The sequence below is a fragment of the Ambystoma mexicanum genome, chromosome 2q (genome assembly GCF_040938575.1).
Source record: "Ambystoma mexicanum isolate Mex_15411 chromosome 2q, UKY_AmexF1_1, whole genome shotgun sequence".
Taxonomy (NCBI): domain Eukaryota; kingdom Metazoa; phylum Chordata; class Amphibia; order Caudata; family Ambystomatidae; genus Ambystoma; species Ambystoma mexicanum.
Window position 1 is genome coordinate 1477148316 of NC_090924.1, and position 988767 is coordinate 1478137082.

Sequence of the window (988767 nt, forward strand, 5' to 3'; positions counted from 1 at the left end):
AGAAGGAACAATGCTCACATGGTGGTACTCAGGGAGGGAGTGGAAAAGGGAAAGTTAAAGGAATTAATGAAGAACCCTTCCTGCAAAACACATTATCAATGAACTACCTAATTGGAAGGGTCTCCACCCCATCCATGGCATGTACCCACCACCATAGATACCAGATTACTGAGAACATGGGCCAGGGATGGTATCCTCCAGCCAGTGAGGTTACTGGGAACATTTATATGAAGTTTCTTTTTTTATTTTAGTTTATGGGTCCAGAGAAGAAGGCAATAATTTGGCTCAATCAGAAAAACAACTGGAGGAACAAAAGAAGGTGTATATGCAATGCTTTATCTGGTCAAAATCAGGTCCTTATTGGGGATGAGTCGTTCCCTAAACCTTGTGTCCACAGCAGATATTACATTAGTTATTCCAGCCATGTCAGCGGGGTCCTGGTTCAAAGGTCTTTGAATTTCCAGCCTCTGAGCAAAGCATGTGGTAGGTTTGTGCTGCGGTCAGGAATGAGAATGAAACACAAGGGCCTGCTCATAAACACCTATGGACCTAACATCGACTAAGTCACCTGATGCCAAAGCTAACTCATCACCTACAAATGGTAAAACCACCAAATACCATGCAGAACAGATAATGAAAGGGCAGTCCAGCAATTTGCAAAATATTGCAAGCTCCCCAACACTGCAATCAATTGCATGGGTGACAGTGCTCCCCCAGTTTCTTGAACAGGATTTCAGTATGACATCATCAGGTTTCATATCATGAGATATGTTAGTGGGGAATTCCTCATTTTGTTGCACTTGTCTAAGTTCTGAGAATGGTGAACTTTTAACTCCAAGAGAGGAAGTGCACGTATGCTCCTTGGATGCTTGCACTCCAGATTCTATCGATGTTGATGTGCTGGCATATCCTAACTGTAGTATTCGATCAAAGCTCCTCTGTCACTGTTTTCCCAACAGGTGCTATTTTCCTCACTACAAAATGTTCCGTTGTTAGGACGTGCATCTATCAGCACTCTAAACGTGATATTGCAGTCATTAAATCATCCAGTTGTGTTACATAAGTTGGTGACCCATGCATCTCTCAGTAATGAGTTTATAAACAAATCAACATCCAGGCATAAAATAAGCAGTGTTGCATAGCAATTTGCTTTGCAATTCTGTAGGATTGCTGGTTAAATTGACACGTGTGTAGCAAAGCTAGCTAATTAAGTTACCATTATCAATGAAAGCACAGCAGTAACTCTTATCCACTCTTAGTGCCAAAGGCCTGTGTGGCAGTGCTAGGCAAACATTACTGTTTTATTTTTAAAATAATTGCAAACTAAAAGTAATTAGGATGATGCTTTTGTTCAGCCAACTATATCCTTTTATGAAGCTAACTATATCCTGTCTGGCAAAGACTAGTAATTGATCACTCTCATTTTTTTGTAAAGACAGTCATGCAATTGCATTCCTAGAAAATGCAGTTGTTACATGATGCATAATGACAGTATTGCTACTGTAAAACACTTCATTGTCTCCATGCTTTACAGACAAGTTTAGGTTAGTGTATCTAAATCTCATAGTTTAACTATATTTCATTATGAATTTATCACTACATATGGTTATTTTATTATTTGTATTAATATTCCTACAACTCCTTGGAATTTGTGTAATTATGATTCATATATCAGCCTTGAAGATGACCAAAGTGTCGAAACATGTGTCGGCTAAGCACTACATCAGGATACAAATAAAGAAACACCTCTTCTAATGTTTCTTGAAAAACTATTCAAAGTCTTTCCTGCTTATTTGATTCTCAATGTTAAATAGCTATTTCCTAATTTGAAGAGGCAGAGCACAGATCTCCATTCCCAACACTGTCTCACTAGTTGGGGAAATACATCCATGCAAGAAGTGGAAAATGTATTCTGTATTAAAAAATCATTTTGGGGAGCTGCTATCCAGTTACATCAATTTGATTTTAAATGTGGCTGATATTCAGTTCTGCCGGTTATCAAGTTTAATAAGAAGAAATTACTCTCGCGTTTAATTTGTGGAGCGGGGACAGAAGACAAAATATAGATTGGTCCATATTGGAAGCAGGGCTATGGAGGAAGTACTTTCTTTGCACTATTCGGTCCCTATTGCAGGCCTCAGTCATGAAATGGGCCTGATTTCTTTTCAAGTGCAGGTAGATTGGAGGGTTTTACAGGTTTTTGAACGAATACTCTTCTGCCGCCAGGCCTCCTTACAGGCCAAATTGCACAAAGTAATGCGAAAGAAAACAAGCATGGTTCTAACGTTCGGTAGTTATGGGGTTGGTCTCAACTCTTTCTTTCTGGTTCTCGTTTCTGGAGAAGGCTCTTCAAAAGTCCTAGTTCCTGTCTACTTCCTTTTCTTTGTAAAGGTACTCTCTTTGAAGAGTTAGGGATGATCCCTTCCTGTAGCCACAGTGTCTACCTAATAGAACAGGTAGAACACAAAGGTCAACAGGAAGATAAGTCCTTGGCTTGGAGAAAAAGCCTCGGCTCAAAAATCCCCAAGGCTCTGCTAACCTACCAAATTTACAGTGCCGTGAAGGCAGAAATCCAAGAGCACTCTTATGCAGTGTGAACATTTGTGTATAGAAACATATAATCTAGTGAAGAATTAACACAATGGCATGGTTGGGAGTGGCAAGCAGAGAATCTGTAAGAGGACAGTGGTCTGTTAGCAAGGAGCGTATGGGAAAGACAGCAGGAGCTGGAGATGCTGGAGAACGTACTTAGCAAATGGAATCCAAGGCAAGGAGAAAATAAAGGAGTGGCAATGATAGCTGCTATATAGAAAAATAAGCAAAATGTGAAAGATTAGCCTGAAGCAGCCATGGTGAAAAACAATTGACTAGGGAGGCAAAGAATACACTAGCGTCTTACCCAATAGAAGGCTACGGTTGCAAGGCATCGGCACTCCGTGGATTCACTGTGTAAATAGAAGTGCAGGCGCCATCTTTAGAACAACTAGACCTGTAAGAGGAGTTGCAGACAGAACATGACGGCACAACCCCATGAAGCCATTTCCACCTGTTCCAGGCGGACTAACGTTACGCCATGACTCCTGGAGTACACATTGGGAGGAACTCCTTGGCATGCTAAAATCCTCCAGTCAAGAATTGGGTGCCAACCCAAGAAACACTAAATACAAGTTGTTTAAGAGGAATTGGATTTTAAATAGGGAGGATTTATTGCAGTTGTTTTGAGGACAATTTCAACTGTTCGATCAAAGGGCATAATGTTTTAGTACCTTATTTATTTAAGCACTCATCACATGATTGAGATTTAAATTGAATTTATATCCATCAAAGGAAGTTGTTGGAGCCTGAGTGAAGTTTTGGCCGTTTCTGTTCTGGAACTGCAAGACATTAAAACATTTATGTATCTAAGGCCCTGGGATGATTGTACCTCGTTCTGAAAAATGTGAAAGATTTGGGCATAACTCGCTTGGTAACTTGCCTATCTGGCTGTGGATACGTATTTTGAATGCCGAAGAAGTATCTTTATAGACCGATGTCTTGGAATTTCTTCATTTGATTTTAGAACTGTAATTGTAAAACTTGCCGATTGTACTGTATGCATTTTTTTGCACAATGTTTACGATTCATTGTTCTTGCCTGATTTTATGTTTTTACATGTGTGAAAAGTTTTGTTTAAAAATGAACAGGGTAATTCATGGAATAAATGTGTGCCGAAAACGGGCGCTTGTACATGAAAAAAACGCACAATCGCCCGTTTTCGCGCACATACGTATTCATAGAACACATTGCACGTGGCTTACCTGAGACCTGCGCTGAATCCGCATGGGTCCAACATGTCACTGCGACACCACGAATGCCTTGCGCGATACGGCCAACAAAGGCGTACACCGTCCAGCGCACACACCTAAAAAGGGGGCGGAACACGTGGCATGGGGAACAACATGTGAAAATGTGGGCATTACGGGGGAAGCACTAAAGTAAAATCCTTGCAATGCCCACACGTGCCCTAACAACACATATTCATGGAATCGAACAGGGCTCACCGGCATGTGGCAAAAGACGTGCAAACCCGGAAATACATACGCCAGGCGAAAGCAGGCAGAAGTGCCCCCGCACACCAAAGCCAATGCTTAAAAGTGCCCACAAACAACAAACAGGCATATACAGCTACGATGAATGTACCATTCCTCGCAGCAGTGATCGTGGGACACCACAGGAGGAGGAAGAGGATAGCCAGGCCCCGCATTTTCTTACACAGGACGAGCCTATTTGGGATGCCTGATGACCAGGTCTATGGCAGGTATGGGTTTCCACCTCATATCATCCTAGAACTGGTCACTGAGTGGGAGGATGACATCACATCACCCAGCCTCTGCTCCCAAGCACTGAGCCCCTTGGAAAAGGAGCTCAATGTCCTGCATTATTTGGCCACTGGGTCATTTCAGCGGACAACTGCCATAGTTTGATCGTATCATAGCTCACGCAGTCATGCTGCCTACACCACGTGTTGGCAATCATGACTGCACACCCCTCAGTCTGCAGGCACATATACATGCCCAGAACACCGGCAGAAAGGCAGGCCGTGGTCCACGACTTTTACGGGGTGGCACACTTCCCCAAAGTGCTTGGTGCCATTGATTGCACCCATGTGGCCCTACGTCCACCTAGGCCACTGAGCACATCTATCGCAACCGCAAGCACTGGCATTCCATCAATGTGCAGGTGGTATGCGATGCCAAGGGAATCATCAACTCTGTCTATGCAAACTATCCAGGGTCCACCCATGCTAGTTTCATATTCAGAATGTCAACCCTAAACCGGAATCTAGAAGCTGGAAGGCATGGGATAACATGGGTCATTGGTGAGTACAAATGCCTGTGCACATGCATGCATGTCACACACAGACAAATAGACAAACCCAACTAATGACAACCATTATCACCTCCCCAGGGGACAGTGCCTGCCCTCTGAGCACCTACATGATGATGCCAATACAGAACCCCACCCCTCCATCCCAGGTAAGATACCATATTGCAACCAGGGCCATAGTGGAGTGCACATTCGGAGTGCTCAAGTCACGTTTCCGCTCCCTTGACCGCTCTGGTAGACTGCTACTATATGCACCCCCAGTAGTGTGCAGGATCATTGTGTCAGCATGTGTCCTGCACAATGTTGCAACACGGCGGGGCATACCAGTGGACATGGTGGTTCCCCCACATCCCCAACAACATGCACGCCCACTGCACATGGGAGGGGAAAGGGCATGTGGCGAGGCAGCCCATACCCAGCTTGTGGGTCAATTTTTCACCTAAAATCCCACCCCTACGGAGTGCACACAGGCCTGGCACATTCCAGGTGACAATCGATGATGACAAAGGGATAGTCAACTGTCACAATCTTACCACCCTGAGAATGTGTCCTTGGAAGTGCTACATTGTGTGCATCCCTAGCTACTCAAACAAACCTAATCCCATATGACCAAAAGGCACACATTCAAGGTGCATAATCCACTACCCCCTTGCAAAACAGAACATCCAAATACTGGTATGTCACCTAAACCCTCCCAAACCCCATGTCACCCACCCGACACACCATGCCATATCTTGCAATTTGAAAACAACAAAATAAATGCACAACACATGACACAACTGTCACAAAGTACACCATGACAAATGGAAACAGGCCAGAGACAATTCCCCCTGACACATCAAAATCAAACTGTACACATGAACATATATTTAGCAGCATAACATATCATGAACACAGGACCCAACAGTGACAATATCAGACAGTGACCAATCACAATAGCACAAGTGTCTCAATGTGACAAAGCCACCACATGGAGCCCTCCCATCCTGAGTGTGTTGCTGTTAGCTAAATGTGCAGGGTACTGCATACAGCATGAAGTGCATCAACAATGGAGACAGGCAAGGTAATACATGAAGATGTAACATGTAAATATGCACATTTAACAATATACAAACGAAAATGCATGTCAACCATGTACTGGAGAAACCATCATGAATCCCCACTAGGGTTGTATATACAGTTTGGACTTTAGACTGGCCACAGAAATGATGAAAGCCCAATGCCTCTGTGTAAGTTACTGTCACACAGTGCCCTCCATGCAAGCCTATGGAAAGGGGAAGCAGGAGTGGCATATGTGTCTCGACCCCAAACCTCAAACACAAACACGAGACAAGCCTGTATGGGCCCAGCTGGAACACACAGTGGATGCCTTTGGATGCTACACAAAGCAACACACTATTACAGGAATGCACAATAGACAAAAAAATTAAAAAGTATACGAAAAAAATACAAAAGAAAAATGTAAAAACAAAAATGCCCATGGTTGAACAGGAGGTGGGGGGACCACCCAGGAGGGAGGAGGTTAAGGGTGCACCTCAACACCCACATGCGTGGATGATGAGAATCAAAAGAAAAAACCTCCATGGGCTCATGGCCTGCACGGCTAGCCTATAGTGGGAGTACTGTCATTGCTGTCGTCACCCTCTGGTGTAATATGAGAAAGTGTGCGTGTTATGGGAGGCTGACCATACATAGACCTGGCATGCTCCTCCATGACAACAAGCATGCAGGTCTGAAAGGTCTGGTTCTGCAGGATGATGGTCCGGAGGTCCCCATGCAGCACCTCACGTGTAGTATGGAGTTCCACCTGCAAGGCCTCACGTGTTGCACAGACATTCGCCTGAAAGGCTTCACGTGACACACGAGTCTCCTCACAGCTTGCCTGGAGCTCAGCTGACATGTTGCGTGTTAGCTGCTCCAGCTGCTGTTCTGACCATCTACTGCGGGCCATCTCAAGTGCACCCAGAGTAGCTCTGAGGGAGATGTTCTCTTCCCTCAGGGCATCCATGTGGGCCTGTGCCCCTGCAGCAATGGCTGTGCGCAGAGCCCCCGGTTCAGCCTGTCGGTCCTTTTTGGCAGCCAACATGTCCTGCCTGTGTGAGCGGCACATGGACCGCATTGCCTGCTGCTGGAGTTCCACCTGCCTTTCGGGGGAGAATGGAATTGCCCACCCTTTCCATGCCCTGAGCCATCATCTCACATGATGCCCCCTGTTGCTGTGCAATGGCATACATGGAATTCTCCCACACAGTATTACCTAGTGGCACACGGCCACTGCGTTGCTGGACACCACACCAGTCGGGCCCAAGGAGACCTGGTTCTTGCTGTGCTGTGCTGGCGCTGCCTGTGGCTGCAGGACTGCATTCTTCCTTTGATCTGCTGCCCCAGGAACAGAAGCAAATAGTGTGGAGCGTGACCCTGCATCGGTAACCACCACAGGTGGATATAACAACACTGAATGGCCCCTTCAAGGTCTACCCCCACTGCAGGTGTGTTGGACAGAACATCATCCATGCCAGAATCACTCGGCTGCAACAGCACATATGGGACAATATCCGATTCTGCACCAGAGGCATAGAGATCCTCAGAGGTGTCCAGGATGGTCTGTAGCATCAATGGATTTTCATGGGCTCCCACCCCACAGCCTCCACTGGTGCCTGGTTGGGGCTCTGAATACTCCACCCCCTCCGCCATCGTCTCTTCCTCCTCTGTTTCCAGTGCCTCATCGCCTGCACAAAATCAAAAAGTAGATGTGAACACACATGTTAAGAGCATAGGCCACACACATAGGTATTACAATGTTGACAGCCAATCCTTGAAGCAGCAATGTGACACATGACACAAACTCAGGCATGCAAGCAGTGCCAATGTAATGGAACGGGACCCTGAAAGCAGACATGGATGCGTGTCAGATGGCAAAATAAGACATGTACTGCATGGTGCATAGCACCTGCATCACACACAAGCTTGTGACTGGCATAGTCCTTCCACAAACATGACAGATGCCAACACACAGATGGCACATAGCATAACCATGCCTGAACTGTCAACCAGCCCCAGATGGAAGTCAAATACTACTGTCCGTGATCCATGTAAAATGCATGTCATCAGACAGTAAATGAAAATCACTACGACAAAACACATGTGTCACAGGATGCAGCAACGCTAGGGTGTTGAAATACAGTGAAGGGAGGCACATAGATACATTAATGCTAGGTCACTTTGACATCACACGGGTGAATAGGCATGTTGAAGGGTGAAACAGGGCTCAGAAGTGTATGGGTGCAGTGCAGTACATGTGTACGGCCTCAACTATGAATAAAAAGACAAAACCAGTAATTTCAATGTCGTGTCATGAAGGCAGTGTAAGGGCAAGTGCAGTCATCATGTGCAAAGTGTTGGCAGTGGTTTGTAGGGATACAGTGAACCCCAACCCCAAGGGCGGGGATGTCTTAGAGGCAGTGCATGGATCAAAATGGTTATTCAGAGTACCCATTGTAGCAGACAGTGTGGGCAGGTGTCAATTGCATTCTCACGGTCATCTGGGACTACAGCAGGGGTAGAGGAGGACAGAAAGCACAACACAAGCATCAGAGGTACCCTCAGACCCGGAGAACCCACAACAGCAGTTGCATAGAGGCAAGGAGACTGTACCAGAGGGAGGCATCTGCTCCACACAGACGAGAACCACAAACTGATGGCCATGTGGAGCAACTGACCCTGAGGGAGCAGCAAAGGGATGATCAAGTACAATGAGAAGGAGGGAATACCGGAGATGGAGTCAGATGAGGGGCTTGCCCCAGACCCATTTCTTGGAATGCACATGGTCCATGAATGAACACTCATGGCCACTGTGAGCCTGTGCCATCAGCACAATCTGATTGACAGACCCTGCATCAAGACCAAAGGATGTTCCACACAGTCCAAGTCTGACAGAGTTGCAGAGGGAAGAGTGTATATTCACAGAAAATCGAGAACAGGCCGTTGCAGTAGTCCACCATGGGAATCACCAGTCACATGGAGACAGTGAGCTGCTGGGGGATAGAGAGGCAAGGAAGCATGAGGGGGACCAGCTTGCAGGGTGACCTCACAGAGACGTCAGTCATGTGACGACAGAGGGCAAGTGTTGAGTGGAAGATCATCACAGACTATCCGCAAACATGTTTTGCAGCAGGAATATATACAAGAGAAGCTGGCGAGTGATTGACATGGTAGGAGGGTGCAGGTGTGTTGATGAGGATTGTCTCTGTGTGCAGCACATGGCCTTTTTGCAGTCTGCATCACAACAAGCACGTATCAGTCAAGCATTGCATGGGTCACACATGGCAGTCATGACTACATAGCCTGGACTGGCAGTCAATCACAACACATCACCCAAGCAACATACACATGGCCTGGACACACACACATGAACACTCACCGGACATTGTCTCATAATCCGGGAGGTCTCCCATGCCTTGTATCTGACCCTCTGCGATGAACCCTCCAGCAATCACCCCATGATCAGTGAGTTCCAACGCTTCGAGCAATCATCAGCTGTGCGCTTCTCACATCCCAAAGCACTAATATGGTCCATGATGCACTGCCAGTGGGCCCTACGCTGAGCAGGCGTAGTTTTGCACCCTGCCGTCACCAGCATGTTGCGGCCGTGTACTGACACGTAGTCCACAAGTGCGTCCAGTTCCACTTCATTGAAACTCCACTTTCTTGACGTGTTGGAGGCCCGAGCCTTGTCTGGGGTCCCAGCCTGTTCTTCAAGAGCATGCTTCTTCCTCTTGGGAGGTGGTGCGGACCCTGAGTGGCTTCTGCTGCTCTGGTCAGTAGGAGCTGAAGCGCAGGTGGACTGGCCACTGGAGGAAGGCAAAGGCATGACGACCGAATGTCTGACTGCAGGCATTGGCTGTTGGGTACTGTTGCCAGGACCTCTGCGCCACAACTGCTTCTGTGTCAAGGGCCAGGACCAACAGAGTTCTGGCTGGGGGACTCAGAGCCGGGGTGGTGTCAGCTGCAGCTCCCCCTGCAGCTCCCACACCCTGGCTGCTCGGGGCAGAAGATGACATTGCTGCCCCAGATCCATGTGGCCTGGTGACAGCAACTTTGACCGCCACCTGTGGCTTTGACTTCCTGACACGGAAGTCGGCCTGTGAGTCATCCTGTGCCTGTTCCGTGACCAATCCCAGCCGGGCTAGCAGGCCCTGAGCTGGGGTGGTGTCAGCTGCAGGTGCATCTCCCTGCCCCGCTGGGGGGGAATAGCTGTACCTGAATGGGCCTGGACACCCTGCCCTCATGGGCCACCCTGGCCACGTTGCCCACCATGGCCACTTTGGCCATCCTGGCCACGTCCCCTACCGCTGCCACCTCTGGGAGGTCACCCAGCTTTGCCTCCCTTACCACTTGTTGGCCTCCCAGTCATTGCACTGATGTACTAGTGCAAATGGGAGGTGCAGACAACAATTGTCCCAGGCAATTGGGGTGAAGGGGGCAGGGTACGTGATGGGAAACGTACCCCTGTGCTCCTGCAAGGCCGTCTGTGACCCCTGGGGAAAAATGATGGGTCACGCAATGCTCAGGCTTCTCAAAAACAAAAACAAATGTGCACGCGATCCCTCTGCATGTTTTCCAATATCACGCCCAAGACCTATCTGTAAAAACAGACTCTGGTAACTTTTGATGCCATTTCTTTTTGGAAAGGTCTTTCTTGTTTTTGTCTCTGCACACCAAACCCGGTTTGGTCCCTTTGTTTGTTCGCCTTTGGCGGGCTTCAGTGCTGAAGCCCTCCTCTGGCGCCTGAGTGTCTGCGGTGGACAGGACGTGAGGGAGGTGCCCGGAACTCCCTGCGCTTAGTCTCCTAGGAGATCTGACTGCACTTTGGCATGATTGGCCTGCTGGTGTGCAGCAAGGACAGCCACCCTGCTGTTTGAGTGACAGCCAGGCTGGGGGGAATGGGGGAAAACTGTTTAAAAGCATGTCTCTGGGACATGAAAAGCAGAGTCGACCACTAGAATGAAAGCCGAGCGGAAGGAAGATGACTGCTGTAACTCCTGGTCCACCGGTGAAGCCCTGCTGCAGGTCCGAATTACCTTAAACTCCATCGACAGAAAAGCCGTTCAAGGTTAACTTCTTCCCTTGAGTTTGGTGGGAACTGCCAGGAACTACTGCCTCAGCTACAGCTTGTATTCACTTACAAGGTACTGTGCAAGTGCGGTGGGTGCAGAACTCTGTTCGGCCACTTTGAAAGTTTGTGAAACTTTCCCAACTTCGAAGGCTTGTCCTACCCTAGACCATCATCTAACTTTTCATCTGACCAAATTCTTCTAAGATCCGTGGCAAAGACTTAACCGTTTACTATCAGAACTGTGCTATCCTATACAAGACTCTGAACCATTGACTTTGGCCCAGACCTATTGAATTGAATTGCTGGTTGTAGTGAACTAAAACCCTTTACACTGCCTGTGAAAGTATTTGTGCTGTTGATTCTTATAACCTTGGGCCTCATTACGAGTCCGGCGGTATCCTTGCCGGAAATTCCAGCAGGTTACCGCCGGACTCGTATTACCATTCCGCCTCCATGATTGCCGGAATCACTGGGGCATTACTACCCTGGTGACCCGGTAATTCTGGAGGTGGAATTCTGTTAATCCCCATTCCCATGGAGTCCCATAGAACTCCATGGGAATGGGAAAGTGGAAACACCGGCAGCATGCTGTAATGGTGCCGGTGTTTCCATGTCAGCCTGCAGGCGGGTGGTGTTAAACCCGCCAGGTCAGACCTGGTGGGAACGACACCTCCTGCCTGATGGACTCTTAATCAGCCATTCCAGAAAGAACAGTGGTGGCGGATTACCACCACCATTCTTTCTGGTCCGGCTGACTCGTAATGAGGCCCCTTGTCTTTTTACCCCTTTTTTTAAAGTAACTGAAGTGCCATTTTGCTCCCACTTCAGGGGAGCTGAACTTGTTCAGAAACTGATTGGTTGTGTATTGTAGTATATTAGATTGTGATATTGAGCTGCTCTTACTAGTGGAATGTTTTCCAAATGACTGTGTAAATAATTGTATATTCTTTTACCAAGAAACATTGAGTAAGTGTTTGTTTGAATCACTGTATTTGTTGGTCCTTTGTGTAACCTGTTCTTCTGCTCACTTTACTCTTGAGATAGGTCTGGCTGCTCAGCCACTGCTACCACATTACTGTGTAGTACAGGCTTGTACCAAATGTGAAATTGTACTTACACTTGTAGTCTTAATTGTGTGTATTGTTTCCAAAGGGTACTGCATATGATTCTGCCTAACATCAGTTATATGGGCTATAACTCGTGTTCACCAGGAAATGGGATGGGCCATTCATGACCAGTGACCAGTGCCATGCACACCTGGCACTGGTCTCTTCTCTCAGCTAAACCTTCATTCTGATTCTGTTGTCTGCCTCCATGACCATCAGTCTGGCTTCATATCTGGCAGAAGCACAGAAACTTCTCTCCTGAACATCTGTGAAGATCTGCTTTCCAACCTTGACTCTAGCATTTCCTCTGTTCTCATCCTACTAGATCTCTCCTCTGCCTTCGACATGGTCAACCATACCATCCTGCTCAACCGTCTCCGGGATAACCTGCGCATCACTGATCAGGCTCCGGCCTGGCTGACCTCTTTCCTCTCTGATCGACCCTCCCAGGTCCAACTTGGGTCCTTCCTATCATCTATCTTCCTCTCCACCTGTGGTGTTCCCCAGGGGTCTAAACTCTCACCCTGGCTTTTCAACCAATAACCAATACCTGGCACCTCTCACCCGCTGTATTCCCATTTTCTGCTCAAACTTCCAGTGCTACGCAGATGACACTCAACTCATTTTCAGGCTGCCCTCAGCCACCTCCTCCACCTCTCTCATCAATGATTGCCTAAGTGCCATTCAAGATTGGTGTGCCGCCAACGATCTTTGTCTGAATGCCAGAAAGACGGAGATCCTCCTCATTGGTACCTTCCTTTCCCCTCACTCTCTGGCAGGCCTCCTTTGGCCCTCCTCCTATCCCCACCTGCGAGGCGAAGAATCTTGGTGTCACCTTTGTTTCCACACTCTCCTTCTCCGTCCACATCGCTGATGTATCAAAAAGTCAAACTTCCTACTGTACCTCCTGGGAGGTATTCTTCCTTTCCTCTTATTTCCCTAGAAGCTCTGGTTCTCTCTAAGTTGGACTATTGTAACAGCCTCTTTCTTAATCTACCTGCCTCTACTCTCTGCCCTTTGCAACTTATCCAGAACAGGACTGCAAGACTTGGGATCGTATCTCTCCAGCTCTGAAATCTCTCCATTGGCTCGCAGTGGATGCAAGGATTAAATTCAAAACCCTCTGCATTGTCCACAAGGCTTTCTGGGTCCTGAGTCCAACATACCTTCAGCTATCCCTCTGCAAACACCTCCCATCTCGAGCAATCCGTTCCTGTACCTCTAACTCCCTCAGGGTCAGTCGTTTCTTAAAGAAACGAGCTGGGGGTAGATCTCTGTCTTCGGCTGGGGCCTCCCTCTGGGACAGCCTCCCTGCCACTCTAAAACTTGAGGAGAACCATCTCTGGTTCTGGAAGCACCTCAAGCCCTTCCTCTTTGCTTTTGCCTTCTCCCCTCCTCTCCCCTGCTGATTCTACTCTCCCTCGGCACCATGCACCTGGCCACCCTCTGTCCTCCCGGCCCAGGTACCTGCTCAACTTGCCACTCTCACACACTGCCTCTAGGGCCACCCTTGCACTGGGGTCTGCATCTGTACCCATACAGCCATCCCCTTTTCTTCATGCACTTTCAGACCTACCCGGCCTGCTGCCATAAACCCTAGCACTTGCCACTTGCTGGCTGCACTCCCATTGTTTGTTTCTTTTTTATTTATTAATTTATTATTATTTTTGTTTTTTCCTCCTCGCTCCGCACTCTCCTTTTGTTCCCCCTTCCATGCACTTCTCCCCCTTCTCCCTCTACCCTGCACTTGCGCGTTCTCAATTTCACTGGGCCTAGTAAGATCGTTGTTTTTGTTCTCCCCTGTTCCCCTTCCCTTGCCTTGTCGCGCTCTGAAACACTTGTGTATGAGCGCGAGAGAAATAAAATATCAATATCAATTCTCAAACCTTTGTAGGGCACATTCCTCTTGGGTGAAGGAACACATTTTTGCAACACTTCTAGAACAATGAATAGACGGTGTCTGGCTGGTGGGGGTGCTCCCTTTCCTCATAGGAGCTTGGGCATGACTGGAGATTTCTGTGGCCTCATGGATTTGGGCCTAGTGCAAGCACTGCCTCATTTACTGCTCAGGCCTTTGCTTCTACCTGGGATTACTAATTTCTATGCAAAATAGCAATGACGCCCGCGCCTTGGGCCACACTATGTAATTAAACTGTAATTGGTTATATTAACATGGGGGGTCCTGCTGGATGGGAAGGCGTCCCTCTCACTCTCCCCACTGGCTCATCACAGTGACTCAAATGCATCTCTCCTTACCTTTAAAGTGCCTGGGGGGTCAGGGGGATGGGGCTGCCCCATTTCCAACATTCCCCATGTTTGTTACTTCTGCAGGCCCACTCCTCAGTCAAGAGCAATCCACATACTCTCTCTACTGACCTGAACTTCGGTTCCCAAGGGCGTTCAACCTACCAGCGCCTTCAGACCATACCAATGGTATATAAGGCGCTCTATAAATGCAAAATAACATAACATAACATATAGCTGAGTTCTCTTTACTGGCACCCAAGCCCTACACACTGATCACAATCTATCCCCCCTACGTGCCTTATCTGGTGAGCAAGTCATATAAAAGCATCCCCCTCCCCAGCCAGAACCACCCACACCTCTGTGCAATTCTCTGGATCAGGTGGTGAGGCAATGATAGTGTGCTATAAAGGATCAACTTAATCTCCATACAGAATGGGGAACATTTCAGACTTTGGTCACCCTGTGGAACATCAGTTTGTACTTCAATATTTTTTGTTTTGCAAGGTGCTTTTGGAACCCCAATTGATACCATCATTCTTGCACTAGCAGGTGCCACAGCATCGAAGAACCAGCTTACAAGTGCAGAAAATGACTAGGATCAACACAATGATGGGCATTAAACATCTTCACAATCGCTCCTAGCCATGACGTGGCCCAGTTAAATGTCATAGTCAGCCAATCACTGTCCTGAATTCCTCCCTCCTCCTCCTTCATGCGAACACCCAGGTCATGGACAGCTGCAATGATGTAAAATAATGATGTGTTCTCCGCGTCCTCCGGGAGGCACGAATGCACAACAGGAATCGCCACATTTTTGGCAAAACCCATCGCTGTCAATATATCCATCATGTAGCGATTTTGCATTGTGATAAGTCTCAACGCCAGAAATTCAATCTTGATTACGTTGAACCCAATCTCGGTGTCGTTTGCGAGCTGGACCAGTTCCCACCTCACTATTTGCAGCCATTTGGCATTGCCTGTAGCCTGCACTACTGGCAACAGTAAAGAGGCAAAAACTATTCTGCTTAACTGAAAAGCCTGTATTTTTATGGTATTTCGGCAAGCAATGTGGAATAGGCTTTAGAAATGTCATTCAATCGTTTCATCCTCTGCGGTTGCTGGCCCTGTCGTTACCCTAGCAATATGTGGGGTTCTTGCGTTGCAACCAAACTCTTATCTTAATTTTCCACTGTGGGGAAAGTCAGTGGCACCTCTGCAGGCAGTGCTCCCCCTTCAGGTATTCTTCTGGAATTACTACTAGCACTGAATGCAATGTGGCCAGCGAACAACAGCCCCTCTATGACGCTGGGAGGTTCAAGTCAGTTTGTCGGCCACAGATCCAGTAGTAATCCATCATCGCCGTCGTTCCTTTCTTCATGTCTGTGATCAAGAGAGTTTTATTACAGTGTTTGTTTGTGCTCACAAAGACTGTACCCCTGCTGTGGAAACAGAGTCTACATTCTTCTTCCTTGTGCACCCGCAACGGCTTTTCCATCATTGCAATCCATGTCAGATTTGTGATACGATGTGGAAGTCATGTGGAGGTACAGAGTAGCTGAGTAGAAGGAACAGACAATCTTCCTGCCCCACGGGCATGGATGTGCAAGGTACCAGGCATGGAAAGAGGCTTGAGCGGCAGAGCTGTATCCATCCCCTCTGTAGTGGCACAAGAAAAAAGCCAGCTCACCTGAACAATTGATGCCTCAAGGATGGATAAGCTTTTGCTATAACTACTGTCTGAGAACAAAGACTGGCCCTGTAAGAATAACAATGATTGCTAGGAGTGCCTTCCAAAGCAGCGCGGCAATGGCGATGCTGATCAGGGAAGCCCTGTTGGGCTCTGTTTCATTGCAACAGAAAGCCACTTAAAAATGGCCACCACGATCAACATGCTGAGTCCTCCCAATGCCTGCCTCCATGAATGCCCACATTCTGTTGCAGCCAATTGACTTATTTTCAATTAAAAGAGTTTGACTTCTGGGGACCGGCAGGCAACGCTTGCCCTCTTTAAAGTCCAACCTTCAAGGTCCTCTGATAGGTAGCCCGGTCTGGCCCTGTAAGAAATTCACTGAAGCACAGGAGTGGCTTTCAGAGGACTACAGTGATGGTGATGCTCATCAGGTAAGCCCATTTGGGCTCCGTTAGATTGCAGCTGAAAGCCACTTAAAAATGGCTGCCCCGATCAACATGATGAGTGGTTTCCAATGAAAAGTGTTTGTCTTCTGGGAGCTGGCAGGAGACACCATCCCCCTTTAAATGTCAACATTTAAGGCCCTGGGATGAGACCCCTGTCTGGCCCTGTCTGTAACTGATCGGCATGTCAGCGTCCACCTCTATTCGTCCTGATTCCAATGACACAATGCTGCTGCTTGACATTAACTCTGACCTTGATCAATGTAGCAAGATGTGTTTCTTTCAAAGCCATGCCACCAACCTCAATGGTAAAGAGGTTATCAGTCCATTTAGCTTTACGCCAGTCCTGTAACCTCTCCTGCGCAAGCTTCTAATGTCTGGGATTGTGCTCTATTACTGCCTCCTGTCCCCCATCCTCCTGCATACCACCTGCAATCCGATGATGCCCACTAGCCTGCTACACGTCCCATGAGGCTAGCTACTGTTATACCACACCAATCAGCTCTAACAACAATTAACTGTTCTATGAGGAATTTCCACATTTTAATGGCCGAACACAAAAAAGACTGATTTTTACAGCCGTTTTGTGTGAAAAATCCTATTCCGGCCCTCCCTCCTTCACCCTCGCAGAAGCCTCACCCCTCCTCACCCCTTCCCTCTCCTGCCAGCTTTCCATTAAAGCAGGCCCCGAAACCCTGCATGTCCTACCGTAACACCGCCTACCCAGCAAAATGCATGCTAACTCCTAAAACACACACACGCACATGAACAAAACATTAAACACTTACCTGACTTGATGCTCCTTTCCTCTCTTGCCCGTTCCTGCCAGCCCCTGCGCATACTCATGTGCGGCAGTGGCTTGACAGTTTGATTTAGAATGACCGCTCTGTGCAGTCACCGAGCAGTCTTTCTAAATCGCTCTTTTTTATTTTCGATGAAAATCTAATTTTTTTTTTGCTTAATACTCAATAAGCTTCTCCTTTGTTGTCTGTGAGGGAGAATTCTCCAAATGTGCTAATTTCCATTACCTTTTGCAACCCCCAGCAACTTTGCTGGATTTCTAGGATTTGGTTTTTTAAATGGAAAGAGTGTGAGAATATTTTCCCACTCTTTCATGTATTTTGATGTGTGTTTTACATTTGTGTTCTTTGGTTATGGAGTTTTAAAACAACTCCAATGGCATCATCTTTTTTCTGTGTGTCACACAGCACCTTCAGTGCAGTGGCACCAGGGTGACTTTCAGACTCCCCAATATTTAAATACCTTCTCTGGGACTGACTACCATCTCCCAGAGCATGTAAAGTTAAATTGACTTTACTAGTCTCTTTAAATTTACTGACCCAGCACACCCTATCTTATTATAGAGTGCTGGGGCGTTACCTAGCTTCCCCTGAGTCAAAACACTCATGTAATAGTAAAATGTTACCCTTTCCTACTTCAAAATGGCTGGTGGCAGTGGTTCAGATCAACTACCATGATTTTTCCCAACCGCTAACAACGGTAGCTAAAAATCGGGTCAGCCATGTTTTTCAATATGGTGCCCAAGACATATCTGTAAAAACAGACTCCCGTCATCTTCTCTCACCATTTCTTTTAGGAAAGGTCCTTCTTGTGTTTGTCTCAGCGCGCCAAACCAGGTTTGGTCCCTTTGTTCGTTGACCTTTGGCGGGCTTCAGTGCTGAAGCCCTCCTCTGGTGCCAGGGTGTCTGGGGTGGACAGGATGTGAGGGAGGTGCCCGAAACTCCCTGTACTTAGTCTCCTAGGAGACCTGAATACACTTTGGTGTGATTGGCTTGCTGACTGTCCAGCAAAGACAGCCACCCTGCTGGATGAGTGACAGCCAGGCTGGAATGAATGGGGGAAAACTGTTTAAAAGCAGGTCTCTGGGACTTGGAAAGCAGAGTCAACCACTGGAACGAAAGAACCGAAGAGGAGAGGAAGCAAGAGGACTGCTAAAACTCCTGGACGACTGGTGAAGCCCTGCTGCAGGTCCGAATTGCCTGAAACTCTGACGACAGAGAAGCCCTTCAAGGTTAACTTCTTCCCTTGAGTTTGGTGGGAACAACCAACTCGCAAGCCACTTGGACACCATCCTATTCTGGTCGAATTTTGATCAGAGTGCTGTTGAAAACCGGATAGCCAGAGGAAAGGAAACAGCTTGTGGACTTTAAGGCACTCACACCTTAAACCAACATCTTACTACAGCTTTTGGCAGGAACCTCCCAACATCATCCTTCTTGTCCCCACGACTGAAGCTCAGGAGCAGCGACATCTGCTCGAACTGCCAGGAACAACTGCCTCAGCTACAGCTTTCTTCATTGACAAGGTACTGTGCAAACGCGGTCCGGAAATCTTTTCGGCCATCGAGGAAGTGAGTGAACCTTTCCTCAACTATGAAGGCTTGTCCTTCCCTAAACATTCATCAAACTTTTCGCTTAGCCAAATCCTTTAAAATTCTGTGGCAAAGACTTAACCGTTATATACCAGAACTGTGCTATCCTATACAAAAGACTCTGAACCATTGACTTTGATCCAGGCCTATTGAGAAGAATTGCTGGTTGTATTTAACTGAAACCATTTGCCCTGCCTATGAATGTATTTGAGCTGTCTATTCTTATAACCTTGTCTTTTCCCTCCTTTATTAAGTATCTGAAGTGCCATTTTGCTCCCACTTCATTTTGGAGCTAAACTTGTTCATTTACTTACCGGTTGGATTTTTGTGGTGTATTAGTGTGTGATATTGAACTGCTTATGCTAGAGTAATGTTTTATAAATGACTGATTAAATACATGTAAATTCTTTTACAAAGAAACCTTGAGTAAGTGTTTACTTGAATCACTGTATTGGTTGGTCCTTTGTGTAACTCGTTCTACTGCTCACTTACAGGCCGATTCATGGAATAATTAGCGCGGCGCAAGTGGGCAAAAACGTGCGAATCGCAGTGGAATAGCGAAAATCGCAGTGCAAGTGCGAAAATCGCACGAAAAGCAGCGCACGTTGATTCATGGAAGTCCGTGCGCGAGAAAAACAGCGGATGTGCGATAAAAAGTGCGCCGCGCACGTTGGCGCACAGGCCATCTAACAGCGTGCGCCAGGTCACAGCGAAAATCGCACAGGCCACAGCGAAATTCGCACATAGCGCGGCGCACGCAACAAAAGTAGGCGGAACACGGGCGTAACACTCGGAATGGGGAACAACTTGCAAAAACGTGGGCGTCACGGGGGAAGTACAGGGCACAAGTGCGCGGAACGCCCACACGCTCGCCTACAACACGTATTCATGGAATAGAATAGGGCAAAAAAGCGCACGCTCAAACCAGCGCACAGGCACAAACACGACCGCCACAAGAAAGCAGGCGGTAGCGTCTCTGCGGCTGTAAGAAATGTGCGCCAAAAGGTGCGCCAACAAATAGCACCCATATACTGCCATGATGAATGTCCTATACTGTGGCCCTCCTGGACAAATGACGTGCAAAGGGGTACCCACAAACACATACACGCTGACAAAAAATACGTGTGCGTGTATACCGGGGTGCGCGGGAAGTCTCACACGCGATTTGGCCGGGTACGTGGATTTCAGGGGTGCGCGGGAAGTTCCACATGCGATTCCATCAGGGTAGGTGTATTTCAGGGGTGCGCGGGAAGTTCCACACACGATTCCATCAGGGTACGTGTATTTCAGGGGTGCGCGGGAAGTCCCACACGCGATTACAGCAGGGTACGTGTATTTCAGGGGTGCGCGGGAAGTTCCACACGCGAATAGCTTGGGCACGTGTATTTCAGGGGTGCGCGGGAAGTTCCAGACGCGAATAGCCTGGGCGCGTGTATTTCAGGGGTGCGTGGGAAGTTCCACACGCGAATAGCCTGGGCGCGTGTATTTCAGGGGTGCGCGGGAAGTCCCACACGTGATTACAGCAGGGTACGTGTATTTCAGGGGTGCGCGGGAATTTCCACACGCGAATAGCCTGGGCGCGTGTATTTCAGGGGTGCGCAGGAAGTCCCACATGCGATTACAGCAGGGTACGTGTATTTCAGGTGTGCGCGGGAATTTCCACACGCGAATAGCCTGGGCGCGTGTATTTCAGGGGTGCGCGGGAATTATCACACGCGATTTGGCTTGGTACGTGTATTACAGGGGTGCGTGGGAAGTTACACACGCAATTAGGCTGGGTGGGTCCTCACAGGTGTTCCCTGTACACCCTCCACGGCCCCTGCAGGCAGCCCACAAAACAGGGGACTACCCTGCACACCTGCTCATGTCTCCCACCACCCCCACCCCCACCATCCAGGGGCACCCTCCACCAGGCCCCCACTCATGTCTCCCACCACCGCCACCCCCCAGCAGTGCAGGGGCACCTGCCAGCAGGCCCCCACCCATGTCACCCACCACCCCCACCCCCCCCGCCACCAGGGGCACCCTCCACCAGGCCCCCACTCATGTCTCCCACCACCCCCACCCCCCAGCAGTGCAGGGGCAGCCTCCACCAGGCCCCCACTCATGTCACCCACCACCCCCACCCCCCAGCCACCAGGGGCACCCTCCACCAGGCCCCCACCCATGTCACCCACCACCCCCACCCCCCAGCCACCAGGGGCACCCTCCACCAGGCCCCCACCCATGTCACCCACCACCCCCACCCCCCAGCACTGTGGGGCACCTGCCAGCAGGCCCCCACCCATGTCATCCACCACCCCCACCCCCCAGCAGTGCAGGGGCACCCACCACCAGGCCCCCACCCATGTCACCCACCACCCCCACCCCTCAGCAGTGCAGGGGCAGCCTCCACCAGGCACCCACTCATGTCCCCTATCACCCCCACCCCCCGCCACCAGGGGCACCCTCCACCAGGCCCCCACTCATGTCTCCCACCACCCCCACCCCCCAGCAGTGCAGGGGCAGCCTCCACCAGGCCCCCACTCATGTCACCCCCACCCCCCAGCACTGTGGGGCACCTGCCAGCAGGCCCCCACCCATGTCACCCACCACCCCCACCCCCCCGCCACCAGGGGCACCCTCCACCAGGCCCCCACTCATGTCTCCCACCACCCCACCCCCAAGCAGTGCAGGGGCAGCCTCCACCAGGCCCCCACTCATGTCACCCACCACCCCCACCCCCCAGCACTGTGGGGCACCTGCCAGCAGGCCCCCACCCATGTCACCCACCACCCCCACCCCCCAGCCACCAGGGGCACCCTCCACCAGGCCCCCACCCATGTCACCCACCACCCCCACCCCCCAGCCACCAGGGGCATCCTCCACCAGGCCCCCACCCATGTCACCCACCACCCCCACCCCCCAGCACTGTGGGGCACCTGCCAGCAGGCCCCCACCCATGTCACCCACCACCCCCACCCCCCAACAGTGCAGGGGCACCCACGACCAGGCCCCCACCCATGTCTCCCACCACCCCCACCCCCCAGCAGTGCAGGGGCAGCCTCCACCAGGCACCCACTCATGTCCCCTATCACCCCCACCCCCCGCCACCTGGGGCACCCTCCACCAGGCCCCCACTCATGTCTCCCACCACCCCCACCACCCCAGTCACCAGGGGCACCATCCACCAGGCCACCACTCATGTCTCCCACCACCCCCACCCCCCACCATCCAGGGGCACCCTCCACCAGGCCCCCACTCATGTCTCCCACCACCCCCACCCCCCAGTCACCAGGGGCAGCCTCCACCAGGCCCTCACTCATGTCACCCACCACCCCCACCCCCCAGCACTGTGGGGCACCTGCCAGCAGGCCCCCACCCATGTCACCCACCCCCCAGCCACCAGGGGCACCCTCCACCAGGCCCCCACCCATGTCACCCACCACCCCCACCCCCCAGCATCCAGGGGCAGCCCCCACCAGGCCCCCACTCATGTCCCCTATCACCCCCACCCCCCCGCCACCAGGGGCACCCTCCACCAGGCCCCCACTCATGTCTCCCACCACCCCCACCCCCCCAGTCACCAGGGGCAGCCTCCACCAGGCCCACACTCATGTCTCCCACCACCCCACCCCCCAGCAGTGCAGGGGCAGCCTCCACCAGGCCCCCACCCATGTCTCCCACCACCCCCACCCCCCAGCAGTGCAGGGGCAGCCCCCACCAGGCCCCCACTCATGTCCCCTATCACCCCCACCCCCCCCAGTCACCATGGGCACCCTCCACCAGGCCCCCACCCATGTCACCCACCACCCCCACCCCCCACCATCCAGGGGCACCCTCCACCAGGCCCCCACTCATGTCTCCCACCACCCCCACCCCCCCAGTCACCAGGGGCAGCCTCCACCAGGCCCCGACTCATGTCTCCCACCACCCCCACCCCCCCAGTCACCAGGGGCAGCCTCCACCAGGCCCCCACTCATGTCCCCTTGCACCCCCACCCCCCAGCATCCAGGGGCAGCCTCCACCAGGCCCCCACCCATGTCTCCCACCCCTCCACCCCCAGCAACCAGGGGCAGCCTCCACCAGGCCCCCACCCATATCCCCTTGCCCCCAGGTCCTGACGATACACAATCATGGCAGTAATGGGCAGCATACCCAGCACAAACACCCAGGCAAGGATTGCATCCACCCACATAGTGAATGCAATTACATGACACAACCCCAATGGCAAGTATGTAAATGAACACATGTCCGTCACACACACATACACAATGGCTGCAAGTGAATGTCAAAACCCATATCATGACATGTATGAAACCAAAGACAAAATAACACAAGTGGAAGTAAAAATAAAAAATGTATTAAAGATTAAAAATAAGTAAACAAATCAAACATACAACTATGTGGATAACAAAATAAATGGTCCATGTCGGAGAACAAAAGTAAAAATCAAAAAAAGAAAAAGGAATACAAAAACAAATGTTGACCAAAGCAATATCAAGTAGAAGGAAAAGAATGAAAAACCATTTCCACATGGTGAACACAATAATGAAAAAAAGAAAATGTTCCTTCAAAAAACAAACTAAATACAGGAATGTACCAGGGTCCATGAGCCCAACACCATAAAGGAAACCTACTACTACCTAATGAAAAAAATATATACAAAAAAGTGGCCATTGTCCGAGCGGTCCAAAATAATAAAAACAAATAAAGGAAACCTAACACTAACTAACTATATAACTATATACAAAGGCAGCGGGCAAGTCCTGCGGCTCACTTGTTGATGTTGCTGGCCAGGGCATCATCGAACTCCATGTCGATGTCCTGGAGGCGGGACTCTGTCCTGGCCCCGAGGTCTCGCAGGGATAACCCCATGTTCAGCTCAAACTCCCTGCGAGCTTCCTCGAGGCACTCAGCCCGCCTCAACGCCCGACGCATGGAGAACTCCGCCCTGACCATGGCGAGCCGCTCCTCTTCCGCCCGCTGCCGCTCCGCACCTATCTGCTGGACCAACTGCTCCCACACGGAAGACACCACCATCCCAGGGTTGCCCTGCCCTCCGGCCGATGCCTGCCCCTCTGATCTTGATGGCCCCGAGCCATGATGCCTCCCACGTCGAGCCCGCTGTTGCCTCCGACGCCACTGCCTCCGCCAGCACGACGGCATCCAGGCTGATGGAAACCACCGACGCCGTTGTGCACGTGCCCTGCCTGATGATGCTGTCACATCTTCCATCTGCTGGGGTCCAGTTGCTGTGTTGTCCACCCCTGCTGGACCTCTGACTCCCAACTGTGGCAGGGATGGGATCCCCACCGAGCTGGCTGCATTGGTCGGGGCAGGTCCACAGGGGGCCCTGGTGGCATCTGGGCTGGAAGACGGTAAGGAGAACGACTGGTGTATAGCCTGCACAAAGGAGGAGAGGGCCGCCACATTGGCCAACACATGCAGGAAACCCCCGAACATGGTCGATCCCAATTGGACCACGTCGGCACGGTGCACTTCGTGATGACGTGCGTGCTCTTCCCGGGAAGCACGCACGGCATCACGAATCACAGCTGTGCGCATCGCGACCCCAATCAGGACCTTCTCCACACGGCCAGGGGTTCCCACGTCCGCAGGTGGAGGGGAGTCAGGTGACATGGACATCCCCTCTACCTGCGGACGGGCCTGGGACGGGGCATCCCTGCTGGTGCATGGTGGTGCACTCACAGGGTCAGGGAGAGCGACATGCACAGGCCCCTCCACGGTGACCTGTGCTGCCTCCTGCCCCTGGCCCTGGACTGCACCACTTGCACCAGCAGGGATGCCCCCGCCAGGCCCCATGTGTGCCCCAGTGGCGGCCTCCTCCTCCTCTGTGCAAACCACCAACCTGGATGGCTCCTCACCGTCTCCCACCATAGCAGGCCCCTGTGGGGGCTCACCCACCCCTTCCGCTGCAGCCGTGGGGCATCCCGCCGCCTTGCTCCACAGCGCAGTCTCCGCCCTCTTCTTCACTAGCCGCTGCGTAGAGGGAGACAAAGAACACAAGCATCAGGGTACTGTACAATGGTCCCCTAGACAGGAAGCAATCGCAGATGACCACCACTGTCAAAGTACACTTCCATCATGTCCCTCTACAACACATGGGTCAGTCCAGGCAAAACACACACAGTAACAGGCATGCTGCATGCCATGGACATTTCCATGCATGTCCAATGGACTCTTGAAACATTCAATGATATGGAACTCACATGCATCATGGCTCATGCCTTTCACATGCACACACTTCACCTCAGTCACATCCATCTGGCCCCAAACACAACAAACACAGCGGATACAAGGGCAATTTGGCTGCTTCACTGAATCTGTGCATTGTCACACACATGTGTCATGCATCCATGGCATGCACAAGTCACAGACACGCAGGTCAGCCACACAGACATGGCTACCACATATGTACCTGGCATCAGCACCCATCCCTCACCCCCACCCATGTCCCGGTACAGAGACTGGCATGCTCTCATGTTCAAAATCTGCATAGGGGTCCCCATGCGGCATTTGAACACATGCAACAACCATGTGGGTCACACATCACTGGTTGCACATGCATTACCATGATGTCCATGCACACATACATGCATACATGGCCTATGGCACACATACAGGCAAGTATCATAGACCCAGCACACAGCAACATGCCCTGTGTCACACAGTAATGCTTGGACACTTACCGCTCAACTCCAGACGGGCCTCCCTCTCAAGGATCTGGGCGTGGAGCGCTGGGCGTACGCGTTCCAGGCCCCTCATCTGGATGGAACTCATGCGGCCCCGGCCCCCCTCCACGAGGCGCCGGGCCTTCACAAGGGTCCTGGACCTCAAGTCCTCCCAGCGCTTCTTGATCTTCTGGACGTTGCGGGTTGCCACCCCCTCCGCGTTGATGGCAACCACACAGTCGGCCCAGATCCTCTCCCATCCATCCTTGCTGGTGCGGGACGATCCAAAGAGGGCATCATACTGCCCCAGGACATGCTCCACCAGGACACCAACTTCGGTGGCAGTGAAGCTGGTGCCCCTCTGCCCCTCTGGCCTGGGGTTGCCACTGGTGCCAGATGTGGAAGTGCCCGACATGGCAACCCCAGAGGCAGGTGTGGGTGGGCAACTGGGTCCTGGGGCTGGGCTGTGGACCGATGTAATCCCAGTCGGGAGTCTTCAGTTCCAGCAGGGGTGGACACAGCAACTGGACCCCTGCAGATGGCTGATGTGCAGGCACCAAATGGCAGGGCACGGTGGCAGCAGGCAGGCAGGCAGGCAGGCAGGCAGCAGCAGATGGCACGTGGGAGGCTGCTCGGGGCACGGGGGGCAGTAACTCGGCCTTCTGGGCAGGAGCGTGGTCTTCCGTGTGTTTTCGCGTGGCCAGCTTGATACGGAGTGATTTGGCACGTGAAAATTCGGCACGTCAGCGTGAAATCCGAGGAAAGGCCCTTAGCGCGTAAGCGCGTAAGCACGCATACGCGATTCTATTGGTCCAGAGTCCCTCAGCGCGTAAGCGCGTATGTGATGTGACCCGCACGGGTGTTCCCCACCCAGCACGTGATGACGGAGCACACGTGTAAATACTGCACGTCAGAGTGTCATCGCGTGTAATTGGACAAAAGTGCGCGTACACGCGATTGGCCTATGTACGTGTATTTCAGGGGTGCGCGGGCACTTACACACGCAAGTACGTCAGCGCAGCTGTATCCCGTTGTGCGTGTGAATTTCCACACGCTATTGGACTGGGAACTGGATTCCAGGGGTGCGCGGGTCACACGCTCGCCTAGAACACGCGCAAAGCATGAATTTGCGCACTTTAACAATAACAAGCCAGACGCCAGGATGAACATACCGTTCCTAGCAGCAGTGGCAGTGGGCTACCAAAGGAGGAGGAGGAGGATAGTCAGGGCCAGAATATTCACACCCAGAACCAGCCTTTTCGGGATGCCTGATGACCAGGTGTATGGAAGGTACAGGTTTCCACCACACATAATACTGGACCTGGTGAGTGAGTGGGAGGATGACCTCACATCACCCACCCTGTGCTCCCAAGCACTCAGCCCCCTGGAGAAGGTCCTCAATGTACTGCACTTCTTAGCCACTGGATCATTTCAGCGGACAAGTGCCATAGTGGGTGGGGTGTCACAGGCCACCCAGTCACGCTGCCTACACCAGGTCTTGAACATCATCACTGCACGCCCATCAGTCCGCAGGCACATATACCTGCCCAGAACACCTGCAGAAAGGCATGCTGCCACCCTGGATTTTTACGGTGTGGCACGATTCCCCAAAGTGCTAGGTGCCATCGACTGCACCCATGTGGCTCTACGTCCCCCCAGGGCATCTGAGCACATCTATAGGAACCGCAAGCACTGGCATTCCATCAACGTGCAGGTAGTATGTAATGCCAAGGGAATCATCACCTCAGTATATGCCAACTATCCCGGCTCCACCCACGACAGCTTCATTTACCGAATGTCCACCCTATGCCGGGACCTAGATGCTGGGCGGCATGGCGATACATGGCTGCTTGGTGAGTATGTATGCCACTGCACATGCATGCATGTTGGATACTGAGCAAGGTCACAACCCCACCAATGATACCAATCACCACCTCCACAGGGGACAGTGCCTACCCTCTCAGCCCCCACATGATGACGCCAATTCGGAACCCCACCACGCCACCCGAGGTAAGATATAACACAGCCCACATTACAACCCGGGGCATAGTGGAGCGCACATTCGGAGTGCTAAAGTCACGCTTTCGCTCCCTTGACCGTTCTGGCGGGCAGCTGTTATACGCTCCCCCAGTAGTGTGCAGGATCATAGTGGCAGCATGTGTCCTGCACAACGTTGCAACACGCCGGGGCCTGGCCGTGGACATGGTGGTGGCCCCACATCCCCAACCACATGCACAGCCGCTGCGCATGGGAGGGGAAAGGGCACGGGGGGAGGCAGCCCGTACACAGCTAGTGGCTAATTACTTCACATAGTAATCACACCCCTGTGGACTGCACACTGGCCTGGCACATTCCATCTGACAGTCAATGATGACTCAACCTGACACTGATCCTGAATGTCTGGAGATTCAACCGTGAAAAGCATATCAGCCTGAGATTGTTCACCTGGAAGTGTTACAATGTGTGCATCCCTACCCACACACACCACCAATGCAGTGTTGTGAATAAACACATTCAAGCAGCTAAAATGAATACCCACTTGCTAAATGCAACAAGAGGACAGTGCAATGTCACCCAACCCATCCCCAGCACCGCCACACAACACACCGTGCCATGTCATGCTATGTGCAGGTAAACAAAGTAATCCCCACAACATGACAAGTGTTGCGATGTACAGTGTCCCCAATTGAAACTTGCTACACCTGAAATACTCACTGTAATGCAGGACCAACAACAAATTTGAGCAGGTACTACCATTGACATGACTTCACTAATGTGATAAATCAGTAGTCTCACCACCTGGAAATGCCTGCACTCCCACCACTTCCAACTGAACAGTGTTGGCGCCATGTAGAGTTGTAGGTGAACTGCTGCCAACAAGGACCCCATATCCAGACTAGAGGGCCTTGTGTAGCCATGAGGTAGGGACCTGCAAATTGGGAGGCAGACACAGATGATGAGTTACACATCAATGCAACATGCAGTGTACAACACAACAGCAATATGCACTAGGAATGTATACACAGTATTGACTAGACTACCCACACATGTAGTGGGAGTCCAATGTCACCATGTACTTCAATGTCACTTGGGCACACCCTTTGCAAGCCCATGGAAACGGGAAGCAGGAGGGGTGTGTGTGACTCAAACCCAGGCATCGGAACCTAATACATGACAAGCCTGCACTTGCCCAGCCACAATGCAGCGTATGCCCACAGGAACCACGGAAGCCGACAAATTGTCCCAAATAAATTGGGAAAAATATAAAATTAAAAATAAAAATAAAAATAAAAAAAAATCAAAAATGGCCATTAAAGGGCCCGGGGGGGTTGGGGAGGCCACCCAGGAGGTCTGAGGTCAGGGTGCACACCAAAACCCACCTGTGTGGATCCTGGGAAAAAAAAACACTTCCATGGGCTCATGGCCCACACGGCTACCCTATTGTGGGAGTATCACTGCTGTCGCTATTATCACCCTGTGCAGCTGCATCCGGAGGTGGTTGCACTATGGGAGGCATCCCACGCAAGGCCCTACTCTGTTCCTCCATGGCTGCAAGCATGCGGGTGTGGTAGGTCTCGTTCTGGAGAATGAGGGTGCGGAGGTCCCCATGCAACAACTCACGGGATGCCCGGACCTCCGCCCTCGTTGCTTGCATCTCAGCTGAGAGCGTACGGGTGAGATGCTCCAGCTGCTGTTCTGTCCTTTGGTGTGTTGAAGCCTCAAGCTCAGCAAGAGTCGTCCTGAGTTGATGTAGCTCCTGCCTCAGGGCTTCCCTGTGGCCCTGGGACTCTATGGAGATGGCCTCCTGCAGAGTCGCCAGTGCCGCCCGCCTGTCCCTGTTGGACGCCAACATGTCCTCCCTGTGTGACTGGCAGATGGAGTTGGTTGCCTGCTCTAGTCGCTCCATCAGCCTTTCAGGGGGGACAATGGAAGTGGCCACCCTATCCATGGCCTGAGCCATCATCTCGGATGATGCTGCCTGTTGGGTAGCCATACCGTAAATGGATTGCTCCCATGCGGTATTGCCAGGTGGCGTACGGCCACCACGTCGGCGGGCACCACACCTGTCTGGGGCAAGGCGGACTGCGCCTTGCTGTGCCGGCACTGCCTGAGGCTGCAGGACTGCATTCCCCCTCTGATCTGCTGGCCCAGGAACAGGATCAGATGTCGCGGAGTGTGACCCTGCATCCATAACCACCAAAGGCCTAGCTGCCAACACTGACATCCCCATTGAGGGTTCTGACCCTGGTGCAGGTGGGTGGGACAGAACAGAATCCCTCCCTGGAACACTCACCTGCGACGGCACGTAGGTCTCATCATCCGAGTCAACAGCTGAGTACAGCTCGGGGGAGGTGCAGCCAGAGACACCCCTTGAGAGCACGACCTGCAGCACTTGTGGGTTCTCACCCACCAGCACACTACGTCCCTCACTGGTGGTTGGTCGGCCCTCGGACCCCTCCTGGCTCTGCACCATCTCCACAACCCCAGCAGTATCAGGTGCGTCTTCCCCTGCAATGACATAATGACAAAGAAATGGAAACACGCATTAGAACCATGGCACACAATGAGGGCTGAGAAGCAAGAGAACCAGTACTTGATTGACACATGTCCCACATGACTAAGACCCTCCCATGCATGCACCCTCACTGCGTATGAAGGGCAGGCAAATGGCACACACTCATGACACAAAGATGGAAGATGAACACATTTTCTGCATGCTGCCTGGCAGTGGCATCACACATTGGCCTGTGATTGCCAGGTGACACACACATGCCATCACACAGCTGGCATGTACCATTGCTATTGAGTGTAGATGGAGAGGAGGGCAGCACTTATTCATTCAGTCCATTTCCCGCATGCAATAGCTTTTCTAATTCAAACAGGTCTGATTTTTCACCTGGAGCTGCCAGTCCAATATGGTCCAATTGCACAGGAACATGTGTGAACATATGATATCCAGGTAACAAAGTCACTCCACTTTACCATAGCCATGCCAGACATGTGACCAGAGGACTGAGGAATGCCTAGTATAAGTGGTGGAATGCAAACAATCTGTCTGATTGAACATAGAAAAATAAGCAACAATGTTGTGGCAAGGTGACACTACAAGGGCAACTGGGCTGCTGTTGGGCTAGATGTCTACTGTTGGCAGAAGGGATACAGCTATACCCAAATGCTGGTGCGCAGAATGTATTGGATGAGGCACATGGCTGACCCATACGACTCAGGCGCACACACTCTCACCTGGCACACAAACAGATGCCCTCACACACACACCATGCACATGGATGACACACACATGCATGTGCACTCACCGGACAATGCCTCGTAATCAGGCAGATCTCCCACGCCTTGGATCTGTTCCTCCGTGACGTAGGTCCCAGCGACTGACTCATGTGGAGTGAGTTCCATGTCTAATACTGGAGACCCACCTCCAGTCACTAGAGTTGCGGCATGACTTGAGGCCAGCTTCTTCTTTGCCCTGCGCTTTAGGTCATTCCAGCGCTTATAGCAATCATTGGCTGTGCGCCTCACGATTCCAAGGGCACTTACGATGTCCGCAACGGTCTGCCAGTGTGCCTGGCGTTGTGCAGGTGTGGTCTTGGATCCTGCAACAATGACCATCTCGTTATCATGTCCGGACACATACTCGACAAGTGCATTCAGTTCGTCATCCGTGAAGCTGGGCTTCCTGGACGGGCCGGACTGTGTAGCCGTGTCTGGGGCATCAGCCTGTGCCGGACGAGCACTCTTCCTCTTCCGCTTGGAAGGTGGTCGTGATCCTGAGTGTCCTGCGCCGCTCTGGACACTAGGGGCAGGAGCCCTGGTGGGCTCTGTATCAGGTGTGTGGGATTGCACACTCAGCATGGGAGTTGATGCAGGCATTGGCTCTAGTGTAATGGTGTCAGGGGGAATGTCAGCAGGATGGACTAGGACCGACACTGTCCTGGCTGGGTGTGTGAGAGCTGGGGTGGATGGAGCCGCAGCTGCCCCTGCAGCCTCTCCGCCCTGCCTACTTGGGGCAGCAGATGACCTTGCTGCCCCAGATCCACGTGGCATGATGGCATCAACGTGCACCAGCGCACGTGTCGTAGCCCTGCTGACCTGGAAGTCAGCCATGGAGTCAGCCAGGTCTGGTGCCACAATGGGCTGGTCCAACAAGGGCTGAGCATGGATGGTGTCAGCCACATCAGCCTCAACGGGAGGGGGGGAGGGGGGATTATGGGTGCCCTTGACTGGTCCTCCACACATGGGGGGACAGGCTCACCCTGCAAGTTACGACCACGTCCCCTACCGGATCCACCACGGCAACCACTTGTGGCTCTTCCACCTTTGCCACCCTTACGGAATCCTCGCCTCCCAGCCATGGCACTGATATTAATGTGCGTATGGGAGTGGATGTAGACTATTGTCCTGGGCAATTGGGGGTCAAAGGGGTTGGGTACCAGATGGTAATTGTACCCTAGTGCTCTAGCAAGGCTGAATGTAACCCCTGGGGAAAGATGACGGGTCACGCAACGCACAGGAGGCCCAAAAAAGGGAGATGACGTGCACGCAACCCCTCCTAGACCACGTGTGCAGAAAGAAAAACCTGCACTACGCTGTGGCACCCAGTAACACAAGAATGAACGTATGCGTGTCACACGCAGCCTAGAATGACCTCTGAAGGGGTAGGCTACACACGGGGCAAGCACAGAAGTTAGATACGTGCGTGACTCACCGTCTGCCAGGTAAAAGAGCGTGAAAAATGAGCGCGTTTGGTTGGCAACACCCCCGCCAAAAGAAGATTTGTACGCTGTCTGAGGAGACAGGACAACAGTAGAAGGGGACACTGTTTGAGGGAACAGGCCCAGGTAAACCAGTACAAGAGAAAAAAGAGAAAAAGCTGTCAGAGGTAATAGGGAGTACGAACTGGAAACGCTGTGAAGTAAATCGCGTGTGAAACGACAAGAAGTACAGAATTCACCCACTCGCTCTCCACGAAAAGCACGTACAAGGAAATGGTGTTCTACACGTACCTTATATACAGGCCCACACGTACAGCGTAACTTACGCGGCGTGTACGTGCTAGGGCCATTGCCACCAATCACACGCTTTGTCACTTCTGCGTGTAGGTCCTTTTTCACCAATCACACGCTTTGTCACTTCTGCGTGTAGGTCCTTTTTCACCAATCACACGCTTTGTCACTTCTGCGTGTAGGTCCTTTTTCACCAATCACACGCTTTGTCACTTCTGCGTGTAGGTCCTTTTTCACCAATCACACGCTTTGTCACTTCTGCGTGTAGGTCCATTTTCAACTATTACACGCTTTGACACTGGGACGTGTCACGCAACATTTTCCTACGCGTGCACGTCGATTTACACGCAGACGTGTTTGATTTTCACGTGCCAAATCACTCGTATCAAGCTGGCCACGCGTTCACACACGGAAGACCACGCTCCTGCCCAGGGGGCCAAATTACTGCCCCCCAGAGCCCAGAGCACGCTCCCACCTGCCATCTGCTGCTGCCTGACTGCCTGCTGGCCACGTGCCCTGCCATTTGCTGCCTGCACATCAGCCAGGGGTGCTGTTGCTGTGACCACCCCTGCTGGAACCAAAGGCTCCCGACTGCTTTTCCGTCGCCCCACAGCCCTGCCCCAGGACCCAGTTGCCCACCCACTCCTGCCTCTGGGGTTGCCATGTCGGCCACTACAACAGGTGGCACCAGTGCCAACCCCCGGCCAAGGAGGCAGAGGGGCACCAGCTTCAGTGCCAGGGAAGTTGGTGTCGTGGTGGAGGCTGCCCCTGCACTGCTGGGGGTGGGGGTGCAAGAGGACATGAGTGGGGGCCTGGTGGAGGCTGCCCCTGCACTGCTGGGGGTGGGGGGGGTGGGAGACATGGGTGGGGGCCTGGTGGAGGCTGCCCCTGCACTGCTGGGGGGTGGGGGTGGTGGGAGACATGGGTGGGGTCCTGGTGGAGGCTGCCCCTGCACTGCTGGGGGGTGGGGGTGGTGGGAGACATGGGTGGGTGCCTGGTGGAGGCTGCCCCTGGTTGCTGGGGGGTGGGGGTGCAAGGGGACATGAGTGGTGGCCTGGTGGAGGCTGCCCCTGCACTGCTGGGGGTGGGGGGTGGGAGACATGGGTGGGGGCCTGGTGGAGGCTGCCCCTGCACTGCTGGGGGGTGGGGGTGGTGGGAGACATGGGTCGGGGCCTGGTGGAGGCTGCCCCTGCACTGCTGGGGGGTGGGGGTGGTGGGAGACATGGGTGGGGGCCTGGTGGAGGCTGCCCCTGCACTGCTGGGGGGGTGGGGGTGGTGGGAGACATGGGTGGGGGCCTGGTGGAGGCTGCCCCTGGTTGCTGGGGGGTGGGGGTGCAAGGGGACATGAGTGGGGGCCTGGTGGAGGCTGCCCCTGCACTGCTGGGGGTGGGGGGGTGGGAGACATGGGTGGGGGCCTGGTGGAGGCTGCCCCTGCACTTCTGGGGGGTGGGGGTGGTGGGAGACATGGGTGGGGGCCTGGTGGAGGCTGCCCCTGCACTGCTGGGGGGTGGGGGTGGTGGGAGACATGGGTGGGGGCCTGGTGGAGGCTGCCCCTGGTTGCTGGGGGGTGGGGGTGCAAGGGGACATGAGTGGGGGCCTGGTGGAGGCTGCCCCTGCACTGCTGGGGGTGGGGGGGTGGTCGACATGGGTGGGGGCCTGGTGGAGGCTGCCCCTGCACTGCTGGGGGGTGGGGGTGGTGGGAGACATGGGTGGGGGCCTGGTGAAGGCTGCCCCTGCACTGCTGGGGGGTGGGGTGGTGGGAGACATGGGTGGGGGCCTGGTGGAGGCTGCCCCTGGTTGCTGGGGGGTGGGGGTGCAAGGGGACATGAGTGGGGGTCTGGTGGAGGCTGCCCCTGCACTGCTGGGGTGGGGGGGGGTGGGAGACATGGGTGGGGGCCTGGTGGAGGCTGCCCCTACACTGCTGGGGGGTGGGGGTGGTGGGAGACATGGGTGGGGACCTGGTGGAGGCTGCCCCTGGTTGCTGGGGGGTGGGGGTGCAAGGGGACATGAGTGGGGGCCTGGTGGAGGCTGCCCCTGCACTGCTGGGGGTGGGGGGGGTGGGAGACATGGGTGGGGGCCTGGTGGAGGCTGCCCCTGGTGGCTGGGGGTGGTGGGAGACATGGGTGGGGGCCTGGTGGAGGCTGCCCCTGCACTGCTGGGGGGTGGGGGTGCAAGGGGGCATGAGTGGGGGCCTGGTGGAGGCTGCCCCTGCACTGCTGGGGGTGGGGGGTGGGAGACATGGGTGGGGCCTGGTGGAGGCTGCCCCTGCACTGCTGGGGGGTGGGGGTTGTGGGAGACATGGGTGGGGGCCTGGTAGAGGCTGCCCCTGGTTGCTGGGGGGTGGGGGTGCAAGGGGACATGAGTGGTGGCCTGGTGGAGGCTGCCCCTGCACTGCTGGGGGTGGGGGTTGGGAGACATGGGTGGGGGCCTGGTGGAGGCTGCCCCTGGTGGCTGGGGGGTGGGGGTGGTGGGAGACATGGGTGGGGGCCTGGTGGAGGCTGCCCCTGCACTGCTGGGGGGTGGGGGTGGTGGGAGACATGGGTGGGGGCCTGGTGGAGGCTGCCCCTGCACTGCTGGGGGGTGGGGGTGGTGGGAGACATGGGTGGGGGCCTGGTGGAGGCTGCCCCTGGTTGCTGGGGGGTGGGGGTGCAAGGGGACATGAGTGGGGGCCTGGTGGAGGCTGCCCCTGCACTGCGGGGGGTGGGGGGGTGATAGACATGGGTGGGGGCCTGGTGGAGGCTGCCCCTGCACTGCTGGGGGGTGGGGGTGGTGGGAGACATGGGTGGGGGCCTGGTGGAGGCTGCCCCTGGTTGCTGGGGGGTGGGGGTGCAAGGGGACATGAGTGGGGGCCTGGTGGAGGCTGCCCCTGCACTGCTGGTTAGACATGGGTGGGGGCCTGGTGGAGGCTGCCCCTGGTGGCTGGGGGGTGGGGGTGATGGGAGACATGGGTGGGGGCCTGGTGGAGGCTGCCCCTGCACTGCTGGGGGGTGGGGGTGGTGGGAGACATGGGTGGGGGCCTGGTGGAGGCTGCCCCTGCACTGCTGGGGGGTGGGGGTGGTGGGAGACATGGGTGGGGGCCTGGTGGAGGCTGCCCCTGGTTGCTGGGGGGTGGGGGTGCAAGGGGACATGAGCAGGTGTGCAGGGTAGTCCCCTGTTTTGTGGGCTGCCTGCATGGGCCGTGGAGGGTGTACAGGGAACACCTGTGAGGACCCACCCAGCCTAATCGCGTGTGTAACTTCCCACGCACCCCTGCAATACACGTACCCAGCCAAATCGCGTGTGATAATTCCCGCGCACCCCTGTAATACACGTACCTGGCCAAATCGCGTGTGATAATTCCTGCGCACCCCTGTTATACACGTACCCAGACAAATCACGTGTAGAACTTCCCGTGTACCCCTGTAATACACATACCCAGCCAAATCGCGTTTGATAATTCCCGCGTACCCCTGTAATACACGTGCCCTGGCTAATCGTGTGTGAGACTTCACGCGTACCCCTGTAATACACGTACCCTGGGCAATCGCGTGTAAAACTGCCCGCGTACCCCTGTAATACACGTACTCTGGCTAATCGCGTGTAAAACTTCCCCCGTACCCCTGATATGAACGTTACCCGCTTTGCGTTCCTTGTTTGGCAGCCCTGTAAACTGGTCCAGGGTTAGCGCAGACCTTTGCGATGATTTAGCGATTTTGATGGCTTTTCCTTGCGCGAGGGCGTTCTTGGGGGCGTTACTGGCGCTGCTGCAGGGTCGCTGCGATACTCTGCGCCACGGCTGGTTTGGGAGCCTAAAATCCATGAATACGCTGTGCGCAGAAATCGGTTTTAGCGCACGTGCCTGGCGCAGACAATCGCACGCGGACTCTCTGCGCCAGCCGCTTGCGACACTTTTCTGCGAAATTCTATGAATTACCCTGTTGATCTCTTGAGATAAGTCTGGCTGCTCAGCCATTGCTACCACTTTACTGTGTAGTACAGGCTTGTACCAAAGTTGATATTGTGTTTACACTTGTAGTCCTAATTGCCTGTAGTGTTCCCCAAGGGTACTGCAGGTGATTCTGCCTTATACTGGTGGCAGCGATGGGATAAAGTATACTTCATACTTTTATACTTGAGGCAGGGAGGATGTTTCAGAGGGAGACCCCAGCCGAGGAAAGAGATCTACCACCAACTCGTTGCTTGGAGAAGTGACTGACCCTGAGGGAGTTGGAGGCAGATGAGCGAAGAGCTTGAGAAGGAAGATATTTAGGAAGAGAGAGTTGAAGGTATTGAGGCCCCAGGCACCATGCTCCAGAAGGCCTTGTGGACAATGCAGAGGCTTTTGAACTTAATCCTTGCAGCCACTGGGAGTCAGTGCAGAGATTTCAGTCCTGTAGAGATACAATCCCTGGGCTTGAGACCAAGGACAAGTCTTGCAGTCCTGTTCTGGATGAGTTTCAGAGGGCGGAGAGTAGAATCAGGCAGATTTAGAAGGAGGCTGTTGCAATAGTCCATCCTAGAGAGAACCAGAGCTCTGGAGACATTGAGCTTCTGGGGGGAAGAAGAGGAAAGTAAGAATACCTCTGAGGAGGTGCAGCTGGTAGTGAGACTTCCTAGAGATGTCAGAGATGTGAGGGGAGAAGGAGAGTGTGGAGTCGAAGATGACCCTGAGGTTTTTAGCCTCGCAGGTGGGAGCATGAAGAGGGCCAAGACAGGCCGGCCAGAGAGTGACAGGAAAGGAGGGAGTGGGTTTGCTGATGAGGAGAATCTCAGTCTTGCTGATATTAAGGCAGCGATCATTGGTGGCACACTGCTCCTAGATAGCAGACTGACAGTCAGAGATGAGAGACGAAGAAGAGGTGGCTGAAGGTAGCCTGAAAATGAGCTGAGGGTCGTCCACATAGCACTGGAAGTTGGGGCAGAGAACGGCAAAGCGGTGGGCAAGAAGTGCCAGGTATTGGTTGAACAGCCAGGTAGAGAGGTTAGACCCCTGGAGGACACCACAGGTAGAGATAAAGATAGTGAAGAGGAAAGACCCAAGTTGGACTTGAGAGCGTCGATCAGAGAGGAAAGAAGTCAGCCACACCAGCGCCTGACCGGTGATACCCAGGTTATCACCGAGACAGTTGAGCAGGATGGCATGGTTGACCGTGTCAAAGGCAGAAGAGATATCAAGCAAGATGAGGACACAGGGGGTGTTGGAATCAAGGTTTGAGAGCAGGTCTTCATGGATGTTCAGGAGAGCAGTTTCCATGCTTCTAGCATCTCTGAAGCCAGACTGATGGCTATGAAGACAACCAACAGATTCAGTGTGAAGATTAAGCTGGGAGATGGCTAACTTTTCCAGGAGTTTGCCCAAGAATGGAGTGCTGGAGATTGGGCGATAGTTAGCCGGGCAGGACGGGTCAGCAGAGGGTTTCTTAAGAAGAGGGTGCACAAGGGAGTGCTTCAGGGGGGATGGGAAGACTCCAGTGGCGAAGGAGTGGTTGCAGAAGTCGGCCAGAGCAGGAACCAGGGAATCAATGTGGTCCTTGATGGTTTTGGAGGAACAGGGATGAACCTGTTTTCATGAGACTTTCATAGATCGGACTTGTCTAGAAACCTTGTCTGGGGAGAACAGGGAAAAGGCCGAGAAGGAGGGAGGGAAGGTGACCGAAGAGGGGCCAGAGGAAGAGCAGGGGTAGATGGGAGAGGGGGAGAGGAAGAGAGAGAGAGGATAGGACGTCCTGAGTTTCAGAGATTAAATGAGAAGCCAGAGCTGTGCAGAGGGCCTGGGAAGGGACATGAGAGGTAGAGACTGCAGCAGGATTGGCCAGTTCCTTGCAGATTTTAAAGAGTTCGTCTGAGTTGTTAGATGCCGCAGAGACACAGGCTTGTAAGTGAGCTCTCTTCTTAGTGCGTACAGAGAGCCAATATTGCCTTTGGAGCAGGCGGCAGGCCAGTTTGTTAGAGGATTCACCAGAAGCTAGCCATTTCCGCTCAGCAACTCTGCATTTGCATTTGAGGGTGACAAGGTCTAAGTCATACCAGGAATTGCACTTGGCTTTGGGATTCAAGCGGATCCTCATGACAGTGGCAAGAACATCGAGGGTATCAGATATAGCAGAGTGGAGCATGGAAAGGGCAGTGTCAGGGTGTGAGTCAGCAGAAGGGGGAGGGGGCCATGAGAAAGTGGCAGCGAAAGCCTCAACTGACACACGCTTCATGGGTTGGATAACTGAGAAGGTAGGTGGCAGTGCTGGAATTGGCTTAACCTGGTGGGAAGAGAGGGTGAGATGGGAAGAAAGGAGAAATAAAGTGATCACTCCAGGATAGAGGAGTGGTGAGAGGGATAGAAAGGGGGAGGTCTGAGGAGATCAGAACATCCAGAGTGTGCCCTGCAGAGTGAGGGGGGCCGAAGGTAGAATAGAGAGTGATAGAGAGTCGCATAGGTCGTAAAAGAGTCCAGAGGAAGGACAGGGAGCATCCAGGTGGATGTTAAAGTCTCCAAGAAGGAGGAGTTGAGTGGTCGAGACCAGGAGGCAAGAGGAGAGTTCCGCCCATTCAGAGAGGAAGGAGGAGATTTCACCAGATGGCCGATAGATAGTAGCCACAGTAAGGGAATGGCTAGGAGAGAGAGCACCTGCAGACGAGGCATTCGAAGAGCAGTAGGCCTGCGTAGGAATGACAGAGGCAGGAATCCATTCAGGGAAGATCAGGGCTACATCCCTTCCAGAGCGGTTGGACCTCGGCGCAGAGAGGCTCTTAAAGCCGTCAGGGAGGAGAGTGTCAAAGCTCATGACAGAGCTGCCCGTGAACCATGTCTCGGTGAGACCGAGGACATTGAGGTCAAGTTCCTCCAGGAGGCAGCTGATGTCAGAGGAGTGTTTGACAGCTGAGCGAGAGTTAAGAGTGTCAATATGGAGAAGGTTGCCATCCTTGAAAGATTTCCGGGGATGGGTACAAATCAGAGGTACGCCCTGCAGAGGTGTAGAAGAGGCAGGAGGAGAGGGCAAGGTAGGCAAAGAGGAGACAGCCAGGGAAGGCAAAGAAGCTGTGGAGGGAAGAGAGGGGACAGCAGGAGAAGGAAGGAAATTGATAAGGTGCAGGAAGCGTCTATCAAAGAGGAGAAGATTGGCCTGAGGGCCTTGGACCAAGTAAACATTATTGATGACCTTAGAGGAGTCAAAGGAGGCCAGGAGGGCCTCCCACCGGGTACCACCATTGATGGGAGAGGAAGAGTAAGGAGAAAACACAGAGACCATATGAGGAGTCCATTGGTCAGGCGACGGAACGACAAAGAGGATGTTGGTAAAGGTTTGCCTGGAGGCAGCACTGGTATAGGTGTCAGCGATAGGGAGGCCTCGGTTGGAGACCAGGATATCCTTTTTAAATTTCTTCCTACCAGATTTAGTGAGGAGAGCAGGATAGTCAATAGAAAAGCAGTTAGAAAAGATAGGAGAGATAGAGAGAAAGATACGGTAGGAGTGGAGAGAAGAGGAAGGGAGTGGGAGGAGAGGACACTAGGGAAGGACACAGGGCAGCGGACGAGACAGATAGACAAGACAAGTTGAAATTGGACAATACGACAGGCACTCAAACAATGGTGGACAGTTGCTAGGTGAATGCTTAGCTAAGAGGTCGACCACAGAATGGCAATCCTATCACAGTGATATTTAGATACTGGAGAAGCACACCTAAGTCTGAGGGCCTCATTACACGGAAGGCGATAATGGTTAATGGCCACCGTTAATGTTAACGGTGACCGTTAACCATTACCGCCTTACTACGAGGTCCCTTAGCGGGTTGGTGCTTTAACGCCTGCTTTTTGCAGGCGTTAAAAACCAACCCGCTAAGGGACCTCAGAGCTAATTACGGCACCGCAAAATTGCGTTGCCGTAATTAGCGCCTTCCCCATTCCCATAGAGCCCTATGGGGCAGAAATGGGAATGGGGAAGGGCAATGGCGGAAGGGGGATTTACCACCCCACCAACCTTGGAATGGGGCGGTAAATCCCCTTTCCGCCAAGGCGGTGCCGGTAATTTACCGGCATGGTCCAGGGTGCTAATAGCACCCTGGATCACCGCCTTCCGTGTAATGAGGCCCTGAGAGTCCTGTAAGGGTGGGAAAGGCCTAGGTTTCACTGTGCAATTTTAAATACTTCACAATGCAATTTTAGTTAGAACACGCCTAGAAAAAAACACCTAAGTCTGAGCGTACTGCAAGGATGGGAAAGACACAGGTTTCACAATGCAATTTTAAATACTTAACAATGCAATTTTAGTTAGAACACACCTAGAAAAAAAAACCCATGTCTGAGAGTCTGCTATGTGGACACGGGTATGCGGGTAGCAAAAGGGTCTGAGCGTGGTTGACGGCTGGCAACGGGCTTCCCCTGCTGACACCTGCATACACTGGGTGGAGCCTCCGCTGTAGGAGCCGCCCTTGGCCTAGGGGCCCTTAGCCGCAGGGGCTGCCGGGCAGAGGCCTGCCCTGGGGGATCAGAAAGAGGAGCAATCAGCCAATCGGGGGAGGAAGGGCGTGTCGGGAGGTGGGTGGGGAAGTGGGACCCCAGAACCAAGGGGTCGGGGCAGCAAGGGTGCCCGCAAGATTAGGGGGGCTCAACCAGGCACCAGATATTAAAATAAAATGGACCCAGGAGGGTCACAGCTCACATTGTTAGCGTCTGCAACAAGTAGCGACTGCGAGGGCAGCCAAGGGCTAGGAAGAGCCCGGATGTAAAAATGTGCCAATCGGGGGGAAGAAGGGTGGTTCGGGAGGTGGGAGCAGGGTGGGGAAGCGGGAACCCAGAACCAAGTGCTCGGGCAGCAAGGGGGCCCACGGAGGCTCAACCAGGCACCAGATATTAAAATAAAATGGACCCAGGAGAGTCATAGCTCATCTTGTTGGTGTCTGCAACAAGTGTGGACCGCGAGGGCAGCCGAGGGCTAGGAAGAACCTGGATGTAAAATTCAGCCTGCTTGTATGAGGGGGGTGGGCCAGGCTTGGGAGTGCGGCGGTGAAAGAATGAAGATGCATTTAAACAGTGTTGAAAACTTGAACAAGAATAGCCCTCTGGCTAATATGAGTTACCATCGCTCTCCTATGCCTGGGGGGTGTCCCCTGTAACACATTCCTTGTGGGGATGGGTGTGTGCCATCTTTCTATGTGTAGCTGACTTTGTACTTGACATATATTTTGGAATATATTAATTATTGATCTCTATGTCACTTTCAGGCATATCTAATGATCTCTTAAAAAAGAATCCAGTAAGAACAAAAGAGAAATTGTGGTTATGTGATTGGATCTGTACTGGAGATCAATGCGTGACAGATCAATATATGCAAAAGCAAAATTTAGATTCTAAATCATTCCATACTCAAGAATCGTATTTCACAAATATTTGGGGACTCATTACGAGTTGGGCGGTAAGGGATTACCGGCACCGGTAAGGACAGTGGTGCCGGTAAACCCTTTGCGCCCTATTCTGAGGTCCCTTAGCGGGTCCCTCCTTTAACGCCTGGTTTGACCAGGCGTTATGGACCAGACCAGTTGAGGGACTTCGGAGCTAATAACAGTACCACAATTTGCGGTACCGTTATTAGCTACTTCCCCATTTTCATTGAGCCCTATGGGGGCTCGAATGGGAATAGGGAATGGATTTTTCAGTGGGGACTTCCCAGTCCCTTCAAAGGTCGGACTACACCGATAAGCCCCCATTGAACCAGACTGGAGGTGGTACCGGTATGGGAGGTAGCCATGGTGCTATTTTCTCCATGGCTACCGCCATACTCGGAATGAGGCCCTTGATCTTGTTTTGCCAAACACTGCAAAGATTAAGAATGTTGTGTCTAAGTATCCATCTACTGGCACAATTTGGTCTAGATGCAGGAGCATGATGGCAGGCTGTTAGGCAGAATCATATGCAGTACCCTTTGGGAACACCAAACACAATTAAGACTACAAGTGACAGTACAAATTCACCTTTGGTACAAGCCTTACTACACAGTAAAGTATTAGCGATGGCTGAGCAGCCAGACTTATCTCAAGAGAAAAGGGAGCAGTACCAATAGTTACACAAAAGACAGCAATCCCTATGGTTCAAACGAACACTGACTCAAGGTTTCTGAGTAAACAAATATACATTCATTTACACATCATTTGTAAAACAATTAACCAAAATTAAAGCAGCAGAATAATCACACTCTTAATATACTACACTAAACCCAATAGATTCTGGACAAGTTAAGCTCAAAATGAAGTGTGAGCAAAATGGCACTCCAGCAATTTAAAAGGGAGGGAAAGACAAGGGGCCTCATTAAACGGACGGCAGTAAGGGTTTACCGGTACCGGTAAACCCTTACAACCTTACTACGAGTTCCCTTTGCGGGTTAGTACTTTAATGTCTGCTATTTAGCAGGCTTTAAAAACCAACCCGCAAAGGGACCAGGGTGCTAATTACGGTGCCGCGATTTGCGGCACCGTAATTAGCGCCTTCCCTATTCCCATTATGCCCTATGGGGCAAAAATTGGAATGGGGAAGGGCACTGGGGGAAGGGGGAATTACCGCCCGCCAACCTTGGAGTAGGGCGGTAATTCCCCTTTCCTCCAAGGCGGTGCCGGTATTTTACCGGCATGGACCAAGATGCTAATAGCACCTTGGTCCTCCGTCTACCGTGTAATGAGGACCAAGGTAAGGCAAAAATTAAGCAGAACCAACAAGTAAGTAAGCAGGGCAATCTAGAAAAGGCTACTATGGTGAGGAATTCAAATCAAGAGGCCTGAGACAAAGTCAAAGGACCAGAGCCTTTGCAGAGGATCACACAGTTCAGAGTAGTTCCTGGTTAAGTCTTTGCCAAGAGTTTGAAATGAAGTTGGTCAGAAGAAAAGTTACTTAAAAGACTAGAGAAGGACAAGCCCTCGGATAGGCGAAAGATTGAAAACACTTTCACCGCGGTCGGACAAAACAAACAACCGGGTTAGCACAGTACCTTAGCAGAAGAAGAATGCTGTAGCTGAGGCAGATGTTCCTGGCAGACCCTGTAGGTTCATGGTTTCTGAAGCGACAGTCGGACTGACACGAAGAAGGAGGAAGACTGGAGGGTCCTTCACTGCCCAGGGAAGAAACCAGCAGCAGAGCAAAGCAACAAATAAAGGGTGCGCTCCTTAAAACCCAAACAAGGTCCGGTCCTGGTGTTTGGCAAACTGGTTGGTCCCACCAGCTCAAGGGGAGAAGATTCCTTGCAGATCTTCTCTGTCGTCGAGGTTTGGAGATTAAGACCCACCGCAGGGCTTCACCCAGAGGTTCAGTCGTGGTAGAGGTCCTCTTCTGTCAGCTTCTCTTCGATTCTTTCGATCCAGCGGTGACTTTGCCTTCCAAGTCCCAGAGACCTGCTTTTTATGCAGTTTTCCCCCATTCACACAGCCTGGCTGTCAATCACACAGCAGGGTGGCTGTCCTGGCGGGACAGTCACCACAGCCAATCATATCAGAGTGCGACATGGGTCTCCAAGGAGACCCTGTGCAGGTAGTCCTAAACCCCTCCATCACATCCTGTCCCCCTCAGACATACAGGTTTTCTAAGGAGGGCATCTGTGCAGAAGCCCGCCGAAGGACGGCGAACAAGGGAAACAAACCTGGTTTGGAGCACAGAGTAAAACACGAGAAAGACCTTTACAAACAGAAATGGCAAATAAACCCAGCCCGAACCGAAATAAAATAAAAGTGGTCCAGGGGGTTAAAGTTCAAGGCTACTAACTTAGCCTAAAACAGTACCAGGCTATTTTCAAAGACCCCATTAGGAAAAAAATGGTAGATACCACTGCCACCAGCCAAATCTTAAAGAAAGGGGAACGAAATAATGTTCCATGAGAAACAGACAAAAAGGGCTAACTATTAACCCCTTCCAGTACTCTATGGAAGATAGTTTGTACTGGGTATGTGGATTTAAAAAGACTAATAAAGGTAATGGCAACTTTACATGTTTCTGGGAGACAGTAGTCAGTCCCAGAAAATTGAGTTTACAGTGGGAAGTCTGAAGAAAACAACCCTTGTCACTGCACTAAAGGTGCTGTGTAACACACATTAAAAAGATGATGGCTATGGAGTAGGTGAGGCTCCACAGTCTATGAACACAAAAATGTTAAACACACACAGCAAAACACATGTAAGAGTGGGAGAAAAGGCTCACACTCTTACCAGGTGAAATAAATAAATCCTAGAAATCCAGCAAATCTGCTGAGCGACTCAGTAGGTAAGGGAAATTAGCCACTCTGGAGAATTCTCCCTAACAAGTAGCTTTCCCCATAATTCGTAGTGCCGTCTTAAAGAACGTTCTCAGGTCGTATGTGTTTTAATTCTTTCTAATCTGCCTCGTACTCTACTAATATGCCATTCACACTGACCATTATACACAACATCACTTTTAATCTTCTAGTACAATACAATCATTTAGAAATGCAGCCATAACAATGATGGTGTTCAGGGGTTAGTTAGTGTACAAAAAACACATTGGGGCTCTTTAGGAGTTCCGCGGTCCAGAAACATTTCCAGTAATTCCGGCACCCCATTTTTTTCCAGAACGGGGAATCAGACATTTGCCGGTGGGGGCACAGATCTACTGGCAGGCCTGACCTGCTGGGGTGGGGTGAGTTCAGGCCCTTACCAGCAAATAAATACTGGAATCACCAGCACTGGTACTACCAGTAACGGTAATTCCGGCAATCTCATCCCATGGAGTCCAACGGGACTCCATGAAAAAGGAATTTAGCGGTGTCTACACTGCCCGTAATATCCTGGTAATACAGGACACTAGGCAGCAGAGACGGTAAGGGCAGCTTCCCGGTATTCTGCCGGAATTCATTGCGGGATAGTGGGAAACATGAGCCGCATTGTTAAATTTCATTATAGATTAACCATGTCTTAATGACCCTTGTGATCATTCAGTTATCAAGTTTTTCAGAAACCGATTCAATTCTTGATTGCCTAATCTACACATATATTACATCTGCTTGTCTTTATCCTGGCACAGTTATGTTAATTGTGGTGGTCATCACAGGTCTATAATCAAATATTATAAAAAGTATCTCTATCAGATGTCGACACTGTGTTTCGGCCTATCTAACGGCACATAAAAGACTATGCCCCTTTTTAAATCTTGTATACGGCCTTCATCAGGATTTCACGTGTTCATTAAACGCTTTAACATGGCTCCCCTTATCGGCAATGTGTGATTTCCCCACCTGTAGAACACCTGGAGGTAATTGCATCAGTGGTGCCAGATGCACCAGTAAACAGAAATGCCCAGGAGTTTGTTCTGCCCCTGAGCTCACTTACTGTTCTTTACATCAGGAAAATGCACAGCCAGGAGTAATAAGCCTTTAGCATTTCAATAAAACGTGTTATTTTAGGACAGTCGCAGATGTAGCTGCAACCTGTCTGCATAAAGCACTCCACAAGAAACCAGTTAGGAAGACTATATTTTCATATGTGTGTTTTATTTAATGCATTTCTCTGGTAATGTTTGTCTGTGATATGCTGATAATGTACTTTGTATTGTATTTTCTATATTATCGTTTTTTTTATATGTATCTCCCACCCTCTTGCCTACAGTGTCACAACATGTTTGGTACCCACCCACATGGCAGAGCCCCCAAGCAGAGTCTTATGTAGAACACACAGTTGAGGTGTGTATGCTGGTGCACAGGGAGCCCAGCCCACATGAATGCAAAGGACACCCTCTCTCACTAACACCATCTTGTGTAGTCCCTTTCCTAATCTCCACAGGTTGAGGTTGGACATGCCTCTGCGTAGTTGCAGGAGTAACACTTGTCCTTTCCTGGGCCCTTCAGGGTTACTATTTGCTACTAGAGATGCCTCCCCACAGACCTAGTAGTACAGCGCCTGGATTCAAGTCAATGGCAAAGGGCAGTGTCTTTTCGGGGCCTCTCCCCTCCCTTACCTGAGCCCTTGCCCAGCTTAGCTGAACAGGCCCAAGAGGAAGTTCTAGGTCTCCTGTTGGATGTTGCAGAAGCTTTGCAGCCTCGGCTGATGAGGAATTGTGCAAATCATCAGTGTTCAACAAAGGCCAGAATATTGCTGCCTTGTCCATGCATCTGTCCTTCCTCACCAGGAAGGCATTTACCTTTGAGGAATGATAGCCCATTTGCAAATGGCTATAGGCCATTAGTTCCATATGGGCCTCTTCATCACCATAGGGTTTCTATAGGGGATCAGTCTCGGCAGGTTTCCGGATCTGCAGGTATACACCGTCTGCCACCTTCCCACCGCCGAGCAGGGATTTTGCCCACAATACTCTTAACCAAGACTGCAAAGTGCTGACTTCTGACCAGAAATCCTATCACAAGGCTGTTGATGCCCGTTTCCATGGAGAGTCTGCGTAGACAGTTCTTCTGTTGTGAATCCCGTGGGGGGCAGGGAACAGAGTTCCCCTTCTTGAAGGAGTGATGTGAATTAGTAAACAGAGTTTCAATGACCTCCTGACGAGTTGCAAACTCTGCTTCAGAGACGCCTCTTTCGCGTCAGTTTCATGGAAGTTAGGTCCAGAGACGCCTCTTTCGCGTCAGTTTCATGGAAGTTAGGTCCAGAGACGCCTCTTTCGCGTCAGTTTCATGGAAGTTAGGTCCAGAGACGCCTCTTTCGCGTCAGTTTCATGGAAGTTAGGTCCAGAGACGCCTCTTTCTCGTCAGTTTCATGGAAGTTAAAGCCATCTTTCCAGATGTGGGCGTTTCTGGGTTCGAGGAAGCGTGTGGTTTCATAATGGACACTATACCTGTTCGGTTTGATGACACCGCTTTCCCTTGGTGCATTCATGCTGGGTAGCTCGCTCTTCCAGAAGTAATCAATCCTTGTGTAGGGAACAGCAGGAAACGTCCAGTCCTTGCTCCTTGGGTGGTGAATGGGGGAGGGAGGGGTCTGTTCTCATGGCGTTGGCTGCCACTGTGACACTGAGTGTGAACATGGTCCTCGGTTTCCTCTATTCCGCTCTTTGAGACACCGCAGCGGTCCGAAGAGCACGGCGGGGCTCCAGTGGCACACCTTGGCTCAGGTCCATTTCGTTGGTCATACATTCTGAAACTGGCAGAAAATCATGCTCAATCGTGTATTTTGTTTGGGCAGGGGTGTCATGTTTAGCAGGTTCTTGCATTGCACCGCTGACTCCATGCAACTGTTTCATGATCTTTCTGTGCATGAATATCCTGCTCTCCGTGCACACTCGCCCCCTGGAGCTTTCTGTGCATGAATATCCTGCTCTGCATGAATATCCTGCTCTCCGTGCTCTCCGTGCACACTCGCCCCCTGGAGCTTTCTGTGCATGAATATCCTGCTCTCCGTGCACACTCGCCCCCTGGAGCTTTCTGTGCATGAATATCCTGCTCTCCGTGCACACTCGCCCCCTGGAGCTTTCTGTGCATGAATATCATGCTCTCCGTGCACACTCGCCCCCTGGAGCTTTCTGTGCATGAATATCCTGCTCTCCGTGCACACTCGCCCCCTGGAGCTTTCTGTGCATACATATCTTGCTCTTCCGTGCACACTCGCCCCCTGGAGCTTTCTGTGCATGAATATCCTGCTCTCCGTGCACACTCGCCCCCTGGAGCTTTCTGTGCATGAATATCCTGCTCACCGTGCACACTCGCCCTCTGGAGCTTTCTGTGCATGAATATCCTGCTCTCCGTGCACACTCGCCCCCTGGAGCTTTCTGTGCATGAATATCCTGCTCTCCGTGCACACTCGCCCCCTGGAGCTTTCTGTGCATGAATATCCTGCTCTCCGTGCACACTCGCCCCCTGGAGCTTTCTGTGCATGAATATCCTGCTCTTCATATGTTTACTTCTCTGTAAGCCTGCGAGTACCAACTAAATTACACACTGCCGCCGGCCGAGTGATTTATTTTAACCCCCTCCCCCATGCGTTTGGCAGTGCCCGGACTCTCCCAAGGTGTCTTTGTCCCACCCCACCCGTCTTTGTCCCACCCCACCCAGTGCCTCCATCAAGAAGCCATTGGTGTAACACCACTTAACTCTTACAGAAAAGTGTTGAGTACCCCTTCACTACCTATGCTTGCCCAGAGCTGCTCGGGCCTCATCTAGCACTGTTTGGACAGGTGTGTTTTTGAGACCTGAATGTACCAGTCCGCCAGCCTGCTGTTCATGGTCACTGCAGGCAGCTTGCCAGTACATAGAGCGGTGCTTCTTTCTGCTTAGCAAGCCTCCCCCGCTTTTCATGATGGGGCCTCTAAGCAAAGAGCCGGGCCCTGGGCCCTGCTTCCAGAGAGCCCCACATGCTCCATTCTTTTGTGCCTTTATTTTGGACTCTTTATTGGGGCTAAAGTGATTAGTATAGGGTGACCTTGGTAGAACAAATCAGTGATTTTCCGAGCACCCATGGGCAGCAGGGCAGTCTTGTTCCTCCACCCTACATTCCTGGGGTGCCACATGCATGTCACACTAGCAGGCTGCGAGTTTGCAGGGCCTCTCACATGTCACCCTCCTCAACGTGGCCATCGGTGCAGCCCACCCCATGGTCTCAGTTTATCATTTTGGAGACCCAGCTCCTGTCGGATTTACACTGAGATATCGTCCTACTGCAAGTCACCCCACAACTGACTCCCGTCATCAGTCACAACGCAGCCCCCACCGCCACAGCCAACCCCTTCAGCTGTGTAGCAATCTATTGGCAATCCAGTGCCATGTATTGCTTGTTCAGCCGGTTCCGCCAATCACAGCCAACCCTGACTGATGCACAGGGGCAGTGAACCAGCGCAACCAATGGACCGTCCACTACAAATGGGCATTGGAACAGGAAACCAAGTCTGATTAAGAAAACTGCATCCTGCCCCAATGCCTAGTAACATGGTCTACTACAACCAGGATAAACCTGTTTCCTGAAGATGTGGGAGGGTCAAGAGGACCAACAATGTTGATGCCCACTCTCAAAAGGAACTCCCACCACTGGGAGAGGCAATAGGGGTGCCACATTCTTGGCTCCACTCTTGACAGATGTTTGGCAAGTGTGACAGCTCCTACAGAATTTGTCAACCTCTGAACCCATTTTAGGCCAGTAGAAGTATAGGGAGAGCCTTTCCTTGGTCTTTTTGAAACTCAAATGACCAGCCAACGATATCTCATGGGCCAACTTTAGGAACTGGAGTCTTTTTTCTAGGGGCACTACAAGTCTTTTGCAGTCCCCAGGGATAGACTCAGTCTGTTTACTTAGAAGAGGCCATCTTCCCAGTGCAACCTATGCTTCCCAGACTCTTGCCCATCGAGCTGAGAAGCTGCCTGTAGGCGAAGACCTTCAAGAGTAGGACACTCTCTTTTTCCTCTGCAGAAGTCTGCCCTTTTGGGTCCACCTTCTGCCAGTAAAAACTGCAGCTCAGGATGGTCAACAGGGTCCAGATCTCCAACTAAAACAATGGGCCTCATTACGAGGTGGGCGGTAAGGGATTACCGGCACTGGTAAGGGACTGGTGCTGGTAATCCCTTACCGCCCTACTACAAGTTCCCTTTGCAGGTCCTTCCTTAACACCTGTTTTTTTCAGGCGTTAAGAACGAGACCCGCAAAGGGACTCTAGAGCTAATAACGATACCGCAATTTGCGGTACAGTTATTAGCGCATTCCCGTTGAGCCCTATGGGGGATCAAATGGGAATGGGGAATGGCCCTGATGAATGGGGAATTACCGGTCCCTCTGACCTCGGAATGGACCGGTAATTGCTCCATTCACCAGGGCGGAGTCGGAATGGGCCTCATCACGAGGTAGGTGGTAAGGGATTATCGGAACCGATGCCGTTAATACCTTACCACCCTATTCCAAGGTCCCTTAGCGGGTCCCTTTCTCAACGCCGGTCTGACCAGGTGTTAAGGACAGGACACGTTAAGGGACTTCAGAGCTAATAACGGTACCGCAAATTGCGGTACCATTATTAGCTCCATCCCCATTCCCATTGAGCCCTATGGGGGCTCGAATGGGAATGGGGAATGGTTCCCGGAATGGGGAGTTACCGGGTCCTCCAAGGTTGGAATTACCCAGTAAGTCCCTATTTCAGGAACCTGGACACGGAATCCGGTAAGGGGGTAGCCACGGTGCTAATAGCACCATGGCTACCTCCTACCTCGTAATGAGGCCCAATGTCTTCTTCCAGATCTGATTCTTCAGAAACTGGATCAACCACACAAGGTTGTACCTCACACTCAGCCTCAGCAGGTGGAGGAGTCACAGGTGTGACTTTGGACAACCTTGGGGATGTCCTGGTTGGTAGCACAGGGGTGCTATCTGTCTTTTCCTTGGAGGGGGTCTTGGGTTTCCCCTTTGCCTCTTTCTTTCCAGAATGAGCACTGAGCAACTCCTGTGGACTGGGGGTGATAGCTTCCTCTATCTTTTCCCCTGGAGAGCCTCTCAAGGTCCTCTCCCTTGCAGGCCGAGTGAGCCCCTGTTTCCTTTAACTGGGAGGCCTGGGGGTACTGGACACAACTGCAAGAGTTTCCAGGTCTGACTATACTTCAGGTAAGTGTTCCTGTTTGCCTTTGTCTTTCCTCGTCTGTTTTTGTTGTATTGTAAAGTTTGTTGTCTTGTATTGCTGTCCCTTCCACTTTTGAAGTTTGCTCTTTTGCTTTCTTCCCTTGCATGTGATGTTGCCGGCCCGGCAGAAGCTGCGGAGCTTGAGGCGACAGCCGGAGGGAATGAGGAACGAAGCTGCAGCGGTACAGTAGCTGTTAAGTTGTTAACTAGGGGGCGTGCGGGGTTCAAATGCAGCGCAGTGCTAGGACAGATGTTCTAACCTTGTCTTTCTTCTTCTTCTGAGTTCGTGGATGCGGAGTGTGGTGCTGCAGCGTCGGGATCAAGATCACTGGATGTCAGGAGATGAGTCTTCAGATGAAGCGATGAAGCACCGGTTTCCTGGAGGTCAGTGTGCAGGAGAACGCCTGGCTTCAAAGGTAAGTAAACTGGTTCAAGCGGCGGTGAGCGTCACGTTGCACGCAAGTGCACAGTAACACGAAGCACCGGCCTTAAGGATGGAGCAGCTTATATAGCTGAGTTTATGAAGCCACACCCACCAGGTTCAGCCTGCCTGCCACACCCTGCCGCACCCGATGAGTCAGCACATGAAGACCAGGCTTAGGGAGCCACACCCGATGACTCAGCACATGAGGATGTTCTCTGGAATAAAGGCTTTCAGCTCCTGGAAAGTTCTTGTAAAATAAAAGCACTCCTGCACTGAAATAAAATAAAAGCACTCCTGCACTGAAATAAAGTAAAAGCACTCCTGCACTGAAATAAAGTGTTCCTGCTCACATCTCTATATGAGCATGGTACCAAAGGCGCCAGTACTGAGTCCAGCCAGGGCCCCTGTGTTTATGGGTCCCAAAGGCACATAAGTGAGTCAAGTGACCTATTGCCCCCACCACTAGATGGTGTGGTTTTTGTGTTCTGGGTAGTGTGGCGCAATGGTACAGCAGTCAGCAGTCTTCTGTTTCAGCAGAGTCGCAGAAAAAGGCCCTCTGGCAATGTCTACTGTGCAGGCACCAAATTGCAGGGCACATTGGCAGCAGGCACACTGAGTTGGCTGGCAGCAGCAGATGGCTCATAGGAGGCAGCTCGGGGCGTTGGGGGGCAGGTAAATGGCCTGGGGTCATTACAATGTAGGAGGTACCCATGCCACTATTAGCGGCATGGCTACCCCCTTACCATGTACTGGGTCCGGGTTCCTTGAATGAGGAATTACTGGGCCATTATGACCTTGGCGGGCCCGGTAATTCCTCATTTGAGGAACCATTCCCCATTCCCATTCGAGCCTCCATAGGGCTCAATGGGAATGGGGAGGGTGATAACAATGGGCCCATTAATAACGGGCCCGTTGTTAGCACCCTGGTCTGCTCACGGGACCCGCTAAGTGCACCTGGTAAAACCAGGCGCCCTTACCGGATTCCCGCAAGCAGACTCGTAATGAGGCAGTAAGGGGTTGATGACTCCGGCACCATTACCGGCACCATTAACCCCTTACCACCTCACTTGGAATGAGGCCCCTTGTGTGCAGGGACGTGGTCTTCCGTGTGTTTTCATGTGGCCAGCTTGTAGCATAGTGACTCCACACGTGTAATCCGAGGAAAGGCCCATAGCGCATAAGCGAGTAAGTGATGTGACGTGTGCAGGCGTTGCCTTCGGTACGGGTTAAAGGTCCACATAGGACACCAGTTCGCTGTACGTGCTATTCATGGGGACTGACGCGTGTGTTACTTCTTCTTGTGGCGTTCACACGCGATATCTTCACTGCGGTTACAGTTGTGGGGGGGATTGCGCGGGTGTTTTTCTTTTCCACGCAAGGCAGACGGTGAGTCGCGCACGCTTCTTTCCCCACTGTGGTTGACCCTGTGTGTCGCATGCCCCATTTTTTAGGTCAGAGTAGCCTGCGTGTTCCACGCATATGCATTTTTTGTGTTCCTGGGTGCCAAGTCGTACTGCAGGATGTTTATTCCATGCACGTGGGCTACCGGGGGTTGTGTGCACGTTTCTTTTGTTTTTTGGGTTGCCTGAGCATTGCGTGACCTGTCATTTTTCCCCAGGGGTCACAGACAGCCTTGCAGGAGCAGAGGGGTGCGTCTACCATCACATACCCTGCCCCCTTTACCCCAATTGCCCAGAAAAATTGTTTTGTGAACCTCCCATTTGCACTAGTCCATCAGTGCCATGGTTGGGAGGCCACCAAAAGGTAAGGGCGACAAAGCTGGGAGACCTCCCAGAGGTGGGCGTGTTGGAGCACAGAGCCAGGGAGTCCAGGGAGGCAAAGGTGGCCAACAATGGGGACATGGTCAGGATGTTCCACAGGGGCAGGATGTTCAGCCACATGCTGGGACAGCCATGCCACCACCCCCCATGGCTCAGGGAGATGCTGCTGCTGCAGACTTCCCCGGCACCCATCTGACCCGACAGGAAGAGTCATCTGCTGTCACGGGCCCCCAGGTAGTGGAAGCTGCAGGTGCAGCTGCGGCTACCACCACCCGGGCTCGGGGTCAGCCAAAGCGGCCTGCATTGGCACAGGAAGACTCCCAGGCAGATGTCCCGGTCAGGAAGGTAAAGCCACATGTGTCTAAGGTTGCTGTGACCAAGCCACGTGTATCTGGGGCAGTGGTGACTTCTGCTGCCCCGAGCAGCCAGGTGGTGGAAGCTGCAGGTGCAGATGCAGCCAACACCACCCCAGATGTAAGTCTGCCAGCCAGGACTGTGTCAGTCACAGCCCTTGGCATGAGGCAGTCATGCAGCGGGGTCCTGGCAACAGCACCCAACAGCCAATGACTCAAGTCAGGCCTTCCGTCCTCATGCCATTGCCTAATCCCATTGGCCAGTTCACCAGCGACCTTGCCCCTACTGACCAGAGCGGCAGTAGCCACTCAGGGTCCGCACAACCCGCCAAAAGGAGGAAGCGTGTTTCTGCCCAAGAGGCTAGGACCCCAGACATGGCTTAGGCCTCCGGCACGTCAAGGAAGAAGAGTTTCAATAAAGTGGAACTGGATGCACTTGTGGGCTACGTGTCAGACACAACCGCAAAATGCTGGTGGGGCCAGGGTGCCAAACTACGGCTGCCCAACGTAAGGCCCACTGGCAGTGCATTGCGGAAAGTGTCAGTGCCATGGGATTTGAGAAGCGCACAGCTGATGATTGCTATAAGCGTTGGACTGGCCTCCAACACTGTGCAAAAAACAAGCGAGCTTCTAATTACGCCTCAACTCTGGTGACTGGCGGTGGGCCAGCATCAGTGGACAATGTACGCACTACTCATGAGGAGATAGCTTCAGGGTTCATCGATGAGGCTCAAATCCAAGGAGTGGGAGTGATGCAGGATTATGATCCAACGTCCGGTGTTTGTTGATGCATGTGTGTCCAGCCCATGTGTGTTGTGTTGTGACTGACTGCCAGTTCAGGCTATGTATTCATGAGTGCCATGTGTGACCCATGCAATGATTGACTGATGTGTGCTTGTTGTGATGCAGTCTGCATGCAGGCCATGTGCTGCACACAGTGCCAATCCTCCTCTACACACCTGCACCCTCCTTGCATGCAAGACACTCAGCAGCCTCTCTTGTCCATATCCTTGCTCCCAGACATGTTTGCTGATAGTCTTTGCTGATCTTCCACTCAACACTCGGCCTATGTTGTCACTAGACTGACGTCTCTGTGAGGTCACGCTGCAAACTGGTCCCCCTCAGGGGCATGCTTCCTTGCCTCTCTATCCCCCAACAGCTCACTGTCTCCATGGTACTGGTGATTCACATGTTGGAATCATGAAATGGCCCGTCCCAGAATTCTGTCTTTATGCACACTTCCCTCTGCAACTCTGCCAAACCTGTACTGTGTGGTACATCCTTTGTCCTATGATACAGGGTGTCTCACTTGCACTGTGCAGATGGCACAGGCTCACAGTGGACATGAGTGTTCATTCATGGACCATGTGCATTCCCAGGAGGCCCCTATGGGTCCGTGTCAGGCTACTCATTCTACTCCATCTCATGTATTTCACACGTCTCATGGTATTTGTTCATCCCGTTCATGCTCACTCAGGGTCAGTGCCTCATCACACCCATTGTTTGGGTGTATTTGTCTGTCTCGAGTGTAGGACTCCCTCTGGTAAAGCCTCCCTCCCGCTATGCAACTGGTGTTTATTAGGCAGAATCACATGCAGTACCCTTTGGGAACACCACATACAATTAAGACTACCGGCCTCATTACGACCCAGGTGGAATGGGTTTAACGGCGCCGATAAAAAGGTGCTGGTGCCGTTAAACCCATTCCGCCCTATTACGAGGTTCCCTTGTGGGACCCGCTCTGGACGTCTGGTCAGACCAGACGTCCTTTGCGGGTCCCTCGAGGGGACTAGGGAGCTAACAACGGGCCTGTTATTAACGGGCCCGTTGTTGGCTCCCTCCCCATTCCCATTGATCCCTATGGGGACTCAAATGGGAATGGGAATGTGTTCCCTGAATGGGGAAATACTGGGTCCTCCAAGGTTAGAATGGCCTGGTATTTCCCCATTCAGGGATCACGGACCCGGACCCGAGTTTGGAGGCAGCCATGCCCTTATTAAGGGCATAGCTGCCTCCAAACTCGTAATGAGGACTACAAGTTTAAGTACAATTTCACCTTTGGTACACGCCTGTACTACACAGTAATGTGGTAGCAGTGGCTGAGCAGCCAGACTTATCTCAAGAGTAAAGCGAGCAGTATAAGAGGCTACACAAAGGACTATCAATCACTTTGGTTCAAACAAACACTTACTCAAGGTTTCTTGGCAAAAGAATATACATTTATTTACAGAGTCAGTTGGAAAATATTCCACTAGCAAGAGCAGCTCAATATCACAATCGAATATAATACAATTCAGCCACCCTTCTGATGTTCACACAGTGCCTTGGACATGGATGCAAATGTCTGTTGCACGTACCATGCTTGTTTCTGCATGTGTGTTGCTTGCACTGACCCGTGTTTTGTGGAGGGTGATGATGGTTATGACATTTGACAGTGCCACTCATGTGCATTTGCTTTGTGTTTAGCAGACATTTTGTTTAGTATCCTGATGCTTCCGTTCAATGGGCCTCATTACGAGGTAGGAGGTAGCCATGGTGCCATTAGCACCATGGCTACCCGCTTACCGCATTCTGGGTCCGGGTTCCCAAAATAGGGACTTACCGGGTCATTCCAACCTTGGAGGACGCGGTAAGTCCCCATTCTGGGAACCATTCCCCATTCTCATTCGAGCCCCCATAGGGCAATTTGCAGTACTGTTATTAGCTCTGAAGTCTCTTAACCGGTCCCGTCCTTAACACCTGGTCAGACCAGGCATTGAGGAAGGGACCCGCTAAGGGACCTCGGAATAGGGTGGTAAGGGATTACTGGCACCGGTGCCCTTACCGGTGCCGGTAATCCCTTACCATCTACCTCGTAATGCGGCCCAATGTCTCCTTATCTACAGCGACGATGGAGGAAGAGGGCGGAGACAGCGTTGTGGAGCACCGCAGCGGGGATGCCTCCACCAGGCGGAGACGCAAGGCCCAGTCATCCTCCCAGGTTACAACATCTTCCGGGAGCGAGGAGACTAGTGCCGCATCAGTAACTACAGCCGCTGCTGCCGAGGGGATGCCCAAGAGGGTGAGGTTGACGTGGGCTCCTCAGCAGCGGAAGGGGAAAGTGAGACCCCACAGGGCAATCCAGTGCGGAAGACGCTGCAGAGGTATCCAGGTCGGTAGTGGTTGAGGTGGAGGCTGGATCAGACCCGCACATGAGGCCTGGCGTGGATAATGCCACCAGTGCAATTGATGTAGTCCAGGGGCAGGAGGCAGCGCAGGTCACTGTGGAGGGGCCTGTGCCTAATCCTGTCCCTGATCCTGCCACTGCATCACTGTGCGCCGACACGCATGCCTCAGTCCAGGCTGCACCGCAGGTAGAGAATGAGTCCATCCTCTACCTGTGGACCAGGCAATCCGTGGCAGGGTTGAGCCTGTGCTAGTCGGTGTTGCGATGCGCACAGCCGTCATTTGTGATGATGTGCGTGGTTCCTGGTGGGACCATACACGTCATCACAAAGAGGTCTGTGCCATCATGAACTGGCTAGCAAGGCTCATTGTCGCAGATTTGCTACATGTGCTGGGCCCTGCTGTAACCCCCTCCTCCTCCTCTACCTACACTATGCTCCAGTCGTCCTCTCTGACGTCTTCCAGCCCAGATGCCACCAGGGCCCCCTGTGGACCTGACCCAGCCACCGCGGCCACTCTAGCGGACATCACATCCGCGCCGCAGTCGGGAGTCAGAGGTTCAGCAGAGGTGGTCACCCCAGCAACAGGACGACTGGCAAAGGAGGTTGTGCAGGCACCTTCGAGCAGGGCACATGTACGACAGCCCCGGGGGTTGGCAACATCCCGAAGGAAGTCATAGTGGCCAGGTACATGGCTGCAAGGCAGCAGCAGGCTTGACGTGGGAGGCGTCAGGAATCAGTGTTGGGCAGAATTGCATACAGTACCCTTTGGGAACACTACACACAATTAAGACTACAGATGTAAGCACAATCTCACCTTTGGTAGAAGCCTGTACTACACAGTTATGTGGTAGCAGTGGCTGAGCAGCTAGACTTATCTCACGAGGGATGTGAGCAGTTAAAGATGTTACACAAAGGATTTGCAATCACAGTAGTTCAAGCAAACACTTACTCAAGGTTTCTTGGTAAAAGAATATACATTTATTTACACATTTAGTTAGAAAATATTCCACTAGTAAGAATATCACACTATAATACACTACAGTACACAACCAATAATATTCTGAACAAGTTCAGCTCCCCTGAAGTTTGAGCAAAATTGCACTTCAGTGTTAGGGAGGATTCTCCAAATGTGCTCATTTTCCTTACCTTTTGAGACCCCCAGCAACTTTGCCGGATTTCTGGGATTTAATTTTTTACCTGGAAAGAGTGTGAGCCTTTTTTTCCCACTCTTTCATGTATTTTGATGTGTATTTTACTTTTGTGTTTTTTGGTTATGGAGTCTTAAAAAACAACTCCAGTGGCATCATCTTTTTCTATGTGTCACACAACACCTTCAGTGCAGTGGCACAGGGGTGTCTTTCAGACTCCCCAAGGTTTAAGTACCTTCCCTGGGACTGACTTTTCTCTCCCAGGGCATGTAAAGTTAAATTTACTTTACTAGTCTCTTTAAATGTACTGTCCCAGCACACCCTATCTTACTATAGAGTTCTGGAGGGGTTGCTTAGCTTCCCCTGAGTCAAAACACTCATGTACTGGTAAAATGTTACCTTTTCCTATTTTAAATGGCTGGTGGCAGTGGTTTAGATCAACTACCATGATTTTTCATGACCGCTAACAACGGTAACTAAAAATCAGGGGTAGCCATGTTTTTCAATATGGCGCCCCAGACCTATCTGTAAAAACAGACTCTGGTCATCTTTTTTCACCATTTCTTTTAGGAAAAGTCCTTCGTGTGTTTGTCTCTGCACGCAAACCAGGTTTGGTCCCTTTATTTGTGCCCTTTGGCGAGCTTCAGTGCTGAAGCCCTCCTCTGGTGCCAGAGTGTCTGGGGAGGACAGGATGTGAGGGAGGTGTCCGAAACTCCCTGTGCTTAGTCTCCTAGGAGACCTGAATGCACTCTGGTGTGATTGGCCAGCTGGCTGTCTGGCAAAGACAGCCACCCTGCTCTGTGAGTGACAGCCAGGCTGGGATGAATGGGGGAAAACTGTTTAAAAGCAGGTCTCTGGGACATGGAAAGCAGAGTCAACCACTGGAACGAAAGAACTGAAGAGGAGAGGAAGGAAGAGGACTGCTGCAACTCCTGGACGACCGGGGAAGCCTGCTGCAGGTCCGAATTGCCTGAAACTCCGACAACAGAGAAGCCCTTCAAGGTTAACTTCTTCCCTTGAGTTTGGTGGAAACAACCAACTTGCAAGCCACCCGGACACCGTCTTATTCTGGTCGAATTTTCTTCAGAGTGTTGTTGCAAACCGGATAGCCAGAGGGTAGGAAACCAGGGGGACTTTAAGGCACTCACACCTTAAACTGATGTCTTGCTACAGCTTTTTGCCTCTTCCCTGGGCAGTGCACGAACCGCCCGACATCCTCCTTCTTGTCCCCACGACTGAAGCACAGGAACAACTAGATCCGTTCGAACTGCCAGGAAGAACTGCTTCAGCTACAGTTTTCTTCATTTAAAAGGTACTGTGCAAACGCGGTCCGGAAATCTTTTCGGCCATCGAGAAAGTGCGTGAAACTTTCCTCAACTACAAAGGCTTGCCCTTCCCTAAACATTAGGCAAACTTTTCGCCTAGCCGAATCCTTTAGAAATCTGTGGCAAAGACTTAACCGTTACATAACAAAACTGTGCTATCCTATTCAAAAGAATCTGAACCATTGACTTTGGCCCAGGCCTATTGAGAAGTATTTCTGGTTGTATTTAACTGAAACCCTTTGCCCTGCCTATGAATGTTTTTGGGCTTTCTATTCTTATAACCCTGTCTTTTCCCTCCCTTCTTAAGTATCTGAAGTGCCGTTTTGCTCACACTTCATTTTTGAGCTAAACTTGTTCAATTACTTACCGGTTGGATTTTTGTGGTATATTAGTGTGTGATATTGAGCTGCTTGTGCTAGTGTAATGTTTCATAAATGATTGAGTATATTAATGTATATTCTTTTACTTAGAAACCTTGAATAAGTGTTTACTTGAATCACTGTATTAGTGGGTCCTTTGTGTAACTTATTCTACTGCTCACATAAACTCTTGAGATAAGTCTGGCTAATCAGCCATCGCTACCACTTTACAGGCTTGTACCAAAGGTGAAATTGTGCTTACACTTGTAGTCCTATTTACCTGTAGTGTTCCCAAAGGGTACTGCAGGTGATTCTGTCTAACATTCAGTTACTTTATAAAGGTGTAAAAAGACAAGTTTAAAAGAATCAAAGCACAAATACTATCAGACGTAGGGCAAATGTTTCAGTTCACAACAACCAGAAATTCAATTCAATAGGCCTGGGCCAAAGTCAATGGTGAGTCTTGGATTGGCTAGCACAGTTCTGCTAGTAAACGGTTAAGTCTTTGGCACGGTTTTTAGATGTAGTTGGTCAGATGAAAAGTTATATGCCGGTTTTACGGAAGGACATGCCTACAAAGTTGTGAAAGTTTCACAAACATTCACCGCAGCAGAAAGGATTTCCTAACCACTTTTGCACAGTACCTTTTTAAATGAAGAAGAGCCATAGCTGAAGCAGTTGTTCCTGGAAGTTCCTGCAGATCTCGATGTTCCTGACCTTCAGTCGTGGGGACAAGAAGGAAGACATCGGGAGGTTCCTGCACTCCCCAGCAAAGAGGCCACAAGCGTGGCAAAACATCGGTTGAAGGTGCGTGTGCCTTAAAGACCACAAACTGGTATCCTTCTCATTGGCTATCCCATTTTCAACACCACTCTGAAGAAAATTCAACCAGTATAGAGACGGTGGGCCTCATTCCGAGTTTGGAGGTAGCCATGGCGCTATTAGCCTCCAAAATCGGTCTGGGTCTGGTGGAGTGGGGACTTACTGGTGCATTCCGCCCTAGGCGGACCCGGTAAATCCCCATTCCAAAAGCCATTCCCCATTCCCATTTGAGCCCCCATAGGGCTCAATGGGAAAGGGGAAGGCACTAATAACGGGCCCCAAGGTCCTTTAACAGGTCCTGTAAAGAACGACTGTTCAGACCAGCCGTTCCTGCTGGGAGCCGCTAAGGGACCTCGGAATCGGGTGGTAAGGGATTACCGGCACTGGTCTCCTTACCAGTGCCTGGTATCCCTTACCGTCCTACTTGTAATGACCCCCGGTGTCCAGGTGACTAGCGAGTTGGTTGTTCCCACCAAACTCACGGGAAGAAGTTAACCCTGAAGGGCTTCTCTGTCGATGGAGTTTCAGGCAATTCAGACCTGCAGCAAGGCTTCACCGGTGGACCAGAAGTTGCATCAGTCATCTTCCTTCAGCTCGTCTTTGGTTCTCTCATTCAAGTGGTCGACTCTGCTTTCCAAGTCCCAGAGGCATGCTTTTAAACAGTTTTCCCCCATTCATTCCAGCCTGGCTATCACTCAAACTGCAGAGTGGCTGTCCTTGCAGGACAGCCCGCAGGACAATACTTCCAGAGTTCATTCAGGTCTCCTAGGAGACTAAGCACAGGGAGTTTTGGGCACCTCCCTCACATCCTGTCCACCTCAGACACTCAGGCGCCAGAAGATGGCTTCAGCTCTGAAGCCCGCCAAAGGCCAACGAACAAAGGGACCAAACCTGGTTTGGCGTGCAGCGTTAAAGACAAGAAGGACCTTTCCTAAAAGAAACGGTGAAAAAAAGTTGACCAGAGTCTGTTTTTACAGATAGGTCTTGGGCGCCATATTGAAAAGCATGGCTGACCCGATTTTTAGCTACCGGTATTCACGGTCAGGAAAAATCATGGTAGTTTGTTTTAAACCACTGCCGCCAGCCATTTCAAGTAGAAAAGGGTAACATTTGACTGTTACACAAGTGTTTTTACTCAGGGGAAGCTAGGCAACCCCTCCAGCACTCTATTGGAAGATACAGAGCCTCATTACACGGAAGGCGGTAATGGTTAACGGCCACCGTTCATGGTAACGGTGACCGTTAACCATTACCGCCTTACTGCGAGGTCCCTTTTTGCAGGCATTAATAACCAACCCGCTAAGGGACCTTGGTGCTAATTACGCCGCTGCAAAATTGCGGTGCCGTAATTAGCTCCTTCCCCATTCCCATTATGCCCTATGGGGCAAAAATGGGAATGGGGAAGGGCAATGGTGGAAGGGGGAATTACCGCCCCGCCAACCTTGGAATAGGGCGGTAATTCCCCTTTCTACCAAGGCGGTGCCGGTAATTTACCTGCATGGTCCAGGGTGCTAATAGCACCCTGGATTACCGCCTTCCGTGTAATGAGGCCCATTGTGTGCTGGGTCTGTAAATTTAAAAAGACTAGTAAAGTCAATTTAACTTTACATGCTCTGGGAGACAGTAGTCAGTCCCAGAGAAGGCATTTCAACCTTGGGAAGTCAGAAAGACATCCCTGTGCCACTGCCCTGAAGGTGCTGTGTGACACACAAGAAAAAGATGATGGCTATGAAGTTGTTCTAAAACTCCATATCCAAAGAACATAAAAAAGTAAAACACACATCAAAATACATGAAAGAGTGGGAAAAAAGGCTCACAAAAAAAATTCAAATCCTAGAAATCCAGCAAAGTTGCTGCGGGTCGCAAAAGGTAAGGGACATTAGCACATTCTTGAGAATTCTCCCTATCAGTGTTGTAGCTTCTCTATGTCTTGCTGACCTTCTGATGATTACTCATGTGTGTGCTTTCTGTCCTCCTCTCATGTGCTGTAGTCTCAGATGACACCTGCCCACACTGTCTGCTACAACACAGTACTGTGATTCACCATTCTGAGACATGCACTGCCACCCAGCCATTCCCCGCAGGTCTGTATCGGACAATCCACTGCCAACACTTTGCACATGATGACTGCAATTGCCCTTACACTGCCATCATCACACAACATTGACATGACTGCATTTGTGCTCGATTGACAGTTGAGACCGTACATATGTACTGCACTGCACCCACACACTTCTGAGCCCTGTTTCAGCCTTCTACATGCCTATTCACTTGTGTGATGTCAAGGTGACCCAGCATTTATGTATCTATGTGCCTTCCTTCACTGTATTGTAACACACTGGCATTGTTGCATCCTGTGACACATGTGTGCTGTTAGTCGTAGTGATTGACATGTAATGTGTATGTGACATGCTTTCTACATGGGACACGCTCAGTACTATTTGAATTCCATCTGGGGCTGGTTGACAGTTTTGCCGTGCCTATGCTACGTGCCATGTGTTTGTTAGCATATGTCATTTTTGTGTAAGGTCTATGCAATGCAGGAGCTTGTGTGTGATGCAGTTGCTGTGCAACATGCAGTACATGTGTTGGCTTCACATTTGACATGCATCCATGTCTGCTTTCAGGGTCACCTTCTATTTGATTTCCACTGCATGCATGCCAGGGTTTGTGTCACGTGTGACATGGCTGCTTCATGTGTTGGCTGTCAACATTGTGATGTATATGTGTGTGGTATATGCTGGTGACATGTATACTCATGTGTTCATTTGTTTTGTTACAGATGATGAGGCACTGGAAGCAGGAGAAGGAGATGGCAGAGAGGGTGGAGGGTTCAGGCCACCAACCAGGCACCAGTGGAGGGAGTGGTGTGGTAGGCCATGAGCATTCATTGGTGCTCCAGAACATCCTGTCCCAGACTCGCTCTGGGTACACCTCTGAGGATCTCTTTGACTCTGATGCTGAATCAGATGTTCATCAATCCATGCCATCGATGGTAAGTGATTCTGCAGTGGATGCTGTTCTGTCTGCCACACCTGCAGTGGGGGTAGAAGCCTCAAGGGGCCAGTCAGTGTTGGAATGTCCGCATGTGGTGGTTACGAGTGCAGGGTCACACTTCACACCAGTTGCTCCTGTTCCTGGGGCAGCAGATCAACTGAGGAATGCAGTCCTGCAGCCATAGTCAGCACCAGCACAGCAAGGACCAGGGCTCCTTGGGCAAAACATGTGTGCTGTCCATCAATGGGGTGGCCGTGCACCACCAGGGAACACTGTGTGGGAGAATCACATGTATGCCATTGCACAGCAGCAGGGGGCAGCTATTGAGATGATGGCTCAGGGCATGGAACGTGTGGCCGATTCCATTCTCCCCCCTTGGTAGGCAGGTGGAGCTCCAGCAGCAGGCAACGCGGCCCACGTGCCTCTCACACAGGCTGAACATGTTGGTCGCAAACAGGGAATGACGGGCTGAACTGGAGGCTCTGCGCACAGCCATTGCTGCTGAGGCAGAGGCCCAAAGGGAAGCCCTTGAGGGAAGAGAACAACTCTCTCAGACATACTCTGGCTACACTTTTGATCGGCCAGTGTACACAGGCGGACCAGCGGATGGAGCAGCTGGAACGTACCATCTCCGCTGAACTCCATGCGAGCTGTGAGGAGGTCCGCCTGTCACGTAAGGCCATGCAGGCAGTACTCTGTGCTACATGCGAGCACTTGCAGGAGGAACTAAGTGCTACACGTGAGGTGCTGCATGGGGACCTCCATGCCATCTTCCTGCAGGACCAAGCTTACCAGACCTGCATGCTTGCTGCCATGGAGAGGCATGCTGGGATATGTGTGGGCAGGCACCCTTACCACGCACACCTCCTGATATTCAGCCAGAGGGTGACAATAGCGACAACTCATCTCTCACTTCAGCCTAGCTGTGCAGACCATGGGCCTCATTACGACCCAGGCGGTAAGTTACCGCCTGGGTCGTACCTTTACCACCATGGCGTAAACTACGTTTACGCCATGGTGGTTGGCGGACTTACCGCCCCATTCCGAGGTTGGCGGGGCGGTAAGTCCCCAATCCCCATTTACCCTTCCCCATTCCCATTTTTGCCCCATAGGGCATAATGGGAGTGGGGAAGGCGTTAATTACGCCACCGTAAATTACGGTGGCGTAATTAACATCAAGGTCCCTTAGCGCCATGGATTTTAACAGCAGGTGTTAAAACCTCCATGGCGCTAAGGGACCGCGGAATCAGGCGGTAAGGGTTGGCGCTGTTTACGCCGCCGTAAACCCCTTACCGCCTGAGTCGTAATGAGGCCCCATGAGCCCATGGAGGATTTTTTTTTTTAGTCTCAACCTTCCCCCTTCTGGGTGGCCCCCCAACCCCCAGTCGACAATGGCCATTTTATTTTTCATTTGTTTGTCTATTGTGCATTCATGTCACAGTGTGTTGCTTTGTGGCATCCGAAGGCATCCACTGTGTGTTCCATCTGGGCCTATACAGGCTTGTCTCGTGTTAGTGTTTGTGGCTTGGGGTACGGACACATATGCCACTCCTGCTTCCCCTTTACATGGGCTCGCAAGTATGGCACTGTGTGACAGTAACTCACACAGAGGCATTGGGCTGCCGTCATTTCTGTGGCCAGTCTGAAGTCCAACATGTGTATAAAAGCCTAGTGGGGATTCATGATGGTTTCTCCAGTGCATGGTTGGCCTTCATTTTGGTGAGTATATTGTTAACTGTGCATATTTTCATGTTGCTTATTCATGTATTGCCATGCCTGTCTACATCGTTGATGCACTTCATGCTGTATGCCCCTTTAGCTGTCAGAGCCACACTCAAGATGGAAGGGGCCGGGTGGTGGCAATGTTACATTGAGGCACTTGTGCTATAGTGATTGGTCACTGTCTGACATTGTCACTGTTGGGTCCTGTGTTCATGGTATGTTATGTTGGTAAATAGAAAGTCCTGTGTTGGGTTTGCTTTTGATGTGTCAGGGGATCAGGGAGATTTTTCCATTGCCGATGAGTCCACAATGGAGTGGTTCACATGTAAATGTACGCAACACTGAAGTTTCGTACATTTCACATGTAAACATGCATTGAATACCCCTGCAAACCCACACCCACAACACCCCCACCCACACCCCCAATTCCACCTCAACAAACACCCACACACACACTACTTACCTTCAGAGACATGCTGTGTCCCGGCTGTGCAAGTTCACTTTCAATTTGGTGATTGGGAACTGGCGCCACAGTTTCATTTGTTTTGATTATCTTTTCTGCAGCTGCAGGGGTTTCCAGTCCGCAACCACTGCTCCCTTTACTGCGTAGTGTAGTGAGCAGGGTGTTGTGGGGGACACCCCCGCAGCACCCGCAATTATTATTATTATTTTTTTAATTGCCTGAAATGCATGCCACCAGAGGTTCAAACTTTTGCTGTTCTAACCTTTGGTGGCATGCATTTACGTCCTTTTGGTATAGGTTGGATTTTTTGGATAAGTCTTTTCGTCAGAGTCTGTGTCTGAGGGATTTGTCTCTGGCCTGTTTCCATTTGTCACAGTGCACTTTGTGACAGTTGTGCCACGTGATGTGAATTTATTTTGGAGTTTTCACATTGCATGCCATGGCATGGTATGTCGGGCGGGTGACATGGGGTTTAGGGGGGTTTAGGTGACATACCAGGATTTTGCTGTGCTGTTTTGCATGGGGTGGTTGAATCGTGTAGCTTGCATGTGTGCCTTTTGGTCACACGGGATTGGGTTTGTTTCAGTGGCTAGGGATGCACACAATGCTGCAATTCCAAGGATACATTCTCAGGGTGGTAAGGTTGTGACAGTTGACTGTCCCTTTGTCATCATCGATTGTCACCTGGAATGTGCCAGGCCTGTGTGCACTTCGCAGGGGTGGGAGTTTAGGTGAAAAATGTTGCCACAAGCTGGGTATGGCCTGCTTCGCCACATGCCCTTTCCCCTCTCATTTGCAGTGGGCGTGCATGTGGTTGGGGATGTCAGGGCACCACCATGTCCACCGGTACACCCGTCCATGTTGCAACGTTGTGCACGACACATGCTGCCACAATGATCCTGCGCACTACTGGGGGCGCAAATAGAAGCTGCCCACCAGAGCGGTCAAGGGAGCGGAAACGTGACTTGAGCACTCCGAATGTGCACTCCTCTATGCCCCTGGTTGCAATATGGGCTGCGTTGTATCTTACCTGGGGTGGTGTGGTGGGGTTCCGTATTGGCGTCATCATGTAGGTGCTCAGAGGGGATGCACTGTCCCATGGGGAGGTGATGATGGTTGTCATTAGTTGGGTTTGTGTATCTGTCTGTGTGTGACATGCATACATGCATGTGCACAGGCATTTGTACTCACCAATGAGCCATGTGCTGCCATGCCTCCCAGTTTACAGGTCCCGGTGTAGGGCTGACATTCTGAATATGAAACTGTCATGGGTAGACCCAGAATAGTTTGCATAGACAGAGGTGATGATTCCCTGGGCATCGCATACAAACTGCACGTTGATGGAATGTCAGTGCTTGCGGTGGCAGTAGATGTGCTCAGTGGCCCTAGGTGGAGGTAGAGCCACATGGGTACAATTGATGGAACCTAGCACTTTGGGGAAGTGTGCCACCCTGTAAATGTCCTGGACCAGGGCCTGCCTTTCTGCAGTTGTTCTGGGCATGTGTATGTGCCTGCGGACTGAGGGGCATGCAGTCATGCTTGCCAACACCTGGTGTACAGCATGACTGCATGGGCTGTGAGATGCCCCCAACTATGGCAGCTGTCCGCTGAAATGATCTAGTGGCCAAAACATGCAGGACATTGAGCGACTTTTCCAAGGGGCTCAGTGCTTGGGAGCACAAGGTGGGTGATGTGAGGTCATCCTCCCACTCAGTTATCAAGTCTAGGATGATATGGGGGGGGGGGACCTATACCTGCCATAGACATGGTCATTAGGCATCCCAAAAAGGCTGGTCCTGGATAAAAAATATGCAGGGCCTGGCTATCCTCCTCCTCCTGCAGTGTTCCATGATCACTCCTGCGAGAAATGGGACATTCATCGTAGCTGTGTATGCTTGTTTGTTGTTTGCGTGCACTTTTATGTTGCGCTGGGGCGCTTACGCCTGCTTGCCCTGGCGTACGTGTTTCGAGCTTTGCACGTCTTTTGGTGCGCACAGGTTTGCCCTGTTCAATTCAATGAATACGTATTGTTAGCGCAGCGGGACTTCGCCCGTAACGGCCACATTTTCGCATGTTGTCCCCCATTCCCTGTGTTCCACCCACTTTTTAGGTGTGTGCGCTGGACGGTGTGCTCCTTCCCTGGGCGTCTTGCGCAGGTCTCCTGTGATGTCACAATGACGTGTGGAAGCCACACGGATTCTGCTCAGGTCGAGGGTAAGCCACGCACAAGGTGTTCCATGAATAGGGGAACGGACGCTTTCGCACGTTTCGCACGCATGCGCTGCGTTTTTCATGCTTGCGCCTCCGATTTCGGCGCATATTATTTCCATGAATTACCTCGAAAATCACGGAAGAATTGATAATAGTAACTGACGCACGCACACACACACACACATCTACACCCACCCAAGGGGTGAGAAGAAAGTATGGGGGCAGATACACCAATCTCACACATATGCCAACACCTCCCCTTGGAAAGCGAGAAAATAAAGAAATATCACTAGCAATGGCTAACAGAAATTAAGGGGAATGTGCCGACCCAAATATGGCCAGACAGAGGGCCCTTTGATAAGGTGGTGTTGGATCTTCTAGCAACATACTTAGTGGCCAAATACAAGGGGAAGCAGCTCCAAAATAGGAGGGAAGTATTAGACCTCTGGAGGATGTTTGAAGAAACGCTGCTAGTGAAAAGTAGAGAAAAGGAGTCACAGCCCGAGGCGGCAACCACCCAGGAGCACTGAACCAGCCCATATAGCTCGTATCACCCGAAATATAGAGGATCACATCATCAATACCCAAACAAAGTTATCTCGGCTAACAGTTTTGTGAGGTGTCCGACTGTCGCTGACAGGGGGAGGGCCAACACCACCCCCCCACTGTCCAAAAACCCTGTCGTTAAAGGCAAGGAAGAATGGAAGTCCAGGGATTTCCTCTTCCGCATCTATGGGCCTCATTACACGGATGGTGGTAAGGATTTACCGGTACCGGTAAAATACCGGTACCGGTAAATCCTTACCGCCTTACTACGAGGTCCCTTTGCGGGTTGGGGGATTTAACGCCTGCTTTTTGCAGGCGTTAAAATCCAACCCGCTAAGGGACCTCAGAGCTAATTACGGCACCGCAAAATTGTGGTGCCATAATTAGCGCCTTCCCCATTCCCATAGAGCCCTATGGGGCAGAAATGGGAATGGGGAAGGGCAATGGCGGAAATGGGATTTACCGCCCCTCCAACCTTGGAATGGGGCGGTAAATCCCCTTTCCGCCAAGGCGGTGCCGGTATTTTACCGGCATGAGCCATGGCGCTAATAGCGCCATGGCTCACCGCCTACCGGGTAATGAGGCCCTATAATTCGCCGGTCAAAATAGTCCGAGTATAGCAGGAAGGTGATCAGGTAAGTGCAGAACAAGACAGTGTGGCTTCAGACAGGGAAGAAGAAGAATTCTGGAGCGATATTGATGAGTATGAGTAAGGGGCAACGGGGGGAGGTCCTCCAAGTACAGTATATGTCACCACAGGTGGGAGGAGAAGAAGCAGTGTGGCAAGGAATGTTGAGGAACAGAGTAGGGAGGATAGCACTGGCAAAGAAAAAAGGAACTGAGGTAGGTAAAGGGAGGGGAAGACAAATCTACAAATGCCACTCATTCACAAAGGAGCGGGAAGGCCTTATTACGTGCCTTGGGCACTAATGGACAAAACTAATTTGCTAAAATGACTACCCCCACTTTCGGAAGGGGCCGGAAAATGGATATACACTTTCGAGAAAAACACAGCAGGGGTCCCTTTAGCCATAGGGGATGTTAAGAGCTTGCTGGTATCAGCGGTGGGTGATCAAGCTGACAGTGTGTGGATAAAGGAGGGATTCCCTGGAGTAACAATAGACTGTGATCGAAATGATGGGGCATTGTTCAATAATGTAAGGGAACCAGTGTTGGATGCACTGCGGAGAACCTTCTCTGATACCCCAGACTTTCACTCAGTTATGCAATGCACAATGGAGGACGATGAAGAGGCTGCACAATGCATTCTTCGGATGCAGGATATGTGGAGGATGGAGACAGGCACTGCCTGGGACCAGTCAACCTCCCCTTTTACCTTTATTATCAAAAGAAGCCTACTCAAGGAGGTGCAGAAGGCCCTTAATAAAATTGCTGGGATAGAAGCAATGGGCTGGCCAGAAATACAGAGCATTGTAGTACATCATTGTAGGAGGATCAAAGAAAGGGAGAAGGAAATTGCACAAAAAAGATTGGCAGATGAAGCAAAGCTTCTACTAAATAAGTTGGTGAAGGTCGCGGCAGTAACAACCGCCCTCCCCACAGAGCGACAGGGACACAGGGAGGAGGGGCCAGAAGCACTACAAGCTAGAATGTCAGCCACCTGGGCAGCAAACGGGCAAGATCAATGGGCGGAGAGGAGCAGTATGGAGGTCCCAAATGGCAAGGAAGACCTGGAAGAGGAAGAGGTGGGTACCCGAGGACAAAAATGGGGCTATAGAGGAGAAGGATCCCGAGGGGGGGACAAGGAGTATGTTGGTCATGTGGTAGGTGGGGCCACTTTGTGAGGGAATGCTGCACCCATGCCATGGCATATTATCAAAACACACAAGGATTCAATAATGAGCAACAGTATGGCCACCCCCAACCAGGTAGCCCCTATGGGGGGATACAGACAATAGGAGCTGGTCAACACCCACCACACACATGAGCCTATAGCACCGGGTCAGGGGACACAGCAGCAATTAACGCGCCAGATTCAAATGATGAACACAGATAGTAACCATTTCGTTACCACTGCCAATGGCGCGCCAGCAACTTTCCGGGGAATGGCTATGGTTGGGGAAAATGTAAAATGTTTTTTTCTTTTCTGGGAACAAACACACATCCAGACTAGGACAGCCCACAGAGAGCACTTGCGTGTCCAATCCTATCAACTACCCTACATCCAGATGAGGAACCACTGGTCGGAGCGGAGATAGGAAATAGACTGTTAATTTTTATGGTAGACTCAGGGGCGGAAAAATCGTGCCTAATGGAGAATGATATGATATGATATTTTAATTATATTGAGCTTGTACACTTCGCCCTATAACGAATTCTAATTTTGTCCTCAAAGTCTTGGATAAAATAGCCACCCAACAACTACAACTATACGTGGAGAATCACCCAGCTCTACACCAGCAACAATCAGGATTTAGAGCCTCTCACAGCACTGAGACAGCTATGCTGGATCTCCAGAACCACATGCTCAGCCTGGTGGACAGAAATAAAGTAGGGATGCTGATGCTCCTGGACCTAAGCGCAGCATTTGATCTCGTAGATCATCAACTCCTCATCAAAGCTCTAAGGGACAATGTGGGCTGCTCCGAAAAAAAACAATAGAGTGACTGGTGTCTTTCTTATCAGATCGCCAGGCAAGAGTCCACTGGGGAAGCAGCTTCTCTGACTCATGCTCTATTCTTTTTGGTGTCCCCCAGGGTGCCAGTTTGTCACCTATGCTTTTTAATATATATATGAGGACGCTGTGTAGTATTCTTGTGAAGGCCGGAGTGTTTTTCACAAACTACGCTGATGACACACAGCTCATTTTAGAGCTGGAGGGAAAGCATAACGGAGATAGTGTTATAATAGGTACAGTCTATAGGATTATTGACGAGTGGATGCAGGCCAATTGGATGTGTCTTAACAATACAAAAACTGAACTGATGATTTTCGGTTCAAACCGTCAGTTAGCTAAACTTGGGGAGGAATGTAAGTCCTTTCAGATTAAGGATGCCAAGATTCAAGTTTCCTCTCAAGTCAAAACCCTTGGCATGATCGTTAACTCAGTGGTTAACTCTGATGCACAGACCAGTTTTCTGCATAAGTACACGGCCTACTATCTCAGGCTGATTAAAGCCATAAACCCTTTCCTGAACGAAAGACATCTGGCCACAATAGCCAGAGCCATCATTTTGTCAAGGCTAGACTATGGACATGCCTTACTGATAGGGGCCACTGTCAAGGCCCTCGCTAGATGCCAAGTTATCCAGAATGATGCTGCCAGACTTGTCAAAAATCTGAGAAGAAGGGACCATGTAACGAGCCAAAGAGTGTCCCTTCATTGGCTCAGAGTTGAGGAGCGGATACAATGTAAAGCTCTCACTCCGGTGCATAAGTGCCTATATGGCAAAGCTCCCGGCTACTTAAAGAACAGCATAGTGCCCTATGCTCCTCACAGACGGCTGCGATCCGAAGGTAAGTGCCTTCTGGTCATTCCCAAATTCAGTTTGAAATCTGGTCTGGGCAGGTCTTTTGTGGTCTTTGCTCCACAGCAGTGGAACAACCTACCGGAGGCTCTGAGAACTGAAAGTAACCATCTGGCGTTTAGGAAACGTCTCAAGACATACATCTTTAAATAAGAAATGCAGTACCTTATCTGTAATGCTAGTACAGGGTGACTTTTTCCCTCACTATAATTGTGTTGTTTTGTCCAAGCGCCCTGATGCCTACGGGCTACCGGCGCTATACAAGCATAAATACATACATACATACATATATACAAAGGAGTGCTCCAGAGGGGAGGGGTAAGATCCAGAGGCAAAGAAGAGGTTGCAGAAATCGGCAAGGGCCGGAGCAAGGGTATCAATGTGCTCCTTAATGGTTTTAGAGGAACAGGGATGGACCTGTTTTGATGAGGCTTTCATAGATCGGACTTGTCTAGCGACCTCATCAGGGGAGAAAAGAGGAAAGGCGAAGAAAGAGGGAGGGGCGTAGCTGAAGGTGGGTCAGCAGGCAGAGAAGGAGAGGGAAGAGGTGGGGGAGTGGAGGAGGGTATGGACAAAAGTATGAGGCAAGGGCATTGCAAGAGCCTGGGAGGCGAGAGGAGGAGTGGAAACTGCAGCAGAATTGGCCAGCTCCTTGCAGATTTTAAAGAGTTCGACTGAATTGTTAAATGCAGCAGGAACACAGGCTTGTATGTGGACTCGCTTCTTGGTGTGTACAGAGTCAGTATTGCCTCTGGAGCAGGCGGCAGATCAGTTTGTCAGAGGATGAGCAAATCCCTCCATTTCGTCTCGACCGCCCTACACTTACGTTTAAGTGTAGCTAGGTCAGAGTCATACCAAGATTTGCACTTGACTTTGGACTTCAAACGGATCATCATGACAGGGGCAAGAGTATCAAGAGTAGCAGACATGGAGGAATAGAGCAGAGACAGGGCTTTGTCAGGGTGTGAGTCAGCCTGGGGTGGAAGAGGTAGGGAGAAGGTGGCAGCGAAAACCTTGACTGACACACGCTTCATTAGCCGAATGTCCGAGAACGTGGTTGTCACTCTTGGGGTAGGCTTGGCTTGAAGGGAGGAGATGGAGAGATGAGAGGAGAGGAGGCTGTGATTACTCCAAGAGAGAGGAGTGGGGAGGGGAGTAGATAACGGGAGGCCAGAGGAGATCAAGACATCAAGTGTGTGACCAGCAGAATGAGTCGGGCCGGAGGGGAGGATAGAGAGGGAGAGTGAATCATAGAGGTCACAAAAGAGCGCAGATGAGGAACAGGGAGAATCAAGATGGATTTTGAGGTCACCAAGGATGAGGAGTTGAGTGGTAGAGGCCAGGAGGGAGGAGGAGAGGTCTGCCTACTCAGACTGAAAAGAGGTGATTTGATCAGGGGGCTGGTAGAGAGTAGCAACAGTAAGAGAGTGGCTAGCAGAGAGATAGAGCCTACAGACAAGGCATTCAAAAGAGAGGTAAGTCTGAGTGGGGATGATAGATGCAGGAATCCATTCACGGAAGATCAAGGCTACATCCCCTCAGGGCCGGGTGGATCTGGGGGCTTAGAGGATCTTGTAGCCGTCAGCGAGGAGAGTGTCAAAGCTTGTGACATAGCTGGCCATGAACCATGTCTCGCTAAGACCAAGGACATCAAGGTCAAGTTCTTCCAGGAGGTGGCAGATGTCAGAGGAGTGTTTGACAGCAGAGCGAGAGTAGAGGGTGGAAATATGGAGAAGGTTGCCAGCCTTAAAGACCTTCCGGGGGGGTACAAATCAGAGGTTCGCCCTGTGGAGGTGTGGAGGGGGCATGAGATGAGGCAGAGGAGGAAGGAGAAAAGGGCAGTGTAGCCAAGAGAGGAGAGTAGGAGACAGCTGGAGATGAGAGGAAGTTGATGAGGTCAGGGAACCCCCTTTAAAAGAGAAGGAGATTGGCCTGAGGGCCTTGCACCATGACAGTGCCATTTAGGTAGACATTAATGAAGACTCTGGAGGAGTCAAAGGAATCCATACAGACTTCCCAGCGGGTGCCACCATTAATGGGAGAGGAGGAGACAGGACTCAGCACAGAGATCATCTGGGGGGTCCAGAGATCTGGCGAGGGAACGACAAAGAGGATGTCAGTGAGGGTTTGTCTGGCAGAGGCGCTGGAATAGGTATCAGCAATGGGGAGGCCAAGATATCCTTTTTAAATGTCTTCTTACCAGACTTAGTGAGAAGAGAAGGATAGTTCATAGTGAAGCAGGTTGAGTAGACAGGAGAAACAGATAGCACCATGGGCAGGTGGAGAGAGGAGGTAGTGGGAGAAATATGCAAGTGTAGTGGTATGGAACAGTCACTGGGCTAGGAGGTTACAAATGAGGGCCAAAGTGAAATGAAAAACACAAAAACACACCCAAATTAGATTTTCTAAAAAACACAAAAATGTGATTTTCTAAAACACACCCAAATTTGATTTTCTAAAACACACACAAATTTGATTTTCAACAACACACCCAAAATGATTTTCAACAACACACCCAAATTTGATTTTCTACAACAATCCCAAATTTAATTTTCAACAACACACCCACATTTGATTTTCTACAACACACCGAAATTTGATTTTCAACAACAAACCACACATTTGACTTTTGCTGGCAAATGCTAAGGCACCATAGGTAAAAGAAATGATGTATGAGTTGGATGGAGTCTTGGAATGAGAGCATTAGAGAGCATATCATGGAGAACCGTTGGAACAGGCAGAGGGGAGAGTGAAGGTTCAGGAAGGGAAGAGAAAGGGTAAAGAGGAGGGAGCTAAACCCAAGGAGATGGAAGTAAGAGAGTCTTGGTAGTCCAGTTACATGGCTAAGTGCAAAACAGAGGGGGCTCTGGGAAACTCTCTACCAGCATAAACACAGCCCATTGACTTGTTCTTGAGTGGGTGGCCCCTGGGAGAGTCTCAACCAAGTCTTTAGCTCACTGTTATTTTCACAGAGATGAAATGCCCCCGCATATCAGTCTTTTTCCTGCCCAGACTTGGTTGAGACTCTCCCAGGGGCCATCCACCCAAGAACAAGTCAATGGGCTGTGTTAGTGCTGGTAGAGAGTTTCCCAGAACCCCCTCTGTTTTGCATACCAAGTAACTTTGGGTCTCACCCTAAGTTACCAGGGGAATCCAGAACTGGACCCCTTGCTTACTGCTCTTAGAGAGGCACAGCTTCACCTCACTGATGATGCCCAAATAGGCTGAAACACGTGTATGGGGTTGCTGTGGTACTCTTGTTCAGAGGAAAATTGCCTAGCATTTTGGTGCTGGATTGCCCCTGGGCAGGACAAAGACTGATATGCTGGGAAATGTCTTCTCTGTGAAAAGAACAGTGAGCTAAAGACTTGGTTGAGACTCTCCCAGGGGCCATCCACCCAAGAACAAGTCAATGGGTTGTGTTTGTGTTGGTAGAGAGTTTTTCCAGACCCCTCTGTTTTGCATACCAAGTTACTTTGGGTCTTACCCTAAGTTACCAGGGGAATCCAGAAGGGGACCCCTTTCTCACTGTTCTTAGAGAGGCACAGCTTCACCTCACTGATGATGCCCAACTAGGATGAAACACGTGTATGGGGTTGCTGTAGTACTCTTGTTCAGAGGAGAATTGCCTAGCATTTCGGTGCTGGACTGCCCCTGGGCAGGACAAGACTGATATGCTGGGAAATGTCTTCTCTGTGAAAAGAACAGTGAGCTAAAGACTTGGTTGAGACTCTCCCAGGGGCCATCCACCCAAGAACAAGTCAATGGGCTGTGTTTGTGCTGGTAGAGAGTTTTTCCAGACCCCTCTGTTTTGCATACAAAGTTACTTTGGGTCTTACCCTAAGTTACCAGGGGAATCCAGAAGTGGACCCCTTGCTCACTGTTCTTAGAGAGGCACAGCTTCACCTCACTGATGATGCCCAACTAGGATGAAACACGTGTATGGGGTTGCTGTAGTACTCTTGTTCAGAGGAGAATTGCCTAGCATTTCGGTGCTGGACTGCCCCTGGGCAGGACAAGACTGATATGCTGGGAAATGTCTTCTCTGTGAAAAGAACAGTGAGCTAAAGACTTGGTTGAGACTCTCCCAGGGGCCATCCACCCAAGAACAAGTCAATGGGCTGTGTTTGTGCTGGTAGAGAGTTTTTCCAGACCCCTCTGTTTTGCATACAAAGTTACTTTGGGTCTTACCCTAAGTTACCAGGGGAATCCAGAAGTGGACCCCTTGCTCACTGTTCTTAGAGAGGCACAGCTTCACCTCACTAATGATGCCCAACTAGGATGAAACACGTGTATGGGGTTGCTGTGGTACTCTTGTTCAGCGGAGAATTGCCTAGCATTTCGGTGCTGGACTGCTGAAGATAAAATTCAAGCCTTGTGTGGTACTGCCCCGAGTGAAACAATACCCCCTGTCAAGAAAAACAGAGGAAGGGATAAAAGAAACAATACATGCAATACTACAGCAGGGCATCATTGTACCATCAAATTCACCTGGTAATACAGCAATTTACCCCATTAACAAAGTGAAGTGTGGGGCTTGGAGGATGATAAAGGATTTACGCCCACTTAATGACATCATTGTCCCAAATCCTGCATCCATTTTGTGCAGCATTCCAAAATCCGCCACTTGCTTCACAGTATTAGACTTGAAAACTGACGCTCAAACACCTACCCTACTCACCCACCCCACCAGATGGTTGCTGGCATTTTTCCTATCCGTTATCAGAGACTAATGAAGTTACATAATGGTTTAGGGGGGGTAGCTGAAGGAAAAGGGGAGCAGGGCACAAAAGATATGATGCATACCACAGTCTTCGGGTTGATGCAGTGGAAGACCCACGTCACCCAGATCAATCTAATCGATGGTACGCTGACTTGAGCACCATGGCCAAACAAGCAATTAATGAAAGTTCTAATACCCCTCATACCCCTTTTTTGTTTTTATTATTTATTGTTTTAGTTGATGGTACAACTTTTTCAATCAGTAATCTTGAAATAGAATTCTTACATTCAAAGTCATTTAGTTTTTGTTCAAACTTTCAAAACAAGGGGCCTCATTCCGAGTACGGCGCTAACCAATGGCGCTATTAACGCCTTGGTTGACGCCGTACCCGGACCGGCAGCGCCTTGGTGGATGGCGGAATTACCGCCCCATTCCAAGGTTGGCGGGGCGGTAATTCCCCATTCACCAAGGCTCTTCCCCATTCTCAAATGAGCCCCCAGAGGGCTCAATGGAAATGGGGAAGATGCAAATAACGGTGACCGTTCATTACGGTCACCGTTATTGGCTTGGAGGCCCCTTTGCGCCCTCGACTTTAACACCTGCTCAAAGCAGGCGTTAAGGGCGAGGGCGCAAAGGGAACTCGGAATATGGCGGTAAGGGATTACCGCCACCGGTCTCGTTACCGGTGGCCGCTATCCCTTACTGCCATACTCGGAATGAGGCCCAAGGTATTATATTACATAAAATCAAATTAAATATTTTTAGGTAAATACAATAAAACCAATACAATTACTCAAGATTCTTGAAACATAAGTGACGGAAGTTTGTATGGATGGATGAGCAACATAATCAAGCTTCTCAGCATTGACAAGTGCATGTAGCGAGAATTCACAGCATCATACATTAGTTTTATCGAGATGGGATTCTGTCTAAACATCAAATAAGAAGTTATTTTAAAAAAGTTATTAAAATTCTGACTGTAGTTTTAAATAAAACACATTGGCCCTCATTACGACCCTGGCGGAGATCGTGGTGCTAAATGCACCATGGAGCACGGCGGAAAGCTGCCGATACCGCCATGGGGGTTGGCGGATTTACCGCCCCATTCCGACCTTGGCGGGGCAGTAAATCCCCAATCCCCATTTTACCCTTCCCCATTCCCATTTTTGCCCCATAGGGTATAATGGGAGTGGGGAAGGAGTTAATTACGCCACCGTAAAATACGGTGGCGTAATTAACGACGAGGTCCCGTAGCGCCATGGATTTTTCCGCCCGGAAAAAACGGGCGGAAAACTCACCATGGCGCTACGGGATCTCGTAGTAGGGCGGACGGGTCCGCCGCGAATAACGCTGGCGTAGACCCACTCCGCCAGGGTCGTAATGAGGGCCATTATAAGTTATAATGCATACGACTAGTAAGCGAAAGATAAAAATGTGTTCTATACTTTTCATGTTAAAATCACCCTTTAGGTAAGTAAAAAAATGTATTTAGTCTATAATTACACAGCCACGGTAGAGCACTTTTTGGGCGGCTTATATCTTTGCTCCCCCTGGACTCACCAAACTTTGGAAAAAAAGTATATGGCCCACTCTGAATATTTAGGTTTGGTCCAGGGGGGGCAAAGTTATAGGGGGGTCCCACAATTTCTTTTTTACCCATAGACTGAATGGGGAAAAAGTTTGCGCACGGCTATAGATCAAACCGATGGATGGATTTTCACCAAATTTGCGACAGGAGCAGTGGTTTGGTCCCAAAAGCGTGCTTTTGTAAATTTGGTGAAATTCCGTCCAGTACTTTTTTTTAAACAATGAAAAAGTAGGGGCCTCATTACATGGATGGCGGTAGGGATTTACCGGTACTGGTAAAATACCGGTACCGGTAAATCCCTACCGCCTTACTACAAGGTCCCTTTGTGGGTTGGGGGATTTAACGCCTGCTTTTTGCAGGCGTTAAAATCCAACCCGCTAAGAGACCTTGGAGCTAATTACGGCACCGCAATTTTAGAGCCCTATGGGGCGGTAATGGGAATGGGGAAGGGCAATGGCGGAAAGGGGATTTACCGCACCTCCAACCTTGGAATGGGGCGGTAAATCCCCTTTCCGCCAAAGCGGTGCCGGTATTTTACCGGCATGAGCCATGGCGCTAATAGCGCCATGGCTCACCGCCTACCGGGCAATGAGGCCCTAGGTCTCAAAAAATTAGTGATATCTATGTCTGTTCCGCGGTCACACTTCCCTGTTCGCTCCGCGGACAAGATAACGATTGGCTGATCGGTGGGGTCATGTCCGCGGACATGTGACACGTTCGCTCATTGGATGGTGAAGAGCTTGAAGTGCGTCTGATTGTTCCGATGCGCCTGCCATCTTTCATCCGTGTTTTGATGTCCGCGGACATCACCACAAAAACATATAAAAAACACAACATTGCACTTGTTAAACTTAACAAATACTGTCTCGGAAGGTGAGGGTTGATGAGGCTGGGATGGGATGTGGCAGCAAGAAGTAAAAAGTGGTGTTTTTTTGTCACAAAAGTTATACCGTACATTTGGAGGTGTTCCTCAATATAATGTAAAATACAGGCGAAGGACTACTGTGTCTGTGTTACAATGTATTTAAAATAATATTGGAGTCAGATTGGCGCCCCCTATAGTTTGGCATCTGAGGCAGCCACCTGCAGTGTTTGATGGAAACAGCGGCTCTGCACGTGTATGCGAGTAACAGTTCTCATGAATGCGTTGAGAGATGTTGTTGCAAATGAGAATGTATTCGGATTCTGAGTGAAGGTCACCAGCTTTGATTTTTTGGTTGCGAGCTAAGGAAGCCCACGCATGGGACTGAAACTATAAGGGTCAATTGTTTTTTGACCCTGAGGGAAAGGGAATATTCAGTAAGAATGCAGGGAGAGGAGGTTTGGAATAAGGAACATTTGATAAGGTTATGCATTCCAAAAGTTTGTAAGGAACATGTAAAATCAGTTTGTGAACATTCTTTGGTGCAAGCGCATTCAGCATTGTGGTCTGAGTTACGCAAAGAGAATGGAGATGGTCAATATCATGTACGTTTTTGATGACTATACACCGGAACGAGCTTTAATTTATTATTATCTGAACATTAATTTTGGCAATGTAACTGAAGTACTATCTTTCTGTGTGGTTGTCATTTTTTTGTGGTTATGGGGAGTGCAGAATGTTGGTGTATGTACACTACCACCAGATTCACCCAGGTTCAACGCTAATATTTCTTTAAAATGTCATGTATGACCATATCGATTTGTGTATCAGTTTCCACGTTCTTTTTGTCTTTTTTGAGATTGTTTGCTGCGTGTGCTAATCGTTAGTTTAAACTTTATGCCGAATTAAGAAATCAATTTATGTGTCAGGGCTGGGACAATTGGCAGTGTTTTGGGGGTTTTGGGAGGAGGTAAAAGGGCCCTGGGGAGTCCCATCACCTTGTCCAGGCGTGTTCTCCTTCCGTTTTGCAGGACAAAGGCCTTTTCGGGAAGGAGAACCGCCCAGGGACTACATTACCCAGCAGGCCGAGCACATCACGGGCCTGCTGGGAGGAAAAGGATCACACGCGCGCTAATGCGCAGGCGCGAGCCGCGCCCAGGGAGCAGCGCTCGCAATCCTGGCCATCGGCGAGAGAGGACGTGTTTCCCTCGAGCTCCTGCAGGCACGCCTACGCGGGGCACCGCCCGCCAGCTCTACCCCCGGCCCCGCGTACATGAAAGAGCTAAGTACAAGTCTTTTACTTAGACAGCTGATTTCTCCCGTGGGGAGTGAACGTGTTGCACGCTGAGGAATTATACTGTTGACGTTTTCGGAAGCACGACATTATTGCATGCAAAGCATGATACTAACCCAGAGTTGGAGTTAGCTTGGCGGTGAAGCAACCGCACCGTTAACAGATCTTTAACCCTTTAGGGAACGTTTCGTTGGAACGGCAATTTCGCACGCACGTGCACTGACTTTGTTTTGCTATTTTCAGCTCATTTGTTTTATCGGATCGGTGAGACATATCACGCCTATCAACCCGAAAAGGCCGAAGGACCTAGAACTCCACAGAACATTGAGCTAAGTGCTTTAGCACCTCGTGTGCATGTTATTTGTTTGTTGCTACTTTTGCACAGGGTGTGGTGGGGAACACGTAATCTGCATATTGGTGGGGAGGTAACCACGATATGATGTGAGGTTGGTAGGGTTTGCCTTCATGAAGTAATGAGGGCATAGTTCATGTTTGAGAAGGCAGTGTGAAAATCAGTCAACACTAGAGAACACTGTTCTAGGTGCAAGCTGGTCAGAGGCTCCAGTACAAAGGCCTCCAAGCAGAATTTCTGTGAGAGTGATGTTAGTGAGAAAGTGTGTGAGCGAAGTCAACGCCTACAACCATCCGCAAGAGGAGCCTTGGAGCTGAGGAGCATGTTTCCCTGAAACCCCCTTTCCCATCCATTGTGATACCCTAAACCTCTCTCCGATTATCCTGAACTCCCTCTACCCATCCATTCAACAAACCCTAACCCTCTTTCCCCAGAGGGTTGCGGTGGCCTGCGGTTTTCATTTCCCAGGTGCCAAGACCCAATGAGGAGGGAGGAGTTTGTGCTGCCTCTGCGCCTGTCAAGAGGAGTGAGGATCTGACAGAATTGCGAGCCCACGTATTCTTTCGGCGCCTAGGCAGCACAATCATGGCAGATGTAGTAGCCCTTCTCCAGGACTTCAAGGCTGAATTGGCAGCAACCAGGCAGGACTATCAGAACTTAGCAGGTCAAGTCCATACCCTGACTATCCAGACTCAGGCCAAAGCAACGCCCTTGCCCAGACAACCCCCACCAGTGCCAGTACAAGTGCAGGTAGCCACGGAACCATCCCTGCCCCTTGCTGCACCCGAAAGATACCATGGGGACCCACAGAATTTTAGCCAGTTCATCATGCAGTGTCAGTTGCATTTTTTGACCAAGCCAGGAATTTTTAGAACCGCACAAGCCCGCACAGCATTCGTAATATCCTATCTCACGGGGGATGCAGCTTCTTGGGCAACACCACTGGTTCGCAAAGACGATGCCTTATTGTACAACTGGGATACCTTTGTAGATGAATTCGGTAAAATATTCAACCGTAGGGCTGCAACATTGATTAAAGATCGAGAATTGCTGACACTGAGGCAAGGAAGCAGAGACCTGGTTTCGTGTGTCACGGCTTTCAATCGATTGGCTGTGGAAACTGATTGGCCCCAGGAAAAGAGAATGGCCCTGTTCTATCAGGGTCTAAGGGAGGACCTGAAGGATTTAATCGCACAAGTAGACCCCCAACCAGAAGACTGTTCCACCATGATTGATCTGGCATTACGATTAGATCAGAGACAAAGTGAACGTCGCCAAGACCGTCGTAAATGGGACAGTAAGCCTATGGTTCGGCTAGACCAACAGAAAAACTCCAAGTTATCCGAGAAGGGAACCGAGGAACCGATGCAGATTGGAACCATACGAGGCCCCTTAACCAAGGAGGAGAAAGAGAGAAGAAGGAGAGAAAAATTATGTCTTTACTGCGGAAAGTCGGGCCACTTCGTCCGAGAATGCACCAATAAACCATCCACCAAAGGAACCCAGTTGGGAAACGCCCCAGCTCGTCCGTGAGGGGGGTGAGGGCGAGCGAATCTGAAGATACCCCAAAGATGCTAGCAAATGTTCATCACACTCCGTCAGCTCACATTATGCTGGCTGGCCATCTGGAAGTACAAGGAAGGCGCATACCAGTGTCACTTATGGTCGACTCGGGGGCCACTGGTAATTTCGTGGACAATCAAGTAGCTAAAAGTCTAGGACTTTCATTGGTAACTAAAGAACAGCCAGAACAAGTGAAATCAGTGGATGGATCACCGTTGGTTTCAGGCCCAATCACTCAGCATACACAGCCCATGCAATTAAAGTGTGGGAAGGGACATCAAGAAAGTATTGAGTTTGATGTGATTTCTGCACCACAATTTGGATTCATTTTGGGCCTAACTTGGCTAAGACTCCACAATCCAGCTGTGGATTGGGCCGCAGGAACTCTGCAGTTCTCGTCAATGCATTGCCAGGCTAAGTGTAGTGTGGTGAAGAGTTGTCCCCACTACGTAGGAGGCAGCACAGAAGTGGTTTTACCTGAAGAGTATGTAGAGTATCGGGATGTCTTCAGTAAGGTGGCCGCCGAGACTTTACCACAACACAGGCCATTTGACTGTCGCATAGACCTAGAAGCGGGGGCTGTGCTACCTTGTAGCAGAATATACGCACTCACAGAAGCCGAGAATGAACATCTGAAGGAATACATCGAAACCAATTTAGCAAACGGCTTCATACGACATTCTACGTCCCCGGTATCCTCCCCTTTGTTTTTCATACCAAAAAAGACGGGAGACCTGAGGACGTGCATCGATTATAGAGCGATAAATCGCATTACCATCAAAAACCGTGGCATATGATTTAGTGATGTCAGGGCAGTTTACCTTAGGCTGATGCAGAAATGGATAAGAATAGCACAAGATGGACGCGCCCTGATGTCTGATTTTGTATGTTTATAAAAGAGGAAAAATGAGGTAAGGTGCATTGGAAATATTTGCAATAGATGAACGTATGTACAAAAATACATGGTCGAACCCTCGGGACAATAATATTTTCTGAGCGTTGCACTTGTGAAACTTATGAAATGATGTTTGGGGAGGTGAGGGTTAATGCTGATGGGTGGAATATTTCTAACGTGATTTCGAATGAGTCTACAAAGTTTGTTGGGATTTTGTGCACACCTTATATGACGAATCATTTGTGTATTGGCAACGATCGAAAAGCTTGGTTTTGCAAATGTGGCAGTGTTTTCTTATTTGGCAAGTGTCATAATATAGTTAAAAAAAAAACGTGGGTGAATTTCTAGCAAATTTGCGTAAGGCTCATTGGCAATGATCGAAAAGCATGGTTTTGCAAATGTGGCAGTGTTTTATTATTTGATAAGTGTCATAATGTAGTTAAAAAAATATAGGTATAGCTTTAGTGACTGAGGCGTAGTCTGTAGCCATGGGCAGTGGCCAGAATGGCGGGGTTATGGTATAAGGTCATGATGCAGACAATGTGGCTATTGGCCATGACCAGAAGGGACAAAACATAGGATTAAAGTGGCCATGTCCACCTGGGAGTGGCTTTGTGGTAAAGTTATTCAAAATTAGGATAGATTTGAAAGGGAAGAAAAATGTGCTTGTGGTAATATGGCCACAGTGTTTTGTTTTTGCCTTTCGCAGGCTGCCTTGGAAAGCGAAGAGGGGCCCTGTATGGAACCCCCGCCTTCTCTTTCCATGGTGGCCATCTTGGAAAAGGATTTGCGAGTGGGGTACGTGTATTCTGGGGGTGCGCAGGGAGTTTTACACATGTTTTCGCTAGCGCTGGCGGGGTACGTGTATTCTGGGGGTGCGTGGGGAGTTTTACACATGCTTTTGCTAGTGTGGGTGGGGCACGTGTATTTAGGGGGTGTGTGGGGAGTTTTACACGTGTTTTCGCTAGTGCTAGAGGGGTACGTGGATTCTGGGGTGCGTGGGGAGTTTTACACATGTTTTCGCTAGTGCGAGAGGGGTACGTGTATTCTGGAGGGGCGCGGGGAGTTTTACACGTGTTTTCGCTAGCGCAAGAGGGTATGTGTATTTTGAGGGTGCGCGGGGAGTTTTACATGCGTTTTTGCTAGTGCGAGAGGGGTACGTGTATTCTGGGGGGGCGCAGGGAGTTTTACACGTGTTTTTGCTAGCGCAAGAGGGTATGTGTATTCTGGGGGCGCGCAGGGAGTTTTACTTGCATTTTCGCTAGTGCGAGAGGGGTACGTGTATTCTGGGGGTGCACGGGGAGTTTTACACATGTTTTCGCTAGCGCAAGAGGGTATGTGTATTCTGGGGGTGCGCAGGGAGTTTTACATGCGTTTTCGCTAGTGCAAGAGGGGTACGTGTATTCTGGTGGGCGCGGGGAGTTTTACACGTGTTTTCGCTAGCGCAAGAGGGTATGTGTATTCTGGGGGTGCGCGGGGAGTTTTACACACGTTTTCGCTAGTGCGAGAGGGGTACGTGTATTCTGGGGGGCGCGGGGAGTTTTACACGTGTTTTCGCTAGCAAAAGAGGGTATGTGTATTCTGGGGGTGCACAGGGAGTTTTACATGCGTTTTCGCTAGTGCGAGAGGGGTACGTGTATTCTGGGGGGCATGGGGAGTTTTACACGTGTTTTCGCTAGCGCAAGAGGGTATGTGTATTCTGGGGGTGCGCGGGGAGTTTTACATGCGTTTTTGCTAGTGCGAGAGGGGTACGTGTATTCTGGGGGTGCGCGGGGAGTTTTACACGTGTTTTCGGCAGCATGGGCGGGGTATGTGTATTCCGGGGGTGCGCTGGGAGTTTTACATGCAATTTGGCAGTGTGGGCCCTCCCTCATGTCCCTATCCCCTCACCATGCCCCGCAGGTAGCCCACACCACAAGGAAGCACCCTACACCCCTGGGCATGCCCCGCAGGCAGCCCATCACCCCTGGGCATGCCCTGTAGCCAGCCCGCATGGCACCAAGCACCTGGGAGCCCTGACACATGTCCCCACCACCACACCCCCAGTGATGAGCACCTGCCAGAAGGCCCCGACTCTTGTCCCCCCACACCACCCCCAGTGACAGGCACCTGCCAGCAGGCCCTGACACATGTCCCTCCACCCACTCACTCACCCACCATTGACGGGCACCTGCCAGCAGGCCCCGACTCATGTCCCCCCACTCCACCCACCATTGACAGGCACATGCCAGTAGGCCCAGACTCATGTCCCCCCACCCTCTCACCCACCCACTATTGACAGGCACCTGCCAGCAGGCCCCGACTCATGTCCCCCCACCCATTCACCCACCCACCATTGACGGGCACCTGCCAGCAGGTCCTGACTCATGTCCCCCCCAACACGTCATCAAGATCCACACTCATAGCCCTTATGGCCACCCAATCCCACCCCATGCCACCCCAGTCCAAACACCCAACCAAGTATTCCATCCACCCCACATTGAAATACCCATGTCATGATAAATCCCAAATGACAAGTATGCACATCAATATATGTCCGTCACACACACACAATGGGTGCAAGTGAATGAGAAAACCCACATCATGACATGCATGAAACCAATGAGAGAATACCACACAAATGAAGTATGAAACCAAAATGTATCCAATACAAAAGCAAGGGAAATAAAGAAAATCACACAATAAAAGAAATAATAAACGAAAGGCTGCATGTCCAAAATGAAGGCTGAATCCAAATAAATCCAAATGGAAAAGGCTCCAAAGTGTTGGTCCATCAAAACAAATCCAAAGATTAACGAAAAATAAAACCATTGCTCCATGGGGGAAAAAAAATGAATGAAGTTGAATCCAGTCCAGAACTATATACAATTTAAAAATCCAGGGTCCATGAGCCCAACAATCCAAAGGAAACCTACAAAAAACCCTACCTAAAAAATAACTATATACAAAAAGGTGGGGCATAGTCCAAGTGCCCCAAATGAAAGAAAAATGATTCCCGCAGAGGCGCCGGTCTTGACTGGGTGAATGCCGTATCTTCAAAGGTGATGTGTAACACACGGTTGGCTCTTTGGGCTAGACCTCTGTGCACTGTATGTCTGACTCGAAGAGTAAGATGTCTGCAGATAGAAAATATGGGATTAATGAACTGGGGTTATTGGGTGCCTCTCTCCTCTTCCCTTTCTCTTCTCCTGTAGAACCCCAAAGGTTAACGCCCTCACCTTAGGTAAGTGAACGCCGAGCTCTCCATCTGCCTCGGGGCAGGGTGCCGTAACCAGTTTCTTCACTGGATAAGGGTGCAGGCCTCTTGACCTCAGAGGACTGCTGTCCGTCGTTAACTGCACGAACGGTAAGTTCTGGGCACTTCAAATGTCTTAAAAGTCTTTTGTAATGATATCTCTTGTTTTGCAGGGTTCCGGCGATGGCGGATGGCGGGCTGATGAGAGTTGAGGATCGAACCCCCGTGAGGAATAGAAGCGCCTGGAAGCACGTAAGTAAGCGCTTGTAGCCTGCTTCACGATGCGCACTAACTGTCCCATTTATCTTGCAGGTACAAGTTCGGAGCTTTAGAGAAGCTGAAGGGTGCTGGAATACCCACTGGATTCGGCGTGGGAAGGAGTAATGGCACGTGAGTAATAAAGTTGCCCAATGTCTTTAAACGCACCTTGTTTTGTCTTTCAGATGCCGGAATGCAGTGTGAAGACCTCCGGAGCATGCGAAGAGTAGGTAAGCCTTTGTCTTTCAGATGCCAGAATGCAGCGCGAAGCGTTGGTGACAGCCGATGGACCAGGTAAGAGATGCGCTGCCACTGAAGACCGTAGTGCTAACCTGTTCTTTCTTTGTCTTTACAGGTGCTGCTGAAGACTGGATTCCAGGATGGTAAGCCTTTGTTCCCTTAGGCCCAGGATCAGAAGCAGAAGACACGATGAGCGTTCTGCTGCAGAGAATGCAGAATAACACAAAGCAAGATTCATCCATCGGGTGTGGTTTAAATAGCCTCCTGTAGTGCTTAGGTGTCTCCTTCCACAGCCACGCCTAGGTAAGAAAAGAGTTCCTGCTTTCCAGAAGAGTTCCAGTGTTCTGAACCTAGGGAGTGGCTCCTGCCCCACCCAACAGGAAAAGTAGTCCCAAACAGAAGAGGATCAGGGGTTCAACTGGCAGGTAAGTAAGCAGCATAGTCTGCTGCAGGTAAGTCCACCCAAGCATTATGAGCCCGGCGCTTCCAGCGCTGGGACTGGGCATCTTTATGAGCCTGGTGCCACTGGTGCCAGGACAGGGTTCAAAAGGTCCCAATTGGGACTGGCTGGCACTCGGAACCGGGGTTATGGGTCTGCTTCCAAGGGAGTCGGGCAAGTCCTGATCTTTTGGAAGCAGAGATCATGACATGAACTATTTACAAAGGCGGCGGGCTAGTCCGACGGCTCACTCTTTGATGTTCCGGGCCAGCGCATCATCGAACTCCACTTCAATGTCTCAGAGACGGGCCTCTTCCCTCTCGCCCGGGATGCAGGGATGCAGTCATGGCCTGTTCCAACTCCCTGCAAGTTGACTCGAGGCACTCAGCCCGCCTCAACGCCCTGCGCATGGAGTTCTCTGCCCTGACCATGGTGTGCCGTGCCTCTTCCGCCCACCGCTGCTCCGCATCTATTTGCTGGCCCAACCGCTGCCACATGGAAGACACCACCAAACCAGGGTCCTCCTGCCCTCCGACCGATGCCTGCCCCTCTGATGTTGATGGCCCTGAGCCATCATCGCTCCCACCTTGAGCCTGCTGCTGCCGTGCATGTGCCCTGCCTCTTGATGCCTGCACGTCCTCCTCCTGCTGGGGTCCAGTTGTTGGGGTGGCCACCCCTGGTGGGCCTCCGACTCCCGACTGTAGCAGGGATGTGTCCTCCACCAGCCTTGCAGCTGGGTCAGAGGCAGCTCCTCAGGGTGCCCAGGTGATACTTGGGCAGGAAGATGGCACGGAGGACGAGTGGCGCATAGGGGGTTCAGTTCAGGAGGGGGTCGGTACAAGGTCCAGCAGAAGTAGGAACCCAGCACTGGTGACCCGTCCTACTAGGTTGACGTGGTCAATGAGGCATCCGAAATAACGTGCAGAGTCCTCACGAAAACCCTGCACGTCATCCCGAATGCCCCGTTGACGCAACGCCACCCCAGCCAGGATGGGCTCAACGCGGTCCCGGATTGCCACGTCCGCAGGGAGAGGAAGGCCAGTTGTTGTGCGGCTATCCCCTCCCTGCGAACGGGTCTGGACGAAGACATACCTGCAGGTGCGGGATGATGCAGTTACAGGATCGGGGACAGGATTACACACAGGTACCTCTGTGGTGGCCTGTGCTGCCGCCTGTCCCAGCACCTGGACTGCACCACTAGCACCAGTGGAATCCCCCCTCCAGACCCCATGTGTGTCCCTTCCAACGCCTCCTCCTCAACCAAACCCACCACCAACCTGGATGACTCTTTGCCATCTTCCTCCATAGGCTCCTGTGGGGTCTCAGCTGCCCCTTCTGCTGCCGAAGAGTCCACCTCCAACCTCTGCCTCTTGGACTTACCCTCTGCAGCTGCGGACGCAGCACCAGACTCCTCACTCCCCGACGAGATGACAACATGGGAGGGGAGCGGAGCCTTGCATCTCCGGCTAGCGGTGGGATCCCTGCCGCTGTGCTGCACAGCACCATCTCCGCCCTCTTCCTCAGTCAACGCTGCAGACAGGGAGAAACAGAACACAGGCATCAGGGCACTGGACAATGGTCTGAGACACACATGACAGTTGCACTTGAGTGGCAGTGTCAAACCTCACACATGGCATCACACTCCCAACACACATATCTTTTAAACCCACACACATGCACAAATTAACAGGAATGTTGCAGCAGGCAGCAACATCCATACACATTCAACAGCATGAGCATCCGAAGCTCAGCCTGACGTCACATGCAACACAGGGAGTGCCAAACACATGCACACACACCACCAGGCATACATGCATCTGTACATCCCCACCACCTGTCGCAGTGAAATCATCGGCATCCATGTCACATTTGCCAATCGGCCTCCTAAATGTCGTTGTCACATGCATCCATGGTGTATCGCAATGGCACACATGTGAAATACACACACACGCACGCACATGTACATTGTGCACATACATGAAGGTGGAACCAGCATCCATGTGTCACACCCCAACCATACCACAGTACATACACAGGAATGTAAACATGTCTGCACCCACACATGCATTTGGCCATCATGCATTTGAACACATACACCATTGATGTTCCTCACAAATGACTGGACTCACATGCGGCAGATTCATGTCCCTGTACATACACATCCATACATGGGCCTTTCAAGACATATGTTCAACCTGCACACTCCTGGCACACCTCTACATGCACTGCATCCAATCAATACGCATGGACACTTACCGCTCGACTCCGGACGGGTCTGCCTCTGAAGGACCTGGAGGTGGAGTACTGGGTGTATGCGTTCGATACCCTCATCTGGATGTTTGTAAGGCAGACACGGCACCTCTTTGCATGCGCTGCCTTCAAGAGATGCCGGGCCTTGCTGAGGGTCCTGGACCTGAAGTCCTCCAAGCGCTTCCGGACGTGTGGTAGGTGGCGGGCTGTCACCCCCTCCGCGATGATGGCAGCCATGATGTCCTTCCAGATACTCTTCCGTCCTTCATTGTCGGCGCGTGAACTTCCAAAAAGGGCATCATAATGCCACAGGACTTGCTCCACCAGGATACCAACCTCTGTGGCACTGAAGCTGGTAGCCCTCTGCCAATCTGGCTGGGGGTTGCCAGTGGTCTGCAATGGTGTTTTCCCTGACATGGCAACCCCAGAGGCAGGTGTGGGTGGCTAACTGGGTCTTGGGGCTGGGCTGTGGAGCTATGGAATAGCAGTCGGGAGTCTTCTGTTCCAGCAGGGGTGGTCACAGCAACTGGACCCCTGCAGATGGCTGACGTGCAGGCACCAAATAGCAGGGCACGTGGCCAGCAGGCAGGCAGCAGCAGATGGCAGGTGGGGGGCAGTTATTTGGCCTTCTGGGAAGGAGCGTGGTCTTCCGTGTGTTGTCGCGTGGCCAGCTTGATATGGAGTGAATTGGCACGTGAAAAAACTGCACGTCAGCGTGTAATTCGAGGAAAGGCCCTTAGCACGTAAGCGACATGACACGCGCGGGCGTTTCCTTTTGCATGTGTAAATGGTCTGCATGAGTCTGCAGCACGATGTACGTGCTGTCAGTGGAGACCGACGTGTGTGTTTTTCCTACTTTGGGGTTCACACGCGATTACTTCACAGCTGTTACAGTGCCTATGCATGTTTATTTTACACGCTGACGATGAGTCGTGCAGACTATTGCTATTGCACGCTGTTTTCCCCACTGCGGGTGCCCCTGTTTGTCGCGTACCCCAGCCAGTGTGTTGATCGCATACGCTTTTTTGTGTTCCTGGGTGCCATAGCCACAGCTTACTGTGTGAGGTTTTTTTACAAGCACGTGGGCTACAGGGGTTGCGTATGCGTTTTTCTTGTATTTTGGGGTGCCTGAGCATTGCGTGACATGTCATTTCTCCTAAGGGGCCACAAAATGAGATATTCATCATAGCTGTATATACGTGTTTGTTGTTTGTGCGCACTTTTATGCTGTGCCGGGATGCTTCCGCCTGCCTTCGTGTGGTGGACGTGTTTAGGCCTGTGCGTGTCTTTAAGCGTGCGCGGGTTTCCCGTATTCGGTTCCATGAATATGTGTTGTTAGCGCGTGTTTGGGCGTTGCGAGCATTTACCTCCCGTACTTCCCCTGTTACGCCTTTTTTTTCATGCTTTGTTCCCCATTCCGTGTATTACGCCCCGTGTCCCACCCCCTTTTTGGTGTGTGCGCGGACGTTGTGCGCTTTCGCTGTGCACGTCGCGCACGGCGTTCAGGATGTTGGAATGACGTGTGTGCCCCTGTTAGCTGCACAAGGATTTGGCACACATCCCGCAGTAAACACACAGGCCCTTCCATGAATCGCACGTGTGCGCGTGGCTTACTTTTTCACGCTTGCGCCAGCTTGCGCAAAGATTTTCGGCGCACATTTGTTCCATGAATCGGCCAGTGAAATCTCATCCTGAGAATGGTGAATGCGTAATCTTGATCTGGAAATGTTTTGTGAAAAGATGGGAGCTTTTTTGCAGATTTTTCAATTAAAGCTCCCAATTTGAAAATTTCGTATGCATTACACCCTTCCCAGGTTTTTATCCAATCCTGTGCATATAGTTTTACTTTGGCTCTTTCAGGATTTTGGATTAGAAGTTCTGCTAGGATGTCTGCTTTATTTAGTGAGGATTGGCATGTAGTTTTCCATGTTTCCAAAGGGTCTGAGTCATTTGACTTTAACAGAGACTTCAGAGCCGGAAATACATTATTTGCATTAGTCGGAGCTATAATCCATTTCCTATCTGTGACAAGCATTTGCCAAAGAACAATTGTATTACGTGAAGTAAGCCCTAACTCAAAGCGTATTATCGCAATAGGGGTGCTTTGGGGAGCCGGTAGAATTTGTTTCCAGTATATGCCTTCTAAACGTTCTCAATTTAATGAATAGCTCATGGATTTGGATTGGCTGCCATAAGTAATATTGGGCACCACTTTTTGATTGCAGCATATAATTGCTGGTTTTATCGAAAATCTTCCATACTTTTTTTGTAGTGCTTTGCCTTGGATTGCTAGACATTGCATTCTATGATTCTGCTTAATCTTATAATAAAGGTCTGAGGGACTCGATTTAGGTTAAGTCCAAGATATTTGAATTGCATAGTCTGTAGGACTGCAGTAGTAGAGATTGGACACTTAAATTGGTATATAATATTTAGGTGGTTTGCGTCAGCATAAGCTCCCAGGGCTGTTAGCATCCTCTGCAGGCCAATCAGGGGCCTGTCTAGTAAAACTGGATCATCCGCATAGACTAAGGGCCTAATTACACGGTAGGCGGTAAACCATGGCGCTATTAGCGCCATGGTTCATGCCGGTAATTTACCGGTACCGCCTTGGAGGAAAGGGGAATTGCCGCCCTATTCCAAGGTTGGGAAGGCGGTAATTCCTCCTTCCACCATTGCCCTTCCCCATTCCCATTTTTGCTCCATAGGGCATAATGGGAATTGGGAAGGCGCTAATTACGGTACCGCAAATTGCGGTACCGTAATTAGCACCCCGGTCGCTTTGCGGGTTCGTTTTTTTAACGCCTGCTAAAAGCAGGTGTTAATGTACCAACCCGCAAAGGGACCTCGTAGTAAGGCGGTAAGTGTTTACCGGTACCGGTAAAATACCGGTACTGGTAAACCCTTACCGCCTACCGTGTAATGAGGCCCTAAGTATGGAATTGGGGTCTTGCCTAACGTCGGAGGAAATGATCGAGCCAGTGCCAGAGTTCTGTATATATCAGATATATGAAAATTAAACAAGAATGAGGCAAAAGACAACCTTTCTTTAATCCTGATTTAATTGAGATGGGTTTGGATAAGATACCCTGTGTTGATAGTTTAATTTTTATTGAGGTATTTGAGTAAAACTGTTGTAGCCAATAAATAATATAAAACGGGCATCCAGCAGATTAAAGCTTTGTCCATAGAATTGAGCGAGGTACCGAATCAAATGCCTGCTTGAAGTCTATCAAGGCTAAGCATACGGGGTGCTTTTTCTCGCAGCCTTGTTTTTTAATAGCAGCTGGGATAATTAAGGTCAAAGCAATCCCAATCCCTGGGAGGAATCCCGATTGATGTTCATCGGATATGTTGTTATCAGCAGCCCACCTGATAAAATCTTGTAGAAGTAATTTGCCCATAATCTTCCCCGGGGCATCCAATAACGCAATTGGTCGTTGGTTGTGGGGGTCGTCTCTGTTTCCTTTTTTAAAAATCGGTATAATTATTGCCTCTTGCCACGAGGATGGAATCTGCTTTATGGCAAGGATATTCCTGAAAATTGTTTCTTGGGTATCGGCCCAAGCTTCAGGGCAGCGTTTTAAAGTATCATTGCATAGAGCAGCAGGGTTACATATGTGAGAAATTATCCTGTTTTCGGATGTGCGCAAACCTAATTATTAATAGTTAGATCAAAAGAAGCAAATGATAAAAAAAATGTGAATTACTGTGAGGTATGCAGCAGCTTTCAGGATATACAGGGGTCCTTTCTCATGATCCCCTAAGGTATCTAAGTAAATTATACAACGTGTCCTCACTGTCTGCGCTTACTCCTGATATTAAGTTGTGCTCCACATACATAAATGAAATCAACAGCTTGAAGTATCATGTACTGGGATTGACCAGCATTAATATTTTCATATTTTGAGAAAACACTCCATAGTGCGAAGTCCTGAGATAATTAATACAACTGATGGAATTGAAAGAGTTGCAAAAAAACGCCAACACGTGTTTCAACCCTACTGGGTCGTCCTCAGGGCGTATACAAGATTGGATAACTACAAACCAAACAAGCATGTTAATGATTCCATGTTAAAAAAGGTATTTAGAAAAACCAAACATTGTGTATAGCATAGATGCAGTCTAATGTTAGGTTATGTTAAGTTTCAGAGGAAACAGAAAAAGGGGGAGTAAGGAGAGGGCGGGGTAAGGGAGGGAAATGCAAATAATATTAGTAATCGTACATTCAAAGGAATGATATGCAAAACAGCAAATTAGAAAAACCTGCAAATAAGCACATCATGGACATTGCCTTATTTGTGAAAGTTTTTGCAAGGTTGTATGAAATAGTACCTCATTCTGCAGATTGTATGTACTTTGATGGTGCAAAGATTTGTATGTCAAATACGGTAATATACATGAGTTGAGACTTGGCAGACGGCATCTCACCCCATCCACAGTCGGTAAAATGAAAGGTCCTTTACCTGACAGGTTTAGGCAGAGTGAAGGGTTAGGGTGTATACCCACTCGAAGGTTAGAAGCCTGGGCTTTTAAAATGTATTTCACCAGTAATTCCACGTGCCTGAAAACAATAGAAGAAGGGGGTTGCTAGAGGGCTGGGCTGCACACCTGCACAGGTGTCCAACTGCTGTATACGATCTATTTGACCTCATTCCAAAGGTACCTGTTTGAGCACAGGTGGGCGTTGGTCCTGAAGTCCAATTGGGAAAGCGCAAGCAGAAAGTATTTCTAGTGACTTCCCCAATCTACGTGGAACGCTCGAATGAACGGCTTGTCCGGCATTTAGGTGAACACGAGTTGAACGGATGGAATCATTTCAATACTAACCCTAACCCTAACCCTAACCCTAACCCTAACCCTAACCCGTAGCAAGAAACGGATGTCTCTGTGTCAGGTTCTGAGTATTGTGGACATATGTGGGGGTGTTTATTCTGCAAAAAGAACCATATCATGACAAATGTCAGGAAGTCACTAAAAACGAGCAAAGCAGATGTTAGGCTGACGTGGACAGGAATACTGACGCGTAGTGGCAGTTAATACCACGTAAGAGGCAAGATTTTCTTGCAAAATATTGATCTCTACAAGGAATGTGCTGAAACTACTCTAATGAGTTCAAACACGTTGCATATTGCTAATCAATGGTTCTGTTATTCAGAGAAAATTAAATTGGCATGTGTCAGCGTTCTTGATTACTTTTGAGTTCCCATGTGTATGTCATTTGCCCATATTCAAGTATATAGTAATAAAAGGTGGCGCCGCCTGACAAGGGGGCACACCCTGTAGTGACTGCTCTTTTCAATTGAGAGAAAATAGCAGCTGGTAGAGTGGTGAGGTGACATCGCCAAGTGTCCACTACCATCATATCCCCCCTCCAATTATTAAATTAATTGAGATGTTTATAATTAATATGTGAAGTGCAACACCTAGAACTTGCAAAGACTCCAGAGCCAAGTCACATCTCTAACATCTGAAAGAGCAGCTATATCTCATACATGGTGCCTTATTGCTTCATACATGTCTCCTTATTTATGAGAATCCATTCAGCTCATGTTCTGGATTTAGGCCCAGTTTCAAACAACGTGATTTGCAAATCATGCGTGTTTCTTCTTGGCGTAAGGTGAGTTGTCTGTCGCCTCCTCTCGCATGCTGTTTGATGTGTTTGATTCCAATAAATGTGATATCCTGAGAATGATCCAATTGATGCTGAGTTTGCCAATGTAATGCAAATGGAGGTTTGGCATCTTGACTGTTAAGATTGGCAGAGTGTTCTCTAATCCTTACTGGCAATTCACGGAGAGTACTGCCAGTACACATTTTCTTGCACACACATTGGATCCCATAAACAATGGCCCTCATTTTGCTCAGGCGTTAAGGGGTTTACGGCGCCGTAAATGGCGCCGACCCTTAACGCCTGATTACAAGGTTCTCTTTGCGGGATGGCTTTTAACGGCTGCTTTTTTGCAGCCGTTAAAATCCATGCCGCAAAGGGACCTTGGCGATAATTACGGCACCGTAATTTACGGTGGCGTAATTAGCGCCTTTCCCCCTTCCCATTATGCCCTATGGGGCGAAAATGGGTATGGGGAAGGGTAAAATGGGAAACGGGGATTTACCGCCCCACTCACCTTGGAATGGGGCGGTAAATCCGCCAACCACCATGGCGTAAACATAGTTTACGCCATGGTGGTAAGGGTACGACCCAGGCGGTAAGTTACCGCCTGGGTCGTAATGAGGGCTAATGTATTTAGAGCTGCAATTTAGTCCCTCTTTTTTGAGATCTGGTCCTATGAGGAACATGTAATTTCTGTCAGTTTGCTTTGGCACCCAGCAAAGTTTTCACCTGCCATGGTGGCTTACAAGTCAAAATGACAGACTTCATCAACTGTCGCTCTAAGTACACAGGGGTGACGGCTCAATCCCTCGGTTTCCTTTGTGCTCACCGTGGGAGTCCTGTGTCAGGTGGGGACCAGTGCTCCATTGGGCTATGTCTGGCTCATATTCAGAGCGGGCGGCGGACCGCTTTACCTGCGTGTGCCGTGGCCACAGCTCGCTGAAGAGTCGGCGTCTGTGGTCACGTGCATGCGCAGGTTCTAGTTACGCTCACGTCACTTGTTGGAGCTCGGACGCGCATGCGCGAATGATTAGCATGTTGTCTGCTGAGGGAGTAGTGTCTCTATTCCGAGTCAAGCTATTTCGTATGGGCTGTATAGTTACACTGTGTGTGTATAAGATATCTAGCATATCATGTCTCTTTATTTTACAATGTGCTGCTTTACGTGTGTGTGTGCACACGGACTGCACCTTATAGTGTTGCATGCAAACCGAGGGATTGAGCCATCACCCCTGTGTACTCGCACTCAGATTAAACACTGAGTGCATGCATGCTGCACCGTCCAAAATCAGCAAGCAGCCTTTCACTGGCCATCATCACAGTCCCACCGGCTTGTAGATGTAGGAAAATTAAAAAACCACAAATGTGCTTAAATATTCTATTTCCTGCTTTACAGCCACGAAGCAGAGCACTAGCTCCTAGATAATCAGGAGTCCATTGAATCCAAGCGCACAGAAGGCGCTTCAAGCAAAGAACTGTAACCAGATTCCGCGCTCACCTGTCACACAAATAAAGCTGCGGCCCAGGTAGGAGTGCACTCAGCACACCAAATACAGGACTTTTCGCCTGTAGAGACACACCCAACCTCTGACTTTCTCTTTTTTAATTTGTTATTTGCCCTCAGATTCCCCAACACAGTGGTACATCAAGTGACAGCCCAAAGTCCACTAGATTCGTCCTGAAGACGGCACCAGTATCTCATTTAATAACTGAGTGCCAGAAATACCATTTTTGTGTCGGCTGACGGATGTGAGGTCAATCGGACCACATTCCAAGTCACTATCTTTACTAACCCTCACCAGAAATTAGTGATTGTAAAGAAACAATGTATGAGGTTGAATACTATGCCTTAAAGACTGAAATACCTGCTCATTACGGGCAAGCACATCATTCTTGCTGTTATGTTGTTTTACATTGTCAATAGCTATGTTATGCTATTTTTAAAATCACGGTAATAATAAACAATTGTAATTGTATTTTCAAAAAAACACTGGGTGTCTCTCATATGTACAGATCCGGTAGGGATCTGTAAAAAAGGGGGCAGGCTCCACAACCAGGCCAGTGTTGAACAGGTGGGGAAGCCTAAGTCCACTTTTTCCTCAAACTGTCACACCCCTCTTGACTTAGGCCCCCCTTATCAAAAAGAGGGACACACACACCCCCCGAATTCATAATCTCACTGCCCTTGGGCCAGTAAGAATGGATAGATTAAAAGAAGGAAACTCCGGTCCAATCAAAACGCAGAATGGGGTCTAGTAGAGGGTAGAGTTGGCCATCCAGTGTTGGAGGGGGCTGCACTAAGCCGCTGTGCAGTGCCCAGATAGACTCTGACCCCTTTGCAAAATCCCACAGTTGCTGAGATTGGTGACCAGGGTCCTTATGTGTCCACCTGGGTTCTGGCCTCACCCCCCCCCAAATCGCTTTCAGGATCCGCCCACTCCCAGCACTTGCTTTAGACACCCACTGGCATGTGCTATCACAGGCCTACACTTATTTTATGGCAGTCGAACATTCATCAAATGATCTCTGCCTGTTACTTAACAGCCCGCAACTTACTCCCTATCACTTCCCTCCTTGTCAATCCTATCACCTACCACCCCCTGACCCCCTCCTTGTCAATCCTAGCACTTACCACCCCCTGACCCCTCTCTCTCTGCACTTGCACGCTCTGAGTGCTCACAAGGCCTAGTAGGACGGCCTCTCTCTTTCATTGTTATATTTGCCTTTCATTCCCATGTTCCCTCCCTGTTGCCCTGTGGGCGCGTTTAACCACAATTTACTTGATGTATAAGTGCCTTACAAATGCACAATAAATACAATACATAAATACATGACTTACCTTTTATTGCAGGAAGCCCAGGTTGGGGGGGCAGGGGTGTTCCACGCAGTATTGCCTTTTTATTGTAAAAAAAAACATTCTGCCAGTGTTCTAAAGTAATTGCCTACATTTCTACATGTGTGGTTTGAAGTTAAACAATGCTTAGTAATTTTAGTGCATTTTATGACATATGACATATGCCCATGTAGGCCTATTGCTTAAGCTAAGAACAACTGTGGTACCACATAGTACAGTATATATTGTTTTAACTATTGGAGTAGAGTGTTCTGAGTGCAAAGTGATTCTTATTTATTTGTATCTATTCAACTAAGCCTAATAGTATCTAATAAAAGAGCTGTGTTAGGACATAACAGTGTGTAGACTTTCCTTTGTGGGGCTTAGGGATTCACTGTAATTAAGAACCAGCCTGCATCACGACCTTGAGTGTCAGCCTTGGTTGCTCATCCTTTGATACCAGGAGAACCTTGGCTCCAGTGCTTCTGCACCTCTACCCCAACCATATAGTGGGTAGTATCACAGACCCCCCCTCCAGTCTTTACACCAATATCATAATTCAATCATAATGCAATCAATTCTACGAAATGACCAGGCAAATGTAAAGAAATCGATAAGGGCATATGTACACTGGGGAACATTTTTTGGAAATAATTAAATGAACTTCAAGCTACTTCAAATCATGTGCGGATTAAACAAGAAAATAGAGTAAAGTGCTTCCTGAGAGCAAACCTGTACAGAAGGGTTTTTACTTGTTCAAGTGCCCAACATGTAGAGTGGGTTAAAATAACAGCATCAATCTTTAACCAAGTGTGTGATCCTGAGCGAATAATGTAATGTCTTCTAGTATCGAGGACAGCATCATTCATGTTCTTCCTCTTTTGCTGCCAGTCACCAAAGTGGCATGAGCCGCCCAAAGTACTGCCCCACTGGAGAATGAGTGAAACCATTAGTGGCATGAGCCATCCAAAGTACTGCCCCACAGGAGAATGAGTGAAACCATTAGTGGCATGAGCCGCCCAAAGTACTGCCCCACAGGAGAATGAGTGAAACCATTAGTGGCATGAGCCGCCCAAAGTATCCAAAGTACTGCCCCAAAGGAGCATGAGTGAAACCATTAGTGGCATGAACCGCCCAAAGTACTGCCCCACAGGAGAATGAGTGAATCCATTAGTGGCATGAGCCGCCCAAAGTACTGCCCCACAGGAGAATGAGTGAAACCATTAGTGGCATGAGCCGCCCACAGTACTGCCCCACAGGAGAATGAGTGAAACCATTAGTGGCATGAGCCGCCCACAGTAATGCCCCACAGGAGAATGAGTGAAACCATTAGTGGCATGAGCCGCCCACAGTACTGCCCCACAGGAGAATGAGTGAATCCATTAGTGGCATGAGCCGCCCACAGTACTGCCCCACAGGAGAATGAGTGAAACCATTAGTGACATGAGCCGCCCACAGCAATGCCCCACAGGAGAATGAGTGAAACCATTAGTGACATGAGCCGGCCACAGCAATGCCCCACAGGAGAATGAGTGAAACCATTAGTGGCATGAGCCGCCCAAAGCACTGCCCCACAGGAGAATGAGTGAATCCATTAGTGGCATGAGCCGCCCAAAGCACTGCCCCATAGGAGAATGAGTGAAACCATTAGTGGCATGAGCCGCCCAAAGCACTGCCCCACAGGAGAATGAGTGAATCCATTAGTGGCATGAGCCCCCCAAAGTACTGCCCCACAGGAGAATGAGTGAAACCATTAGTGGCATGAGCCCCCCAAAGTACTGCCCCACAGGAGAATGAGTGAAACCATTAGTGGCATGAGCCGCCCAAAGTACTGCCCCAAAGGAGAATGAGTGAAACCATTAGTGGCATGAGCCGCCCACAGTACTGCCCCAAAGGAGAATGAGTGAAACCATTAGTGGCATGAGCCGCACACAGTACTGCCCCACAGGAGAATGAGTGAAACCATTAGTGGCATGAGCCGCACACAGTACTGCCCCACAGGAGAATGAGTGAAACCATTAGTGGCATGAGCCGCCCACAGTACTGCCCCACAGGAGAATGAGTGAAACCATTAGTGGCATGAGCCGCCCACAGTACTGCCCCACAGGAGAATGAGTGAAACCATTAGTGGCATGAGCCGCCCACAGTACTGCCCCACAGGAGAATGAGTGAAACCATTAGTGGCATGAGCCGCCCACAGTACTGCCCCACAGGAGAATGAGTGAATCCATTAGTGGCATGAGCCACCCACAGTACTGCCCCACAGGAGAATGAGTGAAACCATTAGTGACATGAGCCGGCCACAGCAATGCCCCACAGAAGAATGAGTGAAACCATTAGTGGCATGACCCGCCCAAAGTACTGCCCCACAGGAGAATGAGTGAATCCATTAGTGGCATGAGCCGCCCAAAGTACTGCCCCACAGGAGAATGAGTGAAACCATTAGTGGCATGAGCCGCCCACAGTACTGCCCCACAGGAGAATGAGTGAATCCATTAGTGGCATGAGCCGCCCAAAGTACTGCCCCACAGTAGAATGAGTGAAACCATTAGTGGCATGAGCCCCCCAAAGTACTGCCTCACAGTAGAATGAGTGAAACCATTAGTGGCATGAGCCCCCCAAAGTACTGCCCCACAGGAGTATGAGTGAAACCATTAGTGGCATGAGCCGCCCACAGTACTGCCGCACAGGAGAATGAGTGAAACCATTAGTGGCATGAGCCCCCCAAAGAACTGCCCCACAGGAGAATGAGTGAAACCATTAGTGGCATGAGCCGCCCACAGTACTGCCCCACAGGAGAATGAGTGAAACCATTAGTGGCATGAGCCGCCCACAGTACTGCCCCACAGGAGAATGAGTGAAACCATTAGTGGCATGAGCCGCCCACAGTTCTGCCCCACAGGGGAATGAGTGAAACCATTAGTGGCATGAGCCGCCCAAAGCACTGCCCCACAGGAGAATGAGTGAAACCATTAGTGGCATGAGCCCCCCAAAGCACTGCCCCACCGGAGAATGAGTGAAACCATTAGTGGCATGAGCCGCCCACAGTACTGCCCCACAGGAGAATGAGTGAAACCATTAGTGGCATGAGCCCCCCAAAGTACTGCCCCACAGGAGAATGAGTGAAACCATTAGTGGCATGAGCCGCCCACAGTACTGCCCCACAGGAGAATGAGTGAAACCATTAGTGGCATGAGCCCCCCAAAGTACTGCCCCACAGGAGAATGAGTGAGTCCATTAGTGGCATGAGCCGCCCAAAGTACTGCCCCACAGGAGAATGAGTGAAACCATTAGTGGCATGAGCCGCCCAAAGTACTGCCCCACTGGAGAATGAGTGAAACCACTAGTGGCATGAGCCGCCCAAAGTACTGCCCCACAGGAGAATGAGTGAAACCATTAGTGGCATGAGCCGCCCAAAGTACTGCCCCACAGAAGAATGAGTGAATCCATTAGTGGCATGAGCCGCCCACAGTACTGCCCCACAGGAGAATGAGTGAAACCATTAGTGACATGAGCCGGCCACAGCAATGCCCCACAGAAGAATGAGTGAAACCATTAGTGGCATGAGCCGCTCACAGTACTGCCCCACAGGAGAATGAGTGAAACCATTAGTGGCATGAGCCGCCCACAGTACTGCCCCACAGGAGAATGAGTGAAACCATTAGTGGCATGAGCCGCCCACAGTACTGCCCCACAGGAGAATGAGTGAATCCATTAGTGGCATGAGCCACCCACAGTACTGCCCCACAGGAGAATGAGTGAAACCATTAGTGACATGAGCCGGCCACAGCAATGCCCCACAGAAGAATGAGTGAAACCATTAGTGGCATGAGCCGCCCAAAGTACTGCCCCACAGGAGAATGAGTGAATCCATTAGTGGCATGAGCCGCCCAAAGTACTGCCCCACAGGAGAATGAGTGAAACCATTAGTGGCATGAGCCGCCCACAGTACTGCCCCACAGGAGAATGAGTGAATCCATTAGTGGCATGAGCCGCCCAAAGTACTGCCCCACAGTAGAATGAGTGAAACCATTAGTGGCATGAGCCCCCCAAAGTACTGCCTCACAGTAGAATGAGTGAAACCATTAGTGGCATGAGCCCCCCAAAGTACTGCCCCACAGGAGTATGAGTGAAACCATTAGTGGCATGAGCCGCCCACAGTACTGCCGCACAGGAGAATGAGTGAAACCATTAGTGGCATGAGCCCCCCAAAGAACTGCCCCACAGGAGAATGAGTGAAACCATTAGTGGCATGAGCCGCCCACAGTACTGCCCCACAGGAGAATGAGTGAAACCATTAGTGGCATGAGCCGCCCACAGTACTGCCCCACAGGAGAATGAGTGAAACCATTAGTGGCATGAGCCGCCCACAGTACTGCCCCACAGGGGAATGAGTGAAACCATTAGTGGCATGAGCCGCCCAAAGCACTGCCCCACAGGAGAATGAGTGAAACCATTAGTGGCATGAGCCCCCCAAAGCACTGCCCCACCGGAGAATGAGTGAAACCATTAGTGGCATGAGCCGCCCACAGTACTGCCCCACAGGAGAATGAGTGAAACCATTAGTGGCATGAGCCCCCCAAAGCACTGCCCCACCGGAGAATGAGTGAAACCATTAGTGGCATGAGCCGCCCACAGTACTGCCCCACAGGAGAATGAGTGAAACCATTAGTGGCATGAGCCCCCCAAAGTACTGCCCCACAGGAGAATGAGTGAAACCATTAGTGGCATGAGCCGCCCACAGTACTGCCCCACAGGAGAATGAGTGAAACCATTAGTGGCATGAGCCCCCCAAAGTACTGCCCCACAGGAGAATGAGTGAGTCCATTAGTGGCATGAGCCGCCCAAAGTACTGCCCCACAGGAGAATGAGTGAAACCATTAGTGGCATGAGCCGCCCAAAGTACTGCCCCACTGGAGAATGAGTGAAACCACTAGTGGCATGAGCCGCCCAAAGTACTGCCCCACAGGAGAATGAGTGAAACCATTAGTGGCATGAGCCGCCCAAAGTACTGCCCCACAGAAGAATGAGTGAATCCATTAGTGGCATGAGCCGCCCACAGTACTGCCCCACAGGAGAATGAGTGAAACCATTAGTGACATGAGCCGGCCACAGCAATGCCCCACAGAAGAATGAGTGAAACCATTAGTGGCATGAGCCGCTCACAGTACTGCCCCACAGGAGAATGAGTGAAACCATTAGTGGCATGAGCCGCCCACAGTACTGCCCCACAGGAGAATGAGTGAAACCATTAGTGGCATGAGCCGCCCACAGTACTGCCCCACAGGAGAATGAGTGAATCCATTAGTGGCATGAGCCGCCCACAGTACTGCCCCACAGGAGAATGAGTGAAACCATTAGTGACATGAGCCGGCCACAGCAATGCCCCACAGAAGAATGAGTGAAACCATTAGTGGCATGAGCCGCCCAAAGTACTGCCCCACAGGAGAATGAGTGAATCCATTAGTGGCATGAGCCGCCCAAAGTACTGCCCCACAGGAGAATGAGTGAAACCATTAGTGGCATGAGCCGCCCACAGTACTGCCCCACAGGAGAATGAGTGAATCCATTAGTGGCATGAGCCGCCCAAAGTACTGCCCCACAGTAGAATGAGTGAAACCATTAGTGGCATGAGCCCCCCAAAGTACTGCCTCACAGTAGAATGAGTGAAACCATTAGTGGCATGAGCCCCCCAAAGTACTGCCCCACAGGAGTATGAGTGAAACCATTAGTGGCATGAGCCGCCCACAGTACTGCCGCACAGGAGAATGAGTGAAACCATTAGTGGCATGAGCCCCCCAAAGAACTGCCCCACAGGAGAATGAGTGAAACCATTAGTGGCATGAGCCGCCCACAGTACTGCCCCACAGGAGAATGAGTGAAACCATTAGTGGCATGAGCCGCCCACAGTACTGCCCCACAGGAGAATGAGTGAAACCATTAGTGGCATGAGCCGCCCACAGTACTGCCCCACAGGGGAATGAGTGAAACCATTAGTGGCATGAGCCGCCCAAAGCACTGCCCCACAGGAGAATGAGTGAAACCATTAGTGGCATGAGCCCCCCAAAGCACTGCCCCACCGGAGAATGAGTGAAACCATTAGTGGCATGAGCCGCCCACAGTACTGCCCCACAGGAGAATGAGTGAAACCATTAGTGGCATGAGCCCCCCAAAGTACTGCCCCACAGGAGAATGAGTGAAACCATTAGTGGCATGAGCCGCCCACAGTACTGCCCCACAGGAGAATGAGTGAAACCATTAGTGGCATGAGCCCCCCAAAGTACTGCCCCACAGGAGAATGAGTGAGTCCATTAGTGGCATGAGCCGCCCAAAGTACTGCCCCACAGGAGAATGAGTGAAACCATTAGTGGCATGAGCCGCCCAAAGTACTGCCCCACTGGAGAATGAGTGAAACCACTAGTGGCATGAGCCGCCCAAAGTACTGCCCCACAGGAGAATGAGTGAAACCATTAGTGGCATGAGCCGCCCAAAGTACTGCCCCACAGAAGAATGAGTGAATCCATTAGTGGCATGAGCCGCCCACAGTACTGCCCCACAGGAGAATGAGTGAAACCATTAGTGGCATGAGCCCCCCAAAGTACTGCCCCACAGGAGGAGTGAATCCATTAGTGGCATGAGCCGGCCACAGCAATGCCCCACAGAAGAATGAGTGAAACCATTAGTGGCATGAGCCCCCCAAAGTACTGCCCCACAGGAGGAGTGAATCCATTAGTGGCATGAGCCGGCAGTACGGAGAATGAGTGAATCCATTTGCCAAACCATGTTAGGCTATGTTTTGAGCCTTGTATAACACACAGCAGCCCTTTCATGTTCCCCAGTAAAGACAGGGGGCCTCATTACAAGTGGGGCGGAACAGGTTAACGGGACCCGCTAAAGGGGGCGGACCCGTTAAACCCATTCCGCCTCATTACAAGCTCCCCTGTGGGACCCGGTAAGTAACGCCTGGTAAAACCAGGCATGCTTACCGGGTCCCGCGAGGGGAAGAGGGAGCAAACAACGGGACGCTTGTAATCGGCCCGTTGTTTGCTCCCTCCCCCATTCCCATTTCAGCCCTATAAGGGCTGAAATGGGAATGGGGAAGGTCCAGGCCCGGGTTCCTGGAGGGAGGAATTACTGGGCCCTACGAACTCGGAATGGCCTGGTAATTCCCCATTCTGGGAACCCGGACCCGATTTCGGCGGCAGCAATGCCGCCAATTGCGGCATGGCTACCGCCAAAATCGTAATGAGGCCCAGGGTCCTGTAAGCAGACACCGCCTGCAGGAGAATCCCCCTAAACCACGACGATCCCTTCAAGGCTTGGCCTACATCACCTGTGTGAAGTCCTGTTTCAAACAAGCATTGGCAAAGACACTGAACACCCTGTTTAAAACAAGCATTGGCTTTGCCACTGAAGACAATGATAGAGTGTTATTCCTATTGCTGCAAATTGCTATACCCTGAAGATAAAGCTTAGCGACTGGGCATTAGTTGCTAAAGAAATAGTTAAGTGCACTTGAACTTTTATTTCACCAATACAATCCAAAATTAATAAAACCTAAACTCTGCGAAATATTGTACCACGTTAAAATCCTAAATAACTACAACCAAATCGTTCAAACACGGTTGACATTATTTTTCCAACATTTAAATCCAGTAAAAATGTGTGCCTAGTGTTACTGGATTGTTTTTACCAAAAAACAAGTTGGAAAACAATCCAAAATAAATCTTCCAATGTAAGACCAAATAATCCTTGCTTGTAAAACAATTCAAAATAAATCCAGTAAAAATGTGTGGTATTACTGGATTGTTTTTTATTGAAAAACAGTTGAAAAAATCCAAAATAAATCCTCCAATTTAAGACCAAGCAATCCAAAATAAATCCACTAAAAATGTGTGCCTGGCAATTAGTGTTACTGGATTATTTTTACTCAAATCCAAAATAAATCCTCCAAACCAATAAATCCTTGCTTGGAAAAAAGGAGAGAGGGAAGGAAGGGATCGAGGAAAGAAGGAAGGAAGGATTACTGCATGGACAGACAGATGGACGGATGGATGGACTGACGGACAGATGGATTAGTGGCTAGAATGATGGATGGATAGATGGACGGATCAGTGAATGGACAGAAGGATGGCTAGATGGATGGTTAAATGTATGGATGGATGGACGGAGGGACCAATCAGTGGATGGATGGACTGATGGATGGATAGACAGATGGATGGATCAGTGGATGGACAGATGGATGGAACAGTGTTTAGATGGTCAGATGAATGGATGGATGGATCGGTGGATGGACAGACAGCTGGATGGATGGACACATGTGTCAGTGGATAGACAGACAGATGCAAGGATGGATGAGTGGATAGATGGACAGCTGGATGGATGGAAGGATGGATGGATGGATGGATGGATGAATGGATGGATGGATGGATGGATGGACTATTGCAACAGCCTCTTTCTAAATCTGCCTGCTTCTACTCTCCACCCTCTGCAACTCATCCAGAATCGGACTGCAAGATTTGTCCTTGGCCTCAAGCCCAGGGATCATATCTCTCCAGGTGTGAAATCTTTGCACTGGCTCCCAGTGGCTGCGAGGATTAAGTTCAAAACCCTCTGCATCATCCACAAGGCGTTCTGGGGCCTGGGGCCTCAATACCTTCAACTCTCTCTTCCTAAATATCTTCCTTCTCGAGCTCTTCACTCATCTGCCTCCAAATCCCTCAGGGTCAGTCACTTTTCCAAGCAACGAGTTGGTGGTAGATCACTCTCTTGGGCCGGGGCCTCCCTCTGGCACGCCTCTCTGCCCTCTGAAACTTGAGGAGAACCATCTCTGGTTCCGGAAGCAACTCAAAACCTTTCTCTTTGCTTCTGCTTTTTCTCCTCCTCTCTCCTGCTGATTTCCTGGCTGATTCTGAATCTGCACTGGTTTACCTGGACACCCTCTGATCTCGGGCCCAGGTCCCCTCCTCCGCCAGTCGCACACCTGTACTGCCCTCTTGGCTACCCCTGCACTTGGGGACTGTTTTCTGTATCCCTACAGTCCCACTACCAGCACTTGACTATTGTTGCCTGCACTTACCCTCTACCCTTGCACTTGCCACCTGCTGGCCACACTTTACTTTTTATTATTCTATTATCCCATGAACTGCACTGTCCCATCCCCCTTACATTTTTCCCCTTCCCCCTTCCCATGCACTTGTGCGATCTGAATGACACCGGGCCTAGTAGGATTGTTGTCTGTCTTCCCTCTGTTCCCCCTCCCTTGCCTCGTCGCGCCTTCAAACACTTGTGTATAAGCACGTTATAAATGCCATATCATATCATGGATGGATAGGTTGATGGGTGAGTAGATGAGTATGACTGGATGGACTGATGGGTGAGTGAGTGGATGGATCAGTGGATGAGTATAGCTTTATGTATGAATGAATGGATGCATACTGTGAGAAACCAGAAGGTGTCACTGAGATGAAGAAGAGGCAACTAGGAGCAATAATGATTACCCATAGGAATAACATGGGAAAAATAAGGGAAACCTACTTTAGAGAATACCACCGTCCCACTAATAGAGTCAGACAGGGTCAGGCATTTAATAGTGACCATTCTCACCTAACTCCACTTGTCTGGTTTGTTCACTATGAAAGGAATGGTTTTACGAAAGGAATGGTTTTACACAGATAGATGAGCGAGCTGGGGATGCAGTCCAGACCGGAGGAGCACAGGAGCAGAGAGAAGCAGGAGCTGCAGGCTTGAGGAGGACAGCGTGCAGAGATGCTGGCTCGGTGTGGGTTAAGGGCTGCAGTGTGGTGAGGGAGGTTAAGCTCCAGGGAACCAGAAAAACACAGCCTGCACTCTGCCGGCCAGGTTCAGGAGAGTGCATGTTCCCTTGGGGCCTGTGCCAATCCCAAGGGTATCTGAGGGGCAGAGACCCTGACTTCAACCCTGCATATATCCTGGAGGTACGTCCTCTCAACGTGGCGCTGCCCGGAAAGTTTCGTGAAGAATGTGAGAGAAACTCGGGAGCGTGAATTTGGATGAGAATGGAGCGGGAGAAAGGTGCTAACAGTAAAAGCAGCACATAATTAAAAGGAAAGACACCTATAGAAAAGTTGAAAGTGCAGCTGAAAGCAAGAGCAAAGTTGACAGAATGGAGCAGAATGTAAAACAAAAGGCAGATCGGAGCAGAAAGCGACCAAAAGTCCGATCAGAGCGGAAACTGAGTGAAAATAAGGAAAAGCCACAGTGCAAGTGTGCACAAAGGTGCAAGTGACCCATAACAGAAAAAAGGGTGCAAGGTAGCACGAGAAGAGTAAAGGAAAAGTGCCAGGGGCTCGATAAAAAAGAAAGTGACAGTGCAAGTGTGCACGGAGAGGAAAGAAAAAGTAAAGAGGGACAGGAGGCGCTGGAAGAAGACAGAAATAGAAGAAAGAAATATACAGAGGAGTCATTGGTCAGAGTGGTCGCGCTTTGGAGGAACCTATACCCTGGCGTTTTCAAAAGTCTCTGGCTTCACCACAGAAGTGGATGATATGTGTAAAAATCTGTATGGAAAAGGCAAGGTTCATCCTGACAACTTGAACTGAGCTATTGAACTTGTGTCTGAAGCTTGCAAGGGACCGGATCTTGGGGAATGGAACCCTCAGAGGCCTATTGAAGAAAGCAAAGTACATCTGATAAAACTGGCTTTGCGTCGCAAGTTGGGAGAGGCCTGAGCTTTGGTGAAGGGAACCTGACAGGCCTACCAAAAAAATCAATTGCATCCTGATAAAAAACGATTTTGTGTTTCAAAGCTGGACGGGCCTGATCTTGGGGAAGTGAACCCTGAGAGGCCCAAGCAAGGTGGAGACTTATTGGGTGTCTTTTCATGGTTGAAAGCAGTGAAGCATGGGGAAGGGAACCCCGAGAAGTTTCAAAAGAACTGTGGTACGTTTTTTTTCTGGTGTTTGGAACATGAATAAGTTGAAGCTTGGGGAAGGGAACCCCAAATAACTCTGAGACACTGAAGTCACAGCAAGGGACTTGTGGAGAAGGTCTTACAAACAGCCCTGTTGATGGAATTCATTTTTGTGACATTGACCAAACTGTCCCTGGTGAAAAGACCATCTGAAACCAACCTTGCTTTCCCACTTTTTGTTGAATCACTATTTTACTTTTGCAGGAAGACGTCCTATCACATTTTTGTAAAGAGTGAGGTCAAGCATAGGTTTAGACACTGGGCCTCATTACGAGAATGGAGGTAATGAAAATAGGAAGGCGGAATGATATTACCGGCATCGTTAACGGGTCCTGGCATAACGACCCGACAACCTGCCATTACCGCCACCACCCGTACCGTGCCCCTTCATGCCGAGTTGTGCGCGTACACGTGCCACTTCGCAGAGGAAATACCGGGATGCCGGTAATAGGAGGACATCACAAGTAAAGCGGGCATGCACTTACCGGCATCCTGGAGGTGGTAAATAGGCCCTGCACAACAGCGGTAATACAGGCATCACGGACCACCCATAAATAGCAACCTGCAGTCAAGGCAACTGCCACAAGTGCACAACATCACCACAGGTGGAGTCAATGGATCCTGTCCCAGTATAAAAGGAGTGCACCCACACACCACACCCCACCCCTTCCCACACCAAAATGATACCACTAGCTGTTGCAATCATGGGGCTGGAGGACATGCCTGTACTACTACAACTACAGCAACAACAGCAACTACAACAACAATTACAGCAGCAACAACAGGCAGCACAGAGGAGACGCAGGAAGAGAAGAAGGGTGAGACAGGCCCAGCAATTACCACCAGTGCAGCCAGTAGTACCTCATAGGCAACCACCAATCCCTCGCATCAGACCCAGTCCGTTCAATCTAACCCCTGAGCAGATCCACACCCTGTACTGGTTGGACCGGGCCACCATCACCACCATTGTGGACATGATACATGACGACATCGTCAGCCTCATTGAAATACGCACTGCCATCCCCCTGCTACTAAAGGTGGTGTCTGTGCTCCACTTCCTGGCCACAGGCCCCTACCAGCACACAGTGGGCCAGCTGCATGGTATATCACAGCCACTCTTTTCATGCATGCTGATCCAAGTGCTGGATGCCCTCCTGAAGTATGCTAGCACCAACATATCGCTACCACGGACTGCCCAGGAGATTACTGACACCAAAGTAGGCTTCCATGCAGTGGTAGGCATGCCCAATTGCGTTGGTGCCCTCGAATGCACCCATGTCGAATTGGTAGTCCCTCATGCCACAGAGGCGGTGTACCGCAATCGCAAGCTATACCACTCCATCAATGTACAGATGGTATGTGACTCCAGCAAGATCATCACACATTGTTGTGCCCGATATCCCGGATCGACACATGATTCCATGGTGCTGCGTTAACTCCATGCTACCCCGTCACATGGAGAAACATGCTGGATGATGTGCCTGGCTGCTTGGTGAGTTGCCTGACTGGCCAATGGCAGTGCATCGGGGTTGTGATGTGGGGAGATGTATACTCCGCCTGGGTGGGAATGGTGGGGATGCATACTCCACCTGGGTGGGAATGGGTGGTGAGTGGACAATGCACTCAGAGCTAAACACTTCTGACCTGAAACTCCGAACCCGAACATGACACATCACTGCCACACATTAGATCAATGCCGTACATCAATGAGAACATGTAAAACGCACAACCAGGCCACCATGGGTATCTCAAGCGATGCATGACAAAACATGAGTACAACTGTGCCAATGTGGCTAGTGTGATTAGGCACAGAGTAGCATACACTGCAATTATGGGTGGCAATACATCGTTCCGCATCCACAGTACATCCGCATCAGCATGCAAGTGAACACCCTGCATCATCTGTACAACGCCATCCACCCTAGCAGACCATATTGCAGTACACAATGCATCCAAATAATCTTTGTGCATACGTACAGGGACATGTGCATGTCAACAGCAAATAGCTGCGGCCATGGCTGTGAATCCTGAAGGTGGCAGCTCAGAATGACTCACACAGACCTCTCTGTACTCTCATGCAGGTGATGGAGGATATCCCTTGAAGCCGTGGCTACTTACCCCCGCGCGGAACCCGCAGAACAGCCATGAAGAGGAGTACAATCGGGTTCATACCCGTACCTGTGTTGTGATTGAGCAGACCTTTGGCCTGTTGAAGGCGCCGTTCCGCTGCCTAAGCAGGTCTGGTGGAGCACTCCTTTATAGGCCTGAGAAGGTGGCAAAGATCACCATGGCCTGTATCATGCTGCACAAAATGTGCGTCCGGAGAAATGTACCACTGCCACCTGATATTGACATGCTTGCACCGGGTGAGGATGATGAGGATGAAGATGGAGGAGAAGCAGCACCCCTGCCAGTACGTGATGCACAAGATGGCCACCTTGTACGCCAATCACTAATTGAATACTTCTGACCCACAGGGATGTTGATGGATATGTGTCAGTACTACACTGAACACTGGGTCCATGTGGACATGAACACAGGGAATGTGGGGAGTTGGGCACTGTGCACTGTCATGAATAAAATGAATACACACGAAATGAACAATGTCCAGACATTGAATGATTTTTTAGACAACAGGTGTATTAATGTAAACTACAGAAAAGTGCCTCACCCCTCCACCACTCACATCCCCTCTACCCTACGCCGTTCCCCCAACACACCAAACCTCCCCATACCCCAAATGAACTCCCCATACACCCAACGAGCTTCCCATACCCCCAATGAACTCCCCATACCCCCCATGAACTCCCCATTCCCCCATGAACACCCCATACCCCCAATGAACTCCCCATACCCCACAATGAACACCCCTTATTCCCCTATACACTACCAACACCAACTCCCCCACTCCCATTGTTGCCCCACACTATTTTCGTGCTTTCTTTGTGTCCGGGGGCAGCATTTTGGACTACCTCGCACTACGCCTTGTCTGTCGCACAGGGCTGGAGGGTGCAGAGGATGCAGGTGTGGTGGATGTGGTGGATGCCGTAGTGAATGGCACGGCTGGCGCCGGTTGTTGCTGCTGCATGTGTTGCAGTATTGCGGTCAAGACCTGCGTGACGGCCCCCAGACTGTCGCGCATCATTACCGCAGAGGCATTTATGGTGGCAGTGTTCCCTGCAATGGCCAGCGCAATCTCTCGCCTTGTGTCCTTTCCCTCAGCCACATATTGCTGAACAAGTTCCAGCATGGAGTCCTGACTTGCCTCCACCCTTGATGGCCGTGCCTCAAAGTCAGTGGGAGCAGCAGAGGTTGAGGGTGCAATTGCAGGGCTGGCCTCGGGGGTGGTGCTGAGGTTGGAACTGTGCAGTGCAGGATCGGCAGTGGTGCTGGAGGGTGTGGCCTGAGTGTGGGGTTGGGGGGTGGACATGGGGCTTGGGGTGTGTGAACATGCCACATGCATTAGGCCTTCCTCGTCCACATACTCCTCCGCTCCAATGTCAATGTCGCTAAGTGGTGCTGTGGCTGCTGCCTCCCCCATGGAACTTATTGCAGCAGAATGCGTGCCACTGGCCTCCCCTTCAGCTGGTGTTGCCAGCTCTGTGGTTCCGGTCCCATCCATAGCTGTGGGGCCCTCATGTGCCGTCATGGCCTGTGCACTCGCCCTGGCTTGTAGTGTGGGCCGCGAGGCTGCCCGGGAGGTGGTTTTGCCAGTGGCAGGTGGTTGGACGTGGATAGCCTTGTGGCTGGGTCTTGACTGCCATCTTCTCCATCAGTGCCTGGGAGGGGTAGAAGAGATGCAGGGCATTAGTGATGGTGTTACATACAAGATGCATGAGATGGTGCTGTGGAGTTTTTCATTTCTCATGCATTCTTATCTTACAGGTGTGTAACACAGGGTAGTTTGAAGGGGGGCATTATTTTGGCATTAGCCGTGATGTTACCATTCAGAAATGCTGCATAGCAGGTGGCATGCCGTTGTATTGAGTTTGTGTGATGTATGACCCGGGAATGGTTCCTGTGTGTTGGCTGTCTGTTGGTAATGGGATTGGCACTCAGCATGCATTTCAGTGTGGCAGGGTTTGGGCCTCCATCTGGACATGGATATGTTGATGTGTGTGTGTTGGGACATGCATTGTCTTGCCTAGGCTCTATTCCACATCACTTGTGCTACGTCATGGTTTGCCCTACTGGGGTCTGCAGGGTCACTCACCTCCATCTCCAGATGTTGCGGCACCCGTCTCCATCTACCCGAAGCCCTCGATGGACTCCATCTGGATGGTAGTACTGCATGTCTCCTCCCAGCGCATTAGTTTGGTCGGGGAGTGGGCACCTCCGCCTGTGGCCATGGCCTCCCTCCGGTTGCTGGCCAAGATGTTGCGGACCCTAAGGCGGAGGTCATCCAACCTTTTCTTGCAGTCTTTGACTGTCCGTGGCGTGGTGCCGACTGCAGATACCTTGCGGGCTACCTCCTCCCATATCTCCTTCTTCCTCTGCTGTGCCTCCCTTTTGAGGTTATGGGTGTTAATCTCATCAGCATGGGCAGCAATGGTGTCCGCCAATATGTTAAGTTCCTCATCAGAGAACCGCTTCTTGAGCAGGCAGGGGTTGGATTTTCTGGTTGCCTTAGACATGTTGATTTGAAAGGCCCTGGTCTCTCCTGTGCAACACTGGTGGTTTGGGAGGATTGCAATGGATTGTGTTTTTAAAAATGGCCGCTGCCGTATTTCCCGTTCTGATGCGATGACGTTACTTCCGGGTCCGGTATTACGAGCCCGGTATTAGCATGATGTTATTACCGGGTCGGTATTAAGAGGTGCCTCCTAGGCAGAGCTGCTATTGGGGGGTTGGAGTGCCTTTAGCGGCATGGCAGTATGGCCATTACCGGCACGGGGGTTCGCTTGTGCTCGCACACTCGTAATCAGCCGCTATTAGCGGTGTCAGATGAGCATGGACCCGCTACTTACTCCATGCCGGTAATGGGCCCGTTTTTTGCGGGATTCTCGTAATGAGGCACAGAGGGCCTCATTATGACCCAGGCGCTAAGTGCTTAACGGCGCCGTAAAAGGCTGCGGCGCCGTTAAACACCTAGCGCCTAATTACGAGGTCCCTTTGCGGGCCCAACCTTAACGGCTGGTTTTATGAGCCGTTAAAGTAGGGACCCGCAAAGGGACCTTGGTGCTAATTACGGTACCGCAATTGGCGGTACCGTAATTAGCACCTTCCCCATTCCCATTGAGCCCTCTGGGGCAAAAATGGGAATGGGGAAGGGCCATGGGGGCATGGGGAATTACCACCCCACCAACCTCGGAATGGGGTGGTAATGCCCCATTCCGCCATGGCGGACTCCGGCATGGACCATGGTGCTGGTTTAGCGCCGGAGTCCTAATGAGGCCCATTGAATTTTATTTTGGACTATTAGATAGTGATGGCCATTGGAAACATCAGTTGAGGGAACCATCCCTTTAGAGGTAGAGCCAAACGGACATTGCACCAACCCAGGAACCTTAGTAAATAAAGGTTTTAAAGCTAACAACCTTGAGTCTGTGGGCCTCATCACACGTTATGCGGTAAACCATGGCTCTATTAGCACCATGGTTGCCGCCGGTACCATACCGTTACCACCATGGAGAAAAGGGGAATTACCACCCCATTCCAAGGTTGGCGGGGCGGTAATTCCCCCTTTCTCCATGGCCCGTCCCCATTCCCATTTCTGCCCCATAGGGCTTTTATGTCCTTTCCAGTTATGCATTCTCTCCACTGGACAAAGTCAAAAACATTTCTGTCCACACACTTTTGAACCTTCCTTGATTTACCGCTACCTCCTTGGCCCGCGACTAAATTGGTTGGTGAAACTTAGAGCTAAATACAAACCTCTTCTCATCATCTTCAAAACAATATATGTCTTTGCCCCTCCTTACCTAACTGCCCACCTCTACCTTTATTCTCCTCCTCGCACTTTAAGATCATCCTCGGCCCACCTTCTGGACACCTCTCCAGCCCCCTGTGCTCCTTCTCATTTCTGATTCCTCTCTCTTCTCGCTCCTCTACTCAGGAATAGTATTCCTCTCCCACTCTGCCCAATTCCTTCTCTACCACTATTTATGAAGAGTCAGGGTTCTACCACCACTTCACCTATCCTGCCTTTCTGCCCACTGTACATTCCCCTGCCCCCTAAACCCATAAGGTTGCACTTTGTCCGCTCTCCCTTTTCTGAATTTGATGTATTGTGAGACAGGTATGGTATCAAGAGAGACACAGGGCCTCATTCCGAGGTTGGAGGTAGCCATGGTGCTATTAGCACCATGGCTACCTCCTTATCGCATAGCGGGTCCAGGTTCCTTCAATGAAGAATTACCGGGCCATTCCAACCTTGGAGGACCCGGTAATTCCTCATTGAAGGAACCCATCCCCATTCAAGCCCCCATAGGGCTCAATGGGATTGGGGAGGGAGCTAATAACGGGCCAGTTACATACATGCCAACCCTCCCTATTTAGGCAGGAGTCTCCCGAATTTGCAACTAAAAATAGTGCTATTTTTTACTGTCTCCCGCCTAAAATAACTATATCGCCAATGTAATCCTATGGGAAAATTACCTTCTCCCGATTTCTGTGGGTTAATCTTCCACTCAGGGGTTTAAGAATGTTGGTATGTCTGCCGTTATTAACTTCCTGGTCCCCTTGTGGGACCCGTAAAGGACGTCTGGTCTGACCAGACGTTCCTTGCGGGTCCTGCAAGGGAACCTCGTAATGCGGCGGTAAGGGGTTAACGAAACCGGCACCCCTTACAGGCACCGTTAACCCCTTACCGTCGCACTCAGAATGAGGCCCAAAGAATGAAAAATTGTGAGGTGGGACAAATACAACACCAAGGTTGCAAGCAGAAGGAGAGTAAGGACGGTAGTCAGGGGAGAAAAATAAGGGAGGAGGAGAGTGGGGGATCATGTATTTGGTAGGGAAGTAGAGAACTTTGTTTTCGTGGAACTGAGCATGAGTGAGTGAGATGGCATCCAATATTGGACGGTGGTGAGATGTTGTCTCTCAGTTTGTGAGATAGTGAGGGCAAATCAAAGAATATCTAGGTGTCATCAGCAAAACACTGATATGAGAAGTGCTAGGAGGAGATGAGGGCACTGAGAGCAGAGGTATTGAGGGTGAACAGAAGAGGGCCTAGGCCTGACCCGTGGGAAACCTCAACAGTGATAGGGTTGAGTGTGGAAGAAAGGTTGTTCCAGGACACTTGAAAGTGTCTGGGGGCAGGGTAAGAGGATATCTAATCAAGGGCTTTATCTTTTGTGCCAAGGATAGTGAAAGTGCCTAAGAGGTCAGAATGTTCAACAGAAGCAATGGCGGCGGAGAGGTCAAGAAGAATGATAGACAACAGGTTGCATTGGCAAGTGGAGGAAATTATGTTGTTTACATTGAGAAGGGCTGGTTTAGTAGAGTGGAGGGGTCTCAAGCCAGATTGCAGTGGATTCGAAGGTTGTGTGTATCCAGAAATGTGGAAAATCGGTTAAATACAATTCTTTCCAGGATTTTGGAGTAACGAGATAGAAGGAAGAGAGGATGAAAATGGACAGGATTGTTAGGGTCAATGCTGGGTTGTAGAATGGGGATGACACTGGCTGATTTGTTAAATGAAGGGAAAGTGGCCATGTCCAGGGAGGCATTGAAGAGGGACGTATGGTATAGGAAAACAGTGAGTGCTAAAAGTTGTTGTGTACGTAGTACACGAGGTGCGCATGCGCGGCCCAGCAGGCCGGCGCATGCGCGTTATAATAATAAAGGCGGTGCCCGGCAGTTCGCGCCGGAGCACCGGAACAACCAGACGTCTCCGCCGTGCGTTCTTGCGCGCCCGCCCGCGCGCGCTGGTGCTTAGACCCTGGGGGCCCGCACGCCATCACTGGGCTTGCCCGGGTCACCACACTGGCGACGAGGAGGTACGGATTACTTTACCTGCTCCGACAGCCTCGGAGAGACGGAAAGCTCTTCCGTATTACGGACTCGCGGAGTGCCGGCAGCCATTTTGTTTTTCACTCGCTCCTCTCCTCACACTCAGTTGCAGTGGTTGTGGCCCGAGAGGGTGCTCGTGCGCCACCTGGCAGCTGTGTTTCGGGGAAATAACTCAATTTTTGGAACTCCCACAGTCCTGCAGGCGCAGGGCTGTGGCATCGAAGAAGAAAGAAGTGGGTTTCTACACCCCAGCACTACTACAAGTCCAGGACAAGCTGCCCATCGTTCTAGGAAAAGACAATTGTGAGTACGTGATGCAGAAATGGGCGATGAGACTGATGATGAGGGTGCCGTAGCCCCAATTCCGCGACAGATCTCGCAGCTCCCTGGCCCCCATGCCTGAATTCGATACAACTGGCCCCCCTTCAAAACTGGGCCCAAAGTGGCTGCTGTGGGTCAAGAGGCTGGATATGTTCTTCAGGGCATCTGGGGTGAACGATGATGACACCAAAGTTGCGACTATGATCTACTCGGCAGGCGCAGAAGTCCACAAGATCTACGATTCCTTCGTCATCCCTGTGGTCACGTATGACGCAGTCAAGCAGGCACTCAAAGACCATTTTCTCCCCATGGCAAATGTTGATTTTGACAGATTTGTCATGGGCGCCGAAAGACAATTAGACGACGAGCCTCTAGACAAATTCTGTGCCCGTTTGAGGCACCTGGCGACCTCCTGCAGATGGGTCGATGAAGAAGAAATGGTCCGTAACCAGCTATTGCAGGGGTGCAGCTCCGGCAAACTTAGAAGGCAAGTACTGAGGGAACCTGGTCTGACCCTCCAGCAAATTTTGGACCTGGGAAGGGCACATGAGCTGGCAGAAGCCAGAGGATCGAAAATGGACGCTGCCACGCGACCTAAGAATGTTGAAGACGCATTTGCTGTGGGACGTTCGGCAATGGGAAGGTCGAAATGGGCGCCGAGAAGGCCTGATGCCCCGCCCACACCAGGCAACGCCTCATCTTGCTCCTACTGTGGATATGATCTTCCCCACGGAGAAGAATGCCCAGCTAAGTCGAGAACGTGCGGCCGGTGTGGCACACCGGGGCACTATGCAAGGATGTGCCGGGCTGCCGCCCCTGTAGTGGCAGGAAGAGGACCGGAGAGAGTTGGACGTGGAGGCGCTCGCAGAGTGAGAGGCATCTCATCGATTGATCAGGGTCTGCAAGACCTGGACATCGCACAAGAGGAGGAGGAGGAGGAAGAGATTTTCTTCATTTCCAGCATTGTGAAAGATCCTGGCACGAGACGTCAACCCACATGCACTCTTAACATCGATGACGTCCCCACTCCCATTCTCATAGACACTGGGCCATCAGTCTGTGTGCTGGCCACCAAACATTACGAGGCCCTGCCAGGCCACCGGAGCTGTCAGCGGCCATGGCGCAAATATATGCTTTCGGAGGGGAAACACCTCTACCCATCCAGGGTGTGTTTGTAGCCCCGGTATCTCATGGACAGAACACTATTAAAGCAAGGTTCTTTGTCACCAGTGTCAGCCCACATTCCTTATTGAGCTGTGCGGCATCAGAAGCACTCGACATTGTCCACTTCTCATTTGGAGTATACCACGCCGATCTGGAAGGCATGCTACACAGATTTGAAACACTCTTCAAGGGCATTGGAAAGCTGAAAGCAGAGCCCATACGCTTACATATCGACAAGTCTGTGAGGCCGACGGCCCTCACACATCGCTGTATTCCTTTTCACTTAAGAGCCCAAGTGGAGGAGGAATTGCAGCAGCTGGTCGACCGGGACATTATTGAAAGAGTGGAAGGCCCCACCCCTTGGGTTTCGCCTATCGTGGTGGCCCCAAAGCCGAAGCAACCGGGGGCTGTACGCATTTGTGTGGACATGAGGCTCCCAAATGCCGCCATCAAAAGGGAGCGTCATCTCACACCCACTCTAGATGACATCGTCGGAGAACTCCAAGGTGCCAAAGTCTTTTCCAAACTGGACCTAAGGTCTGGGTATCACCAGTTAGAGTTACACCCCGAGTCGAGGTACATTACAACATTCACAACTCATGAGGGGTTGTATCAGTACAAAAGATTAAACTTTGGAATCTCGTCCGCAGCGGAGGTTTTCCAAAACGCCATCAGAGGAGCCCTGTCCGGACTAAAAGGAGTCATAAACATGTCCGACGACATCTTAGTCTTTGCCAGGTCGGAAGTGGAACATCTTAGACGGCTGGAGAAAACTTTTGAGAGACTACAGGCGGTGTGTTTAACCCTGCACAAAGAGAAGTGCAAATTCCTAAAAGACTGACTGGAATTCTTTGGGTTCACCTTTCATGCTGGGGGCATATCCCCGGATCCTGGAAAAGTCAAGGACATTAGAGAGGCACCTCCACCCACATCACCAGCCGAAGTACGGAGCTTCTTAGGGATGGTCAACTACTGCGGCCATTTTATCAAGGACTTGGCCTCTCTGTTGGAACCACTGAGGGCACTCACCAGGAACGACGTGGCCTGGCAGTGGACTGAGAATGAACAACGATCCTTCAGGACCATCAAAGAGGCCCTGTCAGAGCAGGAAACAATGGCCTATTTCAATCCCAGCCGGGAATCGGAGATTGTGGTCGATGCCAGCCCGGTGGGACTGGGGGCAGTCCTCATGCAGGCAGACGAACTAGGGGTCATGAGGCCCGTAGCATATGCCAGAAAAGCCCTCACCGACACGGAGAGGAGATATTCCCAGATAGAAAGGGATGCCCTTGCCATCCTGTGGGGGTGCAAACACTTCAGAATATACATCCTCGGCAAACCTGTTGTTGTGGTAACGGACCATAACCCCTGGTTCCTATTTTGTCGGGAACATCATCCAAGCCACCACCCCGCATCGAGAGATGGATGCTATCACTCATGGAATACGGCGTCAAGCTAGTATACCGCCCAGGGACACATAACCCTGCCGATTATCTTTCTCGCCACCCAGGCACGAGGGACACCCAGAGTCCCGTAGAGATGACCGACACTGGGGACGCCGTACACCTCGTCATTGAATCGGCCATGCCTGTGGCCTTATCGAGACAGGACATTGCGGACGACTCGAATTTAGACGAGGCGTTCCTAAGGGTGAAAAGGGCAGTGGCCACAGGAGAGTGGCGGGACATCCTTTTGAACAATGCCAGGAGGAACCCGGATGTGCAAAGGGACCTGCAGTTGCTGTGGAAAGCTCGACACGAGCTCTCGGTATCCATGGACGGTCTGTTACTGCGAGGGCACCAGATCGTGATCCCCAGATCACTGGTCATGAGGGTCCTCCATTTAGCCCACACAGGACACCAGGGCATGGCCAAGATGAAGGCACGCCTCAGGCTGAAGGTCTGGTTTCCCGATCTGGAGCACAGGGTGGCCGAGTTTGTGAGGACCTGCATTCCCTGCCAAGCTACGAGTCCTGTGGAAAGGGGCCCACCCATTCAGGCCATGGAGCGGAGTGACATACCATGGGGAACGGTGCACGCGGACTTCGGCTTGACCGGAAGGGGCCTATATTTCCTGGTGGTCACAGACCAGTGGTCGAGGTATCCGGAGGTGGAGCTCGTAGAATCCACCGCCGGTGATCACACCATCCTGGCAATGGACAAAATCTTCGCCACCCATGGGTTCCCCTTTGAGATCTGCTCAGACAACGGTGCACCATTCCAAGGACAGCAGTTTGCTAGGTATTGCGAAGAACGAGGAATAAAGCACCGGAAGGTAACCCCATCTATGGCCGAGGGCCAATGGGGAGGTTGAGCAGTTCATGCGGACACTGAACAAGATTTTTCGAATTTCCCTCAATGGAGGGGAGGACCTACGACACAATCTAATTGACTTCCTTCGTGAATACCGGTCCACCCCACATCGATCCACCGGAATCGCACCCGCCGAGGCGCTGTTCAGGCGAATACCCAGAGGGCTGATACCCGAAGCGGGAGACAGGCACCCGGGAGTGATCGATAGCGCACGGGTGACAGCAGAAAGAGCAGAAAGGAACGAGAACGAAACAACAAGGCGGAGGTTGCCAGAAAGAGAGATAGCGGTAGGAGACACTGTCCTAGTCCGGAACAAGAAACCGGAAGGAAAACTCTCGATGACTTACGAAACCCAACCAATGGGAGTCACTCATGTCAAAGGGTCAATGGTCACAGCTGCGAATGCGCGGGGTACAGTAACCAGAAACGTATCCTTCTTCAAGCGCATAGGACCTGTGGCAGTGGAAGAAGAAACCCATCCTAACCAAGGACAAACAGCGGGGGCGCCTCAAGGAGGCGGTGAGCCGCCAGAGGACCCCGGGGGACCAGAGAACCCCGAGAGAGGTTCACCCAGGTACCCGCGCAGGGAAGGACGTCGTCTGCCGCAAAGATTCCAGGATTTCATTATGGACTCAGCGGCATGAGTAACAAGCCCTGTTAAGTACAGTTTGATTTGAGCCACGTTGGCTCCACTGTTCACTGTGTTTGTTGTTTGGGGGGAAAAGGAGGGATGTTGTGTACGTAGTACACGAGGTGCGCATGCGCTGCCCAGCAGGCCGGCGCATGCGCGTTATAATAATAAAGGCGGTGCCCGGCAGTTCGCGCCGGAGCACCGGAACAACCAGACGTCTCCGCCGTGCGTTCTTGCGCGCCCGCCCGCGCGCGCTGCTGCTTAGACCCTGGGGGCCCGCACGCCATCACTGGGCTTGCCCGGGTCACCACAGAAGTTTCACTAGAGTAGGGGAGAGAGGGTCGGTGGGGGAACAAGAAGGGTTTGCTGCATGAAACAAGTTCATACATTTCTTCAGTGTCAGTGAGGTTACAGGTGAACATGATGGCGAGAGTGGAGGATAGGGGTGAGATTGAATGGAAGACGTTTTAGAAGCAACGTAGACAGTGAGATCGTTATCAGAGAGAGTGGAAGAGATGGAGGAGGAGTTACGGAGAGAGAGAATAGAGTTTAGAGATTTTGGGATGTGTAGGTTGTTAGGATTGAGAGGAAATAAGAGAGCGGTACAATTCACGTTTGTCAGTGTCAAGAGCCAAGGAGTAGATTGAAAGAGCAGAGAGGTAGATTTGGAGATCACCACTGAGTCTAGATTTTTGCCTTGTCAAAGTTTTTTTCACATTGCTGTTTTCAGGCTGCGTGTAGAGGTGTGATCAATGGTCATGTCAGGGAGGGTTTAGGGCTGAAATGGGATAGAGGGAAATGAGCACAGCGAGGAGCCTGAAGAGCAGTGTTGAAGTTGGAGAAGGCTTCATCGGGGGTGAGTTCAGGAAATGAGGAAAGCAAGTGGTGTAGGTCAGAGAGGTAGATGGAGAGTTCAGAGGCAGGAAACTTGTGCTTAGTAACAGTCATTGGGCCTCATTACACGGAAGGCGGTAAGGGTTAATGGTCACCGGTAATGGTACCGGTGACCGTTAACCCTTACCGCCTGATTACAAGGTCCCTTTGCGGGATGGTACTTTAACGCCTGCTTTTTAGCAGGCGTTAAAAACCAACCCGCAAAGGGACCAGGGTGCTAATTATGGTACCGCAATTTGCGGTACCGTAATTAGCACCGTCCCCTTTTCCATTATGCCCTATGGGGCAAAAATGGGAATGGGGAAGGGCAATGGGGGAAAGGGGAATTACTGCCCCGCAAACCTTGGAATAGGGCGGTAATTCCCCTTTCCTCCAAGGCGGTGCCGGTATTTTACCGGCATGGACCACCTTGGTCCACCCCCTACCGTGTAATGAGGCCCATTGAGAGTGGCAGGAGGAAGGAGGAGGCAGAGGTTGGTGTCAGGATAGAGGCAAAGACTATTGAGTGGCCAGCTGGAGAAGGGGCAGTAGAGATTCTGCTGGCTGAGACTAGAGATGAGAATACAATTGAGGGAGTTCCTGTTAGCATGAGTGGGCAAGTAGATGGAAGAGGAAGAGTGATGATGGAGAAGGGAGGTAAAGTCGGTGGATGTGGCCGTGGAGCGAGCGTAAAGGTTGAAGTTGTCTAAGAAAATGAGATGCAGATCTGGAGAGAGTGAGTCGATTAGTGAGAGAGGTGGTCAAAGAATTGTTCTACCGGAGGTAAAGTACAGCGATAGTAGAGGTAGTGTATGAGGGGAAATCGGTAGGGGGTTTGGGCTGAAGCAGAGATAGGGACTTTGGAATATGAAAATAAAGCCACCCCACCCATGAGGCAGGATGTGTGGAATAAGTTATAGAGGGGTTAATTGAGGGCAGCAGGTGTAGCAGAATCAGAGGGAGACATACAAGTTTCAGTGAGGGCAATAATTTCAAGAGAGGGGGAACGAGTCCTTATCCCCACTTCCTGTCACTGGGAGTGGAATATTGTGTAGCAGGCTCACACACTCCCTAGCCTCACAGAGAAGGACTCCCCTCTGGAGAGAAGTGATCAGATCCTGGGAATCATCACATCTGGTAGCACCTAAGAATGCTGCAGCCCCATAAACACATAGGGCCTCATTACACGGTAGGTGGTGAGCCATGGCGCTATTAGCGCCATGGCTCATGCCGGTGAAATACCGGCACCGCCTTGGTGGAAAGGGGATTTACCGCCCCATTCCAAGGTTGGAGGGGCGGTAAATCCCCCTTCCACCATTGCCCTTCCCCATTCCCATTTCTGCCCCATAGGGCTCTATGGGAATGGGGAAGGCGCTAATTATGGCACCGCAATTTTGCGGTGCCGTAATTAGCTCCGAGGTCCCTTTGCGGGTTGGATTTTAACGCCTGCAAAAAGCAGGCGTTAAATCCCCCAACCCGCAAAGGGACCTTGTAGTAAGGCGGTAAGGATTTACCGGTACTGGTATTTTAGCGTTACCGGTAAATCCTTACCGCCATCCGTGTAATGAGGCCCATAACCTTTGTATTCAGTACTTTCTTTTCCCCTATCAATAGAATTCCTTCTATGTTTTTCTATGTTTTTTAAGGCTTATGAGTGCTGCAAAGTACAGGAATGAGAGGTCTGCCACCAGGCACTTCGGGCATATAGTTAGCATGTGCATGATGTCACTCTTTGACAGATGATTTAAGTTAAAGTTAAAAAAAGGACATTGGGCCTCATTCCGAGATTGGTGGTAGTCATGGCGCTATTTGTGCCATGACTGCCACCAATAATGGGTCCATCACCGGTCTAGTTCAATGGGGATTTACCGGTGTAGTCCGACCTTTGCAGGACCGGTACGTCCCCATTGAAAATGCCATTTCCCATTCCCATTTGAGCCCCCATAGGCCTCAATGGCAATGGGGAGGGAGCTACTAACGGACCCGTTAACAATGGGCCCGTTATTAGCTCCTTGGTCCCCTCGTGGGACCCGCTAAGGATGCCTGGTTTTACCAGGCATCCTTACCGGTACCAAAGGGAACCTCGTACTAGGGCCTCCCATTACGGGAGCGCCAGACTCGTAATTAGGCCCATTCTGTTTGCAAAATGTTTACAATAGCTGTGTAAACTGTTGCAAAGTTGAAGTTATGCAATGGTTTACCAATCTGAGAACATTGGTTAACTATAGTTTTCATGCAGTGACACGCTTGGCAAAATGTAGGTTTAAGGTGTGCGTGCCTTAAAGACCACACACAGGCATCCTTCTCACTGGCTATCCCGTTTTCGACAGCACTCTGAAGAAAATTCGACCAGTATAGAGACAGTGTCCAGGTGTCTTGCGAGTTGGTTGTTCCGACCAAACTCAAGGGAAGAAGTTAACCTTGAAGGGCTTCTCTGTCGATGGAGTTTCAGGCACTTCGGACCTGCAGCAGTGCTTCACTGGTGGACCAGGAGTTGCAGCAGTCGTCTTCCTTCAGCTCGTCCTCGGTTCTTTCGTTCCAGTGGTCAACTCTGCTTTCCAAGTCCCAGAGGCCTGCTTTTAAACAGTTTTCCCTCATTCATTCCAGCCTAGCTGTCACTCAACCAGCAGGTTGACTGTCCTTGCCGGACAGCCAGCCCGCCAATCACACCAGAGTGCATCCAGTTCTCCTAGGAGACTAAGCACAGGGAGTTTCGGGCACCTCACTCATATCCTAGCCACCCCAGAGACCCTGGCGCCAGAGGATGGCTTCAGCACTGAAGCCCGCCGAAGGCCAACAAACAAAGGGACCAAACCTGGTTTGGCGCGCAGAGTTAAACACAAGAAGGACCTTTCCTAAAAGAAACAGCAAAAAAAGTTGACCTGAGTTTGTTTTTACAGATAGGTCTTGGGCACCATAGTCAAAAACATGGCTGCCCCAATTTTTAGCTACCGGTGCGGTCGGAAAAAATCATGGTAGTTTCTTCTAAACCACTGCCACCAGCTATTTCAAGAGGGAAAGGGTAACATTTGACTGTTACATGAGTGTTTAGACTCAGGGGATGCGAGGCAAGCACTCCAGCACTTTATAGGAAGATAGTGTGTGCTGGGTCTGTAAATTTAAAAAGACTAGTAAAGTCAATTTAACTTTACATGCTCTGGGACATGGTAGTCAGTCCCAGAGAAGGTATTTAAACCTTTGGAAGTCTGAAAGACAACCCTTTACCACTGCACTGAAGGTGCTGTGTGACATACAAGAAAAAGATGATGCCTATGGAGTTGTTTTAAAACTCCATATCCAAAGAACACAAAGGTAGAACACATTGAAAATGAAAAGTTAAAAGTCCCAAAATATAGCAAAAGAGCTGAGGGGGCTCTAAGGCAGAGGGAATTTAGCACTTGGGTGAGAATTCTCCCTAACAATGGGTTTTAGAGATAAAGTGTGAGGCAAGGGCATTGCAAAGAGCCTGGGAGGCGGGAGGAGGGGTAGAGACTGCAGCAGAATTGGCCAGCTTCTTGCAAATTTTAAAGAGGTCAGCTGAGTTGTTTGATGCAACTGAGACACAGGCTTGAATGTGGGCTCTCTTCTTGGTGAGGACAGAGAGTCGGTATTGCCTTTGGAGCAGGCGGCAGGCCAGGTTGTCAGAGGATGAGCAAGAACCCTCCATTTCCTCTCGGCCGTCCTACACTGACGTTTAAGTGTAGCTAGGTCAGAGTCATACCAGGAATTGCACTTGACTTTGGACTTCAAACAGATCCTCATGACAGGGGCAAGAGTATCAAGAGTAGCAGAAATGGAGGAATAGAGCAGAGACAGGGATGTGTCAGGGTGTGAGTCAGCCTGGGGTGGAAGAGGTAGGGAGAAGGTGGCAGCGAAAACCTTGACTGACACACGCTTCATGAGCCGAATGTCCGAGAACGTGGTTGTCACTCTTGGGGTAGGCTTGGCTTGAAGGGAGGAGATGGAGAGATGAGAGGAGAGGAGGCAGTGATTACTCCAAGAGAGAGGAGTGGGGAGGGGAGTAGATAACGGGAGGCCAGAGGAGATCAAGACATCAAGTGTGTGACCAGCAGAGTGAGTCGGGCTGGAGGGGAGGATAGAGAGGGAGAGTGAATCACAGAGGTCACGAAAGTGCGCAGATGAGGAACAGGGAGAATCAAGATGGATGTTGAGGTCACCAAGGAGGAGGAGTTGAGTGGTAGAGGCCAGGAAGGAGGAGGAGAGGTCTGCCCACTGAGAGAGAAATGAGGTGATTTGATCAGGGGGCTGGTAGAGAGTTGCAACAGTAAGAGAGTGGCTAAGAGAGAAAGAGAACCTACAGACAAGGCATTTGAAAGAGGGGTATGTCTGAGTGGGGATGATAGATGCAGGAATCCATTAATGGAAGATCAGGGCTACACCACCTCCAGGCTGAATGGATCTGGGTGCTGAGAGGACCTTAATTAGTAATTAATAATTAATAATAATTAATAATTAGGCTTTTATATAGCGCTACAAACCCTCAGGTATCTGAGCGCTGCTTATTATTACCCACGGTGTGTGGTGCTACCTTGTAGCCATCAGGGAGGAAAGTGTCAAAGCTTGTGACAGAGCTGGCTGTGAACCATGGACAGAAACAATACATGCATTACTAGAGCAGGGCATCATTGTACCATCAAATTCACCGTGTAATTCGGCAATTTACCCCATTAAAAAAGCAAAGGGCGGGGCTTCTATAATGATACAGGATTTACGCTCACTTAATGATGTCATACTAAAGGAGTTTCCCCCTGTCCGAAATCCTGCATGCATTTTGGGCAGCATTCCAAAATCTGCCACGTGCTTCACAGTGGAAGACTTGAAACATTGTTTTTCTCACTACCACTTGATATAAGCTCACAATACTTAACTGCCTTCCCACTGGGGGGAGGAGATACGGACATTGCAGGTTACCACAGGGATATTGCGAAAATCCAAGCATTTTTAACAGAATATTGCATGAAGACCTCGGCAATGTTGATGTCAAAAGCACAGTGATACAATACATAGACAATTTTTTGATTTGTAGTGAAGATGAAGAACAGTGCAGAGCAGACTCGATCACGTTACTAAACGTATTGCCACAGAAGGGGTACAAGGTAGACAGAGAGAAGTTACAGAACTGCTTAACAGAAGTACTGTAAGGATGGCAAACAAATACTCCCAGAAAGAGCAGCAGTGGTGCGCGCGACAATCAGGCCCCGCACAGTAAAAAACATGCAGAAGTTTCTCTGCATATGTAATTATTGCCGAGCATGGATATTAGACTATGCAGCATACACGAGACCCCTATTACAGGCACTAAAAGAAGCACAGTGAGAGAACTGAACTATTACATGGACACAAGAGATGAATACTACGTTCAATACACTAAAGGAGTTTATCTCCACCGCCCCCGTTCTAGCGTCACCAGATTATGAACGGGAATTTTACTTGTTCTCACACTGTGATGGAACACTTAGGGCACAAACCACTGGCCTACTACAGCAGTACCCTGACCCTGTGATGCAAGGGCACTTCGTGTGTGAACAGCCCCTCGCAAATCCGCTTATGCAATTGAAGAAAGTGCCACTACTGTGATAGGGTGCTCAGTGACACTGTTCGTTGAGCACTCCTTATTTGCAATTCTCGAAAGATCTAAATTCACACTCACAACACAAAGGGCAACAGCGTACAAAATTATACTTTCAAGCTCGAACATTCACATAGTGCGCTGCAAAACGGTAAATCCAGCCACATTCATCACAGAGCTGTGCACCGTAGAAGACATACAAAATCATGATTGTGGTCCATACGAAGGGGAGGGTGATGGCATTCCCAAAGCAAACGAGAACGACCTAGAGGCAGGCGAAGTATATCTCGTGGACGGGTCGGCATCAATTTGCCCAGAGACAGGTGAAAAACACGTGGGTGCAGCAGTTGTGAGATTGGAGGACGGGGAATATCAGATGATTGTACAAAAACGGTTACCCATGCATTTTCCAGCACAAGCCGCAGAGCTCATAGCATTAATTGAAGCATTGCATGCAGCAAAAGGGTGAGCAATAACAATATATTCAGATTCAGCATACATGACTACAACGGTACATGCTGGGTTATCAAGGTGGCTAAGGAGAGGATTCAGGAGGGCAGTCGGGTCCCCAGTGCAGCATGCAGAACTCTTAAATTACCTAATAGCAGCCCTAGCAGAACCATCAGTAGTGGCCTTGGTAACGTGCCAAGCCCATACCAATAACAGTGATCTCATATCCTTGGGAAACGTGGCGGCAGATGCCACTGCGAAACAGGCAGCATATTTTCAAAAACCCAAGTAACAGAGTATGTACTAAAAGGAAATACACAGGAGGAAAAAGAGGTTGAATATATCTCAATGCCGATTGCACACATAATTGATTTAGGGAAAAGGGCCCCAATTGAGGAACAAGAAATGTGGTCAAAGTGGGGGTGTACACAGTCAGCCACAGACCTCCTGGCATCAAGAAAGTACAGGAAAAGTGGTAATGCCCGTGGAACTATTACAGCTCGCATTCCAACAGTTATACTTTCAAGTACACACAGCAAAACAACACATAGCCACAGTCATCCAGGAAGATTGGTTTGTCCCAAGATTACAGGAACCCCTAGCTAAAATGGCAATCGAATGTGTAACGTGTCAGACATTCAATTCTACAATGACTTTGAGAACACTGAGAGGTACATTGGCCCGCCCCATCGGACCCTTCTGTGAGCTGCACATTGACTATGCAGACATGGGAGAGAGGTGCAATGGAGCAAGATATCTCAACATGGTGGTCTGCCCCTTTTCACGCTGGGTAGAAGCGGAAACCTGCACCCACCCAGATGTGAAATGTGCAGCAAAATGTTTGGTGAGAGAAGTTTCCCGTGATGGGGCTTTGTGACGTCATACGCTCTGACAACGGAACTCACTTTGTCAATGATCCCTGTGAAAAGTAACATTCCTGCTAGGAATTTAACACAAAGTATGTTCCATTTACCACCCGCAAGCGAACAGACTGGTCTAAAAAATCAACGGCCTCCTTAAAAACAGATTGTCAAAATTGTGCCACACCCTCAAGAAAAATTGGGTGTATTGCCTGCCCCTAGCATTGTTTCAATTGCACACAGATCCAAGCAAAGACCACCACTTGTCCCTGCACGAAATAGTAACAGGAAGACACATGCAAACTCCAATATCTCCAATAAATAGATTTCCTGCTGGTGGTAATCGTGCCAAAAATCTGCAATTTTGCCGCAGGGGGAAATCCGCCAAAGCCATGATCTGGTGGACCCTTAAATGCGGCGGTAATAGCGCTACCGCCGCATTTAAGGGTTATCGCCAGACTCATGATGAGGCCCATAGTGTTTTCAACTATACTATTGTGTTTGGGTCTGTATTGGGCCATATTTTTTTATTTTTGAGAGCATAAAAGAAGGGGCGGTGGGGTAAAACTGATACAAGAAGGAACCCACTTAGTGTGGGACGGATTGAAATTGATTTTGGCGCAAAATGGGCCTCATTACGAACTCGGCGGTAGCCATGCCACTATTGGCGGCATGGCTGCCCCCGAAATCGCGTCCGGGTTCCCAGAATGAGGAATTACCAAGCCATTCTGAGTTCGGTGGGCCCGGTAATTCCTCCCTCCAAGAACCCGGACCTTCCCCATTCCAGCCCCCACAGAGCTGAATGGGAATGGGAGAGGGAGCAAACAATGGGCCATTACGAGATGGACCGTTGTTTGCTCCCTCTTCCCCTTGCGGGACCCGGTAAGCACGCCTGGTTTTCCCAGGCATGCTTACCGTGTCCCGCGAGGGTAACTCGTAATGCGGCGGTACGGGGTGAACGGCGCCGGCACCTTTTACGGCGCCATTCACTCCGTACCGCCAGGGTCGTAATGAGGCCCATTATAAGTTATAATACATACGATTAGTAAGCGAAGGATAAAACTTTGTTTCATACTTTTCATGTTAAAATCAACCTTTAGGTAAGTAAAAAATAAATTTAGGCTATAATATGTCATATATTTAGTTAGATTATATTTAGTGTATATTTATATCCCTTATCTCGAGGTGTTGTGTGTTATCAGAAACTAATTTTAGTTGTTTTAAGAACTGAAATAATGCAATATTCAGTGCGACTCTATTGGCATTGAATATCTCAATCCACAAGCTTTCCTTTGTCAACATTATTATATGGTCATTAAAACATTTCTTGAAAGTTTGTTGCCGCTCTTTATGCAACGCAGGACATTTTGTGATTATGTGTCGAATCGTTTCCTGGGTTTCTTTGTCTTTGCAGAATCGGCAAAATTAATCTAAAGTTTCAGATTTAGAATAGATAGCTAATTTCACTTTAGTGTTACACAGATTGAATCTCATCCTGAGAATGGTGAATGCGTAATCTTGATCTGGAAATGTTTTGTGAAAAGATGGGAGCTTTTTTACAGATTTTTCAATTAAAGCTCCCAATTTGAAAATTTCGTATGTATTACACCCTTCCCAGGTTTTTATCCAATCCTGTGCATATAGTTTTACTTTGGCTCTTTCAGGATTTTGGATTAGAAGTTCTGCTGAGATGTCTGCTTTATTTAGTGAGGATTGGCATGTAGTTTTCCATGTTTCCAAAGGGTCTGCCTCATTTGACTTTAACAGAGACTTCAGAGCTGGAAATACATTATTCGCATTAGTGGGAGCTATAATACATTTCCTATCTGTGACAAGCCTTTGCCAAAGAACAATTGTATTACGTGAAGTAAGCCCTAACTCAAAGCGTATTATCGCAATAGGGGTGCTTTGGGGAGCCGGTAGAATTTGTTTCCAGTATATGCCTTCTAAACGTTCTCTATTTAATGAATAGCTCATGGATTTGGATTGGCTGCCATAAGTAATATTGGGCACCACTTTTTGATTATAGAATATAATTGCTGGTTTTATCGAAAATCTTCCAGACTTTTTTTGTAGTGCTTTGCCTTGGATTGCTAGACATTGCATTCTATGATTCTGCTTAATCTTATAATAAAGGTCTGAGGGACTCGATTTAGGTTAAGTCCAAGATATTTGAATTGCATAGTCTGTAGGACTGCAGTAGTAGAGATTGGACACTTAAATTGGTATCCCTTTTTTGGAAGACGATGATGAAATATAAGTATATTTCATTTGGTGATATTCATATTTAGGTGGTTTGCTTCATTATAAGCTCCCAGGGCTGTTAGCATCCTCTGTGACATACCTCCCCTGTGACACTGCAAGTAGAAACGCAAAACTACGCTCAAGATTACCTAAAATTTACGAACCACTAGCTAGACTCAACACCTCTTGCAACAGAAGTAACACCAACATCCGAAACACTCCTCCTATAAAAACTGACCCCCATCGCAATAACCGCCCAAATAAACAGACCAATGCTAACAATAGCCTACCTAAAAAGAAAAGCAATGCCACCCAGGCCATAGCAAAGCCGAACCTCCAACTGAAGTGCGCCCTTATTAATGCCAGGTCACTAATAGCACACGCGACCGAAATTGCTGATCTCATTCAAATAGGAGACTATGACATCCTCGCCATAACAGAAACTTGGCTGCACCAAGCTGCAGGACCTGCCATAATGCTTGCCCTACCACATAATTACACCATACTTAGAGAAGATAGAGTCAACTCTCGAGGAGGTGGCCTAGCTATTATTGCTAAAAATAATCTCACCTTAAAAATTGAATCAAGTTCAACGACTAACTCCTGCGAATCATTAACTGCTAAACTCCTCGCATCTCCCTCTCATTCTATTAATATCCACCTTATCTATAGACCACCTGGCCCTATTGGCACGTTCGAGGAGGACATCTCCACGATCCTCTCAAACAACCTAAAAACTTCATCCCAAGTTATCCTTCTGGGAGACCTAAACCTAGGCTACAACGACCCTAAAGACCTGCAAGCAACTAATGTCACTAATATCATCTCAGAACTAGGCTTCTCCCAAAAAATCCTACAACCCACACACGAAAAAGGCCGTATACTTGACTGGGTTGCTGACTATAACTGCAATACTACGATTGTCGACATCAAACCACAAATTTGGACAGATCATGCACTGATAACCTTCCTCCTAAATGTTAACTTGACCATACCTACTGAAACTGTTCTGGCTCCCCCCCTGCCAACTAGAAACAAAAAACTTATAACTACAGAAAAACTGCTACCACTCATCCTCCCCAGACTAAACTCTCTACCTGACTCATCGGACACCTCATCACTAGTAAATGAATTCAACTCTTCTATGGCTACAGCTCTAGATACTATTGCCCCACTGAAACTCAGAAAGAGTAAACCCAGAGCCCACCTAAACACCTGGTTTACTCCTCACCTCAAATCTCTAAGACTTGAAAAACGTAAATGTGAATCTGCTTGGCGACTAGCCCCAACAGAGACAAATAAAATTACACTCATCAATGCCTCCAAGATTTATAAAAATGAAATAAAGAAAGCAAAAAGAGAGAACTTCAACAACAGAATACTGCAGGCCAAATCTGGTACGAAGGAACTATTCCTTATACTAAAGGAACTAGAAAACCCTATTCCTGTCCAGGATAACTGTGATAAAAATAAAATATGGTGCTCGAACATCCAAAAAGCACTAAATGACAAAATTGCCACACTCCAAACAAAAATTGAGATAAAGAAACAAAATATTCCACCCTCAACTAACCTAAGAGGCAAACTACCAACTAGCACTAAACTAAACCATATATTTAACTTCTCGAAAGTAACCATACTTGAAACCGAAAAGATAATACTTTCACTCAAGCCATCCAATTGCCGAGGTGACCTATGCCCAGCCCAACTAATAAAAGACATGGCCAGAGACCTCTGACCATTCATTTCTAAGCTTATTAATGCCTCCTTTGCTTCAGGCACTATTCCAGATAACCTCAAGCAATCTTGGGTCCTCCCCCTTCTAAAAAAACAAACATTGGACCCATCCATCCCGACTAACTACAGGCCTATCACAACGGTACCGTTCCTGTTAAAAATCCTAGACAGGGTTGCCTACCTGCAGATCCAAAAACACCTGGAGCTGCACCACCTTTTAGGCACAAGACAATCAGGTTTTAGACCTCAGCATGGAACTGAAACCGCACTTATCGATCTTAAAACTCAGGTCGATGAGCTGAGAGACTCCGGAAAGATGGCCTTACTCCTCTTACTGGACCTCTCCGCAGCCTTCGACCTAGTGGATCATGATGTGCTATGCACCCACCTAGAAACAGCTGCCCACTTCTCCACGCATGCCATCGCATGGATCAAATCTTTCCTAACCGGTAGAACTATGAGAGTCTTCTCTACTTCTGCTGCTGCAGACCCAGTATCCATCACATGTGGAGTCCCACAAGGTTCTTGTGTCTCCCCCACTATGTACAACATCTTCACGAAGCCCTTGTTCGATGATCTAGATAATCTGGGTGTCACCTACACTAACTATGCGGATGACACTCAGATTCTCATACCACTCTCAGGGGATTATGAACAAGATTTGGCCTTGGTGAACAAAATCTATCTCATCATTCAGGCATGGATGGCCACCCACGGGCTATGCCTGAATGATGACAAAACTGAACTCATCATATTGGGGAACACACAAAACATCGAAAGACTAAAAGAAGAATACTCATCCTTCGTCATAGACGGTAACACTATCAAGGTGGCAAAAGTGGTAAAAACACTAGGGTTCTACCTTGATTCCCACCTCTCCCTAACCAAACAGGTGAGCGCAATGGCATCCAGCACCGCATATACCTGCAAGTTGATCAGAGTCGCAAAACCATACCTATCCACTGCCAACTGCCTAACCCTTGCCCGAGCATTAGTGCTGTCGAAATTGGACTATTGTAACGCTCTATATATAGGAGCCAACAAACACACGGTGCAAAAGCTTCAAACACTACAAAACAATGCCCTTAGGGCTGCCTTAGGAATTCCAAAAAGAGAGCATATTTCAGAAGCTAGAAGACAATCTAATTGGCTCTCCACAGCGGACAAAATCAAACTTAAGACAGCTTCTCTAACCTTCAAAAGCATCAACTATCTAGCACCTAAATACCTAGCCGCTAGATTCAACAGAAAAATCTCCACTAGACCCACCAGAGAAGCATACTCTAACCAGTTAATGATACCCCCATTCAAACTAAGTACGGCCGGAGGAAACAGCTTCCCGGTCAAAGCTGCCCAGCTTTGGAACTCCCTCCCGCCCGGCCTGAGATCCCCCCAATCCTACGCTCTCTTCAGATCCAACTGTATCAATTGGATCAAAGAAAATGGCCGATAGTCCATTACCACTGTTCTACAAACGTACTATGTACATAATTATATATCCTCTTTCTCCCTACTGCATATTTCCTGCTTATATTATGTTACATGTATATACCATGGCCTGCATTATGTAATTTCTACTATGTATAATCACTATTTGTAATCATATGTAACCTGTAAAGTTTAAAGTATCCTTGAACAACGCGCCCGGTTACCCTCGGGTCTGGCGCGCGCTATAAATAATAAACTCAAACTCAAACTCTGCAGGCCAATCAGGGGCCTGTCTAGTAAAACTAGATCATCCGCATAGACTAAGCATGGAATTGAGGTCTTTCCTAATGTCGGAGGAAATGATCGAGACAGTCCCAGAGTTCTGTATATATCAGATATATAAAAATTAAACAAGAATGAGGCAAATGGACAACCTTTTATTAATCCTGATTTAATTGAGATGGGTTCCAAGAAGAGACCCTGGGCCTCATTACGAGTATGGAGGCAGCCATGCCCTTAATTAGGGCATGGCTGCCTCCATACCGGGCTCCAATACCGGGTTCCTCCAATGAGGAATTACCGGGCTATTCCAACCATGGAGGACCCGGTAAGTCCCCATTGGAAAAACCATTCCCCATTCCCATTTGAGCCCCCATAGGGCCCAATGGGAATGGGCAGGGAGCTAATAGCGGGCCCATTAACGGGCCCGTTATTAGCTCCCTGGACCCTCGCGGGACCCGCTAAGGATGCCTGGTTTTATGATATGATATGAAATGGCATTTGTAACGTGCCTATACACAAGTGTTTTAAGGCGCGATACCAGACGTCCTTACCGGGTCCCGCAAAGGGAACCTCGTAATTTCGCATCCCATAATGAACGGTGCCGGTCCCGTACCGGCACCCTTCATTACGGGAGCACAAGCCTCGTAATGAGGCCCCCTGTGTTGATAGTTTCATTTTTATTGAGGTATTTGAGTAAAACTGTTGTAGCCAATAAATAATATAAAACGGGCATCCAGCAGATAAAAGCTTTGTCCATAGAATTGAGCGGGGTACCGAATCAAATGCCTGCTTGAAGTCTATCAAGGCTAAGAATACAAGGTGTTTTTTCTCGCAGCCTTGTTTTTTAATAGCAGCTAGGATAATTAAGGTCAAAGCAATCCCAATCCCTGGGAGAAATCCCGATTGATGTTTATCGGATATGTTGTTGTCAGCAGCCCACCTGTTAAAATCTTGTAGAAGTAATTTGCCCATAATCTTCCCCGGGGCATCCAATAACGCAATTGGTCGTTGGTTGTGGGAGTCATCTCTGTTTCCTTTTTTAAAAATCGGTATAATTATTGCCTCTTGCCACGAGGATGGAATCTGCTTTATGGCAAGGATATTCCTGAAAATTGTGTCTAGGGTATCGGCCCAAGCTTCAGGGTAGCGTTTTAAAGTATCATTGAATAGACCAGCAGGGCCTGGGGAACGAGAGAGATTGAGTAAAATGACAATATTATGAAATTCCAATTGAGGGAGGCCCAGAGGTAAACAGGTAAGTGTTACAAGTGTTTCATCTTTGATGTTTAACAAAGTTTGAAAGTGGGAGATCCAGGTGTCTTCACTAATTGTGTTAAGTTCCACCAGTTTGTGTGCATTAGTCAAGTGGTCATTTAATAAGCTCCATATTTCACCCACAGATTTTTAAATGAGGGCCTTTAGCATATTGTCAGCATCTAGCTGTTTTTGGGCCTCTATAATTGATTTGACGGAATTTCTATATTTAGATTTTATTTTAGATCTTACAGTCGGTTGAGATATTGGGCATACTGTACGCATGTATTTACGATATTTATTTTTCAGATCAAACACTATAGGGTTAAAAGGATGTTTATGAGTATAGGTAGGAAAAAAGTTTTACTTTGTTGATTGTTCGATCAAGGATATTCGGTCGGTATAGGTGTTCCTTATATTCATACTGTTTACTACATGAGCTTTTCAAATAATATTTAAATATGTTTTTATTCGTTTTATAACAAGTGTGACATAATTACATGTTAAATTCACAGTAGAGGTCACTATTGCAGACATATAGAGAAACGGTTGCAACGGTAAGACCTTAACTTGTTTTATTCCCTCTTACCTGCTTTACCTGCCACTCCCCTCCTCTTCCCTTCCCCCAACCCCACCCATCTTAGATGGCATCAAAATGGCATTGGAATTTCAGAGAAAACATTTCACATTATGACAATCATTAAGCAGCGTTACGCATGACCTTTACGGTGAAGTGCATTTGGTTTTACAGTGAGCTAAACACTAGGTTGCAGAGAGTGAATTAGTCAGTTGGTTTTAGGAAGCCCCAATATGCTGTCTAGAACTCCTTAAAGGGTAGCCAAATTAGATCTATACGTGAGCGAGATTCATTAAGGCTGCCGTTAGGCTTTCCATTTCATATATGTAGTGTGCTTTGGTTAGCCATTCTCTTTTCGTGGGAAGGGCGGCACTTTTCCATTTAATTGTTGGGCACACTCTAGCAGCTAGCAGTAAGTTTCGGGGCATGTGTGTGAGTGTTGTATATGAGTCCTCTACATCCGACTCATCCCCAAAGAAGCACCAGCACCGGTTTGAATACTCTGGTTATCCTATCTATGGCATGGATCCAGCCAAGGACTTCCTTCCAGTAAGCGTGCCAATAATCAGAAATTAACCCGCAGCCCCTCCAGCAGTAGGGGGAGGACCCCGGGAACATTCTAGACAATCTCAGAGAGGTATAGTGCCATCTCGTCAGCAGGCGTGCGCTGTGCATTTTATATTGCACGGATATCGATGAGCTCCAAACAGCCCTATGTATGGCCTTCCACACGCCTGGTTGGTTTACAAGCTCCAATTACGTATCCCATTTAGTTTCAGACGTGGGGCGCGTGAGGTGGCCCCTGGTGATCAGTGCCTTGTATAGGTGGGATATCGGGCCTTTAGTGGTTTGGGGGACGCGCAGGATCAGTTTAAATGGTCTGAGAGGACATTGGAGGGAGCGGCCCCAGCGGGGGTCCCTGAGGGCACTTCGCAGTTGGAGGTAAAGCAAGGGGGGGATCATGACTCCATGCAGGGCCTCCTCTAATTCACTTTTGGAAATGTACAAACACATTTTCCACAATTGCCCAGCCCTCACTAGACCTGCTTCGTACCAGGGTTGGAAGTGGAGGATCTTGTTTATCTGGTTCTGCATGGGGGAAATCAGATGCATCTGATTGGGGAGGGCCAAGTCGTGACCCCTTTCATGGAGTGGGAGGGACACCACATTGACCATAGCACTTTTAAGACTTGATGTTCTCGTATTCTTCGGGGCATGGCAGATAGGGGCACCCACAGTCATTCTCCTGGCGTGACTGGTGTAAAGGAAATGTTCTCCAGGGCATCCATAACTTCCCAGGGTTTTCCCAGAGATGATCCCGGAGGATCCGGAGTTGGGAGGCTCAATACTATTCTCCTCGATTTGGCTATCCCATGCCCCCCATCTCTTTTTGTAGGATGAGCGTTGAGTATGCGACTCTAGGTTATTTATGTGCCCAGAGAAATGCCAGCAGCGTTCGTTTGATCTCTGCGAGGAAGGGAACAGGAATAATCACAGGGAGAGATTGGAAAAGAAAAAATAAATTGGCAGGACGTTCATCTTTATGGAAGTAAATCATGCTGCCCAGGACAGAGGAAGCCTGGACCATCTATTGAGATCGTCTTTAATGTTATTCCACAGAGGGACGTAATTTGCCTCGAAGAGGTTAGCAAGAGGTACCGTGATTTCCACTCACAAATATCTAATGGCATGGGTCTGCACTCAGAAGCCCCATCTTGCTTCCAAGTGAGGGGGAAGTTCAGCATCTGTTTTCAAGGGGACTGCTATTGTTTTTTGTATATTCGCCCGGAACCCTGACAGGGACCTGTACATTGTCAATTCATTAAAGAAGGCAGAGATAGATTCCTGCGGTTGAGAAAGGTATAACATGTTGTCGTTGGCAAACATAGCAAGCTTATATTCCTTGTTACTTCGTGTCATCCCGTGAATCAAGGTATTGGATCGGATAGCCTGGACAAAAGTTTTGATAACTAGGGCGTATATTAAGGGGGAAAGTGGGCAGCCTTGCCTCGTGCCCCGTACCAGAGCAAAGTGGCCCGAGGCAATGCCGTTAATTGAAATCTTAGCATGGGCAGCGTGGTACAAGGCTTTGGCTCCCTGTGTCCACACCGCCCCCAAGCCCGACCACTTCATTACTGCTTGCAGAAAAGACCATTTGATGCGGTCGAACGCCTTCTCTGCGTCAAGTGATAACAACAGGGGCCGTCTTCGGCCTCCTGAGGGCAAGCCATGAGGTACAGGGTTTTTCTAATTTGATCAGCTCACTATCTTCCTTTAACGTATCCAACTTGGTCAGTGTGAAGTTGATGGGGGAGGACTTGGGCCAGGTGGGCAGTTGGCATACTAGAGTAGATCTTTGCATCAATATTGATGAGGGATATCGGGCGGTATGATGAACATTCTAAGGCGTCCTTTCCATCTTTGGGGATCACAATTATTATCGACGCAGTAAATAATTTGGGGGCCTGTCCTGTTGTTAGAATTGAATTGAAAAGTTTAGTAAGAAAGGGGGATAGGATATTACTATTTGATTTATAAAAGGCTGGCGTGTAGCCATCTTGCTCCAGCGCTGAGTCTGCTTTTCAAGTAGGAAATGGCCCCTTAAACCTCCATGGTGGTGATTGGGCTATTCAACATGTCGAAGTGTTCTTGTGTTATAGGAGGGTGTGGGAGATTTGCTAGGTAGTCTTCGATTGCAGAGGGCGTGCTTTCTTCTTCTGCCATGTACAACTTAACGTAAAATCTCGAAAAGCGTTTTAAAATCTCTTGGGGGGTTTGTGAGCGCTGTCCCATGTTCATCATTGTTAGGGAGAATTCTCATTCTATGGCTAATTTCCTTACCTAGTGAGTCCCCCACCAGCTTTGCTGGATTTGAAGGGTTTGTTTTTTTCTCCTGCTAAGAGTGTGACTCTTTTTTCGCACTGTTAGACATTTTTGCTATGTGTGATCTAGGCTATTTATTGTGTTTAATGTCTATGGGGTTTTCTCCCCCTCATAGTAACCATCTTTATACATGTGTGTGTTACACAGCACCCTCAGTGCAGTAACACAGGGGTGTCATAGTGGCCCCCAAATATAGACTCCATACCCTGGGACTTACTACTGTCTCTCAGGACATGTAAAGTCCCCATTGACTTTACTAGTCAATAGTCATGAACTTAACCAGTACAAACCATCTTACTATGGAAGTACTGGGAAGGGTTAATATGTTTTCCCTTATGTTCATTTTCGAGAGGGTACCGTACAGTCCCTCTCTCAAAGGTTTCTGGCTGGTGGCAGTGGTTACTACCGCAAATATTGGACCGCGAATATTTCCCTATGGGATTTTCTCATTTTTCGAGGCTACCACAATTACTGACAGCCTCTACCTAACCGCCGGTTTATATTTTTATTAACTTTAATCCGGTACGATGTTTTTGCCAGAACTTTTATTATATTTCTTTCTCGTGTCTTTCTCTAGAATCCTAACTCAGGTCGGGGATCATTTGTTCGGCCTTTTGGCAGGCTTCTTCCAAGAAGCCCTCCTCTCGGCGCCACTGAGTCTGGGGTGGGTCCACTGTGTGGGAGGGGGAGTAGGCACCCTGGACAGGGTTACCTCAGCAACCCAAGTTGCACTCTATCCTGATAGGCTGGAGGGTCTCCCGCCAGGATGACCACTCCACTGTGGGAGTGACAGATGGACTGTGTGAATGGGGCTCTTTTTGCATAAAAGAAGGGTCCTGAGGACTGGAAGAGCAAGACGTCACCACTGGAACTAAGAAGCCGAAGAGGAGAGAAGCCAAAGACATCTGCAACGACTGAACCACCGGTGAAGCCCTGCTGCAGCGTCTCACCACTTTTCTCCACACAATGAGAGAAGATCTTCATCTGCAAGAGCCTTCTTCCCTTGAGCTGGTGGGGCCAACCAGTTTGCCAATCCCCTTCCAGGACCTGCCTTGGTCGAATTGCCATTGCCAAGCACTCGGAGACCGGATAGCCAGGCACCCGTCCACCACGACCGCGATTTAAAGGAACGTATCTTTTATTTTCGATTGGCAGCACCGCGGCTGGCTTCATCCCTGTGCAGTACCTCGAACCTTCCTCCACGACGAGAGCCTCTCTTCCTCTGCTGGACAACACGAACTGCAGGAACTGTCTTTCACCTTCTGCAGCCACCTTTTCAAATCGTTAATCAAAGACTTGGCTGCAGCTACAAGAACATTTTGCTCCTGGGCCCTTTTGCCCTGTACCACTGACTTTGGCACAGGCTTATTGACTCTGGCTAAATTTGTTAGGCCTGCCTTCTCTAGACTGCTTCTCAACTAGAAATGTGTCGGTGCACCCACTTCTTATAACCACCTTTTGCTTCCCACTTTTAAACCTTGTGAAATGCCATTTTGCTCAGTGTTCATTTAAGTATTCACTATACTAATGTACTGCCTTGCCTAAATTGGTTCACAAACTTATGGGAAGTGTTGCTAGGGTGTGTAAGAAGATATTTCTGTATAACTTGTGTTTTCCCTCCCTTGTGAGAAATTGCTAGAGTCACCCTTGTGTTTAAGTTCCACTGTGCCATTTTGCTCAGTTTTCACTTTGGTTCACTTGGTCTACAATTTAAATAGGGAGCTGTGTTTACTTTTCTTTGACTTAATTTAACTTGCTTATTAACTGTGATAAATGTGTTTTACTAAGAAGTGTATAAAATAAATATATAACTACTTTTTACTACAAAGCTTTGGTCAGTGTTTCCTTGTGCCATAGTACTGTAGGCCTATTGTTTAAACCCTGAATACTGCTCATCTCCCTCTTGGGGGAAGTCTGACTGCTTAGCCACAGCTACCAACTAAATCTTTGTGGTACAGACTGATACCAAAGGGGATTTATTGCTCTTATCTGTAGTCCAAATCTTGTGTAGTTCTCCCCAAGGGACTGCAGGGGATTCTGCCTAACAATCATTGATGCTGTATACTGCTCTGTCTTCTCTCTGTTTGCGTAGGCGGTTGGTGAGCAATGTGTGGGCCTTGTCCCTGGATCCACAACACCCCCAAGCCTGACCACTTCATTACTGCTTGCAGAAAAGACCATTTGACGCGGTCGAACGCCTTCTCGGCGTCAAGTGATAACAACAGGGGGCAGTCTTCGGCCTCCTGAGGACAGGCCATAAGGTCCAGGGTTTTTCTAAGATTATCAGCTCCCTGTCTTTCTTTAACGTATCCAACTTGGTCATTGTGAACTTGCTGGGGGAGGACTTGGGCCAGGCGGACAGCTGGGATACTGGAGTAGATCTTTGCATCCATATTGATGAGGGATATCGGGCGGTATGATGAACATTTTAAGGGGTCCTTTTCATCTTTGAGGATTACAATTATTATCGACTCAGTAAATCATTTGGGGGCCTATCCTGTTGTAATAATTGAATTGAAAAGTTTAGTAACAAATGGGGAGAGGACATTACTATTTGATTTGTAAAAGGCTGGCGTGTAGCCATCTTGCTCCGGCTCTGAGCCTGCTGTCAAGTAGGAAATGGCCCCTGAACCTCCGTGGTGGTGATTGGGCTATTCAACATGTCGAAGTGTTCTTGTGTTATAGGAGGGCGTAGGAGATTTGCTAGGTAGTCTTCGTTTGCCGAGGGCGTGCTTTCTTCCTCTGCCGTGTACAATCTCGAAAAGCGTTTTACAATCTCTTGTGGGTTTTGTGAGTGCTATCCCATGTTCATCATTGATTCTGTATACTGCTCTGTCTGCTCTCTGTTTGCGTAGGCAGTTGGCGAGCAATGTGTGGGCCTTGTTGCCTTTTTTTAAAATACATTGTTTAAGATATTTGAGTTGTGTGAGTACTTTGCCATCCCAAATGCCCTTTAACTCTTCCCTGAGCCCTTTGATCTGATCTATGATGTCGTCTGTTCATGTCAGGTGTTTGCGGCAGTCCCGTTCCCGTCGGGAGAACTTGCACTTAAGCTCTTCCGCCCTTCTTAGCCTAATTTTCTTTTTAGAAGCCCCTTTGGCTATTAGGATACCCCTTATCATGGCATTCCCTGCATCCCAAACCATGTTTAGAGACATCCCACCCACATCATTTGCCTCAAAATAAGCTTTTATGGAGTCGGAGAGAGTTTCTTTAAATACAGAGGAAATTGTTACAGATCCATCTTCTTTCTACTGTATGGGAGGGTCCTAGATCTAAATCAAGTGTACATAGCTCATGGTCACATCAGACAACGATTTCTACGGAGGTGCCTAGCACTGCGTTTTTGCATTCAGCACCCACTAATAGATAATCTATTTGAGATAATGGGCCTCATTACAACTCAGGCGTTAAGGGTTAACGCCGTCGTTAACCCTTAACGCCTGATTCCAATTTTAAAGGCTGCTTTTAGCAGGCGTTAAAATCCATGGCGCTAAACCGCCTTGGTGCTAATTACGGCACCGTAATTTACGGTGCCGTAATTAGCGCCTTCCCCACTCCCATTATGCCCTATGGGGCAAAAATGGGAATGGGGAAGGGTAAATGGGAAATGGGGATTTACCGCCACACTCACCTTGGAATGGGGCGGTAAATCCGCCGTCCACCTTGGTGTAAACTTAGTTTACACCATGGTGGTAAAGTTGGTGTACTTACCGCCTGGGTCGTAATGACCCCAAATGTGTGGTGAGGGGGGGAGTAGAAAGTGAAAGCCTTCTCCCCTGGATGCACTGTGCGCCAGGAGTCTATCAGGTGGTGCTCTCTCAGTTGACTAAGGAATCTGTCTCCCTACAGGCTGCTGGGTGGGTGGGCGTTTTGCCATACTGAGTTCTAATCCCAGTCAGGGAAATCTCCCCCACAGATGAGTGTACCTTGCCTCCATCCTCCCAGGAAGTCAAATAGAGGCGCAAAGACATGTGATTGGTCTTGGTTAGGGGCGTAAGCGGAGCAAAGAGAGCCCACGCGAGACCTCAATTTTCCCATTAGTGCGACATATCTACCTTGGGTGTCCCTTTGTATCTGTTCTATTTGGAGGCCTAAAGATTTCCTGTATAGAATTCCTGCACTTCTCCTTTTTCGGGTCCCCGAAGCGCACAACGAGTCACCAACATCTCTACTGATGATCCTACGCTCTTCTCCCGGGGTGTATTTGGTCTCCTCTACAAACAGTACATCCAATTTGGATAGGTTAAATTGTCGGGCTAACATTGAACGTTTTTGTGGCGAATTGAGACCCTTTATGTTTAGGGACCCAAAGACTATACTGTCACTCATTGCCATGCTGATGTGTGTGCAGTGAGTGCAGAACCATTGTGCTCTGTGTCATATGCTGGTGACTCATGGGTGTTTGTGTAGTGAGTTGTTCTTCCTGTAATATGAATACTTTTGGTTGTCATGATATGATGTTGAAGATACAGAGCTCCCCTATTTCTGGATGAGTGACTCCCTTTCCCACCCCCTCCCATTGGGAACTGCTGGAGATGACATTTTCCTGAAGAACGAGACGCCCTAAAGAAAGAAGGGCCTCTCTGATGGGGCCCTTTCTACAGGAATATAATTGAACATTAAACACGTATAACAAAACCGAACGGCGAGAACATCTTGCAGTGATCTAATTAAGTCTCTTACATTCCCTATTTTCCTTTGTGCATTTCTCTGCATCTTTGAAATCGAGCACTGATGTGTGCTATCCATGGTGGAATGCTGGGATTCATTTTTATGCCTCCCGAGAGGGGCGGGAACTTTTAAGTACTGGAAACAACATGTTGTTGTACATGAATAAAGGGACACTACCCCTTTAAGAGCAGCAACAGAGAAGGAGCGGGAAGAAAGGGAAAAGGAGGGGGCCGGAGGAGGAAACGGCAGTTGGTGTCAGGGAGTGAATAAAGATAGTTCACTGCAGCATTGGCTCCGTGTCATTCCTGAGGCTTGGGTATGCATGAATGAACGGAGCACAACACTGGCGACGAAGCCGATGCGAACCCGTGGGTGCCGGCAGCAGTGACAGGAGGGCGGTAAGCCCAGCAGTCGAGAAGGGCTCGTGAGCCCAGCAGGTCAGGTGGGCCTGTGTGCCCTGCAGTTCAGCAGTGGCCCGTGTGCCCTGCTAGGAGGGCCCGTGCGCCCAGCAGTCGAGGAGAGCCTGTTCGGCCAGCAGTTCAGGTGGGCCCGCGTGCCCTGCAGTGTGGCAGCGGCCCGTGTGCCCTGCTGAAGGGCCCGTGAGCCCAGCAGTGATTGGAGGGCCTGTGTGCCCAGCAGCGTCCAGGGAGGGCCCGTGTGCCCAGCAGCTTGAAGGGCCCGTGAGCCCAGCAGTGATTGGAGGGCCCGTGTGCCCAGCAGCGTCCAGGGAGGGCCCGTGTGCCCAGCAGCTTGAAGGGCCCGTGAGCCCAGCAGTGATTGGAGGGCCCGTGTGCCCAGCAGCGTCCAGGGAGGGCCCGTGTGCCCAGCAGCTTGAAGGGCCCGTGAGCCTAGCAGTGAGTGAGACACCGCGAGGGCCCGTGCGCCCCGCGAGAGTGCAGCAACCTGCACACCCAGCAGCAGCCGACGACAGGAGCGACGCGCCCGTCATCGAGCAGAGGACAGTGCGCCCACCGAAGGACCAGCGCACCAACTACGCGGTGGACCAGAGAGCCGGCGGAGGCCCGTGCGCCTCAAGGAAAGGAAGTTCGCAGACCTGCAGGACGTCAGCGACGCGGTGAGCCCGATCGGAAAAGAACCCCATACGCCTCGCAAAGAGGGAGGCCCGTAGGCCCGAAGACGAGAGGAAAGAGAGCATCAGCGACGCGAAGAGCCCGCGAGCCAGAAGAGGCCCACGAGAAGGAAGACTGCAGAGAAAGCGCGCCATCCGCGAGGGAGGACAGAGAACCACAGCGGGCCCATACGCCAGGAGAGAGGAAACCCGCAGGCTCGCGGCATCAATTTAACAAGTAAGGTGCCGGAACGGGATAACTGGGAAAGGGGAACCCCGTGTCCCCTGCACGTGACATTTCACGGAAGCACACCCAAAGGAGAGCCACATTACGAGGACAAGGGAGACCCCGAGTCTCCCCACGTGACACTTCACCAAATAGCAAAGGGGGGGGAATCTATTCACCAAAAGCAGCAAAAGGGGAACCGTGTAATCCATTCACCAAGGGAAACCCCGAGTCTCTCCACGTGACATTTCACCAAAATAGCAAAGGGGGAATCCAGTCACCAAAAACAGCAAAAGGGGAACCCCGTGTCTCCGGCACGTGACACTTCACGAAGGCACACCCAAAGGAAAGCCACATTACGGGAACAAGGGAAACCCCGAGTCTCCCACACGTGACATCCTACAAAACACACAAAGGACAACATCAGCACGAAAGAAAGAGGCACACTGTCTCCCCATATGACATTGGGAAAGGAAAACACCCCAGAGCAAGGGCATCCCAGTGCCCCCACAGGACAGTTACAGCGACCACACGGCAAGGAAGCCTCATTACAGAGGGAAATCCCGTGTCTCCCAAAAGCGACAGGCAAGCATACAAAGGAGTGGGAAAGACCACGATAGAGAGGGAAGAACCTACCAGGAAAGCCACCAAGAGAAGAGGTTTTGCACCACACCCTAGACGGCAAGTCCAGACTTGGGCACACGTGCACTGTAAGCCACGATACCAAGAGAAAACCGCGACCAACGCCCACATACCACCCCAACGGACTAGAGAATACTAAGCGACACCATCATGTCGGCCCCGGACGCAGCAGACCCCAATGCACCACCACCATCACCGGGAGCTCCCTCCTCTCATGCAAGCCTAATGAGGAGACCTGCCCCGTTCACGCTAAACCCACACCATGACCAGGGGCAGAGATGGGAAGAATGGATGGAGGAATTTGACGACTTCGTGGGTGCCATTGGCACACAAGAACCTCCCAACATACTGAGCATATTTGCAAATGTCGCAGGGAGAGAAATCAAAAATATTATACGCACGATCCCTCCACAAGACCGCACCACATATGCAAGACTCCTGCAAGCCATTAACGAAAAACTAGTCATCTCACCGAACCGGGACTATGAAAGGTACACTTTCAACCAATGTGGCCAGCTACCTCACGAATCAATAGGGGAGTTCGTAATACGTCTTCAGAGGAAAATATCAAAATGTGACTTTGCTAACTTTAATGACGAAGAAGCCATTAGATTACGCATCATAGAAGGGTGTGCATCCTCGATGTTCCGGAAGCACCTCCTCAAGAAACCCCTATCCCTAAAAGAGGTACTAGACCTAGCCAGGGTATACGAAAGAGTGAACATTCAAGCAGCAGCCATTGAGAACCCCAAAAAGGGAGAAACCATAGCCGCAATTCATCCCTACGCCCGCCAGCCAAACACCCAACCAAGGACCAACCAGAGGTACCCGACACAACGAGCACAGGGTGACCGCCAATGCTATCGCTGCGGATTCGAATATCCACACAGAGGACCGTGCCCCGCCATTGGGCAACGATGCATGAGATGCGGAATGGAGAACCACTTCCAAGTGATGTGCAAAGAACTACTACCGGAAGGAGGATCAGCACGCCCACGATCTACCCCTCGCACGATGGACGCACATAAAGAACAGCATCACCATGTGGACAGGAACGCACCTCTCGCGCCCTCATATCAACGCCCAAACACAGTGAGAGCCTTGGAAGGACTTCAGATTGAACCAGACAGGAAAGACCACGAATTATACGATGCCTATCAGGATGACTTCATGCGGGAACTGGAACGCGAAGACACCCGCAGAGCGGAAGCACCAGACAACCGGGAACGTGACAGGGAGCCATACCCTTACCCCCCACCACACCATCCACCAAGTGGAAACGAACAAGCTCAATACCTACAAGATGGCTACGACCGAGAATACGTATGCCTCCTCAGGGTGGAGGCTGAAGACACTGCAGCTCCCAGAGTAACAATCCAGATGGGAAGCATCCGAAACAGATTTATCGTTGACACAGGAGCGACAATAAACGTCATGAACGAGGACATCTACCGTGAGATAGCCTCTGCATACCCCCTCCAAGAATCCAAAACACACATCTTTCAATGGGGAGCGGCTCAACCCATGACATCCAAAGGGAAATTCCAATGTGATCTACGGCACAGGGACATCACAACAACTGCCACGATACACGTGATAAGGAGCCCGGCTGTCGGCCGCTGTCTCCTCAGCTACAGGACAGCTAACGCCCTCGCCCTGATTGACCTACACTACGACCAATCGGAGGTCATCGAAGGACTACCATTGGCATGCGAATCCATCAGGGCAATGATAGAGAGGCCACTGGCGAAAGGAGACCTCAAGAGCCAATTCCCCAAGCTAGTTGAAGGAGTGGACATGCTAAAGGGCTCACACATCAAATCACAGATCGAAAATACCATCAGGCCGATACCGCAGCACCCACGCAAAGTGGGCTTCCTCCTTCAAGAACAGGTATCAAAAGAAATCCAACTTCTTCTTCTCAACGACATCTCAATACCTGGAAGGGATCAAGAGCAACATGACAAAGCCCTAACATCAACCTGTGGGAACACCAAAATGAAAATGCCACCCCGCATAGAGCGATGGGGAATAAGACTGCAAGAGTACGATTGTACTATTGTCCACAAACCAGGAGGAGACGCAAACCCAGCGGACTATCCATCCAGACACCACCTATTGGACAAAGTTGACACCCTGGCACATGAGGTCACTGAATATATCTTGTACCTGTCGTCAAATGACATGCCACCAGCTGAACTCAGGGTGAGATATCAACCCAGAACACGCATTCCCAGATGGGAGGACCACACACCTGAAGAAGACCTAACCGTCAGAGAACGAGACGCCGAGAAGAAGAGGAAGGCCAAGCAATGGGCTGACACAAAAAGGAGAGCGAAAGAACAACGACTAGAGATCGAGCAAACAGTCCTGGTGCGACAAACACAACGCAAGAAAACGGACACTCGATACAGCCCAGACCCACGAACAATCACAGCCACCAAGGGGCCCATGATCACAGCAACCGGAGAACTAGGAGACATTACCCACAACCCCTCATTCTTCAGGGAGTCATATCTGGAGGAACATGAAACACAAGAAACACCCGACGAGAACACCAGCGAGGAAGAAGAAGCAGAACCCCCAGTGGAATTGACCGGCGAAAGCCGAGAATCACCAGGGAGACCCCTAGGACAATAAAGAAGCCAGTGAGGCTCATCGAACAGATGTAACTGGACTCTCATGTTAAGTACGGGGGAGGTGTTGTACATGAATAAAGGGACACTACCCCTTTAAGAGCAGCAACAGAGAAGGAGCGGGAAGAAAGGGAAAAGGAGGGGGCCGGAGGAGGAAACGGCAGTTGGTGTCAGGGAGTGAATAAAGATAGTTCACTGCAGCATTGGCTCCGTGTCATTCCTGAGGCTTGGGTATGCATGAATGAACGGAGCACAACACATGTTACCCCTTTCCGGAAGTCTAAGTGTACGTATGGGCAACTGAAAGGAAGCCGAAAGGTAACCAAAAAAAGAGGTACTCCCAATTTCAGGGGGTATTGAGGTGTTCTTATTTCTATTTTGCTTGCGCCCAGCCTCTTCTCGGGGACTTGGGCATAGTGTCTTGTAAGGGGCCTGTGGGTCTCCTGTTATGGTCAGCTTCAGAGCCTGCTGCCGGTCTTCGAAGGTGAAGTAAGGCTCTTTTGGCTTCTTCTATTGAGGTTAGTCAGGAGAAGGAAAAAGGTTGGTCCCAACGATGGTGGGTTCCTTGCTCCTGGAGCCAGGCAGTGAGGGCGCGACACCCTCTCCTTTTGGTCACCGTTGCTGCAGAGAGATCCTGGTAGAACTTTACACTGGAGCCTTCGAATTCAATTGGTTCCTTTTCCCTCGCTTTTTGCAAAATGTCCTGTTGTTCCGTGTAGTAGTGGTGTTTTATGAGAACTGACCTTTTGCCTTGTGGAGGGCCACCAGCTCTATGCACGCTGTCAAATTCCAGTCTGGGGGGGTTTGTGTCACCAAATAGAGACAATATCAGGGCTTTCACCTTACTCTCCTAGCCAGATGAAGTTTACCCTTGCTTCTCGGTGAGGCCTAGGATGTGAATGTTCGTCCTCCGCTCCCGGTTTTCAAGGTCATCCAGTTTGAGCTCTATGTCGCGTTCTTTGCTCTAATTCCTGGAACTGTGCCTCATACTGCATTGCGGTTATGTCCCCTGACTGCTGATTGCTTTCCACTGCTTGCATCCGATCTTCTACTTTAGCCATTCTAGTCTGCAGATCTGAAACAGTCTCTGTGAGGCTGGATTTGATTGACCAGATCTTGCTGAGCAAAAGGCCTATGTCTGATTTGGTGGCGCTGTCGAGGTTGTTTCCAGGGATCTCTGAGGAGCTTTGACCCTCGTCCAGTTCCATGTTGATGCAAGCACGGCTGAATGTTTTCAGTTTTGCGAGGGTGCCAGATCCAGTTTTTCCAACGAGCGCAGAGAACTTGATGCACCTGAGTAGGTAGATTGTTTGTTATGAGAGGCTGTGTCTTTGCAGGAGGCTGCCACGGGTATGTTTTGTGGAAGGTTAGTGTTTCCTTTGCTTCTCCGGGCTTCATGATTTGGCTCCGTCGTGGCTGCCTGTGCTCTGTGGAGAGGGGGTATTCAGTGTCGTTGTTGCCTCCCTCTCTTCGATAGTGTATGGAGGTATCCTCTATAATTATACTTCCCCACAGTTGATTTTGTTTGGGCTTCCAGTCCTCCGGGTAGAGAGCCTTGGGTAGCACGTGCACGCCTGTACACTGCCATGTATGTAGAGTACAGTATAGCTGACGAGGTGCACTGGGTGCCCCCTTTTCAGTGCAAGTTGGGGAATAGTCACACCACCCGGTGTAAGCCTATCCAAATAATAAAGCTTAAGGGGGTTGTTGCTTGCATTTTCCTTTTCCCCGGGTTGCCTTGGAGTGTTGGCTAGTCAGTGAAGGGCAGCGAATTCCACCACTGCGGTGCAAAGGGACGTAGTATCAAATCCCTGAGTTCTACTCGCTCAAGCTTAGGTGCAAGTGAGAGGAGGCCAGATATCTCCAGGCCACTGCCTCATTAATTGTGGGAGCCAAGTAAGGGATTGAATGTTTCACTCTGGGCCTTGCTTATGGTGACAGCACGCATGTTACCCTGCTGTCATTATGCTGTGGTGGAGTCCGTGCAGCCTCCTGTCAGCACGAATATGTATTTGCTGGGAGTGCTTATGGAGCAGAGCAGGGACCCGTGGCAGAATGCCCTGCGGGTAGCGTTTCAGTTCAATTCAGGAGCGCCTGCAGGCAGGTTCGCCTGGCCGCGGAGAAGGATGCACGCTCACTCCTGATGCAGCGCTGTGCTCTTGTAGCCCACAGTGTTGGGAGTCGGTGGCTGCCAGAGGTTTTCACTGGCTTGTATGGCGGCCGCCCATTGATGTCACGTAGGGGTAAAAGCGGGTCCAGTCACGGCCCTTTGTTCGTTTGTGCAAGGGCAGGTTGTGACTTTCAATGTCTAGAGGAATGCCTCGCGGGCGCTGCAGCCCTAGTTGAGATCTGGCGGTGCAGGTTGAGGGGAAACGTTACACTATGGCCCTCATTACACGGTAGGCGGTAACCATGGCGCTATTAGCGCCATGGTTGCTGCCGGTACCGTACTGAGTCCGCCATGGTGAATGGCGGAATTACCACCACATTCTAAGGTGAGTGGGGGCGGTAATTCCCCATTCACCATGGCACTTCCCCATTCCCATTTGAGCCCCCATAGGGCTCAATGGGAATGTGGAAGGCGGCAATTACGGTACCGCAAATTGCGGTACCGTAATTGCCTCCAAGGTCCCTTTGCAGGCCCGTTCCTTAACGGATGGTAAAACCAGCCTTTGAGGTTGTGTCCCGCAAATGGACCTTGTAGTAAGGCGGTAGGGGATTACCGGCACCGGTGCCCTTACCGGTGCTGGTAATCCCCTACCGCGTTCCGTGTAATGAGGCCCTATATGCGTTTATCCCTCCCAATCTCCTTACCGGTTTACTTCAGTGCCCTCGTTGTGGGTGTGCACTTCTGAAGGGCGGACCGGGGCACCCGCTCTCTTGGATAAGCTTCCACCTGGTTCAGTCGGGTCGCTTCCTTGCCAACAGTAGGTTTATTCGCTGTCCGCTATTCTGGTGCCACAGACGTTAGACGTGGGAGCTCAACTTCGCAGGTTCGTTTGCCCCGATGCAGCCTGCGGTTTTTGGTGGAACTTCACTGCTGGTTGCTAGATATGTTTATGGACAGGAACGTTTATTTAAAAAGTTGTAGATCTTCGTTTTTCATGGTCCTCTCACCGTATGATTAAGCCTGAGAGGGAGACGTCAGATTAGGCTTCCATCACACCCCCTGGTGGTCTCGCCAGAATATTGTTTTTTTAATGATTTTATTAATGGTATGTTCCATCTTATTTGATTGTTACCCTAGTTTATGCATACGTTTTTGGTGTAGAATAGAGACTTCTTATCTTATCTTGGTGGGGGATCCAGGTTGTTATAAGTATATTGTGATCACTTGCACTCAACGTGAGTACTTTGAAACAATACATTTATTTGCCTTTCCATTAATAAAGACATCGGGGGTCATTACAACCCGGGCGCAAAGGGATACTGGGCACCGGTAATGACACCGGTGCCGGTAATCCCTTTGTGCCCTAGTCCGAGGTCCCTTTGCTGGTCCTTCCCTTAATGCCTGGTTTTAGCAGGCGTTAAGGACGGGACCCGTAAAGGGATACCGGGGTCAATAACGGTACCGCACTTTGCGGTACCGTTATTGTCGCCTTCCCCCTTCCCATTGAGCCCTATGGGGGCTCAAATGGGAATGGGGAATGGCATTTCAAATGGAGATTTACCGGTGCCGCAAAGAGCGGAATGGACCGTTAAGTCCCCATACCACCACGCCGGTGGTGGTACCGGTATTGGTGCTAGTCATGGCGCTAATAGCGCCACGACTAGCACCAACCTCGGAATGAGGCCCACTATTTTTTTTAGAAGAATATTTTAATAGAGGCACAGAAATCATGGCTAAGTTGTGTAATGAACAGTCCAGTCCCCTCTACAACAAAAGAAAATTTAAAAAATCACTAACCCCTGGTTTTCACCAGATTTAGCGAAGAAAAGGGCACAACTCAGATCGTTCGAAAAAAAATGGAGGAACAATCGTACACAGAGCTCCTTAGAACAAGTTAAAAGCTCCCAAAGAACATATGGAAAAGCGATATTCGAAGCTAAAGCTAAATTTATAACTGAAAAGATTGATAAAGTCATGAATAGGCCACGGGAACTGTATACTACAATCTCCCATCTGGTCAATCCAGGGTGCACGTCAGCAGCACCAGAATCCTCACAAGTACAGGCGGACGCCTTTAACAATTTTTTCATTAACAAAATAGAATTAATACAGGGCAAGATTAGGGAAATTAAACCATCAGACCCACATATGGTCTCAGAAGTACAGATGGAAGCTAGTCCTGAAACCCCAACCCAGGATATGACAACTGAGATGAATGATAAATTATTTATGTTTACTGAAGTTTCAGAAGAAAGGGTCTGCTCGCTGCTCTCTGCGCTGAAGGCAACTAACGATGCTCTCTTTGTTATCCCTTCCTCAGTAGCTAAACGAATAGCCTCAGATATTACACCATTTATCACTAAATTCATTCACAAATCCCTTACTTCAGGGGTGGTACCAACGATTTTAAAGAAATCTGTGGTTACGCTGCTATTAAAAAAGAACAATCTGGACCCCAAAAATTTGCAGAACTACAGACCAGTAGCAGGGCTGTCATGGCCAGCCAAAATTCTAGAGAAAATTGTGACAACCCAATTACAAGAACATGTGGAACAGGAAAACTTGCTGGACCCCCTGCAATAGGGATTTCGACCAGGTTTGGGGACAGAGACAGCACTGTTAACAGCTTGGGACGACCTGCTGGAGACGGCGGACCAGGGGGACATGTCCCTGATGGTCATGCGGGATCTGTCCGCAGCATATGATACGGTAAACCATGGGATTTTACTTAAACGATTGAGAGAAGTAGGATTGGTCAGGGAGACGGCCCTGTGTTGGTTCGCATCATTTCTCTCTAAGAGAGAACAAAGGGCCTCATTACACGGTAGGCGGTAAGGGTTTACTGGTAAATCCTTACCGCCTTACTACGAGGTCCCTTTGCGGGTTGGGGATTTTAACGCCTGCTTTTTGCAGGCGTTAAAAACCAACCCGCAAAGGGACCCAGGGAGCTAATTACGGTACCACAATTTGCAGTGCCGTAATTAGCGCCTTCCCCATTCCCATTATGCCCTATGAGGCAAAAATGGGAATGGGGAAGGGCAATGGTGGAAGGGGGAATTACTGCCCCGCCAACCTTGGAATGGGGCGGTAATTCCCCTTTCCACCAAGGCGGTGCCGTTATTTTACCGGCATGAACCATGGCGCTAATAGCGCCATGGTTCTCCGCCTACCGTGTAATGAGGCCCAAAGAGTCCGTCTCTGAGATTTCCTATCAGACTCAGCACTACTAAATTGTGGGGTCCCACAGGGATCCTCCCTCTCACCTCTTCTCTTTAATTTATACGTTAAATTACTTATGAACATCCTTAGGAAGCATGGTATACCTTTCCACTCGTACGCAGATGACACTCAAGTATTTATGAGGACACGGAACCTCAAGGAGTCATATGAAAAAGTGGAACAATGCCTGCAGGAAAATAAGACCTGGATGTGTGTCAATCACCTACTGCTGAATGCTAGTAAGACTCAGGTGGCCACATTTGCACCTAAACACCGCTTATACAGAGAGCAATTATACCCCTGTGCTTCCTGGGGACACACTTCAGTTCTCTAAGAACATCAAGAACCTAGGCTGTATCTGGGAAGATAACATGGGATGTGGAGCTCAGGTTATTGCAAAGGTACAGGCAGCTTTCCACTCACTTCGACTGCTGAAGCATATATAACCCTTCATTGCAATGGAGGATAGAGCAGTGGTCATTAATACCCTGGTCAATTCTACACTGGATTATGGAAATGCATTACTATCAGGCATACCGATTACCAGCTACACAGACTACAGGTTGTTCAAAACGCAGCAGTAAGGCTGGTATATTGGGTTAAAAAATCAGATCCAATTTCAGCACTAAGGAGAGCCCTACACTGGCTGCCCATAAAGCAAAGAATTGATTTTAAGATTCTTTGCCTAATTTTTAAATGCGTAAATAATATTGGCCCAGGATATCTATCGGACAAAATTAGGAAGTACACCCCCACTCGACAACAACGCTCAGTGGATAATAACCTGCTCCAGATCCCACGCACTAGGTGTGTGAATAAAGGGGATCGTCGATGTGGAGTATACGGTCCAAGAGCTTGGAATAATTTACCGAGAGATATCCACGGAATTAAAAGTCTTGTAGCATTCCGCAAGGCGGTAAAGACCTATTTGTTCTGTTAGACCTAAAATTGAACTCGATCTGAACTAGCTGCCGTATTAACACTAAACCTGCGCCCAGATGCGATTGAATTCGTCAGGTGCGCGTTTGCAAATGAAAAAAATCAAAATCAAAAATCAATCATAACGACTAGTGCGGAATGGGTTTAATGGCGACGGTAATGGTGCCGGCGCTGTTAAACCCACTCCGCACTATTACGAGGTTCCCTCGCGGGACCCGCTCTGGACGTCTGGTTTTTCCAGACGTCCATAGCGGGTCCCGCGAGGGGACCAGGGAGCTAACAACGGGCCCGTTATTGACGGGCCTGTTGTTAGGTCCCTCCCCATTCCCATTGAGCCCTATGGGGGCTTGAATGGGAATGGGGAAGGACCGGGCCTGGGTTCCCTGAAGGAGGAAATACCAGGCCCTCCAAAGTTGGAATGGCCTGGTATTTCCCCATTCAGGGAACCCGGACACGATTTTGGAGGCAGCCATGGGGGGTTCATTCCGAGTTTGGAGGTAGCCATGGTGCTGTTAGCACCATGACTGCCTCCAAACCTGTGTCCGGTCTGCCTGAATGAGGACTTGCTGGGTCATTCCGACCTTGGAGGACCCGGTAAGTCCCCATTCAGTAAACCATTCCCCATTCCCATTTGAGCCCCCATAGGGCTCAATGGGAATGGGGAAGGTGCTAATTATGGGCCTGCAAATGCAAATAGCGGGCCCTTTATTAGCACCCTGGTCCCTTAGCGGGACCCGCAAAGGACATATGGTCAGACCACACCTCCTTTGTGGTCCCGCTAAGGGAACTCGGAATTGGGCGGTAAGAGTTTACCGGCACCGGCATCCTTACCGGTGCCGGTAAACCCTTACTGCCCAACTCGGAATGATCCCCGATATCACTTGAGTGGATGTATTGTAAGTTTGGAATAGCATGACAAATCGTCAGTAGCGTTTCTCTATTTGGGAATGGATCTGTGTATAATTTGTCAAGCATTGTTGCTGAAATAACATCGCCTTGTAGTGATGGCAGGCCATCGGGGCACCTCCCGTTATGATCTGCATAGGTGGTTGATTATTGTGCACGCTATGGGGAACAATCTCAGTAATGGGGATAGAATGGGCCTCATTCCGAGGCTGGCGCAAAGGGATTACTGGCACCGGTAAGGACACTGGTGCCGGTAATCCCTTTGCGCCCTATTCCGAGGTCCCTTAGCGGGTCCCTCCCTTAATGTCTGGTCTGACCAGGTGTTGTGGACGGGACCCGCTAAGGGACTTCGGAGCAAATAATGGTACCGCAATTTGCGGTACCGTTATTTGCTCCTTCCCTATTCCCATTGAGCCCTCTGGGGGCTCAAATGGGAATGGTATTTTCAATGGGGACTTAACGGTCCCGCAAAGGTCGGAATACGCTGTTAATACCCCTTGAACGAGGGCGGACTCGGTACCAGTATGGGAGGTAGTCATGGTGCTAATAGCGCCATGATTACCTCCATACTCGGAATGAGGCCCAATGTGTTGAATGAACTGACATATCCATTAAGTCAATATCTACATTTGAAGAATTCTTGAAAAAATCAATATTAGTAGTTACAACTTTAGGAAAACTGTTAGGAATAGAAGGGTTTGCTGAAGTCTTACCTTTTGGAGATGACAGATGATTAAACAGAGGATTAGGTTGTGGAGCCGGCGGAATTGTAATTGCTACTGTAACTGGGACCAGGGGACGAGTATTTTCTGAGTCGTTACAGAAGGATTTTGCTGAGGCTTCTATGTTGACTGGGTCCACTTGCGTATTAGGACTTCCAGTCACATCCAGCTTGTGTGGTGATTTTTGCTTTTAATTTTTTTTGCCATTCGTTTTAGTATTTTTAGGGGGATCAATTAAAGCCGACGTTCGTTTTCTGTTCCGTCTTTGGGAGCGTTTTAGGTCGTATGAAGGGATGCTGGAGGAGCTGGTTGCCGCTGCGATTTCATTTGAAATGATAGACCCAGGGGGTTGTTCAATTACTTGGATTGAGTCATTGGATGGATCAGTGGAAGAAATGAAGGGCTGCTCAAGCACACATATCACGTCCTCTGATACATCTGGGATCTCCATTTGGACTTGAGCAGAAAGGTTAGAAACTACTGCTGGCCTAATAATGTGTAAACATGCAGAGTCTAGCATAGATGGAAGATGCCACACTAACCAATCAAGTTTGTTTACTAGAGCATGAATTGAGGAATTCTGCACATAGATTCTCTGCTCAATGGGCCTCATTACATGGTAGGCGGTAAGGGTTAACGATCACCGGTAATGGTACCGGTGACCGTTAACCCTTATCGCCTTACTACGAGGTCCCTTAGTGGGTTGGTACTTTAACGCCTGCTTTTAGCAGGTGTTAAAAACCAACCCGCTAAGGGACCTTGGTGCTAATTACGGCACCGCAAATTTGCAGCACCGTAATTAGCACCTTCCCCATTCCCATTATGCCCTATGGGGCAAAAATGGGAATGGGGAAGGACAATGGTGGAAGGGGGAATTACCGCCCCGCCAACCTTGGAATAGGGCGGTAATTCCCCTTTCCACCAAGGCGGTGCCGGTATTTTACCAGCATGGACCAAGGTGCTATTAGCACCTTGGTCCACCACCAAGGTGCTATTAGCACCTTGGTCCACCGCCTACCGTGTAATGAGGCCCAATGTCTTCATATAGTTTGGCTAAGGTGAATATGCTGTAGTTGATTGCCGTTAAAGCAGTTTCAAGAATTGCCAAATTTACTGTTGGAAAGCCAAATGAGGGGCAAGGGGCCGGTTTTGAAAATGAGGCAACAAGAGAGGTGTCTGATTCAGAAGGGGAATTATGGATGTTTTTATCATCCCTAGAAAAAAGCACAGGAGACCCTGATAAGCGCTCAGAAGACTTATCATTCTCAGTATATGGTATTGCCCCAGCTAGTGTTTGGTGATGCTGGGCGGGGCTTTGAGCATGGACTTTTGGGGAACCAGAGGACCATTTGCATGAAAGTTGCCCTTTTGAAAAGTTTGATAGTACAACAATGGAATGGCCAAATCATTGACCGTGTGAACAGACACCGGTATTTGGCACAACGCCGCAATGTGAGGCATATATGAAGGCGGCGTATAAAACTTTTCGGGAATATCCTTGTCAGGCTGGATTGAAGAAATATTTAGCATGGTAACGCCAGATAAGGAATTGGGGAATGCCTCTTCAGAGAGGCGCATTTTCAGCTCCCTTGCATTCACTCCAGAAGCATTGAGTGTAGAGGGTAGTAAGCGAATCCCTGAGATGGCAGCCGCCATTTTATTCAGGTTGTCTGTGGCAACAAGGAATTTTTTCATGTCAGAGAAGCAGCTGTTTCTTTTTGACACAGTAGGAATTAGCGCTAAGTTTTTCTGGAGCTCTTCCGACATGCTCTATTTCCATGCGCGTCTTCAGTGTTTCGTTGGGTGCCAGGCATCCCGAATGTTAACGTGTATGCCACCATGACAGATATATTTTAAAAGTTTAAGAGGCGGTCTAGACTGAGTCGCGGGAGCCGAAATGGAAAGGCAGCTTCTGAGTTCCGCTTTGGCAAGTAAACAGTGGGTTAAAGACAGTGGGCCTCATTCCAAGTATGGAGGTAGTCATGGTGCTATTTGCGCCATGACTACCTGGCATACCGGTCAACTCCAACCTGGTTCAATGGGGACTTACCGGTCCATTCCAACCCTGGAGGGACCGGTAAGTCCCCATTGAAAAATCCATTCCCCATTCCCATCTGAGCCCCCAGAGGGCTCAATGGGAATGAGGAAGTAGCTAATAACGGTACCGCAATTTGTGGTACCGTTATTAGCTCCGAAGTCCCTTAACGGGGCCCGTCCATAACGCCTGGTCAGACCAGGCGTTAAGGAAGGGACCTGCTAAGGGACCTCGGAATAGGGCGCAAAGGATTTACCGGCAAAGGCGTCCTTACCGGTGCCGGTAATCCCTTTTGAGCCAAACTCGGAATGAGGCCGAATGGCCTCATTCCGAAACCCGGGCCCGGACCTTCCCCATTCCCATTTCAGCCCCCATAGGGCTGAATGGGAATGGGCGAGGGAGCAAACAACGGGCCGATTATGAACGGCCCGTTGTTTGCTCCCTCCTCCCCTCGCGGGACCCGCTCTGCACGTCTGGTGAAACCAGACATGCAGACCAGGCCCCGCGAGGGGACCTCGTACTCAGGCGGGACAGTGTTGACGGCGCGGCACCTTTACTGGTGCTGTTAACCCCGTCCCGCCTGGGTTATAATGAGGCCCAATTACTGTTAAGCAAATGAAAGAATGGAAAGAGTAGGTGGGCGAGTACAGATCTGCAGAGTAGCGGAGCTGCAGACTGTACTCAACCAGTACTCTTGCCAGGATCGCGCGCTGGTTCGCTTATGTAGTGGTTTCAGGAAAAGTAGGCGTGGCTAATGGAAAAACAGGAAAAGCACATAGTATTATTATCTTTGGCAAGTTAGAGTCCAAGTAAAGTCCAAGTAGGGTCTGGGAGAATATTTCTAGAAGGTTTGTTATTGTTGAACATACCTTCTGGATCCAAACTTGATGAGAGAAGTCCAAATCAAAGTAAATAGCATTAGGGGCACAGAGTAAGCTGCAGGACTGCAGACTGTACTCAACCACTACTCTTGCCAGGTGCGCGCGCGTGTCTTATTCATCTTGCACTGTGTAGAATTTGAAGTACCATCCAGGCACACGCCGTCACATTACAACTGCTCCAGAATGAGAAAACCTGTCACATCAAGCCTCAAGGAGTACACTGTATAAAGGAGCCATTTTTTGTTATAAAACGAACAATGGGCCTCATTACGAGTTTGCGGTCTGGATTCAATGGTACAGGTAAACATTCCTACAGGGCTGAAATGGGAATGGGGAATAATTTTTTCTGGTGCCCAGAAAAGGGCAATTACAGGTTTGGCAAAGGTCTTAATGACCTGCTAATTGCCCTTTTCTGGGCGCCAGTAAAAAATCTCTTTTTGTAAAGGTTTTTGTACCATATACAAAAAAAACTTTTAAAAATAAAACGAATGAACGCCCTCTCTCTTCTGCTGTCACACTCCTCTACCTGTTCTATTGTTTACTTCTTCCTGTTGAAAATGTAATAAAAAATAAAAAACCTCACTACCCTGTGTGTCTCCAAGGCCAGTGAAAACACCTGGTTTTGTGTTAGGCGGGGGAGAGCCCATTGAAGTGTATGGATGTATTGAGGGCTTGGCGGGTGAGGACAATGATTACAGGGCGGGTGAAACCGGCCAAAAGCGTTTGAGTTGAGAATAATGCTTACCCCAAACAGGGCCGGGAAACAGGGGCTACATCACCTTGGCTTTGCCACAGTGGGATAGAAGTGTGTGTGCTTCCCACACCCCGGGTCCTGCTGAACACAGAAACAATTATATGCAGGCATGTAGGAAGTCATGGTAACATATGTGACGCCATGAAGCGACAGGATAAAGAAGATAGAAGGGCCCTGAATGAGTGAGCACTGGAACAGGGGGTACTTGATAATAATCCCATATTACAGCGGCGGGAGGACCCCAGAAGGGGCTCATTAACTGATGCTACTCATGTTATCTGAGGATGGAGGGTTATCCTCCAGTAACCTGTAACCCAAGCCATGTTCCTCCTGCACCTCCCCTGTGCCCCAATGGACGAACTGTTGAGTTATTCGGGGGGCCAAGAAAGGGCAAGATGAATGTATTAGGTATAAACTGCATGGAGGAGCAGACGAAAGAAGAGGGGCGCCACACACGTACCAACTGAAAACTAAAATGAACCCCAACAGGCTCTGGTGCTGCACCTGGGCAAGATGCCACAGAATGCAGCAGCTCCCTGACCAGGTGCATGCACCTGTACCAGGACTGCGCAGGGACCTCTGTCTCTCCAGGGGCCACTGCTCATGCCCTGCCTCTACCAATAGGAGAGCCCGTGTCTGCTGGATGATTTATTCCCGAGGTCCCTCCCCTTTCTCTAATAAAGGCGTTATTCAGGGGATCCGAGGGCCTCTGTTAATCCCCATCCCCCAGCATCCCCCCTGCTGTTACTCCCCATTCCTCGCCCCCACCCTGGTGCTACTCCCTGCCCCTACGATTACCCATGCGTTACTCCCCATTTTCCATCTTTTCCTTGTGTTACTCCCCATCTCTATAGACTTCACACTGCTGTTACTCCCCATTTCCAGCCTCTTCCATAGGTCCCGTTGTTGCTGCTTCATTTCCACCTCTGCTGCCAGGAGAGCAGGACCTGCAAAGGGCTGAGCAAGATCCCACTCAGGTAGGACCCCCTGTGATCTGAGAGACCCCCAGGGAGATCTGCCTGGTGGGGTGTGTGGCCTCGGTGTATGCAAGATCCCACTCAGGTAGGATCCCCTGTGATCTGAGAGACCCCCCAGGGAGATCTGCCTGGTGGGGGGTGTGGCCTCAGTGTATGCAAGATCCCACTCAGGTAGCACCCCCTGTGATCTGAGAGACCCCCAGGGAGATCTGCCTGGTGGGGGCGTGGCCTCTGTGTATGCAATATCCCACTCAGGTAGGATCCGCTGTGATCTGAGTGACCCCCAGGGAGATCTGCATGGTGGGGGCGTGGCCTCTGTGTATGCAATATCCCACTCAGGTAGGACCCCCTGTGATCTGAAAGACCCCCCCAGGGAGATCTGCCTGGTGGGGGCGTGGCCTCTCTGTATGCAAGATCCCACACAGGTAGGACCCCCTGTGATCTGAGAGACCCCCCAGGGAGATCAGCCACGTGGGGGCGTTGCCTCTGTGTATGCAAGATCCCACTCAGGTAGGATCCCCTGTGATCTGAGAGAACCCCCAGGGAGATCTGCCTGGTGGGGGGTGTGGCCTCAGTGTATGCAAGATCCCACTCAGGTAGGATCCCCTGTGATCTGAGAGAACCCCCAGGGAGATCTGCCTGGTGGGGGCATGGCCTCTGTGTATGCAAGATCCCACTCAGGTAGCACCCCCTGTGATCTGAGAGACCCCCAGGGAGATCTGCCTGGCGGGGGCTTGGCCTCTGTGTATGCAAGATCCCACTCAGGTAGCACCCCCTGTGATCTGAGAGACCCCCAGGGAGATCTGCCTGGTGGGGGCGTGGCCTCTGTGTATGCAATATCCCACTCAGGTAGGACCCCCTGTGATCTGAGAGACCCCCAGGGAGATCTGCCTGGTGGGGGGTGTGGCCTCGGTGTATGCAAGATCCCACTCAGGTAGGAATACCCTGTGATCTGAGAGACCCCCAGGGAGATCTGCCTGGTGGGGGCATGGCCTCTGTGTATGCAAGATCCCACTCAGGTAGCACCCCCTGTGATCTGAGAGACCCCCAGGGAGATCTGCCTGGTGGGGGCGTGGCCTCTGTGTATGCAATATCCCACTCAGGTAGGATCCGCTGTGATCTGAGTGACCCCCAGGGAGATCTGCATGGTGGGGGCGTGGCCTCTGTGTATGCAATATCCCACTCAGGTAGGACCCCCTGTGATCTGAGAGACCCCCCAGGGAGATCTGCCTGGTGGGGGGTGTGGCCTCAGTGTATGCAAGATCCCACTCAGGTAGGATCCCCTGTGATCTGAGAGAACCCCCAGGGAGATCTGCCTGGTGGGGGCGTGGCCTCTGTGTATGCAAGATCCCACTCAGGTAGGATCCCCTGTGATCTGAGAGAACCCCCAGGGAGATCTGCCTGGTGGGGGCGTGGCCTCTGTGTATGCAAGATCCCACTCAGGTAGCACCCCCTGTGATCTGAGAGACCCCCAGGGAGATCTGCCTGGTGGGGGCGTGGCCTCTGTGTATGCAATATCCCACTCAGGTAGGACCCCCTGTGATCTGAGAGACCCCCAGGGAGATCTGCCTGGTGGGGGGTGTGGCCTCGGTGTATGCAAGATCCCACTCAGGTAGGAATACCCTGTGATCTGAGAGACCCCCAGGGAGATCTGCCTGGTGGGGGCATGGCCTCTGTGTATGCAAGATCCCACTCAGGTAGCACCCCCTGTGATCTGAGAGACCCCCAGGGAGATCTGCCTGGTGGGGGCGTGGCCTCTGTGTATGCAATATCCCACTCAGGTAGGATCCGCTGTGATCTGAGTGACCCCCAGGGAGATCTGCATGGTGGGGGCGTGGCCTCTGTGTATGCAATATCCCACTCAGGTAGGACCCCCTGTGATCTGAAAGACCCCCCCAGGGAGATCTGCCTGGTGGGGGCGTGGCCTCTCTGTATGCAAGATCCCACACAGGTAGGACCCCCTGTGATCTGAGAGACCCCCCAGGGAGATCAGCCACGTGGGGGCGTTGCCTCTGTGTATGCAAGATCCCACTCAGGTAGGATTCCCTGTGATCTGAGAGACCCCCCCAGGGAGATCTGCCTGGCGGGGGGCGTGGCCTCTGTGTATGCACGATCCCACTCAGGTAGGATCCCCTGTGATCTGAGAGACCCCCCAGGAAGATCAGCCTGGCGGGGGTGTGGCATCTGTGTATGCAAGATCCCACTCAGGTAGGACCCCCTGTGATCTGAGAGACCCCCCCCCCCCAGGGAGATCTGCCTGGCGGGGGCGTGGCCTCTCTATATGCAAGATTCCACTCAGGTAGGATCCTCTGTGATCTGAGAGACCCCCCAGGGAGATCTGCCTGGTGGGGGCGTGGCCTCGGTGTATGCAAGATCCCACTCAGGTAGGACCCCCGGTGATCTGAGAGACCCCCAGGGAGATCTGCCTGGTGGGGGCACGGTCTCTGTGTATGCAAGATCCCACTCAGGCAGATCCCCTGTGATCTGAGAGGCCCCCCAGGGAGATCTGCCCAGTGGGGGGTGTGGCCTCGGTGTATGCAAGATCCCACTCAGGTAGGACCCCCGGTGATCTGAGAGGCCCCCCAGGGAGATCTGCCTGGTGGGGATGTGGCCTCTGTGTATGCAAGATCCCACTCAGGTAGGATTCCTTGTGATCTGAGAGACCCCCCCAGGGAGATCTGCCTGGCGGGGGCATGGTCTCTGTGTATGCAATATCCCACTCAGGTAGGACCCCCTGTGATCTGAAAGACCCCCCCAGGGAGATCTGCCTGGTGGGGGCGTGGCCTCTCTGTATGCAAGATCCCACTCAGGTAGGACCCCCTGTGATCTGAGAGACCCCCCAGGGAGATCAGCCAGGTGGGGGCATGGCCTCTCTTTATGCAAGATCCCACTCAGGTAGGACCCCCTGTGATCTGAGAGACCCCCCAGGGAGATCTGCCTGGTGGGGGCGTGGCCTCTGTGTATGCAAGATCCCACTCAGGTAGGACCCCCTGTGATATGAGATCTGCCTAGCGGGGCGTGGCCTCTGTGTATGCAAGATCCCACTCAGGTAGGACCCCCTGTGATCTGAGGGACCCCCAGGGAGATCTGCCTGGTGGGAGCGTGGCCTCTGTGTATGCATTCATCTCTCAATGCTTGCATGAGGGGGCTGGGCCAGGATTGGGGGTGCGGTGGTGGAAGAATGAAGATGCGTGTAAACAGATTTGGAAACTTGAACAAGAATAGCCCTCTGGCTAATATGAGTTACCATCGCTCTCCTGTGCCTGGGGTGTATCCCCTGTAACACATTCCTTGTGGGGATGGGTGTGTGCCATCTTTCTATGTGTAGCTGACTTTACATGTATTGTTGTGAGTGGCCTGCCATTGACATCTGGCAGGCCCCCATAGTGCTATAATCATCAGCACATGACAGGCCCAGTGCCTTTTGGGGCTGGGCCTGCCCTGGATATCAGGCAGGCACCATAGTGCTACAGGACTCCAGCACCATTGGGGGTGGGGGCACAGCCTGCCATGCAGACCTCTGCCACCATGCTGGCACAATTGTCCCACGGCATCAAGGCATGCAGGCCTGTGCCTCCACTGGTAGGCCTGCAGGCCTACATGAAGTGAGACACGGACCCAGTCATTCCTCTTCTGGAGTCTGCAGCCACTCTGGGCGCGTGTCTGCAGAGGCTCCTTTTATCAGCCTGGGCCATGATACAGTCATGGCCCATGTTAAAAGGGCAATACACAGGGGAGGGACACATTCCCCTTAAAGGGGCAACACACTTGGAGGGTCACACACCACATGTATTTTGGAATGTGTTCGTTTTTTTATTTTTTTTATTTGTTTTTGGTTTATTAGAAAAAAAACCTTTACAATTCTTTTTCATACAAAATAGAAAATTACAATAAAAGTTAAGTTAAAAGAACGAAGCCACAAATAAAAAGAAAAGAACAGTCCACCCTTTCCCTTCATGTATAAACATATATACATGTTTTACATTGCATTACAGAACAGGAAGACAAATTCTTTTAGATCAATGTAAAAACGTGCCACAAATCTATGCTAGCATATAGCGGGTAAGACTCCTGATTGCAATTGCAGACAGCATTACACAAAAGGGTATATTCCAATACAAAAGATTTAAAGGGCATTAACAAATTACATTGATCACACTTATAGCTGACTGAGAAGCAACAAGGAATATATTGATTTCCACATTACCTGAGGAAAAGAATACATACAGTTTGAATACTATCATTTTTCCGAAATTTGTCATGCTAATAAGATGTTACACAATTTAGATAGCTGACGGTACTTCCGCCAATTTAGTCTCTGTATTTACAAGCAGATTTATTAGGTTGAAGATGGATTTTGGCTATGCCCTTCGATGCAACGTTTCCATAAGAATTCCTTTGCAATTTCTGAGTTAAAGTAAGAGTGCTCAAAGATTTGAATACACAATTCCTCAAAATATGGACAAACAATCACAAGTTGTTTCAGGTGCTTCGATGTTCTCACAGAAGCGGCACATTACTGATTCTATACTTTTTAGTTCACCAGCCCAGAATTTTGTCCGATCACGTGTTAGGAATTGATTGGGCCGGAATCGCATAGAAGTTTTCCTTCCTTTAGCCGACGGAAATTGAATCAGGTATTTGTGTCTGCATTCCCATTTACCTCGAACACGATTGTATTCCTCATAAAATGGATAAGTACACATTACATCTAGCATATTGCACCATTAAAATCTTGAGTGAGAAAGGTTTTCCACATTTTTAACGAATATAAATCAGTAAGTGGATAACCCAAGTAGCGTATCATGGGTGCGTATTCTAGTTTAATGCCATTTAAAGTCCAAGAAAATCAGTGAGACTTGAGTTTTCCGTCAGAGAAAATCAAAATTAAAGTTTTGGCAGGGTTAGGAGAGAGATTGTGACTGGATGCAAAGTCTGCGAATAGGTCTAATTTTCTTTGCAGGCCAAAAGGGATTCTGTCAAAAAATAGCAGATTGTCCGCAAATCCCATCCAGACCAGCTTGAGTGAACCAAGCTTGACAGGGAAGCACTCTCCGATCTGCCAATTATCATCCAGTCCCAAGCGGTATAAATTAAACAACACCGCTGCAATATTAGATCCCTGTTTTACACCCATTTCGGTGGGAATTGGGTCAGTAAGCGCGCCTTCCTTGGTTAGGCGAATGCAGTAGTTCGTATTGTTATGCAGCAGAGCGATCAATGCAACCAGTTGGGGGGAATCCCCATAACTAGCATTTTATTCCACAGAATCTCACGTATAACGCTGTCAAAGTCTGCGGCCAAGTCCAAGCTGGCCATGTAAACCAAGCCAGTTTTAGAGGAGAAAGTGTGAACCTGTAGGTGACATAAAATCGTGGTGTTTAAAGGGCAGCCAATATGTTTTCTAAAGCCTACTTGATAAAGAGACAGAAGATTGTGGTCATTTATGTACATTTGTAATTGCTGTAGCAAAAGGAGAGAATATTTTTTCAATGAAGCGTCAGTGAGCGCTATCGGGCGATATTTAGACGGAGAGTCCGGAGGGACCTTTTTATAAATGGGTATGACAAGAGCAGAAGCCCAGGAATGGGGAATATTGCCAGTGAGCAGAATTTGATTTTAAGAATGTGAGCCCAAAATAAAGGGTTTGACTTGTAAACACAAGGGGGTACACCATCAGGGCCAGGAGCCTTAGCATGTTTAAGTTTGCCTATTGCTTCAATAATGTCTCTAATCAACCATCTGGCATGTGTGTCTAAGAGCAGCTGAGGCTCTCATCCCTTTAACGCACAAAAGCGCTCAGGCATCTGATATTTGGCCTTGAAGTAAGAAACCCAGCTTTCTGCGGTGATCACTGATTCTATCGGATTTGCAGAATCAGAGGTAATGATAGGCAAAGTACTCCAGATTTGCCTAGAGTCATGTTTCAGCAGGTGGTAAATAACTTTTTGATTGTCCTCGTAGTGCAGTTTACCCTTCAACCATTTTAACTTGCTTCTATAACATTGTCTAACAGTTTTTATTCCTTCTTTAGGAATGTCAGGAGGTATGTTTGCTTTAATAAGATTTCTAACCTCTGAGTTTTTCTGCATTTTCAAGCATCAACTTGAAGATTACATTTATGAGCATGGGTGACTGAGACTTGCTCATTCTTTTTACGTTCATTATTTAATTTTTGCAAATGAAATTTTATTCTAGAGACATTTTTGTTGTCCATGTGTAATAGGGAAAAACCTCCTGGAACAATATGTAAGGTGATTTCAGGGTCACATTCGAGGTGCTGTGTAAAGATGGAGCATACTCTAGGATTCCATCTCATTGATAGTGAAGATCAGGTTCTACCAAAGATACAAAAAGATCATCATCAAAGCAAGCAATAGGAATATTCAGGGTCAATGAAATAATCATATGATCTCCTAGGGTCGGATCCATTATCATCAGAGCATCAACATTCGAATATAACCTAGACGAAACGAAGAAATAGTCGATTAAGGAATTGCAACCTGGTCTTGCCCAAGTATAGTTGTATGGTTCCAAATGGTAGCCAGGCTCCTGCATGTCCCAATCGAGAAAAAATGTTCTCCACATTTGCCCATATTTCTTCGAGGATGTCGAATGATTGTTCCACATAGCACTAGTATAAACGCTTTTTTCGTAACAGTAGCAATTCAAATCGTCACCAGCGATTATTCTAGCTGAGGGAAATGAGATCAGACCCTTTTCTATTACATCCTTCATTTCTTCTAGTATGGTCTCGATTGGAATAATTAGTTTGTTCCAATAAATACAGATCAATAGGAGAATAATGGAGGGATCCTCATCGTCTTTTAATACAATTGCTAATATAGATTCGGAACTGCTAATCATTTCTGTGGAACACTTATATGCGGTATTAATTAGGATCGCAAGGCCATCTGAAGGTCTTCCCAAAAGAGCCCGACTTGCGACCTGGATAAATGCAAAAAATTGGTTTGATTCATAGATTCTTGCATAAAAATGATATCGGGTCTTTGAAAATAATTGAGGCTATACCATTTTTTGAAGTTATTTAAGCCGCACAGGTTCCACAAGATGATATGGAGTTTGGCCACGCTAAGAGTCTCTCATCCCATTTGATTGATTTGGGGGTTGCTCGATATTAGGATCCCTCCATGACATCTCCTTTAACGCTGACACAAATGCCATAAGCTGTTTCATGGTGTTAAAATCCAAATTAGATGAAACACCTGTGTAGAGCAAGATGACGTACTTTCAACAGGGGGAAGCATAGTTTCCAAAAAGCTCTTTGCTTCATCGAGTGAGGGAAAAATACAGGTGGTTAAACCAATGGATGCTAAATCTTCTCTGTGTTCCCATTGCAACTTCAGAATAAAAGGAGACATACATTTACAAATCATTCTGTTATTGTTTATGGCTGCCAGTTTCACCCAATCAATATAATTTGAGCGTATAATCTGCAGAGCGGGGATGTCATGAATGGCAGTCATCATAAAAGTACGATTCAGGCGAGTCTTTCCATGACGTGCTTGCTCGCTTTCCCACCCCATTACTGTGGCGGATTTTATATCAATGGAATTATCAATTACTGAGGTGCCTTGCAGCCCCGTTACTGAGGTGGATTTTAAATCAGTAGAGTTAGCATTTGCTATAGGTATCATTTGCTCCACATCTTGTGCCCCTTCGTGGGCAGGCATATTGTCCAATTCTACATGTGAAGCTAATATTTTTGGGTCAGGCAAGTGAGACCTTGGACCATTAGACGTGGTTATTTGAGTTTTTTCTGTCTTCTTTGCACAATTGCCATGTTTAATAGCCCTTTGCCCATTATCTATACCGAGAATCACTTTATCAGTCTTTTTTGTATTCAACATGGGATAAAAGGTAGAGAGTACAGATTGTTTTTGATTTGAGGAATCAATTTGAGGTTGTGATTCCAAATTTGAGTTTACAATTCCTTCATCCAAGCAGACAGCCCCTTTCTTAGCTTTCGTGTAGAGCTTCTTTGTGTCCTTATAAACTGGACCTGCTTTGAGATCCTCCATTGCTTTGATTTCCAAAGCTGTTTTCTTTTCATGAGGATTTTTTTCGATTGTTTGGGCCGTCTGATTGGATTCCGGGGGATTCAGCAATGCTTTGTATTTTTCATTCAATTGATTTAAAACAATGATGGTGTCACCCCCAGATAAATTACAGATATCTCTCATGTGTGTATTGTGCTTGTCCATTTTGTTGCATACGTGATTTCTTTTTTTTTCTACTTTTCCTTTGGAGCTTTTGTTGAAAATGCTACGCTTTTCTGCACGAGCTAAGGCTCTTTTTAGTTTTTTAGTTTGGGGAAGTAAGGAAGGCACTGCGTCCTGTTGATCAAGTGTTGTCTTTCCTCCTGTATCCTTCGACGCAAAGCCCTCTCCGCTTAGATCAATAAGGTCAGTCAGCGCTGAGGGACTATCCAGCCGGGCATCATCTTTATCCTTCAAGGGCATATTGCCTTCATTGGCAGCTGGGTAGAAGAGTGCCAAGGGTAGTAGCCATCTCTGTTACTAGGACGGTCAGTGCTGGGATGTTTGATGCATTAACGGCCTCTAAATTTACAGTCGGTACAATGATATCCTTCTCTGTGGCAAGTTTGGGAGAAAGACCCTCAGTCACTGCCTCAGCCAAAGACTTGGTTTGAGTGGCAGTATGGTGAGTATTTGGCATCATGTCATTTATATGGATCAAGGCGGAAAACATATTGCATGAAAACAGCATGCCCTCCATTTTGCTAAGCTTACTTATAAGGTCAGGCATTTGCATCTGTAGGATTTTTATTTCCTCGTGTGTTTGCTCGTGACCCTTGTCTAAAAGGTTTAGGATCCGACTCAGGACAGGGAATGTTTCAAGGCATTGTTGTTGCTCATCTTCACATGATTCGGCCATGGCACATTTCCGTGATTGGGGGACTCATTGAAATCAAAATGTGAAACCCCAAAACCTTCAGGACTATGTGAGAGTTGAGTACCTTGAATCACAGTTTTTTCTGAAATGGGAGAGCTGTTGGTCTGAGTGTTGGGCCCACCCGCGCTCGATATTCTGGGAGGCAGATTACCCCCTAACATTCGTGCCTCTTTTTGAGCGCTAAAGTGAGGAGGCACAGAGTACGAATAAGTTGGGGGATTGTTAAATAAAAAAAACATTTTCAATCCCGTATTTACTTTTATTTACTGGAGTGGAGGGTTCATGTGATAGTCTTATACGCTTCCCCAATTCCAACTCTATAGCAGGTGCTAGCATAGAGAAGTTAGCAGTGTGGGTGCCAAACTTCTGAATTCCCATTTTTTTCCTGATCGCATCTCTGTCTAGACTGATATCTAGGTTTGAATCTTCACTAGGCCAACCTCTCGGGGAGATTTTGTTGGCTTCTTTGATGGAGAGAGACCCCATCGCTTTTTTTATCTGGGTTAGGGGTGATAGCCTCCCACACAGTATTCGGAATACATTTTTTCTGTAAAGATTTATCCTTAAAGGGATCAATTGCTATGTCTGCATGTACCACTATTTTGGGTGGAATGAAATCACATTTTTCACTAACAACAGCCGTGGTACATGGCATTAAGAGAGGTATTCCTTTTGGTGGATGGGGAATGAGCGTGCCCTTTTCTTCCACGCGCTCGGGGGAGGCTGGTACGATTATGCCTTTTATTGCTAGATGGTTTTCTACCAACAAGACCCCCTCTTTTCGCGTCACAAGCAGGCCATTCACATTTTCTAAGGGAACTGAGTTTACATGCGACTGATCAGAGGGAGCATTTCTTTCAGTGTCCTCTTCCCGAAAGGGCGGGATAGAAGAAATATCTAAATGTGACTTAGCCTCAATTTGTACCGCCTCTGCTTTTTTAAAATTATGCATGTTTGCTTTTTTAACACTACGCAACCATTCGCCCATGATTGGTGGACTTGACCGGGTACACAGAGTGCTCACCCTACAACAGTGGAAAAGCAGTCGAACCAAAATCCACAATTCATATTTACAAAAGGAGCGAGCCCAAGAAACCAAACAGTAAGAAGCAACACCAGAATACCAGCGCCCCAGCCGCCTCACCGCCTAACAGCCCAACAGTCCACTTGTGATGCACTTCGGATGCGCGCGTGCGATGCGCGTGCACCGGCGCAATTATAGGAATTGAATGTGCTGGAAGGGGGCGGGCGTAGGGGAGGCGGGCTGAAGGCAGGGACTGCAAAGGAAGCAGAAGCAAAGGGAAACAGGTAAGACTAGTGAAAAGTTCAGGAACAAAACACAAGCCGTGGCAAAGCCGCGGCAAAGCCGCAGCGAAGCCGCGGCACCAGAATAAAGTCAGCCGCGTGCAAAGTCCAAGTTACTAAAGTCAATTATTTGGCAGATTGCTGCTCTGTAACCGGCGTGTTGCGGCAGAATGCACAAGCTTCTCCTTGCCGACTAGGAACACGAGCACGGCAGGATTCCAAGCAAGATGAACAGCCTCTCCAGCCCAACAGTCCACTTGAGATGCACTTCGGATGCGCGCGGATGTGTTTGTTTTACTCTTCCCTAGTGTAAAGAGTGGATTACTTACCAGTACTCTTCATTAATCCTAGTCCACTTCTTCCTCGTCACAGTACTTACATGGTGATATAGCAAATGAAACATGCTGAATGGCCAAGAACAGACAGACAATCAAGAAGTCATGCTTGCATCCAGCGCCACTTTAATAATAAGCATACATCATCTGACTATGTAGATCCACCCATGGCAGGAAGTACGACCTCCTGGGCGTTGTGGAATTTCGAGGAAACTTTAGGGAGAAAACAGGGATCACATCAGAGAAAAAGTAGAGGTAGACGCATAAATATATGACCATGGCGTCTGTTCACCTCACCCCTGGCTGAACTGTGAGGAGGACTTAAAGATCTTTGTTGTCTGGGGGAGGCAAACAGACCCGGCCAAACCTCCTACAAATGGCCAAGAAGACCTCCCACTGTTCTCAGACACTTCATGGGAAGGCCCTGCTGAGTTTGTCCGCCAGGGTGTTGTCCAGGCCCCTGATATGAATTGCTCTGAGAGACAACAGGTTGCTTTCATCCAACATCCTGGGTTCCTCGCCAGATTCCCCAGGGATGAGGATTGGCAACCCCCTGTCTGTTGACATATGAAATAGTGGTGATATTGTCTGTTTGTCACAGAGCGCTTTCCCTTTCTGGATTGGCTGAAAATCCTGAAGGGCGTGAAAGACTGGCATCATTTCCCTCCATTTGGAAGACGGTGATGCTTCCCAGCTCCGCCCTTCCCCCTGCAAGGAGTGAACCCCCATCACAGCACCACAACCCTTCTTGCTGGTATCAGTTGTAAGAATGATCGAGCAGGGCTGGGCCAGGGGAACCCCTTCAGTAGCAATATGGGCCATTACAGCTGTATATGATGAAGAGGGGGTGCTGCGCAGAGATAAGTGGACCCTCCCTAGACTTTCCTCCAAGCTCTGTCTAATCTCCTGCCTCCTGTCTGCTGAGCCCTTAATGGCTTCTTCTGTAGCCATGGAGATACGGTCGACCAAGCCATGAAGAGTTGTGTCAACTGTCCCCTTCTGTCTCTCCCTAGAGTGTGTGTACAAAGAGGGGGGTTTGTCCTGACTGGAGAAGTCTAAGATAGCTGCAGTTTATTTATTGCAGAGTAAGTTTAGAGACAGTATACTATCTTTGGGTGTCACAATGTATATAGTTGCCAAAGATAGCAGTACATGAAAAACAACAGGGCCTCATTCCGAGTCTGGGGCTAACCAATGGTGCTATTAGCGCCTTGGTCGGCGCCGGACCCGTACCGGCACCACCCTGGTGGAATGGGAAATTACCGCCCTATTCCGAGTTGACCAGGGCGGTAATTTCCGATTCCCCAGGGCTCTTCCCCATTCCCAAATGAGCCCCCATAGGGCTCAATGGGAATGGGGAAATTGCAAATAACGGTGACCGTACTTTACGGTCACCGTTATTGGCTTAAAAGCCCCTTTGCGCCCTCGTTCCTAACGCCTGCTAAAAGCAGGCGTTAAGGACGAGGGCGCAAAGGGAACTCGGAATGTGGCAGTAAGGGATTACCGGCACCGGTCTCGTTAACGGTGACCGGTATCCCTTACCGCCAAACTCGGAATGAGGCACAACAGTAATCATCCACATGTGCTAGATCATTAGTTTATAAAAGAACAGCTTTTATTAAGTGGCTGTCCCTATTTCTTTAAACATTTTATGAAGGAATTGTAAGTATCATACAAAAGGGTGCACATATTTCACCCAAATCACACAACAAAATACAAAACAGTATAGGTGCAAAGCATGAAACAAAAAATAAAGTCAGTTCATACAAGCATGTGCTGTGTGTTAACATTGATCCAAAACAAGACAGTAGTATAAAGGCATCATGTTGCCACTAATACACTCTGTTTTTATGTTTTTCTGATTGTAAGACGGTTTTACCCAATGGGTTAATACCAGGTTTACCCAATGCAACATGTAACTGGTGTAACCTTAATAATCCTCAAAAGGTATAAAGAACTTGGAAGGGTCTATCATAGCCAGGCTAAAGGGTGACCAAAAAGGTAGTTGATCGACGTCTCTGAAATAGATCTCAACTAAGATTTAAGGGGGATCCCGTCACACCACTAGGGTGAAGGAGTCCCAGGACGTTTCGGCTTTGGTGGGTCACAGCCTTCTTCATGGAGCCAAGAAGTGGAGTTCCCTGTGAAAGATTTAAGGGGAACTCGAGATACTAAAGTGGATTATCAAAAATGTAGAAGATGCACCGTGGTTAAAGGGCATGTACATACATATGTCACTGTCACAAGGATACAAGACCCTTTAATAAAAACTAAAGAGAACATGTCTAGTTGACTTGAAAAGGTGAACAGAGAGTGGCCTTACACCGGCCTGGGTTCTGGATAGATGCCAGAGGCTAGTGGAAACGGAATAAAATGCAATAAAATGCTCCTCTGTGAGTGACATGGGCTTGTGCCACAATAGACTAGATAGAGGAGAAGCAAAGCACTAAGTTGCTCTGATATGACATAAAATAGAAAAAAACTATAAATCCAAAATATCCCCCTCCATTTGCCCAATGATATAACCATGGAGTGAGTAAGTAATGGAAGTGTGAAATACCTTAAGTGGTGCTGCAAACCAACCCCATTGTGGTTTGATGCTGCTATGCACGGTATGAATTAAAAATGGCGTGCTGGGGAGAGCCTAGCATGCTGGATCGGAAAGGAGCTGCAAGCGTCTGCCTGAACAGTAGGACAGAAAAAACAGAAAAATCGGAAAAACGGCATTAATTGTGCCTGGTTTTAGCTAGATGGAACCTAGGGAACCAGACTATAACTGGTTCACTGAATAGCTGAGGAGCCAGATCATGTCTGGCTCCCCGGGCGTTCATTTACCTTTTCGTTCGGGTGTTGGAAGGAATCCGGCGCTCCGTCTGACCTCTGCAGTCAAAAAATGGAGCTGTGCGTCGTTGTGCTGCACTGGGCATGCGTCTTAATGCAGAAGCTGCTTTAGCACGCATGCGCAGTAGAATAACACGGGACCGGCGTAATAGATATCCGACGGCCCCGTGTGTAGGGAGGAGAGCTGCCGAGAGAGCCTGAGCGAGGCGAACGGCTGCACTTGAGTGGTGCGCATGCTCGGAGGAGCACCGTGCAGCCGACGCGTGCGCTCAGAAGGGCCAGCGTCGTTGTAGCCCGGCAACGGCCTTGGTGTACAGAAAAGGAGCTGTCACGGGGCCGGGGAGCTTTGTTTGGAATGTGAATTGGAGTACTAGTGACATGTGCATATAGAGGGTCAGAGCACTAGTCCAAAACAAGAAAGCCTAATTTAGTAAACTGGATTAAGGAGGTATGGTGCTGGGGGCATCAAAGTGATGTATGTATGTCCCGATAGGAGGAGACACATGGCTGTCTGCCCGATTATATAGAAGGGTGGTGGAGCCGTAATAGCCCCTGTGTGGGTGGGAAGATAGATGTCTAAGGCGATTTAGGTGGATAAGACTTGGAGTAGGAGGTCATTGGAAATAGCTCTGTGGTTGTGCTTCATTGAGGCCTTTTGTGATGGCCTGAAGTTTATACATCCACCAGGATTCTTTAAAGTTCAAGGAGTTGCTGAGGTTGCTGGTGTTATGTACTTTATCTGCAACCCACCATACAAAACTGTCCGGGTTATGCTGGTATTCGAGAAAATGTGGTACCAGTGGTGCCGTGATGGTTTTGCACCGAATGCGGGACCGGTGTTCCCCGATTCTCTTATGTACCGGTCTCGATGTTTGACCCACATATCTCAGTCCACAGGGGCATTCAATTATGTAGATCACATTGCTGGATTTACAATTGGAAAAATGTCTTAATTTCCATTCCTTGGTGCCTATGTTGAAGGAGGTTATTTTTTTGGTCTGTTTACATGCAGTGCAGTTCCCACACGGATGGTGCCCATTGATTTCCCTCAGGTTCCATAAGGAGGATCTAGTGCTGTTTCTGCTCATCCTCGCATGAGTAAGCATATCTTTAAAGTTCTTTGATCTCTTTAGAGCCGTTCTGGGTATCGGTTCTTCTGGCAAGCTAAGCTGAATCAGTGGGCAACATTTTTTTTATAAGGCCTTTGAGCTTGGTAGTGTTGGGACCAAATGTGGTGACGCAGGCCATAATGTTGTCTTCCTGGTTGCTGTGAATTTTGGGTGCAAGTAAAACTTCTCGGGGCGTAAACCTGGCTCTCTTCATGGTGTCTCTGAGCAGTTTTCTGGGGTATCCCCTGGCTTTCAACATTTCGTTTCTAAGGCAGAAGCATTAGTTTTGAATTCTGCAATGTCTGTGCAGTTTCTACGCACCCGTAGAAACTGTCCATATGGGAGGTTGTTTCTTAAATTCCGTGGGTGATTGCTTTTATAATGAAGTACTGTATTTCGATCAGTTTCCTTTTTGAACATAGTACATTCCAATTGATTGTTTTTGGGTCTGATGGTTAAATCAAGAAAATTGATGCTGGAATTACTGCTGTTGATGGTAAATTTTATTTCTTCTGTACAATTATTGATCCAGTTGAAAAAATTAGTCAAAGGGCCTCATTACGACTCAGGCGGTAAGGGGTTAACGGCAGCGTTAACAGCACCGCCCCTTACCGCCTGATTACGAGGTCCCCTAGCGCCATGGTGCTTTTAACACCTGCTTTTAGCAGGTGTTAAAATCCATGGCGCTAAGGGACCATGGAGTTAATTACGCCACCGTAATTTACGGTGGCGTAATTAACGCCTTCCCCACTCCCATTATGCCCTATGGGGCAAAAATGGGAATGGGGAAGGGTAAATGGGGATTGGGGACTTACCGCCCCGCCTAGGTCGGAATGGGGCGGTAAGTCCGCCAACCACCATGGCGTAAACGTAGTTTACGCCATGGTGGTAAAGTCACGGCCCAGGCGGTAACTTACCGCCTGGGTCGTAATGAGGCCCAAAGTGTCCTCCTCTCCTTTCCAAATAAAAATAATGTCATCAATGTACCTGTGCCAGAGCACTATGTTGTCAAGAAATGGATTGCGTATAATTAGTACATTGTTGTATTCATATTCCGCCATAAAGATAATAGCCATGCTCGGGGCAAATGCTGCTCCCATGGCTGTCCCTCGGATTTGCAGATAGAAAGTAGCCTCAAATTGAAAAAAGTTGTTAGTGAGTGCAAGTTCCAATAGCTCAGCTAGGAAGTTGGTAGGGACTCTTGTCTGCGACATATGCGACATATGGTGCGTAAAATGATGCCTAATGCATTCAATTGCTGAATCTTGTGGAATGCTGGTGTAGAGGCTGTTAATGTCCATGGTGACTAATATGTCTTCAGAGGGGTTGAAAGGTTGGTGCTCAAATTTATTAATGGTTGACATGGTATCTCGTAAATAGGTAGGTGTTTTTTGACTGAGGGGCTTCAAGAAGAAGTCAATGAATTTACCAATAGGCTCCAATATTGAGCCACAGCCTGACACTATGGGTCGGCCGGGTGGCGTCGTCTGATTTTTATGACGTTTGGGAAGGGCATAAAATGCAGGGGTGTGCCCTTCCGAGTTGTTCAAGAAAATGTCTTCTTTCTCAGATATCCAGTTATTGAACAAGGCAAATTCTGTAGTCTCTTTGATTTTTATTTTTATTTCTGTAGTAGGGTCTTTGCGTAGTTTTGTGTAGTTATCCTCTTCATTCAAGAGCAGTAGCACCATTTGCTTGTATTGATCTCTACTTTGCACTACTACTCCACCTCCCTTATCTGCTGCCTTGATGACAATAGAGTTATTATCTGTCAGTTGTTTTAGTGCTTTCTGTTCTCCTTGATTAAGGTTATGCCTTTTATAAGAAGAGGCATGCTGTACTTTTAGCATTTCTTGTTTTATGCATTTTTCAAAGGTAAGAACACATGCTGGCATCTCGTTGTCTTGGGAACAAAATCAGATTTTTTCCTCAGGCCTGAGTCTTCAGGTCCCATGGTGTCTTCTTTGTCCTGAAAGAAGACCTTTCTTCTGATGGTACGATAGAAATGAGTCAATTCTTGGTCGAGTTGGAACCAATCGGTATGATTCGTTGGGACAAAGGATAGTCCTTTGGCAAACACTGACGTCTCTTCTTTGGACAACGGAATCCCGGATAGATTTATAGTTTTTTTCTATTTTATGTCATATCAGAGCAACTTAGTGCTTTGCTTGCTTCTCCTCTATCGAGTATATTGTGGTACAAGCCCATGTCACTCACAGAGGAGCATTTTATTGCATTTTATTCCGTTTCCACTAGCCTCTGGCATCTATCCAGAACCCAGGCCGGTGTAAGGCCACTCTCTGTTCACCTTTTCAAGTCAACTAGACATGTTCTCTTTAGTTTTTATTAAAGGGTCTTGTATCCTTGTGACAGTGACATATGTATGTACATGCCCTTTAACCACGGTGCATCTTCTACATTTTTGATAATCCACTTTAGTAACTCGAGTTCCCCTTAAATCTTTCACAGGGAACTCCACTCCTTGGCTCCATGAAGAAGGCTGTGACCCACCAAAGCCGAAACGTCCTGGGACTCCTTCACCCTAGTGGTGTGACGGGATCCCCCTTAAATCTTAGTTGAGATCTATTTCAGAGACGTCGATCAACTACTTTTTGGTCACCCTTTAGCCTGGCTATGATAGACCCTTCCAAGGTCTTTATACCTTTTGAGGATTATTAAGGTTACACCAGTTACATGTTGCATTGGGTAAACCTGGTATTAACCCATTGGGTAAAACCGTCTTACAATCAGAAAAACATAAAAACAGAGTGTATTAGTGGCAACATGATGCCTTTATACTACTGTCTTGTTTTGGATCAATGTTAACACACAGCACATGCTTGTATGAACTGACTTTATTTTTTGTTTCATGCTTTGCACCTATACTGTTTTGTATTTTGTTGTGTGATTTGGGTGAAATATGTGCACCCTTTTGTCTGATACTTACAATTCCTTCATAAAATGTTTAAAGAAATAAGGACAGCCACTTAATAAAAGCTGTTCTTTTATAAACTAATGATCTAGCACATGTGGATGATTACTGTTGTTTTTCATGTACTGCTATCTTTGGCAACTATATACATTGTGACACCCAAAGATAGTGTACTGTCTCTAAACTTACTCTGCAATAAATAAACTGCAGCTAGCTTAGACTTCTCCAGTCAGGACAAACCCCCCTCTTCGTACACATTTGTTACTAGCCCTCAGTCCTGAGTCTGGTTTGGGCTCTCCCTCCCGTATATACAACTCTCCCTAGAGTGTAACAGCTTGGTCAGAAGCCTGGGCACAGCTATCCTTTTTGGATTCCTCCGCAGGTGTAGGATCTGGCATTGCAGATCCCATAGAGTGATCCACCTGGATAAGAATCGAATCCACAGTTTATTATAACCAAATATTTGCAGCTCTGCACCCCCTCTTTACATTTCAGGGATCCAGAGGAATATAAGTATTCTGATGAAGAAGAGCTGGGAGAGGGAGGAGAGCCTCTGTTTTCCCTCTTCCCTCTAGACTCCTCCCCCTGTATTGTCTTCTAGAACATCTGCATCAGTCTTCTCGCAGAACACCCTGCCTTCCTTTTACTGGGTGTCTCTGGAGAAGAGGAGGACACCTCAATATGTCTTCTCTTTTCCATGTGCTTCTCCATGGCTTAGTCCTTGCCTGCAGCAAGATCCCTGTCCAACACACACAATAGCCCTCACTGCTCTTTAAAATTAAAAAGTGCACAGGAGAATTGGAGCACTGGAAGTACCCATGGAGGCAGTCATGTCGCGCGGGTTGTCACCATGGCATCCGTGCAATGGTGCATCATGCTGGGGAGCTCTGACCTGCCCCCAACTCCGTACCAGTGGCGGAGAACATGACCGGTGCTCCATTGCCATCTGGAACGGGACCACCATGCTGGACTCTCCTGGGCTTCTCCCTGCATGATCACAATGGGAACACCTGTGCCATAGGCATGCATGCCATGTCTGACACTCTGTAGGGATCTGTCGTGTCACGAAACAGTGTGGTGGCTCAACCAGACTCCGACAGCTATGCAGGATCCAGGAGTGCAACCAGTGGAGGACCTTCAGAAGCTTTGCAGTGAGGTTCGTCAGCAGACTCTGGAACATTTCCCCTACTAGAACGGCTAGCCGAGGATCGGACTCCAATGAAGGTAAGTCCCCGCCTGAGGCAGGAATTTCTTTAGATGAGGCTTTTAGGGTGGAGGGAAAGTTATAACCTCCTGGGAGAGTCAGGACTCGATGGAATAAAAATAGAAAAGGATTCCTGGGCAGGTGGGACACCTCACGTATAAGTACTGGGAGGAGGAAGTGGGATGTGGAGGTATTGTGTGATAGGCAATATTTATAAACACTGATGAGGGATTACTGGAGAGGAGATTGAGGTTGTGTCCAGGCCCCAGCATGGTGACGCAGAGGATAAAAGCAAAGCTCTGAGCTGGACACTTGTGAGCTGGATGTAGCACCCCCATTCCTACTCTTGCCCCCTGTCCTAGTTTAGATAGGATGGTACTTGATTTCATCTCACTGTCCTTGCTAAAGCAAAGAGGTGTCTGGGACATACCTCTGTCCCTCAGTTCTCCCTATTAACCTCTCCTAGAGAGCTTCAGAGTTATCGATGAGGGGACTAGGAAAAGTGTAATATGTGAACATTATTGACTGCTGGTTTTACCGCAAGGCTTCTGCTGAACTTGTAATGAGGCCCTCTGTGTAGAAAAATCCAGGGGAAAATAATACCCTCTGGATTAAGGAGCGATGTCCCCGAGAGACTTTTTGTTGGAGTTATTTATTCCTTTTCCCATTTGATTATTTTCCTTTTCACCATACGATTTATTTTCTTCGAATGTGACGGTCAGAATAGTACTTTGGACACAGGGCAGGTTTGTTTTGGATATTGACTCTGACAGATCCTTAGTTTTGAGTTTAGGTAGGGAAACACCTCTAGTGCAGGGACAGCGAGGCATTTTCCCAACCGCTTTTATTTATCAATAAATGCCTTTAGCCAAAACCTTGAATAACTTGTGTCTGAGTTTCATTCCAGACTCCTCACAGATCAGACTCTTTACGACCTTCTGCAGGATGATTGCCGAGGGCCCTGGGGTTGTTAGCCTTAAAGCCATTCAGACTCTTCCAGTCCTTCCTTGTTAATACTCCTCTACCAACCCCTTTTTCAACGTAACAAAATCTGCGGTTACCTCCTGCACATCACTGTCCCTATCCCCGCCTCTCTCCTCTTCTTTATGCTTCTCCCTCCTCCTTTCCTTATTGGTGGTCTGCAACTCTATGGGCCTCATTACGAGGAAGGCGGTAGAGGGTTAACGGCGCCGGTAGAGCTGCCGGCGCCGTTACCCCTCTACCGCCTATTACGAGGTCTGCTTGCGGGTTCCGCTAAGAACGTCTGGTAAAACCAGGCGTCCATAGTGGGACCCGCTAGCAGACCAGAATGCTAACAACGGGCCCGTCATTAACAGGCCCGTTGTTAGCATCCTCCCCATTCCCATTGAGCCCTATGGGGGCTCAAATGGGAATGGGGATGTACCGGTTCCGGGATCCTGGAATGGGGAATTACCGGGCCCTCCAAGGTCGGAATGGCTCGGTATTTCCCCATTCTAGGAACCCGGACCCGGTACCTGGTATGGGGGTAGCCATGCCACTAAAAGCGGCATGGCTACCGCCATACTCGTAATTAGGCCCTATGTCTTGCGTCTCCACTTCTCTTTTTCTTTCTTTGGTTTTAGCCCCCATCCTGATATTGTTTTGCAGCTATTCCCCATCTGGCTGCTCTTCCACTTCCTTTTTTTACCTCCTCTGCCTGTTGTCTTTATAGTTCTTTTCCACCTCCTCCCGTTCTCCTCTCATTCTGTCCTCTATTGGCTCCTCCTCCTACTGACTGTTCCTCTTGCCGTCTTCGTCTCCTATCCTCCTCATCCTTCTAATGTTCTACACTTTTCCTCTGCCACAGTGCTACTCTTTACCTCTGTAATCTCCTCTCATCCTCTTCTCTTGGGTGATCTCCCTGTCATGATGCCCGCTCCTGGGGAGCCGGTTCAAGCCCTGCGTCCCCGAAAGCGAACATCCAGTCCCCATGGAAGGACCCAGCAACCCCATATAGGGGCCCTTTGGACAGTGTCCTGGCGCCTATGGCGCCAGGCTCATAAAAGACATCAGTCCTGGCGCCATAGGGGCCAGGCTCATTATGGGATTGCTTGGGTGCACTTACCTGATGCAGACCATGCTGCAGGATCCCGGCCTGAAAGGAACTACTTTACCTGTGGGACTAATTTACCATCCGGGCGTGGGCGTGGTCGGGAAGGATACATACCTGATTGGAGGAAGGATACATACCTGGAACTTCTTCCAAGGCTATTTAAACCCCACCCGAAAAGCCACACGTGCTTCGCGTTGTTCTGCATCTAGCAGCTGGACGCTCACCGTGTCTGCTCCTGCATCCTGACTTCTGCCACGCCTGCCAGCATCCTGGATCACCTGCAAAGGAAGAGAAGAAGAGAACAGAAGAAGGAAAAGTCCTTACCTGCTAAATCCGCATCCCGGAGACATCTCGCCGACAATCCTGAAAAGGAAGATTTTATTTAAAAGCTCATCGCATCGATCGCTGCAGCGCCGCATTCCACTCACCTTTACAGGGCGCCTCCATGTTCAGCAGCGATCATCCGGATTCGCAGTCACGCCCCAGCGCCTAGGGAGAAAAAGACCAGAACAAAAGGTGAGAGAGAAGGGAATAAGGAAAGCTAAATCTCCATGTTAAGACTTACCTGTTGATTCATTCCCTCTTCATTTCGGGTCCGCGCCGCATCCTGGCATTTCTGGACCCCGGCCCCGAAGGGGAAAAAGAGACATCAGCGTTAATGAGCGAATGAAAAGACATTACCAAAAAAACGCTCATTAAAGACTTACCTGATTTCTACAAGGATTTCACCTCTCATCTCGGGTCGGTGCCTGTTCCCCGGCATTCCGTACCCCGGCCCCTATGTGCAAAAAGACACTAGCATTAGTACATTAATGAATGGACACAAGGGGAACCAAGCAAGTTTGGTTCTCACCAATCCGAAAATCCAGTGAAGTAACTGGATACCAACGCGCCCCTGCATCAGAAACAGGATGGAGAGCTCGTCCTTCCAGACCCTAAGGTGAGACGCTACGAGGAATCACAGAAGGGTTTCGAGGAGGGTGAGAGGGGAAAGTGGGAGGCTGATTGCATTACCCCGCAGACAGTTAATCCCCTATTTTCGCCTACAGAAGGATACTTCTGCGAGCCAGACAAGCCAGATTTGGGGGCCCGGTCCAGTCCGTCTTCCGAACCCTGCGCATCACCTTAGAAGAGGTCACAGCAGCGCGAACCAGGCCAGCGCCTCCGTGGGAGTCAGGTGAGCGTTACACTCCCTTCCTCCTCCATTATTCTGCTCCTCTCCTTCACCTCTGCTTTCCACACTCTACCCTCTTCCCCCTTGTCTTGCCACCTCTCTATCTTCTCAGACCTGCCAGTCTTTGATATCCAAGAGTCATCAATGTCTTGGGGGTACCTTTGGTCTTTAAGGTGGCTACAGACTTGGGAATGAAGGTAAGTCCCCGCCTGAGACAGGAATTTCTTTAGATGAGGCTTTTAGTGTGGAGGGAAAGTTATAAACTCCTGGGAGAGTCAGGACTCAATATAATTTAAAATTAGAAAAGGATTCCTTGGCAGGTGGGCCACCTCACGTGTAAGTACTGGGAGGAGGAAGCGGGATGTACTTCTTCCCTGTAATACATCACTATCACAGGGCTTCAAGCATCCCCAGTCCAATAGTTCAGCCTCTCACTTGGAACAGCATCACACATCACCATCAAAGGCTCTCAGGCTCAATTCTGCCCCATCACACAGCTTCTCACTTGGGACATCATCACACATCATCACTGCAGCTCTCCCCAATCCCATCACTGAGTCTCACTTGGGGCACTGTCACACATCATCATCACAGCCCCCCAAGCTCACCCCAGTCCCTTCACCCAGCTTCACACTTGAGACTTCATTACACATCACCATCACAGGACCGCAAACTCTCCCGAGTCCCATCACTCAACCTCTCACTTGGGAAATTGTCAGACATCACCATGACAGACCCCCAGGCTCACCCCAGTCCCATCACCCAGCCTCTCACCTGGAACATCATCACACATCACCATCACAGGCCCCACGCTCCCCCAGTCCCATCACCCAGACTCTCACTTGGGGCTTCATCACACATCACCATCACAGGTCCCAGGCTCAACGAGCCCATCACCGAGCCTCTCACTTAGGACATTGGGCCTCATTCCGAGTAGGGCGCAAAGGGATATCGGGCACCGGTAAAGAGACCAGTGCCGGTAATCCCTTTGCGCCCTATTCCGAGGTCCCTTAGCGGGTCCCTGGTTTTACCAGGCACCCATAGCGGGAGCCGCAAAGGGACCAGGGAGCAAATAGTGGTACCGCAATTTGTGGTACCAATATTAGCTCACGCCCCATTCCCATTGAGCCCTATTGGGGCTCAAATGGGAATGGGGATTGCCTTTTTCAATGGGGACTTACCGGTCCCTCCAGGGTCGGAATGGACTGGTAAGTCCCCATTGAACTAGGTCGGAGTCGGTACTGGAATGGCAGGTAGTCATGGCGCAAATAGCGCCATGACTCCCTCCATACTCGGAATGAGGCCCAATGTCACACTTCACATCACTGGCCCCCAAGCTCACCCCAGTCCCATCATCATGTCTTGCACTTGCGACTTTGTTTACACATCATCCTTACAGGTCCCCAAGCTCACCCCAGACCCATCACTAGCCTCTCACTTGGGACTTCATCAAACATCACCATCACAGGCCCCCAAACTCACCCCAGACCACTCACCCAGCCTCTCTCTTGAGACTTAATCACACATCACCATCACAGCCCCCCAAGCTTAACCCCGATTCATCACCCAGCCTCTCACTTTGGACTTCATCACAAATCGCCATGACAGGCCCCCAAGCTCACCCCAGACCCATCACCAAGCCTCTCACTAGGGACGTCTTCAAATATCACCATCACACACCCCCATGCTCACCCCAGACCCATCACCCAGCTTCGTACTTGAGACTTCATCACACCTCTCCTTCACATGCCTCCAAGCTCACCCCAGACCCATCACCCAGCCTCTTACTTGGGACTTCATCACACCTCTCCTTCACATGCCTCCAAGCTCACCCCAGACCCATCATCCAGCCTCTTACTTGGGACTTCATCACACATCATTATCACAGGCCCCCAAACTAACCCCAGGCCCATCACCAGCCTCTCACTTGGGACTTCTTCATACATCACCATCACACACCCCCACGCTCATCCCAGACCCATCACCGAGCTTCATACTTGAGACTTCATCACACCTCTCTTTCACATGCCATCAAGCTCACCCCAGACACATCACCAGGCTCTTACTTGGGACTTCATCACACATCATTATCACAGGCCCCCAACTCACCCCAGACCCATCACCATCCTCTCACTTGGGACTTTTATCACACATAATTATCACAAACCCCCACGCTCACCCCAGACCCATCACCCAGCTTCATACTTGAGACTTCATCACACCTCTCCCTTTTATTCCCCCAAGCTCAGCCCAGACCCATCACCCAGCCTCTCACTTGAGACATCATCATACATCACCATCACAGCCCCCCAAGCTCAGCCCAGACTTGTCTCCCAGCCTCTCACTTTGGACTTCATCACAAATCACAATGACCGGTCCCCAAGCTCACCCCAGTCCCATTACCAAGCCTCTCACTTGGAACATCATCACACATCAACATCACACAGGCCTGAAGCTCACCCCAGACCCATCACCCAGGTTCATGCTTGAGACTTTTTCACACCTTTCAATCACATGCCCCCAATCTCACCCCAGACCCATCACCCAGCCTCTGACTTGGGACTTCATCACACATCACCATCACAGGCCCCCACGCTCACCCCAGCCAATAACCGAGTCTCTCACTCTAAACTTCATCACACATTTACATCAAAGGCCTTCAGGCTCCCCACAGTCCCATCACCCAGTCTCTGACTTGGAACTTCATCACACATCACCATCACAGGCCCCCAACCTCACCCTAAACCCATCACTCAGCCTCTCACTTGGAACATCATCACACACCACAATTACAGGCCCCCAAGCTCACCCCAGTCCCATCACTCAGCCTCTCACTTCAAACATCATCACACATCACCATCACAGGCACCCAACCTCACCCCAGTCACATCATCCAGCCTCTCACAGAGGACTTTTTCACACATCACCACCAAAGGCTCCCACGCTCACCACAATCCCATCACCAAGATTCTCTCTTTGCATTTTGTTACACATCACCATCAACGGCCGCCAAGCTCACTCTACTACCATCACTGAGCAACTCAATTGGGACATTGTCACACATCACCATCACAGGCCCCCACACTCCCATTAGTCCTATCACAAAGCCTCTCACTTCAGAAATATTCACACATCACCATCACAGGCCCAAAAGCTTATGCCGTCCCATCGCTCAGCATCTCACTTGGGACTTCATCACACATCCCCATCACAGGCCCCCAAACTCACTCCAGTAACATCACTCAGCCTCTCACTTGGGACTGCATCACACATCACCATCACAGGCCCCAAGCTCACCCCAGTCCCATCATTCAGCCTCTCACTTGGGACATCATCACACATCACCATCACAGACCCCCATGCTCACCCCAGTCCCATCACTCAGCCTCTCACTTGGGAGACTGTCAAACATCACCATCACAGATACCCAAGCTCACCCCAGTCCCATCACCCTAACCACTCACTTTGGACTTCATCAAACATCACCATCACAAGCCCCAAGTTCACCCCAGTCCTACCATCAAGCCTCTCAACTTGAACTTCATCACACATCAACACCCACAGGCCCGAAGCTCACCCTAGTCCCATCACCAAGCCTCTCACTTAAGACATTGCCACACATCACCATCACAGGCACCCAAGCTCACCCCAGTCCCATCACTCAGCTTCTCACTTGGGAGACTGTCACACATCACCATCACAGATCCCTAAGCTCACCCCAGTCCCATCACCCTAACCTCTCACTTTGGACTTCATCAAACATCACCATCCCAGGCACCCAAGCTCACCCCAGTCCCATCACTCAGCCTCTCACTTGGGAGACTGTCACACATCACCGTCACAGGCCCCCAAGCTCACCCCAGTACCATCACTCAGCCTCTCACTTGGGAGACTGTCACACATCACCATCACAGATCCCCAAGCTCACCCCAGTCCCATCACCCTAACCTCTCACTTTGGACTTTATCAAACATCACCATCACAGGCCCCAAGTTCACCCCAGTCCTACCATCAAGCCTATCACTTGAACTTCTTCACACATAACCATCACAGACCCCCAAACTCATTGCAGACCCATTAGCCAGCCTCTCACTTGGGACACTGTCACACATTCCCATCACAGGCCCCCAAGCTCACCCCAATCCCATCACCCAGCCTCTCACTTTGGGCACTGTCACACATCAACATCACATGCACCCATGCTCATTTCCTTCCTATCACTGAGCCTCTCACTTGAAACATCATCACAGATCACCTCCATCACAGGGCCCCAAGCTCACCCCAGACTCATCATCCAGCCCCTCACTTGGGACTTCATCACAATTCACCATTACAGGCCCCCAAGCTCACCCCGGTCCCATCCCCCAGCTTCTCACTTGGAACATCATCACACATGCTTGGAGCAAGTTGCCTACTGCTCTCCATGCAACTGAAGACCACCTTACTTTCTGTTGGTTGCTGAAAACCACTCTGTATTACTTTATCTTACTCTTATGGTGTTGTCGGCAGCTCTGGACTTTGACTCCTCTTCAGTAGCCAGCGCCAAGATGCCTTTGGGTGTACGTGCGCTTTAACAAGTTTTTATAACATAACATAACATAACACATCAACACCGCACAGGGCCTGAATCTCATCAACCAGCTTCACACGTGAGACTGTATCACACCTCTCCATCACATGCCCCCAAACTCCCACCAGACCCATTGCCCGCCTATTTCTTGGGGCTTCATCACAAATCACCATTACAGCCCCCCAAGGTCACCCAAGCCCGATCACCCAACGTCTCACTTGGAACTTCATCACACATCAACATCACAGGCCACCAAGCTCACCCAGTCCCATCACTGAGAAACTCACTTGGGACATTGTCACACATCACCATCACAGGCTGCCAAGCTAACCTCAGTACCATCTCTGAGCCTCTCACTTGGGACTTCATCACACATCACCATTACACATCCCCACACTCACCGCAGATGCATCACCCAGCTTCACACTTGAGACTTCATCACACCTCTCCTTCACATGCCCCCAAGCTCCCCCCAGTCCCACCACCCAGTCTCTGACTTGGGACTTCATCACACAGCACCATCACAGGCCCCCAAGCTCACACCAGTCGCATCACCAAACCTTTCACTTGGAACATCATCACACATCACCATCACAGGCCCCCACACTCACCACAATCCCATCACCAAGATTCTCTCTTTGCATTTTGTTACACATCTCCATCAACAGCCCCCAAGCTCACTCCAGTACCATAACAGAGCAACTCAATTGAGACATTGTCACACATCACAATCACAGGTCACCAAGTTAACCTCAGTCCCATCACTGAGCCTCTCACTAGGGACTTCATCAGACATCAACATCACAGGCTCCCAGGCCCATCACCCAGCCTCTCACTTGGGACTTCATCACACATCACCATCACAGGCCCCCATGCTCAACCCCGACTCATCACTCAGCCTCTCACTTGGAACATCATCACACATCAATATGACAGAGGCCCTGAAGCTCACCCCAGACCCATCACCCAGCTTCAAACGTGAGACTTAATCATACATCACCATCAGAGTCCCCCACGCTCATCCTAGACTCATTCACCAGCCTCTCACTTGGGACTACTTCACAAATCATCATTACAGCCCCCCAAGCTCACCCCAGTCCCATCACCCAGAATCCCACTTGGAACTTCATCACACATCACCATCACAGTCCCCCAAGCTCACCCAGTCCCATCACTGAGCCTCTCACTTGGGACTTCATCACACATCACTATCACAGTCTGCCAAAGTCACTCCAGGCCCATCACCATCCTCTCACTTGAGACTTCATCACACATCACCATTACACACCCCAACACTCACCCCAGATGCATCACCCAGCTTCACACTTGAGACTTCATCACACCTCTCCTTCACATGCCCCCAAGCTCACCCCAGACCCATCACCCAGCCTCTTTCTTGGGACTTCATTCATCAAACATCACCATCACAGGCCCCCAAACTCTCACCAGACCCCTCGCCAAGCCTCTCCCTTGGGACTTCATCACAAATCACCATTACAGGCCCCCAAGCTCACCGCAGTCCCATCACCCAGCCTCTCACTTGGAGCATCATCACACATCAACACCACACAGGGCCTGAAGCTCACCCCAGACCCATCACCCAGCTTCACGCTTGAGACTTTATCACACCTCTCCATCACATGCCCCTCAAACTCACCCCAGACCCATCACCCAGCCCTTGTCTTGGGACAAGGCAAGCCCTTGCCTTGGGACAAGTCTTCATCACACATCACCATCACTGGCCCCCAAGCTCACCCCATCCCTGAAAGGGGCCCTTGGGGGTCGCTTGCGATATGGGAACAAGGCAATAACCATACACGAAAGGATGCGCCAGACACGAGGTTCAAATTCCCAATGCTAGGGTTTATTGCAAGCAAAATAGTCCCAATTGGCCAACTGTGGTCTCACGCCCCGCGACGTGTATTCTCTAGACCTCAAGAGACGCAAGAGAGCGAATTACGTACATCAGTTACATATATACAAAATGCATATCATACAATCAGCTATGTCATGTTTAACACCCCCCTTTTAATTGAGTTTCTTTGAACTCGGGATGATGATGGACATTTCCGACGAGTATGACAATTATGACACTTTCAATGTCTATTCTAGTAACAATGTGCAATTTAGAAAGTGCGGAGGCATCTTTTAGTTGTTGAACAGAACACGGTGCTTATGTTCTTGGAAGCAAGCTGCACATTCCAAGCTTTGCTATCTATGAGCTGCTATTCGTGTCCTGGGAGCCGACACGCTCTAAAGGGTTTTGTGAAGGGGGGCCGTAAGAAGAGCATAATTCAAGCCTTTAGCTGCTTTATTCTAACATATTCTACCACAGTACGAGACTGGCTGGCAGCTGTGAAATGATTAAATGCCCTGCAGCTCTCCCTCAAGGCTACAGAGAGGGAGCGTGGGCATTCCTTTCTGGGCTGCTCATGAGGAGTTTTCAACAAACTCCTCAGTCCCGCGGCCTTGCCCTTTCATATTCAGACAACAATGTTAACAGTTCAGCAGAGTAAGCAGAATTTGCAAGAATTTCAAGCTGCAAAGCAGTTTAGACAGAAAGCAATGAGCAATGGTTAACAAGCAAAATGGCGATTCTTGCTACGTTTAAAATGGCCGCTTGTTGGTCAAGCATAACAGTCTATATTTCTATAATTCGGTGCATAAGACGGTTGGCCTACGGCCATCAAGATACGTCTATCATCCAAATGAAGGGTATTAATTTTTCCAGATTGACAAACCCTCCTTTTGGCCGTATGCCAAACGTCTTATTCATTCATTGTATCCTCCTCTGATGAGGCTAAGTCTGGGGTATCTATGTCTGAACTTCTCATGCTATCATAAGCATCATCTTCATCATAAATGTCTATAGCCATGAATTGTTTTACTGTTTTTGTTTCATCAGTGTCTCTGTTATTTTGGCCATGCGTTTGTTTTCCTCTCGACACCATGTGCATACATCCCTTAGTACATCCCTCAGTTATCTCAGTGCAAACTATTGGTAAGCATTGTATGCAACAGCAACATGTTATGAATATACCAAATACCACCACTAGTATCGAGATTAGCTTCCACCCCCAGGACCGCAATAGTCCCCAAAACCAGGATCCTATCCCCCAACCCCCTGCTTCAGCAGAGAGTGTGGAACTTATGACATGTAATTTCCGGATTGCTTTAAATGTCGTAGGGGAGTAATCATCTATCAACACACAGCATGCAGTTTTTACAAGTTTGCAAACTCCCCCACGATCAACTAATATTATATCAAGAGCCATTCTGTTTTGTAGTGCCATTAGCCTAATTCCTTTTTTTTCCAACGTCATGTTGTATAAGATATCCGTTGTTGTATCTATTGTATTTTTTAGTATTCTGGACAGTTTCCTTATGTTATAGGAATTTTCTACTACTTTATAGGAAACTTTTTTCTTTAAACATAGGGGAGCAGTTTTGGGGCTATAATCCACTGTATAGGCAGGGGGCACAGCATCTTTACTCCATTCCTCCCTTATTCGAAATGTCATTACTGATGTTTCGTCTGCTGGCGGGGTCGGTCTATTCTACCTATGTAATCTATCTAGTCTTGTTGCCTTTCGTGTATTTTTCCTCATGGGATCTGGTGATAACACGCAAGCTTTGTGGAATATGGAACAGCCCACAGGTCTCATGATCACTTCCTCAAATTCATTCATATTGGTCTCGTCTAGCTGACCCGTATTACTCTTGTTCCATTTCCCAAAGAACATTGCACTCAACGATACTTCACATGAATAAACTAATGATAACGGTTGTACATACCAGTCTATCCCTTTCCCACCGTGCTGTGGTAAATGGGCACAAACCCAGCAATATTTTTTCTTTAAAACTGCATGGGTCATGTTCATGATGAGAAACAATGTATTGTTGTCATATCCTTCTCTATGTCTTTCTTCCATTGGGGACAAAGTACCAGTGATTACATGAACCGGGTTCTCAGTAGCTGCTTTTAGCATAAGTGTTTCTAATGGGTGTGCGGACTCCAGGAACCATAGTGTAATAGCTATTATTGTTGGTACTACCTACTTAGAGAACACAGGACCAATGTCCAAATCAGTACCTTATTCCTTTTACCATTCTTTTTCCCTACATTTACAGTCTCTAAAACTATCATTTTTTCAGCAGGGGTGCAGGAGGAGGCTGAAACCGGTCTTGATTTGTTCTTCATCGTCCTTCTTCTTGCTGGCAAAGTTCATCGCAAATGCCTCTCGTTCGTGATGCAAAAAGTTGAATGAAAATGTCACAGTTCAATTCCGCCAACCCTTTCACAGCCTAAATCACTTATCCCCTCCGAGCAAGATCAGTTGTTCTTTCTCCCACTGCTCAGACGATTTCTGAACAGTTCTTTATTGACAGAGTACTATGTGCATCCAGCTTGTCCCACTCTGGCTTAGGACACATGTACTCTATCAGCCTTAGTACCCATGTGCGTCCAGCTTGTCCTGCTCTGGCTCCTGACACATGTACTTTATTATAAGCGCACCGAGGAGCCGTGAGTCTTGAATTGTCCGACTTGCACAACTCTCACACTTCTCTCCTCTACGCCCCTGGTTCCTACCACGTCCGTGAGTGGAACCAAAGGCAAAAGAAAAGCACCAAAGATCTGTGGATCACTTTGCCTGCCGGGCCCGCAGATCATATCGTTTCACTCCTGGTATTGTGTGATCTGTAAACAGTGCCGATGCACTTCCAGTATCAGGCTCAGTGTCAGCCTGCGGCGCAATGATGGGTAGCGATGAGCGCCGTGGCAATGATGCAGTTTCTTTCTTTGGCCTTGGTGCGTTTGCAGAAGCTGGTGGGCGCCAAAGGGGTACACGCGTTGTTTCTGCTCGTGTTTGTAATGCAGAGTTTGTGTCGCTCGGCAGTGATGTTGTTTCTGCTGAGCAACGGTGGGGCACTTTTCGCCCTTTCCCCGTTCTGGCAGCCACCTCGGGCTCTGTTTCGAGTTTCACTTCTCGCTTAGGCTTTGTTTCCACTTTCACTTCTCGCTCAGGCTGATGCTGTGGCAGTGGACTGGCAACAGTTTCTTTCTTTTTCAGGACCGTTGTTTCTTTCTGGTCGTCTGGATCAGGCAAAGTTTTCAGTGAAACTGGGAACCTTTTGGCATGGGTAGCATGAATCCAGGCCTTGCGGCCGTCCACCCGTATGGCCGTCTGCGTCGCCAGCAACACTTGATAGGGGCCGCGCCACCTGGGTGCTAATGCTGTCTTCCGCTCAAAGTTCTTAATCAGGACCCAGCTTCCAGGCTCCAGCGCGTGCCCCGGTCTGGTGTATCGCACTGGTAACGCCTCCTGCACCTGCTGATGAATCAAACGCAACTTCTGCATTAAAAGGCCACAGTACGTGCTTAACACAGGATGCTAGACCTCACATAATCTTTTGGGCTGCGGTGCGCACCATACATTTGCCGGTCTCCCCATGATAATTTCATAGGGAGAGAGCCCAGTTTTAGCCTGCACAGATGTGCGCATGCACAATAGCGCTAGGGGTAATGCATCCACCCAACTCAACTTGCTCCCAGCATAGGTTTTAGCTATCTTTGACTTTAAGATACCGTTATGTCTCTCAACAAGTCCGGCGGAACTCGGATGCCTGGAAATGTGGAATCGTTTCTCTATCTGTAGACCTGCACAGATCTGTAACACCACAGTGCCCACAAAATGTGGGCCGTTATCTGACCACAGGACACGGGGCAGCCCGAACTGGGAGAAATACTCCTTCAACATTACTTTTGCCGTTGACATGGCAGTACAGTCTTTTAAAGGAAATGCCTCCACCCACTTGCTAAATGCACAAATCACCACTAACACATATTTGTAGTTCTGGCACCTTTCCATTTCCATGAAATCAAAATGGATCACCTCGAATGGCATAGAGGGTGGGCCAAAACTACCTACTGGAGTCACGGTTCCCTTCCCTACATTGTGTTGCAGGCACGTAATACAATTCTGCACTAGCCTTTCTGCATTCTTTTTTATGAGCTCATTTTTCCATACTGTGGATAAATGCTGTACCATTTTCCTCACGCAAATGTGGGTAGGGCTATGCGCCATTGTAACCATTGCGGTTACGTAACAATTTGGCAACATCCAGTTCTTGGTCTCTTTGTCCACCCAACATCCTTCCAAATCTAACTCAGCAGAGCTCTCAGCCCACCCCTGAATCTTTTCGGTCGTGGCCTCAGCCTGCATTTCTTTGACTGTGGCAACTCCATTCTCTATCATACAAGGTACTTCCTCTGTTTGTACTCTCATCATTCTAGTACTCAAATCAGTGGCTGTTTGTTTCGCAATCCTGTCTGCAAATGCGTTTCCCTCTCCCACTTTGCATGTTACTTTTTTATGCGCCTCGCATTTTACTATAGCTAAGCGCTTTGGAAACTTGAGTGCAGACAACAATTGTACAATCAAAGGGCCATGCTGAATCCTGGCCCCATGTGTGTCAAGAAGCCCCTCTCAGCCCAGAGTCGTCCAAAGTTATGAACCACGCCAAAGGCGTACTGGCTGTCAGTATAAATATTCAGGTTCAAATTCTCAGAGAGTTCACAGGCTCGGGTCAGTGCTATTATTTCTGCGGCTTGTGCCGAATTGTAGGGGATCCTTCTGCTCTCTACAACTCTCTTTAGGGTAGTAATTGCATATGCGGCCGTTGATGTGCCATCAGGTAATTTAAAACAAGAGCTGTCACAAAACAGCTCCCCATCTGGCTCTTTCTGTGGGATGTCGCTCAAGTCAACTCTTCCCTTTGTCTCTTCTTCAGTGACCATTAAACAATCATGGGGTGGTGATTCGTTGTCACCAATTTCTGCTATGGGCAGTGGCATTAATTCTGCAGGATTCAATGCGCTACACCTCATAATTTGGATGTGTAAACAATAATCTAATATCTTGTCAGTCTAGCAGAGGTGAGGTGTTGCGTCTGTGTTCTGTTTAATAGAACGTCTATAGCATGTGGCACCATCAGAATTAAAGTGTGCCCCAATACCATTCCTTCCGTTTGTTTCACTGACGCAGCAGTCGCTGCGACGGATCGCAAACATCGTGGTAGTGCACGCGCTACAGGTTCCAGCGCGGAAGAATAATAGCCGCACGGCCTATTTCTTCCACCTTGTTCCTGTGTCAAAATCGCCAATGCACATCCTTCACTCTCACTCACAAATAGTCTGAAGATCTTTTTATAGTTAGGAGTGCCTAAAACTGGCGCAGCACACAATGCAGCTTTCAATTGCTCAAACGCTTTCTGACATTCCTCATCCCACTGTAAAGGCATCACTGCATCCTTTTTAGTCAACTTTATCATCGGCTTAACAATCAACGCAAAATTACTGATCCACTGCCGACAATAAGAGGACATGCCTATTACAGCTCTTACTATTTTTTGAGTTTTTGGAATAGGCATACTAGAAATACTTTCTATGCGTTCTGGTGTTAATCTTCTCCCTTCTTTCGAAAGCAGGTAACCCAAATAAGACACCTCCTTTTGATTATACTGGAATTTCTTCAAACTTGCCTTGTGACCATGGGTCGCTAGGTGTGTCAATAGTAATATAGTACTTTCTTTGCAGATCTCTTTTGTGTCAGCAGCTAGTAACAAGTCATCTATGTACTGCAAGAGTACACAACCTTTGGGTAATTCTAGCATGTCTAGCTGCTCTTTTAGCGCTCTGCTGTAAATGCTCGGGCTTTCTGTGTATCCTTGTGGAATGCGTGTGAATGTGAATGATCGACCTCCTAGAGTGAACGCGAACAGATATCTACTGCTTTTATCCACTGGAATGCTAAAGAACGCGTTCTTCAGATCAACTACACTAAAGTATTCTGCAGTGGCCGGTATCATTTTCAGTATCGTTGTGACATCTGGGACCAAAGGGAATTGTGGGTCTAACTCTTTGTTTAATGCGCGCAGATCAATTATGAAACGATAGGGTACCTCATTGCCTCCTTTCTTGTAAACTGGAAGAATCGGGCTTACACGTGCTACCTGCATTTCTTCAACCACCCCCAATCTCACCAGGTCAGTAACAATACTCTTTAATCCCTTCTCACCTTCAACAGAAATTTTATACTGGTGAATTCTTGGTAGTGTAACACCTTCTTTCAAAGTTATTTTTGCTGGCTCTATTTTCAAGCATCCTACATCGTTATCATGCATTCCCCACAGACAGGTTGGTACTCTACTTAGCTCTTCTGGTAACGCTTTTGACATAAATTCCGTCACCGGTGCATCGTGAGGCCACATCGGAACACCCCATTTGCCGTACAATGTATGACTGCCCCCAATTTTCTCAACAAATTTAATCCTAGCAAGTTCTCTCCACAATTTTCTGTCAGAAGAAATGGACACTGTTCCGTAAATGGTCCTATTGTAATTGGGACAGCTTCGGACATGGGGTTAATTACTGGTGTACCTGCGAACCCTACAGAAACATTCTTTTGCCCCGACAGTGGGATCTCCGGAACCAAGTGGTGGTCTATCGAACACTTCTGTGCCCCTGTATCTACAAGGAAACGGTGCTCCTTATTCCTGACTCTCATTTCTATGTAGGGTCCTCTCTGATTCACGGGAATAGACACTGGTTCCGACCCCTGCCGTAGGCTGTTCTATTGCAAAAATAACACATTGTCCGATGTGTAGTCACCGCTGCTACTATAATACGTGTTTGGCTGTGTATCAAAAATATTCCCATTTCCCCCTCGGTGTCCCCCACTCTGATCATTTCTCAGTTGGCCTTGCCCACCCTGATTTTGGTTCGGAACACTTTGGTTCAATGCCTGGTTCTGTTGAGCTTGGTTTTGACCATAGGATTGGTTTTGATTACCTCCATTGGTATATCCCTGCTGCTGCATGCTATTTCTGCTTGGGCCATTTGACCCCTGATGTCCTCTATGAGGCCTTCTCTGGCCAAACCCACCTCTATTCTGTAGGTGCGGGCATTGCGCTCGCCAGTGTCCTTCCTCTTTACAGTACGCACATTGATTTAATCCCAATGACACCCCGTGCATATTATTCAAATTTCCCCTGCCTTGTGCATTTCCTCTACCTCTATTGTATCCAATTACCTGCTGCAGTAACACTCCTACTATCGTTCGCATCGCTTCTTTTCTCATCTCCAATGGGTACCCATTACACATCTCACTTACTTCCTTTACTGACGTTTTCTTATTTGACATCCATCTCATTGTTTCCCCCACCCATGCCTGCAATCTTTGTTTATCACCTATTTGTCCCGGTGCCGGCGAATGCTTTGCACCACCTGGAAAAACTGTCGGCCACGATTTTTGCATATAAAACCTCTACGCCTCCTTCCTACCTTTCTTAATACACTCCTGACTATATTCAGGTGTAGCAAACATTTCAGCATATCTATCTTCCATTTCATTTTTCAGTTCAATGAGTTTGTACACATGTTTTTTTACATCCTCATCTCTTTGCTCACTGCGTGCTAACTTATTCAAATCTAACAATCGCTGTGGCGGTAAATTCCCAAGTATCTTTTTCCATTCTCCCACCAAAAATGTCCCCATGTATTCCAACACTACCTGTCTCTCGTTGCTTCTTCGGTACCCATATAATGAGGCCAATGTTGCCGTCCCATCATTTCCTTCTATGTACATTTCTGCCTCTTGCTGTAATTCAATCTTTCTTTCTTTGCTGATCGCGCTGCGAGTTACCCGTCCAAATCCTGTTCCTTCAGCCCCGCCTCTCGCCTCCCCGGTCTCAATTTCGACTTCGGGAGTGGCGGATGGTGCTGAATCTGTCTCTGGAGTGGGAGGTGCGGATGGGACAAGTGACACAGGTGGTATCTGTGAAGGGCCTTCCTGGGTGCTGGGAAATTGCGCATCTGCGCTTGTGGGGTGGCTCGAGCTGTGGGTGGGGCGTGGATTAATGCTTGCGTGAGGGGAAGTGCTTGGGCTGCGGGAGGGGGTATGAGAGCTACTGGTTGGGCCTGCGCAGTCACTACTGGCGTGTTTGGTTTCGATCCTGGTTTTGGGCCTCGACCCGTATGGGTTAACAAATGTTCCATTAATTCGTCTGCTATGTGTAATTCCCGCTGCGGGTATATTCCTTCTATGTTCATTTGCTCACGTCTCCCTTCCTGTCTTAGACTTGCTGTCCACTCCTCCTAATCCTTTTCTTCTGCTACCTCAAAAGTTTCGATTTGTGCCTACGCGCATGCTTCTCTCTACTCCTAAATCGGAGCATTGCTTCCCTCCTCCAATCTTTGATAGTCTCAAAAGCTGCGGGTCGTGCTTTTTCCCTTATCAACACCCTTTCTAGGTTATCTATCCTCGCAATCTCAAAGCTACCATTAATCGGCCACTGATGGTCCTGTTGCTTTCTAGTTTGCCTATGCCAAATTTCACAAAACATTATCGCACCCACACCATATTTTGCATACATGTCATAAGCTGGCGTTCCCCCAGGCGGTGCACTTTGGCCATTTTCCAAGGACTGTCTACCGCAGCGGAAAAGCCCCGCTAAAGTGGACAGAACTCCAGGCATGTTTACTCTGGATGTTTGAATTAGCAAAATCAACCCTCTACCAATAATCAGGGTTTCGTTTGAATCGGGGAATGACTCACCTGATAAAACAAGTCACCTGTTTCCTGATGCAACCTCTCCCAACGTCGTGTCTGTGCTTCTCTGGCTTCTGCCTCGTTTCGGGACCCTCGCCTCCTTTGTCCTCTGGCCCGGTACGTTGATCAGGGATCAGATGTGTGCAGATCTGCGGAAGGAATCTCTCCTCACTTCTACAGGGCGCCCCGTACACGTCTTGATCCCGGCTCGATCGTCCCGTCCTCGCCGTACTCCGCCTTTACTCCGTTACAACGTATACGATGGGGCAAGTGGGGGAGGGTCCCTATCCGGGCGCCATCTTGAAAGGGGCCTTTAGGGGTCCCTCGCGATATGGAAACAAGGCAATAACCATACACGAAAGGATGCGCCAGACACAAGGTTCAAATTCCCAATTCTAGGGTTTATTGCAAGCAAAATAGTCCCAATTGGCCAACTGTGGTCTCACGCCCTGCGACGTGTATTCTCTAGACCTCGAGGGACGCAAGAGAGTGAATTACGTACATCAGTTACATATATACAAAATGCATATCATCCAATCAGCTATGTCATGTTTAACACCCCCCTTTTATTGAGTTTCTTTGAACTCGGGATGATGATGGAAATTTCCAACGAGTATGACAATTATGACACTTTCGATGTCTATTCTAGTAACAATGTGCAATTTAGAAAGTGCGGAGGCATCTTTTAGTTGTTGAACAGAACACAGTGCTTCTGTTCTTGGAAGCAAGCTGCACACAGGGGAAGAGTCACATTCCAAGCTTTGCTATCTATGAGGTGCTATTCGTGTCCTGGGAGCCGACAAGCTCTAAAGGGTTTTGTGAAGGGGGGCCGTAAGAAGAGCATAATTCAAGCCTTTAGCTGCTTTATTCTAACATATTCTACCACAGTACGAGACTGGCTGGCAGCTGTGAAATGATTAAATGCCCTGCAGCTCTCCCTCAAGGCTACAGAGAGGGAGCGTGGTCATTCCTTTCTGGGCTGCTCATGAGGAGTTTTCAACGAACTCCTCAGTTCCGCGGCCTTACCCTTTCATATTCAGACAACAATGTTAACAGTTGAGCAGAGTAAGCAGAATTCGCAAGAATTGCAAGCTGCAAAGCAGTTTAGACAGAAAGCAATGAGCAATGGTTAACAAGCAAAATGGCGATTCTGGCTACGTTTAAAATGCTGCTTGTCGGTCAAGCATAGCAGTCTGTATTTCTATAATTCTGTGCATAAAACAGTTGGCCTTCGGCCATCAAGATACGTCTATCATCCAAATGAAGGGTATTCATTTTTCCAGATTGACATCCCCATCACCCAGCCTCTCAATTGGGACATCATCACTGTAAGGATTGGAGGGGGGGTCTGTACTTCTGCTCTCTATATGGTAGCGGAGAGGCACAGAGGACCCCAGCCAAGATTCTCTATTGTTGGTAGCAATGGACGAGCAATCAAGGCCTAGCTTCTCAGGAGGTGATGTAGGCTGGTTTTTAAGTACAGTGTAGTCCACAAGCCCCCGCAAAGGAATGTTCACACACTGTATTACTTAAAACACTGTCTTTATATAATTAATATTCCAGGTTATGTACACTATCACGATAACTCACTTTGTGCTCGGTGAATCTACAGTGGCAAATATATACAGTTCTAAAGTGGTATCACAATTATGATCAGATCTCATTAAAGTGCATCAACTATACTCTGGTTAAATGTTACACAGATAACTTAATAAAGGCAACCAACAATAGACATAGGAGGAAAGGTGTTGGTTAGAACAATTGGCAGAATACTGACCCCTACACACTAGACACAGTTCTGTGTGGAGATCCCCCACAGTCTTATTTCCTTCTATAATGTTTCTACCCCCCCCAATGTACCGGGTAGAGCAGAGTTCTTCGAAGAGGCGTCGATGGATCCTTCTTGAGTGACTCCCTTTAAAGCAGAAGCCACGGACCGTCGAGAGGCGTTGAACAAGGTGAACTTGGCATTGACGGCGTCAATGAAAAGTTTGATGGTGCCGAGACCACAGCGTCGATCCAAGCGGTGCTCGTCGGTGACGTCCTGCGAGGATGAGGTGTGCGGGGCACCTCAGGGTTTGATAGTTCAGGATCGCAAAGAGTTTCTGAAGAACTATGGCCTGACAAGGACGTCGAGTCGTCAGAGTCTTTGTGGTCTTTGGGTGGCAGGAAATCCACCGGCGGATTATCCTTGGTGCGTCAGCGTCCTCGTCTTTCTCCAGCAGGACAAAGTGGTCGACGGTGTGGACAAGGGAGTCCTTTGATTCAACAGTCTTAGGCAAAGGAGCGGGCGGCTCCGGTCATCGGCGGCACGGCATCAAGCGGTCCCCTCTTGTGGGCAACACGGCTTCGACCGGCCTCCAGCGGTTACAGCGATACTCCGAATCCTGGTTGATGGCAATGGACTTTGACAGCGTCGATGTCCGGGTGCTTCACTTCGTTCTCGGCGGTCCACGTCTTCGGTCGGCAGCCTTTTGAGGGTCTGACTTCCAGGGAGCTTCGGCGAAGGTTAGCAGTGCTTGATTGTCCCTCGGAGCATGGCAAGAGGGCGCCTAACCAGGTCCTCTCTTGGATCAGTTCTTGATGAACTCGACAGCTTTCGGATCGGGTCGAAGCAAATGCAGCAGCAGTTCTTCTTCTTCCAGCTGGGCGACAAGGATAAGCAGTTCCAGTTACTCTTCAAGTGTCAACTCAGCTTCTGAACAATTTCTAGTGGTAAGAGGTCCCCAGGTATACTATTCTGTCTCTCATCCACACTGCTGGGTCACACTCAGCAGCCAATCATACAGAAGGGCATTCATGCAGTCAGTCAGCCAATCAGGCATACAGTGCATTCAGGCCATACTCCTCCCTCTCAGACACTCACAACAAGGAATGTGTATTGGGACAAGTGCCCAGCCATTCAACACTACACACTGCATTCTCACCGGTTTCGGGCAGGGCTGTCTCAGTCATTGTGTCAAACACCAGAAACCAGACATCCACAACAAGAAGTGCATATTGGTCACACACTCCATTCACCCAGGTCCACCCACAGGGTGTACCCACAACATCCAGTCACTGGGAAGGCTCCAGCCGGTCTGGCCTGGACTTCACAACAACACCATATATGGAACTCCCACCCAACAGCCAGTCAGGGGTAAGGGACAGAGTCAGGGCTTCCCAGGACTTTGGGAAAACAAGGTAACAGGCAATAGAAAGCAAGAGGCCACAGGGGCCATCTTGTTTCCTATCAGGAACTGATTCCAATGGCAGGGCCTGGGTATCCCAAAATGGAGGATACTCAGAGCACCTGTCAAATTCAGCATGGAGCTGCCACCAGCCCAAACCCTGCTCTGCGGGCCACACATAAAAAAACATACACTAGGGGCACAGGGTTGTACCCCCACCCATGGGTGCCATAAGGGTATCCCATGGGTCTGTACACCAAACCAAAAACAGGAAGAGCTGCACTGCCAGGAGTCCCACATGGACTCCGGGGCAGAAAACAATACAGAGCACAAATGAGAAAGGACTACAGGACAAGGACAGGGAGGCCCTGTCCCTCCAATGCATTTCCAGCATCACAATCACACATCTACATCAAAGGCCTACAGGCTTCCCACAGTCCCACCACCCAGCCTCTCACTTGGGATTTCATCACACATGACCACCACAGTCAGCCAAGCTCACCACAGTCAAATCACCCACCCTCTCAATTCCTACTTCATCAACCATCACCAGCCCCAAAGCTCCCCCCAGTCCCATCACGCAGTGTCTGACTTGGGACTTCATCACACATCACCATCACAGGCCACCAAGCTCACCCCAGTCACATCACCCAGCCTCTCACATAGGACATTTTCACACATCACCATCACAGACAGCCAAGCTAGCCTCAGTCCCATCACTGCGCCTCCCACTTGGGACTTCATCACACATCACCATCTCAGGCTCCCAATCTTATCCCAGGCCCATCACCCAACCTCTCACTTCGGACTTCATCACACATCTCCATCACAGTCTGCCAAGCTCACCCCAGTCCTATCACCCAGCCTCTCACTTGGGACTTCATCACACATCACCAACACAGGCTCTCAAATCTCATGTCAATCCCATCACCCAGCGCCTCATTTATGACATTGTCACACATCACCATCACCCACCCCCAAGCTCACCGAAGTTGCATCACCACGTCTTGCACTTGTGACATTGTTACACATCACCATTACAGTCCCCCAAGCTCACCCCAGACCCATCACCCATCCTCTCACTTGGGACATTGTAACACATCACCATCACAGGTCACCAAGTTAACCTCAGTCCCATCACTGAGCCTCTCACTTGTCACCATCACAGTCTGCCAGGCTCACACCAGTCCCATCACCCAGCCTCTCACTTGGGACGTCATCATACATCACCATCACAGTCCTCCAAGCTCACCCCAAATCCATCAACCAACCTCTCACTTGGACTTTGTTACACATCACCATTACAGGCCCCCAAGGGCACTCAGTCGCATTGCCCAGCCCCTCACTTGGGGCTTCATTACACATCACCATCACAGGCCCAAAAGCTCCCCCAGTCCTATCTCCATGCCTCTCACTTAAGAAATCTTCACACATCACCATCACAGGCCCAAAAGCTCACACCGTCCCATCGCTCAGTATCTCACTTGGGACTTCATCACACATCCCCATCACAGGCCCCCAAACTCACTCCAGTAACATCACTCAGCCTCTCACTTGGGACTGCATCACACATCACCATCACAGGCCCCCAAGCTCACCCCAGTCCCATCACCCATCCTCTTACTTGAACTTCATCACACATCACCATCACAGGCCCCCAAGCTCACCCCAATCCCATCACCCAGCCTCTCACTTTGGACACTGTCACACATCAATATCACAGGCACCCATTCTCACTTCCTTCCTATCACCAAGCGTCTCACATGGAACATCAACACACATCACCTCCATCACAGGGCCACAACCGCACCTCAGGCCCATCACCCATCCTCTCACTTGGGACGTCATCACACATCTACATCAAAGGCCTCCAGGTTCCCCACTGCCCTATCACCCAGCCTCTCACTTTGGATTTCATCCCACATGACTGCCCTATCACCCAGCCTCTCACTTTGGATTTCATCCCACATGACTACACACAATTAGGACTACAAGTGTAAGCACAATCTCACCTTTGGTACAAGCCTCTACAACACTGTTATGTGGTAGCAGTGGCTGTGCAGCTAGACTTATCTCAAGAGGGATGTGAGCAGTACCAGATGTTACACAAAGGACCTGCAATCACAATAGTTCAAACAAACACGTACTCAAGGTTTCTTGGTAAAGTGTTATACATTTATTTACACATTTAGTTAGAAAACATTCCACTAGTAATAAGCATCTCAATATCACACTGTAATACACTACGGGCCTCATTACGACTCAGGCGGTAAGGGGTTAACGGCAGCGTTAACAGCGCCGCCCCTTACCGCCTGATTACGAGGTCCCCTAGCGCCATGGTGCTTTTAACACCTGCTTTTAGCAGGTGTTAAAATCCATGGCGCTAAGGGACCATGGAGTTAATTACGCCACCGTAATTTACGGTGGCGTAATTAACGCCTTCCCCACTCCCATTATGCCCTATGGGGCAAAAATGGAAATGGGGAAGGGTAAATGGGGATTGGGGACTTACCGCCCCGCCTAGGTCGGAATGGGGCGGTAAGTCCGCCAACCACCATGTTTACGCCATGGTGGTAAAGTCACGGCCCAGGCGGTAACTTACCGCCTGGGTCGTAATGAGGCACAACTAATACATTTCTGAACAAGTTAGGCTCCTGTGAAGAGGGAGCAAAATGGCACTTCAGTAACTTTCAAAAGGTGCAGAAGGACACAGTTTATAAGAATGAAAACACAGTGACTCTATAATATATGCAAAAGAGCCAGATGCCAGGAGGCAGTGTATACCTGCGTGTTTAAATGTAGTAATTAAGTGTTATTTAGTTTCTTGTGTTTTTGAATGTTTTGTTTTGTTTATACCTGTAAACAATAAAATGTTTCATTAAAAAAAAAATGTAAAACACCCAGACCTATGGGGTGCCGCGTTATTGCTACTATTGAAACAAATTGCCAAACAAGGTGTGATTCCCCCCTCATGGAAAACGAGCCACATTCTAACAGTACATAAGAAAGGGTTGTGGGATAAGCCGGAAGATTTCCGTATGTTAGCGATGCTTGATGGTTCCTCTAAGATTTTCACCAGAGTATTGCTTTGTGAATTAAACACATGGATTACCGCGACAAAAATCTTACCATTGAATCAAATAGGATTTAGGGACAAATTCAGTACTAGCCATAACCTACTGTTGCTAACAAGTGCAGTAGAGCATTCATGGGGTAAGCGGAATCTAGACGTATATTCTGCGTACATTGGGCCTCATTACGACCCTGGCGGAAGACCATGGTGCTATTAATACCCTGGTCCATGCCAGTAAGTTACTGATTCCGCCATGGAGAAAGGGGGAATTAGCACCCCATTACAAGGTTGGCGGGGCGGTAATTCCCCCTTCCTCCATGGCCCTTCCCCATTCCCATTTTTGCCCTATAGGGCTCAATGGGAATGGGGAAGGCGCTAAGTACGGTGCCGCAAATTGCGGCACCGTAATTAGCACCAAGGTTCCTTTGCAGGTCCCTACTTTAATGGCTGGTCTACACCAGCCGTTAAGTTCGGGTCCCGCAAAGGGACCTCGTAATTAGGCGCTAATAGGTTAACGGCGCCGCAGCCTTTTATGGCACAGTTAACCCATTAGCACCTGGGTCGTAATGAAGCTCATTGACTTCTCTGCCACTTTTGATACCATCCTACGTAACAGACTATGGGCCTCATTACACGGATGGCGGAGAACCATGGCGCTATTAGCGCCATGGTTCATGCCGGTAAAATACCGGTACCGCCTTAGCGGAAAGGGGAATTACCGCCCCATTCCAAGGTTGGCGGGGCAGTAATTCCCCCTTCCACCATTGCCCTTCCCCATTCCCATTTTTGCCCCATAGGGCATAATGGGAATGGGGAAGGCGCTAATTACGGTACCGCAAATTGCGGTACCATAATTAGCTCCCTGGGTCCCTTTGCGGGTTTGTTTTTAACGCCTGCAAAAAGCAGGCGTTAAATTCCCCAACCCGCAAAGGGACCTCGTAGTAAGGCGGTAAGGATTTACCGGTACCGGTAAAATACCGGTACCGGTAAACCCTTACTGCCATCCGTGTAATGAGGCCCTATGGCAGAAATTAAATTCTTGGGGGATTCCACAAGATTTACTCAGAATGTTGATGTTACTCCATACAGATACATCTGTACGTATAAGACTGAATGCAGCTGGAAGACTTTCTCAATTCATGACGACTTGTTGTGGGGTAAAGCAAGGTTGCATGATTGCTGCTATTTTATTCAACTTATACTCGTCAGATATGAAAACAGCTTTCAATATACCTGAAGCAAACCCTGTGAAAATCAATGGTAAAACCATTGGTTGGCTTGCATATGCAGATGACCTGCTAATATTAGATTATACGCCGGCAGGTCCCCAGCGGATGCTTGACTCTCTGGTCGCATCTCCATTGTTAACGGGTTGTCTATCAATATTGATAAAAGAAAGATTATGGTATTTTCCAAAAAATCTAGACCAAGGAAATACGTATGGAAGTTGGACTTAAAGAAAGTTGAACGAGTTTCTTCCTATAAGTACCTCGGTATTATTATCGATGAGAAGTTAGACTGGGTAATACAATGGTCCACTCTGAAAAATCGATGTCTTGTAACAACAAATGCCTTAAGCACATACATTGGGAGAAACAATGATTACTCTGTCTCGGCAGTAATAACCATCTATATGGCAAATGTTAGGGCGATGCTATTGTATGCTGTCGAGGTATGGGGACATACAATCGAAAAACAACTAGTGATATTCGAAGCTAATCTATTAAGGAAACTATTGCGTTTACCACAATGCCTAAGTGCGAATGCTTATACCTTGAGTTTGATATAAAATGAATATGGTATGCAAATATATATGTCAATGTGTAATGTTCTACAAAAAGGTGCACCTTGTAAACTGACACTATCTTAGTCCCATATGTGAAAGCGTTTGTACGCCTGGAAGGCAATGGGCCTCATTACACAGAAGGCGGTAAGGATTTACCGGTACCGGTAAAATACCGGTACCGGTAAATCCTTACCGCCTTACTACGAGGTCCCTTTGCGGGTTGGGGGATTTAACGCCTGCTTTTTGCAGGCGTTAAAAACCAACCCGCAAAGGGACCCAGGGAGCTAATTACAGTACCGCAATTTGCGGTACCGTAATTAGCGCCTTCCCCATTACCATTGAGCCCTATGGGGCAAAAATGGGAATGGGGAAGGGCAATGGTGGAAGGGGGAATTACCGCCCCGCCAACCTTGGAATGGGGCGGTATTTCCCCTTTCCGCCAAGGCGGTGCCGGTATTTTACTGGCATGAACCATGGCGCTAATAGTGCCATGGTTCTCCGCCATCCGGTAATGAGGCCCATTAATAGGCACTATGGGCACCTTGCAAAGATTACATAGGAAATGGGCAATGGGGCGTGGTCCAGGCAACACAACCGCCATGGTACTGAAAAGGTGGCCAAAAAAGAAACTGTATGACAGGACATGAACAAAGTATTATCCCCATTGCATTGAAAGCACGTTGTGGGATGTATATTGAAGAAATATCTACTAGAATTAAGCGTCTGTATATACTAGCATATCCAAGTGTCAGTACTTTTTGCACATACCTATTGATGAAATTTAATATGTCGGAAGCATTGGAGACCTATGCTGATAGACTAGGAATTGTCCAGGAACACAGGAATTGTCGCCTATGTGGTAATAATGTATCTGAGTCTTTACATTATTTGATCATGTCATGCCATGGCTAGCCCCACACCGCATACCGGGTCCGGGTTCCCTGAATGGGGAAATACCAGCCATTCCAACCTTGGAGGACCCGGTATTTCCCCATTCAGGGAACCCATCCCCATTCCCATTCGAGCCCCCATAGGGCTCAATGGGACTGGGGAGGGAGCTAACAACGGGCCCGTTAATAACAAGCCCATTGTTAGCTCCCTGGTCTGCTAGCGGGACCCGCTAAGGGCACCTACTTTTACCAGGTGCCCTTTGCGGGTCCCGCAAGCAGACTTGTAATAGGGCGGTAAGGGGTTAACCGCGCCTGCATCATTACCGGCGCTGCTAACCCCTTACCGCCCAGCTTTTAATGACCCCCCCTAGACACTGCAGACCATCCTGAGCTGCAGTCTTTACTGGCAGAAGGTGGACCCTGTAGGGCAGACTTCAGCAGAGGTCAAAGGCAGTGTCCTACTCTTGAAAGTCTACACCAACAGGCAGCTTCCCAGCTGAAAGGGTAGGGGTCAGAGAAGCATAGGTTGCACTGGGAAGATGGCCTCTTTTACAGTGAACCTACTGAGTCTATTCCAGGGGACTACAGAAGTGCCCCTGGAAAGCAGTCAACAGTTCCTACAGTTAGCCCATGAGATTCCTGTGGCTGGTCACTTGAGTTTCAAGAAAACTAAGGAAAGGCTTTCTTTGTATTTCGACTGGCCTACGTTGGGGTCTGATGTAGATACATTCTGTAGGAGCTGTCACACTTGTCAGACATGTGGCAAGAGTGGAGCCATGAATGTGGCACCCCTGGGGCCTCTCCCAGTAGTGGGAGTCCCTTTTGAGGGAGTAGGATTTGACATTGTTGGTCCCTTAGACCCTCCAACTTCTTCAGGCAATAGGTTCATCCTGGTTGTAGTAGACCATGAGACTAGGTATCCTGAAGCAATACCTATGAGAACTGTTACAGCTCAGGGTGTTGCTAAGGCCCTACTTGGTATTTTTACCAGGTAGGTTTTCCTAAGCAGGGGATCCAATTTTATGTCCCACTACATGCAGGCCATGTGGAAGAACTGTGGAGTGACTTACAAGTTCTCAACTGCCTACCATCTATAGACAAATGGATTGGTAGAGAGGTTTAACAGAACATTGAAGAGCATGATAGGTGCTTTAGAAGAACCCATTAGAAGAAATTGGGACCTTCTACTGCCATGCCTTCTATTTTCTTATGGAGACATCCCCCAGGAGGGAGTTGGATTTAGTCCCTTTGAGCTTCTCTATGGCCGTCCAATTAGAGGTCCCTTAGCCCTAATTAAGGAAGGGTTGGAGAGTGTTCCTTCCCCCAAGCCAGTGAGAGTCACTGACTATGTGATAGGTCTCCGGAGGAGAATGTCACACATGATGGCAGAATCATCAGATAACTTAAAAGCAGGTCAGGCTCTGGTGAAGAATTGGCATGACTAGAAGGCCAACATCGTTGAGTTTACTCAAGACCAGCACGTTTTAATTATGGTACCTACAAGGCGGAGGGCCTTACAGGACAAGTGGATAGGACCCTCCAAGGTTGGGGGAAAACTTGGAGAGGTCAACTATCTGGTGGACTCAGGCAATCCTAAGGAGGCTCCCAGGGTCTTTCACACCAACGGTCTAAAAGCTTATGTCTCAAGACCAGAAGTAGGAGCTTTGCTTCTAACTTCAGCTCAAGAGGAGGAGGAGAGTGAACCTCTACCTGACCTACTCAGAGGACAGCCTTTAGATGGGAAGATAGAAGGAGTCAATCTCTTCTAATCTGACACTGGAACAACAGGACGAGTGCAAGTTTCTGTTAAATCAGTTTGCCTCCCTGTTTTCACTATCACCAGGCTTGATCCCTTGGGGCCAGCATGATATTCTCACTGGTGACTGTTTACCTGTTAAAAGCAGAGGTTACAGATGTCCGATTATGTAAGAACCCACATAAAGGAAAAGGTCAAGAAGATGCTTGATCTCGGGGTAATAGAGCCATCTACCAGTCCATGGTCTAGTCCAGATGTACTAGTGCCAAAGGCAGGATCCAAGGATTCTGTGTGGACTATAGAGCTCTTAATGCAGTCACAAAGACTGATGCCCATCCTTTACCAAGGACAGATGAACTGGTGCAAATACCTGGTTCAGCCAAGTACCTCAGTACATTTGATCTCACTTCAGGATATTGGCAAATAGCACTGGCAGACCAGGCCAAGGAGAAAACTGCATTCCCCACCCCAGCACGCCTCTTCCATTTTAAGGTAATGCCTTTTGGACTAAAGAATGCACGTGCAACATTCCAAAGGACTGTTAATCAAGTTATGAATGGGATGAAGGACTTTTGCATGCCATACTTGGATGACATTGCAGTGTTCAGCCCTACTTGGAAAGAACATGTTGACCACCTAGAATATGTTTTGCAGGCTCTTGAGTAGGCCCATCTGACCATAAAGGCAAGTAAGTGTGAAATTGTTCAGAGTTCAGTGGTCTACCTTGGACATGAGGTAGGAGGAGGTGAAATCAGGCCATTGCCTAGCAAGGTACAATCTGTACAAAACTGGGCCACTCCTTCTACTCAAACCCAGAACTGTGCTATCCTATCCAATACACTGAACCATTGACTTTGGCCCAGGCCTATTGAATTGAATTGCTTCTTGTAGTGAACAGAAACTATTTGTCCTGCCCATGAAAGTAACTGGGCCTCATTACAACTCAGGCGTTAAGGGTTAGCGCCTTCCCCACTCCCATTATGCCCTATGGGGCAAAAATGGGAATGGGGAAGGGAAAATGGGAAATGGGGATTTACCGCCCCACTCACCTTGGAATGGGGCGGTAAATCCGCCATCCACCATGGTGTAAACGGAGTTTACACCATGGTGGTAAAGTTGGTGCACTTAGCACCAAGGTTGTAATGAGGCCCATGGCCCTCATTACAACTGAGGTGCTAAGTGCACCAACTTTACCACCATGGTGTAAACTACGTTTACGTTTACGTTTACACCATGGTGGATGGCGGATTTACCGCCCCATTACAAGGTGAGTGGGGCGGTAAATCCCCATTTCCCATTTTCCCTTCCCCATTCCCATTTTTGCCCCATAGGGCATAATGGGAGTGGGGAAGGCGCTAATTACGGCACCGTAAATTACGGTGCCGTAATTAGCACCAAGGTGCCTTAGCACCATGGAACTTAACGCCTGCAAAAAGCAGGCGTTAAGGAGGGAATCAGGCGTTAAGGGTTAACGGTGGCGTTAACCCTTAACGCCTGAGTTGTAATGAGGGCAATTACATCTAATAGTCTATGTGATCATCTCGATTGCTTGTATCAGTTCTCCCTACGGCATTCAGTGTCACTATGGGTCCTCTTTGCCCACCTTCAATTGTCCTCCCATTTTTGCCATATCTTGGCCGCTTTCTCCGGGAACCCTCTTACGGTATACACTCTCGTTTCCATTGGCACACACGTCCACGTCCATTACCCATTTATCGTATTGTGGTGATATAGCTAAGCCCCACAATTGAGCTATATTTCTTTTTACAAGGCCTGTGGCTGTTGCGAACATACATTTTTTGTACCTTGATAGCTCTATATCTGAGTCCATTCCTAGTATTAGGAGTTTGGGGTCCCTTGGTATCACGCGGCCAATCACTGTGGACAGTCTATCTCAGCATTTTTGCCAGAAGCTTTGAATCTGGGGACATTCCCATAGAACATGGAAGAAGGTTCCCCTCAATTGATGGCATCGTAGACAGTTGGGGTCTGTCGCTCTCCCCCATTGGTGTAAGGCCTCTCTGGGATAGTAAACCCTGTGTAAAATCTTTAGCTGGACCAGCCTGATTCTGGCCGAGGTGGCGGACTCCCTAGGGTACATGAGGGCAGCAGTCCAGTCCTCTGTTAATATTGGGTCCACATCCCTTTCCCATTTCTCTTTGAATTCTGTTAGCTCTTTTGTGGCAAAAGAATTGATAGCGTTGTACATCGTGGAGGTAGTTTTGTGAGCAATCTGCTCCATCACTATGTTTCTTTCAATCGGGGTGCACTCTGGCATATTGGGGAGGTCATTGTCGCTTGCAGTGAGTGCATGTCTTATTTGCCGGTAGTGGAAGTGCTCTGTGTCTGTAAGGCCAAATTAATCTTTGAGTACTTGGAATGTCTTGATTTCTCCATCCCTTACCATGTCTTCTACAGTTAGTATTCCCGCCTCTTCCCAGGCTGCCCACTTGGGAACTTCTTTAAGTTCCGGGAGATGTTTATTACACCACAGGGGTTGTTTCATTGTGACCCTCCCTTCCCATCCCAGGTGTCTATGTGCATCCATCCAGATCTGCGTTCTCTGAGCAGCCATCGTGGGTGTGCTTTGTCACCTTGTCTTTTGATAGAGGCTCTCTATCGGGGTAGTCCCGTGCTCCATCCGGGTATCAGCTATATTGTCTGGTAACAATGGATATCATTCACTACTGACATTTGGGCTGCCCAGTAGTATGTTTGTATATGGGCAGTCCGATTCCTCCTTCCTATATTGAGCGTTGTAAGGTTCTCAGTGCAATTCAGGGATGCCCACCCCCCACAGCAACTTCCTAAGTGTCTCATCTATTTTGCGAAATTCTATCTTTGGTCTATATAGTGGTGCATTCTGCAGGATGTATAAGAAACGGGGGAGGGCTAGCATCTTGAACAAGGCAGTTCTCCCCAGGAGGGTGAGCTGGAGGGTCATCCAGTGCCTCACATCATTCACAAACCTGTCTCTTACTGGGTGTAGGTTCTTCTCTATATATTGAGTTAGGTCCGTCGTGATTTGTATCCCGAGGTATCGAAACTGCCCACCTCTGGTTTTAAATGGGTAATTATCTAGGGTTGCCGCATCAAGTCCCTTGATCGGAAACAGCAGGGATTTGCCGTAGTTCACTCTTAGGCCCTCATTACAACCCAGGCGTTAAGGGGTTAACGGCGCCGTAAAAGGTGGCGGTGCCGTTAAACCCTTAACGCCTGATTACGAGGTCCCTTTGCGGGTGGCACTTTAACGCCTGCTTTTAGCAGGCGTTAAAAAACCAACCCGCAAAGGGACCATGGTGCTAAGTACGGTGCCGCAATTTGCGGCACCGTACTTAGCGCCTTCCCCAGTCCCATTGAGCCCTATGGGGCAAAAATGGAAATAGGGAAGGGCCATGGCGGCATGGAGAATTACCGCCCCGCCAACCTCGGAATGAGGCGGTAATTCCCCATTCCGCCATGGCGGAGTGGGTAAGTTACTGGCATGGACCATGGTGCTATTAGCACCATGGTCCAACGCCTGGGCCGTAATGAGGGCCTTAGTCCGCTAAAGTCCCCATAGGAATTTAGTATATTCATAACAATGGGGCAGGAGATTACTGGGTTACTTAGGTAGATCAGGAGGTCATCCGTGTATAGGGACACCCTGTCCTCCCAATTCTGTGCCCAACGGAACCCCCTCCACTCCGGGGACTCTCTCAACATTATCGCTAATGGTTCGATCGCCAGTGCGAATAACATCGCAGAAAAGGGGCATCCCTGTCTGGTGCCTTTCCCAAGAGTTATAGTACGTGACGACCAGCCATTGACTCTGATTTCATCCATCGGGGCATTGTATAGAAGTTTGACCCAACTTATAAATTGAGCTCCAAATCCCATTCTGCCCATGACGAGCCACAGGGCTTCCCAGTATACCGAATCGAAGGCCTTCTCAAAGTCAACGGCGAGAAGCGCCAGAGGGTCCTGTAGAGTGGGTGATCTCTCAATGGCGGATTGAAGTCTATGAATATTCATTTGCGTAGATCTTTGTGGCATGAAGCCGCATTGGTCCGGGTGGACCAGGGAGGATATCACTGTTTGTAGTCTATTGGCTAATATTTTTGCCAGTATTTTGGCTTCAGTGTTTATGAGGGAGATTGGACGGTATGAACTACATGCATCTTGAGATTTACCTTCCTTGTGTATTACCACTATATTGGCTGTCCTTAGGTCCAGCTGGAGGATGCCATTTTCCTTTGCACGTAGGAACATTTTCAGCATATGTGGCGCCACTTCTCCAGTGCCAATCCTCTTCCATGTTTCCACTGGAAAGCCATTAGGTCCTGGTGTTTTTCCATTTTGAAGCTGAGAGATGGCTGTCGTCAGTTCCTCCTCCGTTAATTCAGGTTCAAGATTCAGGGCCTCATTACGACCCAGGCGGTAAGTTACCGCCTGGGCCGTGACTTTACCACCATGGCGTAAACTACGTTTACGCCATGGTGGTTGGCGGAGTTACCGCCCCATTCCGAGTTTGGCGGGGCGGTAAGTCCCCAATCCCCATTTACCCTTCCCCATTCCCATTTTTGCCCCATAGGGCATAATGGGAGTGGGGAAGGCGTTAATTACGCCACCGTAAATTACGGTGGCGTAATTAACTCCATGGTCCCTTAGCGCCATGGATTTTAACACCTGCTAAAAGCAGGTGTTAAATCCGCCATGGCGCTAAGGGACCTTGTACTCAGGCGGTAAGGGTCGGCGCTGTTTACGGCGCCGTAAACCCCTTACCGCCTGAGTTGTAATGAGGCCCTCAGTGTCTGTGTTTCGTTTAGTGTTGGAATGGTCAGTGTGTCCAATATGGCAAGGTCCATTAGGGTCGTTGGTGGGGCATATAGTTTTTCGTAATAGGTTGCCAAGGCTTCCGCAATGTCCGCATCCGTTTAGACCCATTCAGTGTTTGTAGTGCTTATCCGGTGTACCTGAAGGTGACACTCCTCTCTCTTTTCCAACCATGCTAGCATCTTACTGGCTTTGTCGCCTGTTTCATATATCTTGGCACGCATAGTTCTGTGTGCCTGTTTTGCGCATGTCAGCGCGACGTTGTATAGCTTCTTTTGCGCCACTTGTAATGAGTTGTTGTCCTCCCCTGCTCCCAAGCTTACAAACTTTCCTCAGCACGTCTCATCACCGCCTCCGCTTCCTCTACTTCCTGCTGATGCGATTTTTTTGTGTGCTGTAGTCCAACTCAGAATTTCGCCTCTCAGAGTTGCCTTATATGCTTCCCATACTATTCCGCATCATCCACAGAGTCCTGGTTCAGTTCAAAGTATGTTGCAGTTGCCTCTTGGATTCTTTCTGTTAACTCTGGAAATCCCAGGTAGTATGCGTTCAGTCGCCACTTCGGTGGAGGTTGGGGTCTTTCTGTCTCGAGCAGCATCGTGATCGGGGAGTGATCCGATATTCCTCGGGGCTGGAGGGTTGCTTCAATCACTTTGTGTATGTCCTCGCCGGAAGAAAAAAGTAGTCTAGCCTGGGCATCGACCCGTGTGGACCCGAATGAAAGGAGGATTGTTTCTCCTCTGGGGGGAGGTCTCTCCATGCGTCCTTCAGGTCCAATGTGTCACGCCGCGCGCTCGCTCGCGGGCGTCGGCGCCACTTACCTGGGTTCCTGGTCCACGGCCGCAGCAGTCTCCTCCTTCATGGAGGCTGTACCCGCGGTGGCGACTCTCTTCACGCCGACCCGCGGTTCGGATGGGCGCCGTGGACGCCGCCATCTTGCGAGGATCTGCGCATGCGCGGATCGTCAGTATTCGACGTCCCGCGCATGCGCAGCATCGGAACATGCGTTCCAAGCCTCGTTTTGACCCCGGACCATAAATAGGCATCGCATACACGGGGACAACGCGTCTCAACGCGGTTGTTACTGTGTATGCGCTGCTGGAGCCTGGTGCTAGGTTTTCAGCCCTCCAGTTTCCAGGTCTGCCTTTCCTGCTCAGTCCTGCCTTTTCTCCTTACTCCTTACTCCTTCTTGCTTCTGGTCCTCCTACCCTTTCTTCCCCTATCTTCGTCACTAGCCAGCCCCTGGTTCAGGGTGGAGGAGGTTTCGTCTGGGTTCCTAGTAGTAGTGGGGACCCCTGTCAGTACTGCTTCTTCTTGCAGTTTGCTTTCCTTTGCCTGTCTTGTGCCCTGCCGGTACCTGTGCCTTACTGCCTTGGAAGTTCCTGAGTTCCTCTCCGTTTTCATCGGTGATTTCATCAAGCCTTCTCAGCCAGTGGAAACACTGTCCCGACGTCACGCTAATCCTGAGAAGTGCCACCCGTGGCGTTGGGAGTTGGTTCAGTGCCATCCTGTCATATACCGTCAGGAGGGGATTGGGCTAATTCCTCGCGTTACTCTTTCATCGGCTATCAAGACTTCGACAGACTGGCAACCTCAACTCCACGGTCTACAGGAAAAAGAGGTAAACCACGATCCCGTGAAGATACGTTTAACAGATTGAGACGCCTTAACCCCAGTTCCGACATGGACGACATACAGGAACTACGTGAAGAAATGCGTGCCATGCGTCTTGAAATGACCACTCTCCGCCAGGAGAACAACACCCTCAGACAGGCATTGGATCGGTGTTTGGCTAGTCCCGCACAACCTGTCACACCGTCAGAGAACTCCATGGCTTACACGACTCCGATGAAGTATGATGGTGATCCGCGTCGAGTGGCTGAGTTCTGTACTCATTGTCGGATCCATTTCCAGTTCAGATCAACTCATTTTGCTCAAGACAAGGCCAAGATCGGGTACATCCTTGGCAATCTGACCGGCAATGCACTCGCCTGGGCAGCACCTCTAGTCTCTACTAACAGTCCTCTGTTGAGTGATTTCACTGCCTTTGAGAAAGCCTTTTTGGACGTCTTTAAACCACCCAATTTGGCAGCCATGGCTCAGAATCAATTAATGGAGATCAAGCAAGGGTCAGATGACATAATCCGCTACATCAGTCGGTTTCGACAATTAGCAACTGATTCACAATGGCCTGAAATTACTCAAAAAACCTTGTTTCGTCGGGGATTACGAGAGGAGTACAAGGATGAATTACTGCACATTCCGGAGCCAGAAACATTGCCTGCTTTGGTGGAACAAGTCTTACGCATTGACCACAGGTTGACCGAACGACGGAGTGAACGCCGCAGGTCTGCCAGGTATCAATCGATTCCTCTTGCACAGAACCTCGGACCAGCTGTTTCTACTGAAGTAGGTCCAGAACCCATGCAGTTGGGTGCCGTCCGTGGTCCGTTGTCCGAGACCGAAAAGAAAAGAAGACGACAGAAGAATTTGTGCCTGTATTGCGGTGGTTCTGACCACTTTTTAGGCACCTGTCCGCTGCGCCCGTTGAAGAAACAGGAAAACTAACAGGCCCGTTGTTTGAGGCGAAGGCAGCAACGGGCCGCCCTTCTGATTCCGTCCTTCCTCCCATGAACTCAGTACCTTTGTTGATCCTGAAAATCGGTGTTGCCTGGCTAGGAAAATGTGTGCAGACCTGGGCCCTTTTGGATTGCGGAGCATCCGGCAACTACATCGATGCTTCATTTGCGATTGCCAAGGGGATCCGTTTACATAACAAGGAACGACCTACAGTGGTTGAGGTGATCGATGGGTCTACTTTGTCTTCGGGTCCTGTTTGCCAACACTCTGATCCCTTGTGGCTCTCTGTAGAAGGGCATCTCGAACGTATCTCCTTGGACGTCATCAAATCCCCCTCATTTCCGGTGGTTCTGGGGTTACCATGGTTGTTGTATCACAATCCCCAGGTCGACTGGACCGCTCGCTCTTTGATGTTTACTTCGACACGTTGCCCTAGTGATTGCGTAATCCATGAAACCTTTCCTGCAGTTATGGAGTCCCTCAATCCTGCTGACGTGTCTACTCGTCTATGTGCCACTCAATCGGTACCTCATGAATATGCTGACTACCACAAGGCGTTCTCCAAGCCTGAGGACATACCATTACCACCTCATCGGTACTTTGATTGTTCCATTGACATTCTGCCTGGTGCGATCATTCCCCACGGCAAGATTTATTCGTTGACTCAACTCGAGAAAGGCATCCTACAGGAGTACATTACGGATTGCCTGAACAAAGGCTACATTATACCCTCCAAATCCCCTGCGGGATTCCCGTTATTCTTCGTCAAAAAGAAAGAGGGCACTTTGCGCCCTTGTATCGACTATCGTCAATTAAACGAAATCACGAGGAAAGACAGGTACCCGTTACCACTCATCCGGGACATCATCGAATCTCTGAAATCAGCACAGATCTTCACCAAACTGGATCTAAGAGGGGCCTATCACTTGGTGCGGATTAAGAATGGAGATGAGTGGAAGACGGCCTTCAAAACGCCTATTGGTCACTTCGAATACAGGGTGATGCCGTTTGGACTCTGCAATGCCCCGGCAGTCTTTCAACGGTTCATGGACGATGTCTTTTCTGACCTTATTGGGATTTCTGTCTGGGTTTACCTTGACGACATATTGGTTTTTTCTGACTCTCGTACTGCACACGTAGTGCATGTTCAGGAAGTCCTCCGGAGGTTAATACACAACGGCCTGTATGCCAAAATCGAAAAATGTCAATTTCATAAGGAAAGCATGGAGTTTCTGGGTTATGTGATCAGCAACACAGGAGTACAGATGGATCCCGCAAAACTGCAAGCTATACAAGAATGGAAACCACCACATGGCGTGAAGTCGCTTCAAAGGTTCTTGGGCTTTGCCAACTTTTATCGGCGTTTCATCCCACGCTTTTCTAAACTGGCCAACAGTCTAACCCGCCTGACCAGTACCAAGGTGCCGTTTATTTGGGACACGCAGGCCGAGGAGGCATTCCTGGAATTAAAGAAATCTTTCATGTCGGCTCCTGTTCTTAGACACCCAGATGATGAAAAACCATTTGTGGTTGAGACAGACGCTTCTGACTACGCAATCGGTGCGGTCTTACTACAGCAAGATGCAGTCACAGGAACAGAGCACCCGGTGGCATATTACTCAAGGAAATTGTCAGTGAGCGAGAGAAACTATGCAGTGATAGAAAAGGAACTACTGGCAATAAAAGCTGCCTTCGAGGAATGGAGACATCACTTGCTGGGTGGGAGGTACTCGGTGGTGGTTCGCACAGATCACCGCAATCTACAGTTCCTGCGCTCTTTGCAATGCAGAACTTCCCGTCATGCTCGTTGGGCCTTTTTCTTTTCACAGTTTGATTTCACTGTCACGTACATTCCTTGTTCCCAGAACACGAAGGCTGATGCCTTGTCTCGTTCTTTGGAAAATAACGTTGAAGGTGTCAATGAACCGGAACCTTTGATTGCATCCAAACATTTTCTATTGATGCTGACTCCCCGGCTCCAACAGTTTGTTGAGGCCACACGTACGGATCCCACAAGAGCACAGATACTACAACGTGCCGACATTAAGGAACGTGACGGCTTGTTGTTCTTCAAGAATCGTCTGTACGTTCCCACATTGGAACTCCAGAAAATCATTCTACAGAATTGCCATGATTCCGTCGTTTGCGGTCACCGTGGAGTCCGCACAACACAAGAACTGGTTGCACGACAGTACTGGTGGCCAGGATGGGCTACACTGGTAAAGCAATACGTGGACTCCTGTCCTGTATGTGCCCAGACCAAGATTCCTCGCAAAAGGCCAATTGGCCTTCTGAAACCCACGCCTACGCCTCCGTACCCTTGGCATACCATCGCCACGGATTTCATCGTTGACCTGCCCTTGTCCGGTGGATTTACCTGTATAATGGTGGTGGTGGATTGTTTCACCAAGACGGCTCATTTCTTGCCCTTTCCTAAGCTGCCCACTGCATCTCAGATGGCACGATGTTTTCTACATGAGGTGTATCGCCTTCATGGTCTTCCGGAGAAGATCTTGTCAGATCGGGGGTCTCAATACATCTCTTCCTTTTGGGGTCAACTGTGTCGGCATTTGGACATTCAACGGGCCCTGAGTTCCGGCTATCATCCGCAGACTAATGGACAGACTGAACGTACCAATCAGACCCTTGAGCAATATCTACGTTGTTATGCCAATGCTACCCAAGACAACTGGTCGGAATGGTTGGACACCGCGGAAGCAGCTTACAACAACGCTGTTCATTCCGCTACTGGACTCAGCCCCTTTTATTGCTCTACTGGTCTTCATCCTCGCCTGCTGCCTATTCATCCAACGTATTCCAGCACCGTTCCTTCCGCAGATGCCCTGGTGTCCCTGATCCGCGATCAACATCGTCTGGCGGCCAGTACCTTGGCAGCGGCACAAGCACATATGAAGGAGCAGGCTGACAAGAGACGGAGCCCGGAGCCTATCCTTCATGTTGGGGACATGGTTTGGCTATCCTCCAAGAATCTACCGGTACGCAACTTACCTGTGAAACTAGCCCCCCGCTTTTTTGGTCCCTTCCGCGTCTCTGAGCGTATTTCCTCTGTTGCCTTTCGTTTGTCTTTGCCTCGCTCTTGGAGGATCCATCCTGTCTTTCATGTTTCCCTCTTAAAGCCCTATGTGCCCGATGTTATGGGTCGTGCCTGTTCCCGTCCTGCCCCGCTACTGGTTCGGGGGGTCCCTGAATTTGAGGTGCAGGAGATTTGTGATTCACGAATACGGCGCGGTGTTCTGCAGTTCCTGGTCAGCTGGAAGGGTTATCCAGCTTGTGACCGCACTTGGGAACCGCGCTCCTTCGTGCATGCACCGCGCCTGGTTCGGGATTTCTATCTCCGCTTTCCTTGGAAACCCGGTGCTCCGGGGTTGTCCGGGAGGGGGTATGGTGTCACGCCGCGCGCTCGCTCGCGGGCGTCGGCGCCACTTACCTGGGTTCCTGGTCCACGGCCGCAGCAGTCTCCTCCTTCATGGAGGCTGTACCCGCGGTGGCGACTCTCTTCACGCCGACCCGCGGTTCGGATGGGCGCCGTGGACGCCGCCATCTTGCGAGGATCTGCGCATGCGCGGATCGTCAGTATTCGACGTCCCGCGCATGCGCAGCATCGGAACATGCGTTCCAAGCCTCGTTTTGACCCCGGACCATAAATAGGCATCGCATACACGGGGACAACGCGTCTCAACGCGGTTGTTACTGTGTATGCGCTGCTGGAGCCTGGTGCTAGGTTTTCAGCCCTCCAGTTTCCAGGTCTGCCTTTCCTGCTCAGTCCTGCCTTTTCTCCTTACTCCTTACTCCTTCTTGCTTCTGGTCCTCCTACCCTTTCTTCCCCTATCTTCGTCACTAGCCAGCCCCTGGTTCAGGGTGGAGGAGGTTTCGTCTGGGTTCCTAGTAGTAGTGGGGACCCCTGTCAGTACTGCTTCTTCTTGCAGTTTGCTTTCCTTTGCCTGTCTTGTGCCCTGCCGGTACCTGTGCCTTACTGCCTTGGAAGTTCCTGAGTTCCTCTCCGTTTTCATCGGTGATTTCATCAAGCCTTCTCAGCCAGTGGAAACACTGTCCCGACGTCACGCTAATCCTGAGAAGTGCCACCCGTGGCGTTGGGAGTTGGTTCAGTGCCATCCTGTCATATACCGTCAGGAGGGGATTGGGCTAATTCCTCGCGTTACTCTTTCATCGGCTATCAAGACTTCGACAGACTGGCAACCTCAACTCCACGGTCTACAGGAAAAAGAGGTAAACCACGATCCCGTGAAGATACGTTTAACACAATGCTGATGTAAAACTTGCGAGTTTAGTCGGCAGTGTTGGGTTTCTGCCTCTTTGATGCGTGCAATCTTCAACAATGTTCATCACGTCATTAAAGTCTCCGCCCATTACCAATGTGTCGGTCGGGTTATTTGCTGTTATTGGCGTGATCTCCTCAAGTAGGGCCGTCATCAGCGCTGGGGGTGAATAAATCGCTAATGTATAGCTATGGTTTGATTCCACAGTGTACCTTTCACAACGACGAATCTGCCTCCAGGGTCCTGGATCACCTTTGCTACGTCGATTGGGGAGAAACATGCATGGAATGCTGTTTTATATTTAGTTCTCTTGAAGAATTGGCAGTTCGTGCCCGCCAAGTGTGTTTCAGTAAGCATCACTACATCACTATATCTGGGTCATGCCGATTTATATATTGGGCTTCGTTATGTTATGTTATGTTATTTTGCACTTATATAGCACCTTATATACCATTGGTATGATCTGAAGGCGCTGGTAGGTTGAACGCCCTTGGGAACCGAAGTCCTGGTCAGTAGAGGGAGTAGAGAGAGTCCAAAGGTGCGTGTGCGCACCAGGTATGTGTGCAGCTGGTGCGGAATTCCTGTGGTAGCTGCCTCCTAGCGGTAGGTGTGATGGCTGATAGATCAGGAGTATGTGTTTGATCTGGCCGGAATTATCCAGACCGAGAGTGGCAGCGTTAGGCCTGAGGAGAACGCTTGGCTGGGGGTGTGAGACCAGCAATGTTTACTTAGAGTGATGGGGAGTGAGCGGCAGATGTTGATATGAGAACAGTTATACCGAATGGTGTCATAGTATCTCTGTGTTCTAGTTGAATGGTGGTGTAAGGAGAGAGTAAGCGTGGGGTGTGATAAGAGGTATGCATCCACACTCAGGGCCTCTCCACACTCAGCACCTCTCCACACTCAGCGCCTCTCCACACTCAGCCTCTCCACACTCAGCCTCTGCACACTCAGCCTCTCCACACTCAGCCTCTCTCCACACTCAGTCGCTCTGCTCGTTCTTCCCCTCTGCACTCTCTTCCGCTCTGCAGGCTCCTCCGTTCTCCACTCTCTTACTCTCTTCCGTTCTCTTCACTCATCATTTCCCCACGCCCCTCTGCTCTCCATACTCAGCTGCTCTCCACATTCAACCATTCTCTATACTCGTCCGCCCTCCCCACTCATTAGCTCTCCGCACTCGTCGGTTCTCTACACTCATCCGCCCTTAATACTCATCGGCTCTCCATATTCATCCGCCAACCGCATTAATCCTCTAACACTCGTCCACACACATCAGCTCTCCACACTCATCCGTTTTCCAGACTCATCTGTTCTTTGCACTCATCCGTTCTTCGTACTCATCCGTTCTCCACACTCATCTGCCCTCTACACTCATCCGTTCTCCACACTTATCTGCCCCCTACACTCATCCGTTCTCCACACTCATCTGCCCCCTACACTCATCCGTTCTCCACACTCATCTGCCCTCTACACTCATCCGTTCTCCACACTCATCTGGCCTCTACACTCATCTGCCCTCCACACTCATCCGCCAACCACCTTAATCCTCTACATTCGTCCACATTCGTCCGCTATACAGCCTCTTCCGCTATACAGCCTCTTGCGCTCTCCACGCTCTTCCGCTCTCCACGCTCTTCCGCTCTCTACACTCTTCCGCTCTCCACACTCATCCGCTCTCCACACTCATCCGCTCTCAGCACTCATCCCCCCTCCATACTCATTGGCCCTCCACACTCATCCGCCCTCCACACTCATTGGCCAACTGCAATAATCCTCTATACTTGACAACATTCATCTGCTCTACACAGTCTTCCGCTCTATAGACTCATCTGTTCCATACACACATCTGTTTTTCAGACTCATCCGCTCTCCATACTCATTCGCTCTCCATACTCATATGCTCTCCTCACTCATCCGCCCTCCACACTCATCGGCCCTCCACACTCATCGGCCCTCCACACTCATCGGCCCTACACACTCATCGGCCCTACACACTCATCGGTCCTACCCACTCATCGGTCCTACCCACTCATCGGTCCTACACACTCATGGGTCCTACACACTCATCCGCCAACTGCATTAATCCTCTACATCCGTTCCTACTCATCTGCTCTACACACTTATCCGCTCTCAGCACTCATCCGCTCTCAGCACTCATCCGCTCTCAGCACTCATCCGCTCTCAGCGCTCATCCGCTCTCAGCGCTCATCATTACATTGCTCGTTTAGTACTGTTTGTCTTTATAGTTTACATTCAAGATTGTTTAGCTGTAAATTTCTTGCATCAGGTCGATTGCTGGGTCGGTGTTATTGTGATGAAGCTAGTTTGGAACCGTTTAGTCTTAGGGGAAGAGCCAGGTTTTCAGTAGTTTGCGGAAGGCCGTTAAGTCTTCAGTTAGGCGGATGTGGGATGGGAGCGAGTTCCACAGGGTTGGGGCCAGGGCTGAGAATGATGATCCGCCTAACCTGATTGAGTTTGTCTTAGGAATTACTAGGAGGCCGGCTGAGCTTGATCTTAGTGTGCGAGTGGGGTGGTAAGGTATTAGCTTGTCTTGAAGATATTGAGGTCCAGTTTTATGCAGCGCTCGATGGGAGAGGCATAAGGTTTTGAAAGCCACCCTACGGGCTACTGGAAGCCAGTGCAGTGTCTTAAGGGTTGGGGATACGTGGTCTCTTGGACCAAGCGCAAGTAGCATTTTGGCTGCCGCGTTTTGTGCTCTTTGGAGTTTATTTAGTTAGTAGGTATGAATTCCGAGGTATAGGGGGTTTCCATAGTCGAGTCTTGATATGATGATTGATTGGACTGCAGAGACTCTGTTGGGAAATGAGAGGTGTGGAAGGATGCGTCTAAAGTTTTTGAGGTGGTAGTGGCAGGATTTTGAGACATTGTTGACTTGGCGCGAGAGTGTTAGGTCGGAGTCCAGGGTGCATCCAAGATTTTCACTGTGTTGGAGGGTGTCGGTGAGTTGCCCATGGCGGGTGGCCAGGGTAATGGGTGTGGAAGAAGGTCGGAGTTGCCGCAGACCATGATTTCTGTTTTGGAGGGGTTTAACAGGAGGTGGCTTTGGGTCATCCAGAGTTCTATGTTAAGGAGGCAGGATGCCAGGTCAGGTCGGGAGTTGGGTTTCGAGTTCTGGAGTTTTAGAATTAGTTGAGTGTCATCGGCGAAGTTGTAACACAGGATATTGTGAGAACGAATTATTGGTGGGAGGGTGATCAGGTAGAGGTTGAACAGGAGGGCGGATAGACATGCTCCTTGGGGGACTCCCGTGTCGACTGGTCGGGCTTGTGAGGTAAAGCTGGAGAGTGTCGTTATTTGGTGCCTATCTTTGAGGAATGAAGCAATCCATTTAAGGGCGGTTCCACGAATTCCTAGGGAGTGGAGGCTGTCTAGGAGGATTGAGTGATTGATCGTGTCAAAGGCGGCCGATAGGTCGAGGAGGATTAGTGCGGCGCATCCCGCGGAGTCTGCTGTCATTTTAAGGTCATCCCAGATCGAGGTTAGGGTGGTTTCAGTTCCGTGACGTGATCTGAAGCCTGATTGGGCGGGGTCTAGAAGGTTGTTGGTTTCGACAAAGGCATTTAGTTGGGAGTAGGCGGTTCGGTCAATGAGTTTGGCAAGGAACCTGGTGTTTGAGATTGGGCGGTAGTTTTTGGGGTCGAGCGAAGGTTTTTTAATTAGAGGTTTGACGTGCTCTATTTTGAATGTGTCGGGAAAGATACGGGAGGAGAGGGAGGAATTTATGATAGATCTTGCGTGTTCGCCTGCGCAGGTGGAAGCAAAAATTTCTTTAAGGGTTGTGGCAGGGCAAGGGTCCAGTGGTGATCCAGATGGTTTGCGAGCAGATAGAAGTTTGAGAAATTGTTCTGGTGATATTGGACTAAAGGATTCAAACGTTGGTTGCGTAGAGGTCGCGGGTGAAGGGCTGGCCGGTACGGGCAGAGGGTTGCCTGGAGGCTGTAGTAGAGCGAGTCTGGTATCATTACACCGATGGCGGTAAGGGTTTACCGGTACCGGTATTTTACTGGTAAATCCTTACCGCCTTACTACGAGGTCCCTTTGCGGGTTGGGGAATTTAACGCCTGCTTTTTGCAGGCGTTAAAAACCAACCCGCAAAGGGACCCAGGGAGCTAATTACGGTACCGCAATTTGCGGTACCGTAATTAGCGCCTTCCCCATTCCCATTATGCCCTATGGGGCAAAAATGGGAATGGGGAAGGGCAATGGTGGAAGAGGGAATTACCGCCAACAACCTTGGAATGGGGAGGTAATTCCCCTTTCCGCCAAGGTGGTGCCGGTATTTTACAGGCATGGACCATGCCGCTATTAGCACCATGGTTCTCCGCCATCCGTGTAATGAGGCCCAAAGTGTCACTAGTCTTCTTTTAATGCTGTTCCCCAGACCGTTCACATTCCATGTCATGAAGGCGAGCTTCTTACCCCTATTTGCAGTTGTGGTCATTATGTCCTGAGTTTCTTGCTGTATCCGGATGACCATCCATTGCGATCTTCCTGTATGCCTCTTTCAATGTAGCCCTGATAGGCCAGGTGTCAATTGAATACCTGTGTGACACCAAATTCCCCCTCCCCATACACCGTCCCCAACTGAAGCATCTGTCACCCAATAAACAAAACATTTATCTACTCTAACTAATTTTAGGTGCTTGAGTCTCTTTGGTATTGCCGATACCTCAGTACGCACCTGTTACCGTGGGGGGTTAGTGTGTCGTACTGGTCTGCGGGCTGCCAGCATATAGTTTTCAGTCACTGTTTATGTTAGGTGAATCTCGTTTGTATTGTGTTATGTGTTCTTCTATCTTTCATACATCTGTGCATTTATTCATTTCCTCCCTGGTGTCTCGCTTCCACCTCCCGGTGGGGTGGTCCATCTGGTGGTTCATTTAGGCGTGGCCTGTTCCTTCTTGTTTCTTGTCGTTTGCGCGGATTCCATTCTCCCTTCAGGTTTCTCTCGGCCAAAGTCCATGCCTCTTTGGGATCAGTAAAGTGGATCGTGGTGCCATTATGATATATCTTCAACTGCGCAGGGAACAGGAGGCCATATTTCACATTCAGTGTCTGTAGGTGCTTTTTGAGAGGGTCAAAGGACTGTCTCATCTTCTGCACTTCTCTAGTGAAATCTGGAAAGAAGCCAATCCTAGAGCCGTGATACGTTATCTCCCCTTTTGTTCTGGCCATTTGCAATATTGCATCTCTATCTCTTCGCTACCACAGTTCTCGGTTGATTCCCAGGTATCGGTGTGCCGGTTGGGACTCGATTTGCCCTTTCTATTGAGAACAGTGACGACAAGGCCTTGGGAGCGAATAGATCAACGAGCCACTGTTCGAGGAATAGTTCCATGCTCTCTCCCTCAGATTTTTCGGGCAGTCCAAGAATTCGGATGTTATTTCTTCTTGACCTGCCCTTTCCCTTCTCCACCCTGCTCTCCAGAACCTTAATGCGTTCTAGCGCTCTGTTCATTTGCTGGCCTACGCTTCTCAGCTCATCCTCTGCAACAGATATACGGGTTTCGGCCTCGCCGGTGAGTGATGAGAGTTTCTGGAGATCACGGGCCTCATTAGGACTCCGGCGCTAAACCATGGTGCTATTAGCACCATGGTCCATGCCGGAGTCCGCCATGGCGGAATGGGGAATGACCACCCCATTCCGAGGTTGGTGGGGCGGTAATTCCCCATGCCGCCATGGCCCTTCCCCATTCCCATTTTTGCCCCAAAGGGCTCAATGGGAATGGGGAAGGCGCTAATTACGGTACCGCAAATTGCGGTACCGTAATTAGCACCAAGGGCCCTTTGTGGGTCCCTACTTTAACGGCTGGTAAAACCAGCCTTTTAGGTCGGGTACCGCAAAGGGACCCCGTAATTAGGCGCTAAGTGTTTAACGGCGCCACAGCCTTTTACGGCGCCGTTAAACACTTAGCGCCTGGGTCATAATGAGGCCCCATGTCTCAACAGGGTGACCTCTGTAGAGATGCCATCCATTTTGATTTGCTTAGCGGTTCGCGAATTGGCAATCGCGTTCATTACGTCTCTTAGGGATAGGGCTTCTTCAGGATTTTGTGCGGCTTCAGGTCTACTTGATTCTGCTGGCGGAGTCAGGGTAGTAGCTGTAAACTGCTCCATAGTGCTCTGGTTGACAACATTTTTAGTTGTCGTCTTATCCTTGCCCATTATATCAATTGTCTACCAGCGAGTTGTTATTATGTAGTATACAGGCTTTGGTGTCCTAGCACTACTTGTAGGATGGTTCGTCCGATACTGCTTGTATTTGGGTGGGAGACCGCCCTTTCAATCCTGCTGTACGCTGTGTGGCCCCTTCACCTCTATATGGACACCTCTGCTTGTAGTATTCTAATGTGTGTTCCGGCTAATGGGGAGATTTTCGTTTCCTTTTCCCTTGTCTTTCAGCCACAAGCACCATTGGGGATGTTTCCGCTGGGCAGTCTGGCTGTGGGGCTTATTCCCCTACCAAGTAGCTAATTTCAAAGGCTGTTCTGTCCTCCTTGCCTCTCTTTGCAGTGGTTGGGTCGTGTGCCTCTCAGGTTGCCCACTGTTTAATTGGCAGTTCGTTTTGGGGTACTTGCAGGATTCACCCTTGTACCCACTTCCTCATTGCAATAGTCTATTTCAGGGTGTTTTTGTGGGCCCTTACGTCTGGCACACTCAGTCTCCCTGGGGGGGGGGGTAGTCTGAGCTCCCCCTCCCACGATATGGCTTCCTTGATGCACCGTCCTGCCTCCACCTTCCCCTCTCCTTACCAGTTCAGCTTGCTGGATGTCAGCGGGCGCTCAAAGCCACACGGAGCGTCCGCGCCTAAACACTTGTGTATAGGCGCGTTACAAATGCCATATCATATCATATCATATCATATCCATTTCAAACAGAAGGGAGTAATGGTGTGGTGCTTTTCGTCCGCGCACCGGACCGCAATCTCTCGATTACGTTCCGCCTCTGCCTACGGCGTCTGTACAGTCGCCGAGCGGGGAAGTCAGCCCCCACCCGCTCGGATCCTCACAGGCTTCGATTGCTGGGTGCCAGCGGGCGCTCACCGTAACACGGATTGCCCGCGAGTGTCTGTTCCAACCAGGAGGCAGTGCTGGTATGGCGCGGTTCGTCCGCGTTCACGATAGCAGCCTCCCAGATTTGTTCTGCTATCTCCTCTGATCGCCTGTTCAGTTATCGAGCAAGGGCGTCAGGATTCACCCGCTCGGGTCCCTTGTCGGAACGCAGAGTTCACTCGCAGCCCGTCTGCTTATGATGGGATTGACACAAGCGGCCGCTAGTGGCCCGTATGTCTCCTGCACTGCTGGAATCTCAGCGCTGCCATGGCACAGCTCGCCGTCCTCTTCCGGGGTTGTCAGGCTGGTGCGGCCGCTCCTCTCTCATGGCGCTGGCCGCCCATCTTGGATCCTCATCCGCGCCGGCCTCGATATTTTTTCGATTGATTACTCTGGGTCTAAGTACTGTGAAGTCTCAGAACTTCAGCAAGTTGTAGCGGCGGATGATAGCTCTTATTTGATTCATCTGCTTGGCTCCAAATCAACAGCACTCCGGAGGATTATGAAGGATGTTACTGGCGGCCCAGGAGCTCAAAAAGATCACCAGGCCGATTCATGGAATAATTAGCGCGGCGCAAGTGGCCAAAAAGGTGCGAATCGCAGTGGAATAGCGAAAATCGCAGTGCAAGTGCGAAAATCGCACGAAAAGCAGCGCACTTCGATTCATGGAAGGCCGTGCGCGAGAAAACCTTCGGATGTGCGATAAAAAAGTGTGCGGCGCACGTTGGTGCAGAGGCCATCTAACTGCGTGCGCCAGGTCACAGCGAAAATCGCACAGGCCACAGCGAAAATCGCACATAGCGCGGCGCACGCAACAAAAGTAGGCGGAACACCGGGCGTAACACTCGGAATGGGGAACAACTTGCCAAAATGTGGGCGTCACGGTGGAAGTACAGGGCACAAGTGCGCGGAACGCCCACACGCTCGCCTACAACACGTATTCATGGAATAGAATAGGGCAAAAAAGCGCACGCTCAAACCAGCGCACAGGCACAAACACGACCGCCACAAGAAAGCAGGCGGTAGCGTCTCTGCGCCTGGTAGAAATGTGCGCCAAAAGGTGCGCCAACAAATAGCACCTATATACTGCCATGATGAATGTCCTATACTGTGGCCCTCCAGGACAAATGACGTGCAAAGGGGTACCCACAAACACGGACACCCGCTGACAAAAAATACGTGTGCGTGTATACCGGGGTGCGCGGGAAGTCTCACACGCGATTTGGCCGTGTACGTGGATTTCAGGGGTGCGCGGGAATTTCCACACGCGATTTGGCCGGGTACGTGGATTTCAGGGGTGCACGGGAAGTACCACACGCGATTTGGCCGGGTACGTGGATTTCAGGGGTGCGTGGGAAGTTCCACACGCAATTTGTCAGGGTAAGTGAATTCCAGGGGTTTGCGGGAAGTTCCACACGCGATTTGTCAGGGTACGCGGATTACAGGGGTGCGCGGGAAGTTCCACACGCGATTTGGCCATGTAGGTGGATTACAGGGCTGCGCGGGAAGTTGCACATGCGATTTGGCCGGGTACGTGGATTTCAGGGGTGCGCTGGAAGTTCCACACGCAATTTGGCCGGGTACGTGGATTACAGGGGTGTGCGGGAAGTTCCACACGCGATTTGGCCAGGTACGTGGATTTCAGGGGTGCGCGGGAAGTTCCACACGCGATTTGGCTGGGCACGTGTATGACAGGGTTACGCGGGAAAATCTACATGCGATTTGGCTGTGTGCTCCCAGGTATTCCCTGTACGCACTCCATGGCCCCTGCAGGCAGCACACACCACAGGGGACTACCCTGCACACCTGCTCATGTCACCCAGCACCCCCACCCCCCAGCCACCAGGGGCAGCCTCCACCAGGCCCCCACTCATGTCCCCTATCACCCCCACCCCCCAGCAGTGCAGGGGCAGCCTCCACCAGGCCCCCACTCATGTCTCCCACCACCCCCACCCCCCAGCCAGCAGGGGCACCCTCCACCAGGCCCCCACTCATGTCTCCCACCACCCCCACGCCCCAGCAGTGCAGGGGCACCCTCCACCAGGCCCCCACTCATGTCTCCCACCACCCCCACCCCCCAGCCACCAGGGGCACCCTCCACCAGGCCCCCACTCATGTCTCCCACCACCCCCACCCCCCAGCAGTGCAGGGGCAGCCTCCACCAGGCCCCCACTCATGTCTCCCACCACCCCCACCCCCCAGCAGTGCAGGGGCACCCCCCACCAGGCCCCCACCCATGTCTCCCACCCACCCCCACCCCCCAGCCACCATGGGCAGCCCCCACCAGGCCCCCACTCATGTCTCCCACCACCCCCACCCCCCAGCAGTGCAGGGGCTCCCTCCACCAGGCCCCCACTCATGTCTCCCACCACCCCCTCCCCCCAGCCACCAGGGGCACCCTCCACCAGGCCCCCACTCATGTCTCCCACCACCCCCACCCCCCAGCAGTGCAGGGGCACCCCCCACCAGGCCCCCACCCATGTCTCCCACCCACCCACACCCCCCTGCCACCATGGGCTGCCCCACCAGGCCCCCACTCATGTCTCCCACCACCCCCACCCCCCAGCAGTGCAGGGGCACCCTCCACCAGGCCCCCACTCATGTCTCCCACCACCCCCACCCCCCAGCCACCAGGGGCACCCTCCACCAGGCCCCCACTCATGTCTCCCACCCCCCCACCCCCCAGCAGTGCAGGGGCAGCCTCCACCAGGCCCCCACTCATGTCTCCCACCACCCCCACCCCCCAGCAGTGCAGGGGCACCCCCCACCAGGCCCCCAACCATGTCTCCCACCCACCCCCACCCCCCAGCCACCATGGGCAGCCCCCACCAGGCCCCCACTCATGTCTCCCATCACCCCCACCCCCCAGCCACCATGGGCAGCCTCCACCAGGCCTCCACTCATGTCTCCCCCCCACCCCCAGCCACCATGGGCAGCCCCCACCAGGCCCCCACTCATGTCTCCCATCCCCCCCACCCCCCAGCATCCAGGGGCAGCCTCCACCAGGCCCCCACTCATGTCTACCACCCACCCCCACCCCACAGCAGTGCAGGGGCAGCACCACCAGGCCCCCACTCATGTCCCCCTGCACCCCCACCCCCCAGCCACCATGGGCACCCTCCACCAGGCCCGCTCTCATTTCTACCATCACCCACACCCCCCAGCAGTGCAGGGGCACCCTCCACCAGGCCCCCACTCATGTCTCCCACCACCCCCACCCCCCAGCAGTGCAGGAACAGCCTCCACCAGGCCCCCACCCATGTCCCCTATCACCACCACCCCCCAGCAGTGCAGGGGCAACCTCCACCAGGCCCCCACTCATGTCTCCCACCACCCCCACCCCCCAGCCACCAGGGGCACCCTCCACCAGGCCCCCACTCATGTCTCCCACCACCCCCACCCCCCAGCAGTGCAGGGGCACCCTCCACCAGGCCCCCACCCATGTCTCCCACCCACCCCCACCCCCAGCCACCAGGGGCACCCTCCACCAGGATCCCACTCATGTCCCCTATCACCCCACCCCCCAGCAGTGCAGGGGCAGCCTCCACCAGGCCTCCACTCATGTCTCCCACCCACCCCCACCCCCCAGCCACCATGGGCAGCCCCCACCAGGCCCCCACTCATGTCTCCCACCACCCCCCACCCCGCAGCATCCAGGGGAAGCCTCCACCAGGCCCCCACTCACGTCTCCCACCCACCCCCACCCCCCAGCAGTGCAGGGGCACCCTCCACCAGGCCCCCACTCATGTCTCCCACCACCCCCACCCCCCAGCCACCAGGGGCACCCTCCACCAGGCCCCCACTCATGTCTCCCACCACCCCCACCCCCCAGCAGTGCAGGGGCAGCCTCCACCAGGCCCCGACTCATGTCTTCTACCACCCCCACCCCCCAGCAGTGCAGGGGCACCCTCCACCAGGCCTCCACTCATGTCTCCCACCACCCCCACCCCCCAGCCACCAGGGGCACCCTCCACCAGGCCCCCACTCATGTCTCCCAACACCCCCACCCCCCAGCCAGCAGGGGCAGCCTCCACCAGGCCCCCACTCATGTCTCCCACCACCCCCACCCCCCAGCCACCAGGGGCAGCCTCCACCAGGCCCCCACTCATGTCTCCCACCTCCCCCACCCCCCAGCCACCAGGGGCAGCCTCCACCAGGCCCCCACTCATGTCTAGCACCCCCCCACCCCCCAGCAGTGCAGGGGCAGACTCCACCAGGCCCCCACCCATGTCTCCCACCCACCCCCAGCCACCAGGGGCACCCTCCACCAGGATCCCACTCATGTCTCCCACCCGCCCCCACCCCCCAGCAGTGCAGGGGCACCCTCCACCAGGCCCCCACTCATGTCTCCCACCACCCCCACCCACCAACCACCAGGGGCACCCTCCACCAGGCCCCCACTCATGTCTCCCACCAACCGCACCCCCCAGCAGTGCAGGGGCAGCCTCCACCAGGCCCCGACTCATGTCTCCCACCACCCCCACCCCCCAGCAGTGCAGGGGCACCCTCCACCAGGCCCACACTCATGTCTCCCACCACCCCCACCCCCCAGCAGTGCAGGGGCACCCTCCACCAGGCCCCCACTCATGTCAGCCAACCCCCCACCCCCCAGCAGTGCAGGGGCAGCCTCCACCAGGCCACCACTCATGTCTCCCACCACCCCCACCCCCCAGCCACCAGGGGCAGCCTCCACCAGGCCCCCACTCATGTCTCCCACCACCCCCCACCCCCCAGCCACCAGGGGCAGCCTCCACCAGGCCCCCACTCATGTCTCCCACCACCCCCACCCCCAGCCACCAGGGGCAGCCTCCACCAGGCCCCCACTCATGTCTCCCACCACCCCCACCCCCCAGCAGTGCAGGGGCACCCCCCACCAGGCCCCCACCCATGTCTCCCACCCACCCCCACCCCCCAGCACCCATGGGCAGCCCCCACCAGGCCCCCACTCATGTCTCCCACCACCCCCACCCCCCAGCCACCATGGGCAGCCTCCACCAGGCCTCCAGTCATGTCTCCCACCCACCCCCACCCCCCAGCCACCATGGGCAGCCCCCACGAGGCCCCCACTCATGTCTCCCCCCCCTCACCCCCCAGCATCCATGGGCAGCCTCCACCAGGCCCCCACTCATGTCTCCCACCCACCCCCACCCCCAGCAGTGCAGGGGCAGCACCACCAGGCCCCCACTCATGTCCCCCTGCATCCACACCCCCCAGCCACCATGGGCACCCTCCACCAGGCCCGCTCTCATGTCTACCATCACCCACACCACCCAGCAGTGCAGGGGCACCGTCCACCAGGCCCCCACTCATGTCTCCCACCACCCCCACCCCCCAGCAGTGCAGGGGCAGCCTCCACCAGGCCCCCACCCATGTCCCCTATCACCACCACCCCCCAGCAGTGCAGGGGAACCATCCACCAGGCCCCCACTCATGTCTCCCACCACCCCCACCCTCCAGCCACCAGGGGCACCCTCCACCAGGCCCCCACTCATGTCTCCCACCCCCCCACCCCCCAGCAGTGCAGGGGCACCCTCCACCAGGCCCCCACCCATGTCTCCCACCCACCCCCACCCCCAGCCACCAGGGGCACCCTCCACCAGGATCCCACTCATGTCCCCTATCACCCCACCCCCAGCAGTGCAGGGGCAGCCTCCACCAGGGCTCCACTCATGTCTCCCACCCACCCCCACCCCTCAGCCAGCAGGGGCAGCCTCCACCAGGCCCCCACTCATGTCTCCCACCACCCCCACCCCCCAGCCACCAGGGGCAGCCTCCACCAGGCCCCCACTCATGTCTCCCACCACCCCCACCCCCCAGCAGTGCAGGGGCAGCCTCCACCAGGCCCCGACTCATGTCTCCCACCACCCCCACCCCCAGCAGTGCAGGGGCACCCTCCACCAGGCCCCCACTCATGTCTCCCACCACCCCCACCCCCCAGCCTGCAGGGGCAGCCTCCACCAGGCCCCCACTCATGTCTCCCACCACCCCCACCCCCCAGCCAGCAGGGGCAGCCTCCACCAGGCCCCCACTCATGTCTCCCACCACCCCCACCCCCCAGCCACCAGGGGCAGCCTCCACCAGGCCCCCACTCATGTCTCCCACCACCCCCACCCCCCAGCCACCATGGGCACCCTCCACCAGGCCCGCTCTCATGTCTACCATCACCCACACCACCCAGCAGTGCAGGGGCACCGTCCACCAGGCCCCCACTCATGTCTCCCACCACCCCCACCCCCCAGCAGTGCAGGGGCAGCCTCCACCAGGCCCCCACCCATGTCCCCTATCACCCCCACCCCCCAGCAGTGCAGGGGCACCCTCCACCAGGCCCCCACTCATGTCTCCCACCACCCCCACCCCCCAGCCACCAGGGGCACCCTCCACCAGGCCCCCACTCATGTCTCCCACCACCCCCACCCCCCAGCAGTGCAGGGGCAGCCTCCACCAGGCCCCGACTCATGTCTTCTACCACCCCCACCCCCCAGCAGTGCAGGGGCACCCTCCACCAAGCCTCCACTCATGTCTCCCACCACCCCCACCCCCCAGCCACCAGGGGCACCCTCCACCAGGCCCCCACTCATGTCTCCCAACACCCCCACCCCCCAGCCAGCAGGGGCAGCCTCCACCAGGCCCCCACTCATGTCTCCCACCACCCCCACCCCCCAGCCACCAGGGGCAGCCTCCACCAGGCCCCCACTCATGTCTCCCACCTCCCCCACCCCCCAGCCACCAGGGGCAGCCTCCACCAGGCCCCCACTCATGTCTAGCACCCCCCACCCCCCAGCAGTGCAGGGGCAGACTCCACCAGGCCCCCACCCATGTCTCCCACCCACCCCCAGCCACCAGGGGCACTCTCCACCAGGATCCCACTCATGTCTCCCACCCGCCCCCACCCCCCAGCAGTGCAGGGGCACCCTCCACCAGGCCCCCACTCATGTCTCCCACCACCCCCACCCACCAACCACCAGGGGCACCCTCCACCAGGCCCCCACTCATGTCTCCCACCAACCACACCCCCCAGCAGTGCAGGGGCAGCCTCCACCAGGCCCCGACTCATGTCTCCCACCACCCCCACCCCCCAGCAGTGCAGGGGCACCCTCCACCAGGCCCACACTCATGTCTCCCACCACCCCCACCCCCCAGCAGTGCAGGGGCACCCTCCACCAGGCCCCCACTCATGTCAGCCAACCCCCCACCCCCCAGCAGTGCAGGGGCAGCCTCCACCAGGCCACCACTCACGTCTCCCACCACCCCCACCCCCCAGCAGTGCAGGGGCAGCCTCCACCAGGCCCCGACTCATGTCTTCTACCACCCCCACCCCCCAGCAGTGCAGGGGCACCCTCCACCAGGCCTCCACTCATGTCTCCCACCACCCCCACCCCCCAGCCACCAGGGGCACCCTCCACCAGGCCCCCACTCATGTCTCCCAACACCCCCACCCCCCAGCCAGCAGGGGCAGCCTCCACCAGGCCCCCACTCATGTCTCCCACCACCCCCAACCCCCAGCCACCAGGGGCAGCCTCCACCAGGCCCCCACTCATGTCTCCCACCTCCCCCACCCCCCTGCCACCAGGGGCAGCCTCCACCAGGCCCCCACTCATGTCTAGCACCCCCCCACCCCCCAGCAGTGCAGGGGCAGACTCCACCAGGCCCCCACCCATGTCTCCCACCCACCCCCAGCCACCAGGGGCACCCTCCACCAGGATCCCACTCATGTCTCCCACCCGCCCCCACCCCCCAGCAGTGCAGGGGCACCCTCCACCAGGCCCCCACTCATGTCTCCCACCAACCGCACCCCCCAGCAGTGCAGGGGCAGCCTCCACCAGGCCCCGACTCATGTCTCCCACCACCCCCACCCCCCAGCAGTGCAGGGGCACCCTCCACCAGGCCCACACTCATGTCTCCCACCACCCCCACCCCCCAGCAGTGCAGGGGCACCCTCCACCAGGCCCCCACTCATGTCAGCCAACCCCCCACCCCCCAGCAGTGCAGGGGCAGCCTCCACCAGGCCACCACTCACGTCTCCCACCACCCCCACCCCCCAGCCACCAGGGGCAGCCTCCACCAGGCCCCCACTCATGTCTCCCACCACCCCCCACCCCCCAGCCACCAGGGGCAGCCTCCACCAGGCCCCCACTCATGTCTCCCACCACCCCCACCCCCAGCCACCAGGGGCAGCCTCCACCAGGCCCCCACTCATGTCTCCCACCACCCCCACCCCCCAGCAGTGCAGGGGCACCCCCCACCAGGCCCCCACCCATGTCTCCCACCCACCCCCACCCCCCAGCACCCATGGGCAGCCCCCACCAGGCCCCCACTCATGTCTCCCACCACCCCCACCCCCCAGCCACCATGGGCAGCCTCCACCAGGCCTCCAGTCATGTCTCCCACCCACCCCCACCCCCCAGCCACCATGGGCAGCCCCCACGAGGCCCCCACTCATGTCTCCCCCCCCCTCACCCCCCAGCATCCATGGGCAGCCTCCACCAGGCCCCCACTCATGTCTCCCACCCACCCCCACCCCCAGCAGTGCAGGGGCAGCACCACCAGGCCCCCACTCATGTCCCCCTGCATCCACACCCCCCAGCCACCATGGGCACCCTCCACCAGGCCCGCTCTCATGTCTACCATCACCCACACCACCCAGCAGTGCAGGGGCACCGTCCACCAGGCCCCCACTCATGTCTCCCACCACCCCCACCCCCCAGCAGTGCAGGGGCAGCCTCCACCAGGCCCCCACCCATGTCCCCTATCACCACCACCCCCCAGCAGTGCAGGGGAACCATCCACCAGGCCCCCACTCATGTCTCCCACCACCCCCACCCCCCAGCCACCAGGGGCACCCTCCACCAGGCCCCCACTCATGTCTCCCACCCCCCCACCCCCCAGCAGTGCAGGGGCACCCTCCACCAGGCCCCCACCCATGTCTCCCACCCACCCCCACCCCCAGCCACCAGGGGCACCCTCCACCAGGATCCCACTCATGTCCCCTATCACCCCACCCCCAGCAGTGCAGGGGCAGCCTCCACCAGGGCTCCACTCATGTCTCCCACCCACCCCCACCCCTCAGCCAGCAGGGGCAGCCTCCACCAGGCCCCCACTCATGTCTCCCACCACCCCCACCCCCCAGCCACCAGGGGCAGCCTCCACCAGGCCCCCACTCATGTCTCCCACCACCCCCACCCCCCAGCAGTGCAGGGGCAGCCTCCACCAGGCCCCGACTCATGTCTCCCACCACCCCCACCCCCAGCAGTGCAGGGGCACCCTCCACCAGGCCCCCACTCATGTCTCCCACCACCCCCACCCCCCAGCCTGCAGGGGCAGCCTCCACCAGGCCCCCACTCATGTCTCCCACCACCCCCACCCCCCAGCCAGCAGGGGCAGCCTCCACCAGGCCCCCACTCATGTCTCCCACCACCCCCACCCCCCAGCCACCAGGGGCAGCCTCCACCAGGCCCCCACTCATGTCTCCCACCACCCCCAGCCACCATGGGCACCCTCCACCAGGCCCGCTCTCATGTCTACCATCACCCACACCACCCAGCAGTGCAGGGGCACCGTCCACCAGGCCCCCACTCATGTCGCCCACCACCCCCACCCCCCAGCAGTGCAGGGGCAGCCTCCACCAGGCCCCCACCCATGTCCCCTATCACCCCCACCCCCCAGCAGTGCAGGGGCACCCTCCACCAGGCCCCCACTCATGTCTCCCACCACCCCCACCCCCCAGCCACCAGGGGCACCCTCCACCAGGCCCCCACTCATGTCTCCCACCACCCCCACCCCCCAGCAGTGCAGGGGCAGCCTCCACCAGGCCCCGACTCATGTCTTCTACCACCCCCACCCCCCAGCAGTGCAGGGGCACCCTCCACCAGGCCTCCACTCATGTCTCCCACCACCCCCACCCCCCAGCCACCAGGGGCACCCTCCACCAGGCCCCCACTCATGTCTCCCAACACCCCCACCCCCCAGCCAGCAGGGGCAGCCTCCACCAGGCCCCCACTCATGTCTCCCACCACCCCCACCCCTCAGCCACCAGGGGCAGCCTCCACCAGGCCCCCACTCATGTCTCCCACCTCCCCCACCCCCCAGCCACCAGGGGCAGCCTCCACCAGGCCCCCACTCATGTCTAGCACCCCCCACCCCCCAGCAGTGCAGGGGCAGACTCCACCAGGCCCCCACCCATGTCTCCCACCCACCCCCAGCCACCAGGGGCACCCTCCACCAGGATCCCACTCATGTCTCCCACCCGCCCCCACCCCCCAGCAGTGCAGGGGCACCCTCCACCAGGCCCCCACTCATGTCTCCCACCACCCCCACCCACCAACCACCAGGGGCACCCTCCACCAGGCCCCCACTCATGTCTCCCACCAACCGCACCCCCCAGCAGTGCAGGGGCAGCCTCCACCAGGCCCCGACTCATGTCTCCCACCACCCCCACCCCCCAGCAGTGCAGGGGCACCCTCCACCAGGCCCACACTCATGTCTCCCACCACCCCCACCCCCCAGCAGTGCAGGGGCACCCTCCACCAGGCCCCCACTCATGTCAGCCAACCCCCCACCCCCCAGCAGTGCAGGGGCAGCCTCCACCAGGCCACCACTCACGTCTCCCACCACCCCCACCCCCCAGCCACCAGGGGCAGCCTCCACCAGGCCCCCACTCATGTCTCCCCCCACCCCCCAGCCACCAGGGGCAGCCTCCACCAGGCCCCCACTCATGTCTCCCACCACCCCCACCCCCAGCCACCAGGGGCAGCCTCCACCAGGCCCCCACTCATGTCTCCCACCACCCCCACCCCCCAGCAGTGCAGGGCCACCCCCCACCAGGCCCCCACCCATGTCTCCCACTCCCACCCACCCCCACCCCCCAGCACCCATGGGCAGCCCCCACCAGGCCCCCACTCATGTCTCCCACCACCCCCACCCCCCAGCCACCATGGGCAGCCTCCACCAGGCCTCCAGTCATGTCTCCCACCCACCCCCACCCCCCAGCCACCATGGGCAGCCCCCACCAGGCCCCCACTCATGTCTCCCCCCCCTCACCCCCCAGCATCCATGGGCAGCCTCCACCAGGCCCCCACTCATGTCTCCCACCCACCCCCACCCCCAGCAGTGCAGGGGCAGCACCACCAGGCCCCCACTCATGTCCCCCTGCATCCACACCCCCCAGCCACCATGGGCACCCTCCACCAGGCCCGCTCTCATGTCTACCATCACCCACACCACCCAGCAGTGCAGGGGCACCGTCCACCAGGCCCCCACTCATGTCTCCCACCACCCCCACCCCCCAGCAGTGCAGGGGCAGCCTCCACCAGGCCCCCACCCATGTCCCCTATCACCACCACCCCCCAGCAGTGCAGGGGAACCCTCCACCAGGCCCCCACTCATGTCTCCCACCACCCCCACCCCCCAGCCACCAGGGGCACCCTCCACCAGGCCCCCACTCATGTCTCCCACCCCCCCACCCCCCAGCAGTGCAGGGGCACCCTCCACCAGGCCCCCACCCATGTCTCCCACCCACCCCCACCCCCAGCCACCAGGGGCACCCTCCACCAGGATCCCACTCATGTCCCCTATCACCCCACCCCCAGCAGTGCAGGGGCAGCCTCCACCAGGCCTCCACTCATGTCTCCCACCCACCCCCACCCCCCAGCCAGCAGGGGCAGCCTCCACCAGGCCCCCACTCATGTCTCCCACCACCCCCACCCCCCAGCCACCAGCGGCAGCCTCCACCAGGCCCCCACTCATGTCTCCCACCACCCCCACCCCCCAGCAGTGCAGGGGCAGCCTCCACCAGGCCCCGACTCATGTCTCCCACCACCCCCACCCCCAGCAGTGCAGGGGCACCCTCCACCAGGCCCCCACTCATGTCTCCCACCACCCCCACCCCCCAGCCTGCAGGGGCAGCCTCCACCAGGCCCCCACTCATGTCTCCCACCACCCCCACCCCCCAGCCAGCAGGGGCAGCCTCCACCAGGCCCCCACTCATGTCTCCCACCACCCCCACCCCCCAGCCACCAGGGGCAGCCTCCACCAGGCCCCCACTCATGTCTCCCACCACCCCCACCCCCCAGCCACCATGGGCACCCTCCACCAGGCCCGCTCTCATGTCTACCATCACCCACACCACCCAGCAGTGCAGGGGCACCGTCCACCAGGCCCCCACTCATGTCTCCCACCACCCCCACCCCCCAGCAGTGCAGGGGCAGCCTCCACCAGGCCCCCACCCATGTCCCCTATCACCACCACCCCCCAGCAGTGCAGGGGCACCCTCCACCAGGCCCCCACTCATGTCTCCCACCACCCCCACCCCCCAGCCACCAGGGGCAGCCTCCACCAGGCCCCCACTCATGTCTCCCACCACCCCCACCCCCCAGCAGTGCAGGGGCAGCCTCCACCAGGCCCCGACTCATGTCTCCCACCACCCCCACCCCCCAGCAGTGCAGGGGCACCCTCCACCAGGCCCCCACTCATGTCTCCCACCACCCCCACCCCCCAGCCTGCAGGGGCAGCCTCCACCAGGCCCCCACTCATGTCTCCCACCACCCCCACCCCCCAGCCAGCAGGGGCAGCCTCCACCAGGCCCCCACTCATGTCTCCCACCACCCCCCAGCCACCAGGGGCAGCCTCCACCAGGCCCCCACTCATGTCTCCCACCACCCCCACCCCCCAGCCACCAGGGGCAGCCTCCACCAGGCCCCCACTCATGTCTCCCACCACCCCCACCCTCCAGCAGTGCAGGGGCACCCTCCACCAGGCCCCCACTCATGTCTCCCACCATCCCCACCCCCCAGCAGTGCAGGGGCACCCTCCACCAGGCCCCCACTCATGTCTCCCACCCCCCCACCACCCCCCAGCAGTGCAGGGGCAGCCTCCACCAGGTCACCACTCATGTCTCCCACCACCCCCACCCCCCAGCCACCAGGGGCAGCCTCCACCAGGCCCCCACTCATGTCTCCCACCACCCCCACCCCCCAGCCACCAGGGGCAGCCTCCACCAGGCCCCCACTCATGTCTCCCACCACCCCCACCCCCCAGCCACCAGGGGCAGCCTCCACCAGGCCCCCACTCATGTCTCCCACCACCCCCACCCCCCAGCAGTGCAGGGGCACCCCCCACCAGGCCCCCACCCATGTCTCCCACCCACCCCCACCCCCCAGCCACCATGGTCAGCCCCCACCAGGCCCCCACTCATGTCTCCCACCACCCCCACCCCCCAACCGCCATGGGCAGCCTCCATCAGGCCTCCACTCATGTCTCCCACCCCCCCCCCACCCCCCAGCAGTGCAGGGGCACCCTCCACCAGGCCCCCACTCATGTCTCCCACCCCCCCCACCCCCCAGCAGTGCAGGGGCAGCCTCCACCAGGTCACCACTCATGTCTCCCACCACCCCCACCCCCCAGCCACCAGGGGCAGCCTCCACCAGTCCCCCACTCATGTCTCCCACCACCCTCACCCCCCAGCAGTGCAGGGGCACCCTCCACCAGGCCCCCACTCATGTCTCCCACCACCCCCACCCCCCAGCAGTGCAGGGGCAGCCTCCACCAGGCCTCCACTCATGTCTCCCACCCCCCCCACCCCCCAGCCAGCAGGGGCAGCCCCCACCAGGTCCTCACAATCCCCAATCATGTGCGTTATGGTCAGCCTCCACAGCCAAAAAGCCCTACCAAGTAACCCATTCACCCACATGGAAATGTAAATTACATGTTACACCCCCAATGTTCATAAAGCTAATGAACCCATGTCTGTCACACACAATGGTTGCAATTGAATGGGAAAACACCCAACATGACATGCATGAAACCAATGAAATGATACGACACAGTGAAGTATGAAAACAAAAATCTATTAAAAAAATAAGAATGCAAATGAAATGAAACAAACTACAATGGGAATGAAAAAAAGATAAGCTGCATGTCCGTGTAAAAAAATTAAAACACCAAATCATAATCCAAAAAAATGTAGTCCAAAGTCAAATGAAAAATAAAATCAATCCAATGAAGAACTATGTACAAAACATCCAAGGGTCCATGAGCCCAACTGAACAAAGGAAACCTACAAAAAACCCTAACTAAAATGCAACTATATACAAAAAGTGGAGCAGTGTCCGTCGACTCCAAATCATAAGAACAAACAAAGGAAACCTAAAACTAAAGAACTATATACAAAGGCGGCGGGCAAGTCCAGCGGCTCACTCCGTGGTGTTCCGGGCCAGGACATCATCGAACTCCTGTTCGATGTCCCGGAGGCGGTCCTGTTCCATGGCCCTGAGGGTCCGCAGGGACGACGCCGTGTCCTCCTCCAACCCCCTGCGGATTGCCTCGAGGCACTCGGCCCGCCTCAGGGCCCTCCGCATGGAGTTCTCCGCCCTGACCATTGTGAGCCGCGCCTCTTCCGCCCGCCGCCGCTCCGCACCTATGGTGTGGCCCAACCGCTGCCACACCGAAGACACTCTCTGTCCTGGGTCCTCCTGCCCTCCGGCCGATGCCTGCCCCTCCGATGTCGAAGGCCCCGAGCCTTCATGGCTCCCACCATGTTTCTGCTGCTGCTCTGCCTCTGCCGGTGCACTGCCTCCTGTTGCCTGCACATCCTCCGCCGGCTGGGGTGCAGTTGTTGATGTGGCCACCCCTGCTGGACGTCCGACTCCCGACTGTGGCAGGGATGCCTCCTCCACCAGCCTGGCCGCACCGTCAGAGGCAGCTCCACAGGGCACCCAGGTGACTGATGGGTGGGAAGATGGCACAGAGGACGACTGGCGCGTAGGGGGTCCAGTTGAGGAGGGGGTCGGAGCAAGCCCCATCAGACGGAGGAATCCGGCCTGGGTGACCTGTCCCAGCAGGCTCACGTGGTCAACGAGCCACTCGAGATGACGTGCAGTCTCTCCATGAAAAGACTGCAGGTCACCTCGCATGGCCCGTTGACGCAACGCCACACCAGCCAGGACAGGCTCAACCCGGACCTGGATAGCCACGTCCGCAGGCAGAGGAAGGCCAGTTGACGTCAGCTCATCCCCTGCCTGAAAACGGGTCTGGACGTAGGCATCCCTGCTGGTGCAAGATGATGCAGGGACAGGATCGGGGACAGGATTGCACACAGGCACCTCCGCGGCTACCTGTGCTGCCTCCTGTCCCTGGTCCTGCACTGCACCACTAGCACCAGTGGGATCCCCACCTCCAGATCCCGTCTCTGGTGCTTGCACGGCCTCCTCCTCCACCAAACCCCCCACCAACCTGGATGACTCCGTGCCATCTTCCCCTGTTGGGCCCTGTGGGGTCCCAGCTGCCCCTTCTGCTGCCGAGGAGTCCAACTCCAACCTCCGCCTCTTGGAGCTCCCCCCGGCAGCTGCGGCCTGGGACGCGGCACCGGACTCCTCACTCCCCGACGAGATGACAACACGGGAGGGGAGCCGGGCCTTGCGTCTCTGGCTGGCGGTGGGATCCCCGCCGCTGTGCTCCACAGCACCTTCTCCGCCCTCTTCATCAGTTGACGCTGCAGACAGGGAGAAACAAAACACAGGCATCAGGGCACTGTACAATGGACACATACACACATGACAGTTGCACATGAGGGGCATTGGCAAACCTCAGACATGTCATCACAATCCCCAACACACATGTCATTACAACTCGCACACATTGCGCAAGGGCTTTCTTGGGGGCGTTACTGGCACTGCTGCAGGGTCGCTGCGATTCTCTGCGATTCTCTGCGCTACGGCTGGTTTGGGAGCCTAAAATCCATGAATACGCTGTGCCCGGAAATCGGTTTTAGCGCACGTGCCTGGCGACACTTTTCTGCGAAATTCTATGAATTACCCTGCACGTCTCCATGTTGAGCCCGCTGGCCACGCCCCTCTGGGTGTTTTTTTGATCACAGAATTGCAAACACCATCAGGGCCTGCGGCGTATGAGTTCTTAAGATTTTCAATGATTATAACAATATCTAGTTCAGTGGCCTTACAATCCCAGATTATATTTGGAATAGGAAGAATATTGTCAGACAGTTCTATCTTTCCCAAGGTCTCATTAATGTATTTTCCCCACATTTCCTCAGTAATACAATTAATTGACAAGTCACGTTTTTATTCTTACTAAGCAAGTGCCATATACCTTGATTAGTATTAGATGAAGCCAACATTGCTTTTTTTTCCATTGTATAGTCTCACATTCCCTTTTATGCACTTTTAGCCACAGTTTGTAATTATTTTTAAGATTTTTAATGTGGCATGCAACAGCCTGCGCTGGTAGTGACATATCATTTCTACTCAACATGCTCCGGATTCCATTACGAAGGTTGTTTTTAGCATCTTTAATCATTTGATTGTTGCAGTGTCGAGCATTCACCTACTAATTTATAAATTCTTATCTCAGCTACTTGCTTTTGATATCCGGCATAAGCTGAGAGAAATTAGACATTATTAGAGTCTCTGTGTTCTTCCCCAACACGCCCTCTTTAATAAACGCGGGTAGTAAGCTGGCAACTGCTTGATGAGCCTTCTCAATGTTGCACTGATGCCGCACAAAACGGTTTTCGCCCTCATTGGTGTAAACCATCCCATTACCGTCATAGTAGAAGCCCTTATCCCATTTGCCAGGCAGAACAAAAGATAGGCATAAGGGTAAATGGTCGCTATCCTCTCTCTCGACAATGCCCATATCCCTTATGTATTCAAGACCCATATGATTTACCGAGATATAAACAAGGGTCGCTGCAGATCTGCCCTCTATTCTGGTGAATGCAATTGAAGCGTCACCAGGAGTATGACCATTTAGTTTATCCAAATTATGAACATTCAACATGTGAGACCATTTCCTCCCTTGTGGGACATATTACACATTCCAGATCTTTGCAAACTACCATTCTTCATTTTAGCGAAGATCACCAATTTTTGCGTTCAGATCTCCCATGAGCCATATTGGGTGACAATGATTGTATAATTTTAGTACAGTATCAACGGTATTCACATTTACCAATGTCATAACCATGTTGGGGGGATCATATACACTAATGGCTATTATAACATGGGATAACCATGTTAGTTTAGTAACCAGCACATACTTGGTCGACAAAGGTAATTTCACAATCGTCCTTGGTGGTTGGACGGATACCAACAGGCCCCCCTTTGGTCTACCAAGAGGACCCTTGGTTGCTACCTGGTGTACCGTACTTCTGTCATCCAGCTGGACCTCAGATGTTAACCAAGTTTCTTGTAATGCTACAATTTTGAATAATGCAACGAGACCGTCGACTTCAAACAAATGCAAATGCCCTCTAGTGTTCCATGAATACAACAATTGCAGAGGATTCTGCCATTTGCGAGTCTCAGGAAGCCATTGCCAATAACCCTCTAGGATATCATTTCTGTCTCCCTGGGAACATTTACTATTAGCAGTACCCTCTTTCTCCAAACTATTTGTATTATTGGTGAGGATAACAGGATTGGCCCTCCCGTGTATAGCTAAATCTTTACGGGGCTTCACAACCGGGATCTTCACTTTTTGAGCAGCATATCCCAGACGCAACAAGTCAACTTCATAACCCATGGTATAGTTCAGCGTAGCCTCAGCTTCAAAACATATATTAGTAATATATTGGTTAATGAGTTCTAACTGGTCAACCAACCTAATATCATTGGCTGTTATTACCTGCAGGAGCACAATAGATTTAAATAAACACAGAACCGCCACTCGATTTAATGGGGCGGCAGGCTTGTCCTTGTGGACTTGGTAATATATGGACTTGGTAATTTGCAATGCAGACATCATGCCATTATTATCATCCCCATGTTCACTACAAATAGGATCACGTGAATTGAGATTTTTCATCACCCATGCATCTGGGAGGGTCATTGTATCGATGCAACCGGAAGACCATTGTTTAAAACACACCCTACAGTGCTTTGTGGTTTCGGTACTAAGTTGGTTATGTTTGCAGGAGGTGGGATAGTATCCACCAGCACAGTATTGCGATTGGGAGGTGCCACAACCAGGGGGTTCTTACCCACCTGTCCCAGGTCATGAAATGCTAAATGTTCAGAAGTGGCTCCCTTCATCATTCAATCCATAACCTTAACAGGAGCTCCAGTTACCCCATCATGAATTCGTTTTTTTCCTTTTAACTGTTCTATTACTATGCTTAAATGCATGGTGTACGCGTAGGGGTTTCCTTTTTTACTAAAATTAACTTTTTTTCTACTCTTCCTCTCACACTCATGTTCCGGCTTTTCATGCTAGCATCTTCAGTGGGCTTTACATGTACTGGGCCACACTTGCAATCACACACATCACAACGTGGCTCTCTCAATTTAGAGTGAATTAATAGTGATTGCACATCAATTTTAGTTTCCAGATGGGCACATTTTTCAAGTAACATGGTGTAAACGTGCTCTCTTTTTTTGCTTTCAAATAAGTACACTGAGATAGATAGTAGGTGGTATATTGTTACAGAAACAACTTTTATTTAACATAACCTTCTTTTTCTTTTGGTTATTTCTTTTAGAAAAGGATACGGTTTCTTCTTAGTTCAGACTCCTTGGAAGGTTTGGGAATCTCCAAGAGCCCTCTGGGATCTCACTCAGGTAAGTCTCTATCAATTGTCATAGTGTCTGTTTATTTTCACTCTTTCAATTCACTTCTGCCATCAACGTTAAGCACACAGTTCCTTATTACAGTCTCTTTGCCTCCTCTTCTCTACTCCATCTTGAGTATTCCCTCGTTCTTTGGATTCAACCAACTTCACAGGTTGTTCACTTTCAAACCCTTCTCCTTCAACTTTATTACATCTATAATTAAAGAGTCTCAACCACCTCTTCCGACCTCTTGTTGTCTTTTTCTTTTAAAATGTTCTTTCTCTAATATTGTTTTCAGAATTCCGATACTTTCAATGTTCTCTCCAGTAGCCTTCACTCTTTGATCCTTTTCAAAAGGGATTACCCTTCTTAGATTCGTATTATTCAATTGTCTGTTTTATATTCAGACACTCCATCAGTTAACACAATCCTCGACTTCCACATACGTTCTGCAACTTAACGTTTCCCTTCGTGCTCTCTGTGTGCATACGGCTTACCCAGTGTCTGTCGGCGATCAGCTGTTCATAGATTCAGGATAGCGTGCGGGCTCCACCCCTTTTCCTGTCGGAGATTGCGGCTCGTCAGCGGCATCAGGCCTCCGTCCTCTCAGCTGTGAAGGCAGTGAAACCGCGTTGCTTGTGCCGGCGCTGTTCTTGCCCGCTCTCAACATTGCATGGGAACTCTGCAGCGACTCAGTAGCCTTTGTGAAGAGGTCGGTGCAAAGTGAAGGGTTTATGATTTACAGCCTCTCCTCTTCAAAGCACAGAGCTATGGACGAGTTTACCCCTTCTCTTCCGTGGCGCAGGCAGCACGTATTGTCAGTCAGGTAGACCGATGTCTCAAACCTTGTATTTAATGAGCGACTGGGTCGATCGCTTTAACTCCTTAAAAATAAAACTTCACACCAGTGCAACGGCGCAATTAAAACATCTTCTCCCTTCATTCAGATAGCGCTCCTTCAAAAAGTCTCTCAATATGCCCACTCATAACCGTCATTTCGAATCTCTTCTTCGTCGGTCTCCTAGCAACCACATAGGAAAACAAATAAAAGAGTTGTTGACAAACAATATACCCTGAATTGAGAGCTAGACTCTGATTGGTCCCCAATACTGTCAATCATTCCCTTCCTCTTGATAGTTAGAATTAATCCTTTACGTGGCTGAGCAGCCTAGTATTGACATAGCCGGAGCCTGATTGTCTATTAACTGGTTCGACTGGAGTAGATTTATCACACATGGATAGCAGGTTTTCTAAAGCATTAAACATGTCATCTGAATTCATACTGATGTCCACATCTTTTTCACAAGAGCCTTCGCCATAATCAGTTACCACATTCCTAGAGGGTATAGCAGAGACAGACTTCCCTGGATGCTCATTAGATTTTAAATTAAATACAGATAGTATCGTAATATCATAATGCTCCTTACTCTTAGGAACTCACTCTGCTTTAGCAGTCAAAATGGCTTCACGCCCAGACGGCAGAACCAACTTATTTGGTGGAGTATAGTACATAGGAGTCGCTACTGCCTCGGAGAGGGACATTTCGGGATCATAACCCGTATACTCAATGTCAAATTCTTCCAACTTAGAGTTAGATATATCAATCACATGTTTTCCAGTGGAATTGTACTCAAGATGGATCATCACATCGGTACAACCAATAATTTTTGATTGGCCATTACATTCTGTTCTACGCTCCGCACCCTTTACTAAAGGCACTTCCACCGCATTAGGCATAATGTCCAACGCTTTTGGATCCAGATTACTGGTTAAGATGCTCACATTATTGGCAACCTGAATAATATTCATATACTCCACACTTTCACTTTCATTTAAAGTTTTCGTTTTTCCACATAGTACATCACACAATAATTTGGCACTCACACAACCCAGCTCATTTGCCAACTCTGAGGCCAAATCGGCGGATGCCATATTTAGAGTATCACTATTACCAGTGACATGCTGTGATGACACAGCAGGTGTTTTGCAGAAATAGTCAGTAATCGGATGTCCTTGTACTAACACTTTTTTGTTTGGTCTTTGTTATTTTCGGGACACAGATTTGTCTATTCCGTAAATCCTTGTGCATGGCTACTTCTTTCTCATAGTCATCAATGACATCCATATCAACCCACTGTGAGGATCACGTGGAAGGTAGACATGCAGCAATATCTAAAGTGAGAGTGAACAATACGGTGCCAAACACTACTCAGAGCTGTAATACATGGGATAACAGAAAGAAACAACACAAACCACATTAATCCTGGAGAGGCACAACGATTGATCACAAGTTGTTACGTTCAATGAGTTGATTCATGACACGTACATATTTACAGGCTGCAGGCACTTCTTACCTCTTACATCTAACCGTCACATTGTTCCCCCGTCAACACTAAAGAAACAGAAGAGACAATCACAGACGTGATTATGGTCACGGACAGTATTCAGAATAAAGGCTGCTCGCTGACCGCACACAAGCAGCAGAACAACAAAACAGCCACTTCTCGGAGCACGCGCGCAGGGGGCTGTGTAAAAGGAGTTGTGGCTTCACGTTTTTCTGTAATTAAAGAAATAGAGTATTTAAGGACTAGAATTAATCATGATCTATATAAAATATATAAAAATGTCCACAGTAGTCCACATTAGGCTAAAAACGGTGTTGAATAGATTGCAGTGTGCATACCAGCACTCCTCCACAGATTTGAATCACAGGGATGTAGGAACGTAGTCTCCAGCAAAACAAAACAGCCACTTCCGAGCCACTTCTCGGAACGCGCGCGCAGGTGCACGCAGGATGCCACTTTTAATGACAGAGTGTAAAAGGGAGCGTGGCTTCACATTTTTCAGCACTCCCTCACAGATTTGAATCACAGGGATGTAGGAACGTAGTCTCCAGCAAAACAAAAAAAAACTCTTCCAAGCCAGACTTATCTCAAGAGTAAAGTGAGCAGTACAAGAGGTTATACAAAGGGTTTCTTGGTAAAAGAATATACCTTTGTTTACACAGCCAGTTGGCACTTCAGTTACTTTAAAAAGGGGTAAAAAGACAAGGTTAAAAGAATCAAAGCACAAACACTTTCAGAGGTAGGGCAAATAGTTTCAGTTCGCTACAACCAGCAATCCTTTCCATTGACTTTGGAATAGATAGCCAGCAAACATAAAAGTGATTGAATAACCAATGCACAGTTACTGGAAACCCCAGGGGACCATCTTTTCCCCAACCTGACAGGACATTTTGCGTTGTGACATAAATAAATAAAGCTTTAGCTACTCTTGCAGCCCAGATACTGTCCATCATGCCTATCGTTACCATATGCCACAGTAATATTGATTTGTTTCCCCGCAAGACGACTCATTTTTGTCTGGCAAGGGGTACTGCATGTGATTCTGCCTAACAGTGGTGGCAGCGGTGGGATAAAGTATAGTTGTTACATTGAGAGTGCTGCTCTTACCTTTGTTCAAATAACCCTCACAAGGCTAAGCACCACTAGAGAAGCAATTGTTTTATCATTACTGATATGGAAAGCTACAGACAGGAGACCCTAGTCACTTTAACAGTTGATCAGTTGAGAGATATGTGTAAAGCTAGGAACCTCACTGTAAAAGACAAGAAGGTTGAATTGATAGAAAAGTTGTTGGAATATCAAAGTCTGAGGAGTGGGTCTGAAATATCTACCCTTGCAGATAATGTGGAAAATGACGATGAGGATGATAATGTTTCAGAGTCCAACTCAAATGTTATTGATGAGTTAGATGAGACAGAAGATTCTCAAAACGTAGGCCCTGTTTTACCTCTACCTGCTCATAGGCCTCAACCTTTGGCCACAGGGACCCCATCAGGTCCAACACTAAGGGCCTCATTACGATTTTGGCGGTAGCCATGCCGCGAAATCGGGTCCGGTCCGGTTTCCCAGAATGAGGAATTACCGGGCCATTCCGAGTTTGGAGGGCCCGGTAATTCCTCCCTCCAGGAACCCGGGCCCGGACCTTCCCCATTCCCATTTCAGCCCCCATAGGGCTGTATGGGAATGGGAGAGGGAGCAAACAACGGGCCGATTACGAGCGGCCCGTTGTTTGCTCCCCCTTCACCTCGCGGGATCCGGTAAGGATGCCTGGTTTGACCAGGCGTTACTTACCGGGTCCCGCGAGGGGACCTCGTAATGAGGCGGAACGGGTTTACCGGGTCCGCCTCCTTTAGCGGGTCCCGTTAACCCGTTCTGCCTCATTTGTTTCAGATGTTTAGGACCCTGAAAAAGACTGATGGTGCCCATTGGCCTACCTGGGTGTGTGAATGTTTGAAGAACTTAGATGGTTGGGTAAAGGGTTACAGAGCTAACACTTTTGAAAGAATGAGGAACCTTGTAATGTTGGAGTCAATCTATGATGCCTGCTCTCCTGAGCTTAGACAGCACTTGGCTGATTCAAAGGAGATAAATCCTAAGAAGTTAGCTAAGGCTGCTGACTTGTGGGTTGCCAACAGTGCTACTCACAAGGATTCTGGGGCAACTCAGAAAAAGGATGAGGGAAAGCAGGCAAAGAAAGACATCAAAGAGAATTCCAATAATTCCAATCCAAATTAGGGCCCCAAACATAACCAGGGTAAGCCACAAGGGAAACCTACAATATGAGATACTAAATCAAGCAAACAAAGCAAGGTCCTGTTCAGTCCTCTCACTGTGGGTCGAGCGTTCTGAAAAAATATTAACCGAACTTGGCACGTACCTAATTACCCTACAGACAAATCCAAACTTTCTTAAGAACAAACTCTGGAAGTAGGACTGGATCCTAACTGGTGAACAGAGTCGCAAACATTGTATAATGAAAAACATCCCGATGCAGAAAAGAGCGCTCAATGAAATTCAGAATTACTTGATAAAGTTCCAAGATCAACATCAAAGAAAACTTTACATGAAATTTCGTTTAAACCTTTTCCCGACTCGAGAGCGTCTGAACTTGTGGGCAAATACTGTTGCTCCTACGGCAATCTGTAGACTGTGTAATGACGGTGAAGAAACGCTTAAACATCTAGTAATGCTGTGTCCAAGTTTGCTAGTGAACGCACGAAGCACTTTGGCCACTTTATTCAAGCAAGAACAACTCTATCGTTAGAAGATTGGTGGCAAGTCTTGTTTGACGAAACAGATCGGAAGCTAACAATTGCACTAACATTCTTTTTGGAAAAAGTTATTTCTCTATGTACTCTACCTGAGTTGCCCTAGACAATTCTAACTCTCCAGCTGGATGTCCTTAGTTTTAAGTCTTGTAAAAATCTGTAGAATGATTTTGCATCCTGTGTGTGACTTGCTGCCAATGGAAGCTATATAACCTATGTATTGCATATTTCTATTTTTGTATCTTTTAAAGCAGCTGACTCATGGGTAGTCAACAGGGCCACTCACAAGGATTCTGGGGTCACTCACATTAAGGATGAGGGGGAAGCAGCACAAAGGTGAGAATAGAGATAAATCTAATTACAACCAACCAGAAGAGGCCCCCAAACAACAGAAGGGTAGACCCCATGGGAAACCTGAAAGGTCTAGTGAATCCTCTGGTGTCCAACCAGAGGGAGGTCAGCAGAAAACCCAATTCCAGAGAGCATGTGGTAAATGCTATGTCTGTGGGTCAACTGACCATGTGAAGGGAGATCCCAGATGCAAGGGTAAACCTGCAGGGGTCAGAGGAAGAAGTGCAAATGGCTAGTGCCTACTTTCAACTATTTGCTGAAGCACCCTTGGGTATTCAAGCCACTGTTTCCTTAGAGTCCATGGGTCTGGGTAAGAAACAGAATATGGGTGTGTATGACTCCATTCCAGAAAACTCCAAAGGGTATTTTATGGACAGTGTTGTTGTAAATGGCCAGGGCACCTCTGCCATGAGAGACACTGGGGCCAGCAGAAGAATTGTGGATGAAAGCTTTTTCAAGCCTGAGGATGTTGCTAAGGCACCCAAAGGTCCCACTAAATGTTCTGGAGGCACTGCCCAGTTGTAACGCTCACCTGATTCCCACGGAGGCGCTGATCCCGGCTGGGCTGCTATCGTTTCTTCAATTGAGAAGCGTAGAGCTCGGACGACTCTCAGGACTGGGCTTCCTCTTATCGAATGTCTGACTTGCAGGGTAAGTTTTCTGCAGGTGGAAGAAAAAGGGTTAATCACTGTTTGATGGGATTCCTTCTCCCACCAATCGCCAGTTTCTCCCACAGCCTAGCTTTCTACTTGTCTCGGCGAGCTCTCACCTTAGGCGTATAAATGCTGAGCTCTCCATCCTGCGTCTGGTGCAGGGGTGCGTGGATTCCAGTTACGTCACTGGATGAGTTCAGTGTTGAGGCTCAAGTCTTTTGCGGCCTTAGTTGTGGCACTGGTGCTGGGATGCCGAAGAGCGATGCCGCTGTTACTGCACGAGCGGATGCCTGTAAGTGTACTGTAGTCTTTAGGCTTTAAAAGATGGGCACCTCAATAATGTCCCTTTTCCTTTGTTTCAGGCCTCGGGATGCTGTGGGCGTAGTTTTCCGTTGCCGCTGCACGTGCCGATGCACGTAAGTATAATGTGCGTTGGCCGCTTTTAATGGCACCTCTAATAATGTCCTTTTTCTAGTTTTTAGGTGCCGGGATGCTGCGGGATTTATATCAGTTGCCACTGCACGTGCCGATGCACGTAAGTATAATGATTGTTGGCCGCTTTTAATGGCACCTCAAATAATGTCTTTTTCCTGTTTTTCAGGTGCCGGGATGCTGAGGTTGATGCGGCCGCTACTGCGCGTGCAAAAACTGGTAAGTTAAGATGAATGCGACTGCCTTCACCCGAACCCCTTTTTAATTATGTCCTTTGCCTTTCAGGTGCAGAGAAGCTGCCGAAGAGAAGGCCGCGGTTAGCTCCGTTGCAATCACGGATGGATCAGGTAAGCGGGCGCGGCTGCGAGCGAGTTGCACTTTTCTAACCTTATGTTTATTCTTTGCAGGTTTTGCCGGTGACTGGATTCCGGGATCTGGTAAGTATTGTTCTGTGTCTTTCTTCATCCACAGGTTGCTGCGCGGAAGCTGAAGATGACTCTGGACCTGGAATGCAGGAGCCGACTTGGTGAGGGTCCTGCTGCTGCTGCAGAATAACGCGAAGCACGTGTTTTCCATCGGGCGTGGTTTAAATAGCAGAGAAGTGCTTCCAGTGTGTGTTCTTCCACCGGTTCCACCCAGGTAAGAAAAGAGTTCCTGAATGGAGGGAATAGTTCCTCCCAGCCCTGATGGCTGGGGACTTCAACCAGACTGGATTGTTCTGGGTAAATATGCAGCATGGTCTGCCTCAGGTAAGTCCACCCAAGCATTATTACACTGTTTATCAATATGAGCCCGGCGCCTATGGCGCCGGGACTGAAACCCTTCATGAGCCTGGCGCCAAAGGCGCCAGGACGCGATCCAAAGGGCCCCTGTAGGGGTCTGCTGGGTCCGGAGTAGTGGAAGACGGGTCTGCTTCCGAGGGAGCTGGGCCAGTCCTGGCCCCTTGGGAGTAGCGCTCATGACAGCACCCCCCCTCAAGGCCCCTCCCAAACTTGTCCTCCCCGGGGGTTTTGGTTTATCGGGAAAGGTTCGGTGAAATTTCTGGACTAGACGAGGAGCATGGACTTGGTCATAGGGTTCCCATGACCTTTCCTGAGGTATGTAGCCTTTCCAGTCGATTAGGTAGAATAGCTTCGATCTGATGATTTTAGAGTCCAAAATGTCTTTTACTTCAAATTCGGGCTCCCCATTCACTTGAATGGGCTATGGAGGATTGGTCAATCTGGTTCCAGGTTGCATGGGTTTCAAAAGAGATACGTGAAATACAGGATGTATTCTCATATGGGTTGGCAATTCTAATTTAACGGCCACTGGATTAATTATGGCCGTAATTGGATATGGTCCCAGGTATTTGGGGTTGAAGGTGCGAGGCCCTTTAAGCGATAAATGTTTGGTGGACAGCCAGACTTGATCCCCAACCTGGTATTGAGGGGCATTGCTTCGGTGTTCATCTGCTCCTTTTTGTACCTCTCTTTAGCTTGTTGTAGATGTGCAGTCACTTCCTTAAAAGCTTGGGTAATAACGGTGTGCAATTGATCCACGGCAGGTGTTCCAAGATCTTGAGGTGGATCAAGGTTGGAGGTTCGAGGATGAATCCCATACAAGATGTAGAAGGGACTCTTCCCGGTACCCGAATGAACTGAATTGTTGTAAGCATATTCAGCTATCCAAAGGATGTCCTTCCAGTTACTCTCTGACTGTTGTAGCATGCATCGTAAATATTGCTCGAGAGTCTGGTTTGTTCTCTCGGTTTGCCCGTCGGTCTGGGGATGATGGCTGGTCGAAAGTCTTACATCGATTTGAGCTAATCGACAACAGCTACGCCAAAAGTGGGAAATAAACTGGCTCCCCCTATCTGAGATTAGTACTGACGGGAAGCCGTGTAGCCGGACGATGTTTTCAAGAAATACTTTGGCTAGGACTGATGCTGAAGGTAAGCCTTTTAGCGGAATGAAGTGGGCCATTTTAGAAAACAGGTCCACAATAACAAGAATGGTGTTGTACCCGCAAAAGGAGGGTAAGTCTGTGATGAAGTCCATGGAAAGGGTATGCCAGGGACACGGTGGGATGTCTAATGGTTGCAGAAGACCAGCCGGCCTCTTCTTCTGACCCTTGTTTTGAGCGCACACACCGCAGGACATCACAAATTCCTTTATGTCTTTTTTCCACGAAGGCCACCAGAAGTGTCTCTTCACCTTTTCTGTGGTTTTGGCAATGCCAGGGTGACCCTCAATTAATGAATCATGATAGCAGGAGATTACCTGTCTTTGTAAATCGGCGTGTGGTAGGAACAATCGTCCTTGGAAATAAGGCAAGTCATTGCTTACGGTGAAATCTTTTCCTTTTTGTAACCAGTTCAGTAAGTCTGGTGAGGTTACAAGTTGTTAAGTTTTTTCTTCAATATCCTCAATGGATTGTGAAGAAATCAGACCCACGATCCTTTGTTCAGGAATTATTGGTACAGGTTCTGGTTTGGCAACGTTATCTCCCATTCCAATTCGGGAAAGAGCATCCGCTTTGCCGTTCTTGTTGCCGGGGCGATAAGTGATCATGAAGTCAAATTCAGCAAAGAATAGAGCCCAGCGAAGCTGTCTGGAGGATTGAGCCTTGGCGGTTTTCAGATACTGCAGATTTCGATGATCGGTGATCACTGTGACGGTGTGTCTGGCCCCAAGGAGATAATGCCGCCATGCCTTAAAGGCTGATTTAATCGCTAGAAGCTCTTTGTCTGTGATGGTGTAGTTGATCTCAGGCGCCAAGAACTTCCGAGACCAGAATGCCACAGGATGCAGTTGGTTAGTCTCTGGATCTCTTTGTGATAGGACTGCTCCCATTGCTAAGCTGGAGGCGTCGGTTTCAACGATGTAAGGGAGGTCCGGGCATGGGTGTTTCAGTATTGGCGCCGAGGTGAATTTAGCCTTTAGCTCTTGGAAGGCTTGTTCTGCTTCTGCGGACCATTCAAAGCATTTATTTTTTCTTAAGAGGGCGGTGATGGGTTGTACCACTCGTGAAAACTCTGGAATAAATCTACGGTAAAAATTGGCAAAGCCTAGCATGCTTTGAACGCCTTTCACGGAAGTAGGAGACGGCCATTTGAGGATAGCGTCTACTTTTCTCGAGTCCATGTGGACTCCTTTGGGTGTCAGAATAAATCCCAAAAATTTGACCTCAGTGACATTAAAAACACATTTTTCGAGCTTGGCAAAAAGTTTATGTTGGCGAAGTTTTTCAAGGACCGCCCTAACATGATTTCGATGGTCAGCTTCTGAAGATGAGTACACAAGAATGTCATCTATGTAGACGACAAACGCAGACATCAATGAGCTCTCTGAGGACATCATTCATAAAATATTGGAAGGCGGCCGGTGCATTGCCTAGTCCAAAGGGCATCACTTGGTATTCAAATAGCCCATACTTAGTGTGAAAGGCCGTCTTCCATTCATCTCCTTCCTTGACTCGTACCAAGTGATAAGCTCCCCGGAGATCAAGCTTAGTATAAATACAGGCGTTTTTTACCTGGTCAAGGAGTTCCGGGATCAGAGGTAAGGGGTACCGGTTTTTTACTGTTATCTGGTTCAGAGCACGATAATCTATACAGGTTCTGAGGTCACCTTCTTTTTTTGGTATGAAGAACAGAGCCGAGGATGCAGGGGACTTCGACGGACGGATAAAGCCATTGGCCAGGTACTGGTCTAAATACTGTCGCAGATGAAGGATCTCAGGCTCGGTAAGGGTGTAAATCCTACTGTAAGGGGGAGTTGCACCGGGTAGCAAATCTATCTGACAATCGTATGATCTGTGGGGTGGCAAGGTGTTAGCCTGTTCCTTTTGAAAAACATCTTGGAACTCTCAATACTCTAGAGGTAATTGTGGACCGTCAGCCGTTACTGACGCTAGTCCAATGTTGGGTCGTGGATAACAAGTTGGTGTGCACTCTGGGAACTTTATCGTCTTTGCTCGCCAATCAATCTGAGGATTGTGTTTCTCCAACCAAGGAATCCCTAGAATTACTTGGAATTGAGGCGCCTTGATCACGTCGAACACAATTACCTCCTGATGCCCGTCTTGGCTTAGTATCGTCACTTCAGTAGTGGTATGGGTCACTGGTCCGGAGGCGATTTCCGTCCCATCCACCGTGGTAATGACGTCTTTAACCACCTTTGGACAAAGAGGTAAGTTCATCCTGGAAGCCAATTCACGGTCCACATAATTTCCAACTGCTCCGCTATCAATGTATGCCTTAATTGCATGCAAACGATCCGGTTGCTCTGGGTTTACGAGGACCATTGGCATTATGAAGTGCGAGGTCAAAGAACTGGTTTTTACGCTCGGCAAGCGGACCTCTACACTTGTCGGGCGAGGTCGTTTCCCGGCTCAGGCTTTTCAGAACTCTTATCAGAAGCTCCCACTGTCTTCTTAGGTGGTTTCACCGGGCAATCTCGAAGAAAATGTCCTGAATTTCCACAATAGAGACATAGTTGCATTTGTCGTCTCATGTCGCGTTCTTTCTGGGTTAGGGGACCCTTTACAACCCCAATTTGCATAGGTTCGACGGCTTCAACTCCTTTGGTGTGACTTTGAGGCTTAGGGAACACTTGTGTTTCAAACCTGGATCGATCCGCCTTTCTGTTTTGTAGTCTGTGATCCAATTGGACCACCAAATCAATGTACTCTGAACAATCCTGAGGAGGATTCACTACCTGGGCAAGGACGTCTTTGAGTTCGCCACGCAAACCCCTGTGAAAAAGCGTGATTCTTTTGTCCTCAGGCCATCTGGTTTCCACGATTAGCTTATTGAATGATGCAATGTAGGCCAAAAGATCTTGATTGCCCCGTCGTAGGGAAAGGAGTTCGTTGTCCAGGGCCTGCCCCTGGGAATGCCTTGCAAAAAGTCTTTCCATATTTGCCTGGAAGGTCGGGAAATCACGAAGGATCGGGTCATCCTGTGTAACCAGAGGGATCGACCAATCAGCGGCACTGCCGCTAAGATACGAAAGCACAAAGGCTACCTTAGTCTGGTCAGTCGGAAAGGCTGCAGGTCTACAAAGAAAGTGCAATCGGCATTGATTTATAAACACCGCAAACCTTTTAGGGTCACCAGAGAAGCGTTCAGGCGGTGCCAATGGCACATTTCCGGGTAGGTTGATTTGAACAGGATTGGCTGAAGCCGCTGGGATATAGCTCCCTCCTGAATTAGGTAGCAGGGTTTGCCCCGCTTGTGTCTGTAATAACTGTCTGGCGACATCATCAGTTCGTTCTTTTGATATTATCAATTCCCTCCTAAGGGCATTCGTTTCCTGGCGGGCAGCATGAACTTCAGCTCTTAATTCTCCTAATAACTGGGCCAGTTGGTCTGTGTCGGAAGTTTCCATAGCGCCTGGGTAGGAGGTTATTGGTGGGCTTCGCGTTCTTCTGTAACGCTCACCTGATTCCCACGGAGGCGCTGATCCCGGCTGGGCTGCTATCGTTTCTTCAATTGAGAAGCGTAGAGCTCGGACGACTCTCAGGACTGGGCTTCCTCTTATCGAATGTCTGACTTGCAGGGTAAGTTTTCTGCAGGTGGAAGAAAAAGGGTTAATCACCATTTGATGGGATTCCTTCTCCCACCAATCGCCAGTTTCTCCCACAGCCTAGCTTTCTACTTGTCTCGGCGAGCTCTCACCTTAGGCGTATAAATGCTGAGCTCTCCATCCTCCGTCTGGTGCAGGGGTGCGTGGATTCCAGTTACGTCACTGGATGAGTTCAGTGTTGAGGCTCAAGTCTTTTGCGGCCTTAGTTGTGGCACTGGTGCTGGGATGCCGAAGAGCAATGCCGCCGTTACTGCACGAGCGGATGCCTGTAAGTATACTGTAGTCTTTAGGCTTTAAAAGATGGGCACCTCAATAATGTCCCTTTTCCTTTGTTTCAGGCCTCGGGATGCTGTGGGCACAGTTTTCCGTTGCCGCTGCACGTGCCGATGCACGTAAGTATAATGTTCGTTGGCCGCTTTTAATGGCACCTCTAATAATGTCCTTTTTCTAGTTTTCAGGTGCCGGGATGCTGCGGGCTTTATATCCGTTGCCACTGCACGTGCCGATGCACGTAAGTATAATGATCGTTGGCCGCTTTTAACGGCACCTCTAATAATGTCCTTTTTCTAGTTTTCAGGTGCCGGGATGCTGAGGTTGATGCGGCCGCTTCTGTGCGTGCAAAAACTGGTAAGTTAAGATGAATGCGACTGCCTTCACCCGAACCCCTTTTTAATTATGTCCTTTGCCTTTCAGGTGCAGAGAAGCTGCCGAAGAGAAGGCCGCTGTTAGCTCCGTTGCAATCACGGATGGATCATGTAAGCGGGCGCGGCTGCGAGCGAGTTACACTTTTCTAACCTTATGTTTATTCTTTGCAGGTTTTGCCGGTGACTGGATTCCGGGATCTGGTAAGTATTGTTCTGTGTCTTTCTTCATCCACAGGTTGCTGCGCGGAAGCTGAAGATGACTCTGGACCTGGAATGCAGGAGCCGACTCGGTGAGCGTCCTGCTGCTGCTGCAGAATAACGCGAAGCACGTGTTTTCCATCGGGCGTGGTTTAAATAGCAGAGAAGTGCTTCCAGTGTGTGTTCTTCCACCGGTTCCACCCAGGTAAGAAAAGAGTTCCTGAATGGAGGGAATAGTTCCTCCCAGCCCTGATGGCTGGGGACTTCAACCAGACTGGATTGTTCTGGGTAAATATGCAGCATGGTCTGCCTCAGGTAAGTCCACCCAAGCATTATTACACTGTTTATCAATATGAGCCCGGCGACTATGGCGCCGGGACTGAAACCCTTCATGAGCCTGGCGCCAAAGGCGCCAGGCCACGGTCCAAAGAGCCCATGTAGGGGTCTGCTGGGTCCAGAGTAGTGGAAGACGGGTCTGCTTCCGAGGGCGCTGGGCCAGTCCTGGCCCCTCGGGAGTAGCGCCCATGACACCAGTTGGTTCCAATTCTACCAGCTCTCATTCAGTGTAATAATATGACAGTGAGGATTCCTGTCAGTGTCCAGAATGAGGTACCTGGGAGAGTCCTGTGGGGAATGATTTACAAACTCTAGGAGTAGTATCCAGTACCCCCAGGCCTTCCAGTGAGAGAAAACAGAACCAAACCAAATTGGCTAGAGAGGCAACTTTAAGAGACCACTCTGAGCCTGTGGCAAACTCTATAGAGACCCCCACTGTAAGCGCTTAAGGTTAATAAGTTGACCTCTTACCAAGGGAAATCTGAGGCTAGAATAGTAGTGAAGTGGGAGCCTCAACCAAGCTCCATCATTACCCATCCAATTGTAAAGTCTTAGACCCCCACCCCTGCTTCTGAGGAAGAGGTGGATAGACAAATTGGACCCCTCTCTAGGCCTGTGAGAACTGGTAATTCTCAAAGCTGATGGAAAACCAGGAAAAATAGGTCTAAGACTAAATCCCTTAAGACTGCTGGATCTTCTGCTGAAGACTCCAGTATAAATCCTAGTGTTAGGAGGGAAAATTCTAAGCCAGGTAAAATGAGATCTGAAAGGAAGTGGAAGCATGTACCTTTCTTGACCACAGCCCCTCCAACCAAGATGCCTGAGACCCAACCTGCTCCTGAGAGAGAGGTGGTGAGGAACCATGGAGGCCACTCTAGATCTAAGGGATTCCTTTCTAAGGACCCCTTGAAAAAGCCTATTGTAGGTTCAGAGGTTGTTACAACTTCTGAGGGACTGTTCGATCAGATCCCCTATATATTAAACAAGAAAGATGTACCACATAAGGTTTATTGGTCATATAGCTTGCAAATGAAAACACCTGATAAAAGTGTCATAGCAAGGGTTACAAATGTTTGCTGGTGTACTCAGCAGGCCATTTAACTGACTTGCAACAGGAGATCCATCCTGGTGGGGATTAGATGTTCCTGTCCCTTAGTCTGGGGGTGACGAGTGTTAGGGAGAATTCTCACCCAAGTGCTAAATTCCCTCCACCTAAGAGCCCTCCAGCTCTTTTGCTATATTTTGGGACTTTGAACTTTTCATTTTCAATGTGTTTCAATTTTGTGTTCTTTGGATATGGAGTTTTAAAACAACTCCCTAGGCATCATCTTTTTTCTTGTGTGTCACACAACACTTCAGTGCAGAGGCACAGGGATGTCTTTCAGACTCCCCAAGGTTTAAATACCTTCTCTGGGACTGACTACTGTCTCCCAGAGCATGTAAAGTAAAATTTACTTTACTAGTCTTTTTAAATTTACAGACCTAACACCCACTATCTTCCTAAAGAGTGCTTGAGGGGTTGCCTAGCATCCCCTGAGTCTAAACACTCATGTAACAGTCAAATGTTACCCTTTCCATCTTGAAATGGCTGGTGGTTTTAGAACAAACTACCATGATTTTCCTTACCGCGAACACCGGTAGCTAAAAAGCGAGGCAGCCATGTTTTTCAATATGGCACCCAAGACCTATCTGTAAAAACAGACTCCGGTCAACTTTTCTCACTGTTTCTTTTTGGAAAGGTCCTTCAAGTGTCTGTCTCTGCGTGCCAAACAAGGTTTGGTCCCTTTGTTCATTGGCCTTTGACGAGCTTCAGTGCTGAAGCCCTCCTCTGGCGCCTGAGTGTCTGGGGTTGATAGCATGTGAGGGAGGTGCCCCAAACTCCCTGTGCTTAGTCTCCTAGGAGACCTGAATGCACTCTGGCGTGATTGGCCGGCTGGCTGTCCGGCAAGGACAGCCACCCTGCTGGGTGAGTGACAGCTATGCTGGAATTAATGGGGGACAAATGTTTGAAACTCGAGTCTCCAGGACTGGAAAGCAGAGTCGACCACTGGAACGAAAGAACCGAAGAAGAGCTGAAGGAAGATGACTGCTGTAACTCCTGGTCCACCAGTGAAGCCCTGCTGCAAGTCTGAATTGCCTGAAACTCCATCGACAGAGAAGACCTTCAAGGTTAACGTCTTTCCTTGAGTTTGGTGGGAACAACCAACTTGCAAGTCACCTGGACACCGTCTCTATACTGGTTGAATTTTCTTCAGAGTGCTGTTGAAAACCGGATCGCCAGTGAGAAGGATACCAGTTTGTGGTCTTTAAGGCACTCACACCTTAAACCAACGTTTTGCCAAGCTTGTGGCCTCTTCCCTGGGCAATGCAGGAACCTCCCAATGTCCTCCTTCTTGTCCCCACGACTGAAGCTCAGGAGCAGCGAGTTCTTCAGGAACTGCCAGGAACAACTGCCTCAGCTACAGCTCTTCTTCATTTAAAAGGTACTGTGCAAGTGCGGTGAAGAAATCCTTCTGCCGCAATGAAAGTTAGTGAAACTTTCCCAACTTTGAAGGCTTGTCCTTCCCTAAACCGACATATAACTTTCTGTCTGACCAACTACTTCTAAAAACCGTGGCAAAGACTTAATCCTATCCAAGACTCTGAACCATTGACTTTGGCCCAGGCCTATTGAATTGAATTGCTGGCTGTAGTGAACTGAAACTATTTGCCCTAAGTTTTTGTGCTTTGAGTCTTTTAACTTTGTCATTTTACCGCTTTTTAAAGTAACTGAAGTGCCATTTTGCTCCCACTTCAGGGGAGCTGAACTTGTTCAGAAAACGGACTGGTTGTGTATTGTAGTATATTAAATTGTGATATTGAGCTGCTCTTACTAGTGGAATGTTTTCCAACTGACACTGTAAATAAATGTATATTATTTTACCAAGAAACCTTGAGTCGTGTTTGTTTGAACCACTGCGATTGCTACCCCTTTGTGTAACCTCTTTTACTGCTCACTTTACTCTTGAGATAAGTCTGGCTGCTCAGCCACTGCTACCACATTACTATGTAGTACAGGCGTGTACCAAAGGTGAAATTGTACTTAAACTTGTAGTCTTAATTGTGTGTAGTGTTCCCAAAGGGTACTGCATGTGATTCTGCCTAGCAGTGAGACACAATAGGAAAGGGGTGGGGATGTAGAGAGGAGAATTAGAACAGGAGGAAGTCTGCAGGATTGTATACACTGTAGGGGTGGGGATGTAGAGAGGGGAATTAGAACAGGAGGAAGTCTGCAGGATTGTATACACTGTAGGGGTGGGGATGTAGAGAGGGGAATTAGAACAGGAGGAAGTCTGTAGGATTGTATACACTGTAGGGGTGGGGATGTAGAGAGGGGAATTAGAACAGGAGGAAGTCTGCAGGATTGTATACACTGTAGGGGTGGGGATGTGGGGAATTAGAACAGGAGGAAGTCTGCAGGATTGTATACACTGTAGGGATGGGGATGTAGAGAGGGGAATTAGAACAGGAGGAAGTCTGCAGGATTGTATACACTGTAGGGATGGGGATGTAGAGAGGGGAATTAGAACAGGAGGAAGTCTGCAGGATTGTATACAATGTAGGGGTGGGGATGTAGAAGAGGGGAATTAGAACAGGGGGAAGTCTGCAGGATTGTATACACTGTAGGGGTGGGGATGTAGAGAGGGGAATTAGAACAGGAGGTCTGCAAGATTGTGTGCACTGTAGGGGTAGGGATGTAGAGAGGGGAATTAGAACAGAAGGAAGTCTGCAGGCTTGTATACACTGTAGGGGTGGGGATGTAGAGAGGGGAATTAGAACAGGAAGAAGTCTGCAGGACTGTATAGACTGTAGGGGTGAGGATATAGAGAGGTGAATTAGAACAGGAGGAAGTCTGCAGGATTCTATACACTGTAGGGGTGGGGATGTAGAGGGGGGAATTAGACCAGGAGGACGTCTGTAGGATTGTATATACTGTAGGGGTGGGGATGTAGAGAGGAGAATTAGAACAGGAGGAAGTCTGCAGGATTGTATACACTGTAGGGGTGGGTATGTAGAGAGGGGAATTAGAACAGGAGAAAGTCTGCAGGATTGATACACTGTAAGGGTGGGAATGTAGATAGGGGAAGTAAAACAGGAGTACGTCTGCAGAATTGTATACACTGTAGGGGTGGGGATTTAGAGAGGGGAATTAGAACCGGAGGAAGTCTGCAGGATTGTATACACTACAGGGGTGGGGATGTGGAGAGGGGCATTAAAACAGGAGGAAGTCTACAGGATTGTAGACACTGTAGGGGTGGGGATGTAGAGAGGGGAATTAGAACAGGAGGTCTGCAGGATTGTGTACACTGTAGGGGTAGGGATGTAGAGAGGGGAATTAGAACAGAAGGAAGTCTGCAGGATTGTATACACTGTAAAATGTACACATGACCCCATGAGTGATGAGCATAATTTGCTGTAACAATGTATCCCTCCATGTTCATGCTTTTTGAAGTCATTGTGACTTTCCTTAAAGTCATCTATTCATTTTAAAGGGCACAGAGGAGAACAGACATACTCAGTATCGCCAAGTGTGGTAGTAGGGGGTTGGGGGTAACTCCCTGAGTCATATGTTACTACTGGCTGTACAATGACATGACAACAATCTGACGTCTTTGCTTCTTTCAACAGAGAGCAGCACCATTACCATAAGCAACAATTGAGATGAACATGAGAAGAAGGGATATACAGAGAAATAAGTGAAGTCACAGAAGAGGAGCAGCGTCAATGCACTGAAATTGTCAATCCCTCGGATGAGCCAAGTGTCCTGCACATCGGTGAATAACCATCCAATGGAGAAAGCATCTGCTTCACTCCCAGGTGCATCACTCCCAGATCCAGTCTAATCACGCACATGAGAAATCACAAGAGACCCTATAAGTAAATAGAGTGTAGGAAGAGCTTCAGTCACTTCTCAATTCTGATTACCCATGAAAGGGTCCATACTTGGGTGAAGCCCTATGAGTGCACAGACTACAAGAAAAGCTTTAGTGAGTCCTCAGCTCTGATAAACCGTCAGAGAGTCCATACTGGGATGAAGCCATATAAGTGCACAGAGTGTAAGAAGAGCTTCAATTTCTCCTCAAATTTGACAAACCATCAGAGAGTACATACTGGGGAGAAACCGTACCAGTGCACAGAGTGCAAGAAGAGCTTCACTCAGATCTCAAGTCTGATAAACCATCAGAGAGTCCATAGTGGGGAAAAGCCCTTCAAGTGCACTGAGTGTACGAAGAGCTTCACTCAGATCTCAAATCTGATATACCATCAGAGCGTTCATACTGGAGAAAAGCCCTACAAGTGCACAGAGTGTAAGAAGAGCTTCAGTAACTCCTCAATCCTGATATACCATCAGAGAATCCATACTGGAGAGAAGCCCTACAAGTGCACAAAGTGTAAGAAGAGCTTCCGTTTCTCCTCAAATCTGACAAACCATCAGCGAGTCCATACCGGTGTAAAACCCTTCAGATGCACAGAGTGCAAGAAAAGCTTCAGTCAGTCCTCAACTCTAAGAAGCCACCTGAGGACCCATACTGGGGAGAAGCCCTACAAGTGCACAGAGTGCCTGAAGAACTTCGCTAAGATCTCAAATCTGTTAAGCCATCAGAGAGTCCATACTGGGGAGAAGCCATACAAGTGCACAGAGTGCAAGAAAAGCTTTAGTGAGTCTTCAGCTCTGAGGAGACATCTGAGGACCCATACTGGGGAGAAGCCCTACAATTGCACAGAGTGTGAGAAAAGCTTCAGTAACTCCTCAGCTCTGATTACCCATGAGAGGGTCCATACTGGAGAGAAGCCATACAACTGCACAGAGTGCAAGAAAACCTTCAGTAACTCATCAGCTCTGATATGCCATCTGAGGCTCCATACTGGTGTGAAGCCCTACGAGTGCACAGAGTGCAAGAAAAGCTTCAGTAACTCATCAGCTCTGATAAGCCACCTGAGGACCCATACTGGTGTGAAGCCCTACAGCTGCACAGAGTGCAAGAAAAGCTTCAGTAACTCATCAGCTCTGATAAGCCACTTGAGGACCCATACTGGGGAGAAACCCTACAAGTGCACAGAGTGCAAGAAAAGCTTCAGTAACTCATCAGCTCTGAGCAGGCATCAAATGATCCATTCTTTTAAAAGGACTGGAGGATCACTAAGTATTTAGGAAATTACACTCTTACAGTAGTTGTCAAATGGAGAGTTGGGATGGATGAATTCCTGTAAGTTATTAGCTCCAAGAATCCCTTAGGTGGTCACACAGGATCTATAAGTAACTAATAGCATAACAATATGGAGAGAGTGTACAAGACCTGCACGCTGAGATCCACAAAAAACTGGACATGCCATCAACGCAACAATCAGGACTCAGCAGCACAAGATCAATCAGTCAAATAAACGGATTAATAGGAATTCAGTCGAGAGAACTCAACATATGTCAACAATGCAGAGCAACATACTACCTTAATGGAGACATGACACCAAGGCTGGAAGCCTAAACCAGCCCCATAACCACCCACCTGGCAACACAGAATATAAGTAAAGAAATATCATGTCATGTGCAGATGACGGACCACTTCAAACATCTCTGAAACAAATCATAAAAAAATAAAAGAATATAAAATACAACCAACTATTATAACTACTGGGAAATAAAATAAGCAAACTGCAGTATAACCAAATAAAGATTTTACAAGGAACAAAATGATAGATGGTTTAAAAGAACAAAACAGGTAAAAAACAAAGTTACACTTAAACACCACCAGATAGAACTAAAACTATGTGGCTGGATTTATTTAAAGGGAATATATAACAAACAGATCAAATAGAAAATGAAACACCAACCACTAACAAAAGAAAACAGGGAAGATGGTTGGGATGGAAATGAGTCTATCCCACCCCCACATGCGCTTTTAGAGTGAGTCAAATCCCGTAAATAGCTGTGCTGGGTACTAGGGGGGAAAAGACCATGCTAAAGAGCCCCGGCACAAATAAAATCTTATGGGCATTGTAGATGCATAGACTTAGTGCACGCACATAAAGAGACGCCATTTTATAGTTATAGTTATGGAAAACACATGCAGCCCTACATGGCTAAGCAGTAAAAATTAGGCCCGACTTATTATCATGAGCAGGCCCAAACGCTGAGGATAGATGAGCCCACGCTGTTAATTCTCACAAAAACTTCCCTTTGTCCCCTGACTTTTGCAATTATTTAGTATGTCATAGAGGAATGTGCCAGGCCAGGCCATGAGACAGCACCAGGCTTCTTGCCATGCCCATTCATCACAACCAGGCCAACAGCATACCTCTAACCCCCACCAAGCCCACCAGGAGTAAAGGCACCCAACACTGACCCAATCCAAGAATCCCTGCATTCCACGATAGTGAGTGACCCCTGCCCGCCAGCGATAAAACCATTGGTCATAAAAGATCTGTATTTGCATGACCATGTCACCTGTTCCCATAAAAAAACCTTTGAAGTACAAGGTACAGGGAGGGATACATTATAGATCAAAATGAGGCTGGAAACCCTAGTTGCGAAGAGTGCAATAGAGATGGAACGCAGAATGTGTGGGTCAGCATGATTGTATTCCTTCCCTCCCCCCTGGTGCCAGTCCATGACCCTCCCAGGTGCATGCCATAATGATGTAGTGGTAACATTAGCTCACAATTGCAGCCTTGGAACAGCAACATGTGACTCTCCAGAACCTCAGTCCCGGGAGAGATGAGCCCAGCTGACCCACGTGTAGACAGATGGCGGAGACCAGAATCAATCATAGCCTGGCATCCCCTATGGAGCAGGGCCTTCTATGTAGTATTACCAGTCGGCTGTGCGGGTTTAGACCCTATGGATGATGTCCTTAGTGATGCTGTGGCTGTTTATAATGTACTAATGATCATTTTGGGGGCAGAACGTTCTCGAGCAGCAGAGTCCTCTGCTGACACCTTTGCCTTTTGTACAATTAAAACTTGTTATCATTGCAAGCAATCTCTTGGCCTTTTTCCCTAGAGGGTTGTATTATTTCTGGCGTGAGCGTAACAAGGACTTGCCTTCAACAGCTTAAAATGGTCATAGACAAGAAAGTCTGACACCCTGGATCTCTGGCAATGTTCTGTCTGTAGAAATTGATGCATGATGGCCTATTAATATCAATGCTGGAAATGAATAACAACTTGCCCAACCACAAGAAGACCTTTTCCTCTACTGAAGAACCTGCTGCTTCTTCAACAAACTCCCACCTAATGGCTCATCTGCCTGCACCCTGTGGTCTTAACCCTGGCATATACATGGACAGGGCACGTTTTGATATAAAATCCCAAAACATCATTACACTAGAAGAAAGTAGCTACAAAGGAAGATTTCTAGGAGTCAAGGAAGTAAGCCATTATGGACAGCTGGGGTGTAATGCACAGGAACAAGACATGTTTGCAGTTCAATCCATGCAGACTGTTTTTTGTCAGAGATTGTTGGAGGCGGCCGCAGAGTAGAACCAATTGATGCAGCTTGAAAATAATACACGTTCTGAGATCCTTTTCTCTAGCCTTGTCTTGCAGTGCTTCCAGTACTTCCGGTGGACTCCTTTGGTTGAGGAGTGTTGCGAAGCCTCTGTGTCGTTGCTGGATCTCAGTCGGTTTCAGCCAGCATTCTGTTCCTATGACACCGTGTTGTTCCACTCTGATGTCGTAGCGATCACATAGCTTATGGGGTTCCCTCCCACGGGGGAGGGAAGGGGTCCTACGAGCAGGCTGCCCCATGCGGGTCTGAGAGTCTTCAGCAAAGCACTGAACGCTGGTAAGGTGGAGGTGGGGTGTTTGCTGAACAGGGGGTGTGATACATGTCACACATGTTGTAAAGCTTACAGGCTGATCACACTGGGGTAGATCACTTTGCCTGCTCTGCCTTATTTAAAACTTATGGTGACAGTGTATAGTGACTCTAGGGTCTCCCTCAAAGGGGCCCTTTGAGCTGTACCTGTCACCTGGGAAAGTGTGTACTTAAGATGCTTACATCTTCTGTTGTGCATGAATCCTGTGTACGGTGACTGTGGGGTCCCCTCTGAGCTGTACTGGTTACCTGGGAAAGTGTGTACTTAGATGTTCACGTTTTCTGTTGTGCTTGAATCCTGTGTACGGTGACTGAGGGGTCCCCTCTGAGCTGTACCGGTCTCCTGGGAAAGTGTGTAATTAGATGCTCACGTCTTCTGTTGTGTATGAATCCTGTGTACAGTGACTGTGGGGTCCCCTCCTGAGCTGTACCGGTCTCCTGGGAAAGTGTGTTCTTAGATGCTCACGTCTTCTGTTGTGCATGAATCCTGTGTACAGTGACTGTGGGGTCCCCTCCTGAGCTGTACCGGTCACCTGGGAAAGTGTGTACTTAGATGCTCACGTCTTAGATTGTCTTTTTCTTTTATATTTTATATTTTATTATATTGGACGAAACTTGGAGTTCTTGGATGGGGTCAATGTTTTTCCAAAGTCTTCTAATCAACAGACCGATGGCTTTTCAAATACAGTACTTTCTTCTAGTCAAGGTGTCATTTTGGACGATCAGATGGAGTACACTGATGCTACATTGAACTTTTTCACCCTGAAAAATATCGATTTGAGATCTGAGATCTTGCCAAAAGTCGACTCTCTGGGCCCTGCCTCCATTTCTGCATTACACTTGGGGCCTCATCACGAGTTGGGCTCTAACCCTGGCGGTATTATCGCCAGGGCTATTAGCCCTACCGCCAAACCCCTTGGAGTTATTAGCGCTGCATCACGGGTTTAGCGGAACAGTAAGTCCCCATTCCCCATTGGGCCCATTCGGGAATTTCCCATTCCCCATTAGGCCCAATGGGGAATGTTCGGTGTTATTACCACCGGTCGTAATAGCCCCAAAAATTGGCAAATCCATCAAGCTTGTGATCTGGCGGGCCCTTAAATGCAGCGGTAATAGTGTTACCACCACATTTAAGGGTTACCGCCAAACTTGTGATGAGGCCATTAGACTTAGAGTCCCTGTTCAGACTCTATGGGACTCATTACGAGCATGGCGATAGCCTTGCCTGTATGGCAGGTACGGCTACCGCCATGGTCACTACCAGCACCACCACCCGCGATTGGGCAATAACCGGCCCATTACGAGTTGAATGGGCCGGTAATTGCCCATTCGTGGGTGGCGGTATGGCCGGCCTCTCGATCCCCATTCTGCCCCATAGGGCATAATGGGGATGGGGAGCATGGATGCACCGGCACCATTGATAACGGTGCTGGCGCAATTACGTGTTAAGCTCGTGGGGGCCGCACAGCCTGCCAGGTAAGACCTGGCGGAATGTCAGGCACCCATGCACATATCTCGTAATTCAGCGGGACGGTATGAACGGTGCTGGTGCCTCACCGGCACCGTTCATACCGTCACCGCCAACATCATAATGAGGCCCACTGGCTCTTTTGGGGAAGGTGTAACTACTACACAAGTTTTTATAGTAACTAGTCAAACTCCCAACAACCCCACCGCGCTCATAGAGTGTGTTTCGAGATTAAGCGCCTCACCAGAGATCTTTCTTTCGCCTGTATCACCAACCCCTATATTGGTAGGTCATGTTCAGGCCCTTGCTTCTGTGGTTTATAGTTCTCGTTGACTTCACCATAAAGAGAAGAACGTCCGTAGGAAAAAGAAATCTAAAAGCATGCCGGCAGCTAAACTTAATGGGCGCAGTTCTTCACTCAAACCTTTGCGCCAGTTACCCACAGTAGATGGCATAACAGATCTTAGTTCTCGACTTCTGTTAGATGGGGGTCTAATTTAGATAAGGCCCCTTCAAGGTGTATGCCTGAGTCTGACATTATAGAGGGGGCAACTGAGGGTGAACAAATTGTGTTGCACTAAATAAAGAAGCGTAAAGAAAGCACTATTCCAATCTTCCCTACCTCTGGGGAGATGAGCACAAACCCATGCTTTGCCCCGGCTTTGAACAAAGAGATGGCCAAGACATCAGTGACGATTTCCGCTTTGCCGCAGTCTCAGTGCTTCTCTTCGGTACCCAACGTCAAGCCTATGGGGACTCAGCAATCCAAAATTACTTCCTATTTGCAATCCACAACAAAAAAAATAATGTTGCTACTGGCGTGTCAAAACAATTCACTAATAATGTGGATGTTCGTTGTCCCTGTCCTGACAGTGCAACCACTTCTCCATCTTCTGCGGTTGCCCGGGTGGATACAGTTTCCCATCAAGTTTCCATTGCTGAAGCGACCCGTACAGCCTCGGTCGAATCTCAATCCAGTGATTCGACCCACGTCCTTCTGAACGTTACACTTCAAAGATTATGGGGTGGGAAAGTAACCTACAAATTAATGGACTGACACGGGTGAATAGGACAAAACTGCTGGATATTTTCACACAGATTCCTCTATTGAGTTCTTTGCACTCTGATGACATTATGACCCTGGCAGTAGCCGTGCCTGTATCATTTTCTTTCCGCCACCCACTAATGGTAAATTACCGGGTCATTATGGCCCACCGGACCCGGTAATTGCCCTTTCGCGGGCAGCAGAAAAAATTCTTCCCCATTCCCATTCGGCACCATAGGGTTCAATGGGAATGGGGACGTCGGAAGCACCGGCACCATTTATAACGGTGCCGGTGCATCTGACATGGTCTGGCAGCGGGTGCCATTCCACCCTCCAGGTAATGACTTGCCGGGCGGGAGGGCGCCCGCCCACAGAACTCATAGCTTACTGGTACCGTTGTTCCCGGACCGGCAAACTTGTAATGAGGCCCATAGACTTGATCACACTGCCATTAACAAATAACAATCGTATGGCTTGTTACTTCCATTCCGCCATTCCGTTATAGTTTCCAATCTGGTATGGGAGAAGCATCACATCTACATACATTAGGTTATGGCTTATATGCTATCATCTACTTACCTGATGAGGCTAAGTCATGTATATCCATACACATGCAAGGCATGAAGACAAAGCAAGATTACCCACAGTTTAATAATGCAGTAACTTCTTCTGCTCTTACTGCGGTAGCGCAGACATCAAATACACTTCAAGAGGGCCAGGACTGGTCATGGGTTGATTCGACCCCTAAAACCTTTGCAGCCATTAGACAGGGTCTGACTCAACCCTAACCTTCAAAGTGAATAATGTGTTCTCATGGAATGTTTGTGGCTTTGCTAATCTTATTAGATGGTTCCATAATTCAGACTTTGGAGTACATTCAATATGTTTATGTTTTTATATTTCAAGAGACAATGGGCCTCATTCCGAGTACGGCGCTAACCAATGGCGCTATTAACGCCTTGGTTGACGCCGTACCCGGACCGGCAGCGCCTTGGTGGATGGCGGAATTACCGCCCCATTCCAAGGTTGGCGGGGCGGTAATTCCCCATTCACCAAGGCTATTCCCCATTCCCAAATGAGCCCCCATAGGGCTCAATGGGAATGGGGAAGATGCAAATAACGGTGACCGTTCATTACGGTCACCGTTATTGGCTTGGAGGCCCCTTTGCGCCCTCGACTTTAACACCTGCTCAAAGCAGGCATTAAGGGCGAGGGCGCAAAGGGAACTCGGAGTATGGCGGTAAGGGATTACCGCCACGACCGGTGGCCGCTATCCCTTACCGCCATACTCGGAATGAGGCCCAATGTCAATTTCCCGTTTTGTCTTGAGTTTTTTTTACCTATACCAGACCTGCCTCTCGATACGACATGGGTCGACCGAGCGGCGGACTGGCTATAGCTATTGACAGCCATTTAAATGTAACATCTGAATGAGTCCATACATCAACAGGTTGCATGGCTGTTATTGTTCCCTCAAAGATAACAAAACTGAAACTATTACTAGTCAATTTGTATTGGAATCCATCAAGGGCTACTATAATTATTGGTGGTGATCTTAATTGTAACTGTGCAGAGGGATCCGAGCCCACCTAGAAGTGGCGACCGCAAATGCTTCTCCAATTTACACTTGGCGTAGAGGTACGTCTTCCTCTAGGATATTTTACGTTTGGCATAGAGCTACGTCTTCCTCTAGGATATTTTGCGCTTGGCGTAGAGGTACGTCTTCCTCCAGGAAAGACTATCTTTTTATACCTGCACAGCTGATGCTCCATGGTTAGGAGACCATTTGGCAATACAATTTCCTCTCCCAGTTTATGAGCTGAATCCAACCTTTATTGTCTTTTGTTGGATAGGGCTGGTTTAATTTTCAAATGGAATAATAGAATGAGTCGTAAGTTCACACACCTTCTGCTGGATGAGGTTTATCATCGTGGTGTATTGTGTAGCTCTCAGTGGACTGCTGGTGAGATGGTGGAGACATTGAGTGGCTCCATCATGACATGCTTAAAATGTATCAAGATAGGTTACACCTGACACTAAATTATCTACCCATCATTTTGATTCAGGAATAGTTGCATCAAAGAGGCTAAAATGTAAGAGCATTAAGCGTTTGCAGAGGAAGGGGCTTCAACCTCTCGAGTACAGGATTGCAAAGAAAAAGATGCGTCAAATACACACGAATGTTGCAAATCTATCTATGAAGGATAAGCAACACACGCTAAGACGTCTTTGGAATGAGGAGGCAGGCACGTTACAAATAACACCATTGGAGCACCTCATCTTGCTATGGACTCTCCTGTCATGGATAACATATGGGTCAAGCATTTTCAGAACAAATATCAGTTGCCTAAGGAAAGGAGGGAGCAGGTGTACTGATGAGGAGAATCTCAGTCTTACTGGTATTAAGGCAGAGATCATTGGCGGCACAACACTCCTGGATGGCGGACAGACAGTCAGAGATGAGAGAAGGAGAAGAGGTGGAAGAAGGGAGCCTGAAAATGAGTTGAGTGTCATCCGCATAGCACTGAAAGTTGGGGCAGAGAGAGAGCGGCAATGCGGTGGGCAAGAAGTGCCAGGTATTGGTTGAACAGCCAGGGAGAGGGGTTAGACCCCTTGGGAACACCACAGGTAGAGATAGAGATAGAGAAGAGGAAGGACCCAAGTGGGAACTGGGAGTGTCGATCGGAGAGGAAGGAGGTCAGCCAAGCCACAGCCTGATCAGTGATACCCATGTTATCATAGAGATGGTTGTGCAGGATGGCATGGTTGACCGTGTCAAAGGCAGAAGAGAGATCAAGTAAGATGTGGACACAGGGGGTGTTGGAATCAAAGTTGGAGAGCAGGTCTTCATGGATGTTCCGGAGAGCAGTTTCCATGCTTCTGGCATTTCTTAAGCCAGACTGATGGTCATGGAGACAGCCAACAGATTCAGTCAGAGTGAAGATTAAGCTGGGAGATGGCCAGCTTTTCCAGGAGTTTGCCTAGGAAAGGAGTGATGGACATTGGACGATAGTTACCTGGGCAGGAAGGGTCGGCAAAGGGTTTCTAAAGAAGATGGTGCACAGGGGAGTGCTTCAGGGGGGAGGGAGTAGACTCCAGTGGTGAAGGAGTGGTTGCAGAAATCAGCCAAAGCAGGAGCCAGGGGCATCCCTACATATCATCCCCACCATAAATATAACAGTACATATGGTCGTTTGTGGGGATATTTTGTGGGAGCTGAGGTTGCGGGGTTGTCCCCTGCACACTTAAAAAGAATGCAGGTGTTGCAGGGGTGACCCCGCAGGGGCCATGACTCAATATCGCCGCAATAATATGGCGATATTTTTGTATCTCAATATTTTTGCAGGGATATTAACACATGACACCAAGCCAGAGTGTCAATGTGGTTCTTGATGGTTTTAGAAGAACAGGGTTGAACCTGTTTTGATGAAACTTTCATAGATCAGACTTGTCTAGAAACCTCATCTGAGGAGAAAAGGGGAAAGGCAGGGAAGGAGGGATGAGAGGTGGCTGAAGAAGGGCCAGAGCAAGAGCAGGGAGTAGAGGGAGGAGGGGGAGAGGAAGAGAGAGAGAGGACAGAATGGGGCCCTCTGTGTGATGGAGTGAAGGGGTGTCTGGGTGTGGATCTGGAGAGAGGGAAGAGGGCACCTGGGTGTGGATCTAGATGGAGTGGTGGTGCATCTGGGTGTGGATCTGGAGAGAGGGAAGAGGGCACCTGGGTGTGGATCTTGATGGAGTGGTGGGGCATCTGGGTGTGGATCTGGAGAGAGGGAAGAGGGCACCTGGGTGTGGATCTGGAGGGAGGTTTGGGGCATATGGGTGTGGATCTTGAGGGATGGTTGGGGCTTCTGAGTGTGGATCTTGAGGGAGCGAAGAGGGCATCTGGGTGTAAATCTGGAGGGAGGGATGTGGCTTCTGAGTGTGGATTTGGAGGGAGGGAAGGGGGCACCTTGGTTTGATCTGGAGGGAATGATGGAGCATCTTGGTTTAGATCTGGAGGGTGCAATGGGGCACCGTGGATTGGCTCTGGAGGGAGGAATGGGCCATCTCAGTGTGTATCTGGAGGTAGGAATGGGGGCACCTGGGTGTGGATGTTGAAGGAGACGAATGGAAAATGTAGGTGTTGATCCGAAGGGAGGGATGTGGCATCTGGATATCGGTTGGAGGGTGGTCTGGGGCACCTGTGTTTGGATCTGGAGGTAGGGGTGTGGCATCTGGCTGTGGCTGTGGAATGAAGCGTGGTGGAAAATGGATGTGGATATTCAATGGAGGTATGGGGGAATCTCGGTGTGCATCTAGAGGGAGGGATGGGGCATCTGATTGTGGATCTAGAGAGAGAGAAGAGGGCACCTGAGTGTGGATCTGGAGGGAGGTTTGGGGTATCTGGGTGTGGATCTGGAGGAATGGGACACCTGGTGTGGATTTGGAGGGAGGGATGGGGGCACCTTGGTGTGGATGTTGAAGGGGACAAATGGAAAATGTAGGTGTTGAACTGAAGGGAGGGATGTGGCATCTGAATATCGGTTGAAAGGTGGACTGGGGGCACCTGGGTTTGGATCTGGAGGGAGGAATGGGGCACCTGGGTTTGGATCTGGAGGGAGGAATGGGGCACCTGGGTTTGGATCTGGAGGGAGGAAAGGGGGCACCTTGGTTTGGATCTGGAGGGAGGGATGGGGCTTCTGAGTGTGGATTTGGAGGGAGGAAAGGGGGCACCTTGGTTTGATCTGGAGGGAATGATGGGGCTTCTGAATATGAATTTGAAGGGAGCAATGGGGCACCTGGATATGGTTTTGGAGGGAGGAATGGGGGCACCTTAGATTGGCTCTGGAGGGAGGAATGAGGCCTCTGAATATCGGTTCGAGGGTGGTCTGGGAGCACCTGGGTTTGGATCTTGAGGGAGGGATGTGGCATCTGGCTGCGCCTCTGGAAGGAGGGATGGGGCATATGGCTGTGGATGGAAGGATGGTGCAAATGGATGTGGCAATTCAATGGAGGTATGCAGAACCCTCAGTGTGCATCTGGGGGAGGGATGGGGCATCTGGGTGTGTATCTGGAGTGTGTTATGGGGCATCTGGTTGTGGAACTGGAGGGAGAGATGAGGCATCTCGGTGTCGATCTGGAGGGAAGGAAGGGGTTCTAGATATGGATCAGGAGAGAAGGATGGGGCCCTGGGTGTGGATCTGGATGGAGTGAAGGGGCATATGGGTGTGTATCTGGAGGAGTGGTGGAGTGTCTGTGTATGGATCTGAAGGGAGTGATGGGGCTCTTCGATTTGGATCTGCAGGAAGGGATGGGGTCACCTGGTTGTGGATCTAGAGGGAGAGATGGGGGACCCTGGATTGGCTCTGGGTGGAGGGATCTGTAATCTGAGTGTGGATCTAGAGGTAGGGATTGGGGCACCTGGGTGTGAATGTTGAAGAGGAGGGATGGTTAAATGTGGGTGTGGAACTGAAGAGAGGGATGTGGCATCTGGATATGGGTTGAGGGAGGGATGGGGGCACCTGTGTGTGGGTCTGGAGGGAGGGATGGGTTTCTGGCTGTGACTCTGGAGGGAGGGATGGGGCACCTGTGTGTGGGACTGGAGAGATGGATGGGTATCTGGCTGTGCCTCTGGAGGGAATGATGGGGTAAATGGATGTGGAAATTCAATGGAGGTATGGGAGACCCTCTGTGTGCATCTGGGGGAGGGATGGGGAATCTGGGCTTGGATTTGTAGGGAGTGATGGGGCACATGGGTGTGTTTCTGGAGGAGGCACAATGAGTTTCTGGGTTTGGAACCGGAGGGCGGATGGGGCTTCTGGTTGGTGATCTGCAGGGCAGGATGGGACTTTGGGTGTGCATCTGGGGGAGGGATGGGGCATCTTGGTATGTATCTGGAGTGTGTTATGGGGCATCTGGTTGTGGAAATGGAGGGAGAGATGGTGCATCTCGGTGTCGATCTGGAGGGAATGATGGGGTTCTAGATATGGATCAGGAGGGAAGGATGGATCTGGATGGAATGGAGGAGCATATGGGTGTGGATCTGGGGGAGTGGTGAGGTGTCTGTGTGTGGATCTGAAGGGAGTGATGGGGCACTTTGATTTGGATCTGGAGGGAGGGATGGTGCATGTGGGTGTGGAACTGAAGGGAGGGATGTGGTATCTGGATATGGGTTGGAGGGAGGCAAAGGGGCACCTGGGTGTGATTCTGTGGGGGAGGTGTGGGCCATCTGGGTGTGGATCTGGAGGGAAGGTTGGGGGCACATGGATGTGGATATTCAATGGAGGTATGGGGGATCTTCTGTGTACATCTGGAGGGAGGGATGGGGCATCTGAGCTTGTATTATGAGGGAGTAATGGGGCATCCAGGTGTTTTTCTGTTAGGAGGCAAGGGGCATCTGGATTTGGATCTGGAGGGACAGATGGGGCTTCTGGTTGTGGGTCTAGAAGGAGGGGTGGGGCTTTTGGTTTTGATCTAGAGGGAGTTGTGGGCCATCTGGGTGTGGCTCTGGAGGGAGGAATGGGGGCACGTGGGTTGGGATCTGGAGGGAAGAATGGAGCACCTGGGTGTGGATCAGGAGGGAGGGATGGGGCATCTGGGGTCGATCTAGATGGAGGGAAGTGGTGTCTGGGTGTGGCTCTGGAGGGAGGGATGGGGGAACTTGGATTTGGATCTGGAGGGAGGCATGGGGATCTGATTGTGGATCTGGAGGTGGGGCTGGAGTATCTCATGTTGGATCTAAAGGGAGGTATGGGGCCTCTGGGTGTGAATCTGGAGGGAAGGAGGCGGCTCTAGATGTAGATCAGGAGGGAAGAATGAGGACCTGGGTGTGGATCAGGAGTGAGGTATGAGGCATCTGGTGTGGGTCTAGAAAGAGTGGTGTGACATCTCTGTGTGGATCTGGCGGAAATTCCAATATCTTGTCCTGTGTATGGTCACAAATAAGGGTGGTTGATGATTTGGAGAGGTGGCCTGGTGACCACATGGGCACCTGGTTGGGCGTGCTCAGTAGTTATCTGCTGATTAGCATTGTGTCGAAACTCATTGGGGCTTGCAGTGTATGCAGTGGTAGTCACTGTGATCTGTTGATGCAATCCTGTCCAGCACTTCAGGCTGTAAGCATGGGCAGAATTCTTTATCCCATCCCAAAGTATCCCGATTTTGAAAAACTTCATTGCACATCCGGTCCCTGGTGGCCATTCCTACTTTAACCCCATTGACGGTCCCTTGTGGTCATGACCAGTACCCAGATTGTTCGAGTCATAGCCATTGGTCATGACTCAGACAATCTGGCCACTGCCCATAGCCATAGGCTATACCTCAGTCACCAAAGGTATATCACTATTTTTTGTACCTATATTATGACACTTTTCAAAAAATAAAACACAAACACATTTACAAAGCCATGATTTCAGGCCTTTGCCAATGCTCCTTACACTAGTTTGATGTAAATCCGCCCATGTTTTATTTTTTGAAAAATGTCAAAATGTACATGCATAAAATAGTCATATAACTTGACAAAATCCATTCAGAAGTTGCCCTAACATTCATGGTTGGGTCTATAATTCTTCTGTAATCTTTGGTGCACATTTGTCCAACTGCAACACAGTTATAAGCCATCAAAAAATGTTGAGACCCCCCTCTAATTTTGACCCCCCTTGACAGAAACCCACCAAACTTTGCAAAGACATTCAACTCTGGGTCTAGAAGCATTTTGCAAACGTTTATGCAGGTTCGTCAAACAGCACCAAATGTATAAGCCTTTTTGGGACCCGTCCTCTAATTTTGCTACCTCTTGGCAAAACTGCACCAATCTTTGTAGAAACATTCAGGGTCAGATCCAACATGATATTGCATCATTTCATGCAGTTTCATTGAGTGCCAGCCTCAGCTATAAGCCATCTAAAAACTGCTTTTCACCAACCCTGTAATGCAGAAATATGTATGGATGTCCCCTAACATTCGGACTGTTTGCGAACTTCCTAACAGAAAAACACCAGATTTTTACCTTTTTAACGTCCATATCCCATCCCATCCTCATCACCCCCCCACCCCCAGCACCCACCTCCCCAGAGATTGTGTAATTAGTTTGACAAGTGTAATGTTGTGTTTATTAATATGTTTTTACCGCAAAGGTCATGGGCAACGGGCGTTGTCTGCGAATCTAACATGGTGACCGTTTCAAAATATCTGATGCAGCTCACGTTTTTCACCATCCAATCAGCCAGGCCCTGATTGGTCCAGAGGGGTGCCCAGGGACGGAATAGGGAAGTGAGTCTGTGGACTGAATCCAGATATCACGTATGTTTTTATTACCTACTTTCTGGTGGTTTTAAAAAAATCTATAACTTTGCCCACCCTTGACAAAACCTCGCCAAACTTTGAAAATCAATCCCAGGGTGCCATATCCCAAACTGTGTTCTTCCTATGCATTAATGAGTGAGTGCATGATGCGGCCTAGGTATGGTGAAAGGGTGTGTGTGTGTGTGTGTGTGTGTGGTGTGTGTGGTGTGTGTGTGTGTGTTCAGTGGCTCAACTAAAGTTACATTTTGGCGGGGAGCTAACCCTTGCTATGATATATGATATGGCATTTATAACATGCCTGTACCCAAGTGATTCTAGGCACGACAACCCTTAAAATGTTGAGAGAGTCTCTAACTTCACAGGCGTTTTGGGGAGAGGCAAACTTATTTGTATGGGGCATCTAACTTCTTTACACATTCTAATGGGACTATTCTAGTGCAGCTTCAAATCTTACAAGCAATTAACTCTCTCATTTAAGTCTGAAATCAGCCACTTATGGGGCCTCATTACGACCCTGGCGGAACGGGTTAACGGGCTCCGCAAAAGGAGGCGGACCCGTTAAACCCGTTCCGCCACATTACGAGGTCCCCTTGCGGGACCCGGTAAGGACGCCTGGTAAAACCAGGCGTCGTTACCTGGTCCCAAGAGGGGAAGAGGGAGCAAACAACGGGCCACTCATAATCGGCCCGTTGTTTGCTCCCTCGCCCATTCCCATTCAGCCCTATGGGGGCTGAAATGAGAATGGGGAAGTTCCGGGCCCGGGTTCCTGGAGGGAGGAATTACTGGGCCCTCCGAAATCGGAATGGCCCGTTAATTCCCCATTCTGGGAACCCGGACCCAGACACGATGTCCAATAGCAGCATGGCTACCGCCGAGGTCGTAATGAGGCCCATGGACTGCTGTGAGAATGAGCGGTCTCCTGTCCCCTCTTTTCCCTTCCAATCACTCACCTGACATGCAAGTGCTAAACCCACACCATTATTTCAACTGCCTAAAAACTAACAGTGAAATGCTTTACGTTATTGCTGGGCCTTTCTTAATGGTGAAACACAGGCACCGTTTAACATCTCTGTCCTGTTCTGTCCAGCAACAACTTTGTAGGTCAGCCAGGTCGAGTCAACACAACCCAACATTTCAGAGGGTGGGGGAGAGGACTGAAGCCTAGTTAGATCAATGGTGTTGTGACACTACTTGTGTTTAATGCCATGTATACCTATTGGTAATCACCATTACTTGTTTCCCCATTCTTCCTCCTCCCAGTACTTTGCCTCATACACACGTACTGGGATGAGGTAGCGGTACATGGATGTGCTACCTGGTTTAGTTACCTGTAATCTGTATTACTCCTATCCCCACTCTTCCTCTTCCTAGTACTTACCTCTGAGGCAAAGTTCTTCATACGTCAGCACTGGGACAAGGAAAAGCGACATGAAGGTAATTCTGGGCCAATGTGCTTATTTTGAGGGTTGGTGCAAGGGGTTGGAGGGAAAGGGACTGTGTGGGGGGGCAGGGATTGTGTGATAAATTGTAATAGTAATCCATCTTCAGATTCAAGAACATCTTGAAATTAATAACCTCCTCAGTCTCAGGCAATCAGGCTTTAGACCTCGACATTGTACGGAAACGCCCCTGATTGACCTCAAGACACAAATTGAATATCTAAAAGACAAAGGTAAACTTGCCCTCCTTCTATTATTAGACCTGTTGGCCGCATTCGACTTAGTAAATCACAAAGTCCAAAGTAACCATCTAACTTCAGCGGCACACTTTTCTGACAAAGCCAATTCATGGATCCAATCATTCTTAGACAACAGATCTATTAGGGTCTTTGCACCCTCAGCCTTTGCTGATCCATCTCCAGTCACCTGTGGAGTCCCCCAAGGATCATGTGTGTCCTACTTTATCGAATGTGTTCACAAGGCCTCTGTTCAACAACCTTGACTATTTGGGTGTCACCTACACTGCTTATGCAGATGACACCCAAATAGTCATCCCCATTACCGGGGACTACGCAACCGACTCTAAAGCAATCAATGACATCTACCTTATCATACAAGCCTGGATGGCTAAGCAGGGGCTCTCTCTTAATGATGACAAGATAGATTTACTCCTCTTAGGATCCCAAACAGAACTCAACAGACTAGATGGACAGTTCAACACCTTCACTATTGACGGTAACGTCATCAAAATTTCTAAGGGTGTTAAAACATTAGGCATCTACATCGACTCTGCACTAACCCTAACAAGACTTATTAAAGCGACAGCATACTCTGCGGCCTAAACCTGCAAATTAATTACTGCATGCAGACCGTTCTTTACCTGAATGAATTTCATATCTATAGCCAGAGCACTAGTGCTATCAAAACTAGACACCAAAGGAACATAAAAAAGATGCAAGTAATACAAATTAACGCCATTAGATCAGCACTGAACATCCCTAAATCCCATCACATCTCTGCATCCAGACGCAACCTGAACTGGCTGTCTGTCAATCAAAGGATTGCATTCAAAACCCTCTTACTCACTCAAAAGTGTCTTGCGAACCTATCGCCTAGATACCTGGCCAACAATTTCTCACACATCTCAGATCGTCCTACCAGATCTGCACAGGCACACTGCCTTAAAATCCCCAGGTTCAAATTACAGAAGGCAGGAGGTAGCAGCTTCCCTGTTCTAGCATCTAAATTGTGGAACACCTTACCTTTAACCTTAAGAATGGAACCTTCCTACCTTACATTCAGGAAAAATGCAAAAATGTGGCTCTTCGAGCAAGAGACTTAGCTAGCACATTTTCTGTCCACTCGCTTTTGTCCCACTGTACTGCACTTCACTGAACCCATTGTATCCACTATTCTATAGGTAACTGTATAATATGTATGTTTTCTCTCATTGAACCTAATGTACTCACTATGTTGCATGTAACTTCATATCAGATATTTATGTAACTTTGTAACAGATGTATATGTAAGATATGCGCCCAGATGCTTTAAGGCTCGGTGCACTTTACAAATAAATAAACACAAATACAAATATCTCCAGGCTAAGCAGGCATGAGATGTGATGTTAGTGGCTAGAGAGGAATTTTGGTGCAGCCAGTCTAGTCATTTCTTAGTTTGGCTTGACGTTTTTTAAATGGGCATCTCTGATAAAGCAGTCCTGCTAAGAGTAATTACCTGGCTAGATTGGCATTTGGGTGATTCTAGTCTAGCCGTTTCTTACTGTGGCATTGTATATTTCTCTGGGCATCTGTGATAAAAACAACCATGATACGTATTATTGCTTCAGCTGGAATTTTGGTGCAACCAGTCTAGTTATGTCTAAATGTTGGGCGGCATGCTTTACTGTAATATGTTATTACATGTCTATACTGGTCTATAACGTGCAGCCAGTTGGACATGTTTCATTGTGGCATGGCATTTTTAATAGCAAAGCATTACAATAATTAAAATATTAGTGTTCCTGTGCACTGTTGGTGACTTGCATGTATTGGATTTTTGGACTTGTGATACCCTTACTATGTTGGTGTCATAAAACTGATCATGGCACTGAAGCAAACTTTGCTTGCCCTGATCGAAGGCCCTGGATTTATAAGGTAAAAGATCTTCCCAGTGATGCACCCCACTGGCTAGGCTATTAAGAATCAAAAAGCCAAGGGAGTAGATCAATTGGAAGGGTGGAGCATCCACGTGAACCAGAACCACACCAGGCTGAAACAGAGGGGCAGAGATCAGTAATGATCCTTTAGATACAGCCAAAAGAACCCCAATTGTGTAGAACTAACCTGATAGTAACAGTATTCCAAACTTCCTGGGTGATGATAATATGCCTCCTTCCTGACTCCTCCTAGTAAGGCAAGTTGAAAGCAAGTTTTAGGAAATGTCAACCACTCACCCTCCTCCCTTACCTTCTACCCTGATCTAGGTAATTCCCTGTGACCAGTGTATCTGTTAATGTAAGAAGTCTTGAAGGAGATGTATCCAACGATGGAACTGCGAGGGGGAAACAACGAGGAAGGGAAGGTTAGTTGGGAACTAGTACCCGGGAAGCACAAGGGTCATGCTAGTGTTGGGTTGGTGCACACAAGGAGATACAGCAGAGCGTCCAAATGTCCAGTACACTGCACGCCAAGGGAATGGAAGGGATTAGGTAGAAGGAGGTAAGAAGCAAGATGTATTTGGGTGAAACGAGGTAATCAGCAATAGGTGAGGACCCTTAGATGGTTCAGAAGTAAAATATATTCTAAATAGGTGTTCCTGCCATAACGCTGTACGAATCTGCCCTCTGATAGAGTTCCGGGTCGCTTACCCGGCGGTAGCCGTGGAGTGGCAGCAGATGACAGGAGTCCATGGGAGTTCTGAGTCGACAATATGTGGGCAGAAATATTAGCAGATCAGAAAGAGTAAGCAATTCCGAATTCAAGCCGAGGTCGGTAATGTGCCTGTAGGTAATCAGAAGAATCAGAATTGAAGCCGAGGTCGGTATCCGGGGTAAGCAGGTAACAAGGACAAAAGCTGGCAAGGATTTCATGGACAAAAAAACAGGTCGGCACCAGGAGTATACAGAACAGCCAAATGGCGTAGCAAACAGGGAATAGCTTTGGGTCAAAACCCTTAATCAGAAGCGCTGTGTTCAGAGTTTGAACAGATTAAGTAGCCTCACTGGTGCGACTTTAACGTGATGCACTATGCTTCATGTCACGTGATCGGGACAAGTTTCTGGAATGCAGCGCTACCGCACTGGATGCTGGAGAAGCGCAATGTCGCCATGGCAACGTTCTGTGCCACCACTTCCAGTAAACGGTATTCGCCAAATTGACCTTTTACAATTGACCTTTTGTCCTAATCGACCTAATAATTGTGGTCCAAATTTACCTCCTGCACAATTGACCTTTCAATTACACTTACCTTTCAATGGGCCTCATTACGACCCTGGCGGTAAGGGGTTAACGCCAGCGTTAGCTGCGCCGACCCCTTACCGCCAACTACGAGGTCCCTTAGCGCCATGGCGCTTTTAACACCTGCTTTTAGCAGGTGTTAAAATCCATGGCGCTAAGGGACCTTGGAGTTAATTACGCCACCGTAATTTACGGTGGCGTAATTAACGCCTTCCCCACTCCCATTATGCCCTATGGGGCAAAAATGGGAATGGGGAAGGGTAAATGGGGATTGGGGACTTACCGCCCCGCCGACCTCGGAATGGGGCGGTAAGTCCGCCAACCACCATGGCGTAAATGTAGTTTACGCCATGGTGGTAAAGTCACGGCCCAGGCGGTAACTTACCGCCTGGGTCGTAATGAGGCCCAATTACACTTACCTTTCTGCCTGTTCTTTCTTACCTTTTTCTCAGTTGAATCTTCGTCTGCGCATTCGTTGTTTCTCTGTGTATGCCACTGAAAGGTTTTCTATGTTGGTTTGGAATAAGAAACAAGAAGCATTATGAAAAGTAGACTATTTTATTTAACAATTAATAAATCTGGTAACTTAACAGTGAACAATGTTTTTTTCCAAACAACTGCAATCTAATGTTTCTAGTATACAACTTTTCTCTGTTCTCTGAAATTCAACCTTGGCTGACATTGCAATTCATCATGGAAACTTTAAAATGTAACAAAAGTAATGGCAAAAGCCATGCTGTTTAAACAGTCTGACATGCTTGAGGTTTTACATTTTTCAGCAATCTCTTCACATTTTGCATGTTCTTAATGGTTCTGTTTTGCATATTTATGCCGCTCAGAGTTTGAATAATTGTATTTTCCTGCAGTCCCTGTTCCGTTTGCAACACATATGGGAACTTCCATAAAGTAGCTTTTGCCACACCATTGCCACATTTAGGCCATTATGCCAACCTTCCAGTCTGTTGTTCGTTTTGGGGCTCATGCAATATTGCTTTGTAAAAATTCCAGTATTCTAATTTGATTTTCAAAATGTTGCAACCAAAACGGGTCTGGGCTCCTATCCGTGCGTGCTCATAATAATGGAGGAAGTCAACCAGTTCCTTTTCATGTGTTTGATAATATGTTTACTTCACTAATATTGCGTATCCGGGGATTACAGAAGAAGGCAAGAGCACAGAGTTTGTGCATATTATGGTGAAACTCATTGTCTGTGCAATACATTTTCTGTAGTCCGTGTTTTTCCATGTTGCGCCGCACTGCCTTGAACACTGACATTGGGGAATACATGCGTGATGGCCTTTATTGAAGCCATGTCGAAGTCCATGCTACAAGTTTTGTTTTCTTCAAATGGATTGCTCAATCCCTCTGTAATCTTTGTAAAAATCTCTCTGGATTTTTGTTCACTCTTTTCGCTCATCAGAATGTATATATATTTATCCCCCCATGTACACTGTATAGTTGCTCACATTGTTTGAGGCATGTTTTGAACGTGCGTCCAACATCCAATTTTTGGACACTGCGACTCTTGTTAAGTTTTGTTCAGTGGCAAATATCATATTCCTTTTTCTTGATTTCCACTATCAAAGTATAAGAAATTCTCTGCTTCTAGCATTTTAGTTAGATTTTCCAGTATGTCAATTTCACTTACATTTTTGGGGATTTTTGGCACTTTACTGTTGTTTAGAGAAACATTGTTGGTATTGTACTTGTTTTTTAAATAATTTACCACACGGCATTGCTCCTGCTAAATGTGGTGGAACCTCTCCTAACACTTGTCGCACTAGCTGTCGGCTAGTACCTGCGTCACTTTTAGCTTTTTTCTAAATTCATATATCTTGTTTTCCACCTCAGTTCTTATTACATTTGGTTTATGGTTATGAGTCTGTGTATGTTCAAATTCTCATATTGTGCAGGCTCTGCCTTTACAATTATTGGGCCTCATTACGAGCCTGGCGGAATGGCTTTAACGGCGCCGGTAATGGTGCCGGTGGCGTTAAACCCATTCCACCCTATTACGAGATTCCCTAGCGGGACCCGGTAAGGACGCTTAGAAAAATCAGGCGTCATTAGCGCGTCCTGCGAGGGGACCAGGGAACTAACAATTGGCCAGTTATTAGCATGCCCGTTTTTAGCTCCCTCCCCGTTCCCATTGAGCCCTATGGGGGCTCAAATGGGAATGGGGATGGGTATTTTGAATGAGGAATTACCGGGTCCTCCAAGGTTGGAATGGCCCGGTAATTTCTCACTGAAGGAACCCGGACCCGGACCTGAGTTTGGAGGCAGCCATGCCCCTTTTTAAGGGCATGGCTGCCTCCAAACTCGTAATGAGGCCCATTGTGTTTGTACTCAATACATTTCCGCCACCTTTTTTCATCTTGAAATCTTTCCAGATTATATATATTTATCCTTTATGTATCAGTTGATCTTTGCCTCTTTCAGATTTGACATATTCTGCTCTCTCCATTTCTTTTTTAAAAAAACGGAATTCTCCCTAATAAATGACACATTAAGGGCAGATGTCAGCTTCTCAATCATGGCTTTACAGGTGTTTCAATCATAGTAAACTTACATACAGAATTCTATGTATGCCAGTATTACTCACCTTAAAAATAGTTTCCTTTTTATTTTAAATTAGTCACTTTGTTTTTTGATTCCACTGGTAATGCATTTCCACAAGGATTATAAGTGGAAGAAAATCTGTTTTTGTTTAATAGTATTTAGTTTTCTTCACTTGCTGCTTGCATTGCACAAACGTGTGTTTTTTCCCCTCAACTATCTCCCACAAGTACATCCCGGCTTCACTTTACTGGCAAGCTTTTGTATATCCAGTTTCATTTCAATCTCACAAGATTTCAGCCCTCACTCCGAGTAGGGTGGTAAGGGATACTGGGCACCGGGAAGGACACCGGTGCCGGTAATCCCTTACCGCCCTACTACTAGGTCCCTTAGCGGGTCCCTTCCTTAATGCCTGGTCTGACCAGGTGTTAAGGACGGGCCCGTTAAGGGACCTGGGCGCAAATAACGGGCTTGGCATACGCCGGCCTGTTATTTGCATCCTCCCCATTCCCATTGAGCCCTATGGGGGCTCAATGGGAATGGGGAATAGTTTGGTAAATGGGGACTTACCGTTCCCTCCAAGTTCAGAATGGACCGGTAAGTCCCCACTGAACCAAACCGGAGTCGGTACCGGTATGGGAGGCAGTCATGGCACAAATAGCGCCATGACTACCACCATACTCGGAAAGAGGTCCTTCGTCTTACTAGACACACAAACTCCGAACGCATTGACAGTACGATCCTATTCTTTTTTAATCGACCGCGCAAGCCAAGCTACATTAGGTAAGGGCCACATGTACAGAATGTTTAAAAAAGTTGCATGCCCTGCTTTAGACTACAACGTTACCCAAAACAATGGTTATGAGGCACAAAAGAGTATGAAATTAAAAGAGTGCATAGTATATATAATATTGAATAACACTAGCAGGATTCGAGTGAGGTTTATCCAATAGTATAGCAATGAGATATGACTAAACAACTGAAAATTGGTATCTGATTATTTTAAATGGATTACTCTTATCAAATCTTTTTTGCAAACATGATGTAAAAAGCAGACCTTTTCTGTCAATGTATTTTTTTTCCCCATCTCTATAAACTTACCCCATCCACTAGGGTGTATACACAGTTTGGACTTCAGACTGGCCACAGAAATGATGGAAGCCCAATGCCTCTGTGTAAGTTACTGTGACACGCTGCCATCCTTGTGAGCCATGGAAAGGGGAAGCAGGAGTGGCATATGTGTCCGTACCCCAAGCAAACACCAACACGAGACAAGCCTATATGGGCCCAGCCAGAACACACAGATGATGCCTTCCGATGCCACAAAGCAACTCACTCTTACATGAATTTACAATAGACAAAACAATGGGAAAAAAAATAAATATGGCCATGGTCGACCAGGGTGGAGGGGCACCCAGGAGGGAGGAGGTACAGGGTGCACCTCAACACCCACATGCGTGGATGTTGAGAATAAAAAATAAAAAACCTCCATGGGCTCATGGCCTTTACGGCTAGGCTATAGTGGGAGTACTGTCGTCGCCGTTGTCACCCTCTCGTGGAATATCAGAAGATGTGTGTGGTAAGGGTGCCTGACCACGCATAGCCCTGGTATGCTCCTCCATGGCAGCAAACATGGCAGCAAGCATGCGGTCTGGTAGGTTTGGTTCTGTAGGTGTTACTCACCACTCCGAAATAGGCCGAAGATGTGGAGGAGTGACCTTGGAGTGATGGTGGTACAAGAATCGATATTCAGCCTTCCATCCCAGCTCCCCTGAGTACAAGACTCAGGCTTCCTCAAAGAGAGGCCCTTTTAAACAATGTACCTCTCTGCTGTTTCAGTTGGGACAGACAGAGGTGTCAATTGAATAAAAGAGCAGGGAGAACACACAACGCCAATACCAATGCTGCAAAGGAATACAAAGATATTAGACAGTGTTGAAGTTTAAAGCAAGTAATCAGAACAGTTGAATTTTAATGGGAAACTACGTAAGTAAGTATTGGAGTGGAGCTTCCCCGGGGTGGATCTACAAGAAATAACACAATGAGTGGGAATGTTCTAAAGAGCCTTTTAAAGTATCAGTCCCCACTTATATATTTAACTGTTAACAACTAACCTGAATAAGGATATTTGAGGAAAGGAATCCAGGAAACAGAAGACAACGAAAGGAGAAAATAACAAACAGGAATGTTAGTATAGGGAAGTAGCCCCGAACGGCACGAGGGTCGCACTAGTGCCGGGTTGGTGCAGTTTCAGCAGAGCATTTGTATGCACTTGAAGACAAGTTCACAAAATAGTCACTCAATGTCCCAGAATCCAACAGAAGACAAATATCCTAACAATGTCGTGGAGAGGAAATAGTAGCAGAGACGGGATTTGTCAATTAAGTATGTACCTGATCACACATGCATCCAGAGTAGGTGTAGAAAAGTTCTGGATAGTTGACAGCAAGTCCTCTGCTTTGGTTCTGTGTGCAGAAGTGGCAACCTGGAATAAAGTTCTGCAAGAGACAGAAGGGAGCCAATAACGTTCCAAGTCAAAAAACCAGACGAGCACGACAGGAATAAAGGAGGAAGCAAGACGGTCTAGTAGTCAGGCAAGGGTCAAAACCAGGAAATCAGATGAGGAATCGTGTGGAGAAGACACGAAGAAGAAACGGACGTAACCGCTTGTAGCTTGTAACGCTAATTAGCAGCAACGAGCCCCTTGAAAGAAGGTGGCTTTGTAGCCATAAGGGGGCATGTCATGCCGTACGTCTTCCACGTACAGGATGTGTCAGCTGACCCGGAGTCCATCGTAATCTGTACATGCGCCATGGCAACCTGTATCGGGTCTACAGAGGAGCTTGTTAAGAAGTCGTATTCTGCAAGGAGGCCCGCGGGGAAGCCCGAAGTGTAACAGTAGGATGATGGTACGGAGGTCCCCATGCAGCACCTCACGTGTAGCACAGAGTTCAGCCTGCAAAGTCTCGCGTGTAGCACAGAGTTCTGCCTGCAAACCCTCACGTGACACACGGACCTCCTCACGGCTTGCATGGAGTTTAGCTGAGAGGTTGCGTGTCAGCTGCACCATCTGCTGTTCTGCCCATGTACTCTGGGCCATCATAAGCGCAGCCAGAGTAGTTCTGAGGGAGGTGTTCTCTTCCCTAAGGGCATCCCTGTAGGCCACTGCCTCAGCAGCAATGGCTGTGCACAGAGTCCCCAGTTCAGCCCGTCGGTCCATGTTGGAAGCCAACTTGTCCTGCCCATGTGAGCGGCATGTGGACCGCGTTGCCTGCTGCTGGACCTCCACCTGCCTTTCGGTGGGGAGAATGGAATTGGTCACCCTTTCCACGCCCTGAGCCATCATCTCACATGATGCCCCATGTTGCTCTGCAATGGCATTCATGAAATTCTCCCACACAGTATTACCCGGTGGCACACGGCCACCACGTTGCCAGACCACACCTGTCGGGCCCAAGGAGACCTGGTCCTTGCTGTGCTGGCGCTGCCTGTGGCTGCAGGACTGCATTCCTCCTTTGATCTGCTGCCTCAGGACCAGCAGAAAATTGTGTGGAGTGTGACCCTGCATCCGTAAATGCCACAGGCAGACATACCAACACAGACTGGCCCCTTGTGGGGTCTACCCTTACTGCAGGTGGGTCGGGCAGAACAGCATCCATGCCAGAATCACTCACATGTGATAGCACATATGGTTCTACATCCGATGCCGCATCAGAGACAAAGAGATCCTCAGAGGTGTACTCAGGGACACCCCTGGCCAGGATGGTCTGGAGCACCAATGGATGTTCATGGCCTACCACATCACGGCCTCCACTGGTGCCTGGTTGGGGCCCTGAACACTCCACCTCCTCCACCATCGCCTCCTCCTCTGCTTCCGTTGCCTCATCACCTGCAAAAAATGAAAAGAAGACATGAGCACACATGTTAACAGCATATACCACACACATAGGTATCCTAATGTAGACAGTCAACACATGAAGCAACCATGTCACACATGACACAAACCGAGGCATGCATGCAGTGACAATCAAATGGAAGGGGACCCTGAAAGCAGACATGGACGCGTGTCAAATGTCAAGCCAACACATGTGCTGCATGGTGCATAGCACCTGCATCACACACAAGCCTTTGCCCGTCATAGACCTCCCACAAACATGACAGATGCCAACACACAGATGGCACGTAGAATAGCCATGTCAGTGCTGTCACCAGACCCAGATGGAACTCAAATACTACTGTCCATGATCCATGTGAAATGCATGCCATTAGCCAACACATGGAAATCACTAAACACAAATGCATCACAGGATGCAACAGCGCTATGGTGTTGAAATAGAGTGAAGGAAGGCACATGGATACATCAATGCTAGGTCACTTTGACATCACACAAGTGAATAGGCATGTTGAAGGGAGAAACAGAGCTCAGAGGTGTGTGGGTGCAGTGCAGTACATGTGTAAGGCCTCAACAATCAATAAAAACACAAAACAAATAATGTCAATGTGGTGTCATGATGGCAGTGTAAGGACAAGTGAAGTCATCATGTGCAAAGTTCTGGCAGTGGGTTGTAGGGATACAGTAACCACCCCCCTCCCCCAAGGGCTGGGAATGGCTTGGATAGAGGCAGGGAGGCTCAGAGGAAGCCCGGCTTTGCCTCCCTTACCACTTGGTGGCCTCCCAACCATGGCACTGATGGACTAGTGCAAATGGGCAGTGCACACAACAATTGTCCTGGGCAATTGGGGTCAAGGGGGCAGGGTACGTGATGTGCTCCTGCAAGACTGTCTGTGATCCCTGGGGGAAAATGACAGGTCAGGCAATGCTCAGGCACCCCAAAAACAAAAACAACGTGCATGCAACCCCTTGGTAGCCCACGTGCGTGAAATTAACATGCTGCCGTACGCTGTGGCACCCAAAAACAAAAAAATGCGTACGCATGGAACACGCAGGCTACCATAACCTCGGAAATGGGGTACGTGAGTCACAGGGGCAACCGCGGTGGGAAAAATGCGTGCGCGACTCACCGTCTGCCTGAAAAATTAGAAAATGAAGAAAAGCACATGCGTGTGTGTGTAGGCAACTCCCCTGCCAAAAAAAAGAAGTACGCTGTGCAACCTTAGTGAATCAAGTGCGTGTGAACCCACAAAAGAGCAGAATCTCATGCGTTGGTCCTCACGAAAAGCATGTACAGCGCACTGATGTCCTACGCAGACCTTTAACCCATACTGAAGGAACCCCCCAACACCCCTGACCATGACCCGCAGGCAGCCCACACCACAAGGGACCTCCCAACAACCGTAGCCATACCCTGCAGGCAACCCGCACCGCAAGGGACCACTCAACACCCCTGACCATGACCAGCAGGCAGCCAACACCACAGGAGGCCCCCAAAACCCCTGACCATGACCCGCAGGAAGCCCACACCACAAGGGACCTCCCAACATCCGTGACCATACCCCGCAGGCAGCCCACACCACAAGGAACCTCCCCAACACCTGTGACCATACCCTGCAGGCAGCCCACACCGCAAGGGACCACTCAACACCCCTGACCATGACCCGCAGGCAGCCAACACCACAGGAGACCCCCCAACACCGCTGACCATGACACGCAGGCAGCCCACAACACAAGGGACCTCACAACACCCGTGACCATACCCTGCAGGCAGCCCACACCACAAGGGACCTCCCAACACCCGTGACCATACCCTGCAGGCAGCCCACACCACAGGGGAGATACCCCAACACCTGTGGCCATACCCCGCAGGCAGCCCACACAACAGGGGACCCCCCAACACCTGTGACCATACCCTGCAGGAAGCCCACACCACAGGGGACCCCCAATACCCGTGACCATAGCCCGCAAGCATCCCACACCACAAGGGACCCCCCAACACCGTGACCATACCCCACAGGCAGCCCACACCACAGGGGACCCCCCAACACCCGTGACCATACCCCTCAACAGCCCACACCACAAGGGACCTCCCAACACCCATGACCATTCCCGGCAGGCAGCCCACACCACAAGGGACCTCCCAACACCCATGACCATTCCCGGCAGGCAGCCCACACCACAAGGGACCTCCCAACACCTCTGACCATGACCCGCAGGCAGCCCACAACACGGGACCGCCGAACACCCCTGACCATGACCCGCACGCACCCACACCACAAGGGACCTCCCAACACCCGTGACCATAGCCCGCAAGCATCCCACACCACAAGGGACCCCCCAACACCGTGACCATGCCCCACAGGCAGCCCACACCACAGGGGACCCCCCAACACCCGTGACCATTCCCGGCAGGCAGCCCACACCACAAGGGACCTCCCAACACCTCTGACCATGACCCGCAGGCAGCCCACACCATGGGACCGCCCAACACCCCTGACCATCACCTGCACACAGCCCACACCACAAGGGACCTCCCAACACCTGTGACCATACCCTGCAGGCAGCCCACACCGCAAGGGACCACTCAACACCCCTGACCATGACCCGCAGGCAGCCAACACCACAGGAGACCCCCCAACACCGCTGACCATGACACGCAGGCAGCCAACACCACAAGGGACCTCCCAACACCCGTGACCATAGCCCGCAAGCATCCCACACCACAAGGGACCCCCCAACACCGTGACCATGCCCCACAGGCAGCCCACACCACAGGGGACCCCCCAACACCCGTGACCATTCCCGGCAGGCAGCCCACACCACAAGGGACCTCCCAACACCTCTGACCATGACCCGCAGGCAGCCCACAACACGGGACCGCCGAACACCCCTGACCATGACCCGCACGCACCCACACCACAAGGGACCTCCCAACACCCGTGACCATAGCCCGCAAGCATCCCACACCACAAGGGACCCCCCAACACCGTGACCATACCCCTCAACAGCCCACACCACAAGGGACCTCCCAACACCCGTGACCATTCCCGGCAGGCAGCCCACACCACAAGGGACCTCCCAACACCTCTGACCATGACCCGCAGGCAGCCCACACCATGGGACCGCCCAACACCCCTGACCATCACCTGCACACAGCCCACACCACACAGGACCTCCCAACACCCGTGATCATACCCCGCAGGCAGCCCACACCACAAGGGACCTTGAAACACCCTTGACCATGACCCGCAGGCAGCCCACACCACAGGGGACCCCCCAACACCCCTGACCATGACCTGCAGGCAGCTCACACCACAAGGGATCTCCCAACACCCGTGACCATGCCCCGCAGGCAGCCCACACCACATGGGACCCCCCCAACACCCGTCGCCGCATGCTCCGCTCTTTCCACCCGATTTGGCTGGCGCGAGTGGGGTATGCGATTTGGCAGGGGTACACGTGGCCCTTTACATGTGATTTTACTGGCACGATGGGCTACGCGATTTCACGGGGGTACACGAGGCATTTTTCATGCGATTTGACAGGTGGGGTATGGGATTTCGTGGGGGTACGCAACCCCATTTTCATGTGATTTGACTGCCACGAGCAAGAAACGCTCCGATTTTTCACGCAATTACGGCGGCTGTGTGCTGGGCCAAGGATAGCGCGGGGCCTGATGCGGTATTGGGGATTTCAATGGCTTTTCCTGTGCAAGGGGCGGTGTTGGGGGGGCGTAACTGGCGCTGCTGGATGTTCCCTGCGCCACGGCTGGTAATGGCTTGGGAAATTCATGAATATGCGGTCTGTGAAAATGCTGTTTTGCGCCGCGGCTTGTGCACGCATGGAGCATGCTCCCTCTCTGTGCGAGGTGCCCAGATGAATTGGGCCCCAAATCTTGACTTCGACCATCATATAGGGGAAACCATCAAGGCCATCTATTTTCGCCTTTGTCTCCTATGACTGATTCTTCCTTTCATCCCAGAACCAGACTGACCCATAGTGGTGGATTCTTTAATTAATTCTAAGTTGGACTATTGCAACTTCATTTTGGCCGGGATCTCGCTAAATCAACTCACAGGGCCATGATAAACACACAATACTGCTGTGAGATGCCATTTTCAGGTGCCAAATGTTTTTATCAGTTTCTCCATATCGGAGGAATTTGCTCTGGTTACCAGTACAGCAAAGAATTACTTTCAAGATTCTTTGGGGGTCATTACGAGATTCGCAGTGGGGGGTTAAAGGGGCCGGTAGAGCTGCCAGCCCTGTTAACCCCTACCGCCTCATTACGAGTTTCGCTCGCGGGACACACTAAGGATGCCTGGTTTTGGGGGGCGTGGCCAGCACGCATGCTGTAAAGACAGGTTCCCGTGGAGCTCCGTCCGAGATCCTGCTGAAAAGACTTATTAATGCTTAGATAGCCCTGCTACACTCGATCTAACTGCATGATCCAGCAGGGGAACCAACCCCCATCACTCGACCAGACTCCTGATCCAAGTCGCAAAGGAGAACTCGAAAAACGCGGAGCCTAAAGTCGAGCCCCAGGGGAAAGCAAGATGGCGCCGCCCGCCGCGAGATGAGACTGACGCGGCAGCCGACTCGAGGCCCTGAGGAGCCCACAGCAACAACCGACAGACTGGACCAGCTGAGCCGCGGCCCATCTCGGCGCCAAAGGCCGAAAGAGCAGAACGCTGCGAGCCGCGGACCCTAAAAGGCGAGAGCAGACATGACTATCCGGGGCTCGCCACGCGGGGAGACCTTCGGCCCCGCAAGCAGCGTACACCTGCGTATTATTGCACACCGTTGGGGGCGCCGGGCCTGCAACCTGAAGTATAGCCCGAGCTCCAACCCAGGAGCACGTAGCGGAGGCCGAGAGTGAGCACTGAGCCACCCGGATACACCCCCCGGCGAAAGCGACGGTGTGCAGACCTTCTGATTTAGGCCCACGGTGAGACACTGAGCCGCGCCGCAATCCGCGGAATCCGAAGACCATCAACGGAACGGTACCTGCGGAGCTGGCATGATTCAACGTGATCACATCTGAGGGACACACAGCGAGAGGGGAGAGACCCCCTAACACACGGAAGGCCACCCAGCCGAGACAGGACAACACAAGGGGCCCGCACCGCGAACATTGGGGGTGCTAGCCACAGACGGGCCGCGGAGCATCGCTCGAAGACCCCAACAAGTAACACCGGGACCGTGGCATTAACCGCAGGAGATATCCCAGCACCACATAACCTGCGAGTCAAGAGCAGGAACGGGAGGGACCCAGGGAAGGGGATGTCACCCCCCAAGAACAAACCGAAACTGGTCACAATGGACTCATTTACGACGGCTAGACCCCACAGACAACCCCAACAGGACCAGGAACCTGCGGGGGAACCCCCACAGAAGGAAGAAGACCTCAAACACGCACAGGTACTCCAGGCAATATCAGCCCTTCGCACATCGGTGGAGGGGAAGATAGAAGAGGTGAAATCGGACATACAGCTCATGCGTCAAGATGCACGGAATCTCACGGAAAGGGTCAAGACGGCGGAAAGCACACTAAAAGACACGGTGGAGGACACCCAAGAACTGCAGTCGAAAGTACTGGAGCTTGAGCAGAGGGTGGTGAGGCTGGAGGCACGGTCAGAGGAAGCAGAGGGCCGAGCCCGCCGAAATAATGTTCGCATATTAGGGGTTCCCGAAGACATGGAAGGCCCGGACCCGACCGACTTCGTCGAGACGCTACTACTGCAGGAGATAGGCCCAGGGAAGCTCACCCAAGGGTTCTCAGTGGAAAGAGCCCACAGATCACTCCAAAAGCGCCCACCGCCAGGCTCGCACCCACGACCAATCATAGCTAAAATCCTGAATTTTCGAGACCGTGAAACCATACTACGATACTCAAGAGAAGGAGGAGAAATCAAACGAAACGGCTCAACGATAGTCATTTATCCAGACTACACGCCCACTGTGCAACGAGCAAGGAACTCTTTTATCCCAATAAAGGCGCAATTACGAAAACACAATTTAAAGTATATGCTGCTCTATCCGTCACGCCTCAAGGTCCTCTACAAAGGAAGAGCAACATTCCTGGAGACACCTGCTGCAGCAAGCCTATGGCTGGAACATAACAACCTGGCCGACGGCAAGGAAGATCCAGCGAAATCGGACAAGGGATAACATCACACCCACCAACACAATAAGCAAGGGGAGACCCCCCCGCACAGAGCCAACAAAGCAGTCACTGAGACCCCAGAGACATATCATTAAGCAGATCGCTGCACCGGACGGAACTCGAAGGACCACACGAACACTGAAAAACGACCCACCCCTACGGAAACTGTGTGGGTAACCCACCTACACACACCCTGATCCGGAAGGCCAGGAACGGCCTGGAAGGCTCGGGACCCCCCGAGCGTTGCAAGTTGGAAGCAACTGCTGGGGACAGTTTAAAGTTACATGGTTTGCTGTTCCCATTCAGAAGAATGGAAGTTACTATTTTTGGTAAGTCTCCGAGATCGATCAGAAGGGGTAGAGGAGCAAGATGGAGGGAAAAGGAAAATCGCCTCTTGTCACACACAGGGGAGGGGCCACCTACGCCTGCATTTAGCACGCGAATACCGGGGAAAAGGGAATTGAACGGACACTATGCCCACTCCAAACCACCATGACTACAACAGCAGTTAAAATAATGACTTGGAATGTGCGAGGTTTGGGGACATACATTCGCAGAAACAGAATTAAGACTTACCTGAATAGAAAAGGGGTGAAGATAGCACTACTACAGGAAACTCACTGCACGGCAGACTCACTAACCAAACTTCAAACGCACTGGGGGGGGCAGGGTTTTGGTACTACATACTCCAAATACGCCAGGGGAGTATATACCTGGATACACCCACAGCTCCCTTTCCGCCTGAGAAAATCAGTAGTTGACCCAGAGGGTAGATTTGTTATATTATGGGGACATATAGAGCAGACAGAAATATGCATAATCAACTCTTACTTCCCCAACAGCAACATACCCGCTCACCTGGACTCACTATACCCCAAAATTGTGCAACACAGAGATAGCTTACTCCTGTGGGGAGGCGACCTCAACTGTGTATGCGACCCGACAATTGACAGATCCATCCCCCACCCGAAGGGCCCATCGGCAGCGACAACGGCACTGACTACAATGATAGAGAGACTGGACCTAGCAGATGTGTGGCGTGAAATGCACCCAATGCAGAGAGGCTACTCATACTATTCATCCCCCCACAAAATATACACGAGAATAGACCACATCCTCATAGGTAGAGAACACCTGCCACAGATGGAAGGAGCGCAGTATTTGGGAAGAACCATATCTGATCACTCCCCACTAATGGTGACATGGAACCACAGTGGCCCCAGGCCCCCAATCCCCATGTGGAAAATGCCAACAGAAGCACTCAAAGACCCAGGCTTCAGGGAGGAGCTACAAGAATCCATAGACAACTACATAGACAAAAATGTGGGAAGTGTGGAACACAGCAGCACGATATGGGATGCCCTGAAAACAGTAATAAGGGGAGAAATTATTGCTAAGGCCGGGGGAATGAGGAGACAGCTCAGGAAAGAACTAGACCAGCTGGAAAAAGAGATAGAAAGACTAGAGGCAGCCCAGGCAGGCAACCAGAACAGGGAAACGGAACTTCGAAAACTCAGGGGAGAAAATGATTCGGCGTGGAATAGGCTGGAGAAGCTCGACCACGCGACAAAACAAATAGGGCACACATAGAGGCGGACAGACCGGGAAGGCTGCTGGCCTGGTTATGCAGAAGAGAGCACCCTAGACACTCCACCACGGCATTACAAGACGAGGAAGGGAACACACATCACACACAACAGGGCATAAACGACACCTTCAAACAATACTACACAAAACTCTACTCGCATGCAGAACAGGTCCCTCCAGAACAGATCTCAAACACACTTGAAGAGATAGGAATCCATAGGATATCACCCGAGCAGGCCCAAATGCTAGATGCTGAAATCACACTCGACGACATAACAGAATCTATCCGGTCACTGGCAACGTGCAAAACACCCGGCACTGACGGCCTGCCCCCAGAATTCTATAAAGCATATGAACCCTCCCTCACACCCCTACTACATGAGGTATTCCAGGAAGCCTATGAAAGGGGAGAGCTGCCCGAAAACATGAGGGAAACACTGGTGGTTCCGGTCCTTAAACCGGACAAACCTGCGGACCTGTGTGATTCTTACCGCCCACTAGCAATGCTAAATTACGACGCGAAAATACTAACATCAATACTGGCAAAGAGGCTATCCAGAATCATAGAGGACATAATACACAGCGATCAATGTGGCTTCATACCGGGCAGGAACACATCAATGAACCTGCGTAGACTACAACACATTATGACCCAAACCAATGAGGACAGAAGCCCATATGCGCTGATGTCCTTAGACGCCATAAAGGCGTTCGACTCCATCTACTGGGAGTGGCTGGTGGCGGTACTTAGAGAATTTGGATTCGGGCCCGGGTTCATCAGATGGGTACAGATATTGTACACCGGACCAAGGGCTAGAGTGAAATCTGGGAAACACATATCAGAAGCATGGGACATACAGAGAGGGACCAGGCAGGGCTGCCCCCTATCCCCAATGCTATACATACTTGGGCTAGAACCTATAGCGATCTATTTTCGGAAACAGTTTTTCGATGCCGGCATAAGACTGGGGGGGGTAGATCACATCATTTCACTCTATGCGGACGATGTCCTCATATATGTTAGAGACCCACACCTCAACGTACCAGTTATGCTGGAGGTCTTGGACAACTACTCCAAGGTGTCCGGGATCCAATTCAGCAAGTCTAAATCCTGTCTGTTCCCCCTGGCGGCCTTGCAACATGTTGAGATAGAGACACTCCCAAAGGTAGGGATAAAATGGCAAACCACCAAATTCAGATATCTAGGGATCCAGATACTGCACACCCCCACGCTGATGCACGAACATAACACGATGATGACGCTACGGGCCCTACGCAAATCCACGATCTTCTGGTCGCGGCTCCCCCTGTCAATGATGGGAAGGGCCTCCATAGTTAAGATGGTTGTCCTACCGCGCTTCCTGTATGGGTTTCAAAATATACAATGCTATATTAAAAAACCCTTCTTCAGACTGCTGGAGACACTGATAAAGGAATTCCTATGGGGAAAGCACAGACATAAAATAGCACTGTCAACATTAACCCTGCCATACACAAGGGGTGGCATTCAGCTCCCTAACTTAGAAAAATACTACCTAGCAGCACAGCTAAGCTTCACGACCAAATGGTTATCAGACGAACCGACTGAGGAAAACTCCCTACTACAGGCCATGAGCCTGCCACACCGCCTGAAAGAATTGGTTTGGATACCACCGAAACTGATGGGAGAAACACCGCACATAGTCAACTTGGGGAGGGAGATCTGGCGCAGGGCGAGGACACTCACCAATACACAGAGGGCCTACTCACCGGAGATCCCACTGCTCGCAGACTTATATACAGTAGCCACAGACCTGAAACAAATCAGATTATGGGAAAGAGAAGGGGTCTACACCTGGGGAGACCTATACGAAGAAGGCACATTCAAGGACTTCGACACGCTGCGAGATAGAGAGGGCATACAATCGGGTCAGTTTCTCTGGTACCAGAGGACCCGTGCCACTGCGCGAAGCAAATGGGAGACATGGCCCGAAGAACCGGACACAGACCCACTACTAACACTGCTATATAACCTGGGGGAGGGTAGTAGACCAATATCCCAAATATACAGGCAACTGAACGACACACCTAATCCCCGAAGCGCGGACATGAAAAGGAAATGGGAAGTGGATATAGGCAGGGAGATGAGAGAGGAGGAGTGGAACCGGGCGCTCACGTTCCCCAAGGAGGTGTCGAGAAATCACAGGTTTAGGCAAATACAGATGAACACGCTATACCGAACCTACCTAACACCGCAGCGGATAGCCAAATTTAATAAACAGACACAATCGAACTGCACTTGGTGCAACAAGGAGGAAGCAGACCTAATACACATGATGTGGGAATGCACCAAAACAAAGACACTCTGGGGAAAGGTGAAACAAGCATGCGAGAAAGCAGGCATGACCAAGTATAAATGGACGCCAGAGGAGTGCTTACTGGGAACCTACCCTAGATTGGCCAAGATAAAACACTTAACCAGACTCATGGACATAACATGCATTTTAACCAAACGGTCCATAGCCATGTCCTGGAAAAAAACAGCCGGACCACAATACAAAGCATGGCATGGAGAAATGATAAGATGGCTCCCGGCTGAGACCAAGGCCTGGGAAGAAAGCGTGGCCAGATCAACTGAAGAGTCCAGCGGAGCTTTGGAAGCATGGAAGGAACTCATTGGACATATGCTTCTCCCGTCGGATGACAAGCCCCCCTGAAACAGCGGCTAGCACGGATATGCCTGAGAGATATAAAGGATGGCTAGAGGAGAGCCACCAAGAGACACCACGGACCTCTGGGAAGCTTCCCCCTCACACCCTGTTAACAATATGAATGCTTCCCCACAACACCCCTACCCCTCAGTGAAGTGATGAGCCACACAAGAGGACACCATAAGGAGACGGTTGTTATCGTTAGTTAAAGTTGAAATTAAATCAAATATATCTTGGTTTGCATGAGAATAAGGCACAATATGGAAATATGTAAAAGATTTTATTAAAAATGCCAATAAACAAATTTGTTTAAAAAAAAAAGGATGCCTGGTTTTACCAGGGGGTTGGGTTTAGAGTAATGGACATATGTAGAGGAGGGTCCCTGCTCATTGGTCCCCTGCAGGGCATGACCTGTCCTCCACGTTAGTGTGGGGGATTAGTTATTCTATGACAAGACAGGAGGCTCATATTATGCAAGTTCAAAGCCCTTGCATCTCATTAGTACAACATGATCCATACAATAGAGCCAATAATAAATAAAATAACTAATAGGAAAAGCCTTTATTAAATTAATCAGCTGACCGCAAGAGGATTGCCTAAGACTAGGCTGCCCGAAAAACTGTCTTATAAGGCAGTCAAATCCTGCAAGAAAACAAGAAAAGTGCCAATTCCAGCGTTCCTCACAGGGCACCAAAACCAACTGGTTAAAATAGGGGAAAAACATTGAACAAAGTTCTCCTATACTAATAGGTTAGGACAAAACTCATCTGAAATAAACGCCTCCTTTGTCCAGTCAAACATTTAAAACACTTAAATTCATACCATCTTCGGGAACCTGGATAGTGTACCCAAGAAAAAATAATAAGCACCTAACACTTCTAGAGATAAAGAAAAGTACCCCATAGGGGTGAAAGACTTGTAGGATCCATCCCATGCATTAAAGGAAGATATCGCATTGGAAACAGGGCATGTCACATCACTACACTGGGGAACCAAGTGGGAAAGACAAATCTTCAAAAGGTAAAATGAGAGTAAAAAGACATTTTGTTAACATGTAATAGGTCAACCCATCCTGAGCGGAGCTGAAAAGCAATAGACTTAACCCACAATTGTCTTCAGACATATGTGTATACTAAGGAGGGATGACTCCTGGGAAGCTAAAGCTGTCAAAACGCCAACACGGAGATCTACCGACCTCCCGAACTCTTGAAGGAGGACCTAGCTACCATGACAAAAGGCAGATATTTACAAACCTGATCCTTAAGAGGCCAAACTTGGCAAGGAGAAAAAATGTATCTTACATCCAATCGCCACCATTATAGTGATATCTAAACCCCCTTGAACCTTGTTCTCCCTCCCTGGGTGAAAAAATCTCCATAGGATCAAAAACTAACCGAAGGAGGACACCTAAATGCCAAAGTCTTAGCCAGACTCTAAACTGTAAAGCTCTGAGCACTAAACAGTTAAACTGAAGTTGCCCACCAGAAGAAGTCTAACTTCTATATCAGCCAATTTTGAAGATCCATGAAGCTCACAGCACCCTGAGCTGGCACCTTATTGCAAAAACAAACTCTTGTGAAAAAAGCAGGTGACTAGGAGAACCAAGTCACTAAGTAAACATACATATCCCAGCCCTTTGAGAATCGTACTGGCAGACACCTTCTGATAGTTAATGTAGAGACGCTGGAACGCATCGTGATAGAGGGTCTTAATAACTTGGATGGGAGATTAGTATCACTCCCAGACCCTCTATCCCACCAAGGGATATTAAGCCTTCACAAATGAGGAGAACCCTCCACTCACTTATCCAAGGGAAAACCTTGCAACCTAGAAGAAGGCTATCCTGAGGACCATTAAGGCCCCACTTTACATCCTTAAGAGAAATAAATACATTCTAACCCCTCTAACCAATCCCCTGACCGTGGACAGGCTCCGCTTAACTTATTGAAATACCAGGAATTTGCGCAAAGGAAAAGAACTGGCGAGAGGGAAATGCACAGTGCGAGTTTGCACAGGTCACGAGCCAGAACTCCTGTAAAAAGGAAACAGAAACCATCGGGAGCAACAAGAGGTGTATATCATGATGCAATCTCCCCCAGGGATGGCGAGAAGGGGAATGAGGGGGAAAAAGACTCCTGTATAATTATTAATGCCCCGCAAATGTAGGGCTGTGAAAGAAAATCAGGGACACTGTCCCCACAAACCCTGAGGTCTGAGTTGCTGTATTCGTGTGAGGGTGACTGGCCACTAAGGGAATCAGGTGAAGGAAAAAATTAAACACATTGTCCATAGCAAAACAGTACATATATAGTACTACGAACCCACAGGTATATGAGTGGTGCTTATCACTACTATGAACGGTGTGGAGAGAGGTGTTCACTTATCGATCTCAGCAGGATAAAGACTTATTCAAACCTTTCCAAAATTAGGAATCTGTATCAGTAGGGTCAGCACTAATATGAAAAACAGCACTCTATTCGCTGCACTGTAGAAAATTATATATATATAAATATATATATATATACACACCGAAAGAGGTCAAGCAACGCTCTAGAGGGTACAGAAACCTGCTTAAACTCCTCGAGCAGAGGAGAAATTGCAACACACTGTTAGACGGTTAGCTGAACCATAGGCCAAGCTTTGGGAGGAAACATGGGCAGGTGCCATAAAGTTATTATTTGGCCATTCGGCTATCCATAACCATCAAGTGTTTCCAAACACTTCCTCCAAGTAGAACATGGTTGCTCAAGTTGCCATGCAACAAACTGAACAGTTACCCTCGAGCTGACCCTGTCTCCACCAATAGTCCAATAGAATAATGAATGTCCATGGGACACATAGTAAGGGAAACACGTCCCCACTAAAGAGAGCCTCGAGCCCTGCAGACCTCAATAGAGGCAAATCGCATCATCTTTTCATCCTTATGTTGGGCGAAAAATACTGCAGCTTAACCAGCCCCGGTATTGGGTGGAGCAATTGATATCGGGGAAAGCAAACCTAAGGAAAGGACTGAGTTGTCCTGCAACTAACTAAGGTAAAGGGCGACAGAATTTTAACTAAAAGATGAAGGTTAACACCAGAGTGATGGCTAGAGAGGAAGGTAAGACCCCCCATTATGGGTCTGTGTACAACAACCTTTATACACTCTTTTCTTTAAAGTACTCAATAAATAATATAAAATATATAAAATATATATATAAGATATCCAAAGAAGAGGGGTTACGCCCTCACAGGGGTCCGGACCCCCGGCCTTTATAGAAGCTGATACCTACTGAGCTATGCAGGCTACAGACCTTTCTGAAGATGCCAATGTGTTCCAGTCATCACTTAAACATATTGTTTATCAAAGTACACTGAGTTAGTGCATCTCAACTGCTCACCCTAGCAGGGTGTGGCAACGAGCAGTACACGAGGGGGCACCTCGCAGTAAAACTCAGGCAAAACCTGAAACCGAGCAGGTTATGGTATGTTTACAGAAAAAACAATGACATCCGCCATATTTAGCACTTAAACAAAGTTGCCAACCTTAAGGGAGGAAAAACACTGAACAAGTGCACCTCCAACTGCTCGCCCGAGCAGGGCGTGATAACCAGCAGTACACGAGGGGTAACCTCGCATTAGAACTCAGGCAAAACCTGAACTCGAGCAGGGAATGGCACATACCCGTTACTGTAATCATCAAAGTTGCCAACTTTAAGGGAGGAAACACTGAGAAGTGTACCGCAAACTGCTCACCCTAGCAGGGTGTGGAACCAGGCGTATATGAGGGGCCACCTCGCAGCAAAAAACACAGGCAAGACCCGCCCCCGAGCAGGTGACGGTACTTAACCTGGGAGAAAAAGACATCTGCCACCAGCCGCCCTTAAACAAAACTGCCAAGTTTAAGGGAGGAATACATTGAGCCAATGTACCTGAAACTGCTCACCCCAGCAGGGTGTAGAAATCAGCAGCAGACGAGGGGTTAACCTCGCAATAGAACTCGGGCAGAACCTGAAACCGAAACAGGGTATGGCACCTACAGTGAAGGCAAATCACCCATGCCGTGAGCCGCACTTAAATAAATAAATAAATAAAACCAGCAGAATGGCAGCGTATGAGGCTCTTCCGTAGACGAACTGGTGTAAATATAAGCTGAAAATATCAAATTAAAACATGACATAAAATATCCACTTTTAAATATATATATATATATATATATATATAGAATTATATATATAAACACATGTAAGTACATATACATATAAATACACATCCATATGTGTACACTTGCAATGGCGGGCAGCAAACCCAGCTCCCTCAGTATGGTAAACCGGCAACCTTCCCCTTGAGCTATGTCGCTTGCGTGCTGAAACAGAAGCCTTCATATATATATATATATATACTAAGGAATATAATAGAAATGCTCATTAACGAGCTACACCAACGAAATGAGGGCCTAGCGAACTGCCTCCCAGCCGGGTCCCAAGAACATACCTGACCTGTGTGCATTTGGTTTCAAACGCGAGCAGCGTATAAAAGAAAACCACACACACACACACGCGCGACGCGTGTGAAGAGAAATGAAACTACACGGAGCTGTATTGCCACCGTGACAAACATATGGGCAATGCGCACTGGACTTGCCATGTTATTATTACACACAAGTTAAACACCGAAGGTAGGATACGAACCTGTGTAACAGGCCATGTTATTACCCCAAGCTGGATCCTAGTGCAGTGAGCTATGTGAGAGAACCCACACTTCCCCTGAGGGGAAAGAATGTTAAAACACACGTGGACAGGGCGCACTGGCTCCGGAGACTGGAGGCAGCCGCGCTAAAATAAACAAACCTCCCCTGAAGGGAAAGAATCCCACGTGTCGCCGCCTGAGATTTATGAGGCAGGTGACTGTGATTACACTGAACACGGCGAAAACGCCGCTGACTGCACTCAGCCAATTACTCATAGTACAAGAAAATACAACACTCTTTCACTGGTACAGTACAATAAATAACTTTCAATATACATAAATAACAGAAAATAACACTCTAAACTCCATAAATTCAACACAAAGTCAAGAACTAGGAGGAGTGACTTAGCTTGTGGATTTCAGCAGCAAAGAAAGAGGGGTTGGGGTTAGAGTAATGGACATATGTAGAGGAGGGTCCCTGCTCATTGGTCCCCTGCAGGGCATGACCTGTCCTCCATGATGGTTTGGGGAGTTCCCCATACATTGACATTGAACTCTATCTAGTTCTGTTGTGGAAACTTTTTTTGTTTGTAAAAGTATTTTCTTTGCTGCTGTGGTTTCAGAGTAAAGATTGTAATGCATAATATGAGCCTCCTGTCTTGTCATAGAATCCCTCTCCTGAGGTGCAGTACTCCAAATCTTGTTGTGCTCCCTGCTGTAATTAGTGGCGTCCACCCCTGTCCTGCATCCAGCTACTTCTGGGCCTGCCACTGGCCAAAACTGTTCTCCTCTCCCTCAGCACTGTGCTCCGAATCTCCCAATACTTCACCTCCCACACTCCATGGGAGCTGCTCTGTAGAACTTTGCTGTCTCTACCTCCCGCCCTGCCCCCAGCAGCTGAGAAATGTCTCTTCACCCTACGACCTCGATGGACTTCATTCCTGTAACCTCCAGACGACGCATCACATCCCGGCTAATCTTTGCAGAATGCATTGGTCACCTCTATGCGTTTACCCATAACGCATCACACAGCTACAATCTGACTCTGGACCTTTTCACCTGTTGCATTGTACCCCTATGCCACCTAACTGCACCTGTCTTCTCCACATACTCTCAACCCATGCACTCTCCTCCTCCTCCACTGTTGTTCTCATAGTGCCTATGTACCAGTACCACACCTAAACTTCCATCTCGGTGCGCTGTGCCCACTTACTGCACTAAGCCTCCACCAACTGTGGTTCTCACAGTGTCTACTGCGCCAGTATGACTCCTAAACTTCCATCTCGGCCCCCCAATCATCTCTTTGTTTGGCATCTCTTACAATTTCTACGCTGACAACACCCAGCTTTTCCTCTCCTTCTCTTCCTTCACTCCTGACATCCACCTCAAACTCTCTTCCTGTCTCACTGCTATCAAAAACTGGACGTGTCCCACTTTCTCACCCTAAACACAGACAAAACTGAAGTTTTATTCCTTCCCACCAACACCCTTCCTCCCCCTTCTCCTTATATCCTCTTTCCTCCTGCTCATCTCCCCTTCTCTGCCCGCAATTTAGGCCTCCAATTCGACTCCAACCTCTCCTTTACTCACCATATCTCTCTTACCTCCCGTGCCTGTCGCTTCCATCTCTACAATGTTCGAAAATCCGTTCCTCCCTCACCTTCCATGCCATCAACTCTTCATTTCTTCCCGTATCTTTTCTTGTTTCTTCTACTGCTCAGCTCTCCTCATTGGCCTCCCCGCCTCTCATCTGGCCTCCCTCAAATCCCCCTACTATTCTGCAATCCACACTATTTGCTCCCTTTCTCCTCATGATTCCATCTCCTCCTCCCTTTCCTCTCTTGGTTGGCTTTCCTTTCACTCCAAACTCAAATTTAACTTCCTCTGTCTTTTCTTTAAATCTCTTCATGATCTTGCCCCTCCTTACCTTTCCTCCCTCCTCTCTTTCTACTCTCCCTTTCGCCCCCTCCGTTCTGCTGACCACTTCCTACTCATTGTCACACCCCCTCCTTGTGCCCCTTCCCTCTTCTGATTTTTCCAGCCCCTTGCCCCTCTCCATTGGAACTCTTTACCTCTCCTATCCACTCTATCTCTTCATACTCTTCCTTGTGCATTTCCTTAAATCCCACCTGCTTCATCCTCCCTCCTCCCTTGCTTTCTCCTTCCCAGGTTCTTAATCCAATGATCTCGGCAAATTGTTCTACTTACTGTTCTTATTGGGCCTCATTACGAGTATGATGCGCCTGTATCGCTACCGGCACCCCTGTTACCATAACACCATACTATGAGTTCTGCTCGAGGGTGCCCTTGCAGCCACCTCGTCTGACCAGGTGGCCGTACCGGCACCCACGAGCAGAACTTGATGGTAATACTGGTACCGTTATTAACGGTGCCGGTGCTACCACCCTCCCCATTCCCATTGAGCCCTATGGGGCCGAATGGGGATGGGGAGTCCCTTATTACCGGCACCCGTAAATGGGCAATTACTGGGTCCGCAAACTCGGCATGACCTGGTAAATGCCCATTCGCGGTGCCGGAAAAAAATGGATACCGGCCGCAGCTGTGCCTGTACTACAAGCACGGCTACCGCCAACCTCGTAATGAGGCCCATTGCCTCTATTGTATTCAGGTTGTTTTATATGAAGCGCTTTGGTTTAAAGCACTATATAAAATGTACTAAATACAAATAAGTGCCGTGTGGTCTTTATCCTCCACTACCGGACCAAAGAACAGCTTCCCCTCAAGTTTGTGGCTGGACACCAGGAAAATGGCCTGGACTGTCCTGCCACAGTCACCAACACTGGTTACCACCATGGCTTTGCCACACACTGGGTGCTTCTGAACGTAGGAAAAAATAATCTACAGGCGGTAATGTACGTTATGCCATAATGGGGCAGAAGCAAGGAAAATAGAAGAGTCCTGGTGATGGGGGGTGGGACTTGGGGAGTCATTACAAGTTTGGCAGTGCGGGGAAAACTGGCAGTAAGTCTGATACCGTCACCTTTCCCGCACCATCAAATTATAATTGCTGCTGGATTTACTGCAGGTGGAAATACCCTGCAGTTAATCTGTCAATTTTTGGTGGAAAAGTGGTGGATCCACATCCGGTTTATTTCTGGTAAATCAGCCAAAAATTCCCATGGAGTCATGGGACCTCATTACGACCCTGTCAGTCCGGAAAGAACGGTGGTGGTAAAACCGCCACCACCGTTCTTTCCGGACCAGCTGATTAAGAGTCCTGCAGGCGGGAGGAGTCACTCCCGCCAGGTCTGAACTGTCGGACATGGAAACACCGGCTATGTCATAGACGGAACCAGTGTTTCCATGGTCCTATGGGGCTGCACGGGAATGGGGACTTACACAATTCCGCCTCCGGAATTCCCGGGTCACCGGGGTCGTAATGCCCCGGTAATTCCGGTAATCATGGAGGGGGAAGGGTAATACGAGTCCGGCGGTAACCTGCCGGTTATTCCGGCTCGGTTACTGCCGGACTCGTAATGAGGCCCATGGACCCCACAAAAAGGAGAATTACCATCACTTGTAATCCCATGGTAACTCCATGCGACCAAGTGGCCATAACAGTAGTTACATTAGGCGGTATTACAGCGGATTTACTGGCGTAATTACGCCAAATTCGTAATTAGGCTCATAATGAGTAAGTACTAGGACGAAGAAGGACAAGAGGTAATGGGTAATAATAATAAATGGCAGCGGTTGCAAGTGGGAGGAATCATCAATGAAGCTCTATGTGAACAGTCCAGGCACTATTCATGTTATCTGAAGGTGAAGGTTTATCCTCCAGTAACATGTAAACCAAGCCATGTTCCAAAAGCAGTTCCCATTGTCCTCCTCCACCTTCCTTCCACGTGTGCCTCAATCAACAAACCTCGGTCGCATATAAGTAATTCCCCATTTGCTGCCATTCCCAACCCCCGAGGCTGAGGGGGGGGGGAAGAGAGCTCAGTGTCTGTTGGACGATGTATTCCTGATTTCCTTCCCCTTTCTCTGATGGAGGTGTTATTGGGGGATGTAAAGGCACATGTTACTTCCCATTCCTATCTTCAGCCTCTGGTGTTACTCCCCATCCCTATAGCCTATCCCCTGGTGTTACTCCCCATTTCCAGCCTCTTCCATAGGTCCCGTTTTTGCTGCTTCATTCCCACCTCTGCTGCCAGGAGAGCAGGACCTGCAAAGGGCTGAGCAAGATCCCAGTCAGGTAGGAGCCCCTGTGATCTGAGAGACCCCCCCAGGGAGATCTGCCTGGTGGGGGCGTGGCCTCTGTGTGTGCAATATCCCACTCAGGTAGGACCCCCTGTGATCTGAGAGACCCCCCAGGGAGATCTGCCTAGCAGGGCGTGGCCTCTGTGTATGCAAGATCCCACTCAGGTAGGACCCCCTGTGATCTGAGAGACCCCCCAGGGAGATCTGCCTGGTGGGGGCGTGGCCTCTGTGTGTGCAAGATCCCACACAGGTAGGTCCCCCTGTGATCTGAGCGACCCCCCAGGGAGATCTGCCTGGCAGGGCGTGGCCTCTGTGTATGCAAGATCCCAGTCAGGTAGGAGCCCCTGTGATCTGAGAGACCCCCCCAGGGAGATCTGCCTGGTGGGGGCGTGGCCTCTGTGTGTGCAATATCCCACTCAGGTAGGACCCCCTGTGATCTGAGAGACCCCCCAGGGAGATCTGCCTAGCAGGGCGTGGCCTCTGTGTATGCAAGATCCCACTCAGGTAGGACCCCCTGTGATCTGAGAGACCCCCCAGGGAGATCTACCTGGTGGGGGCGTGGCCTCTGTGTGTGCAAGATCCCACACAGGTAGGTCCCCCTGTGATCTGAGCGACCCCCCAGGGAGATCTGCCTGGCAGGGCGTGGCCTCTGTGTATGCAAGATCCCAGTCAGGTAGGATCCCCTGTGATCTGAGAGACCCCCCAGGGAGATCTGCCTGGCGGGGGCGTGGCCTCTGTGTATGCAAGATCCCACTCAGGTAGGACCCCCTGTGATCTGAGAGACCCCCCAGGGAGATCTGCCTGGTGGGGGCGTGGCCTCTGTGTGTGCAAGATCCCACACAGGTAGGTCCCCCTGTGATCTGAGCGACCCCCCAGGGAGATCTGCCTGGCAGGGCGTGGCCTCTGTGTATGCAAGATCCCAGTCAGGTAGGACTCCCTGTGATCTGAGAGACCCCCCCCCCAGGGAGATCTGCCTGGCGGGGGCTTGGCCTCTGTGTATGCAAGATCCCACTCAGGTAGGACCCCCTGTGATCTGAGAGACCACTCCCCCAGGGAGATCTGCCTGGCGGGGGTGTGGCCTCTGTGTATGCATTCATCTCTCAATGCTTGCATGAGGGGGATGGGCCAGGATTGGGGGGATGGTGGTGGAAGAATGAAAATGTGTGTAAACAGTGTTGGAAACTTGATAAAGAACTGCCCTCGGGATGGGTAAAATCTGTGTCTCGCAGTTTCCACGTTCAGAGTGCAGTGGCCATCCATCAGGACATTTTGGGGGACATCAGATTGGGGGCTACTTATGACTACTCCTAGGAATCCAAGTAGTTGTGGGGTTTTTCTTCAGTTATACCGGTAGTCGAATCGGGGTAGCCTCCATGGGATCTGCGCCTCGTTCTTAAAATCCTTCCGGCTGCTCCATTTCGGTAGCTATAGAAAAAATCAAATATAAAAGAATGAATGGCTGAATTGTTTTGGTCGAATTTGTTAGGGATTTTTGTAGGTTTTTATTTAAAAAATGGGCGGGATGAGTGTAGAAGTTAAAGTAGGGGGAAGTGGTAGGGAATGCAGGGGTCTCGCCTACATTATTTTATTTAAAATTTCACTGGCTGGGTTGCGTTACTGAATTTCCCTCCGGTAAGGGATGGGGACCCTACCGGGCCTCTCTGGAACTACAGCTGAGCTTGGGGACATTCAACCCACACGGGAGACAGCCGCTCAAGGCCTTGGACATCACCCCTGTCTATCCTGGAGATTTGGCTGGGCTGCATTACAGAATTACCCTCAGGGAAGTAATGGGGACCCTACCGGGGCTCCCTGTGAGTGCCACTGCACTTGAGGATGGTTGACCCACATGGGAGACAGCCGCCCAAGGCCGGGGACATCACCACCTGGATGCTTCCCGTCCTTCCTCTGCAATCTTTTGTGACCTCTGCAACTCTCTCGCACTCTCTATCCTCTCCTCTGGCCCGACTCACTCTGCAGGGCACATTCTGGATGCTCTGATCTCTACAGACCTTCTCCTTTCTATCCCTCTCACCACTCCTCTCTCATGGAGTGATAACTTTCCCAGCTCACTCTCTCCAACCCCCAGGCCAAGCCAACTCCAGCACTGCCACCTACCTCCTTGGTTATCCGACCCATGAAGCGTGTGTCAGTTGATGCTTTCACCGCCACTTTCTCACCCTACCTCGCTGTTCGGCTGACCCACACCCTGACACAGCCCTTTCTACGCTCCACTCTGCTATATCTGATACTGAATCTTGACCCTGTCATGAGGATCCGCTTGAAGCCCAAACTCCTGGTACGACTCTGACATTGTCACCCTTAAACGCAAGTGCAGGGTGGCTGAGAGGAAATGGCATGTTTCCTGCACATCCTCTGACAAACTGGCCTGCCGCCTGCTCCAAAGGCATTATCTGCTCTCTGTCCACACCAAGAAGCGAGCCCTCATCCAAGATCGCGTCTCTGCAGCATCGAATAACTCAGCCAAACTCTTTAAAATCTGCAAGGAGCTGGCCAACCCTGTAGCAGTCTTTAACTCCCCTGTCACCTCCCAGGACCTTTGCATGGCCCTTGCCTCTCACTTCATCTCTAAAACCCATGATATCCTATCCTCCCTCTTGCCCCCTAACCCTCTTCTCCCCTCTCCTTCTGTGAACTTTGGCCCTCCTTCAGCCACCCCCCACCATTGTTCTCGTCCTTTAAATCTTTTCTCCCCTGATGAGGTCTCTAGACAAGTCCAATCTATGAAAGTCTTGTCAAAATAGGTTCCTCCCTGTTCTTCCAAAACCATCAAGGACCACATTGACATCTTCACTCCTGCCCTGGCTGATTTCTGCAACTTCTCCTTCGACTGAGGAATCTTCCCCTCCCCGTCTGAAACACTCTTGTGAGCACCCTCTTCTCAAGAAACCCACAGCTGACCCTTCATGCCCGGCTATCTATCGTCCTATCTCCATCACTCCTTTTCTGGACAACGCTTCAAATACAAGCTTCAGAAGGCTGGGGGCAGCAGTTTCCCCATGCTTGCAGTGAGGCTCTGGGACTCTCTACCTAGCCCACTTAGAATTGAACACTCCTTCCATTCCTTCAGAAGTAAAGGCAAAGCCTGGCTTGTAGCGCAGGGCCATTAGTCTTAGCACCAGGTACCTCGCTCTTGCCTAACTAACCTTGTTCTGCACCTTTGGAATACCTCTTAAATATTTAACTGTATTTAATAGTATATGTAATATGTAATGCATACGTAACATTGTGTAAAAATATGTAACTGTAACCTTTAAGAAATGCGCCCAGATGCCCCCGGGCTATACAAATAAATAAAATACCAAATACCAAACTCCTGGAAAAGCTGGCCATCTCGCAGCTTAACCTTCACTCTGATTCTGTTGTTTGTCTCAATGACCCTCAGTCTGGCTGTAGAGCTGCCAGAAGCACGGAAACTGCTCTCCTGAACATCCGTGAAGACCTGCTCTCCAACCTTGACTCTAACATCCCCTCTGTCCTCATCCTACATGATCTCTCTTCTGCCTTCGACACAGTCAACTAAACCATCATGCTCAACTGTGACAACCTGGGTATCACTGATCTGGCTCTGGCCTGGCTCACTTCTTTCCTCTCTAATCGACCCTCCCAGGTCCAACTTGGGTCCTTCCTTTCATCTATCTCCCTTTCTACCTGCAGTGTTCACCAGGGGTCTAACCTCTCACCCTGGGTTTTCAACCAATACCTGTCAACTCTCGCCCACTGCATTACCACTTTCTGCTTCAATTTTCAGTGCTATGCTGACGACACACAACTCATTTTCAGGCTACCCTCGGCCACCTCTTCTCCTTCTCTCATCTCTGATTGCCTATCTGCCATTCAGGATTGGTGTGCCGCCAACGATCTCTGCCTGAATGCCAACTAGACGGAGATCCTCCTCATCTGCACACCTTCACCCTCCTTTCCTGTCACTCTCTGGCTGGCATCCCTTGGCTCTCCTCCTACCCCCACTTGCGAGGCTACAAAACTCAGGGTCATCTTTGACTCCACACTTTCCTTCTCTGTCCACATCTCTGATATCTCTAAAAAGTAAAACTTCCTACTGCACCTTCTCAGAGGTACTCTGCCTTTCCTCTCCTTCCACCAGAAGCTCACAGTCTCTCGAGCCCTGGTTCTCTCTAGATTGGATTATTGCAACAGCCTCTTTCTAAATCTACCTGCTTCTACTCTCCGCCCTTTGCAACTAATCCAGAACAGGACTACTAGACTTGTGCTTGGCCTCAAGCCCTGGGTTCATATCTCTCTAGCCCTGAAATCTCTCCAATGGCTCCCAGTGGCTGCACGGATTAAATTCAAAACCCTTTGCATTGTCCACAAGGCTTCCTGGGGCCTCGGTCAAATTATTGACCTTCTGCTGTCCCTCCGTAAACACCTCCCCCCAAAGGGTTTGTGGAGCCAACCTACAGATTTGGGCCTGGGGCATCGCAGCCACTAAGGAAAACAGGGAACTCCATGCATTTCCGAAAGGAAGATGCCCGTGGGAATCCACAGAGGTCTGACTTGCGCGAATCGCCCCAGAATGTATTACCCACAATCTCCGGCAAAGTCTGAAATTTGACCCCAAAAAACACAATTTTCAGACATTTCACTCTACCCACCCACCGAAACATGCCGCCAGCACCACATGTCCTACCTTCCTGCATTTCCACGGGTGTCCCGACAAAAACAGTACCTCACATGTGCGAGTGCACATACCTGGGCACAAAGGGAAAAGGCTAAACCACTGCTATCCCCAGGGTTTGGGGAACCAACCTACAGATTTGGGACTGGGGTGTCGCAGCCACGAAGGAAACCAGGGAACCCCATGCATTTCACAAAAGAAGACACCCGTGGGAATCCATAGATGTCTGACTTGCATGAATTGCCCCAGAATTTATTACCCACAAGTTCCGGCAAAGACCCACATGGGAGACTGGTGCCCAAGGCCAGGGACATTACCCCCAACTTTCCTGGAGCTCTGGCTGGCCTACGTTACAGCTTCTCCCTCTGGGAAAGGACGGGGAATGTCCCGCTCCTCCCTGGAACCAACGCTGGGCTTGGGGACTTTCAACCCACATGGGAGTCAGCCACACAAGGCCAGTGATATGACCCCCTACAACCCTGGAGCTCTGGCTGACCTGCGTTACAGCTTCTCCCCCTGGAAAAGGTTGGGGACCCTGCCGGAGCTCCCTGAAACCGTTGCTGGGCTTGGGGTTGGTCAAACCACACAAGGGGGTGCCGCCCAAGGCCAGGGACATCACCCCCGACCATCCTGGTGCACGGGCTGGGTTGCGATACAGAATTTCCCTTGGCACCCATCTGCCCCCAGGGGGCCTAATACCTGTGGCCCCATGTATTGTGGGCTGGGAGCTGCTTATGTTGTAAGCAGCCCCCTGTGCCCCCCCCCACGTCACAAACGGATCCCTGGTGGTCGAGTGGCATTGCTGGGTGCGGATCGAGCGCTCTGCATCCGATCTACACCCAGCAATGCTTCAAAAAAAGGTGTTGTTGGAAAGAGGAGAGTATCCCCTTTCCAATGACACCACCCATGGATCTGAATAGCACAATAGTGCTGCAGATCGAGGGGGAGAAAGATGGAGACTCGCCTTTCATTTTCACTGCGGCAAGCCGAAATGTCTGCTGCGGTGAAAATTACTTTCAGTTTCAGGTCGATGTGCATTACATACGCCAACGTGAAACTGAAAGAAATCAAACACCTGGGCTGTGAGGAGGAACCTCCCCGTCACATAGCCTGGGGGTTGGATTTAAATTTTGTCCGATCCCTGCTTGGCAGGATCGCACAAAACAGAATGCCAAAAAGGATGAGCTATCACGTCCATGGCACTACAAACGTAATGTTAAGGATGAGACACCGCGTCCTTGGCATTTAAAATGTTAACTAACATTGCAAACATGTGCTGGGTGCGTGTTAACAACATTAATCCGCCGGTGGCCCATATTTGCAACGTTAGCACAACAAAGTGAAAGTCGGTGACAGCATCAGGAAAGTCAAGCCGTCGCCAACATTACATTTTTTGACTAACATTGCAAATGGGGGCCGGCGGTGGGTTAACAACATGTATCCGCTGCCAGCACGTATTTCTAATGTTAGTAAAACAAATTCAATGTCAGCAGCAGCATCAAGCCGCCGGCACAGATTAACAAATACAAGCAAAACACATAGCTTTCAGCTCTCTTCAAATATACCAGAAACAATATGGCTTAGTTGTACAAACACACACACACTGCACATCCCATGATATCGCTTACTGCCCACTCAGTCAGGTGCTCCTTACATCAGAAACACTACATGAATCCCCCACAAGTCACTAGATATACATTTTCAGAGGTATTTTAAACCAACAAAAAACCATTACAATACCTTGATTATTTTTAATGAAAAATAGTGTAAAATGTGTAACATAACTTGAAAGCTGCAGTACATATATTGGAAAGCATCAATCAAATAAATAACATTAATAGATGGAAGTAAAAATGTCTGACAAACTCACCACACAGAACAAATTCAGCCAAAGAGGGTAAAAAGAGGCGTGGCTGGAGGGAAAATGGGTGGGAATGCGAGGGAAATCCTGTAGATTTCACTTAGCATTGGGTGTTAAATGGGTTGGACACAGAGCCAAACTACATAAATCCATCCTCATATGCCACCTGCATTGAAAAGCTTTACAAACCTACATTCAAAGCCCCTATTTCAGGCTCTTACGTTAAAGCTCTTGTTTTAATGACAATAGTTTTGGCTTCAACCTAATAGCCAAAACTAAATGTGGTACCACTGTCTCGCTGAAGTGCAGCAGTTTTGCTCTTCACTGTGTTCTATTTTGTTCGATGATTTGTACGACTGTAGGATTCCTGGGAAAATGAAACTTGCTGTGGGCTTCTAAAAGGCTTGGCAGATGAGTAAGACCCCTGGGGACCTTCAATGACTTCTGGCCGCTACAGGTACAGAGGTCGTTCTCAGTGTCGGGATTCAGTATTTTGCAGTTTTCCAACTTTTGGTTCATCGGTGCTGTAGCCACATGACAGACATCTGGGTGGCTTCTGGTGACCTGGTCTCAACCACTGGAGTGGACCATAGACCCTCACCAAGTCTTTATTGGATTCTGGTTGTGGGAAACCCACCAGTGCACCTTCCTTGCATATCCTGTACTGCTGCGCCCAGCTACCTTCGGGTTTGCTGTGCATTATAAGTGAATAAAACAAACAAACAAACTTAGCAACCCTTGACCTTCTCTGACAGGATTAAGTCATTAGTAAAGATGGCAAGGATGTCCCTTGAAGTATTATTCAGCAGTTTGGAATGTTTGCAGCTCTGGGTGTCAAGCAGCACTATACCAGGGTACTCCCTCTTTTGAGCGCTACACTGCAGCAGGCTTGCAGCGGTCGCAAACGCTCCTCCAGACCCTGGGTGACACCACTGGACTTCTTTGACTCAAAATGTCCAAACACGCCTCTTCTGGATTCACAAAGAGCCCTTCTCCGGATAGCAGGCACACAGGACTGGCTTCCAAGGTACTTCTGATGTGGAGCAGCAGGTTGCACGATGGTCCTCGTAGCTTGGGGAGAGGTTTCCTAACCAGGTCCTCTCTTGGATCAGTCCTCGGAGTGGCACAGCAGCCTTTGGATTTCGGGGAAGAGTAGTAGCCAGGATCTTCCTCCTCCAGCTGGACTCCAGGGATCAGCTTCGGTTTCGATTTAGGCTTCTGAACAAATTGGTGAGTGCAGGGACCCCAGTTATATACATTTGTTCCAAATTTACTCAGGCGAAGCCAGGCTCAGTCAACCAATCATACAGAAGGGCATTCTTGCAGGAAATCAACCAATCGGGCTCGCAGGCATTCAGGCCATTTACCCAAGCCAAACAAGCATAACACACAATGTGGATTGGAGTAAGCATCCAGACTTTCAGAGCACTATAGTGCATTCATACCAGTTTCGGTCAGGGCTGTCTCAGGCATTGTGTCACACACAGAAACCAGACACCCACAACACAGAATGTGAGTTGACTCCCAGCTCCATTCACACAGTTCCCAACAAAAGGGTGTACCCAGAACACACAGCCCCTGAGAAGGCTCCAGTCAGTCTGGCATATATGGTATTTCCACTCAACAGCCAGTCAGGCAAGGGACAGTGTTAGGGCTTCCCAGGACTTTGGGAAACAAAATGTAAAGGCAATAGAATCCAAGAGGCTACAATGGCCACCTCTCCTTAGTTCAGGAATCCTATTGATTCCTATGGCATGGCATGGGTGTCCCAAAAATGGAGGGCACTCTGAGCCACTGCCAAGTCAGCATGTAGCTGGTGGACTAAATGTGAGAACATTCTCAGACCGTAAATCTTTTGGTACAGTACAGAACGTGTTGGCAAGGTAGCCGGGAAAACACACAAATCTGGTTGAAGTGATATTGCTCTGTAGGCAACACACATGTGCCCAAAAACACAGGTGCCCAAAAACAACATCTGCACTCGACAAATTGCATCACTCAAATCACAAATCTCTGCAACTACCACCATACACCATGGTGCAAGGTTTCCCTACTCTCTAGCAACCAGGAAGCCAGACAGCCACCAGAACATCTCTCAAACACTGCTGCAACAAATACACAACAACATACGCAACACCAAGGATACCCACTACCTCCAAGAATTCCAGAACACCACAAATTGTACACAGAAACTATTTAACATCATAAAGTCACCATCAAAACCTTCCACACTGACATTCCCTCATGGACTATCTCCACTCTAAAATACTCAACATCCCCTCCACTCTCTCACACCCAAACATTCCAACACATGGGACACCCCGTCCCATTGTGCAGATCCCCTATTGCTATGTTAAAGTGTTTCCTGTATCAATGCTATGTCCACTCTCTTATCTCTAAAGTATTTCAGCATTATGCTCCTTTTAATGGACTGCTTGGCTTCTTGAGTGGCCCCTCAGCATATGATGTAACTCTCAGCTGTTACTGTGCATGTATTTTGTATTTGTATTTATTAGGTTTATATAGCGCTTTACACCAAAGCGCTGCAAACTAGTGCATGTACTAGTGGTTTGTCACGGATAAGCATATGCTGTCATTTTGTGCTGCAGTCATGCAGGAGGCAAGGGGCCGGAATTGCCACATGCCTCACAGGTCATAGTATGTCACCTTGAAGGACATCCAACTCCTGCATAGCAATTAACCTGACTTGACCCACTGTAGACATCAAATCTAAGGAAGCACAATGAGCCTCATTATGACATCAGTGGTAGCCGTGCCTGTAATACAAGTACAGCTGCCGCAGGAGTTATTTATTTTCTGATGCCTGCGAACGGGCAATTACCGGGTCATTACGGCCCTGCCGGACCCGGTAATTGCCCATTTGCGGGCGCCGGAAAAAAGATGCTCCCCATTCCCATTCGGCCACATGGGGCTGAATGGGAAAGGGGAGGTCGGATGCACCGGCACCGTTTATAACGGTGCCGGTGCATCCGACATGTGCCCGCCCGGTCCGACCGGGCAGGCAGAAAGGCACCCGCGAGCACAACTCAGAGTTTGCCGGTCTGAGAACTACGGTACCGGCATGCTTACTGGTACCGTAGTTCGCAGATCGGCCAACTTATAATGAGGCCCAATGTCTTTGTAATGTGAGCCATAAGTCTCACAATAATTTTGTAAACGTCTACTTAACACTCATGGGTATTAAACACTATGGGCCTCATTACAACTCAGGCGGTAAGGGGTTTACGGCGCCGTAAACAGCGCCGACCCTTACCGCCTGAGTACGAGGTCCCTTAGCGCCATGGCGGATTTACCACCTGCTTTTAGCAGGTGTTAAAATCCATGGCGCTAAGGGACCATGGAGTTAATTACGCCACCGTAATTTACGGTGGCGTAATTAACGCCTTCCCCACTCCCATTATGCCCTATGGGGCAAAAATGGGAATGGGGAAGGGTAATTGGGGATTGGGGACTTACCGCCCCGCCAAACTCGGAATGGGGCGGTAAGTCCGCCAACCACCATGGCGTAAACGTAGTTTACGCCATGGTGGTAAAGTCACGGCCCAGGCGGTAACTTACCGCCTGGGTCGTAATGAGGCCCAATGATACCGATTCTCAGAATTCATCCAGTATATACCGATAGTTATCAAGGCATTTTATTAGTACAGAAACCAGCACAAAACAGAGTAACTTACAAAATAGCTTACAAAGTCATCATTTACAGTGATACGCGTACAAATACATAATATCATTCGTTATAGCTACAGATATTTTTACAATGAGGTAGACAAGATGGCACAAATATGCTTCAACCAATAGTCAAAATGATGGCTTACGCAGGATACAAATATACAATCTGGCAATTTGGGAACTCCTAACATTCTGTACCGGCCTGTAGGTGCAATCAGTGTGGAATGCTCCGTACTCATACATGAGCTTCCCATGGAGAAGGAGTATAAGATCACGTAACGGTACGTGGATAATTCATCAATGGACGTCACTGTAGTTGCATGGCATATGAAAGAGGTCTAGCTTAACTTCCAATGAGGCTCAAAATGAGGAGCAACCTGAAGATAAACAGGATTCCCCAGAGAGATGAGGTGTGTGTTGTTTGTGACAGAGATTAGAAGTGGGTCAGGAATAAGAAAAGTGTTTCAGGTCATTGGTGAGAGGGACCGGGAGAGAAGATAGTGTATGGTTGGAATAAAAGAAGGTTGGAAAAGACACTGTGAAGGAGAGTAGAGTAGTTTGGGGAGGAGGAGCATTACACATGAGTTAAGGAAGTAGTTGGGAGGAGACCTGGAACAGTTTGGGAAGGGAGGAAGAGGAGTGGGCCGTCATAGAAGAGGATAATATAATATTGTAGCAAGAGAAGGAACAGAGCATCGTACAAGAGAGGAATATGGACTGAAGCAGTAGTGATAAGGAAATGTGAGAGGTCAGAAATGAGAGGCAGACACAAAGGTGTCGTTTTCTCATTGTCAGCCATTTTATTTAAAAGAAATGGGCTGGAAAAACACCTTGCTAGCCCTATCCTAAGGAAGGACGTTCCCTACCTAAGAAACTGAAACTAAGTATCAGTCTTTGTCAAAGAGATTGTAACTTAGAAAGCATCCTTGTGTTCAAAACCTTCTAAACTGACCCTCACATGAAACAAACAACACAGGCTGCAAGCTCATGTCTCTGACATATCTTTAGTGAAAACTCTTTCATAATCAAAACATCAATTACATTCCAAATAATTTTTCAAGGATAAATTCTTGAAACCAGAAGATAGTTTCCTTCCAGTGGATTTTTAGGCAGGATGGCAAAAGTGTTTCTTTTAAATAAGCTGTTTCTTTGTATCCCAAGAGTGTCTCTTTATCCAACAATTCCTTGAGGGTTGTACACTAGATTCAGAAAGTTATGGTGCACACATTATCTCCCAAAAGAGCCAATCGTCCAAAAGATCCATTCATGGTTTTGTAAAAAAAAAAGTGTTTCTCTTGCATAACAATGTCATCACAGTGGAGTCATAAAGATGCACTTAAAGATTTGGCTGGTATACTTTCCAGGTTCCCTGGTGCCTTCTTTGCCAGGTATTTTTGTATCACTGTTAAAGTCTTTTCTTTTCAACTTCTGTTGCATTGCCTGATATACTCTTCTGTCAGGAATCCTCCTATGGGTTCTGCAGAGCCCTGGTATATTTCCCCCACAGGTATCGTCCCAGAATTATCAATATTTCTTGCATGCATTTCTTCTTTAGTGGATTACCTGGCATATTTCTCTTACCAGGAATCCTCTTATGGGGCTCTTCAGATTCCCTGATATATTTCCCTGTCAGGAACCCTTTCTCTGGAGGTATTACGGATCCCCTGGTATGCTCCCCTGCCAGGAATCCTTTCTCTGGAGGTATTACAGATCCCCTGGTATACTCCCCTCCCAGGATCCTTTCTCTGGAGGTATTACAGACCCCCTAGTATACTCCCCTGCCAGGACTCCTTTATCTGGAGGTATATATTACAGATCCCCTGGTATACTCCCCTGCCAGGAATCATTTCTCTGGAGGTATTACATATCCCCTAGTATACTCCCTTGCCAGGAATCCTTTCTCTGGAGGTATTACAGATCCCCTGCTATGCTCCCCAGCGAGGAATCCTTTCTCTGTGGGTATTATGGATCCCCTGGTATACTCCCCTGCCAGTATTCCTTTCTCTGGTGGTATTACTGGTACCCTGGTTTACTCCTCTGCCAGGAATCTTTTCTCTGGAGGTATTACACATCCCCTGATATACTCCCCTGCCAGGAATCCTTTCTATGGAGGTATTACAGATCCCCTGGTTTACTCCCCTGCCAGGAATCCTTTCCCTGGAGGTATTACAGATCCCCTGGTATGCACCCCTGCCAGGAATCCTTTCTCTGGAGATATTACAGATCCCCTGGTAAACTCTCCTGCCAGGAATCCTTTCACTGGAGGCATTACAGTTCCCCTTGTTCATTCCCCTGCCAGGAACCCTGTCTCTGGAGGGATTACAGACCCCTGGTATACTCCCCTGCCAGGAATCCTTTCTCTGGAGGTATTACAGATCCCCTGGTTTACTACCCTGCCAGGAATCCTTTCTCTGGGGGTAGTACAGACCCCCGGTTTACTCCCCTGCCAGGAATCCTTTCTCTGGAGGAATTACAGCTCCCCTGGTATACTCCCCTGCCAGGAATCCTTAATCTGGATGTATTACAAATCCCATGCTATACTCCCCTGACCAGAATCCTTTCTCTGGGGGTATACAGATCCCCTGGTATACTCCCCTGCCAGGTATCCTTTCTCTGGAGGTATTACAGATCCCCTGGTATACTCCCCTGCCAGGAATTCTTTCTCTGGAGGTATTACAGATCCCCTGATATACACCCCTGCCAGGAATCCTTTCTCTGGGGGTATTACAGATACCCTGGTATACTCCCCTGCCAGGTATCCTTTCCCTGGAGGTATTACAGATCCCCTGCTATGCTCCCCTGTCTGGAATCCTTTCTCTGGAGCTATTACAGATCCCCTGGTATACTACCTTGCCAGGAATTCTTTCCCTGGTGGTATTACAGATCCCTTGCTATACTCCTCTGCCAGGAATTCTTTCTCTGCAGGTATTACAGATCCCCTGGTCTAATCCCCTGCCAGGAATCTTTTCTCTGGAGGTATTACAGATCAACTGGTATATTCCCCTGCAAGGAATCCTTTCTCTGGAGGTATTACAGATCCCCTGGTATGCTCCCCTCCCAGGAATCCTTTCTCTGGATGTATTACAGATCCCCTGGTATACTCCCCTTCCAGGAATCCTTTCTCTGGAGGTATTACAGATTCCCTGGTATACTTCCCTGCCAGGAATCCATTCTCTGGAGGTATCGCAGATCCCCTGGTTTACTCCCCTGCAGGGAATCCTTTCTCTGGTGGTATTACGGATACCCTGGTTTACTCCCCTGCCAGGAATCTTTTCTCTGGTGGTATTACAGATCCCCTGGTGTACTTCCCTGCAAGAAATCCTTTCTCTGGAGGTATTACAGATCCCCTGGTATACTCCCCTTCCAGGAATCCTTTCTCTGGGGGTATTACAGGTCCCCTGGTTTACTACCCTGCCAGGAATCCTTTCTCTGGGGGTATTACAGATCCCCTGGTTTACTCCCCTGCCAGATATCCTTTCCCTGGAGGTATTACAGATCCCCTGCTATGCTCCCCTGTCTGGAATCCTTTCTCTGGAGCTATTACAGATCCCCTGGTATACTACCTTGCCAGGAATTCTTTCCCTGGTGGTATTACAGATCCCTTGCTATACTCCTCTGCCAGGAATTCTTTCTCTGCAGGTATTACAGATCCCCTGGTCTAATCCCCTGCCAGGAATCTTTTCTCTGGAGGTATTACAGATCAACTGGTATATTCCCCTGCAAGGAATCCTTTCTCTGGAGGTATTACAGATCCCCTGGTATGCTCCCCTCCCAGGAATCCTTTCTCTGGATGTATTACAGATCCCCTGGTATACTCCCCTTCCAGGAATCCTTTCTCTGGAGGTATTACAGATTCCCTGGTATACTTCCCTGCCAGGAATCCATTCTCTGGAGGTATCGCTGATCCCCTGGTTTCCTCCCCTGCAGGGAATCCTTTCTCTGGTGGTATTACGGATACCCTGGTTTACTCCCCTGCCAGGAATCTTTTCTCTGGTGGTATTACAGATCCCCTGGTGTACTTCCCTGCAAGAAATCCTTTCTCTGGAGGTATTACAGATCCCCTGGTATACTCCCCTTCCAGGAATCCTTTCTCTGGGGGTATTACAGGTCCCCTGGTTTACTACCCTGCCAGGAATCCTTTCTCTGGGGGTATTACAGATCCCCTGGTTTACTCCCCTGCCAGGAATCCTTTCTCTGGAGGTATTACAGATCCCCTGGTATACTCCCCTGCCAGGAATCCTTAATCTGGAGGTATTACAAATCCCCTGCTATACTCCCCTGACCGGAATCATTTCTCTGGGGGTATTACAGATCCCCTGGTATACTCCCCTTCCAGGAATCCTTTCACTGGAGGTATTACAGAATCCCTGGTATACTCCCCTGCCAGGAATCCATTCTCTGGAGGTATTAAAGATCCCCTGGTTTACTCCCCTGCATGTCCTTGGGTATTCTGCTGCCTCTGAGCATGTCCTGGTGATGAGCCACTGGTATTCTGCTGCCTCTAAGGGTGCCCTGGTCATGAGCCACTAGTGAACATGTCCTCTGATATTCTGCTGCCTCTTGAGCATGTCCTGGTGATGAGCCACTAGTGAGCATGTCCTCTGGTATTCTGCTGCCTCTGAGCATGTCCTGGTGATGAGCCACTTGTATTCTGCTGCCTCTTAGGATGTCCTAGTGATGAGCCACTAATGAGCATTTCCTCTGGTATTCTCCTCCCTCTGAGCATGTCGTGGTGACGAGCCACTAGTGAGCATGTCCTCTGGTATTCTGCTGCCTCTAAGCATGTCCTGGTGATGAGCCACTAGTGAGCATGTCCTCTGGTATTCTGCTGCCCCTGAGCATGTCCTGGTGATGCACCACTAGTGAGCATTTCCTCTGGTATTCTCCTCCCTCTGAGCATGTCCTGGTGACGAGCCACTAGTGAGCATTTCCTCTGGTATTCTCCTCCCTCTGAGCATGTCCTGGTGACGAGCCACTAGTGAGCATTTCCTCTGGTATTCTCCTCCCTCTGAGCATGTCCTGGTGACGAGCCACTAGTGAGCATTTCCTCTGGTATTCTCCTCCCTCTGAGCATGTCCTGGTGACGAGCAACTAGTGAGCATTTCCTCTGGTATTCTCCTCCCTCTGAGCATGTCCTGGTGACGAGCCACTAGTGAGCATGTCCTCTGGTATTCTCCTCCCTCTGAGCATGTCCTGGTGATGAGCCACTTGTATTCTGCTGCCTCTTAGGATGTCCTAGTGATGAGCCACTAATGAGCATTTCCTCTGGTATTCTCCTCCCTCTGAGCATGTCGTGGTGACGAGCCACTAGTGAGCATGTCCTCTGGTATTCTGCTGCCTCTAAGCATGTCCTGGTGATGAGCCACTAGTGAGCATGTCCTCTGGTATTCTGCTGCCCCTGAGCATGTCCTGGTGATGCACCACTAGTGAGCATTTCCTCTGGTATTCTCCTCCCTCTGAGCATGTCCTGGTGACGAGCCACTAGTGAGCATTTCCTCTGGTATTCTCCTCCCTCTGAGCATGTCCTGGTGACGAGCCACTAGTGAGCATTTCCTCTGGTATTCTCCTCCCTCTGAGCATGTCCTGGTGACGAGCCACTAGTGAGCATTTCCTCTGGTATTCTCCTCCCTCTGAGCATGTCCTGGTGACGAGCAACTAGTGAGCATTTCCTCTGGTATTCTCCTCCCTCTGAGCATGTCCTGGTGACGAGCCACTAGTGAGCATGTCCTCTGGTATTCTCCTCCCTCTGAGCAGGTCCTGGTGATGCACCACTAGTGAGCATGTCCTCTGGTATTCTGCTGCCTCTGAGCATGTCCTGGTGAAGAGTCACTAGTGAGCATGTCCTGTGGTATTCTCCTCCCTCTGAGCATGTCCTGGTGATGCACCACTAGTGAGCATTTCCTCTGGTATTCTCCTCCCTCTGAGCATGTCCTGGTGATGAGCCACTAGTGAGCATTTCCTCTGGTATTCTCCTCCCTCTGAGCATGTCCTGGTGGCGAGCCACTAGTGAGCATGTCCTCTGGTATTCTGCTGCCTCTTAGGATGTCCTGATGATGAGCCACTAGTGAGCATGTCCTCTGGTATTCTCCTCCCTCTGAGCATGTCCTGGTGAGAGCCACTAGTGAGCATGTCCTCTGGTATTCTGCTGCCTCTAAGCATGTCCTGGTGATGAGCCACTAGTGTGCCTCAATCAACAAACCTTTGGCTGCATATAACTAATTCCCCATTTGCTGCCATTATCAGTCCTTCTAGGTTCGGGGGAGCACAGTGTCTGTTGGATGATTTATTCCTGAGTTCCTTCCCCTTTGTCTAAGGGAGGCTTTATTCAGAGGATATGAGGGTGCGTGTTACTCCCCATTCCCCACCTTTGTCCTTGTGTTACTCCCCATCCCTATAGCCTTCACACTGGTGTTACTTCCCATCCCCATAGGGTTATGCAACCTTTGGCTCCAGCCCATTCCCAGCTGTTACTCCCCATTTCCAGCCTCTTCCATAGGTCCCGTTGTTGCTGCTTCATTCCCAGCTCTGCTGCCAGGAGAGCAGGACCTGCAAAGGGCTGAGCAAGATCCCACTCAGGTAGGACCCCCTGTGATCTGAGAGACCCCCCCCCAGAGAGATCTGCCTGGTGGGGGTGTGGCCTCTGTGTGTGCAAGATCCCACACAGGTAGGACCCCTTGTGATCTGAGAGACCCCCCAAAGTGAGTTGCCTGGTGGGGGATGTGGCCTCAGTGTATGCAAGATCCCACTCAGGTAGGATCCCCTGTGATCTGAGAGTCTCCCCCCAGGGAGATCTGCCTGATGGGGAGTGGCCTCTGTGTGTGCAAGATCCTACTCAGGTAGGACCCCCTGTGATCTGAGAGATCCCCCAGGGAGATCTGCCTGATGGGGAGTGGCCTCTGTGTGTGCAAGATCCTACTCAGGTAGGACCCCCTGTGATCTGAGAGACCCCCCCAGGGAGATCTGCCTGATGGGGAGTGGCCTCTCTGTATGCAAGATCCCACACAGGTAGGACCCCCTGTGATCTGAGAGACCCCCCCCAGATCTGCCTGGTGGGGGTGTGGCCTCTGTGTATGCAAGATCCCTCTCAGGTAGGAGCCCCTGTGATCTGAGAGACCCCCCCAGGGAGATCTGCCTGATGGGGGCGTGGCTTGTGTGTATGCATTCATCTCTCAATGCTTGTATGAGGGGGATGGGCCAGGATTAGGGGTGTGGAGGTGAAAGAATGAAGATGCATGTAAACAGATTTGGAAACTTGAACAAAACCTAACCTATGGCTAATATGAGTTACCATCCCTCTCCTCTGCCTGGGGTGTGTCCCCTTTAAATCATGTCTTGTGGGGATGAAGGTGTTTCATCTTTCTATGTGTAGCTGACTTTGTACATGTATTTTGGAATGTGTTCGTTTTACTCTGTCCTAGTGTAACATGGGATTACTTACTGTAATCTGTATTGCTCCTAGTGCAGCTCTTCCTCGTCACAATACTTACATGGGCGGTGTCCCACCTCCCCAGGGAATCTTTTTCTACTTTTTATTCTGTCAAGTTCTGTCCCTTGAGGTTATAACCCTCCTCCCACCCGACAGGCCTCTGTTACTCTACTGTTGTAATGAGAATCTGCAGACGCTTCAGGTAGGTTACAAGTAAAATCCTTTATTCCAGTTACTCGTACGTCCTTAAATTACGAGAGGGGAACCCACTGGCTCCCACCACCCAGGCTACATATCTGCAACAGCCTGGCTTGGAACGCCAGCACCCTAGCATTCTCCCACACATACGTCAACATTCTCATGTTCCAACATTCTCTCTGACCTCATGCATTCCAGACTCGCATCCATCCTTCCATCCATCCATCCATCCATCCATCCATCCATCCATCCATCCATCCATCCATCCATCCATCCATCCATCCATCCATCCATCCATCCATCCATCCATCCATCCATCCATCCATCCATCCATCCATCCATCCATCCATCCATCCAGCAAAGTACTTCACAACACATACTCAGTGCATAGCCTCATTTAGCCCCCGCAGGTGGGAGAAGAGGGTTTATAGTACTACAATGAGGAACAGTTGGACTAGGATTAATGAAGATTACAGGTAAGTAATCCCCCATTACCTCCACGTCCCTCTTCCCGGCCATAGTACTTACATGTGAGGTGTACCAAATGAAGCATCCTGAATCGGCAAGAACAGACCGACTTGCTTAGACCCAGCACCACTTTATTATAGAATAAATCGCCTGACTAAGAAAATACAGCGCCACCACTTCTTACCCAAATGATCCTGAGCCCACCCTTGGCAAATTCTGCCTATAGTGCTGGTATTAAGAGTTGCCCATGTGGCGTCACAACAAATGTCATCAATCAAGACTCCTTGGGCCTCTGCCCAGGACACCACCATTGGCCTTGTGGAACTGCCCTCTATGGCCTCCGCCCCCGGATAGGCAAGGGATATCACCTCACTAACCCACCGACTAATGGTTGGGACTGAGGACTTAAACCCTGACGAGACCTCCCAAATATAATGAAGAGGTTATCCGCTTTCCGGAATGCCTGTGAGCATTCCAAATATACCTACACCGCCCTCCTGACATCCAGATGGCTCCGTAATAGCTCTACAGGAGATCGGTGATTGGGAAGAACGCCAGTAAGTACCACCTCCTAGGAGCTATGGAATTTTAAGGATACTTTAGGGAGAATTGCGGGGTCACAGCAGAGAAAAGGGGCTTCTTCCTGGACTATCAGGTTGGCCGGCCTACACGTGTGCCCAGATATTTCCTCACAATCACCTGGCCACAGGGATGGTGGCTACCAGGAAGGCTGTCCAGATGGTTAGAGTCTTTAAGGGAACAACCTCCAGTAGCTGAAAGGGAGCTGCCTAAAGTACTTTAAGAACCACGGGCAGATCCCATGAAGGCAACCCCCGATTCTACTAACGGTCTGAGTGAAGAACAACTCTTCAACAATCTGGATTCCTAGGAGAAGTCTTCCATCCCCAAATCTGATGCCCCCTGAGATGCCCTGATGGCTGCCCACTGTGCTCTCAACGTGGAAACCACTAGACCCAGATGAAACCCATCCTGCAAGAACTGTAGTACACTTGGAATCTGGCATTGCATTTCCAGCAACTCCTTCTTGTGACCCCAAGAATGAAACATCTCCCAGTGTCTAGAATAGGACTTTAGGGTGGAAGGGCATCTATCCTTCTGAATCAAAACCACTGCTCCGGTGGAAAGCACCTTGACCCGCTACCTCTCCCTCCCAACTTCCATGCCCCAGACAAGCAAACCGCCCCCTGAGCATGCAGGACGGGAGCTGGAAATCAGGGATCCGGAGAACCGGCGCAACTGCCAGTTGTAGAAGTAACAGAAACCAACCATTGCATGGCCAGAGGGGAACTACCAGAATGACCACCACGTCTGAGTCCCTGATCTGGACTAGGACCCTCGGGATCAAGGGTAGGGGCAGAAACATGTAAAGAAGGCCCATTGGGCATGGGGTGGCCATGGCATCTATCCCAAGAGAAGTCTTTGTTGTGTGGGGGGAGGCAAACAGATGTTGCCATGGTCAATATTCCTGCAAATGGCCAGGAAGACCTCATGCCGCAGTTCCCAGATGCTTTAAGGGAAAAGCCTGCTGAGCGTGTTCCCAGGGTGTAGTCCAGGCCCCTAATATGTACTGCCCTGAGAGACAATAGGTTCCTTTCCGCCCAACATCTCAGATTCCTCGCCTGCTTCTCAAGGTATGAGGACTGACAACCTCTCGGCTGTTGACATTTGAAAGAGTGGTGTAATGTCTGCTTGTAGTGGACCACTTGCCCCCTCAGGAGCAGCTGGAAAACCTGGAGGGGCTGAAAGGCTGCTGCCATTTCCCTCCAGTTGAAAGACTGTGATATCGTCCAGCTCCGCTCTTCCCCTTGTAAGGCATGGGGGGTCATTACGAGTTAGGAGGTAGCCATGCCGCTATTAGCGGCATGGCTACCCCCTTACCGGGTACCAGGTCTGGGTTCCTCGAATGAGGAATTACCGGGCCATTCCGAGCTTGGAGGGCCCAGTAATTCCTCATTCAAGGAACCCAGACCCGGTACATCCCCATTCCCAATCAAGCCCCCATAGGGCTCAATGGGAATGGGGAGGGTGTCAACAACGGGCCAGTTAATAACGGGCCCGCAGTTAGCACCCTGGTCTGTTCACGGGTCCCGCGAGCAGAACTCGTAATGTGACGGTAAGGGGTTGACGGCTCCGGCACCTTTACTGGCGCTGTTAACCCCTTAACGCCACACTCGTAATGATCCCTGTGGTCCTGTATTAAAGAACCCCAACCCTTCTGGCTGGTCTCTGCTGTAAAAATGATCGGTCAGGGCGTAGACAGGGGAAAACCCTTCTGTAGCACTCTGGGCTGCAACCACCATTGAGGATTCTTCTGCTATGAAGGATAGACTAGAATCCATTATAGAAGTTCTGTTTGGCCTCATTCCAGTATCAATGTAGGTGGTCCATTAGCGGTCTGAGGTTAAGCCACTCCGATAGAACAAGTAACACGCATGAGGCCATGTGTCCCAGGGTTCTTAGAGAGAATCTCCCTTGCTGTTGCCCTCACTCAGGCTTACAGGTTCCTGAGTGTCCTCGCTAGGCTGCCAGCTCTTTCTGTCAGCAGAACTACTCTACCCTTGGGATGGGGAAAGATGCAATGTATCCCTGGTGATCAGAAACCAGAACTCCTGTAATGTCGTGCACGTCAGATGTATCTGCTGACCATTCATCCAGGTTTGGAAATACCTGGACTCCTTAAGATGCAACAGCTCCTCAACCGGCCACATGATCTTCCTAAAAATCATGGGAGAAGATTTCGGTTTGAATGGGAGGCTCTGGAATTGTTAGTGCCCCTCCCCCTCAGGAAGTGTTGATGATCTCCCCAGACTGGAATATGGAAATACAGATCCCGGAGAATCAGTGAAGCCAAGAAGTCCCCTTGTTGTACCATGGCAATCACACTCTGAAGACATTCCATCTTGTATCAGCATGTCACGATGAATCGATTCAGGGTTTTTAAGTCTATCACTAGACACAATTTCCCTTCATGTTTAGGAACCACAAACACAATAGAATACGTCCCTTGGCCCCGTTTATTTCATGGGACTGGTCGCACAGCACTCTTTGCCAGCAGTCCCTCAATAGGTTGATGCCTGACTACTCTTTTCACCAGCTTGTGATCTGCAGCCATGTTGCGTTGGCTCGCGCCTGGATACTCGGGACGAGGGAGGCAAAGAATGTTTCGGCGGAGTTAAACAACCGGTACTTGTCAGGAATTTGTGCCAACAGGTCTGATGAGGCTTTGGATATGTAGTTGGACGATCTCTGCTTCCTGGATATCACGCCATGTACGTTATCCGCGGACAGGGCATAGAGTGTTGGTTCTTCTGTTGGCTGTGGACTTTCTGGGTGGCAGTCAGCTGCCAGTCCTCCTCCTTCGATGTGACTCTCCGGAATCACCGTTAGAGCAGAGTGCAGCGTCGCCAGAGAGCATGTGCCCCTCCAAGATGGTGGGAGGTGCAAGTACGCCTGTTTGCCGCAGACCCAGTAAGTGTCCATGAGGGCTGCTGTTCCTTTCTTCATGTCTGGGATTAAGACCGTTCTGTTACAGTTCTTATTTGTGCCCTTGTTTTTCCCTTCTCCAAGGAAGCATAGTTCGTATGTGATTTCTTTTCGTAATTTGAACGGCTTTTCTATGGCTGTCACCCACGTTAGTTTTGTGATATGTTCTGCCCACACTGGTGTGCAGGTTTTCTCGATCCATTGTAGTTTTTCTTCCGGCAGCCCTTGTAGTGCTTCTGCCTTGGACGTTATTACTTCATCCTTCCACTTATTGTCTGAGAACAATGATCCTTTAATCACAAAAAAGGGTTCTTTAAAACATATCACTCCTTTGGCTCTCGAGTAGCAGGTTTTCTCGTTTTGCAGAATTTCCAAAGATGCTGGGCCTCATTACGAGGTGGGCGCAAAGGGATACCGGGCACCGTTAAGGACATCGGTGCCGGTAATCCCTTTGCGCCCTATTCCGAGGTCCCTTAACGGGCCCCGTCCATAACGCCTAGCTTTACCAGGCGTTATGGACGTGGCCCGTTAAGGGACTTTCGTTATTAGCGCCTTCCCCCTTCCCATTGAGCCCTATGGGGGTTGAAATAGGAATGGGGAATGGCTTTTTCAATGGGGATTTACCGGTCCCGCAAAGGTGGGAATAGACGGGTAAGTCCCCATTGAACGAGGGCGGGCTCGGTACCGGTATTGGAGGTAGTTATGGCGCTAATAGCGCCATGACTACCACCAACCTCAGAATGAGGCCCACTGTGTGTGCCTGGAAGGTGTTCTTAATTCTACATAAGGTGAGATGAAGGAGGCACTGGGCATCTGCAAGAGGCAATTCTTTAGGCAGCAAGACCTTAGGTGTGCCTGAGGCGTGGGGAATCAAGGAACATACATAACAACTCTCATTAGTTGTCTCTTTTGCAGTGGAACTCATATCTGCATACCACTTATGTGACTAATGTGGATGTCTAGGGTCTTCTATTGTATCTAGCCCCTCCCCCTCATTCAGCTCAGTAGAGATGAATGCAACAGCCCAATAAACAACGAGGCAGAACATCATTGTAAAGAATATGATTGCGCACACAAACAGACCACACTCATACTAATATCTTCGCAAATCAAAATTCTCATTTCTAGTTCTCCCTGCTCTAACATTGTTCGTTGCGGGCTGCCCGTTCGTTGCCATGGTTTCTCCTATATATTAAAACATAAAGGTGTATTAAGCATCTTCAAACAATTAATATGTCATTTTATATTAACAACTGTGAAAGAGAAAGAGAGAGAGAGAGAGAGAGAGAGAGATCTTTTACTTATTTCACACTTTCAAAATTGTGTACAATTTTATATCTTACAATTGTTTTGTCGAGTTTATTCTTTTTTGAGCATGTGCTATTATGTGTACGTATGATGTAGCCATATCTCTTCTCTTCATCTATTGAGATGCTTCTTCCGTGCTTTGCACCCCTTCGTCCAGTCCTTGTGTGACACTATCATAAGCTTTTCGTACGTCTGTCAAATGTATCCAATATCTCAGGCCCTTTACCTTCACTCTTGTGGGCGTGCAATACACTACCTCGTATGGGCCATGAAATCTTGGGGCATTCCACCTACGCATGAAACTCCTGACATACACTATTTCCCCTGGCATTAGCTGGCCTGTTGCGTTTTCTTCTGTAAATTTTATTGCCTCATTTCCTTCCTCTCATGTAAATGGTGGTGCAAGTTGTCTTGCTATCATGCGGGCTGCTCTGGTGAGTTTTGTTAGGTATTCATTGAATTCTTCACCTAATACAGTGGCGCTTTTGTGGGCATCTGAATGTCTGCGGAGTGGGGAGCGTGCTGTGTGCATGTGCCTTCCAGTCACTATTTTGTGCAGTGACAGATGGTGGTCCTTGCTGGGCTGATTTCTCAGCTCAAACAAGGCCAAAGGCAGTCAGTGCACCCAGTTCCTTTTAAGTGAGAAACATAATTTTGACAACCTTCCCTTCAGGAGGGCGTTTATTTTTTCCACTACGCCGTTACTTTGCAGGTGATAAATCGAGCATAATTTATGCTTAATTCCTAGCAAAGCCGTAATCTCCTTGAAAAGATTGTTGAAAAAATGTTTGCCATTGTCCAAGCGAATTATGTCACAAATTCCCCAGCGTGGGAATACCTCCCTCACCAAGAATTTTGTGGCACATTTGGCATCTGGACGTGCACAGGGCCCGGCCTCAACCCACCTCAAAAATGGACAAACTACCACTATCTCCATTACCTCGCTCCATTGCACCTTTCTCCCATGTCTGCATAATCAATATGCAGCTCTCAGAAGGGGCCTGTTGGTTTTGGTATTGTCCCTCACAGTGTTCTTAAAGTCATGCCTGAATTATATATTTGGCACGTTGTACATTCCATTGCCAGTTTTGAAAGTTTTGAAAGTTGTTCCTGTAACCCTGGGATGAACCAGTGTTCCTGTATTTCTGCGGCAATAATTAGTTGGCATTACTACCTTTCCGGTGTTGTTTTGACGCCATAAGAGATCTGTTGCTGACTGGCTGCATCCCCTTTTTTCCCACACTTCTTTCTCCTCATTTGTTGCCCTCTCTTGCAGCTCCAATATTTGTGACACGGGTATGGCATTATAGCCATCCGGGAGGTTCTCTTCTACATGTTTGTGTATGAAGTACTCACCTGTCCTTTCATACTAAATATGAGGCCTCCTTGGCGGCAGCGTCCGCTGCCGCGTTTCCCAAAGAGATGACATCTGTGTTGGTTGTGTGGGCCTGGCACTTCACTATGGCTACCACGGTGGGGTCTTTTAATGCCTCGATGAGTTCCTTTAGGAGCTCTGCATGTTGTACAGGTGACCCATCAGCCCTGTGAAATCCCCTCTGTCCCCACCTTGCTAATCCTCCATCTACTGTTGTAGTCATATAAGCTGAGTCTGTATAAATCGTAACTGCACACCCTTTTGCTGCCTGCAATGCTTCAATGAGTGCTATCAGTTCTGCTGCCTGTGCTGAGTAATGGGCAGGTAGGCGCTGTTGTACTAGCACTTCGTACTCACCTTCTTCTAACCTTGCGACAGCTATCCCCACACGTTTCTCTCCCGTCTCTGAATTTATTGATGCTGATCCTTCTATGAAGAATACCTCTCCTTCATTTAGTGCATTCTCACTCACCATGGTTGTTTCCCCTCCCCCCCTTGTATGTTGCACAGTCGTGTGCTTGCATGTCCTCCAAGGTGCACGGTTCTGTAATGAATCTGTCAGGATTCACTGTCTTACATCTCACTATGTGTATGTTGGCGGTGAACAGAATAATGTCATACGCTGTGGCTTTTTGAGTTGTGAGTGTGCTTTTTGATCTTTCCAGGATTGCGAATAAGGAGTGTTCCACAAACAATGTTACGGAACATCCCATCATGATTGTTGCACTTTTTTCAATGGCGAACGCTGCGGCTGCTAGAGATTGCTCGCAAGTGAAGTGTCCTTGCACCAATGTTCCACTGTAGTAGGCTAGGGGCTTGTGTCCCAAGGAGGTCTTTTGTGTCAGTACTGCTGTCATGAGGGACCCTTTACAGTGGGAGAAAAAGGTAGAACTTGCGCTTGTAATCTGGGTTCGCGAGTACTGGTGCACTTGAGATCAGTTCTTTGAGTGATGTGAAAGCATCCTCTAGTTCTGCAGACCATTGTATTTCTGTGTTTTCTCATTGGGCTTCTTTGAGTCCCTGCAATAATGGTCTTGTATATGCTGCGTAATCTAATATCCATGCTCGGCAGTAATTACACATGGCGAGAAATGTTTGCATTTCCTTCACTGTTTTTGGTCTTCCTACTGCTGTAATGGCAGCTACTCTGTCTGGTATTATTTTCTTACCGTCCTTTGAGATTAGTTGTCCCAGGTACATCACCTCTCATTGGCAGTACTGCAACTTTCCTCTATCAACCTTGTAGCCAACAATGTCAGGAGAGCAATGGAGTCTTTCCTACATTCCTCCTCATTTTTTGCGCAGATCAGCAGATCATCGACATATTGGCCCTCATTACAACTGAGGTGCTAAGTGCACCAACTTTACCACCATGGTGTAAACTACGTCTACACCATGGTGGATGGCGGATTTACCGCCCCATTACAAGGTGAGTGGGGCGGTAAATCCCCATTTCCCATTTTCCCTTCCCCATTCCCATTTTTGCCCCATAGGGCATAATGGGAGTGGGGAAGGCGCTAATTACGGCACCGTAAATTACGGTGCCGTAATTAGCACCAAGGTGCCTTAGCACCATGGAACTTAACGCCAGCAAAAAGCAGGCGTTAAGGTGGGAATCAGGCGTTAAGGGTTAACGGTGGCATTAACCCTTAACGCCTGAGTTGTAATGAGGGCCATTGAATAATTGCACTATCTGCTATCATGTTCCCTAGATCTTCATGTAGGATTCGGTTGAATATGCTGGGGCTTTCGCAGTACCCCTGGGGTAATCTGCAATGCTCATATCCCCCCCCCCCCCAAGATAAATGCTGTTAAATATCTACACTCCTCTGCAAGTGGTATTGAGAAGAATACATTCTTCAAATCCACACATCTTTTGGGATGCTGCACAGGATAGATGCAGGATTGGGGACCAAAGGGAACTCTTTTTGGATGACATCATTGAGGGGGCGTAGATCTTGGATTATCCTCCACGCCCCTCCTTTCGCTTTTTTAATGGGGTAAATGCAAGTATTACATGGCTAGTTTGAAGGCACTATTATTCCTTGAGCTAATAATGCACTAGTTGTTTCTTTTATCCCTTCTTCTGCCTCCCGGGACAGGGGGTACTGTTTCACCCTGGGTAGTGTGGCTCCTGGTTTGAGTTTTATTTTAACCTGTGTAACCCCATGTAGTAGACCTACATCGTGGGGGCCGGTGGTCCACAGATTACTTGGTACTGATTTCATGTCATCATCGAAAAAGGAGGGAGGGGCTCCTTCTACTGCTATTAGTTGTACTGATACTTGTCTTTCCTGTATCATGATATCAAAAGGTATTGCTATTTCCATGAGTATTTCTCCATCACTCTCTGAATCTGAAAAGAGATCTTCGTCTGATAAATCTATTAATGCAATGTCGGCATTGATGCACAATACTGTGCGCCACTCACAGCCGTGTATGTCCATTGCAATAACTGCTATTCTTTTGACTGAGATCTGAACTGCATGCAGATCCAATGACATCACTGTCCCGGGCACTATATCTGGGCGTGCTATGGGGTGGAAAATGTACTCTGCAGGTACCCTCCATTCTAGGTTTTTCAATTCTGGGACCACCCGGGCCAATGTTTTTAAGCCTTGAATGAACATGTTAGGATCTACAGGTGTGCCGCGTATTTCTGGCGCTGTCGCTCGCGCGTGTACCACCAGCATTACACGTATAGGGCAAATCCCTGGTGTGGAACAAACTATTCCTCTTTCTGTAAACGATATGGTCATGTTAAGCTTGCTGAGAAGGTCCCTTCCCAGTAAGTTAATCGGGGACTGTTTGTAGTACAATAGCGGTGCTCTGACTGTCTTTCCCCCTACTGTGACATCCAAATCTTCTGTGTAAGGAACTTCGACCACCGCCCCAGAGAACCCCTGAGTCTCCAATTTACGATTAAATAGCGGGAACCGGCCTTCACGCAAACATGATTTTTCAGCTCCCGAATCCACCATACAAATAAATTGTTTGTTTACTACCTCCGTCCATATCAATGGTTCCTCTGCTGCATTGAGGGTCGTCGATAGTACTGGACACGCAAGTGCTCTCTGTGGGCTGTCCTATGCTGGGTGTCTCGTGGCCCCCCCTTGGCTGAAGACATTGCCTGATACCACCGCCACCCCTCCATATGGTGCAGGTGCACCGTTTGCTGTTGTGGCGAAAGGATTGCCTTGTGTGTATGGTATATGTTTGTGGCATTGTGGGTGCTGTTGGACATTATGTGGTTGCTCCCTGTGTTGCTCTGTGCATCTCTGCTCTTGTTTTTCTTGTCCCCCTCCCATGGGCAACCCATATGGACTCCCTTGGTGTGGGTGACCATAAGGTTGGTCATCTTGGTAATTGTTGCTCGGGCTGCTCTTGCAGTCCCCTGAGAAGTGTCCCCACCTCCCACAGTTCCAACAATTCCCTTGTCCTCTTCTAGGTCCTTGCCCCCCATATCCGCCATTCCCTCCGTACCCCTGACCACCCCCTCAGCGCCCTCTGTACCCACCTCTTCCTCCACATTTTCCACTGCGGTCCTCCGTACTGCTCCTGTCCATTCCACTTTGTCTGCCCATTGCCTGCCCAATTCGCTGCCATCCTCCCTTGTATCGCTACCATTCCCTCCTCCCCTTCTGCATGCCTATCTGGTGGGAGTGCTGCTACGGCTGCCGCGACCTTCACCAGTTTCATTTGTACTAACTTCGCCTCGTCTGCCAACCTTTCTTGTGCAACTTCCTTCTCCCTTTCCTTTATTCTTTTGCAGTGGTGAACTATTATGCTTTGAATTTCTGGCCACCCCTTCGCTTCAATTCCTTCTATTTTGTCGAGTGCTTTCTGCACTTCTTTTGGGAGCCCTCTTTTTATTTTGAAATAAAATAGGGATGTTGATTGGTCCCAGTCCGTACCCGTTTGAAATCCATAGCTTAGTCCCCATCATTCATGGTACATTGCATTAGTGACTGTAAGTCTGGTGTGTCTGGGAAGGTTTCCCTTAACGCTTCCCAAATTCTTGCACGCACGGTATTGAAGGAGGCTCCATCATGGCGGTCACAATCTAGTGTTACCCGGGAAACCGGCCTTTGCCCACACTCTATCTGCCGGGTCACCCACTGCCGATACCAGCAAAGCCTTGACATCACCTACCGCTAGGGGCACTCCTGCGGTATGTTTCTCAAAGGCGTATATCCACTTACTTGCCCCTCCTGATAGCGGGGGCAATGATTTTAACAAGTTCACCTTATCCATCTGAGCCCATGGTATGTAGTTCGGTCTCCCCTCCCCCCCTCTGTGTATCAGGGGGAGCTGCAGTTTTCCTTTAATCCCTTTTCCAGTATTCACCTTCGACCCTTTCTTCCCCAACGTGGCCATTCTTCCCATCCTATTTCTTAACCTCCCTGTCCACTCTTCTTCCATTGCCCTCCCCAACGGTGTCTCGCCAAACCTCCTCCTGTTGCCGTTCCCAGCCTCCCAGCTTCCTGCTCATCATCCTCTATATCACACCACAGTTCTTCCCGTCCCCCAGTAGCCATTCCTTCCTCTTCTGTGTTTTCTCCAAGATCATGTGTGTCCAGTTCTATTATCCTAGTTAGTTCTTCCTGTATTCTGAATAGTATCTCCACCTTCTTCCACCCTTCCTCGCAGGTTCTGTCTAGCGTTTGTGCCCTAGCTACTCATTCTGTTCTTGATATACTTGTTCCACTCTGTTCACATATGGTTTGTATTCTAGATAGCACATCTCTGGCCATCGAAAGTCTGGAATCTAAGTCTTCTGTTAGTTTTGCTATGTCCACTGTAGGGGTACTTACTTGTCCACTAGTCCTGGGGCAATCATATGGTGGCAGAGAAGTTGGTTGTGGGGTGGCTGTGGGGGTAGTGGCGGGCACATACTTGGGGTCACTATACCCCTTGGCGGGCACAGGTTTATTTAGGAGTGGGTACAACCGTGTTACCTCTATTGACTCTCCTTTTCCCCCCCATCCTCACCTTCACCTTCGTTTGCTGCCAAGGGAGTGATGGTGAGGGAGGGCTGGTCGAGCGCTGTGTCTTTCTTTGTGGGTGGGGGTACTTCTTCAAACAGTCTCCACAGATCTAGTATCTCTCTTCTATTATGAAACTGTTTCCCTTTGTATTCTATGAATATACATGTGGCTACCATATCCAGGACACTTTTATCAAATGACCCTCCCTGTGGCCATACCTGAGGCAATCCCTCTCCTTTTAGCTCCGTGACCCATTGGTCATGGTATTTGGTTATACGTTCTGCATATCGAGGTAGATTTTTACAGATGTGCGCCAGGGGTGTTTCTGCCCCCATGTTATATTCATGTTGCTCACCCTACAATGTTGTTTGTGACTATCACTGTGACTCACAAGTGTGTGTGTTTCCTATCACTAACAATTCTTAACTATTGAAATGCTTGTCCACAATACTCCTGTCCTAAATCTTACCGGGTCACCCTTACAATGACCATACCACAGAAACCGCTAGTACCATTAATTCAACATTATTGCTTTACAATGCAACTTTCTAAAACATGAATAGAATAGCACATGCAACACCGAACGGACGTTCAACAAACTTTTAACATACAACACATAACAACACCCTCCCTTTTCTTGGCCTGCGCTTTTGTCTTTGACCAGCGTTAGGGAGAATTCTCTGTTTAGGCTGAATTTCCTAACCTAGTGAGTCCCCCAGCAGCTTTGCTGGATTTTTGGAGTTTATTTTGTTCTCCTGCCAAGAGTGAGACTCTTTTACCCTCACTCTTGGGCATGATTTGAGTGTGTTTCTTTGAATCTAGATGTGTTTAATGGGCTATGGGGTCTTTTACCCCATAGGGCTTCATGTGTTTTTGTGATGTGTGTTACACAGCACCCTCAGTGCAGTAACACAGGGGTGTCATAGTGACACCCCAGTAAAGACTCCATACCCTGGGACTGACTACTGTCTCCCAGGGCATGTAAAGTCACCATTGACTTTACTAGTCTTAAATTCTGAACAGAACCAGTACAAACCATCATATTGTGGACGTACTGGCTGGGGCAATTCAATTGCCCCGGGGTCTGTTAGTCGAGGGGGCACGTCTCCGTCCCCCCTGATCGAGTTTTTGGCTGGTGGCAGTGGATACTACTTTTTATATTCACCGCGAATATTTTCCTATGGGATTTCCCATTGTTTTAGGCTACTATCTTTATTTAATTATTTACGGTAGCCTCGAACATACCGCCGGTTTATTTAATTAATATTAATTCTCCAGTTGGTATTTTTTGCCAAAACTTGATTCTAAAATGGCGTTTGTGTTCTCTTCTGTGACTCCAACCCAAGTCGAGCCCTTTGTTCCACTTTTTGGCGGGCTTCACCACAGAAGCCCTCCAAAGTGGTGCCACTCTGTCTGGGGTACTTAGGAGGGGTGGAGGGGGATTTAGGCACCCTGGACTGAGTTGCCTAGGCAACTCACGTCGCACTTCGTCCTGATTGGCCCAATTGGTGAGCCGGCCAGCTCACCACTTGATATGATATGATATGATATGATATGATATGGTATTTGTAACGCGCCTATACACAGGTGTTTCAAGGCGCGACCGACTTAGCATGTTTGAGTGACAGCTAGGCTGAGTGAATGGGGGTTTTCTGCATAAAAGCAGGGCTTTGGGGACTGGAACTTCAGAAGTCGCCACAGGACCTAAGAATCCGACGAGGGAGAAGCTGAGCCGACCTGCCACGACGCCACCACCGGTGGAGCCCTGCTGGACCATCTCACCACTTTTCCCAACGACAGAGGAGATCTCCCGCCGGAGAGTCTTCTTCCTTTGACTGGTGGGGATAACCAGTTTCACCATCTTTTCGCCTTCCCGACATACCTCGTGGCCGCCTTGCCTGTGCCAAGCACCCCGGCAACCGGGATACCACGTTTTACCACGACCGCGAACAAAGGTACCACCTTTAACCGGAAAACTCTGTGGCTGGTTTCTTCCCTGGTAGTGCAACGACCTTCATCTTTCCTCCAAGTCGAGATCTTCTCTTCCCCTGGACGACGACGCGACTTGCACCCACTGCCAGGAACAACTGCCACCGCTGGAGGATACTTCCCACTTAAGGTACCGTGTCCCGCCTGGCTTCCCTTGCTACCGACTGTACGGGGTAGATTTATCCCCCGGCTTTCGAACCTGGGTTAGCCTGGGACACCCTGAATAAACTTTCCTAAGCCTCTCTAAACTCTTTTTGAACCCTCTGCAAGACTTTCTAAGCCTAGTGTAACTGTGTGATCTTGGGCGCATTTGTGCTCTGCTCTCTCCAAGAGTGGGCCCAGCCTTTGGACTTTGGCTCACGAGTGACTTTTGCTCTTCTGCCTCGCTAACAGTGTTCCTGAACCTTAGAGTGGTGTACCTTTCCATATTCTGTCTTTTTCCCTCCCTTTCTCACAAACTTATTGAAGTGTCTTCTAGTTAAGCGCTCACCTCTGTATGAAAATAAGTGGTGCTTTACTGTGACTTATCTGATAAGAAAAAAGGGGTGTATATATTACAATAGTAACTGTGTTTAGAATATTTTACAAAGAGAGTGCTGGAGTGTTTCAAACAGTGTGTTTTTAAATAAATAATTATATACTTTGATACCAAAGCTCTGGTCAGTGTTTGCTTGTGCTATTGTGTCTGAAGTGCCTATTGTGTATACTTTACATACTGCCTAACTCTTCTTGAGGGAAGTCTGACTGCTCAGCCACAGCTACCAGGTACATCTGGGTGGTACAGACTGCTACCAAGTGGGTTTACTGCTAACACTGTAGTCCTAAATATTTTGCAGTGGTCCCAGAGGGAACTGCACAGGTTTCTGCCTAACAACCAGACCTTCTGATCCTCACCCAATTCTTCCCCTTGACCCTTAGCAGTTATAGCACTTTCTCTATGATCGATTCACCCAAAATAAAGAAGAAGAGAAAATAATGTTTCTAATGTGTACACCGTTTCTCCCTTATTCTCAGACACCCTTATTTTTATTTTCCACTATCCAACTTATTCCCAGTCCTAGTCAAGATAGCACTATGCGGCGCCGCCTTCTACCCCCTTGCAGAGCTAGGTTCCCGTCTTTATCTTCCCTTTTTCACCTTGTTATCCTAATGGCCATATACATACAAAGAGAATAGGATTGATGTTTGAAAGTACCTGTTAGTTTACCACGATCTGACCTCGTATGATCTGGTCTTCCACCCCGCTCTTTTTATTGTCACTCGCACTTAGTACTCACGTGCCCGTCTTGATCCGAGAGTCTCCGGACTGGGTCCGTCCAGGCGGTGCTGCCTCACACTCAATGGCCGTCCCAGGCGAGCGGTACTAAGGGTTTTTTGGAGCAGGACCCGTACCCTTTCGGCCTACTGCGTGCGCACCTCTAAGCATACCAGTTGCCGTAGGCGGGCAGCTCTCTGAGCGGGCACGCTGTGCGTATCCACTACGGCCGGGAACATCTCATGCCAAAAGGAGACACAATCAAAAGACGAATCACGTCTTCGGGGTCACTACTGAAAGTAAGCGTCCCCCAGTAAGGCAGTACAACCCCCTTAATGAGAGGCAATAAAAGACACACCCCAGGAGGGAATGAGACCACGACCAAGTGCGGGTGAAGTTAAAAGGGTTTATATAAATCAATATAGGGCATGCAAAGGACTCTGCAAACTCTGAGAGCGCTCTGTCTGACAATAGCAAAGATAGTCATATTTATTACAAAAATACGTCATGCATGCAGTAAGCTATAGGGGGCACAATATCGTAGTGATTGGGTGGCGTTGGCTAAGCTATGTACATTGTATACATGCACTGATCCAGGATTGGTGGTTGTCTGTGTGGTGCCAACGTGGGGTGGACGGATCAGCTGGGCTCTTCGGGGTGGAGCTGCCAGGCTGGACATGGTTTGTATTGATGATTGGTGGCTGCACTAACACTTTGCCATTGTGGCCACACACTCACATCCATTCATTATACTGCACAGTTTCAGTTGTCCTGCAAATCCTACAATACATTAATCTAAGATCAGAGGGAGACAGAGAAAACAGTATGCAACGTGAAGTTTCAACAATACATCATTATAAAGATGCCTCTAATGACCGGACTTAGTCTCATGAGTCCAGGTGTCGTGTCAGGGGGCACAGGGTATGCTGCTTTGTCATTCCATTCTGTTAGATGTAATGAGGGATGGTTTTATAATATGTCAGTAAAGCGGTGAATAACTAGCTCCATGGCCCGTTAAACTTGGGGTGAACTGGAATACCATTGGGTCAGTAAGGGCACATAACTGGTGCCTCAAAGGCGGTGGGGTTTATGACCAGGTAGCTCATAATTCACATGGCCAAGCCATGGCGGCCTCTGACATTGGGGGAGGTAAATACTTGTAGCAGGTCCAGCAGGAATGTGGGGAAGTGAGGCTGTGCTGCTGGAACACCAGTGAGCCCCGGCGGACTTTGGACGGGAGAGGGGGAGATGGCCTTGTAACTCTGAGTGATTTTCTGTTCCTGGGGCTGCACACTATACCATTGGTGGGGATGAATTGTTAAAGCTCAGAGCAATAGGGGAATTACACGCTTCTCCTGTTTACAAATGCTTACATTAGAAAGTTCACAGCAATGAAGATATATAAACAGTACATATCATCTGTTGGCCTTACACTTGTAGTTTATAGGAACGTTGACCGCCTAACAAACATGAGGTAGCATCACGGTAGGTTATGTGCTTGAGAACAAGAAATCAATGCATTTCGATTACAGTAAAAACTAGTTCAGTGCCCTAGTCGGCCTACATATAACACAATCATATGTTATCAGATCATATATATACATTTGACATTTATTTCTCGACTACCATTTGGGCCTCATTACACGGATGGCGGTAGGGATTTACCGGTACCGGTAAAATACCGGTACCGGTAAATGCTTACGGCCTTACTACGAGTTCCCTTTGCGGGTTGGGAGATTTAACGCCTGCTTTTTGCAGGCGTTAAAATCCAACCCGCTAAGGGACCTCGGGGCTAATTACGGCACCGCAAAATCGCAGTGCCGTAATTAGCGCCTTCCCCATTCCCATAGAGCCCTATCGGGCAGAAATGGGAATGGGGAAGGGCAATGGTGGAAGGGGGATTTACCGCCCCTCCAACCTTGGAATGGGGCGGTAAATCCCCTTTCCGCCAAGGCGGTGCCGGTATTTTACCGGCATGAGCCATGGCGCTAATAGCGCCTTGGCTCACCGCCTACCGTGTAATGAGGCCCTTTGTTTTTTACATTAGCAGCAACGTTAGTTAGCACAGGCTGGGTTTTTGAGTGTTCAAACATTAGGTATCAGAGCCCACAGTGCCTTGGGGCGGGCGGGGGGATCTGACCTTAGTAGCATTACACGTTTTAGCTCTTCCCAACACATATTTAGCAGCATGAATAAAATGGTGAAACCCAAAGGTTTTGGTATGTATTGTCAGCACTCCATCTGAGGGGGGGGGGCTGAACAGGCGGTCATGGACACCATATATCACAAATGCTAGGGGTTAGGTGCAGGGTCAGGGCAGACTTGATTGGGATGGTTCTTGTTATTTTCCAGACTCCGGCTACAAGTCTGGTCACTTCTAGGGCAATGTTGTACTGCAGAAGGTAAGTGATACAGTGTTTGTTCTGTTACTTGTTCACGTCTAGTTGCTCGTGAGAACGGGCCTTCAGCGGATCTGCCATGAGATGGAGGTTGGGGGAGTGCAGGCTTCTCTGTGTGCGGTCAAGTGAGGGCCAAGCTGCAGCTCTGTACGCAGGTTATTCTGCATGGGCCAGGGTTTAGCACACTTAAAGTGAGTCTGGCTTCCTACAAAATGGTGTCTATATTATACCAGGTTGACAAAGCAAAAACAAAGAGGTGATGGCTGGAAGGTTTAGACTGAATCTTAACCACTGGCATTGCTCTGGGCAACCTTCCAGACCAACGTTTTTCGCCTGCCAAGCCATTACAGAAGGGGAAAAACCATATGCAAATCAGGCTTGGTCCCACCCCAAAAGGGGCAGTCCAGCCCGAACTGCTAGTTCACATCCATTCTGCACAAGACCACAAGCATCCCCAAACATGTTTTGGCCTTGTTGGGCCTCATCAGTGAGGAGTAGCTTGGGTCTCCTAGGCCCAGCAGGCATGGGACCTACGTCTGGGCATACCCGTCCCGCTCAGGGTGACAAAGCAGAAACCAAGAGGTGATGGCTGGAAGGATTAGACTGAATCTTAACCACTGCCGTTGCTCTTGGCAACCTTCCAGACCATCGTTCTTCGCCTGCCAAGCCATTACTGAAGGGGAAAAACCATATGCAAATCAGGCTTGGTCTTACCCCAAAAGGGGCAGTCCAGCCCGAACTGCTAGGTCCCATTCCTTCTGCACGAGACCACAAGCATCCCCAAACATGTTTCGGCCTTGTTGGGCCTCATCAGTGAGGAGTAGCTTGGGTCTCTAGGCCCAGCAGGCACGGGACCCAGGTCTGGGCATACCTGTCCCACTCGGGGTGACAAAGCAAAAACAAAGAAGTGATGGTTGAAGGTTTAGACTGAACCTTAACGACTGGCGTTGCTCTGGGCAACCTTCCAGACCATCGTTCTTCACCTGCCAAGCCATTACAGAAGGGGGAAAAACCATATGCAAATCAGGCCTGGTGCCACCCCAAAAGGGGCAGTCCAGCCCGAACTGCTAGGTCACATCTCTTCTGCACGAGATCACAAGCATCCCCAAACATGTTTCGGCCTTTTTTGGCCTCATCAGTGAGGAGTAGCTTGGGTCTCTAGGCCCAGCAGGCACGGACCCACGTCTGGGCATACCCGTCCCACTCGAGGTGACAAAGCAAAAACAAAGAGGTGATGGCTGGAAGGTTTAGACTGAATCTTAACCACTGGCGTTGCTCTGGGCAACCTTCCAGAACATCGTTCTTCACCTTCCAAGCCATTACAGAAGGGGAAAAACCATATGCAAATCAGGCTTGGTCCCACCCCAAAAGGGGCAGTCCTGCCCGAACTGCTAGGTCATATCCCTTCTGCACGAGACCACAAGCATCGCCAAACATGTTTCAGGCTTATTGGGCCTCATCAGTGAGGAGTAGCTTGGGTCTCTAGGCCCAGCAGGCACGGGACCCACGTCTGGGCATACCCGTCCCACTCGGGGTGACAAAGCAAAAACAAAGAGGTGATGGCTGGAAGGTTTAGACTGAATCTTAACCACTGGCGTTGCTCTGGGCAACCTTCCAGAACATAGTTCTTCGCCTTCCAAGCCATTACAGAAGGGGAAAAACCATATGCAAATCAGGCTTGGTCCCACCCCAAAAGGGGCAGTCCTGCCCGAACTGCTAGGTCACATCTCTTCTGCACGAGACCACAAGCATCGCCAAACATGTTTCAGGCTTGTTGGGCCTCATCAGTGAGGAGTAGCTTGGGTCTCTAGGCCCAGCAGGCACGGGACCCACATCTTGGCATATCCGTCCCACTCGGGTGACAAAGCAAAAACAAAGAGGTGATGGCTGGAAGGTTTAGACTGAATCTTAACCATAGGCGTTGCTCTGGGCAACCTTCCAGACCACCGTTCTTCGCCTGCCAAGCCATTACTGAAGGGGAAAAACCATATGCAAATCAGGCTTGGTCCCACCCCAAAAGGGACAGACCAGCCCGAACTGCTAGGTCACATCCCTTCTGCACGATACCACAAGCATCGCCAAACATGTTTCGGCCTTGTTAGGCCTCGTCAGTGAGGAGTAGCTTGGGTCTCTAGGCCCAGAGAGGCACGGGACCCACGTCTTGGCATACCGGTCCCACTCGGGGTGACAAAGCAAAAACAAAGAGGTGATGGCTGGAAGGTTTAGACTGAATCTTAACCACTGGCGTTGCTCTGGGCAACCTTCCAGACCATCGTTCTTCGCCTGCCAAACCATTACAGAAGGGGAAAACCCATATGCAAATCAGGCTTGGTCCTACCCTAAAAGGGGCAGTCCAGCCCAAACTGCTAGGTCACATCCCTTCTGCACGAGACCACAAGCATCCCCAAACATGTTTCGCCTTGTTGGGCCTCATCAGTGAGGAGTAGCTTGGGTCTCTAGGCCCAGCAGGCACTGGACCCACGTCTGGACATACCCGTCCCACTCGGGGTGACAAAGCAAAAACAAAGAGGTGATGGCTGGAAGGTTTAGACTGAATCTTAACCACTGGCGTTGCTCTGAGCAACCTTCCAGACCATCGTTCTTCGCCTGCCAAGACATTACAGAAGGGGAAAACTATATGCAAATCAGGCTTGGTCCCACCCCAAAATGGACAGTCCAGCTTGAACTGCTAGGTCACATCCCTTCTGCATGAGACCACAAGCATCCCCAAACATGTTTCAGCCTTGTTGGGCCTCATCAGTGAGTAGTAGCTTGGGTCTCTAGGCCCAGCAGAAACGTCACCCACGTCTGGGCATACCCGTCCCACTCGGGGTGACAAAGCAAAAACCAAGAGGTGATGGCTGGAAGGTTTAGACTGAATCTTAACAACTGGCATTGCTCTGGGCAACCTTCCCAGACCATCGTTCTTCGCCTGCCACGCCATTACAGAAGGGGAAAAACCATATGCAAATCAGGCTTGGTCCCACCCCAAAAGGGGCAGTCCAGCCCGAACTGCTAGGTCATATCCCGTCTGCACGAGACCACAAGCATCCCTAAACATGTTTCTCACTTGTTGGGCCTCATCAGTGAGGAGTAGCTTGGGTCTCTAGGCCCAGCAGGCACGGGACCCACTTCTGGGCATACCCGTCCCACTTGGATTGACAAAGCAAAAACAAAGAGGTGATGGCTGGAAGGTTTAGACTGAATCTTAACCACTGGCATTGCTCTGGGCAACCTTCCAGACCATCGTTCTTCACCTGCCAAGCCATTACAGAAGGGGAAAAACCATATGCAAATCAGGCTTGGTCCCACCCCAAAAGGGGCAGGCCAGCCTGAACTGCTAGGTCACATCCCTTCTGCACGAGACCACAAGCATCCCCAAACATGTTTCGGCCTTGTTGGGACTCATCAGTGAGGAGTAGCTTAGGCCTCTAGGCCCAGCAGGCATGGGACCCACGTCTGGGCATACCCGTCCCACTCAGGGTGACAAAGCAAAAACAAAGAGGAGATGGCTGGAAGGTTTAGACTGAATCTTAACCACTGGCATTGCTCTGGGCAACCTTCCAGACCATCGTTTTTCGCCTGCCAAGCCATTACAGAAGGGGAAAAACCATATGCAAATCAGGCTTGGCCCCACCCCAAAAGGGGCAGTCCAGTCCGAACTGCTAGGTCACATCCCTTCTGCACGAGACTACAAGCATCCCCAAACATGTTTCGGCCTTGTTTGGCCTCATCAGTGAGGAGTAGCTTGGGTCTCTAGGCCCAGAGAGGCACGGGACCCACGTCTTGGCATACCGGTCCCACTCGGGGTGACAAAGCAAAAACAAAGAGGTGATGGCTGGAAGGTTTAGACTGAATCTTAACCACTGGCGTTGCTCTGGGCAACCTTCCAGACCATCGTTCTTCGCCTGCCAAACCATTACAGAAGGGGAAAACCCATATGCAAATCAGGCTTGGTCCTACCCCAAAAGGGGCAGTCCAGCCCAAACTGCTAGGTCACATCCCTTCTGCACGAGACCACAAGCATCCTCAAACATGTTTCGCCTTGTTGGGCCTCATCAGTGAGGAGTAGCTTGGGTCTCTAGGCCCAGCAGGCACTGGACCCACGTCTGGACATACCCGTCCCACTCGGGGTGACAAAGCAAAAACAAAGAGGTGATGGCTGGAAGGTTTAGACTGAATCTTAACCACTGGCGTTGCTCTGAGCAACCTTCCAGACCATCGTTCTTCGCCTGCCAAGACATTACAGAAGGGGAAAACCATATGCAAATCAGGCTTGGTCCCACCCCAAAATGGACAGTCCAGCTTGAACTGCTAGGTCACATCCCTTCTGCATGAGAACACAAGCATCCCCAAACATGTTTCAGCCTTGTTGGGCCTCATCAGTGAGTAGTAGCTTGGGTCTCTAGGCCCAGCAGAAACGTCACCCACGTCTGGGCATACCCGTCCCACTCGGGGTGACAAAGCAAAAACCAAGAGGTGATGGCTGGAAGGTTTAGACTGAATCTTAACAACTGGCATTGCTCTGGGCAACCTTCCCAGACCATCGTTCTTCGCCTGCCAAGCCATTACAGAAGGGGAAAAACCATATGCAAATCAGGCTTGGTCCCACCCCAAAAGGGGCAGTCCAGCCCGAACTGCTAGGTCATATCCCGTCTGCACGAGACCACAAGCATCCCTAAACATGTTTCTCACTTGTTGGGCCTCATCAGTGAGGAGTAGCTTGGGTCTCTAGGCCCAGCAGGCACGGGACCCACGTCTGGGCATACCCGTCCCACTTGGATTGACAAAGCAAAAACAAAGAGGTGATGGCTGGAAGGTTTAGACTGAATCTTAACCACTGGCATTGCTCTGGGCAACCTTCCAGACCATCGTTCTTCACCTGCCAAGCCATTACAGAAGGGGAAAAACCATATGCAAATCAGGCTTGGTCCCACCCCAAAAGGGGCAGTCCAGCCTGAACTGCTAGGTCACATCCCTTCTGCACGAGACCACAAGCATCCCCAAACATGTTTCGGCCTTGTTGGGACTCATCAGTGAGGAGTAGCTTAGGCCTCTAGGCCCAGCAGGCATGGGACCCACGTCTGGGCATACCCGTCCCACTCAGGGTGACAAAGCAAAAACAAAGAGGAGATGGCTGGAAGGTTTAGACTGAATCTTAACCACTGGCATTGCTCTGGGCAACCTTCCAGACCATCGTTTTTCGCCTGCCAAGCCATTACAGAAGGGGAAAAACCATATGCAAATCAGGCTTGGCCCCACCCCAAAAGGGGCAGTCCAGTCCGAACTGCTAGGTCACATCCCTTCTGCACGAGACTACAAGCATCCCCAAACATGTTTCGGCCTTGTTTGGCCTCATCAGTGAGGAGTAGCTTGGGTCTCTAGGCCCAGCAGGCACGGGACCCACGTCTGGGCATACCCATCCCACTCGGGGTGACAAAGCAAAAACAAAGAGGTGATGGCTGGAAGGTTTAGACTGAATCTTAACCACTGGCGTTGCTCTGGGCAACCTTCCAGACCATCGTTCTTCGTCTGCCAAGCCATTACAGAAGGGGAAAAACCATATGCAAATCAGGCTTGGTCCCACCCCAAATGGGCAGTCCAGCCCGAACTGCTAGGTACGTCTGTCAAATGTATCCAATGTATCTGCAGGAGACCACAAGCATCCCCAAACATGTTTCGGCCTTATTGGACATCATCAGTGAGGAGTAGCTTGGGTCTCTAGGCCCAGCAGGCACTGGACCCACGTCTGGGCATATGCGTCCCACTCAGGGTGACAAAGCAAAAACAAAGAGGTGATGGCTGGAAGGTTTAGACTGAATCTTAACCATTGGCGTTGCTCTGGGCAACCTTCAAGACCATCGTTCTTCGCCTGCCAAGCCATTACAGAAGGGGAAAAACCATATGCAAATCAGGCTTGGTCCCACCCCAAAAGGGGCAGTCCAGCCCGAACTGCTAGGTCACATCCCTTCTGCATAAACCACAAGCATCCCCAAACATGTTTTGGCCCTGTTGGGCCTCATCAGTGAGGAGTAGCTTGGGTCTCTAGGCCCAGCAGGCAGGGGACCGATGTCTTGGCATACCCGTCTGTGGACTTTCAGGGTGGCGGGCAGCTGGCAGTCCTCCTCCTCCTTCGATGTGACTCTCCGGAATCTCCATTAGAGCAGAGTGCAGCATTGCCAGAGAACATGTGCCCCTCCAAGATGGTGTGAGGTGCAAGTACACCTGTTTGTCGCAGACCCAGTAAGTGTCCATGAGGGCTGCTGTTCCTTTCTTCATGTCTGGGATTAAGAGTATTCTGTTTTCTCGATCCATTGTAGTTTTTCTTCCGGCAGCCCTCGTAGTGCTTCTACCTTGCACGTTATTACTTCATCCTTCCACTTATATTCTGAGAAAAATGTTCCTTTAATCACGAAAAAGGGTTCTTTCAAACATATCACTCCTTTGGCTCTCGAGTAGTAGGTTTCCTCATTTTGCAACATTTCAAAAGATACTGGGCCTCATTACGAGGTGGGCGCAAAAGGATACCGGGCACCATTAAGGACATTGATGCCGGTAATCCCTTTGCGCCCTATTCGGAGGTCCCTTAGCGGGTCCCTTAAGGACGGGGCCCGTTAAGGGACTTCAGAGCTAATAACGGTACCGCAATTTGCGGTACCGTTATTAGCGCCTTCCCATTGAGCCCTATGGGGGCTGAAATGGGAATGGGGAATGGCTTTTTCAATGGGGACTTACCGGTCCCGCAAAGGTCGGAATAGACCGGTAAGTCCCCATTGAACAAGGGCGGACTCAGTACCGGTATTGGAGGTAGTCATGGCGCTATTAGCGCCATGACTACCTCCAACCTCGGAATGAGGCCCACTGTGTGTGCCTGGAAGGTGTTCTTAATTCTACATAAGGTGAGATGAAGGAGGCACTGGGCATCTGCAAGAGGCAATTGTTTAGGCAGCAAGACATTAGGTGTGCCTGAGGCGTGGGGAATCAAGGAACATACATAACAACTCTCATTAGTTGTCTGTTTAGCAGTGGAATTCATATCTGCATACCACTTAGTTGACTGATGTGGATGTCTAGGGTCTTCTATTGTATCTAGTCCCAGGCCGGAATACTCATCATATTTTTTCCTCCCTACCTCCCTTCTCCTCCTGCTGCTTTTAAGGTAGTTTCTCGCATCTCTTGCTGCGCTCAGCGCCCTGCTTTCTTTACCCGCCCCCCCTTTACCCTGTCATCACATAGGGTCAGGAATTCCTCAGCCATTAATGCATTCTCTTTCTTCCTATCTATGGGGGTTTCAGTTCCTGCGGATGGGTTGGCTGTTGGTGTATGGAGGGTGGCAGTAGTGTCATACAACCATGATATAACGGAAGGATTGCGATCATTTAACCCATAGACACTATATTCAGTGGCATTTTAATGGGTGTTGGGTGTTGGGCGTGGGGCCAACCTTTTGCCGGTGCCATTTGGGTGCTGTTCGTAGTCAGGGGGAGTGCCATAACCCCATATAAATTGGAAGCCATCCCAAATTAAATAGGTTCCCTCTTAAACCATTTTTGTCCCATTTTCCATGTTGGTTCCATTCCCTCCCCCCTCATTCATCTCGGTAGAGATGAATGCAACAGCCCAATAAACAACGAGGCAGAACATCATTATAAAGAATATGATTGCGCACACAAACAGACCACACTCATACTAATATCTTCGCAAATCAAAATTCTCATTTCTAGTTCTCCCTGCTCTAACATTGTTCGTTGCGGGCTGCCCGTTCGTTGCCATGGTTTCTCCTATATATTAAAACATAAAGGTGTATTAAGCATCTTCAAACAATTAATATGTCATTTTATATTAACAACTGTGAAAGAGAAAGAGAGAGAGAGAGATCTTTTACTTATTTCACACTTTCAAAATGATGTACAATTTTATATTTTACAATTGTTTTGTCCAGTTTATTCTTTTTTGAGCATGTGCTATTATGTGTACGTATGATGTAGCCATATCTCTTCTCTTCATCTATTGAGACGCTTCCTCAGTGCTTTGCACCCCTTCGTCCTGTCCTTGTGTGACACTATCGTAAGCATTTCGTACTTCTGTCAAATGTATCCAATATCTCAGGCCCTTTACCTTCACTGTTGTGGGCGTGCAATACACTACCTCGTATGGGCCATGAAATCGTGGGGCATACCACCTACGCATGAAACTCCTGACATACACCATTTCCCCTGGCATTAGCTGGCCTGTTACGTTCTCTTCTGTACATTTTATTGCCTCATTTCCTTCCTCTCGTGTAAATGGTGGTGCAAGTTGTCTTGCTATCATGCAGGCTGCTCTGGTGAGTTTTGTTAGGTATTCTTTGAATTCTTCACCTGATACAGTGGCGCTTTTTTGTGCATCTGAATGTCTGCGGAGTGGGGAGTATGCTGTGTGCATGTGCCTTCCTGTCACTATTTTGTGCTGTGACAAATGGTGGTCCTTGCTGGGCTGATTTCTCAGCTCAAACAAGGCCAAAGGCAGACAGTGCACCCAGTTACTTTTAAGTGAGAAACATAATTTTTACAACCTTCCCTTCAGGAGGCCGTTTATTTTTTCAACTATGCCGTTACTTTGCGGGTGATAAATCGAGCATAATTTAACCTCCTTGAAAAGATTGTTGACAAAATGTGTACCATTGACCAAGCGAATTACGTCACAAATTCCCCACCATGGGAATACCTCCCTCACCAGGAATTTTGTGGCACATTTGGCATCTGGACGTGCACAAGTCCCGGTCTCAACCCACCTCGAAAATGGACAAACTACCACTATCATGTACCTCGCTCCATTGCACCTTTCTCCCATGTCTGCATACTCTTCATGCAGCTCTCTGAAGGGGCCTGTTGGTTTTGGTATTGTCCCTCGCAGTGTTCTTAAAGTCATGCCTGAATTATATATTTGGCACGTTGTACATTCCATTGCCAGTTTTGAAAGTTGCTCCTGTAACCCTGGGATGAACTAGTGTTCCTGTATTTCTGTGGCAATATTCTGTTTTGCATTGTGTGCGGGGAAGTGTAGTTGTTGGAATGCTATTTCCAATAATTTAGTTGGCATTACCACCTTTCTGGTGTTGTTTTGCTGCCATAAGAGATCTGTTGCTGACTGGCTGCATCCCCTTTTTTCCCACACTTCTTTCTCCTCATTTTTTTCCCCCCTCTTGCAGCTCCAATATTTGTGACAGTGGCATGGCATTGTAGCCATCCTGGAGGTTCTCTTCTACATGTTTGTGTATCAAGTACTCACCTCTCCTTTCTTTTACTAAATACGAGGCCTCCTTGGCCGCAACGTCCACTGCCGTGTTTCCCAAAGAGATGACATCTATGTTGGTTGTGTGGGCCCAGCACTTCACTATGGCTACCACGGTGGGGTCTTTTAATGCCTCGATGAGTTCCTTTAGAAGCTCTGCATGTTGTACAGGTGACCCATCAGCCCTGTGAAATCCCCTCTGTCCCCACCTTGCTAATCCTCCATGTACTGTAGTAGTCATATAAGCTGAGTCTGTATAAATCGTAACTGCACACCTTTTTGCTGCATGCAATGCTTCAATGAGTGCTATCAGTTCTGCTGTCTGTGCTGAGTAATGGGCAAGTAGGCGCTGTTGTACTAGCACTTCATACTCACCTTCTTCTAAATTTACGACAGCTATCCCCACATGTTTCTCTCCTGTCTCTGAATTTATTGAAGCTGACCCGTCTATGAAGAATACCTCTCCTTCATTTAGTGCATTCTCACTCACCATGGTTGTTTCCCCTTCCTCCCCCTTGTATGTTGCACAGTCTTGTGCGTGCATGTCCTCCAAGGTGCACAGTTCTGTAATAAATCTGGCAGGATTCACTGTCTTACATCTCACTATGTGTATGTTGGTGCTGGACAGAATAATGTCATACGCTGTGGCTTTTTGAGTTGTGAGTGTGCTTTTTGATCTTTCCAGGATTGCGAATAAGGAGTGCTCCACAAACAATGTTACAGAACATCGCATCACGATTGTTGCACTTTTTTCGATGGCGAACGCTAGAGATTGCTCGCAAGCGAAGTGTCCTTGCATTACTGCATCCAATGTGCCACTGTAGTAGGCTAGGGGCTTGTGTCCCAAGGAGGTCTTTTGTGTCAGTACTGCTGTCATGAGGGACCCTTTACAGTGGGAGAACAGGTAGAACTTGCGCTCGTAATCTGGGTTCGCGAGTACTGGTGCACTTGAGATCAGTTCTTTGAGTGATGTGAAAGCATCCTCTAGTTCTGCAGACCATTGTATTTCTGTGTTTTCTCGTTGGGCTTCTTTGAGTCCCTGCAATAATGGTCTTGTATATGCTGCGTAATCTAATATCCATGCTCGGCAGTAATTACACATGCCGAGAAATTTTTGCATTTCCTTCACTGTTTTTGGTCTTCTTACTGATGTAATGGCAGCTACTCTGTCTGGTATTATTTTCTTACCGTCCTTTGAGATTAGTTGTCCCAGGTACAACACCTCTCATTGGCAGTACTGCAACTTTCCTCTATCATCCTTGTAGCCTTTGTGAGCCAACAATGTCAGGAGAGCAATGGAGTCTTTCCTACATTCCTCCTCATTTTTTGCGCAGATCAGCAGATCATCGACATATTGAATAATTGCACTGCTATCATGTTCCCTAGATCTTCATGTAGGATTCGGTTGAATATGCTGGAGCTTTTGCAGTACCCCTGGGGTAATCTGCAGTACTCATATCTTTTCCCCCCAAGGTAAATGCTGTTAAATATCTACACTCCTCTGCAAGTGGTATTGAGAAGAATGCGTTCTTCAAAACCACCACTGTGAAGTGGGACGCATCTTTTGGGATGCTGCACAGGATAGATGCAGGATTGGGGACCATAGGGAACTCTTTTTGGATGACATCATTCAGGGGGCGTAGATCTTGGATCATCCTCCACGCCCCTCCTTTTGCTTTTTTAATGGGGTAAATGCAAGTATTACATGGCGAGTTTGAGGGCACTATTATTCCTTGAGCTAATAATGCACTAATTGTTTCTTTTATCCCTTCTTCTGCCTCCTGGGACAGGGGGTATTGTTTCACCCTGGGTAGTATGGCTCCTGGTTTGAGTTTCATTTTAACCAGTGTAACCCCATGTAGTAGTCCTACATCGTGGGGGCCGCTGGGGTACCGATTTCATGTCATCATTGAAAAAGGAAGGAGGGGCTCCTACTACCGCCAACAGTGAAGGAAATGCAAAAATTTTCCCGGCATTTGTGTAATTACTGCCGAGCATGGATATTAGATTACGCAGCATATACAAGACCATTATTGCAGGGACTCAAAGAAGCCCAACGAGAAAACACAGAAATACAATGGTCTGCAGAACTAGAGGATGCTTTCACATCACTCAAAGAACTGATCTCAAGTGCACCAGTACTCGCGAACCCAGATTACGAGCGCAAGTTCTACCTGTTCTCCCACTGTAAAGGGTCCCTCATGACAGCAGTACTGACACAAAAGACCTCCTTGGGACACAAGCCCCTAGCCTACTACAGTGGCACATTGGATGCAGTAATGCAAGGACACTTCGCTTGCGAGCAATCTCTAGCGTTCGCCATCGAAAAAAGTGCAACAATTGTGATGCGATGTTCTGTCTTTCCTGTATCATGATATCACAAGGTATTGCTATTTCCAATATTATTTCTGCATCACTTTCTGAATCTGAAAAGAGATCTTCGTCTCTGATAAATCTCTTAATGCAATATCGGCATTGATGCACAATACTGTGCGCCACTCACAGCCGTGTATGCCCATTGCAATAACTGCTATTCTTTTGGCTGAGATCTGAACTGCATGCAGATCCAATGACATCCCTGTCCCGGGCACTATCTGTGGGTGTGCTATGGGGTGGAAAATGAACTCTGCGGGTACCCTCCATTCTAGGTTTTTCAATTATGGGACCACCCGGGCCAATGTTTTTAACCCTTGAATGAACATGTCAGGATCTACAGGTGTGCCGCGTATTTATGGCGCTGTCGGTCACGTGTGTACCACCAGCATTACACACATAGGGCAAATCCCTGGTGTGGCGCAAACTATTCCTCTTTATGTAAATGATATGGTCATGTTAAGCTTGCTGAGAAGGTCCCTTCCCAGTAAGTTAATCGGGGACTGTTCGTAGTACAATAGCGGTGCTCTGACTGTCTTTCCCCCTACTGTGACATCCAAATCTTCTGTGTAAGGAACTTCGACCACCGCCCCAGAGAACCCCTGCGTCTCCAATTTTCGATTAGATAGCGGGAACCGGCCTTCACGCAAACATGATTTTTCAGCTCCCGAATCCACCATACACATAAATTGTTTGTTTCCTACCTCCGCCCCTATCAATGGTTCCTCTGCTGCATTGAGGGTCGTCGATAGTACTAGACACGCAAGTTCTCTCTGTGGGCTGTCCTATGCTGGGTGTCTTGTGGCCCCCCCCTTGGCTGAAGACATTGCCTGATACCACCGCCACCCCTCCATACGGTGCAGGTGCACCGTTTGCTGTTGTGGCAAAAGGATTGCCTTGTGTGTATGGTATATGTTCGTGGCATTGTGGGTGCTGTTGGACATTATGTGGTTGCTCCCTGTGATGCTCTGTGCATCTCTGCTCTTGTTGTTCTTGTCCCCCTCCCATGGGCAACCCATATGGACTCCCTTGGTGTGGGTGACCATAAGGTTGGTCATCTTTGTAATTGTTGCTCGGTCTGCTCCTGCATTCCCATGAGAAGTGTCCCCACCTCCCACAGTTCCAACAATTCCCTTGTCCTCCTCTAGGTCCTTGCCCCCCATATCCGCCTTTCCCTCCGTACCCCTGACCACTCCCTCTGCGCCCTCTATACCTACCTCTTCCTCCACGGGGAGCCCACACTTGCCACTGCGGTCCTCCGTACTGCTCCTGTCCATTCCACTGTGTCTGTGTAAAGACTGGTAGGGAGTGTCTGTACTTCCGCTCTCTATATGGTAGAGGAGAGGCACAGCGGACCCCAGCCAAGATTCTCTATTTGGTAGCAATGGACGCGCAATCAAGGCCTAGCTTCTTAGAAGGTGATGCGGGCTGGTTCTTATGTACAGTGTAGTCCGCAAACCCCTACAAAGGAATGTCCACACACTGTATTACTGAAAACACAGTCTTTATATAATTAATATTCAAAGGAATGTACACGATCACAATAACGCGCTTTGTACTCGGAAGTCAATAATGATAAATATATACAATTCTAAAGTGGTACCACTAATGTTATCGAATCTCATTAAAGTGCATCAACTGTACGGTTAAAATGTCACACAGATTAATAACGAGGAAACCAGCAATAGAGATAGGCAGGAACGTAAGATGGTTGAAACAGTAGGCAGAACACTGGCCCCTACCTCTAGGCGCAGTTCTGAGTGGAGATCCCCCCACCTGAGCAACCTGTAAATAAAGATATATAGCACAAACCCAGTCCATATAATGTTAGATAGTTTTACTTCTTCCTATTAAGGTTTTACCCCCCCAATGTACCTGGTGGAGTAGAGTTCTCCGACGATGCACCGACCGATCCTTCTTGAGTGCCTCCCTTTCAGGCGGGAGCCACGGTTCGTTGAGAGGTGTCGGGGAACTTGGCGTTCGGTGTCGGGGAATTGACGGCCCTTCTTGAGTGCCCTCCCTTTAAGGCAGGAGTCACGGGTCGTCGAACGTCCGACGGTGAACAGGGTGAACTATGGCAGGGAAGCGGCAGCTTCGTTCCTAGCAGTGCTCGTCGATGACAGAGCTTTGGTGTCCTGCAAGGAAGAGGCGTGCGGGGCACCTCGGTGACAATAGTTCTGGACTGCAAAGAGATGATGAAGAACTGTGGCCCAGCAAGGGCGTCGAGTCGTCAGCGTCTCTGTGGTCTTTAGGTGGCGGGAAACCGACCGGTGGATACTCCTCGGCCCATCGAGGGTTGGGCCTTCTCCAGCGGGAGACAAGCAGATGGCGATGCAGATGAGAGCGTCCGATGATCAATGGAAGTTCTTAGGCAAACGGGAGCACGGCGGCTCCGTTGGGCGACGGCGGTCGTCGACAGTGGCGGACAACAGTCCGAGTGCTTCTCCTTGGAGTTCCGCAGCAGTCCCCGTATCGGGTCGGCAGCCTGTCGAAGGTCTGTCTACCAGGGAGCGTTGGCAAAGATCAGCTGTGCACGATGGTCCCTCATAGCTCGGGAAGAGCGCACCTTACCAGGTCCTCTCTGGGTCAGTCCTTGGAGGCACAGCAGCTTTCAGATTGTGAAGGAGAGCAACAACACTTCTTCTCGTCCAGCAGGGCTTCAAGGTCAAGAGTCAGTTAATCCAGTTACTCGTCGTAGTGGACTTCAGCTTCTGAACACGATTCCTAGCAGTGAGAGGTCCCCAGATATACTGTTGATCTCCCATTCATTCCGCTGGGTCACACTCAAGCATCCAATCACGACTACGGGCATTCATGCAGGCAGGCAGCCAATCAGGCACACAAGGTATTCAGGCCATTTACTTCTCTCCAGACACTCACAACAAGTTATGTGTATTGGGACAGGTACCGAGCCATTCAATACTCCAAGCTGCGTTCATACCGGTTTCGGGGAGGCTTGTCTCAGTCATTGTGTCAACCACCAGATACTAGACACCCACAACACAGAATGCATATTCGTCACAAACTCTATTCACCCAGGTCCCACCCACAGTAGGTACCCACAACATACATCTCCGGGAAGGCTCCAGCTAGTCTGGCCAGGCCTTCACAACAACACCATATATGGCATTTCCACCCAACAGCCAGTCAGGGGGAAGGCACAGAGTCAGGGCTTCCCAGGACTTTGGGAAAACAAGGTAATGGGTAATAGAAAGCAGGAGGCCACCGGGGCCATCTTGTTTTCCATCAGGAATCAACTGATTCCAATAGCAGGAGGATACTCCGCGCACCTGTCATTTTCAGCATGGAGCTGCCACCAGCCCATGCCCTGCTCTGCGAGCCACCCACAGGTTCCCAAAAACATACACTAGGGGAACAGGGTTGTACCCCCACCCAGGGGTGCCATAAGGGTATCCCACAGGTCCGTTCACCAAACCAAAAGAAAGAGAGCTGCACCGCCAGGAGTCCCACATTAACTCCTGCGCGGAAAACACAACAGAACACATGATAAAAAGCAGTAAAGGACAAGGATACAGAGGCCCTGTCCCTCCGATGCATTTCCAGCATCACAGTCTGCCCATTGCCTGCCCAATTCGCTGCCATCCTCCCTTGTATCGCTACCATTCCCTCCTCCCCTTCTTCATGCCTATCTGGTGGGAGTGCTGCTACGGCTGCCGCGACCTTCACCAGTTTCGTTTGTACTAACTTCGCCTCGTCTGCCAACCTTTTTTGTGCAACTTCCTTCTCCCTTTCCTTTATTCTTTTGCAGTGGTGAACTATTATGCTTTGAATTTCTGGCCACCCCTTCGCTTCAATTCCCTCTATTTTGTCGAGTGCTTTCTGCACTTCTTTTGGGAGCCCTCTTTTTATTTTGAAATAAAATAGGGATGTTGATTGGTCCCAGTCCGTACCCGTTTGAAATCCATAGTTTCCTCCCCATCATTCATGGTACATTGCATTAGTGACTATAAATCTGGTGTGTCTGGGAAGGTTTCCCTTAACGTTTCCCAAATTCTTGCACGCACGTTATTGAAGGAAGCTCCATCATGACGGTCACAATCTAGTGTTACCCGGGAAACCGGCCTTTGCCCACACTCTATCTGCCGGGTCACCCACTGCCGATACCAGCAAAGTCTTGACATCACCTACCGCTAGGGGCACTCCTGCGGTATGTTTCTCAAAGGCGTATATCCACTTACTTGCCCCTCCTGATAGCGGGGGCAATGATTTTAACAAGTTCGCCTTATCCATCTTAGCCCCTGGTATGTAGTTCGGTCTCCCCCCCCTCTGTGTATCAGGGGGAGCTGCAGTTTTCCTTTAATCCCTTTTCCAGTATTCACCTTCGACCCTTTCTTCCCCAACGTGGCCATTCTTCCCATCCTATTTCTTAACCTCCCTGTCCACTCTTCTTCCATTGCCCTCCCCAGCGGTGTCTCGCCAAAGCTCCTCCTGTTGCCGTTCCCAGCCTCCCAGCTTCCTGCTCATCATCCTCTATATCACACCACAGTTCTTCCCGTCCCCCAGTAGCCATTCCTTCCTCTTATGTGTTTTCTCCAAGATCATGTGTGTCCAGTTCTATTATCCTAGTTTTTTCTTCCTGTATTCTGAATAGTATCTCCACCTTCTTCCACCCTTCCTCGCAGGATCTGTCTAGCGTTTGTGCCCTAGCTACTCATTCTGTTCTTGATATACTTTTTCCACTCTGTTCACATATGGTTTGTATTCTAGATAGCACATCTCTGGCCATCGAAAGTCTGGAATCTAAGTCCTTTGTTAGTTTTGCTATATCCACTGTAGGGGTACTTACCTGAACAAGAAAACAGGAGAGTCAACAGCTACCCCTGGTCAATCGTTTAGAGGAGGTAGGTTTAACAGGGGCAGGCAGCTAGTTTGCAAATACTAGCCATTAAGGGTCACAGATAGGTTAGAAAGAGGTTGGATAATGATTACATTTATTCATAGTTTCGGACACACATCTAAAAATAGTAGGTTCACAACAGAAAAAACAAAAAACAAACTTGAAAAAGTCACATATGAGCCTCATTTGGTTTACAATGGAAAGTAGAACAGGTGACAAACTGTTATTACATCACAGTTGGGTAATTGAGGGTTAGTAGCATACATATATAATGTGGATTTCAAATACTACTGTTAGGCTAGTTGTATGTTATTGATGTCGACACATATTTATGTAGGTGTTTCTGGTTCGGGATGGAGTCAGCCTTCACTGGGATGGAATTGTTCACAGAAGAAGGGTCTGAACTGTCATCAGGACGTGGTTTGGGCTGTTGAACGCCTATGGAGACAGGTGACACATAAGGTGGGGGTGTCAGAAAAATGGTGACCACACAGAGGGTCTTCTGTCTATAAAGGAACTGCGCTCTAAATGCCTACCTGTGTTCTATCAACGGTTGACCACGAAGTAGTTTCAGGGAAGCACCTAATTTGACGCGGGCCTCCATAGCAAGGAATCTACAGCGAGAGAGGTAACAGTGAGTTACCTAGATAGTATGAGGTATCATACATGACTTATTGATAGTAGTATGGAGCATACCTTATTGTGTAGTTATGTGTTCCAGCGATGGTGCTGGAAACTCTTTACGGGAGAGATTTGCCGTGATGTTTGAGGCTTGATCAAGTTAGGAAAATAGCCATGGTCGCTGTGTGAGGAAGAAGTGGAGAAAATCAGCTTCTAGTCAGTAAATGAAAAGTGAATTCTAGTGTGGTGGTGCCTGCAGAAAATTGCGTGAAGAGCAGGGATACTAAGGTAGTGCCGGCAAACGTGTGGCATTGGGCTGAAGTGAAAGCCCTCTAAGTGCCTAGCACGTGGATGACTTGAACTAATGACTTGAACAGTAACTAATGGTCGGCATGGCATGATTAATGCACTTAAGTGACTTTATTTTCCGCATGGCAAAAACCAGGTGTAATTTCTTTTGGTTGTGCATTTAAGCGTGCAAGTGCCTAAATGGGTAATGCCATGGTGAGATATTTGGAATTGAGGGTGGATTTGTGATTCACGTGTTTAGAAAACGTGTGAAAAAGCTGTTGGAAAAGCACATATGTTTTGAAAAAATATGCAGTTACGGAGAGATTCCGAGGTGGTGCCTAGCCTTGCTATGTTCCTTACCTGGAAAGCCATATTTAGGTTCCTTACGGTGTATTGCGATGTGGCAGAGAGCTGTGTTGCAGCCTTAGTGAGGGAATGAGAAGTACGCTAACTATAGGGCGGGCGCATACGTGGTAGGGTTTCACCTGGGACACTAGCTGAGTGTACGGCTGCATGTCTGAGTAAATTGCGCATGCGCGGTAGGATAATAGTGCGAGACACTAGTTCTGTGCGTATTCGCTGTGTAGCGGCATACGTGTGTGGGCTCCTGATAGGTGTGCAGGAGCACGACTGGGCGCCGGTGGGTAACACACATCTGAGGAAACTGAATAGCACCACCTAATTATACTTATAATGTGTTCAAAAAAGTTGAAAAACGGATTGCTTGGTAATCGAATTGAGTTCATAACTTTGCATGCATGAAAAAGGAACGTATTTGGAAAGACTTTAGCAATGTGTTAAACATCAAGTGGTTTGACCAAAAGACCAAAAAAGACCCCCTGGGCCTCATTACGACCCAGGCGGAGGACCATGGTGCTACTAGCACCATGGTCCATGCCGGTGTCCGCCATGGCGGAATGGGGAATTACCACCGCATTCCGAGGTTGGTGGGGCGGTAATTCCCTCTTCCACCATTGCCCTTCCCCATTCCCATTTTTGGCCCATAGGGCTCAATGGGAATGGGGAAGGCGCTAATTATGGTACCGCAAATTGCGGTACTGTAATTAGCTCCCTGGGTCCCTTTGCAGGTTGGTTTTTAACGCCTGCAAAAAGCAGGCATTAAATCCCCCAACCTGCAAAGGGACCTCGTAGTAAGGCGGTAAGGATTTACCGGTACCAGTATTTTACCGGTACCGGTAAATCCTTACCGCCATCCGTGTAATGAGGCCCAATATATAATTAGATGTATTTCAACAATTCAATGGCATGTTAACACTCGTTATCAATAGGTGACTTGTGGGGTCATTACGACCCAGGCGGTAAGTACACCAACTTTACCACCATGGTGTAAACTACGTTTACACCATGGTGGATGGCGGATTTACCGCCCCATTCTAAGGTGAGTGGGGCGGTAAATCCCCATTTCCCATTTACCCTTCCCCATTCCCATTTTTGTCCCATAGGGCATAATGGGAGTGGGGAAGGCGCTAATTACGGCACCGTAAATTACGGTGCCGTAATTAGCACCAAGGCGGTTTAGCGCCATGGATTTTAACGGCTGCTAAAAGCAGCCATTAAAATTGGAATCAGGTGTTCAGGGTTAACGACGGCGTTAACCCTTAACGCCTGAGTTGCAATGAGGCCCTTGGTATAGATAGCATGTGGATAGGTGTTGTGTGACACTCTAGTGGTACAGTGTCAGTGGATCTAGAACACACCTCCCTACTTTAGGAGTGGGTGGGAAACCGAGTGGATGTTGGTGTCTGGTTTGTTAACTAGCAAGTGAACTAGCAGTGTAGTGTGAGTGCTCGGAGAAAGCACATACGTTTGTAGGATCACCATGGAAGGCCGTCGCTAAATAAGGTGATGGCATTGGATGGAGTTATTTGAAATCCACATTATAAATGTATGCTACTAACCCTCACTTACCCAACTGTGATGTAATAACAGTTTGTCACGTGTTCTACTTTCCATTGTAAACCAAATGAGGCTCATATGTGACTTTTTCAAGTTTGTTTTTTGTTTTTTCTGTTGTGAACCTACTATTTTTAGATCTGTGTCCGAATCTATGAATAAATGTAATCATTATCCAACCTCTTTCTAACCTATCTGTGACCCTTAACGGCTAGTATTTGCAAACTAGCTGCCTGCCCCTGTTAAGCCTACCTCCTCTACACGATTGACCAGGGGTAGCTGTTGACTCTCCTGTTTTCTTGTTCAAGTAAGTACCCCTACAGTGGACATAGCAAAACTAACAGAGGACTTAGATACCAGACTTTCGATGGCCAGAGGTGAGCTATCTAGAATACAAACCATATGTGAACAGAGTGGAACAAGTATATCAAGAACAGAACAAGTACCTAGGGCACAAACGCTAGACAGATCCTGCGAGGAAGGGTGGAAGAAGGTGGAGATACTATTCAGAATACAAGAAGAACCAACTAGGATAATAGAACTGGACACACATTAATGGCTAGTATTTGCAAACTAGCTCCCTGCCTCTGTTAAGCCTACCTCCTCTACTCGATTGACCAGGGGTAGCTGTCGACTCTCCTCTTTTCTTGTTTATGCCAAACGCCTTTTTGAGTCAAGCCCCCTTTAACAAAAAAGAAAGCTTTTTTTTTATTTTTTATTTTTTTTATTATTATTTGTTATAGCTGGTAAACCAACTTTTCAAATATTACATACATTTTCATAAAACATGATGAATACATCTATACTTGGGAGTTGCTTAAACCTATTTGTACATAATTACAACAACAGAATATATATACATAGTTTCTCGCAACTTGCGTTTCACATGTCGGTCGCTTTTCACTTTTATCCAGTTTATTCAGATTTGGTTTCAGGAAAAATTAAATTAAAAAATTGTACAATTGCAATCTGTATAGTTATTCTCGGATTAGAGAATAGAAGATTCCATACTTGTGTGCAGTCTGTGGTACTCTTAACAAGCAATTTTTCCCCAAAACATTTCACTCCTATATCATATAATGCAGTGCACTCAACCATAAAATGTTGTAGCGTTTCTTTTTGCTCCTTAATTTGACAATGTCGACAGAAATTCTGTTCCTTTGATATAACTTTTCTTCTAAACAAGATCTCATTTGTATCGTATATTTCTGTTGGCATGCATGTAATGGGAATTTCAGCAGATATTCAGATATAACTCCATATCTAAAGCTTTTTTTGCCCCTATATTCCTTGGGGGTACTTACTTGTCCACTAGTCCCGGGGCAATCATATGGTGGTGGGGCAGTTGGTCGTGGGGTGGCTGTGGGGGTGGCGATAGGCACATACGTGGGATCACTATACCCCTCGGCAGGCACAGGTTTATTTAGGAGTGGGTACAACCGTGTTACCTCTATTGACTCTCCTTTCCCCCCCCCATCCTCACCTTCACCTTCGTTTGCTGCCAAGGAGGGATGGTGAGGGAGGGCTGGTCGAGCGCTGTGTCTTTCTTTGTGGGTGGGGGTACTTCTTCAAACAGTCTCCACAGATCTAGTATCTCTCTTCTACTATGAAACTGTTTCCCTTTGTATTTTATGAATATACATGTGGCTACCATATCCAGGACACTTTTATCAAATGACCCTCCCTGTGGCCATACCTGAGGCAATCCCTCTCCTTTTAGCTCCGTGACCCATTGGTCATGGTATTTGGTTATACGTTCTGCATATCCAGGTAGATTTTTACAGATGTGGGCCAGGGGTGTTTCTTCCCCATGTTATATTCTCGTTGCTCACCCTACTGTGTTGTTTGTGGCTATCACTGTCACTCGCAAGCGTGTGTGTTTCTTATCACTAACAATTCTTAACTATTGAAATGCTTGTCCACAATACTCCTGTCCTAAATCTTACCGGGTCACACTTACAATGACCATACCACAGAAACCGCTAGTACCATTAATTCAACATTATTGCTTTACAATACAATGTTTTAAAACATGAATAGCATAGCACATACAACACCGAACGGACGTTCAACAAACTGTTAACATACAACACATAACAATCACCCCCCCCTTTTTTTGCCCTGCGCTTTTGTCTTTGACCAGACCTTCTGATCCTCACCCAAATCTTCCCCTTGACCCTTAGCGGTTATAGCATTTTCTCTATGATCGATTCACCCAAAATAAAGAAGAAGAGAAAATAACGTTTCTAATGTGTACACCGTTTCTCCCTTATTCTCAGACACCCTTATTTTTATTTTCCACTATCCAACTTATTCCTAGTCCTAGTCAAGATAGCACTATGCAGCGCCGCCTTCTACCCCCTTGCAGAGCTAGGTTCCCGTCTTTATCTTCCCTTTTTCACCTTGTTATCCTAATGGTCATATACATACAAAGAGAATAGGATTGATGTTTGAAAGTACCCATTAGTTTATCACTACCTGACCTCGTATGATCTGGTCTTCCCTCCGCTCCTTTTATTGTCACTCGCACTTAGTACTCACGTGCCCGTCTTGATCCGAGAGTCTCCGGACTGAGTCCGTCCAGGCGGCGATGCCTCACACTCAATGGCCACCCCCGGCTCTGGCGAGCGGTACTAAGGGTTTTTTGGAGCGGGACCCGTACCCTTTCGGCCTACTGCGTGCGCACGTCTAAGCGTACCAGTTGCCATAGGCGGGCAGCTCTCTGAGCGGGCGCGCCGTGCGTATCTACTACGGCCGGGAATGTCTCGTGCCAAAAGGGGACAATCAAAAGGCGAATCACGTCTTAGGGGTCACCACTGAAAGTAAGCGTCCCCATAAGGCAGTACAACCCCCTTAATGAGAGGCAATAAAAGACACACCCCAGGAGGGAATGAGACCACGACCAAGTGCGGGTGAAGTTAAAAGGGTTTATATAAATCAATATAGGGCATGCAAAGGACTCTGCAAACTGTGAGAGTGCTCTGTCTGACAATAGCAAAGACAGTCATATTTATTACAAAAATACGTCATGCATGCAGTAAGCTATAGGGGGCACAATATCGTAGGGATTGGGTGGCGTTGGCTAAGCTATATACATTGCATACATGCACTGATCCAGGATTGGTGGTCGTCTGTGTGGTGCCAACGTGGGGTGGACGGATCAGCTGGGCTCTTCGGGGTGGAGCTGCCAGGCCGGACATGGTTTGTATTGATGATTGGTGGCTGCACTAACACTTTGCCATTGTGGCCACACACTCACAACCATTCATTATACTGCACAGTTTCAGTTGTCCTGCAAATCCTACAATACATTAATCTAAGATCAGAGGGAGACAGAGAAAACAGTATGCAACGTGAAGTGTCTTAGCTCTGCGGTGCGTGGGAGAGCGGTCGCCGGTAGCCCAGAAGGAACAGCAGGCTAGGTAGCCCTGCCTGGGCCCTGTGAGTGAATTTTTGTTTTTATAAATTTGATTTCGCGCTCCGAGCGCGTTGTGTGCCTGCTCCTGCTGCCCTCCCTCCCACTTCCTGGTCCTCCTCTCCTCCCGCCTCCCTGCCCGCCCACCCCCCCCTCTGATTGGCTGCCTGACTGTCCCCTTCTGGCCTACTCGACGGCCGTTCCCCCCCGCCCGCTTTCTTAGCTCTGCGGTGCGTGGGAGAGCGGTCGCCGGTAGCCCAGAGGGAACAGCAGGCTAGGTAGCCCTGCCTGGGCCCTGTGAGTGAATTTTTGTTTTTATAAATTTGATTTCGCGCTCCGAGCGCGTTGTGTGCCTGCTCCTGCTGCCCTCCCTCCCACTTCCTGGTCCTCCTCTCCTCCCGCCTCCCTGCCCGCCCACCCCCCCCTCTGATTGGCTGCCTGACTGTCCCCTTCTGGCCTACTCGACGGCCGTTCCCCCCCGCCCGCTTTCTTAGCTCTGCGGTGCGTGGGAGAGCGGTCGCCGGTAGCCCAGAAGGAACAGCAGGCTAGGTAGCCCTGCCTGGGCCCTGTGAGTGAATTTTTGTTTTTATAAATTTGATTTCGCGCTCCGAGCGCGTTGTGTGCCTGCTCCTGCTGCCCTCCCTCCCACTTCCTGGTCCTCCTCTCCTCCCGCCTCCCTGCCCGCCCACCCCCCCCTCTGATTGGCTGCCTGACTGTCCCCTTCTGGCCTACTCGACGGCCGTTCCCCCCCGCCCGCTTTCTTAGCTCTGCGGTGCGTGGGAGAGCGGTCGCCGGTAGCCCGGAAGGAACAGCAGGCTAGGTAGCCCTGCCTGGGCCCTGTGAGTGAATTTTTGTTTTTATAAATTTGATTTCGCGCTCCGAGCGCATTGTGTGCCTGCTCCTGCTGCCCTCCCTCCCACTTCCTGGTCCTCCTCTCCTCCCCGCCTCCCTGCCCGCCCACCCCCCCCTCCCCTTCCTCTCCCTCTGCCTATAACCTCCCCCCTCCTGGGCAGCCCTCTGCCCGGCAGCCCCCTGCGGCTAAGGGCCCTAGGTCAAGGGCGACTCCTCAGCTGCAGCTCCCTGTGTGTCTGCAGGTGTCCGCAGGGGACGCCAGGCGCCAGCTCCTCTGCTCTCCGGCACACCCCTCCTCACCTTGCTCACCGCATCTGCATGATGCCCCCCCCCCCTTTCTCCAATTTACTGTTATACTAGGGTGCTTTTTCTCCCCTCGCAGGATTCTCAAACTTAGGTGGCCCTGACCTACTACGCATTACTGTTTGCTCTGTATCGTGTTAAACTAGGGTGCTTTTTCTCCCCTCGCAGGATTCTCAAACTTAGGTGGCCCTGACCTACTACGCATTACTGTTTGCTCTGTATCGTGTTAAACTAGGGTGCTTTTTCTCCCCTCGCAGGATTCTCAAACTTAGGTGGCCCTGACCTACTACGCATTACTGTTTGCTCTGCATTGTGTTAAACTAGGGTGCTTTTTCTCCCCTCGCAGGATTCTCAAACTTAGGTGGCCCTGACCTACTACGCATTACTGTTTGCTCTGTATCGTGTTAAACTAGGGTGCTTTTTCTCCCCTCGCAGGATTCTCAAACTTAGGTGGCCCTGACCTACTACGCATTACTGTTTGCTCTGCATTGTGTTATACTAGGGTGCTTTTTCTCCCCTCGCAGGATTCTCAAACTTAGGTGGCCCTGACCTACTACGCATTACTGTTTGCTCTGCATTGTGTTATACTAGGGTGCTTTTTCTCCCCTCGCAGGATTCTCAAACTTAGGTGGCCCTGACCTACTACGCATTACTGTTTGCTCTGTATCGTGTTAAACTAGTGCCCTCCACTCAATTCCTGTCTACATACTCGTGTCGTCCGCCTCCCCTCCTACTCCATGGTGCTCTCTATTTCGCCTATCTACTCTAATTGCTTCTCTATTGACTATCCTGCTCTCCTCACTAAATCCGGTAGGAAAAAGTTTAAAAAGGACATCCTGGTCTCCAACCCAGGCCTCCCTATTGCTGACACCTACACGAGCGCCTGCTCCAAGGAAACTCTCACTGACATTCTCTTTTTCGTGCCTTCACCTGACCTATGGACCCTTCACATGCTCTCTGTGCTCTCTCCTTTCTCCTCCTCTCCCATCAATGGTGGCACCCGCTGGGATGTCCTCCTGGCCCCTTTCCACTCCTCTAAGGCCATCATTAATGTCTATGCTAACGGGACCGTCTTGGTCCAAGGCCCTCAGGCCAACCTTCACCTCTTTGATAGACGCCTCCCACGCCTCATCAACTTCCTCTCCTCTCCCACTGTCCCCCTTCCTCTGTCCTCGGCTACCTTGCCTCTCCCCTCCCTCCCTGCCCCTTCTCTTGCTCCCTCTTCAACTCCCTCTCTAACACCTCCGCAGGACATACCTCTGATCTGCACCCCTCCCCGGAAGTTTTTCAAAGGTGGCAACCTTCTCCACATTGCCACTCTAAATGCTCGCTCTGCCATCAAGCACTCCTCTGATATCTGTCGCCTTCTTGAGGAACTGGACCTGGACGTCCTCGGTCTCACTGAAACATGGTTCACAGCCAGCTCTGCCACCAGCTTCGACACACTCCTACCTGACGGTTACAAGATCCTCTCCGTGCCCAGGCCCAACCGTTCAGGGGGTGGTGTTGCCCTTATCTTCCCTGAGTGGATTCCTGCCACTGTCACTCCTACGCAGACCTACTCCTCTTTTGAATGCCTTGTCTGCCGACTCTCTCTCTCTCCTAGCCATTCCCTTACCGTGGCTACTATCTATCGGCCACCTGGTCAAATTTCCTCCTTCCTCTCTGAATGGGCTGACCTCTCCTCCTCACTCCTGTCCTCAACCACCCAACTCCTCTTTCTCGGTGACTTCAACATCCACCTCGATGCCTCCTGTCCCCCCACTGGTCTCTTTCGCGAACTCTGTAACTCTCTCTCACTCTCTATTCTCCCGTCTGGGCCTACTCACTCTGCAGGGCACACTCTTGACGCTCTGATCTCTTCTGACCTTCCCCTCTCCCCTCCTCTCTCCACTCCTCTCTCTTGGAGTGATCACTTTCTCCTATCCTCCCACCTCTCCCTCCCTACCCCACAGGCAAAGCCACCCTCTTCACTGCCACCCACCTTCTCGGTCATCCGACCCATGAAGCGCGTGTCAGTTGAGGCTTTTGCTGCTACCTTCTCGCCCCCTCCTCCCCCCTTGGCTGACTCCCACCCTGACACAGCCCTCTCCATGCTCTATTCCTCTATATCTGATACTCTCGATATCCTTGCCCCTGTCATGAGAATCCGCCTGAAGCCCAAAGCCAAATGTAACTCCTGGTATGACTCGGATCTCGTCACCCTAAAACGCAAGTGTAGGGTGGCAGAGAGGAAATGGCGTGCTTCATGTTCATCCTCTGACAAACTGGCCTGCCGCCTGCTCCAAAGGCAATACCGGCTCTCCGTTCTCACCAAGAAGAGAGCCCTTATCCAAGCCCGCATCTCTGAGGCATCAAACAACTCGGCCGAACTCTTTAAAATCTGCAAGGAGCTGGCCAACCCTGCTGCAGTCTCTACCTCTCCTGTCCCCTCCCAGGCCCTCTGCACTGCACGGGCCTCGCACTTCATCTCAAAAACCCAGGACATCCTGTCCTCGCTCTCCTCCTCTCTCCTCCCTCCCTCTCTTCCCAGCTCTCCCTCTTGCTCTCTTGCAGCCACCCCTCCACCCTCCTTCTCTGCTTTTCCACCTTTTTCTGCTGATGAGGTCTCCAGACAAGTCCGATCTATGAAAGCCTCGTCTAAACAGGTTCACCCCTGTTCCTCCAAAACCATCAAGGACCACATCGACTCCCTGGCTCCTGTCCTGGCTGACTTCTGCAACCACTCATTCGCCTCTGGAGTCTTCCCATCCCCCCTCAAGCACTCCCTTGTGCACCCCCTCCTCAAGAAACCCTCTGCCGACCCCTCCTGCCCGGCCAATTATCGCCCAATCTCCATTACTCCCTTCCTGGGTAAGCTCCTGGAGAAACTGGCCATCTCCCAGCTTAACCTCCATGCTGACTCTGTTGGTAATCTGCATGACCATCAATCTGGCTTCAGAGCTGCCAGAAGCACGGAAACTGCTCTCCTGAACATCCGTGAGGACCTGCTCCTGAACCTCGATACCAACACTCCCTGTGTTCTCATTCTGCTCGATCTCTCCTCTGCCTTTGACACTGTCAACCATGCCATCCTGCTCAACTGTCTCCGTGATAACCTGGGTATCACTGGTCAGGCTCTGGCCTGGCTGACTTCTTTCCTCTCCGATCGACCCTCCCAGGTCCAAATGGGCTCCTTCCTCTCTGACATCTTTTTCTCCACCTGTGGTGTCCCCCAGGGATCCAACCTCTCTCCCTGGCTTTTCAACCAGTATCTGGCACTCCTTGCCCACCGCATCGCCGCTCTCTGCCCCTACTTCCAGTGCTATGCAGACGATACCCAGCTCATCTTCAGGCTACCCTCAGCCTCCTCCTCTCCTTCCCTCATCTCCGACTGTCTGTCTGCTATCCATGAATGGTGCGCCGCCAATGACCTCTGCCTCAACGCCAGTAAGACTGAGATTCTACTCATCGGCACACCCACTCCCTCCTTCCCTGCAGCTCTCTGGCCGGCCTCCCTTGGCCCCCTTCCTGCCCCTACCTGCAAGGCTAAAAACCTCGGGGTCATCTTCGACTCCACACTCTCCTTCTCTCCTCATATATCTGACGTCTCTAAGAAGTCACACTACCAGCTGCACCTCCTCAGAGGTATTCTTCCCTTCCTCTCCTTCCCCCAGAAGCTCACTGTCTCTCGAGCCCTGGTTCTCTCAAGGCTGGACTACTGTAACAGCCTCTATCTTAATCTGCCTGCCTCCACTCTCCGCCCTCTGCAACTTATCCAGAACAGAACTGCGAGACTTGTCCTTGGCCTCAAGCCCAGGGACCGTATCTCTCCAGGACTGAAATCTCTTCACTGGCTCCCAGTGGCCGCGAGGATCAAGTTCAAAACCCTCTGCATTGTCCACAAGGCCTTCTGGGGCCTGGGACCAAAATACCTCCAACTCTCTCTTCCTAAATATCTTCCTTCACGAGCCCTTCGCTCATCCGTCTCCAACTCCCTCATGGTCAGCCGTTTCTCGAAGCAACGAGCTGGGGGTAGATCTCTCTCCGCAGCAGGGGCCTCCCTCTGGAACAGCCTTCCTGCCTCCCTGAAACTTGAGGAGAACCATCTCCGGTTCCGGAAGCACCTCAAAACCTTCCTCTTCGCTTCTGCCTTCTCTCTCCCTCTCCCCTGCTAATCCTGCTTAACTCCCCACTGAACTCAGCTCAAACCTGCATCTGGGCCACTCTCAGCAACCTCGGCCCAGGGCCCAGCCACTCTCCACCTGCACTGCCTCCCCGGCTCCCCCTGCACTGTGGGACTGTCACTGTATCCCTACAGCCCCTTTCCCAGCACTTGCTCTGCACTTACCTCGCACTTGCCACCAGCTGGCCCTTTCTATTTATTATTTATTATTATTTTATTTTATTTTTTTTTTACGCTACTTACCTTGTACTGCACTTCCCCCCCCACCTCCTCCCCCCTGCACTTCCTCCTTTTCCCCTTACCTCTGCACTTGCGCGATCTGAATGACACCTGGCCTAGTAGGATCGTTTGTCTGTTTTCCCCTTGTTTCCCTCCCTCCCTGCCTCGTCGCGCCTTGAAACACTTGTGTATAGGCGCGTTACAAATACCATATCATATCATATCATATCAAGTTTCAACACTACATCATTATAAGGCTGCCTCTAATGAACGGACTTAGTCTCATGAGTCCAGGTGTCGTGTCAGGGGGCACAGGGTATGCTGCTTTGTCATTCCATTCTGTTAGATGTAATGAGGGATGGTTTTATAATATGTCAGTACAGCGGTGAATAACTAGCTCCATGGCCCGTTAAACTTGGGGTGAACTGGAATACCATTGGGTCAGTAAGGGCACATAACTGGTGCCTCAAAGGCGGTGGGGTTTAGGACCAGGTAGCTGATAATTCACATGGCCAGGCCATGGTGGCCTCTGACATTGGGGGAGGTAAATACCTGTAGCGGGTCCAGCAGGAATGTGGGGAGGTGCGGCTGTGCTGCTCGAACACCAGCGAGCCCCGGCGGACCTTGGCGGGAGGGGGAGATGGCCTTGTAACTCTGAGTGATTTTCTGTTCCTGGGGCTGCACACTATACCATTAGTGGGGACGAATGTTAAAGCAGCTGGGAGCAATAGGGGAATTACACGCTTCTCCTGTTTACTAATGCTTACATTAGAAAGTTCACAGCAATGAAGATATATAAACAGTACATATCATCTGTTGGCCTTACACTTGTAGTTTATAGGAACGTTGACCGCCTAACAAACATGAGGTAGCATCACGGTAGGTTATGTGCTTGAAAACAAGAAATCAATGCATTTCGATTACAGTAAAAACTAGTTCAGTGCCCTAGACGGCCTAAATACAACACAATCATGTGTTATCACATCATATATATACATTTGACATTTATTTCTCGACTACTCTTTTACATTAGCAGCAACGTTAGTTAGCACAGGCTGGGTTTCCGAGTGTTCATACATTAGGTATCAGAGCCTACAGTGCCCTGGTGCGGGCGGGGGTCATCTGGCCTTAGTAGCATTATACGTTTTAGCTCTTCCCATAAAATGGTGAAACCCAAAGGTTTTGGTATGTATTGTCAGCACTCCATCTGAGGGGGGGGGACTGAACAGGGGGTCATGGACACCATATATCACAAATGCTAGGGGTTAGGTGCAGGCTCAGGGCAGACTTGATTGGGATGGTTCTTGTTATTTTCCAGACTCCGGCTACAAGTCTGGTCACTTCTAAGGCAATGTTGTACTGCAGAAGGTAAGTGATACAGTGTTTGTTCTGTTACTTGTTCACGTCTAGTTGCTCGTGAGAACGGGCCTTCAGCGGATCTGCCATGAGGTGGAGGTTGGGGGGAGTGCAGGCTTCTCTGTGTGCGGTCAAGTGAGGGCTAAACTGCAGCTCTGGTTGCAGGCTATTCTGCATGGTCCGGGGTTTAGCACACTTAAAATGGAGTCTGGCTTCCTACAAAATGGTGTCTATATTATTTCAAGCTACTGGTCGTGCAGCCTCACGTGTCGATCCGCATCCGCGCTGCCTCCCGGGCCCAGGTGCATGGGGGGCTGCCGACGAGTCATGAGCTTCACGTAGGTGGACAATGTAGGGGAGGGGGGGTCCTACAGACCTGTCCTCCCATACAGTTGCTAAGATACCTCTGTTTACAGCTCCCCCACAATTGACGGAAGGATGTGGATGTGTGGCCTCAGGCGTCCCTCCAAGGATCCTTAGAGTCATAGGGCCTCAGTAAAACCTAGGCGGCCACGGAATGAACGGTGCACGTAAGGGACCGGCAATGTTAATTTCGGGCCGCCTTATTGCGAGGTCCGCAGCGGGTCCCGCTAAGGAACGCCTGGTCAGACCAGGCATCCTTAGCGGGACCCGCTAGCAGACCAGGATGCTAACAAAGGGCCTGTCATTAAGGGGCCCATTGTTAGCATCCTCCCTATTCCCATTGAACCCTATGGGGGCTCAATGGGAATGGGGATGAACCGGGTCCGGGTCCCGCAAAAGGGATTTACCGGGCCCTCCAAGGTCCAAAAGTACCCTTTTGCGGGACCCAGACCTGGTACCCGGTATTGGGATAGCCATGCCAGTAAGGGGTTGATAGGAGCGTGTTCCTCTATGTCTCTTGTATGTTGCCTTTATTCCTTGTTTGGGGTCTGATGATTTCCCATTCTCAGGTTTGCAGACATGGCTTCTTAGAGTTTGCTGGGCATCCACTTCAGTGGCAGGCAGCCTTTGGGATGAGCACTATGAAGGGGCTGCCAGTACAGCGATAAAATACCTTCTCCTGCAACCCGTATACCCTAAAAAATGTTTTATAATTTCTTTTTTCGAGTGGTGCTGCCTCAATCAAAAGGTTTGGCAGGCGGGCTGACCTACTAACCTTCCTTCTCTCCTGCCTTCACTCATCTATTGCTGTACGTGGAGCATTCTCCAGTCACTCACAGCTTAATATGCATAAAATAAGGAAGCTGTTGGAGTGTCGCCTCAGGGCACCATGCCTATGGAAAGAGGGTATTGCAAGTGAGTAAGCCTCTTTGTTTCTGTGCTCTGAAATCTGCCAGCCTTTGTGAATGAACGTTTTTCACTGGTTTCTATGGTAGCATTGCAAACAGTAGCAGCTGAAAGCAATTGAGATGTGACCTGCCTACAGGCAGCTCTGCAGTCTAAGGGCCTCATTACGAGTATGGGGGTAGCCATGCCGCTAAAAGCGTCATGGCTACCCCCATACCGGGTACCATGTCCGGGTCCCGCAAAAGGGGATTTACCGGGCCATTCCAACCTTGGAGGGCCCGGTAAATCCCTTTCGGGGGACCCGGACCCGGTACATCCCCATTCCCATTTGAGCCCCCACAGTCTGACCAGGCGTTCCTTAGCGGGACCCGCAGCAGTACTTGTAATAGGGCGGCCCGCAATGAATGGTGCCAGTCCCTTACCGGCACTGTTCATTACGTGATCGCCAGGGTCCTACTGAGGCCCTAAATCACATTCAGGTGTGGGTTGTGAAACCCTGTTTTGTGTCATCTTTTCCTACTTGCAGAAATCTGTCTGAACTCCAACAGATTATGTTTGTTTCAGTCCTGAGTTACATTAATGTGGAGTAAAGGTCTTTTTTCTGTGAACATTTTTTGTATAATTGCAATGGAATTGGAGGGAAATGTCCATTTGGGTCACTATTTGGTTTCTTTAGTGCAAGATTTGGCATAGCACAATGGTTAAATCAGTGTGAAGCAGTGAGAGCCAGTGGTCTGTTCTCTTTGTCAGTTTCAGTTTCCAACGAGTCGGAGGTGTTCCTTCAAATCCCCCTCTCAGCCGCGGAGAAGCCGCGCAGTCCACGAGGACTGCGGGGGCTGTGCCGTGTGAGGACATGAGGGATGTCTCTATGGAGCGCCAGGCTGTGACGCAAGTACAGAATTTATGAAGGTGGAAGAACGCTGTCTGTGTTTTTGCCCTCCGCTGGTACAGCAAGATTCAAAACTGAAAAATAGCGAAATGGGGGCAAGTAAGAATACAGAAATGAATTCTGTGAACATTTCTGTTACCTTAACGCCACCAGCGCTTCCTGCACTGCACGTGTTGAAGTCTCTAAAACCAATAAAACCATTAAACAGTCCATTAAACTGCCCCGTATCAATGCCTTCTTTGGACGATCCCGCGGCAGACGAGTCAGAAAAAACGTCAAAAAGTGCCTCCCTACTATTCCCCCAACCGGCTCCTGAATGTGCTCGGGAGTTACTGGAGCTGAGTGACAGAATTTTGACAGTTGGAAATGAAGAAACTGTATCAACAGATCATCACGGCTTGCCCCGGAAAAGCTTCAGGAAGTAAGCCTGTCCCAACCTGAGAACGTACAGCTGACTAATGGGGAAGCCGGTGAGCAAGGAAACCCTGTTGACTCTGCTGGTAACAGGGATGACATTGGGCTCCCTCCATTATTAAACACGGACATATCAATGGAGGAATGGATTGGGACCCATATAAATACTACAGCACAAATTAACAATAGCTTTAATCTGGGAGGACAAATGCACAGAGGTCTGAACGAATCAGATAACTAAATGGAAACCTTACCTGCGCCGATGGACGAAGGAAGCCCGAAGAGAATCCAAGGTCAAGTGAACTCCAAAATAAACCAACATCTAACTGTGGAGTACACGATGGATTTACCCTCCAGTCCGTGTAAAATTAACCCATTAAACCCTGTACCTGGTCATAGGCACACACATACTGAAGACATCGATCGACATATGGAAAGAGTCACAGGATACAAGCTGATCCATTTTGAAAGATAATGTGAAGGAAATTACCAAGAAGCGGTCCCAATCAACGAAAACACCAACATCTATGGGATTAAAAGCCTTAAAAAACCCATGAACTTACAACAAGCTAATAAGGAAAATAGGGATGGGCCAATTGACAGGAACAGGTTATTTATGAAAAAAACTGAAATTCCAATCGCGGAGTAATCAAGAGAGATCTCAATGCGGAACCTCTGTAAGGCGTCCGGGATCCAAACAAACAGAGGATTCAGTTTGAATATTCTCGACCTTTCCTAATAAAGTCCAAAATATCAAGTGGCACTTTGGGCCGCTCCAAAATAGGGCTTCTGGAATCCCTAACCAAAAAAATTGGGATAAAGAAACTGAGCCCGAAAGTGGGAGACAGATCTTAAATGAAACTGTAAGTCAAAATAGGGCAGAGTTATGAGAACCTGGTGCATCGGAAATCCAAATTACATCTTGCAGCCCTTCAAAACAGCAAAGAAGCTTAGACCAAGATATAAATTGGGGCACTAAAGAACCGATATCGATGAACTTTTCGTTACTATCTGAAGAGCATGCCTCCATTCCTGAGCGACAAAGCTACAAAGCGGTGTCCGCAGCTACCAACAAAAACGCTCAGCAAGGCCCGGAAACAACTGATCACCAACATTTAATAAAGTATCCACAGGTGGTGGCTGGGAAGAACATTTGAGGGACTAATACTACCCAACTTAATGAATCTACAGGTGAATATCACTTACCTGGTTCTCCACCTATAATGCAGGAAAATTACCTAGATCAGCAAAACGATCCCATAGAAAAGGAACAAAAAACACAATCGATTGGCAATTATGTCAATCAACTCTGACAATCATCTTGGCTCCTTTTACCAAGCTGTATGAGGACATACATGATGCAGTGAAAGACCACTCAACAATGCTAGCAATGAACCGTACCAGGAGGGATACGTTACAGCTGTAAAGAAGTTTGATCTCAAAGTTCAACCGGTCAGAGTTGAAAAACAAAGTTAGATGACTGCAGATTTCCAAAAAGATTTGCATCAGCAAAGAGAGAAATTCTATAAGGGGACAACTGGTTGGACCATGTTGTTGTCCACTTTTCTATCTCGGTTCCCTTTCCCCTCAAAAACAAAAACAAACGCCAGCATCAATTCAGGTGCGCATTACATGGGACAAAAGGTAACCCTATTGGATCCGGCAATTGACTTCATAGCATCAACCCCCATACAAGTTATTGCCACAACCCTAACCAACAATTTTTACTGTATCGCCTCTTGTCATGCCCCTCTGAAATCCTAAAAAATCAACGGCACCAAAAGAAGTATGTTTTTCAAAGGAGTTACAAAAACTCAAGTCCTTATCCATGAAGTTGTGCCACTCCTGGAAAGCTAACCCCAATCCTACTTCACTGGCCACCTATAAATCGGCAGCCAAGACTTATAAATTGGAGATAGTGGAAGCTAAAAATAAATGCCATAATCTTCGAATCCTTAATGCCAAATCGGATACCAAGGAACTTTTCAGAATTCTAAAGGAATCAGAGTCTAACTCCCAGCCGCAGGTTCTGACCCCTCCTGATGGTAATTGGTGCCAACAAATACAAAATGTTATGCACAATAAACTTCTGGGCATTAGAGCTGACATTGTTCAAAAACAGTCGGCTACTCCAGATTACAGTAATGATAAACCTCACATCAGAAACCCTCTGATTACTGAATTTAACTTCCATCCTATATGGTTGATTTGAGGATCGTGGTTTAGAAACGTAAGGCAACGAAATGCATGGGTGACCCGTGCTCTTCCTTGATTATCAAATCCTGCCCCCCAGCTCTGATAAAGGCAATTTGCAAGTTTGTGAATACCTCACAACTTGAGGGTAGCATCCCTGACAGTTTAAAACAAGCTTGGGTCACCCCCACCCTGAAAAAACCGGGGTGGCTGCAGACAATCCACTCAACTATAGACCAATAACCAATACACCTTTTCTGTTCAAAATCCTTGATCGAGTAGCCTACATGCAAATTGCCCAGCATCTGAATCAGTTTGCTATATCAGTCATGTTTTAGACAGGGCTTCGGCACTGAGACCCCTCTGCTGGACTTGAAGTCCAGACTCCTTAGTAGCGTGGACAAAGGGCTTTCCTCCCTTCTTATCTCATTGGACCTGTCTGCAGCCTTCGACTTGGTCGACCACCCCATCATGGTGTCCAGAATGGTGGAGGTCGTTAATTTCTCCCTTCTGCAGCATCCTGGATCCACTCTTTCTTGACTAACAGACAGAGCAGAGTCTATCTTGGGAAAGCTAAAGCCCCCCCCTTTCTCAGTGCTTTTCGGATTACCACAAGGTGCCAGCACGTCTCCCTGCCTTTATAATATTTACACGGCCCCATTTTTCAACGTGCTGGAGCAGGAAGTGATCACCTTTTTGAACTATGCCGACGATACTCAGTGTGTTGTCCCATTATCTGGAGTGCACCATTAGGAGCTCAACAGAACTTTTGCATTGATCGAAAACTGGATGATGCGTAATAACCTGGCACTAAACGAAAGCAAAACAGAAATGATGATAGTTGGTAACCCCAAGTATCTAGCTAAACTGGACCCTGCCTACAAATCATTTAAGTTAGAGTCAGTCGAAATCATTCCTCAAACAAAACTAAAAATTCTGGGTGTGACCAGACCCTTAACATGAGGGGTCATGTCAGCAATACCGTCTCAGCATCCATCTACTACGTGAAACTGCTTGCCCACCTGAGACCCTTTATTTCACAAGCCAACACGGAATCCATTGCCAGCACCATTATTGGCGCAAAGATCGACTACTGCAGTAGTCTCCTGGTCGTTCTCTGCTATGAGTGGTGAATGGAGCAGTAAGAGTGGTTGCTGGCCTAGCTCGCAGTAACACATCTCCGAGGCCAGACGTGCCTTATATTGGCTCCCAGTTGAGGCCCAACCGAAATTTAGATCACTAATGATTGTTTTTAAATGTAGACTTGGAATAATGCCTACCTGCCTGCAAGACTCAATCGTAGAGAAGATCAGCTGCAGGTTGTTAAGATCCAGCAACCAAAGCCTCTTGGTGCTTCTGCGATGTAAATTAAAGAAGGATGAATACGTGGCCTTCTTCATTTAAGCACCCAAGCACGGGAACTCACTACCGCAGACTCTCAGACAACACTCCTCCCTGATGGCCTTCAAGAAAACTCTTAAGACTTGGTTGTTCTATTGATCGTCCACACTGACCTTATTCTCTGTATCGTCCTAACCTGCTGTGTCTTTTCCCCTTCTTGTTTTCTGTACTGTGAGTCTTGTCTGCGTCCTCATGCCTCAGGGTCCAAGGCCACGCATTACTAATTTTAAAGTAAAGTAAACATCTCAAACAGATCCTAAAAATACAAATTGGGAGGGATTAGAAAAAGATCAAAGACAACAAGGCCAGTCTATTGGACTCGGTGCCCTCTCAAGTTCACCAGACCAAATTTAAGTGGAATCAGGAGCTGGAAACACCGCTAAGAGGGGAGGACCTGCACGGCATAAAAATCGATGTGTGATAAATAATGACCAGGAACTGGAACAAAATGGAAAACAAGGAACTCATCGAAAGGTGGGTCATCGGCGAAGACGACAAAAACTGCGGAAAATCAAATCCCTTGCTGTATAAGTGAAATAAGAGAGGACCAAAGTAGTGGGTTCCAAAACAAAAAAGGTCCAACAAATCAGGAACCGAATACTGAAAAACAGAAAAAATCACAATCTGCTTTAAGAGCAGTGGAGGAAAAAAATCCTGACTTTACGATCTTCTACGGGCCAAATAAAACCACGAGTTACAAAGGACGTCTGCTCTGACCAGACTTCCAAAGCGGGTCCCGCAAGGGGACCTCGTAATCAGGTGGTACAGGATTAACGGCGCTGGCACCTGAACCAGTGCCGTTAACCCCTTACTGCCTCACTTGTAATGAGGCCCATAATATGGAAAGTCGTAGTTTCATATTCCAAGCACATCCACACAGTTGTGTTTTCCTCAGAAACATGTGACTTGAACCTCTGCTTATCAGTAATGCCAATTTCTACACAGTCTTTGAAGATCCATTAGGACTAAAGCTACTCATTGTACTTAGCCTTCCTAGATGTAAGCAAAGTTTTCAACGGGGTAAATCAGGAGCTTCTATGGGCAAAACTATTTAAGAGTGGAAGCCCTGTTGCATTAATAGATATTCTTTCAGCCATGCATAAGACACACAAATCAGGGTCAGGCTAGATATGAATGGCTCTAGTACGTGCTGGAATGATACTAATCAAGGCCTATGACAAGGATATGGTTTGGCTCCTTTTTTGTTTAATTTCTATATAAAGGACATGGGCTTGTGTTGGGAAGGTGTACAAACTAATCCCCCGTTTTGAGGTCCAACTCAAATTCAATACCTAAATTATGCAGACAACATTATCATCTTTGACAGGACACCAATTGGTCTGCAATGCACCCTAGATAAAATGAACACATACTTGCTTGATTTGGACCTTAAGGTAAATGTTGCCAAATCAGTGGGCTGATCTTGAATGAACCAAAGGGCCAAAAGGAAGTCATTTAGGTGGTGGTCATCCAGGATCAACAGCTGGAAGTGATGAAAGAATGTAAATACTTGGTAGTTTGGTTAATTCGGGGAAACCACAGGTGGGACTGTATAAAAGCTATAAAGCCTTGTTTTTAGCTTCTGCTTCCCAATTGCTGTTATTTGACCATACATTTGGTTGTTTGTCCACACTTCCGATACTAGAATTGTACAAATGATAGTACCAAAGCTGATTTTTGGTGTTGAAAACCTGAACGTAACTATAGATCGGTCAAAGCTATAGGCTCTTTTGTGGAGACGGGTGCTTCAGCTTCCCAGCTCCGTCCCTAGGGCGCTAATAAGGAACAAACTGGGTTTGCTGCCTTTGGGATCACTAGTAGAATGGAAGGTGTTGCAAACCTACGCTCGTGTTTTGCAACCTCTGCATGCTTCTATGTACAATCATTTGGGCCATGAGCTCAAGAACCCTACATGTAAACCATTAAGGTAATGGCAGAAAAATTGTGAGGCCATACTGTCAAGGATAAAGGTTACAGCTGTGGAACAGATTGCTAACCCAAACAGTGTGAAATTAAAGTTTCAGAGGTAAAAATGGATTAGGAATAGGTTGATTTTACCGAACTAGCGATTCTTTGGTGATCACTTTGTTTGGAATGTGAAAAGTTTTTATGTTGTGGCACCATATCTGAAAAAACACTCCTCTAGAGATTTTCGCACTAAGGCTCAGAGGCTGAAACTCTAAACGAGGGGGGTACAGGGCATGCGCTCTGGTCTTGAGCTATGTCATAGAGTATGTCGCTGCCGTAATGATGCGTTGGAATCCTGTAGTCACTCATGCTTATGCAGTATGAGAACCTGGGTAGACATATTGATAATACAGGGGTGTTGCCTGCAGAACAACTATGGATCTACATCCAACATTTCAATGAAATATTGTTGACAATTGCCATTCTAGAATGTTTTGAAAGTATTCTGAAGTGAATAATTTTAACTGCATTTGGGATATGAAATTATGGAATCAAATGTAATTTACTGATTATGGATTGTGAATTATGAACTAAGAATTATGATTTGTGTGAAAGGTTTTAATAATTGTTTAACCAAAATACACAATAAAAAAATAAAAAATAAAATGTAAGCTTAGAAATGCAACCCATTGAAATTATGAGCAGGATCTCAGTGATGTCTGATCTCCATGGAGACCATGCCCTAAAGGGGCAAAGATGCCTTACATGCCCTGATAGGCCCCCTGCCGATGAGCTCTTACCCAATAAGCAGACCATCCCTGTATAGCATCCAATCATTTGTATTATGTTGTGGTTATGATATGATGTGGCATTTATAACGCGCTTATACACAAGTGTTTCAAGGCGCCGTTAATTCCAGCATTTATCCATGTCATATGTCCCTGTTTCGTCCTTTTCTCTCCAGATCTCCACAGTTGTTATTTGGCAAGGAGCATGACTTCCTCCCCGGCATACGCTGTGTTGTCTCCTCCAAAGACTACCCGCAGCCAAGATGGCGCTTCTGAGGAGCACAATGCCACACCTTTGTAGTTCAGGCTGCTTCGATGGGACTGTTAATGGAGTCGGGGAGTGTGTTATCCCTCCTCACTTCCCCTGTGTCCTCTTAGTATTGTTATCTCGCTTGCTTGTCGCAATGGCCCCAGTCTGGTCCCCACACCCTTGAACCCTGCTTCTACCACTTGTGCGCCCACGATTCTCACCTCTGAGACTGGCACTGTCCCTATGCAGTCTTGACGGGGAAAAATGAATGGCCGGGGGATTGCACAGTAAAGGCCCCCCCACAAGCAGGGGCTGTTCATGAAGTCCTATGCACCATTGATGCAGTCGACAGGCCTCTCGATTCCATTATCACAAAGCATTTCCACTTTCCGGGACAGGAACTCCACTAAGAAGCAGCCATCTTGCGCGGACTCTCGAGCGGGCCCTCAGCATATGATGTAGCTTTCAGCTGCCTCTGTGCCTGTACCAGTGGTGTGTCACTCTAGAGCATATGATGTCTTTTTGTGCTGTGCACATGCAGGAGGCCGGGTCTGCCACCTGCCTCACAGGGCAACGTAGGTCCCCTTGAAGGACATCCAACTCCTGTATAGCAATAAACCAGACTTGGACCGCTGTAGACATCAAATCTAAGGAAGCGCACCGTTTTCATAATATCAGCCATAAAGCTCATCTTTTTTTTAATAGAAAAGGCTGATTTCAAATTCTACTTAACATTCTTGGGTACTAAACCCTATCATATCGATTCTCATAATTCAGCCTACACATACTATAGTTTTCAAAGCATTTTATTAGTACCGTAACATGCACAAAACAGGGTAATTACAAAGTCATTGGGACTCATTATAAATTACCAGCACCTGGGCTGCCAGAATTCCTGGCAGATTACAGGTGCCAGTAAGGGTATGTAAATCCCCATTCAATGGAGTCCCATGGGACTCTATGGGGGATTGCTGGTATTACTGTCCCAGAAAATACTGGTGCCATTAATACCGGCTAACTTGGAGTTTGCCAAAAATTAACAAAATTACTGGCACGCTAATTCCAGACCGGCAAACCTATAAGGAGGCACATTAATGAAAGTGATATGCATAGAAATACATAATATCATTCCACATGGCTACAGACATGTTTACAATGAGGTAGACCAGATGGCACAAATATGCTTTCATCAATAGTCAAAATGATGGCTCCCGCAGGACACAAATACACATTCTGGCAGTTCAGGAATTCCTAACACATAGATGTCTGTACCTGTGTGTAGAAAACAGTGAAACAAAACAGTGTGGAGCTGTTCCTCCGGGACTTTTACACAAGCTTCTTATGGTGGAGGAGTATGAGATCATTCAGGAGGGCGTGGATAGTTTGTCATTCGATCTCAACGTTATCGCACAGCGGATGATGATGAAAAGAGGAAAGAATGAAAGAGGGCTAGCTTGCCTTCCAATGAGCATGAACAACTGAAACCACATGACCAGGCTAGGCCCAACATGAGGGGCAACTTGTGCATAAAAGGGGTGACCCCGAGTGGGGAAGTGTGTGATGTTTGTGACTGAGATTAAAAGAGGCTCAGGAATAAGCAAAGTGCTGAGGTCATTCATTGGCGAGAGGGACTGGGAGAGAAGAGAGTGTATGGTTGGAAGAGAAGAAGGCTGAAAAGGACACTGTGAAGGAGATGAGAGCAGCTTGGGGGAGGAGGAGCAGTACACATGAGTTAAGGGAACAAGTAGTTGGGAGGAGAACGGGAACAGTTTGGTAAGGGAGGAAGAGGAGTGGGCCGTGATAGAAGAGGATAAGATCATATTGGGCCAAGAGGAGGAGCAGAACCTTGTACAAGAGAAGAATATGTTTATGGACTGAAGCAGTAGTGATAAGGAAGGGAAAGTAGAAGGGATTATGGAGCAGGTAAATAGAATGTCTATATAGGAGAGAGAAAAGAAGAGAAGACACATGTCGACAAAGGTTCACCTAAGAGGCGGTAGAGGAACATGCATGTGGACTAGCGTTCAGGTGGTAGAGATAGTGTTTCAGAAGAAGGCAAATAGAGAGATACCAGTACAGAGTCTCTTAGGCAGAGGCGCATGACAGCGAGTTCAGGAAAGAAGAAGGGGGAATGTGGAGGCAGGACCCTTGGACCGGCAGGTGGTCAAAGGACTCGAATGACAACTACTAAGTGAAGAAGGATGGTCGAATCCTACCCCTGCTCCCCCTCCCACAAGAGACATGGCCCGGAAGAAGAACCAAAGATAACGTGATCACCCAAACCATTTCAGACCACTTCCTAGTGCTCCTATGATAAGACAAGTATGTCGAGAGGTACCCACTCAAGCAACCATACAGCCCAAGAGCAGTGCAAACACTACCCAGAGTGGACAAGGAGCCTTAGGATGCAACTAAGGAGACCTCAATTTACACTATTGACTAAAGCGCCAAGAAGCTGTGCTGCTGACGTTGTTAGAGACACCATGACCTAGAAGCATTAGGCATGAAGCACACGTGCCATCCGCACATCAGGACACAAGACATGCACCCGAATACATGAAGAACATGCGCAGAAACAGTTCTATACATTAGAGGACAGATACATATACATACTGCCTTTTCTTTTATTATTTTGTCTTAACCGCAGCAACGCAGAAACCGCAAGAAGCAAGAGATCCTGAGCAAGCTTGCAGATGCTTACATGCAAATAACTTATGGAACTGCAGGAGCACCTACAGGACCTGACAGGACCAATGTATTACTATTGTATAGAAATCTACAGAATAACACAAACAGGTAGAAGCCAGGCCATGGCTTAGGAAAATCACAGTAGGCCACAACCGTCTCAGTAAGAGCTGAGCTGAACTGAATTCAGACTGAACAGAAGAGCAACCATGTGGGACAGGGCCGTCTTCCAAGACCACCAAGATGCAAGCGACATTCCATTCCCTGAACAACAGTAACACCAGCTGCAATAATACAAATACATCCACATCAATCGAATTCATTCGGAGCTCCAGAAGCCCAAAACATAGTCTCTGAACACGTGATTCGGCGGCTTGGATGATGAATCGAAACTGGCGCTGGGAAAGAGAAACAGTCTCACGCCGACAGACAGAAGCTTGCAACAAAGTCAATACAGCAAGAGACCAGATTTGCATGATGTGAACAGGCACTCACATAGACTTTGGTGGTACACATACGTTACAATGCAGACACATATTTGTTTGAGCTGAGAATCATTTTGGTTCCCAGGACTGGGGATATCACAAGCAATCACTAGCCAATCACAGTCCAGAACCCTATGGTTGGGTAGTCCTGGCAAGTACCAAGGATCGGACCCTCATACTGAAACATTGTTTAGTAACAGCAATATTGGGATGGGCCAGGCCTGACATCTGACATGGGTGAACCAGTAAATTAACATGTATAAAGTCCACTATAGGTGGACTACCACTCAACACCCAATCCCGAAGGATGATAGGTTTTCTGGAGAGAGGCCCTTGATTGTGACGTCCTCATGGCGCAATGTCCCATCAACACTGGCCTGCGAGCCAGAGCTCACTGAGACGTCCCATGATTATTGCCTATCCTTGTATTTATCCCTGTCGGTTTTGGCTGTAATAAACCGCAGTTTGAATTTACTGTCTGGGGAAGGTGTTGGGCATTCACTTTGTTCACAAACTCCTTGTAGCCCTCAACCTACCTGGGAGTTCATTCCCCAACATAAGAAACAAAAGGCTTGCTGCACCAGCTATATAGTTTAGGATCTGTTCCTGGACTGTAAAGAACTGACTGCAGTTGGACCTATACAAATTGGAGCCAGATTCTCCCTCTGCGTACTGAACTGAAATGATGTTTGTCCTGGTGGGAGTCGTGGGGGGAGTGGCAATACAATAAATGTTGACCGCTGTAAGTGCTGTGAGTGACTAGGGAACACCATGAGTTTACTCAAAGAGTGCGCTGAATCGGTCATTTTTACATTGGCCCCTAGCATTTGTATAATCTCAAATAAACCTGTTACCTGTCAAGTACGATGTCCTGCCTCTTTGTGAGTTCCACTTGGCTTTGTGAGTATTTCCTTATGATATGGCACTAATGTGCATGCTCTACAGTTCGGTGCTGGTCTGAGCAGCAAGTCCTGGTGATAATTCACTGATGTATAAACAAGACCCATTGTTGCCAACTGGTAACCCATATTTGCACTCCAAGGGGACTAAAAGTTCCAAAGTTATTAAGAGCGTTTGTAAGTTTTGTCCCCTAAGCTGGGTATCACGTGACACACCGTTGCAGTAACAAGTTGAGGAGAATTCTTTACAACAGTGGGCCTCTTTACACGGAAGGCGGTAGCCATGCCGCTATTTGCATGGACCTTGGCGGGCCCGGTTTTCCCCATTCAGGGAACCCAGACCCTGTGCATCCCCATTCCCATTCGAGCCCCCATAGGGCTCAATGGGAATGGGGAGCATGATAACAACGGGACCATTAATGACAGGCCCGTTGTTAGCATGCTGGACCGCTCGCGGGTCCCGCTAAGGACACCTGGTTTTACCAGGCATCCTTAGCGGGTCCCGTGAGCGGCCCTTGTAATGAGGCGGTAGGAGGTTAACGAGGCCGGGAGCTTTACCGGCCCAATAAACCCCGTCCTGCCAGGGTTGTAATGGCACCAAGTGTCTGCATATTCGTTATGAGTTAAATTCTGAAGGCATACACCTAAACACTTAAGTCACGGCTTCAAAAATGGGACTGGCAGTAACCATGCCGGTAAAAATGTCAGGGTGTCGCTAGACCCGTAATTAATTACCGGCGCCTGATTTCCTGGTGCCACTGGGCTATTCCGAGTCCAGCGGCCGCGAAATCAGGCGCCGGCCATTTTGTAATTCCCAATTCCCATTGTGTCCCGAATTAGAGGCTGTTTGCGTAGTTGATTCTTGACATGATGAGGGTGAAATTGTCATTGTTTTGTGGGTGAAGGAGAGGAAGGGTAGGATTCTTCTTGTGTGAAGGAGGAAGAAGCATTTCTTAATCATTTTGTTTACTTGTGGTTCTAAGGTTAGGGCATTGTCCATTAGGACTCCCAGGTTTTTTACTACCTTAGATGGTGTGGGCGCGGTTCCCATTTCTGTTTGCCTGGGAATGTAGTTGTTGTTCTCTTGGTTTTTGGATATGATCATGATTTCTCTCTTTCCTGGGTTGATTTTCAAGTTGTTGGCGTTCATTCAATCAAAGATTTCTGTTAGACATTCTACTAGGGTTCAGTGATCGGCTTGGGTGTCTTCGATTATGTAGATGATTTGAGTGTCGTCTGTGTAGTTGTAGCATGTTATGTTGTATTGTTTGAAGATCCTGATTACTGGAGTCTGGTAGATGTTGAAGTTGTGACTGTTTATACTTCTGAACCGACTTGTCCTCCCGTCCCTCCACACTCTCCTCACCTGAACCTCCTGAGTTGTCTGTATCTAGTAGATTCCGCCGACTTAGGTAGTCTCTTCCCTTTTTTGGTAGCACTTGCCTGTCTCGGAGTGAAGCCACAGTGACAGCTGGCTGGACAGCCGTTCCGGGACTCCTCTTCCGGGAGCAGGCCGGAAAATAAGGGAAAAACCCACACGGGGGAAAAAACCCTTAGCCGGGAGATCGTAGGCAGGTGAATGTCCAAGGCAGAACTTGCTGGTCTGAAGAAGTGCCGAAATCCGCCGGAAAGATGACGAGGAACACACTCTGGTAGCAGAGGAGATAACTACAGTCGAGTAGAGGAAACCCTAAGAGGTAGGGTACCGGAAATGGAGGAAATGGGACTGCTGAACCACCAGGCCCCGAGAACACGGCCCAAAGAGGAAGAAGAAGAGAAAAGGGAAAAAAACTGGAGGGACCGCTAAAGGAGAGGGTAGCGGTAAAAGAGAAAAACAGGAACCGCCGCCAAAGCAGCAACCGAGAGGGGCGAGGAAGAACACCAGGAATAGCCGAGAGATCGGCTGGAGAAAAAGGAAGAAGGAAAAACCACTGCCAGAGGAGAAGGCAGAAAGAGAGAAGAAAGGTAGGTAAAGCGATTCGCTAGGTGAGCGAATAACCAGCCGGCACCAAGATCCGCAGCAGAGCTGAAGCGGGCAGCGGATAACTGGAGCCACAAAATAACAGATCGAAGGAACCAGGGGAGCTGGAGCAAGAACCAGCGAGGTTGAAACGCAGCGACTGCCGGGAGGAAGGAGAATTCAACTCCCGGCAGCCCTGCGGCCGGCCAATGGGCCTATACCAGAAACAAAGAAGGGACTGCAATCCCTATCTGCCGGTTCGTAGCCTCCAACGTGGAAGGAGCCGCCAACCGCGGTGGAGATTGCGGATGACAGAAGTATAGTGGTGATAGTGATGATCCTTGTGGTACTCCACAGTCGTTAACTCATGGAGTAGATTTGAAGGGTTTTATCCATATTGTTTCTGTTCTGTTTGCTCAGAATGATTTAATCCAGAGTAGTCCTGTGTCAGCTATACCTATGCCTTCCAATCTTTTGATTAGGGTGTCATGGCTTACTGTGACGAAGGCTGCAGAGAGATCGAGCAGGATCAGAGCAGAGGCAGTGTTGGAGTCTGCATTTGTTTTGAGATCATCCTAGATGGATAGTAGTACTGATTCTGTTCCTCTTGCAGGTCTGACCTCGACTTGTGGTTGGTCTAGCAAGTGGTGTTTTTCTACATGTTCTTGGGTTAGTTTGTATGTGTATGTTTCTAGGAGTTTTGCTGGGTATGGAATGTTTGAAATTGGTCTGTAGTTGGAGAGGTCTTCCACGTCCCCACTTGTGTTTTTTAAATGTGGCTTAACATATGCTGATTTGAAGGATTGCAGTACAGTCCCTGTTGAGAGTGACAGAGGTTTCTGTAGTATTCTGCTGGCGTTCCTTGTGCAAGGATTGATTTGTAGATGTCAGGGGCACAGGGATCCATGTGTGATACAGTTTTAATGCGATGTTTTACCAGCTTTTCAAATGTCTCTACTGATATTTCCAGTAGTGGCTCCTCGTGAGGTCCGGTTGGTTGAGTGTTAGGGTTGGTTGGTCTGTTTTGTATGATTTGTCGGATGTCGTTGATTTTGTTTCTGAAATGCTCTGCCAAGTTGTTGCATAGTTTTTGTGAGGGTATTGACATGTTGTTGCAATCTGATGGGTTTCTCATTTTGTTTATGATGTTGAACATGTCTTTTTGTGTGTTGGTGGCATTGGTGATTCTGTCATCATAATGCCTTCTTTTTGCCTTTTGAATGTCCTTCTTAAATGATCGGGTTTGTTTCTGGAACTGGGTTTTCTTATCTTGGTCGTATTCTTTCTTCCATTCCAATTCCAGCTTCTTGTTGTCCTTTTTCATGGTACTTAGTCATGGGGTGAACCATTTTGCCATTGCTCTTTTTTCTTGATGGGGTAAATGGTTTTTCCAGGGTGATGTTTTCGATTGTACAAGTGTAAAATGTAAGGGAAAATACAGTAAAAGATCTGGATCTCCAAATCCAGTATCATATCAAGACACAGGTTCACATCTGACCATGAAGGGTATCAGGTAATATTATCCCCACCAAAAATATCGCCGTATATATGCTCGTCGGAAACGCCCATAGATGATATTTTTAGTGGGGAGAATATTAGGGTTTTTTGGGAGCGGGGGTTGCAGGGGTGCCCCCTGCTCCTTTTGAAATAATTCAGGGGTTGCGGGGTTGTCCCCTGCAGGTTCCATGCCTTAATATCACCGCAAAAATATGGCGATATTTTTGTATGGCGATATTCTTGCGGGGATATTAACACATGGAACCCCCTAAAGGGGGAAGAAACATAGAAACAATCAATCCTGGATGCAGATTTACCCCTGTGCCACGTATGGGGTAATATATCCCCTGTGTCAATCCCCTCTAGGAAATTCAGTTCCCATTCCCCTAGGAAAGTGTCCCAGGACATCCCTTTAATAATATCACGCCAAGTGAAATGAGGGGTAGATCTGGAAGCATTCCAGACCGATCCCTCCGCAGAGTTAGAATTGAAGTCACCCACCAGAATTATATTGTTCGTGTGTCCCTTGCCAAATCAGTCCCCAAGAAGTTCTGAAAGATTTTTATGCATACAGTCCAAGGAAATTCTAGAGAGGTTCCAGTAGATGTTAACAATTAAAACATTTGTGGAAATGGAAGTGAGTTTGACAGCCACAAACCACTCATTTGAGTGGAAAGCTTCACAGACCAGATTCAGATGTGTATCGACCGCTACTGCCACGCCCCCTCTCAGCCCCCCAGCATCAGTTCTAGTTACTGTGCTGGTAAAAGTACAGTAACCTTCCAAGTTAATATGACGCGTACACATGGTTTCTTGAAACATGAAGATCTTAAATCCACTCCCCTTCACCGGGTTTTCCATTTATTTGTATGGATTTACCATGGCACAATCATTCCAGATTACAAGATCAATTCCGGAAATGCTACGATTGACTCAACCCCATACTGATCAGCTTGAAAGCTTTCAGGGCAGGAGCCACCCAGGACCAATCTTGACGCTTTTTCAGTAGAGTGGGGCCAAGGGCGACAGAGTCCAGGAGAGAACCAGTAAACCAACAGAATTAGACACAAAAGGAACCCACACTGGGACCTCTCTGCGCATAAAATCCCCAAATCCCCTAGCCTCTTCCCATGAATTAAGGGCATTTAATTCATATCCCAATGTCGCAAGATTTGCCCGCTGCTCTCATACTAAGTTTGACACTAATTCGGAATGGAAATACATGTCATACGTTGACAAGGGGCAAAGTAATCCAGTCAATATCATCAGAAGTGATATTTCTTAAAGAGGGTATCTTTGGAAAAATGGCCAACACCCTGGACCTATTGAGTCGCTGTTCCCCATTAACATGAGGATAAGATATCCATGCCAAGAATTTGTAGCAAATAGCGCTCACTATCGGTCAACCTTGACTCTGAGAGCGAAGCCGGTCCCCCATCAAAATCCACCTAAATCAGGCCCTCATTAGTTTCCTCAGATTCTTTCAGCGGATTTGCCCCGTACGGAGCAGCAACCAAAGGTCCCAGGACCCCTGCCCCTGCCCCTGACGTGACAATCCCATTCGTCAATACAGAACAGGCAACATCATTTATTAAGGGATCAGTTCTGGAGCTTGATTGGCAAAAGAAGATCATTTTAGTTTGTTTGGTGCATGCCCGACCACTGTTGGTATGAAAAGGACCCATCAGCGCTCGTAAATCAACAGACAGCAGAGGTTCAGATGAACCGAGCCCCAAATCATTAGTTAGAGAGTCAGAGCCCGGGTCAGTGCCCCGGTCACATCTAATCCTATCCACTGCAAGGTTATTGTTTAACCGAACCTCAAGAGGTGGAATGATAGGGACCTCCATAGTGTTAGTAATCCACCCTCCCCCCCAAAAGAATGTGTGTACACGCTTGTCGTGTATGCCACGGTTCATGGGTTTTTGACACCTTCACTTTAGACTGTGCATACAGGTCAATAATTTCAGGCTCTGCAGACAGCTGAAAAATCCCCTTAAGTGCTGACTGATGCCTCTTTATTTTTGCCGCGGGCATATTTTTGGGATTTTTATTATTATTTGTTTTTTTTATTATGTTTCTTTCCTTTGTTGTTTCCACAGGTGCTCTGAGGTGCCACAGTGACTCTAGAGTAATTTATCTGCTGCAGAAGATTTCCTAGTAAATTTTGGGAAGTTCTCAAGAATTGACACAGCTGCCAGCAAAGCTGACGGACTATTCAGAGTTACAGACTAGCCCATTGATGTTCCCACCCTGGTATGCACTTTAGCCCTAATGGCACTCCCCTCCTCCTGTACAATAGGTGGCATGTACTCTACACCTGCTTCCACCTTGTCGTTACCATCAATATGATTTGTCTCTCCAGGTGGAAAATTCCCATCTACCAAAGACTTAGTAATAACCAAGTCAAATACTTTTGATAGGGATTCCACTACCCTAGAGAGACAACTAGTATTCTCCACTACCCTAGAGAGACAACTAGTATTCTCCACTACCCTAGAGAGACAACTAGTATTCTCCACTACCCTAGAGAGACAACTAGTATTCTCCACTACCCTAGAGAGACAACTAGTATTCTCCACTACCCTAGAGAGACAACTAGTATTCTCCACTACAGAACTTTTAATAGATCCAAATGAATCTTTATAATAAGCAGCACTCACTGCGAAACCCTCCAAATATGCAATTTGGTTACACATACTATTAAAAGCAGTTTGGTGGCCAATGAGGACCCCACCCAAGTTCTCTTGAGCGTTCCCTAAAGTTGACAATGCCAGATTTAAACTAATATGCAAATTAGAAAGCACAGGAAATAAGGAGTCCAAAATCAGCACCACAAAAAGGCCTACAGAGGAGAGCTGCTTCCTAGAAGTATTGCCAGTAGATGCCTCTTTCGACAACAGATAGTTAGAAGCTAGTTGGTTGCTCGGCAGTCCTCCATTAGTCTTCATGCCCATCGGCAAAGCAGCACAGTCCACATAAGAGCATCACCAGTTGAAATACATAGATCACCCTCCTCCCCACCCCTCTTGTCCATTCCACAATCACCTAAATTAGTTGATACCCCTGTGCCCAGAATTCCCTCAGCAGTTACTCGGGAGTTAATCTGCATGTCAGTAGGAGCAGCAGGTCTATTGGCAGGCAAAACAAGATTGTTAAGATCACATAGTGGGAGATCAGATGCAGTTCCTCAATTAGAAGGATCGCCCATTGGATATACGCCCATCTGACAGACCTGCCCTTGATTCCTCATGGCAGCCTTTGAAAAAGAACCTTTCTTCCTCTCGGCTAGAAACACCATGTCCGCATGAATGGACACTGTCTCCAAATCAGTAATATCCTGTAGCAGGCCTATACTAGCTGCCTGCAGTGGATGGAATGAATCATCTAAAAGCACTCCTTCTTGGAGAGCACAGCTAGTCCCAAACTTCGAAGCTACAGGAGAAATGGGTCTTGGCTGTACAAGTGGTCTTTGTGTCGGTGTTAAAGAACCTGGAAATCCTGCCATAGACTCCTTCAACAAATTGCCAAATTCAAAAATAGCCGGTTTCACATTTCAATTCACCTTTAAATGAGTTTATAAGTCTCATTCCAAAACGGACATCTGAGAACAGTGCCTCATATTCCCATTGCTACTGACTTTAGAATTCTCATGGGGAGATTGCAAATTGTTGGGAGAGAAAAGAACGCATTGCTGTTGTGTACACGCATGAAACTGCACTATTTTCCTCAAAATCATAGGTGGAGTTGACACACTCATTTGGTTGGAAAACATCACCCACAAAACACTCTCCAGCTGTCATTAGAGTAAATGGGGCAGCAAACAATCATAGATTCAATTGCAGATTCAAGGGCCTTCATAATAACACCAGAAAACTAAGGTAGTACATGTAACAAGGGTCCCTAAATTAGAGTGCAACAAAATAAAGCAAATCTGTCTTCTATATGGGATCGAGGTTCTCAGTCCTCTCCTCTCACCTGTAGGGAAGACCAAAAATCTGACCCATAAAAATAATCCAAGGGCTCAATAAGGATGGCACGTCTTTTCAAGAGGAACAAGGTGTATTATATACAAAACCGGCTGGAGAGCGTAGGCGGATCGTTAAAGCGGAAAACTACCACTTGCTCGCCCTGCCCACGTCAGTTACAGTTGATATTGCCGAAAACCTAAGGATTAACATATCATATACATAAACATTACCACGTTCACCATTGGACAGACCCCAGAAAATAATCTAAACAGCGTTTATCATCCGCTACTCCATTGGACAGCTACATATCTAAAACCGAACCCCCTAAGAATGACCTAATTGAAAAGTCAACAGAAAATGTTGCATGCTGATTGGCCCATTATGTTCAGATGATTTGTCACAATAATTAATTCATCTCATTGGTCGGGACACCTTGTGATGTGCCTACTCCAAGACACCACCTGGCAATACAATAGCGTTCTCATTAGACTGGATAACTTGGCACCTCCAAACGGCTTGTTCGACCTCGCAGCTGTGTGCCTTGGCAACACCTCGTTGTGACGCCCATCTCAGAAAATGGGAACCAGATAGTCTTATAAAAAACACAGCAAGCCCCATTCTCTGGAATGGAATTGTGTGTATTTGTTAGTCCTGTTTAGCCTGCTACCTGTAGTTCAGATGGGGCTGCCACTGCTCAATGGGGGTTAGACCCGCAACTTAGTTCATCATTTTGGCACTGCTTGGGAATCGAGCCCTGTTCTCATAGATTTATCCTTGCAGCTGCGGCTGTAATCTTATTCATAACTAATATGATGAATTCTGTTCTTATTCTCTGTGAAACTTCTGAGTCTATTTCAATTAGCGGCTCTCTGCATGGCTCCCTGTCTTCAAGGACAACCTTGATTGTCTGAGCCTTCATTAGAGAAAGGTAAAATATCTTAATAAAATGAACAAATCAGAATCTCCAAACTGTGGCCTAATTCTCTAACAAAAGCTGCAGCGTGTGACTCTAAAAATGGCGGCCGTCACGCTACGATTGACCATAGCGCTTAAGTTACTGAACAACAACCTCTAGCCTACTTTATGTGTGCACTGCAAGGCAATTCAGCCCGGTATAGTGGCAATTCTATTGCTACTTCTCCTTTCATTGTATGCTGTCTTCTAGAGTGTATTTGAAGTATATACACGCTACGTGTGCTAAACAAAAATGACGCGTGGGCAGAGCTCCCAAAAAAGCAATCAAAATGCTTACTTGTGAGCAGTCAGAACCTCTTCCCACGGTGGGGGCATTGAACTGGTCTCCCAGCACTCCCTTAAACTCTGTCTCCCTGATGGAAAACAAAATGTCATTCAATATTTGGGGTTTAGAGTGACCTACCTTTCTTTCTTGGCATTCGTATTTGCTTTCTTGGCTTTGGTAGCTGGTGATAGCAGGTGTCAGGGTGTTGTTTGTGCCCTTTAGGATATACCTGGACCACTACCCCTAAATAGGGGCATGGGATCAGTGATGAATCTGATTGAGTCATCACTGTTTTCCCAGAGATTACCTCCTCCCATGTGGCCACAGGACGGCAGCCGCTACCTGATCCTGACCCTGGGGGTGGCTATGTGAGGGAGAGTCACATGGGGGAGGTAACCTCCAGGAGGGAGTGTTGGTATCCATGGATGAGACATGATATCCCACGTTTCCCCTTGCAGGATGAATCTCCCATACAAAACACCCTAATGGCCTATTTCTCTCAATCCAATCTACGCCTCAACTTTCAAACACTGACTTGCCCTCAGACCATGGTAAAACCATTATTTTGCATGTATTTCAATGCATAAACCCCATAGGCATCTAGGCGCTAGTTACAGAAAGTGCATAGTTAAGTGCAAGAGTACATTCCTCCAATGTTTTCGTGCAAGTTGGTTAAAAGGATCTACTGTTCCCAGAAACACCTTAGCACTGCGACGAGGAAGAGAAATAAAGGAATACAGAGCAGGCGAAGCCCTGAGCACAGGCACAGGCAACGCTCTAGTTGTTTTGAGCGGGCTGCTGCTCTTCATGATACCGAGGAACTGAGCGAAGCGCGTTGGAGCCAACTGAATCAAGTGCTAACCAGAGGAGGCTGTGCGAAGAAGATTCCACATGGGAACGTTAGAAGCAAGTACAGGGCTCCTGGGTATTCGCTGGTGGAAAGAAGCATCAAGACACTTACCGGAGACCCACGAGGAGAAGAGAAGCCCAGCCCGACCCACGGGAAGCTGGGAATCAGAAAGATGAGCCGTGTGAGGAGGTGAACATCTAGCGGCTGTCATCGGCAGGCTGCGAGCAGACATGGAAACGTCATGAAGGCCGTTAAGTACACGCTGGGGCAAAGGTAACGCCGGGGCGTATTGGTGAGCACACTGTATGTTTAAAGTTTAACATTCCAAAACGGATAAAGAAAGGAATCCATTTGTTAACACCGAAAGCTAGATAATAACCATTTAGCATATAAGGGAATCTTTGAGGCTTGCCCTTATGTACAGAGAATATGAAACCGTAAAAAGTTAGTATTTACTGGACAATGTTAAGTAGCTAATAATGCTAAGGTGATGAATTACCAAAATTGGAAGTGTAATTAAAACACTAACGATGCAAGATACTATTGACAAAAGGAATTAGTCAGATGGACTAATGTGGTGAATTATCAAAAGTGGAGTTGCAGGGACAAGTCCTGGCAGGAGAGTATACCAGGCAATTACAAGTGTGTGAATACAAGAAGCCTTGTCAGGAGAGTATGCCATGAAATTACAATTGTGTGAATACAAGAAGCTCTAGCAATAGAGTATACCAGGCACTCACAAGTGTGTGAATACAAGATGCCCTGGCAATCACAAATGTGTGAATATAGGCGAACAGAAAAACCCTGGCAGGAGAGTATACTAACAACCCAAGACCAATGATAATTATACATCAGTTTGGGATTAATGAAGAAAGACACAAAGGGCCTCATTACGACCCTGGCGGTAAGGGGTTTACGCCAGCGTTAGCTGCGCCGACCCCTTACCGCCAATTACGAGGTCCCTTAGCGCCATGGAGGTTTTAACACCCGCTTTTAGCGGGTGTTAAAATCCATGGCGCTAAGGGACCATGGAGTTAATTACGCCACCGTAATTTACGGTGGCGTAATTAACGCCTTCCCTACTCCCATTATGCCCTATCGGGCAAAAATGGGAATGGGGAAGGGTAAATGGGGATTGGGGACTTACCGCCCCGCCAAGGTCGGAATGGGGCGGTAAGTCCGCCAACCACCATGGCGTAAACGTAGTTTACGCCATGGTGGTAAAGTCACGGCCCAGGCGGTAACTTACCGCCTGGGTCGTAATGAGGCCCAAACTGTTAGTTTCAAGAAACTGTGAAGAAGAATCCAGGGAAGAAAACCCCCCTCTGGATTAATGAGCAAAATCTCTCCTTTTACCATTTGAACATTTTTGAAACACTGAAGTCCCAATGAATTTTTCTTTTTGTTTTAAGATTTATTTCCTTCGAATGTGAGGGTCAGATTAGTACTTTGGGCACAGTATAATTATTTATTAACCAGCCCTCTTTCAACATATCACAATCTGTGGTTACCTCCTGCACATCGCTGTCCCTTCCCTCCTCTTTATGACTCTGCCTCCTCCTTTCTTCGTTGGTGGCCTCTGCCTCTCTTTTTCTTTCTTTGGTCTTAGCCCCCACCCTGATATTGTTTTGCAGCTACTCTCCATCTGGCTACTCTCCCACTTCCTTTTTTACCTCTGCATGTCGGCTGCATAGTTATTTTCCACCTCCTACCATGCTCTGCTCATTCTTTCCTCTGTTGGCTCCTCCTCCTCCTACTGACTGTTCCTCTTGACCTCTTCCACCTCCTTTCCTCCTCATCTGTCTAATGTTCTACACTTTTCCTCTGCCACAGTGCTACTTTTTACCTCTGTAATCTCCTCTCATCCTCCTCTCTCCAATGTATCTATTCACAGTCATGCTTTTTAAAGTCATGTTGACTTTCCATGAAGTCGTCTATTTTGAAGGCCACAGAGGAGAACAGACATACTCAGCATCACCCAGTGTGTTAGTAGGGGATGGGGATACCTCCCGGAGGCATACGTTACTTCTGACTGCACAATGGCATGAAAACAATCTGACATGTTTTCTTTTTTCAACAGAGAGCAACCTCATTACCAAAAGCAACATTCTGGAGATGAACATGAGAAGATGGGATATACAGAGAAATAAGTGAAAAGCCACAGAAGAGGAGCAGCGTCAATGCACTGAAACTTTCAATCCCTCAGAAGAGCCAAGTGTCCTGCACATCGGTGAATAACCATCCAATGGAGAAAGCATCTGCATCACCCCCAGGGCCATTATAATCATGCGCATGAGAAATCACATGGGTGAGAGGCCCTATAAATGTACAGAGTGTGAGAAAAGCTTCAGTCGCTCCTCAACTCTGATTATCCATCAGAGGGTCCATACTGGGGCGAAACCGTACAAGTGCACAGAGTGCAAGAAGAGCTTCAGTCACTCCTCAACTCTGATTACCCATGAGAGGGTCCATACTGGGGAGAAACCATACAAGTGCACAGAGTGCAAGAAGAGCTTCAGCCACTCTTCAACTCTGATTACCCATCAGAGAGTCCATACTGGGGTGAAGCCCTACACGTGCACAGAGTGTAAGAAGAGCTTTAGTGACTCCTCGGCTCTGATAAACCATCAACAAGTCCATACTGGGGTGAAGCCCTACACGTGCACAGAGTGCAAGAAGAGCTTCAGTGACTCCTCAGCTCTGATAAGACATCAGAGAGTCCATACTGGTGTGAAGCCCTATAAGTGCACAGAGTGCAAGAAGTGCTTCACTCAGATCTCATGTCTGATAAAGCATCAGCGAATCCATACTGGGGAAAAGCCCTACAACTGCACAGAGTGCAAGAACAGCTTCACTCAGATCTCAAGTCTGATAAACCATCAGAGAGTCCATACTGGGGTAAAGCCCTACAAGTGCACAGAGTGTGAGAGGAGCTTCATTCAGACCTCAAATCTGATAAACCATCAGAGAGTCCATACTGGGGAAAAGCCCTACAAGTGCACAGAGTGTAAGCAAAGCTTTAGTCAGTCCTCAGCTTTGAGAAGCCATCTGAGGACTCATACTGGGGTGAAGCCCTACAAGTGCACTGAGTGCAAGAAAAGCTTCAGTAATTCCTCAGGTCTGATTAGCCATCTGAGGACCCATACTGGAGTGAAGCCCTACAAGTGCACAGAGTGCAAGAAGAGCTTCAGTCAGTCCTCAACACTGATAACCCATGAGAGGCTCCATACTGGGGGTAAACCATATAAATGCACAGAGTGCAAGAAGAGCTTCAGTCACTCCTCAAATTTGATAAGACATCAGAAGACCCATACGGAGCAAACCCCTATAAGTCCACAAAATGCAGGAAAAGATTCAGTCAATCCTTAAATCTGATAAGCCATCAGAGGCTTCATACTGGGGGGAGACCTACAAGTGCACAGAGTGCAAGACAGAATTCCGTTGCTCATCAAATCTGAGTGGGCATCAAAGTGAGACATTCTTTTAAAAGGACTGGAGGATCACTAAGTATTTAGGAAATCACACTTTGACAGTATTTGTCAAATGGAGAGTTGGGATGGATGAATTCCTGTAAGTTATTAACATCTAGAATCCGTTAGGTGGTCACACACGATCTATAAGTAACTAATAGCATAACAATATGGGGAGAGTGTACAAGACCTGCACGCTGAGATCCACAAAAAACTGGACATACCATCAACGCAACAATCAGGACTCAGCAGCACAAGATCAATCAGTCAAATAAACTGATTAATAGGAATTCAGTCGAGAGAACTCAACATATGTCAACAATGCAGAGCAACATACTACCTTAATGGAGACGTGACACCAAGGCTGGAAATCTAAACCAGCCCCATCACCATCCACCTGGCAACACAGAATATAAGTAAAGAAATATCATGTCATGTGCAGATGACGGACCACTTCAATCATCTCTGAGAGAAATAATACAACCAAAGTCCTGAGAAATAAAAGAAGGGAACTGGGAACAACTTGACATTAACTTCAAGCATAAACAAAATGAAGATTTAGCAAGGAACAACATGATAGATTTAGGTAAAATGCAAACTTACACAAAAACACCACCAGATATAACTGAAACTATGTGGCTGGATTCAGTTAAATGGAATATACAACAAACAGATCAAATAGCAATGAAACACCAACCAATAACAAAAGAAAACAGAGAATAGCTTAAACGGGCCATAGACAAGAACGTCTGACACCCAAGGTCTCTGCCAATGTTATGTCTGTAGACATTAAAGCAAAAGTCTCGGTAGGATAGCTCAGGGGCAACTTGCTCGCCTTGGAAGCTCGCCATGGAAGCAAGATGACATGGGTCAACACAGGTTCGATCCCCGGGTCCGCGCTTAGAAACCTCTGGGTATTAAGCGCATTATAAATAACCTATCATATCATATCATATCATATCATATCATATCATGAGGAACTCTTAATACCAATGCTGGGAATTAAAACCAACTTGCCTAACCACAGGATGACCATTTCCACCACTGAAGAACCTACTGCTTCCGTGCACTGTACCCTGGCATATATGTGAACCGAGCACATATTGATAGAGAATGCAAAACAACATGGCAATAGAAGAAAGTGGCTACAAAGGAAGATTCTGTGGAGCCACCTGGTAATGCCAAATTAAGCCATTATGGACAGCTGGGGGGTAAGGCACAAGAGCAAGACAGATTTTACCACAGGTGTCAGCACCAATCAAGGAGTGAAACTTTACATGGATCAGATGGGGCACAGTAATGTAGCTTAATTATCACACGGACCCGAAAAGACCCTCATCTGGAGATTTGGAGAACAGCGCTGTGAACATGGAAGCACCCAGGAAGCTGCCACACTGTCCATGAGGATTGGACAATCCAAAATAGCAGACCCGATTTACATCACCTGACCTCATGTGGCAGTGTCCAGAACTCAGTGCATGATGGCGAGGGGAGCTGCACTCACTAACTATTGACCAATAAGGAGGGTGAGATTTAAAGATGAAAACTCCCTTCCAATCAAAACACATAATAGGTCCTTATAGAGGGAGATATTTACAACAAATGGCATATGTTATCCAGATGTGGATGTGATGCACTGAGCTGCTGTGCTGAGAGCCTGGAGAACCTCTGACTCCTAGTGCCACCAAGCTTCCACATTGGAAGGCTGATGGCTGAAGAACCTGTTGAAAAACCTAAAAGCTCCTATTCACTGATATGTGTTGATGACCTTGAAGCATCAAGAACACAAACAATTATTGAACATAAAAGGGATTAAAACAGGAAAGAAAGAGACACTGAATCCTGGCAAAGAGACCGAGGCTTGCAATTAAACTTCTGAGTCAGTGACCATCCTCACAAATAGCCTGAATTCTGAGAAACCAGTCAAACGTATTGTATGCTACAGAGAAAATAAAGAACACTAAACTCTTGCAGTCCACCATTTGACAGTAATACAACACAATGGTCTTGTGTAATTTATAAAACTATCAGAGCCAGAGGGTAGGCCACAGTGAAACCTGAGGCTTAAATTACAATAGGCGCCAGCCGTGGCTCATCCATAGTGGGTGACATCATATGCCTTTCTTCCATTATCGAGGATCCAGGGGGTATGCCCTAGTGAATCCCAAGGCTTAAGTTAGACAAGGCGTCAGCCATGACCCGTCCATAGTGGATGACATGGCCATGTCCGTCCTCCATTATAGAGGATCAAGAGGGCAGATCTAGTGAAATTCGAGGCTTAAGTTTCATGAATTGTCAGCCATAATTTGTCCATAGTGGGCAACATGGCCATGCCCTTCCTTCATTATGGAGGCTACAAAAGGCAGGCCCAGTGAAGCTTCAGACTGAAGTTGCACTAAGCATCAGCCGTGGCTTGTCCATAGTGGGTGACTTTGCATGCCCTTCCTCCATTATGGAGGATCCAGAGGCCAGGCCTAGTGAAGCCTGATGCTTAAGTTACAGAAGGCATCAGGGGAGCTTATCAGAATGGGAGGACAGGGTGGTGTCCTGCCTTGGATGATAGAGGAGTCAAAGGTCAGGCTCAAAGAAAGCTGAGGCACTAGCTACTGAAGAAATCATTGGTTGAATATCCATAATAGTATGACATTGTGGTGCTTTGCTTTATTATGGAGCAGTCAGAGGGCAAGCTTGGTGACACCCGAGATATTAGTTACAGAAGACATCAGGGATGGTTTGCCATAGGAAGGCAAGCTTGGTGACACCTGAGATGTTAGTTACAGAAGGCATCAGGGATGGTTTGCCGTAAGAAGGCAAGCTTGGTGACACCTGAGATGTTAGTTACAGAAGGCATCAGGGATGGTTTGCCGTAAGAAGGCAAGCTTGGTGACACCTGAGATGTTATTTACAGAAGGCATCAGGGATGGTTTGCCGTAAGAAGGTGACACCTGAGATGTTAGTTACAGAAGGCATCAGGGATGGTTTGCCGTAAGAAGGCAAGCTTGGTGACACCTGAGATGTTAGTTACAGAAGGCATCAGGGATGGTTTGCCGTAAGAAGGCATGCTTGGTGACACCTGAGATGTTAGTTACAGAAGGCATCAGGGATGGTTTGCCGTAAGAAGGCAAGCTTGGTGACACCTGAGATGTTAGTTACAGAAGGCATCAGGGATGGTTTGCCGTAAGAAGGCATGCTTGGTGACACCTGAGATGTTAGTTACAGAAGGCATCAGGGATGGTTTGCCGTAAGAAGGCAAGCTTGGTGACACCTGAGATGCTAGTTACAGAAGGCATCAGGGATGGTTTGCCGTAAGAAGGCATGCTTGGTGACACCTGAGATGCTAGTTACAGAAGGCATCAGGGATGGTTTTCCGTAAGAAGGCAAGCTTGGTGACACCTGAGATGTTAGTTACAGAAGGCATCAGGGATGGTTTGCCGTAAGAAGGCATGCTTGGTGACACCCGAGATGCTAGTTACAGAAGGCATCAGGGATGGTTTGCCGTAAGAAGGCATGCTTGGTGACACCCGAGATGTTACTTACAGAAGGCATCAGGGATGGTTTGCCGTAAGAAGGCAAGCTTGGTGACACCCGAGAAGTTAGTTACAGAAGGCATCAGGGATGGTTTGCCGTAAGAAGGCAAGCTTGGTGACACCCGAGAGGTTAGTTACAGAAGGCATCAGGGATGGTTTGCCGTAAGAAGGCAAGCTTGGTGACACCCGAAAAGTTAGTTACAGAAGGCATCAGGGATGGTTTGCCGTAAGAAGACATGCTTGGTGACACCCGAGAAGTTAGTTACAGAAGGCATCAGGGATGGTTTGCCGTAAGAAGGCATGCTTGGTGACACCCGAGATGTTAGTTACATGAGGCATCAGGGAGGTTTGCCGTAAGAAGGCATGCTTGGTGACACCTGAGATGTTAGTCACAGGAGGCATCAGGGATGGTTTGCCGTAAGAAGGCAAGCTTGGTGACACCTGAGATGTTAGTTACAGAAGGCATCAGGGATGGTTTGCCGTAAGAAGGCAAGCTTGGTGACACCCGAGATATTAGTTACATAAGGCATCAGGGATGGTTTGCCGTAAGAAGGCATGCTTGGTGACACCTGAGATGTTAGTTACAGAAGGCACCAGGGATGGTTTGCCGTAAGAAGGCAAGCTCGGTGACACAGTCTTCACATGATGGAACCTGGATATCCTGCTATTGGCTATATTTACTGCTACATTCTCCCAGGAGAGCATTCTGAAGGGTCTATGCTGGTGCACCTGGGGGATACACTGGAGCTTGTTCTTGGATTCTGCCCTAGCTATAAACCCTTGCACAGAAGGGATCTGTGACAGCACAAGAGTTGCTGTCTTAGGTCAGCTTTGTTAATGTTCATGAGTGTGGCTGATAGAGTCCTCCAAGTTGGAACAGCTCAATATGTGTGCAGGGAACGGTACGACGTCCTTTCGTCGCCTGCATTTCCATCCCCTGGCATTTTAACGTGCATATTACAACGAATATGCTCATCGAATTTTTTAAGGGGGGGGCAGGTAAGGGTTTGGGCGGGTAGGCAATAGCCCAAAATAAGTGTGGGAGGGGAGATTGGTGGGGGGATCCCCCCAAAAAAAAAAATGAACATTTTTGTTGGAATGTACATGTTAAAATGACAGGGGATGAAATGGCAGGCGATTAAATAACATGGAACCGCAGGGAACACTCTTTAATACTGCTAGTAACCCACCGGTGTCGATTGGAGTGGTATCCCTAATGCCGGGTATACCCAGGTAGACTGGGAAGCCTACGGGTGCGTGTGACAGCCTCGAGGGAAAGCACATAGTGGGTTATATTAGGAATTCATTATGGCAGGATGTGATCAGGATTCGGAGTGATTGTTTAATTGCTTGCCACTGAGATATATATGTATACGTACTTGTACTTGAATCTCATGCATCTCTAAGATGATTTAGCATACAGCATACTGAAGCATGGGACCACCATCCCACATATACTCTTCTATTTATTTTTTTCAGTTTCAACTAATTGGTGGTGGGACAAAATGTTTTAATGTAATTGGTGTTTTTTTCTTTTAAAATATTAATTAGGACATACATTGAATCGGGGCGTGGCTACACGGCCATGTAAACTGGCGTGTTCCTGGAGGAGCTCCTGCTGAACTACTGGTGCATGCCTGTGAAACCGTGGGGCTGAAGGGGAGCGTGTTTTTGTCTCACGGGACCCTGTGGCTTGAAGGCACTGAGCCCTGAAAGATCAAGACAGCTTGCAGAGGAAGAACACAAAATGGCAATCCACCAAAAACAAAGGAGCAGAGCGGGCAAGGGACAGTCCTTGACAACAGAGTGCACGGAAGTACTGCAAGCAGAACGTGACTGGCCGAGAAATGGTGCAGTAAGACCGAGGTGCAGACACTGCTCGTTGGTTTGCGAGCGGACTACACTAAGTGCTGAAGAAGGGCAGTGGTGGAATCCACAGTCCCAACAAAATTGCAGGAAGCGTGGTTCGCCCATCGGTAGCTGAACCTGACAGCCGAGGAAGCGACCCGTTGCTACATGAGACATTGTCATAGCGCGGTGCCCCGGGAGCGGCCCTAATAAAACAATACGGGTTTGAGCGGATGCATGGTGAGCTGTCAAAACACAATATTGGAGGAAGTGTGTCGACACTCTCCCCCGAACCACAGAAGCCAAATGAAGTCGACCCTCCACCCGTGGTTGGCACAGATACCTGATATACAAAACACAGGATACCACGTGGCAGCCAATGGGGGGAAGAAGGTTAGGGAGAGGTTGTGGACGGGGAAGGAAATGTAGGAAAACCGGACAGAGGGTTAGGAAATACCTAAGGTGGACAGGACAGGGGAAGCACCGGGAAAAAACCCTACACTGCCTAATATTTGATCCAGTACCATAGAACATAACCTAAACACAGGTCACCAATAATGTCCTCTTAGTACAGGACACTAAAGCACCTTTCTAGCGTAGTTGCACTCCCTAGTAACCCCTTGATACAGGCCCAGGTAGTAAAACACTTACATGGACTACATAAATGCAAGCATAGATGAAACAAACACATGGGAGGTTATCCCAGCATGAAGAACGTGACACATGGCCCTATGGGCAAGCATTAGCACATTTACAAACACATAGAACATGTAGGCCCCATATGTCTGAGTTCAACCCAAACATAGTACTGTGTTCCCAAATCTGCACACTGAGTAGCTTAGTAAACAACCTACTACTCCAATGCAGATTGTACTTCCTGCCAGAATTATTGTCACTCAATATCACAGGCACCAAGTGTTCTCTTCAGACACTTATAAGAATAATCAGAGTTCTGCCCAAATGCAATGCACAATGAAAATGTCTTTATGTTTGCCTTTCCACAGAGAAGATTACGAACATGGCCCCAGACATGATCCCCTGAAACCAGACAAAACCAAACTAGCACTTATCTGAGCGTCCGTGAAGCTCGCAACCCTTCCCGGATGGGAGCTGATGAAGCTGTGATAGTTGCGCGAGTCAGAACTCCGCCGCCTCGCGTTCCCCTTGTCCGTTCGAGCTGGAATGCAGAGCGGCATGGAAACCGCGCGAGTACTTGGTGTGCTGCTGTTTCAACTTTAAAATGCCTGCTGAGATAATGCTGGTGTGCGTGACTCCTCGCGATCATCCGGCATGGCTTCGCCTGAAAGACTGAATAAGACACACCTGCCGTGCGCCATTGGCCCCTAATAAGGTGTACTAATGATAGTCACCTAGCCAGACGCGCGCACGGCATGAACTACGAAATGGCCCAAAGGCTGTTGGGAAAGGTAGTTTCCTAGCCATAACAACATTTCTTTAAATGTTCTGACGCCCCTGACACCTCTTTCGCCTCCACCACCCCAAATTCCTGACATTACCTCCTCTCCCAGGGCTCTTCCCAGGGTCTGGTTTATCCGGATGCTGGCGATGAAATTGTCTGACCAACCTTGGAGCATGTACCTCATCTGAAGGTTCCCAAGAACAGTCTTCGGGTCCATAACCTTTCCACTGAATCAAACACCAGAATTTACGATTCCTCTTCTTTACATCCAGAATACGCTGAACTTCATATTCTTCTTGGCCGGTTTTCATGATAGCTGGAGGGTGCTTTGTAGTCATGCCTGGAGCTGCAGGTGTAAGTAAATAGACATGGAACACCGGGTGTATGTGCAAAGATGTAGAAAAACGCAATTTCATAGCAGTAGCAGAGATACATTTACTGATCTCATAGGGTCCAATGATCCGAGGTAGAAACTTTCGTGACCCTATTAAAGACAAATTTCGAGTCGATAACCAAACTCTGTCCCCCACTTTATATTGAGGGCCTTGCTGTCGGTGCTTGTCAGCTTACCTTTTGTACTGCATCTTGGCTCTCTCCAGATTTTCTCGTGCCTTCCGTCTTACCTCAAGAAGCAACTGTTTACGCTCCTGTAACAGTGGCATATTTCCCATTTACGGTAAATGCTCCGGTATCATATTCTGTTCATGACCATATAAACATTCATTAGGTGCCATCCCCAAGGAAGTGTGATAGGTGTTGTTATAAGTAAATTCCGCCAACCATAAAGCCTGCACCCAGGAATCCCTACCATCACTCAGATATCCACGTAAATATTGCTCAAGTGTTTGATTCACTCTTTCTGTCTGTCCATCTGTCTGAGGGTGATAGCTAGTGGAAAGAGCACAGTTAATTCCCAACATTCGACAAAATGCATGCCAAAATCTGGAGGTAAATTGCAAACCTCTATCTGAGACAATACTTTTGGGCAACCCATGCAACCTGCCCCAGGTATTCCCTCACAAGGAATGAAGTGGGCTTGTTTTGACAGAAAATCTACCACTAAGCATATGGTATCATATTGCTTATCGGGCGGCAGGTCAGTGATAAAGTCCATAGAAATGTGTGTCCATGGTTGCTCAGGAGTGAGTAATGGCTGTGGTAAGCCCCTTTTCTTAACATGCTCTGCTTTATTTCATGCACAATTCTCACATAATTCCACATATCTTTCCATGTCCTGTCTTAAGGAGGGCCACCAAAAGTATTATTCCAACATGATCTGCATTTTTCTCAACCCTGCGTGACCTGCTAAGGGAGACTAATGACACCAGAGTAAGGCTTTGTCTTGTAGCTCCTTAGTTGGTAAATATAGTCGCCTCTAATGATAGGGCAACCCCTCCCGTATAGTACATGCCGGATGACTGTTCCGCCACTCTAACATTTGCCGTGATATTAAAGCTTTCTTGACTAAATCAGTGACTTGTGTGGTAATGGCCCCAACAATTTTATATGGTGAGATAACAGTCTTAACTTCACCTACTGGATGGTCCAAGTTTTGTTGTCTAGAAAGCACATCCGCCTTTCCATTTTTGCTACCTGGCCTAAAAGTAACCACAAAATCAAATTCATTAAAGTACTGAGACCATCTCAATTGTCTTGGACTACGTGTGTGCGCTGTTTTGAAATATTGCAAATTCTTGTGGTCCGTTACCACCACCACCTGATGCCTTGCTCCCAGTAAATAGTGTCGCCACTCAAGGAATGCAGACCGAATCGCCTACATGTTACGCTCACCTGACTCCCACGGAGGCGCTGGCCTGGTTCGCGCTGCTGTGACCTCTTCTAAGGTGATGCGCAGGGTTCGGAAGACGGACTGGATCGGGCCCCCAAATCTGGCTTGTCTGGCTCGCAGAAGTATCCTTCTGTAGGCGAAAATAGGGGATTAACTGTCTGCGGGGTAATGCAATTGGCCTCCCACTTTCCCCTCTCACCCTCCTTAAAACCCTTTTGTGATTTCTCGTAGCGTCTCACCTTAGGGTCTGGAAGGACGAGCTCTCGATCCTGCTTCTGATGCAGGGGCGCGTTGGTATCCAGTTACTTCACTGGATTTTCGGATTGGTGAGAACCAAACTTGCTTGACTTCCAGGTAAGTTTTTTGATAAGAGGTTCCCCTTGTGTCCATGCATTAATGTACTAATGCTAGTGTCTTTTTCCCCATAGGGGCCGGGGTACGGAATGCCGGGGAACAGGCACAGACCCAAGATGAGAGGTGAAATCCTTATAGAAATCAGGTAAGTCTTTAATGAGCTTTTTTTGGTAATGTCTTTTCATTTGCTCATTAACGCTGATGTCTCTTTTTCCCTTTAGGGGCCGGGGTCCGGAAATGCCAGGATGCGGCGCGGACCCGAAATGAAGAGGGAATGAATCAACAGGTAAGTCTTAACATGGAGATTTAGCTTTCCTTATTCCCTTCTCTCTCTCACCTTTTGTTCTGGTCTTTTTCTCCCTAGGCGCTGGGGCATGACTGCGAATCCGGATGATCACTGCTGAACATGGAGGCGCCCTGTAAAGGTGAGTGGAATGCGGCGCTGCAGCGATCGACGCAATGAGCTTTAAAATAAAAGTCTTCCTTTTCAGGATTGTCGGCGAGATGTCTCCGGGATGCGGATTTAGCAGGTAAGGACTTTTCCTTCTTCTGTTCTCTTCTTCTCTTCCTTTGCAGATGATCCAGGATGCTGGCAGGCGTGGCAGAAGTCAGGATGCAGGAGCAGACACGGTGAGCGTCCAGCTGCTAGATGCAGAACAACGCGAAGCACGTGTGGCTGTTCGGGTGGGGCTTAAATAGCCTTGGAAGAAGTTCCAGGTATGTATCCTTCCTCCAATCAGGTATGTATCCTTCCCTGACCACGCCCGGATGATAAATTAGTCCCACAGGTAAAGTAGTTCCTTTCAGGCCTCAAGGAGGCCGGGATCCTACAGCATGGTCTGCATCAGGTAAGTGCACCCAAGCACTCCCATAATGAGCCTGGCGCCTATGGCGCCAGGACTGATGTCTTTTATGAGCCTGGCACCATAGGCGCCAGGACACTTTCCAAAGGGCCCCTTATATGGGGTTGCTGGGTCCTTCCTTGGGGACTGGATGTCCGCTTTCGGGGACGCCAGGCTTGAACCGGCTCCCCGGGAGCGGGCATCATGACACTCCACCTCTTTATCAGTTTTGGAATAATTTTGTTCACACCCTGACAATTTTCTGGAATAAAATGCTACAGGGTGCCATACTTCTTTCTCATCTTTCTGCGACAGAATGGCTCCTATCGCCACATTACTAGCATCAGTTTCAACTTGAAATACTCTCTCCGTATCAGGATGTTTTAACACTGGCGCAGTAGTAAAAGCTACTTTCAACTCCTAAAAGGCGTTTTCCATTTCAACACGCCAAGTAAATTTCACTGTTTTTTTTTTAACAAATGCGTGATGGGCGTGACAATTTTAGAACAATTGCTAATAAATTGCCTATAAAAGTTGGCAAAGCCTAGAAAAGATTGTATGTCCTTGATGCATTGTGGCAAGGGCCAGTCTCTAACTGCCTGCACTTTTTTTAGGATCCATCACAATTCCTGTATTAGTCAAAATAAATCCCAAAAGTTCCACCTGTGTCACATGAAATACACATTTCTCCACTTCGACACACAGTTCACAAGCTTGTAATCATTGCAGTACTGTCCTTACATGTCCTACATGCTGCTCTGGAGATTCAGAGTAAATCAAGATGTTGTCAATATAAACAATAACAAAAACATCAATGAATTCCTGCAAAACTTCTTGCATAAAGAACTGAAAAGCGGCAGGAGCATTACATAAACCAAAAGGCATTACAAGATATTCAAACAAACCAAACTTAGTTCTGAACGCTGTTTTCCACTCATCCCCCTCTTTGACCCATATCAAATGATAAGCCCCCCCTTAAATCCAATTTGGTGAACAACTTGGCGGACCTCAATTAATCTAGCAAAACTGAAATCAATGGCAACGGAAATCTATTCTTGATAGTTACCTTATTTAAGGCCCTATAATCAATACATGTGCGTAAAGTTCCTTCTTTCATGGGAACAAAAAATAACATTGAGGAGACTAGGGACGTGGAATGTCTAATAAAATCTTTAGTCAACATCTCATCTAAGTATTCCTGCAAATACTGATTTTCTTTTTCTGTAAGGGCATAAATTCTACTGCAAGGCAATTTTGCTCCTTCCTCCAAATCAATAACACAATCATAGGGTCTATTCAGAGGTAATTGTTCAGCCATTCTTTTGTCAAAAACTTCACTAAACTCTCTGTACTGTGCAGGAATTCCCTCTGTCACTGCTCCCACAATCTGATCTTCTGACCTCTTTTCAACTAACCATGTCGTTGGTCCTACTTCCGCAAAGGTATGCTCTTGACATCTCTGCTCCTCAAACCATACTGTCTGCTTTTCCCAATCAATCCTGGGATTATGAAGCACCAACCAGGGCATTCCCAAAAGTAATCCAAATTGAGGGGCTGATATTAAATCAAATGTAATTTCCTCTTTATGCCCAGGTCCATAAACCATTTCCAATGTAATTATCTGCTTTCTTATAGGCCCTGATACCAGAGGTGAACCATGCACTGATTGCACTCCTTCCACCTTGATTTTGTCACACACAGGCAATCCTAACTGCTCTGCCAAAGTAATATCCACGAAATTACCAGTAGCCCCTGAATCCACCATTGCCAGGACCTCCTGTTAAGTCAAAGCAAAACATAACATCACCAAAATATATAAGTGAGAGGTCTTACCCCCCACTGTGTTTGCAACCCATCTGGGGAACCTAATCTCCATCGGGCCTGTCACCTGTGTTCCCCTTAAGGCCGGCCCATCTCTTTTCCCACTTCCTTCGTATTTCCCTCACTTCCTCCACTTTTCTGCGGAGTATTGGGACATGTACGTATAAAATGTCCTGCTTGTCCACAATAGACACAATTTATTAGTCTTACCATGTTCCTTCTCTGATACTGACAAAGGTCCTCTTATACTACCAATTTGCATTGGTTCCACTTCACCTGTCCGTCCTCTACTTCTATCTAACCGCACAAAAGGCCCTGTTTCCGGTCTCTTCTTATCTCCTTTCCTTTCATTAATGCGATGATCCAACCTTAAAGCTAAATCAATCATGGCTGTGCAAGTGCTTGGTTGTGGCTCCACTTGAGAAATGGCATCCTTCAGTTCCTCACCTAATCCCTGATAGAATAACACAGTTTGTTTAGCCACTGGCCACTCGGTCTCAATCACCAACCCGTTGAACTGGGTAACATATGTGACTAAATCCCGACCTCCCTGTCTCAATCCCAACAACTCCTTATCTTGAGCTAATGAAACCTCTCGGCGATCAAATAACCTGCCGAACTCTCCTAGAAAGCCATTCCAATTGTACAGTAAAGGATCGTCTTTCTGCCCCAACGGTATAGCCCATGCCGCTGCATCTCCTGTCAAATATGAAATTACAAATGCAGTTCTAGCCTGAATAGATTCAAACGCAGCAGGTTTACACAAGAAATGAAGTCGGCATTGGGTCAGGAATGTCATGTACTTCCTAGGATCACCTTAAAAACACTCTGGTGCTGCCAAGGGTACACTACTCGGAGGTTGGACAATGACAGTGGGATTATGACTCTGGAAACCTCTCGCAGCACTAGCCCCTTCCAATGGGGTGCACTGAGCTACCAAACTCTGTGCTTGGGTCTTTAAGGTATCATATTCCTGTCTTGCTTGTACTAACTCTACCTGAATATCCTGAAGCGCCTTAAGCACGTCTGCCAAGGCCAGAGTGGTCGCCTCCATTTGGCTAGGATGGTTGTAAGTATCCCAATTTGGGGGTGGCTTATTATGTCAAAACACAATATTGGAGGAAGGTGTGTCGGCACTCTCCTCCTAACCACAGAAGCCGAAAGAAGTCGACCCTCCACCCGTGGTTGGCACAGATACCTGATATACAAAACACAGGATACCACGTGGCAGCCAATGGGGGGAAGAGGGTTAGGGAGAGGTTGTGGACGGGGAAGGGAATGTAGGAAAACCGGACGGAGGGTTAGCAAATACCTAAGGTGGACAAGACAGAGGAAGCACCGGGAAAAAACCCTACACTGCCTAATATTTGATCAAGTACCATAGAACATAACCTAAACACAGGTCACCAATAATGTCCTCTTAGTAAAGGACACCAAAGTACCTTTCTAGCACAGTTGCACTCCCTAGTAACCCCTTGATACAGGCACAGGTAGTAAAACACTTACACGGACTACATAAATAGAAGCATAGATGAAAGAAACACATGGGAGGTTATCCCAGCATGAAGAACATGGCACATGGCCCTATGGGCAAGCATTAGCACATTTACACACACATAGAACATGTAGGCCCCATATGTCTGAGTTCAACCCAAACATAGTACTGTGTTCCAAAATCTGCACACTGAGTAGCTTAGTAAACAACCTACTACTCCAATGCAGACTGTTATTCCTGCCAGAATTAACGTCACTCAATATCACAGGCACCAAGTGTACTCTTCAGACACTTATAAGAATAATCAGAGTTCTGCCCAAATACAATGCACAATGAAAATGTCTTTCTCTATGTTTGCCTTTCCACAGAGAAGATTACGAACATGGCCCCAAACATGATCCCCTGAAACCAGACAAAACCAAACTAGCATTTATCTTAGCTTCCGGGAAGCTCGCAAGCCTTCCCGGACGGGAGCTGATGAAGCCGTGATAGTTGTGTGAGTCAAAACGCCGCCGCCGCCTTGCGTTCCCCTTGTCCATTCGAGCTGGAATGCAGAGCGGCATGGAAACCACAGAAGTACTTGGTGTGCTGCTGTTTCAACTTTAAAATGCCTGCTGAGATAATGCTGGTGTGCGCGACTCCTCGCGATCCTCCGGCATGGCTTCGCCTGAATGACTGAATAAGCCACACCTGCCGTGCACCGTTGGCCCCTAATAAGCTGTACTAATGATAGTCAGCTGGCCAGATGCGTGCACGGCATGAACTACGAAATGGTCCAAAGGCTGTTGGGAAAGGTAGTTTCCTAGCCAAAACAACGTTTCTTTAAACGCTCTGACGCCCCTGACACCTCTTTCGCCTCCACCACCCAAAATTCCTGACATGAGCGGAGCATCGGAGCACCTAGTGCTCTGAAAGTACAGTGTGGTGACAGGGCTCAGTGCAACATAGTGACACACGCAGAGACTAATTGTGACTGCAGATAGACGTAGCGGACGCCGGGATAGAATAATTGGAAACAGTTGCAGTCCGAACGGAACTGTGTGCAGAGGCGCTCGTTTCGGCAAGACACGTATAACACTGCTGGCCCAGGGTGGTACAATAAAAGCAGTAATGAGTGTGCCTGCATGATTACAGAAGGCATGGAAAACTGGGGCACACTGTACAGGCTTTCAGGACGGTGGCAGGAATGGAAAATACTCAACCATGGCTTGTGAGGAATCGATGACTGGCCTGGAGGCATAAACGAAAAAGGCGCACTGCACATTCCCCAAGCCGCCTTAGAAGGCGCTCGCCACAAGCTTGTGCCCACACAACACCCCCAAGGGCCAGCACTGGAGAAGGCCGAAAGCGCAGACCAAGGTATGGTGGGCTGCGCCCCACTGCCACTAAAATGGAGCTGGGACCCCGCTTGCCACAGAAGGGAGCCCAAGGTGCAAAGCAGAGTGGGGAAGAGGAGCATGTCAAAGGGCATCACGACAATTAACAGGAGGTGGCTGTGAGAAGTTGAGAAGACACATGTAGTAGTTGCCCCGAATGCCACAGCACAGTGTGATGAGACCTTGACACATGTAATGATATACAATTGCTAGTGAAGAACTGGTGCCCATGCAGAGCACAGAAGCGCAACAAGGAGGCATAACAGTTGCATTGCAGCTGGACAGGGGCAGCCTCCCTGGGAACAAGGGGCTCTGTTGGATGTGAAAAAGTGGTCTACACCGCCTCATGGCATGGGTACTATGACACCACGGGGCACAAAGTAAAAACCGACCCAGAGGGTTCATTGCACCCTGCGAGTGAGACAAAAAGTACCATGGTGTGAAGCATAACAGTGCACGGGTACCGAGAGCAGGTTGCCCAGGTACACAGCAGTGGGATTGGGGGCAGGTACATCTCCAAGAGTACTAAATTGAGGGCAGATAAAGCCAAGGTGTGAGAACGGAATTGAGCAAGGGGAATCCACACAGCAGAGCAGCGTGAAGGGGGATGCAAGACGATGAGCCTCCATTCAGAGACGCGTTATTCGAACACACAGGAGCTTAGAAAAAGGCAACAGCTCGATATTATATAACAGTGACACTGCCAGTGAACCCGAGAGACGTCCATGGTCACGCCTGACAGATGAGAGAGCTCCAACATGAATAAGAAGCGAAGACCTCTACTAGGACCAAATATGGCGTCAAAATCAGCAAAATCCAAATTGAAACAGACATCGCTAGACATCTTCACTAAACCAACGCAGAGTACGGACGCCTCAAAAAGTGGGGAAGATATAACCGGAGACACAGCGGTTAGTGTGGATGTCAACCTCCTACCACAGGATGTTCGGATAGAGGTTAAAGCCAACTCAGGTACCTGTAAGAGCAATATCAAAGAAATCTCCAAGCTGCGACAACAAGTGCGACACTTGGATAACAGAGATGAAGAAGCGGAAGGGAGAGCCTGCCGAAATAATATACGCATAGTGGGACTCCCGGAAGGTGAGGAGAACCCGGATCCAACGAGCTACATTGAAAACATGCTGCTGTGAGAAATTGGCACAGGGACGCTCACCCAAGGGTTCACAGTAGAGAGGGCACACAGGGCTCTGACCAGGAAACTGCCGCCCGGAGCCCCTCCCAGACCGATTATCACCAAAATAAATCTTAAACTAGGACTAGGAGAGGATACAGGAACACTTCCGAAAAGGGGAAACAATAAGCAGAGCATCAGCATCCATCACAGCGTACCCAGATTATTCTTTCCAGGTGCAGAAACATCGCCTCAGCTATGTGGCGACCAAAAGAAGGTTGCAAAAGGCAGGCTTGATGTACATGTTACTGTACCCGGTAAAATTGAAAGTCCTGCATAACGGCAAAGCCCTTTTTTTTAGACTCCGGTGGATGCGATGAGATGGATGGACACAGTGACTAGCCCAGCTGGAATGGATGACCGGGAGATGACCGATGTGGCTAAGTGAACCTGTGTTTTCTTCATGTACACTGTTGGACACATTGGTAGTGATTGCGTAAAGTTTATTAAATGCCAAGACTACGTTATGGGCTACGAGCCGAATAAAACGAAGACGGGCAATATGCTTGATTAATAGAAGATATATTGTCTGTATATATGGATAGCAAATAGCAGGAGATACGGGTGCTGCTTTATTGTAGGTTAGTAGGATATCAGTAGTGGGGTATCCTCCCACTGCACCCTAAACGCTGGCAGCTGCCGGGACAGGGGAGAGATGCGGGGTAGCCTGAGATCCAAGGATGGAGCTGGGCAACAGTTGGGGTCAGTTGGGGAAATGGTGGGGAGTTAGATCCAGGCAGTTTGGGACAGGTAGGGAGGAGGGATGAGGCGGAGTTGTAAATGGGCGAGCCTACAATCACACGCCACTGTGTAAGAAGAGGAGGGTAGGAGTGGAGGCGGGTGGAGTAGGGAACGGATGAGATTGGAGACCTGAAGATAGTGACCTGGAATGTCAGAGGGCTAAATAATTATATCAAACGGAATAAGGTCATGATGTACATGAAGAGACAGCAAATAGATATTGCCTTGTTATAGGAAACCCACTTGACCAAAGATAAGCACGAGGTGGTGGCGAGGAAATGGAAAGAAACCACCATAGGAGCAACGTACACAGCATACGCCAGAAGAGTTATAATGCGTATAGCACCACATGCCCCGTTTAAGCTATTACAATGTAGAAATCGAAATAATATTGTACCTCCTATCGCATTGTTTGAATGTATGTTGGCCTACACCAAGTTGTCTAAAAACATCGTGTACATAGATTCCGCGGCAAGGTCTTGACCTTAATGTGTTGTGCAAATCGCCATCTTGGATTAAGCCGCCATTTTAGGTACTCTTGCAGTGTGGAAGTCACCCTGAACAACAAAATGGAGGCCGAATGACATTTTGAGTGGGATTCTGGCCGTTGTGACCTCCGCACACATGAATAAGTAATATGCCCGCAGGCCACTTGTTGGGGTCGCGAACTGAGACCTTGTCCTATCCCTGACCTATGTGTTAATGAACGACTGTATCAGCGGAACTGATCAAATTGCATACATTATGGGATTGACCTGGCAACGAACCCTAGGCCTGGTCCGAAGAATGGTTAACCCGCGAGGGGGGTTGGCCAAGGCTGGATAAAAGGTATAAAAACCCGAGTATCCCAATGTTCGGTCTCTCACACTAACACGGCGAACTACCGTTGATGGTTCGTTCTGTTACTCTGAGGGCCGAATAGCTATCCATATGTCAATTGACTTTGTTGTAACTTTGAATAAAGCGCTTTGTATGTCCTTTCTAACCTGTATTGGTGTGTTTCCTTTGGGCTTCCCGGCCTCATATCATTTTTTCTGTTTCCACAACAATCCACCATAGAGAAAGACGGGGGGATTGTGTTAATAAGAAGGTTGATAGAAAATAGAGAGGTGAGAATCATTAACGTTTATGCTCCGAATCAGGATTCCACTGGCTACTTCAGGAACCTATATGTCAACATTAGCCAGTATATGGATGGGGCAGTTATGTGGGAGGGGACTTCAACTGCACATTGGACCCCAAGCTCGATAGATCAGATGAGAAGGTTGAGAGGCCTACTCCAGTAGCTAAAGCCTTGAGGGCCCTATTAAGAGATTTTCGACTAGTTAATGTTAATGTTAATGTTAAAGTACATTTGTACCGCGCACTATCACCACCGGAGTGGTCCCTTGGCGCTCTGGCGGCTCTGGAAGAGGAGGGGAGGTTAAATTAGTAGGAGGAGGTGGGAAAAGTGCAAGAGAGCAGTGATGTGTGGAGAATGAACCATCCACAAAACAGAGAATACTCTCACTATTCTGCCCCACAAAACCTGCACAACCGATTAGATTATATATTTGCTGCATCGGAGTTAACGGAAGGCATGATGAGAGCAGAATACAAAGCTGTGGTCCTTTCAGACGATGCTCCGTTGATAGTAACATGGCAGAACGTGCCTCCTAGGGCGAGAATCCCGACATGAAGACTCAGGGCAGAGGCACTAAAAGACACAGGGCCTCATTAGGACCCTGGCGGTAGCGGTGCCCTTATTAAGGGCACAGCTGCTGCCGGTAATGATTTTTTTCCAGGGCCCAGAAAAGGGCAATAACCGAGTCATGCCAACCTTCGCGGACCCAGTTATTGCCCTTTTCTGGGCTCCGGAAAAAAACATTCTCCATTCCCATTCGAGCCCCATATGGCTCAATGGGAATGGGGAGGATGTTAACAACGGGCCCATTAATGACGGGCCTGTTGTTAGCATCCTGGACTGCTAGAAGGACCCGCTAAGGACACCTGGTCTGACCAGGGCGTTCCATAGCGGGTCCCGCAGCAGTCCTCATAATAGGGCAGCCCGTAATGAACGGTGCCGGTCCCGTACAGGCACCATTCATTAGGTGGCCGCCTGCCTCCTAATGAAGCCCACAGTGTTTAGAGAAGACCTGAGGAAAGAAATACAAGAGTACTTTGAACACTACACTGGTAGTGTAGGATTGGCTGGTATACTGTGGGAGGCATTTAAGGGGGTGCTGAGGGGGCGCCGATATCAAAGCCAAAAGGGGAGCAAAGCGGTATAATACAGGAATTGCCTGATGCAGAAAGGAAAGTGGAGACCAAAATGCGGGAGGGTGTGAATTACCCAGAGGAGGCTGGGACCATACGACAACTACAACAAGATTGCAGGGATCACTGGGAAAGACTATGAAACCTAAACTACAAAAGAATACGTAGAAAGGCAACACACAGAAGGAGATAAGCCATGCAGATTACTAGCCTGGTTATATAAAAGTGAGACCCCCAGACAAACAATCAGAGCAATGCAGGGGATGGATGGGCAGACGCGAGACACCCAGGAAGGAGTGAACACATGTTTTTTGGAGTACTATCAGCGATTGTACACAGACATTACGAATGGGGAGGAAATTGATGCGCTGAAAACATTAGGCCTCATTATGAGGTGGGCGGTAAGGGGTTAACGGTGCTGGAAAAGTACCCGGAGCCGTTAACCCCTTACCGACCTATTAAGAGGTCTGCTTGCGGGACCCGCTTGGACGCCTTGTTTTACCAGGCGTCCTTAGCGGGTCCTACGAGCAGCCCAGCATGCTAACAACGGGCCCGTCATTAACGGGCCCGTTGTTAGCATGCTCCACATTCCCATTGAGCCCTATAGGGGCTCAAATGGGAATGGGGTGGTCAGGGTTTCCTAGATGGGGAAATACCGGGCCCTCCAAGGTCGGAATGGGCCAGTATTTGGCATGGCTACCTCCAAACTCGTAATGAGGCCCATTGACATAGATTGATCTTCCAAAACTTGAGGCAGTGGAAAGAGAAAACTTAGAGGCTCCAATTACACTAGAAGAATTAGAAGGGGTGATTAATCTATCCCCAGGGGCAGATGGACTCCCAAGTGAATTTTACAAAGCATACAGGGCAGAATTGCTCCCCCTAATGCTGGCAATGTTAAACGAGGCGTTTGACAGGGGCACGTTGCCAGAGTCCCTTAGGGAAGCGATCATCATTCCGCTTCTTAAACCCTATATGGTGTTGTTTTGAAGCCCAGGCGAGACTGGCTGGAGCCTTCCCAGTGACTGAGGGTCTCATTACAACTTTGGAGGTAGCCATGGTGCTATTGGCGCGATGGCTGCCTCCAAAACCGTGTCCGGGTTCCTTGAATTCGGAAATACCGGGCCATTCCGAGTATGGAGGGCCCCGTATTTCCCCATTCAGGGAACCCGGACCTTCCCCATTCTCATTCGAGCCCCCATAGGGCTCAATGGGAATGGGGAGGGAGCTAACAACGGGCCCATTACAAGAGGGCCCTTGTTAGCTCCCTGGTTCCCTCGTGGGACCCGCTATGGACATCTGGATAAACCAGACGTCCACATCGGGTCCCGCGAGGGAACCTCGTAATAGTGCGGAATGCGTTTAACGGCGCCGGCACCATAACCGGCGCAGTTAAACCCATTCTGCACAACTCCTAATGAGGCCCTGTATGTTTTGGGTACACCCTGTGGGTGGGACCTGGGTGAATGGAGTGTGTGACCAATATGCACTTCTTGTTGTGGCTGTCTGGTTTCTGGTGTTTGACACAATGACTGAGACAGCCCTGCCCAAAACTGGCATGAATGCAGTGTGTAGTGTTGAATGGCTGTGTACTTGTCCCAATACACATTCCTTGTTGTGAGTGTCTGAGAGGGAGGAGTGTGGCCTAAATGCACTGTATGCCTGATTGGCTGACTGACTGCATAAATGCCCTTCTGTATGATTGGCTGCTGAGTGTGAACCAGCAGTGTGGATGAGAGACAGAATAGTATATCTGGGGACCTCTCATCACCGGAAGTTGTTCAGAAGCTGAGTTGACACTTGAAGAGTAACTAGAACTGCTTATCCTCGACGCCCAGCTGGAAGAAAAATGCTTCGACCCAATCTGAAAGCTGTTTAGTTCACTGTCATACACCTTTGGCAACTAACTGCCATCCTTCCTCTGTAGATATCCTCCAACAGACGCCCGCACCATTCAATTGTGCCTTGATAACAAGCTTACAATCAACCAAAAACCAAATAGGTATGTGTCCAGTATACAGCCCTAATACAGTACTTACTCTGTATGGTCACCTACACTCTGATTTATTACCCACTTCCTTATGTGTCACCTATCTCTATAGGCGTCAAACAGCCAAAAACCTTCATCCTGATGACAGTTCGGACCCTTCAAAGGTGAACATTTCTCCACCCAGTGAAGGCTGATTACTTCCAAACTAGAAACACCTGTATTATATGTGTGTCAACTATAATATCATACCACTAAATTCCATAGTGGTATTTGGAATAAACACAAAACACGTATGCTACTAACCTTCACCAAATATAACTGTGATGTTAACAGAAGCTTTTTTACCTGTTTCACCATTATAAGCCAACTATGGCTTCCATGCGACAGTTTTAAATGACCTTTTTCTTGTTTCTTTGTAAACCAGCTTTTACACATATGTGTCAATTTCGATGAATAAATTGAATTTATTTTCTCAATCAATTTCCTCTTTCCTGTGACCCTCACTAGCTAGTCTTCAACTACTAGCTCACTGTTGTTCTGGACCCACCCACCTTACCTAGGTTGACCTGGGGTAGCTGTTGACTCTTACTCTCCTTCCTTAGCTGTTTAGTTCGTCAAAGACTGATCCGAGAGAGGACCTGGTTAGGCGCCCTCTTCCCGTGCTCCGAGGGACCATCGAGCACCGCTAACCTTTGCCGAAGTTCCCTGGAAGTCAGACCCTCGAAAGGCTGCGACCGGAGACGGGGACCGCCGAGGAGAACGAAGTGAGGCACCCGGACACTGACGCGCCGAAGTCCATTGCCGTCGACCAGGGTTCGGAGTATCGCCGTAACCGTTGGAGGCACGTCAAAGCCATGTTGACCAGAAGAGGGGACCACTTGTCACTGTGCCGCCTACGACCGGAGCCGCCCGCTCCTTTGTCTAAGCCTGTTAAATCGAAGGACTCCTTTGACCACACCGATGTCCGCTTTATCCCGCCAGAGAAATTCGAGGACGCCGACGCGCGAAGGAGAATCCACTGGTGGGTTTTCCCGCCACCCAAAGAACACAAAGACTTCGATGACTCGACACCCTTGTCGGGCCACAGTTCTTCAGAAACTCTTTGCGGTACTGAACTATCAAATGCCGGGGTGCCCTGCACACCTCATCCCCGCAGGACGTCGCCGATGAGCACCGCCTGGATTGATGCTGTGGTCTCAGCACCCTCGAACTTTTCATCGATGCCGTCGACACCAAGTTAACCTTCTTAGACGCCTCTCGCATATCCGTGGCTCCTGCTTTAAAGGGAGTCACTCAAGAAGGATCCATCGACGCCTCTTCGAAGAACTCTTCTCCACCAGGTACATTGGGGGGTAGAAACATTATAGTAGGAAATAGTACTTATAGAACAATATATGGACTGGACTTGTGATACATCTTTGCTTTACAGGTTGCCCAGGTGGGGGGGATCTCCACACAGAATTGTGTCTAGGTAACGGGTCCAGTATTCTACCAATTGTTCTAACCAACTGCTTTCCTCCTATGTCTATTGTTGGTTGCCTTTATTAAGTGATCTGTGTGACATTTGACCAGAGTATAGTTGATGCATTTTAATGAGATCTGATCATAATTGTGGTACCACTTTAGAACTGTATATATTTACCATTGTTGATTTTCGGACCACAAAGTGAGTTATTGTGATAGTGTACATAACCTTGAATATTAATTATATAAAGACTGTGTTTTAACTAATGCAGTGTGTTGACATTCCTTTGTGGGGGCTTGGGGACTACACTGTACTTAATAACCAGCCTGCATCACCTCCTGAGAAGCTAGGCCTTGATTGCTCGACCACATACCAATAATAGAGAATCTTGGCTGGGGTCCTCTGTGCCTCTCCTCTGCCTTATAGAGAGCAGAATTACAGAGCCCCCCTCCAGTCTTTACACTGGCACCAGTGGTGGGATGCTTATGGTTTTAAGAATCAGTGTATAACCGTGCCACTTACAAAATATCTGCACTTTGTTAAATTAAGGTTTAGTTGTGTACAAGATAACTGCATTACAAGCAATGGAGTCTGTTGCAAATGCTAAATTGACTAGGATGAGTTTAGAGGCTCTCCAGAGTGCTTGTGAAGCCAGGGAGTTAGACTTTGTGGATAAGTCTAGGACTGAGCTGATAGGTGCCCTGGTGGACTACCAGACCGATGGTGAAACTCTTGAAGGGGGATGCAACCAATGAGGACTCTGCCCCTGGGATTGTTGCTGAATCTGTTTCTGGGAATGCCACCAGTCCTGCTGCCTCTGTTCCAAACCCCAGCAATTCCTTCAAGCTTGAGTTATTAAGAATTAAATTGGCCTTTGAATACCACAGGTTGGAAATAGAAGCTGAGCTGCTTAAGAAAGAGGAGCTGGCACAGCAAGTGGAACTCAAGAATAGTGATCTTGAACTCAAAGACAAGGACACTGAATGTCAGAGAATCCAGCTAGAGAAAGCTAAAGTGGAAACTTCAGCTAAACCCAGTGAGAGTGTCAGGCCCCCAGCCACTGAGTTTATGAAAGATTTCGTTGGTGTGTTTGTGGAGGGTTCAGATATCCTCCAATGGATTGAAGTGTGTGAAATGGCTTGTGCAATTCAGGATGTTGATAAAAGAGATTGGGCTAAGTGTTTGTTAAGCAGAGTGCCTCAAGCTGGATATGACTGTATTCTGAAACTAAGTGTGGAAGAAAGGGGTCAGTATGAGTGCATGAAGTCTGCTTTGATTGCCAAGTTTGGCAAGACACCTACCCAATACCTTAAAGGGTTCAGGGATTTTATGAAAAGAGAGAATGTGTCTTCTTGGGTTGACTGGGTTAGTGCTGCGCACATTAACATGATGGGGTGGATTGATGGTTACAAAGTGAAAACGTTTGTTGAATTGTGTCACCTTTTGTTTTTTTAGCATTTTACTGAAGCCTGTTCACCAGAACTGTGTCAGTATGTTGCTGACCAGAACATTTTGGATCCCTTTAAGCTGGCTAGGTTGGCTGACAAGTGGGTCTCCCACCGGGTGTCTCCTAAGGACTCCAGTGGAAGGACAAGGACAAAGAAAAGGGGACCTTTCAGAAAGTTGAAGTGTCCCAAAAGCAGTCACCGTCGGGTAAAGCAAAACCTTCCTCTCCTAAGACCCAAAATTCTAGCGTGGATAAGTTATCTGTGGGTGGGAGTAAGAGTAGTGGTCCACCTGCTGCAAAGCAGGCTCCCGGTGGTTCCAGTACCGTACCCCGCATTCCTGGCACCTGTTGGGAATGTGGGGCTCTGGATCACAAGAAGGGTGACTCCAAGTGTAATGGTAAGGCACTTGGAGTACAGGCTGTCAGCCTGACCTACCCTTACCCCATGTCTGAGGTGGAGGCCACTGTCCTCCCCTCCTCTACAGGGATCACATTTGGTGCTCCTGTAGAGATTTCCTTAGTGTCCCTTGGGGCCTGGAACCAGTAAGCAGACGTACTGGCGACTATCTCACAGAACACCCGTAGATTTTTGAGAAGTGTCCTCTTGAATGGCCAGCCTTCTATTGGCTTGAGAGACACTGGGGCAAACATGACAGTGGTGGACAGGACCCTGCTCAAGCCAGAGGACTATGTAGGTGCTCCTCTGAGAACCACCAGGTTAGCTGGTGGGCCTCCCAAATTATTACCTGTAGCCTCATGATTGGAGACAAGACAGCAAAGCTTCCTGTCCTGGTTCAGGATAATGTCCCTGCTAACATTCTGTTAGGTAATGATCTAGTGGAGTTGGGGTTTATCTCCGATGGTCTCTCCATGACTGCTGCTGCAGTTACTAGGTCACAGGTGACACAGGGTCTGTCTGTGAGTCAAGTACCCGAGCCAAAGGCGAGGCCTAAGGCAAGAAGAAGGAAGACCAAGAAGGCCACCTCTGCGAGGGGGGGATCGTTCTCTTCCTGCTGTTCCTACAGCACCCATTGGGATCCATGCTCCGCATGGGCTGGGTCCAGTGGAAAACCCAAACTCAACTCCCGAAGGAGAAGAGGCAGAAGTATCTCCTGTGGGAGAGGTTCTCAACCCAGAGGACCATCCTGACCTTCAATGCCTGTTGGCTGAAGGGGGACCCTCCCAGGCGGACTTCTGTAAGGGACAGAAAGAGTGCCACTCTCTCGAGGGTCTGAGGAAGCAGGCCCTGTCCCAGAAGTGCCTAGGACATTCCGGATCTATTGGGAGGGTGAGCTCCTTGTTAGTGAGCCCACTAAGCCTGAACCTGGTGCCCTCAAGATGTTAGTGGTACCCCAGGTTTACAGTCCCTTCCTGCTGCAGTTGGCACATGAGGTGCCCTTAGCTGGTCACCTTGGTACCAAGAAGACTAAGCAGAGGCTCTCTGCCCATTTCTACTGGCTTCGGATGGGAGCAGAAGTAGAGTCCCACTGCAGGACCTGCCCAACTTTTCAGTTGTCTGTCAAGACTGGAGGCAGTGTCATTGCCCCACTGCAACCATTGCCAGTGGTTAACACACCGTTTGAGAGGGTGGGCATCGACATTGTCGGCCCCCTTGACCCTCCCACTTCAGGTGGACGTCGGTTCATCCTGGTCTTGGTAGATCATGCCACCAGGTACCCTGAGGCTATACCCCTTCGGACTGTTACTGCCAAGGTGGTTGCTAGGGCTCTCCTTTTAGCCGTGTTGAATTCCGTAAGGAGGTTGTCTCTGACAGAGGATACAACTTCATGTCTAGTTACATGAAAACCATGTGGAAAGAGTGTGGGGTAACCTACAAGTTGTCCACCTCTTACCATCCCCAGACCAATGGTCTGGTTGTGAGGTTTAACAAAACTCTAAAGGGCATGCTAGGCGCTTTGGAAGAGCCCCTAAGGAGGAAACGGGATCTCCTCCTGCCATGCCTGTTGTTTGCTTACAGAGAGGTACCTCAAGAGGGTGTTGATTTCGGCCCCTTTGAGTTACTCTTTGGACATCCAGTGAGGGGGCCCCTTGCCTTGATCAGAGAAGGTTTGGAAGCCACCCCTCCAGGCCCTCCAAGCAAGTGGGGGACTACGTGTTAAGCCTCAGACGGAGGATGACACAGATAATGCATCAGGCAACAGCGAATCTCAAGTCCAGCCAGGAACTGAATAAATACTGGCATGACCTTAAAGCCTTGCAAGTGGATTGGACTGCAAGACAGGAAAAACTTGTAATGGAGCCTACCAAGCCTCGGGCATTGGAAGATAAGTGGACTGGACCCTTCAGGATCATCTGCAAGATGGGTGAAGTCAATTATCTGGTTGCCATGGGTGTCCCTGGGGTAGCCCCTCAGTTATTCCATGTTAACAGGCTCAAGCCTTGCCACAGGCGAGCAGAAGTCTCATGTCTCTTGCTAGTTTCAGAGCAAGAAGAGGATGAGAGTGAGCCCATTCCTGATTTGCTGCATAGCAACCCTCAGGTTGTCTCAGTGGAGGGAGTACATCTCTCTCCCGATCTGATGACAGAGCAGCAGAAGGCCTGCAGGGCTTTGCTCCGGCAGTATGCCTCCCTGTTCTCACTGACACCAGGCCTTACACCTTGGTGTAGGCACGAAATTGACACTCGTGACAGTGTGCCTGTCAAAACCAGCTGCTACCGTATGTCAGATACCGTTAAGAACCACATCCAGGCTGAGGTCGCCAAGATGTTGAATCTGGGTGTTATTGAACCCTCAATCAATTCCTGGTCGAGTCCAGTGGTCCTTGTCCCCAAGGCAAGTTCCCAGGCAGGTACCAAGGATTGGAGGTTCTGTGTGGACTACCGAAGAGTCAATGCCGTCACCAAAACTGACGTGCACCCTTTGCCCAGGGCTGATGAGCTCGTGGACACCATAGGTGCTGCCAAATTTGTGAGCACCTTTGACCTTACCTCAGGCTATTGGCAAATAGCTCTGACGGACCATGCCAAGGAAAAGACGGCGTTCTCAACACCAGAGGGACTCTACCAGTTTAGGGTCATGCCTTTTGGGTTGAAGAATGCCCCTTCCACCTTCCAGAGATTAGTCAATCATGCACTCAGTGGGCTGGAGGTCTTATGTGTGTCCTACTTAGATGACATTGCCGTCTACAGTTACACCTGGGAAGAGAATTTGACACATCTGGATAAGATGTTGCAGGCCTTGAAAAGGGCTAACCTCACTATCAAGGCCACCAAGTGCCAGATAGCTCAGGGGAAAGTCACATATCTTGGTCATGAGGTAAGAGGGGGTCAAATCCAACTTCTCCCCAGTAAAGTACAGGATGTACATGACTGGGAGGCTCCCACTACTCAAACCCAGGTGAGAGCCTTTTTGGCCCTCACTGGGTATTATCGCATTTTCATGGCAGACTATGGAACCATAGCTGCACCACTGATAGCTCTGACTTCACCCAAATATCTTAGGAAGGTTAATTGGACTGCAGACTGTCAGAGGGCCTTTGATGGCTTGAAAGAAAGTCTGTGTAGGGCACCTGTGTTGTGTGCGCCGGACTACAGCCAACCCTTTATCGTCCAGACGGATGCCGGCGACACCGGAATTGGAGCTGTCTTGTCCCAGTTAGATGACAAAGGGAGGGAACACCCGATCATATTCATCAGTAGACAACTCAAGGGTAGAGAACTTAGATGGGCTACTGTCGAAAAGGAGTGTTTCAGTATAGTTTGGAGCCTTAGGCGTTTTAGGCCCTACCTTACAGTGTCTACCTTCAACATCCAAACAGATCATAAGCCCCTGAAGTGGCTTACGCAGATGAAGGGTGAGAACCCGAAACTGCTCAGGTGGTCCATTAGCCTGCAAGGGCTAGACTTCACCATAGAGCATAGACCAGGGAAGAATAACGATAATGGAGATGGCCTTTCCAGAAGGTATGTTGACCGTCTGGATGAGGGTATCTATTCCGTGGGAGATTAGGCACCCTAACCTCAATCTGGGGGGGGGGGTGACTGTGATGCTGGAAATGCATTGGAGGGACAGGCCTCCCTGTCCTTGTCCTGTAGTCCTTTTTCATTTGTGGTCTGTATTGTTTTCTGCCCAGAAGTCCATGTGGGACTCCTGACAGTGCAGCTCTTCCTGTTTTATGTTTTTTTGTGTACAGACCCATGGGATACCCTTATGGCACCCATGGGTGGGGGTGCAACCCTGTGCCCCTAGTGTATCTTTTTGGGCACCTGTGTGTGGCCCACAGAGCAAGGTATGTGCTGGTGGCAGCTCCATGCTGAATTTGACAGGTGCTTTGAGTATCCTCCATTTTGGGATACCCAGGACCTGCCATTGGAATCAGTTGATTCCTGATAGGAAACAAGATGGCCCCTGTGACCTCTTGCTTTCTATTGCCTGTTACCTTGTTTTCCCAAAGGCCTGGAAAGCCCTGACTCTGTCCCTTCCCCCTGACTGGCTGTTGGGTGGAAGTTCTATATATGGTGTTGTTGTGCAGATACCGCTCGTTGGTGTGCGGGTAGACTGCACTAAGTGCTGAAGAAGGGCAGTGGCGGAATCGACAGTCCCAACAAAATTGCAGGAAGCATGGTTCGCCCATCGGTAGCTTAACCTGACAGCCGAGGAAGCGATCCGCTGCTACATGAGACATTGGGGGTCATTCCGAGTTGGGCGGTAAGTGGTTACCAGCACCGGTAAGGATGCCGGTGCCGGCAACCCACTACCACCCTATTCCAAGGTCCCTTAGCGGGTCCCCTATGGGGGCTCGAATGGGAATGGGGAATGGTATTTGGAATGGGGATTTACCGGATCTGCATAGGTCAGAAAATCCCAGTAAGTCCCCATTCCGCCTACCCGGACCCCGACCCGGGTTTGGAGGCAGCCATGATGCTAATGGCTACCTCCAAACTTGGAATGACCCCCATTGTCATAGCGCGGCACACGGGCAGCGGCCCTAATAAAAAAATACGGGTTTGAGCGGATGCATGGTGAGCGGAGCACCTAGTGCTCTGAAGGTACAGTGTGGCGGCGGGGCTCAGTGCAACATAGTGACACACGCAGAGACTAATTGTGCTTGCAGATAGACGTAGCAGACGCCGGAATAGAATAATTGGAAACAGTTACAAACCGAACGGAACGGTGTGCGGAGGCGCTCGTTTCGGCAAGACACGTATAAAGAAAAGCATGCAAGAGTTTCCAAAGGCACGGAAGCGCGAACACTGCTGGCCCAGGGCGGTACAATATAAGCAGCAATGAGTGTGCCTGCATGATTACAGAAGGCACAGAAAACTGGGGCACGCTGTACAGGCTTTTAGGACGGTGGCAGGAATGGAAATAACTCAACCACGGCTTGTGAGGAATTGATGACTGGCCTGGAGGCATAAACGAAAAAGGAGCACTGCACATTCCCCAAGTCACCTTAGAAGGCACTCACCACAAGCTTGTACGTGCCCACACAACACCCCCAAGGGCCAGCACTGAAGTAGGCCGAAAGTGCAGACCAAGGTACGGTGGGCTGGGCCCCACTGCCACTAGAATGGAGCTGGGACCCTGCTTGCCACAGAAGGGAGTCCAAGGTGCAAAGCAGAGTGGGGCAGAGGAGTATGCCAAAGGGCATCACAACAATTAACAGGAGGTGGCTGTGAGAAGGTGAGACGTCACACGTAGTAGTTACTCCAAATGCCACAGCACAGTGTGTTGAGACCTTGACACATGTAATGATATACAACTGCTAGTGAAGAACTGGTGCCCAGGCACAGTACAGAAGCGCAACAAGACGGCATAACAGTTGCATTGCACCTGGATGGGGCAGCCTCCCTGGGAACAAGGGACTCTGTTGGATGTGCAAAAGTTGTCTACACCGCCTCACTGCATGGGTACTATGACACCAGGGGGCACAAAGTAAAAAACCACCCAGATGGTGAGAGAATAAGTACCGTGGTGTGAAGCATAACACTGCACGGGTACCGAGAGCAGGTTGCCCTGGTGCACAGAAGTGGGATTTGGGGCAGGTCCTCTTCCAAGAGGATTAAATTGAGGGCAGATACAGCCAAGGTGTGAGAATGGAATTGAGCAAGGGGAATCCACACAGCAGATCAGCGTGAAGGGGGATGCAAGACGGTGAGCCTCCACTCAGAGACGCGTATACTCGAAGACACAGGAGCCAAGAAAAAGGAAACAGCTCGAGATGGATGGACACAGTGACTGGCCCAGCTGGAATGGATGACCGGGAGATGACTGATGTTATGTTATTTTGCATTTATATAGCGCCTTATATACCATTGGTATGGTCTGAAGGCGCTGGTAGGTTGAACGCCCTTGGGAACCGAAGTTCGGATCAGTAGAGAGAGTAGAGAGAGTCAAAGGTGCGTGTGAGCACCGGATATGTGTGCAGCTGGTGCGGAATTCGTGTAATAGCTGCTTCTCAGCGGTAGGTGTGGTGATTGAGAGATCAGGAGTATGTGTTTGTTCTGGCAGGATTTATCCAGACCGAATGTGGCTGCGTTAGGCCTGAGGGGAACGCCTGGCTGGGGGGTGTGTAACCAGCAGTGTTTACTTAGAATGATGGGGAATGTGTGGCAGATGTTAGGAATGAGAACAGTTATACCGAATGGTGTCATAGGGCCTCATTACGACCCAGGCGTTAAGGGTTAACGCCGTCGTTAACCCTTAACGCCTATTCCGATTTTAACGGCTGCTTTTAGCAGCCGTTAAAATCCATGGCGCTAACCTGCCATGATGCTAATTACGCCACCGTAATTTACGGTGGCGTAATTAGCGCCTTCCCCACTCCCATTATGCCCTATGGGGCAAAAATGGGAATGGGGAAGGGAAAATGGGAAATGGGGATTTACCGCCCCACTCACCTTGGAATGGGTCGGTAAATCCGCCATCCACCATGGTGTAAACGTAGTTTACACCATGGTGGTAAAGTTGGCGCAATTAGCGCCTGGGTTGTTATGACCCCCATAGTATCTCTGTGTTCTACTTGAGTGGTGGTGTAAAGAAGAGAGTAAGCGTGGTGGTGTGATATGATGGGTTATATGCTCTTTCAAACGTTCCCTGCACTCAAAGCCATACTATATATGTCACGCAATTCTATGCGCATCAGTCCACTCCACGCACTCCGGTCCGCTCAACGCACTCATGCACTCCAGTCCGCCCCACGCACTCCAGTCCACCCCGTGCACTCCAGTCCGCCCCACGTACTCCAGTCTGCCCCATGCACTCCAGTCTGCCCCATGCACTCCAGTCCGCCCCACGCACTCCAGTCTGCCCCACGCACTCCAGTCTGCCCCATGGACTCCTGTCCGCCCCACGCACTCCTGTCTGCCCCGCGCACTCCTGTCCACCCTGCGCACTCCTGTCCGCCCGCGCACTCCTGTCCGCCCCCCGCACTCCTGTCCGCCCCACTTACTCCAATCCGTTTCGTGTATTCAAAGTTGTTTTATGCCCTCCATCCACATATTTCACCCGTACCATTCCGTGTATTCTAAGTTGTTTTATGGACTCCATCCACATATTTCACCCACACCATCTTCATACTTCATCCTTTCCATCCATCTGTTTCACATGTTTCATCCATGTATGTCACCCGTTCCATCCACATACGGCACCCGATCCATCCACATACGGCACCCGATCCATCCATATACGGCACCCGTTCCATCCACATACGTCACCAGTTCCATCTATATACGTCACCTGTTCTGTCCACGTATGGCACCTGTTCCATCCATATATGTGGTCAATTCTATAAACATATATCACTTGTTCTATCCATATACGACACCCATTCCATGCATTCAGCAGCTCTACGTACTCATCCGTTCTATGCACTCATCCACACTGTATCCATTCTGCACTCATCTGTTCTACGTACTCATTCGTTCTACGTACTCATCCGCTCTACGCTACACATCCGCTCTACACAACTCATCCGCTCTAGGCAACTCATCTGCTCTACGCAACACGTCCGTTCTACGCAACTCGACCACTCTAGGCACTCGTTCACTCTAGGCACTTGTTCACTCTAGGCACTCGTCCGCTTTATGCCCTCACACGCTCTACACATTCATATGTTTTACTCACTCACCCGCTCTACTCACTCATCCGCTCTACGCACTCATCCCCTCTATGCACTCATCCCCTCTATGTACCCCTCTTTTCATATGTACTCATTCGCTCATGTGCACTCACCTGCTCTATACACTTGTCGGCTCTACCCACTAGTCTGTTCAATGCAATCATCCACTATACACATTCTTCCGCTCTGCTCATCCATCCTGCTCTGCTCATCCATCCGCTCCCCTCACTCATCCGTTCTACGCACTCATCCGTTCTACATACTTCTCCGTTCTACGCAACTCATCCGGTCTATGTAACTCATCCGCTCTAGGCATTTGTCCGCTTTATGCCCTCGCATGCTCTACACATTCACCTGCTCTACGCATTCACCCACTCTATGCAATCACCCGCTCCCCGCACTCACCAGCTCCCCGCACTCATCCGCTCCCCGCACTCATCCGCTCTCCACACTCATCCGCTCTCCACACTCATCCGCTCTTCACACTCATCTGCTCCCCGCACTCATCCGCTCCCTGCACTCATCGCACCCTGCACTCATCCGCTCCCTGCACTCAACCGCTCCCTGCACATCTCTGCTCCCCGCACTCATCCGCTCTGTGCACTCGTTCTTTCCACGCATTCAACTGCTATATGCTATATGCACTCATCAGCCCTATAAAGTCGTTCGCTCATACACAGTAATCCGTTCTATATATTCATCCGCTCTCTACACTCATCTGCTCTATACCCTCATCTGCTATATACACTCATCCGCTCTATACACTCATCCCCTCTATACACTAATCCACTCTATACACTCATCCACTCTATACACTCATCCGCTCTATACATTCGTCAGGTCTGCACATTCATCTGCTCCAGCGATCTACACACTCTCTGCACTTCCGTACTCATCCGCTATCCACACTCATCTGCTCTACATACTCATCCGCTCTACACACTCATCCGGTTTACACTCACCCGTTCTGCACGTTCATCTGTTCTACGCACTCCTGCGTTCTACTCCCTTCTCTGTATTTACGCACTCACCCGCTCTCCACGCTCGTCCACTCGACATATTCATCCATTCTATACAGTCATCCGATCTACACACTCATCCGATCTACACACTCATCCGATCTACATACTCATCTGTTTCACGCTTTCTTCCATTCAGCACATTCATCCGTTACACACGCTTCATCCAATCTAACTATTTCATCCACGCCATTCACTTAGTTCATTCATCATGCATTATATCCATTTCATTAGTTTAAATCTCGTTGCTGTTTCCGTATGATTTATTCTTATTATCCACTTCACTACTTTGATCTACTTTACTCGTTTAATTCTGTTGCTCCTTTTAGTTTATATTAGGGCTTATTAGCTGTCTATTTCTCGCATCAGGTAGTTTGTTGGATTGGTGTCATTGAGATGCTGTTAGTCTGTTTGGGTACGGGTTGGTTGTAGAGGAAGAGCGGGTTTTCAGTAGTTTGCGGAAAGACATTAAATCCTCAGTTAGGCGGATGTGGGGAGGGAGTGAGTTCCACAGCGTGGGGGCCAAGGCTGAGAATGATGATCCGCCTAACCTGACTGAGTTTGTCTTAGGTATGACTAGGAGGCCGGCTGAGCTTGATCTTAGGGTGCGCGGAAGGTGATAGGGTTTTAGCTTGTCTTGAAGATATTGAGGTCCAGTTTTATGCAGTGCTCGATGGGAGATTCATAAGGTTTTGAAAGTCACCCTTCGAAAGCCAGTGCAGCGTCTTAAGGGCTGGGGAGATGTGGTCTCTTGGGCCGAGCGCAAGTAGCAGTTTGGCTGCAGCGTGTTGTGACCTTTATAGTTTATTCAGTTGGTACGCGTGGACTCCGAGGTACAGGGGGTTTGCGTAGTGCAGTCTTGATATAACGATTGATTGGACCACGGAGAGTCTGTTGGGGAAGGAGAGATATGGAAAGATGCGCCTAAGGGTTTTAAGGTGGTAGTGGCAGGACTTGGAGATGTTTACTTGGCGCAAGAGTGTTAGGTCGGAGTCAAGGGTGCATCCAAGATTTTCACTGAGTTGGAGGGGGTCGGTGAGTTGCCCATGGCTGATGGCCAGGGTAGTGGGTGTGGTTAGTAGGATATCAGTAGTGCGGTATTCTCCCGCTGCACCCTAAACGCTGGCAGCTGCCGGGATGGGGGAGAGTTGCGGGATAGCCTGAGTTCCAGGGATGGAGCTGGGCAACAGTGGGGGTCAGTTGGGGCAACGGGGGAATGGGAGTTAGATCCAGGCAGTTTGGGACGGGTAGGGAGGAGGGATGAGGGGGAGTTGGGGTGTTGAAGTGGAGGAGGGGCGAGGGAGTTTGGGGAGTTGTAAAGGGGTAAGCCTGCAATCACAAGCCACTGTGTAAGTAGAGGAGGGTAGGAGTGGAGGCGGGCGGAGTAGGGATCGGATGAGATTGGAGACCTGAAGATAGTGACCTGGAATGTCAGAGGGCTAAATAATTATATCAAACGGAATAAGGTCATGATGTACATGAAGAGACAGCAAATAAATATTGCCTTGTTTCAGGAAACCCACTTGACCAAAGATAAGCACGAGGTGGTGGCGAGGAAATGGAAAGGAACCACCATACGTCAGCATACGCCAAAGGGGTTATAACGTGTATAGCACCACACGTCCCGTTTAAGCTATTACAGTCCACCATAGAGAAAGACGGGAGGATGGTGTTAATAGGAAGGTTGATAGAAAATAGAGAGGTGAGCATCATTAACGTTTATGCTCCGAATCAGGATTCCACTGGCTACTTCAGGAACCTATATGTAAAGATTAGCCAGTATATGGATGGGGCAGTTATATGGGGGGGGACGTAAACTGCACATTGGACCACAAGCTCGATAGATCGGATGAAAGGTTGATAGGCCTACTCCAGTAGCTAAAGCCTGGAGGGCCCTATTAAGAGATCTTTTACTAGTGGATGTGTGGAGAATGCACCATCCACAGAAAAGAGAATACTCCCACTATTCTGCCCCACAAAACCTGCACATCCGACTAGATTACATATTTGCTACATCGGAGTTAACGGGAGGAATGATGAGAGCAGAATACAAACCTGTGGTCCTCTTAGACCATGCTCTGTAACATGGCAGAACTTGCCTCCTAGGGCGAGAATCCCGACATGAAGACTCAGGGCCGAGGCACTAAAAGACACAGGGCCTCATTATGACCCTGGCGGTAGCTGTACCCTTATCAAGGGCACGGCTGCCGCCGGTAATAATTTTTTTCCGGGACCAAGAAAAGGGCAATAACCGGGTCATGCTGACCTTGGCGGACCCGGTTATTGCCCTTTTCTGGGCTCTGGAAAAAAACATTCCCCATTCCCATTCGAGCCCCATAGGGCTCAATGTGAATGGGGAGGATGCTAACAACGGGCCCGTTAATGACGGCCCTGTTGTTAGCATCCTGGACTGCTAGCAGGACCCGCTAAGTACACCTGGTCTGACCAGACGTTCCATAGCAGGTCCCGCAGCAGTCCTCGTTATAGGGCAGCCCGTAATGAACGGTGCCGGTCCCGTACAGGCACCATTCATTTTGTGGTCGCCTGCCTCCTAATGAGGCCCTCAGTGTTTACAGAAGACCTGAGGAAAGAAATGCAAGAGTACTTTTAACACTACACTGGTAGTGTAGGATTGGCTGGTACACTGTGGGAGGCATTTAAGGAGGTGGTGAGGGGGACGGTGATATCAAAGCCAAAAGGGTTGCAAGGCGGTATAATACAGGAATTGCATGATGCAGAAAGGAAAGTGGAGACCAAAATGCGGGTGGGTGTGAATTCCCCAGAGGAGGCTGAGACCATACGCCAACTACAACAAGATTGCAGGGATCACTGGGAAAGACTATGAAACCTAAACTACAAAAGAATACGTAGAAAGGCAACACACAGAAGGAGATAAGCCATGCAGATTACTAGCCTGGTTATATAAAAGTGAGACCCCCAGACAAACAATCAGAGCAATGCAGGGGATGGATGGGCAGACGCGAGACACCCAGGAAGGAGTGAACAAATGTTTTTTGGAGTACTATCAGCGATTGTACACAGACAATTGGGCCTCATTACGAGGTGAGCGGTAAGGGGTTAACGGCACTGGTAAAGGCGCCGGAGCTGTTAACCCCTTACTGCCTGTTAGGCAGAATCCTGTGCAGTTCCCTTAGGGAGCACTACAGAAGATTAAGACTACAGGTATGAGCAATAAAATCCCCTTTGCTATCAGTCTGTACCACAAAGGTTTAGTTGGAAGCTGTGGCTGAATACTGCTCATCTCAAGAGGAAGATGAGCAGTATTCAGGGTTTAAACAATAGGGCTACAGTACTATGGCACAAGGAAACACTGACCAAACCTTTGTATTAAAAATAATATATATATTTATTTTACACACTTCTAGTTCAACACATAAATCACAGTTATTAAAGCAAGTTAAAATCAGTCAAGACAAGTATACACAACTACCTAGTTAAATTGTAGAGAGGTTTGAGCAAGAGTGAAAACTGAGCAAAATGGCACAGTGAAAACAAAACACAAATGGCACTCTATCAATTTCTCACAAGGGAGGGAAAGAACAAGTTATGCAGGTATATACTCTTAGGCACCTTAGTAACCCTTCCCAATAAGATTGTGAACAAGTTTAGGCAAAGCAGTACTTTAGCATGTATAATACTGAGGTGAAAACCGAGCAAAATGGCACTTCACAAGTTTAAAAAGTGGGAAGGAAAGGTGGTTATAAGAGTTAGGTGCACCAACACATTTCTAGGTGAGAAGTGATGGCAAGCGTCCCCAACCAGCACGATCCTCCCCGCAATGAGAGACAATGAAGGACTCTCCCAGGATGGGAATAAGGCCAAGACAGAGTGCGGGTGAGCGTAAATGGGAGTTTATCAATCAGAATAGGGCATGCAAAGAACTCTGCAAACTCTGAGAGCGCTCTGTCTGACAATAGCAAAGACAGGCGTATATATTTACAAAAAACGTCATAAGAACCTACATACTATAGGGGGCACAAGTTCAATGGGATTGGGTGGCGACGGCTAGCTATAGGTGCTGCTGCGATGTGGTTGGCCTTGGCTGGAGGACGTCACTGGTCAGCCTCGTGGGTTGGGCTGGGCCTGGCAGGTCGGCTGAGTTTATCCGGGCGGTGTTGTTGTGCCATTGTGGCCAGTATCAGAGATGAATGTCTTTTCCTGACTTCTTTGCCCTATGCCATGCACACCGCAGTCATTCAGTCATTGCAATATTATCTTCTTTAGTAAATCTATCAATAGGTTATTCTACAGGTTAATGCAACACAGGAGGAATGCACCTTGTGGGGGGTTTGATGGTGATTCATCAGTGCATGGTTACCAGTGTCCTGTTGACTGGTACCATAGGTCGAGGGGCTAAGTCTCTGTGCATGGGACGGGTGGTACATGTCTTTCTGTCTCGTTAGAAGTCATTATGAATGGGCCACTGTATGTTGCCACAGTATTGGGTGTCTTCATTGCACAGGGTCATAAGTCTAAGGTGATCCGGTGGGTTGTGGGGTTTAAGAGGGGGCGCCTTTGGATCTGTGTATTCAAGCAGAGGTTTACTGCTGGGTTGTAAATAATGCAGGTGGCAGGCCGCGGCCTTGGGTGCTGCAGAGGGGACTACAAATCTTTGAAGCGGCTCCAGCCTAGTTGGGGGAGGTGGAGCAGCGCGGCGCAGGCCTCAGCTCTCTGGTTTGGCAGACTTCGCAGGGTGGGAGGGGAAATGGCCTTGCACATATTCACAAAGGTATTTTTCTCGTGTGTTGCCGACTTTAGGTGAGAACATCATAAACATTTAAACATTCTTATAATACTCATTTGGATCACTTGAAAGCATACATTTCAACTTAACTACATGTCTCTCGAATATAGCCAGTCTCAGCACCTTACTAGTACATTACATTTTAACAACTACAACATTTAGTTATATGCATATACATTTGCATTAAGTGAGGTAGTAGTGTGGTCCGGGGAGCATAAAGATCGAGACCCGCCACCGTGCATGGCGGTAATGGCATATAAGGGCTTAGATATACACACATGACTGGCGCATTTGCACGCGTCTTTCACACGAGCCTTATGTACAGTTACATTCATTCTCCCCTGCACTCTAGCAGCATTAGTTCAGTTATGGCGCGGGGCTGCGGGGTGTACGTTTTTCAATGATACATATAAAGATTTATCCCCCGTAATGCTTTTCATCATTTGTGCACACCTGCAGGAGTGTGGATCCTTCATTGCTAGTGTCATATAAACATGCGTTTCTACAATAATTACACATCTTTACATATTTCTTTAGTAGAAGTAATTGTGGAGAGACTACGCGTATTACGAGTAGTTTTTGGCATTCGTATGTGGGTATTTTTCTGCTTTCATCGGATGACCATTTTACAGTTCTTCCCATCACCCAGGTCTCGCTGACCGGGTCATGCTGGGCGCAGCGATGTACTGCGGAAGGTGAAATGTTACAGTGTTAGTATCTTATGCTAGCTCATGTCCGTCTTGTTCATGGGAACGGGCTCACAGCAGATCTGCCAGGGTGCTGCTGCAACAGGGATAATTGAAACTCTCCAAGGGTGGGGGCCGCGCTACAGTGCGCTGAGCTCACACCGTCTTTGTCAGACAAAACGGTTTCTGAGGCCCAGCTAAATTCAATACGTGGGGGCAATGTGTTCAGCAGGTGAACCCTCCACCACCTGGGCCCGGGTGGCATGAGGGGACGCCCAATGAGTCATAGCCCTCACCTGGGGAGAGGATGTAGGCAAGGGGGGTCTCTTGGACCAGTCCTCCCCTACATTTCCCCCCTTTCGTTACTTAAGTAACGAATTCTTTAACTCATTCAATCTCCTACACTCTTCTTCGTCCATAATTGCCTCATCCCATGCTGGTGTGCCTTTTATCCAGGCTCTGCACACCCCCCTTAAGCTCTCTCCCCTCCTAGCATATTTATCTGGGGTACAGGTCAGGTATACACATCCGCTCTCTCCTTCCAAGTCTACCCACACCTCCTGGTACCATTCTAGTATACGGGGCTCTCTGATGGTGGTGTGCCACAATTTGTCTATGATATCCTTGTCATGATACCTAGGCACTAGTTGATACCTTGGTGTGTCATCGGTTCCGGTTTGTACCTGCACTTCCTGCATAGTTTGTATTGTACCACGGATGTTGCCCATTGTCACCATCATCATTGCACCATTAGGTACTGCGTTAGCACAACATCGAAGACCCACCTGGCACAGGCAAAAAATAAAGAGGAGGAACACCACAGTTGGCATTAAAAATTTCACAGTCATTCCCAGCCATGAGGGAACCGAGGAGAAGATATTGTCGAACCACGTGCTGTCTTCTGCTCCACCTTCCATTTTCATCCTTTCTCCTAGATTGTGTACTGCTTCAATCACATGGGACAGCGAGCCGTTTTCTGCGTCTTCAGAAGGTACGAAAGTGCAGCAGGCACTTCCAATTTTTCGGCAAACACCTCCATCCATCGCAGTCAACAGGTCCAAGACATACCTGTTTTGCATTGTCATCAATCGTAAAGCTCTTAGTTCCACTTTTATTACGTTAAACCCTTCTTCAGTGTCATTTGCCAACTGGATCAGCTCCCAGCGTGTTATCTGGAGCCATTTTGCATTTGCTCTGGCCTGGATACTTGGGATGAGTGAGGCGAAGAATGTCTCTGCCGAGCTGAATAATCGGTATCTGTCTGGGATCTGCGCCAGCAACTCCGATGATGCCTTTGATATGTAGTTTGATGCTCGTCTGTTTCGGGATAGCACCTCTTCCTTGCTCCCGGAAGATAAGACATAGATTTGTGACTCTGCAGTCAGCTGAGGCTCGCTTTGTTGGGTGCTTTCTCGTTTTCTTTTGCTTCCATCAATGTGGCTTTCTGGTATCACCATTAGGGCCGAGTGCAGAGTGGTCATTGAGCAGCTGCCACTCCATGACTGGGGGAGGTGCAGGTATGCCTGGTTGCCGCATACCCAATACGTATCCATCAGGGCCGCTGTTCCTTTTCTCAGATCTGGGATGGTGAGGGTCTTGTTACAGTTCTTGTTTGTCCCCATAGGGGTTTTTCCCTCTCCTCTAAAACATAGTTCATGGTCTATTTCGTTCTGCAGTTTGAAGGGTTTTTCAATGGCTGTTACCCAAGTTAGTTTTGAAATGTGTTCCTTCCATACTGGTGTGCACGTTTCTTCTATGCATTGCAATTTCTCTGGTGCCACACCTCTCAGCGCTTCACCTTTGCACAGTACTTCTTCATCCTTCCACTTGTTGTCCGAAAAAAGTGTTCCTTGTATCACAAAAAATGGTTCTTCCAGACATATCACTCCTACAGTTTTTGGGTAACAAGTCTTCTCGTTCTGCAGCATTCTAAAAGTAACATGATGTGCCTGGAAGGTGTTCTTAATCCTGCATAACGTGAGATGAAGGAGACATTGGGCATCTACAATAGGCAACTCTCTGGGCAACAATACCTTGGGTGTGCCTGAAGCATGGGGGATGAGGGAGCAGACATAACAGCTCTCGTTTGTTGTTTGTTTAGCTGTTGCCCTCATATCTGCATACCATTTATTCGTCTGGTGGGGGTGTCGTGGGTCTTCCATTCGATCTATTCGTAACCCATAATACTCATCATACTTTCTCCTGTCCGCTCCCCTTTTTCTCCTGTAATTTCTTTTCCTAATATACTTCCCGGTTTCATGGGCGATAGACACAGTAGACCCCCCTTTCTCCTTCCCGCCCCCCTTTACCCAATCATCGTATAATATTTCATGTGTTGCTTTCATTCTTTCATTTTCTTCCATTTTGTTATCCGACAATGTGTCTATGGCTATGGGGGCAGGTTGGCTGGTAGGGGTGTTATACAACCAGGATATGGCGGAGGGGTTTCGGTCGTTTAAACTGTGAGCATTGTAATTAGATATCTTAGGCGGAGACACTGGCCCTCATTACGACCCTGGCGGAGATCGTGGTGCAAAATGCACCATGGAGCACGGCGGAAAGCTGCCGATACCGCCATGGGGGTTGGCGGATTTACCGCCCCATTCCGACCTTGGCGGGGCGGTAAATCCCCAATCCCCATTTTACCCTTCCCCATTCCCATTTTTGCCCCATAGGGTATAATGGGAGTGGGGAAGGAGTTAATTACGCCACCGTAAATTACGGTGGCGTAATTAACGACGAGGTCCCGTAGCGCCATGGATTTTTCCGCCCGGAAAAAACGGGCGGAAAACTCACCATGGCGCTACGGGATCTCGTAGTAGGGCGGACGGGTCCGCCGCGAATAACGCTGGCGTAGACCCACTCCGCCAGGGTCGTAATGAGGGCCACTGTGTTATTTTGCATTTCACCCTGTAGCTCTTCATTTTTTGAGATGACAGCATTGGATGGTGTTGTATAGTAACCCCATACAAGTTTAGTCCCGTCCCATACCAAGAAGTCACCTTCCTTAGTATTTACACTTGTGGTTGCATTAATTACAGTAGTGCTGTTAGTCCCTCCCCCCTCGTTCATCTCGATAGAGATGAACGCAATGACCGAGTATGTAACCAAGCCAAACATTAGTGTAAAAAACAAGGTAATACACACTGATAGTCCACATTCATATGAATATCTGTATTTCTCAGTTAACCACTCTCTAACTCTAGTAAATCTATCCGTTGCAGGCTGCCCGTTAGATGCCATGGTAGTTCCTGTTCGAGATATAAAAGTGCATTAAGTGCATAAATGTAAACATTTTGTTGGCACTACCAGTGCCAATCATATATTGACGCGGAATGGAAGCGGGTAGGGTTGCAGGGAAGGGTAATCACAGACAGGGGAAAAACATTCCACAATTTTATCATATCATTACTTATATATATACGTTCATAAGTTGAAAGAAAAAAAAAACACTGAATACTTATTCATCTGTATTACTGTCACACACACAAGTTCATATTCAGCTATTCTGCTCATTAGCATTGTTTGCTGTTGTCTGTGCCTCCTCATCCACCTCTTCCTGCACATTACTATATGCCCTTCGTACGTCGGTCAAATGCACCCAATACTTCAGGCCCTTTACTTTTACTGCTGTGGGCGTGCAAAACACTACTTCGTATGGGCCATGGAACCGTGGTGCATTCCATCAACGCACAAAACTCCTGACATATATGAATTCACCCGGCATCAGCTGTAGCTGTTGTTCAGGTTTAGGACCCGATCCTGTTGTGTTTCCTTCCTCTCGCGTGAATGGTGGAGAGAGCTGCTTTGATATTGCGCGCGCTGCCCTTGTCAATTTCTTCAAATAGTCTGTGAATTCGTCTCCCAGTATCGCGGCGCTTCTGTGTGCATCTGAGTGTTCGCGCAGTGGGGAGTGTGCTGTGTGCATTCGTCTCCCAGTCACAATTTCATGCGGGGACAAATGGTGGTCTTTGCTTGGCTGATTTCTCAGCTCAAATAGCGCAAGGGGCAAACATTAAATCCAGTTCTTTTTTAATGAAAAGCATAGTTTTAATAACCTCCCTTTTAATAGTCTGTTCATCTTTTCCACTACGCCATTGCTTTGAGGATGATAAATCGAGCACAATTTATGCTTTATCCCCAACAATGTAGTTACTTCCTTGAAGAGCTTGTTTACAAAGTGAGTGCCGTTGTCCGAGCGAATCACGTCACAAATTCCCCAGCGCGGGAACACTTCCCTCACTAAGAACTTTGCAGCGCTTTTAGCATCAGGTCGTGCACATGGGCCTGCTTCTACCCACCTTGAAAATGGGCATACAACCACGATCATGTAACGTGCCCCATTACACCTTTCTCCCATGTCCGCGTAATCGATATGTAGCTCTCTGAATGGCTCAACTGGTTTTGGAATTGTTCCTCGGAGTGTACGTAACGTCATTCCTGAATTGTATATCTGACATGTTGTGCATTCCAGTGCTAACCGAGATATGTGCTCCTGAGGACAGGGCACGAACCATTCTTCCTGTATCTCTGCTGCGATGTGTTGTTTCGTATTGTGTGCAGGGAAGTGTAGTTGTTGAAACGCAATTGCCAATAATTTTACTGGCATTACCACTTTTCCTGAGTTATTTTGTCGCCACAGTAAATCTGTTGCCGATTTGCTGCACCCTCGTTTGGTCCACATCAATTTTTCCTCCACACTAGCTCCTTCCTGTAATTCTAGTATTTGCGATATAGGCATCATATTGTAGCCTTCTGGGAGCCCTTCGGTTATCTTGTGCTGCAGCATGTACTCACCTGCTTCATATTTCTGAAAGTAGGAGGCTTCCTTGGCGGCAGCGTCCGCTGCCGCGTTTCCAAAAGACACAACATCTGTGTTGGATGTATGTGCTTGGCACTTCACTATTGCTACCGCTGTGGGGTTTTGCAGGGCCTCAATCAACTCCTTTAGCAATTCTGCATGCTGCACTGGAGTTCCATCTGCTCGTCGAAACTCCCTCCGCCCCCATATTGCCAAACCCCCATGCACTGTTGTCGTCATGTAGGCCAAGTCTGTGTATATTGTCACTGCACAACCTTTAGCTGCATGTAGTGCTTCTATGAGTGCAATTAATTCTGCTGCTTGTGCGGAGTAATGTGATGGGAGGCGGTATTGCACTAGTGTCTCATACTCACCGTCTTCTAATCTCACCACTGCCATACCCACATGTTTCTCTCCCGTGTCCATGTCAATTGATGCTGACCCGTCTACGAAGTACACTTCCCCCTCGCTCAGAGCATTCTCACACACCACTGTGTCCTCCCCTCTTTCTCCTCTGTGCGTTGCATAATCGTGTTCCTGCATGTCCTCTAGTGTGCATGCTTCTGTAATGAAGGTTGCTGGGTTTACTGCCTTGCATCTCACCACATGGATATTGGCGCTGGACAATATTATCTCATAAGCGGTTGCCCGCTGTGTTGTCAGTGTGCTTTTTGACCTCTCAAGTATTGCAAATAAAGAATGTTCCACAAACAATGTCACGGGGCATCCCATTACTATTGTGGCACTTTTCTCAATTGCGAACGCGGCTGCAGCGAGTGATTGCTCGCACGCGAAATGTCCTTGAATCACAGCATCTAAAGTTCCACTATAGTAAGCCAAAGGCTTGTGTCCTAAGGACGTCTTCTGTGTCAATACAGCTGTCATTAGTGTTCCCTTGCAGTGTGAGAACAGGTAAAATTCTTGTCCATAATCAGGATTTGCGAGTACTGGTGCGCTTGAAATTAAATCTTTTAATGCTTTAAAGGAGGCGCTCATCTCCTTCGTCCATTCTAGTTTTTTGTTCTCCTGTTGGGCCTCCTTGAGTGCTTGTAGTAGGGGTCTGGTGTATGCCGCATAATCTAATATCCATGCTCGGCAGTAGTTGCACATCCCCAGGAATTTTTGCATGTCTTTTACTGTTGTGGGTTCTCCTACTGATCTTATTGCTTCTACCCTGTCGGGGATTATTCTTTTCCCATCTTTTGATATTAGCTGTCCCAGGTATAGAACCTCTGTCAGACAGTACTGTAGCTTTCCCTTGTCCACTTTGTACCCTTTATTGGCCAATAGAGTCAGGAGTGTTATTGAATCTTTTCTGCATCTCTCTTCGTCTTGTGCACAGATGAGTAAATCGTCTACGTACTGAATTATGGTGCCCTCAACTGATGGGTTCCCTAGGTCTTCATGTAATATGCGGTTGAATATGCTCAGCCTCTCGCAGTATCCCTGTGGTAATCTGCAATGTTCATATCTCTTTCCCCCTAGTGTGAATGCTGTCAAGTACCTACTTTCTTCAGCCAGGGGGATGGAGAAAAATGCGTTTTTTAAGTCAACCACCGTGAAATGTGATGCCTGTTTTGGGATGCTACATAGTATTGATGCAGGGTTCGGGACCAAGGGGAACTCTTTCTGAATTACATCATTTAAGGGGCGTAAGTCCTGTATCATCCTCCAAGACCCTCCTTTCGCCTTTTTGATTGGGTAAATGCATGTGTTACATGGGGAGTTTGAAGGCACTATGATCCCTTGTGCTAGTAGTGCATTTATTGTCTCTTTTATCCCTTCTTCAGCTTCACGGGACAATGGATACTGTTTAACGCGGGGTAAAATTGCTCCTTGCTTTAGTTTTATTACCACAGGTTGTACTCCATGCAACAGCCCTACATCATGGGGGCCTGTTGTCCACAAATTATTTGGTACGAGCCTCATGTCATCATCGAAGAATGACGGTGGTGCTCCCACCATCGCCATCAGCTGAACAGGGATTTCTCTAGCTTGAATCAAAATGTCACAGGGCATTTCTATTTCCATTACTATTTCACCATCCCCCTCTGAATCTGAGAAGAGATCCTCATCTGTTAAGTCTCTTAGGGCGATATTGGCATTTGTACACAGTACTGTACGCCACTCACACCCTTCCATATCTATTCCAATCACAGAAATCCTTTTCGCTGATATCTGTACAGCGTGCAAATCTAATGATACCACTGATCCTGGTGCTGTGTCAGGGCACACTATTGGGCGGAAGAGGAACTCTGCTGGAATCCTCCAATCCATCCTTCTCAGCTCTGGAACTATGAGGGCCAATGTTTTTAGTCCCTCAATGAACATTTCCTCATTTTTCGGCAAACCTCGTATTTCTTGTGTGGTTGTGTGCGCCTGTACTACCAACATTACGCGTAGTGGGCATATTCCGGGTGTTGAACACACTATACCTCTCTCAGTAAAGGATATGGTCATGTTGAGTTTGCTCAGGAGATCCCCCCCTAGTAAATTTATTGGTGAGTGTTCATAATACAGTAAGGGTGTTTTTACCGTTTTGCCCCCCACTGTTACATCCAATGCTTCTGTGTAAGGAACTTCAATTACAGCCCCAGAGAACCCCTGCGTCTCTAACTTCTGGTTAGATAACGGGAACCGGCCCTCTCTAATGCATGATTTCTCCGCTCCCGAATCCACCATGAATATGAACTGCTTGTCTCCTATCTGTGCCCCCACCAATAGTTCCTCTGATGCATTGTAGGTGGTAGATAGAACTGGACACGCAAGTGTTCTCTGTGGGCTGTCCTATGCGGGGTGTCTCATTCCCCCCCCCTGATTATAAACGCTCCCTGAAACCACTGACATGCCACTGTAGGGGGCTGGTGCGGGGGCCCCGTTTGCTGTTGTCGCAAAAGCGTTGCCTGGCGTGTACTGCATATTGTCATTGTTTTGTGGGTGGTTCTGTGTTCTATACTGATGCCCCTGTGGTTGCTCATTGTGCCCCTGGCCTGGGTTTCTTTGTTGTTGTTGTCCCATTGGGAGACCATATGGGCTCCCCGGATGGGGATGGCCATAATGTTCTGCCTCTTGGAACCCGTTGTTGGGTCTACTTCTGCATTCCCTAGAGTAATGTCCCCATCTTCCACAGTTCCAACAACTCCCTTGCGCACCTCTAGGTCCCTGCCATCCATTTCCTCCCATTCCTCCGTACCCTGGTCCACCTCCTCTTCGGCCCCTGTACCCACCTCGTCCCCCTCGAGGGGTCCACTCTTGCCACTGCGCTCCTCCGCCTTGCTCCTGCTCGTTCCACTGCCGCTGTCCTGCTCCAGCCCAATTAGTTGCCATCCTTCCTTGTATTGCTACCAGCCCCTCCTCCTCTTCATCTCCCTCCCTGTTGTGTGGGAGCGCGGCTACTGCTGCTGCGACCTTCACCAACTTTGTCTGCACTAGTTTCGCTTCGTCTGCCAATCTTTTCTGCGCCACCTCTTTCTCCCTTTCTTTGATCCTCTTACAGTGGTGTACTATTATGCTCTGAATTTCTGGCCATCCTTTTGCTTCAATACCTGCTATCTTGTCGAGCGCTTTTTGCACCTCTTTTGGGAGCCCCCTTTTTATTATGAAGTAAAATAAAGATGTCGATTGATACCATGGCGTGCCCGTTTCTGCTCTCCACATCTCTTGGACCCGAAAAATGTAATCCATAGCATCTTCCCCGTCATTCATTGTACACTGCATTACTGACTGTAGGTCTGGTGTGTCTGGAAACGTTTCCCGCAAGGCATCCCACACCCTTGCACGCACTGTGTTAAAGGAGGCCCCCTCATGGCGGTCGCAGTCTAATGTTACTCCCGGGAAACCGGCCTTGACCCACACTCTCTCAGCCTGATCCCCCACTGCTGATACAAGCAAGCTCTTCACATCTCCTATTGCTACGGGTACCCCGGCAGTGTGTTTCTCAAAGGCATGTATCCACTTGCTCGCCCCTCCCGACAACGGGGGCAATAACTTTAATAAATTAGCCTTGTCCATCTGAGCCCATGGGATGTAATTCGGCCTCCCTCCTCCCCTAGGTATCAGCGGGAGCTGTAATTTTCCTTTCACCGCTGTATCTGTTCCCGTCTTCACTCCTGTTGTTCCCAATGATGCCATTTTCCCCACCCTGTTTCTTAATCGCCCTGTCCACTCATCATCCAGTGTTCTTATTGAACATGCACCGTCCACCCCTTCACTTCCCCCTCCCATTGCCATACTCAACCTGTCGCTTTCTTCCAAATCGTCTCTTATATCACATAGTAGTTCGTCCCTCTCCCCCATAGGCCTCTCTTCGTCATCTGTACACCCCCCTCCTGTCCCTAGTTGAATTATTCGTGTTGGTTCTTCTTGAATTCTGAACAGTATCTCACCTTTTTTCCACCCCTCTTCAAGTGGTCTACTCTCGCTCTGTGCTCTAGACGTGTGCTCTGATCTTGCTGCATTGTGTGCTGTCTGCTCACATATACTTTTTATCCTCGAGAGCTCATCCTTGGCTATTGAGAGTCTCGACTCCAGATCGTTTGTTAGCTTTTCTATGTCCACTCTTGGTGTAGTTACCTGGGCTCGCTCCCTTTTACTTTCATATGGCGGGGGTGCCGTTGGCCGGTGGGGTGTAGTAGTTATCGGGGGAGGCACATAAGTGGGGTCACTGTACCCCTCTGCAGGCACAGGCTTGTTCAATATCGGGTACAAACTTATTACCTCTATTGGTGGCTCTGCATTTGGCAACTCTTTAGCATCTTTCTGTATCACTAGTGGGTCATTAGTGGTAGATGGTAGGTTAGGATTTACTTCTGGTGCTTTAGGCGGTGGTATCTCTTCAAACAACCTCCAGAGATCTAATATTTCTCTCCTATTATGCAACTGCTTCCCCTTGTATTTCAAACAAATGCATGTGGCTACCATATCTAGGACACTTTTGTCAAATGACCCCCCCTCGGGCCATATATGGGGTAACCCCTCTCCCTTCAGCTCTGTTATCCATTGGTCATGATATTTCTTAATTCGCTCCGCGTACCCTGGTAGGTTCTTACAAATATGTGATAAGGGTTTTTCGGCCCCCATCTTTGTGCCTTCCTAGTCCTGTGTGTCTCTGTGCGTCCACAATTACAATGTAAACGTATTATCAATATGAGTTTTCGTCTTCTACTTCACATTCAATAATGGGCTCCTTTGTGCTCTTCCCCCTGCCTGCACAATACAAAAATGGCTGTACACAGTCTCTATTCTATTCTCCTTGGGGAGCACATACAAGAGCAAACCATCAGTGATTTTGACAATATTAACCCGGAAATCAAAAAACGTACACGCTCACTTCACCTTGTCTTTTTTGTCTTCAAGAAACTTTATCCGGCCACACTTACCATGACCACTCAATGGCTATACATTTATGACAATTTATACACACCCGCAACACCAAATTATCTCCTGACGCATACAATGTGCACACACCTCTCTGTAAAACTCTATGAGCAATTCAATTTGCCCTCCCTTTCCTCCCTGGCCGGCTGTCCCTGTCGTCTTATTCATATATATTTGCAGGTTTGATCTTCACTCTTACAGTAGGACTCTCTGTCTATTATTTTATCTCTATGGTTTCGGACTAATCTCACTTTTGTTCCCCCCCCCCAACCCTAAAGAAAAGAATGGAAAGAGTAACAGTCACTAATATATTCTCCGTGTCCCCCTTTGCCAGACACTTTTATCACTTCTTCATATATTCCCAGTACTAGTCAAGATAGCACTATGCGGCGCCGCCTTCCACCCCCTTTCGGAGCTAGGTTCCCGTCACTTTTACCTCTTATTCACCTCTTAATCCTAATGGCCATATGCAAAGAAAAGAGCAAAGAAAGTCTAAGATAGTCCTTAGTAGACCTGCGCGCCCCCCCTCTTTTTGTCTACCCCTCCTCGTTCCCTGTCCTAAATTTTCTCCTCCACTCCCTTTAGGATCGCTCGCACTCAATACTCACGTGCCTGTCTTGAACCGATAGTCTCCGAAACTGGGTCCGTCCAGGCAGTGTCGCCGTCCGCTCAACAGTCAGCCCCGGCGAGCGGTACTCAAAGGGGATTTTTCAACCGGGATCCCGTACCCTCTGTCTGTTGACTGCGCACTTCTTAGTGTACCGGTCGCCGTTGGCGGGCAGCCTTCTGGAGCCGGCCCACCGTGCGTATCCCTTTTCGACCGGAGATTCTCGTGCCAAAAGGGGACGGTAGCTATAGGTTAGGAAATAATAATAAAAATCACGCTTTCGGGGTCACCACTGAAGGCAAGCGTCCCCAACCAGCACGATCCTCCCCGCAATGAGAGACAATGAAGGACTCTCCCAGGATGGGAATAAGGCCAAGACAGAGTGCGGGTGAGCGTAAATGGGAGTTTATCAATCAGAATAGGGCATGCAAAGAACTCTGCAAACTCCGAGAGCGCTCTGTCTGACAATGGCAAAGACAGGCGTATATATTTACAAAAAACGTCATAAGAACCTACATACTATAGGGGGCACAAGTTCAATGGGATTGGGTGGCGACGACTAGCTATAGGTGCTGCTGCGATGTGGTTGGCCTTGGCTGGAGGGCGTCACTGGTCAGCCTCGTGGGTTGGGCTGGGCCTGGCAGGTCGGCTGAGTTCATCCGGGCGGTGTTGTTGTGCCATTGTGGCCAGTGTCAGAGATGAATGTCTTTTCCTGACTTCTTTGCCCTATGCCATGCACACCGCAGTCATTCAGTCATTGCAATATTATCTTCTTTAGTAAATCTATCAATAGGTTATTCTACAGGTTAATGCAACACAGGAGGAATGCACCTTGTGAGGGGTTTGATGGTGATTCATCAGTGCATGGTTACCAGTGTCCTGTTGACCGGTACCATAGGTCGAGGGGCTAAGTCTCCGTGCATGGGACGGGCGGTACATGTCTTTCTGTCTCGTTAGAAGTCATTATGAATGGGCCGCTGTGTGTTGCCACAGTATTGGGTGTCTTCATTGCACAGGGTCATAAGTCTAAGGTGATCCGGTGGGTTGTGGGGTTTAAGAGGGGGCGCCTTTGGATCTGTGTATTCAAGCAGAGGTTTACTGCTGGGTTGTAAATAATGCAGGTGGCAGGCCGCGGCCTTGGGTGCTGCAGAGGGGACTACAAATCTTTGAAGCGGCTCCAGCCTAGTTGGGGGAGGTGGAGCAGCGCGGCGCGGCCCTTTGCTCTCTGGTTTGGCAGACTTCGCAGGGTGGGAGGGGAAATGGCCTTGCACATATTCACAAAGGTGTTTTTCTCGTGTGTTGCCGACTTTAGGTGAGAACATCATAAACATTTAAACATTCTTATAATACTCATTTGGACCACTTGAAAGCATACATTTCAACTTAACTACATGTCTCTCGAATATAGCCAGTCTCAGCACCTTACTAGTGCATTACATTTTAACAACTACAGCATTTAGTTATATGCATATATATTTGCATTAAGTGAGGTAGTAGTGTGGTCCGGGGAGCATAAAGATCTAGACCCGCCACCGTGCATGGCGGTAATGGCATATAAGGGCTTAGATATACACACATGACTGGCGCATTTGCACGCGTCTTTCACACGAGCCTTATGTACAGTGACATTCATTCCCCCCTGCACTCTAGCAGCATTAGTTCAGATATGGCGCGGGGCTGCGGGGTGTACGTTTTTCAATGATACATATAAAGATTTATCCCCCGTAATGCTTTTCATCATTTGTGCACACCTGCAGGAGTGTGGATCCTTCATTGCTAGTGTCATATAAACATGCGTTTCTACAATAATTACACATCTTTACATATTTCTTTAGTAGAAGTAATTGTGGAGAGACTACGCGTATTACGAGTAGTTTTTGGCATTCGTGTGTGGGTATTTTTCTGCTTTCATCGGATGACCATTTTACAGTTCTTCCCATCACCCAGGTCTCGCTGACCGGGTCATGCTGGGCGCAGCGATGTACTGCGGAAGGTGAAATGTTACAGTGTTAGTATCTTATGCTAGCTCATGTCCGTCTTGTTCATGGGAACGGGCTCACAGCGGATCTGCCAGGGTGCTGCTGCAACAGGGATAATTGAAACTCTCCAAGGGTGGGGGCCGCGCTACAGTGCGCTGAGCTCACACCGTCTTTGTCAGACAAAATGGTTTCTGAGGCCTAGCTAAATTCAATACGTGCGGGCAATGTGTTCAGCAGGTGAACCCTCCACCACCTGGGCCCGGGTGGCATGAGGGGACGCCCAATGAGTCATAGCCCTCACCTGGGGAGAGGATGTAGGCAAGGGGGGTCTCTTGGACCAGTCCTCCCCTACAGAAGCAATCTAGAGAAGGCATTTGTAACAGATTTAGCCAGAGTCAATAGGCCTGTGCCAGAGTCAGTGGTACAGGGCAAAGAGCCCAGGAGTAAATTGTTCTTGTCGCTGCAGTCAAGTCTTTGTTAAACGATTCGAAAAGGTGGTTGCAGAAGGTGAAAGACAAAGTTAGAGGATAGGGACGGCCAACCCAACAGGTAGGTAAAGGATTTAAAACACCTTTAGCGCTACCAAACGAAAAGGGAGGCCTGGCGGAACAAAGTGCCTTAAAATGTAGAAGAGGCTCCTGCGGTGGCGGTTGTTCCTGGCAGTTCCTGCAGTTCGGGAGATCCAGCAGAGGAAGAGAGGCTCTCGTCGTGGAGGAAGGTTCGAGTAACTACACTGCCCAGGGATGAAACCAACCGCGGTACTGCCAAACGAAATAAAAGGTACGCTCCTTTTAATCGCGGTCCGGGTGGACAGGTGCCTGGCTATCCGGTCTCCGAGTGCAGGGCACTGGAGATTCGACCCAGGCAGGTCCAGGAAGGCGATTGGCAAACTGGTTGGCCCCACCAGCTCAAGGGAAGAAGGCTCTTGCAGATGAAGATCTTCTCTCGTCGTGTGGAGAAATGTGTTGAGACGCAGCAGCAGGGCTTCACCGGTGGTTCAGTTGATGAAGATGTCTTTGGCTTCTCTCCTCTTCGGCTTCTTAGTTCCAGTGGTGACGTCTTGCTCTTCCAGTCTTCAGGACCCTGCTTTTATGCAAAAAGATCACCATTCATACAGCCTAGCTGTCACTCACACAGTGGAGTGGTCAACCTGGCGGGAGACCCTCCAGCCTATCAGGGCAGAGTTCGACATGGGTTACTGAGGCAACCCTGTCCAGGGGTCCTACTCCCCCTCCCACACAATGGGTCCACCCCAGACTCAGTGGCGCCGAAAGGAGGGCTTCTTGGCAGAAGCTCGCCAAAAGGACGAACAAAGGATCCCCGGCCTGGGTTAGGATCTTAGAGAAAGACACAAGAAAGAATTTATATAAAAGTTCTGGCAAATAAAACCTACCGGAGTAAAGTTAATATAAAAATAAACCGGCGGTATGTTAGAGGCTGTAAGTAAATGTGGTAGCCTCGAACAATGGGAAAATCCCATAGGGAAATATTCGCGGTCGAATATTTTTGGTAGTAACCACTGCCACCAGCCAGAAACTTTTGAGAGAGGGACTGTACGGTACCCTCTTGAAAATGAACATAAGGGAAAAACTATTAACCCTTGCCAGCACCTCCATAGTAAGATGGGTTGTACTGGTTTAGTTCATAAGGATTGACTAGTAAAGTCAATGGGGACTTTACATGCCCTGGGAGACAGTAGTCAGTCCCAGGGTATGGAGTCTATGTTTGGGGGTCACTATGACACCCCTGTGTCACTGCATGGAGGGTGCTGTGTAACACAAGTGTATAAAGATGGTTCCTATGAGGGTGAGAAAAACCCCATAGACATTAACCACAAAAAATAGCCTAGAACACACATAGCAAATATGCCTAAGAGTGGGAGAAAGAGTCTCACTCTTAGCAGGAGAAACAAACAAACCCTTCAAATCCAGCAAAGCTGCTGGGGGACTCTATAGGTAAGGGAAATTAGCCATAGAATGAGAATTCTCCCTAACACTGCCCTATTACGAGGTCTGCTTGTGGGTCCCGCTAGGACGCCTTTTTTTACTAGCAGCCCAGCATGCTAACAATGGGCCCGTCATTAACGGGCCCATTGTTAGCATGCTCCCCATTCCAATTGAGCCGTATGGGGGCTCAAATGGGAATGGGGATGGTCTGGGTTCCCTGAATGGGGAAATACTGGGCCCTCCAAGGTCGGAATGGCCCGGTATTTCCCCATTCAAGGAACCCGGACCCAAGTTTGGAGGCAGCCATGCCCTTATTAAGGACATGGCTTCCTCCAAACTCGTAATGAGGCCAATTGACAGAGATTAATCTTCCCAAACTTCAGGCAGTGGAAAGAGAGAACTTAGAGGCTCCAATTACGCTAGAAGAATTAGAAGGGGTGATTAAGCTATCCCCAGGGGCGGATGGACTCCCAAGTGAATTTTACAAAGCATACAGGGCAGAATTGCTCCCCCTGATGCTAGCAATGTTAAACAAGGCGTTTGACAGGGGCACGTTGCCAGAGTCCCTTAGGGAAGCGATTATCATTCCGCTTCTTAAACCCAATAAACCGAGATACTTGGGGATAGATGTATACCACAATGTTGAAGTTGAACACAAGCAAAACACAGAAAAGGAGGCGTTTAAAATTGAAAATAGCATGATATTTTGGGCCAAGCTCCCCTTGACCATGATGGGGAGAGTGGCACTATTAAACATGGTGGTACAGCCCAGGCTACTGCATTACTTCGCAAATATACCATATATGATACCCAAAGGATTCTTTGATAAAGTTCAGAGTATATGTAGGGGGTTCATATGGCACAACTCCAGGAATAGTATAGCGTTATGGAAGCTACATAACCCATATGAACAAGGGGGCATTAGATTTCCCAATTTGAGTTATACTATATGGCTAGCCAACTCCAATACGTAGTACGGTCGTTATTGGAGGATCCTAACCCAGAGTCCAAACTGTTGAAATCAGAGTGTACCCCTTATTTTCTGAATGAATGGATATGACTGCCTATATCGCAGTGGGAAGAAGGGACAAGAGTGCTGGATCTGGGTTGGAAAATGTGGCAAAGAGCCTGACAGGTAATGGAGAACCCATTCCTGTGCTCCCCACAGATGCCTCTAGTTTCACTGGAGGGGATGGATGGGCAAATGAGTGGGATTGTCAGAAGGCAATGGGAACTGATCGGTGTGGCAAGACGAGAAGGCGGTAGAGTTTGATACACAGGTGGAAGACACAGGATTACAACGAGGACAATACAGCACATACGCTAGGCTGGTGAAGATGATAAAAGGTATATGGTCAGAGAAAGTGTTGACTCGACAGCCCGACACTGCCATAGAAACATTGTATGATGTGTCAGATGGAGGCCATGAGGTCTCCCGAATATACCAACTGTTGATGTCTAAGGTGGGGAAGGAGGTGATCCAGACGAGACGAGATTGGGAGGAGGAAGCTGGGGAATTAATGGGAGACGGGTTGTGGGTAAGGGTACAGGGATACCACAAGAAAGTATCAAGGAATGTGAGATTGCAACAGATTCAGTTATATGTTACCCACAGAGCATACATGACCCCTAAGAGGATAGCCAATTTTAAAAACGCGGGAACACAGACATGTCCAAAATGTGGGGAGGTGAAAGCAGGAATGGTACATATGTTCTGGGTGTGCCATGAAATAAGGAGATTCTGGGGGGAGGTGGCTCACCTCATGGCGGGGAAGAAGATACATTTGGATGTGAACTCCCTGTGGGCATGCACGTTAGGGGGGATCGCCAGGCCGCATAAACTGTAACATGATCTGGCATACATACTTGCTAAACACAGGATAGCAATGAGTTTGAAAGCAAGTAGAAGACCGAAGGTAGAAGCCTGGTGACGTGATTTTCAGAAATGGGCGGATGCTGAAACAGTGGTGTGGAATGAAGCAGCAAACAGAGGTCGGGAGGAAGAAGTGGACACGTCGATAGCCTGGAAGTAAAGAGTAGCTACACTGTGTGGGTCTGACCAGGCGAGCCCGGAGGAAGACAGCCCTTCAGGGGGAGAGGAGGGAGGGATGCCCATAGAAGAGGCTGTAGAAGGCAGAGGCGTGGGGTAGGCTCGGGAAGGGGAGGGGATAGGTGGGGGGAAGAAAACAACATGACACTGTACATGAGAATTGAAATGCATACTTGCTGCTACATTGTATGGTTATTAAGTTGGAACTAATAAAAATTGTTTTAAAAAAAAGCCATACATTGAATGACGTTGCCATTTTCATATTATAATGACTGACTTGTGTAAATGAATTAGGTGACTTTGTAAATGTCTTTTTATGGACATTGGTCAAATTAACTGGTTTTGTTGAGATGTGTTCACTAAATGCAAGCCAATGGCAGATATTTCTTACGGAGGCCCTGCTCAGAACAAAGAGACGTGTTAAAAGGAGGAATGAGCCTGGGTCCCACGATACTTTGTAGTCCTTATTTCCTTTAAAGCAGTGCACAGATAATGGACTGTTACTTTTCAAGAAAATTACTGACAGAGACAACCCTGAAAGGCGGACTGGATGATTAAGTGGCAATAGCCCATGACAAGCCCCTGCCACTGGCATTGCCACCTTTCCATGCCAAAGCCAGAACCCACGCACAGACCCCAGATTACAGCAAGCTGCTTCCCAATGACACTTTACAGACACCTCAAGTTTCCCTGTGAACGCTGTGTGATATGTGAGCCTCACACAGCCAGAGAGTAGAGGAGACTGGCCTGAGATGGCATAACTTAAACAGGCAGAGACTGGAAGAGACTGGCTGGAGATGGCCTAAATTAAACAGGCAGCGACTGGAAGAGACTGGCTGGAGATGACATAAATTAAACAGACTGTACGTTCCTGGATGGATCTGACTGGGAATCTGGAAGGGCGCTCCAGAAAGAGCAATGTTCACATGGTGGTACTGAGGGAGGGAGAGGAAAGTAGAAAGCTTGGTCCTTAGATTGTCAACACAGTTTGGCAAGTGAACTCCAACTCCCAGCAGCCCTGTAGTTCTTGTCTCCCTACTTATTTACATACCAGGCGTGAGAGCGCAGGCCCGAGAGGGACCAGCCGGCCTTTGCTAGTCCTTGTCGGGCACGTCGGTTTAGTCAGATTTAAGCTCTAATCCCGGTTAGGTAAGTGCAGCTTTCCACTCCAGATTGGAGTCATTAAGTCTACTGCCATAGATATCTGCGCTCTGACTGAAACATGGGTACACGATTCATCCGGAATCTCGATCCTACTTGCAACCCCAAAAATGTTTACCTTTTGTTATGCAAATAGGAGTAATCAAGTAGGTGAAGGGGTTGCATTTATATTTAAAAAATGTCTAGATATTTGGGAATCGGACATAAAAGGAACTCTGTGGCTCAAAGTTAGGACAGATCCTTCCACGACTGTAAACATGTTTCTTCTATATCGCTCACCTATAGCTATGACAGACTTTGTGCATGATTTTCATAGTCCCTTTTTGTCCCAGCTCAAAGACTGCTCCAAATGGATACTTTTAGGTGGCTTTAATCTTTAAAATGGGGATAAATCTGATCCAGCCGCACTAGAACTAGAAAGTTCCCCATATAAGGTGGGATTTAAACAGCACATTGATGAAGCTACCCATAATTTAGTTAATGTTCTTGATTGGTTAGCCTCTTACAATGTTACCATGACTAAACCTAATATTTCACTGTGTCGGACCACTTTCTTATTGAATCCACCATTGAATTAAAGCTCCCAAGTAGAGTCAATAACAATAATCAAAGTTGGAATATTTCTAGACACCTAAGGAGATTAAAAACTGATCACATCCAAGAGTTAATGGCAGCAACTAATGAACAGATTGCATGGTCAGAATCGAAAGAGGAGATGACCAACTTGCTCCTTCATTCCCTGCAAAAAGTGACTAACACCTTAGCTCCTTTAATAACCAGAAATGATATCAATAAACTGGGCAAAGCATGGTTCACAGAAGAACTTAAAACCCTTAGGGTTCATAAAAGGAAGGCTTTCTATGATTGTAAATTTTACCAAGATGTGCAATAGAAACAGAGATACACAAGATCAGCAAAACAAGAAGCAGTAATTGAGACTAAGAAGACAATTTATAATGCTAGAATTGATAAGGCGCAATATGAATCTAAGGAGATTTTTAGAATTCTCAAAGAACTAGAGAAACCCAATATTATTCAGGAAGAAAGCATTCCTAAAGATATGGTTTGGTGTGCAGGTACCCAGAATGCTATGGTAGATAAGCTAATAAAAACAAAAACTTCCATCAGCAAAGACAAGTTGTTAGAAGAGACAGCTACCTGGTCCTCTGATCTGGACTCCAAACATGATCGTCAGGCTGATGTCACCCGAGAGATTTCAACAGTTAGCTTTAGAAATATTTCAGAAGCTGGGCTTAGACTAATCGTGACTAAACTCAAACCGTCTCCATGTAAAGGAAATACCTTTCCTGCTACGGCCCTCAATGCATGCTCTGAAACCATTATAAGCTGAATAACAAGAATTATTAACACATCCTTGAAAGAAGGATATGTTCCTACTCGCTTGAAAGAGGCGTGGGTCACTCTTCTGAAAAAACAGGTGTTAGGCAGAATCCTGTGCAGTGCCCTTAGGGACTGTTAAAAAGCAGGTTCCAGGCTCTTTAAGATTTCTTCAGGTAAGTTTATTTCCAAGTTCTTAGTTACATATCCACATGAAGACATAAAGGACATAAGCTGTGACAACACCGGCTCCCATCACCCAGGGCCAGCCAGCTGTAACCGCCTCTACACAGAACACTGACTCAGAATATTCCATCATCCACACATAAACATTCCACATGAAATCTCAAGCTACCTCACCTCAGACAGGCACAATACAACACACCTCCCTCCTTTACTAAACCATACATGCACAGAACAAGTCGCATACCAGAACAACACAACTACCACCTTCCAAGATATACGCACACGTAACACTCAACTGGCAGACAGACACTTCCACGGCCAAACCCAACCATCAAAACATCACACCCTGACAAACTACATTCCATGTACCAATAACAAAAATACTGTCATCCATCTGCATGTTCCTGCCACAAACAAGCAACTGGGCTCTCACCCCAGGACCTGGCCAACCCTGAAACTGGACTACTTCACCTACATTCATGAGCAACCACAAGACTGCTACACCTCCTACCACCTGCCCCCGCCTACAACAACGCGGGTGTCCAGGCTTCCACCCTGGAACCCCAGCAGGCCACTAGACTGGCACTCTAGAGAACTGAGACCTGAAAGCCTCCAAAAAGACAATCACAACCTCACTCCAACAGGGATTCACAAAGTGGAAACATACAACATCACTGAGATCACAAACACCCATGGTCTTAATACCATACTCATTACACCAGACCAGGATGTACAAGCCTTCCAAACACATGAGGAGCGGTGGCCACGCACTCCCAATGCCAACATCAATGACTGGTAAATACTAAACGGTCTTATGGCAAGGAAAACATCCTAACCCAAAACAAGCTGTTGAACCCATGGATACAACGAAATCCACAATAAATACCACAAGTAACATAGAAAACAATTTACTCATCATCTCAGGACTTGCCACACTCAATACCGACGGGTCATTACCAGGCGTCCCCAGCTACCCCTTTACCACCAACTACCTACTGTCCAATGTGATGAGAAGGATAAAAAAAAACGAGAGGAGGTGCTACCTCCCTCACAGAACAACCTCATTGCTGTTCAACCTTTACCGTAATCAGGTAACCCCTATAACCAGACCAATCCCCTCACATGAAATTAGAAAATCCTGACATCCTTAATTGAAAGAGTCGAGGCGCTACCTCAATCTAGAACAATCGCAAGGGTGTTCAACTTTTACCACGACAGGTAACTACCCAAACCAAAACAATGTAAGGAAAACTATATACCCCACTGACATTACACAAACAATTCAAACCATGCATTTCACACTGCAACACTTCCATGCTGAATGTGAGTTCACCCAATACCCAACACTCACTGACTCTCTCCAACCAATCTGAGTCAGATTCATCATAACATGCATTCCAAAATCATAGAATGCTGCAACCATATGCGGTAAACAATACATAAACTGCATTGAAAACATTTGCGTTGTGCACATTTGAATACAAAACCATGTTGCTCCTAGTAAGTAAAATCCCCAAAACTAACAACTTTTTTTGTGAACTAAAACGTCCATAGCCATTTGTAGGCTCTTAAGCGAACCTATGATTCCATAGCCATTTACACAGGCTCTACTGACATGTGCAATATATCTGAAAATCCTAAAAATGATTAAAGCTATCACACTCATACACATACCACCCATCTTACACTAACAGCAACGATTTATGCACATTAGTGTCCATGTGCCATGGTGCTTGGCACTCAAAACCTGCAATTAATCAAAAGAATTATGCTACATACCCTTCAATACAACATATTACCACACTATATTGTCACCGGTTCACTTACCCATTTACATAACAGAACAGCGCTGTTTAAGATGCATGTATATCTTCTATAAACACAAACTCATTTGCATCCTCGCAGTGCCCCTATTCTACAGATTCACAGCGCACCAAGGCACTCACCTTCCTGCACATGCAAAATGCTCCGTCAGTTTTAAATAGGTATATTAAAGTTCCAAACTACCCAACATTATGGCTGTTACTCTCTGCACAAGCCTATACCCCACCATACTGTCATGACCTAAAATTGTCACCTTATTTGTTGGCTGCTACCTGTCGCCTCACTAACTGAGACAGAGCGGCATGCCAGCATCACAATCCGCCAAAAATGTCTCTTTTGCCAAGCAGAGACCACAGCATTTGGCACCTAAACAAACCATGTCTCTTGGATCTGATTCGTATCATAGGGTTCCCATGTTCTAAGCATTGTTCATTCCTGCCTTAATACAGCTGCACACATATTTTGCTTCCTTCCTTCTAAGACACATGCCTTGCCAAACGTCAGATTCCTTAAAGTACTTTCCCTTTTACATCCTCTGGGCAAACAGCACTTATAATACGAAGCTCTAACAATAGCACATTCCAAAGAACATTCTACACTTCACCATCTCCCCCTGCTGCATGTGTGACATCATCAGTCACTACTGCTCAGCAGGGCTATGCAGAGCTTCATAGGCCAACGGTCGTTCACTTCCCAGGAGACCTCGCCACGAAAGGCTCATAAATCACCAGAGTTTCAGACAGCCAAAAACATGATGTGCACGATAAGCACAGTACGGTGCTGCCAGGCTCCCATAACCTCAAAGCCTGCAATTATCTCGTTAGAAGGACACCGTTTAAAACAACAGCTCCCCATTGCTAGGAGTGCACAAGACATGGGAGTGACGTGTAGTCAGGCAAACAGTCCTCCTTGTTCATGTCAAATTCACATCCATTTCCCAAACTCAGAGCAGCGTCTCTTTTTTTCTATTGCCATTCTAACTTTAAAAAAACGTAGAGTAGCATCACATTCCTCCCAGTGGGCTAGCTCTTCACTACATCTCAGGGAGGACCAGGGTACAGCGTTTGCTTTCAACATCAATTTCCCAGTATTGCCAGTATTATCTTTCACCTGCTGGTCCAGCGCCATCTCCAGCCCCCAGGGCAGAGCTCTGCCTCCTACTTAGGAGCTGCCCCTCCAAAAAGGGGCCTCTTTCTCGGACCTCCCCTGAACCCTGGGACAAAGTCCTCCTTCCTGCTCCTGGAACTGATCCCTCTGCAATGCGGCCCAATTCCTGTTCCTGCCCCTGCGCTCCGGGGAGCCATGTCAGGGCTTCTCCCTGAAGACTCCCTGGGGCCCAGCTTGCCCACTACTTATGTGCGCCGGTCCCACCAAAGATGGGGCTTTAACCCTCTGGCTCCCCCTGCACCCTGGGTGATGGGACTTACAGTTTTTGGGGGCGGTGTTGTCCTTCTCCAGAAGCTTGTCCTTCCTGCACCCCCGCAGCAGGGTCCTCAGTCCATCAGCTTGTGGCACGTAGGTTACCGAAGACCGACTCGTCGCCATTGTTAAAAAGCAGGTTCCAGGCTCTTTAAGATTTCTTCAGGTAAGTTTATTTCCAAGTTCTTAGTTACATATCCACATGAAGACATAAAGGACAAAAGCTGTGACAACACCGGCTCCCATCACCCAGGGCCGGCCAGCTGTAACCGCCTCAGAACACCCACTCAAAATATTCCATCATCCACACATAAACATTCCACATGACATCTCAAGCTACCTCACCTCAGACAGGCACAATACAACAGGGACCACTACACACAATTAAGACTACAAGTGGTAATACAAGGTCACCTTTGATACAAGCCTGTACTACACTGTTAAAGTGGTAGCAGGAGCAGAGCAGCCAGGCTTATCTCAAGAGAATATGATCAGTAGCCGAGATTACACAAAGGGACCACAATTACTGTGACTCAAGCAAAGACTGACTCAAGGTTGCAGGTAAAAAAATATAAGTACATTTATTTTTAAACCATCTGTAAAACACAACACTTCTATTAATTTAAAACCACATGAAAAATATACTACAAACAACCAATTCTCTTGGCACAGAATAACTCAAGGTAAGTACCTTATGTTTTGGCGGACTGGTGTTCTGAAACAAAAGACGTTACCAGGGATATACATGCAATCACTTTTTGACAGCTCGGTCGTATTAAAGAAACGCGTATCCATGGCAAGAAACGTTACCGGGGCAAAACACACTTAGCACCTGGGCTAACCAGAGAGAGTTGGGGGCAAAAATCATATGCAATACTTTTGTCAAGGCAGACAGAATCAGAGAACACTCGCTGACAGAAATACAAAAAGTCAATAGGCCGGAGCCAGTTTCAAGTGAAACCGGGTTTCTGTTGTCGAGGATCACGCAGTCAGACAGTTCAAGATTCAACGTTGCCAGGAGTACTTGGATATTGTCAACAGAGGAAGCAAAAGTTATAAGAAGCAGGGAAGACAAGGGCAAGCCTTGAAGGAGGAGAAAAGGGATTCACCCTAGTTCCTCAAAGCTGAACACAGTACCCTATTCGACGAAGAAGCTGGTGCCACGGCAGTTGTTCCTGGTAGTTTCCTGCAGACCCACGGTTCCTGGAGCTTCGGAAAGAAGGAGGACGTCTGGAGGGGTCTGCACCACACGGGGATGAAGCCAGCAGGAGCGACGGCGAATAAAAGGTGCGCTCCTTCAAAACAGGAGAGGCTCTTCAGATGGCTATCCGGACCACTACATCAGTGTGCCGCGATTTCGACCATGAAGAGGATCCTCTGGCTGTGCAAGATGAGCTGGTTGACCCCACCAGGCTCAAGTTTAGAAGACTCCAGACTGGATCTTCTCTGGTTGTCAAAGGGTAGATAGCTCAGGACTGCAGCAGGGCTTCACCGGGACGGGGTAGTTGCAGCAGCCAACTTCTTCTCCGCTTCTCTTTGGTTCCTTGTAGTTCCAGTGGCGACTCTGACTTCCAACCCAAGGGTCCTGCCTTTTATGCGAAAATCCCCCATTCACACAGCCTGGCTGTCAATCACGCAGCAGGGGGGTTGTCCAGCCCGGACAACCACCTCAGCCAATCATGGCAAAGTGGAAGGACTGTAACAAAAAGAAATGGAGACTAAACCCAACCAGAGCAAAAAGAAAGAGTATTTGGTCAAGGGGGTTTATGTTCGAAGCTACTATAATAGCCTAAAACAATACCACGTTTATATAGTATAATCATGGTAGAAAAGTTAGGGTAGATACCACTGCCACCAGCCAAGTCTAAGGGCCTCATTACATGGATGGCGGTGAACCATGGCGCTATTAGCGCCATGGTTCATGCCGGTAAAATACTGGCACCGCCTTGGTGGAAAGGGGAATTACCGCCCTATTCCAAGGTTGGCAGGGCGGTAATTCCCCCTTCCACCATTGCCCTTCCCCATTCCCATTTTTGCCCCATAGGGCTCTATGGGAATGGGGAAGGCGCTAATTACGGTACTGCAAATTGCGGTACCGTAATTAGCACCAAAGTCCCTTTGCGGGTTGGTTTTTAACGCCTGCAAAAAGCAGGCGTTAAATTCCCCAACCCGCAAAGTGACCTCGTAGTAAGGCGGTAAGGATTTACCAGTACCGGTATTTTACCGGTACCGGTAAATCCTTACCGCCATCCGTGTAATGAGGCCCTAAATGTTAAAAGAGCAAAAGAAGGCTCTAGGAGGTACAGATAAAAAGGGCTAAGGAGTAACCCTTTCCAGTACTCCATGTAAGATGGGGTGTACTGGATCTGTGGTTAAATGACTAGGTAAAGTTAATGGCAACTTTACCCTTTTATGGGGGACGGTAGTCAGCCCCAGAAATGGAGTCGGTGGGAAATCTAAAATACAACCCTGTGTCACTGCACTGAAGGTGCTGTGTAACACACAAAAGAAGGGGGCTACTGAAGTGGTGTACTCCAGAGTCCACAATCACAAAAACAGATGAAATACACATGGCAAAACATGGGTAAGGGTGGGGGAAAAGCTCACACTTTTACCAAGTGGAGAAAAATAACTCCAGAAGTCCAGCAAAGCTGCTGGGGGACTCACTAGGTAAGGGAAATTAGCCATAAAATGAGAATTGGGCCTTCTACATAACAGACACACCAGCAGAGGAGAGGAAGAGAGAAAGTGGAAGCAAAAAGGAAGGTCTTGAGTTGCTTCCGGAACCAGAGGTGTTTCTGCTCAAGTTTGAGAGAGACATGGAGGCTGTTCCAGGGGAGGCCCAGCTGAAGAAAGAGATCTGTCCCCCATTCTCTGCTTGGAAAAGCATCTGACCCTCAGAGAATTAGAGGTGGATGAGCGTAGAGCTTGAGAAGGAAGATGTTTTGGAAGATAAGTTGGAGGTAGTGTGGCCCCAGGCCCCAGAAAGTCTTGTGGGTGATTCAAAGGATCTTGAATGTGATCCCTGCATCCACAGGCAGCCAGTGCAGAGATTTCAGGGCTGGAGAGATACAATCCCTGGGCTTGAGGCCAAGGACAAATCTTGCAGTCCTGTTCTGGAGGAGTTGTAAAGGTCAAAGAGGAGAGAAAGGCAGATTTAGAAAGAGGATGTTGCAATTGTCCAGCATGGAGAGAGCTCTAGAGACAGTGAGCTTCTGGGGGAAAGTGAGAAAAGTCATAATACCTCTGAGAAGGTGCAGCTGCAAGTGGGACTTCTTAGGGACGTCAGCGATGTGAGGAGAGAAGGAGAGCTTGGAATCAAAGATGAAACCAAGGTTCTTAGCCTCACAGAAAGGAGTAGAAAGAGGGCCCAGGGTGGGCGGCCAGAGAGAGGAAAGGAGGGAACAGGTGTCCCGATGAGGAGGATCTTGGTCTTACTGACATTAAGGCAGATATCATTGGCAGCATATCATTCCTGAATTGCGGCCAGACAATCTGGTATGAGCGAAGGAGCTGAGGTGGCTGAGGTGAGCCTGAAGGAGAGCTGGGTGTCATCCGCATAACACTGAAAGTTAGAACAGAATGTAGCGATGCAGTGGGTCAGAGGTGCCAGGTAGTGGCCTAATAGCCAGGGAGAAAGGTTAGAGCCTTGTGGAGCACCACGAGTAGAGAGAGATAGAAGAGAGGAAAGACCCCAGTTGGACTTGGGAGGGTTGGTTGGTGAGAAAGGAGGTCAACCGAGACAGGGCCTGACCAGTGATACCCAGGTTGTTACAGAGGCGATTGAGCAGGATGGCATGGTTGCAGTGTCAAAAGCAGAGGATAGATCGAGGAGTTGGGGACAGAAGGAAGATTAGAGTCAAGATTAGAGAGTAAGTCTTCACAGGTGTTCAGGAGGGCAGTTTCTGTGCTTCTGGTAGCTCTGAAGTCAGACTAGTGGTCATGGAGACAACCAACAGATTCAGTATGCATATTAAGCTGGGAGATGGACAGCTTTTCAAGGAGTTTGCTCAGGAAAGGGCTGATGGAGATCGGGCAATAGTTATCCAGAGAGAAAGGATCAGCAGAGGGCTTCCTAAGAAGGGGGTGCACAAGGGAGTGAAGCAGGGAGCTGGTGACATGGTGTTGATGTCTTCCTTCATGATTCTGGATGAACATGGGAGAACCTGCTTTGCTGAGACTTTCATAGATCGGACTTGTCTAGCAACATCGTCATGGGTGAACAGGCGAAAGGAGGAGAAAGGAGGAGGGCATGCGGCCAATGACAGTACAGGGGTGGCAGAGGAGGAGGTAGAGGAGGTAGAGGAAGAGAGAGTGGACAGGATGTCCTGAGTTTTAGTGGTGAAATGAGAAGCCAGTGACATGTAGAGGCCCTGAGAGGGAACAGGAGAGGTAAAGACGGCAGCAGCGTTGGCCAGCTCCTTGAAGATTTTGAAATGTTTGGCTGAGTTGTTAGATGACGCAGAGACACAGGCGTGGATGTAGACTCTCTTCTTAGGGAGGACAGAGAGTCTGTACTGCCTTTGGAGCAGTCGGCAGGCTATTTTGTCAAAGGGTGCGCCTGATGCCCTCCACTTACTCCCAACCTCCCGTCACTTGGGTTTGGATTGACCTGAGGGGTAGAGAGAGAAAGGTGGTAGGAGAGGAGAAACTAGTCGCTCCAAGAGAGAGGAGTAGTGAGAGGGTTAGAGAGGTGGAGTTCTGAGGAGATAGGAACATCCAGGGTGTGCCCAGCAGAGTGAATCAGGCCAGAGGGAAGAATAGAGAGAGAGTGGCAGAGGTTGTGAAAGAACCCTGAAGAGGGGTTGGTGGCATCCAGGTGGATGTTCAGGTCTCAGAGGAAGAACATTTGAAAGGTAGAGGCAAGGAGGGGGGAGGAGAGGTCAGCCCACTTAGAGAGGGAGAGGGCGACCTGGCCAGGCAGCCTGTAGATAGTGGCAACAGTGAGAGAGAGGCCAGGAGATATAGAGAGCCAGCAGAACAGGCATTCAAATGAGGAGTAGTCCTGCGTAGAAATGATAGAAGCAGGGATCCACTCCGGGAAAATCAGGGCTACACCCCCACCGGGACGGTTAGTTCTGGGTTCGAAGAGGATCTTGTAGACGTCAGGAATGAGAGTGTCAAAATTTGTGACAGAGATGGCTGTGAACCAAGTCTTGGTTAGACCAAGTAGATCCACATGAAGCACTTCAAGGAGACAGAAGATGTCAGAGGAGTGTTGTGGTGTGGTGTGTAACAGGTTGCCACCTTTGAAGGACTTCAGTGGAGGGGTAGAGTCCAGAGGTGCGCGCTGCTGATGTTTTGTAGGTGGCTGTGAATTGCAGGGGAGGAAGGAAGAGAAGGAAAGGTAGTCAGAGAGGAAGAAGAGAGTGCCAGAGAGGTAGCTGAGGAAGGAGGCAACAGAGTGGCCAGAGAAGAAACAGAGAGGGGGCAGAGAGATAGCAGAGGAAAGAGATGGCAGAGGATCTAGAGAGGGTTGAGTAAGGATAGCAGGAAAAGAAACAAAGTTGATAAGGTGCGGGAAGCATCTATCAAAAAGGCGGAAATTGGCCTGAGGGCCCTGGACTAGCAGTGAGGCAAGACTGGCGTGACACTGATTGGCACATTTACGTTTTCCATGTCTAAGATGGGCAGGCATTGAGGCAAGACTGGGGTGACACTGACTGGCACATTTACATTTTCCATGTCTAATATGGGCGGGCATTGAGGCAAGACTGGCGTGACACTGACTGGCACATTTACATTTTCCATGTCTAATATGGGCGGGCATTGAGGCAAGACTGGGATGACACTGACTGGCACATTTACATTTTCCATGTCTAATATGGGCGGGCATTGAGGCAAGACTGGGGTGACACTGACTGGCACATTTACATTTTCCATGTCTAATGTGGGCTGGCATTGAGGCAAGACTCAGGTGACACTGACTGGCACATTTACATTTTCCATGTCTGATATGGGCGGGCATTGAGGCAAGACTCGGGTGACACTGACTGGCACATTTACATTTTCCATGTCTAATATGGGCGGGCATTGAGGCAAGACTGGGGTGACACTGACTGGCACATTTACATTTTCCATGTCTAATATGGGCGGGCATTGAGGCAAGACTGGGGTGACACTGACTGGCACATTTACATTTTCCATGTCTAATATGGGCGGCATTGAGGCAACACTGGGGTGACACTGACTGGCACATCTACATTTTCCATGTCTAATATGGGCGGGCATTGAGGCAAGACTGGGGTGACAATGACTGGCACATTTACATTTTCCATGTCTAATATGGGCGGGCATTGAGGCAAGACTGGGGTGACACTGACTGGCACATTTACATTTTCCATGTCTAATATGGGCGGGCATTGAGGCAAGACTGGGGTGACACTAACTGGCACATTTACATTTTCCATGTCTAATATGGGCGGGCATTGAGGCAAGACTGGGGTGACACTGACTGGCACATTTACATTTTCGATGTCTAATATGGGCGGGCATTGAGGCAAGACTGGGGTGGCACTGACTGGCACATTTACATTTTCCATGTCTAATATGGGCGGGCAGTGAGGCAACACTGGGGTGACACTAACTGGCACATTTACATTTTCCATGACTAATATGGGCGGGCATTTTGGATTCTGGAATTATGGCCGTTTTGTTTTTGCTTCTATTAGGCAGAATTACATGCAGTACCCTTTGGGAACACTACACACAATTAAGACTACAGGTTTAAGTACAATCTCACCTTTGGTATAAGTATGTACTACGTAGTTTTGTGGTAGCAGGTCTGAGCAGCCAGGCTTATCTCAAGAGTGATGTGAGCAGTACAAGGTGTTACACAAAGGAATAGCAATCACAGTGGTTCAAATAGACACCTACTCAAGGTTTCTTGGTAAAACAATATACATTTATTTACACATTTAGTTAGAAAACAATCCACTAGCAGCTCAATATCACACAACAATACACTACAGTACCAAACCAATACGTTTCTGAACAAGTTAGGCTCCCCTGAAGTGGGAGCAAAATGGCACTTCAGTAACTTCCAAAAGGGGTAGAAAGACAAAGGTTATAAGAAACAGACACAGTTACTTTCATAGACAGGGCAAATAGTTTCATTTCACTACAAGTGGCAGTTCAATTCAATAGGCCTGTGCCAAAGTCAATGGATCAGTGTCTTGGATAGGATAGCACAGTTCTGGTAGTAAATGGTTGAGTCCTTGCTAATGTTCTTAAAAGTAGTTGCACGAAAAAGAGTTATAGGTTGGTTTAGGAGCGAAGAAGACTCCAAAGTTGGGAAAGTTTCACAAACATTTACTACGGCAAACAGGATTTCTCTACCACATTTTCACAGTACCTTTGGATGAAGAAAAGCTGTAGCTGAGGTCATTGTTCCTGGCAGTTCCTGCAGATCTCGCTGTTCCTGAGCCTCAATCGTGGGGAAAAGAGGGAGGACGTCGGGAGGTTCCTGCACTGCACGGGGAAGGATCCACAAGCTTGGCAAAATGTCAGTTTAAGGTGTGAGTGCTTAAAGTCCACAATCTTGTATCCTTCTCACTAGCTATCTGGTTTTCAACAGCACTCTGAAGAAAATTCGACCAGTATGGAGATGGTGTCCAGGTGGCGTGCGAGTTGGTTGTTCCCCCCAGCTCAAGGGAAGAAGTTGTCCTTGAAGGGCTTCTCTGTCGAGGGAGTTTCAGGCAATTCGGACCTGCAGCAGGGCTTCACCGGACAAACCAACGGTCCAGGAGTTGCAGCAGTCGTCTACCTTCAGCTCGTCTTCGGTTCTTTCGTTCCAGTGGTCCACTCTGCTTTCCAAGTCCCAGAGACCTGCTTTTAAACAGTTTTCTCCCATTCATTCCAGCCTGGCTGTCACTCACCCATCAGGGTGGCTGTCCTTGCTGGACAGTCAGCCAGCCAATCACGCCAGAGTGCATTCAAGTCTCCTAGGAGACTAAGCACAGGGAGTTTCGGGCACCTCCCTCCCATCAGGTCACCCCAGACAATCAGGCGCCAGAGGGGGGGCTTCAGTACAGAAGCCCACCAAAGGCAAACAAACAAAGGGACCAAACCTGTTTGGCGCGCAGAGAAAAACACTAAAAGGACCTTTCCAAAAAGAAATGGTGAAACAAGTCGATCGGAACCTGTTTTTACAGAGGGGGCACAGACGCCATCTTGAAAAACATGGCTCTGGTGGATTTCAGCTACCGGAGCATTTAAACGGGTCGCGGTCAGGGAAATCATGGTAATACCACTGCCACCAGCCATTCTGAGGGTAGCTTTTGAGGGCTACATGAGTTTCTAGGCATAGGAAACACTTGATAGGCTATATCAAGTGTTTCCCAGCACTCTGTTGTAAGGCAGTGTGTGCTGGGTCTAGCAATTTAAAAAGACTAGCAAAGTCAATTTAACTTTACAGTCACAGGGAGACAGTAGTCAGTCCCAGAAAAGGTATTTAAACCTTGGGAAGTCTAAAAGACATCCTTGTGCCACTGCACTGATGGTGTTGTGTGACACACAAGAAAAAGATTATGCCTATGGAGTTGCCTAAAACTCCATATCCAAAGAACACAAAAGTAAAATACACATCAAAATACATGAAAGAGTGGGAAAAAGGCTCACACTCTTTCCAGGTAAAAATTAAAGTCCTAGAAATCCAGCAACGTTGCTGGGGGTCTCAAAAGGTAAGGGAAATTATCACATTTATGAGAATTCTCCCTAACACTTCCACTATCGCAAGTTTATAGGTTCTGGCAGCCATTTTATAAGCCGTCAGAGCTGTAGAACTCAGTTAGCTTTCCAGCCGTAGAACACCTTAAGGGTGGATGATTTCAATTTTTGGATCTCAAGGGAACACAAGGGGTTGCTCTTTTTTTTTCCCTCAGTATGTTTTTTTGGCTTGAAGGGGGCCAGGGTATTTGAAATACAGGCCATACTAGCTGTAAAATGGAGGGATATAGCAGCAGGTGAACCAGATTCTGCAAGGTTAAATGCTTGATCAAGTAAAGGTTCCATATTTTCTAAGGTGAGATGTTTCAGGTTCCGAATCCAGGGTGACACGGGAACTCTCATGCTTATGTTTGTTTGGGAACATAATTGTGATGGAGAAGTGCACAAAGGCATGCTCTCACCAGAGGGAAGGGGAGATTAGGATGTCGTGAGTATTGACATTAGTGGCTGAGATCCAGTCCAAAGTGTGACCCAAGAGATGAGTAGGAGCATGTTTCTTTTTCCAATCCCAAGTCTAAAAGAGACTGTTCTAATTTAGCCGCTAGAGTATCGTCCGGGTGACTTAGCCAGTAGTTAAAGTCTCCAAGCAGGACAAGGCATGTGTTCAGCTTCAGGATGGGTAGCAGATAATTAGAGAGAGTCAGAATCAAATTTTCAGATAGGGAGGGTGGGTGGTAAATGAACAAGAGATTCATGGTAGCCTCCTCATTCGTGCCTTGACATAAGATGCGCAGCACATCCTTGGCCATGCCTTGTACAGTCTCCATGTCAAGCTCCATGACTATTACTAATGTTTAGCAGTGATTAAACATGTGCTACAACATTACTTTTACTGATGGGTGAATAAGCGGTGCGCAAGGCTCAAGACTCCAACTGATCCCGCCCATTTTACCTTTGTGATGAATCCACTTCCGGGGCACCCGGGCTCCAGGGATGAATATCGGTCTCTAAACCATCAATTCGCCCCACACCTCTAGTAACACAGAAGGGATTTAAACAGATTGGGACACAAGTCAATTGTAAACCTCCTTGTCCATTTATACAAAAATACAATTATAACCCAATGATAAAAGGGACTGTCCAATCAAGGTTGTATAAACATATCTACTTTATTATTACTACAACAGACAGTTCTAGCACACTACAAAATAAAACCCACCTTGTTAAAGAACACAGAGGACAAAATGTTTCACAAAGGAAAGGGATGCACTCTGGATACTGACAGGAGGGTAGTTAATAAAGTAATCAGTCTTACTGCTCAAGGTTATTAGGTTTCAAAACCAATTGGACCAAGGGTTGTCATGGTCTCTAGGGGCCTTCAAAGAAGGACCAGGAGGGCAGAACCACAATATGCCTGGTGCTTAAGAAGTTCTTGATGCTTGACACTGTTGAGGTGGATCCAGGGCAGCTCCTAAAAGAGTTTGAGATGGAAGACAGCTGCAGGTATCAGACAGTTTGGCATGCAAGGCTGGACAGACGGCTGCAGGCAGGCCTACATGGCTGCTCTGGGACGAGAATTGTTGTCTCTGTGATGGTGGCGGACCTGTGACTGTGGTCGAGGCGCCTTGGGCGGCTCTGGCGACTGCTGTATGACAACAGTCAGCAGTGCAGCCAGTTGCGGTTGGAGGACTTGACTGTCTCTAAAATGTCTTCAAAAGATGGACGCTGGTTGATGCTTTTAGGAACCCTCATCCTAGCTTCTTCGCAGGGCTTGTGTCATCCTTTCAAGGCAGACAGCCCAAAGTTTAGGAGAATGTTTGGAGGCAATCGCCTTGGCCTTAATTCAGATACTTTCTGACACTCCCAACCTAGAAAGCTTGCTGGCAGAACCTAGCAGTGCATGCTGTGTGCTGGCTGGGTACCAGTTCTGGAGCTGCTGGACGGGTCCTCTGAATCTGGTATCTCTCGCTGTTCCCTGGGAAATGTTTAGAAGATGGCTTTTGCTGCCCCCTTGGAAATCCTGGCCTTTCTTCACTGGAGGAAGTTGTAAGGTAGACTGTAATTTCAACCTGGGTCCAAATGAATCCTTCTTCTTACTTCTTTTGAAGTCGTCAGATGATCTGCTAAGTGAGGGTTTTAAAGCCAAATGGGCCCAGTGATTGGTGCAGGCTAGGCCTACCTTAATGTACCAATCCTGAGTCCCCACGAACAATCTTCTGTTATGCGTGAGGTCAGAACCAGAGTGCTCTGCAACAGGAAATGTAAGGGGTGACAACATATATTCCTAAGTGCCACCCATCTTCCTGTCTGTTGTCGATCAAAGTGTCTCTCTGGTTAACTGAGCCCTCTGTGACTCTTGATTAAAGCGCAGGTCTCCCTTAACGTTTGTGACGGGAGCAGACTTCTTGTCTCCCTCAAATCACACACTTCTCCCTCTGAAAGGTGTCCACTCTGCAGGGGTTTGCCTACGGTAAATAGTGGACCCAGACATGTCTGTTTGGCTACCAAGCCCCTTCAACAGGCTTGCCTCAATTAGCTCTCATTAGTATGCACTGCCACCAGCCAAACTAAACAATAGGAAAGCAGATCCATGAAGCCTTTCATATTTTAATTAGGCTGCCCATGGCCGGAGAAAGGTGTGGCTTCCCCCTTATTGAGATGCTTTGATGTACCTGTGGCTGTCACATTCCATCTGAACATGACAGTGGAGGATGGCGCATATAGGCTGTGTCCTCCAGAGTACACGTGACTATGTGTTTTTGTGCAGTGAGCAGAGCAAATGTGTGTAGAATGGCCGTTTTTGGAGGTTAATCTCCCATCATTCATTTTCATTATCAAAATATCAAAAAAGGCCCATGCCAACACACACTCCCCATGTGGATGGTCAAATTCCTCACATGTATGGTGCTTTCTCTTGCCACACCCCCGAGAATTGAGAAGTAGAAGCATTTTCCACATATTGTCGGCTCCCTGTCTGTGTAGTATAAATCCTGCCTTATCTGTGTGTATTAGACCTGGGAGATGAGGCTCCAGACTGGATTCTAACACCTTGGTGAAGATCTTTGCTTCCACAATTAACGAGCTGGTCCTATACGAGGTGCAGCTGGATGGGTCCTTACGCGGCTTTAGGATTACCATGATCAAAGCTCAGAGGAATGATGGCGGGATAGACCCCTCCTCCATTATGGAATTGAACAATTTGGCCAGGGGCGCTGCAATGCAGTCTTGATACTGCTTATAAAAATCTGTAGTAAACCCATCCTCTCTCCGGGCGCTTTCCAGCCAGCAATACCTCCTCCCACGTAACCGCCCTGTCTAACATTACCCTTTCCTCCAGTGCCAGGCTGGGAAGCTGCATACCCTCTAGGTAACCGTGGATCTCTTCTCGTCCTACTGCCTTGGATGCAGAGTAAAATCCCTGATAATACTCCACAAATTAAGTTTAAACCGCCTCACCCTGCTCCACCGTGGCCCCCGTCGCTCTACAGAACCTGTCAACCCTTCTCCTCACCCTATCACCTCTCACTCTATTTGTCAGGAAGGCCCCCGCCAAATCAATGATCTCATAATATTTCTGCCAAGTGTATCTCATCCACTTAAGCACTTCCACGATGGAGAACAAATGCAGCTCCTGCCACTTGTCTCTCATTTCGCTCGGGTGTTTTCCCCTGTCTGCATACTTATATACTATCCGGGCCCTTAGCGCTTTTAATTCCGCCTTGAGCATGGCTTCAACTAGCCCACTCTCCCTTTTCTTCTGTACCCCCTCTGCAATTGACAGCCCCCTGAATGTAGCTTTAGCGGTCCCCCACACCATGGCCATGTCCACCTTCACATTATCGTTGGTTGTGAAGTATGCACCTATAGCCTTCCCTAAATGCCACGAAACACATGATCCCTTACCAACATATCGTTGCACCTCCAGCACTCCTGCCACCTCAGTGAGCTCACTACTTTCCATTCCACAACCACCAATTTGTGGTCCGACCACGTTATTACCTCTACTCTAGGCCCTCGTACTATCTCCCTCTGCTCCCATTGGCACCAATAGCTTATTTATCGTGGTATAGGATTGGTGTGGGGGAGAATGTGTATCCTACTGGCCCCAAATGGTGCTGCCGCCACGCATCCAGCCAATGGTAATCCTGCAGCAGGTTCCTAAAGTCGACATTTTCTTTGGCCTCCACCTTCTGCCTATCCCTCTTCAGTGACCAATAGTCCACCCCTGGATCGCCTACTAGGTTGAAGTCACAACCCAATACGGTGACCCCTTCCGCCCAGCTCTCCAACTTCCCAAATATCCTATATAAGAATTTCAGCTGTCCTGAGTTGGGTGGGTATACTACGGCCAATGTTAACTGTACACCCTCCTAGAGATCCTTTACACCCAGAAATAAGCCCCTGTACCCCTTCTTGATCTCCGTCACCACCAGTCAGAAAACTTTGCTAATATAATACCTACCCCCTCCTTCTTAAGGTCTTTATGGGTAGCCCAATATGTCTTGCCAATATCTCTACCCTTAATTCGGGACACCACCCAACGTTTGTGGTGGGTCTCCTGCAGGATGAGACCCGCCAAAAGCTGTTTGTGAAACATGTTACCAGTGACCAACCTTTTGTTTTGGGTGTTTAGCCCCTTAACATTTAACGGGGCTATCCGCAACTCAGCCATATATTTGTTCCCACATGTGTCGCGAGAGCCATCCCACTCCTTCCCATAAAAAGGCTGCATGAGGGCCCCCTGCCCGTAGCAAGTAACAAGCAGGCCCGCTGCCTGCACCGCCCAAACAATGCAATCTGTCGAGGGGCACTGTCTTCCCCTCCTTGGTGCCCAGGACCATCCCCATAATCTCCTGTATCTTGCATTACAGCCCAGCCGGGGACTCCCCCTCCTTCTCCCGCAGGCCAAAGAAGAGGAGGTTATTGCGACGCTCCCTGTTCTCAATGTCCCCCACCTTAAGCTGAAGTTCCTCCTCCCACCTTTCCACTTCTTGAAGGCGAGCCCCGAGCTCTGTCTCAAGGACCACAGAGGAGGTGTGGGTTTAGTTTAGTTTATTTTCTTATATAGCGCGCCTAACCCACAGGTATCTGGGCACTTAAACTTGGGTATAGAAGGTGGGTTACAAATCACCATATAAAACAGTCAGAAAATATATTACAAGTCAAATATGCCAAAATATACACAGCAATATACACAGTACATATTTACATTAATACAATGTTGAGGCATATTCACAAAATCACAGAGGATATTCAAACTTTACAGTTGATTCAAGAGAAGGATGTACCATTTAGTGATACACTTTGTATAGCGTATTATGTAGGATGGAGAGAACTTGGTTAGATTGTAGATTGGGCGAAGAGCCAGGATTTGGTTTCGGTTCTGAAGGACCAGAAAGAGGGTTCTGCTCTTATGTCAGGGGGCAGGCAGTTCTAGCATTTGGCCGCTAACACTGGGAACCTTGATCCTCCTGCAGTTTTTAAGTTGTATTTAGGGATGGTGAGTTGATTGAGGTAGTTAGATCTGGTCGGCTGTTCGACTGGGGTCTGCCGAATTTGTCAGACAGGTATTTTGGGGCTGTGTTGGAGAGGCATTTGTGAATGATGACTAGTGATCGAAGGGTTTGTTTGTTTGTTTTATTCACTTATAATGTACACCAAACTGACATCCGCCGTCACGGCCATAGCCGAAATTGGCGAATACTTCCGCGTTGGAGCTGGAGACACAGAGGTAGGGTGTTTTAGTCCCTTCTCTATTGCTTCCAGCCCCAGTTATGTAGCGCACGCCACTGGGAGTATTTAACTCCCCGCCTCCCGGTTGATGCTGCGTTGCAACCCACTTTGGATGCTTTCCTGTTTCCGGGTTTCCTTGCTCCGATCCTCTGCCGTCCGCCTTCGGATCTGCCAGAGGGTTTCCCTGTTCTCCTGTGTTCCTGTTTTCCTCAGAACGCTACTCTTCGCTTCATTCTTTCCTACCGCTGCTCCGAGCGGTACGCTGCTGTGCTTGATCTCTTGGCTGGCGGGTTCTGTTTCCGGCAGCATCTGCCTCTCTCTCTCTCTCTCTCTCTCTCTCTCTCTCTCTCTCTTTCCCTCTCTCTCTTGATTTCGGGGATTTCCCCGTACTCTCTTTCTGCTGGGCTCCTCTGAGCTGTGCTTACTGCTTACCTTCTCCCTCTTCCTGGATCCACTGGCATATCTTTGAACTGCCACAAGGAGCTTCCGACTTCCCTGACACTGCTACTCCTTGGCTTCGACTTCTTGGACATTCTATGCTATGAACTCTGCTGCTTGCCTCTCACCATTGCTCCTATCAGCGATTGTCCTGTCATCTGGATTGGAAGGGTCGACGCTACACCACAGGGTTTTTTCCCTTTTGGGGTTTTCCCTGATTTCTGGCTTGGTTCCGGAAGCGAGTCACGGGGCAGCTGTTCAAACAGCAGTCACTGTGGCTTTCCTCCGTGACAAGCAAATCCATCTAAAGAAGGGGAGAGACTACCTTGCACCACAACGCCTACAAGAGATCGACAACTCAGACAGCTCAGGTAAGGAGAGTGTGCTTACAGGGGAGAAAGAGATTGGGTTGCACCCTTCGTCACACAAGCCCGTAGGTAGCCGGGAGCAGCAATACAGAAAATGCGAGGCATAAGTTACAGGGTAGGGTCATGGGATACATACAAAATACAGTATATTACAGGTAGAAGGGCAATTGCGTTTTATATACAGGCATGGTAAGTACAAGGTGCAATGAGGACAGTATATGTACAGGCACTACGTGGACATTAGCTCATCGGCCAGATGGGCAGAGTGAAAATGTCCACAAGAGCAACAATAGGCAGGACAGTAATGTGTCTATATTACAGCTCTCGAGACGATGAATAGGCGCTAGTGGGCTAATCATTTGCAGACCTCAGTAGGTTGATATAGTTGGATCTAAATTTCGGAAAGGGCTGTTCCTCGCGTAAAGGGTGAGGCAACGAATTCCATAATTTGGCCGCTCGAACCTGGAAGCTGCCTGCCCCCGCCTTAGTTAGCCTGAATATAGGCATGGTGAGGCTATTGGCATTTGCAGTTCTAGCTGGGCGTGTATGGTTTCTTTTTATGAGTATGTTTGTGAGATAGCTTGGTGCGGCATTGTTCAGGGCTTTGTGAACAAGGGATGCTACTTTCAGATGGATTTGATTTTGGGTGGAGAGCCAATTATTTTGACGCCTGATCTTTGAAACGTTCGATCTTTTGGACACACCAAGGATAGCTCTCAGGGCGTTATTTTGTAAGATTTGAATTTGATGGGTGATGGATTTATTGGCTCCAATGTAGAGGGCATTACAATAGTCGAGCCTAGAGAGGATTAGGACTCTTGCTAGGATAAGGCAGTTGTTGTCTGAGAGAAAGTGTTTGCCTGCTCTAATGAGCTTACATGTGTAGGCGGTGGCCGATGCCAGAGACTTCACCTGTTTGTCGAAGGAGAGGGTGGCATCCAGATAGAAGCCAAGTGTCTTCACCTTCTTAGACACCTTAATGATATTACCATCAATCTCAAAAGAGGTGTAGTCCTGGTTTAGTTTTTTGAAGTTAGAATGGGTCCCTAGGATGATGAGTTCTGTTTTATCATCATTCAGGCATAGACCGTGGGTTGCCATCCATGCCTGGATGATGATATATACCCTATTCACCAAGGTCAAATCATTTTTATAATCCCAGAAAGTGGGAGGAGAATCTGGGTATCATCTACATAGTTAGTGTAGGTGATACCACGAAGCTCAAGATCATCATAAAGGGGCTTAGTAAATATGTTGTATAAAGTAGGGGAGACACAAGAACCCTGAGGAACTCCACACAGGATGGAGAACGGGTCACCCGCTGCCGATAGGGAGAACACCCACATGGTCCTGTTGCTAAATAAGGATTCAATCCAAGTTATGACCTCTCTGGAGAAATGTGCGGCAGAGTTTTAGTGGCTGCAAAGTACAACAGGGTCAAATGCCGCCGATAGGTCCAGCAGCAAAAGGAGAGCCATTGATCCTTTATCTCTTAGTTCATCTATTTGCGCCTTCAAATCAATGAGGGCAGTCTCAGTGCCGTGTTGGGGTTGGAATCCTGATTGACGCTCTCGTAAGAGTTTGTGTTGTTCCAGAAAACTTTGGATTTGATTATAAGCAATCTTATCCAGGATTTTTAGCAGAAAAGGAATTGTTGTGATAGGACAGTAGTTTGTGGGTATGTGTGGGTCTAGCGTTTGCTTTTTGAGCAGTGGTAGTACCCAAGATTGTTTTAGATTAGTGTGTACAGTGCTGGACGTGAATGAAGAGTTGACAAGTTTTGTGATAAATGGGGAAAGATCTGTCGCGGCATCTTTTATGAGCTGGGCAGGGCACGTATCACCCTGACAGTTTGAAGGCTTGAGAGAGAGGATGACTTTCTCCACCTCAAGGATAGAAGTTTTAGAGAACATAAATCGTGCAACTGGTTCTGTTCCTTTAGAGCATGGTCTACAATTGGGTTGTAAGTCTTGGGTGGTTGTGTGGGGGAGGCTTCTTTTGGGGTATTTTCATTTGGAGTAAGGAGATTTTATTTGATAGTGCTTGTTGAATATCAGAGCACCAAGTTTTGTCTTTGGAGCATATATCCAGAGTGGGGGAGGGTGACTCAATTTCCTTGAGGCTAGTGAACAGTTCCCTCATACTTGATTTAGCGTTGGATATACGCTTATTGAATGAGTTCTGCTTGGCCAAATGGATTTCTTTTTTATATTGGGAGGAGCTTTCTGTTAATTTTATTTTGCGAACTTCTGAGGGGATAAGCTTCCATGCTGTTTCGCAAATCCTCTTAAGTAGTCGCAGATCCTTTAGTTCAGGAGTAAACCATTTGTTTAGGTGAGATTCAGGGTTACTCGGTCTGAGTTTCAGAGGGGCGATGTTGTCAAGGGTGGATAACATAATTTTGTTATACTCGTTGACTAATGTTTCTGGGTCTAAATGATACTCTAGTTGGTTAAGGATGGGTAGAATCGCTGGTATCACTTTGTCTCTGGTGATGCTCTTTTTATTTCATGTTAGGCATGGCGGGGCCATGATGGATGCTGGCGGAAGTGGTCTGGAGGTAGATAATTCAAATGATAAGAAGAAGTGGTCTGTCCAAGGTTGAGGGACAATGGCCCTCATTCCGAGTTTGGAGGTAGCCATGGCACTATTAGCGCCACGGCTGCCTCCAAAATCGTTCCGACTCCGGTCAGGTGAAGGGAGTAATTACCGGTCCAGTCCGAGGTCGGGGGGGGGGGCGGTAATTCCCCATTCACCAGAGCCATTCCCCATTCCCATTTGAGCCTCCATAGGGCTCAATGGGAAGGCGGCAATAATGGTACCGCAAATTGCGGTACCGTTATTGGCCCCGGTATCCCTTTGAAGGTCCCATCCATAACGCCTGGTAAAACCAGGCGTTAAGGGAGGGACCCGCAAAGGGACCTCGGAATAGGGCGCAAAGGGATTACCGGCACCGGTGTCATTACCGGTGCCCGGTATCCCTTTGCGCCCACCTCGGAATGAGGCCCAGGGTCTTTCTCCAGGTGGATTCTGCTGATCTTTTGCTGTTGCGGAGCAATTTTAGGGATGGGTTTGGCCTTACGAAGATTTAGCGGCGCTATCTTATTAGTTGCTTTCTCCATGGTGGTGTTATACATCTCGACTAGATGGGCAGGGTCTTTATCATGGGATATGTTGGCAATGGGTTGTAATAGAGGCCATAGAGTTAAGTTACGCTTCTTCTTAGATAAGGTAGGAGGGGCAGCAGCAGGTCCTGGGTTTGGACTGGCTTTCTCCGGTATGGAGAAGGTGATACGATGGTGGTCTGACCAGGTGCAAGGTCCATTGTTAAGGATAGGGGTAAGGCAATTGAGGCCTGCCAACCAATCCCGGTTCTACCTTTACAGTGGGTGGGTTCAGTGATATGTAGGTTGAATCCAAGTTGGGAGAGGGTGCTCTCAAGGGCCGTGTCGTTCGTATCTTTGGGGTCATGGAGGACTAAGTTCATGTCTCCTAGAAGGATGATTTGAGACGTGGGTTTGGTGCTTTGAGTGAGGAGCGTTGATAAGTCTTCCTCAAATGAATCGAGGGGGCCAGGTGGCCGATAGATGAGATGTAGGAGCAGGGTCCGGGTGGGGGAGAGTGGCAATTTGACTGAGAGTAGCTCGGCTGATGGTAGTGGGGTGTTAGAGAATTCTCTGAGGTGGAGTCAGATTTGTGCCATGAATGCAACACCACCCCCTTTGCCAGCGGTTCTATCGGCTCTAATGATAGTATCGTTATCTGGGAGTGCTAGTGCTACAGAGGGTCCAGTGGCCGGGTTCAGCCAGGTTTCTGTTATGGCCACAAAGTCAAGTTGGTTGATAGTGATGAATTCTGCAATATCTAGGGTGTGTGCTGCTAGGGAACGAGCATTGATGAGGTCTCCCTTTATGATGGAACAAGTGGGTTGATGGAGACGTAGTTCAGGTGTAGTCTTAGCATTTCTATGTTCAAGTGGTGGTAGGTGAGTGGTAACAGGTGACTGAACATCGATTGGTCTGGGTGTAGCGGCCTTAAGTCTGGAAGCCCTGAACCAGATGCGAGACCCTAGTCTTGCATTCCTTAGGGTGAGGGGGCAAGAGACCAGGGTCGTAGGTGGCAGAGCAAAGCGATTAATCCATTCCTCAGAAGTGAATGGACAGGGGGCTACCGGAGAGATCCAAGATGTTGGTGGGGTGTTACACAAGTAGTGAGGTGAGGCGTGAGTGGAACCAGGGCTACCTGATAGGAGAGTGGCCATTATAAAGGTCAAACTACTGACAAAGGCCATTCGATAGAGTGCTGAGTACAGCTTGATTGTATATGTCAGGCAAGTGATATTAGGCGGTATCGCTGGCGGGTCGTAGACTGCTATATGTGCAGTGGCAGCACCGTGACTAGGGAAGCACGACATGTGGGTCTTCAGATCTGGGCAGATCATAGGAGTTTAAACAGATGGTACTAGGTCGGATGAAAATGACGGGCAACACATTGGTTAAGAGGATCAAACGCTTGACATCCTTGGGATAGCAGGGCTGGGGGCTAGAATACACTATTTGTTGAAGACAGGAAGCGTTTACACAACAGAACAGGAGGCACAGACACAATGGTTAATTTGCATTCTAGAGGCAGTGACTATGATACCAATGGTATAGGTACAATTGTGTGAGGTTGCAAGATACTAATGGACAACAATGAATAAAATTCAAATGCAGCATTCAGCATAGGTGTCACGGCACGGTTAGGCATGTATGCACGTAGAATAGTCAATATTTTGGCCCCGACGACACGTTCCCCCGCAGTATTGTGCAAACAGGCGTTGGACTAGGGGAGGTTCGTTCACAGAGTAGGGCAGTATGCAGATTGGCGGCATAAGTACAATGATAGTTAGGATATCACTCGCATGGTACAAAAGGCAAACAAATGTTGAAAGGTCAAATGAAAGATACTGGATAATCATAGGGGGTCATTTCGAGTATGGTGGTAGCCATGGAGCTAATTATGGTGGTAGCCATGTAGCAATTAGCTCCATGGCTGCCTCCCATACCGGTACCGCCTCAGGTGTTGTTCAATGGGGACTTACCGGTCCATTCCGACCCTGGAGGGACCGGTAAGTCCCCATTGAACAAACCATTTCCCCATTCCAATTTGAGCCCCCGTACGGCTCAATGGGAATGGGGAGGGTGCAAATAATGGGCTCACGAATGGCAAGTTTTCATTAGGGGACCTTGGAATCTGGCAGTAGGGGATTACCGGTACCGGTCTCCTTACCGGTGCCCGGTATCCCCTACCGCCCGACTCGGAATGAGGGCCATAGACTCACATTCGAATTACATACAATGTAAGCGTGCATGGTACTAATCATGACACAAACCGTTGAGACAAGACAAGTGAGCAATAATTGACTTGATACAGCCTGGATGATTTGCATGAGGCAATGTAGGCTCGGAAAGTGTCATGTGTAATCTCGGTGTAGATAGACTCAAGTCAATGGTGTCCGAGGAGTTGCAATAAAATGCAAATGGTGGGTTGTTCAGACGAAAGTAGCAGTCAGTGAGGTCGGAAATGCTCACCGGGCAAAATGAAGTGTCAGATGTTAGAAAGTTCGGCGGCGGGTAGCATGCCTCGCCTAATGACAGCAATGACTGTCGGGCAGTATGGGGTGCCCCTAGGCCCATGACAGTCCGGACAGGCCCAGACAGATAACTGGCCTTGTAGTGGTGGCCCAGACAGATCGGGGCCGGTGTCATTGCTGTATGAGGTCAGAGGTTCTTCAAATATCCCCACTACTGCAGCATGTTATCCACAGTCCCCGGGCACTCAACTCCACCGTTACACTGCTATACACCAAGGCAGCGAACGGAGCCTCTCAGTTAGGCATCCATCTTGCCCACGCCCACTGGTGGCCTCCACTCTTCATTATGTTTATCTGGAATTAAACAGGCTTTCAGAGTGTTATTTCTGCAAGTAGCTAACGTTTTGTGGGGAAAATATTGTCCAGTTTTTTGTGGATCCAATGTTGTAATGTCTACAGTCCTCTTTCTAGGTTTATGCCATGACGCTGTATGGCAGATTTGTCGATTGCATCTTTAAAGTTTTCCTATGGCAGGTCTTTTTTTGCTCTGGATTCCATTCTAATTAAAAAATATGTATTATTTTGGTAACAACCATATTAATTAAAGCCAGGGTGCTCTGAAAATGCAAACATTACATCAACGCTAATAAACACTTTATGGCCTCATCACGAGATTGGTAGTTTCTGGGCCGTAAATACGACCAGATAGCATCAAACTGAATAACTGTCACTTGGTACAGCAGTATCATCGCCGGATTACAGGTGTTGGTGGCTTGTAAATGTAACTACAGCAATGACCTTCTAGTCTTTGGCACCAATGTGGAAAAACACACCAACGCTCTGCCACCAGCCTGTATCACTCTAGAAATAGCAAATCTCACCCTCAACAAGGACAAGTGTGAGTTCAGAAAAGGCACTCTACGTTTCTTTGGACACAAATTTCCGGAAGATGGGATTTATCTATTTATTCAGTGGATATTTTTAATGTGCCTATACACAATGGGCCTCATTACGAATTTGGTGGTAGCCGTGCCGGTAAATCCGGCATGGCTGCCGGCAAAATCGTGAAATTACTGGCACCCGGCAATGGGGAAGTACGGGGGCATTCCGACCCCGGCGGGCCTGGTCCGTCCCAATTGCCGGGTGCCGGCATTCAATACTCCCCATTCCCATTTGAGCCTGAATGGTGCCGGTTCATCTGACAAATTGTGCTCGCGAGTGGCACTCTGCCCGCCAGGTCAGACTTGGCGGGCAGAAAGGCATCGAAAGCACAATTCGTTGTTTGCCGGACCGGTAGTAACGGGGCCGGTAGCTTACCAGAACCGTTACTACCGGACCGGCAAACTTATAATGAGGCCCAAAATGTTTCAAGGCGCAAGAGCAAAATGACCCCAGATCCCAAAAGGGTAGCTGCATTGAAAGAGACTTCTCTGACAAACGTGTCAGAGCTCAGATCCTTCCTGGGACTCACGAGCTACTGCACGAGATACATAAAAGACTTTGCAACCATCTGTGAACCCCTTGGGGCACTCAAGAAGCAACACACGCCATTTCACTGGTATTTCATACTTGTATTAGATAGAATAGTCACAGCATATGGCATTCCAACAACAGTAAAGTCAGACAACTGTCCCCCGTTCACAGGCCAGGACTTTAAGACGCCTGCAGAGCATTTGGGGTTCGAACAGAGGAAAATAACGCCAGTGTGCCCCAAGCAATTAGGGTAATTCAGAGAATCATGTCAAAGAAGAGCCTATCTTACAGGGCAATCATAAGAACAAGTGATTTATCAGTTATTGAAGGACTACCAAAATACACCACACAGCACCACTGGGAAATATTCAGCGGAGGTGATGTTTAGAAGAAATATACGCAGCCGAATACCATTTCTCCATGTTGACTCTGAGAAGTAACAGGAAGATGACTCTATGAGGGCCCAAGACGGAGTCACAAAAGAGAAGATGAAAAGAAATACAGGGCATCATTATAAGTTTGCCGGTCTGGTAACAATGGTACCGGTAAGCTTGCCGGTACCGTTGTTACCGGAACATCAAACTATGAGTTCTACTCGAGGGGGCCTTCCCGCCCACCAGTCACCCGGGAGCAGAGTATGTCGGATTCACCAGCACCATTCTGAATGGTGCCAGTGAATCCGACCACCCTATTCGCATTGAGCATTATGGGGCTCAAATGGGAATGGGGAGAATTTCATTCTGGTGCCCGCAAATGGGTAATTACCGGGTCCGGCAGGGCCGTAATGACCCGATAATTGCCCATTCGGGCACCGGAAAAATTTGCAAGTTTGTCGGCAGCCTGCCAGTTTTACCAGCAAAGCTACCGCCAAACTTGTAATGAGGCCCACAGACTTCACGCGAGGAGCGAAGGAATCCTACCTGGAGGTAGGAGACGTAGTAAACAACCACGAACCAACAAGTACCCAGCCACCTTCCATGAGGACCCATTGATAATCACATGCAAGCGAGGTTCCATGAAAAGAGCAGAAGGTGATCAGCGCCACATACAAGGAACTCCTCACACTTCAGGAAGAAGCTTGTGATATGGGAGTCCCGCGGTTGGAACCTCCTGTATGATGAGAGCACCCCCGAACACCACAATGCTGAGCAGTAGCGGGAAACTGAAGAGTAACAGGTCAGAAGAAGAGGACATATACCAGTCTGCTGAATTCTACCATGAGGAGGGGGAAGAGTCGGACTGGGATGACAGGGATGATCCCGAGCCCACAGACAGGTCGGAGCACCATCAGCAGAGGTTTGAGAGACTGAAAAGGGCCCGGATGACTCATTGAAGAAATGGGGTAACGTGTATGAACTTAATGGGGGCGAGGGTGTAGCAATGGGACATGCATGCTAGCAGTTGGGGTGGGAAAGGAAGTGACGGGACAGGGTGTGGGTAGAAGGAGCTTGGAGTGTAAGAGTAATAGGTGATATAGCAGAGGCTCCTGTGTGCACGCTGTGTGGGTGGGTGCATGCAGATCAGGGCAGAACGTTATATTACAGTGGCTGGAAATGGGAGGAATCTGGAATGAGGCACTATTAAAATAATTGATATTATTCTAGTTATGATGAACACACACAATGAGGAGATTGCTTAACCAATAATCTGTAAACCAACGAATGTTCAAAAAATGTTCTTCCTCCGACTTCCCTGAACAGGTCTGTATGTGAGTATCCCTCATAATCTGCTGAATTTTGAGCCCCCCCCCACCCATCATTGGGAATCAAAGGTTTCTCATTTGCAGAATGATGCATAGCCCATGTCCTCCCCCATTCTGCAATGGAGCTCTTATTGTGTGGACCTGGCATTGGTTCCTCCCCAAAGTGTCTGAGGTGCCATTCCCCAGTGCCAGGCTCACCCACTGCCCTAGCGTTACTCCCCATTCCCCACCTTCACACTGGTAATACTCCCCACCCTATCCCCCGTACCCTGGTGTTATTATCCATCCCTGGCTCCCTTGCCCTGATGTTACTCCCCATCCCCCAGCATCCCCCCCTGCTGTTACTCCCCATTCCTCGCCCCCACCCTGGTGCTACTCCCTGCCCCTATGATTACCCATGCGTTACTTCCCATTTTCCATCTTTTCGTTGTGTTACTCCCCATCCCTATAGCCTGCACCCTGGTGTTATTCCCCATTTCCAGCCTCTTCCATTGCATCCGTTTTTTGCTGTTTCATTCACATCTCTGCTGCCAGGAGAGCAGGACCTGTAAAGGGCTGAGCAAGATCCCACTCAGGTAGGAGCCCCTGTGATCTGAGAGACCCCCCAGGGAGATCTGCCTGGTGGGGTGTGGCCTCTGTGTATGCAAGATCCTACTCAGGTAGGACCCCCTGTGATCTGAGAGACCCCCCCAGGGAGATCTGCCTGGTGGGGGGTGTGGCCTCAGTGTATGCAAGATCCCACTCATGTAGGATCCCCTGTGATCTGAGAGTCTCCCCCCCAGGGAGATCTGCCTGGTGGGGGCATGACCTCTGTGTATGCAAGATCCCACTCATGTAGGACCCCTTGTGATCTGAGAGACCCCCCAAAGTGAGTTGCCTGGTGGGGGATGTGGCCTCAGTGTATGCAAGATCCCACTCAGGTAGGATCCCCTGTGATCTGAGAGTCTCCCCCCCAGGGAGATCTGCCTCGTGGGGGTGTGGCCTCTGTATGCAAGATCCCTCTCAGGTAGGATCCCCTGTGATCTGAGAGACCCCCCAGGGAGATCTGCCTGGTGGGGGCATGACCTCTGTGTATGCAAGATCCCACTCATGTAGGACCCCCTGTGATCTGAGAGACCCCCCCAGGGAGATCTGCCTGGTGGGGTGTGGCCTCTGTGTATGCAAGATCCTACTCAGGTAGGACCCCCTGTGATCTGAGAGACCCCCCCAGGGAGATCTGCCTGGTGGGGGGTGTGGCCTCAGTGTATGCAAGATCCCACTCATGTAGGATCCCCTGTGATCTGAGAGTCTCCCCCCCAGGGAGATCTGCCTGGTGGGGGCATGACCTCTGTGTATGCAAGATCCCACTCATGTAGGACCCCTTGTGATCTGAGAGACCCCCCAAAGTGAGTTGCCTGGTGGGGGATGTGGCCTCAGTGTATGCAAGATCCCACTCAGGTAGGATCCCCTGTGATCTGAGAGTCTCCCCCCCAGGGAGATCTGCCTCGTGGGGGTGTGGCCTCTGTATGCAAGATCCCTCTCAGGTAGGATCCCCTGTGATCTGAGAGACCCCCCAGGGAGATCTGCCTGGTGGGGGCATGACCTCTGTGTATGCAAGATCCCACTCATGTAGGACCCCCTGTGATCTGAGAGACCCCCCAGGGTGATCTGCCTGGTGGGGGGTGTGGCCTCAGTGTATGCAAGATCCCACTCAGGTAGTATCCCCTGTGATCTGAGAGACCCCCCAGGGAGATTTGCCTGGTGGGGGCGTGGCCTCTGTGTATGCAATATCCCACTCAGGTAGGACCCCCTGTGATCTGAGAGTCTCCCCCCCAGGGAGATCTGCCTCGTGGGGGTGTGGCCTCTGTATGCAAGATCCCTCTCAGGTAGGATCCCCTGTGATCTGAGAGACCCCCCAGGGAGATCTGCCTGGTGGGGGCATGACCTCTGTGTATGCAAGATCCCACTCATGTAGGACCCCCTGTGATCTGAGAGACCCCCCAGGGTGATCTGCCTGGTGGGGGGTGTGGCCTCAGTGTATGCAAGATGCCACTCAGGTAGGATCCCCTGTGATCTGAGAGACCCCCCAGGGAGATTTGCCTAGTGGGGGCATGGATTACGTATAGGTATTAACCTCTCCATAGGAGTGGGGGCCGGGGAAGTGGTCTGGATGGTGCATTTCAACAGTAATGGACACTAGAACAAGGAGGGGCCTAATGTAATGTGAGCTAGACGTTGCTAGCATCACCCTCCTGTGCTTGGGGGCATGCTGGCTGGCTGCTGGGGCATCTCATGTTTCCATGTCAAGGTGACTTTTTACTTTTCACTTACTCGTTCCAAATGCACTGCACGCTCGGCCATATTTATAAAGGCACAGGGACCCCAGAGGATAAGGGCCCCCATTCCTAGAGCTGCCACCTGCCCTTTTGTAGAGAGGCCAGTACCCCAGAGGATAAGGGTGCCCATTCCTAGAGCTGCCACGTGCCGTGGTGTAGAGAGGCCAGTACCCCAGGGGATAAGGGCCCCCATTCCTAGAGCTGCCACCTGCCCTTTTGTAGAGAGGCCAGTACCCCAGAGGATAAGGGCCCCCATTCCTAGAGCTGCCACCTGCCCTGGAGTAGAGAGGCCAGTACCCCAGAGGATAAGGGTGCCCATTCCTAGAGCTGCCACCTGCCCGGTTGTAGAGAGGGCAGTACCCCAGAGGATAAGGGCCCCCATTCCTAGAGCTGCCACATGCCATTTTGTAGAGAGGCCAGTACCCCAGAGGATAAGCGTGCCCATTCCTAGAGCTGCCACCTGCCCTTTTGTAGAGAGGCCAGTACCCCAGAGGATAAGGGTGCCCATTCCTAGAGCTGCCACGTGCCGTGGTGTAGAGAGGCCAGTACCCCAGAGGATAAGGGCCCCCATTCCTAGAGCTGCCACCTGCCCTTTTGTAGAGAGGCCAGTACCCCAGAGGATAAGGACCCCCTTCCTAGAGCTGCCACCTGCCCTGCAGTAGAGAGGCCAGTACCCCAGAGGATAAGGGTGCCCATTCCTAGAGCTGCCACCTGCCCTGTTGTAGAGAGGGCAGTACCCCAGAGGATAAGGGCCCCCATTCCTAGAGCTGCCACATGCCCTTTTGTAGAGAGGCCAGTACCCCAGAGGATAAGGGTGCCCATTCCTAGAGCTGCCACCTGCCCTTTTGTAGAGAGGCCAGTACCCCAGAGGATAAGGGTGCCCATTCCTAGAGCTGCCACCTGCCCGGTTGTAGAGAGGGCAGTACCCCAGAGGATAAGGGCCCCCATTCCTAGAGCTGCCACATGCCCTGGTGTAGAGAGGCCAGTACCCCAGAGGATAAGGGCCCCCATTCTTAGAGCTGCCACCTGCCCTGTTGTAGAGCGGCCAGTACCCCAGAGGATAAGGGCGCCCATTCCTAGAGCTGCCACCTGCCCTGTTGTAGAGAGGGCATTACCCCAGAGGATAAGGGCCCCCATTCCTAGAACTGCCACCTGCCCTGGTGTAGAGAGGCCAGTACCCCAGAGGATAAGGTCCCCCATTCCTAGAGCTGCCACCTGCCCTGTTGTAGAGAGGCCAGTACCCCAGAGGATAAGGGCCCCCATTCCTGGAGCTGCCACCTGCCCTGGAGTAGAGAGGCCAGTACACCAGAGGATAAGGGCGCCCATTCCTAGAGCGGCCACCTGCCCTGTTGTAGAGAGACCAGTACCCCAGAGGATAAGGGCGCGCATTCCTCGAGCTGACACCTGCCCTGGTGTAGAGAGGCCAGTACCCCAGAGGATAAGGGCCCCCATTCCTAGAGCTGCCACCTGCCCTGGTGTAGAGAGGTGTAGGCGAGCGTCCCCAGATAGCACGACCCTCCCCGCAATCGGAGGCAGTAATGGACTCTCCCAAAATGGGAATAAGGCTAGGACCAAGTGCGGGTGAGCTCAAGGGAAGCTTTATCTAAGTCAAATAGGGCATGCAAAGAACTCTGCAAACTCCGAGAGCGCTCTGTCTGACAATCGCAAAGACAGGCGTTTATATTTACAAAACGTGTCATAGGCACCTACATACTATAGGGGGCACATGTACATGGGGATTGGGTGGCGTCGACTAACTATATGTGCAGCTATGATGCGTCGCTCCGTGGTTGGTGGACACCGCCGGGTGCCAACGTGGGGTGGGCAGGTCAGCTGGGCTCATCCGGGAGGTGCTGTCCGGCCAGGCGTGATCAGTGTCATTGATGGACGTCTTTCTTGGCTTTCTGCCCTAATGGCCATGCACACCCCATTCATTCAATGCTGCAATGTCAGTTGTCCTGTAAATCCTACAATAGGTTACTCTACAGGTTAATACAACACAGGAGGAATGCACATTAGGTGGAGTACTTTGACGATACATCAATACAGGGTTGCTGTTATCCTGTTGACTAGGTATCATAGGCCACGGGGTCGGGTCTCAGGGCACGGGGTAAGCTGTCCGAGCTTTGGGTCTCGTTAGAAGTAATGACAGATGCTTTTACACAATGTTGGTGCAATATTAGGTGTCTTCTTTTACAAGCGTCATTAATCTGGGGTGAACTAATGGGTCGTGGGACCTATGAGGGGGCACCTCTGGCCTCTGGTTATGGCTGGATTTTGCTGCTGGGCTGTAAATAATTCAGGTGGCTGTTCGTGGCCATGTGAGCTGCGGGGGAACATGAATGCTTGAAGCGGCTCCAGCAGAATTGGGGGAGGTGAGGCAGTGTAGCTCGGGACTTTGCTTTCTTTGGCAGGCTTCAATGGGAAGGGAGGGGAAGTGACCTTGGATATTCCCACGATGATATTCTTCTCCTATGCTGCAAATTATATTTTAAACGAAGGGATTCGTATAATCTATAATGCTTATTGGTTTTCTAAAGGGTCTCACGGTTATATTCTTTGCACCAGTACATAGTAATTTCAAAACATGTTAACTATATCAACATTTCTATTAATCACTACAGGGTAAGTATTTGCAAAATTAGCAGCTCTTGCATTATATGGTAAACACGATACGTGAGGTAGCATTAGGGTTGGTGGAGCACGCAGGAGCAACAGACCAATATGGTTGACAGCAGTAATACACGTTTAACTCGTACATTCACATTTGATGGCATTCCATGTATCTCCTTAAACAATTTACATGAGCTCACAATACTGTCACGCTTGTGCTCCTTTGCACCCTAGTCGCATCAGGGTAGTCATGGCATAAGGACTTGGTATCACTCTCTTTACATTACCCCTAGAGGAGCACATAGTAGGAGGCCAGGGGCACTGAGTGTTTGCACATAACTCAGGGGGTTTGGGTATTGTGACCATTTTGTCACATAATAACACATTCTTCTATTCTTACAGTGTTTGTAGGTTTTTGACAAGGGGGTCGTGCAGAAGGGATATCATTGTAATGCAATATATATGTATATATGCATGAACAATTTCTTGGTGTGGGATTAAGGCTTTTGTTTCATCAAGGACGGTTTTCAGTTATTTTCCAAGCCAGCCACGCTGCCCGGGTCACGCTGAGGATAATGATGCACTGTGGAAGGTGAAAGATACAGTGTTTGCTCTAACACTAGCTCATGTCCGACTGTTTGTGGGAACGGGCTTTCAGCGGATCTGCCAGGGAGCGGAGGCAACAGGGGCAGACGAGGACTCTCTGAAGGTGGGGGCCGTGCTGCAGTGCATGAGGAATCATGTCTTAAAATGGCGTTCTGGTTTTCAAAATGGTTTCCAGGACCTAACCTAATACAGTACGTTTGGTCCATGTGTCGGCCAGTGGTCCACCCACCACCTGAGCCCTGGTGGCAGGGGGTCCCCTGATGAGTCATAGACATCACAAGGAGGGGACTGCAGGGGAGGGGGGTCTCTTTGACCTGTCCTCCCATACATTTCCCCCCTTTCGTTACTTAAGTAACACATACCGTAACTCCCCCAACCGCTGACATTCCTTTTCATCAGCCACCGCTTCGTCCCATGCCGGGGTGCCCTTTATGGGCATCCAGGCCCTGCACACCCCCCTCAGGCTTTCCCCCCTTCTAGCATATTCGTCTGGTGTACAAGTCAGGTATATACAGTCCCTATCCCCCTCCAAATCCACCCACACCTCCTCATACCATTCAAGTTCCCGGGGCTCTCTAATTGTTGTGTGCCATAATCTGTCTATTATATCCCCATTGCAGTATACCGGAACCATTTGGTATTTGGGCCCAGCCTCTTCGCCTGTTTGCACTTGAGCTTCCTGCATAGCTTGCACTGTGCCTCAAGCATTGCCCATTGTCGCCATCATCAATGTACCATTTGGTACTGCGCTTGCACAACATCGAAGGCCCATCTGGCATACACAAAAAATTAGGAGTAAAAACACTACTGTGGGCATTAGTAGTTTAACAGTCATTCCTAACCATGATGGGACCCAGGAGAAGAGGTTGTCGAACCACGTGCTTGCTTCTGCCCCACCTTCCGTTTTCATTCTTTCTCCTAGGTTGTGCACTGCTGCGATCACGTGGGACAATGTACCATTATCTGCGTCTTCAGAAGGTACGAAAGTGCAACATGCACTTCTGATTTTTCGGCAAACACCTCCGTCCATCGCTGTTAATAGGTCTAAGACATACCTATTTTGCATTGTCATTAGTCGCAGGGCTCTCAGCTGCATCTTGATCACGTTGAAACCTTTTTCAGTGTCGTTTGCTAACTGGATCAGCTCCCAGCGGGTTATTTGGAGCCATGCCCGTGCCTGGATGCTTGGAATGAGTGAGGCAAAGAAAGTCTCTGCAGAGCTAAACAATCGATATCTGTCTGGGATCTGTGCCAGTAGTTCTGAAGAGGCTTTGGATATGTAATTGGATGATCGCCTGTTTCGGGACAGCATTTCTTCCTTGGTGCCAGAGGACAAAACATACATTTGTGGCTCTTCTGTTGGTTGAGCCTTGTTTTCGCGAGGGGCATCTTGCCCTTTCCTGCCCCCACCGATGTGGCTCTCTGGTATCACCATTAGTGCTGAATGTAGTGTGGCCAGTGAGCAACTGCCGCTCCATGATTGTGGGAGATGCAAGTATGCCTGGCGACCACACACCCAGTAGGTGTCCATGAGTGCTGCTGTCCCCTTCCTCATGTCTGGGATGGTGAGAGTCCTGTTGCAATCTTTGTTTATCCCCATTGCTGTCTTTCCTTCCCCCTGGAAGCATAGTTCATATGTTATTTCTTTCTGCAGTTTGAACGGTTTTTCAATGGCAGTCACCCACGTTAACTTTTTGATGTGCTCTTTCCATATGGGTGTACATGTTCTTTCGATCCACTGCATTTTTTCAGGTGACACTCCCCGCAGTGCCTCTGCTTTGCATGTAACTTCTTCATCTTTCCATCTGTTGTCTGTGAATAATGTCCCCTTTATTACAAAAAATGGTTCTTTCAGGCATATTACTCCTTCCACTTTCGGGTAGCATGTTTTCTCGTTCTGTAGCAGGCTAAAAGTTATTTTGTGTGCCTGAAAGGTGTTCTTAATTCTGCACAGCGTAAGATGAAAGAGACATTGGGCATTTATAAGAGGCAATTCTTTTGGTAGCAACACCTTGGGTGTTTCTGGGGAATGGGGGATAAGGGAGCAGACATAGCAACTCTCATTTGTTGTTTGCTTGGCAGTTGCGCTCATGTCCGCATACCATTTATTAGTCTGGTGAGGGTGTCTTGGGTCTTCCATTTGATCTAAACCCAGACCATAATACTCGTCATACTTCCTGCTTCCCACCTCCCTTTTCCTTCTATTATTTCTAAGGTATTTTGCAGGTTCGTGGGTGATGTGTGCTCTATACCCCCCTTTTCCCACACCCCCTCTTTCCATTCATCATACAAAGATGCAAACTTTTCTGCCATCTTTTTGTTCTCTTCTTTTATTCTATGATGTAATGTACTGGCTGCTGTAGGGGTGGTTACTTGTGTGGGCGGGGTAGTGGGGGTATTGTAAAGCCACGATATGACAGAAGGGCTGCGGTCATTTAGGCTGTGGGTATTGTAGTCAGAGACGTTTGGCAGGGGAGTTATGCTAAAATTCATTTTAACACTGCTTTTCTTGGAGTGGTTGATTGTTTTGGGCGGTTTCGTGTTATAACCCCATACAAGCTGGTATCTGTTCCATACCAAAAAATCACCTTCTTTCGCCCTTTCAGTTGTTTTACTTTCATTTGTCATATTACTTCTGTTCCCCCTCGCCCCTCATTCACCTCGACAGAGATGAATGCTATGAACCAATAAGTGCTTATGCCAAACAGTATCACAAAAAATAATACGATGCACACAGAGAGTCCACATTCATACGAATATCTACAACTTTTTACTATAGCATCTCTACATCTTGATATTCTATTGCTATCCATTGCAGGCTGCCCGTTTGTTGCCATGGTTGTTCCTATTTAAAACATAAAAGTGCATTAAGTATATACATGTAAACATTTTCATTCTGTACTGTATCCATCAGACAATTATAGTGAGAGAGAGAGAGAGAGAGAGAGAGAGAGAGAGAGAGATTTTCTCATTCATATTTGATCACTTTTTTCATCTTTCATTTCAATCATTAATTTTAGTCAGTTATCTTTTTCTCGTACCTGTAATTCAATTTGTTTGTTAGCATATTAATATACCTGTTACACTTCCTTTTAACTGCACATTTTAATTCAACATTTTCATTTGTTATCTTTTGCTGTTGTCTGTGCCTCCTCATTAACTTCCTCTCGAACATTGTTGTATGCCCTCCGTACATCTGTTAAATGTATCCAGTACCTTAGCCCTTTGACCTTGACTGCTGTGGGAGTACAAAAAACTACCTTGTATGGGCCATGGAACCTTGGGGCATTCCACCTGCGCACAAAACTTCTAACATAAATAAAATCCCCTGGCATCAGTTGTCCTTGGGGGCCCTGTTCCACAAATGACACAGCTGTGTTTCCCTCTTCTCTTTTAAATGGCGGTGAAAGTTGTCTTGAGATTGCACGCCATGCCCTAGTCAGTTTTTTCAGATAATCAGTAAACTCATCTCCTAAAATCGTAGCGCTTCTGTGTGCAACTGAGTGTCTACGCAGTGGGGAATGTGCTGTGTGCATTCATCTTCCCGTTATAATCTCGTGCGGGGACAAGTGGTGGTCCTTACTTGGCTGATTCCTCAGCTCGAATAGTGCAAGGGGTAAACAATACACCCAGTTCTTTTTGAGTGAGAAACATAGTTTAGACATCTTCCTTTTAACAGGCCGTTCATCTTCTTGACAACGGCATTACTTTGAGGGTGATAAATCGAGCAAAGCTTATGTTTAATCCCTAATAATGCAGTAACTTCCTTGAACAGCTCATTCACAAAATGAGTGCCGTTGTCTGAGCGAATCACGCCGCATATTCCCTAGCGCGGGAATACCTCTCTCACTAGGAACTTTGCGGCGCACTTACCATCAGGGCGTGCACATGGACCAGCCTCAACCCACCTAGAGAATGGACATACAACTACTATCATGTAGCATGCCCCATTACACCTTTCCCCCATGTCTGCGTAATCAATATGTAGTTCCCGGAAGGGCCCTGTAGGTTTTGAAATTGTCCCTCTGAGTGTCCGTAATGTCATCCCAGAATTGTATATCTGACATGTTGTGCACTCCATTGCTAATCTTGATATATGTTCCTGGAGCCCAGGCACAAACCAATCTTCTTGTATCTCTGCTGCTATGTGTTGTTTGGCATTATGTGCTGGAAAGTGTAATTGCTGGAACGCTATCTCCATTAGTTTAATGGGCATCACCACTTTACCTGTGTTATTTTGGCGCCATAATAAGTCTGTTGCCGACTGGCTGCAACCCCTTTTTTCCCACAATGCTTTATCCCCATTACTTGCTCCTTCCTGCAACTCTAGTATTTGCGATATAGGCATGGCATTGTACTCTTCTGGTAGTCCTTCACTTGCTTGTTGCTGCAAAAGGTACTCACGTGCAGTTTCCTTTTGAAAATATGACGCCTCCTTGGCGGCAGCGTCCGCTTCCGCGTTTCCCAAAGATACAATATCTGTATTAGACGTATGGGCTTGGCACTTGACGATTGCCACCATTGTAGGTTCTTTCAGTGCCTCAATTAATTCCTGTAGCAGTTCGGCATGTTGTACGGAGTCCCATCCGCCCTGCGAAACCCTCTCCGCCCCCACCGTGCCAAACCACCGTGTACGGTGGTAGTCATGTATGCTGAATCTGTGTATATTGTCACTGTGCATCCCTTGGCTGCACGTAATGCTTCAATTAGGGCAATAAGTTCTGCTGCTTCAGCTGAAAAGTGCGATGGCAGGCGATATTGTACTAACACTTCGTACTCAACTTCCTCTAGTCTCACTACCGCCATTCCCACATGTTTTTCACCTGTATCCATGTCAATTGATGCTGATCCATCTACAAAGTACACTTCTCTTTCCGTTAGGGCATTTTCACTCACCACTGGGCCCTCTCCCTGTTCTCCTGTATATGTTGCACAATCATGCTCTTGCATGTCTTCTAATGTACATGTTTCTGTGATGAATGTCGCCGGGTTTACTGTTCTGCACCTTACTATGTGGATGTTAACGCTGGATAATATTATCTCGTACGTTGTTGCCCGCTGTGTTGTTAGTGTGCTTTTTGATCTTTCCAGTATCGCGAAAACGGAGTGTTCCACAAATAATGTAACGGAGCACCCCATTACTATAGTGGCACTTTTCTCAATGGCGAATGCGGCGGCAGCGAGAGACTGTTCGAACGCGAAGTGGCCTTGCATTACTGCGTCTAGTGTGCCACTGTAGTAAGCCAATGGCTTGTGTCCCATGGATGTCTTTTGTGTTAATACAGCTGTCATAAGTGTTCCTTTGCAGTAGGAAAACAAGTAAAATTCACGCTCATAATCCGGGTTGGCGAGTACTTGAGCACTTGAAATTAGCTGTTTCAGTGACGCAAATGAGTCACTCATCTCTTTTGACCATTTTATTTCTTTGTTCTTCCGCTGGGCCTCTTTGAGTGCTTGTAGTAACGGCCTTGTGTATTCTGCGTAATCTAGTATCTATGCTCTGCAGTAGTTGCACATTCCTAAAAACATTTGCATTTCTTTTACCGTTTTTGGCTCTCCTACTGCTGTGATCACTTCTACTTTGTCAGGTATTATCTTTTTGCCATCCTTTGATATCAGCTGTCCTAGGTATAATACTTCTGGTTGACAGTATTGTAGTTTCCCTCTGTCTACTTTGTAGCCTTTGTGGGCCAGCAGTGTCAGGAGGGTAACTGAGTCCTTCCTGCACTCTTCCTCATTCTGTGCGCAAATGAGCAGGTCATCTACCTACTGAATGATTGTGCTTTCAGCTGCCAAGTTTCCCAAATCTTTGTGGAGAATACGATTGAATATACTGGGGCTCTCACAGTAACCCTGTGGTAACCTGCAATGCTCATATCTTTTCCCCCCTAGTGTAAATGCTGTCAAGTATCTGCTCTCTTCTGCCAGGGGAATGGGGAAAAATGTATTTTTCAAATCAACTACTGTGAAATGTGATGTGTTTTTTGGGATACTGCAAAGTATCGATGCCGGGTTCGGGACTAGAGGAAACTCTTTTTGTATGACGTCATTTAGTGGGCGTAGATCCTGGATCATCCTCCATGCCCCTCCCTTTGCTTTCTTGATCGGGTAAATGCAAGTATTACATGGGGAATTTGAGTGTATTATTATTCCCTGGGCCATTAGGGCACTTATCGTTTCCTTTATCCCTTCCTTAGTTTCACGGGACAATGGGTACTGTTTTACTCGGGGCAGAATTGCTCCTGGTTTTAGCTTTATTGTGACTGGGGTAACTCCGTGCAACAACCCTACATCATGGGGGCCTGTAGTCCACAAGTTGCTTGGCACTAGTTTCATGTCATCATCAAAAAAGGAAGTTGGTGCTCCCACCACTGCCATAAACTGTACGGGCACTTGTCTCACCTGTATCAAGGTATCACATGGTATTGCTATTTCCATTATTATTTCTCCGTCACTTTCTGAGTCAGAAAAGAGGTCCTCACCTGATAGATCACGTAAGGCAATGTCAGCATTGATGCACAACACAGTGCGCCATTCACATCCGTCTATGTCCATACCAATTACTGCAATTCTTTTGGCTGATATCTGTACCGCATGTAAATCTAGAGATATCATTGAACCAGGTGCAATGTCTGTGTGCACTATTGGGCGGAAGATGAATTCTGCTGGCACCCGCCACTCTAACTTTTTTAGATCAGGTACTACTCGGGCTAGTGTTTTTAATCATTCAATGAACACATTTGGGTCTACCGACATGCCACGTATCTCTGGTGCTGTTGCTCGCGCATGTACCACCAGCATTACACGCAGCGGACATATTCCTGGGGTGGAGCAAACTATCCCTCTTTCTGTGAAGGATATAGTCATATTGAGCTTGCTGAGAAGGTCCCTTCCGAGCAAGTTTATTGGTGACTGTTCATAATAAAGTAGGGGTGTTCTCACTGTTTTACCCCCACTGTCACATCCAAATCTTCTGTGTAAGGAACTTCAACGACAGCCCCAGAGAACCCCTGCGTCTCCAACCTACGGTTAGATAGCGGAAACCGACCTTCACGTATGCATGATTTTTCGACTCCCGAATCCACCATAAATATGAATTGCTTGTCTCCTATCTGCGCCCCTACTAATGGTTCCTCTGCTGCATTGTAGGTGGTAGATAGGATGGGACACGCAAGTGTTCCCTGTGGGCTGTCCTATGCTGGCTGCCTCATGGCTCCCCCTTGACTAAAGACATTGCCTGACACTACTGCTACACCGCTGTAGGGGGCTGGGGCAGGTGCCCCGTTTGCGACTGTTGCGAAAGGGTTTCCTTGTGTGTAGTGCATAGGTTTGTCGTTCTGTGGGTGGCCCTGTGCTCTATGGTTTTGAACTGGTCTTTGGTCTACATACCCTTGCTCCTGTTGCCTCTGTTGTCTTCCCATTGGGAGGCCGTATGGGCTCCCTGGGTGGGGGTTACCGTATTGCTCCATATCCTGAAATCCGTTGTTTGGTCTGTTCATACATTCTCGTGAGAAGTGCCCCCACCTCCCGCAATTCCAGCAAATCCCTTGTGCACCTCTGAGGCCTTGCCCCCATACCCTCCATTACCACCGTACCCCTGCCCACCTCCTCTACGACCCCTGTACCCACCTCGTCCCCCTCGAGGGGCCCAATCCTGCCACTGCGGACCTCCGTACTGCTCCTGTCCGTTCCACTGTGGTTATCCCGCTCCTGCCCAATTCGCTGCCATCCTCCCCTGTATTGCTTCCAGCCCCTCCGCCTCCTCTTCTCTCTCCCTGTTATGTGGGAGCGCCGCTACTGCTGCAGCGACCTTCACCAGTTTCTTTGTACTAACTTGGCCTCATCTGCCAATCTTTTTTGTGCTATTTCTTTTTCTCGTTCCTTTATACGTTTGCAGTGGTGTACTATTATACTCTGCATTTCGGGCCACCCCTTCGCCTCCATCCCTGCAATTTTGTCAAGTGCTTTCTGTACCTCCTTAGGCAGGCCTCTCTTGATTATGAAATAAAATAATGATGTTAACTGGTACCAGGCGTGCCCGTTGCCGCTCTCCACATCTCCTGTACCCGGAAAATGTAATCCATAGCATCCTCCCCCTCGTTCATTGTGCATTGCATAACCGACTGTAAGTCTGGGGTGTCTGGAAATGTTTCTCTTAATGCGTCCCACACTCGTGCTCGCACTGTGTTGAATGAGGCACCATCATGGCGGTCACAGTCTAGTGTTATCCCCGGGAAACCAGCTTTTACCCACACTCTATCTGCTTGGTCCCCAACCGCTGATACTAGTAGGCTTTTTACATCCCCTACCGCCAGGGGGACCCCAGCTGTGTGCTTCTCGAATGCATATATCCACTTACTTGCCCCTCCGGACAGTGGTGGTTAACAGCTTTAACAGATTGGCCTTATCCATCTGAGCCCAGGGTTTGTAATTTGGTCTCCCTCCTCCCCTGTGTAACAATGGGAGTTGTAACTTCCTCTTTGTCGCTTTGCTTGTACTCACCTTTGTTCTCTTCTTTCATAGCGGAGCCATTCTCCCCAATCTATTCCTTAATCGCCCTGTCCATTCCTCATCCATTGTTCTCTCTAAATGTGCACCATCCATCCTCCCGCTCTCTCCTCCCATTGCTGCACTTAATCTCCCACCTTCTTCTTCGTCGTCCTCCACATCACGCCATAAATCCTCCCTTCCCCCTGTGACCATTATTTCATCATCTGCATGTTCACTTGCCCCATCTATTTCTATTATTCGCGTGGGCTCTTCTTGTATTCGGAACAATATTTCCCCCTTCTTCCACCCCTCCTCAATTGTCCTGTCATGGTTTTGTGTCCTTGGTGTTTGCTCTGACCCGGCAACATTAGTCCCACTTTGCTCACAAATATTTTTAATTCTAGATAATTCTTCTCTTGCTAATGAGAGCCTGGAATCTAAATCCTGTGTTAGCTTCTCTATGTCTACTGTGGGTGTACTTATCTGTCCACGCTGTCTATGGCTCTAATGCGGCGGGGGTGCAGTCGGGCCATGTGTTGTTGTAACTTCAGTTGGGGGCACACATGTGGGGTCACTATGTCCTTCTGCCGGCACCGGTTTATTAAGTATAGGGTACAACCGTGTCACTTCACCTGGCTTTCCTTCCTCTATCATTTTTTTATCGTCTTTGGGTATCAGTAATGGGTTATCGGTGGTGGACGGCAAATTGGTCGTTGGTTCTTTCTTTTTGACAGGAGGCACCTCTTCAAACAATCGCCAGAGATCTAATATCTCCCTCCTACTATGGAACTGTTTCCCTTTATATTTCATAAAGATGCAGGTAGCCACCATGTCTAGAACATTTTTGTCAAACGATCCTCCTTCGGGCCATATTTGGGGCAGACCCTCTCCCTTTAACTCTGTGACCCACTGATCGTGGTATTTTGTAATGCGTTCAGCATACCCAGGTAAACTCTTACAGATATGGGCCAGGGGTTTTTCTGTCCCCATTGTATGCACTTGGCTTGTGTATCACTATATATATATATATATGTGTATCTTTTAAAACCTTGTGTGTTTTTAACACCTTGGCAATAAGGGAGTGTGTGTGAGTGTATCTTATACTGAAAATAACTTAGGGGGCACATACAAGAGCAAACCACCTTTGCACAGTACCAATATTTCCAGCACAAATATTCAAAAGAAACAGCTTAATTCATTGGGCTTACCACCTTATAATGTCTCCTGGTCACACTTACCATGACCACACCATAATCATGCACATTTTACCATTCACTAAAATCATCATAACATGGCTACGCTTGAACACATATAATGCATATACAATGATAGTCAGTACCCTATTGATAGTTAACCTTTAATCTTTTTCCTCCCTCCCTAGTTGACCTCTTCTTTCTTTATTTGATATGAGGTCCCCCTTTTTCTCTAATCTCTTTTTGTCTTTGCTCAGTATTAACCTATTTTTATTCATAGTCCCAGAAAGAATGAAAGAAAAGCGTTTACTAATATATTCACCGTGTCTCCGTTTTCTGCCAGACACCTTTATCTTATTCTCCACTTGTTCATATATTCCCAGTACTAGTCAAGATAGCACTATGCGGCGCCGCCTTCTACCCCCTTGCAGAGCTAGGTTCCCGTCTCTTTATCTCTTTTCACCTTTTGATCCTAATGGCCATATGCAAAGAAAAAGTAAAGAAAGTATAGGGTTGTTTTTAGTGGTCCCAAACGTGTCCCCTTTTAAATGACCTCATTTTTTATCCTGTTACCTTCCCCTACTCCCCTTATGATCACTCGCCCTTAATACTCACGTGCCCATCTTGAACCGAGAGTCTCCGAACTGGGTTCGTCCAGGCGGCGCTGCCACACGCTCAACGGACAGCACCAGCTCCGGCGGGCGGTACTCAAAGGGGATTTTTTGAAACAGGATCCCGTACCCTTTCTCTAGTCAGTGCACACTTTCAAAGCGTACCAGTTGCCGTAGGCGGGTAGCTTTCCGGAGCAGGCGTACCGTGCGTCTCCCCTTTCGACCGGAGATTTTCGTGCCAGAGGGGACGGAAGGGATATATTGGGAGATGTAATCACGCAATCGGGGTAACCACTGTAGGTGAGCATCCCCAGATAGCACGACCCTCCCCGCAATGAGAGGCAGTAATGGACTCTCCCAAAATGGGAATAAGGCTAGGACCAAGTGCGGGTGAGCTTAATGGAAGTTTATCTAAGTCAAATAGGGCATGCAAAGAACTAAATAGAGAAATAAAAAAATAAATAAAAAAAAACTCTGCAAACTCCGAGAGCGCTCTGTCTGACAATCGCAAAGACAGGCGTTTATATTTACAAAAAGTGTCATAGGCACCTACACACTATAGGGGGCACATGTTCATGGGGATTTGGTGGCGTCGACTAACTATATGTGCAGCTATGATGCGTCGCTCCGTGGTTGGTGGACACCGCCGGGTGCCAACGTGGGGTGGGCAGGTCAGCTGGGCTCATCCGGGAGGTGCTGTCCGGCCAGGCGTGATCAGTGTCATTGATGGACGTCTTTCTAAGCTTTCTGCCCTAATGGCCACGCACACCCCATTCATTCAATACTGCAATGTCAGTTGTCCTGTAAATCCTACAATAGGTTATTCTACAGGTTAATACAACACAGGAGGAATGCACATTAGGTGGAGTACTTTGACGATACATCAATACAGGTTTGCTGTTATCCTGTTGACTAGGTATCATAGGCCACGGGGTCGGGTCTCAGGGCACGGGGTAAGCTGTCTGAGCTTTGGGTCTCGTTAGAAGTAATGACAGATGCTTTTACACAATGTTGGTGCAATATTAGGTGTCTTATTTTACAAGCGTCATTAATCTGGGGTGAAATGGTAGGTCGTGGGACCTATGAGGGGGCACCTCTGGCCTCTGGTTATGGCTGGATTTATTGCTGGGCTGTAAATAATTCAGGTGGCTGTTCGTGGCCGTGTGAGCTGCGGGGGAACATGAATGCTTGAAGCGGCTCCAGCCGAATTGGGGGAGGTGAGGCGGTGTAGCTCGGGCCTTTGCTTTCTCTGGCAGGCTTCAATGGGAAGGGAGGGGAAGTGACCTTGGATATTCCCACGATGATATTCTTCTCGTATGCATCAAATTATATGTTAAACAAAGGGATTCGTATAATGTATAATGCTTATTGGTTTTCTAAAGGGTTACACGTCTATATTCTTTGCACCAGTACATAGTCATTTCAAAACATGTTAACTATATCAAAATTTCTATTAATCACTACAGGGTAAGTATTTGCAAAATTAGCAGCTCTTGCATTATATGGTAAACACGATACGTGAGGTAGCATTAGGGTTGGTGGAGCACGCAGGAGCAACAGACCAATATGGTTGACAGCAGTAATACACGTTTAACTCGTACATTCACATTTGATGGCATTCCATGTATCTCCTTAAACAATTTACATGAGCTCACAATACTGTCGCGCTTGTGCTCCTTTGCACCCTAGTCGCATCAGGGTAGTCATGGCATAAGGACTTGGTATCACTCTCTTTACATTACCCCTAGAGGAGCACATAGTAGGAGGCCAGGGGCACTGAGTGTTTGCACATAACTCAGGGGGTTTGGGTATCGTGACCATTTTGTCACATAATAACACATTCTTCTATTCTTACAGTGTTTGTAGGTTTTTGACAAGGGGGTCATGCAGAAGAGATATTATTGTGATGCATTATATATATATATATATATATATATATATATATAGTTAAACAGTTTCTTGGTATAGGATCGAGGCTTTTGTTTCATCAGGGACGATTTAGTTATTTTCCAAGCCAGGCCCGCTGCCCGGGTCACGCTGAGGATAATGATGCACTGCGCAAGGTGAAAGATACAGTGTATGCTCTAACACTAGCTCATGTCCGACTGTTCGTGGGAACGGGATTTCAGCAGATCTGCCAGGGAGCGGAGGCAACAGGGGTAGGCGAGGACTCTCTGAAGGTGGGGGCCGTGCTGCAGCGCACAAGGAATCATGTCTTAAGATGGCGTTCTGGTTTTCAAAATGGTTTCCAGGACCTAGCCTAATACAGTACGTTTGGTCAATGTGTCGGCCAGTGGTCCACCCACCACCTGGGCCCTGGTGGCAGGGGGTCCGCTGACGAGTCATAGACATCACAAGGAGTGGTCTGCAGGGGGGGTCTCTTTCACCTGTCCTCCCATACAGAGGCCAGTACCCCAGAGGATAAGGGCCCCCATTCCTAGAGCTGCCACCTGCCCTGGTGTAGAGAGGCCAGTACCCCAGAGGATAAGGGCTCCCATTCCTAGAGCTGCCACCTGCCCTGTTGTAAAGAGGCCAGTACCCCAGAGGATAAGGGCCCCCATTCCTATAGCTGCCACCTGTCCTGTTGTAGAGAGGACAATACCCCAGAGGATAAGGGCGCCTATTCCTAGAGCTGCCACCTGCCCTGGTGTAGAGAGGCCAGTACACTAGAGGATAAGGGGCCCCATTCCTAGAGCTGCCACCTGCCTTTGTGTAGAGAGGCCAGTACCTTGGAGGATAGGGGCCTCCATTCCTAGAGCTGCCACTTGCCCTGGTGTAGAGAGGGCAGTACCCCGGAGGATAAGGGCCCCATTCCTAGAGCTGCCACCTGCCCTGGTGTAGAGAGGCCAGTACTCCAGAGGATAAGGTCCCCCATTCCTAGAGCTGCCACCTGCCCTGGTGTAGAGAGGCCAGTACCTCGGAGGATAAGGGCCTCCATTCCTAGAGCTGCCACCTGCCCTGGTGTAGAGAGGCCAGTACCTCGGAGGATAAGGGCCTCCATTCCTAGAGCTGCCACCTGCCCTGGTGTAGAGAGGCCAGTACCCTGGAGGATAAGGGCCCCATTCCTAGAGTTGCCACCTGCCCTGGTGTAGAGAGGCCAGTACTCCAGAGGATAAGGTCCCCCATTCCTAGAGCTGCCACCTGCCCTGGTGTAGAGAGGCCAGTACCTCGGAGGATAAGGGCCTCCATTCCTAGAGCTGCCACCACCTGCCCTGGTGTAGAGAGGGCAGTACCCCAGAGGATAAGGGCCCCATTCCTAGAGCTGCCACCTGCCCTGGTGTAGAGAGGGCAGTACCGCAGAGTATAAAGGCCCCCATTGCTAGAGCTGCCACCTGCCTTGGTGTAGAGAGGCCAGTCCTTGATTGCAGCGCCTTGTCCTGGTTTATGGGGAGAGGCGCTATACCTCTCTCCAGGCCTAAGGTCTCTGTACTAGCAGCTCCCAGAGGCTGCAGAGTTACTCGCTCTGTGCAGTGTGCCTGGGCCCTGGGGGTGGCTTCCAGTCTGGGGGGGCGCCTGGTTAAACTAGGCGTCCTTAGCGGGTTTCCGGGAGCAGACTCGTAATAGGGCCTTTAACCCCTTACTGCCAGGGTTGGAATGATCCCCAATGAGTTTAAAAGTATCCTTATTAACAGGGAGGGGATCAGGGTTAAGGCAGTAGTAGACGGATTTACTCAGATTGTAGCCATCCATTATGAAGCAGATATAAAGCAGACAGTGGGCCTCATTACACGTTGTGCGGTAAAATCCGCAAATTACTGGCATGGCGCCCTTAACGTGTCCGCCCTCGCAGGAGGGCGCTAATAGCGTACCATTACGAGTACGCAGACACGAGCATTGCGCCATGCCAGTAATGCCCCGGCTGCGTTGCCGCTAAACTCCCCCAAAAGTCACTTACCGTCTTCCTCGACAGTGCAGATAGCAACTCCGCCTTGACGCAGCATGCAAATAGCGGTCACCGCTAATAGCGGTGACCGTTAAATACCGGAACCGGAAAAAGCGTCATCGCACAGGAACGGGAAAGAGCTTGGCGGCCATCTTTAAAAACACAATCCATTGCCATCCTCTGCCCCCTGGACCTGTTTGTGTTACCTTGCTGTCTGAGATCCATTGGAACACCGTTACCATGCACAAGGCACTTAAAAAAACCACAGACCGCCAGCGGAAGGAAAAGTTCTCTACTGAGGAGTTACTCATGCTGATTCAGACCTTATCGGACAATGCTGCAGTGGTCTTCGCAAATGACATGCGGCGGGAGACCCTCCTGAAGAAAAAGGCTATCTGGGACGAAGTGGCAATGAAAGTGAGTGCTGTAGGCAGCAGCACGCGCACTGTACGCGAGTGCAGAAAAAGATGGGATGACCTGAGACTCCGGGTCAGAATGATCCTGGCAGAGAATCATAAGACTGCCACCGCTGGCGGATCTGGGTCGCCAATCAAGTTAAAGGAGTGGGAGGAGACATGCTCCAACCTCATCGGAGTCGAATGTATTGAGGGAGTTGGGAGGATGGAGCATGGCGTGGCAGACACTTCTGATGGAGGTAAGTGCACTGATGCAAGCATGCAATGTGAATGTACAGGTCCCCACAAATGTCAGCCCTGGATCACCTCATGGATGGCCAAACATCCAAACATGCATCCCACCCTGCCCATGTCAGTGCCAGACCCACACACATGCACACATCAACAGAGCCAAGTGCCACACACAACACTGCATGGATGAGCCACTGAAATGACACATCACCTGCATCCTTCACAATGAAGTCCAAACGGCCTTAACTGAATTCATGTTGTAGCCTGCACTGAGTACATTGAACCATAACCAATGACATCCCCCTTCTTGTCCCCGACAGGGTCACATACAGACAGCGAGGAAGCATCCCAGGCACCCCCTGTGCAGAAGATAAAAAGGCCACAGCCCAGCGAGGACGCCCCAACGACATCAAGGGGAAAAGGCTCAAGGCTCCATTTGCAGCGTTCAAAACATTGTTTGAGCGCCACTGCCAGTGCTACGCCAAACCCTACTGCCCCGCCTCTGGAGGTTCACCCCCGCCCCCAATCACAGCCACCGAGGGTCCACCCTCAGCTGCAGCCAGTTCGGCAGGAGAGGCGGCAGCCATTGCCCCATTGTCTGATGTGGATGAGCCTACAGATCTCGACCTGGCCATGCACACCCCAAGCCCTGCTCGAACCCCAGAGCCATCACCCCAACACACACCTGTCTCCAACGTCACTGGTGACGATACCATGGAGGCCTTCAGTAGCCCCCCGGAGCCTACATCTGTACACCGGCCAGCATCAGAACGCGCAGCAGCCACACCCCCACAGCCCGACGCTGCCCTTGACCTGGCCAGCATCATCCAGCGGCAACAGGCTCTCACTGTGCTGGTTGGTCAGCATGTCGAGGAGGCTGCCCGTCTCAGGGTGGAGCTCGGGGAGACATCCAGGCACTCCAGGGAGGGGATGGAATCGTGCACAGACAGGCTGTGTGGGGAGCTCATATGCGTCTGGGAGGTGCTCACACGCATTGGGGATGCAATGGACCGCCAATTCCTACCACCACCAGCACCAGGACAGTCTCCCACCTCTTCATCCACCAGTTCACGGCAGACAAGCCCACTCAGACGCTCTGCACACACCACCAGGCACACCTCCAGCCAGCCCCCAAATGCTGGTCCTGCCAATGACCAATAGGGTGTGAATGTCCATTCCCCTGTGTGCATGCCTGGACGCAAACATTGTTGGAGACTCATGAGGGACAGTTGTGGGGGGTGGGGGAAGGGTGTGATGGGACAGTTGTGGGGGGTGGGGGGAAGGGTGTGATGGGACAGTTGTGGGGGCTGGGGGGAAGGGTGTGATGGGACAGTTGTGGGGGCTAGGGGAAGGGTGTGATGGGACAGTTGTGGGGGGTAAGGGTGGCGGGATGGTTGGGGACTTGCACATTTTTCTGTTTCTGTTCATTAATACACTGTTGTTTGAGCAAAGCACAGGCCTTGACTCCTTCATTGTGTGTGATCAATTTATTGACGCCAAGGTCCATTGTGAGCTAACAAACAGACACCAGTGCATCACCAGCCATATACAGGTGACAGTATGACTACATGTCACTCAGAATATTTGGTTGATCAAATGCTGTCTCACAGCACGTCCCTCCTGGCCATCCCCTCTTGCATGACCTGCATCCCCTTCACCTCCATCCTCATCCCATCATCATCCTCACCAGGTGACTCCATTTCAACGTCAGGGGGCAGTGGCACATTCCGTCTCATACACATATTGTGCAACATGACACATGCCATGGTGATCTTGGCCACCTTCTCATGGCCATACAGGAGAGCGCCACCAGACCTGCTCAGGCACCATAATCGTGACTTCAAAAGTCCAAAAGTCTGCTCGATCACGAGGCGGGTACGGGTATGTGCACGATTGTATTCTTCTTCGTGCATATTCTGTGGGTTCCGTACAGGTGTGAGGAGCCACCTCTTCAGGGGGTAGCCGGCATCACCTATATGGGGGAAGGAATGGGGTCCTGTTACTTTTCTACACAAGTGTGGCCTGTTCATATCACATACTTTGACCTATCATTGGGATTCATGTACATAATCAACTGCATGAATGAAAATGGTCTGTGTAACTGCTTTGTGCAAAGGTGAGCACAAGCATGCAAGTAGACATGCCCCATTGATGCCTCCAACAGTGACTGCCATGTCCTGGGTGAGGCCAGGTCATTGGTGTCCCTGTGGGCAGGCACATTTGGTACCACACTGGTGGTGTACTGTCCTTCCAACATTGCTGTTGCCATGCTGAGAGGCATCACTTCAGTGGTGCCATGGGTTCGTGGTGCATTGCCATGGCTAGGGGGTATCCCTTTGCATGCATCGAAGGGCACAATGCATTGTTGATGTTGTGCTGTAGGAATGCTGTATGACTATGTTGACGGCATGGATGACATTTGTGTATTTCGTGGCGTGGAGTGTCGTGCAATGTGGATGAGGATCAATGTTTGATGTTACTAGAATTGGATTGTCAGCTGTGTTGTGCAGCATGTACTTGCATGTCCATTCATCTCAAGTACGTTGCTGCCCTCCCAGAGGGACATTTGCATACATCTGTATGTGCATTTGGGCGACGGACTACAGGCTACACCCAGTTGGAGTATCTATCTACCCCCCCAATTCCCCCCCAATCACACTGCCATGCGCTTGGCCTGCTACTCACCAAGTAGCCACAAACGTTGTCCCATTTGTCGCTCCATGTAGCGGGGGATAGTTGAGTTCCGCAAGACCATGGAATCATGGGTAGATCCTGGAAATCGGGCACAGCAATGTGTGATTATCTTGTTGGCGTCACATACCATTTGGACATTGATGGAGTGGAATTGCTTCCTGTTTCGGTACACTACTTCATTGTGATGTGGGACGAGCAATTCCACATGTGTACAGTCGATGGCCCCAATGCAACTTGGGATGCCTGCCAGTGAATAGAAGCCAACTTTGGTGTTTGCAATCTCCTGGGCAGTCCGTGGCATGGATATGTGTTCGGGTGCATGCTTCAGGAGGGCATCAAGTACCTGGTTCAGTATGCATGAGAATACTGGTTGGGAGATGCCATGCATCTGCCCCACTGTATGCTGGTAGGTTCTTGTGGCCAGGAAGTGGAGCACTGTTACCACCTTGAGTAGAGGGGGGATGGCAGTTCTGATGTCTATGAGGCTCACAATGTCATTGTGTACCATGTCCACGATGCTGGTGATGGTGTCCCGGTCCAGACAGTACAGGGTGTGTATCTGCTCAGGTGTTAGGTTAAATGGACTGGCTCTGATCCGGGGAATTGGTGGGTGCCTCTGTGGTATGATTAGGTGGTGTGGTGGTGCTTGCTGTGCCTGTCTAGCCCTCCTCCTCCTCCCTCTCCTCTGTGCTGCCTGTTGTTGTAGCATCAGCGCTGCAATCAGGTCCTCCAGGCCATGTAATGCTGCCAGTATTGGAACCATCTTGGTGTGGGAAGGGGTGTGGTGTGCTTCTTTTGAGCAGCCACAGTCTCCATTGCCTACACCTGTGCTAATTTTGGCCACCTGTGGCAGGTGTTAACACTGCCTAGTTCTTTTAACGGTTGGTTCATGATGGCGGTATTAGCGCCATGCCGGTAAGGGGTTTTGGGGGATTTACCATGCCGCTATTGCCATGTGCACTTGCCTTGTGATGGTGTCCTATTAGCGGCATGTCGTTATTTACGGGATGGCGGGTCGCGCGCACGCGGACTGACCGCTATTAGTGGCACCGTACTTAGCGATGCCGCTAATTGCGGTGAGCCGGGTCGTAATCCGCATGGGCATTTAACGTTACCGGTATTCCATTACCGGTAACGTTAAATCCCTATCCCTACCGCCATCCGTGTAATGAGGCCCAGTACATCACGCACTATACAAACACGTCCATCAGCCCACACAGTGATGACACAATCTTGAGATAATCAGAAGATTAAAACTACATAACATTTAGAAATCGTAAAACAACACAACTGGCCAGAACAAGATTAAGGCTTTGACACCAATTCTGAGCCTTGGGAATAGTTTGTGAGAGGAATACATTTTTAGCCCCTGCAAATGAGTTGCCTTTGCAGTTATAGATGATGTCAAATAAGGTGTTAGAGGGGCTTTCATTACTCTCCAGTAAAGGTTCATCTGACGTTTAATCAAGTTGGAGGTTAACAAACACAAGCCAAATTCCAGACACAAATATCCCATGGGCGAGCGAGGGAGGATTGTAATCCGATATTTCATTTTTGAATCTTCAATTTTCATTAAAGACTATGGGCCTCATTATTTTCATTAAAGACTATGGGCCTCATTATAAGATGTGCAGAATAGGTTTAACGGCGCCGGTAATGGTGCCGGCGCCGTTAAACCCACTCCGCACTATTACGAGGTTCCCTCACGGGACACGCTGTGGACGTCCTTACCGGGTCCCGCAGGGGGACCAGGGAGCTAACAACGGGCCCATTATGAGTGGGCACGTTGTTAGCTCCCACGCCCATTCCAATTGAGCCCTATGGGGGCTCAAATGGGAATGGGGAAGGACCGGGCCCGGGTTCCCTGAAGGAGGAATTACCGGGCCCTCCATACTCGGAATGGCCTGGTATTTCCCCATTCAGGGAACCCGGACACGGTTTTGGAGGCAGCCATGGCACCAATAGCGCCATGGCTACCTCCAAAGTGGTAATGAGGCCCTATAACTTTGAACTTAATGGGCCTCATTACGACCTCGGCGGTAGCCATGCCGCTATTGGTGACATGGCTGCTGCCGAAATTGCGTCTGGGTTCCCAGAATGAGGAATTACCGGGCCATTCCGAGTTCAGAGGGCCCGGTAATTCCTCCTTCTAGGAACCCGGACCTTCCCCATTCCCATTTCATCCCCCATAGGGCTGAATGGGAATGGGTGAGGGAGCAAACAACGGGCCGATTACGAGCGGCCCGTTGTTTGCTCCCTCCTCCCCTCGCGGGACCCGCTCTGCATGTCTGGTAAAACCAGACGTGCAGACCGGGTCCTGCGAGGGAACCTCGTAATCAGATGGGACGGGGTTGACGGCGCCGGCACCTTTACCGGCGCCGTTAACCCCGTCCCGCCTGGGTTATAATGAGGCCCAATGACACATACATACATGTGTAACCCCTGAAATGCATTTGCCTCCTGGCAGTGTGGGCGAGGTTAGGCTGAGGGCGGTAAGAGGGGGCAGAATAAGAGGAAAAGGGAGGGAAGAAAAATGAGAATGTGCCCATAACGGAGGGTGCCGTTAGGGCTGTGTCTTTTCTGTTATAATTCAGCCTGCATCGAGTCCTTCTACCCCTCAGGTTCCTTCCCCTTGCAAGGCAGTCTAGACAGGCTTTGGCTGTTTTGGGAAGTCTGTTGGATTAATTACTGCTTGGATAAATTAGCCCTCGGAAGGCAGGTTCAGTGTATCCCGTGGCATCGGCGCGCCGGGTACTAATCTGTTATACTTCAGCCTGCATCGAGTCTTTCTACCCCTCAGGTTCCTTCCCCTTGCAAGGCAGTCTAGGTGGGGCTTTGACTGTTTTGGGAAGTCTGTTGGATTAATTACTGCTTGGATAAAGTAGCCCTCGGAGGGCAGGTTCAGTGTATCCCGTGGCATCGGAGCGCCGGGTACTAATCTGATATAATTCAGCCTGTATCGAGTCCTTCTACCCCTCATGTTCCTTCCCCTTGCAAGGCAGTCTGTGCGGGGCTTTGGCTGTTTTGGGAAGTCTGTTGGATGAATTACTGTTTGAATCAGATAGCCCTCGCAGGGCAGGTTCAGTGTATCCCGTTAACCGCATTCTGCACAGGTTGTAATGAGGCCCTGTAACTTATAATGGAGTTTGTTAGGTACCTTTTTCTGTGTATGCATAACCTTGTAACTCATGTACATTATTTTTTTTTTTATATATATATATTTGTGTATATTCAAAAGAATTTTACAAAAGAAGAGCTGTAGAAGTAGGTTTCGCGGTAACTAGCCATGGTGACTAACCAGGGTGGGACCCTGTAACGGTTGTCATTTTCATTGTGTGCTCCAATATTTTTACGGTTGCCAAGAGCCAAGTAATTCGGTCTCCACTGATCAGTCTGTTCCACCAGGTGACCTCGTCCCACCCTCTTTCGTCCCTGATTAGATGTTTCAAGTAGGCCCCTCTAAGGATCTGATTTTTCGGGCATGTTAGAAGCAAGTGTCTGATGGATTCGGTATTGTTCTCGCATAAGCGACAAGCGCTCGTGTCGGATAAACCTCGGATCTTTCGAATTTCATTTGTGGCCACCAAGTTCAGCCTTATTCTTAGAAGCGCATTCCGTGCCCCCCTATTGGGGAATTTTTGCAGATACCTCATTGGCTCATTGAGCTTACGGAATGTTGGAGGCAAGTGCTCGAGTAGTTTGTTATTTGAGGCAGACTCCTGGGTTTGGATCCAGTCAAGCTCTTTCAATTTTTTGAACACTCTGGTTGGGTTTGAGGTGAGGTCGACTTCCGAGCAGGCGACTGAATGGAGTAAGGTCGAATTAGTTTCTTTCCATGCTGCCAGCATTTGCACCTTGCCAGAGTTTAACTCCTTGTTTAGGAGGCCATGGATTTCCTCGGTCTCATCCATGATGCATTTTCGATAGAGTCTCAGAGAGCTGATGTCAACTCTTGTCTTTAGAGACACTATGCTCAGTTCTCTCCGGATTGCGGCTATGGGTGTTGAATTAGGAAGGGACAAGACCCCTTTCCAAAACACGCTTTCAAGTTTTTGCCAGATTTTGCTGGGAATCAGAGGCATGGCTTCTGCTCCGTAAGTAATGGAAGGGATAACTTTCTTTCTGTAAAATTCGATCACAGGGATGCAAGAAAATTTGCCGAATTTTATGTCGATCGCCTTTCCTTGAGATGTCAGCTTCTTTATTCTGGTTTGGAGGTTGGCCTGCATTGAACTCTCGTGTTTGGAACTGTCCATCAAAACTCCGAGATATTTGTATTCTGTGACTGTCTCAATCACATGATCTTCCAGCCGCCATTTGAAGGTTTCTGCTTTTTTTTTCTGTCCGGACTCCAGGATCATGATTTTTGTTTTTTCTTTATTTATTTTAAGGTTATTTTCAGACGTGTAGCGCAGGAGATTTGATAATTGTCTCTGCAGGCCGATCTGAGTCTGGTCGAGTAATATGAGGTCGTCGGCATACAATAGGTGACTTATTTTTGCTGTGGCCAAGGATGGTGGAAAAGTCCTTGAGTGATCTTCTGAATTTCCATAATCGCCGATGTAGGCTAGGAAAAGTGCTGGAGCTAAGGGACAGCCCTGTTTCCCCCCTCGGCCCGTCTGGATTTCAGATGACAAGATTCCCATTTGTGACAGGCGGACTCTTAGGCTGGTTTCTGAGTGGAGAGCCTTGATAGGCTGTAGCAACTCATGCGGGCACCCCCAAGCGTCAAGTTTATTCCAGAGGCGGAGTCTGTCGACCAAGTCAAAAGCTTGGGAAAGGTCGATAAAGGCCACAAAAATCCTCGGTTTGCCCTCCAAGACCTTGCTTTTCAGAGCACTGATGGTGAATATGTTAGCCGATGTTCCCATATTTCTTTTGAAGCCCGTTTGGAACCTGTCATTGCAGGGAGCCGACTTTGACCAGGCGTCAAATCTTTTCAAAAGCAGGCTCCCATAGACCTTCCCAATGCAGTCCAAAAGGGCTATAGGGCGGTAATTTAGTGGGTCGGTGATGTCGCCTTTCTTATAGATTGGGACGATAACCGCCTTCGTCCACGATGGTGGGAGTGATTTCTGGGCGGCACACTGTGCAAATATAGACAGAATAAGAGGTGCCCATTCCTCTGCATTTTTTTTCAAGTCCATATTTGAGATTCCATCCGGGCCCGTCGCTCTGGAGGATTTCAGCTTTTTGATGTGATCTCTAATTTCCGCCACGTCGTCTAGTTTCAGCCAGTTTTCGTTTTTCGCTTTCAGTTCAGGCAGGCCTGTGGCTTGTGGAGCTTGGAAAAGGGACGAAAAGTGCTGACCCATTTTGCTTCTGCCATAGCGTTGATGGACGTGTTATTTAAAGAAGGTGCTGATGTTTTTAATAGGGACCAGAAGTCTTTCGCTTTATTTCCACAAATTGCTTTTAGCATAGATTCTGCATCCTGCTGGTACAGATTGTGGCGATGATTCTTTGCCCAGTTTTTGTAGGCCTTGATTGCTGATATCAGTTGGGCCTGGTTTTGAGGAAGTGATCCAAGCGTCCATTTCAACCTGCGCAGTTCGCGTCTTTTTGCCACCAATGTTGCGTCGAAAGAATGTCTCGGAGCAGTAAAGGATGGAGCCGACAGTTTTGATTTTGACCTATATTGAATTAGAAGAGGGACGTAGTCCAAGGAATCTTGTCCATTGGAGTGTAACCCCAGCACATATTTTTCAGACAAGTCTAGCACAGCTTTCGTTGTCATATTCAGGCGATTTCCTCGTGAGTTTGATTCCACTCCTGCAACATAGGGGGCCGGTGGTTTGAAGTGTGATTGCAGAGACATGATGAGCTGATTATGATCACTCGCTTTTGTCTTACGAACCTGGAAGTCTTTTACTTTGGGGAGAATGTGACGAGAGGCAAAAATGTAATCAATGATGGCATGGTGAGCACCTTGCTCCCAGGTAGGAGGGCGGTCAGCGTTGGGGAAAACTGAGTCCAGGTTTTCCATTTTCCTTGAGGCCATCAAAGTCGACCAAAGACTCCCTCTATTAGAGGCTGGATTCGAGGAAGAGGGTTTGCCCAACTTAGTATAGTTGTCAAAGCAGTGGGCGTTCAGATCGCCGCAGATAATGATAGAAGGAACCTGATGGAACGCTTGAATTTCATCTACTAGATTTTCCATCATTGCTAGGTATGTCTGCTGGTTTATGGCTGCTGGGTTCCAGTAGGTGTTGATAATTGCGGTTTGTAAGGGCCTGCAGTTTGGTTGCTCTTCCCAGTCGAATAATACTGCCAAGATTGAAAGGTTGGATACGAGAATGGCCTTGCTCTTCAGGCCCATCCCCTGTCGGTAGGCAATAAGAAGGCCCGATGTCGGGCGGCCCGCCAATCCTTTATTTGCTGGAGCCAATATGATGTCATAGCCATCCATAGCAGGAGATTTCCAGAGCCATGTCTCTTGCAAGCAGATGATATCAAATAAAGCCAGATTGGCGTCACTCGGCATTGTTAAATGCAAATGGCCACGGGTGTTCCACGAACAGAGGCGAAGGGTAGATGAGGTTGGGTCGGCGGTTGGAGAGTCCGAAGGCCCTTTTAGCCGACCTGCGCATTGCTATTTTTTCGTGAGTGTAAGGGCCTTTGGGAGCCAGGCCCACAGACTCTGGAATTTGTCTTTTGGATATTCGTTTTTGTCCGAGGAGATTCTGTTTGTTGAACAATGGGCATCGTTACTAAGAACGGTGGGAGCGTCGGGTATAGTTGTCATCTTTACAAAATTAGTTGAAGCCGAACAAGACCCCCGACAATCGAAGGTTTTTTTCAAGCCAGACAAGGCTGGTTTTCGGTTTGTAGATGCTATTTCAAGAACTAAGGGCTTCGAATCGTGGGTTTCAGAAACTTGCTTTGGATCAGAAAGTCTTTTCCTTTCGCTCCTATTTTCGTTTTCTCTGCCTTTTGCGTGGCCACCCATGTTGCTCCCTGGGTTTCCTGGCTGGAGAGAGTGGGATTTCTGAATTTGGTTATTCAAGGTGAACCCAAGAAATGCCAAATCCTCTTCAGCACGAACGATTTCCTTTTTTACGCTCGCGGAGGCCAAGTGAATGAAAGCTTTTGCTCTATGGTTTGAGTGATAAGGGTCCACTAGCTGTAGGTCTGACGATTTTATCCCCCGAAGAGCTGGAATGAGGCTGAACAATGAAAGTAGTCCTCTTCTGTTTAGGATTATATCGTCTTTGTTTTTGGCGTGCTGTTCCAGCTTTATAGGAGACACTCTTACGTGAGCGTTGACTTTTCGGTATTTTTCGGTTTGTGAAGAAAAATGAGGTTTTGAGTATTTCCCTCTGTCCTTAGTTTTATCACCCGAGTGTAGGCTACTTTGGGGCCTGGGATATCTATCGGGTGCCGAGGCGCCAGGCTTCTCTCGCGCTTGATGTATCCCGGGGTTTCGCTTTGAGCGCTCATTGGCCCCAGGGGTCGCAAACGACACGACTCGAAAGCTTGGGGGACTAGAGGGCTTTAGGCTAGGTCCCTGGTGTAATTTCCTCCTGCGTTCTTCCAGGGTACTGAACTTTGGCGATAGTTCAACTTCTGATAGATCTTCAGTTAAATTCAGGTCGGCCAAGGCGCCAGGGGGCGAAACAGCGGCACGGTGCACCCGTGCTTGCTTTCCTTCCTTTACGAATTGATGAACTTGGGGGTCATCAAAATGTTGGGAGATGTTCATCATGTCCGCATCTGTCAGAAATTCCTCCGTCGAGCGGGGTGAGGCTTTGTTCTGGTTTTGTAAGGCAGGCGGAAGCACCAGAATTTGAACCTTGTTTTCCGCAATCTTGGTTTGTATAGTTGGACCTGCGATCCCCGAGGGAACTTGTTTTTCTTTTTGGTTTTGTTTTTGGGCCACGCCACTTTGTGGATGAGGTACTGATAATATTGGAGAGAATATTGGAAATGCACGTTCCTCCGCTCCCCTCACAGAAGTTTGAAGTGTGGGCAGTGACGGCGGTTCATCGGTGATGTCAATAACTTCCTGGGATGTTAATCTATATTCAGCCGCAGGGATGGACCTTTGGATAGCAGCGGTGGTGGGTGTAGAGGGAGGGGGAGCCCACCTTTTTTGTACGCCCGCCCCGACTTCCATCTGGTTTTCTGTGGGGGCTTCCACAAAGATTTTAGTTCTTTTAGCTACGTCCAGTTGTAAGTTTGACAGTTTGCCATCAAGGGCGGTAATATAACCTTCTAGGAAAGTCAGTTTTGTGAGCATCCTCGCTTGAATCGAGGTGTGATCTTTTAGTGACTCATTTATCCCCTCATACAGTTTGGTGAACGGATTTAAAGCTATGGTGACCGCTGACATAATTGAAAGGAAATCCCTCTTGTTTTGCGTCGGAGAATCTGTTTGATGCGCTGCTTGCTGCATATGATTTTTCGGATTAGGGGTGGTTGTTTGACTCTCGTTTAATAGTCTTCTTACTACAGAGGAGGATGTTATCTCTAAGGATTCACTTCTGGTCCGATCCGGATGAGTCAGTTTGTTTTGAGGAACAGATGGTAGGCCAACCCGGGCCAGGCGGGATTGCTGCCTTATGTCTGCTGAGGCTTTGCATAGGGCTTGAGGTGTAGTTTCGAGCAACCGAGCCTTTGTTGGTGCCACCGCCTTTTGGACAGAGGAAGTGGTAAGATGTATAGGTTGTGGCAGAGCTGGGGTTGGACAGCTCGGCAGATCCTTGATTTTCTGCTTTGTTGAATGAGAAGGACTGTGAATCTGGCCAAGTAAGTTTAGTTGGTTGACCTGGACTGGACTCCCCATAGGGATCGAAGGAGACTTATTGTTGTGATTAGTCAAAGAAGTTTGGGCGGCCAAGCCCTTTTCGCTTTGTTCTGGGGTTGAGGCTCGGCTGGGCAGGGCAAAAGAGGGGTCCTTCAGGGGTCGAGCCTGCGGCATCTGAGTTGGAGAATTTAGTGCCGTTTGTGGCTCAGAGGTCTCTTGCACCTTTGGCTGTTGGTCTACCGCCGGGGACCTTTTTCTAGTTTTTTCTGGAGGATGGCACGTTTTAACTGCTTCTAGGATTTCCTCATCGGTAAGGTCCTTTTGACTGTTCCGTGTGTCCGGGGCAAAAGCATGAAAAAAGTCTGTTACTAGACTTGCCACTGAGGGCTTTATGGACTCAGGATTCCATGGTTTTTTTGCGGGTTGGCCGGTTTGTTTCGTTTTACCCGACGCTATACTTGTGAAGATTTTTTTTTGCATTTTTTGCTTCTGTGGGCCTTTTCTTGTGAGAGTGCGAGGTTTTCTGGAATCCGATGCCTCCACCTCCTTCCAACGGCGTTTTTTGGGATTAGAGGTTTCTACACGTGAAGGGGGGTACGGCTCCGTGAGCGGACTAGGGTTCTCTTCAAGTGGTTTCTCAATTCGAGGGACCGCGCCCCTCCGGTCCACCGGAGGGCGCAGACAAGATTCCTCCCGGAAGTCAGGGGCAGATGTGTCAGGGCCCGAATGGACTTGTGCCTCGATTTGTATCGGGGCATTTACGGTGAAAATGTGAGGACGTGAGTCAGCTGTCAAGACGTTGTTTTTCCGCTGCCCCGAAGGAGGTGTTACCAAATTGGCGGGGGGGTGCACAGGCGGCGTTTGCTTTGCCGCGGGAGGGGGAGGGGAAACCCTCTCCCCCTGTTCTCACTGCTCAGAGCTTCAACAGAAGCCGCCTCCCTCGCGACTTCAAGCTCCGCCCCCTGAGTGGGTCCCGATTTACGGGCGATTATGGAGCCCTTTGCAGACTCCCCCCCCCCCGCTCACGGGCCTCGGTCCTCCCTCCGGAGGCGTCCCAGGCTCGGGCTGTGAGGGGGGAAGCCGCGATTGTAGAAGTGACAGCGGGAGTCGCTGAGCCAAGGACCCGGGGGTGAGTGAGTAACTTCGGCGCACTGTGAATCATCGCGGTGGATTTCTGAGTCCGCCTGACTTCCTCGCACCGTTATGGCAGGGGTTTTTCTTGCGGCTGGGTCTTTATTTTCTTTGTTCTCGGCCCGCCGCCGAAGGGCTTGAGGTTGAGATTGTGTTTGACAATAAGTTGTATCCGGGTTTGAAAGACTCGAAGCACCACGGGGAAGGAGGGGTTGTTTTTGTGCGAGTCGGGGACGTGCACTTCTAAGTAAACGGCCCTCCTCTGGGTCCGTAGAATCTAGCACGGATACAGAGGCAAGGTCCAGAAGAAGTGAAGGTTCAAAGGCGGTCGCCATGACAGCCATGCACAGACTGCCAAAGACTGCACACTCGCAGCCACACTCCGCGGTCCGCTCCGCGGAATGAAGGGTTCTTGTAGGTGTAAGCAGGTAGTAGCACCTCCCACAGGATCAATGGAAACAGTAGAATGACTGCCAAAGACTGCACACTCGCAGCCACACTCCGCGGTCCGCTCCGCGGAATGAAGGGTTCTTGTAGGTGTAAGCAGGTAGTAGCACCTCCCACAGGATCAATGGAAACAGTAGAATGACTGCCAAAGACTGCACACTCGCAGCCACACTCCGCGGTCCGCTCCGCGGAATGAAGGGTTCTTGTAGGTGTAAGCAGGTAGTAGCACCTCCCACAGGATCAATGGAAACAGTAGAATGACTGCCAAAGACTGCAAAAGACTGCCAAAGACTGCACACTCGCAGCCATGTACATTATTATCAAGAATTTTGCGTAACCTTGTGTTAGGCAGAATCCTGTGCAGTTCCCTTAGGGAGCACTACAGAAGATTAGGACTACAGGTGAGAGCAATAAATCTCCTTTGGTATCAGTCTGTACCACAAAGATTTAGTTGGTAGCTGTGGCTGAGCAGTCAGACTTATCTCAAGAAGGAGATGAGCAGTATTCAGGGTTTACACAATAGGCCTACACTACTATGGCACAAGGAAACACTGACCAAAGCTTTGTATTAAAAAGTAAATATATATTTATTTCATACACTTATAGTTAAATACATTTATCACAAGTATTAAGCAAGTTAAATTCAGTCAAAGAAAGTATACACAACTCCCTAGTTAAATTGTAGACAAGTTTGAGCAAGAATGAAAACTGAGCAAAACGGCACAGTGAAAACCAAACACAAATGGCACTCTAGCAATTAGACACAAGGGAGGGAAAACACAAGTTATATACAAATATCTTCTTACACACCCTTGCAACACTTCCCATAAGTTTGTGAACACGTTTAGGCAAGGCAGTACTTTAGCATAAAGAATACTGAAATGAAAACCGAGAAAAATGGCACTTCACAGGTTATAAAAGTGGGAAGGAAAAGGTGGTTATAAGAAGTAGATGCACCAACACAGTTCTAGTTGAGCAGCAATCTAGAGAAGGCAGTTCTAACAAATTTAGCCAGAGCCAATAGGCCTGTGCCAGCGTCAGTGGTACAGGGCAAGGGCCCAGGAGCAAAATGTTCTTGTAGCTGCAGTCAAGTCTTTGGTTAACGATTTGAAAAAGTGGATGCAGAAGGTGAAAGACAATGTTAAAAGAGAGGGGCGGCCAACCCAACAGGTAGGTAAAGGATTTAAAACACCTTTAGCACTACCACGCAGAAAGGGCGGCCTGGCGGAACAATGTACCTTATAAATGAAGAAGTGGCTCCTGCGGTGGCGGTTGTTCCTGGTAGTTCCTGCAGTTCGGGGGATCCAACCCTTTAAGAACACCAAGAAAAACCTTCATCTGTTCGGCAGTCAGAACGCGAGTAAAATCAACACAGGAACGAGAAAAAATATATCTTGAACATTTCCAAGAGTGTTCGACAATAACGAAAATTATCGGTCACAAGTGCTCATTCCTAAATATAATAGAATGATCACTGAAAACTGATGAAGACAGATTGGGTGAATAATAATCCCCTTACCCATATTCGTAGATAGAAGGTTCGAGCCAAAGGGAGAATAAGCTCTGCTATATTAAAAAATGTTGAAGTTCCAATCCGACTATGTTATTCGAGACTACAGATGTTGTGAGATGACAGCCTGGAAATTAGATCAGTATCTGTCCTGAAGAAGGCCCAAACATCAGACAATGATGCCAGGGAACGAGGCCGAAACATATGCTCATATGTAGACACATCTGGAAAGTTAATATTTGAGCAATTGTATAAACTATTTAAATATCTGTTGAAAAATAACAGTTGTTGTTGTCACGTACTAACCTCACAGAGCACACTAGGGGCTTAGAGAAAATTGTATTGAAATGCCGAACAGATGCAGGTTTTTCTTGGTGTTCTTAAAGAGATTTAAACAATATATTTTTTTGCTAATGAATGCATTTTGTATTAACAAGTACTGATATAACCATGTCAGCTGCTTCTATTTCTGTGATTTATATGAAATAGATTAAGTACCATAACTGCTATCTCGAATTAAGCAGATGGAGAAAGTGGCAGTTGATCTGTGCATTTTAAGTATACGTCATACTGTCCCTACATCAGATCAACACCCCGGTAACAAAAAAAAGGGACATCACCCATATAGGATCACTGCGTTCTATTGTGGCCAGCAACTCAGTGATGGTCGCCCGATCCAGAGGTACTCTCTTACTAACTAGGTGTCACTGAGGGCCCAGGGTGCACGCCTTGCTAGGGCTGGTCTCTTCCTCCACATTCCTCCCCCCTCCCCCGTACTCGCTGGGCCCTGCCCTGGTGGTCCAGCATCTGTAGCTCCGGGTGCAGCATGTAAAACTAAGTGTCAATGCTCCCATCATAGAATGGCAGCACAGTGTTGGAAAGTGTGTTTGGCGCCTGGTTTAGTCTTGTGTGCTTTGTATGCACCTGTGGATTTATTCCTGGCACCCGGATTCATTTACCTCCAGTTGGAGGCTGGGGGTAATTCCAGCTGTATTATTGCTGGTTTTTGGGCGGTAATACCGCTGAAAGTGGAGTTGTGATAGGTCTGTAATAACGCTCTGTGTTGACGGCGGTATCACCCGCTAGCTGTAGTAATGCCGGCGGTGATAACGCTGGCTGTGATAACGTCGGCTGTATTGACGCGGTCCCTTTTGGGTCCAGCACTAATTTTGCAGGGTCCTGATCGGGCAGAGCAGTATTCCAGGTGCTAATACCATTAAGGCCGCATTTAAGGGCTACCATCCTACTCATGATTAGGCCCATTGACTGTTGACTCTCAAAGGTAGGCGTCCTCTCCAGATGCCCAATTGTCTCAAATCAAGCTGCTTGTTCATTTGCTGCTGTGTTTTAAATCTAGGTGCTACTACATTTACTGTTGAGTCCCAAATTTAGCAGTTTCTCCCTTTAGGACTAGGGAGTAAGCCAGAGCAGAGTGGCGTGCTGAAAGGATGAGAGCCGTCCGATTTATGTGTACCCTTCCCTATTGAGGGTTAAACGGGAAACAGGGTAGAAAGATGGGTCTGATTTAAATTGGACCAAAGACAGAGAGCCTTGGAGGAAAATAGGGAGAGAGAGGTGACACAATCTCAGAACCGGTGGACCACGGTGCACAGGGAGCACATCCCACCCCTGCAGGAGCCTGTGGGGGTGGGGGTTGCTGCATATGAGGGTGTGCTAAGGGGAAGGGGAAAGGGATATGGGCAGTGCTTGGTTTTCACGCTGTGTGTGGAAACGTACAACCACTGAATAACCCATTTAGGACCCACTGCTTTGCATACAACATGGGAGTGGTAAGTTCAGCACACTGGAATATACGACATCATAAGTGACACGGACCACAGTCAACCAACACTGTGAGGGTAGAATAGGGAACCACCACTAACCAACCCTACTAAAAAAAACTCACCCTCTGCATACACCTCTCATATTCTGTACTAGACCCCACCCTACCTTTACAAACCGCACATACCTCACTACAGCACAACATTGAAACAAATCACACACAGCACATAACGGCTACCAACCGAAAATCACACCTACGCTCAGCGAATGGTGTAAACCAAACTAAAGCTGCCAACAGGACAACGCAGCTCTCTTGCTCTTTTCTACCACTCAGTCCGACTGACGTACACCGCCCTTTCCCTTGGGCTCTACAGATTGCGAAGGCACAACGCAGATGGTGACAGTGTGTGGTATAACAACATTTAGCATGACATAACAAACATAACATTGGGAAGAATGTTGTATAGGGTGTGATGTGCAGTGCCGGGCTGTTTAGTACTATGTTCGGTGTTGCGAAGCCTACTGAGGCCTGTGCTGTATGATTTTTCACTGCTCTGGTTTGGTGCTGCATCAGTTCCTACATGAAAAACCTGATTTCCCCATCACTGACTTGAGCCAGGCCTTGTCTAGTTTCATCCATATCATTCCCAAGGGCACAGTTGAGTTTTGGCGTCATTGTCATTTTCACTATTTGGATTTTTCTCCAGAACGATTGATTCCGTCCCCTCCATCTTACACCCTTAATCCGCCCATTTTGTTATATTGCTGCTGACAGTGGGTTTAGAGCCAATGTGGAGGAGAGACAAGTGTAGCCTTGCCTTGTTCCTCTGCTGATGTCACAAGTGTCAGAGAAGTGACCATTGCATTGTACCTTTGCTGTTGGCTGGTAATAGAGTAACTTTGGGCCTCATTACATCTCTGGCGGTAGCCGTGCCGTTAAAAACGGCACGGTTGCCGCCAGAGTTGCATTTTTTCCGGCACCCACGAATGGGCAAGAACCGGGTCATGCCGAGCTTGGCGGACCCGGTAATTGCCCATTTGCGGTTGCGGAATCAAGGGCCTCCCAATCCCCCTTCTGCCCCATAGGGCTGAATGGGGATGGGGACGTCGGATGCACCGGCACAATCAGAGTTGTGCCGGTGCATCCGTCGTGCTGTGCTCATGGGTGCCATTACACCCGCCAGGAAAAACCTGGCGGGTGAGACGGCACCTGCGAGCAGAGCCCATAGTTTGGCGAACCGTAGTTCCCGGACCGCCATGCTCGTAATGAGGCCATTTATCTTCTAGATAAATGTGTCTCCCAGGCCAAATTTGAGGAGAGTCCTGAACATGTAAACTGACTACACCTTGTCAAAGCTTTCTCAGCATCTAGTGACAGGGCTAGAGAAGGGTGTTCATCGCCTCGCACCGACCGGAGCGTGTGGAGGGGTTCTTTTATTGTCCCTCACCATCCTGCCTGGGATATACCCTACTTGTGCTTGGTCAGTCGGCCTTGATAGATGAGGTTGCAGTCTGCTGGCGAAGATTTTGCCCAGTATTTTGATGTCTACAAAAAGGACAGACATTGGCTTATAATTCCCACATTTTGTGTCATCTCTCCCTGGTTAACGTATGACCTTTATTAGGGCTCTGCTAAATTCAGGGACTAGATATCCCCTCTTTTTCTCTCTGTTGTATTGCTTGGTCTGTAGTGGCACTGGAGCCGATTTATATCATTTGTAGAACTCTATTGGTAGGCCGTCTTCTCCTGGGGATTTTCCAGCTGTTATTTCTCTCAGGGCTTTGCACACTTCTTTTCTCTGTGAAGGTGGAGTCCAGCATGGATCTTGAATCATCGTTTAACTGATGGAGGTGGATAGTTTCCATTAAGGTGCTTGCTCTCCTATTTTCCGGAGGAGCTTCTGTCGAGTATAAGGCTGCGTAATAGCTTATGAACTGAACTAGGATGTCTGTGTGTTGTGTTATCAGCGTTGCACCTTGTGTGGTTAAGTAGGGGACCCCTGTGGATGCTTGCTGCTAGGAGTCTGCCTGCCTTTTCTCCCTGTTCATAATGCCCCAGTTGGAGACGGAAGGCTTTCTCTGCTTGCTTTGTGTAGTGTGAGCACAGTACATTAATTAGCTTGCTCAGTTGGGTCTGCAAAGGACTGAGACATATAGGGTGGTTTATTTCTGAATCTCACTTTCCATCCTTTAATCTTGTGCATTTGTCATTTCCTATCTACAGACAAGGGGCCTCATTACGACCCTGGCGGTAGGTGGTTAACCGCGCCGGTAGAGCTGCTGGCGCCGTTAACCCCCCACCGCCTCATTACAAGGTCCACTTACGGGACCCGCTAAGGACACCTGATAATAGCAGGCATCCTTAGCGGGTCCCGCAAGCAGTCCAGAAGGCTAACAACAGGCCTGTCATTAACGGGCCCGTTGTTAGCATGCTCCCCATTCTCATTGAGCCCTATGGGAGCTCGAATGGGAATGGGGATGTACTGGGTCCGAGTTCCCTGAATGGGGAAATAACGGGCCCTCCAAGGTGGGAATGGCCAGGTATTTCCCCATTCAGGGAACCCGGACCCGGTACCCGGAATGGGGGTAGCCATGCCGCAAATAGCAAATGGGTGGAAGTGAATGGCCTGAATGCACTGTGAGCCTGATTGGCTGCCTGCCTGCATGAATGCCCTTCCCTGTGATTGGCTGACTGAGCCTGGCTCAGCCAGAGTGAATGAGGGACAGATGTCTATATCTGTGGTCCTCTCACTTCCCAGTTTGTTCAGAAGCTGAAGTTGAAAATTGAAGCTCATCCTTGAAGCCCAGCTGCTGCTTTCCTTCGACGTAAGCTGTGAGTCTGCCAAGAACGGATCCGAGAGAGGACCTGGCTAGGAGACCTCTCCCCAAGCTACGAGGGACTATTGTGCAAAAGCTGTCAACCGGTGTTAGGGAGAATTCTCTCTTTAGGCTGAATTTCCTAACCTAGTGATCCCCCAGCAGCTTTGCTGGATTTCTGGAGTTTGTTTTTTCCTCCTGCTAAGAGTGAGACTCTTTTTCTCCCACGCTTGGACATGATTTATGGTGTTCCTTTGACTGCTAATGTGTTTTATGGGCTATGGGGTCCTTTACTCCATAGGGTCTCATGTGTTTTTACTATGTGTGTTACACAGCACCCTCCGTGCAGTAACACAGGGGTGTCTTAGTGACACCCCACCATAGACTGCATAGCCTGGGACTGACTACTGTCTCCCAGGGCATGTAAAGTCACCATTGGCTTTACTAGTCCCAAATTATTAACAGAAACCAGTACAAAGCATCATATTGTGGACGTACTGGTCGGGGCAATTTGATTCTAAAATGGCGTTTGTGTTCTCTTCTGTGACTCCAACCCAAGTCGAGCCCTTTGTTCCACTTTTTGACGGGCTTCTCCACAGAAGCCTCCAAAAGTGGTGCCACTCTGTCTGGGTACTACAGGGGGTGTGGGAGGGGGTTTAGGCACCCTGGACTGAGTTACCTTGGTAACTCAAGTCGCACTCTTGTGTGATTGGCCCAAGTGGTGAGCCGGCCGGCTCACCACTTAGCATGTTTGAGTGACAGCTAGGCTGAGTGAATGGGGGTATGCTGCATAAAAGCAGGCTTTGGGGACTGCAAATTCAGAAGTCGCCACAGGACCTGAGAATCCGATGAGGGAGAAGCTGAGCCGACCTACCACGACGACACCACCGGTGGAGCCCTGCGGAACCGACTCACCACTTCCCGACGACAGAGAAGATCTCCCGGCTGGAGAGGCTTCTTCCCCTGACTGGTGGGCACAACCAGTTTTACATTCCTTTTTTCGCACCCCAGACCGGTTTGTGGTCGAACTGCCCGTGCCAAGCACCCCGGCGGCCGGATAGCCACTCACCACTGAACCGCGAATCAACGGACCGCTCCTTGTACCTGAGAAACTCCGCGGCTGGTTTCTTCCCTGGCAGTGCAACGGACCCCTGTCTTCCTCCACGACGAGATCCTCTCTTCCCCCGGACGAAGCACTGACTTGCATCCGCTGCCAGGAACAACTGCCCCCGCTGGAGTGTTCTCACCACTTTAAGGTACCGCGTCCGCCAGGCCTCCCTTTCTAAAGATTGCTACAAGGTAATAATAACTCCTTAACCTTCTGGACTGGGCTGGCCGCCTAACTAACTGGTCTAACTGGTCCCTTTCTTTTTGGCCCAACTCTTTTTGAACCTTTGCAAGACTCTTGTGCACTTCAACCGTGTGACCTTGGACACATTTCGTTCTGATCCTCTTAAAGTGGACCCGGCCTACTGAACTCTAAACTTTACGGTTGTACTTGCCTTCCTCTCTTGTTATGTTCTTGTAAAAGTGTTGGGATATGTTTCAACTTGTTCTCTGCTTTTCTCTCCCTTTTAAAAACAAACTATTAGAGTGCCATCTACGTTAAGCGCTCACCGCTGTCTGAAAATAAGTGGGGCTTTACTTAAGACTTGTCTAATATTCTTTTAAGGGAGTGTATATCTTTTAGTGACCGTGTTTTTGAATTGCTTACTATTAGTGCCTGTGTGTTTTTCTAGATGTGGTTTTTAAATAAATAATGATTTCTCTTTTACACCAAGCCCTGGTCAGCGTTAACTTGTTCTATAGTGTTCTCTTGACCTATTGTGAATACTCTGTATAGTGCCTAACTCTTCTTGAGGGAAGTCTGACTGCTCAGCCACAGCTACCAAGTGAATCTGTGTGGTACAGACTGCTACCAAGTGGGTTTACTGCCAAACACCTGTAGTCTTAAATCTTTTGCAGTGGTCCCAGAGGGAACTGCACAGGTTTCTGCCTAACAACCGGAAAAGGGGTCCAGCGAGAATATTGAAGTAAAGAGCCAGGACCTTAAAACCATCAAGTGTCACAAGTCTCTCCCCTTCTCACCTGCTTATGTTGTTTGCTTGCGACCTTCTGGGATGTCTTCTCTCTTATGGTCCGGGATTTTTACAAACCTGAATGCTGGTCTTCGGATTCCAGTGTGAGGTTCGCTATCCAACTTCCGGGAGCGTTCAGAAGTCCAGGGTGGATACCAAGAAGGAATGATGTTTGCAGGCATGGAACGCCGTGATCTGAGCGCGGAAGAAATCCAGGAAGATCAGAGGTAAAGTACAGGAATGGAATGAAGGATGGGGGAATTCAAGGAACCGGAAACAAGGAATCAAAAGAGAGCCCCGAACGAACTCCGGCAACACACGTCCGACTACAGTAAGCGGTAGCGTTGAGATGCGCAGAGCCGCGGGGCGTGTCTGTTTTGTAGAGCGTGGAGCATAGAGACTGGCCAGGAACTTCCCGTTTCAAGCGGCCATGTTGGAAGGATCACTGTATTCAATCCCCTATGGGTCAGGGACCAGGAAGTCCAGAAGGGACGCAGACGGCGGTTCATGACATCAAGGTCCATTGCTGTCTACCGGGGTTCAGAAGATTTCTGTAACCACTGGAAGCCAGGCGAAGTGTGTCGCCCAAAAGCAGGGATACCTTGATGCTGTGCTACTCGATGACCAGAGCAGCAAAGCTCCACCTTGCCTAAGAACATTTGAACGAGGGCTCCCTTCTCATCACCGTCAACTGTTTTGTCCCACCAGAGGAAGTCTAGGTCGTCGGCTACCGAGGAAAGTCTCACAGTGGGTTTCCCACCACCTGAAGCCCACAAAGACACTGACGGAGTGAAGATCGGAGGTCCCGCCCGTGGTCGAGTCCCGAGCACCAAAGCAATCCGAGGTATGTGCTGCGGCTACACCACTGACAAGCCAGAGGACTGCCAAAGCATCTCCGGACACCCAACATCCACTACTGGTCCTACATCCATCACTGAGTCTTGTTTGTGGCACCAAACACTTTGCATCGAGGTGGACTGCACACCTCATCTTCCCAGGACTTCCACGAACAATCATCAAAAAGCACTGCGAAGGTCAAAGCTGCTGTCTCGACGCCAGTGTTCCACGTTTCGTTGAGGAATCTCGACGCCCTGTGGCTGCTGCTTTAAAGGGAGTCCACCCTTGAGGGATCCGTCGAGGAACAGTTGAAGAAACTCTTCTATCTCAGGTACATTGGGGTAGTTGAACCTTTTACCAGGAAACAAGACTCTTTAAACATTAGTGGACTGGGCTTTCATTACAGGTTGCCCTGGTGGGGGATCCTCACTCAGAATGTTGTCTTAGTAGTTAAAGAAAGCATTCTGCTATTGTTTAACCTAACCTGCCTTCCTTCCTTATGATTTATACGGTTACACCTTGATGCATGATTTGTATGCGATTATAACTGTCAGCAGTTGATGCATTTTAAAGGAATCTAAAGCTAAGTGTGGTACCACATAGACATTGGGCCTCATTACAAGTATGGAGGTAGCCATGCCGCTTTTAGCGGCATGGCTATCCCAATACCGGGTACCGGGTCCGGGTTGCCTGAATGGGGAAATACTGGGCCATTCCGACCTTGGATGGCCCGGATTTTCCCCATTCAAAGAAGCCGGACCCGGCACATCCCCATTCCCATTTGAGCCCCTATAGGGCTCAATGGGAATGGGGAAGATACTAACAACGGGCCCGTTAATTATGGGCCCGTTGTTAGAATCCTGGTCCACTCGCGAGTCCCGCAAGTGGACCTCGTAATGGGGCGGTAGAGGGTTAACGGCGCTGTTAACCCTCCACTGCATTACTCGTAATGAGGCCCATTGCCATATTAGAATTGCCAGAGTACAAATTAATTGTGTATTTATCTCTGAACCTTATTTTTATATAAAGAACAGTGTTAGCGCATAACATAGTGTGTGGACATTCCTTTGTGGGTGCCTGGGGACTCACTGTACTTAAGAACCAGCCTGCACCACCTCCTGAGAGCTTAAGCCTTGGTTGCTCCTCTATAGATAACAACAATATAGAATCTTGGCTGCGCTGCTCTGTGTTTCTACTCTGCCTTATAGAGGGCAGAAGTACAGTCTTTACCACCTGTTACATCAAATATTACATCAAATATTTGTAAATTGCCACCACAGTTGTTATGGGCTCTGTCCAACATATCATGTGATGGGAGAAAGCTGCATTCAGAAGCCTCAAAACCAATGAGAATTTCGAGAAAAATGGTCTAACCCTTAATAGGAAGGAGCAATTCGAAATTGGAGTGCATTAAAAAGAGGGAAATGACTACAGGACGAAGTGGGATGGGTTGTACAAGTAAAGAGCATCACTTGTTGTACACATTCCTCCATTTACATCCATGCCTTTTCATGTTATTTAGAGTTTCCCAGAAATTATATATTTATTTGGATGGACAGGGCAACTCTGAAAGTCACACAATGTGTTAAAAGGATTTGGGAACATATCCTTGAAAGCTTGAAACACTTGTGTATAGGCGCGTTATAAATGCCATATCATATCATATCATATCATAGATCTGCAATAGTTCTATTGTGCTTATGGATTTACGATGACGTAAATATGATATGAATCCTTTGCTTCTTTCAACAGAGATGGATGAAACTACCGAAACCAAGAATCTGGAAATGAAGACGAGAGGATTGGATATACAAAGGAATGTGATTAATACTTCAGAAGATGGGGAATGCCATTCCACTGAACCTGGGAAGACATCGACATCCTCTCAAGGGAGCCATGTGCCCTCCACGTCTACGAGGAGACGCATAAAGAGGACAGCATTTTCCTGCAGAGTTTGTGGGATGTGCTTCTCTCACAGGTCCGGTCTACGCATACACAAGAGATCCCACATGGGGGAGAGACCCTATAAGTGTACAGAGTGTGGGAAAAGCTTTACACAGGTCTCAGATCTGTGCAAGCATCAGAGGACCCATACTGCGGTGAAGCCCTCGTCTGATGTTATAAATCATCAAATGTTCCATACTGAGGAGAAGCCCTACCAGTGCACAGAGCACGAGAAACACTTCTGCCAATCCTCAAATCTGAGACGCCATCAGAGGGACCATACTGGGGATAAGCCATATAAGTGTGCAGAGTGCAAGATGAGCTTTAATCAGTCCTCAGCCCTGATGAGCCATTGGAGGGTTCATACTGGGGAGAAGCCCTATAAGTGCACAGAGTGCAAGAAGAGCTTTAATCAGTCTTCAACTCTGATAAGCCATCAGAGGATCCATACTGGGGTGAAGCCCTATAAGTGTACAGAGTGCAAGAAGAGCTTTAATCAGTCCTCATCCCTGATAAGCCATTTGAGGGTCCATACTGGGGATAAGCCCTATAAGTGCACAGATTGCAAGAAGAGCTTCAGTCACTCCTCTGCTCTGATAATCCATGAAAGGATCCATACTGGGGAGAAGCCCTACAAGTGCACAGAGTGCAACAAGAGCTTTAATCAGTCCTCAGCACTGATAAAACATTTGAGGGTCCATACTGGGGAGAAGCCCTATAAGTGCACAGAGTGCAAGAAGACCTTCAGTCACTCCTCTGCTCTCGTAATCCATGAAAGGATCCACACTGGGGCAAAGCCCTACAAGTGCACAAAGTGCAACAAGAGCTTTAATCAGTCCTCAGCCCTGACAAGCCATTGGAGGGTCCATACTGAGGAGAAGCCATATAAGTGCACAGAGTGCAAGAAAAGCTTTGGTCGCCCCTCAAATCTGAACAGGCATCAGAGGATCCATTCCATTAAAAAGTCTCGAGGATCACCAGTTCTCTGGGAGATCTTTGAAGACCACATTCTTCCTATAGTTGTGTAGTGGAGAGAGGGTATGGATCTGTTCTTCTCGGTGGTCAGTATTGGGAATCCCTTTGGCAGTCGCATGTGCTCTAGAAGTGACTAATAACAACATAATGGGGAGAACCAACAAGTCCTGCACATTGATCTCCACAACAGAACTTGAATAACAGTAATACCCTCATATCAACAATCATGACTCAACAGCTCAACATCAATAAGTCAATTGATGTTGTTAGTAGTAATTGAACTGAGAGTATTGAATACGTGTCAACACTGCACAGCTGTTGTCTTGGTTTCCCTAAAAGATCCTGATCCTGTTCCATTGGAGGGCTCTAGTTGTTATTGCAAGAAGAAGCTTGCACCCTTAAGTGGAATAGATGGTGTTGTTGAAAACAAAACACCAAGAAGACACTAGAGGTGAATGCAGGAAGTGCTACCCGGCTTCCATTATGAAGAGATTATGCTTGCGATCAACTTGTCCTAGCAACCCGGCAGTTCTAAAAGCAAAGTTACAATGTCTCAAAATGCCATGAGTATTTTGCTATTAAACGCCAAGTAGTTTTAGCCCCACAACCATCGAGAGAGATATTTCAAACTGTGGCCTCCTTGTCCGAAGCTGATTTGTGGGGTTGCTGTGACATAAATTCTATGGACATGGCAGAGATGCAGTTGTATCAATAGTTGTTGCAAAATATACATAGCAATGAGGATGAAAAAGGCTGGTAGGCTACAGGTTCTGAGGGTGCAAGCATCTGCCCACTGCTTATTGGGTCACACTCTGGTGTTTGCCCTATGATAGCCACTTCTAAAGTGTGCCCCTTGATGAACTATATTCAAGGAATGAAGCCCTGCGGACCCTGTGGCTCAAAGATATTCTAACCATGTTCATTGCCGGCCATATTCAGGATCGGAAGGATTTGCAGAGAGTATTCATGCGAACTGACAAGGCTGGTGTTAAGCACATCTCTGGGAGTGATCTGAACACACTTGAGTGGTCATCTAATGGCAATTAACTGTAATAACCCGACTTTCCTTTTGATTTCTGACCCTTTTTTAGACTTAGATATTACATGCAGGTTCTTATTGCTTTTTCTCCACCTTCTTGTGTTTTATTAGGAACACTTTTTTGGATATAAGAGATTTAAATGGGTAATGAATCTGGAGTTAGTATCAAAGCAAAGATAAGTTCACTTTCTTTCGGTCTCAAGACATAGAAGATAGAGACTATCCGGAACGCAGGCAACAGATTTGTATATTTTTCCCATTTTGGTAAGTGTAGGTTATTTTTGGGTATAGAGGACAGCACCTTGTATTATTTTGAGGGAGTGAGACTCTTAACATATCTCCTCCATGTTTCTCATTGGCTATTAGGTGGATTGATCAAAATACCAAGTTAATTCAAGTACAAGCGAATCAGCTTTCATGTGTTGTAAATTAGGAAAGCGATCTGCAGGTAAATGCTCATTTTGCTCTGCAACCTTGGTATAACGTGTGTTTTGTGGTATTGGTACACTTTTAATGTTTGGGTATTTTGAGATGCTGGTGAGAGAGTCAGACAACACAGATGCAGAGTTAATCAACATTAGAGGTGGCACTAGTGTTACATAGCATGGATTTTCAGCATGTGAACATAATTGAGAGTGTATATGTGAGTCTGTAGTGAGGTGTATGGCACATCAAGATGTCAGATCACAAGGGATTAACCGATCAACCAAACCAATTCTAATTGCAATTTTTTCCTGTTCTTTTTATTTTATTTTATTAGATTGCATACTGTTGCCCTACAGCGTCTTTTTAAGATATTTTCATGATTTTGCCTTAGCAAATTTCCTAAAAATAAACATAGCTTAAATAACATTCGGACTCTCTCTAAATCTAAAAGGAAAAATGCAGGTTTTCAGTGGTTCCCTGAAAGCTCAAAATTGGAGAAAGTTACGTACATAATTTAGTCAGGTTTTCAAATTATTGGGATTCCAGGTAAAAAACATATCACTGCTTCATGTGTTCCTTTGATCAGGTTTTATAGAGGGAAAGTTGTCCCAAAGCTCATTCATGATATTGATGTTCTGCAGCTGTGGGTGCTGAACCTCTTGAGTAAACTTGAGAGCCTTACCTGGTGGAGAGTCTTGAATATTCGTAATGTGGTCCCCACAGCTTCAATCCTCTATGAGCTGGGCTTAAGTAATGTGCGTGTTACGGCTACCCGGACATACTTGGCCTTTTTTAATAAGATTTGAAGTCCTCCCCCTAACACATTGTTTGAGAGGTTTTACAGGATGGTGTCATCTTGCTTGGTCAAGGCGATGAGTGAAGTTGAGGACTTAGATATTTCACTGACTGCAGTAGAGTTAACAGTCACCCCACATAAGATAAAGATAGCCCTGTTTGAATGGGATTGGTGTGTCACAGGGAATAGTTTCACTGAATCGGTCTCTATGAAACAAACAGTTCGGGTATCGGCACCTAATTTTCGTGTATTCCCCTGTCCAAAGGCCAGATCTAATTTACCCACTAAGGAGCTCTTATTGAGACATAAACATATTATTTCTCAGGAAGGTTCCTGTAGGTTCTGCAGGAATGTAGATGAACTTGAGACCCTTCAACATATTGTAATATCGTTTCCTGCTCTTTGTGAAGTTAGATATCTCCATTTGGGCCAATTAATTTGTAAATTAGTGGTGCTCGATCCTGTGCTCTTTTGGAGATCTTGCCTGGGTGGTGACTCTTCCTCACTTGGATTGGCAGTTTTGCATTTTATCAATTGTTTGAACTTGGAAGAAATGTGATGTAACATGACGGATATCTTTTAACTTGTACATTATTTAAAGATTTTTATATATTTAGCTTTGATTTATTTTCTCTTTTCTTTGTTCTTTATATTTTTTCATGAAAACTTTATAGGATTAAATTAAATGAATGATATATATTTTAAACTTGTATGTGATATTTTTAAGGTTAAAAAGGTTCTTAGCCAAGAACAAATTAAAACAAAAAACTATAAAAAATCAGCGGTAATTCTGCCAAAATCACAGTGCAATTACCGTCACCTAAAAGATGGAGGTAAATGCATACAGTAAGCAACTGAATTGGAATCTGGGATGGTGACGCGTGCTCAGGAAATAAATGGTTAAGCGGTTAATGATTCACTATTAATATGGATTTCAATATACAAAACAAATAATTCAATAAAGTCAGGTATTTATTCCAAGTTGTGAACAGCCGACACGTGCTTTGACCACCTGGTCGTTCTCAAGGCTGTGAATTATCAAGCGGAAAACATAGATAAGGCATACAACCAAAACAAGGGGCCTCATTACAAGCTTGCCGGTAAAGTAACAATGGTACCAGTAAGCTTGTCTGGCGGGCAGACCGGCACCCGCAAGCAGACCATGGCAAATGCATCGGCACCATTCTGAACAGTGCCGGTGCATCCGGCCTCCCCATTCCCATTGAGCCCTATTGGGAGCATTTTTTACCGGCGCCCGGGAATGGGCAAATACCAGGTCTGGCAGGGCTGTAATGACCCGGTAATTACCCATTCCGGTGCGCCGGTAAATAAACGACTCTGGCAGGAAACAGCCGCGCCGACGGCTATCGCCGAAGTCGTAATGATTGAGCATCTGATTGATACATTAAAACAATACAAAATCATACATTTATTCAAATAATAATAACAAAAGTTTTGGAACAATTATCAAAAACCAAAACCAAACATACCATATTTGAGGCGGGAGATTGCGTGAATTGAACAAAAACAAGAAAAAACATGGAATTACACAATCGGAGGGAGAGTATATCCAATAAACATATTCACCATGAATCTCAAAATCATCGTTGGAAATGTCATCTCATTGATTCACTTTGTACCAAATTCGTGGAACTATTAAGGAAAGAGAGAAAGCATCAAACCAGCTGACTTGCCACTAAAATCACCCTAAAAGCCACCAGTGAGTGTCTCATCATCCAAATGAAAAGGTGCCTGTGTTCCTAATTAAATTTCACCCATGTGTGTGAGACAAATGCAAGTCAAAGGAAGTCCCATGTGAACTCATAAAGTTGGATAAAACTTCATATTGCAATGTGAAGCGAATCAAAAAAGTAAGACAATGCTATGTGGGCTTTACCCTATATCTGAAGCACAGAGTTCAATCTCCTGAAAATATCAGGATATCAATGGAAGAAATGTATTGTTTCAACAAGATAAATTGTTTAAACTCAAATGGAGATGGCTGATGACAAAAGAAAATGAGTATAGCAGACATACCTGTAAGAACTGTCCAGCCCTAAAAGACGAGAATTTGTCATGAGCTGATAAGTTCAAAAAAATATTTTGGATATCATAAGCCACCAGGTTAATAAAACCTCATCTACAATGTAACCAATGAGTATTATAAGGAACGTTGCTGTCTATGGGGGTCATTACGAGTTTGGAGGTAAGTAACTGGCCTTACCGGCATGGAGCAAATACCACGTCTGTGTAGCAAAGAGCCTGCTACTAGACAGCTATTATGAGTTTGCAGGCACGAGCTTTGCGCCATGCCAGTAACGACCTTACCGCCACGCCGCTAAAGACCCAAAAATCGCCCTTAGCGGCATCGAGAGATGCGCAGATAGCACCAATGCCATCCATGGATCCGGCATTAGCGGTCACCGTAAATAGGCGGACCGGAAATAGCGTCATCGCACAGGAACGGGAAAGATCACGGCGGCCATCTTTAAAAACACAATCCATTGCCATCCTCTGAACCCAGGATCCACATCACCACCACACCTGTCCCAAAATCAACCAACAGCATTTTAGAATGCCCAAGGCACTGAAAAAAGGAGCTGCGCACCTGCGCAAGGAGCGCGTCTCCGAAGAAGAGCTTAACATGCTTGCAGACACCTTGGCCGAAAATGGGGAGGTTGTTTTTGCCAATGATATGCGTCGACCTGCACTGTTGGGTAAGAAAGAGATCTGGGCGGAGGTGGCACGTAAAGTGAGTGCGGTTGGCACCACCCCACGCACAGTAAAAGAAGATGTCCGGAAGCGCTGGGATGACCTGCGCCTACGCGTCCGGAACATCATCTCAGCAAACCGTAGCCAGGGAATGGCAACAGGTGGCGGAGGTGCCTCACCCATTAAGATGACTCCCTGGGAGGAGACGTGTGCGAGCACCATTAGAATGGAGGCAATCGAGGGAGTGGGGGATATGGAGTGTGGAGCCCCATCATCGGCTGATGCAGGTAAATGTTCCAAATAAACCACTGTAATGCAAACCATGAAGATGTCCCCCGAACTGACAGTGAAATGATGCAATGCAGGCGCCACCAGACACATGAACGCAACCCTGCCTACAGGCAGTGCACAGCAACATCTCGTCCACATGCATGATGCACCCCATACATGTGTCAGCCCAGACGCATACCTGCATGACCCACCCATAAGGCAAGAACCTGTATGTCACTACTCCAACCGAAAAAACCTGCCATTCCATAGAACTGCAGCTACCCCAATGCCTGCCTGATGCACGTAGACCCATCACTGATGCTGTCCCTCTCTTGGTCCCCCACAGGCACACAATCTGACAGTGATGATCAGGGCCCCACGGAGCATCCCGCGACACCAGCGAAGAAGTCCAGGGGCACGGAGGGAGAAAACAGGCCCTCAACATCAAGCGGAAGAGTCAAGCCAGGACGAACTCACAAGCCCAACACAACCCACAAAGCTACAGCACCAATGTGCAAAAGGGCCACCACCACAGCACCCACACCAGCCACCACCACACAGGTTTCCACTGCCAGCAGTACTATCGGAGAGGCAGCTGTGTCGGATGATGATGCACATAGTCCGACACCTGGAACACCTACCGCAACAGGCCCCCTGCAGTCACCCCCCCTCTTCCCACCCAGCATACACAATGCCAGCAGCCATGAGCTGTCTGCTGTGGAGTCATGGCCAGGGGGCTTCAGCCCCACGTGGAGCATCCATGATGCAGCTACCATGTCGCATGCACCTTCGACATCCACCGGTGTCCGGGACAGGCAAGAGGGAATCACAGTAATCCAACAGCGCTAGGAGGACCTGACAGGGCTAATGACCCAGCACATCACTGAATGTGGCCAGGCAAGGGAGGAATTCAAGGAATGTGCAGCATCCCTCAAAGCTGCCATTGAGTCAACTTCCACAACCATATGCAACGAATTGGCTGTGAGGCAGGTCCTCACCCGCATGGTGGAAGCCTTGGAGGCCCTGAGTCCCACACAGGTGATCGAACAACCAGGCACCTCCTCGAATGCCAGCTCCACACAGACCAGCCCCCTGCGTAGGTCTGTGTGGAACTTGCGCAGGTCGGACAGGGGTCCACCCGATGCTGGCAGTGGATAAGGGTTGTAGGTGCAGCCTGCCACTCCAAACTATTGCAGACTAATGGTGCATGCAAGTGCACACCATGTGTGGGGAAATTGAGGGGGGAGGGGGGAGAGGGTGTGTGGGGAAGTTGAGGGGTGAGACGGAGGGGGGAGAGGGTGTGTGGGGTGGAGGGCTTGTGCACAATGTTCTATTTGTTCAATACACCTGTTGTGATGTGAGAATTCACATGACCGGTCTTTGTTTATTGTGTATGTGTGCTTTATTGGTGAACAGTGTACAGTGTCCATGTCCCCGACACTACCAGTACCCTGAGTCCCACCTCCATGGCACATTCCGCATCCATGTGTGTTAGAAACATTGGTTATTCAAAGTCTGGCGCACAGCACGTCCCTTCTGTGCATCGCTACCTCCCTGATCTGCAGCCCCATCTCCTCCATCCTCATCCCCCTTGTCAGGTGGTTGCAGTTCAACGTCAGGGGGCAGAGGCACATTCCGTCTGATGCACATATTGGGCCTCATTACAACTCAGGCGGTAAGGGGTTTACGGCGCCGTAAACAGCGCCGACCCTTACCGCCTGAGTACGAGGTCCCTTAGCGCTTTTAGCAGGTGTTAAAATCCATGGCGCTAAGGGACCATGGAGTTAATTACGCCACCGTAATTTACGGTGGCGTAATTAACGCCTTCCCCACTCCCATTATGCCCTATGGGGCAAAAATGGGAATGGGGAAGGGTAAATGGGGATTGGGGACTTACCGCCCCGCCAAACTCGGAATGGGGCGGTAAGTCCGCCAACCACCATGGCGTAAACGTAGTTTACGCCATGGTGGTAAAGTCACGGCCCAGGCGGTAACTTACCGCCTGGGTCGTAATGAGGCCCCTTGTGTAGCATGACACATGCCATGATGATCTTGCCAACCTTCTCATGCCCGTACAGGAGTGCCCCACCAGACCTGCTGAGGCAGCGAAACCCTGCCTTCAAAATCCCAAATGTCTGCTCGATCACCACACGACTACGTGTATGTGCACGATGTAGTCCTCTTCAAGCCTGTTATGCGGGTTCTGGACAGGGGTAAGGAGCCACCTCTTCAAGCGATAGCCAGCATCACCTGCATGTGTGCAACAATGGTCATGTGTAAGTGGTTACACCAAATGTGACCTGTATCAATGACACAATAGCATGCATTCATTTCCTGTTTGCATCCACATATCCATGCACGAATAGAGCTACTCAAAGTAACTGCAATGTGTGAATTCATCTGATGGACAGGTGTGCGTGGCATCGTCTAGTGGGCGCAGGGGTGTCCTATTCATTATGAGTGCTAATGCACTGTGGTTGCCCACGCTGGTTGTTCCCATGTTCTAGGTGATGTGTAGTTGATTGTATGCTTTTATACTGTCACCGTTGAAGCCAGACTCTTCGTGATCTGACTTTCCATGCCTGATGTAGCCATGCTGGTGTGCTGGACCTCTGTGGTGGTGTAGGGGTGAGATTCTGTATTTTGGCCTCATGTGACTCCTTTGTACGCACTAATGGAATCATGTCCATTGTGGTGATGTTATTCGCTCATTTGCATTGGCCATCCTAACTGCATGTCGCGACATTGTGTTTCAGGGGCTGCGGTCTGATTATGTGCAGTGTAGATGTTGATGGCTATGGAATGGTTGCAGCACTGCCTCATTTTCATAGTAGTGCAGCTTACGTCTTGCATTTAGGTGTCAGGTGTCAGGTCCAGTCTGGCCTGCTTTGGGGTATGAGCATGGTCCATCCTCTCAGCTAATCTCAGCCAGGTGACGTATGCATCTCCCCCCCATCTCAGCCAGGTAAAGTATGCGTCTCTCCCCCCATCTCAGCCAGGTGACGTATGCATCTCTCCCCCATCTCAGCCAGGTGAAGTATCCATCTCTCCCCCCCATCTCATCCAGGTGAAGTATGCATCTCCCCCCCCATCTCAGCCAGGTGACGTATGCATCTCTCCCCCCGATCTCATCCAGGTGAAGTATGCATCTCTCCCCCCATCTCAGCCAGGTGACGTATGCATCTCTCCCCCCATCTCAGCCAGGTGACGTATGCATCTCTCCGCCCCATCTCAGCCAGGTGAAGTATGCATCTCTCCCCCCATCTCAGCCAGGTGAAGTATGCCACCCCCCCATCTCAGCCAGGTAAAATATGCATCTCTCCCCCCATCTCAGCCAGGTGAAGTATGCATCTCTCCCCCATCTCAGCCAGGTAAAGTATGCATCTCTCCCCCCCATCTCAGCCAGGTAAAGTATGCAACTCTCCCCCCATCTCAGCCAGGTGACGTATGCATCTCTCCCCCCCATCTCAGCCAGGTGAAGTATGCATCTCTCCCCCCATCTCAGCCAGGTGAAGTATGCCACCCCCCCATCTCAGCCAGGTAAAATATGCATCTCTTCCCCCATCTCAGCCAGGTGAAGTATGCATCTCTCCCCCCATCTCAGCCAGGTGAAGTATGCATCTCCCCCCCGCCCCATCTCAGCCAGGTAAAGTATGCATCTCTCCCCCATCTCAGCCAGGTAAAGTATGCATCTCTCCCCCCATCTCAGCCAGGTGAACTATGCATCTCCCCCCCCCATCTCAGCCAGGTGAAGTATGCATCTCTCCCCCCCATCTCAGCCAGGTGAAGTATGCATCTCTCTACCCACCCCATCTCAGCCAGGTGAAGTATGCATCTCTCCACCCACCCCATCTCAGCCAGGTGAAGTATGCATCTCTCCACCCACCCCATCTCAGCCAGGTGAAGTATGCATCTCTCACCCGCCTCTCAGCCAGGTGAAGTATGCATCTCTCCACCCACCCCATCTCAGCCAGGTAAAGTATGCATCTCTCCCCCTAATCATCTCCCCACATCACACTGCCATGAGCTTGACATGCAACTCACCGAGTAGCCAGGATCGTTGCCCTGCGTGTCGCTCCATGTTGCGTGGTATTGTGGAGTTCCGCATGACCATTGAATCACGGGTTGGTCCGGGAAATCGGGCACAACAATGTGTGATGATCTTGTTTGAGTCACATACCATTTGCACGTTGATGGAGTGGTATAACTTACGGTTGCGGTACACTACCTCAATGGCATGTGGGACCACCAATTCAACATGGGTGCAGTCGATGGCACCGATGCAACCTGGGAAGCCTGCCAGTGAATGAAAGCCAACTTTGGTGTTGGAGATCTCCTGGGTAATCCGTGGTAGGAATATGTGGTCGCCTGTGTGCTTCAGGAGGGCATTGAGCACTTGGTTCAGCGTCCGTGAGAATAATGGTTGTGATACGCCATGCATCTGCCCTACTGTGTGCTGCTAGGTGCCTGTGGCCAGGAAGTGGAGCACAGACACCAGCTTCAGTAGAGGCGGGATGACGGTACGGATGTCTATGAGGCTGACAATGTCGTTATGTATCATGTCCACAATGGTGGTGATGGTGTCCCGGTCCAGACGGTACAGGGTGTGGATTTGCTCAGGGGTTAGGCTGAATGGACTGGCTCTGATTCGAGGGATTGGGGGCTGCCTGTGTGGTACAACTGCCTGCACTGGTGGTGCATGCTGGACCTGCCTCACCCTCCTTCTGCCTGTTGTTGTTGTTGTTGCTGGAGTTCCACTGCAATCATGTCCTCCAGCCCCAGTATTGCTACTAGTATTGGAATCATTTTGGTGTGTGACTGAGTGTGGGTAGGGGTGGGGTGTGCTCCTTTTGTGCTGGCCCAGTCTACATTGCCTCCACCTGTGATGATTGTGTGCACCTGTGGCAGTTGGGAACACTGCACATGGCCGTTTACGGGTGGTTCACAATGCCGGTATTTCCTCCATGCCGGTAAGTTCCTTTTCAGCCTTCAATAGGCCGTTATTTGCATGTCCGCCTGACTTGTGTTCAGCTCCTGTTTACGCCATGCCGCTATTGCTGGCATGTAGATTTGCGTGCCTGCGCCAATGCCGAAATTAGAGGCACCGTAAATAATGGTGCCGCTGCTAGCGGATTGATGGGACGTAATGGACCGGAGCGGTAAGCAATGCCGGTAATCCTTTACCGGCATCGTGTTTCCCTTACCTCAAACCTCGTAATGACCCCCTATGTATGTAATTGTGAATTAATATCATTCACTAGATCAAAAGAACATACCTGACACTTGGTTGAAAACTCTCGGTCCCAGTACATAATGAGCATACATAAGGCATGCGATTAAGGGGCTGATTCATGGAATTATTTGCACCGAAAAACGTGGATTTGTGCGCCATTCTGCCTGCAAATCCCCATTTGTTAAACAGGGATTTGCGGGCAGAATGGCGCACAAATCCATGTTTTTCGGGAAAAATAATTCCATGAATCAGCCAATAAGTTAGACAATGTCAAAATCTTCAATTCAGCGAAAGATTGTAGTTACAGCAATGTATAATACCGGAAATTAAAGTGAAAAGACTTTGGGGGTCATTAGCTTTGATAGTCTTGCCTCCTCTGGACACCGGTGCCACGAAAACGCCCTTGATGGGGAGCGGTGTATCTCCTCTGAACGTGAATATTTTCGCTGTTGAAAGGTCCAGCGCCGGTGGGCCCGGTATGGACTAGTAGTGGTTGGATGCCAGTACACACACCGAGGCTCCCGTGTCTACCAGTACTTGTGTCGGCACCCCTTAAATGTCCACAACACACTTCGGTTGCCTCTTCTTCCTCGCCCGTGTGGCCAAACTTGAAATGAAGAACACCTCCTCCTCCTCATCTTCTTCTTCCTCTGCCATGTTGAGCCACTGCATTTCCTGCTCTAGTACGGCAACGCTCCTCTGTCTCCTTGAACTTCCGCCAAACGCCCTGGCGGGGCCCCTCTGTACGGTCACCGGGGCAGGAGCACGACACATCCGTGCATAATGACCAGGACTGTTGCATCTGCCGCATGTTCTCGACTTGGCCGGACACTCTTCGGAGTGTGGAAGGTCATATCCACAGTATTGGCACACAGATGATGCCGCTTGCACCGACCCCGTGTCCTGGCGCCTTTGGACCCACATAGCCTTCGACGCCCCCTGTTTGCCAATGGCAAAAGCCTCCTCCATTTTTCCCGGGCGCACTGCGGCATCCATTTTGGCAGCCCTTGACTCCGCCAGCTCATAAGTCTTGCCGCTGTCCAAAATTTGTTGTAGAGTCCAACCCGGCTCCCTCAAAACTTGCCTGCCTAACTTGCCTGAGCCACAGCCTTGGAGGACCTGATTTCGAACCATGAATTCCTCATTGTCCCACCGTCAAGTTGTAGCCATTTGATGCAGGTGAGCGCAAAACTGGTCGAGTGACTCCTCTTCCCGCTGCTTTTCGCCACAGAACAGGAATCTCTCGTAGTCCACATTGGACAACGGGATAAAGTAGTTCTCAAGAGCAGCTTTGACGGCGTCATAGGTTGTTACCTGTAGATTCAGGGACTCATAGATGCGTAATACGTCCATGCCCGCCGAGTACAACAGGGTGGCTCTCTTTGCGACGTCATCGGTTTCCCCCGTCGCAGTAAAGTACATGTCTAATTTCTTGATCCACAGCAGCCACCTCGGGCCTAGTTTGGAAGGAGGGCCCGTCATGTCGAATTCTTGCATGGGTAGTAACGCCCTTGTTGCCTCCTTACCACCACTCTCGCTGCCTCTTGTTCGCCGTCGCTCTCTGCCATGTTCACAGGTCGCACAGGCACCTCGTGGTGGGTTTGAGGCCGCAAACCTGCCTTGGATGACTAGTGGACATATCTTGGAACAGTGCGCGGTCCTTGACCCTCCAAGTTGCCTGAATGTTGCACCAGCTGCCCCTTGGGTGGTGGTGGCTAGTTGAGGTGCAGTCCTCCTGTTTGGTGAAGACTGCAGAGTTTCCAAAAATTAGGTTATGAGAGGCTTTTCAGGTAAAAAGCAGTGCACGAGCACCTTTTCAGGCCGCTACTGCTCTCTACGAAGCGTGAAAACACCTCTGTTGTGTTCGCGCCGGGTTCGTAACATACCGCGGTGCTGCGTTGTGAAGATGAAAGCATTCACTCTACGCCCCGCTGGTGTCCCGCCTCGTCGCCACGATGTTGTGTGGCCGCCCGTGCCTCAGGCCTGCCTGCATGCACTCCTGCGCCCATTCATGCAGGAACACACGGGACACGGTGTTGGCCGTTTCGCGTCCTGGCCGTAACTGCCGGCACCGGCGCACTTTATTCAACTGCGCATGCGCGTAGCCCGAACGAGGCTCGCGCATGCACGCAACGTGACTCGCACGTCACAATTATGACCCTAGCGGTAGGGGGTTAACGGCACCAGTAGAGCTGCCGGCGCCATTAACCCCCTACAGCCTCATTACAAGGTCCGCTTGCGGGACCCGGTAAGGACACCTGGTGAAACCAGGCGTCCTTAGCGGGTCCAGAGAGCAGTCCAGCATGCTCACAACGGGCCCGTCATTAACAGGCCCATTGTTAGCATGCCCCCCATTCTCATAGAGCCTGTTGGGGGCTCGAATGGGAAAGGGGATGCACAGGGTCTGGGTTCCCTGAATGGGGAAATACCGGGCCCTCCAAGGTCGGAATGGCCTGATATTTCCCCATTCAGGGAACCCGGACCCGGTACCCGGTATGGGGGTATCCATGCCTCTATAAGCGGCATGTCTACCTCCATACTCTGAATGATCCCCAGTGTATTAATTGTAATGATGTGCAAGCTATTTCGGTCAAGCTAATCCGTTCAACATGAAGAAGCCAATGGTTTGCAAATCCACAAGGAAAGGGGCCCCCATCTCGAGCTTGAACATCATAATAAAGGCCTGCAATAGAAAAGAATGAATGTGCTAATCTGGAATAGGTAAAAGAAAGTGAGAAATGGGCCCAATCCCCGGAACCGTAATGGTGTGCACGTAGTCCTATGGTGAAAGGACTCAGATGTGAGGCATCTTTAACCTAAGAAGTTCGTCCCAGAAATGACATACTAACATGGTGACGTCATGCGTGAGAAACGCATGACGTAACAAGTAAACAAAAACATTACATCTGTATTGTTGGACATATTAAAGCAATATTATGATAATGATAATGATGTGTTATTTATATAGCGCCTTCATCCAAAGCACTTTACAGAGAACATATTTACATACAATATCACCCAACTAAAATTGGTACTCATTTATCGACCTCGGAAGGATGAAAGGCTGAGTTGGCCTTGCCGGGATTCCAACCTGCGACCAATGTTACTGTAAAGTTTGTGCAATAAAAATTATAATGTCTGATGATATGGAAGGAATTGATTGCATAAAATTATATGGTATAGCATCTAGCCAAGGCAACCATGAACATCACGTTTGGAGTGGTTAAGACGAAAGAAGCGATAATGTCTTCATTAGAGATACAACTGTAAGTGTCTGCATAATGGTGATGTGACAGTAGGACATCGAAGGACAATATTCAAGTTATCTGTTGCGGATTATCACGCATAGTAGCATTACACGCCAGTCACATTATGTGTGAGACATGCATGTTGTCAACCAATCAATGTGCCTAACAGTTGCACAATAAAAAAGAGTTCAATGAAAGGTGTAAGTAAGTATACTGAAGTAAGGTTTATAATAAGAAGATTTGAAATAAGTAGATATATATAAGGTTCATAATAAAGGACAAATAGGACCTCTCTTAGGGAGTTGAATGAAAAAGCCTGACCATATTGAAAATGATCATATGCTTTGACTAGTTCCAATAGAATGGCAACCAAATATGTATGGTGTGTAGTGTATGTGATGTTGGAGTGCAAGTCAGTGTGGCCTTATTAATGCCAAGGATAACACAAAATTGTTATCTTCAGTTAATAGAATATGACGTAATGTTACCTGAAATAGAGCATGAGAATACTGAGCAATTACTTAGGAATGATAAAAACACATTAATTTCATGATCGGTATTAAGACTGCTAAAAGTACATTGTAAAAAACAAATTAGTTTGGATTCCAACTGTCTCCGTTTAAACAGTATATTCCCACCTCTCTACCCCCTCTTATCTTTCATAAGTCCAATATATTGTAAATCTGCTTTGTTGGCCAACTGATGTTCCTGCATTACCAATGGTGATTTAGGATCATTACTCCTCAGGCTCGCTAAGTGTTCCCTAATCCTGACTCTCAGCTGCCTGATGGTGCTACCAACGTACAACTTGCCGCAAACGCATATTATATCATATACATCATAGCAGGTTTTACATTTCATAAAGTCCTTGATCCTGACCATTGTGCCAGAGTTGTCATTGAAGTTTTGACAATTCTCATGAGCATATTTACATAAATTACAATTACCACATATGAAAAAACATTTGTTGTCTTGAGCTAGTTTCTGTTAGAACATTCATCATTGATGTTAAGAAAAGATGGGCTCACTTTCTGTTTGATTGTATGAGCTTTAGTGAAAGTGAATTTGGATTTATTAGACAGAAAAGGTAACAGATCTTTATCCAGTCTGAGGATGTGCCAGTGTTTCACAGCCAATTTATACAGGATTGCAGAGTCTTTGGAAAATCGAGTGATAATTGAAATGTGTTGGGGTTGATCCCTTCGCTTGTTCTTTTCCAATAGAAGTTCTGATTGTTTCGTATTGGAAAATTTGTCAGATGCTTTCTGTTCAAGAAATGCTGGATGAGAATATCACATTCTTTGACATAATCACTATCACGGCTGCAATTCCTTCTAGCTCTGTAGAATTCACCACCTGGTATGTTGTTAGTGGTAGCTCGTTGGTGACCACTTCGGGCAAAGAGTACAGAGTTTACTTCTGTGGGTTTGCGATAAGTTCTTGTCTGTACTGTGCCATCTTCATTAAAAATGTGTATATCCAAGAAATCTATCTGTGTGGTGCTCGAATTGCCAGTAAGCTTAATGCCAGAAAGCTTAATGCCAGAAAGCTTAATGCCAGAAAGCTTAATGCCAGAAAGCTTAATGCCAGAAAGCTTAATGCCAGTAAGCTTAATGCCAGAAAGCTTAATGCCAGAAAGCTTAATGCCAGAAAGCTTAATGCCAGTAAGCTTAATGCCAGAAAGCTTAATGCCAGAAAGCTTAATGCCAGAAAGCTTAATGCCAGAAAGCTTAATGCCAGTAAGCTTAATGCCAGAAAGCTTAATGCCAGAAAGCTTAATGCCAGAAAGCTTAATGCCAGAAAGCTTAATGCCAAAGGTGTTATTATTAGTTTGTGCCACAAAATTGTCAAATGATTCTTGTGAACCCTTCCAAATAATCAAAATGTCATCAATAAATCATCATCAAGCAATCAAATTGTGACAAGAGACTTCCTGATTGTGTCTCTTCATATTGTGACATAAATGGATTAGCCAGGGATGGCGCAAATTTCGCACCCATGGCCACCCCCTTTGCTTGTCCGTAGTACTGATAATTAAATAAACATACATTATTGCATAACGTGAATCTCAAAAACTCTTGAACATTTCCACATGTTTAAGGTATGATGCTGAACAGTTGCGAAAGGTGTAATCTATGGTTTTAACCGCCGAATTGTGAGCAATACTGGTATACAGCGATGTTACATCTAAAGTTGCTTACTATATTTATAACCCCAGTGGGTGGGTTTGTGGGAAAAGTATGTTCGCTGCCGGACCAGGGTATTGAGAATACTCTAATCTAGAGTGGTCATTAGCACACAGACTAAATATATCGAACCCACTAATCACTATCACTCGTAAATGCATACAGGTGATGGAAAACAAGTAACAGGAACACCCAATCCACTCTCAAAGACTACATCAGGCCTGCACCTGGCCCAAACACATGTTAAAACAACATGCTGCCATCAGCCATCGCTAACTGGGACATGCATGTCTGTTCCGGATTATCTTGCCAGCGTCACCTTCCAGCTCAATGTGGGAATTCTGCATGGAATGTTCTAGCCCACTTGTACACTTGTGCTCTGGCAGGTGCTGGAGGCATCCGTGTGCCATCTTACCAGCACATCTCTCTGCCCACCACCCTGGCACAGATAAATGCCACAAAGGCACGTGTCTAAGCAGCAGCCAACATGTCAAACAGTATTGCCACACGTGACTGCACCCATGTGGCGTAGTTTGTCCCCCAGTCATCCAAAGTGGCATGCCATAACAGGAAGCAGTTTCACTCCATGAATGGTCCACTGTTACAGTACCCTGCCTGCACATATTGACAGTCACAGATGGCAACGGACATGGAGGATGGGTGAGTACATTGTGGCAGGTATGACCAAACCATAAACCTGCACAAGTACAACATATAACCCAGCAGGGCACTACCTGACTGCACTGCTCACCACAGGCCCAACACAAACAACATACACATTTGACATCCCACCGCAGGCCATGTCTGGCACAACTTGCTTGTGAGCTGTGCGCACAGTGTACCTCTAAGTGGCAATGCACATGTACCCCTGTAGTATGTCACACATCATTGGATTACTGGTAATGTAACCCATGTTGCACAAATGCTACATACCTTTCACAAGAGAGGGTCTTTCAACAAGACATGCAACATGATCCACATTCTCATGGCACAGCGACTGACATATGTGTCCTATGATCTTGCATGTGGCTCTGGTTATCCCCAACTTCCATGTCTGATGATATCTGTGTGCAATCCACAGGAGGTGGTTTACAATGCTGAAAAAGCATGGCCCAGGCTCTGCATTGAGAAAAGCTGTTTCTTCCTGCTGAAGGTACAGGCCAGAGGAGGTAGCCTAGAGATCTGTTGCTTGTGCCATGCTGCACAACATCTTCCTCAGGTGAAATGTCCTCCTACTCCCTTATCTGGATAAGCCACACCCAGCAGACAATGATGCACTGTTCGCAAATGCAGTGCTGCCACACATTGGGCTTCATTACGAGGAAGGCAGTAGGGGGCTAACGGGCCGGTAGAGCTGCCGGCCCCATTAACCACCTACCGCCTCATTACGAGGTCTGGTCGCGGGACGCGCTAAGGACACCTGGTAAAACCAGACCAGGATGCTAACACCGGGCCTGTCATTAACGGGCCCATTGTTAGCATCATCCCCATTCCCATTGAGGCCTATGGGGGCAAAAAGCGGCATGGTTACCTCCATCCTCGGAATGAGGCCCAGTGTGTCTGAGAGGTATGTATGAATGTTCCTGCCAGTGGTCCTGATTGGACTACTGCTGTTAGGGTGTGAGAACCACAAAGAAACCTGAGACATGACAGAAGGAGGCCTGGCAACCTACTTCTGCTGCTGTCCTGGAGGAGCCCTGTCTTGCTTGTGATCTTTAGTAGTCCCGCGAATTAGCTGCGACCCTTGGAGTGGAGCGTCCATCCATTCCCGACATCTGCTCGGTGCCCTGCCGAAGGAAGCCTTCAGAAGTGCCCTGGAACTGTCTTGTGGCTGACCAGCTTCGATTTTGGGTTACCCTGCTGCTGCCGTCACCGTTCTGAGTTTCGGAATGAAACTTGGTGGATCCTCAGCTACCCCTGCAAGGCTAAACTCTGAGAAATTTCGGCATCCTAGCATCGACGGGATGCAGCTGCTGAGTCCCTTTACATCGCAGTGCTGTGATGACCACCGCCCGAAATAGCTTACCCGAGTCCAGCCCTGAGAGCGGTGCTGCATCGAGTTTTGCTGCATTCTTCAACTGAGAGTCCTTGCAATTCCGAAGGAAACCAACCGGAGATCAGCTCGAACCTGCAACCCTGTGAATCGAGGACTGTGACTTTCAGCAGGGAAAGCAACCTCTGACCCTCTTTCTTTGTCCTGCCAAGTCTGGGGGAAGAATCAAAGTATGGGGGTAAGTTACAGAGCTTCCTACCTACCCCTATACTCCCATTATAAGTCAATGGGCTTATAATAAACCTTTTTTCTAATATGTTTGGCTTTGCCACTGCTTGTTTGCGCAAGACCTCTGAATGTTTGGTCTACTTTTGGTAGTTAGTTTTACTTTTACCCTAACCCTAAGAACTCTTCACTGGACCCCAGAGACCCTACCTGCATGTTTTCCTGCTTCATAACAACTGTGGAACGTTACCTGAACTATTGGGCAAAAACGTTACCTGAACTATTGGGCAAAAAGTCCCAGACAATTTAGGCTTGACAATTTTAGTCAGGGAACATTCTCTGTGGACCTTGAGAGCATAATACCATTCAAACCTTTCATTTGCAGGAGTTTCTGATGTGTTTTATGTCCTATAACAAAGTGAATGTATAAATGTGTCTATGTGTAATAGTGTTGTGTGATAACTCTACTTGCTAGTAGTAATTTTTCATAGTGTGTTTTGGCCATAAATACATAACTGTATGTGTATACATCCCGTCTAAGTGTAATTTGTGATGCCCATTGTGTGACCTCATTGTAGATCCCATATAAGCTCACCCCCTCTGAAGAACTTAGCCTAGACCGCCTGTCACTGCTACCTGAACTGGTTTGGCTACAGATTCCCAGAGTTGTCCCTGTCACAATGTAGGTTGGCCTTTTGTACATCAGTCCAACAGGCCAGAGTATAGAAAAAATCTGTCCTAACGTGCCTCTGCTGCACGGCAAGGTTCTCTACTGTTACTTGGCTCTGCTCCATGGCGTCCAGCCTCACCCAGATTGCAGCCACTGACTGCTGTGGCACAGGCTGTGAAATTTGGAGAGGGCCGGGGCTGAAGCAGGGTGGTCTGAAGCCCATGTAATCCTCCTCATCATCTGGAGTGACATCAGTCCCTGTGCATGGCTCAGCCTGGTGCTGGTAATGTCTATCTGACACAGGTGAGGAGTGGGTCTCAGTGGGCAGATGGGTGTGTGCAGATTTGTGAGTGGTGGCACCATGTGACTCTTTGGGGATCTCCTGAGGTGCTGGCTGTGGTGTGGCATTTGCACCTGCAGAAGCATGTGTATTGCCTCCTGTGCCACCCGCGCAGCCGGTGGAGGGGACACTGGCTGTCTGCACACTTTGCACAACCTGGGCTGGTGTCATGTGGCCTTTCTTGCCTCCCTCCTGCTCTTCCTCCTGGTACTCCCACAGGGGTGGAGAAAGATGCGCCGCCAGTGGTGTCGGCCTCTTGTGCGCTGCCTCTTCGGCCGGGGTCAAATGTGAACCTGTTGGGTGGATAATGATATGCTGTCAGTCAAGCATACTAGTAAGTGGGCTAGCGAGACGCTCATGCTGCACGAAGTATGGTCAACCTACACACATTGGGCCTAATTACGAGTCTGGCTGTAACCCTGCCTGTGCTACCGGCGGATTGCTGCCGGACTCCTAATATTTTACTGGCATCTGACTTCCCAGTGCCACCAGGTGGTCAGGGAAGTCAGGTGCCGGTAAAATCTAAGTCCCCATTCCCATAGCGTCCCATACTCTATGGGAGTGGGGACTTGGATGCGCCAGCACCATTGTTAATGGTACCAACGCTTCCGTGAACGGTCGGCCTACCATGGTTGCTGTGCCCAATAGGGTCAGACCTGTTGAGCACATCGGCCACGGCAGGCAGACACGTAGTTTGCCGGTCTGGAAACAAGGGTGCCAGTGAGTTTACCGACACCCATGTTTCTGGACTGGCAAACTTATAATGAGGCCCATTTTCTATGATGGGCAGGGCCGGTTTCAGGCCAATGAGTACAGCTAATGCAAGGTGGGAGTAGTGTCTGCTGAGGGTGTCTGGCACCTCCAGTTCCGGAAGCATCTCAAGACCTTCCTTTTCGCTTCCACTGTCTCTCTTACTCTCCCCTGCTGATGCATCTGCCTGCTCTGCGCACTGGTCACCTGGTCCCCCTCTGAACTCGGGTGCAGACTCCTGCATGTCCAGTTGCCCTAGCACTGCCTCTGGGCTCCCCAGCACTTAAGGGTCTGTATCTGCAACCCTACAGTCCCTTCTCTCTGCACTTATGAGCCACCCACTGGCTGCACTTGTGAGTTAACTGCACTACCCCTTTACCGTTCCCCTGGCACTTCTTCCCTTCCCTCTTCCCTGCACTTGTGCGATCTGAATGACACAAGGCCTAGTAAGATAGTTATTTTGTCCTCCCTTCGGTTCTCCCTCCTTGTCTTGTCACACCTAGAATCACTTGTGTACAGGCGCGTTATAAATGCCACATCATATCATATCATATCATATCATGCACAGCACATGCATGGGCACCTTGCCTGTTAGACTGTCATTATGGCTTGTTGGGGTGGTGCAGGGGTTCACTTTGCAACATGGACACATGGGTGCTTCTCATGGTTCCATGGCTTCACATACACATTTACCCTGCAGTGCATGTGGCACGTGCATTACAACAGTATCCTACCTTCCCTGGCACATGCATGTAGTCCCTGCTCCTTTGTACAGGTTGCCATGTGGTTGCCCATTCTCCTGCCCATTGTGCTCATCTATGCTGGGCGACCCAGGCTTTTGGCTGGCCAGTGCATTCACATGGGATTGGGAACTGAAAGACTCACTGACAACTCATCGGCTACCTGCTCTGACTTCAGCACTGGCAATCCCCTCTGTCCTTTCCATGTGGAGGGCTGAGCTGGCCTTTTCCTCCCATGGATTCAGGGCGAGGTGTTCCACGGAGCCACCTCCTGCGGCTGATGTCTCTTACCTGTGCCTGGTGATGAGGCTGCAGACCCTGGCCTTCAGGTCATTCCACCTCTTGCAGCAGTCTTCACTGCCCTATGGGGCCACTGCCACAGCCTTGTTACGTATGGTTGCCCATATGGCAGACTTCCTTTGACCGAAGGTCCTCCGCTGTGTGCTTCCATACAACTCTTCTGCATGTGTAACAACCTCATACAACAGCACCTGGTCTTCCTCTCTTTCGTCTAGCTCCTCTTAAATATGTTTTTAATTCCTCTATCCATCTCCTGTATTCCTTAACTATTGCTGACTCCATCTAACCCTCTTTGGCCTCTCTTTGATGGCTACCTTTCCACTCTCAACTTGCTCCTATTTACCTTACCTCTCTTGTTTCTTTCTATGTTTCTTCTCGTACTCTTCGTTCTCACACTCCAGTGTTTTTCTTTATTGGCTCCTCTTTACTGGAATGTTCTGCGTTAGGGAGAATTCTCATTCTATGGCTAATTTCCCTTACCTATAGAGTCCCCCAGCAGCTTTGCTGGATTTGAAGGGTTTGTTTTTTTCTCCTGCTAAGAGTGAGACTCTTTTTCCCACTCTTAGGCATGTTTGCTATGTTTGTTCTAGGCTATTTTTGGTGTTTAATGTCTATGGGTTTTTTTTCACCCTCATAGGAATCATCTTTCTACACATGTGTCACACAGCACCCTCAATGCCGTAACGCAGGGGTGTCATAGTGACCCCCAAACAAAGACTCTATACCCTGGGACTGACTACTGTCTCCCAGGGCATGTAAAGTCCCCATTGACTTTACTAGTCAATCCTTATGAACTAAACCAGTACAACTCATCTTACTATGGAGGTACTGGGAAGGGTTAGTAGTTTTTCCCTGGGGTTCATTTTCGAGAGGGTACCGTACAGTCCCTCTCTCAAAAGTTTCTGGCTGGTGGCAGTGGTTATACCAAAAATATTCGACCGTAAATATTTTCCTATGGGATTTTCCCATTGTTCGAGGCTACCACTTTTACTGACAGCCTCTCACATACCGCCCGTTTATTTTCATTTTAACTTTACTCCGGTATGTTTTATTTGCCAGAACTTTTATAATAATTCTTTCTTGTGTCTTTCTCTGTGATCCAAACCCTGGTCGGGGATCCTTTGTTCCTCCTTTTGGCGGGCTTCTGCCAAGAAGCCCTCCTTTCGCGCCACTGAGTCTCTGGTGGACCCATTGTGTGGGAGGGGGAGTAGGCCCCCTGGACAGGGTTGCCTACGGAACCCAAGTCGCACTCTGCCCTGATAGGCTGGGGGGTTCTCCCAGCCACCCCACTGTGTCAGTGACAGTTAGGCTGTATGAATGGGGGTCTTTCTGCATAAAAGCAGGGTCCTGAGGACTGGAAGAGCAAGACGTCGCCAATGGAACTAAGAAGCCGAAGAGGAGAGGAGCCAAAGACATCTGCAACGACTGAACCACCAGTGAAGCCCTGCTGCAGATTCTCAACACTTTTCTCCGACGACTCGAGAAGATCTTCGCCTGCAAGAGTCTTCTTCCCTTGAGCTGGTGGAGCCAACCAGTTCACCAATTGCCTTCCAGGACCTGCCTTGGTCGAATCGCCAGTGCTAAGCACTAGGAGGCCAGATAGCCAGGCACCCGTCCATCCGGACCGCGATTTAAAGGAGCGTACCTTTTATTTAGTTTGGCAGCACCGCGGCTGGTTTCATCCCTGGGCAGTGTAGTAACTCGAACCTTCCTCCATGATGAGAGCCTCTCTTCCTCTGCTGGATCTCCCGAACTGCAGGAACTGCCAGGAAGGCAGGAGCCTCTTCTACTTTTAAGGTGCATTGTTCCGCCAGGCCTCCCGTTTCATTGGGTACTGCTAAAGGTGTTTTAAATCCTTTACCTACCTACTGGGTTGGCCGCCCCTATCATCTAACATTGTCTTTCACCTTCCGCAACCACCTTTTTGAATCGTTTAGCAAAGACTTGACTGCAGCTACAAGAACATTTTTCTCCTGGGTCCTTTGCCCTGTACCACTGACTCTGGCACAGGCCTATTGACTCTGGCTAAATCTGTTACAGCTGCTTTCTCTAGATTGCTTCTCACCTAGAAATGTGTTGGTGCACATCTTATAACCACATTTTCCTTCCCTCTTTTTAAACTTGTGAAGTGCCATTTTGCTCAGTTTTCACCTCAGTATTATACATGCTAAAGTACTGCCTTGCCTAACTTGTTTGCAATCTTCTTGGGAAGTGTTGCTGGTGTGTTTAAGATTATATTCCTGGATAACTTGGCCTGTCCCTCCCTTTTGAGAAATTGATAGAGTGACATTTCTGCTTGGTTTACACTGTGCCATTTTGCTCAGTTTTCACTCTGGCTCAAACTTGTCTACAATTTAAATAGGGAGTTGTGTATACTTTTCTTGACTGATTTAACTTGCTTTTATAATAGTGATTTGTGTGTGAACATCAGAGTGTGTAAAATAAATATATATATATTCTTTTTGATACAAAGCTTTGGTCAGTGTTTCCTTGTTCCATAGTATTGTAGTCCTAATGTGTAAACCCTGAATACTGCTCATCTCCCTCTTGAGATAAGTCTGACTGCTCAGCCACAGTTAACAACTAAATCTTTGTGGTACAGACTGATACCAAAGAGGATTTATTGCATATACCTTTAGTCTTAATCTTCTGTAGTACTGCACAGGATTCTGCCTAACACGCTGCCTCTCTCTCTGTGGTCTATTCACTCTTATTCTATCTTCTGTGCTGCCCTAAACACGTTACTTACTTACTTCAATCTTAATTTTATTTATTTTTTAAACTTTGTTTTTTATTAGGTTTGCAAGATTTAAAAAATACAAAAGTAACAAAAGACATAAAGAGTAACTCACGTTTCAACCCCCTACTCTGCATCCCCTTCCCCTACTCCACCCACAACTAAAAATGAGTGCACTGCCTATAATCTTTCCAACATGGTCTTAAGCAGTAGGTACAAGTGGCTCAACTGACTGGGTCAGCCACCACCTGGCTCAGTGTGGCCTTTTCCCCAAACCCTAATAGAACCACTCAGAGCGGCCCATAGGGCCTACCCCTCGTGATGGGTAACTTTCCCTTGGAGGTATTGCAACATTTTCCGAACACCCCTTCCCATACCCTGGACACTGTATGAGCAGACCTGCAACATGAATCTTACGTTTTAGTCTACAACACACCCATTTCAACATAAAGAGACTCCAGCCCCGGTGGAAGTCAGCAACCAAATCATTTACCATCAGGGTCAGTGTTTCCATATTAAACATGTCCCACAACGTGTTCATCCAATCCGCTTTTGTCGGAACAGATGTACTTTTCCACTTCTGGGCAATTGCCCCTCTGCCAGCCCTCAACATGGCCTCCCACAATCTCGGGAATCAGTACTCCCTGTTCCCCACCAGGACTCTCAGCAACATTTGTATCAGGTCCTTGTCAAGGTTCACCTCAAATATTTCCATTATTCAACTCAGCACTTCGGCCCAGTATGTCTTGACTTTGGAACATTCCCACCACATATGAAATGGCAAACCCGTTTGTCTGCATCCTCTTGGACAGAGCCGGGAGACACCACTGTACATTTTGGACAACTTCAGGGGGCCAAATGCCACCCATGGAACATTTTAAAATTGTGCTCCATTGCTGATGTGAAGATAGTCCCATGAATCATAGCCCTGTAGACTCCCTCCCAAGCATCCTTCGGAATATCCAACCCCTTCTGATATGCCCAATATTCCTTGTAATTTTGTCTTTTTGGTCTTGTCAGCTGACACCATAACCTTGAATAACTTGGAGAGAATCCCCTTCCTAGAGTCAGCACTGCCAATAATAGCAGACAGCCGGTCAAGTGGCACAGCGAGTAGAGCGCTCGCTTTGACATCAGTGCAGAGCCTGCTAACGCAGGTTCGAATCCCGGCGGGGCCAAACTCAGCCTTTCATCCTTCCGAGGTCGATAAATGAGCACCACACACTGTGGGTAATAATAAAGCAGCGCTCAGATACCTGAGGGTTCGTCGCACTATATTAGTGCCAAATTATTATTATTATTATATGTTCGAAGGGGGATATGGGGTGCGCAAACTCGCTGCTACAGGTGGGGTTGAGGAAGATACCCTTCAATCGAATGTAGTCAAACACACTTATCTTCTCTTGCCCCAACATTTTGGCTACCGCCTCATAACCCTTAAACTTACCCTCTAAGGACATTTTCCCGGCCCTCTCCAGTCCTCTATCAGACCATACCTGGAAGTGTCGAAAACCTTGGGCGCCTAAATTCAAGGGGGCGCCTCAAACCGCTCAGAGGAGATGGCCAGTAGGAAAGTTTGTCATTTATGCCCCTTTTTTCCATACTGACATAAAGACACCCGGAGCGGGGTAGCTTGTCAATGTGCCCGGGACAACGCTTCGAGGGGACCACAGATGATCTATCACTTTCCTTGGATGAGTAAATATATTTTCCAAATATGTAAAAAAATTACATAGATCATCCCACATGTGTTCAAGCATAACCCTCCTTTGTGAGGCTTTGTTATTAAAAATAAAAATCTGGGAAGCTAAACCACCCGCAGATTGCTTGGGAGCATTAACGTTGTTTTCTTGATTCTGGAACGCTTACCCAGCCAAATAAATGTAGCCACCGTTGCAATCAAAATCTTAATCTGGCGGAAGAACCCCAACGAAAACACTATCAGCCTACAAAAAATCTATACAAGAATTCAAAAAACTCATAACCAATGCTAAAGCAACCCACCACAATAAAAGAATTATAAATGCTCAATCCAATGTTGGAGAACTGTTTAAGATTCTGGCGGAATTTCAAGACCAGCCTCCACCATCTAACAAAATAATAAAGGACTCAGAATGGTTTCAAGACATTCATATGGGTTTCCTGTCCAAAATCAACTCCCACAAAGAAATAATGAAAACATCTCTTAATAACGTGACTCCAGTACCAACGACAAAAATTCACAGCGCATCCCACCATTTCCCGAGGCAACATACCACGATTCTCCTTTTCTCACTATTCGGAAGAGTAAAAGCCACATTCTTCCCTGGAGATGACTGCCCCACCAATATTTTCAAGAAGTCAATTAATCTGTTGGTCCCTTGGATCACCAAATTGATCAACCTTTCTTTTGAGGAAGGCACTGTACCCGTTACACTCAAATCTACCTGGATAACTCCCTTACTGAAAAAAAGAAAACCTGGACCCCACTTACAAAGATAACTATAGACCAATAACCAATGTACCCTTCATACTGAAGATACTGGATACACTTGCATATATCCAACTTCAGGCCCATGTCGAAGAGCACAACATTTTAGGCACTTGACAGTCAGGTTACAGGGCTTGCCACGACACGGAAACCGCAATGCTAGACCTTAAGTCCACCTTAGCTGGCAAAGCAGATAAAAACCAAACTGAACTGTTGATGCTGCTCGACCTCTCCGCAGCTTTCGATCTTGTTGATCACAGCTTACTTGTGGCAAGGTTCGGAGAGGTCGCAAACTGCTCCACATTGGTGTCCAAATGGATAGCCTCCTTCTTGGGTCCTCGTATGGTAAGGGTCCATTCACATTTCTCAGACCTGTGGTCTACCACAGGGCTCCTGTCTGTCGCCTCTGCTTTTCAATTTATAGATTCGTCCACTACTGGATCTCCTAAACAAGTTGGGTGTACAATATACAAACTACGCAGAAGACACTCAGGTTGTCATCCAGTTCAGCGGTCACTATAAAAATTATGTGGAAACTATCAATAACATCTACAAAGCCATACAGGTCTGAATGGCCTGTAATTCCCTGGCTTTAAACAATAACAAAACAGAACTTATGATAGTATCCACCAAGAGCACCCAGTCCAAGCAAGCACCTGACCATGTCAATTTCACAATTGCTGACACTGTCATCACAGTCCAAAGGAAAGTTAAAACATTAGGTGTCGTTTTGGATGACGGATTATCCATGAAATCTTACGTCTCCAACATCCAGTCTAGCTGTGGACTTATTAACAAGCAAATACATTATATTCGCCCATTCATAACAACCCAAAACTGTGCACTCCTGTCCAGTTTGATTAACTCCAGACTGGACTACTGTAATAGCCTACTGTCCGGCATCACCACTGCCAATATACAATTTCTTCAAGTGGCTCAGAATAATGCAGTGCGCACCAGCTTTGAACAAACACGCCGTACCCACTTTTCCACCTACCGTAAGAAGCTACATTAGCTTCCGTTAAAGCACCGAATAACACACAAGGTGCTTACAATAACACACAAGTGTGTGTCTCTAAGTAGTCCCACATATCTGTCAGAACGTATCAAAGTCAAGACAACTGGCAGGAACCTTCGCTCTTCCACGGCTACAGTACTTGATCATCCAAGATCCATGGTTGCTAGATTTGGAGGCATCAGTCTTGACTCCCAGGGACCCCGGCTCTGGAATACACTCCCTGCTGCTATACGCCAAATACAAAACTTTCATCTTTTTAAAAAGGCTGTAAAGACTCACCTTTTCAACATTGAGTAAATCCCCCCTCTCATTCATGTGACCTAATCTTTTTATGTTCTGTCTGTCTCGTTTTGTTTTTGAGCGCCCAGAGGCCCACGGGCATGTGGCGTGTAATAAGAATTAAAATAAATAAATAAATATTAAAGAAGGAGGCTGGGAGCTTCAACGGCAAAGCCGGGAAGAGACACAAAAGGTGGGATAAGATATTTATTTAAATGAAGGTCATTCTACCATACCACAAGATCGTCAACAGAGCCAAGCGAGAAAGATCTGTTTGAATTGCCTCCATCATAGGAGCATAATTAAGATCTACTAAAAATTCAAATCGCTTGGGCAGCGCTATTCCCAGGTATGTGATCTTTCACACCCCTGATGGTTCTTAGTTCCCAATCCCAGAGTCCTCAAGACTCAGCAGAAGTACTCTAGATTTGGACACATTGGGGGTCATTACAAGTTTGCTGGTCTGGGAACTACGATACCGGTAAGCTTGATGGTACCATAGTTCCCGGACCGGCAAACTACGAGTTCTGCTCGTTGGTGCCCTTTGGGCCGGCAGGTCTGTCCTGGCAGGCATACCGGCACCCGCAAGCTGAGCATGTTGAATGCACCGGCACCATTCTCTATGGTGCCGGTACATCCAACCTCCCCATTCCAATTGAGCCCTATTAGGCTCAATGGGAATGGGGAGTAATGCTTTCCGGCGTTCTGGGCTGTAATGACCAGGTAATTGCCCATTCACGGGTGCTGGAAAAGATTGCACATTTGGTGGCAGCCTACCAGTTTTACCAGCAAGGCTACCACCAAACTTGTAATAAGGCCCATTGATTTTAAGTCCTGAGAAATGGCCAAAGGCATCTATCTGAGCGAGTAGGGCAGGGGTGACTGGTGGGAGTTCAAGCAAATAAGGACAATTTAAATTCCACCTCCCCACATTTGATCCCCTTAATCTCTGGGTTTTCCCTTATCGCAATCGCGAGGGCTCCATTCAAATGGCGTTCAATAAGGGTGAAAGAGGACATTCGTGCCTCTTGTAAGATGGAACAGAGCCATATAGAGGGCGCTAGAGTGCCACCAAGATGGCCGCTCTTGCGTGGGCTCCAGTAGTGTACCAAAATAAAATCCTGAAAAACAACGGATCCGGGGGCCATCCAACCCCCCCACCGGTGTAGTGGTCGTCCCGAGGCAGAGCGCACCAGCAGCTGCCCCCCCCGACGGCGAGGGGAGCGACCAGGACTACACTTCAGGCTCGAGGCCTGGGAGAGGAGGAGCCCGCACAGAACGCGTCCCGCACCGGCCTCAGCAGACACGGGGCCACGGAGAGATGAGCCAGCGCGGCCCTGTGACCGAGGGAAACATCCCTCGAGGTTGTGGCGACAAGACCCGCAGCCTCCCGAGCCCCCCCGAGGAGACCCACATTAGCCGCACCGCAGCCCGAGACGGCCGTGCTGAGGAGCGGGTCTGAAGAGCAGGTCCGGCGGCAATCGACCCCCACATCAGCCCATGGGGAAGAGGCCACGCGGAGCGACCCCCACCAGTGGAGCCCCCACTCCCTGACATCGCCTGACGGCCGGGAGGCCACCCCCCCGCCAAGGCACACGTGGACGTCATCTGAAGGTGGCAGCAGCACACCAGGTGAGCCCCCTCACCCCCCGCCCGAGAGCGGAAAGGGAACACCGTGCCCTAAGAAAAGCACAAATCGCAAGAACAGGGCGGGGGCCACTGCGGGACGTCTCCTCCACTTCCAGCCACACATCTCCCACGGCGGGAACCAGACACTACAAGCACACTAGGGCCCAGACGAACACCTACAGCCACACCAGCCAGGAAGGCTCCAAATGCACACCCAGGATAAACGGGTTCCCCCGCAGAGCCCAGCGGGTCCCCACGAGAGCGGGGCACAGGGGGACTGCTATCAATAAACCCCCCAGAGTCCCGATAACAGCCGCACTAGCCGGGAAGGCTCCAAATTCACACCCAGGATAAACGGGTTCCCCCGCAGGGTCCAGCGGGTCCCCACGAGAGTCCCGATAATCAGGCGAAAGCCAGCAAAGTGGCGGGTGATACCCCCACACTCAAAGTGACACCATAGGACACAGGAACCCCTGCAAGAGCCACGAATCGCAAACAGGGCCAATAACCCCCCACAAGGGAAGCAATTAAGGGGCAAAAAACCACAGTTGATCCGGATATCCGGCCCAGGCACTACGGCACCGCCAGGATGGGAAATCCCAGAGGAAGCTGACGTTTGAGACAGGGACCATTGTCAAAACCCCAAAAACAAATGAGAGACAGGAGAGTCAAGGAGGGTCCATGCACTCAGATGACGACGCCGCTCAATCCACCGACATCAGAGAAATTATGCTTGAACTAAAAGCAGGGATTGGCAACATTGACAGCAAACTCGACTCCCTGTCCACCAAAGTAGACCAGCTACAGCATCGCTTAGACAAACATGGGGCAGACTAGACACTGCCGAACAACGAATCTCCGATGTCGAAGACAATATATCCTCCATGTCCACCAAGGTATTAACACTTGAAACACAAATGAAAGCCGTCATGGCCAAAATCGAAGACCTCGAAGGGCGATCACGCCGAAACAACATTAGGATCCTTGGGGTGAGGTAGCAGCAAAACAGGAGGAAAATGGAGGACTTTGTGGAATCCCTATGTAAAAACCTATTTGGAAGCCCCATACTGTCCAACATGTTCGTAGTTGAAAGGGCCCACAGGGTCCCAACTAACCGACCCATTCCCGGGACAGCTCCTCGCCCAATAATAGCAAAACCACTCAACTTTAAGGACAGGGACACGCTCCTCCGCTTAGCAAGAGAGAAAGGGAAACTACAACACGACGGAGATGACATCCAATTCTTTCCCAATTTCTCCCCCTCAGTCCAAGCGATACGCAGAACATTCACCGGAGTAAAGCGCTGGTTGCAGGACAACAATCTGCTATACTCCATGCTCTACCAAGCCAAACTACGAATTCAACACAACAGCAAATCACAATTTTTCAACACACCCGAAGAGGCGAATTCGTTCCTCGATAAGCTGGGGTGCAAACAACATGTCGTCAACCCAAGACCACAGAGGAGAGACCGAGTGGACAGAGACCCGCCACGACACCCACTTACACCCATCAGCAGATCATGCTACTCTATCCAAACTAATCCCCGGGATCCCACATCCACGTTAGACCACAGGGTGCGCTGGACCTTGGAGGTTCCCTAGCGCCCCAAGCGCAGCTTTGTTATGTTTTGGGACTTTGGGTGGGGAAATACGATGGGCGAGTTGGGGGTTGCCCGGTTTAATGTTATGGAAGAGTGCTTATCTGGGGTCCGCACCCCCTCCCGCCGCTGCCCGGAATCGCCCAACAATATACCAAAGCCAGCTCCCGCTCCGAAAAGGGAAAACTCAAGCACAGCTCCGAGGAGACATGGTCCACCAAGATGGAACGGTATCTCACCCCAAAACCGACCAAGCAATCAATCACCAGCAACATTCAAGTTAGCTACCTGGAACATCAAAGGGGGCAATAACCCGACGAAAACAAGAAAGATAATGCAATACCTCCGAGACACAAGGTGGATATTGCTCTGATTCAAGAAACGCAGCTCCCCCCCAGAACAGAGAATCGCTGGGCCCGAGACTGGGGCTGTCATAGATACTTTGCATCATACGCCACATACGCCACAGGAGAGGCAATCCTGATACATAAATCCCTGAAATTCAAACTACTCGCCCTCAAAAATGATAAAGAGGGGAGGTCACTCCTGGTACATGGGATCCTGAAAAATGTAGAATTCATCATCATAAACTCCTACTGACCGAACACGGATGGATACAACAACTTTGATTGGGTAATGACGCACCTGGGTGAAACAGGACCCGCAACAATCATATGGGCAGGTGACATGAACACTGCACTAGACCCACAGCTGGACAGATCACACCCGACGACTACAACCCCCTCAAAAGCAGCCCTTCAGGTTCTTGAGATCTGCAAAGCATACAACCTGGTAGATGTCTGGAGACAACAACACGGCAAAACCAGAGACTATGCATTCCACTCCTGGATCCACAAAATCAGCTCCCGCTTGGACTACATACTGGTTTCCGCTCACAGCCAGGTTCAGTGGACAAACAGCCAAATACTGCCTAGATCGCTATCAGACCACTCTGCGGTCACAGTGGAGTGCACCCCACCAGACCCATCGGAAGGGAGAAGACACTGGAGGTTCAAACCCAGATCCCTGCATGACCAGGTTTTCGCTGACGAACTCCGCACAGAGATCATATCCTTCCTGGAGATCAACCAGGGCTCCGTGTCATCGGCCGGAACCCTGTGGGAATCCCTGAAATGTTATGTCAGAGGGATCTGTTTGACCAAAGAACAAGGAATCCTGAAGCTCATCAGACGAGAACTGTCCTCGAGCGAGACCCGCCTGAAAGAGCTCGAGCATCTACAAACCACCTCACAAGAGCCACAAGTGCTAACCTCATTGAAAGAAGAGCTTGATAAGTTCAGAGCGGCAGCAGACTACGAACTGAAATTTCTATCACATGGCCACTGCATCCGTCAATATGGAGAAAAGCAAAAACCAGGCGCCCTCCTCGCGAGGCTGATAGCGGCGGATCGAAAACCCACACAGATCGAGCAGATTCGGAACCCCCAGGGCACCCTAGTATACACCAATAAAGAAAGGAAATAGCTGAAACTTTCCCCACCTATTATCAAGAGTTGTACAAAACCAACTTCACCGCCACCCAAGAGGAACTGGCACACTACCTAGCCAACATCGAACTATATTGGGTGGAAGCCATGCTGAGGGAACTCCTAAACGCACTGATTTCCTCAGAGGAGATCATCCAAGCCATTAAAGACCTCCCAAACACTAATGCGCCTGGTCCCGATGGACTAATAGGCGAGTTCTACAAAGCATTCGCACCCATCCTCGCCCCAGTTCTGTTGCATGTCTTCGAGGAGGCACTAGAGGCCGGCTCACTACCCCCGACCCTCCGAGAGGCAAACATGATACTATTGCACAAAGCCAACAAACCTCCAGAAGAGTGTGGCTCGTACAGACCAATATCACTTATAAACCTGGACAATAAAATATTAGCTAAAATCCTGGCCTCTAGACTCATTCCCCTGATGCCGTGCTGGTACTTGCAGACCAAGCCAGATTTATACTGGGCCGCAACACAACATTTGGCATCAGACGCATGTTCAGAGTCATGGAGGCTCTAGACCGCTCACGCCAAGCAGTGGCGGTCCTTTTGGACGCCGAGAAAGCTTTCGACTCCATCGAATGGCCTTTCTCTCCTCCAGAGAATGGGCCTGGGAAAGAGATTCCTCCAGCTAACTGCCCTCCTGTAGAACCAACCCCGCTCGCACATCATTTTGGGAAAAACTAGATTGACGGCAATAGAGCTCCAGCGGGGAACAAGACAGGGGTGCCCACTGCTCTGGTGATGGAACCCCTTGACTCAGACCTCCGAGCCAGACACATACAAAGGGGCCTGACCTTCGGCCCCCACAAACTAATAATCTCCCTATATGCAGATAACATCGCCCTTTACATACACGACCCGACAATAAATTTGAATCCAGTAATACGGGATATAATAAAATTTGGTAACTTCTCCGGACTAAAAATTAACCATAGCAAATCCATTGTATTCCCACTCACCCCAGAGACCCAAGAATTCCAGGATGACTTTGGTTCCAAATGGGAACACACGAACGTCCACTATTTAGGTATACAAATGGCCAGAGACCACCAAACTCTTTTCCCAGACAATTATGGCAAAGTATTCCAAGCACTACAAGGGAAAATCGAAAGATGGAAATCACTACCACTCACCCTATGGGGCCGGGTGTCGATAGTAAAAATGGTAATACTTCCCAAACTCCTCTATCTCTTTGAAAACCTGCCCCTACTAGTACCCAAAAAGCATCTCCAACACCTGAAGAGCATGATCTTGGAACTTCTCTGGGTGGGCAAACCAGCCAGAATCGCCTATAAATCACTAATCCAGCTTGTTAAAAAAGGCAGAATGGCACTCCCGGGTGTAGAACGTTACTACTGGGCAGCACAAGCCCAATTCCTGGGCCACTGGTACACCGCACACTTCGTCCGCCCCCATGTTCAGCTAGAGCGAGCCCTCACATCTCCTAACCTGCTCAGAGCAGTCATCATTGGCCATACAACACTCTAAACACGGTCCTCTCCACCTTAGCAATATGGAAAATAATCGCGCAGAAATGTAAAATTCAGACCAGGTTCTCCTCCCTTCTCCCGATAAAATTCATCCCTGGTATTCCCCTGACCAATGAGAAAGTTTACCTGAACTGGGCCGACAAGCTAAACTTAAAAACCATGGGCGATCTCTTTATCGAAGGAAACTTCCTCACCCCCCCCCAACAGGCGAAACACTGCGGGCCTCCACCGCCCTAGACACGTTTATTTACTTCCATCTTAGAGGCACCCCGCAAACCTGATTGCCCTCGTTCCCGCAACAGCCCGCAACATGGCAACTGCTACATGGAGGCATCCAAACTCAAGGGTCCCCACAGCTGGGTGGCGTCCCCGTGGATACCAGGTGAGCGTAACAGAACGCAAAGACTGCCAAACCAATCCACCTGGGCGCCATGGAAACATCAGAATAAGTCCAATTGGCCCAATTGTTGGGAGAACTTAGTGACGAGGTTCACTCTGCCAGACAGGAGACTAACGCTCTCCGGAGAGACTTATTGGTGACTAAAGAGTGTACCGAAGATATCAGCAGGCAAGTCTTGCAATCACAAGCGGGTCAGACGCCTCTACCTGGGAACAACCCACTGATGCAAACTCCTAGTATGTCATCCACTGTCTCTACTCCAGTACAAGTTGTGTTACCAGGTACAGTTCCTTTGGCACCACCGGAGAGGTTTGCTGGTGATCCACGAAAATATGCAGCTTTCATGAATCAGTGTCGGCTTCATTTTCTTTGCAGGCCGGGAGCATTACCAAATGACCAAGCCCGGGTAGCCTTTGTGTTATCATACCTAAGTGGCAGCGCCGCAGATTGGTCGGTACCATTGGTGTCCCATGATGACCCTTTATTACATAATTTTGGAGACTTTCAGAGGGAAATGGAAAAACTCTTTGCTCGCCATACCCGAGAAAAAGCTGTGGACAATGAACTCCTTTCCCTCCGACAGGGGAATCAGGATTTGTTAACGTATATTGCTACTTTCAACCGATTAGTTGCTGAGGCTAGGTGGCCTGAAAACAAAAGAACCACGTTGTTTCATCGGGGCTTACGAGGCGAATTAAAAGACGTTCTAGCTCAAGTGGTTAATCCTCGCAGAGATTGTTCTGAATTCATAGACTTGGTTGTGCAACTGGACCACCGGTTGCAAGACCGAAAAGCAGACCGTTCTAAAATGGACCCTCGGCCAGTGTACGTTCGGCCTAGAGACAATGGGCCTCATTCCGAGTACGGCGCTAATCAATGGCGCTATTAATGCCTTGGTTGACGCCGTACCCGGACCGGCAGCGCCTTGGTGGATGGCGGAATCACCGCCCCATTCCAAGGTTGGCGAGGCGGTGATTCCCCATTCACCAAGGCTCTTCCCCATTCCCAAATGAGCCCCCATAGGGCTCAATGGGAATGGGGAAGATGCAAATAACGGTGACCGTTCATTACGGTCACCGTTATTGGCTTGCAGGCCCCTTTGCGCCCTCGACTTTAACACCTGCTCAAAGCAGGCGTTAAGGGCGAGGGTGCAGAGGGAACTCGGAGTATGGCGGTAAGGGAATACCGCCACCGGTCTCGTTACCGGTGGCCGCTATCCCTTACCGCCATACTCGGAATGAGGCCCAATGTAACTCGAGTGCAAGAAAATACTGTGGAGCCCATGCAAATCGGAGGGGTACGACCCCCACTAACAAAACAAGAGCGAGATAAAAGGAGACAACAACAACTATGTCTGTACTGCGGAAAGTCAGGGCGTTTCCAGAAGGACTGCCCAGTGAAACCTCCGAGGAAGATCATTGGAGCCACGGAAAAAGATGAAGAGAAGGAGTGTCAGTCAGGAAACTGCCCAGCTCGGCAAACGTAGAGGTCAGTTTGTCGAGTGAGGGAAAAGAGCCACCGACCTCACACTTTACAATTCTGGTGATCTTAATTAATAACCAAAGGTCGTCAAGAATGCATGCCATTGAAGCATACATCGACAGCGGAGCAGTTGGGAATTATATAGATCAGGACCCAGCTGCAGAGATGGGGCTTGCCCTGTGTTCCAAGCCAACTACAGACAAGGTAACCATGGTGGATGGGACAGAAATTGCTTCCGGACCCGTAACTCAGCGCACAGCCGAGATAACCTTTCTATGCCGGGACGGACATCGGGAACTTATTTTGTTCGATCTCATCAAGGCACCTCAATTCCGGCTCATTCTAGGGATGGCATGGTTAGTTGCTCACAACCCTTTGATTGACTGGCGGGCAAGAAAATTAACCTTTCCCAGCGACTGCTCTCCAGCCTGTTATTACCAAGAACAGAAACCTGCTTTCAGTATCTCTACGACTCCTGAAGTGGCAACTTTGGGAGTGACTAGTACTTTGCCTGAGGAATACCAAGATTTCCAGGATGTATTCCAGAAGGACCAAGCAAACATGCTGCCGCCGCACAGGCCCTATGACTGCCAGATCGACCTTGTTCCCGGTGCTCAGGTTCCTTGCGGCAGAATCTATGCTCTCACGGAACCCGAAAACCTTCATCTGAAGGCTTATTTAGACCAGTACCTCGCAAATGGATTCATCCGCCCATCCAAGTCCCCTGCAGCTTGTCCTTTGTTCTTCGTACCAAAAAAAGAAGGGGACCTAAGAACCTGTATTGACTACCGCGCATTAAACCAGATCACTGTAAAGAACCATTACCCCTTGCCGCTCATCCCAGAAATGCTGGACCAGGTCAAAGATGCCCAAATTTACACCAAAGTGGACCTTCGAGGAGCATACCACCTGGTGCGGGTCAGAAGAGGAGACGAATGGAAAACTGCTTTCCGCACCAAATATGGTTTGTTCGAATATCAAGACATGCCCTTTGGGTTATGCAGCGCTCCTGCAGCGTTTCAGTATTTTATGAATGACGTTTTGAGAGAGTTAATTGATGTCTGCGCCCTAGTGTACATAGATGATATCTTAGTGTACTCAACTTCAAAACAGGATCCCATCAAACACGTCCGTTCAGTCCTCTCCAAGCTCCGGGAACATTGTTTATATGCAAAGCTGGAGAAGTGCTTTTTTCACGTCACCGAAGTTGAGGGCCTCATTACACGGTAGGCGGTAACCATGGTGCTATTAGCGCCATGGTTGCCACCGGTATTTTACCGTGTCCGCCTTGGTGGATGGCGGAATTACCGCCCTACTCCATGGTGAGTGGGGCGGTAATTCCCCATTCACCAAGGCCCTTCCCCATTCCCATTTTTTCCCCCATAGGGCATAATGGGAATGGGGAAGGCGCTAATTACGTTACCGCAAATTGCGGTACCGTAATTAGCACCAAGGTCCCTTTGCGGCACCCTACTTTAACGGCTGGTAAAACCAGCCATTAAAGTCGGGTCCCGCAAAGGGAACTCGTAGTAAGGCGGTAAGGGTTAATGGTCACCGGTAGCATTACTGGTGACCGTTAACCCTTACCGCCTTCCGTGTAATGAGGCTGGGTTTTATTTTTACTCCAGGAGGCATCAGAATGGACCTGCATAAAGTGGACGCCGTTTTGAAATGGCCATCACCAACATCAGTAAAAGGGGTACAGAGTATGTCGGGCTTTGCAAACTTCTATCGCCGGTTCATACCAGACTTCTCACAGGTCGTACACCTGATCACCATATTGCTAAGAAACAATAACAAGAAATTTGCCTGGACCAAAGAAGAAGCAGAGAAGGCTTTTCAGGAACTCAAGAAAAGGTTCACCTCCGCGCCAATCCTGCGACATCCTCGCCCCGATCTTCCTTATATCGTGGAAACAGACGCTTCCAGCATAGCGATGGGAGCTGTCCTCTCACAAAGAGATCTAGTAACAGGCCAGCTACATCCAGTGGCCTTTTGGTCGAAGAAATTTTCTCCCCCGGAGATGAATTATGCCATCATGGACAAAGAACTCTTGGCGATCAAATTCGCCTTTAAGGCCTGGCGGCACTACCTTCTGGCGGCCAGACACACCATTATAGTTATCACAGACCACCGAAACTTGCAATACCTTAAGACAACTAAAGCCCAGTCTTCACGCCAATTGCGGTGGGCCCTTTTCTTTGCCGAATACGACTATGTCATCACTTTTCGACCAGGGGTCAAGAATGGAAAAGCTGACGCACACTCTCATACAGGCACTGATGACTTGGTATATACGCCCGCAGATCCAGTCCCCATCATACCGGAAGACAAGCTCTTGGGCCTCACTATGGCCTTAACCCAAGTTGAACTGAGAGAGAAGATTCAATGAACCATGAACCCAGATGCCTTCCTCGCATGGCAAGCGGAAGGAGAACAATATTCCATTAAAGATCACTTACCCTTTTTTAAGGATCGGTTGTCTGTACCCACCAAAGACTTACAACAACAAATTGTTGCTAGTTATCATGATTCCCTGATCGTAGGGCACCCAGGAATCACCAAGACTCGAGTCAAGATAAAACAGAACTTCTGGTGGCCTGCCTGGCGTAAGGATGTCATCCAATATGTTCAGTCCTGCGTAGTCTGTGCGCAAAACAAGTCACAAAAACAAAAACCATCCGGTCTTCTGCAACCTTTAGACATTCCTCCCACTCCTTGGCATACTCTTTCCCTCGACTTCATCACTGACCTACCTCCCAGTCAAGGGTTTAACACCATCCTGGTAGTCGTGGACTTGTTCTCAAAGATGGCACACTTTTTTCCATTCAAAGGCCTCCCTGACGCACCCACTCTAGCCAAAGTGTTCCTGGATGGTATTGTAAAACTACATGGCTTCCCATCAGTCCTGATCTCCGATCGAGGTAGCCAGTTCATCTCCAACTTCTGGAAAAAATGTTGTGCAATGGCACAAATTGACGTCCGGCTATCCTCTAGGCATCACCCCCAAACGGACGGTCAGACCGAGAGGACCAACCAGACCCTCGAACAATACCTATGGTGCATGTTACACCATGAACTAAGAGACTGGAAAGATTTGTTATGGATAGCCGTGTACGCATATAACAACTCCTTGCACTCCAGTACCGGACAAACACCCTTTTATACCCTTTATGGTAGACACCCTGTACCTCAGAACTAGATGTCCCAACAAATTTGGAAATGTCAGCAGTAAAAACTCTTCACACCAACATCACTCAGGCTTTCAAAAAGGCCAAAGAACATCTTATTTTCGCCAAAGAAAAACAAAAGCAATTTGCCGACCAACACCGGAAAAAGGCCCCAGACTATCAGGTAGGAGACAAGGTTTGGCTGGCTGCCAAGTTTGTACCCATCAAGGGAACCCAGACTTTTCAACCCAGCTACTTAGGATCTTACACCATCAAGGCAATTATCAATCCAGCGGCCGTCAAACTAGACTTACCACCTAACCTACAGATTCACCCAGTATTTCATGTGTCCCTATTAAAAGCCCGGTACACGGATTGGGACACCACCAAAAACCATACTTATTGACGGAGAACCAGAATTCAAAGTCAGAAGCATCTTGGATTCCAAGTATTCGAGGGGAAAGTTATACTACCTAGTCGATTGTAAAGGATTTGGACCCCAAGACAGATCCTGGGAACCCTGTGAAAACATTCATGCACCACGTCTGATCAGAACATATCATCGCAACTTTCCAACTAAACCAGGGCCGGACAGAAGGAACTCCTTAAGAGTGAGCTTGGGGGGGGAGGGCTGTCACGACCCACTTCATGAAACCCCCCCCGGCAGGCCCATGGGCAGGAGGGGTCTTGGCTCGGGCCCCCAACAAGCTTAGGCTTCCTTTGCCTAGGCCCTCTTGGGGCCAGTCCTGGCGCCTTTGGCGCCAGGCTCATACTTAATGAAGACTTGTGCTTGGGAACTACTTTATTTCAATGCCAGTCAACATGGAGGCATCCACATAGCTTGGCTCCTTGGAACCAAGCTATGCGGTATAGTGTTTTGGGTGTGGTAGCCTAGGGACTATTTTACCTGGACTACTTTCTTGATGCTATTTAAACCACACCCGAGCAAGACAACACACTTTGCGTTACTTTGCAATCCTGCAACGTGACGCTCATCGTGTTCAGCAGCATCTGCGAACCTCGGAAGAACAGCACCTGAAAAACAAAAGGGACATCGTTATTAGCAGCAGCTTACCTGTGATTCCACCGCTAGCTGCCCTCTGCTCCTGCAAACAGCATCCAAGGAACAGTGAGCCTCCCGGACCGTCGGATCTGCAAAAGGAGAGAAACAAGACATTAGACATTTACAATTGTGCCGGCAGCTTACCTCTCAAGTCGCCCATCGACAAGCACTGCCTTGGGACTTCTTGCTCCGGGTGAGCACCGCAACCTACGGGAACAAAAGACAACAGGTCAGCAAAGGCAAGGCATCATAGCGCTGCGCATAGCGCCTACTTACCGCATCAGGGCGCTCTCGAAAAACCATCACCTGCCGGTGAGTCCAAATTCAGCCAACATTCCACAGCGAACTTCCGCGCACCTAAGGAGAGAGAAAAGACATTATTGAATCCAAGAAAGGCTTACAGTATAACAGTAATAAGACCTACCTGAAAGACTGTAGAGGGCAGCATCAGTGAAGTAACTAGATCGCACTCGCCCACAAAGGACAACATGCCCCTGCCAAGAAGTCAGGACGGAGAGCACGCCAAAATCCATAACAATTTGAGGAAAGCTCCAGGGAGGGGCTGCGTGCATACGGGGTGTTGGGAGGCTCTTACCCCAGTTGCCCAGTCTTGAACATTGCCCACCTGTTTTCCAGGCAGAACTTCTGCACTGATTTTACCAGGGAGCGGCTGAGAATGGCACTAGAGTCCCCGCAGCTGGGTGGCGTCCCCGTGGATACCAGGTGAGCGTAACAGCATGCCCATAGAACCTGACCCCAGGATCACACTCCTGGGACTTTCTAAACACTTCTGCAACTTTAATATTTTCCGCCCACTGACACAAGAGTTAAACCCTAATGTAGCTATATTTCCCTTTTAGAAGAACACTCGTACGAAGGCGGTATCGCCCTTTAGACTTCCCCGCCTCACTGATATTACACGCGTGCTATCACAGCGTTCGACTTGGCAGTTCTGACAGCGACTTCACGCTCCTACGCTTTTCTCCATTTCAGGTAACAATGCGAACCGTGTCACACAGAATACTTATAAACTTGCATTTAGAGCAACATATAATTTAGTTTTATTATTTCAGATCTACAATCAGGCACCATTTTGATTGCTTTCTCTCCATGATACTGCTTCAAGGATATTCATGCATGAGAATAGCAGGTCAGTCCCTTGGCATGTTTTTTCAAGCTCAGTTACATTTATAATGAGTATCAGTTGTGGTAATATGTTTATTTGCCCTTTATTATTATTTATTTTTTCAGAAATCTTTCTGACAACGTTATAATCCTCCACTAATGATGGACACTTTGGATGATGACATAACCAATTACCCATTTCCTAACACAACATGGGTAATGTATGTGAATCTCACTATTATAACTTGAATCTCCAATCATGCTTTTGCTCATTCTGACAATGATTATGCTATGATTTGATGTATGATTTCTCTATATTCCAATTTTGGACACTATGATTGGCTTGTTCATTGTTACAATCACCTAAGAGATTTAACCAGAAGGCAGCTATTAATATATATATATGTTCACAGGCCCTGAAGAAGGGTTTTACACCCGAAATGCATAGGCCTTAATATGACATTTCAGCCTCAAAATTCTAATTCCCCCAGAGGAATTACAGCTTATGAAAATAATAAGCAAACCAAGATTTAATAAATACATATTTGTTTTTACAGTAAGCTTTAGTTGAACTTTAATTACCGCATGAAACCACACCCAAGTGGTATACAGGAGTGCAGCCCGCACCGCTGGCTTCACAGCCAAGGTCTTTCTTTTGTGATTTGTTTAGTGTTCTACCACGGAGACACTTCTTCCAGTGGGTTTGCACCCTAAATTTCTAAAGAAACATTTTTTTCCATTTTTTGGAATTTTTGATTCTGTTAAAACAGACGTAGTGCAACGCTCACCGTCATAGTACTTACTAAACACTTCCCCATTCGAACACGCAAACTAGGAGGGCTACTACTATTGCTGGCACACAGGAGGATTGCAATGTCATGGGGAGAAGGACCTACACCAACTGTACACCAATGGCTGAAAGACATAGGCCCTCATTACGACCCTGGCGGATTTTTTCCGCCATCGACGGACTTTCCGGCCATGGCGTAAAGTCCGTTTACGCCATGGCGGATGGTGGACTTACCGCCCCATTCCGAGGTCGGCGGGGCGGTAAGTCCCCATTGACCCATTTACCCTTCCCCATTCCCATTTCGGCCCCATAGGGTATAATGGGAGTGGGGAAGGAGTTAATTACGCCACCGTAAATTACGGTGGCGTAATTAACACCAAGGTCCCATAGCGCCATGGATTTCTCCGCCCGCAAAAAGCGGGCGGAAAAATGACCATGGCGCTTTGGGAACTCGTAGTTGGCGGTAAGGGGTCGGCGCAGCTAACGCTGGCGTAGACCCCTTACCGCCAGGGTCCTAATGAGGCCCATAGCATATTGCCAGGACACAGAATCAAACTACGTCAAGCTACTACCCCTGCATGCTCGACCACCGGACATTTGGGCTCATACATTGCTTATCTGCTATCCACGGGAAGCACCGACTCCTCAAGAGCCACATCCCCAGAACTTGAGCAAAACTACACGGACATACACCCCAACATGAGCACAGCAACCAACTGTTTACCACTGAAGACTTATGTCAAGGGTGTCCTGGCGGGTACCGGGGAGGGGGCGGGATGGGCGGGACATGAAGCACTAGTTACTTCTAAGTTTATGTTTACGATATATGTTTTGTTTGTTTATTGTACAAATACCAAAAATAAAGTTTAAAAAAAAAAGATGGAACATAGCCGACAAGATCCTGTTAACCAATACCCTAGTTGTAGGGTTACTATATAGGGCCAAAACCCAACGCCAAAGATTCCTTCCAATCCCCATTCTCTGGACAACCTTCCCCATATAACCCCACCTGAATCCATTGATACACAAAATCTGGGGAGACATAAAAAAGAGGAGGACGGAGAGAAGGGTGCTGAAACTTACCATCTTTGAGGGTGGAGTGACCAGACCCCTCCCCTACCTTTCCAGAGTGTCCTGAGGTGCAGCCAGCTTTCCTGAACCTTAAACAAAGTCTTGCTATGTAAGTAGCAATAACCCAGCCCTTAATTGCATAAGCCCTTCATTCTTGTAGCATTGCATCCAATATTTCCCCATTGAAAAATCTCCATTGAAAACCCCAAATGCCAGTATATTTCAGTCATTTCCCCATAGAAGAAAAATGGTCCAACTCACAGTATATAGGTACTTCCCCATGATGATCATGGAAGAAAGATACCAGGAGAGTGTAGCCTCTGTGCAAAGTCAATCTGAGTTATTGGATAAAGCAGAGAGAGAGATAAGGCAGGTAGAGGAGAAAGTGCCACAGAGCCAGAAATCTGAGTTAAAATTAGGTGACATCATTCAGCACCTAAAGGATGAGTTAGCGTTACAGCACCAAATGAATGCAGAGCGAGAGTCTCCATTTTCTGCACTGAGAGAGGAGTGTCAAGAAGGTGTTGAGAACCTGAGAGAAAATTGAATCAGCAATTGGCACATAACAGGGCCTGCTTAGAGGACATGTACACCTTTCAAATACAGATTAGGCAACTGAAAGATGAGAATAGCCAGTTGATTATTAAGGTGGTCAATTCCCAGGCGGAATTTGACCAGGAGCGCCAGAATTTGAGTGCTTGAAGCGGCAGAGAGCTCACCTTAGTGATCAGAATAGCACATTGTGTCAGGAAAAAGATGCCCTGTGTCAGGAAGTGTGCCAGTTAAAGAAAGACCTGGAGAAAAGCGAGTCATGTTTCCAGGAACTGACTGACATGAGGGTAGAAAATGAGAAATTAATGGGACATGTGGGACAAATAGAATTTGAACTAGATCAGACAACACAGACCAAAAATGCACAGAGTGAGGAGATTAGCCTCCTGCAAAAGAAGAGGTATGAGTATTCCCAGATAATACAAGATTCACAGAAAGAAAATGAGTCCCTTTGTGAGGAGAGCAAGGGACTCAATGGCCAAGTAGTGGCACAAAGCAAGGTTATAGAAACTACTAAAGCTCTGGTAGCAGAGCTCAAAGCTCAGGCCTCTATCTACCACCACAAGATAGGGGCTGAGAAAGATAAAGCAGAGAGATTGGAGAAAGAAATGGCTAGACTCAATCAGACCTTGAGAAATCCCAATCTGTTAGTAATGGAAGGGGAATGCAGGGAAAATGGGCCTGTAGTCTTTGGAAAAACATCTAATTGTGCTAAAAAGGGGGCTTGGAACTACATTTCCCATGATTCTGGCAGCCAACTGCTATTTAAAGACTTCCCTGGCCCGTGCTGCCTGCTGGTGATTGATGGCGTGACACGTGCCGGAGGAAGCAGTGTGCTCAGGCGGAGCATGTGGAGATTCCATTTTGAGGAGAGGGAGCGATTCCAATCAGCCCTCGGCCCGGCGGTGACCTTTTGCAGTGTGTCCTCCAGATCGGAGTTGGAGAAGCCGTTCAACGCAGGATCTTTTCTGCATGGGGGGGTGCTGGTTAGCCCCCCCCAGGCCTCAGATAAGTGTTCGCAATTAATGTTCTTTGTATACAAATCCGTGCTCTCACGCAGAGTACTGAAACACTTGCAAATGCTGGTATGAACTGTGCATCGGCGTGGAAGTACGTGCATATGGTTACCCTCTGCATTCTAGAGTGGACGTGAGGTAGAAGCAGATAAACATTTAAACGAACATTGCACTGCCGTGTGGCGCCTTTAGGAGAACACATGTAGTTATTGCTCAGTAATTCCAAAGACTTGTTTGAGGTCAACACAGCAGTTTTCCGAACTAAGACTGAGCAGGGTTAAAGCGAGGGCAAAGCATATTATGCCGTAACGCTATGTTTGTGTGTGGCAGCATTTTTGTTTCATTCCATGCTGAATTATTAACCATGTTGAAGTACTGTTCTATGTGTTCTGTCAGTCAGGCATTATGAAGAGAGTGTGAAAGTGCATATTTGTGAGAGGCATTACTAATGAAGAAGTGCTGTCTCCAGGTCTCAGGGGTTTCAGCTTTCAGTGTCCTGTTTCATTCATGTGTTATGTGCTATTCATGCTTCATGTGCTTATGTTTGTGGCTGCTTAAGGTAATTACAATTACCATTGGGAGTTAGCATTTAATCTGAAGGATACTGACTGAGTGGTAGATTGAGGCAAGCCTATATGGTTTTCAGTTTATGTTTATTGTGCTCTACTTCTCCTTTCCCGGTTACCCTAACACCCCCTACCCATCCATAAACTCTCCCTAACCCTCTTCCCCCTTAGGCTGCCTCGGGGTCCCTGTGTTTCTACAATCAGGAGCCCGTGTCAACCAAGGTGGGAGGGGTCACTTCATTTGGCTTCCGTGGCTAGGAAGGAGCTGTGTATACGGAAGGAGCTGTGTATACGTCAGGGGTGTGACAGGCAAAACCTGACCATGGTGTGATGCTCTCTTTACAAGGGGCCTCAAGCCAACACGCCACATTATATGCGCAAGCTACTGTAAATTTCATGTTTATCAGTTCACAATAACCGGGAACCAACAGGCAGCTAGACTCAATTAGGCCTTGGATAACTGGGCCAGAAGGCACGTCCCTAGCCGATATTGATGGACGTGCATCATTAATTAGGTTTAAAAATCTTTTGCCAAATACATCTGACCAGGAGGACTCCTATGATGCGAAGTACAGGGAGTTAGACAGGCAGAAACACAGGTTGCAAAGGTACCATCTGAAACAGTACTCAGTACTCAGTCTTGGAGCACCTGGATCTGTATGACCAGACAATGACATCATTTGGAATAAAAAATGGCCATAATTCCATGGAGTTTGTCAAGTGGACATTCTCCCTGGAATACTCCAGCTTCTTTGCTGGGCTGGAGGATCAAAATCATTCAAGATGGTCTACTTACAAGGCAGCCATCTTGAAACACTTCTCAGTGCACAGGAACCCCCAGGAGGTTTGCAAGGCGGCTTACAACCTGCAGTGCGGAGAGGATCAGGCACTGAGAGAGTTTGTGCAAGAATTGAAGCAGACATTTGCCCAGACCTCTAGATGGGTTCGCACAAATAGCAAGGAGTTTATCAATACTTATTTTCATGCCCTCCCTAAGTACATCATGACACAACTGGTTATGAACTTTCACAATCAAAGGACTCTGGATTGGGTAATAGAACAGGCTACCTGGATCTATGAAGTCCAAAAGCCAGTGGAAAACAAAAATACTCAAGAAAATCCCAAACCCTCCAACACCCCCACTGCTGCTAAGGTGGCGAAGGTGAAGAATACCCCCATTTTGGATTTAGAAATGCGGGGGCCCTAAAAATACTCCTCCCTCTAGTAAACCAAATGAGAGGCAGAGGAGATCCTCTGATCAGTCCAAAGCGGGTGGTAGCCAGGCAGGGTATCCCACAAATGCGTCACCTGACTCTGCCACCTGCATAGGCCCAAGATACAATGGTAACAGACCCATCCTGGGGTATGTATGTACTCCCCTGGCACAAGAAGAGAAGCCCCAATCAGGTAAGTACAGCTCCAGGAAACTTCCTGCAAAACGTACCACAGAACTTCCCTCTGGAAGAAAGAAATATTCCATCCTCCAACCTATGTTTCTTCCCTAGATACCCTCCAAACACCAACTTCCAGAATAATCCTCCTCTCTCTCCCCGCTTTCAGGATTCTAGACCCCCAAATCAGGGAGAAGGAAGACCAAGGATAGAGGGCTACCAGGGAAACCCTTAATACCCAAGCTACTCTGGGAGAAGGAACAGTTACCCTTCCAGAGAGCCACAAAGGTATGACTCTAGGCCCCCCTACCAACCAGAGAGGATGTCCCAACTGGAGCGCCAGGTCCAAAGTCTGAACCAAGACCTGAATCACATGTTGAGGGCTCAGCAGGGCCCTCAAATGAACATGGCTGCACAAAACAGCTCAAGCCCAGAGTCTGGTGCCCCAGAGCAATGACGGGGGGAAAACCCTGACAACCAACAAGTCCTTCCTTACCTGAGAAAAAACCTTTAGAAACCTATGAACCTGAACCCAAATCTCGTACCCCGAAAAGCTGCAACTTAGCAGGCATTAAAAACCAACCCGCAAAGGGACCAGGGTGCTAATTACGGTACCGCAATTTGTGGTACCATAATTAGCGCCTTCCCCATTCCCATAGAGCCCTATGGGGCAAAAATGGGAATGGGGAAGGGCAATGGGGGAAGGGGGAATTACCGCCCCACCAACCTTGGAATTGGGCGGTAATTCCCCTTTCCTCCAAGGCGGTGCCAGTATTTTACCGGCATGGACCAAGGTGCTAATAGCACCTTGGTCCTCCGCCTACCGTGTAATAAGGCCCAAAGTCTGGTCTCAACTGGGGGGTAACCCCATGGGCTTTGACAATCCTGAGAAAGCATTTCGGTTAGCCCAATTGCTGCTGTATACAGTTGAAGGTCAAACTGAAGAAGAGATCGCCATCCCAGGGCTGGTCCGACAATTCAATGTTTCCCTAATAATTAAGCGAGGACAGAGCATCCAAAACCAGGACACATATATAAATTTAAATTAACACCTCCAACAGTAAGGTTTGTATTTGCACCCGACACAACTCATTAACCTAGAACACAACACCAACCGAATATTGGTGGATAACAGTGACCCTATGAGTATCACTCTGGGCACAGACACCTTCCTTGGAATGGCGCTTGATGCTCAACATTTCTCCATTGACTTAGGGAATTAAATCATGGGACAGATCCCCAATGACTGCTATGACGTTGACGATGACTTACCTCCAAAAAAGATTTTCACCCAGCAAGGGGGGAATTTCTTGGTGTACTCTTCCTGCCCTCATGGGGGGGGGGGTAACCTTCGACATCAGGAAGGATAAGAAGTCAACTGTGACTGCCTACCCTCCTTGAAACCTCCTGTCCAGGCCAACAGCATAACAAGAGATCTCTCCACGCAACTGGAGGATACCACAGAAATCGCAAAACCTGAGATATTTCCAGGTTTCAGGCGGAGGGTTGAGGAACGAATCAACCTCGCTGATGCTTGTGAGACTGAGGAGCAAAAGCAGAAGCTGAAACAGGTGATTTGGGATTTTCAAGAGATCTTTGCCGTGGACTTGTATGACTGTGGTTGCACCGAGATATACTCCACCTCCATACCAACCGACCCTGGGATGGCTCCCGTATTCATGAAGTAATACTGGTTGCCACTTGCATCTATGGAGTCACTCAAAGAGATAATAAAGAACTTAGAATCCTGTGGGATAATTTGTCCAGTCCACAGTACCTTCAATAACCCGGTACTGGGGATACTAAAATCCAATGGCCAATGGAGACTTTGCGAAGACCATAATGAGTTAAACAAATGGGTCCACATATCCCGATGTCCTCTTACCTACATGTATCAGGGATTGGGCCAGATCCAATGGTCAAAGGTGTATACCGCCATTTACCTGACCAATGGTTACTGTACCGTACCCGTGGGAAGGAATGGCCAGTACAAGCAGGCCTTTACCAATGGGGGAAGCAGTACATGGACCTGAACCTCCTTTATTGCTGGTCCAATATTTGAAACTCTCAATACTTGTTGAAAATTATCGACAATTCAGTCTTGGATTGGTGTTGTACATGGTGTTTTAATTATCTGATACAACATGACAATTGTGGAATCTAGTGCCAAATGTGGTGAAACAAAAAAGCTGATGCACGTTTCGACTGAAGTCTTTATCAAGGCAAAGGAGGTTATTGAGCGAGCTCCTAGTGAAGTGGAAGGCAGATCACCCTGAATAGAGTGCTGAGTTGAGGCTTGTATAGCTTGTATAGCTCATCGGACGCACACAACCAGACTCAGATGAGCTATACAAGCTATACAAGCCTCAACTCAGCACTCTATTCAGGGTGATCTGTCTTCCACTTCACTAGGAGCCCGCTCAACAACCTCCTTTGCCTTGATAAAGACTACAGTCAAAACGCGCGTCAGCTTTTTTGTTTCATCACATTTGGCACTAGATGCCACAATTGTCATGTTGTATCAGATAATTAAAACACCATGTACAACACCAATCCAAGACTGAATTGTCGATAATTTTCAACAAGTATTGAGAGTTTCAAATATTGGAAAAAGATCAAGGGTCACTCCAGAACAGAGGGACCACACAAAACCGGAAATGACCTGGCTGACCAGTTGGCCAAAACCCGATCCATCCACGGGGATCCCATACAGATCGAGTCCCTGATGGGGAAAATCCAGGTTGCTGCTGTCACCAGGTCCCAAACACTTGCCCAAAATGAACTCTCAGCTGCCAAGTTGAGTAAGGAAACCCCAGGTGCTGATTTGATTATGGCACAAAAAGGGGATCTGATTATTGGAAAATGTTAGCAACACATTGGCCCTCATTACACGGAAGGCGGTAAGGGTTAACGGTCACCGGTAATGGTACCGGTGACCGTTAACCCTTACCGCCTTACTACGAGGTCCCTTAGCGGGTTGGTACTTTAACACCTGCTTTTAGCAGGCATTAAAAGCCAACCCGCTAAGGGACCTTGGTGCTAATTACAGCACCGCAAATTTGCGGTACCGTAATTAGCACCTTCCCCATTCCCATTATGCCCTATGGGGCAAAAATGGGAATGGGGAAGGGCAATGGTGGAAGGGGGAATTACCGCCCTGCCAACCTTGGAATAGGGCGGTAATTCCCCTCTCCACCAAGGCGGTGCCGGTATTTTACCGGCATGGACCTTGGTCCACTGCCTACCGTGTAATGAGGCCCATTGTAGACCCCATGAAGTTTCCTCTGATTACATTGGGAAAGAGGATCTCATGGTGTTGATGACATGTTCCAAAATGTTCCCATCCAAGATGGTGTGTTGATGTGGAGATCCATCTCTGGATGTGACCAGCAGTTGGTACCTATCTCATTCTGAAGCCTGATGTTAAGGCACGCCCATGACACGGCCACAGCCGGTCATCAGGGGTTTCATACAACTTTGGAAATCTTGTGAGAGTTCACATACTGGCCACACATGGACCAGGACCTCGACCAATACTTGAAGTGGTGTCTTGTGTGCGTGCAATTTCACCAAAGTTCTTTCACACACAGAGATCCCCACCAGAAAAGGGGGATGGCAAGTGGGGTGCATTTAAAGGCCCCAAACAGAAGTCCCTTCCAAGTGAATGCCAGGTATTTAAACCCTGCAACAAAAACGGCCTGGCTTTTGCTTGTGCCTTTCTCCTGAATGGCAGGCATGTAAACACTGCAACAAGAACGGCCTGGATTTTGCTTTTCACATGAATGGCAGGCATTTAAACACTGCAACAAAAATGGCCTGGCTTTGTTTTTGTTTCATGTAATGTTAAAGAGCCATTTGGAAAGGGGCCTGCCTATCATTCTCAATGAACAAGCTGCAGTTTAATTTACAAACGGAGGAATCAGGAGTGTTGGCTTTAGGACTTAAAACAGGAGTTTTAAACATTGAAAGCATAAACTGCCTGCACAAGTGTTTGCAAATAAAAATGGCTTTAAAACACCAAACTGGGGAAAATATCACTGCTCACTGAAAAATGTCAGGAAAGCAAAACATCATGTGTGGGCTGACCAAAGCAAGTAATATTATGTTTCACCCACCAAATAAAGGAAAGCCCCACTTCAGCGGGATGTCACATCTCACATCTAATAACCCGCAATAGAATTTGGTCCTGCTAAAGGCGTCAACATTCTGTATCCTCCAGACGTACTGACTAGAGAAGCAAGGACTTCAAGAGAAAGCCATCCTTGGCTGGAGCATGACTAAAATGTGTGAATCCTTGTTGCACCCACTTCAAAGAGCACACACACTAACTTCAAAGAAACTCATAAAAACCTCTGGTCACAGGCTGACCAAGGGGGACAGATGGTGGTGGGGGATGAAACCACCATCCCATTTGCTGAACATGAATACTCACAATTAATTTAAAAGACTATGGGCCTCATTACGACCCTGCCGGTCCGGAAAGAACGGTGGCGGTAAAACCGCTGCCACCATTGTTTCCGGACCGGCTGATTAAGAGTCCTGCAGGCAGGAGGTGTCACTCCCGCCAGGTGTGACCTGGCGGGATTTACACCACTCGCCAACAGGCGGACATGAAAACACTGGCTCTGTCATAGACGGAACCAGCGTTTCCATTGTCCCCATCCCCATGTGGGACTCCATGGGAATGGGGACTTACAGAATTCTGCCTCCAGAATTCCCGGGTCACTGGGGTCGTAATGCCCCAGTGATTCCGGGAATCACGGAGGCGGAATGGTAATACAGGTCCAGTGGTAACCTGCCGGTTTTTCCGGCACTGTTACCGCCGGTCTCGTAATGAGGCCCTATGTCATTTTAGGCATTTTTCGCAGCAACCATACTGTGTATTGATTTAATTTTTATACCATTTTTCATGTAATTTCGAAGCGGTTTTGGGGTATAAAATGCATCTACCTGTGACTCTGGGAACTGTGATGGTCAGTTAGACATATTTTCTGGCTGATCTGAAAATGTTACAAATGTGAAAGTTGGTGAAAAGGCGGGAAATGAAATCAGGGATATTCTTAATAACTTACATCTTCATAATTGTTGTGCATTTTATGGAAATGACAAAAATGTGACACGTGGCCATGCTACATGATACGGATTTGGCGGTCGGTTTATCTAATTCCCCATGGTAAGCTAAAACAGAAAATATGTATAGTATGGCAGTTGCTAGTCCAATTATGAAGTTGGGATACATAACTAGTTTTTGACAAAAGTTGAAAGGAGAACAAAGGATGATGACAAATGGGAAAAGACAGATGTTGCCCCAAAGCCCTAAACCAATCCTGACTGTGGGCTGAGAGAGAGAGAGAGAGGGTAACTGTTCAATCCTGGCGGCAGGGATTATTGCATGGTACTTCCCCTAGATTGTAAAATTGGTGATGTCATTTCTGCTATATAAGGGGGACTGTACTAGGACAGGGATACACAAACACCAGGGAGACAGGAAAAAGAGGAGGATGGAGAGAAGGCTGCTGAAACTTACCATCTTTGAGAGTTGAGTTACCAGAGACCTGCCCTATCTTCCCAGAGTGTCCTGAGATGCAGCTGGCTTTCCTGAACCTTAAACAAAGGCTTGCTATGTAAGTAGCAATAACCCCAGCCCTTAATTCCATAAGCCCTTGATTCTTGTAGCATTGCATCCAATATTTCCCCATTGAACATTCCCAATTGAAAACCACAATTGTCAGTGTATTTCAGTCATTTCCCCATAGACAAATCTCTTGTTTGCTTGTGTATGTTTGCCAATCCCCATTGAAAGACCCCTCATTTCATTGTGTAAATCCTTAATATTTTTGTAAGTAAATCAATTAATTCCCCCATTGAATTTCACAGAATCGGGATTGGTGGAATTCGAAACCAGCAATCTGTTTCCCAGTGTGTTTGTTAATAGTTATAGTTATAAAGTGTTGCCCAAAAGAAGTAACCCCATTGTTACCTGAGAAACAAATTTGTCCCTGTGTTTAAATTCTGCCCTGATAAACGAATGTCCATTTGTCACTGTATCTTCTCTTTGCATTTTCTATCCAAACTGAAAACTGATTGCCTTGTGTAAGCTATGCCCTTTCCGAGAGCTTACCTGTCATTTACAGCCTCAGTAGAAAACAAATTCCATTTTCATTTTGTTTTCCGTTGAAATGAAGCTTAACATCCCCATACCGATTTTCCGCTTTTGTTCCTCTTTCCCTGTTGTGTGGTCAAAACGATTTTTCATTTGCATTTCCTTTCCTTTACACATCTGTTGCATATTCTAAAAATCGATGTCCTCCTTGTGTGCTGATTAGTTTTCCCTAGAAGCTCTCCCTGTCTTTCTAAACATAAGCAAGCAAATTCCCTGTTTTTCCATTTCTTTACTCTAGCAGTTATGAGACATCATAAAAAAAAAACATTCTCCCATTGGTGCTCAAAAAACAGATTTCCCACTGCTTTGCCTCTGTGGTCACCACATCAAAACCAATTTGTCCCCTGTATTCCTACTCCCTGCCACTGCCTTCCATTCAAAGGAATCAAGTCCAATTGATGTTTGGGGGTTGAGTGTCGCAGGGGGAGTGCATAACCTTCATGCAATCCATTTCAGTCGACATTTTTTTGTTGTCTTGCTTTGTCATAAAACAAGGAAGTAGTATCACAGTACATCTTAACCTGGTTGCCTTCAAGAAGTCTGTGGTCCTCATTACAAGGTAGGAGGTAGCCATGGTGCTACTAGCACCATGGCTACCCCCTAACCGCATTCCGGGTCCGGGTTCTCGGAATATTAACTTACTGGGCCTCATTAAACGGATTGCAGTAAGGGATAACCGGCACCGGTAAGGGCACCGGTACCGGTAATCCCTTACCGCCCTACTACGAGGTCCCTTTTGTGGTCCCTACCTTAACGGCTGGTTTTACCAGCTGTTAAGGACGGGACCCACAAAGGGACCTTGGAGGCAATTACGGTACCGCAATTTGCGATACCGTAATTGCCGCCTTCCCCATTCCCATTGAGCCCTGTGGGGGCTCAAATGGGAATGGGGAAGGGCCAATGGTGAATGGGGAATTACGGCCCCGCCAACCTTGGAATGGGGCAGTAATTCTGCCATTCACCATGGCGGGATCGGTAAGTTACCGGCGGCAACCATAGCGCTAATAGCGCCATGGTTACCGCTTCCGTGTAATGAGGTCCACTGGGTCATTCCAACCTTGGAGGACCTGGTAAGTCCCCATTCTGAGAACCATTGCCCATTCCCATTCGAGCCCCCATAGGGCTCAATGGGAATGGGGATGGAGCTAATAACGGGCCCGCTGATAGCAGGCCCGTTATTAGCTCCCTGGTCCCTTAGCGGCTCCCGCTAAGGGCGCCCGGTAAAGCCAGGCGCCCATTGCGGGACCCGCTAAGCAGGGCTGGACTGGGAACTAAAAGAGGCCCTGGAAATAATTACTGGGGACCAAAAGAGGCCCTGGAAATAAAGTTCAAAGTGGCCCCATATGACACATTTTCAGCAAGCCCAATGCTTTTCCTATGAGAAAATTAGGAAATACCACAGAAAAGAGGCACAGAGTGCAGAGGCCCACCGGGAAATCTCCAGAGTTCCCTAAAGGCCAGTCCACCCCTGCCGCTAAGGGACCTCGTAATGCGGCGGTAAGGGGTTAACGGCAACGGCACCCTTACCGTTGCCGTTCACCCCTTACCGCCAAGCTCGTAATGAGGCCCTATGTATTTGTGTTACCACAACCTTGGTGGGTGTTGTAATTGGTTGATTTTCCTTTTACATTAAATAATACATTAATAAATATCTTATTGATGCACACCCGCCGGGTTCCTGGTCCATTGTGACACTGGAGTTTGTGGAGGTTGGGTGCGAAATGGGTTGGAGGCCTACTCAAAAAGAATCCGTAGTATGCTAAAAAAATAAAAAGTGTTTTATCGTGCACCACAATCATTTCAGGGGAAGGAGATCTCTGGCTTCCGTGAGCCATGTAATAAAGCGTGACAATAGTACACACCCGCATACATGCCAACATTCTGAAGTGGCTGAGAGGGAGATTTCTACAGCGGAATCGGGAATCAACAATTTCGCCATGGGAATGCATTGGGAAATAATTATTTTAGGCGGGAGAACGTGAAAAATAGCAGTATTTTTCACTCGAAAATCAGGAGTCACCCGCCTAAATCGGGAGGGTTGGCATGTACGCACCCGTCATTTCGAGCCACCCCTAAATTTTTACCCTCAATAGTACCTAACCACCCCACCTTCAAATGTCATATTCCCCTCCTATGCCTCCTCACACACCCCCTAATCTCCTGGAGTCATGTGACTAACTCATGTACCATCTAGCGGGTTCCTCCAAACCACCACAACTTCCCCCTCAAGACTATCAGGTCATCTCCTGGTAGCCCCTCACAAGGTAACACACCCCTTAACAACTTGGGAAAATTCTGGCTTCCAGTCTGGCCTGCCAATAAGCAAGCACTACCATCTGGCTCTGCCTCAAGATCGAGTGGGGAATGGGGTGTTGAGTTTCTTGAATTTTCTGAGGCCTGTTGTTAGGAAGAATTCTCCAGAATGGCTAATTTCCCTTACGTACTGAGTCCCTCAGCAGATTTGCTGGATTTCTAGGATTTATTTATTTCACCTGGTAAGAGTGTGAGCCTTTTCTCCCACTCTTACATGTGTTTTGCTGTGTGTGTTTAACATTTTTGTGTTCATACACTGTGGAGCCTCACCTACTCCATAGGCATCATCTTTTTACTGTGTGTCACACAGCACCTTCAGTGCAGTGACACAGGGTTGTCTTTTTAGACTTCCCAACTCATACTCCATTTTCTGGGACTGACTACTGTCTCCCAGAGCATGTAAAGTTGCCATTATCTTTATTAGACTTTTTAAAACCACAGACCCAGTACAAACTATCTTACATAGAGTACGGGAAAGGGTTAATAGTTATCCCTTTTTGTCTGTCTCTCATGGAACATTGCTTCGTTCCCTTTTCTTTAGGATTTGGCTGGTGGCAGTGGTATCTACCCTATTTTCCTACTGCGGTTATTTTAAATAGCATTGGTATTGTTTTTGGCTACCTTAGTAGCCTCAAACTTAAACCCGCTGGACCACATTTACTTTTCTTTGGTTCCGGCTGGGTTTATTCCCCATTTCTTTTTTTAAAGGTCTTTCTCGTGTTTTACTCAGCGCCCCCTTGGTCCCTTTGTTCGCCACCCTTTGGTGGGCTTCTGCACAGAAGCCCTCCTTAGGTGCCTGAAAGTCTGGGTAGGCAGGATTTGAGGGAGGGGTTTTAGGACCCCTGCCATGGGTTCCCTTGGTAACCCAAGTCGCAATCATGTTTGATTGGCTGGGTGACTGTCCCGCCAGGACAGCCACCCTGCTGTGTGATTGACAGCCAGGCTGTGTGAATGGGGGAAAACTGCATAAAAAGTAGGTCTCTGAGACTGAGAAGGCAGAGCCGCTACTGGATCGAGAGAACCGAAGAGAAGCTGACTGAAGAGGACCTCTACCACGACTGAAACTCCTGGTGAAGCCCTGCTGCAGGTCCGAATCTCCAAACTGCGACGACAGGCAAGATCTGCAAGGAATATCCTCCTCTTGAGCTGGTGGTACCAACTAGTTCGCCAAACTGCAATTCAGGCCTCCCTCCTCTGATCAAATTTGCTGTGCACAGCTACAGTGAATCGGATGCCAGGAGGATCGAACCCTGCTTGGGTTTTAAGGAGTGCACCTTTTATGTGTCGTTTTGCTCAGTTGCTGGTTTCTTCCCTGAACAGTGCAGGAGCCTCCACTCTTCCTCCTTCTTGTCAGTCCCACAGTCGCTTCAGGAACCGAGAGCATGCAGGATCTGCCAGGAATGTCTGCTTCAGCTACAGCATTCTTCTGCTCTAAAGGTACTGTGCAATCCCGGTTATTCGTTTCGTCCAACCGCAGTGAAAGTGTTTTAAATCTTTCACCAATCCGAAGGCTTGTCCTTCTCTACTCTTTAAAGTAACTTTTCTTCCGACCATCTTTGTTCTGAACTCTTGGCAAATACTTAACCGCAAACTACTTTGAACTGTGTGATCCTCTGCAAAGACTCTGGTCCATTGACTTTGGCCCAGGACCCTTGATTTGATTTCCTCACTGTAGTTCCTTTTTCTAGATTGCCCTGCTTACTTACTTGTTGGTGCTGCTCAACCTTTGTCTAACTTTGGGCCTCATTACGAGTACAGCGGTAGGGGGTTAACAGCACCAGTAAGGATGCATGTGCCGTTAACCCCCTACTACCGCATTCCGAGGTCCCTTAGCGAGCTGCTTAGGGACCAAAGAGCTAATAACGGGCCTGTTATTTGCGGGCCCATTATTAGCTCCTTCCCCATTCCCATTGAGCCCTAATTGGGCTCAAATGGGAATGGGGAATGGTATTCAGAATGGGGACTTACCGGGTCCTCCAAGGTCAGAATGACCCGGTAAGTCCCCATTCCGACTACAGGGACCCAGACAAGGGTTTGGAGGCAGCCATGGTGCTATTAGCGTTTTATGGATCTGGAGCAGAATATCTGCAAACTAAATTTGCTCCTTATCAGCCGTCACGCACCCTTTGTTCTCTTACCACCCGGCGGGTGGTTGTACCTTGTTTCAAGCTGGCCCGTAAGGGTGGCCGTGCTTTCTCTGTCGCTGCAGCAAGAACGTGGAATGACCTTCCCCTTCTGTTATGCGACATCTCTAATCATCTTGCTTTTCGTCGAGGATTTAAAACCTTGCTTTTCTAGCTGCTCTCCTTTCTGCCTGCCTCCTCAGAGCCAAGATGCCTCCGGGTGTATGTGCGCTTCAGAAGTTTTCATAACATAATATAACAAACTCGTAATGAGGCCCTTTGTCTTTCCCTCCCTTGTAAATTACTGGAGTGCCATTTTGCTCACAATTCATTTTGAGCCTAACTTGTCCAGAATCTATTGGGAGTGGTTTAGTGTATTAAGGTTGTGATTTTTCAACTGCTTGATAATAGTGAAACGTTTTATAACTGATGTGTAAATAAGTGTATATTCTTTTACTCAGAAATCTTGAGTCAATGGGCCTCATTCCGCGATTGGAGGTAGCCATTGTGCTATTAGCACCATGGCTGCCTCCAATACCGGGTCCATGGGCCTCATTACGACCCTAGCGCTAATGGGTTAACGGCGCCTTAAAAGGCTGCGGCGCCGTTAACCCATTAGCGCCTGATTACGAGGTCCCTTTTCGGGAGCTGACCTTAACGGCTGGTCTACACCAGCCGTTAAAGTAGGGACCCGCAAAGGGACCTTGGTGCTAAGTACGGTACCACAATTTGCGGTACTGTACTTAGCGCCTTCCCCATTCCCATTGAGCCCTATGGGATGAAAATGGGAATGGGGAAGGGCCATGGATCAATGGGGAATTACCACCCAGCCAACTTTGAAATGGGGTGGTAATTCCCCATTGGACCATGGCAGACCCGTTACAACACCGGCACCAACCATGGTGCTAATAGCGCCATGGTTTAGCGCCGGTGTTGTAATGAGGGTCCATGTCCGGTCTGGTTGAATGGGGAGTTACCGGGACATTCCGACCTGTGCCGACCCGGTAAGTCCCCATTCAACCAACCATTCACCATTCCCATTCCCATTTGAGCCCCCATAGGGCACAATGGGAATGGGGAAGGCGCTAATTACTGAGGCCTGTTGTTAGGAAGAATTCTCCAGAATTGCTAATTTCCCTTACCTACTGAGTCCCTCAGCAGATTTTCTGGTTTTCTAGGATTTATTTATTTCACCTGGTAAGAGTGTGAGCCTTTTCTCCCACTCTTACATGTGTTTTGCTGTGTGTGTTTAACATTTTTGTGTTCATAGACTGTGGAGCCTCACCTACTCCATAGGCATCATCTTTTTACTGTGTGTCACACAGCACCTTCAGTGCAGTGACACAGGGTTGTCTTTTTAGACTTCCCAACTCATACTCCATTTTCTGGGACTGACTACTGTCTCCCAGAGCATGTAAAGTTGCCATTAACTTTAATAGTCTTTTTAAAACCACAGACCCAGTACAAACTAGCTTACATAGAGTACGGGAAAGGGTTAATAGTTATCCCTTTTTGTCTGCCTCTCATGGAACATTGTTTCATTCCCTTTTCTTTAGAATTTGGCTGGTGGCAGTGGTATCTACCCTATTTTCCTACTGCGGTTATTTTAAATAGCCTTGATATTGTTTTGGGCTACCTTAGTAGCCTCAAACTTAAATCCGGTGGACCAAATTTACTTTTATTTGGTTCCGGCTGGGTTTATTCCCCATTTCTTTTTTAAAGGTCTTTCTCGTGTTTTACTCAGCGCCCCCTTGGTCCCTTTGTTCGCCACCCTTTGGTGGGCTTCTGCACAGAAGCCCTCCTTAGGTGCCTGAAAGTCTGGGTGGGCAGGATGTGAGGGAGGGGTTTTAGGACGCCTACCATGGGTTCCCTTTGTAACCCAAGTCGCACTCATGTTTGATTGGCTGGGTGACTGTCCCGCCAGGACAGCCACCCTGCTGTGTGATTGACAGCCAGGCTGTGTGAATGGGAGAAAACTGCATAAAAAGTAGGTTTCTGAGACTGAGAAGGCAGAGCCGCTACTGGATCGAGAGAACCGAAGAGAAGCTGACTGAAGAGGACCTCTACCACGACTGAAACTCCCGGTGAAGCCCTGCTGCGGGTCCGAATCTCCAAACTGCGACGACAGGCAAGATCTGCAAGGAATATTCTCCTCTTGAGCTGGTGGGACCAACTAGTTCACCAAACTGCAATTCAGGCCACCCTCATCTGGTCAAATTTGCTGTGCACAGCTACAGTGAACCGGATGCCAGGAGGATCGGACCCTGCTTGGGTTTTAAGGAGTGCACCTTTTATGCATGGTTTTGCTCTGCTGCTGGTTTCTTCCCTGAGCAGTGCAGGACCCTCCAGTCTTCCTCCTTCTTGTCAGTCCCACAGTCGCTTCAGGAACCGAGAGCCTGCAGGATCTGCCAGGAACGTCTGCTTCAGCTACAGCATTCTTCTGCTCTAAAGGTCTAAAGGTACTGTGCATACCCGGTTGTTCGTTTCGTCCAACCGCAGTGAAAGTGTTTTAAATCTTTTGCCAATCCGAAGGCTTGTCCTTCTCTACTCTTTAAAGTAACTTTTCTTCCGACCAACTTTGTTATGAACTCTTGGCAAATACTTAACCGCAAAATACTCTGAACTGTGTGATCCTTGTCAAAGACTCTGGTCCATTGACTTTGGCCCAGGCCCCTTGATTTGATTTCCTCACTGTAGTTCCTTTTTCTAGATTGCCCTGCTTACTTACTTGTTGGTGCTGCTCAACTTTTGTCTAACTTTGGGCCTCATTACAAGTACAGTTGTAGGGGGTTAACAGCACCAGTAATGATGCCGGTGCCGTTAACCCCCTACCACCGCATTCCGAGGTCCCTTAGCGAGCTGCTAAGGGACCAAGGAGCTAATAACGGGCCCATTATTTGCGGGGCCATTATTAACTCCTTCACCATTCCCATTGAGCCCTATGGGGGCTCAAATTTGAATGGGGAATGGTATTCAGAATGGGGACTTACCGGGTCCTCCAAGGTCGGAATGACCTAGTAAGTCCCCATTCCGACTACAGGGACCCAGACAAGGGTTTGGAGGCAGCCATGGTGCTATTAGATTTTTATGGATCTGGAGCAGAATATCTGCAAACTAAATTTGCTCCTTATCAGCCTTCACGCACTCTTCGTTCTCTTACCACCCGGCGGGTGGTTGTACCTTGTTTCAAGCTGGCCCGTAAGGGTAGCCGTGCTTTCTCTGTCGCTGCTGCAAGAACGTGGAATTGTGGAAATTGAAATAATATTGTACCTCCTATCGCATTGTTTGAATGTATGTTGGCCTATGCCAAGTTGTCTAAAAACATCGTGTTCATAGATTCCGCGGCAAGGTCTTGACCTTAATGTATTGTGTAAATCGCCATCTTGGATTTAGCCGCCATTTTAGGTCCTCTTGTAGTGTGGAAGTCGCCCTGAACAACAAAATGGAGGCCGAATGACATTTCGAGTGGGATTCTGGCCGTTGTGACCTCCACACACATGAATAAGTAATATGCCCGCAGGCTACTTGTTAGGGTCGCAAACTGAGACCTTGTCCTATCCCTGACCTATGTGTAAATGAACAACTGTATCAGCGGAACTGATCAAAAATGCATACATTATGGGATTGACCTGGCAACAAACCCTAGGTCTGGTTCTGAGAATGGTTAACCCGCGAGGAGGGTTGGCCAGAGCTGGATAAAAAGTATAAAAACCCGAGTATCCCAATGTTCGGTCTCTCACACTAACACGGCGAACTACCGTTGATGGTTTGTTCTGTTACTCTGAGGGCCGAATAGCTATCCGTATGTCAATTGACTTTTGGTAATTGTTGTATCTTTGAATAAAGCGCTTTGTATGTTCTTTGAAACCTGTGTTGGTGTGTTTCCTTTTGGGCTTCCCGGCCTCATATCAATTTTTCTGTTTCCACAGAATGAACTTCCCCTTCCGTTACGCGACATCTCTAATCATCTTGCTTTTCGTCGAGGATTAAAAACCTTGCTTTTCTAGCTGCGCTTCTTTCTGCCTGCCTCCTCAGAGCCAAGATGCCTCCGGGTGTACGTGCACTTTAGAAGTTTTTATAACATAACATAACAAACTCGTAATGAGGCCCTTTGTCTTCCCCTCCCTTGTAAATTACTGGAGTGCCATTTTGCTCATAATTCATTTTGAGCCTAACTTGTCCAGAATCTATTGGGTGTGGTTTAGTGTATTAAGGTTGCGATTTTTCAACTGCTTGATAATAGTGAAATGTTTTATTACTGATGTGTAAATAAATGTATATTCTTTTACTCAGAAACCTTGAGTCAATGGGCCTCATTCCGCGATTGGAGGCAGCCATGGTGCAATTAGCACCATGGCTGCCTCCAATACCGGGTCCATGGCCCTCATTAGGACCCTGGCGCTAAGTGTTTAACAGCGCTGTAAAAGACTGCGGCGCCGTTAAACACTTAGCGCCTTACTACGAGGTCCCTTTGCGGGACCCGACCTGAATGGCTGGTCTAGACCAGCCGTTAAAGTAGGGACCCGCAAAGGGACCTTGGTGCTAAGTACAGTACGGCAATTTGCGGTACCGTACTTAGCGCCTTCCCCAGTCCCATTGAGCCCTATGGGGCAAAAATGGGAATGGGGAAGGTCCAAAGTTCAATGGGGAATTACCGCCCCACCAACCTTGGAATGGGGTGGTAATTCCCCATTGAACATTGGCGGACTCGTTACGATACCGGCACCAACCATGGTGCTAATAGCGCCATGGTTTAGCGCCAGTATTGTAGTGAGGGCCCATGTCCGGTCTGGTTGAATGGGGACTTACCGGGACATTCCGACCTGTGTAGACCCGGTAAGTCCCCATTCAACCAACCATTCCCCATTCCCATTTGAGCCCCCATAGGGCACAACGGGAATGGGGAAGGCGCTAATTACGGGCCTGCCTAGCAGGCCCGTAATTAGCGACCTCCCCATTCCCATTGAACTCTATGGGGGCTCAAATGGGAATGGGGAATGGCATTTGGAATGGGGACTTACTGGGTCCGCCAAGGGCGGAATGTCCCGGTAAGTCCCCACTCCACCAGGTCGGACCAGGACATGATTTTGGAGGCAGCCATGGTGCTAATTGCGCCATGGCTACCTCCAAAGTCGTAATGAGGCCCATAGTAATTGCTGTCCTTTGTGTAACTATTGATACTGCTCACTTGCTCTTGAGATAAGTCTGGCTGCTCAGCCATCGCTACCACTTTACTGTGTAGTGCAGGCTTGCACCAAAGTTGAATTTGTACTGTCACTTGTAGTCTTAATTGTGTGTGGTGTTCCCAAAGGGTACTGCACATAATTCTGCTTAACACCTGTAATGCGACTTTTGTCCTTGGGAACCTTGCTTCTCACTGCTGTTTCCTCCACATCTCCCAATGCCTGGGCAGGGGGCCTCTAATCACCATCCCTAAAAAGTTAATTGGATATTCTACTGATGTCCTCTTACGTGGATAATTTGTTTTTGGCATCTTCATATTCAAATGCTAGAGAGAAAAAAAAGCCCCCTCTGTATCGCATTTCCTTGGTGCAAAGCCATTTAGTTAGGGGCTCACATAGACGTTTTCTGGCCAGCGTAAATGACAAGAGGTCCTGAAATATCGTTATCTGTGCTGCTCCCCATTCCACGGGACCTACTTTTCTAGCTCTATCCAAGATTCTGGATTTTTCAGAATAGTAGTGGAATCTCACCAATATGGAACGAGGGCCACGGGTTCCGCCTCCTGCGCGGGGCCCTGCCAATGGTCAGCTCTGTTGTGTTGTCCTCATCAAATACCTTTTCTATAACCCCACTGATTCCTCAAATGATGTCCCCTGGCATTTCACCATCTCTCTCAGGGAATCCAAACAAACTGGGCCTCATTACGACCCTGGCAGCTGCGTTATGAACAGTGCCGGTAAGGTACCGGCACCGTTCATACCGATCCATCACATGAGTTTGCTCGCGGGTGGCGGTATGCACATCTGGTCTGGTCAGACGTGCATACCGGCACCCGCAAGCAGACCAGGATCCTAACAACAGACCCGTCATTAATGGGTCCGTTGTTAGCATCCTCCCCATTTCCATTGAGCCCTATGGGGGCTGAAATGGGAATGGGGACCTACCGAGTCCGGGTCCTGAAAATGGGAATTACCGGACCCACAAAAGTCAGAATGGCCTGGTAATTCCCTTTTTTTTCGGGACCCAGACACAAGTTTGGAGGTAGCCATGCCGGTAATTTTTTTTTTTTTAATTTATTTTATTGGTTATATTACAAACCTTTAAAAGAAAAAGAAAAAAAAAGAAAACCAAGCTAAAATGTATACATTCATCTCAAATCAATACAAGGCCTCCTCCCTTCATCTATTTCCCATAACATAGCCTCGGGCGCAGACCTCACGACATCCCAGCGATCAGGTCCACCGAGATATCGTGTAGACGATCTTTTATAACACGAAGGAAAGAAACCAAAGCATATAACAACACTCTGTTTGACCCATCAAACAGAGCTCTCCACCAGTCATCACGAGTGAGGCACTGAAAATTCATTGTTATTGGGCTGAAGATGTTAACTCTCTCAGTCTCAAACTCGGGGCACATTATGATTAGATGTTTAAGTGTTTCCTTTGTGGAGGAACAGAATCGACACACAAGGTCCGAGTCTGGAGATTGAGACCAATAGCAAAGACGTTCTTTAGTTGTCATAGCATTCAGCCTAAACTGAAGGTAGGCGGCCCGAGCCCACTGTTCCGGGAAGCAAGCTAAGTATGGAGGTACATATCCGTATGCTCTTGCCTCGGCCGGCACTTCACGCATGGACTTAGAATTAGCTCTTTTGTCACAAGTCTGGATCCAGTCATTTCTCCAAAGCTTTAGTTTCGCGGCATCTGGATTTTCAAGCAGCAATTGCATCGTAATATCGTAAGAGCTAAGCACATCATAGCATATCTTGTTCCATTGAAATGCAATTGTAAGTGCTTTGGCGAACTGTAGGCTGTGTAGAATCTTCATCTGAGGCAATACGGTGTTAGAGTTTACTTTCCTAAAAATGCTTAGAAGATTCCAAGCGACTCTTGCTTGCATGGATATGTAGCCAAGTTCGTATCTGATGCAAACAGTGGAGGTGCCTTTAGGGAGATGGAGAACCCTGGTCCAGAAGATGTTTTCTAAAGAATTCCACACTTCAAACCCACAACCAAAGGCGTTTTCGCCAGCATAAATCAGAGACAGTACCACCTTCTGCTGAAAGAAGGTTAACGTCGGCCTTAAAGTAAATTTCCCAAATTTTTTGTTGATTATGACTGCTTGGCACGCCAATTGACGGCATTTTTTCTTGACTGAGTTCACCCAGGAAGCGTCATTTCTGCTGGCACTTAGTTGCATTCCTAAGTATCTGGTGTTAAAGACGCGTCCAATGGGTTCTTTGTTCACGTACCATTTGAATTTCTGCCGGTTCGAATTGGATCCTTGCAGTCTTTCAAGGTCCATTATTTTGCATTTCCCTCTATCAATAACCAACCCGTTATCTACTAGGTATTTTTCCACGGCATTTAGTTTGCGCTGTAGACCTATGGGAGTTGAGTCTATCAGAATGATGTCGTCTGCATAGACTAAATAGTCCACATGAGAGTCATGGAGTTTTGGCGGGAAAGTGCGTAGGCCACTAAATACGTCCTTGATGTCGGATATGAACAAGTTAAATATAGTTGCCGCGAGCGGGCAACCTTGTTTGACACCTCGGGAGGTGACGATGGGTACAGATAGGTTACCCTTTTGATCTAGGCGGACTCTAATGGTCGTGTTCGTATGTAGTTCATAAATGGCGGCCAGCAGACTTGCAGGGCAATTCCATTTGGTCAATTTAGACCAAAGTAATTCTCTGTTAATACTGTCGAACGCCTGAGACAAGTCCACCAAGGCGAGATAAATCTTGGAATTAGATCGCAAAGCTTTCATTTTCAATAAGTTTAGTATTAAAAGGTTAATGCCACAACCCAAGCCTTTGACGAATCCAGTTTGTATAGTGTCCATCTGATTGCACTTTGTTAACCACTCCGTCAGTTTTTGTTGGAGGAGAGTGGCATAGACCTTGCCCAATACATCGAGTAGTGCAATTGGTCTATAATTCTTGGGATTACGATGATCGCCTTTTTTGAAGATAGGTATGATCACTTCTGATTTCCAAGACAAAGGGGTCTTGCAGTTGTGGACAATTCTTTTGAACAGTAACTCACAAAAGGTAGTCCATAATTCAGGTTGGAGTTTAAGCGTAAAGTTCGTTAAGCCATCAGGTCCGGGGGCTCTTGAGTTGTGCAGGTTCCTAATGACTCTCAATATATCCTCATAATCAAAGACCAAGTCCCAATGTGGCAGCGCTGGAGGACTCCAGTCATCGACCTCATTGTTGTTACAAAAAAGGTTGGCATAAAAGGATACCCATTCGGACTCAGAAACCAGGTTTGCCTGGAGAGCATGTTGAGGAGCAAAGTTGTCATTTATCAGTCTCCAGTATTCAACAGCATTAGAGCTCTTCATTTTTGATAGCATCAGCTCCGCGTCATTCTGCAGCATAATAGCTTTATGGGACTTGAGCCAGTTCTTATAGCTTTGTTTGAAATTTCTTACAAGCCCATTTGCAACAGTAGGTGTTTGTTTGTGGGCCGATCTTATCTGCCAACGTAAGAGGCGTTTCCGTTGTTGCACCTCAAGATCAAATTTGTGCTTTGGAAAGAAAAGACTGTTGCCCATGTGGTTCTTGCGTTCTTGGTATTGGGTTAGGAAATGGCTGTACTCCGTGAGTTCAGAAGTCTGAAGACCTCTCAAGATATTGCCTGTCTCAGTATGATCTAGGTTTAGGTGAATCCTACCGACTCCTGTTCTAGTTGGAAAGGCCCAGCGATCTTGAGGCCTTTTGTCAGTTGCCGCAAATGTCAGTACCACCATATCATGATCACTATGCTGCATTATTTGGACAGACAGGCTGGTCGTTCTCATATGAATCCCACTGGATACAATGATGTAATCCAAGGTTGAACTTAGGTCGCCTCGTCTCCATGTATGGGCAGCAGGACTGTCGCCTAACGTTTGGCCATTCAGCATCATCAAGTCACGTAACTCCATTTCCAGAGACCATAGGGTTGCCAAATGTGATTCTAAGTTGTTGGAAGTCTTCTTGTGACCTGATTTGTCCTGATGATCAAAACAGTCGATATTGAGATCTCCACAGACTATCAGGTCAATTGGGGGGCAGGCTTCCAACAGCTCGTCCAAAGACTTGGTGACTTCGTCTATGAAGTTTATGGCTCCACTGGCCGCGTGGTTCCTGTAAAGGTTAAAGATGCAGATGTTGGTTGTTGCGCCAGCACCATGCTTCCCACCCCGACCGTGGTCACTTGAATATATGGAGAAATGTCAATTGAGTTCAGGATCCGAAGACCTGAATTAATCCTGACGGCTACCAGAAGGCCTGACATCGGTCTCCCCCTAGTCTGTTTGAGGGCTGGTGTATAGGCAATTTCGAAACCTTCCAAAATGGGTTTTTCACGTAGCCATGTCTCCTGTAGACAAATAAGGTCCAAATCATCAGCCCAGGTGGTATTAAACAGATGACTAAAGCCCCTTGTGTTCCAGGAGCCCAAAGTAAGGGTTTTGTCGCTATTAGGGTGCTTGGGGACCTGGCGTTAGCATGGCATGATATTGTTTAAAGTTTCAGCAACCCAAGCCCCCTCATTCCCTTGCACCCTAGGCAGCGTATCAGACCCTAGCAGATCTTCGGTGTGATGTGCTTGACTAACTCCTTTGATTGTAATCTTGATCTTATTTTGGCTAGATGTCTCGTTCATGGGCTTACTGGTCTTCTGTGCCGGGGGGAAAGATCTTAAATGAGAAGCTGCAGTGACCCTCTCACATGAACGAGCTGAAGGGTTTTTGTAATCTCTTCCATACTCCAAAGAGTTTGCAGCTTTATTCAGTGCTTCTTCTGGGATCCGTATTGGGGCTAAGGAAATATCAAAGCCCAGGGACATTAGGCCCGGTCCAGCTTGGAGCAGTGTATCAGCTATCAGTTTAGACTGGACATGTAGAATAACTGCATCATTTTTACTTTCCTCAAGAAATTCTACAATTTTTAAGTCGCCGGATTCTATTTCCCGCAGGCTCGGTACCAGATGACAAAGCCGTGAAACATTATGCCGATTCATTATCAAGTCATCAGCAGAGTCGATACGTTCTAAAAGTACTTGGTGGTGAGAAGGCTCATTCGTCCAATGTTTGCTCATAAGGGGTTCATTTGTTGTTTGCTTTTTCAGTGATAGATTTCTTTGTGAAACCCCAATGGCCTTAGGTTGCAGCGACTTAGGCAGAATACCCCTGGAGTTAGAGCCTAATGAGTCATTCTTGGCGACTACCGAAGATGGCAGGTTGATACAAGGGGCAGAGGGAACTTGTGCCTCTGGATCTTACGTCTTGAATTGGCAGTTGTTAAATAGGTCACACGTCTTGCGACGTTTCTCCTCTAGCGTCATGAAGGGTTTCGACCAGTTGTCCGTGTCATCTGTGGAAGTAGTGGATGGGCCAGTTATTTCGCATAGGGATACAAATCTGGTAGACTTCGAGGCTGGCACTTGTGGATAAGTGGAATTATGGCCAGTCGGATTTGATCCAGTGTCAAGCTGGTTAATCATTTGAGGACAGGCTGCACTCAAAGGACCGGCTGTGTTGCCAGTCTGCTTAGATGCATCAAATGGGCTAGCCGGTAGAGTGCAAAGCTCAGCAGCCCCCTCCACGTCCTCAGCTACTGCATCTTCATATACAGACATGTTTAGCAAGTCCTCAGATATGTCACATAAGTTGATTGTTGGTTCTGCGGCCGTATCCAGGTCGCTAGAAGCAGCATTTAACAGAAGTTCCGGTACATCCTTTATCCCTTTTAAAATTGTTTTATTAACAGTTACATTCACCGTTTTTATGTTACGCAGAAATTTCCTGGAATCATTACCTCGGTTCCTTTTTTTCATTGGCAAGTTTTTTGATTTTTTGGCTTCGTTGCCTCTATAGTTTCCAGCTTTCGGACCTGTAATGGGGCCACTCGTGGGATGCTTGAAAATGTCAAAGACTGCAGCAGCAGCATCATTTCCATGTTTTTGTACAGCATTGGACACCTCTTTAGTGGGATCAGGAACAAGATTTTGATTAGAAGAGGCAGCCAATTGGGGGTCCTGAAGAACCAAATTCGCTGCAGCTTGAGTTTCCACAATAATGGCCTGAAAATTGGTCAATAAGGGTGGAATTGGATCAATGGCAGAGGGGGCAAACTCAGCCGTTTGCGGACCTAAAGGTCATGTAGCCGGCAACAACGAGTATTGATCCTGACCAACTTCTATAGTCACTTTTTCATTACAGGCCAACTTATCTAGACTTCTCTTTGATTCAATAGCAGTGGCCTCTGCAATCTGGGCACATGTGGCTAGTGGAATCCGAACAGATGAACAAGCTACAGGGTTGTTTGGAGTTCGAGAGATCAGTACTCCTCTATCTTCAGGAGTTCCAATATAGCCAGGCTTGTCGATTTTTTGTTGGAAAAGGTGTAAAGCCTGTTTTGCCACTTCAGCCAATAATTTTCTATCTAGTAAAGCGTTTTTGTTACTGTCTATTAATGCACCTAACGCCAGTTCCATCTGTTTATCAGTATACAGAGATGTGTTCATTAGAATCGTCTGAGAGTTCTCCAGTTCAACAATCTTCATATTCATGCCAAAAATTAAAGCTGTTAGATCTTTCATGTTGTCGTTTATGTGTTCATACATTTTCAAAAATGGAGCCAGAGCAATTGTAGTTGATGACATAATAAGCGTCTGAAGCTCTTGCATGCTTGGTAAAGGGCGTTCATTGCCAGTGCTATCCGTTGAGAGGCCTGTAGATCGCCTTTTACTCAACGGAAGGCGTCTGATTTTTGGAAAAGGACGCTCCATTAATGATGAGTCTGATGAAAATGAATCTGACGTAGCGTCAGAATGAGAGCCCACGGTTGAAGGTCCATCCATACGTTGGTACGAATTCGACGCTGTACCATTTTGCGGTGTAATGGGGTCAGCTCTTTTTGCTGTAGCAAGTTTCTTCTGTGAGCATTGAATGCTCGGAGAGAAACTCGAGCGTCCGTTTCTTCTTTGATTCACCTTGGCCATAGAAAAGCTCTGCGGAGGACTTTTGTCCCGCAGTGCAGATGGGTGCGCCCCGGCCACAGAAATAGTGGACGCCCCCACAAGGGCTGTAGCGCCCGGCATAGAGTTTTTTAATGTCGAGTTGTTCGATCTGCCTTTATTCAAATGCTTGAGGTCCATTAACAACTTATTCACAACTTCCAAGGAATTTCTTCGGTTGTTAGGGTCTTTTTCTTGCAGAACTGACAACCTCTCCCACTCAGCATTTGCAAAGGAACCACGAGAAGAAGATTCTGACTCCAGATTTTGAACTGGGTTATCCACTTCATCGAATGTGAACGCTGTGTCAGAGGGACCAACTTCGGGCATTGTGTTCAGTGACGTCGCCGGCGACGGTATCAGCTTTTCATGTGCACTGTAGAATCTTATACGCGGAGATCCGCTACTTGTTTCTTTTTGCATTAGAGCACAAACTGCATCACATACACCTGGGCTCTTTTGAAGAACCTGAACATCAGACGTTACACCAATAGGCCAACAGGAAGGCAATTGCGCAATGCCACAGACATGTTGCATTGTACTACTGTCATGTGGAGCGGCACAAGTTGGAAGTACAGCAGAGCCATGTGTTGAAGCCGAAATAGACATCGCTATTGGGATTTTCTGTGCTTCTTATGGGCTGTCACGCTTATTAGATGGCTCATCACATTTACTTTGACACGGGGAGCTGGATGGGGAGTCATGGAGGGCGTCCTTTTGGGATGGACTAGGCTGGACGATAACAGCGTCAATAATGTGCTGTGTTACAGATGGCTCGACCACGGACTCCGGACACCCACCCTCAACGGACCCTCTCGTGTGCCCGACATGAATAGGAAAGTCTGAATTTACTTGCGAGATAGCAGACACACAAACACTTACTGTAGTTTCATCGTTGTTGTGTGTGGGGGTCAAGTTCACGGCTGACTGCATCGAACGCTCCGCTTCATTCGTGAACTGTACGCATTCAGCAGCAGCAGGGACCGGGACAGGTGTGCGAGGCGCCTCCGAAGATTCCGCCGAGAGCCATGAGCGTTCAGAGTCGTTGCAGACAGACTCACGCGCACGCTTCCTTTGGGCTCGAGTCTTTATAGCAGCGCTCATAGACTTGCCTTTCGCCTGGGCCGTTGTAGCGTGTGTTCGCATTGTAGCCTCTGCAGCAAACAATATGTGCAGGGAGCAGGGGAGGCCGAAGGGACACCGAGAAGGGAGTCCCAGAACCCACGGACTCCTCAGACTCTACCGGACTCCGTTTACCTTTATGAGGCGGCCCCAGCGCGCCAAACAGCCGCACAACAGCCGGTGGGCTTGTCTCCTGTCGGGCTTAACGCCGCGAGGGTGGATGGCCCAGTTTTAAGATGGGCAGGTGGGTCACGTGGCTTGTCACGTGCCTTGAGTCAGCTCCGCCTCCTCCAGGAAGCGAGATATCCACGGCAAGAGCCCCTTGTCAGCTCGCAATGCCGGGAAGGAAAAAGCAATAAAACGAGGCTTGCCACCTTTGAAGTTCAGTTCGCCTTTTACAACATACGCTCGCCTCTCGGGCGGATGGCCCAGTTTTAAGATGGGCAGGTGGGTCACGTGGCTTGTCACGTGCCTTGAGTCAGCTCCGCCTCCTCCAGGAAGCGAGTTATCCACGGCAAGAGCCCCTTGTCAGCTCGCAATGCCGGGAAGGAAAAAGCAATAAAATGAGGCTTGCCACCTTTGAAGTTCAGTTCGCCTTTTACAACATACCGGTAATGACGGCATGGCTACCTCCAAACTCGTAATGAGGCCCAGTGAGTTTATTCCGGCCTTCTCTTTTTTCAAAATCGTCCATTTTTAATGGAGTTTCCTCCTCTCTCCTTTCCAACATAGATATTTGCATGTCCAGTTGGGTTTCCAAGATGTCGACCAAGGATTGGTTGGCTTCCAAACCTCAGAGTCTGTCGTCCATATTTTCAACCTTTTGACAAGGCCATCCAGTCTGCGGCCAATGTCTTCACGAAAGCCCCTAATGTCCTCCAACAAAGCTGACATGTCCTGTTTTATCAATATCTCCTTTTCTGGCAATGTGGGGTTGGAGGAATGTGGGACATCCCTTACATAGCCAGATAGGGGAATTAACAGGAATTTCAGTAGGGTGGATTGCCAGTCCATAAAGCAGGGGGAGAGAGTGTCACTGTAGATGAACAATAACCTCTTCGGGACCCCAGGGAGACTAAACTCCCTCCCTCCAGCCCTTATGCTATCACAGGTCCACTTCCCGTATGGAGGGGGTCACCCAATTTGCAAAGAACAAGGGCCTCACAGTTTGCGGTCCCTCATTACGGGTAGCAATGACACTCCTGGGCTGTTTGACCTCCTATGGCATGGGCAACCCAAGGTGGCAGCATAGATCCCCACCAAGCGGCGAGTGGTCCACACCAGTGTGAGTAGAAGGCTTCACTATCCCCTGTTGACCAATGCTGCACTGATGGTCGTAGGAGCCTACGGGGCTGCTTCCTCTAGAGCTCCCCATTCTTAATGTGGTTGATCAGGACAATGGGGATCTCTGACTTCTTGGTCTCCAAAACTCATAAATGCCCCTATTCCACTGCCCTAGAGGGTGTATGGCCCCCCAGGAGCTTTGTCTCCCAAACCCCCAGTCACAGCTCACCTCAGTTAGCGAGAATCCCAATGCTGGGAAACGGACAAAGACTCTGCCCGTTGCCTTGGTTGGGTTGCAAATCCTCCATTCCCCTCCTTCGTGCTCCTGTTCACCTCATACACCTCCCGTCGCCAGGATCTGTTCTCCTCTGGTATGCACAGGCTTGTGGGCCTGACAAGGGTGGAGGTGGTATACAGCACAGGGCCGGTCATGGCATTTTGCAATTCCATGGCATTTTGCAATTCGGCCACTACGGGCAGGGGGATCTCTGTCCTCTTTTCCCCAAGGGCCTCGACCTACGCAGCCAATATGAGCCACTCAATGTTTTGGTGTTCATCTAGTCAGCCGTATCTATCGACGTGGCAGGTCCTCAGACTAGAGAGTTTGTTCCTTTGTCCGCTGCCGTACTTTATTACCACTTCTAGGAGGTTCTTGGGGGGGGGCTTGAGACCCTTCAAACTCTGTGTGATCCAGAGTGGCACGGATAGGTTACTTCATATCCACACCCCCTGGTGGTTGATCTACTTGCTTGTATGTTAAGACTCATTGTAAGTTATAATTCTTATTGTACTCCCCTTTTCATTTCAATTGAACTGTAAATTGGCTTTGTACAGCGCCTTGGCGTAAGGCGCTATATAAATACCAAATACTTAGGAAAGTACGAAAGACACCTGCAGGTCACCCTCATTGAATGTGTGCTTCCTCAGCCTCATCTTTGGCACCCTTGCTTTACCATTTTCCTGGGGTATTTTCCTGCCACCTCTTGTCCCCGAATGGCACAAGGAAATGGGAGATTCAGAGTGGATTGGATTTTTAAAGATGGCTGCTGTCAGTCTTCCTGTTTCGGAGATGATGCCATTTCCTCCACCGTTGTTTGCTCCCTCTTCCCCTCGCGGCACCCGGTAAGCACGCCTGGTTTGACCAGGCGTTACTTCCTGGGTCCCGCAAGGGGACCTCGTAATGAGGCGGTATGGGGTAAACGGCGCCGGCACCTTTTACGGCGCCATTAACCCCGTACCACCAGGGTCGTAATGAGGCCCAATGTGTAGGTGGTAATGATAACTCATTTTTGGCAGAAATTCTGCCAGACAAAATTTCTGTTTCCACCAACAGTGTTTGCTCGCGCTCCCAACAACTTGTGATATGCCTGTAATTCCACCAGATACCACAGCGGTAAAGGTAATTACTGCGGAATTACTGCCAAATTACCACCACACTCGTAATGCGGCCCAAAGTGCATGGCAGGTAAAATTGCAGCGTTGTTAGGGTTTGATTTTCAACACGTTTTGTGTTCTCGAGTCATTTATTGTGTGAGGGTTGTGTGTTTGGTGAGTCACATTTGTCCCCATTTGAGTTTGGAAATGGTCTGGGTGTCATATGAGAAGTGATAGCACGTCAGGTTTCGTTCTGGAATTCCTGTATCTCATTGTGTTTTTCTCTGCTTTGTACAGTGTTCCTTAATGCTCTAAGGTTCTGTTCCCTGCAGTGGCATTGGATCTATTGAGTTTTAGCTTTGTTGTCAGTGTTGTACTTTTGAGAATTGTACTTTTGAGACTATTCTTTTTTGAGAATTAATCTGTATTAGCATTTCAAATATAACAATAACAATACAAGCTTTAGAATGAGCCCTGTTCCGCTGCACCACTTTAACTCCAAGCCCATAGACGTGAGCAGATGATCAACATTTAAAATTCTCACATATCCTCCAACTTCCCCCTACATCCACTGTCCCCTCCTCTCACCTATGAAGCCCATACATCTTGCATTCAAGAGGACCCATCCACAGTGGTAATCTTCCTCCATGCAAACAGTCTTGGGGCCTACTGGCCGATTGTATCAATATCCCACAGTCCGGCTATGCTTCACCCAGAGTTACCCCATTTAAGTCTCTCTCGGAGCCATACAGTGCAGAACTCCTTGACCACATGCCGCGAGGACCTGTGGTCCCTCTGATCATGGCCCCACAGCTCCCCTCCTTTTCTCAGTGCCCTCTGTTTCTCAAAAAAGGTTACCCTTAGCCTTCGATATTTGTTCGTGACTCGTCAAGCAAATGAGTAAGAACTCAATATCATATCCCTTGCACATCTTTGCCAACACCACTAGCGGGTAATGCCAACTATGCAGGACTAGAACTTTTAAGGCCTAGTGCTGATATTGCAGGGAGGCTGTCGAACTGGTAACCCTTTTGGATATCAATGCCAATAAAGCATTGTCGATCTCCTTCCCTAGGTCACGTCCCCATTTAATCCTAGCTGGGGGCAGGGTCCCTGGGTTCCCACCATTAATATCCCCTTGTAGAGTTGGGCTATGGCAGGAGTCTTTTGAAATCCATCAACGCCCTCCGGACGTTCTCCCCCATCGACCCTCCAGTAGGACTCACTTTAGCTGCAGCCATTCTGCTAACCGCTCTATCATGATGAAGACCCTCTCTTCCCACATCTGGTCCGCTTTACACAACCCTGCTTCCAACATCCCAAATATCCTATGTAAGAATTTCACCTGTCCTGAGTTGATCACGTATACTACAGCCAATGTGAACTGTACACCCTCATAGAGACCCTTTACACCAGGAAAACTGGCCCCTGTAACCCTTCTTGATCTCCCTCACCACAAGCCGGAAAGCTTTTGCCAATATAATACCTGCCCCCTCCTTCGTACGGTATTTATGGGAAGCCCAGTATATCTTGCCAATATCTCTACCCTTAATTAAGGACAACGTTCCACGCTTGTAGTGGGTCTCCTGCAGGAAAAGAACTGCCAGACGCTGTTTGTGAAACATGTTACCAGTAGCAACCTTTTGTTTTGGGAGTTTAGCCCCTTAACATTTAACGTGGCTATCCTCAACTCAGCCATACCCCTCTTTCACCTTGTTCGCTTTGTCCCCACATATGTTGCAAGAGCCATTCCCCTTCTTCTTCCAGAAAACGGCTGCATGAGATCCCCCTCCCCTCTTTCTTTCCCCACCGCTCCCACCCCCGCCTACGGTCTCACGTTTTCCATACTGTGTTATCGCTGACTGAACCACCAGGGAAGAGACCCCTGCCCTGGCCCTCCTTGCTCCTCTGGTCCTCCTCCATAGGCATAACAGCCCCTCCATTCATGACATGCGGCACCCCTGCATCCCTTCCCCCCACCCGGCCACCATTTTGTCTCCCCTCACCCTTACACTGCCACCCCATTAAAGCATTCCTGTTCACTCCCCACTACCCCCACGATATTTATATTAAACCCATAGAACAGCACTCCTGTGTAACAGTCCCCCATAAAGACCCCTTCCCCGCCCCCAAATAAAATGTGCCCAACTATTATCAAACTTGAAGGATCCCCCACCTACATTGAGGTGACCCTCAGGCTAGGCCAGTAACCACAGTTAACCCACCCGGTTCACCTCAGGTGGCCTCCCCTCGCAAGGGGGGGTATTATGCTTCTGGAACTTCCTGGTGCCTTGAATCCTGTGCTGCCCAGGTGGTGCCCTCCATCCTCCCACTGAATCGGCTTGACTGAGACCCTCCCTGGGGCCTCCTTGTCTTCAACCCTCTCGCCATCCGGTCCACGCCCCAAAAGTTTGTTTAATGTCTTTGTCCGTTATCACCTGGCACCTCTCCCCTTCCCATTCGACTATCAGTGCAAAGAGGTATCCCCATCTGTACCTTACCCCTTTCCCTCAGAGCAATCTGGTTAGGAGACCACATTTCCTGTGCCGCAGCAGTGTCTGGGTGGAGAGGTCCTGGAAAATAGCCACTTTGGAGCCTCGTAGTCAATGAGCCCCATACATTTGTCCTTCTCCAAAACGTCCACCTTGTCTATGTAATAATGCATCCTAGCAAGGACTGAGCGAGGCCCCCTGCCTCCACCACCCACATGATGCACTCTGTCCAGGGGCACCGTCTCCCCCTCCTTGGTGCCCAGGACCACCCCCATAATCCCCTGTATCTTGCGTTCCAGGCCAGCCGGGGACTCACCCTCCTTCTCCCGCAGCTCAAAGATGCAGAGGTAGTTGTGCCGCTCCCTGTTCTCGCTGTCCTCCACCTGAAGCCAAAGTTCCTACTCCCACCTTTCCAGTTCCTGAAGGCGAGTCCTGACCGTCCTGTTTCTAGGTTCATGCCATGTCGCCATCTGGCAGATTTGTCAAGTGCATCTTTAAAAAGTTCTGCAGCCCTTGTTTTGCTCTGGATTCCAATCTTATTAGAAAATATGTATTGTTTTGGTAACAACCATCATACTTAAAACCAGGGTGCTCTGAAAATACAAACATTACATCAATCCTAATAAACACTTTAAGAGCCTTTTCTCGAGGATGAGTTGTGGTTTGCCTCCAGGCCCTCCATTCTATCCCTCAGGGTAATCACTCTTGCCGAGAGGTCTGCCACCTTAGCGTCAATATCAGTTCTCATACTCATTGGGCCTCATTCCGAGTATGGCGGTAAGGGATAGCGGCCACCGCTAACGAGAGCGGTGGCGGTAATCCCTTACCGCCATACTCCGAGTTCCCTTAGCGCCATGGTGCTTTTAACACCTGCTTTTAGCAGGCGTTAAATACCATGGCGCTAAGGGACCTTGATGTTAATTACGCCACCGTAATTTACGGTGGCGTAATTGACGCCTTCCCCACTCCCATTATGCCCTATGGGGCAAGAATGGGAATGGGGAAGGGTAAATGGGGATTGGGGAATTACCGCCCCGCCAACCTTGGAATGGGGCGGTAATTCCGCCAACCACCAAGGCGCTGCCGGTCCGGGTACGGCGTCAACCAAGGCGTTAATAGCGCCATTGGTTAGCGCCGTACTCGGAATGAGGCCCATTATCTCCTCCAATATCGCTTGAATATCAGTCTTGATGGTGCCAATCTCCACTGTGCTTGGGTGGGGCCCTCTGTCCCCCTTCGCTTTTGCCATTTCCCATATCTCCGAGTACTGGCATTGTGAGAGCACCTCCTTCCAGCTCTTGCAAGTGGATTGTCCTACACCAACCGGCCCCGTCCACTGAACCCCCGTCCACCCTGACTTTGTTTGCTCATGCAGCATAAATGCCAACATTCTAAGGCACCTGGGAGGGAGATTTCATGAGAGAATTCGGGAAAAATGTAATTCCCCATAGGAACGCATTGGGGCTAGAATTATTTTAGGAGGGAGTACGTGAAAAATAGCACTTTTTTGCAATATTTCTCATTTCAAAACCAGGAGTCTCCCGCCTAAATCGGGAGGGTTGGCATGTCTGATACAGAACCACTCTACAGGCTCTCCACTTAGGGCCGATCTGTGGGTTCCTGGTCAGTGGACTCCCCCAGAAAACACCCAGGTGGGCCGCCTGCGACCCCTCCACCGCTGGATTCTTTATCGATACCACCTGTATGCCGGGGCCGTCTATCCATGTGACCTCACGTTTCAATAGCAGCCTTGTCCTCCACAGTCTCTTATCTTGAACACTTCTCAACACAGGTGGAGGAGCCACTTGGCTCTTTAACTTGGCATCTGCTCACACTCCTACATAGGCACCTCCATCCATCCACTGGGGTACCCCGCACCTCAGCCAGCTCCTAGGTCCCAGACCCTGGAACTTGGCTCTTGTGCCATCCTTTAGGGCCACCCCTTGACGCTCTCCGGACCTGGCCCCACACCTTGGGCTGTTCCTTCAATCTGCGGGGGGGTTTCAAGGGTCAGTGGTTCTGCCGATTCACTCTGCAGCAAGGTCCTGCAGGGCGGGTGAGGGGCGGCTCTGTCTCCCTGCCCACAACTCACCAGGCTCCTCCAGAGGGTCTGTTCCCCTCGTCACTGGGCCTCCAGCCTCGTCCATCACCTGAAGGCCACTGCTCCTCCTGGGCCTCCCGGGCCACAGCCTGCAATGGCAGCCCTATTCCAGCCGGCCCACGCTGGTGGTCTCCCCTCTTTATTATGTTTTTCTGGAATTAAACAGGCTTTCAGTGTGTTATTTCTGCAAGTAGCTAACCTTTTTTGGAGACAATATTGTCCAGGGCTTTTGTAGATCCAATGTTACTCTCCATTCCGATTAGATTCCCATTGGACTCAATGGGAATGGGGAGGAAGGATGCACCGGCACCATTCATAAATGATGCAGGTGCATCCGTCAAGGTCTTCGGGCGGGTGCTGTTCCAGCCGCCAGGTCAGACCTGCGGGCTGAAGGCCACCCACTTGCAGAACTCAGAGTATGCTGGCTTACCGGCACCATTGTTACCGGACCAGAAAAGTTATAATGAGGCCCAAGGTGTTTCAAGGCACAAAAGCAGAGTGACCCCAGATTCCAAAAAGGTATCTGCATTGAACAAGACTTCTCCTATGACATATGTGTCAGAGCTCAGATCCTTCCTCGGACTTGCGAGCTACTGTACAAGATACTTAAAAGACGTTGCAACCATCTGTGAACCCCTCAGGGCACTCAAGAAGCACCACATGCCATTTCACTGGTCCCCACAGTGTCATGAGACCTTCACCACCATCTGCAGCAGAATAGCCATGGCCCAAAATATGTCCTGTGACTGTGGATGCAGGTCCGGTGGGACTGGGGTCCATTTAGGCATAAAAAGGTGATCACAGAGCACACCAGAGGCACAACAAATCATACGATAGTAGAAGCTTATTGAAAACCGAACAGGCTTACTCACAGGTCAAAAGGGAGAGTCTGGCGGTTGCATGGGCCTTTGAGCATTTTCACTTATTTTCTATGGTAAACCGTTCATGATCATAACAGATCACCATGTCCTATTGTTCCTATACAGCAATCCTTGAGCGAAGATGCCGCCATGCATACCCAGATGGGGTCTCGTCTACAAGACTATGCGTTTGACATAGTTCACAAACCAGGGAAATAAGAAAACAAAGCCGACGTCCTATCCTGACACCTGAGGAAAGCTGAGACACCTGAACCATCGATGGATAACGGATGCATAAAGTACATCATACAACAAGCCATCCCCCGAGGGCTTGACCCAATAAAGATCTCACAAGCGACAGAAGCAGACTACGCCAAGTATATTGTGGCAGAAGGCCTGCGATCGGGACAATGGAAGAGGGCCAAGCAAAGGGGAAAACCTGAGTCGGCCGAGGAGAGATGGGATGTTGACAACTTCCTGTTGGCAAAAGAAGAACTGGCGGTGTCGGATGAGGCGTTACTGCTAACAGGTAATAAACTGGTCATACCCATGCCCATACAGCAAGTGTTGGAACTTGGCCATGAGGTGCACCGTGGCATTGTGTCAACTAAAAGGATGCTACGACAGAAAGTATGTTTACTGAGACCAGGTACCCAGGTGGAGGAATTACTCAAAGAATGCCCTACATGCTGCTGCCTCATGATACTGGCAAGGCACTGTGAACCACTACAAATGACAGAACTATCCGTAGTAGGGGGAAATACGTGCTAGCAGAAATGGATGAGTACTCAAGTTTCCCAGAAACGCAGATAGTGGGGTCCACGGCAGCTCATCATGTCATACCTGTATTAGGCAGAATATTCCCAGCTTATGTCATTCCAACAACAGTAAAGTCAAACAACGGGCCAGGACTTTAAGACGCTTGTAGAGTATATGGGGTTTAAACAGAGGAACACAACGCCACTGTGGACCCAAGCAATTGGGGCAATTGAGAGAACCATGTCAAACCTAAAAGGAGCACTACAGCTAGCCCATTTTACGGGACAATTATATGAACTAGTGCTTTATGAGCTATTGCATGGCTACCAAAATACACCACAAGGCACCACTGGGAAATGTTCGGCGGAGGTGATGTTTAGAAGAAATGTACACACCCGAATACCACATCTGCCTGTTGACTCTGAGAAATAACAGAAAGATGGCTCTATTAGGAGCGAAGGAATCCTACCTGGAGGTAGGGGATGTAGTTGTAGTAAAATAACCACAAACCAACAAGCACACAGCCACCTCCCATGAGAACCCATTGATAATCACACGCAAGCGAGGTTCCATGAGAAGAGCAGGAGGTGATCAGCGCCACATACAAGGAACTCCTCACACTTCAGGAAGATGCTTGTGATATGGGGGTACCGGGATTGGAACCTCCTGTACGAAGAGAGCACCCCGAACACCACAATACTGAGCAGTAGCGGGAAACTGAAGAGTAACAAGTCAGAAGAAGAGGACATATACCAGTCTGCTGAATTCTACCATGAGGAGGGGGAAGAGTCGTACTGGGATGACAGGGATGATCCCGAGCCCACAGACAGGTCGGAGCACCATCAGCAGAGGTTTGAGAGACTGAAAAGGGCCCGGATGACTCATTGAAGAAATGGGGTAACGTGTATGAACTTAATGAGGGCGAGGTTGTAACATTGGGACATGCATGCTAGCAGTTGGTGGGGGTTGGATCAAGGAAGGAAAGGAAGTGATTGGACAGGGTGTGGGTAGAAGGAGCTTGGAGAGCAAGAGTAAGGGCTGTTATAGCAATTTCTCCTGTGTCCACATCTTATTTGACATAGACACTGTGTGGGTGAATGCATGCGGTTCGGGACAGACCTCTCTCCTGTTAACCTCCTCTCTCTTCTTGCCTTCTTCCTGCCTACCTCTCACCCTATCACCGTTCAGTTTGCTGACTGGTCGCCTGTTGCACCTCCAGAGCCACACAGGTCTCAGGCTCCCTCGCCAGTCCTCGCACTTGCCCCCAGGCCTCTGCACTCTGCTCACCACTATTGCACTTCTGGAATTCATTCCATGTGAAGGGTAACCTCTCTGCACTTAACCCAGGACCCTGCTGGACTCAGCGCACATGTTCCCGTCCTCCCACCTCTTGTATTATGCCTAGTTTGCCAGGCCTAGTAAGGTATGTTTTTGTTTCTGTATGTCTTCTCCTTCTCCCCCTTATCGCCTGTATGTTCTCCTCCTTCAACCCCTTATCACCTCACTCTCTGTCTTAAATGTTGTTGGCCTAGCACGGTTGTTTAAGGATTGTATGCCCCTCGCCCTCTCCCTCTCCTCTCCCCTTTTTCGCCTCCCTTCTTGTCATGCGCTTGCACTTCTATTCATTGCGTCACGCTTAGTTTGCTAGTCTTTTTTTGTTAGTTCATTTTGGAAATTCCAAGGCCTAAGAATGACTCTGTATTCCCTTGTTCCCTTACCGCTTTGAAGCGCTTTGAAGCACTTTACTTGAGTATACGTGCTTTGAATAAACCATTACAATTACAAAAGCTAATAATACAGTGGCTGGAAGTGGGAGCAATCTGGAATGAAGCACTATTAAAATAATTGATATTATTCTAGTTATGATGAACACACAAAAGCATAAGATTGCTTAACCACCTGTAAACCAATTTATGTTAAAAAAATGTTCTTCCTCCACCTTCCCTGATTCCTGGCACAAGTCTGTATCTGAGTAATCCCTCATTATTTGCTGATATTGAGCAACACCCCCCCCATTCTCCCACCCACCAATGGGAATGAAAGGTTTTATCTTTTGCCAAATGATGCATTCTCCCTTTCCTTCCCAAGTGTCTGATGTGCCTTTCCCCTGTGCCAGCATCCCCCACTGACCTGGTGTTATTCCCCATCTCCAACACCTTTCCCTTAATGTGTCTTCCCATTCCCCAGCATTCTCTCTGTTGTTACTCCCCATTCCCCGCCCCCACCCTGGTGCGGCTCTCCATCCCACACTTTCGCCCTGGTGTTACTCCCCATCCCCACCTTGATGTTACTCCTCATCCCTACAGCCTTCACCCTGGTGTAATCACATTTCCTCTGATGTTAATCCCCATCCCCCACCTTGGTGTTACTCCCCATTTGTCCTCTCTTCCATAGCACCCGTTTTTGCTGCTTCATTTCCACCTCTGCTGCCAGGAGAGCAGGACCTGCAAAGGGCTGAGCAAGATCCCACTCAGGTAGGAGCCCCTGTGATCTGAGAGACCCCCCCCCAGGGAGATCTGCCTGGTGGGGGCGTGGCCTCTGTGTATGCAAGATCCCACTCAGGTAGGAGCCCCTGTGATCTGAGAGACCCCCCCCCAGGGAGATCTGCCTGGTGGGGGCGTGGCCTCTGTGTGTGCAAGATCCCACACAGGTAGGTCCCCCTGTGATCTGAGAGACGCCCCAGGGAGATCTGCCTGGTGGGGGCGTGGCATCTGTATGCAAGATCTCATTCAGGTAGAACCCCCTGTGTTCTGAGAGACGCCCCCAGGGAGATATGCCTGGTGGGGGCGTGGCCTCTGTGTATGTAAGATCCCACTCAGGTAGGACCCCCTGTGATCTGAGCGACCCCCCAGGGAGATCTGCCTGGTGGGGGCGTGGCCTGTGTGTATGCAAGATTCCATTCAGGTAGGATCCCCTGTGTTCTGAGCAGGGAGATCTGCCTGGTGGGGGCGTGGCCTCTGTGTATGCAAGATCTCATTCAGGTAGGACCCCCTGTGTTCTGAGAGACGCCCCCAGGGAGATCTGCCTGGTGGGGGCGTGGCCTCTGTGTATGTAAGATCCCACTCAGGTAGGACCCCCTGTGATCTGAGCGACCCCCCAGGGAGATCTGCCTGGTGGGGGCGTGGCCTCTGTGTATGCAAGATTCCATTCAGGTAGGACCCCCTGTGATCTGAGAGACGCCCCAGGGAGATCTGCCTGGTGGGGGCGTGGCCTCTGTGTATGCAAGTTCCCATTCAGGTAGGACCCCCTGTGTTCTGTTCTGAGAGATGCCCCCAGGGAGATCTGCCTGGTGGGGGCGTGGCCTCTGTGTATGCAAGATTCCATTCAGGTAGGACCCCCTGTGATCTGAGCGACGCTCCCAGGGAGATCTGCCTGGTGGGGGCGTGGCCTCTGTGTATGCAAGATTCCATTCAGGTAGGTTCAAGTAGGACCCCCTGTGATCTGAGAGACACCCCCAGGGAGATCTGCCTGGTGGGGGCGTGGCCTCTGTGTATGCAAGATCCCACTCAGATAGGACCCCCTGTGATCTGACAGACAGCCCCAGGGAGATCTGCCCGGTGGGGGCGTGGCCTCTGTTTATGCAAGATCCCACTCAGGTAGGACCCCCTGTGATCTGAGAGACGCCCCCAGGGAGATCTGCCCGGTGGGGGCGTGGTCTCTGTGTATGCAAGATCCCACTCAGGTAGGACCCCTGTGATCTGAGAGACACCCCCAGGGAGATCTGCCTGGTGGGGGCGTGGCCTCTGTGTAAGCAAGATCCCACTCAGGTAGGACCCCCTGTGATCTGAGAGACGCCCCCAGGGAGATCTGCCCGGTGGGGGCGTGGTCTCTGTGTATGCAATATCCCACTCAGGTAGGACCCCCTGTGATCTAAGAGACCCCCCAGGGAGATCTGCCTGGTGGAGGCGTGGCCAATGTGTATGCAAGATCCCACTCAGGTAGGACCCCCTGTGATCTGAGAGACGCCCCCAGGGAGATCTGCCCGGTGGGGGCGTGGCCTCTGTTTATGCAAGATCCCACTCAGGTAGGACCCCCTGTGATCTGAGAGACGCCCCCAGGGAGATCTGCCCGGTGGGGGCGTGGCCTCTGTGTATGCAAGATCCCACTCAGGTAGGACCCCCTGTGATCTGAGAGACGCCCCAGGGAGATCTGCCCGGTGGGGGCGTGGCCTCTGTTTATGCAATATCCCACTCAGGTAGGACCCCCTGTGATCTAAGAGACCCCCCCCCCCAGGCAGATCTGCCCAGTGGGGGCATGGCCTCTGTGTATGCAAGATCCCACTCAGGTAGGACCCCCTGTGATCTGAGAGACCCCCCCAGGGAGATCTGCCTGGTGGGGGTAATGCCTCTGTGTATGCAAGATCCCACTCAGGTAGGACCCCCTGTGATCTAAGAGATCCCCCCCGGGAGACCTGCCCGGTAGGGTTGTGGCCTCTGTTTATGCAATATCCCACTCAGGTAGGACCCCCTGTGATCCAAGAGACCCCCCAGGCAGATCTGCCTGGTGGGGGCGTGGCCTCTGTGTATGCAATATCCCACTCAGGTAGGACCCCCTTTGATCTGAGAGACCCCCCCAGGGAGATCTGCCTGGTGGGGGCGTGGCCTCTGTGTATGCGAAATCCCCCTCAGGTAGAACCCCCCTGTGATCTGAGAGACCCCCCAGGGAGATCTGCCTGGCGGGGCATGGCCTCTGTGTATGCAAGATCCCACTCAGGTAGGACCTCCTGTGATCTGAAAGACCCACCACCTAGGGAGATCAGCCTGGTGGGGCGTGGCCTCTGTGTATGCAAGATCCCACTCAGGTAGGACCCCCTGTGCTCTAAGAGACCCCCCAGGGAGATCAGCCTGGTGGGGGCGTGGCCTCTGTGTATGCAAGATCCCACTCAGGTAGGACCCCCTGTGGGGGCTCAAATGGGAATGGGGATGTACAGTGTCTGGGTCCTGCAAAAGGAATTACCGGGCCCTCAAAGGTCGGAATGGCCTGGTAAGTCCCTTTTTGTGGGACCCGGGCCTGGACCTGGACCCGAGTTTAGGGGTAGCCATGCCGCTAAAAACGGCATGGCTACCTCCAAATTCGTAATGAGGCCCAATGTTTCATTGGCCAGTAGGGTGATTATATCCCAGGGGTTAGCGTTTGAGAGAAGCGATTTGCAACTGATCTTATGGTGCAGGTTTGTTGTTGTGTTAGAGTTGGGAGTTGTGTTGGGGTTGAGTGGATACAATGGTGGAGTGAGCTTCCGGCGTGGATATATGTGTCGGGTTGGTTTTGCGTTATGCGAGTTGTGGTCTGTGCTCAGACGTGGCAGGCTTGTGACCCTGGTGGGCAGCCCAGGGTGGATAGTGTTCTGTTTATTATGATGGCTAGGGTGGTAGGTCAGTTGAACTTTTGGGCTCGGTTTGTGCTCAGGAGTGGCAGGCCTGAGGTCCTGGAGGGCAGTCTGGGCGGGGCTTTGTCTGTTTTGGGAAGTCTGTTGGATGAATTACTGCTTGGATAAATTAGCCCTCAGAGGCAGGTTCAGTGTATCCCGTGGCATCAGCGCGCTGGGTACTAATCTGTTATAATTCAGCCTGCATTGAGTCCTTCTACCCCGCAGGTTCCTTCCACTTGCAAGGCAGTCTGGGCAGGGCTTCAGCTGTTTTGGGAAGTCTGTTGAATGAATTACTGATCAGGTAGGCCTCGCAGGGCAGGTTCAGTGTATCCCGTGGCATTTGCGCGCCGGGTACTAATCCGTTATAATTCAGCCTGCATCGAGTCCTTCTATCCCGCAGGTTCCTTCCCCTTGCAAGGCAGTCTGGGCAGGGCTTCATCTGTTTTGGGAAGTCTGTTGGATGAATTACTGATCAGGTAGCCCTTGCAGGGCAGGTTCAGTGTCTCTGAAGTCCAGCCCCATGAATACTCTTATATAGTGCTTTTACTGGTCTCTGCAGGGTTGGGCAGATTGCCCTCTTTGGCTGGTCTGTGCGGGTTGTTGGATATTACAGTGCGGTCCACCAGGAACTACCAAACTGTAAACATAAACAATTGGTATACAGACCATGCGGAATCAGTACTGGGTGGGTGGTCAAAGAAGTACTCATGGTTGTGGTACCTCATAGTGGTAATTGCTTGTGCTCAAGTTTGGCCTGTGGCTATTTCCAATTGGTTGGGGGGTTAGGTGGGTAGCGGTGGACATGCTAAATTTCTGGCTGTTCAGCAGATCCTTAGGGGTTTGTGGCTTCTGTTTTGTGGTTCTCTTCTACGACCTCTCCAGATTTCTGGTTTCTGTTCAGGAAGTGATTCCATTGTTCCAGGACGGCTAATTCTTCATCGTTGAGGCGGGCATCTTTGAGGCGGGCAGGGGAATTAGGGCCTCATTACACGGTAGGCGGTAAGGGTTTACCGGTACCGGTAAGGGCACCGGTACCTGTAAACCCTTACCGCCTTACTACGAGGTCCCTTTGCGGGACCCGACTTTAACGGCTGATGTAGACCAGCCGTTAAAGTTGGGACCCGCAAAGGGACCTTGGTGCTAATTACGGTACCGCAATTTGCGGTACCGTAATTAGCCACTTCCCCATTCCCATTGAGCCCTATTGGCCAAAAATGGGAATGGGGAAGGGCCATGGAGAAAGGGAGAATTACCGCCCTGCCAACCATGGAATAGGGTGGTAATTCCCCTTTTCTCCATGGTGGTACCGGTATGGTACCGGCGGCAACCATGGTGCTAATAGCACCATGGTTTACCGCCTAGCGTGTAATGAGGCCCTTAGTCTTTCATACTAGCTTTGGCTACTGCTTGCACCCTTTCTTCCAGGGTCAGTGCACTAGGAGCCCTCGAGTGTCTTAGAATCCAGTGGGCCTCATTACGAGTTTGGAGTTAGCCATGCCATTTTAAGCAGCATGGCTACCCCCGAACTAGGGTCCAGGTTCTGAAAAATGGGATTTGGCAGGCCATTCCGACATTTGCGGGCCCGGTAAATGCCATTTTCGGGACCCGGACCCGGTACATCCCCATTCCCATTTGAGCCCTCATAGGGCTCAATGGGAATGCGGAAGATGCTAACAACGGACCCGTTAATGACAGATCCATTGTTATCATCCTGGTCTGCTCGCGGGTACCGGTATGCACATCTGGCCAGGCCAGACGTGCATACCGCCACCCGCAAGCAAACTCGTAATGTGGCAGCCCGGTATGTACGGTGCCGGTACCTTACCGGCTCCGTTCATACCGCGGCCGCCAGGGTCGTAATGAGGCGCATTGTGTTGCTATGGTTACCATTGTGCAGAGCCACAAATGCTTGCACTTGCTAATCCTTCCCAGGCCAGTGAAGTCATGAATGAGGATCACCTGTTTTAATGGTACTATGGAGTCTCTGCTTGAGTAGCTTATTGTCAAGAAGATCTCCTTCCGCTAACTACGCAAGTGTGGGTACGACCATAGTATGTGTGATATATCAGCCTCCCTTTCCGAACACCTCCAACAGGCATCTGTCTCGTCCCGTTAGATTATGCTGAGCCTGGCGGGGTAAAGTGCCAGCGATGGAGCACTTTAATGTCCAGGGCCTCTCTGTGTATGTGCAGTCTAACACCGTTTTTCCATTTTTGTTTTAGAGTTGCTACTGTGTCAGTGTTGTATGCTGCTGTGACGCGTCCCGCGCAGCAGGCGTACACTGTTCCCCGGTCCTTCCCCCGTTTTCTTATTAGGGCTGATAGGGGGAGATTACCAGTCTTAGGTTGGAGCCTGTCACCGCCGCTTGTATGCAGCTCATCTCAGTTGGAGGCATCACCGTTGCTGGTCGTTCCGCAGATAAAGCAAAACTGGTAGTTTTGTAAAGGGCTCCATTCTGTGTTCTTGGGTGTCCCCGATCGTTCATGCGCGCTTTCCTGCCCACTCTTTCCAGAGGAGCATGTGGTTGGCTATTCTGAGGCCGTGGGTGATCCATAGGGAAGCTTCAATATAGATGTAAGGATCTCTTTGTAGTAGATTGTGTGGTCGTTCCCAACTGTATGAGGAGCATGCAAGGATGAGGTTGGTAGTGTGGTTAGGGCCTGTTTCATGGAATTTTTTGCACAGTGCAAAGTGACTTTTCACTTGTGCAAAGTGACTGCACTGCTCAAAAGACCCTGATTCATGGAACAGTGCAAAGTGTCTTTTCACTGGAGCAAACGTACACTTTGCACTGTTCCATGAATCAGGGTGCGGTAGTGCAAAGTGTATTTTTGTAGTGCAAAGAGACTTTGCACTGCAAAAAAAGACACTTTGCACTGCTCCATGAATCAGTGGAGTGCAAACTCACTTTGTACCAGTGAAAAGTCACTTTGCACCATGCAAAGAAATTCCATACATCTGGCCCTTAATCTTTCCATATAGTTGTCAGTTATTAACTGTGGGGTGCGACCTACTGTGCTTCATGCAGGCTTAAGTTTTGCTCTAGTCAGTCATTGGGCCTCATCACAAGTTGGGCGTTATCTAGGCATAATTACATCGAGCAGCATTATCGTTAACGTCGGGAGTAGTCATGCAGAAACTGCTGTATCACAAGTTGGCGGTCATGTGCACATGTCCCGGCATTAACGCTAATACTGCTTGACCCAAATAACACTCAGAAGCGTGCTACCGCCCTAAATGACAGCCTAAATAGCGCCACGCCGCTGGTAGCCAACATTGCATGGTAACAGAGCATAGTAATAGCATTCAGGAAATGCGTCACCGGCAGAACGGGAAACATTGCAGTGGCCATTTTGGAAATCACAATGCATAAAAAATCGGAGCCCCTGGCAGCCATCAAGAAGAATTGTTACAGGAGCGTGCAAGGGGCAAGTCAGCCCAGGAACGGCTCTGTAAGCTGAAATGTGCAGAGTCTTTGTGGAGGAGGTGTTAGGGCACTATGAAGAGCTGTACTGGCCAAACCATAGAAAACTAGCTCGAAGCGATGCAACCACATCTGGGGCACCATCAACCAGAAGGTGTCTGCAGTTGGCCGTGTCCTCAGGGATGGAGAAGACTTCAGGAAGTGCTTCAACAACCTGCGGGTCCGGGGCATCCTAGTTCAGCACCTGACAGACTGCATGGCAACTCAGGGCAGATCACCACCGCAGGAGCTGATGCCATGGGAGGAGCGCTGCAGGCGCATCATAGACATGGCAGGGATAGAGAGTCAGATGAGTGGAGGCAGGTGCTGCCACACAGGTGGCTGGAGGTGAGTCAACCCCCCCCAATTTGCTCATCAAATGTAATGTGAACATCCCACCACACCCACCCCCAGTGTGAATATCCATGATCCGGGCATTGTGACTGGGTGCAGGGTGCGTGAGCCACCACAGGCAGCCACAGCAGCATCCATGGCCACCACTGTGAGCCTGAGCTGTGGGGAGGGCAGCCAAGGGACACATCCAAGTGCCATGCAACACACAGCCCTAGTGTGGGCACAACAGTGCACCATTGCCAGCTGGCCGTGTAAACTAGATGCTTGCCAGACAATAAATGCCTATGCCAACAATTTACCCCTTCCATGCCACCACTGGAAAGCCACATTCCCAAGTGTGTCCCCCTCCTGCACCAGGCCCCATATATACACCAACCCACTGTAAGATGCAAGCAGGTCAGGCCCATGCATGAGTCCAACTGCCCTGTGCAACCCCCCCACACTCCTTAAAGTACTGCTATGCATGCCAAAGCACGTGATCGAATGTGACCTAATGTCATCCCCTATATCCCCTACAGGCACGCAGGCATCACCGGAGGCATCTAGGGAGGATGAGGTAGCGGGGCCATACCATGGAGCACCCACCCATACCCCCACAAGGGGCCAATAGGGCGCACCGAGGTGGAAGACCCACCGCACCACTCCACACTGCAGCAGTGCCACGCCACCACCAAGGGCCCAACCATCCAAGGGCCACGCAACCACCAATAACCCGGATGTGATAGTTCTGAAGAGCAGAACGGGAACCTCTCCTGTATGATGGAACCAGTGTGCTCTCAGTCCAGCTCCTGGGTAGACATCCTGATGCACTGATGACAGGATAAAGGCTGTGTTCAAATAGAGACCCACATCTTGATGTTCAATTTTAAGAGCGTGTTACATAATCCATCAGGCCTTCGGGCTCTAGAGCTTTTTGAGGAAGTGATCATTTTAATAAGGTCTTTGGAGTTAAGGTTATAATTTAATTTCTCCTGTATTAAGACTCTGCTGTGGCAATTCACTGGTTTAACTGCAATTGTGAAAAGAAAATTGCTTGTTCAGATCAGACTTTGAGACATTTGGCATCTTGTTCATGGAGTCAAATGAAGGGAGAGATATGAGGTCCATGCATTAACAGGGATGTGATATCATGACTTCAAATATGCACCATTCTAATGCCAAATCACCCACTCACTCCAAGAACTCCAAATCGCCACAAAATGTATTCAACATCGTTCAATACCTCTTCAAACTACCATCCACACCTCACCTACTTGAGTTTGCAATTCTCTCTTGGACTACTTCAGCTTAAAAATACACAACATCAGGCAAGCCCTCACATCCGATCCCACCCCTGCTCCCTGGCATTCAAATACACATGACCCCCTGACAGAGACACCCTCATCACACTGGGCCTCATTCCGAGATTGGAGGTAGTCATGGCGCTATTTGTGCCATGACTGCCTCCAATAATGGATCCGGCACCGGTATGGTTCAATGGGGACTTACCGGTGTAGTCTGACCTTTGTGGGACCGGTAAGTTCCCATTGAAAAAGCCATTCCCCATTCCCATTTGAGCTCCCATAATCTCGGAATGAGGCCCATTGTCTACAGAGTCTTCTTCTCCGGTAGAATCTGTTATTAATGCAGAGGTCTGGGCAACTTATAAAAAGGACAAATACCAGCTGCCTGAACGATTTGCCTCGCTCAAAGGCGGCGCTCCTAAGATTGATATAGGCATGCATTCCATTTGGTCTGTTACTTATATAGTGGATGCTATAGCTAAATTAAAATACTCCAAGGCCCCCAGGTCCTGACGGCCTGCCCCCGTGCGTGTATATATCAGACCCTCTGCTATGGGATCCAATCTTAAAAATACGCTTCGACTTGATTCTTCTGTCAGGCATAATACCATCTTCTTGGCATTCTGCCCAATTTATTCCAATTTATAAAAAAGGACCCCCTGATTCTCCCAGCAATTATCATCCCATTGCACTTGCAGACGCCTACACATTTTTTTTCTTGTTACTGCTCCAACATCTGCAAACCTATATAGACCAACTAGCACTACTTCTGCCTTGTCAGGTGGGTTTTCGTAAGTACATCGGTTGCCCCTTGAATGCAACCATTTTAGCTCATCATCAGGTTCATACTCTTCATTCCAAAATGGGGCCGGTCTACATGGCCAACTTAGATCTCACAGCAGCCTTTGATAGCGTGATTCAAGAGGTTTTATGGTAAAAAATGTTAAAGCCTGGTGTTCCTTTGTATCTGGTTGCCCTCATTGTGCTTCTTCACCAAAATACTGACTACCGAATTCAGTTGAATGGAAAAGGGGCACTTAGCAATTCTATTCCTACTGAAATTGGTGTTAGACAGGGATGCAATATGGTAGCAATCCTATTTAACCTTTACCTCCTAGGCCTCAATGATTTGTGGCATGATGCAGTGGTTTTTCCAGTCAAATTGGGTGTTATCAAACTAGATTGGATGGGTTTTGCTGACGATCTACTGTTTTTCGACAGAACTCCTTTTGGCTTGCAGAAAAAACTTTGCAAATGAACACAACTTAACAGTGAATCCTGCCAAATCCTCTATTCTAATCTTTGCCAAAGGAAAATGGAAACCTATCCACTATTTCTGGTCACTTAATGGGGTTGACATTATGTGTGCCCCTCTGATTCCATATTTAGGATACCCCCTTACGGACACCTACTCCGTAACTATGTGGAAATCTTACTTAACTCATAAAATTAAACCTCTGACTTCTCAGATGAAAATAATACTTCATAAATATTGTATGCTTTCTCTGTTACCTCTTATTCAGTTCTACTTACTTAAAGTGGAACCTATTTTGTTATATTCCTTAGGCATCTGTACCTTTGAAATCGATGGTCTTCTTGATGCACTACAGGGCAAGTTATGGAAAACTGTTCTAGGTGTAGCCCTATCTATTCCATATGCATTGATTCCAACATTCCTTCACTTAATAACCTTATTCAAAAACTTAAATCGATACTCAATGAGATCAATGAAACTCCAGAGTCTATGAGTATGTGCCTGCCCAGTCAAAAGAAAAAATATTAAATATACTTCTGGTGCATCATGTCAGACATGATTGGGACTTACTCATCTCTTTTTCTGAATACGCTCTCTTTCGTAGTAAATGGGGTGATAGGCCTAAATATTTAATTCAATTCCCTTCTGCAACAGCAAGGAAATCTTATCTTCATTTCAGATTTTTTTATTTGACCCAACTACACAAATCCGATATTGCTATGGAATCATTGTGGAACCGATGCATGGAGGTCTATAGCCAACAACTGACCCTAAAATTGATTGATCTATTGTCAGTCATTGAGTTCAAATTGTCAGAGGAATTGCGGATTTACTAATTATGTTTATTATGATTTATAATTTGATTGTAGTGAAATTTGTTCTTCTTTTTTATCAATGAGATTAACTTAGAGTTTGCGCTAATTTTAATTTTGGATTTTCTGATGTAAATAGTGTTGCAATTGTATGGCTGACTGTTTTAGTTGGTCAAAATATCTGAGTGATATATGTATGGTGTATTAACTATTAATATTGTATTTTTTCTGATTTGTATTATATTTATTGAATTGTTTGATTGATTGAAAGAGCTGAGTAGGAATTTGTAAAATTGTATTCATTTTTGATGTGTTTTATATATTCCTTTTTTTTCTCCTTACTTGAATTTGTAAAGGTTTTCTTTTAAATAAACCAAAAACAATTTTAAAAAAATGCTTTCAATCTCTTTATGTTTGGGGGTTAGAGCGGTGCTATTCTCTAGTAACAGACACTTAGCTGAAGCTCCACATTGCACCTGACTCTGCCTTTTCATTAGAAGACAAAGGAATGCAGAGGATTGCTATTTGCATAGTTCTTAATGAATTGCTATGCCTTCTTTTGTCATGCATTACGTGGCGCAAACATCCGGTCTTTCCATAGCTGTATTAAATGCATGATATCTCTATAGGTGAAGGTGTTTTGCAACAATGTTGTAGCCCAAAGGAGTCTATGCCAGTTTAAACCACTGCTTATACTTTAAATACTCTAGCCACCACGGCAGGGTAAGACTTTCAGCAAGTAGTTACGTAACAGCACATTAGGCCATTTAAAGCTTTGAAAGTGCATGCCAAAAGTGCAGGTGGGTAAAATTATCTAGTTGACAACATAAATCAACCAGAAAGATTCAAAGAAAGATCTGCTGGGGATAAATGATACCAGGCCTTGATATTAATACCACTCGCGCCTATAACTATGAAAGAGTGAGCGCATATAACTATGAAAGAGTGCATTCATCTGGACACAGAGGGCCTCATTACACATTAGGCGGTAGCCATGGCGCTATTAGCACCATGGCTACCCCCTTACCACATTCCGGGTCCGTGTTCCCGGAATGGGGACTTACCAGGTCATTCCGACCCTGGCGGGACCGGTAAGTCCCCATTCTGGGAACCCTTCCCCATTCCCATTTGAACCCCCATAGGGCTCAATGGGAATGGGGAAGGAGCTAATAACAGGCCTGCTATTAGCGGGCCCGTTATTAGCTCTGAAGTCCCTCACCGGGTCCCTTCCTTAACGCCTAGTAAAACCAGGCATTAAGGAAGGGACCCGCTAAGGGACCTCGTAGTAGGGCGGTAAGGGATTACCGGCACCGGTGCCCTTACTGGTGCCGGTAATCCCTTACCGCATACCGTGTAATGAGGCCCAGAGTCTCAATTACCAAGAACCACACAAGAGGGCATGAGGCAAGAATTAGAAAACAACAGGAGGTGAACACATTTGAGATAGAAAGTCAGTTTTTATTGGTTATGCTGCCTGCTCCACCTGCAAGGATTCAGAAGAGGCTGGCAAAGAAGAGTCACCTGGAAAGACATGGAGACATCCCAGGGACTGGCAAGTCTACTCACGAGGAGTATCTCAAAGATGAGGATATATGGGGTGGGCCGAAAGAGCAAATCATGTGCTATACCCCTAAAAGCATAGTGAGCTGGGCACTATATGCCTGAGAGAGATTGTTAAGAAGGAAGCTGGGTGCTATTGCCTGAGATAGGTAGTTTGTCGAGAGGTGTGCTGGGTACTCTCCCTTAAACTGTGAGTCATTCAAGAAGTGTGGTGGGCATTGTGTCACTGAGACAGTAAGACACAACACCAGGTACTAAATCCCTGTCAGTGAACAAATAATAAGTTGGGTGCTATAACCCGGAGACTATCAAGAAATGAGGTGGATGCTTTCTCCCTGAGGCTGTCAAGAAGTTAGTTTGGTACTGTATGCCTGAGACTGCAAGACTGTCTCGATGGGGCATTATATTGCTGGACGTTTACATATAGTGAGTTGGTTGCTATAGCCCTGACAGTATTGGGAAGAGTGCAGGGCTATAACCCTGGAACTCATGGAGGGAAAATAAATATAGAACCTGGAGGAGCTCAGTATTCTTGCCAGACAGAGCACTCCAAAAACTATAGCATAGCCTAGTCCATTTCTTGCCAGACAGAGCACCCCAAAAAACTATAGCATAGCCTAGTCCATCTTTCTTTAGTCCGTTCATGGAAGAACACCCTTACATACAACCCTAGGGCCTACAGGTGTTTATCCCACTATCCAGCATGTCAGCCTGCCTGTGTCACATGTACTGTTGATGGACCACTCGTCACAAGCTCATGATGAAAACGATAACTAAATACATTTTCTTTTTTAATGAATGCAGATTCATGAAAATACCACAAGTCATCACCACAGTTAATGTAGGTTTCCTTTAATCTTGTGAGACCTCTTAGATTACCACCAACAGTAATGCAGTTACCACTAGCAGTAGTCTGGTCAAAAAATGACCAAAGCCGTCATTGGGGCCTCATTACGAGGTTGGAGGTAGCCATGGGGCTATTAGCACCACGGCTATTCCTTTACCGCATATCGGGTCCGGGTTCGCGGTATGGGGACTGTTTGTGCCCTCCCCGTCTTACACGTGCAAAAGAATAAAACAGACACACCCCAGACGGGGAATAAGGCAAAGAGAGCAGGCTGCGAGAGTTCAAGGCAAGGTATATCTAATGAATTGCATTCAAAAGATCTCTGAGAGCGCTCTGACAACATTTTAGAAACTTTATTTTTCTTACACACAGGTAATACAAGTACATAGAGGTAATGCTTATTGGTTCATACGTTGTACATAATCAATTTCTTTCTGAGTCTGAGTGTTCTTGCTCGGCCTTTTCCAACAGGTATAGTTTTACCTTTCCCATATATTCTTTGGTCTAGATAAGGGTAACACCTAGTCTATATACAATTCTTCCATATCATTTGTCCATACCATGTCTCTGTCGCAGTCTGCCTTGGTTGGGGGGCTTGTACTTTTCCATTTCATCAGGATCGCCCTTTTGGCTATGAGCAGACTCAGGTTTAAAAGTTTACGCCATATTGGGCTCATTTTTTCAACTACACCCAGCAAGCACATCCAGGGGGACCATTCCACTGGTTGATCTGCCATCCCATCTAGGGCCTCACACAACTCATCCCAGTAACCCCTCAGTTTTACGCACGCCCACAACATGTGATAAATGTTTGCATCTTCTGCATTGCACTCGAGCAGTTCCCGGACATGGTTGGATATATACGTTTGAGCTTTTCAGGGGTGTAATGCGTCCTTTGTATTATCTTGTAATGCATTAGTCTGTATCTGGAGTTACATGATATTTGTTTGGTAAGTGCACAAATCTGGGACCATTCCTCATCTCCAATTTGCTGCCCCAAGTCTTGTTCCCACTTGGTCTTAGTTGTGCGTTTCTCTATCGGGGGTGTCTGGAGTATGATCTTATACAGTGCTGATGCCGAGATCTTTTGCAATCCCCCTGTGAACATATATCCAAGTCCCATGTTTAACGGTGGCTCATTAGGGAAGGTAGGATATATATTTTGTGTGACTGATTGTATACGGATATATTGTTGCCTGTGCCTATATGTATTCCCCACTACATCTTTGATGTCCTCCCACTGAATGAAGTGCTTGCCAGGAAATAGTTGACCCCATTGGGTTATGCCCTTGGAAGTCCAGTGTCGCACCACATCTCCGTCTATACTGAAGGGTGTTTGGGGGTCGCCCGAGAGCGGTATACTCGGGTGGTACAGTCTGTCAATGGCAAATATGTCGACTATTTTAGCCCATGCCGTAATCGCCACCTTCATAAGTTTTATAGTGTTGTAGTGGTTGGGGGTCAGTCTTGTCATTTTATGGAGCGCCATAATGGCTTCTCTTTCAGACTGGCCTGGCATTGGACTCGTAGGGTTCAGAAATAATCTAGCCCACTGGGCGGCGTATTGTGCCTGTGCTGTCAAGTAGTATAATTCCAGGTCCGGTGCCATCAGTCCGCCCCTTGAGTAAGCATCGGTTAACATCTTCCAGCTCACCCTCAGGTGACCACCCCATACAAATGAGACACACGCACTAGACATTTTGGTGAACAGGGCGCGACCCGGCCAGACCGCTACAGTACTGAATAGATAAAAGAGCTTTGGGAGAATTATCATTTTTATTAATGCAATCCTTCCCATCATTGAGATAGGGAGGGCGCTCCAGCGTTTCATCTTAATGCATAGCATGTCTGCCAGCAGATTATAATTTAGGGCTCGCGATAATTGGGCCGTCCTAGCAATGCGTGCACTTCAATACAGAATGTCTGTCGGGCTCCATAGTAGGCCATGCAAGTCTCAGGGTTTAGTTGTGTTCTCTGTGATGGGGAATATTTCCGATTTGCTGGGGTTCAGGTGTAGGCCTCGCTCTGACAAAATTAACGTTACAATACATTTTTATAAGTGAAGTGACGCAACTAAAATAGGATACTACGTTGGTCCCGGATTGGTCAGTTTGTGTGGTGCCTTAGGTGTGGGTGGCATCTCTTCCTCCGGGTTGGTTGCTTAGTTGGCGGGAGGATGGACATCAGACATCTGTGCTCCGAATGGGTGAAGGTCAGGTCGCTGTGAAGCAGGGTGGTCACTATCTGAGCTAACATAATATATTCTCAAAAATGCATGCACTAAATAACAATTTTTCTAAGTCTTTCAATAGTTTATCATGTCTTTATAAAAGTCACACGTATATCTATACTATCAATGACATTGGAATATACATGCCGTAGGTTAAGGGTCTTGACCACTATAGATTGGTTGAAGTGTGGGTCTGTGCTCACAAGAATCTCTGGTATGTGGCATTTGTTAGTGGTAGTCAACGATATACTGCAGCAGGGGTTCTAATGTTAGTTGGGGATCTGCTGGGTGGGCATCATGGCATGGTCAGTGGTCTGGCACATGAAAGGAATACCTTGCAGGGACACAGGGTCATAATGGCAGTTTCCACTGGCGAGGGTGTGGGGTCAAGGAAAATTTTGTGGTGATGAACGAGCTTAGTTCATGCTGGTTCACATGCAGGACAGTGATCTCAGAGGAAGAGTGATGTGTTACATTTATTAGTTGTTGCAAATACCTCTGGCTTCAGCGTGAGAATGGAACCGCAGAGTTTTCCAGTCAGAGTGAGAACAAGGGTGGGGGCCATGTGCCCTGCGCACCTGGCCGCTGCGAGAAAGGGAGGAGAAGCGTTTTTGTACTATCGCAGTGAGGCCTAGTAACCAAGATGGAGTCGAAAGGGGGTACAAAAATGGATGCCCCGTGTCCTGCTCAGTGGTGCCATCTACGCGAAAGTCAACCAAAGTTAACATTGCATAAGGGCAAGGGGCGAACCCACTAGTGGAGGCACTTGGTCCGAGTTTTGTACTGAGAAGTAAAGGATGCAAGGCCCCTTGCTCCCACACATTCCCCCCTTTTGTTACTTCTAAAGTAACAAATTATGACACTTTATTCTTTTCATTCTCCCTTCGCTAGTACTCAGCTTCAGCAACTGCTTCTTCCCAGGCTGGGGTACCCTTTATTGGCATCCATGCTCTGCATACACGCTATTCCGTCTTCTTGCATATTCATCTGGAGTGCATGTTAAGTATATCCCACCTTCCCCGTCCAGGACTACCCATACCTCGTTATACCATTGCAATTCTGTTGGTTCCTTAATTGTGGTGTGATATAAATGATCAACCCTGTCCCCATATTGCCTGTAGATGGCAGTCATCCTGTATTTTGGAGTGTGATGTTCCCCTGTTTGTATTTGGGCACCTATCATGGTTGCTACCGTTGTCGGACTGCCCATTATTACCATCATCATAGTTGAAGTAGACATACTTTTTGCACAACACCGGAGTCCTAATTGCCACACGCAGAAGAACAGGAGCACAAAGACAATGATGGGGACGAGTATTTTCATCATTCCATTCACCCATGATGGTATCCAGCTGAACATGTTATCAAACCATGTGCTTTCTTCGGCTCCGCCTTCTGTTCTCATCCTTTCTCCTAGGTTGTGGACTGCTGTTATCACATGTGAGAGTGTACCGTTATCTGCATCTTCAGATGGCACGAATGTGCAACAGGCCCCCCCTATTTTTCAGCAAACTCCACCGTCCATCGCCGTGAGGAGATCTAGAAAATATCTGTTTTGCATTGTCATTAAGCGCAAGGCACGGAGTTCTATTTTTATAACGTTGAATCCTTCTTCAGTGTCGTTGGCCAGTTGGATAAGCTCCCAGCGCACTATTTGTAACAATTTGGCATTCGCTCGTGCTTGGAGCCCTGGAGTTAGGAGCGATGCGCAGAAGGTCTCTGCAGATGAGAAAAGCTTGTACTTTTGCGGGATCTCAGCAAGCAGTTTTGAAGATTCAGATGAGATATAGTTGGATGATCTTTTACTTTGTGATAGCTTTGTTTTCAACTCATGCTATGACAACAGTTCGTAAGCTGGAGGTTGTGTTAGTGTTAGTTGGGGCGCTGTCGAGGTATCAGCCGATTGCCCTGCTGCCGATTTGCCAGCCGATTCTCCTGCTGCCGATTTGCCAGTCGATTCTCCTGCTGTTCCTTGGACATGACTTTCTGGTATTACCATCAGGGCTGTATGGAGGGTGGCTAAGGCGCAAGTACCTTTCTAGGATGCAGGGAGATGCAGGTAAGCTTGTTTGCCGCACATCCAGTACATATCCATGAGAGCTGCAGTGCCTTTAATCATGTCAGGTATTGTTACTGTCTTATTGCATTTCTTTGCCTCCCCCATGTTCAACTTCCCTTCCCCATGGAAGCATAGTTCATGCGGTACTTCTTTCTGTATTTTTATGGACTTTTCCAGTGCTGTGATCCATGTTAGCTTAGTGACGTGTTGCGACCAAATAGGGGCACACTCTTCTTTTATCCATTGGAAGGTGTCTTCAGATAGCCCCCGGAGTGCTTCTGCTTTGCATTCGATAGTTTCATCGTGCCACTTATTCTCTGCATAACTCGTCCCTTTGATTACAAGAAATGACTCTTTGAGGCAAATTACTCCTTGGCGCCAGCTCGTGCATGTTCTCTCATTTTCCATCCTTTCAATAGTGACGGTGTGTGCCTGGAAGGTGCTTTTTATGCTGCACAAAACTAAATGAATTAAACATTGAGCCTCCGACAAGGGCACTTCCTGTGGTACCAACATTTTCGGTGTCCCTGATGCATGTGGTATGAGTGAACAGACATAGCAGCTTTCATTTGCTGCTTGCTTTGCCGTGGCACTCATGTCTGAATACCATTTGTTAGATTGATCAGGGTGGCATGTTCTGAAGGTTGCGTTACATTTGTACCGTTAATACCAATGTTATATGTTTCTCCCCACATTGTCTTTACTCCAGTCCATATTAGGTTGGAACCTTCTCGTATCAGATTCGCCCCGCTCCCCCCTTTGTGCATGTCATTAACCAGAGATAAGAGAGTATAGTACCAGGCCATGAAAAACAACATCACTGAAAACAAAACTGCAGCACATTTCAAAACGCATTCAAAATTGCTAAACCTTTTAGCCCTAATGGCGTCCCTATTACTATCTAACATTAATGTATTCTCCGTGATTGCGCTTCGTTGGGCCATTGGTTACCTGGAGGGGCGATACAAATTTGTTAAGTCACCAGAATATGTACATATATATATATATATATATATATTTACATTTCATGTTTACTCATTACTTCCGTTTACTATTGCTTGTTTAAAAAAAAAAATGTTTATACATTTGTTTCAATTATGTCCCCTGTTTTAGGCATTCTATAGCAGGAGAGAGAGAGAGAGAGAGATAGTGATGAAAAGAGAATGAAAGGAAGAAGGATATGGACATAGGCCATGGCTAATCAGAGGGTGCATCATTACTTTCGCCCTTTACAGTTTTTTATTTCCTTCTTTACATTAAATCACATTGTCATTGTTTCTCAGCCTCATTTGTAGTACCACTTGCACATTCCTATTCGCTCCTCACATCTGAGAGGTGCACCCAATATTTCAGTCCCTTAACTTTCACTGCAGTGGGCGTACTATAGATAACTTCATAGGGGCCATGAAACCTCAGTGAATTCCATCTCCTCACAATACTTCTCACGTATACCTGTGCCCCTGGCATCAGTGGCCCACTTGGCTGTCTGCAGCTGGTGTGGTGCTGTCAGTTGCCACATTTTCAGTAAAAGGCGGTACTATTTGTCGCGCTATACTGCGTACTGCGCGCGTCAGCTGAGATAAGTATTCCTTAAATTCTTCCCCCAGCACTGTGGCAGCCCTGTGTGCGTCTGATGCTCTCCTAATCGGGTCGAGTGGTGTGTGTATTCGTCTCCCAGTCACAATTTCATGGGGGCTCAGATGGTGGTCCTTGCATGGTTGCGTTCTAAGTTGGAACAGTGCTAGGGGCAGGCAATATACCCAGATTTTCTTTAATGTATTACACAACTTCGATAATTTACTCTTGAGCAGGCCGTTGATCTTTTCTACCACTCCATTAGCCATCGGATGATAAATGGAACACAGTTTGTGCTTTACCCCCAAGAGTGACGTCACTTCCTTGAAGAGGTCATTCACAAAGTGTGTGCCGTTGTCTGACCGTATCACATCACATATTCCCCACCGGGAAAACACTTCTCGCACTAGAAATTTCGCCGCACACTTCGCGTCTGGGTGGGGACATGGACCCGCCTCTACCCACCTTGAAAAGGGACAAACCACCACAATTAGATACCTTGCTCCATTACATCTCTCACCCATGTCGGCGTAGTTTATGTGGAGTTCCCTGAATGGCCCTAATGGTCGTGGCAAAGTCCTTCTCATTGTCCTCAACGTCATCCCTGAATTGTATGTTTGACATGTTGTACACTCTATGACAAATTTTGACAAGTGTTCCTGTAGGTTGGGGACAAACCAATGTTCCTGGATGTCTGCGGCGATGTGTTGTTTCGCTACATGGGCTGGGAAGTGCAGCTGTTGGAATGCTACTTCTAGTAATTCTACCGGCATCACTACCTTTCCTGTTGTCTCCTGTCTCCAAATGAGGTCTGTGGCTGATTGTTTGCACCCCCGCTTGCTCCACAACTCTTGCTCCTCCGGTGGTGCTCTCCTCTGTAGCTCTATTAGCTGTGCTATAGGTGTGTTACTATAAGCTTCTTCTAGTGGCTCTGCAGTGGCTGCCTTTACAATGCATTCAGATGCTGGTGTTATATTGAAATACGAGGCCTCCTTCGCAGCCGTGTCGGCTGCCGCGTTTCCCAATGAGATCGCTTTTGTGTTGTTGGTATGGGCTTGGCATTTCACCACTGCCACTATCGATGGCTCCGCTAGTGCATCTATCAATTCATTCAATAGCACGGCATGTTGTACTGGGGAGCCATCTGCTCTTCTGAACCCCCTTCTACGCCAGCGAGATAGTCCTGAATGGACTGTGGTAGTTGCATATGCTGAATCTGAATATATAGCCACTGTGCATCCTTTGGCTGTGCGGAATGCTTCAATCAATGCAGTTAGTTCAGCCGCTTGTGCGGAGTAATGGGACGGGAGGCGCTTCTGGACAATTGTTTCATAGCTATCTTCCTCCATACATACTACTGCCATCCCTACATGCTTCTCCTCTGTTTCTGGGTATATTGATGCTGACCCATCTATGAAATATGCTTCTCCTTCCTTCAGGGTCTTTTCACTTGCTTTGGGAATATCGTCGCCCTCCCCCTTATAGGTTGCACAGTCGTGTTCTTGCATGTCCTACATTGTGCATGGCTCTGTAATGAATGTCGCCGGTTCAACTGTTTTACACCTGACCACATGCACATTTGGGCTTGAAATTATTATCTCGTATGCGGTTGCTCTCTGTGTTGTTAATATTGATTTTGACTGCTCAAGAATCGCAAATAATGAATGCTCTGCGTATAATGTTACTGAACATCCCATCACAATTGTGGCACTCTTTTCAATGGCGAAGGCCGCAGCTGCGAGGGCCTGTTCGCACGCGAAGTGACCTTGCATCACTGCATCTAGTATTCAGCTGTAATAGGCCAATGGTTTGTGGCCTAATGATGATTTTTGTGTCAGCACTGCTGTCATCAGTGTTCCATTGCAGTGCGAGAACAAGAAAAATTCCCTGTCATAATCTGGATTCGTGAGGACTGGGGCATCTGCAATAAGGTCTTTTAGTCTGAAGGACTGAGTCATCATGTCATGTGTCCATTTTATTGGGGCTCTACTCTTCTGTGCTTCTTTTAATGCTTGCAGTAATGGACGTGTGTATGCTGCGTAATCAAGGATCCATGCTCGGCAATAGTTACATATGCCAAGAAATGTCTGCATGTCCTTCACTGTTTTTGGTATGATTATGTTACATATAGCAGCTGCCCTGTCTGGGAGTATTTGTTTTCCATCTTTTGATATAAACTGTCCGAGGTATACAACTTTGGCAAGGCAGTATTGTAGTTTCCCTTTATCCACCTTGTACCCCTTGGTAGCTAACACGTTTAATAGCGTTATGGAGTCTTCTCTGCATTTTTCTTCTGTTTTGCTACGGACTAGTAAATCGTCTACGTATTGTATGATGGTGCTCTCTACATCTATGTTTCCAATATCTTCACGTAGTACTCTGTTAAAAATGCCGGGGCTTTTGCAATACCCCTGTGGGAGCCTGCAGTGTTAATATCTGTTATTTCCCAGTGTGAATGCTGTGAGATACTTCGATCCTGGATCAAATGGTATGGAGAAGAAAGCATTCATCAAGTCAACCACAGTAAAACCTGTATATTCTTTTGGTATGCTGCACAGTATTGATGCCAGGTTAGGTACTAATGGGAACTCTTTTTGAATGATGTCATTGAGTGGGCGGAGATCTTGGATCATCCTCCACGCCCCTCCTTTTGTTTTTTTGTTCGGGAAGATTGCCGTATTACACGGGGAGTTTGATGGCACTATGATACCTTGGTTCAGGGGTGCATTTATTGTCTCCCTAATCCCTTCCTCTGCTTCTCTGGATATCGGGTATTGTTTCACTCTTGGCGGTATGGCACCTGGTTTGAGTTTTATCTTTATTGGTGTCACTTCATGTAGTAACCCTACATCATGGGGGTCTGTAGTCCAAATTTCTGGTGCCACTTTTGCCATGTCTTCCTCAAATATTGTCGGTGGGGCATTAACACTGGCCATAAGTGGGTTGTGGACCTCCCTGTACTGGATCATGATGTCACACGGTATGCTTATTTCCATTATTATCTCTCCATCGTCTTTGTTATCAGTGAATCATTCTTCATCAGTTATGTCTCTTAGCATTATATTCGGATCTATGCATAACACAGTTCTCCACTCGCACCCATGCGTGTCCAAGCCTATGACCACAATACGTTTACTCGATACCTGAACTGCCTCGATGTCTATGGACATTATCGCGCCTGGCATGACATCTGTGTGTGCAATTGGGCGGAATATAAAGTATGATGGTGTCCTCCATTCTTTTCTCGTTATCTTAGGTACTACTCGGGCTAACACTTTGATGCCATAGGTAAACATGTCTATGTCAATGGGTATCCCTTGCACTAGAACTTCATTCATCATTATACTAATCATCAACATTGCTCGTACTGGACATACTCCTGGGGTGGAACACACTATCCCCCGCTCTGTAAATGAAATGGTCATGTTCAATTTACTTAGAAAATCTCTACCCAGCAAGTTGATTGGCGCGTCTTCGTGGTACAGTAAGGGTGCGCGCACTGTTTTCCCCCCCACTGTTATATCAAGATCTTTGGTGTAAGGAACTTTTAAAATTGCCCCAGAGAACCCCTGCGTTTTCAAATTCCTGCCTGAGAGCGGAAACCGCCCTTCCATAAGACATGATTTTTCCGCTCCTGAGTCTACCATAAAGATAAACTGCTTGTTTCCTATCGCTGTCCCCACTAGTGGTTCCTCTTCTGCACGTGGGGTGGTGGATAGGACTGGGCACGCAAGTGCTCCCTGTGGGCTGTCCTAATCTGCATACCTTTCTGGTCCTGGCACTGAAAAGACGTTATCTCCAACTACTGTTACGCCACGGAATGGTGCAGGTGCACCGTTTGCAGCTGTTGCGAAACTGTTATTGCTGGCGCTTCCTACAGTGTTTTGTCTTGCCATGGGCTGTGATGCACTGTGATGTGGTTGTGGGGGTGGCTGTCTTTGTTGCATTTGGGGTTCATTATAGCAATGGTCCTGTGGTCTTCCCCCTCCCATTGGTAATCCATAGCGGCTACCTGGGTGTGGGTATCCCCATACCTGTTAATTGTCCATGGGTGGTTGCCCTTGAAAATACCCTGAAGGCCACATTCTGCAATCTCTTGAATAATGTCCCCATCTCCCACAATTCCAACATGACCCTTGCTGTCCCCCTCTCATCCCTTGCCCACCGAATCCTCTATTCCCCATACCTCCGAACCCCGCTCTCTGGCCACGGTACCCACCTCTTCCTCTCGCTGGTCTTTCTTGCCACTGTGGTCCTCTGTGTGGCTCTTCTCCGTTCCACGGTCCTTGTTCTCCTGCTGCCCACAGCGCTGCTATCCCAACTGGTCTGTTTCCCGCACTTTCATCCCCCTCGTTCTCTCTATCAGCGGTTACGCTGGCGTTTATGGCGGCGACCTTCACTAATTTGTTCTGCACCAGTTTCGCTTCGTCTGCCAACCTTTTTTGTGCTATCTCCTTTTCTCTCTCTTTGATCCTCCTACAGTGGTGCACAATTATACTCCCAGCTATTTTGTCCAAGGCCTTCTGTACCTCCTTCTGGAGCCCTTTCTTGATTATAAAATAGAACAAAGCGGCGGATTGGTTCCACGCCGTACCAGTTTCGCTTCTCCACAAGTCCTGCACCCTCAATATGAATTGCGTAGGGTCCTCGTTCTCCTCCATTGTACATTGCATTACCAAATGTAAATATGGAATATCTGGAAATGTGCGCCGCAATGCGTTCCATACTTGTGCTCGAACATTGCTAAAGGGCGATCCATCGTGGCGGTCACAGCTCATTGTTACTCCCGGAAATCCCGCCTTTTCCCAAACCGCATCTGCTTGATCACCAACGGCTGACACTAGCAAACTTTTCACATCACCTATCGCTAGTGGTACTCCTGCCGTGTTCTTCTCGAACGCATGTATCCATTTCCCCGCCCCTCCCGCTAGTGGGGGGAGGAGTTTCAACAGGTTGTTTTTGTCCATTTGGGCCCACGGGATATAGTGTGGCCTACCTGCTCCCTTATGTATCAACAGCATCTGCATCTTGTGTTTCTTTCCTGTTTTACTTACCGTCCCTTTCTTTATCTTAATCACCAACATATTCCCTACTCGCTGCCTCAGTCTACCCTGCCATCGTGGGGGTGATTGCTCATCAAAGTCATTGAGGTGAGACGGTAGCGGGGATCCCGCAGCTGCTGCTCCCTCTTCATACTCATCTCGATCACTCCACACCTCTTCTACTTCTGCTCCTTGCTCACCATTCTCCTCGTGCCCTTCCCCTCGTTGACTTTCTGGGGTGGCTGGGCGTATGATTCTCACTGGTTGATCATTCAGATGGAACAGGAACTCTCCCGATCGCCACTCTTTTTCTCGCCCTTGTGATATGTGTGTCCCCTGAGACGATATGGATCGTGCTGGCTCTGGCGTTGCTGGGGCAAACTCCCCTGTTTCGCTTAGCAAGGGTGTGAGATCTGCTACGGACAATGGTGGTACTTCCACTCCCCCCGGCAGCATTTGGCCCTTATCTCACAGTGCTCTCAGCCGTGTTATTTCCATTTGTGCATGCACTAGCTGGCGATCTAAATCTCCAGTTAATCGCGCTAAATTTACAGGGGGCGCACTCGTTGGGCCATACAGGCCTCCTTTGTCATATGGCGGTGGTGCTGTGGCTATTGCTCCGTTTGAGGGAGTGGGGGTGGGGCATGCCGGTATGTACAGAGGCTTGCTGTATCCTACTGCTGGTCTTTTCATTAAGGGGTATATTTTGGTTGTGTCATTCTCAGCTGTGGTCGTTGTGCACTCACCCTTTGGCGTTCCGCTCACCTCTTCCTGCGTTTTCTGTTTTTCGATTGTTTTTTCTGTACTTACCTCTGCTGTAGGGGCAATTTCCTCGAACATTCACCAAAGATCCAATACTTTCCTTCTGTTGTGTTTCCTCTTATATCTCGCCAATAAGTGCGTGGACACTAAATATAACACCCTTTTGTCAAACGACCCTCCCTCTGGCCAAATTGGTGTCACGATCTCCGTCACCTACTGATCATGGTATTTTTGTATCCTATCACTATATAGTGGGAGGTGCTGGCAAATATGAGCTAACGGTGTTATTCCCCCCCCCATGGCGATGTTTCTCCCCTAACTTGTATGTGCGCCTGCACCTGAGCCTCCCTCTAATCACACCCTCCAACCACCTGTCCCCTTGTATAGATCAACAATATGTCAAGCGTTTCTCAATTATTGGCAGTTATTGTGTATCATTATTCAATGTTACCTTTGTAATTATTGCATTTCCAATTTCAACAGTTCACTTTCGCATGTATACCCCTTACCAACAAATTACTTACAATATTTTGACATACGCGACAAAAAATGTACAAAAAGTGAAAAACATATAACACATAACATGCACATGCACTACCTGCGCCCCTTTATTTCCCCTTTGTTCCTGTTACCAAATCCTTTTACCCTTCCCCACCTCTTACACCCTCTTACTCTTTCCTAGGAATTTCTTGCTTACACGGAAAAAGAATATTCTAAATAATCTACTCCGAGTCTACTCAATATACGAGACTGCTACTATTTTCTCTTTATCTTCACTTATTTATCTGCACTGGATGAGACAATGCTACGCGGCGCCGCCTTCTACCCCGTTCGGGCTAGGATACCTCTTCTCTTCTGCTTCTTGCTTTTCACAAAACCTAATGGCCATACAAAGGACAGATCAGAAAAAGCCTCAGTGTCACTCACACAGCCCCTACTCTTGGCTATAACCCACTATCACCTGTTCTCTTGTTCCCTTATTTTCCCCCTTACCTTTCCTTGGAAACCTTCACAACCGGCACTCAAGTGTTCAGTCTGGTAATCCGAGGGTCACCGTTCACGGTCTGACCCCAGTCAGGTCCGCACCCCAACCAAGCCGTGGCCGCCTCGGCGAGCAGATTTTCAGTCGGGTATTCGTCAACTGGGAACCCTTGACCCTTTCTTGTAGTGCGCACAGGCTGGTCGGCCGCGGAGGCGATGGTTTTGCTGTGGGGCATCCCAGATCTCGCCGCACGGTGCGGGCCTCGAGACACCTCTCCAAATCACGGGGGTCACCAAATGTTTGTGCCCTCCCCGTTTTACACATGCAAAAGAATAAAACAGACACACCCCGGACGGGGAATAAGGCAAAGAGAGCAGGCTGCGAGAGTTCAAGGCAGGGTTTATCTAATGAATGGCATTCAAAAGATCTCTGAGAGTGCTCTGACAAAATTAACGTTACAACACATTTTTATAAGTGAAGTGACGCAACTAACATAGGATACTACGTTGGTCCCGGATTGGTCATTTTGTGTGGTGCCTTAGGTGTGGGTGGCATCTCTTCCTCCGGGTTGGTTGCTTGGTTGGAGGGAGGATGGACATCAGACATCGGTGCGCCAAATGGGTGAAGGTTAGGTCGCTGTGAAGCAGGGTGGTCACTATCTAAGCTAACATAATATATTCTCAAAAATGCATGCACTAAATAACAATTTTTCTAAGTCTTTCAATAGTTTATCATGTCTTTATAAAAGTCACACGTATATCTATATTATCAATAATATTGGATTATACAGGCCATAGGTTAAAGGTCTTGACCACTATAATACATTGGTTGAAGTGGGGGTCTGTGCTCACAAGAATCTCTGGTATGTGGCATTTGTTAGTGGTAGGCAACGATATACTGCAGCAGGGGTCTAATGTTAGTTGGGGATCTGCTGGGTGGGCATCATGGCGTGGTCAGTGGTCTGGAACATGAAAGGAATACCTTGCAGGGACACAGGGTCACAATGGCAGTTTCCACTGGCGAGGTTGCGGGGGCAAGGACACGTTTGTGGAGATGAACGGGCTATGTGCTTAGTTCATGCTGGTTCACATGCAGGACAATGATCTCAGAGGAAGAGTGATGTGTTACATTTATTAGTTGTTGCAAATACCTCCGGCTTCAGCGTGAGAATGGAACCGCAGAGTTTTCCAGTCAGAGTGAGAACGAGGGTGGGGGCCATGTACCCAGCGCGCCTGGCTGCTGTGAGAAAGGGAGAAGAAGAGTTTTTGTACTATCGCAGTGAGGCCTAGTCACCAAGATGGAGTCGAAAGGGGATACAAAAATGGATGCCCGGTGTCCTGCTCAGTGGTCCCATCTACGCGAAAGTCAACCAAAGTTAACATTGCATAAGAGCAAGGGGCAAACCCACTACTGGAGGCACTTGGTCCGAGTTTTGTACTGAGAAGTAAAGGATGCGAGGGGCCTGATGGCCCCTTGCTCCCACACAGGATTTACCGGGTCATTCCAACTTTGGAGGACCCGGTAAGTCCCCATTCTGAAAACCATTCCCCATTCCCATTTGAGCCCCCATAGGGCTCAATGGGAATAGGGAAGGAGCTAATAACGGGCCCGCAAAGAGCGGGCCTGTTATTAGCTCCCTGGTCCCTTAGCGGCTCCCGCTAAGGGTGGCTGGTAAAACCAGCCAGCCTTAGTGGGACCCGCTAAGGGACCTCGGAATGTGGCGGTAGGGGATTAACGGCACCGGCATCCTTACCGGTGCTGTTAACCCCTTACCACCACCCTCGTAATGAGGCCCATTATCTCTTTATTTAAAAAGCGCACAAAACACGGAGGCATCCAGGCGCTGGTTACAGAAACGCGCAGTTATGTTATAAACATGTTATCATAGCCAAGGGTGACATCAGAAGTATATTGCTTAGTCCAATTGCAGTGCAAGCGTTCCTGGCGAGTGTAGAGCGAAGGTCAAAAGTCTTGAGAAAAACCTAAGTCTGTTTAGTTTTTATTTAATTAACATTTCATATGTCTTTCTCTTCCGTTCTGTGTCCAGGAACTGTGAAATCTGAAGATACTGTACCATTTAAGGTGGATGTGACTTTATCCAACTATCTCCAACGCCAAGAAGGCTGGGAAAGCTGGGAAGAGTGCTTGTTAGGTGAGAAGTGCTACCATTTCTCTGTATTCTTGATATCATTACATTTAAAGCAAAGAACACTGCATGCTGAAAGATCACAATGTAATACTTTTGTAACTTGCATAACAACCCCATAACAAATGGAAACATTGAACCTCATTACAAGGTTGCCAGTTCTGGACGCAACGGTACCGGTATGCTTACCGGTACCGTTGTATCTGGACCGGCAAACTCTGAGTTGTGCCGCGGGTGCCTTTCATTCCGCCATGTGTGCCCTGGCGGAATGAAAGCCACCCGCGAGCACAGCAAGCATGTAGCACCGGCACCGTTATGAGCAGTGTCAGTGCTACAGGCATCCCCGTTCCCATTGAGCCCTATGGGGCTGAAATGGGAATGGGGATATACCGGCAATGGCACCCGCGAAACGACAATTACCGGGGTTGGCATACCCCGGTAATTGCACCATTCACGGATGTCAGACTTTCATGCCGGTAAGAGCAGTAAGGCTACCTCCAACCTCGTCATGAGGCCCATTATGTATATTAGCACTGTGTTAAATTATTGGGGCAAATTTTGTTTGTGGTCTAGGTCATGGTGAAGCGCAGCATTCCTGTTTCAGGAGTGTGTTCTTGGGCAATGTTCTGGTCGGAGGGAGCAGGGGCCACCAGGATATTGACATGGTAAAGGGAAGTCAGTAGCAGAGACCTGTTACATCAAATATGGCATCAAATATTTGTAAATTGCCACCACAGTTGTTATGGGCTCTGTACAATATATCATGTGATGGGAGGAAGCTGCATTCAGAAGCCTTAAAACCAATGAAAATCCAGAAAGAAGTGGCCTGGAAATTGCCAGCCAAACATAGAAAGCAACTTAATCAAGCATCGGCAATGCCAATAGTTTTTGCGTTTGTAGTTCTTTATTGCATTTTAAATTTAGCGTGGAGGGAAGGAAGGAGGAAGGGCAGTGCTGTAGGGGGAGGAATGTGAAATACATAGCAAAAGGGGGGCGGGGGGATAAAAATCCAATCGATTAAAAACTAGGCCAGCAACAGTACACAGAAGCATTGTACAACATTTGAAGGAATGATTGGCAGCACAAATGCTGGGGAAAAAGCAACAGCACAAATGAGGATGAAAGGAGTGACAGCATAAGGGGGAAGGAACAGTGGCCCAAAAGGGGCATAGTGACAGCACAAGGAGGGGAGACGTGACCGTGCAAGTGGGAAGGAACAACAGAGCATGGGGGGAAGTAACAACAAAGCAAAGGTGAAAGGAGCTGCAGCACAAATGGGAAGGAGCGACAGCACAAAAGGAACTGCGCACATAGGGGAAGAGGAAACAGTGCACAGGGACGAGGGGGGAAGAGAACGAGGTAGGCGGGACAGCATGAGGGGGAACGGAACAAGAGTGCAAGTGGGGATTGTATCTGTTGGTTTTATGTATAATTACAGCCTGGTCGTAGTTGTTCTATATTGTAGTTTAACTGTCATTGGGCTCATTTTTGGCCCAGCGCAGATGTCTTGAAAAGAAATCTGACATTTCTTTATGGTCATAGATAAACAGATTCAGATACCCTTTTCCCCATCTTTTATGCAATTCCACAAAGCAGTAGGACAAAGGCCATTTGGCTGCCGCCCAAATTATGTCCAGGTTCCCAGAATGGGAAATTACCGGGCCATTCCGAGTTCGGAGGGCCTGGTAATTCCTCCCTCCAGGAACCCGGGCCCAGACCTTCCCCATTCCCATTTCAGCCCCCATAGGGCTGAATGGGAATGGGGGAGGGAGCAAACAAAGGGCCGATTACGAGCGGCCTGTTGTTTGCTCCCTCTTCCCCTCGCGGGATCCGGTAAGCAGACCTGCTTTGACCAGGCATTACTTACAGGGTCCCACGAGGGGAGCTTGTAATGAGGCGGAAAGGGTTTAACGGGTCCGCCTCCTTTAGCGGGTCCCGTTAACCCGTTCCGTCTCACTTGTAATGAGGCCCTATAAGTTATGTTTCGATCGGGAGCAGGGGAATGCACTATGCATATCCAGGTCATTCATGACCCTGTGATTCTGTTTTTAATTTCTATCCCTCCAACAGCGATAGAAATGCTTGAACGTGCACTCAACATACTCAGAGCACAACATTTTTGCAACAATGAAAACGTAAGGCAGGTATGAAAGCCCTGGGATCTGAGCATTACATTGCATTGCAAACATTTCTTTGGAGAGGTGCAGTACCACTGACAACATACAGAGGTCCTACCAGATGTCTTAGCAGGACCTCTGTATGTTGTCATTGGTACTGCAACTCTACAAAAAAGGAAGTAGCCAAAATATATCCCAACTCCATCTGAATACGAACAAATAGATCACTACTTGGCCCCAGCTTTGAAATTGACACACACTCATGTGACATGTTACAGTACTCCTGATTGGGAGAAAATAAGTTAAACAAGTTATTATTGGATTACATCGACATAAGGAAACAAGAAATAACATTTAGTGCATTGGCGGATTATGCACAGCATTTCCATTCAATTCACAGTCGGCTTTCTGGCCCCCGTTCACTCTGTTTTTCATCTCTGTGGCAACAGTGTTGGTGATATCGTGGTCACTGTTCCACCAAAATGCACCAAAACGAAAAGGGGAAACCTTAAAACTACACTAGCACTACTAACAAGGAGAGAACATACTGGAACTGGCAACACCAAATACATTGGAGAGCTGTGTGTGAATAAGGAACAGTTGATGGCGAACTGCCAGGAATGGTGTGACTCCTGTGAGGAAGTATCATCTAACTGCTCCCGGTGGTACCATCTAACTGCTCCCCCGGTACCATCTAACTGCTCCCCGCGGTACCATCTAACTGCTCCCGGTGGTACCATCTAACTGCTCTCCGCGGTACCATCTAAAAGCTCCCCAGATATTTGTACAATAAACCTTGTTTTACCTATAAAACATGCACTCGTTCCTCAGGTGGTGGACCCGGTTTGGGCTGAGGTAATTAGGGGTCCTTCCCAACACTGCACATATTAATTTACACGAGGACACTCCAAATTGTGTTAGAAAAAGCGTTCACAAATTATGGTGAACACCTTTTAAAGATACTGAAAATACGGTATGTGGAAGTGAAGCCCTAGTCAGGAATGCGCACAACTGGATTTTCATGAAAGGAAGTAAAGTAAAATTGTGGTTGAGCTGCTGTCGTGTAGGTAGTGAGATGATCTGCCACTATCACCTTGAAGTATATCAAATTATTGTGAATTACTATCTACACAGGCTGCGCTTGGTAACCAACGTAAAGCCACTGATGTGCAAAATTTAAACAAGAATGATGGGGAATTAATCACAGAGATATTCTACTGGTTTATTAGTAACAAAGAGCAAAGTTGTTCATTCACAGGTAAAGTGTAACACATCAATTGTGTTGAATGAGTCTGAACTTGGATGAATTACACAGAGCAATTTATATGCAATCAATAAAACACCCACAATTTATATGCAATTGCGCAGCATATTTGTTGAGTACTTCAAAAACCAAAACTTGAATGAATCACATTGTTTGAGATAGGCTTATTCGCCAAAACACACACAATTTATATGCAATTGCGCAGCGTATTTCACATTAAAGAAAAGCCAAGAATTTGCCAAAACATGCCAACACGTGTTTCAACCAAAGAGGTCGTCCTCAGGGCATACAAATGTAGTTTACCATTTGCATTAATCTATAATTATTGAACCTTGGCTTGAAATCGAAACAACCAACGTCAGAGGTAGTGGGTCAAAAAACAAGAAAAAGCAGGAGAGAAAGGAGAAATAGAAAGAAATAAAAACATACCGTTAGAGATAATATATGCAATTGATTGTTCTATTTCCTAAAATAGGGATAAATGAATCTATCCATACCTTAAATATGATTGAGGTTTCCTAATACTTGATTCAACTTTCAGTAGTTGAGAGATTTAGTGATTTCTACATGCTTGACTGGACAGGGTCTGTAAGTTATAAAGACTTGGTATAATATGACACATATTTTAGTTCAAAAGTCTGCATTGCTAGTAAGTTTAACATCTAATTTGTGAAAAGTATGGAAACTATAATTACCAGTCTTGCAATCAAGAGGTAGTTGTCGTTCGACTGATATGCCGCTGTTGCAGTATAATTGAAATGTAACGCACGTTTTTAGCGTGCCTTGCCTTTAAATTCGGCCGTAATCTGTAACATGGATATGACAACGTATTTAAACACTTGTTATAAGGAACGTGCTGCATAAGCTTTTCGTTTGGTATCGTTAGGGCGTAGAACTGGCTTACCGGCATACGCTCCAAAAGTTGATGTGCTCAATGGCCGGTTGTTTCTCAATACTGAAGGCATCGGCACAATCCGGGGGTTACTATAGTAACCTTCCCGGGTTAGGTCAGGTGATGTAGTCATCTGACCCTGTTGCTTGGATACTCCTTACAAGCCGGAAATGCATAAAACAGACATTTGAGGAAAGCTTCCTATGCGGAAGCTCATTCATTTACGGCAATATTTTTGCAGCGACTTAATTACATATAGATATTTTGATGTTAATACTGTGTACAGCTTTGACATCAACAAAAAGAAAACTAAAATAATCCGTACTAATTCTAATCCTATGTTAGGTGCGGATATTGGATAGTTATCCGCACCTAACATAGGATTAGAATTAGTACGGATTATTTTAGTTTTCTTTTTGTTGATGTCAAAGCTGTACACAGTATTAACATCAAAATATCTATATGTAATTAAGTCGCTGCAAAAATATTGCCGTAAATGAATGAGCTTCCGCATAGGAAGCTTTCCTCAAATGTCTGTTTTATGCATTTCCGGCTTGTAAGGAGTATCCAAGCAACAGGGTCAGATGACTACATCACCTGACCTAACCCGGGAAGGTTACTATAGTAACCCCCGGATTGTGCCGATGCCTTCAGTATTGAGAAACAACCGGCCATTGAGCACATCAACTTTTGGAGCGTATGCCGGTAAGCCAGTTCTACGCCCTAACGATACCAAACGAAAAGCTTATGCAGCACGTTCCTTATAACAAGTGTTTAAATACGTTGTCATATCCATGTTACAGATTACGGCCGAATTTAAAGGCAAGGCACGCTAAAAACGTGCGTTACATTTCAATTATACTGCAACAGCGGCATATCAGTCGAACGACAACTACCTCTTGATTGCAAGACTGGTAATTATAGTTTCCATACTTTTCACAAATTAGATGTTAAACTTACTAGCAATGCAGACTTTTGAACTAAAATATGTGTCATATTATACCAAGTCTTTATAACTTACAGACCCTGTCCAGTCAAGCATGTAGAAATCACTAAATCTCTCAACTACTGAAAGTTGAATCAAGTATTAGGAAACCTCAATCATATTTAAGGTATGGATAGATTCATTTATCCCTATTTTAGGAAATAGAACAATCAATTGCATATATTATCTCTAACGGTATGTTTTTATTTCTTTCTATTTCTCCTTTCTCTCCTGCTTTTTCTTGTTTTTTGACCCACTACCTCTGACGTTGGTTGTTTCGATTTCAAGCCAAGGTTCAATAATTATAGATTAATGCAAATGGTAAACTACATTTGTATGCCCTGAGGACGACCTCTTTGGTTGAAACACGTGTTGGCATGTTTTGGCAAATTCTTGGCTTTTCTTTAATGTGAAATACGCTGCGCAATTGCATATAAATTGTGTGTGTTTTGGCGAATAAGCCTATCTCAAACAATGTGATTCATTCAAGTTTTGGTTTTTGAAGTACTCAACAAATATGCTGCGCAATTGCATATAAATTGTGGGTGTTTTATTGATTGCATATAAATTGCTCTGTGTAATTCATCCAAGTTCAGACTCATTCAACACAATTGATGTGTTACACTTTACCTGTGAATGAACAACTTTGCTCTTTGTTACTAATAAACCAGTAGAATATCTCTGTGATTAATTCCCCATCATTCTTGTTTAAATTTTGCACATCAGTGGCTTTACGTTGGTTACCAAGCGCAGCCTGTGTAGATAGTAATTCACAATACCTTTTAAAGATAGGTAATTTTATCCAAGACCGGTATAGATGTAAATCTAAGGCATTTTACAATGTCTTCCTTTGTCAAAAACGCATCTGTAAATAATCATATATTTCCACTTGGATATAATCAACTACAAAGGGAATTCGGCCTCATTACACATTTTGCGGTCATTCGGGAGTATGATATGATATGATATGGCATTTACAACAGCCTATACACAAGTGTTTCAAGGCGCGAACAAGTGTTTCAAGGCGCGTAAGTGAATTACTGGCCAGCTTGATTACTGTTGCAGCCACTCGGTCATGTGGTCTTACCTCAGGGTCACAGGTGGTAGCACAATGGAGTTAGTCCCCATTTCCTGAGCTCATAGTGCTGCATATGAGTTCATGGCAGGTTTGCAGTGAGCAGGATTACTGTTGCAGCCACTCGGTCCCCTGGACTTAGCACAGGGTCACACATGCTAGCACGGTGGAATTAGTCCCCATTTCCTGAGCTCATAGTGCTGCATATGGGTTCATGGCAGAGTTACAGGGAGCAGGATTACTGTTACAGCCAATCGGTCCTCTGGACTTACCACAGAGTCACAGGTGGTAGCACAGTGGAGTTAGTCCCCATTGTTGTGGCCACGGAGATGCTGTCAAAACTTGCAACCCTGGTCGTCCTCTTTTCCAACTCCTCCTCACCTGAATCACCGGCGGAATCTTCTAGGAGTTCCGTCTTCTTTATCCTTCGTGTCTTTCTGAGTTCTTTACTCCTTCTTTGATGCAAATACGGGCGTGACTCCCTGGAGGCCACCGTGACCGGATAGGAACCAAATCCCAGAAGCCTCCCAGGAGCCAACCCGCTGTTCCAGGGAAAAAGCCGTAAGCTGAAAAAACCCTGTGTGAATGGTCTTCTTCAGGTTAGTTGAAAAGTAGAAGCGAGACCAGTCCTTTCTTCGGTGTGGTATGATCGAGAAAACTGAGAATTTGTGTCCAAAAGGCAGTTGATAGTAGCCGGTGGTGCCGAAGGAACTGAGGCACTCCAGGAGCATAGGAAAATGGCCGGAAGGTAGGAGAACTCCAAGACGGCGAAACAAAGAAGGGTAGGCAAGGAGAAAGTAAACAAGAAGGAAGGATAGGTACAGGGACTGAGGAGTTAAAGAACAAACCTCAAGTGCGATTATCAGGGATCAAACGAAAAAAGGAAAGCTGCCAAAAAATAGTATGTATACCTCGGTGTAAGATAGTGGAAGAAGAGAGTAGAATAAACCACAGGAAGCATTAATAGGTAGCGAGAGATTCAGAAACACAGATACGAAAGTACTTAGATACAACGCATCGAAGCACTGGTGCGTTGTGCGTAAATACGTGCTGACGGCCATCTTGGATGATGCATAGACCACAACACAGAGCTTCCAACATCCATGTTAGGTGTACTTCCATCGGTTCCAAACCTTCCAAGGTCGATGCATTACAGATGTCCCAGGCCGCCCCATACAGCACGCACGCACACACAGGGAACAACTCGCGGACACATCTGCTGGCAATGGGGTCCCGGTGGCATCTGCCGCCCAGACCTCGTTTATTCACTACCACGCATGCGTGAGCCGGAACAAGGCTCGCGCATGCGGCGTATGTTGTGGGCGTGCTAGACCCAAATAAAGACGCAGACTCAATGTGCGTCTTAACTCTCCTTTATTCAGACACCAACTCCCGTTTCTCCCTTTCCTGCCTCGCCTCCTCCTGCCCCTCCTCCTGTCCCTCTCCTGCTTTAGTTTTCCCTTAAAGGGGTCCTGTGCCCTGTTCCCTTCACAACACCCCCCCTTACTTATCGCGTAAATCCGGGGTCTACATTTCTTCAATGAGACAGGTGGGCCTTCTGGCTGCTCTGCGGGGCTGTTCGGCCTGGTCACTTCTTTCGTCATCCGGGTCTGTTGACGTACGTGCCTCAGGTGGATCTGGTGGAGCCTTCTGGTCCTCGGGTGTAAAGACTGGTAGGGGGTGTCTGTACTTCTGCTCTCTATATGGTAGAGGAGAGGCACAGAGGACCCCAGCCAAGATTCTCTATTATTGGTAACGTAGTCGAGCAATCAAGGCCTAGCTTCTCAGGAGGTGATGCAGGCTGGTTCTTAAGTACAGTGTAGTCCCCGAACCCCCACAAAGGAATGTCCATACACTGTATTACTGAAAACACAGTCTTTATATAATTAATATTCAAAGGTATGTACACGATCACAATAACGCACTTTGTACTTGGAAGTCAATAATGATAAATATATACACGTCTAGAGTGGTACCACTAATATTATCAAATCTCATTAAAGTGCATCAACTGTACGGTTAAAATGTCACACAGATCAATAACGAGTAAACCAGCAATAGAGATAGGCAAGAACGTAAGATGGTTGAAACAATAGGCAGAATGCTGACCCCTACCGCTAGGCACAGTTCTGTGTGGAGATCCCCCCACCTGGGCAACCTGTAAAAAAAGATATATAGCACAAGCCCAGTCCAAATGTTCAATAGTCTTACTTCTTCCTGTTAAGGTTTTACCCCCCCAATGTACCTGGTGGAGTAGAGTTCTCCGACGATGCACCGACTGATCCTTCTTGAGTGCCTCCCTTTCAGGTGCGAGCCACGGATCGTCGAGAGGTGTCGGGGAACTTGGCGTTCGGTGTCGGGGAATCGACAGCCCTTCTTGAGCGCCCTCCCTTTAAGGCGGGAGTCACGGGTTGTCGAACGTCCGACGGTGAACAGGTTGAACTTCGGCAAGGAAGTGGCAGCTTCGTTCCCAGTGGTGCTCGTCGACGACGGAGCGTTGGCGTCCTGCAAAGAAGAGGCGTGCGGGGCACCTCGGTGACGATAGTTCTGGACCGCAAAGAGATGATGAAGAACTGTGGCCCAGCAAGGGTGTTGAGTCATCGGCGTCTCTGTGGTCTGTAGGTGGCAGGAAACCCACCTGTGGATGCTCCTCGGCGCGTCGACGGTCGGGCCTTCTCCAGCGGGAGACAAGCGGGTGACGATGCAGACGAGAGCGTCCGATGATCAATGGAAGTTCTTAGGTAAACGGGAGCACGGTGGCTCCGGTCGGCGACGGCGGTCGGCGACAGTGGCGGACAACAGTCCGGGTGCTTCTCCTTGGAGTTCCGCAGCAGTCCCCGTATCGGGTCGGCAGCCTGTCGAAGGTCTGTCTACCAGGGAGCGTTGGCAAAGATCAGCTGTGCACGATGGTCCCTCGTAGCTCAGGAAGAGGGCGCCTTACCCGGTCCTCTCTGGGTCAGTCCTGGAGGCACAGCAGTTTTCAGATTGTGAAGGAGAACAGCAGCAATTCTTCTAGTCCAGCCGGGCTTCAAGGTCAAGTGTCACTTAATCCAGTTACTCGTCGTATTGGACTTCAGCTTCTGAACACAATTCCTAGCAGTGAGAGGTCCCCAGATATACTGTTGATCTCCCATTCATTCCGCTGGGTCACACTCAAGCATCCAATCACAACTACGGGCATTCATGCAGGCAGGCAGCCAATCAGGCACACAAGGTATTCAGGCCATTCACTTCTCTCCAGACACTCACAACAAGTTATGTGTATTGGGACAAGTACCGAGCCATTCAACACTCCCAGCTGCATTCATACCGGTTTCGGGCAGGGTTTTCTCGGTCATTGTGTCAACCACCAGATACTAGACACCCACAACACAGAATGCATATTCGTCACACACTCTATTCACCCAGGTCCCACCCACAGGAGGTACCCACAACATACATCACCGGGAAGGCTCCAGCTAGTCTGATTGGGCCTTCACAACAACACCATATATGGCACTTCCATCCAACAGCCTGTCAGGGGAAGGGACAGAGTCAGGGCTTCCCAGGACTTTGGGAAAACAAGGTAATGGGTAATAGAAAGCAAGAGGCCACCGGGGCCATCTTGTTTTCCATCAGGAATAAACTGATCCCAATGGCAGGGCCGGGGTATCCCAAAATGGAGGATACTCCATGCACCTGTCAATTTCAGCATGGAGCTGCCACCAGCCCATACCCTGCTCTGTGGGCCACCCACAGGTGCCCAAAAACATACACTAGGGGCACAGGGTTGTACCCCCACCCATGGGTGCCATAAGGGTATCCCACGGGTCCCTTCACCAAACCAAAAGAAAGAGAGCTGCACTGCCAGGAGTCTCACATGAACTCCTGCGCGGAAAACACGACAGAACACACGATGAAAAGCAGTAAACGACAAAAATACGCAGGTCCTGTCCCTCCGATGCATTTCCAGCATCACAGTCGCCCCCCCCAGGCTGAGGTGGAGGGTGCCTAATCTCCCACGGGATAGACACCCTCATCCAGACGGTCAACATACCTTCTGAAAAGGCCATCTGCATTATCGTGACTCTTCCCTGGTCTGTGCTCTATGGTGAAGTCTAGCCCTTGCAGGCTAATGGACCACCTGAGCAGTTTCGGGTTCTCACCCTTCATCTGCATAAGCCACTTTAGGGGCTTATGATCTGTTTGGACCTTGAAGGTAGACCCCGTAAGGTAGGGCCTAAAACGCCTAAGGCTCCAAACTATACTAAAACACTCCTTTTCAACAGTAGCCCACCTAAGTTCTCTACCCTTGAGTTGTCTACTGATGAATATGATAGGATGTTCTCTCCCTTTGTCATCTAACTGGGACAAGACAGCTCCAATTCCGGTGTCGCAGGCATCCGTCTGGACGATACAGGGTTGGCTGTAGTCAGGCGCACACAACACGGGGGCCCGACACAGACTTTCTTTCAAGCCTTTGAAGGCCCTCTGACAGTCTTCAGTCCAATTGACCTTCCTAGGCTGCTTGGGTGAAGTCAGAGCTGTCAGTGGTGCAGCTATGGTTCCATAGTCCACCATGAAATTGCGATAGTACCCAGTGAGACCCAAAAAGGCTCTCACCTGGGTTTGAGTAGTGGGAGTCTCCCAGTCCTGTACATCCTGTACCTTACTGGGGAGAGGTTGGATTTGACCCCCTCCTACCTCATGACCAAGATACGTGACTTTCCCCTGAGCTATCTGGCACTTGGTGGCCTTGATAGTGAGGTTAGCCCTTTTTAAGGCCCGCGACACTCTACCCAGATGTGTCAAGTGCTCTTCCCAGGTGGTACTGTAGACGGCAATGTCGTCTAAATAAGCCACACAAAAGGCTTCCAGCCCACTGAGAGCAGGATTGCCCAATCTCTGGAAGGTGGCAGGGGCATTCTTTAACCCAAAAGGCATGACCCTAAACTGGTAGAGTCCCTCTGGGGTGGAGAATGCCGTCTTTTCCTTGGCATGGTCCGTCAGAGCTATTTGCCAATAGCCTGAGGTGAGGTCAAAGGTGCTCACAAATTTGGCAGCACCTATGGTGTCCACGAGCTCATCAGCCCGGGGCAGTGGATGCGCGTCAGTTTTGGTGACGGCATTGACTCCTCGGTAGTCCACACAGAACCTCCAATCCTTGGTACCAGCCTGGGAACTTGCCTTGGGGACAAGGACCACTGGACTGGACCAGGGACTGGTTGAGGGTTCAATAACACCCAGATCCAACATCTTGGCGACCTCAGCCTGGATGTGGTTCTTAACCGTATCTGACATTCGGTAGCTCCTGCTCTTGACAGGCACGCTGTCACTAGTGTCAATCTCGAGCTTACACCACGGTGTAAGGCCTGGCGTCAGAGAAAACAGAGAGGCATACTGCTGGAGCAACGTCCTGCAGGCCCTCTGCTGCTCGGTTGTCAAATCTGGAGAGAGCTGCACCCCCTCCACTGAGCCATCCTGATGGTTGCTATGCAGCAAATCAGTAAGGGGCTCACTCTCATCCTCTTCTTGCTCTGAAGCCAGCAAGAGACATGAGTCTTCTGCTCGCCTGTGGAACGGCTTGAGCCTATTAACATGGAATACCTGGGATTCCCATGTCAACCAGATAATTGACCTCGCCCATCTTGGAGACTATCCCGAAGGGTCCAGTCCATTTATCTGCCAATGCCCGAGGCTTGGTAGGCTCCATCACGAGGACCTCCTGTCCCAGAGTCCACTCCACTTGCGATGCTTTAAGGTCATGCCAGTATTTGTTCAATTCCTGGCTGGCCTTGAGATTTGCCGTTGCTTGTCCCATCATCTGTGTCATCCTCCATCTGAGGCCTAACACATAGTCCCCCACTTGCTTGGCGGGACCGGGAGGGGCGGCTTCCAAGCCTGCTCTGATCAAGGCGAGGGGCCCCCTCACGGGATGTCCACAGAGCAACTCAAAGGGGCTGAAACCAACACCCTCTTGAGGTACCTATCTGTAAGCAAACAGCAGGCATGGCAGGAGGAGATCTCATTTCCTCCTTAGGGGCTCTTCCAAAGCACCTAGCATGCCCTTGAGAGTTTTATTAAACCTCTCACCCAGACCATTGGTCTGAGGGTGGTAAGAAGTGGAGAGCATGTAGGTTACCCCCACACTCTTTCCACATGGTTTTCATGTAACTAGACATGAAGTTGGATCCTCGGTCAGAGACAACCTCCTTGGGGACTCCAACTCGGGTGAAAATGCCCAGGAGGGCCCGGGCAACCACCTTGGCAGTAACAGTCCGAAGGGGTATATCCTCAGGGTACCTGGTGGCATGATCTACCAAAACCAGGATGAACCGATGTCCACCTGACGTGGGAGGGTCAAGGGGACCGACGATGTCGATGCCCACCCTCTCAAACGGTGTGCCAACCACTGGCAATGGCTGCAGTGGGGCAATGACACTGCCTCCAATCTTGCCAGACAACTGACAAGTTGGGTAGGTCCTGCAGTGGGACTCCACTTCTACTCCCATCCGAGGACAGTAGAAATGGGCAGAGAGCCTCTGCTTAGTCTTCTTGGTACCAAGATGACCAGCCAAGGGCACCTCATGCGCAACTCCAGTAGGAAGGGCCTGTAAACCTGGGGTACCACCAACCTCTTGAGGGCACCAGGTTTAGGCTTAGTGGGCTCACTAACAAGGAGCTCACCCTCCCAATAAATCCGGAAAGTCCTAGGCACTTCGCCTTGTGCCTGGGACAGGGCCTGTTTCTTCAGACTCTCGAGAGAGGGACACTCTCTCTGTCCTTTACAGAAGTCTGCCCGGTAGGGTCCCCCTTCAGCTAACAAGCATTGAAGATCGGGATGATCCTCCGGGTTGAGAACCTCTCCCACAGGAGAGTCTTCTGGCTCTTCTCCCACAGGAGTTGAGACGGGGTTTACCACTGGACCCAGCCCGTCTGGAGCATGGATCCCAATGGGTGCTGTAGGAACAGCAGGAAGAGAAGGGGCTCCCGCCACAGAGCAGAGGTGGCCTTCTTGCTCTTCCTTCGTCATGCCTTAGGCCGCGCCTTTGGCTCGGGTACCTGACTCACAGCCAGACCCGGTGTCACCTGTGACCTAGTGACCGCAGCAGCAGTCATGGGAAGACCATCCGTGATCAATCCCAACTCGACTAGATCGTTACCTAACAGAATGTTAGCGGGGACGTTGTCCTGAACCAGGACAGGAAGCTTTGCTGTCTTGTCTCCAATTACGAGTGTGACTCGGGTTACAGGCGATAATTTGGGAGGCCCACCAGCTAACCTGGTGGTTCTCAGAGAAGCATCTACATAGTCCTCTGGCTTGAGCAGGGTCCTGTCCACCACTGTCATGCTTGCCCCTGTGTCTCTCAAACCAGTAGAAGGCTGGCCATTCAGGAGGACACTTCTCAAAAATCTACGGGTGTTCTGTGGGATAGTCGCCAGTACTTCCGCGTATTGGTCCTAGGCCCCAAGGGACACTAAGGAAATCTCTACGGGAGCACCAAAAGTGATCCCGGTAGAGGAGGGGAGGGCCGTGGCCTCTACCTCAGACATGGGGTAAGGGTAGGTCAGGCTGACAGCCTGTACTCCGAGTGCCTTACCTTAACACTTGGAGTCACCCCTTTTGTGATCCAGAGCCCCACAGTCCCAACAAGTGCCGGGAGTGCGGGGTACGGTACAGGAACCACCGGGAGCCTGCTTTGCAGCAGGTGGACCACTACTCTTATTCCCACCCACAGATGACCTATCCACACTATATTTTTGGGGCTTGGGGGAGGAAGGTTTAGGTTTATCTGACTGTGACTGCTTGTGGGACTCCTCAGCCTTCTGAGAGGCCCCCTTTTCTTTGTTCTTGTCCTTCCCACTGGAGTCCTTAGGGGACACCCGGTGGGAGACCCACTTGTCAGCCAACCTAGCCAGCTTAAAGGGGTCCAAAATGTTCTGGTCAGCCACATACTGACGCAGCTCTGGTGAACAGGCTTCAGAAAAATGCTCAAAAAACAAGAGGTGGGACAACTCAACAAAAGTTTTCACCTTGTAACCGTCAATCCACCCCATCATGTTCATGTGCGCAGTACTCACCCAGTCAACCCAAGACACATTCTCTCTTTTCTTAAAATCCCTGAACCTTTTAAGGTATTGGGTAGGTGTCTTGCCAAACTTGGCAATCAAAGCAGATTTCATACACTCATACTGACCCCGTTCTTCCACACTCAGCTTCAGAATACAGTCATATCCAGTTTGAGGCACTCTGCTTAGCAAACACTTAGCCCAATCTCTTTTGTCAACATCATGAATTGCACAAGCCATTTCAAACACTTCAATCCATTGGAGTATATCAGAACCCTCCGAAAACACACCAACCAAATCCTTCATAAATTTAGTGGCTGGGGACCTGACACTCTCACTGGGTTTCGCTGAAGTCTCCACTCGAGCTTTCTCTAGCTGGATTCTCTGACATTCAGTGTCCTTGTCTTTGAGTTCAAGATCCCTATTCTTGAGTTCAACTTGTTGAGCCAGCTCCTCCTTCTTAAGCTCAGCATCTATTTCCAACTTGCGATATTCAAAGACCAATTTCATCCTTATTAACTCAAGTTCCAAGGTATTGCTGGGGTTCGGACCAGAGGCAGCAGGAATGGCGGCATTCCCAGAAACAGATTCAGTAGCAACCCCAGGGGCAGAGTCCTCATTGGTTTCATTCACCACCTCATCAAGAGTTTCACCATCGGTCTGGTAGTCCACCAGGGCAGCTATCAGCTCAGCCCTAGACTTATCCACAAAGTCTAACTCCCTGGCTTCACAAGCACTCTGGAGAGCCTCTAAGCTCATCCAAGTCAATTTACCATTTGCAATAGACTCCATTGCTTGTAATGCAGACATTTTGTACACACCCAAACCTTAATCGAATAAAGTGCAGATATTTTGTAAGTGGCACGGTTATACACTGATTCTTAAAACCATAAGCATCCCACCGCTGCCACCAGTGTAAAGACTGGTAGGGGGTGTCTGTACTTCTGCTCTCTATATGGTAGAGGAGAGGCACAGAGGACCCCAGCCAAGATTCTGTATTATTGGTAACGTAGTCGAGCAATCAAGGCCTAGCTTCTCAGGAGGTGATGCAGGCTGGTTCTTAAGTACAGTGTAGTCCCGAACCCCCACAAAGGAATGTCCACATACTGTATTACTGAAAACACAGTCTTTATATAATTAATATTCAAAGGTATGTACACGATCACAATAACGCACTTTGTACTTGGAAGTCAATAATGATAAATATATACACGTCTAGAGTGGTACCACTAATGTTATCAAATCTCATAAAAGTGCATCAACTGTACGGTTAAAATGTCACACAGATCAATAACGAGTAAACCAGTAATAGAGATAGGCAGGAACGTAAGATGGTTGAAACAATAGGCAGAATGCTGACCCCTACCGCTAGGCACAGGTTCTGTGTGGAGATCCCCCCACCTGGGCAACCTGTAAATAAAGATATATAGCACAAGCCCAGTCCAAATGTTCAATAGTCTTACTTCTTCCTGTTAAGGTTTTACCCCCCCAATGTACCTGGTGGAGTAGAGTTCTCCGACGATGCACCGACCGATCCTTATTGAGTGCCTCCCTTTCAGGCGGGAGCCACGGATCGTCGAGAGGTGTCGGGGTAACTTGGCGTTCGGTGTCGGGGAATCGACGGCCCTTCTTGAGCACCCTCCCTTTAAGGCAGGAGTCACGGGTCGTCGAACATCCGACGGTGAACAGGTTGAACTTCGGCAAGGAAGTGGCATCTTCGTTCCCAGCGGTGCTCGTAGACGACAGAGCGTGGGCGTCCTGCAAGGAAGAGGCTTGCGGGGCACCTCAGTGACGATAGTTCTGGACCGCAAAGAGATGATGAAGAACTGTGGCCCAGCAAGGGCGTCGAGTCGTCGGCATCTCTGCAGTCTGTAGGTGGCGGGAAACCCACCGGTGGATGCTCCTCGGCGTGTCGACCGTCGGGCCTTCTCCAGCGGGAGACAAGCGGGTGACGATGCAGACGAGAGCGTCCGATGATCAATGGAAGTTCTTAGGCAAACGAGAGCACGGCGGCTCCGGTCGGCGACGGCGGTCATCGACAGTGGGGGACAACAGTCCGGGTGCTTCTCCTTGGAGTTCCGCAGCAGTCTCCGTATCGGGTCGGCAGCCTGTCGAAGGTCTGTCTACCAGGGAGCGTTGGCAAAGATCAGCTGTGCACGATGGTCCCTCGTAGCTCGGGAAGAGGGCGCCTTACCCGGTCCTCTCTGGGTCAGTCCTTGGAGGCACAGCAGCTTTCAGATTGTGAAGGAGAACAGCAGCAATTCTTCTCGTCCATCCGGGCTTCAAGGTCAAGCGTCAGTTAATCCAGTTACTCGTTGTAGTGGACTTCAGCTTCTGAACACGATTCCTAGCAGTGAGAGGTCCCCAGATATACTGTTGATCTCCCATTCATTCCACTGGGTCACACTCAAGCATCCAATCACAACTACAGGCATTCATGCAGGCAGGCAGCCAATCAGGCACACGAGGTATTCAGGCCATTCACTTCTCTCCAGACACTCACAACAAGTTATGTGTATTGGGACAAGTACCGAGCCATTCAACACTCCCAGCTGCATTCATACCGGTTTCGGGCAGGGTTGTCTCAGTCATTGCGTCAAGCACCAGATACTAGACACCCACAACACAGAATGCATATTCGTCACATACTCTATTCACCCAGGTCCCACCCACAGGAGGTACCCACAACATACATCACCGGGAAGGCTCCAGCTAGTCTGACTGGGCCTTCACAACAACACCATATATGGCACTTCCATCCAACAGCCATTCAGGGGGAAGGGACATAGTCAGGGGTTCCCATGACTTTGGCAAAACAAAGTAATGGGTAATAGAAAGCAAGAGGCCACCGGGGCCATCTTGTTTTCCATCAGGAATCAACTGATCCCAATGGCAGGGCCGGGGTATCCCAAAATGGAGGATACTCCGCGCACCTGTCAAATTCAGCATGGAGCTGCCACCAGCCCATACCCTGCTCTGTGGGCCACCCACATGTGCCCAAAAACATAGACTAGGGGCACAGGGTTGTACCCCCACCCATGGGTGCCATAAGGGTATCCCACGGGTCCATTCACCAAACCAAAAGAAAGAGAGCTGCACCGCCAGGAGTCCCACATGAACTCCTGCACGGAAAACACGACAGAACACACGATAAAAGCAGTAAAGGACAAGGATACGGAGGCCCTGTCCCTCCGATGCATTTCCAGCATCACATCGGGCTCCTCCTCCTTTAGGGGCATGTCCTCGGTTGGATCTTCCTGGAACATCCTACGGAAGAAGGATGCGTTTCTGGTTATCTCGCCTTGATCCCCTATCGCGGTGATCATGGGCCCTTTTACTTCAGTCACTATCATCGGCCCGGGCCGATGTGTCGAGTCTGTTTTCCGGAGCTGGGCCTGCCGGACTAGCACTGTCTCCCCAATAGGAATTAGTGGCTCTATGGCTTTCCGTTTCCTGTCAGCCCATTCCTTGGCCCTTTGTCTTTTCTCTGCTTCTCGCTGTCTTATGTCATCCTCTTCCTCGGGCATGTAGTCCTCGAGTTGGGGAAGCTGGGATCGTGGTTTGTACTTGATCACGAGTTCAGCTGGGGTGCGGCCGGTCGCCTCATGTGGGGTGTGTTGATAGCTTCGGAGCATCTGTGAGATGGCCTGGGGCATCGAGGCCTGGTCTGTTGCCGCTTTCTGGCGTGTGCACTTGATGTTCGCCATGAAGCGTTCCACCATTCCTTTTTCCTGTGGCCATAGTGGGGTTATTCTTTGGTGGTGGAACCCTAGGTGCGCCGCAAATTTCTTGAATTCCTGGCCCTGGAACGGGGACCCGTTATCCGTTATCAGTTTTCACCGTGTTTGGAATGCCCCATTCACTGAACAGTTCGTCTATTGTGATGGAAGGCTGTGGATTGCACATGTTTCACCAGTGAGAATCGGGAGTACTCATCAATGGCCACCAAGAGGTGGCCTCCCTCTTCCAGTGGGCCGTAAAAGTCAAGTGCCACGCGCTGCCATGGTCATTCCGGGAGGGGCTCTATCTGCAGTGGGCATGGCGGTGGGCTGGCTGCATTTATTTGGCATGGGCTGCAATGTCTCATTATGTCGTCTACAATAGTGTCCATGTGGGGAAACCACACCTGGTTCCGTAATATCTTTTTCGTGTTGGCCACGCCTCGATGGCCCTCGTGTGCAATCATGACCAAGGATTTCCTCAGGCTCTTGGGTACTACGAGGCGGTTTCCTCTAAGTATGGTGCCTTGGCTTGTTGTGGCTAGTTCGTTGTGTATTTTCTCCATTCTCGCTAGGTCTCTTCTGTCTACTTCACCCCCTCCCCTGGCTCAAAGTGTTCGTTGGCCGCCTGTCACCACTTATTCATGTTAGTGAGTTGTATTGCTGCTCTGATGGTGGGGTCTGCTCTGCTCTTTTCCGCAAACAGTTGCGCTGTGATCGCTGAGGGAAGGGCGTTCAGTGACAGGAACGCCATGTACTCTTTAGCTTCTCCTTGCATCGTGGTGTCGGACAGATAATCTGCGTGGTTGGCGTCGCCTCCAGGTTTGTGAATGATGCTATAGTCGTATTATTGGATGCGAATGCCCCCTCGATCGATGCGTGGCGGCATCTTTATTTTTGGGTTGCCAAAGACAGCTAGCAGGGCCTGGTGGTCCATTATTAGCGTGAAGGTGTGTCCACTGATGAAATGGTGACATTTTTTGCATGCCCACACGGCGGCCAGACTCTCGCGCTCTGCCTGTGGGTAGGTTTGTTCGGTGCTGTTCAGTGCGTGACTGGAATATGCTACGATGTGGGTTGTGGTGTCGTGCTGCGGGTCGGTTTGGGCCAGTATTGCCCCTAGCCCTACCGGACTAGCGTCTACAGTGATTTTGGTGAGCCATTGTGGGTTGAAGTATGCCAGTTTGTGGTTGGTTGCCAGTTCCCGTTTTATGGAGGAGAATGCTTGTTGGCACTGGTCAGTCCACGTGAAGGGTTGATCCTTCTTCAGCAGTTGTCGTAGCGGGCATGTGAGTGTGGCATATTGGGGAAGGTAGCGGGCGCAGTACCCTGCCATGCCCAGGAATGATCGGAGTTCAGAGACGTCCCTCGGGCAGGACAGGTTTGTTATGGCACTGATTTTGTCCGGGTCAGCTTTAATGACATGATCCGAGAAAATGTGGCAGAAAAAAACATAGGGTGTGAGTATTGATCTCACATTTCTGGCTGTTGAGTGTAAGTCCAGCGTCCTGGAGGATGCACAGACTTGGTGGAGGGCCTTGTCGTGTTGGTCTTGGGTGACTCCAAAGACGAGGATGTCGTCACTGTAATTGAACACGTTGGTGACTGGGCTGATTAACCTGCAAATTGTTTCCAGAAAGATCTCGGCAGCGGAAGAAATGCCGAAGTCATCCGTTTGTAGCGGAACAGGCCCTCGTGAGTAGTGAAGGTTGTGATGGGTCTTGATTCGGTATCGATGACTAGCTGATGGTAGCCTTGGTTGAGATCTAACTTTGAGAACTTGGTGGCTTGGTTAAGTTTTATCAGCATATCTTCAATGCTCAGTTCTGGTTGTCTTTCCCGTTGAATGGCTGTATTGCGGATCCTCATATCGACGCAGAGGCGAAGGCGTCCGTCTGCTTTGGGGACCACTACTAGTGGGGACACCCATGGTGTGGGTCCCGCCACTCTCTCTATGATATCGTTTTTTAGTAGCATCTGCAATTCGTGGGTGACTTTGACTTGTAGATGGAACCCTATCCTTCTGGGATGTTGTGGCACTGGTCGTAAGGACGGTTCAATGTGGAGTTTGATTACATTGTCCTTCAGCATGCCGACACTTTTGAACAGGCCGGGACAAGCGGTTTTTAGTGTTGGGAGTTGGGTGGGAGCCCTTGAATCGCTTATGACTGGTGGTAGTCGATATCAATGAGGTGTAACACGACGGCTGTTTTGTGGCTGCTGAGGCACCTTCCTGTCGCTGGGCTGTGGATGACATGTATCGCTGTCTGAACTCTTTTCCATCTATGTATCAGATCACACATGCTGGAGGCCAGTGGTTGTGTTGCGTCCCACTGGAATATGTGGGCTTGTGATGGTTGTAACGGGAACTTGTCAGCCAAGTTTTCATATGTTTGATGACTCATGACGTTGACGGTGGCACCTGTGTCTACCAGGAATGGGGTGTCAATTCCCCCTAGTCGGACTGTCACCCGGGGCACCGTGCTGTCGTCTGAGGAGTCAGAGATGAGGCGGACGTACTCTCTGCTGTATCCATCGTACTCCGCGTATTGTTCTGGTTCAGGTGGTTGTTCCTTGAGGGGCGAGATTTCGTTAGCCGGTTCTACTTGTAGATTCTCTACTGCTCTAATGAACCCTGGGTTGGCCATAGTTCTGGGGTTGTTGTTCTTGGTGCTCTTCCGCTCAGGGTACGGTCGTGGGTTGAAAGGCCTCGGCGGCCAAAACGTCTCACTGACATTTGTAGATTCCGTGGCCGGTATGCTGATAGCAGGGGTGTTTTCTCTCGGCACATGCTCTGGAAGTGGTTTTCTTGGCCACACCTCATGCACATTTGGCCTATTGCGGGGCATTAACTTTGTGTGGAAATTCAAAACCGCACTGGTAGCATTGCCTTTCTGGTGGTGCTCATCTCGTGGAGTTCCACTGGTCTTGTCTGTATGCATTGCCGGGTTGGCGGTTTGGCTTGCTACTGTTGATAGCCGCTATGGAATCTGTCTTCTTTGGGTTCTCTATGTGGGCGGCCTGGATGTCCAACATCTCATATACTCTGGCTGGCACAGCTATCTCCTTCAGGGGTAGCAGCTTCTTTAACAGGTGCTTACGAAATATTGAGGACAGACATCCCTCAATAACTCTCAGGCTGATGGCTCCATCGTCATTGAAGTTGGCGAAGTCGCAATGAGTGATTTTCCTCTGAAGGCATAGTATGAACTGTCCAATTGTCTCCTGAGGCATCTGAGTGCACTGGTTGAAAGTATAGCGTTCATTGGGCCTCATTCCGAGTATGGAGGTAGTCATGGTGCCATTTGCGCCATGACTACCTCCCATACCGGTTCCGGCTCCGGTTTGGTGAAAGGGGGACTTACTGGTCCAGTCCGACCTTGGTGGTTATTAGCTCCGAAGTCCCTTATCGGGTCCCGTCTACAACGCCTGGTCAGACTAGGCGTTAAAAGAGGGACCCGCTAATGGACCTCGGAATAGGGCGCAAAGGGATTACCTGCACCAGTGTCCTTACAGGTGCCGGTAATCCCTTTGGGCCCAACTCGGAATGAGGCCCATAGTCTATATTTGGGACGACCACTAGGCAGCTGTTGATGGCTACGATGAGTTTTTGATATGTCATCCTCTCTGCTAGCGGGATGGTTTTAATGACGCTCTTTATGTCTTTTCCGACCAGGTTGGTGAAACATAGTTTGTTTGGTGCATCCTAGTTTCCTACAGCCCTCATGAATTTTTCGAACTCGTCCATCCACTCCTGCCACCTCCACCCTGATTCTCCTGGGGTTCTAGTGGGAACGGGTTCGGGCAGCGTAGGAATGATACAAGATTGGTGGGAGTTACCCCTAGTGTGGCGGGTGCAGTAGTGTCTACTGCTGCGCTTCCTGATTGTGACATGGCTGTGGTCGTGGTGCCACTGCCAAAGGTCCTTGTTTTCATGTGGCTTTTTGCTATGACTGATGCGTGCCTTTGATACCTCGCTTTCAAGTGGCTTATCACTATGACTGATGCATGCCTTTGTTTCCTCACTTTCAAGTGGCTTATCGCTATGACTGATGCGTGCCTTTGTTTCCTCGCTTTCAAGTGGCTTATTGCGATGACTGATGCGTGCCCTGGTTTCCTCGCTTTCAAGTGGCTTATTGCTGCATTTGCTATGTCTATTCCGTGCCACTCACCTCACGTGCCAAGCCATCCCTGTGTCTCCGTACCTTTGCTGTGTCTCCTTACACTTGCTCGTGGATCTTCCTGGCCTGGACGCTGTGCGTGAGCCCCCTGGGTCCTCTGCTCCTTCGGCGGGCGATGCGCTGCGTTCCCTTCTGTGTGGCTGGGCCTCCACCCCGGACGCGGGCAGCGTCTCTTGCCTTCCTGGCAGGCGGCGCTCTCCTCGACTCTTCCTCGTCCAGTCCTGCATGGCTGGGCCTCCAGCCCGGGCGCAGGCGGCGTGTCTCGGCTCCTCCTGTACGGTTCGGCTCTCCTCGCTGGGCGCGCTGCAGGTCTCCGTCACTCCTCTGGGCGGGCTGCGACATCTCTGCTCCTTCTTCTGGGCTGGGCTTCCGGACCTCCTCACCGGCACTGCTGAATTGCTTCTTGCTGGCGGTGCCGAGTCCCTCTGGGACTCCAGCGGCTCTCTGCGCTCCTCCTTCGCCTCCGCACCTTGTTCTGGGCTGGGCTGCTAGACCTCCGCACCATTGTTGCAGCGTTGGTCCTTTCTGGCGGCGCTGAGTCCCTCCGTGACTCCGGCGGCCCTATGCACTCCTCCTTCTCTTCTGCGAAGGCGTGGGTTCTCCTCCGCTCGTCGCCAGTTGTTGTGGGCGTGCTAGGCCCAAATAAAGATGCGGACTCAATGTGCATCTTAACTCTCCTTTATTCAGACACCAACTCCAGTTTCTCCCTTTCCCGCCTCCCCTCCTCCCGCCCCTCCCTCTGTCTCTCCCCTCCTTTCATTTTCCCTTAAAGGGTCCCTGTGCCCTGTTCCCTTCACAACAGCATACACAATATTACTTCATAACATCTCTTCTTTTCTTCAAACAAGAAAACATAACATCATATAACATAACAACGACTCAACGTGAGTCCATCAACAATGTTCCCCTCTGCTTTAAACGTCGGGTCCCATGACATTGGGCCTCATTACAAGTTTGGAGGCAGCCATGGTGCTTTTAGCACCATGGCTACCTCCAAAGTCGTGTCCGGGTAGTCGGAATGGGGACTTACCAGGTCATTCCAACCTTGGAGTACCTGGTAAATCCCCATTCTGAAAACCATCCCCATTCCCATTCAAGCCCCCATAGGGCTCAATGGGAATGGGGAAGGAGCTAATAACGGGGCTGCAAATAGCGGGCCTGTTATTAGCTCCCTGGTCCTTTAGCAGCTCTCTGTTTCTGGTCACCGTCCCTCACCCATTGTCAGCTGTCACCATTGACCCTCTCACATGAGTTACCCCGAGGGGTTGTGGCTCATAGGTGAGGGACATCTTTCCTTCGGGATGTCGGTTCCTGACTAGCACTGTGTCACCTACTGCAATGCCTTTCTCTTGGAGGTTTCTCCGCTCACTCTCTCATTTTTGGCCTGTGTCTCCTGTTGGACGCGTTCGTCATCAATCACTCCTGGTGTTCTTCCTTCTACTTCCGGAATTAATCCTCTCGGACACCACTTGAACAGGGCGTCTGCCGGTGGGATGCCTGTGGACTGGTGTGGAGTCATCCGGTATTCCCCCAGGAACTCGAATAAGTTCTGTCGGAACTCCCCTCCCCCATTTACAGAGATGCAAAAGGTCTTATTCAAGGTCCGCATGAACCTCTCTGCTTCACCGTTGCCCCTGGGCCAGAGTGGAGTCACCTTCCGGTGTCTGATTTCTCTGTCTTCCATTTATTTCGCAAAATGGCTGCCTTGGAAAGGTGGGCCATTGTCTGAACATAGGACCAGTGGGAACCCATGGGTGGCAAAAACCTTTCTAGTGCCAATATGGTGTGGTCGCAGGCCGTCAATTCCACCAGTTCTACCTCTGGATATCTCGACCACTGGTCTATGACCACTAGGAAGTACATGCCTCTTCCCGTGGATCCAAAATCTGCATGAACTTTCCCCCACGGTTGCTCACTCCTCTCAATTGATTTGATCGGGGGCGCCCTGTCGGCCGGATTCGCTGCCTGACATGGTACACACCCACCCACAAATTCATCCACTCTGTCCTCCAGGTCGCGAAACTAGACTTTAGGCCTTAGGCAAGATTTTGTTTTCGCTGTCCCTTGGTGCCCCGTGTGTGCTACCTCCAGCACCTTAGCTACCAGCGATCTTGGCACTATTATTTGTCGGCCTCATAGGATGAGGACATCCTCAGACACGGACAGCTCGTTTCTCACTTTCCATAGCGTTTGCATGTCTCGTTGAGCTCCTGTCTCCCGCCTTGCATTGTTGCTGAATACTCCTTCCATTCCCCACTACCGATGGCAGCTCTTATGACCCGGAACACTTTGTCGTTGCCATACGCTCTAACTATGTCTTGACGAGCCAAAGGTACCGGCATGGCAGCTTCCACGACATTGCGTACCACTTCCAGGCTCTCCACAACCTCTACTTGGTCGAGCGCACGACTCGTGCTAGGATGGCGTGACAGATAGTCTGCAGGGTTGTTAGTTCCCGGCCTGTACTGCAGTTTCACCCCGTACTCGATTAGCGAGAGCATCCATCCTTCTATGAGCGGGGGTGGTTTCAATGAGGCTCTGGCCATGATTGGAATGAGGGGCTTGTGGTCAGTGATGACCACCACCGGTTTCCCGAGAATGTATAATCGGAAGTGGCGACAACCCCACTATATTGCCAGGGCTTCCCTCTCGATTTGAGAGTACCTCCTTTCAATTTCAGAGAGGGCTTTGCTGGCATAGGCAATGGGGTGCATATTTCCTTGTGCATTGGCTTGCAGTAGTACCGCATCCAAGCCAACTGGGCTCGCATCGACCACAATTTCGGATTCCCTCGCTGGTTTGAAGTATGCCATGGTCTCCTGGTCCGACAATGCTGATTTGATGTCTTGAAATGCCTTTTTCTCCCTTTCAGTCCATGTCCATGCCACATCATTTTTTGTTAACGCCCTTAACGGTTCCGACAACGATGCCAGGCCTTTAATGAATCTGCCGCAGTAATTTACCTTGCCCAGGAAACTTCGAATTTCCGGTGGTGACTACGGGGCGGCTGCTTCGCGAATGTCACAAATTGTCAGGAGAAATCCCACCCGCATGGAAAACAAACACAAATAATTCTATGCAGTCCATAAAGAATTCACACTGTTCCAAGCGCCTGGTTGCGATACGAAGTAGGCCTTATTTCCATACATGCGGTCTATATTTGGCGATGTTGTATGTTATTTCGTAAATGTCTTATGGCAAATCAAAAAATGAATATGCTATCTGTAATAGGTGATTACATGTTAACGACTGACAAGAACTTTGACTGACAAGAACTTTGTAAAATTATGGATCAATCTTTGTTTGGAAGCCTTAGCATCTGTAAATATTTCAATTTACAAGTTAATAGCTAATCCTGTGGGTTCCAAAAAAACATTCTATAACTTAGATTGGTCCAATACCATCGATAAATGCCAAAAGTATGGTCAACCATGTAAGTTTCGCTTCTGGCCCAAACCAATGAAATGCCCTGAATCTTATCTTTTAAAATTTCCATCTGCGAAATTAAGAGCAGGCTTCCTGAGAGCACAATTCGATTTATGGCCCACTTATCAGGTTCAGGCAAGACGAAATCTGCGATCACGAGCACTACAAGCATGTTGATACTGTATGCAAGATAATACCATAGAATCATTGGAACATCTAGTCTGTTATTGTACCAAATTGAATGCTCAAAGGTTAATGCACTTTTTAAAAGTATTACCCATCATAGAAACTGTTGATCAAGAAATGCGATGGACCTTTTTACTGTGTTCTAATACTTACTTTTTGCAGATTGCATTAACCAACTTTATTATCTTTAAATTTGACTAAAGTTAAATGAGAAGAAATCTAATCCTCAAGCAGCCGAAAACTAAAAAAAGAGGAAACCCCTCCTTTTTTTTAATCTTATTTTTTATAATGTTAGTGAATAACTTATTTGTGAAGTGTATCTGTTTTATTTTTATCATTAGCTAAATGTCTGTATATTCGCTAGATGAAGGGCAATAACATCTGTGCTGCTTGAGTCTGTACATTCTAACATGAATTTTTTCGAAATCTGATGCTATTTTTATGATTATATCAAAAAATAATTGTGTGTTTTTGTATTGAAAAGTTGTTTTTAACAGCTAAATCATTAAAAAAAAAAAAAAAAGAATTCACACTTGGTTTTGTGAAGTGTGAGGCCTAGGTTGATTAGTCTCTCTAGTGCCTGCTCCAGCGTCTCTATGTGCTCAGCCACGGACGCTGCGAAGACAAGGATGTCGTCACTCATGTTGATGACTCCTTTCAGCCCGGCGAGTGCTCCCCTGATGGCACTTTGGAACACTTCCGCCGCTGACGATACAACGAAGCTCAGCCTCTTAGACTGGTACAACCCTTCATGTGTGGTGAAGGTTGTGATATAGCATGATTCTGGATGCAGTTCAAGTTCGTGGTATCCTGAACGCAAATCCAACTTCGAGAACTCCTTTGCACCTTGTAATTCGCTAATGATATCATCTAACGTCGGCGTTAGGTGACGTTCCCTTTTTATGGCAGCATAGGGTAGGCGCAAGTCGATGCAAATGCGTACAGCACTGGGCTGCTTAGGTTTTGGTGCAACCACAATCGGGGATACCCACGGGGTGAGGCCCTCTACCCTCTCTATGATGTCCATGTCTATCAATGTCTGGAGTTCCTTTTCCACCTGGGTTCTTAGACGGAATGGTATTCTCCGACATTTAAGAGCGGTGGGTCTCACTGTCTCATCGATGTGAAGACTATTGGTTCTGCTTTCTGATTCCCTACGCCCTGGAAGAGGCTCTCGTATCTTTCCAGGAGCCGTTCAACATCGGAATGGTACACCAACATGGTACAGTGTATATTGTTCAGGGCCACTGAGGCCACGCAAATCAGCAGGGAGTTGGGACTTACGTCAGTCACAAAGAATCGGGCCTTGATTGCATTATGTCCATGGGTGACCGGTGCAACAAAGACCCCTTGTATGGATAACGGTGTGCTGCCTCCAAACGTGTAGATCCTCGCTTGGGATGTCTCGAGCGTAGGCGGGCCAGGGAGAGCTTCGTAATGTTCTGTTGCTAGGACGCACACTGATGCCCCAGTATCGATTAAGACTGGCGTAGGGGTGCCACCAATGTCTACTATACATGTAGGTTGTCTCCTCTTTCTGGCACCCGTGGCTATGTTGGAGATAAAGAAGACCTCCTCATCCTCTTCCTCCTCCTCCGCTATATCAAGCTCCTGTATGCCTTGTTCCACGGCTGCTACACTTCTGGGTCTCCTGAAGTTTCCTCCGCTCACTCTCGCTGGACCTCTGGAGGTTGTCACCGGCATCGCCGCTCTACACACCCTGGCATAGTGTCCTGGTGTGCTGCACCTGCCGCACACTCTTGTTTTCGCTGGGCATTCTCCTACATGTGGCAGATCATATCTGCAGTATTGGCATGACGGCGGAGTGCCGTGGACAGGGGGTGTGCCAGTTCGTTTTTGGCTCCACCGTGACTTTGGCGGGGTGGTTCTTCCCAGAGCGTAAGCGTCTTTACTTTTCCCTGGGCGAACAGCCGCGTCCATCTTTGCTCCCCTGCTTTCTGCGAGCTCATAGGCCTGACCAGTGTCCAGAATTTGTGTCAATGTCATTCCTGGTTCTCGAAGAACCTGCCTCCTCAATTTGCCAGAACTGCTCCCTTGAATGATCTGGTTTCGCACCATGCCCTCTTCGTTTTCCCATCGATATGTGCTTGACAGTTGGCGCAGTCTTGCGCAGTATTGATCTAGGGATTCGTCATCATGCTGTTTTTCCCCACACATAATGATTCGGTCATAGTCCATGTTCGCCATGGGGAGGAAATTATTTTGAAGGGCTGCTTTAACTGCAGCATAGGTGACAACTTGAAGGTTTAACGACTCGAAAATGCGGTGCACTTCAGTCCCAGCAGAATACAGCAGGGTTGCTACTTTCGCATCATCATCATTTTCACCAGTAGCTCTGAAAAACATTTCACGTTTCTTGACCCACAATAACCATTTAGGCCCCAGCTTGGACGGAGGTCCTGATGTGTTAAATTCCAGCATTGGCACCAATGTGCCTTGCTGTCGGCGTGGTGTTTGTGCTGGGGCGACGCTGCTCCATCCTGATCACTCATCTCCATAGGCCGCACAGGCACCCCACTCTAAGGTGTGAGACCGCAAACCTGGGGTACATGGGGCTGTTTTTCTTTTTATGATTTGGATAGAGTTGACCCTGTGACACCACTGCTGCCCAAAGTGATCACTGACCTTGTAGAATGGATTCCACTGTTGCCAGAAATCTTTTTGTGTAGATCTCCTCAGTCAATTGGGCTCATTTGTGCTGGAAGAAGAGCACAAATCCTCACTGCACATGCTCACGGGTCCCCGATGTGGGAAACCATGAAGGTTCCAAAAATTGATTCTATAGAATCACACGGACAGCGCACGAGCACCCTCGCAGGCCGCAAATGTTGCACATGAAATTTCAAAATGGCTGCTCCTTGCTGCATCGGATCCTGAGCTGCGTAGTGTGAGGGGATGCCACATCCAACATGCAGCACGGGTTATGGCTCCCACCCTCTTACACAGCACATCACCTCCTTGTCGCCAAATGTTACGACCACTGAGATGCCCCAGGCTGCCCCACACAGCACGCACGCACACACAGGGAACAACTCGCGTACAAGTCTGCTGACAATGGAGTCCAGACCTCGTTTATTCACTACCACGCATGCGTGAGCCGGAACGAGGCTCGCGCATGCGCATACACAATATTACTTTGTAACACCCATTTCCTGAGTTCATAGTGCTGCATATTGGTTCATGGAAGAGTTACAGTGAGCAGGATTACTGTTGCAGCCACTGGGTCATGTGGATTTACCACACGGTTACCCGTGGTAGCACAGTGGAGTTAGTCCCCATTTCCTGAGTTTATAGTGCTCCATATGGATTCATTGCAGGTTTACAGTCAGCGGGTTTACTGTTGCAGCCACTCTGTCCTGTGTACTTACCAGGGGGTCACACGTGGTAGCACAGTGGAGTTAGTCCCCATTTCCTGAGTTCATAGTGCTTCATATGGTTTCATGGCAGGTTTGCAGGGAGCAGGATCACTGCGCAGTCAATCTTACCATTGTTGGAGGTAATGTGGATGATGGATCTGCAGCTTTTGTTGGAAGTAGAGCACATCCTTCTGCCAACATAAGGGATACTGGGCACCGGCAAGGAGACCGGTGCCGGTAATCCCTTACTGCCCAATTCCGGACCACACGTCCCTTACGGGTCCCGTTAAGGGACCAGGGCGCTAATCACGGGCCTGCTAATAGCAGGCCCGTCATTAGCGCTTTCCCCATTCACATTGAGCCCTATGGGGGCTCAAATGGGAATGGGGAATGGCATTTGGAATGGCCCTATGGAAATTGGAGTGCATTATAGAGAGGGAAATGACTACAGGATGAAGTGGGATGGGTTGTACAAGTAAAGAACATCACTTGTTGTACAGATTCCTCCATTTACATCCATGCTTTTTCATGTTATTTAGAGTTTCCCAGAAATGCTATATTTATTTTGATGGACAGAGTGACTCTGAAAGTCACACAATGGGCCTCATTAGGACTCCGGCACTAAACATGGTCCATGCCGGATTCCGCCATGGCGTATTGGGGAATTACCACCCCATTCCGAGGTTGGTGGGGCAGTAATTCCCCATGCTGCCATGGCCCTTCCTCATTTCCATTTTTGCCCCATAGGGCTCAACGGGAATGGGGAAGGCGCTAATTACGGTACCGCAAATTGCGGTACCGTAATTAGCACCAAGGTCCCATTGCGGGTCCCTACTTTATCGGCTGGTAAAATCAGCCGTTTGGGTCGGGTTCCGCAAAGGGACCTCGTAATTAGGTGCTAGGTGTTTAACGGCGCCGCAGCCTCTTACGGCGCCGTTAAACACTTAGTGCCTGGGTCATAATGAGGCCAAATGTGTTAAAGGGATTTGGGAACATATCTACAATACTATTTTGCTTATGTATTTACAATGATGTAAATATTATCTGAATCCTTTGCTTCTTTCAACAGAGATGGATGAAACTACCAAAACCAAGAAACTGGAAATGAAGATGAGAGGACTGGATATACAGAGGAATTTGAATAATACTTCAGAAGATGGGGACTGCAATTCAACTGACCCTGGGAAGACATCGACATCCTCTCAAGGGAGCCACATGTCCTGCACGTCCACGAGGAGCCGCATAAAGAGGACAGCATTTTCCTGCAGAGTTTGTGGGATGTGCTTCTCTCACAGGTCCAGTCTACTCATACACAAGAGATCCCACATGGGGGAGAGACCCTATAAGTGTACAGAGTGTGAGAAAAGCTTTACGCAGGTCTCAGATCTGTGCAAGCATCAGAGGACCCATACTGGGGAGAAGCCTTACAAATGCACAGTTTGCAGGAAAAGGTTCACTACCTCCTCAGATGTCATAAATCATCAAAAGGTCCATACTGGGGAGAAGCCCTACCAGTGCACAGAGTGCGAGAAACGTTTCTGCCAATCCTCTAACCTGAGACGTCATCAGAGGGTCCATACTGGAGTGAAGCCCTACAAGTGCGTAGAATGCAGGAAAAGCTTCAGTAGCTCATCAGATTTGATAGGCCATCAGAAGGTCCATACTGGGGAGAAGCCCTACAAGTGCACAGTGTGTAAGAAGTGCTTCAGCCAATCTTCAAATCTGATATGCCATCAGAGGATCCATACTGGGGTAAAACCTTATAAGTGTGCAGAGTGCAAGAAGAGCTTTAATCAGTCCTCAGCCCTGATAAGCCATTGGAGGGTCCATACTGGGGAGAAGCCCTATAAGTGCACCAACTGCACAAAAAGCTTTGGTCACTCCTCAGCACTGAGAAGACATGAGAGGATCCATACTGGAGAGAAGCCTTACAAATGCACAGAGTGCAAGAAGAGTTTCAGTCGCTCCTCAAATCTGAACAGGCATCAGAGGATCCATGCCATTAAGAAGACTGGGGGACAACCAGTTCTCTGGGAGATCTTTGGAGACCACATTCTGCCTATAGTTGCCTAGTGGAGAGAGGGTATGGATCTGTTCTTCTCAGTGGTCAGTATTGGGAATCCCTTTGGCTGCCGTCTATGCTCTAGAAGTGACTAATAACAAGATCATGGGGAGAACCAACAAGTCCTGTACATTGATCTCCACAACAGAACTGGAATAACAGTAATACCCTCATATCAACAATCAGGACTCGGCAGCTCAACATCAATAAGTCAATTAATGTTGTTAGTAGTAATTTAACTGAGAGTAATGAATACGTGCCAACACTGCACAGCTGTTGTCTTGGTTTCCCTAAAAGATCCTGATCCTGTTCCATTGGAGGGCTCTAGTTGGTATTGCACGAAGAAGGTTGCATCCTTAAGTGAAATAGATGGTGTTGTTAAAAAACAAAACAAGAAGACACTAGAAGCGAATACAGGCAGTGGCACCCTGCTTCCATTAGGAGGATGTCTCAAAATGTCTTGACTTGTTTGCCATTAAACAGCAAGTTGTAGCCCCACAACCATCGATAGATGTATTTTAAACTGTAGCAAAGTGGCCTCCTTGTCCGAAGCTGAATTGTGGGGTTGCTGTGACATACATTCTATGGACGTGGCAGAGATGCAGTTGTATCAATTGTTGTTGCAAAATATACATAGTCATAAGTATGAAATAGGCTGGTAGGCTACATGTTCGGGGGGTGCTAGCATCTGACCATTGCTTATTGGGTCACACTGTGGTGTTTGCCCTATGATAGCCACTTCTAAAGTGTGCTCGAAGAACTATATTCAAAGAATAAAGCCCTGTGGACCCCTGGGCTCACAAATATATCAACCATGTTCATTGCCGGCCAGATCGAGGATCTTTGGGATTTGCAGAGAGTATTCATGAGAACTGACAAGCCTGGTGTCAGATACATCTCTGGGAGTGATCTGAGAATCCTCTATTGACACACTTGAGTGGTATTTCAATGGCAATTAACTGTATGGAGTAAAGTCTTGCCGGGGTGAGAATGCTGTCTCGAGACCATGAAACCCAGATGCCTAACTCTGATGTATCTGAAGTGCCATCTGGGTGTCCTACTATTGGCTTCAATTACTGCCACATTTTCTCAGGGAAGGAGTCTGCAGGGTCTTTGCCAATGTGGCTGTGGGTACACAAGTGTTTTTTTTTTGTTTTTCTTCAGCCTGAGACATAAGCACTTGCGTAGAAAGTAGTTTGTCACAGCTCAATGGTTGGCGTCCGCGGTCAACATAGGTTAAGAGCTCAACTATGGATGATACAGTCCTCCATTTGGAACTGTTCAATAGGCACACTGTAATCCACTAGTATCAAGCAAAGTGAAACCCCTAATACCATGGATCCTCGGCTAGAGGGGGATGCCGAGGGGTAGCACGTCAGCCATGAGGGAAATCAGCAAGGGGTCACATTAAAACATGAGTAGCGCAAAAAAGGAGTCATGTGGTAAGCATTAATTTACCTATTCCCATTTCTATCCTCTTCCAAGGCAGAAAAGGGGCACAAAGCAGAATTTACATCATTATTTGTTTCAGAAAAAAACAGCATTTTACACCTGCATGAGATGTTCACACAGGAGTAAAACAGATTCCTTTGGAAATTGCCTCGCATTAGCACCTGATGATGAGCAAGCAGATACCGTAGCATTGCATTAGCACCTGCTGATGAACAAGCACACGCCGTAGGATTGCATTAGCACCTGCTGATGAGCAAGCAAATTCCGTAGGATTGCATTAGCACCTGCTGATGAGCAAGCAAATTCCGTAGGATTGCATTAGCACCTGCTGATGAGCAAGCAGATTCTGTAGCATTGCATTAGCACCTGCCGATGAGCAAGTAGATACTGTAGGATTGCATTAGCACCTGCTGATGAGCAAGCAAATTCCGTAGGATTGCATTAGCACCTGCTGATGAGCAAGCAGATTCCGTAGGATTGCATTAGCACCTGCTGATGAGCAAGCAGATTCCGTAGGATTGCATTAGCACCTGCTGATGAAAGCAGATTCTGTAGCATTGCATTAGCACCTGCCGATGAGCAAGCAGATTCTGTAGCATTGCATTAGCACCTGCCGATGAGCAAGCAAATTCCGTAGGATTGCATTAGCACCTGCTGATGAGCAAGCAGATTCCGTAGGATTGCAGTAGGATTGCATTGGAACTTGCTGATGAGCAAGCAGACTCCGTAGGATTGCATTAGCACCTGCTGATGAGCAAGCAGAGACCGTAAGATTGCATTAGCGCCTGCTGATGAGCAAGCACATTCTGGTGGATTGCATTAGCACATGCTGATGAGCAAGGAGACTCTGTAGGATTGTAATAGCACCTGCTGATGAGGAAGCAGATACCGTAGGATTGCATTAGCACCTGCTGATGAGCAAGCAGATTCCGTAGGATTGCATTAGCACCTGCTGATGAGCAAGCAGTTACAGTAGCATTGCATTAGCACCAGCTGATGAGCAAGCAGCCTCTGTAGGATTGCATTAGCACCTGCTGATGAGCAAGCAGACACCGTAGGATTGTATTAGCACCTGCTGATGAGCAAGTAGACACCGTAGGATTGCATTAGCACCTGCTGATGAGCAAGGAGACACCGTAGGATTGCATTGGCACCTGCTGATGAGCAAGCAGACACCGTAGGATTGTATTAGCACCTGCTGATGAGCAAGTAGACACCGTAGGATTGCATTAGCACCTGCTGATGAGCAAGGAGACACCGTAGGATTGCATTGGCACCTGCTGATGAGCAAGCAGACACCGTAGGATTGCATTAGCACCTGCTGATGAGCAAGCAGACACCGTAGGATTGCATTAGCACCTGCTGATGAGCAAGCAGACACCATAGGATTGCATTTACATCTGCTGATGAGCAAGCAGACTCTGTAGTATTGCATTTACATCTGCTGATGAGCAAGCAGAGACCGTAGGATTGCATTAGCAAAACACTGCGAGCAAAGGACACATTGCAGTTGATGTTTACTTTTTTGCAAAATGGAGTAGAATAGTGCAGAGAAAAGGTGTTTTTGCCTGTTTTTAACCTTTACTTTTGCACTTTCTCTTGCAAAAGTTGAAAAATGCGTGCAGGGTCCTGACAGCAAGAGCAAGCGGGTGTGGTCCCTTCAATGTGATTTGCATTTCTGTCAAATTGACCAGTGTGTGTTATAGTGAAGAGATATTGGGCATTCAAGTCATTACAGTGAGACACAGGTACGCGGGAGGGCCTCTGGTACTAGAATAATGCATTGGGAGGGGGTTTGTGTGAAGTGTATTACATACTAAAGGGAAGCATCACATGTATTGTAAAGTTGGTTGCTGTTGATATGGGAATTGAAATACACATGGCTACATGTATCCGTCATATCACAATTATGCTTTGCCATGTAGCATACAGAATCATGGGACCACCATCCCACATATATGTGTTCATATGCATTTTTCATCTGCAAAAGATTGGTGGTAGGGCAAAAGCTTTTTGTGTAATGGTTCATTTTAAAAAATATTTTTTGATTCAGGAAACTCTTTCAAATATTAAATCAGGCCACCATTGGCTATAATAATTTTGACTTTATCATTGAATGTTATATTGTTACCAACTGATGTAATGAAATGGGGATGTTTGTGTAAATGTGTTATTGGGCCTCATTACGACCCAGGTGTTAAGGGTTAACGCCGTCGTTAACCCTTAACACCTGATTCTGATTTTAACGGCTGCTTTTAGCAGCCTTTAAAATCCATGGCGCTAACCTGCCATGATGCTAATTACGCCACCGTAATTTACGGTGGCGTAATTAGCGCCTTCCCCACTCCCATTATGCCCTATGGGGTAAAAATGGGGAAGGGAAAATGGGAAATGGGGATTTACCACCCCACTCACCTTGGAATGGGGCGGTAAATCCGCCATCCACCATGGTGTAAACGTAGTTTACACCATGGTGGTGTTGATGGCGCAATTAGCGCCTGGGTCGTAATGACCCCCATTGACATGGTCGGAATAAACTTCATTGGTTGAAATGCTGCTGCCCTGCTCAGAACAAAGGCATGTGTTTAAAGGAAGAGCACTTGTTGGGCTGGGGACACATATTTCTTTGTAAAACAATGAGACAGATAAGATACATGACTATAACATCTGACAAGCCCTCGCACTGGTATTGCCAGAAGCCACTCACAGCCCCACTTAACAACAAGCTGCATCCCAATGAGGATAATCATCATTATTGGAGTATTTATTGAGCATGGACCTGGATTTGGGAAGCGATGGAACGCTTTATAATCATAGCAGGAAGAACACAGTGAGGGAAGACGAGAAAAAAGAAGCAGGGAGCTGCCAGGGGACGGTCAGGGGGGCAATTGGAAGACAGTGGGGAGAAGATCACTGCGTCTCAGGTAAGGGGGGTGCAGCTTGTTTGGTCCTAGGTGTTAAGGAGGAGCCATTCCTAGAAGAGGAAGGTCTTGAGCTCTTTCCTGATTAGAAGGCAACATCTCAGTTATGTTTGATGTACATCTGTATATTGTGAAATTATAGGTGTAAATTACAGATTTCATGTTGCCATGAGAAAGCTGTGCTAATGGAGCACCTCACACAGGAAGGGACCACAGCGATACTAGTCGAAAAACGTGTAACAAAAATTCAAAAAATGAAGCACAAGCTTGAACAGGATGTAAGGTACCTGATGGATAAGACTGAGTGGGGGTCATTACGACCCAGGCGCTAATTGCGCCAACTTTACCACCATGGTGTAAACTTCGTTTACACCATGGTGGATGGCGGATTTACCGCTCCATTCCAAGGTGAGTATGGCGGTAAATCCCCATTTCCCATTTTCCCTTCCCCATTCCCATTTTTGCCCCATAGGGCATAATGGGAGTGGGGAAGGCGCTAATTACGCCACCGTAAATTACGGTGGCGTCATTAGCATCATGGCAGGCTAGCGCCATGGATTTTAACGGCTGCTAAAAGTAGCCGTTAAAATCGGAATCAGGCGTTAAGGGTTAACGACGGCGTTAACCCTTAACGCCTGAGTTGTAATGAGGCCCAGTATCTGGAAAAAATTCTCCAGAAGAAGCAATGCTAACATTAAGATCCTGAGGGAGGGAGAGAAGGAGAAAGGGAGGAACAAAGGGAGGGCAGCAAGGAGAGAGCGAGCGGAGAGTGTAAGATGAATCCTTCCCACAGACACACTACCTGATGGATAAGACTGAGTATCTGGAAAAGAATCTCCAGAACAGGCAATGCTAACATTAAGATCCTGAGGGAGGGAGAGAAGGGGGAAGGGAGGAACAGAGGGAGGGAGGCCGGGAGAGAGCGAGCAGAGAGTGTAAGAGGAATCCTTCCCACAGACACACTACCTGATGGATAAGACTGAGAATCTGGAAAAGATTCTCCAGAAGAAGCAAGGATAACATTAAGATCCTGAGGGAGGGAGTGAAAGGGGAAGGGAAGAACAGAGGGAGGGAGGCAGGGAGAGAGCGAGCGGAGAGTGTAAGATGAATCCTTCCCACAGGCACACTACCTGATGGATAAGTCTGAGTATCTGGAAAAGATTCTCCAGAAGAAGCAATGCTAACATTAAGATCCTGAGGGAGGGAAAGAAGGAGGAAGGGAGGAACAGAGGGAGGCAGGGAGAGAGCGAGCAGAGAGTGTAAAGAGGAATCCTTCCCACAGACACACTACTTGATGGATAAGACTGAGTATCTGGAAAAGATTCTCCAGAAGAAGCAATGCTAACATTAAGATCCTGAGGGAGGGAGAGAAGGAGGAAGGGAGGAACAGAGGGAGGGAGGCAGGGAGAGAGCGAGCGGAGAGTGTAAAGAAGAATCCTTTCCACAGACACACTACCTGATGGATAAGACTGAGTATCTGGAAAAGATTCTCCAGAAGAAGCAATGCTAACATTAAGATCCTGAGGGAGGGAGAGAAGGAGGAAGGGAGGAACAGAGGGGGGCAGGGAGAGAGCGAGAAGAGAGTGTAAAGAGGAATCCTTCCCACAGACACACTACCTGATGGATAAGACTGAGTATCTGGAAAAGATTCTCCAGAAGAAGCAATGCTAACATTAAGATCCTGAGGGAGGGAGAGAAGGAGGAAGGGAGGAACAGAGGGAGGCAGGGAGAGAGCGAGCAGAGAGTGTAAAGAGGAATCCTTCCCACAGACACACTACCTGATGGATAAGACTGAGTATCTGGAAAAGATTCTCCAGAAGAAGCAATGCTAACATTAGGATCCTGAGGGAGGGAGAGAAGGAGGAAGGGAGGAACAGAGGGGGGCAGGGAGAGAGCGAGCAGAGAGTGTAAAGAGGAATCCTTCCCACAGACACACTACCTGATGGAAAGGGCACCCACCCCCACCAGGGTGCACACCCACCAATATTGATTGCAGATTACTAAACTACCAGGACAGGGATGCTGTCCTCTGGGCATTAAGGCAGGGAAGTGAGGTTTGAGGAAACTGAACTGAAGCTTTGTTCTGGTTTTATCGTATTGGTCCACAGACCTAAGTGATCATTTGACACATTCCAAGAAGCAACTGAGAGAAAAGAAGTTTATTCTGTAGGTAGGTAGTGTGAGGAACTCATGGTGGCAACAGTAAAGACAGACACAAGTGATCACAGTTCAAGAGTGTTTGTTGAACAATGAATTCAGGGTGGAAAAACTCCTAATATAAACCTACATCTAAGATGGGAGCAAGCGTCGACTATCAAATGAAAATAAAGCAGTCCTTGTGGTGAATTGTCAAAATAAATGGCCTATATAAAACTATTGCCAAATCCTTAAAACTAAATAATATAGAAAGAGTGTGGCAAAGTGTTTTCAAAACAAAGAAGTGTTCACAAATATTATGTCAGGATGTGCATGCCAGGGGTCGTCTACCTTCCCTGCGTTTTGAGCATGGGATAAGGCGGGTTTCCTGAATGCACCACACACTGAAGCCTTCCCAGCACAAGTCGACAGTTCTGTTACAGCTATCAGGTTTTCAAGGGCCAAGTCTCTTTACTTTCAAAAGTTGCTTGCCTTCGAGAGCCTGATGTCTCAGCAATAACAAAATAAAAGTCTGTTTCCCTTTTTTAATTAGGGTGTTGATTTCTCACACTTGGGTCCCCCTCTTCCGGCTGCAGACCCCTCTTCAATCTCAGCTTCCCTCCACCTGGTTCACCATGGCTTTCCTCCCCTTCACAAACCTTAATGGGCCTCATTACGATAAGTGGGGAATGAGTTTAACGGCGCCGGTAGTGGTGCCGTCGCCGTTAAACCCACTCTGCACTATTACGAGGTCCCCTCGCGGGACCCGCTCTTGACGTCTGGTTTTTCCAGACGTCCAAAGCGGGTCCCGTGAGGGGACCAGGGAGGTAACAACAGGCCCGTTCGCAATGGGCCCGTTGTTAGCTCCCTCCCCATTCCCATTGAGCCCTATGAGGGCTCGAATGGGAATGGGGAAGGACCGGGCCCGGGTTCCCTGAAGGAGGAAATACCGGGCCCTCCATACTCGGAATGGCCCGGTATTTCCCCATTCAGGGAACCCGGACCCGATTGTGGAGGTAGCCATGCATTTACTAAGGGCATGGCTACCTCCAAAGTCGTAATGAGGCCCAATGCCCCTCATTACGAGGTTGGAGGTAACCATGCCGCAATTAGCGGCATGGTTGCCTCCTTACCGCATACCGGGCCTGGGTTCCTCAAATGAGGACTTACTGGGCCATCCCAACCTTGGAGGACCCGGTAATTCCTCGTCCGAGGAACCCGGACCCGGTCCATCCCCATTCCCATTTGAGCCCCCATAGGGCTCAATGGGAATGGGGAAGGAGTTGTTATCTCCCTGGTCTCCTTGCGGGACCCGGTAAGGACGCCTGATTTTACCATGCGCCCTTTGCGGGTCCCGCGAGGAGACCTCGTAATAGGGCGGAATGGGTTTACCGGTACCGTTGCCCTTACCGGTGCGGGTAATCCCTTACCACCTACCGCGTAATGAGGCCCAATGGGCCTCATTACGACCCTGGCGCTAAGTGTTTAACGGCGCCGTAAAAGGCTGCAGCGCCGTTAAACACTTAGCGCCTTACTACGAGGTCCCTTTGCGGGACCCGACCTTAACGGCTGGTCTACACCAGCCGTTAAAGTAGGGACCCGCAAAGGGACCTTGGTGCTAAGTACGGTACCGCAATTTGCAGTACGGTACTTAGCGCCTTCCCCATTCCCATAGAGCCCTATGGGGCGAAAATGGGAATGGGAAAGGTCCATGGTTCAATGGTGAATTACCACCCCGCCATCCTTGGAATGGGGTGGTAATTCCCCATTGAACCATGGCGGACCCGTTACAACACCGGCTCCAACCATGGTGCTAATAGCGCTATGGTTTAGGGCCGGTGTTGTAATGAGGGCCAATATCTTTAGTTTTTTATGAACAACGCGGCAGAGCCCAGTCCTCTGAGATCTCAGGGTGTGGCATTGCAGGCCCTAGGGGGTGTGGTATTGCAGACCCTAGGGGGTGTGGCATTGTAGGCCCTAGGGGGTGTGGCATTGCAGACCCTAGGGGGTGTGGCATTGCAGACCCTAGGGGGTGTGGCATTGCAGACCCTAGGGGGTGTGGCATTGTAGACCCTAGGGGCTGCACTAAAAAAAGCACATTTAGAGGTCTGAATAAGGGTCCAATTAGGGATTCTAAGTTGGTTATTCATATAGGAACAGAGATTCCTCGTGTGGGGTTTATTAATCAAGGCATCTTTCAGATATGAAGGACAATGGCCATTTATACATTTCCAAGTGATCACCAGGAGCCGAAATTCAATCCTGGCCTCGATGGGGAGCCAATGTAGGTCTCGTCTAGCATTCGAGACATGAGGCCTCATTCCGAGGTTGGAGAGCTAACCCCTTACCGCATACCGGGTCCGGGTTACCTGAATGGGGAATTACTGGGCTATTCCAACCTTGGAGGAACTGGTAATTCCTCATTCAAGGAACCCGGACCCGGTACTTCCCCATTACCATTTGAGCCCCTATAGGGATCAGTGGGAATGGGAACCATGCTAATAACGGGCTCGTTATTAACAGGGTCGTTATTAGCATACTGGTCCTTTAGCGGCTCACACTAAGGGCGCCTGGAAAAACCAGCTGCCCTTAGGTGGACCCGCTAAAGGACCTCGTAATGTGGCGGTAAGGGGAAAACGGCACCATTACCGGCGCCGTTAACCCCTTACCGCCAACCTCGGAATGAGGCCCATGATCACAGTAAGAACTGTTGCTCTTGAGTCTATGGGCCTCATTATGACTTTGGAGGTAGCCATGGTGCTATTAGCCTCATGGCTGCCTCCAAAATCGTGTCCGGGTTCCCTGAATGGGGAAATACCGGGACATTCCGACTTTGGAAGGCCCGGTATTTCCTCCTTCAGGGAACCCGGGCCCGGTCCTTCCCCATTCCCATTCGAGCCCCGATATGGCGAATGGGGCATCAATTACGGGCCCGTTATTAGCTCCCTAGTCCCCTCGGGGGACCCGCTATGGACATCTGGAAAAACCAGACATCCAGAGCGGGTCCCGCGAGGGGCCTCGTAATAGTGCGGAGTGGGTTTTTACGGCGCCGGCCCCATTACCAGCGCCGTTAAACCCATTCCGCACTAGTCATAATGAGGACCTGTGTCTCTCTTGATATCATGCCTGTCTCACAGAGGCAAGACGAGAGTAAGTTAAAGTAGAATTAAGTGAATAGGCAAGAGAGGGGGAGAAAGAAGACAAGATAACGATTGAAACAGGCGCGTGGATGAGTAGATTGAGCCTGCAAAAGATCAGAATAATATAAGCGTTTGGCTGAAAGAAGAACATCATCATGTAATGTGTGATAGGAAGTAAAAGACAAACGATCCGCGTCAGAAAGAGTACTGCACCAGCATAAAACCTTGGTGCTCCTTTTACACCAAAGGAAGCACTTGACCAAGTGACCACGCCTTGCCACTCTGCTGCTCCTCCCAGCACCAACGATTGCAACTTCCAGGCATCTACTGAAGGACTCTAGAGCAGCTCCAGACAGGCAGCATTGAGTAGGCTACTGGTCATTTGACCAGCTCTTGTGACTTAGCTGCTCTGCCCACCACCTATTTCCCCAGTTCTCTTTAGGCATCCTGATCCCTAGTTACATCAGCAAAGGTTTGACGAAGCAAAGGACCTCTCCTGTTTGTGCCTGTTCTGATAGGGCCAAGGGCCTGAGCTGCTATTTCAACTACAAACTAGTCACTACTACTGCTACTTGATAAAAGACATCACAGAGGGCGCTAGAGAGCTGACCAAGATGGCCGCTCCTCTGTGAGCGCCGCAAGCGCTCCATAATTCATCCTGAAAACTTACATCCCCCAGTGTGTAATCCAAGCTAAATCGATGGTGAAGCGAACTGAAACCACAGAACACACAGCACCTCAACAAAGAAGGTACCAACCACCTCCGAGCCAGTGGCTGCCACCCCGGGGACAGAGGGGCCAGCCCGCCACTGCAGCCACATGCCATCCCGCTGTCTAAAAGGTGTGAAAAAGAACCAGTAGACAGCCGATCCCTGCTGGGGGCCTGGCGGGCCCAGTGGGGGTTACTCCGTGCCCACACCATCCGGCTGCGAAGGACATTAACAGCGAGGCTGGGTGCAGCTGCTGACATGGAGTGACCACCGCAGCTACAGCCCACCCGGATGCCATCCCCTCGCCCAGGCCCGGAACACTTCCTCCCGGGTGGACCATCGGAGAACGAGGGATCACAGACCCCCACCGGCAACAACACTGCGAGACAGGGTGACAACCAAGGGAGAAGGTGTGCAACCAGCCTACAGAACCTACTTCCAACAGCAGGTGAGAGCGCTGGCCGCCTTGTCCCCGAGTCGCCCCTCTCTCCCCTAACCAGACAACGGCATTTAGGTCTGGAGGCGGGGGCCTCTGAAGGCAAGGCCTAGCGACCCCCCCTAGACCACCAAGATCACCAGCAGGAGTCACTCAGCAGACAATCACTACTCCTCCTGGCCCCAGCTCCTTGCAGACAGCTGAGACCGAGCAGCAGTGGGCCCCCCCCAAGACCTACATATCCAGGGGCCTTGCCCGTCATCTCCCCACCGGGACGTACCCGGTTCCTAGCCGGCACTGCTACGCAATCCCCCCGGCAAGGAAAAATCAACAACAGCATGCAGGAGGGCCGCTGCCCTGCTACTGCCCCAGCACCGAAAACTACCAGTGTCATCCAGCCCTGGGTAAATTAGATGGACACCATCAATCCTCCGCAGTCATGTGGGCTGGATCGTCCCCAGGCACCGTGACAGGAAAATCTGCGCTGTAAACATTCTCCAACTCCTAAGACACTCACGCGGAGCCGGCCGCACATTGGGGACCCTGACCGCCGTTTATCCAACCCAACTAGCAAACGACTTCCCTGGCACCCGGAGGGACCACCGCCTACCACACACTGGACATTGGAGTGCAAACCGGAGAGTTACTGCATAAAACAAACACTTCCAGAGAGACCAGCAAAATCATCCAGCCCCCTCACCCAGGCGGCAGCCCGGCGATAACCCAATACCCCCTCGCAATCACTGCCGCTGCGGGCACCACGCTCATAGCATCGAGACTCGGAGAACACCCCGATGCTAAGACTCTCAGGCCCATCCCCAAGTGCACTCCACATCCGTGAAGCACTAAAACTCGAGTGCAGCCCAGCTAAATGCCTACCGGACCACCTACAGACTGGAAACCAACTAAACCAAATGGCCGCAGACCCTGGCTTCAACCACCATTACTGAGCAACACTGGCAGTTACTTGTCACCAACCACCAGCCCTGTAGAGTTAAGTGTGCTCCATAGCCGTGAAACGAAAATAACGTGAGCCTGGAAACCCACTCGCCCGCTCGCCATCGTCGATCTGTCCCCCTCCCGCCTGCTCATCCTGCCACAACAAAATCACCCATCCAGAGCAGACCACTATACAGCTTCACCTCCCGCATCACCGAAAACCCCAGCGTTAGCCCCGGGGCTCGGCCGCTGCTCAACCGCCTGTTCCCAGCAGTTCACCACTCAAACAAAGCCTACAAACCACTCAGCCACCCAGAACACGTAAGAACTCTCTGCTGCGGAAGGTGTGTTAGGGAGAATTCTCTGTTTAGGCTGAATTTCCTAACCTAGTGAGTCCCGCAGCAGCTTTGCTGGATTTCTGGAGTTTGTTTTTTTCCATCCTGCCAAGAGTGAGACTCTTTTCCTCCCACTCTTGGACATAAATGTGTGTAATTCCTTTGAATGTCAATGTGTTCTATGGGCTATAGGGTCTTTTACTCCATAAGGTCTCATATGTTTTTCTATGTGGGTTACACCGCACCCTACGTGCCGTAACACTGGGGCGTCCTAGCGGACCTCCAGCATAGACCCCATACCCGGGGACTGACTACTGTCTCCCCGGGCATGTAAAGTCACCATTGGCTTTACTAGACCTAAATTTACTAACAGAACTAGTACAAACCATCGTATTGTGGGCGTACTAGTAGGGGTAATTCGATTACTCCTGGATCTGTTATTCGAGGGGGCATTGTCCCGTCCCCCCTCGTCGAGTTTTGGCTGGTGGCAGTGGAAACTACTTGTTATGTTCGACCCCGAACATAACCCTATGGGATTCGTCCCATTGTTAGAGATTGATACTTTTCCTCGTTAATCTCTAACGTACCACCGGTCTACCTATCTTAAATAAGTTTATCGGATGGTATTTTCTGCCAGAACTCGGTTTTTAAAATGGCGTCTGTGTTCGTCTCTGTGACTCCTAAACCAAAGTTTGAGCCCTTTGTTCCACTTTTGGCGGGCCTCTGTACAGAGACCCTCCAAAGTGGTGCCATTCTGTCTGGGTTACCACAGGGGTGTGGGAGAGGGTTTAGGCACCCTGGACCGAGTTGCCTTGCCAACTCCGGTTGCACTCTGGTGTGGTGGTGAGCCTCCCCGCTCACCACTTAGCGTGTGTTGATTGACAGCTAGGCTGAATGAATGGGGGTTTTCTGCATAAAAGCAGGGCTTTTGGGACTGGATCTTCAGAAGTTGCCACAGGACCTAAGAATCCGACGAGGGTAACGCTGAGCTGACCTGCACAACGACACCTCCGGTGGAGCCCTGCGGAACCGACTCACCACTTCCCGATGACAGAGGAGATCTCCCTGCCAGAGAGTCTCTTCCCCTGACTGGTAGGAACAACCAGTCCCCTTTGCTTTTTCTTCACCTCAGGACTCAGTGGTCGAATTGCCCATGCAGAGCACCTCAGCAACCGGATAGCCACTACCCCTGTACCGCGACCAAAAGGTGGTGCCTTGTGACGGAGCACTCCGCGGCTGGTCTCTTCCCTGGTGGTGCACCAGACTTCACTTTTCACCAACGACGAGATCATCTCTACTCTTGGCAAAGACCCGACGTGCATCCACCACCAGGAACAACTGCCCCCGCCGGAGCTTCCCTCCACAAACCAGGTACCGTGTCCGCCTGGCTTCCCTTTCGATCGGATCGAGGGAGGTGTCTTAATCCTCTTCTTTCCGTTGGGTCGTCTCCAAGCTTTTTCTCACATATTGTTCTGAACTGGTTCAATCTTCCAATAACAATTTGCTACACAGGCTCGAACGCATTTCCACAAAGAGACTTTTTGGGACATATCGCCTTGCCTCTCTCCGAGTGGGCCTGGCCTCTGAACCTTATGATCTATTGTGGTTCTTGTCTTCTTGCCTTGCATTTTTCCCGTGAAGTATTGAACTGTGTTGATTTCGTAACCTGCTTATTTTTCCCTCCCGTCCTAACTGATATTAGAGTGCCATCTAGGTTGAGGCATACACCTTTGTCTGCAAATAAGTGATGCCGGTAGAACCTAGACTTGTTGAAATATTGTTAGGGGGATTTATCGTTTCTTCTTCGTAGAGTAATTGTGATTGAAGTGTTTGCCGTGATAGTGCCATAGTGTTTTCCATAGATGTTCCGTTATAAATAAATGCCTTAATATCTTTACACTGAGCCTCGTTGCGTGGTTGCTTGTCTTACTGTGAAGAATTGCCCTATATTGTATACTCCACATACTGCTTAACTCTTCTTGAGGGAAGTCTGACTGCTCAGCCACAGCTACCAAGTGAATCTGTGTGGTACAGACTGCTACCAAGTGGGTGTACTGCCAAACACCTGTAGTCCTAAATCTTTTGCAGTGGTCCCAGAGGGAACTGCACAGGTTTCCGCCTAACACTGGTGTACAGCGGTGGGATTTGTATCGAGTATACAGTTTAGAGTGCTTTTCGACACTTTAGGATAACTAACCACAAAGCTTAGCACTAAAAAGCAACTTTGAAAAACATGTCTATGATGGAAACTTACAGCTAAGAATCCTTGTCGGATGAAAATACTGAGAGTCTGCAAGCTCTCTGTAGGCAAGAGAATCTTTCTGTAAGGGGCAAGAAGTTACAACTAATAGAGAGATTGCTGGCAAACCAAAGTCTGGGTACTGGTTCAGAGGAACCAATTTCTCCAGCTAATGTAGATAACAGTGATGGTGTTGATCTAAATCGTAATTCTGATGATAGTGATGAAGAGGCTGACGAGGACGGAGAGGCTAACAAACCTGTCTCCCCTGCTCCTCTACCTGCCTTACCAGCTGTGCCTACGAGGCCCATACCAGGTCCCACATGTAACCCTGCTTATTTTGAACTTGGAAAAATGAAGCTCGAATTAGAATACAAACGGTTCTTGGCTCAATCTGAACGAAACCAAGAGCTCGAGTTCAGACGGATGAATGCCCGGGCTGAGCAGAAGCAAGCTGAGTTAAGACTCAGGGAAATAGAACTTAATCACGAGTTAGAGATGAAAAAGTTGTCTATAGAAAATGCTTCTCTCTCCTCTGGTTCCTCTAGGAGCTCCAGTCCCAAAAGACCCCCGAATGCCGAAGGAATTAGTGGGTATGTATAAACCGAGATTGGGTGTGTTGGATTGGTTAAAACTGTTTGAGTACAATCATGGGTTCCAGGACATCACCGGGAATGATTTACTTCCCTGGTTGTTCTCTAGGCTCCCTCCTGTTGCGACTGATGTGGTAATAGAATTGGGGGAGGCGGATAAGACGGATTACGAAAGTGTGAAACTAGCTTTGATAGCTAGATTCGGGAAGACCCCTTCCCAGTATCTTAAGAGGTTTAGAACCCTCAAAAAGCTTGATGGTACCCCTTGGGCTACCTGGGTGAGTGAAGGGTTGAAAAACTTAGAGGGATGGATTAAGGGTTACAAAGTGAACACTTATGAGGGTATGAGGAATCTTTTTATGTTGGAGTCTATTTATGATGCCTGTTCTCCTGAGCTCAGACAGCACTTGGCTGATTCGAAGGAATTGGATTCCCGGAAGCTAGCTAAGGCTGCTGACTTGTGGGTTGCCAACAGGGCTACTCATAAGGATTCTGGGGCAACTCAGAAAAAGGATGAGGGAAAACAGTCTAAAAAAGACTCAAAAGAGAATTCGAATAACTCAATTCCAAAGAGGGCCCCAAACAAAACCAGAAGGGTAAGCCACTGGGAAAACCACAGCAGAATAGTGTGTCTTCTGGTGCCAAACCGGAAGGAGGTCAGAACAAGCCACCATTCCAAAAAGCATTCGGTAAATGCTTTGTTTGTGGCTCGACTGACCACGTGAAAGGAGATCCCAGATGTAAGGGTAAACCTTCAGGGGTCCAGCTTGTCTCCTTAGCCTTCGCTCCAGAGGAGGAAGTCCAAATGGCAAGTGGAAACTTTCTATTGCTAGCTGACAAACCCATTGGAGTCTCAGCCAGCGTTTCTTTAGTATCTCTGGGGTTGTGGGAACAACAGAATTTAGATGTCTCTAATTCCATCCCAGATAATACTAAAGAGTATTATAAGGACAGTGTCCAGGTGAATGGTCAGGAGACTCCTGCCATTAGGGACACTGGGGGCAGCATAACTGTGGTGGATAAATCGTTTTTTCAGGCTGAGGATGTTGCTAAGGCACCCAAACGCCTCACCAAGTTAGCTGGAGGGCCTGTGCAGATGCTTTCCCAATTACCAGTTCTCATCCAGTGTAACGACATGACTGTGAAGATACCTATCAGCATACAGAGTGAGGTACCAGGACGCGTACTGTTGGGTAACGATTTGAAAACTCTCGGAGTTGTATCGCATACTCCCAGACCTCCTAGTAAACGGTTACAGGAGCTAACCAGACCCGCAAGAGAGAGGACCATGCGCGGTACTCTCCAGGAGATGATGAAGAAAGAAATCACTCCTGCTCCACTGGAATTGTCGGCAGCTGTCTCCAAGAAATCAGAAGCGAAAGGGAAACCTAAGACTTCTATCCCGAAACCAGCAGCCAGCATTTCAGTGCAGCCAACACAGACTTCCCCGCGGTTGTCCAAAGTTACACCCGTAACTCCACCTCCAGCTGAGGCTGAGAGGGAGGTACAACCCTGTGTGGTAGAATTAGACTCTGAGGAAGAGCTAATGGAAGGCCAGGAACTCATTGGAGATCTGGATCCTGTTGACCATCCTGAGCTGCAGTCTTTACTGGCAGAAGGTGGACCCAGCGGGGAAGACTTCAGTAAGGGACAGAGAGAATGTCCAACTCTGGAAGGTCTTCGCCACTAGGCTGAAGCTCAGGCTGAAGGGCAAGAGCCTGGGAAATACAGGTTGCACTGGGAAGATGGCCTCTTCTACAGTGAACCAACCAAGCCTGCACCTGGAGACTACAAACGACTTGTAGTACCCCAAGAGAACAGACCACAGTTCTTGCAGTTAGCCCACGAGATTCCTTTGGCTGGTCACTTGAGTTTCAAGAAGACTATGGAAAGGCTCTCTCTCTACTTCTATTGGCCAAAGATGGGGGCCGAAGTAGAAAAACACTGCAGGAGCTGCCACACCTGCTAGACCTCTGGTAAGGTTGGCTCCAAGAATGTGGCACCTTTAGTGCCTCTCCCAGTTGTGGGAGTCCCATTTGAGAGAGTAGGGATTTACATTGTTGGTCCCCTTGATCCTCCAACCTCCTCAGGCAACAGGTTTATACTTGTTGTAGTAGACCATGCTACTAGGTATCCTGAGGCAGTTCCTATGAGGACTGCTACAGCTCCGGCTGTGGCTAAGGCCCTCCTTGGTATTTTTACTAGGGTCGGGTTTCCTAAGGAAGTCATCTCTGACAGGGGGTCAAACTTTATGTCCCACTACATGAAGGCCATGTGGAAAACCTGTGGAATTACTTACAAGTTCTCAACAGCTTACCACCCACAAACCAATGGGTTGGTAGAACGGTTCAACTGAACCATGAAGAGCATGATAGGTGCTTTAGAAGAACCCCTTAAGTGTAAGTGGGACCTTCTACTGCCATGCCTTCTCTTTGCTTACAGAGAAGTCCCTCAGGAGGAAGTAGGTTACTCTCCCTTCGAACTTCTCTATGGTCATCCCGTCAGAGGTCCATTGGCCCTGATTAAGGAGGGGTTGGAGAGTGCTCCTTCCCCCAAGCCAGTCAGAGTGACTGACTACGTGATAGGTCTCCGGAGGAGAATGTCACACATGATGATGGAAGCAAGCGATAACTTGAAAGCTGGACAAGCATTGGTCAAGCACTGGCACGATCAAAAGGCAATCATGGTTGAGTTCGCTCAAGACCAGCTCATTCTCGTTATAATCCCAACAAGGCAGAGGGCCTTGCAAGATAAGTGGATGGGACCCTTCAGAGTTGTGGGTAAACTCGGAGAGGTTAACTATCTGGTGGACTTTGGCAATCCCAAGGAGGCTCCGACAGTCTTTCACACCAACCGACTCAAAGCGTATGTCTCAAGACCCGATGTAGGAGCGTTGCTTATAGCATCATCCGAGGAAGAAGAAGAGAGTGAAGCTCTTCCGGATCTTCTCAGAGGCTTACCTTTAGACGAAAAAAGTGAAGGAGTAAATCTCTCTTCCAATCTGACACCTGAGCAACAAGAAGAGTGCAAATCTATGTTGAATCAGTTTGCCTCTCTGTTCTCGCTTTCGCTAGGCTTGACCCCTTGGGGCCAGCACAACATACTCACTGGTGACTGTCTGCCAGTCAAAAGCAGAGGATACAGAATGTCAGAAAACATACAAACCCACATCAAAGGTGAGGTCAGCTAGATGCTTGATCTCGGGGTAATCGAGCCCTCTACTAGTCCATGGTCTAGCCCAGTTGTGTTAGTACCAAAGGCCGGATCTAAAGAGCTTAGATTCTGTGTGGATTATAGAGCTCTAAATGCAGTCACCAAGACTGATGCCCACCCTTTGCCAAGAACAGATGAGTTGGTGGATAAACTTGGCACCGCCAAGTTGCTCAGCACATTTGACTTGACGTCAGGCTATTGGCAAATAGCCCTGACAGACCATCTCAATGAGAAAACTGCATTTTCTACCCCCGTTGGCTTATACCAGTTTAAGGTAATGCCTTTCGGATTGAAGAATGCACCTCCTATGTTTCAACGGATGGTAAACCAGGTTCTGAATGGGATGGAGGACTTCTGCATGGCATACTTGGATGACATCGCAGTGTTCAGCAATTCCTGGGAAGAACATGTAACCCACCTAAGAAATGTTTTGCAGGCTCTTGGACGAGCCAATCTGACCATAAAGGCGAGTAAATGCCAAATTGGACAGAGTAAGGTAGTCTATCTTGGACATGAGGTAGGAGGTGGAGAAATAAGGCCTTTGCTCAGTAAGATTGAAGCAGTGCAAAATTGGACAACACCTACTACTCAAACCCAAGTGAGAGCCTTCCTAGGCCTCACTGGGTATTACAGGAATTTCACAGAGAACTATGGGACCATAGCTTCTCCACTGAATGTCACCTCCTCGCCCAAATTTCCTAAAAAGGTTAAATGGAACGAGGAGTGCAATCAGGCTTTTGAAAACCTGAAAAAGGCTCTTTGCCAAGCCCCAGTACTCAGAGCTCCTGATTACCGCCAACACTTCATTGTGCAGACAGATGCTTCAAATGTAGGAATAGGTGCCGTACTCAGTCAACTGGATGGGAAAGGTAGGGAGCACCCCGTTTGCTTCATCAGCCGCAAGCTGAAGTATCCTGAAACAAGGTGGGCAACAATCGAAAGAGAGTGCTTTGCTATCGTGTGGGCTCTGAATAAGTTTAGGCCGTACTTGTATGGTTCTACTTTTGTCATTCAGACTGACCACCAACCCTTGAGATGGTTAATGCAAATGAAAGGGGAAAACCCAAAACTATTGAGATGGTCGATCTGCCTGCAAGGGTTTGATTTCACGATTGAGCACAGGTCAGGGTGTCACCACCAAAATGCTGATGGTCTCTCTAGGATGTATGTCATCGACTAGAGGTATGAGATTCATCCAGGAGTGGATTAAATCCTCCTGTCCCTTAGTCTGGGGGGGGGTGGGAGTGTTAGGGAGAATTCTCTGTTTAGGCTGAATTTCCTAACCTAGTGAGTCCCCCAGCAGCTTTGCTGGATTTCTGGAGTTTGTTTTTTTTCCATCCTGCCAAGAGTGAGACTCTTTTCCTCCCACTCTTGGACATGAATGTGTGTAATTCCTTTGAATGTCAATGTGTTCTATGGGCTATAGGGTCTTTTACTCCATAAGGTCTCATATGTTTTTCTATGTGGGTTACACCGCACCCTACGTGCCGTAACACTGGGGCGTCCTAGCGGACCTCCACCATAGACTCCATACCCGGGGACTGACTACTGTCTCCCCGGGCATGTAAAGTCACCATTGGCTTTACTAGACCTAAATTTACTAACAGAACTAGTACAAACCATCTTATTTTGGGCGTACTATTAGGGGTAATTCGATTACTCCTGGATCTGTTATTCGAGGGGGCACTGTCCCGTCCCCCCTCATCGAGTTTTGGCTGGTGGCAGTGGAAACTACTTGTTATGTTCGACCCCGAACATAACCCTATGGGATTCGTCCCATTGTTCGAGATTGATACTTTTCCTCGTTAATCTCTAACGTACCACCGGTCTACCTATCTTAAATAAGTTTATCGGATGGTATTTTCTGCCAGAACTCAGTTTTTAAAATGGCGTCTGTGTTCGTCTCTGTGACTCCTAAACCAAAGTTTGAGCCCTTTGTTCCACTTTTGGCGGGCCTCTGTACAGAGACCCTCCAAAGTGGTGCCATTCTGTCTGGGTTATCATAGGTGTGTGGGAGGGGGTTTAGGCACCCTGGACCGAGTTGCCTTGCCAACTCCGGTCGCACACTGGTGTGATTGGCCCAAGTGGTGAGCCTCCCTGCTCACCACTTAGCGTGTGTTGATTGACAGCTAGGCTGAATGAATGGGGGTTTTCTGCATAAAAGCAGGGCTTTTGGGACTGGATCTTCAGAAGTCGCCACAGGACCTAAGAATCCGACGAGGGTAACGCTGAGCCGACCTGCACGACGACACCTCTGGTGGAGCCCTGCGGAACCGACTCACCACTTCCCGACAACAGAGGAGATCTCCCTGCCGGAGAGTCTCTTCCCCTGACTGGTGGGAACAACCAGTCCCCTTTGCTTTTTCTTCGCCTCAGGACGCAGTGGTCAAATTGCCCGTGCAAAGCACCTGGGCAACCGGATAGCCACTAGCCCTGTACCGTGACCAAAAGGTGGTGCCTTGTGACGGAGCACTCCGCGGCTGGTCTCTTCCCTGGTGGTGCACCGGACTTCACTTTTCTTCAACGACAAGATCATCTCTACTCTTGGCAAAGACCCGACGTGCATCCACCACCAGGAACAACTGCCCCCGCCGGAGCTGTCTCTCCACAAACAAGGTACCGTGTCCGCCTGGCTTCCCTTTCGATCGGTTCGAGTGAGGTGTCTTAATCCTCTCCTTTCCGTTGGGTCGCCTCCAAGCTTTTTCTCACGTATTGTTCTGAACTGGTTCAATCTTCCAATAACAATTTGCTACACAGACTCCAACGCATTTCCACAAAGAGACTTTTTGGGACATATCGCCTTGCCTCTCTCCGAGTGGGCCTGGCCTCTGAACCTTATGATCTATTGTGGTTCTTGTCTTCTTGCCTTGCATTTTTCCCGTGAAGTATTGAACTGTGTTGATTTCGTAACCTGCTTATTTTTCTCTCCCGTCCTAACTGATATTAGAGTGCCATCTAGGTTGAGGCATACACCTCTGTCTGCAAATAAGTGATGCCGGTAGAACCTAGACTTGTCGAAATATTGTTAGGGGGATTGATCGTTTCTTCTTCATAGAGTAATTGTGATTGAAGTGTTTGCCGTGATAGTGCCATAGTGTTTTCCATAGATGTTCCGTTATAAATAAATACCTTAATATCTTTACACTGAGCCTCATTGCGTGGTTGCTTGTCTTACTGTGAAGAATTGCCCTATATTGTATACTCCACATACTGCTTAACTCTTCTTGAGGGAAGTATGACTGCTCAGCCACAGCTACCAAGTGAATCTGTGTGGTACATACTGCTACCAAGTGGGTTTACTGCCGAACACCTGTAGTCCTAAATCTTTGCAGTGGTCCCAGAGGGACCTGCACAGGTTTCCGCCTAACAAGGTGCCCCCTCGCTTGACTTCAGCAACGAGCTGATCGCCTGAACTGGGGCTTACCCATATACCAGCCCCTCGCTGCTCCAAACATCCACCATTTGCGGGTCCAGCAAAGACAATCTGCAAAACAGATCTTAAGCCCCACCGGACACCAACCACAGCAGAGGCAGTCCGACAGCTGAGCTGGCCGTGGCATCCCACTGCTAACAAGGAGATCCCTCTTTAACACGCCAGACCGGCAACCTCCCCGAGATGCAGTGAAGTACAGGCAACACTGTATAAACTTCACTCCAAACAAACACTCACTTCCAGCGAGCTTCCTCCCTATCAGTACCTATATCCGAAACTCCAGGAGGGAAACTCCCACAGTGCCTCTCCCTACCCCCAGAGGCGTCATCATACTGCCAGCACAGGAATCATAATAAGCAACTGTTGTGTGTCGTGTAGACCGTTGAGACCTCTGTCCCCAAGTGACGCACAGGGGAACCAAAAGAACCCCGCTGTGCAACCTTTGGGGCCACAGGTGGGAGATGTTACTTCCCGGATCCACGGAACCTCTGGAACACCGATGCTGCTGCAAAAAGAATGAGGTTAAGTACCAGGCAAATACAATATAGCACAATAACCAAAGGATCTGAATAATCTTACCTATCTGGTGTTTGGAAAACCCGGGAAACCTAGGAAGGAGGTTCGAGACTCAGATGAGAGGCGGTCCCCAGAACAAGAGGGAACGCAGACAAGCGTGGACACAGGATAGGCCACCTGTAGAGCTGAAGACGTAACTTGACTTCCCAAAAGGGAAATGGCGTAGAAGTCCAACAAAGTACCAAGGGATGATCCGAAGACAGGTGAAGGTCGTGTCGAGATTCAGCAATAGGTAAACAGTTCCAAGCAAAGGTACAAAAGGGTAGTCCAAGGGAGTCCAGGTGAGAGGTCCAAGATCAAGGTAAACCAACAGAGTTTATCAAACGTAGCGCCAAACAGGGTCAGAAGACAGCTGAGAAGCGATGAGTGCTCCGTGCATCAGGCTTTATATACTGTGTGCTTCTGGGTCATGTGACGTCCACCAAGGTCACGTGGGAAACGCCGCTCTGAATCACGTGAGCAAATGAATGCTCGATGCGGAGGTGTTCCGCCGCCCCTTCTGCTGTATGTTCTCCATGGCAACTGCCAATGCAGGAAGCGCTGCAACCGGGCACGTAAATTGTACCTGGTACGGAACTTTCGGTCCTTTGGGGTAACCAAATCAACTGAGTCTCGAACCCTGGAGGGAGTTGTGTGGGAACCCGGGGAAGGTGTTGTGGAGATGTTAGCAGTGTTCTGGTGTGCAGAGGATCGTCTAACATAGCCCACCCCAACGGCCCACGACCTCATGGGCAGGATGGGTGATCCCTATGGAACTGGGCTACCAACCGAGGAGCGTTAACATCCAAATCGGAAACCCAAGAACGCTCCTCCGGGCCATAACCCTTCCAATCCACCAAATACTGGAGCCCACCCCTAAACCAACGGGAACCCAAAATAGCTGACACTTCAAAAACATCAGGGGAGGCCAGAAACACTGGGGCTGCTGAGGCCCGAAGGCGGGAGGAATCAGGGTATGGCTTGAGGAGAGAGACATGAAAAACAGGATGGATTTGCCAAGAGTTCGGGAGAACCAGACGAAAAGCCACTGGATTCACAACCTGAGAGATCATATACGGACCAACAAAGCGAGGCAGAAGTTTCCGACAACCAACCAGGCGAAGGTGACAGGAAGACAACCACACCCTGGAACCCACCGAAAGGGGAGGAGCAGCCAAGCGCTTGCTGTCAACACGGGACTTCATAGAGGCCTTTGCTTCAGTAAGATGGACCAAAGTACGAGCATGGACAGCAGACAAATCCCTAAGACAGGCCGTGGCCGCAGGATTCAAAGAGACAGAGGCGTCAGGGACAGGTAAGACCTTGGGGTGTTGGCCATAGAGGGTGTAGAAAGGAGAAAAACCTGTAGCAGAGTGAGCCGCGTTATTGTATGAGAACTCGGCAAGCCGTAAAGCACTCAACCAGGAGGACTGCTGCTGCAGGATAAGGCAACGAAGATACTGCTCCATAGATTGATTCGACCTTTCAGTCTGACCATCAGTCTCAGGGTGATAGGCCGAGGAATACCTGGTATCGATGCCAAGTAGCTTAGTCAAAGATCTCCAAAAACGAGATGTGAACTGCGACCCACGATCGGAAATAATGACAGAAGGAAGCCCAAACATGAACACAGATTCAAGAAACAACTCAGCCAGGGCCGGGGCCGAAGGGATCCCCTTACAGGGAACAAAGCGAGCCATTTTTATGAATGTGTCCACCACCACCCAGATGGTATCAAAACCCCGTTCCTTGGGGAGATCGGTCACGAAATCCATAGTCAGTGTATGCCAAGGTCTTGGGGGTACCGGTAGCGGAAGCAGCAGGCCGATTGGACGACCTCTTCGATGTTTGGCCTGAGCACAGACAGAGCAAGAGTTGACATAGCATTCCACGTCGCGCTTCATAGAGGGCCAGCAGCACCAGCGCTTTAGGAGATCCATGGTACGCTCCTGGCCGGGATGGGCATTAATGGGAGCATCATGAGACCATTCAAGGGCCAGGTTACGGGTGTCAGGAGGGGAGGAACAGGCGATCATGCACGAAAGGCAAACCATCACAATATACGGGATCCCAATCCCGCAATTGGTCAGAATGATTGCTCGTCCATGCTCGCACAGAATCCAACAGTGACAGAGAGGGAGTGCAGAGACAAATGACATGACTCTTACCTAGAACAGTATTGGGGAAGGTTGGCAACGAGACTCCACCCGGAGAGCGTGACAAGGCGTCGCTTTTCCATGAGTGATTCCAGGACGATGAGTAATGTGAAAATCAAAGGCGGAAAAGAAGAGATGCCACCGGACCTGTCTGCTGTTGATGCACTTTAAGGAGGCCAGATCCTGTAGATTCCGATGATCGGAGTAGACAGTGATTGGATGCTTAGCCCCCAGGAGATGATGGCGCCAGACACGAAAGGCGTCCATGACAGCCAGAAGTTCCTTCTCCGTTACAGTATAATGGGTCTCAGTATTGGAAAACTTGCGGGAATGGTATGCCACCGGGTGCAACTTGCCTGTCGTAGGACATGTCTGAGACAACACCGCACCGAGGGCAAAAGAAGAGGCATCCGCCTCGACTATGAATGGAAGTTCGGGATTGGGGTGCTGAAGAATCAGTGCGGTGGTGAAAGCGGTTTTCAAAGCCTCAAAGGATTCCTGATGTTCCTTTTGCCACTGATAGGGTACTTGAGGACTGGTCAGAGTCGTAGGTGGGGCCACAATTGTGGAAAAGGACAAAATAAAGCGCCTATAAAAGTTGGCAAAGCCCAAAAAGGCCTGCAAGGCCTTGAGTGTCTGAGGAACTAGCCAATCTAGGACTGCCGTAACCTTGGATTCGTTCATGGATAGTGCCCCAGGGGTAATGTGGAAGCCCAGAAAAGACGTTTTATGGAATTGACATTTCTCGGGTTTGGCAAATAGCGAATGTTCCCTCAGACGGGATAAGACCTCCCGAACATGCTTTACATGGTCATCAAGATTCCGTGAAAAGATCAAGATGTCGTCCAGATAAACAACCATGTAAACGTCCAGAATGTCCCTGAATATGTCATTCATAAAACGCTGGAATGTTGCTGGGGCGTTGCATAGACCGAAGGGCATGACTAGATATTCATACAAGCCGTAACGGGTGCAAAAGGCAGTTTTCCACTCATCGCCCTCGCGGACGCACACTAGATTGTATGCGCCGCGAAGATCCAGCTTGGTAAAAACGGAGGCATGGGATAAGCGGTCCAGAAGAGGGGTGATCAAAGGGATTGGATACCTATCCTTTTCCGTGATGGCGTTAAGACGCCGGTAATCCACACAGGGACGTAAGTCCCCCTCTTTCTTGGGTACAAAGAAAATGGGACTTGCAGCTGGTGAAGTAGAGGGGCGAATGTGTCCTAGTCGTAGGGCGTTCTGTACATACTATTTCAGAGCTTGTTCTTCCGAGGGGGACAGAGAATAAATCCTGACCGAAGGAATGGTCGAACCCGGGATTAGTTCAATCGGGCAGTCATATGGTCTGTGTGGAGGAAGCACCTCGGAAGAACCGCGATCGAAAACTGACTCGAATGCTTTGTACTCAGAGGGAATCCCGGTAACTACCCCTCCGACGGTATGGGAATTCACAACCTCTGATCCACCATCATTCAATGTGAGTTGAGCAATAGCTCCCAAGGCCTGTGAAGGAGTATCTGTTTCTTGATGGGTTGGGAGACAAAAGTTCTGACAGATATCCGACTCAAAGAGCACCGTGCCTGTTTGCCAATTAATCAGAGGATTGTGTTCACGCAACCATGGTATTCCTAATATGATACCGAACTGGGGTGTGGTGATCAAGTCAAAGCTTAGCGTCTCTCTGTGAACGTCTTGTATAGTCCATAATAGAGGAGCAGTTTGGTGTCTAACGGGACCAGAGACTAGGGCAGTGCCATCTACGGCCTGAACCGGTTCAGGTTGGGTTTTCACCACTAAAGGTAGATTGAGAGAATGGGCTAAAGCAATGTCTATGTAGTTCCCAGTGGCACCAGAGTCAATGATGATCGTGACTGCGTGAGAGATACCCGTAGAGGGACAAAGAGTGGCCTGTACAAAGATGGGCTGGACACGAGCGAAAGCAGGAGTGGCACCCGGAGATGAGGACTGGAAACTCGACCTGGTCTCCGGATCTAAGGTCGAGCTGTCTGAAAAACCTGGGACTTCTTGGGACGCCGAGGGCATTCCTTAACATAATGTCCCGTGGGGCCACATAAAAGCATGCATTATCCACCCTCCTACGTTCTCTCTCGGATGTCGTGATAGGACTACGTAAACCTCCCACTTGCATAGGTTCCTCAGTGCTGGAAGCGGGAGTACTGACAGCTGTAGGATGAGAAAAACCCAACTCAGCCCTGCGCTCTGAACGACGTGCATCTACCTGCAGGGCAAGATCCACTAGTTCTTGATACTGAGTGGGCACGGAAGGAATCACTGCTAAGGCATCTTTCATTGGATTATTCAACCCCCTCTAGAATATGACCGCCCGCTTGTTTTCTGGCCATGATGTCTCGGCGACCAATTGGTTGAAGCGGGTGATGTAATCTATCAAGGTCCCTCTACCCTGGGTTAGCTCTAACAACTCCAGATCCCTAGATTGTGCCTTGTGTCGGGTGTCGAAGACTCGAGACATCTCTGTAACTAACAAATCGAAATCATAGAGAACCGGACTATTGTTCTCCAGTAAAGGATTAGTCCAAGCGGCAGCCGTTCTGGCCAGGTGGGAAAGGATAAAGGCCGCTTTAGCAGTGGAATTAGGAAAGGCCAGAGGTCTACACAGGAAGTGTAACTTGCACTGATTGATGAAGGTCCTTAACTTCTTGGGGTCGCCTTGATAACGTTCAGGAGTGGACAAGGGAGAAGGGGTTGGGAGAACCACCGGGGTTGGAGCTGGAGTACTTGCCAACGGAGGAGGTGTGGTTGAAGTGGCAGCATCCCCGAATTCAGAGTCTGCAGGGAGGGGATGCTGGACACTCTGTATGGAATCTAGCCTTTGGTGAATCACCGTATTAGTGGCGGCCATATCTGCCCTTAATACTGTAATTGCCTGAACTAAAGCAGCTATGGGTTCTTCCGTGGACCCCTGCATTTTCTAACACGACTATATGGCTTCTCAGTCTGTTCTGACTTGAGTGTCGTGTAGACCGTTGAGACCTCCGTCCCCAAGTGACGCACAGGGGAACCAAAAGAACCCCGCTGTGCGACCTTTGGGGCCACAGGTGGGACATGTTACTTCCCGGATCCACGGAACCTCTGGAACACTGATGCTGCTGCAAAAAGAACGAGGTTAAGTACCAGGCAAATACAATATAGCACAATAACCAAAGGATCTGAATAATCTTACCTACCCAGTGTTTGGAAAACCCGGAAAACCTAGGAAGGAGGTTCGAGACTCAGATGAGAGGCGGTCCCCAGAACAAGAGGGAACGCAGACAAGCGTGGACACAGGATAGGCCACCTGTAGAGCTGAAGACGTAACTTGAGTTCCCAAAAGGGAAATGGTGTAGAAGTCCAACAAAGTACCAAGGGATGATCCGAAGACAGGTGAAGGTAAACCAATCATCAGTCGCATCAGCCGGCACTCTCTGGGAGACGCTGAAATGCTACGTCAGGGGGGTGTGCCTGGCGAAAGAAAACAGAATAATAAAGCTAATTAGAAGAGAACTAGCCTCAAGTGAATCCAGGCTGAAAGAGTTGGAGCATGAATACTCCCAGTCGAAAGAACCAAGATCCCTTGCTGCCCTCAAGGTAGAACTGGACGTCTTCAGATCGATAGTGGAAAGAGAACTAAAGTTTTTGTCCCGAGGCCACAAAGTCTGTCAATAGGGCGAAAGCCAGAATCCCGGGGCATTCCTGGCATTACTAGTAGCAGCAGAGAGGAAACCCACCCTAGTGGAGAGGATCCGAAATCAACAAGGTGATCTGGTACACAGGGAAGAGGATATTGTCGAAGCATTCTGCATCTTCTATCAAGAGCTCTACAGTACCAGATACACTGCCGACCCAGTAGACCTATTCCAATATCTCGAGAACATTGCACTATACTGGACAAGCGCTGAGTTTAGAGAACCGCTGAATATCCCTATTACCCTCGAAGAAATTCTCACAGCAAGTAAAAGCTTGTCCAACACCAAAGCCCCAGGGCCGGACGGTCTGATAGGTGAATTTTATAAGGCCCACGCCCACCTTCTGGCCGCACTCTTGCTGCAGGTATATGAAGAAGCGCTGGAAACCGGAACACTACCACCAACCCTTCGTCTGGCGAACATGATCCTCCTGCACAAGCCAGGAAAACCGCAAGAGGACTGCGCCTCATATAAGCCAATATCCTTAATAAATCTAGACAACAAAATACTAGCCAAAATCCTTACCATTAGACTACTCCCCATGATACCAGGTCTGGTACTGGCCGATCAAGCTAGCTTTAAACCCTGTCGCAACACTTCATTCGGCATCAGGAGAATGTTTGAAGCCATGGAGGCGCTCACCCCTGAGACTCAGGCAATAGCAGCGCTACTAGACGCCGAAAAGGCCTTTGATTCGGTGGAATGGCCCTTTCTTTTCGAAGTACTGAGGCGCATGGGTCTAGGCAATTACTTCCTCAAACTGATCGCCCTCCTATATAATGACCCAGCCTCCAACATCATCCTGGGGAGCACCAGATCCTCAGAAATAAAACTACAGAGTGGGACCAGCCAGGGCTGCCCTCTGCCAGCAGTGTTGTTCGCACTGCTGATGGAACCACTGGGGTCTAATCTCCAGGCTCGCCATCTGAACAGAGGTCTCGCCATTGGACCCCACAAAATTATATTTTCCGTCTACGCAGACGACATAGCTCTATTCATAAACCACCCCGCAGAGAATTTAAACCAAATCATGCGAGAGGTGATTAGATTTGTCAATTTCTCTGGATTGAAAATCAACCACTCCAAACCCATCATATTCCCCCTAACCACGACCACATCAGAATTCGCTGATGGCTTCCGATTTAGTTGGCAGCATTCGAAAGTCAGATACCTGGGCATCCTCCTATCCAGATCCCATCAAGACATCATGGAAGATAACTACGGGACTACAGTGGAAACACTACAAGGTAAAATAAACAGATGGAAACTCCTCCCACTCACCCTTTGGGGCCGTGTCTCCCTGGTCAAGATGGTAATTCTTCCAAAACTACTATTCCACTTTGCAAACATCCCCCTATTACTATCACAACAGTTTCTCCAGCGTATTCGGAGCCTAATACTTGATTTACTATGGGCAGGCAAAGTAGCAAGATTGGTGTACTCCACACTCATCCAACCCATGGCAAAGGTCGGCCTGGCACTCCCAGACCTGGAACGCTACTACTGGGCTGCTCAAGCACACGTCCTTGGGCACTGTTATTCCACAGGCTTCATTAGGCCCCATGTTCAGATCAAGCGAGCACTGGCAACCCCATACCTCCTCAGAACAACAATTCTAGGACAACTCAACATATCCCATACCACGCTAAACGTACCATACAACCTATGCCATCTGGAAAAAAATTACACACACAAGTGGCATCCTGACCAGGTTATCTCCACTAATTCCAGCAAGATTCATAACCGGACTCCCCTTAAGCACTGAGAGAACATACCTAAAATGGGCAACAAGCTGCAAATAAAGTCACTAGGAGACCTCTTTGTCGACGGCAAGTTTCTCACTCCACAGCAGGCCAGTGATAAAGGTGGTAACCAGCCCTGGACCTGTTTATCTACTTCCGACTACGCCACGCTCTCCAAACCAACTTCACCACGCTCCCTCGACAGCCACCCACGTAGCAGCTTCTCCACGGAGTAATACAATTACAAGGCGATGGTAGACTAGTCTCGGAGATACACAGGACGCTTCTGAACGACACAACGCCTTCATCCTCAGCACCTAAAAGAAGATGGGAGAAAGCCTTGAAAAACACAATAGCAAACGAAGACTGGACCTATATCCTGCAACAAACCCAGAAAGTATCACTCAACACACGATACAAACAAATGCACTTCAACTGCGTACATCAAGTGTACTATACACCGGCAAAACTCCACTCGCAACGTGCAACAACCCCGGCAACATGTGAGTGCTGCAGGGCTCCAGATGCAGACTTCCTACACCTAGCATGGTCATGCCCAAGCGTTGCCCAATTTGGGAACTCAGTACCGGAAAAAGAATCTCAGCAATCATCGGAGCGCAACTAGATCAAGACCCTACATTGGCACTTCTTGGGTTAACTAGACACTTACCGTCCTTTGGACGCAAAATTCAGGTTTACTACTAGTCCTAGCACAAAGGAGGGTAGCAATGACATGGGGATGTGGACCCCTCCCTCCCAACCTGCAATGCTGCCTAAAGGACGTGACCTACTGTCAGGATATAGAAAAAAACTTCATAAAGACACAGGACCTCATTCCGAGATTGGAGGTAGCCATGGCGATATGTGCGCCATGGCTGCCTCCAATACCGGGTCCGGCACCGGTCTTGTTCAATGGGGAGTTACTGGTGCAGTCTGACCCTGGAGGGACCGGTAAGTCCCCATTGAACAAACCATTCCCATTTGAGCCTCTATGGGGCTCAATGGGAATGCAGAGGGCGCTAATAATGGGCTCGCAACTAGCAAACCCGTTATTAGCGCCCTGGTCCCTTAGCGGGACCCGTAAGGGACGTGTGGTCGGACCACACGTTCCTTACGGTTCCCGGTAAGGGACCTCAGAATTGGGCGGTAAGGGATTACCGGCACCGGTCTCCTTACCGGTGCCGGTAATCCCTTACCGCCCAACTCATAATGATCCCCACAGACCCTGTGGCCACCGATGCTAGGTAAACGCCTTCTGCAGAACATTAATTGAATACATTACTTGAGGACTTAATCACTGTCGGGTTTGGGGGGAGGGAGTTGGGGGAGGGAAGGGGAAGATCTTTTGTTGCAGCCTGTGCAACGTTGTTGTGTTACTGTTATTCAAAAAACAAAAAATAAAGGTTTAAAAAAAAAAGACATCACCATGTGTCACCTCCCTCCGCAGTCCCTCCCCACCCTCGCTAGGATTCGAGTGGCCAAGCACCCTGGGCAACCCCGGGCAAGCTACCCTAGTGAGCATTATCAATATCCCCTTTATTGCATCCAATACCCACGGGCCACAAGCACATGCCCTCACATGCTGATCAATGCTCACTCAGCAGTTGCTCACGCTGAATCTATCACTGACCTCACCTCGCATGACAAACTTGATTTCCTGTTCATAACTGAACTCTTGTCTACCAAATTAGCACACTCTAATAATGTCTTGCTCTGTGGTTTTAAAGTCCCAGAGCCACAAGCCAACAACCACACTCGGAGTACACTTTCATGCACCTTAAGCAAATCGTGGTCTCCCCAACGTACAACAAATGCAAACTTTGCAGTCTTCCCCACCACATGGAATGCCTCGGTCCACCTAGAATTATTTAACTACTCTTATATTAAGCGTGTGGTCATTCATGCCTCCCATAAAACCAGCCAGACTGAGAACAAACCACCCTCCCCCCTTGGTACACCCCTGAGCTTGTCTCCAACAAATGCAATCAGAGCCCAGGAGAAAAGGTGGTGTCAAAACTGCAACCTCAACAGCCTCAAATCTCTCTGTGTCAATCATACAATTCTCATTACCGAGGCCAAAGCTGCTACTACCCCATCACCATTGTGGGAGCCTCTAACAGGAGCAACGCTCACTTTGAAGTAGAATGACGCTGTAACAAGATCTCACCTGACCCCGGGGTACCAGCAACTCAGAAACAATGTGATGGGTTCAACAGCTTTTTATTCAGAAAATAGACAAAATCCGAAAGATCATTGAATCAACCTAACACAGCAAAAGCGTCTGCTGCACCCGGGCCCCACATTGCCCCCCCTGGACTGAATTCTCTCCTCTCTCTTCCCCGGCACTCCTAAAAATTATGTCCTGCCTCAGACCTACTTCCTACCCTGCAGGGGTCAAGTCCTAAAAATTAAAGTGACTCCTCAACAAACGCAAATGGATGCAACGTTACCAGAAATTAGCATATCGAGGTGAAATATACACATTTCATTAAATTGGCTTTGCCTAACCACCCAAATTGCACAGGACAAATGGCTTTTGCCTTTCATAAAATCAACACACACACAAAACCAAGAGAGGATATTTTCCTCTAACAGTGTTTTTGAAAACATTAAAAGGTGTGCATGTTTTAAACTCCAAGATCCAATACAAATATTTTCCTTGGGTCTTGCAGTACTGAAATGCGTCATTTCACTTTTATTTGGTTGTTATTTTTCATCAGGTTATATAGTGCAGTGGTGGAGTCTCCAGCCTACAAACCTGGGGACTGCAGTTTGATCCCCAAGGCCATCTTCTATTCATAAACTCAAAGAAGTCATTCAATGTTTCTAATTTTAGGTGGGGGGACTGAGCCACCCTCTGAATAAAGTGGGTGGACTCCATCCCACCGTGTGTACCTTCGACTTGAGCCCTGCTACTCTGACAATATCATCTCAGCCTCCATCATTAAACAATTTATGGGCCCAGAGCTCAACACACTCATCAGTATCAGTAATGCTTCCCTCACAGAAGGGTCATTCTCGGACTGGTCTCCTATGGACAGTTCTGAAAAAACCAAAGATAACCTGTCCAACTACTGGACCATTACAAACCTTCCGTTTATTGACAAAATCTTGGAAAAGGTAGTCGCTACACAAATACACACCAGAATTGAACACCTTCACCTCCTAAATTACTTTCGGTCAGAGTTACTCCACAAGTGTAGCACTGAGACAGCCCCCACCCAGGTGGTGGATGATGCCCTCCAAATCAAGAATAGGGGTAACTAATGCCTCCTTGTCCTCCTTGTCCGGCTGCATTTGACACTGTCAACCACCGCATCCAAACATCCCTCCTCGCCGACAGGATGGGATTCTCTGGCACTGTGCTGAATTGGATTACCTACTACCTCTGGCAGAGACCAAGCCATTCAGATGATTTTGTGGTGTTCTAACCGACTCCAGGTCTCCTGCGGAGTCCCCCAAGGCTCCATCCTCTCACTGATCCTTTTTAATCTTACATGGAGACCCTGGGCACTCTGCTCAATGATGCACCGCTAGATAATTTGTTTCTTTATACTTTGTTTTTTATATGGAACTTTACATAGGACATATTTACATACTTTATTAATATTATCCAATTGAAATTGGTACTTATTTGTCGACCTTGGAAGGATAACAGGCTGAGTTGGCGTTGCCAGGATTCAAACCTGCGACCTTCAGATCCAACACATATCACAGCAAGAGCGTTTAACCGTGGAGCCATCTTTTCAACAGACAGACAACACTTAGTTGTATATGAGGGTAAAAAGCCCACATCATCCAGTCCTACATGTCGACTGCCTACCTCAAACTAAACCCATCCAAAACGGAATTTGTCCTCATCAGTCTCCCTGCTAAACAACTTGTCGGAAGATGGCTGAATGATATGCACATAGAAGGATTTGATCCACAATTCTTGGATTTAGCAAAAGGCTTAACCATTGGCAGCAGCCTTCACAGAAACGCATGGCCAAGAACACCCAAACGGCCGTGTCAAAATCTCCACCCTTCACAAAAACAAACCCTTAATCCCACTGCAGGACTGCTGGACCATAGTGAAGCCCTTATGTTGCATATGGATGGGGGGAATTCCCTCCCAGTGGGGCTTCCAGCTGCTCACTTGGCTACCCTCAAAGCAGTCAACCATGATGCAGCATATCCTATAATAGGTGCATGAACATTTTATTGAATCACCTGCATCCTATACAAACTACATTGACTTACTCTCCAGGCCCAGATAATGTTCAAGACTGCATGTATTATCTTCAAAGCAGTCACAAGTATCTCCCAAGCATACTAAGCTCCACATATGTGGTGGCACACGCCCCTCATGCAGCAAATCGACCAACTGGGTTGAATCACCTCTGTCTACACCTCATGGCCCTGCACAAGACATCAACAACATTGGCTCCTTCGAAGTCTTCTCCTGCCACGTCCCACTCTCCCCGACAGATATGACTACCTTCCATATCATCTACAGACCACCCAAACCAAACACCACCTTCACCAAAGACTTCACCGAACTGGTCACCAACATGTCCCTCATGCATCCACACAACGTTTTCCTAGGCAATTTCAATCTCTCAGGCAATAAGGCCACCAAACCGATGAAGGAAGTTCTCCTCGGCCTTCTCGACGCCTTAATCCTCACACAGCACGAGAGCGTTAACATATTCGACCTAATCATTACCGCACTACCTTCCCTCCACTGCAGCTCTCCTCTACCGCTTGACTGGCCTGACAACCTGGCCATGCCTTTCAACATCCTGCACACCACCCCAGTCAATCACTCCCAGTAGAAAACCGTCATACAATTATCGGTCCATCACAAACTTCCCAGTGGAAGCCCTCACGGAAGACCTCGCAAACCTCCACCTCAGATGGACCAAACACCGCCAACCGAAATGTGACTCTATACTGGAATTACTCAATGGCACCCTAACAGCCTCCATCGACCGACACATGCTTCTGAAACAATGCACCTGCACACCAAAACCATCAGCACCCTGGTACATGCAAGAACTACTCAACCTTAGCAAAAGTGTCATCAGGAAACAGGAGAAAACCTGGTGCCGCTCCAGGATCGCATCTGACCTGGTGCACCTCAAGGAACTACAAGCAACCTGCCGAAGACTAATCAACACAGCCAAGGCCTCTGACTATCAGAACATCATAGCAGAAGCCGACAACAAAAGCAAAATCATCTTCAAAGTGGTCAAGCACTGGGTCAACCTGCTACCCGACCCTGTCATACCACACTCCATCGAAAAATCCACCACCATTAAAAACCTTCTTCATCTGCAAAATCAGCAAGGTTCACCAGCACATAGACACCAGCTCTGCATCCACATACCCACCTCACGTCCCTCCTCATGAAATCTCCATGACGTGGACAACATTCAAGACACTCTCTATGGAGGACTTGAAACAAACCCTGGCTGCACTCAAAGCCACATCATATACAGACAACTTCCTCCCAGCATCCATCCTCAAGACTTTCCCTGCAGAAGCTCTCCTTCCCTACCTGGAGATTATCAAAAGCTCCCTAACTCAAGGAACCCTCTCATCGACCCTAAAGCAGTACAAATCCTCTGTCTACTAAAGCAACTCACTCTGGATCCTGACAACCTAGGTGTTACGCTCACCTGGTATCCACGGGGACGCCCGTATGCCCTGGTTGCTGGATTCCCCCAGATGTGCCCAATTCGGGATGATGTCTTCTATGTCAGGTGGGCCTAAAACACAGGAGGAATGGACTTAGAAACAGAATTCGTTTCCTCCCCACCAGCCCCTTGGACTCGACCTGATGGCCCCCTCTTCACCTTCTTATGATGTCTGGCGTGCTCGCTGTCCTGCTTTCTGCGCAGGGGCGCGTAGTTTTCTGTGGGTTGAAGCGACCGAGTTAACTTCACTGGTGCCAACCCATTCAAGTGTCTTTAAGGAGGTAAGTCCTATTATAGCAGTCTCTGAAGGCCTTTGATTTTCCTTCATGCTGTTAATGTCTTTCCCTGATTGTTTCCCGTTAAGGTGTGCAGAGGTTTGCTGGGTGCGCTGGTTGGATCAGGCTCCTGCCGGGTTTATGGACGCTGAGCGTATGAAGAATGGTAGGTTCAGCGCGAAGTGCGGCGCGCTAATGTCTTTTTGGGCTAACCTGTATTCTTTATTCCTTTTCAGGTCGTGATGCTCTTTCTGGGCGTGCAGAGATTTCCGGAGAGGAACCGGCCAAGAAATGCCGAGCCAGGTGAGGAGGTTATGGTACCCGCTGTGAGTGCCGTGAGTAACCTGTTTAACATTGTCCTTTTTTCTCTCTCCCTCCAGGTGCTTCGTTCCGGTGCGTGCGTGATGTCCTGAAGATGCTGCCAACGGGATGGGAGACCGCAAGCAGCCGGGGTCGAAGGATGGAAAGCTACAGGTAAGCAGGGACTGCTAATGATGTTCTTTTGTCTCCTCTGCATGTCCGCTATTCCAGGAACGCCGGGTGCTGGTCACTGAACACGATGCGCGTCAAGCTGCTAGCTGCAGAACAACGCGAAGCACGTTCTGTAGCTTGGGTGTGGTTTATATAGCCTACCCTGTAAAGTAGTCTAGGTAAAGTAGTCCGGGCTACCACACCCTAAAACACTGCACCGCACAGTCTGGTTCTTCGGGACTAGACTGTGTGGGTGCCCTCATGTTGGCTGCAGGCTTCCACACAAAAAGTAGTCCCCACAAGTCCCATTCCAAATATGAGCCTGGCGCCAAAGGCACCAGGACTGACTCCAGGAGAGTTCCCGGTGACAATGCAAGGCCCTTGGGGCCCCAAATGAACCCCGAACCCTGACCCTACCTGGCATGTGACCATGCCAGTGTGGTTCTAGGTCACGGGTCGTGACACTAGGTAACTATCGCCCCATCACCCATCTTCCCTTCCTAGTTAAGATCATCGAGAAAGAAGTAGCTGCACAACTGCAGCAAGACATCAACACAATCTCCTCCAAGCCTACCAATCGTGTTCAAACACAGATGCAGCACTGAGATGGCAACCATACAGGTGATCGACAACACCCTCAACATCCTTGATGAGTGCCTCCCTTGCCTCCTGGTTTTTCCCAGACATCTTGGTCACCTTCGACACAGTAGACCACCAGGTGCTCATGGACATCCTACATCAGAAAATGGGGATCAGATACCTTGTTCTATGCTGGTTCAAGTCCTATCTTGCCAGGGGCCAGCAGTTTTTTCAGATGGGCTCCTCTGGATTGCCATTGTTACCCAGCACCTGTGGAGTCCCACAGTGTTCCATCCTCTCTCTAGTCATCTCCAATCTATACATGGAGCCGCTGGAAGCCCTCCTGGCCACACACAACATTCACATCCACCAAAACGCCACCGACACATAGCTATAGCTCAAGATTGACTCCGTCAAGAATATCCACAGGCTCAAAACCTGCCTCTCGCTGATCCAGTCTTGGATGTCCAGTGTATACTTGAAGCTCAACTGTTCCAAGATTGAATTCCTACACCTCACCAACAACACCAAATAGCCTGACATACACACCTGGCTATAAACCATGAATCCTGATGGCTACAAACCAGAGCTCACCTCCTGCGCCACGTTCCTCGTCCACATCGACAAACACCTCTCCTTCAAGACACAGATTGCTAAGAAAACTTAGAGAGGTTGGTATCAGCTGTCGCTCCTGCGGAAAGTCAAGTACTTCCTCCCTCCGGACAGCTTTAGATCTACTCTTAAAGCACTGGTCCTATCCCACCTTGGGGTATGCAATGCCCTCCTCAAAGGCCTCCCGTCATCCTATCTTGTGCACCTGAGAAGTGTCCTATATGCGGCTGCATGCCTTATTAAGTGTCTATTCAGATACGACCACATCACCCCAGCCCTCATCGACCTTCAATGGCTCCAACTGCATGCACAAAGCACCTTCAAGTCTTGCTGCATCATCTATAAGGCAGTAGCCCTCAAGTCACCCAGCTACCATGTGGAGAAACTCAGAATCTCCGGCGGACAGAGCACCGCCAGAAGTCAGAACATGTGCAGCCTTGAAATCCACTGCTTCAAAAAGGAAAGGACCAGAAAACAAGCCTTCGCTGCCTATGCCCCAAGACTATGGAACCTCCTCCATCAGCATCAGACTAGTCCCCATGCTCCTCCAATTCACAATAGAACTCAAGACCCACCTCTTCAAAGAATCTCTCCTTCTCAACACCTAGGAAATCACATCGCCCCAGCACCAACTGACTCAGTAGATACCATCAGCCCCTCTCCTCCCTGCCAGCCTGTACAGCTGTTCCCCTCTGTATCCTACCCCGTATGTATATCTGTTCTGTTGTTGCCCCTATAAAGCGCTCTGTTGTGTATCTGTATTGTTGTATACCTCTGTAAGGCACTCTATTGATTTTCAAAGCTAGGTCTACGCTAAATAAATACAATAATAATAATTCATAATATATACAACTTATCTGCAAAGAGAGCACCCACAAACAATCCTTCTGTTGTCACGCACCCTCCCTCTTGACCTTAATCCTGATATTGGCTCGGAATGAACCCACCATTCTCCAATTTTGCAAATCTCTCAAAACATGGCTTTTTTAACAACCCCTGTCCAATGACTAATTCCAATGGATTCACATACCAGCGTGCTTACCACTCACATTACTGTGCTTCCGTTAAAAGATGGCAGCCGAAACGCTGGCTACCCACACTCTGTACAGCACTCTGCTGCTCTTGCGCTGGTCAACGCTTTAAACAATAAAAATAAAAAAAAACATGGAACTGATAATGTTTTGCCCCTGCCACAAGTCTGCCAAGAAGGACTGATAGCCACGTGATAAAAAGCATCCTGCAGATCCATTCAAATAAGCAAATCTCCTTTTGTCACCAAAAGGATGATATTTTGCAAAATTTCCATTTTGAACCCATACCCTTTCAGATATACGCTCAGGCCTTACAGATTCAAAATCAACCTGAACTTGTCTCACTGTTTCGGGACTAGGAAGACAATCAAATAGAGCTGCATTCCCCATTGCTGCTGAGGAACTCTCACAATTGCCCTTTTCTCCAGCAGTCTCAGGAAGCTTTGGACATGGCCTCTGCCGTGGCTTTGTTTCTTAGCATATGTGTCATGATCAGGGTTGACTGTATTGGAGGTGCAAAGAACTCTACTTGATAAACCCCACGGCACTGTCTCAATTGTGGAGGCTTCTGCAGACCAATTTTCCCATGTTTTGAAAAAGTGCTGTAGTCTTCCACCCACTGTCCCAGTCAGAACTGTCACAACTTCTGGTCCCTAATGGGTGAATTTGGCATCTCTTTATTGGCTCTAAATCCCGGATTCTTGCAGATAGCCTTTGCCCTGCCAACGGATGCTTGGGCATGACTTCTGGTACCCAATGGCTTATGCTAGATGTTATTGGGGAACCCTTTTCCCTAAATTTATCTTCTGTGATCTTTCCGACTTCCGGTCCCTTAGGTGGAACTGTTGTCCTGCTAAAATGCCTGCCCTCATTGCCCTAGTTGTACCCCAGACTCTGTCATAGGGCAGGTCCGATAGGAGCACCACCCGTTTCTGGTGGTGGGCCAGAATTGGGGCACAATTAATGCCGTCCTCCACAGCTTCATGAAGCTTCTTGAAACCGTAATGGACTGTCTCAGCATTGTAGGAGCCGTACAGATAGCCCCATAGAACCAAATGGGTGCTGTGGCGAGGAGGAGTAAGGAGGCTGAAAAGGAGTCCTCATTTTGGCTGTAGACTATTATTAACAAAGTAAAATTAACAACCTACCTCCCCCTATTTCCATAGGGGTTATCCCAGCCTCAGCAAATGATAACTTGGGTGCTCATTGGGATGTAAGTTAAAACCAAAAATAATGTTGTCTGTCCAAACCAATTACCCTATCCCTACAACTAAGAAATAAAAATTGAAGGGGCTCAAGATCTTTCTCACACAGACACCAGGAGAATGACTCCCATATCCTGGTGAAAACAATACAGTTTTAAGCTGACTTAACAGTCGCCTCGTGCAACAGGGTTCTGATTTATCATGTACACAAAGACCAGGAGAATGACTCTCTTCTCTTGGTCTATCTGGAGGAATCTTGAAGCCTAGTCCAGGATAGGCTTTGGCATAAGTCTTCAAACGACTTTTTAGATCCTCCCAAGGGCTTATGTACAGCAAAGTGAAGGCTTCCTTAACTTTTCATCTTATAGTTGGCCTCTTCTCACTGCTTCTTGTATATCGACTATTAGGAATACTGCTCCTAGTTCTTGATCTTTGTGGTATCTTTCATATATATTTAGTCCACCACTGTTGCGAGGGAGTTCATTCCTGTGGCACTCTTGAGTTGTGTAGCTTTTGTTGTCTAGAAATTTTACTCGTAATCCTCTGTTTACTTTGATGAACTTTTCTTATAGTTGGCCTCTTCTCGAGTTTTCTTGTACATTGGGCCTCATTACGAGGTCAGCGGTAAGGGGTTAACGGCAACGGTGTTAGGGAGAATTCTCATCTATGGCTAATTTCCCTCACCTAGTGAGACCTCCAGAAGCTTTGCTGGACTTCTGGAGTTTATTTTTTTTCACTTAGTAAGAGTGAGAGCTTTTCCCCCCTCTTACCTGTGTTTTGCTATGTGTTTCCACCTGTTTTTGTGATTGTGGACCCTGAAGTACACCACTTCAGTAGCCCTCTTCTTTTTGTGTGTCACACAGCACCTTCAGTGCCATGACACAGGGTTGTCCTTGAGACTTCCCTTGACTCCATTTCTGAGGCGACTAACGTCCCCCAGAAAAGGGTAAAGTTACCATTAACTTTACTTAGTCAATCTACCACAGATCCAGAACACCCCATCTTCCATGGAGTACTGGAAAGGGTTAACTCGTATCCCTTTTTATCTGTACCTCCTAGAGCATTGTTTCACTCTTTTAACATTTAGACTTGGCTGGTGGCAGTGGTATTTACCCTAACTTTTCTACCGCGATTATATTAGATAAACGTGGTACTGTTCTTGGCTAGCATATTAGCCTCGAACATAAACCCGCTTGACCAAATCGTCTTTCTTTTGGCTCCGGTTGGGTTTATTCACCATTTCTTTTTGTTAAAGTCCTTCTTGTGTTTTACTTTGCGCATCAAACTAGGTTTGCCTTCTTTGTTCACTGTCTTTTGGCGGGCTTCTGCTCAGAAGCCCTCCTCAAGGCGCCTGGGTGTCTAGGTGGGCTGAATGTGAGGGAGGGGTGTAGTCACCCCCTGCACAGGGTATCCTAGGAAACCCAAGTTGCACTTTGTCATGATTGGCCAGGGTAGTTGTCCGGGCTGGACAACCCCCCTGCTGGGTGATTGACAGCCAGGCTGTGTGAATGTGGGTTTTGTTTCACATAAAAGGCAGGTCTCTTGGGCTAGAAGTCAGAGAGTCGCCACTGGAACTACAAGGAACCGAAGAGAAGCGGAGAGAACGACGGCTGCTGCAACTACCCCGTCCCGGTGAAGCCCTGCTGCAGTCCTGAGCTATCGTCCCTTCAACGACTTATAGAAGATCCAGTCCGGAGTCTTCTTCCCTTGAGATTGGTGAGGATAACCAGCTCATCTTCTACAGCCAGAGGATCCTCTTCCTTGGTCGAAATCGCTGCACGCTGCTGTAGTGGTCCGGATAGCCACCTGAAGAGCCTCTCCTGTTTTTAAGGCACGCACCTTTTATTCCTCGTCACTGCTGCCGGCTTCATCCCTGTGTGGTGCAGACCCTCTTTCAGACGTCCTCCTTCACAAGGAAGCTCCAGGAATCGTGGGTCTGCGGGAAACCAACAGGAACAACTGCCAGGGCACCAGCTGCACCATTGGAACAAGGTACTGTGTTCTACTTGAGGAAACTGGGTGAAACCCTTTTCTTCATTTCCAAGGCTTGCCCTTGTCTTCCCTCCTTCTTATAACTTTTGGTTCCGAACATTGACAATATCGAAGTACTTTTGGCTACGTTGAATCGTGAACTGTCTGACTGTGTGAACTTCAACAACAGGCCCCGGTGTCTTTCGACCCTGGCTCCGGCGCTTTGACTTTTGAACTCCTGTCTCTGAGTGTCTCTTGATTCTGCCTGCCTAACCAAAATATTACCTGTGAGTTTTGCCTCCAACTCCCTCTGGGTATCTCAGGTGTCAAGTGTGCTTTTGCCCCGGTAGCATTTCATGTCACGGATACGCATTTATTTAGTAGACCGAACTGTCAAAAAGTGATCACAATCGTATTCGCTGTAACGTGTTTTGTTCGTAACACTGGTTCATTCAAACACAGGGTATTTACCTTGAGACTTACTGTACAAAGTGAATTGGTTAGTTGTAGTATATTTAACGTGTGGTTTTTATTTGAGTTTAATAGAAGTGTTGTGCTTATAACGAATGGTTTGAAAATAAATGTACTTATATTTTTATACCTGAAACCGTGAGTCAGTGTTTGCTTGAGTCACAGTAATTATGGTCCCTTTGTGTAATCTCTGCTACTGCTCATATACTCTTGAGATAAGCCTGGCTGCTCCACCACTGCTACCACTCTGACATAGTAGTACAGGCTTGTACCAAAGGTAAAACTTGTATCGCCACCTGTAGTCTTAATTGTGTGTAGTGGTCCCTAATAGCACTGCACGGGATTCTGCCTAACAGTGCCACACCGTATGTGCTGGGCCCTGGGACGGGGCCCAGCTCGAGGACGGTGCCCCTGCTGGGCAACGCCGTCCATGGGTGATCCCAATGCCATGTGCCCCCGGCCACATGTGGAGCTCCGGTGATCCGGAGCAGGTTGGGTGACCCCCACCCACGACTGCACGGCGTGATCGCCGCACCCAGGAACCCCGTCGGGTGACCCCGACATGAGTATGGGGCTTGCCCGGTGACCCGGAGCAGGCCCCACAACAGGTGTTAACCCACATTGGAATAGCTTGCCACACAGTTAAGCTGAGAAGGGGACCGGCTGTTGTTGGAGGAGTCATGGGAATCTCCCCCTGTTGCAGGCAGCACAGCCCAATCCAAGGTGGCACCCATTATATCAGCCAACCTACATTGAGCTGTGCTGCAGGGATGCTGGTACTGTCCCTGCAGCCTGAAGGGATCTGACAAGGCTCACCAGCCAGGCCACGCATACATAAGAGCCACCGACTCGCCCAGTATCAGCATGAGGAGGTACTCACGCCGGGGCCTCTGAAGCCAGGTAGTACCTTTGAAGCACGGAGAAAGGCTCCGAGAGTGAAAGCCGCACAGCCTGTCCTGCAGCTCCCGACGCTCCGCTGGGCAAAGTGTTTAGGCTTAAATTCACACTGGAGCCATATGCAACTGTAGAAACAAGTGTTGTCCAGGAGTATTGACCCCAGTGGTGCCGGCAAGTACAGAGCTCCACTAAGGTGCAGCCATCTTTCAGGCTGCTTAGCAGTGCCCACCTCAACAGCAAGGGTTTCTAAGAAATTTGCAAAATTCCCAGATGATCCCTTCTCAGGACCTAATCCTCAAAGGAGTACAATTTTGTATTAGGCAACAGAAGTGTTTTCCTCCTCAAGAGAGAGTGCTGTGTCTCCAGACCACTTTGGCCAGTGTGCTCTGGAAAAAGTGGGTTTCTGCATGAGAGCTCTGGGTAGCATGAAGGGACATATGGCTTCGTCCTTTGGGCTCATCACCATCTCAGACCCCGTTGTTACACATTTCCTCAGTCAGTGGATTCATACTTCCTGGTCTCAAGTGTCCCAGTGTTTTTCCGACCTTACCAAAGGATCTGGATCTACGTGATTTTTCTGCGGCAGATTTTGCTGCGATGGAAATGTTCGCATGGGAAATGCATGCATACAAAATGTTCGTACGTTCCCATGCAAACACCTAGGGGTGTCCCCCGCAACCCCCACTCACTATACTGTGTAGTATAGTGGGCGGGATGTTGCGGGGGACACTCCGCAGCCAGTTTTATTTTTATTTTTTTTATTTTGTTCTGTTGGGATAGTTGCGGGAGTGTCCCCACTACCCCCGCTCACTGTAGTGAGCGGGGTATTGCGGTGGACACGCCCCCCCAATCCCCCACAGCCTTTAAAAAAAAATGTTTTTCACACCGACCCCACCAAAACACCTAAATACATACCACAACAAGTTCGAACTTTTGGTAGTTAGAACTTTTCGTGGTGTGTGTTTTAGGTCTTTTGGTGGGGACGGTTATTTATTTTGGGACATATCCTATTCCAAGGATCTAGAATGGTGGTTGTACAGCAGAAACCAAAGAAGGGAAATTGGGTAAGACCATCCTTAACACAGATGCCAGAAACCTGGGATTCAGGGGCCACTCTTGGGTCTATGGCAGTGCAAAGAAAAGGTAATTGGGAGGATCTTCTCACATCCAAAGGCCATTTGATCAGGTCAGAAAACACCACTACCATGACATATTTCCCAGCCTCAACAAAACTAATGGACCAGTCATTTTCAGGATGTCCAAAATATAGTTCTCTGTCCTGTGCCCAGTACCAATTCTGACCTCACACTCTTAATGCTGCACAATCAAACACAAGGGACAAATAAAGTGACTATCGGCTGCCTTCCTCAGCTCTTCTGCTCAAAGTTGCAACATGGAAAGAAAAATGTAAAAAAAACTGTTCCAAAGGAAAGTATGATTCTCCCAGTTGTTAGTTCACTCGCTGTTATTAGAACTGACTTCCCTCCCCTAAACAGAGTCCAGCTATTTATTTATTTATTATCATTTATATAGCGCACAGCAGCCCTGAGGCATTGTGGCGCTGTTACAGTGAGCATAACAGTCAACAGATACATGCAGTGAGCAAGCTTAATATCCGACGGTCTGTTTGGTTATACATAGTTACAGTCAATACAAGGGGGGAGTTTAGGAGATAAGAGTAGAAGTGTCAGTTGAAAAGTGTGGTGTTGAGACTTTTGCGGAAGGAGTGATAGAGGTTTCAGCTCTGGGGGCGTTGGGCAAGGCGTTCCATAGTTTGGGGGCTAGGTGTGGAAAGTCTATAACCCCTGCTTTAGCTCTTTTGATGGGCGGGATGCGCAGTTGGTTAAGGTGGTGCGCTCTTTTGGGACACGCAGAGGTGTCTCTGTTGATGGGGTTGGAGAGGTAAGAGGGGGCAGAAAGGCTAAGGCATCTATGGGTAAAGGTAAGAGTCTTGAATATAATTCTTTCCTTAACCGGGAGCCATTGGGCATCTCGTCTGGCTTGTGAGATGCGGTCTCTTTTGAAGATGCTGAGTGCTGCTCTGATTGGGTTATTCTGGACAATTTGTACTCAGTTTAGATTTTTAGCTGAAGTGCCTGCAAGGAGCACATTGAAGTAATCGAACTTTGCACCAATAGTGGCTGAGTCTGAGTGTCTCTTGATTCTGCCTGCCTAACCAAAATATTACCTGTGAGTTTTGCCTCCAACTCCCTCTGGGTATCTCAGGTGTCAAGTGTGCTTTTGCCCCGGTAGCATTTCATGTCACGGATACGCATTTATTTAGTAGACCGAACTGTCAAAAAGTGATCACAATCGTATTCGCTGTAACGTGTTTTGTTCGTAACACTGGTTCATTCAAACACAGGGTATTTACCTTGAGACTTACTGTACAAAGTGAATTGGTTAGTTGTAGTATATTTAACGTGTGGTTTTTATTTGAGTTTAATAGAAGTGTTGTGCTTATAACGAATGGTTTGAAAATAAATGTACTTATATTTTTATACCTGAAACCGTGAGTCAGTGTTTGCTTGAGTCACAGTAATTATGGTCCCTTTGTGTAATCTCTGCTACTGCTCATATACTCTTGAGATAAGCCTGGCTGCTCCACCACTGCTACCACTCTGACATAGTAGTACAGGCTTGTACCAAAGGTAAAACTTGTATCGCCACCTGTAGTCTTAATTGTGTGTAGTGGTCCCTAATAGCACTGCACGGGATTCTGCCTAACAGTGCCACACCGTATGTGCTGGGCCCTGGGACGGGGCCCAGCTCGAGGACGGTGCCCCTGCTGGGCAACGCCGTCCATGGGTGATCCCAATGCCATGTGCCCCCGGCCACATGTGGAGCTCCGGTGATCCGGAGCAGATTGGGTGACCCCCACCCACGACTGCACGGCGTGATCGCCGCACCCAGGAACCCCGTCGGGTGACCCCGACATGAGTATGGGGCTTGCCCGGTGACCCGGAGCAGGCCCCACAACAGGTGTTAACCCACATTGGAATAGCTTGCCACACAGTTAAGCTGAGAAGGGGACCGGCTGTTGTTGGAGGAGTCATGGGAATCTCCCCCTGTTGCAGGCAGCACAGCCCAATCCAAGGTGGCACCCATTATATCAGCCAACCTACATTGAGCTGTGCTGCAGGGATGCTGGTACTGTCCCTGCAGCCTGAAGGGATCTGACAAGGCTCACCAGCCAGGCCACGCATACATAAGAGCCACCGACTCGCCCAGTATCAGCATGAGGAGGTACTCACGCCGGGGCCTCTGAAGCCAGGTAGTACCTTTGCAGCACGGAGAAAGGCTCCGAGAGTGAAAGCCGCACAGCCTGTCCTGCAGCTCCCGACGCTCCGCTGGGCAAAGTGTTTAGGCTTAAATTCACACTGGAGCCATATGCAACTGTAGAAACAAGTGTTGTGCAGGAGTATTGACCCCAGTGGTGCCGGCAAGTACAGAGCTCCACTAAGGTGCAGCCATCTTTCAGGCTGCTTAGCAGTGCCCACCTCAACAGCAAGGGTTTCTAAGAAATTTGCAAAATTCCCAGATGATCCCTTCTCAGGACCTAATCCTCAAAGGAGTACAATTTTGTATTAGGCAACAGAAGTGTTTTCCTCCTCAAGAGAGAGTGCTGTGTCTCCAGACCACTTTGGCCAGTGTGCTCTGGAAAAAGTGGGTTTCTGCATGAGAGCTCTGGGTAGCATGAAGGGACATATGGCTTCGTCCTTTGGGCTCATCACCATCTCAGACCCCGTTGTTACACATTTCCTCAGTCAGTGGATTCATACTTCCTGGTCTCAAGTGTCCCAGTGTTTTTCCGACCTTACCAAAGGATCTGGATCTACGTGATTTTTCTGCGGCAGATTTTGCTGCGATGGAAATGTTCGCATGGGAAATGCATGCATACAAAATGTTCGTACGTTCCCATGCAAACACCTAGGGGTGTCCCCCGCAACCCCCACTCACTATACTGTGTAGTATAGTGGGCGGGATGTTGCGGGGGACACTCCGCAGCCAGTTTTATTTTTATTTTTTTTATTTTGTTCTGTTGGGATAGTTGCGGGAGTGTCCCCACTACCCCCGCTCACTGTAGTGAGCGGGGTATTGCGGTGGACACGCCCCCCCAACCCCCCACAGCCTTTAAAAAAAATGTTTTTCACACCGACCCCACCAAAACACCTAAATACATACCACAACAAGTTCGAACTTTTGGTAGTTAGAACTTTTCGTGGTGTGTGTTTTAGGTCTTTTGGTGGGGACGGTTATTTATTTTGGGACATATCATCCTATTCCAAGGATCTAGAATGGTGGTTGTACAGCAGAAACCAAAGAAGGGAAATTGGGTAAGACCATCCTTAACACAGATGCCAGAAACCTGGGATTCAGGGGCCACTCTTGGGTCTATGGCAGTGCAAAGAAAAGGTAATTGGGAGGATCTTCTCACATCCAAAGGCCATTTGATCAGGTCAGAAAACACCACTACCATGACATATTTCCCAGCCTCAACAAAACTAATGGACCAGTCATTTTCAGGATGTCCAAAATATAGTTCTCTGTCCTGTGCCCAGTACCAATTCTGACCTCACACTCTTAATGCTGCACAATCAAACACAAGGGACAAATAAAGTGACTATCGGCTGCCTTCCTCAGCTCTTCTGCTCAAAGTTGCAACATGGAAAGAAAAATGTAAAAAAAACTGTTCCAAAGGAAAGTATGATTCTCCCAGTTGTTAGTTCACTCGCTGTTATTAGAACTGACTTCCCTCCCCTAAACAGAGTCCAGCTATTTATTTATTTATTATCATTTATATAGCGCACAGCAGCCCTGAGGCATTGTGGCGCTGTTACAGTGAGCATAACAGTCAACAGATACATGCAGTGAGCAAGCTTAATATCCGACGGTCTGTTTGGTTATACATAGTTACAGTCAATACAAGGGGGGAGTTTAGGAGATAAGAGTAGAAGTGTCAGTTGAAAAGTGTGGTGTTGAGACTTTTGCGGAAGGAGTGATAGAGGTTTCAGCTCTGGGGGCGTTGGGCAAGGCGTTCCATAGTTTGGGGGCTAGGTGTGGAAAGTCTATAACCCCTGCTTTAGCTCTTTTGATGGGCGGGATGCGCAGTTGGTTAAGGTGGTGCGCTCTTTTGGGACACGCAGAGGTGTCTCTGTTGATGGGGTTGGAGAGGTAAGAGGGGGCAGAAAGGCTAAGGCATCTATGGGTAAAGGTAAGAGTCTTGAATATAATTCTTTCCTTAACCGGGAGCCATTGGGCATCTCGTCTGGCTTGTGAGATGCGGTCTCTTTTGGAGATGCTGAGTGCTGCTCTGATTGGGTTATTCTGGACAATTTGTACTCAGTTTAGATTTTTAGCTGAAGTGCCTGCAAGGAGCACATTGAAGTAATCGAACTTTGCACCAATAGTGGCACAGGCGATAGAGAGGCAATTCTGGTTAGAGAGGAATGGTTTCATGGCGTTTATTAGTTTAGTGGTGTGGGCTTAGGTAGTTGTTGGGGGAGGAAGGGTCAAGGGAGGGTTTGTTAAGAAGGGGGTGGACCCACGCTTCTTTTAGGATGGACGGGACGATACCTGACGTGAATGATGCATTAATGAAGGCAGTGATGAAGTGGGCAACGGCTTCAGTGCTGTCTTTAATGATGTTGGGTGTACAGATGTCAGCTTTGCATATGGATGGTTTGAGGTGTTGGAGGAGGGCAGTGACTTCGGTAACAGAGACGTCTCTGAATGAAAAGAGGGGGAGGCTTCTGAGCGGGGGTGGTAGGTGTGGCAGGGGGGTAGGACTTGGGTAATGCATTGCGTTGGGCTTGTATTTTGTCTTGTAGAAGAGAGATTTTGTTTAGAAGTGCTGCCTGAATACTGTGCACCAGGCTTGATCTTTAATGATTTCATCTGGGCTGGTGGGCGCGGTGGTGAGATCATTGAAGATGGAATACAGCGCTTTGGACTTAGAGTTGGCTTTAGAAATATGGAGGTTGATGTCATTGGATTTGGAATGGAAGATAACGTTTTTGTATTGCTTAGAGATTCTTTTAAATTCTTCATCGGTGGAGTCACAGGCGTTAGAATGCCAGTTGGTTAGGGCTGCACGTTTGTTTGAGCGGAGGACTAGTAGGTCATCCGTAAACCATGAGTTGGTGTTCATGGATTTCTTTTCTTTTTGTTGCTTCAATCAGAGCTATGGTGTTAATGGCTCTAGTGATGGTCAGAGAGTAGCTGTCAGCAAGGGTGTTGGGGTCAGTGGCGAAAGGAGGTTTAAATTCCTTGACATCTAGGAAGGGGCAGAGGTTGTCTGCTGTGAGTTTTTTGGAACTTCTGACCATGGTTGGGGGGTGTCGATTAGTGGTTTGGTGGTGGGCTTAGTGGGGATAGAGAATTGGATGCAGTTGTGGTCCCTCCAAGGGTATGCCAAATTGGAGGTTATGGTGGCAGAACAGTTAAGTTCTGCAACCCAATCAAGGGTGCAGCCTTTGGAGTGGGTGGGGTGAGTGATTTTTTGTGTGAAGCCAAGGTTTTTGAGATCTCTAGCAAGAACTGAGGCTGCTTTGTCCTTGAGATCGGAGAGACCGAGATTAAGCTATGCCAGGGGGGGCAATCCACTTCCCCTGGTCTTTCGACCTACCAATTATAGAAGGCAATTGCTCGCCCAGTGTTTCCCCGGCCTTTAACAAAACCTGATGTACTCTCCTGCCAAGTACAGCTAATATTATTGCCCAAAACTACTGGGATGGGAAAGAGTAAACTTTCAGTATGTCTGTTTATTCTTTATTCTGACTTTCACCCTCCTGCCTGGGATTTGTTTTCACTAACGCAACACACAGTTATTTATTAAAGCTCTTTTGGGGCTTAGTTATTAGACAATCTTGGGGTTAACTTTCACCTCTATATAAACTCTGATGGTTCTGTTAGACAGTCCAAGCGCCCCTTTTCCCCATGTGCTACCTGTACAATGGAGTCCTGGATACGTTTGGATTTAGCAGGAATTCTCTCTCCCTTCATTAAATTCTCAGAGTTGTGGTTTCTCTTTCCGCTGCTCAGCGCCGCTGACATCCGTTCTCCAAGACCAGTGTTGTCTGGTCAGTTTATTCGCCTTTTGGAGACCGTCGGAGGTGTTCTCCATGTGAGGATACTTTATCTCTGATATGGCTGGAGATGATACCCACTTAGCATATTTGAATGCTCTCTGCATTCAGATGTCGGATTTTCTGCTTCACACAAACTGGGGATTTATTCTCTTTCCAAACACCACCTGTGCCCGGGTACCAGCATGCACACCAGTCGGCGAAGCCTTGCCTGGAATAAGGAACTCTGTCAGCTTTGAAGTACCAGCCTTCTGTCTTATTTACATGTTGCTAGCTGTTTAAGACATGAATGCTGCTAGCGATCAGATGCCATATCGCGGGCAGGTTGAAAGCCTTTTACTTTCATGTACTTCTGGTTCTTCCTTTCTTGTTCGCTTCCAGCTACCTCTCAATCCGCCTCCACTGCTACCACTTCTCGACTCCACACTACCATGACTGCTGCTACTACATCGATTGCCATTACTTTGTTTCTCTTCGCATTTTATTAGATGATTGACCTCAGTCATCAGGCAACAACTTGAATGTTTTCTCATGCAGCCTAGAGGGCGAGTAGATCAGCCCCTCAGCTTTGAATCGGCCCAAATGGTATTTTTGAAAGTTAATTATCCCTCTGAGCACTCTCTGGTGCCTTTCCCATGCATCGATCCATTTCTCTGTTGCTTTGCATCCCGCCCGCCTCTCAGCCCTCCCAGCACCCCTGCTTGGTACCTCCACCAGTCATATCTGACCTTCCCAGGGCAGCCCTCTGCCCAGCAGCCCCTGTGGCTAGCGCCCCAAGGCAAAGGGCAGCTCCAACAGTGGTGGCTCCAGCAGGTGTCAGTAGGGGAAGCCACTGGCCAGCCATCAACCTGCAGTGACTAGTAAGGTAGGAGTGGCCCGGGCAAGGAATAGAACCCCCACTCTACCGTGAAAACCCTGCCGCATAGCAACCTTACCTACACTAGAGTAATACTGTGATCATTAGCCAGTGCCACTCTGGAATAGCGCTGTGCCATTTGTGAAAATAGATAAATTGCATTGTGAAACCTAGGCCTTTTTTCCCACTATACAGGGCTCTCAGACTTAGGTGTGTTTTTCTCTGGTACTTACATTGCATTGTGAAAGTAGTCAAATTGCATTATGAACATAGTTAAATTGCATTGTGAAACCTAGGCCTTTTTTCCCACTATACAGGACTCTCAGACTTACGTGTTTCTTTTTCTCTGGTACTTAAATTGCATGTGAAAGTAGTCAAATTTCATTGTGAAAGGAGACAAATTGCACTGTGAATTCTAGGCCCTTTTTCACATTATACAGGTCTCCCAGACTTGGGAGTGCTTTTCTCCAGTGTTTAACTACATCCTGAAAGTAGTGCTGTTGTCTGGTTTCCCTCTGAGCAAAGCATTCTTCTAGCAAATGGTTCTACTATTGTCTGAGCTCCTGTTGTTTTGTTCAATTGTCTCCTATTGTCTTGTCTCTCATTGTCTCGTCTGCTTGCATCCCTCCCTGCATCCTTCCCTAATGTTCACCCTGCCCCTACCCACCCACTTCCTCTTCTCTCATCTCCCTACAAGACTCTATGGTGCTCTCTGTCTCTCCTATCTTTTCTAACTGCTTATCTATCCACTATCCTGCTCTCCTCACTAAATCTGGTAGGAAGAAGTTTAAAAAGCACATCTGGTCTCCAACCCAGGCCTCCCTATAGCTGACACATATACCAGTGCTTCCTACAGGCAAAGCTTCACCGACATCCTCTGTGTCCCTCGCCTGACCTAAGGACTCTCCATATGGTCTCTGTGCTATCTCCTTTCTCTTCATCTCCCATTAATGGTGGCACGCGGTGGGAGGCCCTCCTGTCCTCCTCCTTCCACTCCTCTAGAGGCATCATTAATGTTTACCTGAATGGTACCGTCTTGGTCCAAGGCCTCAGGCCAACCTTCTCCTCTTTGATAGACACTTCCTGCGCATTATCAATTTCCTTTCTTCTCCTGCTGTGCCTTCTCTTTCCTCCATGGCCTTCTTGACTCCCCCTGCTGTCCGTTCCTTGGGTACCTTGCCCTCTCCTCCTTCCTTTTCTGTATCCCCCTCGTGCTTCTTCTACATCTCCGCATGGTCGTACCTCTGATTTGTGCTCCTCCCCGGTAGTCTTTCAAGGACAGCAACCTTCTCCATATTGCAAAAAAGTGACCTTGGCTAAAGAGCCAACGTTGTGGGCTGCACTCCCAGTCACCAAAAGGGCTTTCTTTACTTAAATCTAGTTCAATAATGCATCATAAAGTTAAGAGATCAGGCCAAGTTCCTTCACTCGAAATGGGTGATTCATTCTGCATCCATTTTACTCAGTTGCAGATGCGTTTACTACAGCCAATGCATTTCGGACAACAAGGTCCTTCATCAGGGCCTCTTGAGGTAATTATCATTGCAAATCACAAATTGATAACATCAATGTCATATCACATCCAAGTTCAGAATGCCCAAACAAGCAAATACCAAAGAGAAATAATGCAAAAAATCACAAACCATCATATAGCACCATATTCACATAATGTAGTGACATTAGCAATTGTAAAGACAAATTTCAAAGGGAAGGAAATATCCACACGGAATCATATGCACAATTGGGAGCAGCATGTGGTGATTGAAGTCACCAAATCATTTACGTTTTGCAATTGTAGATGGTCAAAAAGGTACAGCCAATACATACGTGTCATCAGGATAGTTGCGACATGAGAAGGGAAAAAATAGAACAGAAAGGAGCAAAAAGATATTCGTTAAGAATATGGGGCTGTGGGTAAGTTTAAAGATCTAACTCTGTCTTGTAGGGACTGGCACAGCAATTACAAGATTCGACTGACCTGTAAATATTGAGTGAAAGTAGATCTTAGTTCCAAAAATCTCTTCTGACTCCTAACACCCTGTGCAATAAAAAGTACTAATTGTAAAGACCTGTCAGTCCGACTGTATTTCAAATCTATTTAGTAGAATTCAATTCTTACCTACATAAATGTTGGATAGTGCAAGATACGAGAAATACGATCGTGGCATCTAGTTTGTGTGCCAAGTACAAATTTGAAGCTTCTGTATATCAAAGAGATAAATTAGTGGGCTGTTAAGTTGTCTTACTGGATTTAAACAATATAGTACTAGTCAGGTCTGTAAAAGTCACTAATCAATTTTAATTGATGCATCGAGTGCTAAACGGATGCCATTCAAAGTTGCAATAACACGCGGAACCAAAAGGTTAAACTACTGCGTGAAGAAATGTTCCTAACATTCTAATCAATGTCGACGTTTGTATTACGTATAAACTAGCGTGTAAGCGAGAAACTCACATAGGGTCCCCAAGTCTTACCTGTAGTAGAGTGTGACAGCCACGATGGAAAACACACGCAGACCGACGCTGCTGCAGAAGTAAACTCAAAGTTGCCATGGAAATGAACCATGTGACCGGCTGCCATTTTGGAATGGGGGATTGAAAGTGACACTTGAACCGCTGATAATTAAAACCGTTATCAGCCATACAAGACTCAGAACGATCATGGTGGAAAAACGTGCTAGATAGGGACCAAAATTATCATCCAAGTGATACTCTATCTCTTATTGATTGATTGATTGATTGATTGATTTATAGAGCGCCTTACACCAAGGTGCTGGTGTATGCAGTATGTGTGCTGCAAAAGGCACATTCATATGGGAAATGTAGTCCCAGAGTGGTTTAAGTACAACTACAAAGCGCTCGGAAACGTGTGTAAAACACATAATATATGTACACACAGTAATCTAGGAGTTGAATTCAAAAGGTGGATCTGGTTCGAATACTATGTGCTTGGATAGGTTCCACAGAAGATATTAGGAAACTCGAACAATAAATTTGAGAAATGCATACAAAGATATTTAATTACACCTGCCCTTGTGGGGGAATGACATCTCACAGGTAAAAAAGATTCTACAACGCGTAATTATTTTTTGTAACTTTCACAAGTGCTTCTAATTGTTTTTTTCTATTTTTCATTTTTGTTTAATGCAGCTTCTAAAGAATAGTTGAATCCATTTTATGTATTTACATATTTTATGTATTTTATGTATTTACAGAACTGCGTCAATGCATTTTGAACATTTTCAAGAAAAATCTGATTGCCTACATCAGTTAGATGCACTCCATCTCTTTGAAAAACATTGACAATATCAAATTTTATATTTTCATTATGAAAATATGTCATGCCAACATCCCATAAAAAGGCACATACAACTTTGCTCACATTGTACTTTGCTTTTTCAATTTGTGACAAAGTAAATTGTACCGCATCCACATTTGTCTCTAAGCTTTTCGAGAAAAAAATATTTTCAAATGTGGAAACAGTTCTATTAGCTTCCCAAATGAATCCTTCATTGCAAACTGTAATGATATTTCGGTAACATAGCCCAAACTGTTGCCTCCAAAGTGAACTACAATTATGTCTGAATGCTTTAAGTGAACCATATTCTCACGAAATGGCAGGTAGAGCTTCATTGCTCAAACTCCATATCATGAAACTTAACATCGAATCCAAGATTTTCAGACAATCCACAGTGCTCAGAATACATCTTCAGCCAATGGATCCAAGAGTCTCCTAGAATCCATACACTCTGCTTCCTCAAAGAGATAGCCATAGCCATCTTCAGTGCAATCACCAAACAAAAGTCCTGCTACCCTCTCTTCAAATACACCACACCCATGATTCGTGATTGGCTGATCCCTGATGTCCACGGACTGCACAACTGTCCACAGTTTCTGCAGTCCCCTTTCCATGCCAGGCATCCTTAAAAGACCCAGATGGCACATGTGGTGTCCGTGAACTACTGCAGTGACCGTGGATACTGTAGCACAGGACAGCCCTTTTACCCTTTCAACTTTCATGTTTGTAACACTCCCAGTCACATATCCATCCACCAATCACATCCAAAAACTCTACACCTAACGCTGTCATCACTGTTCAACACTTCAGATGTACACTTAACTCTGATAATACGGATCTCCTGTTAATCACAGCCATCTGCATCGAAAACTACTGTGGAACTCTTCAACATTTATATTTGCAGATTCAACAACATCTGCATCTAACAAGTATAGTACAGGTATGCTTATATTTTGTAAAGTATTTTCTCGAACTATTTTACAAATATATAAAGAGTTCCTGCTACATGCCCTGTAATAAGCTTTTCAATAAGCATATTCTCTTTTTTAACCACTCTAGCAAATGCCATGCAGTGCAGTATTCAGCACCTGATCACATGAAGCAGCAAATAATTACAATACTGTGGGCCTCATTAGGAGTATGCCGGTAAAACCGTGTTCATTACCGGCATGCCGGAATGAGCGGGTCCGTGCACGTATGAACCCGCTAATAGCGGGTCATTACGAGTGCGCGAGCACGCACGTTCCCCCATGCCGGTAGTGGCAACACTGCCATGCCAGTAAAGGGCCTCCAAGCCCCCTATACCGGCATCGCGGGGCCCGCCCATTGCGCTACCGCCTCACACTAACCCGTAAATACCGGCACGGTAATACCACCATGGTATTACTGTGTTCGCAAAAAACAGACCCGGAAATTACGTCATCGCGCAGGAACGGGAAATGGGCCGGCGGCCATCTTTAAACACACAATCCATTGCCATCCTCCATTACTACTACTACACCCGTGTTGTTGAGTGCCAAAACAGAACCAGGATGTCAAAGGCCACCGGAAAAAGCAAACTAAGCAAACAAAGGAAGAGGAAGCAGCGCTTCTCAGATGCAGAATTGACAATGCTAGCGGACACCATACAACAGCATGTGGACATTATCCGAAGCACGGACCTGAAGCATGCGGCCCAAACGCATAAAAAACAGGTGTGGCAGGAGGTTGCGCAGAGGGTAACAGCAGTGGGGGTTACCCCATGGGTTACCCCATGGAGTGTCCAGGATTGCAGAAAGCGCTGGGACGACCTCCGCCTCCGTGTGCGGAAGATCCTTGCGGAGAACCGGAGGGCCGCAATGGCGACAGGCGGTGGCACACACTCCCCTGTTAAGCTCACCACATGGGAGGAGATTGCAAGTGGATTCATCGATCCAGAATCCATCAAGGGGATTGGACAGCAGGAGTACGGGGCAGCTACTACAACAGAGGAATGAACCATCACATCCACCTATAACAAAACATGATGTGACACACTGAGGTGGGAGTCAGAATAGGCAAGGCAATTCCCATACCCAAGGCAACATCAACTCACCAACAGAATATTGATTGCCACCCCCTGCACCACACGCATGCTGCGTGAAATCTGTAAACCCATCCAAGCCCATGTCCCCCCCACACCTAGACAATCCATTGCCACCAGCCATGCAATCATTGCCAACATGTCCCCTCAGTACACCAAATGCCACACAAGAGAAATGAAATCATGCCTGAATGTATCAAGATATAACACTGCCACAAATCACAGCTGCCATTTGGCAATCTCACTGATGACCTGCATCTCTTCTATCCCCCAGGCACCGATGAGGAAGGTGAAACCCAGGACAGGGGGTCAGGCACATCCAGTGCAAGCAAGGGGACCAGGGACACCGCAACCCCCTCCTCCAAAAAATGTCCTGTGACCACTCCCAGTGTGCCACGCAAGGCATCATCTCTGCAGGGGGCACCTGCTGCGACAGTGCCAGCTGTACCGCCGGCCACCACGGACGTCCTGTCCACAGAGGTGGTTGAAGAGGGTGAAGAATTTTTGGGATCGCCCAGCCCAACACCCATTGGCCCCCCTCCCCCCCTCTGGAGACAGAGAGCCTGGATGACCCATGTCTCCATGACTCCGACCTAGGGGACTCGGACATCGGCATATTTGAGGATGACAGTGCCCAGGACGAGGGCCCCACGCAGGTGCCTGCCACCACCCAGCCCTCCACCACCCAGCCCTCCGCCACCCAGCCCTCCGCCACCCAGCCCTCCACCACCCAGCCCTCCACCGGTACACCTGCGACAGAAACCCCCTTTGAGGTCCGTCTGGCAAGGGTGGAGGCCCGTCAAGACGAGATGCTGCAGATAATGCGGCAACAGGTCCTTGCCGGTAATGAGGCCATGAATGCCATAGCCACGGCCATTGCCGCAAATACAGCAGCCGTGGAGGCGTCCACGTCTGCATTCAGGCAGTGCATGGGGTCACTGACCGAGGCCCTACTAGCCAACATCAGGCAAGTGCAGCAGCCACACCATGTGTCTGACAGAGGATTGACAATTGACACCTCGACCACGTCAACACCTTCCACCTCTGTCCAATCAAGCCCTGTGCGCTTAACGCGCAGGAGTGCACGGTGCATGGCCATGGCACCCTCAGACCTGAAAGTCGCCAAAAAGTGACTTTTTGAAAAATGGAAGAAATGTGAGGAGTAGGATTGTTGAAGGCAACACTGTTTGTTGCACACATGGGGACATCTGGGATCTGTGGGGTGGGTGAGGGAGTTTGTTGGGCTGTCACTGGGGTCTGTGGGGTGGGTGAGGGAGTTTGTTGGGCTGTTCACTGGGGTCTGTGGGGTGGGTGAGGGAGTTTGTTGGGGGATCGTGGGAGGGGGGAGTGGGCACAGTTTTGCACGTTCATATAATACACAAGTTTTCTGGAGAACAATCCATGGCTGGACATTGTCATTTTTGGTGTGCATCCAATTAATGTGTTACGGTGTTCAGTCTCAAAATTACAACATTCCCTTTGTGCATTTTCACATTGGCCCAGTGTCTGACTGACAAAAGTCATTCATGGTCCCTGTGTCTTAAAAGTATTCATCAATTAGTGCTTGGCGTACAGCATGGCCGTCCCGTGCATCACGTACTGGCAGGGGGGCTTCTTCGCCTCCGTCTCCATCCCCTTCATCCTCACCCGGGCCATGCATGTCAATGTCAGGTGGCAGTGGTACATTCCTTCGGACGCACATGTTGTGCAGCATGACACAGGCCATGGTGATCTTTGCCACCTTCTCAGGCCTATATAGGAGTGCCCCACCATACCTGCTTAGGCAGCGGAACCGCGCCTTCAACAGGCCAAAGGTCTGCTCAATCACGACACGTGTACGAGTGTGCACACGATTGTACTCCTCTTCATGGCTGTTCTGCGGGTTCCGCACAGGGTTAAGCAGCCACGGCCTCAAGGGATATCCTCCATCACCGGCAAGCAGATACAAATAGGTGTGTGTCACTCTGAACTGCCACCTTCAGGGAGCACGGTCATGGCAGCAGCTATTAGGTGTGAGCATGCACATGTCCCTGTACGTGTACCAAATAGTCACCTATATGGGATGTATACTGTGAAGAGGTGTGGGACACTGGATGGGGTGGAATAGATGATGCAAGGTGTAATCATGCATGCTGAGGCAGATGTGCTGTGGCAGTGCGACAATGTTTAGCCTCCAATTCATGCTGTATATTCTTCACTATGCATGGTCACACTGGCCGCATTGGCACAGTTGCCATCCTATTCAGTCATGCATTGCTTGCCATCAGCATGGTGCCCCGGTTGTGCCTCTTACTTGTTGTCATCCATATGCATTATTTGTGATATGTGGCCCAGTGATGTGTCATTTTCTGTTTGGCTGTGTCAGGTGAGGAGTGTTTAGCTCTGCATTCATTCTCCACTCACTGGCTATTGCCACCCAGGTGTACTTTTAACCCCCCCCTTTCCCACCCTGGTAAACTACCCCCCCTTTCCCACCCTGGTGAACTATCCCCCCCCTTTCCCACCCAGGTGTACTATCCCCCCCTTCTGCATCCGCACACATGAGTACCCCACAGCATGGCCATGGGCCTGTTGTGCAACTCACCGAGCAGCCAGGCACGTGGTCCAGCATGTCGCTCCATGGGACGGGGTAGCGTGGAGTTGCGCAGTACCATGGCATCATGTGTGGATCCAGGAATTCTGGCGCAGCAATGGGTGATGATTTTGCTGGAGTCACATACCATTTGTACATTGATGGAGTGGTATTGCTTGCGATTGCGGTACACCGCCTCTATGGCATGGGGGACTACCAATTCCACATGGGTGCAGTCGATGGCACCAACACAATTGGGCATGCCGGCCAGTGCATGGAAGCCTACTTTGGTTTCGGCTATCTCCTGGCCAGTCCGTGGTAGGGATATGTGGGTGCTTGCATGCTTCAGGAGGGCATCCGGCACTTGGTTCAGCATGCGTGAGAATAGTGGTTGTGAAATGCCATGCAGCTGGCCCACTGTGTGTTGGTAGGTGCCTGTGGCCAGGAAGTGTAGCACAGACACCACATTCAGTAGTGGGGGGATGGCAGTGCATATTTGTATGTGGCTGGCAATGTCGTTGTGTATCATGTCCACTATGGTGGTGAGGGTGTCACGGTCCAACCGGTACAGGGTGTGGATCTGCTCAGGGGTTAGGTTGAATGGGCTGGGTCTGGTGCGAGGGATTGGTGGCTGCCTACGAGGCACTGGTGGCTGCGCTGGTGGTAATTGCTGGGCCTGTCTCACCCTCCTTCTCCTCCTGCGTCTCCTCTGTGCTGCCTGTTCTTGCTGCTGTAGTTGTTGTTGTTGTTGTTGCTGTTGTTGCTGTAGTTGTAGCAGTATAGGCATGTCCTCCTGCGCCATGATTGCAAATGCTAGTGGTAGCATTTTGGTGTAGGAAGGGGTGTGGTGTGTAGGTGTGCTCTTTTTGTACCGGGCCACTCTGCATCGCCTACACCTGTGGGGGGGGTTGTGGTGTGTGGGTGTGCTCAGTTCATTCTGGCACAGCCTCCTTTGACTCCACCTGTGGGGTTTGTGTGCACCTGTGGCAGCTGCCTTGTATCTTGGTTGCTGTTTGCTGGTGGTCCGCGATGCCTGTTTTTCCAGCATCATGCAGCCCGTTATTACCGTGTTCGCGATGCCGGTATTTGCATGTTTGCGTGGGTTGTGATTGCCGGCTATTACCGGCATGCCGGTATTTACTACCTGAGGAGGCGCGTGTACGCGCCTATGCCGCTATTAGCGGCACCGTAAATAACGGTGCCGTTAATACCGGGTTTGTGGGTCAGAATGCTACGGAACGTTAAATGATGCCGGTATTTACATACCGGCATCATTTTTCCCATACCGGCATAGCTCGTAATGAGGCCCTCTGTGTTTAAAAATGTTTCTTTTTAGGATCAGTTTGATAAAAGCAAAACAAATCATATGTGAATTTATAGCAGCACTGTGTGTAACCTTTTTCTAAATGAAAATAAAAGCAGATGCAAAACATTTGCAGACCATTGTAGCACTAGGTTTGTGTGAGTTTAATATGTTGGCAGTTCATGGATACCTGCCAACATCAAACATTCAAATCTGTAGGTGCTTATCAAGTCTTTTTTCTTTGCATTCTGTGGGCCTCATTATGACTCTGGCGGTAGCCGTTCCGGTAAATACCGGCACGAACGGCACCAAAGTAATTCTTTTCTGGCGCCTACATTACAGCCCCAGCAGTCCCTCTGGCCAGGCACAGGAAAAAAGAAAATCCCCATTCCCATCGAGTCCCATAGGTCTCAATGGGCATGGGGAGGACGGATGCATCCGTCAAGGTCTGCGAGAAAGTGCCGTTACGCTTGCCAGGTCATACCTGGCGGGCTGAAATGCACCCGCTCGCAGAACTCGTAGTTTGCTGGTCTGGAAACAACAGTACTGGCAAGCTTACCGGTACTGTTGTTTCCAGACTGGCAATCTCGTAATGAGGCCCTGTGACTTGTAAATCCACTTCTCCCATTATAAAACTCAGACTACAAGTCCCAGAATGCAAAGAAAAAACAGTACTGGACTATTCAAAATGTATTTGTTGGTACACCATTAACTACTACAATCAAAGATGGATCTATTGGTCGCTGTACTCCCAGAGTTGGAACAAGTTACTTACCTGTAACTGTTGTTCCCCAGCATAGGTCTGGCATGGATTCACATGCTCATGAATATTCCCCGTCGTCAGGCTGGTAATCCTGAGTAAAGAAAGAATCAATTTCAGTTTCGTTTCTGAACTGTCTTTCTCCTAACAACAAATCACTGGTCTCTGGGTCATACTGCCCCCATCCAATGACTGCACTCTACCTAAGACCCTCCTCTGGCAGCCAACTTGATATTTGGGAGCATGTAAAGTGGCAATAGGACCAAGAGAAGAGCCACTGAGGGGCAGGCGGGAGGGTTTGCATGTGAATCCATGCCAGACCCATGCTGGAGAACAACAGTTACAGGTAAGTAACTTGTTCCTTCTCCAGCATGGGGTCTGGCATGGATTCACATGCTCATGAATAAAGAATACATAGCAGTACACACATGCACAACCACGGGAGGTGGCAAGGCTCAACATTAAGCATCTCAACAACTCAACATTAAGCATTTCTTACCTCCTTACCAGGCCCACCTTCAGGCGAACAGGTTGCGCAGCACTGCTTGGCCGACCCTGGACTCCTCCCTGGAATCCTGGTCGATGCAGTAGAATTTCGTAAAGGTGTGCGTAGACCTCCACGTAGCAGCCCTGCAGATGTCCAGCAGGGGCACACCAGACAGGAATGCCGTAATTGCAGCGATCGCTCTGGTTGAATGGGCTCTCGGACAGCCAGGCAATGGTCGGTTTGCCAAACGGTGACAATGGGTGATGCAGACGGAGAGCCATCTGGATTTGGAAGCCTTGGAGAGGGCCTTCCCTTGGTTCACAGGACCAAAGTTCACAAATAGCTGTGATGTCTTCCTAAAACACTTTGTGCGGTCCATGTAGAACTTTAGAGCTCTAGCCACATCCAGCAAGTGCAAAGTCCTCTCAACCGGCGACGAAGGCGACAGGAAGAAAACAGGCAACACCAAGGGCTTGTTGAGATGGAAGTCCCACGGCACATTTGGCATGAACGAGGGGTGCATCCGCAGCACCACCCTCGTCTCGTGGAATGTCAAGTCAGGCAGTTTACAAGAGAGGACCTGGATCTCTCCCACTCATCGTGCGGAGGTGATGGCCACAAGAAACGCTGCCTTCCACGATTAAAACTTCATCAGTGCCGAATGCATAGGCTCGAACGGTGGACCCATGAGCATAGTCAGCACCACATTGAGCTCCCACGCCGGGGCCAGAGCCTTAACCGGTGGGAATGAACGGAAAAAGTCCTTTAACAAATTCCTTGACCAGGTGGTGTGACCACAACAACGACCCCCCCCCAGAGTTCTGGTGTAGCGGGAGATAGCCGCCAGATGAACTTTGATGGAAGCATGGGCCAATCCTGCCTTGGCCAGCGACAGTAAATATGGCAGCACCTGCAGGGCCGTAATTCGTAGAGGATTGAGCTTCTGCGCCCGGCACCATACGGTGAACCTCTTCCACTTATGGCCAGAGTAGACGAAGCCCTGGCTTTGGCTAGCACCTCCTTGCAGTCAACCTGGAGATCGTATCCACCAAACTCTAGCGCTGCAGGAGCCAGGCCTGCAAGTTCAGCGACCATGGGTCGTGGTGCAGAATCGCGCCTCCTTCCCTGGCAAGAAGATCTGCATCTGCCAGAAGCTTGACTCGAGGGGATGCTGACATATCCAGAAAGTCCGGGTACCATATCTGCCTCAGCCACGCCGTTGCGACAAGGATCATCCTGCACCGGGACCGTCTGATTTGACTGATGATTCGCAGGAGCAACGGAAATGGAGGGAACGTGTAGATGAACAGGCCATCCCATGGGAAGGAGAACGCATCCCCCATGCTCCCCGGTTGGGGAATGCTGCTGGTGAACCTCCGGCACTTGGTGTTCGTCTCCGTCGCAAAAATATCGATCTGGGGATTGCCCCATTGTCAAAACCGTAGATCCACTTGTTCCTGTCGAAGCTCTCACTTGTGGCAAGAGCGCAGCTCCCTGCTGAGTGAGTCAGCGACAGTGTTCTTCACCCCTGCCAGATGAAAGGGTACCAGGAACATCCTCTGGGCGACGGCCCAGTGCCATAGATCCTGCGCTTCCTTGGAGGGCCGGGGTTCTGGTGCCCCCTGCTTCCGAATGTAGAACATCGTGGTGGTGTTGTCAGCGAAGACCCGTACCACCTTGCCCTTGAGGGACGGAAGGAATGATTTTAGGGCCCAAAACACGGCCCGAAGTTCCAGGATGTTGATGTGCAATGACTTCTCCTCCGGTAGCCAAAGGCCTCTTGCGTGGAGATCTTTGGGGTGCACACCCCATCCCTCCAGGGAGGTGTCCATCGTCACCGTCTCCTGATGTGTTGGGGTCTGAAAGTCCGTGCCTGCCACTAGATGTGCGTGGATGCCCCACCACCGAATTGCTCGACGGAATGTCTCGTTGAGGGCGATCTTGTCCTCGAAGCTTCCTGATATCTGGATCCAACGGGCATTGAGGAACTCCTGCATCGGCCACATCCGCAGCCTGCACAGCAGAACGAGGTAGATGCATGACATCATACCGATCAGGGACTTGATGGACCTCACCAAGGCAACTTCCATGGTCAACAGCCGTTGTACCTTGCACAGGATGGTATTTACCCTGTCTTCCGATGGAGTGGCCAGGCAAAACACTGCGTCGAGTCTGGCCCCCAGGAACAGCGCGTCCTGTAATGGCACCAAGCAGGACTTTGCATAGTTGATCGAGAACCCCAGGTCCGTGAGCAGGCTAACAGTCTCGATGTGTGCTCGATGGCGATTTCCCTTGACTTTGTTCGGTTGAGCCAATCGTCCAGGTAAGGGTAGACATGGACCCCCTGCAGACGCAGCCGCGCTGCCACCAGGGCTAGACATTTGCTGAAGGTCCTTTGTGCCAACTTCAACCCGAAGGGAAGGGCCTTGAATTGATAATGCTGTCCCTGGACCACAAATTGCAGAAACATTTGACGCCCCTTGTGGATGGGAATGTGGAAATAAGCATCCTCCAGGTCCAGCGACGATAGGAAAAACCCCTAGCCGCTGTTCTTCTTTCCTACGATGAAATACCGCAAGTACACTCCGGAGCCCCGGAGCCTCTTCAGGACGCGTTCTATCGCGTCCTTTCTCAGCATAGCTCGCCCTTCTAGAAGAAGCTGAGGGAGGTGGTTTTCTTGCTTGGCCACTGGTAGAAAGCAGGAAAACTTCAGGGTGTGCCCGTGGGCCAGGGCGTCCAGCACCCAACGGTCGGTGGAGATGGACTTACACAAGCCGACAAAGTTCGTCAGCCAGCCTCCCACTGGGGTGCTCGCGTGGGGGCCCGATGTCACGGCCGGTTCAGTCCTGCTTCATCGTGGACGGGACGGGCCACCTTGGGGGCCTTGACGACGATGACGATTTCCTCCGGCTTTGTTGCGGTTCCTGTACGCTTCCTGGGTCGAAGAACGGGAAGGTTAACGGTATGAAGAAAATCCTCCACCAAATCCTTTGGAGGCTCCTTGGGCCTTGCCTCCTGAGGTCCGAAAGGACGGCTGTCGCTGTTGGAGTGTACCCAAGGCACGAGCCATCTCGGTGTCCCCCTTGATGACCTGCAAAGACTCGTCCACCGTTTTGCCAAACAGGTTATCCCTGTCGAAGGGCATGTCCAGTACCCTCGACTGGACATCCGGATGGAAATTGGTGGCTTTCAGCCATCCCCGTCGACAAAGGCAAACGCTGTTGCCCATCTGTGTCGGAATCCAGTATTGGCAATATTCGTGGCCACCGTGATGGCATTGTCCAATGCCACCTCACCTTCCTCCAGGATCTCTAGGGCCTCAGCCCTCTTGTCATCCAGAAGGAAGTCCAGGAGCGGGGAGATTTTAAACCAGAGCTCCCCGTCGTAGCAGGCCCCAATGGCAAGGGCATTGGTCACTTTAATGGTCGTCGCCGCCGACGCGATGACCCGTCATCCCATGGCATCCAGTTTCTTTCCCTCACCGTCCGGTGGGGATGTGGAGGTTGAAGCCGCCGAAACTGCAGACTTCTTCCTGGCCGCCACCGAGACAACCGAATCGGGGGAAGGTTGAGACCTGAGGCACTTGGGTCAGATTCTGGCACCTTGTATTTCTTCTCGTACCTGTCTCTCTTCGCAGGGGCCGAGGATGGGTTCTTCAGCAGGGACAGTCCCTCGTCCCAGATGTCATCCAACAGCGGAATCGAGAGCACAGTCTTCCTCTTGGCCTCTCGTCGCTGATAAAGGAACCCCTCCTTCTTCTTCTCCTCGGGGTTGAGCTAAAAAAGCTCTGTGGCCCTAGAGATCATGGTGTAGAAGGATCTGATCTTGTTGGGTGATGAAGCCCTGGGTACTGGCGACGGGGGATCTGTTCTGTCATCGTTGCCGTCCTCCATACCCGTCGTCACCGTATCCTGCTCCATCTCGTCCCTCAGCGGAGGGGATGGTGGGAAATGATGGTAGGGTGGAGGAGGATGTACTCGTCTCCTCTTAGCAGGCGTGTCGCCCGCATGGATCGCCCATCGGAGGACTGGGCAATCCTGCCCCCATCACCGTGCACAGGGTGTGCAGAGCTTGCAGGATATCCGCCCACTTGTCCGTTGGAGGTGGCTGCGGTTGCGACGGGAGCATCGGAAAAGGCGTGGGGTCCTCCGGTTCCTCACCGCCCTGCTGCTTCTCATCAGTTCCCTCGCTCTCCACATCTGCCTTGTCGGGGCCCTTCGCGTAGGACCTGGCCTCGACGTGCTTCTTCCCGGGCACTGCCTCCAGGCCCGAAAATTCCGCCTCAGAGATATCCAATTCCAACTGGACCACTGCGCCCCCCCACTTCTTCTCGGCCAGGGGCGACGGTCTCAGGCAGATGATTGGCATCGTCTTCACAGGAGTCTTCTCTATAGGCACGAAGCACGATTCCTTCCGGGCAGGCAGGGAAACCCTCATCTTGGTGGATGTCTCCTGGGAACCTGCACCTATGGCCTTTGCCAGGGACGCCACCATTCCCTCAATAGACGTCTTTGCCTGGTGAAACTGGGCCTTGGGGGAAGGGCCAATGCCTCGCTCCCCCTTGGCTTTCTCCGTCAGAGTCGATTGAGCCTTCTCCAGAAGCTTACCCGGGTGCTCCTACTTCCGTTTCTTCGCTGAGCCGGAGCGTTGGCTCGTGGTTGACAGTGTCGGCGATGCTGCACCCAGCCAACGGTGCTCCCATTGCCTGTGGACTCGCGGTGCTTTGCCTTTATTTGGGCCCCCGTCGCCAGAGCACCCTCAAAGGTATTAGAAAACCACTGGGATTTCCTCTTGGGAGAAGTATGCTGCCGAGCTCACCTGCCACCGGGTTCTTCATTTCCAACCACTCAGGGAGCCTCTTGTGACGGTCCTTCAGGGTGTGTGAGGACATGTCCTTGCAGAACGCACAGGCCTCCTCCACGTGCGAACGGTCCGAGTGTAGGCAGTAAAGGCACAAGGAGTGTGCCCATCGTCCAGGAGAATGTTCCGTAGTCCACATCCTGGGCAGATCCTAAACAGAGTCGTCGAGTCTCCCTTATCTTCAGCCATGTCCATGGAGGATAGGCCTCAAGAATCTTCCCGAATCCTCCAAGAAGTGAAGTTCGATGAAAAATTGCCCCTGAGGGGTGAAGAATCTTCCAAAAACGGGTCTCTGTTGATCGGATGATGAATCGGTGGAGCTTGAGGCTCAATTGACCGAATAAAATAGAGTAAACTCTCTGAAAAAACGCAATACGCAGTAAAAGCTCGAGAGCTACAGCACGAGGACTCTCACCACTCGAACATGTGGTAAAAATCTGAAGGTGGCTGCCAGAGGAGGGGCTTAGGTAGAGGGCAGTCATTGGCTGGGGGCAGTATGACCCAGAGACCAGTGATTGGTTGTTAGGAGAAAGACAGTTCAGAAACGAAAATGAAACAGATTTTTCCTTTACCGAGGATTCCCAGCCCGACGACGGGAAATATTCATGAGCATGTGAATCCATTCCAGACCCCATGCTGGAGAATCTACATTTTCTTTGAGATCTAATGGCAAATGAACTACTTTTCCACGGATGCCCTTTAGTAACTTGGATGGAGGAAATTTCGCTGAATTCGGTTGAAGGTGTATTATAGATTGAAGCAGGTGTACTGTTTGGATTATAATGCTCTCATGCAAGTTAACTCGTTGAAGTTATTAGTGATAGCATGTGATGGCATTTGGTTATTTGCAAACTTTGTGTTGTAGTACATGCAAATAATTGAGGGGTTAGTTATTTTGTATTTAGTTTCTGCTGTGAGATGTAAAGCTAAATAGAAGCATTGGGATTCCTCATTGTCCTCTATTTTGTAGGTATCTACAATTTTTGTTCTGGCTTTATAAAAGGTTCTGCGACAACAGACACATTCTTGGTCTGGTATTTCAGCAGATGTGTTTTGAAACTTAGTTATTTTCTTTTTTGCATGTCTTTGTCAGGGAGTTGGTGTTTATGAGGTTATGTTTTCTGAAGTTACAGAATTTTCTAAGTCAACTTCATTTCCAAAGTATTTACTTTGCATGTGTTCTATTTCTTGAAGCAGTCCTTTGGCTGTTCCATGTAGGAGAATGTTATTTAAATTTTGCAGTTGTAGAGCAGGACATTTTGCATCGTATAGTCTATGCTCACGATTCCATATAGCAGATTGGTGTGTTGCTAACATTTTTCTTATTTAAGTTTTTATTGGCATTTTTTACTTGCCCCCTCCCCCAACTCTGTTCCCCTATCCCCTTCCCCCCCGTCCCAGGTCAGAGTTCTTTCCTTTTCCTGTCTGTTTCCCAGTCTCGCACACAGCGTCTGCCCTTCTTGTCTCCCCACCTTTGCCGGTTGGCCCTGTGTTTGCACACTTTGATCACTCCTCATTTTTGTCACGCTCACCTGATTCCCACGGAGGCGCAGGTCTGGCTTCGAGTGCTGATGCTTCTTCAATGATGAAGCGCAGGACTCTAAAGATGGACAGGAAGGGCCCCCTCTACTCTGGCTTTCCTGGCTCGCAGGAATATTCCCCTGTGCGTGAAAAGGGAGTATTACCTACTGACGGAATAATGCTCAAGCCTCTCACTCCCTTCCAACCCTCCACGATACCCTTCCACGATTCCCTGTGAAGTCTCACCTTAGGGTCTGGAAGGATGAGTTCTCCATCCTGCTTCTGATGCAGGGGCGCGTTGAAACCCAGTTACTTCACTGGATTGAGGTTTGATGGGAGTTCAAATAAGCTTGACTATTCAGGTAAGGCGCTGTAAGAGTTCTGTAGCAAGTTCAAAAGTTCAAGCTTAATAATAATGTTCATTGTCTTATTGCAGCAAGCGCTAACGCTTATGTCTTTTTCCCCTTAGGGGCCGGGGTTCGGAATGCCGGAGATATGGCGCCGACCCGAAGTGAAACGTGCAGTTCCAGTAAATGACAGGTAAGTTCTGGATGAGCGTTCAGGTAATGTCTTTGCATTCGCTCATTCAATGTCTTTGTCCTTTTTCCCCATGGGGGCCGGGTCCAGAATGCCAGGAAGCGGCAGGACCCGAAATGAAATGGGAATGACCCAACAAGTAAGTCTTAGAAGGAAACTGAGCTTTTCCTATTTCCCTTCCTTCTCTCACCTTGTTTTCTTGTCTTTTCTCTCTAGGCTCTGGGAAGTGGCTGTGGATCCGGATGATCGCTGCTGAAGATGGAGGTGCACAGGAAAGGTGAGTGAAATGCAGCGCTGCAGCGATCGAAGCGAAATGCTTTTAAAATGATGTCTTCCCTTTCAGGATCGTCGGTGTGATGTCCCCGTGATGCAGCTTTAGCAGGTAAGGTCTTCTTTCTCTCCAATTCTCTCTTAGCAGGTGACCCAGGATGCTGACAGGCGCGGCTGAAGTCCAGATGCAGGAGCTGACACGGTGAGCGTCCAGCTGCGAGGAGCAGAACAACGCGAAGCGTGAGTTGCTGATCGGGCGTGGTTTAAATAGCTTTGGAAGAAGTTCCAGATATGTATCTTTCCACCGATCAGGTATGTATCCTTCCCTGACCACACCCAGGTGGAAAGTAGTCCCACAGGTAAAGTAGTTCCATTCAGGCCTCAAGAGGGCCTGGATGTAGCAGCATGGTCTGCATCAGGTAAGTGCACATTAAAGCACTTGAACACATGTCTAGCTTTATGAGCCTGGCGCCTAAGGTGCCAGGACAGGGGTCTAACATGAGCCTGGCGCCTAAGGCGCCAGGACTGTGTCCAAAGGGCCCCAGCTTAGGCCCACTGGCACTTCCCTGGGGGGAATGATGCCTGCCTCTGGGGTTGCTGGGTCGGACCTGGCTCCTTGGAGGTAGGCATCATGACAATTTTCCCGAGTTGATATGATATGATATGGCATTTATAACGTGCCTATACACAAGTGTTACAAGGAGCAACGAGGTAAGGAAGGGGAAACAGAGGGAGGACAGAGACAGCAATCTTACTAGGCCAGGTGACATTAAGGTCACGCAAGTGCAGGGGAGGGGGCAAGGGGAAGGGGTTGTGCAGTACATAGGATAACAGTAAAATAAATAAGACAATAAATAATAAATAAAAGTGCGGCCAGCTGGTGGCAAGTGCAAGGGTAAGTGCAGACATCATGTGTCAAGTGCTAGTAGGGGCTGTAGGGATACAGAAACAATCCCTTAGTGCAAGGGTTGCCAGGGGGGCAGTGCAGGTGTGCAACTGGCGGTGAGGGGACCTGGGCCTGAGATCAGAGGGTAACCTGGTAACCATTACAGTTTCAGATTTAGCCAGGAGATCAGCAGAGGAGAGGAGGAGAGCAACCGGAAGCAAAGAGGAAGGTCTTGAGGTGCTTCCGGAACCAGAGTGGTTCAAGGTGCAGGAATACCTGACTCTCTAGCAAATATGGAAAGTATTGAGGATGATAAAATGTCTGTCAATGATGAGTTGGAAGAGGCAGAAGTGTCCCCTAAAGTAGGCCTATCTGCTCCCTTGCCTGCTCAGCAACCTCAGCCCTTGTCCACTGGGACCTCCACAGGTCCTACACTCAGTCCTAAATTCATTGCTCTACAGAAAATGAGGCTTGAACTGGAATCCAAACATTTAAATGCTCAAACTGAACAAAAACACCAAGATCTTAAGCTCAGAGAAATGGAGTTGAATCTTGAACTGGAAATGAAAAGATTGTCTCTTGAAAATGTCTTCTCTCCCAGAGTCTTCTAGGTCTTCCAGTCCTAAGAGACCCTGTATTCCTAAAGATATTGTGGTTATGTATGAGGTTAAGCTTTATATTTTGGATTGGTTGGCAATGTTTGAATATACCCATGGTATTCAAGTTCTTACAGTGAATCAATTGCTTCCCTGGATCTTCTCTAGGCTACCCACTGTTGCATCTGATATTGTGATGGAGTTGGGGGAGGTGGATAGGATGGAATATGACTGTGTGAAGCTAGCTTTAATTTCTAGATTTGGGAAAACACCTTCCCAGTACCTTAAGAGGTCTAGGACCCTCATGAAGCATGATGGTACCCCTTGGGCTACCTGGGTATGTGAATGTTTGAAAAATTTAGATGGTTGGATTAAGGGTTACAGAGTAAACACTTATGAAGGAATGAGAAATACTGTTATGTTGGAGTCTATTTTTGATGTCTGCTCTCCTGAGCTCAGACAGCACTTGGCTGATTCTAAGGAGATAGATCCAAAGAAGCTAGCTAAGGCTGCTGACTTGTGGGTTGCCAACAGGGCTACTCACAAGGATTCTGGGGCTAGTCAGAAAAAGGATGAGGGGAAACAGCCAAAGAAAGATAACAAAGAGAATTCTAATACCTCCAATCCAAAAGAGGGCCACAAACAACAACCTAAGGGTAAACCACAAGGAAAACCAAATCAGGCTAGTGTACCATCTGGACCCAAACCAGATGGAAGTCAGAACAAACCCCCATTCATCAAAACATTTGGGAAATGTTATGTTTGTAGGTCAACTGACCATTTGAAAGAGGATCCCAGATGCAAGGGTAAGCCTTCAGGGGTCCACACTGTCTCCTTTGCCTTCTCCCCAGTGGAAGAAGTACCTATGGCAAGTGGAAACTTTCACCTACTGGCTGACGAACCCATGAGAGTCTCAGCTAGTGTTTCTTTAGTGTCCCTGGGTTTGTGGGAACAACAGAATTTAGATGTCTATAATTCCATCCCAGATAATACTAAAGAGTATTATAAAAATCGTGTTCTTATGAATGGTCAGGAGACTTCTGCCATCAGAGACACTGGAGCCAGCATAACTGCGGTAGATGAATCATTTTTCAAGGTAGAGGATGTTTCTAAAGCACCCAAACGCCTCACCAAGTTTGCTGGAGGCCCTGTGCAAATGCTTCCCCGGTTACCAGCTCTCATCCAGTGTAATGATATGACTGTCAAAATACCTGTTAGTGTGCACAGTGAAGTGCCTGGGAGAGTCCTGTTGGGTAATGACCTGAAAACTCTTGGAGTTGTGTCAAGCACCCCCAGGCCTCCCAGTAAGAGGAAACAGGAGCTCACTAGGTCTGCAAGGGAGAGAACCTTGAGAGGCTCTCCAGAGGAGTTGATAGAGGAAACTATCACTCCCACTCCACAGGAGTTGCTCACTGCCATTTCTAAGAAAACAGAGGCAAAGGGGAAACCAAATAGTCTCAGTCGGCTGACTGGGTCTCACGTCCCGTAACGTGCGTCACCCAGACCTCGTGGGACGCAAGAGAGCGAAGATTTTACATCAGTCACATATATACAAAATGACCATCACATAATCAGTAGTGACACATTCGAAACCACCCATAATGTAGCTTTCTTTGTAATGGTTTGATGATTGACAATTATGACGAATATGACACCCTTAAGACATTTATTCACCAACAGTTGCAATTTGCAAAGATGCAGACACCATTCTTTGTTTTAAAGAACATAGTGCTCTTGTTCTACACGCAAGCTGCGCTCAGGGGAGAGACACATTCCAGGCTTCACTATCTCAGAGTTTCTATTTGTGAACTAGAGGTTAGCTCGATCTCCAGGGGCTTAGTGAAGGGGGGCTGCAAAAGGGAGCATAATGCAAGACATTAACTGACCATTTCTACAGTTACTGCCGCTCCAGTAAGACTAGCTGGCACCTGCGTAGTGATTAAATGCCTTGTTGCTTACTTCCAAGGACTTGGAAGGGAGGAGACCGGGGCATTGCTGTCTGGGCTGTCTGGGCTGTTTTCCAACATGTAACTTGTGGCCTTGCTCTATGTGTGAGCAAAATGAAATAGAATTCACTTACAGCAAGGCATTCTGAACAGAAAGGCAAAGAAAGCAAAAATTACTAAAGAATGGCGAATTCTATTCCTCCAAAATGGACGCTCTCTGGTTATGCTGATGATTCTGTACTAACGATGCAGAATGTATGATGCAGTTGGTTTTAGGACAACAAAATATACCGTCTATGCTATGTAAGGGTAATTTCTAGACTCACAGGTCTGAAAAAAGGGTGCCAGCAGCAACGTACCAGCACCCTTTCCAGACCGGCAGACTACAACTCTGCCTGCCAGAGCAGCTGCATCCGGCAGGTCTGACCTGCTGGGTGCATCGACCCCACTAGGCTGGGTTGACATGGAATCACTGGCATTGCTGAAAACGGTGCTGGTGCTTCTGTGCACCCATTCCCGTGGAGTACTATGGGACTCCACAGGAATGGGGCACAACATTTTTGGCTGCATGTACTTGTAATGTCCCTGTGGCACCGGGATCTCAGGCAGCGGAACTAGTGTTATAAGGTTGGCGGCAACGCGCCAGTGGCACTGATGGGGTAACCGTCAACCTCAGATTGAGGCCCCCTGTTGGTACATGTGCCCATACTTGTTTTTGAGTGCTCCTGTCGCAGGGGTTACCTTCATAGCAGTGCTTGACACCTGCCCTCCAGAGCTGGGGACCAGCAACTGGGAGTCCACTGACTCCTGCATTGTGTCTTTGGCATCAATATAGGCACATCATCTGCCTTGTCCTTCCTCTGACTGCTCTGCACAGGCAGGGTAGTCTGAGCATGCCTCAGCCTGTATGGCGTGGGCCGCCCAACATTTGTCCAACAGTCCTTTAGGGTCTTTGGATGGAAGAGTTTACATGCTTTAGAGCGGTTTTCCAAATGGTCATGTGGAAGACAATGACTGCACACACTATGCATTTCTTTCCACAGAAATCTTTGATTGCACTTTGGGCAAAAATGAAATGTAGTTTTCTCCATACAAATTATAAAAGCAGTTAGACAATGGGTAGAAAAGTGAAGACGAAGTAGAGACATTCTCGAAATGTAAGTTAATAGGTCTTCCCAAACTCTCTGTACTGTGAAGGCCGAAGCCCGAACAGTTTTTTTTTTAGAAACCGCCAAACGCCGCTTTGTTGAGCGCCCTTGAGTCTGTCGAATGTCGATGCGGAGCATTAAGGTGCAGCAGCAATATTATGAACTATTAACATCACGCACTCTGCGAAATGCAGCCAAATCTGAGGGTGGTTACAGTGCACGCCACGCTAGGGATAGTATTATAGACACACCTGCTCGACATCCCCGCTTGAAATTCAAAACAAGTCAAGCAAAAACATGTCGGCCTATGCAAAGCATGCAAAGCATGTGATTCTAAGCAGATCCAAATCCTCAGAAATATATATTTGATGCAATTTTCGGTACTGAGTACGCCCACCAGTTTAAGGGAGAGATGCAACTTGGAAGGACTCTTCTGGTGAGGAATGGGCAGAGTATTTCCCTATGGTAGTTGGCTTAGACAATTTCTGCCACAGTTGACTTGTTATTGGCACCAGATCCACTCCTGATTTACAGAATGCTGGCCTGGTCTATCAAGAGAACTGCAAGAATCACATAAACCATTTGCATGTCTGACAGCACCACAAACCTACAAAGAGACGTCTTATGGCTTCAGAGGGTGGAAACGCAAAGACTTTGGAATCAAATCCAGGAGATCTATCATGGCCAGAGCATCTAACCTCCTATCTCTTGCAGGCCCATGGCCCCTTCTATGAAGGTGGATAATCCAGGAGATCTATCATGGCCAGAGCATCTAACCTCCTATCTCCTGCAGGTCCTTGCGTGAGTGAATGGCCCATGGCCCCTTCTATGAAGGTGGATAATCCAGGAGATCTATCATGGCCACAGCATCTAACCTCCTATCTCCAACAGGTCCTTGCGTGAGTGAATGGCCCATGGCCCCTTCTATGAAGGTGGATAATCCAGGAGATCTATCATGGCCAGAGCATCTAACCTCCTATCTCCTGCAGGTCCTTGCGTGAGTGAATGGCCCATGGCCCCTTCTATGAAGGTGGATAATCCAGGAGATCTATCATGGCCAGAGCATCTAACCTCCTATCTCTTGCATGCGCATGGCCCCTTCTATGAAGGTGGATAATCCAGGAGGTCTATCATGGCCAGAGCATCTAACCTCCTATCTCTTGCAGGCCCATGGCCCCTTCTATGAAGGTGGATAATCCAGGAGCTCTATCATGGCCAGAGCATCTAACCTCCTATCTCTTGCAGCCCCATGCTTGAGTGAATGGCCCATGGCCCCTTCCATGAATGTGCCTAATCCAGGAGATCTATCATGGCCAGAGCATCTAACCTCCTATCTCTTGCAGGCCCATGCTTGAATGAATGGCCCATGGCCCCTTCTATGCAGGTGGATAATCAGGAAATCTATCATGGCCAGAGCATCTAACCTCCTATCTCTTGCAGGCCCATGCTTGAGTGAATGGCCCATGGCTCCTTCTATGAAGGTGGCTAATCCAGGAGCTCTATCATGGCCAGAGCATCTAACCTCCTATCTCTTGCAGCCCCATGCTTGAGTGAATGGCATATGGCCCCTTCCATGAATGTGGCTAATCCAGGAGATCTATCATGGCCAGAGCATCTAACCTCCTATCTCTTGCCGGCACATGCTTGAGTGAATGGCCCATGGCCCCTTCTATGAAGGTGAGTAATCCAGGAGATCTATCATGGCCAGAGCATCTAACCTCCTATCTCTTCCAACCCCATGCTTGAGTGAATGGCCCCTGGCCCCTTCTATGAAGGTGAGTAATCCAGGAGATCTATCATGGTCAGAGCATCTAACCTCCTAACTCTTGCAGGCCCATGCTTGAGTGAATGGCCCATGGCCCCTTCTATGAAGGTGGATAATCCAGGAGATCTATCATGGCCAGAGCATCTAACCTCCTATCTCTTGCAGGCACATGCTTGAGTGAATGGCCCATGGTCCCTTATATGAAGGTGAATAATCTCGGAGATCTATGATGGGCAGAGTATCTAACCTCCTATCTCTTGCAGGGCCATGCTTGAGTGAATGGCCCATGGCCCCAAGGTGGATAATCCAGGAGATCTATCATGGCCAGAGCATCTAACCTCCTATCTCTTGCAGGCCCATGCTTGAGTGAATGGCCCATGGCCCCTTCTAGCTCTATCGTGGCCAGAGCATCTAACCTCCTATCTCCTCCAGGCCCATGCTTGAGTGAATGGCCCATGGCCCCTTCCATGAATATGGATAATCCAGGAGAACTATCATGGCAAGAGCATCTAACCTCCTATCTCTTGCAGGCCCATGCTTGAGTGAATGGCCCATGGCTCCTTCTATGAAGGTGGATAATCCAGGAGATCTATCATGGCCAGAGCATCTAACCTCCTATCTCTTGCAGGCACATGTTTGAGTGAATGGCCCATGGCCCCTTCTATGCAGGTGGATAATCCAGGAGATCTATCATGGTCAGAGCATCTAACCTCCTATCTCTTGCAGGCCCATGGCCCCTTCTATGAAGGTGGATAATCCAGGAGATCTATCATGGCCAGAGCATATAACCTCCTATCTCTTGCAGCCTCATGCTTGAGTGAATGGCCCATGGCTCCTTCTATGAAGGTGGCTAATCCAGGAGCTCTATCGTGGCCAGAGCATCTAACCTCCTATCTATTGCAGGCCCATGCTTGAGTGAATGGCCCATGGCCCCTTCTATGAAGGTTGATAATCCAGGATATCTATCATGGCCAGAGCATCTAACCTCCTATCTATTGCAGGCCCATGCTTGAGTGAATGGCCCATGGCCCCTTCCATGAATGTGGCTAGTCCAGGAGATCTATCATGGCCAGAGCATCTAACCTCCTATCTCTTGCAACCCCATGCTTGAGTGAATGGCCCATGGCCCCTTCTATGAAGGTGAGTAAACCAGGAGATCTATCATGGCCAGAGCATCTAACCTCCTATCGCTTGCAACCCCATGCTTGAGTGAATGGCCCATGGCCCCTTCTATGAAGGTGAGTAATCCAGGAGATCTATCATGGCCAGAGCATCTAACCTCCTATCTCTTGCAGGCCCATGCTTGAGTGAATGGCCCATGGCCCCTTCTATGAAGGTGGATACTCCAGGAGATCTATCATGTCCAGAGCATCTAACCTCCTATCTCTTGCAGGGCCATGCTTGAGTGAATGGCCCATGGCCGATTCTATGAAGGTGGATAATCCAGGAGTTCTATCGTGTCCAGAGCATCTAACTTCCTATCTCTTTCAGGCCCATGCTTCAGTGAATGGCCCATGGCCCCTTCGGAAGATCTATCATGGCAAGAGCATCTAACCTCCTATCTCTTGCAGGCCCATGCTTGAGTGAATGGCCCATGGACCCTTCTGTGAAGGTGGATAATCCAGGAGCTCTATCATGGCCAGAGCATCTAACCTCCTATCTCTTGCAGGCCCATGCTTGAGTGAATGGCCCATGGCCCCTTCTATGAAGGTGGATACTCCAGAAGACATATCATGGCCAGAGCATCTAACCTCCTATCTCTTGCAGCCCCATGCTTGAGTGAATGGCCCATGGCCCCTTCTATGCAGGTGGATAATCCAGGAGATCTATCATGGCCAGAGCATCTAACCTCCTATCTCTTTCAGGGCCATGCTTGAGTGAATGGCCCATGGACCCTTCTGTGAAGGTGGATAATCCAGGAGCTCTATCATGGCCAGAGCATCTAACCTCCTATCTCTTGCAGGCCCATGCTTGAGTGAATGGCCCATGGCCCCTTCTATGAAGGTGGATACTCCAGGAGACATATCATGGCCAGAGCATCTAACCTCCTATCTCTTGCAGCCCCATGCTTGAGTGAATGGCCCATGGCTCCTTATATGAAGGTGAATAATCTAGGAGATCTATCATGGCCAGAGTATCTAACCTCCTATCTCTTGCAGGCCCATGCTTGAGTGAATGGCCCATGGCCCCTTCTATGAAGGTGAGTAATCCAGGAGATCTATCATGGCCAGAGCATCTAACCTCCTATCTCTTGCAGGCCCATGCTTGAGTGAATGGCCCATGGCCCCTTCTATGAAGGTGAGTACTCCAGGAGATCTATCATGGCCAGAGCATCTAACCTCCTATCTCTTGCAGGCCCATGCTTGAGTGAATGGCCCATGGCCCCTTCTATGAAGGTGAGTAATCCAGGAGATCTATTATGGCCAGAGCATCTAACCTCCTATCTCTTGCAGGCCCATGCTTGAGTGAATGGCCCATGGCCTCTTCTATGAAGGTGGATAATCCAGGAGTTCTATCGTGTCCAGAGCATCTAACTTCCTATCTCTTTCAGGCCCATGCTTGAGTGAATGGCCCATGGCCCCTTCGGAAGATCTATCATGGCCAGAGTATCTAACCTCCTATCTCTTGCAGGCCCATGCTTGAGTGAATGGCCCATGGCCCCTTCTATGAAGGTGAGTACTCCAGGAGATCTATCATGGCCAGAGCATCTAACCTCCTATCTCTTGCAGGCCCATGCTTGAGTGAATGGCCCATGGCCTCTTCTATGAAGGTGAATAATCCAGGAGTTCTATCATGTCCAGAGCATCTAACCTCCTATCTCCTGAGCCCCATGCTTGAGTGAATGGCCCATGGCCCCTCTTACGAATGTGGATGCCCAATTAATTGGCTTAGGCAATAACTTTCCAGGTTTACCGCCAGTTGTTGCGGCATCTCATATTCAAAGATAGTATTGGGCTCTATGCTGTAATACTGGCCATGATAACACAGGGATATCTCGCCAAAATATGTACATAACTATTGATTATCTGTTCCATTATGGCTCCAATTATTCCTGTGACAGAAAGGTGGCAATTAGGTAAATATGCAACCGTGCACGTACCAAACATGTTCACCCCAACCACCCTTTCCCTTCCTCCCCAACTCAATGTCAGTGGATAATCCAAATGACTCATTAAAATCTAGGCACACACTTCAGGATTGTTTGTTAGAGGGAGAGATGACACCCTCAATCATCACTTTGAAACTGATCATCCTCAAGATACCTTGCTCCATAGGTGCTGGGGCAGGAATACAGTGATTAATATTGCACAAATCTCATAGGAGTCCTTTGCCTTGTCAGTCTATGGAGTGAGGTGTGTGGGTCCTCCAGCAATTACAGATGTTTCTAAACAATATTACAAACTCTCCATATCACTAACTAGTAGCATAAGACCTGCAGCATGATCCTATTATCTGGCCAGAACCGTCAGCGGAGTACGATATTATCACAATCACGATTAATCTGCATCTTTCTCTTGACAGTATACTTCAACGTAAGATGCTCTGCCGACACCATTTACCCGGGTTTAGCCGATACAGCTGTTTAAGCCACCTTTTCTATTTGTGTTTTCTTTTACTCTCTAGAGCCCTAAGCTAAAATCAGGAAAAACCTTCTGATTAGTTTCCTGACATCCTAGCGAATAACATAACTTCCAATGTAGTTCCGTAACCTGCCAGTCAATTGTGAGGGGGCGAAGGGGAACCATGACTAGGGTGCAGTTTTTATTAGGTAATTACGACCCAGGCGGTAAGGGGTTTACGGCAGCGTAAACAGCGCCGACCCTTACCGCCTGAGTACGAGGTCCCTTAGCGCCATGGAGCTTTTAACACCTGCTTTTAGCAGGTGTTAAAATCCATGGCGCTAAGGGACCATGGAGTTAATTACGCCACCGTAATTTACGGTGGCGTAATTAACGCCTTCCCCACTCCCATTATGCCCTATGGGGCAAAAATGGGAATGGGGAAGGGTAAATGGGGATTGGGGACTTACCGCCCCGCCAAGGTCGGAATGGGGCGGTAAGTCCGCCAACCACCATGGCGTAAACGTAGTTTACGCCATGGTGGTAAAGTCACGGCCCAGGCGGTAACTTACCGCCTGGGTCGTAATGAGGCTGTGTCATTAGCATGTTGTGCAGGAAGGGATTTCAATGGACTCGGGAGGCTAGCTCAGCTGCTACGTGCTCGCCTTGGAAGCAAGACGACACAGAGGTTCGATCGCTTAGAACCCTCTGGGTAGTAAGCGTGTTATAAATAACCTATCAATCAATCAATCAATCAATCAAAAGACTCCTTCTTTCCACTCTTTCATAGCCATAATGTGGCAATGCCCCTTCAGGTCCTAAGTCTTCCCCATTAGGAATATTACGACCCAGTCAAGCTTCCCGCTCTCCGATATGCCCTTTATTTCTTCTGGAGCACCATGTCAGGTCATCTGTCTTATCCCCAAGGTTCAGTACAGCCTCAGGTCATCTGTCTTATCAGCCAGGTTCAGTACAGCCTCAGGTCATCTGTTTTATCCCCCAGGTTCAGTGCAGCCTCAGGTCATCAGTCATATCCCCTAGGTTCAGTACAGCCTCAGGTCATCTGGCTTATCCCCCAGGTTCAGTACAGCCTCAGGTCATCTATCTTATCCCTCAGGTTCAGTACAGCCTCAGGTCATCTGTCTTATCCCTCAGGTTCAGTACAGCCTCGGGTCATCTGTCTTATCCCCCAGGTTCAGTAAAGCCTCAGGTCATCTGTCTTATCCCTCAGGTTCAGTACATTCTTGGGTCATCTGTCTTATCCCCCAGGTTCAGTACAGCCTCGGGTCATCTGTCTTATCCCCCAGGTTCAGTACAGCCTCGGGTCATCTGTCTTATCCCCCAGGTTCAGTACAGCCTCGGGTCATCTGTCTTATCCTCCAGGTTCAGTACAGCCTCGGGTCTACTGTCTTATCCCTCAGGTTCAGTACAGCCTCAGGTCATCTGTCTTATCCCCCAGGTTCAGTACAGCATCAGGTCATCTGTCTTATCCCCAAGGTTCAGTACAGCCTCAGGCCACCTGTCTTACCCCCAGGTTCAGTACAGCCTCAGGTCATCTGTCCTATCCCTCAAGTTCAGTACAGCCTCATGTCATCTGTCTTATCCCTCAGGTTCAGTACAGCATCAGGTCATCTGTTTTATCCCCCAGGTTCAGTACAGCCTCAGGCCATCTGTCTTATCCCCCAGGTTCAGTACAGCCTCAGGTCATCTGTCTTATCCCCCAGGTTCAGTACAGCCTCAGGTCATCTGTCTTATCCCTCAGGTTCAGTACAGCCTCAGGTCATCTGTCTTATCCCTCAAGTTCAATATAGCCTCAGGTCATCTGTCTTATCCCCCAGGTTCAGTACAGCCTCAGGTCATCTGTCTTATCCCACATGTTTAGTACAGCCTCATGTCATCTGTCTTATCCCTCAAGATCAATACAGCCTCATGTCATCTGTCTTATCCCCCAGGTTCAGTACAGCCTCGGGTCATCTGTCTTATCCTCCAGGTTCAGTACAGCCTCGGGTCATCTGTCTTATCCCCCAGGTTCGGTACAGCATCAGGTCATCTGTCTTATTGCCCAGGTTCAGTACAGCCTCAGGCCATCTGTCTTATCCCCCAGGTTCAGTACAGCCTCAGGTCATCTGTCTTATCCCCCAGGTTCGGTACAGCATCAGGTCATCTGTCTTATCCGCCAGGTTCAGCACAGCCTCAGGTCATCTGTCTTATCCGCCAGGTTCAGTACAGCCTCAGGTCATCTGGCTTATCTCTCAGGTTCAGTACAGCCTCAGGTCATCTGTCTTATCCCTCAGATTCAGTACAGCCTCAGATCATCTGTCTTATCCCTCAAGTTCAATACAGACTCATGTCATCTGTCTTATCCCCCAGGTTCAGTACAGCCTCAGGTCATCTGTCTTATCCCCCAGGTTCAGTACAGCCTCGGGTCATCTGTCTTATCCTCCAGGTTCAGTACAGCCGCGGGTCTACTGTCTTATCCCTCAGGTTCAGTACAGCCTCAGGTCATCTGTCTTATCCCCCAGGTTCAGTACAGCATCAGGTCATCTGTCTTATCCCCAAGGTTCAGTACAGCCTCAGGCCACCTGTCTTACCCCCAGGTTCAGTACAGCCTCAGGTCATCTGTCCTATCCCTCAAGTTCAGTACAGCCTCATGTCATCTGTCTTATCCCTCAGGTTCAGTACAGCATCAGGTCATCTGTTTTATCCCCCAGGTTCAGTACAGCCTCAGGCCATCTGTCTTATCCCCCAGGTTCAGTACAGCCTCAGGTCATCTGTCTTATCCCCCAGGTTCAGTACAGCCTCAGGTCATCTGTCTTATCCCTCAGGTTCAGTACAGCCTCAGGTCATCTGTCTTATCCCTCAAGTTCAATATAGCCTCAGGTCATCTGTCTTATCCCCCAGGTTCAGTACAGCCTCAGGTCATCTGTCTTATCCCACATGTTTAGTACAGCCTCATGTCATCTGTCTTATCCCTCAAGATCAATACAGCCTCATGTCATCTGTCTTATCCCCCAGGTTCAGTACAGCCTCGGGTCATCTGTCTTATCCTCCAGGTTCAGTACAGCCTCGGGTCATCTGTCTTATCCCCCAGGTTCGGTACAGCATCAGGTCATCTGTCTTATTGCCCAGGTTCAGTACAGCCTCAGGCCATCTGTCTTATCCCCCAGGTTCAGTACAGCCTCAGGTCATCTGTCTTATCCCCCAGGTTCGGTACAGCCTCAGGTCATCTGTCTTATCCCCCAGGTTCAGTACAGCCTCGGGTCATCTGTCTTATCCTCCAGGTTCAGTACAGCCTCGGGTCTACTGTCTTATCCCTCAGGTTCAGTACAGCCTCAGGTCATCTGTCTTATCCCCCAGGTTCAGTACAGCATCAGGTCATCTGTCTTATCCCCAAGGTTCAGTACAGCCTCAGGCCACCTGTCTTACCCCCAGGTTCAGTACAGCCTCAGGTCATCTGTCCTATCCCTCAAGTTCAGTACAGCCTCATGTCATCTGTCTTATCCCTCAGGTTCAGTACAGCATCAGGTCATCTGTTTTATCCCCCAGGTTCAGTACAGCCTCAGGCCATCTGTCTTATCCCCCAGGTTCAGTACAGCCTCAGGTCATCTGTCTTATCCCCCAGGTTCAGTACAGCCTCAGGTCATCTGTCTTATCCCTCAGGTTCAGTACAGCCTCAGGTCATCTGTCTTATCCCTCAAGTTCAATATAGCCTCAGGTCATCTGTCTTATCCCCCAGGTTCAGTACAGCCTCAGGTCATCTGTCTTATCCCACATGTTTAGTACAGCCTCATGTCATCTGTCTTATCCCTCAAGATCAATACAGCCTCATGTCATCTGTCTTATCCCCCAGGTTCAGTACAGCCTCGGGTCATCTGTCTTATCCTCCAGGTTCAGTACAGCCTCGGGTCATCTGTCTTATCCCCCAGGTTCAGTACTGCCTCAGGTCATCTGTCTTATCCCCCAGGTTCGGTACAGCATCAGGTCATCTGTCTTATTGCCCAGGTTCAGTACAGCCTCAGGCCATCTGTCTTATCCCCCAGGTTCAGTACAGCCTCAGGTCATCTGTCTTATCCCCCAGGTTCGGTACAGCATCAGGTCATCTGTCTTATCCGCCAGGTTCAGTACGGCCTCAGGTCATCTGGCTTATCTCTCAGGTTCAGTACTGCCTCAGGTCATCTGTTTTATCCGCCAGGTTCAGTACAGCCTCAGGTAATCTGTTGTAATAACTTTATAATAATAAAGCTCTTGAAGCAAATTATCTCTCGCAATTGTAAATGACACCTACCTCCGTGATGGTCAACCCTCTCAGAATAGAAGCAGGAGGGAATTACCTGAAAACCCCTCTCAAACCCAGCCAAAGGCTAGGTTGAAGTGGAGTCTCCAGGGGAAACCCCGAAGGGAAAAAACCCTGTGATGTGCTGCGGCGGAGCGTGGATTCCTGCAGCGGCTGGTGGAGGGTCACACTGGTTTTGCTGTGAACCGGAATCTTGTCAGGTAGGATTCTGATAGAAACAGATTAGAATTTCAGGTAAGTAAGGATACAGAATCCCTAATCAGTAGAGTGGTAGGGATATAGGGAGGCAGTTTACCCCGACAAGCCTATTTTCTTCTAAGCTTTTCTTTTTCAATCGGATGTGATAAGTTGGCAGGGCGCCTATTATAATATTTAAGAGGTAAGGATATGTCCAGAAGTAAAGACAAGAAGGTGCAAGAAATGCTGTAGGATTTGGAGTCTTACCAACAGGTGATAGCCCAAGGGAGGAATTGTAATGAGCAGGATAGAGGGCTTGAGCTCGAGGGAACTGAAGACTGAATAGGAGGTCTGAAGTTGAAGTCTAATGTAGACGTTAAAAGGTAAACAGGATTAGAGGGAGGAAACCCTGTGAGAAACACAGAAGCACAAATCGCTAGACAGAACAAAAACACTACCAGAGAGAACAGTCGGGAATACAGGGAGGTGGCTTCCTGTTGATCCGCCGGGCTCGGAAAGAATTCGAGATTTCTAAGTTTCCAGAAAACGGAAAAGGAAAAAGAAAAAGGATTGAAGCTACAAGGAGGGGTCCTCTGAAAAGCAGCAGAGAAATAACTTCAGATAAGAAGGTAGCGACCTTACGGTGCGCAGCGTGACTCTGAATAGAGAAGCAACGCGTAGTACCGAAGTTCCTGTTGCCGGAAATACCATTCCGGAAGTTGGGGGCGGAGCTAATCCCGTGGTCCGGGGAGCTCGAACAACTAGAGCGCGGCTTACAGTCTCGGGCTCCTCCATGTTGAGAGTCCCGATTCTGGGTTGATCCTAAGGCTGTGTAGGGCCCCCACAGATGCCCGCAGCGAGATACGCTACCCGCCGAGGCCCCCCGACACCAGCCCAGCTGATATCCTTTGTTTGCGGTCCTGAGCCTGACTCCAAAATGGACGGCGCGATGCGGCCTGGAAACGAGGCTGCTCCCAGTTGCTGAGCAACCGGGTGCCTCATCAGCCTATCCTGGCCACCGACAGGCGGAAGCCAACCTGCGGAGCAAGGCTGAGGATTAAGGCTTCCTGTTTGCCCCTGTTCGCCGTCGTGAGCCCTCAAAAGTGGTCTGGTCCGCTCATCTGAAGGGTTGCTCCTCAATCATTGATAACTGTAAGTACACTGGCCCTTGAGGCAGCTGCGTCTTCCGCCTTGCTTGACATCCACATGGCTGCGCGCTGCACTGCCTAGCCTTCCCGCTCTAACAACCTGACTACTACCTGGTGCATGCTGCACTGCCCTACTCGATATGCCTGACATTCAAATCTAGCTACGCTGTATTTTGCACTGCATTCCCTGATGTGCCTGACACTCAAATCTAGCTACGCTGTATTTTGCAGTGCATTCGCTGATGTGCGTGACATTCAAATCAAGCTACGCTTTATTTTGCACTGCATTCCCTGATGTGCCTGACATTCAAATCTAGCTACGCTCTATTTTGCACTGCATTCCCTGATGTGCCCGACATTCAAATCTAGCTACGCTGTATTTCGCACTGCATTCCCTGATGTGCCTGACATTCAAATCTAGCTATGCTGTATTTTGCACTGCATTCCCTGATGTGCCTGACATTCAAATCTAGCTACGCTGTATTTTGCACTGCATTTCCTGCAGGTGCATTCTAACCTATGTGCAATTTCGGATCTAGTTGTGTTTTCAACTGTAGTGACTATAGCGCCTCAAGGCGTACTTTGACCAACTGTGTTGAATCTGGCTGCGTTACCAGCCAAATATGTTATCTTGAAGCTAGAGGTTGCCCCCCCTCTCTCTAGTTTAAACTATCACTCCCTGACCTCAACTCAAAACTACTGCACCTCAGCTCGAGGGCATTGCTCTTAAACCAGCTACTGCCCCTCTAGACCACTCTACCCAGCTCAAACTAGCCACTAACAATCATAGTTTGGCCCGCTCCCCCACTAGTGCCACTAGCCTCCAGCATCACTACCACCACTATTACCAGACCATGATCTTCTGGCTTGCCCCAATCATGCTCCCTTTCTGCATAACGCTGGACAACGTACCCTGTAGCAATAATAGTTACATAGCCTACCAGGACGGCCTGGCTAAACTAGGGTGCCCCAGACACCACCCCCTCCCCTGCCCCACACCGTTCCTACCCTCCGTATCCCCCTTTCCACCCACTCACCACCACCCTCACACCTCCCAGGTCAACCCAAGCCCCCCCACCAACACTACACACAGCCACCCCAGTCCTATCACTAAGTCCAACCAAACTAAACTGAATACTAAACTGCCCGCCCGCAACAAGCCTCCCAGCCTCCCCCCCTCCTTTACTCCCAACCTCACAGCCCGAAATGACAGATTAGGCTCCAGGCTCCCCACTACAACTACTAGGCCCAATTCCAAACCTAACACCAAAACCATTCCAAACCACAATGCGCCAAATAGGCCCATACCTCCCCCACTAAAAGGTGCCCTACTCAATGTCAGATCCTTGGCTGCCCACCCCACATAAATTGCAGACATCATCCTTACCAATGACCTCGACTTCCTAGCCCTAACAGAAACCTGGCTTCATGAGGCGTCTGGACCTCACTTATCGCTAGCCATCCCAGACAAATACTCTATCCTCAGAGCTGATAGACCTAATGCTAGAGGTGGAGGTGTTATGATCATCTCCAAATCCTCCCTAGACCTCAGATCAGCCTCCACAGTGTCACTCACATCCTGTGAGACACTAACAGCCAAACTGCAAACCTCCCCCACAACCACGATCACCCTCCACCTCATATATAGACCCCCATTCCCGCTGGGGTCTTTGAAGAAGACATCACATCCGTCATCACCGAAAATTCTAAACCATCAGCACAAATCATGATCCTTGGGGACTTCACCCTCGGCTACCAAGACCCGAACGATGCACATGCTGCATCTCGAGCCAATGTCCTAACTGAACATGACTTCACTCAACTCATTGTACTCCCCATCCACCAAAAAGGCAGAACCCTTGACTGGGTAGCAACCTACAATTGCAATACAACCTGCAAAGACCCCCAACCTCTGGCATGGACTGATCATCACATGATCCCTCTTGAGGTCAACACCAATCAGATACTGCCCAATAAATACCCCCCGGCACCAGCCTGTCCCACCAGGAATAAACACAACATCACGGCTGAAGCCCTACTACCATTAGTCCTACCCACCCTCAATGCTCTCCCAGCCAACGCTGACTTAAACCTGCTGATTGACACCTTCAATGACTCCATGGCCAAGGCAATGGATACTGTTGCACCCCTGAAAATACGCAAAGACAAACCTAAAGCTCATCTGAACTCATGGTACAGCCCTGAGCTCAAATTACTCAAAGAGAAAGCCAAGGCACAACACACTTGGAAAACTAACCCTTCCGCAGAAAACAAATCCAACCTCAAAAACGTATCCTCACTTTACAAAAGCGAGATAATTCGCACCAAAAAAGATGTATACAACACCAGGATTGTTCAGGCAGGCTCCTCCACCAAATAATTATTTAAAGTTCTGAAGGAACTAGAAAACCCTATCTCACCTCCAGACACCTGTCTGAAAGACAAATCCTGGTGCACCAGCATCCAAAACGCCCTCAACAATAAAATCTCAGGACTCCAAACCAAAATTGAGGACAAACGCCAACAACTCTCCAATAACAAGGTCACCAACCCTAGTCTACCCACGCCCAACAATACTAGCTCAGGCTTCTCGTTTAAGAAAGTCACCATTACGGAAGTCCAAAAAATCATCATCTCCTTGAAACCATCAAACTGCAAAGGAGACAGCTGCCCCGCCCAGATCATAAAAGATGCAGCTAGAGAGCTCTCCCCCTTCATCACCAAACTTATCAACCTATCCTTCACCAATAACTCGATCCCTAGCAATCTAAAACAATCATGGGTTCTCCCACTCCTGAAAAAACAATCCCTCGACCCAGCCATACCCACCAACTACAGGCCCATCACCACAGTCCCCTTCCTACTAAAAATCCTGGACAGAGTTGCCTACATCCAAATTCAGGAATACTTGGAATCCAACAAACTGCTAGGAATACGTCAATCTGGCTTCAGACCTCAACACGGAACAGAAACCGCCCTTGTTGATCTCAAAAGCCAGATGGATGAAATTAAAGACAAGGGCAATGCCGCAATCCTACTCCTCCTAGACCTCTCAGCGGCCTTTGACCTGGTCAGCCATGAAATTCTTTGTAGCCACTTAGCCACCGCAGCACACTTCTCCTCCTCTGCCATCACATGGATACAATCCTTCCTGGCAAACAGAACCATGCGGGTCTTCTCAACAACAGCTGCAGCAGACCCCATCACATGCGGGGTCCCACAGGGATCCTGTGTATCCCCCACTTTGTACAATATATTTACAAAGCCTCTATTTGACAAACTGGACTGTCTGGGTGTCACCTACACAAATTACGCTGATGACACCCAGATACTCTCTCACCATCACAGGCAATTACCAAGCAGACGTTGCCCGGATCAACGAAATATTCTCCATCATTCAGGCATGGATGGCCTCGCATGGCCTCTGCCTGAATGATGAGAAGACAGAGCTCCTCATCGTCGGCTCCCCCAACACCCTAACTAAACTCAATCCTAGCTACAATAACATCACGATCAATGGTCACACCATCCCCGTTGCCAAAAGCGTGAAAACCCTTGGCTTCTATCTGGATGCCAACACCAACCTCTCCAAACACACCAATATGACCGCCTCAGCCGCTGCTTACACCGGCAAGCTCATTAGGGCCAGTAGACCATTTCTATCACCCAACAGCTGCCTCACCCTCGCCAGAGCCCTCATACAATCCAAATTGGATTACTGCAACAGCATGTACCTAGGTGCTAACCAATCCGTACTCAACAAGCTGCAGGTAATACAAAATAACGCTCTGCGCGCAGTCCTCAACATTCCAAGACAAGAGCATATCTCTGCTACCAGGAAAGCCTGCAAATGGCTATCCTTACGCCAAAAAATTGATTTAAAAACCATCTGCCTCACGTACAAGTCCCTCAATCACCTAGCACCACCATACCTAGCTAACAAATTCACCATGAAACCTGCTACCAGATCTACCAGATCCTCCAACACTCTATGTTTGACAGTGCCCAGATTCCACCTAATAAGAGCTGGAGGGGCAAGCTTCACAGTACTTGCCCCCCAACTCTGGAACACCCTACCTCTCAACATCAAAACTATCAAGTCCTTCCAGATCTTCAGGAAGCAGGTCATCAGCTGGCTCCTAAACAAAGAGTAGCCCCACTAACACCAGACCTCTCACCCCTGCGCGGTAACTGGCTCATGTACTGTATGTATATTGTAACTGTATATTGATAAATGTATATATATGTATGTATTATAAGTATGCATGAAGTATGCAACACAAAGATACTTCTCAACGCTGTAACCGTATTCTTAAGCGCCCTTCTACCCCTGGGTTTGGAGCGCTATACAAATAAAATAAACAAACAAACAAACAAACAGTGGGTATCACGGGTATCGACTCCTGGAAGTGTGAAGCAGTGAGATCCCACAGGACAGTTATAACATCTGTCTTATCCCTCAGATTCAGTACAGCCTCAGGTCATATGTCTCATCCCCCAGGTTCAGTATAGCCTCAGGTCATCTGTCTTATCCGCCAGGTTCAGTACAGCCTCAGGTCATCTGTCTTATCTGCCAGGTTCAGTAAGTCTCAGGTCATCTGTTTTATCCCCCAAGTTCAGTACAGCCTCAGGTCATCCATCTTATCCGCCAGGTTCAGTACAGCCTCAGGTCATCTGGTTTATCCCTCAGGTTCAGTACAGCCTCAGGTCATTTGTCTTATCCCTCAGATTCAGTATAGCCTCAGATCATCTGTCTTATCCCTCAAGTTCAATACAGACTCATGTCATCTGTCTTATCCCCCAGGTTCAGTACAGCCTCAGGTCATCTGGCTTATCCCTCAGGTTCAGTACAGCCTCGGGTCATCTGTCTTATCCGTCAGGTTCAGTACAGCCTCGGGTCATCTGTCTTATCCCCCAGGTTCAGTACAGCCTCGGGTCATCTGTCTTATCCCTCAGGTTCAGTACAGCCTCAGGTCATCTGTCGTATCCCCCAGGTTCAGTACAGCCTCAGGTCATCTGTCTCATCCCTCAGGTTCAGTACAGCCTCAGGTCATCTGTCTTATCCCTCAGGTTCAATACAGCCTCAGGTCATCTGTCTTATCCCCCATGTTCAGTTCAGCGTCAGGTCATCTGTCTTATCCCTCAGGTTCAGTACAGCCTCAGGTCATCTGTCTTATCCCCCAGGTTCAGTACAGCATCAGGTCATCTGTCTTATCCCTCAGGTTCAGTACAGCCTGTTCAAATGATGCCATGCTGAGCATTCTCACTCTGGTCTCTGTCTGCATGAATTGCCCAGCTAGCACAGCTTTAAAAGGGTAAATTGAGATCTGTGTAAAAGGCCCTTTGGACCTATAAATTCACATTGTAAAGACACAACAAAGGGATCTGCAAGGCTGCCCTCTTAGAGTCTTTGGGGTGAAGCTTGTTGTGAAATGGGGGCTGTGAGCGGGTTCTGGCTTTGGCCTGGAATTATGGCACTATCCTGTAGGGGCCTCGTCAGGGGCTATAGTCACTCATCTCTTCTGCCTCTGAATGCTGTCCACAGCAGTCATCTTGTTACAAAAGTACAGCCCATAATATCTTGCTCAAAATAAAGAAGTGGTTCCTATATCCTGGGCCAAATAGGTGCTCTTCCTTTTAACATGTCTGTTTCTTCTGAGAGGAACAACGGCATCAGAGCAATGTGGAATATTGGCTTCTATTACAGAGAAAACATTCCATTCACACAAAGGTTTTCAGCCATTGTCCACACAACATTGACAACACATCTGCATTTAATTACAACGTGTGATCGTTATAATACATGAAATTATAATGTCACAATTAATAGCCAATTGATGTCAGAATTAACATTTGAAACATTCTCCTTAAGTTTCATTACACAAAAAGCTTTTGTCCTACCAGCAATACATTGTAGCTAAGATATATATTGGATCGGGATGGTAGCTACATGTAAACGTATTAGAGTGCTAGGCAAGGTACATGGAGATCATGGTACATTGAAAGCCAATCGCCATAGAAAACAACTGAACAATACATTTTAATATTCCATGAAACTAATTCTAATTCTCCACCAAATTAATTAATCATGGAATGTCTCCTGTGCTTTCCCTCGTGGAACACACATGTTATCACAGATCCTTGATTCCCTTAAAGGGGCATAGCTGATTAGCCCTTTGGGTGCAGAGGGAGGGTCTCAATTATCCTTGTTGTGGGTGGAGGGAGACACCATCTTCAGAGTAGTCCTTAAGGGCTACCGTGAAACCCCGGTGCCCTGACTGTTACCTGTCATGATCACCATGCAGGGGACTCAGTACATACAAATCCAATCTCCATGTTAAGAAAAATGCAACGACACATTGATGTTACACTCCATAGCCCATACCATCCTCATCCCCTGATAATGAACCAATCGCCCAATAGCTCACTAGTATGTTACTCTCTGTGGCTTCCATACCTGTGGCCATATGTAGGCTCCCACCTCTAGCTGGGTATCCCCTGTCATGGGGCAGTCAGTCCACTCTCTACTTCTAGGTAACTGGCATAGCTTAAGTGTATTCCTGCTGCAGATATTAAGCTGTACCAAATGGGAGGACTGGCTCAACAATAATGCATATTACAAAGCCAAACTAAGGCAAACCCGCGTGTGCTGTAGTCAGCCACTTACTACACAAGGGTGTATACCTAGAGGAATAAATAACACAATGTAGCAATGTTTCTACCAGCACACACTAGTGTAGGCTTAGCAAGCTGCTCTGCTTGGAAAGCTTGGCAGTAATGGAGGCCAATAGTAGAACACCCAGAAGGAATGTCAGACTGAAAGGATTAAGGGATCGGGGTTCCATTAGAACATGACAGCAGCTTTCCCACCTCAAACAGGGTTTATATTCCATGTAGAAAACTGCCCTTGTACTAGCACTTACATTTGCCAAAACAATATAGCCATAATATTTTGGGACAGTGTTACTTATTTTTGGCATACAGTATCTTTCACTGTTGTCTCAGTACTGTGGCTATTTGTGAGGATTGCCAGGCTTAATCGTTAGCCTCTCTATCCTTACCAGTATTGTGTCTCTTTCTCTGGATTTTCAATATCTCTCATGTTTAATACATTCCATGCGCTAGATGTTTTGGGGATCGCAAAACATATTCATTTGTAGAAGCTTTCAGGATTTTCAAAAGGCTCTTTAGCCACCAGCCTTCTTAAATGACAGGTGGGTACCAAGAGCGCAGCAGCTTCATGCATCACTGTCCAACTTTGGATGTCAAATGACTCTTGTTGGTAAAATCTTTGATCTTTCTCTTATAGTCCCTCTTCTGTGTTCCAATTGTTACGTATTGCCCTTCTTTTGATATTAGCATTCTTATTGGCCCATGCACTAGAAGTCCAGTTCCCTTTCCCATCATGCTCTGTGTCCTGGACCCCATCACATGAGAGGTCAGTGATATAAACCTGATCAGCCATTCAGGATTGGCCGATCCTGTAAAACAGCGTGGCCATTTCTGACTTTCCTTAAATCAACACGTTTTCTCTTTTTTACAGGTTTTTCAACCAATATCCAGATTAGTGGCCAACCCAGATCGCTGTTTGTAAAGTTGAGTCACGTTGGTCCATTCTGATCCGCTAGAGCTGCTCCCTGATTGGTGAGCACCCCAGTTAGTTGGCGATGAGTCCTTAGACCCCATTCTTCTTTTCCTTGTGCCTCACACTCCAGTCTGATCCACAACAGCTGTTTTCTTCTTATTTGGCGATGAGTCCTTAGATAACTTTTTTCTCGTGTGCCTCAATTTCAGCTTTTCTTCCAGTTGTCCACAATGACTTATTTCTGGCATTTTGTTCCAAAATCATTTCTTGTGTTGCCATTTTGATCAATTGCCTCCATGTTTGTTTAATTGGCTCCCAGAATTTGAATTGTATATGCATATGTATCTGGTCATTTCTGCCCCGGATATGACCGTGTCTAGGCTGCACGTAGACGGGTCACAGGGAGAGACGGGCATGTAAGGGAAGGAGTAAGTCCTCGAGAAGGAGGAATATTTCTCTTTTTGTGACACACGTTGGTATTAGTTGTATCTGAACATCTGCGCCTCATGTTAGACTTATTTATTTATATTCCACATTGCAAAGAGGGTGAGGTTGGAGTTTTTGGTTCAGATTTCAGCATTCATGTGATTCCCCCATTAATGTATAACTGTGTTGTGCATTGTTGTTTTCTGTCACTTATATTCCTACTAATGAGTTTAATTGCCCGTCAAATCTTGTGCTGCTGAGTCACATTGGTCCTGTGACTTTATTGCGGTTTTGTGGATATCAGCGCATAGGAGTCAATTCTACACATGATTCACGTAGGTAGTCAAGTAGTCAAGAATGCATCCACACCTTCTCCCCACTTGACAGCTAAGGGACAAGTGTGTTATGCATATATTTTCCAAAACATTGGCAGTCATCCAGTCTTTTTCAAAGAATGGACCCTTTGATGCCTGCTCAGATTTGAGGATTGACTAAAGCATTCCTTGCACTCTGTGCACTCGTAGAGCTTACTCCAGTATGACTCCTCTGATGGCTTTTCAAATTAACGGAGCTACTGAAGCCTTTCTTGCACTGTGTGCACTTGTAGGGCTTCACCCCAGTATGGGTCCTCAGGTGGTTTCTCAGAGCGGAGGAGTCACTGAAGCTCTTCTTGCACTCTGTGCACTTGTAGGGCTTCACACCAGTATGAACCCTCTGATGAATGGTCAGATGATAGGACCGATTAAAGCTTTTATTGCACTCTGTACAATGATAGGGCTTTGCCCCAGTATGGATCCTCTGATGCAAGCGCAAACCTGCGGCTTCACTGAAGCTGCTCTTGCACTCTGTGCACTTGTAGGGCTTCACCCCAGTATGAACTCTCTGATGTTTTATCAATGATGCGGACCATGTGAAACATTTTGTGCACTCTGTGCATTTGTAGGGCTTCTCCCCAGTATGAAGCCTATGATGGTTTGTCAGAGTTAGGGAATCAATGAAGGTTTTATTACACTCTGTGCACCTGTAGGGCTTCAGCCCAGTATGGATCCTCTGATGGTTTTTGAAACTGGAGTAGGAACTGAAGCATTTCTTGCACTCTTTACACATGTAGGGTTTCTCTCCAGTATGAACTCTCTGATGACTGATCAGATGAGATGGGCGACTAAAGCTTTTGTTGCACTGTGTGCAATGATGGGGCTTCATCCCATTATGGATTTTCTGATGCTGGTTCAGATTTGAGGGTCTACTAAAGCATTTCCTGCACTCTGTGCACTCGTAGGGTGTCTTAGAATGGATCTTCTGGTGGTTTTTCAGATCTGAGTAATGACTAAAGCTTTTCTTGCACTTGGTACAGGGAAAGGGATTCCCCCCAGTATGGATCATCTGATGGCTTCGCAAATTTGAGGAGTCATTGAAGCTTTCCATGCACTCTGTGCACTCATAGGGCTTCTTAACAGTATGGATCCTCTGGTGGATTTTCAGATCTGAGGAATGACTAAAGCTTTTCTTGCACTCAGTACAATGAAAGTGATTCTCCCCAGTATGGATCATCTGATGGCTTCTCAGATGTGAGTTTTCACTCGAACATTTCTGGCCCTCTGTGTCTTTGATGGGCCTCTCACCACTAAGATTATTTTGATGTTCTCTCAAAGCTAATGACTCACTTAAGGTTTTCTTGCAGTTTGTGAACTTGTTGGGCATCTCTCCTGCATGGACACTCTGGTGGCGTTTCAGAGCTGAGGAGTGCCTGAAGCTTTCCTTGCACTCTTTGCAGGTGTATGGCTTCACCCCACTATGGATCCTCTGATGCGTTTTCAGAGCTGAAAAGTGACTGAAACTCTTCTTGCACTCTGTGCATGTGTATGGCTTTTCTCCTGTATGGATCCTCTGATGGCTTAGCAAATGTGTAGAGCGACTGAAACTCTTTGTGCACTCTGTGCACACGTAGGGCTTCACCCCAGTATGGATCCTCTGATGTGTTCTCAGAGCTGAGACGTGACTGAAGCTTTTCTTGCACTCTGTGCATGTGTAGGGTCTCTCCCCAGTATGAATCCTCTGATGGATCGCCAGGGCTGAGGGACAACTGAAACATTTCTTGCACGCTGTGCACTTGTAGGGCCTCACCCCAGTATGGACCCTCTGATGGATTATCAAATGTGAGGAGTGACGGAACACTTTCTTGCACTCAGTGCACTTGTAGGGCTTCTCTCCTGTATGAATCCTCTGATGGGTTTTCAAATTACAGGCAATACTGAAGCTTCTCTTGCATTCTGGGCACTTGTAGGGTTTCTCTCCAGTATGGATTCTCTGATGGCTTCTCAGATTTGAGGAGTGATTGAAGCTTTTCAAGCACTCTGTACACTTGTATGGTTCCTCAATAACATGGGATCTTCTGTGTCTGATTAGAGCGGATTTATGAGGGAAGGACATCCCACAAACTCTGCAGGCAAATGCCTTCTCCTTTCCATGGGTCCTCGTATATGTACAGCGCATTTGGCTCTCCTGAGAGTGTGTCAACTTCTTTAGAGGTTCACTGGAGTGATGTTGCCCATCCTCAGCAGTATTTTTCTTATTCTTCTTCAAATTCCTTTTTCTTGTGCCCATTTCTGGACTCTTGTTTTTGGTAATGGCTCTGCTCTCTGTTGAAAGAAGAAGCGATTTCAGACATTATTTCATGTCATTGAAAAAGACAGAAAAACAATTGGCATGTGTACACATGGCCACGTCACACGCAAATACATGTGGAGACATGGAGGGATTCTGTCTATCAAATAAGTATAGGACTTGAGAGAATATCAAAATTACGTGAAAAAAGCCTGGATGAAAATTGAGGAATTTGTACAGCAATCGCTTTTATTATGTTCTTTACACATGTTCTTTTTCGCATTTTACTCCCAATATGTACAATCCTACAATCATCTCCCCATATTAGTTTCCCCCGCTAACTTGCCCTACCCTTTCCTATCGTTAATCCGCATTGGGGGTGAGATTATTAAATTGTGCATGATACTTTGGACTTTTCATTCAATTAACTTTTTCTTCAAATTCTCCAACATGCAATTTAATGATACAGTGTATATCTGCTCTAAATATGTGATTATTAGATTTATAAAGTGCGCTGTCACCAACAAGGGCATCATGGCGCTAAGGCTGAGGACTAAACACATGGTAACGCCAAGCAGCTGAAGTGAGCTACCACAGGATGAAGAGAAGACGGGGGACAGGGCAAGACCTTGCAACGAGACTGTAGTGGAAAGTGATCGGATTGGCAAACAGCACTAATCTGCTCCTGCATAGAAAGTCAGGCAGAGAACTTCACGCCTTGATTTTTGAAAACAAGAGAAGGCAGGGGAAGAGGTCCAAGTTCCGAGGGCAGAAAGCTGAAGACCACCTTGAGGATTCAGGCATCGAAGTGACAATAAGCACCTCAGTTTTTTCACCATTCAGGCAAAGTCCGTTTTTACCCATCCAGGAATGGACCGCCGTGGGTCAGGAGCAACAATGCTCTGCAGTATCCGGCACATAAACGTCAAGCCGCACCAGGATTTGCATGTCATCAGCGTAAGAAAAACATGGAAAAATAAAAGAGTATATAGGTTTAATAAGAGGAAGAATATACAGATTAAAGAGGAGAGGACAAAGAGCTGAAACCTGAGGAACACCGCAATTGAGAGGCAGAAGTGAAAGAGACTGAGAGCGTTCAGAAAGAAAGGACCCAAACCAGTCAAGCATCCGGCCAGAAATACCCCTGAGGATAGCCTATGCCTGAGGATACCATGGTCGACAGTGTCAAATGCGGCCAAAAGGTCCGGCAGGATCAGTGCACCGATGGCACCCTGATCCATAATCTGGGCCAAATCATCAGCCGTCAACACTAGGACCGATTCAGTACCACAGCCAGGCTGGAATCAGACTGAAAAGGGTCAAGAGTTATTAGTATCTTTTATTTGTAAGGCATTCCCCTCCACTATCTCGTTGGCTCTTCTGCCACCCCCAGGGAGGGGGGCGGGACCACAGACCCCTGCGCTCCTCCACAGAAGACCTTCAAAAATGGCAAGCTGCTCCATATTGCCACGCTTAACTCTCACTATGTTGTCAAACACTTGTCTGACAACTGCAACCTCCTTGAACTAATGGATCTTGATGTGCTCGCCATCAGAGAGACATGGTTCATGGACAACTCTGTCACGAGCTTTGACACATTCCTCCCTGAAGGATACAAGATCACCTCTGTGACCAGGCCCAAGGGGACAGGAGGGGGAGTGCCCTTAATCTTCCCAGAATGGATACCTGTGTCCATCATCCCTACTCAGGCCTATTCCTCCTTTGAGTGCCTGGTCTGCAGGCTCTCACTCTCTCCTAAATCTTCACTCTTTATGGCCACCTTCTATCACCACAAGGACAGTCAACTGTCTTCCTATCGGAATGGGCTGACCGGGCCTCCTGTCTACTGTCCTCCTCCTCTCAACTCCTCCTGCAGGGTTTTCTCAACATCCATCTGGACTCTCCTGACTCCTCAGGAACATTCTGCAACCTATGCGATTCTTTCTCCCTCTCTATCTTACCCTTGAAGCTCTCCTCTCCACTTGCATCGGGCCACTCAGCCTCAAAGTCACCAGACCCATGAAAAGAGTGACTGTGGCTGCCTTTGCCTCCAGCTACTCTCTGCCTCCTACTCCTGCAGCTGACTCCCACCCTGACACAGCCCTCGCTAACTTCAATCTCTCTATCTCTAACACCATTGTTACTATCGCCCCTGACATGAAGGTCTGACTGAAGCCTTCCAAAAAGTGCAACTCTTTGTACTACTCCGATCTGGCCGCCCTTAAAGTCAAGTGCATTGTAGCTGTGCAGAAATGGAATTCATCGTACAGACCCTCTGACAAACTGGCCTGCAGCCTCCTTCAAAGGCAATATCGACTCTGCATCCTAACCAAGAAAAGAGTAATTATTGAAGCCCACATTCCGCGGCATCAAACAACAAGGCCATACTTTTCAAAGTCTGTAAGGAACTGGGCACTCCTGCAGCAGCCTCCTCTTCTGTCACTCCCCATCCAGGACCTTTGCCTGGCCCTGGCTGCACACTTCACTGCAAACACCCACGACATCCTTTCCTCTTTCTCCTCCACACCACCTCATTTGCCAACAACTCTGGAGCCTTCCTTGGCCCCTCCACCTCTTCTCTCTTCTCTCACTCCCGTCACACCTGTTGAGGTCACCAGACAAGTCTGGTCTATGAAGGCTTTATCCAAACTGGTGGACCCTGCCCTCCAAAACCACCAAGGACAACATTGATACTCTCAAACGAGCCTTGGCAGATCTCTGCAATCTCTCTTTTGCCACTGGAGTTTTCCCAACTTCTCTTAAGCACTCCCATGTGCATCCTCTACTTCAGAAACCCTCTGCCGACCCCTCCATTCCGGTAAACTACCGCCCTATCTCTATCACCCCTTTCCTTGGAAAACTCCTGGAGAAGCTGGCCCTCTCTCAGCTCACCTTCCACACGGAAACTGCTGGTTGCTTCCACGACCATCAGTCTGGCTTTAGACCATCCAGAGGAAGGGAAACTGCTCTTCTGAACAACAGTGAAGACCTGATCTCAAATCTCTGTCCTCATTCTTCTTGACCTCTTCTCTGCCTTTGACACAGGAAACCACAACATCCTAATTGCACGTCTGCATGAGACCCTGGGAATCACATGTCAGGCTCTGGCGTGGTTAACCTCCTTCGTTTCCGACTGCCCATCCCAGGTGGAACTTGGGTCCTTTAGCTCAACTATTACTCTTTCAACCTGTGGCGTTCCCCAGTGTTCTAACCCATTCCCCTGTTCTTCAATGTCTACATGGCTGCCCTTGCACGTGTGATTGCCACTTTCAATTCTAACTTCCAGTGTTATGCGGATGACGCACAACTCTCCTTCCGGCTACCCTCAACCACCTCCTCTACCTCGCTCATATCTGTCTGTCTGTAATTCAGTCATGGTGTGCTGCAAACAACCCCTGCATCAATGCCAGTAAGACTGATTTTGTTCGCATTGAGACACCTGCTCCCGCTTGCCCACTCTCACTCTGGCCGGACTCCCTTGTCCCTGCGTCGACACGCGGGGCAAAAAAAACTTGGGGCCTCCTTCTTCACTCACATTTCGGACATCTCTAAAAAGTCCAACTACCAGTTACACACCCTCAGACGTACTTTTCCGTTTCTCACCTTCCCCCAGCAGCTCATTGTCTCCAGAGCTCTGGTCCTCTCAAGGTTGGACTACTTCAACAGCCTCTTTCTCAATCTCACAGCCTCTGCTTTGCGCTCTCTGCAACTAATCCAGAACAGAACAGCGAGACTCTTCCTTGGCCTCAAGCCCAGGGGCTGCATCTCTCTGGTGCTGAAATCCCTCCACTGGCTCCCCATGGCTGCAAGGGTCACGTTCAAGACCCTCTGCATTGTCCACAAGGATTTCTGGGGCTGGGACCTGCCCATCTGCAACGTTGCCTACCTAAAGACTGTCCCTCCCGAGACCTCTGCTCATCTACCTCCCACCTTTTGCGAGTGAGCCGATTCTCCAAGCAGAGATTTGGAGGTAGATACTTATCCACTGCAAGGGCCTCCCTGCCGCACTCCGTCTTGAGCCTGCTCTCCTTAAGTTCTGGAAACTCCTTAATACAACTGGAAGTGTCTACTGCCCTTGCATTAATGAATGCAATTGTAAAAGTAACCATTCGTTTTTACTCCCCAAGAATAGGCGTGACCTATACTGAACAGAAAAAAAACGTTTTCACTACAGCTACCAGAATCCTTTGAGTCTAGTTAGACACACCTGCTCAACAGCCTCCCTGATGATTATTTGAGATATGAAAGCACTAGGGGGAGAACAACTACAGACCACAGAACTGCAGCTGAGGGATCTAACCCTGTTATTACTGAGTACCTGATTTGCAGCAAGGGATCTAACCCTGTTATTACTGAGTACCTGATTTGCAGCAAGGGATCTAACCCTGTTAATACTGAGTACCTGATTTGCAGCAGAAGGGATCTAACCCTGTGAATATTTGTCCATATTGGGATGTGACCCAGCTACTTATTTTTTGCAACAGGTTGAATTGACCAGGACCGGGAGTGCGCGCCTCACCCACCTTCTTTTTTGTACTGAATGCCATGGGAGTCCCGGGCTCCAGAGGCAGCGCCACGGGGTGACTGTGCCCCACTTTGGAGAATCATAAAGATGGTTCTCTCCCCTCCCCCAATTTTGGGAAGGACTTGTGCTTTGGAGGGGTGTCGGTTGCTGGTCACCTGAACAGAAAAAAAACGTTTTCACTACAGCTACCAGAATCCTTTGAGTCTAGTTAGACACACCTGCTCAACAGCCTCCCTGATGATTATTTGAGATAAGAAAGCGCTAGGGGGAGAACAACTACAGACCACAGAACTGCAGCTGAGGGATCTAACCCTGTTATTACGGAGTACCTGATTTGCAGCAAGGGATCTAACCCTGTTATTACTGAGTACCTGATTTGCAGCAAGGGATCTAACCCTGTTAATACTGAGTACCTGATTTGCAGCAGAAGGGATCTAACCCTGTGAATATTTGTCCATATTGGGATGTGACCCAGCTACTTATTTTTTGCAACAGGTTGAATTGACCAGGACCGGGAGTGCGCGCCTCACCCACCTTCTTTTTTGTACTGAATGCCATGGGAGTCCCGGGCTCCAGAGGCAGCGCCACGGGGTGACTGTGCCCCACTTTGGAGAATCATAAAGATAGTTCTCTCCCCTCCCCCAATTTTGGGAAGGACTTCTGCTTTGGAGGGGTGTCGGTTGCTGGTCACCTGAACAGGAAAAAAAACGTTTTCACTACAGCTACCAGAATCCTTTGAGTCTAGTTAGACACACCTGCTCAACAGCCTCCCTGATGATTATTTGAGATAAGAAAGCGCTAGGGGGAGAACAACTACAGACCACAGAACTGCAGCTGAGGGATATAACCCTGTTATTACTGAGTACCTGATTTGCAGCAAGGGATCTAACCCTGTTATTACTGAGTACCTGATTTGCAGCAAGGGATCTAACCCTGTTAATACTGAGTACCTGATTTGCAGCAGAAGGGATCTAACCCTGTGAATATTTGTCCATATTGGGATGTGACCCAGCTACTTATTTTTTGCAACAGGTTGAATTGACCAGGACCGGGAGTGCGCGCCTCACCCACCTTCTTTTTTGTACTATACTGAATGTGTACGAAAAGGTTTTGACTTCCCCGGATCTACTGTTAGGTGTTCCAAATAAGGTCTATACTTGGGTCTCTGTACTTTTAAGTGTAGTGTTGAGATTTTATACTGTGATTTCATATAATGTTTTAGTGCTTACTTGCCCCTAGATTTATCTGGGCCTATTTGTATTTAAATAAATCCTTTATTTTTACATACATAGTGTTTCAGTGTTTCTTTGGATCATTGTACTGATTCTACAGCCATCTTTACCTCCTCGGGTAAGCCTGGCTGCTCTGTCCACGCTACCATATACTCAGGTGGTACAGCCTTATACTAAGAGTGGAGTCTTGTACTGCCTCAGTTGAATGGTTTTACTAAGCCCTTAGTTGGACTTCAGAGAAACTGCCATAATAGTTTCCAATCAGACTTTGCAATAGTATGCTGCCAGCTGACAAAGCAGGAAAGGGGGCGGGGGGACAGTAAGATGGGTCCAGAGGATCAATTCACAGGAGACCAGAATGTAAAATATACAACTGTTGCCACACTGTTTGCACCTCACAATGTCATTGGTTCGTGATGATCGAAGTGGCCCACACCAGGATGTGCTCAGAAGCTCCACCAATCAAACACTAAGGACCAAATAAACCACGTTGAAAACATGGCCCAATAGCATATCTGGGAAAGTAGCAGAAATGAATATGAAGTATCAGCGCGGTCACAAGGGTTAGGATAAGCCAAAGGGCCTAGGAATTGTAGAGCAGCCAAGCTCAACCAATCGTAGGAGGAAGTTGTTTAAGCATATTGTAACATTGTTAATGTCAAACCTATGCGCTTCACTATATAACACCGCCATTTTGAAATACTCATTTGAATGCTTTCGTGTGAATGATTCCCGACAATGGTTGCATGGAATACATGCGCACTTTATTGACTGATCTGGATTTCTGTTTATTATTGATTTTTGGGTCTTACCCTACAATAGGAATTGACTGGGGAAGTCTGAAAAGCTTCTTAGTGACAGACAATACAATCATTTGAGATGCACCTCAAATGCCAGCACCGGACATCACACACTCTCTGCAGTCTTTGCCCGATAAACCATAGATATTGGTCTAATGGAATAACCCCTGACATAGTGCAAAATGGGAGTGATGCTTCCTTAATGGTTGCCTGCGTATATGATCACCCCACCTAAACAAGGTTCCCAAATAGTGGTGGGCCTCATTACGACTTTGCCGGTAACCCGCCTCCCGGCGGGTTATCGGCAAACTCTCCTTACCATTACCGACACTCAATATCCGGGTGTTACCGGGATATTACGCGTGCCAGCAATGGCAGAAAATTCCCATTCCATGGAGTCCCAGAAGACTCCATGGGATGGGAGCTACTGAATCACCAGTGCCAGTGATTCAGTCATTCCTCTTTCAATAGGCGCTTGAACTCCCAGCAGGTCCAGTCTGCTGGGAGTTCACTGCTCCTACGAGTGAGCCAGACTGGAAAAGCGGGAGCCGGTAAAACAGGGATTTTTTCCAGCATTTATACCGGACCTGCTCACCCGTAATGAGGCCCATAAATCATTATTTGACCCTTAGATATTACTAGTTACCTCTTCACCTTGCTTGTACATGCAGAAGGACATATATGGGCCTCATTACGAGTTTGGAGGTAGCCATGCCCTTAATAAGGGTATGGCTGCCACCAAACTCGGGTCCACGTCCAGGTTCCTTGAATGGGGAAATACCGGGCCATTCTGCTCTAGGAGGGCCCATATTTCCCCATTCAGGGAACCCGCACAATCCCCATTCCCATTTGAGTCCCCATAGGGCTCAATGGGAAGGGGGAGCATGCTAACAACGGGCCTGTTAATAAGGGGCCCCTTGTTAGCTCTCTGGTCCCCTCGCGGGACCCGCAAAGGACGTCTGGTCAGACCAGGCATCCAGAGCGGGTCCCGCAAAGGAACCTTGTAAAAGGGCGGAATGGGTTTAACGGCGCCAGCACCATTACCGGCGCTGTTAAACCCATTCTGCCCGCCTCGTAATGAGGCCCATAGAGTCCATAAACTCTGCTTAGCGATTCATATAAATATGTAGGGTTTCACGATATGGGCTGTAGTACTGCATCATCGGCATATAAAAGAAGTTTAATAATCTAAAACCTCTCCTGGGAAGTCACCACGACCTGTAAAATATTCATCAAGGTTGCCGGTCTACAAATTAAACAACAATGGCCCGAGGACACACATTGCAACAACACTGCATACACATGATAAAAGGTGACAACAGGTTACCAGAAAACTGTATCTGACTTCCAAATATTTACGTAATTGAAGGATGTCAATACAGGAATGCTACTGACAAACTCAAAGGCACGTGAGAGGATGCTAAAGCCAGAAAGACAGGATTTCATTATTAATTGGCACCCATGGCAGGGCTGTGTTAGTCCAGTGTTAAAATCAACCCAAATAACATGTGTCAGACTAACTGTAAATGCTAGAGAGAGATGGAACAAGGCCCAGAGACCTCTTCATCAGCTGTTGCAGAGAGAACTAAATAGCAAAGGAACACACACAGCACTGATCAATTTCGAAGTGAAGAGAATAATAATTAAAAAAAAGAGTATTCTCAATGTAAACTACATTGGCTGACGGAAATGTATGTATGGGCTGCAGGTCTGGTGCCACCACCTTTATTTATTTGTATTTATTACATTTGTTACACGCCCAGACCTGGAGGTATCACGGCGTAGTTTCAGACAATGGGTAAATACAATCTTAACAAAAAAAAACCAGTAGGAACAGACAATAATTAGGATATCCATTTATATACATTTGTATACAGTAGATTGGGGATCTGGTCTGAATGGGTGGGGGTCTTGGCTTGCATTTTAGAATTGGTTGAATAGCCAGGTTTTCAGAGATTTTTTTAATTTAGGGTGGGATGTTTCATTCTTGATACTAGTGGGGAGGGCATTCCAGTGCCTGGGCGCGAGTACTTTGAAGCTGCTGCCCCTTCCCCCGCTTTTTATCTTTTATATTGTGGGATTTCGAGGTTTTCGTTGTTATTAGATCTGAGGAGTATGGTGTGGTTTTTCTTGACGACTGTATTGAGGAGGTATTTAGGAGCTTTGTTGGCGATGCACTTATAAGTGATACTTGGGGTTTTGAATATAATCCTGGCTTTGATGAGGAGCCAGTGGTTGTCTCTCCTGATGTTGGTGATGTGTTCAGATTTTTTTATGCCTAATGCAGCTCGGAGGGCTTTGTTCTGCACAAGTTGGAGTTTAGCTATGTTAGCTATGTTAGTGTTAGCGGTGCCTAGGAAGAGGATATTGCAGTAATCGAGCTTGGAGAGTATGAGCGCTCTTGCTAATGTAACGCAGTTATCAGCTGTGAGGAATTTGCGACTAAGGGAGATGAGCTTGGATGTATAAGAGGTGGAAGAGACTACGGTGTTGACTTGTTTAGTCATCGTTAGTGTGGCATCAAGAAAGACTCCAAGCACTGGGATCGTGGTGCCATCAATGACGAAGGATGTGTAAACAGGCTGTAGAGAGTCAATTTTGGATGATGATCCTGGTATGAGTAGCTCTGTTTTGTCATTGTTGAGGCATAGCCTATTGTTAGCCATCCAATTTTGGATAAGTGAGTACATTTTGTTGATAAGCATTTAGTAAAGTACATTTTTGTCGATAAGCATCCTATCTAAAAGACCATAAAACTCCTGAAAGCAGAGAGCATATACATTTTTAATTGAAAAGCAGGCCACATTTTTAGCCAAGATCTGAATTTTAAGAAAAACTAATCTTATTTCAAACATATGTTCTTAATATTAGGCACAAACTGTCTTAAAACGTGCCCTAGTCATGTCTTTTTAAAAGAATGATGTTCTTTTAAAAACATACTGGAGGCGCAAGATTGTAAAAGCACATAATTAGAAAGTACAGCACGCATTCCATCTTCCACAAACATACTCTAAAAATGGTCTTGCACCCTCAATGTAGTGTCAGGACCAAATGGTTATTTTAACACAGCAGGAATGTTTTACTGGTGGTTATACAATGTGACACTACAACATGTGTTCATTAGGTTTGAGGTTCAGTCTGTAACATTCCTCAAGCTTCAGAATAATTTCCTGGCTTGCAGGCAATGTAGCAAATGCAAAATGCATTACTCATTTCTGAATGGTGCAATGTCCTCTGTTACCTCAGTGCTATATAATGCATGATATATGATATGATATGGCATTTGTAACGTGCCTATACACAAGTGTTTAATGATGCGAAGAGGCAAGGAAGGGGGAACAGAGGGAGGACAGAGACAACGATCTTAATAGGCCAAGTGACATTGAGATCGCGCAAGGGCATGGGAGGGGGGAGGGGAAAAGTGCCAGGGGGATTGCGGAGGGGGCAGTTCTGTACATGGGATCAAAACAATAGCAAGAAGTTCGGCCCGCAAGTGGCCGGTGAAAGGGTAAGTGCAGACAGCAGGTGTCCAAAAGTGCAGGTAGGGGGACTGTAGGGTTACAGATACAGACTCAAGTGCAAGAGTTGCCCGGAGGCGGTTCGGGTATGCAACTTGTCAGGTAGGGATCTGGGCCCAAAAACAGAGGGTAGCCAGGTGACCCGTTTCAGACAGGACATCAGCAAGGGAGAGGAAGGCAGAAGTAAAGAGGAACGCCTTGAGGTGCTTCCGGACCCGGAGATGGTTCTCCTTGAGTTTGAGAGAGATAGGGAGGCTATTCCAGAGGGAGGCCCCAGCTGAAGAAAGAGATCTACCACCAACTTGTTGCTTGGAAAAGTTACTGACCCTGAGGGAGTTGGAGGTGGAGGAGTGAATAGCTCGAGGATGAAGGTATTTACGAAGAGAGAGTTAGAGGTATTGAGGACCCAGGCCCCAGAAGGCTTTGTGGACAATGCAGAGGGGCTTGAACTTAATCTCTGCAGCCACAGGGAGCCATTGCAGAGGTTTTAGTGCTGGAGAGATACAATCCCTGGGCTTGAGGCCAAGGACAAGTCTCGCAGTTCTGTTCTGGATGAGTTACAGAGGACGGAGAGTAGAAGCAGGCAGATTTAGAAAGAGGCTGTTGCAGTAGTCAAGCCTAGAGAGAAACAGATCTCTAGAGACAATGGGCTTCTGGGGGAAGGAGAGGAACAGAAGAATACCTCTGAGGAGGTGCAGTTGGTAGTTTGACTTCTTAGAGACGTCAGAGATGTGAGGAGGAGAGAAGGAGAGTGTGGAGTCGAAGATGACCCTGAGGTTCTTAGCCTCACAGGTGGGAGCAGGAAGAGGGCCATGGGAGACCGGCCAGAGAGTGACAGGAAAAGACGGTGCAGATGTGCCGATGAGGAGAGTCTCTGTCTTACTGGCATTAAGGCAGAGATCGTTGGTGGCACACCACTCCTGGATAGAAGACAGTCAGAGATGAGAGAAGGAGAGGGGAGCCTGAAAACGAGTCATACTAATAGCTTTGAAAGTTGTAGCAGAGAGCGGCAATGCGGTGGGCGAGAGGTGGCAGGTATTGTTTGAACAGCCAGGGAGAGAGGTTAGACCCCTGGAGGAAACCACAGGTAGAGAGTGAGATAGAGGAAAGTAAGGACCCAAGTTGAACATGGGAGGGACATGGGAGGGTCGTAATTTGTAATACTACAAATTATTTTTGACAATGGCTCTCATCAGGAGGTTGCAGGTAACCATGCCCCTTTTGCCTCCTTACTGCATTCCGGGCCCGGGTTCCTAAAATGAGGACTTAGCGTGCAATCGCAACCTTGACGGACCCGGTAATTCCCCGTCCGAGGAACCTGGACCCGGTCCATCCCCATTCCCAATCGAGCCCTCATAGGGCTCAATGGGAGTGGGGATGGAGCTAACAACGGGCCCGTTAATGACGGGCCCGTTGTTAGCTGCCTAGTGTCCTCGCGGGACCCGGTATGGACGCCTGGTTTTTCCAGGCGCCCATTGTGAGTCCCGCGAGGAGACCTCGCGGTAGGGCGGAATGGGTTTACCGGCACCTTTACCGGTGCCGGTAAACCCATTTCGCCAACCTCCTGATGAGGGCCAATGTCTGTACAACTGGGCTTATTCCTAGGTCATGGAAGCAATCCATAATTATACCCATTTTTAAGAAGGGCAATCAAGATGACTGTAATAACTATCGTCCCATAGTCCTCCTCGATATCCCTGGGCAAATATGTTCAAGGTTAATTACGCGTGATTTACAATCTGGGTTTGTTAAAGGAATAGGGACATTTCGTAATTTTCTACTCTTATCTAGTATTAAAAAACAAACTCTGAGCACTAAGCAGCCAATTTATTTAGCCTTAATTGATTTTAATTGATTTTAAACAGGCCTTTGATTCAGAGCCCCGTGAATTACTATGGACAAAGCTATTCCAAGCAGGCTGCCCACTTTACATTTTAAATTTAATTTCTCAATTTTATTCGGATACTTCTGTTAAAGTGAAGCTTACAAGGGATGGCCTTTTATCATGAGCAATTCTAACTACCTCTGGTTTTAAGCAAGGATGTATTTTAGCTTCTACTCTTTTTAAATTTTATATTCATGATATTAACCGTGTTTTAGACCAGATTTGCTCCTTTCCACCAATGAGTACCTATCCTGGCTTGATGATTTGGTTTTAGTAGATCAAGGGCCAGTGGACCTTCACAGGAAGTTAACTGCCCTGGGCCTCTACGTTTCTGAGAAAGGATGAACATTTAACATAAAAAAAACTAATATTTTAATATTGTGGCCATCTGTAAAGAAATCGAAATGTAAATTTCACTGGGCACTCACTCAGACCCAATTTACAATCGTGAATCTATATAAATATTTGGGTCTGAATATAAACAGTCGACCACATACATACATGCCCTATGAAGAGGAACTGAAACAGAGAATGCATTCTTTAACGTCCCAAGCAGGACTGATCCAAAAGAAGTTTGGCAAGTTTTCACACGCTCCTGTCATTACGTTTTATAAGCAGAAAGTAGTGCCAACAGTCATATATGGAGCCCAGTGTAAAGAACCGAAAACCACCCTAAATGGGATTATATTTGTTGTGTAATGCACTTCTGTAGCGTGGAGAGTGACTAGTGGAATGTTATGGTGGAACTGTGCCCTGAGTTCTGTGATGGAATATGCAGTGACTGGAGAATGGCAGTGACTGGAGAAGAGATCTGCCAGGGGAAGGTAGGAGGTCTTTGTTATCATGTTAACTTGGTAATAAAGCTTACGTATTAACCAAGTTCGTGTGGCGTGCCATCCTTTCTACAATATTGAAGGGTTATACTGGAATAAAATATTATCTGTCCCAAAAAGTACACCAATCCCAATTCTGCGTTTTGAACTTGGATTAGTCTCATTGGCCACTATGGTGGCTTGGCAAGCATTGTCGTATATAGGAAATGCATGGATACATATATCAAAACAAAGACTCTATTACCATTACTAGCAAAAACTCTTAACAGCCAGACCTCCAACCCCCTATCCGAGTGGAAACTATACTGCGAACAGCTTCTGATACAAGCCAACACTGGCGACACTTCATTAGCTGAAGCGCAGCGATTGTTGACACGAAACGTGCTTTGGCGTTGGGAAATGGGCGGTACGCTTCTGCTGATGTCAGGCTCAGGGGCGGGGGATTTGATTTAGTGCCGCAAAAGCAGGTGAGCCAGGGCGATGGGGGGAAATGATAGGATTATCAGAAAATGGCGGCTGATTTCGAGTGCGATAATGGACGAAAAGTCGGGTAAGGTCCATAGGAAGGTTTTCTACGTTCTACCGAGTTATGCTTAAAAACACATGGCCGAACCGTAGGGACAATAAAAACAAAGTCCCGGAACTATCCTTTAACTGAGAACCCAGATAAAGCCAAAAAATAACTATGGGCATGGGATTGGAGTGTAACCTGTAGCAAATGCAAAACCTATGGACACCTTTCGTGTTGGAGAGTTTGTTGAAAAATCACTACACACAATACTTAGATAAGTTTCCAGATAAACGATATGTCAAAGTGATATTAAGACTTCGCTTGAATTTCTGGCCAACCAAAGTACAGAGGGCCAAGCGCTCTAAAACTCCAATTACTGATGCTAGAGGCTGCTTCTGTAAAGATAAAAACCAGCATGAAACAAACACTTGATTGTCTCCTGCTCATCTCTAGCTCAACGCAGGAAAGAAACATTTTAGTATTTTAGTGACTATAGGATTTTATCAGAAGATATTTTATAGTCCAAGATTTTTAATGCTAAATCTGTTTCGCTCAATATTGCTATAGTCAAACTCAGTTTAGACATTCATGGTGATGCATTTTTAACCAATTATTTTTAATACAAATTTTTGTGATGAATTTTATTCTAACCTTGTAAAAATGTATTCCTTTGTTGTATCGCAATGGTTTTGTGATCTGTCACCCCACCTCTCTACTTATGTCCATGGCAGCTATAATTTCTTATGTTTTAATGATGTGCTTCTAAATCTTTTATACTCTTTATTATGTATCTTGAAAGTTGTTTTTAAATGTCAAAATGTATGTAATGTTTTTATTTGAAAAAGTTGTAATTTACAACTAAGACGAATAAATTAATTAATAACAATACATCCATGTTCTTCTCGGGAATCAAAAGGGGAATAGGGAAGGGAGATCTTATTAGCATTTCTCTGGAGGGTTTCAAAACTAGGAATGTTTGTGCCAATTATGCTTTCTCCAGGAGCCCAGGAATACCAGCAGCATTTATTTGTTATGGCTGCCCCTGGACTTGGATAGTAACTGTGGTTTTCCAGGAATACCAGCAGCATTTATTTGGTATGACTGCCCCTGGACTTGGATGGCAACTGTGGTTTTCCAGGAATACCAGCAGCATTTATTTGGTATGGCTGCCCCTGGACTTGGATAGTAACTGTGGTTTTCCAGGAATACCAGCAGCATTTATTTGGTATGGCTGCCCCTGGACTTGGATGGCAACTGTGGTTTTCCAGGAATACCAGCAGCATTTATTTGGTATGGCTGCCCCTGGACTTGGATGGCAACTGTGGTTTTCCAGGAATACCAGCAGCATTTATTTGGTATGGCAGCCCCTGGACATGGATGGCAAATGTGGTTTTCCAGGAATACCAGCAGCATTTATTTGGTATGGCAGCCCCTGGACTTGGATGGCAACTGTGGTTTTCCAGGAACACCAGCAGCATTTATTTGTTATGGCTGCCCCTGGACTTGGATAGTAACTGTGGTTTTCCAGGAATACCAGCAGCATTTATTTGGTATGGCAGGCCCTGGACTTGGATAGTAACTGTGGTTTTCCAGGAATACCAGCAGCATTTATTTGGTATGGCAGCCCCTGGACTTGGATGGAAACAGTGGTTTTCCAGGAATACCAGCAGCATTTATTTGGTATGGCAGCCCCTGGACTTGGATGGAAACAGTGGTTTTCCAGGAATACCAGCAGCATTTATTTGGCATGGCAGCCCCTGGACTTGGATGGCAACTGTGGTTTTCCAGGAATACCAGCAGCATTTATTTGGCATGGCTGCCCCTGGACTTGGATGGCAACTGTGGTTTTCCAGGAATACCAGCAGCATTTATTTGGTATGGCAGCCCCTGGGCTTGGATGGCAACTGTGGTTTTGTAGGAATACCAGCAGCATTTATTTGGTATGGCAGCCCCTGGACCTGGATAATAACTGTGGTTTTCCAGGAATACCAGCAGCATTTATTTGTTATGGCTGCCCCTGGACTTGGATAGTAACTGTGGTTTTCCAGGAATACCAGCAGCATTTATTTGGTATGGCAGCCTCTGGACTTGGATGGCAACTGTGGTTTTCCAGGAATACCAGCAGCATTTATTTGGTATGGCTGCCCCTGGACTTGGATGGCAACTGTGGTTTTCCAGGAATACCAGCAGCATATGGCAGCCCCTGGACTTGGATAGTAACTGTGGTTTTCCAGGAATACCAGATTTGGTATGGCAGCCTCTGGACTTGGATGGCAACTGTGGTTTTCCAGGAATACCAGCAGCATTTATTTGGTATGGCAGCCCCTGGACTTGGATGGCAACTGTGGTTTTCCAGGAATACCAGCAGCATTTATTTGGTATGGCTGCCCCTGGACTTGTATGGTAACTGTGGTTTTCCAGGAATACCAGTAGCATTTATTTGGTATGGCAGCCTCTGGACTTGGATGGCAACTGTGGTTTTCCAGGAATACCAGCAGCATTTATTTGGTATGGCTGCCCCTGGACTTGTATGGTAACTGTGGTTTTCCAGGAATACCAGCGGCATTTATTTGGTATGGCAGCCCCTGGACTTGGATAGTAACTGTGGTTTTCCAGGAATACCAGATTTGGTATGGCGGCCCCTGGACTTGGATGGCAACTGTGGTTTTCCAGGAATACCAGCAGCATTTATTTGGTATGGCAGCCCCTGGATTTGGATAGTAACTGTGGTTTTCCAGGAATACCAGCAGCATTTATTTGGTATGGCAGCCCCTGGACTTGGATGGCAACTGTGGTTTTCCAGGAACACCAGCAGCATTTATTTGGTATGGCAGCCCATGGACTTGGATGGCAACTGTGGTTTTCCAGGAACACCAGCAGCATTTATTTGGTATGGCAGCCCCTGGACTTGGATGGCAACTGTGGTTTTCCAGGAACACCAGCAGCATTTATTTGGTATGGCATCCCCTGGACTTGGATGGCAACTGTGGTTTTCCAGGAATACCAGCAGCATTTATTTGGTATGGCAGCCCCTGGACTTGGATGGCAACTATGGTTTTCCAGGAATACCAGCATCATTTATTTGGTATGACTGCCCCTGGACTTGGATGGCAACTGTGGTTTTCCAGGAATACCAGCAGCATTTACTTGGTATGGCTGCCCCTGGACTTGGATGGTAACTGTGGTTTTCCAGGAATACCAGCAGCATTTATTTGGTATGGCAGCCCCTGGACTTGGATAGTAACTGTGGTTTTCCAGGAATACCAGCAGCATTTATTTGGTATGGCAGCCCATGGACTTGGATGTCAACTGTGGATTTCCAAGCATACCAGCATCATTTATTTGGTATGACTGGCTCTGGACTTGGATGGCAACTGTGGTTTTCCAGGAATACCAGCAGCATTTATTTGGTATGGCTGCCCCTGGACTTGGATGGCAACTGTGGTTTTCCAGGAATACCAGCAGCATGTATTTGGTATGGTATCCCCTGGACTTGGATAATAACTGTGGTTTTCCAGGAATACCAGCAGCATTTATTTGGTATGGCTGCCCCTGGACTTGGATGGCAACTGTGGTTTTCCAGGAATACCAGCAGCATTTATTTGGTATGGCTGCCCCTGGACTTGGATGGCAACTGTGGATTTCCAGGAATACCAGCAGCATTTATTTGGTATGGCATCCCCTGGACTTGGATAGCAACTGTGGTTTTCCAGGAATACCAGCAGCATTTATTTGGTATGGCTGCCCCTGGACTTGGATGGCAACTGTGGTTTTCCAGGAATACCAGCAGCATTTATTTGGTATGGCTGCCCCTGGACTTGGATGGCAACTGTGGATTTCCAGGAATACCAGCAGCATTTATTTGGTATGGCATCCCCTGGACTTGGATGGCAACTGTGGTTTTCCAGGAATACCAGCAGCATTTATTTGGTATGGCAGCCCCTGGGCTTGGATGGCAACTGTGGTTTTCCAGGAATACCAGCAGCATTTATTTGGTATGGCTGCCCCTGGACTTGGATGGCAACTGTGGTTTTCCAGGAATACCAGCAGCATGTATTTGGTATACCAGCAGCATTTATTTGGTATGACTGCCTCTGGACTTGGATAATAACTGTGGTTTTGTGATATACCTCCACATCCCCATGGACGTGGGTCATTTTTATTGGGAGTCCCATTCCCAAATCTCTGTCTGAGATTAAGTTAGCTCTTACCGCTGTCTGCTTGCTGCCCGAGTCGATGAAGGCCTTAACCAGTACCTCATTTACTGTGGGGGATTCATAAGTGTTATAGGGCGTAACTGCACAGAAAGAATCACTGGCAGTTTCCATGCCTTCTTCTTCAGGAAGGATACATTCTACCCAATCCCTTCCTATCATGTAACCAAACTCCGTGGGTTCCTCTTTTTCTGTTTGATGGTCATTGCCTGGCCAAATGTCCTGAATGTCCATATGAAAACATGTGATTGAGGTAGGTTTAAGGGTCCGTCCCTGCTGTGGCTTCATTTCCCCTCTTCCTTTGCCTGTTATGGGTTTTTGCGTTCCCCTCGTAAAATCTTTAAATATTGGTTTATGGGAGCTATCTTGATACCTGTCTTTTGCAGGGAAAGGGGAACAGGGAAACCCCTTTTGATCCTTCCTGGGTTCTTCAGGCTTTTTAAATGTTTATTGGCTTTGGCGTGGTTTTGGGCTGTCTCTATAGCCATTGCTAAACTAGTCTCTTTAACTGAAGGACTGCCCTTTGTAGGTAAGCGGGCAGGGGGTTTACAAACTGCTCGATGTTTAGAGCTTTTAGTACTTCAGGCAAAGTTTTCCTACTGAGCCATAAAGCCATAGTATTTTGCACTCTGGCCCTCAATTCTACAGGTGTTTCCTCCAGGTTTAACTTGATGTTTCTTAGTTTTTCTTTATAGAAATAATCTGTTTGGCCCATCCTTTGTAATAATGCTTGTTTTAATTCAACAAAGTAGCTGTTCCTAAATGATTTAATAGTTGACATGAGTTGTCTAGTTCCCAGATATCCATCATGGTCCCAATGGAAATGACGCACCAACCTTTCAAAATGGAGGAAGAAAAGCCCCAGGTCCTCTCCTTCCTTGTAAGGTTGTAACACCCCATGGGGTAATATAGGCGAATGCTGAGAGGCAATCATTTAATACATCCTGTGGCAGGCCGCCCCATTCAGCTGATGGACAGGGAACCTAGCACATGAGCAGCAAAGGGAGGCACCATCACTTCTGACTGCTCCAGAGGTCTAGCACAGGCCAGGATTGCAGCCTCAAAATGGAGTGTGGGGTTTGGAAGCTGGACAGGTGCTTTTGGAGTCTGCATATAACGAGAGGGGTTAGAAAGCGCGACATATGACGTCAGCTGATGGTTTTGTGTTGACTGATGACTTTGTTGAAAGCATTGAATACATTCGCCATGAACACGTTCTACTCAATCATGCAGAGTGCAGAGGCAAGGACATTAGAACCGGGGAACACGTGCGAGACAGGGGCAGGTGTCTTACACGGTTATCAGTGAATGCGTGGGAGGGTCTAGAGAGAGAAACAGAAAAGAGTGCCAGGGGAAGAAGAAAAGGTCTGGAAGAAGGGGTCCCAAAGAACAGACGGAGAATCCGGCCTCAGCAGAGACCATCCCCAGTGACCCCCGCCCTGTGGGAACACACGAACCACAAGCACAGGAAAGTGCCCCCGGTGCGAGGAGGGTGGGCCATAGAAAGGCATGGGGGCGGGGGGGGGCATGAAATGCAGATCAGGAGTGGCAGGGCGGTAGGACACGCAGGCAGACACCCAGAGGGGGCAGAACACAAGCGCGGAATGGAACCAAGGAAAGCCGAGAGGACAGACAGTACACGAATAGAAACACGGGGCGATGCGATGTGGCGGGGGGTGGGGTGCGGGGGGGGGGCTGAGCTGCACACCCCCTCCCGGGGGTGAATGCATTGTACACTCTGTGCAGTATCGCCCGGTGGTGGCCGTGCGGGCGGAGGGTGCAGGGGTCTCTGAAATGCTAAAGCCGGGGGTGCTCAGAACCTGCACACACTGAAGCGTGTGAGGGGGCTGGGGGGGGGGGGGGTCCTTACCGGCGGGGTGAACACTCCTTCCAGCCCTAATCGCTGAGGCTCCGCTGGAGTCGCCGGCGGTCACCGTTAGCGCCTGGAAGCCCGTCCCGGGGAGCAGTGTCTCTGCAGCCGCGCGAGCGTGTCCACAGGTGGCTCTGCCCACATGTCTTAGGCAGGTCCTGCAGGGTCACGGGTCACCAGGCGATCCCGGCATGCACCGCGGCATTTAAGAGCATCTCTGTACCAGGTGCGGGGAGCCGCACTCACTCACGCACTCAGGCTGGGTGGGGGCCCATTTCAACGCGATGGACACAGGAATTTGCCATAGGGTTGCAGTGGGGGTTTCATTATTTTAGGCGGGAGTAAGAAAACAAATAGCAACTTTTTCCAGCAAAAAATCGGGCGGGTGGGCATGTATGGATGGGGCCCCACGGGGCCCCACCTCCTTCCTTAGAAGCGTCCTTGGGGGCATCCCTCTTTTTCATGTGATTTATTGTGCCCAGGTAAGGCGCTTCTACATCAAATTATGTTTGAAAGCGTTCTCGAGGCAACAGGGAGGGAATATGGGAGCCACTGGGCCTTGCGAGCATTCAAGTGTCAAGTGCAGAGAGAGAGCGATGGGGGAGGGGCAGTGGTAAGTGCTAGGAGTGCCACGGAGGGAAGCGCTCGGGAGTAAGTTGCAAACTGTTAAGTGCCGGGCAGAGATGACTTGTAAAGAGTGCTCAACTGACAGAAGCGATAAGTGCAGGCCTATGAGACAACGCAGGTCAGTGGGAGCCTAAGGACAAGTGCTGGGAGTGGGCGGGGGCTGAGGCCAGGACCCAGAAGAACACATAAAGGCCCTAGTCACCAATCTCAGCGACTTTAGGGTTTAACAAGGGAGGTGGGAGTGTGATGGAGGAGGTGAAAAGGGAGGAGCTTGCAGAATTCGAGGAGATCCGGCTCAAGATGGAGAGGAATGGGTAGGCTGTTCCAGAGGAGGCACCCCCGAGGAAAGAGATGGGCCGCCAGCTCGCTGTTTAGCGAAGCGCTTGACACGCAGAGTTGGCGCAGAAGGAGCGTAAAGATCTGGAGGGAGCCAGTTAGTGACAGCGTGGTCCCCGGCCCCAGGCAGCCTTATGGATGATGCAGAGGAATTTGAATGTGATCCTTGCAGCAACCGGGAGCCAGTGGAGAGATTTTAGAGCTGGAGAGATGCAGTCCCTGGGTTGAGGCCAAGGATAAGTCTCACAGCCCTGTTCTGGATAAGCTGGCGGGGAGGTAGAGAGGAAGAGGGTAGATTGAGGAAGAGGCTGTTGCAGTAGTCCAGCCTGGAGGAGACCAGATCTCTGGAGACATTCCATTTCTGGGGGAACGTGAGGAAAGGGAGGATTCGTCTGAGGAGGTGGAGTTGAACGTGGGCCTTCTTGACAAGGTCCTGGATGTGAGAGAAGTAGGACAGAGAGGAGACGAAGATGACTCCGGGTTTCTGGCTCCAGATGAAGGAGAAAGGGTAGAGCCATGGAGGGTGGCCAGAGTAAGGAGAAGAAAGAGGGTGAGCCAGAGATCATTGGAGGCACACCCGGACTGGATGGCAGATAGGCAGTCGGGAACGATGGAGGAAGTAAGGAGAGATCAGAGGGAAGCTTGAAGAAGAGTTGTGTGTCAACTGCATAACACTGGAAGTGTGGGGAGAAGGTGGAAATAAGGTGTGCAAGCAGAGCAAGGTAGGTGTTGAAGAGCCAGGGCGGTATCTTGGAGCCCTGGGGAACGCCACAGGTGGAGATATAGGAGGGAGAGGCGAAAGAGCCCAGGATAACCTGGGAGGGACGGCCATTGAGGAAGGAGGTCAGGCACTCAAGTGCCCGCTCCGAGATACCAATGGTATCGTGGAGCTGCTTTATGAGGATGGAGTGATTGACCGTATCAAATGCAGAGGAGAGATCAAGTAAAATGAGAACAGCTGGAGAGTGGGAGTCAAGAGATGTGAGCAGTTCCTCACGGGTGTACAGAAGAGCAGTTTCCATGCCTCTGGATGCTCAGAATCCAGATTGATGGTCATGTAGGCAACCGACAGGCTCAGTGTGCTGGGTCAGTTGGGGGAAGACCAGCTTCTCCAAAAGTTCCCCAAGGAAGGGAGGGATAGAGATGGGGTAGTAGTTAGCCGGACACGAGAGGTCGGCAGGAGAATTGTTCAGAAGGGGGTGCACCAGAGAGTGCTTGAGGAAATTGGGGAAGGACCCAGTAGCAAAGGAGTGTTTGCAGAAATCAGCAAGCGCACAGGCAAGGGAGATAACTTTGTCCATAATTGTTCTCAAGGAACAGGGGGAGACCGGTTTGGAGGAGTCCTTCATAGTAACCTCATCGTATGTGATAGGAGAGAAATACAGAGGGGGAAATGGGAGGCCATAGGTAGCAGGAGGATGGTGGAGAGAAGAAGGAAAGGGAAGATAGAGTGCTCAGGATGTCCTGAGTTTTTGCAGTGAATTGTATGGCCAGTGAGTTGCCGAGGGCCTGGTGGAGACTGCCGAATGGTTGGCTAGTTCTTTGAAGATTTTAAAGATTTTAGCCATGTTGCTGGATGCACCAGAGATGCAAGCCTGGATGTGGGCCCTTTTTGGAATGAGTGGAGAGTCTGTATTGCCTTTGGAGAAGGCAACAGGACAGTTTGTCAGAGGGTGAGCCTGAGGACTGACACTTGATTCCACAGCTCTACACTGGCAAGGAAGAGGCTTGGGGATGATCTTGTAGCCATCAGGGAGAAGGGAGACAAAAAGTAGTTACTGAACTAGCATTGAACCGCGTCTCGATAAGAGCGAGGATATCGAGGTCAAGGTCTTCAAGGAAGAGGCCGATGTCGGCAGAGTGTTTGACAGCAGAGCGAGTATTAAGCGTGGCTACATGCAGCAGGTCACTGCATTTGAAGGTTTTCTTTTTTTAAAAAACATTTTATTTAAGTTGGCAATTTACAGGTACAGCAGAGAGTGCAACATCGCATCGACAACAGATGTGTACAACAATAATATTAGCATCTGTACAGTTTACATCACATGTATGCTTCAGCAGCTTTTCACTCTCACGTTTCTTTTCTCGGGCAAGGTAAGAACGAAAGTTGCCCCATATGTCGCAGGGTCTGGCTGCTGCGGGTAGTGTATGGGCATATTGATATGATATGATAAATATTTGTATTGTGCTCGTACACAAGTGTTTCAGGGCACGACAAGGCAAGGGAGGGGAACACGGGAGAAACAAAACAACGATCTTACTAGGCCCAGTGGCATTTAGAACGTACAAGTGCATGGGAGAGGGGGAGGGGAAAGTGTGGAGAACAGATAAACAATAAATAAATAAATAAATAATAGAGGCAATAAAGTGCAGCCAGCAACTGGCTAGTGCTGCGTTTACGGCAGCAGACTGGGAAAGTCTGATAAGTGCAGAAAAAGAAGAAAATTGGGGTTTGGGGGGACTGTATGGGTACAGATACAGTCCGCAGTGCAAGCGGTGGCCAAGAGGCAGTGTAGGAGGGTGGCAGGGTGAGCAGGAATCTGGGCCCAGGGGATAGAGGGTGGCCAGGTGCACGGTGCCAAGAGAGAACAGATCAGCAGGGGAGAGGGGGAGCGAAGGCAGAAGAAAAGAGGAAGGTCTTGAGGTGCTTCCGGAACCAGAGATGGTTCTCCTCAAGTTTTAGAGAGGCAGGGAGGCTTTTCCAGAGGGAGGCCCCAGCCAAAGGCAGAGATCTACCCCAGCTCGTTTCTTTGAAAAACGACTGACCCTGAGGGAGTTAGAGGTAGAGGAGCAGAGAGCTCGAGAGCGGAGGTATTTGCGGAGGGATAGCTGAAGGTATTTTGGACCCAGGCCCCAGAAAGCCTTGTGGACAATGCATAGGGTTTTGAATTTAATCCTTGCATCCACTGGGAGCCAAAGGAGAGATTTCAGAGCTGGAGAGATACGATCCCAGGGCTTGAGGCCAAGGACTCGTCTCACAGTCCTGTTCAGGATAAGTTGCAGAGGGCAGAGAGTAGAGGCAGGTCGATTTCGAAAGAGGCTCTTACAATATTCCATCCTGGAGAGAACCAGGGCTCTGGAGACAGTGAGCTTCTGGGGGAAGGAGAGGAAAGGCAGAGTGCCTCTGAGGAGGTGCAGTAGGAAGTTTTACTTTTTAGAGACCTCAGAGATGTGGGCGGAGAAGGAAAGTGTGGAGTCAAAGATGACCCTGAGGTTCTTAGCCTCGCAGGTGGGGGTAGGGGGAGGGCCAAGAGCGGCCAGCCAGAGAGTGAGGGGAATGGATGGTGGTGGTGTATCTATAAGGAGGATCTCCATCTTGCGCCTCATTCTTCTGTGCCCAGGGCAACGCTTTCAAACGGATGGCAGGACTCCAGTTCCACACACAGCAGCGCGTGACTGCTGAGCTCCGGTCCCGGACGTGGCAGCGAGGGATGGTGGGAGCCGTGACACTTCAGGTACGGGCCATTAGAGAAGAGCGGTGGGTGAAGTAGAAGGGAGAGGAAGATGCCGGAGGCATCGCTGTATTGCCAGCCAGAAGTGTCGAGAGAGTGGCAGAAGTTGGGAATCCTGAATGCAGAGAACGCGCAGCAGGAAGTGGTGCTAAGACTAGCTGTAACACAAAAAAACTAGATGGGAACCATCTAGCTAATCAGTTGCTCTCAAACTGGGGTGACCATCAAATAAAAAAAAATGATGTGCTCCAGTAGAAGTTATTTTAAATATTTTATGAAGAATTTGAAAATGTCAGTGCTCTCAAAAATTCAAGACCAAAATGTTTTTAGTGGTAAGTAGTCAAACAAGTGAAATTTATTCCAGAGACGGAGGCCAGCTGTTGCCTCGTTGAGTCAAGGGCTCATATGCCAATGCATTTCGGAGTATGACACTCCTTCTTCAGGACTGAGCCCTACATATAGTTACAATTCATAAACAGATATACATGTTCCCAAAACATATTCAAATGGCAGTTATAAACAAAAGGAATGCAGAGTACAGTGATGAAACAAACGTAAATAATGAACAATTACATACCCAAATTCAGTGCACCACGATGTTACCGGAAAAAATGAAGAAATTGCAAAACATGTAATAATGTGCTAATCTGTGGTATAATAACCGTGATGCAAAAAAACAGAACAGAAAAGATGGTACCTCAGACCTATGACCTGGTATGTATGTCTCAATTTTGGCTGATAGACATGTCGTGGATTCAACACTCTGAAAAATGGATAACGGTATTGTGATTCAATGCCACTGTCATGGCTGTAAGGCGGTGGTAACTGCAGGAGTAGTTAGAGCTTAACTGTTTGGATCATTTAAACGAAGCACACTTTATAAGTAACCACATGTGCATGCCTTTAGATTCGCCAATGTAACTGTGTGCTGAGAAGCAACAAGTTCTATGAATGGATAAAGAAACCGTTCTTAGTATCTAGTGAAGTGATTTCACGAATCTCTGTGTAAAGTACTGTTTACGTTGCTTACCTGTGAACAGTACACTGATGAATGGCTACTGGTGAACGCGCGTGGGTGCGCTCCTGTAGCTAATATATGGTAGTTATGTCGACCGAGATAGATGCAGAGGAGATAGACGCAGAGGCAGGGCCCACCTGTGGGTGGGTCCCTGCTATCTGCGCCTGACGTCTCGACCTCAGACGGAGATTAAAGTTAAAGGGACTCTGATAGATCACGATTGGATTACCATGATTGAAATGTTCCATTCCTATCCCTCGATGAACCACGTGACCAACAAGCACAAAACACAGGGGATGCTTTCTAATATGTTTGCTTTGTTTCCGTCTCAAGTCTTTATATCCATGCTGATGAGATTCTGCTGAAAGGTGCTACCTACAAGGGAAATTCAATTTAGGAAAATACTAATTTCTGCTAGTAACAGAGGGGTGTCCAGTCATTTGGTCGACTGAAAACTGGTCGAATGACATTTGGTCGACGCAATTTGGTCGAAAACCAAATGGTCGAATTTTTTTTTTTATTTATATATTTATTTTTCGGGTGTTCGTTTTTTAAAAAAAGGGTTTTTTAGAGAAAAAAGGGGGGTTGGGGGGGACCCCCCCAAAAAAAAAAAAAAGGGTGAAAATAAAAAATAAAAAAATTTGACCATTTGTCTGGTCGACCAATTTTTTTCGACCAAATGTCTGGTAACCTAACAGAGGGTGTAGATTCTGTAATGCACCGGGTGAAACAATGAAGCACTTCCTTCCATATTGTAATGGCCTGCCTGATCATAGTATGAAATTCATGGGAAGATTTCAGATTACAACTTTATGCTGAATAATGAAACCTTATAGTGGAGATGTCTAAACTCCCGGAATAAGCCCTTGCGCTATCAGCCTTTATCAAGAGTATGCATTTGAATTAGCTATGTGTCTGAGAGATTGTTCTGTCACACTTTTATTATTTGTCTTTATTTATTTTACTGTTTTCCTATGTATTGCACTGCTCCCTCCCCTCCCCCCTGCACTTTTCCCCTTTTACCCTCCCCTGCACTTGCACGATCTTAATGTCACCTGGCCTAGTAGGATCGTTGTATCTGCGTTCCCTCTGTTTCCCCTCCCTTTGCTCGTTGCGCCTTGAAACACTTGTGTGTAGGCGTGTTATAAATGCCATATCATGTCATATCAATACCTTGTTTCATGCCCTATTTATATTGTTGGATGAAATATTTACATATTTTTCTTATCAGTTTTATGTATTATTATGTAATGTATTATTTTTCATTCTATGATGAAATCTCTTTTATTTGATCTAATTGTAAAGGTTTCTCTTTTAAACCGTATACTATAAAAAAAAAACAATGAAAGCAAACCCTCCACAAAAACCTTGAGTTTGTGCCACCTCATGAGTTGAGGTGGCAAATCTATCCCAAATGTCCCTCCCGCGTTGACCTGATCTGCTCCTCCCTGACAAAGCTCCACTTGCAATTGGGCTGGCTGTGGCACAACCCCACCTACCATTCCCTGCGGGATAGGCAAATACGTCCTGCTCCCGGCTTACAATGTCCTTAGGGGAGAGTTGCTTGGAGGAATGATACGACCAGTTGGTTTACAGTCCCTATTGTCCATCGAGCTTCAGAGAGAACATTACAGCGCAAACCATTTTTGTAGGCAACATTGTAATCACTATGTTTTACAGGATGGTATCACATCAACTCCATGTGACACTGCGGAAAGTTATTAGGTGAAATGTAAAATATATATCTAAGAAACATCATACATACCAAGTGTTCGACCTTATCTTGCTAAGAATTTTCAAATTGTATTACGACAAACCTTATTGTTTACAGTCGACAATTGTTTAAAATGACTGTCGAGAATTACTTTGTGAGATCAAAGTTTGTACAATGAAATTTGCTTGACAATTAACTTTTTTAAATTAATGGTATGTCCAAGGAATGTACCACTCAATCACTTGAAATTGAAGAGACACATGGACCAGAGGTATTCATAACATTATCTTGAATGTCATTTATCACCATATCTGATTGGCATCTCATTTTTAATATGATGACATTTTCTATGTATGTAAATTAGGTTCTTGTTGAAGCTATGTAGATATGTTCTGTGAGTGGAAAAGACATTTCCCCGGTTTATACATTGTAAAAAAACTTTTTTGCAGATTGGAATCAAAGTGCACGTCTTCAAAGAAAATTAAGAAAATCAGGGTAAAGAACATATCAGTTTGTTTTGGAGATGTTTTTAAGTGGCTATTTTAATCATTTAATAATATAAGATTTTTAATTGGTAAATCGTATCTTCTGTGTGTGTGATAACAAAGTTACTTACTTTGTGATTACTTATTCCCATGTACTGCACTGTCCCTGTCCCTTCCCACGCACTTGCGCGATCTGAATGACACCTGGCCTAGTAGGATCGTTGTCTGACCTCCCTTTGTTCCCCTTCCTTGCCTCGTCGCGCCTTGAAACACTTGTGTATAGGCGCGTTATAAATGCCATATCATATCAAATCATATAAATTCAGCATTTTTCCCTTTAAATCTGTGAGAGGCCCAGGAGAAAGAGGAGCATTAATACTCAGACAACAACGGGAACTAATGATGTTGCTTGCCAAACAGATGTCAATATGGATCAACTACTCTGTGAGGCATAGCATGGTCAAGTTAAGATTCAGAGTCGTGATGCAGATGTCCAGTGTCTGGAATATGAATTGAATGTAACCAGCGAGACATGGGCCCTCATTACGAGTCAGGTGGTGGACCATGGTGCTATTAGCACCATGGTCCATGTCGGATTCCGCCATGGTGGATGGCGGAATTACCGCCCCATTCCAAGGTTGGTGGGGCGGTAATTCCCCATTCACCATTGGCCCTTCCCCATTCCCATTTTCGCCCCCATAGGGCTCAATGGGGATGGGGAAGGCGCTAATTACGGCACCGTAAATTACGGTGCCGTAATTAGCACCAAGGTCGCTTAGCACCTTGGACCATAACGCCTGCAAAAAGCAGGCGTTAAAGTGTGAATCAGGCGTTAAGGGTTAACGGCGCCAACGGCGCCGTTAAACCCTTAACACCTGACTTGTAATGAGGGCCATGGAAAGTAACCATGGATTATTGCTACATTGCACCTCATATCCCAGATGAAAGTGAAGAAACAGAAGATATATCGGAATTGCTTGCAGACCTGTTGACACAATCTACACCATCTAAAAGATTTCCACCAACAAATCCGATTTTACCTGTTTCTCCAATTCATGCAGAAATATCAGACAGAAATAACTGAAGCATCTCCGCAATTGATTGACGAATCTGCTCATGATCTCGACTTCAGTATTCCTATTTTGGGGGACTTGTCCACCACCATCGAATCGCAAACTACAGTACTGCAGGACAATTGCCTATTAAAGGAGCACAAATACATTGTATTCGAGTGCTGCCTGCTAGAGATGATACAAAAGATTATATGTGATCAAAAATGACTTAGGCGTATATGTGGGGAGCCATTGGGGAATGTTAATCGTGTAGTTAAAGTTACCAACCTGAAAATCCCGGCCACCTGTGTCCACCACCATAACACATTTTCATGGTCAGCACAACCTATTCTTGGAAAAGTGCCTGCTGGAAATGTATTTAGTTAATATGCTTTGCTGTTCAGTGGATCAACGTTCAGTAAATTGTCAATTTGTGGCACTTGACTTCCTTTCTAAAAACCCAGTACTACAAAAATCAGAAGGATTTCTTGTTACCCGCTATTAGCCATGCCTGGAAACTCAAACAGATATCAATTGACAGTACACTCGCTGGCAAAAGTGAAAGGCTTGCTGGTGACGGACAGTGCGTCAGTCCAGGATTTTTCTGCTAAATACTTCACTTACTACTTTCACGACATGGAAATTAAAAACATAGTGAATCTGGTCACTGTGCAGGTGTCTGAATGTACATAGTCTGTTGCCATGGAGAAACATGGTTTCATTAAATCAATCGAACTTCTGGAATCCAGGGGAATGCAAATAGACCCGATAGCCACTGACAGGCACATTGGAATAGCAAAGGCCATGCAAGACCAGTTCCCACACATACAGCATCAAGTTGATGTATGACACGTTGCAAAATCAATTTCTAAAGTATGTACAGCTACTGGTAAAAAACGGGGTTCAGAAAACATTTTGAAGTGGTCTCAGTCTATCAGCAATCATCTTTGGTGGAGCTCAACAACGTATGACGGATCTGTAGAAATTCTACTTGAAAAATGGTGTTCACTGATGCACCATAGTTCCAACGTACACTCTTAGAGAGAAAGTGACCATTTCCATGAATGTGGACATGGACCTAGGACTAAGGAGCAGCAGCGTAAGGAGAAATGGCTGGTTTCCATTTCCCCTACTCACACAGCACTCAAGAAAATTGTTTAAGAGGAAACGCTTTCAAGAGATCTGAATGGACTCACCGAATTCTGCCACACTGGAGATTGGGAGGTGTTCCATAATATGTGCCTAAAGTACAGGCCAAAAAGGTTGTATTTTGGCATATACAGTATGATACACATTTTCAGGCTACCCTCGGCCTCCTCCTCTCCTTCCCTCATCTCCGACTGTCTGTCTGCTATCCAGGAATGGTGTGCCGCCAATGACCTCTGCCTTAACGCCAGTAAGACTGAGATTCTACTCATCGGCACACCCACTCCCTCCTTCCCTGCAGCTCTCTGGCCGGCCTCCCTTGGCCCCCTTCCTGCCCCTACCTGCAAGGCTAAAAACCTTGGGGTCATCTTCGACTCCACACTCTCCTTCTCTCCTCATATATCTGACGTCTCTAAGAAGTCACACTACCAGCTGCACCTCCTCAGAGGTATTCTTCCCTTCCTCTCCTTCCCCCAGAAGCTCACTGTCTCCCGAGCCCTGGTTCTCTCAAGGCTGGACTACTGTAACAGCCTCTATCTTAATCTGCCTGCCTCCACTCTCCGCCCTCTGCAACTTATCCAGAACAGAACTGCGAGACTTGTCCTTGGCCTCAAATGACATTGCATTTATAACGTCTTATACACAAGTGATTCAAGGCGCGACGAGGCGGGGGGGGACAAGAGGAGACAGACTCAACGATCTTACTAGGCCAGGTGACATTGAGATTGTGCAAGTGCAGGGCCAGGGGGTAGGGAGAAGTGCGAGGGGAAAGGGGGCAGGGAAGTGCTGTACATAGGACGAACATTATAAATATAAACAATAATAAGAACAATTCATAGGAAGTGTGGCAGCTGGTGGCAGGTGCAAGGGAATTGCAGACAGCAGGTGTCAAGTGCTGAAAGGGGGCTGTAGGGATACAGAACCAGCCCCAGAGTGCAAGGGGTGCCTGGCGCAGTGCAGATGGGCAACTGGCGGGGAAGGGACCTGGGCCCTAGAACAGAGGGTTGCCAGGTGACCAGTGCAGTTTCAGTTACAGCCAGGAGTTCAGCAGGAGAGAGGAGGAGAAAAAGCAGAAGCAAAGAGGAAGGTCTTGAGGTGTTTCCGGAACCAGAGATGGTTCTTCTCAATTTCCAGAGAGGCAGGAAGGGTGTTCCAGAGGGAGGCCCCAGCCAAAGAAAGAGATCTACCACCAACTCGTTGCTTGGTGAAGCGACTGACCCTAAAGGGAGCTGGAGGTGGATGAGCAAAGAGCTTGAGAAGGAAGATATTTAGTCGTGCCTTGAAACACTTGTGTATAGGCGCGTTATAAATGCCATATCATATCATATCATATCATATCATGAAAGAGTTGAAGGTATTGAGGCAAGGCGAGCCAGGTATAGGTTGAACAGCCAGTTATACTCCTGGGGGACACCACAGGTAGAGAAAAAGATAGTGGAGAGGAAGGACCCAAGTTGGAACTGGGAAGGTCAGTCAGAGAGGAGAGAAGTCAGCCACGCCAGAGCCTGACCAGTGAATCCCAGGTTATCACAGAGATATTTAAGCAAGATGGCATGGTTGTCTGTGTCAAAGGCAGAAGAGAGATCAAGCAAGATGAGGACACAGGGGGTGTTTGAATCAAGGTTGGGGAGCAGGTCTTCACGGATGTTCAGGAGAGCAGTTCCCGTGCTTCTCTCTGCTCTGAAGCCAGATCGATGGTCATGAAGATAACCAACAGATTCAGGGCCTCATCATGACTTTGGCAGTAACCCTTAAATTCGGCGGTTGCGCTATTACCGCTGGATTTAAGGGTCCGCCAAATCAGGACTTCAGCGGATTTCGCCCCAGCTCTTAGCTGGGGGGAAATCCGTGGAAAATTCACGCTATTACCACCGGCGGGAAATCTGCCGGCGGTAAGAGTGCAAATTTTCCCCATTTAGCCCAATGGGGAATGGGGCATTCCCGAATGGGCTCAATGGGAAATGGGGAATTACATTACCGCCGAACTCGTGATACGGTGCTATTAGCGCCGGTAGGGCTATTCGGCGGTAGGGCTAATACCTCCGGCGGTAATACCGCCGGCGTTACCGCCAAAGTCGTGATCAGGTCCTCAGTGTGGAGATTAAGCTGGGAGATGGCCAGTTTTTCTAGAAGTTTGCCCAGGAAGGCAGTGATGGAAATTGGCTGGTAGTTAGCCGGGAAGGAGGGGTCGGCAGAGGGTTTCTTAAGAAGAGGGTGATCAACAGAGTGCTTCAGGAGGGAAGGGAAGACTCCAGTGGCAAAGGAGTGGTTGCAGAAGTCAGCCAGGGCAGGAGCCAGGGAGTCGATGTGGTCCTTGATGGTTTTCGAGGAACAGGGGTGAACCTGTTTTGACAAGACTTCATAGATCAGACTTGTCTAGAAACCTTGTCTGCGGAGAACGGGTGAAAGGCAGAGAAGGAGGGAGGAGAGGTGGCTGCAGAAGGGCCAGAGGAAGAGCAGGGAGTAGGGGGGGAGGGAGAGAGGAGGAGAGTGAGGACAGGATGTGCTGAGTTTTAGAGATGAAGTGAGAAGCCAGTGCCATGCAGAGGGCCTGGGAAGGGACAGGAGAGGTAGAGACGGTGGCAGGATTGACCATTTCTTTGCAGATTTTAAAGAGTTCAGCTGAGTTGGTGGATGCCGCAGAGACGCAAGCTTAGATATGAGCTCTCTTCTTGGTGAGGACAGAGAGTCGATATTGCTTTTGGAGCAGGCGGCAGGCCAGTTTGTCAGAGCATGTGCATGAAGCACGCCATTTCCTCTCGGGCTCCCTGCACTTGCGTTTAATGGTGACGAGGTCTGAGTCATACCAACAATTGCACTTAGCTTTGGGCTTCATACGGATTCTCATGACAGGGGCAAGAGTATCAAGAGTATCAGATATAGCAGAGTGGAGCAGGGAAAGCGCTGTGTCTGGGTGAGCATCAGCCAGAGGGCTGGCGGGTGAGAAAGTGGCAGCGAAAGGCTCAACTGACACACGCTTCATGGGTCGGATGAACGAGAAGGTGGGTGGCAGTGTTGGAAGTGGCTAGACCTGTGGGTAGGGAGGGTGAGATGGGAGGAAAGGAGAAAATGATCACTCCAGGAGAGAGGAGTGGTGAGCGGGGCAGAAAGGGGAAGGTCTGATGAGATCAGAACATCCAGAGTGTGATCTGCAGAGTGAGTCAGGCCGGAGGGGAGAATAGAGAGTGAGAGAGAGTGGCAGAGGTCACGAAAGAGTCCAGAGGGAGGACAGGAGGCATCCAGGTGGATGTTGAAGTCCCCAAGAAGGAGGAGTTGAGTGGTCGAGACGAGGAGTGAAGAGGAGAGGTCCACCTACTCAGAGAGGAAGGAGGAGATCTGACCAGGTGGCCGATAGATAGTAGCCACAGTAAGGGAATGGCTAGGAGAGAGAGCCTGCAGACAAGGCATTCAAAAGAGGAGTAGGCCTGCGTAGGAATGACAGAGGCAGTAATCCACTCTGGGAAGATCAGGGCTACACCTCCTCCGGAGCGGTTGGGCCTGGGTGCGGAGAGGATCTTGTAGCCATCGGGGAGGAGCGTGTCAAAGCTTGTGACAGAGCTGGCTGTAAACCATGTCTCGGTGAGACCAAGGACATCGATGTCTAGTTCCTCAAGAAGGCGGCAGATGTCGGAGTGTTTGTCAGCTCAGCGAGAGGTAAGAGTGGCAATATGGAGAGTTTTGCCACCCTTGAAGGACTGAGGGGAGGGGTGCAAATAAGAGGTATGCCCTGCAGAGTTGTGGAAGGAGCCCGAGAGGGGGGAAGAGAGGTTAGGAGAGGGCAAGGTAGCCGAGGAGGAGGCAGCAGGGGGAGGTGAGGAGGCCGTGAATGGGGGAGAGGGGAAGCAGGAGAAGAAAGAAAATTGATGAGGCATGGGAAGCGCCTGTCGCAGAGGTGAAGGTTGGCCTGAGGGCCTTGGACAGGACAGTGCCATTCACATAAACATTAATGATGACCTTAGAGGAGTGGATGGAGGCCTTGAGGGCATCCCGCCGGGTGCCACCATTAATGGCAGAAGAAGAGAAAGGAGAGAGCACAGAGACCATATGTGGGGTCCATAGGTCAGGTGAGGGAACGACAAAGAGGATGTTGGTGAGGGTTTGCCTAGAGGAGGCGCTGGTATAGGTGTCAGGGATAGGGAGGCCTGGGTTGGTGACCAGGATGTCCTTTTTAAACTTCTTCCTACCAGATCTAGTGAGGAGAGCAGGATAGTCAATAGAGAAGCAGTGACAGAAAATAGGAGAGACAGAGAGCATCGTGGAGTAGAAGGGGAGAAGAGAGAGAGGGAAGGGAGAGAGAGGGGTAGAACATAAGGGAAGGACAACAGGGCAGGATGCAAGCAGACGAGACAGCGGGGGGCAAGATAGTTGAGCAATTGGACAAGACAAAGAAACTCAGAATTAAGGAACTATCACAATCCAAGTTTTTTAAAAGACAGGAGAAAACACACCTAAATTTGATAATCCTGAATAGAGGGAGAAAGGCCTAGGTTTCACAATGCAATTTAAATTCTGAGACACACCTAAGTTTGAAAGTCTGCTAGGAACCCTTACCGGGAACACTTTGGGTTCTCATGTGACATTATTTTCTTTTTTCCTAGAGTAGCTACAGTTCTTAAGGACAGAGAGATACTTAGTATCTCTTCTAAATCTTTATATTCAAAGAGATTGCACACACCACCCTATGTGGAGTGACAAGGGAATACTTAGTAGCCCCCTTCTCTTTGCTCCGGTGACTTTTTAGTCACAAAGACAACCCTCTAGTTATGGCTGGTGGCAGTGGACCTGGACAACGCTCTAGTTATGGCTGGTGGTAGTGGACATGGTCAACCCTCTAGTTATGGCTGGTGGCAGTGGACCTGGACAACGCTCTAGTTATGGCTGGTGGTAGTGGACATGGTCAACCCTCTAGTTATGGCTGGTGGTAGTGGACATGGTCAACCCTCTAGTTATGGCTGGTGGCAGTGGACATGGATAACCCTATAGTTATGGCTGTTAGCAGTGCACATGTTCTACCAACTATTCTTTAACATTTTACCGCAAAACATACCCACTGTCCCGATTAGGCACAAAAGGGTCTCCCAAGTACTAACTTGGTGGCTCCTTTATTTTTTGACATTTCTAGCACAGTTGTCCTTTGTTAGCCCTTCTTCTACCATTCTGGGAGTGGGAGGTCTTGGCGTGTGTTTTGACTTTGCCGAGAACCCTTGGGTGTCCCTGCCTAGGCTCCAGAGTGCCTTGGCTGGGAGGAAGTGGCGGATGAGTTTTCCACCCACCTATCCTTTGTCTACTTGAGTGCCTGAATGGGACCAGCTCCCACTGGGGGTCTGGCTGTCCTGATTGGACAGCCCTATGCCTCTAACTGTAAACTGCTTAGGAAGATTGCAGAAGAGTGTGTGCTGGAACTGGATCAAAGGTGAGGCTCTCGAATTGAAAGGCAAGTCAACCACAGGAAAGAATGTAACTGAAGAAGAAATTGAGCAGAGATGCCAGCAGACCATTTGCCAGACCGCGAAGTGACCGCTGCTGTGCTGATCCCATTTTTTATGTGGCAGTGGAACTCCGAAGAGGATGACTCCTTCCCTTTGACTGGTGGGAAAACCTATTAGGACTCATAATTCGAATCATCTAAATAGCCTGGTACTATTGCCAGTATATAAAGTGTGCAGGGGAAGGGAGTGTTCAGCAGCCAAGGACACTTGTTTGCCCCTTACATAATTTGGTGACTTAATTTGTCAGAGTCACTTATTCTCCCATGCACCTTTGAACTTTCCAAGATGCATTTTAGAATTGTGCCATACATTCTCACGAAGCCGGTGTGCGATATCTGCATTCAGTGTATGTTTATTGTGCAAACCCTCATCTGTCATCATCTGGCCTCTGGTACCTGTGATTGGCTGCTGCGTCACGTGAAGCCAAATCCTTCTTTTGAGACAAGAACGCTCTTTTCATCTTTGCATCCTGGCCTGGTGAGGTAGGTGACTCCCCCCTCTCGCTTTCTGTGTCCTCCTCTCCATCTGCTATCTTTGTTCTTCACTTTTTTTCCCCTTTTCCCACTTGATCTCCTTTTCCAGCCTCTGCCAGACCTGTGTTTGTTGTGGGAACCCCTCCCCTGCCCCCTCTTCTCGCTTTCTGTGCAACCTCGAAATGTTGCTATCTTTGTGCTTCTGAAGAGGGAGATCTAAACATGCCCCTCATTTCACCGATCCCACTCTCGTCTCCGCAGCAAAGAAGAGGCGTACATCATTCCTGGTCCCCTCACCTACATCATCGATGTACCGCAAGTACAAGAAACGCTATTCCCGTAGACAACCCTTTAGAACCGATCCTAATGACGTTACTGAAGAGAATAGTTTGCATTCAATGAAGCAAGTAGACCGAATACGACCATGCAGAAGCTGATGACGACACGACAGAGACTATGCTGTTGAGGCATTAGACATGAAGAACATATGCTTCCCTGCATAAAGCAACACAGAAACTTAAATTAAAATTGCTTGCAGACACGATGAACATCCTTGTGACCCACGTAGATAGAGGGCGGACACACTCTTGCTATGCAGTAACCGCAAGTGCACAAGAATCCATATGAACTGCTTGCTGATGTTAAAAACACCTAATACGGGTGGCCATGTAAATCAAGATGGAAGCCACAGGCGCATTGCAGTGAATGGTCATTGCTGAAAATACTTAAGAATATAGAGAGAGGCTGACATACTGATTCTGCAGATATACACAAACCATGCTTCCAGTGCAGTCAGTCTACATAATCGTGACAAGGATACTGAGGGAGAAAGGTTTCATATTAGCAGACAAGATATGACACATGCATGAGTAAAAGCTGAAAATCCTCATCAATGCAGTCCAGAGAAATTATGTTTGTGGCTCCTGCACAAATGATCTGAGCCTGGGAGACAAAGTCTATCATTCGAGCCAGGCAAAGGCAGCAATTCCCATCCACCCGAAGGCAAGATGATACAACGGGAATACCAGGTTCAAAGCCCACATGTTCTGTATCAGGGCCTAGAAAGATCGGTGATGGTAACTTTGGACACATGCATTTAGTGTACCTCACTAACCAATCCTAGTTCACCTTAGGTTTTGGTGAATGTATCATTATTTTGTGACGTTGTTGTACCTTAAAACGCTTGGACGTAACAGACGAGAACGTTTTGGAGAATGCTGTGTTGTCCATTGCTTGATGCCTGTGTGAGAGCTCTCTGAAAAAGCAGTAAACCTTTGGTACATTCTTGGACTTTTCAGATTTATTACAGAGGGGATTTCCTCGGTCCTGTTCCTCTTGTTTATAATCAGGGAGATTAACAAATTCTGTGCCTTAATTCAGGTGGCAGCAGGGGACGGTCACTAAGACCCCTGGTAAATAATACAATTTGTTCCCGCTGCATGCCTGAAGGAATGCATTGTGACCTACGAGGACCGGATTAAAGACTGCGTGGAAACTGACAAGGTCGTCAGGAGTCGCATGGAGAAATTTCTGCTCGCTCCCCGTGGGACACCGAGCAAACTGGAAGGCAGAGTGGCAGATTGTGGGAGTGACGGTGCCCGAGGACTTCAGCAGATCCACGGAGTGTAAGTATAGGTCCAACAGTTAAACACATATGGGGGTGGGAAGATGTTGTCTCATGGTTTTAGTTTTGTTTTATGTATGGATACATGTTCCCAAATATTGGCTAGGTTATGGAAACGGCGGTTTGCTTAGTTTACGGATCGCGAGAGGGATCCTTGTGTCTATGCGCTAGATGGGGTCATGGAAGGTAGTATCTTATTGAATCTTTTATCAATGTATGCCTATGCTGCCATGTAGAAGAAGAACAAGAAATTGTTTAAGAGTTGGTATCCCCTTTGATTTAAAAAGCGGGATGACAGCCGTGGGGTATTTGTGTTGTTGTGTCTTGGTATATTTTGGGGTTTGAGAGTGCACTTGAAGTACTGTTTTTGCATAATGGCTTCTGACATAACAGAAAAGGTTGTTAGATGTAACGCATTCATGCAAGGGTGAAGGCCTGCAGAGGGGCACGGAATTGTTGGCAAAAGAAAGAACAAACATGGAAAAGATGGTGTTTATAACTAGACGGGTGGTGTTGAAACCTTAGAAGATTGTTTTACCATTTGCGTTGGGCTTGAGGAGCATGTGGAATAACTATGGCTTGCTCTTTGAGGAAGGAAAGTAGCTAGAGTCCGATGTGTGGAACATGCCCCTTGTGGTAGTTGGTGAGTGGGAAAGGCTGGTGGAATAGATTGAAGCCTGCGTTTTGAAAAATTGATTCATTGTGATAGTGTATTTGGTATTGTACAAAATCACGATTAGAGGTCAAGTGAGTACCAGCAGTCCCCGAGAGATGTGTCCCTTCCATGGTATTGGGCCAAAATATGCAAGTATAGTGTGGAATGGACTTCCAATACTGAGCACAAATTGGCAAAGCCAGGGCCCAGGGAGGGCTCTCTTTCGAAATCTGTGCTGCAACACATGTCCACATATTTACATGCCGCGTATAAGGGAAAGAAATGGAGTAGCTGGTTAGCAATACTGGAGCTATGGAGGATGATGGAGGACAAGGAAGAGGACCCACCTTAGAAGGAGTGGACATTATGCGGGGGACGAGGCGACCACAGTTCCTCCTCCTCAAACCGCAGACCCTATGGCAGAAAGCCAGGGACTTTTCCCGTTTGAGGGAACTAAAAGCATGGGCAGGATACACTAATCCCATTTATACGCCTGCAGCGTGTAGTAGCAAAGACACCCTTAGTGGTGCTAAGCTGGCCAATAAGAAAGTAGGGACTATGATTAATGAGCACAAGGAGCACAGTGACCTGCAAGCGAGGTTGACTGGGGGAAATAAGGCAACTAAGTGCCACAAAGGGGATGAAGAAGCGACCGGCCCGGCAAACGAGTGGGTGGGAGGACAGATACTGCGCAAACTGGACACCAGAAGTATAACAGGGCACAGGGACATTGAGGAGCAAGCTTAGAGACAAAGAAAAAAGAGGAAGGGGACAGAGAATGGGCAGATATAAAGGAGGAAGCGAGAAGGGGGGAAGGAAGGAACAGTTGAGAAAGGAGGCAGAGAAGGTAGAAGGGAAAGAGAGAGGAGAGTGAAAAAGAGAGAAGGCAGAAAGAGAAAAGCAGAGGAGTAGGAAAGACAGACAGTTAAGATGGGAAGAAGGAAAATGGAAATTTAAATTCTTGTTAAGGAACGTTGACGCAGATAGGAAGAGACGAGAGACAGAAGGCGGGAGAGAGAGAAAAGTAGAGAGATGCCGTAGGGAGGTGGAGGACATAATGGCATGAGCCAACCGTTTAAATGATGTTGAGGGAGAGGGAATACGGAGAAGAATTGGGACACAGTACAGGAGAGATAGCGCTTCTGCCCTAAGGCAAATAGATGCGTAACGGGGTCCCTACAGATGGGTAGAGGGGGAACGACTCATTGGACTGAGTAACAGGAAGAACACAAGGGAAGAACATGTGGAGGAGGCCTGATTTTGAGGACAGTGGGGGTGAAGGCAACTTTGAGAGTTTAGAGACAAGGCAGTCAGACGAAGAGCTAGAAGAGAGCGATGACGTAGAAAGGAGGAAACCACAACGCTCCTCTGAGGAAATCACCCAATCTCCATCACCCCTTTTCCTCTGCAAACTCTTGGAAAAGCTGGCCATCTCCATGCTTACTTTCCACAATGAATCTGATGGTTGTCTCATTGACCATCAGTCTGGCTTCAGAGCTGCCAGAGGTATGGAAACTGCTCTCCTGAACACCCGTGAAGATCTGCTCTCTAACCTTGATTCCAGCATTCCTTCTGTCCTCATCCTCCTTGATCTGTCCTCTGCTTTGGACACGGTCAACAGCGCCATCCTGATCAATTGACTCTGTTTGAACCTGGGCATCACGAATCAGGCCCTGGAGTGGCTGAACTCCTTGCTCTTGGACGGCCCCTCCCATGTCCAACTTGGTCCCTTTCTCTCTGCCACCTCTCTCTCTACCTGTGGCCTTCCCCAGGGCTCTATGCTCTCACCCTGGTTTTTCAACTTCTAATTGGCCCCTTTGGCCCACTAGATCTCTACCTTCTCCTCTAACTTACTTTCAGTGGTATATGGATGAAACTGAGCTTTCCTTTGTGCTCCCCTCAGTCAGGAATGAGCGAGAGAGGATTGGTGCACCCCAACGATGTTTGCCTTAATGCCAGTAAGAGAGAGATCCTTCTCATTGTGACCCCACCCCTTCTTTCCCTCTCTCACTCTGGCCGGCAACCCTGGGCCCTCTTCCTTTGCCTTCCTGCGAGGCAAAAACCTTGGTGTCATCTTCGACTCGACTCTCTCTTTTTCTTCCCTTTCTCACTTTTGACCCAGTAGCACACTAGGCCTCATTACGAGGTTGGAGGTAGCCTTGCCAGTTTTGCCAGCAAGGCTACCTCCAAACTGGCATGAAAATCTGGCACCCACGAATGGGCAATTACTGGGGTATTCCAGCCCAGCTGGACCCAGTAATTGCCGTTTTGCGGGTGCCGGTATATCCCCATTCCCATTTCAGCCCCATAGGGCTCAATGGGAACAGGGACGTCTGTAGCACTGGGACGTTCATAACGGTGCCGGTGCTACAGGCATGCTGTGCTCGCGGGTGCCTTTCATTCCGCCAGAATGAAAGGGACCCGCGGCACAACTCAGAGTGTTGCCCGGTCCGGTAACAATGGTACCGGCAAGCATACCGGTACCGTTGTTGCCGGACCGGCAACCTCGTAATGAGGCCCACTGTCTCCAGAGCTCTGGTTCTCTCTAGGCTGGACTATTGAACCAGCCTCTTCCTCAATCTGCCTGCCTCTACTCTCTGTCCTCTGCAACTAATCCAGAACAGGATTGCAAGACTTATCCTTGGCCGCAAGGCATAGGGACAATATCTCTCGAGCCATGAAATCTCCCTACTAGCTCCCAGTGGCTGCAAGGACCAAGTTTAAGACCCTGTACATTTTCAACAGGGCTTTCTGGGGCTGGGGACGGCATTACATCCAATGCTTACTTCCAAAATATCTTCCTTCTTGAGCCTTTCATTCAGCTACCTCCAACAGTCTAAGGGTTAGACACTTTTCCAGGAAGAGAGTGGGGGTAGATATCTCTCCAATGCAGGTGCCTCCCTCTGGAACGGCCTCCCTGCCCCTCTCAAATCTGAGCCGGACCACCTGAAGTTCCGGAGGCAGCTCAAAACTTCCCTCTTCTCCTCTGCTTTATCTCCCTCTCCCTCCCCTGCTGACCTGCCTGACCTTCCTGTCTGCTATACCAACTGGTTGCTTGGCTACCCTCGCAGTTTCACTGGGTACTAAGCCCTTTCTTGATCAGTCACCCTTACACTGCATCCGGGCCTCCCACGCACTTACCAGCACCCTGCCTTTGTACATGGAGAGGCACAGAGGACAGCACACCTGGCTCATGGGTAAGTAGCACTCACACCTGATGGCCAAAAGCACTCGCATGCACCTGTAGCACGTAAATAGTAGTGAAGTTAATGAAGCACAAGTATCATGATGCAACAACAATACTACCCCGACTGACCCATCCCAGCACCACACAATCAGGCCATCTACCCTACATAGCGTAGTTCCACACCATAGCTGACCAGTGCATTGCCAATGTCACATCATTGACAGACTACACACGAGTGCCGACTCCCACAGTGCATATGACTGCAAGGTAGCCATGCTGACCATGTCCCAACACCCCCGATGCACACAAGGTGCCCTGTGCCATCTACTAGGACATGCACATAGGAGTATGCACGTCAGGACCATGCCTTGTACCACAGACAACACACTGCCATGCCTCACACAGTCGATTCATGTCTTGCAGGTGAAGCTGGATACCCGCAGTTAACATGCATAATGACCCCGTGTGAAACCCTGCTACACCACATAATGATGCACAGGAGAACAAGAACATGTATTGAGAGGACATTTGGCCTTTGAAATCACGGTTCAGGTGCTTACATCACACAGGCGGTGCACTGATATACAGCCCGAAAAAGTAGGGAAAATCATAGTGGTCTGCATCATGCTGCATATCATGTGCATAAGCAGGAATGTGGCACTGCCTGCAGATGAGGGCAATGACCCCCCCCCCCTAGCTCTGAGGAGGAAGAGGCTGGAAGGGTTAACTGGGCACCCCAAGCCTTACATGGGAAAGCAAGGGAAGGTCGGGTGGTCCGCCAGGAGCTCATATAAAATTATTTTGGACTCCTGAGACTTGACACCCATACATGCAATAAACGCATCTGTCTAAATTGTATTAAATTGATACTAACACGATTCAAGTTGTTTAATACCGGCAACAAGATCCCATACAACAACCACCACCCTCCACTCCATCCCTAATAACAACCACCACCCCCACCCCCAATAACAACTACGACTCCCATTAGCACTTGCACAAATCCCCCTGGTCTGATGACCATGCAGCATTTGCGGCACATCGTGTGCGCCAGAGTGGGGTGCAGTGCGTTAAGCCCTCAGTAGGGGTAGTGGACTGTGTTCCAGGCTTAGATGTATGGCTCTGGCCATGGTCTCATGTTATGGGGACAGTTGCACTGCCAGCTCTCGGACCCTCTGGCTTGTGAGACACAGGATTGCATTGCATGCGACTGTGCTCCTGCATAGACGGTCGATTGACTGGTACAACCATCTTGGGGCCCCCTGGATGCAGTCACGCCTGACTTTGGCATGCCCCAAGTGATCCTGTGCAAGCAATGGTGCACATTTCTGCCTGCCTCTGTTCCATCGAGTCCACGTGGTCTCAGATGGCCTGGAGCGTGGGGGGGGGCAGGCACCGGTGGTGGCATTAGCATTTTGACATGTTCCTCATGCTGGGCATGATGCTGAGCATCCCTGGCCTTATCCTCTGATGAATCCTGCATGTGACGCAGGGCACGGCGGACATCATGCTGGGGTGGTGGTGTGTGCAGTGGTGAAAGGCTGCACAGGAGGGAGGACTCAGACAAAAAGGTCTGGGCAGGGGAATGAAGGTGGCTGGATGGAGGGGAGACACCCTCATACTGGTCTACATCTCTGCCTGCAGTGGCCTGCTGTGATTGATGGCCATCATCCTCAATCCTCAGCCTGACCCACTTGTGCATCTGCAGTTGGTTCCGAGGTGGCAGTCCTGGCATCTTCTTGGTGCCACAGATTGCACACCTGGGGTCTGTGTTAGCTCCGTTGGCTTGCCCATCTGTACGGCAGGAGTGTCTGTCAGTGGCCTGGAGCACTCGTGCCTCGTCTTGGGTTGCACACTCATACTCCCTAAACTGCCTTGGCCTGCTGCTTGCTGCTAGTGTTTTTTGCTGGTGTCGTTGATGGTCCAGCCTCCTGGGTCATTTCCTGGGTGTCTTGAGTTCCTGTTGGGACAAATTGACATGTGCGTTACCACATTGTTGCTGATGTGCATTGTGAAACAACATTCACTGTTACTTGTGCTATGTCATCACTGTGTGTTGGGGCTCCTGGGCGGCGGGGGGTTGGCGTCATCTGTCGGCCATTGTTTTCATGGAATACATTGCGCATAGATGTCCAGGTGTGGTTTGACCTGCTAAATTTGGGTGCACATCAAAGGGATTAGTTGGGCCATGGGCGGTCCAGTGCAGTGCTGCATCTGGATGGTGGTGGCAGGTATCTGGATTTGCAGTCAGGTGGGTGGAGTGCATTTGGTTGTGTGTGGGTCAGGTGGGCATGATGTCAGATGTGTACTCCTCAATGTATCTGTACATAGGCCATGGTAGCCGAGGGTCTTGTGTCTGCGACGCAACTATCAACTGCTGTGCATCCATGGGCAGGGACAAGCTGCATGGTTGCATGGTGGCTGTGTTGGCTGTGCATGGGTGTCATGTGAGGGAGAGGGTCCAGTGGTCATTGGGGACTGCCAATGGAGCCTGTATCCTCACATGGATGATGATTGTTTTTACCTGCACAGTTGTGCAGTCATCTATGCATGTGTCAGGCAATAGATTGAGCTTGGCAGCTGGCTCCTAGCTCTGACTTGCCCATGCACTCGATCCCAACTATGTGCAGTATCCCACTGACCATCTCCTCCCACAGTGTCAGTATCAGGGGTTCTACTGTGCCACCTCCAGTGGCAGCGGACTCCCGGCAGTGATTGAAGATGTGGGTCCTGACCCTGTCCTTTAGGTCATTCAAACTGTTCTTCATGTCCTCTACATCATGTTGGACATTCCCTACGGCCGCTAACTTGTCCCTGATTTCAGACCATATGTTGTTCTTGCGCTGTTGGCTGGTCTTCCTGTGCAATGCCCCATATAGCTCAACATAGTTGGCAACCACTTGCTCTGCCAACACTGTGAGCTCCTGCTCACTGAATTTGGACTTCTGTTGCCTCATATTGGGCACCCTGCCATTGCCCTTTCCTGTGGGCATGTTAAGCAGCGTTTACCGCCATTGGTGTGTGTGTGCACGTACCCGCCAGGTTGTAATTCGGCGGTAACGCTAAATCCACCACAGCAGATTTATCGCATAACTCGTAATGAGGCCCACTGTATTTTCCTCATACCAGATAATCATCGCAAATGCTTGAACTAATTTCACACGAGCAGAAACGCTGAAGAGCACTTTATGAACTCATAGTAACCTCGAAACAAATGACACCAGCAAAGGTTTTAATTTGTGCTTTTTTTTCTTAACGTTGCACACATCTATCCAAAATTGACAAGAAGCCCATTATTGCTCAGTCATACAAAGATCCAATTTATTTTTTAACAAAAGTTTATTGCTGCATTTGCGCAGTATTATCATGAAATGATGATGCGCATTAAGAGTTTACGGACAAAGCAAGGAAGGTACAGCTCTACAAGACATGAAAGCTGCAGCTAGAGCTGTTGACATTTTCTGCATTCACTGTCTCTATAACACACACACACACACACACACACACACACACACACACACACACACACACACACACACACACACACACACACACCCCTCCCCCCCTCCCCCCCCCCCCCCCTGGATTTTAGGAATGTAAATGCCCATTTAGAGGATTCAGGCCACATTTCTAAAAACGTGTGGTATCAGCATATGATCAAGGTGGGGAGAGAATCCACGAAGGACAGCTTCTATGTGTGTTCTCTCATCCCCCCATGACATGAGTGATTCTAGAACATTCATAGTCACAGACATTCCAACCACCAGAGCACAATGCCATATGCACTTAGTGCTCTGCACCACAAAGGGCCAATTTCAAGGGAAATGGGCCCACGACAATGGATATCAGAAGAAGACGTTCCCGTATGAAGACCGTTACATAAAGACTCAGGCAATGATAGAGGACTACTGGAGCTCAGACCAGAAAATGTAAAACATTCTGGATGGCCCGAACAGAAGAGAAGCAAGGGTAGTTATACAAAGGGAGCTACCATGTCCGAGGACAGGAAGAAAAGAGACAGGAGGGCTGCCAGGATGCTGGGAGAGACCTCAACTGATGTTGTACGGACAACTGTTCACAGGAGAGGGCTGGATGGAAGGGAAGATGGGGTGCAAAGTACCAAGCACTCCTAACGGTTCCAGTAGAGGTCGTACAAAAGGAAAATGATGACTGCCTTAAGGAATGTGCGGCAAGTGCAAAGCTGCTCACTTGAGTAGAAAATGAAGCAGGCCCTACGTCAATGATACTACTCGAGAATGCTTCCCTGTATTTCCAGAATAATGGTCCAGTGAAGGTCAGGATGTACAAAGGATGTAAACAAACATCGAAGATGCCAGGCATGAAGGCTGGTACCGCAGTGATATTGGACCACTTCTGGGCCTGTGGGTCCAAGCCATACATGCAACTACCACTGAACTAGGGATGGATATGTTTCCTAATGCCGCTGAACACACCAGCATTAGTGATGCCTCAAAAGGACATACAAATAGATGGGTTCCCCAAAATGAATACACACCAGAGGAAAAAGAGATTTGTGCAGCTGGCAAGAGTAAAGAGAGGGAACTAAACATCATCAAAGATGGAAGAAGTGCTGGACGTGACTGCACCAGAGCACTGACTGTTCAGCAGAAGCATAATGGTTTTTGCGTCAGTGGTGACAGGATTTCAGACCAATACGAATGCCAAATGGCTCCAGATCACAAGATGGGCACTGTTGCAGACAATAAATTCAACAGTCAAGGGGTTCAATGCTATCAAAGAGGAACTGAGTCTCCTCACAGCCATGGCAGGTGGCATGTGCAAAAAGAATTGACCATCTTATGTGTCCTTCCAAAATGGAGAGAACGGGACAATTAAAGAAGCAATGTAATTATCAGACCTACATGCCAAGATGGACGATGTAACTAACCCAGCAGGAGAAGATGAAGATTAGCTGCCGTATATCTTTTCCTGGATACCATCATGGATGGATAGAGGAATAACCTTACTCATTGCTTCCTTAGTATTAGCACTACTAGTATTCTGCGTCATTAGAGTAGCTATAGCACAGTGAAGGAAAACCACTGAGAAGACCATAGGGATGAAAATTCTGTAGGACGTAGGTACAAAAGCAGACAGAGAGTCACACCTTTGATGTGTTGATGTCGCACCTAAAGCAATGTCCTTTCTTCCCTCCAGGCACCAAGTTCACGTTTCTCCCAGATCCACGCAACTATATGGGAAAGTATGGTGCAAGCCCAATGGAGATTGACGTTATAAGACCTGGAGTTTAGACGAACAAGCAAAGTATCACGGGCACTTGGGAGGAGTGGCAAAAGTATGAATTCCAAAGCCACACATGGGCAAGGAGAACAGCCAAGGGAGTGTGGTTGATCAATTGATCAGAGGGTGGATTGAAGAGGGAGACCTAAACAAGGGTGGATTGAAGAGGGAGACCTCGTTGCACCAATCCCACTCTCGCTGGCAAAGAAATGAGAGGTGTACATCATTCACATATGTAAACTTCTTCACATTCAAAACATACATATAGGGATACATTGTATTTTTTTCTTTCTCCTTCTTTCTTATTCTGTGATGAAAATAGAAAACCTAGGGATTAGAAGTAGGAAACATGATGAAACTAAAACAGTGGATGTAACAGCAATCAGAGGTAACCTTGAGACCAGACATAGAAGAGAAATTTAAACAGAAGGAAGTATGAATTCCAATATCATCAATGAGCTTCATTGAGAAGGAACCAATATTTGGTATAATCCAATGGAAGAAATAGAAACAACCCAGTATGGGTATTCATGTTATGTATGTGGGCTTATTCTGGGGTGCCACATGCAGTTGGCACCCCCAGACTGTTCATACCTAAGGAAGTGCCGACATTAGCAGTTTCAGGGACACACAGTACAGGGCAGACTCTAGGAAACTAAAAATAAGTGTACAGGGAAAAAAGGACAAGATTATAAACAGACCACAGATAAATATAGATGGTGCAACAGGTGGGGGAAGTGTCGAGCAGTGTGCAAAGCAGAGTGGCTGGTGGGATGTCATACAAAATACAGATGAAAAATGCAGAAATATATGGACATTGCATGTTAGCATATTGACGAGCCTGCAGCAACATGAAGAACCATTAAAAGCACAGAAACTACCTAGATCTTCATTTGGTTTCGGGGGCAAGCAAGCATACGTGGGGATCAAAACATGAACTGTAGTCAAACCTTCGCATTGCAGGCATTGCGTGACAGGATTGCAAGAATAATGGACGATTTCTGACCAAAGCCTACTTTCATCTACCACCGTCCTGGAATGGTTTGTGTACCCAGGTGACCCTTCATGCCACAGTACTCCTTATCCCAGAAAAACACCTTTTATTACCAAACAGAAAGCCCCAGTCTCCTGCAGAGCACCCAATAGTGCAAGGACAGATACAAAAGAGAAGAGAAGGGGAGATGAAAGCAATGCCCAATAAAATGAAGGGGCCAGTACCAGCAGTAGTGACGATAGTACTCAATGGGATATAAACGGGAAGGGGAGATGAAAGTGATGCCCAATAAGATGAGGGGGGAAATCCAGTGGTGATAGAACTCAATGGGATATAAAGGAGAAGGGGAGATGAAAGTGATGCCCAATAAGATGAAGGGGCCAGTAGCAGTGGTGATAGTACTCAATGGGATATAAAGGAGAAGGGGAGATGAAAGTGATGCCCAATAAGATGAAGGGGCCAGTAGCAGTGATGATAGTACTCAATGGGATATAAACGAGAAGGGGAGATGAAAGTGATGCCCAATAAGATGAAGGGCGCAGTACAGTGATGATAGAACTCAATGGGATATAAAGGAGAAGGGGAGATGAAAGTGATGCCCAATAAGATGAAGGGGGCAGTAGTAGTGATGATAGTACTCAATGGGATATAAAGGAGAAGGGGAGATGAAAGTGATGCCCAATAAGATGAAGGGGACAGTAGCAGCAGTAGTGATGATAGTACTCAATGGGATATAAAGGAGAAGGGGAGATGAAAGTGATGCCCAATAAGATGAAGGGGGCAGTACAGTGGTGATAGAACTCAATGGGATATAAAGGAGAAGGGGAGATGAAAGTGATGCCCAATAAGATGAAGGGGGCAGTACAGTGGTGATAGAACTCAATGGGATATAAAGGAGAAGGGGAGATGAAAGTGATGCCCAATAAGATGAAGGGGGCAGTACCAGCAGTAGTAGTGATGATCGTACTCAATGGGATATAAATGGGTCTTCAAAAGAATTGTTACAGAACATAGCAGATGATTTCAAAATGACAAATGCAAAGCATAATGATGAAATGTAACTTCCTAGCAAAATTCAACTAAAGAAAAATGAATAGCACTATGTATCAACATTAGTTCTATCATTCAATGAAAACTGAAAAGAAAACATATGTATCTAGCCTAACCAAGTAGTAAAAGACCAAAACAATTATTCTGCTACTTAAGATTCTTAATCCCGCTAAAAATATGCCATTTCATACATTGAAAAGTGATTAAAAAAGGGGATTCAAAACCTTTAAGTATTTAGACTAATAGGAATTTGGAAATGATAGGCCAAAATACAGATCTCCTTCTGAATAATGCAGATAAGGTCAAAAGGATGGAAAGGGCAACATGACGATCAAACTAAGTATGGTCTCTACAAGCAGTAGAAATGAATATATAGAAATATAAAACCATCCCAGGATGTACTGTGCATTATCCTAATAGAAGAATCCAGGTCTCTTATAAGCGATTACAATTCAATCTGTTCATGACAGAGTTGTGGCTCCAGAAGAGTTTTAGCATCCAAAGGCAGACTATGTAACATACCCGAACAACCTGAAACTACTGACCACCTAGTTAGACAATATAAAGGTTCTATAGATCTGCGTATGAAGCACTTATGCAGAGCTATATAGAACATCAAGGAAATGAAGTCCTTAAGATTCTGTTACAGACTGCTGGGGGCACCTGGCAGAAAACAGATATGTTTTATGGTTCCGTATTTAAGTTACACATTTACTGAAGTTTTATGCTATTGGATACGTGTAACAAATTATGTATTTTATTTCATATAATGTATTGACGAGGTTTGATGCATAAGAGTCTATTGAATACCATCATTGAGGCAGTCCACGTTCTCCCACTCTGCTGTTAAGGAATTATGTATGTACGTACAATTATTGAATTATGTAATAACTGATTGATGATCATTTTATAAATGAAGTATAAAGGTTTTATGTTAATTCAGACATACTTAATAAAAAAAAGTGATTCCTTTTTGTGATGAACTGATCTGTGCTATATCCATTCAGTGGACTCCGATTTAGTGGAATACCTGGAAGCTGGTGGTATTCTAGTGTGTGAAGTGTGTAAATAAAGTTGTGCTATTCTTGTGCAAACCAAATGTGGTTTCCTTCCCCTTCTGTAGATGCAGGAGTGGTGAACGTCAGTGACTTGTTGAAACGTACTTATCCAAGGCATAGTATTGTTTTCTCTTTATTTTACTCTCTCTTCGATGCATTGGATCATGTCAAGCTGTTAACTGGTAAATAGCTTAGTCTGGGAGTATATTGCGGGTTTTGTGATTGTACAGAATGCTATGATGTAAAGTAGGGGAAACGTGAGGCCAACCCATTTAAACTTTGTTGTGAAATGTAAAATGACTCTGTGTACAGGTAAAGAGGTAGAAACTATTTTCTCTCCTGGTTAAGGGATGATACGAGCTTCTTCTAATTGTGGCAGCAGTTCATATATACTGATATTGAATACTTCCCCAGCGTGATTTCTCTGATGCATCAATACTTCACCATTTCCCTTGGAAGTCTGGTCACATTCAGAACATGTATATGGTTTCACCCCAGTGTGATTTCCATGATGTAGCAATAATTTTCTCTTTTGCTTGAAAGCCTTATCACATTTAAAACAAATATATGGTTGTGACTTCTCCTAAGTGACAACAGTCCACACTTTTGCTAGAAAAACATATCATATACAGAACATGTAAATGGTTTATTTCTAGGTGAAATTCTTTCATGTCGGAATAGCTCTTTATTTTGTTTGAAAGCCTGATCACAATGAGGACATGTTTATGGTCCCCCAGTGTGATTTCTCTGATGTCTCAATAGATCACTCTTTCATGTGAACTCCCGAACACTGTAGAAATTCTTTTTTTTTTTAGCAGTGTGATACCGCTGATGTAGAAATAGTGCAACCTCTCCATTGAAAGCCTTATCACATTCAGAACATGTGTAAGGTTGCACCCCAGTGTGATTTCTTTGATGTTTTTAATAGGTGACTCTTTTGCATGAATGCCTGAACTCATTCTGAACATGTATATGGCTCCACACCAGTGTGAATTTGTTGATGTCTCAAAAGAACATCCTTTCCCTTGAATTCCTTGCCACATTCAGAACATGGATAGGGCCTCTCCCCAGTGTGATGTCTTCTTTGATGTAGCAAAAGATGACCCTTTTGTTTGAAGGCCTTATCACAATCAGAACATGTATATGGCTTCACCCCAGTGTGATTTCTTTGATGTATCAATAGATTACCCTTTGACGCGAAAGTCTTGCCACATTCAGAACATGCATATGGTTTCTCTCCTGTGTGATTTCTTTGATGTAGCACTAGATGACCCTTTTGCTTGAAAGCCTTATCACATTCACAACATGAATATGGCTTCTCTCCAGTGTCAATTCTTTTATTTTTCAAAAGATCACTCTTTCCCGTAAAAGCCATGCCACCTTTAGAATATGTATACGACATCTCCTCTGTGTGATATCTTTGATGTAGTAATAGATGCCCCTTTTGTTTGAAGGCCATATTACATTCAGAGCATGTATATGGCCTCTCGCCAGTGTGATTTCTTTGATGTAGCAATAGATGACTCTTTTGTTTGAAAGCCTGATCACAATCGGAACAAGCATATGGTTTCTCCCCGGTGTGAGTTCTCTGATGTTGCACTAGGTGATCATTTCGCGTGAAAGCCTTATCACACTCAGAACAAGCAAATGGTTTCTCTCCAGTATGAATTCTTTGATGTTTCAAAAGATCACCATTCCCCCTGAAAGCCTTGCCACATTCAGAACATGCATATGGTTTCTCTCCAGTGTGATTTCTCTGATGTAGCACTAGATGACCCTTTAATTTGAAGGCCTTACCACATTCAGAACATGCATATGGTTTCCCAGTGTGTGTTCCTTGATGTCTCAATAGGTCACACTTTTGCTTGAAAGTCTCATTGCATTCAGAACATGTCAGCTCTCTCTCACCAGTGTGGAACACCGCAGGTAGGAATTCAACATCTTTTTGCTTGAAAATATTTTCAGATTCAGAAAATTCATCAAATCCCTCCATTGTGTTGACAATATGCTTCAAGGCGCTTCTTGGTATCAACATTTACAGTAGACTGAAATCACAGCAGGGATTCTGAATCATCATCACCATGGAAACCACTTCTATCGCTGAAGCCCAAAGTTAGATTCTTTTCCTTTCTGACCCTGCACTCACTCCATTCTCTCAGTAGGGACTCAATGGTGAAGCATTAGATGACGCTTTTTATTGAAAGGCTTATCACTCTGTGCACTTTTATGGTGTTATTCATCCGTGGTATACCATTTGCGTGCATAGATGGTCCTAGCTCTGGCAAGCTATGTCGGGGTCAGTGAATTCACAAGGTTTCTGTGGTGTTAGCGTCTTCTCTGTGGATTCTTTAAAGTATTACTCTTTTCAGGATGAATCCCACTGAGCACATTTGGACATCCTCTCCCGCGGAGTTGGGGACTCCTGCATTCATTTTTCTACATCCATTATTCACATGCACATGTAGGAACATGTATTCAGTATATTTGTGTTGTCATTCCTCTGTGTATATCGTCAGGTGGTTCAGAAGTCCATTTAGTTCTACAGAGCTGTCCTATAGGATAGAACCTAGTGGTAGATCCGGATTTTGCACATGTGTGTATCAGAGTTACTGTCTCTACTGGGAATGGGTTCTCTCATGCAAGTGAAAAACATTCATGAGACAACACTAACACAGCAAAACATTTCCACCATTAATGATTCACCTTTTCCATACGTCTTATTTGTGTGTCCTGTTTGAATGGAAAAAAAAAATCTCTATTAGTGTTTAGTAAGCATACAATACAGATACATTACAGTGAAAAGTCAGAAAAAAAACACAATAGAAAGTTTCTACTTCATAACAACAAGCTTTTGAAACAGTGGATTATTATGAAATGTGCAAAGGACAAGGACTGAGATGTGTAGTCCCACCTGTGTCTCAGCCTCAAGAATAAAAGTCAACACAGAAACCAAGGCTCACAGCAAGCATGAATACATTGTGGTGAAGAGCCTGTCACCAGAGTCTGAGAAATGGTTGCCCCTCCAGTCTCTCATGCTGGATATTGACAGCTGACCAGCTCTGCTGGGCATGGCAAAGATAGCACAGCCGGAACAAGGTGGACACCTACCTTGGGCTGAAGGACCAAGAAACATCATGGAACACAACAATATTGCTGGGTTTCTGGCTCCAAATCTCCATAGAAATTAGGTCTCTTTGAAGTCTCTTCCCAAAGATGAAATTAGCCTGAACCAGGGGGAAGGAATTCAGGAATGCCATCTAGATATGGTGGACAGATTTACACCCACGGGCTAAAGCAACCTTACGGTTTAAGTGTAGGACCATCCACAGTTATTCCCTAAAAATAGGCAAATATTTCTAATAAAACAATAACAATATTCTCAACAAAAGCCCACAATGGAGCCCCCACCATGTCTCCACCTACACAGCTTTAAGGATAGTTTTGAATCATTGGTGCCAACATGGCAGTGCCAGCGAGAAGTAGCGTTACTACCTCATCTGAAGAGGAAGTTTACCGTATCTTTTCATTTGCATGAATTATTAATTACAGGGTGCAGGTAGGCAGGCTTACTAAAGTATATGTTTTAGAGAGAGATGTAGATTTAATTTGTCTAAAAAAAACTGAAATACACCAATAGAACTAGGAATTCCATTTGTGCTTCCCAAAAGAAGTTGTATTCCCAACTTCAAAAAAACAGTTAAAAAGAATATAGTAAATCCAGCTGTGAGGGACAGACAGGGCCCGTTATATCCCTGATCCCTCAGAAAGCCCTCGCTGTACATGGGCCTACCTAGAGTGGCCTAGCTGGCCATTGTCAGCCTTAATCCACTCAACGCACTACAGTTTATCAATATCACAACTTGAGTTGCAATCCTACAAGCACTGTTTGAGCACATTGAAGAGGATAATGTCAGGGTCAATGATGGAGTCGGGGTTGTATTTTATTAAAAAATGTATATAGCCTTAAGCGCAGCACAGAAAATATGAACCATACACTACAGGACGACCCATTAAACAGAGAACATTTGTTATTTGGGAAAGGAGATGCGGTTTAAAACAAGAGTGAAATGTGGATAAGGAAGGAGGGGCATGAATTATGTCGCCGGGAGCATATTTACGGTGTTTAGCGGCTTACACATGGTCAAGGGAACACACAACTACTGACATCAGAATAAAAACATTGGGTTTCATTAACAAAAAGTAAAACATGAGACTATTGCATGGAAATGGGTTCAGGATGGCTGTCACATAAAGGTTCTTGGTAAACGGGATTATACATGCAGAATGAGAATTAAAAGGCTTGCAGACAGTTCCAGACAGGAAGGTCTCCTGCTCAGTGATTTCTAAAGCTCAGTTCTTGTACTTTCTTCTGGGGACCACAAGGCCCCTCTGACTCCCTCTGGATTTTAGGTCTTTCTCCTTTTTTCCCCAAGTGTCCTAAAAGTCATCCCCTTACTGGGGTTCTCCTTCGCGCTGTTACTTCCGGTTGCACGGGCTCTCTCCCTGTGATACACATCCCCTCTTCTGGTAATCAAAGTAATTCCCTCTTGGCGGTGTGTCGCAGAGTGTGTTTTGTGCAGTGGTGATGACATGAGACTTTGGAAGTTGAGGCAGAGTCTGTCTTTACTGACTAGTCAAGAAGGTTTGCTCTTTCTACAAAGACACCAGCACTGCGCGGAACACGCACAGTGCGTTTTGTGTTTAGTGATGCAGGGTGCGGCTCGAGGTCTCTCCCAGGATTCAGCTAAGGAGGTTTGTTGCCAGATCACCAGTGGTACCTCGCATCGGTTAGCACTGTATGCTGTACTTGCCTCAGTGAAGGGTAGTGAAGGTTACGGCACGCGCCGCCAGTATTTTTGTCAAGTTAGGCTGCATCTCCGCAGTCTACAGCTGTTTGAGTTCCTCTGAAAACTTGCAAAGTACAATGTGCGCATTACAGAGTCAAGCTGTTTTTGATCCAAATAAATTTCCCAATGCACATTTTGGGGCTTCCATGGCGGATGCTTTTTTCAATCCCTATAATTCCGAGTCCGGAAGTTCTATCTGTTCCGATGGGTATCTCCACACCAGAGGGAGCACCAACCAGATGCAAATTGAATAAGGATAAGAGGAGACACAGAGGTCCTTTATGAATGGGGACGTGGCAGCCAGCTATGGTGCGTCGGTCACTGCAATTTTTCCAGCGCTGCCGGATTCAGCAGTGTCGGCCCTGGAATGTGTTTGGGATTTGTCAGTGGATTCCTGATGTGGATGCAGGCGTTTCAGGGCTTTAGAACCATGTGGGACTTGAGGTGGCGGGATTGACTCCATCGCGTGCCATCCCACCCACAGGACTGTCTCGCTCACCATCATTATATGCTTGCGATGCCTCAAAGGTGTTTGAGCCCTCTGCTTATTCACATCAGATACCCGTGCACAGTGAAGCAGCCATTGTCTGTCATCTTCTGACCCTCCAAACTCAGCTACTCCAGTGTGGCATGCTTTAAACTTTACTTTGGCTAATTTGGAGAGATCTTATGAAACTTTACATGTGGCAATAAGCACTTAAAGAACAACATGGCATGTTAAACGGCCAAATTAAAATTTATTGAAGATTTCTTTTTTCTAATGACGAGGGGGTCCGTTGCAATAACATTCCTAATGCTTTGAATGAAATGTTTACAAATCCTACAAGCGTTGCCAATGTCAGTCACCAGATCACCGCTCTGCAATGCCTGTTGCCTTGAGGGAGGTGCAGGCAGTTGCAGAGGTGCAGGCAGTAGTAGAGGGGCAGGCAGTAGCACAGGTGCAGGCAGTAGTAGAGGGGCAGGCAGTAGCACAGGTGCAGGTAGTAGCAGAGGTACAGGCAGTAGCAGAGGCGCAGGCGGTGCCAGAGGCGCAGGCAGTAGCACAGGTAGTACTAGAGGTGCAGGCAGTAGCAGAGGTGCAGGTGGTAGCAGAGGTGCAGGCGGTTGCAGAGGTGCAGGCAGTTGCAGAGGTGCAGGCAGTTGCAGAGGTGCAGGCAGGGCCAGAGGTGCAGGCAGGGCCAGAGGTGCAGGCAGTTGCAGAGGTGCAGGCAGTTGCAGAGGTGCAGGCAGGGCCAGAGGTGCAGGCAGGGCCAGAGGTGATGACCTCCATTAGAGATCACTTTGATGCACCAGAAATTGTAGTTCTAGGGGATCTTCCGCCTACAAACTCCCGAACAACTGCATTTACGAATTTTCAAGCGTTTCTCCTAAGAGATAAGGTTTCTTTGTCTAAAAAGCCCCAAAACATTAAAATCACAAGGATTCACAAAAATGTATTTGCCGCTTAAATACCGGATTGGGTGTCCACAGTCATACGGATGAAACTGCTGGGCTTGCACATTCAGCCCTGCTGGGCTTGCACTTGCACATTCAGCCCTGCTGGGCTGGCACATTCATTCAGCCCTGCTGGGCTTGCACTTGCACATTCAGCCCTGCTGGGCTTGCACTTGCACATTCAGCCCTGCTGGGCTGGCACTTGCAGCACGGGACCCTCCATTACTCACTAAGATGGCCGCTGCATTTTCGTTCACAACTCAGTCTTCCTGGCTGCACAATGTGGACTGGCCGCAGTCCGAGTTATGTCGGCCAATCCAGGGAAGCCGGTCACCTTTCAATGCCGTTTATCCCTGTCTGGACCTATCCGGGACAGGCCCGGGCTACTGGACCAAACCCTGCCTGACGATCTCCTGCATCACACCCTCTGTCCATAACCTATCCACCAGCCTGGCGCATACCCCTGCGTTTCATCAATCTTGCGTAGTACCCGATGTGGGTCAACCCATAGGTAGGAGTTCTTTCACCTCCCCATCTCTGCTACTCGGGTCACTGGCATGCACTCTGAATATGCTGATACCACCCCATACCATCCGCTGCTGCCCTGCGACTATCCACCACTATTCACACCTAAGAAATCCACCACCAAGTTCTCCTCCTCTCCCGCTCTTACTGACAACTCTGCATTACCAGCTCCTCCTATGGTCATGACATACACATGGCCCCTCATACTGGAGTCCGTGGTGACTCTCTCAACTGCCCCCAACACTGAAGCTAACCCTCCATGCCGCTTGAACCTCTGCTACATTTTCCTCATCCCCATCTCTGGCAACCACATTAATGACACTGATATATGATATGATAGTTTATTTATATAGCGCCTATACACAATATGTTTCAGAGCGCTTCAAGGCAAGTGAGGGAACAAGGGAAAATACAACGACATTCTTACAGGCCATGAACAGTAAGGATGTGAAATTAACTATCGTACTCGGCCTGATGACATTTCAGATAGTGCAAGAGCTAAGACATAGATAAGGAAGGGAGGGGGAGGGTGGGAAGGAAATGAAAACAGACAGGCCACTACCGTACTAGGCCTGCCGACATTTCTGGTAGAGGCCAGAGAAAAACAAAAGGTGAGGGAGAGGGGTGCAGAAAAGGAGGGGAGGAACAAAACAAGCGACTATCGTACTAGGCCTGACGACATTTCAGATAGTGCTGGAGGGCGGGGTGAGAGGGGACAAGTAAGGAGATGGGGGGAAGGAGACAGATGAGGTTGCTATCATATTAGGTCCAGGGACAATTCTGATAGAGTAAGTGCATAGAAGAAAGTAAGGGGAGGAGGGGAGGCGATAGGAAATGGGAGAAAGGGAGAGGAGGGGAGAACAGCGAGTAAGCAGTCAAAAAGAGTGGAGAGGCAAGAGGGGAGAGCGAATACAATTACAGAAGTCATTAGTAACACATAATGTTGCAAGTCCGGATACAAGATGAATATGGGAACAGCATGATTCAGGGCCATCATGAGAAAGTGTGATGCACCGTGAATCAACGAAGTCCATAAAAGTGAAATCCGTCATTGGCCACTAGACGGTGAAACCAGAATGTATCAGGAGAGACTCCTGCAGAAGTAGGCTTGGGGGGGTGAGGGGGGAGCAGGGTAGAAGAATCAAGCAAATCAGACAACACCTGTCTGCAAGAAGTGTGGGGGGCACAAGGGAACAGCACGGGGGATCAGAGTGGGTGGGGATGGCCTGTGGGGACAGATGGAGTAAACACATGTTGGTGCATGCTTACCATGCTGTCTGAGTAGGGGGTCAGGCCCTGGGTCCTCCTGGTCAGAACAGGTCCAAACAGGAATTGCACTTTTCTCCGTCAGCCCATTTGTTTCAGACGCCCGGGCGAGAGATACCTTTGATCTAAACGTTAAGAGCAGGAAGGAAGCGGCAGGGCTAAGAAGGTGTGTGGTGCTTAGGCCAGGTGACCTAGATCCACTTGCACCTGCTCCCCATCTGCAAAGGAAGAGGTGGGAGCACTTCTTAAGTATGGAAAAAGAGCGGCAACCAGGAAGGCACCAGGTGGGGAAAAGAGCAGCAACCTGGAAGGCGCCAAATTGATACCATCAACTAAGTGTTCAGCACCATCCAGAACTAGATGGCTACCCCTAATGTAGGTTTTAATGACGGATCACCAAACTGCCTCAAAGCACTTGACTCTTCCAATTCCTCCCTCCTTATCGATGGCTCCTCCATCCCTGTTCTCAAAAATGCCAAAACACTTGCCAACACTGCCAAGCTCATCTCGCTAAGCAGACAGTGCCTGACCCCAACAACTGCCTGACCCTCGCGAGAGATATGATATTGAGTAAACTGGACTGTAGTCTTTAAGGGCATGTCAGCATCCAATCTGGCCAAGATACAGTTACTGTAAAATAAAGCCCTGCGTGCCGCCTTGGGTCTCTGCAGGTCCGGCCATATATCTGCTACTCGCCGTGAGGTCCACTGGCTGCCGTTAAAACCAGGATTCACTTTAAAACTTGGACCATTGTACACCGGTGCATCCCTAAAGAAGCACCCCCGTATCTGGACAATTGCATTTTAAGAAGACACCACTGTAGATCTCTCCGCTCCTCCGGTCAACTTACCCCTGTGGTCCCTCGTTTTAAGCACTCCAGTGCAGGTGGTGTTAGCCTCAGCACACCAGCCCCCTCTCTCTCTGGAACTCACCCCTTTGTACATCAGAAATGAACCCTCTCATCCTGTCTTTAAGAGACTACTGAAAGCCTGGCTATTTGACAGATATGACTAATTTCTAACTGTTCTCGAGAGACTTCTACAATATTCGTATCACCTTCTTCATGATACCCGTGGGTCTGGGCGTCGCACTAATAAAAAATAAATAAAAGAAATACATGTTTGGCGTATCAGAGCAGACCACGATGGAAAATTATGTTTCTATACCCACCAAATGGGCAAAATCAGATGTTCAATACTAAGGTACAAATCAGATCAGGTAGTGGGTTGGTGGCGAGTACGTTTTCTTGTAACCAGAAAAATATGGGGTTTAAGAACACTAAAAATAAGGTTTAAAAATTGGCAGTGGGTAAAAATATGCTTATGCCTTTTCTGAAACCAGTACCTGCTCTGGAGGCTCGAAGTATGGAAGATTTTGACCTGTGTATCCTCAGGAATCATCCTGATGATGAGAATGAGGAAGCAGAGGTTATGTTGCCCTTTGACCATATAACAAAGCCCCCGGAATGTGCAAGAATTGTAACTGGTGATTTAGAGCTGGAGAAGGGTGCCGCTCAGTCAGTATTGCCCAGGGATTTTGTGTGTAACTCTTGGGATCAGGACCTCAGAAGTATTGAAGTGGGGCATAGTGCTGAAGTGTGCTCTGCTGAGGTTTTGCCCAGGAGACATTTTGACCGAAGGGCGACACAGTGCAGTTCTCCACCTTTTAGGACATTGGAAGCTAGATGTGCCCAGATTTTGAGGCTATCAGCTATTAGTCAGTTAAGAAGGAGTCAGAAGGTTGTTGAGTGGTCTGTCTACCCAAATAACATATCTTGGTGGGGCAGATTAATGTTCAGGGGGTTGAGGGAGGAGAAGCAACCTGTTAAAACGTAGAAGCTTTTTTAAAACAACCTGGGTATGTTGGGCCTGGCGGTGGAGGCTGTTTCATCAAATCCACACATTGTGTATATTGAACAGATATACAGATATTTAGGGACAGGGAGGGGTTGCCTCTTAAATTGTCATCATGTTTTGTCATTATTTAATGAGGTCCCAAGACTTGGGTTAAAACGGTCCTCTGATATCCTGCAAGTGGAGTTTGATAAAGATCCTCAGTTAGATTTAACTAGGTAGCATTTCTCTTCCAATTTGGTTCATTTAGTGGTATTGGAAGAATCGCACGTGTTCCATCTTTTGGGTTATGACATGTTTGAACGGCAGGGGAAAACTGTGGGGACGGGGAGTACACTGATAGACCATACATTGCCGAATTCCGTGGACATGTCCACTAGGCCCCCTTTAAAGATTGGCTTATGCCGCAAATCCAATGCACTGCGCTCTGTATATAATTTGGATGGGATTAAAGATGATCAACCAAAAGAGATTGGTTTTGATTGGTCCACTATACTGACATCCCTACACCAAGCAAGACGTATTGCAAGAGAGTAAAGTCGGCCCCTTAGGTGGACCTGTTGGAACACTCGGGGTCATTCCCACCTTTTGCCCTTTCTGTTGATAATGTTTGTAGAGCAGAGTATGAAATCATTTGTTTCCAAGAAACTTGGTTAGAGACTATTCCATCTATTAATAATGTTCTTTTATAACACGCTTAATACTGAGCGGATTTTAAGGGCAAACCTGTATTGCTATGCATTGTCTTGCTTCCAAGACACACGTTTCCCCTGAGCTATCCTCCCAGCCCAATCAATGGACGGTTACGTGTTGTGTAGAGAAGGCACATAGAGGTCTGATGGGCAATGTTTTATTCAATTCAGATTCGATAGCTTTGGATTTTTACTAGTAACTCATTTTCACATTTGTCAAAAACTCCCTGGTTGCTTTAATAGTTCTTCCAGCAGCACAGATCACACAACCTTCTGCTGATTTTTTTTTTTTTTTATTGGTATGGTTGAGAAACTCAACCTTTCAATATACAAAATTAAAATACATTTTTACATTTATCATTTAAATCCATTCAGCACTCAATATAAACAGTCATAATCTACATCATATACATAAATAAGAAAACAGAACAAAAAAACACAGGTATAAAACGAATGAAACACAACCTCTTACAGACTTTCCCAATTTATCACGACAGATGAAACTCAAATCTTGGGCCAGCTTTATGCCGGCTTTAGCTGTTTTGTCACTATGAGAATGTTCCCCTTTTTTTATTCTATGACATTTCTATCAAGTTTTAGCTCATTCAGGAAATTGACTGTTGCATACCCAACTGATTTAGAACACACATGGAATATATATTTCCAAAGATCTTCTGCTCCCATGTTCACCTTGTGTTCCAATAAAGTTTTGAAGTGCTTAGTTCTCAGGCCCTTTAACATGTCGCATTTCGTGATAATATGCTCAAGGGATTCAACTTCAGCATTACAAAACCGACAGATACCGAGGTCAGGGATGAAAAAGTTGAAAATAGATGACGCAAGAATACATCCTTGCTTCAGACCCCTAGAGCTGTAAATCGGGTCAGATAGACTCCCATCGTTAGCCAATCTGATTTGTATTGAGGTCTGAGTGTGTAGATCGATGATCCATTTGAGGATGTTCCAAGGGCAGTTGTTTTTCATCAACTTCATGATTAGAAGTTCCCTTGGAACCGCATCAAAGGCGGTTTTAAAATCCACAAAGGCCACATACAAAGGTAGTTTTAGCTTGGCTTGCTTGGCAATAATCGTGTTTAAACATAACAAATTGATCCCTGTACCTAAGCCTTTTAGAAAACCAGTTTGCCATGGATCTCTTGGTCCCTTATTGTCAAGCCACCCGTTAAATTCACAGAGCACTAAATGTGCCAAAATGTTTCCCGGGCAATCAAGGAGGCCAATAGGCCTTTAAGAGGCCGGGTCTAATCTATTGCCTTTTTTATATAGCGGGATAAGTATGGACTTCCTCCATGAAGAGGGCACCATCCCAGATTGCATCACTTCTTTAATTATTTGCTCGAGAATGCTTGACCATATTTCCGGGTTTGCTTGAGCATTTTATTGCTAAGGCATTCGGGACCAGCAGCCCTCGAGCTGCTAAGCTTTGCTATGTACAGCAGTATATCATTCCGGTCAAATTTTATTAGATGATTCCAGTTTTTACTTTCTCTTTCAATGGCAATTTGGCTGTCACTCAGAGAAGATTGATATATTTGCAAGAAGTACGCACAACAGGCTTTAGCCGAAATAGGGTTTATTTGGACCGAATTTTGGTCTTTATAAGTTGCCTCATTTATGCCACACCCCATATTTCAGCCGTTGATTTGGAGGCAATCTTTTTCAACATGAATTCACTATCTCTCTGAAAACATAAGGCTTTCCTTCCTTTTTGCCAGTTTCTGTATCTCATACAGAGTTTTTTAGTTTGTAACATCTTTTCCTCCCTTGGGAGACATTTTAACATCTGTATCTGATGTCGGAGCTCTGATTTTTTAATCTTCACCTCTATATCAAATGTATGTGTATGTTTATGGCTTTGGCCTTGTACAGAGTTCTTGGTTGTTACATAATAAAGCATAGAAGACACATAATCCCTCCCAGAATTGCAAGACAGATGTTTATTAAATCGAATTAATGAGGCATCAGACCATTTCAATCGATTTCTTGCATCATTGGCAATTACACGCCATTGTAAGTCCTCCCATGCTTTACCACAGGCTCAGTCTCCAATTCCCATTCTAAGCAGAGTTGGTGATGGTCACTTTTCGCACTAGGTCTTATATCCAGGGATTGGATCATGTTCATCATTGCTTTGTTTAACTCTTAATAGTTCATTGTGCCACGTGCTCGTGGGTGGGATATCACCCTCCACAGCACCATTGATTCCACCTTGTTTCATCATCGCTAATGTTCTCTTGTTTCACCGAGCCAGATGCAGATTGATGTCTCCCATCACTAGCACAAAGGTAACATTTCTTTCCAGAGCAATTCTCACAGAAATGTCCTCAAGTGCTCAAAAAAGCAGTCTGGTGACAGATGAGCTTTCCCCCAATAGATGTTACTAGAAGGAAGGTATGGGTCTCGCTTGACAGTTTGATACATTGAATGAAGGGAGTGTCAGAATTCAGGTTTGTGACTTTAAATCCTTTGGATTTCCTTATAGCTACAAGAAGTCCTGCCATAGGTTCTTCCCCTTAGAGGTGAAATGGCAGGTTCTATCACTATGTCAAATCCATTCCAGATGGGTGACTCAACCAACCAGGTTTCCTGCATTACTACAAAATCAAACTCATTGAGCTCTGAGCTATTGGTGTTCCAGCATAAGAGGTTGGTTTTTTCTTTAATGTTGGATTGTTATGCGTGGTCAAATCTTTCATTTCTATAGGTGTTTTGGCCTCTATTATTCGACCCAAAGATGCGGGGGCCCAGTTTTTTTAACCCATCCTTTCACCTCCTAATTCTTGACACTCTTCTTTATAAATATTGAAGCCCATGTGGAGAAATGAGTTTCTAGCTTCCCATACTATATCAGCTAACAGTGTTGACCAAAACATAATCCTCGACCTTGACACATCCTTGTCACTCAAGTCAATGTCAGAAGATATTATGTTTCTCAATTCCGGTATCTCTTTACCGATATTAAGAATGCATGATCGGCTGAGATCATGTTGATCATAGGGATGTTCTCTACATTCTAGAATGAAACCGTGGTAATTGTTTTGACCCATGGTCCTCACCTTCGGAGTTAACAGATGGGTTGAGCTTTTACTTGATTTCCACTGATCTCCCCGAGTCATTCTCCCTGACGCTGGCAAAACCCTTTCATTATTAGGAGGAGGCAGCACAGAATCGAGCTTAGATTTCCATGATATCTGGTTTGTCTGCTCTGTGTCCATTTTGAGATTCTCCGTTTGTCTTTCTGCAATATAATGTTCAATTGTCTTGTTTATTTCCTCGCGCATTTGCGCATCTAACAGCCCACACCTGTCTATCTTTGCTTGTATAGACGAAGGCAAATCAGAATTGGAGGTTTGCAATTGAACACTTTCCTTCACACTTGCCTCCTCATTTGCAGCCACCAGATCATCTAAAGGTTTGTAACATAACCCAAAGGAGAGTTTCCCCTTGTTTGCCACCAGTAGTTGGTTCGATTGGTCCCTGCATTCATCGTTCTTCTTAACTTTGGGGACCTCAGCATGATTAGCATTGGTTATTTTTTAAGAATCGTCTGGGCTTCACCTGCGTTTTGTTGTTTTTTTTCTTTTTACGGAGATCTGCTTTTTTGCTGTTACAAGGATCACCCAGCAGCTTTTTCATCGAGACATCAGTTATCGCTGGCTGGCCTCTCACATTATCAGGGGCGTCTTCAGTTATCACTGTGACCAAGTCAGTCACTGCATTTTTTGAGCCATCGCTGTTTGAATTGGTCTGAGTTTCCAGCTCCACCTTGGCACTCCCATTTTTTATATTTTGCATTCACCAAATATGAAATGTCTGGTCTGAGCTTTCTCTTTACAGCCATTATCCATTAGACCATTAGTTTGTGACTCTGAATCTTTCACACTACAATGTCGGAAGATCTCAAATTGGGGTTCTCATGGTCTGGAGGAGGACACACCATCTCTTTCATTAGATTTGTTTATTAATTTGGTCAACAGTATTGTCTCATAGTTAATTCTTTGATCCATGGCTTCATATAATGTGGCCAGGGATAGTAAGGCTGAGTTCATTGCCAGAATGGTTGAGCTCATATCTCCCTGTACAACACTTTCCTCCAGATGGTTATTATTAAACCCCACAGAGGCATGTCATTCCCATGGTTTCTTTACATGTCTCGGAGTAGGCAAGGCAAATGATGATAGACTTATAGAGGCATCTTTATCAGAAACTACAGATGTATTAGGAGATACCTGGGAGTGCTTGTTTTTCTGATTTTGAGGTTCACAGACCTCGTTTGTCACCTCTAGTGGAACCTGATTGCTTGTGTTTTGCATCCTAATTGGCGATAAATTATCAATCTGCATGAGGTCACCTGTGTTAGAATGTACAAACAACACTTCCTCCTCACTAGCAGACATTCCAGCTAAATCCATCAAGTTAAGGCATCCTCGTCTACTTGACCAGTTATACGTGTATTATGATATGCTTCCCTTAATCTATGTTGAGCCTCGACAGTGCATGTTTTGGGCGGGCTCTCAGCAATTGTATCAAGTTTATTGCCTAGACCTGGAATATCATTCTCACAGCGTTTATTTTCCTTTTCCATTGTAGTGTCAGATATCATGCTTGCAACTTTTTTGCACTCAGTTGTTTGTGCATTGTTTTTAATGGCGGCTACTTCTAGGTCAAGTCGAGTGGTTAATTCGTAAAGGTTATCAAGTTTGCCAATAATAGCTTTGTTTGGGAGCTGTTTGTTTCCCTTAGCACCAATGACAGCCCCTGGATTGTAGTATTGTCGAATATCACATCCTTTGGTGACTAAAAGATTCCTGACTTTATTTGCCATTTTTCTATCACTTGTGCGAGTCACTGGGTTTTTCTTTTGTTGTTTTAAAGAGTGGCCGTGGCGGGGACCACGGGATTAGGCATCACTTCTGCCCCATCTTTAAATAATGTTATATTTATCGCTGGCATGCCTGTTTTCAGCGTAAATGACATTTCTCAATTAAAAATAAAAAAACAAATAATAATTTAAATAATAATATCAAATAATATACAAGCACGGCTGCCGTTTATCTTCTATTTTCGTGAGGGGACCGTTGGATTTGTACAGACAAAATACTAAAATAAGCTAAAATAACAATAGCACAAGCACATAAAATAAATAAACAGATATAAACACAATTATTAAGAGACCTCACCCCTCACGCTACTCCCCCTAGACAGCGAGACAGCAGTCACTCAAAAACACTTGAGCGAAACGCACTTCTGCGAAATGCGCGCACTCAAAGGCGCGTGCATTAAACTGTTGTAGGATTCTGGGAGGTAGTGCACGTCAGTGACGCACAGTCCTATTGGATACAGGATCTCACTGGCAAAGTCACGTGGGTCCGTTGTTAACAGTTCCACAGGCGTCCACAGCAACCGCCAAGCGCACACAGAAACAAAGCAGTGCAACAGCGAGACAGCAGTCGCTCAAAAACACTTGAGCAAAATGCACTTCTGCAAAATGCTTCTGCTGTTGATGCAAAAGTTACAGCTCCTACCCCTCAGGCACTCCTGCAATGGCCTCTACACTGGAGAACGTGCACTACAAACATAAGAGAAAGGGACAGCCTTCCCACATGGTTACCTTCACCACGTTCAGTCCGTTCCATAGAGCCCCAGCTCCCATGCCATGCTTCCACAGATCGCCTCTCTCTGCAGCCTCCATTGTCTCAGCGTCCTGCTCAGATGATGGTCTCTGCTGCTTGCACCGGCCTCCTGCTGCTTCTCCAGTCTTTCACTTCCCTGCTGGGCTGGTCTCCTTTCATACGCCTGCAGCCCCTTAACACACTTCATGTATGATATGATATGATATGGCATTTGTAACGCACCTATACACAAGTGTGAATGTCCAATTAGCCCAGCCTGACCACAATCAAAAGGACATGCCTGAACATCACAGCTCTTAGCAGGCATCTTACTCATCCCAATACCAGAGTGGTGAAAGTGTGCAGTCATCATTGCTTTTAGTTGCATCTTCTTCGTTCCAGTACTAGAGTGGTTAGCATGTGGTGTTTATTGTTCTCAGTTTTCTCTTCCTCATTTCAGTACTGTCAAATGTGGGGAAATAAGTAGAGTTGATTTACAAATAACCCATAAAGGTTGGGGAAAGGTTAGGTTGATCGTCAATGGGAAAAGGGGGATACCATGTCTCACCTGGTTGCACCCCACTCCCAATCCCCAAGGACTCTAAAGCCAGGTGATCCTTCCTCGCCTCTCCACCCCAGGTTCGGAATCCAAGAGCAATGGTCTTTCCTGGATCACTTGCGCAGAGTATCTAAGGGGAGTAGGAGTGGGAATACCCTCAAGTTTCTCACATACCGTTCCCCAATGTGGGTTGGGCTGGGGTGCTTCACATGAAAAACGAGAGAGGAAGTTTACTTCTTCTTACTCTCGGTCCTTCCGGGTTCCACTGTGCAGCAACAAGGTTGACGGTCCAAGGAATCCTGCGTATCTCTTAGGTTAGATCCTCTTTGTTGAGATATTGGTTTATTTTGAAGGAACTAACACTTTCCTCCCAACTAGCTCTTCTTTTAAATTGGTGAGGATCTATTTTCACTGGGTGAAGAATTCCAACTATAGGAGTCTTGGGAGATAATTGTGGGCTACCCATGAAACCATTGATCGAAATTGGGGTATGTCCCTTCCCAGGACTAACTGGGCTGGTAAGTTCGAAATTACTGCTATAGTTCGGTGCAGTTTATTCCCCAAAATGGTAATATGGATGTGGCCACGTACAGAGGTTACATTCTCTGTTCTAACTTTTTTCCACCCCAAAGGAACTAACCCTGTTCTTTTTTCACTTTTGCTCCTTCGGTATTCGATTCGGCCTAAACAATTTGTACCTTTAAGGTAACTGGGATTTTGTATGAGGTTTTCCCTCCAGTATATAAAAAGGGCATAAGGTTTTCTCGGTTTCCTACAGTTTCTTCCCTTTCTTTCAAATTCGTTAAGGTTCTTCTTCCCTTCTAGCATCACCTCCCGAGGTTGCCTGTATAACCCGTTATTATTTTGGTTCCAATCTTTGCATTTTATATACATTTTTGCAACAGTTAAAACTCTCCCATGTATTTTATTACAGGTTATCCCCCCACACGATTGGTCAAACCTATACAAAGGAAATCCATTCTTCTCCAATTCCCACAATTTCATTGGTCACATAAATGTTTCTACCATCATCAGTTCATATTTGTTGCACACCCCTTTCCTAAAGTATTCCACTGTAGGTCATACATAATTCATTACATGTTCTAGCTGGCCTCAGACTAACCCCAGACGTGGTTTGCAAGGATACTTCAAATAATATGGGGTGGGGAGAATAAATATGTTTCCTTTGAACTGGTAATAACTATCTCACCCACCCAGACTTTCTGGTGTCCTTGTTTTATTATAATCTAAACAACTACCAAGTCAACAAGCATAACCTCTGGCCACTACCTGAGAAAATAATCGAAACCCATGAAGTATTGATCAACAGTGCCCTTAGGTGTCGATTCACCCTAGGTTTATTGCTCAGCCACAAATAGATGGCTGGACCTAGCTCAACAAAGAATAAGAGGCTCTCATGCACGTCAAAAGATTGCATCTGCTTACCGCAAGAATGGCAAGTCATGAACACCCAACCTGGCTATAAAGGACCATCTGATAAGGTCACGGCTACTCATTTCCTAACCTTTGCCTCCAACCTTGCAAATAAATGTTTTCCCCGCCAAACAGAGTTCTCCTGGCAAAACCACGCGGCATACAGATATGTACATTGCCCATGTACCCTAAACTGGCATTATCATGTATCCCTTGGGAACCCCGTGTATATATGTCGGTGCATGTATTCTTTAAAACTACTGCATCCAACATTATGATGCTCCTCGTTCTCTAGTTTCTAAGCGCTTCATGACACAACATACCTATATTGCATTTACATTCCATCTGTGGTTTTGAGAATAATCTTGCTATGCGCGTGCAGATCTAAATGTATCAACTTAAACACAAAGTAACACTAAATGTAACACCTATCCCATTCTCACTAACTACGCTAGATACATGTAAAACTGCAACTTCGCCACTCCACATATGGCACGCGCAATGTGAACCCCTATTTGTCATCAGGACCTTTCCTGACCACCCCAACAGTAGATACAATTCAAAGTTCAGGGAATGGTAATTTGCAGAGATCAGGCAACTACTATGTACCCATAATTCCCATAGTTTGGGGAAAAATTGGATAAGTGACAGAAACAAAATTATATGCTGGACATGTTTGCACTTGTAAGGAAATGGCTTCCATGAAAATTCAGGAAAGCAATGCATCGCTACATTCCCCCGACTCTTCTAATTAGGAAAACACACATTTTTCATAATGTTTCACAAAGCAAGCAATATTCTGAGCCGAAAACCAAGCCATGGTACACAGGATGTGTATGCTGACGGCCTAAACTGACGTAAGCATTTGAAAATAATGAAAACCAATGTGGTGAAGAAGACCATGCAAACATTTTTGAAAGGGCACAGGCAGACCTTTTAAATGAAAGGTGATTGCACAGGTCAGAAAAGCGTACAGTGCCTGAAGCAGCGACTACATTTTGGTCACATTTGGGAAATGTAAAGGGTTGTATAAAAACATTATCACAACCAAGAGAGAACAACACATGTCCTACCTTCTCACAGGTGTCCTGGAAAAAATGGATCCTTACATGTATGGGTGCACTCACATAGGTGCAAAGGGAAAAGGCTAAACCACTGGTACACCAAACGCCCTGGGAAGACTGCATTTGGCCTTGTGGACAACACAGACATTTGTGTCTGGGGTATCGCAGCCACCAAGGAAAATAGGGATACCCATGCATTTCTGAAAAGAAGACATCCATGGGAATCGAATAGAGGGCTCACTTGCGTGAATCGCGCTAAAATGTTTTACCCAGAAATTGAGACAATTGCAACCAGGAAACCACTGAAACACATGGGCAACAAAACATGTCTTACCTTCCCACATTCCCACAGGCGTACCAATAAAAATGGTACCTCACTTGTGTGGGTGCACCTACCTGGGCACAAAGGGAAAAGGCTAAACCACTGGTACACGAAGGTCCTGGGAAGACAAAGGTGTAGTGGATTTGGCCATGTGGACAACTCACAGATTTGGGCCTGGGGTTTTGCAGTTGCCAAGCAAAACAGGGAACCACATCCATTTCTGAAAAGTAGACACCCGTGCATGAATCGCGCTCCTATTTATGAACGAGAATGCCCAGCGCCGGTGGGGTCCTTGTCCCTCCCTGGATGAAAATGCACCAATGTTGCCTGGCCAGAGCTCTAGGACGGCCGGGGATGCCGTCCCTGGTCTTGGGTGTTAGCCTCGCACATGGGCTGACTGCTCCCCAGCCCAGCAGCGGTCATGGGGCACCTTGGTGGGGTCTCCATCCCTCCCCAGATGGAAAAGCTCTAAAATGCCCCAGCCAGAGATCCAGGATCTCGTCTCCCATTTGGGTTCAATGTACACAAGCCCAGCAGCGGTCCTAGAATGCCCCGGCATAGTCCCGGTCCCTCCCTGGAGGGAAAAGCTGCAACATGGCTCAGCCAAAGCTCCAGGACGGCCATATCAAACTTTACCCTTACTAGGGGCAGGTTACGCTGCTGATCTGCTGCAGTGAGGGCAGAAACTGCATGGCCCGTCCCTTTTGGGTCCAGAGGGGGAGGAGGCTGCTTATCTGCTAAGTGGGCTCCTCCACGGTCCCCTAAAAGGAATCCCTACGGGTCTGGTGCCCATTGCTGCTTCCCAGGGGTGGCAACATGTTGGAAAATACGCCCAATTTGCCCCCCCAGGGAAGCAGCAAGGATCTGCACCTCCTTGGGGGGATTGCTGGGGGGGCTGGCCCACACACACAGGGCCAGCCCCCTGCTACTCCCGAATTCACCAATCTGTATAGACCGGTATGATGTTTTGCCCTTGGGAGCAAATCGGTCCAAAACAGCACCCATCTGCTCCCAAAGAAGACAAAACAACAATTTTCAGGGGTGGGGTGGGGGTCTGTTTAGTCTGTTGGGGGCCCCCAACCTCGAAATCCTTTCCCTCGTGGCCTAGTGCTACTTTCTGCTTACCTGGGGTGGCAAAATGGGTCCAGACCCTCAATGCTGCCCCCCAGGGAAGCAGCAAGGATCTGCCCCATCCTTGGGGGAGGGGGAATTTCCCAGAGGGCTGACCAGCAGGCACAGGGCCAGCCCTCTGATACCTCCAAGTGTATCAATCTATATAGAGTGCTATGTTGTTTAACCTTCCTTGGAGGCAAAACCGCTCCCATCTGCCACCAAAGAAGGCAAAACAACATTGTGCCACCTTTGTGGCAATTTTCAGGGTGGGGTGAAGGGCTGTTTGGCCCACTGTGGCCCCCACCCTCAGAATCTTTTCCCTGGTGGCCTAGAGCTCCTTTCTGCTTCCCAGGGGTGGCAAAATGGAGCCAGACACTCAATGTTGCCCCCCACCTCCCATGGAAGCATAAAGGGTTTGCCCCTCCTTGGGGGAGGGGAGATTTCCTAGAGAGCTGGGCCCAGAGGCACAGGGCCAGCCCCCCGATGCCCCCAAGTGTGCCTCTCTATAGTGCGCCATTTTGTTTTGCCTTCTTTGGGGGCAACTGGGTGAAAACAACATTGTGCATCCTTATTTCCAATGTTTAGGGTGAGGGTGAGGTGCCCACATGCCGAATCAATTTCCTGGTTGTCCAGTCAAATGTTGGTCAAGGATCGAAACACTCCTCGACCAGCAATCTGCATGCCTTCCCACAAGCAAATCAGGCAAGAAATGCCAGAGCAGGGTGCAAAAGTGTCTCTGCTAAATTTACATGCCGGTTGGCTTCAGCATGTAAATATCATTTCCTGATTACGTCGGCGCTAGTAGCATGCGCCAACATCATCACGGCAGCCCCCCGACTCCCGGGCATGGAAGGAGAAGTCTTCCCCTTCACAGCCTGGGGGTTGGGGCCATCAGCACTACAACAGTGTGGGGTCTGCTCCCCCAAAGGCAAGTATTGGATAGGACGAGGTATGTCATCCTCCAAACTGGGAATGCACTGCAGAGGACGAGATACCCCATCATGAACAGTAAAGGGGTTAATCTATGTATGTCCACTTATGTATTTTCCCTGTTCCATTCACTCCCCTCCACAACCTGGTCAGAATGTCCCTAAGACTCACCCCATTGTAAGAGGTTCACTGCTTTCCGTCAAATCTGTTTTTTTATCGATTGTATGTTCTTTTGTGATTAATTCTACAGCTTTGGCATAAAAATGCTCTCCCAAAGAGAATGTGGCAGCTATGAAGCCGCAGAACGTTTAACCGGCACTGCCTACTATGGGAAATCTGAAACATAGTCTGGCTAAGCCATGGTCCTGCTGCATCCAGAAAAAGAGTTCTCAAATCATACCAAGCCATAGGGGGTCATTACGGCTTTACCGGCGCTGTTAAAAACGATCCCAACAGCCAGGACATTTTGAAAAACAACTTATTGAACACATACTACCCAAACAGGAGTACTTGCTTTGGGAGCCATGTGCCTATAACACAGGGCCCCAAAACTTTTCATACAAAAATAATATTAAACCAGATGAGAAAAAAGGTAAGTACATCACAGGTTGTGAGGGCAGCCTGGTTAAACTTACCAAATGCAGCATGATTAATCATATTAAACTATCATTAAAAACTCCTCAACTCCAAAACTCCTCAGCATAAATAACTGTACTACAGGGCCCTACTGCAACTTTTTAAACCATGGAGAAAAGAAGAAGATGTATTAGACACCCATGCCTCCTATGAAGATGCTTTCAATGCAAGTGAAAGCACTACAACAGATATAAATTTTACGCAGTACAAAAACATGTTGGTCAATGAACGCCAACAAGAATAACAACTTCAAGCAGAAATAAATGAAGACACTCTGGAGAGCAGTCAACCTTCTCCGACAGGAAGCCAATAACCACTTGGAGAGCCATTCATAGCAAATTGGGCAGAATTAGCCATGACTGAAGTAGAAAACCCCATGTTTCAGTATGAGCAATCTGCAGAAGACTTTGCTGTTCTGAAATCACAACTAAACATTGAGCAGCGTAGCATTTTCCTAGAAGTAAATAAAGAAATTGAACATGGTATGCAGCACAAAACTAAAACTTGTACCTGTCAAGACAATACACCTGTACTGCTGTATGCAAGAGGTCAAGCTGGTTCAGGCAAAATATTCTTAATAAAAATTATCAGCAAGTTCCTCCAACAATTGGCAAACAACACGCTTTCAGCTGTTGTAACTGCCCCACAGGTTTAGCTGCCTACAACATAGGAGTGTCACTTTACACCAATTGATACTCCTTCCAGTAGAACACCAAAACAAATCAGACTACTGCAAATGTTCTGCAGGAGCTGCTATGGAGCTACTCAGACTTTGAAACAAATGAAAATGCTACTTATAGATGAGACAAGCATGGTCTTCAACCTAATGTTGGCTTTGATTCACCGCAGATTGCAAGTGGTCCTTCAAACAGACTACGAAGAACTCTTTGGAGGAAAACACGTTATTGTTTTCGGAGATCTCCTTCAATTAACACAAGTGTTTATCGGCACAGCTACCGCCAGGGTTGTAATGAGGCCCATTGTGTTTAAACTGTAGAGTAATGCTAAAGCGTAACCTTGACGTGGAGCAAGGTTTAGTTAATGGAGCACTTGGTACAGTTGCTGGCTTCCAGATATACCCATGTGACAACAGCATTCAGTTTGTCATTATTCACTTTGGCAAACTTTCAGAAGGATAGGACGCTCAACAGCCCCATTCTTTCTTTTCAAAGACATGTATGTATGCAGAGAACAGTTTTCTCTGTCGCTAGTTTATGCAGTAACAGTGATTAAGCATTGATTGACATTGGCAGCACAGTCTTTTAAGAAGGCATGAGTTAAATAGCACTGTCACATCTACGTACACTTGAAGGACTATTTCTAGTCAATTTTGATGCAAGTAAAGTCAACGCTGACATTCCTTGCATCGTAGAGTACATCGTAGAGTACATCGTAGAGTACAATAGACTACATGCACTCTACACACTCAAAATGTACCCTGTTCCACATAAAGAAAAACTTTGTAAAAGAAAACTAGTGCAAACACAATTTATACATGATCTCCCAACAGTATCACCAGATAAATTGAAAGCAGCTGGTGCTCCATCAATTACCACAACCACAGAAGGATGTACTGAAAAGGCAAATGCATACCCAACTGCACAAAGAGAACTACCTCTTCAAAGAAACCATGTGGGTTTCCATCAAATGACTCAGACACAGAACTGTCTGGTCCATTCAAATTTTCCAATACATCTGGTGTAAATTGCTATGCAAATGTAGCAACCAATGTTCTATTCCAATTGCCACCAATTGTTGAAAACATGTACTTAATTGATGTGGACCAGTTGTGTTTGCAAATCATACTCCTTCACAGGGTTTCTGGAATAAGACAGGAATTAGACTACTGTGCAGGAATGGTGAGATTCACTGTAAACACACAAGAATTTCTAATGTTCTTACTGCTAGTACTAGAAATCAAAACATACTATAAATGAAATCTTCCAGATTTCATACATGTGGAAACATACATGCACTTTCTGCAGCCATGTGATGAAGGAACAAGTCCCTAATGATTGCTTTGCATAAGTATCACTTGGCAGGAAAACCTTCACAACAGTAGGCATAATCTACCACACAGACACCACAACCAGTGCAGGTCATTATACTGCATACATTAAACATAAATTTGGATGGCTTGAATGCAATGATACTTCCATTACTCTGAAGCAGAGATTACCAGCAAACCTTGCAAATGCCTACTTAATATTCTGGAAACCAAAATGTACTCACTGGTCTACAAAAGTAGAATAACCTACTTCCCAATACCCACCATCACATATGTAATTGCAAAAGGAAAATAATCTTCTACCCTGTGAAACTGGAACAACTTAGTATACAGCAACTATCCAACAAAGACATCAGTTGCTCTGCTATACAGTTTGTTCCCCAATGATTATAGTCACAGAAACAACAACTGTAGAAGAGACACACTAATATTGTTGCCCACATAGTACTTAAAAAGAAAGGTACTGAGTATGAGGGTCTACAAACTGTCCGCAATAACCTCTGAAACCACCAACTGGTAGAATAAGGCAACAGCTGTCTAACCATGCCCATACCAATGCAAGAAATACGCAAATACATGTAACTACACCCATAGTGCTGCAAAGGCACTTCACAATAGTGAAAAATGTAAATGTACCAACAAGAATGAACGTGCTTGAAAACATACCCTGCAAAACGGAGAAACTGTAAACAGTTAGAATATGCCACCAGGTATCTAACTGCCCCCACAATTCTGCAATATTACTCTGAAATACCACAGTACTTAGAAAACATCAACAGCAAGCAAACGCATAAAGAAATACTGCTAAAAAGAGGAAACAGATAAACAGTAAGAATTTGCCAACTGGTATCTAACTGCAACCAAAGTACCACCACTTTCAAAAGGAAAATCATACACCATGAAAATCATATGCCTACAGCCTCCCGCCATGTACCCAAGACTATAGGCCCTGGCCGCAACCACTGCAGCATAATACAGCCATGCATGCAGACATCTGCCCACTTACCAAAACCCACAAACATAACACAGCCACCTGAGGCCCTATCCACTTCAGTTGACATACTATTACAGTACTTCCAGCCAATGCCCAGACTCTTTGATGCATGACCTCTGCACCCAAGACTCTACTAACTGGCTGCAACCAAGAAATCATAATAGAGTAAACTACCGAAGAATCTGCCCAGTGGCCACAACCCAAACACATAAGGCATCCACTTGAGACCCGGTCCACTTCTGTACACATAGTATTCTAGTACGTGCGGAGGGCGTGGCCAAGTGCTCATGGAGTGAAGATGTGCCTGCCCAGGGCTCCCATCTAGATCCTACAGTAGATCCTTGAACGTTCAGGCAACAGCGGTGTATAATCACCGTACTACATCTCAGCAAAGAAGAGGTGATTCTGACCCTAATCGCAACAAATCCGGAGAAAATCAGAGCATGTGGACCTTGGTACGAGGTCTCCGAACAGGCGCCCCCCCGCCCGGCAAGATGGCGGACGGAGCCGCAATACAACAGTGAGGACGGAAAGGAGGGTAAAATGTACAAAGCCACAGAGTATCCACAATAAAGGAGAAAGCCAACACCTCCCCCCGGGCTGTGCGGGGCCTATCTCGGCTTAACATCTATGCACGGCTGATGCAGGCGGAGCCGGGAGCACCCGGAGACAATGCGAGCAGAACGTGCCGTACTTGGAACATTGGGACAAGGCTGGACGGAGGACACCATGGGCGCCCTTCGACCAAGTCGGATGTGGTCGTCCCCTCCATCACCAGGAAAGTCTGGTGCCTGAGGCTGCACCATACGAATAGTAGGAGGCGTTTGCAGTGCTGGGTTGGCGCCGCCAGTGGAAAGTGACCTGCGGAGGGTTTAGCAATAGGCCCACCAACGACGATAACACACAAGGTGCGGCCCAATAACAATAAAAAAAGAGTTATCCGACTGACACAGGACAGGCACCGCAGCTTGAGACAAACTACGGCATTCCCACCTGAGGACTTCACGAGCAACAGGACGCCAACACGGATGGAAAAACACACGGGGAAACACAACTAGCTGCTGTATCACCAGTCACCCCCTCAGGCCTCACGGAGCTAACTGAGGCGGGAAGCATATGGAAACTACTGGGTCGCCACGTAGAGGGGCAGGGGACACCCTTGTGAAACTGAGGCTACAATAGTCTCGGACATCTTCACCACACCTCGCGGCTCCACGGAGGGCGGTGCCCCCGGCAGAGGGAGCGATGCACTGTGAGTACCCCTTAGGCGCTAGGAACAGCGAAGTGACTTCCTGCCACCAATAGAGCTTATAACAGCTGGCTGTCAGGGAACTGGCGGCTACATACGCCACCAAGGGCCTTGTGCGCGAAGCAGCCTGCCAGACATTAACGGCTCATTGACAAGGACAAGGGCGGCCTACGAACTGTGACTGGGCCACCACCTGCTACACCCCTGGTACGGAGGAGGCCACCTGAACGCAGCCTGACTAAGTAACCACCCACCCCATAAAGAAAGCTTCACCCCTAGAAACACTCCAAATAACACGTCACCCAGGCTGGGGTACTGGACAACCTGAGCATACAGTGCTACAACATGGAAAGACGCAGAGCACCGTAACCTGAAAATTGCACGTCCACAGCAGAGGGGTACCGCAGTGCGCAGCACAACGCATTTAAAGACAAAATAAGGTGGTCTGGGGGTTTGAAATCTCCACACAAACCACATACACTATCCCACCCACGCGCGGGTGCCCCCCATGAGCTACACACCGATCAGAGAACAGAAAGGGGTAAGCAAAGCCAAGCACAAAACAGGAGTAAGCTGCACTGCTGACACCTATACGCCCTCGTGTAGCACTAGATCCTAACCTGGAGGGCTGTTAAGACACCTTGCTGTGCTCCAGTGGTAGTTAAAAAGGAAGACATATACCACTGGAGGGTGCTGGGGCATACTGCTGCCAAGTGCATCGCTGCTGGGCACGACTGGGACGCACACAAGAGCCCTGACAAATGGCAACCAGCAGGCTACAACATAGCAGCTGGGATTCACAGCCACCACTGAGTCACCTAGTAAATATGCCCTCGGCGAAGGAGAAGAATAAGTCCCCAACAATGGACTCGTTTGTCACTCCCAAAGCGAAAGATCATCCCCAGACCAACAAGGGAGCCACACCGGTGGAAGAAGCCCCAAAAGAAGATCATAAGGACAAACAGGTGTTGGACGCAATAGCAGCATTGCGCTTATTCATAGACACTGGCGGACTGGGTGACAACCACTGAAGCTGTGCAGAAGGAAACGAGGAAAATACTCAAAGACCTACAAACCAGGCTACAGGCACTAGAAAAGAGAAATACCGCCCTAGAAACGAGGGCTGAGGATGCAGACGGTCGTGCAAGATGCAACAACGTGCACTTACTTGGTATCCCGGAGGGAATGGAAGAATCCAACCCCACAAACTTCGTGGAGACGTTACTGCAGCAGGAAATCGAGTTAGCCGGCTCTCACAGGGCTTTGCTGTTGAGATGGATCACAGAACATTACAGAAAAGACCACCACCGGGATCACACCCACACCCGATGATAGCCAGGATCCTGAATTTCCAGGACAGGGAGATTATTTTACGACATTCAAGGGAAGGAGGGGAGATTAAAAGGGACAATGCCAAAATCAGCATATATCCGGACTACACACAAACAGTGCAGAGGGTCAGGAACTCTTGTCCCAATAAAGGCTAAACTGCGAGCACCGAACCTCAAGTACATGCTGATGTACCCATCTAGGCTCAAAGTGATATACAAAGGCCGTGCCGTGTTTCTGGAAACCCTGGTGGCAGCCATCATGTGGCTGGAACATAACCTTGATACAGGGGAGGACGATGTGCCGAGATCTGCACCCCAACACACAGCATAAGGAATTAGCTCCGGAGATGGACTAATGGACTGAAAGAAAGAGTTTACAGTAAATAGACAGGAAGCATCACCGCCAAGACCTAGAATTGAAGAAGACGGGGGCAATGAACACACCCCGTGAAAGGATTGGTGTTGGCCTGTTGCTGACACCTCGAATCGTGCGCAAGATGACCCGGATGGGCCAGGAAGGCGCGGGGGCGCCTGAGCGCTACCTCCAAGAAGTGGCTGCTGGGCGCAGTTGGTTAAGTTGTTTTATTGTTGTTGTTGTAAAAATGTTAAACTCTTCAAGGCAGTGGACACATTGAGACAATGGGTGTTTGGAGGGGGGGCAACGAGGTTGATCGAGGAAAACTAACATTATTGGCCAAAAGGTACTTTTGTCATCGCACAGCAGCATGAATTGTTGAAGAGGTTTACGGGTGGTAAAAGCGAAAGTATTCAATTGAAGAGGCGGGGGTTGACTGGGGTGCTGCTGATGGGGGGAGGCTGTGCAGAAAGGAACCAAATAATGATGGCAGCCGACATTGAAATCTTGACGTGGAATATTCGGGGTGCGGGCACCTATATGCGCAGAAACACGATTAAGTCTTTTCTGCACATTAAAAAAAATCTCCAAAGCATTGTTACAAGAGACCCATCTCACAGTAGGAGACAATGGTGCGGGATATTCTAAATACGCACGGGGTGTATATACCTGGATAGATGCGTCTGTACCCTTTCGCTTAATATCGAAAGTAGCGGATACAGAAGGGAGATACCCAATTGTTAAGGGCAGCATTGAGCAAAATGAGGTCTACGGTGTACTTAAATGGGCTGTGTGAGACACTGGCCCCATATCGTGATAGTTTCTTTAATTTGGGGGGATTCGGGGGGATTTTAACTGTGTGCATGACTGTGACCTGGATAGGTCCATCCCGCCACAAAACGGGACGGGAACGCAACATCGCCACTCAAGCGGGTCATAGAGACTCTGGACCTGTCAGAAGTGTGGAGGGAATTACACCCAGGGAGGAGGGAATATTGCTACTACTCGTCCCCACACGGGCTGTATACGAGAATTGATTACCTACCTGTGGACAGCGCACATCTCCCTCAAATCGACTCTTCAGCTTATCTGGGCAGGTCGGTATCCGATCACTCGCCCTTCAGACTAGTCTGGGCAATGAGCGGACCTAGACCCCCCCATACCACTGTGGCGGATGGCGGCCGACGCTCTGACAGATGGTGCATTCCAAGAACAACTTCGCCCTAAACTGATCGAGTACACAGAAACCAATGTGGGGAGCATAGATAAATGGAGCACCATAAGGGAAACACTGAAAATAGTGGTGAGGGGGGAAAACTATTGCGGGTGCGGGGGGGGGGGGGAAATCAGGCAGACACTAAAAAGAGAACTGGAGGTAAACAAAGAAAAGATTAGTCAACTTCAAGCCAATGCCCAGAGGACAAGGGAAGGGGAGAAGGAACTGATGGCGGTCAGGGAAGCCAATGGTGAAGCCTGGAATAGACTGTCGAAATTTGATTACATAGCAAAAACCACTAGAGCACACTCCGAGGGGGGGACAAGCCGAGCAGGCTTTTGTCGTGGCTGTGCAAAAGGGAAAACCTGAGATACCTAACAACGACACTTAAGAATGAGTTGGGTGAAGTGCACACAACGCAGCTGTCCATAAACAACACCTTCCAAATGTTTTACTCCCAGCTGTACCACCACGACAAACAGGTGCCACACCAGGACATATTGGACACGCTGGAGGAAATAGGGCTGCCCAGACTAGATAGAGCGGACAAAGAAATGCTCAACAGTGAATTGACTGCTGAAGACATAAGTGAAGCAATGCAATCATTGGCTACCAGTAGGGCTTCTGGAAGTGATGGTCTGCCACCTGAATTCTACAAAACATACTCAGAGGAGTTGACCCCGATCCTACACAAAGTATTTCAGGAAGCATTTGAGTTCAAAATGCTCCCAAAAACCATGAGAGAGACCTTTGTGGTCCCGATTCCTAAACCCGGCATAACCCACAGACGAATGTGACTCTTATAGGCCCTTGGCAATGCTAAATTATGATGTAAAAATCCTGACAACTATACTGGCCAATCACCTTTGCAGGGTGATAGACACCCTAATACATGAGGATCAGAGTGGATTCGTCCCAAGCCGCAACACGGCAGTAAACCTGCGGCACCTACAACACATTGTGGAACAAACATTTAGTAGGGGGTGGGGGGACACCTTGCAGTAGTCTCGCTGGATGCCATAAAGGCATTTGACTCCATATACTGGGAGTGGTTGATTACGGTATTGAGAGAGTTTGGGCTGGGCCAACATGTCATCAGATGGGTGGAGCTGCTCTATGCAACGCCGGTGGCCAGGGTAAAGACGGGAAGGATAGTTTCAGCCACCTGGGACATACAGAGAGGGACCAGACAGGGCTGCCCACTGTCACCCATGCTCTATGTATTGGGCCCTGGAGCCGATAGCAATAAACATTAGAAAACAGAAGGATGGAGTGGTGAGGTATGAGTTGTCACCGAAGGAATGCCTCCTGGGGTCCTACCCGAGGATAGGTAAATACAGGCACATAATTAAACTAATGGATATGGCATGTATATAGGCAAAGAGGTCCATTGCAATGGCGTGGAAATCCCTGGGAGGACCATGATATGAAAAGTGGTACAATGTGTTGGACCACTGGACGAGTGCTGAGACCAGAGTGTGGGGCGAAGGGGTCTCCAAAGCTGGGGTAGAAGCAAGCCCAGCATACGAAGCCTGGAAGTCATTAATCTGGGACATGTTCCACTCACCTGACGATAAACCCCAGCGAAAGCATGGGGCTATGACTCGGGCCCTAAGTGGCACAAAGTACAGACCCCACTACTAGGTGGCTGATCAAGTAGCCCAACCACCCCCCAATAAGAGTGGTGCCGACGCGCTGATGACAGCCTACTAAAACACCTGCAGAAAATACTGACTAATAGAATAATATACAAAGACTTGTTGGTTAAATGTTGTTTGTTTATGTTTATATGTTATACTTAATATGCAAAACACTATTGGTGAATCATATCATATGTTATTATGTTTAATACAAATACCAATAAAAACATTTAAAAATAAATAGTATTCCAGTACATGCAGCCAGTCAGCAAACTCTTGAGTCCAATAAGCCAGCGGCCTGAGGCCCTTTCCATTTTTCTACACCTACGAATACAGTACTTCAATCTGTGGACACACTCTAGAACTCTTGAGTGCATCGACCTCCGGTAAAGCACACAAGACTCTAGTAGATGGTCACAATCACCACAGCATAACACAGCCATGCACCCAACAATCTGTACACTGGCACAACCCACACACATAAGTCAGCCACCTGAGGCCCGGCCCACTTCTATACATACATGTAACGCTCACCTGATTCCCGCAGAGGCGCCGGTCTTGACTGGGTGAATGCCGTATCTTCAAAGGTGATGTGTAACACACGGTTGGCTCTTTGGACTGGACCTCTGTGCACTGTATGTCTGACTCGAAGAGTAAGATGTCTGCAGATAGAAAATATGGGATTAATGAACTGGGGTTATTGGGTGCCTCTCTCCTCTTCCCTTTCTCTTCTCCTGTAGAACCCCAAAGGTTAACACCCTCACCTTAGGTAAGTGAACGCCGAGCTCTCCATCTGCCTCGGGGCAGGGTGCCGTAACCAGTTTCTTCACTGGATAAGGGTGCAGGCCTCTTGACCTCAGAGGACTGCTGTCCGTCGTTAACTGCACGAACGGTAAGTTCTGGGCACTTCAAATGTCTTAAAAGTCTTTTGTAATGATATCTCTTGTTTTGCAGGGTTCCGGCGATGGCGGATGGCGGGCTGATGAGAGTTGAGGATCGAACCCACGTGAGGAATAGAAGCGCCTGGAAGCACGTAAGTAAGCGCTTGTAGCCTGCTTCACGATGCGCACTAACTGTCCCTTTTATCTTGCAGGTACAAGTTCGGAGCTTTAGAGAAGCTGAAGGGTGCTGGAATACCCACTGGATTCGGCGTGGGAAGGAGTAATGGCACGTGAGTAATAAAGTTGCCCAATGTCTTTAAACGCACCTTCTTTTGTCTTTCAGATGCGGGATGCAGCGCCGAAGGCCTCCGGAACGTGCGAAGAGCTGGTAAGCTTTTGTCTTTCAGATGCCGGAATGCAGTGCGAAGACCTCCGGAGCATGCGAAGAGTAGGTAAGCCTTTGTCTTTCAGATGCCGGAATGCAGCGCGAGGCGTTGGTGACAGCCGATGGACCAGGTAAGAGATGCGCTGCCACTGAAGACCGTAGTGCTAACCTGTTCTTTCTTTGTCTTTACAGGTGCTGCTGAAGACTGCATTCCAGGATGGTAAGCCTTTGTTCCCTTAGGCCCAGGATCAGAAGCAGAAGACACGATGAGCGTTCTGCTGCAGAGAATGCAGAATAACGCAAAGCAAGATTCAGAAGAGTTCCAGTGTTCTGAACCTAGGGAGTGGCTCCTGCCCCACCCAACAGGAAAAGTAGTCCCAAACAGAAGAGGATCAGGGGTTCAACTGGCAGGTAAGTAAGCAGCATGGTCTGCTGCAGGTAAATCCACCCAAGCATTATGAGCCCGGCGCTTCCAGCGCTGGGACTGGGCATCTTTATGAGCCTGGTGCCACTGGCGCCAGGACAGGGTCCAAAAGGTCCCAATTGGGACTGGCTGGTACTCGGAACCGGGGTTATGGGTCTGCTTCCAAGGGAGTCGGGCAAGTCCTGATCTTTTGGAAGCAGAGATCATGACAATACACTATTCCAGTGCGTGCAACCACTCAGCACACTCTTGAGTCTAATAAGCCAGCCGCCTGAGGCACTGTCCACTTTTCTACACATACCATTACAGAACTTCAATCTGTGGGCACACTCTTGAACTCTTGAGTGCATCGCCTCCGGCCATACACCCAAAACTATAGTAGCTGGCCACAATTACATCCAGTATCATACACCCAAGAATCTCGAGACAGTCCAACCAACCACCTGACACACGCCCTGTCCACTTTTGTAAACATACTATTACACTACTTACAGCAAGTGGACAGACTCTTGGGTACATGGCCTCTAGCCATACACCCAAGAGTCTAGTAGCTGGTCACAATCACCACAGCATAACACAGCCATACACCCAACAATCTATACACTGCCATAACCCACACACATACGTCAACCACCTGAGGCCCTGTCCACTTCTGTACACATAGTATTCCAGTACGTACAACCGGTCAGCACACTCTTCAATCCAATAAGCTAGGCACCTAAGGCCCTGTACACTTTTCTAGACATACTATTACAGTACTTCAACCAGTGGACAGACTCTTTCGTGCATGCACCCAAGAGTCTGCTAGCTAACCACAAACCACAACACTACAGCACAATAAAGCATATACAAACATCTGCATATCATCCACAATGCACTCCCCTACCCTAGTGAAGCCTGCCTGCAGTCACCACATAAGCTGCTTGACTGAGATCTTACCCGCTAACTGTCGCGGTGTGCACAGACAACACGGACACAACACTGTATTCTTCCACCAAAACAAATCCATCATCTGAACATCTTTCACTCCCCCACCCTTTCCAGCCCCTCTTCCCACCACCAGATGCCGCTGTGGAATCAGCGAATATCCATGGATACAACATGGCGGGCGTTTCTTAAAATTATGACGCACATCATGCTTCCCTCCAGTCAAGCAGCGGGCGTGTTGGGTTTCCGCAGACACCACGGCGCCCGCCAGCCGGCTATCACTAATGTTTTGGACCTACATTTTACCTGTTTTTTTAAAAACTACTGGACGGATTTTCACCAAATTTACGGAAACACGCTTTCAGACCATGCCGCTGCTCCTGCCACAAATTTGTTGAAAATCCATCCAGCGATTTGGGCTGCAGGCGTGAGCAAATTCTTTCTCCATTCACTATATGGAAGAAATAAAAATGTTTGGACCCCCTTATAACTTGACCCCACCGCCCTCCTTGATGAAACCTCACCAAACTTAGCAAAAAAAATCCCAGAGGACCACATACTTTTTTTGCAATGTTTGGTGAGGATTCGTCCAGGGGAGCAAAGGTATAAGCCGCCCAAAAAGTGGTATTGCTATGAGTTGAGCAACTTAACCATAACTACACATATGGGACGATAGTTGAAAGGGTTCAGGGAGGTTTTTTTTCTGGATGGGGAGTCTAGCAGCATGCCCGAACAGAGAGGGAAAGACGGAAGTTGAGACAGGGGTGTTTAATAGGGAAGAAGAAGAGGGTAGATGTATAGAATAAGAGTAGATGGGAGAGGATCAAGAGGGGCAGAGGGGGGGGGTGTGCCTTAGTCAGTAAAGCAGCAGTATCAGTGCGTGAGAGAGGGATAAAGGAAGACAGTGAAGCCGAAGGTAAAGGCACAGAAGAGGAAGATCAGAAGGACAGAGAAGGGGAAATAGCATTGCGGAGGAGAGCGACCTTAGAAGAGAGGTACAAGGCCATGTCTCCCGCAGAAAGGGATGAGTAGAGAGCAGGATCTAGAGAAGGGGGAGAGAGGATATGAGACACGGTTTGGAAAAGACAACAAAGATGAACGTCAGAATAGTAAGACGGTTTGGTAGAGAGAAGGGCAGTGTCGAAAGCAGAGTGAAGAGAACAGGCAGGACCAGAATCAGAAGCAACAGAAAATGGCCGCCAGCAACGTTCAGTTCCGCGAAGGTTGCGCTGCAGGGAGCAAATCTGTTGTGAGCCACAGCTGAGGAGGCTTCCAGGTGGTGAAAAGCGAGATGCCGGATATAAGGATTTAAGAGACACTGAGAGGGAAGAGAAAAAGAGAGGAAGTAGCAGCATCAGCTGAAAGGGAGACAAAGTCTGGTAGGGAAGGGAGAAAAGAAAAAAGAAGTACACATGGAAATGAACAAGGAGGAGTCAAAGGCACATAGATCTCAACGGAGAAAAGAGTTAGTTGGAGGGGTAGCAGGATAAGAGGGAGCAGAATAATAGAGAAGGAAAGGAGATGGTGGTCAGAGGAGTGAAATAAGTCCTCTTAGTGTTGTTTAATATCCTTGAAAGATGACCCACAAAGTTAACTTCCACACTTTCCCCAGACCCCCCCACACACACACATACACACAGTTCAGTACGTATCCATATCACCTTATTTTGACTGTTGTGGAAGATGGTGCTGAGATGATCATCATTTACACAAAACCCAGCAATCTACATTGTTAGGTCAATCACAGCTCACAGTAACACAGAGGCAATTTTAGAAATCACTGCCTGTTCAGTCTGCACAACACATTGCAATGCTGGAAACCACTGCTTGTGCACTCAAAATAACAGCTCAGTCCTGGAAATCACTGCCTGTGGACTAGGGGTGTCACAATATTGGTTTTATGCTGGTATGATAACCTTCTTGCCAAATGACGGTATATCATGGTTATCGTGGTATAGCAGGTGGAGTTAACTAATCTTAACAAATATTTTCTTAAAGGTCATAAATTGTCAGCATTTTGAAACTTGTCTCTGCACATATTTAGCTGATCCTCCAGGAATCTAAGGAAGCTGCAGATTTGGTCTTTCTTGGCGCTCACTCGTTGATCGCCTTGAATGAAAGAAAGAGTGACTAGTGGAAGTGTTATAATGCACATTTTGAGCAATGAGCTTGCTGCTCAGTCACAGGTCATCGCTTTGGCCTCGACCTGCATTATTTTGGAACCGCATGGCATGGGCATCAAGACCCCTCGCTGCCATCAGTCATAAAGGTTTGTTTTGATAACGCTTTATCCCATTAAAGGGAGAAATGTCACTCATGTGAGGTCTGAAAGCCCATGTCCTTATGTTTCTTTTGTAAAAATGTCATAGCCAACACACACTCACTGAAAGGTTGCATATTGATCAAATCACTATAGCTCGTTTACCATCTGCCTGGTGTATTATAAAGGTCTGATGTTTGAGTCACCACTGACCTTGTAATTCTAACAGGACAGCGTTCAATGGGCGCTGTTGATTTCTTGTTCATTTACCTTAAAGAGAGTGGCACACATTTTTTTTGTGAATGACAAAGTTTAAATACATATCGGCACAAATATGGCTTAGACCACCACCTCACCACAGCCCCATCATTACCATTTTCCCCAGGTCTGAGCGCATTAGGACCCTTGTGATGCGAGTTGAGACGGAGGAATGCTTTCATGGGTGGTGTCACAAATTGAGGATAGACCTGAGACATATCTCACCCTCATTGCTCTCAATACTTCAAATTGAATGTAGAATCTGTCCTGCCTGCTTGAATCCAGTGCCATATGCAGAAGGAAGGTGAAGGATCAAGCGAAGCAACAACTCCAGTGCCAATGTGTACATCTACACGGAGGACAGTGTTGGGGGGCAGTTTATATACTAGCACAAAGCACTGATAGTCCCAGTGTTCATACAGTCTACAGAGCTAACTTTTGTGGACATGCATCTTAAGGGTATCCAGTTCATTCCCGTGTTTGAATTCTGGGATGTGTAGTTTCCCATCTTTCAAATTGGTAGGAAAACTACAAATTGGCTGATCTTTAACCCAACTCTACTGATCACAGAGAAAGAGCGGTCACAGCATCAAAGCTGCAACTAATAATGTGGCCTCACTTTCCCTCTGCTCTTGTCTGCCACTCAAGGCCCCCTTGGCAGACGCCACACCCCACAGTGAAAGATCCAGAATGCGCAGCATTTGCATACTGCAGCCTTTCGAAATCAGATTGAAAAGCTCACTTAATAGATCCAGGCCCTAAAACGGTATACCGGTATAAACAATGTAACGGTTATTATAGTACAATTAAGCTGTTCACAGTATCTAAAAAAGGTATACCGGTATACCGTTACACCCCTACTGTGGACTGTGCATAACACAGAGAAATCTTTGAAATCACAGCATAACACAGAGCAGTCTTGTAAACAACTGATTCTGAACTCAAGATCACCCTGCACTCGCTGCCTGTACACCCAGGAGAATGTGATTGGGATAGCAATCACTGCATGTGTGCACAGGAAAGCAAAGAGCATTCTTGGAAACCACAGCCTGTGCACCAAGTATAACACGGAGCAATATTTGAGACTACTGTCTGTGTGCGCAGCATAACAGAGCAATACTGAAAAATCGCTGCCTGCACAGCCAGTTGAATCGAGAAAAATCTTGGAAATTACAGCCTGGACAGAGGATGAAGCAGAGCAATCTTGGATATCACAGCAGGTGAATTCAGGATAACAGAGAGCAATCTTTAAAATCAAAACATATGCACCACAGATAACAGAGAGGAATCTTGGAAATCATAGCCTGTGCACCCGAAGAATGCATAGCAAACTTAAAAAGGACTGCCTTTGCACCCAGGATAACATAGAACAATCTTGGAAATAACTCAGGGTGCATCCAGGGTAACACATAGCAATATTGGAAATCATTCCCTGTGCGCTCAATGTAATGGAGAACACTCTTGGAAATCATTCCCTCTGCGCTCAGTATAATGGAGAGCAATGTTGGAAATCATTCCCTCTGCGCTCAATGTAATGGAGAGCAATGTTGGAAATCATTCCCTCTGCGCTCAATGTAATGGAGAGCAATGTTGGAAATCATGCCCTTTGCGCTCAATATAATGGAGAGCAATGTTGGAAATCATTCCCTCTGTGCTCAATATAATGGAGAGCAATGTTGGAAATCATTCCCTCTGCGCTCAATATAATGGAGAGCAATGTTGGAAATCATTCCCTCTGTGTTTAATATAATGGAGAGCAATGTTGGAAATCATTCCCTTTGCGCTCAATATAATGGAAATCATTCCCTTTGCACTCAATATAATGGAGAGCAATGTTGGAAATCATGCCCTTTGCGCTCAATATAATGGGGAGCAATGTTAGAAATCATTCCCTCTGCGCTCAGTATAATGGAGAGCAATGTTGGAAATCATGCCCTTTGCGCTCAATATAATGGAGAGCAATGTTGGAAATCATTCCCTCTGCGCTCAATATAATGGAGAGAAATGGTGGACATCAGCCTGTACAACCAGAACACCACACAGGAATCTGGGATATCCCAGCGTGTGCACACATGATGGCACATAGCAATCTTCCACCTTGGGGGCCGCGGCCTGTGCACATGTTTGTGACACTCCCTGTTGCTGGTGGAAGAGTGATACTGGAGCCTTCCTCTGCCCTTGGAGTGCTTGACACTACTTGGGTACTTTGGCTCTAAGTACGAGGTTTGCATCTGAAGTCCCTGTGCGGTCATCAGTTATTGGGTCATTCTGCAGCTACACGTATGCAACACACACACACACACACACACACACAACACACCGCCCTGAACTTCACTTACTACTCAGGGCGAGAAAAAACCTTAACATCAGGTGTCGACATTTGCAGGGCTGAAAATGGAAACAATGTACTGGAGGAACCCTGGCCTCCTTGGAGGGGTGGGGCCGTGGGGTGTAGCCCCAAACCAGGTCACACAATACGGTATCTTTTCCTATGACCCAATCCGGGGGCTTTGCATAAAAGCATTATGGGCAGCATAAGAATGCCCACTATTTTAAATTTGAAAACATGCCTTATAGTGATTCAGCAAGAAACCCCTTTTAGCTGGATGTGGGACTCGTCAGCATACTCACTCTTACAGGGAGATGGGTGTAAACTGCAGGGCATGTATGCCGGTTTGCACAGCTGCAGCTCAGTGGGTGCGACTGTGGCTGTTTCTGAAGTCAGTCTCCTGCGCGAGAACTGGGCTCCAATCCGAGCTGATTTGGAGTTGTCTGGGGGCAGAGTTTGCGGGAGCGGCGCACCTGGGTGTTCCGGCCCATTTCCTACCCTGGACACTTGAAAATACATTCCACTCAATGGCATTATCATGTAAAAGCTGAGGCTATCCGAGGCGTAAAAGAGGCACACGTGCATTAGCGGAGATTGGGGCCCACACCACACCACACCCTCCTGCCCCCCCCCAGCCCAGAAGCAATATGACACCACTTACCAGCAGGACCCCCGCAGACAATAGAGGAAAGAGGAAGCGCGCGGCCTTTAATCCCCGGACTCGGGAATCCCGCGGTGCATGCCGGGACTCTGCAGGAAATGAGACAGACCCTCTCTGGACACGCTCAGTGCAGAGACGCTACACCCCGGGACAGACTTCCAGGCACTATTCAGTGGGGCGTCCACAGTCACGGCTTCCGTGATTAGGATGTGAGTGCTCGCCCCTCCCAACCCCCACACACCCCCTCTGCAGTATTTCTACTTTGATACCCCGCGGCCTACAGCACCTGCAGGCCCCGGGCACTGGGCTGCACCCACCCTGGACCCGGCTCAGAGGCAGTCCTCCCAGGGAGGGGGCAGGATACTCCTGGGGAGGGAGGAATCACGGGTAACTAGAGACTAACAGCACCCCAGCAGGGCGAGGGGTGCAGCTTCATGCAGGAGGGGTAGCGCCGAGGCGGGGGTCTCCAGGCTCTAGGAGGCGAACTGGCCAAAGAACCGCAGTTACTCTTGGACTTGATTATTTTATAAATAACAGAAGTGCCATCGTTTAAATTGTGCCAAAGAGCTGTAAAGTAAGACTATGCTTCAGCCCTTGAAGTAAACACAGTAGATTGATTTACACATTGTTTACGGTTAATGTGCAGAACACATTTGCCCAGGATCACACGCTTTTTAAGTGGCGAAACCAGCATTTGAGATGAGTCTGTAACTTCGGGACTTGCCCCATATCCTCCCAGCTCCAGTTGGCACTTGACCACATATCCTCCCAACTCCAGTTGGCACAGTAGCCCCATATCCTCTCAGCTCTAGTTGGCACTTGCCCCATATCCTCCCAGCTCCAGTTGGCACTTGCCCCATATCCTCTCAGCTCTAGTTGGCACTTGCCCCATATCCTCCCAGCTCCAGTTGGCACTTCCCCATATCCTCTCAGCTCTAGTTGGCACTTGCCCCATATCCTCTCAGCTCCAGTTGGCACTTGACCACACATCCTCCCCAGCTCCAGTTGGCACAGTTGCCCCGAGGCCCACTCATTTTTTAGTGCATTTTCGTTATATAACTTTTCACACAATACACAAACGGAATCATACATGCAAAATGAAAACACTGTCAAATACAATTCACTAAAATAAAACATTTTACCAATCAATAAATACAAAAAAAGACGCACATCTTTACCAAGGAAAGAATTTACAAGATAGTCCGTTAAACAAGGAGCAGACCCCACACTAACAGAGCGGGGAGGGGGGGGGGGGGGGGTGAGCAGCACTTTATATTATCCTACCACTGGAGGAAACCCCTTTATAGAGAACCTGGCAGCAGCACTGCTGAGGTCCTGCCAAGGCTGAACCCCGAAACACATCGCAAGCAAAAGCTCTCCCTTCATATAACCTGTATTTGCCCCACGTGTTTACTATATGCAGGGCAGGGCACACAGTTAAGACATGCCTAATATAGTTGCTCTTCCGGCATACATGTATGACGTGGCAGCTACGCTCCCCTGTTAGCCAGTACTTCCTGCTTATTAAATCCAAACTCCTCGCGCCAGGCGATCTGGAATACTGGGCTTCCTTAAATGAAAAAAGTAGTGAGAGATTTCCTGGTAACCGTCGTCCTTCCGTCAGATGCAGTCACCATTGAGCCCTTTACTCATACCACACCCAAAGGATTTGGGTCATATGGTAGCAAAATCGTGCCTTCCGGGTGCCGGTTCCTGACAAGCACCTCATCTCCCAGGAATATGTCTGCTGATCGCAGTTTCCTCCCGACATTCTCTCTCTCATTCCGCATCCTTCGTGCTTCCGATCACTCCCGGTGCTATATCCTCACTGTCTTGCAAAAACCCAGGCATGCACCTTCTGAACAGAGCTTCTGCGGCGGGGGCAACTCCCGTGGAGCAGTGAGGAGTGACCCTTATATTCCCTCAGGAACTGCTGGAGCGCTCCACGCAGGGATTGCCCTTGTCCATGAGCGATCTTGAATACCTTGTTCAGGGTCGGCATGAAATGTTCCGCTTCCCTACTTGCTTTGGGCCACACTGGAGATGTCTTCCTGTGCCTGATTCTGTACTCGTTTACAAAGCCTGCAAAACTCTGTCCAGGAAATGACGGCCCCTTATCATTACACACTTCTTCAGGGAAACCATGAGCAGCAAAGACCGTGTCCAACATCGGCACAATGTTCTCAAACGAGGTAGATTCTACAAACTCCCCCCCGGGATACCTGGAAAATGCACGTCTCTCCCTATGGATCCAAAATTCATGTGCGCAATCTCCCACGGTCCAGTGCCTCTGGGTATTGACTCAATGTGGGTCTCTCTGTGCACTGGGGCTGCAGCCTGACACCCACTACAATTCTTCACAAAATTGTCCACCAGCTATTCTAAGTTGGGGAACCACACCTTTATCCTTAAGCGTGACTTGGTCTTAGTCTTGGTCTTAGCTGACCCCCGATGTACCTGATGGACAAGTGTTCTTACTTTGGAGACCAACGCTGACGGCACGACCATCCTCTAGCCTCTCAATAGCAGCCCGATTCCATAAAGGGCAATTTGTTCCTCACCTTCCCCAGCTGCTCCAGCGCTACCTTCCCGTCCTGTGTGTGTTCGTCTCGCCCCATCAGAGCCCACTTCCACTCTCCTTTGGCCAGGGCATCACAGAGTAGGCAAAAACATTTGTCGCCTGCGGAAATCTCTGCCAACTCTTGCACAGACATTGAGTTCGGGGTGTTGGACTCCACTACTAGTCAGACAAATTCTTCAACATCCACCTCTCCTCTACCAGACTCCATTTCGGAGTTCCACGGATGTCCGGACGGGGAATCTGCAGCATTGTTTACTCCTGGCCGGTAAACCAAGCAGACGTTGTACTCCAATAATGCCAGCATCCAACGCTTTCTTTGAGCCGGTGGCCTCGTTGATGATCCAGCCATGATTGGGAGCAATGGCTTATGGTCAGTCACAACCATCACCATTCTCCCCAACACATACAGCCTAAATGCATTCACCCCCAGAGCACCGCCAGTGCCGCGTGTTCAATCTGGGAATAGCACTGTTTGGTATCCGTAAAAGGCTCTGCTCGCAAATGCCACAGGCTACACCTCACCCTTAGAGAGTTGCTGGGCCTCTAGTCCGAAAGGGCTCGCATCCACCACAATCTCTGTTGCCACGGCTGGGTTGAGAAACGCCATGGTGTTGTCGGCTGTGAGGGCCATCTTGATTTCCCCGAATGCACTCTGTTCTAAGGGGCCCCACTGCCACCCAGTATCCTTCATTGTCAGATTTCATAATGGTTTGGACAACGTCACCTGATTCCAGATGAATCGCCCACAGCGTGTTACCATACGGAGGAAACTTCTCACTTCGTGGCTGATTCTGGGGGCTTTGCCTCCTTGATGTCCTTCACCTTTCTGGATCCGGCGACACGCCTCCCTGCTGAAACAGGAACCCGAAAAACTCAAACTCCTCCTTGAAGAATTCACATTTTTCCTTGTTGAGGGTTAGTCCCAGTGACCTGATCCTCTCAAGTGTCTTTTCCAGCCTCTTCATATGTTCAGTCTCCGACACAGCGAAAAACAAAATGTCATCACTGATATGTAGACCCCTTGCAGGCCAGCCAGCACTCCACATATAATGTTCTGAAAAACCTCAGCGGACGATGATACGCCAAAGCTGAGGCACTTATACCTGTACAAACCCTTGTGAGTTGAAAAAGTTGGAATGTGCCGGGACTCGGGGTGCAGGAGCAGCTGGGGAAGGTGAGGAACAAATTGCCCTTTATGGAATCAGGCTGCTATTGAGAGGCTTGAAACACCTGTGTACAGGCGCGTTACAAATGCCATATCATATCATATCATATCATCTGATGGTAGCCCACCCTCAGGCCCAGTTTTGAAAAATACCTTGCTTGTAGTTCTGCAATGATGTTGTCTAGGGGGGTGTGAGGTGCCTTTCCCGCTTGATGGCCTTGTTGGGCAGGTGCATATCCACACAAATCCGAACCGACTCCGGTCTTTTCCATTTCCGTGCCACCACTATCGGAGATACCCACAGGGACGGCCTCTCTACTGTCTCAATGTTCATCTCCACAAGGCATTCCATCTCCTTGTCGACTTGGTCCCTAAAGTTAAACGGTACCTTCCTGTGCTTAAGGACCAACGGGCGGGTGGATTCATCAATTTGCAGTTTCACCAGCTCGCCCACCAGTTTTCCTACATCCACAAACACACTATCGAATTTCCGCAGCACTTCGTGGATGTCCTCTACATAGACCCCATATGCAAAACGGACAATTCTGAGGGCCTCTGCCGCGGCACATCTCAGTAGGGTGTGCTTGCTGCCATTGGTGACAAAGAATCTCACCTTAATGGTGTTTGGCCAAAGGCCCACTTTTGAGACAAACGCCTCTTTGAGTGGCAACGGTTGCGTACCTCCGAAGGTGAACATTCTCACTTTCTCCCGGGCCAAGACTGGCAGGCCGGGTAATGCCTCATAGTGTTCCAGGGCCATCACGCTTATGGATGCCCCCGTATCAATCAGTACTGGAATTTCACATCCATCAACAGACAATGCACATCTCGGCTGCCTCTTTTTCTTGCCTTTTAGGTCACTGAGCATGGAGATTAAGAACATATCCTCCTCATTGTCCTCTGGTTCGGGGCCTTGGTATGGCTTATCCTCATCCTGATCTACTTGGGCCACCCTCGGGAAACATCTCTGGGCAGACACGCCCACCTTGGCATGGTCTCTTGATGTGACTACTGGCCCTGGGGCTTTGCACATGTGTGCAAAATGATCAACTGCCCCACATCTCCCAAACACTCGCCCGTTTGCAAGACATTCAATTGCATGCGGGAGGTTGTATCCACAGAGAGTGCAATGCGTTGGCATCTCAGGTCCCTTGTCTCTTTGAGGACCCATTCCACATCGTACTCCCCTGGTGCCTTGTTGACACCCTATTGTGCAGACTTCCTCCAACTTCACCATCTTCATTGCTTCATCCATCTTGAAAGTCCTCATGTCCACAAGCTCATAGAAGCACCCCAGTTCTAGAATACGCACTAGAGTGAGCCCTGGATCTCTCAGGACCTGTTGCCACATCTTTCCGGAGGCACACCCTTGAATTAATTGGTTGCGCACCATCTCCTCCTCATTGTTCCAAGCATGTGTGCTGCCAGCTGCCTCAGCCTGTGTTATAAGGCTTCTGAGACTATGCCCGCACCATAGTGTACACTGATGCCTCAGATTTTGGTCTGGGGGTGTGCTAATGTAAGAAGATGAAACAGGCTTACATACCATAGCATATATCTCTTTGGCACTCGAGGTGGAAAGACACTACTCTGTGACTGACCAAGAGGCCCTGGCTCTGTTGTGGGCGATAACAACATTTAAGGTATATTTGTATGGTAGAGAGTTTACAGTTTGAACCGACCACAAGTCCTTGGTGGCAATTTTTAACAGAAAAGGTTTAGACGTAGTATTGAGGAGGATTCCCAAATGATTACGAGGTTACAGGGTTTTGAATTTGTTCTAGAACATGTATAGGGCAAGGATAATATTATGGCGGCTGCGTTATCAATCAATCAAAAGTAAAGTTTATTCGGATCAAATCCATAAACCACAGCAGAAGCAATGGAACAGTACATAATTCCTAAACAAAATATGATGTAGGTGGTCACAATAAAAGCACTCGATAAATAGCAACAACAGTATAAAATTGGGCTTCCACCAAGCGGTTTCTTCTGTTGGATGCCTTTCTTAAAAATGTTGAACACCCCCGTGCAACAGCTATTGGTTCAGCTTGTATCATAAAAAGTAATGCAGGGCGACATTGGTTGAAATTCTCTTCTCTCAGCAGTGGGGTAATAGTCTTCTTTCTAATGTCTACATAGAGGGGCAAATCAAGACCACGGGCAACCATTCTTCTTTTACAGCAGCACAACCAGGGCAGGCCACAGACTACTCATGGGCCGGCCAGTTACTTGTGTTGTCTCTCAGCCACAAAAGATTAAAACAGGTCCTAGTCAATAGCCATTGGCCTGCAGTTTTGTTACTATGTATCAAGTATGGCTGAATTACTTCTAGTTACGTAAGATTGTAAGATTGTAATTGGTTATTTATAACGTGCTTAATACCCAGAGGTTTCTAAGCGTGCACCGAGGGGTCGAACCTGTGTTGCTCTGGTTATCCTGCTTCCAAGGTAAGCGCGTTGCCCCCGAGCTATCCTCACGAAACAAGTACGTAACAGGTGTTTTCTATTTGATTTGAGTAAAAGCCCAGTCGATTCACGATTTGTCAAAATGATACATCGAAAAGCCAACTTATACTTGTTATACTCATCTAGTGATAGCAGTGCGTCTGAACTTGGGGCATTCAAGTGTTTTAGGTAATTTGAGATAGAGTTCAGCCATGGGACTTTGCACCAGGAGGAGCCCATCAATAAGCCTTTAATAATATCATGAGACAGGCTGGCGCTTGTGTTTGACCATGCTCCTAACCAATGCAAGAGTGGTGCCATATACCAGTCATCCCCTATGTGGGTAATGCCCGATGCTGTGTCTACAGCATAATTTGGGGCAAAACAGGAGAGGCCCAATGAATTTTTCCAAAAGTTATACTCAGTTACCGCAATGCATGTTGCTTTTTCGTTTCCCCACAATTCTGCTCTTTAATTAGCTGCAGCTTTGGCTTGTACTCGATACACCTCCATAATTAAAGTGTTTGGCCCTGACCCATGTTCCTAAAACACGAAATCCCCCCCCCCCGGTGTCTGTTTCATGCTCTGTTCTGCACATGAGACAGCCCCCTCCAATTTTCAGTAAGGCATATGCCCAGGTAATCAAATGTAGACACCCGTGGGATAATGGCACCATTGCTTACCATGTTACGCATTTTGATCTTTTTACCCTTTCTTTGGGTGCATGCCATCACTGCTGACTTGCTAGTGTTGACTTTTAATTTCAGATCAGAGATCAAATTAGTATAAACATCTATTTGTTGCAGGATGGCTTTCAGGGATTGGGCAATTACAACCATATCATCAACTCCACCATGGCCCTACGCAGGCCATTAATATACAGAGCAAACAATACTGGAGCCACAACACAGCCTTGATGCACCCCTGAGGCTACCTCAAAGTAGCCTGTGCATTGTCCCTGCTCCCCAAATCGAGCACAGGCTCTGGGGTCCTCATGGATAATTTGCAGTACTTCTTCCAACTCGGCCGGGCAGCCCATGGACCCAAGCACCTGCCAACGCAGGACACTATCCAATCTCTCAAAGCCGCATTGAATTGCCGAAAAAATGTGGATATGCGAGATCCAATCCTCTAGTTGTTACAAGACAGCATGACCGAAGACCTTGAAGGAGGTGTCCAACAATGAAATAGGTCTGTAGGTCAGGGGACTTCCTGGATCACCTTTTTTGAATATGGTGTGTATAATTGTGCTTTTCCATGATTGTGGGTATACTCCTATTTCCAAATAGGAATTAAAACATATTGGGCCTCATTACGACCCTGGCGGAAAGTGACTGACCGGACCGCAACAGCGTAAATAGCGTTTCCGCCATTGCACGAAGGAGCAAAGTGCGGCTAATTACGACCCATCGGGCACGAGCATTACGCCATGGCGGAATCCGAAAGGCTGCGATGGCGGAAATGACCCCAAAACGGCCCTTACCGCCGCCGTACGCTGCACCAGGTGCAATACCGCCACCCATCTTAGCGGTCACCGTAATGAGCGGTCACCGTAACGAGCGGGCACCGCAAATTACGGGCACCGTAAATATACGGAAACGGAAGTAAAAGCATGTGGCCGGAACGGGAAACAGCACGCCGCACAACTATAAAATCCGAATCCCAACACAACCATTAAAAATCCGACCCTGACACACATCCCAACCCGTTAGCAACCCCAGTTAAAAAAATAAATATGGGAAAGGTAGCCAAGAAAGCGTGTGATCGCAAGCGGCAGGTACACTTCTCCCGAGAGGAACTGACCGTGCTCACCGAGACCCTCCAGGAAAATGCCGCCGTCGTCTTCTCCAGTCAAATGACCAGGACGGCCCTTGCCAACAAGAAGGCCATATGGGCCCTGGTGGCACAGCGCGTAAGTGCGGTGGGGACAACACCCCGCACGCCACAGCAATGTCGCAAGCGGTGGGACGACCTGCGGATCCGCGTACGCAGCATACTTTCTGCGAACAGGAACATCGCCACAGCTACCGGGGGGGGTTCAGAGTCGCCCATCAAGTTGACCCCCTGGGAGGATATCTGCGCCTCCACCATAGGAATGGAGAGCATAGAGGGAGTCGGAGGGATGGAGAAAGGAGTGCCGACATCCGGAGAATCAGGTAGGTTGGCCAAGAGAAACAATGCGAAATCCACAAAACACGAACATGTGCAGTACCATGTGACCCCATAGTGCAATACATACTTTGCCCTGACAGCGCCCTCTAAAAGTCAGAATGAATAAACAAATCAATCAAGATGCCATAAACAACCCCTACATGTGCAGCATGCACCCCCTAACTGCAGGCAGCCAAATGAATGCATCCTCAATCCACACGAAAATGAGACCACCTCCAAGGCCCAGTCCCAAATCAGCCTCATGTACCACCCCAATGCATTTGATACGTTGCCATTCCAAATCCGACAGACCCATAACTAACGCTCGCCCCTCTTTACTCCACCACAGGGTCCGATACCAACGACGAGCTGCAGGACACCCCTACCAGCACGCCTGCAAAGAGGGCCAGGACCAACGTCCCAAGAGCCTCCACCTCAGGTGCAAGGATCAAGACACGGCAGCAGCAGGAATCAAGTGGCAGCACACTGGAGGGGACTGCAACAGGCACCCCAGCAGCCAGCAAGTCCACAACCCCAGCACCACAGGTCCCCCCAAAGAACGTATCTGATGGCACTGCCTCTGGTGGTAGCAGCACCATAGGTGACACAGCTGTCATGCCAGCATGCTCCGACACGGAAAACAGTGCTGGCGACGTAGGTACCATCCATGACCTTTCCCAATCCCCCTGCATGTTCCATCCCCTACACCATGACGAAACCACGCAGGGGCACCCTGAAGACGACGACTGGCCAACCCCCACAAGTCCTGTGCCAAGGCAACATGTGTTGAGCAGCCCCCCTGTCACACCACCGCAAATGTCCATGGCCCAGCAGAGGCAACAGTCCCTCGACCTGCTGATCGAGCAACAGCAGGAAGTGTCCACGCTACTCAAGGACCATGCAAATGAATGCGGGGGTTCCAGGGCAGCCATGGAAACATCCACCGAGACACTCAGGGCACAAATAGAGAAAAGTAGTGAGAGCCTCAGGGGAGAAATGGAGAGAAGCACCGAGAGCCTGAGAGCACAAATGGAGAAAAGCACCGAGAGCCTGAGGGGGGAACTGCATGCGACGTCCAAAGACGTTTGTGCTGAACTTGCTGCTGTGCGCCGTGTGCTCTCGGAGCTCTCACAAACCCTCAGAGACATGCATGGACGCGAGCAGGCAGAGACATCATCCGTGGCAAGTTCCGTCCAGGGCAGCCCCCAACGCAGATCTGGCAGGAACCTGCGCTCCACGGGCAGGGGTGCCCCTGATACCCGTAGAGGGGGCTTGCAATAGCGTCTACCCACGGACAGCATGCATATTTGGACACTGGTGTTGGGGGGGGAGGTAGTAGGGTGGAGGGGGTGTGTTGGGCTTCACTGGGTGGCGGGTCCATAGGGTGTATGAATCAAATCACATTAACAATACAGCACCTCATTATCATCCAATGACATGTGTGGACATTGATATTTGCGTACGAGGCCTTCATAGGCGTACAGTCCACAATGTGCCTGTACTACACACACACAGTGCCACAGGTCCCCTTTCCGTGTAATAGGCACCATGCGTGGTTGCTAGAAGCATGCATCTATGATGCTCTGTCGGATTGCACGTGCATCCTGTGCCTCATGGACTCCTTGAGGTGCCTCCACATCCCCACCCTCATCATCATCATCATCTTCAGGTGCATGCAGTACAGCGTCAGGGGGCATGGGCACATTCCTACGTATGCACATGTTGTGCAGCATGACACATGCCATGACCATCTTAGAAACCTTCTCATGGCTGTACATGAGTGCCCCGCCAGACCTGCTGAGGCTGCGGAAACGAGCCTTCAGTAGGCCGAATGCCTGTTCAATGACCACACGGGTACGTGAGTGGGCATGGTTGTAGTCCTCCTCATGCTCGTTCTGTGGGTTCCGGATTGGTGTAAGGAGCCATCTCTTCAGTGGATACCCGGCATCACCTGTATGAGACGAATAAAGGGTGTCAGTGGAATGATAGTGCTAAGTAGCCCCCCCCCCCTCCTGCAAGGTCATTGACGCATCAAATGGGCCACGATGTCATGCATGGAATGAGACTCACCGAGTAGCCAGGATCTGTGCCCTGCGTGTCGCTCCATGTAGCGTGGTATTCTTGTGTTCCTCAGGACCATAGAATCATGGGTAGATCCTGGAAATCTGGCACAACAATGCGTAAAGATCTTGTTGGAGTCACACACCATTTGCACATTGATTGAATGAAATTGTTTCCGGTTGCGGTACTGGACCTCCATGGCATGTGGGACAACCAATTCAACATGGGTGCAGTCGATGGCACCAATGCAACCCGGGATGCCGCCAAGTGCATGGAATCCCACTTTTGCGTTGGTAATCTCCTGGTACGTGCGTGGTAGTGTGATGTGGTCGTCGGCGTGCTTCAGGAGGGCATCGTGCACTTGGAAGAGTGTCCGTGAGAACAGTGGCTGTGAAATGCCATGCAACTGTCCCACTGTGTGCTGGTAGGTGCCTGTGGCCAGGAAGTGGAGTACAGACACCACCTTCAGTAGGGGTGGGATGGCGGTTGGGCTATCTATCATGCTCACGAGGTCAGCATGTGTCATGTCCACAATGGCGATTATGGTGTCCCGGTCCAAACGGTAGAGGGTGTGGATCTGCTCAGCAGTGAGGTTGAACGGATCAGCTCGGAGGCGTGGGATTGCGGGCCGCCTGCGTGGTGGTAGTGGCAGTGCTTGTGGGCCTTGCTGACCCTGCCTTGCCCTCCTCCTCCTCCTTCTCCTCCGTCTCCCCTGTGCGCCCGGTTGTTGTACCTGTTGTTGTTCGTCGTCTTCTTGTAGTTGTAGCACTTGCAGTGCTATCTGGTCCCCCAGGCCCAACATCGCTAGTCCTGCCGGTAGCATTTTGGAGTGGGAGTGGTTGTGGGAGGGGTTTGGGTCTGCTATATATGTGCTGTCGGCCTGTATGGCCTCCACCTGTGCTGATTGAATGAATCTGTGGCAGATGCAATCCCTTCTGGCCGAGCACGTCCCGCACGTAAGGCTGCATTTGGCCGCATGGCATCTTGGGATTTGAATCATGTATCAAATCCCGATGGCAGTGTGATGTACTTTGACTGATCTTCATGCTATGCTCCCATTGTTACACATGCTATGATTGCAGCCGCTTACATACCTGTGAAGAGTCAGTGGTATGTAGGGCTCGATCGATGGCCGACCCTCATGCAGCACAGTAACGTACTTCACCGACGGGCGTGGCGTCCCATTTGTGATTGCAGCCAGTTAGCATTATGACACACAGCCGCACTACATTGATGTAATTGTGAATGCAAGCGTTCACAGAAGCCTTTTCGACGTAATGTTGCAAGTGAGGAATTCGAAGGCCAGCATTTTTGGTTTTGTAGTAGCGGCGAGGATACGCCCACAGGTCTGGCTGGAAATGTAACGTTCTATTGTAGAATGTCCTTGGGACATGGCCCATAACGAGCAAGCAATGAATGATATGAATTGAATGGGATGCGCAATAGCGTAGTGGACGATAAGGCAGGACGTTCCCAAATCCATCTTGCTTCACAACACTACAGATCCGGCCAGGAGCACAGTGGTTTTTGCAGACTGCATTACGCACAGACGCGATGGAAGTTTCACATATTATGTGAGTGAATATTCATGCGTTTTCATTGCGGGATGAGGGAATGATGAATGGATGCATGGACAGATGATTCCGTTTAGGGTCTGCCATGTACATGGGTTTTTTGAATCACTCCCCTTCCCCTGCGCTATGTGATGCAAGGCTGCCATAGTGGGACTTACGTCTATCTGCCCTTGTCGGATCCTCCCTGTCTCGACGCGCCTTCATACACTTGTGTCTAGGCACGTTACTAATCCCATGTCCTGGGTTCTATCTTGACGGACGCATGCACAGTAACCGACGTTGCCAATGGTGTATTTACCTCGATTGATTTCGTTATGAATCGATACTGATTTAGGGGTGTGTATATTCCTTTGGAGTGGGCTAGCATGCATATGGGTGTGGATTTGGTGTGTTGAATGAAGATTGTAATGCATCATGAGTCCCGTAATGCAATCGGTTAATTTGTGTTTCATTTGGGTGACAGGTATCTCCTGCCCTATTGCAGATGCCATCTCTACGCCACTCCTCCAGATGGGTTTTACTCTCGACACCTGCAGCTTCGGGTGAATCAGTGGAGCACCATTTCGATCTTATGGGACGATCGCCAATGGGCCACATGCCCTTACGCTGTACTGGTGGCTAGGTGCAACATTTCGGCCTTTCAGCTCGACTAGTGCCTGCCTCATGGGACGGACCTGCGGTTCTTGCCGCTTCCATGTTGCCTTTTGGAACGTTGATGTAGGCCCTGTGTGCCATGATGGTACAGGGCGTCACACAAGTGGAAGCTGGTCAATTATTGCAGATGCAGCCCTCGGTGATGATGGATGTTTTGGTGTTATTTTGCAAATTGCTGTGGGGCCTTTGTCATTTGGATGTGCATTTAAATTGTATTCCGATATTTGTCGTGTTGCGTTATTCTTTGCAGGTGATGTGGCGATTTTCGATTTGTGGCGGTATGTATTGCGAGATGATCTGCATTGTGTTCCGCCTTCTGAGTTGAGTTGTGTGGTACAGTACTGGCCGCGTTTGCCTACGTAGCACAGTATGGTCACGGATAGGGGCTGCCATTGTGACTGTTTACATGATGTGCTGTTCAGGGGCGGGGGATTGGCTTTTGGCCGACTGGTGCCTGTCAGCCAGGTCGATTGGTGGAATGATGGGATGTTCAGAATGTGGCTGGTCACAGGTGCCTGTGTTTGCGTGCGTTTGTTGGAGGGGGACTGGGGTCATGTCCATTGGAATAGCTTCTGTATTCATGCCATCTGTGCCCTGCAGCTCCCATCGGCCCCTCTTGGGATGAGCCTGGCTGCTCAGTCACTCTGCCAAATTGTGTGGTACATGCTTCTGCTGATGGTTGGTTTGTTTACTGGCAAGAGTACAGGGCTGGTGCAATCCCCCTCAGGATGCTGTTTTGGATGTTGCCTTGCGCTGGTGGCAAGCGATGGGGGACTACTGTTGTTTTGTGTCATGTGTTCTTGATTTTCATTTTGATGTATTGTACCTTCACATGCCTGTGCTGCATCAGTACGGCTATGGTGACATGCCGTACATGGATGCCCACTCACGGGGCGCTTTGAGCCCCTGCATGCATTTCTACGTTGGCATGCATGGGTGAATTGTAGATTTCACTGGTTGCATAGTGTGAGTACATTGCGCCTGCCAGGAGTTGTGCAATGTGGCCAGGGAGTGGAGTACAGGCACTCAGTGGGCCATTTACGGTTGGTTCACGATGCCGTATTTCTCGCCATGGCGGAATGGTACTTTACGACGTGCTTGATGGCGTTCAGTACATGTCCGCTAGGGTCAGAATTCGCGTACCGTTGCGCCATGGCGGTGATTCCGGTTTTGCAAGGCGCGCGTGCGCGTACTTGGTGCAGTTAGCGTTGCCGTTCACTGCGGTGTCGCTAATGGCATCGTACTTTACGGTGACGGGTCATAATCGCAACGAGCGGTGTTCGATGGCGGTATTGCATTTCCGCCATCATTTTTCCATTTCCGCCAGGGTCGTAATGAGGCCCATTGTCAGAAGTGCAGCCCACAATTCTAATTCCACCTTATATAGATCTGCGGGAACTGCATCTAGGCCAGGAGTACGATTGTGCGATTGTTGTTCGACTGCTGTTTCCACCTCCTTCAAAGTCAGCCATAATGACGAACACTGATCTCCGTCCTCATACCCCGCTCATACCTAGATGCCTGACCCTTGAACAGGGACGTAAAATGGTATGACCAGGTTTTGGCTCCCACATGATTTCCCTGTGTGTCTTCACTCTCTTGTACGGTGGTCCTCCTGCGACAAAGTCCCAGAACTTCTTGGACTCTTTATTGGAGATGGCTAGGAGGAATTCTTCCCACGCTTTATCCTCCAAAAGATCCTTCCTGAATTCCACTGACCTTTTGTAAGTGGCCCTGGCTCTGATGACATCTCCCCTGGTTATATCCTTATTTCGTAAAATCCCCTTTAGGACGCTCTGCGCAGTCCTACACGAATCATCAAATCAGCTAGTTGGTTGCCTTTGTCTGTTTTAAAATCCTTCTGGAATAGTTCTGACAGGGAACTCCATAGCTCTTCTGAACAGAGGGTAATTTGATGTGATTCGGCATTGTAGCAAGAATATGTGTGATGTGGTCCAAATGAGAAGACCCTACTTAATGTTGGGTCGCTATCGGATCGCACTTTGCCCATTTTACCCTGTGTTTACAGTGTGGGTTAATTTCACATAGATATAATTGTGGAAGAACAACAACGGGCAGATCCGGGTGATCCTGTCTTAATACCAGCCTCAAGGGAAAATAATCCCTGACCATTTCCTCTACGACCACAAAGTCCACAATTAAGTACCAATGTTGAACGATGGTTGATGAACCCTGGGCCCTTGAGAATGTGATCTTGCCAGGGGCATCAGAGTGTACACACCCAGGCGGTAGCCTGCCAGTTTTTCCGGCATGGCTACCGCTGGACTCGTAATGAGGCCCAAAGAGGCCCAAAGATTCTGTTGTTACTCACCGGCCGGCGAGTGATCCGGGCAAGCGACCAGGAAGCTTGGACTGGATGTTGCTTGAAGAGCTCGAGGTGGAGCCTCCACCTGAGCTTCCTCTCTGTGGAGGGAAATAAGCTCTTTTTGATGATATGACTCTCGGCTGCACTAAATCACAGGCTGCGAGACCGATCACCCAAAAGAGCGGGGAGAACACACCGCCACGGACCCAGCTAAAAAGAAAAGGACAATTGGTAAATACTTGGGAGAGCAAAGATCACCACAAGAAAAAGGCCTCACAAAAGCAGAGAGTACCTGGGTCACCCACTCCCCTTGTAATTGAAAACGGAACAGAAATGGAATTTTGCTGTAAGTATAGAAAAGATATTAGCTTCTATTTTGATGGTACAGATAAGAATTAATAAAGAAAAGTTAAGGAAGTCTTACCAGAACAGGAATTGAGATAAGCTAATCAATCCAGGTTGGAAACAACGGAGGTACAAAACAATAAACGGGAAGGTTAGTAGGGATGCTATACCGGGCGGCACAAGGAGCGCACTAGATACGGGTAGGTGCACTTATCAGCAAAGCGTCCCGGTGTGCACTTTCAGAAATGAGTCTTTGTGTACAATCAGCAAAGCGTCCTTGCGTACACTTGAGGGAATAAATCCAAAACAATGGAATGGAGTCGCAATCCACAAAAGAACACTGGAATTGAAGAAGGAAACAGTACCCAGTACTTGGAGTCAGCTGGGAAGGTGATGAAAACCAGGTGAAGGCGGTGGTAGGTAATTCAGGACAGAAGTTTCTGTACGGTAAGAAATAGCGGAAGGCAATCCAGTGGACAGGCAGCGAGATCTGGTACACAGGCGGACTAAAGACAGTATAAAATCAGGAAGCAAGCAAACCGTAGGGCAGGCAAAGGTCCGGTACACAGGTAGACAGAAGACAGTTCAGAATCAGGAAGCCAGCAAACCGTAGGACAGGCAAAGGTCCGGTACACAGGTAGGCAGAAGAATTCAGAAGTCTCAAGGCAGTCCGTAATTGGAAAAGCAGGAATTGGTACACGGGAAGGTAATGATTTAGGAAGGCACAGAAGACGAAACTTCAGATGCCGGTTGCAACGTTAATCAGAAGCAGCGTCCTTCCCGCTGCAGTGCCTAATATATACAGGAGGCGGAGCGCCATAAGCCCGTCAGAGCTCACGTTCCGAATAGTCGGAACTACACGCAAAAGGTAGGTTTCCTGGGAGTTGTAGGCAAAGGCTGGGTTGTCGATACCTTTGATGTTGTTGAGCCCAATCTCCAGGGTAACCGCCACCGAGAGAAGTAAGGGGCTGAGAATCGTCGGATACTGTGGCGAAGCATCACAACTTTGGTAGGTACCTTGAAAGAGGTCTGTTTCACCTGGCGTGATGAAGAGGCGCACGGGTCATTCAGACCCCGTTGTGTGGTATCTGTGGGATGAAACACAGTGTTTATCCTCTGAAGGGGAGACCTTTGACACTGTGCCATTAGCTCCATTAGGGAAGAATTATTCAGGAAACTTCCAAAGGATCAGGCCATTCCCACATTTAAATAGATTGACAAATGGGAAGTAGGTCTGGAAACCCCATATTCCAAACATCTGCCTAGCAGGTGTATGCTAAAAGTGTCTATTGGCAACAAAAGCATAGACCATAATTGTTGGGTCGTGAGAGATGTCCCTTCCGCCTTTTATCAGTGAAGTGACATTCTCAACCGATTTGCAATCAATTTGGACATAATTAATAATAAAGCCTGGTCTCGACTTTGGTGTAACCCCATTGGCTTTGACAACTTAATTGCTGCCTTATGCAGTTGAAATTCAAGTGTGAGAAGAGGTTACCAGCCCAGGGCAGGTGGAATAATTTACTCTCCCCCTCAAAATTAAGCGAGAACAGGACCTCAAACATCATGACTCCTTTTAAAATTTAAATTCCCATCGCCAACAACAAGGTTTTCATTTAAATCCAACACCTCTAGACCTAGAACACAACACCATTCGAATATTGATGGATAACAGCGACCCTCGAAGTATCACTTTGGGTGCAGACACCTTTATTGGAATGGCAGTTGATGCCCAAAATTATTCTATTGATTTAGGTAATGAAATCAGGGGACCAATCCCAAATGACTGTTTTGACATCAGCAACGGTATTCCTCCAGAAAAGATTTTTACTAGGCATTTAGGGAATTTCCGGGAATACTCTTCGGGCCCCTACGGTGTGGAAGAGGTGACCTGTCACATTAGGAGGGAGGTGGTAGTGTTCAGAGTCAAGGACCACTACCTTGAATCCCCTGTCTAGGTCAACACCATTAAAAGAGATCTCTCCCCGCAACTGGAGGATACCCCTGACATTGCCAAGACCAAGGTCTTCCCAGGTTTCTGTCACGCACCCGCCCAGGGCCCAGCTCTCCAGAGAGGGCATACAGACCTGGTGTCTCTATCCCCACTGGCGATTGCCCTCTGTGTTGTTGCGGCAGCGACCCTTATCTGCCTTACCCACCAGGGCCCCTGCTTAAATTCTGCCTATGGTTCACAATGCACCCACATTTGCCGACACAGCATTTACTGCCCCAGGGGTTCGGCACTGCTGCTCCTTGCCCGTCATGGATGGCAGGGTTACGTCAGTCTCTGAGGCAGCGCTGCCTTCCACGCATCATTGTCGGGTTGCTAGGCAACCTTCCAACAACAATCTCGTTATGGTCACGCAAGGATAAGAGCACGGCAGACGCACTTTTGCCTTGGCTCTGGCTCTTTCCTGCTCATTGTAGCTATGTCTTGCTTTTGGTCTGCCATCTCTTCCTTGCTGCCTATACCCAGTTATGATCCGACTTTGGTCATTCCCTCTACATCCTTGAGTGACTCATATCCAGTGGTGCCCTGGTACAGTGCTTGGCACTGTCCTTTAACCATGTTAGTCCGGGGTACTGGCTGGGCTTTTTTCTTTGACCAATTTGATTTCAAAATAACATACATACCTAGTACTCAGAATGCCAAGGCAGGCACCTTGTTATACTCTACAGGTAAGGAGTCCTCTTGTACCACAGTGCCTTCCTCCCTGCCACCATCCAAACACTTCCCGTTGGTGATTCAGTCATTTCTTGATGAAGTCAAAAGAGCACAAGCAATGATCCATATATGACTATGCTGCAAAGAAACAGACACTATCTCAATAATGAAAGTCTTGGTTTTCATGACAGCAATCCCTATATACCTATGACCAAGCTACAGGAACTTATCCTTCAAGGGTTTCATGATTGCCCCACAGCAGGACATTGAGGACAGACCTCCACACTCGATTTGATTTACCCGGCAATTCTGTTGACACAACATGAAGTCCATCATATTTACATACGTGTCCACTCATCCTACTTGTAACATGCAAGAACCTGTTCGACACAAGCCTGCAGGACTATTGCAATCAGTGGAAGTTCCTCCGTTTCCCAGGCATAATATTGCTATGGACTTTGTGGTTCATCTCCCTGTTTCTAAAGGACATACTTGGTTGCTGCTTATCATGACTCTGAGATATTTAAAGGATTTCACCTTCTCCAGTTGTAGTCCTTTGGCGTGCCATTTTGCCTTTGCAAGTTTTTTCCCTCTTCTTCCCATGACCTTGGATTTGGCTTTATTCAATTCAAGGTTGTTACTTTTTAATTAAGACGTCAAGTTGTTAATCTGCCTTTGTAATCCCACCGGGGTTAGGTCTAGGAGGATAGTGTCATCTGCATATACAAGTCTTGAGACCTTCGTAGTGTCAGAGTAGTCAGCTATATTTGCATTATATAGGGCAGGGGACAATGGGCAACCCTGCTTAACGCCCCTGATTGTAGTGATTTCCTTTGACAGCATTCGGGTCTTGTTAAGTCTGACACTCATAGTTGTGTCCTGATAGAGGGCTCGAATAGGACCCATTACTGACCCTGGACAGTTCTTGCTATATAATTTCTTCCACAAACGGTCCCGGTTGACCTGGTCGAATGCTTGGACCAAGTCAAAAAAAGGTCATATAAACCGACGGTCCTCCTTGCAAGACCTTCGCTTTGATGATACTCAGCAAGAGTATGTTTGTCGTTGTTCCTGAGTTTTTTATAAAGCCGGATGGAAACGGGTCAGAGAGATCAATCGTTTTTAGCCAGGTCTGAAAGGCTTCTAAGGCCAGGGTACTAAACACTTTGCTGAAGACATCGAGGAGTGCTATGGGGCGATATTGACGGGGCTCATCCTTTGGTCCCCTCTTAAAAACTGGGACAACGGTAGCCCTCCTCCATGATGGTGGAACTTGTTGAGCTTGATTGCAGTTCCTGAAGATTTTCCCCATAAATCGCATTCATTCCTCTGGATGTTTTTGCAAATCTAAATTTGATATCCAGGGGCCCGTGAGTTGGTTAATTTCTTGATTTTTGTCAAGATTGAGTCTTGAACATCGGGGATATCCCAAGTTGTTGGCTTACAAATTGGTAAAGAGTAAAATTCGTACCGGTCAGGTACACTGCTCAGGTATGCGTCTGTTCTCTCCCAGAGTGGGCTGTCCATGTGAAAGTGTTTGTGTATGGAAGAGGGGGTAAAGTTCCCACATATCCTACCTGGTAGGATGGAATAAAGGTGTTACAGGGAAGGTTGATACTGCATCTTGCCATCAGGTGTCTCACTCCCACTCCCCGAAGACCACTCACCCAGGTGATCCTCCCACACTGGTCCACTCTCAGGAACTGGATCAAAAAGCGATGACCTTGTCCTGGCCACCTGGATGACAGTTCCCCGGGGACTAGAGGGTGAGACACAGCCACTGTTGATCATAAGGGGTTTCATACGACATTAGAAATCTTGTGTGAGGTTGCCTACTGGCCACATATGGACCAGGATCTCGACACTTTCCTAAAGGGGTGTCTTCTCTGTGCTCAATTTCAACCCAGTTCACTCACACACACAGCTCCCCTACAAAAAAGGGGAATGACTCTGCCTTGGTCAGATTTGCAAGTCAATTTCATCGGGCCAGTGTCTCGCTCCTCTGGAGGAAACAAGTACATGTTGAGGGTGACATGCTAGTTCACAAAGTGGGTAGAATGTCTTCTAGCTCTGAATTTTAAGAAAGAGACAGCTGTTGCACTAATGATCAACCACATCTTATCTACTCTACTGAAAAGGATTGAGTCAGACCGAGGAAGCCATTTTACCAGTTAGGTGATTCTAGGGGTAAAAAGAAAACTCCACATCTCAAGGGGGGGAGAGATACAAAAAATCAATTGTGAGTATCTTAAAGACGTTTGTAGCAGATTCTGGACCCAGTTTGGACATCTGATTACTGCATTTCCTGATGGCTGTTAGGTCTACTCCATCTTCTGCAACAAGGATGTCTCCATTTGAGCTCATGACCAGACAAAAAATGGTGTTACCACAGCATCTGCCCTATAGGACTCAGTAGCAGACACTGATAAATTCGTCCACTACTCATGAGTACTTTGAAAATTTAGGGAGCACCACTAGCATGCTTTTGCTTATGCTGAGCGCAATTTAGAAAAGTCTGCAGAAAGAATGAAGACGTATTATGATCTAAAGAACACCAAGAAAGAGTATGAAGTAGGTGACAAGGTTTACCTGTGCAACTTTCAAAGGAATCAGGCCAGGGAGAGGAAAATGCTTCCATCTTGGCATGGTGCCTTTGAAATTGTAGATAAAATATCACCTGTCACTTACAAGATCTGCATCCCAAAAGGAGAACAGACAGAAGAAAAATGGGTCCACATCAATCAGTTGAAAAGCTGACATCCCAGAAACACTTTGTGACTGATTGATGAGCCAAATGAAAGTCGAGCAGAGGAACCATCAGAAGAATGAAAAGGAAGGATGAAAAATTGGATGGAAACTAAGATGAATATATATATAAAACTGGGAGTCATTTACTCTGTGTTATTGTACTGTACAAATGAAGAAAATAAATGAAATGTATTTTGTGAAATGGTAAAAATGTCATTTTATAATTGTATGTTGTTGTAAATAATATGTAAATCTTCTGGGGAAACGTATGTATACAAGGACTGAACCTCTTTTTCTTTCTATTATTAGAGAACTAAATTCCAGCCTGGAGTTGAGAGGGGAGTGCGGTGAGAACCATAGGAACCCCCCAACCGAAAGATGTAAGGGGCGGCGGGAGTGCCCACTTTTTAGTGAAGGAAATTACGTCTAATGAAACCTCACTCTGCCCTTCTCTTCCCCAACAAAGTGTCATTGCAGAACATGGTGGGGGCATGTGGTGTACAATTAAAGGCAGGATATTTAAACAATGACACGAAAACGGCTTTGTATGTGTGTTTTCAGTTTAAATGAGAAACAGGTACTCCTGCTAACATTTGAAAAGTAAAGCACTTTTTGTTTTCCGTGGAAAAGCTTCTGGAGGCTAGAGACAACCCCTTTTGTTTGCTGTGGGACACTTTACAAGGAAGTCCCCAGCTGCAGGTCTGGATTTTACATCCCCCCGCTAATTATAAAGGCAATAAAGCATCCTGCTAAAGGTGTCGAAAGCTCAGTGTTCCCTAGACTTGCTGGCTATGAAGGCAGTGACTGCAAGACAAGTTCCCCTTGGTTGAAGCTTGACCAGAATTGTGAAAATGGAGGAAACCAATTTCAAACATCTAGCTGCAAACACAAAGAGAATCATACACATTCTGGCTACAGGCTGACCCAGTGAGACCATATGGCCTGAAGGCAGGAGAAGGGCATTTGTCCCACATGAAGAATTACAATTAATTAAAAGGACTATTATCATGTAGGCCTTTTCTCAGCAACCATAAATCATACTGATTCCATGTATGTGTTATTTTTTATGTAATTTCCAGGCAATTGTGGAGATAAACAATTCTTCCACCTGCGACTCCGGGAACTGTAACAGCCATCTGAGATGGGTTTCTGGCTGATCGGAAAAGGTTCCAAATATGAGAGTTGGTGAACAAGTGGAGGGAAAAATTAGGAATATGGGTAATAAAATACATATTCATAGCTGTTATGCTTTTTAACAAAATGGAAGAACATTGCCAAACAGTCGTGCAACATGGTGTAGACCCGGTTATTGTTTGATGAAAGGCCCCACGATTACCTGAACATTAAAATATAAATATTATGGCAGTTAATAGTACATCACAAGGTTTATGATACATAACTAGTTTTTGGCAAAAATGTGAAAGGAGTACACATGGCGATTACAAATGGGAATTGCCATATGTTGCTCCAGATCCTGAGAGGGAGGCTGGATTTGTGAGGAGAGTTTCGGAAACTATTGCAGGGTACTTCCCCAAGATTGTACAATTGGTGGTGTCTTCACTGCTGTATAAGGGGGACTGCACTAGGAGGAGGAGACAGAGCTGGTGAAATTTACCATCAGGAGGGCTACTGAAACTTACCATCTGCCAGCTGTAATGAAACACCAGAGGAGGTCCTATGGTGGGGAGTGGGAGGCCATCTTTGAGAGTGGAGTGACCAGACCCCTGCCCTATCTTTCCAGAGTGTCCTGAGATGCAGCTGGCTTTCCTGAACTTTAAACAGAGGCTTTCTATGTAAGTATAACTGAGCCCTGGGAAACTAAAAGGTGGGGATATCTGCTTGCCTTGAATCCTTTCAATTTATAGTGGGCGGGCAGGGCACAACTGTGCAGATCCTTAACCTATTTAACTAAAAGTATTAATTTACTTAATTGCCCATATGGCAGAACACTACGGGGTTCATTTTGTTAACATTTCAAAATTAATAAAGCTCACTTCCCAGTGTGTGCTGAAAGCTATAGCCTATAATTTAATTGGGTAATACTTTTTGTCCTGCTGACCCTAACTTCTTTAAGGAAGAAGGGTGTCTTTGTTCTTAAACCAGTCCAACCTTTTTATCCCACTTCCCCAACACAGGCCTTTCAGTGGAGGGGGGTCTGAAATCCAAAATTCCCCAAAAACATTCAAATTTTTCTGTCTGACTTCCCCAAAACAGACCAAATAGGGGGGTCTGAAAAACAAACCACTAAATCACCTTGTGTTTATTTTAAACCAAATGTGTGGGCGAAACCATAATTGCCATATGTATTTACCAATCTTCCAACCCTACTGTTAACCTTTTAAGCCCGCAGGAAAATCAAAATTGCACAACACTACATTTATAATTGTTTTGGTTATTGATCAGTTTAACTATTTCTTCAAGTGAAATGTGTAGAAAGTAAAGAATTGTGATATATGTTTTGTTTTAACTAATTTGTGTAATTGATTTGAGCAACAAGAGGTTAATGGTGAGCCACTAAGAAGGTGGTGCTTGTAGCATTTTGATTTCTATTACTTTTGACTTAAATAAATACAAAAATATTTCCTGTAACCGGCCGGGTTCTTGGCTCATTGGTAGCTTAGGGGGAGGGATCCAAGAGGCAGGATATGCGTCAGAAGTAGGGCTGAATAAAATAATCCGTTAAGCAGTATGTTGCGTGACACCTTGAGTGCAGAGGGAGCTCTCTCATTAAACCGTTACAGTGTCCTCTCTAAAGATCTATCTTAAAGAGTGGTTGTGTGCGTCTAAATCTATTTTGCCTCTTAAGACTGACCATTCTAGTATTCTGAATAATTACTGTTTAATTCCAGAAGCTGAGAGAAGAGAGCAAGTATTACCCAAGCCAAGAGGTACATCCTTTACATAGTAAATCAAGATCTGTTCAGACCAATTCACCTGATCTGTGAGGTTGTTAAAGGTCCAGTGTCCTCTGATAGAAGTGTGACATTGTTACCTGAAGCTGGAAGAGTGGCAATACTGCTTATGGTTAGTAACTGGAAACAAGACGGTTTGAATTAAGCAGGGGAACGGAGCAGGGTACTTGTAAATAAAACTAAGGAAATGTCCTGTAATGCCGAAGGCTTCTGAAGCTGAGAGAAAGTCAGCCTTGGGGCAGAGGCAGGTTATACTTTTGGCAGTAAGGCAGACAGAGGAGACAAAGAGGCTACTGCCATTTCTTGAACATAGGAAAGAAGAGTGCCTTGTCCACCTGTGGATGCCTAATAACTTTTAAACCTAAAACTGAAGACGGAGTACCTGAACTGTGGTGGATGTCACATTGAAGAGGTTTGGAGTAGTAGTATACTGTGGGACAAAGGTGACTGATTTCATAGTAAAAACAGTAAAAGGGTGATTGTTAAGAGGGAAGCAGCGACCCAACAGAAGCATCAGCATCCTGACAATGATGCCAAATGTACTGCAGAGGTCCTAATCAATTGTACTTTTATAGAAGACAAAGTTGTTTACCTATTCTTTGAACTGTAGCAAATAATATCGAAATGAGGATATCCAGAAATACCATTGGTGCTATTTTCTTGCCTGGAACTGGAAAGGGATTTTTTCAACTGAAACCGGAGAATTGCTACCAGTGCATTTTTGTTTGATGGACATTTGTTTTGACTTGGAACTTACAAGAACTCGTTTAGGACATTTCCTTTTCTTTTCACATTTTGGAGAAATGATAACTGGTTCAAGACTTTCCTTTTTTTCGATTTGGACATTAGGACATTGTATTTGAAAACCCGGGGAAGGGATTTACCCAGGACAGGTGAAGGTCACTGTTTAATTATTGTTTATTTTCTTATGTTTCATGATTACTTTTGAATGTTTTGATGTTTAGTATGAGGGCCAGCTTACCTATTTTAGGGGTTGTCCTCTTAGTCTTCAGAATAGGTAGGGAATTCCCTGATAGAGTAGGGCAAGCAAGGCTTTATTTTCTAAATGTTATTTTAATAAAATGTCTGATCTTGAGAAAACTATAAGCAGTTGCCCACTTTGCACTGCTGACTCCTCATACATATGAGGAATGTTGGGAGCGTGATCAGTAAGACATTGCTAAATTTGCTCTCTCATCCCCCCACTTATTGCATCCATACAGTGTGTATCCCAAACAAAGTAGAGATAGCAGACACACTATGCCTAGTGCACCTAGCATTGGGTAGGGTCGAGGGCAGTTTAAAAGGCAAACAGTTAGAGCATCCGCTTTGCCTATACATTAAGAATGTTTAGCTGCAGATCGTAAAGAGCAAAAAAAATATTCAGTGAATAGAAAGAGCCCAATTGAGTTCAGAAGGGGCTATTTTTTAACAAAGAATTGATGGGAGCAATGGGTGAAGCGTTGCAGACCTGGAGGAATGTGTGGATTCTCAGTAGAAGGGGCAGAACATATAAACCAAGAATGATGAAATGTCTGGCAAGGTCAAATACAGCATCTGTCGTGGCTCAAAGAGCCAGAAAGACCTGTTAAGATAGAGACACTTACCCATTTTATTCTATGTTTTAAGGGTGATGGCACGGTGCCCGTTGGCACAAATGGGAACTGCAGCTGCATGCTTCACATTGCTGATCTGGCTGGAGGTACAGCTGCCCTTCTGGACATTTTTAGGACATGTTGATCATATGCCTACAAGCGGTTGCCTCCAGCCTGGCGAGTTGTGGGCAGTTTCTATACACTCCACGCGCCAATCCTCATCATCCCTCAGGAACACGTGGACCTGGCATGCTGATGCCTAACGTCACATCTGCACCCCCTTTATCTCCTGTGCCCCTGATGCCCCCTTCATCCTCACATATGGACCCATCAATGACTGTATCCGATGATGGGAAGCAGGAAATATTGCAATGGCCTAAGCGGTCAAACTAACTTTCGGCAGCATCACAAAAAGCCTTAATGGACATTCCTGAGCAGTTCTGACTGTTTAGTCACCCAGATACCCTTTTTCTCCTCTCTCCTGACCCCTGGTGTCCCAATCACAGCAAATGCCAAGTGTCTACAGGTGACCAGATATATATATGTCAGGTGTGTGTGTCAAATGATTGGGAGTACGTGCTGCACATTTCTGTCTCCCAATGATTCAGAGAATGGGACATTGTCACAAGTATCGCTGCCTTGCATAAGTTCAAATTGATCCTGGAAAATGACGAATGAATTACAAATGATTTGTGGTTAGATTCACATTTCTCCTGGGCGTCATCTTGGATGAGCCGCACTGCAAAGATTCTTCTACATATTTTTTCTTTTTTCTTATTATCTTCTGTTCCTGCCAAATGCTTTTACAATTTTTTCTGCCCAGGTACCGAAAACAGCTGCTATGTTGACTGTGACAAAGTCCAAAGCTTGTATCACTACCATTGACATGATCACTGGCCAAAACACACAAACCCTGCACCCCCAGGTGAAATTCCATACTTAATTGTCCCTTTGGGTTAATCAAGCACCGGGGACCCAGCTGAGTCCAGCTGGGTCCCCGGTTGAGGGGGAGTGCTGTCATGATCACTGGCCCAAACACACAAACCCTGCACCCCCAGGTGATGGAGGCAAGAAGAAATGACATAATTAATTGTCCCTTTGGGACAATCAAGCACTGGGGACCCAGCTAGACTCAGTCCTGGCGCCTGGGCGCAGGGTTCATGAACAAATATGAGCATAGACATTATTTTGGTGTAAAGTACTTTAATAAATTTTAAAATTCACAGCAACTATTCACATGCATTCAGTCCGGGTGTGGCTGCTGAAGAACTGAGCAGCACGTGCAGCATCATTTGGGAGTGGCAGGGTGTGGCCGGAAAGCCAATGCTAAGGGGGCGTGGCTGGGGCTAGGCTATATAAATCCGCCCAGTCTTCATGCAAGCGATTTACTTTATTCTGCCTGAAGACAGCGTAACGCTCACCACCGTTTGGGTGCAGATGCACCTTGGAATCCAGCTCCAGTGATTCAATTTACCTGGACTCTGTTCACTTTTGCAACCTCGCTACTTACCTGGGAACCTGTTTCACCGGCAGCTCCTCTACTCACCTTGGGACCAGTTCTCGCCTGCGAACACCTCCGCAGTGCTAGGCTCTCACCTTCCATCTCCGGACCTCCTGGAAAGCGAATCCAGGCCGTGACACTGCAGCTCGCCACTTAGCTCATCCGTGGACGGCACCTGCAAGGAGAAACAACACACAAAGTTTAGACTTTACCAAAAACCTTCAGTTTATGGTCGCGCTCATTGCAAACCTCGCACTTGCCCTTAAACCAGCTCTCACCTGTGGTCGGAACGTCGCAGATCCTTTTTTCTTTATTCTGGCCGCATATCAAGCTCCAAAATCACTGCTGGGACGCACTTTCGCCTCTAGAGAGAAAGTAGAGAGGAGACATGGTTCAAACTTGCATATCATAATGTGTTGAGGACAATACTACAATATTTTAAAACGAGAAAAGACTTTACAAAAATGAAAGACACTTACCATTACCAAGTGGCATCATCGCAGCTGGACTACCACTTCAGAGGCCAGTGACTAACTCGCCCCATATACAACGCGCCACTGCTGGCAGAAGCAGGACGGAGAGCTCATCATCCATTAATAACAGGTGAGCCTATGGGACGGTGTATGCTCACCACGCTGTGGGAAGAATGGGTTTGAGGGCCACCATAGCAATAGACGGGCATACTCACATTCTCTCATACCCACGCAGGAGCAGTTCTACCTATCACCCCAGACAGCAGCATATTTGCAGAAGGGGAGGCCTGACCAGGGTGATACAAATCCAGGGAGGGCTGCAACCGTGCCCCAACCCCCCGCAGAGAGCAGGTGAGGGTAACAGAACGCGAAGCCTCTACGACTCTCTGTCCGGGCGTTATGGAAACTTCAGAGACAGACCAATTGGCCCAATTACTAGGGGAATTACAGGCTGAAGTACATGCTTCAAGGCAGGAAACCAGTGCACTACGGAGGGATTTTATTGTAACTCTAGAAACAACCAGCGACTTGGCAAGACAGATGCTACAGGCACAAGCAGGCCAGGGTCCCTTGCCGGGGATAGCACATTCTTCCACACCACAGCAATCAACACCGGTTCAGGTGGTCCTTCCAGGAACAGTGCCTTTAGCCCCGCCCGAACGCTTCATCAGCGATCCAAACAAGTTCGCCAATGTCATGAACAAATGTCACCTTCATTTTTAATGCAGACCAGGAGCCTTACCTAACGGTCAAGCCAAAGGTGCATTCATACTCTCATATCTAGGAGGCAATGCGGCAGACGGGTCAATACCATTGGTCACTCAAGATGATCCTTTGCTTTGGAACTTTGGGGATTTTCAGCCTGAGATAGAGAAATTGTTTGCCCGACATACTCAAGGACAAGATCTGGACAACGAATTGATGTCACTCAGACAAGGGAATCAAGATCTATTAACCTACATTGCAACCTTCAATCGTCTCATAGCCCAGACCAACTGGCCAGAAGAAAAGAGAAGTACACTCTTTTATCGTGGGTTACATGGAGAAGTTAAGGATGTGTTGGCTCAAGTTGTGAACCCACCTGAGGGATGTGCAGACTTCATAGATCTGACAGTACAACTCGATCATAGGTTGTAGAATAGGAAAATGTATCGAGCCAGAACAGAGGGAAGGTCAGTTTATGTGCGACCCAGTGAGAACCAGACCAAATGACATGAACAACCTGATCCAAAGCAGTTTGGAGGGTTACGGAGTCCCCTCACCAAGGCAGAAAGGGAGAAAAGGAGACAACATCAGCTCTGTTTATACTGTGGAAAGGCTGGGCATTTCCTCCGAGAATATCCAGTGAAACCGCCTAAGAAAGTAGTTGGATCAACAGACAAAACCGAAGAGGAGGAAGAACAGGACTTGGAAACTCCAACACCCGGCAAGCATAGGGGTCCGCTTGTCGAGCAAAAAGAAGGAATCCATGCAGACCTCACATCTTGTCCTCCCGGTACTCTTTGTCAACCACAAACAACCGTCAAAAATACATGCCTTGTAGGCATACATTGACAGTGGAGCTGTGGGAAATTACATTGACCAAGATCTGGGAATACGAATAGGCCTTCCCCATTGACAAAAGCAGAAATCAGAAAAGGTCACAGCAGTGGATGGATCTCAGCTATCATCTGGGTCTGTAAAGCAATATACAGAAAAAGTCAAGCTTATTTGTCAGGATGGCCATCAAGAAGACATTACCTTTGATCTCATCAGTGCTCCCCAGTTACAGATGATATTAGGAATGCCTTGGCTGGAAACTCACAACCCTAGGATTGACTGGCGTAAATTAGTTCTGACCTTTCCTCAAGACAGCACCGACACCTGTTATCATAAAGATGTCAGTAACCTGAAATCAAGGAAGGGAATCATACTGGGGCTCACAGGTTCCCTAGCACCTGAATACCTGGATAACCAAGATGTTTTTCAGAAGGATCAAGCAAACATCTTACCTCCACACAGACCTTATGACTGCCAAATCGACCTAGTGCCCGGAGCCCAAATCCCCTGCAGTCGGATTTATGCCTTAACTGAGCCGTAAAACCAACATCTCAAAACGTATCTGGATCAATACCTTGCTAACGGCTTCATACAACCGTCTATGTCCCCTGCCTCCTCGGCTCTCTTTTTCATACCTAAAAACGAGGGCAACTTAAGAACCTGTATAGATTATAGAGCACTTAACCAGATCACGGTACAAAACAGATATCCACTACCACTTATACCTGAGCTTTTGGATCAGGTGAAAAATGCCCAGATTTACACATGCCATTGGGGCAGTATTGTCGCAACGGGATCCCGATACAGTTACATCCTTTAGCATTCTGGTCCCGTACGTTTTCAGCTCCTGAGTTAAATTATGCGATCACAGATAAAGAACTGCTAGCGATCAAAGCAGCATTCAAAGCTTGGAGACACTACCTCCTTGGAGCAAGACATACAGTCACTGTCATCACAGATCACCGCAATTTACAATACTTAAAGACCGCCAAAGCACAATCGTCGTGTCAACTTCGTTGGGCACTCTTCTTTGCTGAGTACGATTTTATCATCACCTATAGGCCCATAGTACGCAATGGGAAAGCAGACGCTCTATCACGCATGAGTGAGGAGAAAGAATATTTTACCGCGTTAGAGCCTGTGGCCATCATTCTTGAAGAAAGAATCCAGAGCACAATCGCTGCAACCACCTGTTTGGACGACTTGAAATCCGATCTCTGATGAATCAAACAACACAAAAGGAATGGTTATCAAAGAAGAAACCAATACACCATCGAAAATGACCTACCATACTTTCAAGGGAGTCTATACATCCCGGACAAAAACAACAAGACCAAATAATAGCAAATTACCATGATTCTTTAGTAGAAGGGTATCCAGGAATAACCAATACGAAAAAACTATTGGTGGCAAACTTGGAAAAAGGACATTGCCCAGTTTATCACAACCTGTGGTGTCTGTGCACAACTCAAGTTTCAAAAACAAAACCCAGCCAGTTTACTGCGTCCATTAATGGTACCATCAGCTCCTTGGCATACGTTGTCAATGGACTTTATCACAGATCTACCTCCTTGCAACGGATATAACAGCATCTTAATTATCGTGAATTTGTTCTCTAAAATGGCCCATTTCATTCCGTTAAAAGGACTCCCTACTGCTTTTGCACTTGCCACAGTATTTTTGGAACAGATTGTCAAATTGCACAGTTCCCCTCGATATTGAAATCTGATTGCGGAACCCAGTTTGTCTCGGCGCTCTGGAGAAGATGTTATAGAATAGCCAAAATCGACCTTCGATTATCTACAAGTCACCACCCTCAAACCGATGGTCAAACTGAATGGACCAATCAAACTTTAGAGCAATACTTGAGATGTATGTTACAACAAACTGAAGAATCTTGGAAAGACATACTTTGGCTGACCGAATATGCCTACAACAATTTCCTTCACATTAGTACAGGACAAACACCAGTCTACATGGTGTACGGTCGACATCCAAGGACATCCGTTTTTGATGCACTTGAAACCTTGGAAATGCCAGCAGTGACAACCTTACACAGAACCATCACTCGAGTTCTTAAAGAGGCAGCAGAACATTTAACCAGAGCAAAAGAAAAGCAGAAACAATTTGCAGATCGACATTGAAAAGAAGCCCGAATTATCAAGTCGGAGACAAGGTTTGGTTAGTATCTAGAAACATCCCTCTGAAAGGCCCACAAGCCTTCCGTCCAAGGTACTTAGGACCCTATTCTATTAAGGCCGTGATAAATCCTGCTGCCATGAAATAAGAACTACCTCCTAATATGCAAATCCATCCAGTATGCCATGTTTCACTTCTCAAACCAATGGAACCAGGTACTCGAATCAAAACACCACCGGAACACAACATCATAGAAGGAGAACCAGAATACAAGGGCAAAACTATTCTAGACTGCAAAGTAGTGTGGTCTAAATTGTACTACCTCATAGGCTGGAAAGGGTAAGGACCCCAAGACCGTACCTGGGAACCCAGTGAGTTTGTTCACGCTCCGCGACTGATTAAACAATTCCACCGTAACAACCCCACCAAGCCTGGACCAGGAGGAAGAACACCCGTGAGAGGGGCCTTGAGGGGGAGTGCTGTCATGATCACTGGCCCAAACACACAAACCCTGCACCCCCAGGTGACAGAGGCAAGGAGAAATGCCATACTTAATTGTCACTTTGGGACAATCAAGCACTGGGGACCCAGCTGGACTCAGTCCTGGGTCCCCAGTCCTTTGGCGCCAGGCTCTTGAACAAATATGAGACATTGGGCCTCATTACAACCTTGGTGCTAAGTGCACCAACTTTACCACCATGGTGTAAACTCTGTTTACACCATGGTGGATGGCGGATTTACCGCCCCATTCCAAGGTGAGTGGGGCGGTAAATCCCCATTTCCCATTTTCCCTTCCCCATTCCCATTTTTGCCCCATAGGGCATAATGGGAGTGGGGAAGGCGCTAATTACACCGCCGTAAATTACGGCGGCGTAATTAGCACCATGGCAGGTTAGCGCAATGGATTTTAACGCCTGCTAAAAGCAGGCGTTAAAATCAGAATCAGGTGTTAAGGGTTAACGGTGGCGTTAACCCTTAATGCCTGAGTTGTAATGAGGCCCATTATTTTGGTGTAAAGTACTTTATAACATTCACAGCAACTATTCACATGCATTCAGTCCGGGCGTGGCTGCTGAAGAACTGAGTAGCATGTGCAGCATCATTTGGAGTGGCAGGGTATGGCCGGAAAGCCAATGCTAAGGGGGCGTGGCTGGGGCTAGGCTATATAAGCCCGCCCAGCCTTCATGCAAGCGCTTCGTGTTATTCTGCGTGAAGGCAGCGTAACGCTCACCGCCGCTTGGGTGCAGATTCACCTTGGAATCCAGCTCCAGTGATTCAACATACCTGGAATCTGTTTGCTTCTGCAACCTCGCTACTTACCTGGGAACCTGTTTCACCGGCAGCTCCTCTGCTCACCTTGGGACCAGTTCTCGCCTGCAAACACCTCCGCAGTGCCTGGCACTCACCTTCCATCTCCAGTCCTCCTGGAAAGCGAACCCAGGCCGAGACACTGCAGCTCGCCACTTAGCTCATTCGTGGACGGCACCTGCAAGGAGAAACAACAGACAAAGGTTAGACTTTACCAAAAACCTTCAGTTTATGGTTACACTCATTGCAAACCTCACGCTTAGCCTTAAACCAGCTCTCACCTGTGGTCGGAACGTTGTAGATCCTTTTTTCTTCATTCTGGCCGCATATCAAGCTCCAAAATCACTGCTGGGACGCACTTCCGCCTGTGGAGAGAAAGCAGAGAGGAGACATGGTTAAAACTTGCAGATCATAATGTGTTGAGGACAATACTACAATATTTTAAAGCGAGAAAATACTTTACAAAAACAAAAGACACTTACCATTACCAAGTGGCATTGTCGCAGCTGGACTGGACTACCACTTCAGAGGCCAGTGAAGTAACTTGGCCCATATGCAACGCGCACCTGCTGGAAGAAGCAGGACAGAGAGCTCATTATCCATTAATAACACGTGAGCCTATGGGATGGTGCATGCTTGTCATGCTGTGGGAAGAAGGGTTCGAGGGACATCATAGCAAATGAACGGCATACTCATGTTCTCTCATAACCACGCAGGAGCAGTTCTACCGATCACTGCAGACAGCAGCATATCTGCAGAAGTGGAGGCCTGACCAGGGTGATCCAAATCCAGGGAGGCTGCAACCATGCCCCAACGCCCACACAGAGACCAGGTGAAGGTAACAACCATTTCATCTCACATTGGTACTCATATTTAAGTTGTTTGTGTCTTCCACCAAGTTGTGATGATTTTGTGTAGCAGTGGGTAGATGGCTCTGAATAAAAAGCATGGAATTCCTGACTCACCCCCCAGTAGTGTGAACCAGCGCTCCAGAAGTACATAGTATAGTAGTGCATAGTATAGCAGTGATGTGTTGGCTGCCCCGAGACTGACGGACTACCCTGGCGAGCAACTTGCCTGGGCGCTCACTCTCACCATATTTCCTTGCCTTATTAGGGCCATCCAGGAACTTCAGTTCCCTGTCCGCGTGCTGCTGAAAGATTTGTAGTTCCATTTTTATCTCCCCTAAAACTTGATTACCATGGTTTGTCACTAGTGTCTGCTCTAAACTACATAGACGGGTCTCACTACGTTGTATGTACCCTCGTACGCATTTAAGTATCCCGGCCTCGGATGCCAGGGAAATCCCACAGATATTTGCCTTAAAGGCTTCCCATAGTGTTGCCTGCGTGTTCACTGTGCCCTGGTTAAGCTCAAAGTACTCATCAATATGCTTTGTTATTTCAGTCTTGAAAGTGGGGTCCAGTAGAGATTGCGGCTTAAGTTTCCACCCTCCACTTACATTAAGCGCATCGCCCAGTGATAGCCGTATTGTTACTGGGGAGTGATCAGAGTATGTTCTAGATAGTATTTCAGCTCCACCCAAGCAATCGACCAGTGTGTTAGAAATATGCCACATGTCTATTCGCGAGTGTGAATCGTGGACTGTGGAATAGTATGAATACTGCTGTGACCTTGCATTCAAAACCCTCCAAGCATCTACCAGGCCAAGTTCTTTGAGGCCTTCTTGCAGCACCTGAGCTGCTTTGGTTGGCTGCCGGGGCCGGGAGTCAGATCTATCCAGGCTGTGGTCCATTATGGTATTAAAATCACCCCCAGAGGGTGGGGATCAGGGGGTATTGGGCATGTAATTCTTGTATCTCTATATAAAAATCAGGGTCATCTATGTGTGGGCTCCATACGTGATTAGTAGTATTACCTCATGGCCTCGGATCTTCCCGTGCATCAGCACATAACGTCCTGCTGGGTCCAGTTCATCTTTTATGTGTGTGTAGTGAGTGGAGGTGTGAATAAGGGTCATGACCCCTCTGCATTGGTACGAATATGTGGTGTAATAAAGTTGCGGGCCCCAGGTCTTAGTGAATGCCTCGCAGGGCTGTTTCAATGCATGCGTCTCTTGTAGGAACAGGATCTGCGCTTTATGCTGTTCTAGATATAGCTGTAGGCACCGCCTCTTTATCAGGTTGCCCAAACTCTGCACATTCCAACTCACAAGGTGAATCGGTTCAACTCCCATCTGGACTACTCATAGTATGTCTACTAACTGTCACTGTGCTATACATCGAATAACTTAGTACATCTTCCATATGTGTATTGTGGTTGCAATTGGTACCTAAGAACATGTCGAACACTTTTTGTATAACTTTACCCCAACTCCCCTCACCTAACCCCCTAGCCCTCTCCCAATCAGAGGGATGATTCCCCCATTATGAACGACCCATCTACATTTGCAGCATTGCATGGGGGGTTACGTGCCGACTGCATCCGGTGCAGCACAGCTGGCTTCAATGATTATATTGACAAATGATGTACTTCCGGTTAACTGGCAGCCTGGGTAACAGTCAAGCTTCAGGGTGCATTGAGTAGGTGGAACATTGTCACCCAGGACTCAGCCACTGGTTCCAGTATTTAAACTAGGGTTTGCTGGTACGTTTCAGAGAGGTCATAGTGATCCGCATCGGTCATCCAGGAAAATGTTCATCCACGAATCACATGGCCTCCTCAGGCAAGGTGAAAAAATACACCTTGCCGTTGTGCTCAATACATAGTTTTGCAGGGTAGAGCATGGCGTATTTAATATGTTTCCATAGCCTCTTTTTAATCAAAAAGATTTGCACTCTTGCTGTACCAATGCAGCTAAGTCCGGGTACAGGTGGTCTCTGCTGGAGCCCAGTAGTAGCTTGCCCCTGGCGCTTGCGGCATGAAGCAATGCATCTCTTTCGTGATAATTTAGCACCCGGGCAATTATCGGGCGTGAGGGGGCACCAGGCTTGGGCCTCAGCGCCAAAGTTTGGTGCGCCCATTCAATGGCAAAATACGGCGACATCTTTGGGCTGCCCAGTATCGTCATCAGCGTTCGCTCCACATAGTCTTCCATTGGGCCCTCTATATTATCTTGAGGTATTGCAATAATACTTAAATTGTTGCGGCGAGACCTTGCCTCCAGGTCCTCATTCTTCTTGCCGATGCTCTGTATTTGCTTCGAGAGCGCTTTTACATCTGCCCTGAGTGTACTCACTTCATCCTCGATCGCGCCCACCCTGTTCTCGACCTCAGTAATGCAAGTGTCGGTTTTGTCCAGCCGGGCTTTGATGGAGCAGATTGTGCTGTTCATGTCGTCTAGTTTCCAGTGCAGTGTGGTGAACCCCTCACGCATGTATTCCATCATGTGCTGAATCTCACTGGGCTCTTGGGATGCCACGTCCGCCGCAGGTGATCCACTCGTTCCCTTTGCTACATAAATCACCTGGGGTGTGGTGTTGGCGAACATATTGATGGAGCTTTGTTTCTTGCTGGCCCCTTTCATCATTGTGTTGAGATGCAGGTAACCACGCTAAGTGTTGGATGAGCTGTAGTGATTTGTATGCGGACCAATGATGACACCTAGCAGTATAGTAAGGGGGGAAGCCTGCTTGCCGTGAAGTATAGCTGTGCTGTCGAGTAATTTGGTCGCTCCGTGCTCCTATCATCAGCAAAATGTCTACTGCAGATAAGTGAGGGGTGCTACTGCACATATACTGTATAGTCCTCAGCTTCCGTTGTTCAATGAGTTGAGATCTTCCTGGTAGGCGATAGGCTCAATTGTCAAAACGGCCAATTAGGATCCGCTCTGCGCCGCCTAGTATTAAAGTTCAATCAGGCATGTGTATTTGGGCCAGAGGTGCGGCCGCCCTTGCACCCAGGGGGAGTCCACCACAGCACCAGGCTGAAGGCTGGGGGTCTTCTGTGTCGTCCCTCCTACAGGAACAGGAGTCTATTTAGTTCCACCAACCAGTTCCATGCCACCACGGCAATAGGTTTGGTTGGCCGTGGGGAGCAGGCGCACTTTGTATGTATCAGTAGGAGTGGGCCTCACAGCTACCAGTTATTGTCAATGGACCTATTTTGTAAAGTAGCCCCAGTTACCGAATTCAGCTTAGGTGTTACCTCCAAGCCTTGGCATAAATGCCGTCAGGCCCCAACAGTTAAGGGTGTACAGAATGCCTTCAGCCTGGTCTTAGGGTGCATTTCAATCATATGGCACCTACAGGAGCACACAAGGCTTTATTTTAGCTCGGGAGAGGTGGGCAGCACACTAATCAACCAACAGTGCCCATGGATAGCGTACATAACTACAAGTCTCTGGGACTGGTGGCAAGCTCTCAACCATTTGTGTCGCAATGGTGGGTGAAATCACCAATTTTGTTTTTGGAGGGTGTGACGCCCATTGGAATGAATGGGAATGCAGGTGGCTTGACGGGTGAGTCAGCTCTTTACAAGGCGGGTAACACCCGCCAAAAGCATGTGAGTTGAGAGCTATGGGTGGGCCGATTGTAGCCAGGGCAGGGCACACACGTACGGAGTGTGCCCCTCTGCGAATGTGGGACAACGGTCTTGCCTCGAACCGGCCAATACTCCCACTAGGCTGACAGGCACCGGAGCAATGGGGCCAGCAGCCCCTCCCGCCACCATGCAGGAAGCCAGGTGGTGGCTCCAGCCACACCAGGGGGGAAAAAGCAGGCAACTCACTGCAATGGGGGGAACCTGCCGCCAATGCTGTTTTTTTTTATTGTTGGATAATCGCCCTCAGTGCGCTTTGTCCGCTAGTAATGGACGATAGAGTGGGAATGGGTGCCTCGCTTCTCCCAGGTGGCAATACAAGCCCCACAGCTCCAGCGCCTACTGCCGGGGACAGGAGCACACCCAGCATGCTGGGCAAGTGGTCTGTGTCAACGAGTGTTCCCCTTGCCCACTCTTTAGAGTCACTGCCTTGGTGTGTTCTGCTGAGCGCCGGGGCCTCCACCGACCTCATGGAGCCTCTGCGCCAAGATCTGGAGCCAGCCCACAGGTTGCAAGGGCCATGCCGCCTGTTCCCCCATTTCGTTTGCACACTGCTTGTGTGAGGGCTGGAGCCCCCCCCTCTCAGGACTGCAGGAGCAGTTTTCACCAGCACAGCCTGTCCTGGCTGATCACCGGCATGCCTTGCATGGCCCCATCCACACGGTGAGCTGGCCACGTGGATGACCACACCTTCGCCCGCACTGTGCCCCGAACGGCATGCTACACTCCGATCAGCTGTTCCCGTTCAGTATTTCCCCATCGCGTGCATCGCCTGACCTAATAATGGCCGGCGCGATGCGGGATGAAACCGAGGCTCCTCTCGGTTTCTAGGCAACAGCGTGCCTTATCATCAAACCCCTGCCTCCAGCATAAAGACAGTTTCCTTCTAGCCTCACTCTCCTACAAAGATGCCATCATCACGGCAAAAAAGGAATCTTTCAACAACCGCATTATACAAGCCGACTCGAACACCAAGGAACTCTTTAAAATCCTAAGAGAGCTTGAAACTCCAGTCGCCCCCCCTGACACATGCGTGAAAGATAGTAAATGGTGTGCCAACATCCAAGCAGCCTTATTAAATAAAATCTCCACACTACAAGACAAAATCAAAGATAAACAGGACAGCCTGAAGCGCGACAACCGCATTCTTTCCCTCACTAAGGCCCCCTTGCCAGACTCTGCCAATATCACACCATTCGCATTCTCTCCGCTTACCGTGGCAGAGGTAGAAAATATAATTCTTAGAATTAAGCCAACTAACTGCCAAGGTGACCCGTGCCCAGTCTCTACTATCAAGGACTCAGCGCATGAGTTGGCCCCATTCATCACGGCCTTCATCAACTCTTCCTTTCAAACAGGTATCGTCCCGGACAATCTGAAGGACGCTTGGGTTATCCCACTGCTTAACAAACCTTCCCTAGACCCTAACATTCCCACTAACTTCCGACCTATCACCACTGTACCATTTCTGCTCAAGATCCTAGACCGTGCCGCATACTTTCAGATCCAAAATTACTTGGAAACTAATAACTTGCTAGGTCTACGACAATCTGGTTTCCGCCCCAGACACGGGACAGAGACCGCATTATTAGACCTTAAAACTCAAATCGAGGTTCTAAGGGATCAACGCAAACTAGCAATGCTACTACTTCTCGACCTTTCAGCCGCATTCGATCTGGTCAACCATCAGATCCTGTGCGAGCACCTCCATTCCGCTGCCAACTTCTCTTCCTCGGCTGCGGCTTGGATCAAATCTTTCCTGAGCAACAGATCCATGAGAGTCTTTGCCCCATCCGCAGCCGCGGACCCTTCCCCGATTCACTGTGGCGTTCCTCAGGGATCTTGTGTGTCACCTACACTCTATAACATTTTCACGAAACCACTCTTTGATGTGCTTGACTATCTGAGTGTCTCCTATACTAACTATGCGGACGACACCCAGATACTCATCCCCATCACTGGTGATTATCTAGGTGACACCAAGGCCCTTAACGACGTCTACTTGGTCATCCAAGCCTGGATGGCCCAACATCAGTTGTGCTTGAATGATGACAAGACGGAGCTCCTGATCTTGGGCACTGCACAACGCCTGAGCAGACTAGAGCCGTCCTATCGGTCATTCAACATAGATGGTAATATCATTCGTGTCTCAAAAGATACCAAAACGTTAGGTTTCTACCTTGATGCCACACTCTCATTAACCCGACAAACTAATGCTGTCAGATCTGCGCCTGCATACACATGCAAACTTATCGCAGCTTGCAGACCATTCCTCACTACGTCTAACAGCGTTACGCTAGCGAGAACCCTTATTATGGCTAAAATTGATTACTGCAGTGCTCTTTATCTTGGCACCAGCCAAGAGAACCTGAACAGACTTCAAACGACACAAAACAACGCCATTCGTGCCGCTTTAAACATTCCCCGACACCACCACATCACAGAAACCAGAAGTAAGTTAAATTGGCTACCTGTCAAACAGAGAATTTCACTCAAAACACTCGCCCTTACGCACAAATGCCTAGCCAACAAAGCCCCGATCTACCTTGGTAGTCGACTGTCGCGCCATTCTACCTCCCGACCTCTAAGAACAGCCCAATCCCACTGTCTAGCGATCCCCAGATTTAAATTGCAAAAAGCAGGGGGCTCAAGTTTCCCCGTCTTAGCTTCCAAGTTATGGAACTCCCTCCCTGTTACAATTAGAGCGGAAGACTCTTTCAATACCTTCAAAGCCAATACTAGATCTTGGCTTTTCAACCAGCTTTAAGGCCGGCTTCGCGCTTCTTCCTGACCTACCCTGACTTGGCGACCGCTACTATCACCTATCGGCACTGAAACTACTGTACATATGTATATAAGATCCTCTTGTAAATGTATATAATGTTTCTTGGTTATACCTGCATATCTGATCCCATGTGTAAATGTTTAATGATTCTCTGTTATACCTGCATATCTGTAACCTTGTACAAATTGCGCCCTGATGCCTCCGGGCCTGTTGGTTTGCACGTTATAAATAAAATACAAATACAAATACAAATGCTGCGTCCTCCACAGTGCAAGGTGACAATGCACTTACTGCAGCAGAAAGGGTAGGCCGTCGCTGTGCATAGGTCTCTGGAGCCCACTCGACGAGCTGCCCCCCAGGTGGTGGCCGCAGCGCCAGTGCACGGCAATGGGGGGCACGTCGAAGCAGCACCAGGCCAGGCCGGATCAGGCAACCCCGGATGAGCTTCTTCCACGGCCGGGGGGTGAGATGCAGACGGGTCACCACAAGGAAGCGATCAACAGCTACAATTGTGGTATGGGGGAGTCTCTCCCGGGACCTCAGCAGCATCGCCACAGTGACTGGCATCTCAGGGTATTTCGTTGGAGCTTCTGACTGTCGCTGGGGTGTCTTAGGTCATGGGTGCAGGTAATGGCAGCGATGGGCCCCTAGTAGCATCGGGTCACCGTAGCCCCAAGGATGGCTCACATGAAGGGGTTTCAACCAGAATGCTCCGCTTGCAGAACGGGCTCTGTATAAGTGTGTTTACTTTCCGGAAGACGAGTGTGGAAGCCAAGCTGTCGTACTAGGCACGTAGGGTGTGTCTTGCCCAACTATTGGCCATGTCCTAACTGTGTGCCCTGCCCTGCATATAGGAAATATATGGCCTGTATTCTAGTAAACACGGGGGGCAAATACAGGTTATGCAAAGGGAGAGCTTTTGGTTGAGGTGTGTTTCGGGATTCACTCTTGGCATGACCTCAGCAGTGCTGCTGCCGGGTTCTCTATAAAGGGGGTTGCTCCAGTGGTAGGATAATATAAAGTGCTGCCCCCCTTAGCCCCCCTCTGTTAGTGTGGGGTCTGTTCCTTGTTTAATGGATTATATTGTAAATTCCATCCTGGGTAAAGAGGTGTGTCTTTTGTTGCATTCATTAATTGGTCAAATGTTTTATTTTAGTGGAATTGTATTTGACAGTGTTTTCATTTTGCATGTGTAATTCTGTTTTGGATTGTGTGAAAAGTTATATAGCGAAAACACACTTTTTTATGATGGTGCCTCAGGGCAACTGTGCCAACTGGCGGCGGGAGGATATGTGGTCAAGTGCCATGTTTTGTTTGTTAATTGTATAAACCCTTTTTTTATTTTTATTTCTTTGCTAAATTATGTATTTGATTTGAGATTTGTGAAAGGTTATATTTTCGTAACCATATACAAAAAAAAAAAAATGTGGTCAAGTTCCAACTGGTGGCGGGAGGATATGTGGTCAAGTTCCAACTGGCGGCGGGAGGATATGTGGTCAAGTTCCAACTGGCGGCGGGAGGATATGTGGTCAAGCACCAACTGGCGGCAGGAGGATATGTGGTCAAGTTCCAACTGGCGGCGGGAGGATATGTGGTCAAGTTCCAACTGGCGGCAGGAGGATATGTGGTCAAGTTCCAACTGGCGGCGGGAGGATATGTGGTCAAGCACCAACTGGCGGCAGGAGGATATGTGGTCAAGTTCCAACTGGCGGCGGGAGGATATGTGGTCAAGCACCAACTGGCGGCAGGAGGATATGTGGTCAAGTTCCAACTGGCGGCGGGAGGATATGTGGTCAAGCTCCAACTGGCGGCAGGAGGATATGTGGTCAAGTTCCAACTGGCGGCGGGAGGATATGTGGTCAAGCACCAACTGGCGGCAGGAGGATATGTGGTCAAGCACCAACTGGAGCTGGAAGATATTGCAGACTCATCTCAAATGCTGGTTTCACCACTTAAAACCCGTGTGATCCTGGGCGAATGTGTTCTGCACATTAAGCGTAAAAACACATGTGTAAATCAATCCTCTGTGTTTCACTTAAAGGGCTCCAACATATTCTCACTTCTGTGATTTATAAAATAATGGCAAGAGTTACTGCGATTCTTTGGACAGTTTGCCTCCTAGAGTCTGTTAAGACCCCTGGCCTCGGCGCTAGGGTGGCCAACCGTCCCGTATTTTGTGGGACTTACCCGTATTGATGGGGGTTGTCCCGCGTGCTGCAGACACTCTATGCGGGACGTCCAAAGTCCCGCATTTGCTTCGCCCATGACCCATACATGCCTTGTCAGTTCTGGGCTCACGCTTCCCTGTGATCTCTGGTGCTCTGGCAGCCGACAGCTGCTCTCTGGGTCTGTGCAGCACCTTAACACATTGCATTACAATGGGAGCAATTGCACTGATGAGAAGGGGGACTGGGGACTATTAGCAGGGACTTAGGCTCGTAAGAAACGTGAATGGCAGTGATGAGAAACAGGAAGAGTACACCATGCAGCATGTGTGTGAAATAAGACTGCTTTCAAAACTAAACCCCAAGGTAGATTGTTTTGTCTGGCATTACTTTCCGCGGTGCCGTGCAGGATGGGGAAAGTAAAGCTAAGCTAAAGCCATACTGTCTTGCTCCAGCTGTTCCTTTAAAAATATACACAGTGTGCGTTTAGTATGTTGTCTGCATTTATATCTCACCTTAAGCTGGAAAGACATGTAGTTAGCTTCTTAAATTGCCCACGTCCTGTTTTCACCCCCTAACCACAGTGCCTGACCCTGGCATCATGTGTAATCTCCCTGATTCAGTCCATAGTTTATGTCATATCATGTTATTATAATCAGCTATTCTATAAAACATCCCCACTCGCTGTTTCATGACTATAGCATCGCTTCATCTCTGGGAATAGTGTCATCCATGTTTTTCACACCGCAGGGTAATCATTCCGGCTTATTCTAGAGCCACTTCCCCTGGTGCCTCCAAGTATCACAGACTGGTGCTGCTTCCGGCAGTGACCTTTCTCTGACCTCACTTATGTTGGGATGTTTGCAGATATTTTCGACCACAGGGCCTGGAACCAGCTCTAACAAATGAGGGTCCCGCATCTATAATGGTCCCACAATGTTTTTGTGCTGTGTGTTAAAATGCCCTCTGCCACTCATTTACCCCAACAGTGGATGGGAGGGGTGGGGGGTGACGGAATGACACTATATGGAACCGCTTTCAGTGGCTACCACTTCGAAAGTGTCCTGCAAAACCGTTTTGTAAAGTTTGCTACCCTTTTCTAAAAGCTGCACCCCTCGCCCTGCTGGGGTGCTGTTACTCTCCAGTTACCCGTGATTCCTCCCTCCCCAGGAGTATCCTGCCCCCTCCCTGGGAGGGCTGCCTCTGAGCCGGGTCCAGGGTGGGTGCTGCCCGGGGCCTGCAGGTGCTGTAGGCCGCGGGGTATCAAAGTAGAAATACTGCAGAGGGGGGGTGTGGGGGTTTGGAGGGGCGAGCACTCCTTCACATCCTAATCACGGAAGCCGTGACTGAGGACGCCCCACTGAATAGTGCCTGGAAGTCTGTGCCGGGGTGTAGCGTCTCTGCACTGAGCGTGTCCAGGGAGGGTCTGTCTCATTTCCTGCAGAGTCCCGGCATGCACCGCGGGATTCCCGAGTCCGGGGATGGAAGCCGCGCTCGTCTGCTTCTCTCTATTGTCTGCGGGGGTCCTGCTGGTGAGTGTTCTCGTGGTTCCTGATATCACTTCTGGGGGGCTCCGAGGGGCTCCGAGGGTCTTGCTGAAGTCCCCAATCTCCACTAATGCACGTGTGCCTCTTTTACGCCTCGGATAGCCTCGGCTTTTACATGATAATGTCATTGAGTGGAATGTATTTTCAAGTGTCCAGGGTAGGAAATGGGCCGGAACACCCAGGAGCGCCGCTCCCGCAAACTCTGCCCCCAGACAACTCCAAATCAGCTCGGATTGGAGCCCAGTTCTCGCGCAGGAGACTGACTTCAGAAACAGCCACAGCCGCACCCACTGAGCTGCAGCTGTGCAAACCGGCATACATGCCCTGCAGTTTACACCCAGCTCCCTGTAAGAGTGAGTATGCTGACGAGTCCCACATCCAGCTAAACTTACTGAATCACTATAAGGCATGTTTTCAAATTTAAAATAGTGGGCATTCTTATGCTGCCCATAATGTTTTTATGCAAATCCCCCGGATTGGGTCATAGGAAGAGATACCGTATTTTGTGACCTGGTTTGGGGCCACACCCCACGGCCCCACCCCTCCAAGGAGGCGAGGGTTCCTCCAGTACATTGTTTCCATTTTCAGCCCTGCAAATGTCGACACCTGATGTTAAGGTTTTTTCTCGCCCTGAGTAGTAAGTGAAGTTCAGGGCGGTGTGTTGTGTGTGTGTGTGTTGCATACGTGTAGCTGCAGAATGACCCAATAACTGATGACCGCACAGGGACTTCATATACAAACCTCGTACCTAGAGCCAAAGTACCCAAGTAGAGTCAAGCGCTCCAAGGGCAGAGGAAGGCTCCAGTATCACTCTTCCACCAGCTACAGGGAGTGTCACATACATGTGCACAGGCCGCGGCCCCCAAGGTGGAAGATTGCTATGTGCCATCATGTGTGCACACGCTGGGATATCCCAGATTCCTGTGTGGTGTTCTGGGTGCCCAGGCTAATGTCCACCATTTCTCTCCATTATATTGAGTGTAGAGGGAATGATTCCCAACATTGCACTCCATTACATTGAGCATAGAGGGAATGATTTCCAACATTGCTCTCCATTATATTGAGTGCAGAGGGAATGATTTCCAACATTGCTCTCCATTATATTGAGCGCAGAGGGAATGATTTCCAACATTGCTCTCCATTATATTGAGCGCAGAGGGAATGATGTCCAAGATTGCTCTCCATTATATTGAGCGCAGAGTGAATGATTTCCAACATTGTTCTTCATTATATTGAGCGCAGAGGGAATGATTTCCAACATTAATCTCCTTTACCTTGAGCGCAGAGGGAATGAATGCCAAGATAGTTCTCCATTATATTGAGCGCAGAGGGAATGATTTCCAACATTGCTCTCCATTATATTGAGCGAACAGGGAATGATTTCCAACATTGCTCTCCATTATATTCAGTGCACAGGGAATGGTTTCCAACATTGTTCTCCATTATATTGAGTGCAAAGGAAATGATTTCCAACATTGCTCTCCATTATACTGAGCGCAGAGCGAATGATTTCCAAGAGTGTTCTCCATTATATTGAGTGCACAGGGAATGATTTCCAACATTGCTCTCCATTATATTGAGTGCACAGGGAATGATTTCCAACATTGCTCTCCATTATATTGAGCGCAGAGGGAATGGTTTCCAACATTGTTCTCCATTATATTGAGCGCAGAGGGAATGATTTCCAACATTGATCTCCATTACATTGAGCGCAGAGGGAATGATTTCCAAGATAGTTCTCCATTATATTGAGCGCAGAGGGAATGATTTCCAACATTGCTCTCCATTATATTGAGCGAACAGGGAACGATTTCCCACATTGCTCTCCATTATATTGAGCGCACAGGGAATGATTTCCAAGAGTGTTCTCCATTATATTGAGCACAGAGGGAATGATTTCCAAGAGTGTTCTCCATTATATTGAGAACACAGGGAATGATTTCCAACATTGTTTTCCATTATATTGAGCGCAAGGGGAATGATATCTAACATTGTTCTCCATTATATTGAGCACAGTGGGAATGATTTCCAACATTGCTCCCTTATTATATTGAGTGCACAGGGAATGATTTCCAACATTGCTCTCCATTATATTGAACGCAGAGGAAATGATTTCCAACATTGCTCTCCATTATATTGAGCACAGAGAGAATGATTTCCAACATTGCTCTCCATTATATTGAGTGCAAAGGGGATGATTTCCAACATTGCACTCCATTATATTGAACGCAGAGGGAATGATTTCCAACATTGCACACCATTATATTGAGTGCAAAGGGAATGATTTCCAACATTGCTCTCCATTATATTGAGTGCACAGGGAATGATTTCCAACATTGCTCTCCATTATATTGACTGCACAGGGAATGATTTCCAACATTGCTCTCCGTTATATTGAACGCAGAGGGAATGATTTCCAACATTGCTCTCCATTATATTGAGTGCACATGGAATGATTTCCAACATTGCTCTCCGTTATATTGAACGCAGAGGGAAGGATTTCCATCATTGCTCTTCATTATATTGAGTGCACAGGGAATGATTTCCAACATTGCTCTCCATTATATGGAGTGCAAAGGGAATGATTTCCAACATTGCTCTCCATTATATTGAGTGCACAGGGAATGATTTCCAACATTGCTCTCCATTATATTGAGCACAGAGGGAATGATTTCCAACATTGCTCCCTTATTATATTGAGTGCACAGGGAATGATTTCCAACATTGCTCTCCATTATATTGAACGCAGAGGGAATGATTTCTAACATTGCTCTCCATTATATTGAGCACAGAGGGAATGATTTCCAAGATTGCTCTCCACCTGGAGGTGAACTTGGCGATTCAGACCTGCAGAAAGTGCTTCACTGGGCAAACCAACGGTCCTGGAGTTGCAGCAGCTGTCCTCTTCAAGCTCGTCTTTGGTTCTTTCGTTCCAGTGGTCGACTCTGCCTTCCAAACCAAGAGACTCGCATTTTATTCAGTTCTCTCCCATTCATTCCAGACTAGTTGTCACTCACCCAACAGGGTGGCTGTCCTTGCCTGACAGTCAGCCAGCCAATCATGCCAGAGAGCATTTGGGTCTCCTATGAGACTAAGCACAGGGGGTTTGGACACCTCCCTCACTTCCTGCCCACCCCAGACACTCGGGCGCCAGAGGCTGTCTTCACTCCTGAAGCCCACCAAAGGTGAAGGAACAAAGGGACCTGGTTTGGCGCTCAGAGACAAACTCTAGAAGGACCATTCCAAAAAGAAATGGCGAAAAAAGAAGACCGGGACCTGTTTCAACAAAGAGGGCTCAGGTGCCATCTTGAAAAATATGACTCCCGCGATGTAACGTTACCAGAGCTACGAATAGTTCGCGGTCGGGATCTATCCTGGTAGTTCATTGTAAAACTACTGCCACCAGCCATTCTGAGAGGAAAGGGTAGCATTTGACTGCTACATGAGCATTTAGACACAGGGGATACTAAGTAACCCCTCCAGCACTCTATAGTAAGATAGTGTGTGCTGGGTCTAGGAATTTAAAGAGACTAGTAAAGTCAATTTCACTTTACTTACTCTGGGAAACAGTATTTTATCCCAGAGAAGGTAGTTAAACCTTGGGAAAGCCTGGAAAGGCTTCCCTGGCCACTGCACTGAGGGTGCTGAGTGACACACATGAACAGATGAGGCTTATGTAGATGGTTAGACTCCAAAACCAAATAAAACACAGAGGTAAAACACACCTCTCAATACATGAGAGAGTGGGAAAAAGGCTCACACTCTCTCGAGGTAAAAAAATCACGTCCTCAAACTCCAGCAATATTGCTGGGGGTCTCTAAGGTGAAGGGAATTAGCACATTTTTGAGAATTCTCCCTAACACTCGTCCCCCCCAGACTATGGGACAGGAGGATTTAATCCACCCCTGGATGAATCTCCTTACTCCAGTCGGTCATACATTCTGGAGAGACCATCAGCATTTTGGTGACCCTGACCTGTGTTCAATAGTAAAATCAAACCCCTGTAGGCTGAGTAACCATTTTAACAATTTAGAATTTCCCCCATCATCTGCAGTAACCATCTCAAATGTTGGTGGCCTGCCTGAATCACAAAAGTAGATCCATACAAGTATGCTCTAAACTTCTTGAGAGACCACACAATGGCAAAACACTCACGTTCTATAGTTGCCCACCTTGTATCAGGTTCTTTCAGCTTCCTGCTGATGAAGCAGATTGGGTGTTGCCTGCCTGCGTGCGCGCACCCACAAGTACTCTAAGTACTGTTTACTGGTGCGGCGGGCTGAGCTTCACTGCGTCGGAGCTGGGAACTTTTCATTGCTGATCCTTCACCGTTATGCATGTGAACGTCCATCGGGAGGACGTCTTTTCAAGCTACACCGACTTGCCTGGTCAATTGAAAGCAAAGAATGTAACTGTTTTCGGCACGTTGTGCTCAGTGTGCACGTTGTGTTCATCCTTCTGTCAGACAGTGGACCTTTTTATTATTGTGACTGTGCGCTGAAATAACTTTTTCTTTAATTTACTTTAAGTTCCTGGTACACGTTGACTCCACCCTCTGGCGCCTACACCCCCCCTCTGACCAGGTTATAATCCCAAAAGGCGGCGCACCCGCGCGCGCACCTACAAGTACTCTAAGTACTGTTTACTGTTCAGGGCGCGGGATGCAGGGGCTGCGGAATAAAAGATTCAAACTGCAAGGCAAGTAGCTGTTAAGCTACTCGGCTGTGCGGTGGTAGGCGGGCTGAGGGTGTGCCCTTCTATTCCATCTTTGGTAAGGTTGAGTTCTTTTGTTGAGGTGGGAGGGTTTTAATAACTCTTCAAGGATCTAAAACTCCTCAGCAAGTATCAAATACGAGTCCTCCGCCTTATTCTCTGAATGTTCTTTCAACTTTTGTATTCTATGGAGATTACCCTCAGAAATGAATGGTAAAGGGGGGCGCTGTTGAGCAGCCTGCAAGATGGCTGCCTAGTGTTTGAGCTCCGCGCCTAGCCGCCGCCTATCCGCTTACATCTGCGGTTCTGTAGCTGATCCGGCAGCCCTGCTTCGATCCACATACTCCTGCTGCCGTGCCCTTCCCGCACGCCGAATCCCGGAGGAAATCGGACATCGGGTGGCCCTGATCCGCCTTCTTACCTCACCGGCGCCGGAGCGGCCTTGGGTCGTTCGGCATTTCCTGCGTGCACCGCGGCCCGGATGTGTGCCGGCTGCCGTCTCCAGCGCCGCTGATCCGTGCCTGGGTCCCGGACGCGGCCCCTCACCGTTGCAGACTGGTGCCCCTTCATCTTCGCCTGCCCGCCCTGCCCGCTCAGGATCGGCGGTGTGGCCCGCGAGAGGTGCTCCCGCGGCGGAGCCCCGCGCCCACTGCCAACGTGACTTCTGGAGGTGGCCCACGGATCGGCGGCCCCTTCCTCTGTGATCGCTGTTGCGGCCTGGCCTGGGGTTGGAGTGGCTGCCGGACGCGGCGAACTGGGAGGTGAGAGTCGGGAGCTGCCGCCATCGTTGTCTCCCACGTTCTTTCCGCTTCTCCCTGCACTAGGGAGGGCCTGCTGAGGCCTGGTCTCCCCACGCATTGTTCATTCTGCCGGTGGGCCTCTTCTGCCTAGTGGCGCGCGGCCCTCCCGGTGGGGCCCTCCTCCGCCACCGCACTGCCTCGGAAAACACTACAACTCATCCTGCTGGGAGGGTGACCTGCACCGCGCCCAGCGGCCCAGGTTGGCGGGCCTCCTACGCTTATGCCCCACTCATCCTCCAGCGTGGCTGGGCAGACTCACCTCAGGCGGCACAACTACACTGCACCGGACCGCGCTCACTGGCTGCACAGCGCCCCGTCCTCCATACTCCACCTCCTTGTCTCCCCAATCTCTGCTGGACTATAAGCTGCTCCCGTGAGCGGAGACCCCAGCCGGAACTGCACTGGGGGGGGGTTCTGGTCCCTCTGGTAAGCCCTACACCAAGTATATAGTTGGGCCTTCCATACGCATGGTCTCCCCCCTGGATCGATCCGGACCGGTTCGGCTGCCTCCTCCACGCCCGTAACTGGCTAATCTCGTCCCGGCATCTCCCAATCTGATTCCTGATCCGGATCATGTCGAGTCGCTCCAAGGGTGGCGCCAAAGGGGGGGCCATGGACAAATTTACAAAGACGGTCCCCCGATCTGAAGTGGGCCACGCGTCAACTACGCCTGATGAACCTGACACCGACCCGTGTCCCGTAGCTGCGGCTCCTGATCTTACTGTCATGATGGAATCGATGGCCAAAAACTTTGCCTCCTTTCATGAAAAGCTTGACGACATCAATGCTAACGTGGCCTCACTCAAAACACGCGTCGATCAGGCTGGCTCCAGAATCACGGAGGCCGAAAACCGTATATCCACCAATGAGGATGAGATACACACACTACAAGATACTGTGGCTACCTTATCACGCGACATGAAGAATGTAAAGGCAAAATGCGACGACTTAGAATCCCGCTCTCGCAGGAACAACCTGCGCATTATTGGGGTTCCAGAGACTGCCCTGAAGGGTCGTATGGAGGAGGCGGTTGAACGTCTTCTCAAGGACTTGCTTGGTGATCCTGACCTTTCCCCCTACTTCACGGTCGAGCGGGCTCACCGGGCCCTGTCTCCGCGTCCCAGGCCTGGAGACGGCCCCAGGCCCATCATAGCCAAGATTCTCAATTATCGTGACAGAGACCTTATCCTCCGCCTGGCACGGGAGAAGGGGGAGTTGCGGTTGGAGGCCAATACTATTCGAATTTTCCCGGATTTCTCAATGGCTGTGCAGCAGGAGAGGCGTCAGTTTCTCGGCGTTAAGAAGATGCTCAGGGAGCGCAAAGTCCCATATGCCATTCTATTTCCTGCTAGACTCAAAATCACCCACATGGGCAAACTCTATTTCTTCACCATCCCTGACGAGGCGGTAAAATTTATTGAGATGCAGATACCGCTTCAGGGCCCTGGAGATGCTATCGCAGATGAAGGTTAATTGAGTGTCATGAAGTGGGGATATAGGCTGCATTTGACAAGTTATTACTGTTTACACTACTCGGCTCAGCTAGTGCACGCTGTTTCGTGGTATGCCCATGTGGCTGGCCATGATGAGACGCTCTATCCTGCCATCTCCTGTTGGCGTTGCGCTTGCTTGTGAGCCGGATACTTACTCTGGGGCCAGCTCCCCCCGGGGAGGGCCTACGTATCTACTGACTGCCCTGGCCACGGTGCTCAGGTACCCATCCTTCTGGGGACATTTGTGATGCTTTATGCGAAGCCAATGTAACATTATTTTGATGCCCTATTGTTCTTCTTCCTCTTCCAACTGCACAGCGGCAGGTCCTTTACCTCTTTGTTCTGGCCCAATTCCCCTCTCTGTGACACAGGGGGGAGATGATATATGACTGTCGACACTGTTCTGGTAGTTACGGGAACCGCAGAGGCTTGTGCGCGATCCCCGACATCCCGCCCTGCGGGTCGGGACTTGCGTTATGAGTCCATTGCCACTGTTCGTTTTGCAACAGAGCCACTTGGCTCTAAGCGTGCTAGTGCGTGGCAACGGCGCACCCCATTGCGATTGCACTGTTCTCTTCCGTTTTGTTGCTATGGGTTGGCCCCTGTTGGGCCTTGGGGAAGTGCGGGCCAGGTTGGTGTTGGCCCTTCTGCGTGCTTTCAGGGGTGGGTGATGTTTACACTGCTGATTCATGTTTAGTGGTGCGGGTGGGGGGTGGAAATGGGGTTGTTTCTCAAAAAGGCATACAAGGTTTCGCGAGGTGCATTCTGAGGTGGCACAAGCACACATGCTATTTTTGCTTGGGGAGCTCACACGGTCATTGGTGTTGGGACGTTCATTAGGGATGGAGATTGTTTAGGGGGATGGCTACCACTGAAATGTCTACTGTCATAATGTCCTGGAACGTCCGGGGGTTGAGCAACCACACCAAAGCCCGCAAGATCATGGCGTATGCCAACAGGCATAACTGTAAGATCCTGCTCCTACAGGAGACACACTCCAATGGATTTATACCAAGGGCGGTTGCCCCGGCATGGGGTCCCGCCAGATTCTACACTTCCTATTCCACGTAATCAAGGGGAGTTCTCACGATTATTCACAAATCGATTAAATTTGGGCTGCATAAAAGCTACATTGACCCCGAAGGCCGCTACGTTATACTACACTGTACACTAGCCAACAGGGAATATCTGCTTGTTAACACCTACTGTCCCAACGTGGACTCTCCGGAATTCTTTGACACAATAGCCACCATACTACTGGGCTTTGTGGGGGTGCATATTATATGGGGAGGGGATCTGAACCTCATATTGGACACTGTTCTTGACAGAACTGCCACGGGTCCCAGAGCATTGTCTCGCGCGGCGCGTAGGCTGCGGAGCCACATGCAGTCGCTCAATATTTGTGACGCCTGGAGAACTCTCCATCCCCAGGAGCGGGAATACACCTACTACTCATCGGTGCACGATAGCTCGTCCAGGATAGATCTGTTCTTGGCCTCCAGCGAGGTAATGGGCGGAGTGGAGGGGGCGGACATCCTGGCCCGCACGCTGTCGGATCACGCTCCAATCACACTGTCCCTAAGACTGGGCACTCCTGCTCCAACAGCCAGCACTTGGCGCTTTAAGTCCGAAGCCCTAAAAGACATTGGGCCTCATTACGACCCTGGCGGAGTGGGTTTACGCCAGCGTTATTCGCGGCGGACCCGTCCGCCCTACTACGAGTTCCCGTAGCGCCATGGAGCGTTTTCCGCCTGGTTCTTCCGGGCAGAGAAATCCATGGCGCTACGGGACCTTGTTGTTAATTACGCCACCGTATTTTACGGTGGCGTAATTAACGCCTTCCCCACTCCCATTATACCCTATGGGGCAAAAATGGGAATGGGGAAGGGTAAAATGGGGGATGGGGATTTACCGCGCCGCCAAGGTCGGAATGGGGCGGAAAATCCGCCAACCCCCATGGCGCTATCGGCAGCTTTCCGCCGTGCTCCATGGTGCATTTTGCACCGCGATTTCCGCCAGGGTCGTAATGAGGCCCATTGTGTTTAAGTCCGAAATACTAGCTGATATCGGGTCGTTCTTTGAACTTAACTTACTTCGGGACACGACTGCTGCGATCAGATGGGAGGCCTTTAAGGTATACATAAGGGGCATGTCCATCTCTCGGGAGGCCGGGGTACTGAGGGCCATCAGGGCTGCTCTGGGGCAATCTGAGATCAAACTGAAACAACTCGAGCAGCGCAACACTACCGGATCCGACCCCACCATTCTTGCCCAAATCTCTGATGAACTTCAGGTATACAACACACTGGCTACCTCCGAAGTCCGTTACTTCAGCCGCCCTCAGGCCGCCAGGAGGTATGGGGAGGGCGACAGGCCTGGGAAAACGCTTGCGACACTTGTAAGAGGGGAGGCGGGCCGAACACAGATTTCTTCTATCAAAGATCGTAATGGTGAGGTTAAGTGGGCGGACCGGGAAATACTAGACACATTCACTGAATTTTATAGCTCCCTCTACTCCCGAACCGTAGAACACACTGAGCAACGTATGCGCGAGCTCCTTGAGCAGATCCCCACTACAGAGATTTCCCAACAGACCAGGGACCAGCTAGACTCCCCAATCACGCTAGACGAGGTAGTGTCGTCCATCTCTGACTTGCCCAAAGGCAAAGCACCTGGCCCGGATGGGCTCACCGCAGACTTTTACCAGGAGCACATAGCCATTCTGGCTCCTCGGCTGCTTGAGGTATGGAATGAGGCCCTCCAGGCCTCCATCCTTCCCCCCTCCATGCGCGAAGCGGTCATCACGGTGCTGCTCAAACCGGGTAAGCCTGAAGATGAATGCGGGTCATACAGACCTCTCTCCCTCATGAACCTCGACACAAAGATCTTTGCCAAGATCATTGCCAATCGCTTTTTGCCAATCATGACGCACCTGGTGCATGAGGACCAAGCGGGCTTCGTCCCGGGCAGGTCCACCTCCCACAATATCAGGAGATTGTTCAATGTCATGTCCCGCATAGATCAGAACGCCCAGGCGGTAGCGGTTACGTTGGACGCCCAGAAAGCCTTTGACATGGTCTCCTGGAAATACATGTGGCTGGTCCTCGAGACAATGGGTGTTGGCCCAAACATGATAGGGTTCATCAGACTATTATACACCTCCCCCGGTGCGCGGGTTCGAGTTAACTCACTAACATCCGAGATTTTCACGTTATCCAGAGGCACCCGCCAGGGCTGCCCCTTCTCCCCAATTCTCTTCGCATTAGTGATAGAACCAATGGCGGACTATGTCCGCTCAAGACACTCTAATAAGGGAATAAGATTGATAGAGGAGCCTGAAATTATATCCCTATACGCAGACGACGTCCTTCTCTATATTAGAGATCCCACAACTCATCTTAATCCCATATTGAGAGATGTCACCCGCATTGGCACCCATTCCGGTTTTACAATTAACTATTCCAAGTCAGAGATCTTCCCGCTCACTCAATCTACCATACAGCCCGTCTCCGAATATCCCCTGCGCTGGGCCCCTGAGGGCATTAAATACCTGGGTGTACATGTATCCCTGACTAAACCCACCCTACTCACTGAGAATTACTCTGCGGTAGCGCTGATAGTTGAGGCCAAAGTCTCACGATGGCGCACTCTTCCGTTATCCGTTGCGGGTCGGCTGTCACTGATTAAAATGATTCTGCTCCCCAAGCTCCTTTACACCTTTAGTAACATACCCGTTTGGCCTGGGAGGGCATACTTCACTAAATTGCACACACTCTGCGCACAATTCCTCTGGCACTCAGGTGCGGTCCGTAAGAAGTGGACTGACATGGCACTCTCATACAGACGTGGGGGTATTGCTGCTCCTGACTTTGCTACATACTGGATTGCGGCCCAAGCCCAATATGCCACTCACTGGTACCATGGCGGCCCAGTGCGCCCTCATGTTAAGCTGGAACGGTTGGCAACCGCTGGCATTAATTTAATGTCCCTAGTGCTACAGCGACACTACGCCCCGGACTCCCCAGTTGATCCCGTCGCAGCTACCATGTTTGCCTGGACACGCATACTAGCCCCATCTGATGGGATCTCCCCGTACTACAAGTGGCTGCCCGCATGGGCCTGTCCCGGGTTAGAGCCCACGCTGGACGCTGCCTTGGCCCGCCACTGGGAGGCTCTGGGGTATAGGGCACTGTCAGACTTCTATCCAGAGGGTAAATTCATAGACCCCCTGACTTGGAGGCCGGGTCACACTAGATCCCCCTTAGAAACTCTTCAGTACTACAGGCTCCGCGCTGCGTTCCGCTCTAGGTGGCCCTCTTTCCCTGATGAGCCCCCTGATAACCCGGCAATAGCGTACATTGCTAACTCGGGCGGTGCACGAGGCGTCATCTCATCATTATATCATATCCTGCAAGATTTCCCCTCTACTCCGGTCCTCGGAGCGCGCAACAAATGGGCAGACGAACTGGGCCTAGAAATAACTGATGAGCTATGGGAGAGCATGTGTCTCCACACCCAAAAAGTTTCTCTCAACTTCCGCTTTCGGGCCATGCAATATAAGCTCCTTAATAAGCTGTATTATACACCGCGCAGGACTTCCGGGTTTGCTCGTTTGGAGGTGCGCCTCTGCCCACGGTGCGGGGCCTCGGACGCTGATCATCTACATATGTTCTGGACCTGTCCGAACTTGTTCAACTTTTGGGACGGGGTCCTAAAGACACTTAGTGCAGTAATTGAGACCACTATTGATCCCGATCCTATGGCAGTCCTATTTGGGGTGTGGAGCACTGAGGAAACTAAACGCCTGAAAAAGTTTTTAAATATAAGTTGTATGATTGCCAAGAAGTGTATACTCCAGAGTTGGAGGTGCCCCTCTCCCCCGACCCCGCAGAGATGGTTGGGCCTGCTTACTTGGTCACGGAACTGTGAGGAGGACATTTTGACCATGCTGCCGGCCCAGTCTCGTCCCAAGAACATTTGGAGTGAATTTAACACATATCTCAATATTCAGTCCGAGGCTGGGTCGGAGTCCTGTCTGTCCCCGGACATCACTCCTGCATCATGATCTCCTCAGCTCTCCTCCTCCATTCGCAAAACATTGTAGTCACTGCTGTAATGTCGATACGGTAGCCTGTGAGCACCTCCATGTTGTACATGATTCATATGCTTGTTGCCTTGATGTTTGTACCTTGTGAACCTCTGCCGAAAAAAATAAAAGTTTAAAAAAAAAAAGAAATGAATGGTAAAAAATGAAAGGACTGCTCTTCCAAGACGCAACCGACTCCTGAATCCCCAAAAAATTCTAATAAAAAATAACAAAACAGCCCCTCTCTCTCCCTAAATGGTAAACACTCTTTTCTTTCCATGTCTGCTCACATCGAGGAAATCACACCTCTCAATGAGACAAGCTTTAACCCGGAAATACAGGATAACAAGCCATCAGTAAAAGAACTATGCTCACAAAAAAAGGCAAATGAAGATATTACACGAGATCCGTTTGCGGCAGCTGACATCTTGCACAGGGAACAGAAAATTGTCGCAGAGATACACGATAATAAATACTCTCCCATGGCAGATATCTCCATGCTTGCACCTGTAATCATGGCAGATTCCGATAAGAGAATACGATTGTTTCTTGGTCTCTCGACGCCTGTAGCAACAAACGGGAATTACAGAGAACATGTACATTTTCATAAGACTAACATGAAGGAGCCTATGAGCCCCCAACATTGTCGTGAGCAAAAAGAGCCCCAATTTGCACAAAAATTGCAATTTCCTACTACTAGCTCCTCTACTGCGAAATATGTGATAGAATCAAAACCTCAAAACTTAATTCCTGCACAAAAGAATTTGTATTCATCCATGCCTGTGTTTAACTTTTCAAATCTCCCTGAAGTTCCTCTCACTCAAGAAAACATTGAAGAGGAACTGATTGATCAACATCAAAGATATTTCCGTCTTTATGAGAATTCTGAATCTCTTAGATCGAGGGCATGAATACTCTCATCTGTTATTGCTGGAGCTAAAAAATGACATGATCGTTAACACCGTAAAACTAACAAAAATAGAAGGATACATTTTAGCACAGGAGGCTTGTCATAAACATCACCTGAATTGCCATGAAAGAGCAGCCTTAATTGTAAAAAAGAGCTACTAAACAGTACACCATATCTGGAAAAAAAACCACAAGGGATTTCAAACATTAGCCGATCCCCTTCTGCTAAATGGAGTGTCTTTGACTTTCGCGCAAATAATACATCATAAAGATGACGCAGCGAAGGTTATCATGAGCAAACCTTTGAGCGAGCCAATTGATTATCTGGAGGTTGCAAAATTACAACATGAAAGGTTACTACAGGTCGAACAAATCCTAGTGCAGATGAATCCTAAAGGAAAACTTCTTGAGATGCTTGCGTCTGCAGAAGCATCAGAAACCAAATCGATCACAAATGTAGAGACTCCAGACAGTCCAACTATACTCATTAACATCATTGAACAAGACAACGTTCTAGAAACTCAAAATGAAGAAACAGTCCCAAGAGAAAACTTTTACTTTATATCGAGAAGGGCCAAAAATTACCATCAGAAAGCCATAAAAAGAAGACACAAAAATAAAGGGAGAGAAAGCTGTAAGAGAGATAAACCCCGAAACAACCATTTCCAACAAGATTCAAACAAGTAAAGGCAAAGGTTCACAAAATGTTACGCCTTCTGAGCTTAAGCGAGCTGAACGAGGAAAGTAAAAGAGTTTTACAGATTAGCTCATTAAACACTCACGAGAAGAGTCCTGAACAGATGGCAAACTCAAAAACAGACTATAAACCGAAGGCTCCGGATTCGGCACTGTCTGCCACAAAAGTAAATTCCCCAACACAAAAAGATCCAACTCTACGTGTACCCATGTTGATACAGCCAAACTTAAGTTCGTTTTTTTACAGATATCACATCGAAAAAAACTGATGTCTTCTTGAGAAACGAAAAAAAATAAAGAAAAAGAGGGAACTGTGGGTAAAAAGTCATCTACCCAGATCACTGAGGAGATGGCATCTGTTGAAAAATCTAAAAAAATGGCCCCACTTCCTGAGCCATGCTCTAATAGTGTAAGTGCAGGGTCTGAGAACCACCCCATAAAAACCAGGGACTCGAACATAATTCTGAATATACTGTGCCACCGCAGACAATGCCGATGATTCCTAAACCCCCCCCAAGGAGTTTTCAAGGATCCAGCTGAATTCTCAATCCAAAAAAATGGCTCAAGAAGGGATTGAATCTATAAACCAATCACTCAAGACTTCTGAGAGCCTGGATGAACAGATAAATGTAGATATTAAAGATGAAAAGGAGTCTGGGGCTTATCCCAAGGCGGCCAATTCGAATGTCTCACATACCTCTCATTCAATTCCGAATGAGATGAAAAACACCTTCGGAGAATGGAAGAGCGATGTTAACATTAATGGAGCTGCTCGCATTAACCGCTCTTTTTTTAATGAATGCTCTCTTTAAGATTCCCTCGCTCCGTAGCCTAGTCACAAACGACATTGAATGGATTCGGCTCCCAAATTAGAACAACAACCGAATGCTCTCTAAGATGTTATCCCCAATACGTGCGAAATTGATTTGGGAACATAAAAGTGATTTAAAGATACTTGGTCTTAATATGCATGCTTTCTCGACCATCAAAGATGCAATGGATTTTCTAGAATTTCAACCACCACCTATTACAGCTGTTGTTAACAATGGTCATAATCCACCTGGCTATAACGAGCCATCTAAAAACATGATGGAACAACTGTCAGCACTTACGAATGCCTTGAATGGTTTAAAATGGCTCGAACCGCTAATTAAAACAGCCGCCAACATAACTCCACCACATGCACCTTCATAAATTCACGACCTCAAGGTTGCATTGTGGAATTGCTGCAGCTTCTCAAATCTTGCTAAATGAAGGCATAAGACAAATCAAGATTACCTTCCTCACATTTTGCTGGTTCAAGAAACTATGGCTGTAGCAAACATCGAAATTGATGGGTTTTTTTCCTGTGTACCCTGTGCGACTAGAGGTACAGAAGGCAGACCAGCAGGTAGTTTGGCTATTCTTATTGACACTAAATTGAATTTCACTATTAATCAGGTATATGAATCTGACCTTTTTCTACTGGTGAATGTAAAAATTGACTCCTTTCATAGTGGAAATTTATTTATAATCTCACTGTACTGGAATCCAATCCTGTACCCAATCGGAATAGCTTGTGAAATACTAAATGATGCCCTCATTAAGGCACACAATAAATCGCCTTATGCTGAAATCCTTATTGGATGGGACTTCAATGCATCATTTTGGACAAAGAATAGTAATAGTAATGTTTACAACAGTTCAGACTTCACTACAAAAAGTGAAATGTATGGAGACATTTTCTAAAATGTTGGGATGTTTATCTAATACAACCAGAATGCAATCATGCGAATTTCACATGGAAACGAGGGGTCTATCAGTCATGGATTGATCATGCGTGCACCGGACCAGGGCCTGCCTGACCCTGTCCATATAAGTGCCTGACTCGCCCATGCCGGGCGCATCGCGGCACGAAATCGAGGCTAATCCTCGATTTGACTAGGAAGAACCGCCGGCAGGCGGATCGCCGGCCAACCGAAGGCCATACTAAGGCCCTGTTTTGCCCCTGTTTGGCGCATGTGAGCGCAACACCCAATCTACATCCCCACCATAAGATTCTGCCGTATTGAGGCCTCCTGACAGACCCACTGAAAGAGTCTAGTCTAACCGTGGGACAGCCTCCGTGATGCCGAGGAGGAAGCAGTACTTTCTAATTGCACTATCTGGACTCAACCCAATGTGAGTAAGCATAACACCTTTAGCTGCTTAGTCTACCCACGATCCGCATGTGAATGTCTACTGCCTACTGCTAGAATATACACACACCTTGGTGAATTTACTCTTGCTAACTATTTGTTACTCATGTGCATCAGCCTATTGCTACTGTTCTCGTGCAACACATCGCGCCACGCCTACTAGTGCCGCTGTAATCATGTTGTGCCCTCTGGTCGCTCATTGACCACAGTAATTGTGTTGTGCCCTCTGGTCGCTCATTGACCACAGTAATTGTGTTGTGCCCTTTGGTCGCTCATTGACCACAGTAATTGTGTTGTGCCCTTTGGTCGCTCATTGACCACAGTAATCATGTTGTGCCCTCTGGTCGCTCATTGACCACAGTAATTGTGTTGTGCCCTTTGGTCGCTCATTGACCACAGTAACTGTGTTGTGCCCTCTGGTCGCTCATTGACCACAGTAACTGTGTTGTGCCCTCTGGTCGCTCATTGACCACAGTAATCATGTTGTGCCCTTTGGTCGCTCATTGACCACAGTAATTGTGTTGTGCCCTCTGGTCGCTCATTGACCATAGTAATTGTGTTGTGCCCTCTGGTCGCTCATTGACCACAGTAATTGTGTTGTGCCCTCTGGTCGCTCATTGACCATAGTAATTGTGTTGTGCCCTCTGGTCGCTCATTGACCATAGTAATCATGTTATACCCTTTGGTCGCTCATTGACCACAGTAATCATGTTGTGCCCTTTGGTCGCTCATTGACCACAGTAATTGCGTTGTGCCCTTTGGTCGCTCATTGACCACAGTAACTGTGTTGTGCCCTCTGGTCGCTCATTGACCACAGTAATCATGTTGTGCCCTTTGGTCGCTCATAGACTATAGCAATTGTGTTGCCCATGGTCATATATTCACCACACTGCCATCTGTACGAGCCCTATGATTACTGCAACTTAACACTATGTGCCTGACCTCATTTTCTAGATAACAACATAGCAGACTTAGCAGTTACTCTGCCTGCACTACACCATAACTAAAACTCTAGCCATCTATCCAGACACAGAACGCTTACACATTACACAATGCTCCTTATACTATCCTACCTAGTATACCTGGCCTCCTCACTCACCCCATGGGAACATCTCACCATGTCGCCTCTTATAGCAACTACAATACAACATTCCACTACACAATATAACATAGCTGACAGAAACCTAAGATTACGAGCAAGACTACCCAGAATCTTTGATCCGCTCATCAAATACGAAACTAACACTACTCGAACCAAAAAAGAACCTACTCGCAAACCATTCACCCATAACCACGTTAAGCTCAACAACTACCAAACCAATAAAGAAACAATTGCCGCTCCCAATGCTGCAAAAAATACTGCTACACATCTTAACCGCACACCTAAACTCAAAGGAGCCTTAATAAACGCTAGATCCTTAGTCGCCCACGCCATAGAAATATCGGAAATTATCCTGACAGAAGATTACGACTTCCTAGCCATTACAGAAACTTGGCTACATGAGGCATCAGGCCCAGCACTATCCCTAGTTGTGCCCAATAATTACACTATCCTCAGATCGGATAGGTGCGGAGCTCGAGGTGGAGGACTAGCCATCATCGTCAAAACTAAACTCCAGATGAGACTCACCCCCTCACCAACCATTGAATCTTGTGAGATAATGTCCACCAAGACACCTACAGCTAACTCACAAACCCTTAACATTCATTTGATATACAGACCTCCAGGTCCAATCAAGAATTTCATAGAAGACTTAACTACCATCCTATCAGAAAACCTTAAAGATACTACTCAATCAATATTACTAGGCGACCTCAATATTGGCTTCAATGATATCAACGACTTACAAGCCACAGCAGCCTCCAACACCCTATCAGAACTGGGCTACACACAAAGAGTGCTTGAGCCCACCCATATCAAAGGGAGAACCCTTGATTGGATTGCTGACCACAATTGCAATATAGCCACTCTCACCATCTCACCCCAAATCTGGTCAGATCACCATCTAATCTCATTCTCCTTGGACACTGCCACCCCCAAACTGCAACAACCATGTGCACCTCCTGCACTTACCAGAAATAAAAAAAACATGACACTAGACAAACTACTCCCCGGCATCATGCCCACTTTGGTCGCTCTACCTGACAACCTTAACCCTAACAGCCTAGTGGAAGAATTTAACAATATCATGAACAAAACTCTTGACAATATCGCACCACTCAAGCTCAGAAACAGCAAGCCAAAGAACCACCTGAACAACTGGTTCACCCCTCTCTTAAAAAATCTGAGATTAGAAAAAAGGAAATGGGAAAATACATGGAAAATTAACCCCAGCCCAGAAAATAAACTGAAACTAGCTAAAATCTCTTCTCATTACAAAAAAGAAATCATCTTAGCTAAACAAGAGACCTACAATAACAGAATCACACAAGCCAAATCAAGTACTAAAGAACTGTTCGCCATACTCAGAGAACTGGAAAACCCAATAACACCTCAAGACAACTGTCTTAAAGATAAAAAGTGGTGCTCCGAAATCCAGCAAGCCCTCTCTAACAAAGTCCGAAACCTCCAAAAGAAAATAGAACTAAAACGTGAGACCCTAGCACCCAACATATTACCGCCTAGCAAGACACTTCCTAACTCCAAACCCACTACGCAATTCCACTTCTCCAAAGTCTCCATACTAGAAGTAGAGAAAGTAATACTCGGTCTAAAACCGTCCAACTGCAAAGGAGACTTATGTCCAGCACAACTCATCAAAGATGCCGCACGAGATCTAGCACCATTTATCACCAAGTTAATTAATGCCTCCTTTACCACAGGCATTATCCCCAGTAACTTAAAAGAGTCCTGGGTGCTCCCACTCTTAAAAAAGGCTACTCTAGACCCCACCATACCCACTAATTATAGACCTATTACTACGGTACCATTCCTTCTGAAGATACTGGATAAGGTGGCATATATACAAATCCAGAGTTTCCTGGAACAAAACCAACTACTAGGCTCCCGACAATCTGGCTTCCGCCCTCTTCACGGCACAGAAACTGCATTGATTGACCTGAAAGCCCAAATAGACAAAGTAAGAGACTCTGGAAAACCAGCACTCCTCCTGCTACTAGACCTATCGGCCGCTTTTGATTTAGTGGACCATAAAGTCCTATGTAACCACCTAGACTCAGCAGCACACTTCTCCACTGAGGCTATAGCATGGATACAATCCTTCCTCAGTGACCGCACCATGAGGGTTTTCTCACCTATAGCAGCTGCAGACCCCATCCCTATTACCTGCGGCGTGCCACAGGGATCATGCGTTTCACCAACGCTATATAACATATTCACTAAGCCTCTGTTTGATGATTTGGACCTTCTGGGTATCACGTATACCAACTACGCTGATGATACCCAGATCCTCCTCCCACTCACAGGGGTTTACGAAAAAGATCTAGCAATGGTGAACAAAATATACAGCATCGTTCAGGCATGGATGGCAACCCATGGCCTATGCCTGAACGATGATAAAACTGAGCTTCTTATCCTAGGCACCGCACCCCTCATCAAAAAACTAAGCACAAACTTCTCTTCCTTTATCATAGATGGGAACTGCATACAAGTTACCAAAGAAGTTAAAACATTAGGGATCTACCTTGATTCTACCCTATCATTTTCCAAACAGGTAAACTCCCTAGCTTCCTCGACAGCCTACACATGTAAGCTCATTAGAGCAGGAAAACAATTCCTTTCCCAGCACAGCTGTCTAACTTTAGCCAGAGCCCTTATCATCTCCAAACTAGATTATTGTAACGCACTGTACATAGGAGCCAATAAATCTATCATAAACAAAATCCAGATACAGCAAAACAAGGCCCTCCGAGCGGCATTGAACATCCCCAGGAGAGAACACATTACAGTAATAAGAAGGAAACACAAATGGCTCTCCACCCACGAGAAAATCAGACTCAAAACGGCATCTCTCACATACAAATCTTTACACAACAAAGCCCCCCAATACCTTAAGGACAGATTCACCAGAACACACCCCACAAGACAAACCAGACTTGCTTACACCAACCGCCTACAAGTACCACGCTTTAAACTGACCACCATAGGCGGAGCTAGTTTCCCAGTCAAAGCTGCTCAATTGTGGAACGAATTACCCATTACTGCGAGGCTAGAACATTCATTTTCCAAATTCAGGCAAATTGTAATTAACTGGCTAACGACAGCAACTGCTAATTGAACCCATGATAATGCTCACGCCTGTTTGCTACACAGTATCTGCATCATACGATTGTAAACCTGTATTGTAAACTTGCACCTGTAACTGGTAATTTCTGTAACTGGTAATGTCTGTAACTTGTAACTGTAACCTGTAACCTATGCTCTAAGCTGTACATATTCTTACTGTTTGCGCCCTTATACTCCAGGGTCCGGTGCGCACAATAAATTCTAAACAAACAAACAAACATATGTTTTCCTCCAAATACTTATATGGTATGCTCTCAAAAATCAGCACTATAGAAATTTACTTTGGTTATCACTTAATGATTGTAACATCCATTGTAGACTATTTGAAATTGAGACATCAAGAAACTTTTCTAGCCTCAATTCAGGTTGGTAGACCTAGAATGTTGATCAATTGGTCTCCTTCTACTTGTAGAAAATTCACTGCCCTTGTAAACAGAGATCTATGGAAGAACAAAAGGAAGAATTGCCATGAAAGTGAAATTATACTAAAATGGAATATGCAAATGATTGTGTTTCATCTTATAAAAATGGCCCACAATCGGGTAGTTCACAATACATTTAAAAATGATGAAGCACAATATTCTCAAGAAGTAGATACACTGAAACAGAAGAAAAATGCTGATCTGCGAGAAGCGAGGAAGTCCAAGTTGGGTAGTAATATTTCTGAGTATGTAATTATGAAAAAGAAATCATATTTAACTATAAGCACGTTTTAATCCAAATCCGGGCCTTCAATAACTTAAAATGAAATAAAAAAATAGTCAACTTGTTATGTAATCGGAAGACAAAGGATATTTGGAAAATCATCAGATCTATAGACAAGGAAAATCTTTGTGAATTTGACTCAGGAATTGATAGCTCAACTTGGACTTCATTCTTTCTCAACAAATTTGCCCTCCCAGATGAGTTTAGATCGTCTGAACATCCGCCTGACTGTCAATTAATCACAAATTGTTGTCCTTGGGGAATTGCAGACATACTATAAGCAATTTATAAACTAAAGGGGTCCAAATGCGCAGGGCCAGATGGTTTGCCTCCATATCTTATCAAAGATGATCCTTTGTTTTGGTCATCGATCTTTAGCAACATGTTCCAAGAAAGTTTTAATTGGAAAATTATTCCCAAATCCTGGCTCACTTCAATAATTATTCCACTTCACATAAAGGGGTCTATATCTGATCCCAACAATTACAGACCAGTTGCTATCATAGATGTAGCAGCGAAAATCTTTGCATCTCTGATTTTGCAAGAGCTGGAAACATTTACTCGCAACAACTCTTGCCTAAGCATTGCACAAGTAGGGTTTAGAAAAGGTATGGGTACCCCTCTCAATGCCTGTATTCTCGCTCACATCATTGCTTCTGCTAATTGCCCCGACAAAAGTCCCATTTTTGTTGCATCTCTCGATCTAAAGGCAGCTTTCGACTGTGTTATAAGGGGCAAACTTTGGCAAAACATGTGCAAAGCTAATTACCCGCAGTATCTGATCACCCTAGTAGAGATGCTTCACTTTAACACCAATTTTAAAGTGCAACTCAATCGGTCAGGATTTCTAACTGAAGCCATTCCAAGCTGGATAGGTGTCAAACAAGGCTGCAATCTTGCAGCCATTCTCTTTAACCTCTATTTGGCAGATATAGACAAGATATGGAATAAAGAAAAATCTTTTGCTGCTCGTCTTGGGTCTCTTACCCTATCTTGGCTAGAATATGCGGACGACATCCTGCTTTTTGATCGAACTCAAGCAGGCCTCCAAATGAAATTGGAAAGTTTTCTACATTATTGCAATATTAATAATCTAACCGTAAATCCTCAGAAATCGAACATAATCGTATTTTGTAATAGGAAAAAAGTGTGCCACTTTTCATGGACAATTGAATCTCTGCCTATAGCTTTATCCATAAACTTACCATATTTAGGTCTCATACTAACTAGCAATATTTCATCTAAAAGAATAAAAGAACTTCTTATGGTGAAATTGCTTCCATTGAAGGGACAAATTAAAATCTTGCTTCCCAAAATTTGCAAGTTTTCGCTAATCTCTTTATTGGAATTTTACCATAAAAAAGTTAAGGCTATTATGCTATATGGAGTGGAATTGTTTTTAGACGACCTTGGTCCCCTCCTCGATCAACTACAAGTTCCATCTGGAAGTATACATTGGGACTACCTGCATCTATCCCAAATGCAATTCTTAGGCACGAATTGGGTCTCAATTCGTTATCGGTAAGATACAGTTGGCGCCCACTATCAAACTTCTCCAAAATGCTGTTTCCACCAAACCAAAAAATTCGCTTTACACTGGACTAAATCACATGCTTGCTATTAATAACCCCCATCTATGGTACAGTATAAATTACGCATGGTGTCTTTGTTAGACAAAATCAATATGTCTGCTGAAGATCTAGAATTGCAACAAGCAAAGGTTAAGAAAAAAATGTTTGCATATGATTGTGCAGATGGTTGCTTGCAAATGCAGAGATATTCATCTTTTGCAGAATATTCTAAATTCTGCCATAAACAATCACCACGCTTACCATACATAACATTGTGTCCATGTGAAGAGGTACGTAGAACATACATGTTGTTCAGACTGGACTTGCTCCATACAAGGATGAGAACTAAGTATTGGCATAAAGATAAAACAGACAGGGTTGATGATATATGCAGATTCTGCAAGCTAACACAGGAATCACTAAAACATCTTTTTCTCTTTTGTATATATTTTGAAAATGATCGCTGTAGAATAATGAATTAATTTTTACATGCAAACTCCACTTTAGCCAGAAACTGGATTTGGTTAAAATGTATGTGGGGTGCAACTAATACTACCATACCTAAGACTGTAAGGTTGGTAAATGTTATCGCAAATGAACTTGACACAGTGAGTTAACCACTCACAAATGAGCTGACGGTTTTATTTTCTGTGTTCTGTCATGTTATATGGAGGTAACGGTTGATGTATCTATTTTTTTGTAATTTAAGGTTGATCAAAAGGAAGAAATTGGCTATCTAGTACTCGAGTGAAGTAACTTTGTTTGCTTGCCTTTCTCTTTTTTTTTAAAAAGAAACAATTTTAATAATACGGGAATGTAATGTTTTATATGTTAGGTCCAATAGTCTCTTTTTGTATGTATATGATAACTTGTTGAAGATCTAACAAATGAATTGTTTACTTTGTTAAGATGTTTTATATTTGTAAAGGTCTTTGTACCAAAAACAAATAAAAGTATTAAAAAAAAAAATTAAAAAAAAGATTGGGTGTTGCCTGCCTTTCTCATACAGCTGACGCAGAACTGCACCTATACCTGTATTGGAAGCATCTGTCTGCACAATGACGGTTTGGCTGTAGCCAAGAGCTCTTAAGACTGGAGCTTGACAAAGGGCTTTCTTAAGTCCTTCAAATGCCTTAGTGCACTCCTCATTCTACCTGACTTTTTTGGGGAATTTGGGTGAGGAGACCACTATCAATGGAGAAGCTATGGGCCCATAGTTCTCTATGAAGTTCCTTTAATAACCAGTGAGACCTAAAAAGGCTCTCACTTGGGTTTGAGTAGTAGGGGTGGGCCATTTTTGTGCAGCTTGTACTTTGCTAGGCAATGGCCTTATTTCACCTCCTCCTACCTCATGTCCTGACCAATTTGACATTTACTTGCCTTTATGGTCAGAGGGGCCTGCTCAAGAGCCTGCAGTACATATCCTAAGTGGTCAACATGTTCTTTCCAAGTAGGACTGAACAATGCAACGTCATCCAAGTATGCCATGCAGAAGTCCTCCATCCCATTCAGAACTTGATTAACCATCCTTTGGAATGTAGCAGGTGCATTTTTCAATTCAAAAGGCATAACCTTAAACTGGTATAAGCCAACTGGGGTAGAAAATGCAGTTTTCTCCTTGGCATGGTCTGTCGGAGCTATTATCCAATAACCTGATGTTGCGTCAAATGTACTGAGGTACTTGGCTGAACCAAGTTTGTCCACCAGCTCATCTGTCCTAGTTAAAGGATGGGCATCAGTCTTAGTGACTGCATTAAGAGCTCTATAGTCCACACAGAATCTCAACTCCTAAGATCTTGCCTTTGGCTCTAGTACAACTGGACTAGACAATGGGCTTGAAGATGACTCTATTACCTCCAGATAAACCATCTTGTTGACCTCTTCCTTTATGTGGGTTCTTACATGGTCTGCCATTCTGTAACCTCTGCTTTTAACAGGTAAATGGTCACCAGTGAGAATATCATGCTGGCCCCAAGGGGTCAAGCCTTCTGATAGTGAAAACAGAGGGGAAAACTGATTTAACAGAGATTTGCACTCCTGTTGTTCAAATGTCAGATTAGAAGAGAGATTAACTCCTTCTATCTTTCCATCTAAAGATTGTCCCCTGAGGAGGTCAGGTAGAGGTTCACTCTCCTCCTCCTCAGCAGAGGCTAGAAGCAAAGCTCCCAGTTCTGGTCTAGAGACATAGGCTTTTAGACAGTTTGTGTGAAAGACCCAGTGGACCTCTTTAGGATTGTCTAAGCCCACCAAATAATTGACCTCTCCAAGATTTCTCACAACCTTGAAGGGTCCAATCCATTTGTCCTGTAAGGCCCTCGCCTTGTAGTTACTATAACTAGAACTAGCTGGTCTTGTGTAAACTCAACCATGTTGGCCTTCTGGTCATGCCAATGTTTCACCAGAGCCTGACCTGCTTTCAAGTTATCAGAATCTTCTGTCATCATGTGTGTCATTCTCCTCCGGAGACCTAACACATAGTCAGTGACTCTCACTGCCTTGGGGGCAGGAGCACTCTCCAACCCCTCCTTAATTAGGGCAAATGGACCTCTAACTGGATGACCATAGAGGAGCTCAAAGGGACTAAATCCAACTCCCTCCTGAGGGACCTCTCTATAAGCAAAGAGAAGGCATGGCAGTAGAAGGTCCCACTTTCTTCTCAGGGGTTTTCTAAAGCACCTATCATGCTCTTCATAGTATGGTTAAACCTCTCTACCAACCCATTCGTCTGGGGGATGGTAGGCAGTTGAGAACTTGTAAGTCACTCCACAGTTTTTCCACATGGCCTGCATGTAGTGGGACATAAAGTTTGATCCCCTGTCAGAGATGACTTCCTTTAGGAAAACCTACCCTTGTTAAAATACCAAGTAGGGCCTTAGCAACAGCCTGAGCTGTAACAGTCCTCATAGGTGTAGCTTCAGGATACCCAGTAGCATGGTCTACTGCAACTAATATAAATCGGTTGCCTGAAAAGGTTGGAGGGCCTAAGGGACCAACAATGTCGATTCCTACCCTCTCAAAAGGGACTCCCACCACTGGGAGAGGCACCAAAGGTGCCACATTCTTGGCTCCACTCTTGCCAGATGTCTGACAAGTGTGACAGCTCCTACAGAATGTATTTACATCAGACCCCAACTTAGGCCAGTAGAAATACAGAGAAATCCTTTCCTTGGTCTTCTTAAAACTTAAGTGACCAGCTAAAGGAATATCAAGGGCTAACAGTGGGAACTGATGTCCTATCTCCTGAGGCACTACAAGTCTTCTGTAGTCCCCGGAGATAGACTCAGTAGGTTCACTGTAGAAGAGGACATCCTCCCAAGGGCCACCTTCTGCCAGTAAAGACTGCAGCTCAGGATGATCTTTAGGATCCAGATCTCCAACAGGGGTCAGGTTTTCTTCCAGCTCTGAATCTTCAGCAGCTGATTCAACCTTTCCTGGTTGTTCCTCACACTCAGCCTCAGCTGGTGGAGTTGTCGCAGGTGTGACTTTGGACTGTCCTCTCTGGGATGTCCTGGTTTGATGCACAGGATTGCTATCTTTCTTGTTTCCTGAGACCTTGGGTTTCCTCTTTGTCTCTTTCTTCCTGAAAATAACAGTTAGCAGTTCCTGTGGACTGGGTGTTATAGGTTTTCCTGTAACAACCTCTTGAGAGTCATCTAGGGTGAGCTCTCTGGCCTTCTTTGTCTGTTCCTGTTTGCTTTTACTGGGAGTCCTGGGGGTTCTTGATACAACTCCAATGGCCACATTACGAGTTTGGAGGCAGCCATGCCCTTATTAAGGGCATGGCTGCCTCCAAACTCGGGTCCGGGTTTGTGGTCTCTGAATGGGGAAATACCAGGCCATTCCGACTTTGGAGGGCCCAGTATTTCCCCATTTAGGGAACCTGGACCATCCCCATACCCATTTGAGCCCCCATAGGGCTCAATGGGAATGGGGAGCATGCTAACAGGCCCGTTAATGACCAGACGTCCAGAGCGGGTCCCACGAGGGGACCTCATAATGAGGCGGTACGGGTTAATGGCACTGGCACCTTTACCAGCGCCGTTAACCCCTTACCGCCTCACTTGTAATGAGGCCCCAAGAGTCTTTACGTCATTGCCCAGCAGGACTCTCCCAGGCACCTCACTATGTTCACTGACAGGTATTCTTACAGTCATATTGTTGCACTGGATGAGAGCTGATAGTATTGGAACCATCTGGACAGGGCCTCCAGAAAGCTTGGGTGCCTTAGCAACATCCTCAGGTTTGAAAAAGGTTTCATCCACTACTGTGATGCTGGCCCCAGTGTCTCTAATGGCAGGGGTCTCCTGACTATGTACAAGTACACTCTCCTTGTAGTATTCTTTTGTGTTATCTCGTATAGAGTTATACACATCTACATTCTGCTATTCCCACAGACCCAGGGACACTAAAGAAACACTGGCAGAGACTCCAATGGGGACTTCAGCCAGTAGATGAAAGTTACCACTTGTCACATGTACTTCTCCCTCAGGGATGAAGGCTAAGGAGGCAGTGTGGACCGCTGAAGGTTTACCCTTGCACATGGGATCCCCTTTCACATGGTCAGTTCACCCACAAGCATAACATTTTCCAAATTTTCTGACAAATGGGGGCTTCTTCTGACCTCCCTCTGGTTTGGCACCAGAGGTTTCACTAGCGTGATTCGGTTTCGCTTGTGGCTTACCCTTTTTCTGTTTGTGGCCCTCTTTTGGATTGGATTTTTTAGAATTCTCTTTGTCATCTTTATTTTGCTGCTTCCCTTCACCCTGTTTCTGAGTTGCCCCAGAATCCTTGTGAGTGGCCCTGATGGCAAGCCACAAGTCAGCAGCTTTTGCTAGCTTCGTGGGATCAATCACTTTGGAGTCAGCCAAATGCTGTCTCAGCTCAGGAGAGTAGGCATCAAAAATAGATTCCAACAAAAATAGATTTCTCATTCCTTCAAAAGTGTTAACTCTGTAACCCTTTACCCAACCATCTAAGTTCTTCAAACATTCACACACCCAGGTAGCCCAAGGGGTACCATCATGCTTTTCGAGGTTCCTAAACCTCTTAAGATACTGGGAAGGAGCTTTCCCAAATCTAGCTATCAAAGATAGTTTCACATTCTCATACTCCAATCTTTCAAGTTCCCCCACCTCCATTACAGCATCAGTTGCAACCTGGGGGAGCCTAGACAAAAGCCAAGGAATCAACTGATTCCCTGTGAAACCCTGAATCCCATAGTTCTATTCAAAAGCACCCAACCAATCCAAAATATCAAGCTTCACCTCATACATACTCGCAGCTTCCTTAGGCATGTGAGGTCTCTTAGGACTGGAAGACCTAGAAGAATAGAAACATTTCACGAGCATGTTGCATTTCCATTTCCCTTCATGGTTTTTTTTCCATCTTGGATTTGTAACTTTTTTGAACTCTAACTCAAGTTGCATTATTTCAAGCGAGACACATTCTGGACTCAGTACTGGACCTGGTAGGGTCACTGTGGCTAAAGGTTGAGGCGTAAGAGCTTGTTGAGGTAAAGAGGGGCTCACATCCTGAGACTCCTCTGACTCTTCTGGCTCCTCAATAACATTAGAGTTAGACTCTGAATCATTACCATCCTCATCAACATTTTCCACATTTGCTGAGGGAGTAGGTGTGACAGCCCTACTTCTCAGACTTTGATGATACAACAATCTTTCAATCAATTCATTTTTCTTTCCTTTAACAGGGAGACTCCTGTCCTTACACATATCTTTCAGTTGATTTACTGTTAGAATGATCAGGGCTTCCTGCTTGAAGTTATCCATATTTGACATTATAAAACAATTGCTTTTCTAGTGGTGCTTAGCCGTATGAAGGTTATTGAACAAAAGTAAGAGCAGCACTCTCAATGTAACAACTATACTTTATCCTCACCGCTGTACACCAGTGTTAGGCAAAGTTTGAATGCAGAACACTACAAGCAACTATTACTACAGGTGTAAGCAAACCAACCTTTGGTATAGCCAGGCTTATCTCAAGAGGGGAAATGTGAGCAGTAATGATGTTACACAGAGGTCGACAATCACAAGTATTCAAATCAACTCTTATACTCAAGGTTTCTTAGTTAAACTCTTATTAATTTATTAACCAGTCAGTTATAAAAACATTCACTAGAAGGAGGCAAATATATAATCACACAAAAATATACTTCAATACTGTACACTCTAAGTTTCTGAATCAGATAAGAACCTTTTTGGATGGCCCACAGACACAACCTAGACCCACAGGTGACTTTAGTAACAAGGGTGCTGGGGACATGAATATCTTACTGTTGGCATTCAGAATACTTTTCAAGAGGAGTAAAAGGCAAAGGTTATTAGAAGATGAAAGGTTACAATTATACTTTAGACAGTGAAAATATTTTGAGTTCACCAGAAGAGTCAGTTCAATTCAATAGGCTAGGCCAAAGTCAATGAGCTAAAGTCTTGGATAGGATAAAGCAGTTCTGGTAAGTAAACGGAAAAGTCTTTGCCAAAGTTCTCAGAAGTAGTTTTTAGCAAGAAGAATCATATGTTGGGTCACAAGCTGATTAGGTCTATGAGTTGGGAAAGTTTCAAGCCCTTTCACTGTGAGAGGTAAGTACTCTCAGTCTGGTTTTACAGTACCTTTACAAATGAAGAAAAAGAGGCAGTTGATGACTTCTGTTCCTGGCAGTTCCTGCAGATCTCGCTGTTCCTGGGCCTCAGTCGTGGGGACCAGAGGGAGGACGTCGGGGGACTCCTGCACTGCACTGGGACTGGTCAAAAAGGCTTGGAACTGGCAAATCTTCTATTCCGGTGGCTGTAAAGTTAAGCACACAAACTGGTGTCCCTCTCCCTGGTTCTACGGTTTCCTGCAGAACTCTGAGGAAATTCAAACAGCTCCAAGAATAGGTATCCAGGTGGCTTACTGTTGAGTTGATTTGTCCCACCAACTCAAAGGGAGAAGTCGTCTTTGCAGGGGCTTCTCTTTCGAGGTGAACTTGGCGATTCGGACCTGCAGCAAACCAACAGTCCAGGAGTTGCAGCAGCCATCCTCTTCAAGCTTGTCTTCGGTTCTTTCATTCCAGTGGTCGACTCTGCCTTCCAAGCCAAGAGGCTCACATTTTATTCAGTTCTCTCCCACTCATTCCAGCCTAGCTGTCACTCACCCAGCAGGGTGGCAGTCCTTGCCGGACAGTCAGCCAGCCAGTCACGTCAGAGTGAATCTGGGTCTCCTAGGAGACTAAGCACAGGAGTTTCGGACACCTCCCTCACACTTCCTGCCCATCCCAGACACTCAGGCGCCAGAGGCGGTCTTCACTCCTGAAGCCCGCCAAAGGCAAAGGAACAAAGGGACCAAACCTGGTTTGGCGCGCAGAGACAAACTCTAGAAGGACCTTTCCAAAAAGAAATGGCGAAAAAAGAAGACCGGGACCTGTTTAAACATAGGGGGCTCAGACGCCATCTTGAAAATCATGGCTCCCGCGAGTTAACGCTGCCGGAGCTACGAATAGTTTGCGGTTGGGAAAAATCATGGTAGTTTGTTGTAAAACCACTGCCACCAGCCATTCTGAGAGGAAAGTGTAGCATTTGACTGCTACATGAGTATCTAGACACTGGGGATACTAAGTAACCCCTCCAGCACTCTATTGTAAGATTGGGTGTGCTGGGTCTAGGAATTTAAAGAGACTAGTAAAGTCAATTTCACTTTACTTACTCTGGGAAACAGTATTTTATCCCAGAGAAGGTAGTTAAACCTTGGGAAAGCCTGGAAAGGCTTCCCTGGCCACTGCACTGAGGGTGCTGTGTGACACACATGAACAGATGAGGCTTATGTAGATGGTTAGATTCCAAAACCAAATAAAACACAGAGGTAAAACACACCTCTCAATACATGAGAGAGTGAGAGAAAGGCTCACACTCTCTCCAGGTAAAAAAATCACGCCCTCAAAATCCAGCAAAGTTGCTGGGGGTCTCGAAGGTGAAGGGAATTAGCACATTTTTGAGAATCCTCCCTTACAAAAGGCAGTCCTTTTCAAGTTTGCTATGCATTCTTCAGGTGCACAGGCAGTGATTTCCAAGATTGTTATCCCTGGTGTACAGGCTGTGATGTTAAAGATTGCCCTCTCTTATCCTGAATGCTCAGGCTGTGATTGCCAAGATTGCTCTCCTTCATACTGTGTGCACAGGCTACGATTTCCATGATTGCATTGTGTCATCCTGAGGACACAAGCTGTAATTTCCAAGATTTTTCTTGAATCAACTGGCTGTACAGAGAGTTATTTTTGCTCTGTTATCCTGCGCACAGAGACAGTAGTCTCGAAGATTGCTCTGTGTTATGCTTGGTGCTCAGGCTGTGATTTCCAAGATTGCTCTTTGCATTCCTGTGCACACATGCAGTGATTGCGATCCCAATGCACATGGTGTAATGTCCAAATGTGTTCTACATTCTCCTGCAGTGTTATCTTGTGTTCAGAATCAGTTGTTTTCAAAATTGCTCTGTGTTATGCTGTATCCAGAGGCAGTGGTTTCCAGGACTGATCTGTTATTTTGAGTGCACAAGAAGTGGTTTCCAGCATTGCAATGTGTTGTGCTGACTGAACAGGCAGTGATTTCTAAAATTGGCTCTGGGTTACTGTGAGCTGTGATTGACCTAACAATGTAGATTGCTGGGTTTTGTGTTAAAAATGATCATCTCAGCACCATCTTCCACAACAGTCAAAAGAAGGTAGTATGCATGCATAGTGAGCAATCTGTGTGTGTGTAGAGTGGGGGTGTTGCTGAAGTTAAGTTTGTGGGTCATCTTTCTAGGAAATAACACTAAGATTACTTATGTCACTCCTCTGACTACCATCTCCTTTCCTTTTCTATTATTCTGGTCCCTGATATCCTGCTACCCCTCCAACTAACTCGTTTCTCTGTCTCCATCTCTGTGCCTTTGACTCCTCCTTGTCCATTTCCACATGTACTTCTTTTCTCCCTCCCCAACCTGACATTGGGCCTCATTACAAGTACACCAGTCCGGAGTTAACACCGCCGGTAAAACCATACCGGCACCGTTTCCACGTCCGCCCAATCATGACCCGCGGCCCCGGAAATAGCACCTCCCCCAACCACCACCTCAGGTTAAGGTTCCCGTAAAGTCCACCTGCACGGAAACCCCTCCGTTACCGGCAATACGAAACACTGCGAGCATCACAACTAGCGCGGACACGGAAACACTGCCAGAAAAATGGTGTTAAAACCGTGATCACTGTGACGGTACCGCCGCCACCGCGAACATGACGTTAAACAGTGCCTGCTGAACTGAATCAGGGCACAGGTGCACCAAATCAGCCCAGCTGGACCAAGCAGCACACTGGGAGCCCACAAAAGGGCCACACCCAGCCCAACAAAACACAGAACCATGTAGGCAGCAGCTCTAGTAGCACTTGGCCTGGGCCTACTCAACCAACAGGTAGCACTGCACATGATGGCAGTAATGGTGCAGAGGAGGAGGCAGAGGCGGAGGAGGCGCAGGCGCCAACCAGCCAACCCTGTACCCATGGCAAACCCCATTGTCCAGCCGGCACAACCCCGCAGGCAGCCTGCAATACCATGCATCAGGGCCTCAGCCTGGAACCTCACCCCAGGACATATCCACACATTATACCGGCTGGACGTCCAACAATCCTGTACATCACTGCCATGATTGGGGACAACATCAGCAGCCACATAGACACCCCCACCGCCATCTCCCTCCTCCTGAAGGTTGTGTCTGTGCTGCATTTCCTTGGCACAGGCACCTATCAACACACGGTCGGTGAGCTGCACGGCATATCACAACCCTGTTTTTCAAAAATCCTGGTACAGGTACTGAATGCCCTGTTGCGCCATGTGTCGGAACACATAGCCCTCCCCGAGGTCATTGCCACCAAGTTGGCCTTCCATGCCATAGCAGGCCTGCCAAATTGCATAGGTGCAGTTGACTGCACCCACATTGAGCTGACAGTACCACGTGCAATTGAGGCGGTGTTCCGCAATAGGAAACAATACCACTCACTGAATGTACAGATGGTATGTGATGCCATGCAACTGATTACACACTGCTGCGCACGTTTCCCAGACTCAACCCATGACTCAATGGTACTGCGCAATTCCACGTTGCTATGGTACATGGAACGCTATGCTGGACAAAACACCTGGCTATTAGGTGAGTACAGCTGACAATGCTCCGACCCTGTTGAAGTGGTGTGTGTGTCTCCAGGCCAATGAGCAATGTGAGTGTGTCGCTGTGACCGCACATGCATCACCCCCCCTGCCATCATCCAAATAGACAGCGGATCCCAAACATCACAAAGGAAGACATGACAGGTCACCACAGTGTGCCCTACACACCCTGCCACATGACACACACAGCCGATACTGTCACTGTCCCATACACCTTGTGCCACTGCAAACACCTACCCACAAATGGAACACTGCCCTCCCAATGCACATGATGCCTGTAAATGAGACGTCCTGCATTAACTACTTCATCACAGTGGAGTGACTCTGCCATGTGTGCACATCACTGCACTATGCCATACTCACAATCAAAAGTCACCCGCAGGGCAGAGTACACATGCACGTAAATGTGTAGGTCAATATCCAGTTGGCTACATCCACTGTGATGGCCAATAAACACTTCGAACCACTGCATGGCACATGTGCATGAATGAACAATGATGCAAGATAGCACAGCATCAGATGAAGAAATGATACCACAAACACTGACATATCCCCCCATCTACATCCCATGTAGGTGATGCTGGATATGCACTCACGCCATGGCTGATGACACCTGTACGGAGACCAAGGAACAGGCATGAAGAGGCATACAATAGGGCACATGTCCGCACACGTGGAATGATTGAGAGGACATTCAGACCGCTGAAGGCCCGGTTCCGCTGTTTGAGCAGATCTGGCGGATCACTGCTCTACAGCCCAGTGAAGATGGGTAAAATCACGCTCGTATGTGCCATGCTGCACAATCTCTGCCTGCGCAGGAACATCCCAATGCCCCCAGACGCAGATGAAGAAGATGGGGATGGAGATGGGGATGGTGATGGAGATGGGGATGGATATGGGAGGGCACCACCTCCCCCTGGGGGTCCACTTGATGGCCAAAGAGCACGGGATGAACTGATTTGCATTTACTTTTGAGACACAGCACATTCACAGCAATGCATGGACATGGTGACGACAATAAATGATTTGTTGTACTGCAAATGAAATGATAGATGTCCACACATGTATGTTTTGATTTCAAATGATGATATATCGATGAATTCACAACAGGGAAGGAGGTGAAATGGTTAGGGAAGCTGTACACCCGAGACCACCCACCACCCAAACGTACCCACGCCTCACACCCTTCGAGTCCACGTGTGTCCTGCAGTGCCCCACACACATGCCATCACTTCCGTGTGCGCTTCTGGGCCTGTGCATCCTTGCCCGAGAGCCCCGTTAGCCGACTTGAGCGCCTCCTTGGACTGGCAGTAGTGGAGCTGGATGGGGTGGTGGTATTGGATGGCACAGAATCAGGTATAGATGGCATACGTGCAATATTTGCCTGTTGCCCAATCAACATGGACTCTATGAGCCTGGAGGTGTTGTCATTACCCTCCCGCACATGGCGTGCCAGGGTGACAATAGTGCTGGCAAAAGTCCAATGGACCTTGATAGGCGACCCACTGACGTGCTGTAGCACTCCCTCTGCAGCCTAGATTCCACGAGCTGCCTCTCCACCAGCTGGGTGAGGGTAGCCTGCTGCTCCTCCATCCGCTGCATGCGGGAATTAAGCGCTGCCATAGATGGGGTGGGTGACCTCATGGGACTTCGGAGTGATGTGGGACTAAACTCCAGCTGATGGAAGGATCCCAGGTCATCAAATGTGGGCATCTCCCCCTGTGGCCCAGTATCAGAGTGCTCTGCCGGGGCACTGTTGGCACTACAGGCCGCCTCCTCTGCAGTGCAGCTGCCTTCTGTGTTGGTTTGGGTGGGCACGATGGGTTCCCGTGGCACCTGTGTTAACTCAGGCAGCGTGGAGACGCTGGGGATGTTGGTGGTGGTGGCCGGCACATTTGTTGCAGTTGGTACTGGGGGCAGAGATGCCGAACTGCTGGCAGCATCCTCTTGTGCAGGGGCGGTGGCTTGGACACGTGCCGGTGCAGATTGCCTGGCCTGTTGTGAGTATCACTGTCACTTGATACGGCTGTGGGGACACAGAGGACATGCAATTAGTGTTGTGGTGGTGGCTGATGGGTGCATCACATGCATCATACAGGTTGGTCATTGTATAGTGTTCGTTACATGCATCTGATTGTTGGGGGTATGCATTGTTGTGATATTGGTTGCCATACGGATCATGATGGGTCCTTTGGCCCAGTCATTCACTGTTTGGGGGGTTGTTAATGAGTCCTTTAGCCCAGTCATGCACTGCTTGGGGGAGGGGGGGTTGTTAATGGGTCTTTGGCCCAGTCATGCACTGCTTGGGGGAGGAGGGGTTGTTAATGGCTCCTTTGGCCCAGTCATGCACTGCTTGGGGGGGGTTGTTAATGGGTCCTTTGGCCCAGTCATGCACTGCTTGGGGGTGGTGGGGGTTGTTAATGGGTCCTTTAGCCCAGTCATGCCATCAACATATTCTCATGTGGCATTCATGTTTCACCACTTAACAGCATCTGTAGGACCCACTCCTGCCTCAGCCTCCTCGATCCCATGGATGCCCTCAAGGTGGAGGACACTGCTGCAACGCTCCTCCCATGCTTGCAGCCTCAGTGGGGAAGGGGGTCCTCCACCTGTCCCACTGCTGCGTTGGTGGTGTGTGGAAATCAGGTTCTGAACCCTCAGCCTAAGGTCGTCCCACCGTTGTGGCAGTCCTTGACGCTCCTCACAGTCACGCCCACAGCAGTGCACTTGCGTGCTGCTTCCGCCCACACTTCCTTCCTCCGCTGCTGTGTGGCACACCGTTGATCGGCACTGAACAGCATCTCTGCATGCTCTATTATATGCTCCACCAGAACAGTTAGCTCCGCCTCACTAAAGCGCTGTTTGCGCTGCCTCTGAGCTGGAATCCTGGCAGACATGCTGGTGGTCCCCTTTGCCTTCTCACAGTGTGGATTCTGCTTGTGCTGACTCTGGATGGAAATGGATTGTGCTTTATATGATGGCCGCCTCTCTGTTTCTTGTTTTGGCGATCATGGTATTTCTGGTTCCGTGTCCGTGGCGACAGAGGCGGACACGGTTTTTGCGCTACTTGTGGCAGCGCTATGTCCATTTCTATGTTTTTTTCCGTGATGGCGGTAACAACATTTCCGCATCCGTGTGGTGCGCGCGACCGACAGCCCGTAATCGGACGGTCTTTCCGCAACCTTGCGGACACGGGAACTTTGTTACCGCTGTCACGGAATCACTGCGGTCCAAACCTGACAGGTTGTAATGAGGCCCATTGTCTCCCTTTCGGGTGATGCTGTTATTTCCTTTTTTCTCTTCCCTTTCTGCGTCGCTGGCGTCCATTTTGTGCTGCATCTGATTCTGCTCCTGCCTGTTCTCTTAACTCTGCTTTCGACACAGCCCTTGTCTATCCGAAACAGTCTTACTATTCTGACCTTCATTCTTACTCATCTCATCTTTGACATCTTTTCCAAACCTTGTCTCATATCCTCTCTCCCCCTTCTCCTAATCCTGCTCTCTCCTCATCCCTTTCTGCTGGACACCTGGTCTTGTACTTCTCTTCTAAGGTCACTCTCCTCCACAACGCCATATCACTTTCTATGTCCTCTCGTTCTTCCTCTTCTTTGCCTCTACCTTCGGCTTCACTGTCTTCCTTTATTCCTCTATCGCACGCTGATACTACTGCTTTACTGACTAAGGCAACCCCCACTTCTGCCCCTCTGGATCCTCTCCCATCTACTATTATTCTACCTGAATGGCACTGTCATGGTGCAAGGCCCTTAGGCCAATCACCTCCTCTTCGATAGGCGGTTCCCTCGCCTCATTATCTTTCTCTCCTCTCCAGCTGTCCCCTATTCTCCTCCTTTGGCTACCCTGTCCTCTTTTCCTTCTTCCTCTGTCCTACCTCAAGTTCCTGCCATGCCTCCACAGGGCATACCACTGATTTGTACCCCTCCCCGGAAGGTCTTTAAGGCTGGCAACCTTCTTCCTCTTGCCACTCTCAACTCTCGCTCTGCTGTCAAACACTCCTCTGACATCTGCCACCTCCTTGAAGAACTTGACCTTGAAATCCTTGGTCTTACAGAGACATGGTTCATGGCCAGCACTGTCATGAGCCTTGGAACTCTCCTTCCTGATGGCTACAAGCTCCTCTCCACCGCCAGATCCACCCAGACTGGAGGTGATGTAGCCCTGATCTTCCCTGAGTGGATTCCTGCCTCTATCTTCCCTACTCAGACTTACTCCTCTTTCGAATGCCTTGTCTGCAGGCTCTCTCATTCTCCTAGCTACTCTCTTACTGTGGCTACTCTCTACCGTCCTCCTGGTCAAATCACCTCTTTCCTCTCAGAGTGGGGTGACCTCTCGTGCTCCCTCCTGACCTCAACCACTCAACTCCTTCTCCTTGGTGGCCTCAACATCAATGTTGATTCTCCCTGCTCCTCATCAACGCTCTTTCACGGTCTCTGTGATTCACTCTCCCTCTCTATCCTCCCCTCTGGCATGTCTCTGCTGGTCACATACTTGATGTGTTGATCTCCTCTGGTCTCCCTCTTCTCTCTCTATTCCCCTCACCACTCCTCTCTCCGGCAGTGATTACTGCCTCCTCTCCTCTCATCGTTCCTTCTCCTCCCCTCAAGCCAAACCTACCCCAAGACTGCCACCCACCTTCTCTGGCATCCGTCCCATGAAGCGTGTGTCAGTCGAGGCTTTTGCCACCACCTTCTCCCCCACTCTACCCCTGGTCAGCCACCTCCTTGCCTACCCTCATCTCTGACTGCCTAATCGCCCTTCAAAATTGGTGTGCCGCTATCGACCTTTGTCTTAACGCCAACAAGACTGAGATCGTCCTCATTGGTACACCTGCACCATCCTTTCCCCCCACTCTCTACCCCTACTTGCAAGACCAAGATCCTTGGTGTCATCTTTGATTCCACACTCTCCTTCTCTGAACACATCTCTGACACCTCTAAAAAATCGTAACTTCTTACTACACCTCCTCAGAGGTACACTGCCTTTCCTCTCCTTTCCTCAGAAGCTTATTGTCTCCCAAACTCTGGTTCTCTCTAGGTTGGACTACTGTAACAGCCTCTTTCTAAATCTTCCTGCCTCCACTCTCCGCCCACTTCAACTAATCCTAAACAGGACTGCAAAACTTGTCCTTGGCCTCAAGCACTGGGATCGTATCTCTCCAGTTCTGTATTCCCTTAATTGGCTCCCAGTGGACGCAAGGATTGACCTCTTCGCTCCTCTACCTCTAACTCCCTCAGGGTCAGTTGTTTCTCAAAGAAACGTGCTGGGGGTAGATCTCTATCTTCGGCTGGGGCCTCCCTTTGGAACAGCCTCCCTGCCACCTTGAAACTTGAGGAGAACCACCTCCGGTTACGGAAGCACCTCAAGACCTTCCTCTTCGCTTTGGCCTTTTCCCATCCTCTCCCCTGCTGATCTGTTTTCTCTCTCGGCACCGTTCACCTGGCCACCCTCTGCACCGTTCATGTACCTGTCCTCCGGGCATAGCTACCTGCTCACCCTGCCACCCCACTGCCTCCTGGCCACCCCCTGCACTGTGGTCTGTAGCTGTACCCATACAGTCCCCCACCCACTTCTCTTCTGCAATATCATATATACCCTATCTGCTTAACTCAGCACTTGCCACTTGCTGGCTGCACTACCACTTTTAATTATTTATTTATTTTTATTTATTTTCTTCTGTTCTTTCCTCTGTTCCGCACTTTCTACTTTCCCTTCCATGCACTTTCCCCTTTTCCCTTTCCCATGCACTTGCGCGTTCTCAATGTCACTGGGCCTAGTAAGATCGTTGTTTTTGTTCTCCCCTGTTCCCCTCCCTTTTGCCTGGTCGCGCTCTGAAACACTTGTGTACGAGCGCGATATAAAATATCAATATCAATTCTAAAAGTCTACCCTTATCCTCTGCCATGTTAAACACCCCGTCTCACCTTCCATCTTTCCTTCTCTCTTCGAGCATGCTACAAGTCTCTATATTTGTATTTTGTATTTGTTTTATTTGTAACTTGCACCGTCAGGCCCGGAGGCATCAGGGCGCAACTTTAGACATGGCTACATAACAAGCCTACATATATACAACATTGGATACAGGACAAGTATTTGTGCAAAGTATTCAGAGCAAAACATCAATATACAACATTTACAAAGTAGAGATTAGCACAGGCATTTTACTGGGACGGGGCTCCCAGGTACATATGAGATCTGAATTTGAGGGCTGATTGAATAGCCAGGATTTCGTTTTGGAATTGAAGGCACTAAAGCATACTTCAGATCTGATGGTGAGGGGGAGGGCATTCCAAAGCTTGGACGCTAGGACGGGGAAGCTTGAGCCGCCCGCTTTTTGTAGTTTGAACCTAGGGATAGTTAAACAGTGGGTCTGGGTGGTTCTTTGAGGGCGGGTAGGCGCGTGGCGGGATAGCTGGCTGCAGAGAAATGAGGGGCTTGGTTGGCTAGGCATTTGTGGGTGAGGCCTAAAGCTTTCAGTGAGATTCTCTGTTTGACAGGTAGCCAGTGTAGATTGGATCTAGATTCCGAGATGTGGTGGTTTCGCGGGATGTTAAGGGCCGCTCCAATAGCGTTGTTCTGGGTGATTTGTAGTTTGTTCAGATTCTCTTGGCTGGTTCCTAGGTAGAGGGCGCTGCCATAGTAGATTCTGAACATGATGAGGGTTCTGGCCAGTGTGACCGTGTTTGGGGTGGTCAGAATTGGCCTGCAGACTGCAATGAGTTTGCAGGTGTATGCTGAGGAGGATCTGACTGCATTTGTTTGTCGGGAGAGGGATAAGGTGGCGTCCAAGTAGAAGCCTAAGGTTTTGATGTCTTTCGAAACTTGGATGGTGTTGCCATCGATGATAAACGATTGGTAAAACGGCTCAAGTTTAATAAGGCGTTGCGAAGTGCCCAAGATCAGGAGCTCAGTCTTGTCATTGTTGAGGCACAACTAGTGTTGTGCCATCCAAGCTTGGATGACCAAGTAGACGTCATTCAGGGCCTTAGTGTCAGCCAAGTAGTCACCAGTGATGGGGATGAGTATCTGGGTGTCGTCCGCGTAATTCGTATAAGAGACACCCAGATAGTCAAGCACATCAAAGAGTCCTGAAAAGAACCTCCCTGAACCTCTCCCTCCCTTTTACCTATCGTCCCATTACAGGGCCTGCAGTAGCGGCCCTGTAGTTATGGTTAAGTTACTCAACCCATAGCAAGAGCAAGTTTTGGGCGGCATAAAACTTTGCTCCCCCTAGACGAATCCTTACCAAACTTTGCAAAAAAAGCATATGGAGGTGTCTGAATCTTCTTGGCAAGTTTGGTGAGGTTTCATCAAGGGTGGGCAAAGTTGTAGGGGGGTCCCAAAATGTTTATTTTTTCCATAGATGCAATGAAATTCTTTTTTGCTCATGTCTACAGCTCAAACCGCTGGATGAATTTTCACTAAATTTGCAGAAGGAGCAGCGGCTTGGTCCCGAAAGCATGCTTTTGGAAATTAGGAGTAAATCCGTCCAGGAGTTTTCTTTAAAACAGGCCAACTGTAGGTAAACAAAAATTAGTAATATCTGGGTCATGTCTGCAGACTCACTTCCCTGTTCGCTCCGCGGACGAGCCCCGATTGGTCCAGGGGATGACAAGATGTCCACGGACATCAGAAGGACCCGCTGATTGGATGGGGAAATGCGTTAGGTGTGTCATATTTTCCGACACTCCCGCCATGTTGAATCCACGGACAGCCGCAACTGACCGCAGACATCGCGGTGGGCAAAAAGTCTGGAAACACATTTTGGGTCATTTGTGTTGTAAAGAGGGGCTGGGAAGGGTAGGGGAGTGAGAAGGCGGGCAGCTTGAGGAACACATTTGGGGTTATTTAGTGACTGAAAGAGGGTTTGGGCAGGCAGTTTGAAAAACACATTTGGGGTTACCTAGTGACTGCAAGAGGGCTTGGTCAGGGCAGGAAGTGGCATCTAGATGATATGGGGATATTTCCATAAGTGAAAAATAGAGTTGGCGGTCCATTTCGATGTCTGCAGATGTCATTTGATTGGTTCCATGTAATAATGTCGCCACAAAAATCACGCCATGCAAAAATATCGCCGAAAAAAAATCGCCGTTTTTTGTGGCGACATTATTGCATGGAACATGCGGGGGACACCCCGGCAACCCCCAAACTTTTTGTTTTGTTTTTGCCCCTGTCCCCATATATATGGTCACCCATATAATATCGCCACGACCTTTTCCCGGCGAAATTATTTACGGCGGCGAATATGGGGATAATATTACCTGATACCATTTGATTTGGGAAGTTTAGGTCAAGTTGTGGTATGGTGGTTGTGGCCAATGGCCAGATTCTTGGGTGCATGGCCGTTTTATGATGTGGTTGTGGCCAATGGCTAGATTCCTGGGTGCATGGCCGTAGGCCATTGGATACAACCATTACAATAATATGTGTATAGTAATTATAGATAGTGTGTGGGCAGTATATAGTACTTCTAACATGGTGACACAATACAATTGAATGCAAATAGTTCTTATGATTGTTGTACCATTGGGAGTGTAATATGTTAGGTAGGATAGTTTACAATGGTCCTCATTACTAGTGTGCCGGTCTGGTAACAACAGTGCCGGCAAGCCTACCGGCACCGCTGTTACCGGACCGGCACACTACGGGTCTGCCTGCCAGAGTTGCTGTGCCCGGCAGGTCTGACCCTACCGGGCACAGTGGCCACAGTAAGCAGGCCCTAACGGTGGCACTGCATGCTTCTGTGTTCCCCATTCCCATTGAGTCCTATGGGACTCACCAGGAATGGGGAATTATGATTTACCGGCACCTGACTTTCTGAAACGCAGGGGGTTGTAATCCCCCGGTGTTACCGGCAAGCCAGGTGCCATTAAATCCTACAAGTCCGGCGGCAACCCGCCGGTAGCACCGGCAGGGTTACTGCCGGACTTGTAATGAGGCCCAATATTTCATTGCATACAATCTCACATATTCATGTACTTTTTAGACCCTCATAATCAGTACATTCTAAGTACTATGTTTGAAACAACATTACTGTGCGTTCTGCACAGTTGCTGTTTTTATTTGCATAATCATTGGGAAAAAATCCATACAGGATAAAAAACAAAAACTACTACATTTATTTGACGTTATGTGTCACAGTATGTTTGTTTGAAGTGTGCAGTTACTTAAGGGATTGTTTTGGTGCACAAATAAGTACTTAAGGGAATGTTAAAGGTGCACAAATAAGTGTATTTGTTGTTACAAGCAGAGTTGCAGTAGGAAGAATTGGAACTTGGATATCTGTTGGCGTATTGAAACTGTTTTCCATTTCAAAAGCAGAATTGCAGTACTATAGATAAAATTAGATACCTGTTGGCATATTCTAACTGTTGATTGTTTTACAGTTCTGAAGGGTATTTTTTGAAGCAATTTGATTCCTGTTGTTGTATTCTATTTTGCTATTCAAAAGTAGTGTTGCAGTGCTGTGGATGCAGTAAGATACCAGTTGGTTTATTCTACCTGTTGATAGTTCTACAGGTCATTGACTAAACTTTGTAGACCCTCATAATCAGTGCTTTCTAAGTACTATGGTTGAACCAACATTACTGTGTGTTTTGCACAGTTGTTGTTTCTGTTTGCATAATCATTGGGGAGAAAATCTATACAGCTTTAAAAAACAGTAATACATTTTTGTGAATTTAACTTTCACAGTATGTTTGTTTGAAGTGTGCAGTACTTGAGAGAATGTTTTACGTGCACTAACTGTTGATAGTTTCACAGGTCAGTGACTACATTAAGGTTTAAGGAATTTTAAGTAAGCATTTGTTAGATTTGTTGGTAATCTCTGTTTTAGAGTAATGGAAGTGTTGTTGCATTCAAACCTACCACATCTTTTTTTAATGTATGTTATAGTGACGTGCAGTGGTTGTGACACCTGTGTGGTAGATTATGCCTACTGTTGTGAAGGTTTTCTTGCCAAGAGATACTTGCCCGTGTGTGAAGCTAGTAAGCTTGCAGTTGTTTTTGGTACCATCTGCATTGTACCTTAAAAACATTAGTATTACATTTTGGCTATGTGAGTTTATGTGCAAGGTGGAACGATTGTCTGAATTGCAAAAAGTGCATAATGTGGGATGATCTGCATTTTGCACCAGCTGATGAAATGGAATTGATTCACAATTTTGTATAGATACACAGACAAATTGTTCATTAGGGATGTGCTCTTGTGCAACATCGATATTGATATTGATATTTTATTTGTTTCACGCTCGTACACAAGTGTTTCAGAGTACAAATGGTTGCAGAGAGTGCATGTATGTTTCCACGTGTATGAAATCTGGAAGATTTCATTTATAGGTATGTTTTTGGTTTCCAGTACTTGCAGTAAGTACATTAGAAATCCTTGTGGATCTTCCTGTGTATTTATGGTGAATTTTATCATTCCTGCACAATATTCCAATTCTTGCCTTATTCCTGAGACACTGTAAGTGTTGTCAGGATTATTTGTAGCATTTCTATGAAGGACAAGCATTTGTAAACACAACTGGTTAGAGCCATTCAAGTAAATGTTTTGAACAATTGGCAATTGGAACAGAAGATTGATTGCTACGTTTGCTTAGCAATTTACGCCAGTTGTGTTGGAAAATTTAAATGGACCAGAGAGTTCTGTCTGTATCATTTGATGGACCTCCACTGGCTTTTTAGAATAAATATTTCTCTTTATATCGTCTGATGGATGTGCACCTGCGTTTGCACTAGATCGTTTTATGGTTGTACTACTTGATGGAGTAGCGGTTGTTTATAAATTCTGTTTGCATTAATTTTCTTTTCAAAACTTTATTTTTTTCAGGAACAGGGTACATATTGAGATGGTGTGTGTAGAGTGCACGTAGTCTGTTGTACTCTAGGATGCCAGGAATGTCAGCCTTGACTTTGTTTGGAACAAAATTGACTAGAAATAGTCATTTGAATGCCCATAGACATGGAAGTGCTACATAACTCATACCTTCTTTAAAGACTGTGCTGCCAATGTCAATCAATGCCTGATCTAGGGTTAGACCTTGTGATTTGTGAATAGTGACTGCATATGCAAGAGACAGAGAGAATTGCTCTCTGTGTACATACATGTCTTTGAAAAGAAGGAATCGTGCTGTTGAGCGTCCTATCCTTTTAACTTCTGAAAGTTTGTAAAAGTGGATGTTGACAAACTGAATGTTGTCATGTGGATGAATCTTGAAGCCAACAACTGTACCAATTGCTCCATTTACTATACCTTGCTCCACATCAAGGTTACGTTTCAGAATTACTCTGCAGTTTAAACACATTAACATTTTCTCCAAAACAGCTGTGTTGGAGATATTTTCTAAGCTATTCAGTCGTACTGTTGCGTGTTGACACATAGGGAATGTCATGCCGTGCACTTCCAGTTTGTCTGTGGAGCTAATATGCACTATTGATTGCATTTCTTTTAACCTTGTCTCATTGAATTGTATACAGCTTTCTAGGGTTGGCATTAAGGACCTACATTTTACATTTTTTTGTGCTCATTGTTCCATGACTTCAGGAGCAGATGTGTCATGCCCATATATCTCATGGATGAGTCTACTATTTAAGATAGATTGTGCATCTTTAGAAAAAAGACCAGTCCTAATGCTTTTTAAAAGACTGACGCATGTTTTGAGTTAGTTCTCTGTATTGGAAATGTTGCCAGAGATTTACATTTCCTATGCTGCCAAATGTGTTGCGGCACAGTTTGTGTCCTAAGGTTTTAAAAATTGGTTCACCTTTCGCTGGTGTTAATTGTAGAAGATCTCTGAAAACTATAACATGTTTTCCTCCAAAGAGTTATTTGTCGTTCGTTTTAAGGACCTCTTAAGGTGAATCAAAGCCAACATTAGGTTGGAGACCATGCTAACCTCATCTATTAGGAGCATTTTCATTCATTTGCTTCAGAATTCTGCGTACTTCAGAAGCAGCTTCTGTTGATATTTTGTAGTACTCTGATTTGTTTTGGTGTTCTACTGGAAGGAGCAATAGTCGGTGTAAAGTAACACCTCCGATGTTGTGGGCAGCTACACCTGTGGGGGCTGTTACAACAGCTGAAAGGTTGTTGTTTGTTAACTTTTGTAGGAATTTGCTGATGATTGTAAATAAGAAAGTTTTTTCAGAACCAGCTTCACCACTTACATAGAGGAGTAGAGGAGTATCATTTTGACAGCTACAAGTTTTACTATCATGCTTCGAACCATGATTAATTTCTTTAGTCACTTCAAGGAAAATGTAAGTTGCTCATCATTTAGCTGCGATTTCAACACTGACAAGTTTTCTTCTGATTGCTCATATTGATGCAAGGTGTTCTCTACTTCAGTCATGGCTGATTCTGCTTCATTTACTATGAGTGGCTCTCCAAGTGGTTCATGGCTTCCTGCAACAGAAGGTTGTGTGCACTAAGGAGTGTCTTCATTTAGTTGTGCTTGAACTTCTTTCTCTTGTTGGCGTTCATTGTCCAACCTGTTTTTGCATTGCTTGAAATTGACATATGTTGTACTGCTTTCATTTGCATTGAATGCACCATAAAATTAGTCATGGTTGCCTAATAAATTCTCTTCTTTTCTCCATGGTTTAAAAAGTTGTAGTAGGGCCATGTAGTAAAGTTATCTATGTTGAGGAGTTTTAAATGATATCTTCATATGATTAATTTGGCTTGGCCTGATAACTTTGACGAGACTCCCTTCACAAGCTGAGACCATGTTTTCCCCCATTTTTCATCTGGTTTCACATTATTTTTGTAGGAGAAATGTTGGGCTATGTGGTATAGGCAAATGTTTTCCAAAGCAGTACTTCTGTTTGGGTAGTATGTGTCTAATACATTGTTTTCTAAAATGTCCTGGCTGTTGAGATCATTTTTGGCTATTGATTTTATGTCTTGGTAGGATTTCAGCACAACGTTTCTGGATGCAGCTCGACCAAGGCTTAGCCAGACTCTGTGTTCAGATTTGCCATATAAGACTCTGTGGGTTAAACAGTCTGCAGCTTTGTAGCATCCACATTCTCTATGGGACAGCATTTTTATGCCAAAGCTGTACGATTTTTGTGAGTGTTTTGTCAGATGATATGTAATATGTTGGATATGTTTTGGGATTATACCTATAACTTCGTGGTATTTTTTTATTATGGTGATATTGGGTGTTATTTTTATAGTGGTAGTATATTATGGTAACTCATTGGGGTATTTTTATTGTGGTGAGACTAATTTTAGAATATTGACTAATAATTGTTTTTACCAGGGTCACTAACAACAAACAAAATACTGGACTTGATACACTCTGGATGAATGATTCATGCTTCCCCATGGTATCCTATGTACAATACCACAGTATGCCCTTTTGGCTGAGTTTCAACATTTGTACTCTAATCCTGATGAACGATGATCCATCGTGTTCATAGTCTCTCAGGGTTATTTACGGATATCCCGCTTTTACTCACTTAACACCTGGTCCACAATTATAGCAACCATCAAACTCTTGATATCACCCACTGCCAGGGGCACCCTTGCTGTTTGCTTTTCAAACTCATATATACACTTGCTTGTTCCTGCTGTGAGCTGCGGTAGAGCCTTAATCAAATTATTTTTATCCATCTGGGGCAAGGGCACACACTGTATCCTCCCTGCCCACTTATTTTTCGGAGGCATCTGCATCTTTTTTACCCACTTCCCACATCCTTCTTCACAATTCCTCGTTTCCTTGCTAGCGCCATCCGGCTGGCCCTACGCCTCCACCTGTCCCCCTCCCCACACACCAGCTGCTTGGGGGGTATTCTTAGCTGCCTCTTCATCTCCTCCTCCTCCTTCTTCACCCTATATCTTCAAACAAGCAATTTTCGTCCGACCACTGTATTCTCGTGTCCAAAAAATATCCACTCACCTTCTCTTCTCTTCTTCTCAACACACACATTTCTTATTCCTTCCTTATTCATCCTGAGCAAGAAGTCCCCAGACCTCAATTTTCCTGATCTGGTTTCTGACGTCCCCTACATCCTTCACTTCCCTTGAGGACGCATGTATCCTGTTCAGCTCTGCTTGCAACTCTGCCAACCTAGTTTCGAATTCTCTTGATCTGACACCCACGTAAGCCGATCCTTCAGGCGGGGGTGCATATTGGGGTGGGCAAGCAGTAGCCTATTGTGTCATCGGTGCTGAAGGGTTCCGTATCACAGTGAAAGCGATCTCTGTCCCAGTGGGTACCTAGACATGCGGAAAACACTTTCAAGGAATATAATCCCCCATGCTCTGCTTGTGCCCTGCCTTCTCCTTCTCCTCTCTTCCCCTTTTATCTTTCTGTATTTGCGCCCCCGTTCCATCCCCCTCAAACATTCGCCAGAGGTCCCAAATTTCTTTGGTCTTCTGTAGTTGTTTTCCCTTACACTTTGCTACTAAGAACGTGGAATATGTTCCAGGACGCCTTTATTATGGCATCCCTGCTCTGGCCATGGGCAGGGCACCCCCCCTCCTCTCGTCTCCATGACCCACTGCTTATATTTCTCTACCCTGTCATGATACAGGGGCAGGGCCTTGTACATATACTCTAATGGAGTTCCTCCCCCCATACTGGTGATATATATGCCTTACTAATCCCGCAATGCCCTACTAACATGCCGGACATGTTGCCACTGCTTTTGACAAGTGAAGGAAAATCAACCCTCCCATCCTTTCCTGCCCCCCTCACCCACTCTTCCACACTGTTTCACACAACCATCCAATGCCACAGCACACTGTGACAACCACACACAGTTAATACCCCTCCTTGGGCCTATACTTCATCTAATAAAACATGAATACAACAAACTAAAATAACCACTACTTGTTCCAGGTCTACTACTTATACAAGACTACTACTTTTATTTCTGTATTCCTCATTTAAATATATTGTATTGTGGTACCACCTTCCCTCCTCTTTTGAGACGGGGCTCCCTGCCTTACCTTTGCCTTAACATGATCTCTTTACCATACAAATACAATGAAAAATTAAACCTGCATCACTTAAAAAACTTTGCTCTTCACACGTTCACACCTCTCACGCTCCCCCAGGCAGCTGTCCCCTACTTGTTATCACTTAGTCTACTCACATGTGCATGTTTACCCAAAATCCTCTGTCACAGGGTTCCAACACTGGCCAGCACTTCCTCGGATCTGCGCCTGGCTTCAAAGAGCAGAGAGGACTTCTCTTAAAATGGCTCCTGCTAATCCGCGTGGAACACGTGTTTTTTTTAGACTGGTCGCTGTAGGTGGTAGTGGCTCCTTCTGGAGAAGCGGCCAGGAAGCCTCCACAGGTACGGGGGCACTGGGATCATGAGGGTCACCAAGTGAAGTGTAGTCCCTAAATGATCACACCAGAACAAATACAACCCACTAGGAAAAAAGGCCAAAGATGATCTTGTAAGGATAGCACGTTTTAATCTCACAGAGATGAGAGCAACAACAAAGAACTCTGCTGCTAAGAACGTTCTGCAGAAAAGGGGTACAAGCAGAGTCTTATGAAGAAAAACATTGTCATAGATGCAACATATACAGTAGAAACCCACGTGGCTGGTTGGTGTGCTCCTATACATGGTCCGCCTGCTCAATAAGAGATGCCAGGTCATTGGTTCCAGCCCAGTCCATTAGTCTTCCATCACGTGGGTGCCGCAGAGATAATTTTCTTCTCAGTGATGAAATTCAAACAACTAATTAACTACACTCCTAACACAATCCTACTCTTGTCATCATACTATGCACCTGACAAGTTTTAAGGTTGGCACACAGGAGGTTCTGGGTCACTGTGACCGCCACACAAACATTTAACTCACTCCCTCTTGCGCCATCTGGCTCCGAGGTCTCCACCCTTGTTTTGAACCATAATGTATCCCTCCCAGCACCTCACAATACAAATCACATGATTGTAGCTCAACGACATGTCCGTTCTATTTGAACATTCAAGACTTGTTACTTTAGGGTTGGTGATCGAAGGTGACCTGGTGTCATGCAATTCAGGGGTCTTGGGGCTCAGTCAGTTATATGGGCTATAACTCGTGGTCGCCCGGGAGTGAGCCAAGTCATATGTAAGTGTGAGTTAACATGCACACCAGGTGCCGGTCTATGCTCGTGGCCCTGTAGAGCACATTCTTCTCAGGTGAAAAATATCTTAGCATCCCTACTCAGGACAATGAATGGGCTTTTTGGGGATTTGGGGGTGTGGGCTATCCTCATTGGAGCTCACGCATGACTGGAGATTTCCCTCATCTCGCATTTAAGGCCTAGTACTTGCAATGCCGCATTTGCTGCGCCGGCTTTGTCTCCTTGCGCTACACTATGTAGGTTCATTATATATGATTATATTAGAGGGGGGTCCATTATATTGGGGTGGTGTTCTACTACCATCCCCCTGGCCCATTGTAGTGCTTTGAATGCAGCTTTCCTTGTCCTAAAGCGCTTCTGACCCATTATAGTGATTCAAATGCATCTCACCTTAATCTAAAGCACTTGGGGGTGGGACGGGGTCGGCCCCTGCCCAACACTGCCTAGATTTATACACGTAGTGGCTGGTTTGAGAGAAGGTGCAATGAGGAGGAGGGTGTCAGATTCAGGGGTGAGGCTGGGATTAGGTTGGTGATAGAAGAGGATGTTTTAGGATGTCTGAGGGTTGGTCTCAAGTTTCAATAGTACGGTTTCTTATCCCTAAATAGGTGGGAAGGTGGCAGGTGTGAATATGGAGGGAGGATTTGGCAATGCAGGCGACTCCCCCACGCCTCCCAGATAGCAGTAGTAGATCAGCCCTATAGATTATATAGTTGGGGGTAATGGCAAGGCTGAGCAAAAGGCCTTAGGCACTATGAAGCCAGGATTCTGTTAGTGCGAGTCCGTGGTGCTGGTGGTCAGTGATGAGGTGACGCTCCTTTATGGTGTGAGCTCCCAGGGAACTTACATTGAGGAGCGCGCAGTTGAGCGGGCCATCCTGATTGGTCGCGACTATATGTGTTGGCATGCCTAGTCCAAATACCCAGACCCCTGAACCCCACTTACCTGCCTGCTTGCCTCCAGAACCACGGCAACCCTGAAGCGTCATATCCTTCCCTCTAATGCGAGTCGGATCTGATGCCGCAGGGCCCCTTTTCTTTTTCTTTTTTCTTTCTCCCACCTCCCATCCTGAGGAAGCGGGGGGATAAACCTGCAACCCCCAGTGCCAAACATACTTAACATGGGGAGCGGGGGACACCCTTGCAATTCCCGCTCCACATGTTCGGTATATTTTATAATCAATCAAATGGTACTGGTTGAATTCGACCAAATGAATAAATGTGGCTGGATCTACACTTCCGTAGGGTTGCTTTAGCCCCATGGTATAAATTTGTCCATTGTATCTAGGTGGCATTCCTGAATTCCTTCCCCCTGTTCAGGCTGAGACATCATTTCTCTGCAGATTTGGAGCCAGAAACCCAGCAATATTGTTGTGTTCCATGATGTTTCTTGGCCATTCAGCCCAAGGTAGGTGTCCACCTTGTTCCGGCTGTGCTATCGTTGCCATGCCCAGCAGAGCTGGTCAGCTGTCAATATCCAGCATGAGAGCCTGGCGGGGCAACCATTTCTCAGACTCTGGTGACAGGCTCTTCACCACAATGTATTCATGCTTGCTGTGAGCCTTGGTTTCTGTGTTGACTTTTATTCTTGAGGCTGAGACACAGGTGGGACAACACATCTCAGTCCTTGTCCTTTACACATTTCATAATAATCCACTGTTTCAAAAGCTTGTTGTTATGAAGTAAAAACTTTCTATTGTGTTTTTTTTCTGACATTTCACTGTAATTAATCGGTATTTTATGCTTACTAAACACTAATAGAGATTTATTTTTTTCATTCAAACAGGACAAAAAAATAAGATTTATGGAAAACCGGAATCATTCATAGTTGAAATTTTCTGTAATAGTTTTGTCTCATGAATGTTTTTCTCACGTATGAGAGAACCCTTTCCCATTAGAGACAATAACTCTGACGCAAACATGTGGCAGAATCTAAAGACCTTTTACTAGAAAACACTATTACTAGCGATGCTGGTGATGTTTTCAATCAGCGCAATCTATGTCCAGTCAGTATCTACCACTAAGTTCTATCCAATATGACTGCTCTGTAGAACTCAATGGACTTCTGAACCACCTGATGATATACACAGAGGGATGACAACACAAATATACTGAACATTCTTTCATCTGTGTGCAAGTAAAACATGGATGTACAAAAATGAAAGCTCCGGGAGACGCTATCCAAATATACTCAATCGGAATCATCCTGCAGAGTAATACAATACGTTAAAGAATCCCCAGAGAAGACGCTAACACAAAAAAACCTTGCAAATTGACTGAACCTGACCTAGCTTGCTAGAGATACAACCAACTAAACACGCTACTTGTGCGCAACGGATTAATAAGACCAAGGAAGTGCACAGAGTGATAAGCCTTCCAATACAGATAGCTATCTAATGCTTCACCGTTCAGTACCTACTTGAGAAAATGGAGCGAGTGCAGAGTCCGAAAGTAAATGAATATGGATGGGCCTTGTCGATGATCGTTACTAAATAATGTCAAAGGGAGGACACTGGTGTACAGCATCCAGTACAAAAAAGGGCTTAAAACTAACTTTGGACTTCAGTGGTAGACAGGTTTTCAATGGTGATGATGATTCAGAATCCCTGCTGTGGTTTAAGTCCACTGTAAATGTTGATACCAAGAAGCTCCTTCCAGAATATCATCAACACAATGGAGGGATTTGATGGATTTTCTGATTCAGAATTTTTTTTCAAGCAAAAAGATGATAAATTGCTACCTGCGATGTTCCACACTGGTGAGAAGGAGCTCAAATGTTCAGAATGCAACAAGACTTTCAAGCAAAAGTGTGATCTATTGAGACATCAAATAATCCACACTGGAGAGAAACCATATGCTTGTTCTGAGTGTGATAAGGCTTTCATGCGAAGTGATCACCTAGTGCAACATCAAAGAACTCACACTGGAGAGAAACCATATGCTTGTTCTGAGTGTGATAAGGATTTCAGACAAAAGGGCCATCTGTTGCAACATCAAAGAAATCACACCGGGGAAATGCCATATACATGTTCGGAATGTTATAAAGCCTTCAAACAAAAGGGTAGTCTATTGCTACATCAAAGAAATCACACTGGGGTGATGCCATATACATGTTCTGAATGTAATAAGGCCTTCAAACAAAAGGGCCATCTGTTGCTACATCAAAGAAATCACACTGGGGTGATGCCATATACATGTTCTGAATGTGATCAGGCCTTCAAACAAAAGGGGCTTCTTTGGCTACATCAAAAAAATCACACTGGTGTGATGCCATATACATGTTCTGAATGTGATAAGGCTTTCAAGGGAAAGAGTTATCTTTTGAAACATCAGATAATTCATACTGGGGAGAAACCATATACATGTTCTGATTGTGATAAGGATTTCACTCAAAAGGGCCATCTGTTGCGACATCAAAGAAATCACACTGGTGAGAGGCCATATACATGTTCTGAATGTGGCATGGCTTTCAAGAGAAAGTATCGTCTTAGGGATCATCAAAGAATTCATACTGGAGAGAAACCGTATACATGTTCTGAATGTGGCAAGGCCTTCATGCGGAAAGAACATCTGTTGATACACCAGAGAACTCACACTGGAGAGAAACCATATACATGTTCTGATTGTGGCAAAGCTTTCAAGGGAAAGGGTGATCTTTTGAAACATCAGAGAATTCACACTGGGGAGAGGCCATATACATGTTCTGATTGTGGCAAGGCTTTCAAGAGAAAGGGTAATCTTTTGAAACATCAGAGAATTCACACGGGGGAGAGGCCATTTACATGTTCTGAATGTGGCAAGGCTTTCATGCGGAAAGAACATCTATTGATACACCAGAGAACTCACACTGGGGAGAGGCCATATAAATGTTCTGAATGTGAGAAGGCCTTCAAACAAAAGGGTAGTCTAGTGCTACATCAAAGAAATCACACTGAGGAGAGGCCATATACGTGTTCTGATTGTGGCAAGGCTTTCAAGGGAAAGGGTGATCTTTTGAACCACCAGAGAATTCACACTGGGGTGAGGCCATATACATGTTCTGATTGTGGCAAGGCTTTCAAGGGAAAGGGTGATCTTTCGAAACATCACAGAATTCACACTGGGGAGAGGCCATATACATGTTCTAATTGTGGCAAGGCTTTCAAGGAAAAGGGTAATCTTTTGAAACATCAGCGAATTCACACTGGGGGGAAGCCATTTACATGTTCTGATTGTGGCAAGGCTTTCAAGGGAAAGGGTGATCTTTTGAGACATCAGAGAATTCACACTGTGTTGAAGCCATATACATGTTCTGATTGTGGCAAGGCTTTCAAGGGAAAGGGTCATCTTTTGAGACATCAGAGAATTCACACTGGGATGAAGCCATATATATGTTCTGAATGAGTTAAGGTAATCAAGCAAAAGGGTCACCGATCGAAACATCAAAGGAATAATACTTGGGGGAAACCATATACATGTTCTGAATGTGGCAAGGCTTTCAAGGGCAGGGGTGATCTTTTGAAATAGCAAAGTAATCACACGGTGAAACCACGGACATGTTCTCAATGTGATAAGTCTTTCAATGGGGAGGTTGAACTATTTCTAAGTCGGCAATATCACACTGGTAAAACAATATAAATGTTCTTACATTTTTATGGCATTGACACAAAAGAGTGATCTATTGAGAAATCAGAGAAATCACACTGAGGGGAAACCATAAACATGTCCTCAAAGTGATCATGCTTTCAAGCATAATAATGAGCTATTGCTATATAAGAGAATTCCCCTATAGAGACACCATTTACATGTGGACTATATTCACATAGGAGAAATCATTACCATATATGTGTTTTAAATCTGATAAGGCTTTCAAGAAAAAAGGGTGGGCTGTTGCTACTTCAGAGAAATCACACATAGAGGAAACCACATACATGTTCTGAATGTGACCAGACTTCCAAGGGAAATGGTGAAGTATTGATGCATCAGAGAAATCACGCTGGGGCAGTATTCAATATCAGTATATATGATCTGCTGCCACAATTAGGAGAAGCTCATATCATCCCTTAACCAGGAGAGAAAATAGTTTCTACCTCTTTACCTGTACACAGAGTCATTTTACATTTCACAACAAAGTTTAAATGGGTTGGCCTCACATTTCCCCTACTTTACATCATAGCATTCTGTACAATCACAAAACCCGCAATATACTCCCAGACTAAGCTATTTACCAGTTAACAGCTTGACATGATCCAATGCATCGAAGAGAGAGTAAAATAAAGAGAAAACAATACTATGCCTTGGATAAGTACGTTTTAACCAATTAACTGACGTTCACCACTCCTGCATCTACAGAAGGGGAAGGAAACCACATTTGGTTTGCACAAGAATAGCACAACTTTATTTACACATTTCACAAACCAGAATACCACTACCTTTCAAGTATTCCACTAAATCGGAGTCCACTGAATGGATATAGCACAGATCAGTTCATCACAAAAAGGAATCACTTTTTTTATTAAGTATGTCTGAATTAACATAAAACCTTTATACTTCATTTATAAAATGATCATCAATCAGTTATTACGTAATTCAATAATTGTACGTACATACATAATTCCTTAACAGCAGAGTGGGAGAACGTGGACTGCCTCAATGATGGTATTCAATAGACTCTAATGCATCAAACCTCGTCAATACATTATATGAAATAAAATACATAATTTGTTACACGTATCCAATAGCATAAAACTTCAGTAAATGTGTAACTTAAATACGGAACCATAAAACATATCTGTTTTCTGCCAGGTGCCCCCAGCAGTCTGTAACAGAATCTTAAGGACTTCATTTCCTTGATGTTCTATATAGCTCTGCATAAGTGCTTCATACGCAGATCTATAGAACCTTTATATTGTCTAACTAGGTGGTCAGTAGTTTCAGGTTGTTCGGGTATGTTACATAGTCTGCCTTTGGATGCTAAAACTCTTCTGGAGCCACAACTCTGTCATGAACAGATTGAATTGTAATCGATTATAAGAGACCTGGATTTTTCTATTAGGATAATGCACAGTACATCCTAGGATGGTTTTATATTTCTATATATTCATTTCTACTGCTTGTAGAGACCATACTTAGTTTGATCGTCATGTTGCCCTTTCCATCCTTTTGACCTTCTCTGGATTATTCAGAAGGAGATCTGTATTTTGGCCTATCATTTCCAAATTCCTATTAGTCTAAATACTTAAAGGTTTTGAATCCCCTTTTTTAATCACTTTTCAATGTATGAAATGGCGTATTTTTAGCGGGATTAAGAATCTTAAGTAGCAGAATAATTGTTTTGGTCTTTTACTACTTGGTTAGGCTAGATACATATGTTTTCTTTTCAGTTTTCATTGAATGATAGAACTAATGTTGATACATAGTGCTATTCATTTTTCTTTAGTTGAATTTTGCTAGGAAGTTACATTTCATCATTATGCTTTGCATTTGTCATTTTGAAATCATCTGCTATGTTCTGTAACAATTCTTTTGAAGACCCGTTTATATCCCATTGAGTACTATCATCACTGCTACTGCCCCCTTCATCTTATTGGGCATCACTTTCATCTCCCCTTCTCCTTTATATCCCATTGAGTACTATCATCACTGCTACTGCCCCCTTCATCTTATTGGGCATCACTTTCATCTCCCCTTCTTGTCTATATCCCATTGAGTACTATCACCACTGCTACTGCCCCCTTCATCTTATTGGGCATCACTTTCATCTCCCCTTCTCCTTTATATCCCATTGAGTTCTATCACCACTGGATTTCCCCCCTTATCTTATTGGGCATCACTTTCATCTCCCCTTCTCCTTTATATCCCATTGAGTACTATCGTCACTACTGCTGGTACTGCCCCCGTCATCTTATTGGGCATCACTTTCATCTCCCCTTCTCCTTTATATCCCATTGAGTACTATCATCACTGCTACTGCCCCCTTCATCTTATTGGGCATCACTTTCATCTCCCCTTCTCCTTTATATCCCATTGAGTACTATCGTCACTACTGCTGGTACTGCCCCCGTCATCTTATTGGGTAGGACTTTCATCTCCCCTTCTCCTTTATATCCCATTGAGTACTATCACCACTGCTACTGCTACTGTCCCCTTCATCTTATTGGGCATCACTTTCATCTCCCCTTCTCCTTTATATCCCATTGAGTACTATCATCACTGCTACTGCCCCCTTCATCTTATTGGGCATCACTTTCATCTCCCCTTCTCCTTTATATCCCTTTGAGTACTATCACCACTGCTACTGCCCCCGTCATCTTATTGGGTATGACTTTCATCTCGTCTTCATGTTTATATCCCGTTGAGTACTATCATCACTGCTACTGCCCCCTTCATCTTATTGGGCATCACTTTCATCTCCCCTTCTCCTTTATATCCCTTTGAGTACTATCACCACTGCTACTGCCCCCGTCATCTTATTGGGTATGACTTTCATCTCGTCTTCATGTTTATATCCCGTTGAGTACTATCATCACTGCTACTGCCCCCGTCATCTTATTGGGTATCACTTTCATCTCCCCTTCTTGTCTATATCCCATTGAGTACTATCGTTACTATTGCTGGTAGTGGCCCCCTCATCTTATTGGGCATCACTTTCATCTCCCCTTCTCGTTTATATCCCATTGAGTGCTATTGTCACTGGTACTGCTACTGGCCCCTTCATCTTGTAAAACAAAAGAGGTGATGGCTGGAAGGTTTAGAATGAATCTTAACCTCTGGCATCGTTCTGGGCAACCCTCCAGACCACCGTTCTTCGCCTGCCAAGCCATTACAAAAGGGGAAAGACCATATACAAATCAGGCTTGATCCCACCCCCAAAGGGGTAGTCCGGCCCGAACTGCTAGGTCACATCCCTTCTGCACGACACCACAAGCATCCCCAGACATGTTTCAGCCTTGTTGGGCGTCATCAGTGAGGAGTAGCTTGGGTCTCTAGGCCCAGCAGGCACGGGACCCACGTCTGGCCCCTTCATCTTATTGGGCATCACTTTCATCTCCCCTTCTCGTTCATAATTCTTTTCCGGTATCTTGCTACACAGACTGGAGATATTGGTTAAGGATGGGAATTAGTCCCGGTTTTTGTACTGTCAATCGGAGTATATATTTGTACCTCCTCCTGACCAAATATGTTTATCTCCTGGGGACCCCTGTCTACGCAGCCTGTATTGATTTTAGCTCTGCTTTTGATCACATGGACAAGCTCTGCCTTTGAAAGGCTCTTGATGACATGGGAGTACCTGGTCTGTTACTCTGCACGCTAGAAGCACTTCATAGCGGTACCTGGGTTCCTGTCCACTATAGACAGGCGGGCGAGCTAAGTCGACCTATCAAGGCAGGGAAAGGGGTCAGGCAGGGGTGTGTGTTTTCACCTCCTTCTCAATCTTTATACCAATGCCCTCCTATTGTTTCCTGAAAAGTCTGGACACTGATGTCCCTAAATGTGAAGGCAGACGGATCCTGGTGCTGAGCTCTGCCGACGATGCAGATGAACGGCATCTTTTCTGTGTCCTGGATCAGCTAGGGTCGCTACTGGGGGTTTTCAGGCCCCACCCAAGCTCTTGTCGTGTGGCGTCACCCGGGGCGCACGTCTTTCATCCATGCCTTTTTACGTATATACACGACCACTCTTTGACCTGCTGGACGGCATCGGCATTAAGTACATGAACTATGCTGACGACACCTAGCTGGTCTTCAAGCTACCTGGGAAGCATGAGCTGGACAATGCTACTATTAACACAGCATATACTATTTTATCCAGAATTGGATGATCGTCAATTTGCTTGCTCTCAACAATGACAAAAAAAGGCTGATGTTCGTAGGTTTCTGACCACCACTGAAAAAGCTGGATGCAAAATACAGTCATTTTAAAATTGCCAATTGCTCTATCCAGCTTAGCCTCCGTGTGAGGATCTTGGAGATCTTTCATGATTCCGGGCTCAATAGGAAAAAGCATGTCTTGCAGGTGAAGGCTTCCGGAGCTTATGCAAGTAAACTCCTGAACGAAATCCAGCCCTATGATCAGTGGCCTCTGCACTGGTCGATACCCGCATTGACTATTGTAATTGTCTACTAGCGGGCACCTCAAGAAATAATATGGAAACTCTAAAGGTGGCCCAGAACGGAGGCGTAGGAGCAGTAGGTGGGAAGAACAGCAGGGACCATATAACGGAAGCGTAGGAGCAGTAGGTGGGAAGAACAGCAGGGACCATATGGACTGGCTCCCTGTGTTGTCACCGAAAAAGCTCACAAGATTTTCACTATAACCCATAAATGCTTTTCGGGTAAAGAACCAGAGTACTTGATAAAACGCATACACAGGTCCCCAGTCTTGAGAGCCCCACGTTCCAATGGGTCCAATAAACTAATCACCCCAAGATACAAGCTAAGCATGTTTGGTGGTACCAGTCTTAACGTGCTTTGTCCCTAACAGTATATGCAGGCTCTCCTGCCTCACTATTTTTAAGAGGGCAATAAATACTCGTTTTAACTGGTAGGCCTAGGGTAATTCACGCTCGGCGTGCTGCTCGGCACTCGAGTCCTCAGTCTTCTATTAGGTTTGTGTGTCTCCTGTCTGTCCCTTTGTGTGCACTGAGGCTTGTGAAAAGTATATGCCAAGCCATGGACTCGGGGTTAACGCTGACTAGTGCTACATAATGTGTTTGTGAACTAAAGCCCAGCAACCCCCAAGAATAACCTTAAATGATCTATGGTCATCAGTTTGCAAACACAGAGTACTTGGGAGTTATTTGTAACAGGCTCTCCTGGAGCGATAATATTAGTAAACACAGAGTAGAAATGAAGCACGCTTCTGGTGGAATTTTGAGGTTTGCCCAGACATTACATCATCGCTCGGTCACTCATATGCTGACAGCCTATAGGGGAAAGGGCATGGCAGTGGGGTCTTATGGGAGCAAACGTCGGGCTGTGGGAAATGTGGGGGTGCTACAGCATGCAGAAAATTGCTCTTTCCCGCTTGCTGGGGGTGTTCCTTCTTCCACGCCCAAACATAGCACCCACCCAGAATCTGGGCTAACCTATCTCTCAGACATTATTCCTTTAACACATCTTGTATTCTGGCATTCACTGCGGGCTAGCAAACATTGGAATCTAACTAAAACATTAACTTTCCTTAGGCATCGGCGATCGAATAATCGGCCTGGCCTTCTGTATTAGCTCTTTGAGAAGTGGGGGTCTGAGTAAGCACATTGAAATCCCGGGTAATATCATTGCTGTGCTGGTCTCTAAAATGTTATCACCTGTGGGAAAATCAAAGGGAAGAATTGAACCTGTTTAAACCCTCAGTGAGGCTTTAACTCCCTCTCTCTCAGGAGAGTTTGCGAGGGGGGGGCTGCCAGGCTGCTAAGGTCCTCCCTCTCTCAGGGGCCGCGGGCAGCCTGCTAATGGCCTCCCTGTAAAGGCCATTACTAATAAATGGCTGGGCCTAGGTCAAGTAGAAGATATTAGCTGTTTGTGTGTCTCTTTTGAGTCCCTACTCCACTGTATCTTATTCTGCCCACTCTATGAAGAAAGGAGGACACTCTCTCTCAGGGAAGGTGGAATGAGACGGGGGCACCCCACTTTTTTGTTCCGCTTGTGTCTCTCTCTGATGCAAAGTCTGCCTTCAAACTAGCATCTTACCTGAAATTCTCCTGGAATTCTCCTGGGATTCTCCTGGGATTCTCCTGGAAACAGACTGTTACTCCTCACATTGATTCCACAGCGTTTTACTGACTACTGGTATTTATGTATAAACCCCTTTTTGGCCATGCCTCATTATGCATGTAGCAAAGTGCATTCCCTGCTGTAACTGTTCTGTCTTGACTCAGTGGGAGTTATAGTATGCATCCAGGATTCTGCATTATTCATACTTCCTCCTATTAATCTATGGATTATGCAAATCTGAAATAAACTGCTGGTGATGACGCTGTGGTCTCCAATATCATTACAAGGAGGAGCTGTAAGAGCTGTTGAGCTGTTTGCTTTACTGGCAGTGCACACCATTTTCAACAGACCTGCTGTTTGGTCCCCAGCTTGTTGTTGTGCTGCTGGTATGCACTAAGATGTGTTGTCGGTGCTGAAGAGATGTCCCCTATTGGAGTGCACACCACAAGTTGTATGAGCGGAGCGCTGTTTATACCAAGATATGCACATTTTCTTTCACTAGATATTGTTGTTTGCAACAATAATTCACCTAATTTCTACACCTGTGTAGACATCAATGTTACATATCCTTGCTAACATACATGATCTCCTCAATACTTACCACTAGACATAGATTTCAGGCTTTTATACTGTGCATGGGAGTATTACTAGCATGGACGTGTATCCTTTCTGCTGTATTTCACCTGGATGACAGAATAATGGAAACATGTGTTGCACGCCTTGAGCCAATGGCTGCAGGTTTCCTCAGATCACCCCTCTTCTTTTGTACATTTGGGTGCTTATCATCTTGATAGGTTGAAGAAAATAGGCCATTGTAAAATGCATTTTTCTCATTCCGTTGTAATGCTGGCTCTAAATAGATCTAATCCAGACTCCTCTGTGCAGCAGAGAGTGTAGGTCACTCCCGCTGCACAGTATCCATCACACACGCACATCTCTTCATTGTGTTTTATAAAGTATATTATTTCAATCCTATTGTTTTCGGTGCATCTTCTTTAAAATTGCTTTGCAATTCATTTCCATGGGTAAGATGTAAATGTTATCTGACACCTTGATACTGAAGGCACACCCCTAAACGCTCACACCAGAAAAAATGCAACCCGCAAGGGAAAAAGACCCAAGAAAGAGAACACGTTTTTGTTTCTCCAAAAATAGGTCCGGCAGCAAAGAGCTTTGCTGCCATGGAACGTTCTGGGCAAAGACGGTGCAAGCCGAAGCTTAAGAGGGGGCACAGCATCATGGGGAACGTCATTACATATAGTGAAAACCCACTTGGCTGGTTGGTGCAACCCTATACATGGTTGGTCTACTCCATAGAGGATGCCAGGCCATTGGCCCCAGCTCTGTCCGTCTTCCATCACTTGGGGTCTGCTGGGCTCATCGTCTCCAGGGAACCATGAACAAAGAACCAATAGCTACATTTTGCTAACAGTGCCACCCTATCATTATACAGTGCCCCTGGCATGCTCGCAAGGCTGACACAGGGGGTGTCTCGAGTTCTCACTGGCCCACACACATTTCACTCATTGCCTTCCGCCCTCTCTTCTGAACTATAATGTATCCCTTGCATTACAAACCATGTCATTATGAAATAAAGGCGGGACGATCATGCTCTTAGATCTTTTATGGCTGATTGGTTCATAGTTGGTGGCCTGGGGTCAGCTGGTATCTTGCATGATGGTATCTTGACATTCAGGGGTCTTGGGACTATGACAGTTGTAGGGGCTATAACTCATAGTTGGCTGGATGCGGGTCAGAAGCCTACTCTGACCCGTTTGTGATAACACATGAACCAAGACACTGGGCCTCGTTACGAGTCTGGAGGTAATGAAAAAAGGAAGGCGGAATGGCATTACTGGCATTGTGAGCCGACAACCCGCCAATACCGCCACCGCCCGTACCGTGCCCCTTCTTACCGGCATGCGCACGTACATGCGCCCCTTCACGGCGCCAATACCGGAATGCCGCTAACAGGAGGACATCACAAGTTACACGGGCATGCACTTACCGGCATCCTGATGGCTGTAATTAGGGCCTGCACAATGGCGCCAAAACAGGCATCGCGGACCACCTGCAAATAGCAACCCAGAGTGCAGGCAACTGCCACAGGTGCACACCTTCACCACAGGTGGAGTGAATGGAGCCTGTCCCAGTACAAAAGGAGTCATTTGGAGCACACCATGACTGAACAGTGGACAGACAGATATGAGTGATGAAGATGAGGCGGCTGAGGGAAGCCTGAAATAAAGTACTGTGTCATCCACATAACACTTGAATCCAGAGGTGAAAGTGCTAATCACACGTGCAAAGTCAACCATGTACACTTAGCGTCACCAGGGGGGTAGCTCACATCCCTGTTTAGCGCCACTGTTAGAACAAGCCATTGGAAGATCGAAAGCTTTAGTTGTGCACATGGGATTTGTGGGCAGAAAGTAATGAGGTTAACCCCACCATAGCTTGATCCCTGGACCCTTTGCACCATACAACTAACATGCCTGTTAAAACAGTCACCTAACATAGCGATCAATGTAAAAGAACATCTTACCTGTACCCTTGCCAAGCAGTTGAACCTTCAATGTCATAGCATGAAATACCAATCATTTCCAGACGTAAGGATCGGCAGACAAAGAAAAACATGAAACATTGTCATGTACCACATAAATGCATAAAAATACTTGAATACACACAGACACCCCTCAGTGAAATGAAATGCATGCAAACCTCAAGTCCCAATTCAGCCAGTAACATGTGTCCCTCCACACATGCAGAAACACCTGTACACTGCATGAAATTCAAACACACAATACACTCACACCCAAAGATTTCTCACACAGTGCCTGGCCCCATCAATGCCATGCAACACATCCACAATCATTACACGTTGTCACATACATAATGCACACTTCACTCCACATGCTGCATGAAACTGTGAGGACAGCACACGTGCGAAAATGTGACCAAACTAAACATGGGACACCCTCAGAGTACATCATCTGCGTATTATAGGGACATTGCACTGTACGCAGTCATGGAAACACACTACCAATTAACACATGTGTTGCGCATTGCTCAGGCATACATCCAATATCCCCAAAAGTTTGCAAGGGCACATAGGACAAAAGGTTGGGACAGGTGAATGTAGACAATGATTTACTAACACAGATCAATCAGACAATCAATACTTCAAAGGAATCATGACATTCACTGAAAGGGGAGACAAGGCCACAATGCTTTGTGAGTGTTTATAACGTGCAAGTGTACCGCTGATGTCGTTAAGGCAAAAGGTTGGGATTAGTGCATGGAGAACATCTTGTGCAGAAAAAGCAAGACAATAATATACTAATAGTAGTGATTAGTCACGTCTTGATGCTGATCGTGAGCAAGTACACTATTCACACAGTACTTCGCATGATACATGTCGGGGGTCAGGGCTTCAAGGACACATGAGGCACATGGACTTGATGCACGCTACTGCATCAATAGCATGGAATAGAGTGGTAGAAGGATGTGGAGAAGAGAAAGTACTACATGATCAATGTGATCTTAAGGAGTACTTGCTCAATGTTCAGGGGGAGAGTGAGTCTATTATACAGAAGGCATCACACATAGCAGTACAGAAGGGTAGTATATCATCAGGAAGCATGGAAGATGGTACTGGGACCCAAACATCCCTGTGGATGATATACAGGTATTACAATGTAATACGTGAGACTCTGTGAGCCTCTGAAGCATTCATATTGCAGGAGAGACGTTGGCCATGGCCCTGAGTCAAATGACGAGTGATGCATATATAATATGGGTAAGCTGTAGGGGTCGCAGGGTAGAACAAGGAACACTCAGGAGTCGGATGTTGCAGTGTTAGGCAGAATCATGGGCAGTGCCCTTAGGGACCACTACACACAATTAAGACTACAAGTGGTAGTACAATTTCACCATTGGTACAAGCCTGTACTACACAGAAAAAGTGGTAGCAGTTGCTGAGCAGCCAGACTTATCTCAAGAGCAAATGAGCAGTAGTAGAGATTACACAAATCACTACAATTATTGTGACCCAAGCAAACACGGACTCAAGGTTTCAGGTTAAAAATATAAGTACATTTATTTTTAAACCATCTGTTCATAAAAAACTTCACTTCTATGAAATTAAAACCACACTTCAAATATACTACACACAACCAATTCCCCTTGTGCAGATCAATTCAAGATAAGTACATAGGAATTTGACAGACCGGTGTTGTGAAACAAAGACATTAGCGGGGGTTAATACGCAATCACTTTTTGACAGTAATGACAGTTCGGTCTTACGAAAGAAAGGCGTACCCGCGAGAAGAAATGTTACCAAAGGCAAACACACTTAGCACATTAATTAACACAAGAGAATAGGGGATAAAAATCATAGGCAATACTTTTGTCAAGGCAGATGGAATCAGAAGACACTTTCTAAAACGTAGATAAAAGTCAATAGGCCTGTGTCAAATGGGACAGGGGTCCTGTTGTCGAGGATCACAAGGTTAGAATAGTTCACGATTCGAGATTGCCAGGAGTACTTGGATATTGTCAAAATGGAAGCAAAAGTTATAAGAGGGAAGGAAGACAAGGACAAGCCTTGGATGAGGGAAAAAGGGTTCACCCCAATTCCTCGAAGTCGGACACAGTACCTTATTCGTTTGAAGAAAAGCTGGTGCTGCGGCAGTTGTTCCTGGTAGTTCCTGCAGACTCACGGTTCCTGGCCCTTCAGTCATGGGGACAAGAAGGAGGACGTCTGGAGCAATCTGCGCTACCCAAGGATGAAGCCAGCAGCAGCAAAGCAACAGTGAATAAAAGGTGCGCTCCTTTAAATCAGGAGAGGGCTCTACTGATATCTATCCAGACCAATTCAGCACTGTGCAGTGATTTCGACCCAGAAGAGGATCCTCTGCCTGTGGAAGATGAGCTGGTTGATCCCACCAGGCTCAAGGGAAGAAGACTCTGGACTGGATCTTCTCTTGTTGTTGAAGGGTAGATGGCTCAGGACTGCAGCAAGGCTTCACCGAGACTCTGGGTTGCAGCAGCCGTCTATTTCTCCGCTTCGCGTCACTTCCTTGCAGTTCCAGTGGTGACTCTGACTTCCAGCCCAAGAGTCCTGCCTTTTATGCCAAAATCCCCCATTCACACAGCTTCGCTGTCAATCACTCAGCAGGGGAGTTGTCTGGCCATCTTAGCCGATTGACACAAAGTGCGACTTGGGTCTCCAAGGAGACGCTGTGCAGGGGGTGACTAAACCCCTCCCTCACATTCAGCCCACCTAGACACCAAAACAGCAAAGGAGGGCTTCTGGACAGAAGGCCGGCAAAGGTCGGCGAACAAAGAAGGCAAAGTAAAACACAAGAAGGATTTTACCAAAAAGAAATGGTGATAAAACCCGACCGGAGCCAAATTAAAAAGTATTTGGTCAAGCGGGTTTAAGTTCGAGGCTAATACAATAGCCTAAAACAGTACCACGTTTATATTCTATAATCGCGGTAGAAAAGATAGGGTAGGTACCACTGCCACCAGCCAAGTCTTAGTGTAATGGGGGCGAAACAAAGCTCCAAGAGGTGCAGACAAAAAGGAGTAGGAATTAACCCTTTCCAGTACTCCATGTAAGATGGGGTGTACTGGGTCTGCAGTTTAAATGACTACATAAAGTAAATGGCAACTTTACCTGTTTCTGGGGGACAGTAGTCAGCCCCAGAAAAATGGAGTCAGTGGGAAGTCTTAAAGACAACTCTGTGTCACTGCACTGAAGGTGCTGTGGAACACACAAAAAGAGTTGGGCTCATGGAGTGGTGTGGCTCCAGAGCCCAAGATCACACAAACAGTAGAAATACACAAGGCAAAACTAACAGTAGTGTAGCATGGAGAGTACCACAGCATGTGTAACATTGCACCAATGCATGATGTTGTGGAGTGTACATTAACTGTGTGCATCAAGAGCTGCAAGTCAGACTCCTTGACAATCTCACGAATATGCAGCAGTAAGGAAAGTGGGTAGTGGAAGATGAATCCAAGATTCCTGCCTTGGGATGACCCTTAGGTAGCTGGGCGCAAAAGGAACAAGAATACTTAAAGCTTAGTTACAACAAATACAATGAGTACAACATGAAGAGACAAGCTTAGTTACCACTTGCGGGTTACAGTAAAGCAGTGGTGTTGTAGGACACATATTGCAGTCACATAGTGCAGTGGGTCACTCCTACGCAGGCCTACTCTTCTTTTGAATGCCTCGTCTGCAGGCTCGCTCTCTCCCCTAGCCATTCCCTTACTGTGGCTACTATCTATCGGCCACCTGGTCAGATTTCTTCCTTCCTCTCGGAGTGGGCAGACCTGTCCTCCTCACTCCTGGCCTCAACCACTCAACTCCTCCTTCTTGGAGACTTCAGCATCCACCTGGATGCCTCCTGTCCCCCCTCTGTACTCTTTCGCGATCTCTGTGACTCTCTCTCACTCACCATTCTCCCCTCTGGCCCGACTCATTCTGCAGGACACACTCTTGATGTTCAGATCTCCTCTGATCTTCCCCTCTCTATCCCTCTCTCCACTCCTCTCTCCTGGAGTGATCACTTTCTCCTTTCCTCCCATCTCACCCTCCCTACCCCGCAGGCCAAGCCACCGCCATCACTGCCACCCACCTTCTCGGTCATCGGATCCATGAAACGCGTGTCAGTTGAGGCTTTCACCGCCACCTTCTCACCCCCTCCTCCCCCTCTGGCTAACTCTCACCCTGACACAGCCCTCACCACGCTCCACTCTTCTATATCTGATACTCTTGATATCCTTGCCCCTGTCATGCAGCAAAGGCAATACGGGCTCTCCGTCCTCACCAAGAAGAGAGCCCATATCCAAGCCCGCGTCTTTGCGGCATCTAACAACTCGGCTGAACTCTTTAAAATCTGCCAGGAACTGGCCAACCCTGCCGCAGTCTCTACCTCTCCTGTCCCTTCCCAGGCCCTCTGCACGGCACTGGCTTCTCAATTCATTTCTAAAACTCAGAACATCCAGTCCTCACTCTCCTCCTTTCGCCTCCCCCTTCTACTCCCTGCTCTTCCTCTGGACCTTCCTCAGCCACCCCTCCTCCCTCCTTCTCAGCCTTTCCCCTTTTCTCTGCAGACAAGGTTTCTAGACAAGTCCGATCTATGAAAGTCTCGTCAAAACAGGATCACCCCTGTTCCTCCAAAACTATGAAGGACCACATCGACTACCTGGCTCCTGCCCTGGATGATTTCTGCAACCACTCCTATGCCACTGGAGTCTTCCCTTCCCCCCTGAAGCACTCCCTTGTGCACCCTCTTCTTAAGAAACCCTCTGCAGACCCCTCCTGCCCGGCTATCGCCCAATCTCCATCACTCCATTCCTGGGCAAACTCCTGGAGAAACTGGCCATCTCCCAGCTCAATCTCCACACCGAATCTGTTGGTTGTCTTCATGACCATCCGTCTGGCTTCAGAGCTGCCAGAAGCACGGAAACTGCTTTCCTAAACATCCGTGAGGACCTGCTCACCAACCTTGACTCTAATACCCCGTGCGTTCTCATCCTGATTTACCCCTCTTCTGCCTTTGGCACTGTCAACCATGCCATCCTGCTCAACCATCTGTGTGATAACCTGGGTATCACTGGTCAGGCTCTGGCGTGGCTGACTTCTTTCCTCTTCAATCGACCCTCCCAGTTCCAACTGGGGTCCTTCCTCTCCAACATATTTTCTTTACCTGTGGTGTCCCCCAGTGATCTAACATCTCTCCCTGGCTGTTCAATCAATACCTGGCACTCCTTCCCCACCGCATCGCCGCTCTCTGTCCCAACATTCAGTGCTATGCGGACGATACCCAGCTCATTTTCAGGCTACCCTCGGCCTCCTCCTCTCCTTCCCTCATCTCTGACTGTCTGTCCGCCATCCAGGAGTGGTGTGCCGCCAATGACCTCTGCCTTAATGCCAGTAAGACTTAGATTCTACTCATCGGCACAAACACTCCCTCCTTCCCTGTAGCTCTCTAGCCGGTCTCTCTTGGCCCTCTTCCTACTCCCACCTGCAAGGCTAAAAACCTCAAGGTCATCTTCGAGTCTGCTCTCTCCTTCTCCCCTCACATCTCTGACGTCTCTAAGAAGTCACACTACCAGCTGCACCTCCTTAGAGGTATTCTTCCTTTCCTCTCCTTCCCCCAGAAGCTCACTGTCTCCAGAGCCTTGGTCCTCTCTAGTCTGGACTATTGTAACAGCCTCTATCTAAATCTGCCTGCCTCTACTCTCTGCTCTCTGCAACTTATCCAGAACAGGACTGCGAGACTTGTCCTTGGCCTCAAGCCCAGGGATCGTATCTCTCCAGGACTGAAATCCCTGCACTGGCTCCCAGTGGCTGCAAGGATTAAGTTCAAAACCCTATGCATTGTACACAAGGCCTTCTGGGGTCTGGGGCCGAAATATCTTTAACACTCTCTTCCTAAATATCTTCCTTCTCGAGCTCTTCGCTCATCCGCCACCAACTCCCTCAGTGTCAGTCGCTTCTCCAAGCAACGAGTTGGTGGCAGATTACTCTCTTCGGCTGGGGCCTCTCTCTGGACAGCCTTCCTGCCTCCCTAAAACTTGAGGAGAACCATCTCCGGTTCCGGAAGCACCTCAAAACCTTCCTCTTTGCCTCTGCTTTCTCTCCCCCTCTCCCCTGCTGATTTCCTGACTGAAACTGCCCGGGTTACCTGGCCACCCTTTCTGATCGCTGGCCCAGGCCCCGTCAATTGCCCACTTGCATTGCCTCCCTGGCAACCCCTGCGCTGGGGACCATTGTTCTGTATCCCTACAGTCCCCCACCAGCACTTTTGTCTGCACTTCCTTGCACTTGCCACCAGCTGGCTGTTTATTTATTTTCTTATTTATTCCACTTTTTCTCCGTGTTCTGCACTTTCCCCTCTCCCTTCCCCTGCATACTTTTCCTTTTCCCCCCTTCCCATGCACTTGCGCAATCTGAATGATACGTGGCCTAGTAGAATCCTTGTCTGTCCTCCCTTTGTTCCCCCCCTTGCCTCGTCGCGCCTTGAAACACTTGCGTATGGGCGCGTTATAAATGCCATATCATATCATATCATAGATACAGTGGTTGTGGTAAAGCCATAGGCCGACGTTACCGTAAGCAACAAGATTTAAAATGAAGTGGAGATAGGGTATCCATTACCGGGAGGCAGTCCGGGCTAGAGCAGGGTCCAGTGTTAAAGATCATTTGCTCATAGCCAGTTTAACATGTTGAGTCCACATTTTGGGTAGGGTTGTTCCGTTCTTAGGGCTGTGGGGAGTGCATTCCATGATAGGGCTGCTTTGACCGGGAAGCTGGTGCCGCCTGCTTTGGTTCGTTTGAATCTAGGACTCTCTATCAGGTGGCCATTGGCAGATCTAATTGGGCGTGTTGAGGTGCTCCTGTTTATTCTTTCGGAAAGATATGGTGGTGCTGTTATTCAGACACTTGGAGGTGAGCGAAACTGTTTTGAGAAGGATCTGTTGTTTATTTTGAGCTTATTGACCTCTCTTCTGAATTTGTAGATGTGCTCTCTATTGGGGATGTTCAGGGCTGCTCTAAGGGCTTTATTTTGTAACCTTTGAATTTTGTCTAGGATGTATTTATTGGCGCCTAGGTACAGGGCATTGCAGTAGTCCAATTTGGACATGATTAGTACATTAGCCAGGGTGATGCAGCTGGTTTCGGAGAGCAGTGGTCTGCAGGCTCGGATAAGTTTGCAGGTGTAGGCAGTAGAGGAAGCAAGTGAGTTAACTTGTTTCTTGAGAGTTAAGATGGAATCAAGATAGAAGCCTAATGTTTTAACTACGGTCATCACCTTGATTGTGTTGCCGTCAATGTTGAAAGAGGTGTAACTAGAGAAAAGTCTTTTTAGGTTCTCCTCTGAACCCAGGATCAGTATCTCAGTTTTATCGTCGTTCAGGCAGAGGCCGTGGGATGCCATCCATGCCTGAATGAGGAGGTATATTTTGTTTACCAAGGCTGTGTCCTCGAGAAAGTTGCCCGAGAGGGGAATGAGGATCTGGGTGTCATCTGCATAATTTGTGTAGGTGACACCCAATCTGTCCAACTTGTCGAAGAGGGGCTTGGTAAAAATGTTATACATAGTAGGTGAGAAACAGGATCCCTGTGGCACACTGCAGGTTGTTTGTATAGGTTGTTTGTATGTAGAGGCTGAGGGGGAGAAGACTCTCATTGTGCGGTTTGCTAGAAAGGACTGGACCTAGGTTATGGCATCACTTAAGAAATGGGCAGCCGACTGATTGCATAAGACTGCATGATCCACCAAGTCGAAGGCCGCTGATAGGTCAAGGAGGAGTAGCATAGCTGTTTTCCCATTGTCATTCAGTTCATCAATTTGGGCCTTAAGGTCTATTAATGACACATTAAAAACACCTTCATCAAAGCAGCCTTGGTGAATGCTAGGTCCCTCCTTGCCCACGCATTGGACATTGCTGATTTTATAACCTCTGAAAATCTGGACCTCCTTGCAGTTACGGAAACTTGGCTAAATGCAGCTTCTGGCCCTTCCTTGGCCTTAGCCATACCAAACGACTACGGTATCATTAGATGTGATAGAAACACTAACCAGGTGAAGGGAGGCAGTCTCGCCTTCATCTTCAAAAACACCTTTGACATTAGAGCTATTCAGGATCTACAAATCCCCTCTGCTGAATCCTTGTCCATCAAATTACTGTTATCACCCAACCATACAGCAACAGTGCACCTCATTTACCGTCCACCTGGACCCATCCCCACATTCACTGAGGATATTGTATCACTTATATCTACGAACACCAAACCCAACTCACAATGTATCCTACTTGGGGATTTTAACCTTGGTCTTAATGACCCATTGAACACTAGCGCCTTTGAGCTCCACCATCGAGCCTACCTGTAAACCATTCAGCTTCTCACCCTTATCAATCTGGGAAGTGGAAAACATCATTAGGAAACTCAAACCCTAAAATTGCCAAGGCGACGCCTGCCCTGCCCCGATCATCAAAGCAGCAGCACATGAACTCGCCCCATTTATTACTAATCTTATCAATGCCTCCTTTAAAACGGGGTTAGTGCCTGATAACTTAAAAGACGCCTGGGTCATTCCTCTAATTAAAAAACCGACCATTGACCCAGCCAACCCGTCCAACTATAGGGCGATAACAACGGTACCCTCTTTACTAAAATTATTGGATAGAGCAGCCTACCTGCAAATACAGACTTATCTAGAATCTAACAATCTATTGGGACTAAGGCGATCCGGTTTCTGACCAAGACATGGCATGGAACCTGCCTTGATAGATCTCACCACCCAAATTCAAGTACTAAAAGATAATGGTAAACTAGCACTCCTCCTACTGCTTGACCTATCAGCAGCTTTTGACTTGGTGAACCACCAAACGCTATATCATCATCTGAAATCTGCAGCACATTTCTCTGACTCAGCCACATCTTGGATCAATTCCTTCTTGGCAAACAGAACTATGAGGGTCTTCTCTCCAACTGACGCTGCCGAACCCTCCCCGGTACTCTGCGGGGTTCCACAACGCTCTTGTGTGTCTCCCACGCTCTATAATGTCTTTACGAAGCCCCTATTTGATATTCTTGACTATCTGGGTGTCACATATACTAACTATGCAGACAACACCCAGATACTCATTCCTATCTCCGGAGACTATGCAACTGACAGCAAAACCCTGAACGAAATCTACGCAGTAATACAAGCATGGATGGCACAACATGGTCTTTGTCTTAACAACGAAAAAACTGAGCTGCTCATCCTCGGCACTCACGCTAAACTAAAAAAACTAAATACTGCATTCAAATCATTTACTATAGATGGCAATCCCATCACCGTCTCCAACAACACTACAACCCTTGGCATTTACCTTGATGCCACCTTATCCTTCTCCAAACAAACTAATGCAGTAACATCATCATCCGCTTATACTTGCAAACTTATCACCGCCTGCAGGCCGTTCATTTCCACAACTATCTGCATTACACTTGCAAGAACTTTAGTTTTGTCCAAATTAGATTATTGTAACGCTCTCTATTTAGGTACCAGCCACAAAAACATCAACAAGTTACAAGTAATTCAAAATAACGCCATCAGGGCAGACCTCAACATCTCAAAACTCTTGCCCTAACACACAAAGCCAGGGCCAACCTTGCACCAGCCTACCTTACTAACCAACTCACCCCACATACGTCCTCAAGACCACTTAGAGCGGCTCAAGCAAACACTATGTCCATACCGAGATTCAAACTCGATAACTCGGGAGGAGCTAGCTGCGCTGTACAGGCCTCTAAGCTATGGAACACACTCCCCGCTCCCCTCAGATCTGAACCCTCATTCCATTTATTCAAGCGCAACACTAAGCGATGGCTTCAGGACTTGGATGCAATGACAGCCTAACCTCCTGGATTTCAGACGTGTTGCCCTCTTTATTGTATCTATTGTAAATACTATACTATATTATTTAACGGTAGCTTCCACTGTCTACTATATGTAACTGCAATATGTATGTATCTGTATCACTAATGTATCTTCTTATCTGTATGTAACTGAAACGTTCTGCAACCTGATTCAATTTTACGCGCCCATATGCCCCTGGGCCTGGCTGCGCATTATAAATAAATAAATATAAATAATGCTGTTTCTGTACCGTGTAGAGGACGAAAGCCGGACTGGCGGGGTCCTATTAAGTGATTGGCTTCAAGATAATCCTGAATTTGAAGGTAAGTGTTAGGCAGAAACCTGTGCAGTTCCCTTAGTGACCACTGCAAAAGATTTAGGACTACAGGTGTTTGGCAGTAAACCCAATTGGTAGCAGTCTGTACCACCCAGATTTACTTGGTAGCTGTGGCTGAGCAGTCAGACTTCCCTCAAAAAGAGTTAGGCAGTATATAGAGTATACACATTAGGTACAGAGACACAGTAGCACAAGCAAACACTGACCAGAGCTTTGGTGTAAAAGTATATAATTATTTATTTAAAGACATGCTTGTAAATTACACTAGCACAAAGAGGTAAGTAAATTCAACACAAAGTCACTATTATATATATACAACCCTAATTACTTATTAAACAAGTCTTAATGAGAAACACCACTTATTTTCAGACAGAGGTGAGCGCTTAACATAAGATGGCACTCTAATAAGTTATTAAAAAGGGAGGGAAAAAGGCAAAGTTATGAAAGCACACACATTTCAATACTTTTCAAAGAACCACAGTGAGGCAGGTTAGGCAAAGTCTACTGGGGAGCAAGGAAGTTCAAATGCCAGGCCCACTCTTAGAGGGAGCAAGCGAAATGTGTCCAGGATCACACAGTCGGGTTATGCCCAAAGAGTCTTTGTAGAACGTTCACAAAAGATTGAAATCAAATCAGGAAAAGTTAGTTAACAGGCCCCCAGGCTGCCCAGGTTAGAAAGTCGAGGATTTACTCTCGCCCCGAACGATCTGTCGCAAGGGAAGCCAGGCGGGACACAGTACCTGAAAGTGGGAAGAATGCTCCAGCGGGGGCAGTTGTTCCTGGCAGTGGGTGCAAGTCGGTGTTTCGTCCAGAGGAAGAGGAGGTCTCCACATGGAGGAAAGCTGAAGGTTGTTGCGCTGCCAGGGAAGAAACCAGCCGCTGAGTTTCCCGGTTACAAGGTACCACCCTGTTCTTCGCGGTAGTGGTGATCCGTGGTATTCCGGTTGCCTGGTGCTTGGCACGGGCAAGGCAGCCACGAGATGGTCCAGGAAGGCGAAAAGACGGGCAAACTGGTTATCCCCACCAGTCAAAGGAAGAAGACTCTCCGGACTGGAGATCACCTCTGCCGTCGGGAAAAGTAGTGAGACGGTTCTACAGGGCTCCACCGGTGGTGTCGTCGTTGCAGGTCGGCTCGGCTTCTCCCTCCTCGGATTCTTTAGGTCCTGTGGCGACTTCTGAAGTTCCAGTCCCCAAAGCCCTGCTTTTATGCAGAAAACCCCCATTCATTCAGCCGGGCGGCTCACCACTTGGGCCAATCACACAAGAGTGCGACTTGAGTTGCCGAAGCAACTCAGTCCAGGATGCCTAAACCCCCTCCCACACCCCCTGTGGTACCCAGACAGAGTGGCACCACTTTTGGAGGATTCTGTGGAGAAGCCCGCCACAAAGTGGAACAAAGGGCTCGACTTGGGTTGGAGCCACAGAAGCGAACACAAACGCCATTTGAAACCAAGTTTCAGCAAAAATTACCAACCAGTGAATTAATATTAATTTAATAAACCGGCGGTATCTTCGAGGCTATATTAAAAAGTGGTAGCCTCGAACAATGGGAAAATTCCATAGGAATATATTCGCGGTCGAATATAAAAAGTAGTATCCACTGCCACCAGCCAAAATTCGGTCAGGGGGACTGGACAGTGCCCCCTCGAACAACAGACCCCGGGGCAATCGAATTGTCCCGACCAGTACATCCACAATATGATGGTTTGCACTGGATCTGTTCACAATTTGAGATTAGTAAAGCCAATGGTGACTTTACATGCCCTGGGAGACAGTAGTTAGTCCCAGGGTATGGAGTCTATGTTTGGGGGTCGCTACGACACCCCTGGATTACGGCACGGAGGGTGCTGTGTAACCTACATATCAAAAACACATGAAACCCTATGGGGTAAAGGACCCCATAGCCCATAAAACACATTACAAAGTCAAAGGAACACCTCAAATCATGTCTAAGAGTGGGAGGAAAAGAGTCTCACTCTTAGCAGGAGAAAATAATAAACCCCAAAAATCCAGCACAGCTGCTGGGGGACTCACTAGGTTTGGGAAATTAGCCTTTACAGAGAATTCTCCCTAACACTCGCCCCCCCAGACTAAGGGACCGGAGGATTTAATCCACTCCTGGATGAATCTCATATCTCTAGTCGATGACATACTTCCTAGAAAGACCATCAGCATTTTGGTGGTGACACCCTGACCTCTGCTCAATGGTGAAATCAAACCCTTGCAGGCAGATCGACCATCTCAATAGTTTTGTATTTTCCCCTTTCATTTGCATCAACCATCTCAAGGGTTGGTGGTCAGTCTGAATGACAAAAGTAGAACCATACAAGTTTGGCCTAAACTTCTTCAGTGCCCACACAATAGCAAAACATTCTCTTTCGATAGTTGGCCACCTTGTTTCAGGATCCTTCAGCTTTCTGTTGATGAAGCAAATGGGGTGTTCTCTACCTTTCTCATCCAGTTGGCTAAGGACTGCACCTATACCTACATTAGATGCATCTGTCTGCACAATGAAAGTTTGGTGGTAGTCAGGAGCTCTGAGTACTGGGGCTTGGCAAACAGCCTTTTTCAGGGTTTCAAAGGCCTGATCGCGTTCCTCATTCTATTTGACCTTCTAAGGGAATTTTGGAGAGGAGATTACATTCAGTGGAGAAGCTATGGACCCATAGTTCTCTATGAAATTCCTGTAATACCCAGTGAGGCCTAGGAAGGCTCTCACCTGGGTTTGAGTAGTAGGTGTTGTCCAATTTTGCACAGCTTCAATCTTACTGAGCAAAGGCCTTATTTCTCCACCTTCTACCTCATGCCCAAGGTAGACCACCTTACTCGGACTAATTTGGCATTTACTTGCCGTTATGGTCAGATTGGCCTGTCCAAGAGCCTGCAAAACATGTCCTAGGTGGTTAACATGCTCTTCCCAGGATTGGCTGAAGACTGCAATGTCATCCAAGTTTGCCATGCAGAAATCCTCCATCCCAGCCAGAACCTGATTTACCATCCTTTGGAATGTTGCAGGTGCATTTTTCAATCCAAAAGGCAACACCTTAAATTGGTATAAGCCAACTGGGGTAGAAAATGCAGTCTTCTCCTTGGCATGGTCTGTCAGGGCTATTTGGCAATAGCCTGACATAAGGTCAAATGTGCTGAGGAACTTGGCTGAACCAAGTCTATCCACCAACTCATCTGTCCTTGGCAAAGGGTGGGCATCAGTCTTAGTGACTGCATTAAGAGCTCTATAGTCCACAAAGAATCTCAATTCTTTGGATCCTGCCTTTGGTACTAACACAACTGGGCTAGACCATGGACTAGTAGAGGGTTCTATTACCCCGAGATCAAGCATCTTCTTGACCTCCCCCTTGATATCGGTTCTCACATTTTCTGACATTCTGTATCCTCTGCTTTTGACTGGCAGACAGTCACCAGTGAGTATATCATGCTGTCCCCAAGGGGTCAAGTCTGTTGAAAGTGAGAACAGAGAGGCAAACTGATTTAACATGGCTTTGCACTCTTCTTGTTGCTCAGGTGTCAGATTTGCAGAGAGATTTACTCCTTCAATATTTTCGTCCAAGGGTAAGCCTCTGAGGAGATCAGGGAGAGCTTCACTCTGTTCTTCCTCTTCTGTTGAAGCTAGAAGCAAGGCTCCTACTTCAGGCCTGGAGACATACGCCTTTAGTCGGTTGGTGTGGAAGACCCTGGGAGCCTCCTTGGGATTGCCCAAGTCCACCAGATAGTTTACATCTCCAAGTTTACCCACAACCTTGAAGGGTCCCATCCATTTATCTTGCAAGGCCCTCTGCCTTGTTGGGATCATAACTAGAACTAGCTGGTCTTGAGTGAACTCAACCATGTTAGCCTTTTGGTCATGCCAATGTTTGACCAAAGCTTGTCCAGCTATCAGGTTATCACTTGCTTCTGCCATCATTTGTGACATTCTCCTCCGGAGACCTATCACGTAGTCAGTCACTCTGACTGGCTTGGGAAAAGGAGCAGTCTCCAACCCCTCCTTAATCAGGGCCAATGGACCTCTGACCGGATGGCCATAGAGAAGTTTTTTTTTTTTTTTTTTTTTTTATTTGTTTAGTCGTAAAACAACTTTTCAAATCAATTACATAACACTTTTCAACATTATTTCATCAATCATTAATAGTGATCATAAAAATAATAAAAGATACATAATACAATCATTTAACCACAATTAGATTTAGATCGTAAAATTTTTTTTGCCGTTGAGACCTCTTTGGTCTCTACACTATATGGTGTTTTTTTCATTGGGTTCAATGCAAAAGGAGAGAGAAAACATTCATACTTTGCATAGATCAAAGTTCTCAAATTCATTAAAAAATATAATCATCTGGTAAAACTAAGTCTAGAAATTGCGTAATTGCTATTTGCAGAGATATTCTAGGGCTAGAGAAGAGCATTTGCCATTTCTGGAACTGAGTTACATGGTTCTGAAATATTAATTTACCTTTAAAACATTTATTTCTCGCCTCTGACACTGCTTCACAGTCTACTAACAGATGCTGCATGGTTTCAATTTGAGCTTTATTTTTGCAGTATCTGCAGTAATTTTGCTCACCTGTGATGATCTTTCTTCTATGCAAAATGTCACGAGTGTTATATAGGTTCAGCCTGAACCTCATGTACTTTCCTCTGAAGTGCGAGCTCGGATGTTTTATAAGGTAAGAGGCGGTTATGCCAAGTTTCTTCAGCCCAAAGAGAGTAACATCAAAGTCCTTATAGGTTGAGCACTTATTGATGTTTTCCGCCCAATCATGCTGGAATATTTTTACTTTAGCTCGATCAGGGTTTGATAGCAATAAATCAAGTGTTATTGCCGCATCACTAAGTGCATCTAATGTATGATTGCGCCACTTACGAGGGAAGATATTGCTAGATGTTAATAAGTTATGGGCTACAACCTGTAAAATGGTTGATTTCTCCAGCCCTATCATAGCTTTCCGTAGGAATGCACATTGTTTCCATGCTACTTGTGAATAGAGCGATGTAAGACCCAATTCAAAACGAATTATTGCCATGGGTGCGCAAACAGGGAGTCGCAACACTTGTTTCCAGTAATCTGATTCTATTCTGTCCCAAAATGTGCGGTTCCTATGTGAGCAAGCTTCCACTCCATACAATAAGATGGGTGTTACTTTCATCTTATAGAATGTAATAATGTGCATCACTGAAAACTTCCCCTATTTTCGTAAGAGGATTCGGGATTGTGACACCAAAGATTGTAATTTAACTTTCATCTCATCTTTATATTGCTCCAATGTTTTGCTGTGCTGTACCATTACACCCAAATATCTATATTGCTTGACGATATCCATTTTAGCTTGCTGTAGATGCCAACTATAGTTGCTCATTCTGGAGTGCTTTTTAGGGTCACATACAACTATCTGAGATTTGTGTATGTTGATATTCAAGTTGTTGTCCTGAGCATACTCGCTCAACCGATTTAACATGTTTTGCAATCCTACAGGGGTCTGTGACAAAAGGACTAAATCGTCTGCATATAATAAATATGGGACTCTCTGTGATCCTATTCTCGGTGGATCACCTGCACAGTTGTTCAAATATTCGCCTATGTCAAGTATAAAGAAATTAAACAAGAAGGATGCCATAGCACATCCCTGTTTTAATCCCCTATATGTTCTAATCCTCGGCGATAGTTGGCCATCAAAGGTAATACGTACTTGCATAGAAGTATTAGAATGGAGCAGGATTATCAAAGAAAGTAACGTGCTTGGGCAGTCATTTTTCTTTAATTTACTATAAAGTCGTTCTCGATCGATTGAATCGAAAGCGGCTTTAAAGTCTATAAATCCTAAATACAAAGGGGCGCCCTGCTTTAGCTGCTGAGCCTGTATAATGGCAAGTGCAAATATATTAGGGATGGTGCCTAATCCCCTCACAAATCCAGACTGGCGAGGGTCTAATAATGATTTTTTTTCAACCCAAGCATTGAGTTCGTGGAGTATGATTCTGCAAAAGATTTTACCTGGGGCATCCAATAGTGATATTGGGCGATAGCTATCTGGGGATTGTCGATCACCCTTTTTATATATTGGGACTGTAATTGCCTGGGTCCATGTTAAAGGAATCATCTGATGGAGATTGATTGCGGTGAAGATGTGAAACAGAATGGTTGCCCATATCTCCGGATGCTTTTGCATAGCAAAGTTGGATAAACCATCTGGCCCCACTGCTTTTGACTTGCTAGCAGTTGTGATCAGTTGATATATCCCCGCCTCATTAAACTCTAGATTGAACGGTGTGGTGTTAATCAAATTGCTGGAAGAGGAGCTACTCTGAGGTGCAGCATAGAGTTTACCAAAGTGCAAGATCCACGTCTGTGTGTCCACGGCAGTTGACTGGGCGCAGATCTGACGTAGACCAACAGATTGGTTCATCTCAGCCCACATTTTGGAGATATTTTTGCTGGCAAGCGTTTTTAACATTGACGCTCCATCTTTCTGGTAAAGAGCACCTCGATGGCATCTAATCCAATTTTTATATTCGTTGCGTAGCTTCCTAGAGAGGTGTATTCGAATGGCCGGAGGATGTCTCATGAGTTTCCTTAGTTCTGTACGATACGCAGTTTTCCTTGCACTTACCAAATTATCAAATATGTGTAGATGTTTTTCGTTGTGTTGTTTACTTATGTGATTTTTGGTCTGCCGGAAAATCTGCAACATATTGCTATATGCAATTCCCGAGTTATCTATTGTATTCTTTTGATTAAGACTTGACTTTTCGAGAAGTTCGTTGAAGTAAATGAGAGCATCCTCCGACCATCGTAGGCGACACCCCCCAGTGTTTACCACTAAGCAGCCTTCATTTAACTCATTTGGACTACTTCTATGTTGTATTTGGACTTCTAATTCAGTGGACAACATATTATGGTCGCTAGCTTCTGTGGCTAAGACCACAAAACTACGAACAGCCGGCCATAACGTCGTGTTTACATAGATGTAATCTATGATGGATGATTTTGTGCCTCTATGCCACGTTGTAGCCGGTGGTATGTCGGTTGAGAAAGCTCCGTTCAAAACATGCAGACCCCTGTGCTGAACCAGTGCTAACCAGCGTCTTTGTCTCTGGTTAATCAACACACTCTCATTCCCCAGGCATCTTAAATTTAAGTCACCAGCAAGTATTAGTGACCTTGTGCTGCAATCACTGGCCACCATGTCTAAAAGGTAGTTTAGATCTCGAAAAAAACAATCATCCGTTATTGCCCGTGAATTCCAGTACAAATTAAACACCGCGTATACAACATCACTGGATATGGTTACCTTGACCAACATCATGAATTCATTCGGCATAGCCCAGAGCTGGGACATCATACCAGTTTTTTTCCTTACTGCTATAAGGAGACCCGACATTGGCCTACCCATTTGTGTCTTAATGGCGGGGTTCAAATGAACTTCATATCTGTCCCAAATGGGGGGATTGACCAACCATGTTTCCTGCAATAGTATCAAATCATAACTATTCAGGTGATGTAAATTGTTGTTAGCAAGATGCCTATGGCCTCTAGTATTCCAACTAACTAAAGTTAAAGATTGATCAACTTTGTGGCTTAGTTATCTATGCTCATTGCTATTAAAGCAAGAGCAAGGCATATTGAATGAAACGTGATTTTGAGTTTTTGAGGGTGTATTAGCTTTTGGTTGATTCACTTGTAGATTTCGAATCTTAGTTGGATCCCGAATAGCATTATCGATATCAAGGTCAAAGCCTAAAGCATTTAAGGCACCCTTAGATTGCCAAATTAAATTTTGCACCACCCTCGAATGAATCCAGAGTCTTACTATATTCACATTTCTGTGTTCCACAAATTCCACCTGTGCCAAATCTCCCGATACAATATCCTCAAGCTGTTGGATATCCGAAAATATTGCCATAACAGCTCTACGGTTTAAATCGTATTGGGTGAATGGCGGAGGTTTACACGCTAGAATCAGTGAGTGAGGAGCTGGATTAGCTTTGGGGGAACGGTTTTTCTCCGGGGCTTGCTTTTGGCCTGGTTTTCTAATCTGAGCTGACTCCCTCAATGGTGTTTGTGTGGGAAGTGCATTTCTCAAAGCACTCTCAATAATACATTTGATAGAATCTGAGAGATCACTCGTTAGGGCGGAGTCTTGTGCATATATGTTAGATGTGGAGGATGCTTTTAAGCAGCTTTTGCTTGGTCTGGGCTCCTCTTGATGTTTTATTTGGGTATTCATAGAAGTACTTATCGGTTGTGTTTGGGAGGGAAATTCCTGAGTCACTAATAGATTCAGATTGCCCTGCTCTTGTTTACCTTTGTTCTGAGAGCATTCACAGATTCCTCTGGATGTGTCTATTTGGGATTGTCGGTTTGACATATAAGCGTCAACAGCCTTCCTAATCTCAATTCTATCGATATTATTCTGTGTGTTTTTCTCACTAGCCTTTCGGCTAGCAGTAGACTGTAAGTCATTTGTGACAGTTGGAATGCAGGGTGGTGGAGATTGAGGTAAATTTTGCGGGCGTAATGCCTGTATGAGGTCATTTAGAGGCGAGTGATCCAATGCTTGAGCAGATTGGCAGGGAAGCACATCCTTATTTCTCGCATTGCACATCTGCAGTGCATATTTTTTCTTAATTGCCTGTGATGCCCGAATCTGGTTTTTTTTTGGGAGCGAAATAGCTTTTAGGAAGCGTTTGGTCACAGCATTTTCCCTGTGTTTTATAGTTTTTTCATTCTTTGAGAGTTTTGGGGGCCCTGTTTTTATTTTTTGAGGGATTTTATTTCTAGGTTGCTGTGGTATATCTTCACATGCAGCTACTGCATCCAATATGTTCTCGTCACTGTGCTTAATTGCACTCGATTTTTGCAAGGTGAAAATTGGGAACAGGGCTTTTGTAGTGGGTACATTTAATTGTCCCAGTGAAGTCGTGTTTCCACTTTGAGGTGGATTCTCAGGACTCTTACAAGGATCATATATGATGGCAGCTATATGAGGTAGGACGCTTATGGGTTCTTCTCTTAACCTCTTAGTGGATGGGAAAGTGCTAAGATTAATGAACTCATGTTTATGGTTGGTTTGAGAGGCTGTGGTGGTAGCAATTATAGGCGTTGCTGGGATAGCAGATCTTTGATCATTAATCAGCACAATCTCGCGCCTCAACATTTCATGGGATGTTAAAATTTTTTGCAGGAGCGTATCCTGCGTCACCAACCGTGCATTTATTGTTTGGTATGTTTGATTTAATGCCTGAATAGCTAGATTCATGGCTTGCAATGCTATGTTAGAAAACAATTCAGGTGTTTCATGAGGGAGTGACGTGTTCAGTCCCTGCGTTTTAGTGTGAGCGATGCTCCTTTGTGATATTGAGCTAGAAATATTGGATTCTGTTGATGAGTATGAATATGATTCCTCAGGGAAAAGCACTGGTGATTTGGAGAGATTTTCTGACATCAGACCATTCGAAAGTGCCGAGCCATCAGGGTCTAAGTCAATCACAACCACATCTTTGATGGGTGAGGTTGTATGAGACCCAGTCTCGGATACACCCTCAAGCAAAGTGGAATCTGTTACTATTTGACATGGGTGTCTCTTTGCTGACTGCTCATTACACAGATCTTTAGATAGAGCAGAGTCAGCAAATGTAGCAACAACATTTCCTTTAGCAACGGTTGCCTGTTTGTTTGATAGACTAAATTTTGCTCTATGAGCTGACAAGGAACCATTACAGAATTGTCGAATGTCCATATTGTGCAACCTCCCCTTGGGACCTCTAGCCCCATTAGGTGTTGAATTGAGATTAGTGCTTACTTGCTGAAGATCAGAGGATACAAGGTCCATGCGGGTATGAAAAGATTGAGGCATTCCGGTCGTGAGTCCGTACGTCTTCATCATTACGCCACCAAACAGCCGCACAACAGCCGATGGACTTGACTCCTGCCGGGCTTATCGCCGCGAGGGTGACAGCCTCGCTGTTTTGTAGATGGCTGGAATCACGTGATAAGTCACGTGGGCACTATGGCCCCGCCCCCTCCAGGAAGCGCAGCGTTCTCCTCGCAACACACAGCAACACCGGCAAGAGCTCCTCCCTGCTCGCAGTACCGGGTGAGTGTGGATTAAGTAACAGTCTTTGCAATGTCCAAAGTTCGAATGAATTGACACAGCGCTCGGGCGACAGCCTCGCTGTTTTGTAGATGGCTGGAATCACGTGATAAGTCACGTGGGCACTATGGCCCCGCCCCCTCCAGGAAGCGCAGCGTTCTCCTCGCAACACACAGCAACACCGGCAAGAGCTCCTCCCTGCTCGCAGTACCGGGTGAGTGTGGATTAAGTAACAGTCTTTGCAATGTCCAAAGTTCGAATGAATTGACACAGCGCTCGGGCGACAGCCTCGCTGTTTTGTAGATGGCTGGAATCACGTGATAAGTCACGTGGGCACTATGGCCCCGCCCCCTCCAGGAAGCGCAGCGTTCTCCTCGCAACACACAGCAACACCGGCAAGAGCTCCTCCCTGCTCGCAGTACCGGGTGAGTGTGGATTAAGTAACAGTCTTTGCAATGTCCAAAGTTCGAATGAATTGACACAGCGCTCGGGCGACAGCCTCGCTGTTTTGTAGATGGCTGGAATCACGTGATAAGTCACGTGGGCACTATGGCCCCGCCCCCTCCAGGAAGCGCAGCGTTCTCCTCGCAACACACAGCAACACCGGCAAGAGCTCCTCCCTGCTCGCAGTACCGGGTGAGTGTGGATTAAGTAACAGTCTTTGCAATGTCCAAAGTTCGAATGAATTGACACAGCGCTCGGGCGACAGCCTCGCTGTTTTGTAGATGGCTGGAATCACGTGATAAGTCACGTGGGCACTATGGCCCCGCCCCCTCCAGGAAGCGCAGCGTTCTCCTCGCAACACACAGCAACACCGGCAAGAGCTCCTCCCTGCTCGCAGTACCGGGTGAGTGTGGATTAAGTAACAGTCTTTGCAATGTCCAAAGTTCGAATGAATTGACAAGTTCAAAGGGAGAATAACCTACTCCCTCCTGAGGGACTTATCTATAGGCAAAGAGAAGGCATGGCAATAGAATGTCCCACTTTCTTTTAAGGGGATCCTCTAAAGCACCTATCATGCTCTTCATGGTTCTGTTGAACCTTTCTACCAATCCATTTGTCTGAGGGTGGCAGGCGGTAGAGAACTTGTAAGTAACTCCACAGGTTTTCCACATGGCTTTCATGTGGTGGGACATAAAATTTGACCCCCTGTCAGAGATTACTTCCTTAGGAAACCTGACCCTGGTAAAAATACCAAGGAGGGCCTTAGCCACAGCCTGAGCTGTAACAGTCCTCATAGGAATTGCCTCAGGGTACCTAGTAGCATGGTCTACTACAACAAGGATAAACCTGTTGCCTGAGGAGGTTGGGGGATCAAGGGGACCAACAATGTCAATCTCTACCCTCTCAAATGGGACTCCCACAACTTGGAGAGGCACTAAAGGTGCCACATTCTTGGATCCAACCTTACCAGAAGTCTGGCAGGTATGGCAGCTCTTGCAAAACGTATCTACCTCAGCCCTCATCTTTGGCCAATAAAAGTAGAGTGAGAGCCTTTCCTTAGTCTTCTTGAAGCTCAAGTGACCAGCCAAAGGAATCTCATGGGCCAGTTGCAAGAACTGTTGTCTGTTTTCTTGAGGTGCTACAAGCCGCTTGTAGTCTCCAGGTGCAGACTCAGTTGGTTCACTGTAGAAGAGGCCATCTTCCCAGTGCAACCTATACTTTCCAGGCTCTTGCCCATCAGCCTGAGAAGCTGCCTGTTGGCGAAGACCTTCCAGATTTGGACATTCTCTCTGTCCCTTACTGAAGTCTGTCCTGTTGGGTCCACCTTCTGCCAGTAAAGACTGCAGCTCAGGATGGTCAACAGGATCCAGATCTCCAATGAGTTATTGGCCTTCCACTAGCTCTTCTTCAGAGTCTAATTCCACCATACAGGGCTGTACCTCCCTCTCAGGCTCAGCTGAAGGTGGAGTTACAGGTGTAACTTTGGACAACCTAGGGGAAGTCCTTGTTGGAAGCACTGGAGTGCTTGCTGTTGGCTGTTTCTTGGAAGTCTTGGGTTTCCCCTTTGCTTCTTTTTGTTCAGTGATAGCAAGTGGTAGCTCCAGTGGAGTAGGAGTGATATCTTTCTTCATCGTCTCCTTGGGAGTATCTCTCATGGTTCTCTCCCTTGGAGGTCTGGTGAGCTCCTGTAACCTTTTACTAGGAAGTCTGGGGGTATGTGACACTACTCCGAGTGTTTTCAGGTCATTACCCAACAGAACCCTACCTGGTACCTCACTTTGTATGCTGACAGGTATCTTCACAGTCATGTCATTACACTGGATGAGAACTGGTAATTGGGGAAGTATCTGCACAGGCATTCCAGCTAACTTGGTGAGGCGTTTGGGTGCCTTAGCAACATCCTCAGCCTGAAAAAAAGATTTATCCACCACAGTTATGCTGGCTCCAGTGTCCCTAATGGCAAGAGTCTCCTGACCATTCACCTGGACACTGTCCTTATAATACTCTTTAGTATTATCTGGGATAGAGTTATAGACATCTAAATTCTGTTTTTCCCACAGACCCAGAGACACTAAAGAAACACTGGCTGAGACTCCAATGGGTTCATCAGCCAGTAGTAGAAGGTTTCCACTGGCCATCTGTACTTCCTCCTCTGGAGCGAAGGCTAAGGAGACAGTGTGGACCCCTGAAGTTTTACCGTTGCATCTGGGATCTCCTTTCACATGGTCAGGTGAGCCACAAACATAGCATTTACCAAATGCTTTCTGGAATGGTGGCTTGCTCTGACCTCCTTCTGGTTTACCACCAGAAGATACAGTACTCTGATTTGGTTTCCCTTGTGGCTTACCCTTATTGTTCTGTTTGGGGCCCTCTTTGGGATGATTGGAATTATTAGAATTCTCTTTGGAGTCCTTTTTTGGCTGTTTCCCCTCATCCTTTTTCTCAGTTACCCCAGAGTCCTTGTGAGTAGACCTGTTGGCAACCCACAAGTCAGCAGCCTTAGCTAGTTTCCTGGAATCTAATTCCTTTGAATCAGCCAAGTGTTGTCTGAGATCAGGAGAGCAGCCATCATAAATTGACCCCAACATCACAAGATTCTTCATCCCCTCATAAGTGTTCACTTTGTAACCCTTAATCCATCCCTCTAAGTTTTTCAAACGTTCACTCACCCAGGTAGCCCAAGGGGTACCATCATGCTTTTTGAGGGTCCTAAACCTCTTAAGGTACTGGGAAGGGGTCTTCCCAAATCTAGCTATCAAAGCTAGTTTCACACATTCATAATCCTTCTTATCCACCTCCCCCAACTCCATTACCACATCAGTTGCAACAGGGGGAAGCCCAGAGAACAACCAGGGAAGTAACTCATTCCCTGTGATGTCCTGGAGCCCATGATTATATTCAAACAAACTCAACCAATCCAACACATCCAACTTAGGCTCATACATACCCACCAACTCCTTAGGCATCCGGGGTCTTTTTGGGACTGGAACTCCTAGAGGATTCGGAGAGGGAAGCACAGACAATTTTTTAATTTCTAGCTCATGGTTGAGCTCCATTTCTCTGAGCCTTAGTTCTTGGTGCCGTTGTTCTGTTTGAGCATTAATTCTTTTGAATTCTAATTCAAGCTTCATTTTTTCTAGTTCCATCTATTGAGGATTAAGTGTGGGACCTGGTAAAGGTCCAGTAGGTAGAGCTGGCAGGGCAGGTAGAGGCCCAGGGGAGACAACTCTATCATCTTCCACCTCCTCTTCTGCTTCTGACTCAAAGTTATCAATACTAACATTCATATCAATATCATTGCTGTTATCTACAGTTGCTGGAGTGGTAGGTTCCTCTGAACCACCATCCAGACTTTGTTTTGCTAACAACCTTTCTATTAGCTCCATTTTCTTGCCTTTAGTCAGGAGATTCTTATGCTTACAGAGAACTCTTAAACAATCAGCAGTTTTTGTAGCAAGGGACTCTTGACTATAGCTTTCCATAGATGACATGTTTTAGAAAATTACTTCTTTAGTGCTAAGCTTTGTGGTTAGTTGCACTAAGGTATCTATAAGCACACTAAAATGTATACTCAATACAAATCCCACCACTGTACACCAGTGTTAGGCATAAACCTGTGCAGTTCCCTTAGGGACCACTGCAAAAGATTTAGGACTACAGGTGTTTGGCAGTAAACCCAATTGGTAGCAGTCTGTACCACCCAGATTTACCTGGTAGCTGTGGCTGAGCAGTCAGACTTCTCTCAAGATGAGTTAGGCAGTATGCAGAGTATACACAATAGGTACAGAGATACAGTAGCACAAGCAAACACTGACCAGAGCTTTGGTGTAAAAGTATATCATTATTTATTTAAAGACACACTTGTAAATTACACTAGCACAAAGAGGTAAGTAAATTCAACACACAGTCACTATTATATATATACAACCCTAATTACTTATTAGACAAGTCTTAATGAGAAACACCACTTATTTTCAGACAGAGGTGAGCGCTTATCATAAGATGGCACTCTAATAAGTTATTAAAAAGGGAGGGAAAAAGACAGAGTTATGGAAGCACACAAATTTTAATACTTTTCAAAGAACCACAGTGAGGCAGGTTAGGCAAAGTCTACTGGGGAGCAAGGAAGTTCAAATGCCAGGCCCACTTTAGAGGGAGCAACCGAAATGTGTCCAGGATCACACAGTGGGGTTATGCCCAAAGAGTCTTTGTAGAAAGTTCGCCAAAGATTGAAATCAAGTCAGAAAAAGTTAGTTAACAGGCCCCCAGGCTAGCCCAGGTTAGAAAGTCGAGGATTTACTGTCGCCCCGAACGATCTGTCGCAAGGGAAGCCAGGCGGGACACAGTACCTGAAAGTGGGAAGAATGCTCCAGCGGGGGCAGTTGTTCCTGGCAGTGGGTGCAAGTCAGTGTTTTGTCCAGAGGAAGAGGAGGTCTCGACGTGGAGGAAAGCTGAAGGTCGTTGCGCTGCCAGGGAAGAAACCAGACGCGGAGTTTCCCGGTTACAAGGTACCACCCTGTTCTTCGCGGTAGTGGTGGTCCGTGGTATTCCGGTTGCCGAGTGCTTGGCACGGGCAAGGCGGCCACGAGATGGTCCAGGAAGGTGAAAAGACGGGCAAACTGGTTATCCCCACCAGTCAAAGGGAGAAGACTCTTCGGACTGGAGATCTCCTTTGTCGTCGGGAAAAGTGGTGAGACGGTTCAGCAGGGCTCCACCGGTGGTGTCGTCATTGCAGGTCAGCTCCGCTTCTCCCTCCTCGGATTCTTTAGGTCCTGTGGCGACTTCTGAAGTTCCAGTCCCCAAAGCCCTGCTTTTATGCAGAAAACCCCCATTCATTCAGCCTAGCTGTCACTCAAACATGCTAAGTGGTGAGCCGGGCGGCTCACCACTTGGGCCAATCACACAAGAGTGCGACTTGAGTTGCCGAGGCAACTCAGTCCAGGGTGCCTAAACCCCCTCCCACACCTCCTGTGGTACCCAGACAGAGTGACACCACTTTTGGAGGCTTCTGTGGAGAAGCCTGCCAAAAAGTGGAACAAAGGGCTCGACTTGGGTTGGAGTCACAGAAGAGAACACAAACGCCATTTTGGAACCAAGTTTTGGCAAAAATTACCAACCGATGAATTAATATTAATTTAATAAACCGGCATAATGTTCGAGGCTATATTAAAAAGTGGTAGCCTCGAACAATGGGAAAATCCCATAGGAATATATTTGCGGTTGAATATAAAAAGTAGTATCCACTGCCACCAGCGAAAACTCAGTTGGGGGGACTGGACAGTGCCCCCTCGAACAACAGACCCCGGGGGAATCGAATTGCCCCAACCAGTACGTCCACAATATGATGGTTTGTACTGGTTCTGTTCACAATTTGAGACTAGTAAAGCCAATGGTGACTTTACATGCCCTGGGAGACAGAAGTCAGTCCCAGGGTATGAAGTCTATGTTTGGGGGTCACTATGACACCCCTGGGTTACGGCACGGAGGATGCTGTGTAACCCACATATCAAAAACACATGAAACCCTATGGGGTAAAGGACCCCATAGCCCATAAAACACATACAAAGTCAAAGGAACACCTCAAATCATGTCTAAGAGTGGGAGGAAAAGAGTCTCACTCTTAGCAGGAGAAAAAAATAAACCCCAATAATCCAGCAAAGCTGCTGGGGGACTCACTAGGCTTGGGAAATTAGCATTTACAGAGAATTCTCGCTAACAGTAAGCAACTATATCAATTATTTGGAGGAGGAAGGGGTCTGTGGTAATGGGTCTGTAGTTGGTCGGGATAGAGGGATCTAGTGTTTGCTTTTTCAGCAGTGGGAGAACCCAAGATTCTTTGAGGTAGTTAGGCAATGTATTTGTCTTGAAGGAGGCACTAATAAGCTTAGAGATTAATGTGGCTAGGTCTTTAGCTGCGTCCTCTATAATTTGAGTCGAGCAGCTGTCTCCCTGGCAATTCGATGGTTTTAGGGAGAGTATGATTTTCTGCGTCTCAAGAATAGAGATTTTTGTGAAACTGAAAGGTATGGTGGTTCTGTCAGGTGTTGAATAAGGAGTGGGTTGCTGCTCAGATGGGAGTAGCAAGGCCTTTTTATTGGCTATTTTAAGTTGGAGGGTTGCAATTTTGTTTGATAAGGCATTTTGTATGTCAGTGCACCATTGCTCATCTTTGGGGACATTGTCAGAAGGTCGGATGGGGCTTCCATTTCCCGGAGGAAAGTGAATAATTCTTTAATGTTGGAATTGCCCTTAGAGATTCTGTCGTTAAACGTGTTTTTTATGTTGTGCAAATTATTTCTTTTTTGTACATGTTGGCGCAGTTAGTTAGCTTGGCTTTGTTCTCGTCAGTGGGAGAGTGACGCCAGGTGGATTGGAGTTTTCTTTTTTGGAGTCTTAGTTCTTTAAGATGTGGTGTAAACCAGGCATTGAGGTGTGATATCTGCCTGCTTTTGCGAGGTTTGACAGGTGCGATTGTGTCCAGTGCCTTGGTCATAGAGTTGTTAAAGACCTCCACTAGGAAGTTAGGGTTTGTATTGCTGGTGAGGTCATTGATGGAGGGGAGGAGGTATGGTAGTAGTTTCTCTGCTGTGATATCCTTCTTACTTCTGGTTGGGAGTGGGGGTGCCATGGCAATGGCTTCAGGGCTAAGGAGTTCTAGTGTGGAGAAGGTGATTAGGTGGTGATCAGTCCATGATTGCTGGGCAATGTTAGTGATTGAGATATTACAGTTCAGATCGGCCACCCACCCAGTCAAGGGTCCTTCCTTTGATATGGGTGGGGGTAAGATCTCTTTGTGTGAGGCCATGATCCGCCAGTATGGCTGCTACTGATTGGGTGTGTTTATTATCAAGGTCATTGAAGCACAGATTAAAGTCCCCCATCAATAGGATCTGAGAGGAGTCTTTCATGTTGTTGGCCAGAAAGCTCGATAAGTCCTCCTCGAAGGTTCCCAGTGGACCAGGAGGTGTATATACCAGATGGATGGTTAAAATACGGTTGCTGGATACTGGATACAGGAGGTTTGGCTGTGAGTACTTTGCATGATTGGCATGAGGGTGGGGTAGCTAGTCTAATGGCAAAGTTGGTTTTGGATATGATAGCTAGTCCGCCACCTCTGGAATTGGGTCTGTCAGCTCTGAGTATATGGTAACTATCCGGGATAGCTAGCATGAGGGCAGGGCCTGCTGCCTCGTGAAGCCAGGATCCGGTTATAGCTAGAATGTTCCCATTGGTTAGAATGTCTGCAATTTCAGTAGCATGCGCCATGAGGGATCTGGCATTAATGAGCGCTCCAGATATGGTTGTGGTGCGATTAGGTTTAGAGGAGGGAGTTTAATTTTAGGTGTGTTAATTCTCATACAGGTTTTAGTAAAGGGGGCATGGGCAGAGTTAGGGTTGTTGTGCCTGACCTGCTGCCCTGACCTGGCTTGAGTGGTGGCACTAGGTTTAGGGTGGAGTTTTTGGCTAGACTTACTGTTCGTCTTGGGCTCATAGAGACAAGGCCGTCTTGATCTAAGTCTGTTGTTTCTATCCTGTGGTGGGCATGATGAGAAGTTAATAAGGGCTATTATAGAGTAAAGGCCGAGTAAGAGTAGGAGTTGCTGGGTCTGCTGGGTTTTGCTCATATGCATGGTATCGTAGCAAGAGATGGGGGCAATCCTGATAGTGTTAACCAGTGAGTTAAGATAGGATTGGGTAATGCTGGTATGGCCAGGACCTGCAGTGATTATGCTGGTTCCGGTAGGCTAGTCCATCAAGAGCAGGCAGTTCACAAATAGGCTAGGAAGCATAAACAGGCAATTTCGAGTAGACTAGTCCAGCATGAGCAGGTGGTTCACAAATAGGCTAGGAAGCATAAACAGGCAATTTCGAGTAGACTAGTCCAGCATGAGCAGGTGGTTCACAAATAGGCTAGTAAGCATAAACAGGCAATTTCGAGTAGACTATTCCAGCATGAGCAGGTGGTTCACAAATAGGCTAGCAAGCATAAGCAGGCAATTTAGAGTAGACTAGTCCAGCATGAGCAGGTGGTTCACAAATAGGCTAGTAAGCATAAGCAGGCAATTTCGAGTAGACTATTCCAGCATGAGCAGGTGGTTCACAAATAGGCTAGCAAGCATAAGCAGGCAATTTCGAGTAGACTATTCCAGCATGAGCAGGTGGTTCACAAATAGGCTAGGACGCATAAGCAGGCAATTTAGAGTAGCAAGCATAAGCAGGCAATTTCGAGTAGACTATTCCAGCATGAGCAGGTGGTTCACAAATAGGCTAGTAAGCATAAGCAGGCAATTTAGAGTAGACTAGTCCAGCATGAGCATGCAATTCCGAGTAGGCTAGACCCCACAAATGTGTTAATTCACAAGAAGGCTAGTTCAACGTAAGCCAGCAATTCACAAATGGTCTAAACCAATATGTGCAAGTGGTTTGCAGATAGGCTAGTCAACATATGTATGGCAGTTCAAGAGACGGGCTTATTTCAGGTAGGGTGATTCAAAGAGCACTACTGGGTAGGCTAGTCCACATGTGTGGCTATAGTTCTTGGGAAGTGGGCGAATGGCGAATCAGAACACAAGGGCTAGTTTATAGGGTCATACAGTCACAGTTTAGGATAGTTAAGCGTATGGCTGGAGGTGGCTGGAAGTGTGCCGCTAAGGGTGTTTATGCAACAGGGGTTATGAGGCATAGGAGGCAGAGCGATCAGCGTACCAATGTGGGTATGGCTAGTAGTTTGTATGCAAGGCAACTTGGGCGATTGTAAACATACAATAATGATAATGCAATTTTTGGTGGCAGATTATTTCAAATGGATGCAAGAAT

The 988767-nt window shown here is 48.4% G+C and overlaps 4 protein-coding genes and 2 long non-coding RNA genes across 6 annotated transcripts; 3 read left to right on the forward strand and 3 right to left on the reverse strand.

The window, feature by feature from the left end:
- Positions 1 to 161202: 161202 nt before the first annotated feature.
- LOC138568906 (uncharacterized) lies at positions 161203 to 674717 on the forward strand. The gene is made up of 13 exons (XM_069646685.1): positions 161203 to 161305; positions 246328 to 246406; positions 264363 to 265885; positions 399721 to 400846; positions 506387 to 506925; positions 529861 to 531071; positions 535813 to 536287; positions 545975 to 546568; positions 574465 to 574988; positions 578727 to 578882; positions 612561 to 612576; positions 639742 to 639846; positions 670181 to 674717. The coding sequence occupies exons 3-13, from the start codon at positions 264766 to 264768 to the stop codon at positions 671182 to 671184; spliced, it is 6870 nt and encodes a 2289-aa protein (XP_069502786.1). The 5' UTR covers positions 161203 to 161305; positions 246328 to 246406; positions 264363 to 264765; the 3' UTR covers positions 671185 to 674717.
- Positions 643166 to 644334, reverse strand: LOC138570291 (uncharacterized). The gene is made up of 2 exons (XR_011303435.1): positions 643917 to 644334; positions 643166 to 643807 (listed from the first exon to the last, which is right to left on the reverse strand). It is a non-coding gene; the product is annotated as an uncharacterized lncRNA (long non-coding RNA).
- LOC138570292 (uncharacterized) lies at positions 644610 to 645778 on the forward strand. Its single transcript, XR_011303436.1, has 2 exons — positions 644610 to 645027; positions 645137 to 645778. It is a non-coding gene; the product is annotated as an uncharacterized lncRNA (long non-coding RNA).
- Positions 674718 to 760963: 86246 nt separating the features above from the next.
- Positions 760964 to 785339, reverse strand: LOC138570285 (zinc finger protein 271-like). The gene is made up of 2 exons (XM_069649056.1): positions 785211 to 785339; positions 760964 to 765857 (listed from the first exon to the last, which is right to left on the reverse strand). The coding sequence occupies exon 2, from the start codon at positions 765820 to 765822 to the stop codon at positions 763693 to 763695; it is 2130 nt and encodes a 709-aa protein (XP_069505157.1). The 5' UTR covers positions 765823 to 765857; positions 785211 to 785339; the 3' UTR covers positions 760964 to 763692.
- Positions 785340 to 815459: 30120 nt separating this feature from the next.
- LOC138570290 (zinc finger protein 300-like) lies at positions 815460 to 854154 on the reverse strand. The gene is made up of 2 exons (XM_069649062.1): positions 854059 to 854154; positions 815460 to 817562 (listed from the first exon to the last, which is right to left on the reverse strand). Exon 2 carries the CDS (start codon positions 816865 to 816867, stop codon positions 815788 to 815790), a length of 1080 nt encoding a protein of 359 aa, XP_069505163.1. The 5' UTR covers positions 816868 to 817562; positions 854059 to 854154; the 3' UTR covers positions 815460 to 815787.
- Positions 854155 to 897074: 42920 nt separating this feature from the next.
- On the forward strand, positions 897075 to 958246 carry LOC138570287 (zinc finger protein 84-like). The gene is made up of 2 exons (XM_069649059.1): positions 897075 to 897224; positions 947722 to 958246. The coding sequence occupies exon 2, from the start codon at positions 948567 to 948569 to the stop codon at positions 950316 to 950318; it is 1752 nt and encodes a 583-aa protein (XP_069505160.1). The 5' UTR covers positions 897075 to 897224; positions 947722 to 948566; the 3' UTR covers positions 950319 to 958246.
- The last annotated feature ends 30521 nt before the right edge of the window (positions 958247 to 988767 follow it).

Coding starts and splice junctions, on each gene's coding strand:
- LOC138568906 (XM_069646685.1), top strand. CDS start 264,766: ATGAAGCCATATAAGTGCACAGAGTGTAAGAAGAGCTTCAATTTCTCC. Junction 400,847..506,386: donor GGAAAAGATTCAGTCAATCC/TTAAATCTGATA, acceptor TGTCCCCGACAG/GGTCACATACAGACAGCGAG. Junction 546,569..574,464: donor CAGAAAGCTTAATGCCAAAG/GTGTTATTATTA, acceptor GAATTTGACCAG/GAGCGCCAGAATTTGAGTGC.
- LOC138570285 (XM_069649056.1), bottom strand. CDS start 765,822: ATGGGCACAAGAAAAAGGAATTTGAAGAAGAATAAGAAAAATACTGCT.
- LOC138570290 (XM_069649062.1), bottom strand. CDS start 816,867: ATGTTGATACCAAGAAGCGCCTTGAAGCATATTGTCAACACAATGGAG.
- LOC138570287 (XM_069649059.1), top strand. CDS start 948,567: ATGTTGATACCAAGAAGCTCCTTCCAGAATATCATCAACACAATGGAG.